The sequence below is a fragment of the Osmia lignaria genome, chromosome 6, assembly GCF_051020975.1.
Source record: "Osmia lignaria lignaria isolate PbOS001 chromosome 6, iyOsmLign1, whole genome shotgun sequence".
Classification (NCBI taxonomy): domain Eukaryota; kingdom Metazoa; phylum Arthropoda; class Insecta; order Hymenoptera; family Megachilidae; genus Osmia; species Osmia lignaria.
The window spans coordinates 5,880,251-7,001,430 of NC_135037.1; the positions used below are offsets into that span (position 1 = coordinate 5,880,251).

At 37.3% G+C, this 1,121,180-nt stretch overlaps 34 protein-coding genes, 5 long non-coding RNA genes and 11 other non-coding genes across 97 annotated transcripts; 24 read left to right on the forward strand and 26 right to left on the reverse strand.

Annotated features, from left to right (window-relative positions):
• Nucleotides 1–26,805: 26,805 nt before the first annotated feature.
• timeout (circadian regulator timeout) lies at nt 26,806–167,491 on the forward strand. Of its 2 annotated transcripts, none has more exons than XM_034318701.2 (28): nt 26,806–26,943; nt 27,125–27,292; nt 27,371–27,524; nt 27,595–27,775; nt 27,859–27,990; nt 28,061–28,156; nt 28,241–28,404; nt 30,401–30,518; nt 31,331–31,593; nt 32,719–32,851; nt 32,931–33,085; nt 34,013–34,155; nt 34,236–34,386; nt 34,666–34,746; nt 41,314–41,411; nt 157,245–157,319; nt 157,395–157,476; nt 157,540–157,738; nt 158,149–158,386; nt 158,678–158,775; nt 162,331–162,430; nt 162,918–163,052; nt 165,217–165,423; nt 165,960–166,244; nt 166,482–166,589; nt 166,655–166,807; nt 166,961–167,074; nt 167,162–167,491. In XM_034318701.2, the coding sequence occupies exons 2-28, from the start codon at nt 27,199–27,201 to the stop codon at nt 167,380–167,382; spliced, it is 3,978 nt and encodes a 1,325-aa protein (XP_034174592.2). In that variant the 5' UTR covers nt 26,806–26,943; nt 27,125–27,198; the 3' UTR covers nt 167,383–167,491. The 2 variants fall into 2 exon arrangements, with proteins under 2 accessions (XP_034174592.2, XP_034174593.2); XM_034318702.2 differs by having other exon boundaries at nt 166,970–167,074.
• Nucleotides 66,434–71,892, reverse strand: LOC117601654 (uncharacterized). Its single transcript, XM_034318703.2, has one exon. The coding sequence runs from the start codon at nt 71,456–71,458 to the stop codon at nt 68,714–68,716; it is 2,745 nt and encodes a 914-aa protein (XP_034174594.2). The 5' UTR covers nt 71,459–71,892; the 3' UTR covers nt 66,434–68,713.
• Nucleotides 167,492–174,767: 7,276 nt separating the features above from the next.
• On the reverse strand, nt 174,768–189,950 carry LOC143305366 (uncharacterized). Its single transcript, XM_076688597.1, has 17 exons — nt 189,746–189,950; nt 189,111–189,352; nt 188,885–188,968; nt 188,681–188,806; nt 188,470–188,610; nt 187,920–188,043; nt 185,704–185,896; nt 185,369–185,612; nt 185,131–185,289; nt 184,727–185,053; nt 184,273–184,660; nt 183,916–184,141; nt 183,565–183,811; nt 183,270–183,495; nt 182,509–182,848; nt 181,907–182,008; nt 174,768–181,833 (listed from the first exon to the last, which is right to left on the reverse strand). The coding sequence occupies exons 1-17, from the start codon at nt 189,948–189,950 to the stop codon at nt 175,137–175,139; spliced, it is 10,071 nt and encodes a 3,356-aa protein (XP_076544712.1). The 3' UTR covers nt 174,768–175,136.
• A 5,599-nt stretch (nt 189,951–195,549) lies between these two features.
• On the reverse strand, nt 195,550–213,661 carry LOC117601652 (cadherin-88C). Of its 3 annotated transcripts, XM_034318695.2 has the most exons (26): nt 213,327–213,661; nt 212,540–212,693; nt 206,006–206,312; nt 204,926–205,077; nt 203,775–204,155; nt 203,491–203,620; nt 202,923–203,290; nt 202,661–202,799; nt 202,115–202,370; nt 201,682–201,956; nt 201,271–201,596; nt 200,893–201,204; nt 200,399–200,672; nt 199,994–200,294; nt 199,710–199,905; nt 199,488–199,645; nt 199,027–199,208; nt 198,723–198,946; nt 198,454–198,642; nt 198,064–198,357; nt 197,718–197,957; nt 197,438–197,623; nt 197,219–197,355; nt 196,678–197,069; nt 196,107–196,371; nt 195,550–196,021 (listed from the first exon to the last, which is right to left on the reverse strand). In XM_034318695.2, exons 3-26 carry the CDS (start codon nt 206,205–206,207, stop codon nt 195,907–195,909), a joined length of 5,694 nt encoding a protein of 1,897 aa, XP_034174586.2. In that variant the 5' UTR covers nt 206,208–206,312; nt 212,540–212,693; nt 213,327–213,661; the 3' UTR covers nt 195,550–195,906. The 3 variants fall into 3 exon arrangements, with proteins under 3 accessions (XP_034174586.2, XP_034174589.2, XP_034174590.2); XM_034318698.2 differs by lacking the exon at nt 212,540–212,693; XM_034318699.2 differs by lacking the exons at nt 212,540–212,693; nt 213,327–213,661 and adding an exon at nt 206,463–206,534.
• Nucleotides 213,662–220,322: 6,661 nt separating this feature from the next.
• On the forward strand, nt 220,323–401,256 carry LOC117601655 (EGFR adapter protein). 10 transcript variants are annotated; one of them, XM_034318704.2, is made up of 11 exons: nt 220,323–221,368; nt 222,009–222,811; nt 239,523–239,603; nt 328,477–328,546; nt 356,271–356,417; nt 394,581–394,727; nt 395,813–396,001; nt 396,756–397,195; nt 397,293–397,511; nt 397,719–397,890; nt 399,091–401,256. In XM_034318704.2, exons 2-11 carry the CDS (start codon nt 222,750–222,752, stop codon nt 399,298–399,300), a joined length of 1,737 nt encoding a protein of 578 aa, XP_034174595.1. In that variant the 5' UTR covers nt 220,323–221,368; nt 222,009–222,749; the 3' UTR covers nt 399,301–401,256. The 10 variants fall into 10 exon arrangements, with proteins under 10 accessions (XP_034174595.1, XP_034174598.1, XP_034174599.1 ...); XM_034318707.2 differs by having other exon boundaries at nt 222,471–222,811; XM_034318710.2 differs by lacking the exons at nt 220,323–221,368; nt 222,009–222,811 and adding exons at nt 228,771–229,806; nt 232,035–232,938 and having other exon boundaries at nt 328,472–328,546.
• Nucleotides 401,257–401,382: 126 nt separating this feature from the next.
• LOC117601656 (DDB1- and CUL4-associated factor 13) lies at nt 401,383–403,487 on the reverse strand. The gene is made up of 7 exons (XM_034318716.2): nt 403,224–403,487; nt 402,722–403,119; nt 402,475–402,643; nt 402,255–402,402; nt 401,881–402,181; nt 401,642–401,805; nt 401,383–401,558 (listed from the first exon to the last, which is right to left on the reverse strand). Exons 1-7 carry the CDS (start codon nt 403,291–403,293, stop codon nt 401,471–401,473), a joined length of 1,338 nt encoding a protein of 445 aa, XP_034174607.1. The 5' UTR covers nt 403,294–403,487; the 3' UTR covers nt 401,383–401,470.
• A 1,998-nt stretch (nt 403,488–405,485) lies between these two features.
• Nucleotides 405,486–409,159, forward strand: Cdc5 (cell division cycle protein 21). Of its 2 annotated transcripts, XM_034318124.2 has the most exons (10): nt 405,486–405,697; nt 405,771–406,036; nt 406,108–406,238; nt 406,306–406,808; nt 406,883–407,057; nt 407,133–407,567; nt 407,645–407,763; nt 407,844–408,008; nt 408,077–408,358; nt 408,663–409,159. In XM_034318124.2, exons 1-10 carry the CDS (start codon nt 405,653–405,655, stop codon nt 408,882–408,884), a joined length of 2,343 nt encoding a protein of 780 aa, XP_034174015.1. In that variant the 5' UTR covers nt 405,486–405,652; the 3' UTR covers nt 408,885–409,159. The 2 variants fall into 2 exon arrangements, with proteins under 2 accessions (XP_034174015.1, XP_076544754.1); XM_076688639.1 differs by lacking the exons at nt 405,486–405,697; nt 405,771–406,036 and having other exon boundaries at nt 406,296–406,808.
• Nucleotides 409,160–409,307: 148 nt separating this feature from the next.
• LOC117601279 (DNA-dependent protein kinase catalytic subunit) lies at nt 409,308–423,820 on the reverse strand. 4 transcript variants are annotated; one of them, XM_034317864.2, is made up of 14 exons: nt 423,079–423,390; nt 422,658–422,742; nt 422,412–422,588; nt 422,135–422,316; nt 421,881–422,043; nt 421,697–421,815; nt 421,242–421,634; nt 420,991–421,172; nt 420,676–420,929; nt 413,826–420,592; nt 410,746–413,064; nt 409,984–410,680; nt 409,702–409,907; nt 409,308–409,643 (listed from the first exon to the last, which is right to left on the reverse strand). In XM_034317864.2, the coding sequence occupies exons 3-14, from the start codon at nt 422,536–422,538 to the stop codon at nt 409,566–409,568; spliced, it is 11,487 nt and encodes a 3,828-aa protein (XP_034173755.2). In that variant the 5' UTR covers nt 422,539–422,588; nt 422,658–422,742; nt 423,079–423,390; the 3' UTR covers nt 409,308–409,565. The 4 variants fall into 4 exon arrangements, with proteins under 4 accessions (XP_034173755.2, XP_034173760.2, XP_034173759.2 ...); XM_034317869.2 differs by lacking the exons at nt 422,658–422,742; nt 423,079–423,390 and adding an exon at nt 423,500–423,820; XM_034317868.2 differs by lacking the exons at nt 422,658–422,742; nt 423,079–423,390 and adding an exon at nt 423,444–423,820.
• Nucleotides 423,821–424,095: 275 nt separating this feature from the next.
• Nucleotides 424,096–426,734, forward strand: LOC117601280 (phosphoserine aminotransferase). The gene is made up of 8 exons (XM_034317871.2): nt 424,096–424,538; nt 424,804–424,934; nt 425,270–425,382; nt 425,511–425,672; nt 425,752–425,846; nt 425,924–426,093; nt 426,233–426,493; nt 426,599–426,734. The coding sequence occupies exons 1-8, from the start codon at nt 424,479–424,481 to the stop codon at nt 426,708–426,710; spliced, it is 1,104 nt and encodes a 367-aa protein (XP_034173762.1). The 5' UTR covers nt 424,096–424,478; the 3' UTR covers nt 426,711–426,734.
• Nucleotides 426,735–426,971: 237 nt separating this feature from the next.
• Mesh1 (Metazoan SpoT homolog-1) lies at nt 426,972–429,041 on the reverse strand. Of its 3 annotated transcripts, none has more exons than XM_034317873.2 (4): nt 428,113–429,041; nt 427,628–427,843; nt 427,188–427,519; nt 426,972–427,106 (listed from the first exon to the last, which is right to left on the reverse strand). In XM_034317873.2, the coding sequence occupies exons 2-4, from the start codon at nt 427,824–427,826 to the stop codon at nt 426,972–426,974; spliced, it is 666 nt and encodes a 221-aa protein (XP_034173764.2). In that variant the 5' UTR covers nt 427,827–427,843; nt 428,113–429,041. The 3 variants fall into 3 exon arrangements, with proteins under 3 accessions (XP_034173764.2, XP_034173763.2, XP_076544757.1); XM_034317872.2 differs by having other exon boundaries at nt 427,628–427,840; nt 428,113–429,040; XM_076688642.1 differs by lacking the exon at nt 428,113–429,041 and having other exon boundaries at nt 427,628–427,868.
• Nucleotides 429,042–436,325: 7,284 nt separating this feature from the next.
• On the forward strand, nt 436,326–439,440 carry LOC117601271 (zinc finger protein 830). The gene is made up of 6 exons (XM_034317840.2): nt 436,326–436,516; nt 436,668–436,967; nt 437,035–437,219; nt 437,393–437,879; nt 437,954–438,123; nt 438,197–439,440. The coding sequence occupies exons 3-6, from the start codon at nt 437,116–437,118 to the stop codon at nt 438,336–438,338; spliced, it is 903 nt and encodes a 300-aa protein (XP_034173731.1). The 5' UTR covers nt 436,326–436,516; nt 436,668–436,967; nt 437,035–437,115; the 3' UTR covers nt 438,339–439,440.
• Nucleotides 439,441–440,608: 1,168 nt separating this feature from the next.
• Nucleotides 440,609–469,566, reverse strand: jus (EB domain-containing julius seizure protein). 4 transcript variants are annotated; one of them, XR_004580631.2, is made up of 7 exons: nt 467,427–469,549; nt 450,476–450,628; nt 448,382–448,522; nt 447,820–447,934; nt 446,946–447,133; nt 445,108–445,237; nt 443,362–443,497 (listed from the first exon to the last, which is right to left on the reverse strand). XR_004580631.2 is itself a non-coding variant. In XM_034317837.2 (6 exons), the coding sequence occupies exons 1-6, from the start codon at nt 467,605–467,607 to the stop codon at nt 443,340–443,342; spliced, it is 975 nt and encodes a 324-aa protein (XP_034173728.1). In that variant the 5' UTR covers nt 467,608–469,566; the 3' UTR covers nt 440,609–443,339. The 4 variants fall into 4 exon arrangements, 3 of the variants coding, with proteins under 3 accessions (XP_034173728.1, XP_034173730.1, XP_034173729.1); XM_034317837.2 differs by lacking the exon at nt 445,108–445,237 and having other exon boundaries at nt 440,609–443,497; nt 446,907–447,133; nt 467,427–469,566; XM_034317839.2 differs by lacking the exon at nt 445,108–445,237 and having other exon boundaries at nt 440,609–443,497; nt 446,914–447,133; nt 467,427–469,562.
• A 2,214-nt stretch (nt 469,567–471,780) lies between these two features.
• On the reverse strand, nt 471,781–479,184 carry LOC117601273 (ferric-chelate reductase 1). The gene is made up of 7 exons (XM_076688563.1): nt 478,882–479,184; nt 478,731–478,803; nt 477,754–477,949; nt 477,394–477,672; nt 476,898–477,141; nt 473,473–473,680; nt 471,781–472,006 (listed from the first exon to the last, which is right to left on the reverse strand). The coding sequence occupies exons 5-7, from the start codon at nt 477,115–477,117 to the stop codon at nt 471,943–471,945; spliced, it is 492 nt and encodes a 163-aa protein (XP_076544678.1). The 5' UTR covers nt 477,118–477,141; nt 477,394–477,672; nt 477,754–477,949; nt 478,731–478,803; nt 478,882–479,184; the 3' UTR covers nt 471,781–471,942.
• Nucleotides 479,185–479,603: 419 nt separating this feature from the next.
• On the reverse strand, nt 479,604–484,693 carry vtd (RAD21 cohesin complex component verthandi). Of its 3 annotated transcripts, XM_034317830.2 has the most exons (14): nt 484,256–484,585; nt 483,963–484,130; nt 483,600–483,829; nt 483,341–483,524; nt 483,115–483,274; nt 482,848–483,040; nt 482,554–482,777; nt 482,249–482,469; nt 481,997–482,176; nt 481,548–481,916; nt 481,334–481,468; nt 481,099–481,251; nt 480,885–481,019; nt 479,604–480,812 (listed from the first exon to the last, which is right to left on the reverse strand). In XM_034317830.2, the coding sequence occupies exons 2-13, from the start codon at nt 484,104–484,106 to the stop codon at nt 480,894–480,896; spliced, it is 2,319 nt and encodes a 772-aa protein (XP_034173721.2). In that variant the 5' UTR covers nt 484,107–484,130; nt 484,256–484,585; the 3' UTR covers nt 479,604–480,812; nt 480,885–480,893. The 3 variants fall into 3 exon arrangements, with proteins under 3 accessions (XP_034173721.2, XP_034173720.2, XP_034173719.2); XM_034317829.2 differs by lacking the exon at nt 484,256–484,585 and adding an exon at nt 484,592–484,693 and having other exon boundaries at nt 479,604–481,019; XM_034317828.2 differs by having other exon boundaries at nt 479,604–481,019.
• Nucleotides 484,694–484,895: 202 nt separating this feature from the next.
• On the forward strand, nt 484,896–486,536 carry LOC117601272 (NADH dehydrogenase [ubiquinone] 1 alpha subcomplex assembly factor 4). Of its 5 annotated transcripts, none has more exons than XM_034317846.2 (5): nt 484,896–485,019; nt 485,645–485,800; nt 485,915–486,006; nt 486,078–486,288; nt 486,363–486,536. In XM_034317846.2, exons 2-5 carry the CDS (start codon nt 485,656–485,658, stop codon nt 486,449–486,451), a joined length of 537 nt encoding a protein of 178 aa, XP_034173737.1. In that variant the 5' UTR covers nt 484,896–485,019; nt 485,645–485,655; the 3' UTR covers nt 486,452–486,536. The 5 variants fall into 5 exon arrangements, with proteins under 5 accessions (XP_034173737.1, XP_034173736.1, XP_034173734.1 ...); XM_034317845.2 differs by having other exon boundaries at nt 484,959–485,106; XM_034317843.2 differs by lacking the exon at nt 484,896–485,019 and adding an exon at nt 485,033–485,559.
• Nucleotides 486,537–486,657: 121 nt separating this feature from the next.
• On the reverse strand, nt 486,658–517,922 carry LOC117601396 (xaa-Pro aminopeptidase ApepP). 7 transcript variants are annotated; one of them, XM_034318082.2, is made up of 14 exons: nt 517,075–517,922; nt 492,484–492,707; nt 492,283–492,324; nt 491,842–492,021; nt 490,772–490,889; nt 490,154–490,532; nt 489,487–489,607; nt 488,176–488,539; nt 487,883–488,116; nt 487,528–487,694; nt 487,364–487,456; nt 487,049–487,280; nt 486,960–486,979; nt 486,659–486,830 (listed from the first exon to the last, which is right to left on the reverse strand). In XM_034318082.2, the coding sequence occupies exons 1-13, from the start codon at nt 517,118–517,120 to the stop codon at nt 486,966–486,968; spliced, it is 2,214 nt and encodes a 737-aa protein (XP_034173973.2). In that variant the 5' UTR covers nt 517,121–517,922; the 3' UTR covers nt 486,659–486,830; nt 486,960–486,965. The 7 variants fall into 7 exon arrangements, with proteins under 7 accessions (XP_034173970.2, XP_034173968.2, XP_034173973.2 ...); XM_034318079.2 differs by having other exon boundaries at nt 486,658–487,280; nt 517,075–517,396; nt 517,498–517,922; XM_034318077.2 differs by having other exon boundaries at nt 486,658–487,280; nt 517,075–517,419; nt 517,498–517,922.
• On the reverse strand, nt 491,117–491,330 carry LOC117601790 (small nucleolar RNA U3). The gene has a single exon (XR_004580802.1). It is a non-coding gene; the product is annotated as a small nucleolar RNA U3 (small nucleolar RNA).
• TRNAA-AGC (transfer RNA alanine (anticodon AGC)) lies at nt 492,926–492,998 on the reverse strand. Its single transcript has one exon. It is a non-coding gene; the product is annotated as a tRNA-Ala (tRNA).
• LOC117601397 (esterase FE4) lies at nt 494,594–497,295 on the forward strand. The gene is made up of 9 exons (XM_034318083.2): nt 494,594–494,810; nt 494,896–495,184; nt 495,280–495,465; nt 495,538–495,737; nt 495,808–495,979; nt 496,061–496,227; nt 496,284–496,428; nt 496,506–496,638; nt 496,704–497,295. Exons 1-9 carry the CDS (start codon nt 494,619–494,621, stop codon nt 496,864–496,866), a joined length of 1,647 nt encoding a protein of 548 aa, XP_034173974.2. The 5' UTR covers nt 494,594–494,618; the 3' UTR covers nt 496,867–497,295.
• TRNAA-AGC (transfer RNA alanine (anticodon AGC)) lies at nt 508,577–508,649 on the reverse strand. The gene has a single exon. It is a non-coding gene; the product is annotated as a tRNA-Ala (tRNA).
• Nucleotides 517,923–524,680: 6,758 nt separating the features above from the next.
• Nucleotides 524,681–525,971, reverse strand: LOC143305398 (uncharacterized). Its single transcript, XR_013062298.1, has 3 exons — nt 525,458–525,971; nt 525,196–525,263; nt 524,681–525,020 (listed from the first exon to the last, which is right to left on the reverse strand). It is a non-coding gene; the product is annotated as an uncharacterized LOC143305398 (long non-coding RNA).
• Nucleotides 525,972–530,309: 4,338 nt separating this feature from the next.
• alpha-Man-Ia (alpha-Mannosidase class I a) lies at nt 530,310–881,255 on the reverse strand. Of its 3 annotated transcripts, none has more exons than XM_034318324.2 (10): nt 629,464–630,486; nt 587,303–587,469; nt 586,288–586,711; nt 575,329–575,544; nt 543,453–543,632; nt 541,648–541,861; nt 538,076–538,300; nt 537,656–537,861; nt 536,905–537,099; nt 530,310–534,982 (listed from the first exon to the last, which is right to left on the reverse strand). In XM_034318324.2, exons 3-10 carry the CDS (start codon nt 586,639–586,641, stop codon nt 534,860–534,862), a joined length of 1,713 nt encoding a protein of 570 aa, XP_034174215.1. In that variant the 5' UTR covers nt 586,642–586,711; nt 587,303–587,469; nt 629,464–630,486; the 3' UTR covers nt 530,310–534,859. The 3 variants fall into 3 exon arrangements, with proteins under 3 accessions (XP_034174215.1, XP_034174214.1, XP_034174213.1); XM_034318323.2 differs by having other exon boundaries at nt 586,288–586,727; XM_034318322.2 differs by lacking the exons at nt 586,288–586,711; nt 587,303–587,469; nt 629,464–630,486 and adding exons at nt 875,403–875,627; nt 880,765–881,255.
• LOC117601507 (uncharacterized) lies at nt 558,840–564,291 on the reverse strand. Its single transcript, XM_034318325.2, has 9 exons — nt 563,827–564,291; nt 563,358–563,477; nt 563,168–563,288; nt 562,850–563,090; nt 562,487–562,600; nt 562,328–562,418; nt 562,074–562,219; nt 561,684–561,816; nt 558,840–561,604 (listed from the first exon to the last, which is right to left on the reverse strand). Exons 1-9 carry the CDS (start codon nt 563,974–563,976, stop codon nt 561,551–561,553), a joined length of 1,170 nt encoding a protein of 389 aa, XP_034174216.2. The 5' UTR covers nt 563,977–564,291; the 3' UTR covers nt 558,840–561,550.
• On the forward strand, nt 564,808–580,342 carry LOC117601508 (uncharacterized). Of its 7 annotated transcripts, none has more exons than XR_004580729.2 (4): nt 564,808–564,938; nt 565,492–565,833; nt 566,091–566,303; nt 580,213–580,342. It is a non-coding gene; the product is annotated as an uncharacterized LOC117601508 (long non-coding RNA). The 7 variants fall into 7 exon arrangements; XR_013062258.1 differs by lacking the exon at nt 580,213–580,342 and adding an exon at nt 574,256–574,598; XR_004580730.2 differs by lacking the exon at nt 580,213–580,342 and adding an exon at nt 567,900–568,652.
• TRNAE-UUC (transfer RNA glutamic acid (anticodon UUC)) lies at nt 743,345–743,416 on the forward strand. The gene has a single exon. It is a non-coding gene; the product is annotated as a tRNA-Glu (tRNA).
• TRNAI-AAU (transfer RNA isoleucine (anticodon AAU)) lies at nt 744,017–744,090 on the reverse strand. Its single transcript has one exon. It is a non-coding gene; the product is annotated as a tRNA-Ile (tRNA).
• On the forward strand, nt 751,212–751,283 carry TRNAD-GUC (transfer RNA aspartic acid (anticodon GUC)). The gene has a single exon. It is a non-coding gene; the product is annotated as a tRNA-Asp (tRNA).
• TRNAR-ACG (transfer RNA arginine (anticodon ACG)) lies at nt 761,630–761,702 on the forward strand. The gene has a single exon. It is a non-coding gene; the product is annotated as a tRNA-Arg (tRNA).
• TRNAI-AAU (transfer RNA isoleucine (anticodon AAU)) lies at nt 762,115–762,188 on the reverse strand. Its single transcript has one exon. It is a non-coding gene; the product is annotated as a tRNA-Ile (tRNA).
• TRNAS-AGA (transfer RNA serine (anticodon AGA)) lies at nt 780,631–780,712 on the forward strand. Its single transcript has one exon. It is a non-coding gene; the product is annotated as a tRNA-Ser (tRNA).
• On the reverse strand, nt 781,312–781,525 carry LOC117601789 (small nucleolar RNA U3). The gene has a single exon (XR_004580801.2). It is a non-coding gene; the product is annotated as a small nucleolar RNA U3 (small nucleolar RNA).
• TRNAG-GCC (transfer RNA glycine (anticodon GCC)) lies at nt 839,082–839,152 on the forward strand. Its single transcript has one exon. It is a non-coding gene; the product is annotated as a tRNA-Gly (tRNA).
• LOC117601509 (uncharacterized) lies at nt 861,216–861,900 on the forward strand. The gene is made up of 3 exons (XR_004580731.2): nt 861,216–861,419; nt 861,528–861,597; nt 861,722–861,900. It is a non-coding gene; the product is annotated as an uncharacterized LOC117601509 (long non-coding RNA).
• Nucleotides 881,256–883,061: 1,806 nt separating the features above from the next.
• LOC117601769 (uncharacterized) lies at nt 883,062–885,793 on the reverse strand. The gene is made up of 3 exons (XM_034318956.2): nt 885,658–885,793; nt 884,030–885,585; nt 883,062–883,496 (listed from the first exon to the last, which is right to left on the reverse strand). The coding sequence occupies exons 2-3, from the start codon at nt 885,457–885,459 to the stop codon at nt 883,319–883,321; spliced, it is 1,608 nt and encodes a 535-aa protein (XP_034174847.2). The 5' UTR covers nt 885,460–885,585; nt 885,658–885,793; the 3' UTR covers nt 883,062–883,318.
• On the forward strand, nt 883,841–891,021 carry LOC117601771 (uncharacterized). The gene is made up of 6 exons (XR_004580797.2): nt 883,841–883,947; nt 885,681–885,916; nt 885,987–886,087; nt 888,207–888,375; nt 888,524–889,008; nt 889,164–891,021. It is a non-coding gene; the product is annotated as an uncharacterized LOC117601771 (long non-coding RNA).
• viaf (viral IAP-associated factor) lies at nt 886,256–887,816 on the reverse strand. Its single transcript, XM_034318958.2, has 5 exons — nt 887,620–887,816; nt 887,262–887,397; nt 886,957–887,185; nt 886,662–886,870; nt 886,256–886,577 (listed from the first exon to the last, which is right to left on the reverse strand). The coding sequence occupies exons 1-5, from the start codon at nt 887,620–887,622 to the stop codon at nt 886,441–886,443; spliced, it is 714 nt and encodes a 237-aa protein (XP_034174849.1). The 5' UTR covers nt 887,623–887,816; the 3' UTR covers nt 886,256–886,440.
• LOC117601767 (uncharacterized) lies at nt 889,618–904,718 on the reverse strand. Its single transcript, XM_034318954.2, has 7 exons — nt 903,906–904,718; nt 899,621–899,958; nt 894,885–894,985; nt 894,635–894,783; nt 893,585–894,509; nt 892,131–892,646; nt 889,618–891,485 (listed from the first exon to the last, which is right to left on the reverse strand). Exons 2-7 carry the CDS (start codon nt 899,703–899,705, stop codon nt 891,033–891,035), a joined length of 2,229 nt encoding a protein of 742 aa, XP_034174845.2. The 5' UTR covers nt 899,706–899,958; nt 903,906–904,718; the 3' UTR covers nt 889,618–891,032.
• A 10,263-nt stretch (nt 904,719–914,981) lies between these two features.
• Nucleotides 914,982–917,491, forward strand: LOC117601768 (E3 SUMO-protein ligase ZBED1-like). Its single transcript, XM_034318955.2, has one exon. The coding sequence runs from the start codon at nt 915,568–915,570 to the stop codon at nt 917,350–917,352; it is 1,785 nt and encodes a 594-aa protein (XP_034174846.1). The 5' UTR covers nt 914,982–915,567; the 3' UTR covers nt 917,353–917,491.
• Nucleotides 917,492–917,535: 44 nt separating this feature from the next.
• Nucleotides 917,536–925,335, forward strand: EMC1 (ER membrane protein complex subunit 1). Of its 3 annotated transcripts, none has more exons than XM_034318952.2 (16): nt 917,536–917,672; nt 918,526–918,778; nt 918,915–919,030; nt 919,331–919,514; nt 920,337–920,492; nt 920,580–920,916; nt 920,994–921,297; nt 921,607–921,627; nt 922,155–922,327; nt 922,411–922,572; nt 922,641–922,925; nt 923,000–923,195; nt 923,274–923,471; nt 923,552–923,677; nt 923,753–923,980; nt 924,093–925,335. In XM_034318952.2, the coding sequence occupies exons 2-16, from the start codon at nt 918,636–918,638 to the stop codon at nt 924,251–924,253; spliced, it is 2,790 nt and encodes a 929-aa protein (XP_034174843.1). In that variant the 5' UTR covers nt 917,536–917,672; nt 918,526–918,635; the 3' UTR covers nt 924,254–925,335. The 3 variants fall into 3 exon arrangements, with proteins under 3 accessions (XP_034174843.1, XP_034174841.1, XP_034174844.1); XM_034318950.2 differs by lacking the exon at nt 917,536–917,672 and adding an exon at nt 918,285–918,416; XM_034318953.2 differs by lacking the exons at nt 917,536–917,672; nt 921,607–921,627 and adding an exon at nt 918,287–918,416.
• Tti1 (Telo2 interacting protein 1) lies at nt 925,270–930,096 on the reverse strand. 3 transcript variants are annotated; one of them, XR_004580796.2, is made up of 13 exons: nt 929,791–930,094; nt 929,579–929,715; nt 929,320–929,497; nt 929,081–929,258; nt 928,688–929,016; nt 928,407–928,618; nt 927,906–928,304; nt 927,592–927,831; nt 926,984–927,523; nt 926,630–926,927; nt 926,363–926,565; nt 926,132–926,266; nt 925,270–926,049 (listed from the first exon to the last, which is right to left on the reverse strand). XR_004580796.2 is itself a non-coding variant. In XM_076688535.1 (13 exons), the coding sequence occupies exons 1-13, from the start codon at nt 929,982–929,984 to the stop codon at nt 925,963–925,965; spliced, it is 3,018 nt and encodes a 1,005-aa protein (XP_076544650.1). In that variant the 5' UTR covers nt 929,985–930,096; the 3' UTR covers nt 925,270–925,962. The 3 variants fall into 3 exon arrangements, 2 of the variants coding, with proteins under 2 accessions (XP_076544650.1, XP_034174840.2); XM_076688535.1 differs by having other exon boundaries at nt 926,337–926,565; nt 926,630–926,789; nt 929,791–930,096; XM_034318949.2 differs by having other exon boundaries at nt 926,337–926,565.
• A 407-nt stretch (nt 930,097–930,503) lies between these two features.
• Nucleotides 930,504–934,668, forward strand: LOC117601382 (Vacuolar protein sorting 35). 2 transcript variants are annotated; one of them, XM_034318058.2, is made up of 12 exons: nt 930,504–930,742; nt 931,162–931,381; nt 931,468–931,591; nt 931,672–931,867; nt 931,930–932,124; nt 932,197–932,280; nt 932,359–932,595; nt 932,803–932,951; nt 933,013–933,499; nt 933,580–933,999; nt 934,069–934,212; nt 934,282–934,668. In XM_034318058.2, the coding sequence occupies exons 1-12, from the start codon at nt 930,740–930,742 to the stop codon at nt 934,459–934,461; spliced, it is 2,439 nt and encodes an 812-aa protein (XP_034173949.1). In that variant the 5' UTR covers nt 930,504–930,739; the 3' UTR covers nt 934,462–934,668. The 2 variants fall into 2 exon arrangements, with proteins under 2 accessions (XP_034173949.1, XP_034173950.1); XM_034318059.2 differs by having other exon boundaries at nt 931,183–931,381.
• Nucleotides 934,669–942,948: 8,280 nt separating this feature from the next.
• LOC117601447 (glutamate receptor ionotropic, kainate 2) lies at nt 942,949–1,040,350 on the reverse strand. The gene is made up of 19 exons (XM_034318168.2): nt 1,039,535–1,040,350; nt 1,034,247–1,034,527; nt 983,486–983,647; nt 977,813–978,064; nt 975,042–975,217; nt 972,215–972,268; nt 969,855–970,031; nt 968,241–968,393; nt 962,664–962,867; nt 961,803–962,006; nt 959,771–959,875; nt 959,135–959,392; nt 953,121–953,318; nt 951,804–952,029; nt 951,048–951,212; nt 948,279–948,379; nt 946,531–946,738; nt 943,200–943,512; nt 942,949–943,072 (listed from the first exon to the last, which is right to left on the reverse strand). The coding sequence occupies exons 2-19, from the start codon at nt 1,034,317–1,034,319 to the stop codon at nt 943,066–943,068; spliced, it is 3,036 nt and encodes a 1,011-aa protein (XP_034174059.1). The 5' UTR covers nt 1,034,320–1,034,527; nt 1,039,535–1,040,350; the 3' UTR covers nt 942,949–943,065.
• A 36,434-nt stretch (nt 1,040,351–1,076,784) lies between these two features.
• Nucleotides 1,076,785–1,083,855, forward strand: apd-3l (apidermin 3 like). Of its 2 annotated transcripts, XM_076688643.1 has the most exons (8): nt 1,076,785–1,076,905; nt 1,078,683–1,079,031; nt 1,079,112–1,079,468; nt 1,079,543–1,079,686; nt 1,082,204–1,082,360; nt 1,082,441–1,082,539; nt 1,082,622–1,082,738; nt 1,082,814–1,083,855. In XM_076688643.1, exons 1-6 carry the CDS (start codon nt 1,076,894–1,076,896, stop codon nt 1,082,445–1,082,447), a joined length of 1,026 nt encoding a protein of 341 aa, XP_076544758.1. In that variant the 5' UTR covers nt 1,076,785–1,076,893; the 3' UTR covers nt 1,082,448–1,082,539; nt 1,082,622–1,082,738; nt 1,082,814–1,083,855. The 2 variants fall into 2 exon arrangements, with proteins under 2 accessions (XP_076544758.1, XP_034173904.1); XM_034318013.2 differs by lacking the exons at nt 1,082,204–1,082,360; nt 1,082,441–1,082,539; nt 1,082,622–1,082,738; nt 1,082,814–1,083,855 and having other exon boundaries at nt 1,079,543–1,081,086.
• A 3,962-nt stretch (nt 1,083,856–1,087,817) lies between these two features.
• LOC117601448 (uncharacterized) lies at nt 1,087,818–1,089,182 on the forward strand. The gene is made up of 3 exons (XM_034318172.2): nt 1,087,818–1,087,841; nt 1,088,162–1,088,498; nt 1,088,623–1,089,182. Exons 1-3 carry the CDS (start codon nt 1,087,830–1,087,832, stop codon nt 1,088,946–1,088,948), a joined length of 675 nt encoding a protein of 224 aa, XP_034174063.2. The 5' UTR covers nt 1,087,818–1,087,829; the 3' UTR covers nt 1,088,949–1,089,182.
• Nucleotides 1,089,183–1,095,019: 5,837 nt separating this feature from the next.
• On the forward strand, nt 1,095,020–1,095,948 carry LOC117601449 (uncharacterized). Its single transcript, XM_034318173.2, has 2 exons — nt 1,095,020–1,095,337; nt 1,095,610–1,095,948. Exons 1-2 carry the CDS (start codon nt 1,095,028–1,095,030, stop codon nt 1,095,753–1,095,755), a joined length of 456 nt encoding a protein of 151 aa, XP_034174064.1. The 5' UTR covers nt 1,095,020–1,095,027; the 3' UTR covers nt 1,095,756–1,095,948.
• Nucleotides 1,095,949–1,097,898: 1,950 nt separating this feature from the next.
• Nucleotides 1,097,899–1,098,688, forward strand: Apd-3 (apidermin 3). Its single transcript, XM_034318214.2, has 3 exons — nt 1,097,899–1,097,954; nt 1,098,033–1,098,294; nt 1,098,361–1,098,688. The coding sequence occupies exons 1-3, from the start codon at nt 1,097,943–1,097,945 to the stop codon at nt 1,098,528–1,098,530; spliced, it is 444 nt and encodes a 147-aa protein (XP_034174105.1). The 5' UTR covers nt 1,097,899–1,097,942; the 3' UTR covers nt 1,098,531–1,098,688.
• A 4,200-nt stretch (nt 1,098,689–1,102,888) lies between these two features.
• On the forward strand, nt 1,102,889–1,104,350 carry Apd-1 (apidermin 1). The gene is made up of 3 exons (XM_034318216.2): nt 1,102,889–1,102,926; nt 1,103,329–1,103,569; nt 1,103,730–1,104,350. Exons 1-3 carry the CDS (start codon nt 1,102,915–1,102,917, stop codon nt 1,103,798–1,103,800), a joined length of 324 nt encoding a protein of 107 aa, XP_034174107.1. The 5' UTR covers nt 1,102,889–1,102,914; the 3' UTR covers nt 1,103,801–1,104,350.
• A 1,575-nt stretch (nt 1,104,351–1,105,925) lies between these two features.
• Nucleotides 1,105,926–1,107,161, reverse strand: Apd-2 (apidermin 2). Its single transcript, XM_034318158.2, has 3 exons — nt 1,107,063–1,107,161; nt 1,106,514–1,106,679; nt 1,105,926–1,106,223 (listed from the first exon to the last, which is right to left on the reverse strand). Exons 1-3 carry the CDS (start codon nt 1,107,072–1,107,074, stop codon nt 1,106,168–1,106,170), a joined length of 234 nt encoding a protein of 77 aa, XP_034174049.1. The 5' UTR covers nt 1,107,075–1,107,161; the 3' UTR covers nt 1,105,926–1,106,167.
• A 970-nt stretch (nt 1,107,162–1,108,131) lies between these two features.
• On the forward strand, nt 1,108,132–1,111,640 carry LOC117601437 (uncharacterized). Its single transcript, XM_034318157.2, has 4 exons — nt 1,108,132–1,108,306; nt 1,110,183–1,110,471; nt 1,110,744–1,111,232; nt 1,111,369–1,111,640. Exons 1-4 carry the CDS (start codon nt 1,108,259–1,108,261, stop codon nt 1,111,638–1,111,640), a joined length of 1,098 nt encoding a protein of 365 aa, XP_034174048.2. The 5' UTR covers nt 1,108,132–1,108,258.
• A 1,231-nt stretch (nt 1,111,641–1,112,871) lies between these two features.
• Nucleotides 1,112,872–1,114,104, reverse strand: LOC143305380 (uncharacterized). Its single transcript, XR_013062264.1, has 3 exons — nt 1,113,740–1,114,104; nt 1,113,087–1,113,198; nt 1,112,872–1,113,009 (listed from the first exon to the last, which is right to left on the reverse strand). It is a non-coding gene; the product is annotated as an uncharacterized LOC143305380 (long non-coding RNA).
• Nucleotides 1,114,105–1,121,180: the final 7,076 nt, after the last annotated feature.

Here is a 1,121,180-nt window from a genome sequence, read left to right on the forward strand (position 1 = left end):
AAACAACCCCGTATCGTTTCAGTCCATTTGTTTTACACAATAGGGGCTGGAGAAAGCATAAAATATGCGACTCACCGATCGTTGACTTGCACTACTGCAGTTGCATCTTGAAGATTGCATCAAGACAGTTCACTACTCCCTTTTACATCACCTTTCCACTGAAAATCAAAAAGACATAATTCAAATGACACCACTTCTTGTTTATCATAACAAAGTCAACATAATTATATGAGACACTTAGAATACGTTCATGCAAAATTATGTGTGAAATACACTGATATAAGAAAATTATAATCATATTAGCAAATACAGTGAGTGTAAAAAGTGTATGTTCTTAGATAAAAAGTCGCGATTTTTGGAAATTTTAATTACTTGTAACTTCTAAGTGCATTAACATCCGATCTTGATGAAATTTTCAGCATACACATAACTTATTTGAATCTACAAAAGACATATTTTCAATTTTCATTATAGGCTAACATAAAAGGGTTAAAAAATTACCCTTCACGATTTCAACAAATTGTAATTTTTTAAAACGGCAAAAGCACATATCTTAGTAAATTAATTTGTATATTCTCAAAAAACCTCAAGTCATTTAGTCCAACATTAAATGAGTTATTCTGTTTTAAACGGTGTCTAAACATCTTTTACACTCACTGTACGTACATAACTGTCTCATAAAGTCTCATAAAATATTTTCGTACACATGCAAAACACTTATGAGAAACCACACCATAAAAACATTAACACACCCTCGTATATATATATGTAATAATACACCGACACCTCGGTAACACACAACCACATAAGACAAGAAACGAGTTATTAACTTGTACCGTTATGCGATTAGCAAGTTGATGCCAACTCCGAGGCGGCTGTTACGAGACTGATTAATTTCAACCGACTGAAGTTCAAGTGGTGTTATAATAACAAGAGCAGTTCAGTTGCCTATTATTGACATCTCCCGGCAACTGTTTACATACGGATCAAAAGTTTTTCTATCAAAGTTTCGGAAACCAGCTCGCATAATTAAATATCTCTGGCGTTAGCAGACGTTGAATGTTACGGTCTGGGATATCGTCGGTGGGTTAAATAATTTAGTCGTTTGTCTAGTGAATCTCTTTATTCTCGATACTGTCTCGAGGAAGGTTCAAGCACGAATGAATGTATCGTCGCGCTTCGACACGGCTGCCGCCGCTCGCTATTAATCCGAATGTTTGGGCTAAGGGATTATCCCTGCTTCAAGTACAATGCCAACTCTGCCGGTTTCGCCGGTAGCTTAGCGGCTCCGGAAAGATTTCTCTTTCCGTATACGCATTAACCTTTATGAACTCAGGAGCCTGCTCCTGGCGAGGTCGGAAACGGCCTCAGGTCGACACCTGTGTCAACCCTAGGGGACTTAACGGCCACAGAAAACTCTAGGGTTTTCCGCGGACGCTGGGCTACACCGTTGAAAGTTGGCACGCTTCTCTGTCTTTTATCGGTTCATCCCATAAATGATCAAACACTCGTGTTTCCAGCCGTCCTCGAATCATACTCATAATCATTTACATTTTTTTCTACATTTAATTTCACAAAGGTAAAGCAAACAAAGTTAAATCTACGATGGAAAAATGGCACACCATCGTAAATTTCACATTTCATGATTTACAACACCACCCTATATTAAGTTGTACAAATCAAGCAGATTAAACTTTTATTACAATTAAATTCAATGAAATACCAAGTTGTGCAAACCAAACAAAATATCATTTTCCAAACAAAATTTAACAAATTAAATTGCGTTCACGCGTTACATTGAAGTTCGATGAATCACGTTCGTTTGATCGTAAATATTCACCGATGCGTTATCTGCATCTCCCGTTCATTCGCAAACAATTTCACCGACAGCTCCCGACTGAAGTAAAGGTTAATCCCGTCCTTTGACCCTTATCGGCCAAGACCGTTGCTGTTTGTCATTCGTTCAATTTTAGTCCGATAACATCGTGCTTGCAGATCCATTAGGCACCACGTCAAACATCCTTGATTCTACCATTTGATAAGGCGTATTGCGTGCACCTATCTCTCCGTAATGTCAAACCATCATCAGTGAATCATTTTATTCGCTTCTTCCTCCTGAGACTGGTGGTTCGTTAAAACTTATCATAAATTGGTCGCGTCCTTGATAATGAACATTTTGATGAATATGGAAACCGGAGCTTAGCGTTCAAGGCGACTGATAAATATTCAATGGCAGGGTACATTATCATTCAAAAGTCCTAGGATACTTATGATCTTTAACAAAAATCACAGACACTTTTTTAATGACAAGAATTACAAATTTGTCGGCGAATATAGAGGCAAAATCCAGTTATAAAAATGTCTCATTCAGAATTGATCAAATTTGGTAAATTTCGAGTATAAATAAAAGTGAACTAATTGTTCCTGAAATTTTTATGCTCGTTATTTGAAGGAACATTTCACTGATTAATTTTGTATTGTTTTATTCGTGAATTCAATTGTTAAAGTGCATTCACTATTTCATACCTGATTGGATTCGATGGTGAGCGAGTACACAAAAATAAAGCATTCGATAGCCATAAACTTGAAAATATTTTATAATCCCCAGAGTGTCAACAGGGAGCAAGAAATGTAGCGATAAATTTTCATCGGTAAACACCTTGAGATATCGAGGTGCTTTTCGAACGACAGTTTATTGCAATACTAGAAATTTACAGTTCTCTATATCTCTTAAAGTATTCGAAGAGGGAAATGGCTGCGAATATGGCCGTTTACACGTGTAAAAGACACGTACGGAATGGGCTCCGGCGGCGCAGATTTCTGGAAATAGACGGTAACATTAACGCTGATTCACCGCTTTCATAGGCCTAGACATTTTATCTTTTATGGTATATGTATAGAGATATTGCCAAGGCATTGTTCCCAGCCAGGCTGTTCAACGCGTGTGCCAACAGAGCCCCTCATTGTCTCCGGCCAAAAGTTTAATTCCCAACTACCTCTGCCATCCATTCCATTCTTCCGACCTACCAGAATGCCGATAGGACAATGAACCAAGATGACTTGTTAGCAGTGAGGTTTCGTTACCACAGAAATCCTCGATGATGCTGCCTAGTTTTTATTACAACCCCTCAAACCAGGGGCTTTCTGTCACTCGAATCTTAAGAAGCAGTCTTTTCTGTTGAAGGAGATTGTACTTTTTAATGAATGCCATTTCTTCAGACATTGAGAGCATTTTAAAAAGGATGTCTTCAATTTTTAGTTTTAATTAAATAACTGAACATGTTTCCCTGTCTGTTTTATACAATCCATGCATGTTTATGTGGTCGTGATTTCACAGATATTAATAATTCAGACAGGTAATAATTAATATAATAGAAAGGATAGCAGATAAGCCATGGTATTGTTCATAATTGAAATTCATGATATTATTCAAGAACACGGGCAGAAGTTATTTATAGGGAAACTGGTTGTTAGTTAATTGCATAAGTATGTATGGAATCTATACCTAATAAATATCAAAGCAAAGACCATTCAAATCAATAATTTTCTGCCATATTTTTGGTGATCCTTTGATCCAGAATTCGGACAGTTTTGAATCAAGAATTAAACTTAAAATTAATGCAATGTTTCATGAACTTGATGTATATCGAATTTATTAACTTCCTTAAAACTTAACTTAATAAAACGTTAGTTTCAAAAATTCTATGATTAGAAAATACATAGTAAAATAACAATTTCCTTCCATTTGAAATAATTTCCAAGAGAAAAATGAGTTCTATGTAGAATTTTGCTTACAGGTGACGACATTTTTCAATATCGGAGCGACCGAGTGTTCTATTATTTCACGCATGACGTAAACAGAAAATAACACTTTCCGAATATCAGGCAAATAAATTCGCAGCAGTCGACTGCGAATCTATTGCATTTCCCGCATCGATAGTGCGCAGAGATGCAAGCGGAATGAATAATTTTATGTCGCGAGTGCATAAAACGTTAGCTCATGGGCCGCAATTAATTGCAAGCCCCCTCGCGCAACATGGTGGAATCGGTCGAAAAATGTAGCGGTCGCTGGGAGCCCGGTACCATGCCATTACGTTCAATTGAATTTAATTATATATAAAATACTCCGCGTGATACGTTACGCTCAGCCAGACGTAGCATGAAAATATATTTTCCTAACTGCATTAAATTGGCAATTTCGGCAGCGACCAAAAACCACGCTGGAGATTCGCGTCGAATCGATTGCGCTATGTTCCGTACATCGCGGCCGAATACTGGATCGTTGCCCGCGCGTCGACCATTTTATAGGCAAATCTACGTTTTCTCTCGACCTAGCCAAAAACTTCCTTTAGTTCGATCCCTTTATTTTCAAATGTATACGACGGGATGTCTAACCGACCCAGGAAATCTTACATTTTTTACGCGCGCTTCCTGTTCTTTCATAGCAACCCTTGAAACGTAGCATAAATTTTGCTTTACTTTTCCTGTTTGAACCTTTCGTGTTGTATCTAACGAAATTGATATTCTTATGAATTTTTTCATTTTCTTTTTTTAAAATTGTTGTTTCAACGAAACGATGATATAACACGTATTACGTGCATTGTCATCGGGCGTTATACTTTTGGAGGAATGTGCCTGTTGGACAAAATCCCGGTGCTGAGAACACAGTAAGGAACGCACGCACGTGTTTCCCTTTTATCGGATGCACACGTGCGGAGAAAAGTCGAGGTAAGGGGCAATGTGCATAAGTATCTCCGGCTTTTCCATGTGAATACGGTGAATGACCGTTAGAAGGGAAGGCAATATCGAAGTTAGCTGACGTGGCGGTCGAAAAGGCTCGCCTCCGCTTTCTGCAGCCACGTCCGGTTCACCCCTTTCACGTGGCTAGATCTATCGTTCTATTCTTCCGGCTTGTTAATGTTCAATATCGCCGATATTCGCTGTCCTTTTAAGAACGTATGCAAGTATGCAGGATAGCAATCTGAAGAATTTTGTCCATCGACGTTGGGCAACCGTTGTTCTTTGACTCATCAATTGTTCAAAGACTCGGTTATTTGACAAATATAATTTATCTGCTATCCCCACTGATATTTTGCAGTCGTTCAAAGTTATGTGTCCAATTCTATTTAACAATAAGTTTAAAATTCTGTTGTGTTAAAAATTTTAATCCTTAAGTAATGATGCGCTCCTTTCCTTGTAAAACAGATTTAATATTTAAACAATATAATATTTTTCACGGTAGACGGCAGGAGAAATTCTTGTTGGCTGACTCATAACGTGACGCCTGCACTAAAAGGTGTTGTATTTTTCATGCGAAAAATACTGGGACATTATTTTTTTTTTCCTAAAAATATCTCACGTAAATAAGGGCGCGAAAAATATATGCGGAAGTACGGTACAATATTGGTCAAAAGTTTCTTGCGTTTAAATAAAATGAATCAGGATATTACATTTTTATACAGACAACAGCTACTTGTTAACATTATAATTTGATTGTGAGAAATTAAACGTTTACATCCTTTCAAATCTAAAAAATAGTTTCAACAAATTTGGACAAAATTTATCTAGGAAGAACTTGAAGAAGTTGTCTTGTTATCAAACTTCTGTCTACCACCTGAAACAAGGCAAACATCGTAGATGTGCAGCGGAAAAAGATGTTAAGGACACTGTGAAAAATAAGACGTGATGTACTTACATCGGTGATTTTAAGTTACTTAAAACAATTTATGAACAACTTTCAAATAATTAAAAAAAATTAACTTTTGTGGAAACGTACAATGCTCAATAATGTAAAATCAATGAAGCCACCATCAACCAATAAAATATTGATATTAAGTTTTTGTATTTGCCAAATAATTTTTGTATCTAACACGTACTATGTTGTTAAGTTAATTATGGTTTCAAAGTTTATAGTAGAATGTATTGATTTGAACAAGTACTTCAGACGAAGAAGACATTAACCGAAGTTGGCACGAAAAAGGCTAGACAGGAATTTCTCGATAGTTGCCGGGCACGAATCCAGTTTCTACCCTAAAAGGGTTCGTGTCTAATATATTCACCCTTGTTTTTCATATGTTTATCGAATGTTCTTTTGGAAAGGAATATTCGAATCTATAGAAGAAGATACCCAGCACCATATATTTTATAACAGATCGGACATCTATTACATCTAAATAATATTACCGTTATTAATCATGTTTCTGTAATTTATTCCATCATCTCGCCCTATTATTTCACGAATTGCTTTATTTTAATTAAACCCGGTTTAATTTGATTTCATAACAGTACAATCGACGTTCCGTCGACTCTTTAGTACACGTGCGCTTCCGGCAAACGACACATATGTGCGCTTTTCCTTGCTATGCAGTTAGGTGTCGCGGAAATACAATCTGCAAACGTTAACAACATTTTGTTAATATTCATCGATAAACCATGCACAGTTAATCACGCGAAGTAGAACAGTCAACAATCTCATGTATAAAGATGAAATTATTTTTATCCCTTCCTCGCGATTCCAATTTCACTTCCCAAGAGGATTGTACCATTGAAAAGTTCAGCAGTTGTTAGTAATCACTAGTATATTATACCCGTCGCATTTTCATGGATCAATAAAAAGCTCGCTAAGAAAGATGTTATTTCCGTTGTTTCTTACGACAACAATATCGAACATCCGATACTTCGATTCGATGTCCGATACCATAGCTAAATAAACTGCATTGGCTCACAGCTTCGATATTACTTTCGGTGAACTTCCGTCATTAATTCGGTCAGCTTTAAAAGAAACCTTGAAAGCAATATCTGTCTTAAAACGAACCCCCTGAGCCTTCCAATAGATCTCTGTAAACTGTTCCATCCAACTAGAAAGTGCTCTCAATTCTACTTCGAATCTAAGAATCGTAGGTACTTTTTACACGCACTCACATATATATATACGTATATGTTGAAAAGTACAATGTAGCTCAGAATTCTTTTTAATATAAAATAAAATTAACCCTTTGCACTTTGATGGAGAGCGAGACTCACCATGCTATATCTATATATTTTTCCTTCATGGGAAAAAAGCTTGAGGAGTGCAAAAGATTAAAACTAAAAGGTAAAAGAATTTTAAAATTTTATCCAATAGTTACTTGAGAAAAAAATTTTAGTTTATAAAGTATTTGCTCCTGAACTACATTTTGTACGGAATTGCTTATGGTGCCGAAAAAGCAGCCAGCCAGGCATTTCGAAGTTATTTTCATTCTACCATGTAACAACGTTTCAAAACTGATACGTCGATATACGGTCGAGGAAAAATGCTGCCGTATTGCTTTTTTCCATTCACGCTTAAACTTTTCTCTACCCTCGCATAACCCTTCCCTACCTTTTATGCCAAGATCCACAAAGTTTGATACTCCGTCGGGATATATATCGTAGCTGGATTATAGAACGTGTTACATGTATGAGATATTATGGTTGTATTACTTTTGCCAGGAAAATGGGAAACGGTGATAAAGTGCACACTTACGTGTGATTCGGATCGGATACATAGTTCAATATTACGAAGGTTTTTCGGTTTCTGAAACAGGTGATTTACACGCTGACGCGGAGATTGGTTGTTCATAATTTTAACGTTACAACCCCTGTGCGTGCAATTTCACATGTTAGCACATTGAACACCGAATGATTTTCTAAAATTTAATATGGGTTTCTGAAACTGCGAAATTTGTATGTTCAAGAAGGCAGATTTACGTCCTTGGTAAATCTACCGAGAATTTAGTGGGTCCTTATTTTACAAGTGATGGTAATAATACGGGTCATCACGATTTTCAGCCGCATACAAGAGTGATGGATGTGCAAACTTTCCTGAGGTACGTGTTGAAATGTTCGGAACAATTCAAAACATTTACCGGTTATTTTCATTAGAGTGGAAACTTATCGAACTAACTTCACATGGTACGTTCATTAGCTGTATTTTCTGAAATTCAAACAATTCATAAATTCCATTGTAATCCATTGTTTTAAGTAATGGTCTTATTTTATATTCTGAACAATAATGAAAAGGTTGTATAATTCCATCGAATTTTAATATTTTCTAAAAGTATACAAATTAATAATATATAACTAATTAAAAAATTTGAGCTATCAAATTGTGATTTTTTATTAAAATATGTCGCAACGAAAAAGTTAAATTTTCGTTTGATTTGATCATACCATTTTGTAATAATTTTATCTAATTTATATATCTTATAATTAATCACATGATATGCAACAGTCTAATATCATATGAATAAATTGGTTTAAAAATTCTTAGCTACCACGACGATGTAATTCCCACGCATTTCATTAAAATTTATAGCCTTTAAATTTAAATGTCTGTAAGTTTCGTTGTTTCAACCAACGTTGTACCAGCGAATACACGTATCTTCTACTAAACTGCTTCATCGTAAACAAGCATGAACATATCTCTCGGGCATAGTTTTCTCACTCGATTTACTTTTCACCATCATCACCATCTTTTGCCGCTTAAGTGTTTCTCAATGTTCTACCGTAGCGTGATATCCACTATCACGATTTGAAATGCAGTAAATTTTTCATTTGATATCGTTTGATGTTACCTTCCCTTTTGATCGTTATCGTTCGTCCAAGTTTTTCTACTTCGCCGCATTTACCGATGAAAGGTCGCCTTTATGTTCGTTCATGCATATGGCAAATATTTTACGAGACTCTTCTCAAAGCTTTCCATCGCGAAAAAAAATAATTTCTTTGAAAAAAAGAGATTATTTCAGATGGAAGCGATAATTTTATCTTAATCGGACAAAACATTTCATTTAAAATGATGAAAAATACCTAATAAATAAATAATTTAAGATTGCAAATAAATAAGAAATTGATAATTTGTTGACAATTATTATAGAGGAAAAAATATGTAACTGATTATTAAGGTAGCTATATTAAATTTCGCACCTACTTTCAATTTAACCTCTACAAAAGAGCAAACGTTAAATATACATTCACGTTTAGCGTTAATTTTTATAAAAAGCAAAGGAAGTTGCACTTTTACCTGTATCCGACGGCTAATTACTTCTTGGCTACTTAGGAAATTTTTCGAAAGGAAAGGGCGGCTTCCTTTGTTCTTACGCATTTCAGGTAAAAATTTGCTGCGAAAGATAAAAAGGAGAGGAAAACTTTTAATCCTCGAGAATGCATACAACAGAGAGATTTAACAAACAGTTTCCGTTTCTGTGAAAGCGCGTTTTATTTGAGTGAGAAGTCGTAGGAACGTCGTAAAGAGGATAAAAGTAGACCTACGAAGAAGGTCTGTCTTATGTAAGCGCAGCCAGCAAGTCTGCTCAGTAATTATTTAAAGATGCTTTAAGATTTACCGTGTACTTTGCGTTTAAATTCATTTCTAAAACCTTTATTGCGATGCTTAGGGACTTTTGAATTTGAAACAATCTAAAAGTACATAATAAGAAGCAACCTTTGATAATTATCTTGCTCTTTGATGCAAAATTACGAATAATGATAGAAATTGATGTCGGTGAAAAGTGTAGAAAAATATTTAGTCTTAGTTAAAGCTAAGAAAATTTAAGGAATTTCAAATAGTTATTTTCACTCGTTTTACTTCGTTCAACCCGGAAGAATTTCCCGTTTAATATTTAGGGAATTTAATTAGTTACATTTTTAATGCAAATAGTAATTCTGTATATTACTCACTGTAATCCAATAACAAGCTTCGCGAAACGCAAAGAGGGTAATAATTCCCTTATATAAATCTTAATTTTTTCTATTTTTACAATTATAATTTTTAATATTTCCTGAATATACATATATGAAATTTTATTCAATTTTGGTACAGATGACAGAAAATTCTGCGTGAATAACGTTTTAAAGGCAACAGGGAATTAACGAAAGCCAAAATAATTATTCCCACACGTTCTCTTCCCTCCCTAATGTACTATCAAAACGCGAAAGGATTCGATTAAACGCGGTAGCCCTCGGAATTCAATGCAATTCACCGATTGCCACGTTAACGGTGTTGCAACGTCAGCTAAAGGGTAAGGGTGGTCGAGGTCAATCGTGTTTTCTGCTGGGAAATGGAATTTTCACTACAGCAGGCCGTGAGTTTTACAGTTTCACGGGACATAAACGAGAAAAGTCGATACGATGCTGAGAGTTGACAGTTGCGGGGAAACGACCGGGATATATTAATTGCCAGTGACGTTAAAGGAGCGAATACACGGGAACGTAAGACCGGTATAAAAAGTTTCGAAATGAAGAAGGGGCTGCGATTTAGGGGAAGAAGAGGACAGTTAAAGGGTCGGCGAGACAACTAAAACCCCTTTCTATAAAATTAATCGCTCTGCGTCGCTCTATGATGAAATCACTGCTATTAAAAACAGAAAAACTAAGTAATTTTATCGTCATTTGAGGATTGCGTGTAATATTCTTTGTACTTTGTGGAAAAGAAACAAACTTAATTTAATTTTTTATTGCATTCAGTAGGTTCTAAAAATAAAAAATAAAAAAAATTGCATTAGATAAAATGCACAATTTTATAGTTAATATAGATTCTCTATTTATCAATAAACGTTAGTTATTTCTTTCAAAGTGCATCTCAGACGTCCAGACTAATTACATTAAAGAAAGTGATACTCGGTGGAAAGTGAAGGTGAAAGTATCTTTAGCTTTAAATTAACATCGGATACCTTTAGGATGCAATTAGTAAGATTCATAAAGTGTCAAAGCATTCCAAGTTTTCTCGCTACGCTATCTCTAAATGATACTGAAAATTGAAGTGGCAGTTGCGATCTTGTTGTCGTAAAAGCTATGAAGGTAGAAGTGGAAAAGAGCTTTGCAAAGCTGACTGCTATTGGACTCGCTAACTTTTACGATCGGTTCAGAACATTGGACATCGCGACTTTTATCGGTTTCAACTTTCAAACGAACATGATTATCGTCGCCGTACCAGTTGACTTAGAAAGAGCCCGGTTTAATCGAATTTCTTTCAAACATTCAGAAAATCAAAGACATTCGTGTTTATTAAACACGAGTACCTAGCTGTCGTAATTCTTGCTTAATTTGTTTTTATAAATTCATATAAAATATTTTTTCATTTTACTCCAATCTTTACATCATAACATTATACCATTAAAGTTAATTAGAAATGCGAATGACATTTTTAATTAAAACACCAAGTTTTATACAGTTAACCGTGTACAAAGGAAACATTACGTTTTATGCGAAGGAAATCCTCAACGGCTACGTTGAAACATAAACGTTCACTAAACTACGTGAAACAGTAAAGAGAATTCGCTACCGCGAACGATCGTTTGAAAATATCCATTTACACAGACATAACAACGTTTGCCCTTTGTTCGAGCACGTTAGCGAGGAGCGATAAACGAAAACCAATACATATGTGCAATATTTTTCTTTTCCTTCTTGAATCCCAAAATATCACTTTGCGAAGACATAATAGACGGTAACCCTTGAAATAAATACGAGAAGAATCGTGAAATCGTTAATGGTTATAGAAATAAATATTTTATCAATTTCAATTACAAAAGAAGAATAGTATCGAAGCAGTTAAAATTTCTATTTGAAAATATAAATTTTTCGAGGAGACGATAAAAATTGAGAAAAAGACAAGCGCATAAAATGATGCACGCGCGAGAGTTGAAAATACGAGGAAGAAACGAAATGGAAAAGATGTAAGAAGCGAAGACGAAGTAGCTTTGTACGGAGCAATGGGAACGCTTCACGGAGGGTGAAAATTTTTCGTCGCTGGGATTATTATGTGGGCTCCTTTCAAGAGGGTCGGCAGCTAGTCAAGCGTTCGCCAAGACGCAAGATTTATTCCTACAAAATACTACGGGAACGGCCGTGAATATCGTTTCCGTAGAACGTGCTGCTTTTAATTAAATTGCATATCCGTACAGGCGCGAAACGAATAAATTCTCTGGGGCTGACGTGTGACTTGTTAACACCGACGATTGTACTCGGACCCCTGACGTCTTGTTTGCCGGCGGCAATTCGTGCGTAATGTCAGCATCGAGACAAGGCACGAAGAACGAGAAGAAAAGGGGACGGAAACCGTGAGAGATTTCTTAGATGAGGGCCGCTCGAGGAAACACGAACTACAATGAAGCCTCAGTTAAGTCGTTTAATGAATTTTTAATTGGCCATCGCTTAACGACTGATAAAGAAATACGAATCGTCTACGGAATGTGGTAATTCAAAAGGCAGCTTCCAGACTGATTGTTTATGAATTTTACATTGCACTCTCGCAAAAATCATTTGTTAGTATACACATTAATCTTCATGGGCTTATTACCATTTCTTTTTAATTACACCCTTGAATTTATGAAAACATATCCATCTAACAAATTAATCCTTTCAGTTTCTAAAAAAGTCTCAAATCATTTGATTCAATTTGATAAAAATTATTTTGATTTAAAAGGTAGCCGAATACTTTTGAGAACCACTGTACATTTGTGCATGTACACACATACATGACCACGTCTAATGTTCGTGGTTTGTTGCCACTAGCACGTATGTGTCTCCAGGTCTCATACTCTCGATCATATCTCATCCGTGTAACTGCTGCGCCAGGCATCTGCCTACTAATTAACAGCCGTTATTAGCCGAGCTGGTCAATTATACCTGAATTATTCTGTCGTTGATGCAGCATCGATGACGGCCGTCGATCGCTCGTGGGATTCGCGCAGTCTGATAAATCGTTGCGATCCGATGTTTGCTAAAACGACTCGCTTGATCTACCTTCGGTGCACGGGGGATACCTGGGTTACATTCACGATTTTAGGACGAGGGTAACGCTAATGCGGAATCTGGAGACAGGATAATGGCTGTAGTGGTTAATAACAGCCTGCGGACTGTTCGGTACACAGGAGAAGAGCAAGGGGTTGAATAAGGGATTCAGGGTTTCGCTTATTCCGTTTGAGGAATTATTCAGGGATGCCGTTTACACGTATCGACATATTATGTCAATAATTGGAGAGGAAAAATATTCATTCTTTTATCTCAACTGATTTACTAGGAACGATATGTGTATCAACCTGACATAACATAAAATTGAAGTTTATAAATATAATTTTACTAGCTAGCTGCTGTCAGGTACATAAAGGAATTTAAAAATGCAAGAGTTGAAGATTCTATAAAATATGAGGTCGTCAAAGTATTAATATAAAACAGCTATTGAACTTGAAATTAATATGCTGCAGGTGTTACATTTTCAGTATTTCAGAATCTACCATTTAATATGCAGTAACCTAATATTTAGTAGCGATAAAAATTAATTTCTTTTGCAAAAAAGCAAAAGAGAATGTGTGATAATTAATTCATAATTCTTGTTAATTACTTATTTCTCAGTTTTGTTAATTATCAAATACGATAGGGGCTTCGTGTTAAATAATTCAGATTAGAGCTCTGGCAACTAAATTGATGTTTAAAAATGCAAAATGTATTCATAATTCTTGTGAAATTATCATGCTACGCTCATCACCGTCGAAATTGGGTACCTCGGAAAATGACTATTAACCTTAATTTAATATTTTACCGAAAAAACCGTGTACATATAAAGCACACGCGTATCCATCACGTAAAAGGTTTTAAAGTAATTTATCGGTCGTATAATAAAAATTCACTGAAAGATTTTAATTTTCAAATATTGTACAAAATATTCGAAATAATATTTATGAAAATATTTATTTTCCTTCTTTCATGAAATTAATATTTTTCATTCAATTCAAACATAGAAAGTTTAGCATAATTTGAAACAGAAGGTTAAACCTAATGCTGTTGTTTAACCCTAGTCATCGTGAAACAAATTTCATTTACTTTATTTCAAAAACTTCAGCTTGCCCAAAGGGATGAAAGTTGCGTTGTTAGGGGTGTGCTAATTTTGCAGTTTGGTAAACCGATAGTTACGCGAATAACACGCCTTGAGTAATACGATCCATCATTGCCTACCACCTAAAGGATTATTACTCTGATCAATCGGTTGATCAGGAAAAGAAATGGACTTTTCTTGAAGAGGGTTGCTAGAACGTGACAGATACGTTCCTGACAGGCTGTGATTAAAGATCGTCTAGGCTGGTAAGCTGGCCGAAGAGTAACGATGACATCTATTTTGAGGCTACCCCTCTACTCTAATGTCCCCTGTCGGATGTCTGTCCCAGACTCCCTTCGCTGATGTCTTCCGATCGCGATAACTATTCCTACAGGAAGCATCAGCTACGCATGTATTCCCAATTTACGGGTAAATCAGAGCGTTACATCTAATGTCAGCACAGTCGAATATTCTCAAGTTACAAACAGCATCTCGAAGACGTGCACGGATTAATTAATTACGTTAGCAAGGATTAGCAATCATGTGCAACGTGTCTCTGCTTGAATCCTATTAATGATAATTGCAATATTCAACAAATTGTACATTGCTTTTATGTTCTGCAATATTCTGGTTTTGCTGTGCAAATGATTAAAATAATAATTTTTTAATTCTGTACTTGCAATTAAGATATTTTACGTACATTTCATATATACTTTGAATATTCTTGTATGAACTTTTACAATCTACTAATTACATTTAGATAAACTATTTCAATTATGAGAATAAACCGATTTGCCTGAACAGAAACGATAGGTTGATAAAGATATCTCTGGTCAAACATGATTAAAGGTCACTCTGAACGAGCGAATAGAGAGAGAGTAAAAAGATACCTATCTCGAGATAGAATTCCCTTTCCAAAGTATCTTTTCCTCTCAAGTATCTCTGACCTTTCGAGATCGGATCTTAATCTAGTCCACGTATACACTATTAACGACATAATACTACTTTGCACAGACGAAGATGAGGGTGAAAGTACCGAGGACATTTTATCCTCGAGTTTCTTAAGAACTTTATTTCACAGAACAGGATAGTATCTTCCTTTGATCATCTTCAACAAAATGTTCTGATAAGTTATTTCATGGAAACGGCTTACAAACAGTATGTAGTGTTCACAAAAAAATTAACAATTTAATACTTTTTATTATAAAATTAATTATTATTAAAACTAACAATCATATTATTTTGATTCTAAATCACTTTTAATATCAATATTATGGAAATTAAGATTTTGAGAATTTCTGCTTTCTCTATATGTATCGCTATTTTCCCTAGGGAATCCTGATTTGATCATGGAGCTGTTACATCCTCATAGGAAAATTCTGAAGATTCTTATACTGATCTATATTCTGTTAAAATGTATCAACGTAAATATGTGAAATTTAATAATAAGAGAATTTTTAAAACCCTTTGACGGTTCATTGTCATTCGTTGATTTGTAATATGCATTCAAAGATCGTGACTAATGCAATTCCCTCTAGATTCTCATGTTGACATATGCTTTCTGTTTGCGTGCCTCTGTTATGTATTATTGCTCTGTATCTCATTATTTCGGTTTCCACCCCTTTCGTGTACCTACATTTGCACATATGTAGGCTTCTTGAAATGTCTAAACCTTAACAGCAGGTGAACACATATGCGTTTGTACCATTGTAGGTAATTAATTATTGTACTTTCATAATTCATGACGTTACAGTTATAAAATTTGTTATTAGATGTTTAATTATGAAATAAATGCATGTAAAATGTAATATTTTGACTGTTTGCTTGATAATAGATTCGGAAATTAAATTTTTTGTTTTATATGAAAGGATTTTCGAATATATTTTTATTCGAATAAAAGATTATTCAAGAGTATCTTCATTGGAAATTTGTATTGGAAGATTATTCAAATAATTCTCAACTCTGATTCTAAGTGCATACATTTTGATTCAAGCAATAAGCTATATTATTTCGAAGGAAACTGAGGTAAGCCAATGTAATTCGTGGTTCCTTATTTATGGATATATCATATATGTAATATGAACACTAGATACCTATGAAAGAGGGTGAATAGAAGAGAAGGAAGGCGAGAAATTGTAGCTACGGGAGTCTAGCGGCTAGACTCTAGCCGGAACCTAATGCCATAACCCTAACTATCGTAACCATTTGCAGCTGCCAGATAGACTTGCACACGCCATCGCGTCATTGCATTCTTAATTTAAACATCTTTGATCGAAAAATGATAAATAACAGTAACATTTACAATTATTGTGATTCATATTAAACACAATTAAAAAATGGCCAAAACATAAAAATCTTTAAATACAAATTAAATATACCTATAATTTACTAGTGATGATATAATGATATCAATAATAAACAAGTTTCTTATTTAAACACTTAAAAAGTAGCACTGTGCAGTTAATATTATTTGCCACGTTGCTCGATACTTTTAGTACGAACAAATATAAAAGGTAAAATCTGTTCAAAAATGGTATTTAATGACAAGAGGTTGTATCCGTGATTCAAATTATAATAAAACGCAAGGCTGGCCGCAGCTGCAGTGAAAATCTCTGAAATTCTGCCAAAACACATTTCCTTTCACAGAGCTCGTGAAACACGGATGTGGCGCGGAGGAGTGGGAAGATTGCCTGCCTAACTGGCATGAAGTCCCACGGGATTCCCCGAATTCGTTCAAAGCTTTCCACGTTACGTTTATCACTAATGTCAATAGACACGTTGCAGAATACCAGACCCACCAGTCTGTGGATATTGATTCTTTCAGCCCTGCACGTGTGTAGGTACCTACTGATGCGTGCTACACGCGGTCCTTTTATAAATTATATATACACTTCCGGTCAAAGGCATGAGTCAGTCTATCAATAATCATATAAACTCAAACTCTTCAAATATCTCATGAAAAATGTCTGGAAACAATTTAATTTTTCTTATAGGTATTTCAATAAATTTATTTAGTATCTTAAAATATGTAATTAATGTGACCAGTCGTTAATTAGGAAGGAATACTTTCGTAACCGATTGATATGTAAATTTATTCTCGCGAGTTAATTTGTGAAAACATTTTCATCGATCACACGTGCCAAAATTCAATCGCCATAGTGATCACTGTTTGACGTAACGACTGGTTATTACAATGGCACATATTGGGGCAACTGGTAGCTTTTAATTCAATGTTCATAGTTACCTCGTGGACAAGTGTCATCCACGTGGAATTACGGAAGCAGATTTACTATCATTGAATCATTCGATCCACGTCAATCGTACATTGAATTAGTGCCCATCAGTCGCATACATTTAACGCGCATACCTGTTAATAGCCGAGCAATCTCTTACTACGTGTACGGAATGACAAGTATGTCATGTCAACACGTGTCGTGCTACAATTTCACGCGTCTTGCCATTGTTCAACCATCCTGCTGTTCTATCTGTAACAATTATGAAAATCGAACCTAACGATGCACATGAATCTTCCGCTGATAACATTCGACGAATGATGCATTCTGATATCAATCATTATTACCGATCGATGAATTAAATAAACATTAATACACGAAATTTGATTTTCTCCACGTGTATTGGCACAAAATATTCAGGGCATATCTCGCGTTTCTCCTTGAACGAATTTGCAACCACTGTCAACCATAACGATCATTCATTCTTTACGGAAGCAGTTGGTAGGAGCAAATGAAGCGTGAAACATCTTCCTTCTCGAAGGGTATCTACAGCGAGCGGTACCTTCGAAAACGAGGAAAACGTAGCTGAGGTACGAGCTATGAAATATTTCGAGCAGCAACGATTAATCGTGACTATAGATCGTTCGGGCAGAAGTAACAGTCTTAAACCCGTGAAATAATTTATAACACGTACTCGACCCCCAATAATTTATCGCACACAACGGCGAAGCAAATATCTCGTCGTTGCAAATTTACATCACACAGCCTTTTTCATTAATCCGATGAATTATAATTTCGCGGTTATAATTTATATTTTATACTTCGTAACAATAGCTGTTCGTGTTACGTACTCTTAGAATAATATTTCAAAGCAGATCATTCTGAATTTGCGATTGATTTACGATGACGTTATCGAGAAATTCGAAATTTCAAAGAAAATCTCTCTTTCAAATAATAAATAAATTTTTCCAATTTCAAACAATATAGTTACAAACGTAACAATCCAAGATAAAATTTACAACCGGTTCTCTTATTTCTGCAACAAAACTGTGCTGCATCCAGCCATAAATTGAAGTTTATTACAGCCAGTTTCCAATTTCAAAAAAGTGCAAAAATCGGTCACGAAACTGTTAAGTATAGTACACATGCCGGATAAAATTCCCAAGTTGCTCTCCTCGTCGAAAACGTAGTCCAAAGTGGAAAAAAAAGTTTCATTCCCCAACTTTGACTTACTTTCTCACGAGGTACCACCATTCTCTCGTTTATACCAGAAATATCCTGCCTCTAAAATTCAAACATATTGATAGAACTTGTGAAAAAGTTGGTATACATTCCAGCCAGGTTTTTCTTTTCATCTCGTACAGTAGATATGAAAGCCGATCGCTCCCCTTTATTCAAAAACAAAGAGGCCATCGATTGTCTCGAAAGACGAGCTTCGAAGGTTAGGGTTACACCAGGGGGGGTAGGGATGATCGCCAATAACCCGTGGGTTCAAAATCCCCCAGAGACACTGTCGCACATTTTTACCCTGTTCCTACGAAATGAAATCGCCCGGGTTTTGTCACTGCGTGGGGCTCGCGATTTGTTGGCAAATTCCACGAAGGAAATTGACGATACCGATGTTCCCATGCGAGGAACGTCGCGTGGAATAATAAAAAAGGGAACGGTAGGGCAAAGCTGCTTGCATGTATAGACAGAAATAATACGGGAATTTACATGCGGATGCGTCTTTCGCAAAAAGACGAGGGCTTTGTCCCGTTTTGGCCGTCGCAACGTAGGGAAACAGCCCCCGGCAATTGCATCTGCCTGTAAACGAGTTGTTAACGGGTGTTTTTTATTATTTGCCAACGACCTAACGTCCACCAATAAAAACTGTCCTTTATGACAACAGTTGCGTAACTCTAACAGCAGGATAAACTTGATTTTCAGCTGCATCAAACTTCCAGCGAGAGGAAAATTTTAATGGAAATTTGTTCATTGTCTGACGAGGTTGTTATATTATATTGGAAGGAAAAAGTGCAATTATTTACATAATAAGTAATTATCGTGTCAGTTAAAAGTGTGTTTAAAGCCAGGCTCGTTTGTGATGTGTCTGACTACACACTAGTGAAGAATAAAATTCAACCAACGCAATGAATTTTCTAGAAAATTATTATTTTCAAATAATATTTCGAAAATAATATTTATAAAAAAATTATATAAATATTATAAATGAAACTACGGATATTAAAAGAACCGTATTCAATTAAATCAGTTAACACTAATTAATATTTTCTCAACGAATTTCATTTAACGAGTACTCAAAATAGAATTCGCGTCTAAAGAGCTGGTTAATTAATAATGTTTTCTCGGTTATTTGATTTAACGAGTTGCTCGCGCCGCTATTGAATTTCTGTTACGCGCTGTCATTCGCCGTACAAGTATCTTTAATTTCAGATTGCACCATCTGCGGCCATGCTCGTCGTAGTTAGAAACTATCTAACCATTCCATGGTCGATCGCATTTGTGTTCTGTCATTCGCTCACAACTGGACACTCACCGGCTTCAACCCCATTGTATTACAGTTTCGCCACGTCAGGTTCAGCACCTACCATTATTGTAATACGTGCCATCGTCTCTGTAGTCCGCCTTCATTACGAATATTAGACATCGATCTGCTACCGCGAAGTAGCCAACTTTCCTAGTTCAACAGAAACCATCGCCACCATAGTTTACGAAACAATCGGATGCTACTAAAATCGACTTCGTTCGAGGAACGTGTAATTTTCAGATAATTTCTTCCATGAAAGTTCTTTTTTATGGTACCATGTTTCTCTGGTACGTCTCCTTAATACAAATTATTATAATTTTTCTCACGCAATGAATCGAAGCAGAACCATATGACGACGTGAATTTCGCTATCACTGTACCACAATACCAAGGTAAATCGTAACCCTCTCACATATTCAAGTTTAACAAGCTATGATGGTGAATTATCGTCTCTGTAGAACTGGAGCGTAAGCTTATAGTCGAGAACAGTATATTTCTGAGCATTACACCCACTGGGGTAGCAACTTCAAAGAAGCGTATTTTATAATCGAGTCACCGTACCGTGTAAGTGTGACGCTTCATTTGGCAGGATTGTAAAAAGTATTCTTATGTTCAGCTACTCTGAACGTGGTAATTCCTTTATGATGATCTTCAATGTTGGTCAATAATGTTTACTCGAAAAATTTGTTTTAATACAAATTTTAATAAAATTTTTCCGACCCAGCCTGATATTTTCCGATTCGGCCTGATTTTTTTCGACCCGGCTCGATTTTTCTCGATTCAGCCCGATTTTTCCGACCCAGCCTGGTATTATCAGATTCGGCCTGATTTTTTTCGACCCAATTCTTTTTATTTCGATCTGGCTCGATTTTTCTCGATTCGGTCCGATTTTTCCGATTCAACCTGATTCGTTTCGATCCGAAGCTCAGAGGCTTAACATACTACCCGTCTGCCCGTACATTCCTAGCGGCCACTTGACAATCAGATTACTATGTGTGCAGAAGCAGGTGGCGAACACGGCAAATACTAACCAACAGAACTCCACAAATAGCATGTACCTACATTAAGTAGATGTTGGCGAATGTAATGTTCTGTTGGATGGCATACTCGCATGTAAACAACGGAAAGGAGGAGACCTTATTACGAAATATCTTGGATCCACATCTCCTTTGCGGTGCATTAAAACCGCATCAACGTTATTATTCTCCGAGCCGCATTTGTATCGATCCTGTCAATATCGAGCAAGCTGTTTCCAGCTACCTTCTCTTTTTCAGAGGGAAGTGCAATAAAGCGACTTGCAAAGAAACCAGCTTTCACATATATGGAGGTAGAAGGACGATATCTCTGCTCACAGATTTACTGCTTAACGAAATCATTGCTCTCACTCGGTGTAAGTCCATTTCCCGTTGGACTGGATCAAAGGACTCTTAATACAATTATACGGGGACCTGAACAAAGTCCTGATGTTTACTTTGTAATGTACGTTACTCGATTCACGACGATTTAACCGAAGATGAAGTTTCGCGAAACGAAATAGCGAAACGAAAGTAGTTACCGAAGGATTCAAGATACAATTTATGGCAAATGATTCCTTTTTCCCTTTAACCCTGTGATGATGGAATTTAATTATAATTTTAAATTCGTGTTTATTCTCAAATGAAGCCCTGTCTTTTTAATGAATTAACATTCATCTTGATATATTTTTCTATAATACAATTATTTATTTATTTATATGTTCACATATTATTTTTATTAGTATCACTTGGAGAGCCAGTTTCATAAATATACAGATACTCGCAGTTAAAGTGTTAAACACATATATGTATAACTTTTACACAATTTCAGAGTGAACAACGCGAAATGTTGTTCCCCGACGATTGAAAACAAGTGTATACACGAGATTGTAGTATTGAGTATTCTCTTATTTTTTTTTTGGACAAACGGATTTTTACCACACATGCCATCTACAGGAGGTACAACCGCTGCACTCTCAACAACGTGTTGTTCCGAATAGAAGGTTACACGCAGTAGTTGCGTGATTTTTTCACCAGGGTAAAAATCCGCATGTTTGAAAAGGGGCCTAAATTCTGCCTCCCAGCAGGAATCCACCATACACGTTCAAGAGAACAACAAACCCATTTCCGACATACAGGTCACGTTTTCTGTCGGTTTCCAAGTAAAATTGTTTTTTCAGCCTTGAACGTGACGTATACACGATGTTTTATTGCGTTTCACAGACAATTTTACGCTATCATTTATTAATAACCACGTGGAAAATGTATAAATTCGTAGCGAATTAATCCTTTTGCTACGTGGACGATGCAAAGTAAATATGCGAGGGAAATTTTTGTGAAATAATTATCCATACTAAAACATTTATCATAGCGAATAAAATTTTAGGAAGAATTTTTATTTGCCAGATTTTTAACTGATCGTCGAGGTAAAAATCAAGAGATTCAATCTCAGATTAATATTTTCGTACCCTCTTCTCTTTGAATACAAACATGAACGAACAAGGGTTGCAAGATACAGGAGGGTGAATATTTGCTGACAAAAGCAGCGTCAATGACAGATAGCTGGAAACATTAACGAGTGACTTATCTCCTGCCACGAAAGAGGGTACTGCAGCACAACAGTGAATCCACAAAGCTATCGCGAATATTTTTCTAGTTCATAACACTTTTGACCTCCCAAGGGAAACTGGTGGACGCAGGGAAAAGTATTATACAACCTTCTATGATATTTACCACGACGTAATTAATCTAGACATTAATAAATTAGGAAGTCTTTCCAGGGAAGTCTCGACTGAATGTACTCGAAAAGTTTCAAGATTCAGCCATCAATGCTACGACTGATGAAATTTGAATACAGGTTTAATGTCGAAACTGCTAAGAGGGTTATTCGCGAGGTTGTGAACTATTGAAAATCAGTCACCTCATTCAGCACTGCTGGCACACGCTGACGAAGCTTGGGGCAATTTATTACACGTATATCCAACATTCGGATATTATACCACGTATTAATACATCCAGGTCTTTTGAAAAGTTACGAAGCACACGTATCATCGAAACGACGAATTTGTATGAATTTCCGTACGAACAAATCTTTAATTTAATATTCTTCTTAAAGCACTGTTTCAGAAAATTGCACGTTTAATAAAACGTTTAATAGCAACAGCTGAAACCGTTTATCAAGAAACAATCAATTTCTCGTCGGTAATGCTCTAAAGCCGATTTCACAGAATGATATCCCCTTAATTGATAGTCTCATTAGTAATTGAAAACGTTGATTGAGAATCCTTTCGGTACGGTGGCGGTGCGTTATTGATTAACGTACAAGTGATAAAATAAAGCTTGACGAAAACTTTTGGTACATGTACCGATACTATTTTTTCTAAAGGAGAATATACATTGAAAAGTTAATGCAAAAACTTTCAGCAAGTGTTCGAACTGAGCAATCTTGCTGTGGCGTTGAGAACTTGTTCCCTGAAACTAATCGCAACTTCCTTTCCTTAGGAATTGCTCTCTCCTTTGAAACTATACCCTAAATTTTCTATCAAACTTTCATGATTCTATGATTTACGAACTTAATAAGCACTTGCAATATCAGATAATTAATTAGATAAATAAAATTGGGTATTAGGGCATTTTTCTAACTCAAAGGTGAAAGGTTTCTTCTTAAAGAAAAAATTTATGTTCTAAAAAAAGAAAAGAAAAGAATACAGTTCCATTGAAGCATTGAAATGCAAATGCACTGATTTTTTCAATGGAGTCATGTATTTTTCTCCTATAGCTTGGTTTTTCAAAACAGTTTGCATAAAAATGCTCAGAAAACACGTATAGAAATTAAAGAAAATTTTGGAAACACTTTTTTTTTAATAAAAATAGAAAGAAATATTGATTGGTTAACTAATACTGAAAATGATCGAGTTGGTCTTGTTAAGCGGACCGCTGGGTGCTTTAATTACTAAACTGGATTAGTAGCAAAGATTCCATAGCTTTGTGGTAGAAAATTATGACCCGATTTTCTGAAGTTGAGCGTATATTAAAAGCCATTTTGGGTCTAACGAGTTTCTCGTAACGAACATTCAAATACCTTTGCTCTCTAAAATCACTTATAGTTCATAGCGCTGAACAGAATCGCTTTATTTCAACTTGACTGCCGTTTCCAACTCACTCGTCCGCCAGACAGTTATGTTTACGCGCGACGAAACTTACGAAACTTAAGTAAATTAACTAGCTAACGAGTAGATTACCTACACGACATTTAACTGTCAACTTCGCCGAGCAGTCAGACTCATACTTTTCCAGGGCGAACTGCAAGGTAACCTGTGAAACATCTCTTCGCTTCGAATATAGAATTGTATTTATTATCTAGGTTTAACGAAATAAGCTCAGACGAAGCATGATTGCCGACGAACGAGTTGGAATAGAGAGAATTAGAATAATTTGTTTCGAGTTGAAGAACTTGCAGCTTTATTTACATGATTTCGAACTTTTAATCAGAGCTTGTAAAATAATTACAATGTGGTTACATAAAATGTATTATGTACATGATGTTGAAAAGAAATTAGATATGTAGACATTAAAATAATTTCAAGGGTCAAAACACCTTGTTAAGAATATAATAAGTTTTTTCATAGGATGAAACTGTACTAGATATGTAAAAAAAAGATATTCATTCGAAATTATATAATTTTTGATATCTCATATTGCGATAGCAAAGAATTTAAGAAAGAAGGCCTTAAAAGTGTCTCTCGAATCCCTAAGGTGACAAAAGTGGGACGACATCAGTGAGAGATTAATAAATAATTCAGGCAATTAAAACAGGGTGACACCCAGCCAACAGTATTTACTGCAGATTTTAAATGAAATAATGGATAATGGAATTAATTTACTTATAAATTCATTACCACAACTGTAGATACGTTTGATATGTATTAATCTATTTCGAATACATATTTCATTAATCCAATTGTTCATTGTCACCAAATGAAATTTCTATAAATAATGTATTGCGCCATATACATATATGTTTCTTTAATTCTTCGGTGCAATGCGTGCAGTTGAAGCTTGGGAAACAGGTTTCAAATATTTAATTAATTGAACTGCAAATATAAATGATGTCTGTGTGCTCTTCACTTTGATCTCTGAAGAATCATTTTCCATTAATAATGTATTATAATTTGATAGCATACGAGTGTCAAAAAATAACATTTATGGAATATCAATTTGAAGTATAAAGTTTGACAACAATGGATACATAAATATTTCATCAATACCCTGAGTACAAAATGTCTAATGTCTAAAATAACAATTTTCTAATAAAGTAGCTTGGCTCTTCACTATAGGCACACTACTGTAAAAGCGTGAACATAAAGCCAGAGAGATTGACAGCATTATATTCGAAAAAACTGTTCGCCCATTGTACACAACACGCGGGAACAGTACAAAGGATGAAGACAAAAGGGCAATGTAATAAAATGAACAGACAAATGTCGATAGGAAGAGCAAGTAAATGGCCGATAACCTATTGACCTAGATAAAACCGATGATATTGATTAACCACAGCATGTTTGTCCCACAGCGGTTAAACATGGGTCCCTTTTGCCTGCTATTCTCTGTTCTAACGGTTGGCACCTGTTTCGCCCTTTCACCCTACCGGTCTAATATGTACTCAGTCTATCTTCCTTTCGCATGCGACTTTATTCAATCCTCTCGTATTGGTTTATTCCTTGGTGTATCCTCGTTGCGAAGTCTTCGAACGTCCTTCCTGTACTCTTGTCCTCTCTTTTTTTTCCCGTATACTATACGGCGTATAGCCTCGCAACGAAATTGGATTTATGGCTTTATTTTCCTCCATCGTGGACAATATCTACTGCAGATTGCTCGCCGTAGAACGCGATTCTCGGCATTATAGTGAAATAATGGAGCCCTTGTGTCCCTTTCACGTCGCCCTTGCGGAGGAAAAGAAAAGGCCACGAAGCGGATACTGACCAAAAGCTTTGATACGGTTCGAAGTTGGTAAAATATATTTTCCAGAAGGTCCACGGGACCTGGATTCTGCCGGTATACCATTTTCGTCGTTCGTTTTGCGAAAGTGGCAAGAAATTTTCGCTTTCAAGGCGAGGTTGGAAAAAGATTTCAAGTGTCTCTGATGTTTGCAAGTTCAAAGCGGGTTCACTTGAAAGTAATTAATTAAATACTTTGCCGAGAGAACAGCTCGGTATTAAAAGCGCTACTTCGGAACGAAATTGCGAAAAAAAAGTGCGAGGTTTGCAAAGATGAAAGTATGATGAAACCATCCCTTAAATTCTGCTTGTTATTTCAAAGGGAGGAAAAATATTTCCGGCAGTAAGCAAATTCTATTTTTTTTTTAGCGGATTCAAGGTCAGGCAAACGTGAAACGAAAAATATTGATATGCTACCATTTTAGCTTTTTTGTGGCTCGCGAATTTATTTGACTTTAATTACTTTCTACCAGAACTTTATCGAACCAAGCACAACCTTTTTGGTCATTTTACAGCTACCACTAGCTATAATTCAGTTTTGTATATTAAACGCTTTTTGATGTAGCTTTGTTACTTTTATGAAATAATTCAATATTAGGTCAAATTCAATATTATTCATTTAACCGATCGATTGAACGTTTATATCGACTTTTTGAGAAAACTGAAATTGAATTATTCCTATTTTACGATGTTTTGACCATGTTTCCCTTTGGTTTACTTCCGGTTATCATATACCTATGTATTATTAACTTTGCACTTACCTTAACGGCTTAACCTTTTGAAGTCATGATGAAAAATTCTGCAGTGGTGATCTGTTTAAACAATTGGAAAATTAATTGAAATACTATTATGGAAAGCTTTATGTAACCAAATTTTATTCCATACCTTCGATTTGCCTTCTCATGAAAAATCAACACTTTCACTGTTATATTAAATATTCCACGACAATATACACTACGTATACTAGTTTAAAAAGAAACTCAACAAATAAATCACATTTTGGAAAGATTGTTTAGGATCAGAAGCTTTAAATAACTTTAATTTAACATGAAAGTTACACACACGCGTCTGATCCCGAGATAAAGAATTATGTTAGTAATGGCGGTTCGATAATCGCATTCGAAGTTACATATTAATCGATTTATAATTCGATAGGCATTGTAGATTGCTTGCCCTCTGGCGGCAAATTTCATAAAAGCGCGCAAACATTTTCCCGCGCTTTGGTCATTACTTGTTGCATTTAACATTTAGTGCGTACTGTGTTTGCTATAAGTGTTGTGCATTTTTAGTGACAGTATGAAGAAATTAGTACCTTTTTAGTTCAGATATCTGCTGTAAATGTAAGTAACAATTTTTATAAAATTCTTTTATTAGTACTGGAATATCTAACCTCAAGCAGTCAGCATGCCAGTAGGTTTATAAGTGTCAAGATGACATTTTACAATATTCTATTGAAGTAACTGTAATGTTGTACAGAAGTAATAAAATTATTATTTCTGTAAGATGTGTTGTTAATTACAGGTATTCCAAAGAATTCTAAATATCATTACATAGAAATTCTGAGTTGAATAGCTTATATTGCAAAGAGAATCAAAATGTCAGATTATCTTTCTACTGAACTTGCAGCAACATGTGCTGCACTTGGTTATTATGATGGGACTAAATATCATTTAGATAAACACTGTTTAGGTAGGATTCTATATTGATTGTAGATTAAAAAGTCTATTATGTATTTATATATCACACGTGATTAAAATTTCTTCATAGATGTTATAAAGGATCTTATTAAATATCTAAGAAGGGATAATGAAAATCATGTTGTACGCCAGTTTCTTGGGCAAACAAAATTACTTCAAACTGATCTTATAAAAATTTTTGTCGGTCATTCTGATAAGTTAGAACTTTGGGACGTATTATTAAGGCAAGTTACAAATGATATAAAATATACTTCATTGCTGGGTTCTTTCAATAACAGTTCATTGTACAATTAGGTTGATTATCAATTTAACAAGTCCAGTCTTCTTAGTTTTTAATGAACAAATACCTACCGATAAGATACAATATGCTACCTATCAAAAACTTGTTGCACATACACAAGATTACAAAGTGGCATTAACAGATGATCGTATATGGACAGCATTAAGTAATCGTTTAAGTGAAATTCTTAAAATAGTAAGTTTTCAAATGTCATTGGTATATATCATGGTAGTATCTAAGCATTGAATCATATGTAATTGCTCATTTTGTCTCTTCAGGATAGTATGGAAAGGGGGGAAGAGAAAGAAATGATTATTGAAAGAATTCTTGTTTTTATCAGAAATGTATTGCAAATTCCTCCAGATGAAAATGAAAAACGTGTTGATAATGATGTTACAGTTCATGATGAGGTATGATATCGGGTATTATTTTTAGTTGTTGATAAATCCTAGTTATTCCTTTATATAATGTGTTTAATAGGTTTTATTTGCACTACATGCATCTGGAGTTGTTGATTTGTTATTGTTTATCGCTAGTAATAGAGACGAACAACAATATCATTTGCAAGTATTAGAGGTACGTGAAAAGTAACAATATGTTTGTAATAATATCCTTGGATAACGTTGTTTCAAACATATTATTCAATAACTGTCTTGTTAGATTGTATCGCTAATGTTACGCGATCAAAATGCGAGTCAGTTAGCAAAGTCCGGGTTGCAACGTAGTACAACTGAAAAAGAAAGAGATGAGGCAGTACTTTTAGCTGCTCGACTGAAAGAAAAACAAGAGAAAATGGAAAAGGTCAGAAAATATGCAAGTTCCAGGTAAGTTTAATTCTCTTCCATTTGCATTTCTTTATACGTGCACAAGTATATTTTTTCGACTAAATGGACTGAGATAATATTCTGTATTTAAAATATTTCATTGAAATAAATCATATAACTGGTTAGAAGATTTTTAACTATGTTTTTTGATAGCTAATAATGGAATATACATATTTGCTTCGGTGTGATCGATAAATAAAATAAATCTCTACAGTTTTAATAACTTAATTTCTCATCGATTTTCGGAATATGAAATTCACGAGTTCTGGAAATGAATTATTTAAACGTTAAATTAATTTCATTTCTTTCGTTTGTTTTTCATATCTGCACAGATATTTTCATTTCGATTTGGTAAATGTTAAATTAGCGAATATACTCTTAGCTGGTTTATCTTCACTTTCAAAAGTATTATTTGCAATCCATTTTTATTATAGTTGCCAAGAATTATTATAGATAGAGATTGGTGTAATACTTTCATTTAATATTTTTAGAATACATTAGGTTTCTCTAGAGAAAATAGCGTTAAAGGGGAAGGAGTAATTTTGATGATATTAATAATAAAAGAAATTTAGAGACAAAAATAAGATAACTTTTAATTATTAAATATTATATAATTTAATATATAATTGAAAAGTACGAATATCAAAGTGAATATTATTTGATGATGGGGGGACCACAGCCTGTATATCTCGGGCTTCTCCCCTTTGTCATTCTCTCCCGGTCGCCTGTGGGAAGGGTGAGAGCTTACAGGAAGGGAGGAACTCGGAACATCGCTCTTTTCCCGGGGGAATCCTACTATGCTCGGTACTGTACACTCAACACGTAGATACATGATTTTTACATGTTACACATCAGACTAGCACACAACGGGTAGCAAGTAATTTTCGGTTGTACGCATGATGAAATTTAAATACGAATATGACTGCTACGGTATAAACAAGATATTTCACTAGTGAGAGTTTTATTGTTTTACCGAGGAAAGTATAATATATTAAAATGATGGCGGTGGTTAGATACACAATGAATATGACCCAGTTTTTCCGGAAAGCCTATGCATCAGCCGACTAAAAGCTTTTATCCACTTGTTGAAAAGTACGCATGTTTTATTCTTGTATCGTGCATTATTCGTATCTTTGTACTACGTGTCGCCATTTCCTGTAGAAAGCTTTTTGCACCTCGAAAAGAATCAAAGGTAGTAAAGAGATCGACCTTTTTCTCTCACCCTACGAATTGGTCGATGAAGAACACAATCGAAAACGACAAATGACGCAATCCAGAAAGGGGTTTTAGGTCTGAGGTTTTAGAGATGATATCATAAAATTTGTAATAAAATCATAAGATTCATTTTTTTTTATGCTGGGGAGCTTAAATTGAAATTTTTCCTCCACGATTTTTCAAGCTTCAAATCTTCCAATGATTTACTTTCATTTCCATGCGAAGCTTTCATAGTTTTTTAAAATATCTGTTTACTCGAATAAAATTTTTATAACTGTTTTCTGCTTTTGGTTAAAGAATAAGTAAATTTTTAAAATATTCATATTTCAAAGCGTATTTTTTCCCGAAATGTATTGAATAATTACTGAAATGAATTTCTGAAGAATAAAGAAGTCTAATGTGTAAAAATGATATTATTTCGGTACTTGGTGGTTAATGGGTTGAGAATAATACGCGCATGATGTTGGAGATAGATTTTTGCGAAGAAAATGTGCCTTCATCGTTTAGCAAAACTATCTGCCGATGACAGGTTCCTTCTATTCCATTGATTGAATTTTCAGAAGTCACGGATGGAATTGAATTCGAATGATCAGTTCTTTTCCAATTGCGAGCGAATACATTCTTTACGCATATCAATTCACGCGTTCGTCTTTTCTTATCGTCATTATTTTCAAATTTCATTCCAGAATTAAAAATTCATATTCCGAAATTCGTATCTTTTATAAAGAGCTGTAGACATTTGATTAACTTATCACTTTCTATCATTTAATAATATCTTTAGACATTCGCATTTTGGCGGCACTTACGTCGTCGAGAATATGAAAGCAATCGGGGACAATCAGCTGTTATGTCACAAACCTTACCAGAAAATCGAGGCATTAAATTTTAGCAAAGACAAGGTAATTACTTTTAAGTATATTATTAATGAAAACAAAAAATGAGCAGTTATACCGTAATTTCAAGTCGTTTGCTTGTTTTGTGTAAAACGGCGGAATGAAACATCAGGTCGGAAAACGGTCTGTTCAATTAATCTTTGGCTTCTTGCGGTGCTTCCCGTTAATGAGTAAGTGGGAAAGAGGCTGGCTGGATTTGAATGAAAATACGACTGTTAATTAGGGCTATCCTCGCGTAATTAGAACTGGCTCCTTGCTTAATGGCGCTGAAGCACTTAAAACTAGGTCACCGCTCTTTTCGCGGACATTCTCCTCTTTTTCTTCCGTCTCTTATGTCCTATCCAGCAACAAGCAGACCTTTCCCCTTTTATACCGTTATTACCCTTTTCTTCGCGTAACATCCGTATCCGAGAAGAGACAAACTTTTTCCCAGTTTAGTTCTTTGTAGTTTCTTTCATTACGGACTTTCATAAATCTACCGGGCCACGTGACTGTCCGCTATCCGAATTGAAGTGATCACTGATTCTCCTCGTCTCTTTTATGGAATTCTACCCATTTTGTCCTGTTGATCCTTCCGTTTCCTGTTTCTATCATTTTTATGAACCTCCACATAAAACAGAGAAACCATTATGAAGAGAGAATCAGTTTTCAGGCAGAATTATAGTATCTTATGTTTTACAATGTTTGGTATGATAAGGTCTGAAAATGTTATCAGTTTTATTATACCAAACTTTTATAACTACTATTTCTTTTTTAATGGAAATTGAGAGCATAAGAAGCTAATTTTCTTGTAACAATACTATTTGGTTGTAACATAGAATAAAGTGTCAAAACCAAAAAACAAAAGGCCTATGAAAGACCCGAGAAGTGAACGTACGTCCACGTTGAGCGTGAGGCTGTTTTTGAAAGAATTCTCTGTAGAATTCCTGAACGCTGCTTATAATCCTGTAATGAAATACGCAAGATCCTGTATCGTCGGCGCGAATCATCCTGAACCGAGTGAAACGGCTTGTTATCTTTGGGCCATGCGTTTCTTCATGGAGTTCAATCGGAATTATAAGTTCGAAGTAAAATATGTGAGGTGAGTCATTGAAAATAGTATTCATTTCTTTTAGGCTTCTTTTATAAAGAGCATTTCCTAGATATTTTTAGTCTGCGTTAGAAGCGTTCTGCTTTAAGCAGCGTATATTGTCGTGGTTTCAATTTTCATTCCAAGTACTGTCCAATAAACGTTTATTGCTTGAAAATAGCTTGCTATTCGGAGCACGTTAGAACATCGAAATTTGTGATCATTTTATTAGAAGTTTATTATGGGAGAAGTAGAAACACGAGCAAGCTTTATAGTAGCTCGTATGCGTCTCGTCAATTTATATTATCGTTTTAAAGTTTTAGGATATTTATTAAATTTCGCATAAACCTGTTCGAAATATCGTTGGATATGTTTCATTAGGCTTGGGTCACGATTGACCCAGCTCTGCCGTTCGGAAGTTAATATTTTTAACCCGTTAGAGACGGAGCATTTTTAAGCTTCCACAGAGTATTATAAATAATAATCCCATCCTTCAAAGCAAATATGATAAATCTTTACTTATAGCTGTGCTTTGTATCAAAAATATAACACAATATGTATGGAATTATAAATTACTATGACATTTATGTTTGGATACACATATGCGTCGATCCTCCGCAAAGGATTAATACGAAGTGATTAGTCAAGCAGTTAGAAAATCGAATTTCTAATCGCTTACTAGGTCAAAATGATAAAGGAATTTTCGATTTGTTTTGTCACCAAGAATTTTTGTACCTACCCATTTTCTCGACAATTTAGTACTGCCATTTGCGAAAATTCAATTTCCAGTCGCTTATATCTCATGATGATAAAGGAATTTTCGACTTATTCTGCGATTGAGAATCTGCAGTTTTCCAGTTATACAATCTTTCCTTTGGAACACTCTGTACATAAAGGAACAGTATGAGGTATAATGCTTCGTACTCTTCCGCCATATACTTTATCGCAGAACAAATAGAAAATTCCTGTATCATTTTCAGAGATAGGCGAGTGGAAATTGGATTCTCGCAAATGCACAATACTAAACTGAATGGTTTATTTCATGGATTATTTTGCGTTAAAAGTATTCTGCGCGAGAGTTTGTAGTAATTTTTGGATAGAATTGAAGATATCTCACGATCAATTATTTCTCGACAGCGAAACAATATCCACGGAAACATTTTATTTAGTACAAAAACAGATGGATCAGTACTACGAGATGATGACTGTTGATAAAAAGAAAATCCCAGTTTGGTCTCGTAGATTACACGTAGCATTAAAAGCGTATCAGGTGAGAAATTGATCACCGATGTTCGAATTTATTTCTTCGATGAAAGGAAATAAGTTTTTCCTTTCATTTATTATCGTAGGAACTTTTGCACACCTTGATGGCGATGGATCAGAGCAAGGACCGAGGTGTTCGAGAATCCAGCAAAGTTATCAAAAGTAACGTGTTTTATGTCCAGGAGTATCGAGAAACTGTTCTTTCACAGCTACTTTGCTTCGACGAAGTTAAAATGTCACGGTTTGTATGAAAGCATGAATTTTAACCCTTCGTGGGTAAGCTGGGTCGTTTATGTCCGAAGCGAATTCCAACTTTTTCAAACTCCTTTTCCAATATTTAGTTTTCCCAATTAATTCTTTAAACATATGACTCCAGGAACGATTGCATATTAAAGTAAAGCTTTCAATAAATATTTGAGAATTTTTGCAAACTTTTTGAAAGCCAAGAACAGTATAAAAATTAGTCATGGGTATAAACGAGCCAGGTTGCTAAAGAAAGTTGCAAAAAATTAATTTTTCCATGTGTTAAATCTATGAAACATCAAGATAAAAAATAAAAATTTTTATTTCCCTCCTTCAGTTAATATGCTTAATGTTCTGTTTGGCATTTCGAAGCAGCTGTTTATCGGGTGAATAGAAATGGGAAATAAGAATCAGTTCGGTATAAGTTCTATTATAAGATTCGCTTTCAAATCAATCGGCTCGAACAACGAGGGAGCTACTCTTGTTCCTACTTCTTTGCTTCTTTTCGACTGTTTCTCTCCCCATTGCATTCACCCGTTACCCTTGCTTGTTCCTTCCCTCTTCTTTCGCGTTTCCTACTGAAATAAACAACTTTTATCGACCTTCCGGCCAGTGAAATGGGAAAAGGCGATGGCTGTTCAACTTTCCGCAAGTTTGACGGGTTTTCCGAGGATTTCCACTGTGAAAATCTAAGGGTAGAGTAGCGCATCGCGATATCGTCGCTTCTTTGACATTTTTCTGACGGTGACGAAAACAAAACTCGACGGACGTACTATAACTTCATCTTGAACGTTATCGCTTTCGTAACAAGTAGTACAGTGGTACTCTATTTTCATAGATTTTAGAATTTTTTTAAATATACCTTTATACGAATCATAATCCTGAATTAAATTCTCTGCCCTGAAAGGACGTCTTGTTTTTCTAGACAATATTTGATCGATCTGATAACGACAGCGCATATTTTCTTAAAAATGTTGGGACATTATTGTGGAAAGAGCAGTCGTAGTGTAGTAGTCCAAAAAGTGAAGCATAAACGACACAAGAGTGGAAATAAGAAAAATCAGAAAAGTAAGAACCAGTTTAACTTTGTTGACCGAACAATGTTGACCGAAAGGACGAATGGTCTTTCTAATTGTAAATATGTATAGAAACGGTGCAGAGAGAACAAGCTCCGCCTCAATGTTTAGAAGAACGTTGGGACGATATCAGTCCTCAGTTGTCTGTTGTCATGCGAGAAGGAACGATACCCGAAGTCATTCCGTTTGATGCGACTTTGGATACGCCTATAGAAGATCAAAAGTACGTTTTCATTCCATTCGCTAAATTTTAACAATATTAACACATTGTTGATCGGCAATTTTACACAGAAACTATTTCATGTCACCGGCTATTATTTTATGCCCTGGGTTTCATAAATTGAAATAGAATAGGAATTAACTCGTGATCGGTCAACAACGTTTGGACATGAAAATACGAGCTAACTCGTGACCGGTCAACAATGCGTTAATATCTGAATAAAACTTTGAAATATAATGAGATCTTATTACACTTTTTCGTGTGATGGTTTATTGTTTACAGAGTTGATGCTATGAAGAAAATTCAGAAACTGCTACGATCGAAATCTTTGGAACAAGCTGTTGGTCTCCTTCGTGCAGCAAGGTAAGAACACTATTTATATACAAAAACAATAATGCTGGTTTTTCTTTTCGAAATATTTGATAAACGTATTTGAATGTTTTATTTAAAAAGTGATTTTACTGGGGTGACAGGTATGTTTAATTAAATAAACTGCGGAATTAGTAATTGACAGTTGTGATAGAGTCTGTTATAATTAACTATTTTTCATGATAGAATAATATTTTTCCTCCCAAAATTGAATTTCACGAAGTAGGTCGTTCAAGCTCTGAAAATCGTTAAATGGTGAATTAAACGTCCATCAAATATTTTTCAGTTAAATATCCTTAAATAAATGTTTCATTAGTTCATTTATAGTATAACGTGTTCATGAATGCACAATTAAAATTTCATCTGTACTGCAATGATGTCTTTTAATATTTAGTTTCACTCAGAATATAATTATCCTTTAATATTGAAGTGACATGTTTCACTTATAATAATGTTTGCTTATGTTTTTATTTTTGAAAATATATTAGGTATAAATATATGAATATATTCAAAAATTTATATTAATAAATTGTGATAAAATTTTCAGCACATAGTTTAAGCAGATAAATTACATATCAATACGATTCGTGCATTTGTTATTGTTTGTATTAATATTTATTGATAATTAATAGAATATGGCATATCAGTCTGAAACATTTACAAAATATAATAACAAAGTAGTAATTAATTGAGTAGATTTTGCAAAGTATGATAAATACCTAAATGTAAAATGTTGATGGAAGTTTAAAACGCGTTTAGTCTAATTATAACTCATTATTCATGTGTATCCAATGTGAATAAAAGGTGCATTGTTTCACACCGGTTAACGGATATGAATGATGCTTAAGGATAAAAGTGCCATTTAGACGGAGATATGAATACGACCCTTGAAGCTGAAAATAGTACTCAACTTGATGACAGGACATGCGAGAAAGAATACCTTCGCATTTGATTCACAACTCTCTAAACGTTTACTCGTTGATTCATGTGTTGTAAAACACTACCAAGAATTTCATAGTATATACTCGTTTTTATTTGAAAAAATATTACATTTTTGGGAATTTGTTTTTCATCCTAATATTTTATAATATTTTATAATATATTTTATAATATTTATTTTCAAACGTTATACTTCCTCGTTTAAATTTGATTCATCTATCAAATCAATTTATACGCTGAATAAACGTATCACAATCAGAGCATCAGGTTCCATCTTCGATAAAATATTGATGGTGGTTTTACGGGTCGAAAGAGTTGAATGCTTAAAAACGAAAGTGCTCGTTAGCGATGGACGGTTCATTCAGTTGAATTGTTTGTACCAAATTATGTAGGAAGGTCTGTTTTGTGTAAACCTTCGACATTTTTCAACGTTCGTTTTGTTTGAAGCACCGAGCCAATTAATTGGCCAAGTGTTTGCGCACCCACCGACGTTTACATTACATTAAATCCAGAAAAGGATGGCTCGTTATTCTAATACGTTCCTCTATGTTGGTTCATCCGAATGAGTCCTAACCGACGCAAAACGTTGTTCCTTTGAAGTGTTCTGCCTCTAAATATACCCATGAGTCTTGTCCCTCCGTCAAGTTGTTTCTCCATTCCACCCCATCGATCCTTTTGGCTGGTAGCCTTAATCGTCGCTTCGATGCTTTCGCAGGGGGTAGTCTACTGGAGAGATGAACTCATTGATACGAAAACGAGTTACTTATATTCCCTTTACTTTAAAGGAGTTTCATTTTTGCGATAATGAATCAGAAACGATATCACTCCTTTGTTAAATAACTCCTACTTAAATAACATAAAATTATCGCTTGAGTATTAAATTCAATCCGACTACTCAATTCTAACTTAATTCCACTGAACAAAATTCTCGAGTTAAATAAGTTCTATTGCTAGGGTAAAAACGTTCCGTCATAGCTACCTCTTGTCGCGAAGCGAAATGGTTATAGCCCTTCCTGCAAATTTTTCTTTAGGTAGTATCATCATCACAGTACCTTTGCGGGTTACTTTAGGAGATTGTCCGTAATATTACGTCGTCCATTTTATGGGGTAAGCTTTGCCATGGTCGGTTCACAATGGAAGCTTTTGGTACATGCCGACCTTGTGCATACAACAGGATAAAAGAAAGTAGCAGACTGTTGACTGTGGGACGTATATAGGCTCAGGCTCAGGGTAGACGATATTAATAACACATTTATGGTAATCCGGCTGTATTACGGTAAACAATATAATGCCATGAACTTCGTTTACTTGTACGCACGTATAATATACTGTTAGTACTTGCGGTACGGTGACAGAAGCTTTCAGTGAGTCAGCAAATACTCCTATCGTTTGGATACCGAATCCAAACCCTCTAATTTTACACCGTCTGCATCGGTGCCATCGGCAAAGTGTGCTCGCTGGGCTGCCTTTGGCGCAGGCTTGGGTAACTCAAAGTCGCAGGATAATTAAGGAGAAGAAGAGCAGCTCAACCCCTTTTTTGTGTTAAACGAAGGAATATAGTGAATGACCATCGAAGTCTTGTTTGCCTTCGAAAAGTTGTAATTTTCTCGGGGTTTAAAGAACAGATTTTACCCCTTTAATTAAAAGTAAATGAAAATTGCTGATCGAAACGAAATTTACCGCTAGATTAATTATTTCGAGATTTACTTGATCCTGAAGTTAAATTGAAGTTATAAATTTTGAACGGGTTTAAGGGGCGTTAAATAAGTGTCAGTAATAAAATATTCAGTGCTGCTTTCTTTTACAAAAATAAAAACAATCGACGCTGAGTGGATAGCTGTTTTAAATTGGAAATTGATTAGAATTGGAAGAAGCGGATAATTCGCGTTTAATAAATTACCGAGGTTCGATTTTCGTTCAAAAGATAAACGAAATCGTTGGGTGTCTTTCGAGTGTCAAGGGCGAAAATCGACGCGTCGAAATTATTCGTTCCGTGTCTGGCAAAGGAGCTAGTTCGAGCGACGGGATTGGAGGGTTGGTTGAGGCGCGTCTGAGAGATTCCATTGTCGCGAGACTTCAAATCGGGGGATAATGGGGATTGTATGGTACTGGATTTCTATTCAGACAGCCACCAGCAGCGGCCCGGACGAGCCACTTCTTCTGCCCTGGGGACAGCACGTATCCAACCCCTTACGCTTCAGTCCCTTCTTCTGCATCTCCACCCTACCGCCACCCGCTTATTGGATTCTACCTCCAACTCAGGGATTTTGTACTTTCGAAAGTAGCTACACTTTTCTAACCTGCAACCTGACTTGCCTCGTGTACGAATTAGGTGTCTGTCTTTCCTGAATTTCTATAAATAATATTTTTAATACTGTATAAAATTCTTTTGAAATTTTCTAGGAATCACTTGAAAACAAAATAATTTATTAGAACGTTCTGTTGTTTCGTGACCAACCCCTGTTAGCAAACATTTCAATATAGCAAAAAGCAATTGCCAAATGAATACAGAATTTTTTGAATTAAATAAGCGTGATACATGGTTTTACTCTGGTGTATGTTTTGCGCAGGTTTCCCTACGATTTAGGTTGCTCCCTTTTATAGTGGCTATGTATCATATGAGACATGTTTGTGCATGTGGTTATCTGAATTGAATTATGAATTGCGTTAAGGAATTTATTACGGCGGATTTGTTTTAGAGTTATTTGTAGATAGAATTTTATTTTTTTAATATTTGATAAATAAGTAGTAATTCCATTTGTTAACAAAGGCGTTTAATGAGACACTTTAAATAAATAGAGAGTATAGAGTCCTAAAATCGTCTTCGTTGTCCAATCACGTCTCGTCGTACGCCTCTAGCGTACTCTTTGAAGCTCTACACCTTTCGGAATATTTCTACGTGCAGCAGTTTTTTAATGAAAATTCAAGGCAGGCGAAGACTTCCTGAAAAGCCAGCCACCATCTAGCACCGGGTTAGGAATCTTCCACCATTAACTACGCCCTTTTTCATGAGTGCACCACCAAGGTGAAGGCGTGATTTTACCTTTGTCCTCTGGTCACGTACACCGACTCTCTCCTTTTCCTTGATGCTTTTGGATTCTCACAGGGAATAGAACTTTTGCGAAACGGCCCGCTTCTTCCTGCCTCTTATGAAATTGCAAAAGGTTTTCCGGAGGACAGCGTTCCTACAAAGCAATCAATGTTTCCTTTATTCTACCCACCGAATGCTGTGTACTATGAACTTGCATTTTAATACGCTTCTTGTCATTTTAAACACTCCTTGTATTTAAATTGTAAAAATAAGTTACTCAAGAAATGGAAATTGCATTTTACTTTGAATATCCAAAATTTGTGAAAAATGGCGTGAATTTATGAGACAACGTAATGAAGTTGTTAATTGGTCGCAATTAAAAATATTTGCATAATTATTTTCATCCTCTTCAGAAATTAGAATTCACCTCGTAGTAGAGCATCGATCAAAAAGTGTTCTCTCGAAGACAAGCGTCGAAAACAAATTCGATGAAATTTAAGTGGATCGTGTAGCAGCTGTGCCCTCCTCTCCGAGAATCTTTCTTCTTACACGACTTTCCGTCTATTCCTTTCGCTTGAGGATGACCTCACCACCTTCCACCTGCAGACATTTTAGACCACGATCACTTTGTAAAGATGATCTATGTATTAGCTACCGCAGAATGTTCCTTCAGTTTTATTTTTTATACACCATCTCTCTTTTCATAAATAATTACCGTCGCATTCGATAACCCTTTACCCGAGGTAAAAGGAGCTTGCGAATTTTAATTTCAGAAAAATCCGTATCTGCGGAGTTTCGTATAACCATCTTGAAAATTTTATCTGTCAAATAATTTTTCAAAGACGAAAATAAATGATAATCGGATGGAAATAAGTCGGGCGAACGTAAGGGATGAATTTGAAATTTTTTCATTCAAGTTTCGTGTGGTTCTTTTTGCATAGTTATGATTTAGCAATCCCAGTGGTTTTGATCAAAGTTTTGCGTTTTCTTTCGTGTTGCGTTGAATATTGATTTGGTATTCAAATGAATTTAGCAATGCAGAACGAATAACTCTTTCTCTTGTCCATTAGTGTCTTTGAAAGAGTTGAATGTTAAGCATTGAGAGTTATAAGAATCGAGTAGATTTTGTGAATAGAACAAAGACGAACTTGCTCAGTTTTGAACAGCACGCGAGACAAGTCAAACTACCCTTCCTTATTATCTCAGCGAGTCTCAACAATGTTACGAAAACACCTGTATATTAAAGTGGTGGTGCTAGAAAAACTGAAGGTACTTTCTGGGACACCTAATGTATGTTGGTGACGACGATGGTCGAAGGTGGATGAAAGAATGGAGAGTTAGGGTGCGGATACTTGATGCCAGCAACCGGATGTTGGTGTAGATCGCGATGAAACTCTTATGCTCAAGGGAGTCTTCTACGAGACCCATTGAGATTGCCACTCGGACCTCTCCCCTGTCTCTCCTCTAACCCTTTTGTTGCTCTTCGTCGTCTGGCCTTATGTATCTTGGTTACATACGCTACTCAAGATAATGAAACACGTCATTAAGGGTGTCGCTTTGTTTAATCACTCTAATCTCGTTCTACATGTGCTCCATTTTTTCGAGTAAGTTTATACAAGACTTCCGGGAAGCATGTCAGCAGAATTTCGCGTCTGATGCATCTTTTCTACTTTATTATAACGAGTTCTGCAACTATTCGTACACGCTCGATTAATGACCGGACATAAGTGACACTAGGTGCAAAAGATTTTCGTATGAAATTGTTCGCAATTTATCATGTTTACAGCGGTGGAATTATTTCTGTATCACGTGTACAACTTGTCTTCACATTAAATTCGTCATAAAATACACAGTTATCTGGGTTACTCTCCTTAATCAGTACCTTCTTGCAACTCAAACCACTCGACCTCATCTTTACCTCATTTTGCACGATACATACACGAATATATTCAAAAAAGTACAGACGTTGATAGTATTTTTTACTCCTTTTTACTCTTCAGTCATTCTCTCATAATGGAAACGTGCTGTTCATACATATGTATATTTCCATAATTAGTATACTAACTCACTTATTCCTGAATCATAATCTTACGTTTATTTTAGATCTCCATTAGAAATGAATAAATATTTGGTGAAAAGATTTCTTAATTTAACAGCAAGTACCAGTTAAAAAAAATGTTGCATATGCTATTTAAAGTTGATCAAATATTTGTTTGAAGATGTTTGAATGAAGTGTGGATCTACATACAGCTAAAATAGTTAAACGTTTATGTACATAAACTCGCCAGTATTCGTTTTAGTTCGCTAGTGTTTATTTTAGAAACGCGCGATTTCCATTTTACATGGAAAACAGAAAAGAGGAGTATTTCTTTAATTGTTTTTGAACAAATTTTTGAAAACAGTTTTTGTACAGTATCGAGCACAATAGATTTTCCTAGGGAAAATGGCCTTACAGGGAAAGCAGAAATTGTAAAAATCTTAATTTTCACGATATTAGTATCCAGAGTGATTTAGAAAAATTTTAAAAATAAGAAATACTTTCATTATTTGTAAAGAAAAGCGTCGACTTAATTTATAAAATCATTTTCCAGAGAAGTTTGGACGGAAAACGACTGCTTTGGAAAAGCTGATATTACACCGGAGGAGGAATTCTTAGCGCTACGGGACATCTTCGTTGCAGACCTGGGCGGTAAGTACCATCTTATAATTAATGTTGCGGTGTGAAGTGAACATTTTAATTTGATTTCTTAATCAAATATTAAGACGTTTGTACCGTGAACACGCTATATTACTCGGTCGCTGGAAAATTTCTGTTGTTTACTGCGTTACCTACGAATACCTTTATTTTATTCAATGAAATATCACAGACAATAGCAAACTTCAGGAAGATTCGCTGACACTTAATTATATTTACATATATGAGAGATTAATTCTACTTCGAGTTTGAAGCAGTTTCTAGTACATCGTATTACATAAATTACTGACGTATTAGACTACACAGCTTCATTTATGTTTAATCGATTATTCAAAAGGAAACTTAATCCTTGGTTAATACCGTGCCGCCCGGATGATCGCTTAAATTAAATTCTGGAAAATATCGCGCTAACAAGATTCCAGGAAGGTAGACGACATATATTTGCAATCTCCTGTAGGCAGCTTCAGATAAAGTTAAAACTTTGCACTTTCAAAGCATTGACCCTTAGTTTCCTTTTCCCGCGCCAGGCCTCCGATGGGGATTGCCTATATAACTTGAATTTATCCAGAAAATTATATTCTCTGTACACACAGCCCCGTGAGAATCTCACCGATGCTACTTTCAGCGGCACGTGATTATAAAGTGGAAGAAAGTCCCTTATTACATTGGAGGCTGAAAAGTAATAAGCCGTTCAGTTTAATTCGCGACAAAAATTCGTGACTAACCACCGAATATATTGGATTAAAAGTCTAATTCCCTTTTGCCACCGTTCGTGAAATTTTCCACCGAATAAAATCTCGTTTATTTTTTTTTATTTTTTTTTTTTAATTCTTTTTTCTTTCTCTCTGTCGCGGTTGGATCGTGTTGTTATCGTCATAGGAAACGTCGAATCGAGGCATCGTTTTATCGTAGTTGCAAATTTTTTCATGCGTTCTGCGTGTACGCTTTTTTACCAGCGACGCGTTGCTTTGCAATGAATAGATGCACGAGATTAACGGACACGTTTCAAATACAAAAATTTCCAACGATATAGGGTACATACACGACCGTTCATTCATTTAAGCCGAGCGTTTGAAATTTCAGCGTAATCGCCGCATGCCGACGATAAAAGCTCTTCCACGCTTTCCGGATTCGAATACTAATTTTCTAACTTTTGTTTTTCCATTTTCTTTTTTCATTTTTTTCTTACCCTTTTGCTTGAAATTTTAAGGACAAATTAACGCGTTCCCAGATACGCTCGCTAAAGAGATATTAATAGGGTAAAAACTTATAAACATGTATTTTCACTCGAGAGGGAGACTCCTGCGGGAGCGGTTTGTAATAACTGGCACGTACATCACGACACGAATTTAATTAAACACACCCTCGGTATTCATTTCGTGTTTCTAATTTATGTATGAGTAAATGCAATGTACAGTGGCCGAGATTTCGTGACGTTTCCCCTTCCTGAATATATTTATTTATCTATGTTTATTAACGCCGAAACAATGAGCGTGGGTGTTCTGAACGTTTCAATAATTTTAGAGCTTTTCGTGTTAGACGCTTCATGTTTTAGTAATTGTTTGCAATTTTGTTGGGTTATATTTTAATTTTTATCGAGCCTTCATTATTATTTTTACAATGTTTCGTTCCTCCCATTATCCACAATTTCAAGAGTTTCGCTTCGACGATAAATCATTTTTTGATGATTCAATCTACTTTTTAACTTGAATATTGTTAACTAACAAGCGAGGTTCATTATATTAAACGCTTGCCTATTTTTGGGCTACGAGTACATCGTTTACCGTTTCCTGAAATTGATTGACGTTAATTGTACGACCTATTGACTATGCTCCATACATCGCACGTCAAATGTTTTTCATATGAACGTGACGCGTGAATACACGTGGACTAAATGGAAATTTGATATTATGGAATTATATGGATTGTTATAGATTCGTGAAAAGATTATTATATAAAAAAGAGCATACTTTCATTTACATGAAGTATTAATAAATACAACGGCTTTCAGTTTCTCTCTGCATCTGATAACATTCTGACGCATTAATTACAGTATCTTTTGAAATATCTATTCGGTTTTAATTAAGTTTACCGAACTGAACATGCGACAGTTGGCATCATTAATATTTAAACCGACGTTTCATTTGGGTAAAATATTAATACAAAAATCGTTTGATACAATTATTTAAATAACGAAATTTTTAATGGTTCTGTGAAGCGTTGGGCTGAAAGGATTAAAGACACCGAACAATTAGTTCCTTATTAAGAATGTCAAAACATTCCATATATTTCATAGTATCGAAGTTATTGTTTCCTTATTATCTAAACGCATATATCAAAGGAGCTCGGTGTTTCTGACGCTTTGGAGATAAAAAGCAGAAAAATGGATCAAGTGTGCGGAACAGGAAGAGAAATAGCAACAGGATACGTTTAAGCTGGAACCGTATATTTGAGTCGTAAAGTGGTGCTCCACGGGTTCAACAGACTGAAACGAAATCAGCTGAATTCGCCTGATTCGATCTCTGTTTTTTTTCCCTCCTTGCGCTTTATGCACAACGCCACTTGTATTTTGCAACTTGGCTGCATTTCGATGCATCTGCATCTGTTGTGCATAATATTGTGTCTGGTACCAGTTGATAAAACGTGCCGCAAAAATCGCGAACTGTTTCACGAGGTACATTCGCTCCTTTTTTGTTTGCCGCGGAGATAAATGTTTCGCTTGCGTTGAGAAAAATTTGTTGTCAGGTAAATCTGGATTTCGCCAGTATAACTACAACCAGTTTACAGCCATTTCACTTGTGATTTCAAAACGTACGCTTGGTTCGTTGTTCATCCGCGAATAGCTGGGTCAGTCATGATATAAATTTTTATATTTTAACAAAATAGTGCAAAATATCTTACTTAAATCGAAAAATAATTAATTTCCAAAGCATCGAAATTGAAATTTATGAAATATAAAACGATGTTATAATTTGTTCAAAAATTTAATTTAGAAATTCATTTAGAAGGATCGTTTAACAGGCGAGAGTAGACTCCTTCTCGGATCCGTTTATAAATAATTGGTGATCGATAGCGTTAGGTGTTTTCGAACTGCTCGAAAGCAATTTTATTTATACATGTCCTCGTGCAACTGTAGCGAAACTCGGTTATCCGTACGGAGTGCAGTATACGTTTCATCGACTGCTACTTTTCGCGTGAAGTATGGCGGTACAAAAGAGGAAGATGCGCCGCCGTTCTGCAGTGCAATTTTTCTCTCACCCCTCTATGATTCTAACTTGTTCGGCTGAATACTTGATGCATGTATCAGACTAGAGAACCTATCACTTCTCTGCCACTGGCTGGAAGGTTTGATGAATGAACACCGAATTGAAAGTCTCGTTCACTGTCTTCCAATAAAGTAACAACGAATTTGTATCGAGCTACGATAGAAACGATTTCTACCGTATGTCTGTCGTTCTTATTCATCCTGCCTTCGTTCTTACAAGGTGTTACGGTCCATAACTTGCTGTCTCCCGCCAAGATATCTCCTCATCTTTTTGTACTCGTTCTATAATACGAGCTGCTGGAGTAAACTCGTGTAGTGTTTTACTGTTTCGCTCGAGAGTTCTCTTAAAAATGCAAACATCACGTTTTTGCAACGGGTCTGTACTGACTTTTAATATTTTTATTATTTATAGGGAAGTTGCGTAGTGTGGGAGCGTAGATATCTTAAAACAAGTCAAGTCATATTTTTATTTTTCTTCAAATTATTTCATAAGTTCATTTTCAAAATTTTAATTATTTGTTTTAATATTTGACGAGAATAGGAATTCTGTTTTATTCTTCTATATAGGAATTCTGAGTGTTAGATTTATAATAGTATCGAACAGTTCAAGCTGTTAATCATTTATCATAATCATTGTCTGAATCAAATATTATTTCCTTTATTGGCTAGTTGTTCAGTTATCGTTTAATTAATAATTAACATTACGATTAACTCCTGGTCGTAGTTCCAATTTGCATTCATATTTCATTGATAATAAAACAGGAACGTAATACAGTATGCTGAATATTTAGCTGGGTAGTTTATTCAACCTAATAGAGAGATAAAAATTGAAATAACGAAATGCAAATTCAATTTCTATTTAGGAATTATGTAAATTTTCATGTCAAAAGTGTACCATCCAAAAAAATAGCATAAAATTTAGAGAATGAACTTCTATTATCGTCGGATCGTTAAAATTCACTGGAAACGTAAAATTTCCGAGGTTCGTTAAATATGGAAAATGCTCTGGGATTTTTGAACTGCACTGTACTCGGCAAACACCCATGCCCAATTGGCAAGAATCCAATATTCAATTTTCTTCATTCATAGTTTATAAACACCTGACAAAAACATTATTTACAGATCGAGTGAGAAATATCTAGTAATTCGTCATGTAATTGTTCACGCCGTTTTTTACGTCACAGTGTTATTTATATTATTCTTCGCTCTGATTTATTCATCATCCGATTATTTATGACACCGACTCGGTGCCGTTAATTTAATTTGTTTTTCACCTTGAACGTGACTATCGACGAACTGTCATTTTCAATAAAATATGAGCTATCATCCACATCCGTTGCAGCTTGTTTGTCGATGAACATGAACGAAAAATGAAAATCAATATGTTGTATCAGCTCGCTTCATTTTTTTCTTCCAAATTAATTCCGGGTGAAATTATAATGAACTTTTTAAAAATTCATTCTTTCGAGCACTAATTTATTCCAGGTGTTAAGCTATGATACATTCGAAAATGTCTGTAATACCATTATTCTCTGGTCGCAATTACAACGTGTTACATCGCTCAGTGAACCAAAATGGAACCGACTGCTAGTCGGTTCGAGGCGTTTAAATCGAAGACGGAAATTTACATCCCTGCTCGGTCGAGCGATCACTACCGCGTATCTGTGTCTCTGAATCACCTTGACGATGTTTCTACACACTAGCCAACGATCCGTATACCAATTTACATTCCGTTGCCTTCGGTCAAATTGCGATTTGCTGTTATTTCATAGGATTTTCCGACAAATCGATTCGAAATCTCCTATTGATCCGTTACAAATTCCCGTTTAACCCTCATGAAAATAGACTTACGTACATATTTTACTTTTCCTTTAATTATAAATTTTAAATTACAGTGGTACCTCGGTATACGTCTGCTTTGAGATACGTCCTGTTTGGAGGTGACAAATTTTGCTCGGTATACGATATAAATTTTTTGTGCGAATTTTGCGTCATTTTTAAATAATTATCTCAGAGGAGAAATTAATGTATAATATCAATAAAAGTTTTTTTTTACATGAGAACGGATTAATAATTTTCACATTATTTTTTATGGGAAAGGTTGGTTTGTTATACGTCCTATTCGGTATAAGTCTGAACATCAGGAACGGATTAAGGTCGTATACCGAGGTACCACTGTTTTTCATTTGTTCATTTGAATGTTCGATTTCTAAAGGATCATACCGTATAGCAGATTTAAAGAGGAATGAAAATGCGTACGAATGACCCTTAGATTATTAACGGATTGCGATTGCTTCTATTCCATGAACGGCATACTGCTTCCGAGTAAATGGTAGTTGAGTTTTTTCTCCGATAATCCATACGTACCCTGTTCTGGGAAGAATAAGACACCGAGAGAATTCTTTGAATTCCCATCAATCGTCGTTCAAGTGTTAACAAGGCAATCGCGATGCTCGCGTTTTCTTAGCCAATTCCTCTCGCATGAACGGTACAACAACTCCTTCTAGGATGATCTATGACCATTAACTCGCTGGAAAACCGCTCCCCTTATTCCCTGTCGTTCGCTTTTCTTTTCTTCTCTTCTTTTTCCACCGATGTTCCCCTCAAGTTTTTACACTTCATGTAGATTCCTCCTTCAGCTTACACGCGTAGAAAGTCGCAGTATTTGCTTTAAAGTGGCGACGATTTATCTCGCTTCCCCTTTCTTGCGCTCTCGTTTTAAGCTCGTTCGGGCCAAATCGGCCACTTAGAAAACGAGCGACAAAGGGTAGAGGAACATTGAACGCTTCGGTGGGCGCACTCGTTGCTTTCTGAACCTGTTATAAGCTATACAAATGGTATGCAACCGGGGTATATCGAGAGTGCTTCACCCCCTAGGTAAATTGCAATGCGACTTCCCTCCCCTCCCCTCTCCTCCCCGTCACTTCGCCATCCTCCCACTTGGTTAATGAAGTTATGATTGAAGGTTAAATTCCATGAAATTGGCTCGGTTAATGGCTACGCGTCCTCCCATGAATGCAAATCAATGTTAAAAATTCGGCTGTATCACCGTGAAAGGTTCACACCGAAAATTACGATCCTTCTTTTTTCTTTTTTTTTTTCATGCACCTTTGGGAATACTTGCTGCAATTAACTCGGGCAAATTTTGAATTATACTTCACTAAAGAGTTTCGTAGTAATTAACGACATCCGGTGATTTAAAGGTATATTAACGTTTGCCGAGGAAATTGGTATATTGATTCGGCTCGATTGAAACAAAAGGCTTCGATATGAAAATGATTCTATTTCTGTACTCTATTGTAGTTACTAATGAAAAATCAATTTTGAACAAGTCGATGGAATACCGAAGCCAAAATTGATATTACTTGAATATTTTTCATTTATTCTTGCAAAGAAAAAAGCGAGAGGTATCTTTAATCTAAAATATAAAATAGATTGAAATATCTGTATCGAATTTTAAGTTAATTAAGTAAGTTCTATTTTTCTTTTTATATTGAGCACACTCGATGACCTAGTTAAACCGAGAGCCTGGGAAATTTGATGTTCAATTTTTAATTGGATATTTCTCGAGAATTAATGGGAGAATCATATTCTGTTCGGGTTAGGTGTATGATCTCTAATTATCCTGCTGCAACAGTATAATTACATCTTTTACAGACACCCTGTATGTCATTTACTTTTTTCCGTCCTATTTGCATGAAAATATGATGCGTATTTTTGTGCACTTTTGCTTGCATTATGAAGGTAAAAATGGACGGACTTGCATTTCCATGAATGGAATACATATGTGTGGGCGAACGATATTGTTGCAACAGAATTATTCTGCCGGTGTAATTTTAACATAACGCGTGGAATTTGTATTAAAACGTTAGTTAGTAAAACGTTAAGAAATACCCGAGAGCGATGGAAAACCCAGTTGAATTCGCGCCGGGATTAAAGCGCGTTTCACGAGCGCGATGCAATTGCACAATCGGGGTTGCTAGGTTCTAGGGAAAAGAGGTGAGAAAAGAGGAGGCTCGAGATGTTCCGTGTAAATAACGGAAATCTTGCCAGGGACCAAGGTCAAGTGCTTTCTATAGTACTTCAACCCACGCTGTTTCTGTTTCCGCTACCGTTTTACACCTTCAGTCGGGGCCAAGAATGGAAACGTGGGCGCTTGTCGTTTGCCCGGCGGCTGCGCTCCCGCTAAAATAATAATGCATTTGCAAGTTGCGTAGAAATTGAATAACAGTCGTGCTTGAATAATACAGATATGTAAATGGAGGTTAGCCGGGAGTGGGTAGAAGCTGGTAGAAACGCAGACGGGATCATTTATATTGTATTCGAGTCATCGTCTTCGTCCTATCTCCGCCGACAGTGTTTCCGAATCTACTTGCACGTCTCTCCCTTTATTGTTGCACTCTGTCATTTTCAACCCTTCCGTCTGTTTATTCCTTTCGATTCTCCTTTTATTAACACGCCTTTGTTTTAAGTTCGCTTGTTTTTAAATTGCAATTCTGTGTTCCTGAGAATTTTATTATTTACCATTGTTCCTTCAATTTTGTTTCTCTGTATTTCAAATGGCATTATAATTATCATGTCGCTAATAGAGTTAAATTTGTAAAATATTGATTTTTTCGAAATTAAATGAATTAAAATAGATACATGGTGGGAAATATATTACAGATTCTTAATTAGTTTAAGAAATCTTGAAAAAGGAAGTTGAAATTTGGGGTTCTTTCCTACGAATATAAAAAAGGGATGATGTATTTTAAAGGGTTGATATCATTTAACGAAGTTCGAATAGAAATTATCGTATTGTCGATAGAAGTGAAATTCGAGTGCCGTTGGTGGCCGAGAATATTTCGGTATAGGTGCTCCCTTGGCGCGAGCATCAGTTCTTTCGCTATGTTCTCGGAACGGAGGCAATCTTCTTGGTATTTCGATCAGCCCTTTCCTCTCGTTCGCCAACTCTGCATGAAACTTTCGATGGAAAATTGAATTCGAGTCGATGCTGCGCCGAATCGAATGCGCCTTCGGTTATTTATTTCGTAGCGAACGTACGTGCGGATGAAGGGATGCTAGGATTGAAAGCGTTAGGGGAGAGGATTTCATTCCACCGGAGTCGATGACTCAATAACCAATTACTGTTTTTTACGACTCTAAGAAGGTGGCGTTTTATCGGAGCCTCCTGGATGCGTTGCCTATATTTATGCAAATTGCTAGCCAGCTTTCTAGAAGGCGGTGAACTGTAAAATACGGCTGGGAATTCGGTTACATCTTCTCGTTACGCCCTCTCTTGCCGCTTTACTCTCTGCGCCTTCCCATTCAGATTCCTCTTTGATTCGCTGATATATTTGCCGCGTCGAACGCGAACATTTTTTTTCGATTTTCCTTCAATAGAATGAAATTTGAAAGGAAATTGGAAAACTTGAAACATTAAGTGCGATAGAAATGTCAGTGAAAAGTTATAGCCACTTGTATTAATTTCCCTTCCCAACCATGTACTTATTTTTCCTCTTTTTTTAAATTGCAAATTCTTAAAAATAAATATTCGGTATAAAGGAGGAGAAACCGTGTAGAGTGCACCCGTATAACTTACAGAAGGAACAAGGCACGTTGTTTAAATCAGCACTGCCATCAGCATAGTACCGGGTGAAAGGAAGTCCAAGTGACAAGCACGCCTTAATGACTTCTCGACGACACAATTAAGTTCTCACGAAACGACGTGAGATAAATTTAAACGCGTAACCGCGGAGCTGTGGTAAGGCTACGTGGAATAGTACCGGAAACCGAGAACTGGAAGAAGTTCCCTTGATACGAGAATGAAATAGCTCTTCGCTATTCTCTCTTTTTTTTTTATCGCGATCCACTGTCTCGTAATAAAAGCAAAGGGTAAGGGTAGATAGGCGGGCAGGGTGAATGCCGTCGAGGTATATAGTCAGCGTCCTCGATGATCTACATTGAAACGAAATTACGTTGCAGAAAGATAATGCATGCCTCTCGAGCACGGAGGGCCACTAACGCCACTTTCAAAAGACATTTGCCCAGATAATGGCATCCCTGGAGAATATCATTCAAGGCGACAAACCTGTTTTTTATTGCCCCTTCTATCAACCTAGTTATTCCTTACGGTTTCACCAAAAACCTACTTGGAAAAGTAGAACAATCTTAACTCTGATTTCAGAATTAATTTCATTTATTGCATTGGAATGAATTTTATTTTAAACTGTATGTAAATTACTGTTTGATTGGAAATTAAAATTCACGTGTACATTTCAAGATTATTGCGTGTCACTATTGTGTGTATGTCACTTTTGGTAATTGCAAAATTATAAGGTACATTGATTTTAATTAATTAATGAGCAATCAACATAAAATCTATGGAATTCAGTTCTCTTTGAAGGTTCATATTTTCTGATTGTAATTTATTAAATTAATATTGCACTGTTCTTTAAACTGTTGTAGAATGTTTTAATTAAAATTTGTAATACATATGCAGAACATCTGGCATTAGTGAAACTTTTATACCAAATGAATATTTTTCTATAACCTTTTTACATAAAAAATAATAGAATACATATTTTATTATTTCATAAGAACGCTTTTAAGAAAACGATACAAAGATACGAATATTCCAAATTCTCTGTATGTTTATAAGTAGTAATATCCTGAAAGTTAAAAGTTACATGGAACAACGAAATGCGTTGGTCGGTGAAAGAATATCAATATCGAAGTACTTGTCAGAGGAAAGAAAAGTACGTTTGTAGAAAGTTTCGTCACAGGAAATGTGGCCAATAAATCTTTCCCAAAGAGAACGCTTTCCTTACAGAAGCATCATAAAGCAATAAAGGAGTTTGATGGAGGAAAAGTGGACGTTGTTCGAGTCGCGTGCAATAAGTCAGTTGTATTAGAAACACGATTTCACGATTCGACGGGCAAAAGTAAACGTTAGAACGTTATTTTAACAAGCTAAGAGGCGACGTCAAAATTCACGTTGGAGAGGAAAGAAAATTCAAAAGGATGATCCTTGGAACCGTCGCGCGAAAGATTACGTCTTCGAGAAGGAAAAGTGGATATCCGTTCGCTGACAGATCGTTATTGATTTCCTGTCGATTCGGAATCATCGGTTACAGAAGTAACCAACGACTCCGTGGACTTTCATTCTGCGGTATCGACAGCGGACTTATTCGCCATAACTATTACCTTTGCCGATGGTATTTTCTGCTTCCCGTTATGCTTTGAATTTCCAACTGAAAATTTATGCTTCGCGTTACAAGCCGGTTCAAGACGTCCAGCGATAACGGGCCAGGCAATTTCTCTGCAGAACTTCTTACGGCATCGAACGCATTTAATCAAAGCGATAAAAATATCGCCGGGACAAATGAAATGTGGGAAGGGAAAAGAAAGCGAAAGCCTATCAGGGATTTCTTACTTTATGGATCAGGTCGCGTCCTTTGAGAAAATTTATTCGAGCCAGTAAAACCAACCCCCCTTCGACCCCCTTTTACTAAGCCACAGTGATGGCAAGTATCCAAGATCGGAAAGTCGTTACTCGGCCCATAAATTAACATCAGTGGTCACTTATATGCATCGGATAATATTCTCTTAAAAATCGAGTTTTATAACAAATATTGGTTACCTTAAATAGTATAAAAAAATATTTCACGACAGGATCAATATTTTCTTAACAATTTATAGAACGATGGTACAGAATGTATGAATTTAATGAACTTTTATCGAGGGTAATTTAATAATCGTTTTAATTACAACTACTTATAGTTAAACTTATCTCGTTAATCGTTTGATTTGTTTCACGTTTGGTTTATGAACTTCTTAACGTTTCAACTCGAGAAAATTTTATGAGATCTCGTATAAAATTCATATTAACAGCGCTATGTGTTACCAGATTTGGTGGCATTAAACGTGCGCCCGAGCCTCATGGAATCTCAGTTTACGCTCACGAATTTGTTCCGGTTTTTACAAGAATATGAAACGGCAAATATTTAACTATAAACACGGCTCGCGTATAAACATTTCCGTGTTATTGCATCGCGTTTGCTGATTGTTACTTTCGCGCCGTTTGTCCAGACAACAGCATCAGCGTAAAGAATACAAAGGGACAAGTCTGTCGTATCCGGAGAAAATTGCATATCGTGATCGCTGATTGTGTTTCTCGCTCGTCGCTGTTCACGCTGTAACTGTATGTAAATTGAAAGAAAAAGAGGAGATTTTTAGCGGGGATAAAAACGGAGAATGTTACTGTAATTTTTACCGTGGAAGCGGGAGGAATTGACGGCGGACTGTTGAGATTGAACGAACGACTTAGGGAGGTCTGTTAGGAGTCAAGAATGGGGGCCAAAGGGAGAGGAAGATGAAGGGAAGAAAAAGGAACTCGTTTCAGCTAGATTTGGTTAGATAATCCCTCCTTGTTGGTCGGGGATTCGGCGACGACGAAGAATTGTCGAGAATAATAATTTCGGTCTTGTAACCGGGCTTTCGATAAATCCGCCCAATCTCGCATCCGGCAGGGGAAATAATCGAATTTTTAGCTAAAATGGTGACTCGACGTTGATTGTATTTGAATAATTTTACTTTAAGCCATCTGACGTTTTTCCTTCCATCTTATTAAATCTATGAACGATGGCGGTGATTTGTTACAGACATGATTTGATGACATAAAAGTACTTCGGTGTAACATGTATAAAGTATCAAATTGAAGATTAAGCTTTCAGGAAAATGGTTATACGGTAGATTTTCTATATTTCTGAATCCGCGCTTTGATATGCAGCGATTTAATATAGGATTATCTAAATGGAACGTCACATTTTCAAATTTCAATTTTCAAAAACACCCTATTTGAAATTTTTCATGCTTCTTTATTTTAACATAAAATATTCTTCGTAATATTAATTATGGGAGGCAATTTTTGTGGTTTAATTGAAAAATTCCATGAACGCTTAGGGGCTTTCATCTGTTTATATCCTCATTCAAGAATGGAAACAAATTCGTTACTATACTATACTTGATATTTATTCTTATTACAATCTTAGGATATTTTATTTTTCTTAATAATACCGGCAAACTTTTGCAACATTGTTTTACAACACGATAGCCGTACGAAATTGAATTTTCATCCCCCGCTTTCACGTATCCCCGGTAATTGCTGTACGCTTTACCTAAATCCAGGTAGATCCGGCTCTTGCGAACGTTAAGACGCTCACGCTATACGTGTACACACGCGGTGTAATGAATTTGCGTCATGAAATACCCCCGCCACTCCCCCCTTTTGATTACATTTGCCGGTGCTGCCTATATAATCTTACAATCTTCACCTGTCGCCTGGCGGAGTTCCGGTATCGCTTCAGCCAATTATCTATGTTACCTTTGATGTCATCCACCTTCCATAGGTGTTTACTGTAAACAACACGTGCCTCTTTGACAAAGGATCTTTCAACAAATAGAGGAAGACCGTACGGTGCCCCTGTATCCATCGTATCCTTGTCGTTTTCTTCGGTGGCTCGAGAATCATAGGGAAAGTCCTCGACAAAGAGTCGCTTTCAAATTGAAATTTTCTCTATTCAGAGAAATCAGCAAACGTTTTCAATTAAACCCAGGTAATACCCGTTTTGAAGCGTTAGCATTGAAGGATGGATTAATGAAAATGAATGTCCACGAAGCAACCTGGGAAACTTGCTGCTTTATGGGGCTCGTTGTTTGTTTAGTAAAAACGTTCATCCATGCTTTTCCAAGGAAAATTTTAAGAAGGAGTAGATACTATTTATTTGGCTTTTCTGTTTTTTATTCCATTTACGTCAAATGAATTTAGAAACTGTTAGGCAAATTTATGGAACCCCTTTTAATGACATAATCCTTCGATCGATTTAATGCCTTATACTCTGCTATGAAAGAGAAATAAAAGGGAGGAAAAAAGCTAAAGACGGGGACGAAGTCCTGTAAAATTGTTGCAAGGGTTTACTTTAATCTGATCCATGGTTCTGGGAATCGTAAAGACCGTTCGCCACGAAGATAGCTTAAAACATGAACGTGAGAGAGTTACGAAGTCTCTGATCAGCCTCTGTGGCTTTCTGTTAGCACCCCTAGCAGAAAGTTCTTTCTGACGAGATTCCATTTTACTTATTTCGCAGTTTCTCTGAACGTTTCTTGTTCTTTGTCGATCACGATTTAGTATATCGTAAAATAATAACTATTCTCTTGTTAGTAAGTTGAAATTTAAACTGATTTTTATTTCTCTGCCTTGTAAAGTCTGCATTCATGGTGCATTTAAAAGTAACCGGCTCGAGTGGCGTTCCGTACGACGAACTACGGGGAGTTAAACAGCTATAACCGAGCACAGAGATGATAATAACACTCGGACCGTGGCGAAACGGTTGCAAAATAAAATGGAAATAAAATTTCGCGAATTACGTCGGCGGAGACTCATCCTCTCGTGGTAGAAAAGTGGTCTAAAGACGCATACCTCGCTACGTCTCGTAAATTTAATTGACGTCTTCGTTCTCCGTTCTTCTCGCCGTTCCCACGCTTCCTGTTGCACGTTGGATTATTAATAAATCTCTCGCGCTATTTAAACTGAAGTCTGACAAATAAAAAGCGGTGAATAAGAGTGATGGGCGATAATGACGATGATGCACGGATTTCTAACAAGAATAAATAGCCATTGAATAAAATAGAAGGGGATGAAAATTAATCAAAATGATTTTCCTGTAGTCTGAAGAAGGGTTGGATAAAATTTATAGAAAAGATATTTTAAATAGAAAATAAAATAATTAATTTCTGTTATTTCAAATATCTGTCAAAGTATTAGAAAAAATAAAAATTCAAAATTAAGCATTCGGTTTTCTCATACTTGATACATTAATTTGAAATAAATTCTGATTGTTAGAAAATTAAATTGGAGTTTGCAAAATGAATGAATCGCAAGGGGTTAATTCACATTTGCGTGGTACATTATTCTCTCCTCAGGTCAGATTTCGAGTAGAACTAATTGTATATGAGCCGGTGAAATTGAAACGGTCTAAAGACTTCCCTGAGCGACAATGCCGCGGTTAATTAGTCGTCAAATATTAATATCCGGTTAATCACTTAGTCCCGGTTGACAAAGACCGACCGATTCGGTTGGCAGTTAACTTTCGTCTGATTCTCAGACACTTTCACTCTCCCTTGGTCCCTGGCGTAAAGTGGGTAGCAAACAAGGGTCGAAACTCTTTGCCTGGAGTAATAAGCTGCATTAATATTTGCACGCTTCTTAAACAATAAGTTCGTTGATATATCAAAGGGTCTGTTCGGGGTCTCTTGTTGCTCATTGTTTCGCATGATTATTCAAATCCCCGGCGACTGCCATTCGACGAATATACGATCGAGAAAATAGTGCTTCTTTTATTCTGTTAATTTTCCTCCTTGAACGTACCCACTGTTCCCTCTGATTTATAACGTCGTCTCGTAGCTTTACGCGACGATTCAAATTCAATTCTAAGGGTTCAGTGTCAAACGTAGAAAAACGAGTTTCAATGAATTTATGATATGAAATAATGCTGTTGAAAGTTTCAATAGACTCATTTAGTTAACGTGTATGTGAATTGTCAAATAATTTAATTGGAAAAGTGTACATACCTTTTTTTTAAAATCATACTTTTTAGTGATATTGTAATTTTAATTAATTTTGATTATCCAGACGTATTAAGTTCATACCTTCACGAGATTTAAAATTGTAATAAGATTTAATTAATTTTTAAAACCTCTTATTAGAGGTATTACATATGAATATACATTGCAATCTTTTTGCAAATGATATTAGTTAAGAAAAAACAAATAATAAGGGAAACAAAACTAAATGAAGCAATTTAAATGTTAGTTCTCGGTTACTAGCGTTCAAGGAAAATTTTAATTAACAGAATTCCGTTTCATCAACTTTATTTCTGGCGTGGTTCTTATACATTTTTCCACGGGCGTAATTTGCATGATCTCTTCCCATTTTACCGGCTGAATAAATGAGAGATTTCCCTAAATGCAAATCCAAGTTCGGTATGCGGTTACGGCTACAATAAAAGTCGTTCAAGTAATCTCGGACACTTATGTTGGAAAAGTGGTTTCGGCTCGTGGAAAAAGTCATTTCGTGGCCGTGCGACGTTATAGCAATAATTGAAACTCCATCGTTCTTAATCGTCTGCCAGTTACATAAAAATCCGGAATCAAGTGGGCTTTCCGGAAATCCTTGCACGCAAATTACCGCTCGTTTCCATTCAGTTTGCATCTTTCAAATTATCATTTTAACGTGCCGAAGAATTCCTTCGATGTTCTTCAATGGCGATTACGTTCTACTGCATGAATATGCGCGATATCATTTGTAGGGAAAGCTTTTTAAGTATACAATTTACGAGTGTCTCTTTATTAGGAGTTTCACAAGTATTCGTGTTCCTTCAGTTCTAATTGAACGTACATGATATTTTTTTCTATAATCAGCGAACAGCGATTCAAAGTTAATGAAATCAGATAAGAATTTGAAAAGAATTATTATTATATCAATAATATAAAGTTAAATTTGAAAAATATTAATTTGAAATCACACAAAAACTTCTTAGCCTGTGAACATCCTTTGATTTCAATTTAATTCTTTATTTCTTCTTCCTCATCTTTTCTCGACGGGAGATTTAACGTGAATTGAAAATGAACCCAACTAGTTAATGGATGTTAATTGCGCAAAAAGATATCTTTGAGATTCAAAGCTATTACACGAAGAAGCATTCTTTTATTATTTCTCAGAGGAGATGTTCGTTATCCCAATCTCGTCCGTCCTATGCACAATTGTAAGAATGCATTTGCTGTTTCTTTAAATGCACTCTTTTGTCTATTGTTTTACATAAATTTCTCCTGAGACTTCTTCGTTTAATTATATACTACTCTTCTTAAATATGTGCTTCCGGAGCCAGGTACAGTATCGAGCACAGCAGTCTTCCCTTGGGAAAATGGCGATATTGGAGAAGCAGAAATTCTCAAAACTTTGATGATATTAATAATAAAACAGGTTTAGGAGAAGAAATAAGATAATTTTTAATCATTATATTTCATAAAATGTAGTATATTATTAAGAAATATGAATTTTAACATAAATATAAATTCAAACTCTCTCGCGTAAACGTTTACACGCAAGTGGTGGGGAGGCACAGATCTCTATGGGACCCTCTCCCATATATCGTCATTTTTCACGGGACCGCTCTTGGAAAGGGATGGGACCCCAGGGAAGAAGCCTATGGCAAGGGCCAGAGAACTCCTGGCAGGGCACGTAAAGGGCTAGGAAGTGGGGGGTCCTTGGGGAAGCTTCCTATGATCAGTACTGTAGGTACATATTTCCAGAGGAAGTAAAATATTTCTTTCATTAATAAGTGTCATGTCATTTCTTTTCTTAAATTTTTCCAACTTTTCTTTTCATATGGTTATTGTTTTCTTATATCAAACAAATAATTTTTATGCCTTTTTATCAATATTACAAGTTTGCTTGTTTCATTCACCGTGGATGTTAGTTACGAAAAATTCTATGAACTCAACACGTATGTCGGGTGTGCATCGTTTCTTTTTAAAAGTCATAACCGATGCACAGGTGATATTCACAGTTTCGCGATTCGTCCGGCCACAATCTTTATTTGCGTTTCAGGGTAGCAGTTCGATATTAAAAGAGATCGATTCGTCCGGTTTTATCATTTGATGTATCGTACGTCAGGCCGTAAATATTCCTGGAGATTTCGACCTCGGACTTTCGTAATCCTGAAATATACGAGGAAATAAATCGATTGGCCGCGCGTATTTTCGGTGGTTTTCTGCGATTTAACAGGTGCCAAGAATTATGGTTTTTGCAGGAAAAGAATATCAGAATTGAATGCCGGAAATCGAAAAGGTATCTAATCGTCGTTTAAAGCTTGAATAAATAAAATTCTATTCTAGAGGTAACAATTATTCTATAGATTATCGTATCTATTTTAATTCTTTCGATGTGAAAGAAAATCGTTGGAGATAATAAATTTGTATCAGTGATACGTATTTTATTATAAATATATAATATTTCTGATAAATTAGTTAGAAATCTGAAAATTGACGGTCCATTCTCTACCGATTAACGTGAAATAGCTGACTGTCGATTACATTAACCAACGACCAGTTCAATGTTTCGAAACTCGCCATTTGATACACAACAACCTAATCATTTGTCGACAACAAACGCTTTCGATATAGTATTTTGCCAAATCGGGCGAAGTGTAAACGCTTTCTGACATTTGGCCAAACAAATGTAAAGTGCGCGTGACAGTAAATCTGTGGTCAGCTGAATCACCGTTGTAAGCGTGGCGGTTTCCGTTTGAATCGCTGCTATGCGCAGAATTGTGGAAATGCTTGCTAACTTGTGTCGCATGTCGCTTTTTATGTCGCTTTGACAATATTAACGCATTTATGAGACGATTGAACAATTTCCCCTGCAATTTTACACGCTTCTGACAATTCTTTTAAATAAAATCCTAAATATTTTAGTTTTCATTATTGCGAATGTTAACTAACGTTAATCTATCGATTGGTTATTGACGTTCAATTTCTCTTGCGTTCTTCAGAACGATTTACAACTTTCTCTTTTATTTTCATCTCTCATTAAACGTAAATACGCGGATTAAACGAGCGAAGCAGACATTCATCGAACATTCACGAACAGCAGGAAATGTCCCTTTTTTAAACATCGATTCGACTATCGCGAAATTATTCGGAAGCTCATATTCGATTCAATTTCCCAGGCATTGGTTAATACGAGTTGGTGTTCCTCCTTTAATCCGGGATCGATCTTCGAAGTTTCACGAGTTAAGAGAGTAAAAGCCGTGCACGAGCATGTCGCCGAACGATTTTACGAAGCCATCGATTTCAATTATTAACCGTGGTCAGATAGTCCCGACAATTTCACGCGAATACAAACGACTTCGCTTTTACCCCGCTCTCAATAATTTCGACCGTTAATTTGTCGAAGTCTGCCCGTGGGTGAAAAATATAGCCGCGTAAATAATGAAGTCAATTAGCGGGACTAATTATTTTTCGAAGGTTGCCGCTTCGGGACGTCAATCATTCGTGAAGAGGGGTCGCGGCACGTCGAGCGTCGTTGTTGCTCGACAGCAGATTTTCACTGTTCCATATTCACGAAGAAAGAATTTACATTTACCCGTCAGTCGAACGTGTTACACGCGATTTCGCTTTGACTAGCGAACATCGATAACCGTTCGGTAAAAATTCGTATACTCAATCAGCGAAACGTGCAAATAACGCGATCAAGACGCAGCGAGTTTCATGGAAAGAAAGGGGAGGACGTACGTTCGGTCGTTATGAAACGGCGGAGGATTATTGTTTCGAAGGGTTCAACGTAAGGGTGACAATTTTTATCGGGGATCTGTCAGAAAATTATCGCACAGGGTATGTTCCCTTCACTTGTATATTTGATATACAATAAATTGCTGGGAAAAAAATTACCTTTTTTGTAGGCTGTCTGTTATTAACGATGATGGTCATTAGTCTATTAAAAAAGAAATATTTATTTCGTATAAGTCATTGATATGTTAGGTTGATGCTAAAATAATAATTAAAGTAATAATTTGTATCTATTGCTTTTAAAGCAGTATTTTTTTTCTTGCACTTTGGTAAATAAAGCATTTGCAGTATGGTTGACAGGAACGACGGCTATTCGCTGTAAATTTTTCAGAAGAAATAGTCAGACTATAAAAAGTTTTATGCTCATGGAACTGGTAAAGCGAGTAAAGTTTCGGCGTTTCGCGTTACGAATTTCTTACTCCAGTAGCGACGGAATCCGTACTTTGGTTCTTTTTCTTTTTCATACTTTATTGCGAAGACACGTACCTATGAGTTTTCTGAACAATGTACTCGCAAAAGTACCTTTGTATGGGATCCGCCATACCTATTGCTAAGATTTTCTTACGATCCACTTCCCAGGAATTCTCTATTGACTACATTTATCAGACGACGGTGCTATTATCATTTGTCACAATGTTGCTACGTGAACAACCATCGATTTCAATAAAAATGTTGACATACTAATATTTTTATATTAACACAGTATCCACCGGCCATAAATAAAATAGATACACATTACTATTTTATAATTAACAATAATTCAAGATTAAAATGTGTAACTTGATTGAAGTATGTCTAACTTCAATTATTTCAACTGAGTTATATGTGAATTTATAATAATCAAAGGATTATTAATTGGTTTTTCTCCAACAACCGATACTGTGAAAAAGCCTTTTAATAGGTTTGCGATAGATAAAGTGTAAAATATAAGATACAAAACCAATTTTAATAATTCTAATTTAGGTTCTCAAAGAATGTTGTTCTTATAAATAGATTCTATTTTGCTATACAATGGTGTTAGACTTTCTATATTTCAAAGTCATTGATTTAGTATAAAAGAACCTAATAAGTGTGAAGTAAAATGTGACATAAACTCTTCAGAATTTTATGATTAAAGGATATGTCGCTTGTTTTACTGTCACGTTTAGCGGCTCAGAAATATGAGGATTATAACTTTCAGTCGTTGTTGCACGTTTCAGCGATCTTTTATTTTACCCGGAGTCGTGCACATAGGTTTAATGAACATTTAATTGCAACGACACTTTGTTCCCCTCTTTTCCTCTGACAAGCTCGCAGTCCGTCGGCTCGCGTGCTTCTATTATTCTTTTTTCTTTGTTACACTGTTAATTCCTGAAATCTGCTCCAATTTAACCAAGTAATTATTTAACACAGTGTATTTATGAAATTACTTCTTATCGTATGTAACGCATGTACCTTACGCGTTAATTACAACGGGGGGCTTTAATTAAATATAACCGAGTAATTACGAAATAAAATTAAGTATTATCATTTATAGACTAGATGAAGAATTATAATATAAAATTATATATTTTAAAGCTGTGTGTAAAATTTTAAAGAAATGGAAGGGTATGTTTGAAATAGTTCTGGAAGACGATGAACGTTTAATGCAGAAGCTGTGTTCTCAGTGAAGGCGAATCTATTTTTAATTAAAACTGACGTTTTTGTTTTAATTTCTTGAGCGCGATGCACATCAGGTGAACTTAAGTAGGAAAGACAGCTGGTAGCGTTTAAACGAAGGAACGGTGAAAAACGAGGAAAGATTAAAATCTCAGAAATTATTTTTAAAATCACATATTCACTTTTAATTAATTAGCTATTCAAGGAAACTGATCAATCTTTATTTCAATAGTTCTGTATCAAACAAAACACTTTAAACACTATGGCAAAGTAGTTCAAATATTACAAAACATGGTTTGTAGACTTTAATTTAGCGATTTAATTGAAAGAAACGTAATGAAGATTCCTCGTCCAGTCGATGTTCAATAAATCAGTTCCTAACGATATATCTAAGATTGAAACTCCGTAAATCGCCAGGAAATGGCTCGATAACTTCGAGTGTCAGATTTTCCGATTCTAAGTTTAATCGGAACTAAGTCACTCAGATTTTTCACACGTCGAATCGTATTTCGCTGGAAGGTGAAATAAAAAGACTGATGAGTTTCCAAAGCCGTTTCGATAGCTACCACTGATTGTAACACCCGAGATATTAGAGAATCTTTTCGTTTCTTCTAAAAAATTCTTCTGTTCATTTATTCCTCGTACAAAACCTGTAAAATAAACTTCAATTGACGGTACCTAATTTTAATTGTTATCGATCTGTTCGTTACCGATTTCTTTCCTGTGCAGCGCGTAACTGACAAATCAGATAGCCGCGTTCTCGCAGTCGGGACGGGGATTAATTGAGGTATCGTGGATAATTAGTTTAGGTCGAGTTTCGTATTTAACTTCGTTGATATAGGAAACGTTTGACTCGCCAACGAGGAAATAGTTAGCTCATTAAAGAAGAGAGAGGGAGAGAGAAAGAGAGTGATGCGGGGGTGGAAAGAGAGAACGAAGGTGGGAGTGAGATTGAAGCGTGCCGTTTAGTTCATTATACAGTTTCAACGAAATTTCACGGTTAAAAGAGTGCGTTTAATCTTTCAACGTATATTTCAAACTCGTTACTGCCTACCAAAGAAAATGTACCGTGGTTGTCGACAAGTTCGTGAAAATCCGACTTTCGTAGCGTAATAATTATTTTTTGCAATAATTATTTCATTCGTTTCTCTTTCTGTTCATTTTATTTGAATTTATCAAATTTATGAGCAAATCGGATTTCATAAAATAAACCGATGCAAAGCAGATGGAATGTTCGTAATAATGGTTATAATACTAATAATAACAACGATAAGGTTAGTGTCGACGATGGTAGTAACAATGAGTAATAACAGTAACGTTTCGAACGGAGGGTAAATTGAACGTAAGCACCTATAGTGCTTGTTATCGAGTTACGGATTTATGCGTTCACAGTTATTTGCTAAAACAACGAGCCTTACTCCGAGGGGCGGAATTATTAGAACGGGGAAAGGAGCAATTGCTCGCGGAAGGGACGGCTTGTGAATGCGAGATAAATTTTAAACTTTTCATTCTGTTTTTTATCGATGAAGTTAATATTACGAAATATCACCGTCGTCGGGGGGGTAAATCGGAATCGAAGGCGAACCGAACGATGGGGTAGGGATAACGAACTTCTGCAAGATGTTACTGAATTTGCTGGTTCCGTAGCCTGGGGTGAGCGGAGAGCCGCTATACGGTGATTAAATTTCCTAGTTGCACTGCTGCGAAGGGTTATTTCGTAGGAAATTTAAACAAGGGCTTAAGGAACGGTTTCCCATTCGTTCCCTCTCGCTCTCTATTTCTCTTTCTCCTCCGTTCCTTATCCCTCATCCCCCGGTAGATCGCTGGATTCTGCGCCGCCTGCTTTTCCGGCCCTCCTAAATATCGTTTTTCCCTGTTGCGGTCTCGTTACCATGTTCCAGGAAATTCAGCCCCGGGCTACAAGACCGGGAAACGCTCGCCGCGAATTATTCATGTAGTAACATTTACGTTGCTTCAAAGTCTCGTGATTTTATAGCCGAGACTTAGCTCACCCTCCCGCATCGTTCCTCCTTTAATGTTCGCCAGTGACGTTATCTGATTCTTCGGCTAGGGTAAGAATGTTTTCTGTTTATCGCTTTTGTAGGCGGGACCCGCGAACAACCCGATTAACATTGGTTTGCGGGCACCGGGGAAACTTCTCAGGCAACGGGATGAAATTACTGTGATTAAGACAAGGAAAATTAAACTTTTCCGAGCGCCCACCATCACGCAGACCCATCCGCCCCTCTAATTTCTTGCAAATCGAAATTTATGGAGCTGAAGCTAGCGGAGGAATGCGTCGGGACGGTGAATTGAAAGCGTCCGGCATTCTTTCGCGTACCATTTTCACGCTTCTTTTCTTCTCGCGAAAGATTATTAACAGCAAACAAGAGAAACGACGCGATAACGTGTCTCTGTTAAGTGTAGTCGCGTAATTTCTCGGGAACGCGAAATATAGCTTTAATTATTCTTGTCGCTGTAATAGTTCTTAGTAAATAGTCTAAAGTAGCTTATTTTTCATCGATTCCTGGTTTTTTGAAATAACAAGAAAGAAACTTCGCAAGAACAGCATTCGTGCCATAAATGGGATGATTTTCTTATTTCTCCTGCGACATCTTTAACCCTTTCCACTCGTATGTCGCCATATAGTCGCCATCCTACATTTTATTATTATACATGTATTTTTCTAATTTTTTCTACTAAATCGGCAAGTTAAATTGTAATATGTTCCTATAAAAATGTTTTCATTTTAATCGAATATAAAAAAAATTTCAAGTAGCCTTCTCAAATATAAATACAAGTGCAAAGGGTTAAGAGTCAGTCGTTGATTGGCACAGATAACTTCGCGAACTTCGACGACTTCCTCGGTCGCTTCTGGAAGCTGAAGACCTACCTGGTCGTTGATCATCTATGATCGAAGTTCTGTCTTCTTCAGTCTGTTTGAACCACTCAAAACACGTACTATAACTTGGTGCTTCTGGAAAGAATATTTTCAAAAGTTGAAGCACTTCTGATGTGGTCTATCCAAGTTTGAAACTGGATTTCATACAGACGCTCTACTGTTCGATCAGTTTCTTTCTATGAGACCCAAGAATAGGGAAAATTGAATTGTAACCTTTGCTATCAATCTTGAAATAGATGACACTTTGATAGGAACATAGTGATAGTTGATTCGTACATGATAGCTGTCCGTACCACGTACCTTGTACAAAAACAGGAAAAACTAAACAAAATTCCTGTGTTAATTATACGTAATTAACTGTATGGTAATATAATTTATAAAATGAATGCCTTTCGTGAGTTGCTTAAATTCAGCAACATGAATTGTTGTGCAAAGGATTAAATACATCCATGGGAATGAACAAATAATGTTAATTCAATGTGAAAATCGTATATCAAATCAATTTTAATAAAGATATTAAAAGGTGTGAAAATTGGTGATCAATTCAGTAATACATACATTGCATGCTAATGAACATTTTAGTAATGCATCGACTACGAATATTTGTGAATTAAAATTTGATTTATACGCTGCAGCTGTGTAGATTTGTTATTCGCTAATGAGAGCAGGATTTATTGTTACCAGGTCACAGAAACATTTCCATTTAACAAATAATCTGTATACTGGAATTATATAGATGTTAATGATGAAGAATGGTAGAAAATAGCCCATTTAGCCCATTTTTGGGCTTAATAAAACAGGAAATTTATTTTGCATTCCAGAAAATTTAATATTTATAATTTTTTCCCAAAAATGCAGTTACATTCAATAGTTACGTTCTTAAAAAAAGAAATTAAATAAAGAATTGCATTTTTCCAAATTTATGTCTTGTATACAAAAATCTGATTGGTTTGCTAGTGTATACATAAAAAAATGTTAAATAAATAAAAAGATAAAAATCAAATGCAAAGAAATAGATGTACTAGAACGTTGTTAGCTACGGTGGGAGTGACATGTCACCGAAATGAAATATCAACATTTTATTTGAAATTTACGAATCTCACAGCTTGCATTCGAGAACGTTGAAAAGAAATAAAACAACGCGGATGCACAGCCGGATACAGGAAATCTGTTTGCTCAATAAATGACTGAAAGCGTGAAATCCTCGTATCTGGAATCGAAGCGGATAGCGCCTTATCTCGAAAGGCTCAGGTTTTCTCGACAGCTGTCGATCTTTTTTTCCGGCAGTCCTGATTCCTCTTCCTTCCCTGTCGACTTATCTGATCTCCCTTTTCGTTAACACGTTCACTGCCACCCGGAAAATGGACATTTCTTGTAAGACATATCAAACTATCAATAAAAAATAACACTATTGAAATTAAATTATTAGGAATTTTTAATTTCAATTACACGATTTGCTTTTCAATTACCCTCTTTTAATTATTCGAGTGCATTTAATTTGCAGTACCGATCATCGGTGACCCCCACGGTGTCGATTGTTTTTTTAGCAGTGGAATTAATTTCGATGGGTTTAAATTTTCTGTTTATTTGTTGTCAATATACATATTTATCGAAACAGAGTTGAATTATAAATGTGTATTTATTGTTACATGTTTTGCATAAAAGATTTATGATAAAATGAAGAGTAATATGCATGATCAGTTGTTAGGACTTTTCATCTGAAATAACTATTTTAAAAGTTATTTAATGAAAATATTTTTATGAATTTTTAAAAATGTGAAGTAGTTTTTGAGAATGTTAATTTGTTTTAGATGAAAGTTTTTGTCAGGAGAAAAAATGTATTATTTTACTATTGTATATAAATTTATATTCAAATAATGTTTCACAACAAATAAACAGTAAAATTATTAAAATAAACATACATGATTGAATACAACAATTCTTCATGGTATCAAATGTACTGATAAGCCTTGATAGCAATGACAAAGCATGCAATTAATTTTGTGTACGAAATAAACCGTAAACATTAATTACGGTGTATATACCACGGTATAATGGTATATTGCGAATTAAAGATTTTCGATCGTGTCAGGCATCGTAGAAAAATTTCTGACATCAGCGTAATCAAACGAAGCATAAATTCGGCGAATAATGAACCAAGATAACTTACCCGTACTCGATGTATCCGTATTATTTTCCAGAAAAATTATCATTTCCAAATATGACGCTTATCACTTTTTATGTCTCTAATTATTTTTAATTAGTACAAGTTTCTATTTAATTCCAATACAAATGTTTTCTGAATATAAAAAAGGAATGAATTACAGGTACAAAGATCGATCAAACATTTGCTAAAATATTAGGTGTACAAATTAATTCAGTACATTTAGTATCACGTTTTCTTAATTATTATTTTAAATTTAAATATTTTCCCGTGCTTCTTTGTATTTGAAAAGTGGAGCGAAAATATAATTGAATTTACCATGATTCTTCAAAAATAAATCTCTAAATCAAAAAAAGAAAAAGCACATAATTAATTTGTACACCTAATAAAAAAAAATCATGAGCGATCGAAGAAATAATCCAAGAAATTGCATCTTTGTACATCGGTTTATTATCATAGCGGTACTTTGACACTGGTTATTTTAAGAAAGATAATGTCTAGCCTCTTCGTTATTTCTTATCTGTTTTCTTTCACTCTTATCCTCAATTTTTCTTTTTTTTTTTATCTGTTTGTTAAGGAGCCTGGCAACTAGCCAAGCCGCCAGAATTAAGTTCGGAAGCTACGTTTCTGTACACTCGGTGTAGCCGCTATTGAGAGCGGTTTCCACCTCGCGATCGTTTCTCTCTCATACGCTCTCTCGCGCTTCTATATCCTCGCATACACGTACACACACACACACACATACCCATACACTCTCTCATTCTAACTTCTGGTACGTTTCTAATACTTTCTTCACACTCTGATTCGCTTATACCTTCGTGCATTCGCGCTTTCTTCTCTCACTCGATCTCAGCAACGCTCGATAAAAGTTCTTCCGGCCAGCAATCGCTCTCGCTTCCCGTCTTGCACTGTCATTCAAACGTACGATTCGCCGCCACGAATTTCGTGCCAAACACGTCCCCTCTGTTCCTCCGGTTTCTTCCATTTTCCGACCAGTCCTACTCCACGCCGCCCTTTCTCACCGTATGCATTTTCGTCGTACCTCGAGCCGCGCTTCCTGTCCAGCCACCGGAAGCGTCCTTGAACATACGACGAAAAAGTAGCCCAGTCCAGAAACGCGGCACGTTTACAATTATTATTGTCACTGTGTGCTATTTAACGTTCCGATCGCCTGAGATCAAATGCAGTCGCCAGAGACTGCCGATTTAATTATTGCCACCTGTACGCTTTACGTCTCTCCTCTCTTTCGAATATGTCTCGGATAAACGATCCTCGATTAATTAGTTCCCTCGATGAAACACACTTATTTTTTTTTTCTTCTTCTTCTTTACCATCCAACCAAGTTTTAGACGTGGTTAAAGTTTATCGCTCAGTCGAGATTTTCACAAGGAAAGACCAGACACTCCATGGGATTTCACCCAACACCTTGCTTCGCTCAAGTTTCTCGCGTGTCCGGTATTTCCCGACGGACAAAGTCGAGTCTGATGGTTATGCGGGAAACTACTTCAGCTTCTCCGTTCGGGGTTTGTACATTTTTTCTCAAGTTTGCCCGCGTTCGCCCCGGACAAATTCGTACAGCACCGTTGACGAACCTCACAGATAAGTCTGCAAAGGGACGTACCTTGGCGTTTTCACGCGACGAATAACTTTGGCGATTATTTTGATTCGTTGACCGTGAAATGATATCCCGGTACGTATCGCGAAGCTTACAAGAACGATACGCGGTTAAACTCGAAACACGACGATTCGATCGTTACCGCGATCGCTTTCGGGATGCAGCCTCTAGGATGCTACTTTGGCGTCTCCCTGAAGTATACGTCCGTTAGTCGCGGGCTGAACAGTCGTTGAGATAATACTGACAAAATTTCGGCACGTTTCCCGTGATCCTCCGCGTCGAACCGCTTATCTCTCTCGAACAATCGAGCGTATTCAGGCTGTGGTCACCAAAGTTCGGCGGTCGGAGTGAGCGTGTGCACTTCAATGTTCTCGTGACGATGATACTTATCCCTCCGGCGTACCGTGGCTCGTCGGGACAGCACTACAGTGAGGGCGGCCGCGGCACCGAATGCGGCGCCCACAAGCACCAACATCCCTGGATGAGCACCGGCGGATAAAGCCTCGGAGACTCGGGCGTCCGAATCGGTCGCGCGACTATTCAATTCCTCCGCTATCGTGTTCGAATCTCCAGCATTCCCTGATACCAACTTCTCCTCTTTTATCAGATCGTTCAGTCTGTTCGAGTATCTCTCGGTCGTCTTTTTCTCTTCCCTTCCCTCCCGCAGCGACGCGTGTTTCGACAGCTTCTTCATAGAAGCAATCTTACTCGTCGAAACAACGAGTTTGTTCCGTCTCTTCCCGTTCTCCGCGCGTTCAACATCCTCCACGCGATTATCAAAAGTTCGCGAATCCGAATCGTTCTTCGCCGTTAGGTTTTTCATCGAATGTTTAGTCTTCGTTGAAGCATCGTCGAGCGTCGTCGCTTTATTGCTGAAATTTCGTGCTTTCGGTTCCTCTGTCGCGGTTGTGAAGTTCCTGAACGAGGTTGGCGCCTCGTAGAGTCGAGTACCATCGTCGAGCAACGTGGAGATAGTTCTCTCTCTGATATTCAACGGATTGCCGGTGACATTACGGGAACTATCGATTTCACGGGCCGGGCCTGTAGACGCGGATTGCTTCGAAACGTTCGTGCTAATAGATTCATTAACGGTTCTGTCAGTTGCGTTCGATGCATTGATATCGGTGACGTTGGAAGACACGTTTGCTGTAATGGAATCGGATGAACGTTCCGTCGAAAATAGGGCAGACGGTGTTACCGAAACGGAAGATATCGGGGTTGGCAACGTTGTTGGAAGGGGACTCGGTGGTGACGGTAATTCCCGTAGAAACAAGCCTGACAGTTCCTGCGGACTAGCGCACTCGCCCGGTTCCGTGTCTTTATTCAGTCCCGAGTACTGTCGTAACCACTCGCCGAGCCAGTATAGATCCTCGCTGCAGTCCCACTCGTTTCCGCTCAGATCCAGGGTACGTAATTGTGGAAGCATGTAAGACAGATCGAATCTCAGACCGGTCAGGTTAGTCTTGGACAAGTTCAGTTCGATCAAGCTTTTGCAGGCGGACAGCGCGGCGTCGTCCGCTAAAAGCTGTCTGGCCAACACAGGACTTCTCGATACGTCCAGGTATACCAGCCTTTCCGGTGTAGGTACCGGAAACGCCATGTCGCTTTGTTCCTCTTGCTTTCGCTGAAGCGAGCTTAATCCCGACATACGAAGCTTGGCCAGGTTACTTGGTCCACTTAGAGTATTAGCTGGTAACGTTTTAATAGGATTATCGGACAGATCAAGCTGTTGGAGAACTGGTAATTGACCAAGAGCTCCTTCCTCGATTTCGGTGATATCGTTATCGTTTAACGTCAAGCATTTCAGATTGTACAGTCCTTGCAGATCGTCGATCTTCAACGATCTTATCGCGTTTCGATGGAGTTTCAAATTCGTTAGACTGTTCGGTAGACTGCCGGGTACCTTGATCAGAGCGTTACCAGAGATGTCCAATTCCTCGAGGACTTCTAAACGTCCAAGCGCGTCGTCCTCGATATCGATCAGTCGATTCTCCGAGATGTCCAACGTACGTAACAGAGGATAGCTGTCCAGGTCGCCACCGCGAATAGTGGTTAACTTATTCCCGGCAAGTCGAAGCGTTCGCACGGATCTCGTTAACGCGGCTGGCACTCTGGCCAAACCAGTGCGCGACGCGTCCACAGTTTCCAAACGTCTGCCGGTACCCAACAGCAACGAGACGTCTCTTTCTTTGAGAGGATTCTCCGACAGTTTTAGCACCGATAATCCCGGTAGCGGTTGCAAAGTTCCCGAAGCAGCTCGCGCTAAACCGTTCCTAGAAACGTCAAGCTCCCTCAATCTGTCCAGGCTCTCGAACCAGCTGGCACCGAGAACTTGCAGTTGATTTCCACTCAGGTCCAACTTTTGCAACGAACAGAGCGGCGTCAACGCGCTGTCCGGCAGATCGGCCAACCGGTTGTCCGCCAGATCGAGAAACTCCAACCGATCCAAACCGCGAAACGCGTGCTCGTGCACAACCGTGATCGCGTTTCTACGTAAACTCAATTTCACCAATCCCGCAAGCGTCCTAAAAGCCCCGGCACTCAGCTCTGTCAGCGAGTTGTCGGACAGGTCGAACCGCGTCAGCTCGCTGGTATTCGTCGTCCGACCCGGGATCGCGTCGTTCAGTCGCGCCAGATTGTTGCATGACAGATTCAGTGCTGTTAAACGTTCGAAGCCGTGCCACGACGCGTTCAAGGATACTAGGGAACAGTTCGTCACCGACAACTGATCGAGATAGGGTAGGATGCTGATCGTGTTAGTTTCCGAACCGTTGTTCAACGTATCGTTCACATCGAACTCGTTCAACGTACCGATCACCTCGAAATCGTTCAGCGAGTCGGTCACTTCCAGTTCGTCGAACAAACCGATCACTTCGTACTCGTCCGCTCCGTCCACCGACAGGCTCTTCGTCGTAACCGGTAATTCCGCTAATCCGGGCGCACGTCCGCGGCACTTCACGTGTAGAAAAGCTGGCAGGTCCGGTTGCACGGCACTACGGTGACACACGCACAAATCCGGGCACGCGGAACCGCTCGCCATCAAGGCGAGCAGTATCAACGGAAGCCACATCGCTTCCACCGGCTAACGGAGTATTTCACATCTCGATCGTTGATACCGGTTGATCTCGTTCAGTTACCGGGTCCGGCTAACGGTCAAACGGTACTAGCGAGAGGCGAAAAAGCGTAATCACGTCCGGATAGATCATCGACGAGATATTCGACGCGCGACACGTTCTGGGATCGAGGGTGATAGATGCCGCCAAAACTTACGCGTATATACGAATGCCAGAGCGCGCGGCTCGACTATCAGCCGCGTTAGACGTGATGTCCATACGAAGGACTGACAAACACTGCGGCGCCCGACTCCTAGCTGCACCCGCCTCTCTCCTCTTTCTCCTCAGCCCCTGTCGACTCCTCTTACTCTCGCTTCAGCCCCCAAAGCCGGCCGTGTGCCGCCACCTACAACCCTCCACCCTTCTCCCATAGCTTCCTCTCTCTTACTCTCTCTCTTCGTCGTTACCACCGTCCCTTTCACCCTTCCGCCCACCATTCCTATGCACGGCTCGTAGATGTGTACCTCCACCATTGCCGGTCGCCGTCGCTTTTACTCTCGAACTCGATAAGGGGCGCGAGCGCGCTTGCGTCCTCTGATAGCGTACTGACGCGTACAGCCGGTATCCTGCCATTTCACCAACTACCACCGTTCACCGCTACCTGACTGCCTGTTTGCCTCGCTGACTGGGGCTGTCTCTCACGACTTTCTTAAACTTGATCCCCCCGCGTGCTGCCTTCCCCGAGGTGCGAACCAACTATTCGCGGCCTTCCCGGCATCCGTTCCTCTCGCAAACGAAAAGCTTCTTCCAACTCGGGTCCCGCGTATATTTCCCCGTCCGCTGGTGTATTCCCTTTGCGGGATCGTCCAGGCGAACCGCGGCCGATACGAAATAACGAGCGGAATTATCGTCGCACTTGTCGCTTGGCTGTACGCTCCTCGAACAGCCAGGTGGCAAATCGAAGACGAGTTTCGCGCGATACGTTTGACCGACAAATCATGCGGGAATTATCGTTCTTTCGATGGAAGAGGAGAAAAGTATCGCGATGGTTTAGCCGGAAGTAACGAGCGCCCGGTGTATCGTTGATTCTGGTAAAAAGTTTGTTAGCGAGTTTCGCGAATTCGCCGCCATTGGCTTTCTTAAATTCGATTTGCGTGCTGGGATTACCGAGCAGCCGAGGTGCAATTCTCACGAAATAAGGCGAGAGGTCAGCTACTTTCTCGGCACGCACACCTCCTATCTCGTTAAGGCATTCTACTCCATACAATTGTTTTATGGCTACCTGCTACGCATCGAAAGAGATATTTTATCCTTGATTTTTATCGCATTTCTCTAATTACAAATAAAATGTACGATTTAGTGTTTATTTAGGAGTTTATTATTGTGTTTTATTTGAATTCATTTATCTTGATTTAAATTGTAAGCTTCTGCTCGAAGAATGAGCAGTATAATTAATTTGACTTTGGGCAAGTAGACGTATTCAGTGAGAATTCTATGTCGTTTGCGTAGTCAACATTCAAACTATTTAAGCCTTCCTCGTACGCCTAAGATGCCATTGTTTTGGGTTATGCTTGTATAATCCTACTTGGAAGCGAATAATTGAATAGAGTCCTCGGAACGAAAGGACAAGGAGATTTACCGCTAACTGATTTCACATTTCCTACTGTCTATATATGCGATCATCTTCATTACTCTATGGTACCTTCTTATTATCGAGTTTGATTAATAACAGGATCTCTGTGCATTTTAATATTCAAATATTATAAGAATCTTTTATTATTTGGTACATTTTATTCAAAGCGGTGTACTGGGAATTTTTAATTCTTTCTTACACTTAATTTAACCATGATTGTATTATTTTGAAGTTTAGTTCTAACTTTCGTGTAGAACCTGTTATTTAATTATTTAATTACTCAAGCACAGAAATTAATTTTCGAATACTTTCAACATAAGTTAGAAAGTGGGTATGTAGTTAGTTGCAATTTAAATTGAAAATTCACCTGTGATTATCCGAACATGGAATTAGGAAGCTTGAGCAAAATTTGCTACAAAACAAATTTCCAGTGGATGTAATCGTATTATTATACATTCGTTCTATTAATTTTAATTACACATTTTAGCAATGCTAAAATTAGGTGGCTTTTAAGCTTTATTGTCTAAATGTTTGATAAATTGTACACTGCTATTTTGAATTGAACTCGTCGTTAAATAACATGAATAACATAAATCAAAATATAGCTACAAAATTATAATTTATTTTATATTAAATTCGACGCGACCGTAGCTACAGTGAATAATGGCAGAAAAATATCCAGCTTCGAATCGACAGATTTACGGAAGTTATGCTACCCTAATGCCGAAGCGTGGAGTTTTTCTGATTAATGGTAAACGGTTGAAATAGTCCGTAACAAGGTTTCTAATAGGTCTGTTCTATATACTGGCGGACGTGTATTTTGTACATACGGATTATACGTGTGTCCGTCTATATCCCATACATGGTTGTAACACGTTGGCAAGCAGAATTTCGACTGCCATAAATTAGTTTCTCCGCGTCTCTAATCTCCTGGGAATTACTACACTACTTGCCGGACTTGCAGGACGATCGAACGTGATCTTGGAACAGCTCCAATACTCTCGATACTTCTGTTCAAACGATCGTTGATGAAGTTAACGTCGCTCGCGGTTAAATACTCGAGCCAGCAGTCTTAAAGAGTGGATTTCCTTCGGCTAAGGTTTCGTTAGCCGCCACTCTCGACGATGACTTCAACCTAGACATTGAAACGTTTTCGAGTTGAAACAGTTGGTGCATTTCGATTATGCGAAAGAGCCATAAATAAAACGCTGATTTAAGGTAACCGCGAGATTTGGTTACGTTCGTCGACTTATTGCTTCGAAACTTTTAGCCAGTTTCGGAACGAGACCTTCCGCTTCCATCTATGTTCAATCTCCGATGGTATATCTTCGAACATCCGCGATTAATCTTTATTTATCGAACCGCCTGTTCGATCAATTTTCCGAGTTTCTCACTAGTGAGTAATATGTTCCTGGAACGTTTAGGAACTTAAATTTACGATTTCTGTTGTTTTAGTACCATTTCAGTAACATCATTCCGTCAGAGAGCCCGTTTCTGATCAGTTAACAGCAACTTCTATGCTTTTGGTTTTTTTAATGTGCAAATGGAAAAATTCTTTATGTTTAAAAATTCACAAAAAATATTAGAAGAATTAAAAAATCTATCAGCCATAAATGGCTACCTTATAGTTAACAATAACTAAAGATTAAAAGATGTAATCTTTGTTTTCAATTTCTTCTTAATTGAAGTACTTTTAACTTTCTTTATTTCAACTGAGTTATATGTGAATTTTTAATAATCAAACAATTATTAATTAGTTTTTCTTCAACAGTCAATACTATCAAAAAGCCTATTAAATTTTTAATATAATACCTACGTAAGTACAAACGTACGTATATTGTACTCCATTATAGGCATACTATTAATAAATACGACATCGACAAATGGCGAACAAATGAGATTTTTGTTCATAAATAAACATTCATTTCTGAGCGTATTATAAGCTGAATGGCATTTAATGCTGAAATGAGGTACAGATTTCCCAAGTGCAGAATTATTGTATGTGTACAAAATGAGAACAACAGTGTTCCTCTATATTTCCTTTTTTTAAATTTTATTTTATAATACAAATTTATTACAAACATTCCTTGAAATAAGAAAGTTAATTAATAATAAAGCTTCAGGTTAAGATTGATAGCCAATCTTTGTTACTCTGTCATAGTGGAATAACTGAATCGAGGTTCGTTCAAGTGTTATCATCTGTTCGAAACAAACGATTCAGTCTCTTCAGACGAACTCAAACGTCGAGTTCAAACATATTGGTCCACTGAAGTGCTCTGTAAATTGACCCGAAAATCAAAACGTCACTTCCGAGTCAGCAGTTGCGAGCGATGATTTAATCGCTCGAAATGGTCGTACACTGGCATTTTTCATGCGAAATTTTTGCAATAATTTGAAACTCTTAATCATTTGACACGTTCGAAAACAATTAAAATAGATATTAAAATTTCTGAAATTTTCTTTAGCTTCACTATGATTCAGAAATTGATTCATGAGTTTTTTCGTAGTTCAAATAATGAGGATCTTAATTTTATAGTTTTCTTTATTCGCGTTTACCAAGCTGCAGATTTTTATGCATTACAAGTACATCAGAACATGCAAAAAATATGCAAATCATATGATATACATAAGAAAACGAAATAAATTACTCAGAACGTGTAAAATATGCAAAATATGTAAATTAAGATAATCTACTATACATTATATCGCATAGAGAGAGAAAATATTTTATAAAAGCATATATTTGCATAAACATCCTCGATTCGTTTCTTTCATTCCATTCAGTCGGTAATTTATAAACTGTAAACATTTGCACGCTGAAGATAAGAGTTTATAAAAGGAGCTTAATGTTAGGGCAGTAAGACGTTCAACCGTTTAATATTCTCAAGTACATATCCTTAAAAAAGCGCGACGTATATCTCCATAAACGACAGAAATTAATAATAATTTATGCAGCGCACGATGTTTGCTCTTCGCCGACCACACTGCCAATTATCCATGGCTAATCAAACAGGAAATCAACAGCATCGCTCCCAAAGCTCATTCAAACGACAAGTCATCACGCTTCGAATCTCAGGTCGGGACAACTCTGCGCGCAGCAGGGTCGCCGGTGGTATATAAAATTAACAATTTCGTCCCAACGAACTCGGGAGTTTCGCGGTTCCGTTGTACCCTACACAGAGAGAGAGAGGAAAGGAATTAGGAAAACCGTTGAGGGAACGGGTTAGTTGGAGTTCCCGGGGCGACGAGGCAGCAGGAAAATGAACGGAGGGAAAGAGAGAAAAGGAGAAACGGATTTCGAGAATGCCGCTTGATAAGGGAAATCTTTCGAGCCTGCGGTACCGACCGACGTGTAATTTCGCCGAAATAGAGGACGGGAATCCTGGCGGGCACTGGCCGTGCCGGTTACAAAGTTACTTTTACGATAGCGCGGACCGAATGTAAATGGAAACGGCGTCGGAAAGACTAAGGGAGAAAACCGGCACGCTGGTAAGAGTGAGAGAGAGTGATCGGTATCGGGAAAAGGGCAAAACGAGAGAAAGAGTGAATGGAAAACGTGGCTGGAGGAGGGAAAGCGTGAAACAGGAACGAGAAGAATGGTGATAGGTAGAGGTAGACGGCGGCTGGGAAGGAAAAGGGGTAGAAGTAAAGGGGATGAGACTGTCGGAGTTTGTAATTGCAGCGGCTTTAACGCGCTGCTGATGGCCGATGGCACCCGGGACTGGGGTAATGGTCTGCACCAAATGTCTCTTCTTGCTGGAGAGCAGAGAGACGCCAGAGAAAGCTGAACACAGACGAGGAAAACTATATCCGAGAAGACATCGTCGCAAGTGAGGCACGTGGATTCGTTGTCTTTCCTTCTTACCACCGTACCGGCTGCTCTCCAATCGTTCCTTTCCTCACTGCCACAGTTGTTGGCATCGACCGATATATTTCTTTACCCCCCTCTGCCTCTACCCTGTCTCTGATCAAGGTACAGCTCGATGCACGTGCAACGATGCTTCTAGTCGGGTAAATATTTAAATGGGGACATGGCTTTTCGTGAGATCCCTTGGTAACGTTTCGAACCGCCTCGAATTTCAAACAATTTCAAGACGGTTTTACGGGGAAAAAAATGTTTGACTAATCGGATTGCTGGGTTTGGATTTGAATCTTCAGCTTCTCGATTGATTACTTTGCCCAGTAATACGTTGGTTACTATAGTGAATTTGACATAATTGATAAAAAAAAGCTTTGAAATTATTCATTAGCTTATTATAATTTAAAGTAGGCAAATAATTAATAATTAAAATTTAGTAACTTCAATAAAATCTAATAAGTATCAGTTTCTGTGAAGAACCTTTCAGTGTCAGTCTGTGTTTTTTTAACAAACTCTTCAAGTTTTTGCTGACATAACAGAACGGGAATTCAACACAAACGTAACGCCAAGCACTAGGGCAATCCTACTTCGGAAAACTGTCGGAAGAAAAATATTCGGCCGATCGGATTGCTGACCGGGATTCAAACCTGGATCTTCCGTTTGCCAGAAGACTTGTCTGACCATTAAGCTATCGAGGTCGCTGGCGAATATTTTCTCTCCAAGAGTCAAATGGCTATTTACTATTTCAAATGCAATCAGTATATTCAGTCTAGATCTGTTTTTAAATAATTTAAAATTTGAAGTATGTACTTCTAAATTATAGCAAAAAGTGTCCATTAAAAATAATAATTTGTGAAACATTTTACACAGTACTCTCGTTTGAACATTTTTTAAACAGAATTATAATTGAATTTATTTCACGGTTTTTTTAGAATATCGAGCAAAGTAGACTTTCTACTCGTCTGTGAAATATTTTTATTTTTAAACAAGTGGATTTTACACATTATTTTTATATTTCTGAGTACACCATTTCAGACCACCCACTCATTAAAATTCTGTCTCGCGTACTATTAAGTGATACTTTAACGAAAGTTTCAGTCATTGAATGTAGCATGAGATACTTAGAGAGCAAATATTTAAACGATGCGACACTCTCTGTCGAATAGAAAATGCACTCTGGCGAACTGTAGTATATTTATGTACAAGTAGTCAACGTAAAAGTAGCTTATTGCTGTTTTTCACAGCCACTTAATCCACCATTAATTCCTCCAACCATTTCTGTTGCCTCGTCTCTTACCAGATAAATATTTTAGGCTCCACGATTTCACCCTTCACATTCATAAGCCGTGAATAATATTATTTAAATTGTTTTCGTAAAAAATGTTTTTTCGATTACTTGAATAATATTTTATTTTCTTTATGGAACGTCGTACTAGCGACTCGATGGTTCGATATTTCATCGATAGTTCTGGAAACGTATCGAAGCATCGATTTCGTTTATTTCTCGCAGACATGGGAGAGCCTAGCCAAGAAGCATTCCAGATCGTCTAATTAAATATTGAATTGGCAATTTCGTTCGAAGGTTCTTTAATATACGTCGATGGTGCCTTTAAGAGTCTTCCTTAATATTCACGCGACCCGGTAAAGTAAGACTTCTTACGTGGAAAGTAGGACGTGCTAAGGGAGTGAGATGCGCAGTACAATTTTTTAAAATTCGTGTCAAGTACTATCGCGGCAGGAGTGCACCAGAGCAAGACGCGATCCTGAACGATAATGTTCTAGCACCGAAAGTCCGAAGATTTACATTGTAAGTCGAGAGGAACAAGAAATACGTATCGCCTTACGTTGCACTTGGAAGTTTTATCGTCGATATCGCACACCCCTGAGGTTTCTATCCTGAATTTTCCCGATATCTTTTTGTTTTAATGTTATTCACAATATAATCATCTTGTTGAGACAAGATACGAATTTACATAATTCGATACTCGATGGATTGGAAAATAAATTTTATTTTGTAAATTTTATTTCTTATTTACATATTTTCACATATATGTAGATTACTGGAGTATTTTTTCTGTAAGTAATAAATATTCTTGTTGCTTTTATATTAAGAAAATTTGATGCATTCTACTTGTATTTTGCTGATCTTAAGTGATGATGAGATCAAAGACGGTGATTTGCAAAACAATCGAGGTCCGATCAGCATCAATATAATACGTGACGAAGTGATTTATGGAGTCTCGATAGACATAGCATGCAAACGCTTCTAAGTACTCGTGTCAGAGAAATGTATAAAATAAATGAAGATAATGAACAAAGCATTGTTGCTTTATCATCGCGTAATCGTAATTAAATAAGTAGGGTGACGTATACAGTTATTAATCCCTTTTCCTAAAAATGTAGAAAATATAATATAACACGTTTCTTACATAATAAACTATAATTCTATTTGAAACCTACATTTAAATTTTGGAACAAAAGAGTTTCATATATTGGTAGAATAATTTTTAACAGGACAGTGTAAAATTTAGAAAATGAAAATAATGTAAAGTATAGAATTGAATTAGAATTGTGGTTTTTTCCATAGTCCCCCATTTTGACGCTCTCTCCATGGTCCGCCGTCCGAGGGTTAAGAAACAAATATTATATTTCTCACATTTTTGGGAAAAAGGCCAATCATTGTATAAGAGGAAAACAGAGAAACTAAACTCTTTTTTATTACACATAGATCAATTTTTCAGTTAATCAAATTTGTTCGTAATACGAATTAAACCTAATAAATGAAATTCTCCTTAAATAGTCTTCGGAATGATTATAGATTACGAATTAGGAAAACGTCGAACTTTATCAAACAAAGGAACATATAACTCGTGAATTTGGAAAGTTATAGAGCGTAAATTATCGACTGTACGTGTTCAGGTGATCGAAAGTTTTGTTGCCAAGGGTAAGATTAATCGTGGTCCATTGTGAACCGTATGTACGTAAGATAAGAAAAAGAAGCTGAGAGACTCGAATACAAATACACTACCGCTCAAAAGTGTAATACATAATATGATACATAGTATAATAACCTCCGGTGATTTGCACAATTCAAACTGTCTAGTAACGTTTGAATTTTCTATGTTTTACTCGGGCATCTTATATTGAAGAATCTCAAGCGTTTCCTGGTTCAATATTACGAAGCGTGACAGAGTTCTGACGAATCTAGGTCATAGCTGCACAGAGATATGGCACTTTCCTTCATATTTTAAACTTCAGATTGTTGACTGCTTCCTCTAAGAACCTTCCAGCAAAGTTACAAAGCAAAATTTCCTTTTTGCTTTCCATCAGAAATTCATCTCTTTATTCGTCTGTTGGGTCAACATCATGAAATTGAAATTGTACAGTATATTAAACAAACAAAAACAAAAGATGCACAGATTTTAGAAATTAGTTGCTTCAATCCTTTATAATTGAAATTTCTTATATTCTACAAAAAGCTGATAATATTTCTTCCAAAAAATCACGCTCGTTTATTTCATTAATTATGATGGTATGAATACTTCTGCAACTCGCTATACGTTTTACTACCCTTTTTAAGGAGGTTGTTCGACTTCGTTCAATTCGAACAAAGTCGAACCTCTAATGTAAGTACATTCTCCGGAAAGGTAGGCTTCAGCTATAATGATCCACGAATTGAATGTTCAAAGGATTCCGGATAAGTTGTACCGCGGTGATTGCGAGCCAACTCACTAGGCGAATTCAAAAGCCCCTATGGATCCATAGTTCGAGCAAATACCACATCCGAGGACGAACGTGATATTTCAACTCGGGTTATGTACATTTCATTTGGAAAGTAACGTTATACAAGGTGTGACGAGAAGATATTTTTTTAGAATAAAAAACTGAAGTCAGTAATTTTATAGGCAGAAAATTTATTTTCTTATTCTTAATCTTCTTTTTCTTTTTCTGATTGTAAATATTTCAATATTATTCAAACTCCAAGTATTTCATTTCCTTATGGTGTATCACGGGATTAGTCGAACGGCTCTTAAATCAGCAGTTAATTACAGTGTTGCAATTTCTAATGAATATAGTATAGCGACACTTCGACTACACCCAGGGGGTTCACTTTTACGAGCAAAAGGGCGGAAGAGAGGAGGGAATGTCTCGCAGGTGATTCGGAACAGCGAGAATGAAGACAGGTACAAATGTTGCGAGAAATGAGTAAGGGGGTACGAGGTACCTAGGGGGTCATTTGATATCTCTAGATAGAATGGGAGCGTTGAAATGGTGCTGAAATAAAAATAGGAAGTAGAAAGTAACGAAGGGCGCAAAGGGTGTGCATCACGAGTTGTCGCCTCCTACTTTAGATTATCAGACGTAAAATTATTACATTTACATTTACATTATGTAAATTTCGTTCCACTTTGTGGTATTAAGTGTATAACAAAGTTTTAGTATTTTCTTTCAGTTTTCTAGTATAATTATCTTAAAGTTAACACTTAACTCGTCGACTTTTTAATTTGCAGCAGAACCTAACCCGTCGGCACTAATTTGCGAAATTTAAGAATATGTGTCCTGAAGGAAAAACCAGCCTAACTTATTTTTATGCATTATTTGTAGGTAAAAATTTTTAATCGTTTATAGCTTCGAACCGGACTGTATATCATATTACAGATTGCAAAAATGCAATACCTGCGGATTAAGTGTTAAATTTTTAATTATTATACTAATTCATAGGATCGGTCAAATGGTAATCAATATGTAATTTATTAATCAGTTAAAAAATGAAATATTTGCATCGAAAGAAGCATTTTTCGAATTCGTATAGATGATCAATCTAAAATATTCGCGATTTCACTTATACGATACATTACAGAATGTAAATACGATATTTCGGAGAGGAATGCCTCGATTCGCCCTTTTTCTCCGCTCGCTTCGCGATTTTCCTCCTTTCCGGGTTTGCGCGGATACTGTGGCTTCCGGTATTTTGCAGTTTTGCATCTTGACGCAAGCGGCGTAGGAATCTACAGAATTGAGAGCACTGCGAGTAGGGTGAATCGTGCTATTGAATGTGGTTATGCGGCTCGTATCGAATTCCCTAGGCTCGGCATTATTTTCTCGTGCTAGCAGCATGCATATTCCCAAGCGGACGGATATTTTTGTATGTTTATGAAATAGAAAACCGTAAACGAGCGGGATACTTACATATTGGAATCTACCTCCATTTCCGTTCCAAATACGTCACGAATCTATTCTCTTGTTGGAACGAAACACCCATTCGGTATCGACGACAGTATTTCTTATCCTTTTAACAATGAAAGATTGCCTGTAAAATTTCATGAAAATCAAAGACAAGAAATGATACAGCGATTCTCATCAATATTCAAACACTTTATCGAGTTATTGAAAAATTGCAAAGTAAATTTAAAAAAATATTATGTAATTTAACTTCCAAATTGCTGATATATTTCACAATTAACGTCCCTACATTTCCACAAAATGGATTACAATTTCAAAAACATTCAACAACCAAAATTTCTCTCATTCCTACTTTTATTTTTCACTAAACCCTTTGAAACGAATTCAAAAGTTTCATCAGAATTTCTATTTGATACACAAAACTCGGACAGTTACATACACGTGTATTCACAGGTACACGCGTTGTATCCGACAATTGCTTTTGTTTTTTAGCATACAACACACCGGTCGCGTTGTCATTCGTATTTTTTTTATCGCAATACAGCCAGAAGGGCTGGGTTCGTTGACGTTTTTCAGCCGCTTCGTATCGTGTCTGATCCTCGGGGTCGAACGGCGTAAAATTTCATCCTGCCAGCATTAGGTTCAATCTTCCGCTGGCTTGACGGTGCCTTCAGCTCTCCTGGTAGGTATACACCGTTCGTTCCGTAATACCTAAGGACGAACGTTCGTTTGGAGAGTAACCGGAGATAGGTGTTGTTTCTTCGTTGCCTCTTCGTTCACGATTTCCTGATTTTAGCGGTAGATTGGTCGAGAGCCATTTCGCGGTCGTTGGGTGCTTGATGGATCTTTCGGGACGCGTTCCCGGTGATTCCGGTGTGTACGTCACACTCGCTCCCGTCGCTTCCACTCACTTTCTCGATTACGTTCGTCGCGATAGAACAACACCAAGCACCATTGTAATTCTTGCCCGTTGTTTTCCAGCGAAAGAGTCGAGAGTTATCGCGCCGCTGCGAAACTTTTATGCACCATAAAGCTTTCGTTCTTCGTGCATCCTAAACGACCGCGGCATTAGCCACCTCTACGGCGAACGTTAACCCGTTCTTTTAGCTTTAACCCTTTAGCGCTGAAAGGTGTGCAGAGGTACAGGATGTTTCATAATACAGTAAGAGTTGAATAAGTTTCCGGTAACTATCCTCCTTGAACAACTACGAAGCTGGACGAGTGAATAGTGTAACTTGATTTAAAGTGGAATATTAATGAAACAATACTAATGCAACAACAAAATTTGATTTTTTTTTCAATGAAATTCTTACCAATGTAATTGTGAGATTCTTCTGATTAAAACAAGACCAAACACGATGTAATTTGAAGCATATTTATTTATTATCCTAAAAAGGGAGAAAACTTCACATCACATTTAGGTATTAAATAGGTGAAAGATAATCACTTGTGAAATAAGCAAATATGCTTCAAATTATATCGGGTTTGATCTTATTTTAATCAGAAAAATTTCACAATTACACTCGTAAAAGTTTCATTTAGCAAAAATAAAAAATTATGTTGAATTACTATTGTCTCACTAATATGGTTTTTCTGTTCCTTTGATTCTCAGACCTCTTTCTCTTTTGCTCTGTTCTTTTTAAGTTTCTAAGAACCGAAAAGACACATCCGCTTCATAACTGCTCGATTTAAGTCCAGGTTTTCGAATAGTTACCCACTTTTACTTTTTTAATGAGTGGACTCTCGTTATATCGCCACACGAGGGATCTAACCTTCACGTGTATTTTCAAATATACTAGTGTCGCCCTTTCATTACTGTTGCTTATAAAGATGATGCATTTCTCTCTCCTCCCTTAATAATCAGAGCTTGGAAAGTTGAAGAACTTTCAGCTTCTAGAACGCCGTCAGTGGCAATATAACGAGAGACTGGAAACGCTTGCTACTAATAGCAGTATTGGAGATAGCAGTACCGTCGCGGACATTAGTTACGAAAGCACAGGAAGTCGTGGGAGTTACAAGAGTTCCTCCTCCGTCTAGCTGTCTATTTTTATTGGCAAGTAAGATATTCAAAAGGTCAGCAGTCGTGCGTGGATGAAGTACACTCGCGATGGCATTCAGCCAATATAAACGAGCTCGTGGAATATCGAGGGGTGACTGGTTGAAAAAGAAGGGGGGGATCGAATGAAAAAAGCCAGGACGACAGGAAAGAATACTCGTTTTCTACGAACGCGGCGACGAGAAAAGACTGTGGCAAGGGGTGCCTCCTTTCCGTCCGGAGTCTTCGTTCATGAGGAAAAGCTCCGGGTGTTTCGTTTATTTTACAAAAGCAAAGGAGTTTCAAAAACTTTCCGCGTTTCTTTTTTGCTTTTCTCCTATGTTGTTTCGCCGCTTCGAGCGAAGTCCGTTCAACAAAAGAACACATTTCAAGTAGTCTACGAATACTTCAGAAATGTTCTATCTATTTGTAACTATAGACTTCAAAGTTGAAAATAATACTACCGTTTCATAAAGTAGCGTGTTGTTGCTCTAAACGATGTTTCCTTTGAAAAACATTGAGGAATCTATCACCCTCTAAGAAATTCATTTGAAATTAATTACGGCATCTAACAAAGATCCATCACCGTGTCCTTTGAACGCTCTCTGCTCCTTAACGAGCCATTTTCAAGCATAGGTTACAGTGAGATTTTTCATTTACTCCTCTCCATTAATACACCGTACAAATTTCGTGTCAACCTTTATAGACACCCTTTATAAGTTACAGGGTTGTATAGTGGAAAGGGTGAGAATGGAAGCTATGAATTTCAAACAGGAACTTGATATGTTATCTTGAACTTATACAGAAGGTTACTAAGGTCTTTTTGAATATTTTACAATAAACAGTGTTGTAGGTTAACAACTCTTTAGAAAAAGAAAGTACCAAAAGTCATCTCTCTGTCGCGAATACAAGAAATTTTCAGTTGAATGGCTGGCAATTTCGTTGAAACGAATACTTCGAAAGGCACGTTCCTTTCATTGCCGGCTATTCGACGGAAATTCATCGGAATCGTTTCAGTAGATCACGGAAGTACGCTACGAGCTTATCGTCTGTCACCGATTAATCATTCCTGTTTCCACGCAAGTAGACATTTTTTATCTTTGACGTTTCCGAATCTACCCCTAACCGCGTGCCTCGCTTTCTTTATTGTACCCTCAACCCTGATTCATCCCTTTTTTTTTCATCGAGCCCCTCTTCGGCATATTTTGTTCTTTTTTTTTATGGACGAATTTCAACCAAGCGGCAATGGTATCGATAAATTAAAATGACTGGCAACGTATTGGTTAAATTCAACCGCACAGAAAGAGGGCTACAATGTAAGCATTAATGTTTACCGAGACTTCAATCTGGTCTCGTATACATTGATAAATGTTTTGTGGGAGAGAAATCGATACCCGACGGCATATACGAGTTTGTTTTTTTCACTGTATTTATTTGAAGTGTGCTTGTAAATTAAAGTAAAAGCTGTCCATTAAAAATAATAATTTGTGAAACGTTTTACAAAATACTCTCCTATTACAGAGTACTCTCGTTTGAATATTTTTTTCAACGGAATTATAATTGAATTTATTTCACAGCTTCTGTATAGTCCCTCAGGAAAATTGCGTTATAGGAGAAGCAACAATTTTTCAAATTTTAATTTTAAAGGTATTGATGTTAATAATTTTCAATTATTACATTTCATTAAATTCGGTTTATTATTAAGAAATACGAATGATAGCTTAAATATCAATTCAAATTCCCCCGCGTAAATGTTTATACGCAAGTGGTGGGGAGCCATCGGACTTTCTCCCGTACCTCGTTAGTCTCCTCGGGACCGCCTAAGGAGAAAGGTGGGAGTCCGGAGAAGGGGAAACATATGATGAGGCCCAGAATATGTACCCGAAATCCGGAATCTTGGGGAACCCTAGGGGTGAACTAGGAAATCCAGGTAAGTCTGCGACGGTGTATGGGGAGGGGGCATTACCACCTTTCCTGGGGAAGTGTACTATGCTCGATACTCTACGTATTTTTTTTTTGCATAAAGTTTACTTCCTTATCAATTTTCTCTATAATTCTTTGATGAATCATTTCGATTACATATATTCTTAGAGCTGTTACAAGTTCTAAATAATTGAATAATTCACGGACGTGATACGTTACATCGAAAATGTATTATATGTAATTTGCTAGTTCCCCAGCGGTGGTCACCTAAACCGCATTATCTATTGAATAAAATAACTAGTATGTTAATATTAAAATTCGTAAATAATTGAGTAGCAACGTCATTCACTTACAATTCATTGTGATATTTCCGTATAACGGAACATTATTTCCCTCGATATTTCACTATCATAGAATTCATTATAAATATTTATATTTTCATTATAACGATTTACAAATTAAAATGAAACATTTCGATTTGATTTACTGTTGACAGGATTAATCTTTTCTATAAGTAATTACATCAGCTTTTAATAATATTTTGACCGAAAAAATTTGATCTACCATTGATGCATGTTTTCAATTTTTCGAATGAGTTTTTTCGTACAACCGTTGTTGTGTATCTTCTCGGATTAAATTGTACGAATTTGAATAAACGAAAAAAAAAAGGTCAATAATCTTGATTGTTTTGCTGAAAATAAATTGAAAGCTACGCCGTGCGCGTATTTTTTCACAGAGGTGAAAAATGGAGAGCGTAGTTGAACTCGAAAAATAGAAATTAACCCTCCAAACAACCCATTGGAGCCAGATCTATCATAACCCAGACCTATGAAACATTTACAACGATGTTTTAGCTGAATTTTATGAAACGAACACTCGTAGTAAGTTCATAAATCCCTTTCCTATCCTTTTCGGTCAACTTTATCCCATCAAGTGTCACCGTGCTTGATTTCGTTTCGACAAATCGAAACGCTGAACACAAACGCCGAGCTAGACAGAAATTACAACATAAACGGAGCGTTTGGCGAAGTGCAAACATTTATTGGTTAAACCACACGCACGTTCGGTGTACTTTAACGAAGCGTTATCTGCGGTCGTATGGAAACTTGTTGACAATCAACCGTAGGGCATACTGAATAACACCATGCCATTGTTTGAAACGCAGCTTGGAAGTAAATGTCACGTGCGTTCTCGTTATGGTGTAATTGAATGGGGGATAGTAACAATCTTGGTGTTTTGTATCCGTTCGTTTCAGAAGGCAGGATAAACAAGATTACCACTGCATACAGTTGTTTCGTTCTTCCTTTCATTAGTGCTTCTCTTTTTAGTATCTGGTTGAACTATTTTAGCAGTTTATACGTAAAATTATTTAATTTAATATATTCATAGAAATAAAATAATTTTGGTCCTTAATTTTTATTTATATTAACCCTCGGACGGCGGACCATGGAGAGAGCGCCAATTCGAAATATCTTCATTTTTTTCCAAACTTTACATTATTCTTCCAGTGTATGAAATTCTTTCATTTCAAAATGATTCATTTAATTTTAGATTGGTATTAATTGACCCAGGCTCCGCTGTTCGATGGTTAATTCATTTTCTAAAATAGATATCTTTTGTTTCGAATTGTTACGACAGAATTTCTATTGCACGTTTGCTATTTGAAAATGCGAACCATCTTTGTCTGACAAGTATAGTCGCTGGTAGTATCCGGTGGTCGTTTGGCGGCGGATAACTATGGTCACCCTTAGTAGCAAAAGGGTTAAGCAGCACGCAACGATACCATCAGCTGCAGAATCAGGGTCGGATTGCCGGAGGCACAGGGAAACACGTGAAATTATAACATAAACGTTACGTTTGGCCGCGTTCGCTGGTCAAATCACAGATTACGCCGAATGCATTGCGAGGAAGCGCTATCGGCGGCTTGCCGGAAATGCAGGAACAGTGAACTCCGCTCACGTCCGGAATGCTGTAACCAGGCGTCGTAACACCCGGTTCACTCGTAATTGTAATCCTAGCCTTGCTGACTGCGTCGCGAGCATTGTTCACCTTTCGAACAACCAGCAATCCGAGGCATGTTGAATTCGGACAAACCTTGTTCCCGCTGCATGCTCAAATTATGCAGAATACACACTCGCTGAAATTTTACACTGTCTCTAACAATGAGCATCGCTCAACTAATATTCTCTCATTTTAATTAAGTTTTTGTAGAATAACAAATTATTTGTGCATGCACAAATTATGCAGAATTCACACTTGCTGAAATTTTACACTGTCTCTATTATTTTTCTATTATTATTATTATTATTTTCTAATACAGTAGAATTACTCGTAGTTAATGAATTAAATTAGTGAAAAATAAATTTGAATTATTAAAAATTTCGTCCGAATCTCTATAATGCAGTCATAGAATATTGGTGAACAAATATTAAATTTGTCGAACATCAAGCACATGATATTAATACGAAAACAACTATAGAACGGAAAAGTTGGTTGCTTTGGTTATGGTTTTATTATGCATACTTTCCTGCACACCGGAGTATGAAGTTCTGACAACCATTAATTTCCACGTACTCAGTTTTACCCCTTCCTGTCAGTTTTGAGCCATCGTCGGCGATATATTACCTTTTTTCCCTGACCAACACGTTCTCGTCTGTTGCATGTTTCTGTTTTTTTCCTTCTATACCTCTGGTAATTAATTGATACTGATATTTCGTCTATCAACTCACTTTGCTATTCATTTATATCTGGTTTTTAATTAAAAGTTTCTGTTCACCGGACAGAAATGGCAGGAGAATTTTTGGTAACAGAAAACTTGTGCGTTAATTGTATTTCGTACTGTCTCGCAATTAATGAGCAATTCCTCTAATGATTTACGTCCTTCATTTGAAATTTCTTTACTTAAAATAATGGATAATATGGAATGTTGAAATATCGTTGAAATAAGATAAGATTTTTAGAAATAGTGAAAATATCTACTTGATTAATTGATAAATAGTATTGTATTTCAATTCTTGCTTCACCCTTCTTCGTCACGACATTTTAACCTTCCAATAATTGAATAATTTGTACTGTATTAATTTACACTTCAGATTTCTCTGTCGGAACGTTTCAGTTTAACCTAATTTAATGCTTTCTGCCGGGGGCGCACTCAAAGTTCTATCCTTAGTCGCAGGTTGTCGGTCTTCCAACAATTCTGACGTTACTCCGACTAATTTGATGAATTAATGAATCCTCGAGCAAGAAGTACTTCCGGGAACACGTAATAAATCAAATCAAATGTAATAACTATAATTTCTTTTTTAATGGAGAAACGTGTCAGAAAGATAAGAAATAGATCAGTAGGAACGTTCCCTATAGATTTCATTTCAATATTATAGATTTGATTTTCATTATAATATAATAATATAAAAGAATAATGAATTAATTCATTTAATATCACGTGGGTGGTTTCTTTACAACAAAGTATAATAAGAACGTCTGATACATTGATAAGAACGTGATATTGGAATAAATATTCATTTTGCTCTCCTTCGAGATTTCTTTCACCTTTTCCCTTTTCCCTCTTCCTTTAAAATTCCTTTAATACGAGAACAAGAAGGATATTTATTCTCCTATCGAGCTCTTAGGAAGCAGAGGGATATTCCTAAGAAAATTTATTGAAAATGGAATGTCTTTATTATTCCAAAAATGCGTCGCGCAATCTTATTTTATTTTTATATATTAAAAATACTTATGAATATGATTATAATACGATTTCTCGAATATTTTACGAAATGGCATATTTAACGCCGTCGTCTTGTCTTCGAAGCTTTGTTAGTGCATAGCGCTAATGCACTAAAACTATAATTAGTTATAGCATTATCACTCGAGAATAATAACAATTTCATACGGTTAGATAGTTAGACAATTTACACAGATAGAAGCTCGTTTATTACCAACGTGGCCGCCAACCTAGTTTCCACTGCGTTCAGTAAATATATTCAAAGTTAGTCGATCAACATACGTATCCGGTAAGTGAGGTATTGGAAGTTGTAGCTCTTAATGGAATTGGATTGACTTGTCAATCAGAGAAATGCGGGTAAGACAAAAACACCGATATGCTTGACGTTTATGAGCTTAGCTCTCACTAAATGGATCCAAGGGAAAGTTTCATTTAATCACCGATTGTTCACCTTCAAAATTAAATAATTGAATTATTCGATTGAAGTACACATGATTTAACTTTGATATAGCTTTAATTCTATAAAACAATAAGAAGATAGCATATTTAATAAACTTTTGATTTCTAATTAATTTTAGCGTGTAATGCGAAGTACTATAATAGGATCGTGTTGATTAACAAGTTGAATAATTAGAGCTCATAACAAATAACTATTTTCACTGCGGTAATTAACGTGTTAAAAATATTTTATCTTTGTATACAACTTTTACGTAGATTTTTTGTAATACTGTTGTTATTTCGTGTACTTTTAAATTTCCATTTGAACGTTATTTCCGCGGGACTCCGAGGAGGGTGTTAATTTTTATTCGTTTGGTACACCGAGCACATATCGCGGATTCGGATATACGTACCGGATAATTTCAAAGACGTCACGGTTGCTTTCTAGAACGGGAAGCTTCTTTGAGAAAGCCATAAAATACACGAACACCAGGGATCAAACGAAAATTCCTGCTTAGCGCAATCGTCCTTATGTAAATCCTGGGGAGCTTACACGTGAAGTTGAATGTAAGCTCGAATCAGCGATGTATTAGTAAAATAATTTATCCCCACGATTGTTACAATCTATTTCATAAAAATGTACCTCCGACACACTAGCATCTTATTTTATCAGATAATCCAAAGCTGAGAAAAAATGATCAAAAATGTGTTTTATATATAAAATAAGCTTTTTATATCACAAATTTATTTATTTATTTATATAGAAAATTATTCCGGAGTAATAGATGATTTTAATGTATCATTATAGGGTTTACATTCAGGGTCCTTTTTTTTGTAAATAAAGTTGTCAAGTCGGCAGTGATTAGAAAATTCAATTAGAAATGATGGCTTTTCATTTGGGGTCTAGTTAAACGAGTAATCGCCGACGAAATGGTCTAAACGAGTGGTTCGGTACTTAACACAGTGGTATACATAAATAACGGATCCGTCCAAGCGCGTAACTTTGCTCGGCGACTTGGCTGCGGTTGTCTTCGGGACGCGTGCAAAGTTGAAATTAATTCATTTTGCGCCCTAGTTGCGCGCCATCGTACACGAATAACGGCACTCATTTGCGGCTCGTCATCCATATTCATTCCCTTCCGCTATCGTCGCTCGCCACGGTACATCCTTGCCTCGACCATATTGCCCCACTTAAAGTGTTCTCGTGTAGCTACCGAACTTCTCATATACGGTCTGTGATTGTTCGATAAAACTGCTTCACCAAATATTTGAACAATTTGACATTATAGATCCTCTGGCGGCGGGAAAATAAATTTTACATCGTGTATATGTTACCGGCAATGTATAGAATGCCTAGGCAATATCGATCCAAGTCCTGATATAAACAATATTAATTTCCCTCTAAATTAAAATTTTTAATTGAAGATATTTTAGAATAATTAATCCTTACAATGCACGGGAAAAGTTTATATAATATTAAAATAATTCAGATATTTCATACTTTGCCCTAAAAATGCAAGACCATGTAGTTCGTAAACAAGTTATAGACTTATTTGTATGAAGGAAATATTTTTCCGCTTCTAGGTTTTATTAAAATTTATTTATTTGATTTTATGATAGAGTGAAGAATCCGCAAAAACTTTCGTTATTTTTGTCTACCGCTTGAAATGCAACAACCTAATAAATTCAGACTACCGCGCTCGTATATCTCCTTAAAAGCGATAAATCTAATTGGATAACAATAGATCGTATTTACATTTCTATCCCCTTTATCGTAGCAGCGTGTTTTTTGCAGGGAACATTGACTTCTACAGGGACTGTTAAACCTTAATGTCCGCTGTAGGGAACACCCCCTTTTGTTTTTGCTTCTATCGAGTTTCCATTTCCACGGAAAGGATTGCTTCTTAGCCTTCTTTGTAAAATTTAATTTATACCCCTCAGGGAGGCCCCGCAACGATCTACGACCGTTTCAAGAGGCAGACCCCCCTACAATCGCAAATTCAATTCCTTTTTCTTCAGACGGACTTAATGGATCGTACTCTTATGTAATATTCCGGCTATCGTTTTTATCGTTTGCTTCCAATAACACTGAGAATTATTAACCGACGACGCGATGCACACAAGTGGAATTTTTAGCCAATAACGAGGAATGTACAGACGGCGTTACAATAATTCTTTCTATCTGTGTTCAGACCGTCGTATTTATGATTTATCATACTACTTTCTTACTAAAGACATCGTGAGCTCTATACTGTGTCGATACCGTGTAAATAAAATTATCATATTATGCATAATAATAATCAGTTGCTTCTTTTTCTGTTTCAGGTAAGTGATCAAAAGAAGCAATTATTCTTTCCTCTTATCTATGTGAGTACCAATTAACAACATTTTAAATCAATTTAACATTTGATTAAAATAAGTACACTCGGGATCAAATTAGGTTTCCTAGGGGAAAATAATTTAGGTGATGTTCTGGGCTCCTGCCCTTCACCATAGGTGGCCCAGGGAAGAATGACAGTGTAGGGGTGGGGATCCCATATTTGAATTACCCAATATTTTATAATATTTAATAATTAAAAAATATTTTACTTTCTATTCCAAATTATTTATAATATTAATATCATAAAAATTAAGATTTTTAGCAATTCTGCTTTCGCTGTATTGCCATTTTCCTTAATGAATCCTGATTTAATTGAGAGTGTACAAAAACTCTGGGACAGCGATGATTAAAATTTAATTTTTCAAATGCATGCAAGTCCTTCGCTCAAAAATCTGAATACCTAATTTTAGTTGATGGAGCTTGGTACATGTTTCATAGGCTTAGCATCACAAGTGACCCAGATTCTAACGCTCAACACTTAACTACTTACTTGTTAGTTACCATGAGTCTTCGAATGACGTTCTACTAATTAGGCTCGTTTTTACTATGAAATCTGTGACTAAAGTACGATGTCTATTTAGACGTCATTTTAATGTTGATCGGTATGGTCAGGTTTCGTCTCGAAATACGATGCCAGCGTAGGTGAGTAAATTCGAGTAAACAGGTAGTGTGTTAGACGTGAAACATGGAGCGTTACGAACTGGGCGCATCCTTGACATCCTACAGAGAATTAGAGAGGCTTTTGAACGCAGTCCCAAAGATACATAGACTCAAATAGGAACCGTCTCACACGTGTAATTTTCAAGAAATAGATTTGTTAGTATTTGCTCCTAAATTAACAGCCATGCCATTTCTATTAAAAAAAATATTCCAGGAGCTCTGTTTCTTATTTTCAAAATTGTTAACTACATTATGTTTAACTTTATCAAAATTTTCTGAAGATTTGTAGGAAATTAAATGTTGGTGTGGTAGATAACTGTTAGTAAACGTGGCTAAAAATTTTCATATTGGATAAACAACACTCGCTAAACGTAGAATCTTATCCGTTATACGCTTTTTATTCCATCAAGGTTTCTCCAAGCTTTCAATAGCAATATCGATCGTAAAAAGTGTTCCGTCTCCGTGTGAAATGACGCGTGAAACTGGCAGAAAATCATTCTCGTCGAAGATTATAGGACGCTTCGCGACAACAGCCGTTTCATAAGAACCGACACCAGTGATCCGCGGAATAAGGATAGAGTAGCAAGACACCTGGAGGCATTATACCGTGTGCATTCATATCGCTTCAATTGGATGCACTTGGTATACGGTGGCTATGCACAATGAAGGGGTCTTGTCGGCGCTTGCAACGTGATCGCGGAGGCGGTTCATTAAACGCTTTATTGTTCGCGGGGATGTTCAGAAAAAGAAGGGATTGATAGGTACATTGTGTAGATTGACTTCAGGGTTTAACTTACGTGAGCGGAAAATCAGGAAAGCAATGTGATATAATGATTCAATTTTTTCTAATAATTTTTTATTCAATTGCTCACCGCATATTATGTTGTTATTATACATAAACATAATTCTAAAATAGCAGAAAATATAATACAATGCGTTTTTTACATAATAAACTATAATTTTATTCGGAACAAAAAGTGTTCGAGCTACGAAAAATAATTATATTTTATTATTTAACTCTTGAACAGCAGTGTCTGTTAAATGTATCGTTTTTAAACAAGAAGTATTGGAAGAATCATTTTTAAAGATACTCTGTTTTAAAGATGGTCCGTCATCTAAGGATTAAAAAACGTATTATATTACAATTCTTACTTTTTTAGAAAGAGAGTCATTTTATTTTGTAAATAATTCGGTCTTGATATTTTTTATTAAAATAATGTTATTTTGTTAGATATATTATATTGTAAAAGTAAATATTTAACGCGTTAAGCTCATCGGGGTGAGAGAATTAGGAAATACTTGAAATTGATTTGAATGGAGTTCCAACTTTTCTTTCTTGACTGAGAACGTTTATCGGTACTCCGGTTGGTGGAAAGTTTCGAGACAATGAGGCCGGTGAAAATCGCTCGAATAATTCAGGCCGCATCGGTAATTCGCTGGCGTCGAAATATTCCGCTCATCCTCTAGCAAACGTGGTGGATCGGGTTGAAATTGCGGAAGGCTTGTATCTCGAACTATTCGCAAACGATAATAACAATTTCGGACCATCATATAGCCGAACAGTTTACGCTGGTACTGGGCTCTTGCATTATGCACTCAATCAGCAACCCAGTTTCTGCTGCTTCCGGTAAATATATCAAGGGTAACTCGATCAGCGTACATATACATTTGCTGATCTACTGAAAATTTTGATCGTAATGGAAGTGGCTACGTGTGGATTACTTAAGTAAATAGAAGACGATGTGGAAGGCGATGATGATACGTAACGAAAACCAAAATTAAAGTTTTTCATTATTATCGCCACTAATCGTTAAAATAGCATCACAAATAAAAATTACACCTTTCCAATTATAATATCATATCATACATGACACATAAATGAGATAACATAATACTGAAAATTTAAAATATCGTGTAAAAATAAAAGCAATGTTATCAAACCTTGCCATTCATTTCTGTTTAACAGAACGCTGAAATTCCATAGCATATCATTTTATATAACATTTATGACAGAATGCAAGAGTTAAATTTCACATCTGTGAAACACGATGCGAAGTTGATAAATTGATACGAATGCGATATTGAATGGATCCGTCCAGTATCGAAATGGATTTGAAAAAAGAAAGAAGCGAAATAAAAATAGGAAAGAGGAACAAGTAAAGACGATCTACGGGATGAATGCCAGAGTAATTTCGGCGTGAGTTCATTAAAGGCCTCACGGTTCATCATAGAGATAATAAAAAAAAAAAAAGAAAAAAGAGAGGGAAGAAAGGGAGTCTGCGTGGACGCAGGGACAAAAACGCGGTTGTATTGGAGGTATGGGTGGTTGGTAAAGCGATGGGTGCAGCCGATAGTCAGGGATTGGAGTTCCGTCGCCCCGAGGTCGAAAGAGGGAAGAGAAACGAATCGGTGGGTATTGCCGATATCGGGCGTGGCGCACGCATTGTCTGGCTGCTGCTGGCTGCGAGCTCATCCTATTACGCATCTGATGTCAGGACAAAGGCCCTAACTGGAAAGCGGAAACTGCATACACGCCGAGAACCAGCCATCTCCATTTTCTGTTTGGCCAGATGGCATTCCACTGAACACTACGACGCTCGCTGGATTATGAAAATATTGCTGGAATATCAGCGGAGGGTGGCTCGCGTTTAATCTCTAACGTTTGCTGCGGGTTATTTCGATAACATCGGCTATGATAATACGACACGAAAAAATACCAACCCTCTCGATACTGCATTTGTTGTTATACATTTAGGAATTCAATGCTGATGAACATATACAAGGTCTTTACATTTTTTTTTTTTTTTTTTTTTTTAATGAGCTGCAATTTATCAAGTGCAATATTATTAGCAATAATTATGACAAAACTAACAGTTAGCAATATTACATTATAATGATAACATTGTTCGTTTCATTGATAAATTTCAATAGATTGGATATTTTGTTGTGTTCAAAATTACCTCTGAGTACAGGTTTCAACTTACATTTTTCACGGGAAATGTTGTACTTAATACAATTTAAGTTTAACAATGTAACATTACATACATTTGTTACATCTCCTCTGTGTGGTAGTATTTTTATTATTTTAAGGAATAAGAGTTTCCGGTCCTTTTTTTCTTTTATTAACCCCCTCGAAAATTTTTCATTCTAATTACAAAGTAACATTACACCATTACGAAGTAACATTTTTCCGAACCCTTCGAATACCGGCTTCATTACTTTCGCGTCAGTCCTAGCTGACACTAGAATTGTTTCGAGGCAAGAAGCCATGGAAAAGTGGAGGTTCACCCCCTTGGCATACCAGCCCGATGAAATTACGTTTCTCTGGCGTACAGATGTAAGCCACGTACGAGCCTGACGAATTTCGATCTTTCATTCCGGAGACATCCGCTCGAGTCGCTCGCAGTTTGCGCAGCGAAGTCGTTGAAAGAATGCGGAAGAAGCAAACAGACTCGCCGGACGAATTCTTCGAAGACCGCAGACAGGTCATGCGTCGGTTTTCGACCGTGTTCGTTTCGCGGTCTGTCGCATCGATCGACTCGATCTGTATGCGAAAACTGACCCTACCGTGTTACAATTAAATCCGGTTGACAAATGGTCGATGTTCCACGTTTCAGTAAGCGCACTTCCGGTGTATCGCGTTACTGATTTGCGGTCCGCTTTAATTAACGGGCCAGGAATTTCATTATGGCGAACTCTTACTGGCAGAAATCGCGCGTCTGCGGTTGCGGCTAAATAGGACACGCTTTCCTTCAACCGGATCTGTTCTTTCTCCTGTCACGCGGTTATGGTGTCAATGCGGTTTCACAACCACGAATTAACTTTTCTCGTGAAATATACGATATTCGGTTATTTTAACGTCGTTTCTTTAAAAGTCTTTATTTCCTTGCGCTATGCTCCCTTATAGATACTAACGATAAGAATCCGTCCGGAAGGTCGGCGACGCAAGGTATTTTGATCCTGTTTCCTCTTTTTCGACTGGAACTTAGATTTCTAGCCTTCAGTATCATTGGATTAATCAAATTTGAACTTAGAAACTTATTCCTCGGTCTTCAGAGTCTTCTTGCCACCATACTCTATAGTTACCAAGAATTCGGCCGGAAGGTCGGCGACGCACGGTACTTTGGTCTTATTTTCTCTGTCTTGAGTGGAATTTCGATTTTTATTTTTCCTTTCAGTTTTTATGCCTTTGATGAAATACTTAAAAGAGGAAGTTTCTTCCATGATGGGAACATTAGAAATTTTCTCCGAGTTTATTACGAAAACATTTTGACAAAAATGTCTTCAGTGAAGTTCGTTATCTTTTAGCATATTTCAAACGATCCATTTGTGAATTTTTCTTAGAACAATGCTACTGAGAAAGCATTAACGATAAAGTTCATTTTATCCACTAACTATGATTATATCGTTCTGCCATTTCAATAGAATCTAAAATAAGGCAGCCGAATGATACATGAATTCGCTGTTTAATTCAAAATACGAGGTTCGTTTTTGCTACCTCGCAAACGTGAAATTCAGCACTCTGTGTCCGTATGCAGGAATTATGAAACGCGCTCTTTCCAAAAGGAAAAGTTGCGTGACATCAAAGGAAAGAGTGGGTCGCGTTTTCTGTCAAATAAAATTTAAAAAAAAGGAGAAAAGAGAATCATTTTTCCAATGTTGCCATCGAGTACCTTTTCAGATGATGTAAAGAAAAACATTGAAACGAACGCTTCGAAAGGATAGTAATCGTCGTTGATATTTTATTCCGTTCGCAGCTCGAGTCACTGAAAAAAGTATTTCGCTAGTGAATTTTTTATTTCTTCCCGACGGCCACCCCTTTGAACTATCACGGCAGCGGAAAGACCGCGCCGCTTTTTGTCGACATAGTAGATTTCCATGTAACGCGCCTTCCGGTATCCTTTCCTGCCTTCTTTTTCCCTTCCGCCCCCATAGCCTCATCTCCGACGTTGCTCGGCACAATGAATCCGGGGCTGTAGCTGGAGCTTAACTTAAAAGGTCCACCGTATCCGAAACGAGCCCATTCGCGCAGGTGTATCCACTTAGTCTGGCGAAAAGGAGATCAGGAGCTTAACAGCTACCTCGAGGTTTTCTCCGCCAGTTTATCCCTCACTTTCGCCTCTATGTGCGTCAGTATGGATTGCTTGATTCCGCCTGGGTTCGTGGCCTTCCATCGAATCCCAACGCATAGGTCCTCTTGTGTACCTTCTGTGGGATTTATTTACTCTGCAGGAGACACTGATCATTTTGCATATTTAATTTTGATCATAATAATAGCTATACCGAATAATTTTTTATAGGGAGCAGAAAGTAGGGTAAAATGGGTGATATTTTATTTGTATTCTTCAAGGTATCAATAATAATTAATATTCTATAAATACTTCTCTACCTCTACCACATGGAACGAAAAATGAAAAAATTGCTAAAACAGCGTTAGGTTATTTTCCATTTCGCTTTACATTGTTCGAAAGTAAAGAAGTGTCCGAGTGCTTATAAGCGATAGTACAGGTATTTCAGGAACCTTTTGTTCACCGAGATTTTCTCATATGCACAGCTTTTGGTACGCTGTATTGCTTATCCGTGGTTTTCTATGAATGCATTTCTGTTTGCTTGGCAGAGCTCATAACGCCCGCGCTTATACCCTCGCGTGGTGCTCCTTTTATCCGTGAACGAACGCGTTCATCTCTCTGTGTATTTATCTGTGGCTGCTGCATCGCTAACTTTCATATTCACGTGTTTGTGTGCACACTGAGTCACTTTAAATTGGATCCTTAAACGGCAGTCGCTTCTTCGTCCGACGAAGAAACGTTCTCCGGGAAACACGTATTACATGTTCGAAGGAATGTAAACGGTTATCGTTTTTGCTCGAGTTGGACGTTTGTCGAGGTAACATGAAAGGATGTCGAAAAGTAGACGTGACATAGACAGGGAGATGCAATAACTTTGTCTCAAAATTGAATAAATTAGATTTCTCTTTTGTGCGATAACTACTTTTTTCATATTCTTTTTCAATTTTCTATTTATTTTCCAAATACTTCTATTGGATCCCACCATAATATCTACATGACAAATTGACCACCATTTACTGCTTCAAATTATTTATAAGCGGACATCAATTGTGCGTGGTATGATGGATCACGTGCCTGAAAGTAGTTATGGAGAATTGGATTATACGTTATCGCGAGGAGAAAGTTAAGGCAATATATTGTGGAAAACAAAAAAAAATAAGAAAACACCTGAAATGGTACAAAATATTCATGTACGTAATAAGTCCCTGGAGTGGAATTATGACAAATTACTTCATACTTCCTATTCGTCCTCTTTAATGAATTATAGCAGTTATACACGAACTTTATTATACCGGGTATCTAGAGGAAAATTGCAAAATGTATTACCTCGAAAATTTGTATCTATCCCGTTTTTCAGCGGCGTTATACGTTTCTGTTAACAGCTTATTTGGTGCTTTCAGCCGGCAGTTTATTTTTATTGAAACAGTTGCCGTAAAAAGCGTGAAATGGAACAGACGTCTCCGGTTCTAATTCACGGTGGCTCATCCCGTATACACCGGCATTAGCCTGCCGGTGTTTCCTGTATGCGCATTTCCCATGTATCGCTGTTTGCATTCGCCTGTGTCGGTGCCAGTTTATCCGACCAGTCCGACGGTTGTGTACGAACAGGGCGCCATTATTTGTACGTCTGAATCCCTCTAGAAACACCTCTACCTTCACCTTCGATAACACTATTTCGCCCTCTCAGAAGTCTCTTTCTCCCCGAGGAGAACGGTGTCCCGTGTAAAATCTAATTCTAACCGAACCTCCTGCCTCTCGTCCGCTTGCACGCTTGTCCCTCGACCCTTCTTAAGAGAAACTTTTTAAGTGAAAGCCTCGTGCTCTTTTCTTGCAGTACGGGATGCTCCTCTCAGGTGCAACGAAAGGTGCATTCTTCTTTCAGCAACGGTATTTGTTAGGAATTTTGAAGGATTACAGAAACATTCTCCGGTATTCTTGCATCGTGCCAACTCTTCTCGAACTTATCTTGCTAATTTTCACGGGAACTCGAGTGAATCGACGATTCCACTTTCGTTCGTTATTAGAGAAATAATTTAAAGGGTTATTATTGTAGGAATCGTGCTGAATCCTTTGCGAGAAGAACAAGCGAGGATGTTTTTCGTTATTTTAAAAAAATACGTCGCGAAGACGAAAGCGAGCGTTTGCATTAATAAATTAAATTAATTATTATTGACACTGCTTAATTATTCTTTATCACTTCAGCTCGTCAGTTGTTATCATTAAATCCAATGATTCCAAGCTCACACGAAGGTATCGTGCAAAGACATTTTTGAGATTTTAATATGCAGTAAGATCAGCAGAAAAGAACTGTTCATTTCAACGTCTGGTGCACGCTTTAATAGGAACAGTGAGGCATGGAAAATGCAAAAAGCTTCTTCCCGTTGCAATTTCTTCGCAAACGTCTTTCACGCGGTCTTTCCCGGCATTGCGAGACGTCAGAAACGTAGCCCGGTTGCAACTTCGCCTACACAAGTGTAGAGCGCGGCATAAATCTTACGATGAGAAATAATTTAAGGTAGCCTGCAGCGATATCATCTGATACAGCAGCGTAATGCTTGGTGCCTCATACATTCCTGACGTTTATACGTCTCGCAAATAAAAAGGGAAAATATTATTCAGCCTCTGGTAACAGACACGCTACCCGCCAGCAAACGCATTACCTTTGCAGCTTTACGACTTGCCTGAAAAGTGTCCCGTAACTGTCCCATAAAAGTTACGGGAAGCGGTTGTCATACACCGTGAAATTGGTGGAGCCTCAGAAAGGTTGTTACCGTATCGGTGTCGCGATAGAAGGTACGGGCAATTTGTCGCGAATCCAGCGATCAATTTGCGAGTGCAATGGACGGTAACAAAAAAATTCAGCCGCCTTCGAAAACGATCCAGGTGACGCGTGTACCCTTTGCGCCCATCGAATAATTCCTATCTATATTCAACTTTTGTTGCCGGTTCAATTTTCTTCGATTCACCCTCGATGAATGTTCTACCGTCTATGGAAGTTCTTATCAGTCCCCTAGTTTTCGGATTATTATATTATTTCATAGGAAAATCCGGATTCGATTATTATCCCTCGGTAATAATTTATTGGTAACTGTTGGTACGTGCAATTGTACAAATTAAACAGAGATTAATGAGGGACATAATTGGGACGAGAGATTGTTTATTCAATACATAACAGTATTGTTGGTTATTGAGTTTGATGCTGATGTGTGGATTATGTGTTAGTGGTGGAGCAATTAACTTGCCGTCGAGTTAATGGCTCATAATGAATATATTCCCGAATTTTTTTTTAAAAGATCACTTGAGTATAGATTCCTTTTTTTTTACTGAGACATCTCTCAAAAATCTGTTGTAAATATAAAATATTGATTTACTATATTGATACTATAAACGGTAAACGTCAATTAATGTAAGAAAAAAAAAATGTTCGTAGCAGGAAAAAATGGTATACGTCAAACCCCAGGACATAAGGGTGATAACACGGTGTCACAAATAATGATAAACGTGTCGAGATGTTCGATAACATCGCCCTTAGGGCGTCGCCCGTGGACGAGCTGCCATGTTTATTTTCTTAGGGAAAAACCTGTGGTAAAATAAACCCCTCTTATGGTTCCCCAAACGTACGCATTGCGTAGAGTGCGGTTATTCTTGTGCAAACATCTAAAGCAGAGCACTTGGAAAACAAATTCTAAACTAACTATAAAATTATACAGCGTACAAGTCTCTAATACAGAACCTTGGAAAGCAACTATAACGAATGAACCTTAAGACCTAAGGTTGTTAGGACGTTTTATCGCTGCCGTGGTAGCTGTTGATAATCCTGAAGCGGTCGTGTGATGCGGCTGTTATTCAATTCCCTATTTCGATCTTTTACGATACGAGGTGTGTCCATTCGCGAAGCTGGTCGTTTCGCGGTCAAATGGACACCATCAAAGTACGCAGTGTATTACGCGGTTGGTGGAAGCAGCTTCGCAGGTTAGAATTTATGAACGTACGTGTGCCAGAAGGATTACAGGAACGTACTTACTGTAAGACTGCCATCTTGCAGCCGGCGTTGCGTCGGAAACTTTGAAATTTATGAGGAAAACATGTCCCCCGCGATAAAGTACGCAAACTCATAAACGAAAGATAACTCGAGGATAGTGCGTAGGCTAACTGCAACAGGGGGGGTTAGGAAGAACGTTGAAAGGGAATTTCAAGCCGCGTTGTCGCTGTGAAACTCCATAGACGCGTTTCACTGTATGAACACCATTATTATGGGGATCAAGGGTTCACCTGGGTATTGAAATGCCGCTCCGGTAACAATGGACGATCTACGATCCAACCGTCGAGAGATCCATCGCCCTTTACCTTCTCTTACGGTCCTCTCTTTCTCTTGCTGCCTTTTATTCCCAACGAGGAAAACTTTTCCTATCTATGACCGTTCCCCGACGTCTCCTTTTCGAAAGCAGCTCGCCTGTTAAGAAGTGGCCGATCTTCCGAGCATCCTCCTTGAATTCGATGAATTTTATACCTACATCCCGGTCGAGGCCTTTTCTCTTCACGGTTTAAACTCGATCTCCTATCTGCTTGAACTTATCCTCCAGGAAGTTCGTTTGCATACTAACTGGACTCGCTATAATCGATGAGCTGAATCGTACTCCGATAGAATTATTAATTGCTAATTATCGTCTTCCCTGTTGTTGGCTTTTTATTTAATTAGTGACTCGAAGTTTTTTCCTACAATACCAGACGTCTCGTTTCCAGGTGACTTTATTTAGCTTTAAATCGGCTGAAGTGGCCGTTCGAGATGTAATAAAAAGGAATCGTAAAATATTTCTTATATCATTTTCTTTGTTTTGGGAAAATTATGAGAGAGTATGTGTAACTTGATTACTTTCGTGTTAGTTGTAATTAGATAAACTGGTTCTGTTTGAAGATATAGTGTTCGATACCGCGATCGATAACTTGCTCCGGTAAGTTCATTCGGATTGTTTGACTTGCTTCTTCATTTACTGTTAATCGGTAATTAAGCTTTGGTTGGTGAATAAATAAGGGTTGATTCGACGTAACTTGTGTTGTTGGTCAATTAAAAATTAATGGCTTAGCTAGTTTAATTAATTTAAATATTTAAATTAGAATACCTTAGAAACTTTTTATAAATCTGAAAGTAACTTTCCGATACGGAAATACTTGGTCGTGTATATAAAAGCTTCGTGTTTTTTGTTCAGTTTAATCTCGTTTTATTAACGCGTTTCTTACACTGACATTTCTCTTCATTCCGATCTGTTTACCTTTATCTTCTGGCCCATCGTTTGGCTGACCAAAAACTTCCTTAACTACTGTACAGACAATGAACCAGCCTAAATAAAGCTCGCCTCGGCGTAACCATTACTCACAATTAGGTCCAGCTTTTCAATTAAGACTTAAACCAGACCTTGGCTTTAACTCATAAATATGTATAAACTAAAGCGAGGTTTTTATTTCAGACCCTGCCGGATAGCAGTACGAAACTTAATTACAAAACCCAGTCTAAATAAGAAATGTTAGATTACTCACATAAAGTTATTAATTTATACTTCTCTCGATAATCTATATCAGATTGTATAATCTTGTATCTGAACCATAGGGTCAGCTGAAAGACTTTGGCACCTTATTGGTACCTTAAATTAAAATTCTATTTTGAAATGTTTAAAATTTCATTAGATGATATTTTTGATTTCAACAAATCGTGTCACAATGTTTCATCTTTCCCAACAAAATAATGAAAATTTGTGGGATGTAATTAACAAATGAATTATAAGAAGTTCGAAGTACGAAGGCAATCAAATTGATAAACCCAACAATCATGTTAATTAAACGTTTGCTGTTAATGGATGTAGTATGTTCTCGTATTCCTATTTCGTGTGATGGAATTTCAGTACCATTGAGCACTTTCGTCCTAAATCGAATAGATTGAAGTGCAATTTCGTTAATTGTGTTACGATAAATTTGTTGCGTTATTGAAGTTACGTAGTCATAAACTCCGTTTTACCAGCCATTAGAAACGTTTCATACAGTTGGCCAAGGAATTAATTATTTCGCCACTTGACCCATTAATACTCCATCCGACTGAACCTTCGTTTATAATTAATTGAATATTCGAAGGACGCCAGGTGTTAAATTCTATGTAAGTCTTGTACCAAATGTTTCAAGTATAAATAGAGAGAGGGTAAGTGCATTCTCCTGCAGTATGATGAAATATAAATAGATTAGAAAATAGGTGAGGCACGTTCGTTATATTTGAAATGGAATGAAGTTGAATTTGAACTAGGTAAAGGAATGAAAATGGACTGGGTTAATTTTTAATTTGACAAAGGAAAATTGATTTTAATTCAAGATTTAGTACGTACGTAAGTTATTTCCAGCTTCAATTTTACCGGATAATTAATCTACATCATTAACAGAGTGTAACTTCCAGAACATAATGTTTTAATTATATTAATCTACGAGGCAAATGAAGGTGAAACGCGATAATTAAAGCGTCGGCTGTTTCTGACCAGTTTTGGATATCAGAGAAAACAACGTATCGTAGAAAGGCTTCTACGAGTTTGCAGCTCAGAATTTCATTAGGAAACCTTCGTTGTTCGAGCTGGGAAAGGGTACTTGGTTCACCCTAGCGACGGAGAATCCCTTTGCAAAGCATCGTACATCGAGAATTCTCGGCTATCGATACTCGTAAACAGGGCGCAAGACGTAGTTTCGTCTGTAAACTTGCCTCGTCGACGCGGTGTAGCTCGATTCCCGGAGATAGTTTGTGTTCCAACGTCTACCGTTCGTGCTTCTGGCAGGTTTAGATACGATCTTCAAACATGCCATATTGTCGTCTTCGATAAAACCTCGATTGCAGCTGATGAAATCGATATCAAGCGTATGCTTGTCTGTCCTCTACATCCTGACCTATTACTGACACTCCGTATCGTATCTGCTAATGAAATTCATTCATCGTTTGTTATACAGTATTTAATTATTAAGAAATCATTCATATAATATAAATTTATAAATAGTCTGACAAAAATTCTAATTTAAATAAACTCCAACAAAATAGGTATATAACGTTATGAACGTATTTTAATAATTAATACATTAAATATCATAGGGGTTACTGGTGAGTGACACATGCCTGAATAATTAAAAGAAAACAATAGAAAAACATTATTTTAAATAATATTGCTATTGTACAAATAATGTAAAATAGCAAATAGAAAGCTTGAAATTTGAAATTTGAAAATTAATTATTCCTATTCTTAATAATTAGAACTTTAATACGTGTTAATGTATATTTTAGGGATTTTATTCTGTAATGAAGTGTAGTTTTGTGTATAAATTAAGGGAAATCTATGCTTGGTAGAATATTCGTCCCTTTTCATACATTACATCTGAACTCATTGTCCCCACAATAACAAAACAGAATTCAGCCTGGCCGATAAGAAACATTCTTATCTGGAGTAGCTGGTGCTATTTTCCTCGAAGAAGTTACAGCTTTCCGCTGGTCCTATGAGAGGATATAAATCTTCAACAATGCGGTACGCCAGCAATGACGACCCTGGCTATTCTCTTCCGACAGACAATCGTAATGCATGCGGTGTCAGCGCTTAAGGTTATCGATCTGGAAGGAAATAACATCGGACCCTATCAAACTTGCTTTTTCTTTATTTCTTTGCTCTCTACTTTTTATCACCTTACATATGGTCTAATGGTTTCCGGGTTGATTACCTTCAGATAATAGTGGATGTGTTATTTTCTTTCTAGCTTATTATTTCCATAGTGTTATTTTCTTTGTAACTTACTATTTCCATGGTAGATAAAATTTTACACCAAAAGTCTTCATTTTGGGACCTTCATTGACGAAGTACTTTTACTCTTTTTAGTAATCACTATAAATCCGTAAAGTCTGAGATCTTCGTTGTACAGTACCGAGCAAAGTAAGACTTCATTAGGGAAATGGTAATATAGCAGAAATAGAAATTTTCAAAATTCTAATTTTGATGATATTAATATTAAAAGTGATTTAGAAACAAAATAACATCATAAATATTATGTTATTTAGTGTGAAAGTAAGACCTATATATATTGGGCCTCCTTTCTTCCATCGTTATTCTTCTTGTGACCGCCTAAGGGGAGAGATGGGAGTCCGAGGAAGGGATGGGGCCTGTGGTGAAGGCCCGGAACCCATAGAAGCCTGCAATGGGGGAAGGAAATCTCCATTTTCCTTAGGGAAGACTACCATGCTCGATACTGTACAATTTGTGTATTTCTTTCTACTTCGCTGATACATCCTTGTTATTTATGTCGAAAACAAATTGAATTATAACTCTTCGTCGATATCTCAGCATTGCTTCCATCAAGTTTTCAATCGTAACATGTCAGAAGCAAAAAGAATAGGTGTCGTTGGTTGACTACTAAGCACAATCTCATAAATCACGACTCAGAAATCCTTTTTTCTGTTCACCTGGGACTTACCCTTATCAGAAGATGGAAATACACGTCGTAACTTAAACAATTAACGCGTCCGTGAACGTTAAGGCTGGATAAGTTTTCGATTGGCCCGGTCTCCGTGTAGGTACCAGAACGATACCGGTGTCCTAAGCTCTGTTGATTTATGAACGGTTTAGTGACCCGGTGATTCTAACGTATTCAAACGATTAAACAATTCATTTCGGTCGATGAAACCGAACGAGCGAGGACTAAGAACGGAGTTCTCGATTCGAACGGACGTCGGGATCGTTGACAGAATAGTGAGACAGGTGTAAAAGCAGAAGGAATGATTAATCGCAGATTAAATTCGAAGGCGCGAAGGACGATTGATTTCAGGTTTTTTGTTACGCTAGTTTTACGAAATATGTTGGGAGCAATTTAAGTCTCATAAATCGAATATTGGAAAACGATTAAAATTTGCCTCGTCGGAATTGAATAGTTCGATTGATGGCAAAATTGAAACATGGGAACGATAGAAGTTTTTGTACCTTTTGATGGTTAACATTTTTTTTCATAGTTCAATTTTGATTTTATTTTTTTATTGCAAAATTTAACCAATTACCAAAATATCAATATAAGTAATTTCTTGAAACACTGTCAAATAAATCCTTTTGAACATATATAGGTATATATGTCTAAAATGCATCATTTCGTATTCTGAACTATCAACCTTATTATCCGCCCTATTTAAATAACGCTCGTAAATAGGCTCTGAGCTTGATCTCCACTTTCCATCAAAATTTTATGAGCAACACCCTGCTCGTATATCACTCAACGAAGCGATCATGTCGTAAATCCGTCGACTTTAGAAAATCATTTCTTCCATACACGAACTGTGTCATTCTACCTAATTCACCGTACACCGATCAAAACTTTCGACTGTCGATCCCTTCGCTCAATCAATCGCTATGAAATCCGTTGCCCATTTCAATAACGTTTCCCCGTCGCATATATCGCGACACCGTGGGTTGCGCAAACTCCTAAAGCCCGATTAACCCCTACCTGATCCTTCCCCGGTTGTTCTTCAGACAGACGATTTCCTTCGCGAGAGGCACAATTGTTTTCCTCGATTTTTCCTGGGATTTCTTTCCTGCTTGTTTCTTTCAGTCGCAATTTCGTCGAGGCTCGAAAGGTTTCGGTTCAAGTTAGAAGATTTAGCTTCGTAGATCGATGCCGACCGATACGGCGCCCGCATCGCCATTAATTTTTTCCTTCTCGATCGTTTCGATGCCTTCTTTCTTTATCTTCACCCCTTGCTCATCGACTTCTTATTTATCGTTGAAATGGCTCTATGTGTTCTTCTGAGGTTGAAATGATAGATAGTTGATACAGAGGTGTGCGGATACATGAAATTTCGGGTCGATAATTTTTTCCGGGGTCCTTCCCGACCCGGCCCGATCCAAAGCTTGAGTACTCGAATTTTCACCCCTAGTGGATATTAATACGCTTCGATCTAAGAATCTATAAAGAAAATTTCTACCATGTAATTTAAAATTCTAATCTGGAAGATATTAACACGTTGAATACCGGCACCGCAAATTACACATGGCTGAATAATCAAAAGAAAACTTGAAATTTGGAAATTAACTATTTTCTATTTTTAATAATTAGAGCTTCAATACGTCCTCCAACAAATACCCATTTTCTCTTGGCAATCAACGTGTTAATATTACAAATACTATAAAAAGAAGGAATATAACAAATATTTACGTAAAATTGAAAATAATAATAAACCAGAATAAATAAAATCAGGTTCATTTATAATGATTAGAAATAGGAAGATCAACAACAAGGGAAAAGAAATCGATCGTCCTGTTCTCGCGATCAGGAAGTAGGTATAACGCGAAGCGGATAATCATTAACATAGCCTTTTCATTCGGAAGCTTTCGGTGCTGGAAACGCCCGGGACACGCGAACGAAGATAAATTACTTTCTGACTCTTGAAGCTGCCTATAAGGCGATATCCTCCTAATCTTGAAAAACACTTAAAGCCCGGGAAAACGGATTATTCAAATTCTGCCGATGCTTCAGCTCGAACACGCTGGATGGCAAACTCATTTGAGAAGCGTTGCCGGAGCGGCGGAAAAGAAACGAAATCGCCGGATAACGAAAAGCGAGTTTCAATGGGGGATGAGACGAATGAAATCAGAGGTCCAACGGCTTGATACGCGCGAGATTTGATCGAGAAATATCCAGACTCTGCAATATTTAGTGAATAGAGATAGAAAATAGTGAGGTGATACGATTTTGTTGTGCGGTTGAACAAACCGGTATCTCGTTGATCAAAAATATATATAAGTGATTTTCGTTCTTGAATATTCAAAGGGTGATTTTCATGATTAATACCGCTTTTCATTTTGGGTATAACATTTTGCAGTTTCGTTCTCCGACTTCGAATTATTTGAAAAAGGTACAGTTCCATTCTGGGATGATGAAATACGGGTGACTAAATGCGGGGATAGCTCGGTGTCCATTATAACGTCCGGCGACGGTTGTTGGTTACGGCAATTTCGCACGCACGCCCGAAATTGATGCGCTTTGAATCTTTGCAGGCTGTAAAACACGGCCAGAAAGAACTGTTAATTATCAGCCGTTTCCCTTTCCCGGCTGAATTACATCTCGTCTCCGATGCTCGCCACTCTGCGGCACGGATTTATGAAACAGAAAAATCATTTCCACCCTTTGTTTGCTTTTCGAGTGAATTGCAATTCGGTGGAAAATTTTTGGAGCTCTGGATCCTTTATTTTAATTAAAATGTAAGATAATTAACAATATCTACCCCTGTTATTACTTTTGAATTTGACTTTAAGGTAATAAAATCTCGAAAATTATTGGAAAAAGAAATATTGTGAATTTGAAAAGATGAATGACTGGTCGCAAAATGGCTCACGTATGACATATTGAAAGGAAGAAAAGAAGCATCGTAGACAGAAATAAAAAGACGGCGGATACTCGTTACGTCGGATCGAGGGAAAATTAATTTACCAGCAGAATGACGAATTTGGCCGCTGTCGTAAGCGGGCCGTGCATCGCATTATTAACCTGACGATTTTCAACGCAGCCTGTAAGGGTCATTTGTCATGGCAAGTAATTATTTATGAAACGTGGTAGCGGGTAAACGTAATCACGCGTGTGATGTTCCTCATGCAAAGATGTTAAGTAAAACCGAAAGGAACATACGGATCTCTTTTCATATTTATCATCAATGACGTAAAAGCTTTAACTTTCATACTGCAATGAGTGTCGCATTAACAGTCGATATTGTTAAATCTCATTTTTAAATTTTAATTGGCAGTCTATTGTTATGATTTTTTACAAAAGAGAGCTACAATTTATTTTGCAATTTGATATAGTGACAAATTATTTCATTCGAAAGTTAACCGATTGTTAAGAAAAACGTCAAAAATGAAATTGAATTTAACTTTCCAAAGGAGAAAACATTGAAAAGTCAAATAAATTCATTAATCAATTAATCAATTTTTCCATTGAATATTAAATGCATACTTCTTTTTCCTGCAAATATTAAACATTATAACTTCCCGAATAAACGTATCAGTTAAAAGAAGACAAATATAAGGATATAATTTAAATAACAAAATTCAATAAATTCAACGGGGTTGAATACCGCGATGAGAATAAAAAATATCAGAGCAGTCCGGTAGGAAAAAAAATTCTGTCCCCAGCGCTACAAGGGCAAAACGCGTACACGCATGTACACTGTCCATATATCGTCGTCCACCCCCGCTTGTATGAGTCTATTTAAATCTACAGGGGCATTTGGGACGGAAGGGTAACCGGTCTAATTGAATTAGCTCCGTCTAGCCAACGGGAGAGCACGTTTAACCCGTCTTTCAGAAAATTTCAAATACCCCCAGCATTTCGCTGACTGCCTTTCCCTAGACTTCCCGTCGACCAAGACGGTTTCACGGCATCCGGCTATATTTTCTTTCTATTCGCCGCGAAGAAATCGTAGGAGGCACGAGGGTTAGCGGTATCACGATGGATTTGCATTTGAAAGCGTCTCCACCCTAGCCGGGGTCGGCGGCGAACGGCAGGGATGAAAGAACAGCAAAGGTTCGCGAGAGCAATCCTTACTATTTATCCGTCGTAAATACCTGGTTACGAAGGGTTTGTCGGCAGTTTCATATTGATTCGAGTCCTCGACGAACCGGCCCTTTCGCGAGACTCTTTTCTTTTCTTCAGTTACACAGAGAGAGAAGGGAATCGCGTTCATGGAACGTCGATTTCGACGATTTTTAGAGGACACGTGAACGCAGAACTTTTAGATTTATAGCTCGATTTACGGGCTGGTCTCGAGTCTTCATTGCTTCGGGGAAAGTTTGGCCCTCGCAATGTCGTTTCATTCCTCTCTTACCTTCTCCATCTATTCCTCTTCCTCTTACCTTTTCTTCCTACGGTTCCTATTCTTCCGCCCATCCTCGCGGCTGCCGAATTTCCTTATTTCATGGAGCTAGATACTGGAACAGCTCGGATAGTTGCTTGATTTCACGAGTAAGATCTTCGTACGGGTTTTTTTCCTCATGGTACTTCATTCGTTTCGGTTACGTGTGGAGTAATGGAAAAGTTAGATATCGCTCCGAGAAGGATTCTAGTCGAAAAATTGATTACAAGTTTAATGGCGATATGACTGTCGCAATTCTTGCATTAAAGGTGATTCATTGCTGATATTTAATTGCTTTATTCTACACTTTTTCGTATCAATATTCAAATTAATAATTTTTTACAAAATATTTTAGATAATTTATGTATCAACATCGATACTTTTTATTTGATAAGAATCAAAGCATCGTCGTTAAAATAAAAGATTTTAGTATATTTCTGTCCTAATGCGAAATGCAACACCGTGAAATTACTTTCGAATCGGTGAATGGTCAAACCAAAACGAGAAAATTCAACGAGCTTCGGTTTCATTGAACGCCACATTTATGTACGAAATGCTCATCTAAATTTTGAAGTTCATGGAATGGTTATAGATAATAAACTTATGGTTAATAATCAATTGTTATAGAGTAAAAAAAGAACGAATTTCTTAGAGTACTTATGACATAAAATGTCAGTAATATTTACAGTTGATTATTAAAAATAGTTCTTTCTGCGTCGCAATTAATCTTCAAAGAAACTTTTCCTCTAATCTAAATTTAATGCGAAGAAAAAACTTGTTCCGTTATATCGATCTGTTGTTTAAACAAGTATTGCTTCATCACCCTGTTTTCCTTCCACCACTTTGCACCCAACGTCCAACTTTTTACCGAAGAATACCGGATACCTTCTTGACATTCGCCCACTCATTCTTCCGACAATCGATCAAACGTCCTTTTTATCAAATTGAATGATCTTGTTCAGCGTAAAGACTTTATCTCATTTACCGATAACTTTCTAACTGGTTGACAACAAGAGAAGATGTTCAAATAAATTCGTGAAATCGTCGTAGAATTCCGGAAGTAATATCATTCGAACGATTAAGTGGATCATCTTGGAAAATATAGTGTTTTCATCGTTGATGTCGTTTTTCGTCATCGTCTCTGCCAGCTATTTTCGCGACTTTTCGCGAATAAACACGGCCATTGCACGAGACAATCTTGGTCGACTACGATCGTACCGCGATTTTATCTTGTTCCCGAGCTCTTCCGGTTTCGTAACTGGCTAATAACGGCGGAGAAATGTCGAAATAAATTCCTGAAATGGCCTCCGCTTTCGACGATCATTACTCGTTTCTATAAACGCACTTGCTGGCTAGAGTAAAACTGCCATTGGCAGTTGACAAAGTAGGCTTCCCTTGGGAAAATGACGGTATAGAAGAAATACTAATTTTCAAAATCTTAATTTACGATATTAATATTAATAATGATTTAGAAAAGAAAATAATACAATTTTTAGTTGCTAATTTTCATCAAAATTCAGTGTATAATACTTATTTTCTTCTTTTTTGACATAAATACTTTTAGGATAATTTCACTTGTTTATGAAATTCTCTATGCATACAGTATCTATGTTCGACCTTAGATTATCAGAAAAATTAAGAAGTGTACTATTTAATATGCAAAATTCTAATAATTTCCTTACTAAATAAATATTAATAGAATCAAGTAAGGCACACTTATAGTATCATAAATCTTTCATTAATATTTTCAAATTGTATACGTGATTTTTCACCTGTAAAAAAATGTAATTCATTTAGAGTATAACAGGGTGTGCTGCAACAGTTTCGTGAGTATTTATAGGGTCTCGTAAAGACGCACTAAGACTGTTATGTTTGTATTCGGAAGAGAGACAAATGTCCGTCACATATCAAGGGGGTTAACTCCCTGAGCCGAGGGGATGTACAGATTACGTTTTGTGGATCGATAGACGTGGAACGCAAGCGGTACGATTATCACCCCTACGTTAATTCTGAGAGCACGTTTCACCGTTACGTATCCATAAACTACCTGCTTCGATAATGATTCCGGTCGTTTCTTTTCTATTTTTCTTTTATTTTAAATAATTTCTCTACCTTATCTCGAAGGAAATACCTTTATCCTTGTTATTCTCTTTATTACATCGATATTAGATGTTTGCAAATTTATTCTGCGCGATATTGAAATTTATTAATACAGCAGCATTGTTATTCGTATATTAGAAAAATAATATCCAAAAGAATAATTGAGAATTTGTAAAATGAAAATAATTGATTTTAATATTCTAAAAGCATTGAAAAATATTCACATACATTTATATTGAAACTAATAGAAACAAGAAATAATTCTGTTAAAGAAAATCCTTTAAGTAAAATACTCTTCTAACTGGCATTCGTTTAACCGGTTCAGTGATTTCTGATTGATCGTATTTGCAGCTTCTTTTCTGCTTTCCGTTTCTGTAGAAACTTCTTTGTTCTTATAATTAAAACGTCATTGCATCCACTTATCCCGTCGAACGATTCTGATAAATGTTTTTGTTTCCTCGGCAGCGTATCTCTTATAGAGAAACGTGACACAGTCATTTTATCCTTCCTCTTCCTTGTCGAACTTCCGCTTTCATCCTGACGCATCTTCCGTCTTCACAGATGAAGGGAGATCTAATAACGTTAGCGAACTCGTTTTCCTTCTCGGATGCCTGTAATCTCATTTTATCGAGCCAAGAATGTAGATTGCTTAAATGTGTATCTACAGTCGTAATGTATGTACGCTAGTGTATAGGGTGTTCCAGAATTGTAATTTTTTATTGTCTTTGCAGTACAGTAGACTCTTGATAACTTTCTATTAATTGGAGGAACATTAGTCTCTATACTCTATATGTACTTTAATTAATACTAATTACCTTCTCCTAGTACACGATTTTTTAATTATTATGGAAATATTCTGTAATCCTTACAGTCACCTCTTGTTGTCTGATGAGAGCATTTGTTAAGTTTTCTTTCTCAGAAATTTTCACCCTTACAGCCCCGACTGCGGAAAGTTAACGAGAGTGTACCCTAAGTGGAGCATGCTTTGAATGTCACCTATTCCTGAAACACCTTGTACAGACGTATTTGTAAGCAGCTTGCGGTAAATCGTTTCGTCTGTTTACGTTTCCCGAAGACAACGGACGCGTTGGTTTCTCACGAGACATGTCACGACGTCAGATGTTCTACGATTTCTCATTAAATCAACTATTGCATTTCTCAGCCTCGAACTTCTTCCCACAAATATCCCTTCGCCACTTTTCAACCGTTCCATTCGAATCGTTCTTATTATTCCAAGAATAATTGTCTTCGTATGCTAAATTTTCTTATTCTCTTTCAACGCTCGTCGCTCGTTTGTTAATTATAAATGGTCAACTTTGAATTTCTACCAAAAATGTAATAATAAGAATTCAAAAGCAATCTGGAAATATAAATTCCTAAAAAGAACGTTCTTTATATACCCTTGCTGGGCTTAATTAGTCTTCGTTGATACCTTGAACTTTGCAGCTTCAATCACTAAACTTTCTTTAATTACTCGCAGTTTTCCAAAAATTATACACAGACATTTTTCCTGAGGAGAAACTTCCTTCTCTACACGTTTAACTTCTCCTTCATCTAATTTAAACCGTGCAGTAATTTTATCTTTTTTTTTTTTCAAGTTGCCCTCGATCCCTTAGAGGGTGAGAGATTCGATCGACCAACGAAAGGCGACACCCATTCACCCCGTTTTATAGAAAAACTATGCTTGAACCTAAAAGCACCCTGTACGCTGTGCACCTATAAAGGGCCCAAGTGCCCTGACGTTCTTCCAACGGTACAATTTCGTTCTCAATAGTCGTTGAAATTTCGAATACTTAACACGTGTTTCGAGTTCCGGATCCGACATTCTATCAGCGGCTGCATGTTAAAATTCTTCGTCCAGGTCGGCGCATGCATGCATGCATGCACCTGCTATTTCGCGTTAATGGCCGGCACCGTTGGTATCGCGGCATTACGTCGCTCCGCTTCCTCCATTCCCGGCATCCTGAATGCAAGATGGTCAAAGGGCCTGAATATATACGTGTTCGAAGGTGGCACGTTACTTGCGCCCCGATGAAATCCGTCCATCCCTGTGAACAATGAAAACCATAGATTCAATACCGAAATGAAGAGGTGAATGTCTCGTCAGCCCCTTAACGCTAAGCTGTTGCCGTCTCGACGCTTTCGCGACTCTTTGGTAAACAGTGCCGCTTTAAACTTCCGCTTCGGTTTCCTTCCGCGAACTTTAGAAGGGCGTTTAAAATTCCACCCCCTTGACGATAGATTTTAGACGAAATTTCTTGCACCTCGAGCACACTCGCCGGAGATTTTTTTTTAATGGTGTCATTTTTCTTCCAGACAGTAAACATTTTAATGATTCCTACTTTCTAGTAATAATATGTATTTGTTAATTTGCATTGCATATTGTTTTATAGAATTTTGAGGATGAATATATTAAAATAATTTCTAAATAATCCATTCACCGCGAAAGCTTCTAATTACTCAAAAGTACCGTGAAATTTAATCACTCTCCCATTTCCATTTTCCATTTTTCGAACGGATGATACCTAATACACTCGTTTCTCGATTTACACGGGATATTCGTTCTGTATGAGCGTTTTTTTACGCGGTTCGAAATCGAATGGATAGAGCCTGGCAGTGCGACAAATAAAATACGTAAGCGAAAAACTCGTGTATGTTATAAAAATATTTATTTCACGCGTTTCCACAAAAAGCACCACGAACATATCTAAAGTTCATAAAAACTAATTTAAATGTTATTTGTTGCCACTCTCAGTGTTATATCCTGGAGCAATTTATTCTGTTTCATTCAAATTGTTTGATTTCAGCGAATTTTTTGATTATTATGCTTCAGTTTTATTATTAGTATATTCTTTTCGATATTCAAATTTTTTAATGTGTACCTACGTCACGTGTACGTTTAAATCATTGTTCCGCCTTTCCTTCGATCCTTCGTTGCGTAATTTTCGTGTCAAACGTCGTTTAAACGGCCGCTTTGCGCGTGCTACGTATCCACCCTTCAACAAAGGGTTACAAGCAAAGAAAAGGCATGTACGCAACAGGCAAACAAAGAAATAACCGTGCACGTATGTTCGTCAAACGCGTCAACGTTCTCCTTTACCGTATTCTTCAACTTGGCAAGCATCTGTCTTTCATGTCGCCAATACCCTCGCCAGTTTAAACTTCAAATTGATGTCGGAAAAATATCGGTCGTTCAATGGAAAGTCGGCTAGCGATAAAATGCCCTCCCGGAAGGATCGTATAACTGCATACTATTTCTTCGCGCGCTCGCTTCGCTTCGTTTTCAAAAGAAGGACCAAACTCTTGTGTTGCGGTGTACGATCTGAAAATAAGGCCGACCTTTTCCTACGACTTTCGTTGTTCCCTGGGGAGAACACCTTCCATATAGCTACTTGTCTTTTGTATTTTTGCCCTGGCTCCGTATTTTTCTTTGCAAGATTCTTTCTGAGATCGCTTTTGAATATCGCACCGATAACTTGCCGTTTTCTTGCGAATTTTTTTTTCTCTATTGAAACACTCGAACTTGAATGTGAATACATTTGATCAAGGACGTTGTAAAAAACTGTTCTATTCAGGAATTGATATCGTGAGCCACGAAGTTGGTATGATTTTCTTGAAAGCAGGTAAATTCTAGTTTATCACTTGAAAAATTTAAGGAATATTTTGGATATTCTTTATCAATGAAATTCATTGATAATTATATTAATTATATCGCTTTCTCTGCTCAGCTTTGACCGAAATTGAATTGAATTGAAAATTCGATGGGGAGAAATAGAACGTTTTTTATCAGTTATTCCAGTTTTGATTCAATTTACATACTTTTGTTTGAAATAAAAAAAAAAACAGATCATTTATTATAAAATGAATTCCCAAAACGAATACCTACTTTAATTGCATTTGGTGATCTAATTCCATAACAAAGTATATGCTTGTTCAACTCTTAGATTTAAAAAAATTAGATAATAAAGTGTCACATCTGTATTTTTTTCCAACTTCCATTTTGTTCTTACAATAGAGATCTACATTTTGGACGTTCTTTATCAATGAAATTCATATTAGCACTTCGATCTGATTAAAATCTTTCTTTTACGAGCGCGTATAATATTGAATTTCTGAGTAAATGTACACGAAAAATAGATACGTCGCGTCGGTGTGTATTCGTGTGTTTACGATCGTCTTTATTGCTCTTCTTCTGGGCGTTCCTTATCCGCGTATGAAGAGTAAAAAGGGGTTGATATATGTTGCGGGAGTTAAACTGGTAGCAGAACTCCCAAACTGCGGTCCCCCATTCCCGGAACTTTCTTAGGAAAGTACAGGGTTTTCGAAGTATGCCCAAGTTCGGGCCGGCAGTAGAAGTCAAGTAGCTTTATGGAAAATAATTCGAGCTGCTCACGTGAATTACGACAACTTTTGCGACCTCTCAATGACACTATTATAGCCCGTTTCTGAAGGAAAATGGAATAGACTTGGCTTTTAAATGATATAAATTAAACGATACGGCAAGATTTATACGAAAATGTATTAATATTAAATGTATCAATGAATCTGATTCAGCATTTATTACTTTGTCGGTGCATTTTAGTTGGATTTGTTGAAATTATTTATTTCTCCATGTGTCGGTGTTTCATTTGATAATTTATCGGTTTCATCAAAACTCACGTTTTATGTCTCGTAAACACTTGAAATTTTATTGCCTCTTTAATTTTTCTTGTTAGGAAATCAATTGGTGTTTTACGATCACCGTGCGCAGAATAAAATTTGTAGTTTTATTGGTACACCGTTTATTGTATCGTATTAACATTTTGCATTGCTAGTATGTCTTCTAAATGAAAATAACGTATAATATTCTGATTGAAATGTAAGACATATAGAAATCTAGCGTTGAAGTTAAAAGTAAATTTTAGAGAATTTTTAAAAAATTCGTGCATAGTAGCTCGATGTTAACGGGTACCCATACTTCCTCCTACCTTTGTAGTGTTATATATTATTCATATTGTTGTTATTTGACATTATCGTTACGACCATTTAAACTAGCAGCATAACAGCTCGGTTTCTTATTTTGTCATCCTTTCTTGGAATCACAAAATCTTTTGCCCGTTACTATAAGATTACATGGAAATGCGCTGGCAATTTTCCAGCATGAAAATGGTTACGCTGTATACCACAAACCTTCCCAAGAATTTGACATCAGCAGCACCGTTTGAGAATGTAATACGATTTCGTACCGAAACACACAGTTTATTTTACTAAAAGTCTTTTTTTAAATCAGATTTGCTTAGAGTCCTAATACAATCTTATTTTTGGAATTTGAAATGAATTAACTCATGTATTTACTATAATATTTTATTTACGATAAGAAATTTTTTATTACAAAAACTTCCATTGAATGCTTTCTCTTTTGATGTATAAAGGTTTTGCGTTGAATGACTATAGCCGTCCATAGTGATTGTTTTATGGAGAGTGACTATAGTCGCCCATTGTAGTGAAAGGGTTCAAAGGGTTGAATGATGTTGTAATTTCATAGCGTTGTAATGAAAATTTCCTAAATACTATCGGCGTTTGTTAACCTAAATACACGAGCTGCTGTGCTTTAGGACAATGCACACATCAAACGTTACAGGAGAATATAGAAGGATATGAGAAAATTCAGTATCTGTAGTTCAAATAAGAGGCGGAGAAGTGTAAAAGAGCAAACGTCAGTAGTATTGGATTGCCTACAGTTAGACTTATATTGCAGCCAATGCCAAAGGTGCCAAATCTTCTTAGAAATTTATTTTCAGCATGAATTATTGATATTAATCAACAATTTAATACTACAAGTAGGTGGTTCAATGCGAATTTATTCACAAACTGAAAACGAGATAAAAAAATAATTAACACTCTGCCACATATTTTAAAAGACGTCAGCGTTTAAAGGTCCAGTCCAATGCTCCATCCTCAAAGGGTTAAAGTTGTTTTCGAAAATAAAATGTATAGAATTATTATCAATAGGAGCTACTTTCCACGTATAATGAAAAGAGTAAGCAAGTACCAAGCTGATGATCTTTTTAATACACACAGAACATAGTAATACAGCGAGTCCATTAAACCGGAAATTCGCGAATGGTGAAGCAACTTTTTCACCTATTCCCTTTCACAGAGATAAACTTGTCCTTTTTGCAATTCCACGTACAATGGGCGCCCGGGTCGTAGGTTAGTGCATCAAGAGAGAAGCGGAAGGTATCCAGCAGTCGATATGAAACCGAAGAGGCCGGTGCAGCTTTTCAATGCGGAAATACCGAGAATACCGTGCATTCCATCCGTATACCCAGGAGGGTAACCGGATCCTCGGTTAGCTTCTTCCGCCGGTGATTCTTCGATGCTGAAGGAGAGCATGGTGCTGGAAGGTCGGACGACCAACCCCTTCGTAGCGGTCCTCTCGACCGACCGATTATATTCCACGGCAGCGATAAAGCGATTAGGATGCTCGGTTGTACGCGGCAGCTTAAGGAGAGAAATGAGGACGCCATCCAGTAGCTTACTATAAGATTGCCCTGTCGACGATGAAAGAGAGGGAATGCATAGAGTATAGAGGCTCTCCTTATAATACGCGAAATGCCTTTAAATACGGTATGCCGACTCATCGATTATTCCAGATATGCCGCTAATACGCATTCTATTCGTGCCTCGACGCACGCTTTCGGTTTTATGATCACCCTGTTACGTTTACGCCCGCCAACTTTACTTTCCACGATTAATATCGCTGCGCGGGGGATAATGATGATAGGATATGGCAGCTGATGATTCTATGCACTTTGAGCGCACCTCCGTTGCTGAAACGGCTCTTCGTCTACTGTTTCTAATCTCTATGCAAGGTATAGTTATTTGGAACGTCTTCACTGAAGCCTTTGAGGCCTGTGTGATGGGATTTTAATTATAATTGAAGTTGATTACTTGAATTTAAAAAACATTTTCCATCAGCTAGTTGATTTATATGTAGTATATGAAAAGCTGGCATTGTATAGAATACCTAAGCAATTATTTTAGAATTATTTTAATATAAACTTTTCCTAGGCATTATATAGAATGACGAATGCTATTTAGACAAATTATTAAAAGAGGTACAATGAAAAAAAAAGAAATTCAAAATAAATTATAAGACTTTCTTATCGAGGGAAACAATAGAAAATAAAATATGAACCTATTTGTTGCAACAAGGAAGGAAAGAATTTTAATTAGAATTGCATTTAATTGTCTTTCTCACAAAAAAGTAAAACTTGAAAAGAGAGTCATGAAAAGGATTTCATTAAAAATACGTAAATGAAAAAAGAAAATATCAGGTGACATTGGAAACTTCATTAACGGGAATATTTCATACTTTGCCGCTTTATCTTTTGGCATGGCATTGAATGCCTAGGAAGTGTGTGAAATATTAATCGTTTCATACTTTGCCCAAAAATGCCAGACATTTTATACAATGCCAGCTTTTCATAAATTGTCGACAATATAGACTAAAAGGAAATGTTGTATATATCCACTTCATAGAGAATGTTAGAGGGGTAGAAGATAGAATTATTACAGTCATATGAAAGGAAATCGAACGAGAGATTAGAGAGGTAGGTTGCGAAGTAGCGTTGATAATAAAAGAAAAAAGCAAAAGGAGAAAAGGAAATTAGGGTAGTAAAGCCGAGATTTCATGAAGAACCAGCTTAATTCGGGATGGATCCCTTTTCCTTCATCTTTGTCCCCTTCTTTCTAAGTTCTGCACGCTTGGATATCCTCTTCATTTCTATCGCATTTCCGGCAGGCTTTGTAAAACGACGAAAACAGCACCGACCGATGGAACCGAAAAATTATAATAAAAACGATTTCACCGGTGTTCCATTCGACCAGTTGGAAATCAATTTCTTTTACGAGTATAATTGCTGAAAGGAAAGAAAGGAATGCTGCTCAACTTTGTCACAATTTCCATCGGAATTGAAAATTCGAAGGGAAGAAATTCTTCATCGATTATTGCAATAAATATTGATACGCGAATAAAATATAATCTAAATCGAAAATTCTACTTTGATTCAATTCACTCGAAACAAATAACCAGAGTATTAATTGTAAAATTTGCTTCAAAAATGAATTTCCAAAACTGAAATATTTCAACTGCATTTTGTAGTCTAATTGCATAACAAGGTGAATGGTCGTTGAACTCTTGGATTTAAGAAAATTAGATAATAAAGTGTTACGACTTTTTTTTCCAAGTTCCATTTTATTCTTGGGGGTGTAAAATAAAAGCTGTTTCTCTCTTAGGATTCCAATATGGACGTAACAGTCGGAGCTAATGCAAAGAGACGCGAAACTCGGTCGTACCTTTCATTTTGCATTCTATTTTTACAGAACTTCATCTTACTGTGTAATAAACACGATCCCGCTACTTCCCCAGTATCGCGTACATCTTCCCTGTTGAAAAATAAAAGTATAATCAGAACCCTTTTACGCGGCTGACCTTTTCTAAAAATGAAGCCCTTAATCAGTCTCGCAAAGAGCGTCGGATAACCCCCGAGCAAGGGGCGTCTCAAATAATTGGAGAGTGAAATTACGAAGGGCAGTTGCATGGGAACGTGAGCTGATAACAAAGTTTATTGAGATTTTATCCTCTCGAAAAGAGTGTTATCAAAATCCGTATACAGTTACGTTACACAATTCTTCTGCATTTAATTCCTCGATAAAGATGTTTTCGAATCAAAATGCTTTTTGGAAGAGCAAACAACCCTTTGACGATCTAATAAAATTCGTGAGAATACCTTTGTCTGAATTGAAAATAAATATTATTGCAAACATTTCCTCATCTATGCACAAAAAGCATTTGAATAGGAGTATCAGGGTGTCGTTTGAATATAAACAGAAATTCATATAACGAGCAATACAATTAAGCTGAACTCCTTTCATTTTAGTGAAAAAAGGAAAAATAAGAGAAGAATAGAAACTTGTGTTTAATTATTTCCATCCTCAAAGCATTTCTCAAACGTTAACATTTTGATGGTTCACTCTGTGTATAAACAGTCTTACCGTATCCCAAAGTTGCTCGCGATCGCAGAAGCTTTCTATTAATTAACAGCACTGGCAAGCTGATAACCATCCTCGCGAATCCTTTCAGTGGCCTCCCTTCATTAATATTTCTCGCGCTTCGCTTCTTACAGAGACCGGCATGGTAGAGGCAACCCTCTCTGTCCCTCTCTTTCGTCGCTCGTATCCTTTTCACCAGCCTCTCGCTTTATCACGGCGGTCTATCGAATTTCTGCGATATTGCTTTTCATTAAACTCCGTTCAGACGCACGCACCAGTAATTACGACAACTTTTCGCTTCGGCTATAACCGATCACGCCCTCATTAAAAGCTCATTACCACGATCGAATGCGTTAACTATTTCGAACGTTCAGTAACGATAAAGGAATGTTCAGCCGGCACTTTTCGATCTATCCCCCCCCCGCCTTTATTAAAGCTCGATCACCGAACGCTGTCCAATTCCTGGATAGGAGAATTCTCAAAATTCCCCAGGACTTTCCGTGTTATCGTTGGTTGGGTCGGTCGAGCACCGAGCACGTTTGAGGTTTCTCGTTTTGGTACAGAAACCCTTCTCGACTTTCTCTCTTTTCATCCCCCTAGCTGGCCCCCCGATGTTTCTCTTTCTATTACGCCAGGCAAGAATTTCATCTTCAGGACCGATCGAATTTGTCAGGCAATCGCTCCCGGGACCGTGGCAAGTTTAGTTTAGTTTGCCGTAGGTATTCGCAGCATTTACCAGCGCAATGTTATTTGTAATTCTCTTTCGAACACGCTTTTCTTAACTTCCAACTTCCATGGCGTTCGACAAACTTTGCTATTTCGCCGTTTCGAAATTCGATGCAATTTAGACGGTGGAAATAAATTTTATTTATTTACATTTGCCACAAAATGTTTATTTTGATGCTAGATGCATTCGAAGAAAGTTGAAATAATTTTAAGAGTTTGCAAAAATTTTATATCTATGATTTATTTTATTTATTTATTTAACACACGAAGTTGTATCAAAAGAAAATATCGTTCCTTGAATACGTAATGCATGCAATAAGATACGGTATTCTATTTAAGCATTCGAAGGAACTTGTTACTCAGCTTGATAAATATTGAATTGTCCGACGGGAAATGCACAATTGAATTGGTATTGAATGTATTAAACAGTTCCGTCGAACGCATTAGCAGATGCAAATTCATAGGTCCGCCTTTAGGGACGCTTTTCGTAAGCTGCTGGTCAGAAGGTTTAGCGTGAGGGTTGTGTCAGCTGTGTCGTGAAATATTCAGAGGCGCAGTGCCGGAAATTCGAAGCCGAACGACATCGAGCGAGACAAGAACAGTCGCGCGGCCATTCGATCTCGCCCCGATGTAGCCTCTGTATCCCAATTATTTATTTATGTCACGATCGTAGAAACACGGCCAACCTTCTGCAGCGTAAACAACGAGAGGAGCACGGGAAAATGGCGGAGAAGAAAGTAGACGAAATGAATAGAGAATGAGGGAAGGGACTAGTGTACCAGTCGGAGGAGGAGACAAACAAATGCAACCAGCGAGATAGGATCTCTCTTATTTCACCCGATTCTGTCAAACTTGTTATTAATTATTAACAAGTTATACGCTGATGTGGAACAGGGAAGGATAATACTTGTTAGGTGCAGAGGAAGGATGAAACAGAATTTTGAAAAATACTAGGAATGTGCGGATAGCCAAAATCTCGGGGCAAAATAGGGTTGGAATTTCGTTTGGGTTCAGACGAGAAAATTTGTCCTAAATATTAACTCGAGACCCAAATTCGACTCAAGGCAGGAAACTTAATTTTCTTTGATTATACGATAACATATGAAAGCACTTTTGCACTTAAAAATTTAATATAGTATTATTAATAAAATTTATTAATATTAGCCGAGGCACGAAATTCAATTTACTCAACTAAAAAATGATGTCCCAAATGCAACGTCTCGAATTGGGTTTTGAGTTCCAAGGCGAATTCGGCCCTAATTGATCAAGTTTTCGGGGTCCTGCCCAACCCCATAAAAAATACATATCGACTAAAATTTCAAAAACTTTTTGCTTTCGATTATTCTTAAAAGCTTGGAATATAAAAATAAAAAAGTTGATATTTCAAATACACTGAACGCTCGTTAGATAAGTAATTGAAAGGGCAACGAGTCATTAAACGTGTTTCGCACATATTCATTGTGCAATCGTTGCTACTGCATTTTTGTTGCACATTCGATCTTCCGGTTGATCCCTGGACAGGGAGGCTCGTTACAAATCGTCATTGCACCATCAGGATCTGGTATATATACACGTAGCAGAGGTTTTGGAACTAGTCGTGAGTAACTGAAGCATGGGATAGGATGGGGTGGAATGGGCCATCGTGGTTTGTGGAATAAATGACCCGGTTTGTCAGTCCTCGTGGTGCTCGCAGTATTCGGCTCAATAGAGCATTTAAATGAATTAGAGCAACGTAATATCGGCTTTCTACGCGGCCCGGATTGTTTAGTTAGCCACCCGGTATATTTGATCTCTTTCAATTCATTGTTGCACTCATCGCATTTCTTATTTTTCACTGTTCCACTTTTGCCGAATTATTGGATTCTGATTGCGCTCTTGTTACGCATCCTCGATTTTCATGAAATCAATTTCCTGCCCTTTCATTTCGTCTTCTATTTCGTCTCGATCCTCTCTGAATTTTCCTCCTTGCAAAACCAATTTACGTGTCTATCCGACGAAAAATTATAACTCGTTTCGTCGTAAATATTACTTGCACTGGAATGCAGAAATTCTGAAATCGTCGATTCTGCGTTATTCGGATTAATTTATTTTTCTTCGTAAAATGAAATGAAAATTTCATGAATTATTTATGCGACACAATATAAGTTCTTTCTTTTAAATTATTTTAAATGAACTGAAGAATAAAATAATCAGTTTTGCATTGTATCTCTCCCTCAGTGAAAGAGTTAATATATTTTAATATCGTAAAGCGTCTTTGTCCATGGCACCTGTATTATTTCCAACAACATTTATCACCTAAATAATGCATTGTATGGCTGACGATTAGTTAACCGAAGACAATGTATCGGCAGTTTTCTTCATCGGAGAAAATTTTTCATTGTGCTCACGAAAAAGAACCCTTCTCTCGTTAGTGTGCCTATTCCTGCGTATGGAAGAAAAGTGTTTGTTCCTTCGTTGTCCATATATAAAACGCGCATCAGGCCAGCGGAGAGGCAGTAAAGCCGAGTCAGCAAAGGCCATTGTTAGGGGGAAAGGGCTAACATGATTTATCGTGCGTGGATGTTTTGCAAAAAGTTTTTCACTGATCACCCTCGAAGATTTTATAGAACACGAAAAAGTAGGAAGAAAAAAGGTATCGACAGGCAGGGAAGAAAGTTTGACTATGTCGTTCAGCATCCTGTTCCGATCCTGAAACTGAATTACGAGGTCGGTGAATTTGACTACTTTTAATGCAATTTGAAGTGTCGCGAAGCTTCTTGTTTGCCTCTCCCTTCGAAATGAACGAAAATGGAGCTGGCGTGATAACCAAGTTACATAATAAGGCATTATGTTTCAAAATTATTATGCAAAGTTCATAATATTGAGAAGGAATCGATTAATCGATGAATAATACATTTTACGCTTTTCCTTTTCACGAAATACATAAATAATTGAAATATTGCAATTTCTCAGAATATTTCTTTGATCTTATAATGGATGCAAAGTATCCTCTTCGTTTGCTAGAACGAAGGTTAATCACTGATGATTCCTCGAAAATTCATCCCGTTCCAAGTGAAACAACAACACGGGGTACCGCAACAGCATCAAATATTATTACCCTTAGACATCACGCTCCAAGTGCTCGAATACTAGCGGCTTCGCATAAACAAGAAAGTTTCCTCCCTAACGGGCGAAATCAAACATCGTAGTTTCAGTTGTGCACCCTTCAACCGCGTCAGCAGGATGCGTTTTACGGAGTGGCGATTCCGAAATCAAGTTACAAAATAGAATTACCAGGGGTCCTAGTGGCCGTGTCAAAAAGCAGTTTAAAGACATTGAATACTGATGAAGCTGACTTTCCTTCGTGTACGTAGCTGTGTCGTAACAGCAGGGTTGGTTGAAACGAAAGAAAAGGATAGAGGAGACTAGATTGACCCCTCGACAATCATACCATCATAGAGACATTGATGTCCTGCATACTGAACACCGACCACGCGTCACTTGGTGCATATTAATCGCCTGGTACATGTTACCTTGCAAACGCGCTGAAAGCGTGCCAAATTCTAGTGTCGCTTGTGTACGGTCATTTTTTACTTTATTCTTCGGCTATTTCAAACGTTCATTCCAAAAATGTCGACCGATTTCGATTTACCTTCACTCATTTAATCGATGAACTCATTAACCCTTTCGCTGCTACGCGAATTTTTGAACTTGCACCAGTAGGCCACAATACAAATTTCGTATTAAAAATTTTATAATGGCAAAGAACTGCGAAATATATTAAACCGGAAACCACCATGGCCCAAATAAAAAGACAAGCGCCGGTCCCATGGGACCACCGTGGCAGCGAAAGGGTTAAGGAAGGAGATCGTTGATGAAATTACTTGTTTAGTTATTTGTGCCATGGTACACGATAACAATTTCAATTTTTAGGATTGATAAATGTTTATGTTCCTTGTAAAATTGACACTTTTTAAACATCATTTCGCGAAACAGTATTTGCAGAAATCAAAACAGGCCGTGCGTGACATCAGTCACTCGTAAATGGAGTGGATAAATTTTATCAATGTTTCATGAATGCTAAATTGAAAAGCAACATGTCCGTCGCCGGTGCAGATATTTTAAACGTTGCAATTTTAAAATGTACGGTGTCGTTTTTGTGTTTTATATGAATAACCGAACGGTATTCGTCGCGATCAGTTGAATACGGTGTTGTTGTCAATAAAAATGAATGCCCCTTTCCATAAAACACATGGTGATGCACTGTCATTTGAATGTATTGTCTTGATATTTCATTGATCAATAGTATTAATTTTAATAAACAAGTTACTTTAGACCTATAGCTCGGATAAATATGGGTGAAACACCCTTGTATTGTAATTTATTAGTTATCAATTTTGTGACTCACTGGAATAATTTTTTTTAAAACGCCATATGTTTTCATTTAGTTTCGTCGATGATACGTTTATCCTCTTATTAACTTCGTACAGTATAACACACGTAATGAAATAACGACGGAAATTTGTAATCACTGATTAGCTGGATACATCGAGCGGTCGATGTTCAGTGTAATATTACACATGTGTTATCGCTCCATCGACCACGTTAATTTCACCTATAATTTTGCGTAATCGAGCTGGAAATCCTGCATAGATACGGCAGGCTATCTTGGAATACGTACCATCGATAAATTGGATAATACATAGAGGAGTTTAGCTTGAAATTCTTAGAATAGATATTTGATGATATTCAAAAAGGATCCTGCTTAATACTGCATTAATTAATTGACAATATTTATTAAAGAATATATCTTCGTAGCTAGTCACGTATCATTTCTCCATTGTTCGCAAAATAGAAGCTGTCGGCGAAAAAATTGATTACTCGAAGCAGATAGAAGATCGATCGGTACATAGTTGTGTAATCCGATTCGGCGGAATCAAAAAATCGGTCCGTGACATAGTTACGCTTCTCTTCGGTGCAAATCGTCTCTTTTTCCCTCCTTGTGGGTGTAACAAAAAATGATATAGCAGGATGATAAAATGAGAAAAGGAACAATACTTAATTTTATGCTATCATTATGCTCTATTAATAGTTTTAATTTTTGTTGTCAATATTGTTTATAATTTAGAAATAAAATTTGTGTGTTGTTGAGCACGTTTGAATAATAAGGGAATTATTATACTAATAATTCATTAAGTGTCAATCAGACCCGCATTCCTGTCATTAGCAGTCGAATTATCCATGCATAGTAGATGTACCCTGGCTGCCATTAAGGTAACTATGGGTTTCCATTATAGTGGTACCATTCTGTTCAGCGTTGGTGAACCAAAGGGTCGCATTTTATTTATCAAATAATTGACAAAGTTTGACCGAGCTGCAACGCAAAATGTATAAAAAAAGAATTAAGTCGCGCACACGGTTTACCGTGCCGCGATTACAAAATGTCGAAACAGCTGGCGCAAAATGGCGTTGCGACGCATAAGGGGATGGAACGCGTGCACGACAGGAACGAACAGCTTCGAATTACCACGCATGGGATCGCTTCGAAATAAAATCCACCCAACTGTCGGCTTAACTTTATTGGAAGATATGTCCACGTGGCGCGATTGGTCGGATTATTTTGAAATTCGACGAATTGAAAAACGCACTATCGATAGAGAAATTACACGACCGATTCGCGTGTTCGATTTCTCGTCCCTAATGTTCATCATTAGTTTTCCTTTCGCAATTATTTAACCGGACTATCGACAGTTTCCCGAGGATTTACGTTTGTTGTTTGAAAATAGAAATAAAACGCTGTCGCGGTGCTTTTCACGCAAATCCTCGCGAATTCAATGCCGAATTATTCGGTAATTTGCACTGAAATTTGACAAATATGCAATTGGAGATAGTATCTTCTTTTTTTTATATTTATCTAAATTATGTAAATTGCGTTAAGTGGTCGCTTAACAATAATTTATTTATTATTCCTAGTAATAGCAATTTGGTTGAGGTATTTTTTTTTATACATTGCATGCTTCAGAAAATATGACGAAAAATGCTGTTCGCCAGGAGGATTTGTATGCGAAAATGTCACGTTGAGATCAACAAGTCGCGAGCTGGAAATCACTGCATCAAATATTCAAAATGATGCCAGCCAGCTTGGAAATGTTTCAACTATGATTGTGCTTTATATTTATGCAAGGAAAATATTATGAATTATGTTTAAAATATTTGAATATTTTTCTTCCAATTTTCATGAAACGTCACATTTTTATCAATTTACAGTTTCCCTATGGTCTATAAAAGTAATGTCATTTTACTTCAAGTTGCTAGTGAATTTGCACTTACAACGGTACCAAAAAGATAGTTGAACAAAACGTTTTTGGTCAGATAATTGTGCAGCAGCGTAAAACCGCATTTCCACTCGTGGAACAACGACGCAAAGTTGACGGTGCTCGGGCAAATTTTCGAATTAAGGAATATTTGCACTTGCAAGATTCGGCCTTCGAGCAACGACTATTTAACAGGAATCGCGATGAAACTGCGGGAGGAAGCATTTCTGAAAGCGTGGAGGACAGACTGTTGAAGTTTGCAGCAAACAGTCGGTAACCGCAATTTCTATTACGTCAAAAGGTTCTGTCTAGCGCATTAACAAGGCCCAAAGTGAAGAGGAATGTTAACTACCGTGTAATTGCGCGCGGACATAATCAAGCGACGAGCGCTAAACGAACAGTGAAAGCGGAGTAACAACCGTTTCATTTCAATGTTTTTCTCTTTTTTTGTGGCTTTTCACCGGTTAAAGGAGACGACTAAAATCGTGCAGGAATGAATGTGAGAGGAATTTACTTGCAGTTCGGAACTATAAAAAGTGTTACTGCTTTTTCACTTAAACTTAAATAACGATATAATTTAAATAAAACAGTAGAAGAATGCTATTTTGAATAGCATTATTAATAAAAAAAATAATATTTATCTCAAATTATCTTGTTTTATATTTTGAAAAAAAAAATGGTAGATTTGTTAATTGTAATGATGGTTAAATGTTAATATTTATAACTTCCACGATAAAAAAACCTCGCCTTCTGAAACTTTCTTAATAAACTGTTTGAACTTCTAGTTGTTACACCGGGAAAGTAAGGAAACCAACTTCCGTTTACGACGGAATATAGCGAATAAACTTCAAAAGATAAGGAGTGCACAACTTTTGATTGTTTTGTACTAAAAAAATTCTTATCCTCAGCGGCGTAAACAAATTTGTGTAAGCGTGTTCTTCTGAAATTTTATTTATCATAATCATAAAAGAATTTCGCGGTTAGACTGGTCATTTCTGAAAAGTATTAGCCAGGATAGTCTAATCAAGCCCGTGGGAACAAATCGAGGAAGCACACTCCGTCCATACAGATTGTACAAACGACGAAATTTGTTTAAGCAAACATGCACTTTGCGCGAGTCAAGCTCTATCAGTCAACCTCCAAGACAACTTCTAGTTTAGTCAAACCAAATTGTACCAATCCCTAGCTACACGAGTTATCTTTCGTATGAGTTACGTATATTCGCAGCTGAGCCGTTCCATACTGAATCCTCTGAAGCCATTTGCCAGAGTCCTCAATTTTCTCACATAATCACAAACTTTGATGATAATTTGAACAAATTAAGTTTAAAAAATGTACATATTCTGCTCATATGAATTTTACAATAATTATAAAAAATTAGGTGACAATTTCTAGTCCTATTGGTAATAACTCACAATTAGTATTTGTTGAAATTTCAAGCTCAAATTGAAAAGAAGAAATATTTTTGAAATTTTAACCCCTTGCCTACTCACTGCTATAAAATTGAAATATTATGCATGTATTGTATTTATGGATTCCCGGTTACGCGAATTCTAATTGAAATTATACTTCAAATTCAATTGTAATACAGATACGGTTCAGTTTTATCAAATAATGGACGTATTTGTCTAAATACGGCAAGGGGTAACAATTATAATAATATACAGAGCACCCTTTACACAAATACATTACAGAACGTAAAGGTTGAAATTGAAATACGTAATCAAACTGCTGGTTATTTCTGTAGGATCAGGTTATATAATTGACAGAGGAACAAGGAAATCAGGTTTTCCCAACGTGCAACCAACTCGATCCAACGAAGTTTGATCCTTCCGTGCTTCGACTAGTTCCACCCGTTAATTACAAGTTTTACATTTGAATTTAACGGGTATCCCTTTGCTCTTTCAAGCGTCAGCTATGATTGCCCTTTCAAGTACAACCAAACACTGCTGTTGGTAACATGATGTATAGGTACTAATTACTTCGGGATCCAGTCGAAAATGAAGGTAAAAACGATAATCACAGATAGGATAGAACAGTGTGTATTAACTTTCCTTGGTTCTTCTACGTTTCGGCTTATTCGGTAGTTTCTTGAACTAGTATGAGAGTCACGATCTTCCTTTCTGATGATTTTAAGCTTCTTGGACTTATTTCGAAGCCAAAGAAGATTGTGGTTTAATTGTACCTTTACTGTTCTTACTTTTAAGGTATCTTCACGGGCTCACGAAAATGTCGGAGATCCTTTCGGTGGAGCCGCCTTTTTATTGCTGCAAAGATTTTAAATTATTCTCTCTTACGTGTAGCAAATACTGATAAGTGGCAACGTAAACTCGAAAATGATCAATTGAACAAATTCCCTGTTATGGAGAAAAATCCATCAGCGGAAAATTCACGGTTACACCGAGGCGGCTGTGATAGTACGGTATAGTTATCGTGCAACGTAATTTATGGTGCTATTATACGAAAACGGATCGGTTCGCTGATATCCTCGCAACGTTATCATCGTAAAGTAGCAATAAAAATTTATTGACACGCCCTTCCGAAGATTGCTAACGGGGCTGATGCAAAATAGCAACTTCAAATCCAACGTTATTCGCTATCATTCTGCAAAATGATTCTTCCAGTTTTTAGTCAATTTTATTCATTCTCTATACATCCTTATGCAAGTTACATAGGTATACGAAAAATTTTGAAATATCTCAAACTACTAAATTTCAGTAATCAATTGTGACTAGCTTCAGCTTCTTTATTTTAAATTACTGTTCTTTATTGATTTATTAATTTATTTTATCTGCTTTAGTGTTGTTGCGAAAAATTTGTAAGGAACTTATTACTCGATCTAATATTTCTGTCTATACTTTGTCCAACTTTGTTTTGTTGAGAAATCATCGTCATTTGTACACGTTAAAGAATTTCATCTTTGAAATATATATTATAAGAATTTCTTGAGAAAGTTGTTTCGGTTCAGTGATAAACAGACGATACGGTACGAAAGTTTAAACGCACCACGTTTCACCGTAATATTTCTCAGTGATCACTTCTTCATTTTTTATGGACTTCCCTGCCATAAAGGTCCACCCTACACTCGTCTGAAATATTTCTCTTATTTGTATTGCGAGAGCAAAGTATTTTATGGGTATAATGTTAAAGTACAACAGTTGTATACAGAAGTAAGCGATACACTTGTTCTTTCATTTTCTGTTTCCAAGCTGGAGGATTTCAGTTCCATTCTTGATTAAACTTCAATTACCAGTCATTTATCTTAATTTAATATTAGCCACTTTTGAAACAGTTCTATAAATAATGTTCAGAATTGTATCAAACCAACAGTAAATATTATTTCTAGATCTATTTGAAAGTATTTAGTACACGTACCCTTTGACGAACGGTATTTTGATCCCAAACTTTGTTTTTCCATTTTCCACTGCAAATTGTTCGACGGTTTAGAGGTTGCCCCCCAAAAAAGCAGAGAAAAAAATAGAAAATTCAATAGTGTTTTGTCAATACAAACGCAGGCTGCGTCGAAAGGTAAAATGTTGTAAAAAGTAACTATATCTCCGAAGCCTATTATCGATGGTGGAATATCGATAGTTCGTTACGGTTGCCTGACATGTCGGTTGTTGCGGTTCCTCGCCGATCAATCGTGACAATTAACAGCGATTCGTTCGAATCAGAGCCGGTGGAGGTGAAATTCAAACTGACACAGCTGGAATCATGGTCCGTTGGACTTTCGCCGGACTTAACGTTTCATTAGCCATACCCAATGTTCGACACTCGAAAGCTCCAATAATTAAATGCACATATCCCTAAACATCGTCCGTGTAACGATCATTTCCGTGCTGAAGCAAACAATTCACCCATACGTTTGTCGCGAATAGCATTCTAATTAATATCCTTCTTTCGAATTCGGGCTGCGACTTTGAAAAAGAGTTTAAAGAAATTCAATTGAAAATTATTTTTCCAAATCACGCGAATTTGCCGAATTATTGAATAATTTTGTAATTCAAGTGATTGTAAAAGTAAATAGAAAACGTTAAGAAAGAAGCGTGGATCTGAATCGTAGATCCAACGGAGAAAAAGTTGAGGCGAGGCGTAAAGGAAAGATTTAGCGGTACATACTCTTTTCATGATACATATCTGTCGCTGAATTCATTGGGAATTTGTCCAGGTGCACGCTTTGATCCGCACTTTTTTCCTTCCCTTTAAAACCTCACCGAATGTTGAAAGTTTCCATCGTAAAGATCGTATGAAAGCAATTTCTGTTTAACACTTTACCAGGTTAACGAGCCTTTAAACATAGCCAATGAAAGTTTTTTTACGCTCTTCCTTACATTTTGTACCTTCCTTTTGATTTACGCCCTTATTGGCATTAAAAATTAGTCTCATTAAAAATAAGTCTTCGTAGTCCATGTTTAAAAATTTATTTCTAATTTTATAATGGAAGATATCTATTAGAAGGTATCTATTATTATATAAAACACGTAGGAGTTTGAAAGTAAAGATTTGTGGAAAGGTTTTCGAAACGAATGTAAACGTCGAAGATTCGCTTTTGTCAGTCTTAGAGGTAGCCGACACCTGAATCCATGATTCGTAACCTTTTATCCAACTTCCAGTTTCAAACGTCTTGCTGATCTATGATAGTGGTCTAAGTAGTCTTATCCATCAGCCATTTACCGACAGGGTAAACCTAGCTTGACTCCAGCTCAGGACGATGGAATCGCTGTTATTTGTTCTCGCCGTGCGATTCGATGTGGGTCATTCGCATCCTAAATCCTATTACCAATGACTTTCCGATTGCCACTGGTCTTAGAAAAATTTCAGACCACTTAAATTTAAAAGAAATTCTATCCTTGATGATTTTTCCATTAATAGCCTTGGTAGAGAAACTTTTATTTCGTATATCCTTGAACGTTATTCGTGTGAAATGATAATGTTTAATTATTCAATATGCATCGTAAAGCAGACTATTAAATTTCAGTGTAATTTCAAATTGAACATCGTTTGATTATGTCAGATAGCATCGTTTGTGTTTACTTGATTATTTACAACATTCCCAGTGATATTTCATTAAAACGATGCTCGTGCTACTCCTGCGATCGCCTATTCATTCATATATCGATGATTCGATGAAGCCATTCTATAATCCGACATTATATAACCGGTAGCCGCATATCGAATCCCGCCAGCAGAAAATCCCGCCAGGTAATATCAAGTTAACTTTTAAATTACGCTTTTTGGATTTTATCACGGAATTTGGGATTACATTCTCCGGTTCCCTCAGGTACTGCTCTCCATATTAGATATTGCATTGGTAAATTCGACGAATATTAAATTATTCCTATAAAATTTTTCAAGATAGTCGATTCTATTTTCGCAATTTAGCATCGTCTGAAAATTATTTGAAATTCAAAGTGATAAACAATTTTCAGACTCGATATTAACATTATAACTCGCAAGCATTCTGCTAGACACGATTAGACAGATCTCGACCATAGTATGCATATTTGCTAGCAATAAAGCTGTCAGCTTGTGTTCACCTGATGCATTCATCTCCTCTGACCCCAACTTATCGATGAATTCACCAGGCGTTGATATCGTACTCACCTATTAACTCACTCGAGCAATCGACAAATTGTCATTCGATCATCGCTGAATCTAGTAAATCACTTTCGCGATTAATTAACGAACGCCCCGTTGCGGAGAGAGTCGGTCTTCAAAACGAGATTTCCTTTTCTAGCCTTCAATTCACGTAAACCTCTTTACCCGTCAATTGAACAGATGACATCATTGCATTTATTACATGAACCACATGGGATTTGTGAACGACTGTTCGATCGACGAAGCGATTTAACTTTATAGGAACTCATTACACCTATCGCTCCTAAGGGAGCTGCTGATGTAATAAGTAGAAAGTATTAAACTGTAATACAAACTTATTCAAGCACTGTTCCATTACACTTGAAAATTGTATTTTCTGATCATTATCCAATTTCGCGATCTTTCATAGCTTTTTCAAGTAATATTATTTCAATAATATCTTGATATTAGATATTAAGAATTTATCTCTTTTTTAAAATTATTTTTCTGTTTATAAATTGATGACAAAAATGATGAGTGAAGTTAAGTTACAATGACTTATTGTCAGAGTGTTAAAAAACTGATTTTTAACAAAATTTTGCAAGAATCGGAAGCAGCAGCGAAGATGAGATAAAAGATGAGTGGTTTCTCCCGGAAGCAGGTTTCAAAGGGAAATGAAAGCGATCCGAGAGTGGTGCGAGCAAATCTTGGCGGAAAAATCGGCAGACGCGTTTCTTTCCGATCTACGCCGCCCGCGACACCGGCCGAGCCATCTTATCGCATTTCACGGGGGAACGAAGTACGAACTACCATTTCACTTTTCTGTTTCCCTTCCACTTTCGGCTGCCTCCATAAAGGATCCAGTTACCGCGAGGAAACGATTTCATTTTTCCTGCCGGATCAGTTCCAATCGCGTGTCCTTTTAGCAGCCAGTCCGACTCGATTAAACGTACTCTCTTACATTAATACATAGTCTCTTCCCTTTTCAAAGCAACTCTGTTAAATTTCGTAAATTGGACAACTAGCGGTTCGCATGTGAACTTACAGGAACTCTCTGAAAACGAGATACAGTTCCGACTGACTATCGAATTGTTATGTGAATTTCTGCTGAATTAATTAGGTATGCTCCACATTTTACATCTAGTTTGTTATTCAAAGTTTAATGTACCACGCGAGATACAAGGCAACTGGGAAATGCAACTATTTGTGGTTCAGAAATTCAATTTTTCCTTTGGGATTTTTATGATTTATTGTATTTTATTATCTAAATTTTGGGAGGCTGAGTTGATGTTTGTTGCAATTTAAAAGAGTTGTTAATGATGGCTTAAAAGATGGGATAGTAGCCCCCACGCAAGGGTGATCTACCCTCTTCCCCGGCTTCTCTGGATTTCCGGGTTTCTGACCTCCTTTGTAATCTTCCTCGGGTCCCCGGAAATCTTCCAGGGTTTCGATGTTCCGGAGTTTCTGATCCTCCCCGTAGGCTTCCCTTCCTCCGAGCACCCATCTCTTATGAACTCCTACCACTGGCGTATTTAAATTGATATTTATGTTATTATTCATATTTCTTAATCCAAAATTATACCATTCTATTTTTAAATCACTTTTCAATTTAGTATTCAAATGAATAAATTTTTAAAAACATTCTTTTTCAGAGTATAATAAATTTTGAAGGATATTCATAACGTGTTGAATGAAGACAAAGTAAAAGTGCAGTACAAATCGCCTTAATGTACCCGAAAATCCCAATCTGTCTCCGTCAGATTTTTTTCTTAATACCTTCGAAAGAAAGGATTTATTTTGTGAAACTTGTAACACGCTTAGGATGTCCACTACAGAGGTAATTAACTCTCCAATTTAAGCGCTCGTGATTTATATTAGCCCATCTTATCTGCCTAGTATGCATTTCCCTTCAAGTAAATTACGAGTACGCCGTAATGGATATTTCAATGAAAAACGCCATTAACATCATTATATATAAAAGTTAACATTATCTTTTGCCATATTTGTATATCCCTTTTGAATACAATTCACATGGAAATTAATTACAAATTAAGTTCCTAATTTAATTAGTTCTTCGTTTCCTTCAATTGTGTGCATCATTGTTCGCTATAGTTACATTGTAACTCAACTAGTGCCCGTAAAGTTTATTCATGTGGCAAGTGGCACATGTTTTGGTCCAGCACATATCTCTGCTGGCTTAGCGAACACGCTTAGGCCAAATTCAGCTCGTATGTTCCGCCCACTTGAAAGCCTACTCTACTAATTAACAGTTGGAAACTGCGGATAATCAGCTAATCTGGATGCGTATCTTCTGCAGTAACATTCATGAACAAAGGTCTGTGAAATTATCTTTGACATTTGCATGGATGCCCCATAGAATTTGGCAAATTTCAATGATTGGAAATTCTATAGTAGATGAAAATTCTTCTGAATTCTTCTGAAAAATTTTAGATGACGATACATATTTCATCTTTGAACAATGTAAAAATTAACTAAAGTACTTCGATTTTAACAAACCTTTTTATTTATTAAAAATTGTAGTTGAAAATTCTTCTAAGAATTCTTTTGAAAAATTCTAAATGAAGATACACGATTCATCTTTGAATAATTTTAACCAACTCTTTTATACGATTTATCCAACGATCCAGAGCAGAAGGTAAAAAAGAAAAATTCGTTTAACCAATCTAGATCCTCCGTTCGATGAAAATGATTTCATTTAAAGCTGTCGCAGGAACAATTTCCCGAAAGCGTACGCTATATTTCCCACGAGCTGAGAGTAGGATAGAATAGAGGAATAATCATGCCGAAGCTGAGCGTATTTGCTAGGAGAGGAAAAACGGTTATTCAGCCATGTTCTTTTCGCGATTGCATCGGGACGCGTTCGCAGGAGTTGGCGAAGGAAGTTCGAATAAACAGCCATAAATCACGTAGAACCGGTAAATAGGAACATTCGGGCGGAATTCCCGGCAAAAATGGTGGCATTTCGACGGAGAGTATGAAAGTGGAAAGGGCCAGGAGTGGTTTGGTGGGAAAAATTCCGCTAGTGATTCGCGATATTCCGTGGCATCGAGCTCGGTGAAACGTATTCTGAAAACGATGGAGGGCATTAGCGAATGGAAAGTGCTGAGAATTTTTGGTTTCAACGCCGGATCTGGGTCAAACGTATAAAAAGATAGTAAGCTGACACAATTCTCTGTTCTGAAAGAGAACGGTAGAATTGTCAGTGGAATATTCGTAATTTAAATCGAGCGACTCCATGAAACTGGGTCGAAGATAAAAAAAACACTTGGACAAAAGGGAGAGCCCGGGTTGGGTACCTGTTGAAAAGAAACTTATATCTGCATTGATGTGCAAAAATAATTCCACTGAAGATTTAAGTGAATTTTCATTCGTGTATGAATGCTTGTAACTGTGAAATGTATTAAAACTAAGTTTCATGGTTACCTGGCAGAATTTAGAAAGCTTTGCTCAGACAATTTTCAACGGGAATTTAGTTGTTAGCAAATAAATAAATTATTATGTGCTTTCCTACAACAGATAGATTATAATAATGCAGTTTATAAACTTCATGAAATGTCATAAATTATTACACAATATCAAAAGTTTAATTTATTCTTTCAGTTGACCATTGATACTTTGTATAATACATGTGTTAAATCTGTTTAAACCGTAAAATGATATTATATTTCATTTAATTTAAATCCATCGGGGTTTGCACTTGGAATGCAAAGATTTAAATATTACATGAATTGAAATTCATGACAAATCAGAAGCAAAAGTCGAATGGAATTCAATGACCGTTGCCGAAAATGTCGGTTATATTAAGCGTCCATTTCTGTTTGCAACTTTTCGCTCTCATAATCGATCAGTAATTTCACCTTTCGAGCACTTCTAACAATCCCGCTTGATTGATGGCCGACGAATCAAAGCTTTGGTCTGTAATGAAATCCACCGTCGAATTTCGAAGCTAAAATAATAACATTCAAACACCGGTATGTACAAATATTTTAAACAAAATTTCTTTCAACATCACTGACGTCGAAAATGCTAAACTCCATAGCGAACATATTTTTCAAACCTGAAGTAGAATATTTCAACTACATCCAGAAAAGTAACTAATGAATTCGTTTGGAAAGGCTCAAATGATTAAACCCGTTAAAGCCAGCTCTCAGCATGAATTCAAAATTCGCGTTGGAAATGTTCAACGAGTGTGGAGGATATCGAGGAATCTTTTATTAACGCGGTTACGGATTAGCGAGAAACGAGGGAAAGGATAATAAGCAGGAAAGACGGGCCAGCGGAGTGTCGGCGGTTGCATTGTTAGTTAAGCCAGGAGATAGGCATGATTTAGAACTCGGACGTAGGACGGTTTTCGAGAGAAAGGAGGAACCGTTGGCTCTGTGTTGCAGAAACGAGTAAATGCGCGTACCCGCCAGGAACAATGCTGAGTGCTATGTATATCTACGAACAGACGACCAGCCGACTGTTCGGGCCAACCAACGATATCCAAAGCTGCCAGCCGGCAATGGCAATGGGCCATGGGGATAGCTCGTAATTACCGGCTGGTCCTCAAGTGGCAACGACGCCGGTCAATTTCACCCCTCTTCTGTTCCCTCTCTGGAACCGCGACACTACAGGGACCCCTTTTACGCTCGGTATGCCGTAGCAGGATTTGCTTCCGATCATACCTACCACCCAGGATACGCCGTAATTTAATAGTCGCCCATTGATTAATCGATGAAGTGTCAAATAGTTTCTATCAGTTTCTGATCAAAATAAGAACTGGGATTTTTGAGATTCGGTCATATGGAAAGCTCGCGCCACTTTCTCGATTTTATATAAAATGGGATTTTTTTAAATTTTCGTTTTTGTTTTTGTATTTCAAAAATAAGTACTGTCATCTGATCATAAGAAATGTAGCGGGATGATACAAGATAAAAGAGGGTGCTTTGCACACATCGACTGACCCCCTTTTTCACACGAGCCTAATTAGTGGGGCGTGATCAATGAGACTGCGTTATTCTTATGGGCCTTCTTGTCAGCGGAAGACGGTACCTGAAGAATAAATACCCTTCACGTCTGGTAAATTGAAACTTGGGACGGCACAGGGGCAAGGGGATTATTTAATTTTAGCCGAGCCTAATTAGTAGATGTAACCAGTTCAGCTAATAATACAATATAGTAGTCGAAACTATGTGAGAGTTGAGGTGGGCCAAGACCAAATAGTACCATTTTATGGTACCTATACTATCTTAGTTTAGCTTCTATAAAAATGAATACTTGGAAATTAATAATAAAATTTTATGTCGGCACATAATCTACTCTTCGTAGTTGAATACACAATATAAATAAAAGTCATCTTGACTTAACTTTGTGAAATATTATGCATTCGTTATTGAGCAAAATATTTCAATATTTGAGCAAAACTTGAAACCTTTGTTATTCAGTAAACAAATTAGCATAACGTTTACGTGTACGTAATAGCTGGAACATATGTAAGCACGTCTATGAATAATTAGTTTCACACAGTACCGACATATGTTTCTGAATACACGGTCTGTTGTGCAGAAACAAATTGGGTAGAACTTACAATTAGTTATTTAATTACAGTAATCATGGGATCGAATTAAAGGTGACGTTAGTACCTGGAAATGTAAAATGTAATACATTTTACGCGAATGTACTTTGTTGCGTACTAACAATGCGATACGAAAACGCGAATAAATTTTGGGGCAAAGGAAATTAAACAAATGTACCAACCAGAAGGTAACAGTGCATAGAGATTGTAAAGGATTAAAGAACGTACTGTTAGAATTTATAGCGTACTATATTTTTTGAAAGGATTAGATTCTGCGAGAAACTGATTTATATATTTAACCGATGTGTGTAAAATACAACCCCTTTATTTCAAACGATGTGTCACAGTAATGAATTTGTGATATTAACATTGTTATCTTAAATAGTATAATATTTGATAAAACGTAAATTGATAATTCGATAGGTTTATTAAAATATGGTATAAGAAAATTAATGATGAAACAGCACTGATGAAACAAATTTTTAAGATTAAGCAAAAGAAGCTATGAAACTGCCAACATCCGCTATCATTAATAATATTTAAGTAGAACAAGTTGCAGTGCTTCTCCAAGAATGCAAGCTTTATTTTCAACGAATTTCTACCAAACTCACTGACGTTTTAAAGTTCTTTTACTCATGGTTTTAATCTTGTGCTCACTTGTACCTTTCTTTTATTTTTACTTGCCTTTCTTCTCAAGAATTCTTTCCTGCCCCTCCTACCCCTTCTTTCTTTCATTTCGTGCTGTTAGACAATCGTTCTCTCGATTTTCATGCGATATCTGATATACCATGTGCTTTGTTTCTATAATAACCATTCTAAAATACATTTTTAAATCAATGGTTGCAAAATTCATTTCTTTATTCTTTTTTAAAAATTCTCCATTTGCTATCTTCTTGATGTTGTTCCATTCAATTCAAAAAAGAGAAAACTGAAGAAATTATTTTTTCCTAATTATTGTATCTATTGCAGTTGTGTGTCTGACTATGCGTAGTCGGTTTCACTGTGGCATTCGAATGTCTAATTTCTTTCTAATATCTCCAATAAAAATAAAAATGATTGGAAAAATTTACGTATCGGAGGAAGAAAAATCCTAATACTTCATTTCCAAGACGGGAATACGAAAATCTGCCTCTCGATATATGTTCCCATATCTGTCGTTGATATCGTTAGCCGACGGTCCTTTTGAATATTTTAACCCGAAGTACGTCTAGCCTGACATGAAACGTATTTACGGATTACTACATCTGTTTCTCGTAAAAATTCCTGTCGTGAATCAAGATGGACGCCTTCTACGTGCGACATATATAACACCGTCAGGATTTGCGAAGGATTACCAGCGACACCGTAAGTCCTATTCTCTATGGTGTCCGATCGATCGAACCAACAATAGAGGAGCCTGGTTGCTTTCTTCGCTTCAAAGAACGGGACTAGGTGTTCAAAGTTCAAGGACGTGCCCGCTTAGTCTCTTAAATCTTGATTGATGATCGACTCTTTAACGTGCCCCTATCTTCGCACGTGTGTGTTAAACTCTACAACCTGAAAGAACAGAGTAATGTCGTCTTATCGCCTTAAACGGCTGAACGTCTGTCTCACTTTTTCTTACAAATTGATGTGACCGCAACATCTACTACCATTATATCGAATCGAATCTGTTCCTACGGCTAATCGTATGAAAAATGTTTCAATTTCAAGTGGAGTTAAGGACATATAGGAAAGAGATTCTTTTACAAGTTGCAGCGGTAAGCAGGGCTTGTCGAATCGATCGCTTGGTCGGTTAAAAATTTATTGGTAAAAGGTCCTTTAAAAGCTATAGTGTTATTAAATGTATAGGAGGTGGTTTAAATAAATTGTACACATTGTGGTGAATATGTACTATAGGTATACACTTTATTCTAACAATAAGACGTCTGAATTCAAACTGCTCTTTTCGAGCGCGCCGAAGCGTAGAAAGCCTGGGAGCTGTAGAAATACTAGAAACTTTTTAGGGTAAATGATCATGTAGAGGTGGGCCGAATCGGACTTTCGTCCTGCATTTGCCCTGCATTCGTCCTACATTCGTCCTGTGACCCTGCGAGGATCTGGACTATCTCTAAGATCCCAAAGAGGCTAACTGAAGAGTCGTAAATTAACAGTTTACAAGTGAAATAAGATATTTTTGTTCTTATTAAAAATTGCATTTTTTTACATCTATAAAAATATTTTATAATCATTTTTTTAATATCATAAAAACGGAGGTTTTGAAAATTCCTGCTTCCCCTACATCGTCATTTTCCTTAGGGAAGTCTGATTTGATCGCGAGTGTACCAACCGCTCTTTATCATTCGTCACTCGTCTCCTGTGTACGTTAGTTGTCCCTAACTTTTGAGTCGGAGACGCTGGCAATGGCCACAATAGAGTACTTTTCGTTTTTCTCCAAGGCGGTCTCGCGATAAATAGCTGTTGGCAAACGTTTCGAGGAGTAGAAGGGAAAAACGGCCACTGAGATGGAAGGCGACAGAGAGGAAAGAGAGTAGCAGGAATTTTATATACCAAACTTGGAAGTTCCTTCTATCGTGTCCCTTTACGTTGTCCCTTTTTCGTCGATCTTACCTCTTATGTTTTTATCTATCCTCCTGATATTTTCCTGTGAAGAAAATGGAAAAGAACACTACGTGTATGATGGAAAAAAAGAAAGAAAAAGTGTCTGATCAATTACAAGCAAATATTTGTTACTTACATGATATTGAAAAATTAATTATAATTCTATATATAATGTAAAATTGTACGTTTTCATGGTTAATTCTCGTTCACAACCCTTCACATTCTCCCCAATTTTTTGCTGTTCAATAACCATGATATTCACTGAATGCATTCGATGCACTCGATACACTCTGGAAATAGAGCTTTCGAGTATACAGGATGTCAAGAAGTAGGTTCCAGATGAAAGAAGGCTCCTGGTACTTGGTGGATGAAATAAAAAACGACGCTTGCCAAACTTTTGCCTCTTTATTAGACCGTTTGGAATCGACCCGCAGTTCATTTCGCACGATAATGGGGACATTTTATGTCACTAAAGCGATATTATCGGAGCAGCCTCGTTCCCTGTTCTTTGGAAGTGCTCCAAAAGCAGCCGGAATGAGTGTTGCCCAACGAAAATTACCTTTGCAACGTGAAATATCCTTGCGGAAAAATAATCGGGCCTCGTTTCTTTCAATTTTTGCATAAACAATTGATACTAGCGTAATTTCCACAGCTTTAATTCTCTTTAATATCCAAACGTAGGCGATGAAATTTTTATTGGCACATCTTTGACAAAAATGCGATTAGTATTTTTGTCGAAAATTTTTTATTACTTCATTGAATGCAATCATGAAAATATCTGTGTACGGGAATATTTATGAAACGTCAAAGAATTTCTTTTTTTATAACATTTTAAAATTATCATTAATTCCTTCTGCTAGGATTTTTTCGATCGTCACGTTAGTCAAAGGTATTAATTGCTCGAATTTCAAAATAAATGAAGAAAATTGATGTATTATGCATACATAGCATTCAGCGATCCTTGACTGGGAAAATTATAATTAGAATTTAACTCCTTGATCCTTGACTGGGAAAATTATAATTAGAATTTAACTCAAAGTTGAATCACACTAAAAATACCAGCCAAAGGCACATTTGAACCGTAAATTGCATTACGAGTGTGACTCGAATAGAAATATGCTGTGGTCGATAATTTCAGCGATATCGTTAATTTGAAAGTTTGCAATTATTTGATGTAATAAATGGAAATAGATGTAAGAATAACGAAACTGAAACGATGTACTTAACACGAAATAGTTAAGAAAAGATATATGTTTAACATGAATCTGTTCCTCCTCGAGCGCAACACGTAAAGAAGTTTGCAAGTTAACGGTGTTTTAACGCACCTGTTACCGAGGAAAGTCCAATTACACGATTCCAACTGTACGCAGTATCGCGGACTAGCGCGAAAACCCCTCGTAAATCTTCGGCTAATGGAGAAAAATGATGGGAACGCGGAAAGTTAATCTGCGGCGGTGGTGGTGGCCGGTAGCTGGTCGTTAGTATCGCAACAAACACGCGGGAAAGTCGTAAAGAGGCTCCCAGGAAATAGGTATCACGAAGGACAAACGCGGTCATTATCCTACCGTGATGAAAAAGCAGGCAAAGGGTTCTTTCCTAACCCTTCCTGTAACTTAATTTTCCACCCGATTTTCCGTAAATACACAGGGGAGCTATGAGTCTCGCAAAGTGCGCCCGAGCCGAAGCGAATGATAGCCGATGATCGCATTAGGTAGTTACGAAAAGAGATTTAAACGCTCTAACGATCAAACTTGTGAAAACTATCAGTTTACGATTTCCAGAATAACAATTGAAATTTTGATTCTAGTAAAATTCACGAATTTTCTGTAGTTTTATTAAACTGGTCATTTTTCATTTGAAATTGAAAAAACAGGAGGGGACAACATAAAAGGGGATCTTAAATTTATTTGGTCATTTTTCACATACTTTTAGACCTTTTTGCTTTCCTCGAATATTTCCGTAATAGGTGAAAACCATCGTGAAGATTATAGAAGGTATCAAACTCGGCCACGCCACTTTCTGACACGTAAAACGACGTTTTAATTTCAGATAAAAGTGAAACTCGACGGGACGATAAAATATAAGGCATCGTTTGTAGAAGATAATTGAAACGCCATCTTACCTAAAGTTAATTACTTCTGAAAATTATAAAATGAAAATTATAGAAATGAATTGAACACCTTCGAAAATTAACTCTTCTTTTCCAGAATAGTTAATAAAAATTTGTACTGATACAAATGTATAAATTAAATATTTGAAATAAATTTCTAATTAATATTTCGATGAAAGTTGTTCGATAATAATGTTTCTGAAGTTTCCACAGAATTGGAACGAGTTGTTACTATCACGGTGCATTTAATTAATTAAACAGCCCACTGCTAACGCGCATCGAACTAACACTAAAAACTTCAAGAGATTAAAACTCTCAATTTAATTGATTCATTAATGCTTACGATAAATTAATCATCGTAAATTTTTGTGGATTTAATTGATTGTTCAAATTAGTAATCAGACCCTAATTATGGATATTAATTGTTAACTGCTGTTTTGTAATAGGTACTTTGATATTATTAAATCATGTCCGAGCAATAATTTAGTGTATCGGTTTTCATTTAATTATTAATTGTAATTAGTAATCAAATATTTTAACTGCAGTCGTTAATCATTAATTGCATTAAACGTTGCCCACATTCGGTTACATTAAACTAATGAATTTAGAAACATTCAGCGAAATTCGCTACATCGATCGCCGCTATCAGTGTCGCGTATCATCAACCGTCCAACTCTGTGGTTTTACCGCTCGTCATATCAATTATCTTTATTTAATAATTACAAATAATCGTGTTCAGTTTATAACGCGTTTCATTCTATTAATACTACTATTTGCAAGACAACTATGTACTGTATTATAGACATGTCCATTGTGGCAAATTGAAGTAAAATAGAACGAAGAGATGAAATAATTCCTGTAAATATCCTTTAATTATAATGGGTTATTGTAGGAAATATAGAAAATGATATTGACTTTAATAACGAAATATAAACGAGCATGTTTGTTTAAGCCAAGAGAGATTTTCTGTTGAATAAATTTTACCGAAGATAATTGCAATGTATATTTAAACTAAATAAAGGAAGAGAAAAAATATAAAAATAATAAAGCCTAATGAGGAGCATAATTTTGCTCGAAATGTTGCAAAAATAATATAACATTCTTTTTGCTATTTAAATCAAAATCAAGACTATTCAGAGGAAGTTAGTAAATAAGATAATAGTCTTCGAATTTATAAAAAAATTTTCCACCTCGGTAATAAGAAATACTGGGTTAATTGAAGTAGCTCATTCCACTCACCATTAAGTGTCCCTATAGAACATGACCAGCACTAATGATAGCAACCCATCCACATATACGTTCTAAAGCTGCTGGGATGGTGTACATGGAGTTTACGAGCGGTCAGTCTGGTGGAAGGTAGCCAGACGGATCAATATCACATTACTATAAATAATTAATAGGCAGATCTGTTTCTGTGCGTACTGCGTGCTTCCTAATTATTCCAATTTTCTTCGTTGTTTGTATATCGATGCAATTAAAATAATCTGCAATCTGTTTAAAATACAAAGTGATTATAAAGCTTTAATCAATTTTAATGAGAATGCAATTATAATTTTCTTTTTGTTGCCAGAATTTGAAATTCTGACCCTAGAACGGAGTATAGTCATAGTTAGGTTCAGAAAATTATATTTTTTATTTTTAACATTGAAGATTATTTGAAAATAGCAATGTAATTAACATTTGCAATAAATAAATAGTACGAAGGACTTTGAAATGATAACTTGTGGAATCTCTGATCAAGGCGTATTAGATTCCATACAATACTACCAATAATACCTTCCGGATGCGCACGATAATTACTGTGTTAGACACCAACAACCACAAACTATGTGGCAATAACGTCGAATCGATCGCTTGGTGTGATATTCGTAGCTGTTAAGAAGGACCTTTCGCCTAAAATCTTAGAAATATCTTAGAAATAGGTATTGTGTTACTTACAAATTGATTTTCTAAATTTTGTTTCTTACAGCAATTTAAGTTTTTTACTCTAACGATAAGTGCTGGTATAATTTACCAGAATATGAGCAATCTTAAAATTGATGATTTTGTAAGAAATATTCATAAGTTAATAAAAGTTTTCCCATTTGAATCCGTTTGGGACTCGAACCATGAATCCATAATCTATTCAGCTTTAAAGTGTTTGAATCCATTGCTTTCATTCTACAGTTTTAATTAATTCGAAGTTCGTTAATTATTATTCATCACCACAAAATATTTGATTAAACAAATTCTTCTTCCTCTGTATTTTAAAAATAACTAACAATATTTTTCTAGTACGAGTAGCTTTTAACATACCATAAAAAAAAATATATTTTGGAAACAGTTTTCATCCCCTATTTTTATTGCCACAGCGAACGAAAAGCCTGTTTTTAGGCTCCATCGAGGTTGCTTATTTTTCGTACAAAAACACTTTAACACGCACAGGGAAGTTCTAACTTGAAAATATGAAAAGTTGTGCAAAAAGCTATCGGTCCTTTTAAAGATAAAAAACGATTTCATTTTGAAAGGAACGATGCTGCACCAACAATGCCAGTACGTATTACAGAAGTTGCTGTTGCCCGGGATAAATGACTGGTTTCGAAATAGAAATTGTATCTCCATGTATGACGGAGCACCATGTCATAAGGGCAAAAGCGTCACCAAGTTTTTGACTGATCAGCATGTACGAACCTTGCCCTGAACCCCATTGAAAACTTATGGACTGTACTGAAGGAAGGATCAAACTACGCGTGATAACCGTAAAACGAGAACTGATAAAACACTTCTTAAAAATTCCATATAAAATAATCCAATACCATCACCGATAATCGAGATATCATTCGGTATGTAAAAAATGAAAATTTTTAAAATTTATCAATTTTCCTTTTCTTTACCCATAATTATCTTCGTATTCTCCATCTAAAATAAAACCTTTCGCTCAGTTTTACTGGACCATTGTATCCCTAAAGCCAATGAAACAAGGAAACACATAAAAAGCGAACAACTTGTAATTAGTCGTATATGTAGGAAAAATCGAGGGACAGCATTTGCCGGCAAACGAGGCGAAATAACGAAAAGGGACACGTCGATATACACAAGGGACACGTAGCCCGGAACCATGTTTCCGATCTCGTTGGCCATTCCTCTGGACTAGGAATTGCTTGGAGTACGTCGTCACGCATCCGGGACTGCGGCCACCAAGCGTTGGGGAGTTGGGCTGACAATAAAACTGCACCTAAACAACGGGGGCAGAGAGACGAGAGAATGCTGCTGATAGAGGGACGAAGAGAAAAGTACTATGCCGGTCAGACCAGGTCAAAGGCTACATCGTTACCAGGAAAGGTTGGGTCAGGTGGTTGTAGGCGGAGGTAGTAATAGTTGTCGTTAGAACCGGGACACTCTTTGGGAACATCCTTGGTCATGATAACTGTATAGTAACGATTGTCCCGGGCGTACTATCGCGATAGGTCTCTGTGACGATAATAACTACGATCACAGGTGTTTTTGATAATAATATGAACCGTATCCGCGCTAGGATCGTAGCAATAGCGATAAGATTAAATCGTGATGGCATCGATGGTCGAGTTAAACCGGTGATTCCGCTTGTAACGTCACCGATGTTCCCCTTTCGACCACTTCCGGCTGGCTAATACGATTACCGCTAACAATAACTGCCACGATAGTTTGATAATGATGTCGTTAGGAGAAACGCAAGCTGTAGCGGTAACGTTTGCGGCGTTAGTCTTATTGCCGGCCCCGATAGCGGTATCCTGGTACAACGTTCGGGTAATCCTGGACCGTACCCGGTGCTGGCGAGTTGCGAAACCGAGACCGTCACTGGATGTACCGCATCTGGTGTTGGTGAAAAGGGAACGGGCGAGGATTTTACCGTGAAACGTGACCGAGTTGTCAACTAGCTCGGAGAAAGGGGGGACCGGTTTCGAGCGATCTGGTTTGAATAAGTAGTTACCGGCCTAATAGTAGTGCCGGACCGTGACGGCCGTTGAATACAGAATTTTCTGGTTGCCACGGAACCAGCAGATTGGCCAGAAGCAGGGAGAGCAGACCCTGCGGGAGAACGAACGGTAAGCATCTCGAGTTGGATTCGTGGCGTCGCACGACCATAAACACCTCAGATCCTTTGCCCTCTTTTCTCCTTTATCTCGTATGCAGCCGCAGGATATAAAACGTTTTCATCCCCTGACCGGTCGTCGCACTCTCAAACTGCCAACCTATTTTGTTACAGGTTCTTGCGGCTTTGCTGGATATACAGGGTGTCTCTGTTCACCCATTCGCTTCTGACTGTTAATTAAGAGTACAAATTAATTCTGTGCCTTTTTCTTTTTTTTGATTGAAGGTATATTTTTAAAAAGCCACAGCAGCTTCAATTATTGAAATTAGTTTTATTTTTATTATATTCTTGTGCCATGTTTCAAATACACAAAAACGTGGAAAAATATTTAAATTTAAAATATTATAGTAATTATGGAAGCGAGATACTAATGGCACCGAATTAATTTGCACATTTAATATTCGCCAAATCGATTAACTCCACAAAACAAAATAAAAAATGAAATAATTTATAAAATATAAATATTTAAGCATCGATCAAGTGCTTTGGCACTAAAATTTTTAAAAATTCAAGTCAAATTAATTACTTTGAGCTATGAATTTTTATAAGTTTTCATCATCCATATCATTAGGAATTCTTTCACTTAACGGGACAAATTAGAGCGTTACTAATCTTTTCCCTCCGTCTAATCGATTTCTTCAATCGTCAAATTAAAGGTCCTCCCGACACAATTTTCAGGACCGATGATGTAACAGTTCCGAACGGTGATTTTATTCGTTCAACTTATCCAGCTTCCTGATTCGATAACAAAAGCCATGGTGGAAAACGTGACTTGCGTGTAACCAGTATCGGAACGGTTATCCTTCGTAAAAACCGTCGACCGATCCGCACGTGAAAATCGCATAGTCTGCACTTTAGACGCCGAAAACGACGGCCAGCGAATAATCGATTCGGCTCGGCATTAACCAACAATGGGTTTCATTGAAAACTCGATAATGACGACTTCTTCTGCTCTGGTGATCAGGCAGCTACCAAAGGGGAGGTTTAAGAAGGCGCTGGATAAGATCAGCCAGACTTTAATCCGGTTCCAACAGCTTGCTGAAGATCGCATGAGGATGAAAGCGACTCGCCGGACTTTTTTGATTGGAAAAACGTTAATAAGATCGCCTCCCGGTGAAAACGGACTAATTTGAAAGGAAAATTCATTGCCTTTTTAGGTGTTAAGAACATTTCGAAATTTACGGTGTTAATTAAAAAGGACAAAGAAAGAACGATGGAAAGCTGATTAAGTAACAGCGGTAAAGTGTTACTATAATATTATCGATTAAAGAAGCTAATTATTTTTATTCAGCGATGAACTGGAAGAAATGGTACGACTTGTTTCTTGTTCTGTTATAAGAAATCATGGTTCGCTTTTTATACAGACACGCCCTTGGATGATATACCATAGAACTGCAGCTTCTTCGTCGTCGAGAAAGTTTCTTTTCTCGTTATACGTAGAAAGTTCCAACAAACGGTAGAATATAATTCTGGCGGAATAATAAAATCTCGAGATTGTTATTCAGTAGGTCGACTATAAAAGTTACCTCTATAACCTGTTTAGCTGTCAGATTGCCAGTCGTATCAAATTGCAAGCTCGAGCGCTACTTACAGGACTTAGTATTTACTGCTTTTAAATTCTGAACTTCGCTACGGCGGTTAAACCTGCCATACTTCGCCAACTTTGCCATTCAATTTCCAGCTTTCCTACCATTTTCTATTTTCTTTCGATGAAATCCTTTGGAAAGAAACCTTCGCGACAACATCCATATTTCACAGCAGTACGATATTATAAATGAAAATGATCGGTAACTTGTTATCGGTAAATACAACTTAATTGGCTACAGAGCTCGCGAAACAATTAGGAGTCGATCAATCACCGGTAGTGGAAAGTTAGGTAAATAGGGTAGGTAGGTCAAACCTACCTACCGGTTATTATTGTTTTTCTGTAATAATAGCCACGATATGCGATCAATTCGGCTCGTCCCCACGAAAGTTCGTGTTTAATTATAGACCCTGCTAATTAATGGTTGTTTGAACGTGTTTGAAGAAATGACAGTGAACGAAGATAGATGTTGGCTTTGTGATTTTATCTTTTTATAGAAAGCAGTGGTAAATATCTAATCATTTTATAGTAATAATATCATTTAATTCATTGCTTCGGACGGCGGACTATGGAGAGAGACCCAGTTTTAATTTAATTTTGTATTTCATATTATTCTTCAAATATATGAAATTCTTTTATTTAAAAATGATACGTTTAACTTTAGATTAATATTTTTATATATTTTTTGTAAGTTTGAGTAAGTTGACCCAGACTCCGCTGTTGGAGGGTTAAAAAGTCACTTCGGTGAGTTCATTGAAAGCTCGGTGTGAAAGAGTGGCCTAAGTTTCTGCGCACACAGGCGAGGCGTGTAAATAGGAGATTGTATAAATAGCACACGTTAAAACGTCCCTTTAGGCTCGTAGAGCGGAGAATTTTTTCATGAAAAAAGAAAAAAGAAAAAAAAATGCTCAGCTTCCCATGTACATTCAAAGGCCGACGGACGGTGAACATCAAAGCTTTTTTCTAACTTTAACCCTCGCGTGATGATACGCGGACAAAGAGCAACCGGGAAAGCTGATTCTAAAGAGCCCTTTAAGAATGTCTCGCGGAAGAAGTAGAGAAACGTCGTCTTGCTCGTCGCTTTGTGGCGAGTATCAAATTGCAAGGGAGCGAAGCCTCTTTTCTTCCTACCACGACACCGGAAGCTTCCCCTTTCGAGGACCCTCTGTACGTTAATTACGTTAATAAGCTGGTTAACTGTAGCCACCCCGAAACCGCGTTACCGTTATAATAATGAGGATGAGTTCTCTTCAACGAAGGACGGAAATGTGTTTTAGAGTACCTCCAAAAGAAACGACTGTATCGGGTAGAAAATTGCTTCTTGCATTACACTAAGTTACCTAAACAACAAAATTTTGTTTATGAATAGAAATTTTCATCATTTTTTCAGAAAAATATTTCCTCGAAAAGAAACGACTGTATGAGGTAGAAAATAATTTCTAATTTTGCAATAAGCTCTCTAAGCGACAAAATTTTTTTTATAATAAGAAATTTCATAATTTTTTCACAGAAATATTTCATCGAATTTGCGTTATAGTTTAAATGGTTATCGATAATTTGAAATTAGTTGCCAGCTGCATATAGTGTTATTTATAAATTATAGTATCGTTAAGTGATCTACTTCGTTTTCAGCATTACAATTGCAAACTAAATCATTCGTAACACAGTTATCGTCCTTTCACCATTTTCCCTTTCCGCTTTTAGATGCCACTTATTTCCGCGCCTCGGCTCTATCTCGGTAAAGCGGCTAACCGATAGCGCGCAAATTATTTCGGAGATTGCCTTTTTTAAATGCAATACATGGTGTGAATAAAAAAGAGAAGCAATTCGATAGCTGTGTCCATGGACGACGGTTATTATCTTCTCACAAATTACAGCAGGGCTCTGCGCCAGAGTTTTCGTCCCGGCAACGATAAACCGAGTTACACCTCGTCCCTTCGTCCTTACCCACTCCAGGCTCTGTTTCTCCCTTGCCTATTTCATCCGCAACCACCCTCACTCCTCCCCCGCCCCTTATTTTCAAGCATGAAACTTCTGATAGGCCCTGCTCGAACCTATTTACCTAGCCACTGTGTGTACGTTAGGCAACACTTATTACAGGCGAGTAACGCAATCGCATAATGCCACCCTCGTGTTCGCACCCACGATAACGCCTAATTTAATGTTTCGGGGATCAAGATCGTGAGTGTAACGAGAGATCGGTATCAAGTACGAACAGACTCGGCGAGAATGTTAATTATAATTCGTTGATAGAAGATACTGTTTTCACAGAAACTGTCTACTGTTTCACTTTGGGGAAGGATTTATATCTGAAGATATGTTGTTTGGCTTGAAATAACCGAAAAACCTGACAGTTGGATGAGAAATCGTTGATAACGTTGGAAAGAAATACTGCATATTAACTTTTACCACTCGACGTGTTTCGTGATCAATAACGATTTTGTTGTACATAAATTGTTATCGTGATTAAATACGAAATATTTATAATGATTTTTTCATCAATGTTTAATAAGTATTACGTGCTTATGTTCAATTAAAAGGTGATTATAGCCTTTAGAAACAAACAGATAGCAGAAAGTAATAGGGAATTGCGGTGGGTAATAAAGAGTGATATACTACAGATAGAAGCTCGAATGAAATGTAATGAGCATGCATAAAATTCATGATTGCAGGCTATAAACCGCATGGTGCAATTGCCTTGAATCTACATTTACCAGCAACATTTCTGACTTGAAATGCAAATTATTTTGAAGGAATTACCTACCAGTCCAGAGGGAGAAATAATATCTCACATATAGTCTCGTATTCAGTGAAGAGATTCCTTATCTGTTAATAACATATTCTTTACGACATGTGGAATATAGTATATTGAATTTTGCACAGGAATTTAACACACATTGTTGTTGGGCATTATTCCAATAAAATTTTATTGAAACAGACTTCGAATAAAATAAAGTTGTTCAAAAATTGCCAATAATTTTTTAATATCTTAAATATATTAAACTGTTATTACAGTATGAGATTTATACACCATTTCGGTGACTGACACTACAAATTTAATATCAAAAATAAAATTTAATATTAAAAGTGATTTACAATAGAAACAAAGTAGTGTAATCTTTAATTATTAGGTATCATAAAATTTAGTATAGAATAATAACACAATTGTCGATTACAATTCTCCCGCGTAAACGTTTATACGCAAGTAGTGGGGAGTCACAGACCTATGAGGCCCCGCCCCTACTTTGTCAGTGGCCTCGGGACCGCGTTCGGGTGAAGTCGGGAGAACTCGTAGAAGCCTACGAGTGGGGGTATTGCCATTCTCTTGGGAAAGACTACCATGCCCGATACTGTACTATGCACAGACACGTTCATTATCACTGCAATAGCTAACGTGTTAATAATTCTTATCACGCTACTGTCCCTACGAAACACGATAAAATCTAATTAAACAAAACTTGCTAGGAGCGCGTAAATCAATCAAGCGTCGTCATGGACGTGATAGAAGCGACACTCTCATCGCTTGTAAATCGCCTTTGTATAGTTCAGACACCTGTATGCGTACACACCTGTGCACACGCAGCTGCACCATTATATGTCACCATTGAATCGTAGGGCCGATCGATAAGCCTGTAACAAGACATAACCGGAGTTATCAGGAGACTTTGGTCATGCACCGTTAGTAATCGTTGACGCCAGAGTACCTACACACACACTAATGTACGTAAGTGGTTAATCTATCAGATGAACCAGACTTTACTAACGAAGTGCTCTTACATTTTAGTACCATGTTCCATTTTCCATGAAGATAGATAAGTATGCAGAATCTCGATAGTGTTTTCGAATTTCGCACCCATAGGAAATTCATAAACTGAGCAAAGAGAAAATTAGATAGCATTCAAGTCATATTTTTAACCCTTTATAATTTATAATTCTGTACATATTATGTTATATTCTTGATACAAAACAGCTATAAGTGTAGGCAATAATGATTTATAATATGTACTTTGAAGGATAGAATTGTTATCTTTTTAATTAATCATACTCTGTGCAAGTTTAACAATGCTCCCTCCTCAAAGGGTTAAAGATTAATTTATTCCAGATAAGAATCTAAATCAATGATTTGTTCTATAGAAGGCTAAAATTGCAACCCTGCAGGTTGCAAGAACGTAATATTAAAAACTTGAATATATAAATAAGAAAAATTTAATTTAGAGGATAGTTTTTAATATTTAGGCGGATCATACGTAAGTAGCTGAAGGAATAAACAAGTATAAGTAGTGTGCATCATTATCTATCTTATATATGCATTGTTGCTAATATCTCAAAGAGCTTTGATGGGACATTGTCGGACGTGTTCAGTTTCGAAACTCTTGTATAGATATGCAATTCCTAGATGGAGTACGAGACCCTAACAATTCTCGTGTCTATGAATTATATTATAACTCCTCTGCACCTAACAAGATTGTATTCCAAGATTATATCAGTTAGTTATACCTTAACGGAATTCAAGATGAAGGGTTTGACATTTATAGATCTTAATTGCCGAGTAGAAAATGTGTACGTATGTATTTTTAAAATGAACTTCCTTCCTCCAAAATTTTCGTCAAATGAATAATGCAAGGATTTATTGAAGTTAAATCTATCTTTGCATAAATCTATCTTTACTACTCAAAAATAGTGCAGAGCTAATTGTAGAATTTGCTGCTAACGAATGATTAATGAGAGGAATTATTTCTTATTCTATAAATTATTATACGTTCTCAATTAACCCGTAAATTGTTAATTGATTTTTGTCCTAGTAGACTGAACACGTTCTATTTATTTCGACCACGAAGAAATCTTTGAAGTTTAGATGAAAACGTCGCGATTTCCTTAGAAGGCTTTATTTTATCTGGAGCCAGCGCAGCGAGTTCAGAATACCATGGAAAGGAACAATTAAAACTTTCGGTTGAAATAGCATCGTCGTCGACATCAGTCAAGCAAACCGGATTCTTCGGACAGCTGGCAAAGTTTTCTTTGGTCGGAGCAACACGGAACACTTGAAACGAAACTTTGCACGATAATTTTGAATACTTCGTCCTGCAACTGTTTTAGAACGATTCATTTTAACGTGTTTCTGTGTTGAGCGACGTCTAAAGTTCCTGCATTATTAGGCATGATATTATGTTTAGAAAAATTTATTCAAAGTACGAATCACGATTATAGAAATAGCGTCACGTAACACTATAAAAAGAAAATAGAAGAATATGATAAATTAAAGACAAATTGAAATTTCGTTCACGATTCGAAGCTCGAACCAGTCCATTGGCAGGTTCAAGCGAAATACAGCTTCGAGGAAACGAAGAAAGAGGATACGCCGGCGAAGCCTTAGAAAATTTACCGCGTAACGAGGCTTTGTGCCGATCCAATCGTTGCTTTCACCCGGTGCAATTTTTCACCGGCCACTGGCCCCGTCAGACTCGTCGAAAATGTAATCGTCTTTCCACGGCTGCTTAATTCGTTGGTCGGGGTTCGGCTGCTGCAATGCAGAGAAATAGGAAAAAATCCCGGGCTAACCCGAAACCTGTGAAATCGGACCGATCGGATTCCACGTTCCCGCTCCGCGTGTATACATGCGGATTCCAGTGGCCGTTTCGCGGACCGAACAATCGCCATTTCCGGAATTCCGCATGACCTCCGTAAATTAATCCAACCGCGACCATTTTTTTTTCCTCCCACGATCCGCTTTTTATTTTTTTCATCGATGGATTTTAACAAACCATCCCGTGATCTCCGCTTTCGCGGTCTAAATCCCCCACCTACGATTTGTCCGAGTTCGATCATGACCAAAAACGACTGTCGACATTCGTTGAGTCTTCTCTGGTGCGATTCAATGGAGTAGTTGAATTCGGAAATTGTTATACGTCGTTTACGTGATTTTTGAAGTAAACGCTGTAAAGAGCGATGTACAGTTTCGGGCATAGTAGGTTTCTCCAGAAACAATGGCGATGCCCCTTCCCTCAGCATTTGGGGCTGAAAACCTCCTCCATAAGCTTCCTCGAGTTTGGGGGTTCGTGGGTTTTCCACCCTCGCCGTAAGCTTCCCCTTACAGAGACCCTCACCTCCCCCTTTAGCTATTCCTAAGGAGGAGATATAGGGGAGGAGACCCCAAATCCTCCCCACATAGAAAATTTGAATTGATATTTATATTATTATTCATGTTTCTGAATTTTATATCAAATTGTATGAAATGTAAAAATTAGAAATTATATTATTTGTTTTTTAAATCACTTTTAATGTTAATATCTCGTTCTGTTCTCACTAGTGGAAGATGATCCTGTTACACAAAACGAGACGAATCAGCAGGAAAATATCGAGAATCTTCTTAATAACGTGTCAGGTAATGTATAACAAATGTTGTTTTTTTTTACGAAATTCTGTAAGTTACATAGGATAAAATATATTGTTTCAAAAGAGGAAGAAGACGAGGAGGAAGAATCCCAACCAGATTCTGTAGCTGTGGAAACTAATTTCAATTTTCCTGAATTCGTTCAGAGGTAAATTACGAAGGCAATTGTTTAATACTAAATAAATGTTCCTAATATGAAATTTTGTTTAAGATTCGCCAATGTGAAAATTGTTAAAGCTATGTTGGTTCTGCTGCAACAATTTGATAAAAACACGGACGACGTAAACCATTATGTCAATAAAATGCTTCATCGAATTGCTTGGGATTGTAAAATGCCAGGAATGATGTTTCAGGCATCTATGTTCCGCGTTTTTCAAAGAATTCTTGAATCGAAACATCCAGGTCACAAGGTAATTTAAAAACAAACAAAAATGAAGAAATTAAATGGTATTTGTATGCAGAAATAATCTTAATTACGTCGTACCTGAAAGAGTTAATTTCATCAGAAAATAAATGAGATTTCTGCAAAGCTCGTTATTTAAATTCAAGAGATTAATTTCATAATTAAAGCCACGAAACCGTATAATTTTTACATTGTATTTTTAATTTTATCATACCTTGAAACGAATGAACGAGACTGTTGCATGTTAAATGATCAGTTTAAAATTTAAATAAAATATAATGACAATTTTAAAAACAACATTCTGTGGATTCTGGTTTCTCTCAGCTCGACAAATTATCTCGTCGAATTTGCATCCATGCGTTCTATTTAATGGGGTACTTGTCTGCTATGATAAAAACCGACAGACCCTCTTTGCAGGAACTTCAAAAGTTCGCTGTCTTCATAATCCGACGTTTTATCGAAGTCGCCCAGAAGAACCAGAAAGCGTACATGGAGCTGCTCTTTTGGAAGACCACTCGTGACGCGGCTGAAGTCATCGATGGTTATAACGCAGAAACGGATAACAAGAAAGTTCCGCAGCGCTCCTGGACCGAGGCCCAAGAGGACGAGTTACGCACGCTCTTTATGGAACATCAGACTAACAACTATCCTCAGGGTACGTTGCTCTGATTTTCCCTAAATTCTATGGCTTACTACATTTTCCTCCCTTTTCAATTATTTTTAACCCTTTCGTCCTGGCTATCTCTACTGGGAAATAAACTTCATTAAATTCCATATAGTTTTGCTAAGAAACAATTTCACAAATTACAAAATCTCTTTTTTTTGCTGTAAATTTCTAATTTCTAGAATTAATAAATTCTTCAATTAATTACATATAAATATATATAGATGTTTGAAGGAATTACCTGTGTTGTTTTATTTAACAAGAAATATTTTATTTGTTTAGATGTCATTGATTGGATATTAGAACATATCAATCAAGAACGAACACGCCGTGGTATTATAAAGAAGCTGAAAGAACTGTGCTTGATTGTCAATTCTAAGGTAAGTACTAACTATAACAATTTTTCATTTTAAATCTATTTTTATCAACGTTATGAGATGTTAAATTTTAAAACGTAGTACTTCTATCACCCTTTCTTCTATAACACACGTGAGCGTCAATTTTTTATATGAATGAAATTGAAGAGGGATCGGGAGTTGCAGAGTCAGCGAAAATAGTCGATTACGAAAAAAATATAGTGGCTATATTTCGCAAAGATTATTTTCTCCGTGATTTATCGGTTCTACGAGACCAATATCCGCTAAACCCACGTATCTTTACAGTTCGTTTAAAGGAAGACGTACATATATCTATCTCAAAACTTCATACTGAAGTTAATAAATGTTTTCCTGGTATTAGGAACCTTGATATGACGAATTAAATTCTATATAAAAGGAAATCAATCTTTTTTTGTTAATTATTGTTAATCATCAATTGTTCGTTAAATTTCTTCTACTGTACATCATCTTTCAACAATTCGTCTTTGGTCTGTTCTCATCAACGAAACCCTGACAATGTCAATGATTTACGAGGAACTTGAGGAAACGAGGGGTGGTCTCAGCCTCGAAAATAAGTTTCTGGACTGGCGTCGTTGACGGGGTAAACACATATGCAAAAAATAGAGCCAGAGAATTGCTGTAGGAACTGTAAATTCTCGGGAGACAATTTCAGCGAGAAGCTTTCCTTAGCCCCTTTTCTCTCTCGATCTTCTCGGTTCGAGAAGGAAGTTCCTCTGTTCCTGCGTGGATCACGACTTCCGCTGCGCCAGCAAGAGTTCTTCTCCCTCGGCGACTTCTACGTTCCTGGATGGATGTATCTCGAGATTTTCTCCTGTCAAGTGTTCCTTTCCGGCGCCTTGCCATCCTATGAAAAGCTATCGCTTTGTTTGCGTTTTCCTATCCAAGATTTTCGAGAGGAAGCTAGACACATAAATAGACGATGCTCCCTTAACTTTGAATGAATCCTTCCTCTGCATACATACCTGTCCTGCTACACTCCTACCCTTGCTACTTCAATTTCACTGACTGTTGGAATGATTCCAAGAGTAATTAATGTGTAGATTTATTATTTAAAAAAATTCAAAAACCTAAGTCCAGTTATTAGCAACTGAGAAAAATTATCAGACTAATGATCAATAAATAACAATGCTTATTGTTAGAAAAATTTTAGAAATTGTAATGAGCATCGGATAAAAAATACCACAGAAAAAAATGTGATTTTCATAACTGTTTTATTGTTGAACAGTATCAATGCTTCCAGTATAATACTATTCACAGGTGAAAGAATATTCAGTAACAATGAGCATAGAAAAGATTATTAAAAAGAAGAAAAGAAAAGTGTAGCGGTGAATTAACAGCGAAGTAAAGAATGGCTGAGATTTCAATGTTTCGTTATACCGATACTCGTTTCGTCCTTTTCTCGTGTCCTACTACCTTCTGAATAATCCTTTATGCGACAACTTTTCAGACTAGTTTACAATACGATTTTAAACAAAACCTTTCGGAACAAGTAACTGCCAATTCATGTATTATGGATTTGCATAGCTCGAAAAGCAGAATTTTCCGAGCTCTAAAAAGTGCGAATGTAACAGCGAAACTTTCGAAGAAAATTTGCATGAAAATGTACGGTGAAATGAGATTCCCTATTTGCATGATCGTTAAGTTTACATGTAATGCACTTTTAAACGCGTCGCTTGGTAATCGAACGAAGCATCAATGAAACATTCGAACAAGGTTCGTTTAAAAAGTCTAACATAGAAATAAGAAATATTATTTTTCATTTATTTATGCATTTAATACTTGGTTCGTGATCTAACTGGACTCTTCACGTTACACTGTTTTGTTTACTGGGTGGAAAACCCATCGGACAACATCACGGCAGGACACGTTATACCGATAATCTTAAGACATTACCTGCTTTAAGGCGTCTAGGAGACATGGAAGCACGTGCGCCAAAGAGAAATAGAGGGAAAGTAAGAGAGATAGATGGGCGGAGTTGGGGGAAAAGGCGACGATATATCTGAGTAGCGTTAAAACGGTATTACCCCACTTCAAAATTGACGATTAATCATAGGTGTGCACCCGTTGCTACTGTAGTAAAGGGAGCTGATTGTCCCTTTATCATCGATTCGGACCGAGTCTTGGCTTTCTTGGGATGTTATTGATTTCTTGACTGATTATTGCAATAGAATTCCTGTATAACTATTCCTTGATTATTTAATGAGTGCATAATTCATAAATTTTATAAATATAATGAGTACCATCTTTAAAAAGTATACACCCTGTATTTTTATTATTTTTAATCACTCACCGATTATGGGATAATTTGAATAATTAAAATGTTCATTAATATTCATTCTGCAAAGTTTGTCGAATATTTGTTAAATTTTTTGAAAATTGAATTTTTTATTTAAAATTTGAATTGTAATTTTAGATGGTTACATGTATTAATCTGGTGCTTATGTACAGCTTGTTATAAGTAAATACCATCATTAACAAGAAGGGACTGACTGATATTCTACCCTTAGTAAAAGCTGATTGGATTGCTTGGAGTATTATTGATTTCCTAAGAAATTCCTTCTAGAGAAGTTTCCTCAAAGTTTATCTGACGCCGAATTAATCACTGTAAATGTTGTATTTCAGTTGAAATTCAAAATAAGCAATTTAACATTTCACTTTGGTAAAGTTTAATGATGTTTACCGTTGTAAGTCTATGTAACTTTCAGTAATGATATCCAACTCTAGAAGTATTTTCTCGTGACAAATATTTGGAATGCTGTTCAATAATTTATTAGAATTCTTCTTTTCTCAATTCTTTGTTAACAATACTCTTCTCCAGTTTTCTATTATGGCACTTTAATCCTTCCTATGATTATTTTAATAATGAGCCGTATTATCTACTTTTCTCTTATCACAGAGACTTAGTATAGTTTCTTGGTAAACTAAGCATCGACTTACCGAAATGAGCATTAAGTAGGGGAGTAAAGTAAATGAGAAAGGGACGAAACATTATTGATTCGCCGAGAAAATCCGCGAAAGGGAGCAAGGGCATTTCATTTAAATAATTTCATGCGCGGATACCTTTCGCCCCTGAAAACTGAACGAGGGAAAACTACGCCAAGCTGTTCATTTGCCATTCATTTAATCCGTGAAGTCGCATAACGCTACGCGACGGCCATTTAAGAGAACCAACAAGAACCTCAAGGGTGAAACGTAATCGTTGGAAAACAAGCATCGTACTTTTTCCGTTTACCTTTCTTCGAGGAAACAAGGATTTCAGATCAGGAATTAAGCAGGAGACGTTCTTCAAAAACTCAGTTACCCTGCTATCTTTATGTCTAAACGATAGGAATATATTATGTATATAGGATTTTCTAATTAAACTCACATGATTTTTTAATTTTATTATAAAATTAAATCAAATTTCAGAACTTTCGATGATATATCATGTTAGAAATCCTGAATTGTAGGCGTGAGATTTGGGGTACCAGTATTTGGGTGTGAATGTTTACTTGAGAAAATTTGATAATTTTTAATAATTAAAAATTATTGATCTAGAGCGTTCGAAATGAGATTCTAAAGAAGCTTCCGACAGAATGGTCAAAGGATGAAATTACTCAGCTCACAGAACTTTGGGAACAGCTAAAAGATGATGAAGGTAATATTCAAACAATTTCCATGATTAGGTATCATGTTTAAAAGAAAATTTCCATAATAGAAGCCGCGTGTTTCTTTAGCTTTTTATTTGATTACTTTGAATAAAATTACATTTTGAGTACTTTAGATTTTTATAATTTAAATTTTTAGAAAGAACATATCAAACCAGAATACTTTTTCATGAAATAAAATTTATCTAAATTATGGAAATACCACACTCTGCAACAATACGAACGTCACGAGCGTTTGGTATGATCTAATATTTAAGTTTCATCCTTCTAATTAAAACGTATCGTAGATTCTCAGTTTATTTTATCATTCTACACGTTAGGCTGTTATTAAGAGCAAGCAGAGATTACTTATCGGAAGATTGGATCCAATTTTCCTGATTTAATTTCCTCCCATTCGCTGCGATCCGTATCGAATGAACGTTCCAATTCTGTCAAACGTCGAAATAATGCCGATACGGTTTATGTTGCGAACAACAGATCCCGTGGAGCTGATCTTCAATGGGCTTACAATAAAGCGGCCGAAGCCAAAGATCAAGGAGAAGCTTTTGGAATTAGGATTGGCCACGGATCGCAAGGAGCTGCGCAAGAAACGATCCAGAAAAAGCAACCACGGTGAGTGTTCGCCCTATCTTTCTCTTTTTTTTCTTTTTCATTCTAAGTTCTCATCCTGTGGCCGTCTGCATCGTCCCTTTTTCCAGCCCTTTCTTCGACTTCGAACAGATCTCTGAACCACCCCCAGTTCCGGCCAATCCTACCCCATTCCATTCGCATCTGTCTTTCTTACCATCCTCTGATTCGCCGACTATTCCTATTCGATCAGTCTTCTGCTAACACGATTGCCATCGACTGCATCCAGTGTACTCGTTTTTGGAGGGAGCAAGTGTCGCCTCGCAGGAAAGCGAACGGCCTGAGATAAACAGAGAAAGGGGGGAAAAAATAAAGGCAAGATCAATTTGCACGGAATCTTCTTGTAGGACCCTCTTCCGATTCTTTTATAGGCTCGAGGAGAGAAAAACCTTTCGTCGATGCTATCAGAGAAGGGATGGTATATAGATTTCGTTATCCGCTTCTTGCCCCTTGGAACAGCAAAATTATTGATTCTATTCCATGTAGAGATTTTTAAAAATAATTTTTTTGGAAGTCTTAGATAAATAATTAATTTTATGCATCGTTTTTGTCTAACACATTATCCGAAACGATTAAAAAATTATATGTATTGTATATAGAAAACTCTGTATTTATCAATGGTATCGAAATTTATGAATTTTCGTTTTGCTGATATAATTGATTAAAGAATGGAAAACTGCTATTTTAATTCATGGAATTTTTCCAAACCTCTGTTATTTAATTCAGCTATTGAAATAAATAACAGAAAATTTTTCCGTAGTTTCATTAAGGGAATTTTTCATCAATGAATGAACATGTGTTTAACGAGTTCCACGAGTTATGAATACAAAAAAACACGATCGAAGTAATATTTGAATTTTCCACCTGAGCATTGTGCACGAACGGGAGAGTAGTTCGTGGGTGGATTCGTCGCGGAATACAAATCTTGTTATTTAATATCGAAAAACGGGAAATTCAGTCGTAGCTTTTCCTGCTCCAACTCCAATATAACTCGTTCCCCTGCTTTCCATTACACTGCTAGGAATTTCATATTTATCATTTGTTATTGTTTTTCTCTTTCCGCCCACCTACGCTTATTTGTATTCAATGTGTTGCAATAGATCGCGCGTTGTAGATACACAAGGTTAGGAGATGAAGTATAAAAGCAAAGCTTTGTCTTCGCTTACGTGGCATTGAAATAACGTTTTCTCGCGGATTCCTTGTCGCGAGGACGAATACGATTTCGCGAGATGCTATGCAACGGCGGATCTTAATATTGCATGTGTGCTGATCGAAATATTTTAGAAACGTACGCGAATCGAGGGAATACCATTTCCTATACCGAGGAAGATTCTTTTTCTTCCCTCTGTAAACGTAAAATTGTTTCGCTTATTACCTTACGATTTCCATAGGTATCTACATTTTTATACTGCTCGAGTTCGCTTACTTTTTTGTCCGGTATCTGTTAATATGAAGGTATTAAATTAAAAACCGTCACGCAGTCCTGAACTTCAGTTTTAACTTCCGATGTCCTCATGAATTTATAATACGTTAATCGCTGTTGAAGAGCAGACTCCAAGTTTTTACTACCTTAATTAAAATTTCCGTGTTTCTAAGTGATGAAACAGAGATATTCTATAAAAGAATAATGAACGAACTTTTTATGTAAATTGTAGATAACGATTGTATTATTTTATAAATTAAATATATAAATAAATTTCTTTGTATAGTATCTATTAATGAAATAAGAAAGAAATATTATCACAATAAATTAATTAGAAATATGTAATTTTACAAGGGGAAAAGTATTGATCATAATTACCACTTTTAATTAATACTAGATTGCCAGAGCGAGTCAATTTGACTCATTTACGATTTTATTGCTATATACATTGTATATAGAAAAACTTAAATAACTTTTTTTAATACATATGTTGGTTTTTAATAGTTTTTAATACTAATTCCTTTTCCTCCCACTCCTTAGTTCCAAAAATCCATATCTGCTATACCTATTTTGACAGATCTATTTGTCCGGCAATCTATTATAGTGTTAAATATTTCTATACGTCGAAATGAATACAAGTTTATAGTGCAATTTGCGTGTACATAATATCGAAAAGATGCCCGATCGGGAAACATTTATATATATTTCCTATTACATCGTAAAAAGGTAAATCGTCGTGGGAAACGCAGTCTGTTAGTAATTCTGAAGAGGATGAAAGCAGCGACGAAGAAGCTGGAAAATCCTCGACCCGTAAGAACAAGGCTCCCAATAAACCAACCAGCAAAAAAACAAAGATGGGCAAGAGGAATCAGCCAACTATGGTTTACACGAGTGCACAGTTATCTGGATTGTTGAAGGATGTCATCCAAAAAAGTAAGTAACAATGTCGACCCCTGTGTTATCAGCTTCACGGGATGGTCCCGATGATTTATGGGAATAAAATTCGCGTTAGCGACTGCGAATATTATTCTCTTCTCTATGTACCTTTACGGAGGACAAGTGTCTCTGGAGCGTGAAAAGGAACAAAAGATTGCAGTGATCGCGCGAAGAAAGACGAATGGAAAATGAAATGACTTGTCAAAGAAACTTCTGCGATACAAATGTGACCCGTGTCGAGATGGTACCGGTTTATCCCCTGTGGATTTTTCAAGAGACATCGTTAAAAAACGATTCTGCCACCCTTTTGTGTCGAGTCAACGTATTCGTCACCTATCAGGATACAGTTTCTTTTAAAGAACGGTTTCTAACTTTGAAGCTAGAGTCATGTATTTATTTTTATAATAGGGAAAACTATGATAATTTTGGCACTGCACTAATTGTTGCTACATCAAATTTAAAAAATGTATAATACTTTACGATTAATATGAAAAATTTTATGCAGAGGTATAACGATATCTTTTGATAAGCAGATATGAACGAAGCACTAGAATGGATCAAGGAATCCCTGCAGGATGTCCTAGACGATCGAGACGAGGAAAGCTCCGAAGGTATCCCTTTAGTCCCATTGACAGATTATTCGGCGGCAGCGATGGATTCACCGAGCTTTCAAAAGCTTATTCGAGCCATGGGATTCACACCTCCTGCTGATGAACAGGAATCTTATTGGCGTATACCATCTAATATCCTTAATTCGACGATTCAGAAGCACTGCAACCTTATCGACGCTGCACTCGCAGGGAACTTCGTTGTTGAAGGTAATATAATGCATACAGTGAGTTGCATAAGTATTTGCACCTTCTCAATCAGTAATTTGATGACGATCAAGGGTCAAACATACCCCACTAGATTATTAATGGAACAGTGAGATACTTTTTTAAGAATTCAGGATTTATTGTTATAGAAAAATAATATTAATATTATACATAATTATATATGAAGCAATGTTTAAAACAATTATAAATTGATCTAAAATTTAATACTTTTATAATTAGAACCCAGAGCAGCTTCAACCGCGGGGGAAATTGATAGCGATAGAAATAATGAAAGTGACGATGATGTCGATGTTTTAGAAAATATTAGAAAATATTTCAAATCTACAGGTATGTAATTCTTATTAATTATTTTTTAATTACCAAAATTACTAAGACTTATATGTACATTTTAGCCGAACCAGAACCATCCACTTCTCGCCAGCCTGATTCTGAATCCGATGTAGATTTCGAATCGATTACATCGAAAAGTAAAATTTCTTCAAAATCGACGGAACAGATCAATATTGAAGTTGAAAAACCGGAAACGAGAAGTTCGCAGACTGTTGGTACGCATTTACATTTTAGACTTTCAGTTACGTGCCCTCTATTGATGTAACTGGTTAAACTCTTTGATCACCGAAAATTGATTAACAAATGTTTTTTTTGTTTAATTTTAATTGTAACAATCTGAACGATTGATTTAGTTGACATAAATTCAGAAATTACAGAAAAACCACGTACAGAGGAAAGAAAAGCTGGTGGTCGTGCTAAACTACTTATCGACTCTTCTGATTCTGAACTGGAAAATGAGAGAAATGTCCACGATACTGAAGGTAAGTAAAGAAAAGAATATGTTTAAACAAAGTAAAAATTGTCGGATGTCATTTTAAATGTGTTTATTGAATAAAAACTTGTACCAGATGAGGGAAAGAGAAATCGATCGGATAGTTCGGACAAAGAAAATGAAACGGTAAAGAAACGTCGCTTACTGGATAGCGACGAAGAAACTGAACCATCTGTTCAGGATACTGAACAGAAACGTACCAGAATGATAATTAGCGATGATGAAGAAGAATCCGCTGAAAAACAACCTACTCAACAAAGAACGTCTCGCATGATAATTAGCGACGATGAAGATTAATGGAAGATACAATTTTACTCTTTTAAACACCAGTTTCATTTCTAATTTTTAATATCTATTTTTTAACATTGTTCACTTTCTTTTATATAGCATTTCATATTTTATTTCTTTTCTTTTTAAATAAAGATGATTCAACTGTTTATAACATTTTACTCTTCAAGTAAATAAAAATAGAGTGAAGAGAATTGTTTTAATATTAATGCAACAGGACAATTAAGAACCTTAGGAATTATAATTAATAATTATCTATTGATAAAGTAGAAGGAAATCAACTTATCGACGTTATCGTCGATAAAACAGATTCGATGGACTTGAAGTTCCAGTGTCAGTGACGAGGTATACCACGCTGCATGATCTCCTTCGTCACCCAATATGCCCTTACAGGTAAATAATTGGACGCACCCGGGGTACACTTCAGGGTGCCAAGAAAAACAGTTCCCGAAAGGCGTCCACATTTCGCCAAGTAACTATCAGGCGTACAAGAGGGCGCAAGAGGCGCGAGTCGGACCGTACGACTGAAGCGGTAACCTTCTTTGTTACATGTTAGCCGGTTCCATGGTTGGCCAATGTGGATGACTTTACGTCTTTTGATGGGCAGGTGAGGAGTCTTGGCGAGTGTCAACGATACGTATACGCGTGTATCGAAACATAATCGTGGCCGAAGACCAGTCCTTTGGCTTTTTCCGTGCACCTTCGACGACGGAACCGCGACTACGTCCGTGAAACGATGCGTAGTGTCGCCGCAAGGACTCCGCGAGCCGCGGATTGATCACCAGGCTCCCATATTGTTGCAGGAAGGTGAGTAACTCCGCATATAACTATTATTTTCCCCATTTGAAATAGTGGCGGTAGACGATCAATATTTCAGTATCGTTAATATTATTATACCATATTACAGAATAGACTGATGGATTATTAATATTTAAAATATTTAATGAGATGGTTTATTGAAAATCAAAACGTTATTAGTATTGTTCAAATTTCTCCTAAATGACAACTTGAAATTGGTATAAGTGGGTTGCCAATAAATATTAATACCATTGACAACATTTATTCTGTAGTTTATATTGTTTATTTTAAAATTTTCTATTTTAGTTCTGCTTTACTATAATGAGTCAAAAACCTAAGGTCATTTTACATTTTTTAAATCAAGCCATTTAATTTTTTACATTATATTCTATAGAATGATATTACTATTCAAAATAATATTTTTCTATTATTTTTCTTCTAATTATTCAAATACATAAGTATATCTAATTTGTGGTGTGAGTTTCCTACGGCTCTCGCGACATTCAACATGTAAAAGTCAAACGTAGGTATCGATATTCCGCTAAGGTGGCCACGTGCGTTCTAATCGTCACTTCCAAGTATCAGGCTTTCGTGAAACGTGTGGAGATCGTTTACGTTCGTAGATTGACGTTCCTCGACGAAACACGTGGCTGCAGTAACAGGCTAACAAGACAGTGAGTTAGTAACGCGTAGCCTACTCGTATTTCATGTTCTCCGGATAAAAGCGCGGGCTCCTTATACGGTTGTAGGCGGATGGCATCCTCTTTGCTGCCCCACCGCTGAAGTTGCTGGTAACCTATTGAGCCGCATTTACCGGGTCGATGGTATGCATGAGTCAGATATAAATGGAGACGTAAATTGAATTAAAAACATGAATGAATGATAAAGACAATGAAATCGAATGAGAAAATGATAAATTATAGAAAATTTATTAAAAAAAAAAAAATACTCGTGCAGAGAACATTGATAGTTTACATTTTTTATTCTGATTGAAAGGCAATATGACACAATCGTAACGTGTGGATAATAAATATCATTGTATGTGATATTTGTTGAAAATGTTCGAAAAACAATCACCTTCAAGGTGAAGATTCCCGAATATCTCATATCTTGTAGATACTCGAATCATTTTTATTTACCTGAATATCACACAGGTATTAAATACCCAGGTGTCTCGAATGCATCAAGTACACAAATACACAATTAATAGCCCTGTTACGTATAATTATTGCAATTGCGTAAAATGACGAGCCAGCACTGTTGGTTCGCGTTCTTATGCGCGCCAACTGCGCGAGTCATCTGCGGCCTGTCGTCTTCTTAATAGAATATCATGAATTTGAGAAGGTCTCCGCGTGTTTCAGCCAATGAGATACGTATATTAGGGACGTCAATTATTCTAATTCAATGCGCATGGCTATGGCTATGATTATGTCAGTTCATCTTGATAGACATTGTAATTCAATCGCTTAGGATGCATGGATTAAGGTATTTCAATGTTAACACACTAGTGACTGCGAGCTTCGTGGAATCTTTGCTCTTTGTAATTTCATATTTCAACGTTTCAAAGTTTTAGATACAAGAATGTCGCATTTTCACATCACAAAATTATTGGAGAATTTTATAGGAAATAAATATTTTGTCAATAATACCAATGTATAATTTCAATAGTGTTGGGGGTGTCGTTGCTCTTCTTTTAGACGCGTTTTCAATTCTAACTTTGAAGTACAGTTGAGCCGCTCGTTTACCAAATCGATTAACTCCAAAAAAAAAGGAAATAAAGAAATTGATAAAATACATATAAAAAATTAAGCATTAATTGAGTGCTATGGCACTGAAATATTAACAGATTCAAAAAGTGAAGTTAATCACTTTGGCCTGTGAAGGCTTTGAAATAGAAATTGTGTCTAGTATGCAAGTACATATTTCATAAAGTTTTGATTACTTAAATATCAACACTTGTTAGAGTAGCATTTATGAAAGGTTCCAACCCTTATAAAGGGTTCCAACATTTTCTCCATCAATACTACTTACATCCCTTCTTTTGATTTGTATTTTTCTTCCTAACAATTTGCAATTAATCGGACAAATAGTTTTCTTTTTATAGATTTTTTATAAATAATTAAAATTAGAAATTTATTGAATACATTTTAATTAATTACCGCCTGTCATCAGTTCATTATCGATTCGAGGGGTTAATATGCGCTTATGCGTACCAACGAGTACGAGCATTACGGTGAAGTTACCGAATTTACGTGGAGGTATATCTCGGTAGGACCACGTTTTCGGAGGTATTGAACGTTTCCCTCCTGGTCCCTCCTCCCTGACCCTTCTCCTCCTTCGTCATCATCTCTCCTCACCGTGTGGTCCCGGAGAACTCTACTTTGGTGATGGTACCCTGCCGCTCGTGTTGTCCAGCGCGTTGCCGAAATTTTGAGATGATTGATGGCTATTGATGCCCGAGCCAATCTCGACTGGTGCGCAAGGGGTTGTAGATTTCGCGATGCGAAAACATCTAGGCAACGCGCCCTTCTCGTTGCAAATTATCGATATACATATATATACATACATACACAGGTTAGATATAACGTGGACCAGGGACGCATCTAGACGTACTGGGTGCCATGAGACGTTTCTGTTTCTGGTACCAAACCTTTTCGTTTCTTAAGGTTAGATTCATTGGACAATTTTTATATATTATTTATTGCTTTTCCTTTGTTTTTCTGCTGCTGTTCTGTTTGAGAATAAATTTAAATACCAATTAAATTATAATTTAATTTATATTTTGTTGGTATTCTGTTATTATCAATAAATCTTATCAACCACTTTACGTGAAAATAAATTTATTACATATATGCACTCTAGCACCATACGATAATTTGTTACTAAAGACACAATTTCTTATAAATTAATTTATGAGAATACTTAAAATATTTTTTTCATGACATCGATACTACTTCCTCTTTTTTAGATTTAATTAATATTAATTTGATTTTAAATTAATTTATGAGAATACAACCTTGAATTAGGGTGTTATGGCTTAGATTATTACATTTAACACTGCTACATTTACCATCCCTTGAGGCTTCCCGTAACACGATTTACACCCTGAAATCTCATTTGAAATAGTGTTAGACGTAACTATGCCAGGTGTAATAATAACGTTAAATGTGAGAGAGCTTGAAATTTGAAATTAGAGCTTCAATATACTTACAATAAATATCCATTTTCATTGTAGTAATTAACGCGTTAATGATCCATTTTACGGCGTGTTTTACTAGATATTACTGTTTTTATTGTAGCAATCAACGCGTGAATCTTTGTACTTTTATTCTACTTCGAAAAGTAGAATCATCCAGCCAGTGAATAGCCAAGGGGTTCTTCCTGGCTCGAGAAGGTAAAATTCGATTTCCACGGCGGACCACCGCGCGCAGTGCAACATTTTCATCGAATTGCAATTGGCGAAGGGAAAGGGATAGGGAAAGGGGGTAGTTGCGAGGAGAGGGGTAGGGCCGGCGTCGATGAAAAGGTCAAAGGTTTCAGGTGTATATGTGTTTCGTGTACTGGTGTTACAGGTGCAGCCTCTTCCACAGCTCTGTTCGCCGTTGCATCAGCAACATGTGTATTCTTTATTAACAACAATTAACATTTAGCTATTGTTTAAAAGCTGATACTTTCCGTGGTATTCAATATTTCCGTCGAGCGCGAATCGCGGGGAAATTAGAGAAGGTGCTGGATAACGATTCATGCAAATCCCTAACAGTCGTAGGCCTACGGTGATTGTTTATTGTTACGAAATTTGCAACAACTTGTAAGTTGCAAAATTCTACCCTGTACAGTCTGTTACATGTATATTTTGCTCTTGATATTTTCCACAAGTAAAAGCAGAACAATTTTTATAACATTGTTATAAATGTGTATACATAATTAAATTACTGCATGGAAATATAATTAGAATTATCTGATTCGTTACATATTATAATATGTATTTTGCATAAATAATATTGCAATATTTATAAAATGTAAAATTCACAATAAATTGTTGTTAAGTAATTTATTTATGCATTGAAAAATGCTGTAGTAATAATATCATTTTTTTTATCATTTAATGATTAAAGAATACGTCACAATGAAACATTATCATTTGTGACTGATTAAGTGATAAATTATTTACTTTTTGCAGTTATTTTATTTATGTATAAATGTTTTATATTTCATCGCCTTTGGTACCTAACAAATCGGTAGCATAATTTCATAGAAATCTATTTAATATCTGAAGGAATTAAACTTGTATCGTTTTAATTACTCTCGATTTTATTGCATATCTTTAGTAACAAATTATTGTTATTGGTGCCAGATTACATATATATGATAAATTTATTTTGATGTTTTGATAGTAACAGAATACCAGTAAAATATAAATTAAATTATAATTTAATTGGTATTTAAAATCATTTCTCTTCCTTTTTCTTCTTAATATAATGCTAACAGTTATTATCACAAAATTAGCAGCATCTATAAAATGTAGAATACAACAAATATTCTATGAAGTTTACCAACTGTACCATATAATATCCTACTAAAACTTCTTTCTCTTTCTCTTCACTTTCTTCTACTTCTATTGTTACGTACACCTGCGAGCATTCTAGGATCTCTAGGAAGAAGGGCCATATTGAAAACAGAGGTTCTATTATTCGTTTGATTATTCCCGAATTATTATGCATTATGTTTGAATTACAAATTTAAATATTTAAATAATGCCTAAAAAATTAAATGCAAAAATGAAAATTCTCAACATTCTAATTTTGAAGATATTAATATTAATAGGTTATCAGTGATTGATACCATCAATTACATATATTCAAATAATTAAAAGGAAAAATACTATTAAAAGGAAAATACTATTTTGAATATATTATATTAATTATTAATAATTTAAGGGTTTAAAGTTAGTTACTTAAAATTGACAACACCTGAAAAATTATTCAAAGTGTATATTATAAAGAAAATTAAAAAATTATTTTCATTTTTAGTTAAATTATTGATTGTTCGATAATACTGAGGTCTGTTGTAGCATTTGCTAAAATTATTCTCGTATCGCGTTCTGGTCATCTCCGTTGCGTTTTTCGCGCGTCAACGATTCGAGGTCGACCGACCAACGCGTACTTTCTGTTTTCCCAATCCTAAGATTTACCGGTCTTCGGTTATGTTTGATGCACCATTATGTTCTCGATTACGGTAGGTTAGTTGCATCTGTGACGTCGTGTGTGTCATAGAAGCACGTCATGAAAATTTTTGTTACGTCATCTTGGGCGAGTTCCACATGCTTTGTGTCTACCACGTTTCATCAGGCACACGTCATTTCTGTTCTGTATTATCACAGTCGATCACGTTGATCTTCCTATACATTTTTAAAGCATCTTTCAATAATTTAAAAAGTAATAAATTTAATAATTCTAAATTAAAAATCGATCATGGATGAAATTTCACCCTATGCAAATTTCATTTTATATTATTAAAAACGAAGAAAAACACACAAAAAATAATAATTGTTAATAGTAATTGTTTATTTAGATGTTTATTCAGCTTATCAGTATTGATATTATGTTATTATAAAACTGAAAATTCACATACTTTACATACATGAAATAATTTTGTCTAGGGATGATTAAGGGTTACGACAAAGATGATTGTAATTTTATATTTTATTATGTACATTTTGAAAATATTTGAACATAATTATGAACTGTTTCCAAGGTAGGAAAAAAATTGCACATATTTCATTTTATTGGTATTTGATAACCGTGCTTATCTTTCAATTTTTCGTGTTATGTTAGGTGCAGATAAAACTGCTTGGCAGGAGATAACAGAGCTCGTAAAATCGGAATGAAAGATATTTTTGTAACAGAATAACAGGAACGACAGAAGATCGTTCTGACGTAGCCGATGTGAATATAATTATCACAGTCACGTCGATAGTGAAACGATCTGAAAGTAAATATTTTAACGGCTTCAATAATTAAAATCAATCTAACTTAGAAATTCTTTTATTCAATCATACGAGAACACATTGCTTCAATAATTAAAAAATTTAATAAAACTTGTGAAGCACGTACTGATAAAAAATTAAAAGAACATATAATAAGAAAAGTTGCACAATATGTTTTGATTAATAAATTAATTACTTGGCAATGAAACGATATATGTACTTTTCTGCTGTTGTACAAATTAAGTAATTATAACATTTGATAAGAATTTCAGCAATGTGCAATATTGGGTATGGTAGGTTCCTCAGGGAAGATGGCGATATCCTCCCCCTGCAGACTTTTCCGGATTTCCGGTTTTTCCGAACCTCCCCCTTAGGTTTACTCTAATTCCGGGGTTCCGTATTAATATCGTCAAAATTAGAATTTTGAGAATTTTTCCTAAGGAAACCTACTTTGCTCAGATTTAGGATATTCCCATGACTATGACAAGATTGCTAAAATTAGGTGTGTAAATAAAAAGCATGTTGTTGGGTTTATACATATATATTTACAAGATAATTATAAACATCATAATATTGAGATAACAATCATAATATAAAATTGGTCATCATGTTGACTTTTCCTTTGGACGGAGGCAATTATAAGAAACCTACATTCATTATTATAAATTGTGTAAACAGTATTTGTTCTTACAGAAGAGATTCATTATTCATTTTTTCAACATAAAGAAGAAACTAGTAAAGTTCTTTCAACTTTGTCCCATATATCCATTTTATTTATCATACTACCAAAGTGTAAATTCTATAACGTGACGTCTACGATCTCTTATCCCCATCATTAAGGTATAATTAACCCTGCATTTTGTGCGTAATGTAATTTCTTCCTTTCACGTCCAAGTATAATAATTCAGAAAATTTTAATAAATCATTAATCTCGTTTAGAAATCTGAGTGTGTAATAGTTCGAATATAATTTTATCAATTCAAGACGGAGGAGTGGTACTGTCAGAGCGCAGTTGCGAAGGAGCTGCTTCGCTGTACGCGATGTCGAAAACACTTTTCTTCTCCAAAAGTTGTTGATGTCGTAGCCTGTTACCACCCTGTAACGATATCGCTATTCCAGAATCGAAATCAGCCTCCGTTTGAGAAGGTTCCATCGTCGGTGGAATTTCAAAATGTTGGGGCGATAACTGGGGCGATGGATGAGGAACCGGTGGAGGATGGAGGTAAAAGGGCGGTGGAACTTTTTCGTATTTGTATTCAGAATGCTGCACCAAATGATGTTTGCCACCTTGTGGAGCTGCAGGTGGCGTCGTCGCGAATATCTGAACAGGTGGATCTTCGTTTTTCCCACCTTCGGCTCGCCTTAATTTCCTTCCTTGACGAACAATGGCTTTCAATTGTTCAGACTCAACGTTCACAAGAGGTTTCACTTTTTGCTTCGTCCTCGGAGTTGCATCAGCAACTTTGTGAGTGGAAGTCCTTTTATTATCTTTATCCGATTTTTGATTCTTCATGCTCCTTCTTAACCATCGAGGAAGCTGATCCTCTTCATCAGTCGCTATTAACTCAGCCCTTTTCTTCTCCATTTCTTCGCGGTTCTTCTTGTACCAAGCCATGTATTTAGGCTGCGCTTTGCTCGTGTCTATTTCACCTGTTTTTGGAGGAGTCGAATGTTTCTCACCACCGGCCGATTTCTTCTCCTTTTCTCCCCTCAATCTCAAAGCGTATTGCTTTCTCCGTTGGTCTTCATCCATCTTTCTTGATCTCACCCGAGGGCTCTCTTTCTTCACCGATTGCTTGTCCGGAGGTTTCTTACGAAATTTCGTTGCATCTTGAAAATAAAATGCTTTCTCTTCGGACGATTCCTCCGAAGAACTTTTCTTCTTCCCTCGAAAAGGAGCTTTCTTCCTTTCCGTATCTTTCATTCTTTTATCGTCACTTTTCGTCAGCTCAATTTTCAAATGCTTACGAATTGATGATGTTTCGTGAGATTTTGATTTCGTTTCCTTTGTATGTTTCGAGGTGAACTCCTCGAACGTTGAAATAGATTTTGATTCTGATTGTTTCTTCTTTTGTACATTTTCTTCTTCGACGTTGCTTGCTATTTTTGTATAACCAGAAGCTGTCTCTACTTTCACAGTTGTCCTATTTTCCTCATTCAGTACAGTGGCCTCATCTTTAGACTGTTCTTCACTTTTTTCAAACATTGTAATCTCTTTCGAAACTCCGGTGTCTTCATCTTCCAGCTCCACTATTAACACTTTCTCTTCGTCTTCGATGTCGTGTACTTCAGTTCGAGCGCTTTCTTTCTCGGGGGACTGTCGTGCGCGATGCCGTGGGGTCTGATACGGTCTGGTGGTCAGCGTGGTTTTCCTGGAAATATCACTGGATGAATCACTATCATCCGAATCGTCCATTGTATCTATTATACTCGTAAAAAGTGGTAGGCTTACGTCTGCGTATCGTTCTCCAACAGCCTCATCCTTCAGCTCTCTTCCCACCATCATACTCTCTTTCGAAAGCAACGTTCCCTCCGCATCTTGTTTGCTTTCTTCATCTTGAGAAATCATGGTTATACGCGGCTGCTCTTCCGGAAGTGGCTGAGTTTCGTCTTCATTTGCACTGGAAATTTGTTTCCCAACAGATTGTTGGGAATCTTCTCGCGGTTCAACTTGCTCGCTGACTAATTTCAACTGTTCCTCAGGTTCGACTATTTTTTTCGAATCCGTTAGAATTTCCGAGGCAATGGGATCTAATAGAAACTTTTCTTTTGACGCTTCCTTCGACCCTGGGGAAGAAGTTTCCTGGAAACTTAGCGGTAGCTCGTGCAATTCCTCTTCCTTTTTAGTATTTTCCTCCACTTTGTCATCTACTGTCCCACTTTTTGGAACTATTTCGGATTCCGTGCTTTGAAGTGATTCCTCAGCGACATCCGGTTGATCCATCATTTTTTCCATTTTTATTGGCGACGATAATTTATCATCCAAAGATTCTACAGGTTCTTTATTCTCATTAAGCTTTTTTAATATCGCTGCTTCATCTGCTGATAATTCAACGATTTGTTTGCTATCACTTAATCCCTCTGCTTTGGACTTTTTAATTACGTCAACTGTTAAATCCTCTTTGATAGTATCCTCTGATGTACTCTCTGTTTTATCTTCTGCAGGCATCATTAATTTTCTTTTCATCATTTCTTCCCGTGTTTCTTCGATATTTCTTCTATTTTCTTCTGTGTGCTTGAAAGATTCGCCGTCGAGTTTTGAAAGAGAAGCTTCGGATTTGGAAGTTTCTGCATCGTCTTGATGAGATGCAACTTCCTTAATTTCACTTTCAGTTTCTGTAGGTATTAATTCTCCTTTAGTTGCTAATGTATCAACTAGCGAATGTACACCTTTAAACATCTCTGGAAAAGCACTTTTTTCCTCAGTAGTTTGAACATCTTCTAAAGATACCTCTGCTATTGTTTCCTTTTTCACATCTTGTATAATAGAAACAGGAAGATTGCTTGGAACAGTCTCGTGAAGATTTAGTTCTTCAACAATAGGCGTTTTTGAATCACCATTTGTTTCTTGATCATTGATATTTTCATCTATATTTAATTTATCATATTTTACCTCTGAAAGAACAGCCTTTTCTTCAACCTTTGAATCAAGTTCTTCGATTTTCATGCTTTTTGGAATTTCTAACTCTTCTTTACTGATTTGACTATCATCTATTGTCTTTGTTTCTATAATAACTTCCTTTTGTTCATCATGGTATTTTTCCTTTATTTCATCCACAGGTATAGACAAATCTTTTTCTGTGATTTGATCATCTTTTATTGTATCCTTTCTGGAAGTAATTTCTTCCTGCTGGTCATGATACTTGTCTTTTATTTCATTTTCTTCAGTGATCTGATTATCTTGAATTATATCTTTTGTAATACCTTCTTTTGTTTCCTCAGGATGTTTTCCTTTTTCCTCATCAAAGAAAATACTGTCTGTCTCACTAATTTCCTGATCAGCAGTTTTATCGATTCCTGTGAAAGCTTCCTTTTCATCAGAAGCTGTTTCTTTGTCAAAATAAGTACTATCAATAGTTTTTTCTTCTACAATCTGAAAAGCATTTTCTTTATCTTTTATTTGATGATCTCCCATTTCAGTTTTTGTAACTGTTTCTGGTTCTCTATCGAAAGTTTCTTCTTTCTTTAGAGAACTAACATCTTCTTTGTTAATTAGATCAATTGCTACTTCTGTAGAAACTTTTTGTCCTTCGTCAGAAATTTCGTCCTTATCAGGATAAGTAGTTTCTTGTTCAAGAATTGTATGATCCATTGATTTACTTTTTACTGTATCTTCTTCCCTTTCTTTATCAGTGCTTTTATCTTCAACTGAAGAAAGATCTTCTATAAATACATCACTTTCCTTCTTAATTTCTTCTATTTTTTCTTTATCTAAAAAATCACTCTTTTCACTTTGTTGATCATCAGTTTTGATTGAATCACTAATTTCTTCGTCTTTGAAAGTATCTAAACAAATCTCTTCTTTTCCATCTCCAGTTGATATAATTTTTATTACTTCTTCTTCTTCTTCTGTAATTACAGGTTTTTCATCCATATCTGCATATTCTACGTGTTCTTCTTTTTGTTTATCAGTTTCACATAATTTTTCTTCTTTTTCATATTTTTCTGATTTATCTGATAATTCCTTTTCCATGCTGTATATCTCACTTTTTGGTGATTCAACTATATAGTATTCAATTACTTCCTCAGGTTTTTGTATTAGATCTGCTTTGCTATTACCTTGTATTTCAACATCTTTTTCTTTTTCTTTTACATTAATTTTTTCTTCAATATGTTGTTTGCTTTCTACATCCTTATGAGTGTCATCTAACGAGCTACTCATTTCACTTGGTTTTACAAAAATTTCTTTAATTTTATGCTCGGCATCTAAGTCTCCAATTTCTTTTTCATGATCTTCAAACAGCCTTTCCACTCTCTCTTTCAGATGTTCATGTGCAGCATCCAGTTTCTTAGTTCCTTCATCTTTTTCTGCCTGTACATCTTCAATTTTATCTGTATGCTTTTTAGTATCATCTAATAATTTATATTCTTCTTTACATTTTTCTACTTTATCTTCTACTTCTGCTGTATCCTTGACAGAGTCACTTTTATGTTCTCCTTCATTTTTTTTAAATTTTTCTAATTCTTCTTTTATAGTGTCCTTTGATGAATCTTCTATTATTTTATCTTCATGTTCTTCTTTCACTGTTTTCATTTCTCCTTCGAATGAATCATCTTTTTCACTCGGTTTTGTATCATCTTTAACATCTACTATTTGTCTCTCTGATTCTTTTATTGTTGATTCAATTTGAGATGTTGGATGATCCTCAGGTTGTTCACCTGCTGCAGTATCCTTAATTTCAATTATTTCTTCTTTTTTCATTTGAATACTATCATCAATCACATGATCCTTAATCGATTGCTGCTTATCATCCACAGGAGTTTTATTCATTTCTTCAGTAGACGGTGGTTGTTCACTTTTCTTCAGCTTTTCAACCAAAAGTTCTCCATATCCTAATCCACTTTTTATCAATTGCTTCATTTTATCAACACTGGACTCTTCCTTGCTAGGAATTGTTTCTATTTTCACACTTTTCGCATCTTGTTTAGTTGCCGCCTCAGATTCTTCGACAAAGTCATCGCTGAATCTCTGAACCGCCTTCTTCCCACCCTTTCTCTCATCATCCTTAACCACCCTCCTGTAATCTTTGTCCGACGAAAGGCTACTGCTTTTCTTCTTAAAATCTGAAAAATTAAACGCATCTTTCTTATCCTCGGTACTGGTGCTCGTCCCTTCACTTACATGCCCTTTATGAGATACAACTGACAATTTCGGCGCGCGCGTTAATCTCTTCTCAGCTTTCCGCTCAATCTTCGGAGTTCCTCTCGGAGGACTGTGCTTTCGCTTTCCAGTTTCCTGCTCCGTTTGCTTTTTTGTCTCTCGCCGGTCAATCGCAGGCTGGCGTTTCAATTTCCCATGAATCGGATGTTTCTGTTTCGTTTCCTGGCAAGTTCCGCTTACTCTCTTCGATTTGTCCAGAGCATCATCGTACTCGGAACTTCCGGTGCTCATCACGTGAGTCTGCTGGTACTTGAGCTTCTGTTTCGTCTTCGCTATGGCAGCATCCTTCTTCTGTTTCGCTTTCTGCTCGGTCCTCGATACGCTCGGGCCAGTTTCGATCGTCTGTTTCTGAGAGTTATCAGTTTTCCTCAAACTTTTGTGATCCGGCTCCTTCTTCGAACACGGTTCCAACTTCTCCTGACTCGTGCTGTCGCTCGTGCTTCCCTGCAATCTTTTGTCACCGAGTTTGCTCAGCTTCTTCGTCAACATTGTGAATTCCTTCTCGAGGATCCTGAAGCTCGGCTTGATCATGCTATCAGCTTTCTTCTGTGACTTCGATTTCCCTTCTTTCCGCGGACTCTTATCCTCCGTCCTCTCGCGCTGAATCTTTATCTCCGGCGAGGAAGTGGACTCGGTGATATTCATTTTCTGATCGTCGGTCACATCCTCGCAACTCTTCTCTCGCTTACGAGCCTCCTCAGAAGACTGCGAATCGTCCTTCTTTTCATTTAATATTTTGTAACTAATACTCGTTTGTTCCGTGGATTTTCTATAAGTCTTAGTCGATTCATCCTCCTCCGCTTTGCAAGAGCTGCCATTCCCATCGAGCGAATCGGAAATCTCCCGAAGAACCTCCGGTTCCAAGGAGATCTTCTTACCTTCCTTCACCTCCTTCACCTTTTTCCTCAAAATGCTCAGTCGTTTGTCGAAGCAAGGACTACCTTCTTCTTCGATCGGCGATTTCATCCACAATGTTCGAGATCTTCTCCACTCTCCTTCGCCGTACTTCTTTCTAGACTTCATTTTCTTTCTGTGCCGCGATTCCTCGTCGGATTCGTCGTTGTCGCTTCTGCTTCTCACCTGACGCTCCGTTTGAGTAGCCGCCGTTCTGTCGGTTTGAGTAGCAATTGCTACCTGTCCAGGAAGACTCTGAGTCTCCAGGTAACTCGTCGAATCCACTCCTCCACCTCCTGGTCGTTTATTTTCTCTTTCTAATAACAATCGAGTCAATAAAGCGTTTTGTCTAGCTAATTCCAGATCGTGAAAAGGATACTGACTCTTCGCTTGAGTATCTTTGTCGATAATTGGAGGTCTTTCTGCCATTGGAGCCACAGTTGCATCGGTTCCTTGTCTCTCTTGTTTGATAGCATCTCTGATCTGTGATTCCTTCTCGTAATCACCGTGATCGATGACCAATCTTTGAACGTTTGGTCCTATCTCCTCGACGTGCTGCCTGTGTCCCAGGTCTAACTTGTCCGGTATCAAGATTATCTCTGGTGCTTGTTGCTGGAACATCTCTTTGGATCTCTGATGAGACTCCATGCTACGAGCTGCTTCGATGTCCTGCACCGACAACTCGTGCCTCGATTTTTGATCCTCTATGAACCTTTGCAGGATGATGTCTTTGCCATCCACGATCAAAGTCGTGGAACGATGGTGGTGAGGATGGTGAAGGTGGCTCGACGTGTCTTCCACTTGTCCTCTGGTCACCAGGCGCAGGACTTCGGCGTTTCCCTCGCGATAGAAGTGTTGCTCTCTTACAGACGTTTCTTCGTTCATACTTGGTTCCATGTATCTAGCGTTGGGTACAAACGAAAATCGAGATTTTTTAAAGAAAATTTTAAATAGTAATAGTTATTTGGAAATACTGTTTTAAAGTGACGAGGTGTTCTAAGAGAATTCTAAGGTGACGAACTTCTTTTCCGTTGTGGGTCACACTAGCTACTCTTCTACTTTCACCGATTTTCCCACTACGAAAATTAATTTTCAATAGAGTATAGAATACTGTTCGTATTTGCTAAGTTGAATATGGTTCTAATTGGTCATGCCTACTTTCGGCCGCAGGGTATTATTTTTTCTGAAGCGATCACATTATCTAAATACTAATTAGGCTTGTGTAAAACTAGACAGCCGACCCCCCTTGCTCCTTTGCCGTTTTGAGTCTCAACTTAGCAGACGTGAACGGTACTTAGGTGTACAATATGCTTCTGAGAGGAATCAACAGACTCAGAGAGGAAGAGCCAGCGAGAAAGCAATCTGACGAAGTGATAATCGATGTAGTTGTTCTCTTAACTCGGTACGGATCAAGAAAATAAGGACACGAACCATCAGTTCGTCACCTCTGCTTTAAAATGTATAAATTATAAACCCAGAAAAAATCCCCTTAACTATTGTCATTTTTTCATTTTAATGAATATGGATAGCTATATGAAGAAATATTAATACTGTTGTAAGACGATAGCTTACCTACCTTTGCCTATAAGCATGTCGTTGAACATCCGAACCTCTGTCCATTTCGTGTCGCTGTAAGGAATCCATTTCAACAGCATCATAAGCTCTACCTTTCTGACCATCAATATCTTCCATATATAATCTTTCTTGTTCATCCATTCTGCTTCTCCTTGAATGATCATAAGGAGGATCTTCTGTTAATCTATGAGCTTCGACGTTCATTTGAACGTCATTCGGTTGACGAGATACATAAGCAACATCCCCAGGTAGCGAACAATTCTTTACGTTTCTTTTATTGAACTGCCAGTTTCTTCTTGTGGGATCGGCACTCCATGCTTGTTTTCTTCCATTCCAGGATACTGGAACATTAATATTAGATGCTTGTAAATTTTCCATCTTCTCTTTGAGGGACAATTTTCCTAAGTTCAGGGGGTGCATCATCCCCTTACCATTTTCGTGTCACTTCCTGTTGTACCAACTACAGTTGGAATTCTATCACAGCGCTTTTAGTGGGAGGAATTTAGATTAAAATGCCACCGATCATAAGTCTCGAGGAATGGTACAGGGGTAAGGGGATGCACACATCGACTGACCTCCTAATTTTAAATGAGCCTAATTAGTAGATGTTACCTCTTCGACCAATTATACGTCACGATCGAAAATACCTGTGAGCTGAATTGAGGTGCGACCAATCAGATTGTGTTATTCTCATGGGATTTCTTGTGATCGATGGATGATATTGAATTTGAGGTACCTTCTGCAGTTAAAAACAGTATTTACCTTCTGCAGCTACAGCTGGTTGTCGATGAAGGTGTCTCTTTGGTCTTCCATCAGCTCTCACGACCAACGTTTCCGAAGAATGCACCCTTCTTTTTCTAGGTGCCATATAAAATGGGCACCCAGGATGAATGCAGCAGATAATTAAAATGGCAATGGCCAAAAGCATCAACAAGCCCAGAATAATCAATAGCCAGAGCAGTAACTTATTCTCTGCTTTGTACACGGTCTAAATCAAGCAAACATTTCTTTAATTTCTACAAGAATGTTAAATTAGATGTGAAATATTTTTACGTACCACTTCTTCACTTTGGATACTAGTAATGGTGTTGTTAATTATAGATGTTTGCATGTTGTTGTTATCATTACGTGCTGTTCCATCAACAGGTGGTTTCATATTACTTATGATCATTGTTGTACTCGTTAACGTATCAGTGCCATTAATTATCCCTACGCCATTAGCAGCCAAAGTTTCTCGGATTTTTTCTACGTCTACCAAAGGGGTGCCTGGTTCCGTTTGTTCCACGCGAGCTATAACGATGCTTCTGAAACGTTTACTAAAATTTAACTTTTATCGAATATGTATTGAAATATTAATGAATTTTGATTTTTATTCAGTATGAATATTAAATATTAATGAGTTACTAACTTCTTCCCTCCTCCAGGCAAAGTGTTTGAACTTCCAGTATGATTTTGTTGAATATAAGGCCTAGTTTCTAATACAGTCACTCGGCCACCAGTAATGGCTGCCAAAGTCTCAGCAGTTTTCATTGAATCTGGCCGTTCTCCTGGCACCACGAACATCATTATACGAGCTTCCATGGCGATTCCACTGAGAATTCGAATTTGCGTTACACTTGAAAGATGTGGAACACCTGAAAAGATTATTATTGGTTTTCTATTCAAAATTATACAAATGATTAAGGTGCTTTTATTTAAAGAAAAATTTTTTAATTCACCTCAATCATAAATATTAAAAAGGTATAGACAAAATTTTTTAATTTACCTAAATCATAAGCCCTGGCAGTGAGAGAATACAAAGCGTCTTCAACAGCTCTTCTTCGTCTTTCTTTTATTATTTTCATTATTACACTATTAGTTAGATTCGAATTAGACTTGTTTCCAGTATTCATTAATGATTCATTGTTGTTTACACGAATAGATGCTTCTACTTTATCCTCCTGGATTTTCTCTTCACTTTTAACGAACTCTTTTCCAATCTTTTTCGAAAGCTTTTCTTGAGCACTTTGCTTCTTTCGTCTAATTTTTGTAATTGGCGATCGAAGGATTAATTCACCGCTCGTTTCGTTTAAATAAAATTTATTTTCATAATTTCCATGAACTAATTCGTATCTGACCACGTTGTTTGGTGGCTCGGCGTCAGCATCAATAGCCTGCAAAATAATTGAATAATTCAATAACTTTATTTCTATCTGTGTAAATTTGAAGAATATATATACCTTTATAAAAGCTGGGGACGTGAAATTTGTTAAATCAGAATTCAACATGAATTGATAGATATCATTTTCGAATGTAGGCGCATTGTCATTGACATCCAGTAGATTAATTATTAAAGGAACAGTTCCTCTGTTGCCATTTCCATTCTCATCTCGCGCTTCTACGGATAATACCAGTCTTGGTGCAATTTCACGGTCTAAAGAAGATCCCATGGCTACTGTTATTAATCCTGTATTGGGATCCATGGTGAACGCTTCGCTTCCTTCTCCTTTTATGCTCGTGTATCGAATACTGCCAAAAACACCTGTATCTTTATCAGTAGCGTGTACCTATTAGTAAAAAAAAAATAATAGACTACAATTTTACAGTCTTTTAAATCACAGGTATGAGAAACTTTATCTTTTACTTGAATTACACGTGATCCTGCTGTTACATTTTCAGATAACGTTACTTCGTATGATTGCTCTTCAAATATTGGTGGGTTATCATTAATGTCCCTTAAAAATATGGTAACTGGAACTGACGTTGAGAGATTTGTAGCTGGACCAACTTCTTGAGCTACAATCTGAATTTAAAAATAAATGAAAATTACATTTCTTTACATTTTATGCCAAAAACGATTTTTCTATAAGAATTTTGTTTACCTTGAAAGATAATACTTTATATAATTCATAATCAATCAGTGTGTTATCTCGAACGGTGATAAGAAAATCTGCACTGCGTTCTGCAACTGTTGGAATTATCTCAAAAGTACTGTTATTATTTTCTAATTTCAATGCAAATACTCCTGCTTTTCCAATATCTTCGTCTTTAACTCTAGTCGAATACTGTTCACCAAAATTGATTACCGTTCCTGGCTCTAAATTTTCATTAATCGTTGCTATATAACTATAACGAAGAAATGAAACATTTGATTGATTTATGCCAATTAAGGTGTTAATGAATCAGGTATTGTTTATTTCATGTTTCAGGTACCAACTTATCGCTCTCGAAGTATGGCGGACTGTTGCCTGGCTCTCCAAGAAGAAAACCTACGTCGACGACAGTTGCTTGGGCTGGAGGTTCTTCTCTGCTTCTTCTTATCTCTTCAGCAACCACTGTAAGTACCACTGGTGCTCCAACGTGCGTAATTTGGGTAAGTTCTTCCAAAGGTCTAGCAAGACTGATTTCTCCTGAAATTATAATTGAAGCTTTAATAAGTAAGTTAAATGCCACATGGGAGCTACTAAAAATTTTTTGACAAATCTCTTCTATTATTTTCATAATATTTTGGTATTTTTATTATCCATCATTTTAATTGCCTAATACGTACATTTCTAACAAAATAAGTCAAAGAATTCCTAATAATATGGATGATAATTTGCTATGGAAATTTAAGTATCATCCATATAAGAGTGACATGGTAATCAAAGTGTTAAAGGAGTACTGCATACTTGGACAAATTACCATCTTATCAGTTATTTAAAAAAAATGCCTGCTTAATTTTTAAATCCATGTCGTTTTAATCATACGTTCAAACAAATTGCATTTGAGCTCCCCTACTAGCGAATTACTTTAATTATGAATAAAACATATGGGTCAACGACCTCCCTCACTTATGTACATATGACGTAGAAAGCTGGTATATTCAGTGGTAGAAATTTTCCGTAATACACGACAAACCAGAGCTGAACGAAAGGGATTGCTTTTATTAACATTCATTATAGTATACTTCCTCTATGCTTCATCATCGAATAGCAGTCTATTTTTAACTTTAACTCCTTGAACTTAATTTGTTTTCACTATTTTTACATATCAACTTGTATTAAGTCAAACACGGTAAATTAATTTTTTATACAAAATTAAGTTTTACAACAAAATTTATACTGTTACTTCCAGCATGACATACAAGTTTTGTAACAAATTTGTATCGTCATGTCCAGCATGACATACGAGTTCAAAGGGTTAATTTACCTATTAATTTCTTGTTTAAAAAAACAGCGTTTGCAAAGTGTCACTTTCGTAATACATGAAAATTTAGTGACTGTAATGAACGAATTAAGGATTCCTTCATCGCGTGCTTTTATTATCCTGGCAGACAAAGTTATGGCTGTCCGTTAAAGTTCCCGGGCAATAATACAGCTCGAACTGGACACGTGTATCGCGTTTATTCTTTCTGGACCTGTTCCCTTCCTTTTTACCATTTCTCTATCCCAAGTACCTGTACACGCAGCCATACACGAAGAGGTCGTATGCTTCGTGTCACGAAATGATAAGCATCGCAGCCTGAAAAGCAGAGACTGACCCCTAAGTACGATCGATACCGCGTTGTAGACCGTAAAGACTTTACTCTGACCGCTTCTATCGAGTTCCCTGGCCACTTCCTTGCCTGACTCATTTTCGGTTCCGTGAAAAAATCAGATCACCGACCAACAACTTCAGATAACACGTTCGTGCGAGTTGTAATCAGGCGAAAACAAGCGTGTAAGATTGCCTCGCTTATTCGACGACCCTTCCGTTCCCTTTATTTTTATTTTTTTTTTTTTTTTTTTACAAGGATGTAAAACGCACCTTGGAAAATTTTGGAAAATTTTTAATTCGAAGGAGAGATTTTATTAGTGAAGAGAAAGAAATATTTCTATTTTGAGGTAGTGTTTTATTATTCAAAAGTGTGTTTATTCTCTCTTAGGCGTCTTCCGTACGATTTCGTTCATTTTTCATTACACTGGAATTGCATACGTAATTTCCCTTCTTCTGTTGGCTATAAGTGGAATGTTCCTGGCGATTTAGCGCCGGGAAGGAAGATCGAAGGAGCGATAAATTAATTTGGTGTGTTAGTCATCGATCGAATAATTCTTAAACAATCGGGTCACCCTGTGTCCGAGTATATGTATGTATCTGTGTAGCTGTGAATAATTTGTTCTGTGATAGCAGAGCTATAAAATGCAATTAAAGCAGTCGTAAGTTTCACTGTACGCTAATTTACGTCGACTTCCGTTTGTACACCGAATGGTAGTGTATCAAGATTTCCTTTCATTTATAATTTACAATTTTTATCTATGCCGTTTATTGTTGTTATTTTTTTTATGTAACAAAAATTGTGTGAAGAACAAGTTTAAATTGTTTGTGAAAAGAAGAAAGAAAAATGAGGGAACATTATTTCGATAATTTCAATTTTCCGGTTACTATTTCTAAAATCATGATATATTGTCTTACCACTTGTTTCCGAGATGTTGAAGAACGGGGTAAACGGATTGCTTTCAGACACGAGACCGTACACAATTTCACGGGGAACTCCTTTATCTCCATCTTCTGCATGTACTCGTAGTATTATATCTCCCTGAAATTGAAATACAAATATATTTTTTTTCATAAATCTCTGTATCAATAGCTATTGTTAATCATATGTGACAAATTAGGTGTTCAAACAGATTTGGACATTATTTCAAATAATTTTCTGATACCTGTTTTAGATGAAATAAAAATAATTGTTTCTTCGAATAAAAACCTCGAATGGAATCAAATTATTTAAAAATAATGAATAATTTTTAATTTAAAGTCACTATTATTTAGAATAAGCTTTTATTTCAAATAAAATTTGATTTGTTTTCTCTTATTTTCAAATAACTAATTAAATTTTTAATTATTACTAATTAAAACTATAATAATAAATAAATTATGAAATTAATAATTAACTTTCTATTCAAGATAAAAATGAATTTCTTATTATTTGAAATAATGCCTACATCTGGTGTTAGCAACTTACAGGTTGTACAGAATTATTAATCCTCGTTAAAGGAGGTGCCAGTGTAAAGATCGGAGGAACATCCTGAACATCTTGCACGACCACAACTACGCTTAAACCTGCAATATTTCTAGTATCTTTCCCAGGTTCCGTATATGGATCCTAACGATTAGAATATTTTACTTAGAAATTCCTCGAGTCTTTATGAAATATTGAATTCGATCATTCGTACCGTGGCATACATGGTGAGAGTGTACATTGACTGAGTCTCGAAATCTAGTTCTCCGATTAACGTAATTACTCCACGTGTTTGAGTAGGCGTTTGACGTTGTCTTATTGTAAAAAGTTCTTTCGGTTGCTAAAACCAAATTGTCAGATTGCAATATTTCCGAACTATCGATATTAATTAAAATTTTATCATCAATCAATAACTAACCCAAAGTTCGATGTAAACAGGTTTCCCACTCCATGGATTTGCTCTGACCAGAAGATAATCCAATTCTTTGCCTGGTTTAGTATCCTGTATTCGTAAATACGATCATAATAAATTGAACTTAAAATTTAAATTGCTGTCAAATTCTACAATGACAGGAAGCGATGCGTTAAGGGTGCCGTTGATAGAATAAGGAATTGTGCTTATAATCAAACCGATAAATAGTTACCTCTGGTACCATTATGAGGGAAGGTATGTGCGGGAATATTTTATCACGTGGGGTGGTAGCGTTTGTAACAGAAATAGTAGCCTGCATCGAATTCGAATCACCCTTCGTGTCCCTAACCCTTACTGCAAAGTCGTGGAGGCGTCCAGGAACTAGTCGTTTAGTTAGGATCACATTAGCTTGACACACTTTGTTGTATAACGTGCACGGTAGATTGTCGATCCTTACAACAGGTGTGATTGTAGCTGAACAAACCAAAGTATTGTGTTCCATTTAATATGTAACACTTGTTTGAGTACTTCGTGATATACATATGTACAGTGGCGAGTATGGTAGGCTTCCCTAGGGAAAATGGTGATGCCCCCCTGATAGGGTTTCATGGATTCCTGGATTCCCATTTTCTTTAGGGGAGCCCAATTTGCTTGATACTGTACATATGCCATCACTCAAAAGTCATAGGGCACTCATTGCTTTTAATCGTGTTTTTATTATAAATTGCTTCAACTATTTAGCTTTATATTTATTAAAAATAAATTTATTAATGATCTTAAGGTGTGAAGTTACTTCATATTCAATTATAGAATTGTCTGAACCCGTTGTTAGTATTAGAATTTCTAATTGACGGAACAAACAGTTACCAGTTATTTCGAAGACAAGTGGAAAATCCGCATCTTGATCAGTCGCGCGAAGTCGAAAAATGACTGAATCTACTTCCGCATCCGATGGAATTAGAACTAACCCCATGTCCGTGGATGTATCAAAACGTGGACGAGCACTCTTTGCCCACGCGAAAACGAATCCGAAATAAATCCATATTCTGCACCATTCTCCTGCAAAGGGCATTCTGCAAAGAAAACATAATCCTTTCCAAACAATTTATTTGAAATATTCTAATACAATTTTTTATTGCTTTATTTAAAAAGAATGGTATTGGAATTTGATCATTTTGCTGCGTTGATGAAAAGATCGATATCTCGTTACGCGAATTTTTCTGTTTCTTTTATACATATTTCATAGATAGCCTAGTGAGTTCAAGCTCTCCCAAGTGACTGACAGTCATTCCATTTATCGAATGAGTAATTATTTACGAGGAACTGCTGGTCATTCCTCGATACCGCGTGATAGGGCGCAAACTCCTTCCTTTTACCGACAGCAGTCTTAATTTTCTCGTGATAATCGGGGTAAATAGTTCATTGTAACATACTTGGTTCACATTTAATTAACTCTTAACTGTTTACGAATAATAATTGTATCGGTAGTTATACCAATTGAAACCTCTATTCATCAGTACTTGAAAAATACATAGTTTTATTTTAAAAAATGAAATTAATCTTCAGAGTTATTTAATTCATTTGAAGCACCTTTCAAGGTGGCATAAATTTCGTTTTTTAAAATAGTCCCAGTGAAAATAATAATACTATTGTTATCAGTTTCTGAGTTTCGATAAAATCGTAGATATTGATTTTATGATCAAGAAAGGAGGTCGTGACCATTATTAGGAAATAAAATGTAGTCGACAGTTCAGATTCTTAAAGTCATTGTTCTTTGTAATAATCGTAAACCTAATTAACTTGTTCAGTCATAAGGAAGCTTATAATATAATGAAGATACACTGGAATTTATAAAATCAAAAAGTAATAAGTGTTATTAGGAAAAATGTGTAACTTTTATATTACATTAATGAAACATTAATGACATAGCAGTCCATATGTTAAAATACAAAAGTTGCAACAATAAAATGGGATAAAATTTTTCGATTCATTTGATAAACAATCGTGCAATGTTGAATAAAAATCAGCACGTGTCACTTATCGAACGTCGCTTGTTAGTAAAGCCATTTATAATTGGATAAGGAACATCCTACCCCATAAAATCGATGAGTACGTTCTGTAGAAATTCATGCGTCACCCAGATAGAGTGACATAACAGCCGAAGTGCTAAAGAGCACATATAATATTAAATAAAAATTCAAATTTTTCTTCTTCTTCTTCTACTAAGAAAAAAAGAACTTAAGATTAATTGTTAACCTAATAGCCTTTTCTGATATTCTTTTATTAATCAATAAAAATCACATCAATCCTCTGCTATTCGTGTTTGCTTTATGCCTATTGTTCAAATGTGCTGAAACGATTCAATCTTTAAGCACACCCGCCCTCACGAACTTCCATCGATGTAATTAACACTACGACATGCCTCTGCCACGTGCCAGTGAAATCACGATAGTCTATGTGCCTTTTTCACTATAATTATTCCCATAAACAAGAGTATGCGTAACTTTTATCGTTACCGGTAATCTTCTTCCATTTATATTGCTGGACAAAATTATAGGACAACCTGAGAACTACCCTAAGACTATTGTGTTTAATTATCGTCTTCATAAATTAAACGAAAAGAAAGAATAAGTTTTTAACTTGGACAAGAATAATTCCTGCAAATTGAAAAATATTCGCTGTGATTATTACAGGGTTCAAAGAATGACAATGCTTCGAATATTATTATGAATCATTTAAAACGGATTAAATTTGAATAGCTTCTTATCCGTGCGATTGAGTAATAATAAATATTTCAAATTATTCGTTTCCTGTTGGAATACGTGAATATGGATAGTAGCCTTTGACAGAGGATTGAGCTTGAACTAGACCATTGTGCATAAGAATTTAATGATATTACTGCTGGTCATTGCCCACTACAGATAGATCGATTTGATTTTTCCCCTGTCGTTTGACACGCAGCTAGATATATCATCACATGTTTATAAAAAATCGACATTTCTATATATTTTAGGACAGTAAATTAAAATTTTGAAATTTAAAAATTATTTACCCTTTAATAATTTTCGATTCAATGGGTCTTACAGCAAATTAACCTATTTTCATGCTAGATGATGATTTATGGTTGTGACAAAGGGTGTTCCATTAAGACTTTTTAATATTCCATAGAGATACATCTAGCGTTTGAATATATTGCATACTTCCTCGTTCGATTTTCCATTGGAAATATTTATTATTAATTATATTTATGAAACGGTCAAACACCCTTCGTGTTACGGAATGTGGAACGATCAAATATCTTTGTTAGTGGGAGACGTAATGTCGTGCTGGCATGCCACGCTGGCTTGAAAGCACACAATACGCGTCAACTAAAACACTTTAACCCTTTACATATAATTCATTGCATACATTTATTTTAAAAAATTACACAAAACAAAGGGTGAATTGTAAAAAGGTTAAAATTTTTCCTTGATAAAGTTCAGTAAAATGCCTTTGCTCAATTTTATGTTGATTTTTATCAAAACAAAAGAATGAATGCATGTGCTAGTTTTTTTTATACTTCATTCATTTATTTTTATATTTTATTTTCAATTTAAAAGTAAGTGTCATCGACCGCAGGTTGTTCCAGCGTTAAATTCGCACAACATTGTGCAAACAGTGTTTAATTACTTCAAAATTGATCAATCCAAACTTACCTGATCGCAGAATCATTCAGTATCGCAAAAATATGAAGCAATACATGTTTGCATGAACATCCACCTATATTCATTCAACACTCTTTCAAAAATATTTTTCCCGCGTGAAAATTTATACAGTCGATAACACTTTTCGTGACAACATTTCCTTCTTTCTCGAAGGAAGCTCCTTTTAAAAATGAGGATGCACTTTGCAATTTTTCAATAACAAAAGTCAACAGAACAAAATATTTGCAACATTTAATTGTACATAATTAACCATACAAGAAGACGTCGCACTTTTCATTCAAATAACAGCACTACCGTCGCAATGGAATCTCTGTAATCATTATCCCTTCTTTGTGTTTAATTGATAAATTAACTTTTTTCGATAATTGATTCTACGTCACAGACTTATTTCAACGAAAGGTCTGACTTCGCGTTGAGAGTTAACCGTGGTCGAGGGCCGACATGTTCGAGGGTTGCGGAAGAACATACCACTTCACGTGGTCGCGAACGGCGCGCATGTGAAGGGGTTGTCCCGTTCGACCCACGATGCGAACCCTGTACATTTGTGTCACGTGTACGTCACGTCACACAGACCACCCCCTCTACGAGTTCCTCAAGTACATCCACCTTTTCCTCCCAGATCACTGATTTTCACTGAATGATTTGATTAGACGTTTTCATTGTACTTTAAAGGTGGAATTTCGAGGGTAGTCTTTTTGATCAAAATATCTCCTATAGAATTCTTAACACTTGCTCAATAATTATTTTCTCATTGCTGGAGTTAATAAGAAAATTATTTTAAAATTTTATGTTATTGCCTTGAGGGTTGCATAGTCGATCCCTTTGTAGTTTAATTTGTCGCATTTTGTGGTATTTTTTTTTCATTTCATATGTTCTGTCCTTCCCTATAACGTCTCTCTATTACTTATAGAAAACTGCTAGTAGAGTAGGTTCCAAATAAGTCTGACATCAAAGTCCCTGACTACTGATGCATGTAAACGTGTTTAGAAATTAGAATCTATGCCTTAAACGAAGAAAATATTAAATTCGTGCAAATACTGCAATGTTTGATGTAAAAATTATTCTATAAAAGTAAAATTTTAATTTGACCTAGCATGCACATCGATGCTTAATCCTTAACACATATTCCCATTACCGTCTTATAATTACGCAGCACATTTATATTTCAAGGTTTTTCTAACGGGGTGATTACAAATTACCATAAACATTTCTTTCGCAATGATTTAGCGAAATAGAGGTAGCTTTCACGAAATAACTGTTCAAAGAATCAAAAAAATTAAAGTACTCCAATTACTATCGAATTGAAAAAGCTTATATTTCGTGCCTTAACGCAGAATATAAAGTACGTACAAAGAAATGCCGGTTATCGATGTAATACCAAAAGGCAGTCTAACGTCGATGAGTCAGGACTTGAGAAGTCTGGGGCATTAATAGCAGCCCCTAATAAGAAGGGTTCTTTAACGCGGGGGTCGCGTGATTTGTTTCCTGTACAGAACAAATTTCAACGATAGACATCTTTCGTTCGATTTCTACGTTAATTATCATCTTTATACGAGATAAGATCTGTATAATTAAAAGTGACCGCATAATTATATGGAAACATTCGTCCACGTCTTTGTACACCCTATCAAAATGATTTTCACGAAAATTAAAAATACATAATTATTTGGTGTAATAATTCTCCGCGTTCAGGGTGAATGAATAAAAGGTTGAAGATCGTTATAAGGGTGATTTTAGTGAAAACGCTAGTAGGTTATTCTGCAAGCAGTCTAGGCCAGTGAAGGATCGAAAGGAGTGGCACTAGGGAATGATTCGAACACTGGCCAGTCGCTTATACAGCCAGCAAAGATTAGCATAAGGTTGCACGCGAGGCTGACGTTCATGAATACGATAAGGGAGTAGGTGGCCGTTTCCTCGGCTACCTTACCGCGCAACCTACAAGCGGCTGTGCGTACGACTTTTGACTCGCTCACTTTCCGTCCAATAAAACTTACCTACACCCTCGCCATAACTCTTACTTATAAGTAAGATTCTATAGAAGTCTATAGAATTTCACGTTTGAAGCGTGAACGAAATGAAGTGTGATATAAATACAAGCTATCTCGTAAGCCTTAAAGACCTGTTAAGTTTCTCTTTTTAAATCAAATTGTTAAATCTTATATATATAAAGCGCAAAGACGTCCGTCTGTGTCACTTTTCAACTTGAGAACTACTAGGGATAGAGATGCTAACGAGCTCAGTCTTGCCATATTACAGCAACAAGAAGATTAGCAAGGAGAGGTTAATACAGCCTTTCTCTCAACACTAGATATGACGGCTTCACCACCAAAAGCGGGCCCCTGGCGTCCAGACGCCTTTGCACGCGGCTTAAGTAAAAGCCGGCACAGGGTGCGACCCCCGGTGTCGGCCACATGCTAGGCACCCCAGATGGGTACCAATGTAGTAGGCATGGATGGCTCCGGAGTAATATACATAAGGTCCCAGAGCCATCCTTTAGCGCCATATTCGGTCGCCGTGGGGTTTTAGTCAGTACCACTGATCGGGGTCCCTGACATCCCGGATGCCATAATGTCGATACGCAAAGAGCATCACTGGTGCTTCGGGGTCCCTAACACCCCAAGCCATCAGCCATTTCGCCATCTATATAAAAGCGGCGCAAACTATTCGTTAACTTACCGACTGTCGGAAGTTCAGTCGGTAATTTATTGAGTAGTTTCCGCCGCTTTTGTATAGATGGCGCAGTGGTCGAATTCTCAAAATATAAATTTGTCAAATAATTATTCCAATAATTTTTCGGTCTTGTGCTGATTTTGTCTGACTTGCTGTCAGCAGAAAAAGAAGAAGTTAGGGGTTACATTTAATTCTAAATTTTATGTGTTAAGAAATTTCATATTTATTTACATAACAATTCTATCCAAGAAATAGTACTACACTGAGTAAATATGATATTTGTTAATTGGTGTGCAGAGATCATTCATAAGTTTATTTTTACTTACATTGAACAAACTATAAACTTCAATTTCTATGAAGATAAGAATGTTCAATAATGACATTCGTTTAGATAATTATTTGTGCTTACCTTAAACATGACATATAACGGAAATAAATAAAATAATAGAGAATTTGGTAATATGAAGTACATACTTTCTCGACGTAACATTTAAGATTACTATAAAATAAATATTAAATACAATCTATCCTTTGTACGAAGTGTGACTATTTATGTACACGAATAACTCTAAATTTACACTTCCCTTATGAATCTATAAATATTAATATTAATATTAAATTGTATTTGTTCGAAGTGTTACCGTCGTTGTTCAGTTACAGTTCAGTCGTTTCGATTTTCTTGCCAAGAGGATTGACGATTGTGTTCTGTGTTCTATAAATCGATGAACTTCGATGAAACTCATTTGGAATGTTTGTTATACTTTCCATGCTAAAATGAAAATGTTTTATATGGAAATTTCTATTTCTGTTTCACTATATCACATTTTATTATGAAGTTCTTAAGCACCATTTACCTTGAGATCGAAGTTGTTCTTGGCTCAATATAGTACGGCTTATCTTCGTTTCTTTGGTCTGTGTTAGCTTCGTTCATCATCTCTTCGTTGTTCAGGGCATTTTCATCGAGAGAATCTCTCTCAGATGTATGACTAATGGATTCGTCGCTTTTGAACCACTCGTTTTCGTAAGCGTGCATCCATATGGGATTGGAACCCTCGACGCTATGCTTGTTCGTATTAGGAACACGTCCGGGTCCTCTGATAAATTCTGCATCTGACGTACCTTAATTAAGAAATAATATTTCTTTACAGATCTTTCAATAAAAACCTCGATTAAAACCAAATTATTTGAAAATAATGAATAATTTTCAACTTAAAGACACTTTTATTTGGAATAAAATTTGATTTTTTCTGTTATTTCCAAATAACTAATTGCATTTTTGTTTTAATTATTCGAATAACTTTTTATTCAAGATAAAAATTTATTTTTTATTCTCGAATATCTCCGTCCTAGTCGAAATTTGTGTCAGAAGATTATTTGAAATAATGCCAAACTAATATATATAATATGTATAATTTTGATAATTACCAAACGGTGAAGCATTAGCTGCTTTTAATTGCCTTCGGAATGAAGCCCTTTGCGAGAGGCAAAGGGCTATGCACAAAATTAGCAAAGCTCCTAGAAACAAGGTCAAAGTCAAAAGCCAAAACGTCGTTCCTGCTTGCTCGTACTGAACAATCGGCTGGTACTGTGCTGGTTGCGTGTCGAGAACATTGAATTCTTTGAACAGGCTATCGAGCTTTTCTATATTTCTGTCCACTAATTCTAGTACTTCGGATACTTCGAGGATGGAATTGTCGCGCCGATTTACAAGGTGCATGTACAAGTCCGTTTTCGTTCGATCGACAGAACCATCATGGTTCTCGTGGATTTTATATTCGTCGATATTCACTATAGCTCCAGTCACGTTTCCTAGTGTTCTGAAAATGTATATTTTTGAATATATATTTATAGGTACTTTATTATAATTTAATAAAAATCTAATATTTAATAACTATTTAACAAAATCTTCTATTTACTATAAGAGATTACTGTCTTCTATTCAAAAAAGGTAATTTCTTAAACTTACTGTCTAAATGTTTCTATTCTATTCCGAACTTCCGGTGGATGCTGTCGCAATACAAAACGAACTCTTTGATCTTCTCTTAATAAATAAATAAACACTCTTGCAGTGTCTTGTAAACCATCTGTATCATTAGCTATCACCTATTCAAATGGAAAGTTAATTAAATTAAAAATTCGTGAAAATTGAAAAAGAGACAAAAGTTATAAAATAGATTTGACATACCATAAAGTCGAAATATCCTTTCATCCCTCTTTGAGGATCAAAATTTAAACTAATAACTCCTGTGAGTTCATTAACGAGAAAAGGTTGTAATTCAATGTCATCTAATCCTTCGGTCAAAGTCATATGCATCTTGCCTACTTGGTAATAATTAATTACAGCATTATCACCAGCATCTAAATCAATCGCCTGAAACAATCATATAAATTTCAATTAAATTTCAATTGAATTTTATTAAATGGAATGTTAAGAATTATTATTCACACAGTTAATAATATCCTACCTTGACTTGCATAAATTGGGTGCCAAAATCAGCTTCCGTGGTAACTCCTCCTGTGAAGATTTTACTAACAAACTTTGGTGGATTATCATTGATATCAGTCACGTCGATAATTACTTTTAACGTAGTGTCGTTTGTTTCATCGAAAAAAGTTTCATTTGCCGGAATAGTATTACAATCTTCCGTTGCCTTAATAATTAACAAATGTTGTTCCTGTTGCTCTCTGTCCAAAGTTTTGGAGGCCTAAAATAATTACTTATAAATGTAATTAAGAAAAATTACACAAGGAAAATGAAATGAAAGTGTAACAGAATATCAGAAAATTTTCATAAAGAGTATCAGAACTTACGCTTAATTCGTGTTTAAAGATGTCTAGCGTAAATAGACCGTCCTCGTTTCCGCTGATTATAAAATAACAAACTTGGGTAGGAGGATCGTCGAGTTCATCAACTTCGTCCCTGTCGATAGTTTCGGGAAGTAAAATCTTCTCTGATCCAGGAGGCTGTTCCTCCGTAAAATTAATATTAAAAATGTCTATTAAGAATTGAGGTTCGTAGTCGTTGATATTTCGAACGTAAATAATTAAATCCAGATCCGAACTGAGAGGGGTTGGAGTGCCTAGATCGTATGCTTCCACTCTGATCTGTATAAGTAATAATAATTATTAGTAATAGTAATAAAGTAATAATAATTATTATTACATATTCGGTAATTTTCCTAATGCTTTCAATTAAATTACCTCGTATAATTTTTGAGTTTCTCTATCCAATGGAAGTTTCAGAGAAATAATTCCCGTTTTATCATCGATATGAAAAGTTCTCCAATGACCAGCTAAATCTTGCTTCAGACGATAATGAACGTCACCGTTTGGTCCGGTGTCAGCATCTTCCGCTTCAATTTGGATAATTGCTGTTCCAACTGTTACGTTCTGTCAATTTTTACATTGTATCACGATATGCCACAAATACAAGTTAACAATTTTTGCAATGAAAAATATTATAAATTAACCTCTGGCACGCGGATGGTTGTGTTGTGTTGCGGACTGATGAATACCGGAGGATTATCGTTGTAATCGGTAACACAAATGTTTAACACCGATGTGTCTTTATTAGAAGGACTTCCAAGATCTCGAGCTTCCAAGTACAACGAATAATTGCCAAATTTTCCTCGAAGCGAATGTGCTGCTTTTATATTTGCATTCCAATAGTCTGTTTGCTCTAAGATGAATAAACCTATTCAAGAAAACAAAAAATTTAAATTTATACACATACATAGTGGGCATGAAAATTAATTACATGAAATTTGAACGAACCTAATTCATTTCCAGAGAGAATTCTAATTCTCACACGACCATTGGGGGTGGTTGGATCATCCGCATCCTTTACTTTAATGGCGTAAATTAGGTCCTTGATATCGTGGAACTCTGATATGGTAATGCATGTTGAAGGAATGTCCATTTTTGGTGGATTATCATTAACATCTATTACTGTAACCCTTGAAAAAAATTTTCATTTTTAAATTAATTTTCTTAAATATAGATAGGATTCTTTAGTCTTCCGCGAATCATATGGCGTTAAATTAACCCCAGTCGTTTTAAAATTACTATATTTCAGAAATTGACAGAAATTAATTTTTATTTATTTACATCTTACATTATTAAAATTAAATTAAATTTAATTAAATTAAAATTAATCCCGCATGGTTTAGGAAACGACTTTTATTCACCTGGTTCACGAAAGATTAATTATCAATATTCAAAATAATTTAACTTACTGAATTTGTTTAAAAGCGTTTCTTGATTCACCAGCCGTGTAACCGAACTGATAGTTATCCCAAGCTTCTATGACTAGAACATAGTTTTGTTTAGTCTCCCAATCAATGGAGTCTGCTACGGTTAGAGCACCAGTTTCTGGATGAATGGCAAACGTTCCCTGCATCATCAAATCATTTTTACGCATAAGGTATCAAAGAATGATTAATAATATTCCTGCTCACCTGAGATGACATTCTATCCAATAAATAAGTAATCTTTCCATAGTCTCCGCTATCAGGATCATTAGCCTGAATAGTAGCTACCTCGGTACCAATTTTCGCGTTCTCCATTACCATTAAATTACTGATATCGGTTATAAAATATGGATTATTGTCGTTTTCATCTAATATCTGGACGTACACCTCCGACAGGCTTGATCTAAAAATTATAAACATAATAATATTGTTCTTTATAACATTTATTGTTTTCCAAATATAAAAGTGACCATTTTGACAGGTGATTTTACCTTGGAGGTATTCCTGAATCAGTGGCTCTAACTGTTAGATTAAGCCAGGAATATTGTTCTCTATCGATTTTATTCGCGACGACCATTTCTCCTGTTTCGGAATCAAGGTGCACTAGATCTGCCAATTCTTTTGGACTTTCCAATAAATACGTAATACTACGATTTTTATCAGCATCATCAGCTACAATGTTAACAATGTTGACACCATTTTTACTATTCTCAGTCACTGATCGTCTGTAAAATGGTCTCCGAAATCTTGGATTGTTGTCGTTTTCATCTTCGATTATTATGTTCAATGTAGCTGAAATTATAATCTAAGTGTTATAATTTTTGGCAAATATAAATTTTCAGTTAAAACAAAAAGGCACCGAATCCTCTATTATATTCATTTTAATAAATACCAACCGAATGCGGTTTGTACTTCTTTAATCGCAGCTAAATCTTCAACCACCAAGCCTAGTCTTATCGTCTCCACCCTCTCTCTGTCTATTAGTTTAACTACTCGAAGGAGACCGTCGAGAGCGTTCAATTCTAAAGCGGAAAGGTAATCATATTCTTGAATCTTAATCAAAGTTCCTTCCTCGTTTCTTGCCTCCGATGAATTTGGATCAATGCGATAACGCAGAACCGGTGCTATGTCGGGGTCGTTAGCGACAACGCGGTGCACATAAGCTCCAACCTGATAACAAAGGAAATTAATAAACTATGGTTTAAACTCTCGACGAGTAAAATTACAGAAAGAACACGGCATTATGTAATCTGGAATAAATAACATGGCAATTTATTTCTGTATGAAATACTAAAGCTATGGGGGGTTAAATTTATTCAAGGGATTCCAACCCTATTATAAATAAAAATTAAAAATTAAATAATTCCTACATTCAAATATAAGAAAATACCTGCGTATTTTCCCGGATGGTAACTGTACCAGGATCAATGAAAACCGGTGGTTTATTATTAACATCCACAATGGTAATATTAACAAGAACTTCTGCAGTTCTCTGTATTTCCGTTCCACTGTCAATCGCAAGGACGTTTAAATTATAGCGAATAGTTTTCGGCGATGTGAGATCTGGATCTAAATTCGAGCCAGGTGCGACTCTGATCACACCTGTCTCCGGGCTGATCACGAATTTATCACCTGCACCGCTCTGAATTCGATAGACTATTTTATTATTTGGCGAGGATAAGTCTTTATCCCAAGCTCTAACCTGCGACAAAAATTTCATTTTTTATCTGATACAAAATTTTGTAATACTTTTTTTATTAGGACATACTTGAACTACGCTCGTTCCACCAGGTAAATCTTCAGGAATGCTTCTTTTGTACAAGGTTCTTTCGAATGCGGGTGGGTTATCATTAACATCCTTCAGATAAATAATTAATGGCGCGTCTGAACTCAAGCTTGGCGTACCCATATCCCTAGCTCTCACTGTTAATTTCAATTGACGGACGGATGTTTCTTTGTGCCCTTGACTAATAGGTAGTGCTTCGTAATCTAATGGTGTCATTGGGCTAATTATTCCTCGTTTTGAGTCGATACTAAAATTTCTCGAAAGTTCACCTAATATCAAAGCATACACCACTTCACTGTTCTTGGTACCTGTTAAGAAGATAATTATAATTAATTATCACTAAGCTTGTAAATATGATCATTTAGGAAATAATTGAATAATGAAATTGCAGACCATTTAAATCAATGTCAAACGCTTCGACGATTAATGGTGACTCGAAATGATCCTCGTTTTCCAGCAACACTGCTTCGTATTTCTTTTGTAAAAATATTGGGGCGTTGTCGTTCACGTCGTTTATGTTCACTATTAGTTGAACCGTGTTGCGATTACCTTTGCCAAGATCGTCTCTTGCTTCGACGGTTAAGTAATGTCTGGATACCAACTCTCGATCGAAACTTGGACCAGGTTCTTTAACTGTGATTACACCTGTTACAGGGTCCATTGATAATCTAGAACGTAGCAATTACATAAAATTAGAAATAGAAAATAATTCTTCCTATAACGAGTTTTCCTCTATTCATAATTTTGATAAAGGAGGAGTGAAATATTATTACTGAAATTATTATTATTGTTATATTATGACGTGTTAAATTATTATTTAACTTACGCGTGTGCAATACTGCCCCCAAGATTCGTGTATCTGATTCCACGTGTACCAAGATTACCACTATCTTCATCCAAAGCCTGAACCCATGCTACTGTTGTTCCAACAGCACAATTTTCTGGTATCGATACTTCGTAAATGTTTTCAGTGAACTCTGGATAATTGTCGTTTTGATCCTTTATAAAAACTACCACTGGTACTCTGCTGAGTTTTGGTGCCACTGATACTACCTCTTTTGCAATTAACGTAAAATTCACCTCTGGAAGTATTTACATTTAAATAAATGTAAATTATAGAAGATACCAAAGTTGAACATTATTTCAAATAAATGAAAATATTTAAAAATCGGAAGTTTCTTTGAATGAAAATTTATTTAAAATAAAATTTGATTTTTGAAAATTATTTATTATTTTAATTATTTTAATTATTCGAATAAGTAAATAACTTATTTCTTATTCTTTAATATCTTCGGTTTAGCTAAAATTTTTGTCAGAAAATTATTTCAAATAAGCCTAACTCTGTAAGATATTAAATGATTTATTTGCATACCTGATCTTTCCTCAAAATCAAGTTTGCTAGAATTTTTGACACGTATTAAAAAAGGAGCTTCATTAATCCCCCTCGATGGTGTAACATCAAATATTCCATCGTCGCCTTCAATAAACATTCTAAAAGTACCATTTGTTCCCTGAAATAAAAAAGAACATTTTTTATAAAAATATATTTATCTAAACGTGGAGAACTGCAAGAAAGAGAAACGAGCGAGTTTATCAATGATCCCACGAAGTTGTATAACCTCTGCATTTCTCACCAAGTCATGATCGTAGACTTCCGGTATCGCATCTCCGATGAAATTAACAGGGGTATTGTACGGCGCATTTTCATTGATCTCGGCGCGATATCGCGTGCTTCGAAACTTCGGCGTTTCGTCGTTCACGTCCGTAAGAATAATCGTGACTTCGGTGGAAACCGACGGTGCAGGTACGATTTTCGACACTTCCCTCACTGTAATTTCCAGAATAAAAGTGCCGTCCGCATTTTCCTCCGCCTCTCTATCGAGTTGGGCCGTGGTGAACACCAAACCGGAAGTGGCGTCTATGTCGAACAAATACCTTGGTCCCTGAGTTATACTGTAAGTCACTTTATTGTTTATCCCCTTGTCACCGTCTACAGCACGCACTATAACATATTTCAAATATTTTTAATTATAAAATAACCCTGATCTTTTATTATAAAATAAATTTGAAGACTGATAAAAATTTCAGATCAAATTTAAAAATTATATTGCGATATTTATTTGTAATAAAATTTTTGGATTATCATTTTCTAATATATTTTTCTCTATTTAATGATACTTATACTTTTGTAAGTAGACCAACCTTGAAGAACAGACGTGCCTATCCTAACATTTTCACTGATTCGGGCAACAGGCGTCATGGTAATAAATTCTGGAGGTTGGTCTTCGACATCTTGCACTTTAACGAGGATCGCAGTTGTTCCAGTGTTTACCTGAATTAATGAACAGTCGAGATAAATACAAACATAATAATTTATTGATAGTAACAATGAATTCCTTCAAATATTTTACAGAAATTTGTTAGTCGTAAAGATAATTTCTATGGAACCATCAGGGCTCTATCTTGCACCTCATGTTCGAACCAACCTTTTCATTTATTGCTCGATCAATAGCCAAAATTCTCAGTTGATAGAGATACTTCTTTTCGTAATCTAGACGACCAACTAGACGGACGACACCTTTTCCATTGACAGTGGAGATACTAAACACGTCGTTATCTCCATCGAGTTCTTGCAGGTAATAAACCACTTGTCCGTGCGCTCCTAAGTCCGCATCAGTCGCTTCGACTGTCGTTAAAATGCCCGGTCCTGAATCCTCGCGGACGGTCAAGGAAGTCGGATGCGGTCGAAAAATTGGCACGTTGTCGTTAACATCTTCCACTAACAATAGCAAGCTTTGCGTGATGAAGTTTCCTTCGCCGAGTCTTCCGTCCGTCAGAGTCAGAACCAACGCGTATTCATCCCTTGTCTGAAGAAATATCAGCAATGTAATTTTCAGAAAAATTCTTATTTTTCTAAGTTCTACACTTAGGTCTAGAATCTACAAGAGATATTTTTACTATTTTTGAAAAGTAGCACTACCGGTCTCCTTTCTAAGAACGGTTAGAAAAGATAAGTTACAAGCAGACCACTTTGTTGCTTATAGAACATATAGAACAGCATCATCATCTGCTCTATTATACGGATATCTCAGTTTCTATTACGAAGCATCGAACCAATAATCACGAGACATATCGTGCTGTTTAGTAGGAAATTCGTTCGCACGCAAATTGAAGAGAAACGATGATTATAAAATAGCAAGTTCCACGAAGAGATCCATTTCAGATCACAAATTATTCGTTTCTTTTGCTCGTAGTCGAGTTTCTCTTTAATGCCTTCGATGTTACAATGATCGGATATATTATAAGTGAAAGATATTCAAAAAGTAAAGATCACTCGTGCGAGATGCATTGAGAAACGATCTCTTCTTGCTACCATAATAATATAGAGAAAGACAAACATTTTCTAGGCTATTTTCTATAGCAAAGTGAACAGAGTGTTTAAGGTGTGCTATTTAATATATCAACTGTTCATTTATTTTCAATAATTTTTAATAATAGAAACTTTCTTCTATTTTTCCTTAATTGTTTAAAGGGATTGAAAAATTTCAAAATATTTGGGGCAATTTCGTGCGCTCGGCATCGTGGCCGAGTGGATGGAATCATTGGGACGAAATAGACCGTCCCGAGGACGAATTACCTCTCTGTCCAGCAATTTGTTCAGGTAAATATTGGCCTGGTTCGGACTAAAATTCTCGACCCGAATCACGTCGCTGTCAGGTTGATCTCTAACACCGAACGTCAGGCTGTCACCGTCAGGATCGGCGCCGCGAAGCTTGTAAATTAAACTGCCTGCAACAGAAACCAGTCGACACGAATCGCAACACAATGTACATCGGCGAACAAAGGGGGTAATTAGTTCAAATTTGCAGAAATGATGACTGCACCGTAGACAGTGAGCGCAGATGTGCAGTTACCGAAAGAATATTCGATTCAAAAGAGGGTAATACTATTTTTTATTTTCTACATGACGGATTCTATGCGATGGATAATAGAAAGCGAAACATATTAGTTGTAAATTTAATTAATCATTTAAACATGAGCTTGCTCGTAGTATACTGCAGCAATAATTGAATTGAATGTTAAAAAAGGCAATTAAGATCTATAATCAACAACAGGGTTAATTAAGAGAACAAATAATTAGTATGATACGCGAAGCCATAAAATTCCACGTATATCGTTCTTTCCCATGTGTTATTTATACGTTTGCTTCGAATGGTTTCCAAAAATAACTAACAAGAAATATACAATTATTATTAAAAATTCTTCAATTCACATTTTTTTTTAATTTAATAATTTATTGATTTAATTGTATCATTAAAGTTCCGATGCTGTGATGAAACATAGCAATGCTAACCATTTAAGGACGTTAATGATGATAAAATCAGAGATTTATAGTCTGGATTTTGAAGTCTAGAGTTTGCTGACCGTAAAATACACCTTCTAGTCTTTCAGTCTTTTCAATTATCTCTTAAATTTAATTCTGTCTGTCACTAATTTGACGCGTTACATAATATTAAAGCAATAGGAAGTTTATTAAGACAAAAGAATCTTATCTTAGAAAATAATAATAATGTAATTCTTATGAATGATCTCGTTCCAAATTATTCCACGTTAATTGTTTCTATGCGTTATATGGATTCATATTTTTCAATCACTTATTATACAAATATTTTTAAGTGTGCTCTAAAATAAAAAACAAGGTTCAACGTGTCCTTACCAACTGGTGTATCAGGACCTTCCTTCAATCTAAGAATGATTTCCGTTTGTCCATCGATAAGGAAACGCGGTGGATTGTTCCTGGCATCGCAGTTCGCCAAAAGGCAAGCGAACACAAAAACGAGCCATTCGGGCTTAAATCTTCGCCTCTTGTACGAGCGTAACAGCCACGAAAACGTGGTGATTGGCTTTGTTGAGGTCATCTTACTGGCAAAATTTGCTTAATTGACATGATTACTTTCTTTCGTCGGATCAGCGTATCTATTCTGTAGATAATTGCGATGCTTGCAGCGATAACGTAATGGATCCTTGAACAAAAACAAAGAAAATATTTCTTTAACGTTGCATAATGAAGCAAACATTCTTCTTTTATTGGAAAATTAGGTTTTGAAGGTACAGAATAATGAAATTTCTTCGACCGACCAAAAGAAAAGAGTGTAAAAAGGAACATATTATACTTTTTGCAGGATTTTTTTAATTGCAGCATTTAAATCGATTAACACGGTTCACAACGCGCCACTTTCGAGCTCTTGTCACTTTCACGCTCATATAACTCGTCAACATGTGATTTTACTCGCTGAGACCGTGTTCGAGGAATTGAAACGAGTTCCCGTCGTGTGTCTTCTACTTAATTAGTCCGACTGTGCAACGTTTGAGACAAGTCCTCTCTGAGAACGCTATAATTGTCCGTGCGGAGAAAACGAGCCGGGAGAAGATGAAGAATCGAGGTAAAGCGTATTTGTACATCCTGCTAAAAAGGTAACTCGGCCAGAAGGAAAGCGCGAGTAAACCGATTACGAAAAGAAAAAGGTTATAGATTTTCTCGTCGTAAAAGAGCTGATTTCTCCGCTGCGGTGAAAATTCGTCCATGAATCAGTACGATTTTCTCGAGTTTGCTCAGGGAAACGTGGAGGCGTTTTAATCATCGTTGTTGATATAGAATTTCTCTTCTATTCGCAGATCGTGGTTTTGATTTGAAATTAAAATAAGAAAATTCGTATTTCAATCGGGTATTTCTAATGTTATTATTTGAAAATATAAAAAATATCCATTCATTTGAAATAATAATTCAATGTTCAAAAAGTGTATCGGTAATATACTGGTATTATTCAATGCAATAAATATATAATATATAAAACATTTTGTATAATGATAATTCATTAAGGATAAAGTGATAACAATAATAATTCCGTTATTAACTCGCTTCGTTTACTTTCGCAATGCTTTATTTATGAATCATTTGCTTAAGCACATTATAGTGTAATTAAAACGTTCTACCTTGCGTAAAGTTTATACTATTACAATGATATAATACAGTTATGTTAATAATTTCACTTAACACTCGCGTAACCATTGATGTGTCTTTTTAGATACACTGTTCAGTTTTATTTCATTCGTTTTTTAAACGAATTTTCTGCAGTTGTACCTAATTGTTCAATGTCAAGATTGTCAAGTGTCGGGAGTGACCAGAAGGACAATTAAATTAAAGTGAAAGCTGGCCGGAAGTCACCGTTCGTTTCCCACGATGTCGATGTTATACCACATAACCGTAATAGCGAGGTGAAAAACAAAATCAATTTCCAAGAAGATACTTTAAAATATAGATCACACGCCTTATTTTTCTTTTTTCAAATCTCAATCTCTGTTACGGATGATCTGTTCTATTCTCTTTTCAATCGTTTGAATTTATTTGAAGTTTCATTTGATCTCAATTTCTAAATATTAAAAAAAAAGATCAGCAGAATTTTTCTTCTTTTCTTGTTTCTTTCTTTAGTTTTCGTTTCGACATCTCTTATACGCAATAGTTATTTCGCAACGAAACAAATTATTTATTTAAGACGACTTCCTGAACCTATCCATTGTAGACGCTTCCTTGGTACACATAAATATTGTACAAATTGTTTTGATAAATCACAGTTGTACCGTTTTTACAACTTCCTTTAAGATTTATCGGCTAATTGTAAGATTAATAAATGTCACGGTTGAAAAAATTTTGATTGAAACTGATAACTAACTAACTGACATGAGTAGACGAGGAGTTCAATTAATGAAATCTTCTGTTACGATAAATGAAAGGAAATACGCATTACTTGCGCTTCAAGAAAGGGATTTTGAAATAAATGAATAGTAAGAAAATAATAAGCAATGCTATGCTATCATGTTTTGTGTATAACTTAATAAAAGTGCTCCTACCCTTTTGAGAAGTTGGGTGATGCTTAACACTAGAACTACCAAAAGGGTCAAAATGACTTATTTCAAGTTTCTCATTTTAAATTATAAAATTTATTGAAACATACGTTGATTTTTGTTCAGATAAAGAATTACTGTACATGCTAGTTTATGTTTCATTCTATATTTAATTATTTTTTAAATTAATTTTATTTTACATTAAACTCTGGTAGTTCTAGTGTTAAGACCAAGAAACATTCCTACATTCATCAATTTTTCAGTAACATAAAATATTTTTGAAAGGTGAATAATTTTTTATTTCTCAGAAATACCCCCTTCAGGGAACTAATGGCGAGAAATTATCGAGCGATTACTATACTTTGAAGAAGATGATTTCAGTTTTTAAAAAATGCAACAGAGGAAAATGTCTGATTACTTTTGGATCAGACTAGGTACGAATCCCAAGGGAAGTTTATCCCTGAACAATAAACGCGGATCGATATCAATCGGAAAGATCGAGTACAATGGGAGATTGAATAGAAACAAAAGGTGTTCGACGGTTGTTGAACCAAGCAGACTTCATTAAAGCTTCGTTCACTGGTTTCTACACGGTGGTTATTCGTTCGCTTTTGGTAGACAAGAGCATCCGGCCGTGGTCAGTGGTCTGCAAGGCCGATGCCCGGAAACCAGATAGTTAAGCGAGATTACGAAACATCATTAATTCAGTCTCGAAGAGCATCTAGATTACGGAAGAAGTCGTGACCGAGATGACCAAGTGTTTTTTCAAATTACAGTTTGTAACTCGACCACTTTTTCTTGCTAACATCGCGTGATAATTATTAATACATCAAAGGGAGCGTAGAAGTTGTGATAATACTACCCCTTTGATTAACCCCTTTGCAATAGCTCATAACCAAGATATCTAATTAAGTTTAAACCTTACACTTTTCTTCATCTGAATTATGATTTATTTTTGACGTACAAAATTGGTGTTTTTATAATTGTGTATAATTTAGATATTTGCAATAATTAATCGTGGAAAAGTCGTTGTGTATATTCATTTTTACTTTTTATGGTACTAGAAGCAAATGACTGGATTCTGTGCCAAGGTTACTTTATTTATCATCCAAGATAGCAAAGAATTATTACTTGATAGGACACACGACAAAGCGCTTTCGAACGATGCAACAAACGATTAAGGTAATTGCAGGTTTGAATGCACGTGCGAAGGTGTTTCACCCGGATGGTTCGACACTTCAGGAACACTCGGGAATATATGCCGTGTAGTGTTCCTCTTGCTAACAGAGTGTGTCGGCCACGCTCTTGACTTTTAAAGCTGCTAAATAATAGGAGACCATGTTGAAGGTTCCTTGTTTTTCGAAGGACCCAAAGAATATCGTAAAAATTGAAATTACAATAAATCGACTACAGTTCAAAACCCTAAGAGTATAAATTTAATGGTAGTAATAATGAAACTAAATCAATCCAAAAATAGAATTTAAATTCAAAACCTTCAACATTGTTAGAAACTTAATTACTGTGCTTGCAATTAAGGAAAGCAATTAACGTCTATTAAAAGACAATAATTACATTTAAGAAAATGAAGAAACGAGCAATGTTTCCATTTGAATTTCCAGACAAACATTGCTCGTAATTAATGGTACACCATGTTGTTAACCCGCGAGGCAAGGACATCCTTTGTCTGTTTCACTTGGTGAGAGAACAGAGGAAGTTTTTATGCATGGTGGTCCGTCGAAAATAGACAGTAAGGTCGTGTTTCAAATGGGGGATACTTGGAGGTGCGTGACGTCATTTCCTACACCTGCCATGCATGCTTCCGAATGATAACACCGCACGGGGTACACCCCATGCAACCGTCTGTTACCCAGCCCACCCCATACACAATGTAGTTGCGTGACGGTGTTCCTCGCATCGTCGATACCTGCGCGATCGTTCCCCAATGAAATGCACATACACCGATGCTAAATTGCTACTTACGATGGTAATTGTTTCAACTCGTCCCGGGAAACAGAAATTTTCATTTTTGATCACGGTTTACAGTTAGGAAAACCTTTACCATCGTGCTTTCAATGCACTATGATTTCAACTTGCTTCTTAGTTATGATAGGTACATAAAATTAAACATTAATTTATATTTACTTCCATAAAAATAAGAGTGTTCCATAGGGTGCTTATTTAATGAAAAGAATATTTTTATTTTGTCATGAGGCGCGTTCAATATAATATCTTAACCCTTTCGGTCACGAATTATTTTTTCTTGAAAATAATTGAGGCTTTGCTAAGCAGTTCTTTGAATTAAATTATGATTTTTCAGTCGTATAAAATATCAAATAGAATAGAAAAATATCTATGGTTGTAATCATATGAGGAAAACGTTTACAAATGGTAAAATTTACCTACTAAATGGTAGATATACCTACCATTTATGTAGTATGTCATATACGGACAGCATCAGCGAAAGGGTTAATGTATTCGTATGGAATACTTATGTAAGCTGTCAAAAACATTTGTATATGTGTATATGTATCTTTATTATGGAAGGTATCCATTACATTATCTCGGTTACATCTATAGTATTACATTTTCTAAAGGGACAGGTTATCGACTAAAAAGACTACTTATGCAAATAGTTTGCAAAACGACTAGTATACACTGAGAAATTGAAACTCACGTTCGATTCTAAATGCCGATGGCAATTTACAAGAAATGTATGTAGAAAACAACTTCTACTGAATCGTTGCCTTCCCTGTTCCTTACACCTTACATAGTTACACTGCTCGAAGGAAAAACTTGAAAACATTTGTGTTATCCAAGTAATAGGAAACACTTGGACAAATTACTCGCCATTTGACGCAGTTTGAAACATTTTCAAATGTTCACGAGCTTAAAATGCTAACATTCTGTTGAACAACCTTGCAGTTTTTAAAGTATTTAAATTGTCTTCGCGAAGAAAATTACGTTGCTTCGTGTATTCAATGATATAAATCAATATTTATGAAAGGTCTTTTACAATAATTTCCTTCTTTCTTTTCATAAACTACTCTTACTATCTACATTCGTAACTAAATTATTTAAATAATTCTTGTGTGCCTTTAGAAATAGCGGAAACAAATCTTTTTGAATGCAAAATAAGTTTCTATAAACTCACTATTAATGTGATGTTTAGTGTATTCATAAAAGCTAACTGTATAAGCTACATTGTACAAAAGTACTCTTATGGAACATAATTACTAACGCTTGCATACCACTTTGTTATCTTATTTTTATTTCAATTGCACTATAGTGGATTCTCTGTTAGCCCTCGGACGACGGACCATGGAGAGAGCCACAATTTTAAATTCCAAATTGTTTCTTTAAAAATTATTCTTGCCATATATGAAAATCCTTCGTATAAAAATAACACATTTAATTTTGGGTCATGATTGGTTAATTAATCCTGGCAATAATAGAACCTCCGATCATTAGCCTATCTTAGACAAAAATCCTAGTTATATTATTGCTTCTGTGCCATTTAGTTCATACTACACTTTGCATTATAACAATAAGATCATTATCAAAGAAAAAGTACATAAAAATTTTAATGCATTCCGTGAGAACGAAGTGCAGGTATGAAGGAAGCACTTTGCAAACATAATTACAAGACATCTAGATAATTTTCTGTTATAAATGAAGAAGAGAAATGAAGTTTCGCAATATCATTGTGCTATGTGGCACAGGCGAAAAGTGATTACTGTGCCATCCTTTCGTTGTATTCACAGATTGCATCACGATTATTAGTCGTTAATTGTTAATGGTGGTATCATGAAAAAATTGAGGACACTGGTAATCACGTTCGATTTCTACAGCATCGGTATGACGATTTAATGTTGTACTCCATGCTTCTTTCACGTTCACATTTTGCAATATTCAAACATTTAAAAAAGTACAAAAATCCTTTTGTTTTTTTTTTTTTATTTAGGATAGAAATTTGCTATGCCATTTTAAAGTTACAGGGTTGCATGGAGGGTTAAATCAATCAAATGCTGTAATTAACTTTTTATAATTTTACTGTAGAATAGAAAATCGTCTTTTGAAAATATCCAAATCACAACTTCAATCTCATATTAAACTTCGAAGGGTAATTTAAAGCGTCGAGTTTTAATTGCTCATCAGAAAACTTATGAAATTCTGCACTTATATAATTCGTCGAATCGTTGCTCACGATAGGCACGTTACCTATCGCTGTCACGATTTCAAACTACTGTCAAACTTTCCAATAATCACGAACTACACTTCGGCAAATTTCTACGATATCAATAAAATAATACATATAAAAGTTTCAGAGATTTGAACAAATAATACTCACGGTTCCCATAGAATTCTGTACGATGCAATACTTCATCATATTCTTCTACAATTTTCATGTATTTTTACAAACATTATTTTTTCTAATCGTTGCACTCTCTGATGTCTTATTTGAACCAATTCTTTTGTTACAAAACCACGTCTCAGAAATCACTCTGTAATAAATTGTTCTTTCTAAACTTTCACTAGCAATACGTCACTTTATTTAAAGCACACAAGTTATTTCACTTTCGTAACTGTTTAAGAAACAATCTTAAATGAAGTTAGATGGTTTTTGTAATACGTTTTGTTAAGGACGAGAAAGATTTTATTTCTAATGATTCGTTTTAAGGGTACGTGTGATGTGTCGGTGTGGTGATAAAACGTGGAGCAGGGTGTTCACCTGGACAGGTGAGCTCGCGGCGGTATACTGAACGTTCGCCTATGGCGATAAGCTCGGTTTACCTATGCCAGTACATCACCCTCCTACCTTAGGCGTCAGAAATTGAAGAGCTCGAACAAATGGAAACGCTTCTACAAATATACCCATTAAATAAACAATTTTATTTGAAATTTTCTCTTCTTCACACCGTTTAGAAATTAATAATTATTTATAATTAGACCCATTCTTTATTACTTTTTAACATTTGTAAAATTAACAAGCATAATCAAAATTATTATTGGGCCACTTGTTACAGATACATTTTTTCTAATTTTTCTTTCAATTTCTTAAACACTTAAATCATTTTAATAGTTATAGCTTCGATAAAAATATTGAAAATTATCAGTGAACCACTGGTTGAAGATACCTTTAATTCAAAGATCGAAGGTATGCTCGTTTATCGATCGGCGATCGTGAGATTTATCGAGTGATCGAGTCGGTCACCTGTTCGGACGGGCTCACGACAACGAACTGAAGGCAGAAGTAAGAAAGGCGTGGGGAGATCGGTGGCCGGTGTTCGTTCTGCGGTGTGAGCACTGACCGTACACAGAATACCACAAAACGTACGGTTGTTCGAAGTTAAATTCAGCCCATCGTGTTCTCCGAGCCGTGCACCGACGGATTTCCCCTCTTTCCATCCTTTGGTCACCTGTGCCTGGACACTCGTCCAGGGGATTATACTTGTGGGAAAGGTGGGGAACAGAAATTCGTGATACCCGCGCGAAATCGATCATGTTCTTCGATCGTAAAAGTAGGCTGAACGAAAATGATATCACGGTTTCGAGAGAAATGAAGGCCAGTTGAGACACGAATCGTGAACGAAACGATTGAATCGTTCTGTGCAAGATATACTTGGGAAATATTAAAATAAAATATGTTTCTTACGAAATAAAAAGTTATTGCAAAATATTCAATTCCTAGATCAATGAATTTGAAAATGGTCTTAATGGATAAAAATAAGTACAGCTAACTGAGAATTATGGAAATTGGTTAATTGTAAAGTAAAATGTATTTAAAAGTATTACCTTGTAAAAGTAGAGTTTCTATTTTCTTCTTGAAAATATTCATTGACCTTGTTTCGGTCTGGGATAGCATCGGCGGGTTAAATAATTTAGTCATTTGTTTAGTGAATCTCTTTATTCTCGATACTGTCTCGAGGAAGACTCAAGCACGAATGAATGTATCATCGTGCTTTGACACGGCTGCCGCCGCTCGTTATTAATCCGAACATTTGAGCTAAGGGATTATCCCTGCATCAAGTACAATGCCAATTCTGCCGGTTTCACCGGTAGCCTAGCGGCCCCGGAAAGATTTCTCTTTCCGTGCACGCATTGACCTTCATGAACTCAGGATCCTGCTCCTGGCGAGGTCGGAAACGGCCTCAGGTCGACATCTGCGTCAACCCTAGCACGCGGGGACTTAATGGCCACAGAAAACTCTAGGGTTTTCCGCGGACGCTGGGCTACACCGTTGAAAGTTGGCACGCTTCTCTGTCTTTTATCGGTTCATCCCATAAATGATCAAACACTCGTGTCTTCAGCCGTCCTCGAATCATACTCATAATCATTTATATTTTTTTCTACATTTAATTTCACAAAGGTAAAGCAAGCGAAGTTTAATCTACGATGGAAAAATGGCACACCATCGTAAATTCCACGTTCCATGACTTACAACATCACCCTACACTAAATTGTATAAATCAAGCAAAATAAACTTTTATTACAATTAAATTCAACAAAACACACCAAGTTGTACAAATCAAATAGAATATCTTTTTCCAAACAAAATTCAATAAATTAAATTGCGTTCACGCGTTACAGACATACATATTTTAGGTAGAATGATAATAAGCTTTCACTTTTGTATAGGAATTGTATGAGATTTATTGCATTTTCTGTTTCGTTTAGCTTACAATTTTTACAATTAGATTTTTCTATCTGATAGGAGGATAAGTTATAAGTTGTAATTTATAGACTTCTATTGCACTATTTTATGTGTGTTAAAGTAAGCTGAAAATATGACAATTCTTATTCTTTTACATTTCTTCATTTTAAAGAAATGCGCGCTTTTAAGACCATACCAGTGGTGTTATCTGACGCAGAATGGCGAAACTAACTGAACAGGGAATTACTCTTTGCCATCGACCGTTTTGTGTCGTGCAGTTTCTTAAATCACCGTCCTAAATCGTAGAGTGCGCAACAAAACAATGACTAAAATAAGATTTAAAGTTACGTCGGTATTTCAGAACATATACCTCGTCAGTAGATATATAAATCAAAGTTTTGAGAATTTTTGCTTCCCCTATAACTTTATTTCGCCCCAAAGAAGCCTACTTTACTCGATTCTGTACCACATTTTCAGTCTATTAAATTACTTCACAATAACATGATATGCTCTTTTCCTATTGTTCAAATTAAATAAGTAAAACATTTTGTTAAAAAATATACACTGGTTATAAAAATTTCTTGATTACCCTTTAATCAAAGCGTGGAAGAGGAGCTTTTCAACCTCGCGAAGTCCAGTATAATAAAAGAGAAACACAAAAATAAGAGAGGTTGATTATGATTGCTATTTTAATTACTTGTTAATGGGATTAACATGATCGGAATTAATGATTACACGATGTACGTTTAAGATAAGGAAAAGATTTTATTTAAAGCAGACAGGTCTTTCTTCCCGTAGAACTTGTTTTCTACTCAGACATTACGTGATGTTACTGTAAGTGCTTCTTTACTCGAAAAGTACGTGCATACGTATTCAAAGAGGACTGACCTTTCGTACCCCTTCATGTATCTGAAGATGAAGTAACTGTACGTGATTTTTATTTGTAACATGTTCACAATGAATCTCCTGTACCTATTATTCTTGAATGTCCCATGTACTTACTTACACGTAACTGTCTAAAAGACGGAATTTTTCTTCGTAAGCACTACGTTTCACGTAGCTCGGTTCTTTATTTTTTTCTTAAATATGAAACAGAAAACTGTAAATAGCTCCTCATTTCAGAAATATAGTTTATAGAATATTACAAAATCAATTTCTCAAATAAAAAATAATATTATCACAATAGGTGAAGTTGATCGATAATTGCATGATAATTGCATGAATGTCTACAGTCTATTATAGTAATAAGCTTAAAAGTGTAGTTACAGCTGATCGTTTACAAAACGAGTAATTAGGTCTTCGTCAGGACTAACTGTGACGTTGATATTGAATAACAGTATTACATCAGTTGACTCAGTCCGAGTGTCATGTTGTTCAATATATCATTTGAGTCTGATGAAGCTGGCTGCAATATTGGCAAAACGCCAACAAATATCGTTGCGCGTGCTTGTCCTCGGAAAGCTCGGATTAAGTGACAGCAACAGCTACGAAAAATTTGTCCCTTAATACGTAAATGTACGATCTCAAATCAAAGTTATATTCGTCTAATATAAAGAACTTTTCTAATCTTCAAAGTTGAATAAAACAAAACTTTCGAAGAAAAGAAATTTCATTTTACATTTCGATCTTGCTTTTGCACGATATATCATCCCTTATCGTTTACATCGCGATTTTCAATACACTTCGTGGATGTAATTCGTATAAGTATCTTTTATAGAGGGTTTAAGAACTGTAAGCATGTTTTCATGGAAATCTAAGTACTGAAACGATGCTTCGTATGATAATTTTACGATGATGAAGTTTTTCTTTCAGTCACTCGTAAAACGCAGTCGTGCAATGATGTATTTCTTTGAGTGACTCGCGGAAATTGGACAACTCTCATTGGACGTCGAGTCATTAAATACCAATGACATATTTATTCATTTCGAATAGCAATCGTACATGTACCCGTGTCAGGGATCCTCCTTTCTATTATCCGATTTTTTGTGATAATCCAGCGACAACGACGTGATCCTGGCAATCATGAAATCCAACTCGTAGACCTTGGTAACTCTTATATGGAATGCCAAGCAGAAGAAAGTATCTGAGAAATTCAGTGATATTCATCTAGAGAAGAAACTCGTTCCCGTGGGCGGAATATGAATGAGATGTCAAGAATGACCTAAAGAAAAAGATCTTTAAAGTCTTTCTTTACCCCCGTCTAGGATTTCATTGAAACGGAATTGAATGAATTCAATGCCCACGCTGTTTCTCCAAATGTTCCATTACGCAACTTATATACACGAATTATACGCATCTACATGAATTATGAAAGTGTTACCCTTTTTATTCCCTATCTGCCTGTCAATAATGTCAATCAGATCAGAATTTCCAATGAATTAGATACGATGCTGGGTAAAATATTATAGCATTTCTGTGACATAGTGGTGAAGAATAAAAGAAAAAAGTATGTTAAATCCACTAAAACAAATAATGATGAATTCATATTAATATGGGGTGCGAATCGGTCCTCTTCAAAGCGCACAGATTCTGATGAACCATTTTGTATACCTGAACATAATTAGTGCCATTTCGGATGTACTTGCAGTATACTTAGATCTCCTCCTTCATTACGATCCTTTGATGTCACAGTCTCATTTCATCTCGAATACCAATTAGCCGTACCTACAGTGGCTTCAAGCATAATTCCTTCCTGATATTCCCTATTTATCCAGTTTCCTGAGCTTTTGTGGCCGCCGTGCAGTGAAAAAAAAGAAAAAAAAAAAATGAAAGATGAGCGTTACCAAAAAGAGCTCCGTTGGTACACCAGAAGGAGTAGCAGGTCGAATGAAAAAAACCACGCTGGACATCCTTTCTTCCAATGCATAAGCGTGCCTTCGTACAGGTATTAACCTCCCTCTCTTTTCCCTCAGCCTCTTTGTCCAACGCGTGTATGCTCTGGCTATAGTCATCGGATTCTCTTTTAGGGACCGTGCTAAGACTGCCAGATTAAAGTATATAACCGGTTCGCAGCTGCAGCCAGACTGGAGACTGGGCATCGGCCGGCAACCAACAACCACACACCATGGCACATCTCCAGGCATACACTATGGCGCCAGGGGCGGACTCACCTCGCTAGCTGCACATCGAACGTGTGCATTTCGAAAGTTTAATCCCATCAACCTTACCGATCGATCGATTCGATCTTGCGGTGTATGTGCGATCAGTCGCGATAAAATGCGGTTCAGGATAGAATCAAGTCCAACCTGTGCTTACAAATATAAGTCACTTCACAGTTCAATAATTGTAATTAACTTGGAAGTTGAAACAATGTATGTGCAACAAAATTTCTATTGGTTGTGGAAAGAACAGGTTCAGAAAGGTGAAAGTTCACAAAGATATTGGTACCTTCTTAATTAATGATTTGTAATTCTGATACCAGCTGCATAAGGTGTTGGAGATGTAACCTTCCCTTAATTAAAAGGAAGTAAATTTCATTTAGAAAAGGAAGAAATGTTCTGGATTAATCTTCTGGTAGATTTTTCTTGAGTTTCTCTTGCACCTAAAGGAAATAGTGGGAGGCTCCACCCCTTCCTTAATCAAGAGAAGCTTATTTTGCACCCCAATGTACAAAGAGGAATATAACTACATACACACCACGATAAAAAATATTTTAACAAATACTACAGTAATTTATTTAATGAATACAATATCACTTATACCAAATATTATAAAAATTATTTTATGATCAATATAAAAATTAAAATTTTGATTGAATAGCATCAGTTGAAATAAAGCAGTGAAGCAAATAACAAATGAAATATAAAATTTTATTAAGTTGCACTCAAGGAAGAGACTTGGAGAAGAAATGAAAAGGAAGCACCATATTCAAAACGGTAGCTAATTAGTCTTCTCTTTCGGCCAAATGTTAACTGATCGACTGCCTGCGGCCACCAAAGGGTACTAGAATCGTAACGAAAGTGAAGAGTAAAAAAAGAAATGAATGAAGGAATAAGAGAATCGTCGAAGGACTTCCGAAGAGAGGTCGCCAGCCGAACTTTACGAACGAGCTCGTTGCAAAGCTGGTCGCGATAAACGTGTACAACGTTGTAAGCGATGAAGGACACGAGAATGCACGGTGGTTATCGTCGACACATTAGCATGCTCGCTTACGGAGATAATCGTGCGTGCTGCTTCTCGGCTCGTTATGTTTAATGGTCGACGTGGACAGAACGAGCTTGACCCATGATGATGGAATGAAAAGCAAAGCCCGATGAAACGTTGTATCGACATGTGAGAACCGATCGAATTATCGTTCCTTTTTTCTTGTACTATAATCGTTGAATGTTGCAAAGATCTTTGGTGACCAGCATCATAATTTCAGTACAGGTAATTGAATAAATGAAAGAGGGGAAAAAATGAAAGAAAGTTCTAAGTGACATTAACGTCGTATTATTTATGCACGATACCAAAGATTATCTTGTAATTTAACATATCGAACTCGGTGGGGTCTTTGATGACCGATATTATGATTTTAATAATTGAATATCTGAAAGAAAATTCTGAGTGACGTTAATCCTTGGGAAGCGAATCCTTTAAATTATGGTCATTTCAATCCATAATTGAAGCATCATTATATGTAGTATAATTTGAGGAACTAAGATAGCCATCCTTCAGTAATTTTCAGAAACACTACTATAAGGAACTTATTATTTAAAACTTATTATTTTTTATTAGTATCAGTACAAAGTTAAAGAACTAAAGATAATTGATAATTGATAAATTTTCCACTGCATATTCAATTTTCCTTCATCTTCATTATTTTCTTTTCAAACAAAACTTGCTAGACTCGCGATACGTGATCATTCATTTAGTTAGCAGATTCATTTTTATAACTTCATAACATACAGCACCCTGAAAGAAATATGAAGCGAGAAAATATTCAAAGTATGTATGTTTGAAACGAAATGGTATCTGTGGACAGCTGAAGGAAAGTAGGGTGATTCAGATAAAATCGCAGTCTTCACCAAGTTTACTGAAAATGACAACAGCTGTATTTCCATTCTCGAAACTGTCTTCTTCTAAATTATTCCTGAATTTTCGTTTGCAAAATTCAATTTGTTTGTGAAGCACAGAACAGAGCAGACATTAATGAATCTGAGTGATATTAGACTAAGTTTGCAATAAATTTAATAAATGAAGATGTTGTTAGGACAGGTTTTAATAAAGGATTAAATTTATTTCAAACTTATCCTTCGTCACTTGAATTCATCCTAATATCACTTGAAAAATAGGACATGTTTGTCTACAATTGAAGAATCTTTTATTTCTCAGAGAATGAATGGCACAAAATCATCGTGTTGCTTTAATTTCTATGAAGCTTCAACCTGAATTATATTAAATTTCTCGTCGAACAGAGTATTATATATTTTTGTTCCCTGAATAAAACAATCTATTGCGATTTCTAGTATTCAGGAAGCCCTCGATCCGAGCATGAGGCGAGGCACAAACGAAAGGAACTACGTTAAGGTATCGAGCAGCCGTGTGAGAGAGTAGTTGAAAGAGGTGAGGAGGTAGTGTCGCCCAGGTGCCCGACCGGCCTTTGCCGAACTCACCTCCACCTCCTCTCCTCGTCCATTCTCTCTGCAGGACACACTCCTCCGGCTGTTTCTTGTTCACTAGCTTCGTTCGTTGGCTCAGTCCTCGCGAGCCTCTTCCTAACCTCTCGACGGCTCCTCGTCCTTTCCTCTTATCCGTACCATTGGCCATTAGCGATTGCCGTCCACCGTATCATCAGGCCCCGCAGTAATGGGACCTCTTACGCTCCTCCGGGCCCAGTCGTTCGTCGCGCGTCCTCCGTGCCTTCCCCGCGTTCAACTCCTACCTCCGTGGGCCACCTTCTTCGCTCCTTTTCGCTCGTTCGCCACGTGATTTAGCGGGTTACGTCTAACCGTTCTCGACCTTCCGTCTGTCGGATCTACGTTCTTGATAACCTGGACACCACCGAGAGAGAGAGTTCACCGATCCGACCAGTCCGTTCGGCTCGTGCCTGTTCGGTAGCCAACCAACGTTCAGCCGAACTTCCAACGGATTCATTGCGTCCGATCTTGTGGCGCAAGTTTTTCTTACCTGACGGTTTGTTAGTGACTCGACAATGCTCCGTGAGTGATCCGCTAGCGAGCTGCGAGCTTCTTACGTAGCAGTTGGTGTCGGCTTGATGGAGACTGTCATTCGAACGAGTTTCTTCTCACCCTAGTGTATACCGATTTTGTCCCTCGCTAATCGTCACACCGCTATCTAGATCGTGTAATACATTTTCATCCGTCTCCTCCGAAGTGTTTCAATTTTAATTGATAACCGAACGAACGAAATACACAGGTTTCATGTGCATAAATGGTGTATTCTGAAGTGTTTCAATTTGTGTTGATAAGTGAATTAACCGAACCACCCGTGAACGTGTTATTAAAAAAAGGAAATTTGACGTGTTAGCCTTGCGTGTTTCTTAGTCAATCAATCACGCGTCACTTTATTCATATTAGCACGAAAGTATGTTGAACTTTAATTTGCATAAGTAATGGAAGCACGTTGGAATATCTTTTATCCTATACTGTTAACGTACGATAGTTTTCAACAATTTCTTTGACGTTTGCTAATTGATCGATGAGTGTATTTTTGGGGATGGAAAATTCAACTAGCATCGATCAAACGGTATCAGAAGTACTGTTAATGAAAATTTCTGAAATTATGCCGTTCGTTAAATGCATCGATCTTTTGATGCGGCAGAAATCCGATAATTAGAAATTAACGTCATCTTCTGGTTGATGCACGCCTGTTCGTACAGGTGACATTCCATTTGCACGTGTACCGATGATTTAACGACGGTTGACCTAGAAATGTGATAGCCCTGGACGACTGAACGTAATGATGAACACTCGACCTTGAGAATTTAACAGTTTCACCTCTTCGAAAGTGTTGTCTTCATATCTCGTTTCACTTCAAGGTGTAATTTCTAGAAATTTCAATATATTCCCAAAAAATGTCGTTCAGTGGTATTTTATATTTAAATATGAAATAGTTATTTAAACTGAAACTTTCAGAAAATTAGACGAGTTAAAATTAATGTTCATATTTTTTTATTTCGAATAATATTTTATTCAAGGCTGATATTTTCTTGTTACTATTTCAGTTATGGAAACGAAACTAGTTTAAGCTGCTAGATACAGTGGGATGGAAGTAAACAATTCTTTTCTTCTATACACCTCGGCATACCTAATGCTGTTGTCGAAACGGATTTGTGATGGTGTACTTAACCTCAGTCAGTGTGTTGTATACTGCCGCGGAGTAAAGACGTATCGCGTGCCACTCGTTATATTTACATTCCATTTCTTAACAAGTCAAATTACCCGCAGAATTATTAATTATCGATTATAGTCATAGTAACAGTAATTAAGAACCAATAGTTCTTCTTAATTTAACATCATTTGTTATTAATTTTGAAATAATAATAAACAGTGTAGTAACATGAATATTACAGGTTATGTCCTATAACAATTTGTCGTGACAGTCATTTTTACGGAAAATTAATATTGATAAAGCGTGATTGATTGATAAATTACTTTTAATAATATCAGTTTCGCGTATTTATTAGAAATTGTGGTAATTTTGAGTGCTTTCGTACGTTTCGTTTAAACCTAATATCGGTGGGGCGAATGAAGCGTCTGTTAAAAGTATCCTGCACAAAAAGGATATTCAGTGAAACAGTGCGGGTAATTTAAAATATTGTTAGAAATAGTGTTAAAAGCTAAAAGTTCGATGAAGTGATATAATGACGTGCTACGTGTAAGGAAAAAGCCGTCGAGCGTGCATTCTCTTTGCGATTAACGTGGCCAACGTTTTTGTGAAACATACCGGAAACAGTGACGACCAGATGGGAAGTGATGTCTACCTATTATGGCAGAACCGTTCTCGAAGAGATTCGTCACAGCTGAGGTAAGATTGCTTTAAGTTAATTGCATGCTTTTCTTTTACAATTCGATCTCAATCACACTTTGATTGTTCTTCAGCTATTATATGGTCTGTCTTAAAAGTAACGAGATTGACTTGTTTTTAAATAAGCGTCCGCCATCTTGTTTCCAATTTATGTCGAAACATGTATGTTGACCATTCAACGTTTTAGCCCTTGATGAATAATTTTAAATTAACCAATGATTGGTATGCAAAATTTAAATTACGCGATAAATATTTAAATCAACTATGATGTTTCTGGATTTTTACTTAATATTAACTCTCGAACGGCGGGCCATGGGGAGAGCCCCAATTTTAATTCAATTTTTTATTTCAAGTTATTTTCATTTTCTAAATTTTATACTGTTCTTTTGAAAATAATAAATTTAATTTTAGATTGATATCCTTCTATACGTTTTGTAAGTTTGGCTCCTTTGTTCGAGGGTTAAAAAACTAATCGTTATATCCTCCTATTAGTAATAATGGCGGTTCTGCTTAAAACGATTTAGGATGTATTAAAATTCAATACCAATCTAACGTCGCCGATGAACGTTTTAATGTTAATAGCGTCGGGCAGCAATTTTTGCTCGTCATTCATAATTGAAAGGAATCGGTTCGGCTTCCCTGGTCGGCTATACTGGTTAGGAAATATCACGAATCTGGCATTGACGTATACGAAGCTTTTAGTTGCTTACGGTTGTACGTTCGAGGCCTTTTAAGTGCCGGTCCCACCGAGTATGTAATTTTCATGTACGATTCCCTTCCTCCACCTTCTGCCTCCGTCCTTTCTTCTTCTTCCAAATGGTCCGAGCGAAACGATCGAATATATGCACACGCGAGCGCATGCTTGCGCATTTACGCTTAAGTTCACACATTTATACGTGAACCATGTGTGAGTACAGCCCCGCAAATTCAATGGGTCGGTACAGTAAGGGTATTTGTTTCAGATCCTTTACGTTTTCCGCTGTTCGGTAACGAAAAGGGAATAAATTTCGGGATTTACGTAATTGCTAAGTTTGCTGCTTCCTACTTCATCGTCTTCTTTTTAACTCTTTGCCCCTCTTTCTTTTCAAATTTACCTGGTCAAATTGCCTACAATTTGAAAGGAGTTGCCGAGGTAGGGGGAGAAGGGAATATTTTGATCCAAGGAATTTTTCTCTGGCATGGGTTTATATATTTAGCCTCTGTATGTTAAAGATATTGGTATCATTTCGGCAGAGAGAGACACAAGCAAAATATTGTGCTATCACTATTGTAAAGAAACTCGAAAATTTTCTGATCCGATTAGACATAGATAAAAATAAACAAATACTTTCAAATAAATTTATTTTCATTCAATATAATTATCTGAATATGTAATTAATTAATTAATAATTAGTCCTCCAATGATTGGAATAATAATAATAATAACAACAATAATTAAATGCAAAATACTATCAAGAAGGCATTCGTCACCGATGTCCTAGAATATATTGTTTTTTGTCCCACTTTGCCGAAATAATACCAAGATATCAGTTTCTAAATAATCATTCATTTGTGTAATAAATTACTCCATGCAACTATTATATATTCACTGTATTTCTTGAAAATATTAATCTGCTACATTTCATCTTGATTTCTATGTTACTCAACATTTCTTTATTTCGCGTTTTACTCATTAGCGTAATGTGCCTTGCTTTCGGTATTTCGCGAAAAGGAAGTGAAGAAGGAGATACGTATATTTAATTGCTTCTTGCATGCAACGCATTTGCATGCAAGCTGTAGTTATATTTCAGTAGTCTCATCGATGGTAAAAGCGATTTGAATTAACCGCTACGTGCAACCGGTAGTTGCGACCCTTTTTATTAACATCCGATTTCCGGTATACTTTCAGCGCATCAATTTATAATTGATTAATTATCAATCGTGAATAATGACAATACATATAATAAGCATTAGACAATTGAAATGAAAAATTATCATAGCATTTGAAATATTAAAATCTACAAACATTTGGAGTAATGTTTAGAAGCATAAATTAGTGTAAAAACGTGCTCAATATTTTTTCAATTTTTCAAGCAGCGTGAAATACTTTGGAGGGTGCATAAAAACGAACGAATAGGTTGTTACAGGGTATATCTTTCCTTGCGTACATTTTTACCGAAATTATTTTCATCGTTATTTTACTTTCGCCCCGATAATTTATTTGTCAAGTTTAATTAATGCGCCGTCCATAAATTTTCCTTGTAATTGCACGAATGCAAATCCGCGTTCACCGGCGCGGCGGTACGGTCGGTCACGAATTCACGCGAAAATTTTTACAAAATCAGGCATATTTCATTGGATCGGTGTGCGTGTGTGGCTGCACGCACCGGTGACCAGCCGATTCAGTCTTTTTTCGGGACATAAAAATTCTTACCGCCGCAACTTCTTTGCCTTGGTTCTCGACTTTAAGGAACGCGTAAACGGTAAATCTTGTTGCATCGCCGCAGCGGGGAATGTAATTGATTTCACCGTACGCAAGTATACTAAATGAGAATAGATGTTCGACGATGCACGTTACAACTATCGCGCGATTTGATCTTTCGAAAGTTTCAAGGGAACTCCATCTATTCTTCTGGTTTTTCATTTTCCTTTCGCCGCGATGCTTCCCCACGGAACGATTTGACCTAGCTGCATAAATTTCTATCCTGTTACGTCTTCCTTACGTGCATCTAACAATAAGAGAACTTTTAACAATGGAAATTTCAGCAATTGTAATTATCAATTAATTATGAAATTATAATTAGCGATGTCGATTTGTAATTAGTGGATAATAATAATATACAGAAAGCTTAAATTTTTTTATAATTTCATCTCTTCGGATTTAAAAGAAAAGTCAATTTTTTCAATGTTATAGTTTTCAACATCATTTATCTTCCTTCTTCTTATACCCAACAGGGGATGTTAGATATGAAAAATCTAGAAAAGCGAAGCTATGTTGAACAGTTTTATTGCTTCTTTGGCTGTGGCTACCTCTTTGATATTCGTATCATATATCAAGACTTTTCATATCATGCATCTTGGATGATGTATAAGCAAATAGAATGTTATATCATCATTTTTATCTTCAACCTTCTTCGAACTCAGAGCATAAAGGAACCTATGATTCTATAAGAAAGAAGAGTTGGTTTTTAGTAACATAATCTAGAAAAATTTTATCATCGTTTGAACCATTGTTGCGTATATATCTCATTCAGAGGTATTCTCTATTATTCCAACAATTCGGGACATGCGGAAAGCACATTGTCCTCGTATACAATGTCCAAGTAATTTAACACTCCTCGATGAGCATCATTCTGAATAAAGGCTGATATCGAACCATTCAACTATTTCAGTTACGCAAATGTTCCTCTTTTTCCATGTTATTCTCTTCTATTGTTTAGCAGGAGGCAATATATGCTTTTCATTTTATCTCATTCTGCTTCGAATAGTATATTGGAATTGAAACGTTGCTATATATGTTCATACACAAAACAATTTTTGTTGAGCAAATAGCTCTCTATGTGCAAGGTAGAATGTCATTGGAATTTTATTTTTTATGTGGATTGTTATTTTTATTAGAGACGTGCGGATATTCGAAAATTCGAGCCTTAGGTCGGATGGAGTCGGGTCGGGTGAAAATCGTGTTGAGTCGGATAGGACCCCAAAAGTTCGTCTATTACATTTTATTCGGGTACCCGTAATTTCAGAACCCGAATTTGACTTGGAACTCGAACTTGCTTCGGGACCCGAATTCGACTCGAAACTCGAAACTCAATTCGGAAGCCGCCACAACACTTAGGGGATGATTTTTTAGACCCACCTCAAATTTTTTAATTTGAAAGTGCTCTCACATGCTATCGTCGATAATTAGATATAATTGAGTTTCGGATTTCAAGTTAATAGTCTTCTCCCAAAATTGCGAGTTATGTGTTAGACAAACTTTCCAGTCCCTGCCCGAATTTTTATAAATTTCAAATTCAGAAAAAAGTTATTTGTACCCTCTTTTTTTATTATTATAAATATGTAGTCAGTGTATTACTGAAACTTTAATGAAAACATTCCCGTGTGTCTTTGCGTTGAAAATAAAAGAATAATTTTCGCAAGACGGGCAAGTGCAATTAAGATTCTGAAAATGAAGATTACCCGATTTATGATGTCACGGATGAAATATTACCATTTCTTTTTACTTACTCATTGTTACACTTTGTTGGCGTGTAGTTAATACAGGTACATCCATCTTACCGCACTTTGCGGTTTCTTATACTGTTTCTTATGACTTATGCGCGCACACATTAGAGATCGATCAAGTTTCTGTGTACCGGGTGGCGTAAAAATCATCTGTTAACACGTTTTACTAACCATTCTGCTAACCATCTTTCCTTTAAACTGGAAATTAATTTGTAAAATATAAACTTTGAGTTCTCTATTTTATCTAATTTGAAGCAGTTTTAGTATTATCATTTCCTGGTTTTACTATTTGTAGCTGCAGTTTCGTTTCAAGGAATAATTTCAGAAGCAATATATTCTCTTTTAAAACCGGAAATAATTTGATATCATGATTACTTTTTAACGCAGAAATTATTTCCTATGAAGAATCTTGTAGATTAGATTCATTATCGATAAGCAAAGTATTATCTTTATTCCATAATGCTTCACCGTTGCGATTATATCCATTTGTGAAGATTGCAGTTAAATACGTTTTCTTCCTTCACTTATACATTGATTGTGAGTATTGACTATGAAATAATTCAGTATTATTTTCAAATAATTTTGAGTGATTTACTTTGAATAATTTACAAATATTAAAATTATTAAATGAATTCAAATGAAATAAATATAAAGTTCCATGTATGGTAGTGCTCATAAAGTAGAAAATAAAACTTTATTGTTTATTATTATATGCTCTGCTAGAAAAAATGATATTTTATCATGAAAGATAAGCAAGGTATTTTATCAAAAATTATATGATAGGTGTTTGACGAGCTAGAAGAAGGCGATGGTATTCATTTTATATAAGAAAAATGTTAAGAAATTGTAGTTGAGCTTAGAATTTATGATCTATTTCACTATTTTATTAATGCTATATTATTACTGATTCCGTAGCAGCAGCTATTTCCTAGAAAATTATAGTCGAGTGTAATTGAAGAGGATACGCTTCTCACTTAAAAATGAGATATTTCTCGAGGCTTTTCTTATTGATGAAAGATCTCTTCTTATATATATATAATACATAAACGATGTTTTTAATATACAACACGGTTCTTATAAAAATTGACAAATATTAACACAAGTAACTAATTTTAAATTTACCTTTTACTAAATAATCTTCAGCATCATTAAACCGACATTAATCCCACCAACTCGAAGATTTTCGTTATACGACCTACACTACGTTTAATTTAATTAAACCAATTTGAAGATTTTCGGTATTGAATATAGCCCTTTAATTTCTCTTTAATTTAATCGCTTCATTAAAATTCCCATCCTGCGAGCGTATCGACCAAGCCGAAGGATAAAAGTAGCCATCGAATCGCGATCAAAGCCGGTGGATGTCTTCGATTCGAAAAATCGAGCAAATGAAAGAAAAAAAAGGAAAGAAGAAACGGACCGAGGGAAACCAGATCCATCGGTCCCCATTCAGAAAGTTTCCTATTCCAATGCTATTGGAGGCCGGTGACGAAGCGTCCTCTGGGGTAGGAGTAAAAGGGCCCAAGCGTTCAGGAAAATAGGATGATTGAAGCGGTGGTGGGAGTGCACGGGAGCTCCGGACAGGGACGACCTTGCTGGTTATGCGTGTGTGCAGAATGTGTGTCCCAACACACACGAAGAGAATCTCGAGGCAGCGAGATGTGGGCCCGTCGACTGTCCCCATAGTACTCCGCAGAGGCGGCCCTGCGCAAGAGCACACCATCGGCCAGACTTGCCCGCCAGTGTCTTATTACCCACGTTGCGGCACTTACTGCACGCGTGCACTATCAAACGCGTGCGATGCAGACGCACCGCTGACTCGTGGTGCACATTTTTTCCGCGATGCACGCGCCGAGTTTCGCGATGGGTGAACGGTCGAAGGACGTCCATCGGCCAAAGTGGATCCAGACCACCTTCTCCGCTGGCAAGGCAATCTCTTCGCTTCGATGACGATCGACGATGATGTTCGAACGTTTACCATGAAACCGACGGTCCGATGCGTCGTTCGTACCGTAAGCATATTTGTCAGACATCGAAGGATATGGATGAATTATTGTCAGATATCCGTGTCAGAGGGAACAGTGAACGATTCCTTAGTCGAGTGTTAAACAAATACACACAGTCATGGATTTATTAAAAGAGTACGCCTGATGAAAGGGATCGTTATGCAAATTGTATTGCAACAACGACCTATGCGTATCGGGATTTCTAGAGAAGGCGATTAACTGACGTTCGTGCACGCTTAATGAAAGGCTTCGATGATCTTGATTAATGGTGCTGTGAATTAAGTGTGTGGAACTTGATCGACGAGGCATTCCTTTATTCGTTTAACCGATGAAATGTATTATTATGTACCGCGCGTTGTGCAGTTGACATTTGGGACTGTTTTGCCGGACCCAACGGCACGCTCACGGGGTTTCTTGATAAGCGGATAATTAAAGCTTGTTGATTGACGGTTAATGAAGTAATTACTTGAGACAAAAGCGGTGCTGTAATTTTTCTGGAAAAAAGAGTTCAAGAAGAATGTAAAGAATACTGATACGTGAAGAAATTGAAGGATTGTTTAGTATTTTTTAATTTGAAAAATATTTTTGCATTGCAATTATTATACTAAATTACAGAATTAAATTATTGACCTCCAAGATTATAAATTATTTTAAAAATAAGATTTCAAACGATATAAAAGTTATATGGATATAACATTAAGTGAGTGATAGAAGTGAATAGTAAATGTGACAAATAACTGAAACCCAGACATAATGCACTGAATGAAATTACACATCTCAAAGGTAGCTAAACACGTTCACTAAGATCTCTCTACAGACAAGCTTCTGAAATGTCACGTTACATGCATCGTAATTTCCTAGGAAAATGTTTACTCGATGGGATGCATATACATTATTGACATATGACTCACATTTATCCTAATGTTCATGCTTCTATATATTCAAAAGCGATTCAGCTGCTAATAAGCTGTACAATAATACTAAAACGTTTCAGAGTCAATATAATGATGATTTATTAACATGTACCATCATATATTCAAATGATATAGCTGTCATTAATAACTAATGAATAGTAGGAAACAAGTAAAAAATATTAAGTTTCAGGAATATCTAATTATACAAGCTTAAATAAAAGTTATTAATTTCTTCAACTTGATGCGCAACATCCCTAATCATTAAAACATACTATTGGAATTAATTAATGATACAGCTGCTTGAAAGTTAATTTTATCAACCGCGATCGTTTTAACCTTTATTAATTAATATATGTCTCCTCGAAGACAAGGTAATATCGGACGATTGAAAACTCGTTGGGGAACTCCTTGAGTAAGGTAACGATAATTAATGATATATCGTGAAAGAAATTTCGATGGCCGTTACATTGAATCACATCTAATTTCGGGTGAAATAATTGAAATTGCATCACCGTGAGAAATTTCAACTAAATACTATTGTACGGCTGTTATTAATACTACGCGAGGATTGTGTTCAAATTGAACGATGCAGGTAATTAAAGCGCATGCCGTAATCCAATGAAACGCGTACAGCGCACATATATAATTAGATAAATGATAATTAATTAAACCGGGTCCAAGTGTTCGTGATTAAACGAGTGTCGATTAATTAAAACGGACCTCGTGAATATTTGCGTGCCAAAGATTTACCTTTCGCATTAAAAATCATCGCTCATCCGGTCACGGATTATTCTCGTATAAACCGGCGATCACGTGCGATAATAACCGATGCTCTGTTCATAATCGTTTTATTCATCAATGATTTTAATTAAGTATCAATTATAAGGTACCACGGGAAAAGGAAGTTGTTTCAAATATCTGTATCTTTTTTTATGTACTATGTATATAAGTGCAAACACTTCATTCATTTACTGCCGCTATGAAAATGAACATTTTAAAACCCTAATTATTTATAATAAGGATAGTTAAATTTCTAATTTCAAGCTATCAATTTGCTATTTTACATTATTATTATAATTAGAGCTTCGAGGTGCTTTACTATTAATGTTAATGTATAACCCTGGAATGGCGGACCATGGAGAGAACCCCAAGTTTAATTTAATTTTGTATTTGGGTCTCGGTTAACCCAGACTCCTCTGTTTAAGGATTAATAACTGATGTTATTATTTTACGAAAGAGCCATAATAAAGAAGAAAATTTTATAACTTCTTCGTTTTTATGCTTTCTTCTTATTTCTTTAAATTTTGCTCTACCGACGATCGAAAATTAAGTGTCGCGACCATATCAATGCATCCGTGAATCCCTTATTGCACAATGCATCGGGGCCAGCTTAAATGCTGTTCACGTTTTACACAACGTTCCGGCCATCCTGCGTCGAGATTCTTCGTCACGACTCCCAGGACGGGCAACACGAAAATGTCAACGGTTGCAACGTGACCGAGTTCGGTAAACACGACGAAATACGGCCGGTAGGCCACGTTCCGGGGATGCAATTTCACCTGTGATAACGTAACGAACGCACCGATGTAAAGCCGTGATCCGAAGGAAACGTTCGCGCCTTTTGCTCCGTTACAACACCTACCTCGAATAATCTGGATCGTGTCGGTTCACTTTCAGACGTGATTCATTTACCGCTTCAACGCCGACACCGGTGTCCTTCAACCCTTTTTCTTTCTCACAAAAACCAACACTGAAGAAAATTATAATAACGCATTTCTTCATTTGAAAAAATATCATTTCCTTTAGAATTATATTATTTTATTTCATATTCAATTTTGAACTCTTAAGGCAATAGAAATTCATTTTCTACTAATTATTAATCAATTATTAATTCTAAAGTACTTAGTTATAATTGCAGCAAACTCTTCGTTACATGATTTTTTTTAAAATTTTGACAGGAAATACAGCTTTAAGGAATAAAATATTTTTCTGGTTTAGAAATTTATTTAAAGAAGAAATAACCATGTATGGTAATTAATTAATTAAAGGCAGGTCAGGATTTTGATATATAAAATATCGGGAACGGGTTTGTTGCAGTTGCTTCGGCAAGAAAGCTACTTGGCTGTACGTTCAAGTCCACTTGCAAAACGCTTCAACGCGTTCCTCGAAACTAGTTTTCGTGGTCAGCAGGATTAATGAGACGAAAGTGATCGCGTAGGTCGGCTCGCGCGGTTGAGCTGGCGTTGAACAGAGCACTTTGGGTACGCGTTTAGACGAAAGTGACAGTGATTAGTGATCACGTTGCATACCTTCGCCGATCCCTCGGAAATGGGACTCTTATTATTTCGTAAAATTGTACGAAATCGTTGTGCAAAAGTGACCGGTGAAAGTGACCCGTCTCGCGCTGGCTCCGGCGATCTACGGTTCGTTGATTTTATCGCAACGCCACGGGAAAGGAGAAACAACATCTGTCTCCAAGTAAATTGCTCTTCGTTAAATCAATCGGTGCCTTTCTAATCCTATTTTTTTTTTTCTACGATATCCTGTGCTGATTAGTGCGAAGTTACAACCAAACACGGCTTAAGGTACGCGTTTACGTTGGATATTTATTAGCCGAGTTAATGAGAATTTACCTTTTGCAAATTACGTAAACCTCTCGACTATCTACGATGGTGAATCGATGAAAAAGTTCTGTGATATTGAAAATGTTTCGATGTGATAAATAATTTAATTATTTTACCCGATTTCATCGGTGAAGTGTTAACGGTGGTTCGCAACGATGAAACACAGGAAACGGGATGATTGCTATCGTTCGTTGTATTCTCAACAGAGGATCGATCGCTGGCGAACAAGACGGCGAACAATTAGTGAAATATGCAATTAAGAGAACAAATACGAGGGAATAATTAAAATAACCACGGGTGGAAAGGAAGAGGCAGTGGCCGGGGACATAATCATCAAAATGCCAGAGGCCGTTCTGAAAATATTCAACGGTGTACAGGTACGTTCTCACGCGTTTCTGTTTGCTAAAAAAGAAATTATGTTTCTTCGGATTTTGGCAAACAGAAAATAAGGAAATTAATTTTATCAGAATTAACGTTAATTAATTTGAATGAAAAATTGATTTTACATTTTTGTCATTTACCTGATAAACTGTGTAACGAAAAAGGGAGATCGGGGAATTTGTATGAATTATTGGGTAAATATGTAGGGTGCTGTTAAGGGAGCATTAAACGACGAGTATAAATTGTAGTCGAAATTGAGGTCTCTTGATTTATGGCTATCGAATGTTAGGTCCCCTTATGGTTTCTCAAACTCTACTCCTGAATCAAATGATTTACGAATTTTTATCAGATTTTAGTATTTGTATTTATGATATTTTTAAATAAATTGTCTTTGAAAAAAATCAATTTTATAATTTGCAATAATAAAACAAAATTCTTTTGTAATTTAGACAATACCTTCGTAAATTTACATTAAATTTGTCATAGTTGTTCAATGTCATTAAACACAAAAAAATGCATACCATATGAACAATTGGATTAATAGAAGTGTGGCTTGACATAATGAAATATAATAATGCCGTATGCCCTAAGAAAAGCAGGGAGCATGCATATTTTATAAGGTGCGACATATATCATGAAAGTGTCATAACTCATATATCGCTCTCTATATCTCATACACAATCGCTCACGAATATCTTCGTACACTTTATAATACACTTTTCGTACATGTTTCGTATAATAAACACATTTATTCATCGATGACATATAATATGCAGTGGCTCATTTGCAATCTCAAAAACTTTGTATAATATTTATTGTTTAGTAGCAGGTTGCAATTTTTAGTTGAAATTTTATGAACCGAAAGTTGCTATTAAATGCTATTTAGCGATTCTAGTTTATCTAGTAAGTAAGTAGTTTATAAATTTTTAATGGATAACAAATTTTAAAGCATGGAAAGGGTTATGCATAGTAATATTATTTTTAGTGGACAACCCCATATTTTGCATAATCTCAATTTGTTCTCAGTTGAGTACACTCGCGATCAAATCAGGCTTCCCCTGATGTTATGGGTTCTCACCCTTCCCCATAGGCGTTCCCGTGGAAAATGACAACGTAGCGATGGATCGTTTTCCACTCCTCGCGTATAAACGTTTACGCGAGAAAATTTGAATTAATATTTTTTTATTGTTCACATTTCTCAGTTATATATTAAATTTTATAATACTTAATAATTAAAAATTAAATTTTGTTTTTCTAAATTACTTTTAATAATAATATTGTCAAAATTAGAATTTTTAGAATTCTGCTTCCTCTGTATCGCCATTTTCCCAGTGAATGTCTGATTTGATCGCGAATGTACAATAGGAATTCCAAATATATTACACTGTCAGGAGAATTCTCACGTGCAACTGTTTTCTAATGAGCAGTCTTGCATACAATTCCGATAATTGAGAAGTCGTTAATCTTCACTAACAATTCCATTTCTATTCATTACATCGTATATGGGAATCTCTTTAGCTTCCGTATTTATTATAAATGGTCTTTAAACAATCATGTACCAACCCTTCTAATACCATTTGCTAATTTAAAAATGAATATTCCTTTCCTCTGAGAATACCACACCAGAGGAAAGTAATATCACATTGATTACCATATGCTTCGTGTCCTGTTTACTACCATCTTTTATTATCTTTAATAAAACACGCGGTGAAATTACACTGTGACAAATTATTTAATGAAATGGGACAGTCACGCGAGAACTGTCAACTATTACAGGGTCTTACGATAGGAATTCACCTACTTCCGACACGAATTGTGCGAGAGGAAATATTAAACAAGCAATTCAAATTAACCCTTTCACTAAAATAGCTTCTACTAAAAACTGTATTCATATATAATTCAATATTAGAATACAAATTAAATAATGTTCTTCCCAAAATTTTATTTACCTACAATGTAAAATCTTTTAGAATGGGTATGTTTGTTTCTAATTATCAGATTAAAATTTCCATTCTATATTTAAAGTAATAAAATCTTGTTAGTTTTAGATTTACATTATTCCCGTTTCAAATTACCCCGTAAAATTGCATGCATGCATGCACCTCTATTCAAATGTCGAAATTGCTTATTAAACGTGTTGACACGTGATGCTGCTCTGTTGCTGTTCTTCTTTATGTTACTCTGTTGCTACGGGTTCTTTTCAAGTCATAAATTCTTGTCGGTTGTGTTACGGAAGAGAATGGAGGGGAAAAAAGGGGAAGAAAAGAATGCATTCGTTCTGGGTCCTACCGATGGACTTATTAGTAAGCCTTCCTAACAAACCTCTGCCTTGGGCTACGTTTTTATGTGATATTAAAGTCATGGCTTCTGCTGTCACGACACTGTTATCTTTTACATTTGATGCTCTGCAAACAAGAAAATGTAATTTAAACAAGAGTTTTTATTATAAATTAAGGATGTGAATAATTTTTTATTTAGCTGCAAATTTGCAAATATATACAGCGAGAGAAATTCTTATGCATAATTTATTAATTCGATAATAACTATGCGGAATAATTCTCACAATGCTAATGGTGCAGTTCCAAGATAAGATCGCTCAGAACCGATGTAGCAGATAAGAAACCTGGCATTTATCAGCCTGTAGCCTCATTACGTCACAAAGCGGTGTGGTTGATGTTTGCCATACCTGTAAAAGAAATTAAATTTGAATTTCGTGATCAAACTGACGGCTCAATTGATCCGTTTTACGTCTTGTAACGCGTTTCATAGGAACACGCTCGATCTATCATACGAACGGAAATTCGCTGTAACTGGAAAAAGTTAGCTGCAGTTTTAGCAAACACTGACGCTGTTGATGGAAAACTATGCGATAATAACAGTGATAAATCGGCCTTGTTACACGTATCTATAATTGCCCCGGTTATTACAGGATTTACGGGAATTAGTTGCCTTATTTACGAGAGCTATTTTTCACTAACTTCCATAGCAACACTTCGAAATCGTCCATTTATTTTACGCAATAATCTAAAGAATTTAGTATAATTAATTTGTTATAATTTAATAAATAACGATGGTTTTCAAAATATAGACATTTTAACATAATTGATGAGCACTTTTGGCATAAAAAATATTATTTGCTGCAAACATCATTATTTCGAAATTTTATGTTAATTTCAATTAAATTTCCTTGATTGAAAGTTTAATATTATTCACAGTACTCGTGTCCATAAATCTCTGAACGGGAAAAACTCATTATAAAATGCATCCAGTGGCGGATCAATAATCTTCCAATATGTATTTAGAACGAAATTATTGAAAAATATCAAACGTATCAAAGATTCGCATCGAGGAAGCACATGTAATTTGTATTTCAATCATGATTTCCATGTCTGAAAATCTTTTCTCCGACCGGTATTTCGATTCAAATACTCATGCCACAAAATAATCCCCGCTTTAATCCCTCCGGATGATTCTCATTATTGTTTCATCGAACTTCTCTTCGGAAGGATCTCCTCTCGGAATCACAGGGATTTTCCAGAAATATTATACCTCTCTCCACATGACGGAAACGACCTATGAAAATTCCCTCCAATATCGGAAATTTCAGACACAAATAATAATAACAAAAATAATACCTGTTTTTCCTATAAATATACCTGCTGAAATGTACTGAAATATATTTAAATATATCTTTTACAGCTTCAGTTAGGTAACGTCTATTTTCTACTTCGCTGCATTTAAAGTAAATATTATATTTTAGAAATATGAATCAATATATCACCCAATAAACTTTAAAGAAAATACAATATATCAATAATTTTAAAACGAAGATAATTATGCAGATGGCTCTAATAATTTTGTCACGCCCTGTATGTTGCCGACTAAATGATTAATATGGGCACTGTTCATAATGCTTGGCTATTATACGGTATTATAAATAATGACCAACCAAATTGCTTCAATCATTATTCACAATGGTCGAGTATCATAACGAGTAACTTATTACATAGTCACTTTGTCCATAATATGCATATAATAGTTCTAAATGTTGATTATAAAAAATTTTACTATTTGCCATAATTTTAGTATTCTGTAAATCATTTCAATTGAAAATTTTATAGGAAACATTTGAAAAATATTTCACGAAGACCCTATCGTCCTAGAATGTCGAAGTACGGTAATCTACTTCTTCTTTGTAAGGATAATGAAATAGTAGTAAAACAATATATATGTAGTTTATGATCATTTAAGAATCATAAGGAAGTAGTAGAAGTTAAGTAATTCTCGAGATTTATGCAATTAAACCCACAAACTCTCCTTTTGTATATTAGTGTTGCTGTAGATGATCATATGTCAGACTCTTAATTGCATTAACTTCATTATTTATTGTATCTCCGGAATTCACCCTCATAGTTTCTTCTATTTATTGTCGTTATAAGGACCGCTATTTTTATCGGCCATATAACCATCCCACGATGTGTTTAACCAGAGAAGAGGGACGTCCTTTCGGAGGACACTAATTTCGCCTGTTGAACCTCTTATTGAACGTGGAAAAATATTCGATATCATTTGGTGAAAGATATTTCGGAGGATATCGAAATTAAAATGGTGTAATGAATTGTCAGTGAATTTTTGGTTTATTCTAAATTACATTTTATCCTTTTGCTTTTTTAATCTTCGCCTTTATTTCCATTTCTCGTGTTATTAGCATATTTATTGTTACAAAAATGAGGAAAAAAATGTTGCAAATTTCATATTCAGAAGTAAACTGTAGATGTTTATGCAAATATATGCTCTTCTAAAATATTTCCTTTCTTAAGGTGATTTAAAGTTTCATTATAATTTACATATTTTACACATCTTGAATAATTTATTTTGTTTTTTTCTATACACACCTTGGACAATTTACATATTTTTTGCACACTCTGGTATGCAATAAAAGCAATAAATATGCACAGTTTGAATATCAATTATTTTATCAGCTAATTCATTAGACATTGCAAATATATAATAATTTTAATTTGAACAAGAAGGAACTATTTACTGTACACAACAGAAAAGTGTTTGTTTACGATTTAAATAGAAGGTATCAATTGTTTTCTTAAAGAAAGCAATCATCTTGGTCAAGAAAAGAAAAAACGACATCCCCAACTTTGCTTGCAAGGACACGGATGATCGCAGGCGAAATCGACGATGGGAAGTAAATGGTAGATTTACGAAGGGAGATCGGTTCACTGATGCGAAAAAAGGAAATTAAATTTTTGTTATAGGTTGGACAGTGGTTCCTTTTTATTGTCCTTCACCCCGTAAGCTTGTCGTTTTATAGTTTTCGCTTTGATGGTAGGATACCTCTTCCATTGTTGTCTCTTCTTTGTAGTATCTTTTATTGACATATAAATATAATAATTAATTCTTTACTACCTCGCAACCGTATATTACCATTGCTCGCTGAATAATATTCTCGGATTAATTTAATATTAAATAAAATTCAAATATTCCGTTTTCATAATATTTTTACCATTAATTTTAGTCTTCTTCAGGTTTCTCTTTATTATTTCATTTGACCCAATTATCAAAATCCCCCTGTGTAACCTTTCAAAGAAGTCGTAATTATAGAATTGTAGAGATAATTAACCAAACAATATACTGCTAGTGAAAATTGTTGTTTTAAACTGAAATTATTTCTGCCTTGTTAACTGCGTTACCTATTTCCGTTTACACTGAAACTACTTTGCACTACTACTACTACATGATCGAAACACACCGGTTCTGGAAACTCGGTAATTAGATCATCTTAGAGAGTCAACTATTTTACTGCAACATTGTAGTTTCCAGCGAATTTGCGACTCGGCAACGAACAATTGACCGACGTGTATCGCCGTGGAGAAACTGGTCCAACAATTCGGACACCCATTGACTACCTTCTATCCAGAAAATCGAGTGCCGTATAATTTTGTAACCCGCCTTGGCCCTCGAGCCTCGGTGTTACGCTAGTTCCACGCTGCATCTCCCATTCTACTTTTCCACGAAGTGCAATTGCTCGAAACTATGCAACGGTGTAGAGCTGATAATTGAACTTCACTCGGGTTGCGATAATTTCATGTAGAATTCTGACTTAAGTTTCGCCTGTATTACGAAGTAAATAGCTTTACCTTGCGAACCAAATACATTGTTAGTTAATTAATTAATTTGAACACTTTAGTCCCACAGTGCAAATGAACACGTGCGTAGAAACACATTAAAGCTCTCATCGCTAAGAATAGAAAGAGCTATTTTCAAATTTAATTTCTAAATTTTCTACTAAATACTCTATTATATCATATAATAGAACAAAATGTTATTACTCTTCATTATAATAATAGAGTATTATTTAATCGTATATAATCATATTGCTTCATGCTTAACATAAACTATTCAATTATAATATTTAATGAATAGGATAGAACAAAGGAATCGATAATTAGGTGCAAAATTAATACGATGCACTTTTATGCACTTGCATAATTATCAATGATAATAATTCCATAATTCAACCTAATGTATATAAATATTTTCAAAATCAATATTATTTGTGTTACAGTACATGGGTTCGTTTCCTGTGGCAATTCCCGACATTGCCAGTCGAGCTGAGTACGTACGCTCCCAGTTGGAGACCCTCAGAGTGAGTACTCTTTCAGACAAATCATTTTGCCTTAAAAACGATGATTTAAAAAAAAAAGCGTAAACAAAACCTATTTTCTACATAGAATTTATTTCTTTCACGGCGATGATAGAAAATACAGTACTGGACACTGTAGGCTTCTCTAAAGAAATTAGTAACGTAGGAAAATCGTATTAATTCTATTCTACTGAAATACACTACCGTCAAAAAGTTTGGAAACAAACAGATTTAAATAAATAATTCAATTGTATTGCATAACATAAAATATATACTTTACCTATATAGTAATAGAAGAGAACAGTATTAGAATTAAGCAAAAGAATACAATGTAGAATCACTTATCCCAACTTTTTAATTATTTTTTAAAACGATTCAAATGTTTCCAAACTTCTTGGCGGTAGTTTATACGTATTTATCGGGGTATTCAAAGGGTTTTAGAACGTTTCTTCGGCTAATTAGCCCGAACTTATAAGGTTCGTAATCGCTTTGCAAGGGAATCAAACAGCAGATTTGCTGTTCGAAATGAACTTGGTTCGGTGGGGTTTATTATTGTAAACTGCGTTATTACTGTAAACCTAGTAACGACTAGAAAGCCTGAAGGGATCAGCAGAATTTCGGTCGAGAGTTTCATCAGAGTTGAATATTTGTCTGCGAGGAAGAGCAACTCGTGCCAGAGTTGTCGGGTCCTGATCTTTTGCGCGCGTGTGTACGCATGTGTCTGCGAGGCGTGTTCGTGCCGGTGAAACGGGAATTATGAACCTGAATTTTATGAAGGCATTAAAGAATATCTCGTAGCACTTTTCGTCGTGGTGGTATTCCATTAGACCCTGATGGACAGATTTCCATGAATACACACCGCGGTTGCTTCCCGTGTTACCGGCCCTCCCACCTACCCTTTCTCTCTCTCTCTCTTTCCTTTTCATCCGAAAGGAAAGCTCAAGATATCAGCAACGTCCGTATAAGCTTTCCGATGCAACCTATTCAAACGTTGTTTCACGAGACATTTCTATGTGTTACATAGAACGTGTCAGGACAGGAAATGCAACAGCGAACAGAAGATAGTTTCTTGTGTACAGATGAATCGAAAACGTAGAATAACATTGTTCTCGTCCGAAGCTTTGTTTTCCGGCGGACTGAATTTCAAACTTGTTTGAAATAGAGCTGTTAGGAAAATTTGAATATTCGGTGTATTTGAATATCAATAGAATTTGGATCCGAGCTTTGAATATTCAAAACGTTTGAAAATATTTGAATTTGTTTAAAATCTAATTTCTCGCAGCAAAATGTTTGCAGATAAAAATCACAGTAACAGTGGTATTATTATTATACAAAATCTTTCGAATTTAATTTCCAAGAAACGTGGCCGTTAATCTTGAAACGTCTTCTCAAATTATTTCCATTAGATAAATTCTGGTATACTTGAAATCCAATACCTGGTCCCTGTCAAATAAAATCTAAAATTTCGCCCAGGAATTTAGCAAGTGGATTTTTATACTCGTAAAAATAGAATTTGCAATAAAATCGAAAGGAATTGTAATTTTGTTATGGGTTCAATTTGTTCAGTTTGTTTTCTGCTCGAAATCCCTTTGAAACAAAGAAAATGGGTGCGATGTTTAATAGAGTGTCTTAAAGGAATTTACATAACTCTTTAATACGGTGAGAGTTCATTTTATTTGCTAAATTGTCGTCTATTGTAGCTTTTCACGTGAGATGGCCAAGGGAGGATCGTTTGCGGGGAGATGAGGAATATATTTGCCTTGCATATCCGATAATGAAAATTATTCGTTGTTACTTCGTATTTTGTAGCTTTCAAGATTTCGCTTCATGAAAATTAACGTAATATGCTGTAAATGTACAGTATCGAGCATAGTAAATCTACCATTTCCAAAGAAAAAAGGCTTTCTCCGAGAACTTCTCCTATAACGCCATTTTTTCTAGGGAAACCTACTCTTTGCTTGATATTATACATCACCGGCCAAAAAAGGTACCCTCACTGCCTTTATATTTTACATTTAATTTTTATGAATTTTCATTAAATGAAAGCTTAGTTAAGAGCAGCGTGTACTTTTTATTAGTCAGCATATTTGTTTTAAAAAAGGATCATGCACGTCCAGTTATTAATTAAAATGTTATGAATACTTATGCTATTTGCTCTATGTATGTATATCTATCTCATCATCCTTTTGCGTTCATATCTTATACGTGGAAGCTAAATGAAGCGAAAATTACGCTTGACCGGATATCAGCGAAGCGGTGCTCCTTCCTATATGTATTCTATTTTCATATATCCGATGTAAATGCTGTTGATGAGTAAACAGAAGTAAGATATACAAGAAAAAGAGGATAAAAATGAAACTTGTGTGATTGATATTTTTTCATTTTATAAGAAGTAGTATCTTGAAAAATAAACAGAATAAAGCGAACTTAATTTGAATAGCAATTTCATTTTCTTAAGAAAAATAGTTGTCATTTTAAAAAATGGGAATTTAGGAAAATCGGATTCATAGCGAAAATAGTATCATAATTAGTTATAATCTCAATATCACAATCATTTATTATTTTCTGAAAATAGAAATATTTGAAAATCTTTAAATGCTTGTATACAAACAGAAAATTGTCCCCTTGTTTTTCACACTGGAATCCAATATCTTGATTTTCTTCGTTCGTTCCTTGAGTTTAATGGAGCGGAAATATGCGGTACTTGCGGTTCTAGGTGGTTTTAAAGCGCAAGGTAAAAGCAAATGGTGTAAAAATCAGACTGATAAAAGGGACAGGGAAATTTCTTGTTTATTTCACCAGCACAATGTTGCTTGAATACTCGAATAAAAGCCAGAAAGAATCGAAAAGTCTTGAGAGAGTTAGTATAACTTTAAAAGTACTTAATTATAGGTGTTTTATATTTATAACTTTTAAGCATTAACGTACGTAATGTATAGTATCTTGAATCACGGTTAATTGAAAAAATCGATCTGTAAAAGGTTGGTCAGAAAACAAGCATTAGGTTGTTAAACGCGGCAGGTTCGCAACTGGTGTCAACCGAGCGTTAATATTTCTTCCTCAGTTTACAGGACAATACGATGTGCAAATAAGGAACGAGGGGGAGCAAAAGAACAGGAAAGAACAAGGAAAGCTTAAAAAGACGAGTGCAAACCAGACTGTCGGCCAGTTTGCGTTTACTACAATATTATATATACCCTTGCTTTCATCGTGGAGAGAAACGCAAAATGAAGTAGATACCAACCATTTCCTTCTGACTTTTCATTTTGCAAATTTCAATTTCCTTCGAAGATAGTGAAAAATGTAGTTAACTCTTTCTGTATACGCAGAATTCCTTTCACTAAATTGTACACGTTCATTTCGCGCGTAAAATTGGACTGGAAGATAAATAAGTAAATTCATTGTAAACATTCCGTTTAAATTCCTTTCTGTTCAGATGGCTAGAAGTTTATTTGAACAAAATTAAATTTTATTAAAATAACAGTGTCTGCAAAAATACTGCATTTTATGAGAGAGGGTTTTAAATTATATAATTGTGAAGAAATTTTATTATATAATAGAAAGGAATTGTTGAATATAAAATTGCACTCCTTTTTTTATAAAGCACGAAATTCAATGATTGGTAATAATTTTTAATATTTAACTGAAAAAGAATATGAAAAATTAAATTATTCACATGCTACTCTGTGACAAAATACAGTAGACTCTCGTTATATTGCCGTGGACGGCAATATATAGGAGGGGAAAATGTATCAAGCTTCCAACCTCTCATTCGAAAGGGGACATGGTAATATAACGAAAGCCTACTGCACAAAATAATTTTCTTTCAAAAATTTACTTAAAGAAAGTTATTTGTCAATAACTCTGCATAGTCAATTTAATACTTATTTCCACCACAACCGCACCGAGTTAAATATGTTTCGAGTACATTTTCAAGTATGTACTACGTCGTATTAAAATTCCAAGCCAAAGTGGGCAAACTAGTTAATATTTCTTAATATGTTGGTAGTTAGCATTCAGAGATGTAACAACTTTCGAGTTTCGTTAACGAATCATATTTCTTTCGAGTACACTTCTTTTCAGTTTATCGCAGTATATGCAACGAAAGACGCAGATTCGTATCCCCCGCTTTTTAAAGAGGACGGCTCTTTAAGTTCCCTTTGAGCCTCGAGAACAGTTTGAACTTGTAAAAGCTGATTTTCGTCAATATTAATAACTCCGGTGGTTCACCGAAAATTTCTTTGACGGAGAACACATAAATTCGTGGTAGAAGGTAATACGTGGAAGACGTCGAGCTTCTCGTTAAATTTTCGGCCTCTGCCATAGAACCACCTAGTCAGTTTGATGACATGTTCAAACAGAGACATTTTTAATAAAGTTCTCAGACTACTCAGTAAAACTGCTATGCAAAGTTCTTTACACTTTTTACGAGTTGTAATACAAATGTAACAAAGTTAACTCATTTAAAAAATAAAAATGAAGGATCTAAAATTAAATTTAAATTGTCACTATATCAGTGATTCAGTATCCAAGTGCAAAATAATTATTTAAATCAAACAAGCATCATATTTATAATTTATTGTCTTTATATTAATATAAATGATTTAAATATATATATAAATAAAGATTAATTCTTCTTTAAAATTTAATAAATTATTATTCATTTAATAATATATGGTTATTTAAATCATTTATATTTACACAAATTAACATACATGAAACAAGTTCATCAGGTTCTCTTTATCTCCAAGCGGATCATTGAACAATTCCACTTACTGCTTGACAATTGTCGATTCCTTACTAGCAGAACACCATTATATTCATCGTGGTAAAGAAGACGTGCAATGGCGAGTCTTGGACAAGGTCAGCGGGTTTTAATGCAAATAAAAAGAGTAATTGACGAAGGTTCTACAGGAAGGTGTACAATCCTGTGTACACTAAATTATCTGTGGCTAACTCCATGGCCGAGTTTGAAATTAATGAAACGCGTTAAAAAACCCAGTTGCACAGTGCCTTTTTAAAATTCCGATCACAGCCGGATCAGAACTTATGCGACTTTTTATTTAATATAACCAAATTGCATTTGTGCAGTATGTTGCGAACGGGTTAGCCCAATGAAAAGTTTTACTCGAGCATGCAGCTGAACCGTATTGATTTAGTTAATCTTTTGGTTGTGCGTGTTCAAAATTCAGGGAGCAGTCTGAGAGATTAGTATACCGGGAAAAATTTTGAAAAATGAATTTTTATAAAAATGGAAGGGAAAGTTTATGAAACATGGCTGAGTCTAAAATTTTCTACATGTTCTAAATTTTTGTATCTGCAAAAAAATCTGTAGTTGAAGTATCTTTTTATCTTGAACAGTTTCTGAGATCGCCTGAGGGTTTTCAATTTTCAGAGGGTGATTTCATCCCTTAATAACTTGAATCTCTACCTATAAAAAAATACAAGTCTCTTATTTTTGACTTTTTTTTACAAGCCTGTAAAGTTTTAACGAAATCAGGATAGGTCGGTTGCATCAAGTTTTCTATTTAAAAAAATATGTATTTTGGAGTTGAATTTTGTTTTTTAAAAAAGTAATATCAAAGGCGACTGAGAATTTGAACGTTTTAGTGTTAGATAGAAAAATCTAGTCGTAAAATGAAATTTAATACAGTATTTTAGAAATGAAATGAAATCTAAATGGAAGGCATACCAAGGAGTTGGTACAAAACATTCAAAGAAGAATGAAATTCGATGAAGGAAATGGACAGATTGCAAAGAGAGCAATCGTCCAGTGACAAACCGGAAAGGATTGAACTTCAATTAAACTGGAACAGATCCTCTCAAACTTTAATTGAAGCTTCAATTTAGTATCAGATCCGAACGGAGGAATGTTCAAATTTAATTTTAATTTCCTCTTAAGTACATAACAGAATAATACGTAGCCACTTTAATAATAATTTTTAAATTAATATTGAATTTACCCCGTTATCCTGGTTATGATTTTGAATTTAGTAGATTCGTTTAAAAAGGAATTCTCTTAAATACCAAAGCATTGTATTTAAGGGATAGCAACTAATGTTGGTTCGATTTGGAAAACAATGTCGATTATATTCACCACGTTACGTACAGTATTTCTCCTCTATCATTCCCTCCTTTTTATCCGGTACTCTCGCTGATATTCTCTAATTTTTTTCTCTGTCTTCGTAATATTTCGATTGTGTCCTTTGTCCCTTTTGTTCGGGCGAACATGCAGGGGTGGGTTAGTGTTTTGCAGAAGATAATAAAGCGTATTCTGCCCCTTTCCCATTCTCTGGTTTCCTGTCTGTTTCCTGCGAAAACGATACGCGGTTCCTGCCATAAAAATCTTTCGTTGTAAAGCAACGCAAAAACGTACGCGTCATTTCTGAGTGCACTCTAATTATTCACGCACGACGAATCATATCCGGTGAAATAAAAGGATGTTGAACGTTTCGGTGTACCTCGAACGAAAAGATTTTTCGATATCCACCCACGCGTCTGTAATTTCTATTTGCCGCAGAAGTACCGTTTAAACTGTTATCTTTAATTGCAGAATATTTTAATTGATATAAGGAGCAAAAAATCATCTCGACGAGTATATTTTATTAGCAGCTCGCTTGATATCCTATGAATTGTTTTATAAAAGTACATAAAATTATGCTTTCATAATTAATACAGTAAGCTCTCGTTATATTGCCGCGGTGGGCGCTGTAGGAGAGGAAAGCTTGTCAAGCTTTCAAGCTCTTATTCGAAGGAGGATAGGAAAGAGAAAAATGAATAATTTTCGTAGATTACGATGGTGGAAGGGTGACACAAGTATTCTTGAAAATAACGAGAGACTACTGTATTAGCTTACATTTGAGAATAAAATTAACAAATGCAATTTTCTCAATTTAATGCAGTAAGTTTGAATTTTAATTAATCTTTTTATCCTCGACTGTTGAAATATAAAATCGTATTTCGTAATTGCCTTTGTGCTATGGATGAGTTATCCAACGAAAGAGTATTATTATTCGTAAAATAAATTTATTTACGGGTCCTGCTGGTAAATGAAGGATTAAAACTTTAATTAAAAACGTTCGCAACAGATGCAAACAAATTTTGATTCAATTATCAATATTCCATTAACGGTAAACCGTTCTGGAAAATTGTTGTTGAATTTTGTATTTGTTCAAATGGATATTGTTTAATGAAGAAATAAAAATTCCCGAGATACGTAAAAACATTATTTCTCAAAGTGTTTTATAATTTTGTACAGCAGGGTAAATATGTTCGAATCTAGTTTTATCCCGCAGTATGATGGATATATCGCGCGACACATGGGGGTAGTTTTTGATCAAAACTGTGGTATTTTATCAGCAGGAATTTAGAGCCAATAAAACGGACAAGGGACAATTGACGTTCGATTATTTGATCGTTTCCATATCGTCAGTCCCGATCCATCTTTCTCTGGTTACCTGCTCTTTAATCTGGCCGTTTGGTTTCTCCCTCCTTTTTATCGTTCTCGTATTTCTCGGAAGTGATCGAACCGGCAGAATTGGTATCCGATTCGAATAAACGAAACTCGATTATTATCGGCCGGCTTCCGCGGATCAATATTTGCACGGACGAAATAAAATTGTGTTTGCTAAATTTCAAATGATGCCTGAACGATATAAAAACTCTCGCGAACCGAGAAGCAGCAGGGGGGCGAGAACCGGCCGACCTAAAACACGAAGACCACCGTTGGAATCGTTGCGATATTTACCAAATTCGCGAGATTGCAGATATTTGTTTACCCTGCTCGTTGTTACTCTCTTTTTGTCTGGATCGTCCGGCGATGATATTAATAAAGCAATGTACCAGCCGTTTAATATCCTCCTCTCTCGTGTAATATCCCGATTATTGTCGTTTAACCCTTTCGCGACCAATGGGACTCCATCACGGATACATAATATTTCGTATTTTCTACTCTTAATCATCGACTAAAACTTTTGATAAAAATATAGGAAGTAAAACTAATGAGCACCTATTATTTCCACTTTGATTTCATCAAATATTTCAAATAGTTTTCGAGAAAAAAAAATAATAAAGATAAGGGTTGTTACTCCCATATCTTTTTAACGGAGGTAGGGGCCTGAAATTGCTCACAGTTGTTTTTTAGGCAAACAGCATGATGTATTATAAATATAAATTTAAATTGTTGTTAAGTTTTATATTTAGATTTGCATTTATTTACTAGAATTTCATTTCGATGGAATATTTTTAATATTTCACCGAATCTGATATATTACTTCAAACGTTTCCGCGTTATTGACCAGCAATGAAATGAAAATCGTTTTCAATATTTCGTTCGCTTTATCATCAATTACACGATATAATGGCCGTAAACTCGGAATCAGTGCCAAATGAGAATTTCGACCGAAAATACGCAAGGGTTTAATTCGTATCTATATCGGTGAATTCGAATTGAATAGAGAACATTTAGAGCTGGTATAGAACAGAGAAAAAAATGACTGGCTAAATTAACGGGAATTCATTTGTCGAGGTGAGAACGATCCTACGAACAATTTCATCGGTCCCTTTAACCCGGACAAATTTCGAGTGCCGCGGGTAGACTGTCAAAGCCACCTGCTGTAATTGCCAATTACAGTGGTCGCTTTCACCAAGTGTCAAACGATGCTCTGAAATTTTTCCCAAAGTATGCAGTTACTGCGCATTCTGTGGATCTACGATCTACCGAGTTTGCAATTCATTAATGAACGATGTATTATATCAATTTAATTATGGATTATTAAATACGTAGGATTTTAATATATTAGTGTATTTTATGGTATTTTTATTTTTTTTAGTAGAACAGTCGTGATCAAATCAGGCTTCCTTAGGAAAAATATTAATACTAAAAGTAATTTAAAAGAATAATAATATAATTGCTAATTAATATAATGAAAGTTAGTACGATTTTAATTCAAATTTTCCCGCGTAAACGTTTATACGCAAGTGGTGGGGGGCCACAGGACCTCCTCTCCTGCAGTGTCATTTCCCTCCGGAACGCCTAAGGGTAAGGTCAGGAGTTCGGGGAAGGGTGGCTTAAGGCAGGGACCAGCAACCCCCGAACCCTAAAACCCGGAAACTCTGACGTCACCATTTTCGCTGAGGAAGCCTGATTTGATCGCGAGTGTACCTGCTACTATTAACAATAAGTAAAGGTGAAGGGTTTATTAATAAAAGGATTCATTGAATTTATCTATATGAAAACTTGATGAATATCTTTATTATGGATGTTACCTCGATATCGAATTGCCTAGATAATTCGGACATCTCATTGAAAGCGAATTTCTTACGAGAACGAAGAATTAATTGAACGTAGTCGCGTTGTATAGGGTAAAATTGGCTCCGTGAAGAATCTGATCTGGTTCTTGGTATTCAAAATCGAATCAATGGTCCAGTAGTATGGCGGAATGCAATTCGATCGAAAGAAAAATCCAATAAACACATTCCACGGTGGCACGGTATATTAGCATAAAACGACTTTCTTCTTTTCTGCCTTCCGTTCGTCGCTGAGAATACGAATATTCCTGTTCGGTCGGATCAGCAAAGAAATTTATTCAAGCTCCTATGTCCTTTGACATCGAAATGTATTTACAGTATTGAAAACGAAGAATGAAATTTTTTATACGATACTATAATATATTTGCATGTCAATTTACATCAATTCACCATTTCTACTCAATTAAGATTGTATCGCCAAATTATAGTTTGTATACTTCCCAGTGGAATCTAATAACGTAGAAATTCATTTAAAAGGCTTCCCAAAAATGTCTGTCCAATCGATATGTATTTCGTAATTAAAATTTCAGGTTTTAGAAATTTTTGCTTCTTTTCAATATTTGCTCGAACGATTCCTGTGGAATGTGGAAATCATTTATTATAAAATCGAACAAAAATTTCTGCCTGTTGATTTTGAAATAAAATATTACCTAACATAATACAACAAAACAAATTAGAAATTTCACCAAAATACCTTGTAACACTATTCATGCAGAAGGATGCAGATTTTTGCATACCCCAATTCGAGGAAACTGAATTATTGGAATAATAATTCAGTCTGTTTCTTTTTTTTTTTTTTTTCACAGAACATTTTGATATGTTTGTCGATGTCGAATGATGCGTTACCATAAATTATAAATATCCTTGTACGTAATACACGAAGCATTACATTAAATTCGAAAGCCATCAGGCGTCCCCGCTTCGTAAACGCCGTTCGCATGCAGGCTAATCACCAGAGTGGCAAGTCGACGTGCATCTCTGATGAGATTCTCCTCTTTGGATCAGGACGAAGGACAATCTGTCGCGTAGGAAACTTCCGGGGGAGGCTTATAACTCCTTTGTGCAAGACGTGCTGCAATTACACGCAATTGCTGGAGCTGTCATTTTCCAGTTCCCTCTCCCCCGTAGCCCTTCTCGTTCGTCTATCCCCAGCTATCGCGTTCCTCTTCGTTCCCTGGCCTCTCTGTTTCCCTGTACTCTCCTCGGAAGAAGGATCCTTTGTAAGCGTTTTTATTGCCGTGAATCCACGTATCCTTTCCTCTCCGCGTCCTTTATACCACTTTTCCTCGGTGTCGAATTCATCCGGGTTTTCTCATCTCCGTTGTCCCGTCTTCGACATCTTTACGCCGGGGGAAAGAACCGTTCCCTCTGGATCAAAAGTTAAATTCTCCTCCTACCTACCCGGTCGCTGAATACGATCCTTTTAATGGCATTACGCGTTTACAGCGCAGTAAGCTCTTTACTGCGCTGCTCTCCGACCAACGTAGACGAGATTTCATGTAACACGCTCGATTTATGACTTCCTGAACTCGTACGGGATCTTCTGGCAAGACAACTTCCTGATCGTCTGCTCGCTGAATTAGCGATGTCGAAGTTCATCTTTTTTCATTGCCGCGAAAATACCAGACACGGTGTCTTACACCAGTGATAGGTTATTTAACGACGTACCAGTGCTGGCTTTGAAAAGTTTCTCATTGGAAAGTTCTGTAGTTGGAAATTCATTTTATTTGACGCTCTGATGCGTCGTATTCTTTTCACAGAGTGATAAAACACGATGCACCGAGCTCGAATAATTGTAGTCGACTACACACGATCAGGGCCGGCCCTGGGCCTAGGGGGACTAGGCTACCGCCTAGGGCTCCCATAAGACGATTTTGTGTCTCAGAATGCAAGAAGAGTAATGTTTACTTGAATATTAATCGATGTTTTAATGTTAATTTTATAAATTTTATTTGAGGTACTTTCAGGCCTCGGACCCCCGAAATTTCAGGACCGGCCCTGTACACGATTTTCGATTTTTTGGCAAATACTTTTGTAAGATTCCGTGAATCATGATTTAGGACTTAAAACAATGGCAGATACACTGTCCAAAATCATATAAAAATATTTGCCAAAAAATCGAAAGTCATATCTTATTCGCCCACCAATCGAACAGAATTCATTCACAATCGTTTAATTTCCATAACTTCCTACTCCACTATACATAGGATTTTCAAACTTTGATTAGCTTCAAGTCCTTCTTTTCCATCAGTTTGCCTTCCTCTTTTTCCACCATCGGTATTCGATATAAAGGAAACATTAGAACGCAGAGAACGGAATTCTACTCTGTTCGGCGACGTTCCGTTGGAAACAGTGAAAATAAAAATCGACCGACCGTTTGACCAGCTCACGAACGGATTCGAATTTCCATTGTTCGTGGAAACCATTGAGGAATCGTGGAAAGTCGGTGGAATCGGGTCCGCACCAGTGGAAATGCCGGTGCAGTTTCGTAGTCGGGCTTCCCAGTGGCAGACAGTCATCGTGTTCGTCATCCTCGGCATGGTAGTCGTTGTCGTTGACGTGGTAGACTGTGACCGGCGATATAGGTCAAGCATACCTCGTACCAAGCTGGCTGTTCTCATTAAACACCTCCGGGCCGGCGTTCAATGGTCGCGGAGAGATTGCCATCTTTCGCACACCCACTGTTAAGTCTGCTCCTTCTCTTCTCTTCCAATTTTCTCTCCCTCCAAAGGTCCTCCATGAACCTTCTCTACCAGTCTTCCAGTATCTTCATTACTCTGCCTACGTAGTTCCACGCTGTGTTCATGGGCTTACTACGTGTGTTTCGACGCCACTCGAGCCGCTTCCACATTACCAGTCTCCGCCGTCTCCGTTTTTGCCTATGCACCATTGTTCACGTTGCTTCTCGTGCCTGTTCCAGTAGCTTTTTTTTCGGCGCTTCTCGGTGCATTCACCCTTCATACATCGTTTCTTCAAGATGTTGGAAATTTAGGTAATCTTGGAAGCGATGTTTTGGAAGCGAAATTGTTTGTCCTCTTTCAGTTGGTTAAGATGATATAGAGGTAATTAGATATTTAATTAATTATATTTTATACAGTTTCTGAACTGCGATAAGGCTTTTAATTGGAGCTGTGGTTAGACACTAATTCATTCCAATTTATTTAATAAGATTTTTAATTAACCGAGATAATTAAGTATAAGTAGAATATTTATATATTTGACCTGAATATTCAGATACATAATTGCTTACAATATGATGAAGGTTATAGGTGTGCATTCTATGTGCATCAGAATTTATCGTTGACACTAAATGAACGTTTCGTTACCAGTAGTTTTAGATTATTGTGCATTCGTATCATCCATTTCAATGTTCAGAGTTGGTTTATTTGGTGGCCGTGTGGTAGCAGTTGGTTTATCAGTGACGATGGTTATGTGGCTATTTGGAAGTTCAATATTTAGATATATGTACTGTAACGTCACCATTTAGTCGACCAGTCATTAAACACAAATTATTTAATTTCCTCGCTTGTAATTATAAAGCATTCTAGAATTTTAAAAATATTCTCTCCAAGTCAAGTAATTTCCTTTTGCAGTGTTAATATAATTTTTTTACTTATACAAATTTGCCATTTTATATAAGGTTCTTGCAAAATGATGACCTTTTAAAACATTCAAATTCATTTTCTTCAAAATGATGATTTTTTAATTAAGGTATGTCGTTGTTGCAGTAAACCTGGGACATACTCTGTTCTTTAGTAAGGTTCTTCATGAATTTGTTCACGCAGGCAGGAAATCTCGTAGAGTTTTGTCGTGTTCGGTGCGTTTCTGTACGCACGGCGGGGCGTCCGCTTGTGTTTCCTCGCCGCTTTAGGGGTATCCGCGTGCATCGACACATATTCAACCGATCTCCCACATTTCGAAGGAGCCGCTCGTGTACGTACACGCGTGCACACAACGCCGACGAACGCAGAGTCGCATCTATGCGATCTCCGAGCACGGTTTAAGACGGCAGTCTGCCGGTGCCCTGGCATTCCCGCGGGTCGTTGAACTTCTTGATCATGCTGGAAAGCCTGTGTGCGAATATCTCCTCCCTTCCGTCTTCCTTTCTTGAACGAACACGTCCCAGTTGTGTGCATCTGTACGCAACCAGACCGTAAGAAGATCGAAAATGCGCGTCGAGGGACCGGCTTGTCGATGTTCCACATGCAGATGTCGATGTTGTAGTATTTAGTTCATCACCAGGATGTATACCATATTCGAAAAAGAGGAAAAAATATGAATTATCTTGAAAATCACACATAGGTAACCTCTTACTCACCTAAATTATCCTAAGGAAAGGGTTCGTCTAATTCACCCGGTTAGAAAGAATTAAAAATTTTTAAAATTACAAGGTAGATGTATTGAAAATTACAAAGTTGAGTTTAATGAGGCAAGTAAAAGCAAAAGATTGCGAAAAGATAAATTTTATTAAAATTCATGAAATTAACAAATATAGAATAATACCATAGCTAATGGCCAAGTTGTCGATGAGACATTAAATAACAGAAAAAGAAGAAGAAGACGATGGGTTCACCATGAAGGATGCTGGAAGATTTCCGCTTGTACGACACCTTATGACCGTTCCATGACCGTGGTTGATTTAAGAAGCTACTCATTCCGATAACCACCGGGTTACTTTCCGTTCGCTGCGATCGTACCAAGTGGTACTTTGATAACGAGCACGATTAACCGATCGCTTAGACCGGCAATTAACGTTCAAACCGAACCGATCGTTGATTCGGACGATTAAACCGACTGGACCTACCGAGTCGATCGGTTCAACTGCTTTTAGGCGATTCCTGTTTCTTATAATGGCCACGCAATGAAATTCCTCAGACACTATCATTGGCGTAATTAAACATAGGGTACGTGAAATTATGAATAAAATTCAACTAGACTATGTAACTTGATAGTTTGAATAAACCTAAGGGACGTAGACCACCCTGGGCAGTAATCCTAGTTACGCCAATGGATATCTACTGTTAACATGTGTTCGGGTATAGTCTGGTATCGTTTATTGTATCTCCGATCGTGAAAGCAGATATTTCATTGTTTTACGCGACCATTCCTTGTAACGTTAGTATCAGAAGTTTATGAACCGTATCAGTAAGTGTCGCACACGCGTTATGGCGGTATGTGAGGACAAATTCTGTTATGAACGCCAGGTTCATAATTCTGGATAAATGGGTGCGGGGATAATTGCTGATCATTGTAGTTGCAAAGATCTTTCCTAGATATATTCGTAGCTTATTGTGTGACGCTTGAATTTCCATAGAGATCCATCAACCATTTTAATAGAACCCTTTGAATTACCTAATTAACAATATCGTAATTAGGGAAAGTTAAAGTTACTATTTTCAAATTTATTAGATGCACAAATTAATGCAGGGATCGTAACATCATTATTTTAAATTTGAATATTTTTAATTATTATTTTTCAATTGCTATTGATGGATTAATTAATTATCCGTGCTCGTCCAGTTTTTCATGAAATCACATTGCTCTCCTTATAATGACGAACAAGTTTTTCCCTGCATGCACTTCCAAATACATTTCCTTGGATGTTTGAGTGTAAATCAATGGGGTGATTGTGACCCACAGAGGGGTGAGAGCCCGATTGTCGTTTTTTTGTTCCGACCCGATGAAAACGTTTAGAATGACTGTCTCTGGATGCTTGCTGACTTCACCGTTGAGATCTCGAGCGTGTAACGATCCCTGTAATGATCGGTGCAGTTGATGATGCATTTAGTTCCCGGAAATCAATCTGGGTTCATGCAACATCGAAGCTCGATCTTTTGTCTATGTATAGTACACTCGGGATCAAATCAGATTTCCCAAGGAAAGACAGCGATATAGGAGAAACAGGAATTCTCAAAATTTTAATTTTGTGATATTAATATTAAACGTAATGTAGAATTTAACTAATGAGATTTTTAGTTATTTAATATTAGAAAATTTAGTATATTACTGAGAAATAGGAATAACAAAGTTAATATTGATTCAAATTTTCCCGCATAAACATTTATACGCAAGTGGTGAGGGGCTAAAGTCCTACATATATGGACCCCTCTTCGTTGCATTGTCAGTTTCCTTGGAGATGCCTCCGGGAAAGGACGGGTGCTCGGGGGAGGAAAAGCCTGATCTTCTTTTATACAAATTTTAAAAGAGCAACTAATTGCTATAAACAGAAAATAACATATTTTTCTGATAAATCCCAAAACGTATAGTTCTATTTCCTTAAATACATTTCTATGAAAATTGCATTAGCGAATAACAATTTTTTCGATTTGTCGAACGAAAAATTGCAGCTTTTCGCGGTTTCAACGCGAGGAGAAGTTATTCGAGCGATCACTGTAACTCCTTTCTAAGAAAATTCCAAACGGAATTGAAGCCTTCTGAAACATATTCCTGGTGTCAGTGGAATATGGCGACGATCGAACGGCAATACCAAACGGCTTATCTACTGCTCCTTTTTATTACCCTCTCGGGTTCGCTTTCCACGGGGAGGAAGCAACCTGGCAATTGAGTTTTCACGAATATCTACTTCCGTTACTTTTTTTCCTCGCAAAGCTGCTGTTATTTCGCCATCGCGACAGCTTGCGAGACGTAAAATCTCCTGTCGAGTTTCTTAATCCGGATTAACATGAAAAGCGGCTGACGGTATCAAACGTTTTTACACGAGACGAGGCTTCAGTTATGTATTTCGTGTTGACGTCGACGAGGATGAGCTTGGCTCGACGTCATCTTTTGCTCAGTCGCGCGGAATCACGTGTATCTCGACGAATACCTATCCCCCGAATTTTTGCTTCTTCACAGACATTGTGTCCTTCCTGCTGCGAAACTTAATAATCTTTTTTGCCGGCTAGATACTTCTTGCTCGTCTGGAATCCCTGTTTTGTGAGAAAAACGATTCGAAAAAAGAATTTTGTCAATATAGACATGTTATATGAGAATTGCTTTTCACACATTATTTTTGTGTAATATTTTAATTAATTTTTGTTTCTGTAACCATGTACTCGCGTTAAAAATTTGATGACACTGAAAGGGTTAATATTGCATTCAAATGTGAGAGGAAATAAATACATCAAATTTCAATAAATCCTTTTTGTAAAATTGGTAGTCCATCGATATTTATTCATTTATTTTGATATATTTCTTTATTATCCGTGCATCTTGCTATGTAATAATTTTAACGCTTTTAAAGAAACAGTATTTTTCAATATTTAGTATCTTTTCTTTTTTTCAATTTATATGTCGTATTGATATGCAAATTTGCATCTCTCGGTACACTGTACATATTTACGGATCATAAAATAATTTCCTTTCTTCAAGTTTAAACTACTTAAATTTGTAGATCTGTCGTATGAATGAAGTACAAACGGAAAATGTTGATTAATCAAAGTACCCTTGATATTTTTTATTCGCTGAGAATAACCTGCCGATAAAGAGTGACTACTGTAGAGGAGAAAATAAGAAGACTAAGAAAAAAGTAGGAGCTGACGCGAATGAAACGTACAGGAGCGTATATTAACGAGATGAGGAAGTGGATTACGGTAGTTAGGAAAAACGACGAAAATTTGTCGGTGAGCTGGAGATGCAAAGTAAAACGAAATCGATGGGACGAATCCAAGAAATAAGATGGTTTTAAAGCTACTCAGCTTATATTCACAAATCTTTACAAAAGTGAAGAACACGAACGATTACTTGTACTTTATAAATAAATTATTGTACTTCTTGTTTTTTCGGAACAATTTCTTATCGAATCTCAAATATAGGGTAATGTATACAATAATTGACTCTTTTCCTAAAAAAGTAATAAGTATAATATAATGTGTTTCATAACTCTTAGAGGGCAGACTATGAAGAAAGCCGTAATTTTATTTTCTAAATTTTAATTCTAATTATATCCAAGCAATCATGATTTGCATGATAAAAAGACCGTCTACAAATCCAACATCCTTATACCAGCTTTCCACTGGATTACTAAACAAATCCAAAAACAAAGCTTAATGTGAAATCACGTAGGATGTGTAGATCGTAAAACGTTAATATCCCCACCGTGCCAGTTAAACCACCGAATAAAACGCGTTAAGAGGAATTACGATCGACGTGTACATCAACGACCCCTGTGAAAGTGAAACAAAGAGGTCGTCGAAAGAAAGTGAAAGGAGCGAGTAAGAAACGCTGACCTCTCGGTTCGGACCCGTTCTCAGGTTCTGTCTTTATTAGCCATGATAAAGAATAGCAGCGCGATATTGATTCTCGTCACTGGAATTCATATATTCTCGTGGAACCCCTCCATATTAGAGTCCTAAATTCTCGAGAGGATACTCTGCTTCCGAGGTTTCTGTACCGGAGCATATTATGCCGGACTCTTGGAAACTCTTTAATTAGTGGAAGAGGATAAAAGAGGAGAAAGGAAAGAGAGAATGAGCCGGTGAGGAGGGAGAGCACTCGAAAATACAAGTTTGACCATGAAAATTTGAATTATCACATTGTTGCATATGCAATGTCATTCTTCTGAGATTTTAGATACTTTCTAATGACTTAATAATTAATCGTTATTAGATCATATTAAAGTAGAAGCAGTAATTGTCAATAATATCCATAGTTAATTATTTAAAAATGATTTTTTTTTGAAACTGTGAACAATTGCATAATTAAAATAATATCTATAAAAATATTTTAAAAAAGATATATTATTTTATCAAATATACGCGTACAAATTTTGATTAGAGGAGTTTTGGAAAACAAGTTAACAGGTATTCAGCTGGAAATTGTTCAAGAGTGTTTCAAAAGCTTTGTAACTATGCCATTAACTTGGTCGCTTGTTATTTCGTTGAAAATCACTCGAAGCAAATCCATTTTGAAACGTTTTGTAATTATTGTTACCATTATGACCACCCCTTCGCCAGAATTTATATGGAGGCAGTAAATTTTCCTGAAATTGCTCTAAACTTTCAATGCTAATTTTATTCCGCTACAAATATCTGTGCCAGTGTATATTCTATGTACACGAATACATCCACACGAATACTTGAAAATAGTTTCCAATGGTTATTCATATAATGCATGTACAGTATCGAGCATAGTAGGCCTCTCCAGAAAAAACATACTGATATCCCTGGCTCCTTTCTCTCCATCAGAATTTATTTCTAAATTATTTTTAATATCAATATCCTGAAAATTAAGATTTTGATAATTCCTTGGCAAGAAGCGCGGTGAACATTTCTGTTTTTAGAGATGTTGAAGGTTTCAGGTGGTCGCATTGGAGCTCGTTGGTTCAACCTGTTCATTGCGAGCAAGCTCGAGCACCACCGGATATTTACAGTCTGCAGTCTACTCACTGTTCCTACTTTAATATCCTGTCATTGCCTCCGACAAACGCGAAAGAAGGAACAGGAGATGAGCGGAGGATAGGGAAATAGGTGGGAAGGGAAGAAGGGAGATGATTTAGATAGCTTGAAACGCTCGATCACAGATTTCCCTGAAACAGTATGTTTGATTCCAAACGATTTACACCTATCTTACAATTTTTTCAAGCTATCAAGATTTTGATAAACTTTTGATTCATATCTGCTGATTTATTTCAATGTTTCATTTCTTTAATGAGATCGGTGTACTTGAACATGAAACATGTTGTGACCTGCTACTGTTACTTTTTACTCGAATAACTGATTGTCTGACTAACAGGTATTTTAACGATCGATAACATACCTAATGTATTTTTGTGTAATTATCCTTAACTGTAGTCGACAATTGAAAGAATGTTTGATATCCTTTCTGATATCATAAACGTGTACGTCATTTTGTAATTTTTATTTCTTTTATCTCGTTATTGTTCTTTAGAATCGTTCTTATTCTTTAGAATGCTTTCGAATTTCTAGCTCAGTTGCACAATTTGAGATTATTAGTACTTGAACAATTTTAAACCATGCAAAATTATATTTTGTCAAAATTATTTAATTTTGTTAATATTAATAGCAAAAAGTTTGTTTTTTACCCAGTAAATATTTTGAAAATAATGAGTAAAATTATTCAAAATTAAAATAACTTCCTACCGAAACTTTCAACCCCTTTAGCGCGGCATTCGACACATTAATGTACGAAAGTAGCGAAAAGTCATTTACCAAAGTGTCCTCTGCGAAATAGCAATGCAAAATCCAGCCAGAAAATAAATGCAGAAGATTTCGTTTCTCGTTCGCAAATCGCTGGACGCAATTCGCGATACGGTCCCTGGAAAGGGGAAGAAAAGAAGGAAGGGTATGGGAGTGGACATAACAGAGAGTGATGAATACGCATGCATAAGTAGGTACATAACGCGCGCATGCGAAGATGCAGAAGCGTGCAGACGAAACTAGTTTCATGTGTAGAGATACGAGAAGAGGCATCGGATCCTAGAGGAAAGTCGAAGGTCTTCCTCGCAGAATAGAGATCGGGACGCGATGTCTGTGTCTACCGTCTCCTTTCTCTTCGTGCTTTCTCTCGTTCTCCTTTTCCACCGCTGGACACGAGCCCATCCTTTGAAAGTATCTCCAAGTATCTCGAATATTACGGTGAAACCCAGTTGCCTTTCCAGTAGCTCTTCCCTTCGCCCGCTGTTCTCCTTTCCTCGGGGATTCTTATTTCTCTCGTGGGGTGGACAGTGGACCAAACAAGAAGTTGGACGTAATATTATTCAGAATAGTTTCGTTGATATTGCGAGATATCTGTTTTGACGGAGTTTCGTTAAAAATGATTAGACGATAAGCATTCCGATGGCTGCGCGAAACGTTATTGATAGATCGGCCGTGGAAACGGTTTCGATAGCCGATATTTGAAAATTATTCGTGATAGCAAATTTTTGTCCCATCGATTGCTATTATACGAGCATTTTGCCATGCAGATTTATTCGTTACGACATTTTGGAGTAATTTATGAGCCACTTTAGACGAGAAAGCTTACATTGTACAGGACAGGACAGGATTCAGATTTTCGGGAGCCCTGGGTCTATCGAATTTTCGAGGACTCTCTGGGTTGATAAAAAATTAAAATTTATTGTAAATAAAATTAGAAAAGGAAAAGGGTAATAGTAAAAAAAATTGCATTCAATATTTTTTGGCATAGTATAACGGAGCCCCCTTAGTCCTCTCTTTAATTCTCTCTTTAACGTTAATAAAACGTTAATAAGGCACATAGAGCTGAATAAATTTTTAATTAAAATTAGAAATAGATATTTGAAACAATATTTTGCTCCTCTGTTTCTGATATTGTTATTTGGAAATATAAAAAAATATTGATTTATTTAAATTTAAAAGTTGTGCAACCGACGTGCGACATGAGAACCTACGTTTGCTAACATGAATATACAAAGAGAAAAAGGGTGTGAGTGTTTAAATAATAAATTGTCCAGGCAAAGATACTTTGGAATAATGTAAATTCCTTTCCAGAATCACACGGTACACAATCGCATGTCTTTTTCTTCTTGATGACTGAATAGCACAGCTCGTTAGAGTTGTAGTGGCATTGCGTAACTCTGTATATTTGGAACCAGCAAATATTCGCTTTAACATAATCATAGAGAACGTTTTCGTTCCATCTAGGATTGAACGCATCCGTGTTTGTCAGACACCTACAATCATTTTTTTTTTAAAGTTTACGTAACTCGTTTTGCGAGAAATTATTTTCCATACTAAGATATTTGTAAAAAGAATTAAAATATTTAATGGATAGATAAAAATGCACAGTTTGAAACAATTGAACATTCTAAAAATGGACCCCTTTAAATTTTAATATGGGGGTAATTGCTCTTACAATTTTACAAATTCCAATATTAAAAAGTCCATCTTTTTCGTGTATTATTTGTTACTTTTTATTTCTCGAATCTATGCCTCGGATTTATCTTGAAGTATCTCGATACTTATCGTGAAGTATCCTGAAGTTTTGTGACTTGAAGGTACTTCAAGGATTCCTGAAAAACTGCGATGCGTCTTCAGCTGAGAAATACAGGCATACAGTTCCCTTTCATTTTTCGAGTTAATGTGAATTATAAATTCGTGTGTCTCGTCGTGGGTGGCTGTGGTAAACGCAAACGAAGTACGAGCGTTCCTTGCATTTTTATTCAAACGTTGCTCAAGGCCAACTTGTATTTTTCCCAGTCGGAGAGAACGATTTCATCGAGGCAAAAGAAGGAAAAAAAAGAGAAAAACGCCAAGAGACAAGAAGAAAAATAAAGGAAAATTAAATTTTGTTTCCATACTTGTTTCCTCTTAATCGATGCAGATTATTCGATAAAAATGCGTTTATGAGTTTCGTCGGGCATTCAGTTTCTATTTCGTCCGAGCTTTGTATCATTTACCAATGCAGAAACGCTGAGAACACGTTTAAAATAATGTTGATACGTAGCCCGAGAGTCTCCATTAAAATGAGGGAAACGTAGCCAGGCCGTTATTACGCCAGGATATTATATCAGATTTTTAATTTCTTCAATTTATCACCGACGAGAAACTTTATTATAATTACCTCAAATTATTCTCACGACTGCCTTCGGCTTTCGCAATATTATTTTTGTTTTCATCTTTATCCTTATGCTTTAAGGATACTTTCATGGACATCTCCATATAATTGATTTTAAGAAAAGGTAATAATGAAAACTTTAAGAGGCTGGACAAACATCTTTATTATTTAAAAAAATACATTTTTTAACACTGCAGAACTTCGAAAATGAAAATAATATAACATTTGGAAAATTAAAATTGAGACTCTCTCCATGGTCCGCCGTCGAAGGGTTGAAGTTTCAATGGCGGAATACGATGGATCGGGCGGGACTAGAAAGTATAAAATTTGATTCCGAGGAAGTAATTTAGCAATTTCATCGAAGGAGAGGCAAACAATCGGAGTATTCTCGTCGAAGGAAATAATGGAAGGCCAAATACCGGGCTCTTATCGTGGTAGAAAAAGCGAAGCAACGGTGAACTCTCGGCAATGTCTACGGCGCAACAGAGGGAGACGAAGGAAGGTACAAGAAGGAAGGGGTATTTACACATGAATACAGGCTGAGCTTATCACTACGTGAATGGAGCAATGGGGATATATTGGTTCGACAAAGAATCGATGAAGGAACGGCGCGGTATTGAACTTTTACGCTCAGGGACGAGGACGAGAAACGAAACGTCTGCTTGCTCGCGATATTAGAATCCTGGCATATTTTTTCAGGCCTCTTATAACATGCTACTTTATGGTGCAGCGTCGCTAACAAATTATTCCCTGGTAATAAAATCGCTGGAGAAGCGTCGCATGAAATTTTTCCCCGGCCTAAGTTATTTTTGAAGAGAACTCGTTCCATCCGCCCTTCTTAAATCTACCTCCGCGGAGGGATCAATTTTTTCGGTTATCATATGCATAGAAGTCAGGAAATATTAAATAAAAATAAGATCCAATATCTTCTATAAATCTGTTAGTTTTTAAAATAAATAATATAAATCATCTGTTCTTCCAGCAAATTTTTCCAAATTGCTGATAATATGATATTTTTATACAAAATTTATGATTTAAAAACAAATATGGAACAAAACGTGACATAAAAGTTTGAAATACAATGCTCTCATTTTCCTCCAATTTTTGTGACATTCGCTAGCGACGCAGTGCATAAAACAAAACGAATTTCAAACACTGTTTGTTTGATGGAGTTCGTTAAAACTTTGATTCTCTGTCGCAAAATTACGTTTCCGTCTGTTTGCCGCGAGCGTCGTTCAAACAATCGTAAACCAAGGTGTACGGCGAGGAATTGCGTAAATAAAGAATCGTTCCCTGGATGGGGGTCCACGTAATCTGGGCTGACCTGTAGACCAATGGCTGGGCACACAGTGCTTACGGAACGACGAGCGCTCATTGACCGTCCGGAAAGACGTTCGGAAGAGGCTGACCGACTCTATTGTTTGAAAAACTTTTATACCTATTGTGTGCTTACACACTTCTGGCCGAAGGAATTATTTCGTATTCTTCCCCCTTTTGAAAGACACTCGATCCTCGATACCCGTCTCCTTTATCTGTCGCGACAACCCCCCTGAAAAGTAGTTTCGTCAGGGTGTCTTATGAAAAAGAGAGTATTCTATTCAAACTTTCATATTTGCTACTGCATACTATGAGACCTTTGTTCCGTTATTATCGTTCACTGACTTTACAACATATCATCATTATTTGTAAAGGGCTGTTATTATGGCCCCCTTCGTGATATTATTATAGACAATATTATTATTTTACCTACATTTTAAGCACAAATTTCAAGAAATTTAATTTATGAATCAGATTTAACACATTGTGGTGGAACGTTCTAAAACTCTAACTATTAAGAAATAATTAATTTTCAAATTAAAAATTTCAAGCTTTCTATTTCCTATTTTACATTATTTGTACAATAGCAATATTATTTAAAATAATGTTTTATATGTTATAAAACGAGGAGGGGGTGGAGCATGTATGCTATTATATACTACAGAAGGTTAATAATTTCTGTATCTCCATATTTAAGTGGTTCTCATAAGAGTATAGCAAGCACAGTAGCTGTGTGTCACCTTGTTATCATTCGCTTCCGAAGGATGTTAAGAGTAGATAATACGTCGCACTCCAGAGACTCGAGTACACTACACGACATAGCTATTTCGTCGCTTCTAATGTTGCTTTTATCGTAACTATAAATCAAAATGCTCAGCAAAAAGCCGAATTGCTTCGCTACCTAGTGACGGCAACTAAATGAGTACAAATGGTGGTGACCTGAAGAGAAACAGCCTCTGCGGTGAAACTTATTATGTATTGTTACGTTGCGTTCGAAATTTCCACGCTAATATTTATTTTTGATAAAAAAACCACAGGAATATTAAAATATTAAAATAAATCTTTAATAATGTATACAATTACCAAATATTAGGTATTCAAAATTAATTGGTAGGATATTAATGAGCAGCTTTCCCTAAGAAAAGTGGCGATTCGAGGTTAATTACTAATGAAACTATTAATTAACGGTTTCACCGAATCGTCTCGAAGAATGCGGGGGAATTTTTATCAATCGTATCAATTAACCTCGCGTGCGCATTAAATGTATTTCCCGATGGACTGTAATGCGTTTGGTGGCGTTTAAGATGAAATTTATCGCCACGAAGACTGCTTCTTCTTCCTCTCAAGTTTTCCCCCATGGAATCGTGGCCGACTCCTTTCTGAAATTTACACGAACGCTCGTCAGCAGTGTACACCCTGGTATTTTTATTAGTATTTACGAAGCTGCGGAAGGTACACGACACGATGCACCACGTAAAAGTTAAAACGATTGCACCGTGTTTGGCGAGCGTTCAGCAGCCTTCAAACCTTCCATCAACTGTGTACTGGATACGTTACTTCGGCATTAAAATTTCCTATACCTGCCATTCGTCAGTGATATTAATTTACGTGAAAGCAAGTACGGTAATTCGTATGTACACTCGTGATCAAATGAGGCTTCGATAGGGAAAACGGTGATATAGAAACAGAACTTCTAAAAATCCCAATTTGGCGATATTTGTCAAAAGTGATTTAGAAATAAAATTAATTTTAAAAGAGCTGACATAAATTAATTTAATTAATCAGTATTAGAACAAGAATCCTCGTATATCTCAACGATGGTTATATGTTAATGCTTTGAACATGAGTAACATAGTAGTTTGTAGAGTAAATTCAGAAATATTTCATACAATGCAGGAAGAACTGCAATGATGAATTCAGTGTTAAACATAATGGGAAAAGTTTGTACGAAACATTCGTCTACTCTGACCCTGTTTCAAAGCTATGCCATTGTTTTCTTGTTATCAAATGCTTACTTGTTCCGACAGAAAACTGGGAATAGAAACTTTTTACGGGCACTGCTTTTATCAAGGGAATGAAATTATGGAAATATTCATAGAAACTCCCCGTTAATAATAAATACTTTTCAAACATTTCAAAATGGAATTATATCAGTTTTGATTAACATGGCAATTCTGTATTATACATCCCAAAAAATTGAGCCACGAAAAGTTTGATCGAAATGTATGAAAACAGCAACAACATCCATGCGTCAAAGTTGTTCGGTCAAGCGAGAACGAGATCTATTACGAATCCATTCTTCCCTGTGTGCTTTGAGAATGCCTCGACGTGATTCAAGGAGGACGAAGTGGTTAGTTGCATCGAAGGGCGTACTTCGCACCCTTGCCGCAATGAAAGGGGACGAATGATGGACGCGCAGGGTGGCAAGGTTGGAGCCGCTTCGACAGCGGACCGCTGCCAGGAAAACGGTTTCGGCGGGGAGACAAACGAGGAGGGATCGAAGGAGAGAAACCGGAAGTCGGGACCACCCGTCACGGCTTTTCTTTACGACGAACGATGGGGGGTTGTATGCATGGAAATCGAGAAGGTGGACGAAATCGTGCGGCAACAGTGCCAACATCCTCGTTTTACATTTCACGAAGAGCTTGTAATTCTTATGGTATACATATTTTTTCCCAACACTTTTTTTACTGCCGAATGGTTACACGGAATTGGCCACTGATCAAAGACTACGACCGTACGATTTATTCTTTACTTGAAATGAATAGAAGCTAAAGAAAATATGCATTCGACGAAATCTCTGCATTTCTCGCATTCTTTTGTGAAATATTAGATGACGTTCAGCGATCACCTGACTGGAATCCGTGCTGTCGGTCGTTGAGATTTTCGGGATGCGTGCCAAGTGTTCGCTTTGTTTCGAAAGCTCTGAAAGTAGGAGTTAAAAGGAATCAAAGGGTGGTCGAAAGGGAAGAAGGAGGAGAATGAAAGGGTACGTCGATGCTATTCGTACCTTTCTTTGTTTCCGTAGTTAAAAGCTATTACATCGCGATCGAATGCACTTAAAGCGTCAGTCTCTAGTATTTTCTGTTCTGCTCGGGCTCTATCCTCATTTTTACGGCTGCTATTTACAATCCAATAATAGATACATTGACTGTGATCATTTTTGTACATCAAAAAATGAGAACGTTACAAAAACTTGTGTTAGAAAAAATTTTACTTAACACTAAAACTACCAAAGCGGTCAAAATAACAGGTTTTAAGTTTCTTATTTTAAATTATAAAATTTATGTTCACTTTTATTGAGATAAAGAATTATTGTACATGCTGGTTCAGGTTTCATTATTTATCTAATTATTTTTCTATTTTATTTTCAATTTAAAATTCAGTGTACATGGTAGTAGTGTTAAATATAATTTGTTTAAAATTTGCTTTTAGCAAATGCAGACTAAGTCCGATTCCGATACGTTAATACTAATCTACACCCATTGCAAGTTGCTTCATGAAACCTAGGAGTCGATTCGTGTATGACAACGTGTTTCAACATGTGTAAGCTGCTTAATGTGTAAGCTCTTACGATGTACTAACGTGTATAGCATGTCGATTGAACGTAGAAATGACGTACCTATGTAACGCGTCGATTAATTGTACCATTTTGAAAAATCTCGATCTTTCCTTTCCACGATGACGAAAGTTGCTAAACGTTCGGTGAAAGAACGGAGTAAATCGAAAGGAAAAGAGGAGAAGGGGAAACGGTTGAAAAGAAGGGTCTCGAAGGAAAGGGTGAACGGACGCGAAAAAGGAGGAAAAGATAGGTCATAGACTTTGGTACTTTTTGCTTTTTTCCCCGTGGTTAAAAGGTACTATATCGCGGTCGAAAACGCCCACCTAAAGCACTTGCTAAGAGCCTTTCCTAACCCATTGCAGTACACGCTGCTAGAATGGTATGTTGCACCCTAGACAGGTTTAAAAGGTTTAAAGTGTAACTGCTCGATTCATGCGTCACGTTCAACAACGATATCAATAGGTACACTTCTATTGTTTTTACAATCAAACAAGTACGTACGTTCAGTACCTGTTTTAGAAAGTATGCGATATCACCTTTCGTTCAGCCTCACCACTAATTGATCTTTTTGGTCGATAACATTTCATGTTATTTTTAAAAGATAATTATCTTTAAATTCATGGTAATTGGGTAGATAATTTAAATTTGATTTATAATTTTTCTTTTTAAATAATTGCCTTTAGATGCAAGGTAATCAAGTAGATAATTTGAATTTAATTTATAATTTTTCTAATTTAAAATGGGTAGCATTGGTAATAATAGAACACTTTATTTTCTTAAGGAACCATCATAATGGTCCTCTTAACATTTAATTAATATCACATCGTTTCTTACAAATATTATAGATTACAATTATAAGAAAAGAGAAAATATTTTCTTAAATTAAAATAAATTTTCATAGTATCCATAGTAACATAATGATTTCTATCAGTTTTACACGCGATTTGGCGCGCAAGCGATCGTGCAATTTTTCCATTTTCTCGTTGTCCAACAAACGATTCGAACAAAATCCTATTCTTCCATAGTTCTCCCTCTTATCTGACTTCTACAGTGTTCACAAAGTGCAGTTATCGTGACTCGAATTGCGAAGCGATTTCACTCGAGCCGGTCGATCTGATATTCACCAAGTTCTCGAACAAATAGGGGAGCCGACTAACTGCGCCATTGGCAGCAGTCAAGTTTGTCCATTCGAATTTCGTCGACAACGGTCAATGATGCAGTGATCCTGTCCTCGTAAAATCGTCGATCCGTGATACAAACAAGCGAAGACGAACAACATTTCCGTAGAACTAATTTCCGTGAGAGAATCAGGGGGGAAAACATCGATCGCAGGAGATCTGAAATTTATAGAAATATTCTTATTATTGATCGCAGTTATTGCAATAAATATTCTTTCGTATCTTAGCAATTATAAAGAATTAAATATTGGATCTTGTACTTTTTCAAAAATATTGGTTTTTATCGTAACAGCATTTAAAGTCATAATCAATTCTAAAAAGGATTATAATTCATGATTCTTTCCACTTCTTTCTTCCATCGAATATTTTATTTTATGTACAATATTTCGCGACATCGCATTTAACTTTTACTATCAGTGACTCAACTTGTAATAAAACCAGTGATCCATAAGACTCCTGGGGAAAGCATAATATGTATTATACTCAGTCATTCGAGCGATACCGTAGATCATCCCTTAACGATACATGACATTTTAACACCATAAAATGTATAGGATATAAAAAATTTCAAAATGGCATTTACAAATGAATTTAACTTCCTTTGATAAAAAATAAGTTCTTGAGAACGATTTGAAAAATACCAAATTTTGTAATTTGAAGTACGTTCTCTTAAAAATTTGTACAAAATTATGCAAAAGTTTTTATCGATTTTTAGGAATTTTTTTATCGATCTATAATGTGATAATTTGAGCCAGAGTTATTACCTCCACTTTTTGAATTTTTTAAAATTTTAGCGTCAAAGCATTTGATTGATACTCGACTCTTTATATTTTATCAATTTTATTGCTTTCTGTTTTGTAGACTCAATCGATTTGCCAAATGGGCGACTCATTTAATTTTCTTCAATCGAATCGTGAATAACGTGCAATTTATTAAATCGTTCTCTTGAATTGGTCATATCTAAGGGAGATAAGAGAATTCAGTGGTCAATATCAATGGTGACTTCATCGGAGCCCTCGTAAAATTCCAAACTATCGGTCTACGATCGATTTCAGGAGCTCGTTTCTGTAGGTAAAAGAGGGGAAAACTGGTCTTTAATCTCTGTCTTGATGCATCACAACGATCTTTATAGAGTAATTTTTCCCGTCGTCCATTTCTTTTGCCAGTAGTTTTGGATAGTCCACTTCGAAGCAAATGTTAACAGCCACAGACATACTAAAGGTGCAAAATTTTGAAATTATTCCTATATTATTTTTTCTTCAAAATTGTTTATCATCACAATATGAAACGTTGACAAACCATGTGGAATAACTTTGGTACAATAATTTTTCGTGAAATTTATTTAAATTTGATTGAATTATAATTTATAACTTTGCTCTTCATTGCGTAATAATATTTTATGGTGCGATACGAACGGTTGCGCATTGATAATTGAAACGATAAAGTTCCATTAATATGTGAAAGCAATTAATATTCGTATCTGGTGTTCTGAATGCGCATTCATTTGTAAATCATGTTATTATAACAGAAATATCACTGATGTTTCACGTTGCAGAAAAATGATTGATGTAGCGTGAACGATAGATTTCTTTTAACTTTCGCCGTAATATATTCGCACTGATCCATATTTATGATTATTCACGGCACTTTGAATGCTGACAAGCCCATGACTAAAGCGTTACACGTATTTATAACACCCCAAGATAGAAATCGTCGTTGGATGAAATTGCGAAATGTTCCGTAAAAGAAGCTACATTGGCCGAGTGAATCTTTCGTGAAGATACATCGATCATTCGTAAATACCACCTCTTTCATCGAGCATTTCAATATTAGCACGAACCGACTATTTAAAGAAATTTAATTCAATTAAACTGTTTATGGACTGATTAATTATAGTAACAATAATTAATCAAAATTAATTTTCAATTTTCCTTTAATTTTCTTCTAATTTTCTTTTATCCTCATTTAACCTTTGGACGATGGATCGATGAAACTTTGATTAAAATTAAATTTTATTAATATTAGGACAAATATTAATATTAAATCTGGCTTAGGAAAAAGATAATATAATTCTTAATTATTAAATATTACAAAATGTAGAATGTAACTGAAAAATACGATTTTAATTATAATTTTCTCGCGTATAATTTATATGAAAATAGTAAGGGAACCACAGACCTATATATAGAGGGGTCCCTTTCGCTACATTGTCATTTTCCCCGGGGAAGGCTTCGGGAAAGGATAGAAATCTAGGGCGTCACCGTTTTCCACGAGGAAGTTTGATTTGATCGCGAATGTACATCTCGGTATTTTACTTTTCACAAATGGCAAGTGTATTTAACGGTACGTAAGTCAGCTGTAACCCAGATTCATTCGGAGAAGTTACATTTACAAACGAATAAAATAAATCGACGTGGATTTAAAGTCGATTTTGCTGGCTCGTTTACCACTCAGCTGTTGCGAGGCTGTACGGTGTACAATCTCGAGAAAGAAGATAGATAAGGAAGAGAAAAAGGAGGCGAAGATTTTTGAAAAGAAACGAAGCAATAGTTATTCTATGAAAAATCGAAGGAAGAGGAAACGGGTCACGTTTCGCAATGAGAGAGGCTTTCTTTCTTCCGGTTTGCACTGGATGCTGAAGCTGCGCGTTTTAACGAGCACAGAAATGTTCCACTTTTCCTCTTCCCCTCCCTGCTTATGGTCTCGCTTCTTCCCTCCTTCTTTGTTTCTCCGTTTCGCTCGTTTCCGTTTCTTCCATCGATTTGCGAAATTCCCCGGAATATTACACCGGGGATTCGTTTTCCGAGTTTTTCTTCTCCCTAAAGAGAGGTTCTTTTCATTTCTATCGTCCTTTCCTTACAATCCCTTGTTCACCTTCATTTACCTGCCTCTACCGTAAATCCTTCAATTGCCCGGCTGATTAATCGATTGTGAACATACTAATGAATTCAAATTCCGTTGAACGATTTTAAAGAAGAAAATCGGATGAAACGAGCCTTCTTTTCTTAATATGATTTCGGCAATTTGCAAATGTTCCCTTTTCAATATTCTCTCGTTATATAAACTTCTTCATTTCTTATTTGTATCAATTTCATCGAGATTCAAGAGATACAAAGCATCTCTTATCAAACAATTTCCAAGAAAATCATTCATAAATTTATTTATCATTTTAATATTCTCTTAGTGGTTTTACTTACCCCTTAATCAAAAATTATAGATTGCTATAAGTTGTTTCAAAGATATAAATTTACTATTTCTACCATAAAATATGCTCAGTGTTGAAATGTAAATTAAGCAATAAAATAAACGACTTGATTATAGTGGTCGTTGAACAACATTTGCAAACTGTCGCAAGTAATAAGCAAAAGTGCTTTACTTTTTCTCCGCATCATTTCATTCAGATCGTAGATTTAAATTTCTACTTTAAAATGCTAATATACGTTTTAAAGTAGACGACTGTCGTAAATAAACAGGATAATGTTTGCTCTTTTTTATTAACCGGTGGTATAAATTTAACGTCGCCGTATTTGTACTTCCTATTTACGTAATGGAAATGCATTTCTCAATTAATTGATCGCTTTGAAATATTATGTGCCTGTCTGACTGAATTCAATACACCTACAGGCACTATTATATCATACTTCAATAATTGCTAAAGCAGAGGACTAGCTCTAGATGAAGGAGGGCATGCTTCTTCAGCTACTAAATCATGCAAATACTAATGACGGCACGAACGAGGCGTCAGATAATTGAAATGTAAACACTCAACTTGCTTTCGAAGAGAAATTTAATGGGCTCATGAAGAGTCACGTTTCAACCATCGCTTTTTGAATATGACTAAATTGTAGAATTTGCTGACTACGAGTGCTAATAAATTATAGAATATTAGCTGTACCTAGCTAGATATTTTTATTAAGAAATTATTTGAAGTATGCAAATTTTCAGAATTAATGGAAAAATAATTTTATTCCATATTTTTTTGATTTAAAAGAAATTACCCTTTTCTGAATGGATACCTTCAATATGGTAGTCTCTGTACATGTATAATACTATTTACATTATTTATGCATATTTGCACATTTATTAAAAGTGCACTAAAATGGAAAAAAATTTCTATTAAACATTAATAACATTTTGTCACCGTTGCATGTAATTTAGCTGCTGCTTAAATAAGTGGATGCATATTCATTGTGACAAACATTAAAATTTGAAATATACGTACCCGTATAACATTTAATATTTATAAGTTAGTTAAGTTAAACGAATGCAGATGTTTTGCATTTCAGTGGTTTAATTTAAAAAATAAATGAAATGGAAGATACAAAAGTAACGAATGCATGGGAAGAGAGCAATACGGAGGGTGGAAAAGTACATATTGCTGTTGGTTCGCAGTAGAACAAGTAAACGATGTGAACCGACTTCGCAGCGCAGGTGTTAAAAATATTACTTTGCCACAATTGCGTGTATCTAACCACAAATCAAGGTGTCAGATTCTCGTTACTTTTGACTAGCGATAATACAATAACCATGAGCTAATTTCACCCGGCACCTTCGCGACGACCATTAGCAAATGAGCTTTTTCTTTTCTCCTTTCATTTTTCCTTCGTATGTTCTTTTCTTCTTCAAAATAAATGCAAGAGATGATTTATGAAGCAAACGGAGAAATACGAAAAAGAAAGAGAGGAGATAAAGTGCGTTTAAAACACGGGCGTTAAGTATAAAAGCCGGGGAAAAAGAAAGGCTTTAATCGTCCTACAACTCGTCGTTTAAATATAACTCCCCGGAATTAGGTTTTTGCAAAATTTTTAATGCTTGGCAACGGGACAAGATAAGCAAGATATTTTATGCAAAAGAAGAAGTAGAGTAGAAGCTAGAAATATTTACAGTAATACCCCGCTAGTAGACGCAGGATCATTCCCATTATTTTTTGGAATTATTTCGAACGGGGGAGTTTTTATTTTTTACACTTCACTGACGACGAATCATAGAACAATCAAATATCAACGTTATTTCTATATCACTTTAATTTATTATTTCTTATTTTCGTAGAACTCCTACCTCCCCCGTTAGTAGACGCGATTTCATCCCAAACCTATTATAGGGGTATTACTGTATTTTAAATTAGCTAATTATTTAAATATTAATTCTGCCATTAGGGGTTGTTTTTCATGCAAAAATGTAGACCATAACTGAACCCATTATAGAGGGTGTCTCTGAAGTAGTGGATTTGAAATCCATTCATATTTTTGAGATAATAGATTGCCAAAAAATTAAAAAAAATATTTCATTTTTTTGAAAATTTCATATTAAAGAACCCCCTTAAGATCTTATTCATAAAGGTTCGAATATAGTTTCAAAGAGAAATCTTGAAGGCAGTGTACGTGCTTCTCAGTAAGTTAGAATAACAGCATCGGCTATTCTGAAGACCGATTCACTGCAATTACCCCGACAAAGGTGTGCATCCGCATGAATGGATGGTCTAGTCTTCGGTCCTAGCCTCGGTAGAAGAAACAAGTTAAGGCGGAGGCGCGGAATGTGGCAGTATTTTAGGGTCCTCCACGGGAAGCTGCTAATTACCAAGGCTTGTTTGAGTCGTTACACCGGGACTATCGGTCCGCTTCTTTCACGAACTGGCTTCCCATCTCTTCGACTATCCGCGCCCTTTTGCAACGGCTGACTCAGCCTCTGCATTCAGAACAGCCACGCGAAACGAGAAAGACCTCGTTTCTGTCTCAAGCGTGTTAATTAGACGCGCCTTTGTTTCCTCGGAAGGAACCCGAACGAGGCAAATATGAACGGTGAAGCGACCCTCGAAATTTCCTCTCCCGGTTGACATCGCGACCGCCGTTATACGAAATTATTTATGCTACGGGATTGTGCGTAGCTTTCATAAGGGTAACGAGACAGCGGTACCTTCAACTCGATTGTACAGCACGTCATTTGATGTCGATGAGAATCATAGGAAAAGGGGGAAAAGGGATCATAGTTCATTTTAAATCGAATTTCAGGTTTTATCGAGGAATTAATCGATTTATATTAAAATCCATTTGTGCATTCAGGTTTATCTATTCTTAACACATTGAAAGCTGCGGAGTCACTGGTGACCGGCATCGCAAATTACAGGTGCTCGAATAATTTAAAAAAAAATAATAGAGAAATATTATTTTGAATAGTATTGCTATTATATTATCACTTTATCTACCAGAAGCCTATTATTTACATTTTAATTACAATTAATAACCTTTTAATTATTACAAATTCCCATATAACTCAATTGAAAGTTAGTTAATGAAAGTTAGATGTACTTCAATTAAGAGGAAATTGAAGCAAAAGGTTACATCTTTTAATCTTTATTGATTGTTAATTATAAAGTGGTAGTCGGTATTTATTTTATTTATGGCAGGTGGATAATGTGTTAATGATGTAAGGTAGCAATTTGAAACTGAACTATTTCTATCCCTAATAATCAAAGCTTCGATACATCTCATAACAAATGTCCATTTTCATTCTGACAATCAACGTGTTAAGCTAGACATTGTTATGGAGTAAGCGCTATTTTTATCAGACTGTACATTTCGAAACCTGCCATTCAGTATGCAACAACCTGATATAAATGAAGATAAAGTTCCACGGTAACGAGTGAAACTACATTAACGTACCCACCGCAAAGCTCGAAGAGGAAGAATGGAAACGTGAAATGTTACTATCTCTGAGGGGATACTAATTTAAAAGTTGGTGATTTTTTTAACATTGCATCGGTGCATTCGCTCACAATTATTACTTTTATGAAAAGAATATTGTCATGAATCATTTTTAAAGTTAAATGAAGGTTTTCAAGTACAGTGGACTCTTGATAACTTTTCATACCCGGGGCTGTAGGAGAAGAGATTTCTAGGAAACGAGAACTTAACGAATGCCATTAGCAGATGTCTAGTGAAACAGCTTAGGGGCAAAAGATGAAGGCAAACATAACTTGATATTTCCAAAACAATTGGAATAGTATTAATGAAATTACGTGTGGAGGGCAATAGATCTCTGTGAAAAGTTATCAAGAATAATTGTATTCTATAATTTAACTTTCTTTCAAAATATCAATCATAAAAATAATCCCCCTTTGCAAACTACAAAATTAAATTAAAATTGATAAAAAGTAGATTTTTCAAAACCACCCTTAAAATAACTTAAATGAAAATAGAATTTATTAAAACTAATATTTTTATATCAACTACGAGAAATGTAAAGGGGAAGAAAAAATACTTTCACACGGTGCGCAAGAAAATGGTGAACGTTCACCGAAATGCCTTAGCTGACAGTGACACACAGTTGCCGTTCTAATTAATCGAATTACATCGAGACAACGCACAGAGCGTAATTAGAATTTTATTATCAGGATCATCGAGGCACATAAATCACGAGCGTTTCGTGATCGATGTTTCAAGAGGCCACCGTCGAATGTCGAAGTTGCGTAATTTGCGGCTAACGAAACACCAAAGCGTTAGAAACAGGCTCGCTTCGAAACGGAGATTAATTTCCTGATTAAACCAACCGACTCCGTTCTGACGTCGTTCCTTCACTGTTTCCCTTTTCTCGATCGTTATCGAGCTTGATCGCAAGCTGAAAATTCCTGCGAGTACACGAAACAGGAATAATGATAACAAATAACTTAATTAGCAGTACAGTGATAAACTCGGCACTTGCTCAATTTTTAGTAAAACATACGAATATATTGACCCACGAATATCGGATCGCTGAGGTAGCAATAATTCTAAATTTATGGTTAAAAAAAATATTTAAAACACTACGATATGTATATCATACAGTATAAATATCGAAGATAAATAATACACGCACGAACGATTCTTTTTAACCTGATTTATAGTTATACATATTTACATCCGAATAAATCTTTACAACTTTTTTCAATGCTCGATATTTCGCTCGGGGACTGTCACAATTTCGTACCTTTGACTAAATTATTGGAGCCAGTTCTGTCATACTGACAGTATGTGCTGAAGTAAATCATAAAATTCTTTGAAAAAAATTCTGTTACCTTTATAAGAAAAATACAGAATTATTGCATTTTAGTAAAAGCTCCAAATATCGCTGTAAAATTTTTTATATCGCTGAAAAATACTCGGTATTACTGACAATGTACACTATAAAGGTGTATTCTTCATCCCCCAATTGTCATGGGCAACGGTACCATGGATAGAACGGGTCCGGAGAAAATGGAACCGGTCTAGAAAGGAGCATCAACCGATAACGATTGCATTCCATAACCGATTATCGGCCAGCGAAGCCGCGATATGCTGCTAATTACGTGTTTAACAAGAAAAAAGGGAAAAAGAGTGGAAGTTCGAATCCATTGGGGCTCGGCGAGTGCGCATGATCGCAGCCCCCTCCCATCGGTTTCCTGCGTTCGTGTTACGTTCGTGTTACGCTCGTCTACTCTCGGTCACGTGATTGTGTGAGTTTCACGGGGTGGTTGGAGCCCACGTGGAGCAACACGATACTGTCAGTCGCGTTCGGCGAGTCATTCGCGTATCACGGTTCGTAATTGGGGTGCGTTCCTATCCGGACCATCGAACTCTCTTTTTTTCCGCGAGTTTCTAGTGCATACTGACCGGGTTTATGCGTGCTGCAATTGTGACACGGAGTGCTACTTTGGAGTAATTGTAAACGAGGTAAGATTCATTTGATAGAAATTTTTCTTATGAATACTGAACGTGTCTATTTGGTGATAACGACGTATTTCGAGTGGAATTGATGGTGCACAGTAGCCTTTGATTATGTAGATTATTTTATAGCCTTTTATTAGGGATTTTAATCTGTACTGGTAATTCGAAGTATTTTGTTATTTCTTTTTGTAAATAAATTTTTAGAAAAAATAGGGTAATAAGAATTATTTTATATTTCGAACTGTAGATAACAAGTGAAGGTGATATTAATTATTAGACTAATTGTTAGGAATCTGATATAATAAAAATTAGGTGTACTTATACAGTCATAAAGATCTTATTTTTTTATTTTGTTAATTGTTTTAAAAATTATAAATATAATGTAAATGGCTAATTTACTGAAATCACGTCAAAATCGAGTTTGTGTTTCTATTTTCTGTTATTCAATTTCGGATCATTAGTACTAATACATATATTCTGAGATTTCTTTTTTATATTTACTCAGAATTTTCTCTTTAATTATAAAAATGCAACGACAGAATTCGAACGACTTTGTTTAATTTGAAACGTTTAAGAAGCAGTTAGTAGCAATTTTAGAGATAAGACGAACTTTAACCATTATGTGTTTACATTTTCATTATCTGTCGTGTCGGAAATTGAATTTATTCATACTTTTCCGACAAGTATGCATCTGTGCAATGTGGTTGGACGAACTTTTAGTCAACTTCGCGTAGACAAAAGTTGTAACGAAGTTTATGGGAAAACAGGTTGTCTTAGATTGGCGATTAACACTTATGCTGAAATTTAAAAGGATTACTATATCCAAGGCACTCGAAAGGATTTTTAAAACAATTTAGGGAAAGATTTATATTGTCAGGTCATGTTTGTTGTACAGGTATATGCAGCTGAGATTGTTTCTTTATAGTGAACATTTACAGTAGTAACTGATATATAATATAATTAGGAAAATTAAGATTAAGCTTAGCACGATTCTACAAATATGTAGTTAAATGAGTAATTGGTATATACACTTGCGATCAAATTAGACTTTCCTAGAGAAAATGGTGATATAAGGTAGCAGGAATTCTCAAAATCTTAATTTTAACGATATTAATATTAGAAGTCATTCACAGTAGTGGAAATATGAAATATTTAGCTTGAAGACAGTGTAAACATTATTGGATTCCAAAGAGATTACTGAATGTAAACATGCGACTAGGACGTAAGAAAGAATTTTGCGCCGTGGAAGGCAGAGTGTATTTCAAACATGGAATTAAATGAAGTTCTAGTCGCATGTTTACATTCAGTAATCTCCTTGGTTTGAAATAGTGTTTAGATACTGTGTCTTAATCACAGTACTTAAATTCACTACTATTAATCGAGTAGTATGTTAGTAAAAATATCATGTAATATGTGTTTGAAATTCGTCTCGATGTCCTCTGCAATATGGTAAAAAGAAATATGTTTCCACTTTTCCTTGGAATCCTGATTTGATCGCAACTGTACACCTTTATACAGGTGTATTATGGCACATGATGTGCGTGATAACAAATTCTATTACTCAACACACTGAATACTCTAGCGATGACGGACATTCATCTGGTATGGCATATTTCAATTAGAATTATTAAGGGTATGGCGTTTAATTTTTCAAGTTAATTATTCGTCGTAATACTGCCGGTTATTAAGTAAAGTACTAATGAAAAATATTAGGGTGTTTTGGAAGAATTTAAATTAGATTCACGTCGCTGGTCATTAATAATTACCAGAGCAATCAACCAGTTAATTAACAATCGTAAAAATTCGGAAATTTTATTGCATGCTTTCATAAATTGCTATTTACATTTTTATGCGAGGCTTGTGACAACAAATTTTCTTACTTAACTCGTTGAAGACGCCTACTTAACTTCTAAATTTAATTATTGGAACCACTACTTTGCATTATTAATATAGGGCCCTGTCTGAACTTTATTACTAATTAAATTAAATTTATGATATCGGTTACTGGTCATCGCCAAAGTAATCACCGTGTTAATTAATAATCGTGAAAATTAGAAGACATCTTCTAGATATTTCATATAATTAACGTCCTTCTTAATTATGTTTTCATTTTACAAAATTCTATCCCGAATTTTGTGAAATACTAATGAAGTGAAATGTAAAAATCGAATTTGACATCAAAGTAATAATTTTATCCTCGTCAAATACAAATTTTTTCTATGAAGTGATGTACAGATTGCAATTTGCGTAGCGCGCATGCAGAAGTTTTAATTAAAAAAGACGAGATAAATAAAAATAGATGATACTTGGTTGCGCGTGACGGAGGAGAACGAAGCCAATCAATCGACATCGATCAACAAAGTTTTGAAAAAACTCGAACGGGATGTAAAAAGTGTTTCACACTCGACGAACATTTACGCGGTCCATAAATTACCGACTTGTCTACTTGAAACACCAGTTCTTTCTCCTTCAATTTCTCGATCGTATTAATGAGAGGCTCCCTGGACGAGAATTAATTAGTTTGAATATCCCGATTAAAAAATAAAAGTGTCGAACAGGGTTCGAGATAGGGGATGGTCGATCGTTTGCTCGTTCGTTTAACCGCAACGATGTTATCTGTCCTTCGCAAACCGATGACGACGAGTCTCGTAAAAATGCATCGGCCTAGGTAAACGACGAATCGCAACTAATCATTTCGCGATGAAAAAAAGGCTCTCGCATCAATGCGACCCACGTAAATGGGCGGCGTGAGAGGCCTAATAAAAATTCATTACTTTCGCCGGACGACCAGCCGGAATGGACGATTCATTCCGCGGTAAAAAGCATTCGCGTACTCGTATTTTGTAAATAACCACGGTAATACCGCGTATGGTAAAAATTCATTGCTTTTAGTAAATTGGGTGTCGGGATCAAACGAGCACCGATCACTGTGTGCGAAGCCAATTGATACGAATACCAGCCCCCGCGTGGCCATTGATGCGCGCACCGTTCCACGTTAATTTCAAACGGTAAGATAATTGTCGGTGCGATTATTAACCCTTTTGTTACTACGGTCGACTATATTCGTTCGCCGTGAATCGGTCACTTTGTCCCCGCCCTGATTATATTCGTCGGATTCAAAGTGTTTATGATTTTCAAATGGCGGGTATGGGGTGACAATTTTTGTATAGTAATTAAAATGAAAAGTGTCTCTTTACCAGAACCGAATAATGGTTTTTGAGACCCGAGGCTATGAAACCCTATGTCCACTTAATTAATAAACGTGTTTTAAAAATTGAAATTTATTCTAAATGGAAGTAAATAATATTTAATCGCAAAGAAAAAGGGGAACGGTAAAAAAGGATTTCATTTAGTAATTTTTGACCTGAGGGTGCAGCACCCTTTAGACCTCCCTTTAATCCAACATTGTTCGTTGCAAATAAAATTATTTTATTTACCTTAGGATATTAAGATTTTTAAATAATTTAACATAAAACGAATTTATTTGAACAGCGTTAAAATTACAGAAGTGATTTATACCAATTACTTTCATTATAATTTTCAATAATTCATTTGTGATATAAAAAGAAAATTTTAGAGCAATACATAGATACTTTTATGAAGGTATCAGAAATGAAGTATGATGTATTCAAGCTTTTAAAACAGTATAGTGTGAACTTCCTTTAAATCCTTTAAACGATGGATTTGCAAATCTCTATGTAAGCCGATTGCTGTTAATCTGTAAATGGATGTATATCGAAACGGCATATCGAATTGAGCAAGTTAAATGTACTAGTATCGAACGATACCGAAAGGACCGCTAAAATTTCGTATGAAAGAATCAATGAAAGCGGTGTTATAAATATTTGTAAAAGTGGTATATCAATTTCTGTATTTTAGTAGTAAATTACCATATGTACACATATGGAAGATATAAGAAAGTTTGAATTAAAAATTTGTAACCGAGTTTCAGTCAAAGCATTGTTTATTTGTATTTCCGATAGATGAAATTTCTTCTGATAGATTTTTCCAAGTCACGCGTTTCATATCCGTTCAAGCATGGTAATATTAAAACCTGCCAGATACATAAATTCGATCGAGCATAAAAATTGTGTCAAAAGGATCCTTTGAAATCTGATGCAGCCAGGAGACGTTAATATTCACGTGATCGATTATCAATTTCCCCGAAGATGATACGGTAGAAAAGAATATCGCATCCTCGGTTTCTCTCGATTTCCTTGCAAAACCATATTCCCGTTTGCCAGAAATTTCACGTCAATTATGCCGGTTTCAAGTTTCACTTACAGGCCAGTTCTCAAAGAAAGTTTTCGTTCGCGCAGAAACTTTCGGTCGGTGGCTCGTCATAAATTCTCGTTTTCAGCTCGCGACTGCCTCGTTAATTCGGAAATCTGGGTCTATCATTAGCATATATTTCTATGTACCTCGGGCAGTTTCCAAAGGCGCTAACTGAATTTCAAAAACAGGGTTACGCAGTTAGTGTCTTAATTGAGATTCTCAATTAAGACTTCCGGAGAAGGGACAAATTACATCGCTACTTGTTGAGTTTGTTAATCGTATTGCTAAATTCGTTTTAGAGGTTTATGCAAATTCTTTAAAGAAAGACAATGAAAATATTCTACTTCGATGGAATCTAACGGCAATCTTATCGTTAGAAACATAAAATAATCAGAACAAGAAATTTAGTTCACAATCCGCTGTTTTAACCCTTTCGCTACACCGGACTTGCTCGCGAATGCACTGTCCCGGTACGGAGCATCCTAACGCAGATGCACTTAAAAAATAAAAATAACAAAATAATTATCTCTTAATATAAAATAAAATAAAAATTAAATACAAGAAATCGACAATTATAGAAATAACAATGCAATAACATTCTGCTCTACCAAAGTTAAAAATGAATGCGAAATTCACTGTCTAGTGGAACAGTTGACTAAAGTCATCGTCAGTGCACAGCGAGCGTCAGACATTGGGTGACTAAAATCACCGTTAGTAGCGAAAGGGTTTAATTAGCAGGGGTGTGCAGGTACCTGACCCTCAGATCAAGTAGGGCGGGACCCTGATAGTTAATCAAGTACATTTTATTCGGGTACCCGTAATTTCAGGATCTAGATTCGACTCGAGACTCAAAATTCAATTCGAGAGCTAAAATTGCACTCACTTACCTGAAATTTTTTAGTTTGATAGCGTTTTCATATGTTAACGCGTATAATTTGTTGTAACTGTGTTTCGCATGTTAAGTCAAGTTCAAGTCTCCAAATTCCACCCCAACCCGAAAAAATTCACGACCCGAATTCGACTCGAAGTTTCGAGTACCCGTGCACGCTTACAAATTCGTTAAATTACAGAAACAGTTTCCAACACAACATTCCACATTCGCTTAATCTTTAAAGTGCGACACTGCTAAAAATAACTCGCCGAGTTTGTTTGGCATCCAAATTCGTCGGATTTCCCTCCCACTGTTCCAGCGGTCAAAGTGTCAAAAGCACCGTTTAAAACGTACGAAAACCGTTCCAGACGTATTCGTGAAAATCGTGCCATTAGGTTTCCACGTTTCACCCTCAGGCTATCGTTTTCCAATCGATTCCTTCGGCGACCTCGATCTACCGATCGTTACGAATTTACGTGACGGAAATATCGTTTGATATTACGCGGCGATCTCGTAAAACCTCCATATACGAGTCGATGAAAAAGTCGCATTATTTTTTCCACGGTAGACGAAATCGATCCGACGACGATATTCTTTTCAGTAAAACTCGCGCGTTTTCATAGAGATCGGAAACGCCACTCAAGGATCGTGAGCCGTAATTAGTGTACTTTTTTCCTGGCAACGTCATTCTTGACGCACCGTCTCTGCAGTCAGTTTGAACGGTGAAAGAGCGATTGATACGAAAAACCGTTCGATTTTCCTGAAATTCAAAGCTTCCTCTCTCGGACGACCGTGAAAGTTACGGGATATTTTTTTTTTTTTTTCATTTTATTTTTCCGTCGATCTTTGATGCCCGTACGGTCGAGCCATCGTTGTAACGCGAATTATTTACCGAACCACTTCTGTGAATAAGTGCTTTTCGATGCTCTTTCCATCCCATTGCGAGCACAATTTATGGATTAAAAGCTAACATTGCGGGAATTAAGCAGCGTCGAGATATTTCGAACCCAGGCCACTTTTACTTCCTACCCGTTCTCCACGGCGAATGCAATCGAGTCGAGTGCTTCCGATTGTTTAAAACTTAATGTGTTAGAAATAAAGCGAGTAATTTATTGGAAACCTTCCGATTCGATTGTTCGCGCACTGTCAATGAAATACTCCGTTACACACAGGTGTGACAAGTAAATAAACGTTTATTTACACGTGTTCTTTCATTTTTTCTTTTATTGCTATGTTTCTAAATTCTTCGATCCGTTTTTGTCACGCGTACGCATCACAGTGACCTAGCTTTTGAAATTGCGACAACAGCCGATTTTTCCGCTCGTTCGATCAAGCCGGCGATATTTCTTTGTGACAAAAACTTTTCACGATTTATCCGTACGATCAACAAGGAGACAGCTTCGAAAGCTACAGTTTTCGCGATTGCAAATCGTATGAAAAGCTATAGTGATCGGTATGACAAGACGGATCATCGGAGAAAATAACATTATCATAGGTCATGGATGCTCGGCGAGTATAAAACCGGGAAAAAATCTCATTCCGTGATTGTAGAGCGCGGCAAGATGAATGGCCGCAATGAAATGGGTTCAGGATTCGTCAGATAATAAAGCACGATTGTTCCGGGATGGTCGTCGACTTAATTGATCGATCACCCGAAAGGAAATCGCCCTTCCACGGCTCGGCTCGTGGCTCTGAATAATTTAACGAAAACCTTCGGTGGTCTCTGAATTTTCCTAAAGGGAGGAGCCAGGCCGTCCAGGAATGTGATTCCGTCGGCAGGACCTTCGAAGGAGATTGGACGAGCACGGTGCATAGCGCAAATTGATGTCCTGACAGGGTTCCGCCGGCTCTTGCATATTCGGCAAAATTGACGGAGCTATTAAGTACGATTAAAACCACCGGCGTTAATTGTGATTTTTCTCTTTTCCAAGAATTTCATTAATAACGATGAATTTTCCTCGTTAACTTCCTCGTTAATTCGTTTCTTCGAATTCAATTTTCCTTCGACAGTGATTTATCACAGTGATCGTGAAATCACGACCGTGATCGTGATTCTTTTTTTATTTTGAGTAATTGCTAACTGTGATCGTAATTCTTGATTTTGATTAAATTCAATGTAGTTTACATAAAAATAGCTGCGTATAATATATTTTGTAACATGGTGCCACGTGTGCCCCCCCCCATTACAATCGCCAAGCTCTCCCACTTCTCTCTCCCACGCACCCGTCCCCGCAATCCACTTTTTCCCTCATCCTGTTCCCCCTTTTTCCCACCCGCCCGTACCGGGTCGGTGGAGGCGACGGAGAGCCACCCGCAACATTGCCACCCTACGAAAGCACCTCGAGGCCGACAACAGCCGCACTGCCCTCCCCAAGAAGAGGGCAACGATGGACCGATGAACGTCCAGCCAGCCCAGCCCAAACAACGGCCCAAAAGAGGATCCCTGGAGCCACCTGTCGTCGAGCCCGAGGACCGCCAGCCCACAGCCACCACCACCGAGCCTCCGCTAGTCCCACCGATCCCGGTTACCGGCCCATCGATCATAAATCCACCATAGACCCCTAAATAGGGCGTGTCGAGAGTATTGAGATTTACAGAGCGAGATTTTGTAAAGCGATATTTGTTCCTTTCGAGTTTGTAAAAGCGATTGCGAAGTGTGCGTGTACAAGACTGCAGTCCGGTAAGTCCTCCCGATTATTAATTATGAGTTCCGAGTCCGGTAACGGCTACCTTCGCCTTCCGCATCCGGTATTCCGCGTTTCGCGATACTACAAGGCCCTTTTCCTTCCCTTACAGATTTCCCCTCTCTTTCCCCGCTAATGCGTAACGTAAAAGAACTTTCCCGTGAACCCTTCCAACCCTGAGATCTCCCTGCCCTAAACGATCCTCCTCGCGTACTCCCCCGCGTAGTCTGTGTGATGGCCGACAGTGGACGAGCCGCGAAACCAATCCCATGTTTAGTCCCCGATTTTTCCTCTGTTTCCTTCGATTTCGATCGCCACAGTAAGTGGCTGGCGCCCAATGGTAAAGATTTTGTATAATGCAATATAGAGTGCATCCACGCGAATCACTGTGATCAATTACTGTGATTGTAAATGGATCATCTATAAAAAATTTTTATACTAAAGATTAGGACTGTTAAATATTTAGGACCAACGTAACGTTTGGTAAAATTTCTATCAAGTTTGCTAGATTTCTATAGAACAGACGTTTTTACGGAAAATCATCCGAAAGTAGGTGCAGTTTGGCCCGTGTTTTCGGAATTCACGCAATATTTTGCTCGTTTTTCGTGCACCGGCTCTTTGTGCAGCTACCGAGCTTTCCATTCGAGCGGGTTACACTGATTGGTTTCGTAACCATCGGCCTGTGAAACAAATAGATTGCTAGAAGAACTAAAAAAAGAAGAGGGAGTATGCAAGGTCGCTTTTTCAAAAGGGTAAACGGCAAGACACAGAAATACTACTCTAGCTGATCTTTTATGAGAAAATCGTACTTAGAAATGAGGAATAACAAATTTCTTATTTTAAATTACAAAAATTAGTAATCTCTTTTTACAGCAATTAGCTCTGTATAAAAACGTTCAATAACTTTGAATTGATTCATTTTGATTACATGATAGTTTATTTTTCATTTTTGTTCAGAATACAAGAAAAAAGGAATGATATTAAAAAACAATTTTTCGATCAAATTTCTATTGAACATATTTTCATTTTTATAAAATCAGTTTTATTAAACATCGAAATTGATGAATAAATAAAAGAATGAAACTGGATGTTTGAAAAATTGTCGAAGCGAATTTTAATATTGAAACGTTACGAGGTATGAAAAACAAAAAGAGTTACAGGACGCACAAAAACGATACGGAAAATCAACATTTACGAAATATTGCTGCGAGGTAGTGCACTGTGTATGTATATGTTTCTGCTTAGTCTACTGTTAAAAATACGAGCTTGCGATCAATATGCAAATAAGATAACGAAAAAAAAAAGATGTAGACGAAGTTGATATTTTCTGTTCTGGAAACAGTCCGTTTAAACATAATAACGTAAAAATATTCCCTCACTTACGATAAATAAATACATAAAAATCAATAACGCATGGGCGAATGGGATAATAAATAATATAAATGTGACAGAAATATTTGTATAAGATTGTGAATTTATCAACGTATAAAATAATCCATTCATCATTAATTAATTAATTACCATACTTCACCGGCAGAGTATACAATTATTATTATTTCAGCATTTAACATTTAAATTATTATCCCAGTCATCGCAGAAATTGAATATAATTCAATAAAATTAAAACAAATTAAAGAAAATCCTAAAGAACATTAATATTATATTAATTTCGCAAGATACCAAGTAAGAAGTTTACATCTGAAAATAAATTAATCATCATCTAAATAATTACAATTAGCCATTTTCAACTGTAGCAATTATGTTAATAATGACAAAAATTTTCCATTCTATAAGATTCATTTCTTTGTTTATTTTCTGCTGAAGATACTTCCGATAGATTAATCCAATTTACCAAAGATGTAATCCAATTATGATAGGAATAACAAATTGCCGGACACATGTGAACCCCAAATCACAGATATCCGAGGTTCGTGTCAGATCGGAAAAGGGAGAGATAGAGTCAGATCCCTAAAGTACCATCCCGCATGCAACTGATACGATATCCAAGACTCGAATTGAAGGAGATCGATGAAAGCCGAGAGACATTCGACGTTATAGTCGGTGGAATCGATACAGAGTGTTGAATGGCACAGTAGAAATAGCAATATCTAGTCAGACGCGCGATGAAACGAATCGTAGATATTAAAAATTAATTTTTTACCGCAATACTTCAACTATCCACTTACAATTGTCGACATTGCACACAGTGGTACATTTTTAACGGAAGAGTCAACGTGTCACCGACATTTCCAGCTTCGTTCAGGAGGGTTGATATTCGGGGGAGGGAAAAAAGAAAAAATGGCGTGGATAATTCGTGACAAGTTACACAGGACGTTTCGCATGATCTGGCGAGCCGAAACTGTCGGAACGGAAGAGAACGAACAAGAGAAGGAAAGTATACAAAACGATGGCTGTTTATCGAAACGTCATGTGCAGGCAGCCTATCAAAAGCAGAATCGTTCTCGGGGATCTCCTCGTTCTCTCATTTCCACACACGCTTCATTTCCCGTACACTGTGCACACTAGGGACGTTTGTTTATGGTTAATGCCGGAACCTGACACAGCTCCGTCTACTTCCTTTTATCAGCTTCGTCTCCACCGGATCCTCCTATGACAGTTGAGTTTCCAGTGTCGCGTACAAAGCTGCACGATTCTGTAATCTCTGATAGTGTATCCTGGTCCAATGGATCAGAGGAAAGGACGCAGTCTCGTTTATACGCCGGTGTAGATAACGAAATATACCTGGGCGAGTTATCTTGAACGAAGTAAGGTTGGATGTTTCGGCACGTACAACTCCTTGAATGATTATTAATTATCTGAGATTCGTAATTAAAGATACGGTTGATTTAATATTCTAAGTTGAGGGTGAAATAATCATGCACGAGGAAAAATAGGAAAGTGATAGATAGAAGGTTTCAATTAAAAATTATGAGGATAGAATTGTTTTTTATACGACGAATCAGTTTTTTATCAAAGCATTGTATTGCAGCGTATATGCAGTATTTATCGAATCCATAGAATCGTTATTGCGCCGCTGCAACGCGAACGCATCTCGCTCCCCTTTGACCATTATATTGTCCAACAAGTTAATTGTCATGCCAGTTCAAATATTCATCATGAACTGGTTAACGCGTCGCTTCTCCATCGACTGAATTTCACCCCAAACATTTTCCAATTTCCCGAAACAGTTCGCCGAGTTTTTCGTGTCGACACGGAAATACGTTTCGAATTTTTCACTGAGAAACAATTGCCAGACTGAATATTTGTTGCTTGTTTACATGTTTGATATAAAGCTGGTGCATTGGCGATCAAATCAGGCTTTCATGGGAAAAATAGTGGTAGCCGGGTTTTCGCCCTCTCCCAGGGGCATCCCCGAGGAAAATGACAATACAAAGAGAGCTTCATATGTAGTATTCTGGCACGAAGATTGAATTGATATTTATTTATTATTCATAATTCTAAGTTTCTCATTTAAAAATTTTAAATCACATTATTTGTTTCTAAATCACTTTCAATAGGATTATTAAATTTTCCTGCTTTCTTTGTATCACTATCTTCCCTAGGGAAGTCTGATTTGATTGCAAGTGTACATTTTAATATAGCAATCTCTCTTTTTATTTGAAAATGAAAAACAATAATCTGAAGTGGTAAAATATAAAATAATAATAAAGAAAAGTATCTTAAAATTCATAAAAATTTTTACAAGGCTCTAATATAATTTTGTAATAAATAGGACACCTGCTTTTAATTATAATAATTCTATCGCATTTGAATATCTTCGCAATCGAAAATTTCCTTGTTTAGCTTAATTAGTATAGCGACACATAATGAAATTGACAGTGGGCCTGGTTTCCTTGTGTAATGACTACCTGGTTCATCTTCCTGATCCCGTACACGTAGTTGATCCCTATTCATCCTGTTTGTATAGCAACTCAGCATTGTCGCTATCAAAAGCCATTGTATGTCTCTCTGTCTGTCTCTCCGTCTCTCTCCCTCGATCTGAGGGTATTAGCATAAGGTGCCTAGGTAGCTGCTATCGAGCAAATCGAGCGATTCTGATTCTCTCGTGGGATGCAGCTGCAACAACCCAGATCTAGTTGCTCCTTCGAACGATTACGCAAATCTCCGGCAACCCGTGACTTAATGAATCAATGGTAAACCGCAATTCGCATACTGATTGGCTGTTAAACTGCCATAAAGTGGACGCATTAATCGTGAGCATGTTCCAGTAAGGGAGTAAATCAAATACCGACTAAACCTGCTACGCCTGAGCTCTCCGAGGAATTATGTTGTGCAGAAGGTGCTCGTTTCTCTTGTAATTATTTCACGATCAAAGGATAATCGTTTTTATCTTTCTGAAATTTGAAATATTACATTGGTAATAATTTGAAATTAAAATATAGTCGAGGCTTGAATGCATCGCTTTTTGCAATGCATAGAGTCAAATTCATGACGAAATTATTTTAGGATATTTCAAGAGTTTCAGTTCACGTGATCTTTATCTCATACTTCAGACTTCATCTCATTAGCAATTTCATACTTCCGACGAGTTGTGTACGGAAGTGGAAAAACATGGGAAACTTCGCTTAGAAGTCTAACTTCGTAAAACTGTTGCTACTTCATTCGACCGCAGAGTATGTATCTCGTTTCCGGCTCTCAGTCTCGACAGGGACGGGAAAGGTTGCTATAGATATACGAAATTCTATCAGCGAAATGAAATTAAGGTTAGCAAGTTAGCGAGAGGGTCTTTCCATCCGCAAATGTAATATTTATCCTGAATTATTCTGATGACCAATGAAGATCTCCCGGGGTTATCTAAATCCGCTTCCATTTCCAAACTTCTTTGACCAGTTTTCTCCCATTTATATGAATTTAACGTTTGAAATTATAAATTCAAAAATTAACATTTTTTTTATTCGTATTAATTGTTTGGTAACAATCTTGAAATTCTGAACGAATTCTGTTCATCTTGAATTTAATCAGAATTTCATTAAAACTTCAGATCCAAGCCTGTCATTGTGCCGTATCACGTTAACGTTCTTTCTTTTTCGAACATTTGTTCGAATAGTCTCAGTGGGTCTTCAGAGACTTGGTGACAAAAACGATTTCTTGTAACTCGAAGGATACGGTCCTACGTCGAAGACAATCGAGGGTAGGCAATCTAATCTAGCTGTAGGCTACGGATGAAGGTACCCTAACCTCCATTTTCTATTCGGATCGATCACTCACTCGATCATCCCTTCCCGTTTTATCATCTAGAATCCTTGATGGCGTTTCACCTTCGTTCACATTGACCGACGTGTATCCGGGTCCAAGTCCACCCACCCTTCCATTGTTCAACGACATAACCCTAGAAAGAAGGTTCATTCTTGATTAACACCCCCAGTTACCTTTCTTTTTTTATGCTTTCGAATAAAAGGATACCACCTAGCAATATTCGTACGGTCGTGAAAGAAAATGCTTACAGATTTTTGGATACCTATAAAATGGATGGAAGATCACTTATGAATAGGATTTTTATTAAAATTCGTTAAACATTTCAAAATTATTTAATTTAATATATTATTGGCTATCTCACTCTGTGTATTAATTTTTAAAGTTTAATTATCTTTCATCTTCTTTTATTTCTTTTTAACTTTTTTATAAGGCTACTGGAAATGAGAAAAGCCACGTTTTACGTGAAATTTTTTATGGGAAAGGTTCTTACTCCGTGGTGTTCCTTAATTTTCCTAGAAGCCATTCCAAATCCTAACAGGAGAATCTCACCTCAAAATAAGAGAATGAGCTGCAGCGAACGTAACACCACAATTTATTTGAGAGGTTCGAACCACTGACCCAAAAACGTCAGCTCGTAAGTGCTCCGGCAACAGATGCGAGGCGATCAATTCCAGTAGCACAGATTTCTCGTTACTTTTTTCGACCTAAATTCCCTAAGACCTAACTCGCCTGAAAATGCCTGCGAAACCCATTTTCACCCCAATCTCTTCAATTGTTTCGACACCGTAGCAAAGGCCATTGCTGTGGCTCTTCACCTACTTCTTTAGCGTAAGAAACAGGTGGGATAACCGGGCATAATGGGACGTTCAATTTAACAATTTGCCATAAACAGAAAAATTGAACAGATATTGAACGAATTATTAAGAAAGGAAAAATGATTGATTATTAAATTATTTCAAGCAAAGTTGGGCATTATTTCAAATGATCTTCTGATACATATTTTCAATAAATGAAACTATTTTAAAATCAGGAACAATTGTTTCTTTGAATGAAAATTTATTTATAAATCTTTTGATAAAAATCTCGAATAAAACTAATTGAATAATTTTCAGTTCAAATAAATTAATTAAAGTAAATAATTTATTCCCTATTTTTCAACATCTTTAATTTAGCCAAAATTTCTATTAGAAGATTATTTCAAATAATGCTCAACTCTGATTTCAAGTAAAAAGGTAATTAAAATGAAATGGACGTATAATTCTGTGAGGCACTGATGAGATCATCTTCTGAATTAAGACTTTTGGTTGATTGTACGAGCAAACAAGTTAGTGGTTGAACTTCATATATCTTCGATAATCCGCCGGATGTTCCCGATTTAGTCGTCACGAGTGCTCCCATGGGCCACTCCGTTCCACTTATCCTCCAGAGTCTTCTCTAATAGCGTGAGACCACCATCTGATTCATCCCTCATTACTCTTACGATCCGATATTGACGAATAGACATCGCAATGTGAAACGTTGGCGAACATTAAAGAGGCAGAAGTAAATTTTCAATGCCATTGTACAATATCGAGCAAAGTAGGCTTCTCAAGACAAAATGGAAATAGAGAAAAATCAAGAATTTTCAAAATTTTAATTTTGACGCTATCATAATATTAGTTCACTTTATCGCTCCATAAACTAAACTTTATTTCAATATTAGCTTTTGAACTACGTTACCAACTTCCATGCATTCAAACAACCCTATATTAGCTTTGAATTCAAAGTTATTCTTCTCAAGAACTTTGTGAATTTTCCAAAGATCTCTGTCAAAAATATGAACTACATCCCTTTAAAATCTCAGTTCATTGTCACTACTTTTTTTCCCACCATTCCCGCTCTCAGATATCGAGTGTTTCACAATCGTCGAGAGAAACCGCCGAAGGGGTGCGCTTCATAAATCAAATTTCTGACGCGAAATTCCAGCTGGAAAAAGGGCGTCGAATTTCTGGGATTTGTACATCACCACAAAATGACAAATAATGTGTGTCCTGTGATTCTTCTGTCCTCGAAAATAGAAGGGCTTTCCTTCAGGAAGAAAAATGGATCTACACGTAGGTGGTAGGTTTATATTGCCAAATTACAAACTGGTTAATTTAACCAAGTAATTAAATTCATTAAATTCATTAAAAATTGTCAATAAAAAATAAACATTATTTAGTGACCAGTTTCTTTCAGTAAAAAAAGTTGGAACAATTGTTTCATGTATATTTTATTTCCAATTTTTTTAAATAAAAACATGTGGTTTTATTAATTCCTATAGCGTTGTAACGTTCAATAACAGGGGCTGTCAGAGTTGAACGAAAATTGTATTTCTTTTAAAGAAAATTGTAGTTTCAGATATTCACGGTAGTTTTGTACCAGTTTCAAAGAGCTCGATGAAAAGGGGGTTGATAAACATTGCTCCAAATAGGGTGCAATTCGCGAATAAAAACGCGTCGACTATCAAGCGTAAACTCGGACAAAAGAATCCGTTCGAAAAGGCGTACACCGTTCGTGTTGACCGACACGCCAAACATACGTACGTTGAATCGAAGTAGCGGTTTTTTGGCGCGGTTCGCCCACACCCCTGTCCCCTTGGATCCCCGTCAGAGGGATGAATTTTTGTCGCAAAAGCTTCGAAGGGGGTTTGCCCACGTGAAAAAGCTCGGTTGACGTGGATCGCCTACGGGTCTGCCATACTGGACCGCAATGTTTTCCTCCAATTTCATCCAAACAAACAGTCCGTTATAAAATTGCCGTCGCTGTTCTCTCGTCAATTTCTAATAAAGGCCATTGTGTAACGAGAAATGAAAATACAGTCCTGTTCGAGGAGTAGGTTCACGAGCTAACGGAAGGAAATATTGCCGCGAAATGTCACGAGACCATTACTAATTTTCCTTTCATTTCGCTGCAATTCACATCTGTCTGTGATATTCGCCTCTCTGTTCTGCTTCGGTAATTCGAAAGATTGTTTTGTACTCGTTAATCCTTTGACGCATATAAATTTTTCTTAAACACATTCACTAGTTTTTTACTAAATTGATACGTGCATACTGTTACACGTGTCGTGCATTCTTCATTCATAATGCTCATCGCGATCCTTATCCTAAAGTGAGCTCAAGATTAAATTTTCAAGGGCGTCCCATTCTGCCAAACCATCTCCACTCGGGTGCCACTTCATTTTTCCTTTTCATTTCTCTTTCACTTTCGATGGGCAAAGCGCATTACCTGCCCGGTTCCTTAATTGACTATAAACGTTTAGTTTCGTTCCCCAGAAATGTCCCCGAAGAGAACTGAATGTATCTTCCTCGGTAATCGTTGACCAAGGAAAAAGAAAAGGGGAAAGAGTTGGAAAATCCTCTCTTGATCTCGCTTTTCTTTGGTACGATCCTTTTTCTATTCGCTAACTTTCTTCTATTCTCTTTTTTCTTTTTCTCTATTTCAAGTTTTTCCTCGTCCCTTTTCTTCTCTTCACATTCTCAACTCTCACCCCATTTTCACTTTCCGTTTCTCATAATGCTCGGAGAAATCCTCACCCGGTGCCAACGAGTGGCTGTTTGCAGGGTCAGCTTATTTCTTCAACTTCGTATTATGAATATTCCCGGCTTTCCTCTTCGTCTTTCTTCGTTCTCCGTTCGCTTCTTTCATCCCTTGGCACGCTCGTCATCGTCGTCTCTCCTTTCGACCGGTCTTCCTTGGTTATTCTCGATGGCGGCGCGGTTTAAAGCATATTAGACCTGCTCTCGACTCAGGTCCATTGCAAATGGGGAGGCCTTGCTGCACCCCTTTCTGGATAGAGCACTGGCCAACCCTTGAAAAACCCCTCGGACTTTCGGCTCGGCCAAATATCCGAGCACTCGAGTCATCGTCTGGAACAATCACCGAATACCGCCTTTAAACGCTGAAAGTAACACGGGTTGACGTTAATGGATTGCTTTCATGAACTTTGATATTGTTATATCGAACTTTGTTACCGGTCTTTCTTCATCGACTTCGTGATTCGCTTTCTGTAATGCTGTTACACGTTGCTTTCGTGTATAATTGATCGAAGAAAGTAGCAAGCAGTGAAGGGAATTAGAGAAAAAAATAGAACTTTGGAGCTGTAATTCCTAATCAAATTATGATGGTTTGATTTTTCAATTGAAACATTAAATTTGATATTTTATCAAATACTATGTTATTAACCCTTGAAAATGAAAATAATGTGAAATACAAAATTGAATTAACACTGAAACTATTAAACCCCTCAAAATGAGGAATCTTTGATTTTTTCATTTTAAATTACAAAAATTATTAAGGTGATTTTGTTGGAATAAAAAATAATTTTATATTCTTTTATATCTTTTATTTATTTATTTTCAATGTTTAAGTAAATGCCCATCGAAGGCCAGTAGTTCTAGTATCACAATTGTGGCTCTCTCCATGGTCTGCCATCCAAGGGTTAATTACATAATATGCTTTTACTTAAAATTTTTTTTTCCAATTATTTGTTTTTGAATTTTGAGATACATAAAAGTATTGAAATTATTTTATTTTATTTTATAAATAAAAATCAGTGATAGTGATCAATACAAAAATATTGATTAATTTCAACGAAATTATTTTCATTCCTTTTACAACATCGATCAATAATTTGCATGAAATCGACATTTCATTTCGCGCAGCAAACAAGAAGAGTTGAAATGTTAATTCCTTGCTCGGTGTTCTCCCCCACATTAAAAACAGTGGAAACTCTCGACGTTGGGTAGATGGGGGATATCAATCGTTCCTCCCCTTAACAAACTCGCTATTCAAGTGTCATAAGTTCTTGAACGTTAAAATAGCACCACGATCTATCCAATCGGTCGCAAGAAACTCGAACGAATAATTCCTGACCAGCACAATGTACCCGTGCCGCGTTCCTAGTCACGTCGTTAGGTATTTGTACGTTATTACCGCCGCACAAAGAGAGTGCTTTCGAGGCGAGAACGCGTTTCCAGACGAACGCGATCTTTGCTGGTTCAATTAAAAAAAAATTCATATGAGGACTATGCCAGCCTCGATTCTTTGCATGGGAAATAATGAAGTACCTAGGAGGGGTTGCACGATTATTCTTTACAACATTACCGTGCTGCTGCGTTTCATGTTGTTAGATTGAACGAAGGCTTGCCTTTTGTTTCGTGAAAGAATCAAAATCGTCGGAAAATTATTGTTCGTTCGATGAAGGCCATATAGAGGAATTCAGATAATGCGTGCTTTAATTAACGCAGCTCGTTTTAGCGGCGTGCATATACGATGTTTAGCTAATTGGACGAAATAAAAGATAAAGGGGAAGCTATGATGTAAAGCTATGATCATTGGATATTTATATTTAAAATAGATGCATAATTGGAAATATTGAGGCAAAATTGAGTAGGCAGATTTCTATTAAAGATGAAAAAATTGTAATTGAATATTTTTTGCTAATTAATTTCTTACATTCTTCCTGTTATAATCAAGATTTTGATATTCGTTAAAGTATAGTATATTTTACAAAATTTGTTTCAATCTTAACATCATAGGAAGAAAAATACGTTTTCCAAAATTAACACAAATTACTAAATTTAAACGAATGATAAATATAATCTTGAATTCTCTTCTTGGACTGGCTGACGTGGAGGAAATACAATATTGCAGAATTTAATGAATTAAAAGAAAATTTGAATTATTATAATATATGTATGGAGAATTTTGCTCATCTTCGCGGAGCCGATTAGGAACGTTCCAGAGTGGTCAGCATTATCAGACCACACAAATGATGTTTCGGGTTTACATTCGGCGATACTTAAAAGTAAAGACGATACGTGATTTTGAACCGTGAGACCACGCTGATTTCAAGGAAGGAATTTGTTACATTAACAATCGGAATTATGTCTGCAAAAGATAGACTATCTTGAAATATCAAAGATCGTTTCTGCGTTCAATCAGGGGGGTCCAGAATGCATAAGCATATCGAAACACATCCGGTGGATGTAAAAAAAAACAAAAGAAAAATTCGTCAAAAATTACTGTTCGGAATGTAACATCGTAAAGGATCCAATAGCAAATGTATCGCATCGAATCAAAGCATCTCCTAGTGATCGATTATTTCGAGTACACGATTGATCTCAATAAGAAAACAATGTAGCTGGATGCATGGCGAAGAAAGTTTGGTAGGATTCCAAAGTGATCGTAGGAGACGTTATAGACGAAGAACTCCTTTATGGAGTGGATGAACCGTTTCTTTGACGGATCATCCAGCTCCAGTCAGTCGGCGACGTAATCTGTCTGGGCCTTGAGGCGTGGGCGTCGCTGCTCTCATTCTGTTTCTGGAAAACAACGTGACTTCTCGGAGAATCTACGTTTTCGTAACTGCAGGCCATTTCGATCGTCACTATTTGCAGTTACGAGAAGAAAGAGAAAGGTTTCCTTTGCTACTTCCCTCGAAAGATTTGATTGCTGACGATCGGTCAAGTGTCATCCAAGGAAGACGGTCGTTTTCACGTTCCTTTGCTTTCGAACGTCCTAATTAACTAAAAGCGGGGCAAATTTATCTTCTCCGAATAAAAAGGATTATTTTGGGAGAAAGCGAAAGGATCGTACCAAGACATGAATATTCTAACGATAATTTATTTACATAATAGAAATATTTAAGGACATTGGTGCTGATTTGATAAGAAATTTATAAGACTTCTTACATTATATTCAGATAACTGCAAAGTTTATATTAACCCTTTCATTACTATGGACGACTATAAAAAGGAAGTGGTAAAATGGCCACAAGATACTGCAGGCAGAGCATTTACATTTCAAAACAGGAAGGATGCAATGAAAATTTTCATATGAAAAATAGAAAGAAAAATACCTGCACTAAAATACTCTCCATTGCAAATAAAATTTTCAGAAGAAAATTACTTTATTTAAATTTGGACCTGGCAGCTGAACAACGTTAAATAATAACACCTCAAATGCTTTTCATTGCAAATACAATTTTTAGAAAACAGAAATTACTTTATTTATAATTACACGTGGCAGCCGAGCAACGTTAAATAATTCTGCTAATAAATACTGTATAAAGCAGTAAAACGATCCTTCTTCTCGAAAACATGAAAAAACAGTAGATACAGAAGATTGCTGATCATTTTCACCTTCGTTTGGTCGTCGCAGAGAGAGAGACCGTTCCCTTTATCTGGTTCTACTGCAATTTCAATTGCACGAACAATGAACATTTCGTTTAAACGTTCTCTTTGTTTCGTTTCGCATTTAACGAACAGAGACTGGGTAGCTTTACTTTTTATCTGGAACGAAGGCAAATCTTAATCGTAGTAAAAATTACACCGTCGAAGCGATAACAATCGATCGAGTTTTGCTGTCACTGAAGAAGAATGATGGTTCCAACGAACGGAAGCTCTTCATCGGATAACAGTGCGGAGCAATTGACATAATGAATGCAATTTTATTTGAAGCACCATGAACGGGAGCTCGAAGTGAGTTGTTACCAGTCGCGAATGACTAACGGCTTCGTGGCATGGAACGGCATTGGCAACAAGAGGAAGAGGAAGAGTAACAGAGAGGGTTACGAGAGAGTAGCAGAGTAGTCGGTGGTGGAGGATCCATAGGATAAAGTCAAAGGAGGACGAAGGACGATTGCCATTCGTATTATCGGCCTGTCGATGTTATTATTTACGACGTCGTTAAGTTTCGCGAAAATATTCTCATCGTGCGCGCATTAATCTAACCCTCGACGTTCATCTTTATCCCCGCGGATACCGAAGCTCCGCTCATAAATATGGATTAACGAAAATTGTGTTTCTAAGGCTCTGACACCGTTGCCTTGATTATCGATTTCACTGAAGTGAAATCAACCAACAAGCAACAGACGAATTTATTTCAATACACGGAAGCATGATTCTTTCATTTCGCTTCGATTATTGGCTCCAATTCGGTCATCATGAAAGTGACGCAAAGTCGTAACAGAAATTAAGAGCAATTAAAAGGCAATAGAAGTTTATAAGCAATCAATTGATCATTCTATTTTAAGTACTCTTCAATTTCTCAGAATAACTCGTCTATTTTTCGAAGACAGAATAAAATTGATCAGACCAATCTTAACTTCAACCGCTATACCGTGAAAAAGGAGAAAAATATCTATAAAAATGAAATTGCCTTTCGATGCTAAAGATTCTTCTTGCGAACGAGCCCTTATTATCGCTTGTATTGGAAATCAAACAAGCCGATACTACGAAAATCACTCTTGCAATATTTCCATGCGCTACTTCGGTACCAACGGAATCCCTTTTTCCCGGGAAACGAAGGACCAAAATTCGTCCTCGAGTCTGTACTTAATTGCGCAGTCCGGTCGCATGCACCACGGGAAAGAGGAACGGTAGTTTGGCAAAAGGAGATGCGCGAGCTACGATGGGAAGGGCGGTAAGAGAAAAGAGGAAAACAAGAAAACGTCAAGAGAGGGTGAATCGGTTGAGCGCGCCGTCGGGCACATTATTAAAGGAATCCGTCTGTCTGAGTATTTCCACGACACAATTAAGAGCCTACTGTCCGGTGACCGTGAGCTGTCCGTCCTCTTCGTTTCCTCGCGTTATTTTCTTTTTTTTTCTTTATTTCTGCCCGCCTACGAGCCACCCTTGTTCGACTGCCGCCTGGAGCCGAGCGTCCAGGATACCCGGCTGCATTCTCATCCCGTGCCGCCATCTTCGATCCCCTGTAACGTGGCCCGACGGCAGCCGGTGCAATCTACCCGTTAGGACCCAATACCCTCTCACCATCCCCCATTGGCAACCCCTCCGCGCGAGGATATGGTGTCCGACGGGCTTTCTTTGCAGCTACTTCCATCAGTTCGAGTTGCGAACCGGTAGTCGGGGGGCAACTGTCTCTGCCTTTATAATGCATCCGGACTTTCTCTTACTCCTCGGATCCTTACTTTATCCCTTTCTTCTTTCTCCTTTGTTTCGAGCTGTCTCCTCGGAACTGGCTAGTAAAGTTTTCGCCTGGACCGTAGTTTAGAGTTGAACAACTCTTTCAGCTGGAAATACCGGGTTCAAAAAATATTATTACCGTTTGCACAGCGATCGTGGTTACCTTTGTTGGGCAATGGGGGTTGGAACGGTAATTGGTTCTGAGATCCTGGTTGTTATGGCATCTGTTCTCGTTTTAGATGCATTGGGATATATGCATTTTGGGGCGATTCATTTTATACCCACGGTACAGAGTTAATATGGTGAGTTGAATAAAATAAAACAAGTGTGGAATTATGTAAAACTTTTATTTCTTTTAAAAATAATTCAAAATTATGTAAAGCTATCATTATTTTTAAAAATAATACAAAATTACATAAAGCTATCATTACTTTTGAAAGTAATGCAAAATTATATACCTATAGCTATTATTACTTTTAAAATAGACTGGGGTCTAATTTAATCTGAATTGATCAGATAACTGTGCATTTCTATAAGGAAACCTGTCGCTCTATTCTTTATATCTTCTGTCACATTTTTCAGTTTTCTTTTTTTCTGTCTCATCCTCTCTGTTTACCACGATTTCATTCTCAGCCTTTTCGTCCCTGTCATCTTCGTTATCTCTTTCACCTTTCTATGGCATTCGATCGATGACCTTAACAGAAGAAGAGAGTTAGACCGGACAATCACGTTGAAATGTCTTTGTCCGAGGCAGCGGTTCGTCTGCAAATACCCTGTCTTTCTTAACGGTCATTCAACGAAGTACGTCATTGTCACGCGACCACACTGTTTAAGGACCCTCGAGTAGCAACCAGGAAAAAGCGAAGAAGAAGGACCCCTGTTCGTTTGTCCACTTGTTTGGTAATTATCATGGGGGCCAGGAACACTGCTCCCTGAATCTAAAGACACTTGTTCTTCAAGTATTATACAAGGATTCGAAGAATAAAACATTGTAAATGTTTTGATAATATATTTTTATCCTTTTGTAATGCTTTTGTTTGAAATATTCCTTTGTGAAAATGCTCATTGTTTTTGAACTATAATCGTGTAATTTATCATTTCTTCCTTCTGTATTGGTTGGTAAATTTCTGAAAAGGAAAAACCAATAATTCTGTCGCATAATTTCATAAAAAAATATCCTAAAGTGACAGGAATAATAACGTATAATCTTTCGATCTCTTCGTGCCACGTTCTTCAACCCCAATTTCATAAATTGCCAGTTTCTCTTTTCAATTAGAACGCATGTGCATGCGTTCGGAAATTCGAACACCAGTTGGCGAACGAGAAGCTAGCTGCTCGCGAGTTCCTTGATTGTATTACACCGAGTTTATAGTGTTTGCTCACGCAAGCCACTAACTGATGAAGCTATACAAACCGGTCTTGTTTCCTAAATACCGATCGTTTCGACGAGCAACTGATAAACACTGGACGGTCAGAAGTTAAAGAGCACCCCTCCCAATAAAACTAAAGTATAATTCACGTTTAATAGACTAACTGATAAAGTATATTAATGCTAATATGTTAGAGTAGTAGAAGACTGGTTGTGGAGTTACTTTAGGGAGATACTATCTTAGGTTAACTTTAGTACACTATCAACCACTTGTTCAATCTTTTATATGGTTATAATAAACAGATTTTATATTCTATACTATTTATTCTTTCAATGCAAACTGGGTTTAAAATTAGTCATTGATAGAATAGTGTAAGATAGCATCAGTAGTCCCATCATTTATTTTGTTATAGTGTTTCATAGAATTATAGATCTATCCAAAATTTTTTCATTAAAAAAAATTAATTTTCAATGGTAACCCACAGATGAACTACTGGAGTTGATATACTCATAACAGTGGCGAATTAAGGGGAGATCAAAGAGGGGCTGCAGCTCCGGGTCCATTGTTCAGGAGACTCCTTTATAAGTCAAAAAAATAAAAAAATATTGCATGCAATCCGTTTCTGTTATTTAATTTTGTTTAGTATGAATTTTAATTTTTGAACAGAATTTATCAACTAAAGGACTCCTAAAAGGTTTGATAGTCTCGGGCCCCACTTTTTAGAGAGCCCTAATTTTCATTTACTCTATTAAACAATATTGATTGCAATTTTATTTTTATAGATTAAATGTTATTTAATTTTCTTTAGTATAAATTTTCATTTTCGAGCAAAGTTTATCAACCAAGGAGGCCCTAGAAGGTCTGATAGTCCCTGGTCCCAGAAATCTAAATTCGTTCCTGAGTACACTCTACCGATGTAAACTAAGCTTAAGGCTCGAATCTCATGAAGCGGAAACACGAAACAGTATAGCTTTCAACGTTTTGTCGTTTCACGAAGCGTTACCGCAACCTGAGAGATTCACTGCCACAGATAGGTCCGCTAAGGGCACGGAATGTAAATGAGCAATTAGAAGTGGTCGGGAACGTAATTCACCATTGCGCTGATAAAGTTCCGTTCTGTTCTTTTTTCATTCCGCTCGATCCTGCTTTTTAATAGATCGCTCGCTGTAATTTCGCGCCGTCTTATTTGTCTCCGTTTCTCTGTCTGCGCGCAACGGCGTGCGATGCTTTTCCTCTTTTCTTCTCGATCCTCAAGTCTGGTGTCTGCTTATCCCGAAAGCAATCGAATTACGCGCGACGTAAGGACGTTATTCAATTACCGGCGGACCTGGCCGGAGGTGGAAAGTAATTTGCAGGCCCGATTCGATTACCGTTATCGCGAGTTGCTATCGGCACGACCGTTGCGTACTAATTACTTTCCAACGACAACGAGGACAACGATGCCACGTCGACGACTCTTTCACACCTCTGCGCCCGTCTCGCGGGTAAGTTATTAACTTAACAAAGAATTTTACGGTTCGCCTGTATCAGTCACCTGCATTGTACCTCTCCAATTTCATTAAAAAAAAAATAAATTGGAACCCGGAAATTCAAAAAATTATGAAACTTTATGAATATGTAGGGAATGGCTTACTAATTAAAATGTAATTTTCCTTTCCTTGGTCTGAAAATAGATAGCAAACAGAAATTGCTATTTAATTAGAAAGACACCCTCTACATATTTACAAAGTTTCATAATTTTTTGAATTTCCAAGTTTGAGATCATTCCTTGTTAGAAGTTTACCATTTTAGGAATAGATATATCTTTAATTTTAGAAGCCAACGAACAGAATTTAGAGAATCCAATACAGAAATCAAATCCACATTAAGCTATAAAAAGACTCACGACTGATAAATCTGTTTTTGTCAAAAAGATCAAATATGTAATAATAGCTTCTATGAATTCGTTTTACCATAAACTTAAATTAGCACCAGATGAAATAAGATATCTTTTCGAGTACGATTTTAGCACTTCCCTGTGTCTATTAAAAAGTACGATCAATGAACAGCGAGGTTAATATTCTAAAAGGGACTGTTCCGTCGAAGCGTATTATTAGCTAAGCTTGCTGCCTGATCGCGAGAGTCGTGAAAGAACACCGTGCTAATGGATGCAAATATTTGGATACGTCTTTGAGGCGAAAGTAGCGAGGCTGTGTCTGTGAAATAGATGTGAGTCGACATAAGCGTTCGATAACTTTTGAAAAATTTCTGTCGAGGGTGCAAAAGATCCTACAGCTTTAAACATGGTTAAAATTCAAATCTAAAAATAGGGGCAGTAAATTGGTTTGCAATTTTTATTTCTAAAGTAGAAAAGAAAAAAAATAATCAACAATGAAATAATTATTTGGCAACTGATTTTAATTAAGGCATCTTAAATTTTTTAATTTGATAACTAATTAGGAAAAACAAAATCAGCATACGAAATTGATAAATATTAGTCTACACGATTTAACCACCCTCTTTTCGTATGCAGAAGTTATTATTTTGATACGTTCAACGTGCAATACTATAGAGAATGTATCCCATAAATCCAATGAGTAAAAATCTCCTCTGTAATCGAGTGTTCCCAAGCAGATGCAAACACAATCGTTTAGTTATTCGATTATACGCTCCCTTGCTTCATCCCCTTCGTCCGCCTGTTCTCCAGCTCTATGCTAATCTCTCAGGAAGCTGAAGAGCCGAACGAAGACAGAGGGAGGGGATTGTGTCTGGACATCAAGGGCATCGGCGAATCCTTCTAGCTTTCATTATTATTATTGCTATGTTGACGGGCAAGGTACAATATTACCATCTCCATCGTCGTCTTCGACATTGTTTTCTTCTCCGCCCTCCTCTTCCTACAACTCTTCCTTGCCTTCGTGTCGATGTTAGCTACCCATCTACATCCTATCCGTCCTCGGTTTTGGTTTTGTTTAGCTATTCTTTGTCCCGGCACTTTGATGTTCCGATTGTTACTCTACAACTTATTCGGAGGAGTGCTTGTATCGTGGTTTCCTTTTAATTATCCCTCGAATATTTCAGAGAAATACACAGTGTACATTTTTTATTCCAATATTACTACAAGTATTTTTTTTTTCAATTCATGATATTTTTTCGAAACATTAATTTTAGGGTGGGTGACCTTCTTACCATTCTAAAGTGCTGTAATTTCCAAATTCCAAAATTTTAAGATTTTGAAATTCTTAAATTCCCAAATTCCCAAGTTCTAAGATTTTAAGGTTCCAAAATTTCCAAATTCTAAGATTTTAAGTTTCCAAAATTCCCAAATTTCCAACTTCAAAAATTCTAAGATTTTAAGGTTCTAAAATTTTTAAATTCTAAGATTCTAAGGTTTCAACATTCTAAAATTCTAGGATTTTGGGGTTTTAAAATTCTCAAATTCCAAATTTCAAAGATTCTAAGATTCTACTCTTGCACCATCTTGTATTAATATTATTGGAGCATACATGTGGTTAGTTATAGGAGGATTGCATTCGAAATAAGAATTCAACTTTGCTGGATATGCATATATGCACGTACGATAGATCTGGTCTTCGTGAGAGTCGTAAAACCCGGAACGTTGCCGTATCAGAATTCCCGCGGCAAACCTCATGTTTCTCAAGAGGCTTGTTATATTTTGAAAAATATTTGAATCTTGCCTTCTACGTCATATCTGTCAAGTTGTCACACATGGAGATATGCATCGAAATAAATTTAAAAATTGAACCAACAGTGGCTTCCTTTATACGCGAAACCTCGAATCTCATTTATAACTGAGAAATCAATTTATATAATCTTTAATATTATTTTCCCTTTTTTTAATTAAAAAAAGAAATCAGTGTGTTTTTGAAGGTACCATCTTTGCTAAAGAGAAACCCACATTGCAATGTATAGCCCTAAGTTTTGAAATTTTCAGATTATTTAAAAATTACTCATTTTTGACTTGCACTGTTCTTCAACTCGCTAATTCAATTTGTAAATGCCAGTGTCCAAATACAATAGAGAAAGGTCTCCGCTTACTGTAGTAATTTCATACACATCAGTCATGTTAGTTGTACGTCAAGAACAAAGACATTCATTATAAAATCATTAATATCTGACAGCTTCAGCATCATCGTTTATTACTATCACACTCCAAGACAAATATTAACGTTACTTGTATTCAAATAGCTCCAATAGCTACAAGTCATTTTAAAAATTAGTTTTGGAAATTATTTAGAGAAGCTTGAATCGTTATTCCACAAAATTAACGTGATTCATTATCAGTGGCAGGGAATTTAAAATAAAACCGCAGCTTCGTTTGCTAATTACCTTAATGACTTTTGAAGCATCAAATAATCCGATGAAATGATAACCTCCTTGGAAACGGGGAGAAAATGAAAGAAGACCTTCGAAAGAAGACCTTCGTGTTGGTAATCTGTTCATTAAAGTGTAATCGGCGATCTTAATTGTAGTGAGTAAAAAGATAAAGAATCGTATCTCTTGCCTGTCATTTTAATAACTCATTATATTAATGACGAGTGGGATACGATATCTGAAAAAATAAAAAGATGTTTCAAAACAACAGTACCTATAGTATAACACTATAGTATAAATAGGATTTAATTTTTAACCAAGTATATTTTTTAAAAAGTTCGGAATGTATCGTGTGATCAGAAATATAAATAAAGCATGTATTCCTTAATTAATCGCACCTAATTTAATTAACTCATAGAAAATGTTGAAAAAGTGAACGAAACTAAAGAATTAGAAGACTGCTCATTCTAAAAGAGAAATTTCCTTATGGAGACATTATCCGCATATAGTAGAGGCTGAAAACAGAAATTGTGCCTTAAAGGATACTGTGCTCTAGCACCATCGGCTCTCATAAAGAAATCGTTCCCTCGAGGAGACAGTGCTCTGCATAAACCAGAAACATCCTGACTACCATGTACTCTCTCGGCATTTTGTAAGCTGCGTTCCCGTTAACCCAACTTCCTAAAAGTCTGTACCATGACCAAGGGAACTTCAACGTTTAAACACCCACGCCAGAGTAGAACGAATGTAGCGCACGCGGGACTTCTTCAAGTACACGCGCCACCCGAAGTACTACTTCCTGTGAACTCGTTCACACGTTGCGACTAACAGTATAATACATGTAATGCAACACAAGGGAAGCGGAAATAATAAAGTACCGAAAGAAATGAAAATATAAAACGTATCCACTGCAGTAAACAGTTGCATTTTTAGTTTCCAGTTGCGTGAAAAAAGTACGTACCTCTTCATGTTTAAAAATGTGTCGTTAAAATGAAAAATATTTTTCGTCCCAACGTTTAAAAAAATCTTTGACCTAAATATTCTAAATTAAATATAAAAACAGGTAGAATAACATGAGTTTAAAATAAGAAATATAAAACGCACGTTTTATAAAGAATATTACTGTAAAAGCATCGAATGGTAGAATGAAGGAAATATAATTAGTTTGAAGCAATAAATTATAAATTTGAATAACAGAAAGAGAAAATCAGCAACAAAAGAAGAGGGAATGTATGAGGGAAAGAGAGAGAACAAAACGGGATAGAGGGAAAGCAGAGTGGCTTCATAATAACATGACGGTAATTGGACGAGAGAGACCCACATCCTAATTAGCCGGGATGCCTGACATTAAGAGTACACTGTTATTATCAATTAACCGCACCGATTGATACACATGATCAGGATGGACCGGACGTATGCACGACCCGCTTTTTATAACCACGAGAAACGCCACGATCCGGTATACCATCAGCATGTGGTTATTTCATCGCCATCTTCATCAGTGCGTAATCACTATTTGATATATCATTATTTTCTATCGCTAACATCAATTATCACTTTTTACTTGTAAATGGTAAAATTAACGTTCTATAATAAAAGAAAAAGAAATGAAAGTAAATATATTCGCGATCAAATCGGGCTTTCTTGGGAAAAATGGCGATACCTCCCTCCTCCCCTCGTGGGTTTCCAGGGGTTCCCGGGTTCACAGCCCTCTTCGAAGGCTTTCCAGGGTTCCTGACTCTTCCCGTAGGTTTTCTCTTTCCCGAGTTCCCGATTCCCCCCGTAGATATCCCCTTCTCCGCGTCCCCGACTTTCCCCATACATATCCCTTTCCCTGAGTTCCCGCCCCACCCCGTAGATGGCCTCTGGGAGAATAATTGTGTAGGGAAAATGGTCCCATATATACACGTTTACACGACAAAATTTGAATTGATATTTCATACTAAACTTTATAATATTTAATAATTGCAAATCATATCATTTTGTACCCAAATCACTTTGAATATTAATATAATCAAAATTAAGATTTTGAGAATCCCTGTCTCCCCCTATATCGCCACTTTCCCTAGCTAAGTCTGATCTGATCGAGAGTGTACATTCAGATTCAAGAACGTAACTGTGGAAGATTACGTGTCTCTATAAAAGATTCTAAAAGATGGAAAGAATAGAATGTAGAAAAAAGGGGTAAATGTACGAGTATAGTTTCACGATAGACATACGCGTATAAAGGAGGCTAGTTTTCCGTTAACAAACGCAAATCCGACTGCCATTGATAGCGGAAATAGGGGGTTCATAGGGTACGGCCATTAAATAGGATCAAGCCGTTGGATCGTTTCGAAAGAATTGGGAATGGATACTCGAACTGCGTTCCAAAGCCAATGCAATCGCTTCTCTTTCTTTGTACCTTTTCCCTCTATTTTGTCTCTATTGACGAGATATCGACTTTAAACAATGTAATTTCATGTAAATGGCTAGGCTGGAAGTTTCTGATGATTTCATTGACCGCATTTCTATTACCCTTTCGTCGAATTTTATGCTTACCGCATGGTAATCAGGACAATTTATTCACGGATGGAATTTAAAGGGGAAAGTTTAAGCTTCTCGGTTGGGAATAAAATTTGAATGTTCAATTTACGTATGGTAACCGTAATACTAGTATTTTCGATGCAATAAAAATAATGATGATCAATACTGGTAGTCTCCACCGTATCTTCTTTAAAAATCAATAAAAGCAATTGAAGGTGTAAAAGTACTCGTATGGATATTGTACAGGATGTTTAAAAGAAACAAAAATTTTGGAAAAAATTGATGGGAGATATAAAAATTTCACTTTCAGTTTATTCATAAAGTAAAAATAGCTTACTGTATCCAGGGAGGGTATGATATGAAAAGGAAATTCCGCACAGGGACGAGGAAAGTTTCGTGTTTTAAGCGACCCGTGTAATTTGCTTTCATCGGCCACGATGCATCCCTAAGAGGCGCAGAACTATCTGGAAAACATCTGATCTGGTAATGTTTCCCCTTTTTCCGGCTTATCCATCCGGAATTAGATTACTTCCGATAGCCACAGAAGGATGAACTGTCGTACCACCTTGATCGATCCCGGACGGAAATCAGATTACGAATGATTCTGAACGATTCAATGTCCATGAAAATGTTAGGGTTCACATTTTTCGTTCTTTCAGACTCGAATTGCTCTTTACTTCCTCTGCTTATATAATAATATCTTTAAGAAAAATTCCAAACCATGTTAATATATCAACCTTGAAATATTTGAAATTTTAGAAGATTCAAGGGTAGTTTTACCTTGTAATTTTCCTCGATTACATTTTTATTTTAAGACACTTGAAAAATATCATTCTTTTTTAAATTTTGCACGAACAAAAAAATAAGTGACATTATGAAGAATGTTAGAAAGCTTACGATCGTGTCGTTCGGTTGAAAGGGTATGTAATTACACGTTTTACGAGGGTAACGTAATCACGATTATTCCTTGCTTCTTTTATTAGTCGGCAAAGCGGTCGGCAAAATTAATATCGCGGCTTCGCTTGACCGCAAATCGCTACGTACGTGACGCACAAAATAGAAGAGGCAATTAAATCCGGACCCTGCAAATGTTTGAGGGGAAGGGAAAGAGGTGTTGTCCAGATAACCAGCGGTCCTGCAATCCACGCCCGCATGTTACAGGGCTCAGTATTTACGGGAGTGAAATAGATAACCTTCGTGAACCTTCATGGGCTCGTACAAAATTAGTTCCCCCCGTCCCTCCATCGATCGGCCATTAAACCGAAGAAATACGTTTGTGTGCAGGTGACATACGTTACGACCATTTTTTCGAAACAATGCTGGTACAAAATATTTCCACAAAGGTTGCTATTAAAACAACGAAATTATAAATATAAACAAGCATTTTAAATGTGTACATCTTGACAGAGATAAATGGTACTTAACCCTTTTTTAATTTTGATCCTCATTTTCATTACATGCCATATAACATATGTGAAAGTGATATTAAATTTAAAACTGAATATATACAAAAAAATGAGGTCATATAAAGTTAGAAAAATAAAAATTGAAAGTACGTGATTAAATTACACAAGGTTATTAATATGGATAGGTACATTTGCGATCAAAGTAGACTTTCCTGAGGAAAATGGTAACGCCCAGGGTCCTCACCCTTCCCCATAGACCCTCCAATACTTACGCACGGACGTTTACACGGGAAATTTTGAATCACATGTAACATTTATTTTGTTATTCTTACTTTTCGCTTACAAACTAAACTTTGTAATATATAATAATTAAAATTTATTTTATTTTTTTTTTAAAGTACTTTTAATATTAACCATTTTCCTTAGGAGAACCTGATTTAATCACGAATTGCTAATCAGCTTATAATTCATCGCTTTCATAACGGTGCGATGAAATTTTCAAAAAACACGCCGTTATGGAAACAATTTTTTCGGCTGAATAAAAGTACCGACAAAGTGGTGCAGTCGAAGGTGAGGGTAATGACTAGCCTGCAGGAGGTTTATTTCGCTTAATAGGGAGAAATCGTGGAGGGGGTGAAAGTCAGAGTTCCTTCCGGACGTCTCGGGACTCGTAGAAGAAGGTGAAAGCAACGAAGGCTGCGAAATTCAGCGACGTGTACTTTGCACGCTATTAGCGAGTAAATACTCACGAGAGGTTGAAAACGTGGCGCAGTTGCTTCCGAGAAAGCTTCTGAAAGTCCTCTGAAAGCACATAAGAGAGCTTCGAGAAGCGTAGTTAAAGTACGAACGTCACTACAGAAATCGCTTCGAAACACGTGTGCCGTATATTCGGCTAGCCTTTCATTCGCTGTTACCTTTTTTCCGCTTTGCCTTTGCACGAAAATTTTCAAAGCTTTTTCACGCGCCCGTGTATTCCAGCGTCCCGGTTTAACTGTCACACCGCTAACGAAGAATTTTATTTCATGACATTAAGTACAATTACTACTTCGCTCCATTTTATACGTTTAGAAACTGTTCCACTGCTTTGAATCAGTGATACATTTTTCTATTCGAAGCCTTTGAAAATTAGTTACACGATTGCTGAAACCAGAAAACTGAAGTCTGCAGCACACTTTTGAAACACTTTTTCCTGTAACCGCGTTCCACTTCCAACTTTTCTATTTTCAATTCAATTTTTCGATAAAAGCCAAAATTCTTCGTCACAAATTATCAGAAAATTCTTGTTTAATTATTAGTTCTCTTTTTTTTTTTATTTAAGCTTACCTAAACCTCTGCGTGAAGTTTATACTGCTGTACATAGATTACTTAATTACTAAACGGATTTTGATTAACATTTCTTAAATAGCTAATTTTACATTAATTTAGAACTATAGAATACTTAATTAAATTTTAAGCCCGCGTTTTGAGAAATGTCGCATATATACATTAGAGCTTTAATATCAAGAGTAGCGAGTAATAAATAATGTATAAATTACTATTTTTTTATATAATTTTATAAGCTTTTGATGTCCAATGGTTTGGATTCATTTCGGCAGTAATTTTGATTCATTTAACTTGTTACTTTACAATAAGAATAAACTCGTGCGATTAATGACAATAGCACTAGTCGTAAGTCATTCATACAGACACTCGAAAGGTACAAAGGATTTCAAACACAGTTTTCCCCATAGAAAAGTCAAGAAAAATTCATACAAAAAAATCCTCCCCTTTGCGTTTGGCGAACGTTCGAAAAGGCAAGAGGTTTTAAACGGTAGAGACGCCGGGGGAAAAAATGTAGAGGGAGGTAATTCGGTATAAATGGCGATACGGTGGGGTTGTAATAACACATTATTCTAATACGTTCCAAAACAGCCGAGTCGAAAGGGCGGGCTATCAAAGATACTCGACGAAGAAAAGCGCACAACGTGTCCGTTGTTTGTCGAAACAAGAGGAGCGTGACGTAGTAAAATCGCGTACAAGTTACGACGATAATTAGGCGGAAGGTAACAAAGAGGGGAACTTGTCGGAGCGAGATCAGAAGGGGCGGAGGAAGCCTGGGAGAATACCGAAATGGCGTGTACTTTACTCGGGAAAGCTTCTGAAAGGTGGCTGAAAATCTAGAAGGCTCCCACGAGAAGACCGGGGCTAAGAACACTATTGTGCAAGTCGCTCGTCGACATGTGTGCTCGCGCCTTTAAGTAGTCTGAGTCAACCTCACCCCTTTCTCCGGCGTTTCTTAACAAAATTCTTTTTTTCCGCCCCGTGGTTCGTTCGGTGAAGAATTTCTGGTAGACTCTCGAGGAGCACCGGCCCCGCGGAAAGTTGCCTCGTTAAACCACCCCGAACTTTTTTAAGACCACCCATCTAAGCTGAATTTTTGGTGAAACAGTTTGGACACGGAAACAGTAAGCTTGTGATGGAAAGAAAAATTTTATTGATTTTATATGAATTTTACGATTATTTTTGTTTTATGATAAATCAGCGAATTTGGGGATGATGGTGATCTATTTAACTAATAAATTTTCCCTTTGTATCATATAATTTTCAAAGAAATAATTTTGTATTTCTCCAATATATTGGAAAATAAGGGGTTGTCCAGAGTTAACGCGAGCACCCTGTACGTACAGAAGGGTAGATTTCAATGGCAACAGGGCGTAACGTGAAACGACAATTGAAAAATATTTATCGCTCGGTGAATCCCCTAAACGTTCATCGAATCGAAGTGGGTGGCACACCTGAAATCGGAGCAGTTTTTGGAAGTTTAATCATTTTCAGTGGGAAAGAAAGGGTTTCGGGCTGACGAATTTATTGACGTAACAGGATAGGGGTTGGCAGAGAATATTCGACAGGTCAGCGCGGTTCGGTGAATTCTTCATCAAACCCCAAACAACTCGCGATGCTGCTTCGTCCGAACCGATGAATAAATTTCGCGTGCGAATGGCTCAAACATGTTCGGTGACGTAGAAACGGTTGCGTTTGGGAGTCGACTGGTATCTGTCGACGAGAGCGCCGCATGGAAAAGGGCCGGCGATGGTTACCACGCCTCTTCCGCGTATTCGCAACCACGTCTGGTGGTTTCCTTAAACAAACCGAAAGTGTGCTGGATGCTCTTTGTGCGAACTACGCTCCTGCCCGGCTCTTGTCTCGTTCGAAATGCTAATTACCACGATCACAGCATCTAACACGCTTTTATGCTAATACCTGTGCTAATTGAATTCGATATTAAACATTCCGCTTTTTTCCCGTATGAATTGATGTTGCAAATTCGTATTTTTAAGATGAATTTATTAATTTCTAGATGGCGGACCATGGAGAGAGACACAATTTTAATTTACGTAATTTTCTATTTCGTATTTTCATTTTCTCTGCCTTAAAAAATTATTCTTTCAATATATGAAACCCTTTCGTTTAAAAATTATAAATATCTTTTTGTATATTTTGTAAATTTGGGTCACGATTCACCCTGGGTCCGCTGGTTCAAGGATTAACACCAAATATTTTATATTTTATTTTACAACTGTAAAAAACGAAATCTGATAAATAAGCGTTAAAAAATTATTACAATTCTTGTTTATCTTGAATAAATTATACGATTGGCACGGTATTGAGCTTGGCGGTGCTGAAATAATACGACAAGCTCGGAATACGAGATCTCAGGAAAGCGACAAGTTTTAATTTGTCGTAGACGCGTCTGTTTGTTCACAGGTGTCTTAAGTAACGAAAGTACCAAGTTGTAACTTATTTCCCTTCTGAGCACTTCACGAACTTTCCTCTGGTCGTCTCCGATACGAAAGTTCCTTGCTGGACGCTTAAGTCGCGGTATCTTTTAATAATTCGTCGGCATTCATTTTTAATTGATTTCCTTGGTCTTCGCGAGTTACCCTTATCAGTCTTCCTCTTACCGAATCACCAAGAACTTTCTTACCTTCCATCTCGAAAATTATTACGAAGATTCTCTATCGACTTTTGTAATTGCTGATTAAAAAAAGACGTCCTTTTGTCATTTTTATTCAGTTTAATATATAAAGAATAAAGAATTAGGTATTTGTCTGAAGGTGGAAATAAATTTTATTATAAATTTCGAAGCCAAATGGAAAAATATAAAATTTAATTTAAAAAAAGATAACAATGGCAAGTATTGCATAACACGAATAACCATTTAATGACTTGATAGGTGAAACTTTTCTGTTCCACCAATTTCTCTCCCCGTTGGTAGGTACATGGCATGAATAAATAAATCCACATAGCAGCTTTCAATCTTTTCTACGCACATGACAGATCGTTCCACTCCAATTACGCTCGTTTAAAACGATCGGTAGCTCTGCATTATAAGAGTGCTTGGTTGACAACCGACAAATCGTCTGAAAATAAAAAGAATCATTCTTTACTTCCATGGGAGCGACCATTGGAACACGGTAAAATTCGTCAAGAATGGTAACGCATACCAGCGATTTACAGCAAATTTAATTAAAGAAATTACTCCTTTTATTCTGGAAACTAATTACAATCTTTTTATGAACGTGTTGCTGATGGAAGATTAAAATACTTTAAACGTACTCGTTCAGAATAGACTTGCCTATTAACACGGTGATGAGGGTCAACGACGACCAACACTCTGAATTTATTCATTCAACTAATTAAATAATTAACAGTACCTAAAATATTCAAAAATTATAAACAAGTTCACAAAAACAAATTTCACATGCAAATAATTTTTGCAACATTCGACCAAATGTGTTTTATTATTGCAAAACAACGTACAATTATATTGCAAATGGAACTATTACACAATTGATGGCAATCTTATTACTGCCTATTAAAAATATTCGAAGAAACTGCGGTGCATTCAGAAAATCGATGACCATTCGCTAGAGCTTAAAGCTGCAGGTGTATACAGGGACAATCATACGTACACACGTTACCGTCAACAAAGCGGATTAGGGTGAGAAAACGTGGTCGAGTTGGTAAAAAGGATCCCGATGCTTCTGGAGGAGATTCAGTTGGTACGAGGTTGAGGTTGAATAAAAGGAAGGAAATGGAAAGGACAAGGAAGGGACGGTGGACATCGTCCACTTACTCAAATCAATGCATACGTTACCAGGAGGTAACTCGCTCTCGATTGTGGATTCAATTTCAGAGCCGTCCGGCCAGTTAGCCCACCCTCTTGCACTCGAAGATTGCGAGGTTACGGGTCGCTGAATATGAAATATGCTTCGCTGATTGTCCATGGATGATATTCTACCTCTTCCTTGCCGTTCTGCAGAATGGATTCAAGAAATGGCACCTCGTTTTGACAGTATATACGTTAAATTATTATGAGAAAAAAAGAATTAGCTTTTGTTAATTCTTGTTTGCTGGCCGATACGGCCGATTTTTCACTCGTACCAAAAGTTGCATTGTACAGTACCGAGCATGGTGGGTTTTCACAGGGAAGATGGCGATGACTCGGGTTCATCCCCATTACATGGACTTTCTCACTTTCTCGGTTCTACGCGAATGCTTCCCTGGGTTCCTAGCTTTTCTCTCAGGCTTCTGCGGGTTCCTAGCTATTCCCGCAGACTTTCTCGGGTTCCCAGCTTTCCCCATAAGCTTTCCAGGATTCTGATTTCCCCTCGAATTCTTCCTCTTCTCCGGGTTCCTAGCTCTCCCCCATAGGCTTCCTCTTTCCCGGGGTTTCACCCCTCCCCATAGGTGGCCCCATATATGTAAGCCCCCACCACTTGCGTATAAACGTTTACACGGAAGAATTTGAATTTATATTTATATTATTATTCATAGTTGATTCTTAAATTTCATCACAAAAACTACGTGTCAGACTTCAAGTTAGCACTTATGGATTTTTAGGTCAATTTTGAATAATTTACCAATTTCTACTGTCAAATTTCATTTATTTTATTCCTTTCATAATTTTCCAAAGAAACTTTAACTGCTGATGTGAACGGAAACCGCAGTCATATTTTCTCTACGCCTGTAGTATCAACAATTTCCAAAAGGCTTCAGCTGCATGCATGCATGCGTCCCAACGTGGAACACCATTTGCTCAGGCTCGTTCTGTAAATTTACCTCCGGTTTTCTCATTCTCGTTCTCCATCGTTCGCTTTTACGATCAGCTAAGCTCGGATAAAGGAAGCCGATGTTTCCGATGATGAATATAACGCGGCTTCTAAAATAGTCTAATAATATTGCGCGAATTTCGAGATAATAGAAATGAATTTCGATTCACATACTATTACAGATATTATTCACATTATTATTTGCAATTAATTATTTCACTTAGAAATCTTAAAATTACAATTGACTAATTCTTCTATAACAATCAACGTGTTAACAGCAATTAATAAAGTCTGAATATATTACTATGGAAACGAAGTTTAATTGCACGCCATAAGAAAGTCTGAAATACAATCGATGTACTTAGTTCGAACGGTATCGATGAAAGAAAGAAGCTGCAGGCCGGAAGAGTAGGACTTTCATATCGGCTTAATATACTTCCGAAAGAAACTTTAATATCCCTTTCGTGAGCTTCTCCCTTATAAATCTCCCAAGCCGTCTCAATATTCAGGGTGCCGATATTAACAATTCCACGTGCGTGATTTACCGTCTCTCGACTTCGATGATAATGAATTCGCCTCCCCCCCCTCCGTTCCTTCCGCCCGCCACCATTCTATCGGCCGTTTTGCCCGGGCCTGTTCCACCCTTCGACCTATTCCTTGCTGCGCAGACTTGTTACTGCTTAATTAATCGCAATAATTAAAAGGAAGGTGCGGGTAACAGGCCAAGGCAGGATGGTGCAGTCAGCTTCAGGCGTGCTCCACGTTTGAATATGCAAAATCTCACTTACGGCGAGAGGCTATGCTGACAAGAATGGCCGGGGTCGTGGGGGGTGGATGGAAAACGCGAGCGGAGGTGTGACGGGAAGGAATATAATAGAGCCTGAAGATAAGTTGAAAAGGGGTAGGAAAATCGATGGTATTGAAAGCGTGTTGACGTCGAGGATGAACACGTGCGATCTTCGACTAAAGATGTAAAGTTTTGTGCCGGCATAATTGACAGTTCAATGAGAAATATTGAAAGCTGTGAATGACTTGTAGATATAGAATGCAACTGTGAGAAATATATTTGAATACCGTGTCTGGGATTGTTAAAACGTTGAGTGGTATAAGAGTCAAAGGTGATTGACTCCATAAATTTAATACGATTCAATAACTAAAAGAAATTAAATTTTTGGCACTGAAGATCAGAAATTAAATCGTAGCTCGAAATAAAAGAGGTAGAGACGAATTTTTGATATCTATAGAGAAGTATGGTAGGAGAAAAACACTGAAGAAAAAATTTTCTAAGTCCAAATTCTACCTATTTAATGGTATTGAAGGGTAAAAATCTAAGTTCGAAAAATCTAAGTGTTAGGAAAACTCTGAAGACCCAATTCTATTAATTTAATGGTACTAAAAGCGAAAAATATTAAAGAATATTTTAAGTACCATTAATATTATATTATTAAAATAAATTGCTATAATGTACAAACTTAATTGAAACTAGTTTTAATTTTAATGTTCTGTTGCAAAATATTTATCGTTTCTGTGTCGGTTAGAAATAGATGAAATTCGAGCCAAAATTGCATCCATTTCGCTTGCGTTTCATCTTTTCTTGCTGAGATTATCAGTAACGAGAGAAGCATGTCTGGAAGACACGAAACGATTACGATTCTCCGGTCGTTACGTTCGAATGTCAGATGTTCCACGATGATGACGAAGAGCAGATAAAGGAAAGGGAAAAAATTTGCGTAGTGAATGCTACATCTGTATTCTGTCAATGGGGGATCGAAATGGGAAAGGAAGTAAGAAACTCGTTAAAGAAGATTTATACCTTTTTAAACATTTTCACAGTATTGAGTTATTGGCAGTTAACGTGAAAATCGATTAAACTGTTTAAATTACATCCCAATCGAATAAAATTTAATCTGTTAATCTACCTTCTTTATTTTACAAAAATTCAATTTCTAATCGTATTTTCATACAATAGCATCGCTCGTTGCTTCTTCAATATTGTTTTTCTTTAACATAAAGCTTCGCATGAAAAGATTTTATTGTGCATTTTTCACTTATTTCTATTCAAAGAATCACCTCATTTCGATTTAAAAACTGGTGCAAACCGCAGTCCTTTTTTATTGATAAAAATAATGAGCTTTTTAATGAACTTGTTTTTAAATGAATTAAAAAGAACCACCTTTCTGTGACTATATTGAATTTACTTTTTCAATGTATATGTACGAATGTACGTTTACGTATTAATATTTCTTTTAGAGTTGTATACCTTCTTTATTTGAACTGGTATAAGGGGAACAAGTGCTACATACATATACGAAATCTTTCATATTTCATGTTACTGCAAAATTCTGTTATAAAAGGGTCGTCTTTATTAAATCATTCAACTGATCTCTCCGTAACATCATTTAGAAAGGAATTGCCTACGTATGGAATCAAATTATGTTCCTGATTTTATTTCTCTGTCGACAAATTTTTTGAATCTATTAAAAATTCTTACAATAATGTACAATCAATAGCGTCGACAAAAATAATTAACGTGCACCAAAAATAACGGAACAGGAATACAGTAAACGTGTAAAACGTTCCTCTTGAGACCGTCAAACAAAACATTGAAGAGAACAATAAAACGTCACGATTGTTTTATGCGCACGTGTACGTATAAAACAGAGGAGCAAAGATCCTTAATGCAAAGATTTTCTCAAGACGTTGGAAGGCATAATTTAATGTACTCCGAGTGGCTTAAAGGAGGCGAGAGTCCTTCTTCGTCGAGGGACGACAATAATTAGGGAACCTCCTTATAATAAGAACGCTTTATAATAAGGGAAAGCATCCTCTCCAACTTTCTGTACGTCTTTCTCCGGCGTGTTTTAGAGCCATTTCCTGCACACAATCTTACGACAGATTTCAGAGAATCGCGAACACCGCCTCGGCCCGCTCGTTCGTTAATGATTTCCACAAATTGTTATAGACCGAGCTGAATTACATTTCGCAACAACACAGCACGGGCCATGGATCTTTCCATTATCTCAACCGAGGGATTCTTTCTTAACTCCCCTAATTGGTCGTTAATTCTCGTTCGCCTTTGTATACGCCGGATGTTGCTGCAACCGATGGAAGGAGAGCTGTTTGCTTAATGCATTTATAACGTATCCAACGTTACCGTCTTCCTCGTATGATGCTTGTGAATGAACAATCGTTGGCCCGAGGAGAGGGAAGAATTTTTCAAGGGACACTTTCGAACAGGCCGAGAGTTCTTTAAGGGCATTCGCCTCGGTTTTGCGGAACGTTTTGCATCGTTCTAATAAAATCCTCGACCAAAGTTTCGCGACTTCATTGTCTTGAAGAACTCTTAACCGTTCGAGGAGGCTCGGATTTTACAGACCCGGAAATGCCATCCAGATAATTGTCCCAGCGTCTTTTAGGCGGAGCAACCAACAGTAAAATAAGAAGCATAGAAGTTGTACGTTGAATAAACTCCGCGATCGTTCATGCTGGATATAAATTTGAATGGGACACCTTTAGCCCAGTACAGGTTCCAAGCTTCTCGCGATATTATCTATTGTGTTTAATTAATTCGTGTTGCATCAACCGTGAATTATTATTAGCAACACATATATTTTGAGAATATTCCAGTAGAAAGATAATTAATAAATTCATATTAATTTTGGAGCTTTAATTATTAAGGATAGGAATAATTAATTTTCAAATTTTAGATTTCAAGCTCTTTATTTGCTATTTCACATTATTTGCACAATAGCTATTTAAAATAATATTTTCCATTGTTTTCTTTTAATTATTCAGGCATTTATAATTTGCGGTGTCGATCACCGTTGACCCCCATGGCATTCAAAGTGTTAACAATTTTATTTCTGCACTTTATAGAATCTTCATATAAACACGAAAATTTTATATCAGAGGATTGGTCTTGGATCGATATTTCATCAGTAATCCATTGTATTGTTTCCATGCTAATCCATTGAACATAGAATCCTCAGGTCCTTTCATTCGACCAGCCATATAGGTGAACTCTCTGATTTATAACATGAAATTTTCACTGCTCCACGATGCTTCCCCGTGCCCGAGGGTTTTGTCGCTTGAAACATATCAGCACGTTATTAAATTCTTGCCTAATACGCTGGAATAATGACGTCACGGTAGCCGGTAACTATCGAAAATGTTAGAAGGGTGCTTCCTGTCTGCCAACTCTGACCATCAGGGGAAAATTTACGCGCGATCGAACGTGTCACTCGTTAGATGTTCCCAACGAACCGAGAATATCGTTCAAAATTGCAATTTTCAAAAATTTCAACGCACAGGGGAGAATCGCCCTGGGATTCTCTTCGACCCTTTGTTATTATTAAAAATATTATTCTTCTGTTGATGTTTCATAAATTTTTGCTTGATAGGTATTTTATAAATCAGCGTATTCTACGCTTAATGTACTATACCGTTTGTTAATACACGGTTCAGTGGTGTTTCAAATTAGATTTACACATTTAGATTGGTCCGACACAAACCGCTATTCGTACCACTGGCGGTGACACCGCAAATGCATCGCTTTAAATTGGATCTTCCATGTGGATTCGTAGGTAGTAGTCGACATTTGAAAGTACGTTTAATGCCCCGTAGGTAGTGGCGGGATTCTGGCACGTGTAAAACCAGCCTTGAACCACAATCGCATGATGCCGCAAGCAATGGACTGGTTATTGACCTATTTTAAAGCACAATAAGTGTATTGGACCCGAGCCAGTAGTACGAGCAGAAAACTGATGCGACTAAATGATTATGTCGTTAAGGAGAGATTCTATCAAGGTACTAAAATTGAACCTGTTGAAGCTTTCTAGGAAAATATGGAATAAAAAGAATTAATATTTCATATTCCTTAGATTTTAACTATGAAACTAACGAGATTGTAACAAAGACTCGTCAGATTTTCATCTTCTTCTTTTTCTGTTTCGACATCGATCTTTCAGGATTTGCCTTTTTTATATTAAAAAGTTACATTGAAAACAAGGGGGAGGAAGTAACCGGTAGCATTCGATGAACAAGATTGAATTTCGTTAATGGATCACGCAAAAGTTGCTAAAGGCGTGAGTCACTGTGGGCGTAACATAAATGGTTCTGCTGTCAGCAGGGACTCCAATACAAATATCCGGAAGTTAATAGCAAAAGCGGTTCCGTCACTACTCGTACCCTATCTATCCTACCTGTCACCGCGTTAAACATTTAATACATTTAAAGGTTCGATTTAGGTCTTTAGCAAGATAATTCGTTTAATTTTTTTGTCTGCTTTTGTTAATTGAACACGTGTTCGATGCATCACGCGATAATCTCGTTCAGTTGCTTCCAAGAATGTTTAGTCACGTAAGGGTTAGTGGAATACTTAATCAATCATAAATGAGTAGTAGGTAGATTTTTTAAAAATAAAAATTAATTAAAAATTATCCAGGTCTTTCTTTTTCCATCGAATCATTTTATTTTTTAATTTTATAATTAAATTATACATTCATTTGTTTTTGTAAGTTATTAATATACACGTCTGGTTATTTGAAGTAACCATGAACCAGTAATATTTTTAACAAAGATGTAAGAAATACGGGATGATAAGCGTGATGCATGGTGAAAGTTCACGGTTCGGGTGCAGTTCTAATGGTAGATGGAATGAAAAACTTTACAATTCACGGTCAGATGGTACAGTCTGTAAAGTAAGCGGTTCCGAGCAAATAATATTCCCGTCTGGCAGCCGGCATTATCCAAATACGTGCTGAAAGTGAAAAGTGAGAGCGAATCGTCGGCTCACGAGCAGGCTAGAAACCCTCCGGAGCCTGTCGACGCATCAATCAGCTGATGACTGCTCCGTTACGCCCTATTACGCCGATAAATAGCCTCCGTGGTTCAGCCAAAGTGCCACTCGCTCGTTTCGATCGTGTTGAACGAACGTTATGATCGATTTCTACGTAAACCGCGTACTTACTTTCTATTCTTTGTTGCATCTCGGTGCAACCGTGAAAAATCTTTAGCGGAATTCTCGTTATATTGAAGATGACATTTGTTCTATTTGGTGTGATGTCAGATTAATTATTTTAATTTTTAAATTAGGATTCGCTAGGAAAAATGGCGATGTAGGAAAAGTAGGAATTCTCAAAATCTTAATTTTAAAGATATTAATATTATAAGTGATTTAGAAGCAAAATAATATGATTTTTAATTATTAAATATTATAAAATTTACTACGTACCTAATTGAAAAGTAGAAGTAACAGAGTAAATACTAATTCAAATTTTTCCGCGTAAGTGGTGGGGGCACCATAGGCCTACATCTACGAGGCCCCATTCGCTACATCGTCACTTTCCCCGGGGATGCCTATGGGGAAGGACGGGAACCGGTGGCATCTCCATTTTCTGTGGGGTGTTTGATTTAACTACCCTTGTGATAACTTCGAATTTTAAAAAGGTAATAGCCTTATTATTTTAAGAATAATCGATAACGCAAATGAGACATACTCTAATAATAGAAAAATATTATTTTGAATAAATTTAATATTATATTATGTTCCTCAAAATTCCAATCGTTATTCAAACTTCATATTTCTTTTTTCATAGATCAATCATACTTTTCTATTTGATACAAGTATTACACTATTTTTTTACGATTCTTCAAAATTAAAAAAAAAGGAAAATGATAAATAAACATAATGAAATAGTTAATGAATACTAATAACATGGGATACCAAATAGAAAATTTCAAACTTAAACATTTCTATTTATTGAGCCTTGTAACAAATCCAATGTATTTTGACTGGGGCAATCAACACGTTAAAATGTTAGAAAAAAAAATGGATTGATGTCCCTTACAAATTCTTTCCATTCACGTGGAAAATGTTGCGACATGTCCTTCGATCTTTCGCCTGGTCAGAGGAGAATGGTAGGAAGAAGAATTCATGGTTGAGAGATACAGTTGAAATCGCGAAAAAGGGCGTAGCATTGAACGTAAAATTTTCAAAGCTTACCTATCATCCGCATGGTCGTCGATGCAGAAATCCATCTCCATTAGAGGTCGTTGGCTTATTCCCATGGTAACCTTCCCTCGCTAGCCTAGTTGTAAGTCTATTTCCCCTTAAAATCTGTCCGACGCGTAAACACGTGTAAGTGGTCGGGCACACGTACGTGTATACGTACATACTCCGTTCCTGGCCTTGTAACGTTTAATACTTGCGGCCACGCAGCCGTGCAATATCGGATATGTCCATTAATCGGCTCTGGAACCTCTGGTTGCGCCGAAACTTTCGAAAAGCTGACTCTATCGGTGTTGGTATACTTTATGCGTGTACAAAACGGGCACGGTTTGCATGTTCGTTCCGTCAGGTGGATTTTCAGAGAAAACAGTCCTATCCAATTATGTAGAAATTGTAATTAGCGGTGAAATTAATTCGGTTATCATTTGAAGAATTTTAAATTTTAAATATCTACTGGGATTAGATAAAAGAATGGAAACAATTGTTACTTCTGGACTAATTAAATACTGATATAAATTATTAATCAAGAAAATGCATTTTTGTTGAGACAAAAAGTGCATTTTTTATTTTTCTCAAATATTTCACTAATTATTATTTTTTTCAAAATTATACCCATTCTTTTATTTAGAATGCTCTGAAGAATTTATCTACTTGAAAAAATTAAAGAACTTCATTAAAATAAATAATGTAGTTATTAAAAACACAGGTCGTTGGATTTACAAAAAATATATCTGTGGTTTTGCAAATGTAATACATTCATCTTTTTCCTTTAACATTTCTGTCTAATTCCATAGAGAAAAGAGACTTTTGAAATCATATTCATTAATAGAAGATATAACTTACCTCGTTGAAATAATTATCTTAAGTCTAGAGGCAATCTTGTCGGCGAAGTTTCATATCGTTCTATTAATATTTCGTCGAAGACTTTGATAAAAAAACTCAATGTTGTGCTTTTCAATAAAAAACGTAGCCCCCGAGGTTTCATTAACTTTTAATAACTTTTTGTGTACTACCTACTAATGAATCACAAATGGCGTCGACGTCTCGACTGCTTGGAGGAAGGAGTAAAAAGCCTCCAAGGAGAATATTGCGTTAGGTTGGGGACGAGATACTTTCCCAGTTAAATTTTCTTTTCTCTGTTAAATTACGTGAATATGAAATAATTGTCTAAATACGTACAAAATAACGATTTTATTAACGTTGATTTATATTCCATTGGAAACCAACAGTTAACTGGATTTGTTAATTTTGTTAAGCATATTTAGAACTGCAAATTTAATAAACATTTCCCTTTATGACATTACAAGCAGTAAGTTGATTATGAGAACGAAATGTTGCAGCAGTTTTTGATATCGCGCATGTAGCATAATTAAATCCTCAAAATTATAATGAAGAGAAATTCTTTTCCCACTATCGCGTATCAAAGTCGTAATATTTCCCCGTGTTTCCCAATTAGAATCAGTAGCCCGCGTTTTTTCACTGTCTCGGACAAGATAACAAGCGAAAGAGTAACAATCAAGCAGTCGCGGCTGGTATTAAAATTATTTCTTCGTTGCCCCGACTCGTCTCCTTCGTTCCTCAAAATAATTATTCGCGAGTGCACGATAATTGATTTCATTTGAAAGCTCGCGCAATCAAAGCACAACGTCGACGATGTACATATATGCAGTGCGTACGAGTGTCCGTACGAAGTCCGGCATTCGTGCATCTCGAAACGAAATTAAATTCCGCTGTACCGTTGTCACTTGTTGTCTATTTCCACGGTGAAGCTGGCTAACTGAAATTCGATGCAGCACAGCCGGAGAATAACATCGCGACTCGGGTAGAAAATTATTTTTTCGTAGGAAACGTTTCCCTTACCTTCTTCTTCCGTCCTCTTTCTATTATTTTCTCTCTCTCTCTTTTCGTGTCTCTGGAGAAATCACCATACTGTTGCGAGAAACAGTTTTACGACAACAATGAAACATAGAGAAACAGGCTTCGTAAGTTGCTTAATAACTTGTCCAATTTGATGGAAGGAAATAAAAAATTTGAAGCAAATATGGCAAAAGATTGTTCGTTTATTCGAATTGGAAATTGCAATTTGTGAAGGAAATCTATGTGGAGGGATCCAGGATATAGTAGACTCTAGATAACTGTCCGTATTCGGGGCTGTTGTAAAGGAAATCAAGGAAACGAACACTTAACGAATGCCACCTCCAGATGATTAAGGAAACAACTCAGAGATAGACAAAAGTTAGCAGGTAGAGGCAAGAGATAAAGACTAGCATAACAAAATTATTTCCAAATTAATTGAATGCTAAAAAAATTAACGTAAATAATATTAACGGAAGTTCGAGGGCAGAAAGTTAACGAGAGGAAAGTTATCAAAAGTCTACTCTACCGTGAAATAATAAAAAATCGTGCAATATCAACATGAAAATAAACGCGTAGTTTTCATACGTATTTGATACTCAAACATTCAGAGGAAGAGGAGGAGATAGAAAAACGGAGATGGTCGAAATCGAAGTACACGAGGAGTAGAATCGGTTTAATTTCCGTCCAATGCTTCCGATATCTGGCCAGTTCTGTCAGACGTCAGTACATTTCATAATAGTGGATTAAAACCAGTCCCCGACAGACCTACGGAGAGCTTTTCGTCATTCGTTCTCTCTGTTACAACGTTTTGCTTTTATTTCGAGCCGGATGCACCACTGCAGTTCTGTTGCATTTTTTCGAGATGTTTTTTTCTTCTTTACGCTTGTTCAGCCTGTTCGTGTACAATTTAATGCCCGACCAGGCGCACTGCGTTTAAATAATTCCACCTTTTTTTTTTTCAATTCGCTCAAAATTGCTTCTTTATAAATTGTTAACTAACTCTAACCATTTTGATTTCACAGAGATTTTTGTACAATGAAACATTGAATTAATTATTAATTTCGAATCATATCAAAAGCAAATATTTATTAAATTAATTCAGCAAAAAATCTGAACTTTCATTAATATTTTTACAAAATTAAATTTAAAAAAACATAATGTGATAAAAAATAACAGGGAAGTATGTTTCTCGTTTAATGTAAGAAATCATGCAGTGATGAAAGATTTCTAAAGAAAAGAAACGTGTTTCAATATGTCACGTGGATGCAGTGAAGCTTCCTACGACGGATTTATACGTTGTATAATATATCAGCAAGATCCGGAGACACTTGTATGCGTGGTGCGTTTAATATGCAGCCGGAATATAATCAACGAGGAGGAACGAAGTAGTATAAAAGTGAACGCAGACATTTTAAGAAAGAGAATCGGTGCAAGTTCTATTCACGTAATAAGACGAAAGTCGTTGGGTTTCACGGTGCATTCTCTGTTATCGTTGCACGATAAAACGTTTATACACCTTCCGAAGTGGAAGAACGACCAATCTCGTACGGAGAATCTCTTTTCACCTACGATAAATTCATTCGGAGATAAATAAAATGGTTTCTCGTACCATTTCCGGGTTATAGTTATTTCGAATCAAGTTCAATTGTTTAAATGATGTATTTACACCGACATTTATAATAACTATGACGATCAGATATGAAATTTACAAATTATAACTAAATAAATTTTGACTTTATTAAATTTCTGTTGAAGCAGAACAACTTCTTGAGAAGGTGTTTGATATTTTCAAATATTTTGCATAAATCGTGTATGTAAATTAACTTATCTGGTTCCATAAAATTGAATGTCACTAATTGTGAGAAATGGTGCTGGATAATTATATGAATTAATGAAGTAATACGTATTCGGGGTATTAAGAAATGAACGAATGACAGAAATTACTAACAGATTAAAGCTGAACCAATTAAATAGCTTGTTCATCAGGAATATAGGAGAAAAAAGTCGCGTCGAGTCGTAAAGCTGCTGATAATCGTTGCTCATGCGGCTCGCTCTCTGAAACCTGTTAATGGTTCTAAAAAAGGGAAAGACACGACGTGAGTAAAAGAAGCACGAGAGTTCAAATCAGTACTCTCGTTCTCATCAGGCATATTCACCCTTCGTTTTTCATGCTCGGAGGCCTCGAGTGCTCTCCTTACTCCAGTCTCGCGATCACCAAGGGATGATACTTGATATGCACCCCCATACGATACGCGGACCGCATTCGTAGAAACGATTTCCCGGCTGATAAATTCGTAAATTCCTGAGCACTGGTTGCGGCAAGACAAGATACGCGGGGAAACCCTCCGCTGTTTCATCCCTTACGTCCATTGATACTTTGAGTCATGTCGTGAGTCACTGATAATCACGCTCGTCATAACCATTTCCTTTATTACCCGTGACAGATTCGATGGGCGACATTATACGAAGGATGGATAGGCTTTGTTCTATAGTTAAGATACCGGTGTTATATGTCATACCAAGAGGATTTATTATGAAAGTAATTAGACTGCTTGCTTTATAATTCAAATTGTTAGTCATAAAAGAAAGCAGATGAGCTATTGTGATGAGTGCCTTGTAAAAAAGGCCATTATATTTCTCTCTTTTTTTATAATATTTAGTTTTTTGAACAATTCAAATATATTTTGAATTATCATAATTTTTTGTAGCAAATAAAATCATACATTTTTTAATGCATTTGTACTTTTGACATGAGACAATAATCTTCTGGTATATATTTTCAATAAATGAAAATAATTTAAAATCAGAAACAATTGTTTCTTTGAATGAAAATTTATTTATTTATAGATTTATTTATAGTTCAATAAATATCTTGAATAAAACAAGAAAGCAAATAATTTTCAGGCATTTTTATTTCAAATAGAATTTAATTTTTCTTGTTATGATTCAATTTTTAATTATCCGAATGAGGTTTTATTCGAGATCAAAATTTATTCAAGTAAATAATTTATTTCTTATTTTTCAATATCTTCGGTTTAACCAAAGTTTCCGTCAGAAGATTATTTCAAATAATGCCTAACTCTGACACGAAATTATGCCACTCTCGAAGCTATTTAACTTTTGTTTGAAAAATTTATTAGTGTCTCTAATAGTTTTAAAGCTATTCGTCTCCGTGCTGTTCAGATAACATACTTTGAATACCGAAGGTTCTATCGGCATTAACTAAAGAATTTGAAGATTCATCGAATACTTATTGCCATTTAACCGTTTCTAATCTATCAAGCTAATTTCTGCGCCTATTACAGAGGTCTGAACTTTGCTGCAAAATGAGAAGCACCGAGCCTGCAGACGACAAACCAATTAATTTCCAATTCCGTCTCGTTCAAGAGGCTAGCGCAGATCCGCTTCCGTATCTCCCAATCCGAACACGTGCAATCATCTCCTTTATAAATGATTCTGAAAGTTAGAAAACTGACAAGATTTCAAAACCAAAAATAAGATAAATAAGTAATAGCGAACCTAAAATTGGATCTGGTATTCTACTATTTAATCACCAGTTTGTTCGTCGTCGCGATTTAAAAGACCAGCAAACATCTAGTAAAGGGGAGAACATTGGCGTGAGATAAATCGAGTGAGTGTCAATTTATGCAGAGGTGGGTGAGCAATGACAAATGGGAGGGATATTTCCAAGGAAAGAAGGGAAGAAACGACAAGTACAGAAATACAGAAAAAAAAGGGAAAAAAACGGAGGGTAACCGTGTTGCACACGGTGGGTTGTTGGCACAACAGGAAGACACAGGGAGATTGAAACAGGAAGAAAACGTTAGGTGATCACGCCAAGAGCCCATTCAGGGTTGTACCCGATGCGCTTAATGGTTGTACACACCGAATAGGAGTTATCCCGCGCTTTTTACCCTTTCTTCCAGCCACCCCTCTATCCATCCTTCTCCGTTTCCTGCTCTCGCATCTTTATCCTTTTGATTTGTCTCCCACGCTGCTTGTCTCAACTATCGTCCCTTTTCGTCTATCGTTCCGTGTCTCACTTCGCCTTACCAAATCTCCTAGCTTCGTTTCCCTCTTTCGTTACCTCCATCTCCCATTTTCTCTGTAATTCATTCTCCTCTCTCTTCTTCTCCTCTCTGTCTTTCACTCTCACCGTCTCTCCACATCTGCCTCGGTCCGTGTCCTGTCGGCGCGACTCACTCAGCAACTTTTTAATCACCCCCGTCGAACAAAGGTGGCCGAACCAACGGGTGTCCTGGAATAAATGTCGCGGGGCTTCTTCGTTCACTTTGTCCCCTATATCGGGGTGTTTCCATCGGAAGCGCGCTTTAATATGCCTTGTTCTGCGCGGTCATTCGTCAGCGTGCGAGGGAAACGGGAGCGAAATACTGGGTCAGTATTACGTTGGTGTTATAATCGTTGGAGCGAGGAAGATTTATTTTTAGATGAGCTAGAATCTAGCTAGATCCTCCAGTTTTACTAGAAACGTCAAGTATCTTATCGTACGTTTCGTTTTTGGTTGTATTACATGTTGCGTTTGGACTGAGATTTATTTTTATTAACCCTCGAATGGCGGACCGTGGAGAGAGCCTCAATTTCAATTTAATTTCTTATTTCAAATATTTCAAATTGCTCCTTTAAAAATTATTTGGCTTCGTTGATCAAGGGTTAATATAAAATTTTATTTGTGTTTCTAATTAAAACTTTTTTTTTAAATCTAATCATTAAAATCACAAATGAACTGGATGAGTATTAAAAAATGATATGGATGAATGAATAGTGTGTATATATACTGCAAAACGTTAATTTTGAAATTGAAAAGTATTAAGTAAGATCACGCATACGAACCCCTATCATCAAGAAATGAAAGATTTTTTTAATCCGTCAAAACGCTGATCTTTCCTCGTTCATTTCGTAGCAGCGTGTAACGCGATGACAGCAGAAAGGAAATGAAGAAAAGACTTCGCGGATCACCCCGTAGAAAAAAGAGAACACTGGCGTCCTTTATCGAAAACCACCCCTTGCTTTACTGTAATTATACCGGCAATTCCCTTTCCTACTCGAGCTACGTCTATCAATCTCAGTGGGTTTTTAAGACAATGAGCTGTGTCTCCGACGAGAAATAGAGAACACTCTTTTCGTTGCCAGTACCATTTTCAATCGCGCCGCTCGCTTTGCCAACTTTCTAATTTCAAAATTAGCGGAAACTTCAGGGTTTCAGAATACCCTTTGAATTCGAATAAACTAAACGAACTGCTGCTCTTATCGCGAGTAGACTCTCCTTAATTAACTCCTCGTTGCATGATATTCCTTTTGATTATGAAAAGAAATATAATTTCTCAGTAATTTATTTAAAGAAAAATTGTATAATATTGAAAATTTTCAACATAATAAAATGCTACGAAAACCTATGGAAACAAAATGAAGTTAATTACATGAGATGATACATAGAATCAATAAACGTAATGAATGTATTTAACAAGTGCACTGTTCAGCATTAATAATGAATTAATTTCTAACCACAATATGCAATAATGATCCTTGATATCAATGCACGAACAAGAGAAAATTATTTTTCAAAATGTTTTTGTCATTTAGAAATAAACTGAACAAATTGATTCGACATCTAAATTTATACTAAACAAGTTTTATAGTAAATAAGTGATTAAAAATTCAGAATTCTTCAGTTGCTATATGAAAACATCTGTTTCTTTTCAGTACAGTGATCGGTCTACGCCCGTTCTCCTGATAGTGTCGCTCGCGGGTATCAAAGTATGCAGCCCAGATGGAAAAGTGAGTATAATCGATGCATGTAGACACAGTTTCGCTCGTAAGAAAAAAGAGAAATGAAAAAAGAATGCGGTAAGCAAGAAAAAAAAACGGGAAAAAAAAATAGAGAAGAGGCAGAAGCTTTTGCGTTTGCGTGTCGAAGGAAAAAGAAAAAATTAACATTGTCTGCCTTTTTTCGTGTGTCCCCAAAGTGCGACCCACAAAGAAACTCGGCCAACGTGCCCTGAAAATGATGCTCACTGATGATGGTACACCTACATCCGCACCGTATGTACATTGACTCGAGTGACGCTTTTTTTTACGATAGCTTTTAGTTCGCAGACTATTTCGGTACGAATCCTTTGTGCCTCTGACTTCTTTCGCGATGAGGATGTCGCGCGTTACACGTATTAAAAGCCAAGTCTTTTATCAGATGAAGTTCATCAAATTACTCTCACGGAAGCGAGACCAAACAATTTCTTGCGTCAAATCTTATCCGAAAACGCTGTTCTAAAAGCTTTCAGTCATTACAGAAATGCTCCACTTGAAACAATTTCTACAATTCAAGTCATCGTACTAAATAAAAAATTTTTTATAAATTTCATTGAAATAATGCCACTGGAAAGTTAAGATACAAAGAAATGAAACATAAGAAAATTCTGAAATAATTATAAATTTCTCTTTCGCTCAACAAGGGTGCAATAATCCTTTTTGATACCAAAAATGAACACTGATGCGACATCAATGATAAATTTCGTTCAAAGTTTGCAATTAACTACGGTTACACAAATCGATCCATTAGAAAAGCTTTATTATTAAATATGTGTATGTACAGTATCGAGCAAAGTAAGCTTCCCTTGGGAAAATGATGTTAGAGAGAAAGTAGGAATTTTCAGAATCTTAATTTTGACGATATTAATATTAAAAGTGATTTAGAAACAGAATAATATAATTTGCAATTATTAAATTTCATTAAGAAATATGAAAAATAACATAAATATCAACTCGAATTCTCCCGCGTAAACGTTTATACGCTAGTGGTGGGGGAACCTATATATACGGGGCCTCCTCTCCTACATCATCAGTCTCGTCGCGAGCGCCTAAGGGGAAAGATGGGAGCCGAGTGAAGGGGTGGTCCACGGGAAGGGCCCCGAATGCCGGGCACCCAAGAAAGTCTTCGGGGGAGGTCGAGAACCCGGAAATTCGGGGAAACCTATGGCGGAGTGCTCAGGTCATCGCCATTTTCCCTAGGGAAGCCCACCATGCCCATTACTGTACATCGACAAGGTATTGTTTTATGGTCAAACGCTCGACAGATACTCGTACTTAATTTAATCTAATTAATGAAACAAATGAAATTAAATTGTCTATATCGTACAAAGGTAGTATAATCAAATGTCTTTTTTTGAAATATAGCTACTGTCTCTGTTGTTCAAAATTAATTTAGATTTTCGATCAAAATACCGAATTGCAATTATGGTTCTATAGAATTTTATAAAATTAAAAATTTGTAAAAATTTATATATTAAAAGATTTTCTGAACAAAAGTAGCAGTAGAATGAGGATGTTCGTAATGGAATGTCGTTCACAGTTAATTAATCAATTTTCAAAAAACCGCTTCATCAAAAAGCAATTATCGATAGCGAATGTAGGAAAGGATGAAAAAATAAATTGCTCGGCCTTATGGCTTCTCTCGTAGAGAATTTTGACGGAACCTACGGGAATTCGTTTTCACGAATTCGACCGGTTGAAATGTTCGGCAATTAATTAGTCCATCCCCACTAGAGCTTTTCATACATTGGACGATAACATGAACGTTATATTTTGACGATATTGGCATCCAGACAGTTTAATTTCATTTACCAGGGTATCTTGTTCAAATACGAAACGTAGACACGGATATACGTTAAATAAACATAACATAAATATCCTTATTTATTATTCGAAGTGATTTCGAATTGAAATATGTTTATTTATATTTCTCACTGCGCAATTTATTATATGTTTATCCGATATCATGGATTTATGAATGCATCATAACTCAAATCATTCCACGTACCCGTACGTGAAATTAAATAGAGCGAGAGGTGATAATTTAAACAGTGATTTTTATGAGCTAAATTTCCAAAAAATGCACAGATTTAATTAGATAATTAAACCGTTTAAATTTTGCAATAAACTTGTGAATCTAGTTATTTAAAAAATTCAAAAAATTAAATTAAAATCGTAGCTCTCTTCCTGGTCCGCTGTCTGATGGTTAAAGGAAGTTGTCACTTATTTTAAGTACTTTTTCGGGTCAAGAATGATCAATCTCACGTACATTTAAACAACATTTTCGATTCTGTTGTTCCACGAATGAAAACAACGAGCGAAACGGTTCCCCTAGATTCCCTAGGGGTTGCAGTGATACCGTGATTGACACTGCGAATGAATCTACCAGGCGGAGACTAATGTGGCTTAGCTCTTTTCTATATCGCTGTCATTCTGATTGATAATCCTTGTTTGTCTCTCAGCCGTCTGCCATCGTTTTATGTTTCTGCTTTTTCTCGTCCCCAAACTTCTGATTTTCCGAGGCCGCCCTATTTTCAGCCATCCGGGATGTCGTGGCACGCGAAACTTTTAAGAAGTCTTTTCGTGTCGAACGTCGAAGAAAAAATTTCTTGAAAAAAGTAGGGTAGACATGTCCGGAAACCTTATTTTGATAGTTTCAAAGTAACAAAAGGGAATACAAATTTCATCCCTGATAAAATTTTTCAAAGCAAATTTTCCTCTCCTTAATAAACTCTAATTGATGTTTCGTGTTTCATTATTTTCGAATCATTTTTTATTATTCACAATCACACTTCAGATAAGAAAGTAAATATTTTTCGACATTCGCCAACCATTCTGACATAGAGCGTTCAAGAAACGAGAAAGTTTCTTTCCTGTCGCATTTTCCCATTCAGGTGACATTCCATCATCGACTGATTCAATTTCCTTCAATACACGTGACGATAACTTTTCTAATATAAGTGAATGAGAGTTTCGTTTTTCGAAGGAAAGCACCGTACCTTCTGTCACTCTGTGCCACCTGTTACGCAACTTACGTGACATGAAACCCAGCAGGAGGTCGTGCGTGTCATTCTCATAAAAGATCTTCCGAATCCTAGCTAGGCTTTCGTTTCACCCTCTCGATTGCTTTTCCTGGTTAATCGACTCTTTGATTCACTACATTTCCGTTAACTTGATGTTTGATGGTTATCAATTGAAACTTTTGCAATTATATCTTTTTCATCAAGAAAGATTAAAATCTCATTAAATGAATATGTACAGTCACAGTCAAATCAGGGTTCTTGGGAAAAATAGTGACGACTCGGGGTCCCACCCTTTCCCTTGGGCTTCTCCAGAAAAAATGACAATGGAACAAAATTTGAATTGATATTTACTTTATTATTCGTACTTTTCAATTATGTACTAAATTTTATAATATATAATAATTAAAAATTGTGTAATTTTTTTTTCTAAATCACTTGGATTAATATCAACAAAATTAAGATTTGAAAATTTCTACTTCTCCTGCAATGCCATTTTCTCGAAGAAAGCCTACTGTACTCGATGCTGTACATAAATTATCATACTTGATATTAATATTATTTTTTTCTAAATTGCTTTTGATATTAAAAGCTGATTCAATCACGAGTGTACAGTTAATTACACAATCACAGAATTACATAAATATACTTACCATTCTAATTGAACACTTACCATTGATCTTCAGAATAAATTATCATAATATATTTATTTATATTGAAAATGTAATAGGATACCATTAGTGTATGCACGACGGGCCATGTTAAGTTTCTTCAAGATTTACCTTTTTCTTTTTCTGTGAACTATAGTCTTTCCCTCGTAGGATATAAGCTCTGAAACGTTACGTGCTATGAAGAAGTTGGTTCGTTTGTAGTCGCAAAAGGGAAGTCCGGATTTCCCTCGGAAGCTTTCCTCTCCCGGGACCAAAGAAAGTTCCAAGGACAACGTGGCCGTTCAGGGACGTATCAAGGCTGGTAGAGACGGAACATGAAATCTCTCGTTCCACCTTTTGCGCGAGCAGCCGCCTCGTAATAGTCGTAAGTTTTGAGCAATGTACGCTACTCATCTCCATTCACCAGCTCGGTTACCAACCTTTCCGCCTACGTTTCCGCTCGGCGACGAAAAGAATCCCCTGTAATTCATCTCCCGTTTGAATCTAAAACTTTTTAAAAGATACCCCGAGAAGATTGCTGAAGACTTGAGCAGCGAGAATTGGCGATACAGACATTAAAAAATGTTATCACAAGAAATGAAAATCTAATATTTCTTTTAGATTATCGTATGTTTGTAATTCATTTAAATATTTTTAGAAATATTTATGTACCTTTTTTCCGCTTGATCTACTATTATTTATTTAATAGTATTCATTTTTGAAATACGTCTGCGATATGTATATGTACAGTTATCATTGCATAATTGTTAGGTATATCCATAAACGCGGAAAGTTTTGAGAAGAATGTTCCTCGCCTGGAGGTAAAGTTGTATTCTTGAGCAATCAGCAGAGGGAAGCCCTTCTGAATGCCCCTGTTTGCATGTAAAACTTTTTAAAAGATTGTCTGTAAACAGTCTGCATTTCATACTCTCCCGAGAAAAGAAGACAGAGGACCAAGACGTCTGCCAAGGGATGCTTCCTTTGATCCTCTATTTGTTCCGTCGAAAGTTGCGGAAGTCTGATCCTCGTCAAAATATTATAGATAAATTTAGCGCCGACGCTTGATTATCTAATTAACGAATATTTGCATTAACCCGAATTTTCAAATTCATTTCTTGACTTAATACGTTATTTCAAATAAATTTAGCTAGTTCCATTTTGAGTGATATCACCATTACGTATGCCATGACCTAAAAATTTGCAAAAAATATAATTTTCAAGTAATACCTCGTTGGCCGTTTCATTATTCCAAAAGTTCGAAGTTTCAAAAAACCGTAGAAGGTTCCTTAAATGAGAATTTAAAAAAAAGTTAACAAAAGTGAACGGACTTCGGCTTGTCGAGTAGTTTCAAGAACATTTCTTTAATATTCTGAAGAGAAAAAATTTCTAAGTCAAATTTATGCGAGTGAATGTGTTCGATGAAAACTTCGACGATAGTGGTCACCTTTTATTAATGAAGCCACCCTTACATTGTCAAAAGTTTTATATCAGAGTTTAAAATGTAGAGTTATTCAAAAAGAGTTCTTTTATTATTAAATAAAATTCCAATTCCATATCATATAAATAATAATGCAACAGTAGAAATTACTTCATGGCAAAGATGCTTTTGTTTGAATTTTTCTTGTGTAAGCCTTACTATGCTCTTCTTCTTCTTTGTCTTCTTCCTCCCCTGCTCTTATTTAACGTCAACGACTAAAGGCTATTTATGAGAAACGCTGTTACAGCGAAACAATTATTTCAATTGTTCTTGTACAAGCTGCTTTAGTTAAGCTTGTTGCGTTTATCATTCATTGTACTTTATTAAAAACGTATTATGAATTTCATGTATAAGAAAAAGAAATAATTGAAGAATTCATTATAAGTATAGGTGTTGGCAATGATCTCCCTTGTACAGTCATAATTTTAATAACAGCTACCATTTTTATAAACTTAAATTTCAATTTAGAATATTTTAATTTCATGAAATTGATCATTTAATCCAAAACAATTAAATATTTGGTAAGAGCAACGGTATAAGAAAAGAGAAATAGCAGATTGTTGGTAATATGGCTTTGGTGTCGTTTTACTCTTGAATAATGTAATATTTGTTTCCCTCAAGTGCAGTGTTGTCACGCAAGCGAGTTTCATAATACAAACATTTTCTCTGCAAATGGGGAATACTCTGTTTGCACAGGTTCGTAGTACTTTGATACTAGTACTTGAAACCTAATACTCATCCCATCATAAACACCTCACCTTCGTTTTGAACTGACACTAATTATATTTCTATTGTATTAGAAATATAAAAAAGCGTTTCGATCTTTCTTACAAATTATTTCTCAAAATTCGCATATTGATTTGAATAAGTGTCATGTAATCTAAAAGATTAATTAAAATTTGATATTTTTTGTTATTAATCTCCCTTAGGGTTTTAATTAATTTCCAGCACGTCTGGGTGAAACACTGTAAAGTTACGAAGCTTCATCTCGTTTAAGCCAAAGCAAACTATTTTACGTAGAACGTCAAGCAACAAAGTTTACTCTTTGACGCGTTTCCTTTAGGCGAATTCCAACAGCATAAACTTACTAAATGTATTTTGATAATAAATTCTTAAATATGTAGAGATGTAGTATTTATTGAAAATATCTGTTTCAATTACAATCATTTAAACACAAAATTGTTTATTATGTTGGATGGCGAATAGATCAAGTACAAACGAAGTTATTAAAATTTATATTTGGTTATTTATTTAAACTTTTGACTGGAAAGGTAACTCACCAAACGAAAGAGTTTCATAATACAATATTGAAAGAATAATTTTAAAAGGAACAGTGTATTTAAAAAATGAAAGTAATTTGGAATATAAAATTAAATTAAAATTGTGGCTCTCTCCATGGTCCGCCACTCGAGGGTTGACTCGACATTTCCAGCCAAAAGATTAAATGGCCGTTGAACATTGCGGTAAGGGAGGATTTGGAAAATGTTATCAGTCGTCTATCAAGCGAGTATAAGCTCGAGGATCAGGGGAGAACTCGTAGTCAGTGTTGTTAGATCGTAACGAGAAGAGTTTGGCTGGTAATAGCGCGAGGAGCGCAACTCGTCTCCTTCATCAAGCGACAACGGACGAGGCTTTACTCTACCTGCACTCCCACGTGTTTCGTAATTATTTCACGTGGTCCCTGCAGCAGCTTCAATTAATTGCGAGCCGAAACGAAAGGAACGTAGGGCACGGTGCTTTAATAATGCGACATTCTCACTCTCCTTTTCCTCTTCCTAGCCATTTGCCTTCCCTACCGTTACCATTGCTCTTCTCCTCCCGTTCGTGTACGTATTTCTCTGACGGACATCACAGACGAACTTTCGAGTACCACGTCACAGGGACAAATGGAGTTAACGACCGCTAAAAAATATGAGACGCGAAACGAGCGACGAACATTTTTTTCTGTAACGAGACAACGAACTGCTTTTAGACGAAACCTCTGCTTGTCCATTCATGATCAATTGCGGTTTTAGTATTATGACCGGGGTACGAGGCAGCCATTTTGGTACTCTGTACTATGCATAGAAAAGACAACCTTAGATTTGCTAGATTTATTAAGATTCATAAATTCGAATTATTAAAATTCAAAAAGATTGAAATACGTGCTCTATTTGCAAATTTATTGACACAAAAGAATCATTTGCAATCAGGATTAGAAATTAAACGTTAGCAGGCCCAGATAATTAACTCCACTTTTTGGATTTATTAAAATTTTAGTGCCATTGATGCCAAACACTTAACACTTTGAGCGCAACGTCACCCATGGGTGACGCTTGAATTTCAATAGGAACCTATCACTCATATTATTAGGAATTCTTTGATTTACTTAATTGTAAATACTTGTATTAGATACCTACTTGAAATTGCGGATAAAAATATAATGAAATATTTTAAAGATAATATACATAAGATTTGTGAAAACAAAATGGCAGTCAAAGTGTTAATTGATGCTTAACTTTTTATATTTTATCAATTTCTTCACTTTTCTTTGGAGTTAATCAATTTGGCAAATGAACGGTTCGAATGAAAAGTTAAATTAAATAACACAATCCAAGTGAATAAAAAAATGAGAAACTGTATAAATAGAAATACAAATTTTATTTCTTATGCAGAATCTGGACGGGTTTAATGTGTCCGACATGCGAGCTGGAATTAACAATGCTTACCAGCTGTCGACACTCCCGCCGCTCATCATGCGATATCAAGCGAGCTTACGCGATTAACCTATTCAAAGTGCAGAAGGCCGGTTTCTGGTTGCAATTATCCACGTCTATGCATTTAGCTTTCTGAAACTGCTGAAATTCGCATCCGGTAAAAAACAAGTTCGCTCGACGATATTAAATTTTCGTAGAACTTTGTTACGTTTGTCGCAGTCGCCTGTCTGCTTGGAAATGTCTCGACCATCAGGAACACACGTTTCGCGAAAATTCATTGCGGGTCACTTGAGTCGTTGAACGCATTCGCGAGATTCTTATAACGAAACAGGGTAAAATCATCGATTTTTATGAATTTTTGTGAATTTATAGTCATCTATAAGATCAATGCATTTTATTGAAATTAAAATGAAAAATAAGCAAATAGCTCGATGCAACTTTTTGTATTTTCTACAAATACTACAATTTTCAAAAAACATTAATTTCTAATTAATAGTAGTAAATTCACCGATTTCAATGAATTTTTGTGAATTTATAGAATAATACATTTTTAAAAAATTAATATTCAGAATGAAAAATGACTCGATGAGATTTTTTTCTATTTTCTACAAATATTACTGTTTTTAGAAATCATTAAAATTAATTAATAATAATGAATAGGTGTTACTGTTCAGCAGTCCATTATTACACTTTGCAGAAAATATTCAAATTATTTTTATAAACAAGCAAAAGTAAAAATAAAAATAAAAGAAGTAGATAAGGTTTCGCCAAACCATCTGATATATACTATAGGAGTATTTCAAATGTATAAAATTGTAGCTAGAAGCTTAGGAAGATCCAAGGATCAGCTCGATACATTAGCAATTTGGCGAGAGGACACGTCGCGACACTGGCCAGCAATATCTTAATCGCGGATCGCAGTGTCCTTTTTCGGGACTTTAGACACCATAAAACAGGGTGATGTAGTATCAGAGACACCACTGACAAAGATACGGCACCCAGGGGTCTGGAGAAGCTATAAGTGAGTGTTCAGCCGCAGGCACTCTCCGATTTTCTACGCTATCCTTTTCCACCTTCGCCTCGCAATTTCTATCTACCCGCCACTTTCCTTCTTCAACCCCTTTGCTTTCCTTCTCGTGAAACTTTTCGACCCTTAACTCGTCTTCGAAGGAGCTGGAAACCGATAGGGATCTTCGGACCATAACCCGCTCACTTTCCTAGTTATCCCTCGCGAATACCGGCAGGAAAATCCTACCTGACATAGAGCACACTTTTCTGTCCTATCTAAGAGGCCTGTCTCAGCCTTTTTATCGCCGGTTATTCTCTCTTCTGAGCTGTACCCACGGTTTCACCGCAATCGAAGTTATTGTCATATTATTGATTGGTCAATATTGGACCTCTAGGGTCACGAAATTGCGATTGTATAAAATTAAAAGCCACTCTTGAAACTGGAATATTCAAATATTAATTCAAATATTTATTTACACTGTTGCAAGTATTTAAGAAGTTCTTAAAATTTCCAACCCCTAAATGACAAACCACTTTCGACACATTATTTCACAATTTATAATTCCATAACATTAAAATGAAAATTTATTAGACATTAAAAATTTATAATACATGCTTTGAAGGATGGAATTATTACCTCTTTTGCTGTAAATTAATAATACTACGAGCAAGCTTAAGAATGCTCCACCTCAAAGGGTTAATTGAAAATTTATTTTTTGGGAACATCTCAAATTTATTAACAGGACAAAAAAGGAAAATATTCAAATTTAAAATATTAGGTAGGGAAATATTTAACGTGTATACGTTCGGTCTAATGTTCTAATGTTAGATGACATCCATCCACTGAGTAAATATCATACGTCAGGGAAAAGAGGAAAGAATTTGTTGGTCCGAATGTGGCAAGAGCCACAAGCATTAGGGATTGAAGTAGACACGACTGGAGTGTACATTAAGGGGTGATCGAGAAAGAAACGAGCTAGAAGGGGTTGGTACGAGGAGGTGAAAGGCGTATATGTTTCAAGAGAAGGGTTTGCTGTTAAAGGTACAGGTAGACGTTAACACATAGATGCCGCGTGCCTGTAGTCTGTTCGTTTGGAAACGCAAGAACTTCTTAGAAGAGTGGCTGTCAAAAGGGTTGAACGAGTAAAGGATTAAAGGAACACGGTGAAATAGAATGCGAGAGAAACGGATGCCGTGAGAATAGAGAGAAAGAAAAAGTCCCAAGGGTTGGAAACTAAGATGAAATCACAGTGGTGCAGCGAGAAGCCAAATTTTCCGCGTTCTTGAACCTCGAGTTCGATAATTCTTACGACACTTTGTGCGATTTCCACTCTCTTAAGCCGATCTTAAAGCCCTGTTCGGTGAAGCTACCCCTTTTGATGTCGACGATAGCGATTAAACGCTGCTTTCACTTTGCGAATTCTTTCGTTTTCTATCCGAGAATCACCTCAAATCAATTTTGAAATTGTATTAATATGTTACCTGCCCTGTCGATGATAGGAGTAAGTAGATAGAGGCCGGGATGGGCCTGCCCTTCTCCTTCCAAATGTGGTCTGACCTACTCGCAATTTTAAGATTCTAAGATTCTACGATTATAAGACTCTAAGGTTCTAAAATTCTAAGATTCTAAGATTTTTAAATTCTAAAATTCTAAAATTCTAAAATTCTAAAATTCTAAAATTCTAAAATTCTAAAATTCTAAAATTCTAAAATTCTAAAATTCTAAAATTCTAAAATTCTAAAATTCTAAAATTCTAAAATTCTAAAATTGTAATATTTCAAAATTATACAGATGGTAATACTAATATTCTAATATCCTTAGATTCTAACGTTCCCCAGAAGAAGGTACTAATTACGCCAATGCTGTCAATCATTAGTGACCAATACGTCGCGACGTCCCAAATCTATTGTAATCGAATAATTAACCCTCCATTGCACTATGCAGCTAATTTACTACATAATTTTACCAATAACATTTGATCAAATTCTTAGTCGTTATACAAGCACTAAGCCCCATATTTAGTCTAAGTAATTCCACTCGAGTAATGAAGCAGAACATAAGGAAACTAACTTTTCCACGAGTTATCTCTATAATTCTCAAAATTTTAATTAGAAGAGAAGATCATAATCCTTGCCGCATCTTTGTCTCCAATATTTTCAAGTTAGTTCGACACGCATCACTCCCACTCGTACATCTTTCCCCCTGAAAGTTACCCTCGTCGTTCTCTCGGTCTTCCGTTTACGAACTCTAGAGAACGCATCGATCCGCCGAATTAGTGTTTTATTTCGAGGGCTTCTCCTAAGCTCTCGCTTTAATTTTCTACCTGAAAAAATCCTTACTTTCACGGACCCTCGCGATCTCTTCTTGATGCGAGCACCGCCGACGGAATAACTCGGTTGAACGATTTTTTTACGCTAGACAAAATGCGAACCTTCATTATAATGAACTTAATATTCATGCCGGCACTAATTTCATCGTTTTCCTTTTACTTTACGGCGAAACGCTATTACTACATCTGATTGAATATGCAGAACGTTAAACTAATTATAACGACGCGGTTAATTGTATGAAATAATGTTACTGATTTACTTTATTTATACGTACACAGTGTGTCTTAATACGTCTTTTTAAAAAAATTCAGTGTTTGTAACTCTAAGTTTCGATTTCAGAGAATATAAATTAACGAGACATTTCGCTTCATAAATCCGGCACAAATTACTTTAATTGATAATAGAAACGTAAACAAGCGGTAATGAATAATAACACAGGAGTTTGACGTAGAAACGCGAGGATATAAATACAATTGGACGTAAAACGTAGCCGAAAGTATCCTATATTACTCTCTGTGCAGCGAAACCATCGTCGATTGATAGTAATTACCATAGATTATTGTGACCGTGATTTATACAGAAAGCTGAAATTACCCTTCAATTACAATTTGCATCGTATGCAATTTCAAACGGCGTTGATTAATGACACGACGGATGGGTATGCAGCCATCGATGACGATAACGATGAACACGAGCGCGGATAACTGTTGCTCAAAAACCATGAATTTCCATGAATTGACTCTAGTTTCCTATAATTGATATTGAAGAACCGTTTTCGTGGAAAAGGAAAAAATCGTATAAGAAATTAATGAAAATTTATTCAAAAAATTAATTATTAATTCCTTTCATTCGATACTTCTCAGGAATAATAAAACTTTGAAAATAACAATCAAAGTTTTGTTTCCCAAAATTTGCAAATTTATTTAAACAAAATGCAAATAATTGCATTTGAATTGTTCATCTTTAATAAAATTCCAGATATTTTATTTAACTCGTGAACGTTGATGCTAGCTATTAATAACAGTTATGAAATTATAACGCGGTATTATTTAACGGCTTGAAATGTTTAATCTTTCACCGCGTGCAGCATCTGCTTGAATGCTTTAACAAAGCCCTATCGGAGCTGGCCGAAGAGTTTCCCTCCCGGAGAAATAATCGTCGTCCTTAATATAACCGGCTGAAATATACGGGGGAAAGTTTGCTGAGCATTACCGAGTGAACGTGCTCGCGTAAGATGATTAAAGCAAATGGAAACTTGTTGCAGTAGGTCTTCGTGCTAAAGTTCGTGCCACCAGTTACACTCGAGTTAATCATGCGAGGCTAGCACGGTTCGACGAACAGGAACAACATCCGAGCTTTTACACCGAACTGTGTTCAATCGCGGATCAATTATACTCTTCTTGTAATTCGATGATCAAATGTAACAAAGGTTAGCTAACTTCTCGGTACGATGCTTCATCAGACTTCAAAAAGTAGTTTCGGTTTGTTGAAGTTGAAACGAAGCAATTTACAATTACATAGATTGAGATTGTTCCCTATTGGAAATATTCTAATTAAGTCATACCGTCATGCTGCGCTAATTGCTAGGGGTGTGCGGGTATCCGAAAATTCGGGTCAGGAGAGGATTGGGAATTTTTATGGGGTTGAGACGGTGCCCCTTATTTCGGGACTCGGATTCGCTTTGAGACCCGAACTCGATTCAAAACTCGAATCTCAATTACATATATGAAAACGCTTTCAAACTTAAAAATTTAAGGTAAATTTGAAAAATCGTTTCTCGAATGCAATGTCGAGTACCGAATTTAGGATCCCAAGGCGAGTTTGAGTTCGAGTTCCGAGTTGATATTTTGGTGCCGAAATTACGGGTACCCGAACAAAATGTGCTCGTCCGACACGACCCTCTTCGACCCGACCCGAGGCTCGGGTACAGAAACAGAATAAAAGAGGATATATAAAATACACAGATTACGGAATATAAAAATTGAAAAGAGGCTATAAACATTTGCATACGTGTGACGTCGGTTTAAAGCGACATGTCTCATCAGGGTTCTGGTTTGTTTGGCTTGCAATATATCATGTTACTCCGAGAGGCTGTCCCATCGGTGCAGTATATCCTATGAGGGAAACGAAAATTACCGGCTGTTAGTGCTCTTCAATCTCATTCTGTCATCAACCCTACTCCCTCGGCCCTACATTCAATTATCAGATATCTTGTTCAAGCTTTTACATTGAAGAAAGAAAGTGAGGAGATTTGAATCGGTGAGAGTATTTCCATCGTTATTATACCTATCTTATTTGCATATACAAAATGATTAATTAAGTCTACGAAATATATAAATTTTTCTCAAATATTGAATGTAACTATTATATTTTGAATTTAACGCTAGATTGCCGGACAAATAGATCCGTCAAAATAGGTATAGAACATATGGATTTTTGGAACTAAGGAGTGGGAGAGGAAGGAATTAGTATTTGTATACATTTCATAATTCTATTAAAAACCAACATATGTTTTAAAGAAAATTATTTAAGTTTTTCTATATATATATAGCAATAAAATCGTAAATGAGTCAAAATCTAGCGTTAAACGTGTATCGTGTAGTCGAATTAATTTTATACAAGCTGGTTGGATCGTGGATCTCACCAAGTCCACTTGAATGAAATTGAACTGACTGTGGTTGAGCTCCGGTTAGGAAATGCTGTTCGGAGATTGAACGGTGAACTTGTTGACTTGAATCTTAGTATGCAACTAGCGAGTCTTTGCAAAGTGCTTTGCAAGTGCCATGAACTTTCAAAGTAATTTGGAAATGGACCTGTTGTCATTCGAAGACACACAGATTTGTTAATTTACACATTCACTTTTGCATTAATTAAGAAATGGAACATAAAAGTTGCTATAAAATGAATCTAAAATCAGATTCTTAAGAAAAATATGAATATCAGTGAAAATAATAGAAAAATGAGAAAAATATTCGATGGGTATTGAAATAAAAATACTTTTGTCACCTCTGTTGTTCGGAACATTGTATGTATAATGTACCGTTCAGCTAACAAGGAATAAGATAAAGGGAATGTTTTACAGAGTAAACCGTGAAGAATCAGAAACATCGGGGCAAAGGGATAAAGCAGTAACAATCGTAACAAGCGACCAGATTTCTACATAGACACCGGTATGAACGTCCTCTTTATAACCGTCAAACATTTTAAGGCAAATAAAGTTACAAAGGGAAATGGAATGGGGGATCAAACGAGCGTCCTTACAGAAGGAACGAGAATTTTTCTGGTGATAACACTTAGCCAGAGATTCCTTGTGTTAAAGGACTCGAGTTAGCTAAACGATATTTGCAATGATAAAAAGTACACGTAATACCCTGAGAAAAAGATTAATTCAAAGATATACAGTGTCTCCACTTATAATAATGAAAAGTTCTTCTATATCAAGTATATTTAAGTATGTAACCAGATTTAAAAGATGAAAACAAATTTTGTAAATTTTTATATCATAATAGAAATGATAAATTTATCTTCAGAATAGTCAAAACGTCTATGTCTAAATATTAATACGAGTTACTGTACGTACAGACAATCGCTCCGCTGTATAATCAGAACAACTGATGTGGCAGACGTGTAACATAGAAATGACGAAGGGTGTTAGGCGCGTTGTGAAAATTAATGGAGCGGACGAGGAACATTGTGCAACCCTAAATAGATGGGTGTTACTTGCCAGAACCCATTGAGTATCGGTTCTGAACACTGGATAACTTCCAAACCGATGTGCGTGGGATTAAACGTTGACGAAAGTGAAATTTTAATTATGTACCTGCAACGAAAATTTGAAACGAGGTAATAGTAGAGAAAACTGTGAAATGTAAATAGTGAACTAGTCAAAAACATTTGAATAGAAAATTGTCAACGCGTTGTCAAATAATAGATTACATCCACTGCATTGTTTCTCTTCTGGTTCTGACACTCTGTTATTACACTCCCTTCGAGGTTCTACCCCTACGATGTCTCCCTAATCTTCTATTTCCCTGCTGTTTATTTAAGGGATATGTGAAAAACATATGTACTAGTTTTGACAAATTTGTTATTTTACAATACTTTTAAATCATCAAATTGTTTCAGACTTTCAATTTTAATTATTTAATTAGACAGTGATATCAGGACTATCAATAGAACCTTTTTCTTCTTCTTTCTCAATTTTCGTTGGAATTTTCGTAATTACATATAAGATAGAGTATATCTTCCTAATTAATAGTGTATAATTTTTATTCTCTTCCTAAATTATAATAATTTCAATAGATGTGTGAAATTGTGAATCATAAGTAGTATTTAGTATTAACATACTGATTACAATGAAGCAGAGAAATTAGTTTAATTTATCAATGAAAAAAATGAAAAAAGATTTTGAATAGTATTAAAATTATAAGAATATGATATATTAATTTAAAGCATTATATTAGGAAAACAGTTCTTAATATTCAATTTTAATTATTTCATTAAAACTTTGGTTAATTCAACAAAATCAGCCAATGTCACAAAGTAAATGGAAATTGTTTAATAGAAATAAATGTAATCCATTGATAGTCTTTTCCGAGATCAAACAAACAAAGCCCCAGTACGAAAGCTGCATTATGTTCGTCTAGTGTACTGTCATACTCAAAGACTCGACAACCCTCTTAAAATTGCAAGCTCAGTTCTTCAGCGATCGAATCCCAGATATTCGATACAAGAACTCGAAGGGCATTTCCACGGTGGAAAGCTGATGGTTGAAGATCCTCTTGGTGATTCTTTGAGCACGCACGTTTACATCAAAAGCCCATCCAACAACGTCGGCATTAACGTTCATAATAGAAGCCATTGGATCTTTGCTTTCCGTCCCTTTTATTTTTCGTTTCCAAGGGCAACACATTCAGAAAGTAGCAAGAAAAGATATCGATACGTAAACACGCGACCTAAAATAAAACCGAACGTGCTGGCATTTGAGACAGCGATATCAGCACTGACAACAGAACCTTTTTCCTTTTCTTTCTCGATTTTCGTTGGGATAATTCTGGTAATTGCATATAAAACAGGGTATAATTTACCAATTTCACTGTATAAATTTTATTTCTCTTTATAAATTATAATAATTGCAATAGATATATGAAATTGTGAATCATAAGTAGTAATTAGTATTAACACCTTGATTACAATAGAGCAGAGAATTTAATTTAATTTATCAATGAAAAAATGAAAAAAGATTTTGAATAATATTAAATTTTATACGAATATGATATATTAATTTGAAGCATTATATTAGGAAAGCAGTTCTTAATATTCTTTTACTAATCCATATCACCGCCGTCGCACTAAGCATTGATATTTCTACTGCGGCAGTGAAAATGGACGTACGCGGTAAGGCACGTCACGTATACTCGCTAAGCAGGAGTTCTCAAAATCTTAATTTTGACAATATTAATATTAGAAGTAATTTAGAAAAGAAATAATATAATTTTTAATCATGAAAAATTATAAAATTAAGTATTGAATGAAGAAATATCAATTTTTAATTTTCCCGCGTAAATATTTATACACAAGTGGTGGGAGGTCACAGACCTATATATATGGGGTCCTCTCCTTTACATTGTCATTCTTCCCCGGACCTCCGAGGGGGAAGGACAGAAGTCCGGGACATCGCAATTTTTTCTAGGGAAGTCTAATTTAATCTCGAATGTACGTAATATGAAAACAATAATTAAGGGTACTAGAAAATTATTATATTTATTTCACATAAGCGTCGGTGGAACCCGATTAATCACTATTTATTAGAATTGCTATGGTATTTAAATTTTATTTAACTATGAAAAATCTCCACCTAATAACTTGAAAATAAAGAACATCTATAATCGATAAACTCAGTGGCCTTGACTGTGTTTCCTTTCCGTGCCTTTGGGCCGGTGGAATACGTAACCGCAATTCCCTGCGGATGATGGTAAAAGAGGAGGACAAATGTCAAGCAGCAGAACGGCAGAAAAAAGTCTTAGTCCAGATCGAGTGAGATTATACCACCCGATGGGGCTGGAGAACAGAGCGATAATCCCGAGACAAGGACGCGTCAGACTGAATGGAAAACAGAGGAGGCTGGCGATAGGGTAGATAGAGTATCAATGAAGCACACGTGAATGCACGCACACGAGGAAAGGAAAGAGGCTGGTAGAGCCGTGCAAACAGACGAGACGACGAAAAAAGGGCGCCAACCTTTGAAAACGGCAACGGAATAAGGGATGCCTGGGTCCCGAGCAGACCTTCCCAGCCGCGATCACCGAGGGCGATGTTTACCCTCCACCTGCGGATTTACTCTTGCATACACGGAACAGCACTCCGGGGTAAAACGCATCTCTCGAGCATCCAGCAACGTCGAACAGTGTCCATTCGTGGATTCTATGCCAGCTACCGCGCCGACGATACTCCATTATTTTAGCATCATTAAAAGGCCTTTACCCTTTTTTGTAGGTCGAAAAAGGTTCTCTATGGACCCTTTTCTTTCCTTCGCTCAAAGCGACTTCATGCAATTTTGAAATAGGCCACCGCGATACCCGAATGGCTGAGTGGTCGCCGGTGAGAAAATTCATTTCTCCATGGGGTAATTTTATTTTATTATCATGCGCCATGAAAGAATGTCCTCGTGAACTTGATCATTCAATGATCTTTACAATTAATTGAGAATCGTTCGAATAGAAATAATTTCTTTCAAATTTCTTCAAATATATCGAGACTGAAAACGTATTGACGTTTCCGATACACCGTAAAGAAGAGCACGAATGCCGTGCAATAACGAAAAACAGACGGCTATATAACCTTTGTGCCTGTACCTCACTCGCGATCGTAGAATATATTTACCCTCCACCTGCAGATTTACTCGTGCATACACGAAACAGCACTCACGCTGAAAACGCATATCTCTTCTGCATCCTGTTCCCGCCCTTGTTGTCCTCAACTACTGTCCATCTACTCTGTCTGTATGGTATTTGTCAAATGATCAACAGACAGGTAAATGTACATTTCATACAGCAACGTGCGCTATGCGTTAGAATTTACATCACTCCTAAAACAATTATTCTTATAAATCTTCCTAATAAACAAAAATAATAGCTTGGATAGATATTACTGTTTTAAAAAATTATTTTCAAAATATTATTGCTTTAAAGAAAGTATCAATATGTTTCCAATGTACTAAAATATATTTTACCAATAAACTATACAAATTTTAATAAAAAATTGCACTCGACGTACCCCATAGATTTAACAACGAAAACTTGAACTTTAAATTGCTCGTGAATCTTCTTCCGGTTATCCACCGTGAAAAAGTAAAGTCATGAAACATTGGATTACCCTTGAAAACAAGGCTGCCAGGCTCGCGCGGTCGCTCAGGTTTTGTTGCTTCCGAAATGTGAAAAGATCAAGCGGTACGCTGCACACGAGTTGCACCCCTTGAAAGGGATCCATGGTACCCAAAGGCACTCGGGCTTTGGAAGAATGATCACGGTGTAAACACCGTCGGTATTCAGCGACAATAAATAATTTCACGCGCCACGCCGTTCTTTTCTACGCCAGATATTATCTCTGTCACACGGACTAGAGGGAAATTAGCTCTCGCTGCTACAGCAGTGCATATTCAAAATCCTACGACAAAGGGAGAAAAATGTTGGGGAAAAAGAAAGGATTTTTTGTTGACATATTCTTTTTTTATCCACTTATTCTCCAATTCAGTCGCTGCAACGTTAAATTAAATTTCGACTGTGAATTTATTTGGAAGCAAATATCAGGAAATAAAATGGTAGAATTTATATTTATTTATTTTATTAAATGACACTCGAAACGCACCAATATCTGCGAATAGTTTTCGATTCGCTCGAAAAAGTAAAACTCTGGGTGAAAATTTAATTACACCACACGATATAGCTATACCTTTTCTATGAAAAATATCGGAGAGAACTGTTGCTCCAAATTGAATATAAAGAAAAAAAAATGTTCTTTTGATGGAGGCAATAGTAGTGTGGGAAACCGTCAATGCATCTGGAAAATGGTGAAAAAAATATTCAATAATTCAGAAAATAAAAGTAGCACTTGTTTATAGGTGGCAGGATATTGATGAAAGTTTAATAGAAAGGAATATTTTTTAATTAATAAAAAATAAAAAGAAATAGCAACTGTGAGTTTCTAAAAAGTTTTAATAAAATGAGAACTCTGATGTAAGCAGTGATTTTAACGCAAATTTCATCCTCGTCTACGACTGTTTATCTTGCTATCTTACACTCGATGAGATCCAGGATAACGTACAAACATGCTGTAATGCGACACAGGTGTTCGTAAGAAAAGGGTGTTTATGGTTGTATACACGCAGAGCCACCCTTCTCTGCGATATACCCCTGCAGCAGAACCGTTCTTCTTGAGTCAGGAACAACGTCGTTAAAATTTGCAACCAGTCTTGTTAGCTAAAGATTTTGTCAGCTGAATTTTCATGCTTCTCGTTTACAATGTCCTTTTCATAATTTATTGATAAACGTATGTTTGATGATCCTCGATTTCGGTACTTCCTGTTTCTCTTCATCTCGTCCTGATCGTAGTTTATGTCAAATTGGGCTTCGCATCGAGACAATGCATTTTCCAAATACTCCGAGCGTGTTCGTTGAAGCCCGACTTCACGCTTCAGAAAGCATCGGTAAACTTTCCCAGTTCGACGAACGAAACCTGTCAAATAGCGGGTAAACCCTGTGGAAAATTATGCACGCTTCAGTTTTAAGAAGAATATTCAAACACAGGGTTTCAATATTACATCCTATCGTTTGAAAATTAATATTTTTACAAATGTATAGAGAAGAGCAAAACTTTTTTCTAAACTAGTTTCTAGGCATTAATCAAATACTATAGCGACCAATTGTTGAGCGAAAATATAACAATAAAAATGAACTACCTGTCTAATCCCTGTGGCTCGGGGATCAGAATACGGCCATGGTAACCCCTGCCTGTCGTAAGAGCGACTAAAAGGGGGGACGTAATGTAAGGGGGTATAACTGATGTAAAAGGAGTATGTCACGTGATGTGTGGGTGTAAAAGTACTGTCGGGGCACCAAAAGAAGGCCCAGCTCCCTCAAGCTAAGAAGTCACTATGGCAAGAAGAATCGTGCGTTCGCACCGCCTAATTCTTTTCTAAAAATACGACAAAATGAGACACAGTGATATTCGATATCCATATCTTATCTTATTGCATTTAGTTTCGTTCGCGTATTTCTTCAAGCAGCGGACCCATTAGAAAAGCCCCCCCCTTGCCTCTGTGACTTTTTAGCTCGATAAAGCTCAGTCTTCTTTTGGTGCGCGGACAGTAGCAGAGAGTAAGAAACGGAGTTAAAAGTAAGCGAATGAAATGACTGTAGAGTCGAGAAGTAGAGAAATTTCTTGAAAAAAGGCAAACACCCGCGGGAAACCCTTAATAAACGAATAAACTACCTGTCTTGAGCGACAATAGGGAAATGGTAACGATCTCCGGATGCAGTTAAGAAGATGCCAAAAGCTTGGAAACGGTTTTCTTGAGAGGGTCGTTTATCGCACGCCAGGAACGATTGGTATCGCGCGTAAGTAGTTGCCACAGCATAGTTGGTCCTTTTCCCAACTACCGGACACCGTTAAGAACCCTCATGCTCGCTTAAGGACTAACAGCTTGTTGGAAGTTTACACGAGCTCGTAACTATGCGTAGTGTTAAGGAAATTCTAAACGAAGTGGCACGTACGACTGCTTTCGAAATTGTTTGACAGGATAGTTACAGCACTATTTTTGAAGAGGAACTTTTAATAGAAGTTTATCAATACCTTTATAAATTTATGCTTTAGGTATTTTGAGAATTAACATATTTAGCACTGCAAAAAATTGAAGATTTTGTTGAAAAATTAGATCACAGAAAATTGAAATTATGTAATTAATTATCTATTTTTAATAATTCTCTGAATGATCGAAAATGGTGCTAGAAATATAAACATCAAATGTCTCTGAATAGAACTGCTCCGCATATGAACCGACCTTTAGTCAATTACAGGTCAGCAATCAATTAATTACATTCAGATCAGATAGCGACACTGCAGTCAGGAAATTACATCGGTTAATTAGATTCATTAATCAGTCAATTAATTACATTTTCCACCGTTCAATTACATTGCACAAACACTCCCTTTCTGATCAGGTCGACAAAAGATTAGGTATTGTCCTACAATATTGATGCTGTTCCAAACTGTTTTAATCGCCTTCTCTAATTCAATAGTTGTAAACTGTCCTCGTTCTCTATAAACATCACGGACTAGGATGCCCCACAAGTTTTCGATAGGATTTAAGTCCAGAGGGACTACTGGCCAGTGAAGTATAATAACTTGTGTATATACTCTCGGTTTGATCTATGTACAACATAGAGCACAATAGGCTTCCTTAGGAAAAATAACGATATTGGAGAGAAAAGGAATTCTCATAAGCTTAATTTTATCGGTAATAATATTAAAAATGACGTAGAAAATAAATAGGCTAATTTTTAATTATTAAGTATTGTAAAATTTAGTATACAACTGAAAAGTAGGAATAACAGAGGGAATATTAATTCAAATTTTCCTGCGTAAACGTTTGTACGCAAGTGGTGGGGATCACAGACCTATATAGGGGGGTCTTCCCTACATTATCATTTTCTTCTTATCTAGGAATCTTCAAATCCGGGAAGCCTTGGAGAGGGGGTAACTACATTTTCCCTAGGGAAGCCTATCATGCTCGGTACTGTACTACTGTGTAATACCTACTAGTGTATAATCATGTTGAAAAATAAGATTAGCAGCTTGGAAGCCGTGCAGATGGGGATTTAAATGACAATAACCTAGACGTTTTGTTTACAGCATTACAATAAAACAATACAAATATCAATATACAATTAGATGTATTTTCACGATATAATATGTTATTTAATCTTGTTATAATTAATTTCAGAATGCAAATCGCATGTTTCATGCAAGAGGTACAAACAATAGTATCAAGCCTCTAATCGGTATTAGGTCCGTGATAATAATCGTAACGCGAGCATTAAACCATTCGATTTCACGGCTTAATTAATACGCCGGTCGATTATTGTTGCAGTAATAGTCATTAAAGGTTCGCCATAGTGGCTCAATCGAATTATAACAAATTCATAGATTAATTGGCCCCGTTAAGGCGTGCATATTACGAGTTTCCGCTTCGAAATGGCGCTACATTTGTCATGAATGCTCTGGTATAAACTCGTTACAACCAAATACCGTAGATTCACTCTCTGTAAACTGAATCGTAGATCCTGGCGACATAAATCTACCCTCTTAAACATTTTATAATTTGTCGAAATTCCGACAAAAACTAAAATGTTCCTCAAAATGAATAGATATAATTTTGTCGATAAATAAATTCTTTATACTAATTTCCGTATGTTCCTTTTTCTTCAAGCAACAGTTGATACGAAAAATGTTCTCCGTGTATCTGAATGCTCTTTTGGTGGATACGTACCTTTATATGTAAACGGAAGTACACGCGGGGAAGAGCAGCGCAATGTGCAAGAATGTCAGACGAGTAAGTCGTAGTTGTCGCGATCGGTGCCTGCCTAGGGCTACGTTTATCGATTTTGCTGTAATGGCGGCATACTGCGCACACATTATGCAAATATCGGCATACGTAATAATTCACTGTTTATTGAAACGCGAGCTCGCAACGACAGTTTCCCGATTATGTCGTACCAGAATGCGATACTTACCTGCACTACTTAACGCACCCCGTGTATCGTGGCGTGTTTCTCATAAATTAAATTCACCAATCGCGGAAATTGGATCAATTAACGCAGAAGCTAACTCTCCATGCACTCGCGTAACTTCGAGGCAAAAGATTTTTCTATTACAATTATGATTTATTCATCTTCCGGTTGAAAAATGGTAAAATGTTATTAAAGAAAATTACCTCTAAAATAATGGAAACTTTTGCATACCACGAATATTCAGAATAATAATCACTGTGTTGTTATAATAAATAATAAAATTCTATCTATACGAAAAAGTTTTTAATAATAATAAACTTTGGTCATAACAACGAAAAGTATAGATGATAATTTGAGGCATATTCACAATGGTAAGCTCGATCAAGGAGCACGCAGGACGAAGGATCTTTTTCTTAGAGCTCGTTAGGAAGTTCCAGGACGGAAATGGACCGCGTCGAAGTACTACAGAATTCCAGGGGATCCAGAAATCCCGAAGGAATCCCATTGCTCCCTTTACGCGAGTTTGCTGCATCGACACCTCTTTTAGAAGACGGTAATGGGCAGCCCCCATTTTATTTTTCCTTTCATTCTTGCAAACCCTTTGATAAGATGATATTCTTTACATAAATTTTATACGAAATAACAAAGGTCGTTACATTTTTCAAAGAACTTCAATCTTCCTAGTTCACTGCCTTACGTGATTTTAATACACTTTAAAGTCGCTCGTTACGAATGGCTAAAAACTGCATGGAATAAATTCGAATAAATCTTTTTTTAATAGAAACTAAATGTGACTAGTATCCCTTGGACACAATTATTTCGAAGCAACCATGGTAAATGCATCATCGAACGTTCATTTGAACGTGGACCCCGGTTTGATATTACGTTAGCGGTTAATGAATTTTAATGACGTCCCATCAAAATTCCATGCGCAATGGTGAATGCATGAAGACGATAAGGACGAAGGACGAGGGCTGAAAAACCATATGGTAACAGGCAGTGTCGAGAGATAGGAGAACGAAGGACAACGGTTTACCTAGGTAGAGACGGTACTTCCTGTACAAAGGGAAAATGCTGAGAACAGAGGAAGGAGAAGTTATTGATGGTCTCTGCTCTGTGGCATCGTTTATATCTTCCGCACGTACAGTCACCACTTGAAGTGAATACACAGATCGTGGTTCTCTCGTAAGAGATTCTCAGCAACCAGCTCCATATTTGTTCCTTCGCATCCATCATCTTCCTTCTATTTTCTTTCGTTCTCCATGCGACAATGCGGGGACAAAAATTGCCCACTTGTGGAGGAACGAAGGTCGATTCTTCTTCCGGATTTTCCTCTCCTGTCTCGACCAAAAGTGCTTTAATCGTTCGAAGTAATAAAATTAAATAAACAATCATTTTATTATCAACGGTATTGTACAAAATTTCAACTTCGCGTATCTTCATTTATATTTTTTCACCGAGAAATTCGGTGTTTTGAATGCAGCCAGCGCGAAGTATGAAAAATTCAACGTGGAAAAATATTTTTCAGCTGAAATTTTTTCAACTCTGACAGTCGTCTCTTCAATTATTTTTCTCGGGACCAGAATATGGCCTCGGGATGAGAAAAGGGGGGAAATAGACGGAAAAGAAACCGATGAAAAATCGATGGAAGTGCGAATGTTGGTAGGCCATCGAATAACGCAGCTGCAACGAGTTATTTACAGTGCACTAGCAATAGTGGTGGTTGTACAAATATTTTCGAGGAGTACTCTTCGATATAAAAATATTTTATGTCACCACAGATCCCGCTATGATGCGGATACGCCAGCTTATAAACATTATGCATACTGAAGTGGCCACGTGGATACGTATGCATGTAAGGGTGGCTATATAAAGCATACGTGATCTCACATCTTCCCTGAGCTTCAGGTGAGAATATGTTTCGTCGGCGGTGGTACAATACCGTAATCGTAACTTTCCTTAAAAATAATGCGGTTGAGAGAACATAATTCTTCTATCTTTGCGAAACAGGGTGATTGCAAGAAGAATTTTTATACAAATTTAGGGCAGAGTTTATTAAATGAAACACTTCTTTAGTGCTTTCTTCAAAATAAGTCTATGAATGAACAATTTTTAAGCTATAAATTCAATCTTTATTAATTTCTATGGTGAATCAATCAAAAGAATTCGATCTACTTCCTCAAATTTGACTGACGAAGAAATTCTAAAATGAGGGGTTAGTTTAGGTTCAATGGCTGAACTTTCCGCGGCCTAAATTAGGTTGGGTTAAGTTAGGTTTGCTTTCTCGTCTTCACGGACCAATCAGATTACAGATAGAAGCAATATGGCGTCATACTAACCTGCAAAATATACTAAAAACAGTCGATTTTAAATACGTATAACTTTTAAACTACTGAATTCCTAAAATTAGGAATTATATTTTTGGATTCTGCACATCAGAAACTATTAAATGGTAAATAAAAAGGTCAGTAATTTCATGTCCCCTAAAGTAAAGTTTAACCTGTTAAATAATGAAAAAGATTATCTTTCGATCCGATATTCTTTATCGTTCGAAACCGTTAACGATGTTTTACGATAATAGATTGCGATAAGGACGGTAATTAGGATTGTGAATCGTAGCGAAGTCGAACAATATCTCAAAATCGCTTGAAACTTTGGCAGCAGACTTCACGCAACAGGAGCGACCAACTTTCCGGCGGATTTTTTCGCGAACAGAGCCACGGCTGTGAGCCATTAAAAGTTCTATGTTACTGAACGAATTCGATGAACGAAACTTCATCTCGGAACGGCCGGCTCGAAAGGGGCCGAAGTGGCCAATAACCGCGATTTATTCGTTCCTTTCCGTCGTGACGTGCCGCCGCGTTAATCGAGGCAGCGGTACAACAATGCTTCACCTTCGCCGTTGAATTAATTGCCTAATTATCGAACCGCCTCCGCGAACAAGAAACGCCGAGGCCATCTGTGTTGCGAGGAATCGTGAGAAAATTTTAGTTCGATGGCGATTCAAAGCAAACAAACGGTCGTTCAATATGAATCAAGCAAAAAATATTCGAATAATGGTTAATTACCAAAACAACATTTCTCGTTTGATCGCTTTAAGGGTGAAAATTTAATATTATCGAAAATTCTAAATGACTAAATTTGACAGTCGTATTTAAAATTTTTAAATATTATATTTAGAGTCCATTAATTTAAAAAAGTTGCTATAGTTCCTTTGTATTTTGGTACCATCGGTTCTATTTGTTCAAATCTATTACTATTAATTAGTACGGATTTGCAGCGTTAAAATTAGAAAAATGTAATTCAAGAAATATTTGTCTTTTACGCGTTAAAATTACATTATTATTAAAATCAAATATTTGAAATAAAGGAAGTTGTTCCTAAGAGATAGCGTACTCTGCCGAGGATCATTGGAACTAAGCGATTTAAGGCGCATTTATCTGAACTGCAACGTGTCGGTATCACAGGCAATCATCGCTGTAATTCTATAAAATTTTAACATTTTCTCTCGAATTCTGCTTTTTTAGAAATATTTTTATTAACGTACCAATTTTTGTAGATGATTTTCAATTTATTTCAAAACTTAAACCAATAATCGAACTCATAATCCAATAATTTAATGAATGCAATATTATTATACAAATAACAGGAAAGACACTTTTATATTATTTAAAACTCTGCCAAATATTTTTTATTAGCACTGCAGTTTGATTCTTCATAGTTGAACCTCATCCCACACTCATCACCTCGGATTTACCGAAGATTTATATACTGTCCTTAGTAACGAGCTGCGATATCTCCGACAGATGCATCTAAGTGATATTTATGAGTTATTCGACTTAATAAGGATGCACTTAATAAAGATGCGCTTTAATAAATAACGATTTTAACGATAATTCGCAACTTATCTAACGATCAATTTGATTCGTCCCCGTCGAATAACTTACTAATTTATTTTTCGAATCAAAGGTACGCTTTTTCGTATTACCGGTAGCTGCGACCGCCAGATAAACTCGCGTTTGAGGAACGTCGCGGTACGAGGTGCTTCAAAGGGACGCGAAACTTTTTGAATACACAGGAAAAAGGGTATGGGTATACGATCCTATTGGGGGGAGGAAAGCACACGGTGAAAACTAGTAAGAACGCATAAAATCGTAAAGAGAAATTCAACGAGCTCCGCAATATATAACACAAGATAACGCGCGAGAACGGTGTCGCAAGAGACGTCGCTACTTTATGCTTGAGAAACGTTCCCGGTACCTGCAGACTGAAACGTAACAAGCTGCTTTGATCTTTTGACCTTCCGTGCCTTCGGTGTGCCGTATCATTATTCGGTAGACATTTTTATTTAGTATTCCTGAGGGAAGGAAAACTTGCAATTACCATCCGTTTTGCGAATAGAGAAAGCCAGTACCCGGTAAATTGTTGGATTTACGATGGGTATCTCCAGATGAGATTAGTCGTGTTGAATTACTTCGAACATCGATCAAATACCTGTTTATTTTTTTATACGAACATTGTGACAGGATTCTTTTAACTAACACATTGACGCGTTAATCCTTGAAGAGCGGAGTACCTTTGAAATAAGGAATTAAATTAAAATTGGGACTTTCTCCATGGTCCGCCATCCGAGGGAGTGCCACAGTTAATTTCTTTTAATATTTCTTTACATACATTTTATTTTTATTTTGTCGGCAGTGATACAGTAATAAGTGTTTTTATTTTTCAGTGCGTGCAAATGGCGCACGCGTTGAGGCGCATCTCATACGCAACCTGTGAACCTCAACACGCTCAATTCAGCTTCCTCGCCCGAGAGCCTAGAGCCCACTTCAGCATACAATATTGCCACTCTTTCATCACCGAATCTGCAGAACAGGTCAGTGCATTCTTCTACTTTCTCACCTTCCATATAACAAAGCTCTCAATCGCAATAATGCATCTGTGAACGATTTTTCAATACCATAGAATATTAAATAGGTGAATACACCTGAACCTTCTATAATTCTATAATATTAAAAACAATAGCATTTTAACATGAAATAATCATCGCTGGTCTTGACATGATCTTGGGTACAAAAAATTCAGAAATAATTGAGGGTACACTTATTTCGATCATTCTTGTATACGGGGAAATCATTCGCAGACAAGGTCGGAAAAACACTGTCGTGCAGGGGGTTAAATGGTGCAATTATTTAAACATTACAGACCATCTCGTGCGACAGTTGTCGTGAGAGAGTAAAAAATTCTTTCATATCCGCTTTATGCCTTTGACCGACACAACCTTCCATAACGCGTACCGGATGAGAGAATAAAAAGAGCTAGAAAAAAGCAAGTCATAAGGTGTCCTTGGTGATATTGCAATAGTGTATCGCCATCATCCAGGACAAATTGCACCGGCACACGGAATGTATATGCGCGTGCGGAATATTACTCGCTATTTGAACTCGCTTGGCGAATAAATTGTCCGTGAACGTCGTAATGTTTCAATGTATACTGTAAAATTCAGGAAAATCTGTTTCAAATTAGACACCATCAAAGGTCCGTTTCTGACACCATTTTTCGGTGAAGTTGCTGAAAGAAAAATAAAATTTAATAATATAACAGTAAGTTAAAATAGATAAGCGGTAAATTTTAATGATAATGTCAAGGGTTTCCAAGATTGTCAATAAAAAATGTCATTTTATGAGATGTAGTTGATGTAACAATAAGCTTCATAAATTTATGTACCGTTTTGAAGGGATATGCTGTATTTCTTGCATTACTGCTAACAGCATAGTACATAAATCTTAGGGCGATGCAGGTGGTTATTACATTGGACAGTTTCTAAGATCAACAATAATTATCGTTGCGAGGGGTACGCTTCTCCCAGTCCTAAGAATCGCATATTGTGGGATACCAAAAGCGTTTTACGATATAGATATCCTTTCGAGATAACATTGTACAGTTAGGTGTGCAATCAGTGTTAGGAAACAGCAAAAAGGGGAGATGAATTTCAGAAGTTTATACCTAAAAAAAAAAGAAAAGAAACAGATTCTTTAATTTGCTAAAAATCATTCAAAAATAAATAATTAAGGCACTTATTTCATATGGTGCTTTGAAAAATGCATTTTTATTTATTTTTTGTTATTTTGTTACAATTTGTCATGTCACACTTTCTGCAGAAAAAATGACGATCAAGTACTCAGGTATTTAAGTTCAGATGTATATAACAAATTACAAATAAGAAAAGAGAAAGGAAGAAAGGTCTACCTAGGACTACCCCACAAGAGCAGGACTCCGGTTTAAAACTTTCTGTATTGTCGGATGCCATTAATGTTACCATTCTGAAGTACAAGTACGTGGTAAGTACTCGACACATCGGAGGAACAGCACAAATACGAAGCAACCATCCAGCAACCCCATCCAACAGCGGAGGACGCCACTTCCCCTGGTCGTTGAGCGTGCATAAGCGGCAATTATGCAAAACAAGGGGCTCCCATAAGCGTCGCTACTGTCGATTAAACAGGAGTACCGGTCGGAAATGGTTGCCAGCTAACTGTGATTTCGGTGATCTTCGGATCAATCATTCGAGGGCTTAATCTCGACAGACGCTTTACAATTTTGTCATTTGCATCGCGATAGCATTCATTTTCTTATAAATCTCTTTCTCATACTAGGTGTGATAATTTTAGAAAAAATTTTAGTATAGTTTCCTAGGAGAAATTTAAATAAAAACACCTAATATCCAATGAGAGAAATATTTTCTTAATAAAGAAAACTTTGTATAATGACGAGGAAAAATAAGTATCCGTCAGCGGTGTAAGATATTCTTAATTAGAAAATTAATATCGAAGTGTCGATAATTAATTCTTTCTCAGCTTTATTCGATCCGCGAAGGTATAGGGATTAATATTCCTCTGTGGAAGGTTTTTTCAAGGAGATACGAATGCTCTTTCCCTGAATTTTAATTGGTTAATTAATTAGCAACGGCGAACTGCTTTCCCGTCTGGATAAATAAACGAACTTACTGGGCTTGGAAATTCTGTTAGATTCTTTCGATGAACAAAGAAAAAAGATTCCCGCCGAATGCGTCCAAAGAATGTCAACGGACTGTCGCGAAAGTACATAAAAATATTGTGATCTTTACAAGTTGCAAAAGTAGCAGTTCATCTTGGAGGAGGATGCTCGTTAAAACTTTTCGAAAGTGTAACAAACGGTTCGAGCTAATTAGATGTCTTTGGGTATTTCTCTGCTCGTCAGGGGGTAAGATATTTTCAGCGCGATTCACACGCGTTGGCAATTAGAACGAACAGAGCATAACAAAACCTATCCACTGTGCCATTTCATTGTCTACTGCCTTCTTACAGAACATTCTTCTAATTTCACTTCATTCATGTGCCACGAACAAATTACCTTTCACCGTGTTCTCTCGTGAAAACTTGAAAAGTGAATTGTGCATCAAACACGACTCTTTTTATTTCACCAATTTTTCTGCACGCGTCTTTTTGTGAGAAAAATTAATAATTACATTCTGTTTCATATTTATAACTCATCTACTTACAAAATAATTATGTCAAAATTCAGCGAAGGTACTTTTAGAAATTTAACATTAGAACTACCAAAGAGTCGAAATGACTGGTTTCCAGTTTCTTATTTTAAATTATGATTTTTAATTTTTAATTATAAATTTTATCGAGCTATTTTTGTTAAAATGTATATTGGCTATTTTTCAGCTATATTAAATTGTGTTTCATTCTTTATTTATTTAATTTTCTTCACTATTTTCAACTTAGAAATAAATGTGCATTAAACGTCGGTAGTTCTAGTGTTAAATTAATAAATTTGATTTTCTAAACAAATTGTCCAAAGCTGAATTGAATTTTGTTTAAACTAATCTATAGTTTATATAAATATTTTTTATTTTTTATACGAATTGAATTCTCTATTGAAATTAGGCCCACATATTATGATACCTCCTGTATAATGCTCTTCAACAGGTTATTTCTAGAACAGTTTTAATCTCTATCCACAATGCTTATCTCCTGGATGATGATCTTATATTTCCTTTTGATATTACACCCTTGCACCTAATATCTCAACGCGCAAAATGCTTCAGTCATTATCTGCTATCAGGTCGTCAACCTTCGTTACATCCTCTATTATCTAGTCCAACCTTGATTTCCATCCTAACATCTTCTCTGATATACAGTACATATACTTTGCGTCCATGAAATCCTGATTCTATGATTAAATCGTAAAAACTATAATAGTTTCCTTTTGAAATTCTTAGAAATACAGAATATTTATAAAAGAATAGCACGTAATCTAGGCAAGGCAAGTGGTGCGGTATAATCAGTAGAGCTGAATAATAACTGACAGTGAGAAGAGACGAGGCAAGTCTGTCACGCTATTGATTTCCAAAAATGCGAGCCAACGCAGAAATTGTAAAGGGAAGGCTATATTATAATGAATTGGAGCCGTTAATTGGGCAGTACAGAATCAATGTAGCAGACACAAGTTTCTCAAGCACGCAACGAAAGAAGCAGGAAGAACAAAAGCAAAAGCTGCCAGTCGGAGACCTGTTATACCGTGAGGGATTGGACCGACTGCAATCGTCCGGTCGTTGACACGTCTCTGTAGCTTCTGCAAAAATCTTACCGGTGCTTCAGCTGTTACATCCGAGAAGCTGGGGAACAACTTTATGGAAGTCTTTCCCCCGATGAGCAACGAGAACACGGTCCTCCAACGTGGAGAACAGCTTTCTGGTATCTAAATGGTCCTCCTTCGATACGCTCTTATCAGATTAGCGGGCACCCTATTTCACGGCAGATGACGCTGCCTTGGATAAATTAATCTGATCTCCTAGCGGTAATGATGCAGCAGAAAATCGACATGACACGCTCGACTAATTATCTACACTGTCTTTTTACGTTTTTCGTCGATTTGAAAAATCCTCTTACCAGGATGAATCTTGTTATATGGATTAATTAAGGGGTGCCGATATAATGCAAGTTATTAAACTAGCTAGTTTATAGAACTCGACCAGTTTATATCGTGTCATTCCGTAGGTGATATCATTTTTTATCCACATTACGTTGCACTAGGTGCATCGTGTAAAACAGGATAGTTGATTATTTTCTTTGAAAAATATGAAAAAGTTTCATATGCAATTTAGATGCTTTCAAAGGATAAACAATATGCAAAATACTATGTTTTTGTTTAAAATAAACTAGTCAAACTTGATTCCAAGATAAAGCAACTTTCAAGAATTAAAAATGAGGAATGATTAAATTATATCGTTACTACCGTGAACATTAAGATCAATTATACATACTTGTCTCTTTCACATCAAGCGAAATTCATAATCGCTCGTCATAAAGAATATGACACAAAGTAAAAGTTAAGTGAAGTTTATTAATTGCTTGTTTCAAGCAAAAATAATTATCGACTTTGTGTTAATAACATGAGAAAATGTTTAAATTTAAGCAAAATTTAAGTTTCAAATTGATATTAGATAGGAATTATGTTTGTCATTTGGTTTGATTCTGAACCCTCGAATGGCGGACCATGGAGAGAGCCCCAATTTTAATGCAATCTTGTATTTCATGTTATTTTCATTTTTTAAGTGAAAATTTAGACGTTTTACGATATTGAAGCGTTAAAATAGGGTTGATGTTGAGGAACAGAGAATAGATGGATCTCTGCTATCAAGTTCGATGCCGGAAGTGTATTGAACACCGCCCGAGGACTTTGCATCCAATACGCGTATCCCGAGTATTTTGGGTAATTGAGCGACTAATAGATCGACGAAAGTGCCGGTTCACTAGGGATCTGGTTCGAGGTATTGTACGTGACCGGCCCTTTCTGCTTCTGGCGAACAACTGCCGCAGGTTTCAGCTTGAAACTAGAACTTCTGTTGTCGCTTAAAGCTGATGCCTCGTTTGCCTCATCCTTGACAACTTTAACCACTCTTTCACGCTCGAAAACGTTAGTTAAAATTCCGGTTAAAACGTAAGGCAATATTTCTGGCGAAACGTTTCTTGCGTCTCGTTCGCTTTTCGCAATTTCAGTAGACTGTGCTTCTTAAAATTCCACGTAAGGCGAGTAAATTATTACCTTAAATAGCTCAACGGTCATGGGTAGATCTTAATACGGTAATAACAAGCGATTAATCTCAATTTGAAATTATACGCAAGAAAAAAGTGTTCGAGATATATTACCATAAAATTATCGTGTTTCATGAATGATCCGATTTGAAAATCGACTTTGGTCACGCATAAATACCCCTGTATTCGGCACGCATTTATGTATTCGCCATTATTTGCGAATGAGGAAACAGCAAATCATTACTCCCGGTATCGTTGTTTAATTACAGTTCATCGTTGGTTGATTTTCTGATGTTTCTCCCCCGGTGGAACGAAGCTTCGTATAAACATGTACCACGAACAAAAGGGTCAATTGCGTGATATGTTTGAAATGATCAATGACTGATACAAAATTTTCGCATAATGTATGCCATACCCAGCGGGTAGGAGAAACGTGAAATGAATTATGTATGTTAACTTGAATAATGTAATTTAAATAACCGGGTATCGAAATTACTCGCTACGGGTATTTGTAAATTAATATTAACCCATGATTATTAACACCGGCTGAGTTTATTCTTTATTTTGATCACCCTGGATAGGAAAAAATTTCATATGCTTTTGAAGAACAAGCTCTGTGAATAGCATGCGATTTAACTGTACCGCAAGGATTCATCAGTACAATTAATGACGTTCGATATTGAGATTCCATGGAACCACAGAATCAGCTATGTCCTGGCAACCTCAGGATCGCGTGTCCTCTAATTTCAGTCTACTGGTATTTAGGTATAACAGCAGCAAAGCTTTCAGGTATTACAGATGACATTATACGAATTCAGAAAGCATTCTTCGTTATTACAGTTCATTAATAGACGATAATAACCACATAGTTCAAGTTTTAGAAATGTCTGTGATGTACTCAAGTTTGTTAAATTTTAATAGTTAAACACATACAAAGAGATAGGACAGAGGGAATAAATTTAAATTTAAAAAAAATATATAATTCTTTAATTTTGTCTTATGTTTTCATACAGAATCGTAGTTTCTTCAGTTATATGATACAACCGATAAAGTATACTTGTGATGTTATAGTATTATTTATTTTAGATCAGTCAAAGTCAAGAAGTGACTCGCAAGTACATATGTATATGCTCCCATTGACTTTCCATGTATCAATTATTCAGTTCACTGTTCCCCTGAATAATTCAACGACGTTTTAAAGTTATAAGTTCGGCTTGAACAGCGTTCGTAACCCGTTTACCTTCGCTCGAATACACGTGCGTATGTTCTTTACTCTTTTCCCCTTATAGTAGAAAGAAACTCTTCCTGTTCACCTGCTCGTCCACTTTATTTCTTTTAATAAATACGCCTTGCGCGCCGAGTGTCCGATAATAGAAAACAGGCTGACCGAAAATGTACAAATATTTATTTTGTAAGTTGGTTTAGTAATTTCATAAAATTTTTGGCTGTAAATTAAGGACTGGAGGTTATTGTAGATATGCAATGTTTTTATTCCACCTCAAATTTAGGATTACTATTAGAATTACTATTTGAAATTAGGATTAGGCAAATTATTATTATTTCACTTGCTTTTTTTTCTTTTTTACTGATACAAAATATCCAAAATAGGACCCATTAATTTTTTATTATAAACATTTACCAAGATACTAGTACCCAAATTCTATTATTTTGATTCTACCTCAGATTTAGGTTTATTATTAGAATTACTATTTAGGATTAGAATTACATCAGGTTTAGACAAACTATTATTATTTGATTTGCCCTTTTTTCTTTTTTACTGATACAAAATATCCAAGATGGATCCATTAATTTTTTATTATAAACATTTACCAAGGTACCAATATCCAAATTGTATTATTTTAATTCTATCTCAGGTTTAGGATTACGATTTAGGATTAGAATTACCTCCGGTTTAGGCAAACTATTATTATTTGACTTGCTCTTTTTTATTTTCTACTGATACAAAATATCCAAAATGAACCCATTAATTTTAGATACATAAACATTCACCAAGATACTATTACACAAATTGTATCATTTCAATTTTTAAGAAATAGGTAGAGAACTCCTTCCTCTACATCTCCACTTTCTCTAAGAAAGCCTACGATACTCGAGGCTGTACACTTTATATGTACGTATACGTACACATACACAATCGTTGATGCGCATTCGATCTCGATACGAACGTGCACAGCTTCCGTCTCGTCGATGCTTCGAGGCATGTCCTAAAAGCGTCTTCCTGTTATCTGAAAGATTCTACCGTCTGCCTAAGGCTTCGATGCCCGTTGATAGGAAAAGAGACGAAGACTCCTTTTTCTTGGGGGGAGTTAGTAAGAATGGCAGAAACAACTCGGTTGGACGAAAGCCTCGAGTGTCGTGGGAGGGATAGTAGACTTTGCACTTGGAACTTTACGCTTGGTCTGCGCCAGGCGTTTAGTCAATCCTAATGGCACTCTTCGGATTAAACTTTAAACACCTTCCGGTGAATTAAGGACCCCGTCGTTCGTGAAACTCGCGAGTGGCGAGCGGCAGCCGTGTAAGAGCAGCGACGTTTCTCCTGGGATCCTGGGAAAGGACAAACGTCGGGAACGAATTAATCGGAAGGTCTTAACGTTGGATTCAAGGGCGTCTCGACGCTCGGCACGAGTTCGCCAATTTGCGCGCCCGCTCCAACTCCGGCTTTCCCTGATCCTTGCCAAACGATAACGTTCCGCCGCATAGATTATAACCTGGATACTGTTATTGTTAACGATACCAAGTACCATTTTCGCCTCCATTAGCATGTACATATACCAGCGTTGCCGGTTAATAGGGAATGTTCCGCGAATACGATTGTTCGTGTAATTGGAATGCCGTGCAAGTAGGCTTATAATCGTTATTCGTATCGTAGTGGTTCGAGAAAGAAAGTCAGAGAGGAAGTTAACAATCGAAGACATTTGTTGTGGCATTTGTTTCGTACGAGGTAAAGACTCTTGTGACGTTTCTTGAAATATATATAATTATTATTGTATTGTCCTGATTTCAAATTTCAAAATAATTGGGGATAATGTATACAGCTATTGATCCTTTCCCTAAAAATGTGGAAAATATAATATGATGAGTTTCTTATATAATAAACTATAATTCTAATCGGGACAAAAAGTACTCGGCTTACGAAGGATAATTATATTTTATTATTCTTGGGACAACTTCACCCACGTTTACAAAATATGTAGAATATTAACTTAAAGTTAGTGTATAATTTTTAAGCAAAAGAGTTTCGTGTAGTACAAAATTAAATTATAATTATGGCTCTCTTTATGGTCCGCCATCCGAAAGTTAAGAAACGTACTATGTTATATTTCCTACTTTTTTAGGAAAAAAGTTCTTAAAACTATTTTAACTGCAGTGAATTATTACATATGCTGCAGCTATTTTGAATGTTACATGCAGAAAGCACATTTCAAATGATGAATTTTTTCCATGCACGCACAATTAGCAATATCTTACTTCTCCCGGAAAGCCGCTAACAATAATCGCTTCTGAAAAAAGCATGCAACATGCAAACATTTTTTAATCTACAGTAAATACAGGCCAGTGATTGCATGTGGTCAGGATAGAGTAACGTATTTTATTTTTTGTGATTAAAAATCATTACGATTAAAATCACGGTACACGCCAGCCCCGTTCTTAACATACTCCCCACAGCGTGATTTGCTGGGCTGTTATGAAAAGAAGAATATAACTTCCTGTCAGGGATAACTGTACACCGAGCGAGATACATTATTTTCTTTATTTGGAATAAGGTTGCGACTTTTAAATTCCAGCACTTCATTAAGCGGACCTTTTGTCCAAATGTTGAAGTGAGGTTTGATTTACTTACCTTGAAAAATACCTTGCCGTATTCACTTTGCTGCAGACCGTATATTCTTTTTACTCTTTATTATACTTCCCATTTCTTTAATTATAAATTATAGCATTGGTTTTTGAAATAAAAATTCCATATGTTAAATGAGATGATGATAATTATACTTTGATTTTCATTTAATAAATTACTAGCTGGAAGGATCGTTTCCTCAAATTAGAATTCAATTTTTCCGTGAATTTTGAAACGAATTTCGGCAACCATTTTCAAATTGAATCCAACGTCCGTTGAACACTTAGCCCGTTCATTTGGTCCCTGGCACAATACGTTCTATCCAATCTGAAGACGTTATTCAACCTCCGGATACGACATGAACGATCGGCTCCACGAACTGTCTTCCACGTTTGTTGTTGCTTCTGCAGCAGAGGCTCGGAACGAAAGAGGAAAAAGCGAAACAAGGCCGTAAGTGAAGAGAGACGATGGAAGTAGCGATGAAGAAAGAACGTCGAGATGGAATTCGAGGTATTTTCTTGTCATCCCGAAACGACCATGCGGCCCATTGAACCTTTTATTTACTCGGCAGCCTTCGAGAGAGGAAGTCTCTCGAGCGAGTCGTCAAGTGGACCGTCTTCGGGTACAACTGATCGCTCGGAACCACTCTGACAACTCTTATCGTATGACACATTGACAGCAATGCTCTCGCACAGTATTCCGATCGTTCCAGAATTTCTATTTCGAACATTAACCGAATCTAAACTGGAGACAAGGCTGTCTAATTAACCTTCCGCGACGGATAATAAATTATCACAGCCGTTTATTTTCTACGATTCCATCGGTGAATACGAACGATGTAACGTTGTTTCGGTAGAAAGGTAATTAGAGAGAATTTAGTGGGCACTATTTTAGAAATATGTTAAAAATTCTACTTTATTGGGAAATATTTTGGAACGGTACACTCGCGATCAAATCAGGCTTCCTTGAGAAAAATGGGGAGGTCATAGGGTTTTAACCCTTTTCCCCCTAGATGGCCCGGAGAAGAATAAAAATGTAGAAAAGAGGATCCCATATTTTGCAGTTATATAATAAATTTTATAATACTTAATAATTAAAAATAATATTATTTTGTTCCTGAATTACTTTTAATATAATATTGAAAATTAACATTTATAGAAGTCCTGCTTCCCCTATATCACCATTTTTCCTAGAGAAGCTTGCTCTAAGTTTGCTCTTTATTTGGAAAAATTCGAAATTCTACAAAATTTTGCCATAACTATAAACAATTTCAATAAATAATATCACACTGAAGCCTTAAAAGGAGGAAGAATTATTTTGAACTCTTTTATTATTTAAATTTATTTAAAAATTTCATATTTCTTGGTAACAAAGCCCTGGATTAAAATTCTCTCGCGAGTGCTGTGAATCAGTGTCGCCCTTGCTTTTCTTCCTTTTATTCTCGTGTAAGGACTAAAATAGTTGAGGTTTATTTCTCTCTCAGGCACGGTAGCTAATACGATTTCTCATGCATTCACTGACGACTAACAGTCGTCACGCTGGATTGTTCTCCCATTTTTCAGAGCGAAAAAAGAAATCTTTGACGTGCAAAGCAGCTGGCATAGCAGTCGAACGAAATATTTGTGCCTGTGGCTAGTCGCTATTTTAAAGATTCTCTTCTATATTCACTAAAATAATAAACAAGTATATAATTTATTCTAAAAGTAATAAAACTGTAATAAGTTTTATAGTTCCTTGTTAGAAAGCTTCGACAAGAAAGAACCTTATTAACCCTTTATTAACCCATTTATTTTTTCGTGTCAAAATAAAATGATATAACAAGGAAATATCTTATCTTTATAATTTTGTAACGAAAAATATTTCAAATTTTATTTTAACTATCTCCTTCTCAATGATCCCTGCAATTAACACAAAATATATGTAATTAAATAAGAAAGGATGTCAGAAAGATTGATCTCCGAAGTAAATCGGTAATCGAATAAAAAGTTAATGGTATTCGATCAAAAAAGATGTAATTAACATCCAAATGAATGCATGAAACGCAATTAAATATCCTTGGATGTAATACACGATGAAAGGCATAATTCAGTTGAATTTAATCCTCGAACGAAAGGCTTTAATATGCGTTAACGTTGAGATACGAAGAACGTAACAAATAATTTGCTGAAATTTCTTCTTCTGTCGCAGTGAAACGTAACAGAAGTTTCTTCCGCGTATTAAATGCCTTCCGTGTTCCACGATAGGAGATAGTGCTGCGGTTTTTGTGGTTTTGCTCAATGTCAAAGGTACGCGATGATAACGGTGTAATCTTCTGTAAGCTTTCATACCGGTCGCTTACCAATGACTGCGACATCAAATACCAACGACCTGCACCTGTACAGGCAGTTGCTTTTTATCAGAACTTTTATCCGTCCTGGCGAATCGCGTGCGAAAGTTGAATAAAGAACCACCTGTTTCGTTCCCCTGTTCGTTTCCTATTCGATCCACTTCGCTGTATAATATTAATCGTTGTAAGTGAAACAACATTTCTGATAAATAAATCCGAAAGATAAATCGAGGTCCATTAAGTTTGATATTTAACTTCGTGTTATCCGAATGCAAGAATAGGAAAGGAAATTCGTCACGTTTATTGTCACGCTTGTACACAATACGTATTCATCATTTTTTTATTTCACTATGATAAATTGCATAACGTACGAGGAAATATCAATCAACCGTTATTCAATCGCACGAAACTTTCTCTGTACCTCGTATTTCAGGCGATAGGGTTGAAATGAATTGCAATAACTCCGAGAGAATAAACGGGATTCGTTAGTAAGTGTTATTTCAATAAAATCTACATTTGTGATTTTTTTCAATGTTAATTATTGATTAGTCGTTGAAATATGCAGACACTGATAAAAGTATGAGATATTAATGAAATAATTATGATGCAAGCAAGAATTTTTAAAAGTATACGCAATTCTTTGATATGTAATACACGGTTGTCGAACGTGTTTGGAAATAAGGGAAGGGTATGTTGAAAATCTTCTGTAATCGCGAAGAGAAGAAATGATAAGATAACCCATTGTTTTTGTGCAGCGCGATATCTCGCCAAGAGAACAATCTATTCATTTTAATCAGAACGAAAAATTTCTTGTAACTTTGAACAGGGCTGTCTCTAATAGTGAATAAACTGGTACTTATCCAGGGCCCCGCGTTGAAATACTTTCAAATTATCAAATTTTATAGTGAAACACGAATTCTTTTATACAATGGACTCTCGTTATATTGTTACGAATGGGACTATAATTTTCTAAGTTTCCAAGTTCTCATCTGTAGGGGGAGAAAATCTTCGTAAACTAAATGGTAAAAGAATGGCACTAGTGAAAATCTTGTGATAGTCAAATCACTCATGTGGCAATATAACGAGAGTCTACTATATCTTTATTATTTCCAATAATTTCGACTTTTGTTCTGGGCCTCGCAATCTCTAAGATCAACTCTAACTTTAAATTAATTCAAAGTGAAAAATTATCTTGTATAAATAGGTAGGAATAAATTATAATACAATGCATATATGTATAATTAAAAATATAATTATATTCTTCACTTTTCACTAATGAGATAACATATATACATCAAATTTAAGTTTAAGCATATATTAGAATTTCTAAAAATCAGGGTTTGAAAAAAAAAATAAAGACAGTCTATACTTAGTTCTATATTTTGATACTCTAGCAATGTAAAGACAAATTATCTTTTTACTACAACAATTTCAGATAAAATATACATGCAAAATGACACCACACGTTCTTTGCTATGTACGTGGAGATTGATGAAATAGCTGATCGAATGTCTTAAGAGCGATTTGAAAAAGTGCAGGAAATCGATGGTACAGGTAGTTTCACGGTGGAACGATATCAACCAGCGGGTAAGTACTCGAATAGTAGCCACCGTAGGATCGGAATGAGGTTGACCTTGGCATTCTCGTAGAGATAATAGTGGTACCTAGTTGGTGGCTGCGTACACTCCCCTCGTTTCGATGTCGTACCCTCATTTCGCTTCTTGCTACCTCACCCCGTGGCTACATCAGCGTCTACCGAGAAATGAAACAAATCGAACGGCCACGAGTTCGCCTTGGTTACCTTCTCGTGACGATCATGACGAGTTTTCCCTGCCAGGACTAAGCTGCACGCGATCCAGCCTCTACTCGACACGTTTGTTGAAAGAGACGAGCAGATTTGATCGACGATCGAAACGATTCCCGCGGGTTTCTACGGACGGTCGTTCCGTCACGAGGGAATAATCTGGGAAATGACTAACAGCCAGTTTTCATTTTCTTATTCCGTCTGGAATCTCAGCTTCGCGCCGACAAGCGTCAGGGTGAGATTGAGACGCGATGTCGTTGAACGCGCAACTCTGTACTCCACTGTTGGGTAGCTATAAATTTCATGTACAGTACCGAGCAAAGTAGACGCGCCTAGGGAAAATGGCGCTGCAAAGGAAACAAGAATTCTAGAGATCTTAATTGTGAACATATTAATATAATTTTCAATAATTAATTTTCCCTAATTAGTTACGTTTCTTCAATTTTCTATTATATGAATATTAGACAAGACAAGCAGTGATTATTAATTTTAATAGAATTACGTGGGACACCAATGACCCACGCGGAGTGAATAGAAAGTCAGTTGAATCTGGGACGGCAGTGAACGTGTTAAAAGTGCAGGTTGATAAGGCGTCCCTGATCATTGAGACCGTTAGGAGGAACTGAGTAGAGCGCCGGGACGCGACGGGTTGCAAGAGACAAGTCACGTGGAGGCGTGCGACTATGTAAGGTATGCAGCCCCAGGCCTTTTTGTAGCTTTTTATTACCGTGCTTGGGCCTCTCCTCCGACGGTCGCAACGAAAAAGACGAAAAGACCTACGGTACCCGCGACAAAAAGTAACATCCTCATCCACGTTGCGAATTCGATCTTCGAAACCATAGAAAAGATTTACTGAAATTGCGCGGTGTATTGCTTTATTAACCTCGATCATCTATTGAATCCAAAGAAAATCTCTCTATGCGCAAACTAAGAGAAAAGTTACACAGAAATTTAAATAAGATAAAGGAAGGTCAAATTAATGAACCTACTCTAAAATAATTGCATACTATAAAAGCGCACATAACCATTTGAATATTATCTTTAACTGTATTCGCGATCAGATCAAGGTGCCCTAGGGAAAATGACGATATAGGGGAAGCAGGAATTCAGAATCTTAATTTTAACGATATTAATATTGAAAGTGATTCACAATCAGAAACAAAATAATATCAGTTTCAATTATTAAATATACAATATAGTATATAACTGCAAAGTACGAATATGAAGTATATATTGATTCAAATTTTCCCGCATAAACGTGCGTACGCAAGTGGTGGGGGGCCACAGACCTATATATAGATGGAGCCTCTTTCGCTTATCGTCATTCTCCTTCGCGATGACTACGGGGAAGGACGGAAAGTCAAGACATCACCATTTTTCTGTGGGAATTTGAGTTGATCGCGAATGTACATTGTACAACCATTAATATAATATTCATAGCGCACTGAGCTGAAAATTTAAGATTAGTTCTGTACGAACTTTTTCCTCGCACTCATTCCATGAATTTCAAATCTCTTTGAAAATCACGTGTACTTTCAGTGCATGCTAAATTACTTTTTCCCGATATCTTGAAAATGGTAATAAACTTTTATACCATTCGGCTCTTATCAGTGCGATATTTCTATTCGTTAGGAATCCACACGAGTAGACGGCAGTTTTCGCTTCGCCGTAATAAAATCGTGCAAGGGAACAGGAAATCGTCCACGATTTCTCCGCAGAAACTTCGTTGAATCTTAACTCCTGATCTGCATAAACGATCACACGGAATATTATCTTGAAATCTCTCTCTCTCTTCTTCGTACACCGTAAAGGGCTATTGGATGATTTAGTCGGACGTTACGAGGGCGGCTTAAGATTTCTTGAAATTCACGCCGAGACGGCGACCGAGTGGAATCTCTTGTATATTAAATTATCCAGGTTTGATGATTAACTTAAGATCATTTACGAACCCCTACCTGGATTCCACCTCTACCCTCTCTTATTCGTCTAAGCAGTTTAATCTGGAATTGAAATAATTGATTTTGAGAGTACTTCTCCTCTTAATTCGAATTTCTCTATACACTTTTAGAAAAAGAATACTTTAAATAGGGAAATTTCCTCATAAAAATATTGAATTTCATAAATCAACTATTACGACACTCTTGCTCATTTATTTTATCTGTGAAAAATATTTCTTCGTTCCTGAAACAACGTCCCATAGTTGTTGAAAAGACAGACACGAATAAAAGGTTGTTTCCTTTTAATGGATTTGAATCTTATAAATCTATGACTACACAACATTTTTCGATAACCAAAAAGTATTCTTCAATTTATAGGCTACTTTCTTCATGTAACTTATTTCTCCTGACACCAGCCTATCTTTTTATCTTTGTCAAGGGTCTTCTGAATAATGATGTTATTACGAAGACATCGATAAAAAAGTGTTCAAGCGAAGCTTATCAGTGAATAGTATAATATACAGGGTGTTCCAAAAGTGTTGCGCTCTCCGGAATTAATAATCTTTTGGTGTTCTTCGATTAAAAGAAAATTGCAATTAAGGATTACACCTGTTAATCTTCCGTAACTGTTAAATTATAATATTTCATATCCTAGTAGAACGAATATTTCATTAAAACCGTGTCTCGCATCAACGGTATTCTTAACGCACGTATTCAATTCCTCATAACCGCATTTATAACGTCGATACTAATGATCGAACATGCAGACTCAGCTACTTTATAGCTAGGAAATCTGCCGATCTAACGGTAGTTACGCTTCCCTCGCCGATCGTGACAATTACTTCTGGATCGATCGGAAACGAGGCCAAGTGAACTTTTAACGATGGAAGCACGCATTTAAATCAGGCGAAACGACGTAAGAACGCTCCTTCCTGCATGTACCATGCTCGCAAAAGCAAGAGGGCAGCAAAGGGAAAAATGCGGCCGATCGAGCGGGGCCTTACCCTTATTCGCGAGCCGCGCGACGATCGATCCTCTTCGATGACATCGCTTACATCGTGGCACGAAATGGAAGGCATCAAGAGTAACGTTCCCGGTCCAACACTGGGTTCGCGATCGTGCCGGCAGGAGGTCAAAGAACGCGAATCGCGAACTCATGCGATCGGCGCGTTGCTGGCTCTCTCTCTCTCTGTAGAGAGAGGAGCGTGGTCGCTCTCTCGTTGCTCGAACATCAGACAAGGAGGAAGGAATGAAATGGAAGGAACGAAGAGGAAGGACATAGCTGGTATTCGCCAGCTGCCGTTGAACGTGTTCAATGCCGTAGTCGGAGCAAGAAAGCGGTCGGAGAGAAGAGGTCGGTCGGTCGGTCGCTCCGCTTGGTCTCGCTTTTCTGGTGGGGATAGAGCCGTGTGGGCCGACGGTGCTACTCCTGCTTCGTGTTTCTCTTTCGACTTCAGTCTCTCTCTATACGTACTGGGAGGTATCGGCATTGTTGGCTCGGTTAGCATGCTCTAGGCGGCTTGGCTCGCTCGACAGGAGCACCACCTGGACTGGCCTCTCTGTCAGGTAGGACCGAAACTGAGACGTTCCATAGGGGGAACGAAAATCTACCGACTTCTATCCCTGGCAGACCTTTCGATTGACAGTAGAGAGGAAACACGCGAACTCTCCTGCTCGCCTCCTGGATCGATCTTCAACCGGGTAGATTGAACCAATCCGACGTGACCCATTGGAATCTCTATCGTCTACGTAACAATCGTTCTTCGACTCGGTTCGAGGATCCAAACTGTTCAAGATAAATCGTCCGTCGGTGTCTCAGGAATTTCAGTGAAATCAATGTGTTGTAACGAGTATCTAAAGATTGTAAGACGATCTTAGCAGGGAAATATAACGGCGCTGTATCCGGCAGTGATTGCTCCGCGCAAAGAGAGAAAACGTGTAATGTGCCAGTAGGGAAGGCGAGCCTACGCCGGCTGCAAGTCGAGATCAACGATCCGGAGATAAAGTAAACCGAGAAAACACACTAAATACTTGTGAATATATTATTTCAAAAGGAGATTTATCGTTATCCGTGCCCTGTACGAGATCGGTACCATTCAAAAAGTTGAATCGTAATAATTCCTACGGTCGATGCTGGCTCCGTCAGCCAGCCGTGAAGATAAAACGACACGGAGATCGAAGGAGAAGAAGAGAAAAAGACGGGAACTTAATGCGCTAGTGGTAGATGCAAGCACGGTTGACAGTCGACGAGGACGAAGCGAAAGGCAGCTTCGAACTCGTTAACCGGTTTCCGCGGATCGGCATGCAGAACGACACTCGGTGAAGACTACGTACGCCAACCAAGTGGAGCCGAGGATCTTCCGTGCGTGTCCCACGCGTAAAGCGATCGGACCGGTCTGCTGGATCAGAGACGAATGATCACCTGCCAACGATAATATACCTTACAGCGGTACAAGGTGGTACTGGATAATTCTCGAAACCGACCGTACCTGAAAGCATGGATACTGTAAAACGCTTTTATTGTAACAGTCAGCCGGCCGAACGTTTATAGTTACACCGTCGATCCGTCGAGGACAATTGTAAAAGCAAGGGGAAAGAAACATTTACGGGAGGATGTTAAAATAGAAAAGATCGAGACAACGTTCGTGGACCGAGATTATTATTCTAGCGACTCCGAACGGAACTCCGGATCACCGCGGGGACCATCGAGGCGGGAAGGAAACACGGCTGTCCATCATCGGAACGTGCTTTCCTTGTGCTTCGACGAGGTATTTCGAATCGCGCGTGATTCGAGTTTCTCGAAAAAATTTCACCGGATACAGGGCGAAATAACGGAGTGTTCGAAGGAATGCCAGGGTTGTTCGTGAGGCGCCGATTTAGCCCTCCGCGAAGTGTATCCTCTGAAAAGTGTGTCTGTTCGCTGATAAGTGAATGAACCACACCGGGTGATGTCGAGTGCGTGGTTGCAGAGCCGGTGTGCCGGTACTGTACAAATTAGAAAGTGTGCTAAGTGCCGTGGACAAGTGGATGCCAATTAAATCAACGTCGAGTATTACAGAGAACTTCGATCGAATCCTCGGTTTAATCGATATTCTTCGAAAGTGTTCTGTCATTCACGAAGCATGGAGTATAATCACAATCGGCTATTATTTTTCAGTAAAGATACTCCGCGGTTGGATATAAAAGTTCTTCACGATTTACAGTGGATCGTGTGATACGTCGATACGGAATAATGATCAGTGTATCAGAGATTTATTCGTTTATTAAATAGAACATTGTTGACGAGCAACTGAAAAAATTGCCAAAATTTCTCGAAAGCCACGAACCGTGCGCTTCGAATCGTATTGGAAGACGAAGAGGTGCAACGGTCGCCGTGGCATGAGGAGGTTCACACGCAGGCGCAAAACCCTGGCCGCATTCTCTGCGATTATGGGACGCCTTGGCAAAGGCTCGCAGAGCACGACAAGGCCCATTTTCAGGGTACAGTATCGCAAGCTCGTTGACGAATACTCCCAGCAACAGGATCAGCTGAAGTTTATGCCAGCGTTGCCTGACTACATGTCTTATTGCTGTTGTCGATGCGGGCACACTCAAAAACTCAAAGTAAGTTCACGCTTTGCATTCCTGCTCCGACTCTATCTTACTCTGTTTAATTCCATCGCTTCGTTACAATTTGGATATGCACCATGAGGAAGTGCACCAGATTTGAAATTTTAGCAAAATAGAAGCTGTACGAAAAAAAAGAATTTAACACATTGAATTCCATGTCACCCATATTTGGGGGACACTTGAATTTTCAACGGAAGCCATCATTGTCTATATTATTGAGAATTTTGTTACTTATTTAGTTAGAAATATTTTTATTAGTTATTGGAATTGATGAATAGGGAAAATAAGATTTTTTTAAGATAAAAATATTATCTAATGAAATTTTCAAAAGCGTTTGCTTCGCAGTCAACGCGTTAAAAGATAAAGGAATAGACCAGGTATTCTACTTCCAAGGGGAACTACCCAAGTGTTACACTCACTTATTAATGAAACTTTGCCAGCTTGTAGAGCTCGTCGAGCTGAACACGTCTATACCCCGTTTTGTGGGCAGACGGCTAATTGTTTAAAAGATATTAACAATTAGAGTTAGTTACTCCTTACATTCTGAAGTATGACAAACTCACACATACCATTCGCAATCTAAACCTCCACGGTTGAAATCCTTGGTTCCCAACATTTTTTTTTTTTAATCATAATTTGTCTCTTTTTCAATAACTCTTACATAAAAAAAAAAAAAAAAAAAAAAAAAAAAAAACAGTACCCAGGGGATTTGAACCGGGACCTTTAGATTACCAGTCAGGTGTTTAACCGCGGAGCAGATCTGTCACTTGCAATTTGAAGGTCCTCGGTTCAAATCCGAGGTTCGCAAAAAAATTTTTTTTTTTTATGATAATTTTTATATAATAGTTATTCAAAAAGAGACAAATTATCATTAAAAAAAAAAAAGAAAATGTTGGGAATCAAGGATTTGAACCGTGGATCTCTAGATTGCGAGTTTTATGTATGAGTCTGTCATACTTCTCAATGTAAGTAGTAACTAACTTTAATTGTTAATATCTTTTATACAATTAGTCATCTGCCCACAAAACGGGGTATAGGCGTGTTCAGCTCGACGAGCTCTACAAGCTGGCAAAGTTTCATTAATAAATGAGTGTAACACTTGGGTAGTTACCCTTGTAAAAGTTTTCCAGCTCGAAGATGGTATATTCTTAAAAATTAGATTTAAGGCACCCTTGGGTCTTCGTCACCCTGATCAGTAGCCCAACCTCCCCTCCCCTAAACTTACTTACTGGTACTGATCCTAGGTGATTAATTCTCAAGTTAATCTATCAGTAAATTGGCCTTTCCCACGGTCTAATCATTTGGTATTAAGAAAGGAAACGATTAATTTCTTTCGTTCATTTCTGTCTTGTACCTATTTAAAACAAATGAACTTTGTTAGTAAAATAAAATGAAAGACAGCAGTTGCGTGTCATTCGATCTCATCGGGACATTTGATAGTATCATTTCCAACTATTCTTTGAAACGAAAGGAAAGAGCAAGAGGGACCTGCACGAAAGTCAACTTTCACGCGAGCTAACGATGATTGCGTCATTAAAATGATCCCAAGGTACCGAGGCGTTCGGTTTATCTTTTATCTTCTCCTCTTTTCGGAGCCACGTACATGCTCGTTCGTTTTCTACTAGCCTGCAAATCACCGGGAACATCTTACCGTATTAACCAGTCGCGATTAGGTTGCAGTACCGCAACATGACCCCGAACGAGCTAGTGCATCTGACAGGTAGGAATTCAAGAAAACGGGTCCCCATTGTTTCGTCGGATAAAAAACGAGTTGACTTACGGCTAGTAAAAGTATTATGCCACTTTTGCAACTGCTTTGTACCCGGTAAGGACGTAAACTTTCTGTTTTTACGAACGGAGAACCGAGAAAGGTAAATTGAAATGAATGCAAACAACGCGGGTAATTTTACTCTTGAAAAAATGCTATAGAGAAATAACGTCGACTTGAAATTTTCCAGTACTCCGAAGAAAGTGTTTTCCACCGAAAAGAATTCTATTAAGAATGTCTAACACGTTGAATGCCATGGAGGGTATAATTTCAATGGAAGAAATTAAAGTAATACATAAGAATTTTCACACGTATGAAAGGAACATAACTTTATAGAGTAATAGGAACCTGTCACTTCTCGTTCTATTTCGTAGTTGTATAACCGGATGATGTGTTAAATAGATTAACTATCCCGGTAAGTCTGATACGAACTGGTCAAGCTAAACGTGATTACAGGAAAAGACCATGAGAAAATCTAAAGAGCTATGGTTCGTTTCGAAGACGGACAATCCAAAGGGTCAAGAAAGTCCCATAAAGAAAGCTGGAATTTCAAGATTTCAAGGAAGTCGAACGAATAGACGTCTAAACTAAAGTATAATAGAAATTTGTTAGCAGGAAAAATCTTGACATTCTGAGAAATTACTGCATAGTAGAGATACATTCATGGAGGAGGCATTGAAATCACTCGAAAATCTGACGATGAATCTAATTCAAAGAGTATGATAATTAATGACTAATGATACGTTTGAGAAACTCTTTAAATCAAGATCCCTGGTAAATCTGTCGATCTAGGAAAGTCACCAATCGAGTAGTACATGCAGTAGCCTTTCAAAGGAACTAACCTTAGCGATATTAGTGTCAAGAAGAGACAGGAGAGAGAAAGAGAAAGTGAGAGAGAAAAGAGGAAGAGAGGAGAGGGGATAAGCCGTGGGATCGGACGGGCACATTCCTGAGGTCCGTGCTTATAGCTGCTCGTGGCATCCGATACCTCATGCTCCTTGCCTCTTACTTCTTTACCGACAGAGTGCCTGCATAACGCTGATATTACAGCAATTTTTTCTCCCTCCGTCTAATACCCAACCCCTATGTGAATTACGCGAAAATGAAGAAATTTGATTGAATCGAAGGATCAGGCAAGAATTATGCAAATAGAACAGTTAGAAATCTAGGTGCAAATCTTGAATTAATAGCTGCATAAAATGCATACTAAATTCATTTCCAAGCGTGTATATAAAAATTAAAGAAAAAAAGATAAATAATGTTATTAAAATCCTTATCAGCAGAGTTTTTATGTAAATCATGTTTAATCTTTTTTTAACCCCGCCTTTTGGTGTCGTGTTCAACCCAGACGCATTTATCGCGATGCATTCGCTCTATTTCCTCCCGGTGACACGTTGTGTGCACCGTTCCCACACTACCAACCAGCACAATTTAGATAAACCGCCGTGGTGGAAAGATAAAAAGGTTAGTGGAGAAAATAGAGTACGTTAATTGTCGTCACTTGAACCACGACCTTACCAGAGTCCACTAACAGACGTAACTTCAGAACCTTCCCAAAAGGAAGCATGTAATTTTTCTGTACCATTCTTCATAGAAGGTGTAATTTTAAAATTATGCCAGATGTGCATGTAGGTACTTGTATTATGATAAATTATCGCTGTATGAATCTGTTAACGACGAAGCACAAATATGACCAGGATCATTACCAAGTAATTTCATCCAATTACACAGGGAATTCTTGCGATTCCATCTCACCCCGTGCCTTCGATTACGTAACGATGATCCGATGAAATGTTAGTAGGTCTCTGCGAGTTGGATCGCGGCTTCACCCTGAGATTAAGCGAGAGTGATAGTGTATAGTAAATGAAACATAGGCACACTCTTATTCCCGATCACGTGAGAACGTATAATCGATGCCGCATGTAAAGAACGATCGGTGCCCTCGATATTCTTATTGCTCAATGCCGTCGAGTGGGACGAGCGGGATTGCAGAATATTCTAATAAAACGAGCGAACCTCTAACAGCCTCGACGACGTTCGAACGTTTCGCCCTCGCAAGTTTCGTAATAAATCTCAGCGGAGCTTTCGTCGCGATTGAGTGTCTCTGTTGCTTGTGATTTCTTGCCTTATGTGACCTCGTTTGCCTTTCCACGCTTTGGGAAAAAACTAAGAATTAAATAAAAAATTAATTGGAATTATACGAAGCCAGAAAATATGAATTAATTGTAGGAGAGGGGAGAAAAATCTGTTTCGTCTCGGGATCGTCTGTCAGACACTGCCCTAAACACCTATCATACCGCAATTCGGAACTCCTATATATTCGAACCGCATGCCGGGTGACCACCAGCGAGAACACTGTCGTCTCCCCGCCACCTAACGGTCCCCGGTCCGAACCAAAGGCATCCAGGGGAACGAAATCCTCTCCCCCTTCACTAAACGCCTACATAATAAAGATAGGAAAAGAAATATTGTATGTTGGAGAAAAAAAAAGTATAAAAAATTCTCCACGTTTCCAATAAGAATGTCAAACAGGAGACACTCGATGGCGGATAATAGAAGGGCCCTTAACTTCCTGCGATGCACTTAAGGAAACTACGACATCTTCCGATGTTTCGCCACAAAAGATATTTTGAATGACATCGTCAAGAGTTATTTTCGTGAAGAGAAGGCCTCGTCGAACAACCCCTCGGTTACCTATTGAAACAACCTGGACACCCTCGCCAACTTCGACAATGGCAAACGCGAGATTGATCTCGCCCCGGCGTGTCCGCAGACAAAACCCCCGAAGTCTTTTAACGAGCCCTTACAACGTACACTCGAAATTCGATCGAGTCTCTTCGAATGGTTGCTACGAAGGATCTGAAGGATCCAGGTGGACCACGGGTAATTCGCCACGTGTGTCCCGACAATGGCACTCGGCCTATATACGATACTCGTTTTCGTCCTCTCGACGTGAACCGCAGTCAAAATGTGGAAATTTTGGGTTAAGAAGAGGGATGGGTATATATACCTGTTGGTTGGATAAAGGAAGAGGCAGCGATTGATGAAAAAAATGAAATAGAGGGAGAAAGAGCTTCCAGGTCGCAGACGTTACGGAATTCCTCTCGACATCAATAGAGCATCGTGCACAAAGGGTGGGCCATTATTGTCGGGCCACTTCATAGGAGCCTCCAGGTACTTTATGAACTCTCGAGCCTTGCTAGAGGCATAAGTTACACCTGGTAGCTCCTCAATAACACATTACTTCCCCGGCGAGGAACGTAGTAATGGTTTCGTCGCGGATTCGTCGTACCACTCGAACTCGCCCGTTCATTCTCTCTCATCGTTTTGTTGGAGAACTGAAAGCACCTTTTCGTGGTATTTTTCTCCGTTCAGAAGGTCCTTTCCAGAAACCCATGAGAATGTAATTTGCACTAGGCACGCGGCTGTCCCTGTCAGCGGCGCTTTGGTTGTCCACTTTCTTAGATCTTCTAAGGCTTAGGGCCTGAGCAATCTATCTTTGGTGAAAATAGAGCGATTATATAAGAGGATTCGGTGGATATACATCTGTTTGATTTTGTTCTTTTCAAACTGCAATGAAGTTGTAAGGAAATTGTGTCATGGTAGGCAGAAGTATAAGTAATTTATTTAAAATAATCTTCTTACACAAATTTCGACTAAACCGAAAATATTCAAGAATAAGAAATAAATTATTTGAATAATTAAATATTCTATTAGTTATTTGAAAATAATAGAAAACATCAAATTTTATTTGAATTAAAAGCTATAATCTTTAAATTAAAGATTACTCACTATTTTCAAATAATTTGGTTTTATTTAAAGATCTATAAATAAATTTTCATTCAAAGAAAAGATTATTTCTCATTCTTGAATATTTTCATTTTATTCAAAATATGTATCAAAACTTTTATGATAATACGAAAATTTCTATCATGTTATACAAAACTAGAATATTATGTTTAACATTACCCGACACCCAATCCTATTTCGTATTTTTCTAAACTTTTATGAACGAAGAAACACGAGGCTTATGAGGCGCCTAAAGTTTTCAGAATCCTCGGAATGACAAGGTGATGTCCGAGGCATTTGTCCACTCGGGATTACCACGGTGTGTGAGCTGAATGTTTAAATGCGGCATACACGACCCTTTGTGTGCACATCGCACTAGTACGTTTATCCACTTTACTTCTTTCGAGTGGAGAACACTTTCTGGTATTGTCTTACAGCTTATCCCTCATAGAGGAAGTAATGTCCCTTGTTGATACTCGTACCTCGCAACTCTTCTCCTGCATCGAGCATGCTTATTACACTTTAATGGCTACATATTTTATGAAATCTATGACTTTTGTAATTTTATGCTCATCTTTGTATTTAAAAGAAGAATGAATTTTTATATTTTTCTATACAGAATGTTTCAAAACATTAATCCATGTAAAAAGGATTGAGTTCCATTTTTAAAAAATTAAGGAAAATTTTTCCTTGAGCTAACCTTCACCCTTTACCCTAATTTCTCTTCTCCATAATACCAGTTGCATCTTTTCTATTTGAGGATCACACGTCCTCGAAACGTGTGAGCAATTAATCACTGTACTGTCAATTTACTCGAGTTAACGCTTACACAATCCTATCGTTTTCAGATTTGCACAATGAAACTTACAATCTCACAGTGAATCGTGAAAAATGCATGTTGCAACGAAGACAAGCTGCAGCAAGGTGGCACAAATGAGCCGCAATATTCTTTCTTGACCTTTCAGCAGTTTAGTCGCGCTTCTTTCCTCTCTCCTAAATTTAATACGCTTTGACGATGCAAGTGCGTGTTACCACCGTGTGTACAGCGCACCGTCAAGCTTATCCACTTCCGGTTTTGTCTTGCGATTTCTCGACACTCTAAGTAATAACAATTATTCATACTGACATTTACGGCACGCAAAATTTCTTCCTTTCCTTGAACACCCCTCTACCAACACTCAGATGATTTGCATTTAATGGATGTAAAAGTTTTTTATCACATTTAACCCTTTCGTTATGGTCGCTTCTTCTGATAACTTTTTTAGTTTTTATATTTTCTGCAAAACGTGACACGATTGTGTTGTAAGTTTTGTTTCAGGTTTTCAGTTTCTCCTAGGTTTATTTTTTAACCCTTGAACAGTGGAGTCTGGGTCAATTGAGACCCAAGTTTACAAAATATATTCAGGATATTAATTTAAAAATAAGTATGTAACTTTTAAACGAAAAGGTTTTGTATATTGAAAGAAAAATTGAATTAAAATTGAGGCTCTCTCCATGGTCCGCCGTCCGAGAGTTAACCCTTCCATTACTACGGCTGACTGCAATCTTTCAACGCAAAGCAGTTACGTTTCAAATTGAAAATATATAATAATAGAACAAAAGGTAAATATTGATGTTCCTTGAATGAATGAGATAGTAGTAGAGGATCAGCTTAGTTACGATTTTCTTATCGAGAAATTAATGCAGCTATTAAGTGCCAATAATCCAGCTATCTCCAGTTTGTGTTCGCTATTAATACCCTATCCGGTAATAGCAAACAGCGATAATCTTGAGGGACAAATACCAGCTTCTGTTGATCACCAAGAGAATTACCAGAACGACCTGTGACGGCTGCGTGGATCCTTTTGACAGACAGCCGGTACAACCCTTTTCGTTATCGTTTCTTCGGGAATAATCAGTAGCCAGATATATCCTGAAGAGGTTGGATCAAATGGTCGGCATTTCAATAACCGGTTATCTCGTACATGGTTCTTTAGAAAGCAGACACTTTTTCTTTAGTTAATCCTATATAAAAGTACAAATTTAAAAAAATATCATTTCTGTTCAATTATATCTAAGAAAAAATATCAAACATAATAATTGAAATTAAAAATTTGTACATTTTTTTAAAAATAGGTTGTTAAGAACATCTGTAAAACATCTGATTTTTAGAGATCAAAACTGAAGTGAAAATTGAGAAAAGCCGGAATTTCATGAAATGTTTTCAGTCAGATTTAATTAACCTGCAACACACGAACAGCAAGGGCGGCGGGTAGAGGGGACAAACGAGGGGAGGGGACTTAATTTCGTCAGTTATAAGCGCTAATGAAACTGTAGTTTGTGTTTCGACGTCGACTCATTGTTTCTGAGTTGCCGGTACCGCCTGAGGCCACTAAAAAGAGCCAAGGTAGGCCCATTGTCCTACGAATACGTGCTCAACTGTACCCTTACGTTTTCCGCGTTGCTCGAAAACAATACAATCCTATAAAATCGAGTTAAAAAACCGTGATAAGCGAATAACGTTGACTTCTACCTGTTAAGACGACATTGGTTAATAAAAAGTACAAAGCAGCCAATGCTACCTTTTTTTATTAATTGGATTTACAATTTTTAATTCTTATATTTAAAAATAAGAATTAAAGCTTTCGATGCTTCTATAAAATATTATTGCAAGATGAATGGCTGAAGTTATATAATTTTAAGAAGTTTTGATTATGAAATTCCACTTGAAACAAAAACTTTATGTACCTCCAAATATTTCACTTTGAATATCAACTTTACATAGCTCAAAAACTTTTAATTAGTTTTAAATAGTTTAACAGAATATACTTTTCAGATACTTATAAAATTGAAGTTACGTTCGCATAATATATATTAAAATAATTTTTATGAAACTTCTGATTCAATAATCGTGCACATTCAATGACTCTTTGATAAATTATGCAGACTACAAATGTGTTTGAAATGTTCTATGCTTTATCTTCGAAGGTCTCATAAATTCATTCATAGCTGTGCGATTAAAGTTTCTTTCAGAAACGATTTAACTTTACGAGACCATTATCTGATAACGATTCCTTTATAACTATAGCACTTCAAAACTAGTCTGCTGCGAGTGAGAATTAAAAGCGAGACGTTACTTGTTTCCTTTCATTTCAAGATTATACGAGACATTTTTATAATACTCATAAATATGTAGTTATGTCTTTTTAAAAATAGAAATAGGAAAACTATTTCTGTCATCGAGTAATGTTTCGAGTTGATACGAAAATAATTAACGCAATAATTAATATACTTTAAGAAAAAAGAAAAAATCGAATTTCTAAGTACTTGAATATATTTATAATAAATGAAAGTGCCAATTACTAGATGCGATCATGCGGTCTTGGTACTGAAAGGGTTAAAGTGACTCTACAAATAAAAGTCTAATGGATCTAATGACTTTGCGGACCAAAGTGTACTGTACCATCTCAACCTATCTTCCATTGATGCCTTTCGTTTAACAATTTTCTAACATCCCGAGCAAAGCATGGCGGTGCTCTGTCATGCTAGAACATCAATCTTTGTCTAATAGATAGAGGTATCTCTTCCATTCCACCCGAAACTCTCAACATTTGTGGTTGTATAACAGATTGAAAATAAACAAGGAAATTAAAAGAAAAATCATTTGATTAAATTAAATTCTTAATACGAAGAACATGTAGGTAACTTGTTTATTTAGTTTTCTTGTTCGCTATTCCAGAATTTCAGGGAAAGCAAACAAATGAACATTACAGTTAAACTAAAGCAAATATTTAAGCAGCAACAGTAGCTTCCTCGGTACTATCTGTCTTAACTCTACATCCGCTACGAGCAAACTTATGATCACTAGTTCAAATGTTCCTTGACGAACACGAAAGGATTTCAGGAGTCGATAAATAACCGTAGGCAAACGTTGCTGGTAAAAAACAGAATCTAAACGTCTGATCAAAGAACAGTGACGTCATTAAAGCGTTGGTGTTAACGTGTCAATGTTGAAAGAAAAATTTACAGGTTCAAATTTCATCGAAACTTAAATGTCTGCTACTAGATTTATGAAAAGGGTTGAACTTTACTTTGGGTTGCACAAAATTATTAACTTTTTTTATAATATACATATATTCTAATAGTATTTGACAAATAAAGTGCAAAAATACAAGTATTAACGCTAGAAATTCATTCGTTCAAAAGTTATAAGGATTTATCTAAATGTGCTCTGCATGTGTTAAGTTAGGTTAGTTTATTGGACACCATTTTGGTGCTCGTCTATACGGACCAATCAGATTGTAAATAGAAATCAAAATGGTGATAATCTAACCTCAAAAGTACACTACAAATGCTTTTACGAATGTTTTCTTGTACAAATCTAATCAGATTCTATTGCAAAGAAATAAAAATTTTAACGTAATTATTCGAGTAACGCTTACTTGAATTGAAAATGATAATTTATTGAATTATAATAAATAATTGAATAGCAATTTAATATTCTGCTGATCTAAGCGAGTCTTCTGATCTAATCTCTCTTCTGTCTATAATATCAGTATTATCTCTTAGCCAGCTTCGAAGCGAAACGAACAAGGAAGGGAAAAGAATTCGAAAGAGGCACGTTCCGTGAGTTACTATAGATACACGTTGTCGTGTGTTACGTAAGGATACGCCATCCTGTACATTGAATCTCGATTGAATGCGCCAGCAGTTCGGTCCAGACGGGATTTTCTGAAAAGAATCTGCAATCGAAGGAGACGATATCGTGTATCGGCCGCATTGAATGTTTGGCTTTGCACAAGAATTTATCTAAAATAATCTATCACGATAGCTCTGACCTTTCCACAATGCTTACTAACCGTTTCACATATCAAATTCTTGCCGACTATCGCGTCCCCTTGCGTTAAAAAACAAATTAGAAAAATGAATTGTGATAAAGATAGAAGATCGTCATTTTTTGTCTAATTTAAAAAAGAAAAATTTTATTGAGACATTTAACTGTCTCTTAGTTTAGTGGCAGTAAATTAATGCCATAAATGCTACTTTAGGATACTTTTATGTCATTGAATGATGCAACAACTTAACCCTTGGACGGCGGACCATGGGGAGAGCCCCATTTGAATTTAATTTTATGTTTCATATTATTTTCATTTTCTAAATTTAACACTGTTCCTTTAAAAGTTATTTGACTCCAGATTAATATTCTTGTACATATTTTGTAAGTTTGGGTCTCGATTGACCCAGATTCCGTTGTTCAAGGGTTAAAAAATAAACTTCGACGGAAGTGGAAAATTGTAGCAAAACTTGCAACATAATCGTGCTACGTTTTGCAGAAAATATAAAAAAATAAAAAACCGCGTGGCAAGCTTTCACATCACGGGCTCGTAAATGAAATTGAAGAAAATAAGCCTGACTCCGTCGCGCGGCAAACTCGGTGCAAGCAATTTTCCAAATAGCTTTGCTTCCGGCTGCACGCGAGCTTGGCCAATACATTCGAAAACTTGATCAATCAGAAGCGTGACCGGACTATGCCGGCAAGCAATGCGCAAGTAACATCGTGTAAACCCGTCGGGGTGCATCGAAGGATGATGAAACAGGTGAACCGGTCGGTTTACGAAAAGGCCAGCCAGAGGAAAATCGCTCTGCTGTCTCGAGAGGATTCATCCAATGATTATTCGGAAGATCGAGCTCAAAGCTGCGAGTGGTGTTAATTGCTGATCAAAGAGAACTGCTTCCTATTCACGTTTCTCGGTTGCTCGAACCTCTTTGTCGATATCTTTTGCAGTTTTCCTCGGGATTTATCTTATAACAAAATAGATACTGAAATGATTTTATATCTATAACTTACTTGGATACTTTACAGTTTGAGATTAGAGGGTATAAATCGTGTTTGGTAGAGATTTTGGTCGACAGACCAATTAACACTTTGACCGCCACACTGAAAATGGAGGTGTGTACATTGAAGCTCTAATTATATATTAATCCTTCGTGAAATAATTTTTTAAATTTTGAATAGAAATATTGCTTTAAAATATTTTTTTTTAATCACACTCTTCTGATTTTGGTATGTTTCAATAATTGCATAATTGAAATACTTGCTTCTATAAAATGTTAACCATTTATTTTTATTTTTCTATTCTCTGTGAATAAACTAAACTAGATTCTATTCGTGTGAAACAATATGAAGCTGGATTATCTATTGCCTTTTGTAAATAGAAATTCTCTCGGAGCTATGTAGCATAGTCTCAATTCCCACGCATCACTTCACCGAATCTCATAGTGGCAATAAATAGTGTAGGTCGAGATCAATAACCACTATTCCGCGGAATGGGAACAGTTGCAAACAGTAAATTGGATTAACTAAACTATTCAGTGAGGTGTAACTAAATTAGTTTCAGTATTCGACATTGTATTCCATTATTTACAAGTGCTTAACGATTCAACTTCAACAATACTCGAGTAGCAAATATGTTGAAAAATTTATTATTGAAAGATATTACTTTTTATAATATTTTAAAGCCTGTAAGGCAAGAATTATTTGTAGTCTAAAGGAGATTTAAGTCGAAAGGAAGCGATGGCGCTGGCGAAGAAGACGGTGTTTGCGGCGGTGACGGCAGCAGCAGTAGGGCTGCTGGTGGGACGGGAAATCTAGAGGAATGGGAGATATGACCGTGACCGCGTGGAATGCGTGGAATGTGGCCCATCACGTCGGGGCAAAGCCACAGCAACCTACCATCCTTTCGGTCCACTTCGATCCTCGTTTCCCCATCTTCACGCCCATGATGTCCACCTAAAATTGCGTATCAATTTGCCTCAGTTTCTCCATCATACATACCTTCAGTCGCCAGCTACTTTAAAAAAAATTGAGAAGATTCATTAAATTCGACCGCAAAATTAGTGTATTTCATGTCAAAAAGATTAACAGTTATTTTAGAGAAAAAAAGAAAAAAAAATGACAAAGGGATTCGATAATATATTTTATTGAGTTATAGAATTATAGAAGACATACAGAGAAGACTTCATCACTACCACTCAACTCGAATTTGATTTAATGCCTCTGCTACTAAGAAGCCAGCTGGACTGTAATGGCTTCAAGACGAAACGTAGACTATGATTAGACAGGTGTAATTTTTATGGTAACAGCAGCTGTCATCTCGTGAAACATCTCCGGACAATCGAGTAAATTGCAAAGTTCTTGGATTGCCAGGAAAATCAATCAAGGTATCCTACACCTGTCTTTGGGGGTTGCTTTTGAAAAACGCCCAGGGCAACCGAAAGAATCTTCTGTTGAATACTTTCTCGTAAATTGTATGTTGAAGATTTTAAAGGAGACGTACGAGAAGATTCTGCAACAGACTGCAGATCGTTCATATTCTTCAAATTGCTTTCAACCTTATTTTTAAAAACTATAAATTAGAAACTTAATTTTACACCATTGTTAATAAATAAAACAAAATTTAATTAATCGTACTACACACAAAATCACATTAAATTAATGAATAATAACGAAAGAAGAATATAGATTAATTATAAGCTTAAAAGAATTAAGATCTTACTCGATCAAAAAAAGGTGCTCCTATTATGCCTCATAAATCTAAAGCAACGGATTTTCGAAAGCCCGCATTACTTCCACTAGACTAGGGCCAAGTTACCCTCGGGAAAAAAGGAGAACATAAATGGCCCGCAGATTCACACGATCCGACAAAAAAATTCATCAGTGGCACAGCCAACGTTAGCCAACGATTAGTCAAAGAAACCCGGATCTAAGAACGTTGAAGAGGGTCAGTGCCTGTTCGAAGTCAACGTCCAGAAGAAGAAGAAGAAGAAGAAGACGAAGAGGGAAGAAAATAAAGAACGATGATTTCATCGCGCTTAAATTCGGAGCAAATAGAAGAACAGACCCTTCTTCTATGGGGCGGGAATCTCAGGGCCGTATTTTCGTTTGTCGGCCGGAATAGCCGCTTCTGTACCGCCTACAACGAGGATAAATTTTTCTCGATGACACGACCGTACGACCCGCCATGATGCATCGATCTTTTCCTGTCGAAAGCCTGTTCTTTTTTTTCCCTTTCTTCTCTTCCCAAAGCAATTTCATCGTGGTTGGTTGACCTTTCGAAAACGTTTACTTAGAACCGACTAACTATCGCGAGAGCAGCTAATCGAATCTGAATCAACAGAATAAATTGACCCGAAATTATTCTCCCGACTGTTCACGATATAAAGCACACCCATGACGATTCTCTTCAATAGCTACTCTGGGACAGTACGATAGCACATCTCAAATAATTATTAATTTAAACAGTTTCAACAGCGGCAGGTTTATAATTTTAACCTTGTGACCACAGGTCCTTGAAACAACCCTCGATTTAAATTTAATTTTATACCCTATTTCATTTTCATTTTCATGTTCTAAAATTCCAACTATTTCTTTAAATATTATCTTCTCAGTATATGAAATTTGTCTCCTTTTTAATTTGACAGTTCTTCCATGAATATTGCAAAATATGCAGGTATGCTATTATAAATACGATGTTCAATGTCACATTCGAGAAGTTTTCAATAATTCATTGTTCAAGTTCCGTTGCTTGCGTTTCATTGAAAACATGAATGGAGAGTGACAGTGCATAAATTTACAAATGAGTCTTATTCATTACATCCTCGTATACACTAAACGTAGAATTATGAACAAAAAGAATGAAGTAGTATTAGAGAATTGGCATTTGTATTAAAACTATAGAACCCGGTCCACCATAGAAAGAATCCTAGACACGCCGATGGGCATAGTAGTACGGTGAAATATGCAAATAACTTGGCGTAAAGGCTTTCGAATCGCAGATAAAAATAGCGGGAACTTTCATCGCTTGATACTTCAATTTATCACGCGTTATATCCGGATTCCTCGTGTGGCAAACGGCTGACGTTACGAGGACACATCGTGCATAGGGAACCGGTAGAGCATAGCGTAATGTCTTACGGGGAGAGTTCGTCCCCATGGGAGAACAAGCCGCCGGCATTGTGGTAAAAAAGTTAAAACGTTCCTATCTACACGGTGACAATGTAGTTAACCACTTGTGACGAGAAAAAATCACGATCGGTACGAGAAGCATCTCTTGGATGGAATGGAAAATACACGGGATGTTCTTTACGAGCCACTAGCTTCCCGTGTGGTAATATTTATTTTTACCAGCGGAACGAGCAACCGCGATTAAACTTTCACTGTAACGAGCCTCGTGCCGTTGGATAGTCGCGTGACGAGCCCATTGTGTTTATTCTACGCGTACGTTTCGAAGAATGATGACCGAGATGAATGCGCGAAATTCTTTAGACCTTTTATTCTTTTTTATCGCACGCCGACCTGGCATAAATTCGCAGAAATGCGTTTGACCGCCGAGAATTTCAACGATTAAGGTTATGTTATGAGCGCCATATGCTTTCTAAACGCGCCATTTCGCATAACTTATAAGTTGTACAAATGCAATTTTGCTTTAAGGAACGCATAATTATTAACTCCTTTTTAGATATTTTGATAGTATTTGACGAGTAGAATGCAAAAATACCAGTTTTAAGCTCAGGAATTCATTGGTTCAATAGTTATGCGTATACAAAGATACGTATTTTTCGCGTATTTTACAGGCTACTTTGACGCCATATTGATTTCTATCCGTAATTCGTCCAATCAGCGGAATCGTTGCTTCTGAAGAGATCACGTGGGCTGCAGCCACAGATAAATCAAATAGTACATGTTGGTTTACAATAAAGTTGATTAGAATTTGAATATTTTTTTCTTTTTTTTGAATTAAATAAGTTTGAACACATATAAATAGAGACATTTCATTTCTCCCGCCAAAATAGCCACCCACGTGATCTGTTTAGAAGCACTTTGCTCATTGGACGAATTAAAGATAGAAATCAATCTAACAAATAGAAACGCCAACGTTAGATAATTTCGAAAATGTCATCGTGGAAACATCCGCATCGAAAGCAAACATTAACGCGAGACGTTCGAGTAGAAAACGATTCCATTATATCTCGGAGGTGTATCGCGTATTCTTTCGCATTCTACCTACGCGGTGAATGCGTGCGGTCAACAATGTAACTTACAACACGCGGATTGCTATTTTGAGGTACACACTGAGCAGCGAGGGTTGTGAGCGAGGGTTATGAGATGGCGTGGCCCGACAGCAATTATAGCGCTGCTTGTTTCGTAATTGAAATATCTTGAAGCTGGCACAAGCATTCAGCTCGGCTCTAAGACCGCAAATTATAAAATTATTCGGACGGACGATTCGCAATTGAATTAGACTAACCAGGTCCCGTAGAATAAATCGTAATCGTTTCAAATTTATTGTTCATTCACAAACGATTTATAAGTCATAATCAGAATTTTAGTTCTTATCCTTATGAATTACAAATTATCATACTTTTTAATAAAATAAAATAATTCCTAAAGTTAAAAAATTTTCTCTAACATTAACCGTTGAAACGCGAGCGTTGAAAGGATAGGCAAAAAAAGGGGTGAAGAGGGTGAGCAGGAGAACTGAATGAAAATATCGAGGAAAGAAGAATGTCGGCAAACGTAGGGCTAGATCTTTTTGTCAGATCGTCGGCAATGGTCGAGGTAGGTCGTATATAACGAAACGCTCTTATTCGGACGAGGAGGAATAGCAGGAAGAAGAGGGTGCACTGGGGTGGGATGGCAGAGAAAAGGAGGGATGAGCATAGGAGGGAAATGGCGTATAGCTTCCCGGCAGGCCACAGTGCAAATGCAGGCCTTGAATGTGTAATAAGCACTCAGGTCGCAACCCTTGGCTAGACCAGTGGCTCGTGTCTGCGTTTAGAAAGGTCCTGGCACACATACGCGTCCGCGGTGCGTCACACGCGTGCCACGTGGCTGCGTGTGGGTTTGTTGCAGACCACACGTGAATGCTGACTCCCGTTGTGTGGGTCGTTCAGAATGATACGGCACCGTGGACGCAAGTTTGATTGCGAACGGACGACGACGCCGTTGCCTGCCAGGCCGTGAGGCAAACACGCATCGTCGCAGGCGACCCGGTGGGGTGAAGTCGGCCTGAAAACAGGATGAAATGGCAGGTGGGAGGGTAGAAGGCTATCGCTCTCTTTTCCAAAGCTCATAAAAGCAACGGCAGTGCGTATTAATGCGCGACGTTGACGATGTGCTCTACGAGGGGCACCTAAAAGACGATGCATTGTACGAACAGGAACGAGTGTATACCACCTTTCTACTTTTTACATTCGCCTTACTCGCTTACCGACCACCTATACCAGGAATATACAGGGTGGTTCTGGAATCGTGCCGCAAGCAGATAAAGCTTTATTTCTTTTAAGAAAATAAATTAGAATAGGAGTTTTGTTTCTGGGAAAATAGATTTATGTGGACTAAAATAGACTTAGTGGAATAAGCTTTGCTATTTTATTATGGTCACCCCTAATTTTCACCATTTCCTCTGTTTTAAGTAAATTACTGAGATTATGGCAGATATCATGGTTAAGTTATTTAAAATTTTATTAATAATATGAAATAATTATTATAGAAACTGAAATAAAATCTCGAAGCACCATGTATTGTACAAAATTCAGCCATTCTTGCGTTTCACCAACTTCTTTTCCTTTCTAGTCTTCTCGTCGCCTTCCACCCTCTTTCCTCTTTGGCAAAATCTTTTGTTAGGTTTATCGTTTGTTTGCGAACGAAGATCGGTTTCGAACAAGGGAACAGTTTTAGCGTTATAAGCGCTCTTTTAATATCAGGTAGAATACAGGTTTTCGCTTTGAAGAAATTGCTACGAGGCAATGCTGTATTGTGGAGTAAAATTGCTACCTCGTATCTTCCATAAAATGATATTTTCAAAACAAAAATATTGAAAAAAGGAATCATAAAATTTGTAATTTATTTTATCAAAAAATTAAAGTGGATTCAAAAGACATCTGTGTATACCCCAGTCGTCTAACTAATAAAGAAAAACACTTCCTCCCCCTCCCCCCGATCTCCTAGTAATTTCTAACTAGTTCGCAAGAAACCTCGTTAGCGAATTTATTCGCTATGACTTTATCAAGTTCGAAGGATCTTCCTCCTTTTAGTTTCAGCAAGCCGTGCCACTGCACCGATCTTCTCGACTGTAACGTTAAAAGTATTAGCCACTTTGGCGGAGTAGTAATTATTATGCAAGAACGGTTGATCTCGTAAAATTATGCAAGTTGACAAAAAATCTTTTACCCCATCTGGGGGCAAAGAAATCTTTACTCTATATAAAACGCTATTGACTTTGAAATTTAAACTTGAATATTTAATCGATTCGTAAATTATCAAAAAATTAAAATTTATTTTGATTCTCTGTTTACTACCAACAAATGTAGAGTATATACTTATAAATTATTTATAATTACACGTATAGGTATTAAGATTGCGTACCTGTACGGTATTCGTAATTATTTTCGAAAGCTTCACTTTGAACATTACGAGAGGATTTCAATCATTCGGAGAGCGTCATTTCTCATCCTTTCAGAGTAGTCCTAAAAGGATCAAGTGATAAATGTATCCCATAAATATACGTAACTTAGTGCTGATTTGCAGTTATAGGACTGAGCGAACGTCTTGGTGTTGCATTTCAAATGTTCTTCAAACTTCCTCGCGGTTAAGACAGAGGAACTTTTAATGGTTTCGTTGTAAAACGAAAGGAAATATACAACATATATTAATATTAATTTATAGTTATGCTATGCAAAATTATCGAAACTCTGTAAAAGAGAAAAATTACATTTACTTTACTTTAAAAATGAAACAGGACACCGGTGTACGCAAAGGCTTTTGAAATGATCTGATAACTTCAATCCGATGTTATCATCGACGAAAATCAAATTTCACAGAGGCGTGTATCGGTGATACAAATCCAGCGCAATTTCATTTTAAAATTCATGACAAAGGGTAGATTAAATGGCCATGTGAAACGACTTTGAGCACCGATCACCGATCACCTATAGTCTGTTGTCCAACACCGCGTGACGAAATAAAATTCGCCTCGATGGATGGCGCCGATCGGTGCCCAAAGTGGAGTCATCTAAAATGCAAATATCAAACACGTCGTATTTTGGCCACAAACGCGTCATGTTCCCGTTTTGAATACGGCTAAACAAGTGGCAACCGCAACTAAAATGGAATCGGATGTAATTTTCTCTCCCTTGTTCCTAATTGCTCTCCCTTCCCGTCATTCGTCCTCTTTGTTTCTCTGTTTTCTTAACTCGTCTTGTTGGTTTTTCTCCTTCCCTTCGCTTTTCCTTTGGATCATTCTCTTTCTCTTCTTCTTGCATGTTCTTCATACATGCCGCAGTATCCGTTCGGCACATGTAAAGTTTCTCCGTGTCGTTTATTTTCCGTATCGACCTCGCTTCCGGTACTGTTCTTCTCAACCGTGACGTATGGATTACTCCTCGCGTTCCTTTTATTCTCTTTCTCTGTCGTTTTCTCTTTGCTACACTCTATCGGACGTGAAACAGCATGCTGCTTTCGTGATTGTCATCGGGAATTTTGTTCGAGCTTGACACCATTGGCGTAACTATGATTTTTTGGGGGGTAGACTAGGTTCCTTAGCTTTAGTGACAGTGTCTATTTAAGAATTTTTTAATTTTATAAGTTTAAAATTTTATAAGATTAGAATTTGAGAATTTGAAAATTTTAGAACCCTCGAATCTTAGGATGGTGGGAAGGCCAGTTCACATTTTTGGAGGACTAAGCCCACCCTGGCCTCTGCCTACTTATACCACTGATTCACACCCTTATTGGAGGGTTTTGAACTTCTTGTATAGCTCACATTTTTTTATTGAAAAATAGAGGGTTTGAATATATATTAAATGTTTTATTGTTTATTTTTCAGGCGGAGGAGCTAAACACCATCGTTGGCAATGCTTTTCGTATGGCATACGTGGCGCAACTTCAGCGTCAACCGATTCTTCAAGATGTGATCTCACCTCAATCGTCGCCACCCTACCGCAAGGACAAACAAGAGAATCGATCTTCGTGGGTGCGTATGATTTCCTTAAATCTTTATTTTCTTCTTAATAATACATATATATTTCACACACTGATCTATCTATAAATGTAGTCATTTCTATACAAATGATATGAATAACAAATAAAAATGATTCATTGGAAAGGAATGATTCATTAAAAAGAATGAACAGCTGTTCTCTTTGATTGCTTTTCGTTCCATGGCAATTTTTCACGGTCGAACGTTTCAAATAATTGCCTGTCACCGCATTCTAACGGCACAATTTATCAGAAATAAAATTCTTCCAAGACCACACAAATGAAAACGAAAGAGCTTTAAGAAACACTGCAAGGTAAAAGGTCTTACAAGCTTATTAAATGTTACGTGATCCAAAAGGAATTGTAAAATCGTTCAAGGATATTTAAAACAGACATTTTATAATTTTACATTAATATACATTTAATAATGGAAAATAATATTTTATAATTTTATTAGATATCAAAAATGGTCTTGAAATTTATTAACAGTAGTATATATTTAAAAGAGATGCATATATTTTTTTTTAAATACGCTTGAGCCCGCGAGGAAAAGAAATGATACGTATTTAATACCGTCTCATGGGAGCATCAGTTTCCAGTAGAGGTGTCCCATTTACAGGCCGCGTTAATTATAAATTCGACCCGAGTCTCTCGGCTCCGTGGTGTTTCCAAGTAAACGGTCAGTCCGACGCGGTATGGCCGCTGGTTCTACCTACGCATTCGTCCTGGGAATCGTAAGATCCTATTGATTAACTATTCATTGCTATCCAAGTTTTGTCACCTGCCTTCGAATCTGTTTTCTATACTGTCTCTGGGTTCAAATTGGCAAGTGAACAGCGAAACTGCCTTACAAGGTGTCTGTCATTTCCTATCTGACAAGTGAAACATGCAACAGGCAATTTCGTTTCTTTCTTATTCTAAACAATTCTAAGATAACTTTTAAAACTGACAAAATTAAATTAAACATAGAAACATTTACTTATAAAATAGAACGCTGAATTGAAACACAGTAAGTGGATCAAGATTGAAATTTGAAGATTTCGTTTCGAGCTTAACTAATGATCTTTCTTCTGTCCACAGAACAAATCGTTGGCTGGCGACAGTTCAATTGCCGGCGCGGAAAGCATTTGCAGGAATTCATCTTCGAATTCGTGGTTAAAAAGTCGGACGTCGCCCACGTCCAGAAGTGGAAGCGGCTCGTCTGCGGCGGACATGAACGTGCAGCTCGGCAGTGCCGGCTCGCCCACGCTGCGACTCGCCAGCGTGAAGGTAAGCTCACGCATTCTATTCCCCTATATTTTCGCTGAATGGCTTTTTCATGGGACCATACGGTGTTATTTCACGGCACTGTTCGCTACGCTTTTTCACCTCCGCTTGAATAGAGACGTCATTGAACCGCTTCACTGGGGAAGACCGATGACACGAAAATTCCAAAAACATTTGGAACTTTGAGAAATGTAGCTCAAGCAACGATAAAAATGAAATGAACTGTTCCAGGTGTGAAAACGTTGCCTTATGTGTAACTTTGAATTTAACTTCTTTTTTGGATCTTGTAGAATTTTGTAAATATTCAGAATAATATTTGATTAGGATTTCTAGGGCTTGGAGCCATGAAACCATCGAGGGCCTCCTTGGTTGAGAAACTTGGTTCAAAAATCGAAATTTATTCTAAATAAAATAACATTTAAACATATAGAAAAAAATGTAATTCAATATTTCTTGATATAGTAAATGGAAGGCTTAGAAGGGAGCCCTTGGAAAGTGAGGCCCAGAGCTGTAGCCCCCTTAAACCTCCCCTTAATCTAACTCTACTTATCATTTTTTTTAAGTAGTATTTAATGTTTAATGACCGAAAAATATCCATTAAACTAGAGAATGATAATAAATAACAATAGCCATTACTACTCCTTCTACTCTAATTCAAATTTGCACCCTCTCCTCTACAATATTTTTCTGAAAAAATAATTTTACTCCCCAATAACTGTACATTGAAATAATGAAAAATTTTGTTGCTTGAATCTAGGCACCGACTTCGATCCCCGGTCTACGGCCGACGCACAATTTTACGAACGTGCTCGGTCCAATAACGAACGAGGACGAGCCGAAGAGTATCTCTCAGCAAAGCACGCCAAGCAGCGATGAGAGCAACTCGCCAACGGAACTAAACTCGTATAAGAGACTAACGGACAAGCCGCCTCTGATAAAGCGGCTGGCGATGGGTTTGACAGGTGGACGTGATGTTCTTGGACTGAACGGTGAGGATGACAGCTGCCCCCTCGTCAGTGGTAGCAGCACACCGACGAGCCCATCGAACAGGCCGCATTCTGGGGGCTATATAAACGAGGCGATCATCGACTCGGAGGGTACGAGGTCAGCCTACAATAAGATACCCCCGTCCGAGAGCCTGGATAACACCATCAATGCTTCAATTACCGCGAAAAACTTAAATATTGAAAATAACAGGTAATTATACCTGCGCTGATCGATTAAAAGGTTGGATCACTTTGGCTAGTAAATGAATGTTAATTAATATTATTATAATTGGTCATTGAATTTACAGGATAGGGCATAATTCTCCTAGCTCGGGGACGGAAACAGAATTTAAATCGAAGAGAAGATCTCAGATTAGTACTTCGAGCAGTTCGGTACCAGCTGACGGAAGTACTCACGGATCGACACCAACCCCTCCGCCCCTTCCCGAGAGAACGGATAGCCTAAATAATCGCAGCGAAGAAGCGGAATTGCGCAAAGCTCCCTGGTTTCAAGCTGGAATACCAAGGTACTAATCATCCTTTCCTAAAGTTTTATTCGGCATAACTTTTGCAATAAGATTTTTGTATAACATATTATATAGTTTTGGAAATGAATATCTAACAAAGTTATAATTTCATAATTAATATTTTTGAATATTATAAGTAGGTAGTTGGTCTACATTTTCACGGTGTTATGTAATTAGTTATGTCATTATAGTCTTTTACTGTTCCAGGGAAATAACGTTGGAGGTGTTGAGCCAAGAACCGGAAGGAGCGTTCATGGTGCGGGAGAGTACCAGTAAACCCGGATGTTATGCCCTTTCGCTTCGAGTGCCGCGCGAATTCCAACCAAGCGGAATAGCCCATTATCTTATAATGCGTACGAACAAAGGCTACAAAATTAAGGTAAATCTCGCCTCGAGTCTTCGCGGAGCGATTCTTCTTAATCATCGTCAGTATTTAATCAGAATGATTAACACTTTTGCCGCCACACACGTTTTCAAGCAAGATACCCTTTTCTCTAATACGTTTGACACTAGAACTACCGACGTTCAATTTTTAAGTTGAAAATAATATAGGAAATAAATAGATAAGGGATGAAACATAATTTAATATACACATCTTCTTTATCTCGGCAATAGCCAACATACATGTCAGTAAAAATACCTTAATAAAATTTCTAAATTAAAATAAGAAACTTGAAACCAATCATTTTGACCGGTTTGGTAGTTCTAATGTTAAAACTAAATCTTGCACATGAAATAGCTTGTACGTTGATCGTCAAAGAGTAATATTGTTTGAACCCCAACTATCTATTCTGAAACATCATAATGAGGATACTGTAGAAGGACAAAGCTTCTCTAGTTGCGGATTTCGCCATTTGGGTATGCGTATTTAAATGACCGAACTTGCCTTGTAGGATAAATTAAACGGGTTCGTGGACTTTGATAATCTCCGAAACCAGTATAAATGAGTTTTGTTGGATGTACCGCAGGGAAATCAAAACTCTCCCCCACTCTTTTCGTTTGGAATTGCATTGCCGTAGCAACACGCTACGAAATGCGAATATATACGGCATGTGATAATTTTAACATACATATGAAGTCTAATGTTCAATTGATCAATGGAATGAATTCCTATTTTGTGTCCTTCTATTATGGAGAACGTCGTGCAACCATCGGACGATGCGGCGGACCATGGAGAGAGCCCCAATGTTAATTTAATTTTGCACTTCATATTATTTTCATTTTCTAAATTTTATACTGTTCCTCTAAATGTTATTTTCAAGAGTTAAAAAGTACATTTATATAGGGTAAAGGATCCATATACCGGACATGGTGTTATATCGAATTTTAAATGTAACTATTCCTTAGTCATTTTGATAATGAAAATGGTCGAATATCGATAACTGCAAGAACCAGAATTTCCATACATTTTATTTTAATTCCCTAAATTAGTAATTTCAAATAACATGAAGAGAATACTACATTTAAATCTTTGAAAATTAATATTGTATTCGTTAATAGAGTACTGTTCGGTATCCCGGTCCTTTTTTATAGAATAAAGAAAAAATGAAAATGACAAATGTTTCTTTATTTGTTCCAGGGCTTCACGAAGGAATTCACAACCCTAACCGCTTTAATTACTCACCACTCGGTGATGCCGGAATTACTGCCGTGTCCATTGTCATTAAGTCGATACAATCCTAGCTTTGTGAAAAGCGACTCTAACAAAGACTTCGCAGACATCGATTCGGATCCCGATTACAATACCTTAGCCGACTTCCGTAAAATGATGGCTGACCTGAATGTCTAGAATGAAGTTCGCAATCAAATCGGGGAAAAAAATCGATCAATACATTCACCGATGCTCTTTGAAAACGAGCAACTAAAACAAATTCGTTTCAAGGAACGACGAGTAATTGAAATACGTACTTCGATCGTGCACCAAATCGACGTAAAACGATTTTATAGAGAACCTTCATCACCTTGAATTACCATGACATTTCACGCGAATCGTGCTCGTCGATTAACTAAGGAATTTTCTTTGCTAATTGATACCGAGTGAAAAATGCCGTACGTTCAGGCGGTGATACGTATTCGTAAGTCATTGATAGGTGTAAGGAACATAGCCTAAGTAACTTAATGAATCGCCACTATTAACGGAAACAAGAGCGAATCAAAAAGTCGGAGGACGCGCAGCAGGGAAGCCTATTCCATATTAGTAGATCAATTCACAGAGTTTGCGTTGAACAGCCGGTAACTTAGTACGAATTTAGCTGAATCGAATTGATAATCATTTGCAAACTCTCAATCCGTTGCATCAGATACATCTTAACGCCAGCTCTGTGATCGATACAATTGTTCGCAGGATTTTTCACGAACTATAGTAGCGTTTCGATCGAATGAAAGTTATTACAAGAACGAAATATTATATATTTTTCAACGATATCACAAATGTCTCTTGACTGATTTTCGTTCGGACGTTTGACGTTTTTCATTTAAAGGTCAAAGTTTGCGAACGTTACTTAGAAGTTATGCTGTATCCTCGAAATTAAACCATGAAACATTGCTAGAAAAATTTAGTCTACTAGTTTATAATTTTCAGTAACTTAAATACAATACTTTCCATTGTAATCAATTAATTTCTTGGCGACTTTTTCAAAATTCCACCGTTCTCGATTCACGCCCGCTAAATAGTGCTTTACAAAATTAATGTAAATGTGTTTATATGTATATAAATTATAATTATTGTTATACAATACTACTTATATTTAATTACACGAGATCGACGGCAGCGTTAGGGAGAACTGCAGCCACGAAACTCTAACCGGACACGGAGGCGGAGGTGGATTCCATGGAACTTATTATAATGATAAGACGAAGAAATGTAACCTTGCAGTGGTAATTTAATTACACGACTAAACTAGTCTTGTACAGAGTTTATGTGAGCATAGTAAATATTAAAAAAGAAAAGAAACGAATCGAATAAAAAACTAAAATGTATGATCATGTGTGTGTATTAACAGATGTTGATGAACAAAACCGGAAAAACTTTGTGCGGTTTTTATATACCCAAGAATATAAAAAGTTTAAAAAAATGCTTATTGAACGATATGGCACATTGAATCAGATTTAACGAACGGCATAATACCGTCGATTTATCCTACAAAGCATAGATGAGACAGCTGGTGATCAATAAATAATAAAATAGTAATATTTTAATAAGAAGTTTACCCACGTTCGAATATCTGGTATTAAATTCAACAGACAACACTCTATATCATATTAAGATTTATATATTTAAAAAAAAAAGAATCGGATAAACGTGTTTTGCATTGATTTATTTAAACCGAAATCAACCGGAAGTGTAATATTTACCATGTAAGCTTCAGAAGTGTAGATGAAACGAAGATGCGATAACTTAAATCGCTCATTAACAGGGAATAAGATTTGCTATAATTTCAATAATTTACGAACATTCAATGTACTTCGACATCAGAAACGAGGTACAGGATTAATTTTTATATCATCAAATTGATTGACGTCTGATAAGGTAAATACGCAAAGAAACTAAGTGGAAATTAATAAATCATTGTAAGCTACTCTAAGCGAGACATTAATCACTGCTTGAAATTTGTAACGTTTTACGAATCATTATAGCAATGCGTTGTATAATTTCAATAAAATTATTTATTACAATAAACAGTGAACGAAATAGTGTAATTTAATGTCATACACATTGGCATTTATAAAATATTATCCACCTTTGAAAATGTTATATGACATTAAATCATCATCAATAAATTTAAATAAAATTTTCCCATCTTTGTATGTACACATTTTAAAAACCACCTTTCTCCTCTTTTAAAAATCAATGAAGGTAATTAAGAAAGAAATTATCTCTATGTTCAATATGTCTCAACATTTATTACGTTTTTTTATTCAATTCGTATAAAATTATTATCATAATTAACAACTCCATATTACATATCTTGTCGGAACACATGTTTTTGTCGTTCTGAAACAAAAGGTACTGCTCCAGGTTTGGAATGAGCGCGTCTATTAGCCTCCCTAAAATAAAATAATATACATATAATACAAGATATAATATTATAGGAACTGAAATCACTTTTTCTTTAGACAATTGTACGTACTTCCGTTTACTTTTTTCATGAATAGTATGTAATTCGGCCTTAGCATTATAAATATGTTTTGGAACGTGTCTATGCCGAGCAATTCGTTTTACTTGAGGATGTGCAGCAAACTTAGCTTTCAGAGCTTCATTGTACTGTAAAGCTGCTTTTTCTCTAGGTTTCAGCTAGAATAATATATTTCATTAACGAAAGGACCAGAGAAAATTATTCGTGAGAAGGTAAATTCTAAAATTACATACAGCACCAAGTTTTTCTGAAGCTCTTGCTTTCCAGACGCGAATATTCATTTCATCGCTACCGCTCATGATGTATTTATTATCAAGAGACCATGCAACACATGTTAGTCTTTGCATACGTCTCGTATGATAAACTTCTCGAGAATGACCTTTGTTGGCTTCAAAAATACGAACAGATTTATCATAACTACCGGATACAAATTCTCTACCAGTTGGAGCATAATCCACATCTACTACTGCTTCCACGTGGTCCTTATGGACATTTACTGGTGTCTTCAATTTTCGAATGTCAAAAGTATACAAGCTGAAGAGTAGAAAGTATTAATCAGTAATTCTTAACTACATTCTAAGCAATATAACATTTCTTCAGAACATACTTGTAATCTTCATTAGCACAAGTAAATGTTACTGCTTCCATGGGATTCCAAGACAATTTATTAGACTTTAATCCCATGTATACTTTACGTAGAGGGCCAGTTTCTCTAGCATCATACAAAATTATGCTTCTATCACTTGCACAGGCAGCTGCAAAATATTTGTAGATTTGTAGAATTTCAGTGTATAATAATTTTCATTATTTTATATAATATTTGTTACCAAATAAGTTTGATTGAACAGGATTGTATTTAACATCATATAAACTATCAACTCCCCATTTAAATGTACGGATTGGTTCATTTCTAGTTTCTTCCCATAATTGACATACTTCACCACATGTTGCAAATATAGGTTGTGTACGATGATGAGTAATTCCTGTTATTATAGTCTGTAAAATATTTCTTTATAACATTTAACACAGTATGTACAAAAAATTAGTTTTACTTTTTAATGTTTAAAATCTTACTTTACTGATAATTGTATTTATAGGTTCTTCTTCTTCACCAAATTGTGGCTTTTCTGATTTCCATACTTTAATAGTTTTATCATCAGCAACAGTAATGAACTGTTCGGCATCTACTCCGAATGCAATTCCTCTTACTATACCATCGTGTGCCAAAAAATTACGTACACAATTTTTTTGAGTAAGATTCCATACTCTAACTTCCCCATCGAAAGCTCCACTAATAACTATCGACAATTGTGAAGGATGTTTACACAAGCAAGACACTCCATCTTTATGACCCTCCAAACTTTCAACAAAGGGTTTTGCAAATACTTTTTCCAATTTTACTGCATTCAAGGCTCTAGTATATTCTCTTGCTGCATCAAATGGATGCAATGCAGGATCATAATTTCTAGGTACTGTAGATAATTAACATTATTAATTATTATTAAAATCTATAAAAATGTTTATATAAGGGCTTTAACAATTAGTTTAAAGTTATACATGTTAAAACGAAACTAACGTTTATGAATATCACGCTTTGTTTCTCTTAGGTACTCATCTGGATTTCTTGTCAAAACTTTCACCTTCATTTTCAAAGTATGTATTGAAATTTAAACTACTGTGTACTATGCGCAATAAGGTGATGTAGTATAGCATGCCGTTAATTGATAGCATGCGATAACTGAGGTGGCGCTTAAATCAGTTTCTATTCGGCCTAATTTTTGATGAAACGATGACTGTTTTACCGACGCGGAATTCGAAGTTCGGCCTCCACGCTAGCATCGTCTTATGCCTAATTCACAGAATAAGGTCAGTAGGAATCTGACACTCCCCTAGAGGCCAGCTAGAGGTCTTAATTATTTATTCTAATCGTTCCCAGTTATTTATCATCGTATTTCTCTTTATGGACCAAGGCATCCCTTCGCAATTATTTATTTTTTTCATTCTTTTTATGGAACTCGCGGTGACCCACATCCCGGCTTTCTTTATATTCCTGCATCCTTTACATCTCTACTTTCCTCACATCCTTGCATCCTTTACATCTCTGCATTCCTTACATCCCAACAACCTATAAATCCCTGCATTCTGCACTGCCCTGCATGCATTCCATGCATGCATCCACTCCATGCCTGCATCCACTCCACGCATGCATCCATTCCATGCCTGCATCCACTCCATGCATGCATCCATTCCATGCCTACATCCATTCCATACCTGCATCCATTCCATGCCTGCATCCACTCAATGCCTACATCCCTTACACCTCAGCAATCATAACCTAGCATAAATTTCGAGACCTCTAGCGGCAAAAATGTGAACTAAAATTTCGATGTCGAATCAGCGCCCTCTGGTGGCGAAAAAAGGAACTAAATCTGACCCCATTTCTGGCCCTCTGGCGGCAAAAATGCGAACTAAAATTTCGATGTCGAATCAGCGCCCTCTGGTGCTGAAAAAGGGAACTAAACCTTGCTCTATTTCTGGCCCTCTGGCGACAAAAATGCGAACTAAAATCTCGATGTCGAATCAGCGCCCTCTGGTGGCGAAAAGGGGAACTAAACCTGGCTCTATTTCTGGCCCTCTGGCGACAAAAATGTGAACTAAAATCTCGGTGTCGAATCAGCGCCCTCTGGTGGCGAAAAAAGGCACTAAACCTGGCTCTATTTCTGGCCCTCTGGCGACAAAAATGTGAACTAAAATCTCGATGTCGAATCAGCGCCCTCTGGTGGCGAAAAAAGGAACTAAACCTTGCTCTATTTCTGGCCCTCTGGCGGCAAAAATGCGAACTAAAATCTCGATGTCGAATCAGCGCCCTCTGGTGGCGAAAAAAGGAACTAAATCTTGCTCAATTTCTGGCCCTCTAGCGGCAAAAAAGCGAACTAAAGTTTTCACGTCGAAACAGCGCCCTCTGGCGGTAAAAATGATAACTAAATTTGGTGCGATTTATACTGTCTGGTACAGGAATATAAGGAATGCAAAGCGGTACTGGGAACTGTAGGTGATGTAGGTGATGCAGGAATGTAAAGGATGCGAGGATGTAAGGGATGCATACATATATGGGATGTAGGAGTTTAAGTGACACAAAGATGTAAAGGATGCTGAAATGTAAGTGATAGGGGGATGTAACTGATGCAGCGATGTAAGGGGTGCAGAGATGTAAAGGGAGCAGTGATACAAAGAATTCAGAGATGTAATGGGAGTAGTGATATAAGGAATTCAGAGATGTAAGGGAGTAATTCCCGTGAGGCTCATGAAAAGAATGAAGAAATAAATAACTGCGAAGGAATGTCTTGGTCCATAAAAAGGAATAGGGTGATAAATTGCTGGGACGTGTCGTCCCCGCGTGTCCCATAAAGAGAAATAAAGTAATAAGTAATTGGGAAGCATGGGTCTTAGCCCATAAAGAAGGATAAAATAATAAGTAACTGAAAAAAGTGAAATAAAATCATAAATATTCGAGAACAGAGGGATGTCCAGTCTTTTTGTATCTGCAGTCACTGCATAGGAGGAGAGCGGGTAATCCGGGGAAGCCCACGAGGAGGGATCGCCATTTTCCCTAGGAATGTCTTCTGTGACCTTTTATTGCCGCTGTTTACTATGTATGCGAACGTGGGAACGCATATTTAAGTACACCTGTGTCAGAATTAGCGTTACAATTTCAAGCATACTGTCGATACAAAACGTCTCATTTTTCAACCTGAAAAGTCGAAAAAGTCGACACTGCTGTAAAAAAAATCAAAATTGAGTTTTATAAGTCCTAGCGTTTTACCGCTCTTCAGAAATGATGTCTCTGCTATCGCATCGACCGCTTCAGTTGAGCGTGGTTGAACGCTGAAGTCGCTAAATTGGAAGCACTTTAGGTTACCATTAATTGTCAAATAAATAAAGACAATCAATAGATATTTTACATTTTTTGTTTTTTCTTTGAATGACAATAAAAGATCCATCAAAATGCCACGTATTATGATAAAAGGTGGTGTTTGGAGAAACACCGAGGTAAGATTTAAATCCTAACCTGAAGTGTGTATTTTCCTAGATAAAGCATTTTCTAAATTACATTTTTCTTCAGGATGAAATTTTAAAAGCTGCTGTTATGAAATATGGCAAAAATCAGTGGAGTCGGATAGCATCTCTTTTACACAGAAAATCTGCTAAACAATGTAAGGCACGTTGGTTTGAATGGCTAGATCCAAGCATCAAGAAAACTGAATGGAGCAGAGAAGAAGATGAGAAGCTTCTTCATTTAGCAAAACTAATGCCCACACAGTGGAGAACAATTGCACCAATTATTGGTCGTACAGCTGCACAATGTTTGGAACGTTATGAATATTTACTGTGAGTTGTAAATGATTTAATTGGATTAATGTCTTCACAAGTATGTTATATGTCTTTTATTTTTATATTAGTGATCAGGCTCAGAAGAAGGAAGAAGGAGATGATGCTGCGGATGATCCTCGTAAATTAAAACCAGGAGAAATTGATCCAAACCCAGAAACAAAACCTGCAAGACCTGATCCTAAAGATATGGATGAAGATGGTAAGATTTCTATATTATAATGTATAATTTTATTATATGTAACAACAATAAAATTAGTAATTTCCAGAACTGGAAATGCTGTCCGAGGCACGTGCTAGGCTTGCAAATACACAAGGTAAAAAGGCAAAGCGTAAAGCCAGAGAAAAACAATTGGAGGAAGCTCGCAGACTCGCTGCTCTGCAAAAACGTAGAGAATTAAGAGCTGCTGGTATCACTGTATCACAGAAAAATAAACGAAAACGTGGTGTTAATTATAATTCCGAGATTCCTTTCGAGAAACGACCAGCATCTGGATTTTATGATACATCTAATGAACATGTTGATCCTCTTGCTATTGATTTCTCAAAAATGAGACAGCAACATTTAGATGGTGAATTGAGGCAAGAGAAAGAAGAAATGGAACGTAGAAAAGATAAGCAAAAATTAAAACAACGAAAAGAAAATGATATCCCGATGGGAATGTTAAATAACGAAGAGCCAATAAAGAAAAGAAGTAAACTTGTTTTGCCAGAACCTCAGATATCTGATCAAGAATTACAGCAAGTGGTTAAACTCGGTAGAGCATCAGAGGTATATTGGAACTATTTATTAAAAATTATTTAATGATTGAATAAGTATTTGAACTTTATAATAATTTTCAATAGGTTGCTCGCGAGGTTGCTACCGAGAGCGGTATTACGCTATCAGATAGTTTACTTGCCGATTATTCTCTACCGACAAATGCAGCCGTAACTCCTCGCACCCCGGCTGCTGCAGACCGAATTCTCCAAGAAGCTCAAAACGTTATGGCTCTCATTCATGTTGATACTCCATTGAAAGGTTGACGCGTTGTTGGTATACTTTGGTTTGTTAACAACATACACAAAATATTAATTTTTCTTTACTTTTGTATAGGTGGATTAAATACTCCTTTAAATAATTCTGATTTCACTAGTGTCGTGCCTTCAGCAAACGCAGTGGCAACACCAAATACAATTTTAGCCACGCCATTTCGCTCTCAACGTAGCGACGGAACGCCCGCTAATTCGTTTAACACACCAGTATCCGCACGTACACAAAACGGAGTTTTAGCAACGACACCGGTTCGCGATAAACTTAGCATTAATCCAGACGAAAACGTAGAAGGATCAGAGACTCCGTTAATTCAAAAGCAAGTGAAAGAACAATTACGTGCCGGTTTGAGTTCCCTACCAGCACCGCGTAATGATTATGAAATAGTTGTTCCTGAAGGTGAAACAAAAGATGAAACCACTACTTCACCTACGACGGAAATTGTTGAAGATCAGGCTGATATTGATGCTAGACAGCAGCAAGAATTATTGGAACAAAGTACTTAACACATTTTTATTTATATACAGAATAGCTCATTTTATGTGAATCATTTATAATAAAATTATATTTTACAGAGAAAAAAGAATTAGCTCGTAGGTCACTAGTTATACAACGAGATTTACCACGACCGTTTGATGTAAATATGAATATTTTGAGACCATTTATGGATACTCCGTTAACGGATTTACAAAGAGTATGATCATATAATTGATAAGTATACATATAGTATATATTTATATAACAATACGATTATTAGCAAATATTTTATCGTAGGCGGAAGAGTTAATTAAAAGAGAAATGATCACGATGCTCCAATACGATTCACTGCAAAACCCAGTGCCACAAAGTCGTAAAGGTGCTTCAAGCTCGCTAGCTCATGCACAAGCGTATTTGGAGCAACATCCGTATATTAATTTTGAGGAAGATGAACTTACTGCTGTAAGTTGACCGTATTATACGCAGTGTTTGACGTATATCATTACACTCCATGTTTGTATTTTATTCAGGCTAAGAAGCTGTTGACTGATGAGATGTCGGTGGTAAAAGATGGCATGGCGCATGGAGAATTAAGTTTAGATTCCTATACAACTGTCTGGGAAGAATGCTTATCACAGATATTGTATCTGGAAACACAAAAACGGTATACGCGAGCAACGCTAGCTTCGAAAAAGGATAGAGTAGAAGCGTGTGAAAGAAAATTGGAAGAGAATCGAATGCATATGACCGGCGAAGCTAAACGGGCAGCCAGAATGGAAAAGAAATTAAAAGTTCTTACCGGAGGTTACCAGGTATTTTCGTTTTTAACCCTTTCGCTGCCACGGGAATTTTTGAACTTGCACTAGTGGGCCACAAATTTCATATTAAACATTTTATAATGGCAAAGAACTGCAAAATATATTAAAATAACAGTACAATCTTGCCAATAGCACATTTTTCTTATCGTTAGTGGTGGTCATCGATGACCACCATGATCCAAATGAAAAGACAAGCGCCGGTCCCATGGGACCACCGTGGTAGCGAAAGGGTTAATATACAACATGTGTATTGTTACTTGTGTGGCTAATATTAATATATCTATTTCCTTTATAACAGACTAGGACGCAAGTACTAACAAAACAATTACACGATTTGTGGGAACAAATAGAACAAGCACATTTAGAACTTTCGACGTTCAAGTTTTTGCAAACACAAGAGGAAGCAGCAGTGCCGAGGAGAGTAAACGCGCTTATGGAAGATGTTAATAGACAAACAGAACGAGAACGCGTGTTACAAACACGATATGCACAGTTGCAAGATCAGCTACAACAGTGCTAAATATTGCCAATCTGATTTATTGTAATATATATTTCAAGTATCGTAAACGTTTTGTGAAATACAAGAAGTTACTTTGTATACAGACTTACTAAAAAAAATGCTTCGAGTAAGCAAAGATTCTTGAAGATCTCAATTTTGTATAATAAAATACGATTTATTTCAAATTGACAATTCAGCCATTTTGCAGGCGGTGAATTTCATGTGAATATAATTAACGAAAATTTTAAAACATAAAAATTAGCATAAAAAATAAATAAAGGAATATGAGAAATAAATGAAAAAGTATGGTTGTACGTCTGTGTTATCATTTTCCCATTCAAATGTTGATTATAGTTTAGAGTTTCTATTAATTGAATTCTTGAATGATCAGTTTTTACAGTATTTATTTTTATTACAATAATTTATAAATATTAAAAACTATAATGAATATTAACGTAGTAACAGTAAAAAAGTATTCAATGTATATCTTAAGTATAGATATAAAGTACTACGAATACGGTAATACATCTCACGTTGACCGTAAACTGGGAAGTGAAAATCAGCGAAAATGGACAATTACTATTTCTTGAGCCTTGCGGCTGGTTTTGATTTCCGGCGACAAGTAAAAGAGAAACCGGTGGACAAAGTGAGTAGAACAACATTGGGACAACGTGAAAGGCATTACTGTACATTATAAACATTTTAAAGCCATGGTCTCCATCCCGCAGATGTCCTACCCAAAATATTAAAATCAGTTGCTTGATCTAATAAGCATTCAACCTAGAAAGAAATAATTTTGTTAATAAATCACTATAAGAGTAATGCGTTGTAAAGTTACCTGTTCTTCGGGAGTTAAAAAATTATCCTTCATTTTAGCTCGAGTTCGTTTAATATCGTCATCACCAGTAACTATAGCGCGATATCTATGAATACATGCATCATTATGTTGTTCTTTTAATTGATCTAACGTGATTAAAGATGGCTTAATTCCATTCAATTTCTTTATGACTGCTTCAATTTTTTTCATCGGTACCCATTTGACATCTATAAATTCAATTAAATGAACATAAGTTAAAGCAATAATAATAAACTACCATAATAATGAAAGTTTAAAAATTACCTGCAACATCCTCTTCATTTTCTCTTAACGTTTTATTGATGTGTTCAGTCCAATTTAATGGTTCATGAACGAACACATCCATGCAAGATAATATAGGTCCTTGTTCATTTCTTATTGCACGTAAAGTGTGAATCATTATTGCTCCCAAAAGATCTTTTTTACTGAAAGGTTTCAGTAGACCCAGAATCTGAGGCGTTAAACGGAAAGGCATCAATTCAGGTATTCTTTGATCAACGCCAGCATCAAAAGCCAGCCCAAAATCGATGCCTAAACAACGTCCTGAATCGACATTGATAAGTGTATTTTCTAAATGTCGATCACCGATACCTAAGGTCCAGTGTGCAATACACATAGTAGCATAAGAGGTGATAAAATTCTGACGCATTGTAACAAAACTCTCTACTGTTGGACACAATGCACTGAATGTCCTACGTAAACTGTCCCATTCTGTTTTACCGATAAGTTCATTCATTTTAGTAGTCACTTTTACAGCATTATATTTCATTACTGCCTCCTTGTACCACTCGTGCTGCCTTCCGGAATTTGTAGCACTTCGTATCCATTCTACATACTCTTTAAGTATGAAATTGCATCGACTTGTCTCTTGGCTTGACAATGTAAAGTATATTGATTCATTTAAAGTTCTTGTATTATTTACCCATTGTATAAGACCCACAGTTCTGGACAGTGGAATTACCTAGATTATAAATAATTTATTATTAGGCAGGAAATATAAAAAATAACTAGCTAATTAGCATTTACCTGATAAGTATCAATAGACAATTGCCTTTGTCTACAAGCCGGATCAACGTGTAATATTTTATTCATAGTTGAAAGCAATTGTTGCAATCTTTGATCCTGTCTCAGATCCTCTCCAAATTTCACTAAGAAATAATATTCTTTACCGTCGTTACCTAACATAGTAATTCTAATTGGTTTCCTTAGCGACTGCATCACCTTCACAGAAGGTTCTATTTTCATAATTTTCACATGATTTTGAGGAATGGGTCGCCTGTTACCGGTATACTGTCCAGGTATTTCTATGTTTTTCTCTGAAAAATTATACAACCATGGACTGTAATCGATCAGCTTATATTTATTTTTGCGTCTGTTAAGTGATTCCTTAATCTGTTCAACCATCTGAGCTATTTGTCGTTTAATTTCTTCAGGTTTCTTGCGTTCCAATCCCTTTATCTGATTTTTATATTTGGTAATCTCGTTGAAGATGCTTCCTGGTTTTATACTATCCCTGTTTGCACGCAGATTTGGATATACCTTATTCATAAATATATCTATAGCTGTGGATGTTCCAAGTGGTAAATTCTTAATCAGCTCCGCCAAGTAATATATCAAATACAACTCTGGTTGAACCACATATTGCATTGCCGCTAAGAACCGCTCGATCCATGGTCTGTTATAAAGAATTTGTCTGATCTCGTACGTCCTGGCATCGTTCAAAAGAACCGGATTCGTTTCCATGGTCAAGTGAAACGTATAAATGATAGCATCAGGATAGGTTTCAGCGATTCGTTTGAGAATCGGTATGATCAATGGAGATATAGATGTTCCCAAATGTGAGAACAACTGAGCTTGCCAAGAAAGGAACAACCACGTCTGTACATGCTCGGTGTGTTTCGTGAAAATATCTTTAGTCTCTTGATCTTCAAAGTACTCAGGTTTCAGCAAACAAGGAAAATAGTGTGCTGCTTCACAAGATCCATGTATCATTGCCTTCAATGTACACCTAACAAATTCTCTGATCAATTGAATATCTTTTGAGCCACGTGATAATTTTTCATAACAATATTTTGCGAATGCATAATAACTTTCATCTTTGCTCGATACCTTTATACTGCAACACGTTGCCAAGTTATTAAAACTGTAGCTTTCCAGTGAATCTTTGATTGCAGCTAAGTCACTATTCTCAGCCTTTATATCTTTCAGAACAATTACGTTTGTCGTCAACAATGTTGAAAACGTTTCATCCTCTTCGCTTAATTTCACAAGTTTCGACGCTATATTACTAATTTGTTTTCTAACACCTACATTCACTACGGGGCTAAGATTATCTTTCTGCAGGAGATTATGACAATGCTTCCAGGATGAGGTATAATTTGATAATTTCTTTTCCACGCTCGTTTCAAGTTCTCCCATTAAATATTTCAGCTTTGCACCGGATAATAAAAATTGTTGCAAGCTATCTTCATTTGGTAGTTTGTTTTGCTCTATTTCCTTTAAATATTTCTTTGCTATGTATTTATGTTTCTGATTCAACGATGCCTCGACCATTTTTAATCTCATATTAAAGGTAACCGCTTGCAATTTCTGATTGATTTCATTCTCTTCTTCGTCGCACGTGCTCTGCGTTGAATCTTGTTCCAATTCTTTTAATTTATCATCCAGCACCGAGTTGATAAAGGATGTTCTATAGGACATTAATTTGTCCCATGGAAGTAAAGCATCCTGAGGTGAAGGTACGCTGCTGTTCCAAATCTTTAAAGTAATCTCCATGTCACTTGCATTATCTCTCGTTTTCATCAGCTTTATATATCTATTAACATCATTGACTATTCGCAATGTTTGCAATTTACGAATTCTTAATTGAGTGGAAAGTGGATGAAGCTCGATCCATTCTTCCTTCATCTCGTCCAAAGTGTTCAGTAAAAAGTCATTAGAAACTTCTAATTGTTTGTTCCATAGGAAGAACATTGATAATTCCTCCCCGAAGAATCGCTTGATGTGCTTCATTTTTATCTCATCTTTCAACCAAGTCTCTACTGCCTCTATATCATCCTTAAACTCGTTACTATAACTACCACTTACCAATTTGTGAGCAAATACCTCAAACAACCACGGGAACATCCAATCTTTCCAGGGATCGTCCCAAATATTGTTTATATTTTCATTTAATCTATTTTTTATGTGCTTATCGATTTCGTCCCAAGTACACAAGTTGCTTAAGCATTCAAACAAACATTGGAGACAATGTTCTTTGATCAATTCCGGTTCTACTTCGTACGCTTTTTCGTATGCTACCTTTGCTTTAAGCCAGTTGTTGGATATTTGTGCAAATGAGGCAGTCTGGAATCAAAACAAATAGCTGTTAGTATTAAAGTTACAAGAAGAACTACCCAAGTGTTACACTCACTTATCAATGAAACTTTGCCAGCTTGTAGAGCTCGTCGAGCTGAACACGTCTCTACCCCGTTCTGTGGGCAGGCGGCTAATTGTTTAAAAGTTATTAACAATTACAGTTAGTTACTCTTTACATTCTGAAGTATGACAAACTCACACATACAATTCAAAAAAAAAAAAAAAAAAAAAAAAACAGTACCCAGGGGATTTGAACCGAGGACCTTTAGATTGCGAGTCAGGTGTTTAACCGCGGAGCAGATCTGTCACTTACAATTTGAAGCTCCTCGGTTCAAATCCTTGGTTCACAAAAAAATTTTTTTTTTATGGTAATTTTTATGTAATAGTTATTTAAAAAGAGACAAGTTATCATTAAAAAAAAGAAAAAAATGGTGGGAATTAAGGATTTGTACCGTGGATCTCTAGATTGCGAGTTGTATGTGCGAGTCTGTCATACTTCTCAATGTAAGTAGTAACTAACTTTAATTATTAATATCTTTTAAACAATTAGTCTTCTACCCACAAAACGGGGTATATGCGTGTTCAGCTCGACGAGCTCTACAAACTGGCAAAGTTTCATTAATAAATGAGTGCAAGTCTTGGGTAGTTCCCCTTGTTAAAGAAACAGATTAGTTTGCTATTGGTTTTGATTCTGATATACCATAGGAAACAAAGAGTAAAGGATGAAATACTTGAGAAAATATTCATACCCGTATATCATCGTGTGTAATGTGATTTTGAAAAATGCTGAGGACCACATCAACATTATTCATTGACTGATAAAGGTTCGTTAACTGCAGCCATTCAGATGATGAATCATTTATACCCTCGGTTCGCGGTTTCTTTGTTGGTGGCCCAGACACATCCGTACCATAAATTAAGTATTCCTCTAGAACAAGTGATCCAAGGAAGTTCAAACAGTTGGATCTTGAAGCCTTTGCGATAACTTCCGGCGAGCAATTTACTATACGAGTTTCCAACAGTATTTCCAAAATCGCCCTTGTGGTGGAACTCGCTTGTTCATTCTCAATGATCCCTTTTAAACTGTTCGCAGTTTGCTCCATAAAATCGTTGTGTTTGCTCTCTTTCAATAACGAGCATACGATAGAAACTATTAAATCCTTGCAAATCAATAAGTCTTTCGTTGCTAATTGTTGCAATGGTTCGATCAACGAGGCGTGTGATATTTCAATGTCTGGAAAATCACCGATTCTGTATTTTCGATACAATTTAACGCTGTTTCTTTGTCGAGTTTTTTCCTCTTTTATCATTCGATGCCGATGGATGTTCTTTTGTATTTCCTTTTCACGTGCGGTCGCTGAAACTTCATGCGAGTTAGCTATGAACCGTGGGGAGGTTTTATTGGAAGAAGGTTGAAGCAATGCTGGTACTTTAAATACACCATCATATTCTGGTGGTTGCATGGATTCTCCGTCGATATAAGTCGGTTCAAATTCAAGATCCTGAGTCGCTTGAAGTTGTAGTTGAGTATTAGGATCATAAGTAAATGCACTGCTTATTTGAGTGAACGTCTGATTCATTTGGCTGGTTAATGATGCCGCAAAGAGTGGAGCTTTTGATCCTAAATTTTTAGTTCTCCACGAGAGAGCTATTTTGTAATCTCTGTAACTACAATTGTGTAAAGGTTCAAACAATTTCTCGTTGTAATTACTTGACTTTTTAGGAAGGTCTAAAATCATCAAAAGTATGAATGGAAGAAAATTATTGCTAACAGCAGGTGTGCATTTGGATAGAATTTCAAGTAATCTTTCTTTACAAGTATTTGTTAACTGTGCATCCTGGGTCCAAAAGTCCAGTATCTTGTTTTGTAATGTCTCAGAAGGATCCAAAACACCATTAAGCAATACTTCTGTGCTGAGAAGCATCAGCTTTTTTATATCATCATCGTTAGAAGTGTCTGTAACATATTTTATATAAATCCTTTTAAATATACTGTAAGCTAGTTCTCTGTACTTAGATAATTCATTTTTTGTATATGGTGGTACTAAATTTGCAAATGTTAAAATATTTGATGGTGGAAGAATAGGAGCCAAGGAATCGATGATTTTTAACGCCACCTCCTCACAAAGTAAAACCTTATTCTTCAATATATCAGCGAACTTCATATAATCTAGTTCATTTAACATTTCATTTATGCTAAGACTCGGTATACAGTGTAAAAATATTTCCAGACAATTTGATCTACTCAAAGCATCCACTTTGAATATATTTGAAAAGGCAATTTCAAAATAAATCTTAGCCGCTTTTTGATAATTTTTACACAGTGCAAGAATGCATTTTATTTGTCTGCTTTCAAATTTCGTTTTCATCTCTCTCAATATTCTTCGAATGTTACCGATTATTCTTTCCCTTAATTCATCATTATCTTCTACAAACTCTAAGATCAAACCAAAACATTCACAGGTTTGTAAAATTTTTTCTTCATCAGTTTGCCACTGTTTCAATGTATTCTCCAAAAATTCTATGATGTCATTTCTCTGAATGATGTCTTTCTTCAATTTGCTATCTAAACAAATTAATATCAAATTTACTGCGGATTCAGGTGCAACTTTCATTTTATTCTCTAATTTTTCAGGTACTTTCAGATAATCACTCCATGCTTGAAGTATCCGTTTTATCAACTTCATATTATACTTATAGACACTTTTGGAAACTTCTGTGGTTCTTTTTATTACTACTTTATCAATTATTATTTCCCAGAATTGTTGTACTATAAGTTTACCATTGTGTGCATTAAATTGGTATTCAATCTTATCTCGTGAACAGATAAACTGCCAACTTAGCAACATCTCTACAATGTCAAGAATAATATAGTTTAATCCATTTTTTTTCAAATATATATATACCGTATACATTATTGGCTCCATAAAAAATTTCACATAAGATTTAAACACGTCTTGCATATTGAAGACAATTTTCAACATGAACAACCTAACGTTATTACATTCTGCTGATACCACAGAATTAAGAAAGGCCTTCAGCCACTTTGGCATTGTAACATCAGCCTCATCTGTAGATGGTACAGATATTTTTTCTGATGCTATGTAGTTAAAAACTCCACAGATAGAAGCCATACATTCATGATTATTTAGCTCGTCACTTTCAAAAGTTAAACTCATACTTTCTTCTTCGGTATTGGATACATTACGCAAGGTAGTTTCATTAAAATCATAAGCATTTATATCTTCATTCAAAGTACAAGTAGAAAAATCATTGCAATTAGAAGATGAGTACTGTGAAGACGTTTTTCTATCGTTCGTCTTTTTTCGTATATTAATCAATTTCTTAATATTTTTTGGACGTTCATTAACCATTTGTTTAAATTTATATTGTTTCCAATCCACAATATTTTCCCAAATTAACTGTCCCTTCTTCCTGTTCTCAGCAAAAATACTTAAATATGAATTTTCGTCTTTTTTTAAAGAACATACCATACTTATACAACAGTTATATGCAGAACAATGCAACAATCTTATTATTTCTTTGTGTTCAGGATCAGGTGTCTTTAACGTACGTATATTTAATACATTGCTGTACAAACTTTGTATAAGTTCTTTTCCAGTGGCCACACTATCAATAGCATTTCGAGTAATTATGCTTTCCGTGCTATCTATATCACCTATATTTATTTTTGCAAACATAATTGTAATAAGATTATAACATCCTATTTTTGATACTACAAGCTGCTTTATATCTGAACTATTTCCAATAAAGCTTTGACAAATGATCGTATGTATTTCTTTGATATTTCTTTCAAAAAATTCTCGTGTTTCAGGAATTTTGCAAAACTGAAACGATGGTAAAAGAAACTTATGCAATATATCGAATCTCTCATTTGTAGGTGAATTTTTCAAAAATAATTTGTATGCTGATTCAATAGACTGCATAACATATTCAGTGGTAATTAAGTTAAAATATTTTTCTAGATATTCATTCGTCTTTTCATTACATAAATATTCAGCAATACCAGTTGCGAATAAAATGATAGTCTCATAGACTGTAACTGATTTGGTAACTGGTAACAATGTTAACAATGTTTGGAAATAATTAATTACTTTTGTAGCTTTCATGTTTCTTTGATCAAAGTCACTTGGACTTACATCTGTTCTATAGCTTTTTAAATTACGTAAAATAACAAGTAACTCTGATTTTGCAGTAGATGTCATATCAGTCAGACAAACGAGGAAATTCTGAAGAATTTGAATGTTGTAATCTATGTTAGAACTCTCCATCAACTGACTAAGAATCCACAGATAAAAATCTTTATTCAGAGACAACACTTCTATTGGCTTGAGCATCAAATGCACTGCAATTCCAAAAATGTTTATTAATTTCTGTTTCCTATCTTCAAAATTATTTACAACGTTTTCGAATAATGTGAATTTCTTAATCACACTGTTTACTAATGTTTGCGTACTATCGCGCAATTCCTTTTTATGTTGTCGCACAAACAACAATAATTGCTCCAATATCGTTAAGAAAAGAGATGGATTTCCTTGCAATTGTTCGTTCAACAATTGTACAGTTTGTTCTGGATCTATTAACATGTATCTAAATATTTCGTACTTGAACATTTGTAGGAAGTATATGCCGTATGCAATGTTCTTTGAGTCTTGTAAAACCTCTGTATCATTCTCGATCAATTTGATTATTGTCTTTATCATTGATGGCTTATAATGTACAAACAGAAATTCCATCAGAATCTCTAGATAATCTTTCACCGATGCTTTGATATTTATGCAAACGAGTTTCCTCATCTGTTCTTTTACCAAGATTTTGAAAATTTGTTTAATTCTATCTTCTGGTTGTTGGACATATTCTGTCACATTGTGTAGTTGTCCAAGAAGATTATGACGTTCCAAAAAGATCAAACCTCGGACATATTGTTTAAGAGCAATACCATTTAGGCCAGAAATAATGGTCTCCAAATCTAGGAAATGTTTTAAGTGTTTCTCTGTGTATATTAAAAGCTCACACTTAATTAGATGCCATAATGAATTATCAGTCTTTCGCGTAATCGACTGTAACAAATTTCCCATAACTACGGGAAGCGCTTCGATGATTTCAAAATTCTTTACATTAAATCCCAGAACATATGGGCACATTATGCATTTCGCAATTAATTCATAACAATCTTTGTTGAAAAAGAAATCTGGAATGAAATTTTCATCAAGACTTAATAGAATTTGTAAAAAATCAAATGTGGTTGTTACTGTTTTACATTGCAACGTCTGTAAATTATCAAATTCTTCTGATACCATTATTAAATTAATCTCTTTCTCTTCTATTTTAATTTTATTCATTAGATAAATAAAATTTTTGGCACAATTGAAAATTACCTCTCGTTTCGAATTGGAATTACCAAGTAAATACTCCACATCCAACAGATTGTTTCTCATTAGCCAAATGTTACAATCTAAACTTCTCAAAAGAGGCATTATGTTGCTAGAAGAAAGAATTTCTATCTTCGGTTTCAGATCCTGCAAGATTATAAGATTAAACGCTTCAATTTCGTGTGTGTCTATATAATTATTTATCATTGTTTTGGTTGAATCATAATCAGATACGTATATAGAAAATTTAGTAACTAATTCCATACATTTTGCTCTACAACTTTGGTCCAAGCAACCACATTGAGTAAATAACCAGTTTACTGCATCTGTTAATGTTGCATCTTCAAATTCGTGTGGCTTTTTGCGATGTTTGTATTTATCATTCAGTAAATCGTGTTTTGCTATCAGAACTCTTTCAACGTGATCGAGCGCAGTAATAATTGATATATCATTACAACCATCCAAACTTTTGACAAAGTAATACAATATTTCCAACCAATATTTGGACACAATTTCTTCATCTTCGCGAAGAATGGTATAAAGGTGATTGAACGCTGTTGCAGCTGCTATCCGTTTAAACATAGAAGGATGAAGTGCAAAATTCTTAATTTTATACATGACCTCATCAATGTTTAATAGCGTTCTGTCATCGTCTGACTGTCTCATAGACCATTTGCTAAATTCGGCTAAACATATCCCGGAAAATTCTCTGAGGGAAGAGTTTGATTCGTCACTTAAACCACTGAAAAGTGAGTCAAGAAAGTATATCGTTGCTGGAGATTTGAGCATAAATTTGGAACTCAACCAATGCGTGAGCTGAAGTATTAATGGTTGAAAAATGTTTCTAGCTGTTTCATCAAAATCACAGCCCAAATTAAGTAAAGCTGGATACAATGTTACATATATAGAAACAAATTTATCTGCATTTGTTGTTAAATGTTGCGTCGTTTTGCCAAGAATAAATGATATTATCGAATGAAGTACTTCACAAGCGCTTATTTTTATTCGCCTGTCCCCAGAATTCTGTGCTAATAGCATTAATCTTGGTAAAATTTTATCAAAACAGATATCCACTTGAGTATCCGAGAAAGTCAATGAATACTTAAGTAAATCTTTCTTATCCCAAGTAGCTCCAACATTCATAGATCTTTTGTATATAAAATTTAATATTATATCGGTATCCAGCGAAGCTATAAATAACAAAACTCTCATTTGAAATCTTTCCAAGGTATTTTCATCATCCCTTAATATTATACGTTTAATAACTTTTCGTTCTGTTTTTATAATATCTTGTAGCATTTCCGTAGAACTTTCTCCGCTTTGTAAATATGGTTCTAAGTATGGCACAACTTCTTGCAAAAACTCATGTGTATCTTTGTTGTCCAGTCTATTTGTCCATAGTTCTAATGCACTTAAAGTAGTGCAGGCTAATTCTAAATCACTTAAACCAATAGTACAAGCAATTTTAAATGCTGGAATTGTATTGTTTAATATAAGCTTCACAAAAAGGATTGGCGTATTTAGAATTAAGTTTAAACATGTGGTTAATAATTCATTAGAGAATGTAGATATCAAATGCAATACGTTCATTAAATATTTGTGTAATAATTCTAAGACTTCTGCTTCGATATCGTCTTTGCTAAAGATGCAAACGTGGTTAAAAAGTACACGTACTAATTTATAAAAGCCTGATATCAGAGGATGTTTATACGACATAATAATGATTTTCAATAGAAATTTCTGTAGGGTGTTTGTCAGCAAACAAGGTTCTATATCGTTGATTATGTCGATGTACAAATCCACGATATTAACGAACATTCTGAAATCTGCGTTATTCTCAGCAACTTGCGAGAAGGCAGCATCTGAGAATATAGTATCTTCTTTTGTTTTTGTGTTCAAGTTTAATTTACTGATTAGTACGATACCCACGTTTATCATTGAATTAGCTACTTGCTGCATAAGATTTCTGTGATTTTTGTATCTATTTGGCTTCAGAAGTTCTAACCACAGATGTAAATAATTTTTGTAAGATACTGGACTTTCTTTAAGATCGTCGATTCCTCGTTGTAATTCTGCATCAACTAACAAAGTATGCGAACATGTCCACACTACACCATCATGAACTAGATAAACATATTAAAAAAAGAAATGAAAGACAATTACATTTGATTTATGAATATGTGTAAAAAAAAGAACATATACTTACTTAAATGGTAGAGATATTCGTCTAAAATACTTTTACTAACTGTTCCAATACTAATGATTGTATTGTTCAGTGACAATATTGCAAGATTTTGAAGAAGTAGAGGAATGTCGGGATATCTTTTAACTAAAAGAATACTAAGTTTTGTAATGACATTAATCTGATCATACGATAGGTCATCTATATGTAATATAATTTCAGCAAGAGCCTCTTGATAAGTAGAAATACTTTCCAACTGAATTTGTTCTAAATTATCTCTAGAAAACATTGCATGTTAATAAATATCTATATTCAAGTATTATAAAATATAATTCATACCTGGAACAAAGTGTTAATGCATAATGAGCTATTAATGAAAACATATCTTTCACGGCTTCATTCTCACGATATTTTTTACAAGATGCAGCCATCTGACTAAAACCATACACAATAAAACGTAATATGTTGGAATTTACATGTTGATCATTTTTTAAGCGATCCTCAAAGAAACTTATAAAATACTGAAACATAATACATGTTATAAATAACTTGAAATAACTATTTGATAATAATGAATTAATTATCCTTACCATAAATACTACTTTATCATCATCAGAAGTTTTATAGTTTAACATATGCCCCATTTCTCTGTAAAAGCGTCGTAATCCTGATTGTGCACATCGGCTACATTGTACATTTTTATCTTCTGCAACCTTTAAAAGTAGCTCATTCCAATATTTATAATCATGATAAACAAATTCACGAAAATGATGTATATGAGTTGCCAATAAATCAATTGCTGCCCTCAGTGTAACTTTTTTAAATGAATATTTCTCAGGTTTGCTTAATTCTTTAACCCAATTATATATCTCTTCAGAATATTTTATTATCATTTCATTTGGAAGGCTAATTAATGTATTACGGAGGACTTCTAAATATATTTGAAATGTGTCAATGGAGCGGGCAATAGTTTCTGGATTAAACTGAAATTAAAAACTTTTAAATAAAAACTTATACATAATAAACATACAAGCATGTAATTTACCTGTTTTCTAAAATCATTTCTTAATTGCTGAAAAATTTTCTGAGAACGTTCTTCTGTTTCTAACAGTTCTGGGTTACATTTTATAATTGTACCAAGTGCAGAAAAAATTAAACTTCTTTCTGTAATAAATTAATGCAACTATTTACATAACATTTCACAGATGCTATACACATTTTAATATTACCTTTTAAGTCAAGCAAAGGAAATGAAGATGTAAACTGTTCTACAGTTTCACCCAATTCAAATTCATATTCACTAAATTCTTCTATTAATTTTTTAAAGGTACTACATGCAGCTTTTCGAATAAGTGCTGAACATTGTGTTATAAGTGTCTTTTGACATATATTCTACAACCAAATAAAATTTTTATTAGATTTTTATTAAAATATACATATATTCTTTATTATGTATGAAACCTACAAAGACCATTATGCTTACTTTTGTTTCAATGAGATATGGTACAAATATGTCAGAAAACTGATCTATGATGAATTCAAGAAGACTGAATGCTTCCTTCATTGCTTTATCAAGATGCTTTTTAGTGTTAGCTCTATTAAGTTCATTGTTAAGAAACGACAGTAACCCAGTGTCTTTGTCGAATAATTTAGATAACATCAATTCTAAGCAAAAAATTAATCATTAGATTACAATAAAATGAGGATATTACACTATAACATTATGAAACAGGAAATAATATTAATCTGTTTATATGTACCACTCTCATCTTTTGATACATTTTGAAAATACGTTCTACTGTCTGTCAAAATTTCTGTCAGATTAGTGCTATTGTTTTCTTCTTTAGCACTTTTAAAAATATCCAGAAAGTTTTGAAAAGAATCCATGGTTTGCAGGTTTGATGTTTTTCAAAATTCATTCATCAATTAATCTTGATCTGAAACAAACGATACGTCAATTTATGAATATTTAACATTCAAAACCTAGAAATAGTTACAATATTTACATTCTATACTATTTTTCACGAGAGAATAGTATCATTTTGCGCAGCTCGACTGAGCTCAGAAAGTTCCTCCACCAATAGCGCTACTCTGCCATGATTTACTTCCCATTGCATCCGCCATATACATGGTGGACAAAATACAGGGAGATTCTCTCGGCGCGCAACACAATAGCTGCCCCGCACAATGGAACCCTGCTGTGTTTGCGGGCAAAAAGCCCAGAAGGTCAAGTTGCTGGACCCAAGACACACAGAGCAGTCTTGGGTCTGGCGACTTGACCTCCTGGGCTTTTTGCCCGCAAACACAGCAGGGTTCCATTGTGCGGGGCAGCTATTGTGTTGCGCGCCGAGAGAATCTTCCTGTATATTAATATAGGGAACAAAGGTAGTGAATCATAATTCACAAGCTTATGGTCACCGGATATACCTTCTGCCGTACTGCGCTTGCGTGTTATCTTGGTAGCAGAGCATGGCAGAACCAATCAGAGCCAACATGCGCAAACAAAACCAAAATTCGTTCATCCGATGGTACTACTCTCTCGTCAAAAATACAATACAACTATTATTTGCTATTTCATGTTTTATTTATTGGATTTCTCTAATGTAACACGCCATAGTCGCTTTATCGCGCCTCTAAGAATTTTACTTTACTATATGACAGAATTTAATTATGTTAAAAGTCCTCCAAGATTAACTTCAACTAAAAAAGATACGGTTTTATTATAGTTCCTTATGCAACAATCGTTAATAAATACAATACACGAAATGAAGCATAAAATGTAATCTTGTCACATCTCATATGTTGAAGTATAAGATCATCCCATCTGCTTTTTGCATACTACACTAACATTAAAATAACACCATCTCTGTATAGATAAAAAAAATTTCACGACTGGAGTTAAACAAACACGGAATCTGAATTTAATAAGTGAGTCACGTGCTATCCTTGTAGTACTGTTTTTATAAATAAAAGATAAGGAGTCGTGGTGGCCACTTGTATTTACCAACGAATTAAAGTGTACTCTTATATCAGTTGCTTTGATAAGCCTCTTAATTTTTTCAAGTTTTAAATAAGAATCATATCAGAAACATTGGTGGATCCGGAGAGGAGATTACCTCCCGCAAAGAGTTATGAGAACATCTCATAAGATAATTGTTTTTACTAGTATTCTAATATTATTTAAACTGCTATTGGATAAAAATATTAATAAACCAAATCGTATACAGAAAAATTCAAAAACATGATTCTACATACTTTTCTCCTACTCTCAAGCAAAGTTTCTGGATTTGTCCCTGCATTAGAAGAAATTTTGTTAGATCCTTTTAATAAATCTTTCGATTTTCGCGGTTGAAACAAACTATTGCAAATGTATCTCCCCGTTTCCGGTTCATTAAAACCTGTTCGATAGATCTTCCTGTACACAACACGTGAAACACGGTATCAAATATCGGTGATCGATACTGATCGCGTGACCGATTGATTATTATAATATCTATCTTGGAATTTGTAATCAATCGTTTACGTGAAGTGAACGTAAGCAAAATAAAAGTTGAAAGAGAAAGTGAAGGAAGTGATTGAGCTACAAAGAGAAAAGAAAAAAGGAACCGATATATAATCATTTGCTATGTGCATGTAACGTACATGGATCAGAGTTGCTGACGGGAATATGTGTGAAAGGCGGAATCAAATACAAAGAAGTACACTGTAGATATAATCCCCTGAGCCCTGAGAAGATAACGAGACTCGATAAACGGAGATTCTTCTTTCTGCATCAAGTCTGGTTCAGTGTTTCTGTAATAGCCGTCCAGTAAACAGTAGTATTCGCAATGGGTGAACAAAACAAAGTGATCAATTTTGGAGCGGGACCAGCCAAACTTCCGGAAGAGGTACCACAATGAATTAGTGATTTTTTTTTACTTTCAACATAGCTAACTTACCATAAATACTTTGGAAACAATTTTTTTCATGATCTTTATAAAATGAAAATTTTTAAACTTATGTTTATTATAAAATAAATTCTATAGTATAATTGTCAGACAGAAAGTAAGTTTATCTTATGGTAAATTAGAAGCGGGAGATATCGTTCCAGGTCAGACTCGTTCATTCAACTATCGGTCATGCAATTTAAAAATAAAATAATATAATATTTAGGTGATGAAACACGTGCAAAGCGAATTACTTGCCTTCGGTGATACTCGAGTCAGTATTTTGGAACTGAGTCATCGATCAGCCGAATTCAAAAACGTTATTGAAGATGCCCAAGCAACATTACGAGAGATATTGTAAGTTGATACAAATAAAGGGATTTAATTTTAAATATAAACATAGGAAATTAGAAGGAATTTAAGCAGGGCCGAGCTCTGAAAACGGGCCCCTTCACATATATGACATAAAAAGAGTATCTCAAATAAAATTTATAAAATTAACATTAAAGCTTGTATAACTAATTTAGATTAATATTCAAGTAAACATTACTCTTCTTGCATTCTTAGACGCAAAATCGTTTTATGGGGGTTCTGGACCTTGGGGGGGCCCTAGGCGACCTCCTAGTCTGCCTAGGCCCAGGGCCGGCCCTGCTGTTAAGGAATTATAATAGAAGAGTTCTTAAACTTTACAGACATGTCCCCGACAATTATAAAATTTTATTCATGCAAGGCGGTGGAACGGGACTTTTTGCAGCTGTTCCTTTGAATATGATGAATACTGGTACCGCGGACTATATAGTAACTGGTAAATACAGAATACATTCCATTGATTTGCATGAGAAAGCAGGTTTTCCAAAGATGTTATTAAGATAATATTAAAGATCCAAAAGCAAAAGATCACTCTTCAATTTTAACGAAAATTAAACCTTCGAGGTTCTTGGTCAGCCAAGGCGGCAAAAGAGGCAGCTAAATATGGGAAAGTAAATCTGGTTGTACCAAAAACAACGAAATACACTGACATTCCTGATCCTTCGACCTGGAACTTGGACCCCAACGCATCTTACGTTTATTACTGTGCTAATGAAACGGTTCATGGTAACTAAACAATAATACAACGAAGAAAAAAAATGAATGATTTTGATTTTCGACGGTTATATTTGTTTAATTATTTAAGGAATTGAGTTCAATTACATTCCCGAGACAAATGGAGTACCACTAGTTGCGGACATGTCGTCAAATATAGCCACGAGAACTCTAGACATTTCGAAAGTACGTTATATCAGATCTGATGGCTGTTTAATATGAAAGAAAGACAAGTCAATAACTAGTGATAACGTGTTGTTTAGTTTGCAGTAATCTTCGCTGGTGCTCAAAAAAATATTGGTCCAGCTGGAGTAACGCTAGTAATAGTACGAGACGATGTTCTTGGCCATGCCATGAAAGTCTGTCCCACAGTGCTGGATTTCACTGTTATGGCAGCTGATAACTCCTTGCATAATACACCACCAGTATTTCAGTAAGCAACCCTGATAAAAAACGCGTTATGATAAAACGAATATACACAAAAAGACGAGTCAAAAGTATCCTCGACAATATTACTATAATTGAAGTACAAAGAAGTAGTTGTTTGTTGAAACGTTCATTTTACATTTTAGAATATACACAGTTGGATTAATTTTAAAATGGATCAAAGAACACGACGGTGTTGAAAATATGGAAAAGTTGGCTATCATAAAGAGTCAGAAAATATACGAAGTGATCAACGAGTCGAAAGGTTTTTACTCGTGTCCAGTTCAGCCAAATGTACGGAGTAGGATGAACATTCCATTTAGAATAGGAAACAACGATGAGGAACTTGAGAAAGAATTTCTTTCCGGCGCGTCCGCGCGCGGAATGCTTCAGTTGAAAGGTCACAGGTCAGTGTAACTTGAAAAACGAACAACGATGTTGCAAACTCAAATAGCATCATGAATGGAAAAAGTGTAAGAACTGCGATTGAACGCAAAAATATTTAATTACAGATCTGTAGGTGGAATTCGAGCTACAATGTATAATGCTATTAGTGTAGAGGAGGCGGAGAAGCTAGCAGAATATATGAAGTGGTTCTTTCAAAAACATTATAATAAACAGTAGAAGATTTACAGCGTAATCCGATGCAAATATTATTTTGTTGAAAATAATTTGTATATAAGATATATTAAATATTTTTACAAATTTTTGAACAACTTTTCATACATTTTATACAACTTGCTGAACTTTACTGAAAGCAATATTAATGATAATATTCATTGGTTTTTTTTAAGCATTGTATATTGTCATCTCAGTATCAGTGTTTCAAATATACTTTTATCTTTTTTATGTGGAATCATTAAATTTTAGTTATTGTTTAATAAATCATGATGGTATAACTGATTTTTTACATCCACAGCTTTCCCTATCACGAGCTATTCGATTTGCATATATTTTATCTAGTTCCGTTTCTAGATTAGAATTAGTTTTACGACATCCGTCTATCACAGCTTTGGCCCACTGTAATTAATATTTTTTAATATCATTAATATCAACGTGCAAAAGTTTTATACCAAGATCTTTTCAATTCTCATAAATTACCTTGAAATATTCTTTTATTCTCTCTGGTGACCACCCAACAGGAGGGTTTTTTTCAAGATCTCTTAGATTATACAGTTTATCTGCTAGCTTAACTAATTTAGCTTTGTGACTGTTTTTAGGAGCATTTTCTATTTGCAATCTTTTACGCTCTTGTTTTGGCAAACTTTTATCATCAGTTACTTCTTTAACTACATTACAAACCTCAGTACCAAATTGTGCTTCTATCTCTTCAAATGTGGTATTTGTATCTTCCACTGTATCATGTAACAAGGCTGATAAAATCACAACAGGATCATGAACATTACCCTCTTGGATCAAAATATTTGCAACACCTAGAAAATACTTTCTGTACTTTTGACTCTATTTTCATAGTTTCTTCAATAGCAAAATTTGTAACTTTTTATATTTTTTCTCTCTACCAGTATAACAACATTTCAAACCTATAACGTGGTTTACATATGGTGTTCCTTCTGAATCTTTTCTTCTTTGATCTTTATGTTTTATTGCTGCAAAATTGACACACTGCATTATTAGTGCTAATAATTCTTCAGTATTTAATTTTCTGGAACATGATGGACAAGATCCAAATACCGTAAGGGGATTATTATTGAAAACTGGTACACAGCTATTATTTTCCATGAATGTTCTGCAATCTTCTTGTGTCATATAATTTCAAACAAATAAAATAATTAAAAATAGTGACATTATTAAATTATAATTGTACTATAGATGCTATAAAAAAAAGTAAAATGTCATCTGTAAACTGTAACATGTCAAAAAGTTGAAAACATGAAAATATTAAAAATTATATAAATACATACATTCTGTTTATTTGAATGAGTTTAAATCTATTATATCAGCATAATGATAAATTCTTTTCATTATTAATGTTATATCAATAAAAAAACAGTGAAAATAACTGTACCTGAATTATTTGAAATACGTTTGTATTTTGGTTATATCAGCTTCTCAGTATTTTTTCACTTTACCGTAGTCGATAAGGCAATTGTGCCACTGAGGTATGGTAACAGAAGAACTGGTAAAACAGGCGAGACTATTATACCAACTATGGATATCTAACTTCGGCTGTTCTTCGGAAAACCATTATGCTCTAAGTTAGATCAAATTTTGCAAGTAAGCTCTTTTTTGCGAAAGGAAACATCTATGAGTTTCTATGAAACATCTAATGATTTTTGGCGATTCTGATCTTTATGTTTCACCACGGGGTCTCACCACGAGGAGGTTGCTGCGGTTTGGAGAACCGCCCTACCTCATTCCATCCACCTTCCATTTATGCAAATTTTTACTTTTATTCAATAATGAATTCCTCTCGAAAATTGTTATAAGAAAAATATTTGTTAGTCAACGTAGCGAATTTCTATCAAATGAAAAGCAGAAATGATGTGTTCTGTAGACAAGAGCGAGATCTGGTGTCTGACCAGAGTCATGGATAAAGTCATGGCCTTTCCAATGTACAACGTCTCTGCTTGAAATATCTTCGTCAGGGTTGATTTCTTTCTACTATTGCGTATCAAACAACTTCGTTCTTTCTAAATTCCATGTTTTGTGACTTTCTTTTTATTTTATTTTTAACCGACTTCGAAAAGAAGGAAGTAATTAGTCATTTGTAATTAGTCAAAAATCATACAAGTTCCTTTTTCAGGAACTATAAAATTACTATAGTTATACGTTCTATATGGTAATATTGCAATCCCGAAAATACTTTTCTGAATTTAAACTATTGTTTCCCAATTAAAAAATATATAAATCATTTTATAGTAGCTCTTAGCTTGATATCGCTTTCTAAAAGTTATCTTCAGAAAACGATATCAATTACCAGGTCACACCACGTGGAGGTGGCTACATTGGTGACCCACCCTGAAATTGTAAAATAGTACAAAACAGTCAACATAAAATACCAATTTAAATAACAAAATGTTGAAACAGAAAACATAATTAACATTATAATTTCAGTAACAATTGAGAAAATAATAATAACAATAAAATATATACAATAAAATAATCAACAATAAAATAAAACAATAAAATAATCAACAATATAATACTGTAATAGGAAACATAATTATTAAGATCAAAATTTCAATAAAAATTTCAACAGTAAAATGGTGAAACAGAAAATATAATTAATACCATAATTTCAGCAACAATTGAGAAAATAACAATTAAACAATAAAATGCTGTAATACAAAATATGATTATTAACATCATAATCTCAGTCGAAATTGAAACGGTAGAATGGAGAAACAGAATAAGAAAACCAATAAGAAAAGAACAATTCCCTGAAATAAAATAGTGCTAAAATAAAACCTCTCAAAACTGACAACATAAAATAATAATTTCAACAATAAATCCTGTAATAGAAAACATAATTATTAGGATCAGGATTTAAATAAAAATTTCAATAAAAATTTCAACAGTAAAATGGTGAAACAGAAAATATAATTAATACCATAATTTCAGCAACAATTGAGAAAATAACAATTAAACAATAAAATGCTGCAATACAAAATATGATTATTAACATCATAATCTCAGTCGAAATTGAAACGGTAGAATGGGGAAACAGAATAAGAAAACCTATAAAAAAAGAATAATTTCCTGAAATAAAATAGTGCCAAAATAAAACCCCACAAAACTGACAACATAAAATAATAATTTCAACAATAAATCCTGTAATAGAAAACATAATTATTAGGATCAGGATTTAAATAAAAATTTCAATAAGAAAAGAATAATTTATTGCAATAAAATAATAAACAAAAAAGAAATAGGGGAAATAAAATCGCGAGTTGACCATTCAACGAGCTGGGTATTGAACTCGTAAAATTTCGAGTTCAATATGTTCTCGATGATATGTGCAAAAGGCACATACAAAAAAAAATGAAAAAACAAATTAGCGAGCATAGTGACAGAATGACTGTCCATCCGAAGATGGAAAGCCATTAGTAGTTCCCCTCTTCTGGGCAAATTTTGCCGGGGCTCTTCGGCATGTAGCCTCTTCTTTCTTCGGCAATAGCCTCACAAAAATCACTCGCGAAAATTTTACGTTTACTCAGACATTTGTAAAAACGTAACACGTAAACGAGCAACGATCCCTTGAATCGCTACTCGCATACCTGCACAATTTTTACAAATGTCCAAGCACACAACACTTTTTAATTTCACTTCACTTCACTTCACTGCACTTTCACTTTAATACTTCATTTTTGTAATCGGGTCTAGTACCACGACTACGACTTACAAACTAATAAGGCTTGGCCTTGAAAAAATCAAGAGAGAATGCTAAATTAATTAATTGATAAATTAATTAAATTGCATTTTCATCTTTTCTCTTGATTTTTGGTTTCCCAACCCCAGATACAAGCTTCTCACGTATTAGAGGAGAATACGAAGAGAAACATGAAAGCTTGCTCTGGCCCTGCCTACTTATAAACTAAACTCAATCACACCAGAAGTAAACTACCTGCCTGCCTATCGCTATATTTAAAAAGGGGCAAAAATCATTCTCACAAAAATTCACTCCACGGTTCTCATACAACCACCCGGGTGCAAAAATGCCTACACCTAGGGAGAACGTCCCGGGACGCCTCCGACACCCGAGTTCAATTCAACTTTCACACTCTAATAAAATCATACCTTTTTGCTGAAATCGACTGACAAATAATAGTGAACATTATGCTAAAGTAATACATTTCATTTTCGTATTCTATTGAATTATCTAATGTAAAAATTTTTCAATTTATTCTTGATAAGTATTTTGTAATGTTATAGTAAGTTAAGATTGTTAATAAACGATACAAATCCCACATCCTAACCACACACACACACATGTGGAACTTCTATCGTGGTTCACTACTGGTTCACTACTTTTGTCAGTCGCCAAAATGTACACTTAAAACTAAACCTTGTCCACCGCCCTCCACCCACGCGAGTACATCTAAGTACCCGAATGAGCTTTGGGCATAAAAATGAACAAGGCCAAAGGTATTTTCACCTACCAGTTTTCTTCATGTGTGCTGAAATGCCTAAGCTAAAACGTATCATTAGCAAAAACTAAAGATGATATTCTCACTTTATTAAAAGTAAGAATATCGGCGAAATTTCATGGCTCCGATTTAGTATATGGGCTGGCCCCCACAGAGGGTTTTATTTTTAATAAAAGTGACTCGACTTTGCAAATATAAAACTTGAAGAGCAAATACAGAAAAGCAAAATTGAGCAACTATGACATAAAACATGGTGCACTGCTAATATCAGCTGGCAACGAAGGGTCTCACGCCCCCTAGACTTACGCCAGACGCTACATACCACCCACCCCGCCTGGACGTCGTAACGCCAGGACAGAGTGCACCCCTTCGCTAAGAGCGCTACCCGCCCGTCCAACACGTTGCATCCAACGGTGTCAGATTGACGGACGCCCATAGTATAGACAAAAGGACTGCAGTTTAGAATATGGTAACATATTTTCATATGTTCCATATTCTAAAGCTGCGCCTGCAAAGGCCTAGTAATGCATGGGTTTGTCTCCCATGAGATGGTGTTCACGGTCTTATGCCGCGGAATCCTTGTAACTAATTTGATTAAATAAATAAAATATTGGATTGAGTTTAAAAACCAAAAGGATTCCCACCAAATACTAGTCAGTGCATTGTCATATTTACTCTCGCGTTGGAAATTTTTCGCAACACTAATTAAAATAGAAAATCCTGATCGAAAAACATGACTAGTACATAAACATCTAACGGGCTAATATTTCACTATACTGATGAATGATGAGTGTGAATGATGAGTGTTTAGGGTCGAGAACCGTGAACGTGACAGAATGAATTTGAAGTATGAACAAAAAGCTTTCTACAATGCTTGAAGAGCAAATACTGAAAAGCAAAATAGAGCAACTATGACGCAAAAACGGTGCACTCCTAATATCAGCTGGCAACGGAGGTTTTCGGGCCCCCTGGACTTACGCCCGACGCTACATACCACCCACCCCGCCTAGGAAAGGATGCACCCCTTCGCTAAAAGCGCTACCCGCCCGTCCAACACGTTGCATCCAACGGTGTCAGATTGACGGACGCCCATAGTATAGGCAAAAGGACTGCAGTTTATCAAATGGAACATATGGATGTGCGCCACATTCTAAACTGCGCCTTGAAAGGCCTAGTAATGCATGGTTTTATCTCCCATGAGATGGTGTTCACGGTCTTATGCCGCGGAATCCTTGTAACTAATTTGATTAACTAAATAAAACATTGAGTTTCAAAACCAAAAGGATTCCCACCGAATACTAGTAAGTGCATCGTCATTGTTACTCTCGCGCTGGAAATTTTTCGCAACACTAATTAAAATAGAAAATCCTGATCTAGCAACATGACTAAAGGGGAGCTTTAAATTATGCTTGAAGAGCAAATATTGAAAAGCAAAATTGAGCAAATATGACTCAACATTCGTCCACTGCTAATATCAGCTGGCAACGGAGGTTCTTAGGCCCCCTGGACTTACGCCCGACGCTACATACCACCCACCCCGCCTGTTTAAGGCTCTAGGCCCAGGCAGGGTGCACCCCTTCGCTAAGAGCGCTACCCACCCATCGAACACGTTGCATCCAACGTGTCCGAGTGGTGGACACTAATAGTATAGGCAAAAGGACTTTAAGACAGCTTAGCGTATGGGTTGCAACATACTTAAATGTTCCGTACTCTATGGCTGTGCCTGCAAGGGCCTAGTAATGCATGGTTTTATCTCCCATGAGGTGGTGTTCACGGTCTTATGCCGCGGAATCCATGTAACTAATTTTATCAAATAAAAACCAAAAGGATTCCCACCGAATACTAGTCAGTGTATAGTCATATTTACTGTCGCGCCGGAAATTTTTCGCAACACTACATAAACTTGAAAATTCTAAAGGAGTAATATTTACTCTCGCGTTGAAAATTATTCGCAACACTACTTAAACTTGAAAATTCTAACGGGGTAATATTTACTTTCATCGTTGAAAATTTTTCGCAACACTAAAACTTGAAAATCCGAACGGGGTAATATTTACTCTCGCGTTGAAAATTTTTCGCAACACTAACTTGAAAATCCTAACAGGGTAATATTTCGCTACACAAAGGTATGCGGGTGGATAAATGATTATGTGATAGAGTTCGTGAGGCTGAAGTGCGCATGATGAGTGTTTAGGGTCGAGAACCGTGAACGTGACAGAATGAATTTCAAGTACGAAAGAAGAGCTTTCTACAATGCTTGAAGAGCAAATACTAAAAAGCAAAATAGAGCAACTATGACACAAAAATGGTGCACTTCTAATATCAGCTGGCAACGGAGGTTTTCGGGCCCCCTGGACTTACGCCCGACGCTACATACCACCCACCCCGCCTAGAACAGGGTGCACCCCTTCGCTAAGAGCGCTACCCGCCCGTCCAACACGTTGCATCCAACGTGTCAGATTGACGGACGCCCATAGTATAGACAAAAGGACTGCAGTTTATTAAATGGAACCTATGGATGGGCGCCACATCCTAAACTGCACCTTGAAAGGCCTAGTAATGCATGGGTATATCTCCCAGAGATGGTGTTCACGGTCTTATGCCGCGGAATCCTTGTAACTAATTTAATTAATTAAATAAGACATTGAGCTTAAAAACCAAAAGGATTCCCACCGAATACTAGTAAGTGCATTGTCATAGTTACTCTCGCGCTGGAAATTTTTCGCAACACTAATTAAAATAGAAAATCCTGATCTAGCAACATGACTAAAGGGGAACTTTAAATTATGCTTCAAGAGCAAATACTGAAAACCAAAATTGAGCAAATATGACTCAACATTCGTCCACTGCTAATATCAGCTGGCAACGGAGGTTCTTAGGCCCCCTGGACTTACGCCCGACGCTACATACCACCCACCCCGCCTGTTTAAGGCTCTAGGCCCAGGCAGGGTGCACCCCTTCGCTAAGAGCGCTACCCACCCATCGAACACGTTGCATCCAACGTGTCCGAGTGGTGGACGCTCATAGTATAGGCAAAAGGACTTTAAGACAGCTTAGCGTATGGGATGCAACATACTTAAATGTTCCGTACTCTATGGCTGTGCCTGCAAAGGCCTAGTAATGCATGGTTTTATCTCCCATGAGGTGGTGTTCACGGTCTTATGCCGCGGAATCCTTGTAACTAATTTTATCAAATAAAAACCAAAAGGATTCCCACCGAATACTAGTCAGTGTATAGTCATATTTACTCTCGCGCCGGAAATATTTCGCAACACTACTTGAACTTGAAAATTCTAACGTGGTAATATTTACTCTCGCGTTGAAATTTTTTCGCAACACTACTTAAACTTGAAAATTTTTCGCAACACTACTTTAACTTGAAAATCCTAACGGGGTAATATTTCACTACACAACGGTATGCAGGTGGATAAATGATTATGTGATAGAGTTCGTGAGTATGAAGTGCGAATGATGAGTATTTAGGACCGAGAATCGTAAACGTGACCACCCCCTATGGGGTAGCCAACCCATATACTAAACTTATGCCAATTTAACGAATAAAATCGGAAGAACGTTTCAATTTCAAGAACGATTTCGTTATCAAAGTAAGTAGTTATAATAATAAATAGTATTCATGCTTATTACTTTGATATCGAAATCCGCTCATCGCGAAATAAATTCTTGTACATATAAAAAAGAAAGTGTATTGTGAAGTCGGAGGGTCATCCGACTTCTCTACATTTTTAAACTCGAAATCTACATATGTAAATATGTACAAGAAAACCCTATCCTGAGCTAAGGCATAAAATACACAAAAAAGCAATTTGCACGATTATCATTGTATAAAATGATACAGTGATATTCGTGGGTCACTATGCTCGCTCAAAAAATAAAAATTACAACCAATTCCCGTGTCGCTACGGACCATTCGTCCTACGACATGATGGGAACCGGAGGAACTTTAAAGCATGCGACTCACCGATCGTTGACTTGCACCACTGCAATCGCCACGCATCTTATTGTTAGATTGATCCATAGCTCGCCTGTTGGCTCGTCAAAGAAACGGTATCCCCACTGGCCAAATCACTCATCTGAAAGCATAAAAATTACGATTCTTGAACGATATATGTTTTCTCTCAATTTGTTGTAGTTAATATGCTAATACATAGGATAATTCAAAAATATGCATGCAAAACTATATGGGAATAACTACACCTTAAAACACGGTAAAACACATGCAAATAATACCAAAACACTCGAAGATCAAAACCATAGAACACTATAAAATATTTGCAAAATTATAGTAAAACACATAGGGTACCAATCCATAAAACCTACTAATAAATCCGTATAAATATGTCAAAACACAAAGGGTACTACTCCATAAAACCCACTAATAAATCCGTATAAATATGCCAAAACACATAGGGTACCATTCTATAAAACCCACTAATAAATCCGTAAATATATCCCAAAGCACAAAGAAAACCACACCATAAAACACAATAAAGCACATGCAGGTACATGGGGTACCACACCACACAGCACACTAATGCACTTGTATAAAAATGTCAGAACACATGGGTGACCACACCATAAGTCGCACTAATATATCCGTATAAATATTCCAAAACATGGGAAACACTATACGAAACACAATAGGCACAAACAGTAACACTTGTGGTAATACACTGATAAATCCATGCACGAATATCCATAGTGTCAACCCGTACCGGTATATGTTTGACAGCTCGATCCGTATCCTTCGGCGGTCGCGATAAGACTGACTAAATTTGACCTTTCTCCAGGTCGCGCTTGTACCGGCGCGCGGCGCGCGCAATCAAGCATGACGTTCCGCTTCACCGGTTCCGCAGATTTAACTATTTCTATCTGATATTTGTTAATATTTGTTTAATTATTATTTTATATTTTACAATTGGTTATTAATCAAATTATTGTTATATCTATTTAAATTGTTTATTTCTTTACATTTCCGCGTGGGTATATTGCAAAATTTTGTTTATTCTATTAAAAATTATTTAATTATTATTTTTAATTTTACAATCGTTTATTAATCAAACGAACGAACTGCACCCTACAGAATGAACGAGAAACTAAATTTCTGATCCGTTTTACCTTGTTGACGTCTTTCGCGAGTGAACAATCAACGAAATCGTAGTTTTCAAATTACTTCTACCTGGAGACTTGTACATCATCTCTTGGATGCTCGTTTTATTCTATCCGACCCAAAGAATATCAGTCTGGTCCCTATTTGGACATACGATTCACAGAAATGTTTATATTACGAATAAATCAATGCAGGTGAGTCTGATCCGCCATTTTCTTGACCGTTGACAGACGGCAATTTCAATATTTTATAAGTTTTTGACGATTTGGATAATATAAGGACCAGACAAATATTCTTTAGAACCTTCTGAACACGAACCCTCAGATTTTTTTACATTCTGTTTAGAAATGAGGACGTAATTTGAAAACTCGCGTCTAGGAAGTCTGAGTAGGTGTGGGTGTTATTATACGTTCGGAACAATTCGCCCATTACACTGCGCTGTCTCGACAAGGTAGGGAATGACACCAAAATGGTAAAAAAAGTTTCGAGTCGCCAAACACCATTTTCACAGATATTTCCGTTTGCAAAATGGAGCTTATTTGCATAATTTGGCCTGAATCGGAGCCTGACAGTTTTCCGAAGTTTCTCCTAACTTCATACTGGGGTACCACGTACCCCAAAAATGGCCACCCATCGGCAACATAGGTATGCCCATTTTTGTTGCATCTGTAGCCACTGAGCTGATGAAGTTATTTCAAAAATTTAATAACAGAGGAGCTGGAGTTGCATAAAAAACATAACCTGAAAAACAGAAGTTTTATTTATTACTGAAACGTGAAATATACTTTTCAAAATGTCGCTGAAAAGGAAATTGACACAAGATGATTTGCGTAAAGCTATGAGTGAACATAAAAAGAAGTTAGGAACTGTTAAGAAAGTTGAATCACCATTAGCGAAATATCCTTTTTCATTGCAATTTTATATGTTTTAAGGTTAACTTGTACATCTCTTTTTTGTTTGATATTTGATGTTAGCTTTCTTATTTATTTTTGATAATTATATTTTAACATCGTATATCTGTTACTTGACGAGCTTAATATTTTTAAAAAGTCCTTAACCATGGTAAACACATATACAGATGCAGGACAGCTTATGTGTATTTTATGTAAAACTGCTGTACACAGTGAAGCAGTTTGGTCAGTACATTTAAATTCAAAAACTCACAAGGAAAATATAATATTAGCAAAAAAGACTAAACTAGAAACAGAGTCTCCAACAGCTACAACACGTACATTCAAAAGACCAACATCTCCACAAGAACCAACAACGAATAAAAAAATAAAGAGTATATTAAAAAATGCCACAGTGCAGTCAACACAAGTACCATCAAATTTGCCATCAGATTTCTTTGATAAACCTTCTAAGCAGCCTAATGGTATGGTACTTTCAAATACTTCTGTGATAAAAAAGAGGTCAGAAGATGATAAAGAACATGAGAAAGAATTGAAAAATGTTAAGGCACAAGAGGAAAATGAGAAAGAAATAGAAAGGGATAAAGATGCAAATCAAGCAGTTCTTCCTGAAGGATTTTTTGATGATCCAGTTTTGGATGCCAAAGTAAGAATATTATATGAAAATTGTACATATAATAGGAGGACATATTATTATATGTTTTCTGTGGGGTATTCTAGGTTCGTAATGTCGAATATAAAAATCCCATAGAAGAGGAATGGGAAAAGTTTCAGAAAGAAATAAAAGAAGAAACAGCACAATCTGCACAAATCATTGCAGAGGATCAAGAGGAAGCAACAACAGAAAGACAATTAGATGAAATAGAAGAACAAATAAGACATTGGTCTAGGTAATTAAAGATAAAATTATCTTTATTTTAAGAGTATAATTCATAGTAATTAAATGAAATACTATTTTGATAGAGTAATGGATCTAGTAAAACGCAAAGAGCAAGTACAAGCCACTGATAGAAAGCAAAACAATACTGATGAGGATATCTCTAGTGGAGACGAAGCTGAGTTTGACGAATTTCTCGATTGGAGAGCAAAAAATTCGTACAAATAAGATTAACTTTCATCGTGTACAGTATTCATGTTCTTGTAAATATTTGAAGGTATTATATACTTTCAAAGTACTTTTGAAACTATTTAATAATGATCATTATTATATTAATTGATCTTTCATACAAAATTCTAAGTATAATTTGTACCAAGAAAGAAATGGAAATTTCTCTGCGACCACCCTTTCTTATATCATTTCTTATTTTAATAAAAGGATACGAAGATGACAAACGATGTTTGTACAGTGTATTAAGATTTTATTAAAACGAATTCAAAGAGTCAGAATATAATTAAGTTTCAAATACAATTGTTATAGATCATTAATTTATCCGTTACAAGCTATAATATGAAATGTATAATATAAAGATTACAAGGTAGGCTAAGCCGCTAGTAAAATAGTGTTGGGTAGTATATTGCCAAAAGTTCAACGATATTCACTTTCGTTACATACCGGACATTATAAAATATTGAAAATTGAAAAATGAGAGACTCGCATACATTTTGTCCGCATCCATCCACGCTGTAGCTAAGAAACTTTCTATTCGCTAATTCAAAAGTTTCTCTCGCGAGTTCGTCTAGATCTGTGTTTAAATATCCTCCGATAGAGTACGTCTCTGTTAAATTTCCAATTGTTCACTAGATATCCTGCGTTAGATACTTAGAGTTTTACAACGTAGCATGTAATCGTAGAGAGCTTAATCTTAAACCTTACGCGATCCTTTGAATCGAAGCGAACTACATTTAACGAATACATCATATTTCTGTGTACATGTACATATAGAAATACGAATATCTCGAGACGAGTGTACGATAATCTTTACGGTATATATTTTAATGCTAAATCGAATCACAATGTTTCGCTTGAACCGTCTACAAATCGGTAATCGAACATTCCTAGACGGATCATTGAAATTAAGCACAAAAAATGCGATCAGACGAAACCTCTACGTTTCTCCCTTAACGTTATTAATATCCTACTAGAAAGCTTAATCGTGCTCGATCACGCTATATTATAGTCCCTTAGAAGCAAGCTGTGTCCGTGATTACAATAATAATTCCTTAACAATGTTACGTATCTAGAAGAGACTCGATCCTAAGAATACTAATCGGACGATATTTGTGCTGAATTCGAGGATTACGTAGGCGAAACCATGTTTAGGAAGAAACTTACAAAATCGCGAAACTCGGTATTTAAAAGATCCTTTCTATAAGAATGATGATCCGTACAATTCGATAAAGCACTGATGCGGCGAAGATTGTTCGTCCCACGGAGATCAAAGATCGTTTTATCTTGATCCACCGTTCGGGACTGCATCGACAAAGGTATATTGTCTAATTTTGATTTCGGCATGTTCCATCGTTGTTGGCGAGAGTTATCGGTCTCCGGTTCGTGTTTTGCGTCTTCCGGTTTCGTCGCGACGAACGCGAAAGGAAAAAGCGACATCGTCCGTCAAAAATCCCATTGACGCATTAAAAAATGGTCGCGGTAACCATGTTGGTTACTTTTCCAACATGCCTTTTCACGTTCGGTGTGAGAGAGTTCAGGTAAGTAAATGGAAAATCGAAGCAAACCCCTCGCGAGAACGAAATGTAATCCAAACACTTCCCCATATTTGGATTACCCTGTCGTTCTTCGTTTTAACAAGGTTATACAATGACGATTTTCTTATTACGCGATCACAAGAAACTCGTTACGATTACTTTATGATAGTTCTCGTTTTCTTCGTTCGTGTCTTTGTTTCGAATGTCAAACATTTTCGTGTAAACATGTTCGCTGATGAAACGGAAACATTGTTAAGATGAAAGAAAGTATCGTCTTAATCGATCTTTGTATCAATTATCTACGTTTAGGTGTTTAGAATAGAGGTGTTACAAAAGTGAGCGAGTGTCTTTGAGTGATAAAGACGAGGCACCCTGCTTGTTTCTTTCATTGAAATTACTCTGTTTTGTGCATCGTATCTTTAAGGGTGGAGGGAAACTAACGACTCGATATTAAGCCTCTTAACAATACACGGTTCTACGAATTATTCTAGAAAACCTTAAGCGAACGATTTACTTTCCACAGCTGATATTATAATCGATGAATCGTTTCGATAAACTTCGAAACGCGATATCGAGTCTTACTTTATTTTATCGGGCACGGAGGGAAAGTTCTATCCGGAAACGGAAACCTTCCCCGAATTTCGTTCGCGGATCAGACCGATCCCTCTTCGTCGTCCCTTGAAACTCTTATTGAATAAAAACATTTTCTCGTTCACGCACCTCCCTTCCTCCATTTTCTATTTTTTTTATTATTTTAATATCTCCCTATTTTCAAAGTCACTCGATTTTTTTTCTCACGCTATATCTTGAATGTTTGCGATAATTATTAAAAAGATACTCTTTCTAAGTTATCTGTTACAGCTGAGAGGTTGATATACAAATGGGTCAACAATGGGTGCAAAGAGATATAGAGTACACTAGGTGCGGCACCGATAATAATTAAGCGATTCGCTTAACACGATATTAATATCTATCGATTATCCTCGTTATGTATTAAAGTGTATTAATAATAACAACGACGGTAGCAAGAAGAATCTATTAGCTGTACGTTGCACATAGATCACAGAGTGGATACGGTCGCTAGGCGTTCCAAAAAATTCATCTACAAACAGTGCAAATAGTGCCAAGCCTATTATCATGTATATATATATATTTTTTATTTTCTTCTTGTACTGATATAACGTGTATACGTATCTATATATATATAATTAATTAATCTCATCTCTTTATGTAAACGCTATTTAAACGCGAGAGCGCAGGCACTAAATTGCTGAGATACAATCGTACCGGACTATTTGATGATGATTTAAGAAAAGATGATTTTGATGTGTAGGATAGATACAGGTAAAGTGTGTCCTTATCGACATTAACTTTCGATAAAGAAAAATCTTGTGCGGTTTTAATAAGGTATTTGAGTAGAAACTTGTTCAACGCGTTCACTCTTTTTTATTTATCAATACGATGAAAATACCCCGAGGCGACTGTGTCATTTCGTTTTCTCTCGTTTGTCCATTAGAATTCGATCGATCGAACGAACTTTAAATACCTTGCGAACTGTTCCCTTTGCCTTGGACTCGATTTTCGAAAACGAAAAATCCATTTCGTTGGACAGTGACGTAGCGTCGTCGCGTTCTTCGAGTGACCAGGGTCTTCGACCCTTTTGCTGCGACGTATTTTCTGTGATAATTATTGAAGCCCCGAAGAAAAATTTGTATTCTAATTTTCATGCCTCGAATTATTAACGCGTTAATTGATCAGCGTTGAAAAATAAAATAAAATTATTTTGGAGCTTTGAAACTTTCTATGAGACACTGCAAAATAAGGAAGATATTACACTGATCGAAGTAAGTCAATAATTCATTTCGACGTTAATGTAATGAATTTTCGTAGTTCGCAGCGAAAGGGTTAACGCGCGTTCGAATGAACATTGAAACGATAATCGATGTGAAACGATTCGTCGAGCGTGTAACTATCTCGTTGCCTAAGCCGTCATGCGCGATCGTTAATTGTTAGTCGAGCGTGTTGCTCGTAAAATGGATAAAAGCTACGATGCTGCTTAATTATCGCGCTAAACGTAAATTGATTCGCTACGTGTACAGCGTTACCCTCGGGATGTCCGTTCAAACACTTTCGTCTGGTCCCTTTCGTGTATTTTTTTTTTTTTTTTTTTTAATTATTTTTCTTTTGGCTTCTCGTTAACCAGTTTCCCTGGCAAGAACGATCGGTTCTTTTGTTCGTACGTACTTTAAATCGGGCTCGGTGAGTATCGATTAGCCTGTTAATCGTCTGAACCCCGAAATATTGTGCACACTTATCGAGCAGACCTTTCGTCGTATGGATTTGTATCAGACCAGCTGACCACTTGAAAATATCTATTATTCCCCTAGAACATCGGTGTTCGGTCTTTTAACTCCAACAAACATTGTCGATTCTCCGAAGTCGTCGAATGAAATGATTAAATTGTCGAAATGATATCCAGCGAATTTGTCGATGGAAATTAAATCGTTCGAGATAAAAGACAGAACGCGACGAATGAAAGATTATCTTCGTGGAACATTTGGTTGATTGTTAGCTCGCGATCGATGATAGATCGCCGTTCGTCGAAGCGATCGTATGGACTTTGAATAGTAATTCTTAGTATTGTTATTATAAAATACGTGTTTATCAGTTAGAGTTAGCTCGAAGCAATGAGATATGCGAATACACTATCCTTTGGTCCAGAAAAAACATCGTAAATCAATGCAAAGTTCTCCAAAATTTAATTGGAAAATATATTTCTTCGCATTGTTACTAATGTTTCGCCTCCAGATTTTATTGAAAAAAGAAAAACGAAGAAATTGTGCCTCTATGATAGATGTCTCTTTTTTTTATCGTAGAAAAAGATTATATTCTTCTCTTCTTTTTTTTCTTTTTTCTTATTTTCTTAGATGCTGCAGAGTCTAAAGGATCTACGAGAATTAATTGAAAGAATCTTGTTAAACGATGAGAGTGCTGCTTGATTATTTTTCTTCGATATATTCAGAATATTTCTCTGAAATATGTTTCGTGCTTTCTCTCCTAGCAATTTATCAAAATCACAAGACACATACACGCGTACGATGCTCCATTGAATTGGAATAATAACGTGACTTGGATCACGTCGAACTTGGAACAATGATTATCTTAAGTACGATTCGTGAATACCGTTTATCTTTCATTCTGTCCTCGGACATAGTAGATCGGATGGCTACGATTAATTATAGCGGTACCAGTTAATTAGACCCAGGAAAGTTTGTATCGAAGCACAGGACGTAAAGGTAAAATGATGATCATCGTTGAATCGAAATGAGAGAAAATAAAGGAATAGATCTAGGAATAGAATATTGAGACGTGGTTGAAATCGCTTCGAGGACGATTTATCGCGTTCGTTTTACTCGTCCTCGTGACCGTCGTTGAAGGAAAATCAGGCAATGACGTATCGAATCTACGCCTTCGCCTCGAGAATTTCCACGGTGACGTTCTCCAGTACCGTTTCCGTCATGTTATTCGATTGATTCGGCGGGGATTTGTTCGATTTCACCGAAGCAGCCGATGCGTTTCCACTGCTGCCGCGACTTCCTCGTCGTGATCCTGTTCGTGACCCTGGCGACAGAGATTTTCCTGTTAAAGTATCGTGCGCTTTGCTGCGAGAACAGCACTGTGGCCTGACACGAAAAGCCGGAATAAAAGTTGAAGCACGAAAAGCAACGTCGAACGGAAATGTTTCGTTCGATGATGCATTTTTCGTTTGATCGAAAAGGTCACGATGGCGGTCTTCGATTCGCCAACAAGCTTCTGAAGGAAACCTGTCATCGTTTTGTAGAACAATTTAAAGAGTAAAGAATTTCTGTACCATTTTGGTGAAATTGTATTAGGTTGAAAAGAAATTTTGAGATTGTGGAAATTATTAGATCTTTTATATTTTGAAATTAGCTATTCAATATGCAATGTTTATTTTAATTTTTCTATCAGACCGCCACTGTGAACAAGTGCATGCGTTTGTCTAATTCTAAAAGTGCTCGAAAACTCGAATTTTAAAGATTCATGGAACGTCTTGATCGAATTCACCGACGATGCAGTTCAACCGAACTAGTACAGAAAAAAAATTAAAAATAGATCAAATTCTATTCTAATATCGTGATTAAATAATATTGTTGAAATGAAAATTTAATTTAGGGAAAAATAAAATAATCGAATTTTTTAAAAGTATCGCTGAAGCATTTCCGGTGAAATCGATTGATATAATCTATCTTACCGTGCAACCTAGATGCATTTCTTGAATGCAATCTGGTCTCTCGTAAAACTACTTCAGAACTCCGTGCTACAATGGAAATGCACCCGTATTCTAGCGAATATACGTATATTATCGGTTCTGTCCTTCGTAACTCGCGTATCTAATACTAATCGATTGCACTACGCGGAGGAAATAAAAAACACATCGCGCGAGGCTAACTCGCATCAATTTTCTTTCAGAGGCCACGAGATTGGACATTTTTCAACGAGCGTTTATCACAATTCTTTGAACTTTTTCTTATTCCCTCCCAATTTATTCTATAGTATAATCGAACGTTTTTACATCATTGGTACACTCGTTTGAACGCGATTTCTACAGTACAGGGTGCCCCTTGCAACTGGGTCAAGCTATAACTCTAAAATGATAGAAAAATAGAAAAAATTTCATTAGACAAAATTAATTGGTAGAAAATCACGTTACATGTGTTGATTCTGGAAATTGAGATGTTTTAAAGATTTCAAAATCATTTTATTTAAAACGTCTTCAATTCCAAAGCCAATATATGTAATAGGTACATTTAACACCATTTAATTTTGTCTAATTAAATTTTGTTCTACATTGTATTATTGTAGAGTTATGTGTTGGCTCAATTATTTAGGACACCCTGTAGAATATCATCGTCATAAGCAAGCAATGATCTTTTACTGTAGCAAGCAACTATAATCGTGATCCTCGAGAACGCTAAAACAGAAGAGACTCCAGGTCTATCTGTAATTATTTCATCTATTAGAACTGTTAATATACAAACTTCTAGGGCTCGAAGTTCTGACGTATCCGAAAGAGGGTAAGTACCATAGGGCTTATGTACAGATACACATACAAGGCTACGATACATCGTAATATATAATATATATGTATATATGTATAAAAAGGAGAAAGAATAAAAGATAGCGTAACTCGTGTGTAATACGAAACTTACCCTCTTCGAAGGACGCGTCAATTTGAAAAGTATTTTTTTTTTTACAATAGAGCACCTCCACAGTACATGATAATCAAGAACAACGGTCACAGACGGGATCATTAAACAGACTACTGCTATAGATGGTCGACTGCAAAGAGAGTCAAATCCATTAAAAGTGGAACATGTTTATGGCGATTAAGTGATGCATCGTTCTGGCGACACTTTCAAACGGTGCTTCAAATATCTGGTTGTTATTCTCACGTGACTTTCAATCTCTTTAACCCTTTGACTTTGTACAATTTTTATTCTATCATCCTTTGAATTAGTAATTTCTGTATCAAACACGAATACTAGTATCTCTATTTAATAGCTATGGAGGTCACTGATGATGCTATAAATAATTTTAAAAAAAATTCTAAATAGCTTTAACCCTAGATAGAGGGTGAAACTGATCATTTAAAAAATATTAAAAATTTGTTGTTTCTTTTGTTTAGAAAGTTTCAAAAAATAATGTATTTTCATTTATGTCTTCGAGGGATGTTTCAATATAGCAATTCAAAAAAAAATAAATAGCCAAAGGGTTATTTATAGACATAAAGGACCGATTCATACTTTTATATATTCGTTCTCGTTCACTCTTATCACACTGTGTATTCACTGTGCACTTACGAGTTTTGATGCAATTCACTTAACAATTGTCCCGTGATATTCCTTTCTAAAGCTCTCTATGGTATATAATATTATGTTCTAATTACTGTGGTAAGCCGTGATAATGCGTAATACAACATTTCACGTTAATCATCGTCGACGATAAACGACGTGCTTCATGGAAACGATGCACCCTCGATTATAGAATGTACTCAACAGATATCTACCCTCTTGGCAGGCAATTGTGCATGCGAGAAAAGTCAGAAAGATTCCGAGTTCAGTAGAAAAGGATTCTAGAGTAAAGATAGATAGGCAAGAGTAGGTAGTCACCTACTTTATATACTCGTATCTATATTATACACATATATGGGATGTTCTACGGAAATCGATAATACTGAAAGGTAGCTATTCTCGTTAATGATTAATTAACCCGTGAAATGATTCATTTAAAAACAGGCTGAAATTTTTATAACAAACATTATCCCTTAATTTCAATAAAAAGAAAAAAAAGGAAAATAAAATCTTTGAAGAAAAAATGATTATAGTCTTTACACCCCAAGTGGTCGTTGCATATTTTAAATAGAAACTTGTTCATAAACTAGATCGTCGCTTGATACGTGTTCTACGTGTCTCTGAAATTACCTTGAACACTTCACGATACCTGTATGAAAGTATGAACGTATGTGAATTATAAACCTGAAGGGGTAACCATGTTGGATGGAACTTCTCGGTAATTATAGCGACGAGTAACCTGTAACTCTAACAAAGGAACGTATTTTATTCTTAAACTGGAAAATATAAAATTTCCGTGCTCTTTCCAGCCCATTTACCTTTTATTAAAAATGAAAAATTCTAATCGCCTCTTTGTTTATTCAGAACTTTTCCCTTTGAACGAGGGATGAATGGGATAAAAAGTACACAAAATTTATTTATTTTCCTTTGCGACAGTATAAAACGTTCCTTTGAAAGACTGTAAGAAAGAGAAGTGTATCGAACACGCAGGATAACTTGTCTCTTTGTTATCGTTAGGGGGATGGTGTCCAAGGTGTCTCGATTTCCATCGAACACCCGATATAAAGGCGCGTTAAAAAAGAGTCGCTTGCTTCGTTTCAACGGGACACTGTATAACAAGTTGCTTGCTTAGTAAGTGAATGAATAAAAACCCGTACGGCTCACTCTGTGCTGTGAGTGCTGAGAGTGTTTCGCACCTTGCGAGGCGTTCGGCGAGTGGGCGCGTAAGGAGGCCATCGAGGGTTGCCTCGAAGGTACCCGTACGCTCGCCCTTGAGCCACGTCTCTCCTGAGGATGCAACAGTTTATTTTCCCTTAGCAATGATACGTTCATCAAACGGGCATTCGGGGTATTAAAAATGGTGCGATTTTCGCGCCAACGAGCCCTGGAACAATCAGAGAAAAATACAAAATCATCTTGTGCCTTGAAATAAACAATATAATGTATATGATATGCAGTGGCGGCTCGTAGCTAAAATTAATAAGAGTGCTGCTCCAGAAAATTTTTAGCCTTTGTTTTAAAATACCGGCACTGCGGGAGCGTCAGTGCTCTCTCTACTGCGCAGCTTCGCGCGCAGCTTGCTATGTGCGCATGCGCGACTGTGAAGCGCACAGTTCCTTACAAAGATTTTTGTACCTTTTTCATAAACTGGGGAATGGCAACTGACATTAAGCTTAAGGATTATATATTGTACAAGTATAAAGAAAGAATTAAAGAAAAAAGGACTCGTTATATTAAATGTTATTGATAATATCAAGTGGAAATAGGGGGTGCTGCAGTTCCATAGTGCCTATACGCGAGCCACCACTGATGATATGCGTAACGATAGACAAAAATCTGTCGTTTAATTTTTTTTCAAGATAGAGCTTTGTTAACGAAAAGTAACAAAAAGTTTGAATGTCTATCGTTTAAAAATGTGAGAAGTGGAAAACATTAAATATACATTAAGCAAGCGGTTATCTGCGGTCCATTCTGAGATGCAATTGCAAGGAGAAGTAGGTCATAAAGTTTCTTTATGAGAATTGGTAAAGTCGAGTGTCACCGTGAAAGATATGCAAATAGGTGGCTTACTTGCTGAAAAGCCTAAGGACGACGCAGATGATGATGAACATGAGGGCCATACCAACAAGAACACCGATCATCGTCGGGTCGATGTATTGAAGATTCGGTTCTTCTATCTGCTCGGCTGAAACACCCATTTTAATGAACAACGTCGAACCTGATATCTTCGTTCTAGAGATTCTCTTTTAAATTTATTTCAATCGAAATTTAGATCATTTTTAAAATATCCAGAAATGCAATATTAATGCAATTAATGCAATTGCACATTTTCATCTTCGCCCTTAGCACGCATAATTCACCGAGTAACGTCTTGTTAAGGATCTGAAAGCAACGTCAAAGCGGTGGTGCTTTTAATTTTTACCCTTAAAAAAAGAAAAAAAGAGCTTTTGCTCGCTAGCTGGAAGTTTGTTCGCGCGTTAATTGATCTCGCGAGATAGCTGACGAATTAATGAAGTCCGCGAGATTGTAGGCCGGAATTCCATTAACTTGGAACGCCTGGCAGCAGACGCGGCCTGGAATCTCATTAAAAATTCCACGGAACTTGTTCGGTATTTCGTCTGTTTTCCCTTACCAACGCATACTATCGCACCGTCGGGCTGCGTAACCGGGATCTTCTCGAAGATGCAGATGCAACGGCCGTCCCTGCATTCCGTTTGGCTCACCTTCGCCTCGCATTGAGCGTGAAAGAAACACGACTCGTTTACGTTCGCCGCTGCAACACAGAGAAACCATTAACAACGGCTCGTTCCTCATTCAGAAATATTATTCGAAAGATTTCTTTTTTTTGCTTCCTACATCTCGAGTTTTAGTGTATGTTTAAAACAAAAGTTATTCATATTTATTGTACGAAGAAATGAATAATTTATAAAAGAGGACTGTAGAGGATGATTATTGCACGACTATTGAGATCTATTGTTAAATTTTTTCTGACAAATATTATTTGAAATATTTTTCACCACTCCTCGAGTTTCGAACAAAAGTTATTTGTTCCACTGTTTTTTTATTTTCACTCATTGTATGGACGGCTGAAAGTGGAATGAATAATTGATAAAGAAAAACTGTAGGGTGATTATTGTGCGATTGCTATAGAAGTGTTGTTGAAATTGTTAACATTTTTCTAATGAATATTATTTGAAATATTTTGTATAACATATGTTCGAATAAAAGTTATTCCTTTGATGGAGAGATTATTCATTTTTCTGTGTCTAGATGCTGGAATAAATATTTATTACAATTATTGACCTTTTTAAATCCGATCTGAAAATCATTCGGTATTCAACATTCATACTTCAATCCACTCCTTTCAGTGAAACTTCAAGCAAATGTATTTCATCTCGTTTCTCTCCGACATCTGTACATCGAATCGTATTAAAATGTAAATTAAAAGGAACGACATGAATTTAGTATCCCTTTCCTCCGATCCGATTCTCAGATATTACGCTTTTCAGTGGTAATGCACGTCTCTCTCGAATGTTGTCAATATAGGGAACAAGCAGAAGGCGACCATTGTCTCGAGATATTGTCGATACGTCAATCAATTATCGTGCAATATTCCGACGTCCTATTGTAACTTCAATTGTCCGACACAATCAGACCAAGTTTCACTTCCAGGCTCTATCTTAAATTTGAGTTGTTCAATTTCAATTCTTGATTCCAAGTCCCCTGAGAATTGGGGAAAATTTATGATTTCTGAGAGAAAAGCGAAGGCAAGCTTAAAATAGTATTAGAATTAAATTGATAGCAATCATATCGATGATTGACATTTCGAATTTTATTTAAATTTTAAAGGTATTTTGTATGATTCTGAAGTATTTCTACTTTAATTAGTCTAAGTGTACTTTAATCTCCACAGACTGAATGGAAATTTACATTGAAAATTATCTTGATTCAGATATTGAAAAATTCTCATAGGACAGAGGGTAGTGGTGACAAGCTTGTGGATAACGGAGTATGTTTAGGGGTTGGTGTGGCGAATCTGATCCGCTAGATACTTGCCACACTGCTCTCTATACATCAACCACAGGCTTGCAATTAGGAGAGTAGTTTAACACTGATGCAGCTTTAATCCTTGACCAGAAGCATTCTAATCTTGTCTTCCTTTCCTATCTATCTGATAAATTAATATTTTCATAATAATCAGAGATACAATAAGAAATTGAATTAAATTCCAATTCTGGAGTCTATTAACTAAAGTGTTTCTCAATCTCATCATCATCCCTTCTTTATATTTACATAATTAAAATTTATTCATTATAGAATTCATGAATCGCAAGGGGGTTGTAATTTACTGAATTGTCGCTGAATTCTTTACTACTTCTAATTTCTCATGAATTTTCTAATGTTCTGGGGTCAATAAGAACGCGATGTCTCGTTCGAATTCCACGAGAGAAAAGCCATAAGCAACCACCCCTCGACGTTCATATCATTTCGCTCGTAAAACTCGGTCTTCCCATAGGAGATGTTCCGATCTCCGAACGTGACCCGACTGAAATAACTCGAAGAATGCGAAACGACTTTCGTTCTACTTCTCGGTTTTACCATCACCGTCATTTTTCCTCAATTTAATCCTTTTGTTCATCGCCGTTGCAACGCGTTGTTCGACGAGCATGAAACACTTACGAAACAGTGTCTGGCTGGCGGCGCGCATGAAAATATACTAACTTACGGTGTCCACATTTGTCGATATGATTCGTTGCCTCGAATTCTTCCCTGCACGCGCATTTGCTCTTTTTTGGCTCGCAGTAAGATCCGCCGAAACCGCATTCAAGATCCTCCGTGCAATGGTCGCCAAATTTCTTCGTCCCTCTGCCAGTTAAGTCTGCAACAGATAATAAATAAATGAATTAGTAAAAAATATATCTGACAGAAAAGGAAACAATGAAATATACAATTGTTAGTAAAATTTAACCCTTTGAATTTGAGGGTGTTTTTATTATAAAGATCGATGACTTTTTAAAATTAACTTCCTATTATCGTGAATTTTATTTTCAAGGAGATCGAAAAATAAAATATTAATTCAAATGCTGAATTACAAATGTACAGATTTCATTTGGCAGGAAAATTGAAAAGTCAGCGTTCGTATAAAAATCAGCTCACTTTTATGCTCAGCCTGAATTTTCATTTCAGGAACAGTCAAAGCAAGTCGATGCAATCACGTATTGAATTTTCATTGATAAATTGCTCTCGAGTCCAACGACGGCTACGTATCCCGCAACCGAACCGTAATTCACCCCTACGATCTAAGCAAATATATCATCCGTCGTGCTACCACCCCATCTCACCCTTCGTATGACGAAGCGTTTTACTCTGGTTTTGCGATCGTGTCGCAGCTGCCACGTGAATTAACATTTTATACGCTTTCCATTTGTTAATATTTGCACCATCGCATCGGTTAATTCCATTGAAAGTTCATTCGCAACGATCTATCAATTAAAAATCAACGATTTTGCGATACTTTCAGAAACAATCGAACATAATTGCGATAACTATTTGCATAGCTCGTGAGAACGCTAATAATTAAGGAAAATTAATTAAACTCAACTAACAGAATGAAGTGCGAGCAATTGCGAGATTCAACGAAATACAACCGAGTCAACACGAGAAGTAAGAAACGTCGCAATTGGTTGTACTTTGTGCCGTGTCCATGCAATTAACGCGCTCGCAGAAGTGTACTCTTCGAGGTTCAACAGGGCGTCGAGGCGCCAAAGAATTCGAAAGGGGGTTACACTGGCGGTGCGAAGAAGCCGACGACCGTCGACCGAGGCAAAGGAAGCAATCCTTTTTTGCAAGGCAAAGAGACCGAGCTTGATTACTGCATTGTCGTCGTATAATGGCACTCTGCTCAAGATACGATCGTATTCAACGCCGAAAGACGACCGTTCGTCTTTTTACCCTGAAACACGACTTGGAACGATTTTCGGTCGCTTTGGAATCCTGCTGGACGTCAAAAACGACGAAGGAGTTCGCTAAACGTCAGCAATTAACACATTTTTGTAATTAATTAAATTCTAATTTAAACGATTCTCTTCTCGTTTCCTTTTTCTTCCGTGCAACGTTCGGGATAGTTTCGTCGATTTTTCCGAATCGACTGACAAAATCAGAAATGAGCCAATCGATCAGGAAACATCGACAGCCAACTCGTGCGAGAAGAGTGATAGGAAATGGTGCGCGAACGATGTGAAATAGATGTGTAGACGATGCAGAGAAACGAAAACACGAGAAGGTTGCATACGAAATGAGTCACGACACTATCAATGCACCGTAGATATCTCAAACAAGGAGAAAGGTGCGTGCAAAGTGCTTTCGTGATATCATCGGGACGTCGCGACGGCGCCGGCCTCCATGGTAAACGATAACCCTCGTTTGGGATATCCTGCTAAATACATCACGTAATTAATGCTTATACAACTTAAAATCTGCTGTCATACATGGGAAGGAATCAGGTACATTTATCTAATCAACATTTTGATATTCCTAATGAGTGTAACAGGTACGTAGCTACAGAAAAAGAATTATTTCATAGACGGGGTGAAATGAAATACAAAATTAAAGATATTGAGAAATTTTCAAAAGATTTTAGATTCTTAATAATAATATTACTTATTAATTTTTATTCGATAACGTTATTTTATTCAATCGTTATGTAAGTAGAACTTGTCTTACACCCTTGTCTGATCATACACGTACCTGTTCCACTTGTATCACTTAGAAGCTAGTAAATTTCATAAATTAACATTTCTAATTAGTGAATTTAGATTTAGAAGACTATTTTATAAATAATTTAACAAATTCTTAAATATGATGTTATCAGCAATCTCCTTTTGGATATAAAAAGAGACAGAAAATGATAATAATCATAGACATCATGAAATATTCATCAGAGTATTAATTACAACAGTTAAAATCAGATAACTTTCAATTGAATTGTTCGTAAAACCGGCAGTAATTACTAGAACCACGATTTATGAATTTTTTACTGCCAGGTGACAGAGCTTTTAAACCATTAACAGGAACCCTAATGGTCGCCGTCAGATAATTCGTAGATAGTTAAAACCATTATGTTTCGAAAGAAAAATAATGGGGCAAGTATGCCAGTGAAACTGGCTAGCGATCCGAGAGAAGCTTTACGCCTGTGTGGCCAGTAATTTCCGCTTTGAAACGAATGTATAAAGCGACGACTTGAACCCTCGAACCTGAAAGAAAGTACAGCCTGTTCGCGCATAATTGCGTGGTCAGTTAACGATCTGTCCCCTTTGCTACGACCTGAAAAAAGAACGGAGAAAGAAGGGAAAAAGAGATCGCGTATCACCCGGCCCCCTCAGCGAGAACTGTTCGGTGACTACCAGTAAAAATGGCGACTCTTGGGTCAATCTACGTGTTGAAAGTGGGTCACTTTGCAGTGGCACATTGCCAACACTCTCACGTGCGAGCCGTCCCACGCTTGCTGCAGTCTGAAGCTGGCAACCACCTTTAGACAGGGCCGGCTCAACAGGGTAGCAAGTCAGCTTGCTCTTTGGAATGCACGATCCCCTATTTTCGAAGCTTCGCATTCCTCGTTACCTTCGGACAGGGTTGGTCCAAGAGGATTGAAAATCAGTTACCTGCTTAAAATATGGAATTTTTTAGGTATTTAATGTTCCCTTTTTTCTAAGCTCTACAGATATTATTGTTTCATATTATCTTTAGTCAGGGCTGTTTAATAGGGTAGTAGGTCAGCTTGTTCTTTAGAATGTTCAATCTTCTATTTTCTAAGCTCTACATTCGTTATTCTATTCAGAGTGGGTTGGTCCAAGAGGGTTGCAAATCAGTCACCTGCTTAAATTATGTAATTTTTTAAGCAATTTTTTTCTAAGCTTCACACATATTATTGTTACATATTATCTTTAATTAGGGGTGGTTTAATAGAGTATTTTACACTTGCAAATATATTAAGAATGTATAAAATATAAAATTGTTCTGTATTGTTTAACCCTTCGCTATTTTTCACTGCATTTCGTTTACCATACATGCAAAGATCTATTTTTAGTCAGGGTCAGATTTCTCTTTCTATTTTTAGCCGCTTCGTTAATTATGCGGAAATGCAGATGGTAAGGGTAGAGGTCTAACTAGAAGGTTTAATCGAATTCCAAGAGAAGAATTTAAATTATTACAAATACATTTTAATTAAAAAACAAAGTGCGCACAATTTGAAATGGTAAATTTTAAAAATACACTGATGCACGAATAGCTTGAAAAAAGCTCGTAATGCAATTTCTAAAGATTCACATACGTACATATTGTGTATGAAAAGGGGAGTAATAAAATGTGTATAAGAGATGTATAAAAGGTAGTAAACAGATGGTATACCGTGCAACAAAAAGCATTTGTGAAAAATCCTGCTACGTTTTTCCCCGGTTTTTCAGCTTCCTTTTATGTCCCGTCGTCTCTTTTAAATCAACAATGAAATTCTCGTGAAACGAAGGAGCTCACGCTTCGTATCAACGTTTCACAGCCTTTTCCGCATCTTTCGAATAATTTAAGAGATCAAACGGAAACGGTCACCAGTAAATATTCAACTTTCTCCATTTCCAGAGACATTCTGCTAAAGAAAAACCTATTTTCCTCGAGAAACCGTGCCACGGTTCTTATCAGCTAATTTAAATGAAATTTTCAAATAACTACAGTGATAAAGAAAAACGATCAAAATGAAATTTATTTAAAGAAATAATGATAGAGATATTATTTTTATCACACGAAAATCTGCCACCAGTGAGATGTATATATTTTTCCAATTTTTAATTCAACAAAGTGAACAGATCAAGCGCAACGTTGCTTGTCCTGTGCAGTATAAACTGTACAGATATTTTCAGATCGACCGATAGTGGGTTTCGATACGTATCTGAAGCTCGAATAGAGGACTTTATTGACCACATACACGCAACTACCCTTACCGTTTTAGTTTTTAACCCTTTGTCCTATTTTGACGACGAGTCGAACGTAATCCTCGTACGATTTCTATGTTTTGAGCGACGAGCATTGGTGTAATCGAAATTTTGGAGGTATGATCCTCCCCAAAATTTGAACTTGTTAAATTTTAACTAGACAAAAATTTTAGTTGCATTAATTGTAATAAATTAATGGGTAAAGGTTAAAACTTGAAATTTTCAAATAATGGGTAAATAATTAAAACTTGTTAAATTTTAACTAGAGAAAAATCTTAGTTACCCTAATTGCAATAAATTAACTTCTATTATCTAAAGAGGAACGACCGACCTATAAATTCGCGCAGAGCTTTTCCCTTTGAAATATCCGACAGAGGACGTGTAATTTACGCCTCTTGGGAATGGAAAGATCACTGAGCAGTTACCTTCTGACCATTTGCGCCTATAAAAGTGCGATAAATTTATAACCGGATCGATGAACTAAACGTTTCTCCAAGGAAATGCGAGTATTTTAACGCCATCCTCGTTAATTCCTGTCATCGTTTTTCTAAAAGGATTCTAAGTTATGTAAATTGAAGCTCATGATGAAAATACTGAATATCTTGGATGATGTGAAAGGAGAATCCATTAATCTTGACTCAGATCCTGACTTTTTCATTGCTATTGTTTTATGTCATTAAGAACTGTATTACCCAGTCAAGAGGATGTTAATTTGCATAATAGAGGATACATTTGCATGGCAACGCATTTGTAATGCTCTTAAAAACTCGGGCATGCTGTGCAAATTAGATATTTGATATTCAGAACAGGTATTCTTGAATTAAAGTCAAGATATTTCTTTAATACTCACTATTGCTAATAAATGTCACTCAATTCTTTAAGTTAGTTCATTTTTAGTCAAATGCAAGACAATATTTGCATTATCCTTTTTTCTTTAAAATTTAAAGATTACCTTTAAATCATCAAAATAAATTGTTCTTGAAATATAACTATTATCTTAAAAGACAAAATTCAAAGTTCTGTCATTAACAAATCCTCACTTTAATTACCATTTCACGTATTTAAGAAACGTGTACTCTTTACCGCGCATACAAAGATCTAAGAATCGCAATAAACCCCGGAGAGTAATTAAAGGTTAATTAAGAAACCTCGGATAAAGGTACCTGTTAATCTCGAAGCTCGTTAAGAGGTCAATTGGTACTATTTTTTTTTTTCTTTACTATTACATTGGACATAAGAGTGTCGTGCTCAATAGTTAGAGCTTAGCTTCTGTAAAGATCGATTTATGGACAGTTTAGCCCAGATCAACGCGAAACTAGTGCACACAGCTAGTTGCTGGGGGCGATTGACTTAGCGAGAAGTCGCATAATAACGTTAATAGGAAAAAAGTGCAGCCGCGAGGTTCTCGTAGCGTTGCGTGAGGACGATAACTATCGACGTTGTTGTCACGCCAACCAGGAGCAACCCCTTCGTCGAAGCCTTTCCGCTCTTTCACCTGGAAAATTTTCAACCTTTCCCCCGGTTTTTTCCACGTTTTTTATCCTTGAAAAGAAGAGGAAAGCTTTCCAGTCGTCGTGATTCATAAGTAAAAAATTAAAAAAAAGAAAAGAAAGACAAAATTCAAAAGGGATAAAAATCCCTTTTTCTACGTTTTCTGTGAATACAATGTTACATAAACTTTGCTTTATTTTTAAAATATAAAAGTTTTAATAATTTTCAAAAACAGGGGTTGAAATTTAAAGGTATCAACCCTCTTTGATAAAATGTTAATACGTAGTCGCAGGTCATTGGCTTGGATTAATAATTATTTTTATTTTTCCATGGTATTTCCAAACTGCGATCACGTAAATAAAATCTATATTAAAAGTTTCAAGAAAACTTCGGCGAAAAGGTAAATTGATTACCAATTCATTAATATCGTAGCTCTGAATTCGAAACAATGCGGTGCTTCTATAGACAGCCACGATGGAAAGTCTTCTCGAGGTATCAGGAATTATAAAGCCGATATCGAATTTCAATTTATCCCAGGTTAGGTCAATTCTGCGCAATAAAACCGCGAGTATATACACCTGCTGCACCGCAATAACCACGGCTATCTGTTGCATAAAATTTGTTGCAATTAATGATACCTGTAAGCAGCGAGTAAATTCTGGAAACAGATATCCGCGCGATAAAAGTCATTCATCAAAGTGAGAAAGAATGTCACCACGTTGAGTATAAATATATCTACTGGTGATTAATACTTTGACAATTATCTCTCGCTTGTGATCTTCGGCATGATATTAACAATTAACATGTTTATCCCCAGGGAAGCCATCAACAGTGCAACGAATTTGTAAGCAGAAAAGGTTCTGCTATATGTGGATAGAAAATTGCAATTTTTTTCATTTATTTGCAATATCGATGAATTTGGAAATTGATAAATTTTGAAAAATCTAAAATCAAATCGGGGTTAAACGTGAAATACGAAACTCTGCAAATGTTTGTATTAGACAAGTGTGCGAAGGGATGTTTGCGAAATACTACAGCGACATTCAATTAAACTAATCGGTAAAGGGTGGAACTTCGAATATATCTACGCTAGTCCATTAACAGTATTCGAATACTGTATGCCCTGTAAGATTATCTGCGAACTCGTTAAGGAAAATCTCTAAGCCAACTCCGCAAACTCGTCGCCATTATCTCTCTCACCGTCTCTCGGATGGTACAAGTGAAATTGTTTAGTACGTTTAATCACACTGGAAAACATTGGAAACAAGTTGGAAAAATAATTGTTCAAAATAGATTTTAATTTTCCAATCACTTAAGCAAATTCTCGACACGTCTTAATGCAAACATTCTTAGCGCTAAATCACGAATCCGATTTTTCTTTACCCTCAAGATAGCGTGCTTCCGTTTGGTCGTATCTTGAATATTTTAACCAGCTCGTCGCGCAACATCGACGACGTCATAAATTATGAATACCATTATTTCGGGTAACAGCTTGACATACTGGCGAGAATGTCTTGTGAATAATTCGCGAGAAGCTTGAACTCTTCAGCTCGTTCCAGCGAGATTTTTTTTTTTGCTCTCCCCCTTTTCCTTTTCACAATCACCGCTTCACAGTGAATATTTTCCATGCACATCAGAAAGCAAACACTGCATTCGATGACACTTTGTTTTCTCAACTGATTTCACATTTTATTTTTCATTAAAAAAAGCTCTGAATTTTAATTAAACTTCATTTCGAAACTACTTTGTCATAGAGGTTCAATTTCATCTAATGGTACATAATGGATCTTCATCAAGAGTTAATAACTTTAATGGGTAATTAAATTTGATTCAAAGTTTCTCTTAGAGCAAAGTGTCTCCTTTCAATAGCAATTCTATTCAATTTATTTTTTTTATTTTCAAGAATTAATTTCATTTTTGAACAACTGAAGTAATCAGATCTGTGATATTAAAATTGGTATACGTATGTTTTGAGAAGAGAAGGTAACGTGATGCTTATAAATGAAGAGTAATGAAAAATGAGTTGTTCAAAGGTTCGCATGCCGAATGAAATCGATTGCAAAATCACGCAGGTACCAGTCAGAAAAAGGCGAATGAAGTATTCGAACCACGTTTGTAAGAACTTGTGTTATTTTCGAGCTAGACATGAGAAAGCGTGATGAATTCTGAAGTTCAGAATAATCAGCCCTCCACATGTTTCTTTCATGTACTTCAATTAATCTTTTCACAAAAGCTTTTTATAATTTTTTTATTAGAAAATTAATAAAATCTCTCGTACTAAATAATTTCAATAAAAAAAAAAGAGAAAATGTATATCTTAGTCATGAAACTATTTTCCTAAATATGATTAAAAAATTTAATTTGATTAAGAGTAAATTAATCGAAGGAGTCAATAGAGTTCCTTGACCGTGGTTAACTTTCGTGCTCGTTAATTAACTTGCACTCTTCGGATGACATGTTATATAATATTAAGTAACACACGTTACGTAAGAAGCTACGTTACATTATGTTACGCAATTTCGTCGAGGCACATGCAAAACACTTTAAGGTATAAGAATATTAAAAAGTCAAAGATTGTATATTGTCATTCTCTTAATCGACCGTTTACTTGGTTCTCGTCATTTTTAACTATGAATTTTGCGCAAATTTCGCCGCGACATGCAATTTGCATAGTTTTCAATTGATTTTGCACAAGGTCGATAAGAAACACCTAGAAAATCTGCAATTCGATTTAATGTATTCATGAACGCGTTCAGTCTGACGAAAATGAAAATGGATCGAGTCGGTATAATACAATTAGCAAGAAAATTGGCTACACTCTCGATGGTGTTCTCCAGAAATCTAAAAATACGAGCTTGAAATCTGGAACACCTTTATTTACTTTCATATAGTCTTAAAAATAAAAATGAATAAATTGCTTTCCGTCCCCAACAAATTAATTTTCAAAGAAAAAAAATGAATTAGAATCTTCGTTTCTGACTTTTGTTCCCTAATTTAAGCATGCAAATTTTTTAATGAATTTCAAATACTAGAATAATGTCTCTGCATTTTATAAATGAATTGAAAGAAAAAAGATTCTTTCTTTTAAATGTAAAATACCATTTAACTTTTAATCGATCAAAATTAAATTGTTATTTAAAAACAAAACCAAATTGATGACTATTTGCGCAATAAACAAGACTTCTAATACTATTTACACCAGTTACATGAAAACTCGTGAAAATCAATAGCGCAACTGAAACCACGAACACCCTTGTTCAAACTAAAACATGCAAATATGCATTCAACGACTGAAACCGTGTATTTAGAGGCAACAGTTTTCGCGCAATAATCTTGTTCAGGGCCAACAAAAGGGAATAACTTCGAATTCTATCCTGAACATCCGAAACTTCGTTATCCTTATCGTGAAAACTTGTTATTCTGTAACCAATTGTTTGTTACCACGTGGAATTCGGAACTAGTTCAAGTATAACGGAAGGTGTAGCCGGGTTGTTCACGACTTTGAGACAAAGTTTAGCCAGGTTGCACGTGAGTCCGCAATGCAGACTGCAGTGTTTTTACGTCTCTCGTACGTTCACCTTCTAACGAGTTGCAAACAAAAAACGCCTCTTACCATCCTCGTTGGATTCATGTACGAGGCAATGGGCAAAGATGGAGTAATTATCGTGAAAAGGCAGTCGGAGAAATATTGCAGAGAGAAGAATAAACTTTGTCGGAACGCGTTCGATCGTATCGAAGAAAAAAGAATCAAAGCTTTGCAGTTCAACGTTTGCATTTTGCGGACCAATGCGAAATGGAGCGTGACACGTAAGATCGTTTCTCAAATTCAGACACGCTAGAGAGAAACAAAAGAAAGAACTGCTGTTTCCTCGATAGCTGCATTTCGTTGGATTATTGCCTCGTGATAAATGAAACGATGCGTCGAGATTATTACGGGGTTGTTGGAGAAATATACGAGTCTTTTGCTAGCCAAATCGGTTTCAGATTTAATGGTTCTCCAAACTTTCAAGATTTTGAAGAATTTCTGAAAATTTCTGTACTATTGAATATTGCACCGTTTCAGGAATATGTGTCAAGTTATGATAATTTATATTAACTTATATTAATATAAGTTATATAAAACATAAATTTATATTAATTTATAATAAGAGTAGGTTTGGATGGGTTAATTTGTGGGCCGCCACAGTAGAAATATCCGTATCTAGTCAGACGCACCACAGTGTGCATTATTAACTCGTTAACGCGTATGTAGGGCATCATGATATAATTGTAATTATTATTACTGGAATAATTACTATATTATATACCAAGGAATGTGTGTCATTGCCACAAACTGCTACAATCTGCGTTCTGCATTAAATTCTTCCCCAATGAAAGGGTTATATCTTTCACACCATTCTGCCTATTAAAAATGTTGTTAATTAATTTTTTCTTTTCCTTCTACGAACGAACCCTAATTTTCCAGTCTAAGAATGTACAGAGCACGCCGAACGAAGCACATAGCTCGAAAAATCATAAATTTCAATTGTACGTGAGAACAAATAAACCGTACAACAAGAGACGAGCGAAGTTGCATCGGGTTAAAGTGCTTTTAATTGCTGGCACGGCAGTTAGTAATCGTTTTCCATGCGGTAAGCAGAGGGTATAGTAAGCTGGAGACTCGCAGAAGAAAGTCGAGCGGCTGTATTTTAAAACGAACCCGGCCTCAGGGCGTGTTCTAATTACGCGGGCACCGCTTGATAAAAGAGTGGCTGCTGCAACAACACATGTAATACTTGGAAAGAGGTATACGTCGTAATTAAGTGCCACGACCTGTTTGTCGCAGGTTCCTTACCTCAAAATAAAGTCTCTTGTAATCGAGCAGCAAAGGTGATCCTCGTGTATAGAAAACAAAAGGAGGAGACGGTTAAGAACACCTCCGCGAAGGGCGAAAAAAAAAAAAAAAAGATTACAAGTATCCCGAGGGATCGATAAGTGTACCAGCTGATATGTGTCGCCTCGAGGGAGAGTTGTTTAACCCTCTGTAACCCGATTTTGAGAAAAATAAATAACGTACGATCTTGTGGATACGTATTTGCACGTTTAGTGCTAAACAGATGAAAAATATGGGCTATTTTAAAGGATCGCTTAACTCATTTAGATTTAAGGGTGTTATTTTATTATGCTACCAGCAGTTATTTGGAATTTCATCTATTATACCTAAAGTTAAAATGAGTGATGATAAATAAATTAGGGTAAATATAGTCGCTGTTATGGAGGAATAAGGCTTAACTTCGTTTAGTTTCCTCGTAATCGTAAAATTTTTACAGCGCAAACCATCGTAAAACCGTACGTACACATTTCCGCACCCTACACGCAATTTTATTGATAATCACTTGCGTTCGTTTGAATCAAACGAGCAGATCCTTTTAATCTAAATCACAGATTTTCTGAATTATTTTCAAAGCTCTCGTGAAACTTCAGGAGAATAAAAGTACTCACAAAAAGGTTTAATTAAAATTTTTCACGGCATAACGTTATGAAATTTTTAAAGCATGAAATTGCTTTTTTCAGACAGCTAATAAGAAAAATTGAGAAGAGCGCATATTATTGATTTTTCTTTTCTGCACGGTGCATTGAACAACACAAAGAGACGAAAAGAAAGAAAAAAGAGCTTCATGCTCGTTGATACCAGAAATACGTCTCGCTTATCGATACTGTCGATACAAAAAGAAAGATTAGAGAATCCATGCAAACTGAAGCCTCGTAAATTGGCGCGAATAAAATGTCGTGATAAGAAAGTGTGCGAATGCAGGGCTGAATAAACTTTTGATTAGATCATTTCAGAAAGCAGCTGCATCGAGTTTACTAAGTTTCTTAATGGAGAAACTATGGTAACTTCTAAACGTATTTGAATTTGGCAAGTGTCGTAATTTTCCACGATTGTCCGGCTTCAGAACTTGCGATTGGTATTTTTAAACTTTGGATTAGGTCATCCTTAGTCCTCCCCTACTTGGAATTTTAGTAAGTTCTACAACGATGCCTCGAATTTGATAGTATCTACAGGTTTCCTACCTATTAAGGGTTTTATACGTTTCAGGCAGTTTTGGGGGAACAATTTTGGAGAGTATAAGTTATCTTCTATGAAAATTTATGATATAATAATGATTTATATACCTTTGCTATTTATCAAATTTGTTTCCATTATTCTTCTACTGCTACAGAGGCAGCTTTGAATTTCTTTGAATTCCTTCTCATTTGAATTTTTAACACGATTCGCAAGTATACAGCTTTAAAGGAGGCTTATCAAATTACCTCGAGGCTCGTTGCATCAATTAGCCAGAGCAAGTTAATTAATTCGATTCAATTCCCAGAGCACCGTTTGCTTTTTATCTTTCATCTTTACGGCAAGAGAAACAATACATTAACTTTATTCTAACTTCATAATTTCACTATTAGAAATGAAATTTCCTGGAACAATTTCCAAGCATAATTCTTTTCCTAACAAAATAGAAACTATTGATTTTTTCCTGAAGCCATTATTTTTTTTAAATACCAATTTACTAAATTGCAAAATATAAACTAATTTAATTTACAATATTTAAAATTTAATAAATAAAAATTCAAAGCATGTTTAGTTTAAAACTAAAAACTCTTGATTTCTCCAGGGGCCATTATTTCTTTTTAAGCCCCAGTTTACTAAATTGGAAAATGCCAATTAATTTGAGTTACAATTTCTAAAATTTAATAAAATAAATTCGAAGCATGGTTAATTTAAAACTGCAACCCCTGTAATCTAAAAAGGGATTGAAGCAACACATCGACGAGCTTGGTCAGGGTCAATTTCATGTTTCGTCAGGATCGACAGGGAACATCGAAGGTAACATCCCTCGGTGCAATTAGATCGAACAAAAGCCACGGATGAGTCACTTAATTCGTTAACGTGTCGAATGGATTTGGTGGCCGCGAACATTTCTCTGCAACTGTGTCGCATAAATTCAAGGGTGCCACCGGTGTAATAGCGAACGATATAATATAATTTTCTATCGATTAACCGCAGGGGGGTATCCGAAGCCGACAATTCTTACCAAGGTAATCCTTGCACGCACGAGTGCCACGAAAGTGCTTGTATCAAGGCATGATACCGTGGCTTAGTACGGAACATTTGCCATTGCTTAAATGTCTCGTACGATTATAATCGAAAATGTATTTTAATTGGCTTGCACAACCAGAGATCCTTACAGTTTAAATATGCTCGACGAGCTTTGCGGTAAATGCCTGCACGATTAATTGCCCTCCCTTGGTGCCTCACTGTTTAATTATACAATTACACCGTTGTCAACGTGGAATGGTAAAAAAAAATTAAGTCTCGCGTTGAAACGATCTATTGTTTCCAATTTGCATAGAAAACGTTTGTTTATTTCATTAAAATAGCAAATTACTGAACCGCCTATGGGAAAATTAATCAGATCCTGTTTATTGGTTTTTGGATTGTTCGAAAGAAACGGTAGATGAGGTCATATGGAATATTTATTCACAACCTGATGCTCGAAAGTCGATACCTGGAGGAAGCATCCAATGCGAACTTGTTTAGGGTTTGTTTAGGGTTAACTTGGCATGATGCCATTTTCGAGCTCGTGACAATGTAATACGTGAAAATAAAAGACTTCATTCCATGTACCTTCGCGAAATAATCTCCGCTATAGTCGTATCTTCGCTCATTTTCTATCTTCAGTGGTGATTTCATGGCAATTTTTTATTTAGAAAATTTTCAATCATCAAGGATATTTTTAGACACTAATTACAATTAAAGAATTAATCATTTCACAGAATATATCCTATTAGGTACAAAAATAAATATAAAATTGCAGAAGTCATATTTTAGAAGATAATTCTTATTCCACATCTCCTATTTAATCTCTGAACCCTAAAATTTCATCACTAATTACAATTAAAGAATTAATCATTTAACAGAATATACCCTATTAGGTACAAAAACAACTATAAAATTGCAAATATATTTTAGAAGATAATTCTCATTCCATATATCCTATTTAATCCATGAACCCTAAAATTTGATTCCATATATCTATTCTACTGCACCAGATGCACTTTGCAATTTCAAAAACTGCAATAACACAATAAACCCTACGATGCATACAAATCCATAAATAATTTTATTTCCGTGACAAAATTGGAACGTTTCAGCCTGGGTCCAAACAAATTATCCTAGATTAATGCATTTAATTAAGCGTTTCGTTGGCTGCACTTTGATAATGTGGGACAGCTAGGAATAAAATTGAACGTTTTACTGCAGTGGTGGTTACAACCCTATCCTTGCGCAATTTGCAAATGCACCACAACACAGCTGTGCCGTACAAAACCACGTGCATGTGTAATGGCAGCCAACAATACGGCAGAGCGTATGAAAGTGTATTTTGATTGCTAATGCATTTTGAATAACGCCATCGGAGTTGTTCGAATCACTATATACACGTTAAAAACCATTGGAAAATATTGACCTTTTATAGTAACGGAAAATTCGTATCGCCTCGTTGCGCATTGCAGGATCAAGGCTGTACCTAAATAAAACGCTTCTATTAAAATCAATATCCAGGAACGTCAACGAGCCACCGTTCAATTAGCTTCATTAAATGCTTTCATCGAAAATCGAGTCGACTTTGTTGTTTTTTTTATTTTATTTTATTTTTGTATTTTTTTCAATGAAACACTAGTGGACAAAGATGGATGGTTTTCGAAAGGACTGCTCGATTGACGGAAGTATGCTCTCGACATCTTGATCTTCCTTTGGAGATAGAGTATCGAGATTCGTTCGATAGAAATAGTCTGTCGCGAAAAAAGGAAAAGAAGGATAACAGTTGCAGAGGCGAAGTGTTTCTCGTTCGACGATCGATATAAACTCCTTAGCATTTAGGATTGGTGCAGTAAACAGAGCCATTCGGTGGAACGAGGACCAACATATGGCATTATTTTTTTCTTTAAAAATGTTTTTACAATCTTTCCAGACTATTGTAATCATGCTTTGGGATGTGATAATTAACCACAGCCTAACATTAACACATTGAATGGCACAAGTGAAAATGGACATTTGTTGTGGGACGCATTGAAGCTCTAATTATTAAGAACAAGAATAATTAATTTTCAAATTTCAAGCTTTCTATTTGCTATTTTATATTATTTGCACGATAGCAACATTATTTAAAATAATGATTTTCTATTGTTTTCTTTTAATTATTCAAGCATGAGTAATTTGAGGCGACCCTTATGGCCTTTAATGTGTTAATGAAAAGCTTTAAAGTAACCATAAAACCAATTTCCACAAGAAGCTTATTTTATAGATAATAATTAAAATGACATAAAGGTTTAGTGGGTCAATTTTTCCCTTAAGTACTTGTGAATTATTACAGAGTGTCCTATTCTACGATAGTAGTTTAATAATGGTAATTCATTTGAATTGAGAATCTATCTCCAATTTCATATAACGAAGTATTGAAAAAATTATTATCTTCCTTCAATAAGGATCTATAATTTGATCAGAAGCACAGCTTTGTGAATAACTAAGTAACGCTGAGTGATTCTGTTATCGAAGTAACAAAAGGAAAAAGGATACCAATGAGTCGCGATAGAAACTGCGGACAAAAGGCAAAAGTATACGAGCTGTTTTTCTAAAGGAATCGGCTAGCAGACGGATTATCAATTCAGCGACGACAGAGGCCGGAAATGGTCATAATAAATTTCCGTTCAAAATGTGCCAACCGTATCCGTGGCACGATGGAATTAAGAGATTAACGCGAGATCGTCGAATCCTGAAGGAATTCAGGGAACGCTGAGATATTGCCGGGGCAATTCGCTTGGATTTAACGATTGGAAAGAGGAAACACGAGCTTATTCGCCAGGAAATAAGGACGTAAATGAGAGCACAAAGCGAAGGGGTAGGAAGAGAAATAAACCGAGCCTCGTGGATGAATGATTGAAGTTACAAATCTGAGAAGGCATTAAGCTCCGTTTACAATGTCCCGGAAAGGTCTGGTGGTTGACATTTATCCTTAAAAGAAACCGGGGTAACATTTTGATAGAGAAATAGACACTTCACTTTTATGATCTCAATTAAACACTGATTTTAATCATTTTATTATAAATTGAAAATTCTAAGAGACTTTACAAAGTGAATTTTTATTTTTAGCAAATATTTATAACAATATTTTTCTAACACGTGGTAGCCAAACTATTAAAATTTCAATTTCCATTTTCCAAATTTCAAGAAAATTGGGAATTAAATTTTCATGATTTCGATGAACAAACGGTGCTTGTAAAGAGATATCTATAATATCATTTTGATTGCCAACAGAAGCATCGTTTCAGCCATAATCAATTGGGCTTTAGCAAGGCGCATTAAGGATTATCGGATCAGCGACACCATTTGAAAGCTCGTAAAATGTATATGGGTCGGTTGTAAATAAATAGCCATGTTCGGTCGTGCGAAAAGGGTTTATTGTACGCCCGTCGAGCATACGTGTTCCGCTGCTCCGTGTAAAGGCTTAAAAATGCGGAGTATCTTGACATCGATCGACACGTCGTCTCCCGATTGATAGTGCAATAATATTTGTTCGAGAAATGCAAACCGAAGACGGTCGATACAAACTCTGCTCTATTTAAATGATAAATAGACGTTTTGTTAACTCGAAGATAAAAACGTTCAACGATAAAGTGGAATTGAACTGCTTTTATGAAGACTTTCACCTACTTTTTCTTACGGTTGCTTGCGTCAGTAATAACAATTTAAATATTTGAATAATGAACGAACCATGATATTTCAACGTTGCAATTAATCTTATTAAAAAATAAGAAATTATTACTCTGGTATTAATTTACTTTTAAAATGAAATTATCTTCCACTGTGATAAAATTGTTTCATTATTAATGGACTGCGGAGAAAGATAATATTTGCACGAATATCCTCAATCTAATGATTAAACTTTCAACCTCCATTTCATTCTTAATATTCACAGATTCACTGGATATCTCGATATTCAACGATACTATTAAATTCAACTTATTTTTAGTTTAAAATGATTCCAAAGCTCCTACCGAAACTTCAACAAAGTTCCGTTAAAATTGACTTATCTGATGGTCCGAAAGTTCCATCGAGTTCCGTCACGAAGCTGACCGGAAACACATGGAAAAGAACCGAGCTAGAAGGCTTACCCTCGATCGTGGTGACCTCCGGTGGTTCGGACATCCCGAGGGCCAGCTGATCCTGTACGATCCAACAGGACACGAGGACGGTGCAGACTAGTCTGGCAGCCAAGTTCGATTTCCTGAAGCCGATGGACGACGTGGATGACGGCAAGGACGCCGTCGCGGCGACGGCGTCGGTGGCGTGCATCTTCACGACTGGCCCTGACACGCGGCTCCTCTCGCGCACCCTTCGTTCCTGTCGTTGCTCAGCCCAATATACGCATACGCACCCTTCGAGCACCTGACCTACGCAGGTCAAGCCTGCCGTACCTACTTCCGGTATCACATATCCGCGCGATCAGCCCCCGTGATCGATAGCACGCGCATACTTCCGCACGTTCCTCGTCACCGTTCACGCAGACCAACCGGAGAAATCACGAGCACCCTCGATTTTATCCTCCACCTCTTCTGATCCCCGTGCCTCTTCTGCACCGGTTCGAGATATGCCCTCGAACAAAAAACGAGACAGAGAAAAAGAAGAAGAAGAAGAAGAAAAGGTCCGTATACACGGCGAAACGTTTTACCGCAACCACCACCCCACTCTCTCACCCGTTGAACGACAGGTTCATAGGAAACAGTTCACTGCTACTTCATCGAACTGATCAAATTTTTACTACGCAACAACGATTCACTGGTTCGATCTGACGGCTGAGGGATGTTACTTTCGTTTTATCGCGTGAAATAAAATAGACGAGCGGAAAACGTGGAAGGAAACGTAACCAGCAGCTTCGCGATGCTGTGTGTACGCGGTCGTTCGCGATGTGAAGCCAGCAAACAACGACCGAGTCGGTCGGGGGGTGGCAACGACGCCAGGGCGCCGGCGTCCTGCGCAATGCACGCGAGAACCAGCACGTTTCGCACCCCCTACCGCGTCCACCTTCGCCCTGCGAACGTCGCAGGGGTGCAGAGCCTCTGAGTCATTCCTCGACGAAACAGCCAGCCGTCGATGTTCTACGCCGCAACGTAAATATGCATGATCCCAGGCGAGGAACAGGTCGTCGTCAACCGAGTCGTTCACGGAAGGGGGTCGAGGCGGCGCATACGATACGGAAACGACCGAACCCCCCTGCCCTGCCAACCATCCGACCGCGGTTTCAACGAGACGCGGTCAGACTCGGTCAATCCTTCGCAGACTATGCGGCGGGGATGGAAATTTATTTTTCTTATCTAGAATATTCTCAAAATGTTATAACGATATTACTTAAAAAAAAATATTTCTACGGACAGAGGAAATATTTTAAAAATTTCTAGAATAGGGAGGGGATGTTTTTTTTTTTTTGGACACATTTTTACTGACCTTTCAAATTTTTATCTGCAATACGTTATACTATTCTGATTGCTGTCGATTTTTGGTACGAATCGATTATTATTTGATCCCATCGGAGACACAGCGAAGATAAGTCGATCAAACGTGTCAGTTGAAGTCTGCGATAAAAGATGAGAATCACAGTTTTTATCAACGTTTATAAAAGATAATCTCGTTATTATCCTCGGATATATTTTCTTATCAACTTTTATAGTCAATTTCTATAGCTAATATCTGTGAAAAGCTTAATGAATATTGAATCATAAATTGCGCAGCTGTACAACTTGACGTTAGTAATGGAATAGAAGGGTTTCTATATTAGGTGATACGAGTTCTATCGAAATTTCGAGTCAAACGTCGAAAATAGAATTGCAAAGTATCGACAAGATCGGTTTTAAAGTTATCAAGCCTCCCTTATGAGAACGACCCACTTTTACCGACCAACTGCTCTTGCGTAACATTGTGTCTCTCAATCCTTCTACTCGCGTAAAAGCGTGCTGAGTTCCATTAACGGTGTCCGGTGAAGAAACGGCTAAACCCTCTATGGATACGTGTGGCAACCATCTTTTGTCCGTATCAGCCAACTTGTCTCAGCGGGCACACTTGAAGAGCAAGATGGCTAAAACGGTTTCCATTACAGTAAACGTGTTACACTTACGCAAAAAGTGTTTCTTAAGTTTTTCACAGAGAATGCAATACTTGTTTAGTTAAATAAAAAAAAAAGAGGATATAGTACAATTTTAGTATTATTAACACGTTGATTGCTGTAGTGAAAATGATAAGAATAGGAATAATTAATTTCAAATGTGAGGGTTTCAATTTACTACCTTACGTTATTAATATACTAGCAATATTGTTATAAAATAATATTTTTCTACTGTTTTCTATGTATAATTTGCTGTTAATATTATTAAAATATCAAAACTTAAAAGAATCGACTTAAAAATTAATATCCTTACCATTTAGCACCTAGAGTTTTTAATGATTAATAATTATTTAATTTCTCAAAAGTCACCTGTAATCCCCGTGGCATTCAACGTGTTAAACAGAGGGATTATTATTTACAATATTTTACTATTTACTTTTTTAATATCAAGGAATATTGTCTACTTTCCTATCTCAGTGGCAATCTTGCCAGGTTCCATCCATACTTTGTTCAAAACTTCTCGCGGTGATCCCTCTGGGTAATTTTGAAGAAACTTTTCGAAAAGCGAACACTTTTACCGCCAACTTTTCCACCATTTCTAATGTATCATTCGTAACGCGGATCTTGCTTAAGGAAACGTTGAAACACTTCATTTCCACGAGTCCTTCGGGACTGAGTGTTGTGCAAGTTTCAAGGAGAAGCCTGAAACAGGATAGCATCTGTTGCAAATCATTCTGTCAAAGGTTCAGACTTTTCGCGAGACGAAACTGTTTGGTAAGATAAGGTTGGATCGATTTCCCGACGGTGTAAAGAATTGAAGGACTTTGATTTGATAAATGATGACCATTAAAAGTATGTCTTTTATCAACTTCCATCGTGGTGATCAATCTGTATTAAAATAAAATTCAATTGATTAAAAATCATTATTTCTTCTTAGAAATCAATTTTTCTTATATCTGATAACATATGGAAGTTCATTGAATAGAAATATTGATTTTTATCGGGTTTCATGTTACTTTTAGGTGATTCGATGAAAATCTTTGAAGTATATCTGACAAATCGTTTTTCTGAACATTGAACTTCTAAACACGAACCGATCATTTATTAGAATTGCTTCAGATCAATTTCTTCTCAATATGATAAACTGGAAAATTTGTCGACTTGATAAATAGCCTGTTCAAGGCACAGCTTTCACCTATATCAATACTTTTTTGGTGAATTCTTCTTAATAATAGATTTTGGAGATTTGTTGAATGGAAAGTGATGCTAATGGACATTCAATTGTATTCGCATGATTCAGCATAACAAATTCTGAAATTTTATAAATTTTCATAAATAAGTGTTGGTAAGAATTCTTATTAAGATTATTAATATTTGCAAGATTTTCATTAATATTCGTGCTAATTAATAATTAAAAATTTCCAATTTTGTATCAAAGAAATTGATAGCGATCATAATTAATATTTTCCTTCAATTAATTTTCTTTGCGTTTCTTTCTAAAATATACAAAGTATTAAAACGAAAGTGTTAAATCCCAAACGAGCTATTTCTTTACACTTATCCACTACTTCTCGCGCGATTACACACCTGTAAAGTAGCTTGAGGCAAAGCGGATTATTAAGAGAAACCGAACAGGTCGTCATGTACAATCGATCAATCGGACAGGTTATTGTGTAATTTGAGGCTTGTGGGGTTTCAAACCTGCTTTCCCGTTCCCAAGCTTCTGCTTATACCGGCCGATCTTAAATAAAATAAATAAATCCACTGCCCAGCAGCCATCACCCCCTATGGCGTCGAGCAAGGATAAATTACCTTCTCATGGTTTGCCAATCATTGAATCGGGTACGGAAGACCCGAGGAAAGTCAGGAAAGATTCCGCGCAAAAAGAAAATTGTTTTCGGTACCTGAGCTCGAAAACTTACGATTCCCAGGCTTCGAAAACGTACGCTTTGCAACACGAAAAGTGCAGTTATGCTCCAGGAAAATATTGTTCGTGATTGATCGGAATCGGACCGGGATCGGACCGTGAACGGATTATGCGCGGACCGAGAGCAGATTGTGAACGGACCGTGACCGAACCGATAGCGTAGATCTGACGACTAACTCTTCGTCGGTGTAAAGAGTTTCGATTTTGGGCGAAACAAACTAACCTGAATGGGTTATAAACTACACCCACCAGGCGTTTAACGCCCGACAATCACTCGGACATTACGCAACTGCATCTGACAGGTCAAAGACGTTTGCTTAATGGCATAATTAAGCTGGTTTCCTGACAATGAAAATAGAAAGTTCCTCGCGTTGATCGATAGAAACGTAATTAGTCTTTGATCATTAACATCTCACGGAAGCTTATAATTTGACGTTGCATCGAGAATAAAAATTGTATATTTTCTATATTTATCTTTCTGTATTTCATAGTATAAAAAATAGATAAAATACTTTACATGGAGATACCATAATTTTCTCTTGCCCGCTCGTGAATCACAATATTCGCAGATTGTTGACAATTCGCAACAATTTGGGGAATATCTTCAGTGACCCGTTGTAGCTACCAGGTTGGACCAGAACTCTGCGTACTCCTTCAAAATGGTTCCACTGCAATTAAAAAGATTAACGAATTAGACTATTTTAATGAATAATAATTTTCTGAAAAAGCGGCTTCGTTAATGCAATTCTATTCCTCAGAAAGAATGTTAATTTTCGCAATAGAAGAACGATCTACCAAAAATTTGCGCTATATAATGTAATTTATATTTTAAATAGTAAATACGTACAAATTCACGTGCTCGAAGCAGGCACGACTCACAGTATACCTCGACCGAAGTGTCTGAAGAACTGGAAACAACTGGGCTCCGACCATGCGTCGAGCGCATGAATTTGTAAACATATACTAACAATAAGTAACTCGTCTCATTGGACCGACTATACATGCGAGTTGTTTAAAACAAAAACAGAAACAAAAAAGGACATGACACAGATACGAAACGAGAAAGAAACTTAGACTCTCGTTCGCGGTAACCCTTTCCGCGGTGGTAGAAAAAAAGTTGGTTGGTTCAAAAACGATTCAACGAGGGTGCACCGAGCCCGAGCAATTCATCCGAACCTTTTCAACCTCGTATGTGAACTTTCTGGCATCTAATGTACCCGGGAAATTCGATGGCTTATTAGCAAGCCTGGCGTGTACGGGTTCATTCGCGGGCAATCGACCGGCGGAAATGATTATTTCCACCGGCTAACGATGTACAATTAGTCTTATTGCGTTATCCTCTGTCGAAGTGGGAAATCCTTCGTCCTCGTTGCAACTTGTGTAACGCAATGTTCCCGGGGAAATTAAATACACGCGTGTTTTCTATTCTAAACGACCATGAATCGCATAAAATCGTTTAATCTTCGAGAGACAAAGGATTATTAGTAAAATTAATTAATTTGATAATTTTATGTCGAGGTTTAGGTGTTTTGTAGTTTTTTATTATAGCGAGAAAAGGTTTTTTGTTTTATAAACTTCCCTTGTACGAATAAGATCTGTGTCTCGGACGGCGGACCATGGAGAGAGCCCCAATTTTAATTTAATTTCGTATTTCATATTATTTTAATTTTCTATATTTTCAAGGGTTAAGTAATTAGAAAATATAGTAATATTTACTGACTGTTATGTTTGATTTTAATTGATTAGATAATGGACACTTTTTCCTGTGTAAGTTCAAATATTTACATTTAATTTAAACAAAGGTGGACTTTTCGCCCACAGTATCCACTTTCCCAGTGTGTTATTACCCTGTGGGTGTGGTTAGTAATTACTATTCCAACTCGGGCTTGTCTGTGATTATTCCTTTTACTCTGTAGCTTGGCTGCGAATGTAATAAACGTCTTTGCTATTTCACGAATATTTCTTAATCATAAAGTAAAATAAATAATGTCGTTCGTTCGCTGGCTGATGCAATTTATTCAGCTAATACTAAACCGAATACTTTCATGAAATTCACATTCTCCAAGTTCTTATTGAATTTCAAATAACAAATAGACACCTCTATCTCCTTCCTAAGAAGTAAATCTTTACTCACGTGAAATATACTCGTCCTCGAGAATTCGGCGGTGCATTCCAAATAAGCGTCGCGTGTTGTTTCACCTCGGGATCAGCATGTGTCACTGCACTGCACTCGGGGTGGGTGTTAGTGTTCTCGGTCTGAGCCCAGGAACCGATCCAGCTGTTTGTATCGGGATCGCGTCCCTGAATGAAGAATCCTTTGAACGGTGCGCCACTGATAGTCACTGAAAAACAAAAGGGTTAACTGAAATACGAATCTCCAGCAAAAATTTCATTAATAAACCAAGGTCCCCCTATATCAAAATTCGCTGCATTAAATAAAATTTGTTTAAATCAATAAAATACATTCAAATATGAATTTTTCAAATTTAGATCACGTTTTACATATTTAAGTAAACATAGGATGCTAGAATTCGCGTTATTCATCGTCTTCCTCGTCCTTCTCTATTTCACTCTAATTGTCCTGGCGACGAATGTTCCAAGTGATTGAGGAAGGACAAGTTAGTTGTAGATTAATCACCGTGAAGTACACTCCTGATAAGAGGAACATTCATTGCTTCTCCAGCTACCTGTATTTCCATTCAGATGAGAATCACCCCTTTCGAACGATTTCTCCTACTGATTTCTCCTACTTCTTTTTTCTATAGTAATGCTGAGAAGGCATTCTAAGCGATTCATTATGAATTATTAAGAACGTGAGTAAACGTCGTTTAAACTAAAGTGGTTCACGGTCAGGGTTGTTTTATTGCGTTATGTCACGGTCAATTTCTTTTATTTCTTTAGTGGTGATAAACTTACTAACTCTATAACTTTTTCTTCAAATGTATTAAGCAATGGATAAGGAATTTCTTATCAGATAATTTCAGAAATGAAACGAAATTTATTTCGCAATGGATTTTACCAACATCTGACCGTGTGATCGGAGAATTCGAAGTTACTCGAAAAACTCGTAAACGAAACAGACAGCGGAACAAGTTTTTCAAGTATCTATCGAAATTGCAATCAGGGTTCGTTCACTCGTGCTCCGAACTCTTTGTGCTTTTCCCTTTTCATCGACACAGTAATTCTCTACTCTGACCATACGCCTTTTTTCTTTTCTCTTTTGATCGATACGCGTTATTATATATAAAAGCGACAAAGGAACACAATTAGGGTGGTCAGGTAGCTAAGCGTGCTTCTATGTCTGATGAAAGCATAAAATTTCGAATTTTAATATTCGAGTATCTAAGAGCATAAAATAGAAGGCTATCAAATTATCTTATAAATCATATTTGATTAAATTAAACTAGCAATCAATGTCTTAATCGTGATATCAAATGAAAAACATCAAAGTGCATTCGAAGTGCATAAAATGTGCAAATGCAATATGCATTGTGAGCATGCAATATGTGGGCGAATTACTTGATGTTGGAATGTGTTTAGCAGACATGTTAGGCTGTCGCATATCTGTCTTTTTGAAACGAGTTTCTTAAGTGAATGAAAAACCAGAACGTGGAATTTATTCTGCTACATATTTACACATCGAGCTGATCGATTGTGCAACATCGTCTACACATAGTTTTGTCCTAAATGAGATACGAAAAAGTTGTTTGACCCAAAGGAGCAATTCTTTTTTTCCTGCAGACTTTTTACTTGCTATCATTCGGACAAAAACACTCGCCACAAATTACAATAAAATATCTAAAGAAAATTCCTTGAATCTCATTTATTTAAATTCAACCCCAGACGTCGCGGTATGACTTTCCTCTAAAAAGTCTTTCGATACTTCTGTTCGAATAAGAATCCCACGAGTGGTCTTTCATTGCTTCATCTTGATGGACATTATAGAAAATGCTTGAAAATATGGCACGAGGACCGGTTAGTGAATCACTAAGCTGACATTTTAGTTAGAGCAAACGGTTGATCGGCCGAGTTTACGCAAACACGGGTCTCGCGCGAGCTCAATATAACGCGATAACAAACTTCATGAATAACATGAATTTTGGACACGTAATTTCGTGGAGGCCAGTGTGTCAGGAACGACTTTCTTTTTTTTTTTTTCATCGACAATTTTGACCGGACGCTATTATTCCGATGATTGAACATGCAGGCCGAACCGCGAACCGCAGAATGCACGATTGTTAGGCGTTTTAGACGCGTTTCAAGTTCCTCGCTGATTGGATCGATTGTTCAGCTCCTCTCGCTTCGATCCATTCCTGACTTTATAGTTCTTCGTCTACCTATATCGTTAATTCGCAATAAAATATGTAAGGGGCCGTTCACAGGCCAAAGTAATTAACTTCACTTTTTGAATCAATTTCTTTAAATATGAAATTAGGTATCATTACCCTTGGACGGCGGACCATGGAGAGAGCCTCAATTTTAATTTAATTTCAAATCATTTTCATCTTCTTTATTTTATTTAATCGATTTGCCAAATGAGTGGCTCGAATGTTATTAAACAAGGAATGCTTAATTAAATTAGTACTTAATTAAATTGATCATCGATGACCATCGTGGCAATTAATACGTTAATTAAACTTTTTAGTGCAAACACAAGTTATATATATTTTGCAGAATAGTCTATGCTTTAAAAGTAGAAAAGGATATTTATAAAAGTAGAAAATGAGAGAAGCATATGTATGTAATAAAGGTGACTCTGCCATTACTCTCTTCTCGTAATAGCCTAGATGATTAACGTTATTTCAAATGAGTTATGGGCACAGATTACATTACCACACATTCTTTTCATCGCGAAGAAAAGTTGCAAGATCGGAAAAGTCAACGAGATTTACGATTGTTGATAGCCAGTGTTGCAAGTGAACGTGCTAGGATGCTTTGTGAGAAAAAATTGTGCAATCTGTTCCCTGTAATCAGTTTTCACTTAATGTTTGCTAATGCATTCTATTCGCACGACATTTTCCTTTGTGTTTCCTTCAATTGTTACAATGCAAATGAACCATTAGAAACTGGATTTTCAACGCACATCTATGTTCTCTAAATACTTTTAACTTTTAATCAACTTTAGATCTAACTTTAATTATTATAAATATGGATAATTCATTTTTAAAATTACACTATTTACACAAGGTGTCAAGTAGCACCGGATCAAGAGGGCTATAGCTCCGGGCCCCCTTGCAAGCCTTCCATTTACTATGTCAAAAAATACTGAATTAATTTTTTTACTATTGTCCTTTTTCGTCACAATTATTTAATTCCATTTAAAATAAATTTCAATTTTTGAACCAAGAGGGTCCCCGAAAGTTTCATAATTCTGGGCCCTGGAGCTTGAAAGAAATCTTAATTCGGTTCTGGTATCAAGTCGAAATATTAATTTGAAAAATAAAATGATCGTATACTGAGTAATTATAAGGTGTCTGACTACATATTATCCTGCCTTCTCTACTGTACCACTTAAAGTGTTAAGTATAACACTGTTAAAAAATAATTCAATAAACATACCGGTAATTTGCGAGCCAGGACCATATTGAGATGATGATGCTGTGAAGGAGTAAGGGCTCGTTTCAACGGGACGTGATCTCGCTGTCCCGTGATGGGGTTCGTTGGGTCTTGATGGTTTCACGCAGGTGTCCACGGGTGCACCATCGGGGAGGCCATAAACGAAAAACACTGAGGAAGCCAGGATAATGGCTATCGCCGTGTTCCTCATAGTCAAGCTCATTCTTCCTCCACCTCTTCTTCTTGACTTTCGTCGATTTTAAATTAGAAAAATAATTATGTTACAAAACCATTGAAAAATTTATGTATACATATAGTATTTTAAAAAGAAGTTTTGATAACTAATTATTAAAAATTTTAAATAGAACTAAATGGACCAATTGAAATGTTAAGTTCATCAAACTTAATTAAATTATTAGCATCGTTGATTTTTCACTCAAAATTGATCAAAAGAAAAATTTAAACGTTTGAAAGGATACAGATGAAATGGAACACTTACTATAATGAAACTAATAAGCGCGAAATTGGAAATTATCGTGTTGGAGGTAGGATCGCTCGAAGGAAACTGCACCACCCAACCATGTACGAGTAAGTCAAACGTGGTCAGATCCCACCATGGGAATCATAAAAGGCAGGCACAATTCACTTTTGCTAAGTATCACTTTCACTTCGATCCCTTCGTTGATTTTATAGCCGGCCGCCTGTCTCATTTCAGTAATCACATTTGCTACTTCTTTCAAAGGTTTCCTTTAAAGAAACCCTTGGACAGATTGTACATCTAATCAAGAGCATGTCCTTAGAACATCCTTATTAAACTTCATAACTAAATAGTAATTAAAGACTAAAAAAATAGTCTTACCTAACTCTTACTTTTCATTTCTTCTTAATTATAATTTTAACTTCAAGCATTACTCTTCTTTCCAAAATTAGCATTTGATAATTTATACTTCCTTCAATTGATTTTATCAAAAAATTTTTTAATTAATAATTTGATATTCCTTCTTAACGATATCTTACATATTCTAAAGTAAAATGTTATTCTTCTTCAAAAATTTCTGTAATAAAAAAATGTGGACTATGAGTAATACAATAATAGTATTTCAAAAACAGTTCGTGTATCGTGTCGATTTGTATCGATTAAAAACTCATTGGAAAGCCTGCAGGTATTGCACGTAATTGTAGTACCCTTACTGAATTAGTTCGTGGAAAAACGTATCACGCATTCTACCCTAGTCATTACATGTTCATAGAGAAGTATGGTGTGTTCCCTTGGTCAGCGTGTACTTTTCACAGTGCTATTGATTTTCCACGAGCTTTCACGACGACGCAACATAAAACATAAAAATATTCACAGTCTGTTTCGTTGGAATAAAATTATACTAACATAATTTTCCAATGAGTCATTTATTTATCGATTACAAATTATATACTATCTTATTTATTCGTGATTCATTTATGCGATAAAATAGTATATAATTAGTAAGTTAAATTAAAGAAAAAAATGTATTTCTTTCAAATTGTAGTACTTGTAAGTGCATACCCGTAAAATTCGCGCGAGAGCTCTCGAGAGCATTTCTTAAAATCTTAAGAATTTCAGTTGAGTAATAGTCACTTCTGTTTACACATTTTAAATTCACGACGACTTCAACTACTGAAAAATTTATTTTAAATATTCCTAAATGATGGACACTATTATAATGTGTTTTGATCATTTTTATATAATACTATGCATACTAAATTTTGAAATTAATTATATTCCAAAAGATATGTATAAAAATAGTATAAACAGATTGCTTTGAATCTACAGTTCATTCAGTGAATATAAAAGTACAATACCTGGTATTCTAAAATCATTTTCTTTTAATTTTTAAATTCTGGTTGATTCGTGGATTTCAAACGCTATAACCATCTATGAGTAAACGTGAGAATTAATCCAAGCGCTTTATTTGATTATTACATATCGGTACGAATTCAATTAAAAACTTACGATTAGAATCAGCAGGTTGATGTCAAATGAAAGAATGCTTTTTCTTCAATTTTTTGAAAGCCAGAGAAGTTCAGAAAATAGAGAATTTTGGATGCTGAAAGAAGGAGAGCCTCTGGATGCTTAGGAGAGACCGAAAACTTCTGCTCTTCCTCTGAAACAAACTACCACTTTCTTCCAAAAATAAAATACATTGTAAAATAATTTTAATTTTCAGATATTATATAATCTACGTATTCCTCGACACTTTACCTTGATATATCAATCACTTCTTATCGGGGAATTAGAAAAAGAAGTGATTGTATTATGACATTCATTAGAAATTAAAAAAAAAAAAAGACAGATTTCTTAAAATATATTTAATGTAAAACATTCATTACTTAAAGTGCAATTTTCAAACATTTCAGTACAGCGGTATTAAAACGAACTTGATTGTGGATTTAATAACAAATCTTACATGTATTTAGTACATTGAATAATAATCGTGAAGAAAAATATTTAATACGTAAACATAATTTTAACACGTATATGTTATACATGCCGTAGGTAAAATTAATAAAGGAAACACTTTAATATAAACTTAGTCAATTTTTGTATAATTTTGTAACAGTTTATTAATGGAAAATAATGGATTAATATTTTTAAGTATCATGTGATATGTACTTTAGGGTTTTGAATTTCAAAAAGGAATATTTCAGAAATATTTTTCGTCTTTTTATTTTATAAACAGGATGTATATTGATTAATGAATCATGAGACTATTTACAATCAGGCATTTCAAGTATATATCGCAGCAGTCGACTTCCTTTTTTTTATGACACGTCTTTAGACAGTCATACTTGCACAATGATAGCTCATATTGTTTACTATGCATGTATATTTACAATGTAACATGATTGCTCTTGAAATATTTCTGACAAGTCAATTTGATAAAATATAGTACCTTCTTTTTATTACGATTTAACAGTTGTATCCCATAAAGCAGGTATACATATATAACAATAAATTATTGAACATTTCTCATTGTTGGATTAATTAAATTACTAACCATAACGCTATTTTCCTTAAAATAGCGGTTAGATATGATTAAACAATTTTCACATAATGTAAACCTTTTTCCAAGTTACAATCAAAAAAACTCAATGATAAAAATTGAACCACAAAAGTGCGACTATTAAATCAAAGCTCTTTGGAATGTTGTTAACAACATAGATATAACTTATAGTGGATCATAAACTCCCAGTGATTCATACGGAAAAGTAACTATACAGATTATGATCAGTGTAAAAACAAAAATATATATAGCATTTAAATAACTTAATCTTGCGATTGATCCTAAAGTATGACTGTAATACATAAAAGTATTATCCATAAAATAATTTCATGATTCTTCCATTAATAATTGTTTACATTAGTAGATATAAGTACGCTAAAGAGAAAAAATTATAATACGTTCTTGATTTTGAATAAAGAAAATTTAGCAATACAATATATAGATTTAAATCCCCCATTATTTTTTCGAATATCTCAACAAAATTTATCGTATCAAACTTCATAAATTATTTTGTAAAACTATTACTAATTTTGGACCGTCCTGCAGTAGACTCAAGAAGTTGCTTGTAAATAGTAAGATATAAAATGTCTACTATTCATTAATATATTATATACAAACCCTACCCTGTTCGGATTGATAATAAATGTAATGAAGATGATTTCTTCGAAGTAAAAAATTATACACTTTTTAAATGGTAAATTTCTGTACCTTTCAATGAATTTTTTTTTTATCACAATAAACATGCAGAAGGTCCAAAATAATGTCTTCTGGTTTTATACAAACCAGTGTTCTTACAATTATAATTACTTCCAGTAGCTTTATATATTATTTTACAATTTATCTTTTAAAAAGAAAAGAATTTAGATAAACCGCTTATTTCCTGTAAGATTAAAAATAGTTACAATCTCCCTTCCCAATCATTCATTAACAGTAAATTTAAGGTAAGAAATACCTAATACTTTTACAATGCAGGATTTTCGAATTTTGGTCCTTTGTTGACTACAATTTCAGTATACGGGCGTTCTTGATACAGTTCTAATACTTGGAACTTTTTAAGAACTAATAAGGTATAGAATTTTTGTGCAACCTAAACAAAAACCAGAAAATTTATTACCATTTTAAATTTCTTTAAATATCTTTTATAAATTGTATTTTTAAATACCAACCTGTTTACGATTATTTTTGTATGCCATTTCCGATAGCGTCAACCTATCTTTGGTTTCTAGTTTACTTTTAATAACTTGGTACATGTGTGCTGCTCTTTTGTTAAGAACTCGTTCTTCAAACTGTTCATAAGTTTCATCTATCTGTTGTTCTTCCTGTTAAACGAAAGCCTCAACTTATGAATATATTCTGATAAATATTAAGCTTCAAGCCACATAGCTGGAATCGTATACATACAGGTCCAACAGATGGTGGGAATTCGTAGTCTTCGTGATTCCATGGAGTCGCGGGCCCTCTTTCGGATATAGCAGGCGTGTGGGGTGGTGGAGGATGTTCATCATATCCGGGATAGGTGGGTACTTGAAGTTGAGCCTATTATACATATCACAATTAATAACTAACATTTCACAATAGTACTATCACATATTAAAAAGCCATATGGAAAATTAACCTGATCATAGCCCATATTTTCCATCTGAGGCATTTCAGCTGATGGCGCAGCTGTAACTTCCGGTTCTGTTGGAATGGTTGGAGTTGGTTCTTCAGGTGCGGCAACAGCCTCGGTTGGAGTAATTTCAGGTATTTCTGAGGGAAGCATAGGTGCTTCAGCTGCTGGTGGTGCCATTTCTACTTCTTCTACAGGAGGCACTACGCCACTGATTTCGGCTAACGATGGTTCCGTTGGTAAAGATACTTCCGGAGGTGGTACTGGGGATTCCGGGGGAGGAAGACTTGGTTGGGCAACTATGCTTGGAACTTCTATTGCTTCGGGGGCGGCTTCCACTGGAGGAGGTACTGGCGCAGGAGGTGGTGGCCTTACCTATAATAAACATAGAATAGTTAAATAAAGTAATGAAATTTTATAATTAATATTTATTGGAGTTAAAAAAAGAAATGTACCTCCTCTTCGAATGGTGCTTTTCGTTTACGACCCATGCGTTTACTTATAATAGATTGTTCAAATGATTCTACTTCCACGGGTTCTCTCATTTGTTCCAAGGGCATACCCTCTTCTTCACCTGCTAAACGTCCAAAGTCTTCATGGTCATAGGACTTGCTTGTTAAGTGTCGTTGATAATTCTATTACCAAGATGAAAAAAAGATGAGACTAAGAATGATAAATATTTAAAAATATAAGAACATTGAAATTACCTTAAATAATACACGTGCCGGTATTGGTCTTCCAGGTAAAGCAAACAATTTTTCAACTCCGCCAGTTTCCTTCCAGTGCATCAATCTTTTCGTGGGTGGTGCCAAATCCAAAGTTGTAATAATATCACTCGTGTCTGATAATTGTGCTTTCATTTCTTCACCAGAAATATTTTTTACTTCATCCACGATAAGCTTACGCTTACGTTTAGCTTTTGTGAATCCTATTTAAATTATTAATATTAAAACATTAGGTTGCGGTAGATAATATTATAATTTAAACGAAATAATACTTTAATGTGACAAACCTTTTAGAGCAGATGCATCAACTGGCGCAAGAGCAAAACTTTCTTCTTCATCGTGTAACAATGTAGTTTGGTCCTGTAGCGGTGGAGCTTCTTCGATAGCTTCCATTGGACGCTCTTCGGGAATAGTAGGCGGAGCAGGTGTAAAACGCCGACTTGCAACACTTGATCTTCCTTCTGCTTCTTCTCCGGTCGCGGCTGGGGAAACGGGTCTGGATTCATCAGAACTGCAAAGAAGACGCAGTATGTAATGTATACAGTGGATAACTAATTAATTAACCATAAAAAGTTGAATACCTCATTCCTCCCATTGGAGATGGTGGTCCTCCAAAGCGATCTCCCATTTCTTCTTCAGATTCATCGTGAACAGAGGGTGGAGCACCAGGGACTACACCTGGTTCTTGTGCTTCTGTTACTGCACTAACCTCAGGTACAGGTACTTCACCCATTGGTGCTTCATCGAATAAACCACCCTCAAACAGACCTCCCGCTAAAAGGGAATACAATAATATGCATAAATTTTATTATAAAAATGATTTGGAGTTTCTTCCGCCGATTACTTACATATAATATCTTGTCCAAGATGTCCACCGAAGCCGTCATCTCTAATAGGCATGTCTATATCCATAGCTTGTGCTGTTACTGATGGACCTGGAACTGGTTCTTTTTCTTTTGGTTCTAAAGTTGCTTCGATTCCTGGCCCATCAGTGAATAACATATGAGTCTAAAAAATTAACATAGCATTTATTCTTGATAAATGACATTAAATCATGACAGTACAAAAGCATACTTGATCCAGTGATGGTTCTACAGCACCAGCATGTCTCAGTAATTCTGGTGGTTCCGCATCAAAACTCATATCACCAAATCCTTGATCATGAGAAACTAAAGCCAGGCTACCATAATCTTCTCTCATGGTTATTTCTTCTGCCCGAGATTGGTTTAAACTAAACTGTGCTTCAATATCAACATCCCTGTAATAAAATACTTATATTGAGCAAATAATACTTGCAAACTCAATAATGTCACTATACACTGCTTGCTCTTACTTTAATTCTGGCATTGCTGTATCAAAATCATGAAAAACTTCAGGTAATGTTATAGCTGTTACAGCAGCTTCTCTATGTTCTTCTGGCAGATCGACCATGCCTGGCCTGAAGGCCATTTTTATTTTGACAAATGCTTCATTACAATCAGCCAAAAGGTATTTAGCCTTCCGTGAGTATATCCTTACGACACCCAATAATAAATGGCCTGAGGTTCTTAGAGCCATTTTTACCTAAAAAATTAAATGTCTCTTTAGTAATTAAATAAATAATTTAAAATAGCTTGGATGCAACAGAGGATACAAAATATAAAAATATCATTATTTTACGAGTTTATATGAAAAAAAATGAGTGGTTCATAAATACCTTTGGCTGTAATATACCATCTACAGATTTTTCAATGTTCGTTTCAAATACATGAGCTTTTGTTAATTTCTTGTCCCAATGAGCGGCTAACCAAATACGAGCCAGCGGCCCCTTTTTGGCCAACACAAAATGTGCGTAAAACATCGTGACTTTATATTATATGAATTTCTGTAAAAAAATCAGGTATCATTAGAAAAATCCTTGAAACCATACGCTGTAATGTTTGTAAACACAAAGCTAAACAGAAGAGTTAATTCATTAATGTGATTTCCCGTTAGCAACACAATTATCACCTTGTAATAAAAAAACTTGTTGATGTGTCAATTAGTAGATAAAGTTACATTTTTTAACGTATATAAATACTCAAATCGAGTCACCAGACTCGAATAAACAGCAATCATAAAATCTTTCCCAATTTAGTAAGATGTCAACATTTTTACACAAGATGGCGTTTCTGTCCGTAATTTTGGCGGTTACGCGTAAGCTGTCGGAAGTGTAGTATGTTCTACTTATTTTTCACATAAAAGATATTACAGTACTCTTTTATCATTGAATCTCAAATCACTGCTTTCATATTTTATGAATAAAATTACATTTAATTGTAATATTATTGATTTGTTGACACATACGGTATATTTCTTTCCACCGCGTCTTCGCAAGCATCTGCAACTATTTTCACTGAACGTTCTGAAACTCCCTCCATTAATGGCGGACCACTTGTATTCGTAAACCTACAAAATTGTATTCCTCAACTTTTTGCTCACATCAAATATTTGTCAAATATTCGAAAAGAATAAAACCCGTTTTATAATTTATTTTCCAAGCAATACGTCAGAGGCAACTACAACATTAACATTGCATTTCAAACAGCGGTAAAACTAATAAAGTATAGCTTTTGGCGATAAAGAATTATGGTCCTATTTCAACCAATGATATTCAAATACCGGTATACTTTTTTCAGAAATACCTTTATCTTTGGACATTTATAATTTTATTTTATTACGAGAAAAATGTATTTTGTGTATTAGAAAATAAAGTTAAAAGAAAGAAATTATATGTCAGTAATATAATATTATTATTATATTATTAATAGTATGTATGTAAATACAGCAAGCGTCGAGGCGAAACTCGGAATTTCGCGTCGGTAAATCAGCCCCGTTTCAAAATGTTTAATAATTGTTAAATTTACAAACTGAGTTTTTTATTACAATACCTACGGTGATAGCGAAAAGCAGATTTTAATTATATATATTGGTTGACATTGTACTTTAATTGAACAAAATTCAGTACAGGTTAAGATCATAACCTAACACTTATGTTAAGTGTATGCTTGATGTCACGAGAGTCCATAACTGCGACGCGCAGGTTGGACGATGGTGGGGGAACGCAGCGAGCTCTCCGCCAATCGCTTTCCACTTCGTCCGAGTATCGCCAATCAGAGCGACAATGCGCAGAAAAGAACGAAAACTGGTCCTTTCGCAGTTATAGACTCTCGAGACATTAATATTCTTATAACTACCGTTAAGTCTTACATTTTTATAGATTATATCAAATATATACAAAGTTTTAACTTATTTTATTAAAATTTTGATTTCATGTAATTATGTTATTTTCAAATAAATATAAATAAAATATATTTTAAGTTACGATTTTCAGAATTAAAGATTTGTTATTGGATCTAGATCTCAGAAGAATGGGAAAAGTATATTCCTATTTTTCACGTCCACTTCGTACATTTAACATTGAAAATCGTACGGAGCGGATTCTTGCAAAATCGAAGCCTACTCCTGCACCTCAGTATCCATATGTAAAGAAACAAAAGGAAATAGTAGATAAATGTAAGCTATTTTCAGAGCATTCAGTCCCAGTTCTTAAAACAAAGTTGTTTTGTTTTGTTTTTATATCAGAAATGATAATCACCACAATTTTTCTGAAGTTCATTTTTGTTTCAGTGTATCCAAATTTTATGGAAACCCACTTAAAGAAGGATACACAGTTGGATGACCGATTAAAACAAGTTTTTGTTGAGTCTGATAATCAAAAGGTATGTTTATCTCAAAAAAGTTTCTACTGATATATGATCTATGATTTAGAAAAATATTTTCTTACTATTAGGTTGAAGTATCACCTTCAACTAAATCATTACCACAAGATAGAAGTCAAACTCCTCTGTTTGAATATGGTGTTTATGTATCAGATGTAATTCCTGAGGGTAAATGTTCCTTAAGGCAAGCATTGGATTTTATTTCCAAGCATAATGAAAACCCTACTGAATATTCTGCGAAGCAAATAGCTCAAGAATACAAATTAGATAAACAAGTAGTGGGTGAGTGTATATATATATTTAGACCTATGTTATTATACTGCACAATTATTGATACTATATTGTCTTTTTTTTAGAAAATATTTTAAAACATTTTAAAATCCCTAATGTTAAGCAACTTAAACGGCGGCAAATTGATTGGACTCCAGTTGAAAAGACAGACTAGTATTTGTATCTAAGAAATTAATATAAATGTGTAGATAATATGTAAATAATACTGTATTATTAAATAAATTACTTATTTCAATTCAGTTAATTTTATTTTTAAATATTTATTATTCACTTTATTAAAATCAAATTATAAAGAAAGAATATCGTTTTATTTGGAAATAGTATTTTATAAATTCTTCGTTTATTCTTCGAAGTAGAATTCAATTTTTTATACATACCATAAATTACATTTATTTACAAAATACAATTGTTTATGCATTTACTTAAATTTTCGATACTCATAAGACTTTTCAATTTGTTATTTCTCTTTATATCCTACCTTTTATTAAAATAAACCATGATACTGAAACAAGTATACTAAATTGGCAGTAGCACTAAAAAGAGAAAGGAAATTTCAATATACAATTATTAATTTAGATACAGATGTTTGCTTTCTTCGCAAATAATTTTTTAATTTCGCTATAGTAAGGATTGTTCACTAGATTTTTACAAATCTTCCTTACCTTTAATTAACTCCGTATACCTGGAAGATTGACAATATAACAAAATTCGAAAAGGGTGGTTGAATTATAAATAATATTTGTATACTTACTAAATAACATATGATAAATGAAAACAATAACAACTAATTCATGGAACTGTTTAAAAGTGGAAGATGTTGAGTGAGAATGGCCGAAAAACAGTCCTTCATCGACCGGACTCAACTCTGGAATGGTTGCAGTTTTCGTCAGCATCCAATCGAAGGCATTCATTTTTAATCGCCTTTTTAATTCTGGACCAACTTCCTCTCTAATTCGACGATTATAATTATTTAACCATCGTCTCTGTACACAGATATAAAATAAAGTTATACCTTTCCGTATTTCTCAATTCTCCATCTCATTTTTTTAAATAAAAGAAAACTCACATGAGATGGGTTTAACATACTAATGTCAATTAATTTTGGCTCATATGGAACCAGGGTGATGTCTCTGAATTTTAAAAAAGTTTCAGAGTTTTTCTGTAAAAACACATTTACCATAAGATCAAACTGGAATTTAAAAAATAATTTTGAATAATCTAGCAACGTACTGATTTGCCTGCTTCCACAATTTCGAGGACATTTTCTAAACGCACACCGAAATCTCCTTCTTTGTAGTATCCTGGCTCATTGGACAAGAAGAATCCTGGTTTCAATTCCACTGGTCCACACACTTTATCTGATGATGGAACTTGCATGTAGGACACACCAATGGGTGCTAGAAATTTATAAAATTATAGTTTTATTATTTACAATATAATGATCGGAAAACATTGCTAAATCCTCTGACGATTCATTAAGATCCAAAGTGTTAATTAAAAAATTTCCAAGACTGAAGTGAAAGATTCATACGAACGAGGATATTCATAAAAATATTTTCAATTTTTACTAAATGATGAGACAAACATTCATGGACAGACAGGAAGTGCCCTATCCCATGGCCAGTTCCATGCAGGTAGTCGTATCCAACGTTCCACAATGGTGCTCTTGCAACAATGTCCAATTGATTAGACTTCAAGCTGTTTGGAAAAATCAAAGACGACAATTGTATTGCACCAATTAACACCCTTGTGTATGCCTTCCTCTGTTCCTCCGTTGGTGTACCAAAATGGAGAGTCCTCGTGATATCCGTCGTCCCATCTAGAAAAATGAGATTAAACTAGACCATCAAGTTAAAAATAATTATAAACCCTTATTACCTAGATACTGTCCTCCAGAATCAACCACCAATGTGGACGTTGTTCCAATTTTAATATTAGTGAGATTGTTGGGTTCATAATGAGGGATGGCAGCATGAGGTCCATATCCAGCAATGGTTGGGAAAGATATGCCTTTATTTTTGTCTTGTTCGTAACGAAACTCATTCGCCAGCCTGGCTACCTGCATCTCATCCCAACCATCCGAATTCAATTCGTATTGTTCCTCCATGTAAGCGAGAAAATCGCACATCGCTATTCCATCCCTTAGGTGAGACCTTCTCATCCCTTCAGCTTCGACCTCGTTCTTTTCGGCTCTTAGACTTAATACCGGGGATGGTTTTGGCAATCGTTTTTCCGGTGGGATCTGCAAATTGATAATTCAATATCGTATTACTTCGAATTTAAGCTACACATTTCATTCAAATTTTTAGGACGTAAAATTAGGGTGAGGCTTAAATTCGTAGTGAATATTTTAACATCTTATTTCTACCAATCTTCCACTCCTCAATTTGGAGATTGCAGTCCTGGAAAAATATCCCTGAAGAAATGATTGAAATATTTTTTACTAAATCTTTTCCTATTTTTCAATACCTATTATGAAATCATTTTTTCCAATTTTCTAATTTTAAAATCCTACTGCGGCTTAAATTCAAAATGATTCAATAATTACAACCCAAATGCATTATCATTGGCGATGGATTTAGTGGTGAATTTAATCTTTGTTCCTCCACTTAAATTTATAAACGAACATCTAAAATATCAAATACAATATTTTTATTTCATGCAAACAATTCGAAAGAGGGATTGTGGTGGTAGGGTACGATCGTTGCCGAAGCTGAAGAACTGCTCTCTGACTCCTGATGCCGCGGGCGTTCAGGCGTCCCGAAGCTCCGGCTACCATGCCGAGGAGTAGGTGAATCTATCCACCACCGTGAACATCGTCTAGCATCACGTGTTTCCATAGTACTATATGTTTTTTATAGTAACAATCGCGTTCTCATCGTTTCGATAATGAGAACTTTGTGCGAACGGAAGAGACCTGTCCCTGTTTAGTCTACACGTCTATGAAGGTGTGTCAGCTCGTCACATGGGGATCAAGCTAAGCTCAACAAGCTCTATGGTGACAGGAGAACATGTCGAAGAAGGTGTACATTCGCCTAGGATTATCCGCTCTAACACTTGTACAGTCGAACCCCTATTCCCTATGCGTTTAGGCGGGAAAGAGGAAGCGACTTTGATATTTTTTTTATTTTAAATGATTTATGATATTAGTACGGTATATTAATTATTTGTTACTAATTTTGTACGTACAGAATTAAATATTTCCATGGAAGCACCTGGACTATAGGCACATCGTGTTGGCAGCCATACTATGTTCCAGGCTTGGGACATGGTTCGCAAATCGTACCAAATGGACGTGTAATTATGCCATCTGCAATAGTAATTTTTCTTATACAAATTATAATACTTAATACTTTAATGGCTGCCTCCCTTTTTATATCCGTTATCGACAACGTATGAAAAGCAGGCATTGTATAGAATGCCTGGCGTTTTAGAGCAAAGTATGGAATATCCGAATTATGTATAATAATATCTAGGCATTATATAGAATGGCAATTTAGGCAAAGTATTAAAAGAGAGTCATGAAGAAGCTTTTATTAAAAAACGTATATGAAAAATATAGGACCTTTTTATTGAGAAAAACAAGTGAAAATAAAATATGAACCTACCTGTTGCAACAAGGAAAGAAAGAATTTAATTAAGAATTGTATTTAATTGTTTTTCTCACAAGAAAAGTAAATCTTGGAAAGAGAGTCATGAAAAGGCCTTAATTAAAAATACATAAACAAAAAAGGAAAATACATTACCGATAACATATTTAAGCTGAGTATACAGATAAGGTGATACTTATAGAAATTTTCAGAATTAATTACAAGTGCAATATTATACAATTTATCAGTAATAATTCTTCACTTACTTCACGCAATTCGCGTGGGTGCATACATCCATTTTCAAATGTACATCAACAGACATTGGGATCTTGTGCTTTGGCGCAAACAAATGTATCGATCCCAATGTGATAACCGCATAAGCTCTAAGAACAGGGGTGTTCGGCAAATCGTATCCACGAATATTGAAAAGCCATGCTATCTCGTCGAGAGCGGTAAGGACCAGTGCATCGGCTCCAGAAATTTCCATTTCATCCCGAACTGATTGAATCTTGTCCTGCCAGGCTCTTCCGGAATACTTGTCTTGCAACGGATACGCCGGATGTGTATTGTAATTCGGTCGACCGACCTGCCAGATCAAGTCCACCAGGTTGTTATGGACAGGAACCAATCTCACGGACGAATTTGCTGGATACGAACGCTATTGTTAATTAGGGATACTCTAATAAATCATATGAAATGATTTTTAAACGGTAGCAACTGTGATAAAGTCACGAGATATTACAGTAAATCATACAAAGTGTAACAGGCAGCTTAATTGAAGTGTTTCATTTTTACGAATTGCTGGGTGGAACGCTATGATGATACGTATAAATTTCATGCTCGTTTGAACTGACGGGTTCAATGTTTTTACGGACTTTTATTACCTAATTCATCTTCCCACATTTCCCAGTCGATGGCAGAGACGAGCGTTGGATCAGCGCCAATACGCGCGATCGCTCGACTTTGGAACTGGTGCTTCAACCATTCCGTTATGGAAGGAACCTGCATGATCAATAATAATGTTGAAACATGTTGCAAGATATTGTGTAACTATCCTATGTAGTCATAGTACTTTACATAAGTGTAAACTAATTTTCTATGATGCTACGATAAAATTACAAAATAATAAAAAAAATACCATACATCCCCATATGTTTCTTTTTTCGATTTCTTTTTTTCGTATTTCCCAAAATAAAATATTTTTAATTTTGATATTTTTATATAATGAAACCACTCAGAAAGCCCCATTCCCATCTCCCCCATACTGAGTACAGGAGATGAACGATCATCGATGACTGAGAAACTGAACAAAGTCAGCTTCTCAAGTCTTCCTCACGCTCAAGGAAAGGAGCTGTTCCTCCTCATCGTGGTTGCATCAACTTCTGTTTTGAACCAGAAGGGAGACTAACTTACTACAGAAATGATCCTGTGAAGTATAGTCTTAACTTTCAACTGTCGCTGTGGCTCTTATATAGCGCTTACGGTGAAATATCCGATGCGGGAAAACGTTTGGCTCTGTTAGCCATCTGGTACCAGATAGCGCAACTAAGCGAATCATATATATTGTATATGGCTACGTACAGTACGAGTCATTGGATTTTAATTATCTCCGTTATTAATCAAGATGTGAAAAAAGATTATTTATAAAAATTACATTATATCGAAAGAACTATAATATAGCAATAATAATAATTTTTTTCAAGTGATGAATTTTCAGAGATTTAAAGGTCAATTTCAGTTTTTAGGGCTTTCTTAATAACTGTGTAATTATTAAATTAAATGCATAAAATAATAACTTAAATTAAATTATATCATTTTTTTCATATTTTAATAAATAACTCTTTAATAATTAATCTGATCAACTTAGAATTAATTCTTCTTCTTTTTTGCAACAATTGTCAGCTATTTTTTGTCTATTTTTAAAATTCTGAGAATAGATTCTATCTGCATTTACTTCTCCTCTGCCACGTTTCATCAGTATCCAATTGCAGTCAAGCTGATGGTCTGCCTGAATGTGATACCTCCCATCAGTCCAAAGTACAGCTTTGTCAAAGGTAATAACAGCTTCTCCGGCACTACCGTAGAATCCAGTGATGAATTCTCGCCTCATATCACGGGGATCCAACGAAGCGCTCTGATAATGACAGAGATCACAATTTAATATGCTCGTGACGTTGACAATTTGATTTATTCGAAGTTACGAGGCTTTGATCATTATTTGAATGAATGGATGATAGCAGCACTTGTGATTAGAAAGCTTTTCAGTACTTGGGGAAAATCGAAAGGCACACCTTGGAGAAATTTTATTAAATCATTTTTTTAGTTAAATTAGAAAGTAAAAAAGTCAAGGGAAGCTTGAGAAATCTGCGAACGCGAAATCTCACTCGAATGGTACCTCCACCGGGCCCTCTCGGCCATGATTAACGATGTTCACTGTCTGAAAATTCAAGTACATTCAAGAAAAATATAACTGAAGTAAAGAGACAGTGTTGTAAATTAATTAAAAAAAAGTTAATAATAATATTTGATTTCAGATTATTTTCTAACTTTCTATTTAATTATTTCTAAAGTAGTATGAAACATCTGTGGTAATCACCTGATGTGCATCATCGGAAGTAACGATGTAGCCATCAAGAGGTGGTCCTTGAACGGAAGCTACTCGACTCATTTCCGATCTTAATTGTTTTAACCTTAATGAAGTGTCTTGTCTGTTGGCGGGTTGTTTATGTATCACTGCTGGACAGTGGGATCGTTTTGCTCCATTATAGTTGAGCGGTGGATCCATAATTTCATTTTGAAGATAGTATGCATCTGTCACACCTGTGTAACATTACAAATTATTTTTCATTAGAAATATATGTGTTTTAAAATGCAAAACGTGTCTATTTGTTATATATTATTGTGTTATGTGTGTAATCTTTACACTTAGGAAATAAAATGTGGCTAAAAACTTGATTATAATTATTGGTTTATTATTTTGTTATTATTTGCTATTAAAAAGTAGTTGTATTGAAAATAAAAAATTAATTTCACGATATTGGAGGCGCCGGGCATCGATCCCGGTACCACTCGCATGCTAAGCGAGCGCTCTACCATGTGAGCTACGCCCCCAGTTAAAGAACTCTTGTTTAAATCATTTTATAATCTAAAGTAAGATTACACACTTATTTTACATAAATATTGACCAATATTTGCAATAAATATATCATTACATTAGTAGAAAACCTTACTATTTAAAATAAGTAACCATTCATCAAGAATGTAGGTTTCAATCACATAAAATTTTTTAACATATGTATATATGTATGTATATATAGTACAATTAATAATTATTTTAAACCAAAATTATAGTATAAAAATGTTGATAATATCCATTCATAAGAATCTGACATAGAACATGTATTGCATTGATCTGTATATTTTTTTCTTTAATTTAATACTTTTTATAAATCTGAATCAAGATTGACCCTACCCTGGGTCAAATGTCATGTACATCCTGTGGGAATCCAGAGGGTGTGCTGAGTGGTGCTCAAATAATAGGAAAGCAGATTATTCGAAGAGGTTAAATATTCCCAAATACAAGTTTCGATCGGTTTTCACACGAACTTAGTATATTTTATTTGCTTCTGATTTATCTTCACAATTTTCCAATTGTAATAATAAACAATCCCTCATTATGCATCAATTTAATCATTTTCATGAATGAAACCGTGTTTCATTTTTATTACATATGAAACAGTTACATTTCTTTGTTCAATGTAAAAAAATCAATATAAGACAGGAATTAAGAGATGAAAAAGAATAAACTTTCTATTTGGACTGTACCAGGTTACCGGTGTAACCAGGTCACCAAATTGTTTAATTTAATAATTTAACGTAAATATCAAGTAATATTAAATATGTTACTAGGAAAGTAGAAACGTTGGAGAGGTGAGTTTTACTCCGTTGTAACTTTACAATTTTCACCCTTGCAAGTTTTCCGTGCTGCGCTCCAATAAACGTCACGAGGTTTCGCGCTTCTTTTCTTTTTCTTTGCTCGACCACCAGAACGCCCTTGATTTTGCTTCACTAACAACCTACGAAACGATTGTATACTGGCTTTCTTTATTTCATTTTACTTCATTAAACTGTAATACGAAAATTCCAAAATTGGAATTTTTACAGAAAATTAATGTTTTCAGTAATACTGAATGATCAATTATTTTCTTACAAAAAATATGAATTCAAAGGAATTAAAAAATCGTGTTTCTAAAAATAAACTATAATTTCAAATGTTATAAATATCACTTAAATAATTACATTTGATTCTAGCGTCTCAACACATGGCCATGCATGCGTGTCTAATTACGCATCCGTGTAATGCTTGACAATTTGTTTCGCTTTACGAAAAACAATATTTAGCTAACGTTTCATCTGTTCGTTCGTTTTCCCGGATAATTCCGGAAGTCGGGATGACAATAAAGATGATAACGTCGATCAGAATAAATTCAGGATATCCTATACTTTTAGTCGTTTGACAAAATTATAGTTGTTCGTTATTATGACCGACGAATAGGAAAAAAAGTATCGTCGCAAGGATTATCCATGCTCGTACTATCATGTTTTCCGGCGTACACCGTTTACGTAATGTATTTTTCCACAGCTTGTCATTTCAGATCTCGGACGAGTGATCGCAGGATATTCGCCTCTATAAAAGCAACGGATAGCTATAAGTTCAGTTAGAATCTCGAAATGTGGCTAGCTAACATTTTGCTTTACGGATTTTTATTTGTTTCGGCGAATGCGGAACAGGAAGTGCAATTGGAGATTCCTCAGGGAATACTGAAGGGATTGAAAACCGAGACTATACTGAAAAATAAACATTATTACAGTTTTAAGGGCATCCCTTACGCGAAACCAAATGTGGGCCCTAATAAATTTCAAGTAAGCGAACGATTAGAATTATTCTTTAGCAAATTCATTAAATTTATTATAAATGCTGTGATATTGAGATAATAATAATTTATAGGCACCTGAACCCGCGGATCCTTGGGAAGGGGTGTACGATGCAACCATGCATCGTTTTACGTGCCCCTTTTATTGCATAGTCAAAAAGGGCCTCATCGGCGATGAGGATTGTTTATATTTAAACGTTTACACACCAGTTCTGGATAAAGAAGCTCGCAAAGCTGTGATGGTATGGTTCCACCCTGGTGGATGGAATTCTGGTATGGCTGATGATACATTATTCGGACCGGATTTCTTAATTGAAAACGATGTGGTAGTTGTTACTATCAATTTCAGACTTGGTGCTCTTGGTAAATAATTTAATAAATATAAAACGAACGTCGATTAGTTTTCATTTAGAAAATTTATGGCTAACCATTATCGATTGATTTTCTTTTCGTTTCAGGATTTTTGAACACGGGAGACAAAAGTGCTCCCGGAAACGCTGGAATGAAGGACCAAGTAATGGCACTGAAATGGGTAAAGGATAATATACACTTCTTTGGTGGTTGTCCAAATAGAGTTACCATTTTTGGTCACAGTTCTGGTGGAGCTTCCGTAGAGTATCATATGTTATCCCCTATGTCCGAAGGTGAGGATTATTTTCAGAAATTTTAATAGTATTCTGACTAAACTGAATTCTATTTGTTTTGTTGTATTTCAGGTTTGTTCAGCGCAGTTATTCAGCAAAGTGGAACGATTGTTAATCCATGGGCGATGACGTACAATCCCAGAGAACTCGCTTTTAAGTTAGGAGAGGCTCTTGGAATACAGACTACTGATTCTGAGGAATTGGTTCAAAAATTGACCGAAGTTCACGTGAAAGATATCATTGCTGCATCGAATGAAATAATGAAGAGTGAGGTGAACCATTTGAACAATATTTTCTTAAATCTATTGAAATCTTAGTTTTTCAAATCTTCTGAAATTTTAGAATATTTTGAATGGACATATGTTCGCTTTCGTCCCGTCTGTTGAAGTGGACTTGGGACAGGATTTATTTTTGCCAACTGATCCCTGGACATTATTGAAGACTGGAAGAATTGCGAATGTGCCTTTAATGACTGGAGTTGTCACCGATGAATGTATATTTGATGCCCAACGTTGTATGTAACACCAAGATTATTAATTTCTCACTTGTATACTTTATCGATATTAACATTTTTTCTATTTCATAAATTTTACAGTGTTGATAGACGACATTGAAGTATTGAACAGTGAACCAGAAAGATTTCTGCCAGACGATTTGAACATCACCGATTCAGATTTGAAGAAGAAAACTGGTGAATGTTTAAGAAAATTCTATTTTGGCGATAAACAAGTATCGAAGGACGATTTGAAAGAATACACCACGGTAATTATTATTATTTGCATTTATGTATATTTGAAATTAATGTCTATACGTTGCAGATGTTAAATGATGTTTTCTTCAACGCGGGAGAGCTGTTATCACTCGATATCATAAAAGCTCGAAATTCAGCTGCAATTTATGAGTATCTATTTTCTTATCAAGCTCCATTTGGTCTTATGAAAAATCTATTTGGTATTAGTGATGGTAAGCTGCTGCTTTTCAATCAAAAAGCATTTATAATAGTATTAAAATTTTTATATAAAATATTCCTTTCTTTGTAGGAGTTGCACATGGTGACGAATTGGGTTACCTCTTTTATTCTCGAGGTTTCAAAAATTTACCAGAACCTGGTTCTCCTGCAGAAAGAATGACAAATATTTTAACCAAACTGTGGACGAATTTTGCCAAAGACGGGTTCGTAACTTTTCTTACTAATTACGTGAAATTGCTTCGAAATATCTATTAATAATTATTTTTAGTAACCCAACATCGAAGTTGGACGAGGATATCAATGTGAACTGGGAGCCCCTGGGAGAAGATAATAATTACATGAACATTAATCAAGAATTGAAAATGGAGAAGGATCTATTCCGAGATAAACATGACTACTGGAAGGAGAAGTACAAAAATGTCATGCCATAAACTGTATGACATATTATCCATAGAACTATCTGAATATAACTAGAAACTAGAAAATATCATTATAATCACACTACGTTATAAAAGTGTATATTAATAAATAAACACTTTTACTTCGTTTTAGAATTACGACATCATTTAGAATTCGTATCATTGAACAGCGGAGCCTGGGTCAATCGTGACCCAAACAAGGATATTAATCTAAAGTTAAATGTTGAATATATTGATTTTTCATATATTTATTTTCATATATTAGAAGAATAATTTTTAAAGGAACATTGTAAAATTTAGAAAAATTAAATTAAATTGAAATTAGGGTTCCCTCCATGGTCCGCCGTCTGATGGTTAAAATTAAAGAAAGTAACAAAACATCTCTCAATCAAAATAATAAAAAATAAACATCGAATATTGCTAAATAACAAAAATAAGTTTCATTTACAATTCTATATCCTACAGTAGAGCCACAGTACCACTTTTAACCCACCGAAGGTTGCACGGACGCGTTGAAATGTCTTTGATTACGTTACCAAGGTATTTCCTGCTTTCCATTCACTGAACACCATTTTATGTTCTTCTCGTCTCGCCTCGTTCTTGCCTATTGGTTCACCACTCGCATTCCTGTTCCGCGAGGACCAGGCTCGCATGAACCATTAGAAACATATTCGCCCATTGATTCGTCCAACGGGATGCCTGCAACGCGAATCGTGGAACAGGTGCGGGAACCCCCTCGAAGTTGCGAAAGAAGGGTTAAACGAGTTCGCCATCTTAACGGTTCCGCAAACTGACCAACGTCATTCGCTTTCTTAGTCGTTACCACGTTGCCGTCGTTCGTCTACCATTTGTTCACCACTCACTTTTGTGCTTCGTATTCATTAGGATCGTAGAGGAGCGAGGAGGCTTTCGTTCGGCTCGGCCACGTGCTCGAGTACGCAAGCGTAACCTGGTTCCATTCATGCGTCGCGGATCAATGAAACACGTGGCGCCAGAAGAAACGCTTCGACTCCCGACCCTAATTTTCTCTGTTCCAAATTTTAACCCTTTCATTACCAACAAATTGTATCGCTGTTATGTTATGGCTGAGTGATTAACTGTATTTCTCAATTTATTTAAATGAATATTATCTAAATGAGAGATAAATAATCAATTCTTACACAATGGACCCTAATTTTAATTTTGTATCCCTTTTCATTTGTATTTCCTAAATTTTGGATTATTTTAAATATTTTTTTCTTCCAATGTTTGGGATGTGACATTGAATTGCAGAGACTGTGCGATTGTTCGGTCAGCTGGTTTGATTTTATTGAAAAACAAGGAACAATCGAATGACCCGAAACCTATGAGAACAGATGATCCAGATGCTGCGATAATGGACCGTTTCTCGAGATGATCTTCAACATCTTGCGATCAGGATTTCAGGTAAAGGCAGCTGGTGTTTATTTCATCTTTCTCGAACTCTGGACCAGTTTGATCACCGATGCCCTGCCACTTCCTCTTCGTTCTCTCTCGCCAAGATTTCATCGAGCCTCGTTGATTAATTATGTAATGATTGGATACGAATCGGGTGCAGAGACTTGAATTTTCATTCGTTGGAAATCAATAGGTACTTCAGTTTATAAAATCTTCAGTTATGAATATGTTAAATTTTTTTGCAAAATATATGCAAATACATAAATAAGATAAGTTTGCTTAGAACACTTTAAATACTTAGTTAAGCTAAGTAAATAGTAAAACTTTGGGTATTAATAAATTTAATATCAAAGCTATGCACCGAGATAATATAAATTATCTCACAATTTTTGTTAACCCTTTCAATATTGTAAATTTTTATAAAAGTCCATTTTACTAATATATCATGATTTTAGAATTTTTGATAGGAACTCATTTAATACCTTTCACTGATAACTCTATCTTCTCTAGCAATAAATTTCAGTTCTATCTATTTTCTTAATAAAAAATAATTATTGCTCTGTTTGCAAAAAAAATGTGTGTTATTGCTACTTGCAATTTTGTTGCCTGCAATATGCATTTTGTATTAGAACTTCTCAGAGCAAAAGGGTTAAAGTAAATGTACGATCTACTCTACACATCTGGATCTGACGTTTAGATGATCTTCAGCTTCTTCACACCAGGATTTCATGAACCGTGCTCGATATTCCATCTCTACCGAACGGACCCATCTCTTTTCTATAATTCTCCGCGTGTCTTCATTTCATCGTCCGTTTCTCGTTTCCCCGGGCCAAGCGTGTATCAGGGTTCCCTTTAGGAGATGATTCTTTCCCTTCGTTCCTCGCGAATCGAACAGATTCGCGAGCTCGTCGGTAGACGAAAGAAGGAATGCCGGATCAGCGGTGTATGTGATCGAGAAAGTATGAAGTAATCGAAAAAATGTTTCCCTTAGCTCGATTGGCATGGCCGTATTGTCTTCGCGGGTCAAACGGACTTCGATTTGGGATGGCTCGAGGCTTTTCGCAACAGGAGAGCAGAAATAAATTGGGGTGCGACGAGAGGGTTGTTTTTCACCAATCATATTATCACTCTCTTATATCTTCGACTCTGAAATTATTTTATAAAGCGTAAGATTCGATTGCTTTTGGTTATTCAGTCATAGATAATTACAAAAATATTAAATTTAAAATATAAAAGGAAAAATATATAATTAGAATATTATTTGCAACCTATTGGGCATAAGGTTAGCAATTAATAAACAATCACACTTTATTAAATTCTTTATTCAATTAGGAAGGCAAGTATTCTATTAACGAGAGATGCAGTTGAACTGATTTTGAAAGCCTGAATATTGGGTTACCAGACTCTTTTATCTGGTCCCATAAACAAAGATTGAAATAAGGAACGTGTATCGGATATCGTTTGAAGAAAGAGTATTTGTTTAGACATTCTAATGTCTAATGTGATTGAAATTATAATTAATACCAGAACTATCAGCGTTCAATGTATGTTAGCATCAAATATTTGCGAGAGGTGAAACACGTGTCAGAGTCAATGCATTTAAAAACTTTGACCTATTTCTCAAGGGGTTATCGATACCCGGTGCCATATGTCTCTCATCGATCTTGGCCCCGGCGGTAACCGATCCTTTAGCTAATACATACTTGAGGCGCGACGAAATCGAGAGTCGCGGATGTTTTGCTTACGAATTGGCGATAAAGAGTTCGATAGTCGATCTTCAAAGTACGTGCATGTGGCCGATGACCCAAAATCATGGTGCTACATGGCACGTGTAAAGCGATAAGAGTGTTCCAGGAAGATTTGGCTACAGATTGGAGAAGATCTTGCATCTTTTAGTAAGAGATATCTTATCTAACATTTACATACAGAGCTTTAAATTGAAAATAAAATAAAAAAATAAACAGATAAAAAGTGAAACATAAACTAGTAATTCTTTATCTCAATAAAAGTATATATATGCCAACAAAATCATTTTAATCAATTTTATAATTTAAAATAAGGTACCTGAAACAAGCCATTTTGATCTCTTTGGTAGTTCCCGTTTGCTGATAATCTAGTTTTCTATTCCCTACAATTTCAACACTTCTATGTGTATGATGGTAACGAGCATATTATACATATCGTGACGCTTCAAATGTAAGCACTGTAATTGAATAATGAGAAAAAAGAAAGAAGAAAATTTAAACAGCATTACTATTATAATAATAATGCAATGTAGAAAATTGAGAATTTAAATTTAAAAATTAACCATTCATATCCTTAATTGTAATTAGAGTTCTACCGTGTCTGTCTACCCATGTCCATTCTCCCTGCGACGGTCACCCGTTAATTACCCAATTAACCAACATTTTAAGTCCAGCCACCAGTGACCGTCGCGATAACGAAGCTGTTGAAATGCATTCTGACCGAATCGCAAGCCCCGAATGTCGAACGGAGCGGATGTGCACGCGAAAATATGCGCGCGACGAGGATGGCGGTTGCGCTGGCGCTGTCAGCCATCATCGGTGGAGATCGATAACCCTGAATTGGTGTGCGTGCACACGTTCGCGGTGTCGAAGGGAAGAAGAAGAAAAAAAAGCGATCCAAGGAAAAACGAAGAAGAAGAAGGTTCGACGTAAAAAGACATCATAAATCGTGCGGGGCCGATTCATGATACATAGACCCGGCGAACCCCTTCGTTCGCCATACAATCCTGGCCATAGTGAGATGGCCGGTTGCTTAAGTGGCCAATCGTCGAGATCAAGCCGCCTGTCCTGTCTCCAGGCGTTCCTCCCTCGAAAGTCGATTCGAGAAAAAGATGCTACCGAGGTTTTTATCGGCTCCTTTCGAGGGACGAAGCGTCGCCGTTGCCCGCCACCCTGCCAGGGGAACATCCGTTCGAAGAGGTGGATCCTGCGAAACGTTCCAAGAGGACTGGTCGCTTTGCGTCTCTCCACGGGGGTAAACTACCTTGTGGTTGGAGAGAGGGTGATAACTCGGTCGGCCATTGTGACGGCGTCATGCTTCGGTTACCGTAAACATGGAGGATGGATATTGATTTACGGTTAATTGTCAGCTAAATTAATAAGATGCACAAAGGGGTGCTGATATTTTTTAATGAAAGACTTTGATATATTACAAGTATAATATCTAAGGTAATGTTATAGTTTAAGGTATGAAAGTTACAAATAATAAAGAGTTTAAATTGTTTAAGCTGCTTTTCCAGTAATTTACCCTCTTAGATGCTTTTTTCTCGTGTAATTTTTGTAGAGATTTTTGTTTGAAATATTATGAGAATAGTTGAACAAAATAGAATATTTGATGAGATGGAACAGTTGTAATAGAGAGGAGACTGATTGGAATCTAATGTGACAAGGAGGTTTGTCAATAACGTTACCTCTTGAACAGGGTTACAGAATCATTAATAGGAGTGATAACCCTCATAAAACACTATCTCGTTGTTTAAAACAATCTTACCAGGGAGTAATCGATATTCATTTCATACTTAATTCTCTAATTACATTTTTTCAAAATTATATATCAAACACAAGAACAATATATTACAGAATTGCTCCACCATACGACGTTAAATTTATCAACAAATATAATAGATATAAATTTACAGAATTTCTGCACATCCCATACTGTAACTTCATTACTCGAATAATAATTACCTGAGGAAGTTAGAAGGAACCGAGCTATTCAAGATTATCTTCCATATACCATCCCTTTTTATTATGCAGAAGTTTCTAATAATAAAAAAAAATTGAATCAATCATTTGTTATTATTTCTGTATCTCATGTTTGATCGCTTCAAGGCGTCGGCGTAAGATAAACGACGTCAAGGGAAATCTTGAGAGAACTTGAGGTATCGAGAGTTCATCAACGGCACGGGGTTGCGTATCGAAGTTCGATAGCCAATAAATACAGGGTGCTCGACGATCGGGAATAGGAATTCCCGATTGGTCCACGGAACGGGGTTGTATACACGAACTAGAGGTCGCGTACATCCCAGGCCACCCCGAAAGGGGGAGAATCAATAAATCGAACGGAAACTGTATGCACAGCTCGGTGGAAACTCAACCGGAAATCGAGCAGGCTCGCATCATTCCCAGTTGGTGAAGCGAATATTTCCGATAACGTCTTATCGGTTTCCCATGAGTCTCACCGTTAACCAGTTTCATCCACCCGAGGGTGAGAAAGGAATCTCGTTTTGTTGCTTACCCTGCTACCAGTCGCACACTTTGTATTTATTGGAAAACAAGGGCGGTTCAGTAGCAGGAAAACACGAGGTTGCAGGGGGTAATTTTCAACCCCTGCGAAGGGTGCTGCTCCCGTTATTCGTTAAACCAGTCACGACACGATCATCGACGTGAATCCTGTTTCACTATGGGGATTTCATGCAGCTGCCTTCTGAACTTCTAGGGGAGCTACAAGTGGTCGACTATGTGGTCGTCCAAATGGACGGTGGGTTATTCAAATTACATGTATACAACCAGGGGAAGTGAGGACTTGAGTCATGTATAAAATATGTACACATATATGTCTTATTTATGGTGGTACTATTAGATGTTTAATATTTAACCCTTTGTACACGAATGATGTCTTACAGATGCAAGAGCTGTGTGTCATTGAAATTGGTCGTAGCTTTGGAACATGGTATACTGTATTTGATAATATGTAAAACTTTGTAATGAAAAATTTGACATTTTTTAATAAGTTTATGTGATAAATTAAAAAGTAATGCGTACTTGTTGGGTAAAAGAAATGAAGTATTAAGTACTTTCACAAATTTAAGTAGTTAAATTACATTTCCCTGAATATTTCTACAATTAGTAGTTAATAAAGAAGTATTTTAACAAAATAAAAGTGAAGCATATTTCAATATTTAATTATTAAACCTTATTTTCCCTAATCTACAATATTTCCAAATTCCATTCTCAATTATCTTACAAACTCTGATCCTCCACACCTACCAAAACTATCCAATTCCAAATCCCTCAGTTGAAACACATCAGGAGATCTCCAAGAATCCTAAACTAATTTTTTGAATCAAAATAACATTCGTCTTAAATATCTTCCATCGTTTCTGAAATCAATCCAAGAAAAACATCCATCGTCTCCATAATACAGAATCGAAAATAATCTTCAAACTGTTTTTTTGATCCAAAAGGAAAAAATGAGGGTAAAATAGACTTGCCAAAGAGATTAAACGACAGCAAGGAGGTGGCCTGTGCTGGTTGCCATGATATTAGAGAAGTATCAACATTGCAGGAGTTTATTCTGGTTCGCTTCAATGAATTAATGTTCGATCATGACGTGTTTTGGGAAGAGGGGAGGAAACACCTCCACGTGGCACGAAGGAGGTGACGAGATGAAAGCGGAAACCATTCATGGAAAGAAATGGGTTAGAACAGAAGAGACACGCGGTTATTAGGAACGTAGGAACCATCAGCTACCATTCTGACCATACCTTCCATTGTTAAACGGTTACAAGATCCATTGGAGGTGTTAAACATTCATCCGACGAACGAATTTGCATATCGCAAAGCGATAAGAACATTGAATAAAACATTTTTCATTTATTTATTATTTATCATTTAACATTGATCATTTTTTCCTTTGTACACCTTCCTTGAAGGCTTTATTCAAATATATTTTTGCACTGAGAAATGAAGCTTCTTGCATATTGTTAGTTTAAACAATTTAACATTATACTGTTAGAATGTATGTATTATAATAATAAGGCGTTGGTTACTGTTTTGTAGTGGGAAACGGGTCGATCGTTGCAAAAGTTCACGCGTTTATGATTTTGTACGTTTGCCAATGGGATGCAACAAATCGTTGCAAACAAAGTAAAGTTTGCAATTACACAGGAAAACAGAAGGTACAGCGATGTATTACCGATAAGCTGGCCGCGTTACATTTGTAAAGTTCACCTACTCGCGACGTGTTAACCTGATACGCGATGCGACGTTTTGTATTTAAAAAAAAAAAATGTTGCTTCATCAGTATGCACGACGAGTTTGTTCGTGTGCTCGTTATCGTTCCGCTTGATAATGCGATTTATCGCCGCGCATCTGTAATCGAGGATACTTTTTGTGCCGCGGGCGAAACGAGTTAAAATAGCATTTCAGATCTGAAGAAATTAATCACCGATTAAAAATGAAATTAAAATCTACCATTTTGTTACATTTGTTGTATTCTTTCCACTAAAATTATTTTACTTTATAATTAAATAAAAGTTTGAAAATCAAAGTAACTAAAATATTAATTTTAATTTCAATTAGAAATTTCCTCCACCAATTCTTAATTAAAGTTTAGCAGTTAAGAAATATTAATTTTCTGAATAAAATTATTTATGCTTCCTCATTAATTGCAAGAATAAATTCGAATACAACATCAATCAGCTAGTTTCGATACCATATAATTCATTTATGCAATAAACACAAAGGAACAATCTTTCTCTGATAAAACGATCATTAGTGTTACACGTATTGTTAGTTTGGAACGAATACATAATTAATTATACCTTAAATGCATGCAACAGGCTATCTCAGAGATTGATCACAATATCATGATAATTTCTATTCATTGCCATTCGGGTACAATGAAACGTATACACGCGTGTACTATGAAGGAACCCATTCATCTTACTCCGTACGTGGTCAATGACCATTTTTTGCTCACAGATATTGGATAAGTGACAGCGCGGGTTATCAGGGACCCAGGAGATGCAGGGACGTATCTATCCGATTGCAAGAGGCGTAGACCGTTGTTGCAGACATTAATTAGGGTGGAACAATAGAGAACGAGAATTTTTACCAGGAAAGTATCAAGTGAAAGAGATCGAGGCGTGGGAGTAACACAGCAACCGAGGCGAGTAAAATCGAATAGCAATGATTCGAGCACAATTGATCGTGTGACAATTTTTTTTTAAATTAATCAATGTTCTCTTATAGCAATTCTATTTTTCTCTAGCGGAGACTTCTTGATCCTATATTGTTCATTAATTAATTTGTGTGTTATAAAGAAGTAATAATAAAAAATTATTGCACTTTATTATACACTTTTTAAATAGAACTTTCTTTGATATATAAACAAGTTTCTAATGTTATTCTCTAGGCTAATTATGATTCGTTAGAAAAATTTATACATTATTTCAGATATTTGAGACACTTAAAATTCATGGTTTTACATTTAAAAAATGTAAATTATTACCATACTAATTTTCATAGGATAATCTTTAATTTTTTTTTTAATAAATACGAGGAATATTTTATCTTCATTTAAGATTGTTAAATTCATGAGGACAGTGAATTGGACGTGTAGTAAGAGCACATCAGTGTTGTAAGGACAAAGGGCCTGAGGGGCAATGCGTGGCCTTACCAAGGAATCAGCCCCCATAGGGAGTGTTCAAAGGGCCCGACTACTCGCCATGTGTTCCATATGTACAAATACATGCAACGAGAAGACGCACGTACGCATACTTTATTATGTACAGTGTCAACGAAAACTTTACTATCTTTTAGGCAACTCGATTATTTCAAGCTACTCGTCTCTTTCGACTTCTCCGATCGACTCCAAAATCAAGTCTCATTTGGGTTCGAATTTCGAGTTGCTCCGATACTCAAACTTGCCGATTATTCTTCAAATTGACCAATCTCAAAGTTAATTAGCTTTTAGTCGACACTATACACTCATACGCGGTTTCACCATAACTTAGCAGACTGGTTAGGCTCACGCACTGCTGCACGAACGTGAGCTATCGGGAAAGCATGATCTCTGTGACTTGCTCCTGGGGCTCCTTTCCTCCTTTTTGGTGGCGAGGCCAAAGCCTGACTGCGGTCCAACTGTGCAAGGGACGCATAAACAACGAGTATCCTCGAGGTGTATCAAAACTGATTCTTGGAAATATTTCCTTACCCCAAACTCTTTAATAATTATTCCCACGTTTCTTGGAATTATCTGTTTTTTATATTTCAAGATTGTGAAGTGGATAGTAAATCCTTTGTCACTCGACAGGTATAACCAGAAATATAAAAACATTTTGACTACTATGAGGGTCACTGGTGACCATCTACCATGAATTTAATATAAAATAAAATAATCAAGAGAAAAAAACAATTTTAAATAAAATTTTTGATAGCATTAATATTATAATAGGAATGTAAGATAAGAAAGGATATAACCGCCCTTTCACTGGTACAAAGTGTCTCTTGCATATGAAACATGATAAATAAAAGAAATATTGGAATAAGGCTAATAAATTATTACAGTAACCACTCAATACTTCCCTGCCCCGTACTTAAATAACTAATTGGATAGATCATGAAACTGGATCGTAAATGCACGTCAATAGCATTAGAAACGCGAACACGTAATCTACTTCACAACTAACTCACTTTTTATTCACGACAGGTACACGTGGCACGCACATTACGTCACCTTATCTACACACGCATTATTAGGGTTGCATGATGTGTTCGCTATCGCTTTTGTATCTCCGCACACGTAATTGTACGGTGCTTGGTCCGACGAAGATACGTTCGTCCAAGGAGGCGTACGAGACATGCATACGGATGCTAGTAATAAAGGGTGGTAAATTTTGAAAGGTTGAACAAAGAAAAAACATGCGGAGCAACAGGAGAGCACGAAGCAAAGAGGGTTGTATGATGCGCCTCTATGTAACGGTGTTCCTTTTATTCTGAGCTTAGCCAACCCTAACTGGACCAACGGGGTTGAAAAATCCCCTTGAAAATCAAAATGTGGGTGGATCGATAGAAACAAATGTGAACGTTATCCAATAATATATTGTTTAACTTAAAAATAATTATTGTATTCATTTTGTTCTAAAATTTCTATGTACTTAGATTGATTTTTTATTTATTGCTTACTTGAAATGATTAATTTGAAATACCTATGCAAGTAAAATAATTTTTCATTATAAATAATGTTAATTTCAATGTACAGAGTTTCTTGAAATTAAATAGAATCAGAATAAGAAAGATGGTACGTGTGTTCTTTTTATAAGGTTTCAGATTGTTTCCTTGATACCTGTAATGGTTATAGAGGATGCTTCGGAAAGGACGCTTGACCGCGTCCAAACAATAGCTCTGAGAACGTGGATCAGGGTAAGAACCAGGATCACAGAATTTAGTAAGGGTGTGTCATCCACCACTGGATGAAATTCTTGATTTTACTGAAATTTTATGGAAATTTTAACAATAACTAAGATTTCAAATGTTCAGTTGAATTAATACAAGACTTCTACTAAAAGTGACTAAAAATACAGGAACCGAATTTTTAATTAAATATTTTATTTTAATTATATTATTCTTATAATTTTGTAATAATATAATTTTAAATATAAAATTTCATACAGTATATAACTTATAAAGGTTTATTCAATATTTTCTTCAGCCTTTATAAATAAAATAATTTTATTTGTAAACAAATTTAAAATATCATCGACTGTATTAAATTGCAAAATTAACAATCATAAAATTAGCGTTCATTTCCATGAATCGCGGTACGAATAACGGATATAAGCGCGGCAAAAAGTAACCAAGAGGCGATGAGAGCGTGTGGATTTGGAACGGGATTAGGATAACGTGGACAACGAACTAGCACTAGTTTCTCTGCCAGTTGTTGGTAAATCATGGTTTAGAATCAACCGGGAAACAGATCCGACGAAGAGGTGGTCAGAGGAGCTAAACGAGCTTAGGACAGCGCCATGAAGAACGTCTAAACGCTATACCTGGCTGTGTATTCTACGTGCGTACACACGAGCTACGCTACTTTACTACGAATCACCGTCACGTGACTGGTCACTTCCCCATTCATCAATTCATTCATTCGTAATTTTATATTCGTTAAAATTCCTATAGAAAAATTTGTACAAATTTTTCTTGACCCTCGATCATTTATTTTTATAATATTATAAAACATGATAATATTTTTTAGGTTTAATAAAAATGCAAAGAATTAGAATATTAATGAATTAAATATTGTATACTATATGTTGTACTTTATTATTAATAATTAAGAAAGGAGTACTAAATTTAAGAAATAGTTTGTGGAAATATCATTTAATTAAATAAATAATATAAAATAATTTTACTCTACGATTATTATTGGTTTTCAAAAGGAAGTGTTAATTTACTTTATTGTATTATGTACTTTTTATTTATAATTGAGGTTAAAGATTAAAATATTATTTATTTAAATTAAAATAAAATGTTGGAAATAAAAAAAAATGTAAATTTGGAGGCGCCGGGCATCGATCCCGGTACCTCTCGCATGCTAAGCGAGCGCTCTACCATCTGAGCTACGCCCCCAGATGTTTCAACATTTCCTTTCCGCTTTCACAACGCGGTATATTTATAGTTGTGAAACAATTTTTAAAATTATTAATAATAAACCGACAAATTGTATAATTATCTCATATTCCTTATTCTCTGTAACATTTTTAAGTTAAAATTAACTTTGTTATTGATAGAACAGGATATTTCCTTCGATATTATTCTAACCAAATATAAATTTAGATTAAAATGATTGCACCAATAATATACTAATTTTTTTTTTCATAAAATAAAAGTATAGAAAACAAAATGATGATACCTTAATGTTATAAGTAAGGTGATAATAAAAATTCTCCTTTTTTTGGAATCTTAGGTTTGCAAGTTAGGTAGGTATAAAATTAAATTGCTTGCCCTTCAAGGTGTATTTCATCCCCCACTTGTTTCGTTTGCTTTCTCATTTGACCACATGGCGCCACTCTGGTGCCAGGATCGCAGAAAGGTAAAAGAGGATTACTTCTACGAACACACGTGTACTATACTATTTCCGTTCTCTCTTTATGTAATTCTTATTCTGCATCCATAATGCGCAATGGTATTAACAATTCCCAAGAAATTAATTTGAAAAGTCCAATCATTATTTTAAATTTAAATATTACTAATAATTTTTAATAGTTTATAATTTTTAAATTATAAATTTTCAAAATATTCTTCAATATTTTAACAATTACCACCATTTCCATTTATTTTGACAACGAATCATTATTGAATTATTACCAAAAAATTTGCATCATTGTTATAAATTTTCTCCTTGCAATGCATATGAATTTTCCATCAAATTCTGCTGCAGTGAAAGGGTTAATACCAGACTGCAGCACATCGAGAAGAGTCGATCGATCAGGTGGTAAGGGATGAAGCTGTAAAGAAGGGGTGAATAATCGATCAGGGCCGCACACCCAATATCCAATCACTTGGTACTCGATTTCCATCGAACTACCAGGGAGACTTATCGCTTAAATTGTGCAACGATATCGTTTGACGATAATCGTAAACATAGTCAGTCAGGTTTATCGGATTTCGAGGTGGCGTTAGAGAAAGAGAAAGTCGATAGTTGGTGAAAGTACGACCAAGAGAAAGAGGTCCTGTGAGAACCTCTGTTACTCTATGGCAGCCTGCTACGCCGACAGACCTCTTTTCCGATAATTTGCCTCTCATTAACATAAAAGTAACATCTTCTGTAAGAAGTTTTGGATTTTACAGCTTCGAAGGTTGGTGGTTCGTTTGCTCTGGCTCCTTTCTATAGCTGCGGCCCTGCTCACCATTTGCTCTTGTTTTTCGATACCACCAACCACCGTCTCTTTTTATTCCCCCTTTATTGATCTACTTCTATGTTCGTTGCGCAATTCTTTTTAATTTCGAATTTTCTAATTATTTAACCCTTGAAAAGCGGAGTTTGAATCAATCATGATCCAAATTAATAAAATATATACAAGGATATGTGTAATTTTTAAACGAAAGAGTTTTATATATTGAAAGAATAATTTTCAAAAGAACAACGTAAAATTTTGAAAATGAAAATAATAGGAAATACAAAATTAAATTAGAAGAGGAGCGTTCTCCATGGTCCGTCGCCTGAGGGTTAATTAGCGATAACAATATGAGATGAGTTGATTATATAAAACTAAGGCAAATTAAATTTTATTATGGTTGTTCAAATTATCATACAAGATTTCTTTAATCTGAAAATTGAAATATCTCTCAATCTTGTTATTACAGCTGATGATACTGGTTTTTTCTTATTCTTGTAACTTGATTAGTTGAAAGAATAATGTTATTCAACCATCAAGATTGTTTTTTCTCTCTGAATACACGTTTCCAGATTGTGTATCTTTAATTTGTGGATTATTTATTCAGATTATTACATAGGTATGTATTTTCTGCGAAAGTAAATACAATTTTTCTCTGGATTTATTGACCCAGTTCCAAGGTATTCAAAGTATTTCCACGTTTTTACAGACACTTTAGTCTGGTCTATAAGATTCCTATGTAAAAATAGAGCTCTATTTCTGACGGCTAATTGTTACAAACAGTCTGCTTGGCGTTCTGAATCTCTCTCACTGATTTATGATGTATATTTTGCAATGACACCAACATTTTCCCGAGGTATTAAAAATTGCATATAAAAATTAATTCGTGTGAAGTATTTCTTCGATAGGTTAATGAATCTTACTACTGCTGATAGCGAGTTCGCATTTTCCAGAAGAGCATCATTAATTTTTGAAGCTTTCAATTTCTAATTTATGCCAGATCTGTGTATACACAATCTATGTGTGCCTTGGGGCTTAAGAGATTCACGTTTTCAAAGGAATTTCTGGTATGTTTATTATACATAGTTGGCCCAGCTTCCTAGTAGCTTTGCAGTTGAACTAACACCGTTTTTCCGCCATCAAAGTCTACGTCGTTCAGTGAACTATCTGCACGTAAACAGTTGCTAAACAAACATATCTGTTATCTCGCTGTATCGAGTGAGCGATTCTAAACGAGAAGCAAATTTTCAAAAGAAAAATAATCAATAATTTTAAACTCTACACTAACGAGAAGGTGTCAAAAATTGGATAAAGTTTGAATGAAAATCTTTTCATAAATAATAGTTGAATTCAAAGTTTTTATCTGATCACTTTTAGACTGATCACAAATTGATAAGGTAATCTTGTTACAAAGAACGTTTCGTACTTTTCTTGAGATTCCTTCATAGCTGCCTTGGTCTACCATCGTACAATTATGTTATGTAATAAGGAAGTTAGCACTTCGAATTACTCGTTCAAGCACTTAGCAACAATTACACTCGTTTCAGCGTCCAAGATACTCGAGGAGTAAATGAATGCACTGTGATCGAGCGAGATGCAGTTCCACGATTACCATGCACAGTAATCGCTTTGTGCGAATCATCTCGAGTGTAAAATGCATCCAAGGTTTCTCATAGTCTGACCTTTGTTAGTACGAATGTTTATCGACTATATATCCACCATAAAAGTAGAAATAGGCGAAAAAACGCGCGAATACTACGGAGCTCGTTCGCAACTGTTTCAATTTTAGCACCCTGATGGTTGCCAACGACTATGACACAGCTTTATTGAAGTTTAGATATACAACATTTATAAATTTCTATCTAGATTATATTATTGTAAATTATGGTAATTATGGAATTGATTGATTGTATTTTATTTAATACAAAAGGGTTGAAGATTAAATTTAAATTAACCCACCATTCAATAATTAAAATACTTTCAATTTTTATTGATAAATAAGAAAAAAATAATTTTTTATCTTCTATCAAGTTCAAATCGTTCCAGTTACATTTATTTTAATAGAAACATGCATCACCCTGTTTGTTTCTGTGTTTCAGCAACGTGTGCCAGTATTCTCCGAAATGTGACGATAAAATGTAGAGGAAAACGGTTTCTGATTGATCACCGAACATTCAGAGGTATTCAAAGGTTAAATGTATCGAACACGTGGCAAGAGTTATGTCACGAAAGGTATTGTTGAGTCAAGTGCATGTCTGACCGAAGGCGCCGGAGAAATAACTTTGAAGCGCCAACATGCGCGCAAACTTCCGTTATTTATAGTACAACCTGACCAACTATCTGTTCTTGGGTGCATTCACCGGGCAATCGAACCCAGTTTCTACGTTCAGAATAATGAATATCATCTCTGGTCGTTTGTGAGGTCTACATTATACTTGTTTCTATTGGCAGCTTTATTTTCCATGAATTTCAGTGGACAGTTGTTTCTGAATGAAATTTTAATTGCCATAAATATTCTAGGAATACTTGTTATTCAAAGAAATATTTTCGCAGATCATTCGTTTAATTAGTTGCAATTAAAATTTAATTTAACTAATTTTCTTTAAATTGAAATTATTAGAGATAGTTGATTCTCAAAAAGCTCTAAAAAATAAAATTTAATAGTTCATGTATTACATTGAAATATTTTAATGAATAAACTATCTTCTTTTTTGATACTGCTTACGCAAACATCTCATAACAGACGTCTGCTACGAGGATGAATCTAAGCAAAATTTTTAGCATACCACCGCACCGTCAGAAAGAAGCCAGATATATTTAGAAGATGCTTAGTCATTTAAATACCAAGCTTTGCCGGTTTTATTCACAAGCTTTGCAACAAAGTCGTATAAATTTTGCAGTACGTAAACTTTATAGATCGAATTGCTGACGGGTGAAGAGAAATAACAACGACGTGATGAGTCGGACTGTGAAATGTTTAATCCTCTGTACATTCGTGCAACTTTGAAGCAACGTACTAAATTTCTGTCATATGCATATTCACAATTTTGGATTTATGTGTATTGTAATTTCATGGTATGATTTGTTATGACATTGAAGTAACATGTTACTTGGCTGTAATAAATCCTTCTGTATCAATATTAACATTTCTATAATGTTAAGCTGTGTCAATTTTTAATATATAAAATTTTTTCACGAATTCATAGCTTTGACATTTAAATTTATTATAATATTAATATTTTTATAATGTCAAGCTATGTCATTTTTTAATATATAAAACTGTTGCCATGAATTCATAATTTTGTTATTTAAGAGTAATAATAACAGTGATGTATCAATTTATAATAAATTTTTTTATAAAAGGTGAATTCATTTTATAATATTTTTCCTGTTACCAATATTTCTATAACGTCAATTTTGATCATTTTTTCCAGATACAGTAAATGTAGATTACGCGGTGTGAACAGGTAATGGTGCAGAAATTTTGTCGCTGATATGATGCATCACGTGGTGCATTAGGAGTGTCACATGAATTATTGCATCTCATTTGGTTGGCTTATCTTATGCGACCCCGTAAAGCAGAATAGATGCATTTTCGAGATTTCAATGTCGCACTTCGAATTCATTGGCTCGTATGAAAGACTGAACTTTTTGCTCGAAGAAAGCAGTGCTTTTGTTAATTACAGGTCAGCGGGCTTTCTATCCGCGTTTGCATTTAATATCGCGTGCAATGTTGAATGCAAGTTTGCTTTTTGCGATGAAGTAATCCATTTGAAATTAAAATCTGATTTACACCATTTAGGTGAATTTGTGCCTTTTGAAGTAATTCTAATTAAGTACAACTTTTATTTTTAAAAAGAAAGGTGAGAAGTTGAATGCAACGAGTTTCATTTTACTCTGCATTCATTCCACAAACCTCGATCTCTATTTATTATCTTAAAATTGGAAATATTATTATTAAAGATTTGGGGTAGATTTCCACGGTTCGCGTTTGATAAAAGATCTGCAAGATGCTTTGTGAATTATGAAATGAAGTTAAATATATTTTTCTTTGGAGTTTCTTTCCCGCATCTGCTCGACGATATATTTAAAGAAACAGTTTTTGAATTTTCCCGAGAACACGCATGACGACGCGAGTAAATATAAATCCACGTCTTAATAGCGTCCATGGATTTTTGGAAAATCGACCACTGCGAAATTCTTCTTAACCAGCGATAATCTTAAATTAGAACTGACGTCATGTTCCCTATAACATTGCTGACGAATCTTGCACGACGAATCGATAACCGTTAGAAAAAGATCCTTTTAAGCGCACTTTAATTACATGCGGGAACATTTCACGAAAAGTTACGAAATTACAATGTTTCCGGCGTTAGTGCAATATTTCATTAAAACAAGTAATTATGCATGGAACTTAGCAACAATAAACCAGAATATATTACCTCGGTTAATGTGTGCCATGTGTATCGTGTAGCTAGTTAATTATTAAATAAAGAGTTAATTATATTGAAATAGTCATCTTCAATTCAACGATAATTAGAACACATCACTTAATCCAATATATACAGAATTAGCTTTGTAATTAATGAAATAATTCTCATAAATTTCCTAAGATTGACGATTGAATTTATTACTCGTAAAAATCACAATTTCGTTTTCTGACATTAATTTAAACGATGTGGTTTTTAGAGACTTGAAACACGTAGTCATCTCGAAGACACTTGTCATTCCTGTCAGAAGCGACAGAAACGAATTGCACCGATCGATGATTCGTAAAAATGATAACAGATACCTGTCTTTGACAAGATATATCGGCTGCTCCACATACCCGGAAGTGATAAAACAACAGTATCGACGGAATGAACAAGTGACGTGATCATAACAGATTATCCGAGCAACGTCAAAAGGTAACTGGGGAGTGCTGGAACCTTCTATGACACTCAAACAGGATGTAACATTGAACTTAACTGGCTAATAACCTCCGGTCATATGCAATCTATTGACGAACTTTTGATGTTTCGTTATAAACCGCAATATAAAATGATTGAAAATTATAGATCGAATAATTTTCAATCATCTACTCAATCCTTTGAAAGCTACTCTGAGATCTATAGACTAATAATTCTACTTTTACTACTGCATGATCCAAAAAGGGGTTAAATTGAGGCTTTGCAATCAAACCGTTCAACGACCCTCTGGGTTGCCGAACAGAAGTAAAAATAACAGAAGGAACAAAGGGTGCCGGAAATGTATAAACCAATCACAGGGAGAACAATCCTTCGCGTGAAAATTAGATTTTATAATAGTTTGAATAATTTATCGATTCGAATCTATTGCTATTTTATAGTAATTTTAGTCAGCTTGGAATGAAATATTTGTTTCAGTTTCTTGGTATTATAATTACAAAGATTGCCTTTGGCGCTCTGATTGGATCACGTTTTATTACGAAATTGCATCGTTAGCCTCTTCTGCAAACGTACCGCGCAAATCACTTACGAAACCCCTGGTCATTTATCATACTTAGCGTACCCACACGCACGTCATTTTTTAATAACGAGAAAAATGCGACAAGTGTTTAACTAACGTTAACACGTGAATGAGACATATATAGTCCGAACACTGTGTACGCATGGAGATAAGATTGAAATTAAAATTGACGTTCACGAACAGTAGTTTCATTACCTTGGAATTAGAACCTGTTTAATTAGCAATAGAATTATTTCTGTATATATTTGATATATGAAAATCTTTTCTCTTGATTACTGGTTAGAAATTCTAATATCGTGCCCCTTGATTTTGCTCTTACAACGATCCGATTTAACGTCAATATTTGACAGAGAGAATTACATTTGTCCAATCGACGCTTAGGCCGGGTTTGCTAACGTTTATTATCCACCACGCTATTGTGTGTTAACGTACACGTGTTTCAGCCTCCTCCTAGTTTGCTCTCGCAATTAGCCCGCAAAATTTACTCGAGCCTGTGGCCAGATAGTGCAACAGTTCATTTAGACACGCAAAAGATACGCATACTTTAATATTAGAACAGTTAAATCCGTCAAAACGACGCAGGTATTACAGAAATTATTAAATTTCGCGAAGATAATTTATCATCCACCCCATCGCTTATTTAATTTTTCGAAATAAACAAGAAAAATAAAATTTGTAAACTTCAAATGGGACACGGTTGTTCATTAAACTCGGCCGTGATTAATTTATAGAGTTTATGAAAAGCGTGTAACTTTAATCGCGGAAATTGTAAGTGAAACATTATCCACGTTTATTAAAGCAGTCCCTTAAACGTATAACTAAACGTATAACTAAACGTAAAACGCGTTCCATTAATCTTTTTCAGAGCGCGGAAAAGGCTGGTCAATTGGGGGAAAATGTTTGAAAAGCACGGCTCGTTTCTTAACGGGATTTCACGTATGAATTAAGTGTGTTTAATTAATTACGAAGCTTACAGACACGCTTTGCTAAGCGTGGCTCCTTTTTCATTCAACAAGTTTCTTCAGTTTTTTCATCGGATTTGTTAGCACCCCTTTACAATTTACGTTACATAAACGAATTTACATTTACTTTCACCTCTTTCATGGATTCGGTTCTTTGCAGACTTTTTGCAATTGTTTCTTTCCTCTTTTCAGAAAAGATTCGTTCAAAGTATAGTTACGCTTTGATCATGGAATCTTACTTGGTTTCATAAGATTTCTAAGGAATCTTGGAATTGAAATTCAGTATTTTGCAATCGATACCTTATGCGAGGTATCTAACGTATTTCCGTGGTATCATTAAAGTTGTTATTGAAAACACAATAATACTGCTACAATGTGATGAAGACTGCTTACATAATTTCTAATCATTTGCTGCACTCATTGACAACCGAAGAAATATTACTCTGAAATACCAATTAATGATACCATAAAGATGCTGAAGATATATTAACCAACACTTTTGAAATGATGTCAGTAATTGTCTAAAAAATCTAATCTTCTAATCTAATCCAAGTTTCCATCCTTCTTTTACAAATAATTATGATAATCATTATTCTTAGAATTTATTACTATAATCCACGTGGGTGATTATTTTTCAAAAACCCTCAAATGCATCGGCGAGATAAATTTAATTGTCATTAATTTTCCCGCAAAGATATTCAAACTTACCTAGAGCGTAGATCGAGACCAGCAGCCATTGTATCGATCCCTTCATCGCGTCGATCGTTGAACACTGACAGAAACGAAACCGCTCAAGATCCAGATACGTTGAGAATAAAAATTTCGAACGCACGTTTACAGGTTCTGTTTTCGATTTGCGTCAAGCATACGCTCTCACCTATATTTAGGCAGCACTGCAATAATAGCAGCCGACCACGTTGAGGAAGGGAGCAACTGGAGAACGCGAAAACGCGACGTTCCGGTACCAAGGCTTAACTCACTGACAGCCTATCAATCAAATTCCTTTTCCTCTTCTGGTATTGAATTCCTTCTAATTCAGAAACTTTTGATATCCTTTACTCCAACCATCGTCATAATTATTTTATCAATTCTCACTTCTCTTTAATTAATTATCTTTCCAATAAATATTACCTTCTTCAATTATTATCGGTTCTAGAAATACTTTGAAAAATGTATTCTTTTGCGATGATCCGAAGGTATCCAAATGCTGGAAGATAATGTATTTATCAGTGGCCAACAAATTGTAAATTGCTGCTTGATCACTTGAAATTCAGTAACGTTGAATGAAAACAAAGCACAAGCACTCCACGTGGCGGTCGTCGTCTTATCCGCGCCAGGTGTTATTCCAGAATGACAGAAACAAAACGCGTGTCGCGCAGGGTATCAGGAGGCGACCTTGAGGAGGATGCGCCGGTATCGGAAGGGAAGCCAACACCAGCGACGATCCGTTACCGCGAGGATGGCGTCAACGCGACGCACGGACGGACATATCTGTGGCACGGAGTTTGTCTGAAGCGCTGTTTGAACGACGATGAAACGAAAGGCAGGAGGGCGACTGGTTCACTCTTCAATTCTCTCCCTCTTTCTCTGTCGTCATCCGCCTCCACCTCGCGCTCTCTTCCTCCTCCACCATCGACGATCTCGACGATCTCTTCCCCTTCTATGACACCGACGTTAAGTCTCCGAGTGTCGACGAGGATTCACGGTATTTTTGTACCTTCCTCGTCTTTGCCTCGCGGCACGGAAAAAGCGAGAGGCACTATCAACCCCCTACAAGGGTCGTAGAGATTCAGATTTATATACACTGTGGTGGTCTTCCGATGATTTCTGTATTTTCAGACTTGGTTTCAAAAGAGATCTAGTTTGTCTGAATCGTCTTGGATGATTTGTTTTGGGTTGGAACCAGTTTTGGTATGAATTTGGTCACGTTTTTATTTATGGAAATTAATGAAGAATAAATTGAATTGTTTTTGACGATGGTCCATAAAAATGTTGATGTACCTTGATCTTTATTTGGATAGATCGTTTCCTGGAGCTATTATTTCGTTTAAGGCGATGCAAGCGTCGAGGCCGAACGCCGAATTCCGCATCGGTAAAACAGCCCATGTTTAATCGAAAATTAAGCTGAACAGAAACTGATTCAAGCGCCACCTCAGTTATTGCCAACTAACGGCATGCTATACTACGTCACCTTTCGCATACACCTAAATGACACGTGTATGCTACGATAGTTATATGTATAAGTACATAATTAAACAATACTGACCATGCATTCATTATCATTAATTTTCTTTCTATAAAATTGTATTTGTAATGTGGTACACTTCAGAATCTCAAAGGCATAATTCCTGAAAAAAATATAACACAGATTAAATTTAAAAAAAAGCATAAATTTCGCAGCCAATTCGCTCGTATTATTTGCTGCATAATTAATAAATGTACAATAGAAATAATGATACAGTTATTAATTAGTCATCAAATAATAACGATTGCCCAGGTCTCACCACGGGGAGGTTGCTGCGGGTGGAGACCCGCCCTACCTCGTCCCATCCACCCTCCATTTATGCAAATTTTTACTTTCATTCAATAACATCATCCTCTTGATGCACATTTGCAAAACGTTTCGACTGTTGTGCAAACGAACAACAAAAGGAGCATTAGTTTTATTCACTACCTATCTATCTACTTATCTATACATATATCTACGTATGTTTTTGTTTTTTATTCCTATTGCAACATTTTTTAATTTTGATTTTGATTACAGATCTGTAATTAATAAATATGCAATTGCATATTTGTCCTACATACTTATATTACTAGGAATATCTGCCTATTCCTATAATATAATATAAAAATTCACTTAAATCTAACGCTTCATATTTAAACACTGCAGTGTTTGACGATTATATCTTAATGACCATATACATAAATAAATACAATGAATTTGTTGATTTTGTTGTCCTCACCAGAAAACTTCGTGAAACACACTGAAAAGGGTTAGACATCATTTTTAAAAATAATAAAATTCATATAGCCTTATTAATAACTTTACGACCTGCCTATATAAAAATTTGAATACCTATAATGAATTTGTTGATTTTGTTGTTGTTATCAGAATATTTTCTGAAATAAACTAAAAAGGATTAAACATAATTTAAGAAAATAATGAGGCTCATCTAGCCTTAATCATAAATTTTGCAACCTGCCTGAAACAAACAGAAAAGGATTAAATACAATTTTCGAAAATAGTACGGTTCAAATATTACCATTCATAAAAATAATTTTTCCTTTTCAATCATTTTCACCTTGTTTTACTTCAGTGGATACATTGAATTTCATTTATGGACGCTAGATTTTATATTACATTTCTTCCAGTCTATTATCCGATATTATTAATTCACACTTCCTATGAAGATATTTTTCTGTAACAGAAACTGATTAATTGAATCCAGATAAAGACAAAGAAAAATTAATAGCTGGAAAGAAGATAAATTAGTAACAATCAAATTTTATAAAAGTCAGAGTGGTTGTTAATAATTCAAAATCAATTTGATACGAAATATGAATTTGAAGCAAACTTCAGTACCAAAATAAAGAGAAAAAAATTCAGAAATATATATATTTTTGATTTAAGTGACTTGAGTTAAGAACATTAATTATTTCATTTTATTGTATTTAATATTCGTTCATTTCGCGACAAATAGCACACAATATTTTAATTGAAACAACTGCCTTTTACTACAATATATAGTACGTACAACCACGACTCTACTCGACTTTGTTGCATTATATTATTCAATACACCTTTCATTGCAAATTTATTGTAAATGGAAAAACTGAAAAAAAAAATCACGAGTGGACTTTGCTTTTCAGGAAAAGAATTTGAAAATTTATAAAAGTAATTTAATTAGCTTCTCCGTAAGCTTGAAACAAAACATCGCGATCAAAAATTAAAACTAAACAACTCGAACAACAATTATCCACTACTTTTGTTTAAATAAAGTAGAATTAAAATTTAATAAGCTATCTCGAATGAACAAATATTCCTTGAAATAATTTATCACCAATCATCACAAAATAAAATGAACTTTCATTTTAAATAAAACTTTGAATAAAGTTCTATTTAAAACTTTATCGTATTTAATAATATTCTGAAAACATTAAATTCATATATTATTTAACAGTATTTCCAACAACCGAACGCTCAACATTTTCAAAATTAAAAAAAGGGAAGAAAAAAGAATGGGGGCGGGGCAGTGGGAGGGAGCGTACAGGGGAACCTGAAAAGAAAAGTTTGACTGCCCATAAGAGCAATCCCTAAGCAAACCCTATAAAACAAACCGAAATCAGACGCAACACTAATTTTAAAATTGCAAACATTCTGAACTATGACAAAACATCGGCTGGCAACGAAGGGTCTCACGCCCCCTAGACTTACGCCAGACGCTACATACCACCCACCCCGCCTGGACGTCGTAACGCCAGGACAGAGTGCACCCCTTCGCTAAGAGCGCTACCCGCCCGTCCAACACGTTGCATCCAACGGTGTCAGATTGACGGACGCCCATAGTATAGACAAAAGGACTGCAGTTTAGAATATGGTAACATATTTTCATATGTTCCATATTCTAAAGCTGCGCCTGCAAAGGCCTAGTAATGCATGGGTATATCTCCCAGAGATGGTGTTCACGGTCTTAGGCCGCGGAATCCTTGACTAGCAATGGATTCCCACCGAATGTGAGTCATAGTTACTTCCACTAATTTAATAAATGCAAAAAAGTAAAAAATTTAATAACAATCGCGAATTCATTCGCAACACTAATTTCATTAATTATATAATATGTACAAAAGCGTACGCGTGAAGGCTGCTCCATTATGCGCAACACTAAGCTGAAAAAAAGAAAAAAAGAAAAAACGCGAACTGTAACGCAACACTATTCAAATCTACCGAATTTTGTAAGACGCAACACTAATCTAAAAAAGGGGTACAGCCAATCCAAGGCTGTACCACGGCAGCTGGTCCATAGCTGCCCTATGGACCATGGCAACTCCACTGGATCGTTTTTGGGCATTTCTAATGCAAAACGCGAATATTCATTACCGCAACACTAATTGGCAGGGAACTCTATAAACTAATGCAAAGCAATCGCGTATTTATAAGTCGCAACACTGGGAAACAATCGCGCTAATGTCATTCGCAACGCTATCTTTAACAGACATGCAATTAAAATGCAGAAAAGGGGGATTCTCAAACCGTGAATTTTTTACTCGCAACACTAATTTCATTAATTATATAATATGTACAAAAGCGTACGCGTGAAGGCTGCTCCATTATGCGCAACACTAAGCTGAAAAAAAGAAAAAAAGAGAAAACGCGATCTGTAATAACGCAACACTACTCAAATCAACCGAATTTTGTAAGACGCAACACTAATCTAAAAAAGGGGTACAGCCAATCCAAGGCTGTATCACGGCAGCTGGTTCATAGCTGCCTTATGGACCATGGCAACTCCACTGGATCGTTTTTGGGCATTTCATCATATATCGCAACTCTAATGCAAAACGCGAATATTCATTACCGCAACACTAATTAGCAGGGAACTCTATAAACTAATGCAAAGCAATCGCGTATTTATAAGTCGCAACACTGGGAAACAATCGCGCTAATGTCATTCGCAACGCTATCTTTAAGAGACATGCAATTAAAATGCAAAAAGGGGGCATTCTCAAACCGTGAATTTTTTACTCGCAACACTAAAGCAATTAAAACATTAAAAATCAAAACTCTCAAAAATCTTAAAGCAATCAACATTGAAAAGTTAAATTCTATTTTAAAGCAATACAAGAAAGAAACGCGATAATCATGCATACGCAACACTAAATTGAACCGTGATCGATATTCATTCGGAACACTAAATTGAACCGTGGTCAGTATTCGCAACACTAAATTAAAAACGCGATTTGCCCAAAATCATGGGGGTCACGGGCCCCCTCTTCTCCTGCAATTACAAAACTACAACTACAGGCAAGCACAGTGACAAAGTAGTAACGATAATGATTTTCCATCATTTTTTGCAAAAGGATGCAAAATCATTAGTAGTTCCCCTCTTGAGAGACAGTTTGTCGGGGCGCTTCGGCATATAGCCTCTTCTTTCTTCGGGCGGTCCACCCACCTGAAACTTATATCTAAAGCTCGAGACTTGCAAATTCGCAAAACAAAAAAAAAAACAATTAACAAAAAAGAAAAATCGCGAAACTCTAATTGACACGTGGACGAAAAAGGACTTTATACATATAAGTCGTTGTTCGTGCACACGTGCCGTGCTCGAGCAGAACTTGTGCGTTTCGTGCCATCGCGATCGCGTATGACGACTTATGAAGTCGCCAAAAATTTGAAAAATTGTACAGATAGAATCGAAGGCGAACGGCATACTCCGTTCGTATCGATGGTATCGTCAATTCTTCAAATATATTCCAGGTACAGGTTGGTCACGCGAAATCGCGCCTACCCGACCAAGAGACTGTGACAACCTGCCCCGGCCCTACCTACTTACAATCTATCACACACACCAGAAGGTATACTACCTACCTACCTAACGCTATATTTAAAAAAGGCAAAATCACATTCTCGCAAAAATTCATTCCACGACCCCCATACACTCCACCCGGGCGCAAGAGCCTAAACTAGGGAGAACGTCCCGGGACGCCTCCGTCACCCGAGTTTCATCTCACATCACACTCTACGGTACGTACCATTTTTCACTGAAATCGTCTGGCAAGGCTAGCAATCATTGCGTATAATGATAATTACAAAATTTAATTAACAACTTTGATATAGAATATATTTCATAATAATGGTAATAATCATGGTATTAGTAACGGCAATATAGTAATAGTAATGGTAATAATATTATTTGGTTTGTACGTTCATTGTACATCTTGTTGAATAAAATATTATTTCAAATTAAAAGTAAATGAAAAAAAGTTATTAAACCGACGCAATCCCACAGCCTAAAAACACACACACCATATGTGTAGATTACGTCGTGCACGATATACTAACACAATGCCAGCCGCTTACTAATTATTATTCTTATGAACTAGGTCATCATGCCCATTGCCTCTACCCATCCAAGTAGCACCTGGGCACGTGAATGGGCTTTGGCAATAAACACGGAAGGGATTAAACCTGAAAATCCTGATCTACAAACATGATTAGTACATAAACATCTAACGGGCTAATATTTCATTATTTTAATAAAAGTGACTCGACTTTGTAAATATAAAGCTTTAAGAACAAATACTGAAAAGCAAAATAGAGCAACTATGAGGCAAACATGGTGCACTGCTAATATCAGCTGGCAACGAAGGGTCTCACGCCCCCTAGACTTACGCCAGACGCTACATACCACCCACCCCGCCTGGACGTCGTAACGCCAGGACAGAGTGCACCCCTTCGCTAAGAGCGCTACCCGCCCGTCCAACACGTTGCATCCAACGGTGTCAGATTTGCGGACGCCCATAGTATAGACAAAAGGACTACAGTTTAGAATATGGCAACATATTTTCATATGTTCCGTATTCTAAAGCTGCGCCTGCAAAGGCCTAGTAATGCATGGGTATATCTCCCAGAGATGGTGTTCACGGTCTTATGCCGCGGAATCCTTGTAACTAATTTGATTAATTAAATAATAAAAAGGATTGAGTTTAAAAACCAAAAGGATTCCCACCGAATACTAGTCAGTGCATCGTCATATTTACTCTCGCGCTGGAAATTTTTCGCAACACTAATTTAAGAAATGCAAAATTTTAATAAAAAAGAATTTAATGTCTTTAATTAAGAATTCTTTGCAATGAAACAAGAATTTGTTGTGAAAATTAATAAAACATCCTCGGATGACTCCCTCCTCAGAGTAAATTTTCAAGAATACGCAAAATGTGTTGAAATAGATCACTCTGAGTTGGAAATCTACCCGTCACGAATTGTCTTCTTGCACATAAATTGTTCATTTTTTCATGAACGTGTAAATAAGTTAAACTTCGTTATTGAATGAATGAAATTTTAAAAAATTCTCAAATCATATTTGAATTTATAGTGTACAAAATGTAATTAAATCAATGTAATAGCATCATTAATATGTATATACAGTATACAGATTACATAATACTATCAATATTATATTGCTTTGAACCATCGCAATAATTAAGTCAGATAGTATTTGACTTCTCTATTACAGACAAACTAAATAAAATTGTTTCGGTATTAAAATATTCTAATTCCACAGTTAAGAACATTTAAGAGCATTCATATATTTCATAAATATCTATTGGAATATGTGGAATTGAAATGATATTAAAACGCGGAGTACAAGAAGACCTAGCCTAAACTAAATGAAATGAAACAACAAAAATGTTACTACTCATGGGTATAATCATACCCATGGTCACTATGCTTGCGAACCACGTATACAACTAGTAACCCGTGTCGATTCGGACCATTCGTCCTACGACATGATTGGGCACTAGAGGAACCATAAAACATGCGACTCACCGTTCGCAGATATACTCTTCTTCCGACAGTCAAGTAGGAGGATGGACAACACCAGGTAGGAGGCTGCCTTGTAGGAGAATACTGAAGTCGTGAAGAAATTCATCTGTAACAAAAAAAGAAGAATTATGGTTAATTTTGAAAATTATAAATTTTTATTTTAATCAAATTATATATGAAATTGAATTATATAAAATATTAGCAATTAAAAAGAAATCTCAATTATCAAGTGTTGAAATTGTAAATTATTCTATTTTAATAAAAAGCAATTAGTGACGTACCAAGACGGAAGTCGTGAAGAAAGCCATCATCAGGATATCCAGGAACTCGGCAAAATAAAAAAATTCATCTGTAACCAAAAAAGAAGAATTACGGTTAATTTGGAAAATTATCAATTCTTATTGTAATCAAATTTTATATGAATTTGGATTTTATAAAATATCAATAATAGCAATTAAAAAGAATTCTCAATTATCAAGGGTTGAAATTGTAAATTATTCTATTTGAATTAAAATTAATTAAATAAACTAATAAAATACTTACACTCTTTCCTCATGGAGCAACGCCCAAGACTCCTCTTCAGTGGTGCACTGACTCTAATACCGGATATATCGAGCAATTAAAAATAAAAATAAAGATATGAAATATTAGTAACGCGACCGTGAATAATTTCCGGCGAACAATTGCAGAGACTCTACTTTCACGATGCAAAAAGAAAAATCAGAGCCGCGATGCTCTAGAAAATATTTTATAATACGCAGCAAACACCGACTCTACTTTCGCGTGATTCCTAATTGTACAAACGCAACTCTATTCAGGGCCAGTTCACCCTTGAAAAAATCAAAACATTGGAACTATGTTCGTACAAACACTGACTCTACCGACCGCCTTGCACGCGGCCACAACAATTCCTGGAAGAAAAGATTAGTGTGGAGGTTGGGGATGGCTGGAAATATACAAAACAAACATTCTTCTTCTTGAGAGTTCGTTAAGGAAATACTGTTATTATGTGTAAACGGAAATATTCCTGTTCATGAAATATTCTCAACGAACACGATAGTAATAATGAAATGTTTTAAATACTTGTTGATAATTATTTCAGTGAATATTACAAGAATAGAAAATCATTGTTAAATAAATATAATAGACCATTTTATTACAGTAGAGGATTTTTGTTGTTAAAATTGTAAGCATACTAAAAATTGTTGAAAATTCTATTAAGTCGTGATTTATAAATTGTCTAAATTCTTTTTTATAAACAAAGTCCAATAATTAATTATGCTTAAACAGCATGTGATTTAAAAACGTGATTCTATTTTAATTTAAACTTGTATCGAAAGCTGGATATTATAATATAATTACTACGATTTAACAAAAATAGATTGTTTAAGATAATTATTGCAGAAGAGAAGCAATCATTTGCAGTAAAATACAAATTATTTCAATTTTGTTCTAATTTAAAACAAATGTATTAAAATACTAGACGAAATTATTTAATAAAATGAAAAATGAATTATTCTTTTTCTATGAATTGATTAAAGAAAAAAAATGTCTCTAATCTTTTCTTTCTTGACCTTGGTACTAATTAATTATCAAAAATGCTTACAATTAAAACGATTCAGTGGAAAAGAAAATAATAATAAACGTTAATATTGATTACAATAAATTGAAACAATAAATTCTTACGAAATTCTATTTCAAACCCATATCAGGTGGCGTCCTTTCAATATGCATCAAATATCTGTAATAAAAAAGAAGTACGAATTTATGTAAATAAAATTTAATCAACAATAATAAAGTTATTATTAATAAACGATCGAACTATAATTGATGCAAAATATTTTAATAGATACAATGCGTACCTACTACTTATGCGGAAGGGTGCTCTCAACACGTCTTATCACTTCGACGTTCGCGAGAGAAATGGCGAGACCTTCCTTTCCGCCGAAGACCGGTCGGTACTTCGGCAACGCTCGGTATTGTTCGGTATATTCTGCTATCGGCCGATACCTAACCAAATATACGAACAGGTCTAAACAGAAATAATATTACGATGCTCAAGAAAGAACGTTATTAAATTAAAAACAGCAAATTGTATACAACAGTACTAAAAACATTCAGTAATGTTTAGGAACTTAACGATATAAAAGAGAAAATAATTCAGATTCTGCTGTTCTACTCTTATTGTGTATTCGCGACGAGAGCAAAAATTTTCAACTTGCGTATTTTTGAAGAAAACGCCGAATTAATGTTAAAGATCAAGAATTCAGAGTTCTCTTCGATGTTTCTTTCTGTTTCTTGTACTGTTAACACCCGATCGGCATTTAATTTAATATTTGAAGATAATTTAATCTTACCTGTTGCAGACACGTGCCAAACGGACGAAGCTTTGAAGAGGACTATGCACTCCACCATACTCCGCGCAACGCACCTTTCAACGATGAATCTGATTGGTCTAAATAGGAGGACGCCATAAAGGAACAACCAATCACAGGCATTGGTAGAAACTTCGAATTGCTATGAAACTTTATCATTAAAAGAAAATTATCAACGTCATATTGAAATAAGGTTAAGATTTCGTTTTTCACTTTAAAGCACCGAAATATAATAAAGAAGATAGAAAAATATATAAGATATTAATGGCATTTAATAAATTATCATCAAAAAAGCAGAATAAATGAGAAATATGTTGTTTTAGTTCGTATCTATATCATCAAAATAGGGTATAAATTTTCAGCTTACGCATTTCTGAAAACAGTATGGAAATGATGTCAGGAGTCATGACTCCGGTCTTCTCTTCAACTTTGTCTTCTGTTTCTTGTATTTTTGATATTTAATACACAATTTAATAACATACATGAGCTGCGAATGATTGCACTGTCCAGCATACTAAACGAATGAACTGCGCCCTACAGAAAAAACGAAGAACTAAATTATATGGTCTGTTTTAACCTTTTTGACGTCTTTCACGTATAAAAATCGTAGAAGACAAATTTCTTCTACCTGGAGGGTTATACATCATCTCTTGAGTGTTCGTTTACTCAACATAACTAGTTACGTTCTTAGATGAAAAGTCGCAATTTTCGGAAATTTTAATTACTTGTAACTTCTAAGTGCATTGACCGATCTCGATGAAATTTCCAGCATATTTAAATCTACGAAAGACATATTTTAAATTTCTATTATAGGCTCACATAAAAAAAATGAAAAATTACCCTTCATTATTTTCTTTCACGATTTCAACAAATTGTAATTTTTTAAAACGACAAAAGCTCGTATCTTAGTAAATTAATTTGTATAACTTCTCAAAAAACCTCATGTCATTTGGTCCAATTTTAAATTAGGTATTCTGTTATAAACGATGTCCAAACACTTTTTGTACTCACTGTAATTGTCTTACCTGTAATAAATGAGAAAATTCCAGATTAATAAAAAGAAATTGTAAATTAAACAATTTCTAAATGAAAATAAACGTTAAAATAATATATTAATTTGTAACACTGAATTGAAGCCCAATTTCCATTTTTACAATAATTAATTAGAGATTTTTAAATTCGATAAATTAGCAACACAAAATTTTGCAATTATTTGTGTAAAATGATATTATTCAAATATAATGCAAATTTTACAATGAAACTAATTGGCATTGAAATTTCGGATCGATTAATAATTAACCAAGCAACGTGTTCCGTGTACGGGTCATTTCTGATTGGTTATTAACAGCAGCCACCAGCACGATCATTAAGAGGATTCAATCGCCCATCAAAGGGATTTGTTACTTCGAAGTCAATAGACATTCTCCATTCCCAATAGCGCTAATTAACGTGTGAACCAGCTGCGTCTAATTTGCATTATTGAACGATAACTCTAACGATCGTTGGTGTTACCCAACCACCTACACCAAGATTAATTCTGATTTATTACATGTCCATTGTTAATATTGCTAATTCAAATGTTAAGTAATAATGTTCTTTCAACATTATTTTGAAATTTGAAACACGAAAAAAGGGATATAACACTGATCATCGATCACTCATAAGATAATTAACTGATAATTACAATTGTTCCAAATTATAAAAACGTCACCAAAGGGAAATTGATGGTCCGAAACAGGATACGATAATACATACGACTTCGACCCGATCAAAGTATTATCATCATTTATTTATTTAACTGATCATGACAAAGTAATAATCACATAAAGCTGTTAAAAGTAAAACCCCCGTTATCACTAAATCGTGTACTGTATTTACAATGTATATGTATAATTAATAATTCGCGTTCGTCGATTAACCGAGCGCGATGCATCTCGTTATTTTTATCGTTCTCTTTCATTCATTGACCAACGATAAATATATAATATATATAATTTTCTCATCTTTTCCATTTTTTTCAATTATTATTATTATTATTTATTTATCATTTTACCGGCGTGTCTGTATCGCTCTGCTTACAAAAATTAGGTAAGTAAAGCTAAAAATGTGTTTCTATCTTTCTTTCTATTATTTTTCTTCTCGGTTCTTTGACAAAAGCGCACGTAGAAATTATCCCTCGTTATTTTTCATCATTTTCTCATTCATTCTCTCTTCCACATTCACTCTGTCCCTCTTTTACTCCCCTCCCGACATAAGAAACAATATTATTGGTACCCAAAACCCCGTTTTTAATGAAATCCATCAAATAAAATACACTAGTTAACAATAAATTATTAAATATCTATTCACAAATATATGCATAGGCTAATTATCATCGTTTCTATTCATATTCTCATCACCGTCAATCTATCCTCACTGAATCGTGACCGCCATTGACCATTTCGTTATTATATTTTTCTTTCTTCTTTACACGGAACAACGGCCTCACGGTTTCCCTGTTCTTTCGTCTCGGTCTAAATAAATCACCAGCAAAATAGAATTGTTCGTTCGGTTTGTTCGCGAGAAAAGGGAGAGGAAAACGAAGATTCCGAGTTCGAAGATTTTTCGACAGGCAAGTTTCTCCGATTAACCGAATCTTCGTTTCCGCGATCGTTGATCGCGATTCTTCGACAACCCTGTTACCCTGAAATCGTGCTAATATCCCGAGAAAACGGTACCCAAGTTTCACGTAAACAATGTATTCCTACATTTTCATTCGCGAAGAAAAATATTTCACGATCATTCTCATATCTGGTAACTCGACAAATCCCTTTCGAAGAACAACGCTCTGGTGGAGTTAAGAAATCTTGGAAAAGAAACAAGAAATCGTTCAACGAATCGCTTCAACGGGTAATGATGACAACACCACTTATATTTGTCAATTCTTGGGCTCGATGACCAAAGTTTTAATATAAATAGAATTTTAATCAACTTTTGATCATTAGATTCAAAATTACGCTTCTTTTTTATTTTATCTAAACAAGAATATTTTAAATTATCTAAACAAGAATAGAATGCTGAAATTCAATTGAAATGGAAATAAAATGATTAAAGTCATAAAACTTGAAACGATTTCGATCGGCCAAGAATAGACTAATGTAAACGCTGTTTGAACATTCACGAACGAAGGATAGTTGTGTTTATGTAAAAAAGAGGAACGAATCGCTTGGAAGCATGACGATGAAAAATTTTGATTCGAAAAACAACAATCTTCGCGCGGAGATCTCGGTTCGCGTCATCGTGACGAGGTCTCTCGTCGTGCCAGTCACGTTTCCAAGTGTTTCGTTTTCCAGGAATAAGAAAAAGAAATATTCCCGTGTACACGTGTGGATATATTCTATGGTGTCTCGCTTCCGTTCCGAAGATGAACGCACGAAAGAACGAGCTTCCGGGAGATCATCCGTCATCGAGGAACGAAAGCCAAGAGGCGAAGTATATTTTTACGTATAATATATATTAAGTAACTTTCTGGCCGTCTTAGTCATCGACGAGTGCGATTCTCGCTGATTGTTCGGAAAGCAGACACGGGATTTATTATTTTCTTTTTTTATTTTCGAAAAATTCGTTACTTCTATCACGAAGAACACCATAGTTTCTTCATTTCCCGCGTCTTACGCTGCGTCGAACTGCAAGAAACGATTGTGTTAGTTTGTTTATCGTAATCAATCTTCTTGATGATTTTTTAACTTGAGGTGAGGTTCATAGGATCTATAAGTCTTTTTGTATTTTCAAATAGACTCGACTGATAAATGATCAACTTATTGCTGTAAGATCTTAAGTTTCAAGTATTAATATTGAACTGACAAATTTTATATAATTTTAGGCAGTGATTGGAATTTTCGATTTTCATTACAAATTGAATAAATTTTAAAAGTCTATGGGAAAGTTACAACAATTTACAGAATGTTTTTTAAACCCTGTCAAGTCTAATCCATGTTATGTTATCCACCTTTTTTATTAAGAACCATCGATTTACATCTTCGATGCACAATTATCGTATCAATGGCAGCGATTAAGCTTTCTTTGATTAATAATGAATAGTTAATTGTCATCAAGATACAGATTGATACAACTGGAACACAGGTATGTCGGATGTGATTTAAAATAAAAATCGGAATCGTTCGAACTTCGTGTCTCGTAATTGAAGAAAAATACATTTCTAGAGACGCAGTTTCCACGATTCCATATCGTGCACCATCACGTTTCCAGCAATCGAACGCAGCCTCTCCACGCTAAAACGCATCCATCAAGAATTTACAGTATCACTCATGCACACACTTTAACGCTTGCTTCGTTCGTTGCAAAGCCTATACAATTACACGAGGAATCGCTATATAACTCTTGCTTCTACGCCTGGGTACCTCGTATAGAATATGACTTTCTTATCTTTTTTTTTCTCTCCTTCCTTTTTAAATCTCTTTATATACACGCCAGTTTATCGGCTGCTACGTTCGCTCGCTAACTACGACTCGCTGCTTTTGCTTTCCCCTTCTTGTTAAACGATGCTTCTGTGCTTTAACACAGACACGCTCGTTGTCTCTCGCCATTCTCCTCGATACACAGTGACGGATCCAGAGAGTTCTCCAAGATCCATTCTGTTGGAGAATAAAATTGCCTTTGCTGTATCTTAATTTTATTAGATTTTTCATATTTTGCATATTTGTTTTCCATTGCTTTTTCAATAACTTCTGATTCTGTACACTCGAGTGCAATGCAGCTTTCCTTTGGCTAAGGATAAGGGTAAAGGGAGAAACCTTTCACTAATTGCTTTTGATTTTGGAAAAACTTAATGTAGACCCTCTTATTCTCCTATTTAAAAAATAAGGACCATGGAGAGACCCCCAATTTTCTGAGTTTTACACTGTTCCTTTAAAAGTTATTCTTTCGATACATGAAATTCTTTTAATATCTTTGGAAGTTGGGATCTCGATTGACCCAGACTCCGCTGTTCAAGAATTAACCAATGGAAATCTAAATTACACCAAGAAATTCATATTACTACGGTTCGGTGTGTAATAATACAAAAATCCGTGTACCGAAGACGAAAGGGGCAAAAATTTCTGGATCCGTCTCTGTCAACGCATAAAGAAAGAAATGAACTCATTCGCACCGGAAACTCTTGATCAGAGCTGTTGTTTCACCGTTGTTCCCGCTGGCATCGCGAGAGATGCTCAATGGCTAAAATAATCGCCATCGGCAATGAACACCCGATAGAGAAGAAACCATTGAACGTGAAAATTCGTTAAAATTGAATTTCGAAAAGGGTAACCCTCTTCGCACTTTTTTTTTTTAATCAAGTTGTTTATGAATGTAATTGCTTTATACAGTTGTCGCATAAATATAGTTTACTTTTGTTTAAGTAAAATTCGTTTACTTTTGACTGACCCGATTCTTTTTTTTATTGCCGATAATATATTTTCCAGTTGATTAATTCATCAGTTTTATTGCCAGTCAAACTATCTTTGATATCAAGTTTATTGTCTCATAGAATATAAAATTTTGTGTCCCTCGCGAAACTCTGCCAGTTCATTCTTTTTCAATATCGCGTTCATAAGAATTCAATGGTGGTGACTTTACAGAATAGTATAACAAGCGAAAGAATTCTCACGGAAAGTTTCTTTTTAGGCTAAAACTTTCGCGAAGTTTATCCCACTGGTTATACGGAGGCATACGCGATTCGCTTTAAAATTCAAGAAACAAAGGAACTTTTTAAACTGTAACCCATCCGAGCGACGCGTTTCATTCTTCTGCGAACTTTCTGCTCGTATCTTTAAATTACACTTGGAACTTTGTATCCAATTAGAAGTTTCAAAGGATAAAAAAATGTAAAAATATTATCATTATAATATTAAAACTATTTTTTCTTTTATTTAATGCTGAATAAAATCATTCAGAGAGTCACCCTTTCCATATCGAAGGTACTTTCGAACCTTTTAAACGACGAGTCAATGTTAAAAAAAGACCCCGATTGCATTCCATTCGATCGTTAAAAGAAAAAAGTCGTCGTATCAAACAGGAATCGGATCAAACGAATTTCCATGGACGCTTTTCGTCACCGAGATGATCGATGCACGGTTTATAGTTATTCAAAAGTAGAAAAAGATAGAAAAAGCCGCGAAGAATAGGTTCATCTCAGTGTACAAAATCGATAGTGGGCAGCGATGGTTCAATCGAGGATCATTTGATCGATCGATTCTATAGTGGTCTGCTTTTCAACGTTTCACCTTCCGACACTCTAAATTATTAATAACATGATCAATAATTTGATATTGAGTAATTTATAAGATTAATAAATTTAATAAATTTCAAATCTCATTAATGCACCAAATTATTTCCTATTAAAACACGAATTCCCAAAACCAATTAATTCTACATAATTCATGACCAATGTTCTTAAAATAAAATAAATGTATTTTTTTCTCCATATTTTTTGATACAAAAATTTCTTTACCTTAGAAATCAGCTTGTCAGGTTTCTCGAAAAAAATGAAGTATTCAAACAGAAGAGGGATGGAAGGAAAGAGATACTGGTTAAGCACTGACGAGCTATGTATCGTCGTGATTATCGTTAAATGGTAGTGAAACGTTCGTTGATGATTCTTCTTTGAAAATTGGTTTTCTGCGTGGCAGACGAGAAAAGAAATGGGCGAAGCACTCAGGCAAAACGGTTCAATTTTCGTTCCGTTTCTTCATCTCTCTATCGAAGTCCTCTCTTACATTCGTACTTGTTTACTAGTTCTCTCCATTTCGCTGTTTATTATATAGGTATTCTCACACACTCGCTTCTTCTTTTTGTTTTCCTATTTACAAACGTACTGTATACAGAGGTGTTCATGTTAACTTTACGTCCATTTTTTCAGACATTTACAATAATATTATAATAAAACCAAAAATAATCTGTGTTGAGCGTGTTGATTCAAGTGTAATGGATATTTGGAAAATATACCTAATTGCAGCTACTCAACACTCATCAATTTTCGTTAATTATCTCTCTTATTATTGTATTATTGCAAGTAATTGAAAAACTGTGCGTATTATCAGCACGAACATCCTGTACATTCGTGTCTATGTATGTATGTGTATTTGTTGCTTAAATAACGTTTGTTTAACATTTCCACGCTCCCCGTTTCCCTATTTATTCTCGATTTTACCTAAAATAATTATTTAATTGTTATTTAACCGCGGCGACACGTGGTTTAAAGGCTAGTCTCCACGTCGTCAATTCCGCACTCCTTTTCTTCCCTTAACTATTTCATTGTTCTTTGATCATTTTGTAATTCACGGTTCCATACGATCCTCGTGTACTTAAGTATTCACTATTTTTTTTTTTTTGTCATTTTTATCATTTTTTCATTTTTCTTTTTTCACGTGCACCGTCGAATTAATCAGTTCGTCCTCGATTGTTCTTCTATTCAAGTTACAAAGCGTTCGTTTCAGTCCAGCGGAGGATTATCCGGCGTTCTGTGGTTAGCAAACGATTTCGATGTATCGTCGGTGCTTGCTTTCTTCGAGGTGAGAAGGTTTTTTTTCAATTATAAAGAAGGGGCTGGCCGGTACAGAGGGTTGCCCCTGATAGGAAGCACGTGAGCCTCGGAGTTGAACACCCAGTCGTCTAGATTTATGAGATCGTCGTCGCTGAATAATAGGTAAAGATACTGTAACAGATAAATAAAATGATTTGTAATTTAATTTATAAATTTGTTAAATTTTTATTCATTTCTAGTAGTAGCTTTATTTTTATTAGATTGTTGCATTTTATTAGATTCATGGCATAAAAGTATTTAAAAATAGCACATATGGTACATCAATTTAAAGCTTAAAGTTCGATAAAAATGACTACCCGAAAGCTTCATCAATATTCTTCACACGAATCAATTGGTTGCTCGTTGAAACAATCAATTTACAGTTTAATTTGTTCCATTAGCAAATATCCAGTTCCAAATCGTTCATACTCTAAAATGGTAATGGACTTTTCAATTAATTTTTGGATTATAAACAGACTCTCCATGGTATAATCAATTGGAAAGTTCATTAACATTGTCGGATATAATTGATTAAAGACTGTGTATTCATTAATGAACAACACTAGGCTATTCATTGTTTGTTCTAATAAAGAACCAGTTATTTTTTATTTAATGTCGATAAAACGTTTCTGCAACAATTTTCGTCGATCTTTAAGCTTCAAATTGATATTCTATAAATTGCATTTTGAAATACTTTTATATCATCAAATTATTGTAAATTAATTGTAAATTATCGAATAAACCTACGTCTATTAATTTCTTTATTTTTGGAACGATCTTCGTAAAATAACTAAGCAATTGTTTTATTACCAAAATAGAGCGAATATAGCTCTATCGACATATGTATATTCAAACTGCAGTAGTATAATACCGTATTGGTCAGCCATTGATACTTCCTATTCTCGATTACATAGAGAGCTCATGTAATTCAATAATATCAAACTCTCTGTAACCATACTCTAAATACGACTCAACCATCCCATTTGCAAATGAACAAGTACCATAATAATCTAAGCACCGTTTCAAAATTTGCTAATTTTCTTACCAAAATATTTCATTCGCCTTCAACTACAGAAATATAACGAAAGGGTTAAAAGAAACTTGTTTCGGACACTACGATTCCTGGTCGCGCACAAATCGGCGACGAAGCAATTTGCAGAGGTCTTAGAAGCTTTAAAACATTCTCGTTGCGCCCGGAAAGGCGATGGTTAATGAGATACCTCTAAAATCCCGCGGGATTCGGGCAGCAATCAACCGCGCGTTAATAAGACGATTAACTGCTTAACGCAGCCGCTGTTACGGCCGATAATGGCTGCCTACGTTCTGCTTTATAAGCTTGTTCGCCCGTTTTGCCCGATCGTTTAATCGTCTCTCGTGTTGCAACGTTACAAAAAGCCTCGTGGTTCTTCCTCGCCGGAAGTTAAGGAAGAGGTTACGCGCAAACTTGCAGGATAATGCAGCTTTAAACGTTGTTATATCGACGCTTCGCGAGGGATCGAATGAGAATTTCTGAATGAAAAAGGATGGTTAATGTTTCATCAAATTGCTCGTGAACGCGGTGACAAATAAACTACAGTAGGGATGACAATTTTAGGGGTTGCATAGTGTAGAGTAGACTCCTGATAACTTTCCACCCTTCACACGTATTTTCTAATTTCACACTAATATTAATCATGTTTCATTAGAAGACCGTTTTTTTCACGCTTGTTATTTGTTAGAATATTCAATTATTGGCAAATTGAAATTTCTTCCCTTACAACTCAGAGTGTGGAAAGTCATCGAGAAATTAAAGCCTCGAGTTATCAATTGTTAAAACCTCAATTAAAGTTATCAAGAAATAATTACAGCAAAGTATTATATTAATTAATGGATTATAAAGCTCTCGTATGGTAATCGAGAAAGTTATCTTCTGTATAAATGTTTGTTTAATATGCAACAACCTAATACTGAAAATTATTTAGAAATTAGACTAAGCTACTAAAAATGATACTTTCGATTAGAATTCGAAGAATATTTATAAGAGATTGATCGAATATCGATCGGAAGGTCCATACCTTCAAAGTTTCGGCGAAGAAGTAACTCTGTTGAACATCGTCCTGTGGAGGATCAATCATGTAAACATTGTGAAGTCCAGTGAAGCCTCCAGGAACACGACAGTATTTCTCGAGCGCCTGGACAGCCTCCCAGCCCCACTCACGGTATTTCGGGTCCTTTGTCAACCGCCACATCACGAAGTACGACTCGAAGGTCTGAAAGAAAAATATTTTACCTCGGAATTTGGCTAGTGGCCCGGTGTTTGTTCGGCGAGTAACATCGAAAAGGTCGGATTGAATATTCTAGCTTTCATTACCAGACGAGAAAACAGTCGAAAAAATAAATGCTGAGAAACATTTCCCTGTTTTCCTTGCTCTCGCTTTTTCTACGTTCCACGATTTCCACGACACGTTTCTGACTGGTTGAAAAATTCATGTAGTTTTTATACTTGGATGAAATTCAATTAAACCTTGACGATTAACGACAGCGAAATATTATATTATATTAATTAATGGATTATAAAGCTCTCGTATGATAATAGAGGAATCAGTATCGAATTTTACTCTCGTTAAAGCTAAAAGCTCACTGTAATCAAATGAAATTAATTTCATGGAAATTTAATTGAAATTCATAGTACTTTCGAATGAAAATTTAATTTTTCAAGTTAATCTAGCAGGAGGACACATTTAATTGTGTTTCTTCATTTTGAACGAAATGGAAGAGATTTTGATTAAAGTGTATCTTTCGGTTACGTCTGGTCAACGAACTTACCTCTGGCCGTAGGATATAATATTTCTCGCCATTCTTTAAGCTCTTCGCTTCGTTGCCCTCGATGAAATGGAAAGCTTCAGGGCCGAGCTTTGTGACACTTCGATCATAGGATTCGTGGCACGTATTGGTCAGACCCCCGGCTATCGTCATATATCTATCGGACAATTCATTTTGCAGAGTTTTCGCGCCCAATGCGAACATGCCACCTGCAAATACACCGAACAATTATTAAAGTAACTGTATAAAACAATACGAAAAATAAAATTTGAAACATCTATCATCGATGATCTTCTATTGCAGTGAAATTCTTCCATCGGTGACGTAAAATTTCATTTTAATTAAACGACGAAACGAAATAACCATCGAAGAAATAAAACTTGATAGCTTGATAAAAGGATAAGGATCTTTTCTTTCACTCACCAGCGAAACACGCCAGATGACCCATTTTATGTTCCGGCCTGTCGTATTTCAGATCGGACACATAGAGCAGCTTGCCGGGCGATGTCTTGATCATGTGCTGATCTATCGCGGCGATTGCTTCGTCGTACATTTGTCTCGCTTCGACGTCTTCTTTACCCGATTGAATCCAGGCTTTCAGCAGGTACTCGTAGAAACTGTCCCCGAGACCTCCCAGCGACATGTGATCTGTGCTCGACAAAAGAAAGACCTTTTGTCAAATGATTTGCCATTCGAGGAATCCTTCCCTTACTAAGGTTATTCGTTATATTTAAAAGAAAACTTCAGCCTGGAAACACGAGATTCTTCGTTAAATTGAAAACAAACAGTGAAAGAGTAGGATGAAAGACAAGTTTTCATCACTTTCAAGGATGACAAACGCTCGGCAACAGCTTTTCATCGCGTTCACGGCTCGTTGTCGTCCGTGGAATTCATTCAACGCAACACGCCTGTTGGCAGCTTCGATCCTCGTTCATTAACGCAGCTGGTATTCAGGCTTTTCAAAGCGAATCGCGATTAATAACGTCGCGATGCGCAACGAAGACGAGATGCATCTGTCTCGGCGGAAATTCGCCAGGAAGTAGGCCTCATTGTGGGAACGAACAGTGAAACGGTCGAACACTTGGAGAACCGTACCTGACTCCTCTGGAAGAGTAGACAGTCGTTGGATATCGGCGAGGTTTTTGCACGAAGAAGTGCTGCATATAACGTCGACAATTCGTTCGAGAAAGAGGAACGGATACGGACAAAAGAGAGGAACGGAGATACCGGTCGCAGTTTTACTCTCGCGACTCTTCTTCGTTGCGGCGAGCCTCGAGTACTTTCATTTTCCTCCCTTTTCCTGTAGCCCGGGCTTGAACCAGATACGAAATCCAGCGCGCGGAAAAGAGAGGACCGCGATCGAAACCGGCAGAGGAAATAAATTAGATTCGCCGGAGCGGAACACCGACGACTTTCCACCGGTAAAGTGGATACACCGACCATGGAATTGTTCCGTTCGCTCGAGATTCGGTTAGAATTGTCAAAAATATATCTATGATATCGAATAATATTTTTCGTTTAGTAATTGGCTCATTTCTCCGCCACCGTCTTTTCATAGAAATACAAGAAAATGAACCTCCTTCGGTTGAGATTTGATTAGAATTGATAAAAATATATATTTTAAGAAGGAATAATATTCTTATTCTTAGTTTGGAAATTGAAACATTTCGTTTAAATTATTATAAATATTCACTATTATTATTAGAAATTCTTTGAAATATAATAGATAAGACTGTCTGAATGTCTAATAATATGACTGGTGAATTCTTATAGTAATTTAAAAGAAGTGATCCAATTTCCAAACTAAGAATAAGAATATTATTCCTTCTCAAAATATATATTTTTAGTTCATTCCTTTTAAATTATTACAGGAATTTACCAAACATAGGTGTTATTAGAAATTCTTTGAAAAAATAGATAAGAGTTCATTGATAAATTATTTCAACCCTTTGCCCCACACTCGTGACACAAATTACACTTTAAACGTGTCAAACTTGGCTGGTGCTTTTAGCATGTTAAAATTTTCAATTTAATTCTAATTTTAATTTGCCCAGACAAGAATTGTTGAATGCCATATATGCACGAAATTTCAATGTTATTTATTCATTTTATAAATCAAGCAACGAATAGTTAACTCTGACCGACGTAACTATCGAAAGGGTTAAATCCAAACTTATACATTATTCTCCACTGTTCCTCCAAATTTCTTCCAACAATTCAACTCGGCTCATTAGATCCGAACAGCAGGCAGCTGCTCGCTACGGAGTACGCGAATGACCATGGAGGTAATTAGCTTCTTCGGGGTCGGTGTCCAAGTAGCCCGACGATACTCGAGATTCAATAGAACCATAAATTTAAGACCTCGAGTTTCGAGGAGCAACAAAAGCCGTGGTACGCGAGGAGGACGGACGCTCGGCTCGGGGACGATGATAAATATTCGTCGGGGATCGTCATACGTGCAACGGGAAAATACAGGAGGAGCACGAAGTCGGCGGAACAACAACGATAGAAGAAGAAGAAGAAGACGAAGAAGGGGATTTAGCACCTGAGGGGATGCACAGCATGATAAATGCGATATTCGGGATCGTGGAGAGGAGAGCTCGGGTACGAAGTCTCCTCGGTAGGCGACGGAAGCGTAAAAGGAAAACAGAATGAAAAAAGAAAAAGATGGGAGAAAAATGGAACGGGAGCAACTACGTTCATCCCCGTGTCACGAGGACACTATTCCCTGAGATATAATTGATAGCCGTCAGATTAAAAATCTATTTTGCTCGAAACACATCGAGACCCGTGAAGATTTATTAAATGAAATTACAGTAATAAAGGTTGTGTTTGCATCGATTTGCATTCTTACGTTTCTCTTTTCTTTTTATTTTCATCCACCATCCAAGGTGACGTTTCTCATTTGCAACAACTGTCAGGTAATTTACTCGTCATTCATTTTTTGTTTGATTGCAAAATTTTGTAATTTAAAATAAGAAATCAAAAGTCAATTATGATATTTTTATTAATAGGCAATTCAAATGTTAATGCAATAATTTAATTCACGAATGAATGGTTTTGTTCGAAATGGTACCCACGTATTTATTGTTTTTATTTCATTAGAGATGGGGAATTACATTCGATGGTTTTTCTGAATGACAGTTTTCATTAGGTGGGCATGGAATTTATGAAGGTGTAATACGGCACGAGGGAATAATTAGTTTCATGGTTTTTCACCGGAAGATTGATCGTTGTGTGAGGAATGAACGTGGACAATGATTCAAGCAACACGGGAAGAGGATTACTCGAGAATGCTGCCGCAACATGCTATGCGTTTCAAGATTTATTACCGTCGCTATAATTTATTTACCATTTATGTAAGTAGACGGGGCACAGAAATAGAAAATCTGTAAATTCTATGAAAGAGAAAATGGAACACGACGAAACAAGAAGAACGAGCCAAGTGAAATAATGACGAATTTTAAATTAATCCTAATTCAGAGAATTCACGACACGTACGAGGGTGTATAATCCGGATTCAATAGCGCGTAATTCAGAATTAATTCTAACAAATTTTCTCTCGCATTTTCGAGCATCAGCCATAGAGATCCATTTATCTCTCAAAATTACTTTTAAATATATAATTCATTACTGTTTGAAATTTTTTTTCTTTACCCTTTAAATTTTCATAAATTATATCACTATCTATTGAAAATTAATTAGTCGAATAGTTACATTAATTAACACCTAATGGACGAGCCATATAGAGTTACGTTTTTTATTGTATTGCCCTAAAAAAATCGCAAATGGAGAAAGATAGAGAAAAAACAACCCCTTCATTAAGTGTTAATCATAATTACTGTCTACTTTTATATTCCACAACAAATTTATTCATTTACTATTATTTTGCAAGGGATAAACGTCTATTAATTTATTATTATTATCTTAAAAAAAATTAGTTAGTTACTAACTATTTGAAATGAAGAATAAAGCAAAATGCAGAAGTAACTTACGTTGTCCCCATTTTCCAGTTCTCGGATGAATGTAATTCGGGTAGAGGCCTTTAGGTTTTTCCAGGTTCTTCAACACCTTTCTCACGTTCTCGACCTTGCTCTTGAAAACCGGATTACCGGTGATATCACTGAGGTAGGTGAATTCCAGGTGCATCGTGCCGATTTCAGAAAGGATGCTGCACCCACTGCTCGCCCAACCGTAATTCTTGCTTGCCTGAAAATCATTCGATGAAATATCGTGTTCGATTAGCCGTTGAGAAAATTCAGTCAGAAATAAATTCATGATCGAACGGATTCAATTGAACGAAATAATAAAGAAAGACGGACGATCGTGGCGGTAACAAAGACACAACACCTGCCGCGAAACGAGGCACGCTTCTTCACTCGTCTCTCTTTCTCGCGCCAAAGATAAATATTAACCCCTGTCGCGAAATTATCGGTTACGCTTCAGATAATAATGAAAATGTTCGGTTTTCGCGCGGGACTTAATCGAATTCTCCCCGGCGGGACGAGGGAAATTGAAAGAACGGATCTTTAATTATCCCGCTGGAAGTCGACGGTGAAAGTTGGGGCCGAGTTTCTTTATTTAGATGAATCTATAAGAATTTCGATGGATTTGTAGCGGGGCAAATTAAATGATTTTGTTATGATTTAATGATTCATTTGCATTTCAAATTTTTCGCTGTTATTTGTGCAAACCAAGTAAGCGAAGTAGATTTTCTTGAAAGGTATAATTAAAATTAAATATAACTCTTCGTCCAAGTACTATCTGCAAAAACTGCATCTCCATTCGAAGCAACCAAGTTTTCAAGTTGAATTCAAGGATGTGACATTTTACTATCGTGTTACGGAAAAATGAAGCGGACCATCAAAATGGACATTCACGGTGAGGAAAAATCGAATGAAAGGGAAACTCGGAAGGGGGTGTGCGAGAAAAGAACAACGGAAACGGAATAACGTATACAAGAAGGATATGACGAACAGTTCTTTTCTGAATGAGGGATTTCAAGTATCGTGAATGCGATAAAACTGTAAACGTGAAAGAATGTAACAAAAAATATAAAAGTTTCATAAAACAAGAATAGTAGGAGTTTTCTTTCTAACATTCATAAAAATAATATTAATATTTACACAACAATGTTAAAAATAAGGAGAGAGGAGTAATAAATTGAAGAAGTAAGAAGCGTTTTGACCCAGAAGTACGAAGAGAAATCAATGAAAAAATGGATAAAACAGTGAGACACAAGCTTTCAGCGGTTTATTATCCGTCCAATCAAGAAGTTGCATATTATTCTTCTCAATACATTTTTTTCCATCGTCATGGGCATTATTGTTATAAAGAACGAAAAAGAGAGTGAATTTACTGCGATATAAAAAATACTGTTCTTTATATTTCCCGTTTTGCGAACTGATTTACGAGTTCCGGAATCTCTTCCTATTTTTATTTCGATGATACTCCAAATTTTGTTTCATATTTTTCATTTATTTTATTTACGATTTGTGGAAGAAAAATGTGAAAAAGTGTCGACTCAATTTAGTAGTGAAAACAGTTACAAACATTATATTATTATAGAAAAATTAAAAACTTCTTAAACTGCTTAATTGTGAACTGTTAATTTACCTTTATTTTTGCAATCATAAAAAATTTGAATTGTAAAGGGTTGAAGTGTAAACTTTCTTTGACTCGGAAGTCGTATTTCACCAAGCGAAAATTTCGGTTCGCGGTTGTGTTCGAAATAATTAACATTAAAACAGACTGGTGTCGGTTCGGTGGTTGACGCGAAACCACGGAATCCCAGACTTACCCCGGTATGGAGATTGATGAGGGAATGAGGAATTCCGGTTTCCGTATGGAAAGCGGGCAGCATCCGTTCGCCAAGCTGAGCCGCCTTATCCCGGAACATCACATCCCCGGTGAGAGCGTAACAGGCCAGCAAGCTTCCCATGAAACGAATGTTCGTCTCGAACAGGGATATCTCGGAGTTCTGAAAAAGAGAAGCAGAAAAAAAAGACGCTTTCATTAATGCACGTCCATCTTTGCGGAAGAGCAGAAGGGTCTAATTCGACTGGCCGGGTTCCAGCAATGGAAACGCAACGACCAACCTCTACGAGGCGACTTCAATTTATTTGCCAGAATTACGGTATTATTTTATCATTTGATCATTTTTATAATCTCCAAATCTTGATAAATTAATAATTTGACAATTTTTACTTTTGTCCAACATACATATGGAGTAATACTATTAAACCCTATAAAATGATTGACCGGTTTTGTTCAAAAAGCAAAAAATATAATATAACGTGTTTTTTACATAATAAAATACAACTCTATTTGGAAGAAAAAGTATTCGGGCTACGAAAGATTGTATTTTATTATTTAACACTTGAACAGCGGACTTTGTTCAAATAATTTTGAAAGGGACAATGTAAAATTTAGAAAAATGATAATAATATGAAATATAAAATTAAATTAGAAGTGGAGCTTCTCCATGGTCCGCCGTCCGAGGATTAAGAAACTCATTACATTATATTTCTTATTTTTCAAGGAAAAGGGTCAATCATTGTATAGAGATCAACAACTGTATACGTTATTCTAAATGTTAACAAATCTTAAATAGAAATAAATAAATAAACGTGAACATAAAACATTTTTGTCTGTGTCTTTTTTTATTATAATAATGATTATATTTCCTGGCATTGCACAAACGTATAGAAATATTACTGAAAGTATTAGAAAAGGAAAAAAATATGCAAGTTGCATTGCACACCTGAGTCCAGGTGGTAGAGACCGGTTCCATACGCGATACACCATGGATTTGTGAAGTCAGATTGCTTTTTGTGCTTCGTATATTTTTACACTGTTTGTTGTACTAACTCACGTTGCTTGCATTCGGTTATTCCTTGTGAAACGGATATATACGATGTTGAATACAGTTTTTTTAATATCAACAAAGTGGTATAAATTGTAATTAAATCGTCTAACATTAAAGATGATTAAAAGTAAGTACGTCCGTCCTATTACCTCGTTGTTTAAACAAGGGTAAGTTATCATTTTTAAAGTCATAAATATTTTTCACCAAAATATTTTTTCCTATGAATTTCCATTCAAAATACTACAATGTCACATAAAAAAAAATATTTAAAACCATGAATGATTTCTATGCAGAGTGTGCTTGAATATTTTCATCGTTACCGAAGCTACGAGTATGGGAATGGAGCGTAAAAATTTGTCAAAGCTATTTTTTCCAGATTTTAAACCGAGTTGGATATTTTTACGCGGAACATGCATTCTCTTTTAACCTGGCCATAGGGGATAAATTCAACCGCACCATATATTCCTTGATTCATATTGGAAAAAATATATAAATTAAAGGATTTGGCTATTTTACGCTAGAACGCCCGACAGCTAAAAATTATTCAAACGAATTAAAAAATGTAAACGATAAAGTTACACGTTCGAACGTTTAGTTAGAAGTTAATGAAGTCACGAATAGATTGGATTGCATTCTCTATCTCGATTCGTTCTCACATTATTCGAAGCACGTCTGCAACACATTCTGCAGAAAAATGGAACTCGGCAGATGCATTTCAATTTTAAGTGCAGCAGAGTATTCAGGATAATTTTCAAGACAGATATACACACGTTATATTAAATTTTTTAATTTCTATCAAATGAAAATAAAAAACTAGCAATAATAATATGATTATTCATTTTTCTAATTTATCCAACTTGCTATATAACTTTCTTTGTTTTAATGATAAATAGTGAAATTATTTAAATATCAAAGGGTTAGTATAATTCTGACACGCTCTGTACTGTGGAGTGTCAATGGAAGAACGCAGAATAAAAATCGCGATGAGGTCGAATATACAAAATATAGGGATTAAAAATCACTTTGAAAGCCGATGGACATGAATGATACATAAATCACGAATCGACGATTTTACAACAACCGTTATTCCTATAGTGAAGCTCGATCGAGTTAGACAAGCTTATGGCCGCGTTTGTTTCGTTGCTGTGCATTGCGATGCATCATTTCCCTGGGAAAATGCAGCGTTGCAACGTTCAGAAATGCAATTCCGACGGCTCGTGAATAACGCGGCTTTACTGCGATAAACTCGCGAGATTTAAAGTTGGCCGAAACTTGTATCCGGCTTTGCAGCGGGCGTCTGCGAAGTAGCGGAAATTCGATGATTAAGTTTCCAGCTGGTGTTTAATGAGCTAAGATTATTATTAGTTTAGCCCGAGTTATGAAGTTATTTCTCAACGACAAACTGTCTGCAGCTCGTCTGCTTTGCTTTTCTCTCCCCGTTCGTATTCTCTTTTACATCGAGCTTAATCGTGTTGCTTGCTTTTACTGTTGTTACTTCCATCTGTAGACAGGGTACACGCGTCAACCTGAATGCTCGTTTATCTTTCACTTTGTTTCCTCTTCCGTTTTGATTTTCTTTCATTCATCGTGAACGTTGACCGAATTATTTTCGTTCACAGACTTTGATAACAATATCTGCAAATAGGAATAATTAGATAACAAAATATATTTTAAAATTTCATTCATCCTTGAGATTATTATTATTATTCTTATATATGATTTTTAAAAAATATAAAAACTGGTAAATGGAGTGGCTGCTAACGAGTCAAAGTGCACCTTTAATATATACCTTCATTTTCACCCAGTTAATGCGATAAAAAGCGAAAAGAAAAAGGGTACACATAAATTTTTATTGAACTTATAAATGGCTAAAAATTCACGGACGTTCGTGTGAACGTGCTTTTAAGATTACTGACAGAGGCGGTAATCAGCGCGGCATAGGTATTAATTAGGAGGAACATGAAGATAGCGTTGGGTAACTGGTGAAGGGATATTAACGAATCTCGTTTATAACAGGTATATCGGTATTATCTGATTTAGAAACGAAAGAAACGCCGGTTAATTAACATTTATGTCTTGATACTGTGATAACAGGTGTGTAAACCAGTTATCTAAATAAACGGGATATATTTAGCTCATATTCCATTTATCGACAAATCCAATTATCTGCTTTTTATTCGACACCGTTCTCAAGTTCATGGTCAATTATTCAACTTGTCTTTTTATTAAAAAACTAATGTTTTATTCTTGAAATGTCTAAAATTTAAAACTTATTTAATTTTATTTAGAAGCTTAATACGTTGACTGTTATAAAAATCACCTATGATCTATATCTCGAATATTGTATAATTAGAAATAAAAGGGAGAAAATTTTGCACGATGCCAATCTAAAAATCTGAATTAAAAAACGAACCGATTGAATCCCAATGAGAGCCACTGTATTTCTCCGGGTGCATCGCAGCAAGTTTGAGGTGTCCGATGCGGCGTGATGCAACGAAATGTGCGTATCCCGGTCATAAATAGCACGCTGCAATTTGCCGCATCTCGCTGGGCAGTACAGCCGACAGGAAAATTGCAAAATACGATCGGCTCCACCTGTCGTAATCGCAGCAGTTTATCCTAATACGAGAGATGCTGAAGACAGAGGTGTGGCATCCACGAGAAAGACGTAATCGCTTTCGTAACAGGTACCTGTGATCCCCGTAACAGGAACATTCAATTTAATCATGTAACAACGAATTAATGCAATTGCACCGTTACAAAATATATATACGAAGATATTAACCGAAAGTTAAACGCAGTAATAATTTTTAAAGGAACAGTGTAAAATTTGTAAAGTGAAATTAAAATTGGGATTCTCTCCATGGTCCGCCAATCCAAGAGTTAAATGTCTTACTAAGATCAATTAATTTTTCATTGTAGCATTAATGGGTTAATAACTTTTCTTTTTTAATTGCAAACTGCTGAAAAATCATACGTAACGTTAAGCGTGAAGACCTTAATTATATTAACCGAGCACCGACGGCTGGTTTACGAGGTCGTTAAGTTAAAAGGATTCAACGTTGGCCCTCCATCTATCGAGGATGTCGGCTCGTGTTGCTACGCTTTCCGCTTCGACAGGTGTGTCGGATTAACTCGTTTACTTAGGGCCTAATAGCGAGACCTTCTTATTAAGCCGGTGCTTCGTTAAAAGGAAGCTGCTTCCTCTTGCTTGGTGGCCTTTAACCCGACTTCCGCCCTCCACAACTCGCACCCTCTTTCAATTTCTTCTGACATCAATTCTTCCCCTTCTTTTTTCCTCTTCTTTTCATGATTGCACCAGCTTGAGCATCGACGGGATTTATCCGGAGATTCGATCGTGAGATTTTTGTAAGCATGTCCGTTGCACAATCGAGTCCGTGAAATTTAATTTACAACCCTTTTCAGAACGGTGTTAATGAATCGAAGCGGGAAATGAATTTCTTCGCTGTTCTTTTGTACATTACCTCGAAGTACCTACTGTCTTTTTTTCTGTTCGATGGTTCGAAGAAGGGTCTTCAATGCAACGTTTCCACTAGAAGTTTGTTCGATTACTTGTCGTCTTGTTTGTTTCTTTGTTATTGCTTCACGGAAAATATTTCATCCTATGTCGCCGGCAAGTTCTAATTAAAACGTCAGGTTTTGCGACGATTCGATAATAATTGGAACTTTTTTTCGTTCGTATTTTGTGGAAACAATATCGCAGTGATTTGTCTTGAAAATCGTATACCTTCTACGATTGAAGATCAATTTGTTGGAAGATTAATATTTTTTGAAGAAATATTGCTAGATTTGGTGAACAAAAATTTCTCCAAATTAGTATAATTAATTGTATTTTATTAATTCTTTGAATAAATGTATAAAATGGAAAAGACCATGCAACAAAGAATGAAATACAATTATAAAAGTATAATCTTAAAGCATTTAACCACACAGTATTCGATTAGAAACCTTGTGCTCGTCCACGATATCCCATTTCGCAATTAAAAGGTAATAACACGGGACGGGCGTAAACTTTTCAATTATCTCGATTACCGTTCGTTCGAAACCTTTGACCAACGAGCGGCGTGAATGAAATGAAAAAAAGCAGCTTCCCTCACGAATTCGTGTTGGCCAGCACTTTTGATTCCTTCCATTCTATCCAGTTTCCAATTAATACATTCCAAAGGTACTCGTATACTAATCGAAAAGTTCGCTGTTATTTTACTTTCGCTCGCTTCGTTTTACCATGGAAAGAAGAGTCGACCAGACGATATATTAGAATTAAAACATTTCATGCTTTTTAGTAATAACTCTGAATCAGGGGGCAATACAGGCAATAAAATATAATTTAAAAAATAGAAAAATTTAATTTCATCTTGGTTAATTCTTATTTTATATAAAATATTCGAAATAGAATATTTCGAAAATAATAGAAATGAAAAATAATTTTCTCCAAGATTTCCAATGCTTTTATCGAAACATAGAAAACATTTTCTGAAAGACCATTTCCATACTCAAAATAAGAGACGTGGTTCAATAAAAAAAAAGCAACCGCGTTTCAACAAACAATCCACGTAACGCGTTCACCTAATTCTCAACGAGAGGAAGCCATAAGAATAGTCGGAAAAGATTTCCAACCGTTCTTCCGCTCCGATTTCCGTTTATTCGACGCATTTTTCTCGAATCCAGCGCTGGTCTACTCCGCCGTCTCGGTTCACGGACAGTAAAATGAAATTGTGATGATTATTACCGTGTCGTTGGCGCGCGTACGGAAAACGAGAACGGAGATGTAAAAGAAAGAAAGAAGAGTCGGAAAAGGCAAGAGAGAACCGAGTGAACGCGGAGGACTGCTTAAAGAGAATCACGACGAGAGGGGTGGATCAGGTGGCGAGTCGAGTTGAAATTGGTCCTTGGCCAATATTGCGCGCCCCGACGCCGCCACCAATGCCACCTTAACTATGAGATACGTGACGAGACACCTTAACGATTCATGGACATCTTGGAAGAGAAAATTTTCATGCAGTGTTGCGAAGAATGAAATAGATGAAGAAATTAAGGAAGGTGATGCGCTAGAACGCGTGCTAATTGGAAATGACGTGTTTTTTTATAGATTTAACAATTTTATATCAGATTTCGTTTATGTAGAAATTTTCAATAAATGTTAAGTTTTAAATTGATATACTGTAAGTACAATTTTTTGATACTTTTATGTCATCAATTGTCTGAATTAAAACTGAAATGTTCAGTTTTCTTTAGATAAATAATAAATCGCGTTAAGATGGTTGTAAGTAATTTTTCTGAAATAAAAGTTTAAACAGGGCACGAAATTAAATTTGTATCGCGAAAGTGGTTCAGGGGAAGAGGAGCTATATGAGCAGCTTGATATTGCATCGCGTAGCAATAACGAGCAGGCAATAATAGTGTATTAAAACAAAAAATGAGGCCAAGCATCCTTGGGAGCAGTACTCATAGAGATATATTTAGGTGCAATAACCGAGCATTCGGTCTTTCTCCAAGAATTTCGACCTTCTTAATAAAGTTCTGAGCTGGACCACTCGACACAAAAATCTTTCCTCGGGAATCGATCATCCCCAAGAAACCATTTATGTACCATCTTATTTTCAGTTATTTCTGTCGAATAAAATCGCTCTAATAATGTTTGATATGATCATTGGGTGATTAGGTAAAGGTCAGAGTGGCCCTCAAAAAAGGTGGCTCTTGGCCCTAAAAAAATGTGGGCTGCATCATTATCATTCCAAGATTCTAAGATTCTAGGATTCTAAGATCCTAAGATCCTAAAACCCTAAAATTCTAATATTCTAAAATTCCCAAATCCCAAAATTCCCAAATTCCAAAATTCTGAGATTCTAATATCGCGATATTCTAAGATTCCGTGCACCTCGCCCATTCCCGAAAAAGACCTGCTTAATCAGTTCAAATTCAAAGGTTAACAGACAATGGTCGCGTGTAATGTTTCCGGTGGTATGAAAGCACACCAGGAGATGGATTACGCGAATATGATTACCGGCAAGAGATTGTTCGCAAAACGGCTAGGCGATTCGGCTCGCGAGAAGTACTCGCGTGCTTTTCAGCCACTTGTAAGGGTGTGCAAGTACGAGCCTTCTGTACAGCCTGGAGATAGTCACGGAAGCACTTTCGTGAGTAACAAGTTTCGACGCAGGTTTCGCATGCTCCACTTTTGCTCCCTTCACGATGCCGATGCTTACTCGCCTTTCGGCTCCCGGTGGAAGTGGTTTTCAGGAAAATGAGCTTCGCGTCGTATCTCGACACAGCGGAGCTTTTTACGTCGAAGCCGAGCATCGTGACCGGGAACATAACCGGAGATCTGCACTGCAGGCATTGTTTCTTACCATCCTACGAGATTAGCTCGAATTAATGCGAATAGAGCAATATACCTGGACGATCATTCTTTGAAACGTTAGTGCGGAACCATAGAGGCGTTGAAATTGAATTTTCTTTTCAGTACTGATAAACTATAAACATTTTCTGCAAGTGACGACATCGTGAAGTACAATTAGGTTGTTGTATATTAATCCTTAATCCACGAAATTAGAGAATGAAAATAATATGTAATACATAATTAAATTAAAATTGGGTCTCTCTTCATGGGCTAAATAATAGATTTAGAAACATATTAGTATCGTTTCATGACAGAAAAGTATTACGAAATTGTACTTATGGCATATCAATTTAAAGCTTAAAGCTTTATTAAAATAGCTCCATAAACGATTTATCAATATTTTTAGTATCAAACGAATAATTACTAATTATAGCCAATAATGACTGATTTTGAAATGTATGAACTTTGACAGAATTTCATGACAGAAAAGAATAACAGAATGGCACTTGTGGTACATCAATTTAAAGCTTAAAATTCCACAAAACTAGCTACATGAAAGTTTCAAAGAATACCTGTGATCTTTCGAAAATTCCACGCCCTCACAGAACACCACTTATCAGCATACAATAAAGCATCAAACAAGCAGAGGAAAACACACCACTGTAATTTTCTACGAGTTGGCTACTAACTGACAGTGCCGACCGAGTCTAGAATAATTCTCTTTCACGGATTTCAGCCGGTGATCGTTGTAACTTCGCGCTTCGAGCGATAATGTACCTGTGGATGGCAGATAGAGACATTACGCGTGCACTTTAGATAAGAGAACCATCTCGGTAGCGTTACGAGGGTACATGGACTCTCTATCGAGCATCATTCTCGCCTTTTCGTTTTTCTTTTTTCTATCTTTTTTATTTCACCAGCCTTCCCTCGCACAAATGCAGGCTGCGATCGCAAAGTCGATCTCGGTCGCTAGAGCTTGCTCGCTGATTACCGAGCAGACGCTTCACGCTTCGTTTCCAACGAATGCTTTCCCCATTTTGTCGAAGATCGTTCGAGTTTGACCGAGACGAGACGCTTGTAATTTCACGCCGCTGACTTGGTCTCCTTCTTTCCTCTCCACCCGAGATTCCTATGCGATTTCATTTTTTTCTTCACAACCTTTCCACCTGATGAGAGACTCCGTACAACTCAGATCTCTTATCAGGATCCTGTTCGATAATTTTTAGCTCATTTTTCTTTTTTATTCGTACCTTGATATGGTTTCATACTGTACTACGATTTCCTTCCACGTCTACCTACGCTCCATTTTATGTTCAACCTGTGAAGTGTCAGTTGAAAATTCATTTTAAATTACATATTATAAATATTACATACATAGAGTGTGCGTTTGATTAAATTGCATTACGATTTATTGAAGGTTGAAATATTGCAAAATGGAAATTGTGCTAATTTTTGTTCTTAAAATATCCATCAAGAAATTTTATTAAACTATGCGATATTTACCTGAATAATATAATTTATCGATAGCACTGAAGAATTTCCTTACGAATATCTATCATTTGAATCCTCGATACAATTTCTAAACGAGTTGTTTTAGAGAATTCGAATTCAATTCATGGTATTCATCCCTCTGGATATCCATTATCGATCAAAATCAATAGTCAATTCCACAGAATATTCTCCCTCGAAAGTACACCCTCGTTCCATCGTTTATTCCTACTTTTTACCTTTGAATTATCTGATATTATGTTTATACGAAGGGTGGCTTAAAATGATTGGCAGGAGGTGCAATTTAAACAGCGTTTACTCTACTGTTTACACGAAGAGGGTTGTTTCTAATTCGTGTAACTGCAATTATGTCAGGTACAAAGGGTGCGTGAAGCATAAATTACATTCATTCGACATAATATTCTTTGCATCGCTAGCGGGGTCGGAAGGGTTAATTTAATTTCTGATGCAAATTTTCATTTCTGATCTGTGTCGCGTAAAAATATAAGTGCAGAATACACCACAGAATGAAGATAATTGCGGGCAAGTTGATTACAGTTCGTTGGGTAAGAAACCGGGGGTAGTTTTCTTAATCAGCGTCTATAAACTCGTGAAAGCGGCAGAACGATGAAAGTGTAACGTGCAATGCAAACTTTATTAACTTTGTGTGTTACTAACAGTTGCTTCTAGTTTCCAGCTTATAGTTCCTGCTTTCAATACAATCTTTGGTTAATCAAACATTTTTCTAGTTAGGTATAACCTCATTATATCATTCTTGCAACATTACAGCTCGGTTTGACATCAAAATAAATACAAACTTCACGGATCGATTAGATTTTTACAACCGCTGAATTAATTCAATACTAGTTTCGTTCAGTTTGCGATTAACTTAATATTCCTCAACTACGAAAGCACCACACTGTGAAGTCTCATTCATTTCTGTGCATTCTATGTTAACTATAGGTTAATTACTTAAGTAATTAATTTTCTATTACATGTTTCTGTAATATTACATCAATACTATTTGTGTCGATCTTCTATAGAAGCCATTACCGTGAAATAGGAGATGCATATTTTTAATATCTGAAAAAGTTAATTAAGAAGACGACTTTGTGATAAGGAGAATATTATAAAATCTGTTTAACATAAACGTGGAAATAGTGAAATTAATAATTAAAAAATTTTTCTGAAAATGACAAAGCATACGAAAGTTTCCATCGCTTATATAATATTTTTAATCCAAATATTTTTGCCATTATTCTATGTTAATTTTAAACAAACCTTAATATTAGAAAACAATGTACCTGCATGAAACCTTCAAGGGATGGTTTAAAGACGATGAATAATTGCAAGCGAAAGTCTTCGGATGTTTTCATCATAACGAACAACAAGAATTTTTGCGTAGACAAAGAAGCCTTATACCAATTGGTATTGTATCTGTGACCATCGATCTAATTATTCCAATGCTTATGTGTATAATTATAAGCAATAAAAAGTTTCAAATTACATCTGCAATGTAACGTTGTCAAAAGTACTTAAACATTGTTGCCATATGTGGGTCATGTAAAAAAGATATATCAGTTCGCTAAATGTACATGTCAAACACAACATTGCCTCTCTATTTGCATCTAATTTAAAAATGGTTTGAGCCAGCTGAAAAGAAGCGTTACTTTGAAAATTATCTATGAAGTTTCTACACAACTAAGAGAAAATGAATTACTCACAAAAAATATGTTAATGCTTTGGGTAATGATACTTAATAAAAGAAGTAACATGTACGATACTGACACAATATTTTCAAAAATGTCCAAATACCTTTGTGAACAAACATGATTAACAGAAGTAAAAATGGCGAATCGTTATAGCCATAGTAAAAATAAAATACTAACTTTATTACTCTTCTGTGGATAACTACAGCTGTTATTAAGAGTCTCTTACTGTTACCTAAATGTTTGTTTGAAGTGTGACTGATCTGTTCCATGACACCTTGGTAAACGTAATAGCTGTAAATTAAGATCTTTCTAAATACAAACTCATATATTCTGCGAAAATTCACTTTTTCTTTCTATAATTTAACGTTAATTGGAAATTAAAAGATAGCTATCATGCCTAGTTATTTGAATTGTTCGCCTTTCTTTTGCTATTTTTGACACCTTGCTAATTTTGGACGGTCACAAGTTAATTCCTGTCTGCATTTACGTTAGTTTATACAATTCTTAGGCTGGAGAGCAATTCAAAGTTTTAAAAGATCACTCTAGATTGATTTCGACGCATTACGATTAAATAAAGTATACTGAATTTTATTTAGAAGTTTTCATATCATATTTAAATATGCACGAAAGGGTTTTGGCTCGAATGAGCCGATCAGCAAGGTGTTAATATCACAAATATTTAAAATAGCTGCAAGAAAATAAACTATCCGTGTACAGTGATTCCTCAGATTTACCTGACAAGTTCATATAAAGCAGCGAAATGATGCAACCACAAAAAAATCAATGAATCTGATCCAACAAATGCACATGTATATATCAAGAATGTAAAATACTGATATATTAGGATCAAAAAACGATACTTCCTTTCGTCAATGAAGTATACTGCATCTATAACGTACGGACGAGTATAATTTAACGGCGCGACTGCATCCAAAATAGAATTGCACGTCTCGTATCCCATGACTACGAAGGTTAGTGTAAAACCAATCACTGTAACATTTTTATGATATCGACACGCTAAGTTTCATTGTGATGATTACAATTAACGATTGAAATACATATAGTCAAGAATAATTTCTTACACGCGAAATAGACGGAGTAACGCTTTCCCGAATTGGCGAAGTTTCTTATAATTTCAAGTGGTTCATCATTGTGTGTTCTCCAATCGCATTTCACTTCCTCCATCAGCTGTTTTATCTGACAATTAAACAATTCCTCTTACACTATGTACATTGAAATTGAATGCCATTGAAATCTGTACAACTCACTCGGTCGGCGTGAAAGTAATATGTACCATATCTCACTAGAAAACCCGCAATCGCTGATATGAACAAGATATCCCACAACCAATCATGCAGGGTATGTTCTATGTTCGTAAGAGCGATTATCTAAAAGTAACGATGAATATTTAGTTATTGTATTTAGAAATATTCAATCACATGGTATCGCGTGCTCCACGAACTACGCTTGAATCGTATAGCACGCAGCGAGCCTCTTTGTTTCTCGTGTGCACACTTAATACATCAATTTTACCTGAGCACCCAAGTGGAAAAGATAAATAAAGAAGATGAAGATACTGTAAACGGATCGGATGTATTTATTCTGATATGGCCACAGACCTGCAGCTGATAATAAGAATATAGTCTGTTTATAATAATCTTGTAGTTGATCCATCGTGTGCAACGGTTCGACTGCAACTGATCCCTAGTCACCGATGCACCCTCCCACATCACCTACCCTCTGAATAAATTATGGTCTATTTTTCTTGAAATATCGCGAATAGAACCAAGTTTGCAAAGGAATGAAAACTTCTTTTCAAATGAATGACAGGCCTGATTATTTATGAATATTTGAATAGGGTGGAAGAACTTACCGATCGATTTCTTCTCAACGTGTGACAATGTAAGCGGAGCTATTAAGAAAATTATAGACTATAAGGTATTTTATTTTCTAAAAATTTTTACCTCTCTTTGCTATCTAGGTCTGTGAAAAAAAAATTCTTTACTGTTGGTCAGTCTGTTTTCATCAGCGGAAGGGGAAGCTAACGGAATCAGCTCTGCGACGGCTGAACAAGAGTATGTATTAACTGCAAATCGTTACAATTGTTTAATTTCATTATATATTAACGCACTGAGCAATTGCTATTATCTTACGACTGAACATATTGATGTAGAATTTTCCTTTCTTCGCATATTCGTTCAGTATGTTGAATTCCTCGATCGTTTTTACGATGTCCCCATCGTATTTCACTTTCTCCATAATATTTTTAACCTATACACGCAACAAACTCGAGAATAATCACAGTGAAAGTGGCAAAGTACCTAACACTTTGACGGCTGGTGTGAAAAGCTCATTGGCAATTTACATCTTCCTTTTTGATCATAAATACAACATAGTATATCATAAGAGAAATCATTAGAATAAACATGAACGGAAAACTTCTGAGAAGGAGTATCAAAGAGAAATCTATCGTTATAAGTGGAAATATCTGAGAAACGACACAATTCGAAAGAAAATAATCGTTGTGAAGAAAAAAATGAGGAATCCTCTAATATATAATACCTGGATTAATAAACTGGAAAAAATGACAAACACATACACAAAGTTTTGTATTTTGGTGAATTTCGAAATATTGTAAGGCGACAGACCAAGCACCACGAAGTAACTATTACCAAGCTTGTAATAACTTTTCTAATTTCGTCCATCTCAGTCGACAGTCACAGAGTGTCAGACCAACAATTTTCTATACTACTGATTCTTTCCCCCTCCCTTTTACAGAGAATTTAGCATTGTTCCAGCAAAAGTACGAAACGGGGGATGTTGCGTGATAGAATGATCGACGCAGACTGTAATTTCAGTATGATCGATATAATCTAAGGTCTATTAGACAAATCTACTGGGGGAAAAGTCAAAAGGGTTTTATATTTTGTCTCTCTACACAATTTCTCGAGGCATGAATAAATTATGTTTCAGCATAATTCCACAATTTTCTTCTCTCTGATAGTATTTATTTCTCCTATGTTTCAGTGTTTCCTTTTCTTGGAAAAAGAACGTACGGTTGGATTGTGGAACGGGAGTTCGGTTAGCGAAGAACATTCGAAGGAAGAACATCATTTTCAAGAATGTAACGATCAAACCTTTCACTGTGGAATGGTTCAACGCAAAAACATAGGAAACTGTTCTTTTCTGGTACTGTTACAAGTAAGAACTGTTATTTTTCATATTATGTAGAGATAATAATGTGAGACGGGATTATGATAACTAGATTATTCATATTTATGCAAATTTATGTTTGTATAACATATTTCCTCTTTTCAGGTGAATTAAGATATTATCTTGTCTCGCACATTTTACACAGTTTGCATATTTTGAATAATTTATTTTATTTCTTTATACAAATCAAGAAATTAGTGCACTCTTTATAAAACAACACTTGATTAGTGTTATAAGTGAGAGGAATTAAGATTCTTCTTCAATAATCATTTTAATTTGCGTTACCAAATTTAAAAGATATTCGATTATTCTTCTGCACTGTGTTAATAAGATACTGTTTATCAAGTTTTTTCCAAACCATATAAAATAATCTTTGATGTTCTAATGATGTATTAGATAGAAAACAAGAGAAATGTACATGCATACGATACCTGTAATTAGATTTTCATACTCTTCAATTAGGAATTTATGAAGGTACTTACCTGAAATAAAAAGAAAAGAATCACATATTAATATTATGTACATTAAACATTGCGAAAGTTTATTTTAAGTTGTTCAGTTTATTTTTTAAAATTTTACATATATTTCTTCCATGAAAATCAACTGAATATATAACTTAATTACTATTACTCCGTTTTGCCACGCTTACCTTGTTTTTAGTTTCACGATAACCAGACATAATACCATAAAAATTTAACGATAATACGTACAAAAGGGATTATCGCCGACGTCATCAAAGTATTTTCATTTTAACAGAAATTATAGATGCAACTAAATTCGGTGCGACCTACTGAATCGACCATTCGATTCAAATTTAATGATTCTTGATCGAAGAAGGTTCCTCTATTATGTATAATAAAATCATCTACTTGTTCGCACTACTTGCCACTTGTATCCGTCAATACGATTTCAGGTAATTACGATTGTACGGAACGAATGACCATAAAATAAGAGAAACTCATTTGAATAAGCTGTAAATGGAAGATTGTTAATAATTGGAATGAAAAGGAAAACTTTGTACGACCACTGATATAACTGAAAAAGGTAGATATAATATATTCAACGATCATAAAACCAGCAAACAGGAAATCTATTCTTACATGCAAAACTGTTAGTTAAAAACATTCCAGTTTTCATGCATTTTCCGACTATTTGTTGTTCATCTTTGAATACCTCCATACGCGTCAATTAGTTTCTTGATCTAAAGTCACAAAAAATGTTAAATCGAATCAAGCGATAAAAGTTAAGCTTTCCTAAATTTTTATAAAACTTACACCTTCTTCGTTGAACCAAAAGGTATAGTATTTCACAACTGATATGAAAACAAATAGAATGTAACATGCAGTGTTTATCAAAGCGTCCTTATCGCATTTTAGGAAAAATCCCATGATAGATATTCTTTTCACAGTCTTGACCAATCTATTATTATCGTACGGCCACAGACCGAGGACCAATAATAAAATTTTGCTAACTCCATAATCAGTTTGCCTCGAACGATTCATGTTCCACGAGCGTCAAAACGCATCTGCGAAGTTGGACGATTAAGAAGCTTGCCGCACCCCGCCACGACGCACGATGCATTAGCTCCACTATCATTATCTTACGTGGATCGTTTGAAACATTAATCGGGCTTAATGCAATATGGCGAACGGTAATGCATAGCTTGCACTTAAGATTGCCATTGATCGATACAGAAAGTTACATTGTTTCCCGGTAGGTGACAAAATCGTGGAAATTACACGGTGGAGGAAAACACGCAATCCACCATGTGTGGGTTTCACTTGTAAAAGGGGTGCATTTACGTTCGAGTATCTTAGGCGTAAAACAGATGGTCCTTCCCAGCGTTATGGAAATTTAATGTCGTTCAACTTCCCTTCCGTGACTGCATGTTTTATGCCTCGACTTGTTTCCCCTTCGTTCCTGTATTTTGCTCGCTCATTGTCGTTCCATCCCGCGCAACAAGTTGTACCTTATTCTAGCCAGTCTGCGCGACGAATCCTCCTCGAAACAACGTTCCGCTCGCTACGATACGCTCCGGGGGTACGCGAGATGATTAAGAGTGTTCGCGATCGTCGCGTGAGTTGTGATTTCATTTGTCATTATTTCATTACGGATGACTGAGCAAGTATGCGCGTTTGTGAAACAAATTCTGATTTCTAACGACTGAGAATGCATAGTTGATGAACATTTATTGTCGAGTAAACGTAATATTTAATATTAACACTTTCATTACCGATCACTTCTGTAATTTTAAATTCTTTTTTATATTAATACTATCTAGGAATTAATATTTGGTAGAATAGATAAGAATGTCCGACATTGGTGCATAGATACGTTATGGTACAGAAACTGTTTAAGGATGAAACAAGTTTACCATCTGGTTCAAGCACGTGTTCCTTATTGGTTTTCCGCATAAAGACTAATAACAATTTAGGTAGAGAAATGGCACGGCGCCACGTGTTCGTACAGCCTTATTCTATTAAGTGATATACACAAGCTGGATAGCATAAATTTAACCAGAAATAGCATGCCCAGTCTTGTGTATAATGTCCTAAATAAATGTTTCATGGTATTATTTTAATTCCAAACATATTTTACATCATAACTCGGAACGTTTCATAAATATATAAATATTTTGAATTGTTTTGTAACCAAGATTTATAGCTTTTCTAGACTTTCTCTGATATTGCAATTAATTTCATAGGTTTATAAATGCACTGATACAGTATTAATATCTATTTGGTATCAGTGTCTTATTAGTCACTAAACACTATGTTAATGCGTCTTCAGACCCTTGACGAACCTTGGTAATACGTCCCTTTTGAATACGGTTTACATTCAAAAGCTTCAAACAGTATCAACTGCTTTATAATTACGTAGATACCTTCGCCAAAGTGTCGGCGTTAATTGCAATTATAACATAAAAGGAACGTGTATACCTTAATCTATTCATTATATTAGTTGTTGAAACGTATTAGAGATTTTACTTGAAAAAATTTCATACCAAGAGGAAGACATAAAGTGCAGTTGCATAAGAGTGCATAAAAGCTGCAATTCGACAATGACAGACAATATAGATGTTAGTTAGTTGGGATTTATATGATTCTCCTGTTTTGTTTCTAGAAGAATGTATTATTCATTGTCCACCTTCTGGCTGACATTTATTGCACTAGTGAAATGTTTTTCGAAGAAAACCACAAGGAAAGTGGCTGTGGTATGACGCATTACAGTAAACTCTCGATATATTGCCGTGCGAGTGATTTGATTTTCATATGGATTTTCAAGCATACTAGTGCTGCTTTTCCACTATCATAGTTTATAAAAATGTTATAATCCTATCCCCCCTTCTGCTGGACGGGAGCGTTTAAGCTTAAAAATTCTTCGCTCTTATAACCCTGTCGGTGGCGATATAACGGGAGTCTACTATACTTTTTCTTTACGAATAGCAGAATAATAGAAGGAAAGCCAGTATTTAAAAATAAAAATATTATGTACATATAAATTTGGAAAAACTTATTTTTATCTGATTAAATTATATTTTTCAGAAATTCTTCCAGAATTATCACTACCATGGTCTAATAAATGTATCAAATGAACCCAGAAAAACACCATCACCAATATCACTATAAGACCAATATTTATACGAGTAAGTAAAAATATAATCCAATAAAATTATCTCATACCATTCGTTCCGCTGTTCGATAAAAAGAATTTATATTGTTCAATATCCAGCTATATTAAATAGGAAACATGAAATGGTAGAAAATTTATTTAAAAAACACAACAGTTACGTAAACATTACAACAAACATGCCCTTTATAATTTCCAAATGCAAATCCATTAACAACAATACATGTATTAACAGGACCGGATTAAGGTTTTGGGGGCCTGGGGTTAACAAACCTTCGAGGGCCACTTGGTTAATAAATTTGGTTCAAAAATTGAAATTTTTAAAGATTCAGTTTTGCGACAATAATTGCGTCAAAAATTTGCAAAATTATAGTGGATTCCAAGCATCAGAATTTTTGACATAGTAAATTTTAGAATGGAGCCTCCTAGAAAGCAAAGCCCGAGGCGGTAGCCCTCCTTAGCCCCCCTATCGATTCGGCGCTGTGTATCAAGAACAATATTCATTTATACGGTGCAGGAAAACATCAATGAGATAACAATAACTCGTTAACCATATACATATTTTATGTTTCCGTTTTGTTCATTGTTCACCATACACGTCTCGTATGAAAACATAGGAGATAACGTTATTTTTGCAACGAACATAACATGGTGAAACAGGAGAACGACACTTTTACGATCTGAAAGAGTATTGCATAATTTTTAGGTAAATTTCATAGTAATAATATTTATACGTCGTTACGAAGAAATCATTGTTACCGTGGTTAGAAATTCGTGCGATGATATGAGTACACCAGGTATAATGTACGCGGAACTCTTTATACTTCGTTGTAGAATGAACAAATATAATTTTTGAGTATCGATAGGAATTTCGTACCATCGAGAATTGTATCTAAAATTTATAATAATTCTAAGAATTTAAATTAGTCGTGACAATGGTGGATTTAGGGATAATCCTCGAATGGCGGACCATGGAGAGAGCACCAATTCTAATTTCATTCTCTAAATTCTACACTGCTCTTTTAAAATTATTTTTCCAATATATCAAACCTTTTCGGTTAAAAATTATACATTTAACTTTAACCACGATTGATCCAGGCTCCGCTGTTCAAAAGTTAAATTAATTATTTCTGAATCAAATGCACTTACGCGTCATGAAAAATATCCACACTGTGATTGATCACTCTTTGCCCAAAATAATTCGCGAAAAAGAAATAAACGTATACATATAACATGGACATGACTGATGTCATTACCGGTCTCACACTGTGAGTTTGTCTCACATCTTCCACGAGCTAGATTCAACAATTTTGCAAAATTTCATTATTTATTTATGTTATAAGATATTTAATAAGGTACGGATTATTTTTTAATTATACAAGGAAATTAGGGATATTACTTACGTTTATCATATTTAAGCTTATTGAAGCGGTACCACAAAGATAAATCACTACGTAACTTGTTCCAATCAAGTTCCAGAAAGTGTTCATAAGCCTCAAAAAAGTGAAAAAGAGAAGTTGAATTGTTGAATTGAAAAAGACAAATTATATGGATATACCAACTTTGTTGCTCTCACATGAACACGTATAGCATGTATTATTTTCGAACAAATCTTGTCATTTCTCTCATTAAGCGGAAGCTTTGCATTCACATCACATGCGCGCCGTAAATGATGTCTGTTAAAATTAAATGTTCATCATCAATGTCAATGAAAAATTAACAATGTCAGTGAAACTAACTTTCATCCTGTCGGAATAAAATAATATGGATCGCTCATTTGTCAACTCGACTAACTCCAAAAAACAAACATCAGAGAAATTAATAAAATATAAAAGTCAAGTATCGATCAAATACTTTGGTAGTAAAATTAAAAAAAATTTTTTAAATTGAAGTTTTTCGTTTTGTAATATTGTTATATTCCTTACCCTACGATTCTGAACAGACCACACACGTGTTCCGATATAAACGCATTAGTGGCTTCACTGATTAAAACGAAAATACAATCTATGAATCCGATCATTGACATAAAACCAAGAGAATTATACATATTCCTTTCAAAATGGAGCAAAAGTGACGAAAATTCCGTGCAATCATCGGATATTTCCTTCGGGGACGTTACTATGATAATTAGTACCATAGTACTTGAAAAACTACAACAGAAAAATGCTAAAAACGATGTAATTGAAAATTATAAAAATGTTTGATCAATGATCGAGAAATAATATTATATTTATTTTTTATACCAATCACACATATTATATGCATAGATATGTTTCTTCTATACTCTCGCAGAATTTCAATACTTTCTTCGTCATCCTTCAAAAATTCCCAGTCAATCTCAATTCTCATAAATAATTTTTGCACCTATTAACACGGTGCAACACACTTAATATAGTACATGAGATTCATGTATGCTTTCAATAGAAAACTTACGGTTGTTTTGTAAATATGACTGTACATGAATTTAGTGGCACCTATTATGTTCGGAAGAACAATCGACAATACACGTGTGATGCAGTCAAAATTGCAGTCGGACGAGAAAATATTTGCCAACTAAAAAGAAATGTCAATTTGATGAAATAATTTAAGACTTTAATTAAGGAGGTTCGATAATGCAATAAAAAAGTTAGAGGAACTTGACATTTTTTTAATTTAATAATTTCGATGCAACACATGTTTTTGATAAATTTCAGAAAAATTGACAGTACCGTTTTTGAGAAAAAAAGACCCAATCTTTACTTTTTACCCAAAAGATCCAAAATCACATATAACTTTCGTAAAGTAAGTTACACAAAAATTTGTAATCGGTAAATTAAATATTATAAAATATTAATATTGAAGAAATACATACATTGACTGTAAGAAATGTATCGAATGTCTTTAAAACACTACACTTAATTACCTGCAAAATGATGCTAATAACAAACAGAAGATAGAAGAAAGAAATTTGAATTCTTTGAAGCCACGAATAGGAACTTGGCCAAAAACCAAAAAGTAGAAGCAGTTTCTTGTGAAAAGTATAAGTATAGACAAATCTGTCGATGAACAACATGCTCGCACGAAGTTTCACCAACGAATGCGAGTCAAGAATCGATTCGAAGCTCTACAACCCCTCCATGGTGTTTTCAAGATACAAAACCGAGGGATGGTGGCACCGAAATGATTGACGGGGGGTGCAATTTGCAAGTTCGATGCACGCAACAGTTTTTCGCTACGCGAGGGTGAAAAAAATACATTGATGGCTAAATTACACTTAATATCGTGACAAAGTTTTCTCGAATATTTCCCCTTTTTATTTCAGTTGCCACGCAAGCGCAGAATTTTTCTTACTTCTAAACCCCCGTCATTGTAGTTTCATACGTTGCACGGTATGGATTGTTTTGTCTTTGCTGGGAAATGTGAAAAGCATAGTAGCTTTTGTAAAATTTACATAAAGTGCAGTGTCGTTTCAGTTTAAACAGTGCGCTCGAAATTAAAATAAAAATTTCAATTTTCATTTGTATTGATCATAAATGAAAAGAAAATTATGAACGCGAGGAAATAACTGTCAAAAAGCAATTGATTTCTCATTAAAGGGTGTGAATATAAATTATGGAGTAAAAGTGGTGCTCAACAGAAAAATCGATATTCTCTTGATAGAGTGAATGAATTGAAAATAAGGTTCTTAATTTCTCAAGAAAAAGAAAATGAAGATCACTTTTCTACTTTATTTTTTAATTAAAATGAAGTGTTATACTAAGGACGATAGATGTTTGTTGAAATAATAAGACGCATGAATTGTATTGATAAATGAAGTTTAACTCTTTCAGTGATAAGAATGCACATACGGTGACTCACATTGTGTTTCATTGTGACTCACACGTGTTGCTGCCGATGACATGCATGCATTGTTGAGCTGGGAGCGAAAGATCATTGTATGGGGACAATGAACGATTTCTATTCGTCGAATGGCTTATAAAAAGAATTTTAATAAAGAAATATGTTCTCTGAGAATATTAATAGAATTGAACCAAAGTATGTATTCAATTTAATCAAACTATAATGCTTTAAGAATAATAATATTTTTTATATATTTTATATATAAAAATGCAGATTCTGTATGGTATAACAAATGGAAAAATCCATTGATATAACATTTTTGCATAAAAGCCGCCGGAAATTGAATATTTGCTAATGGACGAAATTAAAGCCGTATATTGGTTAATCCTTTGTTTCAACAAAGAATCAGCCGCTTTATATTAAAAACATTGATGAAACATTTATGCAGTCGTTTTCATAAAATTTTAAGCTTTAAATTGCCATACAACAAGTGTTGTTTTGTAATATTTTTACGTGATGAAATGAAGTCATAAGTACCAATTTCACTCTGATTCATTGTTTGCTTTAATGGACAATCAACAATTTTCTATTGGGCACATTAATGGCGCCTTTATCTTGAAACTTTCAATTTCAAATTGATGTCCCGTAAACGTCATTCTATAACACTTTTATGTCATGAAATAACTTGAGAATATTCACCTTTCGAAATGACAAAAACAAAAATATTCAATTGTTTCTCTCGTTTCAGAATCGACGAGTTAATTCTCATCCAATGAACCTAAACGGAAGTGAATCGGAATCAGGAGCAGCGTCGTAAGAAAGAATCGTAATCGAAAGCTGCAGGTACGATGGACGCGAGTTGTTCGAAGCGGTTGCTTAATAGCGGAGCAGCGTAACGGAGCTGATGTCGGTGATTTATGCGCCGTTTCGAGGTGAGCAATCGCAAAATTGCTAGTCGCAGGGCCCCCGACTGGCATAACTGATTGCTCGAAGCGTTACGGTATCCCTCTGATGTCCTTCCTTCCTTCCTAACAGCCTGCCCTACCTACACTAACCCTCAAAACCATGGGGACCACCTATTGATAATGAGGTAAAGTGAAATTTTTTAAATACCTAACAGTTCAATGCCCTCAAATCAGAATACCATAATCTGCAATAACTATTTATGCGATTGAAGATAACAGAAATGGTCAAACAAAGGATTTTGAATGTTTTCCATATTGAAAAACCATAATCATAATTTTTGGAATTTTGGGATCTCTTAATATACGAATGGCCAAATTAAAAGGATTCATTATTTTAACAGCGAGGTACCATTTTCGGTGAATTTATATTCTGTACTTTTAGCAGGCTGTGTATCCACCTACGTACCAACTGGACAAGTTCTACTCGATGATCGCTTAGACACCGATTCGTGTGGGCATGAGATCGTGAACAGCGATTTGTGGCTTGTTCGATCGACAATGAGCACTGTAACGGCTTCTCGATTCTTCTGTTATGGCAAGAAATTCTCAGAAGAATATCCTTAGGGGTTCCTGACTCACCTCAACGAGAATTAAGGTAAAAAATATTAAGGTATATTGTTTAACTCGTTAATATTCTAACTTGAGTCGCAAATATTTGTTTTCTTTAATAAAAAATAATAGATTTTCGATCTCTGGGAATGAATAGACTAAAGAAGAAGTAAAGAAACAAGAGATATTGAATGATTTATAGTAATGTACAGGATTTGTTACTTTTATTTGTAGTATTGTGGTGGAACTGTCAGGCCTTAGAGTCGAATGAATCGACGAGAGTAGGCGTAGTGATATTGATATTGAATCACGAGGAGGCTACGAGAAGCCTTAGGTAGGATCAATAGAGGCTGATCCTTTGTGTTTACACGGCCAAAGGATGTCGTCTTTCTTCTTAACGATCGGCCGATTGCTGTTTCTACCGTCGACCATGATGCTGTGATATTTCTATTCCATAGTACAGTTAAAGAACTACGAATTTTCTGATTCGAATTACTGATATGCATAAAAGAGTATCCATTAGAAATCTAATTTTTTGAAAAAAGAGGATCAACAATTAATTATATACTAATTAGGAGTGTGCGGATATCCGAAAATTCGGGTATTTGAGCTTCGGGTCGGGTCAGGCGAGACACTGAAAGTTTGTCCAACACAAATTTATTCGGGTACCCGTTTCGGTTCCTGAGTTAATATTCCGTTTCCAAAATCACGGGCACCCGAATAAATTTATATGTCAAACAAATTTTCACAGCTTTACCCAAATTTGAGACAAAATTTTCGATCTGAATATTTAATCTCATGCAGCTCTCTAATACTAATTAAACTCTTAAAAAACTGATATACATAAAATTAAAATCAAAAATTTAAACATTATAACACTCTTCTAACTTTCCCAAGTAAAATTCCACTGAATGCAAAACAAACACGTTACGGGTTGTTAATTATCGTCCATCGTCATCAATGATTTTTCATCAAGCAGCGCGCTCGTTTAGCGGATTATCGTCCGGCTAATTCGAGAACATAAACGAAACCGAGCTGCAATTTCGCGGACCGTTTCGAATCATGTTTGACGAGGTATTTTAAGGATCACCTTGATTAAAAGTACGCGAGGAAGAAGGGATTAGTAGGCAATGAGTCGAAACGATCTCGAAACTGGGATATATAAAAGATACTACTCCTCTAATTACAGTGTGCAGGATAAAGAATATTACGTGGCGATGTTACAAGGTTTCATAACTTGCATGGTTAGAGTACCCGCCCAACCCCGTAACCATGGCCAGTCTGCATTTGACGTGATCCTGATTAACCTTTTCACCGTCTGATAAATACCTTTCCATCGCATGCTGAGCAATCAGAGTTTCGGAACCGATGGGCTTCAGTTTGATGCGCTTCGAACTCATCCTATCCATAGTGAACCGTGAAAATGGCGTGGATAATACATCGACTGATTTGAGATTTTTTAATATTCCATGCATGGGATATTTGCTATTCATTAATTTTCCATTTCTAATTAAATGAAATTACTTCTGGAACCTCGTTTCCATTCTGAAGTCAAAAACAGACGTAAACGAACGAGAAAACGTTTCGAGCTAAAGGCGCGTTTAAAATATAATAATTCATACAAAGGAATGGTTCTATGTAGGAGACAGTAATTTCATATGCGTTTTCGAGAAACGATTCGCATAGTCTGGCTGAAGGCAACAAGGTCGACGTTCAATGGCAGTAGGTGTCCCAGGAGGCCGACAAATAAAGCAAAATGCTACAGCAAAGGCGTGCCTGGACCACGGTTGGTCACAAAGGCACCGAAAACGGAAAGGGGCTTCATTAAAAATGCACCAGCAACGTCGGTGCGAGCACTGTCTCCAGGAACAATGCGTGCACGAAATATGCGTCAAGAGATACGAATTCGCTGGCGTAACCGTTGCTGCGAAAAGTGTTACTGAAAAATACATCGAGTCTGGAAATTTTTGCAGAAGAAACGAAATAGGATTCTTCCAAACCTCTAAACCTATATAATAATGTATCGAGGACAAAAATAACAATTTGACTTTTGACTACGATTACCTATATAACAATTTTTATTTTTATTATCTATTTTAAAATTTGCGATAATGATTACCTACACAAAAATTTAATTTTGATCTTCTTTTAGCGTTGCTAATTATTGTAATTTAATTTCACATACCTATAAACGAACAAAAATAGCACTAAACCCTACAGCAATAAGTAACAATTAGTAGGTACCATATAAGCAAATTTGGGGTGTATCTCCAGCCGTTTCGAGCCACATGGGACCCGGGTAGCTTATAATGGGATGCAAGTTTTTCGTTTTAACCCGCGGGCCAGTTTAGGCCCGTGGAGCTTCCTCTTGGAATTTATCGGCCATCCGAATCGCGGACCAGTCCATATAACCCGTTCACGATCGGTTCCCACCTCGGACGGTGTCCTTCCCTTCCCTCAGCGCCTCCGCGCACTGTTTTCATTCTTTTATAAATCTTGCAGAAGGTAATATATATCGTTGCACCGGTGTATTCACTCGCTGCCGCGTTTTATGCGGCCGTATCCCTCCTTTTTGCATACGCGCCGCATTGAAATTGATTTCAGCCGGGACGGCCGACAGGGTGCGCTTGGACGGCCACCGAAAGATTAATACCCCCAAAGAGTGCCCCTTTCGTTCGTGTTTTTTAATCCGGCTGCTTGTTATTCGTACGCGGGCACAAGAGCGTGGAAAAGTGTCGCGGGACGGTTCGATTCGTGTGCAACGATTGGAATCGTTATTGTCGAACGTGAGCTATTGTGGAGGGTGAGAATTGATTTGGTGAAGCTAGCCATGTGTTCTTTAGAATTTATAGATTGTTGTTAAATATTGAAGGACAATAATAGTAGTTGCAGGAGAAAGATAAGTATTAAGCACCTAGATAAGATCACAAGTGAAAAATTTAATAAAAGAAGAAAAATAGTTGAATTATACTTGTAATTATATTCTGTCATACTATTCATTCGTGGTCTCTTTCATTGTGATTGCGAACGTGTTAAACGATGGAAAACTCGAGGATATTACACGAAGAATGGTAAGAGAATTGTACAGGTGTGAAATAGTAACGGTGAAATTCTGGCAAGAGCAATGGAGCAGTTTCCGCGCACGAGTTTGCAGTGCGGTGAAGTGACTAATACGAGAAGTTATCCGTTTAGGAATCCACGATAAATAGTTGAGGTTGGCAGAGACCAAGGAAATGTTTGATGTCCTATTATCCATGCCAGGAATCGAAATCCACCGGGAATATTCCTTGAAGGAACCAAATATTTGAACGGACTACTCTCTCGAAAGAGACTCGTTGCTGTCGCTGAAATTTCAAGATCGGATAATATTTAACGAACGAATGGGAATCTTCGATGCAGATCAAGTATCTCGAAGGATTTCATACATGTTCTATTGAATGTGTATTAAGTTTGGAAGTTATTAGTGAAATAATAATGATGCTAAAATTGTAAGATTTATTTTCCGTTAGATATGTACGAGTCATTACAGAAAATGTCAGAATATTCGGCAGAAAGATAGTCAATCACTAGAGCTTGAAATCATTAAATTTTTTCTAATTATAACTTTAAAACACGAAATTGCTCTAATGGTATTATTCACTTGTCAATCCTTTATAATTTAGTTTTCCATGGTAGATGTCTTCCACGTCAATTTGAAATCAAATTAGTTAACTTATTTTTGCATCCTTTCTTCAAGTACTAATGGATTATTTTCTATACCTGTCTATTTGTATAAAATGTAAATAGTCTGAGTGTTTCTAATTAACACCTAAACTCTCTAAATGATTTGACTGAATAAAATATACATTACTATTAAATCTCTTCTGCATTCGAATTAACGAAGGCGCCAATTGATTTTAAAATATATTCATTATCTAACACAATTAAATTTTGGTTGATTTCCGCTCTATTTTTTGCCAATTATTTCTTCATTGCAAAATTATTTTATCAACAAAAATAACCATCCAAATTTAACTCTTCCAACTCTCCATCTTCTGAGCTTTAAAAATCTCAATTCCATTAATCACAGAGTTAATTAATCTCCACGAATATTCTCTGGTATCAAAATAATCCTGTGTCTCACCCGACTGTTGGGGTAGCTCGTTTCAAGATAGAAAATAATTATTTTATAATACAATATAAAGACTCGTTTGGCCGTAGATGGTAGGCAAGAATTTTGCTCGACGAGCGTGGTTACCAGTTAATACGCCAAGTTATCCACTTAGGAATACTCTCTAATACCGCGTGGGTGTTGGTGGAATGGGCAACCAGGATAACCGAGAGTTTTCGGGGTGCAGAAGTAACAGGACTGTTACACCAAGTTCGTATAAACCGAGCTAAGTTTGCTGGCTGCTGCTCACGGGGACCATGGTGTCTACCGGCGAAAACACCCGTGCAAAGTTTAGTCCTTGCCTACCATCACCCCCCCTCGAGAAGCGGCTGGCATACTGATTTACATAACGATTAAGTTAATTAACGAGTTCCAACGTTGGATTGTTAATTCCGGACACAGAAAGATGCGTCGCGTTCAACGACTCCCCACAGAACGAGAATTATTAGACACCTTGCGCGGTTTGTTTCATTTCTGATCGAACAAGTTTGATTAAATCAAGATCGATCTTAATCTTTAGAAAAAATCATCGGTCGATTAAATAGTTTAGTCATTTTATTCTTAAAATATAACAGATTACTATTTATTAAAATATACCTAATTAAACCATTGCGGATCTTGGTCTTTGGGAAAATTAAATGAATTTTCTTTTAATGATAATGCATCAGTTGTAATAACTGAATTGTGTGTGAGATCAAACTCAACGTTTGGATTACTATATATTTTAAGAAATTAATGGTTTTTTTTTTGTCATTTTAAACTCGAATTGAAAAAAGAAAGATTTGTCACTTATGAGGGAGTTGGATTCTTTAAGAACATATTAATGGAATAAAGGATTATTTCTCTAAGGATGAAATACGTAAGTTAACATAAGATGAGATTAAAATATAAAAGACAGTACGTTTATTGATATTTACGGAACGTGAGCAGTACATTGTGCTAAGGAATTTTCATTTATCAAACGGGAAAGAACATCGCTGGCGATGGAATGTCGATATTAATATCGCGACGAAGCAAATGGCACGCGGGGACAAAATTGTTCTCACCGCAAAGCACGAACCTACCAGGAATTAATTTCTTCGTAACCGTTGCACGATTTGCCTCAGATTGTGTATTTAATATCCCGTTACATCCAAGATTGTCTTTGCCTTTTATATTATTCCATTTAATACCATATTCCTTCTACCAACAACAGCTGGAAATATTTTCAATCATTTCCATTCAGTTCGTCTGTTTAACGCGACAATCAATTCCAATATACATTTTCCAATATTTATTGCTTTGTACTGCAATAATTAAAGAGACAATTATAGGTTTTTTCCAAATGAAATTAACAGAATGCAGAAATTGTGTATTTAATCGGCTTAAAAGAAATCGAAAAGAGTTGCTCAATTAAAAATAAATTAATCAAAATTCCTACTAAATATTAAAATAATAACATAAATAATATAATAAACAATCTAAGAACAGATCTATCTATTCAAAATAATCCAATTCATAAGTGTACATTACGTTTCTCAGGAATTTCAAAGCAGTTTCTAAAATTATTTGCTTTGTTTAATATTGTTAAATATATTTTAAACAAATACAATTGAAAAAACACTATAATTGTTTCTTTTAGTCTAAATAAGTTTATCTGTTAAAAGATCTAACCAAAAACAATCATCTGACACCTCTCTTTCAATCTCAAAAAGATTACCATTTTTATTAACAATTTTCAACGTGATTAAAAAATCAGAATAAATTATGGTTAGCATCGATAGAAGCGGGAAATCTTCCTCTTTAGAATGCCGTTTAGTACATGTAAATAGGATTTTTACTTTCGGAGATATCGTCGTTGGAAGATGAACGTAATTTTGATGGTTTTACGTTTGTTTCTCACTCGCACAATAGCTCGATCCTTGTCAGTGACTCGCGTGCGCTACTCAATGGCAGCGTCTGACCTGTTTTTTACTACTACTACTACTTCTACTACTACTCGTACGCATTTCCGAGAAAAAATGTAGGTCACGGCGCTTCCGCGTGTCCTTGTCTTTCATTCATCTCCTAGCGCATTTTCAACGCTACCCTTCAAAACGCTATATCTCAGGAACCAATTGAGATATCGGCTTTCAACAAAATGCATTTTAAAGGACATTCTTTGCACTGTCTCCTGAATTTATTTGCATACAAAAATTAATTAATGCTCTTTACATATTTTATGTTTAAAAGTAACATTCTGTGTTTCATTGCTCTTTTTACGGGTATTTTTACACATTATCATCTAAAATGTTACTTTTTTATATTTTCTCATATTTTATATTTAAAATGTTGCATTATCAATTGTGCTGTAATCAATTTCATTTAATTTTTTGTCGTGTTTGGTAATTAAGTTTAATTTTATTGCAGCGAATAAGTATTTCGAACAGATTTCGTTAATTTTGAAAGATTATCAATTTGTAAAAAGGATATAATTCTACATGAATTGCAGCTCTACTGAATGATAAATCGGTTAAACGAACCAAACATTTCCCTCTGAGATCTAAATGGAATTGCAGAATCCTTGTAATCCTGTATTCATTTAATTTTCCTTTCAACAAAATTTACATATAATAACAGTAGCGAAACGAGTCAAATAATAATGTTTGCAATATCGGTTTCCATGTTAATTAAAGTGCTTTCCAAGCTCCTAAAATAAATTTTCAGCATTTTCTATAGAAATTCAGTATTCAGCAATATTAATTTTACCCCGTGCTAATTATTATTATTTAAGATACAAAGTAAAAATTATTCATGCAGACGATGTCTTTTCAATTGTGAAATTTTCATTGAAATACAAGAAATATTAATTTAACAATTATTCAAAATAATATTTAGAAGGTAAAATGAAAGAATCTTCTAGAAAGAATCTTCATTGTCTGTCAAGGTCAGAGAATATTTGTTTGATCCCCATTTCACTATAGTTTCGATTCTCAAAGGATTATCTAAAATCCTCGTGGGAGCTCGACCAATGGTAGAGAATCCCTTGTTTTTGCTGTTTCCTCTCGTTTATCCCCCCTTCACCCTGTCAAAGTAACTCCCTACAGACATATTTAGTCTTTAACCCTTCAAATGTACGATGTTTTTCAAAAACAATTAAACATTCCACGTCAAGAAAGCATAGAAAAATAATGTTTTCTGTATTTTTTCCATTTGAGAAGTTAAGTCTCAGCTCTTTTTAATCTACTTGAACTGCTACAGTTAATTTAATAATTGTATATATTGGATAGCGAATAAAATAAAAAATAATTCGAGATTTTTTAAATTGTCCTCAATTGTATTAATTCGTGGTTCGGAGTGGTTAAAATCCTTTCGAGGGAAATTCAAGTGGAACGACCAGTTTCAACTTTGGAAAGGGGATTACAAAGTTTAAAATATACCGGGTGAAAATTAATCTGCTACTCCCTTTGTCCTTGACATGTTGAGGAAACAAAGGAAGACAAACTGCAAGTACCATAATATCCTTTAATTTTCGCTTCATTTTCGAGGAAGGAAGTTTAACCATTTTTTAACGTTGATCATCGTTTAACTTTAGATTGAATCTCTTTTTCGCTTTTCCTTGTGGTATTATAATTATCGTATAAAACGAAGCGATATAATTTTTAATAAGGAAGTATTTTTTCTGTTAAACGTTTAACTGCATTTATAAAATTTTGCTCATGACTGATGGCAAATATAAAAATGCAATCAATTTTAATTTATAACTTTGTTTTTTAATTGAACGATTGACATTTTTTCCAAAAAATTGCGACCAACTAAAAGACCGAAGTTAACACGAAAGAAACGTAGAAAAAGCATTTCAGCAACAAAATTGAACATTCCATTTTCAGGAGCACGATCAGCTGAGTCTCTCTTAAATTATCTCGCGACAATTTCAAGGGCCATCTAGCTCTTCAGCTTCGAATTCACTCTTGAAGACGGATTCAACCGAGCAAAGATCGCGACGTCTTACCCCCGTCGGGTAAAGTAAACACATTTTCGCGGGCTTTGGCAAGGAAAAACCGTCAACCAGTGGATTTCGACGGGTGTGTGCACACGCGACGCGACGCGACGCGACGGAAGTCCACGTTCCATCGGGATTTCAAGTCGGCCAACGCCAGGGAAGAACCCGATGAAATTGCTTTCGCTGCGTGCGTTGAACACTTTTTCCAATATGTCTGTGTTTATTGAGAGATCAACTGTCTTCAAGAAAGAAGAACCAACGAATTTTATGGAGTTATGGTCACGTTTAAGGCGAGACGTGTTACTCGAAGAACAAAATTTACTACGAACAACCTGGAATATCGACGATTCTGTCTAGACAGTGGCTTTTCAAAATGGTGTGAAGAACGTGGCGATTTGAAAAGTAGCAGTTAATAAATTCGTTCTTTTCTGAAGAGTTTGAAATAAAATTCTTTTTCAGAATATAGCATTTTGTAAAATAGTTGATCGAACATTAAAAATTATAAAATGTATAAAGAACATAATTTAAAATCAATTTATCTTTACCAAATGATGAAAGATTTCATTCTACAATAATAAATTTTAACGAGATGTCTAATTAACGCGTTGATAGCATTGAATAATTAAAAGACTATCTAAATTACACTAATACTGCAATGTACCAAAATTGAATTACCATCTGTGTAATAATTATTAATATGATCTAGCTCAGCGTGTCAGGCAACGTGTTAAAATGTTCACATTACTAAATTATCACCAAGCTAAAACAATTTTCACGAGCTCGATAAAACTCGTCCCGGTTGATAATCAAACCCAAGCACGTTCTCTTAACGTGTCAATATAAAATCCATTTCACAAATCAAAGGTACCCTCTGTTAACAGAGAACCTGTATTGATTCTTGATTTCCATGGAAGAAAGCATCGGTAGAAAACGAGAAACGAAAGAATAATAGGTACTCACGATATCGAAGTCGAGGTTCTCCGCGATCCAATCACGACCCTGCTTGAATTCGTCGTGAAGGCCCATGATGTAGAGGGTGTCGAGACCATCGACGATGGTTGCGCCCATATTCGAAGCACCGAAGATGCTGGCACTGTGACCTCTCTTCGAGATCGGTCTCAACTCGTTCTTTCCCCAGGCGTATCTCACGTAATTGTCCCAGCCATGTTTCATCATCTGTCAACATGAAAAATAAACAGTTAGATCAAATATACATATTTTGAAAATAAACAATTTTATTTTACATTAAACAAAATAAACAGATAATATAAATACAGTGAGTTCTTGTAAAAATTAGAATTTTAATTAAGAATCATTTGACTTCAATGATGCAAAAAACAATTTTACTAAATATTTCTATACTATTATAGCAAATATTTCCCGAATTTACTGAAAGCCAGGCAGAAAATGTCAAACGCACTACTTGGAATCTTTCACGAAAACGAAACAGAAGAAAATCGACCAGGGGTAAACAAGGAGAGAAGAAATTTGCGAAGGCTCGTAATTCCGTCCGAGAGATTCGTCAAACGTGTCATCGTGAACGAAAATAATGGCTCTGTCGTTGGTTGTGGACAGCAACGCGAATCGTAGCGAGAAAAACGAATATATTAGCCTGTCTGGCCGTTCGTTGACCATTATTCCCGTTCTCTTTGATTTTTCGAGCCATTTGCCGGCCTCTGCCAGTCCGTGGCCGCTTCATCACGTTTTTATGGACGTATAATTCAGGGGTAGTATAATATCCCAGGGTCCTGGCCGATGGCACCAACAGAAGCGAGGTCCTTCTCTCTACCTCTCTGTAGTCATCGTGCAGCAGAGGAGGAAAAAAAAAACAATAAATCGCTGGAACGACGAAAGAAAGAGAGACCACTAGGGGGTCGAGGAGGCACAGCATTTTTTTGACACGCTGATATTCATGACGGATGAAAATGGAATGAAATTTAGCGGACACGGTGACAATTTTGACAACGAACCCTGTAAAACTTATCGCTGCTCCAAGAAGGTTATTTACGTTTGGAAAAGCCATTTCGTGTAACTGACAAGGAGTATTGGTTCATTGGAAATCAATAGGATTGAAGGTTTGAAATATTAGGTTGATGTAAAAGGTTCATGTTATATATTTAATTGAAAATTTGGAGCAACGTTCGTCGATCGAATTAGTCATTATTAATTCTACAGTTTGATGATTGGTGCTTCGAAAAATCTATTTTAGACAATTTTGTTATTCAAAATACCCTTTCGTATAGAAAATAATCGAACGAGAGTGCACGTCGTACACGAATTTCTCTAGTGGTGTTGTCGTTCCCTTCGTATCCTTTCCCACCAGGCTAATGGTTTAATCCTAACACGGATGTTAACCAGATTACCAGTCGAGAGCAGCTCCTCCTTGCCGCGATTCCCTGTGGTCGGTGCAGAACAAATTAGTCGCGATTACGTGGATAACGACAAAAAGGGTCGAACGTCGCGATTCCAGCAAACCAGCCACCACGATGGCTGCCTTCTGCAATTTTCTGCTACGTCGCTTCCTTCCACGGTTCCCATCCGACTCGATTCTTCCTCCTTTGCCTTGCATCCTATCTACTTTCCCGCAAGATTATTCTGCTTCGATTTTATGCCGCATCTCGTTGGCAATGTTACGTATTTCGTGATAAATCAAAAATTTAACTATGATTACTTAACATTTCTTCTGCAACATCTGAACCTTCTGCATTCGTACATTTCTTATCCAATCATCTTCATATAATTTTAATATAATTTTATATTATCTCTTTTCAGTCATGAAATTTCTGTTGAAACGTCACGTTACATTATGCAGTTATGAGAAAATTGGAACTAAGAAAAATTGAAAGGTATTTTTTTCAATATTACGCCCCTGGGATTGCAATATCTTCAAATTCTTCGTAAAATATGAAAATATATAGAGTAATGATAATTTGTGAAACAATTATTAACATATTTATTAAATTAGAATAACTAGATTTATGAAGTCTCAATTTATAGTCGAAAGAAATGTAATACGAGAAATCGATTCACGGTTCCAAATAATTAAACTCGCGTTCGTGTTATAACTTGGAAGAATCGAAAGGAAACTGAAACCCAGAAATTGGTTTTAGAAATGCAGAAAGAGAAATTTGATCGGGGAATAAGGTTGGAAAATGAAGTTTCAGAAATGTACGCACACATTGGAATCTAATGAAACCCGTGTACTTTGATCCGTTTCACGCTAAAATATGTATTTTCATCCATTATGCTTATTTTGTTTCTTCGTCATTTGGCATTCAATTCTGAGCAATTAAAAAATGTGTAATTAAAGTAAAATTCTTCTTATGAAAATTAGAAAAAAAATTCCAACAAATTTCTTCGTTCTTCAGCAAGCTTATCCCATCCAATCAATTCATTAATATCCTGAAATTCTTAAAGCCTGAGGGAAAGAAAAGTTGTCTGGCATAGGGAAGTTTCAACCAATTTGTTGGATAAGCTGGCATGGAAGCATCGAGAGGCCACTCGAGGGATGCATCTCGAGGCCTGCGAAAAGGGGAAATTTCTTTTCATCCGAGCCACACGGCGCGTTTCCATTAATAAACAAAAACGCGAACGGCCAACGTGGCTCGCAAAAATATGAAGAGAGAGGAACCCTTGCCAGCCGATTGAGCGTGGACCGGGGGTTGGATAAATAAACCGAGGAAAATTTCACAGAACCACTTGGATCCGCTCGCGAAAAACTTGCATCGCGTGCATACACGCGACGATGCATCGAAAATCAGTCAGCGTGTGATTCGATCTCAACTGGGATTCGATTGATGAAAACTGACTCGTTGGAGAATTGCTTTCCATAAAAAAAAGAGAAAAAAAGAAATAAAAAAATTGGGAACCAACTCTCTTCCTGATATTCTATTCCATGTTCTCGATCAAGTTCAAAAAGTGATGTTTGGATTTATTTCCTATGCAACTATTATGCAGTTGATTCGAAAACAAGAACTGCAAAATGCAATTTAATTAATTAGTATTCATAGGTCAATAGATATCTGATCTAATAATAAAATAATTAAAACTGCTAAAATGACAAATTTCTAATTTCTAATTTCTTATTTTAAATTATAGAAAATAAATTGAAAATATACAATAAAATTCATTTATCTAGTTTTTCAATTTATTTTCAATTTAAAAATAGGTACACACCCAATGCTGCATGTTAGAGAAAATTTGCACTGCGAATATAGAACCTTTTTAATTAAAATATCTGTTTCATTCGAAGCCACCAATTGTTTAGAATTATTAATTTTATAATTTGATAACTGCACTGTATTTTTATTCAAAATATAAAGGGTTATGTTCATAACTCTAATAACGTAGGTGTCTAAACATTTTTGTAACCGACTGTATTTCTTTCTTCATCTTCATTTCTCTCTTTCTCTGCCGTGCACTATTTTCTTCCCTTTATGTATTATTTCTTCGCTACCTTTTTTCTCCTCATTTTTTTCCTCTTTCTACTTCCCTTGCATACACACACCCCTGTCTCCATTTTCCTCTCTCTGTAAACCACTTCTCAAGCCTGTTCCGTGAATTTCATTGGCCACCTCTCTTCATTTTCCTCCTTCATCTCTCTTTTTTCCCCGCCAGAAGGGTATGTTTCCTATCCTCGGAGGATTCAACGAACAAAGGAAAATATCGACGATAGCTTTTGCCGAGTCTCCCGTGTCCCAAGATCGAGATCGCAAAGCCATTTAAAGAACGGCTGTTCCCTCGTAAAAGCCTCAGACGGTTTATGATTCGCTCGACGCTGAGATATTACGATGTTTTGAAGCTCGCTTTCGCCTTGCTTCCATTAAATTTTGTAAAAGAATGCCGGACCCCACAACCTACGGATACCAGCCGGGTTTATTCGTTTCCGATACGGCTTTATGAAAAACTCCGACCCGCATAGCGGTTTCCGGCAATACGAAAACTTTTCACCGAAACGATCGTTCGCATCGAATTTCGTTCATCGATCATTAGATAACGACCGTTTCCCCTCTCGACAAACGTTATCATACACTTGGAGATATTTTATGTACACGATTGTAATTCCATTCGAGGTATATTTGATCCGATCGACTAACCACAATTGTAATTTGAACTTCCAGAAGGAAATGAAACCTTTAAAAAATTCATTTTCCTGGGTATCACGATTTATTATGGAAAGTACTTGCAATTTTAATCAGTTTCTGATTGGAATTATATTTGACAGCGTCAGTAATGTACGCCACTGAATAACTAATTATCAAATTGCAATTAGTATTATTATAGTGAAAAATTAAAATTACAAATACATAATATTAGCCATTAGAGTGTTAAGATGACGGACTATGGAGAGAGCCCCAGTTTTAATTTAATATTGTATTCCATATTACTTTTATTTCCTAAATATTACACTGTTCCTTCAAATATTATTCTTCGAATATATGAAACTCTTTCAAGGGTTTATAAGTAATGGAGAACAAATGATATTATTCCATTTGAGAATTCAAAGTTTAAATTTCAAAGTTTTGATTGCTTAAAACAGTAGAACAAGAATCTTTTCTTTCCAAAGTAAAACTCAATGTTTATAGTAGATTATTGCTATTACAAAAGGTAGAAAGAAATAATAAAGATATTTCTTTTAATAAGAAGAATTCAATTTGCGCATCATATCAGACTACTTTTTAAAACACTAATGCTTTTCTGCTTGCAGGTAAAAGTTTCCCATTTAATTTGACCGGTAAGCAATATCTGTTTTCAAAAAGTTGCATTCGCTTGTACGTACGAAGAAATTATCGTGCGGCAAACTTCTTTAATAAAGGTGTTCCCTGAATTTCATTTCTGTTGCAGGATACAAGCGGAACAGCTTACAATTCTGGTTTCTTTGTATCCGAAGCAATGGAAACGAAACTTGTTTCCTCCCCGATGGAAACTTTTTCATTGCTCTGGAATCGGTGTAAGTGCAACGTTAACGGTGCTCGAGATCTTCGTTAAAAATATCTCTGGAAAGATCCTGACTGAAGTATCGAGAATTGTTCGATAAATATTGCGAAAGATGGACAAATGACGATGCAACTAAAAATAGAAAACATCGACCTGAAATCGAGTCTGAATATTTTCGACATGAAATTCAAGGAAATTCTATCCTCTGCTTTATTTTATCCACTTCAATTTTGTGTTCTTAGTTTTTATTCTAAAAAAGATATTCGAATAACGAGAAATATCTGAAAATTGTTCAACTGTTTAAAAAGAAAAATTGTAATCACTCTAAGTATTGGACGAATTTTGCATAAAAAAAAGAAGCAATTTAACTTTCATCCTAGAATCCGCCAAAAGAGGAACGTTGTTTGCATCTGGTAGAAACTCGATCACCGTTCTAGCTACTGCCAATTTTTCTTACCCGTTCAGCGTAAAATTACGTTCAGGTCGGTGTCCACCCTAGAGAAACACGCGAAATACGCGTGTATGGAGCAGGGTCCTCTCAACGTCCCGAAGGATCGTCGAGAGTGTCGAGGCAGGAACTCATCTTCACGCCAGGACGAGCCCAATTATAACGTCAACTCGTTACCGGATATCATTAAACGTCAAGTAGCTACGAGTGCTCGCCTTTTTCCACGAGAATCTCGCGATTGGTAGCTCGTCGCTGCCATTGTCATGGATACGGTGAAGATGGGTCAGAAATCGAACAAGGATCATCGAAATACTATAGAGCGAAAGCTCAGACAGAAGAAGACTGAGAAAAATAAAAGGAAAAGGAATTATAGCTAATCAAACGAAATTCATGATTGTTTCAGCGATCAAAGTTAATTATTCAATGATGCAGCGCTATATCATAGATAATTCGTGCCTGTAATGAACCTTAATTGCCCAATTACTTTGACTCGATCTTGAGATATTCATATTTTTGAAATAATGATTCTAATTATTCCATGATATCTCGTGAATCAATTGTAAAATACTATCAGTGCTGAAGCGCTGCAGAGGATTTGCTAAAATTCCTACGCTATTCAGGCAACTCAAGAATGCCACTATGCAACGAGGAAACACGTGAAACACGTATGTATTCATCCTGTCCACACGGGACGTGAGAGCGGTAACACCATGGGAACGTGGCACAAGGACGACTCACGAAATTCCACGCGTCTTAGACGCCTAACACTATGTACAGGCGACACCTAAAATGGGTATAGTTAGTGGAAGCGATGTAGTCAGATCGTAAACTAAATAATTAAACATGCACAGATATTTATTAATATACACTGTCGTCCATAAGTCACTGAACACTCTTTAAAACAGAATACTTTTTTCAAAATTAGACCAAATGACTTGAGATTTTTTCAGAAGCTATGAAAAGTATTTGTATACCATTTAAAACAGAATGCCTCGTTTAAAATTGAACCAAATGACTTGAGGTTTCTCGAGAAGCTATACAAATTAATCTACTAAGATATGCGCTGTTGTCGTTTTAAAAAATTACAATTTGTTACAGTCGCGACAAATATATTGAAAGACACTTTTTATAATTCTTAGTTGCATGGTACAGTGATGAACACGATTCAAATAGGAAAAGGGAAGGTCAAGAAAGGAGATTCCATCGTGTAACCTAATCTAGACTCAACCATAACGTGTAATAATTTTTGAAGATTTTTTAGGGAAAAGTGCCAATGACCCTTAATAAAACTCGAGTTCCTCATCTTTCAATTTTACACTTTTTCACACTTGATCAATTTTACGGCTATACTATATTTCTTACAGCAACTATACAAGGGATTGTACGGTGCTTAGGGTACCTGTTTCTTGCCTGAAGATTGACTGCATATGACAGACAAGGGCTGTTTGAGAGAAGGACGGAGGAGGGTAAAAGGCAAAGACAAGGAGACCGGAATTCTACACCGACGATAACGACCCTTCGGAGGTATACTATAATTATGTCTTTGTTTATTGTCATGGGTCGAGCTCGCATTGTGCCGCTTCAGGCTAATAGCGTGAATTATTCTTCGCCTGACGACCGACACCCTCATCCCCTTGCTTTCAGCCATCTTGTTCTCTGATCTGTGAATGAAAGCTGTTCTCGCAATGCTCGCGACGATTTCTATCTTCTGTTCCTTAGCCGTGTTTCGGCCTTTGAGCAGAGATACAGAGAGTGTGTTGGACGGCTGGGAAGTTGAAGGGTTGGTAAAAGAGGAGGAGGAGGACGTGGTCCTTCGGAAGTGAAGCATTTTATCTTGGATGGTCTTAAACGATTATGCCGGTCGAGGACATTTTTTCAAATGGTATTGTTACGTTGGAATATATTTCTGATAATTTTTCCCATTTTTATTTCATTTGATGCAAAATTCTACTAAACATTTTTGGACAATTTTCAAATTAATTTTAATATCCAACAAACTGCATATTTGATTTTTTTACATTCACGTTGTATTAATATAAATGAAATGTAAAATTGAGTAGGCTCATTGAAATTTCAATTCCCATGCATTACATGAAATACTCAGTAGTTTTGTTTTTATACAGCATCAAACACCATTCCCACACACCATCGTCCATCCTTTCTCCATCTAACCTTCCAGCACGCCTCACTGAATTTCTCATTAGCCAGGCAGGGTTCACGATTTACGGAACACCCTATACCCCACCCCCACCCTTTCTTCTGTGTCCGTCCCTTCCGCCGTCTATCGTTTCTCCCTTAACCAACGTCTCATTAAAAGGAACCGCTTCCATTGTGCCAAACCCGTTCATCCAACGGACAATGCGACTTTGTCGGGAGGTGCATTCGTTCGAACGTCATCGTCCAAGGGAGACCGGAAATGGTAATCAGAATCGAAGAAGATCCTTTATTTTTTTTTTCAATGATTTTTCTTCCTTTGAAACCATACACGTATCTCTTTTTCATTTAACCTATCGAGCCGAATGATTTTCAATAAAATCTAGATAAAATTTCCACGATCACTCGGTGACAATTTTAAGCCTTGGCTTTAGATCTCATTACTCTAGTTCATTGGCTGACTAGAGGCTTATGGATTTTCCATGGTGTTGGAGCCGGTATATTCTCAGCCAGCGTGCGATGTTAGTACATATACACGATTCGCGTGCGTGCCGATAATTAGAGGCAACGTTAAAGCGTGATCCCTAATACGACTGGATTAGCGATCGTTTGAGTAACAACTCGCTGCTCGGCCCGTGTAATCAGATCGACGTCGTGCCGAATCGATTCTGACGCCATTCGAGCCCTGTTACACAAGATTTTGGAGTTAGAGAGACGTTTGGCGAGAAATCCACCTCGAAGACTGGTTAACGTTCCTAACGGCAACATGGATGCAACTTTTGCCTCGGATATTACAAGGAAATTGATGGGTTATTAAACCTTACACTTTTAATTAGAGCCCGGGTCAATTAAGACCTGAACTTACAAAATATATACAACGATATTAACCTAAAATTACATTGATAATTTTTAAATGAAAGAGTTTCGTATATTGGAAGAATAATTTTTAGAGGAACGAGGGCTCTCTCCATGGTCCGCTGTCCGAGGGTTAACAAACTAGTAAGACATTTTTAATTAAATGCTCGTATTTCATGGTTGATTAATGCTCTTCCGGATATTAACGGAAGCAAATTTGTTTCTGTTTTATTTCAGAAATGTCACAGAAAAGAAATTTACATAGAACTTTGATTAATTTTGTAACGAAAGAACGAAAGCAAGGAAACGTACGAAGATGTTCAGTTTCTTTTTATACCCGTTTGTCATCAGGTTGAACGGTGAATCGAGATCTATTTCGAACGCGGTTTACCCATTTCGTGAATTACGCGAGTCCACTCGCAAAGCAAATTGCTTCGTTTGGAATGAACGATATGTAGGTACCTTGCTCGGCGAGAGACGTATAAGCCCGCTACATAACTCGGCCTGAACATTTCGAAACCATGAGCGAGTTTAATGCGGTGAATTCGTAGCAACGCGACCGTGCTCCTACAGATCCAATTACTGAACTAATTATATTCAACGATCGTAAAAATGGGATGGTGTTAGATGGGAAACTAGACAGGATTCATCATCGAACCATTGATATTTTAGAAAAGAAACGTAATAACTCGTGATTCTAATCTTTATTTATCTTAAAATAATCCTTATTCTTTCTTCCGTTTTATCGAATACCACTGTCGTTCGTATTGGTACAATTCTTCGGGACTTTCATACTTTTTCTTTCGTTCTGTAGAACAATTCGATAAAAGTACGCGAATTCAATCGAGGAGGAAGCTTTCTTTCTATGCAGTTACCATTTCAGAAGCGTTCCAGAGATACGAGGCACGACTGCATTCGCCAGGGGCAAATAAATCGGTTCGATAAACTGGATAATAGCACGGTTGACCGTTCTTCAATAAAGTCTGGCCCAGCAGGATACAGGGTATCGAGCAGAAGTCGATTAAATTCCAAATCAAGGAAGCTACGCTATATTTGTCTATTCGTCACATATTATATGTCACGTTCGATATTTTCATCATTCGCAATTTTTCTTCCCTTTTCTTCAATTTCTATACAATAGTTTAAGCATCTATTATCTTCTTTGCAAAATTTTATATTTAAATCTTTCACTTTTTGAATCTATCAAAATTTTACTGTCATTTTTAACTTAACTTTTTATATTTTATCAATTTCTTCACTTTTCTTTTCTATTCGTCACAATTAATTCATGAAATGATTCTTTTTTATATCAAACCTTTTGATGGTAAAAAACTATTCAGACCCACGTTCGATTCCATTTGTTAATTTAAACAAATTCTGTCAGCCGAGCCGCAGTCACAGAGAAATTCATCGTTGAAAAGGGATTGATACGAAGGACGATAATCGGTCAGTTGAAATAGATTTACAAGAATAGAGCCATAGGATAAGAGCGCGAGAGAGAGGGAAAGAGTAGGAAAAGCAACTTTCAAAGAGATAATCGTTCCAGCAGTTTCGAAGGGTCTTAATGTGATTGATTCATTATCGCTTGGATCTTGCTACGCGAACAGAATTAACGCGGATATCCAGTTTATTGCTCTTTGATAAATTAATTACGAAGGAATGGTTTCACTTCGACTTTGAACGGATAAAGTTTGACGTTTCGCCATCTCATCGCCGCATAGGAATTCCGGAATTCGCTCAATTTATTTTCCTTTCAAAGGTGAGCGTGTTTATACTTAAGACGAATCTATCCTATCTATTTTAATATTCAACGCGTAAAATTGATAAAATTATTTACTTTTCAAAAAAAAATTTCATCGTTGTCGCGTGCTCATAATTTCATCTAAAATGGCAAAGGTTTTCTGTTTGAACATTGAATTGCTAGTTTTCTGAAAAGGCCAGCAGGATACCGAAGCCCGAGCCACGGAATTAAGTAATCGTTAAATCACTGACAGCATCCAAAATGAACGTTTCCAGGTGCTGCAAGGCTTCAATTACAGCATCACGAAATGACGGATAATTTCAGCTACACTGGGTGGTACGCGTTCAGGGATTACGCCTGTTACGAGCAAAAATCCAGCACCGAGATTACTTACCTTTATCCGATCGTTTGAACAAAAATTCAAGGAAGAAGAAATTTTCTTAAAGACTTACCTCTTCGTATTGACCTTGTTAAAGAAACTAATTGTAGACATTAAATCAAAATGCATACTTACAATAATATTTTATAGTAAACCATTTCAGGAGCAAAACTGAATCGATAAAACCATTTTTATGTAGCTTCAATTTTATATATAATTTTATAATAATTTTCTGGGAAAACAGTATTATCAATTCAGTTTGCTCGTTATATCTGCACGAATCATCGGAGCCAGGTAAATTTGAGCAATTTAGATCAAACGACCCGGTTGTATCAGCTTTAGACGACAACTTCCAAAATGTATTTCAATAATTAGAGAAAATGGGAAGGCGCATCGGGAGCTTACCTCTTTGATCTTCTCGCGACGCTGATTAGTCACGTCGTCCAAAGGTGGATTAGGCGGTTTAATGAGGTAGGGGCCGGGTACGGGAACCGGCGGGGGTCCGACCGCGGATGGTTCAGACTGTCTGTGTTTGAAGTTCACGCGTCGATCCTTATCCTCGGTTTTCGGCTCATCCTGTCCGGGGATCACGTTGTTTTGCATCCAAACGGGATTCAATTGCTCGACGCGCTCCTCGGGCGCTGAACCACGTTCGACGACGTTCGCGAGGTCGCGACGTGTGACGAATGTGCCGGTCAGAAGAACGATCAGTATCACGGACAATAGTCCGCTGATCGCTAACCTCTGCATCAGCCGCATTTCGTCCAGGCACTTGCTGCACTCCCACAAGCCGCCCGGAGTTACGGACGTTGCGCTCGTATTGACGGAGCTGCGTGTATTTTCAACTGTTCGTGATTTTCGAAAGATATTTCTATTAAATTCAATGTAGGATAACGTATACAGTTGTTGACATCTATACATAGATTGATCTTTTTCCTAAAAAAGGAAAAAAATATAATATAATGCATTTTTTAACTCGAGGACCATGGAGAGAGACCCAAGACAGTGAACCCTAGAGAGAGCCACAATTTTAATTTACTTTTGTATCTCATACCTCGAATACTTTTTATTCCGAATTATAGTTTATTATAAAAGAAACGCATTATATTATATTTTCTGCTTTTTTAGAAAAAGCGTCAATTATTATATAGAGGTCAATAAAACTGTATACATTATCCTATAATGGGAATTTTTTATTCAATTTGTAAAAAGATTCTAAATTTATTCTTTACTCATTTATGAAATGTTTTTGAATTAAATAAATAAATTTTGAAATATAACTTGAATTTTGAATCGATAAAAAATAAAGAACGTTACTTTGCGATTCAGAGTAGAAAAGAGAAAAAGCGAAAAAGCTCAAAGGCTACCGTTCGAATGGGGGCGAACGATGTCGATTCGTATCGAGGGTGCCAGTACTTACTTGTGAGCCACCTGTTGTTGGTAATTCGAGCACTGCGACCAGTGCTCAACGGTTGTTTTAAGTAGCCTTCAACGAGAGCCGTCGCGCGTTTTCAGCTCGTATCCCGCTGCTTCGATCTCATCGACGCGAGACCTATTGGCCGGTTACAGCCTCGATATTGCCGACAGCTGCGGAGTAAAACGATTGATTGCGTTCAATGAACAACCATCGTATGGGAAATGTTCTTTTTCTTGAGTTCGACTCGTTTCGATCGCTGTTCCGGAAACGTTCTCGTGACGAATAAAAGATTTCGCGTGAGAAAGACCGATTCGTTCTCAATGCTGCCTTCAGCTTGTATAAATTATAATTTAACGATAACAATAAGTTTTTGGTTGATAACCACACCTCTTTTCTATATATTCAAAAATGAAATTCAAATGAAAATTGTATCGGAGGAGATTAATGATTTCAAAAAGAAGAAAAGGATGATAATATCGAGAGACAATGGTAATTGTAAAACTACACGAGAGTTTAATCGACTATCAATGAAATGCATTTTCGAGCTTTCGAATATGCATTAAATGCACTCCATGTTTTATGCAGTCTGAATAGGTTGGATCCGCGATTGGGTAATCGCGTTTTCAAATTAACAAATCAGGTCGATTATCAACTTAACTTTTAATCGAGAACAATGGTACTCGCGTATTCACTTAACTTCCATTCGTTCCTGTACACAACTCTTCTGTATTATTCGAACGATATTTCGCCATTACAGCGGTGTTTCAGAAGGGAATCGATAAATAAAACGACATTTTTTTCTTCTTTTCACAGCATCAAGAACAATACGAGCTTTTTCGCGACAGGAAACGGAACGTCGTTAAATATTTTTCAACAGTAGTGCCTTTCGATATTATACGACTGTGGCGCTTCGATATTTGAAACGGATAAAACACTGATATCACGTGTTTGCCCTCTCCTTTGTTTTTAAAAACGATTTACACGCAAAGCGACTGAAAATTCGTCGCTCATGAATATTTAAAATAGAACTGTAAACGCATCGGGCGCGAAATTTATGATACTTCATTTCAATATCTAGCAACTCGCAAGACTATAAAACTTTAATCGAACTTCAATTTGCATCTCATAGCCGACCGTCGTTCGCTTCCTGCTTTAAACTAGCCTGGCTCGAAATTTTCCACAAAAATAAATACAGATTCTTGAAAACGGTTCAAACAAAAATTAAAACGCTGCTAAAGGTATTCAGAAAATATTCTTATTATTTTTCAATTAAGTACTCGGGTTATTTAAAGCTTTTGTATAACAGAGAATAAAATGAAAAATTGAAAGCATTTTGCGCTCTTTAGAAATGATATTCTATCACGAATGAAAATTAACAAAATCTCACGCTATTAATCCGCAGTGCTACGTGAAAAGTATCAACTTCCCCCATAACTCAACGTCAACCGACAATTATTCCCATTCCACCTACAACTTGTCTCAATCAAATTATCATAAAGCGACTTGAGAAAGCCGGGATACCGTTAACTATCGCAGTAGGGACAATTTTTCACCGCTACCCTAATTTTCTCTCGACGCGCCAAGGAACATCATCCGTTTTTTTCGTCATTTATATTTCTCGACGTTGCACCGCGATATCCCCTTGATCGAGGGAGGCGAAACACGAGGGTGAGAAGCGTGAATCAAAGAAGGCGAGGGCAGATTGAAGATTCCAAAGTCTCTGCCGAAACGTGATCACTGCATTTTTTATCGAGCCCCAGGCATCGCGAAAGGTTTCTCCGGCCCTCTTCGCATCGAAAGTCCGCGTGCATTTTATCACCTGGTCGCTGCGGGCGTTACACCTGCAGACCGCCGATTTTCTTTCCTTTTTCTCCTTCCTTTTTTTTTCTTATTTTTTCTTATTTTTACAACCGACGATGCGCCTCGCCGCTCTTTCGAATCCTCCGGGAGGTGGCTGCGAGCAATGCTCCGCCTGTAATTCTCTCCGCTCGGAGAATTTTTCGGAATTCGCGTCACTATCGACGCGAGACGAGAAGAGTTCCTTTTCAAATCAACGGGCAACTGAAGTGATTCGAGAAAAGAGCCTAAAAATTCACTGACACAGGTGTTTTAAAGTGAACCTGGGACAGATGATTTAAATTTTAAATACTATTGAAAATTCAAAATAGAAAATTAATAATATTTCGCTTTTTTATTCAGAAAAATAATATATGACTCTGTTAAAAAATTTCTAAACCATTAATCATTGATAATAGTAAACTTTGTGACGTTTAGAAATCCTCAAACATTTCACATAAAATAAGAACACGATTTCCAATTAATTAAAAAAAAAAATATTTAAATCAATAGGAAGTTTCTGAAATAAATTATATTACAGAATCATATTTTTCGTATGGATAATAAATGATGAAAATAGAATTGATGTTGGAAAGATCCGAAACGGTTAGCCGATCCATTAACGAACCAACTTACACCCCCGTAGACTTTTCGAGTTCTTTCACAGCGAGGTAGTTTTATCGAGATCTACAATTAGAAGCCCTTAATCGCGGTGATACCTTAATTAGAGCGGTCGACGGTGCACCTGGGAATCCTTGTTCCTGTCGTTTCCCCAATGGCGGTCGAAACGTCGACCAAACGAGGGCACAGGTAAGAACGGGGCAAACGTAAATTGCATCCAACCTTTGATATTTCATCAGCAAGGCGAGGGGGAGCGAATTGCGAGCGTAATTCACGGTAATTAGCAGTTCCTGTCGGGGTTAGTTGAGCGTTTCGTCGTTTTTAGAGAAAATCCTAAACGATAGTTCAGATTCGATATTCTGCAATAAAAATTGTAGAAATCATTACAAAAATTATTACGATGATTGATCCTTTTCCTTTTACATCAAATGAAAATCTTCTGTATAAAGGAAGAAAAAAGGAAAAGAAAAAGAAACGTAAGATCACAAGCGTGAAAGTATGAAACACGTGTAAATAGGGCTTTCGAATAGCAGCAAAGTAAAACTTTGAGAACAGAAGACAGTCGGAATGAATTGAAAGGAATCGCGAATAAGATGAGAAACAAAAGAAAGGAATGAAGAGGAGGAAGAAACGAAAGCCAGAAACTGGCAAAAAAGTTGGCGAGATAGAAACGACGAAAGACAAAGGGGTTAGGGTGTATTAAGAGCAAAATGAGGACGAGCAGACGGAAGAACGAGCAGGAAGACGCGGAGAAGAAACGAGCAAAAGGTGGCGGTGAAACAAAGAAAGGAAAAAAAAAGGGGATCGTGAGAGAGAACGAGAATGCCGTATGAAGGAAATAAGGAAGAAAGGGAGGAGGGGACGGGGGTAGGGAAGAAGATAAATCGTCGAAGGTACACTCGGTAGCCAATAAATCGCACACCGGGGCCCCGAGGTTACCAAGATTGCTACGTGTCACATTCTTGTGGAAAATTGGACCGGTGGAAGTACTTTAAAGCCACGCAAATTCGCGTCGCGAATGGACATGTACGTGAACATATACGACCACCCACCAATTCCAACAAAATCTCACGGAAAATGGAATTTTTCCTTCGTTATTTCGGTCTCGTTTGAAACAAAATTGTAAAAATTCTTCAATTGCATTCCTGGAAAAGGATGGAAGGATTTTATACGATTAACATCCAAAATTATGTATCACGTACGAAAAGATCTGTATTTATTCAAAACCCATTGAATTCTTCGACGACCGATGCACTTTTGAAGTGCAATTTTTTATTTACTTCTATCTCGAAAATTAGAAACTTAATTTTTTCAAGCGATTAAATCATCTTGATCATCTTCAAAAATTTAAAAATCTTTCTCCAAGTGATACGAACAATTTTTATCAAAAATCTCTGTTATTGTTTCTAGATATCCATCGAACGTTCCCGAAACAATGATTCGTTTCGCGGATCATGGTCCGCAACGAGCTCGATTAAATTCCCAGCGAAGAGGTATAAGATCTCATTAAAATTCCATCGCAGCATCCGTTGCAGTGGCGTTCGAAGGTTCATATAGTCACGTACGTAGGTTGGTACGTTGACGCATGATAATGCGATTTCTCCGGAGGGCAGCGAATGCACACGCGAACCGAGCTTCAGCGGGGACAGTTCCTTCGTTGGAAATATACTTTTAGAGCGGACGAGAAACAGAGACGGAAAGGAAGAGACACCGGATGCACGCGGCCTTATCCGTAATGAAACTGTTGCTCTCACTGGCAGGTAATTACTGTAATCTGGTTCCACGGAATTTTTGCTGAACCCGAACTTGCTTCAATGTAGACGAGCCATTTTTTTTTCCGACTCCAGTTGTACACGCGCTTGTTTAAACTTCTCGCGATTCGCTTCTAGTTCAAATTAAAGTTAATTGGTTTAATTGGTAAAATATTTTTGCGTTACAAAATTCGCTTCTTTGACTTCGTTGACTTTGAATTTGTGAAATTCGTCGGGAATTTTCTCGCTTTTAGAAAAATTGAAAGCTAGTTTTCAAACTAAATTCAAAGCAAACGTTCGGGCTTTTCAGGTGAAAGAAGCGGTCGAAATGACGAGGCAAACCCAAGCAGGATGGGAAGGTCGCAGTATTAGCCATCCTTTGCCGCTTTGTAAGCTCATCGGTACCTGCTTTGATGTTGTCCGATGAGCTTGCAGCTTTTTGCACAAACAGACACGTCAAAGTTGTACCACGGAACAGTCAAACTTTTCAGCAAATTTGCACGAGCTTTAATAATGGCCAGTTTCGAGTTTTATAGCATTAACAGTGATTCGTACGTTTGCTCGTAAACTTTTCGATTTTGATTTTGCGTCTCAACTCCAAATCATGTTACGTTTAATTGAAAAACTGGCAATGAGGAAATTATATAACGCGCGTAGGTCGACGAACGAAGATATTTTTTGATTTAATATGCATCGCAGTCGTGTTCTCGAAAAAATACAAAGTAACACGTTGAACCATGGAAGCACCCTGTACAGAGGAAAGGGGAGGATGTGCCTGGCGGATACCGGGAACTTTCCACCGGTGGATCAGTGACGGCTTTTTGATCTTATTATCCCTGAAGAACGAGCAGGCCGATCTTGCAAAAGGTCGTATCTGCCTGTGCATCGAGCTGGTCGCGGCGCTTGCAGCTTCGCCACGGCGAATTACGAGAGGACGAAAAAGAAGCACCGGGCCGAGCGGGATAAGAATCGAGGAGAAAATAACAAAGAGTTTAAGCAGCCAGCGGTAAAAAAAAATAAAAGGCGGAAGATACAAATTATTTGAGAATTGAAAAATATCTGAGAAACGTATCAAACTCTGATCTACTGTTAAGTATTTAAATTTTCGAAACGACAAATTTTTAATAATATAGACGATAGATTTTTGTTAAAATTCCGGATGTAAGGAGAAAGCTATGAGAAAGGGTTGGTCCCAATGCCGGTGGATACATCGATTTTCGTCTCTCGGGCTTCAAAGGGCGAGGCAGGACTCGTAACGAAGAAAAAGGGGGAGAGCAGAGGAGGGTGAAAGCGGATCAGAAGTTTACGAGAAGACCGAAGCATGAACACGTCAAGGTGAAGCCCCGGGCATCTCGACGGTTATCGTTCTCGGTGAACGTTCCTGTTCGTGTAATAGGTGTACACCGGCACAGAGAGATCGAATGCAACTCGGGACACACCGTGCCTCGATCTAAATACCCGGCATTAAAGGCAACTATAACGCTCTTTGAATCTCGATTATCGACGATTCCACCTTCGAGATATACGAGCCTCGATAGAGATCGCCGTCGAAGCAACTTGCAACCCCTCGATCGCGAATCGATCGAACCGTTACGCATCAGGCGAAACGAGAAATGGTTTCTTTTCTTCCTTTAACGTGAATTACTGCGTGTGGCTAATGGTAATGGCAGAACAGGGTGGGTCTAATGGACGCGTGGGTGTTATGCCAGACACCTGCATGAATGTAAGACAAGTTTAGAGAAATTAGTGGTTCTTATTTATAGGCTGTATCAGAGTTGGGCATTATTTCTAATAATCTTTTGGCATTAATTTCGACTAAAACGAAGATGTTCGAGAATAAGAAATTAATTATTTATTCGAATAAATTTTTGTCTGGAATAACAGTTTATTTGAATAATTAAAATCATAAATCATTAAAAATTTAATTAGTTATTTGATAATAGTAAAAGAAATCACACTTTATTATAAATAAAAATATCTAAATGTCTATAAATAAATTTTCGTTCAAAGAAAAAATTATTTCTGATTTTTTAATATTTTCATTTTATTCAAAATATCTAGGTATCAAAAGTTTATTCTTGAAATAATGCCCAAATCTGAGCTGTAGATTTTAAATTTCTACTACTAATTTCTATTTTTTATTCATTGCTCTTGAGCGAAGACGATTATTTTGATGTAAGTAATAGAATTTCTTCCCTGGTCAGTATAAACTAATCCCTTCTGAGGCGACGAAAAGCAGCCGGAGTTCGACGAAGAAGTTTACGTGGCTGGCCGACGAGCACAACCGGAAACAAACTGGTAGTTTAGCTGTCAAGCGTATTGCGGCTCGTTGTGCCGGTGGTGAAGATACACCAAGTTCTAGCCAAACTTCATGCTTTCTCGGCGTACAGTCGGTTACGAATGAGGCATGCGAAAGCCACGTCCAACTGGTTTAACAAGTCATTACACAATTTGTCGAGGGAAGTTTGGCGTCCGTCGAAATGAAATTTTCAAATCTGTTGAGAGCTTCGTCGTCAGCTTTGTTCCCTTTACAGCATCGTGAATGGGTAACGTTAAAGCGATTACGTTTCATTGAAATATCGAACGATTGATTAAATAACTGATACAGAGAAATATGAAGCTTCTTTTTGTTATATTCTTTAATGATTGAAACTTCGAAATAAACGAATACAATTTATTTTTAATGAAAATACCAGGGTTGTACTGTCCAGATACACTTTTTTCTTTCACACGAAAATTTCTCTCGAATGAAAACCAGGGGACAATACTCGTATCGAACATTCGAATTGCAATATCCGGACAAACAAAGGTATATCGAACTTGCGTACATGATCTATAACTCGTCCATTCGACTTTCAATATTTTCATAACTTCACTGTATTGATAGTGATTCATTTTCAGGTATTCGATGATAAAAATGAAGGCAAATTAAAGTTCGCCAATTGGTACAGACAGGAAGAAATAATAGTCCATAGTATAAAATAAAATTAGCGAAGCTGTTTTATTTCACCCGCAAATTAAACGCTGTTCAATCAAGCGAGAAGCACCTGTTTTTCAATTACAAAGTTTGAACCAATTTAAGAAATGAAACGACCCAATAATCCCAATAATCAGCAGATCCGAGGAGGGTATTAAGCGTCCGCAGGCTTAATCCTTTCGAGCTCATAAAACTTGGAATTTCGACGTCCACCTAATTCGTGTTTCCAGCTAGACGTACACGCGGTTTTCATCACGTATTCCGGCACCACTTTCCCGCTGTCTTCGTCCCAGTTTTACGTGCGGTTTCCGTCGGATGTCACCGCGCACACTCGTCCACCACCGAGGACCGGAGTCCCTCCAAGACAATGCGGGTAACGTGTTAATCCCAGGATACCGCGTGTTTATCATGCTTCTTGGGCCAAGTATCTCGGATGTTGGCCTGGCTCTTTCACACCACCTTCGAAACCTCGACGCCACAAACCAACGACGTCGACGACCAACGTCACCGACACTCAGGACCGCTAACTTACGTCCCACGATTAATCGTAAGTCACGAACTGGCGGAGCGATAGACGCCAGTAGTATAAACCGACGGATTGTCGGACGCAGTGAAACGAATCGATACACAAGCGGTCACGCGGCTGACTAGTGGTATAGGATCGTGTTTGGTCAGCCGGCTTCTCCAGAAACATGCTTTCCCTTGTTTGTATATCAACGGGGTTACTGGGGACCACGAATAATTTGGATAAAATTGAAGAAATGAAGAACTAAAAAATGTATCAACTTGCCCTAGTATTCCCTACAATTTTGTTTCAAATTGAAAATAAATAAAGAATGAAAATTTTCACAAAGTACCTGTATTGAAAATGGATGACTAAATAAATGTTGCTGTTATAATTTATTAGGATGGCTCCGAAATACGAATTTCTAGAAAGGACTGACTTGGAGACCCGAAAAGAAAATTGGGATTCGTTTATTGCACTGCCTTGCAGTGTAGAGTTTTTTGACTTTTGATAAAATTGATTTCTATTCTCTTTGCTTACAGCAAGGTCTCTCAGTACATTTTTGCTTCCACGCGATATACTTTCTTCGTTAACTTTGGTAATAATTCAACAATCTTCATTATTCAATTGCTCTAACTTTGGTATATTTCATTTCATTACATTCTTTCATTTATTGTACCATTTTTGTTCTAAAATAACGAACACGCAATTTGTAAGAGTTTGACTGAAAATAGGAAAGATTGAAATTTGGCACGGATCGTGCTCTAATTTGCCGCGGTTACATGACTCGAGGTGATTGACCAACCTGTTGGCCAGAAACCGCATGTGGCAAAATCCTCGATCAAAGTTGCACCGGAATGTGGAAAACGGTTGCTTTCAATTCCTTCTCGTCCGACGAAATTAATCTGTCACACACGGTGAAAGACAGAAAAGGTCTGTTTCTGACCGGATTCATTATTTCGTTCCTCGTCGATTTATTCGTTCCTGTCAATTTGTTCCGAACGCGATCACATGCCTTTCTCATGCAGACAAATTTTTTTCAAAATAAATAACACATATTTTAAATAATATGGAATTTCTTTTAATAAAAAGAACGATTTTTTTGGTAAAGCCTCCTCGTTAAGGATTCATTAGACAATACCAATTTATCGGTCAATGAACACCTGTTCCCAGGAATCACTAAACAGGGAAACCGAGCCAAAATAGCAGCTGGACGATCGCCAAGCCAGAAGAGCTCGAGTTTTCGGAAAACTCAGGCTCAAGGGAGCCTATTCATAGCCAACTGTGAAAGCAGATACTACGTTTAATTCTATTTAATCGAATCAACAGCTCCCAGACCGATTGTTGTAACCAATTCTCCCTTGGAACTTTGCCTTTCATCGAACCATTCCTGTCAGATTCTTCCGGCTCGATAAATCGACATTTCATCGATGTATCAGTGACAATTGTAGGAATATATTATTTTACACATGGTAGAACATAGTCACGCAAGTGTTTCATTGTTAAAATTTCTATTGAAAATGGATGATATTCTGATTTTAAAAATTCAACGAAATAGTATTTGAATTATGGAAGAAGTTCTACATTTTTATATTTCAATGGAAAGTTTCGTTCCTGAAGAACAAGGAAAATAGCTGAAAAATGTTTCAAATGATAACAGATGACGGTCGATGCATCAATTTATAAAGAAACAAAAATTTCAATTTAAACTTTATACCATCTGAATACATTACAATATACAAAGAGGAAAGAATTTTTCTTTCAAGGGATATAAAACATCATTTACATAATCATATTTTACAAAGAAACCGTGAACTGGAAACAAATATGAAATGTGTAAAAGGGAAAACGACATGGTAATACCTGTCCTCTCGATTCGTTTATTCAAGCAATACCTTCGAAGCAGAAGTTCGATGAAATTTGACTAACAAATTTCCCCTAAAATACTTTCCTCTTTCAGATGCATATTCAAAGCTTATTAAGCGAGACGAACCACTTAAGTTTATCACTTGAGACGTATCGATGCCTGCCACTGTTACTTTACTTATTATAACAATAAAAATCATTATTTTGCAAAATCATAAATTCAAAAATTTTCAAATCCTACATTTCTCAAATATTATACTGATAAGATAAATTGAAAAATTAACTACGCTTTTTATAATAATTCTAAAAATTTCGTTACAATATTTCGTATCTTTTAAACTGAATAATAGTGTACATAAAATCCATAATTCAACTTCAATAAATCGTCCGAAAATTTCTCTTCAGAATAGCCTGACCTGATCCCAATTTATAGTACTTCCACAAAACCCTTATCAGTAACTCCATCATTTATTTACCCCGATGCTATCGATCGTATTCAGGAAATTCCGAATAACATCCTTCCCTCTAGCAGTACCCAAAATATATTCGAAAACGGGAGAAGCGATTTATTGCGATCCCAAGGAGCGCCCTTTCTACCGTGATACAAGCACCACGATCTTTCTTCGGTTAGCACGCGCGTAAACGTGTCTTTTCAAACATGCTCACGCCTACACGCGCAACCACGCACGCACATACTTAATCACGTCAACTCGAATGTTGCGAACGATGCAACTCCATGCAGATAAGAAACGCTCTCACCGGTGTAACTTCTCCGGACGTAGTCAACATGCGTTACATCTCTTCCAATGAACACGGAGATAAAATTAGTGGAATGTTTTGCGCGCGATTGCGAGTTGAGATGCTTTTAATTTACGTTTCTATTAACTATCATTAAAGTAATTAGAATTTGAAATGAAAGGGACTAAGTCTTGTAGATTTATTAAGAATATCAAACGTCCAATGTTAATTAATTCTGTAATAGTTTTATAAAAATATTATTATATATGTAGACTGTTAATTTACGACCTCCAATTACCCTTTTTGGGATCTTAGAGATAGTTCAGACCCTCGCAAAGTTACAGGACGAGAGCTGGCATGTTTGATTCGACCCACCCCCACACGATCACCTACCCTTCGGCGTGCTTGAAAAGAGCAGTTAGAATTCAAGTGTCTTAGATTCTAAGACTTAGAAGATAGTCCTTTAAAATAAAGTGTATATCTATAATACATATTCAATACAACGTGTATAATTTATTTAAACCACCTTCTACATATGTTTATCGAATATTGCAAAAGGTAGAGCGTGTGACAATAACCGGGTTAAAGTTCGTGCACCGTGAGACGTTCGTAAGAATAAATTCCCAGCAACATGTGCCGGTAACTATTTTCGCACGAGATTCTGACATTTCGCGATTCTTCCACGTCCATGAAGGAGCAGCCCTGTTTCACGGATGATATTATTCGACAGCTGCTCGAAAATAACCGATTCGGCTAAGCACACCGACGAACAACTCCTGACATTTTACTCTAATGTCGCTTCGAATCGATTTTCGAAGGCCATTCTCGCGCCTACCGACGGGAAAACAATTACTTTTCATTTCGTTTCAAACTTAATACAAAAAGTAATTGAATTACAAATTTCATCTGATTTCAAATCACGAATTTCAATTTAAATTCTTTACCATTTTAGGAATATTATATTTTATCAAAAATAGAAGGTGTTAAAATGATACGTATTTTTCTCCAATTGATCTTCTCTATTTTTCGTTTTAATGAGATAATACTGTAACTTCAATTGATCGTAACAGTTAAAGTTGCGTGCTATTTTTACTGAGAACGATGGGAAACGATAAATCCGTCGTTCGTAACACGGTTAACTAGTTTGCGCTAGTTTCTGAAATTGAAAACCTTTTAGGCTCCATATGCGGCTCTGAAAAATGTTCAACTTTCAACGCTTTAACCGATGTTTATCAATAACGCATTTCACCGTGTCATACTTTTCAACCAGTACGTTATTACTTCGACGTTCGATTACAATGTAAACTTTTTAAAGATTTCAATTATTTTTTAAATTGTATATTTTTATCGAAAGAATAAATTTATCACTACGTGACGCAATAATAATATGGTATCGTGCAATTAGCGACAAGATTTAATTAAATTAAAGTAACCTTATGAATTATCGTAACAAGAAATCACCATTAAATGTGATTAGATTGATTAAATGATACCCACCATCTAGCTTCAGAATAGCAATATTGTACAATGTATAGCGAATAAGTTAAAGTCCGTGTATCGCGTCCGACCGATACGTTCAGTTAAGCTAATTGCCATCCAAGTAATTTGCCTCTAACACATTTGCGTGTTACAATTAAACGCCTTTGTTTCGTGTACGAGGTAAACCAAAGTAGAAATCAGTCGATTTAAATTGAACAAGAGCTCGATTTTTGAGAAATATTATTTAATTATTTTATTCATTAATTAACCCATTTTAATTCATTTATTAACCCATTCTATTGGTCTGACTATATATTGACCTATTTCACTAGTATGAATAGCACTAGTTTATTTCAAACTTCGCTCTGATTTATTTTTATTATGCAATATTTTTTAATATTCTAGCTTCCCCGGTTTAATAATCTCATTCGCAAGAGGAGCATTATAGTTCCTCGATGATGAAAAATGGCTCGACGATCAAGCCACGAGCTAAACGAGCATTCGTTTTGCATCGATCGTGTTCTATGACCATGTCGACCCCTGTCCGCTCATAATCGCTAATCGAAGTTCTTTATCTCGGCCGGTCGAACAAAAGAAGAATAAAAGCTTGCAGGAAGAAGCGGACGATCGGTCGACGACCCCACCGGAACTGTTCTCGGCTTTTAAATATGTTATTACAGCATTCGCGATTTCGAGCCAGCTGCAACGTCACGGATGAGCGGCGTGCCAATTATATTTGGATCTTTCCGTGGGCCACCGCGTGTCAGGGGTTCTCAACAATTCCTAAAACCCCATTCGCAGGTGTTGACTGAATTATAATCAAAATGATCAAAAATACAATCTTGACTGGTTTTATCTTGTAACTGCTAAAGTACTAATGGTATTTAAAATTCGTTTATTCCTTTGCAATTGAATTTAATTAAATTCGTAACGTCAATTAGTGTCAAGGATGTGCTTTTAAATCCATTAAAAGTTACAAATGGTAATTTTTATTTCCAAACTTTTACGACACCGTATATCAATTACAGACATTGAATTTCATAAGTTTCATCTTTGAAATTCATCTCAGAATGGCTAATCGAATGTTTAATGCCTTTTTATTAGATTCTCCTTCGAATTTCGATATAACTTTCATTTCCGTTATCTTAAAATGCTTCTTCTTATACAATCAAAGTTAATATTTCATTTAGACCTCATATGTCAATCGGGAGGTCTTGGATTCGATCTTTAAAATACATGCTCGAGGCTGTATTTATAAATACCTTTAATACATCGCTTCCTGTTCAAGATCGAAGTTGATTAAAGCCACGAAACCGTGACATATAACGATTTATTGTCGAAAGTAGCATCATTTAAAACGTCTTTCGGGCTTATAAATTTCAAATCTTCACTCGGGTCAAATTAGGAAGAAAAAGTTGATTTATCGAGGACGGATTAATTATCACTGCACACTTTATAAATTTTGTAAACCCTCAATTAATTAAAACACTGACGAGTATAATGAATTGAATGGAATAAAAAATTCATTGATATATTCTCACTTTGTAATCTCCAAACGTGTACGTCAGAAACTCAGAAGAGTAATAAAAATAATACTAAAATAAACAATGTCGATGATGTCAACCACAATAATAATACTACAATAATAGCAGTGGTAATAATAGTATTGGTGAGACGAAGGACATAAATCATTAAAAATAATAAAATCATTGGGCAAACTCCAATCGTCAGAGATTAGAAAATTATTTAAAAATTTTATCAAGCAAGAAAATCAATTGCAAATTATTATAAAATATTCTACTCTCGTGTTAATTAATACGGCCTAACATTTACCATAAGTGACAACATCGATTCACACTGTAATACATAGTAATCGTATTTAACACCAGAAAATTATTCACGAATCAGCTAGCCGAACCATATTAATTGCCATGAAAACCATCGAGTCAAAGGTTTATCGCGTTGATACGGCAGTCGGGTCGAGCCGCGAATTTATCGAAAAAGCCGGTTGCACGCGTCGCATCGTTGTACATTGTGTGGAAATTCCGCAATTCTATTCTACGCTCGATTAAAAGCTAAAAAGGACGAGGTGACAAGTATGCAACGAGAGAGAGAGAGATAATTCGATCATAGCTTCATAATGGAAAGTGGGTCAGAAATGATACGAACAGATTCCGCTTCAGAAACCGACACGCGTGCCCACACGAACCACCTACGTTCCCATGAATCCATCAACTGAATTATTTCACCAGATTTGCTCTTCGAACCGAACAAAAATGGCCTTCTAAACTCATTACGACCATATTACTGTTTCAATCAATTTTTTTCATTTTCTAATGAATTTTTCATTTGTCAGTAGCGCACCATCATAAATATCTCATTTATTTCACGAAGGGAACGTATTAAAATTAATGGGCAGGATCGAATATTTAACGGTGATTCTTTTTACTATTCATCATTAATATTCTACCGACACTGCTTTCTCTTCTATCTGATCGTGAAAAAACATGATTTTATACTAAGAAGAGATTCATAGACTAGTTTTGTGTACGTCTATCATTTTGATATATTTTATCCTCAGGAATCTTTGACATTTGACCGTAGAGCATTCAAATTAGATGAGAGACACCGCGTGTTCCTGGGGTGTTTCGTAAATTGCTCGCATAAATCATTCGGTAAAGTTGAATGTTTTAAAACGCTCTGTCCGGACAGACGGCACAACAGTCGGTTCTATAAAAAGAGCTGATGGAATAGAATGTAGATTGAGAATCAACGGAAACATTCCTCCAGCGTTCCCAAAAAAATTCAAAGGTCGGATAAAAAATTATTCTATAATAATAAAATATTTTTTCGATTTTAATTAAATTCTCTTAATTGCAAATAAATTTCAAATTACAAAGTTCAAATGAAAATCCTAAATAAGTAGATATTTTACAGAACCACAGCTGATATGTTTCTTATGCAATTGTTATTTAATCAATGGAAGATTTTGAATGAAATAATGGGGATGGTACAAGTTCGCGTGACTAATGAATGCCACGTGTATTTACGTGCGTTATGTAAGACTGTCAAGTCGAACGAAGATGAGTCAGCACGGTTGAGCGGATGCTAATTGGCCGATAATAATTGTCTAAAAGAACCGGTTCGGGAATTGACCGGTGTGCACTCGAAAGGGATTAAACGGGAACGGGGTGGGCCAAACTGTTGCACGCGAGAAGGTGTTACCCGAGCTGGAGTGAAATCAATGATAAGACTCGGATTAACAAGTTACGGATGATGTATGGGATACTCTGGATAATTAATTAAATTCAATCATTTCCAAATTAACCCTCTATTTCATTCCGTTGCCAATTGGGAACTTAAATTTCAAATATTTCATAGTAAATTAAATAAACAATACTGAAGACTCTGAGTTGGTTCCAAGTAGGAACATTGCGCAATTTTCTAATAAAATTTTATTATTTATTTCATGATCACCCTCATTTTTAAGTAGACTAACAGCCATATGTATATTTTTTAAATCGATATAAAAATTCATGCAATAGAGGGTTAATATGTATCCACCTAGGTTTTCAAAACTTTGGTATAACGAAATTTTCAACTAGAGCTGACCTATTTCGGATAACTAGAGCTAATTTGGGTCAACGTGTTCCTCCTTGTGCTTATATGTGGCAACACGAATCAGAGTATTATAGAACTTGTCCGATGCTGTAATCTTTTAAAAAACTAAATAATTAAAATTCAACTTCCACACCTGAGTGATTCTGCAATAATCATATCCTCTTCTCTTTTCATGGTCTGACTCATCTTTTCAACGACATCTTTCATAACTCGAGATCGGCGAGGAATAAAAATTCGTTCATTCAATAAAACAGCGTAAACCGTGACACAAACGAGACTCTGTGTCGCAGGGCAAAAGGGTTAATCAGCCCAGCACGCGCAAACGTTCATTAACACGCATGATTCCAGCGAACGACGGACACGTCACGGGTAGCCACGTGAGCCGTGCGTAATAAGTGGCCGGACAAAACGATGCCATTAATCAAGACCCTTCTTCGTGGTGCACGGGAATGCCGGACCATTCTGGTACACCGCCTCGCCAGGCATTTACTAATAAATGTTTCACAGTGACGCGTGTATGTCTCGTCATCGCTGTTGCGATCGGTCTTCTTTGAATTCGATGCACAACAGCGCCGGCTTTCCAGAAATTCATCTATGACTAACAAAATTTTCCTTGGGTCGCCGTTTTTAAACGGCAACGCTTGTTTTCGCATTCGCCTCGTTCAATGGGACTCGTCTCGTCACGCCGTTCGACACGAATCGAACGGGTTTCCTGTAATTACGCGCAACGAGGCGCAATTAGAAATCGCACGAGCGCGATTAAACGAAAACAGCGGTGGCATGTTACGCCGCATCCAGCCATTAGATTCACGGCAAGTAGCGACGCGGTGTCGCTTATCGCGAAATTAATTTAGTTCGCGTGACACAACGCGCGACAGCAGCCGCGTCTCGTTACCGCGTTACGGATCGCAACATTGCGTTCGCCTCGAAATAGCAAGCATGCTCGTTAGCTTGACAGACGTTTCATTGTTTCCCCAGCAACGGCCTGTAAGGGCGGGAGAACGTAAAAATCCGTCCGTCACGCGGACACTTTTATCCTTCGAATAAACTCGAGGCGGACGATGACTTTCCTTTTTCATTTTCACCGTGAAAAATATCCACGGTCACTTTGCATTCCTTTTGGATACCTTCGAGCGAGACGTTCACTCCGAGCCACCCGCAGGTTTGTCGAATCCATGGTGGAACCCTGTTTCGACGCGGCTCCACGAAAGAAAAAACACGCGCGAACCATGGATCCGATTCACGCTAGTTGACCCACACGCGTCCATCGTCTGACCGATCTTAGCCAGCGAGGTTCTGTGTTCGCTAGCAAATTATTGCCGGTCATCGATCATCAAAATTTGACACTTATATACACCGGATCTCCCTAACAGTGCCACGACCCACAAGTCGACGATGATCGATCGTTCCGCGTCTCGATTGATCCACCGGCTACCGCTTCGAATAGCTCCGAAGGTCGAGGGGTCGTGTCCTTAGCTTCAAACTTTCCTCGTTCACGGTCGACCATGACTATGGAGAAATCCCGATAATAGGGCGAGCAAAAGGGCTCTCGTTTGCTTGGATAGCAGGGCGCGCAGGGGATGAAAGTTCGGGAAAATGAGAATGGAGGGAGATTATGGGGCTAACCAAGCGTGGATATCGTGGTCGATGTTACCGGTACGCGGCGAGCATACCGTGAACCGTTTGAATATTGAAATCTAAGTGTTATACGAGGTATTTTATAACTTTGATGGAGTCGTAAGTGGAAAGTTTCGGGGAACTTTAAAAGATAGTGTGTAACTATGTCGTTCTATATTTTTCACCTATACGCTTGTTCGTTTCATTTCATCTTAAAACGACCGAATTTTATTATCAAAGGATTAAGGAGAAAATTATTGCCCTACTTCGTACACTCTGCTGTCCATAATTTATAGGACACCCTCTAAAATGGAATACCTTTTCAAAATTGGATCAGATGAATTTTTTGAGAAGCTATAAAAATTAATTTTGTTGGTTTAAGAAAATTACAATTTGTTGCAATCGCGAAAAAAATACTGAAGGACATTTTTTATAATTGTTTCCTTTGGACCTGTTATGAAAATTTAAAACATATATTTTATCGATATAAGTAAGCTATATTTATTTTATCGAGATCGCATCTAGAAGTTAAAGGCATAGAAATTAGCGAAAATCGCGATTTTTCACGATTTGAGTAGTCACTATTTTCGCTAATTTCATTAATTTTACTAACTTTCGCGAAAATCTCGAATTTCGCTTGACTAGTCACGTTTTTCCCTAATTTTAATTAGTCCAAGTCCGGCGACTTATAGACGGAAGTTTACATCACTAATATGTAAACTCAAATCTTCGTCTCCTGTAATGATGGATCCACGATTACCAGGATTGATGGGTTGACATATAATTGGGGATCGATAAGGAACGATATAATTTCGTTGTACCGATCCAGGGATAAAGACAGTGATAATCCGGCTTTTCGTATGCTGTAATAAGAGCGAGATTTCGGGCCAGGGCCGGATTAAAGCGCCCCGAGGAGCCTGAAGAGATCGGGAAGGAGATACGAAAGGTGAACGACCGGTTGTCTTGGATCTTTGGTATCGCATTATGTTACGGTGTATCACGCGGCTCGTTTCGCTGCTTTCGGGTAATTCTAAATAATTTTATAACAGCTCCCCCCCTCCTTTCTGGCTCGAAAACCGGGGAGGATGCGCTGAAACTCGTTTCGGCTCCGATCCAAAGTTCCAAGACTTTGATCGTGCCACTTTGTTCCCGTTGAAACGGCAAGATTCTTTGACGATGCTGGTACAGGTTTGCTAAAGGAAAAATACGTTAAGCTTGTTACGAAGTTGATGTTTAAAGAAGTATTTAAAGGAACTCTGCTTACGATCTATGAAATCTTCAAACAATATTAATCAAGATAAAGCGCCGATAACAAGGATCAACATCCAAACACTTCCCAAGATGATCCTTCGACTTATATTTGAGCAGCAAATCAAACAGGAACTCGGAAGCCCGCAAATCCTCAAATTTTCAATCTGGGTTAAGCAAAGGTTGGACGTTCAACAACCACAAATTAATTAACACGTTTCGTGGTTAAATGTTGAAATAATAAAACGAATATCGAATTAATTTTATAAATTTCATACGGATCGCAAAATGTGTTTTAAATCAAACCCTTCCGATTTATCGGATCTTTTATAAGACCAGGTGGCAATTTCGCAAGGGTGTACACCCCATCCCTTGCGCCCTGCTGACGGAAACGAGCTACCGAAAAACGAATAAGAATCCTCGCGAGGAAAGCAGCTGGCGTGAATAAAACGAAGCCGGCATTCATCATCGGGCATCGCGAAATGGACGAGGAAAACGGGGGATGTTCGGGAAAGCCTAGGTGTTCGCGCGGGACGAACCTCTTCCGGTGTATTCGTAGCAAAATCGAATATCCTCGGACAAATGAGTATTTATTGGAATATCGGTAGGGTGAATGCGAGCCAACTATCGGCGTCCACAGCTTCGCTCCGTTCCTTTCGTTCTTCCGCGCCTTTCAACCGTCGACCGGAACGCGAGCATCGCCTCCGTTATTTTCATTCGCCTTTCATCCCCCGCAAACAAAGCTGCTATCCCTCTTTCAGCCGTGCCGCGAGGCATTCGGCTCTCGATATTTCGTGGAAATTGTGTAGACATTGGAAATGAATCGAAAGAGCAAATAACGGTGGGGGTGAAGCGAGCGGAACGGGTTCCTAGGGGGAAGCGGAGCTTTGTGCCGCGAACCAGCTCGAGTGCACTTGCACGATCGCGTGGAACACGATTTTACTGTGCTCGTGAGGGATACTCGAGCTACCCCATCCCCGGCTGATCCCAAGAGCACCCTCGATACGGCTGATCTACCCCCCTCCTCTCCACCCCCGTTCGTTGATCGCTCGATTTCTCTGTTCGCTCGCGCCTCTGTCAACGAGCAGCGATCGGTTCGACGCTGATTCGCGAGTGTTAAACGTTACTGATTGAATTTTCAGCGGTGAAAGGGGTTGGTTCCTGCCACGAGAGGGTTCGTTCGAAAGCTAACTTGAAACTTGCGAGATTCCCATAGGATTCCATTGTCCTTCTTCTCGTGAAAGGGTTAACTGGGTGAGAAATTGAGGGAAAAGGAGTTTCACGTTTGCCTGTTTCAACTGACACGTGTCAGACGTGACGCTGAAGAGGATTCTTCCCTTTTGGGGTTACTGTGTGTAAAAACAGGAATAGAATTATTCCGTTTGCTGTTTTTGAAATATTCACAAAATAAGTCTAATTGAATTTTATTTATTTAAGAATACACAACATGAATACTCGGTGAATTTAAGATACAATTTGTTTAAGTAGAATTCTACCCAATTTTGAATACATGACATGAATAATTATTAGGAGGTGTACAAACACGGGACAGCATTTATTTGAGTAGAATAATAATTTTATTCTACCGATGGTAGAATACACAATATGAATAAACATTGAAAAGTAAATTTAATATTTATAATGTAACTTTTAGAGAGAAAAATATTAAAACAAAATGTAGACAAAATTTTCTCTATTTTAAAGAAATCCTTTATAATTCATCTGTGACTAGCATATTTTTTAAGGAATTAAAAAACTTTGTAGGAATGGTGATAAACACGGCTCAACATTATCCAATCTTTGTCTGGCATCGTAGGAAATTAAAAAACCGAGATACTCGACTTGTTCGTGGAAAGAGTCCTCCCCTTGAAGAGGGAAGAGCCGAAGGTAAACAGGGGTGGAATTCATAAAGTGGCTGCGAAGGTTTGTGCCCGCCTAATGCGCAGCCGAGAAACGAAGGTGCCAGGCGCCAGCTCGGCTCGCTGTTAGTCGTCAGCAATTACGTGTTAATGCCTTTGGTTAACGCATTAATTATTTACACAAGACCACGGTGGCCTTAAGGATTCCAAGAGGCCAGGAAACCGTGTTTCACGTAGGTCGATCCCAAGCATTTCCGGAATGGACTCGAAGAAATTCATTTTAACGTAACTCTGTAGCGATTCACGACAAACTTTTCCTTCCATCCGTCTCGAGACTTATTCAATTATTTAATAACTTTATTCGAAGAATTTCAGTGAACGTTTGAAACGGCTATTTGTTCAATTCTGGATAATTTAAAAGCAATTACCTCGTCGTAAACATGGTATTATATAAGTTTGATTCTTGGATTATTAATTATCGCATTGAAAGCGTAGATAATTATCGAAATAATAATTTGATGAATATAAATTGAACATTTTCTGCAACAACGTTTGAAGGTGCAATAATTGCAAGTTGAAGTAAATATTTTTGGGTTCAATTATTTAGCATCTGGTGATTACAATTGATATGAATTATTCATTATATTTTCTAGGTTGTCTTACTATGTATTTACACGGTCTAATACATCTAATGCAGAAGGTATTTCCTACACTTATTCTAAATAATACACATGCGCATTTGCATTAATTTGCATTGCTCAGTAAAGAGGAAAATTGTATATTTACATGAAATTTTAACACAAATAATATTTCATTCATTGAAAATCAAAGTAGTGTACATACACAACACCACAACATCTGTTTTAAATAAAATATTACCTCATTAAAATGCCCGGAATACATTTAATTTTGCTCATTTAATAAATTTTAATTATTCATCAAATGTTAGAATCCAAGCATCGATATTTTAATGTAAACAAATATTTCATCAAATAATATATTCAACTTTCAAATTGATCCATTATACATTCAACTATCTACTTATTTTCTATAAATCAATTCCAAGCAAAGTTTACCGGCAACCTTCGTACGAGAATCCAACAAATCATTATCAAAATCTTCCAAACATCGCGTTGAAATTTCATCGATATTTTCTGGAAAAAAGATACGATCCCCGTCCGCAGTAATGTCAACCGCGAAAAACAAAATATTCCAATGGAAACCGTGTTTGATCGGGATTCGTTTGAAAAACTATCGGGTTCGATAAATCAAGTGAGATCGAATTTACATGTCCATGCTCGACAATTCTGCAACGTTTCAAAACAACATTCATACGATGTTTCTTGCACGACCAGCCAGCGAATATTTGCGATCGGTTGCAGGAAAATTGAATTTTTCCAGGGGCAGTCGCGTAACACGAGTTCGCAGGAATTTCAGCATTTCCTCTCGTGAAACTTTCCACCGAGTTATCGATGATCACTCTATCATCACGAGTGTGTACCCTCATCATTAAGAGGGTACCATCGAGAAACATTTGAAAATTGATAAAATTCAGAAATTTTTTACTTTTCGACTATTCAAGCTATCCATTTAAAAAGAATTCAATTTTTACAAATCGCTAGAACGATACACTTCCTGAAATTAGACATCATTAGGCTGAGTAAGTGCGTGCGTGTTCGAATGATTCATTTGCCACAAGGAGAGTCGAGTATCGGAAAGGGCGGCTTGGTTTCTTCGCGTTTCGTCGCCGTTATCTGGATGTCGTGTTCCTAGTGATTAATGATCGACAGCGAACGAGCGGCGTGCCGCGCGAATTTTAATCGATCCTTGAAGCAACTGGAACACGGTAATGTTGATTCGGTTTTGTTTCGTGTGTCGCGTACGTACGAAGGTAAGCTTCGCTGATGTTGAAATACCAGAGAGTCAAACACCACGTCATGTTACGTTTACTTCCATTGAGTAATGAATAATTCCTCAAACTAATGATTCAAATAAAATACCAGCGAGATTTTATAAAACCTTACCCAGGGCGGAAATAAAACTCCTTGGTCTCTGGGGTCATCAAACCTTAAATTAACTCCTTGGTCAAGAAATTGAAATTTATTCTAAATAAAATTAAATAATATTTAATTGTAAAAAAAAGGGAAACCGTGAAAAAATATTATAAGGGGGCCACTTGAAAAAAACTCTTTGGTCAAAAGATTGAAATTTATTCTAAATAAAATTAAATAATATTTCATTGTAAAAAAAAGGGAAACGGTAAAAAAAATTATAAGGTGGAAAATGGAGCCCAGGGCTGTAACCCTCTTTAGACCTTTTAATCCGGCATTGACTTTATTTAAATATTTCTGAATTACAATGTTATTTCTATTTTTCTATGGAAATATATTTATCCAATTTCTGAATAAAGAAATCTCTTGAAAAATCTCGAGCAACCCTGTCGAACGTTCTAAAAACCTCCCTTAAGCACCCTTTCGACATTCTCGTTTCCGACGATGCCGCGTCAGCTCCGTTCTTCCGCTAAGACACGATCAGAGCATTTTTCGCAAGGCCAAGTGACAAATTGACGTGGCTCGTCGATCCGCTCGAACGACTGCAGCTTCGTGACGAATCCGCACGCGAAACCGCAGCGTCAAAGAGTGGAAAACAAGCATTCCAGACAGTACTCGGAATAGCAATGTCTCACCAGCTCGAGGGGACACGCGCTTCTAGTTCACTTTGCGAAATCCCTGAAAGAGATCCATGGAACGCGAAATACTAATGAGCCTGTCAATTTTGAAGCTACGTTCCTATTCCTTGCTCTTTCTCTTTTTTCCTTAAAAATTCACGTCGAAAGAAAATTAGCGTAATTCTGTTGGATGGATCACTTCCATGAATAATAATTTCCTCGGTAGAATTGATAATGAACGATTCGATGACCTCCCTTCTGATTGGATTTCATTTGCCAATTAACGAAAATTGGATGGAACGAACTTTATTTCCAACTTTTTCGAATCTACTTCGATTTTAGAGACCTATCAATGAAATTTAATTTAATTTAATTTAATTTAATTAATTTGCAATATCTTTTTCAAACCTACTCGCGAATGTTTGTGCAAGAATCACCTGTTAATTCACAAATTTTGCATATTTTGCAACATTCATTTAAACAATTTCCATCATTCGATACGCTATTAAACGAATGGTACGACGAAGCTTAATTATCTTTGCCCTCTGAATTGAAAACGAATAATTAACAAATGGAAATAACTATATTTCATTTCCCCCTCGTGCTCAGATGCTGATTCATCATACGAATAACGTTCCCACCGAATCCTAAATAACGAATGAGCATACAATACGGCTGGTCCATTAATTCATTAGTAACGAGGGGTAATTAGTTTATCAGAGGAGATGAATCTTTTTTTTTTCGGCCGTATAGTAATAAGACAAATGCTGTATTTCGCTGGTTATTAGTAGTGGCAATGCCATTGTCCTTTGAGCAGCCTGAGTAAGCTGACATGCTAATTAATGAAGAAACATGGGACGTAGTGCGCTGAGAAATATGGCTGGAACATCGGTTACCTGGTTCTCTACGTAATTAAACCTGTGTCGGTGTTATTATGCACTACCGGCTGCATCCTACGAATATTATTCACGGCTATGATCACCGAATACCATTAAGATCTCTAAGTCCTATCATGAGCTCCATTGCTCAATTTTATTTCGACTGCAGCAATACGTGTATGTACGTTCTAAGAAAATTATTTAAAAAATAACGAGATTCAATTTATGACGTTTCGAGCCTTTTTTAACCGTTTGAGCGATCCCGCTTCTTTTGTTTTATGTTACAATGTGTTATACAGGGCGGTAACTCTGTCATTTAATTTTACAGTTTTGTTAATTATCCAATTATTTGCATTCCAAAGTCAGCTTGCAAAAATACTGGGGTGCAATCATGTAATACACCTATATCTCGCTATACGGCATATCCCTATAACGACCTTTTTTAATTATGGCACTTTTTCGATTTACAGCCCACTTTTATTTTTATGTAAGCATTTTTATAGGAAATCAAAAGAACAAAATGCTTTATGAACTACAAACTATATTATTTTATAAAAAATTGGAACAGATCCAATTGAATTTGTATGGGCTTGTATCAAAATATGTAATTGATTCGTTATACGGCTTTTCGCTTTATGGACAACTTTTCCGGAACGTATCTAGACCGTAAAGCGAGGTATGGGTGTATTAACAGTGTATTGCCATTAATGTTAAACGTACCGACAGTTCGGTCCATTGAGCTGATTCCGTGGTATTTTTTGACATGGTTAACAAAGGGTTAAAAACCAATTTTCTCATCAATTCGTTCGATTCTTCGTAGCTCGTATAATTAATAATTGAGAAAAATGAAGAAAAATTCAACTTTTCATAGAATTATCATCGAGGAAGTTATAAAGATCCTATTTAGGAAGGCGAACCGTTCACAAGCGCACCTGCGCCGAGATCAGGTTGAACCTCGTTTCAATTACGCTTTCCAACAAACGCATTTCACAAGGTTTCTCATTGAACGCTTCATGGAGATCGAATTTAATTCGAACGCCATTATGCTTTAAGCGTCAATTATATCAGTCATTTTCCGCCTCGAAACGCTTCTACCGAGAAACATCGTCGTTTCGTTTCACTGCGCTCGACGTTCACTTTTATTCGCAATTCTAATGAAACATTATATTAATTGTAAATGTTACAGGAAATCGAGTTTAACCTTCCCACTATTTAAACACTCGATCATTCGGTATAATAAAAATGATGGTCATTTATCAAAATTTCCATATTTTTTTATCGAGTTTACGTTTCTTGAAGAGTATTGGCTAAGGAAATTGTCGCTGATTAATCAGCATAATGGAAAGGGACAAGTTTAAGGGTATTCACGATACGAAGGTGTAGTAGAGGTTGAAGAAGGGAAACGATGGCATTCGAGCAAATACCGAGCATTCCATGGACGCCAGAAACAGGATAGCTGGTTCCCTGCACAAGCAAACATCGTTTCCCTAGGAGCTTCGTTCTATCGTCGTTCCCTCGAACACGTCAATTGCATTCTGATCATGGAATCTTCGAAGCTATCGGACACAGGAAATTTATGGAAGTACCGTATGTAAAACTTGGCATTGATTGGAAACCATCCTGTCCATTGGAATTTAACATTAATAAGTATCGTTTAACTTAAACACAGATAATAATTCAAGCAGATATCAAAATAAAATTCTGATTAAAAGTTTCTCATTCCTTTAACAATTTATTTTAATAAATATAAAAAATAAAATTCCTTTTCCTGTTAAAAAAAATTAAAAGATTTCTTTTTCTCAATTTAAAAGTACAAAAGAAAATTCTAATTGACGTAATAAAAGCACTCTTTACCGAAACTGTGCTTTTGAAAGAACGGGACAACGAGGCTGTACAAAATGGCACTAAGTTCGTTTAAAAACCGTACAAAGTATATTATTCGAAAAATAGAGGGTGAAAAGCGTGAGGTCAAAGTACATTTGAAAGAAGAGAAGGTTAAAGCAGTGAATAAGGGCAGCAATTGAGGGGACAAGGAAACTGTATGAATATACATAAGCCGAAAGGGGTTGCCACCCTGTTTTATGCATCTTTACACGCAGGAAACAAGCTCCGCGAGGTAATTAGCATTTTACCAGCCGGCGTTTCCGAGCTGAGAAGAGCTGAAAGAGCTCGCTGGCCTCGAAGGACGTCTGGTTCGAGGAACGAATTTTTTATCGTTATTCCACACGCGTGACAAGCTTACCCGATCCCTCTTCTACCGATCTTTTCTACCCTCTCGTTCGTGAAATTTCCCCTTCTAAAGCCACCGTCTCCTTTCCTTTTCCTTTCTCTTTTTTTTTTCTTTTTTCTCTAAACTTCGTGCACAAGCTTTTCTTCCGAGGCTGCGTTGACCTACTTTCTAATGAGTGGTCGCTTTTTACCACCGCGAGATTGTTGGAACTTTAAATTGGTTCAACAGTTTATTTTTAAGAAACGTTTGAAAGATATTAAGCAGATACAACAGTTGATTAGGAATTTTATTTAGCTTTTTCCATGGGTGGTTTAGGTATAAATTTGATTTGCAATATGGTAACCAAAGGATTTTATAATAATTTAAACAAGGAAAGAATTTTTAGTGTTACAATATTGACTAATTTTCATATAATATTTTCTTTAATTTTTAACTCCTCCGAGGGAACAATGAAAATGTTAATTTTACAAAGAAACCGCGAGGTGATGAAACGCACGAACAACCGTGCAATTTGTAAGAAGAACATGCTTAACGCTCGATATAGTTGTGAAACGAAACGAACCAACAGCCATACGTTCCTATCCTTAATTACCGCAGCGCCGAGAGATGCACGTATGAATTTTAAACAACACCCAACGCGGCTGAACGGTGCTCTTGAATTATCCGAAGCCGCAAAAAGTCCTCGTAACACTCTAAGCGGAGTCCCGCTTCTAATTAAGCTCCGCGGAAATGTTCCTCAAACGTCGCTCTTAAACGACTGTTTCACCGTTGTCTCTGAACGATTTCGACAACAAAATTTCCTCCTTCAGCGATTTCAGTTGTATTTTTATATAAAAATAAATTTTATAATCTAACGTATCAATTTCCCATTTAGAACTCCAAATTTCCTATCTTCAATTTTTAATTAATCGACTAAATTAAACTTAAACTAATTATACCATTCAATTTATTAAAGACACTGAAAATGAATTTTCTATTTAAAATTACTGATAATAATTTCAAATAATATTCAGAATTATTTTCTAAATTAAATTTTTTAATTAAATCATTAATCAATCTTTAATTCCATCGATTTTACACCTTCAAAGATCTTCTGAAAATAATCTGTATAGCTGCGGAATCTCGATACGTTCCATTTATTCTAGGCCACGTTTCGTTCCCCGATTTCGCCTCTAATAAATTTCCATCTCGTTCGGAGCCGCTACAACTTGCGCCGGAGAGATATTGCATAACGAGAAAAAACAGTCCAGAAAGTAACGGTACGAGAAGCAGCTTCCACGATAAATCGAGCGTTTTCGTTTTATGCGATTTAACGCCCGTTTCTGTTCAGCCCGAACTGATGGCAAGAAATTTCGCAACGATGCTGATACGATGTGTCGAGCGTTTAACTCGGCTGAGAACACGGAAAGAACAAACCGTGCACTTTATTTCGCAGACATCTACGAGATAGCCGCGGTACTTCTTGCGTCATTACACCGACACAGAATTATGGATCGCAATTAAGAAGTAGTATTAACTTGTAAACTTAACCCACGTGTTTTTCCTCGCTTCAACCTTCGTTTGCATTATCTCTTCAAGACTGAAACGCGGATTAAGAAACGTTCAGATCCTACTTTATATCTTTCCATCAAGCTACTGCATTCTTACGCAAGAAATTATCCTACGTTCTTATAAATTTCTTATAAAATAGAAGTGTGTTTCATAGATTTAATTGAAACGCTGCTGCTTGGAATTTTCCTACGCCGAGGGATATAATTACGGATAGTTTACAGTTTCCAAGCGAGAAACTTCGGCATGATAGTTCCAACGTTAGCACAACTGCAAAGCGTAGCTTGCGAGGCCTTGGTTTGGTGAAAAAAGCGAGCGACGGGGACGAGTTCAAAGGGTGGCAGGGTAAAATCAACAGCGTCAAAGAGACTAACGAAACGACCAATCAAGCTGCTGGCGTTCTTATCAAACGCGAAGCACAAATATCCAGGGAAGGTTCGTCTTAATTCGAAGACGGTAAATTCTCGTGTCTCTGATTCGTGACCTATCCAGCCTAAGTAAACGAGGAGACGTCTGGGAATTCGACGAAACCAACATCTAAAATCTAGACGTTTCCCTTTTTCAGACGAAATAATTTCTAACTGTGAAACCTAAGCGAATTTTTGGATAAATTATAGATTGCAAGAATTGCGTAAAATTATTTTATGTGCTAAAATTCCATAAATATCACTGACCTTATCGCTAATCTGGTAAATATTAAATAATTGGTAATGGCTGGTATAATTAGTTTAAGTTTAATTTAGTCGATTAATTAAAAATTAAAGATAAAAAATTTAGAGTTCTAAATGGGATATTGATACGTTAGATTATAAAATAACGCTAATTAAAGCCTATAATTTAGCCTGATTATTCGTCGAAGCGTGAAAAGAGAAATCATCAGGGCTGATAGACGAATACCTGCTGGTGACGTTGTAAAAGGGAATAACGAGGATCACGGGATCGCTGAAGGATTTTATATTGCCTCATAAGAGCATCCTCATCCAGGTAAATCGCGACACGCTCACACGGTTCGCTACTTACAGTTATTAGTTTCAGCCCTTTAAACGACACGTCATCATTTTCAATTTATTTCTTCTGCGTGCGACTCGCTTTGAAACCGGTCTACGTAGACCACTCTAGAAGCATTGATAATGGATCGTTCATCGCCCATTATGTCACTTAAGTTATTCAATGCCGAAATAAAACGGCCACGCCCCGTACCAAGAGATTTGGAAACTCGTTCTTTCATCTTCTAATGAATCGTCATCGTTTCCCCTCGCTCTTAATTCGATTTTAATAAACCAATTAGAGAACAGGAATTTCTTATCAAAAATTTGGTGTAAATAAAATTGCTCGATGTAAGATTTCCATTTATATCAGAAATATACTGCTGAGTACTCTTATATTACTGTTCTTCAGACTAATTATTCGCAAACGAAAAAATTCTCAACTTCAAACAGAACTTTGAACAACACTTTATTTTAACATTTTTCAACCTAGTTATTCGCGGATAGAAAAGCTCCGAATCCTAATTAGAACTTCGAGAAGTTCGAGTGTCCTTCTGTTCTTCAACAGCGATTGTAAACCCTCGACTGAATCGAACAATGAATTGTTAAATTAAGTAGATACGCATTGTTTCTACATTAAAGTTTGAAGAAACGATACAAAATATGTTTGACCATAAAATATTTCACGTAGATAACGTTTAATCGTGGAAAACAGAGATTACAAGTATTAGATTAGATTATCTGTTATTCAAGTGTCAGCTTTATACCAAAACGTGTACAGTGAATGACGTGTGTACATACTCGAAGCTGAACAAATATGAGATTGAATTAAATTTACCTTTCCAAACAATTATTTGAAAATGATAACGAACGATAAATCACACGAAGAGCGAAGAGATTTTTAATTAAATTAATTTTTATAATTTCAAATTCTGTTATCTCACCATGTAAATTAATTCTATTAAATTGGCGGTCGCTAATTCGAAGATTTTCTGTTATATAAATTTCATGGATAAAAACCGATCGATTTCCGCGTTATTTATCGCTGACCTGTGCCAAGATGAATTTTGCAATTTCCCTCCCCGGTTATCGAGTGACAGGGACAGAAGAGTCACGATCGGACACTTTCCTCGATAACAGGGGTGCACGGCCCACTTTGGAAACTTGGCCGCGATGATAGGCCAGACTAGGTCCGCGAAAACAATGGAACACGAAGAGAACTCGTGTTATTTCCATTGACAGTCGGCTTAAATTCCGCGAAGCGAACCGCTGCCCGGAACAACGGAGACTGATAATGTTTCCGACCGATACGGGCCCCACCGACCCCTCGATACTCATCTTCGTTGATACGGAAAAGCTGTAACGATGTTAAGGACAAAGATCGAGTCTATAAAACAGAGGCAAGGTCTCTTCAATCCATAGATAATTTGTGAACTTAAAACTTTTGTAATAATCCAATTGAATTAATATTTCAATGCAGGAAATTAAACTAATTACAGAATTTAATCCGTGGAATTTTTTATACTTCCTATGAAACGAGGTGTTAAAATTCAATTTTTTGAATAAAAAATTAAGAGAAGAGGTATTATTTAATTTCTCTGAAGAAATTTCCAGTTATTGAAATAGAAAGTGTAATCCCGGTCGCAAATACGTTCTGCTCGCAAAGGTGTAAAAGGTCGAACCCTCCGAGGACCCGATGGCCTACTTCTTCAACTTGAAACAACGAAACACTTCACTCCATTTCGATCTATCTGCTTCCCACGCTCTATCGAAATACATTCGAAACGGTTCGATTCCACACAGATATCCAAATGAGTTCGAACGAGGGAAAGTATGAAATGAAAACGGTAAATATTTGTGTAAATTTTTGCTATCAAATATGAAGCACTCGATAAATTTTATAAGTGAGAAAAATGTAGAACCTTTAAAAAAAGGAAAATTTTGAAAGCTTAGAAGAAAAATATCATTTATTATCTTGATTTAAATTCCAGACGAAAATTAACGCGATAAATAATCGCGAATCGAGCTCCTTCTCATATTAAGGAAGAATTTTTTAGAATTACAAGCAATTATCCAAAGATTTACGAGAAACTTATAAATCTGAGGAATTAATAAAAATTTGAAGAATTTCGAAGAAAGTTAAGCACAAAGTTCGCTTCTAAAAGATGTGCGAATCTGATACAAGTTATTAAAATCGTAGTAAATTATTAATAGTGTAGAAACTCTGCTTCTGTTCCCGCATGAAAATAATTTTCAACACTTTTCGGTAGTTTAAATTGCTCGTTAAACAACTGTGTCAAAATTACCCAACTTTTAATCCCTTGGCGCTTCATTAAACAAGCACATTTATATTTTACTGAACAGACAGCTGCTCTGACACTCTCATTTATAATTCAATTAATTTATTCCACCTGCGTGGAAGTTCATACACACAATTAACCGTATGTTGCAAAATATATTCATTATTTTTTTTTTTGTACATATCTTCCTTGTTGATTTATGACTCAATAAACGACATGCTGAATTAACAAGAATATTTCTTTAAACGCGCAGCATTTTTGTGCCAGCGTGCATTCTGCATTTTTATTCAATTTATCTTCTATGCATTTTTCAACCTATTAACCGGGAAAACAGGTTTTTAACATAGGAGTAAAAATAAAATCTGCTATATAAATGTTGCTGTGAATAACTACACTGTTCATGACTTTATATGTAAAATCAATGTTATTCTCAATAAATGTAACATAAATCCTTGAGTGAGATTATTTTTATAATGAAAAAGAAACACTGTAGATATTTCAATTCTTTTTAATTATTCCCTGAATTTTCCTACAAATAAAGTGTGCAAATATGTATTCATTGATTTTAAAATAAAATACATAATAAAATATCCCAAATATTTATTTATAAATATATTATTATGTCATATTTGTATTGTAGTTATTTAATCAGAAGATTTATTCACCGAATCATACAGTACTGTAAATACTTAAATGTCAAATTTGCAATTTGATGGAACAGCAATGTACTTCAATAAAAACAATTGAAACATTTTCAAATATATATTTTCATGAACAATTTACCGACAATTTCCATAAAACTTCAAAGTCAATGATTTACTTTTCAATGCATTTTCAAAAAAAAAAAGAGATTATTTTTCTGAATATAAATGGTCCATCCAACAGATGAATGATTTTCACTTCCACAGAATACTAACATTACCAACGACAATAAATCAGTCTCTATCCTGGCATCGAAGAATTTCCATTTTTTATCGTTATCAAACGAAAGGTACGAAATTGTCGGTACACGAAAAAAGGGTGCCACCTAAACTGCTTTCTCGAGTAAGCTGGAAATGATTCGCGGCTACGAGATCGATGAGGTTCTGCACGTTCTCCTGCCAATACATCGATAAATCATTCTGACGAGTCGAGCGAAAATTTTTTAGCGAACCAACAGCCACGGTGGTCCAAAGGCAACGAAAACGATGGATTTACCGGCCATCTTTTGTTCGACCCTATCCTTGCTGTTTCTCTTTTTCTTTTTTTTCCCCTCTACTCCCTTTCATTTTATACCGTCTCCCTTGAATTTCGTTTAGTTACGAGGCGTGTGGAAAATTAACGGTTGCGTTCAATTCACCGTACACACGCTCTTTTCGTGAAAGATTTATCGCTGATTGTGATGCTAAATCGATACATTTCGAACGAATTTCGAATGAACGAAAAACGAGGGTTAATCGTGAAAATGTTACTTGAAAATATAAAACAGAAAATTTTTCTGTATTCTCATTGCAAATGTGAATTTTGTATATTTTGGAGGATATTTAACACGTTAACTGCTATGGTGAAAATGAGCCGTATTGAAGCTTTAATTATTAAAAATGAAAATACTTAATTTCTAAATTTCAAACGTCAAGCTTTTAATTTGTTATCTTACATTATTAGTATAATAGCAATATTATTAAAAATAATATTTTTCTATGGCTTTCTTTTAATTATTAGATCCCCATGGCAATCAACGTATTAAAAAGATTTTAAATCTCTTCACTTTTAATTAAATTTATTCAATATTTCTATTTGTTTATGAAAGCTAGTCCACCTAAAATTTTCATCAAAACCTGCGCCATTATTCTCTACAGCGGTAAAATATATTCCTATCCAACATTAATCAGGCAGTCGAAATAAATCAAGCTCCTTCAGGTATTGTTCCAAAATCAACGGAACGAGCTGAGAAGACGTGCAGAAACGGACCACGGTTGGATCAACCTGGGCGAAAGTTCCTCGACGGAAGTTCTGCCAGTGAACTTTCATTACAGTGGTCCCCTTCCTTCTTGCATGCCACTAAGTTTGGCCAAGGTATGATTGGAAAAGTTGGAAAGGTAGAACGTTGGTTATTTTCGAATGTCGATATTCGACGATAGGCTAGACACGCGTGTGATTAACCCTTTAACTGTGGGTATGATTTATAAAGCACATGTTAATTTTTGCTAATATCAAATAGCGGCTGTGACTTATATACTACTAAAATAAAAATAAAATAAATACCATAAAAAAATCTTTTAAAATAGAATATCACTTCGGTAATATAATTTAAAATTAGAACGATCGACTGTGCTAAAAGTATCCGCAGTTAAAGGGTTAACCCCCCGCAGCGAGCCCTCCGTTCGCAAATTTTTATTAAAATTAATGCAACTGTAACGACGGTGAAAAGCAACGAATAAAATTGACGATAAATATCATAGAAATGAATGATGCGTTCGTATTCCGATTGTTAATAACTCTGCAAGTTATTACATCATTCAGGTGCATAATGATTTTCCGTTAATTGCATTCCTCGTTTATTTCGCCGCATGGTAACGTTGTTGAGTTCGATTATCGCGAAAATACCAGCCGAGTAATTAATTCGAATATTTTGTTGATAGCGCGTCGTCGTGTTACAACGGAGAAATTACAACACTCTTCTATGGAGTGCGTAAAGCTATTGTCCGAGAGGGTGAATAATAATCTGTTTCCAAATGAAAAGAAAAAGAAAAATGAACGACTCGAGGGTACATAATTTTGAGAATTATTAATGATTCGAGTACAGTATCGTATGGAACTACATATACATTTACGATTGTTTAGATTATAATTATTCCACGGTATGTAAATTTCTGCTTGCACAAGCTATTTTTACGTTCACTTGGCAAGAAACATTAACAGAATCTTAATGAGTATAACTGGAAAGAAGTTTAAGTAGTTTGCAAACAGTGATTAGTGCAAGGCAAACATTATCTACGGATGCAGAAAATGTTTCTCGCAAACTGTAGTTAATACGTAACACAAGGTATTATCAGTGCCTGAAAACGTCTTCCTGTTAAGACCGGATGTAATTCGAGTATTTCGCGTAGCACACACTGTATCTACCCTTCAACCTAGTTTCGTGTTCTTAATACGTTAATCTCTAGCGATGTACATATGTCGCAGTGTCACATATAGAAACTATCAATAATGACATCAATTAGACAAATTTCCACGTGAAACGTTCTAACTGAACCAGTTCAAATTATTTAGGTCGACCAATACGTAATTGATCAAACAATAGTTTTTTAAATTTTGCTTCGACGCTATGGAAAAATAGAAAAATATAATCTAAATAAAAATAAAAATCTACTACCCTCGTATTTCATTTCGATCCTGCCAAAATTTATCGCTGACCCAAAAACAACGCACCCTTCGCGCGAATTTCACACTTCCGCGATTCGAAACGGTCCGATTCGGCTGAAATTTTCGGCAGTCCAAAATCGTATCAACGGGAATCATTTTCCAGGGCTTATCAGATGAGCGATGCCAGGGGAATCATCGATAAGAGCTTATCAGTTACGCAACTCACGGATACGCGACACGAATAGCTCGCGTTTGCACAACACGTTGTATACGCGCAGCAAACCGTCTACGAATGACTGATGCTACCGCGGATCGGTCGTTCAAACAGATTCGTGATCGAGACGAGTTGATTCTCAGTTCAAACAGCTTAAGATAGTATTTAACCCTTTCAGCAATGATATGGAGCAACACCTGTGCCGCAATGTGTCGTTTAATTAAATATTTATCTAAATTCGTGGAAACTAATAATAAATTCACTAAAAGAATTCAATGATTCAAATTTTGTATGACTGAATAATTAACACCAGATTGCCACAGAAAGACTTAAATAATTTTTTTAAAAATATATGTTGGTTTTTAATAGAATTATGAAATGTATACAAATACTAATTCCTTCCCCTCCCCACTCCTTAGTTCCAACAATCCACATGTGCTATACCTATTTTGTGAGTCCGGCAATCTATTGTTAATAAAAGGAAAATGTAAATAAACACTTTGATTCAATAAAATATCCTAATAATAGAATTTCCAAGATACAATCAAATTTATTAACCAACGTGTCCGCGGGTCACCGCGGTACGATCGCATTTTTGCAACAAGTGGTTCCGAAAGAATTCACCCAGCGAAGGGGTTAATATCGGTATCGATAATCTGAATACGATTTACTACCTCGTTCGCGTTCCTTCGTGACATTCCTTGACTTATCAGTGCAAATCGATAGCTGTGAACTTTCTGCCACTGACATTTCATGCTAATTGAGAGGACACGAGCTTCGTAACCAAAAGTGAAAGGTACTTCGATCGCGTTGCAATCGGAAAGGAATGGAATCTGAAACGTCGTCTGAATCTGAAATGAAAATTCGTCTCTGAAAGCCGAAATAACCCGTTCAAATATTCTTCCGCGAACGAAATTATCCCGTTCCAGATTTCGTGCATTCAATTATCAAACGCGAGATCATCTTTGCGTACCGTCTTTACGAATCTCTTTCTGCGATTGCTTCAAAATAATTCGTCATTTAAGCAAAAGCGCGAGGGAAAAGAGGAAAATGCTCGGGGAGAGAGCCAGGACGAAACGTACACGGGGAATAATGAATGAACGAGGGTGAGTCGCGTGAAAGCAAAAAACGTGAGAGCCCGCGGGAGAGTAGCCGTGGGCAAGGGCAAAAAGGAAGACGCGCATAGAGACGGACGGGAAACGACGCGACGGGACAAAGGGAGGGCCGGAAAAGGATGGAAGAAATGGAGAAAATAAAATGGGGAAAAAAGCGTAAAGTTGCGTGAGCGGGGGAGAGACAGAAGAGGGTGCAATTTAAATTTTCGGACTGGCCTCGTCGTGTCTGGAACTTTTTCAATGTATACACTTTTAAAAGGCCCGTTGCATAATGTAAAGCAACCTCGTATCATCCCCCTATTCCAATGTGAATTCATAGAATATACAGGCGGCTAGAGCTTTCCAGGGGGTTGCCATTTAACACGAAGTGTTTGGCTTTTTTTTTTTTTTTTATTATTTTAACTTGCCTACGTACGAGGTCCACTTTAAAGGAAGGTGTTAGAGAATTTACGAGCCACCGATTTCTCTGAGCCGCTTTCCTCTTATTTTCGCTTTTTCCATCTCTGCTTACTTGTTTATTTATTTGCCGGCTCGATTCTATGCCCTAGACAGTTTTCGAGCTTCCCACTTTGACACTTTTGCACGTGGAATAACGACGAGAGTGAAGTTTTATTAAAAGAAATAATAGAAACTAGCAAATATTTTTTTTCAATTACCTTTCAATAGTTTATTATTATTCTATCTTTTTTTTTTAATTTACTTGCATTCTAATGAATTCTTCGAAACTTCTAAATAAAAATCACTGTATTCCCCGAAAATTAATTTGGTTCATTCAATAAACTTCCATTATAACTAACAATTATCATTCCCCCAGCGCGAATTGCAATTAAAACACAGATACGTATAGAATTCATTCATAAATCTGTCCAAATTTAATTTACGAACAAAACAATCGTTTCCGCTGCTATACACGACCCAATTCGCAATTAAAAAAACGAAACGTTAATGCAATTACGGTCCGCGTTACAGACACTCTAACGAACCGACGAAATTACCCCAAAGAAATATATAACATTGCCGTAAAATCGTTCAACTTTCAGGGAAACAGGTTCCTCGTACAATTTTCAAGACGGCAACGAAAATTTACTCCTCTCCGTCGCGCTTCACTTAATTATTTTCGCGTAAAGCGAGCTTGATTCCGCGCGAACCTGGCCGACACCGTCGAGATTCAATGAAAAGCCAGCGTTACACGTTTCACCGTGGAATGCTAAGGGCTTACAGCATCAAGAAATTTCATAAGAACGAACCGGTTTGGTTCTCGAATTACCCAACGCCACGTTCGACGCTCGTTGGAATCCAAAGGTTTGTTCCAAGTGTCAAATATCGGATAGGAAGATGATATTCAGCAAAGACGGAAACCATAGGAGACACCCTGGTATCGTGCATGAACGTTACATCGATGGAATGAAATTTCCGAAGGGGTTATTTCGTTCCAAGATCTCATTTCAAAAACAAAAAAAATTGGTTCCTTACAATTTTTTGATTTACTTTATTTTCATTTTTTTTTTAAATTAGAAGAGCTTAGACGAAATTAATAACAGAGTAATCATGAGAATTAAGCGATGCCACATTTATGAAACTATAAAAAGACAGAAAACGTAGAACATGAGTCTCCAACCAGGGAAACCACTCCCACTTCCGGTTTCGCGTGATACCATTTGTGTCCCCCGGACGAGCAGCAATTGTCTTGTCACACGTGTTGTAAATACAAAACGCAGGAAAACGAAAAGGCGACGCTTGTTTGTGAACGACCTAATTGCACGATTTCGTTGCTTTAAGGGGTTTCTCAAGGGTGCTCAAAGTAGGGTAATCTTTGAGAATTTTTTAAATAAAAACGACGAAACCAACTAATGTAAAACTTTTCGTATATGTTATACATTTAAGGAATATACCAAAATATTTTCAAAACCAGAAATTTGTACAATATAAGTAATAGCATCCCAGCCACCCTGTCGTAGCTTCCCCAAAAAAGTTTGTAGACGCTAATCACAATTGTAATTATTACCTATAGTTATCTACAACAGAAGAACTAATAAGATTCTCAATCTGAACGATTGTAGCTATAGTTCTACCCAGAATTGTGGATTTTTTCCCTAGATTTTTTTACTTCCATTTTTCTGAGTTTCAAACTTTTTGTTTCAAACGCATCAAAAAAATTTTAGAGATGGAGGAATGTATCCCCAAAATTTCAAATGAATCTAGCCATTCATTCTCCAGTTATCTTGATTATAGAAATATTATATTAAATTTAAAATTTAATATAAGAAACTCGAAATAAGTCGCTTATACTGGTTTGGTAATTCTAGTGTTAAGAAGGTGCAATAAAAAATAATTCGATTTCTTTGAATCGACACAATAAGAAAATCCCTTAATTGATAATCGGTAGTGGAATAGTGGAAGACAATGCGTCAAGTTATCAAAGTACGTCATTAATATCATTATCAAACGTTTATTCTTAAAAATCCAGCTCTGATATTCCTACAAAAATGTGCCTGAACTTTGACCAATCTTATCATTCGCAGTACGTCAACACGAATTCCTCGAAATCATTGCGAGAACGTCCGATAAGAAACTATTTATAATAATCTCTCTTGTGGAAACGTTCCGAGGGAGAGAGGTCTCGGTTACGGGGGAGGCGTCGCTAAAATAATTCAGTCTCCCGAGGCGAGGATTCTTTGTGGATCTACGAAAATACGATTCCTCGCAAATGTCTACTTCGTTACCGGCTCGCTATAAATAGGCCGAAACGGCCTTGGTCAACCTTCTTCGAGTTCATCGACTTGGCGAACCGGTACACCCAGTGTCCAGCCGACACCAGACATCCACGAGAAGATTCTGCCTCTCAAGAATTCCAAACTTTTCAGATCACACGAGAATGAACGCTGACCCGTTTAACCCTTTCCTCGCGGACGACGATACAGTCAGAATGTATCTACATGTGTTAGGTTGTTAGAAATGAAACGTTCAATAATTGTAACTTCCTCCGAAATGGCATTCATTAGGCGATTTACGGCTGAATTTTTCAAATTACTGCAATTAGAAGAGATAATGGGTATAATTGGAATATTACAGAGGAACTTTGACGCCTGAGTGATAAGTGTGTGCATGCAGTAATAATTTCATCAATATATTTGATATAAATACTTCTAATCAAGTAAGTGAAAATATTCCTGATAATAGGAATGATAGATTCTTATGGAAATTCAACTTTGACTGCTGAATGATAAGCCTATGCATGCAGCAATAATTTGATAATTTCAAATATTTGATATAAATATTTCCAATTAGATAAGTGAAAATATTTCTAATAATAGAAATGATAGATTTCTATGGAAATCCAATTCAGATATGGCATAAGCGATTGACCCGTTGAATAAAAGAAAAACTGAAACTAACAACTTAAAAATTTCAAAGAAATTGTAAATAATTAATCATGCACAGTTTCCTAATGCCAGGACTTTCTGAGGTAAAAGTGATATCAGAACTAGAATTATCAGTCGAGGAAAAGGAAAGCACTTTCACTTCATTTTTCAAATGAACAAACTATATTCACCTTCTATGATATTTGTAAGTAGTAACTGTAATCGCATCTGGTAGGTTTCTCAATTCATTGTAATTCAACGCGAAGACTTAAGTTTGCATCTAGCTTGCTTGTGGTTTCGTTTGGATCGAAAGCGTTCTGGAGTTAGCGGTAATTCGATTCTTTCTGGGTTATTCAGCGTTGAATAGTAGGTTAAACATAAAGCATACTATTCACGTACCATCGTCGACTGACGCTTCTCGTTACGCATGTAAAACGGATCTTTCGTAAATATCAGTGTATAAAGACATTATCGAACAACCTTCGAAAATAAGAAATAAATTTTAATTTGTGTAATGGAAACAATTGCGTGTTAGAAAACACACGGTACGCATATTTCGAGTGAATAATGGTACTTTAACGTCACCCTAAACGAGGGTCGTTTAGGGTTGATGGTCAGCCACGTGTCTCTATTTTCGTTCTAAATTGATCGTGAAGGGAGCTGATGTGTATTGATGACACCTCGTAGAATTACTGAAAACCCTTCAATTGGAATGTTCTAACATCCCATGACGTCAATCGTATGAATTCCTAACGATGTTTAAAGTTACTAAATAACAAGTTTACATTAACGGTCGATCCTCTTGTTTATTCAAGTCTTCTCTTTAACTTTTGTATGCTATGACCGCAGTATTTTGATTAAGCAGACAAAAATTTAAAAATAAATGATTAAATTCCTGTGTAAGCTATAATTAGCACCGTTTATAAAAGACTGATTAAAATTGTTCAAATTAAATTGTGACATTAACACCAAATCGTTCATTATAGGTTTCGTAAAGATAAGAGTACTCGTCATTTGTCTTTTCTTCGAACGAGAATACTGATAAACGTAAGAAATTCCAAGATGTAGAGATACCAAGGTCTATCTGTTAAAATATTATCATCGCGTCGAGAGCGAACGTGGAGGCGATAAAAGTGATCGCAAAAGGAGTTACAACGAGCGACAGATAACGAGCTAGTGTCTTAGTGAAACGAAGACATTCACGCGGGACCACGATCGTTCGCACTTCCGTCACCGTGAAAGCGTGACAGATTAAAACAACCCACGTTCAGCAATAAAACAGCAGAAACAGCGAAAATCCATTTAACGGAAACTGGCTCCGAGGCCGGAGCACGGGCAACGAGCGCGTTCGTTTAATTCCGAAAAGCATCACGCGTTACAAAGCCAGGCTAACTCCATTGAAAAAAGTCACGAACAAAAGACGAGTTATCCGCGTTATCTTTCCGTCAAGTCTACGATCGATTTCTATAGGAAAAACCGACGGTGAAACGTACACGAATAAAAAAGATAGTTGATCGATTTTCACACTTTAATCAAATGTCGTCGTAGAAATAGTGATAGTTTCGAGAGCGAATTTCTATTTCATTTTATTTTAGATTTACTACCATTTGTATTATTTCTTTAACACTAGAACTACCGACGTTTAATGCACATTAATTTTTCAGTTGAAAATAATGTAGAAAATTAAATAGATACAAATTGGGTCAATAATAAGTAATAAAGATACTATAGATGCTAAAGATAAATGTAATTAAAAATTAAAACATTCAAATATGAGGGACCTCAGTTGCCCCGTTTAGTAATCTAAGGAATAAGGGTAGAAAAGTAGGGTGATAATTTTTATTATAAATCTAAGGATTAATTATCACGTTGACTGCTATAGGGTCCGTATAGACAAAGAATAAGAATTACAGCAAACTTTATTACACAAGGTAGAAAGTGAAAAGCTGATATTGAAAGATTAAACGATTGCCTTCTGAATAATTGACGTACAGTGTCTTACTATACCGCTGATTCTACTGTGGCAATCAACGTGTCCTACTACTTATAGCACGTCTGTTTCTACTGTGCCGGTCGACGTACTAATCGCAACAATCAATCATTTCTGAATAGGAAAGAAACAGATGGTGATTCTTTGTTTATCATTTTCAGTTTAGATGACCTAATATCATTAACCTTTCGCGAATAACCCATAGGTGTTAAATTAACCCTACGGTTTTGAAACTACTGTAATACAAAAACATATTTTTGACAAATTATTAATTCATTATTGTTCATTTTTAAGAGATGAATTTTTATTTACCCTATAAAATCGAAATTTTTTTATAATTTTTTCGACAGTTGTGTCAGTCAAAGCTAACTCTTCATTGCCCAAATTTTAAAATAAATAAAGAAAATTGAAATACCATACATACATGACATTCAAAGATCCTTGATTGGGCAAATTGTAATTAGAATTAAACTCAAAATTTAACCATACTAAAAGTACCACTCAAATTTGACACATTTGAAATGTAAATTGCGTCACGAGTGTAACTCGATATTACATGACAAAGGGTCAAAGCGCATTTTTGTAGAAAATAATATTCAGGGTAAAATTAACTCCGCACGGTACTGAAAATGATTCTCATCCACTTGGTTTGCTAAGCATTAAGTTTAGAGTTTCTAGAATTGTTTTAGGTAAATGTCTACAATTAAGGCTCCAACGAGAAATCAATTGCAAAGAGGTAAATTCTATGTATTTTTGCCCCTCGAATCCAAAACTGTTGATAAAATTTGGGATTCGCTTGTATTTTTTAAGATACATAAGTTAGGTTATAGTCTCCTTAAACAAAGTGTTAAAAGTGGTACATGGCTAGCCAATTCTAATCTTTATATCACGACGATTGCCCATTTTATTGGATATTTGTTCTCCACGCTATGCATTCTATGGACAGGAATTAGAACTGAGCAAGGAGACTATTGTTAACTGGTCAAACCCAACCTATGCAAGTTAGTGATAAGCTTTAAAAGTATTGTCCATCCTACAAAGTCATTAACTTTTGAAAATAATGATTTTATGTCCATATTTACCACAATATCTTAGAAAATACAAGCGACCCCCAAATTTTATCAACAGTTTTAGATTCGAAGGGCAAAAATACATAGAATTTACCTTTTTTCAATTGATATCTCGTTGGGACCGTAATTGTAGACGTTTACCTTGTTTTACTTAATTGAATTTCCCTTATTAACCATATGTAAGATTTTATATTTACATAAACACACGTCGTAAAGGCGTGATGGGTAATTGCGTTTCGACCTTCATAACGAAACGTTGAACGACGAACGCACGAGTCGAACTCATGAACATAGGTACACAAAACATGGAAACGTGACACGCGTGGAATGGCGAACATACCTGAATTATCTATCTCTGGACGGATGAGCGATCGTTGAACTCGCTTCGACGACCGAGCGTGTATCACAGACTCTCCTTGATTCTTCTTCGCTCGTTCTCGCACGGTTCAAAGTCACGATAAACGTTGAACCCGCGCTCGAAAGATCGAGCGTGTATCACAGACTTTCTCCACACTTTTCCTTCCGACACAAAGTTCAAAGTTACCAGAAGAACCGGAGTCGGGGTTCGATGCCGCGCCGATCAAACTTTCAACGTTAATTAACCGGGTCGCCGCCAATTATCATCCTCCTCGCGTTTTCACTTCGCGCGATCGAAACGAACGCTTTATCGAGCATCTACACTTTCCGCACACGCGTGACCGCGCACCGTAACCTCGTTCGAGCTTCTCTCGATTTTTGGCCAATTTCAGCTCTGCCGCGATACAAAGAATGACCCGTTCGTTCCGCAGGATGGTCCCTCGCGCGAACTCCTGTCAGGTCTGACAAAACGGAAGTCTTATCGTCCACCGAACAATCTGACAGTGACGTGTTTCCGCTGCGCGAACACGTGCGTATGGACGGTTCGTAGAAGCCACAAGTAGACGAAGGTTGTACAAACGTTCAGAGATTATCAGACTTCTGATCTGGAGTAGGATCTATCGTGAATCGATCGAGGGATCAGGTTGTCGATCAAGATTCGAAGCCGACGAAAAATGCCAGGTGCAAGGATGAATATTTTTATTTTCGAATGATTCGATGAATTATTTTGCACCAGAAATTGTTTATCGAGTGATGCTCCAAGACAGACACGATTCTTCGGCGTGTCCCTTTGTTCACCGTCGTACTCGATCACCGGACCGGAAACACGCACTTCCTTCTCTCTCGTCCCGATTCGCTCGCACTGAAGTTTTTCCACGGCGAAGAAACCAACAAACAAGACACCGCTATACGACACACTCACGCGCGATCGCGTCCGTCCGAGCACTGACGCGACTCAGGATTCCACGAGTGACTGCGGCCGCACACACGACTCCGAGCCGACTTCGCTGCTCGCCGCCGCGACTCGTCTACCCGAACGGAGCCGAGTCCCTACGAACCGTTTCTTTGCCCTGACGCTGGCCGCGAATCGCGCGCATTGCCGCTCCGACCGCTTAGCGGGATGGAACCTTTTCCAGTCGCTCCTCTATCGTCTTAACCCTTTATCTATTGTAGAAAACACATTTTCAAGCATGCGAGTGAAATACAATTTTGGTGAATGAGAATTGTTTCTTTCTTTGATTCGAAGGGTGGTACAATGAGGTAGAGTGTTACACGTGAAATGCATTTTGAGGGTGCATTGAATGCACCTGTGCTCGAAGCAGTTTTGTCAAAGTGTAAATGCAATCACATGGCAAAATATCGATTGTTCTTATTTCAGTAGTCTATCGTTAGAAAGTTGAAGAAATTGAAAAATGTATTTCTTTCTTTGAAAAGATTCATTTTTCAGTCCACAAAAAATTACAACCCCATTTTTCATCCCAATTCCAAAGGAAGATTTCCTCGTACACGATCCAAAGAATCCCGATGAATGTTAGACATGTTCTTAGAAGGATTCCCTGATAAAAATCAGTCGGTACCTGGCATCCAGGTAAAAAAAAGAGGGAGGGCATTTCTCGGCGATCTCCAGGTGTGCAGGAAATTCGGAGATCGGTCGTTGAACTTCGACACGGTTCGCCAGCTCCGTGTTCAATTTACGTTCGGTCGTGAAAGCAGTCGTCGGTCGAAAGTTTGGATTTACAATCAGGTAAATTGGAGTGTGGTATTCGGTATGGAATGTTCGGAGAGCCTGCTGATAGTGAGACAACATGTTTTCGAAGGTACCCTGGTATCTTTACCGATAAGCTAATCGGTCTGAAATTGCAAAATAATTTCTTTCTTCGTACGTACAAAGAAAAATTGAAAACAAATAACAATTTTAAATGTTAAGATAATAAAGCATAGAAAATCTAAAAATAGGAATTTGAAAAATAGAAATATAGACTGTTCAGAATTCATAATGTTATAAATAATGAAATTTTTTTCAATGTACCTTTGATCACGGAATACGCTATTCAATTTTGCATAAAAAAACTTATCAAACACCCGGCATAAATACAAATCAAAGCACCGGTTCATCGATCCTACTATTTGAATACGATGCCTGATATTCATTGTAACGAGGTATTTGCGAAAGCGAACGACGTCTCGCCTATCGGTAGTGCAAGAAAATTTGTGAATTATATCTGGTTGACAATGGTTTCGAGTTCACGGCGAGTTGAATAGATGGCCGGTCGTCGAATTTCATTCGTATCGCGGCTGCTTTTCACGCGTGTCTCGGCTTTTTGTCGCCGCCTCGGGTTAATCTTGATTCTGCATTAACGCGGGGTGAAGTGGCTCGAAGCACGATACCGACGCGAAACTCGCGATTCACGCGCATTCAAAAGCCCGATGCAGAGCTTGATAAATAAGCCGTTGCATCGGCTTGTCGTTCACCGAGAAGAAAGTGTCATTGGGATCGTGAGAAGAAATAAATGGATATAATGGCTGACATAGCGACTGAAATATGCGAGCTGTTGAAAAAAATTCCTGGTATTTCTTACCTAAGATTTTCTACCTGAAAATAGATAAAGCTAGTAGTATATTATTCCCTGTCGGTTGTATCTTATCTATGCAATTAGTCATCGAAAACTACTGAAAAATCACAATTTCCTTCCAAACAAAAAATTGTTTGGAAATGCATAGTTAATGACTAATGAGTTTCTAATGTTTCTAATCAGGAATGATCCCAAACTTGGAAATTAAAAAAATTATGAAATTTTGTAAATATGTAGGAGGTAAAAATAGCCCTTCAAAATTTTTTCTTTTTATCCGAAACCATTAGAGATATTTGAAAACTTCATCAGGGAAAATTGTTCGTCTTAATGTATAGTATTTTGTGATACTAGAACAGAAAATTATAGACAAAAATATTTGAAAACAATTTCTTGTTTCAACATAAAAAATATACAAAATCCCCATATTCACAAAGTTTCATAATTTTTTGAAGTTCCATGTTCGGGATCATTCCTTTCAAATAGAAATTCTTTGATGTAATATTGCGGGTGTTGAATAGTGCAAAGATCCAAGCTCGAGCATATCGTGCGCCAGAAGCATAAGTTATGAGGTTGTCGCACGAGTTTCACAATAGATTAAGGGTGTAACGTGTGCGTGATGGAAATCGTTTTCACGCCTGGGGTGGATAGTCAAAAGTACGGGAAACTCGGCCACGACGTGTGCGCGTCCAAACTAATACAGAGCTTCATCGGAATCTACTTAGCGAAAGTTCGATCTAATAAGCGGGAACACGCGAACACGTCTAACCGTCCTCGAGATTATATCTTCATCGAGTTCTGACCGAATCCCGAACGAGCCCTGACCCTTCGTACGTGGAATATTTACGAAGAATGGAGAAATCGAAGAGAAATTACCGTCTCCTCCGAAAGAGACATCCGCGCGAATCTAGAAAGAGACTACACGGTCCTGATCTTGATCTATAGCTAAAAAATTCTTCTTCAACAGAGAAGATACTTATAAATAAATTGTTACCAGGACATCAAAGAAAACGGGTATTTGCTATGGGTCAAAGAGAAAGCAACAGCATCATCGCAATATATATTTTTCTTGCGACAAACCGAAACGGAAGCCTCCTGCGGTAGCTCGATAAAAGAGATACGTGCCGTAGCGGGAACCAGATATAAATTCCTGCCGGCAGAGGAAGCGTACAGAGGGAAACAGCATCGAATGATTTCTGTTGCGACGAGTTGCCGATATTGCGTTGCGAAAATGAGGAAGCATTTCAAACGCACTCGACGAGAGAAAGAAAATTGAATATTAAATTTTACACAGAGTTTTCATCTCTGGCTCGGGGAACAAATTAAATCTCGATGCATCGTACGAACTTTTCTACCTCTTTCAAATATTTCCTTCGCGACGACAATGAGAAAGTTAACGATACCGATAATATTTCTGAGGGGTTCGCGCGAGGGAAATCGGTAGAATACGAAATACAATGACAAAGTGGCTTGCCTCCAAAACGTTTCAGAACGGAGTGTCCTTGCAAACCCGAGAATATGCTTTCCTCAAAAAGGGAATTTGACGTGTTCCGCGGAGGGGAAGAGGAACTTCCTGATCCTTCGCAGCGTGGCCGTCGGGCTGGCAAAACGGCACGAATTAATGCTTTATTACCCTTTGACCCGACGGCTCGAACGCCCAAAAGGTCCTCGCGGCCTTCTGCCGTTTCCTCCGCTGGGAACTTCGCTGGTCGCCACATTTCCAAAAAGGGATAAAAAGGAAGATGAAAAATAAATGAGGATTCAGGGGAATACTTTGGAATTGTAATAGGTTGCACAAACTCACCGATGAAAAAGCGTGGACAGACGAACGAAAGCTCCGGCTAAGTAATATATCAGGTCAGTGATTTCGTTGACTTTTCTTGCTTTCGCCTGTTCGTCGCGACCGTGTGCCGTTTTTACACTGCTGCTATTTCGCCTCACTTATCGTAAACAACTGTCGTACCGGGATAATTTTCGCTAACGAAAGGTTGCGCGTTCGGGAGGGCGGGGGCGTTTTGCGCGCGCTGCCGGCCTCGTAGCATGTTTTCCCCGTGAAAAATGCTGCCTCGCTTCGTTGAGTTTGTCTTAAATTTCACGCGCTAATACTGTCCGGGGGTAAAAAGGACGCGGGAGGGATGGGTTCTTTGGATGGGCTACCATGGACGCGTAAATTAGCCTCGTTCTTGTTATTTTCAGAGATAATTGGTGGCCGTGACATGAGAATTTTTTATTTTCATCACTCACAAATATTTATATTAAAATTCTTTTTCTCAATATTGTTCAACAATATTTTAACCTAGTTAATTAAGAAGGCATCTCGCTTCGATCGAATAATAGCTGCCAATTAAAATTTCCCGCAACTTTAATTACAGCTACCATAAAACGAAACAGAGCAAGACGTCAAACGAAGCAAGCAAGAGTAATAAAAAAAAAAAAAACCACGGACAGTCTGGGATAAATAAGAAAGGTACAACGGACGATTGTTCTCGTTTCGTTGAATGCTTAAGTTCTCAAAATCGATCGGATCGATCTTCCATCAATTCATCACCCGGATCTCGATCTCAATCTCGGAGATGCAATGAAGTTAAACGGGCCAGGACGGAGCAAAGAAAACAGGTCTGGAGGACAGAAGGGACAAGAGAAAAAGACGAAAGGGACAACGGAGAGAGTTTGTAATTCATATCAGAGTCCCGAAAGACAAAGCAATCAAGCGATCCGCAGGTTCAACTTCTCCTCGGCTTCCGTGTTAAATTAAACTTACAGATCTTCGCGGCGAAGGGGTGAGAACGCTGGTTCGAATATATATTGTATTTTTTATGAGAGGCGTAGGCAGAGATTGGTCGGAAAAGAGGAATCGTGGTAGAAGGAAAATATCGAGAGCTGCGCAGACAGGATCAAAGTTAAACGAACGCGTTCGAACGGACACAAAGGATTTCCATGGGACTTTATTACACCGAGCCCTGCTGCTTTCACGGGCGTACGAGTACGGCCCTCTCTTTCGAGGTTCGCCTCTTCGTCGTTCGTTTCGCACGGCCAAGAAGGAATCTTAATGGAAATGTAAATTCGCAGCCACGCGCGACGAGAAACTTGGTCGAATCGTTTCGACCTTTTTTCCCTTCTCTCCTCTTTATTTCTGATTGTTTTCTGGACTGGGACGAATTTGGCTGACAATTTTTTTGTTTTAGATAATTATCTCATAAATTTTCTAAATTTGAAGGATTGTGCTGAATCTCTAATTCTATTAGAATTCTAACGCATGATGAATTAGCAGAGAATTTCAGGGTATTGCACTTCGTCAAATTTATCCATTCGGGGCAATCCTATCATCGGCTGGACCATAGTTTCTATGCTTATTGCATTTAATCTGCGGTTCCTTTCCCATGGTGGTTGTACGCTGATTCCGTAAATCAAAGGCTAATCGCATGGTCCACATGCGATACGCCTCTATTCCACAAAGGTAAGCAACCATCGAATATGGGAATAAACAGCCGAATAATACGTTCATTACCTTTTCGAGTATAAGTTTTGCAAGCTGAAATTAAAATTTATTCCTGAGAAGAATCGTGTCCCTTTATAAAAATCAAGTTTAATTAGAAAAATATTAATGATCGAATTAACGCACTTTCTATGATTGAAATTAACGCGTTCAAGTATCAAAATGATTTTGAAAAATGAAAAAGATTTTTCGTAATAAGATAAAGCATTTTCCAGTTCGTTGTTTGCATTGCACGAAAATGAATTCTCAAACGAAAAGCTCCATTAGGAGTTTGGCAAACGAATCCACGGATAACGCTAGGCTTGCATTAAACTTTCATTTTCCACGCGCATCGGGTAACAATGCGAAAGAAAAGAGACCTCTTTCTGAGATACTTCATTCACAAAGGAGCTCCGAAGACACAATGAACCTCGTAGGTACAACATGCGAGGGGGCAGCAAAGTATTTGCTACTCCTCCGAGCAACCTCGTGAATGTTGATAGGATTTTGTCGGGAAGCACGTAGATTTATCTGAGAAAGCTAGCTTCTGCGAGAACATGTAAACGAGAATCCGACATGTTGCTGTAACCTTACGATCCCTTTACAAATGAATGCTGCAACGAAAGAATGCAAAACCATAAATTGAAGCGGAAACGAAAGAAAACCGTGTCCCAGTTTACCATCTAAGAGAACGAAGGAAACGCGAAAAGGTTATATCTTTGTATTCAGACGTTTGCAAGGTAACATTTCAAATTTTCATTCTCCACGATAGCGGTTCGCGTTCGTAATTACAGCTCTCCGTTTCGCGATGGATGGAAAATTGTTGAACATTTATTTGATCAATGGAAGACATTTCGCCGGTCGTGAATTCCATAAAAGCGACGATTACCCGTTTTATCAGACAATGTCACCAGGAATCGTTCGGTGGCTCGTCGTCACGCTACACCGGCTCGTAACACGTAGTTTCCTTTAATCAAAGCTCCGAAAAGGGGCCATCGATTTTTCATATTTCCCGGAGAACACGCGACGGGCGTGTCTGGTCGTCGAAAAACGCCGTCAAATCAAAGCCTCTCCTCTAAATACCGAGGGAAAGGAGAGGAGAAAAAAAAAACTGGCTTAATCACTTGGACGTTTGTCGCCCCTTCGTTTAACCCTCGACAGAGAGGGGTGGGTTTTTTTTTCGACGACGCGTCGAGCAGCAGCTTTTTACAGGGGATGTCACGCGTTTTACCTTGCAACAGCTGTTACGAGCATTCATCATTCCGCTCAATGTCCCTCCGCATTATCCTCCCTCGCTCGTAGGATTATTTGCAAAACAGCCCCTGTCCCTTCGAACTGATTTCACTTCAATAGCTTCGGCTCAAAATGTATCCGTCCATTTACATTTTTTTTTATGGGATACGTTCTTCAATTTTCATGAGAAAGGATATTATTTTAAAATAAATCTGAATTATATTAATTATTTTGTATGTAATTGACAAGGGCTGGTTTGTGATACGACAGGTTTATATTTTTAATTGTTTACCGTAATTAAATATAGGCTATGGTGGTTTGGATGTCGAAGGGTGCGATAACACCCTCCTGTTTTCAAGGGGAAAGCAAGGTTCACGCGAGCCACCCCTTGGAGATATTACAAATTATGGGGCTGTGCTCGGTGATTCGTCACTCGTTCTACACTTGAAGAGCGTTAATGATGAAGGATAATTATGGATTTATTTTTTACTCGGTGGACTTTATTAATGAATCGTCAGACCGTTATTAGGGGAGTTTCTTAACACGTTCGCATATAGCATATTCAAAAATTCAGATATATTTCTGAGTTAATTATTAATATAATAGGGTATCTAATTCTAGTTTTAAATCTTGATCTATCTAAATTTTTCATTCTAAAATTTAATATTTCAATTATAATATTTCACCAACGTAATTTCATTTTAATTAAAACTTATATCTTAATTTACCATTTATATATAAATTCATTTTTAGATCTAGTTTAACCGTTATTGCTGGCTCTAAATTTAAGTCTAATAAAATTATTTATCGCTTAAAACTTCCATTCAAATATCAGTATCTTATATTAAACAATCAAATATATAATTATTAAAACAGTTAATTATCGTTTAATGTAATCAATTGAAAGAATAACTGCGGTCGACTAAATGATCAAAAGAAACTTCTCAGCATCAACCACGAGCCAGTAAGTTTGAATTAGCCCAGATTTGGGGTAGATGCCAGGATAATACAACTTTTGTTGGTAAATGGAAAACCGAGAGAGAAAGAGAGATTGGGAAACAAATCAGTTGAGCCCTGGCAATGGTAAGCCTGCAGAATCTATCTAATTTAGGGTCATATTGGAGGGTTGCGGGAGGAAGATATACCGGTGGCACGTAGGGGAGATTTAGCCCGAGGACGAAACCACTAATCCTTGTGTGGTAATCGACGATTTCCGCCCCTAAATTGTCCTGCCTCCGCGGGGCTGCCAGCACCCCAGACCATTTCGAAGAAAGCGAATTCCGAGCTCCCGCTTTTGTTCCTTGCGACGGTAGCCATGGTGTAATTATTTCGACCACAGAAATCATTTAATTTATAATTAGAATAAAATAAATTAAAACCTTCTATACTTTTATAATTTGTATTACACATTTATTTTAGAAATTTTGTAAAAATATGATTTTGAAAGACATTTTAAACACTAATTAAATTATTGTAAATTATTTTGCTTAGAATAATTAGTTTCAAAATGTCTAATAATTAAACGTAGAATATTATTATTAAATAGATAGCAACATTCTACTGTGGGATAATAATGCGGGGAACATTATCACTATTACGATAATACCAAAAAGTGATCGTGTGTCATCGGAACAGACAGTTTGGTAAATTCATGTGACATCTCGGCTATCTTGAGATATCTAACGCTAATGAAACGCCCCGGGCCAATAGGAAATTGCGCCTCGGTAAACACTAATAAACTTACACACACGCCACATTTACCGACGTATCAAAGTACGTCGGGATATGTACACGGTATCTAGTTCCACTCGGAACTTTGTTCTATCAAGAAAAATTTCAGAAAATCCACGAAGAAACTCTACAAAATATCCCAAACGTTTCTTATTTTTAATTTCGATAACGTATCAATAGTTTAACCAGTAAGCTCCTTACGCGAAGATTACGTTGGGCAAATTGTAGCCGGCGATTTTAAGAAGATTAACGCAACCAAGATGTATACCATTTGTTGAATTCTCCTCTATTTACGCCAGCTGCAATATTCAACAGCGGTCGAATAATTTTCGGTGGGTAAGTTTGGACAAGGATACGTATTTTATTCGATAACTTTGTAACATCCGCGATACAGCGGTCTTCCTCCAGCCGCGTAAATCCAGTGCTTCTGTCCGAACAAATTTAAGGCCTCGACTAATACCGTAATACTTAGCTTACTTTTAAGGAGATTAATGTTTTCGGGTTCTGCTTGCCCTCCTTTTCATCCTCTCTGTTCATCCCTTACAAATACTTCTATCTTCCTCCGTTTATAACTCTTTGATAACATTTAATAAGTTCTGAATTGGAGATAATTTTTTAAAGAATGTTCAACATTCAGAACACTGAATAAGTAATAAGAAAGTTGGAAGAGGGGATCAGAATTAGGAAGTTACCTAGAATCTACCCCTTTCGTTATCGCTCCTAACCTTTGTCCGGTTCCATTATTCCCTTCCTTGCCCTTAAACCCTCGGTTTCTACGTTTCTTCGAACGCGATAAAGGCTCGGGTAATTATACGGCAGCGCGAATCAATCCATTCGAACGTCACAGCAGCACGGTTACGGTATAATAACAGTGCCGGCTGTTGGTTATCGCGCCGCTGCGGCTTTAATGCAACCTGCCATGAGAACGAATCCCATGGTCTGCTGATAAAACCGGGTCGACGTGTTACTTTTAAGCGAACCAACCCATTTATCTATTCACCGTGCCGCATGCCGCCACGGCGACTACTTTATTTTTCGCGATACCCACTGAATCGCGATCACGATCCCTTATCATGATCGTTGTTTCAACGTTGTTTCATTGCAGGAGGAAGAAAAAAAATATATTCAGACAAAGTGGTTCTTGGTGAATCATTTGGTATTCTGAATAGCAGAGAAATCTTTTAAAAAATTATTAGAAAAAAACATCCCTTATTTTGAATTATTTGGCATGTTATATAAAGTTCTGTAAAAACAACCCTTTAGTGTGATGAAGAAAGTAGATGAAAGTGCTCTAACGAAGAACCTTATTCTGATTGTTGTTTCAATGTTATTTAATTGCAAGAGAAAGAAAAAGAAATATTCAGACAAAGTGGTTCTTGGTAAATTGCTTCTTATTCCAAATAGCAGAGAAAATCTTTTTATAAAAATTATTGCAAGAAGAAAATTTTTTGGCATGTTGTATAAAGTTTTGTAAAAGCAACCCTTTCGCGCGATTAAAGAAGCGAATGAAAGTTCGGTATCGAGGAACCATTTGAAAATTATAGCCGATCGGAGAGTCGCGAAATTCACGAAAGCCCATGAAGATCAATCGCGATCAATTTAAACGGGGCTAACTTCGCCTCCGGGAAGAAAAAAGAATCCATAAATCCCCGTAAGAGGTCTCCGTGAACTTTTCCGCTTGAACACACCGTCGACTCGTCGTTAAGCCATCGAAGTTCTCGCCCATGGACACGGGGCCAAGGAGAGGAAGGAAATGGGCTGCTCGAGGAAACGAATTCCGAGGCTGCTCGTCGACGAGGTCAGATTCGTCGGGCTCGTTGCGGACATATAAAGAGTTGATTCTCCGTCGATTCCCGTCAGAGGGAACGTAAATGGGATAGCTACCAGCTATTCGACCAGCTTGCAATCTTCGAATCACGCTCGTTCAGCAGCATACCTCGAATAGATTTTCAGAATTTCTTCATTTACAAGAGTGAATTACCATGAAATACTTTAATCCTTTGTTAATTATATCCAAACATAATTGTCAAAGTAATTTATAATTTATTTTTTTGATCCAAGGCACATAAGTGTGGACAGTAAAGATTTGTAATATTTGCTTTGAAGGATGGAATTATTATTTTTTTTTTAATTAATAATGTTCTCAAAGGATTAAATAGTATTAACATTTACTAAATTATAAAAAAAATGAACGAGCAAAAATAAGCTTTACTATTTGAATTCTTAATTATTTGAATCACTCTGAATTTTTAATCATCCAATGAATTATTTTAATTTTCTCACTGTGCAAGATTAATAATGATTCGTCCTGAAGGGGTTAAATAATACTGACATTTATTAAATTATAAAAACGAATAAATAACAGAAATAAACTTTACTATATGAATTCTTAATTATTTAAATTACTCTGAATGTTTAATCTTCTAATGAATTATTCTAATTTTCTCACTGTATTTTTTTTTCCTTTTTTTGTGACGTCTCGTACAGGTGACAAAATTTGTAATTCACCCTGAACCTGATCAAATCACGCCCTTTCTTTTCCCTCGTGTCAATTTCTTTTTTTCTCCGGCATTAGTTCTTTCCATCGCCCTTCCAGATGTTTGTCCAGTTTCTTTTTGGTCGCCCTTCGATCACTCTTCTCCCTTTGCTTTTTCTGTCCCTCTGTCGCTCGTACGTTTCTTTCTCAGCTTTTTCTGCTCATCCCGGTCTCTTTTGTCTTTACGTTCCCGACCACCACTCGTGGCCTGTTCCTTTTTTTTTCGCTTTTTGCCCATTTTTGTTCGCCTCGTTGTTTGTTTTTCGGTTCGACCGATCTTCCTCAACCATTTCACGTTTCACGATGCCCGCTTGTCCCTTTTCGCTCGCCAAACGTTACTACATTCTGGCTCGATTTGATTCCTTTTTTTTTCCTCTCTTCCCGACCTTTTCGCCGGAGTTCCCGTGATTACAAAGCCACGAGGAACGGTGACGTGAATAGGGACAGACCACATGTTATATCGAGGACCGATGTTTGTCCTGCACGCGTTTACTGTCGCGGTTTTTTCTTTCAAATGCATCTCTACCAACGACAGTGACAAGTTTATATTGTTATTCATTTTTAATTCGTTATTGGTTTTATAGATAAAAATTTTATTAGAATCGCTCTGGAAAATGGGCAGATTTTATTGCAAAGATTAAATATGGAATCATTTTATTTTAGAAAATATTTCCACAGGAATTTCTTGAAAAATTCTCACGTACCACGCTTTTGCGCAAATTCAACGAAACGTACACCCTGCTGCTCCTTTCTTATTTCCCTTCTGGTTACTTTTTCCTATTTTCACCGGAGGCACTGCGAGGTAACGCATTTTTCGTGATGAGAGTGCACTCGTGACAATTCATTCAGACGCAGTTGAGAATTTTCAAAATGAAGGGAGCATAAATTCCTCGCGGAATGTTTCATTCAACAAAATGGTGGTACGTGTTTTTTGGCGATGAAAAATTTGCAACAGGTTGTTCGTGTTTATGAGATTATTACATTTTAAAACTATTTGACAGTGCTTTATAACGAAATAAATTTCGTTGAATCGAAAGGGTCGTTTTGGTGCCGCAGAGGGATAGTAATCGAAACATCGTTGTTCGTCACTTTCTACCCTCTTTCGTTCGGTTCGACCAATCGTGAAGGGATCGTTTGTGATTTTTTTCCTCCTCTTTTCAGTTCATTTCGATCTGCTTTTTTTTCTAGATCGACCGATACGAATTCGTTTTGAAAGGTCCACCGGGTTGCTTTCCATTCGCGCGATGATGTTGACGATGACCCGATGTTTTTAATAGACCTCTGCCAGGCGCACTTGTTTAATCGGCGAGGTTCGAAAAACGCCCTCTTTTACACGCGTGCCCACTCATAAAAGGTTCTGCGCTCAATTTTTTAAAACATCGTCGATGACCGGGCAAAGGAGCGCTTAAATTGCGAAAATATTGGCGAAACGGTTTAAGCACGAGGCTCTTTTGATCGTGGATGGATTCTGAAGTTAAGAGGATTTTTGCTTTAATGTTCGACAGCTGCGATTAAAACTGCGAGTAATTAACTTTGAACCAGTACAGATGCATCAAACGGTTGTATTTATCATATAATTAAATGATAATTTTCACTTTGATTAAAAATTCATTAAAAGACTCCTCATTTTACATCCTGTATGATATATTTTCAATTAATTTATAAAAAATAATATCTATATTATAATTTTGGCATATTTTATTTTTTAATGAAATTCTGTTTATTATAACAGTAAATGATCCAACAACTTCACTTCTCTTCACTTCTCTTCACTCGCAGTGTTTCTCAAAGCACACTCTCGTTAAAAGCAGTTCGAAAACACATCAAAACACTGTCGAGTCCGTCGAAACACAGGCGTATCGAAAGTAGAAGAAAAATAAATACAGAGAGCCAACGACAAATGTTTACAACAGTTTGCCCTTTGGCCCACTGTTTGCTCGGTGTTCGCTGAAACATCTTCAGACGTCGAAAAACAATCTCGACCAATGTTTCGAGAAGGTGAAAAACGACAACCAAGAGAATTCACTCAGCCGAGCTAAAAACGAAAAGAACAAGCCCCGATTTGCCTGTTCGCGGTTCTGTTCCCTGTCTTCGTCCTCTTCTGCTTCGATCTTTTCCCTTCTGGTTGCTTCGACAAACAATGGGGACACGAATGGTAAGCTTAAACAACTTCAGTTCGCTCGTGAACTGTATGCTTTCATTTGTTTTCCTAACTGAGGTCTAGTTATAGGATTTAGAGAGGCTTCATCACTCGCCACAATATTTTAAAATAATGTATGAAAATTTCCAAAACTTTAGATTAACCCTCAGCCGGAATACTGGGTCGCTGTGTTTTATTGCAAAAAAGTTTCAATATTTTATTTAATATTTTATTTCATTTTATTTTTATTTAAATTGTTAGATATTAAATTAAAAGGTTTAATGAATATCTCCGAATTTTTTTAGATTTTCTGAAGCCTAGAATATATAAAATCAGGCCCGAAATGAAAAAGAACATTGCCAACGAAGGGTTAAAAATTACCTTAACTTTTTTTCTTTGGAGAATTTGGAGAATTTTCATTAATTTTTAAAATTGTGACGACTCAAGTCTCATAATTTAAATTTTTCTCAAATCTTGGGTCATTTTCACCCTTCCCTAAGGAAACCCACACGCTTATTATTACAGATAAAATGAAATATGGCCTCTTATAAATAGTACCCGAAATCCCATGACTTTTCTTTTGTGCTTGACTCGGATTTGTGAGTACATATTGAACTTGATCCCATCTTTACCGAGGTCTTGACTCGCCACGTGCCTCGGAACCGGTTCCATTTCTTCGGGACCAGACAGGAGGTCCACTTCGTTGAAAAAATACTTCTACGTATTCTGTTTGCGAACAAACCTCCCTTCGATCGATCTTTCGTCGCTTTCGAACGACCAGAGGGACGAGAAGGGTTGTCGAACACGCCCCGAACGTTCGAACGCGTGCTTTCTGTGGTGTTTCAGGGACTAATAGAGTCTGTAAACGTTCCTCGTGATCGATCTTTCCTCTGTTAACGCTGAAAAGTTTCTTGCTGCATGAGAGGATCAAAGGTGACCCAAAGGATTTTACTGTGTTTGAGGATGAGACACTCTGTGAAGGGTTTAGGTTAATTTAAACACTTGACAAATGGAAGTTGGAATCATTTGCCAACTGAAGACATTTTGTTTTCGTCCAAAGTTTCGTTACTTTTACTATCGATTTACAAGAATTTGCAGAAATTCTTTTTCTTGTGTAAAAAATTCCCGCACTTTTTCTGTATTTTATTTTTTTCCCGCAATTTTCTGTTTTATTAGGTGAAGTATATATATGCATTCGCAAGTCTTTTTCTTGCTCTACAAACCTATCTGCTTCAATTTTTCGAATTAATTAATTTTAATCAATTTTCAGGCTTTTGAAATAGAAGTTCCAGGAGGCAAAAAAATTCATTTTCGACATCTGCTCCTAATACTTTGCAAAGTGATTTGTTGAATTAATATTATTTTTCTTCTTCTATTTTTTTGACGATTTATTAAAATGGTCTTTAAATTTGACCAATCACTTCTTTTATGCATTCCCGATTACCTTAACCGTTTATTTATGCCGTAATTTACGAGGACGGGTGTGTTAAATGCATTCCGGCCTGTATCGCATCCATACGGGGTAATTAACGTAATTAATAGGCGAGTTCGACGAATGCATTGCATAGCGGGTGTATGCAAAAAGCAATTTACCGTGTTGCTGAAAACAAAGCGGCAGCTTATAAATATTTAATTCAAGATGAGGCAACAGAATCGCCGTATCGCATGAAAGCTTTTGTAATAATCGCCGTATAATTCGGCTTAATTTAAATTGAATAAATGCCGAATGTCCTTTAGAGGAAGGGAAAATTTTCATAAGCAAAAAACAATGTATAATATTATCAAAACGAGGACAGCGAATGAAAATCATTGCTACGAGTAGAAATGACAGATAAACAAAACTGTTATTTCAATTTCATCAAATTCATCCGAAATACGAAACGCGTATTTCCTCCCTCCGGCGTTTCATAAAATTATTAATTTAGATCCCATCTTAATTGGTATTCGCCGAAAACAAATTTCTCCTCCGTGTTTCTCGTTTCCACCAAAAATCACGTACGGACACAAATACCGGATGTATCTAGAGGGGAAACAACCCCGAAAGCAGTTTGACCGTCGCGATTTAATCGACGGCGTGGCGGTACAACGGTCATATCCGGTTTCCACGGTACGTAAAAAGATCGACGGATAAGGGAGGCCAATAATAAAATAATGGCAGTCGCACGCGATATCCGGAGTCGCGTGCACGAGTACCGGTCTCGAGGAAATTATTTCTTCGTTTCACGTGCGAACCAGCTTCGTATCGAAGGGGATGATCTACCACGGCCAAGGGAAAATTACTTGGAACAGACTGCGGCTGCTATTCACCTGGATGATAGATTCCTTGGCGAATAAAGAAGTAAAGCTTCCATTTATTGGTCTCCCTTAAAATCGTTGGAACCTGATGACCGGTTGTTTCGTTGCCGTTCTTCCATATTACGATGGATTCCAGTCGATGATACTTGAATTCTAGGAAAACTAGAATTCACCGTTCACTTTCAACCCTCGTGCATCGTTTGGGTTAAATTGACTGGAAATGAATATTAAATTTTAGAATTTTGAAATTTAGATAGCTTCTTAGAACCGTTTTACCAAATTTGTATAAAAATACTAAGAATTTTGCGATGTTTAAAAATGTTCAGGATGGCAACAATCCAGGAAGGGTTAATTTATCCATTAGTGTCAATGAAATTTTTCAATTTTTAGACGATCGCCAACGGGATCGTAAAGTCGGCGTATCGCGGCAAATTACCCACGGCGTTGGTTATTATCCGAAATTGAATATACAAAAGCATCTGGTGCGGTGTGCAACGCCGACAGGAAGTAACAGAGCTACCCCTCGAGCGTACTACGCTCCGCTTCATGCATGATATTGGAATCCCTCCGACGGAACCTCGTTTACCGAGACTCTCATTAAACATTCGCATAAATCTGCTCGTTTCTGCCTTGCTGCAACGTGTTTTCTTTCCACGACATGTCGCCACCCCCTTTTCCTACCCCTTCTTCGCGCGATAAAACTTAGCTTATTGGTACGAGCTACTGCAAAAGAGGAGAATTTTCTAAATAAAAAGAACAGAACACTATTATAATTAAAATTTTTTTTTTTCTAAATCTACGAAACAGCGCGTTCCTTTTGTGTATTATAGAATTCTTGTTGCTTTAGATAAATGTTTGCCTTCCAAACAGAGATTGCATCTTTATGCATGACGGTGCATCGTGCCATTACACGAAGACTGTCACCAAGTTTGATCATGTAATAAACTTATGAACTATAGCAAAAAAAAGGATCAATGCACCATAATCATAAGGCAGAGGCTGATTAAAAGGCTTCTTAAAGTGTGGTATCACGATGAAGAGATAAAAACTATTGTAAAAGATTAATTGACAGTATGCCATACAGGGTATGCACACGAAATATCAATTATAATGTACAATCTTATTTATAAGATTTCTTGTTGGTAAAACATTTCTGAGTATAGTTTTGCCAATAGCATACAGAGTGCTTCAAAATAATATTATCTATCATTATGCAAAAGCTGATTAAAATTTGAGTATCAATTAGGAAGCTCTTCTTGTTAATATCTATTATTTGGAATATTCCAAAATGGCACTTGGTCTAATTAATCTTGCTAATTGTGAGTTTCCTGTGCAATTTTGTAACTGTTATTTGTGATCCATTTAAGAACTAGTTAAAGCCAGGAAGTGATGACCAGGAAGTGATGTCTACCTATTATGGCAGAACCGTTCTCGAAGAGATGCATCATAGCTAAGGTAAGATTGCTTTAAGTTAATTGCATGCTTTTTTTACAATTCGATTTCAATCACACTTTGATTGTTCTTCAACTATTATGTGGTCTGTCTTAAAAGTAATAAGATTGATTTTTTTTTTAAATAAGAGTCTTCCATCTTGTTTCCAATTTATATTGAAACTAGGTATAACCCGCTCTTCCCTCGCATATTTAGAACCCGTATCTGAATAAAGAACAGCGAATGAAAAAGAAAGAGGAGGAAGAAACTTCTTCCTCTTTTTCACTCGCTGTTCTTTTTTATTTCTCTCAGGTTTAGTGTCCATGCGGACACATTACGTATCGTTGAGGGAATGCGCGCGCAGCTAAAACGTGCGACCAATAGACTTTCTGTAGAAAAATTGAAACCTCTATAACTTTTGACGACGACGTATAGAGCGTATCTCTAACCCTAGTAGTCCTCAAGTTGAAAAGTGACACAGACGGATGTCTTTGCGCTTTATATATATAATAATAAAGATGAAAAAGTTAGTATAGATTTAGTCTATAATTTCTTCAGGTGCAATATTTTCATGACAAAAAGATACAAAATTAATTACATCCAGTATAATTTAAAGTATTAACAACGAAGTATACCAACGAAGGTTCTTAATAAGCGAAGAAGATTCTTTTATAGTTCAAGTTTAATACCGTGCCTTTACGGGAGAACAGTTTAATTTATACACCTTTCTGAAAAAGTTTCCGGGTAAATATGAATTTTTCATAAAGAGGATCGGCGGGAAGTTTCATTTCGAAATTGTACCATTAGTGCGCGAATCGGCGTGGTCAATTTATTAGCGCACACATGCACGGTTCGTTTTATTAAAACAAACGGATGCTCGAAGATAATTGAAAATTTTCACCGATCTGTAAATACGTTTATAAAACGTTCCCATAACGAATCTGCAGTATCGATGAAACACAAATTCGGTCGAAGTACAATAATTGAATAGGTGATTAAGAATCTACACTAGTGGAATTAATTCTGGACACTTTTAAATTTTTACTTAAATTTCGCATTTATTCAAATTATTGAATATATAATTATTTATATTTTATATTCTAATCATTGTTTTCTAATTTTACGTCGTCGCTTTATAAAAGAATCAATAGAAGAGGTAGAAAAAAATTAATATTTCGTTGGATATCCTTTCATCCTGTGATTGGCTACTTCACATCAGGCGCAAAAATCATTTACAAACCAAATCATGTGAAAATATTAAGTATAAACATTATAGATTACGATAAAAATATTACGGTATCAATTTAGGGTAGCAGAACATCCATTTTCTGCACAAATATGAAATAAAAAATATTTTTATTCAAAGTGTCTAGAATTAATTCCACCGGTGTAAATGCAACGTACAAAAATAGTCTGTGAAAGCCTCAATTTCTTTGTCAGTTGTGACATTGTATAACGGAGGCAATTTTCAGACCTCTTATCAAGCCTCCCTAGTCCAGGAATCTTTTAATACACCTAAGGGGTATAGTAGAGTCGGGTGTGATTAGCCAACGAAAATTGCGTACCGGCACGCAGGGTAATTAAGTAATTAACGATCTGGCGCAGCAGGTGCCGTCTTTAACCTAGGACCGACTAGTTTTACGCTCGGTAGGCGGCGATTTCAAATGTAAACGAGAGTAACGCTAATTGGAAGCTTCGTAACACGTGGCAAGCTACGTCCACGAGAGTGTCATTACGGAATTGCTGAAGTCGCGAGGTAGCTCCCCTGATATTCCGCCACTTTGAAGTCCCGCAGGACTTCTCGTGCCCGTTACTGCTGTTTGCCTGGTAAAATTAACGGAAACTTATTCTCCTTCTTCCGTGTTCCTTACTTCTGCCTTCATCCTCTCAATTCACCACCCCTTTTCTATTTCCATCCCCCTACGATTCGGTTACGTTCTACCCCATCTTACCCGATCCCCGTGATTTCATCCCCTCCCACCATCCTTCGAACTTTCCTACGCTTTCGTGCCTTCGTTCCCGTTCGCTGAACGAATCCCATCCGCTTCGTTTGTTCAATCGATATAACAAAGTGCCAATTAAGTGGCCGGTCAAACTTTTCGACGATAATGAGGGAGAAAATTAGAGAGGACGGGAAGAGAGAGGCTGTAATAAGCAGTCCAAGGGGATACTTTTTGATGCAATTAGGACCGTGACGGGTTTAACGGGCCACGACTGTTCAACGTTGACCGGAGAGGAGCTACTTCGAAGAATTAATCACGGGAGAAACTCACGGGCCACTGGGAGAAAAACTTTTTAAAGGGTGACGAAAAATCGACGATCATCTCCATTCGAAAAGCACCCTCCTTTTATTATAGAAATATTATTCGAAACAAAATTCGTGAAGGACCTTTGCCTTCGGTGTATATTTGTTTTTTGTAACGAAAGGGTTAAAAACGTGTGGTCGGCCTCGTTCGCAGGTGTCGTTGCATTTTAAAGAGTTTCTTCGGTCGCGCTCGGGATGCCTTCGACAAACGAACGTGGATTTCTTATCCACGCGAACGATCGCGGTCGAATACCGAATGGCGAACAAAGCATTCCGGCTATTCCGTCATTGCTGGCCCGTGAACCCTAATTGTGGTTCCCATGGTACCCGAAAACATACCGCCAAGTCATCGTGAATGAGTTTCGTCCGCCGGAAGGAATCCGATGCGCATGGCTACGCGGAGAACGAACCGAAACGATCGGATCGGATCGGCTCCGGAACGGTAACAGATCGTCGTAAGATTAATCGTTAGCAAACGAGAAACTAGTCCCCTTATCGTGATATTCAAACGATTTTCTCTCCTTATCTCGATTCAAATTAATTTTGCCGTTGGACGATTTTTATGAAGATTTGAAAAAAATAAAGATTAGAGTTAAATGGACGAATAATTCTACTTGATAAAAATAAAAAAAGGTTGTAATTGTTCTTCTTTTAGAGGAACTTCTTAATTAGAATTCTACAGCGTCACATAACTTCATTCAAAAGTGCAGAAGAGAGAGAACGTACCAATAAAAATTCCACTATGTCACTTAACTTCGTCCAAAAAGCAAGGGAATAAAAGAAATTCCCAATCAAAATTTCTCGAAGTCACATAACTTCATTCGGAAAGTACGGAGAGCAAAAAGTGCTTCCAATCGAGATTCTACAAACCCTCATGACTTCAACCAGAAAGCACATAGAATAAAAGAAGCAGCCAATTAAAATTCTACAAGCTCTAAACTTCGTTCAAAGACCAACAAAAATAATTTCAGAGAAAACAAAAAATAGGAACGAAGAGATCATCCATCAATGTATCATTTTTAATTATCCAATTAACGATCTTGAAGTCTACAAGATTCATTAGAGGCATTATTTGTGTACGAAGAAGATCTTCATTGAAAGTCAGGAGAGACGTGGAAAATAAAGCCGGCGCAAAACTCAGGACTTTCGAACACGCTTTTTACCATTCCCGGTGCACCGGTTCCGTCGTCACGAACCGAGCGCGGATCCCGCGATGAATTTTCACTTCCGGCCCGTGGAGGGCGGTTCAAAGGTCCCGGATCTGCTCACCCCCCGTTCACGATTCCGTCGCCCTGTTCTCTGTCGTTGCAGAGAGAAGAGTCGTCGCACGACCACTTGTTGCTATCCTTCGATCCATCCACACGACATCCAACCCTTCTTTCCCTTTCATCCTCCTCGTTTGTCCTCTGGCTATCTCTCTGCCCTTTCTTCCCTCTCTTGCCTCTTTTTCCTTTTCTTTCGGATTAAAGAGTCCGTCTTACTCCGGTTTCTTATCGGATTCTTACACTGAAAACGGTTTTCGACGATTCTTTTTTCTCGATATCCTTATTTGTCGAGTAAGGAAATTAAAGGATTCTTTTTCTTTGGTTTATTTCAGCTGGAAAAATTGCAATATTAAAAAAATTCCAACGTATTAAATAAGTAAGAAAATGTGCCATCAACAGTGAATAAATTGTGTCGCACTGTTTTCAAACATCGGAGAAACCTGTACTTTTACCTGTTGCTGAAGCGAGATTCGTTCGCTCTCTCTGTTTCAACCCTTATTTCCGTGAGAAATCAATAGCAAACATGGAGAATTATCAATGTACGAAGTTCGATCACCAACAACACCGGTCGTTGCTTAATGATGCTCGATGAATGGCATTTCTGCCGCTCATTGAGTGCTCGCGCAGATGTTCCTCGAGAGAATTGGATATTGGAAATCGGCGGAGTAGGTACTTGGTTCCGGCAAATTGAAGACTCGACCGGTGAATAAATACCGGAAATTCGATGAATCATATTCATTCGTCGAACGGGTTCTCTTCTCTTTAAATTAAAAAAAAAATTGCCCCGATCACATTGGATCCATTTTGCAATTAATTTTAATCACCGATCAAGAACAAAATAAATATGTACCTTTTTTTTCAATTGAAATACCAATATTTTAGCACAGTTGAAGAACAATTTTCACAAAATAGAAGGATCTTACGCTTGAAAATTTCCACGAAACAGAAAGTTCAATGATGAAATAGCAGATATTCGAAACGCCCAAAAAATTAAAAAGAAATTTTCCTCATCAACCGTTCGCGCAGCGCAATTACTCGGAAACGAATAAAAGCGTTCAGAAAAATTCTAGAAACACTGGAAACAGATCGTCCCCGTCATTCGAGCGGTGAAAACGTCAAGAGAAAAAGCTTTTATCGACTTTCGAATGGTTCCAGGAAGAAGAGAACGTTAGCGGACGCTCGTAACAGAGAAAACAGCGTGTCGAACGCGTTTACGCGCGCTAGAGGGGAGGAAAAAAGGGCGGTCGCGGCGTTCAAAATCGAAGCGGAACCAGGCACGCGTCGACGAGAGTGTCGGTTCGTGTCTAACGATATTGCTGGCGCACCGAAATCGATGGTAAAGCAATTTGCCGGCGTTTACACGACATATTAATGCAATTTGCATGGGTCCGTGGTTCCGGCGACTGCTTCACACGCCAGCCGATTCAGCCGAATCCGCCTGCTTCTCGCAACCCCCTTTTGTCACTTTTATCGTCTCGTTTCGTGCGAACGAACGTTGTCCTCCGATTGCGATGTCCGAGTCGAATCACGTAGGAAAAGCGTGAAATTTATGGCGTTTGCAAAGCCGCGATTCGTAGCACCTACCACGAGGAACGTGAAAATTATACGCCCTTTGCTACGAGGAAACGATGTCGTTCGTGTAGTTAGCATAAGTCTACTCGAAAAGAACTTCGGGGGTGAATAAATATAGTTTCAGAGATTATAGACTATAGAATGTAGAATAATTAATGCTACGATAGCAATTAAGATAGCAATTTTTTTTTAATGGCACTTTGCTTTATTAATATTTAATAAACCCTTTTCATTGTGATAAATTAATAAAAGAAAATTTTTTAATTCCTCGGTTCAAAGGAACTCATGACACTGATTAATCGAATGGTGATTCGTGAAATATTTTGATTTCATTCCATTGAAAAGAAAAAGTCGAGTGAAACAGAGAAAAGCGAACGAGCTTCTCGTTTCGTTAACCGTTCGAGTGTCATTAGGTCGATGTATGCCGGCCCGTTGAAAATCGTCGAAATTTTAATCGCGAATCGCGCTATTTATTCGGCCTGCTGTTAGTCGCGGGTCGGCATTCAACAAACGCGAAAAACACGCGATCATTAACTCGACCGACCGACGAAAGTGGAAGTTTGCGCGCGTTTAAAACGCGCTTAATGACGCTCCACCTTTTCCGTTCCGTTCGAGTGTGTTTTTTAACGAGAGTTTTCAGCCGCGAAAACGTGTCTTTTAATTTTCACCGGCGAACTTGAGCGCCGTGAAAGCACGCCGGCAATGTTATTATAACCGAGGCTGTTTATAATCACCGGCAAAGAAGGTTTTTCTCGTAGAAAAGTGACGGAAGTGCGAACAGCGCTCTTCATAAACACTTCCTGTATAACATTGATTCAATTAGAACGATCAATGCGCGAATTGGAGTAATACCTAATTAAATTTCAAGTGGATCGATAAAAGTATCCTAGGAATAGGATGCTTCAACTTTTTCATTCGTAAAAGCGAGTGCTAATTAAGTTTATTCATCGTGTATTGTTAAATTTACGACACTGCTTCCTCTCTCAGCTTTAATATTTTAATGTCAACCTCGTATCAAAGACTTTTTTTCTGGCGAGGCATTCTAATAATTTGCGATTCTGCACAGACGCGAATAAAAACAAATAAAAACAGTATGAACATCCATGATGCATATGCCATGAGAGAACGGAGTTAATGTAAATTAGTATCGCACTTTTATGCAAATGCCCTTTCATTTAGAATAAAACATTGCGAGAACATGGAGTGACTATTGAAAAAAAGTCGAAAATACGGGGTTGATGCGTCCGCTCTGATTTAATAGTAAATTGTGTAAATATGGAATCGTATAAATTGTGGAGGAACATCGTAATTGGATCGTTCAAGAAACAGAAACAAAAAGGAGATTCCATAAATTTTTAATTAATTCATATCAAGTTAATAACCCCAAACAAATGGTAGTTTGTAATTAGGGCACCAAGGTTCAACCCTCCATTCAAAAAATTTCTAAAAATGAATTAAAACATACTTTTTAGGATAAGAAAATTTGCATAAATAAAAATTCATGAGTTTCTTAAAAGAAAAAATCCCAAATGAAATATCTGACAAAAGATTTAATACCACCAGGTGTTTCCAAAGCACGCGTTTGTACATTTTCCGGAAATGCTACGGTACCTGACATTTCTCGTCACGTTGGAAAGCAAAGTTGCTTTCGATGGAATTAATTTCCCGCGCATCGGCGGTTACAAGCTTAAAAAAGCGCGGCTTTTCGGTCCGCGCGATCGTCCGCGGCTGACGTGACTTAAATTTACAGCGTACCTTCCCTTTTCGATTTTTTTCTTTTAAATACCTACCCTTTCGAGCCGATATTACGCCGTTCTCGGGGAGATGACGAGAACGGGCCGAAAGCGTTACAGGCGCGCGCGTCCTCCGTTGAAATTAATTGCCCATGAAATGAAACGGCTATTTTTATGGTGGCGAGGATGTCCAATTACGGGGGTGGTCTGGCTGAGCGCCGGCTGCGCCCGATCTACGAGCCAACGCCGCGTTTTTCGCAATTTCCTAGTCAACGCAGCAGGATTGATTGCTCGCGCTAATGGAACGCACGCGCGAACGTTTCCGTATCAATGAAAAATTACGAACGATCGGCCCTGCCTAATCTGTATCCCTCTTTATCACGGATCATTGGAAACCAGCCGGATTACCAGCATTTGTTTTCCAATGCAAACCGTACAAGCGGATTTCGATCGCTCCGTAACTCATATCGCGATGGAAAAAAATCCCATCGAACACGACAGTTTTTTTTGTATTAATGATCTCCTTTTCTTATGTGATACGGACGTTTTTATTCACGAGTCATGGGATACTTTATGGTTTTAGAATAAATCTGGATTAAAAGGCGAACAAAGTGTGCATCGGCTGTCGAATAAAACATGAGATATGACTTTCTGTCAGGAATCTTTTTAACGAATTATTTAATAAGGACAGAGAAGGAGCGGACTTTAAATTGCTTGTTACAATGCTCCACGAGTAATCCGACATAATTTACGCTGTTTTATGGAATGTTTAAAGTAGGAAATATGGTGAGAATACGTGACCCCTAACAAGCAACAGGCGTTGCTAAATGCGGCGATTTATTCGGTGTCTGCGCGAATGCTATGGGGTTTTATCGCGTGATGATAACGTAATTAGTTATCGTGTCCCTTCTGGTTGCTTAAGCAATCGCATTGCAAACGGCGAAATATTTGTATCAAGGAGGGAAGTTGTGGCGCGATGCAAGTTGCAGAAAATAACACTTTGTTTGAAAATTGTAGAAATAAGTCCTCGTAAAAGCATTAAAAATAAAAAGAAATTCACTATTAATCTTCAGCTGAGAATCTAATTAAAAATCTCTGAACCCAAAAATAATATTTCTCTAAAATTTGTGCATAAATTTAATAAACTTAGAATTCCCATAAAATCGTTTGGAATGATTTCTAAATTTTAACAGTGAATCAAATTTCAAAAAGACGAGGTGATCGTGGATCACCTAAAGAAGATGAAAGTTAAAGATTTACTAATAGCCAGATTAGAGACGAAGGCACTGGGTCGCTGGCGGTTACGCGAATGGAAAAGAGAAACAATGTAAACCGTCCAGGCCAACTAAAATCGCCGGGGGGTGTGCACGCGAGAGATTCGAGCCGGATGATTAATCACCGTGTGCACACGGTGGGTAGATACCGCTGCGAAAACATAATTCAGCCAGTAGGAATCTTGTTAAACCCGACGAAATTATGATCCTACGGGCTCATTCGGTATTCAACGGTGTTCGAAGTTTTCGTTTACCGGTCACTTGTAAATCCTTCCGTCGATACGTTCGAAGGAAGACCCTTAAAACAAGAGATTTTTACCTCCAAACGTATGATCTTTCCAATAAATGTAACAGCGTTCGGTTTACAAAGTCACTTTAGGAGAGTTCAGAAATTTCCATGGAAAGCCTTGAAGAATGTTCGGCAAAGCTTCCCGGGTATATAGATAAAAATGGTAACCGAAGTGAATGCCGTGAGCACGTTACATTTTCTCGAGTATCGTCTCAAGATGGGTAGTGTTGGGCGGAGATTTTCATTCGGCTTTCCCGCTGGATCGACAAGACCCAGCTTCAAAGAACTCCCACGGTATTGTCCCGGCACGCCGGAACACTTTTCGCTTTCGTATAGACTTTGCGCTCCTTGGAAGCATACGAAACAATGATGTATCGTTGTTAAAAAATTTTTATATACAGTAGACTCTCGTTATATTGCCGCGAGCTGGGTTGTGGAAATGGAAAATTTATCAGCTTCCAAGTTCTCATTTAAAGGGAAAAGAAAGATTAGAAGTAGATATAGACTATGATGGTCATGGAGTAAAAGGGATAGTAGTAAAAAAAATCAAATCATTCAAGTGGCAATATAACGAGAGTCTACTGTAATTGAGAAAAGCTTAATTCAATGGCCCAATATTCCATTCTAAGAAAAGAAAAAGTAATTCCTCAGAGTAACTTTTGACATAATAAATCCTAGTGCACGTAATTCAAAAAGAATGCGGTGCAATACGAAAAGAAAAATTCTTGATTCACTGCACCAACGTTCCACTTCGCAAGAACAAAAATCTAGCATAATTTCATAGGGCAACTTCTGACACAATAGAAACTATCAAACGTTAAAATTAATCGTGCATGCAACTGAAAAGGAATTTTCTTTTAAAAAGAATAACACTCGATTCAATGCAACAACGTTCTATTTTATGAATAGAAAAATCTAACGATTATTTCCTTCGATCTTTCCTTCACGTGATTCGGCTCAATTACTCACTGCAGGAACACGATCTTACAGTACCGTAATACGAATCCATAATTCATAAATTGCCAGGCATTAACCTGTCTTTTCGGCCGAGACACGCGAAACACGCTTTTACCTCGTTAACACCGGGGGGAACTTTTGACAGTGCGTGAACACGCACGGGGTTCTCGTGTGCATCGATGCGCAACGAGTGCATTCCGTGGCCGGTACGCGACGAGTGCACTCGCGTCGCGACGCTACGCGTCTACCGCTCGTTACGCCCGTACCGTCTGTTGCAGATACGTATTTGCGGTTCCCGGACTTAATTAAAAATCAAAATATGAAAGTCTCCCGCTCGTTCCGTGGACCCTTGATTCTGCGTTTGTTTTTCAAATCGAAAAAATCAAGCCCCGTCCGACGCGGCGCTCGGTTGATTTATTAAATTGCCCACCGTCGAGGTTTCGCCATTTCTGTTTGCCCTTCGTCTAACGGGCTAACTTTTGCAGATTGAAAGGCTCCATTCAATTTATTTTCGGTACTCGATACTTGAGTGCAATTCCTTGAGAAATTGATCGACAGGAAGGACTTCGAACGTGTAACACATCAATTGCTGGATGTGTATTGATGGATTTTCAGAGTTTTATAACAGTTTTTCAACAAAAATATTGTACACGATTCTACCTACAATATTTTAAGAAAGAAACGAAAGTAAATTAACAAACTTTTCATCCCTTTTAAAGAACTTAATCAAAGAAATATCTATTGTCTGCGGGGAATAGCGTGAAAATGGCACGAAACAAAAAAGCTGAAAGATTCACTTGAAACAGTAGAGACACTCGACGCGTCTCTCTATTAAGGGAATTCTTCATTAAAGTCAGCAGAAATCGTGCTGAAACGAGGGGTCGAATAAGGCTTATCTGCGCCCAGTCGGCGCATTGTTCCCCTGGACTCCAGTTATTCGCAATCTGCAGGGGTGCAGGCTTTAGTTTAAACTTCGAAACGGATCTAGCGCCGTCGTGTAATGCTTACTCGGTAATTTTCTGGGCCCCGGCAAATAGTTTATACGCAAAATGGGGCGTCAGTTGAAGGGGGGCGAGAGGGGCTGAAACCGGGCGGATGAGATAGATAACGTTAACCCGTGCCAATTTATTCACCCTATCCCCGTTTCTAGACTAACCAACACGTTCCTATGCTGGAAACGTTTGCCTGATCGAACCACTGCTACCCTTACCATCCTGAATCTTATGGACATGGGGTGTATTTAAGAGTATGTGCCATTCCTTTGATCGTTACCTAAGTTTTAGTGAAATTATTCAAACATTTGCTTTGAAATTATCAGACTTGGTACGCCTCGCGCTTTCTCTCGTAGAATTATTAATACAAATTTTATAAATAATTATTTTTAACACTAGACCTTCCGACGTTTGATGCACCCTTATTTTTAAGTTGAAAATAATGTAGAAAACTCAATAGATAAAGGAAGAAACATAATTCGATATATACATCTATTCTTTTTCTCGACAATAGCTAACATTTATGATTAAAAATAAGAAACTTGAAACCAATCATTTTTATTGGTTCTGGTGTTAATTAAACTGGGAAACCTTCATCTTTTTACAAGCTTTTCCATTTCTTTTTTTTTTTAATTAAATATATTCCAACCAAAATATCTCGATAAAATTTATAATTTAAAATAAGAAATTTGAATCCAATCATTTTGACTGGTTTGGTAGTTCTGGTGTTAATTAATTTCCATGAAATTTCAACAACTCTATAACTAAAAATAATTAAATATTAAATAACACTATTAACGAGAAGTCAGTCAGTTGAGAGATTCAATTGTACACCTTCTTCTGAAATTAACCAGCCAGAAGATTCCCTTAGTTCTCGAGTTACCCTATACTATTATTTGCTCAGATATTCATTTAACTTTACCGTCTTCATCCCTTACTTCCTTCCTCTCATCCACTATCTCATATTCTCGTATGCACCCATCTTTTCTCGCATCTCATCGTTCCTACCCCTTTCTCACGGTGGAGGAAAGGTAGGCATACTAAATATCCAACATGGCAGAGTGTACTTTGGCGTTGCCACGGTTCCTTTCACCCCCCAAAAAGCTCATAATATACGAACACGCTTTCCACCCAGCGATTACTCTATTGCTCCTGTTTCGAGCTCGCGCGTATAAGCTCGTCATTTCGCCGCGAGTTCGTCGGGCTCGCTTGCCACGATGGATCCTCGACAACTTTCGCGAGAACCTGAAACAGTGTACAATCTCGTTGCTTCCTTCTGCTTTTGACTTTACCTGCGAAACGACTCGTTTGTTAACACTCGTTTCGTTGAAAACTCGAAACTTCTTCCATGCACCACTGTAATTAGTCGATTATAAAATAACAGGACAGTGGAATCATTAGGCTCCGATGATTTTCGTGCATTTTGTGTACTTACTTATAATTCTGAGGGCACAGAATACCTTTGCAAATGAAAGGTTTGAATAAATTAAAAAATAGATGTACTTACGGAGAAGTTTCACTGCAACGACTCTTGATGACCATGTATATTCGATATGAATCCTTAATCTGCTTACCTGCAACAAAAATAAAAAAGAAATTATAATCAATAATATTTTATATCTGTAATGCGAAGAGAGAAGTGTGGATGAATCGAGGTAAACGTGTCGGCTACTTGGAAGGCGTTTAGGGCCGATTAATACCAGCTTTAATTCGATCGAGGCGACAAGTATTCGCGACATCCTCGGTAGCCATTATTAATTACTAATTGGCCTTGGAGCAGCGTGCGCCATACGGTTATAAGATACCGGCGATGTCCCTCCGGTTCGTATAATTAGTCGAGGAGGAGCAGCCTGCTCGGCGAGGATCATTAAGGATTTATTTACAGCTGGTACAATGGCCCGCTGATCTTCGTCGCGATACCGGACGACCCTTAGACCTCTCCGCCCCCGATACAACCGTATCCTCGTCGTTAATTCGAAGCAATGCTGATCCAACCACGGCCAGACCATATTTACGGACCTTAATCAACCGTTCTGAGAAACAATGACATACAATGAGGTTCATCGGGGACAAACTTTTATTTCAGAGTATCCTTGATTGAATTTCTCACGGGTCATCTTAATGCCGTTACTATTCCATTAGACATACAGAGGGTGGCCAAATTATTATACTCAAATAATAATTTCATATTAAGCGATGGATAGAATAAATGTCTTTACTGGAATTTTATAATATTATTTTTAATAATTATTTATAATAATAATAAATGTATTTAAAAGTACAAATTAGACATTTTTATATAGATTACAGACTATATTCTAGAGAAAAAATGAAATCATTCAATATTTTGTCATTCTTTTATGATTCCGATTCATGATTATTTCTTTGATTTCTGGAACCTCAATTCCAGCCACTAACAAAGACCCGAAACGTATTTACAATTCTTGACATGCATTAGCACCCACCCACCTTTTTAATAAAAATGGTGTTTTAAAAGTTAAGTTAATTAACCCTTTGACAGCGGTGCACTCTAGCACGGAAGCATCAATATAGAAATGATATTCGCATGTCAGTCGCTGCGACTGGCTGTCACACATCGTTATGCTCATTAACAAAAATGCACGTTTCGTTCTCATATGTGGGCAATATGTTTGTAAAGGAAATATAAACTTAATTAAATATAAAGAAACAATTTCGAAATTGGCAAATGAAGAAGTTAATTACGAAAAATTTAAAGGGCGTCTTTAGAGTAGTTAAAGGGTTAAATCTACGTCTTTCGTACATTTTGAGGACAAATTGTTTGACTATGATAATTTTTCCATCCTCTGCAATGTTCTTACAATTTGTCCATTTAACGAAACTGCTCGAATAGAAGCACGAGAGCATCAGCAGACGAGATTCACGCATTCGAAATTCTTTTCATGTCTCACGGCTCGTGATTTTTACCCGACAAGCAACAGAGTCAATTATTCGAATCTGTATCCGGTTGACGAAGACCAGAGGCTGCCTTTGCATCCATTACAGAAAAGTCGCGTCGGCTCTCATGGTTAGAGACGAGGTTCCAGCGTGCTCGAGGCTGAAGTGCGCGGATACTTTGCAGTCTTTCCGGCTCGTAGTAGTCGTCTGTCGTCTGACTGGCACGAGCAAAAGGTCGGCTTTGGATGATGCTAGAAAAGCAGACAATCAGACATGCTACGAATGCCAGGGAAGCCAAGGAAAGCCTCTGGCTACGAGATCCGGCCTCTATCTTATTTCAACGTCCGCCTCTTCTTTCGCGCTTCTCCATTCCTGTCGGACCCGATATTTGCGTGCCGGCCTCGCCTCGGCCTCGCAAGAAACAGATTACACGGGCTCTGACGGCGGTGAAACGCTGATTTTCATCAGTGTTCGGGACAGCAGGTAAAACGGGCTGAAGGAAGCATGCTTTGAATTAAATTCGTATGGTATTAACCCTTTTCACTCTCTTGTAGTTGACAATCCGTTTCACATTAATTTAGCGATTCCTCGAGGAAAAATTTTCATCTCTTCTTTCATTTAATAGAATAATTAACGGCGGGATGATCGAGGTGAACGAAAGGTGTTAAAGAAAAGTGGCGATGGCAAGCAGGAAGCCCGATCAGGAACGGTGCTTCCTCTTAGCGCGTAGATATGTCTTTAAACCACGAGCTGGCTTAACGAACGACTTGATGAAAGTTTCAGGAGCCCGTGAAATCCTCGGAGAGCGGTGCATCTGAGCCGCCGGGTTTAAGCTTAAACTATAAGGGTTTACGTAATGTGGTTTAATGCGGTATCCTTGTCGTCCACGCCGTAGACACATCCTAGCGAAGTTTCTAGCCTAGTGTTCCGGTCGCTGGAACGAGGCTGGTTTTAGCGGGGATCGATCTCTTCGAGAGGATTATTCCGCTTCGAATCCTCTCGAGCTTCTCTGTTGTTCTTATGGATTTGTCACGAGTTCTTCAAACCCTTAGGTGTTATAAGTTAGTACAATATCTTCAGAATTTTTTACGTTTCTTGATTTTAAATGAAATTGCAATTAACACATTATTCATCGGCCATAAATAAAATAGATATAAATTACCACGTTATAATTAACAACAACTAAAGATTAAAAGGTAACCCTTCTCTTCAATTTTCTCTTAACTGAAATACATCTAATTTTCATTATTTCAACAGAGTTATATGTGAATTTGTAATAATCAAAACGTTATTAATTAGTTTATCAAAAAGCCTATTAATAGGCTTCTGATAAAATTGAGAAAATTTTAAATTTCTTCTTTTATTAAATTTTGAAAAATTACCTTGGAAGGTTGTAAATTTTGATTGTGCTGTCTTGCAATATTTGAAAGTCCCTTCGGTCCCTTTTTTTTTATTTGACAAATTCGAAGCGGATTTGTTCGTGCAATGACATTACCAGATCGACGTCAATAATAAAGATGAACGAGGTGAGAATTTTTTGAAAGGGTTCTAAAATCGAGAAAGAACATTCTTCCCGTTTCTTCCTTATCGATTCTTCATTTTTCACTTTACCTGGATGTCACACGCCAACACGAGATCAAGCTACGAGTGGAAATATGATTCTCGGTGCATGGATTCGTCGGTTCACCGTCTTCGACGCTTACTGACGAGCTTTCAGTCAGCAGACTACTTTCCGAGCGGGTAAAGTTTATGGAAAATCGATCCACGGCAGGGAATTCTAGTTCATAAACCGGAGGATCGTAAAACGGCTTGACAGACTGTGCGGGTAACAGTCGGATGGAGGGAAAAAAAAAGGAACGATCGCGAGATCTCTTTTATTCCTCTCGGATAAAACGTATGAAGTTGAGTGAAATCAAATCAACTATCCCAATTGAAATCGCGCTATCTGTGAAAACGAAACTTCAAATCCTTTGAAATAATATTTCATTCAAACGACAATTGTCAAAATAGTATATGAATCATAAAATGTACAAAAAATACCAAAACACTGTCTTTTTTTTTTATTTAAGTTCACCTAAACCTTTGTAAAATACTATCTTAAAGACATCAAAAATGAAGAAAGAAAAAAAATTCCTAGATTTAACCCTTTGACTGCTATGAGCGCATATATGCGATTTCGCGTATCTTAATTATAATTAAATAAAATTTATCACTGCATGTTACTAATTACACACTATATCTTATTAGATTATAAAACAATGAAAAATAATAAAGGGGAAAAAATGATTCTTATTTCATACATACAAAACATTTAAGCTCAGAGTACTTAGCAGTCAGAGGGTTAAAAAGAGCCACAGATGAAGGTGCGAGTGTTAAAAAGCAACGAAAATAAAATTAATAACCAGAAATGGGATAGTAAAGTTTTCCCTCATAAAAGAGTCTCTCTTGCACTCAGCGGGGATTTTCTTATTAACGCACGTCCAATTTAACGCGTACCGCTACTTCCGTTGTAATTAGAGGAATTTTAATAAGTCGTTCGAATGACACAGACGCAAAAAGCTTGGTCGCAGCAGTAAAATTCAGTGGATATCTAATAACGCTTGAACGCATCCCTCTCGTGAATAATTAACAGGATTTACAATTTCCACGAGGTGCATTTACCTTTCATTGGAAAGCTTTCAGGTAGCAATGGTCGCTTTGCGAAGAGCTTTCCGTCGATTTCCTCCTTCTCGAGTATTTACAATCACGCGATCAAAGGTTAAGATTGAGTTCTTCTTAAGAACCCTCCTTTAATTTGTTAATTCTTGACGTCTGAAATGGGTAAATGAATAAACTTTCGCGCTTCTTTCTACTCTTTTACTTTGATAAGAATTTGAAACTGTAAAAAGCTAAAAATTTATATTTGCAATCACGCGATCAAAGGGTAAGATTGATTCTTCTTAAGAATCCTCCTTTAACCACTTGGAATCCCCGTTAATTTAACCACGTCGATACCCTTTTCGCTGTCCTCTACTCACAATCAGACAACTTTAAGTCCTTCCGAGAAGCGATTCAATGGCGTATCCTTGTCGCCTTCATCACGGATACAAAGTTGGATAGTTCCAGAGCAAGTCGATTCCTAAGAGGGGAAAGTAGATTTACAGGGAATCAAATGGCCGAAGAGGATTGCGGAAACTCTGACAGAATTTGCCAATAGTCAAATCAACCCTTACATTTAATATAGATGAATCTTTCAACTCTAATGTATTCTACCAAAAAACCATCAATATTATCTGTGGTATCGGTAAATTAAGATGAAAAGCATTTATATGCTTTCACTTTTGTTCAAGTAGTACTTTCACTCTGAACTATCGAAATCTTTTGAAGGTAGTTCGGAGACTCGCTGTTCTCTTCATCGCGAACACGTCCCAATGGAAGTTTCGGAATAGTTTCGACGGGGATGAAGTTGCTTCAAGATAGATCGATTAACCGAGAACTTGATTATGGTTTCCGAAGAATAGAGGGATTCGAAGTTGCCATCCGTGTTCCAGCAACCCTGATGATCGATAACGTCCTTCAGTTTATTTTTCATCGTTTCATTCAGAGCTGACGTTCCGCCACTTTCGTCAGATTCGTCAAATATCTTTTCCATAGACTTCGAAGATAATCCATTTGCATTCTTGAAAATTTCAAAATATCGTAAAATTTCAACGATTTCACGATCGTTTCTCTTTACGGTGCTTAATAATGCCAGGGCTGCGTTTAAAGCGACGTTTGCGGACGCTTTTAAATAATTTACTTAATCGAACCGCCGTGGTCGAAAACGCATCAGAGAACGCGCAAATATTGATTTTCAACAAGCACAAAAACGAGGCTGCGGCAGCTCGGTCATTGTTGGAATCGTTTTATCGGCTCGATGGTCCGTCCCATGGTGGACAATCATTACCGCCATTATCGTAACGCCATTCGGCCGGGCTGACGTCATTATCATCGTCGATATTAATAAAGGTAACATTACTGTACAATTACCGACGTTGCCGCGGTAAAATAACATTTGCGGACGATATTGCCGGCGACGGGGTTGATCCCCCCCCGAAACGCGATTGACCGCATGAAGTACGGTAAGAAAAAAGATTATTTAATTACTTTACTTATCGTTAGAAACTGTCCGGAGTATTCGGTAGTAAAAACGTCTCGGTGATAAGCATAATAAGGGAAACCCGTGTAATCTTGCATCACTTTCTTCCTCCAGCTAAAAGATAAGTCTCCGGAGTAGACGATAAGTACGCGAAAGGATCAGCAAAGGAAAGAAAGGGGCTTAACATTCTGTGACGTTAAGAAGCGGCGCAAAAACGTTTCAGGCCACGATACTGATAAAACAGGATCGCTAAGAGTCTGAAAATAAGCGAAGCCAGAAACGGAGAGCAGTGTTTTTCTTCTCCCCCCTGAAGAACACCTCTCGCTAATCGTGAAATACGAAAGCTCTTTTGAATACGTAAAGAGGAATGTTTTGTCGACGGTTCAGCTTCAATTCTAACGGTGCTCAATTAGCAGATTTCTACGTTCGCGTTAAAAATAGCAAGAAAATTTGTTTTCCATATTTGATATTTGGATAAATGAAAGAGGAATGAAAGCAAGGGTTGAAAATATATAAAATAAGGAAGAAACGACGAAATTGAAATAGGATCTAAAAGAGAAACAAAATAGAAAGAAAAATTGCAATACAGGACGGTGAAATGAAAAAAGAAGAAAGTAGGGAAAGAATTGGAGGAATAAATTGTCTTACGTCACAGTCCTTTAACCATCTCATAAACAGACCATAGACAGGTCCGATATGGATGGTGTGGGACACCCTTGCACTTCCTTAACCCTCGAACTTCTCGAACGTCACCCTCCAACTATTTACTTTCATCCAAAATCGATATCGACCGTCCGTACTCTACATCTCTTCCCAAGAAACTTTCTCGTCCTGTTTGCTTTCGTGGTCATGATAGTATTGTTCACGGAAAAGATACTGGAGCACTTCCGCAAATGGCTCGAGGATTCTTTTTTCGGTGAATTCAAAAGAAAGAAAGTTAAATTTTATATTAAAAAAATTTCTTAATTTTCAATTTTAAAAAACGACAAATTAAATTCGCATAACGAATAAAAATAAAAGCTCCTCGATGGTTCGTATTAAAGACTCCAGAAGCCAGGGACCATTTCTTGATCCGTTCACTGGAGACCACCCAGTCGCGACGCGCACACGGTAGAAGTATCCTCGACCACGCGACAAGAAGCAATATCGTCGACTTAGATTTAGGCTCGGTACGATATACAAGTTACGCGTACGCGAAAAACATCGATGCCCCACCGGTGAGGGCAAGACGAGCATTATTCCCTCGTGACTGACTCGCTCTCGCAGAGTGACGTGACGCGGGACCAGAGGTTTTTTGCAAATCGCCGTCCACGTCCATCCACCATATGCTGTCCAGAATTCACGAGCCCAGTTCATAGCTGACCGCGTTTCACGCTGCGTCCGCGATTATCCCATCACGGATCAAAGAATCGACGAGTTTGATCGATCCGAGGAAAGGGATCGTTGGTTAAGTTCTAAATAATCGTTGGAGACATTTTTATGGGGAGGATTTAGGGTGTAGCCGAACGGCTGGTCGATCACGTGTACGGTCGTTACATTTCACGCGAGAAGCTAATGTTAGGGGTGGAATAATAGAGTTATGAATCTTATGCCGGAAAGAGGATACGTTCGTGCGGTAAGTATTCCATGGGAAGAGTCATATTTTTGTTAGCTTGATAGAAATATTTCGGGGAGGAAGATGATGGAAGAATTTCTTGAGAACATTCGTTCTTCGTTAATTTTTCTTTTTGGTTAAATTAATCGTTCACTGTTGAATTTTTTAAAATTTGAACGTCGAAACCTTGTATAATTTATGAAAATTATATTTAGTTACTTTTGCAATTGAATTTTAATTATGTACAGAGATTGTTGCATAAAGAAACACGAAACGATTTGTTGTCGACGTCCTTTGCATTTTAATAAAGCGAAGATGTAAACGTTGTGTGCGGAGACGTTGTAAATAGGTTCGGTAAGAAGGAAAGCGAATTAATTCTTTCTTTCGAAGCTCGAACTCCTGCGAGCAACATGGTTTCTTTCTATTTGTTTTCGACGACGTGGCCGGACCTGTTACGATTGAAAGTATTTTGCCCGGCGGGTTCGATAATCGATCGTAAAAACAGCTGCAGGATCGATCGGGCCATCGCGTGTTAAGAGAAAGTTAACTCGATCAGCCTTTCGGATACTCTGCACGGTTTAAACTGTTGTCTGCCGGATGAATTTAGAAGCGCACTGACGGCTAACTTTCAGACACTTTGTTGTTTGAAATGGACTGAAATGTGTTTCGATCCAAGATACTACTTCGATCTTCTGCTGCAATGTTCAACCCTCGGACGGCGGACCATGGAGAGAGTCCCAACTTGAATTCAATTTTCTATTTCATATTACTTTAATTTTCTAAATTTCACACTGTACCTTTGAAAATTATTCTTCCAGTTATGAAACTGATTCGTTTAAAAATGATATATTCAACTTTAGACCAGTATCCTCGTCTGGATCTCGATTGGCTTAATTAACAGATTTTCTTAAGAACATTCGTTCTTCGTTAATTTTTCCTTTTGTTAATCGTTCACTTTTCAAGTTTCCCAAATTTGAACGCCGAAACATTTTATAATTCTTAAATCAAAAATTAACACAAAGATTAATCAATTTATTGTATAAATTTATTTTGTGCATATTTATTTTATTCAAAAATTCAAGACTGTCCTCAATTAAAATATTCAATTTCCTAATAGCTGATCGATACCCCAATTCCCACCCCTAATCATACACCCATCAATTACCAAATTACCGACTGGAACGAAAGCATTTATATTAATTTCAACCGAACATCTCCCACACGTGACCGCGAGAAAGTAGAGCAGCTGTTCCTCCCTCGAGGCGGATCTCATCCCTTTTGCCACCCTTGCCGAGCGGCGATCTCCATCAGAGACCTCCCGCTACTCGTTGAACACGCTTGGCGGTCGGCGATGGCGTGCGAACCACGCGAAGATGGGATAATTTCCCGCTCGTGCCGCGTCGTCACGCGATCCGCCGGACTCTCCTTCGCTTTCAGAGGCCGCCAAAGACATTTGCATACTGCATACGATGCACCGGTTGCCGCCGCGCCATGCCGTTACCACTATAACGCGCGACACCGTCCCACCGTTCAGTTCACGTGCTGCTCGTGGCCGATCGCGATAGCCGAACCGCTTCTCCGTGTATCCTTGCTCGTTTATCGGCCGGATCTTTTCGTCGGGACACAGAGCTGATAGGCAGCGTTACGTTTTTCTGCCTAAGAACGTTTCACGCCTTTTCTTTCCCCTTAATCATTCCTTTTCCCTAATTTCATGAACTTAGAAATTGTGATTCATTTGATATTTTGTCAATTTTTTTTTTCTTAGTTTTATTTTATCGGTGCTTTAATATAAAACGAACAACCGTTCGTCTATTTCGAATTTTCTAACAATATTTTTTTCACAAGTTAAAAGTAGATATCTATTCAGTTGATAAAGAATCGTTTGTCGCGACTGTTCTTCCGGGTAAGGTCAACGTTCAGTGTTCCTCAGGTTTACTCCTCACTTTCCAACTGAAACGGAATGCTTCTCAGCAAGAAGTTCCAGCCCGACCGGTTTTCCCTGCTGAACCATTCTAACCGCGAACACTTCAGCTTCTACGGCTCGTCATCGCGACGACTTTCGATTCCTCTTTACGGAGAATCGGACAGATACGATCTTTTCCTTGAATCTTTTGTATCAAAGGGCCGACAAATTGAATGGAAGTCGCGGGACAAGGGAGAGAAATTCTACTTTTAATTAGCCGATTAAAAAGGTTTTTCACGTAGATGGTACTATACAACAATTAGATTTGTCTAATGAATAATACTGTTTTTTTCTTGAAGTTTGTAATTAATGTAACAGAAAGCTAAACGAACGTTCATGGCTCGCGTAAAAGAAATAATTTGAAAATTTTTATTCTTAATTCTACCCAAGTGAACTTTATTTCCTTTTTTCAAATAATATTTTCTAGAATCTCATAAAAGTGTAAGATTAAAATTGTCATTTGAGATATTGAACGATTCATTTGATAGCTCGAACGCTGTATCGATCGAAATGAAAGTTGCAATTTGTATAAAAAGAGAAAGACCGGCAGTTGAGGAACTGACGAGGCAATTAAGCTTCTCCGAGAAGCAGAAATTCCGCGCGTACCGAAGAGGCCGAGAGAAAAAGCGTACGCTCGGGGACGCGTAAAATAAATTTTACACGGGCATCCGGCAAACGTTATCGCGTATTTTATTCGAAGCTTTATCGTTCGGCCATCCGTTAACTTTAAAGAGGAGATTGCCCATCAGAACCGAGCGTTTAAGTCTCTCGCGATCCAACGAAATTGCCGCTGCAACGATGCTGCTGAGATTTAGAAAAACTACTTCGAGATGTATTAACTCGGTCTGCAGCCATATTTCTTCCTTCATTTTTTTGTTTAAATATGTTCGTTTACAGTTTGTTACAATTAAGCCTCTTAAAAATGAAATTGATCAGCTGAAGCAAAATTAATGATGTTATAAACGATATCTTTTTATATTTAGCTGAAGATATAAAATATTCTCTGTGCATAAATATTTATTTCTAAGAAAATAGACAGGTCAACCTTCGATTTCCAGGGCGAAACGTTCCGCGAAAGTCGCGCACTTTGACAGGCTCTGTATCGACGATTTTTCTGTCGTCTTGTTCGTTCAGAAGACTGCGATATTCTCGTAGAAATTGCACCGCTTTCCGGGAAAGCACTCTCCTCGCGTGGCCGATGACAGTTGTTTCACGGAAATGCACTCGCACGTTCTAGGCGATACGTGTGAACGGTGTTAAAGCGAGACCGAACCGGGTCGACGCTGAAAATTGCATTCGCGTTTACGCTCGCTGCCATTCCTGCGTCACCTTTGCTTTAAAAATCACTTCGAACAGAACGACGCGACGCCAGGCGTCGTCTGAGTGCTCTTTCCGATAATGCTCGGAAAAATAAATAAATAGAGATTGCATTGAAAGTTTGAGATCATTATAAAATAAAATCTACATATTATTTATGGCTTCAACCATCCCCTTGAGTTTCACCCTCTCACCAAACTTGATATCCAGAACGACGTTTTAAACTGCTTGCATCCGCAACGAAACAATTAAAATAGCTTGGGAATTAATGAAATCAATTCTCGTCGCTGTGATATCATCGAAACACGTAGACGTTGAAACGTTGCGAAGCAATTTTGCACGATTTTCGCGAGTCAATTTCCCAGCTGAATTCTTAATCCGTGAACAGTTTATCCAGAGGATATTCCCGGCGGAACGGACGATTTTTCGCATTCAGATTGCGATACAAAACCGAAGCCCAGCCGAGGAAACGGGCGGATTCGAGTGATGAACGAATTCGTGCTTCGCAGCTGCAGCTGCGGCGGACGTAAGCGTGATTTATCTCGTTTTGCATACCAATTTCGGCTGCCTCCGGTTGCCGGCCGTTGGGACTTCCGGTTTTCGTTGGAATAAATTACTTCTGCGTTTTGAGCGGGCGCGCATCGATTCGAAATCGATTTCGCATCGTCATGCCCGGCTGGAAATCGTGTTTACGTGATTCCTTTTTTTTTTTTTTTTTTTATTTAACTCCCTTGTTGAGATGTGAAAATTCATTTGTAAACTTGTACCATTAGAATCTCGTGGGATTTTCTATTTCACAAACAGCCGGTTGATATTCGATTAATAATTAAAAATATTTTTGAAATCTTATTTTCTAATTTTTTTTAACACTCGAACAAGCCCGAGTAGATGACCAATAAAACCAAGAAACGAGCGAATAAGAAATGGTCTATCTCTTCGAGGCGAGTATCTGTCGGGATTGTCCCATTGTTAGTCGCTCGCCTAGAAACACGAAGAGAGGAAAAAATAAAGAAAAATGAACGATTGTTCCTGGAGACCCGTCGTCGTTACATGGTGCCACGATGACCCCCGTAGTCCGCGCCCGCGGGACAAGTTTCGTTTATGTTCACCCTTACGTTCTCTAATGAGGAAGCTATAATATTACGCGACGTAAGTAATGGACGGTCACGATGAACCCCGTTACGACAACGCTTTGCCCTGCAGTGATGGTGGTTAACGGCTAACGATCCACCTTCCTCTTCCTTACTTTCTATTCCTTCTCAACAGGCTGCTTTTTGTGTACTTGAAAAAGATACAATTTAAGTGTTTTTCTGTATCTTTCTATACTCTTCCTACACTTAAAAATAAATTGCCTCTTAAAATTTTTAACTATGCATCCTTGAATGCATGTTAATATAATTACTTGAAAGTTTTTTTAATTTTCTATTATCTCAATTAAATTTTGAAAAGTAAATTGATTTGCATTTATAAATTTTGTAAAATGATCCAAGCGAACCATTTCTATGAAATGGAAATTTGAAGAAGGGTTGAAATTCAGAAATTGCTCAAAATTATTTTAAAAGCTTGGAAGAATTTTTATAATTTCTGCATTATTTTAAAGAATCATTATCCTAATTGTAATCGATGAGTGATCTTCGTCTTCCATCGACCTTCCTGTTCCATTATCTCAGCAATTTCTGTCAAGGGATTCGCTTCGATTCGTCAGGTTGTATCGACAAGTAAATAGGAGGTGCTGATTACATTGTGGCACGAGATCACGATCGTATATCGGAATGGATCGATCGATACTGGTCGCCGTCTGATCGCTGATCATTTCGGACACTTGACTCGTCCACCAGTTACGACACAGATTAGACGGGATAGCTTGACGCGTGGTCACTCGTTATGGAACGTTTACCTGTTTGTCGAAGATGCCTTCAATCGAGCTGACGAAGGAAACATCTCCATGTGTCAATGTCTACTCAACCGTGCCTCGTTGTCTCTCGATCAGTTTGCGTTTGCAATGGATTTAGTCCTTCGGATGGAATGTGTTTTGATTGCTCTCCGAGTCATTAATTCTAATTACATACGTTTTTATTTAGATCTTGATTTTAATTTTCAATTTATTCGTCTCAAATAACGAAGAATAAAAGGTTCAGGGAGAGAATTAAAAAATATAGTAGATAAATTTCTAATTCAAGTTCTAATTAAATTTCTAATTAAAGTATATTTCCTAATAGACATATGCTGGCTCAGAGTTCAGTATTATTTCAAATTATGTTCTGATACATGTTTTCAATAAATTAAAATTTTAAAAATCAGAAACATTTGTTTCTTTGAATAAAGATTTGAATTAAAAATAGCGAATAATTTTCAATTTAAAGATATTTTTATTTCGAATAAATTTTTATTTTAAATAAAACTTGATTTTTCTTGTTGTTTCCAAGTAAAAAATTCAATTTTTAATTATTCGAGTAAGTTTTTATTTGAGTGCATAATTTATTCCTTGTTCTTTAATATCTCTGATTTCGTCGAAATTTCTGTTAGAAGATTATATCAAATAATACCCATCTTTGTGCTGAATATACCCGCACAAGCATCATAAATATAGAATGAAGTACCTCAGACAATACTACCTCAAAATATCATCTCTAATGAACAGACAATTCTGGCACGCCTCAGACCCACCAAACTAACCAAAACCCATCAAACTTCCTCGTACCACTCGATTAAGTCGCAAACACTACACCCCTCTCTTCGAATCGCGCTTCCACAAACTATGTATATCAGCAGTCAATTCTCTCGCATCACTCTCCTATTTGCACCTACAAGACCATTGTAATTTCGACATAAGTATCCTTCAAGAGTGAAAACAGGAAATTTTCATTCAAATTGAAAATTATTTCATCGAAATGACGTTAAAATAAAAAAGAATCAATGGGAATTAAGAATACTTTTCTTGCACCTGGAAACATCCATTCAACGTCCCCGTTCGAAAGCGTAACATTGGCCGTAACATTTCGAGCCATTTATTAAGCAGTCGGAGGATGGGTGTGTTTGATGGGGCCAGCATCTTCGTACACCTTTGCCTTCGTCCGCAGGTATTCAATTCCCGATTCAAGAACGAAACACAACGTCTGGCACTGTGTTTCTTTCTCTGGTCCGTGTAAACGCGTGTCGCCCATGCTTTATGGCCCGACCGAACGCGTAAACCGGGCCCGTTGACGGTAAAGAAGCCTAACGATATTCCGGGTAATGAATGATACGCGAGATAATGGGCGATGTTATCGAACGTCCGACGAGCCTGTTGACGCCTTGCGGTGAGGAAAAATTACGACAATTAGGAAGAGAAATTAAAGTATAAAATTAAAACACCTTTCCTTATGAAAAAGGACAATAATCATTTATCTAAGCTACCATTAATTTAGAAGGACAAAATTATGATAAATAGGAAATGAAATCAAAATGTAAAATTAAAATACCTTTCCTTTTGAAAAGGAATTAATTTAGAAGAACAAAATTATGATAAATAAGAAAAGAAATGAAAATGTAAAATTAAAATACCTTTGCTTATAAAATAGGGAAATAATTATTTATCTAAGCTACTATTAATTTAGAAGAGCAAAATTACGATAAATAGGAAAAAAATGAAAATGTAGAAATTATAATACCTTTTCTTATAAAATTATTTATCAAAGCCACCATTAATTTGGAAGGGTTAGTAATAATTAATATCTCACCCCAGTTAACTAAAATTCACCCTTCTCAATACAAAAAGCATCAAATTGAATTTTTCCCCCTTTCTTAATATTTTACCCCTGTCTGCGTGACCGATGTCCAGGTCCCATCCCTGTCGGGGGAACACAACCCTCCCACCCTGGTCATCGTAAATCCGTCGGGGAAACAGGAGCTCCCAGGTAACCGTGGACATTGTAATCGTACACCATGGGCGTGAATATAAGCCCGACCAACGCGAACCGCCACGTCATTTTTCGTCGTTCGCCACGAGCTTTTACCCGACGAAGCTTCGGTGATTGATCACCGAGGCTGAGCTCTTAGCGGGTCTGCATTCGCGTGCGCCTGGATTTCCGTTCTGACGACAGTTAGGTGCGAACACCAGGCCTTTAACGGTGCTGGAGAAGTTGGCAGCTTGCTTGCTGGCTGCCTTCTGTCGGAGTTGCTTTTTCGATGGGATTTGCTGGACGGGCTTGTTATTGTTCGACTTACCCGAGACGGCGTTGATGTCGGTGATGCAGCAAGTACCCGGCTGCTTCGGTTTCACCGTACAGCTTGATGGCTACTCTCACGATTCCTGGAGAAGGTATCGCAGTAAAAAGCGACCGGATTGTTGGTACTGCAACTTCGGACTTTCTTGCCATCCTGCTTTTGCAGGACTGACCCCTCGAATGGGCGGTCGACCCGTGTCTCGGTGACAAGCGACATTTTAGATTAACACTTGCAACATGGCATAAAAATTGAAATCGTATTTGCCTGTTTGTTGAATACAGAATTTTATGGTAAAGATGGAAATATTTTCTTTCTGCTTCAGCATATTTTATTCATTAAAATCTTAGTTTTATCTTGATTTTCAAATGCACTCTGACTGCACCGCATGCATATTTATAGAAATTATATCTTCCCTTTCTTTGACTTGCGTTCACCTTTAATCTTTTCTGCTTTTATTCACCGGTGCCTTTTTAATTTATGAGTAACTTGGATGGCTGTTGCAAATTAAAGCTGAAATGTTTCAGTAAAAAATATGTGCCTTATCGTGTATCTTTTAAATGATCATCGTTGAAATAAATTGTGTGCTTTCTACCATTTTGTGACCGTTTATTCCAATGTACTGTGATGAACATTTCATACGCCATTTGATTATGAATAAATAATTTTTCCTCAAGAGTTTGTTAATTAATCTTCAAGTATTTTAAATTATAAAATTCTTAGAAATTTTCTGATTCATAAAAACTCATTTGTCCGAAGGCAAAGAAAAAGCAACTCCCATTTATCTGTAGCAAGGTTTACCTCTTCGCATAAATAAACCGCGTTGCAAAAGGGTTCGTTGTATTTCTTCTTTTTTCTCTCTTTCATTTTTCGCAAGATTCCACCTGGAAAAACAAATTCTTGCGAAATTCACGCTTCCAGTCCGTAACAGAAGTTCGCGACGCGCCGCGCTGATTTATTTTCCGCTCGTAAAAGTGCGAATTCCTCGGCTTCCCTTCGCAGTTAGTAAACGAGTAACTCGCAACGAGTGATAGACGAGTTTATCTTGCGGGTTGCGCCGCTGACATTGGAATATCGCGCATGATCCTGAAACAAGCGATCCCGAAGAGAAATATAGATCCTCCTGCTTCTATTGTCCCTGTAAATTTTTCTCTATGGAAAACAAAACGCGGTATAAATAAAAGGAACGAACGAAGTATCATGTTTTCGCGGCGAACCTTTCATTTTTTATTTAGTATATCAGAATTTTATTTTGATCGAATAAAGAATGAAATATTTTACTTCAACCCTCGTAATACAATCTACAAATCTTAAGAAGGGGGTTCTTTCGTCCCGAAAGAAGGGGGTTGATAGTTTGCGAGAAAATTCTTATCGGTAGCCCGAGGGTGCACCATAAAAACGGCCTCTTATCCTTCGCGTAAACGACTATCTGTATCCATAGAATAAATAGGTTTTTCTCTCCTGAAACTCCCATTAAGAAGGCCAATATTTTCCCGCGCGAGCCTCGCTCGTCGAGTTACCTGAGGGCCATTTTTACCAACGAAATGGTCGTTTTGTACCAACCGAGATTTATCTTAATTTATCGCATAAATTTCACGAACTCTATCATTAATCAGTCCCGAGAAATCTCACTCAGAAACGTTCAAAATCGATCGAGTCCTCCGATCGGCCATCGACGATCACAGAAGACACCCTATTCCCGAACAATCACCCTGATCACCCATTAACGAACCAACACGACAGGGTCACAGTTAACTCGTCCGGGCAGAAACGAGCGTCGAGGAAATGGTGAACAGAGGCGAGTGTACAGGTGCGACTAGAGGGATACTGGTGCTAAAGTCTCGACACCCTATGGCACCCTCGTGTCCAGCACACGTGCGCCGTGGTTAGTTGCGTTCGCACGAACGTGCCGGACGAGAATGTGTGCGACACACACGATCATTCCTGTCTGTCGACGAAGCTGGCAGCCGGCACTTCCCGCGATATATCGGACGATAGGATGGCGAGCCTCTATCTCACCTGAAGGGCTCGGACTCCGCTTCGGCTTCGGCTTCGCCGCGTATCTACATGCGCCGCTTAGCGAGGAGTTACGAGCGGCTACCAGTTTCTAGCATCGTACAGGGAGGCTTGCGTGGAAGTTTATGCGGGATGAGGCGCATTGTTTCAGCCTGACTGTCCGCTTCTGCCTCGAGTCGCGGCAGGCGAGAAAATTAATCGAGCCCGTTCGCTCGACTCGATAACGGTTCGAGAGAGGGAAGGTTTTCGGCCGCGGCTCTGATTCCTGAAATTTACTCGACGCGCGCGGATATCGAACGTCGATCGGATTTTTTTTTCCCTCTGTTTTTGTTGCATCGCTCCGCCTCGCTCCAGTTGGCGCAAAGGAAGCGAACGGGAAGTGCTGACGCAAGGGATCCAACTATGGTTTTGGTTAAATTTGAACTGGGATTCTGAAATATTGTAGTTTTTGTTAAATATTTCATGAAATATTGAACGTCGGTGTAATATCTTTCGGTTCTCGATATACCTGAAAGGTTTCATTGGAATTGATGAGGTGTAACACCGCGCGGAGTCCTTTTTGAAAGAAACGAGAAAATTCTACATTTTAATTTTCGAAATTGCAAAATAATCAATTTTAAGTAACATACAAATTAGTGAACGGTAAATTATTCTAAATTTAATTAATGGAAAATAAGCTGAAATTTATTATCTCCTAGAGTAATTAACGAAGGAAATCCGTTTATTATAGTAATAAATAACATCAAGATTCCCTCAAGATATTTCTGTAATACAAGTTTTCAAAAACAAGTCTCGTCCGGTAATCAGTCTTACGAGGCTCGTTTAACAAGTTTCATAAGCAACGTATACAACTTCCGACAACTTTATACGGGTGTAATTTATACACCCGATAATTCCTTCTATCAGAACAAGAAAAACTATATACTGTTCTGTCTGTCTTGTATCTTGATGCGTTTATACGCAACAGCAGGATTAGAGTTACAGGTAGCTTCTGCTTTCAGTACCTGCAGCCTCGTTAAGATTCATCTAATCTATTCAAGCATTAAATAAAACGCCATACAGGTGGATCGAAAAACTTCTATTTTGAAACATGACATTTTCTAAGCGTTGTTACCTCAAGACATTTCACAGTAATTATGTGAATAAAGAATGTTTGTATATTTATATATATATTTTTTTAATTAAATTCAAATATGAAATGCTGTGATTCTAAAATTGTTCATTTAAAAAATAGTCAGTTTCGTTATCTTCTTGTTTCCTTGTGGTATTTTACAATAATTATGTGGATATATTTATATATATTTTTTTTAATTAAATCCAAATATGGAATTCGGCGATTTTTTAATTTTTCATTTAAAAACTAAGATAATAATAATAATATCTCATTATCTCCTTGTTTCCTCATGATATTTTACAGTAATTATGCAGATAAAGAATTTTTGTATATTCATATTTATATACTATTCTTTTAATTAAATCCAAATATGGAATTCTGCAATTTCAAAATCTTTTACTTTAAAAATAACCAACCTCGTTACCTGATTAATTAAACCAATAATAGTATTCCCTATAATTTACGAGCAACCATGATTTAATATTACAAAACCCTTGTCCGTGAAAGTGTTAAGAAAGCTAAGCTGGTTAAAGAGGAAAAGCTACCGTCAACGCCTCCCTCTCTTCCATGATGAATAGCGAAGTTGGTGCAATCTAAAATCGCGTCGATCATTATCCGCGTACACGCCTCTCGAATTAACTTCGTAAATCAGCTTGAAATACGTTTACTTTTCGCGGCATCGACGAGCATCTCCAACTACCTGGTCGGTTAGTTACGATCCACGTCGTTCTTGGAGTTACTTGAACGTTGTGGCGAAGGTAAAAAGACCGAAGACCGAGTGCACGGTATTTTACGTCAACCAAATCAGCAGGTGTTCGAGAAGCTAATAACGGAAGGAATAACGGAGAATAGATATCCACGTGGTTTCACGCTAACATCTGACTGAATAGAATACAATGCATTCAGAAGAACACCTTTTCTCATCATAAATTAAATTATTTATGAAAATTTACAAAGTTTTAATTTCGATCTTATTAGATTTAAGATTCATAAACTTTCATTCTAGTCATTTAGAAAAAAGAAATTGTTCATTTAAATTCAAGTTTCATCAGAGTCGTTAGAGGTTTCTATATAAAGTATCTAAAGATCGGTTGAAAATTTCTAAAAGACTATGAAGATAGGAGGGAGTTGTTAAATTCACCGAGAAGAAGAATCGCAGTCTTTGGTGGCGCGTAAATAGCAGTTCAGCGACGTTAGGGCGAAAAGAAAGAGAAGATTTCACGGTGTAGCGCAGTCTACTTGAGTAAGTAATGGGCGGAGAGTGGCTCCGTTCGTCTTCTGCAAAGTGGACGCCGGGGGTAAATGCGTTGAACCACCCCGAGGAGTTCGTTTCACATCCACAACTTCAAACATACGTCTGGTGTATTAATACTGTTTCTACAGCATCTGCTCAAGTTTAATTGGATTTCTTCGAAACATATCAAATGACAGGATATTACTTTTAATAATTAATTTGAAGATCTATAATGTATTTTTGTTAAACTATCATAATTTTCTAACTATCTTCGGTTAGAAAAATATATTCAACAAAGCTCTAACTTCATTTTCTGCTACAAGTCTTACAGTCGTTTCGGGCTCTTTCATGGAAGCGTAAACGCGATTCCAGCATGCTCGCGAGACGACAACCTCCCAAAGAAATACGTTTCTTTCCGTAGTCAATGGGGCCACGAAATAAATTCCGTCGAGCGAGTTGCAGGGTATTTTCGTTTGCACAAGGAAACCGCAATAATGCGACGGGGGTGGCGAATAGGGTGGCTTGCCATTGGAAAATACGGGTGCCACGAAGGGTGGTAAGGCTTTTTGTTCGCGCGTTGCGACGGTCCGCGAAGGAGAGGCTGGCGAAGCGGGATATAAACTCGAGGGTGAGAAAGTTGTAAGTAAAGCTGAGGGGTAGTTTCCTCGGTTTAACGGCGCGTTCTGATTTCCATTTCGTTTTTCTGCGCGTTTTGCTGTTATTTCGTAGATAAACCGATCTTGTATCTATAACACTAAACTTCTTCGGCTAAACCGAAGATATTGAAGAATAAGAAATAAATTATTTACTCGAATAAAAACTTATCAGAATAATTAAAATAATAAATAATTAAAAATCGAATTTTATTTGAAATAAAAATGTCTTTAAATGGAAAATTATTCGATATTTTCAAACAATTCAGTTTTACTCAAAATTCTTATCAAGAGATCTGTAAATAATTTTTTATTCAAAGAGACAATCGTTTCTGAATTTTAAATATTTTAATTTATTGAAAATATGTATTAGAAAATTATTTGGAATAATGCCCAATTTTGCACTATAGCAACTCTCTGAATTTAAAATGATAAACGAAAGTTGAATTCATCCTTTGAATGTTACTCTTAATGTTACAAAATAATTTCCGAATGTAGTTACATTTAAATACAATGATTCAAGCAATTCGAAATCATGCCATTCATGAAAGGAGAATAACTCGCGAGGTTTCAATGGAAACCAGTCAAATTTCTCCGGCAACAATGAGCCAACATTCGAAGCCGAAGAACGAGCATCACGGACAAATGAATTTTTCAATGGTCCACGCGTTTTCAATCGGCGAATACGTGCTAAATCATCGAGGGGCTCTCGCGTTTCTTCTTTCCTCGGCATTATCGAAAACGATCGGACGTATTATTGTATCGCGACGTGGTTGTTCGTGACCCAATCGATGGATACGGGAGGGGCAGCCCGATATCCCGTGTTATTAGATCGGACAAAGGAATCCATTGTGAGGGCCAACCCTCTTTTTTCACCTTACGTTGCCTTCGCGATGGATAATGTCCCTCGCGGGGAGGAAAAAGCAAACTTTCAATACACGATAAATCTTCGAAGCAGAAAGCATCAATCTAAGGGTGAGTTGGCGAACCGTGAGATGAAGTACATTTGTATGAAACGAGGTTAATTAACCTCTTGAGTTAGAAATAAAAAAGGCGTTCAACACACATCTTACTTTCGTTGCGTTAGCTTCACTGTAAGTATTAAGAACTCGTCCGGAAGGTCGGCGATGCACGGTACTTATTGTAAAGATTGCTGAGGAGACAATTTATTTTTCAGCCTAAGCTTCTAATCTGCTATATTATATCGTTGATATAATTTTTATTGAAAAGGGAATAAAAATAAGAAAAATTAAAGAAAAATCTAATTGAAATTAAACAAAATATTTTGAAACACAAGGATTTAAAAACAACTTCCTCTATAAAGTTCTTCGTATTGGAGGATATCGTCCATTGAGGGAATTTCAATAAAAAAGTTTTTCGATCAAGAACTTCGAGTAGTTTAATTAGCGTTAATTCATCACGCACTGTCGAAAAAGTAATTATAATCTACAACCACGTTTCGCGTAGTACACAGAATCGAAGTTGTACCCTGAAGTTTCTCAAACGCTCTATAAATTCATCGCTAAGAGGATACAGAAACGATCGAATTAAATTTAATTTTAAACAAATGTTGCCGCACAAGTGCAATCAAAACAATGAGAACTTCAAGGAAATTATACAGCAAAACTGTACACGAATTTCAACGAAGCAAACGCTCGACATTAACAGAAAATTCTGTTTAAAAAGCATTGCGAAGTTAAATTAGCTTTTTGAAGTTGAAAAATTGATCAAAGTTGAAATCTGGATGCGAAATTTGCGATTAAACGAAACGTTCGATGAAATCCAACGAAAGTAATTCAATTTGAAATAACATTTCGTAGCTCCGAAGCTTCCATTTTCTTGATAGAATCAACAATCGAATTAAATCGATGATGAACTGGAAGGCAATTAAAATTGCTCGATTTCAAGCGAATGTAACAAAACCGACTGTAATCACAAGCAGAAATGCCACTCACCGCAGCTACGCCATGTCACTCCGACATTTCGCTTCAAATATTCAATTACATAACTAGCCACCCTTGAAAATTGATTGACGGACAATTACCGGGCAGAATGAATATTGCGATCGCCCAATATCATAATTAAAGCGAACCCCATGATTGGACACGCAAAGATTTCTTAATTATACGTGAATTTTATTATCGCTCATCGATCATTTCTGATAAACCTGACGAAGAGATAAGATCGCAAACGAAACAAAATAATATTAAAAAATGTTTAAAACTGAAAATCGATACCGATTTGAATGATCAATATTTTATAATAATTAGAAAAAGAAAATTTTAAGTTTCGAAGATGGTCTCGCAAAATTCTCGTCGCGAGTGTATCGAACGCGAATCAATGCAAGCATAATCAATCGAAAAGCTCGATACTCGTGCAAAAGAATTAATATTATTGGCAGCTGTAACGATTGCCTGCTGGTAGGACGATTTATCACCGCGCGAACAGCGATACAAAATATATTTTTGCAGAATATACAATGCCTTTATTTCCGCGGATTTTTATTGATCGCCGATAATTTTTCATGTCGGACAGTCGCTCGTTAGTCGAGGCTTAACTGTAGTTGAATTGATACAAATTACAACAGGCCCGAAAACCTGTCCGGCCGTTGACGAACGATCTGCGGAGGTGGAGAACAGTACTCAACATACCTGAAAACATTATGTTAAGCTCTGTTAAAACTCTGCTACATGAAAAACGGTACAAGCTAAATTTCCTTTATGAAAAAAAAGAGAGAGAAATATGATGAACGATGGAAGAAGAGAGAATTTACCTGGAGAGGCAAGGAGTAAAATCAAAACATTAGTTGTTAGGAAAAATAAGGAATCGGAGAAGAGTCATAGAAACCATAAATCCCCATGACGGGGAAATATTGAGAAAAAGTAAGAAGACACAGCGGGAGTCTCGTAGAAACACTGAGTGATACTATTTCTACGTTGCAGTAAACGTGACTTCTGTTTTAAAAATACTTTTGCTGAGTAATGATAATGAAAAGATAAGAATAATATTGTTGTAATAAAAATAGCGCCAAGAATTATTATATAAAATATTTTACAGAGGTGCTGTTTTCTGAATTTTCAAAAAGAAATTATTAAAATAATTTATAGCTTGTAAAATTATAAATTATAGAATAATGAAATTAGAATTTGGTGGTCAATTTGGGAATTTTTAATAATTCATTATCGATAAGCTGATTATCATCAGGCCACGTTTATCGAATTTTTATTGCCTGCTCCAACGATCCAGCAAAGTAGGAATTTCACGAGAGCTTAATTGAAACGCGGTGGCAGCAACCGGTGAAAACATTTTTCCGAATCGAGAACTTCCCCGAAGGATTTCCGACGATTTTCAGCCTCGTTTCCGGCTCGTTACTTTAACCCCATTCAGGGGAACGTTTGGATGTTGATCCGAGGCGTTCGTTATAATGAATTATTACAAAAAAATGTGTTCAAATATTTGAAGTTCATACTTTTAATACGCTAACCGAAAATATTATTTCTTAAATCTTTTTTCAAGGATCTGTAATTTGAAATAGCAAATGATATTCTAGTTTCGACGTTTCATTATTTTCCTTTTATTAAATTATTTCGAATAACTAACGGAATGAATACGTTTCGGAAGTAAGAGATTCGATGAAAATAAAATCACCGATGGTCGCGTTTCACGCGAGAAAATGTCAGGTGGAGGGTAAAAATAGGCCACGTAACATTTCTGTCGCGAAATTGAACGCTGGTGGAGAGAACAAACAGCCGTGGGGAAGAGGTAATTTCCACGTAAGAACGAAACTCAGTTGCATTTACCGAGTATACTTGGAAATAATGAAAATTGCAAAGGGTTTCGTAGTACGGGAATTTCACGCTTACACGCGAACCAACCTGGACTGGCTAGTTCATAGCTGCGATCTACTGGCGCAGATGTATGCGATGGAAAATTACAAATTATCCACCGTTTGAACGCGACCGAGTTTCCTACTTTTTTCCTGACAAAACTACTCGCTTTGACTGAACAGATAAAAGGAGGAAAGAAAATTTTAGCGTCAGAGATTTTAAATTCAATCGATTGCCTGCATTTTCGACAATTTGTGAATGTAAATTTAATGCATTTAGATCATTGAAATAAAAAACATTTTTTAAAATGTCAATTTTATAAGTAGAGTAACGAATACAATTGTTAAATTTTAACTCTCGGACGGCGGACCATGAAGAGAGTCACAATTCTAATGTAATTCTGTACTTCAAATTATTATCATTTTTTAAATTTCACAGTGTCCCGTTAAAAATTATTCTTACGATACATAAAACTCTTTTGTTTAAAGATTATACATTTAATTTTAAGTTAATATCTTTATCTCTATCACGATTGACCCAAGCTCCGGTGTTCAGGGGTTAAATAATAAAATATAATTATCTTTTATAGCCCGAATACTTTTTGTTTCGAATAAAATTATAATTTATTATGTAAGAAATTTATTATATTATATTTTCTACTGTTTTAGGGAAAGGATCAATTATTATATAGGGGTCGATAACTGTACACGTTACCCCGTACATTTTTTAATTTCATTGTTTCTGATTTTATGTGGGAATAGAATGTTAAATCTAGTCATTGTTAAATCTAGCTACTAATTCATTCTCTATTGTCTGTTGCAGATCGTTGATATCAGCTGGAGTCCTGGCAAGGATCAAGGAAGCTGCGAAGCAAGATGAAATAATAGAAATATCTTTCTGTCGACGTAGAGACAATGGCGTCTCCCAGGTAAGTAACATTAAATTTATATTTCAACTCCATTATTAATAATCAAATACTTGAAAAACATTTTTCGTAGCTTTGCTTTTATAAAAATTAATTAATAATAAGTCTACTGTCTTATTATTCTTAATTATTCACTTACCTAAATTAAATTAGAAAATGCAAATTTATATTTTTCCATTAATTTTTTTATCGTTCATACTAATAATTATTCGAAATATTTTTGTTCCCTTTTTCTCTACTATTTCATCGAGTTTGTATTAATGAATGAAATACCACTGTCTACGCCACTGTTTCGGAATGCGCATAGAGACGGCAGTTGGTAAGGATTACCGAGCCGGGTATTTCGCGCGTACACGCGAGCACTGGGTGCCCCGTCGGTTCTCCCAGGAACACGGGATGAGACGTGGGAGTGCCCATTGGCACAAAGTTACGGCTTTCAGTCTCGTCGTTCGTTACCTTTCCCTTCGACCTCGACTAGATCCACCACTATTCTGACATTCGACCTCGGTGCCTGATGGGCACACCTCCTTTTATCTATCGAAAACTATCAGCAGAACCTGGACCACTTTTTAAACTATTCCAAATTAAATTTCTAAAATCTAACATCTAATAAAGTGAACCTTTCACTTTGAATTTTTTCGATAATATTAAACAACGACAGACGATCTACCATTGATTTCATGAAATACGTGCTAACTTTTCTAGATAGAAGCTAAAGAGATTGAAGTTATTAAAATTCGAAAACAAATAATTAGTTGACAATTCTTGTTCGACAACGAGATCACAAGAAACACTTCACAGAGTTTCAGTACGAATCAAACAATTCTGCGTAAAGAAGAGCCATTTTAATTGGACGAAAGTAAACAAAAAGTACCTTTCCACATGATGGATCATTCTACTAATTAAGCGATTACTATGTTTTTAAACGATTCTACAAACGAAGTTAGATTGCTATACCAGCTGTGTCAGCGATATTTGAAATCTTGCTGATTATTTGCTGTTTCAAGTGCTTCGTTATCATCCAAGTGAAAAATATAATTTCCGCGTTCAATGAATGCAACACATCACCTTGTATTTCCTTTATTATTAAACAGAAATATTTTTCATAAAATTACAAATTTCCATAGATATGAAATAATTCCAACTGCTAAGCCAGTTTGTTGAAAACAAGAAAATAAAGAAAGGGTAATTAAAAATACGTCGACGGAAGTCATCGAATCACTTAACTGTAGTCGCATCTCTAAACTGCTGAAACATCCGAGGCCGCCTACTTGCAAAGTCATCGTTAATATTCCGCTCGGAGCACAGTATAATTAGTTGACGAGCGTACAAGATAATTAGCGAAATGATACCGGTTGAAAACGTACTCGTAATTGATCGATATCTCTCGACCGGTGAAAACACAGCTTGTACAAGCAACCGACGACCCCGCAGTCATTAATCTACTTCCGTATCAAGATGACCCGGCAACCAGTGCCGTTTCATCAATTCTAGTTAAATTAACATCTCGGTTACTTTCGCGTGTTTCGTATAGTTTCGTTGATGCGCCACCATAAACGCGTACGAAACTGTGAATCCGGGTCATAGATAACGATTCCGAACTCTGTTACTGTTTGGTCCAGTTGACCGGACAGTTTGAGTCAACCGTTATCAACTCCTATCGCTTATTTTCTCTCAATACTCCTGGCTATTTTCTCTCTAGCCATTTGCAACTGAACAAGGACCATTATTCTCTGGATGTATAACTAGAGTGAACAAAATTAATATTTGAAGGAATAATCATATAGTAGATTATCGTTACATTGCTATGGAAATAGGGGTGGAAAATTCGTCGACTGTAGGAGCTGTAGGGGTGGAAAATTTATCGATTGTAGAGGCTGTAGGAGTGGAAAATTTTTCAAGTCTTTAAATTTTCAGTTCAAGAGAAAAAAGAAGATAAAAATTATCATTGTCCAATTATCACTATTATATTTAGGAGGCAATATAACGAGAGCCTACTGTATTAATAAATGTATTAATAGTTCCTATTTGCAATGCAACCTGCTAACCCTTGAACAGCGGAGCCAGGGTCAATCGTGACCCAAACAAAGATATTAAAATAAGATATTAACCCTTTGACTATTGTTGACGCCTAAAGTCGCTTAGAAAAATTGCTTAGACTAGTTTGAACTCTTATATTGGTTTAATGCAATGAAATGCAGTGTTTTGATTATTTCAATCTTTCTCAAAAATGCACGCCTAACGAAAAATTTCTCGGTGTAGAATGCGACTGAATTCCTATCGTATGGTACGTCTGGTACGTTTCAAAATCCGCGTTAGTCAAAGGGTTAATATAATTATAATAATTTTCAAGATTTCATTGACTATAAAAATGTTAGTTTCAATCTCTGATTATTTTGTTATCAAGAAACAACATTTTCGAGCATTTGATTTCTAAATTCCAGCTCGTGAAACAAACGACACAGCGCTGTTTGAACTTCCATTGTATAAGCTGATTACGGGCGGGGTGGATATCGTTCGTTCCGCGGTCTTTCCTCGGGAAATCGTCTGGGAAAGCAGCGATCCCGTTGCTGGATTTTATGGACGCTCGTCGAAAGCTTCGGGTCTGGTGTGTACTGATTGAAATTCGCGGAAAGTCGAGCGTTTCTCGAACTTCGCTGTCCTCAGCGACGCTGAAATTGTTAGACATTTGTTGCAGCCTGCAATTGCCCCCCTCTTTTGCCGACGTTTTCACGAGCACCGTCCGAGAAACCTCTATTCGTCGGGGCAACGAGGGTTTCTATAGTCCGACGAGAATTGTCGGATTCTTTAGACGGAGGGTGAATTCACGTAGAGGGTGGAACAGTAAATATTGTTGAAGATAATCATTCCATGACAAAAGACTTAGAAACGTCTTTTGTGTTTTCTGTTATTGTACTTGTGGGTTTTGCATTCGTATGATTTATTATATAAATCCAACATGATAAAAAGGTAGAGAATAATTAAGAAATTTTAAAATTTTGAAATTTTAATAATAAGTGTACAGGAATAGACATTTATGACCTGACTCCACGACACTTCTTTTTAATGAAAATAATCTCTACAAAGCATTCTTCGCGTTACTTTCATGTCGGTTCATTTTGTTTTCGTAACAACTTATTAAACACGATTAATTAAACATAGTGGACGGAAGAACGAAAAAATACTCCTTTGTCAAGTATGAAACAATTATGCGATCAAGTTCCGGTAAACGGAAATGCATTATGTTTTGCTTCCTTTATATGCTGGATTTTACGAGGATTCCGTTAATATCGTTGATGAAAGCTGGTATCCTTTTGTCCGCCTTTGGACGAAGCTTTCCAACGCTGTATCTCCCTGTCCTGCTGGTGTACTTACATGAACGAGGAACACATTCTCCGTTCGGATTTACGACGGATAACAAGATCCACACTGGTGAAAAATATTTATAACACACCTTTTATGGACTCTATTTTTTATTTTCTATGGTACATCGACGCCTCTTTCATTTAACGTCGTTTTTATAGGTTTCTTATTGTAACATTTGTAACGTAGGCTTAGACTTAATATTTTTTCATAAATTCAGAATTTCTATTTTTTTATTTTTCACTGATATATCGCCACGATTAAAAGATTTATAAATTTCTTATTCTAACATTTGTAACGTAGGCTTAAACTTGATATTCTTTCATAAATTTATAATTTCTAATTATTTATTTTTTACTAATACATATATCACCACGATTAAAAGTTCTCAGAAAATAGAAAAGGCACTGTTCTAAAAGCAGATTTTCTTGTTAATCGCACGTCATGGGATTTGCCATTGAAAAGCAATGTTGGACAAAGATAATTCCATGTCGGTGAAACTAAATCGAGGGTGCACGAACGACGCCTCGCCTGTACAAAGGGATCAAACGCGATAGTATGAATCATCTACGTTGAAGACTGAAAGTCGCATGAACGTTGCATTGTCATGGAAATTTTCCCGGCTGATTTGATGGGAACGTAAAAAATGAGCACCCTAATCCTCCACTCTCCTGTCTCCTGTCATTTCGAAAAATCTGATAAACTTTACTATGGTTTCTTCTTTTCAAATTCGCTTTTCATTCGCAAATGAACAGTAGATACCCCAAATTGTGATTAAAATATCATTCTGATGTCTTTATTTCTAGAACCTCAAAGAGTTACTGATTGATACTTCAAACATTTATTTAAATTCTAGAAGAAAAAGAAATAGGAATAAAATCTGCACTCGATTTCAAAGTAATTCCCAATAGAAAACTAATCTGTGAACGATCGAAGCTGAACGTTGTTGGTTCAGCTCGATGACTGGCAGATCGCCACGTAAATTCTTCGATCCTCCGTGGCGGCATGTCAAAGGATCATCGGGATAATCCTGTTCCCTAGACGGATCCAGAACTCTGTGACGAAGCCGACAAGTCAAGGATAATTCGGCGTTTCGTCTCTGATTGGCCATTGTGACCTCCGAATCGAATTAACCCTCGCTCCTGTCGCTAAAGGCACCGTGCAAGGACGTTTTCCTTACGAGACTTTCGAACTCGAACGACAAAAAGGATCGCCGTCGCGAAGGATAGAGTCCTCTCTCGAATGCAACTAAATCTTTCAATCATTTTCTTACTTCTTCTCCTGATGATATCAGGAAAGGATCAATATTTCGCTTAATTATTATTATTTTCCAACGATTTTTAAACAAATAATTGAAAAAAATGAACCGAAAATAATTATACGACTTCTCTAGAAAATTTGCTGTTCCACTTAGTTTCTCCGAACGATTCCTGTTCGACGATCCAATCACGTTCGGAACAGGTTGAAAAACAGTCTGTTTGCCGTTCGATTTCCATTAATCCCCGTTGATCATCGAGCCAGATCAATGGTGGTAAGGGAGCAAGTCGGAAGCGACACTCGAGGACGGAAACGGGCGTCCTAAACCAATGCGGGCAGACGGGGCGTACAATGTGTGGCATTGTTGGTCAATGGAGCTAATCTCTCGGATCTGCTGCTCGAAATGGAATACCTCTCCGCGGATGAACGGAGAAACGGGCGTGGAGCGAATGAATCCTGAGGGCGATAGCGGGAGGAGTAAGCGGAAGGCAACACAACGAGGTTGGCCTTTGGCCGATATAATGCCGGCCACCGTAATCCTGTGGCAACGATCGACTGACAGTTCCCTTCTGGCCCCATAAACCCCTCTTTCCAAGGGGCTTCGACGAGGCTTACACTCACGGCATCAGCCATTTACCCGACCCCAGGTTCGATGCTCCTCCGATGCCATGTCCGTTTGTTCAATCCTTGATTCTAGCCCGAGAACCCAGCAGAAGTAGAACGATTGATAGATAAAGGAACCAACAAACAGGTTCAACCTGATTCCAACCATATTGCCCTTCCTACCCACTTGCATACTAATACTTGATACTTTGTTCCTCCACTCTTCGCGGTATTAGCGCCTTGTATTGCAATCATGATGTTTCGAGAGGATGGTAAAAATGAGTCCAACGCATCCGTCGTTAATCCTCGGACGGCGGATCATGGAGAAAGACCCAATTATAATTTAATTTTCTATTTCATATTATTTTCATTTTCCAAATTTTACAATGTTTTTTTTTAAATTCCATATAAGGAACTCTTTTGTTTAAATGTTAGGTGAATATTAAGATTATCTTAAGAATCTTATTTCCTTCAATTGTCAGCATTAAAATTAGAAAGAAACAATGTGTTCTATGCGAACGAAATACCATGGAACACCGTTGAAAAGTAGGTAACCCTGAAGAAGCTCCCTCGACTTCTCTCCACCTACACCATTAACTGAATCCCCATAAAGTGTAGAGGTAAAGGGTGAAGGGTGGTCGAGAAGAGAAGAGGGTGCAGCAGACTGTGCGACGGCCACTCGTGCAACGAGAAGGAGCACTTCTCTGGTTCGTGAGGTCGGCAACTAGAAGTTGCTTTATTTACCAGAGTTTATTTACCAAGTCCTAACGCCAGACCGTGCAAGTTCACCGGGTCGAATATATATTGGACGACCGTTGACTCCCGGTATTCCGGCTGGAACTTCGGTTTACCGAGTTGTCTCCGACGTTTCGTGTTCGTCAAGCGAAATTCTTCACTCGAATCGCGTTCCACCTTTCTGTAGTAATGGGTCTTCTGGTGAAACAGAAAGCGCCCCGTTCAGAGCAGAGGAAATTGAGACCCCAGAGGGCTTCTTCCTGGTGTCGATGCTATTGATTCGTCAATTTCCTTTTTTCCTTTTTTCCTTTTTTATTGGCTTAATGAAAAGGGTTGATGAGGATCGTTTAATTCTTGAACGATGTTCAGTACGTAGTGTTTAAAATTATAATAGTTCTATCTTATTTTGTTAGAAATATATTTTTCCTAAAAAAGTAGAAAGTATAATATAACAACTATTATTTCACTTTGGAATAACGGAGCCTAGGTCAATTGTGATCTAAATAAGAATATTAACCTGAACTTAAATATATAATTTAATAATTTTTAAACAAAAATTTCATATATGGATTAGAAGAATAACTTTTAAAAGGACAAAACATTTAGAAAATGCAATAATGTGAAGTACAGAATTAAATTAGAATCGTGGCTTTCTCCATAGTCCGCCATCCGAAAATTAAGAAACGCATTATATTGTGTTTCTTACTCCTTTACCCTAATTAAATTTTTAAATATTTTAAATCGTAATAATCAAATTTTTGTTCCCTTTCCTTGAAATTGTGAACAGAATTCCAGTAGCTCGTTTCAACGACCGAAAGCTTCGCTAATAACGCTTCCGCGTAATCTGAAGCAAGAACCAGCAACTACAAGGTGCAAAACACTGTTCTAACACAAGAAGTAAAATAATCCCTGAAACATCGTCGAAAGCTCGCCAACTTTAGTCACGAAATGAGAGGTTCAAGTTTCACTAGCTTTTCTTCAATTACGAAAAAATGAAAGGGAACAAAACCAGCGAATAAAATGCAAGTCTATTCGTTATGGTTTCTTATTCTCTCTGGTTGATTATCCCGCGCGATCGACCTTTTTGAAGAACGAACCAGCCATGCCAAAAATGAAAATTCATAAATCGGTCAACAGTCAACTTGTCGGGAAGAAAAGTTCTTCCTGTCATCGTTTTTGTTCCCCGTTGAACCACCATCACCAGTCATGTCCTTCTTCAAATCCTCGTTAAAAAGTTTAAGTGGATTCTCCCGAGGCTTCACGAGTGATCAAATGAAATACCGTGGTTCTCCGGTCGCAAACTGTACGAGCAACAGTGATTCAATATTCTTTTTTTCTAGTCTTCTTAATTTTCTTTTATATATTTTCTGTCTTTTCAAACATCGAATGGTGAACCATGGAAAGGGTGAAAATTTATATTTAATTTCATATTTTATACCAATTTCATTCCCTGATTTTTATATTTCTAATTGACAAATTAGTCTTAATGAATCGTTCTATGGTTGCAATTAAAACGGAGTCACGCCACGTTAGTGCTTTTCCACGTTTTTCACCCAGTTTCAAGAGTTTCTCGTTTTGCAAGGAAAAACGGCGTAGTTGAATCGCGGAACGAAGGAAAATATCGTATTTCGAACAAGGTCGAAGGAATTTTCGGTGACCCGAATTGCCGTGACGCTCGTTACCAGCGAATTAAGGGTAATTTTCGGGGGCTACTTTCGAGGTGCCGCCTATTGGAAAATTGTTCGCACGGAACACCAGTGGAAATGGGGACGAAATTCTTTTTCCATGATATAGCGTTTCATTTCAACCATTCGTTTTCTCAGTTTTCTGAAAAAGATGAAAGGGTAAGGCGAAAGGGTAGGAATAAACAACGCGGTCATTTGTACGAGCAAGGTGGAAATAAAATTACTTCCCTTCGGGGGATAATGTTTCTTCATTAGAATGATAAAAATACTGAAAGCGGCAGCAAGCATGAACCCAGGTTATTTCATCCGGGACGAACAAATTCGATATACTTCGTACACGTGGGGTAACTAACGGATTCCGTTTCGATTGCATGAAATTACCCACATATCACGAGACGCGTGTATATATTCAGAAATAACAGAGTGGTGTGAAATAACATAGCAACGTGTAACAAACGATCCCCGGTCTACGTAGAGCATGCCGATAATTGAATATTGATCGGCATTACTGATGCTATTGCTTCTAAAGATCACGTATCGCATGCAAAATTGATGACATTACATGAACCTTCTTTTATAATTAAAATTATGAAGTAGACTTTGTGTTAACAAAGAAATCATAAAAATCTCAAATACTTTGCGTTTTACTTCAATTTACTTAATCTGAATAACCCTTTAATTTTACACATGTGAAATTTTCAAGCAGAATTTTTGTTTTAAATTTTAAATAGCTTAATTTTATAGAAATGTTAATGTACAAACTCTCGTTAGGTTTTTCTCGTTATGCTTTTATAATAACTCCAAATTGTATACTAAAAACATACATAAATATTTTCATAATCATATTCAAAATAAAAAACAATTATTATTGAGTATAATGAATGAGTACTTACAAAAGCACAAACGTACCAAGCAGGGAACAGGAAATAAACAAAGAGGTATAAAATATGGAACGCTATTCACTCGTTTGTTATTTAATATTCATTTAACAGACATAAACTCGTGGAATAATTTTAAAGCGCAATGAAACATAATTTGAAGTCGTAATGTTCCTGCTGGAAAGAACCTACTAAAACAGAATGATCGTCTATTTCCATGCACTCTATTCTTGATGAAAGTTCATTATCGTGTTTTTGTTTTTTGTTTTTTTTTTTTTCAACATGGAAAACAACATTTTCGGGTAGAAACAGGGCGAGATCGATGAATCGAGGTCGGACAGAAAGCGTGAAAACGAAGATTTACGATTTTATTTTTACACCGAAAAACGAAAGAGGCGGGACAGGAGACTTTGCGAATCGACGGTTCGAGTTTTCAGCTAACTGAACATGAAAGCTCCTTTCCGTATTCTCCGCCCCCGTAAACCCGTTTTCTGGTTTCTTCGCAGGCGTCTTTGCGATTCCGTCAACAAAGTTCAACTTCCAAGAGCTTTCCTTCCTCGCGACCAGAATTTTCACCTCGATCCTCTCCTCGTTCAAGCTTTACTTCCCTTTTCGACGCGATTAAAAACACGCTTTTTCATGGAAAATAAGGAAACTCGTTTACATTAAATAATAATCTTATTAATACAACAAATCTCTTTTAGAATTTAATATATACAATATTGTTCAAAATTTTAGAAGCAGTTTATTATATACTAGGAGTAGTATAGCATACTATGTAAAATTTTGATTATAATAAAAAACCTGTAATTTATTTTTAAAAAGTACTGTTTAAGTGCTTCCAAACTTTTGAACGGTACTGTACATAACATAACAATCATTAAAATTTTATTAATTAACTACAAAGAGACGATAAAACAGCTGATGCATAAAATTTCTACTAATATAACCAAAACGAGCAATAAAATCAAAGAAGCAGTAAAACAGCCCATTAAACCGAACAATTCACGAAATTCTTGCTACCGTTTCCGTTTCCGTCTCGTGTCGTAGGAAATGGCCGCATCTGCGGTCGCCACGCATTCGTGGTAATTAAATATCGGTCTTGATGGCGGTGTCGTCAGTGTGCGTTGCTCGTTACCCGTTACTGTTTGCCGGCAAATCCCGGTTGGCGATGACCTTTTGTTCCATTCGTCCATTGCACAGCGTGCACCGATTTACGTTCGAATCGACGACGATGCTCGATCGACGAACAAGGTTTCCCTCGAGTCGATCCCCGGGGAACAGCATTGTTCTTTCTGCATCCTGGTTAGATTTTCTTCCACGCAATCGCGGATTTCCGGATTACGTCGACATTTTGTTCGAACTCGAGATTGAACGAGGCTGATTCGAATCCTCAGATTTGTTTCGTTCGTTTTATTTTCTCGACAGACCATTGCATCGATGATTTCGTTTCGATGACAATTAATAAAAGATGGTTTTTTTAAACAATTAAAATAATCAACGAGGAATTTTTTAATACGAATTTTCTTCGATCTTCTTCGCTAATTAAATGCCTTTAAAAGGGGAAAAATCGTATGGAATGTCTCTTCTGATTTGCCGTCTTCCGGTCGGACGATTCTTGGATTCACGATCTAGGTAATTACGATCGGAAACGTAGGAACCGCGTAAATTGGCCGGAATCGAATTGGATCCAAAGGAACGTGTAACGTCAACTCCTTTCCGTCGCGTTGCTCTCTTGAGATCGATCGTGTCGAGAAACGGAAGCGAGCTTGTAACCCTGGGGAAGAAGTAGAAGAGGAATCGATCCATGCGTCGACGCTGTTGATTCACGTTTCTACGTTCACGTTTCAGGAATGTGGGCCACGCTTCTCGTTCCCTGTCGATTTGATTGTTCATTCTGCTGGGAATTCCGCGTCCTGCCTTTCGTTCGCGAATCAATTGATTCGTAATTGTTCGACTACGTCTGTTCCGACCACTTTCGCAATTTCCTCGGCCCTTTCTTCGACACCCTTTGATCGCGCTTCCATTCGTGCTAACAGCAAAGAGTATGAAAAAGTTGAAATTCTTTGCGACAGTGATTTTATGTCAGTAGTCGGTCGTATTTTGAAAGGACGTTCTTGTAATTTAAATTTTTAATGAGGAACGTTAAAAACTTTCACCACTTGGCTTTGATTTTAGGAGAACCAAGAAAGAATCTGAGAGGAACCTAACTTCAACACTCCAACATTTCCTCTTAATTAACCCTTGTAATTAAAACATAAATATAATTTTTAAACGAAAGAGTTTCATATATTGGAAGAATAATTTTTAAAAAAGCAATGTAAATTCGTAAAACGAAAATAATATGGGGCTCTCTCCATGGTCCGTCATCCGAGAGTTAAGGAAAGTCCACCTTACACCCACATGTGCATAATAACTCCCCCTAATTTTCAATTATTATTACATTACAAAATAGTAGTGTCTATCCACCCCATTTGCAAGCAATGAACAAGGTGTCACGAAGCACCTACCCGAAATCCCGCCCATAAACAAAAAACACCGGGACCGAGTCCCTTAGCCGGTTAAAAACGACGTCTGGACGGTGAAAGAAGGGAAGTAACTCAGGAAGCAAGACGTTCGAACAAAAAAGCTCGCACGTCTTCCGAGATTCGACTCAATTAAGCAAGCACCCAGGTCGGCTGACAAAGTACGACATCATTGTTCCTTTATGGGCGGCCCTAAATAAGCGCAGTCTGCCAGCATATTGAGCAGTAGAGACGAACGAAAGGATGAAGACAAGCAACGACGGTAAAAACAGGCGAGTCGCGATTTCGTGATTCCAAGGGTCGATGAAAAAGAAGAAAAAAAAAGGGGAACGAACGGAAGGAAGAAACGAGACGTCGTACGATCGACGAGAAACGAGATCGAGCCGAGAAGAGGAGAAACATGTTGTCAGTCACTCAACGGGAGCATCAGACTTTGCTCGACGACGTGGGTACTCGTTGTTTGCAAACTTCCCCTCCGGAGAGATGTCTTTTCTACCCTTTGCCTTTTTCACTTCTTTATCGATTCCGGAAATTCAGTGTCGCGGTAAGCCACGATCCAGGATATCCCGGGCTTTGAGTAACGAGCGTTCGAGGGGTGAGAAAAGTTTGACGGATGCGATCGTCGTGGAATGGTACTTGAGAATGGTACGTGATTAATTGATCGGATTTATTTACAAAAGGGATATAAAAGGTAATATAAAAGCAAAAAAAAATGATTCATTGAAATTCAACAAATAATAATTTTCAAGCATAATAAATATTTAGAAATTTAAAGGGTTCGAATTTTATTTGATATAACTCAGTTTTAATCCTTTTGTTTCTTTCATTCGATGCACGATTTACGAATGTCAGGATTATTCCTTAAATTTGAGTAATTCATATTTATTATAACGTAAAATTTAAAATGCTAAAACATTTTTATTTGAATTCCCTTCTAAAGCTAAAAAACAAGAAATAATAGTAAATAATTTTATCCCTGAAAAATATAACGAATATATAAAACTTACTAAATAATAAGAGAATAATTTAATTATTAATAAATTTAATCATCTCATTAATCTTATTAGAGAATTTTTTATTTTAAATTTATTAATTTTGATATTAAATGAATCAGGATATTTAGAATGAATATTTTTATATTATTTAATTACGAAGGGACGTAAAATCTTTTGAAAGCACGTGTTTTGTAGCATTTCGAATCTTTGACAGTCGATTACTTGCGATAGAAAATCTAACGTAGCCGCGTAAAATTTCAGCGAGCCGATCGATGATCGATAATCTGGCTCATTAATTCTCTTCTTCGGACCGTCGCAAATTCGTTGACACGACTTGATGGAAGAGAAAACGCGTTTCGTTCAATTGCTTGTTGAAAGCGTATCAGCGGAGTTCGTCGGTTCGTCGAAGCGATCAGAAAGAAAAAAGAGAGCGTGAGCTTTGCTAGCCCGGACTTTAGAGACGGGCCACGTTCCAGATTTTTAATTAACAGGAGGATCTTTGTTCGAAAGTCTGTGTACAGACTTTTTCATCGGAACGGAAATAACCGGAACCCGGGAAAAAAAGGCGCGGCTAACGAAAAAAAAATCTCTTTCAAGTACGCCTTTGAGGAAGTATATTTGGTACAATTATAGAGGCAAGGCACGAAACTGGGGGTAATTAAACGATCCACTTTTTAATGATCGCGGAATTGAATAGCTGCTCGGCCATATCTTCTATTTCTGAATACTTTCTACCTTTCACGTGATCGTAGAATTTTTGGTTTCACGATTTCAGCATGTTTTCCCCCAAAAATTGGGAAATTTTAAGGATTTTTGCAACCTTTGATAGTAGAATTTTTATTTCAAAGAAAAACCCTTTGAACGCTTAATATTAGAATTAAATTCGAATATGCCTAATAATAAAATAAAATTGTTAATTAAAGATCTGTGAAGTGCAAATAATTAAAATGGATAATGGATCTAACGCGATCTTCGATTTAACCGAAAGATGATCCAGACTGAAGAATCGCAAGAAGAGATAAGAAAAATGATGAGGGAAGAAAGGAAGCGTCCCTGGTTAAAGTTACCAGTGATACGTTGAAAATATTCCTTCTATATGTTTAACCCCATGACATTTCACCGACGAAATATTGCCGCACTTACCGTAAAAGGGATCAACGCGTATTTCCACGCGAGCCGTTGCTCGGAAAACTGCTGCGCCGGCCATGATTTATGTAAATACCGACACGTTGATATAGGAATATAACGTTGCTGGGTCGACGGTGAAACGAGAACGAATAGATCACCATTATCCGACGACAGAGACCGAGATCTTGAAGCGTGCACCAGCTGAACGCGTCTCACTCTGACCCGGACTCTGAACGAAATAAATATTTGCTCCGACATTACTGGAATGCCTAACTACTAATTCCAGAAGAAGAGATGAATCCTTCAGTTTGTTGCAATTTATTAAAATACTTCTCGTAAGTTGAATGTTTTCCGAACTCTTTAAGCACGAGCTTAACGTAGCAGAATATTTATGAGGAATATTTTGTTTAAAAGATAAAAAGTTGATAAATTATTAGAGAGTTGTAAATCGTCGTAGGAAGCAGTCGTATGAAAATGAGTTCATAAATAATTCCAAGGTGATTAAAATTTGAAATATCATGTGATACAAGCATCTCTATTAACATTCCCTTTAATTAGAAACATTTTAACGCGTTCAAACTCCTGTGCTGTTTCAGTTACATATATAAACTAATAATTGGAACAGAAATTTGCTAAAATACCTGGGAACGTGAAATAAACCTCTATAACAATTATTTCAAGTGACAATTTTTCCTAATAATAACCAAAATATTTCTCTTGTATTTATCTCGTAAATTCTGAATTATTTTTCAAAATAAAATTTAAATCTTTAATCAAATTACTCTTTGAATAAATATATGGAACTCACTGTCTAATGTGCCGCATCGATTTCCATGATCAAAGAAAAAGAACGTCGTTCGGAGCTTTCTTCGAACAGAGAAATTCTGCTAGTCGCGAAAGACAAATGGTTGGAGCGATTCGGGTGACGGTTTGAGTCGGTGAGGAGGAAAAATACGTAGCCATAAATTAACCAGCTCACGTTCTTGATCTTCGTCAGACATTTGTCGCGGGGGTGGGCGTGCGACGAGGCCACTTTCGATTTAGATTCCTCTCGACGATACGTCGCCAGGGTGGAACCACCCCCGTGTACCAAGCTCAACCCCATGAATCGATGCACGAGCGAGATATGATAATCGAATTTCGGCTTGGCCGCTTTGTGACGTTATTACCAATGAGAGATATCAGCCAAGATATCTATGTACCTCTAAAGACCATGAAAAAGGAAATATTTTATAAATCTCTACATTTGTACCATTGATAAATAATAAAATTTGAGCCTCTAAAAATATTAATAAACTGTATAAACCTCATAATAGTAATAAAATAAAAAAATTATCAATATTGATTTTCAAAATTCTGAAGTGGAAATATTAGAAGCAAAAATAAACAGCTAATAATAATAATACTTGAATAGTACTTTGAAAAACGAGAGAAGTCTAGGTAAGGGAGAATGAGAAAATCTTGTGGAAGAATTCGAGTTAGCTGAACAGGAAGTTAGAGGACCGTGCAGATCGGTCACGACAGCAATCAGGTCCAGACTTCCTGCAGCGTCAGAGGCCTCATAACCCTTGGTTCGTTTTGCCTTGATCCGGCTACGATCGAGCAGACTTCGCGAACCCCATGGTAAGATTATCCCACGAGAGATTATCTCGTACGATCGAATCGGGACTCGGTCGTCATTAGCCTTGCATGCTGCACTTTGTTCGGTATGCCCTAACCTCGCCAAGTCTCCTTCCAATCTCGATTTTATGCGTTCGACAGCTATCTCTGACGTTGTGAATCTACTTCTATGGATATGATATTACTTACTAAAATATGTACCGAATGGTGTAAATGAAATTTTCAATAATATATACGGTGATAATATAGGGACTTTTTACGTGTTAACAGTGAAATTTTGTATTATAGTTCCACTTTCATTAACAGAAGATTTATTACTCAATGTGCTGAAGAGCTTGATGAGAAATTTGTTAATTAACCAGGCGAGTGTTAGATTCATTATATCATAGTAGAACGACCTTTAATTTAACATTCAATGAACCTTTTTTTCATCTAATACTTAGCAAATTCAGGATTTTAATCTTCTGTTAAATTGATAAATTAATAAACAAGTTATTAAATTATTTTGAATCTGCATAATTGCTTGACCATCGATAACATATTCAATGAAGAATTTCGTCGATACAGTATATTTGTGTTTAGTAATCATTCAGCTCAAATATTTCGCGATATTTAATAATGAATTAATACGTGCATTTGATTGATTTTGTAACTGATAAATTCAGTAATCTGAACGGAAAAAATAATTACTTTCCATGGAAATAATTTCCATTAAATTGTATAACAAATCCTAGTATTAATGGATTAAAGGTTTCACTGTAGCTGGTTTAATTAAAATTAAATTATCGAAATTAAATCTTTTTATACTTCGACTACATCCTATAATGGATTACCTTTATACCTATATTTTGTATCATTAAATATGTCGTATAATAATAAAGTTGAATAAAGTCTCTTTTTTGCAAATTAGAATACCTACGCGAAACTGGTTTTGGCGAAACTTAATTCTAGTCGTAGTTCAATTATCCTCCAATTAACGAACGCAGAAAGGAAATTGGAATCGATAAAATATACCTGGAAAAGGTCTCTAACTAAAGCTTTAGCTATATGGATGTTTAAAAGATGAAAAAGATAAAGATAATTAATTAAAGTTGATGTTTAATTTTCATCTTGAGAAGGGTCGACTTGAAATAAAAATTTGAACACGCAATTTAATTTTTAACACTTACAGAAAATTTGTAATTAAAGATCAAAGGATGTTGAGTTATAATATCAATTATTGCTTATCCTCTTTCAAATTGTAATTTCAATAAATTCACTTTATCGTCGGAATATCATTGAATCATTGAACAGATCTGATAGCACTAAAAGCAAAGTTTGTACAAAAAACGTAGGTTTCGGTAACCTTTTAGCTTCTAAACTATCTCGTGCGAATACTTGTTTTTCCATTCGCCATTTAACTGCGGTTCGAGTCACGACTCGGCTTTCCTAGCAACAGCCGTCACTAGATCGAACGCAAACTTTTGCTCTCGTAGTTCTTGATCGTAACGCGATTTAAACTATGCTGCCTGTTTAATAGGGTTTAGCCTTTGTGCATGCGATTCGATCTTTCCCGGTTAACAGTAGTCCTAACCGAGTTCAATATTTGTTACAATTGTCTGCTGGAACGCTTTAACGCCTCCAGATTCCAGGCTGGAGATTTCAATGCTAGATTCTGCAGTATATTGATTTGAATATGAATCAACGAAAATTAACTAAAAATTTTATAATTTTATACTTTAAAATAAGATTATGGAACCATAGGTACACTTAAATTATAATTCTTAAAATAGAAATTCAATTATTGCCTTAATGAACGTTAAATACAGTAGACTTTAGTTATACGGTCATGGAGGGAGTTGGAGGAGCAGAAAATTTTTCAAATTTCCAAGTTTTTATTTAAGAAGAGGGGGGATAGGAGTGTATTTTTATAGACTATGATGGTGGAAGAATGGCATTAGTATGCTTGAAAATTCGGATAAAGGTGGCAATATAAGGAGAGTCTATTGTATAGAGAATTTCTAAACTTAAAAATCTTCTTTTCGTGATTGGTATCTTTTAAACCTTTCGATATCCTAGTCAATGTCAGAAACCGATCCCACATCGAGTGGAATGCTTGAAAACCCAAATGAAAGTTAAATCCCTCATCTGGTAATATAACAAAAGTCTACTGTATGGAAAATCCCTAAACATAAAGATCTTATTTTCGTTATTAGTACCCTTTAAACTTGTCCATGTTCTAACCAATGACAGAAACCGATCCCATATCGAACCGGTAACCGTATCTCGACATCGTCAGTCGAAACAGCGAAGCGGAGCCGCGCAAATCCTTCGATATTCCTCGTGTGCACCAGGGACTGACTTGGTGAACACAACACGGAGCTAGATACACCGCAGCGTGAGATTATCTCGCGATCCCGAGTCTCTATTATGATTCAACTGACAAGCCATTTGTAGTCCCTGGGGAGGGGAAGAAGGAACGGCTCCCTCTTCGTCTTCCTCTGGCAGCGAGGGGGCTAAACGTTACAAAGCAACTCGCAAACGGTGCACCCATCTCTTTCCCCCTTTCCCGGCTGTCTCTTCCTGTCAAGAGAAGAAGTCACGGCACGGGACAGCAGAACCGGGCCATTTTTACCGCGGCCACGGGGATCACGAGCACCGTCGTGAACGGGAAGAACAGATGCCGGTCCGATATCCTCTAACCGGGCCCCGGCACGAACCTCGGACGACGCGCGGTGCATTTCTGATTTGCGAGCGACGCTCCGCGCCGTACCACTCGGAACCCCGTTGGTCTGCTCTTTCTTCGGGGAATTTCGGCTCGATGATTATGGATGGACGTTCGATCCGAATATCGCGTGCAAAATATACTTTTATAGGTGCATCAATTGAATTTATAAAATCTTCAATTTAATTAAATTATCCAATTTGTGTTAACCCTTTGATTACGATGGACTTTGAAATGTACCAGCCGTACCATACGATAGGAATTCAGTCGGACCCTACACTGAGAACGGTGAAATTTTTCGTTAGGCGTGCATTTTTGAAAAAGTAAATTGAAATAATCAAAACACTGAATTCTACTACATTAAATCAATATAAGGGTTCAAAGTATAGTGAATGATAAAATTATTAGAGCCACTCGCATAAATTGATGATTTTACATAAATATCATTAATTCTTAAATGAAAACCGAGTTAAACGTAGTTTTTGTTATTGTTTTATGATTTATTGATACTTGTAAAATTATGATACATAGTTGAAAAAGGTAATGTATTTAAATGTATTTATTTATTTCTATAAGTTTTTTTGTATATTAATTATTGATTAAAAGTTACACAATGTAAAACCCTTAAAATTTTAACTCTATTTCTACACAAACACGAAAAACCCATTTTACATACCGTGGCTCTAATAATTTGATCACCCACTGAAGTTTAAGCGCCTATAGACACCTACAATACCATAGGAGCAATTTTTTCAAGCACCTATAGGCGCCAACAATAGTCAAAGGGTTAATTGATTGACTTTAAAATTTACAGGAGTGAAATTTTTCAAAAATTCTATTATAACAGAGAATTTTTCACTTTATCGGGTTATAAACGACCACAGATTCCCTTCAAGTTCCCGTGAAACAAACCAGTGGACACGAGGACCAAATTTGACCAAACCGATCACGAAGAGAGAGAGAGATGGTCGAAAGCTTGTCGCGCAAAAGTGACTCATAAATATCAGTTAGTCCCGCGGTGATGTTTTCACGGTCCTTTTGATACAATGGACCGCGGTCTCGCTGGGTGTTCGAAAACCACCACGAGTAAACCCACTGCGTCATCCCGGCGAGTCCTCTTATCCAAGAGCTTCGGAGCAGCTTGTTGTCCCGCTGCTCAGGCTGGTCTGTTTAGCGGGCCGGATAGGATTTGTGGTCGTCGCGTGATGTATCGTCGGCACTGGTTCGTGCCTCGTTCGGGACGAGACGCCTGCTGGGTCCACGAAAAGGGACCCGGTTTGTCCGAAACACCGATGCACCGAACACGGCTAGAGGGACGACCTCGAAGACGATTTGACCAAGGACGAGGCCGGTTCCCGCGCGCCGGACCTCCCAATCTTACTGTCCACCTTCGAGCCTTATTCGGACACGATCGTATGGGAACACTTCGATGACTTTTGTCAGGAATTTTTAATTTTCAAAGGATTTGGAAATCAAATATTTTGGAGTAGTGTAACGCGATCGCCAGTGAAGGCTTTGATAATTTTTTTTTAAACGTATCCTTCGCTTTTAAGGGATTTTGAAATGAAATATTTTAATTAAAATAAAATTTAATCCTTCGCCGCGATTATGGATAGATTTTTGTTCACCCAATTTGAATACAGATTGAATGTTAATTCTCTCGTTAATTACTTCCGTCCACGCAGTAATTACATTTTAATTTACATAACATCGTTAAAATGGTAATTACGAAATCACCTCGATATCTGATAGAATGTATGAAATTTTCATTATACAATGATTATTGTGCAAATTTCAATCGTTTTAAATCTCCGATTGCAGTGTCTCTTGTAAAATGTATAATCAAGGAGATTCTATAAATAACAAAAATGTAAAAATCATCCAGTGGAGAGAATTTATGAGTTTGCGTATCAAAGGATCTCGAAAATTCTTCTCAATTCAGTTAGAGCCGCAATCACGTCGTATTATCATGTTGAATGCTAATTAATTGTCAGTGCTCTTATGCGGCTATCTCAAAGGGATGCCGGCACTGCGAATGAAAATAAAGAACGGTAGAAAATACATTGAGAAAAGAATGGAAATGAGGAAATTCATTGACATGGGCTTGTTAAGTGATCGCACAAACAGTTGATCCCTTAGACCTACATCATTTTAGAATTTACATAAGGTACACTGATCATTCAGTTCAAATATTCTACGATTGCTTTTCGTGGAAGAAATTACGAAAGAAGCAGTGAGATATTTTAACGTGTCTGATGTGAAACGTGCTCTTTCACTTACCATACTATAATTTCTGTTAACATGTGAGGAGGACGACGTGGATGTGATCAAATTTCTTACCTGTAACAAACAAGAATGCTTGTTAAACACATGGCAAGAAATAAATATAAAAATCATATGACAAAATATTAAATACTAAAAATTTATGTTATCCATTTTTCATTAAATTCTTAACGCTAAATTTACGGGACCAGTAAATTTGAGAGGTCATAGGTTTCTTATTCTATGTTACAAGAATTGCTAACGCATTTTTATCAAAATGTATCTTGATTTTTGGCAAGATTTTTTGGCAAGATAAAGAATAATATGTTGCATCCATTATTTAATTATTTGCCAACTTTTGGCAAGATAAAGAATAATATGTTGCATCCATTATTTAATTATTTTTCTATTTTTATCAAGATAAAGGATATTATGTAGCATCCATTATTTAATTATTTTTCCATCTTTTGCCGAGATAAAGAATAATATGTAGCATCCATTATTTAATTATTTTTTCACCTCACTTTCAGTTTATAAATAAGTGCACATCGAATCACCATAGATCTACTTTTAAATAATAAAAGGAAACAATGTACCAATTAAATTGATCCAAAAATAAAAAGAATCAAATCCTCCGGTAAAGAAAGGACGATGTTCGACAAAACGAGCTGATCGATTACCCCGTATCTCCTGCATAATTTCTCTCCAAAGATCGTCGAACGGTAGGATCTACGGAAGATAGCTTCCGGCTTTGACTTTCATGGATCTCGATACACGGGCAAAGAGGAATCAGGATAGGGTCTCGAGACCGATTCCGTTCTTATTTCCTTTTTACCTCTCCTTTTATCGGATGGGAACGAGGAGCGCTCATTTCTATGTACCAGGAGCAGGGTTGCCCTTTATGTGCAGTCTCTGGGACCAACCTCTGCCACGGTGTCCTTCGCGTAACGGCTTCATTATGCGACATCTGCGATCTTTCCGGGCTCACGACCCGGATACGTAGTCGACCAACCAGCCGAGGAGGCGAGCTTTTTCTTAATTTCGACCCCCCTGATGGAAGAACTCCGACTCGATATGACCAAGACGAGAAAAGACGAGATCCCAGTAGACGGTCGACCGCGTCCTGGTCTTTATAATGATTTCCCTTTTTGCTTCTCTAACTTTCTGAACCTTTGTCCGGACTGAGATCCTACGTCATCGCGATCGAACCACCCTTCGAACACCGTCTCCCGGAGTATTTTCAGAAGAAACACCTTTCGGTGATGGGGAGAGTGTTTATAGAGGAGAGGGATCAATTAGGACACTGCTTCTTGATTAGCGATGTTTTGTTAAGGGGAATGGAATTTTTATTTTTTTATTTGATGATAGATAATATTTGAAGTCAGTGTCTATTTCGCATTTTAGAAAACTGCTTCCCCTGTAAAAACACGTTTTTCGGTAATCATGTTCCTTTTTCTCGGTAACCATTTCACCGATCGAGTTGAAATTTTGTGTGCTTTTACTACTAAGAGTGACACGTATTTTAGTTTGAAGACTTTTTTGAAATTCGACGTACAGTCAAATTGACAACATTCTATAAGTTGAAAGTAAGAGTACGAAAAGGTCTACGCATTGATAGATTTTTCTATTCAGTATTTCAGCATTCTCTTTGAACCTAATACACATCTAATATGATATCAAATGCTCTAAAAATTTTAAGTTGATAGCTGCAGTAGAGTCTAAAGAAAAGAATTCCATGTACCGCAGAAAATGCCTATTTCCTTTAAATTCGTAGAAAGATTCTATTGATTTTTCTTCTTTTTTGATAAAAATTTGGAAATTGAATGTGGAATAATCCTTGTTATTTCCTAACATCTCCTTGCGAAACTCGTCAGTCGAGTTAGAACCGGAAAAACGATTTCTCACTGTCCTCGAGTCGGAATGCTTCGAAAGAGGAAAACACCATGGCCGATCGGAACTAATTATGAGAAGCTGCAGCGGTACTTTTTGCGTTCTTTTAGCCAGTCGAAGTACGCTCGAGTATCCGTGGCTGGAAATTAGTCGACTAAGGGAAAAAAGACAAGCAATTTCTTCGGTGGGTGCCCACGAAGGGGTCGAGTGCGCTTCTTCTTATTTTCCTTCCCCTTCTCCTTCCTCTTTTCTTTTTCTCCTCCTTTTCGAAAGGGGTCTGCCGCGGTTGCCCCTGGAAAATAAACTGGCCACTTTTATCGATCGACGTCCCGGCGTCGTTTCGTGCCCGCTATTAAACGCCCCGTCTGCGTTTCGCCCTCCCATCCCGCACCGGTCCACCCCCTTCGCTCCATTAAGCTCGAATAATCAGCCCTCTCTTTGCTGGCGAGCTCATCACGACGAGTGGAGGCACGTCCTCTCCTCGGCCTCATATCCGTGGAACAGGATTTCGAGAGCTCATTAACCGTGATTCAACAGCCACGCGCGTATCCTCGCGATCCGAGCTTTGCGGGATCGTGAATTTTCCCAACCTCCATGTTCAGTGTCAAACTCGAAGGATTGTCCTGATCCTGATTATTCCTCTTTCACCGAACCCCAGCTTTGAATGATTATGATAATCGAGGCATGGATGACTGATTGATCATTTTAACCCTTTGCCGTTGTTGCGCGCGCGTTTCCGATGCAACGAGGGAAACTGTTCCGTTCGCCACGTTTCCACGATATTGATTAATTTTCATAATTAATCGATAATATTTCCACCGAACACCGTTGCACTAATCAAATATAATTATATATATTGTAGAAATAAATTTTATCATAGTTTCGCTTGAATAAACGCGTCACTCAGTGTATCCGCAACTTCCTGTACGCCCTACATCAACCCTTTCGCCGATATGTTTCTATTCCCAGAACACGACACGACCAGCGGCAACGACAACAATAACAACAACGTCGACGACGCATTCATTTTAGTCATCGATGAAGCATTGCAACGACGAATGCAACGGTGCAGCGAGCGAACGCAGTTGTACACCGGGATGACGCAGTGATACAGATAGCCGCCGGATGCGGCGGAAACTAAACGCTGGCGCACAGGAAATGATGCCGGCCACCTCCGTGCACTTCCCCTTTACAGCCGTGGACGGGGGGAAATTTGATCGGGTCCATGGTTACATACCGATCCCAGCCACGGGTATTCGTCTGGCGATTTCGTCCTCGCTGCAGGATCATTCGCCCGACGGATGAATACATAGCTCACGATCGATCACGTTCTTCGTCGCAGTTTGTATTTTCATTTCCACCTATCAATTTATTATTTATTGCCCTTTAAATTTCCTCCGCTTTCGCGGAAGATGTTGGTTAAACTTCCGCGATTTTATTTGAAATATTTGCTAGATGGATTTGATCTGGAATAGAATTGGATAATTAATTTTTTTTCAGCATTTTTGAAGTATTCTAGGAAAAGGAGAATCTTATATTTTTTTTCAAGGGGTGATTTTACCCCCTTTTTTAATTTTATATTATATCAAAATTTAATTCCTAATTATAAGGTGGCAAATTGAATTTTGTTTTCAAAGTGTGATTTTACCCTTTTTTTAATTTTACATTATATCAAAATTTAATTGCCAGTTATAAGAAGGCAAATTGAATGAAATCAAACATCGTAGGTTACGGTAGAATGTTCTCAGAACTGGCTACCGAAACGGGGATGTTTATCAGGAAAATAAACGATCGCAGTTCTCCCTGCAGTTTCATTGAATAAGGGCGCGAAATAAGATTTACCGTGCCAGAAGGTATTCTTTATGGACCCTTCGATCAGTCGTAAATGTTCGGCCTCGCCCACCAGGATATCCCATGGAATATTCCCGGGAAAAGCACGGATTCCCGCGCCTCCTAAACGCCTTCTCTATCGGGCTATTCATAGCGTCGAAACTCGGTCTGTATAAATCCGCGAAGGGTGAAAATAAAATTCGATCGTGTGGAAACAGGTGATGCTGGAACTGCGCCAGAAAAAAAGAAAATATTTGTACGCCGGTGTTATAAATTTTTCCTGCTTCTAAACAAAAATCGACCAGTTCCACGTAAACGTGGTGGAACGTTTTGCTGACACCCAGTTTATAACTTGATATCTTAATTTTTATCACCGATATCGATTGATGCGGCAGGAAAATGAAGACTCTAGAGTCCCTTGAATGGTTTGACACAAAAATTACACGAATCTATGGCTCTGTGTCTCTACTATGTCAACTTTATCGAACGTTAACTGGACGTTTATCGAGGGGCATCGCTCGTCATCGCTCATCGTGAAATCCCTCCGGAGACACGCGTGGCATTCACGACAGCACGTACGATCATTTTTCAGCATCGTTATCGATAGATCTTCTCGAGTCGCGTTTGGAAAGGACGTCTCCGTGGGAGGCATCGACCACGAAAATACATGATTTTTAATCGAGCTAAGCGAACCAAAACCTGTTACGTTTACGACGATTACAGTTAATCATTTCCGTGTCAGTTGCTTTCTACCGAAACAACGAGGAAGTTGAGGGAAACCAGTGACTATAGATAGTAGAAGACTGGACATGCCTTTGTTCTCAAAGGGTCGTGAATTTGGGCCTTGAGAACGAACGCCATTTGCTTTATCCTAGTATAAAAATCAGAATTGTCAACGGCCTTAGCCACTTAGGCCATACAAGTACTCATAAGATCACCGAAGTCAAGCTAAGTGGGCACGGTTTTCGCCAATGATGGGTTTACCGTGTGCTGTTGGCAACGAACTGCGGAAAAAGTGAATGGAGAATAATGAATAAAATGAATACGAGGCAGTATATGATGTAAAAGTAAATGCAAAAATGATTGACAAAAAGTTCGTCGGGCAAAAGAGGGGCTAAAAAGCCCCTACAAAGCGTCATTCTGGGGAGGGGAATTGACCAGAAAGGGTTGATCTCGTTCCTACCCCGGATAAACTGTATTAAGTTAAGTTAAGTATAAAAATCAGAAATACTTCGTACTGCAACAGTCTAACGCACTTTGATGGTAATAATAGATTGCTTTGATATCAAAAATTATACCCCATTACTCATTGTCAGTCAGTGCCTCGAGCTCAGCCTTGCCATATTACAGCAACAAGGGGAGCAGCAAGGAGAGGTTGATACAGCCCTTCTCTCAAATATAACGGCTTCACCACCAAAAGCGGGCTCCTGTCATCGGGTGTGGGACTCAAGGAAAATGAAAATTGGGTCTTTTCAGATGTCAGTTTGAGGTGCAGTAAAAGAGAGACTGGTAAAACAGGCACGATTATCCTCATCTGGGGGTGTCTGAGACCCCCTAAATCATGACCCCTCGAAAACAAAGGCATGTCCAGTCTTCTTGTCATTAATTTAAGTTACTCAAATAATTAATATTCCGAGTAGAAAGAAATATTAGATTAGAAAAGTAGTGCCTTCTTTTCCTTTTTTATTTCTTCTTCTTCTCTTCAAGACGTCGAACATATTTTTTCGTTTGAAATCTTCCCAGCCACAAAACTGTTCCGTAGCGAAGTTCTCAAGCCTCGTGACGTTTCGTGATACACGCGTAGACGGAGGGAGGTGAGGGCCGCCTAAACTTACCTCATGGAACGACACTTTTCTCAAAGTTTCGGTATAAACTCCGCTTTCGGCCAGTCGCCGTGGTAATCCGCGAAATATTTCTCGCCGGAGACTGCGATTCCTTGTCAAAGTTATTTGTTGCCCTCTGTGGACCCACATTTACTCGTCTTCTTTCCTTCTCTTGTCTCTCTGCTACGAACAAAAAGGCTTCGCCGTATCTACTCCTCCCTTATGACATATTTTTTAATCTGCAATTAGTAAATTCTCTAACGATGATAAAATATAATTTTTAAGAAAATTCGATTATTTCTCAAGTGTCGATGATTGATTTTCGATTATTCCACGATAGACGCCATAGCGGAAGAGTTAAAGCGCTGGTTAAACAGGATCATAGGATGGAGGGGTACTCGAGAATGTTTTCGAGTCATTCGTTATCATTATCGGTGGGTTCGCTAATTGATTTATTCGATTGAATGGGGATAGAGAGCGGCCGCGGGATTCACAGTCGACCGAGCTTATCGTTTATTTATCGCGGCGTATCCGAGCAGACCGGAAATATCCATCGATATTGGAATCGAAAACGGTACGGTGGCAAGCTTGGTATTCATTATACCGGGGGAAACCGAGGCGGGTGCCGATTAAGTTCGCGGCTGATAATTGCCGATTGGATTTCGCCTGGATGGCATCGATCAACTGGCGTATTTCGGCTCGGCACTGCTTCCGCCAGAAACCTCTGGTTCCCCTGTTTCCTGTTATACGATCGTGTACCAATAAACAAACCACTTTTCGAAATACCTTCTTAATTTCCTCCCCTTTGAATCGTTACCCTTCGCTTTTAAGAGAAACCTGTTCGAAACACAGAAATTTTTTAATTACTTTTCTGATTCTCGTTCTTATATTCGCATAATTTTGTCATTTTATGTGGACGAAAGTGCAGCCAGAGGAGGGTGAAAATAGGGGGTGGCTCGAGGAGAAAGGAAAGTGGCGCGTAAAATGTTCCGGGATATAAAACTCTTTCGGTGCTGGAAGTTATATCCATTAAAGATTAATAAACCATCAAGGTGGAAAAGAGCCAAGATGGTGGATGTCTCTGATGGGTGGGCGAACGAGAGAGGGCGAGAATTGAGGAAGAATTTTCACCCCTCTTCGTAACTTTTCTCAGGTTGCACTTTTTCAAATTCCTATTATAATATATTTCAAATTTGTCAGAGGGGATATTACAAATTCTATGGTAATAATTGGAAAACAGTGTAATTTGGAAACGATGAATTTCCACGACACGCCAAATGGAAATAATGAATTGTTAGATTATTTGTTTACGGGTTACGGGTAGCTGGAAATTAATTTTCCAGGAAAATTAAACATTACAATAATTCATCGGGACGTATTGAAATTATACTTCGTTCATTACCGGGAAATTTTCTGTTATTAATTCGAGAGAATTAATCGCGGGTACAGCTTGTAACTCATGCTGTAAAAGTGTCTCCTATTAAAGGAGAGGAAATATTAATTATCGAAATTATGGATAATAATTCACGATACATTAACGATATCGTATTTACATAAAATACGATTCCAACTTATTTTCACAAATTAAGCTATACACCGTAGACGAGATTCGCCGGGTAATGGACATTAATATATCAATTTATATCCTGAAAGCGGCGCAGACTGAATTATGGGGAAGTAAAGGAGAATATATGCGTCCAGGAAAAGCAACAGACAAAGGAAGTAAAACGTACTAGTAAGTTGGCTCGTAGCCAGATATCCTTAAGGTACTTACTTTCTCTCCCTTTTATTCCTTTTAAGTCTACGTGTCGATGATCTTGATTAAAAATCCGCAGAAAGCTTAATTATTAATTAATCGACGATTGTTAGCAAGTTTTTACGATGAAACGTTGGGATAATTGTACGTGGAATTTTAAATAATTTGTACTTTTTTAAAATACTATACGCGGAAGAAAGTTTTGTAGTCTCGCTTAGAAGTGGAACCTCAGTTTATTATCAGACACGATGATAACTTCTGAGAGTAGGTGACAAAGTACAAGTTTATTTTCCTGTTGCGTCTTGAAGGCAACATAAATTTCAGGCTCTTAGTTTGTAAGTTTTATGTAGTGCGTGTTGGGGCATCGTAAAGTACACTTAGCAACACGTCTTCTGTCTTTGAAGAATATAACACTGCACGGTTTTACACTTTTACTTGGTGTCCTTTCTAATTCCTTTTAAAATCTTGGTAATTTTACGGGTTACAGAGCCCCTGAGTGCATTCCTCTCTTCCTCTGATAATAATTCTCGACAATTCATACTTTTAATGAGTGGTGGAAAAATTATTATTAAAAAATCAAGTGATTATATCATGTTGTATTAGGAAATTTTATGATATTCAGAAAACCATCAGGCGACACACGAATTCCCGCATCATAATAAAGTGCTGCATATTAATGAACCCACCGAATTATTGATCAAACTGTGGAGGGTAAATCATTAATTACGAAAGTGGTCATCGATGAAAATTATGTATGTAATGTAATTTACGAGGATAATAAAACAAGGTTTAATGAAATTTGAGAAATTAAATATTCTCGTGCAAGGAAATGAGAAATAATGGAACGTAATTAATAAAATAATTAATATAAACTTGATTGGATACGTTTCTTTTTATTATTCACAAAACAACTACTACTGAAATTAAATTCATAATGTCTTTTATCAACACTTATTACAGCTGACGGGATGTCCAACAAGTTGAAGACGTTTGAAATATATAATTTCAATAAATAAAAAGCGAAGAAGGAACATCGTCGGAAGGGGTAAGGTTGTCGAACCCCCAGGGTGGTCATAGAGAAAATATTCAAGGGAAAACGTAGTCGTTCATAGTCTATGATTCTTTTAATAGCTGCTTTACGACGTCGAGGGATGGGACAAGTAGGCTGTAACTGTTCAACGCTTTTACGTGCCATAAAATATTCGCATGATTTCCCGCCTGGCATTCTGTCTTGCTCGCAATGCGTCTGCGGGGAACAATTTTCCAGGAAAATACAGTAAACATCCCTTGAATTACCAGATATGTACACCGTTTGTTAGGTACTTCCTTGACAATTATGCTGCAATTTTCCGTGTCTATAAATATAACCATTCGTTTATGGAATTTTTATACCGCATCTTAAATTTAAATTTGCATCAAATATAACAGCAATCCAATTTTTCAAAATTCTACAAAAATAAATCATAATTTTGTACAAAAAATTTTCTTCCAATCACTGCAACTGAAAATACAAGTATAAAAATTTGAGAATCAAAAGATCTTCTTCAAAATCAATTGCAAATAAATTGTTACAAGCCGATCCCATACAAGAAGCGATCAAAAGCAACATCCGAGCCCTATCGCCTAAGTGTTCTCCGTATTATGCGCCCAAGAGTCTCGTAGCTATATCCGGAGCCTCTTTCCTTAACCCAGTCGCTCCTCTATCTCGTGGAAGAATGAATGGGCCAAAGGGAGATGGATAAAGGAAGGAAGGAAGAAAAGAGTTGTGAAAGAATGAAGAAGGAAGAAAGAAATGTGTAGAGAGGCTCGAGGTACGAGCCGGAGGGGTGGATAGAGGGTTGTTCGTGTGAAAAGGCAGCTAACAAAGGTGGGTGGGACAGCCAGATATATAGGAATTCCGGGACTATTTATAGTTAGGTAAGTTATTAGCAGACGCGTGAATCCTTCAACCTAGACACCCCCTTCGATCGTTTCTAACTGCTGAAAATCACCCCTTAATTACAGCGCCCCTCTTGATCCAACGAATCCGGGAAACGAGAGGCTCTTCGGATAGAAGTGACTTTTAAAGAAGAGCTTTCAGATTGTCTCTTCGCTTTCTTTTTAATTTCAACAATCCTGCTAATGGAAGTAATTTTATTCGAAATGGAAAAAATGGCTCTTTTGTTGCCGAGAGAATTTTCGTATTGTATTACACATTTTTCAGCCGAATTTGCAGAGGAATATTTTTGCATAAAAAAATTGTGAATTGGTGGTCTAAATTGCAACGATAATTGCTAACCTTCAACGATGGTGGTCGAGTCCTTTAAATTCTTTCCTTTCGAAAATTCCAAATTGAATTATTCAAAATTGATTTCACGGTCGATAACGAAGCTGTACTCTTATTACCGAAGAAATCCCGTCCTGATCCTGCGTGTACATAAAAATCCTCCAACTTAATTTCGCACGTACACAGTCCGAATCGGTTAATCCCATGGCACAGCACCCGTGGGAAATTAAAGTGGATGATTGATACAGATAAAAAGAGGAATTAAGACGTAGCCGAGCGAAGCTTTACGTCAGTAACCGTGAAATCTCGAGGATCTTTACCTCTTTCTTTCTCCTCCGTTTCCCCCCCTGAACGATCCTTATCCTTCTCATCGCTAAAATCGAACTGGGAGCATTCTCTCGCGTTTATTGAACAAAGCTTCTTTAACGTAACAAAGGGTGATCCTCGAACAAAGGGCGCTGAATCGAGATAGAAAAACGCAATTTAAAAAAGTTTGAAATTAACGAAGTTTGTTTATCACGCTTGCGGATCGTTGCATTATATTTTGCGTAAAGGAAATGAATGCAAAGTGGAAGGAGAAGGAGGAAGGTAATTTCGAACGATATATAATTTATCGATGATAAATTTCTACGGTCTCCATAATCGCTTGTACAGATCTGTTTCTTTATTTTATCAAGGAAGTATTTCATTGGCGAAATTCTTTGGTTCGCGAGGGAAGAAGAGGGTGTGACCGTTGTTCTCGATTATGAAACGCCTTCGTGTTTGCAACGCTGACGTAAACAAATTAGCGGCCGCGCTCGTTTTCGCTCTCGTTCAAGCGAATATAAAGGAAATTACGCCGGCGGTGGTTAAATGGAAGAGGTTGTTGCGTTCTTTTGTGCGTCGCTTAGCGGTTCGTTCCAGCGGGAATGCAAAATCATCAACACTCGAACGTCCCCCTCGTAGATCACTTATGTTTTACTCGACCGCGAGAGATTAAATTTCTTTCGCTGCCGGGTAAGCAGCCCTTTCCGTTTCTTAATGAACCATCATCGTTTCACCAACACCCATGAAATTTTCTTTTCATCGTTGCAAACGTACGCTCGTTAGGTCGGGTAAACGGTGTGCACCGAACGTTTCTCTTTCCTTTCGAATGACTGATGATTATGATCGTTAACGTGCTTGATTCTATCTTCAAGAATTAATATTATTATTATAATGAACGGTATAAATTTAAAATGATTCAATAAGGGTGGGAAATTAAAGAAAATTCCAAGTGGCATTCATATTTTTCATATGAATTTTGTAAGGTACCAAAGGGAATATTTTTGATTCGATTTAAATAATTATGCGAAATAAAGGAAATAAAGTATGCGAAGAGAAATCGAAAAGCGATAGGAAAGCACTAAGGACTACTTGCTGTGTACTCAGCCAGCCGATTAGGGGTTAAATTATGACGTGTTTCGGCACCACCTGTACGCCACGGATAATGGATACTGATGGCACGTGACCTGTCACCATGCTAATTTATGCGAATCTCCATGTGCACCTTATCCCTTGCACCCCGATGAAATTACGTTCAGCCCAATGTGAACGACCCCATTTTCAATTGGCTGAATTCCCTTAAGCGATCAATTCCACGCATCAAATTCTGACTTATTCATTAAACAAAACCAGTATTTATTTATTAACCCTTTGAGGACGAAGCATTCTTATGCTTGCACAGAATATTATTAATAATGATCCCATCCTTCAAAGCAAATATTATAAATCTTTACTAACTACATTTATAGCTGTGTTTTGTATTGAGAATACAATGCAATATACAGAATTATAAATTATTATGACAATTACGTTTGGACACGCAAAGGGTTAAATAAAATCATCATAATTATATTACTGCATGTATCAAAGAAAAATGTTAAAGTTCATTTCTTTTTATTAGAATCTGAAGTTTCCCTTTCCAAATTACATACCGAACTGGGAATCAAATATTCTTAAATCAACCCAAGTCTACCTTGAAACGATAGATACTAGAATGGCAAGGAGAAAGCACTCGATATCCGAATCGATTTCATCTGAACATCCAACGAACCGGCGCGCCACGGCGTTTACAGCATCCGCGTCGTTTTCCAAGCCAAATCGAACAGAGAGGAAGCTTGAATCCGCCTTGAAGTAAGCAACGAAACATCGAACCATAAATATCGGATATCGAGTACCTTTGAACCGGAAACGCCATTTGATGGGAATCGTTCAAATAAACCGCATCCACCTATCTCTACCTTCTATTCTAACAACGGATACCTCGCGTGCCTTCGAATTCGACGTTCTACGTTGCTGTTTCACGAAGAAAGGACCAGATATTGTCTCTAGGAGAGCTACGGTATTGCTTTCTTAAATGACAAGATTTCTAAGTGGCTAGATGTAGTATCTATCACAGTTAGACGTTATTTCAAATAATCTTCTGATACATATTTGCAATAAATGAAAATATTTAAAAATAAGAAATAATTGTTTCTTTGAATAAAAGTTTATTTATAGATCTTTCAATAAGAATCTTGAATAAAATCAAATTCTTTAAAAAATAGTAGATAATTTTCAATTTAAAGACATTTTTATTGTAGAATAAAATTTGATTTTTGTTTGTTATTTTCAATTTTCAATTATTCAAATAAATAATTTATTTCCTATTCTTCAATATCTTCGGTTTAGCCAAAATTTCTGCCAGAAGATTATTTTAAATGATGTCCAACTAATTGTAAGCAACAAATCATCATCTGCATTACATTCACGTTTCCATCGTGGGCGACTTTTTATCGAGAGCACCAGACGTATTAACGTCTGGTAGTTGAATTATGCGATTGATTTTATTTCGCGGTATCGATTTTAAAAGAGAGCTTTAGCATAGAAAAGAAATTTTCGAAAGTCCCATTTTTGCTAAGCTTTCTACAGATATTACTATTCTATAGGAAATCCTTTTGTAACATTTCATAGAAAATACAAGTCTTTGTTAAATTTAAACAAGAGAAGTGGGAAAAGAAACCCAGGAATAAGTGACAGCGGGCGTCGAATTAAAAGGATAATTGCTTTGTTATGGAAATTCTTCATCTTGCATCTGTCAGATAGATTCAGAACGGCGAGAAAAGTTCTGGGAAGATTTCTTTATCGCAATTAAAACTCACAAAAGAAAGCTTTCGCTCCTTTAATATTCCTCAAGCACAATACTTCGTGGTTGTCAGTTACTTGAAGTTCTTCATCGCGCTTCAATTGGACGAAATTTTCAACTTCAAAATTAAAAGATTGCAAAATTCCCTTTTTTAATGAATCTGCTTTAAATCTCTCTTATAATGAAATCAAATACAATTTCTTCGAAATATATTACATTTTATAATAAATCTACCAATTAATTTTAATTTATAAGTATCTAAGGAAAATTTCAAGTATCTCATCAAAAATTTAAGTAGGCACTGTTTTAAAATATATGGAAGAAAAATGAAAGATGAAACAGAAAACGTTCTCTTTGAATATGTGCAAGCTCAACGAAATACATGGAGCAAGAAGAAGGGTGGCAGTGAATCGGTGTCCAGAGGCAGAGATACCCATACATATGGTCTGGACAACCGACACAGGAGCCAATCTATAGCTGACGGCGATAAATCAAGATTTATGATAACAGAAGTTCCATTGAAATGAAATAGAGGCGCAGTTTCACCGTTTGCTAGAAGATGCCGGCCCGCAACACTGCCGGAGGTGGCCCCAGGTTCACCGAGCAAACTAGTTTATGTGCCTCCATCCTCTCTCTGCCATTAGGCGGTTTCCAAGTAGCTCGTGGTAGAGTTCAAAGTGTAATTTAACTGCTGATTGAATACATCGTTCGCGAATAAATGTCTCTTTAACCGGATCGATGACGATGAATCTTCTGTTCCGTTACAGAAACCCTTTCTCTATGGTTATCAAATTTGTATACCACCCTTGAGGAGGTTAAAATTGTCGTGTTCCAACATGAAAACGAGCCTTTGTCGGTGGATTTACGAACAGTTCCACCGTGTCGATTACAAAACGCTGTCCCGGGTACTTTTTTTTTTTCTCTCCCCTTTTTTCTTCACCGCCCTCCCATCCTGAGAAGTTCCGGCTGCCCGGTAAATCCTGAGATCCTATTATCCGTGTCTCATCCATAGTGATGCAGATTACAATAACAAATAGGCGGTAGGGTCGTAGCCCGGACGATATCGCGGGAAAAGAATCTCGGGACTCTCTTTTGCCGTACTTGAGCCCGAATCTACCTGGCAGTGTAGCCTCGAGGACGTTCTCCATCGAGGAAGCGAGAAAAAGGTGCCGTTCCTGGCAGCCTCGAGTACAGCATCGTCCAACCGAGGTAACACCTTTCGTCTCGAAACGATCAAAATATTGATAACAAATAATCTTACTCTTCTATTATTCATTATCCAATATATTATTTCAATTTGTGACGATTTAAATGAATTTTGATATCTTCTGTTTCGATTCAAATTTTTAATTATTTCTCCAATTATAATATATTTAATTACAACTATATAAATATAGTATATATTTCTCCGGTTATATAATTATTATTTAATTATATCTTCAATTTTTAATTATTGATGATTAATTTGATTTTAATTTGGTATAGAAATATTTGATGGTTTTAAAAGGGAAACGATTCAGTTTAATTTTACTTTTGGATTCGGGATTCCATGTTCCATGGACGTGCCTGTAGAATCGAAATCGTGACTCAGGAGACACGAGTCGATTCCCGAGGCCGATGTAAATGCTCCCGCAGGACAATGGGTAGCGACCGATGTCGTCCTTTATGGCGAACGCTGACCTCCGCGCTGGACAAAAACAGAGCGAGCGGAATCAAACCTGGAAGAGAAGCGTGCCAATGCGATCGGCTTAATCGATTCTCGCTGAACAAAAGCGGCATCTCGATGTCTCAATCATCCTCTCGATATAACCATTCCTCTATTTAAAAATCGATCAAAACTCGGGTTTAAATGTGTCCATTTCGAATTGACAATTTCAAAATATTTTATCTTTAGAAATAAATAACGTTTGCAGAATCCATAAATCAGATTGAAAATTTTAACAAAAGAAATCTCAAAATTTTCGTATGTTTAAAAATAAAAATTGCCCAACAGTTTACTTAGGTAAATTTCCTTTGGAATATGCATGGAGAGTGGACAATGCGAAAGCAATCGCGAATTCTATGAATAATAATGTTCCCGTTTGTTTAGCAACGAATGAAACAGGTCTCCGTTTTTTTTTTCTTATTCGAGGACGATTAAAAGCAATGAGAAATTAAAAAGGAAAATAAAGCCGTTTCGCTCTTGTCTCGGGCATGGACATCGTTTGAAAACAGACTTCCAATTAAGTTTCTCGTGTTTCCTTCCCACCGACGGCATAATTGTTTCTGGTGTTTGAGAATAATGAACAGTTACCGATTCTTGCTCTCGCGATAATAATGATCATACTTTAACGAGTCGCGTGAGATAGTACCACCATTGACCCGTGGCGTTTATCACGAACGGAGACTTTAATTAATTGAGAAACCGTGCTCTTCGGTTTAACTTGAGATGAAAGTTAAATGAAAACATGATAAAGATATAACCGTAGCTTTCTATTTTTACTCCATGTCATTTTTTCGAAGATTATATGTAGCAAAGTTTAAATTTCGAATTCATATGTCTTGTGATACTTTTGTTATCAAGTCTTATCAGACTTTCAATATACGCTATCGTCTACGACCTTATTTTTACTGACCACGTCTACTGGCTCATTTAAATCTATGCCTAATTTTTTTACTGATTTAGACTTTGAAAAATTTGCAAAAATTCTGGAATACTTACTGATGTCTGTATTTTAAAATATAATCCTTGGTCGAGGCAAATTTTTCAAGGATTAATTGGGAGAAATAAATATTTAGAAGGCAGTTCGAAAAAGGTTAGAATTCTCAGTATTACCTTACTACTTTTGTTATTTCAATTGACGAAAGATTATTAATTGGAGTTTCATCAACAATCGATGGCTTTCATTGGATGAAGTGTTAAAAACCTTGCTCTATTGTTTCTGAAGAGCGGATAAATAGTGTTCGGGATCATTGAGAATTCGACGAGAGCGGAGAATCTAGCAACGTCAGTCGATTTACGTGGCTCTCGTTCAGACATTCCTCGTCGCGGCGGGCTTGAAAAAGAGATTCCAATATCTGTCGTTTCGTCGTGGAATCGGAGGAGGAATAAGAAAGGAGCAAGTCGTCGGGACGCACGAGCGAGCTTTCGTTTCAACGTGAAAAAAAGTCGCTTCGAATAGACGCGGAGGAATCCTGGCAGGGTGGAACGCAACTTCGCCGGATGTAAATCTCGCGGAACAACGCGGCTCTTTATCCCGATCGGGAGTATCGTCGGTGGATATCCGGTTTTCGCGGGACGCACGACGCTACGGAACGACGTAATAAAGTTTGATCGTTGTCTCGCTGCTTTATTGGAATCCGTTTCTTCGGCTGGAATGGCCTGTGACGGCCGCGTGACCCGACCACGATGCTCCGGGAATTTTTTAATTTCGCAGCCAACCGGAATTCGTCGGGCGAACACCCTTCGGGAAGGAACCTTGGACAATTGATTACGTGTCGTGGAAACTTGAGAAAATTTCGCGATAAGATACTGAGAAATTTAGAACCTATCTTAATTAGGCATTATTTCAACTAATCTTCCGATACATATTTTAAATAAATTAAAAATATTTAAAAATCACAAATCATTTTTTCTTCAAACGAATATATATTTACAGATGATAATTTGAATATAGTGAATAATTTTCAATTTAAAGGTACATTCATTTCAAATAAAATTGGATTTTTCTGTCATTTTTAAATAACTAATTGAATTTTTAATTATTCGAATAAATTTTTATCTTGAATAAATAATTCATTTCTTATTTTTGAATGTCATTATTTTATTTGAAATTCGTGTCAGAAGATTATTTTAAAAAATGCCCAACTCTGATTGAAGAAATGGAAAAGTTTCTATCCTTTTCAAAATATTTCATGATCATCTATTAAATGAATTACAAAGACACCAAACTAACAAATTAAAACATCCAAAAAATAATTTCTTTCAACAATTCCGCTTAAGACACACCTGCCAAGAAACAACTGATTTTCATATATTCTTTGATTCTTCTTGCTTCATCCTCGAGTGATTTGAATAGCACAATCAGTGAGATCTGTCCTACTAAATCGTACGTTTGAATTAGCTGTCCACGTATCACGATCCCTCGACGTGGTTTGCGTTGTCGCCCTAATTCACAAACAGACTGTTGTTCGCGCTGAACGTCGAGCCACGGGGTAAACAGGGTGTTGCCTTCCCTATCCACAAATATTTACCCCGGTTATATCCGCCTCGCGCGGTTCCCCGGAAGTTGTCTCTTGCCAAAGGATTCTTCGTCCGTCTTCGAAACAAAGAATCTCAAAAATAATAGATTGCTTGTTTCAATGGTGGCCGAATAATTTTCAAAAGCGAATAAAAACGTTTATCCACAATTTATCTTCTCAGAAAATTCCTTTTTCGACGATTTATCACTCGCGTCAAATATTCGTAATAACTTAGGAATGGAAATCTTACGTTACGAACGTTTCACCGTCGTAGAAACCGATGAATGTTACATTTGCAGGGATGCGTCCCGATGCATCGCCGACGCCACCGTGAATGCAGCAGCTTCTTTGTACGTTCGGCCCATTGTCGACTTTTCATCTCCATACGATTTATTCGAAAAGATGCACAGGGTAGAAGCCCGAGGTAGGGAAAGAACCGAGTGTACGTGTTTCTTGAGTGGAAACCCTGCTCCCGTAGAAATAACAGGGCGCGAAATGCGAATGAATATTGATCGATTTCGCAGCAGGATGCAATTCTCCTGGATGCCTTTCGCATCATTTGTCGTCCCTTTTCTCTACCCCCCCCGTCGCAAAATCATCCTGCACGCCTCGATTCATATTTTATACCGTAATCTACATTCCTTGTAAAACCGTGTGAAAACTCGACGAGATGTAGCTTGGAATTTTCTCCGAATAGTGCTTCTTCGAGCATCGTTCGTTTCTTCCGATTAATTATTCAAAATCAAAAATTCGAGAGAATTCTTAAAATTATTTGGCGTTATATATAAGTAAATTTTGTATAAATTTATTAGCAACCAGTTTAATTTTATTAGAAGCGAACAAATTCCGTTCCAGTCAGTCCATCAAACAAAATGATAAGTAGAAATGCGGCATGACAAGTGGAAACACAGTATAACAAGAAGAAAAGCATCGCAGAAGGAAGGAAAATTTTGCTGATCTCGTGAGATGACGTTTTCCCGATAACAACGACACTCGCGTCTCACGGTTTAACCTACTTGTTTTATTAATCCGCGTTTCCTTACACCTCGAGCCGAGCCGAAATTGCATTGTTCTAGATTTCTGGGTCAGCGGGAAGTAAGCTTCCAAGCACAAAGCAGCTAATCCTTGGCGTTAAACCCGAGTTTCGGACCGTCTTTCGCATCCATGCAACTCTTGGCAACCTGCTAATTCCAGTTCACCCGTAACTTTCTACGAAAGATCGTTACAAGAAAGTTTTGTACCAAAAATTTCTAATACATTTGGTCACTTATGTTTATCCATGCATCAAATAATGAATTTTGAAAAAATATTAAGACTTGTAGAAATACTAAATTCACAGATTAATACAAATATATAAATTTTTATAAACACATAAATTCTTTGTATTTTGATATATTTATAGCGAATTTATAATTTATCATTTAATAATATTTTGCATATGTTATTATCACTAAACGTGTTAACATTATTTATTATTCTATTAAAAGAAAGAGTAACTGAAATGGAATAAACGAACAACCGAATGGTATAAACATATTTTAACGGATTATCTTGCAATTTATATCTGTGTACGTTTGTATGCATTTTCCAAGTCAAATCTTAATAAATATTGACTTGGAATGATTATCGTAATAGTGTTTAAAGTCTTTCTAAAGTACTATAGCAAACAGATACACGGTTCGAGAGGATAAAATAATTTTTACGATCAAACGGATTAATTATACAATTTACGAGTGATAATTAGTATCTATTTACGTTTGGATATTGAATGAAATTTACTTGATAATTAACCATCTGATGCACTATTTTAAAGCAACGAAAAGGGAAGAATCTTTGAACTAAAGTAAACAAACTACAGTCGTAAGGGTGTCTACCCTTGGACGCACCCTGTGTTTGTTTATGATTCATAATGGGACACCAGTGATATCGGTCGCAGGGGTGCAACCATGACAACTGTATCCTGGTCTCGTTTTCTGCACCGCTTCGAGAACAATGAGCTGGGAAAAGAGTAATGAAACACCCTCGTCGCAGTAGTCCACCCCTTCCGGGGTTAAAGCAGCATTATCTTTTTCGTGAAAGTGCAGGAAGCAGTCTTCGCTTCGCGGTTGGCTATTCTTTCCGGTGATGACCCAGCATTTCTCCATTTCTTTTTTCTTTCCGTATTATCGTTCTTTTTCGTATTCTCTCTTGAGAATTATGACGGAAATAGTTGTTCAAGAATCATGAAATCTTCGACGAATTTATTTCTGCATTAATATTTCATTAGCATACAAAATAATTAACCCTTGAACGGTGCAGTCTGAGTCATCGAAACCCGAACTTATAAAATATATTCAAGGATATTAAATTAAAATTGAAAGTACAATTTGTTAATAAAAAAGCTTAATATATTGGAAGAATAAATTTGAAGGGAACAGTGTAAAATTTAGACAATGATAATAATATGAAATGCAGAATTGAATTAGAATTAGACGTCTCTCCATGGTCCGCCGTTCAAGGACTAAAAACATGAATTTTAAATAAAAGTAGTCTACTTGATTTCGCGAAAATTGCAACAAACGTTTGTGCTCTTTGTAAAAAAATTACCTGGCGCACGAGAGCAAAGGACCAACAGCCATTGTTTTTTATTTTCACGGTGGCTGTGCGTGAAAATTGTTACGAAAGCAGAATGTTCCATGAAAATTCTGTCGCACTCGAGCGGTAATCGTAAAGCGTTTAGGGAGAAGGCCGTTTTGAACAGCAGAAACACGTTTCAATTCCGCGGAAGCACGAAAACTGTCCGAAAAAAATGGGGAACCGCGACAATTTGGCGATATTAAAATGCTATCAACGAGAAATATAGAAATGGATTCATTTCAAAACGACCTCCCGACGAATTCCATACGACACTGGATCTCTGCTAATTAATTTTCACCTAATTAAATGTACACGCGGGACAATATCGCGGATCTCGCGGCAGCCATCTCAGGAATGTTTAATAACCAAGAATGGAACCAAACGGAGGTGCACGCACGATGAATGCATTTTCGTGAATAACTGAGTCATGCCGAATTCAATAAGGCGAACGAGAGGCGAAAGGCGGGATAGAGCAGCTTTCAAACGAATTTCGTATGAACAATAAATAAAGGAACGCCTGGAAGGCTGGGTATATAACTGAAAAGGAGAAAGTAAAGAATCGTAAAGGAAGAAGCGGAGAACTGACAGAGAAAATAAAGATTTTGGTTGGTTCGTTTTCCTCTGTTTCAATAGAAGGATCTTTTGGAATTGTTCTTATGTTATTTTTGAGAAATGAAATACTTATTGTTCATTAAAAACTCTGGGTACTAAATGATAAAAAGATTAATTTTTAAATTAATTCTTTTGAATAATGAAATTTTAATAATATTAACAGGGGGGTTGCAAATTACACATACTTGAATAATTAAAAGAAACTAATAGAAAAATATTATTTTCAATAGTATTGCTATTATATTAATAATGTTAGATAGTAAATTGAAAGCTTGAAGAATTAAGAATTCCAATTCTTAATAATTAGAGCTTCAATACGTTTCACCACAAATGTCCATTTCCACTGCGGCAATCAACGTGTTAAAGCAGAAACGTGTTAAATTTCAAAATAATATTTTAGTAATTGTCTTTGACAATATCGGAACTATCGATATTATTATTCGAAACGTGACACGCAAAGTCGGAATCCATTAGTAATACGAATCAAGTGAACACCGTACGTGGTTCACTTCACTTCGCAACCACTCGTGTCTGACTATTCGTGCTTTAAACGCATTACATTAATTAAATGAAATTTCAATTTCGTAGTTCGCATGGCACGAATAACCCGACATTTCTACACTGTTTTGCAACTATTGAGGCATTTCAGATCCTCAGACAATGGATAAACAGTCTTCTGAAAAACCAGACGATGCATAATTTTCAGAAAATTAAGATAGGTTCAATGCATTAATCAAAAATTAATTTTAAAACCAAAATTCTGATTTCCATGAATAGAAACGAATAATGAAGATTGACAAGTAAAACAATCATTTTAATATAAAACGCAGATCAATTCACAAGGCAAATACAACAAAGTAGGATCCTGAAAATATCCCGCTAATGACTGACATTAGGGTAACGCTCGTTTTCATGCGGCAACAACGCAGAGGGATGGCTTTCGTCGAACACCGTCCGATTATGACTCTACTCCATCGCGATCACTATAATTACACGACATCGGGGTGGCTATTAATCGCTATCTCATTGCAACATCTAATTGCACCTGCTGACCGCTTCGGGCACGGTTCCTGTTCAGGGAAACGAAGGTACAGCGAGTCTTCGGTTTCGCAGGTGAAACAACCCCATACTCTAACCACCATACCCCATCGTCTTATCTGTTGGTAGTCGACCAAGGTGCCTGTTTCCTACGAATTCGTTACAGTCTCTGTTCACGTAATCCTAACTCATGCTACGACAACCCTTGATTTTCTATCCATCCTTAAATCAATTGTCCCAACTAGCATTTTCAAACATCCTAGATAAATAATGAAATCATCGAGAAATCACGTTGGACATTTTAATTTTCATTCAATTCAAATACTTGATAAGTACCCAAAATGTTTTTGAAAAAAGCCAAAAATATAATGTCTCTTATGAAACACAGTTAAACGTATCAGAACGCGTTTCGTTAATAAAGAAACAGAGGACAGAAAATAGTTTCGGTGGACGAAATTTTCCCGATTTCCTCGGCCAACAAAATCACCGAATTCCTGCGAGAAATTATTGTGAAAGTGGACTTCTCTTTGAACGCTCGCGCGGATAGGACACAGCAGCACCCACGCCACTTTAACGGAACAGGAATTTCAATCTACCGTAAAGTTTCTGGACTAGCCAGGATTTTCACTGCGTCAAAGGACACATCGTGTACTTTCTCTGGACCGGCGATAGCCTTTCAAGCAGATTTTCCTTCTCGTGTACTGCTGTTCGTTGCACACGTTTTCGGGAAAATGGGGCTGCAGATTTATTCGGGACCGACTGAAACGAGATACTCTTGGCGAAATTGAGACACCTCTTTTAATCCATTGCGATTTGGATCACGAGATTCAATTGAATTCTAGCAATTTTATAATAGAACCATAAATTTCCACTTTCATTTGGAAGAAAATTCAGATAGAAACTTTTTGTATTTTTGTAAAAATAAATAAAAAATTTCGACAGAAACACAGCAACAAAATATTTTGTTCTAACAATGGTTTAAGATAAAATGTTCGATTCGGAGGTTCAACAATCCCAGGCGACATTTCTTCAGATAAATCCACAATTTACGATATCAAATTTTTTTTTCGAAGGGATCAATGCTTTGCAGCATCCGAAATCTTACCAGCTATCTGAAGGAACTGTCGAAATAGAAATATTCGATCTCGAGGGAGCGAGCAATTTCAGAAATTGCTCACGTGTTCCCCTTCTTTTCTTATACTCGGTTATTTTCCTCTTCGTATTTATTCGCATCCTATCATTTTTCGAAAGGATTTTCGAGGCACAGTCTACCGGATGATGCAACGAGGATATTCGATCCTCGTTGACATAATAATATCCGTAATAATGTCTGTGCTTTATTTTAAAGTAGGTACACAAATCGACGAGCAAAGATCGTTCTACATTTCTATTTTTAATGATATCTTCTTGTCTTAAATTTCAAAATTTCGAACGGTCTAATCATAACTGACCCCGTTTTCGCAACATTGAATCCCGAGGAAAATTAAAATTTAATGCCTGTTTCCCGTACAAGCCGACCCTTTCGAACAAATTCCGGAAACACGGTCCAACCGGTCCAATTTCCGTCGGCGGTCACCTAGCTAACCGCGTTACCGAACTTTCGAATTCGCATGAAACACTCTTGCTAGCTGAGAGAACCCTTTGTACCTGAAACTTTTCCCCGAATAACTAGCACTCCCGCCGCAAACACACTGTAACCACGCGAAGATGCATGCATTCACTGGTGAAATTTATTTTGCGAATTCCCCATTGTGCTGCAAGGAATTCGAATCGCGATACTGTGAGAAGAAAACACTAATGACTGTACTAGATTAAAGCACTCAAATCTGCAAAAAGAAACTTTAAAAAATTAAAATAAAATTGCAAAAATTATCAATTTAATCAAACGTGCAGTCATTAAAATAACAGTTAAGTTATCCTTTATTTGTTTGCAAAATTTTATAAATTTTTATTTTTTATATATGGAAAAAATTAATAAAAGAAGCCCTAGAATTGGTAACAAGATCGAAGTTAATATATTAGGATACATCTGTTGTATCATCCCCCTGGTATCAAGGGTAGGATGGTTGAAGACAAGGAAGACACTAAAGTACTTTCGTACAGCAACCCTGTCTGCGCACGAATTTACCGTCAGAAGGATTTCAACCCTTGCAGAGCATATCCCGAGTCTCTATATCGCTGCGTATCGAAATTTTTCCGCGTAATCGGATTAACCGGCCACGAAAAGGGCGGGATATACACCCCATTTCGCTTTACCCGGCCCTGAACGAGATCCCATTCAATCCCCCGTGGAATTCAAGCCCCGTGCAATCTGAAATGCGATCGAACGTCGGAAGCTTAATATCTGGAACCACCCCCTTGACTCGTTTTACCTTGCCACGTGTGGCCAAAAGAGCATTCCTTGCGAAAAATAGATACAATACGATACGATGAAAGATGCATCGTTGGAAGAGAGAATAAAATTCGTACATACGTTCAACGATGGTTACAGAATCTTTTTATTTCAAATCTTCAAATAATTAATGAGGAAATTTATTTCAGATGAGATTTGAAATTAAATGGATTTCAAGTAAGTATTTATGCGAATATATTAAATTGATAAGTGGATATTTTAAAGAGAATTAAATTTCATTCAAATGAATATTTTAATCAGATATCTCTAATTGTATAAAAAATTCAATTTAATTCTTTTTGAAACAATTATCGCGAATAAATAATCTCACAAATCCCTCAATTCTTTAAATGCAACCCCTACAGATTTGTTACTCTATTCTAAAGGTAATTCCACCTGTTCGTTTTACAGATTCAGCACTCTTTTGGAGAATTAATTTTAATAATTAAATCCTCTCCAATGAGATGCAATTAAATATTTTTCCCTTCAACATTTCATTTTTCCGTTCTCGTATTAGCATGGAGTTATGGAGGATTTGAGGAAATATTAAATCGGTTTAAAGAAAATCCTGTATAAATTTCATTTGTTAAATATCGTTAAGTATCAGTAACGCGAAATTACCTCGTCCTGGAAATTTATACCGCTCATAAATACGATAATAACACAGACGTTCGTTGCAGAAAGGTTATACATCACTAGGCGCCGTTAATACATTTACATTAACCGGCGAAATGGCGGAACACTTATCGGGGAAAAGGCACTAATGGAAAATTAACGATCTGGACTGCGTCCAAATACACGAAGGAATAAGCGACTGTCTTCATAAATTCACGGCGGAATCAATATGTTGGTTAAATATCGTGATCGACGTTTCATATATTGTCGAGAAGCAATTAGTATTCTATTATTTTTGTAACTTTTAAACAATTTATCATTATTGTATATAATTGCTTGACATATTCATATGCTCGGTAGAAAATTTGTCTAATTTTTTTCAAAATAAAATAATATAACTACGAACCATGAACGTCGTTTGTATAATACATTATTTTTGAAATTATGCAACAGAGTTTGATAAATTGAAGATCCGATTAGATGTTGCAATAGAATGAAACAGCGTGGGAGTAAAATTATAAATAACTGCTTCTTCCAATGGCTGGTACGAGCATGATCGAAGCAATGCCATAAACAACAAGGTGATTTCAATGCCAGCACAAGCGACCCCCATAACGACGTGTCGCGGATTACTGACATTTGTAGATCGTCAATCAATTTGATTAACTATTCGCACGTGTTCCGGCCGAGTGTTATCGATCGATTGCCATTTACTGATATCTGCAATGATTCGAATACCAAAACGGCTTTTATTATAAAATCGATCATTTAGAAAATTTAAATTCCATCGCTATCCTTAAAATTTATTTCGTCTTACATCTCGTTTAATATATGAACGAACTGCTACACGATCGTAGACACGGTTCAAGAGGAACGTTACATCACAAGTCAATTGCTAGTACAGCATGCAGGAAATTACTTTTAGAAACTTCATTTACAAGTTTTCATGTCAGATTAAGCAGATGGTCGAAAGTTTCCCATGTGGTATCGAGCAAACGACAACCTTTACAACATGGTTAGTGATAACTTAAACCTAACGTGTATTTAAGAGCAAGTGGAGGAGGAGGAGCTACCATTTGCCTTTAATCTTCAGGAAAGACAGGAAGAGTCTAAAGAAAATTTACGTTTTCTTCAATTTAAAATTCTGAACATTTATCCTCTATTTAATCAGGAAAATTTGTTGAATCATCGAGCAATAAAAATGGCATTTTATAATAAAATAAAGATACCAGTGCTTAAACCATCTTTCTGGCGATTCTCTCGCCAACTTTCGAGAATTTCTAATAACGAGTATTTAAGAGTAAATGGAAGAGGAGGAGCTACCATGTGCCTTTAATCTTCAGAGAAGACAAGAAAAGTCTAAAAGAAACTTACGTTTTCCTCAATTTAAAATTCTCAAAATTTAATCCTGTATTTAATCAGGAAATTTTGTTGAATCATCAAGCAATAAAAATAGCATTTTATAATAAAATGAAGAAATATTACAATTTATTGATATCAGTCCTTAAACCATCTTTCTGACGATTCTTTCGCCAACGCAACTTTCGAGAATTTCTAAACGAAAAATCAGAATGCATTTTGGAATGTTTGTTTTCCCATAGAAATCATCGAAGGATGTCAATAAAAGCAAGGAAACGGTGGACGTTCGAAGACCGCGTTTACGAAAGATATCAACGTGACGGGCACGCGTCCTTGGCGTCGTGACGCCGCAGCGTCTTCCTTGCTCGTTTGTATGCAAAATCGAGTTTACGGGATGGCTTTGTCGTGCAGAAGATAATCCCAGCCATTGTCGACCGGCTGATGTCCGGTATTCGGCCAGTCGGTCGGACCGACGTCATTGTCGTTCCACCCTTTTGTAGTCGCCGGATGATTTTAAGCCGGTTATAACGCCGCTGTCCCGGTGACGCGCGTACAGAATACAGAGGATCCGCAAAAGGACGCCTCGCGGAGGATTCTCGATGCCCTGGAATCGTGCATTCGATTCGATTCGGAGAATCAATCGACCGTACTCGATGCACCTACATCGCTCGTTGCTTTTCACGATCGTAAGTCACCGAATTCATGACGAAAATCGCGAATTGTCGACGGAATCGAGGGTTAAATTGGTCAAAATAACTATTTTCAAACGAATCACGTTTCCTGCACCGTCGAGTCCCAAAATATCTCGATTCGATGCTTGTAATTCGCGCCAGTTTATTTTTGTCCGACGAAAGAACATTCGAAAGGATCGAAGAAATCCTATTCGTTTCAGTCGGACACGTTTCTCGTGCGAACAGAAAATTCTTTCCACGATTCCAGCGTACCTTTCAGCCCGAATCTGAATGCAAAAGGGAGGAAGAGGACTTTTTTTTCACCCCCCCCCCCCCCCCCCCCCCCTCTTCTTTTCTTTCAACAATCTTTGAAGAATCGAAACCGACGTCCACAGCTGGCTATGACGCGCTGATTGGTTCGCGTTCCTTGTACAAGGCCTGCTGCGTTGAAACGAGACTCGCCGGAAATGGATTGTCGGGTTCACGTGCCGCATCCTTTATCAGTAGGCTGGCTTCATTGAAAATGGAAGCGAGACCAGTTCTACGGGGATGGATTTTTTGCGATCCCGCATTGTACCCACGCTCGATACAAGCAACCGATCGGTTTACAGGAATCGTTAATTACACGATGGAACGTGTCCCTTTCCCGTTTCCAATGTCCTACCCATTGCAATTCCTCATTTTATCCTTCCATTGATTCCTGCTTTCTAGAGATTACCTGATTCGTTATAGACTCGTGAAACGAAGAATTATAATCCTTTCTGTCTTTCATTCATTTTTGTCGCGAACTATTAGGTTGACGCTGAAGTTGGATGAAATTTCATGACATAAAAGTTCTTCAAAATATCACTTGTCGTATATCAATTTAAAGCTTGAAGTCTGAGGAAAATGACCATATAAATCTTTCATAAATATTTAGAATATAAAATTGTTGGTCGTTAAATAATCATTGTATACAGTACATAATTGATAAGACGTCCTTTTGACAATCAATTAGTTCATAGAATTTAAAACCTTTATGAAAACTTTATATAATCATTTTCTACATATTTTAAGTTACTAATTGATATACCGTAAGTGCCATTTAGAGATACTTTTATGTCATGAAATTCTTCTTAGATTTTTGTTGTTAGGAAATTGGTCTTTTAATATGTAACAGTCTAACACCGCCTCGGTTTAACACGTAAAAGGTTATCGTTACGCCTCGAGTCGTTACTAATTCCCAAGGAAAGTTCATCAAGACAACAGAATAGCGGAAGACCACGGTGGGAATTAACCCAGAAGACTTGTAGCTCGAACTCACGTAACATTGCACAAGCTCTTTGTACGCCTTCGGTCGGCACGTTTCACGACTAACAATGAGGATCGGCCACGATTCCTCGTACGAATGCGTCCCGTGTAAGTGCAAGTTTCCATGTACACGGAAAGGTCGGCTCCTTGTAACGCGCCACATGTTTCCGCGAACCGAACCGATTTACCAAGAGGAATTATCCAGACGATCCACGATTCGAATCGGATGCTTGCTTTAATTCGACCGTTGACTTTGATTCAACGATCCATCGGATGCTTGCGTTGAATTTCGGATTAACGAGTGCCGAATGCTTGGAAACAGTTTCCCTGTGGATTTTCGCTTTACTTTTCTCCGAGTGTTACTTTTTATTCCGTGAAGGACATAGAAATTGTAAAATTTTAATAAAACTCTGAATAGGATCTTTTAGAAAATTCAGAGTTCATAAATTTGGATAATATTTCAACACTTTCACACAAAGAAATAATACCTTCTTCAAGTACTGAAGTATGATACAGATATAAAATTCAATATTTATTTTTAAACAAATTCTGAATAAGATCCTTTTAAGAAATAGGAAATCCATTTTAAATAATGTTTCAACACCTTCATATGAAGACAATATCTTGTTCAGATATCTATTAAACCCTAAATAGGCATTGTTTATTTAATTTTGATTGAGAAAAAAATGTTAAATAGATGGAAAAAAACCGGATGAATGTTTTTGAAGGAAAAACAGCTTCCACCTTCTTTTCTTCGTTCGGTAACTGCAACTTTCGTACGCATTCTTCAAGTGATGGCCATTTATTCGCAAGAAGCCGGAGGAATCGGTCGGCAAGCCGTTGCTTCCAAGTAATCGACTGCTGAATCGTAAGTTTGGCTGAACGGACCTACGTTGAAGAAGGGCTGGAGGGGATGATGCTCAGACCACGGGAAATTACCGTGGCGTGCTCCTAGTTGAATATCAATGCCCCCGGAAGTATAGGAGAGCGGTTGCCTGGCAATTGCAGTAATCCCTGGGTAATCGACCTTCCAACTGCACCTGAAGATATCTTCGTGCAATAGTCGAATAGCATTCGAAACTTTGAATTTTCTTTCTCCCTTGACAACGAACATCCCTCTCTTCAATTTCCAAATTTCAAAAGTTGAATACACTCGGTCAAAGGAAATAAAAATATCTTCTGATGATTTCATATTGAATCATCATATTTGGAGATATTACACAGAATTATAAATTTGTTTCATCAAATTCAATTTAATAAAGTCCATATTTGTATACAAATATTTTTCGCCAAACACAGAATCACTGATCATAAAACTTCCAAATAATTTTAAAAATCACCAACATTCGAAACGGTGCTGAAAATATTTGCATCCGGAAACACGAAGAGCCTGTTTTCGAATCAATCAACCCATCAGCATATCTTTGGAAGTACTAACTTCGCTTGGCCTCCCATTTCACGAAAACGGGCAATTTCGAACTTCGCCACGTCAATTTACAATTTCGCGTGCTTGGAAGTGAACTTCGCGTGAAGTTCGATCGCGGGTCTGGTTAAATTTACATTTCTTCCCTGACCCGTCGGTCAGCTGCCTTCCGAGGTTTCGAAGAATCAACAATCGGGGCCGAAATCTGTCTCGGCTGAAGAGAAGGCTGAATTATCGGGATCGCTTTTGTACGAAGCAAGAGGTTCCCGAAAGGCGGTGAAAGAAATGGAAGGGAAGAAACAAGAGGAGACGGGAGGGTACATAGGAGGGCTGTTATTCTTCTGGGCATGCAGATCAGGCACGTAGCGCGAGGCATCGTGCGCGGCTTTATCTTTCTCGTCGAGAGTCTGGCCCTGAATATAAGATTCTGTAATACATTTTTATCGCTGATAAAACCGCGTCTTTACACGTAGCGCGGGTATCTGCGAGCACCATGCCGCCAGCTTTTAAGAAGTACGTCAACAACGTTTCCGCGAGCTAACGCGATTTTTCTTTGCCCTCGTTAACAACAAGGCCTGATCCGGCATTAATTTTCACGAGTTATTATTCCGAGAGAGTGATCGTGTTAAACAAATATTTTTTTCCTACAGAAGATGTATCTTTTTATATTTACGCGTCGAATGCCGCTGTGAAAATGGACATTTGTTGTGACACGTGTTGAAGGTTTAATTAATTAATGATCGTCAGCTATTTAAAAAGCAAAGATAAATTGGTGAAAATGGCAAAAATTGGGAAAAATAAATATATGAGAAACACTGCGTGGTACAGAGTTATATTATTAGACCAGATGTCATCAGACCCATAGGCCTGTGACTGTTTATACTTGAGGGCCTGGGTAATAGACTAATTTTATAAGTGGGCAACAGACTTTCTGTTTTGTCCTTCGCTTCGAGTCAGAATTTCAAAGCGTTAAGACGTCCTTCCAAGTCAAAAAATAAAGTGGAGTGAGAAAGAAATTCACTGTATATTAAAATTTATTTATCCCATTTCCAATAATAAATAAAATTGAAATATCTTGAATAGATGGCATTCAATGATCCTTAATTGGATTGAAATTAGAATCAATCATACTAAAAGTACCAGCCAAAACACATTTGAAGTGTAATTTGCGTCACGAATGTGACTCGATATTATAGGAATAGGAATAATTAATTTCCAAATTTAAAATTTCAAGCCTTCTATCTGCTATTTTACACTATTTATGCAGTAGCATTTAAAATAATGCTTTTCCATCGTTTTCTTTTAATTATTCAGGCGTATGTAATTCGTGGTCCTGGTCATAGATGACCCCCTCGGCATTCAACGTTTTAATAGATTTTTTCAGAAGCACGACGTCGAAGGTAATTGTACTTCCAGTAAGAAAAGGTTAATTGTGTAACACCCTTTTTTTGACAATGAAAGTTCGTTCTTCCGATCGAAGGGGAACATTAACGCGATAAAATACTCTCTGGAAGCTGCGTTTCTCTATCGCAAAGTTCCTGTCGCTCTTCCGTTTCGTTGAATTAAAAATGCCCAGCCGGTAATCAATTTTCCATTAAAAGATTCACGCAACGAGCCATCGACGTTACGCCGAGCGGAAAGTTTCTCCTTCGAACGGGAACCTCTTAAAAACTTCCATCGTTGCTATCGATAAGGTTCCTTGATTCAGCGAGAACCTCGAACGAAGTCGACGTTTATTCTCGTCGAACTAATTTCGTTTCGTTAACTGTTTCTCTTAAACGTATTTCTACTTCGAAAGGTTTCTCTTGCCATCAAATAATTAGAAAAAAAAAGAAAGGGGAAGTTTCATAAATTTGCATCAATGCGACATAAAAGGTTACAAATAAAATGAAATAATATTTTTGAAACGTAGACGATGAAATGAAGGTCCTTGGTTACTTTTTGAAGAGCTCAAAGGGAATTCTTTTTCCCTCCGGTTGCTTTTTTTCCAATTAGAGCAAATAAAAGTGGCGGATACTGAAAGCGTTCTCCTGTCACGTGTACTCGACTGCAAGATTCGCGAAGTGAGCGAAGTCTCGGTGTTCCCTCGTGTTTGTTTATTTTTCATCTTGACGGCACTGATTGCAAAGAAACTACGACAAATTCGAAGTACCTTCTTCCCTTAGGACATCTTACCGCAAGATAACTTGAACTTGCTGTTCAAGCAACTGAAATTTTTATTACTATATATTTTAAATATCATATTTGTAGATATTTATAAAAAAATATATTTAAATTGACACGAAGGATGAATTTTTGTTTTCTAATTGGTGTAAGGAACTTCTTGTACAGAAAGTATTTTCCATTCTCTCCATTTTTGCTGTAACAGTACACTTTGTTCAACATTCGCGACGATGTTTCTGTAAAAAAGTTTTCATCATAAATTCTACGTAAAGCTCCGGATTAAAGCGATCGATATCAGCGTCGACCACGTAGGTATTCCAAGCTGATCCATAACCCTTTCGAATAAGCCGAGGGACCTTAGAAGACACGATCGCAAAGCCTGGACGACACAGTGTGTACCTTGTACGCGTGAGATCGTGGATGGTAAAAGGCCTTGGCAGACAGTAGCAATGACACACGACCGCTCATAAAACACCGCGAGAAAATGTCTTAAGGTAGGTACACGTAGCTGGTTTATACTTTGGGATCCGGAGCTGAACGTCTTAGCCAGCTCGCGATCCGCTTGCGAAAAGCCTCGCCGATCAACCGGTTTACGCGGAACACATCGTTGATAAATTCGCGTCCGCGATGTCTTTGATTTATTTTTCAAATTGATTACTTTCTTGTCTAGTGAAATGCAATAAAAAATTCTTCTTCAACTTGTAACTTCCTCTATTCCATGCAATAATTCATAATTTTGGTATAGACGATTTGATTTATTTAAAAATTATTTTTAATAAATGTCAAATCTTCTGATCTTCGGATAATAAAATCAGAGATGCGAAAAATGAAAATGATTTTGAATTCATCTGAAATCGGGTGTAAAGTGAAGTCAATTTAAAAATTTCACGGATCACAGATTGCGTCAATTATACAGAAGATTGGGGAATGAAATTAAGGAGCGTTCCTCTACTCGAAGGAGAAGATTTAATTCAATTTCAACGGAGAAAGAGGTCTTATCTCGATGCAGGATAACGCTCCCCGTGTTTCGAAAGTAAGCCGTCCTCGGCTTTATCCTCCTTCGGGTGTGAACTGTTACCATTCTATTACATTTTTTCCCATCGTCCAGGCGCTGCGAGTCGAGATAAAGTTCCCTCTTTCCTTCTCGATTTCCTCGCGATCGCCCGCAACCACGGTGGATCGTTTTCTTCAATTTCGTCAGAGACTTTGAACTCTAGACCGTGAGGGGTCGAGATTTAATCAACCTTCCCACCCTCCCGCTTGTATAAATCTTCTAATGGACACCGGCTCCGAGAACATTTCACCTTTCAATGTAGACCTAGGATAAAATCAACTATTCTCGATCCATTAACCACGAAATTGTTTGCTATTTTTGAAATATTGCAAAATTTTCCAAAATAACCATACAATTGTTATTCATTATTTCCGAGTAATATTATTTTGTTAAATGGCATGATTGGAAGGTCAAAAATAATTTATCTAATAATAATAATAATTTAATCTAATAATAATTTATCTCATCAGCCATTCTTGATAACATAATCTAAAATCTCTTAAATGAAATTCTTTCATTCATCAACTTCGTTCCTAATCCCCAAGAATTCACGTTAAAGAGGCTAATCGTGTATCTGATTAGAGGTCCGCAACCTAATTTACAAGCGTCATTATCACGAGTCAAATTAATGAACGTCCACCGGCCTGTTATTAAAGATACGAATACGAGTGTTGCGTGGTTGAAACGCATCGAGCAAAATGTCACCCTCTGTTTCCAAGCAAAGGGGATGATGACGTCGACTGACGACGAGGAAATCCGGAGGAATGTTTATGAAGTGTATAATAAAACTGAATGTAGCCTGGCTACGTACATCGTAATGCGCAAGAGGCAAAGTTATGGGGTTACATTTTCATTTCGTGGACAAATTTGCTCTTAAATCGGCCCTGTCAGCTTCCCGTAGAGATGAATCCTTCAACGAACTCCTAAATCCCTGTTCATTATCGCGACGAGGAACGGAAATAAAACGTGTGAAAAGTTATTTCCCATCGAAACTATTGAGGGTTGTTTTTTGACAATGTATTATAACTCTTTCTCCAAAGCGATTCTTCTCAAAAAATAATTCAAATCAAGTTTTTAAAAGAAACAATAAATACATTTTTGAATGGGAGCATTGATTGTCTCGGTTCAATTGGACCACTCGTATGGCAAATGTAGAATAATATGTTGTTCCAGTAAATTGAATAAACAGAGGAGGCAACCACCGAACTCGGTGCCAAAAATATCGTATTAAAATTCATCGATCGAGCGAACAAATTGCTCTAATTAATTATTAACCAGCTTCGAAATTCGATAAGGGTTCCTGTTCCCTGTCGAATTTCAAGTAAATTTCCATCCCCCTCGCTAATGTTAATTGGGCACTAATTACCTGGATAATTGGTATTGAAAATCGAAGCTATATCTTGGAGAGGAGAAGCGATAACACCGCGCGTCAATTTGTTAGATCTTGCAACCAAAGAAGGTGTTAGTAGATTATATTTTGTGAAAGATAATTCGGAGCGATCTAAAGCGAACGGTAAATTTAAGTAATATTGAATTTTTTCCGGAAACTATGGATATACGATCATCATGAATTATCCGCGTTTGGGGATGGTAAGATTTGTGACATTTAAAGAAAGGTATAGAACGACGTGTCAGCATCGAACAGATAGGACTAGTTCTTATCCCCCTCCATTAAGGGAGAGCTTCCCGAACGGGCCATCGAAGGGGTGGCGCATGCCAAGACATTATGCATTCATGAAGGTTACGCGCATTTCGGGCACGTCCCGCGTGGGAAATTGGTCCGAGATTGTCCTTATCGTCATAAATCACGCGTCGAATTTTCCGCCACCAAAATTTTCAGTTAAAAAAATCCTGATCCTCGGAACAAACTAAGCCAACGACTCGAGCCACCCCTTCGTCGGAGATTGAAAGCAGATGGTAGCAAACATTTTAAAATTAAATTAGAATTCAGTAAAAATCTTCTCTATTCAACAGCCTCTTATTTCTAATTACTTAAACTTGGTAATTGAATTCTCTGACAGATTTCAAAGAAGAACAAAATGATAAAGTTAATCGCGTAGATGATCACGATATATCCAATTTAACGAGAAGAAATTTTTAATTAAAATAACTCGCAACGAACGTGAAGCGTCAGCATGAAACTCAATATTTTTCCCCGTGGAAAAAACTTGGTTCGATGGTGTCGAATCACGACAAACAACAACGGTCGGCTCGTTAAAAGAGAAGAAAACGGAGATTCGGTGAGAATACTTTGAGAAAAGGAGTTACAGTTTCGGTAATGACCATCTCGCGTGCTTTTGATAATGCACATACTTGGAACTCCTCGCTGAAAAGCAAGGAAAACAGAGGGAAACTTGGTGCAACGCATTATAACAAAACCAAAAGAAACCAAGAGGAAAAAAGAATAAGGAAAGTTTTGATCTACACTGAATTTCCTGTGGATCTCCTTGATACTTTAAAATTAAAATGAAATCTGTTGGAAAATTATGAAAATTACAGCTTCATGGAAGAAAGTTAAATATCCGAAACAAGTTTCTGGTAAAGAGAATATTAATTTAATGAGTTTAATACCGTTATCCGAGTAACTTAACTTCTGAAGATTTAACAAATGATTTAGAGTTCTTTAATTTTTAATTCATAACTTTCTATATTTTATACCTGTTTCTTGAAACTTCTGTATCGTTTCTTTGTACGAGATAATTCCATTGAAAAATACCAACAGTTATCATGAGACTTTGGAACAGTTTCAAGATGAAAGACGGTTCAAGAAAAGGAAACAAAGGCAAACATTTCGATGAATTTGATGGAAAGACTTGGGCGTCGTTTGCGAGGCTCAGAAGCCGCTTAAAATTCCCTGGCCCGCAATCGAGGAGCCAATAAAAATCAAGAAATCAGCTCGGTAAACAGGAAGCCCCGTCGGATTCCTCTCAATTCCATTACGGGTCTTCCAGGTCTTTGATGCACGGCAAATATGCCGTTGCCACTGGCTCCTTCTTTTCTCTTTCACGAGTCAGCTTCTCCATCTCCTCTTTGCCCGTCTTGCTCTCGCGCACAGACGCGTCTTTTAATACAGGAAGACCTCTCGAAAGTCTCGTTACCATGTGAGGCTCTCCTCAACCGAGCGACAAAGAGGTCTTTTTAACAGTGTGTGCCTTTATGAGAGCTTACGAGAAGAGCTGCCTCTCATGGGTGTGTTTCGACCTGCTTGAAAAGAGCAGGTCGGATAAAGTGCACCCAGGAAACTAGTTTCTTTCTCTTGTTTCCAGCTTCGTCGGGTCGGTCAGAGAGGACGCGTTTGACCGATGAGAAATAACACGTTCGATGGTGATGTAGTGATGTTGAGTATTGGGGCCTTCTATTAGTTGGCTTTACATTACTAGAGTTCTTCACTGATATATAATGGTAGAGCCACTGGTAGAGCCATCGACTGATAAAGCCTTGTACTAATAAGGCCTTATACTGGTAGAACCTTTCATTGATAAGGCCTTCCACTGGTAAAGCTTTCCACTGGTAGAGCTGTCCACTGATAGAGCCTTCCACTGGTAGAGCCGTCCACTGATAGAGCCTTCCACTGGTAGAGCTGTCCATTGATAGAGCCTTTCATTGATAAGGTCTTCCACTAATAGAGCCTTCCACTGGTAAAGCGTTTCACTGGTAAAGCTTTCCACTGATAGAGCCTTCCACTGGTAAAGCCGTCCACTGATAGAACCTTCCACTGGTAGAGTTATCCATTGATAGAGCCGTCCACTGACAGAACCTTTCATTAATAAGGTCTTCTATTAATAGAGCCTTCCACCTAGTAGAGCCTTCCACTGATAGAATCTTCCACTGATAGAGCCTTCCACTGATGAGATCTTCCACTGATAGAGACTTCCATTGGGACAGCCTTATACTGGAACAGCTTTCTACTGATAACACCTTCAATTGGAAAAGCCTTCCTCTGGTAGAGCCTTCCACTAATAGGGTCTCCTCTATTAACACTCTATTAACCCCTTACGCCCCTACCAAAATAAATCCCAAAATTATGTTCGCACATAATATTTAATTACAACATACAATATTTCAAGCACAACTGCCAGATTAAAATCTTTCGCAATTCACCCTACCCTCCCAGGGTTAAACAGTTTCACGAAAACACGCTATTAACCCCAACCTTTATATAATTTAATCAACTGCTTCTCGTGTTCTCCAGGAAACCGTCGATACGCTTGAAATCTCGTTAGACCGCTAATAACAATATCGCGTAACTCGCGCGTTATCCCAAACTCGCGCCACTTTATTAGCTCTCCCCCGGGAAAGGGGTACGACACGAACTCACCTCGCTTCTCTCCCCGCGACCCTCTAAAAACTCCGCATGGAAGCGTCTGCGAGAGATACTTAAGCTCGGAAAGTAGGTGAAATCTTGCGAACCAAGAAGAAGATTGATGCGGTTAGAACGAAGGAAAAACAACCCGCGTGGGATGCGTTTGTTCCCGCTTCCATGGCGGAAAATAAAGGATACGACCTGGAGCAGAGAAGATTTCGCGGAAAATGGTGGATCGCGTAAAAGAGGACGTGTATTGTACAGGGTGTTGAGAAAATAATGTTCCTGGCTTGCAAAAATAATTTTTTATATCATATCGAGAGCAGCAAAATTTACTAATTTGCAAACGATGATAAAATAAAAGTTTTCAACTGATCCATGTTATTTTGGAAATGTACCACTCTTTTATAGTAAACCCTGCAAGTTTGCTAGAATTTCGAACGTTTCAGTTACGAACGTTAAGTGGCCTTATTTCAAACCTGTACTGCCGTAGAAGCAAAAGGGCCAGGCAATAAAAGAACAGGAAACACTACAGCCATTGACCCAGAAAACAGGGTACGAAGGTAAAATTGTACTTCAACTTCCAGCATTTAAAGGATATCGCTACAGCACTTCGTATCGATACTTCTCTTGAACCATTTAAAACTTTCAATTTTATATTTTTAATTAACTTCGCAAATACCACTGATGAGCATTACTTTTTAAACATCCTGTAGACGAGTGATTCAGGAGGGAAAAAGTAATCTGCTTGGCTGGCAGTGGATAGTGGAACGCTTATATACACTAAAATTTTCGTCTTGGAATTGCTGTAGAGTAGGGGTAGCTTGAGTTATTTTGTGAGGGTGGAATATAGGTAACAATAGCTGAGGGTGAGGGGGAGTTTGAAGTTCCAGAGCGAAGTTGAAGCTGTGGTGATTTACTCGCGCTGGATTCCAACCCCTTATTGCTGGGAAAGAAATATGAATACACGAATGGATAATAATTTGAAGAGGAATTAACTGTTTACAGTACATTTACCAGCGACTCGTTTTACAAAATGAAATGGAATATGAAATAAGAAACCTAACTTTTAATTTCAAGAATTTGGATCTATATTGAACTACTGCTGAATGGAAAAGCTTTTCACTCACGACTCCGTGCTATTTGACGATCGAACGCGATGCTTTTCGTCGTAGTAAGGTTATATCTCTTTCGAAATATAGAAAAGTACCATGGGAAAGCATGGGTGGAAGACAGGAACGTGCAAAATTGACATATGGGATACGATGATCGATAGAGGTCTTTGGAATAAACTGAACGAAGCTTTTCATGTAAAAAAGGAATCGAGCAATGTGTACGTTTTGAGATTGAAAATAAAAAATATCCTCAAACCAACGTAGTGGTATGAAAAAGCGTTCAAATATTTTTAGAATGGTCAAATAATAAAAATAAAAAGCAGGCATTAGAATCATCCCAATGAGTGCTATTCTATGAAGAAAGCCACACAAACAGCAATCAATACCTTGCAATTAAGGCCAGTGGCCGTGATGAGGTGGATAGAAAATCGCTCACCATAATTGATCGATTGTACAATCAACAGCTTATCAGAGGACCAATAGGAAAAATCCATATAAACTACATATCCCTCGAAAGAGTCTGAATTCATCTGATTGCGAGTCGAGGGCTAAAACGCACCCTCGCGAACGCGTTCCTGAATTTTCAAGATGAAAAATCAGAAACGATTGGGAATAGGGATCGATCTGTCCCTTTTCCCGCGAATTCATAACGCGCGTCCCCTTTGGTGGTAATATTACAAAGGCTATTGCGAACACGCGGCCTGCTTCAGTCGATGGGAAAATGATTGTTTTACGAGGGGTCGCGCACCGACGGTTACCATAAAATCGGGGCCCAGGCTATGAGAAAAATATTTTCTCGTGATGCTTCGCTTCGCCGAGGCAAAACGACGCCTACACGCGCTTACGATCGGCCGCGAGAAAACGAATATGCGTCTTTAATGACGCAATACCGAATGATATATCGGGCACGCGATAAATCTGCGGGAAAATAGTTCTCTTCCGTCGGTGGATAGCATTTTGGAATGATGTATGCGGAAAACGAGACAGAGATTTAAGGAAAGGAACGCGTACAACTTTGACGGAATAATGTTATTAAATTTTGTCGAATGATTTTTAAAATGTTTCAAAAATATTGAGAATGTTTGCGATTAAATTTGGACGTTCAAAATTTTTAATGAAATACAGATAGGGTAACTTATACAGTTAAATGATTGGACCCTTTTCCTAAAAAAGTAGAAAATATAATGTAATGCGTTTCTTGCATTATAATTAACTATAATTATATTTTATTATTTAACCCTTGAATTTACAAAATATTTGCAAGAAATATAGAAAGACATTAATCTAAAGTTGAATATATAATTATTAAGCAAGAAGAAATAATATGAAATAAAAAATTAAATTGCAATTGTGGCTCTCTCCATGGTCCGCCATCCGAAAGTTAAGAATCGCATTATATTATATTTCTTATCTTTTTTTAAAAAAAGCATCAAACATTGTATATAAGTCAACATCTGTGTACGTAATGCTATTTCTGCTTTTCTGAAGTCTAAAGAGTAAGAAAGTGCAAAGGTTTAGAGGGTCTGGAAATCGTCACTTGTCATCGCCTTTGAGAGTGCCATTCGAAGGACCCTTTTCCGATGCGCCACTAACCAACCATGATTTTTAGACAGCGACGTAGCATTCGCGTATCGAACGTCGTGCGAGACGCATCAATTTGTAAAGTCCTTTACATTCTATTCTGTGTGTGTATCATTGTTATTATGAATTGAAAGTGAAATTGTGCAGTATATTTCTTTTACACATTCCTGAATGCGTATATTTATTTTTGTGAAAAGACAAAAAAATGTGTATAATTTGATGAAGTGATAGTGTACTGACTTCTAAACTACAGGTAAGAGATCTATAAATCGAATTTAATTCAATATCGTTCCTATCGATTAGAATATCTGTGTACGTTGTAAAAATTTGAAGCCTAACGCGGATTTCTTTTTGCCCGGAACCTTTCCGTTTTCCCCAGTCGACAGGCGAGCAAGCTGTTCAATAAAGCTTCATTAAAACGTAGTCGGTTGACCGTGCAATTTGTCAACCGTGGATATCCGATAATTGTTCCGCTGCGTATCGCTCGATACGAAGAGTACGTCCGGCGTCCTTTCCGCTCGAACGACAAGCCTTTTCCCGCGACGTTGATACGCCGGCCCATCGACATTTTCAAAAAAAAAAAAAAAAGGAAATATTGGAAAGAGTAAATAAATCAATTATACGTTGCCAAAAACAATCGGCTTGCTCTGTTGATTGACGATCAGAGAATATACCTACATAACTGTTTTAAATCCGACGACGTTTAAATCGCTATTCCAGATTTATGGTCAGCAAAACTGTACAGTGGTATAAAAACAGGGAATGGACAAATATTACACCACACCTTTTTTTTCTATTTTACTAAGCGAATCGTTATTTTTTCTTTATTTATTCACTCGATGTTGTATCAATCTTTTAGCTGGGTTATTAATAATTAACATTGATAGTACAATTTTATATCTTAATAACTTATAGTCGATTTACGTCGCATTTTACGTTTTGAAATATTCCAGAAACCGGAACAAAAGAAGATCGGCGGATTGACTGTTTGACGTTGCGTGAAAAGCAGTCAGTGAGTCGCAAGCGATCGGTGTGTTGTTGGGACATGTTCTTATACATATGTAATATCCCTTAGCGGAACCTATTACAAATTAAACAGTTCAGATGAGTAAAATGGTTGCTACATATAAGGTTTTCTTTAATAAATAGCTCTGTTTGAAAAAGTAATATTTTATTGTATGCCTTATCTAAAAATTTAATTAAAAAATAAACATTAATTGAACCCTAATACCGCTTGAATGATGTACCTAAAAAATTATACTTCAATAGTCCGGTATGGTCTAGTGGCTAGGATACCTGGCTTTCACCCAGGAGGCTCGGGTTCGATTCCCGGTACCGGAAATTTTTTTTCATTTCTTTTTCTTACAATTTTACGTCATATAAACAAATAACATACATTACGTAATATTTTTTTTATTTATTTCTTGATGAACAAACATTTTTAATTAAGAAAAATGCGAGCAAACTTCACAAACTAAATTGCAAATGAAATAATATTATGTAGATTGCAAGAAAAGAACGATGTAACACTTATAAGTTACTAAACAAATTGTGTTTCATGACCAATGAAAAAAAGAAAGTTTTTCCTATTACGAAAGCGATGTCTCCTTTGTTTCGCGGACCACCCGAAAATACCTCTATTAAAGTTCTTTCCAAACAAGCCGCGTCGAATGAGAAAAAGTTACTCAATTAGATCCAGGAACGTCATTGAGGAACTTTCTTTGTACTTCACCGAAACTCAAATTCTTCTTACCGTCGCACCTTTCCGCGAAGGAGCACGTATTCACCGCCAACTTTTCGTACAACGTTACTATGCTGCGGAGCGAACTTTTTACCTGTAGTCAGTGCACGTAACGGTTGAAAAATGAAAAGAAAATATATATCGATGTTCTCGAATAGTATTGGAGCTTATATATTTAAAAATATATCGAAAAAAAATTCTGGCCCATGGGGGGATCGAACCCGCGACCTTCGCGTTATTAGCACGACGCTCTAACCAACTGAGCTAATGGGCCAACCTGGCTGTTGTTTATTTAAAATTGTTTATTAAAGAGTATACAAGTACAATTTTACCACGAAATGAGCAACACGCTCGGGTCTGGCCAGTTGCCTATTACGGATCAGGTATGCTATTCGGCTCAACTTTGTTCTCGAAGCGGGGCGATAGAGAAACACGAGAAACGAGTGAGAGATCCAAGCTAGCGGCAAATCATAAAGTGATAGGCTGAGCATCGGCTTCTCGCTTTCACGGACCTCTCACCTTGCGGGCAACATAAAACGAAAAGGTGGGGGGATAGAGATTTGCTTGTTGCTTATTACGGATCAATACTGTATTAATATATTTATAATTAATCTAAAATTAAAATGGTTAAATATAACTTTATTAAAATACAAAATTTAATATTTTGTATAATGGTACAAATTTTTAGAATTGCCACTTAAAAAATTATTTGACTTCATATATTAATAATTGATATACCTATTCAAAGATTTAGATACAAATTTCTCAAGTATACAAATAACACCGTGAGACTACAAGAAGACATTTCAAATGACTCTATAAAATCTGACAAAATACTTCATGGTGGCAGAGGTGAGAGAACAACGAATCGTCGAAGTCCAGGAAGTCTTGGCACCAAACTCTAGCGAAAAGTGCTTCGAGCGTGACGTTATACATCGCTAGCCGACCGATAAGAAACTTTAATAAAAATGTCCCCTCAAATAATTGCCCTGTTTCCTTCCTATCGCACTCTGTACTACTTTTATTTCTACCTTCTAACGAACTTGGACGCGGCCCCTTCGAGAAACTCCCCTTTGTCGCAACTCACCCTCCTAACTCGTGGAAAATACCGTCGACGAGTAAGTCTACGGGACGCCATAAACTATTAAGCTGTTGCAGGTGTCTCGTACGACCTTACACGACTCTAGCAAACTTTTCTTTCTACCCTGGCTACACCAGCAATCTGCTACCGGATCCTGGTGACTCTTAACGGGACCTCCGGAGCAATATGTATAGGGCTTAAAGCTTGCTGCTTCGCCAAGGAAACGGAAGATAAAAGGGTTATTTCATCTATTACCAACACCATTTCATAGGATTATGAAAGATCTCCTAACACTATTATTAACAGTTCTGATCAAATTAAAATCAGCTCTAAAAATACAAAACTTCCACAGATCAGTATTTTTATAATTTTCCCAAGAATCAAAGCTCTTAAGTAGGAAATCATTTATCAGATTATCTACATAAAGGTCAAACGAATCCAGCACTCTCGATAAAAAGGGTTATTTCACGTATTACCAATACCGTTTTATAGGATTATGAAACATCTCTTAACACTAACAATTCTAATCAAATTAAAATTAATTCCAAAAATACAAAATTTCCACAGATCAATATTTTTACAATTTTCTCAAGAATCAAAGTACTTTCACTTTCAAATAGCAAACCATTTTCCAGACTACCTACACAAGGGTCAAACGCAGCCAGTACCCTCGACCTCCTCATCCCTAATTGTAACTCCCCTTTCAAGGTCCGTCCTGGCCACTGTCACAGGCCACATGGAACGAGCAACGGACAACCAGGAATGGGATAATTAACGAGCCTTCTCTCTTTCTTCCTCTGTCGTTACGATTCGCATATGGCATGACCGATCGAGAGGAGGACAAGGAGTATCGTGCAGCCGAAGAGAGTTACCTTCGACAATCAACCATGGAAGGATCTACTTGGGTGGCAAGTCTTCACCTTTTCCTTTGCCCGCCACTTAGGTCGATGCGTGCAGCCGAGAATTAGCACCGAGACCGTGAGACAAATTTTTGCATCGCGACCATCTTTCGCCAATGGCACAGCTCGCTTTTTACCGTTAACCGAGAAGCGCACTTCAAGAAATAATTAAAGTATCGCGTTTCGGATGGAATAAAATCTTTCGGGCGCAGATAATATCGCAACTTTGATACGGTGGAATTTTTATGAAATTCTTCATTAACGTTGAGACGCTTATTAACTTGTTCTTAGATACCCGGCAATAAGGAACTTACTCATTGTCAGTTATTTCGAATTTCAAGTTTAAAATAATTAAGATCTTTGTGAAATTTTAGATGTCCATAAAAATTCCTCCAATTTAATTAGAGGCTATATAACTGATTGTACAATTGTGAAAAAGTCTTTTACAATTAATCCCCTACAATTAATTTCTTCAACAATCAAAACTTCAACAATTAACATTACCTCAATTATTTTTCCCCCAATATCTTCTTAATAAACCGTCATATTAGACGGTAATCATCGGCGGTGCCCGTAAAAAACGCCGTATCCAACGCGTGCAACGTACGCGTCAGCCTCGGTACCAAATATCGTTAACTACCAATTATGAAAAACATGATTCGAAGAGCGTCCCCTCTATCCGAGCGTTCAGAAGAAAGTTAAACAGTATTTTACCAGCGATTTCGTGCTCGATTCACGCGACGATCATCGGTGGCTCGTTAACAACTGCCGTCGTTCGATCGTTTTGCTCGATTTCTTTGGATAATTGATCGGCAAACGCGATCGTAAAAGATCGCAATTATTCCCTTAATAAGGAGGCAATAACACTGGTTGGTTGGCCGTAATAGGAGAGGGAACGGGTTGCGATAAGAGACGAGAGAAAGGAAGGCCGCAAGAAATAATTGCGCGGAGGTCTTGCGAGCAGGACGGATTCCTCGCGAACTGTCATTAAAACCGAACGCGTCACTCGGTTCGATCTTCATTCAAGCATCTCGCTAATAATCGTATAAGATGCGTAGCTACTTTTTTTTTCATCGTTAAATTGAACACGGAATACGTATTCACCCGGAAATTACATTGTTCTTGCAAATACTAGCTCAGAGAAACTTCGATTAAACGCGCCGGAAATTATTTACACGTCGTGTACCATGTTTATTTCCCATTCTGCAGGGCAGTTTTTACCAGCCGAGTTAATTACTTGCCTCGGATCATCTCGATGCATCGGGACGCGTTGATGCGAGAATATCATGAAAGGAAACGACGAATTAATACGTCGCTTCGTTATATGCTTAACGTGTCTAAACGCAACGAGTTAATTTGTACGATAGATCGATCCGTGTTAAAATATTTATTACTGGTTTAAGAGACTGTTGTATCGTAGTTTAGGACTTAGAGTAGTTTATACAGGCAGGAAGAGGGCCATAAAGGAGAAAGTGACGAAAACCAGAGCCACAGGGTCGGCGAGGGTTTGTCGGAATCCGGTCCTAGTTTTAAACTCTGGTGTGGAGTGCATATGGCGTGGGAAATAGCATAAATAAGGGTGCCTTTTCAGAGTGACTGACTTTTGGAGGGTGAAGAACTTCGATTTTGCGAGCTACTTTGGTGTAAATTCCGTACTTTTGTATATATCCTATTCATTAACCTTTTTATTATACATTCTAATAAACTATATTCGTTTATGGTACCACAAGAGTCATGTTCGAAATCGCTACGCGTCTATTAAGAAGAATAGGCGTTTTGAAAATTACAAAACAGCTCCTAAATCGATTTCCATGAAAATTCTTTGGAACGAAGAGTATCGATTCTCCGGATGCAATAGCTGTAATATTGATCGCACTCGTTCACCGTAACGTTCCATGGAAATAAAACGATGGAAAGCACTTGGCCCGGTGGAAAGGCCATGTGCACGATCAACACCTCGTTCCGTGTACAGGCCGACAAGCCAATTTCCCCGGCCAGTTAACCGACAATACCGCAAATTGCGATCACGTTGTTCGTTCCTGACCGAAGACCCTCTCACGGCAGAGTCTCGGGATTTATTGGTCGAAATGATCGCCGGAGGCAGCCGAAATTAAGGCGGATTCACGAGGTGTCCCTCGTCGCGGCTCTCGAAAAGGGGGCGTATACAGCGCGGTAGATCGTTGCGTGCAACGAGGGTGTAATTCAGAAAACAAAAATTCAAGCCTGATACCAGTAAAACTACCCCCGATTAAGTCTTATTACACGTAAACACGATCGAGATTCGCAGCCGCTGCGAGAGGATGGCTCGAAACGATGTCTCTCGTCGCGTCTCGAAAACTCCTTCGGTTCTCGTTTCTCCGTCAACGATTCTTATGGGTGCAATTACACTGGCTAATTGCCTTCTTCCTCTCTCTCCTTGTCTCGTTCCGGCTGATACGAGACTTCGTTGAACCACGCATCGAGCGGAACCTAACGCTCGTTATTATCTACGAGGCCTGCAAGGATCCCTTCTACCTTGTAAGCTGATACATCCGTGATTTGTAATAAGAGCTAGAGTAATTACTGTAATTTACCGGTACACGTGGACACGCGGAACATCGGTTAACGAACGTTCCGTGAGGACTTGTCGTTCGATGCGAAAAAAGGACGAGGTGAAAAAAGAAAACAGAGGACAAGGGTTGAGTCTTTATTTTCGATAGAAATAGAAATATTTCAATCTTTCTGAAAATTATTAAATTTATAAAAATTCATCTTTATTTTGCTTTGACACGCAATTGTAAAATGTTTCCTCGATCGAGGTCGATAAGAATCGCATCGCCGTTCATTTAACATTCGCGATACGTAACCGTTCCATAGACGTCGTACGCGGTTTAGTTAATTGCGCGGGAATTTATCACGAGGAGGGGACGAATCAGAGAATGGAAGGGGGACAGCTGGCGGGGGATTACTACACGTACGATTACGCCTGTTTGATATGCCGCGACACTCAAAACTCGTACATCACACTTAATCGCTGAATATGGAACAGTCAGCCCCGACAGCCGCATCCAGCATGCATATTTAGACTGCAATTATGGCCCTTACCTATTGTCGGCACGCACGCCTCTATTCCCTATTGAACCGTGCCCTTCCCCCTTTTTTTTAACATTAGCGATGGCCTACCGATCATTTTGAATTACCCTGTTCACAGATTTATCATTTTCTCAGCATCAACATCTGCTTCGGCGATTTATAATTTTGCAACGCAGACGATAAAAGCTCTCAAATATAATTCTATAAAAAGAAATTCGCGGCTACCAAAGTACTAAAATTCAATTAGATTCGTTATAAGTTGACACGGAAAATTGTGCCGGCTCGTTAAGTCTTTCAATTTTTAATCGTTCTAGCCTCGTTCCTCGAGGACTTTATGCTTCTTAACGCGATTTAAGATCTCGCGAGAATAACGAGAGCACCGGGGAAAGAAGACGTTGAACGTGGTTAAAAGGGTAACCCGGGCGAGTTTATGAAAAAGATAAGCTGCAGATCGAACGTGTGTGTGTGCAGTGGAAAACTGGGTTAGGAAAGATATAATAAAATAAAACGATAAAAGTGTGTCGGAGAGGTGAATGGAAAGCACTGTTACACGAGTGCAACGCTGAAGAAAGAAACGAAAGGCATTTAGGTCGTGATTAATTGATAACGTTGTTAATGAGCTTTCAAAGTTCGCACTGGGTTAGATTAGTTAATGTATGATCAGTGGCTGGGAGCAAACAGTAATCAATTCTATGATCTTCAAGACTTTTCACGTTATCTTTTATCAAACGTGTGCTTGTAATTAAAAGTTTGTTTCTGAATTTTTAAAAGTTTAACAGTTTCAGTTTCAAGAATTTCATTCAAAGATTATAATTAATGAATAATGTTTTTTTTTTTAAATCAATTGAAGAGGGAAATGTTTTTGGGGACAATGCATATATTATTATACAATGTGTGTTTGATGAAAGAACGACAATTGTGAACGTTGAGCATCATATGCTATTGAATTATTTTTAACCACCACAAAACGATGCATCGCGTGTTACACCGCATTCAAATTCCGACGAGATCGAAATTGCTGCAATATTCAAGCGGTAATTACCGTTGCCATTGCAATTCGGTTGTACAAATCGATGCAATTCGCGGGTTACAAACTATACAATTTCAATGATAACCGGTTTGACATTGTATTCTGCAAATCGTTTGCTTCAATCAAAAAGTTACACTTGTATTGTAATGCGATTTGTTATTCCATTGAAATTATCGGAATTGGACTTTGTATGGGGAAACCGGTGAAATACACCAGTATTCCCTAATCTAAATCGAAGATAAATCCGTACAAATCTATCGCAACAAATCCCAAGCGAACATAAAAGCAGAAATCCGTACTAAAACTTTCTCCGTTTCGATTAAACGATGTTATCGCTTCGAGATCAAACGTTCGCCCCTAACTTTGAATCGTTTCTTTCCAGCTGATCTTCGCGAATTCGTCATCTGGACGCAACGAACGAAAAGAAACAAAGTCTTAGGACGCAGGTTGGGTTCTCAGAGCGATTGAAAAAAAAAAGCACCACCCATGTAACTGGATCGAACGCGGAGAGGTTGATGTAGCAGGGAAGGGTAGTAAGGAAAGAATGTCTGGGTTCTCGTGTCACCGCATCCAATAACACGCGGGTAATCACGATTTAATGGCTCAATAACGTCTGCCACAGCGCCCTGCCACGGAGACCCGAAACAATTTATCGGCCCCGCCAGTCAATAAATTCAGCTTTTGAGTTGTATACGGGCCTGCGCGAAGCCGCGAGCGGACCGCGCGCGGCATGCTTAAATCTCCGATGCGGACGCATCGAATTCGGAACAGGACGAATCCAAAAATGACGGATATAAATTACTCGAAAGATAAATATCCGTTTGGACACGCGTATCGACGATGGAGCAGCACGCGGAGCAGCATCCTTCTGCGGTTTCCTCCCCGAGAATTTAATGCGTTCAACGAGCTATCGCTTCGTTTCAAGTGCCATTGCGAAGTTGAATTAACCTTACGCGACGAATGCAGCCTCGTTTCGACTTAGTATGTATACTGCTGTTTGTGTGTTTTATATTTAAAGAAATGTTTCTTGAGTTGCGTTGAGAATCTCTGAGCTAACGTTCTGATGAACGAACCCATTAGCGTAGTAGTGTAGTAACCGCTTCGATGAATGGCCAGTGACTATCATCATCATAACTTCGAGGTACGATGTTTATGGCATTATACTGAGCCACAACTTTTAGACACACTATTATATGTTATCTTGTGTGTTCTTAATGCAGAAGATTAAATAATATCATTGAAATATTAATAACAATTCATTATTAAAATACGTGTATTTGAAAACTGGTTCTTAAGAAAAGAGTTTTCACAAATCCTCGATAGTATAGCGGTTAGTATCCCCGCCTGTCACGCGGGAGACCGGGGTTCGACTCCCCGTCGGGGAGGATTAATTTTTTTTTCTATAAAATTAAGATTGCTATAACGTTTCATCTAACGATAAGATTACCTGCTAATTCCTATAGTTTTCCTATGCCGACAAATGGCAGGTGTTGCTTTGGACGAGTTATGAGAAAATCATAAAAAAGAAGAAATTGTCAATTTCTGTTAGTATTAATAAAATTAAACTGGTCGACGCTATTTCACTGAAATCGCGTTTAAAAAACGTAATACACGATATACTATCACGAGTTGCGTTTCATATCCTGCATTATTTTACGGCGGTAATACTCCAGTAAGCGAACACCGCGGTAGTTCGTTAAACCAGCGAATATAAACCTACGTTATAATAGCAGTAGTTTCTCGAACGCGAAAGACGAAGCACACGGTCCATTGGTGGAGGAGTCATTAACAGCTGTCGCCAGATTCGATATCGTCGACGGGGAAAAAGCAATTCCACGCTTCTATTCTTCATTAGGTTCGGCTCGACTTAATACCGGGACCGTTAAAAATTGCCAACGACATGTTTATTGACCCGTTAACGCAACTAAACGCCAATACACGGGACAATGGCATCGTTATCAAGTTATATTTCTGCCTTAACAATCGAATATTCGCTATTGAATTCCTTCATAAGGAAAATGACAGAGAAACAATAGTAAAAGTGACAGGGACAAATAGTAAAAGGTTTTTGAAAGACCTAATCGAATTATATACCTCGATAATTTGGGGATAAGTGCCGATTGGTTCAAAACAGCCCTCTTACCAGAAGGCACAGGTTCAGATTCTTCAGGAAAAGCTTTCCTATTCTTTTAAACAATGCAACGTCGGGTTGCTTGCCCTCTCTAAAAATTCTCAGGTCTACTTCCAAACAATCAATTTTATCGACCTAATCGAATTGTATACCTCGATAATTCGGGGGTAAGTGCTGAGAGGTTCAAAACAGTCCTTTTACCAGAAGGCATCCTCGCTTTCCCCACTCCATAATCAGATTTTTCGGGAAAAGCTTTCCTATTCTTTTAAACAATGCAACGTCGAGTTGCTTGCCCTCTCTAAAAATTCTCAGGTCTATTTCCAAACAATCCCATGACACTCGATGGCTATGTGACTCCGAGTAACTAGCCACCGTACAACATCTGGGAGCCTGGCCTGTTGATTTTTACAACCACTTTCCCGGACCACCCGCAGGACGAGTGGTACCATAATCCCTACCATAAATCGCACGAAGGCAAAACAGCATCGGACTAATTGCCTTCAATACTCTTTAAAAATAAACCGTCGCTAACATACTCTATAAAGAAATAGTCATACCGTAATATTTTATAAAAAATTATTCAATATGGAACGTTCGTAACTGTAACGATTCCTCCGTCTATGTACGATCGAATTATCATTTCCAACGTATCACGATCGACCAGCACTAAAAGCACACGACACGCGCAATCTATCTGAACATGTTACAAAATTAGCTCTGTTGACAGCTGATAAGTTGGCCAGACTGAAATTATTAGCAAGCGATAACGCGTGGACATTATGGGTATCTCAGATTCAACAGTGTAATTCCGAGGATTGAAATACAAGGGACATATGTATGGGATTTCATGTGGATTTAATACTATTGATTTTCAATTATTAAACTCATGAAATTCTCAATTCCATATCTGAAGAATGTGATATGATTTTATCTATCGATAACATTTGAAGTATCTAATTAAACTGATAATTGAATAGTTTTAATATAAAGATGACGTTATCTTTTTAGATACGAAAAGGTAATTTTGTAGATTTCTTCAGAATATACTTCAGCGATGCGATAAATCATTCATTTCACGGACAATTTCTTAATATTATACGGGTTAAGCGAGTGTACATGCATCTTCAAGAGCGGAGAGCTCGTTTCGCTTCAGATCGCGTTCTGCTAGCTCGAATGGGAAATTAACTCGGATTGCTTCGCGGCTACGGTGCACAGTGCAATTCGTTCGGTGCAATTTATGGGCTGACAGTACCATAGGGCGACTTGTTCGGCTGACTGTCGCATGATTCTTCGATGGTAATTGCTTGACAGAGGCGTAAATTTTGACGAGATTTAAACTGACTTCGACTTCCTTGATTCTTCATTTTCATTGGAATAATTGCAACTATGAAGAGCTTTTAACATCAGCATTGATTTGTTAATTGAATTCAACCCTTTACAAGAAAGAAATTCCAAATATTTCTCTTGCCATATTATAATTTGAAAATAAATCAAATTATGCAAAATAATAAATTCTGAATTCTCAGCAAGAATTATCCCAAAATTCTTTTTATCAAAATGTATATTTCTTGTAAACTGGATAAATGGAAAAAAGAAGGAGATATCGGAGCTAGCTAAAGGATCCTTGGTCTCAGCATAAAATACCGTCTCAGCATAAAATACCGTCTCAGCAATAACATGGTAGCGCTTTAGCGATGGGTAATGGTGAGTTACGGGTCGTTTATGTCCCGTAAAGCTTCGTAGAACCGAGGCCGGGCATTTGTCGCGTTGCCACGCCGCGCCGGCATGTGGCTGGCCGTTTCATTTGCCGCCAATAAAACTGCCCTTAGGCTAACTAAGCGTTATCGTGATCACAGTTTTCAGTAATTTACTGCGGTTTTACTCCGCGTCTAGGCTCCGGGCAAAAAACCTAGCCCCGTGTTACGTTCCTTCCCTTGGAACGTTGAATTAATTTATAAGCTCCAGGAATCACGGTTACATTGTCTTCGAGAGTGTATAATTTCTCGCGAAGTCGATGGAATTTTCATGGCGATGCTCGCGTGGGACAGATAGATTACAGCGTGATAAACGACGATTCATAAATTATCAAATTTAATCCGCGTATCGAAGACAAATCTGGTTTCGTCAACGAGTTGGCAACGAGACAGCCTGTCGTACCGCGGCGAATTTTATGCGGACATAAACGACCGGCCACATTGGCGTGGGTGTGTCCATGAAAAAGGCAACATCACGGATACGCTGGTCGACGACACTGTTCGCGAACGAATCGAGCAACGATGATTTACGACACGCGTGAATTTCGTCCAGCATGCCATCACGTACGCGAGCTTGCATCTTAAATCGTCGGCCATTTCGGTTGCATACCAACCTCGAGATATGTAGATTTATTTGTGCATCGATGATGTTACATTATGAAACAGGTCCGAAAGGATGCGGCGGTCGTACCGTCTGCTTCGTGATTTAATTAAGATTTTATAAAAGATGGTTTACATTCATTTATTTCTAGAGATTTTAACACTGGAACTACCGAAGGGGTTAAACTGAGTTATTTCAGGTTTCTTATTTTAAATTGTAAAATTTATTTAAATACTTTTGATGACATATACGTTGAATTTTGTTGAGATAAAAAATTATTGTACATGCTGGTTTATGTTTCACACTTTATATATTTTTTTATTTTATTTTCAATTTAAAAATAAATCTGCATTGAATATCGGTTCTCATATTAAGAAGATCTAGGAGAATTTTTGTATTAAACGAGGTTTAATTTTTAATTTAAAAAAATTGTTTATAAATGAAAATCAAGCGTATAATCACAATTCGTGTTTGAATTTATTCTTTTGAATTTCATTCGGACAATTAACAAGGTTTAAAAATTTATATTGAATTTAGAAAGGTCTTGAATTATTATCATGCTCGTAATATGTACACATGGAATAATGTTGTACTTTATGCATGGAAAAATTGGAGAATTAACGACGCGATATATAATTATTCAAATAATCTGGAAATCGTACGAATAATTATGGAAACAATAACTGTGGACGAGACTGTACGGCTGTGAAATTCAAATGGAATCAATAGAGCAAATTTAATTCGTGGATTCTCGAGTAATTAAATGGTTGACAAACGCCAGTCGCGATTCAATTCAGTAGAAATTTAAATTTCGCTCGTCGCGTCGTACGCTTTATGAATCGTTAAATACCCCGAACCGTGTTTTATTTTCAACGTTACGTAATTATTGTTTGTTTTTATGATTTCATTCATTCCCCTATTTCCTATAAGTATATTTCAATTAAATTTGATTAAAATTCTAATTTATTCATGTTTTATTCAGAAATTTCTCACGTTAATTGACGTAAAAATCATTTATTAAAATCTGCAGTAACGTTAGAGTTAACATTTTACTGCGAATGTGTTTCAGGCAGATACAGGAATTTTCAGAACACTTTTTCTTTTAAATATAACGTTAACTTTGAAATTTAATTTCCTCTTTTATCATTCTGATTACTTATCAGCAGATTTCATATTTTTATATGAAAGAATAATTATATCAGTATCTGTTTTTCAACAAGTTAACTGTCACAATACGATTAGATAATTTCATCTTCAACGATTTTATATCAGTACGTCTGTTATCTCAATATGTTATTTTTCCTTTTTTTCTCCAATCCAGAAAATGAAATAAAATTATTCCAACTCTTTCTATTTACAAAATACAGTATTTAGTTCTTCCATCGTCGCGTTTGGAAATGTACAGTTCGCCAATTTCATGATAAATCCACTTTCCATAGCAACAATCCGATTTTACTTTCTCTCGTGACACCGGCACCGATAAATCAGGTAATTTGACAAAAGCCATGGTCGCTGCTGGCACTAATGACCGATCGTTGGCGTATCGCAATTTCAAAATCCCAATTCGGTCAGGTTTACCTTTGATTATCGCGTACGATCTGACGGCCGACACCGCGTACACCATGAATCGTGTTCAACGTCAAAATTTCGATTCGCTACGCTAACAAGAACGTGTACATTTTATTTCAATCGTTGGAAAACTGTTCTCGACTGGTGAGCTTTTGGATCTTTCAGTCGACGACACGCGACCGAAGTTTACATTGGCCAGGAACGAGCGTGTGTTACACGTATCCACTAGCCGGTCTATGCTTGTAATTGAGTTGTAAATTTGTTATCCACCTCGAAGCGTTTGAATCCTTTATGAACGTTGTTCGTACCGTAAGCTGGTGGTTCGTGTGTTTCTCAGAAACAGCTAGACACACGAAGTAGTTGCATTGATTTAATTACCCGGGGGATTAAAGTCGGCGATGTTTCTTGTGTGTCGGATTAAATTATTTGTTGCAAATTATCTGTAGCCTGCATAATAATTGACACTTTTCCCAAATAATTAATGCGTTTCTTACATAATAAATTAAAATCCTTATTCGGGACGCTAAAAATAATTGTATTTTATTAGTTATCCATTGAATAGCCTAACCTGGGTCAATCGTGACCCACATTTACAAAACATGATCCAAGAACATTAACCTACAGTTAAATATATAATTTGTAAATAAGAGAAGGTAATGTGAAATACGAAATTTAATTAAAATTGGTGCTCTCTCCATGGTCCGTCATCCAAAGGTTAAGAAACGCATTATATTATATTTGATACTTTTTTAGGAAAAGAGTCAATTATTGTATATGGTTCAACAACTATATATGTCACCTTACATAGAATATTTGTAACCTTTAAAAATTATTTAAAATTTTAATTTGATATCAATTTGTCCCTCGGACACCTTGTTCTTGTTGGCCCATGAATTTATTATTTAACCAATCCCTTCCTGAAATCCAGTTGGGAAACAAGGTCCTTCGATAGTCTCTAATGACCGATTCGTGTTCTGGCACCACCGTGGGCTATCATAAGTGAAATATTGTCGCCAATAAAGGCCACGGTTGTTATTTATGGCGATGGGACGAATTCGCGGGACACAAGCTGCGCGACACCACGGCTAATGTCGTTCCCTGTATTGCACGACTGAATTAAAATGGTCATGCACCGCGTGCATAATCGTTTTTTCACGAGCAGGTGATTCTCCACGGTCACCGACTCCAGTTTGCATTTTCAAGCCGGTGTATACCGAAATCTGAGACTGAACACTGTCCGGTACATTTTGCTTTTAATCGTTTGAATAAACACGAGAGCTTTGTCAAAGTTATTTTTAATCCTTGCGCGGGTAATCGGGTACCCAATGAAGTTGTAATATTTCAATTTAATAATCAGAAGTGTAGGAATAATGGGAAGGATTAATTATAATTTTGTAAATGTAGAATAGATGACTTTGTAAATAAATTATTTTTCTAATCGATTACTAAAATTATCAAACAGAAATTTATGGCAGAGAAATGTGTCAAATAAACCCGGTGAAAATATAAAGATTCGTGGTTCTGTTTGAAAAGCTTCACAAAATCACGATTAACGAGTGGAGTTTTTATCAATTCAAAACGAGTTCAATTGGCAGAAAATCGTTCTGTTTTATCTTGATTATCATGAAAAACGAGCATCCGCCGAGCGATAGTTAACGGGACGCAGCGTCGAAACGACTTGTCGAACATTTCGCTGAAATTCACCGTGCGAATTAATTCGTCCTCGTTTACACGCTATTTCGGCGCGGAGATGGCACGCCGCGCGGAACATTCGTTCGCGACCGCTTCATTTTCTCTGCTTTTGAAATAACGCGATTTATCGCCACACACTGCGGTCCTTTCGATATTTATTGGTCCCGTGTACCCGTTATTATTGCCGCACTGTATATACGTAAAACAAATTTGTTTAACTCCAGGGACGAGTGTTAGCTTTTTCATTCGCATTTTCACTCGTCGACGATCGTTGTAGATTTACAACTTCCATTCGATGATTTATAAACCGAACCTGTATAATACGTACACGAAAAAAGAAAAACGAAATGTATATTTAAGTATCACAAAAATTCACTGTTAGAAATCTTTTTCTGATATTCAAAATTCGCCTGTTTTCAACTCTCGGAGGGCGGACCATGGAGAGAGTCCCAATTTCAATTTAATTCAGTATTTCATATTATTTTCATTTTCTAAATTTGATACCGTTTGTCTGAAAATTATTAAAATTATATAGTATTTAACTTTACGTTAATATCCATATATGTGTTTCGTAAGTTTGAATCTCAATTGGTCCTTGACTCTACTGTTCGAGGGTTAACAGTGAGCTTTTCTAGAAATTCTAAGGATCAAAAATATACCAAAAATCGAAGAGAATATTCATGGTTTGAAATAACTGACGTCATCGTCACATTTCGGTCGCTAATTTCCGTCACGGAATTCGTTCTCGTCATTTCGCATGGCGCACGACACCGAACGCGTGCATCCACGGGCCGGGAAACAAGGTTCTCGGTGTCGTGGGATCGTTTGAAAGGTCAACCGGTCGGTTCCATCGCATCGGTGCCATCGGCTTTGACTGGAAGCCAACCGGTCGCAAATTGCACCTCGAAAATCTACGATCCTGGCCGGTGCGTATACACTCGGCCGACAGCCGAAGCGACGCTCGCGACAACAAATAAGGAATGAAAAATACAGCCCTTGGCGCCCGTACAATGCTGATATTTATAAATGCACTCTGAATCCTTCCATCCTCGATAACCTATCCTCCTTTCCTTCCACGATCGTCTCTTCGCCTTCTTCTATTTTTTCATCCTTTTCGTTCCACTCTTTACAGCTCCTTTTCTCCCCCTTTTTTTCTTTTTTTATTTCTCGTTGCTCCCGCAGCTTCGATCGTCTCTGACAAATTCCCAGACGGAAGGCACACGCCTAAAGGACCGACTTCATAAATTCTCGGTGGTGGTAAACCACCGAACGGACCTCCTTCGTGGATTTATTCGAACCTCTCTGCGGGACCTTCGAGGACGGAGGTCGCAGGAATCCTTCGAACCTCGACGCTGCGTTTTCAAACGTCTCTCACAGACGGGCACACGCCTTTTTACGAGCTGTAAAACCCAACGGTTCCAGCAAACAGGATGCAATTGTTCGAATGCATTCTTCTCTGGGAATGGTTGACGAAAATTAATTGTTCGTAGAGGAAAGAAATTCTCAGTCAGATTCATATAGAATTGTCTTAAAATTACAATCGATCCCCAAACGTGATTTTGTTAATAATTATTTCTTCGTGTTTCAATACACGTTCCAAATGGAAAAGAGACTCTATTTAATTCGTCCTCGTTAGTCCAATTAAGGGCTGTAAAAAGACGAATTTACTGATGGCAGAAATCAAGGCGAGTCTATGGGCAGAGTATCGATTTCGATGCACGCGCACCTCCACCTCGTAATCCCATTAAACTTTTACGATTTAAGTTTTCGCGAATGTTGGAACGGGCCGGGAAAGCTCTCCCGGAACATCCCGATACGTCGATGCCGAGTTGAATAAAAAGGAGCCGTGTCCGGCGTAGTTGGACATCGGTGAACGATGGAGGCTACGGTGGTTCAACGTTCTGAATTTTAACCCTTCCGACAGTTTGTTGATGCAATATATGATTTAGAGTTTGAATTAAAATAAGGGTGTCTAATTTTAGTTAATGGATACAGTTGGCTTAAAAAAAAGAAACTTTCCTTCATCATTCTTATTCTCTCAAAAAGAAGAAGCAGAAGAAGGTTCCACTCGGCAAACGGGCACGCGATTTTTTCCCCGAAGTTCGACTTTAATTTCAGCCCGAAAGACTTTGGGTAGAAAGTTTCGAGTAGGGGAAAAACTAGCGGAAAAGTACGAGACGAGGAGGCCGGAAGGAAAAGGGAGCCGAGAAAGGAGGGGACGAAGTTTCGTTTGAACGTTTCTCAGTCGAGCCAGGACGGAAGTTATTTGAGAACTGGCCGAGACTTCTTCATTATTGCGCTTTTAATGAACCTTAAAATATTCCGAGCCGTTCGATCGCGACGTCCATGCTAGCTGCGTGTTGAGAAAAGCTAAAGAAAAAGGGGTTGGAAAAGGGAAAGCGCGGCTCGTTTCGACGACAACTTTTAAGCGTAATATTCTCACCGGGAGGTCTTGGGAATTCTAAGGCCCGTAAATACCCAATTACTCGTTTCGCTGTTCGAGAGGTTCTAGTTAATTGAGTAACTTGTAAAGAGGGAGGCAGGAAGGGAGGAGGGTGTTAACGCTGGGTAACTTTTCCTGCGATATTTATTATCGATAATTTCTCGAGTTTTAATAATTTTCACACTGATTCTATTTTCTACAGATATTTTCCCAAAGATTACGCATAATAATAATAATGTTTGATTTGTAAATTAAGAATTAAGTGTTAATTATTATTGTTAATAAGAGAGGTATTTACAAATTAGATGTACAGTGGCACGTAAAAGAAAATTCAAATTTAAATTTTCTAATATTTAATCAAGAAAATTACTTTGTAAGAAATATTGATCTTCTCGTCAAAAACTTGAGTGAGAATAATTGAAGAATAATTGAATCCATATTCTATTCATTCATTCAAACAAAGGGATTAAAATATCTTCCCTAACAAAAAAAGGAAAAACCTTATACAATTTCACTGAATATTCCTCAGGTCAATGTCGATCAATCGTCTCTATTTCTCCATTATTCGCAACTGGCAATGAAAGCAACTAGACGAGTGAAGAAATTAAACGCAAACATAGAATGAAGTTTCGAAATTGGTACCCTGCTATTCGTTCCAGATTGTTTCGAATTTTTCATCGTGCAACAGAGCAACGAACAGTGATAAATGAATGAAACAATGATAGTCTTATGAAACGTCCTACATAAAAGAAGTATACATTTGGTATCATAAAAGTTTACGGTGCCTCGTTAAATTTTCCTTATAACGAAAAAGCATTTGCTTTATTACGTTTATCCTACGTTTTATCCGTTCGTATCTACACATCTGGCTGGTTTAATATTTCAGCAAATATTTATATTAACACGTTGACCGTCATCGAGAATTAAATATAATTGAATCGCAATTACAAATTAAACTATCACGTTTAACCTGTTAGAAAAATATTTTAAAATTCAACTAATTCAGCCAAGGTTCTGGGATAAGTTCCATGCCGACCCTCATGGTCCTTTTACCAAAAAAAAACACCCTGATCGCCTTGCACGCGCCGCGTAGCACCATGACACTTCGGGGTCATCGGCAATCGGACTTGTTGGAAAAGTCAAAGTTTACGGTAGATGTAACGGCTGAAGTGGGCCATGTGCATTTTGTCAAGGCGCTATCCCTTTCACAGGGGAAACTCTGCAAGGTCAAGGTGCCATAAAACGGTCGCTAAGGGCCATGGTGATGTTGGCGTGCAAGCACGCCATAGAATAAACGGCTAATATTGAGAAAACCGTAGTACAAAGGCTTTTGTAATAATCTAATTTCCACGGACCTTATAGACTCTTGATTATCGATCAGTACCTAATCATAACATTTAGATCTCACCGATGCTAATTGCATCAGCGGCATCGGCCATCCTCTCTGATTGTAGTGCAATTGTAATTCTTTGTCTTTGCATCTTCTTCTTGCATTATTTTCCAAATTATCAAATTCTAAAGTAGAAAATGGGAAATCGTGAGGTCCTGTGGCGCAACGGATAACGCGTCTGACTACGGATCAGAAGATTCCAGGTTCGAATCCTGGCAGGATCGGATATATTTTTTTTCCACTTTTCAATGATTTTCCATTAAAAACAACCAATTATTTTATTGCTACTTTTGTTCTTTCTTTGAAAAACAATATACAAGTTCGAATTGATATATAATTGATTGATACAATGATTTAAATAATTAAAATAAATATTTTGTTGTATATTTCATAAGCTTTTTATTTTGTTAAAGGTTGTTCCGTGTTGAAAATGACTGAATATTTTTTCAAACGAAATATAAACTGTGTTACAACCATTTATACGTATATTTCACGCATATTTGAGTTCGTTCTTATACAATTTATTTTCTAGTTTTATTTAATAAAATAATAAAAGAGAGGGTCTGTATATAGAAAAATAGGTTACAGCGTATTTTCAGAATGCATGGTAAAAATATTTGAGGGGAAAAAAAATATTGGCCCATGGGGGGATCGAACCCACGACCTTCGCGTTATTAGCACGACGCTCTAACCAACTGAGCTAATGGGCCGCTGGCTACAGAGGCCATTTTGTCAGTAAAAACCGGAAATACATCTGTATAATATAAAAGTATAATATAAAAACGAGCAATTTATAATTCATATGTAAGACTAAGAAAGCGTGTTAGAAAAACTTTAGGATCTTGTCATTTTGACGGTTCTGGGAATAAGTGCCGTGTGGTTCATCACAGTCCTCTTACCAAAAGGGAATGCCTTCCCCATTACGTGGCCGGATCCCTCAGGAACAAGGTCCTCATTCTTTTGCAATACAGCGTCAGGCCGCTTGCCTTTTCTAAACATTCTCCATTCATATAAACAGCCGTTCGATACCTGATAGCTGAGGGACCCCACGTGGTCATCAGTCGTCTTCGGTTACCAGGACTGTTTAGTCTCACTCATCCTCTTTCAAGACCTCATGCAGTTCAAGTCCCTATCATAAACCGTACAACTGCGGGCGTATTCCAAAATAAGATATACTCTTCATTTATAGGCAATCGTACACGACGACAACCAGAATAAGAATACTCTGCTGTCCGAAAAGTATGCCCTTTTGTTTTCGACACCCCCAAGTTAGACACAATTAAACGTTGCAGGTGGACGATTTTCACTGTGAGAATCACATGATTCTATTTGCAATGCTATATCTCGATTATTATTCAATAGAATCTTTTGCTTTTGGATTATATTATGTAGTTATTTATGTAGAATAATTTAATATGCGCAATCATTGTATTTTATTTGTATTTATTGTTTTATTTAGACTAATATATCCACCAAATCAGAGTGGCCGAATTCATCAGGCCGTTATCTCTGTATCGTGACCAGGTCTAATAAAGCATCTCCCGAGTCCCGAGAGAATAAACAAAGCGTCAATCGTCTACAATAATATACAGGTGTCCAAATATGAAGATAAATAACGCGAATCTACAAAGCATGGCGACTGAATCCGTAATTTTCTGAGTTACCTTACGCGCGTGAAACTTGTCTGCTGGAAGAAACGACAGGTAAGCGAAAAGCTCGGTTAGGTGCAAGCCGTAGATCAGAATTTTATGGCCGATCTCTGACTCGGTGGCTCGCGAGGCCCCGAAGGCGGTCTTGGCCACGTCGAAAAACATACATTCGGCCAGAACGGGTCGCATCGCCGTTATAAATCCTTGGCTTTATGTTACGATCATGAAAATACGCTGCGAGATGCCTGGCGACACGCCAGACGATGGACCGAGCTGGCCACGTTTTCGTCTTACGATCGACTTATTAATCTCTGGGTATCTTTGACAGACTAGCATTAACCCTATTTCCTTATCCTGGGACGTTTAATACCGCAGTTTGTATAGAAAAATAGAAACCTTCTATAAAGGTTATGGAAGCAAATAAATATAGTAGACTCGTTATATTGTCTAGATGGGACTGCAGGAATGGAATTTGAATACCTCAGCATGGATAGAAAAATAGAAACCTTTTATAAAGAGTAGGTAAGGAAATGAATACGGTAGACTTTCGTTATATTGCCGCAGATGGGACTCTAGAAGTAGAATTTTTGTCAATCTTTTAAGCTTCATTGACAATTCCCTCATTTGGAGGGAAAAAGAGATAGAAGTGTATCATCTTCTTAGATTATAATCGCAGGTTAACACTTTGACTGCCACCCACACATGGGTGACGCTTGAATTTCAATAGGAATCCAACGTTCATATTATTAGGAATTCTTTGACTTACCTAATTGAAAATACTTGTATTAGATAGTTGAAAGTATGGGAAAAAATATAATGAAATATTTTAAAGATAATATGAATAAGATTTGAAAGGACAAAAGTAATACTTAATGAAATTTTCAACGGCTCTAACGTGGCAGTCAAGGTGTTAAATCACTCGAGTATTAATATAATAAGAATCTATTATAGTATGCTTTCTTACTGAAAATTGTAAGAGAAGAAAAAAATTCAATTTATGACAAAGTAAGTTAAATAAGCTTCATTTATCAAATGTATAATTGCATTTCTTTAGTGAGAAAAATTTAATGCATTTCTAAATTGCAAAGCAAGACTCGATGAAAATATTGAAATAAGTAAATTTAAATACTGCCACCCTGTCCATTTGCAAATTTCTGTTTCCCTTCACAGAATCGTATCCTACTTCGAAACACTCCCGAGTATTCCATAATTGGCCGCGCGACAAATTAAACAAATTAATTCAATTTCAGCCGGGGAAAGTTCAATTTCCCAATACCCTTCGGCGAAATTTCATTTCGCGTAATTCAATTGCACCGAAAGAGATTAGCTTTCTTTCGCGTTACCAAGTCACCGAACTTCCTTTTTTCCATTTGTTATTTCGAACAAAGAGCGCGCGCGCGCGAGAGAGAGAGGGTTCAAGGCAGATACAAATCTTCAATTATCACGAATGACGATACGCGGATTAAACGTCCCTCGGGCAACGGATACGCGAAATAATTCCCTCTGGAGCAGCTTAAAGTTTATTCACGTAGCCGTGACACGAGCACGCTGGCGTACGAACAGTGTACACTGAAATAAGAGACTCCCACTTAAGCGACAGATTTATGCGAACAGATATATACGCGTTTCTCACAAAAGAACCAGTTCCTTTTTTTTTGCGATGCTCTTTTGCACGATGCGCCCGCTGCTTCGTGAATTATGATTCTGCCTCCCTGGTTTTAGTTTATAATTTCACACCGACTACGAAATAAAACACAATTCTGCTTGAACGATAAAAAAATTGGGAAATTGAAGAGTCAAAATCAAGACCTTTGATTTTAAAATATTCACCCTTTGATCGATCATATTTCCGCTTCGATTTCCAACACCGATCGCCGCAAAAAAGGACTCAACCAATCTCAAAGGATACAAAAGAAAAAAAATCCAATTACATCACCGTATCGTTTTCAATCTTCATCGAACCCGAACGACGGGTTGGTCGATCGCAGGATATACATGGAGAGGAACATTCCCAACCGATGGGAATAAAAAAATCACCGATCGATCCCTCGTCTGGTATTCTCTTCCCAGAAGCTCGAAGCGTAATTACGATCGTTCGGATCCACGTTTCACTTATCAACTCGATTCGTTTTGTCAACCGAAGACCGCGCTACGTGCTTCGATTCTAGGTAACGAATGTCTCCTCGAGGTTGATCATCGAAAAAGGAAGGAAAATATTGAAACGCGCTAGTCGCTATCGCGGCGAACGAGTGCCCATTTGTTCTCGAACCACCCTAATGATCGTTAAGAGCCAATAAATATTTCGCAACGTGCCGAAATATCGCGTCGACCTGGAGAGGCTGTCACAGAGGCGCGATAAAACATTTTCTAGTTTATATGTTAATATCAGGCTACAACCTCTAAAGCAGGCATGGGCGGTTAATAGTAGATGAAGCCGGAGCGCTCCGGAGCTTGCCTGTGAGCTCAAAACGGAGTGCAAACTCCTTATATCCCCGCATCCTTTACGTTTCTGTATCCCTTACATCCCGACAACCCTTATATCTCTGCATCCCTTACATCCCGGCATTCCTTAGAACCTTACAACCCTTATATTCCTGCACCCTTTACGTCCCTGCATTCCTTACATCCCTTATATGACTGCATCACTTACATCCATTACACCTCTAGGGATGATAAAGGATGCAGGAATGTAAGGGATGTACCTTTACTCGAGTCAGTGACTGTACATTTTTTTTTTAATATAGGGAAATCTTGCACAAGACCCCCCACCGTCCCCCGGGGAAGGTCTAAAGTGCCTTCTCACGAGTTCTTTCCTCTTCCAACGCCACGAGATCGGCACTCTTCTCTTTTCAACGCTCAATTTTTGTTTTCTCCTTTCTTCTTTCACCAAGAAAGATTTTTCGAGTCTCGAAAGAAGAAGAGAGAGACTCAACCTCGTTAGAGAGCCAACGGACGAATAATGGCGAGGTGGATACCTGTTCTTCCAGATAAACGTCCGGTCGCTGATAAAAATGCGAAAGGTCGTCGATAAATGTTTCTAATTTAAAGTATAAATCGTGGTGGATGATTTCTTCTTTTTTGGAAACTGATGGGTTAAATGATTTTGTGATTGAGAGCAAGTAGTATTAACATTATATTTGAGATCCCAAATGGAAAATTGGAATTTGAAAATATGTATCATCAAATTGAATAGAATTTTCTTGTAGCAGCATATTTGAAAGAATTACAGCTCAATGATATTGAAACAAAGAGCATTAAAACGTCAATTTTCGTAGCGACAATTTTCAGTGAAAATGCTTCGAACGGTATCAAGCTTACTGCCATTCGTATTCAGCTGCAAACGGCAAGTTTGTAAATTTCCAAGGAAACGACAGCTGCTTAAGCCAGGACCCTTGGTCGTTGCGTAAACGGCTGACGGTAAACACTGAATTCGCCAAGTCTAGCAGCCGGTATTCCATAAAATTATTATAACGAAGGGGTTCACGAGGTGCGAGCGTGCCTTCAGGATCGTTTAGAAACTACTTCGTTTTCATGGGCTGATAGCGAGTACGGAATCTGAAGTTACCTCCCCCCCGTTGCGTCGACATCGTTCCGCGGGGTAAAATGGGTTAGTCTTTACAGGATTACGTGTTCGTGATAATGGAACGGCTAAAACTACTCCGCCACTTTGGTACAATATCAAAACATGCGTACAATAACCGGCTACGGTATCCTTTCCACTCGACCAGATTCGTTACGATCTTCCAACGATCCGACAGATCCTATTAACGATTTCTTTATTACGATCTCATTAACACCTATCATTACAACAATGTTCAATTTAAAAGAGTTTATATAAACGTGTGAAATATCAGAGTAAGAGTAGATGGTTTTCCGTTTTCTCATTGAATTTGCGAGCAAATTATGCCGTGATACAGTTGGAAAACACGGAATAACGCTAATTAAATTGGTAACTGAGGAGTTCTAATTAACAGAAATTAAAAAGAAACAATGGTAGATAACGAAAACAACGGGGTAAAGGAGATTCCGCTCGCTCATTGTTGGCGAGATAAGAAAATTATTATATACGGTGGATTAACCCCTGAACACCGGAATCTGGGTCAATCGAGACCCAAATTTACAAAACGTATACAAGGATATTAATCTGTAAATGAAAGAATTTCATATATTGGAAGAATAATTTTTAAAAGAATAATGTGAAATCTAGAAAATGAGAACAATATGAAATACGAATTCACATTATAATTGGGGCTCTCTTCATGGTCCGCCGTCCGAGGGCTAACAGGATTCGTAATAATGAAATTTGCAAAAAATGTAAATGGTTTGAAATCGCGTTAATGAATAGATGGTGGTAATTTTCAACGTACATCCCAAGTGATTGTTCTCTGATTATTATCATATTATAATATCGGTTCAAAAGTATTTTAATTAATCCTGTCGAAATTTTAATTTAAACTCGTTAATTTTCGTTTCAGTTTTTAATTATGAAATTCTTGATGAGAAGCTTTTTTTCCTAACTTGCACGTATGAAATTCAAATTCGCGGTACGAGATGCAGGATGCAACAACTTTCTAGACGTTTTCTCGGCACGCGGCTAACAAAGTTGGGCTCGGTGGCTGGTCGAAGTTCGATTAAATCGGGAATCGAGTCGAAATCGAGGCGAGACGGATCGAGAGAGGAGCGTAATTGGCCCTCCTCGCTCCCTTGTGCCGTCGATCCTTGCCCTGGCTACCACGGCCCTTCACGTGGCCCGGCCAGTCGTTAATCTTTCCCCAGATATACTTGATCATTGCACGCCTCACTACGTCTTCGTTTACGTCGAAAGGGATCGAGTGCCGACAATTTCCCGTTTCCACTCTGCCATTTCTGCGTTCCGCGCCCCCTTAACGGGCTAAAGAATGCTCGACACGGATCGGAGAACTGTGAAACGGACGAGATAGAAAGAAGATGGTCACACAGACTTCTTCTTCTACCGTGAAACTTCTCTTTTAACCATCCACGAGGGAAAGAGAAAAAGGATACAGCCAAACTGCAGAGATGAATTTAGTGATCTATATATTGGAATTTAGGATTAATAATTAATAAATAAATTTTTATTATTGGAGATTATGGGATATTTTAAATAAAAAATTCCAGCTTTAGTAGTTTAGTTATTTTCTCTTTCAAAACATTCTTCCAAAATATCTCTTAGAACAAAGGCACGTCTTGCTTTAACGAGAGATGCAGCTGAACTGATTTTGGAAGACTAAATATTGGGTTGCTAAGCGTTCGAAGCAAGACTATTTGTATAGAAATTCTAAGAAAAATTAAGAGATTATTTTTGTTTATACACTCTTTGGTAAATCCAACACTTTATAAAGAAACTTACTCGTGGATTTCAAGCGACTTATTTGTGGTTTTTCAACCATTTTCCAGACTTTTTACCACAAGTATTTTGCAGAGAATTTATTTCAAAAAATTGTAATATTTTAAAGCGATCCAAAAGGTATAACCATCAAACTAAGCTTGTTGCATTTCCGCCCTTGCATCGCTCAGTTTTCATGCAATTTGCATAATGCATGTCTTTAATGCGAGTGATCTGGCGTTTCCGCAGTAAATGGAGCCAGATACTTAAATTTCCTCTCTGATACGTTTCAACTTTGATAAAACGCTTCCTCCTCGATGTATTTGATTGATTTTCCAGTTCTGAACTTCGAATCGAATAAACGAAGTACATTACAAAATGCGGACCTAATTTTGTCCTCTCAATCAGTTTGTTATAAACTGAGATATTTACAGTTTATGGTATACTTCCATTTAGCTTTCGTATGAAATACAGTTTCAAAGGATTTCAAAGTTCTATTTGGAGCAACCTCGGTATTATATTCGAACGATAAAATTATGAAAGCCAGCCGCGTATGATATCGATTGTGTTGCTTTCACAGAGAGGTAAAGGCAAATAATTGCCGGTCATAAAGTGATTTAACTTACCATGAAATTTTATTACCCTTTCTCCCCGCCATCAGAATTAACGATAATACCCGTACGACCAGTAAAACATCCGCGTTACCGCGTTCAAATTAAACCGACCAAACGGATCCTCAGTTCGTTTAATACAATATTATAAAAGCACACGATACAGAAGGAAATTATCCTACTCCATAAATCTACGCGAAATAATAGGATCCCGTTCTCTCGCAGCAAACCTGACACTGTATCAACAAATTCTACCGTTTCACACGATATACCGGGCGCACGAAATGCTGATCTCTTTGGACTTTATAATGCGCGCTCCTCTATCCCTTTGTTTTACTTCCTTATTTTGCATGCACGAGCAAAGATTCGGAGCAGTGTAGCAGCGGAAATTATTCAGTTCGACTATGTATGGAAATTGCCGTTGGCCAAGAACATCCGTGTACGCAAAACATGCGCCCAGGCTTCTTCCTTTCATGAATTGTATCGCTTTGAATAAGCAATCACGATCAAATGAAACGTTACATTAATGCGGGACGTAATCAAGGATCCATCGCGATAAATGTTTCCTCTCGAAATTTATTTCAATTTCTATTGTAGAGGGTGGTTTACATAAATTGTATACGTTTTATTTTGAAGGACTTGATTTTAACTACTCTTTTCGAGCTGTCACAGACACCGAAACTGCGAATTCCACAGAAACGCAGAAATCAATTTATAGCAATTAATAGAGTATAAGTATTGTAAAAGGGTGCGAGTGATGTATTGTAACGTCGGGTCAATTGCCAATAGGGACATCGACATTGACCAGAGTCCCCTTGGGTGCCGTCATAAAACATCTGGGACCCTTATGACGGCGAGGATTCGCAAGGACCTGATTGTCCTCACCCACTCGATAGGGCGATTACGACCACGCCTCGGAAAGCCGAACACCAGGGTTCTTTTCCGAAATGAATGGAACGCGAGCCTCCCTTTTACAGGACGGGAAAGTGCGCCAGAGGCAGTTAAGAACAGACACCAATAGAATTGACCGCGAGTAGAAAGTTTAAGAAGCGAAGATCCCAACGTTGACCATTGGAAGGTTTCCTCAGTGGCAACTCTGTGTTTTTAAAAAAGATGTTTAATTCCCGTGCCGAAGGATAGAAAGTCTGGGTCCACTTCAGGGTGCGTATAAGGGTAGGCCGAATCGTACATACCCGCATTTGTCCTGTGACCCTGTGAGGGTCTGGATTATCTCTAAGAATCCAAAGAGGCTAATTAAGGGGTCATAAATTAACAGTCTGTATAAGAAGCATAGTTTATTGATGGTCAAAACTCGTTTATTCAATTTCTTGATGATGGTAATTAATAATTTTAAACGAACAATAGGACACACCCTACTTGTATAGATTCAGGATTTTACCTGGGTTCGTACTTGTAGCGACTTCGCGCTTCCTCTTCCTCCTTCCATGCGACTCACTTCCACTTTCAATTTCCTTTTCCAGGATGCCTTCGACCCTCCATCCTTAGCATAGGATATAAAATTCCAACTTTGTAATGTCAGAAAATATTATCAATTATAATTCGATTAATTGCATTTCTGAGATACTGTCACAATGAAGATGTTATATCGCATGGAGGAGAAATTTGTTCGGTAATTGTCATCGTCGCGTGGCCTTTTCACCGTGGAACAGAATGCCAACGTTGTTCACGGATTATACAAGGCGTAATTAACTTCGTTTAATGACCTCGAGTGCGCGACGCGGATTCGAGTTGCACAAAGCGACTTGACGTCGTTCGCAATCCAACCACAATGACCCTCGTCCTTCTAACTTGGAGATTAAAGCGGCCTTCAAACTCAACCCGATAATACTATAGAAAGCGTGCCCATCGGTTTAATGAGAAACTTCGCCGACCAGTGAAATTCATGAAGATTCTATCTCTATCCGTCGACACTTATCTCGTCGAGAAGAGAAGAATCCAACGGGTCTTTGTATTTCGTTATCTTTCAGAGGTTTCGCGTCTTAGAATTTCAAATGGCGAGTTACCGTATCCTCTTTGTCGCGGACGGTTTTGAATACCTATTATTTTCCGCCTACGTCCTGGAATTTTAAATACCGCTAATCGTGACCTGTTTTCCCGTCTTTAACGAGTTCGACCCCTCTATTCTACCCTTTTGAAGCTCGAGCGGTTTTAGCCGTGCCCGGGTACACAGCCTCTTGTTCGTTATTAAATAGCCTGCCATCATACTTTTCTAAATTGCTTCGTTAAAAATACGTGTTACCGCTTGTTTGCTGTTAGGTGATTTACCGGAAATAATGCTACTCGAATATTTTCACTCGTGAGACTGTATTTGGAACATTTTTGTCATAATAATTGTCCAATTTATTTATTTGAAATTGATCAATAATTTTATGAATTTTATATTGACCATTTATGGTGCTAGTAATGATTAACATTCTTTGCGTTTAAAAATAAAAATAACCGCATTCTTTTTATTAAATAAAAAACTACATGGCATTTAAAAAATTTCTGTCATGATAATTGTCCAATTTATCTATTTAATATTTATAAATAATTTTATGATTTTTATATGGGCTATTTATCGTACTAGTAACGATTAATATTCCCTGTGTTTAAAAATAAAATAACCGCATTCTTTTCATTAAATAAAAAGCCACGTTGCATATTTGACAATCTTTAATCCGAGAGAGCTATCACAGAAACTTCATTCGACTTCCAATTATCGAATTATTATCTCCGAACACGATGTAGAATCATCCGAACTGTTTCTCGGTATTAAATCAAGCTTCATGCAAAAATATACGAAATCGTGGTTCGTCAACCTCCATTATTCTGAGAATCGATAAAGATAAAATTTTGATTGAACGTGACAAGCCGGACATACAATGTTGCTGCAGCCGTGAGTCGCGGAGCAGTTTGCAAATGAGCTCGATTTAAATTCGTTCGGTCTCGTTTTAGCGATGGCATTTAACAGGTAATAATCAACAAAAGTCGCGTTTCAAGCTGCAACGATCGAATCTGAACGTGACAGCCGGCGAGGTGGAGAGCAAACGAAAGAAGGCAGCAGTTTGAAAAAGTCGAGCGGAACGAGAAGCAGAGCAGAGAAGCCGGAGAGCCGTCAGATAAGCTAACAAATGTCCCCAATGAATAATAATAAGTAGCCCGGTCCAATTTGTATTGCATTTACATCCAGCGACGTCCTGGACGTAATTTATATGGCTACCTCCAACCACCATCGCTCCTACCATCGTTCGCCTTCTTTCGTTTCTTCGTTTCCTCACCGACTAGATAAGATCAAATTAACCCTGTCCTATAAGCGAGCAGATATTTCTGCACGCGAATCTTTATTCCACTTTCAATTGCACGGACAAAGGATCACTCCGAAAAGGAGGTCGATGGTGTTAAGGCAATTTGCGATAGGTCTATCAAATGAAACAATCAGAATTTTTACTCGGAACGTTAACCCTTCGTAAACTTTCACTTATAAAATTATTTCTGAACTTGTTATTTGAAATTTAAGTAACTGAGATATAATTAATTACTATTACTATTACTAATTACTATTTTAGAGAGAACCCATTGGCTGCGTGGAGCGTAAAATCCATTGTTCTCCAGAAATTGCGAAATTTGCATATTTCAACCGTACAAATCTCTATGCAATTTGTAATCAATTTATCACCTAAAGACTTAATTACCGTTTCCTAATTTCAAAATTGACTTCTCCCCAAATAACATCGACACGATACCCGTTTCACACTTTTCAAGTTTACAGTGTCAGCACAATTCTGTCCTGTTGAAATCGAGTTACTCGCTCGCGGATTACCAGCAGGGAAACGTAACATCGTGTACATGTTATCGCGAATAATACCAACCCGTTTGTCATCGGGAAAATCAATCTTCGTTAATTAATCGCCGACAGTTCGGACGGTGAATGATTACAAAACGCTGGCAAACTAGCGATGGGACAGCGTACAGGTGACAGGACAAAGACGAGAATTCCCTCGAAAATGTTGATTTCGTTTCCGAGAATGAACGTGTAATTATTTAATGGGAACGACTGGCTTGCTAACTGGAAAGCATTAACACGTTCCCACGGTAAATAATCGTCAAAACGATATTTGAATACCAGCAAACGTTTCCTGGTTATAACATTTAGTTTGCACAGTCGACAATTTGTTTTCCAGTTTGAAACGCCCCTGCTGAAGCAATTCTATACCGTTTTCCTAAATAGTTAATAATTGCAATTTGGAAATAAATAACGTTATAACGTGCATTAATGAAAAATCCTTTCAAATGGAGAAAAATTACCTCCGTTTCACCAATTAAGAAAAATCAACACGTGAAAGGACAACTTCGTTCCGGTGGAAACAAATTTAAACGTGGTGTAAAGCGTTTCCAGGGAAAATTGTTCGTGAAGAACGTTTGCAAAAGAATGAGTATCACCGAGGTAAAGTTTCTTTCGCTCGAACGAACGTTTGAGTGGAAAAGCAGCGCGGAAAGAGAGACCGGCGTTTGGGAATGGGAAATACGCGGAAGAAGTCGATGTTTTGATTACGGTGACAATTTCACGGCGGCATAAAAGTTTCAATGTTTAGCCAGGCTCCGTTGGCTTAATTTTAATAAAAGCGAACGAGCGTAACTGGAAGTTCCACCCTTATGCCGGAGCCAACCTTTCGCGGTCGGGGAAAAACGAGCACGATTTCCTGGGAACTTTTCGCTACGGGACCTTTTCCTGGTTGGATATTTATTCGAAGTTCGAGCAGAGGATGCAACCAGGCTGCTTGCACAGGTAACCTCAAGGAATCGAGAAATTGGCAAAGCTTTGAAGTCAAGTGGGAACCTGCATCTCGAAGACTTTATTTGCTGGCGTCAACAGGTCGATTTTCTTTCGAGTACGATACAATTTTGTTTATAAATTTATGGCTGTGTAACAGTTTTCTTTAAAAATTTTTACTTTGATTTCGTGTTATACTTTGACCCTTTTACATTGACACAGTAACTGATTCTTTTCTTAAAAAAGTAAGAAATATGGATGGCGGACCATGGAGAAAGTTCAAAGCTACAATTCTAATTTAACTCTGTACTTTATATTATTTTCATTTTCTAAATTTAACACTATTCCTTTAAAAATTATTCTTCTGGAAGATGAAACTCTCGTGTTTAAAAATAATACATTTAAATGTGGATCACGATTGACCCAGATTCCACTGTTAAATAATAAAATATAATTATCTTTCGTAGTCAGAATACTTTTCGTTCCAAACAGAATTGTTTATTATGAAATGCATTATATTTTTATTAGAAAAAGAGTCAATTAATAATTGTATACGTCACTCTGAGGGTACTTGAAAAGTTACTGAATACTGGAGATCCTTTCCCCTTCTTTATAATTGGAAATGATTACTTACACTCTGATGGCTCGAGGAATGAAGTTTATAACTTCCTGTTAACCAATAAAGAAGTCCTTACGATAGAATTGAAGTTCGATAATGTTTTATCGCTCACCTGTAACAGAAAGAAATAAAAATAAATATCTTCAAAGAAACTGCAAATCAAAGCATCGCGTTAAAAAGTTAATCCTCCGTTTTTACCGTACCAGGTAATTCCACGAATAAAGAAGGAAACATAGAATGAAATTCGTATAATGAATAAAGCATCACATTTAGCAAGAAATTCCATTAAACATAATTCAATTTAATCCGTATCTCCGCAAAGTTACAGGAGAAAGACAAATGTAATTAAAGCAATTTCCCCTCGGCGCTTCCCGACGCATCCTGATATATTTTCCTCGACAATGAGGTTTCTCGTTCCGCCACTGTCTCGAAACGACTAATTAAAAGGTAGCAGGATACCGTATGTAACGGATCCCGAAAGAGGTAGCTGGTATTCTTTCGTCTCGTTGGTGGTCGAAAAGGACATACGCTCGTTTCGTTGCCTGGCCACCGGGATCACGAGATGCCATTGGCTCGTCGAGACGCCCGTTAAAAGATACGCTCGTATCCTTCTACGGCTGAGGATGTACACGCCGGCAGGACGATTTACGAGCAATAAAGTAGCAATAACGATGGCTACATTGGTGTCGCGAGAGGGTATGCTTGCTGCATTGTTCGGCCGCGACATCGAAACGGGATCCTCTGCATGCCGTCAGCGTTGCGCAGCTTCTTCCCCTTCGGGGACAATGCGCTTTATACAGCGACGGATGGCCAAAGCTTTTCCGTACAGGTGTTTACGCTCGAGTTTACGAGCAACCGGCACGCCAGGATCAGACGAGTTACGCGTTTGCTGGAATAATTTTTATCGCGTCCAGCTGCCCCCGGGGTTCTGTTTCCAAAGACGACCGACCGTTTGAATTTTGTCGCAAAGAAAATTATTACATTCGCCCCATGCGTCTTATTCAATCGATTAAGAATTCACGCTTAATCATTTTTAATCAATAATTTTGTAAGGACAAGAATCGTGGAGATTGGAGTATTTTGTATTAATCTCGTGAAGCTCATTTGTCAATTTATGCTGTGTGGTTTTTCGAAGACACTAGGTTAAGAAATTTCACGACATCCTGTCTGTCCTCCCCAGGGATCGAAAGAGCAACATGTTTCATGACCACAAGCACTGTCCCTTTATGATGCTGTGTCATAAAACAAGTCGCCAGACAACGACTCCTTTCGTGTGTTCAATAAACGAGGATGAGTCTGATACAAATCGTTCGGTTGGGAACCTTGTACGAAACTCGTATCTTTGGATTTTTACAACGATCATACTGGACCCCGCAAAAATTTTGTTGAAGAAATTTTTGAATAAGCCGCCCATTCATCAAGAAATTGATAAAATATAAAAAGTTTATCTATGGGATTAAAATTTTAACAGATTCGAAAAGCTCACTTTGGCCGGTGAACGGCTCATATATTGAAAAAATAATAATTCAAAATTTATAAAACGAAGTGGAAAAGAGTCTGTTATTCAATTTAAATTGTCTCTATTCAGTTAAATATTAAACATTCAAAAAACTTTCAACACCATTAAATGGGGCTTTTGAAAAATGGAACAAAACCAATTAATACCGTGAAACGTTTTAAGTTTCTCAAAATGTTTTTAATATATAAAAATTTGCAATCGTTTATACGAATTTGTGATATCCTTTGATCTCTTCGAGTAGCAAAAACCATTCTCATATTCGCGTTTGACATTTTCACGTTCGTGCTTTTATTTCATACAGCCGCGGTGCGGTCATATTCAATTATCAAAAATAATTTTCAGGCATATACAATTCCCTCGGCAAATATTAAACCAGGTGACTGGAAAGAGAGGCAGAAAAAAAAGAGAGATTTCCTGCGGTTCAGGGATTAACTGGTCTTGCATTTGGGGAAAAACCGTGGTCTCTCGTTCAACTACAACGATCCTTTTCACTTTGATAGAATATTCAAATGCGGTGGAAAGGTTTTTTACTTGCCTCCAAGAATATCGTTCTTACGAATTCCAGTTAATTCTTCCTGTCGACGTTACTTCTACTTGATCGCGTTATATCGCTTGATTAAAATTACCATACCTAATTCGATACGGGGCTACGTAACACGGTTACAATGTAAGGCAATTACTTTTTGCTAACAATAAGATATTCATTTGCTAACTTACTATTGTATTCTGTCTAAAGAAAAAAATACGAAATTAAATATCACAGGTGACTGAAATTATTCAGACATTTTTCACAGTTTATTGCAATTATCGTGAATTTGAAATGGAAAGAGAATGACAGTAGTTGAAATATTTTAAACATTTCTGAAGTTCTGTTGCAATTATTGTAAATTTGAAATATCAAAAGAAATGCAATTTTAACAGCTGTAGGTTGAAATATTCTACGTATTCTTGGAATTTGATTGTAGTTATTATAAATTGAAAATAACAAGAGAAATACCGAAAGAAATAAGAGAGGATACATTTAGTAAAAAAATTCGCAATCAGGAATCACGCACAACGATAATTACGCGAAGAAACTTTTTGCTAATGGCCTTTCGTAAACACTAATCTGCTCAAAAAGCCGAGTTTCGACCGTCCAACATTTCACGGAGAATGGTAGGAGGGAACAAACGAGGCAAGTATTCAAGGGAACGGGTTAACTAGCGCGTATTTAAGAGCGCAGAGAGGTTTCCCGTGGGACAGAAGTTGCATCGTATCGCAATGACGATAGCCGAAACACGCTCGAACAGTTTCTCCTTGTCCCGCGATGGTAATGGCCCCGGTCGGAATAGTTTCAGAAAAATGGCCCCGACTACTGAACTTAAATAAACCCTGGCACATGCTGCGTCGCGGATAAAACGATTTATTGGCGGCCCGCGACCGGATAACGTTATCCATTTGTTCGTAATTCTAGCGAGGCAGCCGTTTATTCGCCCTTTCTCAAATCGTTCAATGAAACGAGCTTACCCCCTATGTCCTGAAAACGTTGATCATCCGTGAGGAAAGGGCTAATTTACGAACGAATTTCAATTTTACGATTTTTAAAAAGAGGACAGTTGATTTAAAGAGAACTGGATTTAATTGGGGACAACGCTTTCTGAGAACGAAAAGGGTGCATTGTTTTTGTAACATACTTTTGCTTATTTCTGGAGTGGAAAGAAAGGGTTGAACAAGTGGTGAAATTAGTCATTGAAATTGTTCAATGAATAGTATAAGAAACTTTCATACTGAGGTTAATAATATGGATTAAAATGAACAATTTTTTAAATCATCATAATGAACAATTCTATGAACTTTTCAATAGCAATTTTTATATCAATAGAAGCTGTGATTCTTCTACTTTAAAACAGTTTTTGTTTCATCCCGATACGACTTCCCGTTCTTGAGATATTATCGTTTGAAGCAAGGTACAATTTCCGACCGCTACACTTGGACGTCTGTTGAATGGTCACGTGTATGCTGGTCATTGACAAACCCCTGAGTCAGCGTTTTTTTACTATTACTACTAGCGACGTACGCATTTCCGGGAAAAAATGTAGGTCACGCCAATTCCTGGAATCTCGACCGTCATTCATAATCGCTGCATTTTAAATGGCACCCTTCGGAGCACCATATCTCGGCAACCAATTGATCGATCGATTTGCAACAAAATGCATTTTAAAGGGCACATTCTCTACTATCTTTTCGATTCATTTGTTGTTAAAATTTCTCATCATTATTAATAATATTTTGGGTTGTAAATTGATAATAGACTAGAGCTGTTTAAACAAAATTCAATTGATTTTTGATGATCATAATTATTACTGTATTATAATTTTAATTAATTTTCTTAATTTTAATTATACATAGTATGATTTTTGAATAATAAATTAATTAATTTTTTAATAGAAATTCTATTTGAAAATTTAATTGTTTAGCAAAATGATCAAAAAATTTAAATAGTAATTGATTAAAAGTACATTAAGAATATTCTTTATTTTTTTTTTTTTTTTTTTTTTCACCTAAATCCTCAGTATTTTGTAAATCAATTCCAAGGAAGCTCTTTTCTGCACCAGTTTCACAAACGATTCTCAAGATCTCCCTTCTCAATCACCGCGAAACAAATTCCAAGATCCTTTGATACCACAATTTCTAAAGTTACCAACGAATTTGTAGCACCGTGGTGGCGATCGAAGAAACGTTTAGCTTCGCGATTATTTTAACCACGGCGGGCCACGTTTTAAAGCCACGCGTTACGTCTTAATTACGTCCGTGTCGTCGGCTGCGAATCCTGGAATTCGAAGTCTGTAGCTCGAGGAACCCGGTGAAAAGAATGTGCGCGGATTAAGCGGGGTGAACGTGACTTAAATCCATTGTAACCCCTCGGAACGGCGGTATCGTTTGTAACAGTCGCCGTTGCAGTTATACGAGGGAAGGAACGGCACGAAATAGAGACAACGGGAGCATAGGTGAGAAACAGGGTAACAAGAGCGAGAAAGAGATAGAAGGTGGAACGGGTTGGAAGACGAAATAGAGAAGCGGAACAGAGCTTTGGTACGATAAAGGACGAAGTCTGCTAAGGATGAAAGAGAGACGGTGAAACCGTTTCGGGAAATAAAAGGGACAAGATGTAACGGGAAGAGGAGTGAATGAGGTGAAAAGAAATAAAAAGATAAAGGGAGTCGTGAACTAAGGAGCGAATCATGTGCTGAAATTCATTCTTATCTAATTTTAGAGAAATTGTTTTTGAAAAGATTAATTCGTGGATTATTGTATTAAAGTAGGTAAAAGCCAAGATAGACCACATTTTCCAAATCTCCAAATTCTCAAATTTTCAATTTTACAAATTTCCAAATTCCCAATTTTTTAAATTTCAAAATTCTCAAATTCTCAAATTTATAAATTCCCAAATTCCAAAACGCCAAAACTCCCAAAATTCTTGTATTTCCAAATACCAAAACTAAAATTTCTAAGAGACCTCACTCACTCTAGAAAAATTCCTAATTCCGCCAATTCTAAAACGTGTTAATCTCTACTCCCATAAAATATTAAAAAAACAAAACGCGTGAGAAAAACATAGCCATTGTGATATATTATCGTGGAAATCGTCTATTTTATCTGGCAAACGTCTTTAGCCGCGCCTCATTTGCGTGTTGCCACGATCAAGGTATCAGCTTAACACCCCGATGCGTCTGAATTGCTCGATGAGAATGCTTGGGCCATCCTCGAGATGCTAATCCACCGGTACTGTGTTTTAAAATGAAACGAGAATTCGTCGCCGGCAATCGAAACGCGAGAAAAGAGCTGCATAGAAGAGATCCCGTGAATATTTAATACGCGATACTGGTCCTACTTTTCGGTATGAGAAAAAGGAGATAAAGGTGAATGTAACGGGCTATGAAGAATGATAAGATATCTTTTATAAGGTGAGAATATTTCTTGCTTTTTGGAATGGGTCATTCGTGCGAGCAGGTGTAATCGTGAAATGGAAATATTCCTTGGAAAGTCTACTATGCAATTTCTTCGTTAAATTCAAAATTATTAAATTCTGCTAAATAATAGAATATCAAACTAAAGTATTAAATAAATAATAAACCTTAATTTACCAAGTCTCATTATTTATATTTGGTCTAGACTGTTTGAATTCGATTGATCGTGCAACATCGTTGTTGCATTCACAATTTAACGATTCGCTTCGATAAAACATCCCTTTTGTCTCGCATTTCGAGTGTGTTAATTACCTGCTTTTAGTTGTCTGTTTGGTGTATACAGAATGATTTTGTTTCCACGGAAATTGATTGTCATTGGGCGACTTTGTAATGCGCGATACGTTAATCGTGTCAACCTGATTTTCACTGAGCAATTCTTTGACGCTCGGTACTAATTAATGCTGATTATGATGGGTCCAAAATATTAAATTAATAAATGCGATCCGGTAGAGTTTACCATATTTACAATTATCAAATTTAAGCTTTTAGTTTGGTAAGTAATGTTGAAGTATTCATTTATGAATATTTATACGGGAAAGTTCTAGTGAAATAATGCAGAATATCTAGTAATATTATAGTTTAGTTACGTTGTTTAAAACATTTGTGTAGGTAAAGAAACCTTTCAACAAGCAGTCGTGGCCGAGTGGTTAAGGCGTCTGACTAGAAATCAGATTCCCTCTGGGAGCGTAGGTTCGAGTCCTACCGACTGCGAAAAAATGGTGGTTTCTTTTTTTATTTAATTTTCAACATCAAATGAATTAATATTAATACCATTCATGGTTATTAAATTTCTTTCATTTGAATAATGCTTACAATAATTTAATTACAATTTATTTATTGGATACCTATACACGGTTTCAAACGAAATTCTAAAAACTCTATTAAATTATTCACAACATTTTTAGGAAGTTACACGAGCAAACGAATATTAATTATATTTCACATGTAATATCTCTATAATAAGCATTTTTTTTCTCAGCTGTTTGCATTTTTGTGCGAAAATTTTGCACAGCTGCGTTTGCTAACAGGCAGAAATGGAAATTTGAATTTTTTATTCAAAATAGGCACACAAGCTGACCTGTCAGATAGAATGAACAAGAGAGCCAGATTTTTGCAGAAATTTAAAAAAAGAAAAGCTGCGAACTGGAGCAAAATTTAAAAAACGAAGCTCAAATCAAAACATAATGAACAGAACTAAATTCAAAATGAAGCTAATTCTTTAAAATTTTCTAATAAAGATATTCTCAATTGGAAATTGAATTCTTCTATCAACTATAAATTTTGTTTTTTTTTTTTATAAATTTTGAACAACCACTCAGAAAGCCCCATTCCCATCTCCCCCATACTGAGTACAGGAGATAAACGATCATCGATGACTGAGAAACTGAACAAAGTCAGCTTCTCGAGTCTTCCTCACGCTCAAGGAAAGGAGCTATTTCTCCTCATCGTGGTTGCATCAACTTCTGTTTTGAACCAGAAGGGAGACTAACATACTACAGAAATGATCCTGTGAAGTATAGTCTTAAATTTTCAAGCACCATGGTGCAGTATATAAGCCTGTACTGCACCATTGCTTCTGCGAGAACACGTTTAACTCTGTAGCCATCTATGAGAAGGAACCTAAATCATATTTTTAGAGTCTAGAGATAACAATGCGTCACGTGTTAAGTATTTAAAGAATTGATCGATAGGTTTAAAATACTCTAAACTGGAACTTGGCCAATTTTATACAAGATGCTGTTTGATGCAACAAGAAGATGTTGTAAATAAATACACTTACATGGAACATTGATAAAATACTTAAGTTTGAAATATGAGTTGCAAACAATAAAAAAATAAAATAATGAATATTTCTGTTTATCATTAAAAAGTGCTCCAATTCAATAAGTATGTGAAATTATAGATTTTTTTAGGTATGCATTAATTAATATTCATTTCTATTCAAAATTGATTTATACGTCTAATCAAAAACATTAATTTGCAGTCTTTTATGTTTAAATGTTTGATGTGAAATAAATCGAGTTGCAATAAATTACTTGAATTAAACTTGACTAAATTTCGGCAATGAATTTTCTTCAGAAGAAATATTGATGTTTAAATGGGAAAAAGATGTGAAGCGAAACGAAACACGTTTGAAAAGTATTGCAGAGAAAAATCCGTATTGGTTTTTAATTAATCGAACGAATCTTTACACTCGCAGTTTAACAATTAATTAACAGTTTCTCCCTTCTATTACTGGCAGCTGCCTTCGCGGAAAAATTTATACGCAAACTTTCAGCTTTCATTATCCACGTAACCAGTATCTGGAGCAACGAAAGTTCAACGATCACGCGGTTAATTTCGTTGCATCCCGCGCGTGCAACAAAATTGGAGTAAACAATTCATCAGAGACCCCGACATGATGGAATTTATTAAAGCATTGTAGTAACGGAATACATGGAAAACGAATGAAGAATTGAATTGGAATTTTTTACGATTCCTCGAATTGAAAACAAATATTAGTATGTAATGGAGAAATTTTATCTATTTCTAAATTTTGTGATATTTAATAATAACCGAAGAGGGTAAAGAATTGAAGAATTCTTTTTTTTTTTTTTTTCAAATATTAAACTATATACATTTATAAAATATTTATAAGATAAAACTCGTCGACACGATTTTAACGATGTCACACCGAGTCGCTATGATTTCTTTTCTTTCGTCAGCGTCATTTGCACGACAGAACAGGAAATTAGCCAAGGGACGGTGGATTTGTTGGCGCGTTTTAGTCGTCGAAACGCGGATGAACACGTGGGTGTCCACGAACGACCCACACGATGGGTGGACACGTGTGCCGGACGCGTTGTTTGCTGTGCGCAATAGCCCACAGTATCAGGACAAGGTGGTAGTAAACAATGTGAGCATATATTACATACGAGCACCTACATTCGCCCATTGTATCGCACCCTTGTTTCCCTTTTCTCCATCGTCCACGAATCCTCCTTTTTTCCACTCCTTTTCTACCTTATTCTTCCTTTACTGCACCATGATTCTGATTGCTTTGTCAGGAAAATTGTTATTATAAAAGGTTCCAAGCAAAGCGAGCATAATGTATGAAGAAATTAAAACGTACAAATGTAATATTTGATATTAATCGTGGTATTTAATCTCTGGATCCCCAGAGATTAATTTAGAGCCCTAATTTAATTATCATTTTTTCATTCCCATTTCATTTATTAAATATTGCTGTTAAATGAGCAATTGTTAAACGCTATCCTTGAGAGCAGTCAATTGAAATACTAACAAAAGTTTCATAAAACGATTGTTAAACGATTATGTGATTTTAATATATGCAAATGTAATGTCTAGTATTTTAACCGGCTTATTAGAATTCATGTCAGTAAGAAGCAGAATGCAATAGAAATTCATTATTCATTGTACAATTCATCGTTCGATTATTACGATCGCGTTACAATCAAATTCAATAGCTTGTAGGTGCATAGTGTTACATCAATAGACGTGTCATTGATAAATTGGTGATCACACCAATTATATTCGACCAACGTAATACGTCGTTTGTTACAGACCAATTAGATCGATCTAATTTGCGACACGATATAATAATTAGTCAACGTTTCGGATGCGTGAGATCAATCTGACCATAATTTGAAAATTCAAATTGATGAATCTACTTGATTAATCAAAAATTATCATGGAAGAAAAACAAGATGGTATTATGAAGATAATTAAACAAAAAGTCAAAAGAATTAGATTGAAGTATAATTGTTGGAAGAAAATGTGGAATTTCGCAATTATTAACTCAATGAAAATTATTTGATTTCACCACTTTTAAAACCAAATGAAAAGCTTTAATTTTACAAATTACGCGTTCTTCGTTTTTTTCTTTTTCACCTTACGTCTAAAATAATCATTTCCATCCGCATTTCTGCTACTTTTTAATTAATCCAGGACTTCCTTTTGTTCAAACACAATTAAACTTCAACAAAGAATCTCCCATTTTCCGCTTATTTATTTTACATCAGCCTTACTTGTTTGTTTTCAGGCGCTGTTTGAGCAAGCGTTGTTAACAGCAACGTTTGTCGAACCTTTCCTCGCGTTTGCTTATCCAACCTCGCCTCGATTCCTGATTTTTGTACTGCTTTCTGATTCCTATTTCCATCCAATTCTGTCTGTTTCTTTTTCATGCTTTTAAATCACTATCGATAATGTTTTACAAATGATTTCTTTAATTTAACAAAATTGAAAATAACGGAGAGATTCTACAACCCCATATTGGATACCCTAATATATATATTTTCTATTTTTGTTTAATTACTGATTTATTAATATCCTTTATCCACACCGTGTATTGAATGCTTAATTCCCAATGCGCTCAAACCGTATCTATAAATTTCCCTAATTGTGATACAAATTCAAGATAATTTCTACAGCGGAAAGTTACGAAACTGCATGAAAAACATTTCTACAGAAAGAAGAATCCCAAGAACATCTACAATCTTCACAGTTTAACGAAGTCTAGTTCTTCATTTCGCTGTTTTCTCTAATTCGAGGCTCCAGCATGGAAAGACGGTGTAGCGAAGTTTGAACGGCAGAAGTTTGTCGTTTCAACGGCAAGAAAATTGTCTTGGCATTAATTACGCTGCTGCTTGTCGAACTATCTTCTATCCCAAATGAATTGGCTGTTAGAAAATACAATCTCTATTTCGAAACACGTTGCAACCCCTTTTTCTCCGAGTTCGCAATATGCTACGATCGTTTTCAGACTTTTAAGCAATATTTTTCCGCCTTTCAACAGTCCTCAAAGGATACAATAAAGACGAAAAAATGGAACGAAAGGAAGCAACAAACCGTTTAATAAAATTTATTTTCCAAGTGAAGAAATCTTTGATTTGCTCTAAAAAGAAAAAATACAAAATTGATGAAAACAAGTGAAGTTAATTAGAAATTCACGTACAAGAGCGTTATCCTGCTGACGTTGTTTCGTTACCTAAACCCAGTGAACCGCTTCGGGTGTAGATTCTATCGCGAATGATTTACTAACATTTTGAGCAAAGATAATGAGGCTGGGACGAAGGAATACGCCGATAGCCAATTTCTTGGATACCCGATACGACGACGTACACGCACCTTACCAAGCAACCGTGCACCCTGAGTAATCTCGTTTTTATCGGCTCTCGCAAAATCCTCCAATTAGCGCGCATAACATTACCGTAATTACAGTACCTAACCGCGGCATCATCGATAGGGGTTAATATGCCCCTCGATGTTTCGACGGGTCCTCGTCCTCTCTTGTTCGATCAAATTACATCCCGCGTGCCGTAACGTAACGTGAACGCGCAATTAAAAAATAGGGAACCGGGGAGGGAATATTTTCGCGAAATTGCAAAGTTAAGCACTTTATCACCTGTAATGGTCAGGTGGTCGACCCACGGTGATTGATCCTACCAAATTCAGAGATACGGTTAACTCTTGACGGTTAATGGAGTATTTGAACAATTTTTTTTTATATATTTTAATGCCTTTTAAATGGAAACTGTGCGTTTGGGTTCTTGGATACCTTTAGTAATCAACCCTCGAACGACGGACCATGGAGAGAGCCCCAATTTTGATTTAATTTCGTATTTCGTATTGCTTTCATTTTCTCAATTTTACACTTTTCTTTTACAATTATTTTTTTACTCTTTGAAAGAATCCTTTAGGCTAACTTTAGATTAATATCCTTGATCTAATATCACGATTCACCCAGGCTCCGCTGTTCAAGGGATGACGAGAAAGAATTCGAATTCAAATTAGGATTGAAATTTAGAGTATTTGATAAATTCCATCAGAAATTTCACTCAAATTTTCGTGATACACTTGTGAAACACTGCTTGAGAACAGAAATTTGTCCTTGTTAATAAAACAAATGAAACGTGCATTATGCCCGAGACAATTGCAGGATTTACATATCCCGAGAGCGATAAATCTAAACTGCATTAGCAAACTTGGTAAGAATACATGTTTCACGTAACAAGCGGTACTGAAACACCATTGGGAAAGTGGAAGCTTGCACCCGTATCATTCTGGAGTGACAAGCAGCTTAAGGTGTAATAAGACTACGATAACAAGGCGTCGCCTTGGTGAATAGAAGGATCGTACTTGACAACACGGTTTTACAGTTATTCTCGTACGGATACAGGGTGCAGGATCTGAATTAATCCTTTGCTTCTCGCGATACGCACGCAGCGCGTGCAAAAGCTTCGAAACAATAGCAGACGCGTCGTCGCACTTAATTGAAACGCCTTTGGTAAAGGTTTAAGTTAAATTTTACTTTCACCCCTAGCCCTTTGAGTTTATTTTACGTATCTTCGAAAAACAGACCGATTCGTGAATGAATTTACAGAATTAATTGAATTTCGTACGGGATTTACGAGAAGACTGTGGAAAGAATGAACACTTCATAACGAAGTTCAAATTATTATAACGAATTTAATGAATATTCTAGCTACGTTTCGTATTAATATTCTCGGTTTACATCTCTTCTGTTTTTCGTAATTCTATGGAAATATAATTAGTGAACATTTCAGACTGAAGTACTTTGCATATGTATGCATATGTGAAATAAAGGATTTGGTTTCATTGCTTTTATTCGTCGTATAATAAATAATAATTTTGTTGAAACATTATGGAATTAAATTCGTTTCATTGCTATAAATATATATAAAGAAAAATCAACAATTTTATTAAAAAAAAAAAGAAATGTTCACAATAAATTCCACTCTTCTCTTATTGTTACATTTTATTATTTCCTGGAAATCATTTTTTTGAGAAGACGAAGTAGCTGCTTCAGGTAAAAAAAATTAAGAAATAATAAATAGTGGATCGTCAATTAAACCTCATTTTTATTTCTGAAGTTTCGGTTCTGAATTAAAGTCCTTATGTAAAAAGCTTTTATTTATTCGCGTTCCTTGCCCGAAGCAGTCACTTTGTCTTTATTTGTGTAATTATTCAGTCGAGCAAAGTTAAGAGCTGAGAAGAGTTTGTAATTAAAAGAGAAACAACGAAAAGAAATGAAAATTGTCGCATCAGCAAAACGTAAAATTCCACGCGTTGTAATTAATTCGACAAAGTTGCTTAACGGGGGGTAAGTTCGTAAGAAAGGTGGTTTACAACCGCTGTTGTCCACGTGCTTTGCCCTACCGTGTCAGAGGGTGGAAGCAACTCGGACATAAATTTCAACGGGTCAGAGGCGCAGATGCAAGTCATCGTCGTGGTGGCTTGGCCCGGGACCAAAGCTGATCGCATTACAAAGTGGCCTGGTTAGAGTTAGAAGACCACCTTCTCGAGGGTTTCATTATTTTTGAGAAGATGCCGTCGTCGGACGACGACGTCGAGCACGGAATCTTGAAAGTTTTATCGACAAAATCCCAAGATTCTCCCAGTATTTTCTTTAATCCTTTATTTGGTATCTTGAAACTATTTTGTTTATTAAAATTGTATCCCAGTTTAAGAAAGAAATAATGCGGCAAGAGATTGTTAATAACTTTCATGAAAATTTGTAATGGAATTTAACGATAACGTTAAGGTAAATTTTTTTTGCAATTAAATATAATGTTATGCAAAGAGAATTTGAAAAATATTGATAATTTATCTTACAATTCCCATACAAATTATTATAGATTTTATTTCGATTTTTATAACAACGTTCGTTATCCAACGTTCTGATCACAATTTACAAAATCGAGAAATCATGAAGCAAAAAAAAAAGGAAATAGGATAGAAAATGGAAAAAAATAGCACCTTTCCAGATGGTTCCTGTCGATTTTCGTGAAAACAGCGACGCGTTATTTATTATCGAGGAGGCTGGCTAAAATATGATGCCGTTCCTCTATCTGCCCTGCCTTCTGCCCACTTTTCTACGCTCCTTTTCACTTAGCAAAACGCGCCCTATCGACATGAATAATCACGAGAGCATAAGTATTCTCGAAAGTTCAATTTCCTGTCAGGCCGGATCGGTGATTTATCGCTTGACGCCTGTACACGCGTCGATATTATTTACCGCCCTCTCGATACCGCGGCGCCATCACCCTTTCCCTCAGCGATCCCGATCCGCTGGAAATTCGCGTTCGTGGAAACGCTCGACGCCCTGAGAAATAACCACCGAACGCATTTGTTATTCATGAGACCCCATTGGAGAACGGATCTTCCCTTCGCTTCTCGGTCCGAACCACTTGCCGCGAGTTCTCGGCTTCGTCGATTTGTAAATCGACCGAGGATCGTTTCGTCATCCGATGATCTTTAGTCTCGACGCGTTACACCGATTTGTCAGCTGATCCTGAGAATTTCAACGAATTTCAAATTCCTGTAGCCACGAGTGCTGCCTTGATAAATTCTTATCAATTAATAGATCGCTACCATCGGTCTGATCGGTAATTACCGGAAGTACACTTAGAAAAGAAGCAAGGGATGAAAAAAAAACACGATCGGAACAAGTGGCCAATCGCCGGTAAGAAATTCAGATCAATCACCGGTCCGGGTAGGAAGAAGAGAGAAACGAAGCAAAAAAAAAAGAAAAGGGAGCAGGACGATCCTCAGGGGCGTAGCAATAAATATCCCTGGATCAGAGGGAGCAGCGATCCTTTCGGTGTAGGGCTCGTCGAAAAGGCAATCTTGCTCGTTCGAACAGCTGATGGCATCTTGCTCGCGTACAGAGTCGCGGTTACGCGCGTCCAACAACAAAGAAACGAAGAAGAAGGTGAAGAGAGAGGAGATTGGTGGTGGTAACAGGGGCCGAAAGCGTACGACCGGTCGTACCGTCGGTTTTATCTAGTATCAAGAAGCGCCATCGACCGCCGCCAGCCAACCCGTACGCGATTCCATCGCGGGCCGACGCGACGCGACGTTGCATTAAAAGCAAAAATAAAATTATTGGAAACCGGCGGAATTCGGCGTCGACCGGCTGCTGACCGTTCGTTCCACTGCTCCCACAGCCGGTAGATATAAACGGCCACGTTCATCAACAACAGCCAACAGCCTTCTCGCTTGTCTTCTTAACCGTGGATGGCCACCTTCTGATAGCATTATGTGAAACCCTTTCTCTCCACTTCGTGTCCTCCTAACATTTGCGGCAGATTCAAGCGACCAACCACCATCGTCCACAGCTTCAACGTGTTCGATGCTGAAGGGTTCGATGGGTATTACGAGTACACCGAGGATGGGAAATTATGGTATCCTGGACTAAGTTCCTTTTAACCCTTTCTGTACAGTGCTTCCATTGAAAGATGTTAGATTTAATAATAGTTTAATTTTAAAAGAGGAAAGACCCGAAAGGCGTAGGTGTATAAATTAATTCTGTGCCTTTTGAAGATTCATTTTTGGAAAGTCATGGGAACTCCAATTATTGATCGAGCTTTTATGGTTTTTATATCCCTGTGTCACTTTTCAAAGACACAGAAGCGTGGAAAAAGAACCAAACGAATACATCGGTTTTATCAATGAATTCCTGTCTCCAGAAGCAAAACTGTCTTTTCCCAAGGAAACATCGATGCAGCGACTCGTTAGGTTGCAGTCATATATCGGGATCCCGGTTCGATCGACGGAATTCCGCGCGTGCCCGAAAGATTTCGAGGAAGCGTCGAGCGCGAGCAGTCGATTAGCTCGGCAGCCTTTCAGCAATGCGGTTTTATCTGTGTAATGATATCTCCGGGACAGGTGGAGAGAGGGAAGGGGTATCTCGTTGCTCGTTGAATTGCAACCAAGGTAGGTAGGTGAGACCCCGGGCTGTTCTTACAACGGCGCTCTCCGCATTCCCGGTCTGAGTAAATAATTCCCAGCGCCACGGAGAAAACGTGGCTCCATTATGGTAAACCAATGCTAAGAGGGCATGCACATTTCTCCGCGGGATGTCTCCTTCCGCGTAACTTTCCGCGAATTTGATGATCAATTCTGGAGAATGAAACGCGTTGCATTCGTTTGCAATGTATTTTTATTGCATTCGTTGCAATGCATTTTTGGTGCATTTGCTTGAATTTTCTTCGTTAATTACCGTCTGTATTACACTTCCTACTTTACAAAATTGATATATCAATGCTAACAATGAAAATATTTCAAGTGGTGCAACAAGAGGTGCCTTTCTCTTTTGATCAATTTTGTACGGAACTTTTTAAGTACTGAATAATTTAAGACGGAATAAAAACAGTCATGCTACCTCTGAAAAACAGTACAATTTAAAAACTGTAATTTAGATTTAGAAGCAGATAGAAAAGCGACTAAAAAATGAATATATTTGAAAGAAATAGAAAATTAAAATTGCAAATGGTATTTGAAATATTATGAAAAATTTAACTGGTATTTCTGCTTTCAAACATCAAAGTTTCATTTAATTTTCCAATGAACCAAGAAAATTCTATACGTCTGATCACTTGCTAGGTGCAAAGTATGTAGAGATTCTGTTCATTCTCCTCGGCTGCGTCTGAGAGGGACGAATAAAGAGAGACCCTTCTTTCTCAAAGAATCAAAAGTAGGTGCTACAGAGAGGCCAAGGCGCTTGCTTTACAAAACATCCAAAGTGCTATGGAAGCACAAAGCCAATCCCTTTCACGTTATAAAACCAGCTGCTCAAAGGGCTAATTGAAGTTGAACTTGAACGGATTGAAGTGGACGAAACGTAAAAGGTATCGCAAGGAACCTGTGAAACTACGATCCGATCTGCTGACACTCCGCTGTATTAAAACCGAAACTCCTTCCGCCGATTAATTGAAAAAGGAAAATGTAATTCGAGAGGTTCTTCCAATGGGCGACGAAAGAATTCTATTTACCCGACATTATAAAATTTCAACTGCATCTAAAAATATAGCTATCACCGTCCAGATTGGAGTACTTTAAAACTCCATTAAAAATATGTTAAATTCCTAATAAAACAGCAAGGAAGAAGGATACACTTTCAACTGAGAACGGCTAAGAAACACGACGATAACGTAGTTTCAACACGATGTTCGTCTACGTCTATTTTCATTCCCCGGTACGACGATAATCCAGCAACTTTTTTCCAGGAACACTTTTAAGGTGTGCACAACCCCTTAAGGCATCCACGTTCAACGGTTATCTTTCGCGGTTGTATAGGATAGCGCGTGTTGCCGCGGGGAAAAGGGGGCTCGACGAGTCCTTTTAAGAAGGATCTTAACTCTGGCGAACTGAAAGGGTCATCGTCAGATAGTGCTGGTTGCTCTTTGTCACCTGAAGGCTTCGTGATCACCGTGGAATAGCCGGAGAGGAACGATAATATTATTTCGTAGCGGGATTCATCGTTGTCAACAAAGTGGAATCTCTGGTCGGTTCGCAATGCTCCTCCTCTTATCTCCTCGACGCCGTGTAACGCGTCGGACTCGCATAATTAGTCCTGTAATCGGCGTATTCCTTCAACGTCGCTGATAACTTTCAACAGCGATTACGAGCCTTTTAATACTCTCGTATTTCCCTCCACTTTATTTCGTTTTTTTTTTTCATTCATTGCAAGCGAAATAGCATTACGGTTCCAATGTGCAATCTTAATTATTGTGTTTTAAATTGAAATTTGAAAAGGAAACAATCAAACAAATTTATCGACAATTTATTTAGAAAATACGAAAATTATAGGGCTGGTTATTATTATGGAAAGAGGATCTTTAATGAAATTTCAGTAGAAACAGATCGACGCATTCGTCCGTCTGTTAAGTTCAATACCGTTTCCCTGCCGGCTACAATTCAATTTATCATCTCACAAACAGAAGCGGAAGGAATTAGAGAAACAGATACTATACCCGCTTTCTCATCTCACGACTCTCGCAGAGTCTTCGGCTTCTTGTTCCTTTTATCCTTCCGCGAACAGATTAATATTTTAGCCGGTTGAGTATCAGCCACAGCAACGAGTTAAGTCTCGTTTCCAATAAATCGAGCCGGTTATATGGAACGGCCGACGGCGATGCCGGCGGATCCTCGAGAAAATATACCGTGGAAAATACGATCGGGCAAGTTCAAGTTGAAAAACTCGAGACCACGTCGAGGAAGTTCTTGAACAGAAATTTCAACGTTATGTACGAACTTCAAAGGGGCTCTTGTTCGCCTTATCCCTTCTCGTTCTACTTCCTTCCACCTTCTTAGCCGATTCAGTAGACTTTGTTGATCGAGAAAAGTTTACGTATTATTTATCCAGCGTCGTTCAATTTAGAAATACAAATTTACAGAGACTGCGCCGTCCTGATTGGCCTCGGCTAAACGCCACTGCCGCGCAAGGTTTATTTGAGAATTTTTCTACAATTTCTTCAATTCCGAGCGAAGGGAATTGACAATGCAATTTTTAGAAAATAATTTATAGGTTTTATTTATAGGTATACCGCATTGCTTCAAGAAATATCATACCGCGAAATAATTATTTCAATTTGTTTAATTAATTCTTTGTACATTAGGAATATTTCATTTACACATTCTAAATATGTCATAAAATATTTTGTCAAAATAAATAATTAATAAGTGAGAAACGATTTTCTGTTACTACTTTAGGCGTGATAATATAACTTCTCAAGTTTTGTGCAACGAATTGAACAAAAATTAATTCCTCGATTAACGAGTTAAGGAACAAGGAACCGAGATTAGAATGTTTGATTGAAAATGAATCTATAGTGTTTGTTGCATTACCACTAGTCGTGTTGATCATTTAACAAATTCTCCGTTTTATAGGAAAAAAAAACAGTTACGAGTTTATTGTTGCGATAAAATCAAGGTAATATGATTTATTAACAATATTAAGAAAGAATGAGCAGCAAACCGTTCAGAGTGAAAGAAGATCAAAAGGTTCTTTAGCAAAATACCGTACAATGATTTCTATAGGCTGTTGAAGCACCAGGTACGCGATCATTAATTTACGAATCCAGCTTAAAGCCGAGGGAAACGTTATCTCGTTAACAAGCGAATAATGTGCCGGTATAACGTATGAGGATACACGCGTCCGTGGTGCGAGGTGCGCTCCTTGAAATATGAATCGGTAATGCACCTGATGAATGAAAAAAATCCTGGCGAATGGTCGTATGAACGGTGAAATATGTATATATATCAGCATTGTGCGGTCGCGTACGAATACGTAGCACGAAGAAGATTAATTCCTTCCGGTGTACGTGCAGATTGATTTCTCGAGGAAAGGCACTGTTCATCATCGCGCCTGCACATCGACTGCTATTTAACCAAAATGATAAACGATGTAATTAATGCTGACAGTCGATGAGTTATACGCGGTGCGGTAATATCCCGGCAAAGTGAAAAAAAAGAAAAAAGAAAAGAAAAGAAGTGAATTGTTTCGTCGGTATTTTAACGAGTATTTTATGTTACCGCGAGTATCTGTCTTAATATTTTATCGCGTTGTTCTTTGAAGGCTGTTGAATCGCTTTATCGTTATTATAATTCGTGATTTTCGAATTCTAATCAGCACGCGATAAAATCTATACAATGGGGCCGCTTTTACGACTTGCTATTCAAACCGTGACGTATTTATTGAAACTCGGAAAATTTGTAAACGTTATATCTTGGAAACTAATTACAATCGGGTGTAATTAAAGCTTAATAAATTCGTCTTGAAAAGCACTATCACATAATCTGAAAAAAATACATAATTCCATTTAAAAAACGAAACTTGATCATCATATCTTTTGTTCGTATCCAAATTAATTAATTAATAATTAGTCGTTCAATGATTGAAATAATAATAATAACAGCAATAATTCAATGCAAAATATTATCAAAAAGGCACTAATTGTCTTTGTTTTCGATGTCTTCTTACAATATATTGTTTGTGTCCCACTCTGCCGAAATAATACCCTCGGTAGCCCTAAACATGACTATCGTTCGTAAATCATGGTATAAACGATTGGTCATATAACACGAATCTGAGGAAATAAACACCCTGACAGAAAGAATGCGAAAAAATATTTATTGCCAATCGAGTTTCTCGTCCCTTAAAAAATCCACGTATCAGCCGTCAAATTGATTAATAATTAAAATTTCAATAAGTCCTACTTGCCTATGGAAGCACGAATGATAAACCACAGCCATCTAAATTATTACAAACAGCTCAGATCAGCTTTACAATCAGCAATATACACGTATCCACTATTCAATCCATTCAATTACGTTCAATAAACTACGTGCTGAAAAGTGTAACACCTAAGAAACGTGACTGCAGCACAAGAGGTTAATCCATTCAACGAGCCATAAGAAATGGTGAAACAGAAAGCAGAATTATGGCGTGACAAGCGAGGCACGTTTCTCGGAAAATCGGTTCGTTTGAAATGCAAAAAAAAAAAAATTCGCGAGACCTGCAATAGTCGAAGAAACATTTGTGGCTAGGTGCGGTTACGGTAGCAGGGCTCTGATTTCCTTTGGCTAATGACGTGACGCGTGACCGGCTCATGGTGGTTGTTGCAAATAACATGGAAACACCTTCTACTGGTACTCGTATGAATAAATATATCGGTAGCCGAGTGACTTGAACAGTCTAAACATCGGGGGAAAACAGCAGCGAAGATCGCAAATCCAGGATCTAGCTTTGCTACGTCGACTCGCGTTTGCTTTAACGCGACGATCCTGCGCCCGGGGGATCTTAAAGTTTGAAAAGGAACGGGCGGATTTCCGAGGTAATCACGGTGCATCGAGAAGGAGTTTCTTTCGCTCGGAGGAAATCAGAGATAAACTGTTAGAGACGAGCGGATTAAACGTTCAGGATGCTGATATACGGCGCGATTAACTTCCTTTACTGTCTCGCAGGCTGAGAGAAATATGGGACAATACGTTTCGTTAAATGAATTCTACTTTGCCTTATGTAAGAGAGAAATGATTAAAATAACCATCTTATCCAAGATGCAACATCTTCAGGATAAGCTTCGATAAATTCTCGATTACTTGAACTTTCTCTTCGACTCGCCTTCGTAATCGCGTTAAGTCAATCGATGACCAGCGAGCTTAATCTCCATCGAAACGATCGCCACTTAGCCAAATCCCTCGAAAGTTCGTGCAACGATGACCCAGATTATGCAACGTTAAGTCCCTGCTAATAATCTGACCCCGGCAGAGAAGCTGCCCTAGCCAGCGTCACTCGATAAACTAATGAAACAGCGAGCTGCATCGTCCTCCTTCTCCGCCCACACTTCACCGATCAAACAGCAATTAGCGGTTCGCTAAGCGGTCGCTATTTCATTTGACGCACCACAGGTTCTAACAACTTTCCGGATATTTCATCTTAATCGTTGTTCATCAGCCACCGCGGATGACACAGGGGAGGAGTCATTAACACCCGGCGTGCTTTACGAGTTAATTACTTGGGGACTCCGACTATTACTTCTGCTACTTGTTGTTCATATTGAATTTGTATTTTTAGATTGAAAGATAATAAAATTTCATGTTATTTTTAGAATCTTAAAATGGAGAATAGGACAGGTTCATTTCGGACCCTACCTATAATAATTGCATCAATTTGTATTTTTAGATTGAAACAATAAAATTTTATGTTACTTTTAGAATCTTAGAATGGAGAGGAGGATAGGTTCATTCTGCGCCTTACCTACAATAGTTGCATCAATGACTTTATTGCACTTTTCCATGCAAAAACATAAAAATATTTGGTCCAAGCGATAATTGGATTGACTGAGATGTGAATAAAGAATGTTTTAGCCGTACGGCAATCGGATCGAGTGAGGTGCTAGAAAAGAGTGTTTGAACCGATAGACAGTTTTTCTGAATGAAAATGCATGCGCGATAATACACGTCGGCACGAGTAAATGAATATGAAACATAAGAGCGAATCTCGAAAACGAAAGGCGATCACAAATAAAACCATACTACCACTACTATCAAAAATAAAGACTAATTAAATAATATTCCTTGTAGTATCATTTTAATTAAGTCTGAATGAAAACTTTTTCTTCTATCATGAATTTTAACGATCCTCTGGCAACTAGTTTCTTGTAGACATTTATACCGTTACCACCACGGAATGAACTCATTCGATCGATTGCATACAGAGTCCAGGTATCCCGATGAGATTTACAATCGATACGGTAAACAGGTAAGCTGTTATAATGTATGCCAGGAACCGGTTCCCCTCGTGTTACGTTCGGTACAGGCAGAACTTGGTGCAACGGGTGATAATGCTGGGTATAAACGTACCCCTAATAGCATTCAATTACCTGTAAACCGTCCACTTTTCCTATGACTTACGGCCTCGTTTCTTTATCGTTAATGCGGATTAAGGACTCCGTGCGCCCAGGAGGTAGCGTACGACTTGTTTATACCGTTGTTACCGATTCGATCGGTGGGCTGCTAGATTTCTTATGACGATCGAGCTTCGTGAGATAAGTACGCTCGAATATAAAAGATTTCTTGTTTTTTGTCAAGCATGAACCATGATGCAATTATAGTAATGTACACTCAGACAGGTTTCAAACATACGAGATCTGGGTAGTTGAATGTCTGTGGTTAGGTATGATAGATAATTCTTCATGCATTGTTTAACACGTTGATTACTTTGGGGATCAGTGATATTATTAGTACCCAAAATTTAATATACGTGAATAATTAAAAGAAATTTTGCAGGATTATATTAATTATTCAAGCTTAAATTGAAAACTGAAACACTCATATTTTTAATAATTGCAATTGGCTTTTAAATATACACATACTATAAGAAAGATTAACAACTGTATTCCCTATGATGCTAGGAAAATTAGTATAATTTGCGGTCAAGCGGGGAAAGAGATATGCAATACACTTTTGTGGTAAGAGGTGAGATTATTGCGACTTGTGGTCACAGAAATTTTCTTCGTTCCTTGGTCACTAACTTATTTCTGGCACACTAAACGACTGTTATGACTTTATGATTCTTCATCAAGATTTTACTTTTCTTTTGCAAACAAATTTCATGATTCATTACACATGTTCAAAATTACCTGTTCTATGTTTTATTACCGTACATAAAAATCTTATAGTAGATGTAATGCATTGCTTTTGGGTTCAGAATTTAATAGCCTGTTTATATTACAAAATTTATGGGTTCTGAATATTTGAAGTCTCTTCCTGTTCAATTCTTCTCAAGTGGGTCGTCAAAATGAGAACACTTTTCCTGCAAATTTTAGAACACTTTTTACAGGATATCAAATTTAACTCAATTAATTACTGAAACACTTAAAACCCCAAAAAATATTTAGTTTGGTAATTACAAAAATGACTCGATATTGACAAGAATAAAAATTCTTATTCAGAGAGAAAGTTCTGATTGCAACAGAAACTGGAGCAATATCGAGTCGCTTGTAAGACCTTCAGGAAAAACATTCGAAGAGAGATGGAAGAATGATTGAGTAGCGTGGAATAATGAATAAAACGGGCGAATTACGCGTGGTAACAGGATTTCAGAAAGTGAATCGTCAAGGTATCCGGGCTGACTCGAAGACAGGTGGTCGTATTTTCTAAAGGAGTATCGGGCTTAGCACGGATAAACGGATTTCCTGCGTCAACGAGTTGTGATCAAGCTAACTCGTCGCTATTCGCAACCGTTCGACGAGCCTAAACCGGTTAAGTGAAACCAGGGGATAAAGTAACGTCATTGAGAGCAGTATCCTGGGACAGGACACGGTTATCGACCAATTATCACTGTTTCAGACTTCCTTCGAACGTTCAGACCAGTCTTCTATACGTTACGCACCATTCAGAAAGTTATGAAACAACTGTCTGTTGAATATAAATGAATGAATATAAATTAGATAATAAATAAAGTTAATAATTCAAGTTCTTTCTTCGATTCTTTTATTCCACGGCTTGTCATTAATTTCCCGGATAGTCATTATCGCAATCGTTTTCCATGCCTCTGCATCGTTACACTTTCCTAAATTCGCTCTGTGATCTTCGTTTTCAGCAGACGAAACCGTCGCTGTAATTTTGCAAGAGAAATCGTCGGCACTCTAATTTCACTCGTTCGGTTATTTCATTTATCTTGGAATTGCTGCACGGAGTTCCGTGAAATCAGCACGGAAACCCTTAAACGTTTACCGAACCGTTCTAGCACCTACGTCTCCAGCACTGACAGCTATTAATTTTCAGACAAGCTGTTAATTTTCAACATCCACGCTTGTGTTATTTCAAAGTCTCGCGATTTCATTTGAAGCTTCACGCCCACCTTTCGATACCTGGATACTCGTTCGGTTAAACGAAAAGCTTATTGAAAGCGTATTTCTATTTCCAAATATCAATTCGGGTAACAAGGTCTTTAAATGACCCAGTATCCATTTTCTGAGGGTTGAAAATCCTTTGTTTTCAAAATGAAAGATCGTGTGAAATCGAATCATCAATTGCTAAATTTAGTTTCAAGCATTGTAAAGGTCCTGCTCTTAAGCCGAGGGTCAACGGTTTATAAATATTGTAAAATAATTTAGCCGCAGCTCCTAACAAATCCGACATAATTTCACTGCCGATGGTCAAGTTTTACCCCATCATACCCATCATCATAAAATCCCACAGTATCATAGTGACCGAATCTAGAAGAGAACTCTATAGGGTAGAACAGGTTGGAATGTTTAATGCTGTGCAGAGGTACATCAAATTTTATGTTCGCTAATAAAGCAGGACTTAATATTGAATTGAGACATGATAGCACTATAGTCATGATAAGTCGGTCTGCCTGCCTATATTATTCATCCAATTCCACAAATCCCAGATTTTCACAAAATTTCACAAAATCCTACACTATAACGAAACTATAAAGTGTAATTTCTAGTTGTCGAGAATTAATTCCCCAACACCATACGTTAAATGAAACATAAAGAAATAAGAGATTGAATATTTGAAAGAATAAAATTCACCTGTATCACCCATCATTGTCATTCAAAGTCGATATATAAGGAGTGTAAGATCGAGGTATCGAGCACCGGGGAAAGACACATCGATAACGAAAGTTCAGTGTCGAAAGCTACAGTCATTTCCCTAGGTTAGGCGCATCGAACGTGGAGCAACACTTGGCAGCTCGTCGTGGAGAGTGCACTCGAGGCTCGCCTCGACGAAATCATTTCACTCAGTCACCGAGGTGCGGAGCCAATGCAAACAGCTCTTCGGTACCACGAGGAAGACAAACAGAGCCAGCCTCTGAGAGCCTCGACGAACTTGCCAACTCACTTGCTTGCTTATACGCGAATAAACTACCTCTTCTTCCCTCGTCCTTTTCCAACTCCGCCTGGGTGCCTGGATCTCTCGCGTTACTCTTCCTGCTAGCCTGCCAATCCTCCCTTGATCCGCGCGACTCCACAGTCACCGACCGCCTCTCCTGATCGATGTTTATCCATCGAAACCAACCGGTAGGAAGGCTGTTTTCACACGCGTAACACCGTCACACTGTACCATCTTGTCATTCGTTTGCCCATCTCTACGCAGGAGATTGGATACCCCTCTTTTTCGAAGACACCCTCCAGTCATCGTCTGTTTTTCTCCCGGGTTTTTTCAAGCCTCGAGAAACATTCGGGACGAGGGTATGCTGGTTTTCAAAACTCGCCTATCTTGACTTTATTCTGAAGGATTATTACTGCTGTGAATTCAAAGCTGCTGGATCTTCTAAGGATGTTTCTTAGGTTGATTGTTATATTGGCTTTTGTGATTTTAATACTTTATCTACCGGGAGTATATTAATAGGCTTTTTGACAGTATCGGTTGTTGAAAAAAAACTAATTAATAATCTTCTGATTATTACAAATTCACATATAACTTGGTTGAAATAATGAAAGTTAGATGTATTCAAATTAACCCTTTCATCTATGATTTTTTCAGAGCTAACTATTTATTGCTTCAATTTTAAAACAAATTGAGAAAAATGAAATATCATGCATACATAGCATTCAACGATCCTTGATTGAAGAAATTATAATTAGAACTGAACTCAAAATTTAACCATACTAACAATAAAAGTATCGATCAAATTTAACACATTGGAACTGTAACAAAATAGGTTACACCGTTTAATCTTCAGTTATTGTTAATTATAAGATGGTAGTGCGTATATATTTTATTTATAGCCGGTGGATAATGTATTGTTTCTCTTCCCTATTTAAAATTAATTTAAATTCAAATGATTTCTTATGATCTGTCAGAGAAATATTACATCTTCCTTGATATAAACAGAGAAGTTTACTGATCAATCATATCCAGACGTTTTTCTATCAATGCAAATGTGTTTCCTCACTTTTGTGTGCTTATTCACCACGTAGAAGATTGAATATTGTTTTGTCGGTTGCCGCTACCACGGCATGATGGATCGTCCAATAGCAATTCAGTCTGCATTCAACCTTTTTTTTCTTTTTTTCTTTATTTGTAAGTTTTAAATAACGTTCATCGTAAGAAATATTACATGGAACGATCGGAAAGCTTCTGAATACTTTAAACATACCCTTTCGCGTGTTTTAAAGCCGGGTTCAGATGAGATTCGGATTGTGTAGCATCTGAAATGTCTGTTTGCTGTACGTTTGCTTATCGATAAACGGATGATTGGAATTTTTTTGTCGATATCGTGCTGTCAGATCGTTCAGCTGTGGTCCGCTCGATTCTTGTTTTTATAGGACACGAAGAATATTCCAATTGGAAGCTGAAAAGTTTCATTTGCTTCCATTGAACCGGCGTTCTTTCATGCATCGTGATTCAGGCAAAAATTTTCTCTATAACCAATTAATTTTTTTCACTTTGCAGACTATTTAAAGAATTACGGAAATATGTTCTCTCCGACAAAAGATTTTATTCATCTCAATTTGCTTCTTTTTTTTTCAATTTCTTTTCTCAATTTCCACTTTCATCTTCGACTAATTACAATAAAATAAAATAATATACGAAATCGAGTCTGAATTCAACCACAAAATCATCTGACAAAAATCTGAACGATGTTCAAATTGAAATCGTTCTTTCTCAGAATGAATTGTCTTAACATTTTCGACGAGAGGGTAGCAGCAGCCTGCCTACGCTCGCTATTATTTCAAGCGTCTTCAAGCCTCGAAAGCACATCCGCGAGAGCTGATGCACACGCAACAATAGCGACGAGTTCTCTCGAAACAGTTCTCTTCAGCTCGCACAGGTAGAAACGCTTCAGCATTAAGTCTTCTTCTCTCTTTCTCCCATGAAGAAAGAGCGACGCGTTTGCAGGAGAAAAGAAGGAGCTGGTATTTAGAGAGGCGAATGGAAGGTCGGGTCACGACGAGTACGAGGATTAAGCAAACAACAGAGTATCTCGAGTTCGAAGACGGCTTCACTCATCATCATTAACACCGCATAATACGTTCGCGAAACAACCGCGTCTCTTTCTTTTTTCTCCTCTTCTTCTCTCGGTTCACTTGCGTGCCGTTGTTTCTTTTCGTTTTTCCTCCGCTTCTTCTTCTTCTTCGGGGCCCCTTTCGCAAGGGAACTCGCGTCCGGCCGCAGAAACAATGTGTACCTTCGCTCTTGACACGATTCTGAACGAGAAGAATCCACATTGCGGATCGCTTTTTGAACGATCTTTTTGTTTCCTGCTACTCGCGTTGTTTCTTTTGAGTATATTAAATTGTAATTGAATAGAGAATATTGAAAGGGGTTGTCCCCTTGACTGGTCATATTGTACTATAGTTTACCATAATAGGCGCTGATTTTGTTTATTTTAATTTTTGAACAACGAAGCCTGGGTCAATCATGCCTCATACTTACAAAAAGGATATTAACATACAGTGAAATGTATAACTTTTAAACGAAAGAAAAAATGAAATAATTAGAAAATGAAAATAATACGAAATATGGAATTGAATTAAAATTGGGTTTCTCTCCATGGTCCGTCGTCAAAAATTTTAATAAATAGCCTTAACATTTTGTTTATTTTCGACCTAACTTTCTCAATCGTTAAATTTTTGCTGAAATATTTTCTAATACAGTTCCCAGCACATTCCTATTCATTGATAAGCTAATATTATGTTTGCCGAGGAAAGAAGATACGTGTCTATTCTGCAATGGCAATATCGAATCAGTTTTCATAGAGTTTCGCAATAAATCGAGACAGCAGTAGTAAAAGAACGTTGCAAAAAGATTTTTCTTATCCATCACCCATTTCTCTCTCTTTCCATCCCTGTTTTTCCTTCTTATTGCTCGAGACTGCAGTGTTCGCACACTTCAACTCGGCAAATAGAAATCAGACGCGAAAGGGCGTGCACAAACGCATCTTGATGAGAGATTTTATTATTTTTCCTTTCCTTTTTTTTTGCTGACACATCGCGAAGGTTTCGAACGAGACTTCATATCTGATCTTTCAATTCAGTTTTAAAGTGCAGAAATAAAAGATAAAGGTAAATACTGATGAATGTAAATTGGAATTACAATTTCATCGTTGATCAATTTAATTTGTAATTTAATTCTTTAAATACGTGTATATTATTTTATTCAGAAATTGAATGTTCAAATAGAACAGCTTCAAAATAGATAGCTGAAGAATATTAAGAAAAAAAGAGAATACAAAAGAGATAACTCACTTTTCCGTTTTCATCGACATAACGAGGCCTCATCAAGCTTCCGTTTCCGATTGAACAGATCGTTCATCCATTCGTCATAGCAATTTTTAATTGATTCGAAATCCAATAATCGTCGTCAGCGGACAGCTTTGAGCATCGCTCACAAAGCGGCCTTCTTGCGAAAGAATAAAAACGTCCAAGTTAGTTTGATTAATGAATCTTGCAGAGTCTGGCTCTGTTCAATTGCTAAAAAATAAATGTGAAATTATTTTCAATTGTCGTAAAAATGATACTAAGGTTTCTATTAATTATCTTCCACTTTTATCAAGCTGCTTGTTAAAAATCTCACCGAATATATTCTTTGTGAAATTAATTTTTTCTATCAATTTAAATATACGTTTATGTGTTGTTGAAATAAATTTCATTTAAAGTTACAGGTACTTAAAAGTAAATAAATAAGTAAAAAGAAATTGAAAATTATTTCGTCTGAAGGTTCGTGGTCGTCGACAGTTCAATCACACGACTTCAGAGGATGATCCAGAGATGCGGTTTCTGCGGAAATAATCGTTTGACGTTCTGCTCGAATACCGCCGTTAATTTCGACCGGTTACCACGAAGCTAACATTTCGGCTGCGTTTTTTCGAGGCCGGTTTACGACCGCATCGACATAATTTTCATGCGGTTTCGTGTTAACCTTCGTGGTAGGTCCTTTTCCGGTGCACTTTCAAACAGCAGATTCAATTTTACAGCTCCGTGACTGTCGAAAACGATTGCAGTCCCCTTCCAAACTTCAGAAATCACCGCTATTACGTTTCAAGGAATTGAAATGAAAATAATTAATGAAATTTCATTTTTACATCGAACAAAACCATATTTTAGATTCATTTTCTGTTACATAAAATCACCCCTTTACAATTGTATCATTATATTCCATATTTCATTTCGAATTCTATTTAACAATTATTTCTTATAAGAACCCTTGTTTTCTATCATCCCCCTATACCGATGATACCAGATTTCCGAGATGGCAAAACCTACCCAGGGGGTCGTGCAGTTAATATCTCAGAACAGCTCGTAAAAAACCTACCCTGTAAGTAATTACGAGTCCAACCCTTCGTAGCTCATCCCTCGGCAAAAATTACCCGCAAAGCCACCCTCCTCTTCAACAAACCAGCTCGTTTCCTTCAACGTTTTCACCGCCATGGAACGCATTCTATCTCAACTCCAGGGCAACACGTTTCTTGACAGAAAGTTAATAAAGTTTTCCAACACGCATAAATCAACGACCTTCTTTAACCTCTCGCGGCCCAACACCCCCATATACGTAGACGCCGGACCATAAAAGCAACAAACTTTAATGCGTTTCAATAAATTCCACGCTACCGCTCGTTCTATGCTCCCGCGGCCCCTTCTTTTTCGTGTCTTTCCTTCGATTTCACACGAGGATACTTTTCCAACGCTTTTCCCCGCCTTGCCGGCACGCTTTTTCCAACCGTACCGAAACTTTCAGCCACTTCTCGCCGCTACGAAAAAGTTCGCCTGTAACCACGGGGATGGAATATAAATGGAACTATGGGGTGGGATTTCAACGAGGGGGTTAACGTTTTCAAGGAAATTTAGTTCACGTTTTCTAACTTGATTTTTATTTCTTCTTTTTTCATTCGGTCACCTGGAAAGTTGAGGGTGATCAGGCTTTCAGGACAACGAGCTGGTGGTTTGATTAGTTAATGAGGTTGAAGGGTGAGTGTTTGTGTCATGATTTTTTTTGAACAAAATAATATTTTTCAAGAGTGATTAATTTTTCTTTATGGTAATTGAGTGATGGTTTAATTAATTTATTAATGGAGAGAGATTGAAGAGGTCAATGGATTGATTAATGTTTCTATAATAATTAAATGATGGTTTAATCGGTCTGTCGAATTAAAGAAGGAATAATTTTGGAAGAAATTTATGTAGTATTGATTTTTGATAAAATTGCATGAAATTGAATTTAATACAATTTATCGAAGACCTTTAGATGTCTTTCGCGGGAAATTCGACTTTTCGAAGAAATTCCGCACCCAAATTCTATCATCAAATTTTGGATCCTGAAAGCTTTCCATTTATATTGGAACGCCACATCTGTGAAAGGCAGTTCCTTTCAATCCCTGAAATTGCTGCTGCTCTGCACATTTTTTAAAATCAAAATTCCCTACGTTACACAAGCTTAGAACCGTAATATTTCACATATCTACGTGAAATTTTAATTAAAACGAAACGTATGAAAATTCATGGATAGATATTTTTCTGTTTCGCGTTAAATATAAAAGGATAGTTTTGTACTATTCCTTAAATCTTTCCGAATCTTTCTCGAGTATTTCTCGTTCAGCACGAGCTTGAACAAAATGAAACCCACACACGGCGAGACTCGTTATCCTCCATCGTCTTTTATTCGGACAGGACACTCTTAGGAAGGTTATCTTTCTTCGGTAACACCGACAATGATAAAAGAGATCCCACGTTGGCCCCTGTTGATCCTAATTTTTGTATTACCCTCCCACGGGAGCTGACACTAAAAGACACTCGTATTTGCGGTTTGTCTAGTGAAAAAATGTTGGACTGTAACTCGCAAAACCCGGTTTTTTAATATATTTCCATCAAAATAATAAATGGTTTTTTTTTAACCAAAAAAAAATCCTGAAGCTCCTCCTCTATTATAAATTGAAACACATGTATGAAAAAATGATGCCTGAAATAATCATTTTCACTTTTCAGTTTAATTGATAAAAAGAGAAAAAAGGAGAAAAAAATTAAATCAAGCTGAAAACCAATCGCTATATCGACACCAATTTTATCTAGAAAATTGATCGCAGGATCAATCACGCATCCGATAGATTAAAAAAGATCCTCGATAGGTATAAAAAAAAAGAGGATGATTAATAAAGGGAGGGAGAGAAGTATCGAATGAAAATGCATCAATCGGTGAAGGGGCTCGATCTTCGTCGAGACAAACGACTTTATAGCAGCGAAGGGGGTAGTTACCACCCCTCTTTCACTCGGCTTGGTTAATACCGAGAACTATTACCAGCGATTAAGCTATCGATTATGCGCCGGAGAAAAGCGTTTTCCGAGGAGAAAAAGGATAGCCGGGAAATTAATTATGCTCCGAATGAAATTAGACGGGATAACAATTTATCGGGGAAATCGAGTTTCCGTATTATCGCGGCGAAGAAAAGCCCGAACGTGGAGATTGTTCGCGGGAAAGCTTTTGTAATCAAGTTACCAGCCTTTCTTATACCACTTCCGGCTTGTACGAACGTTTAGTGCTTTTAGAGTGTCCACTGTTGTTCGTTGAATTTTCGATTTGTCTGAGAAATTCGAAAATGAATTCATGAATTACTTTGCAAATATGAAACTAAAAATAGTGAATTATATTTTTAATGAAAGAGTTTCATATATTGAAAGAATAATAATTTAGAAAATGAAAATAATATGAAATGTGAAATTAAATTAAAATTGGGGCTCTCTCCATGGTCCGTCGTTCGATTTTTTTTGCCCCTTCACATGTATGCACGTGAAATGCAAACTCTTTTAGCGAACCTGATTCTGATTTGACGAAAGATTAAATTGTCCATCTATAGCAGTTATCTTTTTTCTCGCTCTAGAACGAAACGCTGCAGGTTCGATTCGAAGGAATTGAAAAACTGATCGGAAACTCGTTAATTGTGCACCGTTTCAGAAGAGAATTATTTCGCACTCGTGCGCCGCTTCTATTAACTGGGAATCGGGTCACTGAAAACTGGGTTAGAAGTACTATTTCGCGAGAATAGAGGAGAAACGTTTTTGAACAATGGGACGAGGAAGTTTCGAAATCGATAATTGGCTCATGGTAAACGGTGTAACGATATTGCCGTTGAATTTCTTCTTTCTTTACCTCCATTCATCCCCTTCCTGTCGGTCTTTTTCAACTCCGGAGAATTTTCACGAATCGATTACAGATGCAAACCAGAGGGAATAACAACGAAGGTGTTTTGCATTTGAGGTCGTGTTGACGTTTGAAAAAATTGATTTACGTCTCCTCGTGGTTCTACTATTTCTTCGTTCGTCAAATTGCAGTGTTTGATTTAAAAAAGGGAAGTACAATAGTCGTGACATTTTTTGAAAATTGAAAACGTGGATTTTTCACGTAATAAATCTACAGATTTTTGTGCGATGATTTTCCAAGTGCTCGAACTCGCTTTTAATAAAAAACGAAGAGAAAATTCGAAGAGAAAACGAGCGAACGAAGTTAAAGAGCGTAATTAGCGTCGGTAAAATTCAATCTACCACGATTGCAGGTCGATTCTAATCTGTTGGACAGCAGACAAAATGGCTCGTGTATCTTGAAAATTAAGTGTCGAATCGAGCGTCAAATAAGTCTGACGTTAATTAAAAGCGTCCCGGAAGGAAGATCTCGTCGAAGAAATTCAAGAACGAATCACCATCCGATAATGAATCGAACGTTTTCCCATGGGAATAATCTCTAACGAGTCTTTTTGCTCGTTAAAACTATCTCTTCTTTTTTTAAACTTTCACGACTCCTTCGTTCAGATAAGGAAAAGTGGCTTTCCATTTGAGTGCTCGTAACTTTCGTCTATCCGCTCGTTCGAAGGATTCTGTCGATGCTTTCGAAGTACTTCAATCAATTTAAAGAAAGAAAATTGTCTAACAATCACTTAGAATTTTTGTAAAAATCCTGTTACAAATTTCGTTTCGTAATTTTGAATGTAACTGTGTAATAATTAATACAAAGTTAAAGTTCCAAAAGAGAAAAAGTAATTTTTATTATAAAAGTTAAATTCCTTTGTCTTTTTCTTTTTCTTTTTTTCAAACAATTTCTATTTCTTTTCAGTTGAATGACGGGTTATTTTCCGAAACTTTTCAGACACATCCCTCCTCAGTTTCAGCAGCAACCTCTCCCCCTTGCGAAAACAATAATGATGAAAAATATTCGTCTGGACGAAGATCGTTAAAAGCTCCCTGAACTAATTTCGCCTGCTCGAATGGAGTCGCAGGACTAATAGGAGCGAGGAATCGTCGAAGGTGCGAGCTTACAACGAACCGTAAGACTTTACGGAGCGTGAACAAGTACGGAGAAACGTGGCAATTGTTCCCATAAATACCCCGTTAAACGGGGCGCCATTGGTTGTTACGAGTTCCGTGCTGGTGCGCCAAAGATTTCGCGTTTGGACACTCGAACCTGCAACCGGAAGTTCCGAAATTTGCGTTCGCCTAGCAGTTCCACGTGGCTGGGTTCGCTCGAAAAACAATAGAAATTATTTCAATGGTTCCTCTGGATCGAATTTACTCGCAACAAAAAGAAATATTTACAAATATTCCGTTTGTAATAGCTTGATAAAATGATAATTTTTAATGATTAACAAATTGAAAATGTTATCATCAATGCACACATTTTGTAGAATTATTTTCATACGAAAATTACTGTGCATCAAACAGAAACAAACTAATGACCATCGTTAATTTTGTCTCTAAAGGCACGGGAACACACGCCGGCATTCCCATGAGAATCACATATAAAATATATTGCAGTGCAGTGTTACACACGAAAATTATAATTAACACCGTTGTTCCACGGTGTAGCGTAAAGCAGTATTTGGTAATTTAGTATTTTCTCTAGTCATATTTCGTGCTAATTCACTTGTTAAAGTTGTACGTGTCATGCGCGATGTAGCGAAATAGAGGTAAGTAGTATAACTCAACCATATGTCAGACGTCGTTATATTTGCCTCGTACTATTATCACTTTTCCAATGATAACACAAATTTGTATAAAATATTTAGCAATAAAATTACGAAATATATTTTATTATCACAAAGAAAATAAGAAAACTGAACAATCATTTTCACCCGTTTACTGTTCATCTTTCACTGTTAAATATTTTCCAACGCGAAATTCTGTATTTTTTACGAAGTTCGGAACACTCGAAAGAGGGATTCCCATCGGCCTCGTTTCACGGGTACAATATCGTCCGCTTGTTAATGACAGTATATTCGTTATTCATCGAAAGTATCAGCGGATACCTGTTAACGAGCGTGCTAATAATGTTTCCAAACTACCTTTCAGGGAACGACTAACAAATCCTCTATAGCGTATCTTCCCAGAAAATACATCTTGAATGCTATTTACTATAAAAAAAAATGTATAGAAATCACATTGCAAATAGCTTTGAATAAATGATTCTCCAAATTAGAAAAAATTGAATAAAAATTATTTTGACTGCTACGAATCACCAATAACCTTTGAATAGCGGAGCCTGGGTCAATCGAGACCCACACTTACAAAACATATTATATGCAAAGATATTAAAATAAAATCAAATGTATAATTTTTAAATAAAATAGTTTCATGTATTGAAAGAGTAATTTGTAAAGCGACAGTGATTTAGAAAATGAAAAGGAAATACAAAATTGAATTGAAATTGTGGCTCTCTCCATGGTCCGCCCGTCCGAAGGTGAAATAATGAAACAAATCGAAAGAAAACAAATATGGAGGATATTTTCCTTAGCTAAGATACGATATAAACTGTTTGCCACTTTGTTATCGTATGCTTATTTGATTCCCTGCAAACGTTCCGTTTTGCATAAACGCGGCGGCTTAAAGTGCATCCAGACGCCGCGAATTCGCCGTCGGAGAAGATCGAAATCGCGATGCTGCACGTTCATCACGATGCATTACACGCATATAATGTTATAACTCAAATATCTCGAGTGTAACTCCAACGCGATGCAAATTAGCACTGGCTGCGGTGTTCAAGCATCATGTAACAACGTACGGAGGATTATATAGGATGTAACGCGATGCGATTAATGAACATATTTCACCTTGGGATAATCCAACACTAATAAAATATAAATCATGGCTGATTTGATAAGTGGCTCGTTGCATCCACTGTAAAATTGGTGGATGATTTTTATCGAATAAATAATTTATGTGAAAATCCCCCAAAAATTACCGCAATTCTTAATTTTGTAACAGTTTCTTTTTTAATTATTATTTACTCTTATTAATAAATCAAAGTTCACATGGAACCTTCTAAAAATAATACTTTAACCCTTGAAAGGCGAAGCCTGGGTCAATCGTGACCCAAATTTAAATGTACAACTTTTAAACAAAGGAGTTTCATAAATTGCAAAAATCATTTTAAAAGAAAAGTGTAAAATTTAGAAAATGAAAATAATATGAAATACAAAATTGAATTATAATTGGGGCTCTCACCATGGTTCGCCGTCCGAGGATTAAACATCAAATACTAAATTTTAAAAAATGAAGATCCATAGTTTAGTGATGTTAAGTGATACAACCGAGTGAAAAGTCGGAGATCGACTAACGAATTCCTGATTAATCGAGCATCCATGATAGAAATCCGACGCCAAAATTTGCTCTTTCCTTCAACTAAAACAAATGTTTCGATCGTGAAATCCCCGAGCGCTCGTCGTGCATGAATAGAGACGAATTGAGCCTAATGGGATCTTTGAGGAGGCAGCCCGAGCATTTAATTAAAATCCTCTCGAAGCAAGAGCACTCGCAATCGAGTGACGAGTGGCTTTCGAGGAGTTCGCCGATGTAGAATCAAAATAGCTTGAAGAACGAATGGAGACGAATGGTGCTTCTTGAAATGGCGTTAGGGAAACTAATTTAGAGTATTTAAAAAGACAGCATTCAAATAATTCGCTTTTACCCTTTATTCTCCATAAGTTGTAAATTAAAATATAATTCAGAGGATTTAATGAATAATTTGAAGAACTGGGTTAGGTCAAATTTTTAAACTGGATATTTTAAATTTAAGAAACTGCGAGGAGAATGAAAGGAATGAAAGGTCTTAATTTTTTAACCATGTTTGGTAATGTCTCGTGCAGCAGATTCAACACGAAAATGGAACTCAAATAATTTTTTATTCCATTTCAAAGTACACATTTAACTGTGCTTAATGACACACTGGAATAAGAATTATTAACATATTCCATTGCACGTGAATTTTCAAGTTTATAGCAAACATTCCTCCTCTTTTTACAATTGTTCGAATAAATAAGATTCTCCTCTGACAACAATTATTTAGAATCCTACTTAGCAAGGAGAAACAGAATTTCATATCTCTCAGAAAACACCCCGAGTATTTTTTAAATCGGATGAAAGATCACCCGTCTCTCGTAAATCCCGGAAATCAGACAATCTGTCATCGCGGAACAACTTTCCTTCCCTGGAACGGGAAATTAATTAGCAAATGGACGACGGAGGAGAAACCGAATTCAACGGAGATCCGACAAGTCTAGTCAAGATCAAGTTTCATTAATTCAAAGAAAGCGCAAAGTCAAAGATCTCTGACTTCCCTATAGTTGCATCAAGATAATTCGCTATGCAAATATCAGCTGTTTAATTACTCGCCACCGTGATCTGTAATTAAACGTAACGCGATCCGCGGATTCGTTGGACCAGAAACGCGGCGATGATGCCTCTATTGATTAGATCATTAACGTGGTGCACATCTGTGATTTGGAAAATCGATGGGATATCAAACCTGGCGCGCTCGAAATCACGATAAACCCATCGACGGTTACCTTGTGAAGTAAAACGAAGCCACCTTTGAATATGGACCTCGGGGTAATTAGGAAATTACGCTCTTTCGGATGATTTTAGAGGTTGGAATCTGTGAATAGAAATGGAAGAAGCACGCGTGTCCGATGAACCTTTGATTTTTGTGAGATGCTTATTAACCCCGTTATCGGGTCACGTATTGATCACAAAAAATCATTCCTTCGATACGTGTAATAATGTAATAATAGTTATCGAAAAAATGGAGGAAGTTCATTAACCAGAACAACAAATAGTATATTAATGAAATGTAATTTTTAGAAAATAAAATTTCTCCAATTTTGTTGAAAAAGCAAAATTTTGCATCAATTCAATAGTATCATAAAACTCCATAAAAATATTTAATCATCCAAGAGAAATGTTAAAAAATAAAATGAAAAATCGTTAAATGTAATGTAAGATTTAAAGGGTTAAAAATCCTTCAGGAACATCCTTAGGTCAATTTTTCACTGGAAACATCCTATGAGTTTCCACTCGGCGGTGATCGCTCATCCTCTTCTCTTCAGATGCATTTAAGTGTACACGCAAACGCACGTGCGTTAAGCCTGCGCAAGGGTTAACTCGTGGATGCATTGTCTTACCTTTGCTGACCCTCGCGGGGTCATAGATCACGAGCTTCCTGGAGTAGTCCGCGATATAAATCATCGGCCGCCGTTCTGCCTTAGCGAATTTATCGTCCGCGTCCGAGGCACTTAATTTATCAACGGACGACCGTACGCAGAACTTGCCCCAAAGGAATACCTTCGGTTTCGTTTCTGTCTTCTGAAAGCGAATGCTCGCGATCTGTTACACGCTACGTGCAATGTCTTCGACGAGCCACCCTTGAGGAGAAAGCTTACGAATCATGCTTCCGATTTTTCCTATATCCATGGGTGATTCAGTCTGATGTATGGTGACGTTTCTTTTAGAAAATTCTTTGATTAATGGCTGCGTAGGCTTCAACAGATGGTCTGTTCTTGGTGGAATTGTTGTGGATATGTATAGTCATTGATGAGGATCTTGATGTACTTCTTGGTTCAATTTTAAATATTTAACCCCCGAACAGCGGACCTCGATTATGGCTCAAACTTACAAAATATAAATGTGTAAGAATATTAACCTCAAATTATATATATAATTTTTAAATAAAAAGGTTTCATTTATTGGAAGTAATATTAAACACAAAAGTTGAATTAAAATTGGAGCTCTCTCCATGGTCCGCCATCCAATCTTTGATTTTTGTTTTATTTACACATTTAGAAGCTTGAATGAAAACTGATAATTTTGCAAATTCTTCCACTGTGCAGTATATTAGATGGATGAGAAAGATTCATGAAATCCTTCTGATAGATATTTTACGACTCGAGATTGATGGTTAGCCGCGTTTTCGGCTAATGCCATCTTTCTTCAACTGACCCAGCCGAAGATAGGGCAGCTGGTTCTTCGAAACGTCCGGAAGAAGATGGATATTCGTAATTTCCTTAGCTACAGAGAGCCAGGCCATTGCAGAACCGTAGCTTCTTTCCTATTCTTCTTCGCTCAATTTTCATTCGACATACGTTGCTCAAGTGCGATCAACAAAAACGAGAGAAACGGTAGATTGATTCGCTGCTTGACAGGTGATTAGAGATGAAATTGTCAGTTGTAAATGTTTCAAAAACACTCCTTTGCACACTTTGAAAATTTGGGGATAATATCCCATTTCTGTACGCAGTAGAATGGTCAGGCTGTTGTCTATTGTTATAGCGGACCGTGTTTTATCGTGCACGATTCAATTGAACAACTCGCCAGTAGAAAGTAGCAGCTCGGAACGAGCTGCTATGAATATGGCGTGATAAGCCATGGACGGGACCCTAGTTGATTTATCATGGATCCGGTGCTTATGGATCGCATGGTCATCCTTCGCCATACCAAAGGAATTCTATGATATTTCATTTTCTATAATAAATTTTACAGTATTTCTTTCAGTATTATTTTTCCTTTTTTTTTTTAAATTAATAAGGTACTATTGAAAATTTTTCCTAACTTTAACGATAAGTCAAGATTGACTCAGGTCCTCTATTCAAAAATTAATACCCTCCACTTTTCACCACTCACATTAAAAGATAAATAAATAAATAATAGTAGGTCTAAAGTTAAGATAATCGACAGATAAGCCTTAAGAGCAACCACTTTCATTCCCCTAATCCTCGCATCAATTTTCCAACAATCTCGAGCTACAATTCCTCTCGAATCGAGATTAAAACAGAATCCAGGGTTAAATCAGCCCCCGAGACGAGGGTCCAGACTCGGTTGGGCCAGCAAGCGAAGCGAAGCGAACGACAAACTGTTGCCCGGTTCGAAATCATGTTTCGCGTACGGGCAACCTTCCTGGCGATTCTACTCTGAACGAAATCGTTTGTTCGATTATTCCGGCTGGATACGCGACCAATACGTGTGCTGGATTTCTACGAGAACGAACGGAGAAACGTGAAATTGCTGGATCGCTCGAGTTCGACTGTCGACCGTTTCATCGGGACTATTGTGCGAGAAGCAATTGGAAGAGAAATGGCAATAAAAAAAAGAAGGAAGAGAAAAAAAAATTGAGCATGGTGCGGCAATTAAGAGGATCATAGGGTGGTAGCTGCGATTGATTTTCAGGAAATAATGACCCTCCTGGAAATTAATATACCTTCGACGGTGAGAAACGACTGGGTTTCTTCTTTTTATTTTGTCTTTCAGAAAGTGCCATAATTGTGCTTCGTACACGTTCGAACGTGTCACGTATGAAATAGGGAAATTTATTGGGAGATTTATCAGGGTGTCCATTATCAGAATAATTTCGAACGGAATTCTTGAAAACTTAATTAGCTGTACTTTGAAATGAGTCAAAATTTATTACTTTTAAAATCTTAAAGTATATGTGTAATTACAATTTTTTTTTTAAAGGTAAGGTTTTGCAAAATTTCATCAAGCGAATGTAACATAAAAAACATGGCAAACGAGAAAAGAAAACTGTTGCAAGAAATTTTTTAATTGGTTTTCATACTTTGATGTCTACCAAGTTAATATCAAAGGTAGATTTCTTGTTTAGGGTACAAAGAGCTCAGTCTTAAAAAGAATACTTTGACTTTATTAAAACTTCTATCTTGCTTCTTTTTCATTCATAACTTGATAAACTTGTTAAATTTGTTAGTATATGCTATGAAAAGAATAAATAAATGTAAATATATAAGCCTTCAATTTTTACTTCAGCTTTCCATTGAATACATTTTCCAAATATTTACGATTATTCAGGTATATCAATATCCAGGAACTCATTGTCAGTATTTCCAACCCCTGTGTCCGTTTCCAATTTTTATACAAAGTAGATTTTTTCCCCGGAAGCACAAGTTTCTCATAGAAAATAAATCGAAGTAGTTTTCTGAATCGTTTAATTGGACAAAAGGACACGGTATCGCGTTTAAGTAGTAAACGGAGCTGGTTCTTAAAGTAAACTGGCAACTTTAAGGGTTAGTTGCGGGGGAAAGGAAATTGTTTGATCCCTCACGGTCGATTTCCACTTTCCTGCGGGCTTCCGCCGATGGTTCGCCAGCCTCGAGAGGACAAGAGCGCTTAAAAATCCTTCTTCTCCCGTTCGCGAGGCTGAAAACTAAATCTTCAACGCCCGTTTCCGGCTTCGAAGTGTCTGAAGGGGTGAAACGTCTACGCACCCTCCACCGTTAACTTTCGTCAAAGTTTTAAACGCTTCTAGTCTTTAACGAAACGTCCAGTACTTTCCAATTTCTCTCTTTAATTGGAATCAATCATTCTTTTAATTGGAATCGATCGAAATTTTTTTCTTAAGAATAATTGATACCTACTCGTTTGTTTGAAATTAAAAAAGAATTATTTCAACGATTGCAATGTTAATTGCAGTATCAATTTGGTTTAAATGCATCGAGAGACACGCATAGGGAAAGATATACGAAAACGTAATGAGGAACAGAATGAACGGTTTTAACGAACGTGAAATTAAAGCGAACCAACGTGCAATTCCAATCACCACGTCATTATTTTTGCGCGATGCCCGTTACCTATACGTACAATTTACAAGCTAACGAGAACGGCACCGGGCGATTGATTTATCGACGAGGAAATTAATATCCTTCAGACGGGGAACCGGTTTTCACCTGGGCGTCGCTTTGTTGACTCGGACCGCGCCCTAGAATCGTTGGGTTACGGGTAAAACAACCTTACCGGGAACACCCTCTTTTCAATCACCCTTGACTCACGCTGAAAACATTAACCAATTTTCGTCCGGCTGACCGTGAGCTTTTATACTAATTAATCGTGTCAACCACTCGTTTGCTTTTCATTAGCAATCGAGCATCCTTCAAGATTAAATCGTTTGACTTTAATTTTTTACGCTGACAAAGATTGAATCTGAATTTTTTAGAAGATGATGCAAATATTGAAATATTTCAAGATTAAGCAATCTAGAGAAAAAATGTAGAGTCGGTGTAAAAGATAAATGAAAAGTATTTGAAAGACGATTTTTGAAGATTCACAGGAATATAATGGAATGGAAATGCGGTATTTTGACCTACTGATCTGTTCTAAAACGGATGCATTCGGATCTGCGCAGAACTCATCGATTCGTTGCAAAGATGAAATCGGAAAAGTCGAGAATCTCGCGAATACTTCACCACGTCGATCGATATGCATGCAAATGTTTCAATCCAGACTGACAGAGGGAACAATTCGTCAAAATTTTTATCAATTTCTGTCAGAGAAATCTAAATATTTCTAATCCAAATCCTTCTATCTAATTTTCATTGATTCATTAATCATAATAACTGAAGTGCCCAAGACAGGATTCCAATCAACTATACTAAAAACCATGTCGCCGTCTCTTCTAACGAGTTAATCAAGTATCGAAGCCCCAAAAAACAAGAACGAATTAATTTCTCAGAGTCGCATAAAGTCGCCATCGATCCAGTTGAATCCAACGAAAGGGGTCCCCGGCTCCCATCGCGGCACATCCATCTCCATAAATACTGTCCAAGTACTCCCGAAGACACACGGCGAATATACGCAAGAGAATTCCATGCTAGCAGTCACGTGATGCGTCATTCCCCTGTAATGGTTTAAAAGCTCTCGATGGTGCGGGTCGAGGGTGTGCGAAGGGGGTATCCCGTCGTTGAAGGGGGTTGGCCCTAGGTTCAAGGATAAGTGCCGTATTGGCATTTGACTGCCGGCTAGGGGCACGTCTGGGAAATGTACAGCATGGTTCCCGAGGAATGGGAAATGGCTTGGCTGGGATGCTGATGGTATGAGATGCCTTCGAACGGATGGTTGTCTGAGCCCATCCGCGCCAACCGAACAGCAGACCTTCGTGTGTCTCGATCGGAAAGGGCCCAGACGTTCGATTCGATCCAACTGAATTCCTTTCCCTCGAATTCCGGTCTCGCGACGTGTCTCGCACATGGCTAACCATCTGATACCTCTTTACTAACTTTTTAGGGAGACTTTATACACTTCGATGAGGAGTTATTTTTCATTTTTATGTTTATCATCAGGAATGAGATGTTTAACTAAGTTTTCAAGAATTTTCGAAATTTCTGCACTGGACTGTACAATTGTGTATAGCAACTGCAAAAATATAGTGTATATTACACTTATAGATAATATTCTATATTCTTTTCTTAATTATTTCAATATATTCAATTAGCTATTCTGTCCACTGGGCTAATTTCAATAAAGTCTCTACTAGATTTTCTGTTCATTAATCATTTAAATCGCTGGAAATCATTTAGATAATATCAAATTACTTTCTATTCTTGGCTATAAATCAATCTAATTCCCTTCGTTTCTCTAGAAGCTCTTCAAACGTTCTATAAGTCTCATCGACACCTCCGATTTCTCTAAGAGGAAAATCCGATTCTTCCTGGCAACTTCTTAATCAACCGCCATAGCCAGTCGACGATATTGTGATAGCCGTTAAATCGATTATCTCCTCGTGGAGGAGTGTTCTTCTAGCTCACCTTCACGTCACTCCGTCGTGACGTTAATGACGTTAAAACGGATCCTCTGATCGATGGATCGGATCGTTAAGCCTTCGATTCGGCGGCATGTTGGCCAGCCTAATTAAAGAATAACGACGCTGGTAGCCGGGACCCAGGCCTGGATCGTTCTTCAAATACAACCAACTCGAAATGATGCATCAGCGGTTCTTTTCTTTTTATTTTTTTTTTTCCTTTTCTTCTTATTTCGCTCCGCGGGTGCGCATTCCATCCGCTCGTTAGTTCCGGCTAATTTGAATCGAGTCGCTTCTCATCGTCGCATTTATTCGTCCACGAATCTGTCCCATTGCTCCGTTACTTTCGATCGATCCACCTTTCTTCTTCCCTTTTGTACAGCGTACTCTGACGATCGCTGATTTACGCCGGTCTTACAACGAGGAAAGTCTTCGAGTCGTTGAAATATTCATGATTATTCTTTCTTATGGCTCGCGAGGGATGCTGCATTCTGATGGAACAGATTCGTTCATGGGAAATCGAACGATGGTTTAAAAGGACATTATCGCTGATGATGGTTTATCATGGGTTGGAGCACGTTTATGATTTTAAAAAAGAAGTTTCGGGATACGAAAAATAATTATATTTTATTATTTAATCCTTTAACAGCGAAGCCTGGCTGAATTGTGATCCAAAGAAGAACATGTATCATTTTTTACCGAAAGAGTTTCATATATTGGAAAAGTGTAAAATTTAGAAAATAAAATTAGGGCTCTCTCCATGGTCCGCTGTCCGTAAATCATTGTATAGGGATCAAAAACTGTATACATTGCTCTATAAAAAAATGATATTCAACTATTCCTTCTCACAGAACAAAGCTTTTCCTTTTCGATTGATCAAAGAAAGTCCAATGTGATCGAAGTTTAATCGCAAGATTTAAATTGACCGATTCGCGATCACAATGGAGACGAAACGCGAGGCGCTAAGAAAAGGGTAAACCGGACTGGTGGTCAAGGTTCCGGGTGCAACTTGTATCAGTCGGTTGCCGATGCTTTTATCTGATCGCCTCGGACCTGATAACGCGATAACAAGTGTGCGTAGCATGTTAATCTCGCGGCTGAATGGACGATGCAACCGAATACAAATGTTATCCGTGCGTACACGGTTTAGAGATTAGAGAATGATGATCAAACCAATCAAGAGAATCCTGTACTTTGTTCGCCGCAATTGTACCGGCCTACTATACGATCGAATTGATCGGACGTAATTGGGTGATTGATTGATGAGAATATTATTTACCCTTGATAGAATATGCGGGGTATCCTGCGGGTTAGAGGTATACAATATTTCCATCATTCACATACAGATAATATCAGCTATTTTACTTTGATTTTATAGAAAATATTCAAAATAGAATACAATTTGTAAATTAAAAAAGACTAAAATCAAGTAAGCTAAAAACGAAAAATAAAAAATAATAAAAAATAAATTATTGCGATCCAAAGTGGTTCTAAATAAAACAAAACTTTCAATTGTTATTTTCACCTGATTAATTCCTACCGATTTCGTATCTTTCGCTCGTAAACCATTATCAAACTATTTTCGTTCCGCTACACACGCGATTTTTTAAATCCCTTTCGCGTCCTGTCCGAAATAAAAGCCGATCAGAATTCATGACCACGCAACTGTTTTAGCCTCCCCCGGATATTTTGCATTTATATCAGGCGCAATCGATAAACCGACGATCTTTTCAAAATTTCTATACAACCAATTTGCGTATGTATATTGTTCAGGTAAAAACAGATGACACGTGCGACACAATTATAACTGATATTTCTCTGCAAATTATTTTTCAGGTAATAACAATTTTTATGTTACATCAAGGGAAATATTATTTTTGTTGATAACAAAATCTGTATTCTATTCGTTTATGAAAGAATTATCAAGCATATAAATTCAAATTTTTATTCACTATCGTAATTCGTCGGAAAATTTATTTATCAAAAATTAAAATATTTTCTTATCACTTAAATACCTAATTCACGAGCATCTCGGTGAGCTGCCAAAACAACCCGTATACATAGCATCAAAAGCGAAAATCGCTCTTCGTTTGGCGAACACAATACAACCGGTCGTAATGTCCGAGCCGTGATTCGTCAACATCCCGTCGCTCCTCGAGACCGGCGGAAACTAATTGGCCCATTTTTCTCGTCAACGTCTCGCTGAGGGATTCGAGGGATCCGTGGATGCTGTAGGCGCGTCGGACAACAGCCATTTAGCAATTGGCTCGACGGGGCCACTCGATCGTTCGTACGACCCCGGATCGTTGTTTAAACATCTCATAGTACCGGCGACGTAAGAGCGGACGCATTGTCTGTCTTGCAGTCGAAGCTGGCTCGCGTCCAGCTTCCAGCTCGCGCGACCTATCGGACCGGAAATGCCTGCTGGAAATCCTTGCTAGCGGACTGGATGGATATTAAACGGACGCTGGAAAGTCTAATACGAAATGAGAGCCGAGGCGAACCAGACGGATAGGAAAATCATGTAAAAACGAAAGAAAATTGAAACGACGATTGTTTAGAATCTTTCGAGTTTCGATACATTCATTGCGCGAAGATTTATGAAAAATTTCAGGGAATTAACTCCTTCTTCTATGATTTTTTCGATAGTTACGTTAGGCAAAGTTGAATTCATTGTTTGAATTTAAAAATAAATAAAGAAAATTGAAATATCATACATAGGTGGTATTTAACGATTCTTGATTAGATAAATTATAATTAGAATTAAACTCAAAATTTGATACATTTGAATTTTAAATTGCGTCACGAGTGCGAAGCGATATTATATGGCAAAGGGTTAAATAAGCGTGGGAAACGAAACGGGTGAGATTGAAGAAAGTGAAGAAAGTCGGTATCAGCAATAGGAAATTAGGAAAAAGTAACTCGCGGGAGAAATATAAGCGAAAGTGGAGAGGTAAAGGAGGAAGAAGAAAAACGAGGAGCCGTGTCACGAGGGAGGACCGAAGGGAAATAAAGCGGATAAACATTAACGAAGATAAATGAAGAGGAGGAAAAATAGAACGGAAGATGGTGAGACAGAGTTGAAACTAGAGAAACGTAGTGCGAAAAGGAGAATTAGTGGTATAATAATGAGAAAGGAACACGAGTAACGACAGATTGAGAGAAAAGATTACAAAAGGTTGAAGGATTTGAAACATAAAATCAATTTTAATATGAAATAAAAATGATTACGCGATCAAATCTTTCGTTAGCCATTTTTGAAATCTACCTAACAACACGGATTCGGATGGAAACAGTTTCGAAGAAAGGAAACTAAGGAAGGATGAATGCAACGAGCACACAAGAAGAGGAATCGAGACGGAAGAGGAAGAAGAGTCTCCTCTTTGTTCGGCGAGCTGCAGTTTCATTTCGTTCGCGATGTTACCCCCTTATCGTGTGTTTATCTTACCGGTGCATTGTTATTTCGTCTCTACTCGGGCTACGAAAGAAAGGAACGAGGATAATTGAACCGTATCCTATCACGGATTCCCGTTATTCCTTCGCCGCCGTCGACTTCCTTTTCAGATCTCGCCAGGAAGCATTACTGCTCTGACCGTATAGAATCAACCCTTTCCACTGATACGTCTCGTTCAACCCCCTTTTCGTTCGTTTCTGCATACTGATTCGGTGGCATTGTTCGGTTAAAAAGTGAATTAAGGGATATGGTTTTCTTGAAATTGCGTAGAGATAATAAATTGATTTCTGAGAGGTTGGAAGGGTATCTTTGGCCCACACAGGGTAGGGTGTCACCCCGATTTTTTTTTGGCATGGGTGGCACGACTCCCACACTGCCCGGGTACCTTCCTAACTGATTAGCCGAGGGTGTACGTAAGAGTATTTCCCCTGCGGCTAATGTAAAAAAAAAGAAGGCAATAAAATGACCCATATTAAGGTTTAATGAATATCGTATTCAAAATATTTTTTCTAATTTTTGCCAATTTCTTGGCTCATAATTTCTTAACTCCCCTTCGAATTTGATCGTCATTTCTGCAAACACTTTAACGTGAACACAACGTCTCCTTTTACAAACGTAACCTATTTAACCCTTTATCGATCCAGTCGATAACAGCACCTGTCGTCATCTTGATATTTCCGTGTACCCACTGTGGTGACAGTCATGGAAGACAAATGAGATAATAGCGACAATGATGCTTGATATTATTAATTTTAATCTTCAGCTGGTGTTAAGCAAACGTTCTTTCTATTCTATTAAACTGTAATCTCGTTTCTGATATTTTTAGCAGAGCTAAGGTGTTACCGAATAACGTTGATTAGTAATTCAATTTATTTTCAATTATAAAATCCTCCTGTGACATGATACCTAACTACGTTTTGCTTGTAATATCAATAATTAATAAGCATCTCGAGTCGTTCGAACGGTGCATAAGTTTGCATAATGGCATCGTAGATATCGTTGTAATAGCCTGGTTACTGAGAAGATGGATAGTGAATGGCAGTCGCGGTTCAAAGTGACATCTCGTTTAGGACGATTCCGGACTCGGGTCACGCACCTGCCTCGTTGCTTTGTACCAGCAATATCGTACGTCTCGGCAACTGGTCAGCAAGACTGACATTAATGTCCAGCTGCTCGTGGTAAATACGAAAAGGATGAAACGAGGTGGATTGGATTTACAGCTGGCACATGGCTCGGAAGTCTTACGTCGACTTCTATTTTATACTTCTATTTTTCTATTGAGTTAGATAATTTAATAGGTACGGTGATAAGCGAATCAAGTGTCCGATAAAGAGCTCATGACCAAAGGTGTAAGCAGATGATATGTGCAGTATTGAAATATGGGAAATTTCAAATTTTCAAAATTACAGTTTTACAAATTTTCGAAATGTCAAATTTCGGTAATTTGGAAATTTGGAAATTTCTGATAATTTAGAAATTTGGAACTTTGGGAATTTGGAAATTTAGAAACTTGGTAATTTGATAATTTGGAAATTTGGAAATTTGGAAATTAAGAAAATTTCAAATTTTCATTATTGATCTAATACACAAACGAAGGAACCTCGCAACCATCCGCGCATCCAAATGGTATTAATGAATCGCGACCATTTCCTACGTCGCAAGTAACACGACAAATCCATAATTTATTACTAACGCGTACGAAGAACCGAAAAGGATGTTTGATTAATATTCGGATTAATTCCTACCGCCTAATCCGGCCCGGGTGATTAATAATGCGTCCTGCAAACCGGCTTCGCCTCGAGACATGGAAAAGCGAGACAAAAGCAAGAAAGAATTCCGTCAAGGATCGCAGCGAATTAATTGCCCTTCAAGGCATCGAAATTATTCGTAACGTTCGGTTGATTAAACGAGCCGTTGTTTTGCGCGACGTTTCATGGTCATTTTCACCCAGCACCGCGCTAATTAACTCGACTCGATTATCAACACATCCAGCACAGACACTTTGCTCGCAAATAATAGAGAAACTATACGATCAAGCGTTCGAACATTGTTGCTGGTATAACGAAAGTTTAATGACGTCGGTTCGACATTGTTCCGTTCTGCTAAGTGTTGAAAATTACCTTCGGTATTCGTGCAGTTCTCTACTGAATAATTAATGCCTCAACACAGTGTGCTTCGAATATTAATATTCTGCGAAAAGTTAAGGCCAGATTATAACTATTTTGCAGTAAAGTTGTAATCAGAGGAAATTGTTTTAAACTTTGCTGAATAAAATTCTAATTGCTGGTAGATTCTGTATGTAGAATTTTCAAATTATTGCCAAATATTAAAAAACTTTTCAAAGAAACAAAAAGTTGATAATTAGAATTTCATTGCTATTTGTGGCGATCTACGTGTAAAAAATTTGTCTGGCTTTTTTAAATCTCAACCACTAAAGTTCGAATGAACGAACCATTCGTAATAGCTTTCAGACAGTCACGCAAAGTATGTCTGACTGCAAAAGTGTTCTACCGAAGCAGAGTGTGCTTAAATGACGGCTTCATTAAGCAGCAGTTCATCACAGTTGCGCGTACAGTGACATCATCATCGCGAACATCAAAGTGTTTGCACGCTTCAAACGTGCTTCTAAAGAATCATTCAGTCTACGAAACCCGTCGACAGCAATCGAATATCCGTTTGCAAACGCGAGAGAGACGGTCTCTCGCGTTTTTAATTACCGTAATTAATCGACTAAATTTTCAACCCTTTTGCTTTAGGAAACATATATATACATATATATATTCTGAAACAAATTTCGTTAGAGCGAAAAAGTTAATTAAGCCATCGAGGCCCGGTTAAAACGGCAGCATCAATCGAACACGCTGAAAAGAACCAGCTTCCGGGCGGACAAAAAGTGACGGCATTTAATTAATTAAGACAACGGAATTGATTCTGTTTAATCGACTATTAGATCGAAAGGTATTTTTGCTTCACGCGGGGCATTTTAAGTAGATTTTTATTGTATAGGAAGAGGACGATGGTTTTTGTACTCGTTCTCTAAAATATTTCTATTTTATAATAGTAACTGATTAATATTTATCTATCCTCGATGGATACACTAAAATTAAAGTTTTTTTTTTTTAACACTTACTTTTATACCCTTAGCTTCCAGATATCATTTAGGTCAAAATGGAGTTCTGGCCATTTGCATATTCCAAGATTAAAACTTCTTTCATGAATTTCTTTGATACTTACCTAAAACAGATAAGAATGATGGATATTAATTAAAATTTTATTATATAATTAAATAAAAATATATTTGAAGAAATCATATTTTTCAAACCTTTCACATCTACAGTTCGATCCTCAAGATCTCAGCGAAAGGAAATGGTCCGAGAAGAATAGAAGTGTCATACGACAGATACTACATGCCAATCCAAGGAAAAGACTCCTCTTTCCGAAAAAAAAAGAAAGGTGAACCTCGCCACGGTATGCAACGGGTCGAACAAACATGAGCGAATTTCCGGATGGGAAACGTTGGGAAAAGAGAAGGATCGAATCGCGCAATTTAAGCGTGCTGCTGGCCGATTGCTGGTTGCGGTTGAAAGAAAAAAAAGAGCGCAAAGGAACAGGGATGGAACCGAAGAATTAGGGGCGAGAAACAGGAATAAAAGGGAAACGGAATAAATATAGCTGGAAAATAAAAATGTGGCCGAGTGGAGAGGGTAAGGGAAAAAGAAACGGCAGCGAAGTGCAATTTACGAGAGGCAAAAGAGAAAAACGATATTTCCTGCGTTCGGGAAATGTTACTTTAAGAGTGAGCTGCGAATAAGTAGTATGAATCAACGAACGGTCAGACGTATGCACGAAATTAGGGGGAGAAATATTAAATACGATGAAGGAAATGTTTTCAAATGAAAAATACATTTTGCGTGAATTTTCGTAGGAATTTTCATTCACTAATTACTCGAAACTATTTAATGGAAATATTATCGGAATAATAATATTACATGCATCAAAAATAAAATTAAAGTGTTAACCCTTTTGTCGCATTTTAGATTCAATTTTCAAAATATTAAAATATTGGGAAATGGTATTTTCCATTTTGAATTAACAAAATTTCAATATAATGACTAATTTTGATTTAATGTTAATTAAAAAAAAAAAGATTCATTTGGAATAGCTAAAGTAACAAATTGAAATTAATTTAAATCTTGACTTTATGCGTAAAATGAACTGATTGTGAAAATAAGCAGGAAAAGTGGGAGAAAGGAATAAAATAGAGATCCTCGAAGGGAAACTGCTACGACAGTGTGCTTGTCGCGGTTGCTACAAACGAGATAAACTTTCCCGATTTTTCCTCTCTTTGCGGCTGCCACGACCGTGAATATAAACAGGTTTTCCCGAACGAATTTTCCCGCTGGTCCACACAGCGCCCATAGAAAATCTACGACAATTCAGACGTGCCTGTACGTAGAGGGGAGAAGCGAGCAACGAGCGTACAGGGACAACGGCTGACGAGAGGCAGCCGGAAAAATGGAGGAAAGAGGAGAGTCTGTTCGGCCGACAGAAAAGGAGGAAAGCATTCGAGCGAAGCCGCGCGCTCGTTGCTGTTCAATTCCGCGTGAAAACGCTTTCGGGACTGATACACGCGACCACTCTATCGAGGAAAGGTGGATGCATGCATTATTTGAAGAAGAATAGAATGCTTCTCGGTTAAATTAATGGTGAAAGAAATGGAAAAGGAAAATGCTGGAAAAATGGTAACGAGTTGAATTTTGCAATTCAAATAACCATGTTTCCAATTTTCACCTCAAAGAAAATTATACTATTAAAAGAATATACAATTTGTCTTAGAAAATTATTAAATTGATTACATTTTTGTTTTGTTACATCCTAAAGAAGGATGATCAGAAAAAATTTAATTTAATTTATTTTAAACATAGCAAAGCTAAATAAAGCTTCACAAAGGATCATCAAAATAATTTCACCTTTACATTTAATTATTCATTTCTAATAAGGAATGTTAAGTATTTCTGATTTCAACAGGAAGTACACGAGTATTCACGGGTATGATTTCTCCGCCGTCAAAAGTCTTGCCACGCAATAATTTCGTTTCAAGACTAATCTGGGCCAAGTTTTCCCGCAACTTCCGACTCGTTCGCGAAGATAACGCTCAACTTTCCCGAATTATTTATTCTGCAAGAGTTGCGTGCTGCGAGCATCGCGCGGGAAACATTTTGTGTTGCCCTGTGCTTCCATGCCTCGCCAGCCACGAGGGGAATTGCCATAACTGCGAGCCGACAGCCAAACTTTTCGACTTATCAAACGGACGAAAAACGAGATTAAGCAAATTCCTATTACCCTGCTAGGGAAAACATGACGACAAGCTGAGCGCGAAAAATTCTATCTAGAAAACTGTTGACCCTCGAACAGTGAAGCCTGGGTCCATCGTGACGCAGACTTACAAAACATACTCAAACGTATTAATCTAAAATTATATTTAGAATTTTTAAATAAAAGAGTTTCATATGTTAGAAGAATAATTTTCAAAGGTACAGTGTAAAATTTAGAAAATGAAAATGATATGAAATACAAAAGTGAATTATAATTGGGGCTCTCTCCATGGTCCGCCCTTCGAGGGTTAACCATTCACAGTTAAAAGATCAGCTATTTTGTAATCTTCTTCAGTTATGAAATATCAAATCTTTTGGAAGATATTTTACAAATGCGTATCACGTTTCTATAGATAAAAAATTCATTAGCTTCTGAGCCAATTTATACCTTAGGAGAAACAATGAAAATAGAAAAGTATTCGATACAATTATGTCTCAACAAAGAAAGCAAAAGATACAGATTCAATTTCGGGCAAACTTTTGACATCAGAAGTTGGAGAAGAAAAATCTCTGCCCAACATCGAGCAAGTAACCGACAAGTATCTCAAGAGTTACCAGTATAAACCAATATGTAGCAAACATCGTTAAACTTTATCGCTGGCAAACAACAAGTTTCATTTACCCCGCACGTAATCGAAGCTTACAGTTTGATAGCTGACTCCGGTACATCCAGGCATTTTACGCGTAACGATCGAGAATCGGAGAAATCGAAATCGCGAAGTTAAGTGCAAACGAGCCGGCTTTCGAATCGAGGGCCAACAGAAATAACGGTGGAAACTTCATCGTTTGCGGATAAGTTTCGCAAGGGTAACGGGCAACTAACGGCGTTAATGATCCGCCCATGCAATTACCCGTAATTGAAGCGAATTCATTAAACCGTGGCTATTAAACGAACCCATGAAGCATGGAGATAAACGAGCAGATAGATAAATATTAAGTGACAACGTGATTCACGATAGCAGCTCCTCAAGAACTCGTTTCAAGTCGAACGAACGATGATTATCGGTTCTTGTAATCGGTAAATTAGACACGACGTTTCCGGGATATTTATTACTGTTGCAAATATCAATTAGTTTGTTTCTCCAATTTGAAGCACTTAAATGGAAATTTCTTGATTAATAAAAATCTAACATTTGGGTTCAATGATGGCTGTGGATTATTTTTCAGAATTTTTAGGAAATCAAATTCAATCAATTTCTCCAATTTGGAGCACCTGAATAAGAATTCTGACATTTATTAATTAATATAATAGAAATTTGAGATTTGGGTTCAAAAATTGCTATGGATTATTTTCAGAATTTTCAGCAAACCAAATTCAATCAATGGGTTTTTTGTGACAGTTGACAGTTTGTAAAAAAAAGTGTTCGCAACCGAACACGATCGTCGACGATACCGTGTAGCCACGACGAAAAGAAATGGAAAACCGTCAGGTAGGGAAACGTTTCGTCTAACGAGACATCGTACAGGAAACCGGGTCAAAGAGGGAACGGAAGCGTTTTTACGAGTGCAATAAATCGGACCTCGATACAAGGTATACAGGTAGGTAAATTCGATTTATGGCCGGCGATAAATAATACCGGGGAGACACGTTTCAATTATCCCGAACGATCCGCGGTCCCAGGAGGGTAACCGAGTATTTTCGATGCCCATCACCATCCTAGGACCTGGCTATTCGTTCTCGCTTACACTACTTTTAACGATGCTGTGATTCGTCGCATTAGATTAGTAAAATTTTGATAAGAAAAGAAAATTGAAAAATAGAGAGCTTCGTTTTTTAGAAAATTGAATTTGAAAATTCAAGTATTCTATTATAAATTAGTGTTTCGACAGTGTCATATCAATATACTAATCAGTAATTAATAATTTATTATGCCTTCTCGTAATTAATTAATTAATTATCATTGCACTGAGAAATGATATCGATTACTGAAATCAATATTCATTTTATCAGCTAGAAATCAGAATCTATATTGAGAAACTATTATTAAGTTCGATAATCCAGGAAGGATGTTTTGACGCGCTAATTACGCGAACGATCGGTAAAATGCTATCGAAAGCGGTAGCTTTAATACGATAACCCAAGGATTTGCACTCGTCTCCATCACGCGCAAGTTTTAATTATATGAAAACAGTATGGACCGCTTAGCCGTAATCAACGCGAAGCTTTCTAAAATCCGGCTCCGGCTGGATTAATTCATAATGGTACGTCACCGCGACACCGGGGTTAAATTTAACTCGGAATAAATTCATGAACCCGATATAGTTGTCGGTTAGTCACCGATAATCCGCTCGGGCGAGGATTATCGACGATTTACCTATTCACGCTTTTCGCCCAGGAATTTCCACGAGGTAGGTGTAATAATAAATTTTCCTCGCTAGAACACGCGTTTCGATTTCATGCTTCCTAAAGGAGATCGTGCGAAAGATTTTCCTTGAAAGAGCTCCTCTAATTTCCTGCTTGAAAGGACTCTTTCAGAAAAGAAAAAAAGATGCAGCTATACTCGAGTATTTCGCTGCTTTAGCTTTTAATGCTCTAACATTTTGAATGCCATGTAAATTCAGTAATTTTCATTAACACGTTATCACGTGAAACATCGTTTACTGGAATACTAATGGCACGAAGTGGTAGATTAAACGTTAACCCTTGAACAGCGCAGTATGGGTCAATCGAGACCCAAATTTACAAAACACGTAGAAGGACATTAACCTAAAGCTAAATGTATTATTTAACGTATTATTTAATAATTTATAAGCATAAGAAAATATGAGAAAAATATGAAATATGCCTCTTAGGGCTTTCTCCCCGGTCCGCCGTCCGAGGGTTAAATAAACGAGTTAAATACTTTCGAATAACAATTTTTCTTCAACTGTACCTTGCTACACGCATCCATTTCAACCGTGGCAGTAACCGACACGAATAAATCAAAAACTCCGCTTTCCATCACCAAGAGTTCACCCCAAATTCCCATTGTTATTCCTCGATAAATTAAACCATCCATCAGCGGGAAGCGCAGCTCGAAAGAGGAAAGAAAAACAAAGGGGTCGTAATGCATTATAAATCAATCGTATAGGAGTGTGTAAGCGAGGAATCGAGCGACGATAGCGAGCGGATCTCTGGGGGAAACTTATATGCATACGTTACTGACAGTCGCAGGGTCAACGAGGGGCCACCGATAATGACGGGTGCTCGTTCATGACAGCGGCTATTTTCGCGTTTCATGATCGATGTATCGTTCAAGTCGAACGTGACCGACGCGGCGCGCCGCGGCGTGGCTTGCCTTAACGAATGGCGTTCCGTGACGGGATGACGGCTCGTGACGAGCGACACGAAAATCACCTAGCGTGACTTCGGCCATCGGCTATCGCCTTGTTATAACGCGACGTTATGCTAATTAATTAGCCAACAACAGGGGCCATTACTGAAACGCCCGACTTCCGCCTTCCCTCGTGAGAGAATTCGCTACAAACCCGACGGGAATTAGAAAGTTAACTGTGTCGATGATGGTCGACCTCTTGACATTTCCACTGACAGTGGTGAATTATGGGCGAGCAAGTGTTTTAGCCTAGTGAGTCGATGAACGGAATTATTTAGAATAATAGAAGTTCGTACATATTAATGTTACTTAGAATTTAATTTAAATCTTTGCCCTGTATAATTTTTAAATAAAAGAAAATAATATGAAATACAAAATTAAATTAATGTTGTGGCTCTCTCCATGATCCGCCGCACCGTGGCAATAATACCGTAATCGGTAATATAGCAAGAGTTTACTATTACCTACACGGACAAGCTATTCACTATCATTAAAATGATTCAATCTCTTCACCTAACTATTCTTATCATCTGGCATCAATGTAACACGTCTACTCTTATCTCGATTAACATGGCAAGCCACGATGCACGTTTATTGGCATCCATGCTTTGCATATCAAAGCAACATCGCTTCTGGTTGCATTCGTTCAGTAATAAACCGTATGTAGAATTTTCGAGGTATATAAAGCAGAATCTTTGCTTACGTAGTTTTCCCATCCCCGTCAACCCCTTGTGTAAGACCCGTCGTAAACATTAATTTCCACGAGGAGAATATGTTACGGTATCACGTATCAAATTTTCCACAGGTGGTTAGTGCAGAAATTACGGCGCATCTCGTTAACACCGAAGCGACGAAAATTGGCTAACTTCTGGGGATGTTGGACATAGACATATGACTTAGACATAGACATAGACTTTGTCTGTCCAGTATTATTTTATACTACTTAAGATAATTAGATACTCTCTACTTGATCACTTCTCTTTTAAATGTTAAAATTTTCAACGTCTTCCCATAGAGTTCGCATAATTTACCATTTTAACAACTTTAAAATTCTCCAACGACCGACAGTGGAATCTGTTACACATTCAATTCCCAAAAGTTCAACACAGTTTCCATTACTTCTTTAGCACCCATTTTCTCCGCAGTTCCAGCATTTCTGCATCTTTTAACGCCCGCAGATGGACAGAGACAAATACCTCTCGGTTTCTCAGCGAGGAAATATCGCACCTATTAACAGCTGCTGCCATTAAGATCCGCTGATCGAAGGCGTTTAAATCTTCCGTCAAGGATCGTATCCCATTAACGAGTCGGCGTTACTACCGTCCAGCGTTTAAATTAAAAGCTCAAAGGAGCGCGAAGCAAGGCCTTCAGGTTGGACGGCCAATCACAATAAACATGTCCGCGTTTCGCGAGACGATAATAAATACAACAACGGTGTGCAAGTGCAAACGACGTAACGCCTTAAATCAGCGAAACGATGCATCATGTCGTCTCTGCGTTAGCCAGCTTTCCCAGAGATTCCGCAATTTCACCGGCAAATGGAGCGTCGTGACGCGCGTCGCCGTCGAATTTCGGCTGCCTCTACGCGCCCGTCTACTCCGTGATTTATCTCGACGATTTTATTCTTCGTTCTTCACTTTTCCTTCCGGCTTCTGTAACGTTCACGTTCCAACCTTCCGTTTCTCGGAGACTTTTGTTCCCCGAAATTGTCTGAACGTGTCGTAATTCGGGTTTGGTGAAAACCTCAACAACATTGCAGTTTTGTAATTCAATTTCCACTTCGACAAATTGAAACAGCAATAAGACCCGGTTTTTACTTACAAAGGCAGTGAATCAATTGTTCGAGATACAGCTTAGCGTTTCTGTAGATATTATGGATTCGTCCGGAAGGTCGGCGACGCACGGTATTTGGACTCTATTTTCTCCATCTCGAGTGGGACTTACAATTTTTGGTCTTCAACACGAAAACCTCGCACCTATTTTTGTTTTCCATTTCAAATGATGAAGATAACGTTGTAAAATGTGTATTTAACGGAAAGAAGCATAGAACTCTATATAAAAATGATGCTAATGTAAATCGTAGGGGAAAAAGGAAACAGAAATGAGATATATTGTAACGAAAGAAGAGACCGCATTGTTCCCTCCGAAAAGGTAAAATTATTTAATTTTGTCACCATCTCTCGGACAGGAATATATTAAACTCATTAAAAAGTTTCAAATTACCGTGAAACGAGGATAGTAATTCTGTCTGGATGAATTTCAAAAACGCATTTAATGCACACGTGAAAATCCGTTCCACGATGCAACTTGTCTACGCGATTTTTTCTTTCCTTTAATATTCATTCGTGGAACTAGTTCACCGATATAATGAAATATTCCTGTCGCTTCGTTTGTCTCCTGTCTGTCCAGTTTTTCGACACTTTTTAGGCCGGTATCTCTCAAGGGAAATCAATATCCTACAATTTCGCATACCTCGAGACTTTTCGGATTTCTCACGGGGCCGATCTCTTTAGCGTTGAAAGGAAACGTTACTTCGCATTTCTGCGGCCATTTTAAAGAATACGCTGTCGAACGAACACGTAATACTTGTTCGCGAAAAAGAAAACTTCTCTTCGCGCTCCAGACCCCTCGCGAATTCGACGTGCAATAATTTCGCCATCGAACCTAACCGTCCTGAAAAGGAAACCGGCCAATCCGGGAATCTTACAGGTTTCATGGGAATTTTTGAACCACTTCCAAAGAAAACTGGTAACAACTATAAACTTCATCCTGTTAATTCTGATATGCTGCTCGAAGCAAGATTTATGTCGTATAATTATCATAGTAACCATGTGCAAACTGTTTATTTCAATTCAACGATTATTTAGTAACAATTGAACATTGTAATGGTCTCTGATTAATTGATTTTTTGACATGAAACCTTATAATTATACCCTTCTCTGTTTTATTCAGAAATCTGTTAAACAGCTCTACGGATTCATTCATTAATCACTGTAATTAATTAATTTGAACAACAGTATCCACTAGCTGACATATGATGCCTATTATTGCAAACAAATATTAATTGCGATATTGATGTACGTTATCAGCCTTCAAATTCGATAATTTCTCATCAACAGAGGTTTCTATTCAACTCATCGAAAATTAGGAAATTAATAAAATTATGAAAGTTTGGGTAACACGAATTGTTAATATTTCTAAATTTCATCATAATGATGTATTTAATTAAAGATTCTACGGGACACATTTGTTCCATATCGCTAAATAGAAAAGTCCTCGGAAAAAGCTGCCCTACTGAACGCGTCAACAACCCTTTTCCGGAAGTTGATCATCCATTATTCATGAACGTCCATGCGGGAGGAATCATCTAACCAGTTGGACCCATCCTAATTCATCAACGTTCAAACTTATCATATTAACAACTTTTTTTTCCCCGGAACTTCTTTTTTCCTTCCACTTCGTTTACGAGGATAGCGCGGCAGGTAACGAGAAAAAGTCCTTAACCGCGTTACGGTCCTCCAGTTTCACGACAAATCGCCGCAGACGTTCCCGTGGGAGCCAGCACGAAGGATTGCTCGATTCAAAGAGATTAATCCCAACGCGAATACAGACACAGAGATCACGAAGATGCGACATTTTCACTTTGATTCCACCGACTTGGACGATTTCTTTCATTGTAGAGAACCCCTTTCGGCCTAACGAGGCTACATTAAACTTGCAACCTCTCTGCTTCCTTCATTCTTCCAACTTTTCTCGATCTGACGTTTTCTCCTCACAGTTGACTTTTCGTAATTAGTATTACACGTTATGAAAGTTTAATATGTTTGCTAGAGACTAAGGGTTGGGGATATTCATCAAAGGAATTAAATATACTAGTAATAGCAAAGTAGTGGTTGTATAACATTTTTAAATAAAGGAGGTAATTTTCCAATATAAAAATGGATACCCAAGCATCCAAGTAGCCCATCCCTAGGTTAAACTCGTTTAATATGTTTTTAATATGTTTGCTAGAGGCTAAGGGTTGGGTATATTCATCAAAGGAATTAAATACAGCAGTAATAAAAAAAAGTAATGGTTGCATAACATTTCTAAAAAAAAGAAAGAGAGCTAGTTTTTTATATAGAAATAGGTACTTAAGCACCCAAGTAGCCCACCTCTGGGTTAAATTTGTTTAATACGTTTTTAATATGTTTCCTACAAACCGAGGGTTGTGGACATTCATCAAAGGAATTAAATATAGTAATAATAACTATAATATTTAAAAAAAAAAAGAAAGAAGGTAACTTCGCAATATATAAATGGGTACCCAAGCATCCAAGTAGCCCAGTCATAGGTTTAACTCGTTTACCCCATTCAAATCCACCAAAAGCCAGGAATGATAGCAACTTCCAAGTTGGCATGCACCCTTCCACACAGTCAAAATTAATTTCATACCCCAAACACTTTCCTTTGAAGGCAACCTCGAATCGCGAACGTCAGAAAGCACCCCAAAGACATCTACCAACTCCACCAACAAATTACCTAACGACATATCTTCTTCGAGGTAGAACTTCTCGGTGCACGAGTAATAACGAAAAACTAGTTCCTCGCGGCGTTCACATGGAGAAAGAGAGCGTTTCTCCTTGCAAAAACGTAAGAGGCCATTGACGGGAGGACGTCGATAAGTCGACGGTACTCTCTGGATGGATTTCCGGTGCAGCCATCCTGGAAAGGAGAGGCGCATGACCGCCGGATCATCCCCGAAGAGACAGTCCCGCTCGTAATTCGGCAAAACCTCGAGGATAATCCGGTATACGGCAGGAAAGCGTCTAGCGGAGAGCTGATCGAACCCTTTTATCCGTTTCACCAGCACCGCCGCCATTTATGTGCCCGCCCGTTCCGCCTTATCTCGCAAACGCCTCGTCCTCGTGACCTCTCGCTTAAACGTCGATCCAGCGTCGTGTTATCGGCCAGCCCGAGGGGCTTTGGGAACCGGCTTTATCGACTGCGACAGGGATCGCTCGCGGAAATCCACGATATGTCTGGCTGGAAATCGATTATCCCTCGCTGCTCGCGATACGGCCCACAGAGGGCCGAGAAGTTAATAAAAATTTATAGCCCCTGTCGGATCGCTTAGCGCGTTCCTTTCGCGGGGCTGAGCCCGCCGCTCGGACCGGGAGGGTGAGATTTATTAACCCTGTCGCGTGTTTCGATTCACCAAGGAATACTAGGTTCGTTTAAATATTTCAAACGAAAGCTTACAAATTATTTCTACCTGCCCGATTTAAAGTGCCATTGATGCACTTTGGTTGCATTGATATTTTTAATTTTTTAATTTTCAGAATTTTCCTTCCCTAAACGCTATAAAATTGCGATTTTTGAAAATTAGAAACTTAAATTTTTTAATGAGTATCTAAAGTGGGACCCTTGCAATCTTTGCAAGCTTATCATTGGCGAAAGGGTTAAATTGTTTAAAGGTGTAACTATCATTAACAATGGAATTTTAATTTTTCTTAATTTGACGAATATAGCCCAAGAAGATAAATAAAATAAAGAGACAAATTTTAATCTGTGTGCCGTGCAATTAGAGGGTCGAAACAAGTAATCCAGAAAATCAAGACGAGACAAAGTTAATCCGGTTCGAGTACGATCCAAGGCAGAAGAAATCCCATCGAAGGGTCAGAAAGGGTAGGTCTAGCTGCGTAAAATAAGAAAGCCTTTAACCGAAAAGGACAATTAGGAGGTTCCCGTAATCAGTTCGGTCGGGCTGGCTCGTTAACGTCGAAGCAATTTCGACGAGGCAATATCGATCCTTCCCGAAGACGGTTACACTTCAGGATCATCTGGTTGCGAATCAACGACAGACGAGAATAATAACAGTTCAGATCGAAGATCACCGCTAATTGCAAGGAAAACGCCAGCTGACGGAGTTTACGTTTCATCCATCAGTCGAAAATGTTTGTCTTTCACGGTGAAACATCTTTGCGAACAAGAAAACGAGCCAACTTTCGGTACGATCGTCGGGCACAACTTTCACGGAAAGTTGGTAATTAGAGAAAATGATTTTCCACCGTTTCGCGGAGAGAAACGAAGGAAAGTTGGATCCGTGAATTTGAATAGGGAAAAAGGAAGCAGATGCTCGCACGTCACGCTGAAAGCATTAATTTTGAAGATGACAAAACGGGGGTATAATTTTCAAACTTGACAAATTATGGAATATTTATTCCTAAATGTAATACGTGACAATTTAAATGTAACTCTAGACTTTTTTATTTTAATTTTCTAAAAAAATTTCCTAAAAAAAGTAAAAAATATAGTATAATGCATTTTTTACAAAATTAACTATATTTCTATTTGGAACGAAGAGTATTCGAAACACGGAAGATCTCGAAGAGACAGTGTAAAATTTAAAAAATGAAAATAATATGAAGTACAGAATTAAATTACAATTGTGGCTGGGGCTCTCTCCATGGTCCGCCATCCGGAAGTTAAAAAACGCATATATTATATTTCTTAATTCTTTACGAAAAGAGTCAATCATTGCACGGGGGTCAACAGCTGCACACATTACTTTAATATTATTCCCAACCCTTCGACCCATTTGTAATTACACTTTCATACGATTTTCTCGTTACAAAGTCCCGGGTACAAAGCACGGTACAGTTACATGAAAAACGCGAAGGTTGAAATTACTTTCCCAGCCATGGTCTGACAAACGGATTGCATTACGTGCTAATTGGAATTCAACAAGAAAAGCCACTCAACCGGTACCGTTCCAAAAACCATGGACAGAAATAAGCACAGGTATAAAGACCGTTGAACGCGTCGTCCCAGCCGTGATCCGGCTAAATAAAGTGGAAGGATTTAATTACAGAGGGCCGAGATTACGGATGCTGAAGCTTAGCCGGGCAAGGGTAAGAGGGATCATCATCGTCGCTAAAAACCGAAATGAAATTTCAAGGGGAACGGTGAACAGTTGCTCCCTTTAGCTCGCATTTATCTCTCGAGAAAGGGAATGAGGGGGGGAAAACGGGAAAAGCCGGGGAGGACAAAACGAAGAGAGAAGCCACCGGCTGGAACGGATCTCGATGTAAGACTCAGATTTCCCGGAGACTAAGGGGTGTCGGGACGAACCACCTGCGACAAATTATAGCGAGGAAGGAAAGTCCCCATCGACGAAGACGACCATATTGCACGAGGAGGATTGTCGCCTTCCTCGTGAAAATCTATCGGGATTATTCGCCACGTTGAAACCGTCTGCTAGAGACACTTCGCGGTGTGTAATATAATATCATTGGAATTTATTAAAAGATTCTTCAAAAGGGTGAAGAGGTGTCGATCGGTTTCTTTCATCGACTTGTCATCCTTGGGATAAAAGTTAATTAGATCTAAAGAAATTTGTGAATTTGTCAAATTTAAGCTGTTAAGAGGAGAATATTCTATGAGAATAGAAAATGAAATTTTTTTATAGATACGTGCTTTTTTGATTAATCTCATTAATTAGTCAAGAGACAGTGTAGATGATCGAGAAAATGGAGGATGTCTTCTTGTCACGTCTTTTTATAAAAGAATCAATGCTGGCTTTTTTGGGACGTTTGATGAGATTTCTTCGTGACTGGACGCTGATTGCTGAGTTTCTTGCGCAGATGGTTTTTAGGGATTGAAGTGTGGTATAAGAATTGAATTCGGTTCTTAGTCATTGTTTTATATCTGATAATTCGAAGAATTCAAGAAACGATGAAATTATGGAATTTTTAACTAACGATATATTAATTTGAATCTTGAAGGATGAATTAAAGTTTATACTGAATTTTTTACTAAAACTTGTTATCAAATAAGTGATATAAGTATAACGCTATTGCTGAACCTTATCATTAATGGTAGCCAAGAAATGCGGCTTTTAAAAATGGACCACCCTGAACTACTAACAGGTTCAAGCAGAGGCGTTCCCGATGCTCAAACTATCTTCAAAACATTTACGGGTTCGAGTGTTCCTTTTCTGTCGTGAATCCACGGTCATCTTAAGCCTCTGAAAGAAGCTTACACAGATTGACGTGGAAGTTAGCAGAAGTGCCGGATTGACGGTTTACACGGCCGTTCTCGCGTATTAGGGCCCCTCAACTTTTCCTTTTGTCCGGCCTCTTGTCTGCCATCAGTCGTCCAGTTGGACCTGAGTTCAGAATCACGTCGACGACTTCGTGTACCCAAGATGTTCCACGGCGAGGCGAACGACTATTGGAGATTTAGAAAACGATCTCTCCACCTGCCTCCCTCGTCACGGCCATTGACATTCCAGAATCGAAAACAGTAAATCCGATCGATCGTGATTTCGTAAGACGGCCCGTGGAATTAAAGATTATTCGGTAGAGTCGTCGGAATTATGCGAAGTGAGAAAAAAGGATTATAAAAGTGAACGAGTTTGACGTAATCTGGAACCGTTTTGATGGCTTGTGTACACCTTTTTCACTTTGAAATTATTTCATTTTTTAATTTCTTAGAATTTTCTCAGTAATTCTTTTTAAAAATTATAAGTTTTAAGATACCTAACAAGAAGTTCATAAAACAACTAAATTCCTTTCGCTCTAATAACCAAAAATTCTCGACCGAAACATTAATAGGCATTAGAAAACTTTATCCACGCATACGGTCCTCGTAGCTTTATTTTTCAATTATTCTTTTTCAAAATTTTAAAGCGTTGAAATACCTAACAAGAAGTTTATAAAACGACTAAATTCCTTTCGCTCTAATAACCAAGAATTCTCGAGTAAACATTAATAGGCATTAGAAAAGTTTGTCAACGCATACGACTCTCGTAGCCGCAGTTTCAATCGTTAGAGAGAGTTCCGTGCAGTCGCGGAGACTTATAATAATTGCATAACACGCCGTGAAAGTTTTGCGGCTACGAAGGAGAGAGGCTGTAGCATTGTTGCTCTAATTACAAGCCTCAAGTTAGCATTAGAGCGAGTCTCGGTAAGAGTAGGAGAGAAGGGTGGTTTCACCCCACTGTCAGACAATAGCGGTGAAACGAGAGCCACTCGCTTTGCGAGTCGAAGTTCAAATCCTCTCCGAAGTAAACGCTCGTTATCTCTGATCTCGTATCAACCACGTAGACGAGATTCGTGCGATATGACCCTCGCGAGCAACGAAACTTATCACCGAGCTGTGCGATGAAACGCTTATACTTTACAAGATAACCAACCGCGGCAGATTTCCCGGATTCTCCGCGGGAAATCTGCTCGCACCAAATAGGTATCGTTAATTAAAACGTTCATTTGCGAGGATACCGTGTTCTTCCAGGAGAACTCGTTTTTGATGACTGGAGGATTCTTATTTCCTGCTTCTTCTCTACCTGGTTCGTTCGCATTGTTTCTATTGTTGGCTATTGTGCAAGGAAATTAAAGGGATCGTGGTTAAAGAATAGAGTAATTTTCTTGGATTGCGGTTTTATCACCGGCATTCGAGAATGTGACTGGTCTTGAAAGGAAAATCAATGAAAGCTGATTGAAACGTTGAAAATTGGAACTCTGTACATTTTTGGGAATTTTGCTAATCAATTTGTGTTAATTGAGAAATGAAAACTGAAGATGAGTGATCAAAGGATATAATTAGAAGGGGATTATGCAATTTCTAGTTGATTGAAATACATAGCATCGGTTTGTAATCAGCTAAAATTGCTCAGCTCTTCTGTCCCTTAAGAAGAGGAAACGCGCTGACAAAATACACATAGCCTGCCTCGATCTTTTGCCTACTTCGATTTTTCTAACAATTGTTTTATAATTTCTTTAAATTAAGTATTAATTTATAGTAAATAAATTATTTTGACTTCCCCGTGAAGCTGGAACTAGAGACGTACATTCGAAGCATCGGTGGTTCAGTGGTAGAATGCTCGCCTGCCACGCGGGCGGCCCGGGTTCGATTCCCGGCCGATGCAAAATTTTTCATTTTTGCATATTTTAACAACATTCATACATAACTTAATTGAATTCCTTTTGAACTTATAGAAAAAATGAACTACTTCCAATAATTTAAAATCAATTAAAGTGTCGTTATCTTATAGTTTCCTAATTTGTTAATGAATGAACTACAGGAAAGTTGGAGATTTAGACAAGTAACTTGGAACAATGAACTATTATTCTTACAACAGAATTGAGATCCATAATGAACAAATTAGCAAAAGAATGAGGAATTTATGAATGAAATAGTAAGGTGGCCACATCTGGCGAAAAGCAGGAGAAAATCGTACGTGCCTTGGAGATGCTCTTATGATAAACACGCGAAACAAAGAAATTTCACACGCGAATTTTCATAAATTCATTACTGATATTTGTACAGTTTCGATTTACTATTTTATCACAATCTTTCATTGTATAATAATTAAATAAAATTAGTATATTTTTAAGCTCAAATAGCTAAATATGTCCAAGTGCATCTAAGTACAAAATTAAATCTCCTCCTATATTTTCATTAATCATTTCAAATTATAGTTTCAGAATAAACTGACTTGTACTACTTTCATCTGTATAAACAACAAAACTATTAATTGACGTAGAGAGGTTAATCCACGGATGGGATTCAGATGAAGCCTTCCAGATTTCTAGGTCATCTCTGCTTGCCAGATGTTAACCATAAGTTATCAAACTACTTTCACATCATCTCCATCATCGCATACATATAACTCTGCTCCATGAATACATGTCTAAATTTAACAATTTAATTCTGGTATACTATTCAGTCACTGCTCCAAATAGAAGGCCCAAGAATAGAAGTTATACATAATTCTATAGATAAAATAAACATCATGAACTTTTGAGACGACCTACTATAAATCTTCATTTTGATCTTAATACCATGGCAGTCAAATATGCTTGAAATATAATTTAATCAAATAATTAATGGAAGAAAAGAAAAGATAAATTTTGAATAATATTACTATTGTATTAATAATATGAGATACTAATTTGGAAGTTGAAATTTGAAAATTAACAATTCGTAGCCTTAATAAGTAGAATTTCAGTATGTCTGACCATACGTGTCCATTTACACTGTGACACTCAGCGTGTTTCACGCCTCAAATGAACCACTAATGAACCACTACAAAATCGAATTACTTTAGGAATAGTAAATTATTTACATGATATAGCAGGAAAATTGAAATACACATCTGTTAACATTTCCGCAAATTCTCATTATTTACTCTCATTTCGCAAGGTTCACGAGGCCCCGATTGCAAATAACTATTCGTAACCAACAATCTCGCGCAACAAAACGTCCGAACGGTTCGCGGGAACCAGCTTGCTACCAAAGGGGAATTTCAATTCTGCCCGACAATCGCGGGCTATACAACGGCGCTAAGTACGTTAAACCCATTTGTTCGAGCAACCAAAACACGAAGCACTTTCTAGCTTCGCTATTTACACGAACGATCGTAACGGAAATGCAATTCCACGGACAAGACCCCCGCAAATATTTGCGCATTTGCGCGGACCGGAGATTAGCGTGGCTCGCGCTTTGCTACGGGAGAGAGCGTTGGGTTCGCCAAGAGGCAAAGGGGACGACAATTGCATTGTCGCCAGGTAGAAGGCGGCATTTTAGCGTGACACAATTTGTCACGCTGTAATCGACCGTAGAACCGGCTTGGACGCACGCGATGCTTATACTGCGCCCAGGAACGCGACCTCCTTCTTCCTTGCCATTATTTTTTCGCGCCTCCACCCTTTTGCGTGCCTTTTCATCTCGCAACGCGTGTCACTCTCCATCTCGACGTTTCATCGGCTCTCGAGATCGATCAAACGATAATTAATAATAAAATAGATTTAATGAAGTTAAGATTAAAACCAACAAACAAAATTGGATTTTCTTTCTCAACTGCATTTAACAAGTGCAACGATGCACCAGAAAAGTGCAATTGCACTTTTTCTCTTGATAACAAAATCGCTTTTTAAATTTCTCAATACATTCTTTCCACCCCATCAAAATTAAATTTTATTTTTCTATTGCATTTGACAAGTGCAACGGTGCATCAGGAAAATGCAATTGCACTTTTTCTCTTAATAATAAGAGCGCTTCATGAATTTCTCAATTCATCTTCCATCTCATCGATAAATCAAAATTAAATTTTATTTTTCAACTACATTTAACAAGTGCAATTGCACTTTTCCTTTGAATAACAAAAGCGCTTCCTGAATTTCCGAATACATCCTTTCCATCCCACCGATAAATCAATATTTAATCCTTAACAAAATCAGCCGAAATTGTCTGCGCAGTCCGAAAATCTTTCAGCGTTGTCTCTCACGAAACGCATTAAAAAAGAGGAAAAAAGCAATCGCTGAAAATCGGCTCACCAAAGTGTATCAGGGCCATGGAACCAGTACCAGTTCGCGTTTCACGGTCGAAATCGGGAATGAACATTCGAGAGGAAGGCTCGATCGGGTTTTCGATGGCGGACGGGCGCAAAATAAATCACTGACCGCGTAAACTCGTGGACAGAACGGTGGCTTGGCCGTTCGATTAATCGACGACGAAAGGGGAACGGAAAGCGGTGAGCCATGGAAAATCGTTGCGTAAGTTCCGAGCGTTTAACAAGATTCTGCGGTCGCCGGTAAACGAGTGGGCAGCTTTGCGATACGTTAACGCACACGGTACACCGTGAATTCTTGATCACCAGTTGCTGAAAAGAAAAATTCCCTGAAAATTCATCGAGCTTCTTCCGGTAAATTACGAAGCCAAGGCGAAACACTCGAATCGACGATCGAGCGATAAAGAGAACGCGAACGAACCGAAGTATCGATAAGATTAATTCACTGTTTGGCAAGAATAGCCTTTCGAGATTAAATCGATCTCGTTACTGGCCCTGAGAGATAGTCGATGACCTACATTCCATAATTCCCTTTAAACGGACACTTTAGATACTTGCTTCCGCTTATCGGAGTATAATAAATAGCCGAGCGTGCAACAAATATGCATGCGCCCACCTCCGAGGAGGTATTTCTCTTGGACGAAACTAGTTTTCAATCGGATCAATTAATTGGATCACGGCTGAATCAATAATTTCACGATACTCCGAGGAGAAACATACAAATTATATGTCTGGCCTTGTTTTTAATCGTTCAGAAGGATTATACAGACAAACTTATAATAGTTGTCTGAAAATTTATTTTCTTTCTTAAAATAATTAAATCTTATGAACGGACGAACAGGAACGTATGTTAAATACTAGTTCTCTTTAATTATTGGATAAGATTTTATATTTCTGTAATCTTAAAATTCCAGACGAGCCATTCGACAATTAAGAATGATCAGAACGAAGAAATTTGAAAACGCTTGTTTCCCAGCGTGGAAAACGTTGTCCTTTTGTTATCAGTAAAGAAAGCTCGAGGTAAGCCAATTTGTAGCGAAACTCGGTGAAAAAGTTTCCTCCGGCTGGGAATCTTCGAGAACAATGGTTCCAATGTCCCGAGGGCATGTCTAACTTACGAACGATAACAATGCAACGCGGGGGATGTGCGCGAATCGCAATGTCCTCTTGGACCGACCACTCGCGGAGCCTGTAACTCAGTAATCCAGTTCGCGAGTTGTGACTCTTCAGGGTGGATATCGTCGGCCCACTTTCTGTCCCAGCAGCCGTATAAAACGTTCCTGTATTTCGCTCGAAAAAGGGGCTCCTTCAGACAGACACGTGTTTCGGACACTGCAATTTACTTTCGTAAGCACCATTTCTTTTCAAGCTTCAGAGCACAATGATGTTTGATAAATTGACTGCGATTAATTAAACTCGAAAAGAAGAACGAAGATAAAAACTGTATAATTAAAAAATTTTTTGATTATAATTGCGATGGAAGAATAAAAGATCCAAGTGACCAAGTAGGTAATTAATTTGAACGGTAATGAAATTTTCAGGTAATTACAAAATCCAATTACCCCCTCGGCGATTCTATCCAGGTATCGACGTTTACAAAAGACGGGAAACAACGAGTGAGCCGCGTGCACATCAAAGGAAAGCGAAATGTTGTTAGTTTACGAGCCGGCCACGGGATGCACCCGCAAGAGATGTAACAGAGAGCTTCGGTCGCTTTGCATACGGGCTGCACCGGTATGCATTTGCATCTTTATCATTGTATCATTTGCAAACACCGGCTGCGTGTCTCGCTCATGTCGATGTTTCATGACTTGCTGACAAAGAGACACAACGTGTCACGGTTACTTCGACGAATAACGATACCAATTTTCCTCTTTCCCCTTATTTTTATTATAATTTTTATGCCAAATGTCGCGACGCTTGGAATATTTTACCGTTTCCGTCCGTTTGTTCGGAAGCATTTTAATATACAATTGATGTTAATTATTCTTATTATTGCGTCAATGGAATTAATTAAATGGTAATTTAGTCGAAAATGTTATGAATAACACATATTATGAAATGTTTCATGTCTTTTTCGATTAGACAATTCTAAAGAGAAACAAGCAACGATACTTAGCCCGGTATTTTCATGCACCAGGAACGTACTTTACGTTGTAACAAGCACCTCTCGAGACAACCCATGACCTAAGTGCCAGCCCTTTGCGTTATACAGTCACTTTTAAAGTCCGTGAAAACCGTCAGTCACGGTAGAAATGTCAGAAGAAAGGCCACGAATGCTGCGTCGCGAGAAAGAGCTCGATGGAAACGACAGATGAGAAACGCAGACGGTAATGCTGAGAAAAATTTCACTTTTTGCTATTTTACCATGAATAAGATAAATATCATAATGAATTTATAAACAAATTATAAATAGAAAAATATTACTATTACAAATAAAAATTAACAAATAATAAACAAAGTTTTACTTCTTAGCCTTCTTAACCCTTGAACGGCGGACCATGAAGAGAGCCCCAATTTTTATTTAATTTTGTATTTCATATTATTCTCATTTTCTAGATGTACATATATCTATTAATAAAAATATACAATGTTTCATATATTAAAAGAATAATTTGTAAAAGAACAATGTAAAATTTAAAAAATGAAAATATTCAGTTTAAATTCTGACTCTCTCTATGGTTCGTTGTCATTATTACTGAAAAAACATTAATAAATAATAAACAAAATTTTATTTCTTAGCCTCCTTAATAAATCAACCTGTTCCATCTAGCAAAAAGTACCATTTTCCAAGCAGCTGTACATTGACCAAATAAAGAGCTCTAAAAACACTTTAACTCGAGTCTAATTGGCCCTAAGTTACAGACGAAGCAATAAATCGAGTGAAGAGAATACCGTATGGCGTGTGTCGTTCAACAACCTCGAGTCTACCATCATTTTGCAATAACGAATTCCCGGTAACGTGGTGTCGTTAATTGCAATCACCAGGAAAACGTCGCGAATCCATTGAAATTCGAAGAAACAGGATGATTGCGGTAGCACTGTAATTTCCCAGGAACGAAGGGAAAAAGAGAAGAGACGGTCAAAGGGAAGATAATCGAAGGACGCGAAGGGAAAGAAAGGAACGGAGGAAAAAATCGTAAGAAGAGGACGGTCCATCTTACGCTTTTTCGTCTCGGTCGATCAGTTTTATGAAGCTCGTTCACATTGCGACGATTGAGACTTTTCCCTTATTTGTTTTCATCCAATAAGCGAGTGGCTTCCTCTCCTCTGTCGTTTAAACCAAACAGATCCTCGGGGAGATGTCCTGTGCGAAAACATTTGGACGAATTTGTTTTTACGAGCATCCGGAAATTCGATCGAGACTATACAAGAAAATTCGCCCTTTTGTGAAAATTTTTAGGAAACGCGTTGAAAAGTGGATAATGAAAGCAAATACTAGAAAAAGTATACACATTTTACTTTGTAATATTTTTCGATAAATTAACGTTGAAAGTTTCTTTAAAAAATTGAAATTGCTGTATGAAGCAGGAAATTATATTTTTAATCAAGATTAACTTAAATGGACAAGTGTAATTGGTTCGAGGGAAGTTCGCGTGAAAGTGGAAACTATTTTGATCAGTTTATTCGAGAAACTCGTTCACCTTGTTTATACGAGAATCAGCCGATCGGTATTCGACGAACATGGCAACGAGAAAACTGCGGATGTTCGTGACTAAATATAAAATACAGGAACGCGGTGGTTGTTGCACGAATCACGGTCGGCGGGTTCGAATATGTGACAAGAATAATATGAAACACGTACAAATATGCGTACAAAATCCTGAAGGTTCGATCTACCAATCAAAGTAACTTTCTATCTAAATAAACAAATTAAAATTTTATCATTTTAATTAAAAGTGTCTTAAATTTCATTCTAAATTTTTATTAATACCTCTAAAGAAAATTTTTATTATAATATTGAAATTTATAGAAAAAGGAACACTGCAATTTAAAATTATTGTAGAATCATCTTTCCACCGTTGCAGAAACGAAACACCACCATTAATGTTAAGTTTCTGTTCCCCTATGAATGCAAATTATGCATGATGCTACAGCAAGCATAATTATTCGTCAACTCATCCCACGAGTTGCAAACTTTGAACTTTACATCCGGGCTCGTAACAATGTTATGCGAGAGACAAACTGTTGCAATTTTCGAGTAATCTGGTTATCTGAAAATGATGATTTCTGAATCATCTTACACTCGAGTATAATAAATTCGAAATCCTTTGAACACTCAAATTTTTCGTTCAAATACGTCACCTTTGATTATATTCATAAGTAAATATTTTTTTAGTTGCAACAAGAATCTTTCAACCATTTATCAAGGACCAAAGGTAAATTCGTGAAATGTCCATTGACAAGATGTCAAGACTTCCTTCATCCCTTTTCGAAGGTAGATTGCACGCGTGTGCGCCCATCTGTCCCTATGCAAATACAGAGGGAATCATCGAAGCGTGAACAGGAAAAAAAAAGGATTCAGACTGTCCGTGACATTGCAACGAAACCATCAAACACGGGATAACAATCTCGTGTGCATCGTGGTAATCCGTTTTGCCCTTTCCACCGCAGTCGAGACGATCAGCGATGCATAAAATTAGACTGCGTTCGTTGCGAACCCTCCTCTAAGATCCTAAGATTTCCCACCTGACATTGCAGATATAGCTTGATCCCTGCACGTTCAACCATTTTTATTCCTCGCACGATCGTCAAATCGCTAGTTTTCCTGGCCACATGTGCGGCTGAAACTTTTGAAACAAATAGTTGTAACTTCCGGTGAAAACGCGTTTGAAATTCCAAACGTCTTTCTAAACTAACTTCTTGCCCGCGAACGTGTTTGTTAGCTCTGATTAACCCCTTTACACCTGAAGTCCCATGACAATAATGTGAAGGTGAATTTCTATAGGTATCAATTATCGATATTATTAAAAATTCGTTCATTTATCTAATTAGAAATATTTTTTGAATAATGAAAGAATTGGTACATTGAAATTATCTTCTTTGTATGAAGATTCTATAATGGCCATTGAACATGGAAATGGTACTCAAAACAGATCCACAACAGATAATTGAAACGATTCATCGTGATCTTGATCTAATTAATTTTTTGCCCCTATTATTCCTGACAGTGGAACAAGAACATCTCTGCAGGTGCAAGAGTCTCGTAGCTCATCGTCGCGAATTTACGTTTCGAATTAGTGTTTCCTATTTCGCGAAATGAACGTGGCCAACTCGAGCCAGGGTGTGTGTATCGCTTTAATTAAGGCTGCCGTATCAGCCCGTCCATTTGCGTGCAATTTTCTTCGAGATAAGATAAGCGAATGAATTTCGGTGGCTCGAAGAACTTTCACGGTTCCTGTCGTTCCTTCTAGCAATTACAAATGTAGACACTTTTTAGATCGAATCTTGACTTACGTTGAAGAGAGATGAATTACGATCTCGCTACTGTCGTCAAACGGAACGAAAATTTCATGAAATTCGATCCGGTAATTGAATTCGTTTTTCCTTGAAAAATATTACACCAAATCTGAAAATGATTTTTACGAATCAAGCTGTTCGTGAATTTCAAAGAAATGAACTTTTTTCCTGAGAATTTCTTTCTACAATTTAATACCGATGATTATTTCTGAGGCACTTAAATCGGAACCACTCGTCGATTAGTATATCCCGACGATTTCTGCACGCATCAGACATAAGCGTCCCTAATCGGTAAACGCAAGTCAGGATTTTCTTGCGACACCGATGCTGAAGGGGAACGATCTTCTGTTTCTTTGTGCATTTCCAACCACTGATTACTCGACGACTCAGCATCGTTCGCACAATTATTTCAGTCTGCTTTTATTTTACATCGTGAGTGGATAATTCTATAAGACCTCACTAATTTCCTTTCATTTTTCTTGCTCTTCCATTATCAAAGAATACTTTAGAGATAATTTAGAAACGATTTTCAAGGAATCCCCTTTTATCCAATTTTTTGAATTATTCTTATCCAAAAAATGTTTAAATTTTACCCAATGATGAATGAAATAAAAACTCTCATCTTCCTAGGAACCTCGAATAGTTCTTTCTCATGGGAACCTATGCTTTTTCCTGAGATCGCCGTACGTCATCGACCGAAGCAACAGAGTCGAGGGACCCGGGGTAGCCGATCCCAACGGCACATTATAAAAGTTCGCGACATTCCCGAAACATTCCCGTGACGAGGGAGCATGGATTCGGCCCTCGAGTGGTCGGTATCCGACAAATGTAACGCCCGGCTAAAAACGTAGTTTAGCGTTTCTTATTCATCCTCTGTCCCTTTTCACTGCCATTCCCTCGTCGTGAACGTGCGTGTACAGCTGTGACGGGATTCCATCGGAGCCTCGTTCGAGGACCATCTGCGAAACGCGTCCGAGTACAACGTGTTACATAAAAGCCTGCACGAGAAACATTTTCGCGAAATTCCTGAACACAGAGACACTTCGTACAGTTAGATACCCTGTGGTTAACGAGCTCGTCTAAACGAACTGCGGCAATTCTTGCAACTGGACTACGTGTTCCTTTCAATTCTCTTAATTAAACGGTGGCGGATATTTTAATTTGTCAAAAGACTGGGGTAACCGAATGGAACGTAAAGCTTTGCGATTACAGCTGCCTCATTGATCAAACACCTACTTAGCTGGAGTAAACGATGAATTATTGATTGGACACATTCGATCGAGCCGAATAATGTTACTTCGATAATTAAGAATCTTCTAATAATAAAGTATTTTTGAAAAGAATGAAAATTTTAACGAGAGTTACTTCAATGTTAAATAATCGTGCGTCAGATATCCTTTTAGTAAAGTCAGAGAATAATTTAGTAAAGTCTCCATTAGCTAATGAGTTTCAATATTTAACAGAAGTTGTATTTCTACAAAGAGAAATTTACAGTGCGAAATTCCTTGACACACTTGAGCAATGTTTGCTGTTCATAATTTTATTACAAGAACTACAATTTATCTTAATTTTCAATTCCATGCTCATGGTAGACACGATGATATTATCGTATCACAGAGACACTCGCTGTACCGATACTCCAAATCATTACGTACTTCTCGCTAACTCTAGAGGTAGTACAAGAAACTACTTGAGAAAGAAGAGAGAACAAGGATCCGGACACGAAACGAAGAAGAATGGAAAAGTAAGCGAGAGGACACGGTGGACAGGAGGAAGATCTGAAAGTATCCCCGAAGAAGAGGCAAGAAGCGCAACAATGCAGGCGAAGGGGGAGGGGGACAGGCACAGTACAGGTAATTATCTTAGTTCCAGGTTTAATAGACGCCCGGTATTTCGGATTGGCCCTAATGACGGCGTTTACTGAATTTATATCGTCGTGCCGCCGCCGAGCCCTCAAATTGTCCTCGCTGAATTATCCGTCTTTCTCTGTCCCTGCTCTCCCCTCGACCCCTCTGCATTTTAGCCCACGAAAACTGGCTATCCTTCTTGCGAGTGTCGTTCGCGGCATCAGCGGACCTCTTTTCGCCTTGATGTATGTTCCCTCATCTGTCCACGTGGTCGGTGGACGAGTGGCTGAGAAGGTAGACGGACAACGAAGCGGACGGGAAGAGAAAGACATTTGTTATCCTGGCTCCGCGAGACGGTCTGTCTCCGCTCGAGGAATCTGAAAAAGGATTAATCCCGAGGACCGATGATATGCGTCGGGAGCTGCGTCGCCGTATGGCATACGAGAATGGAAAAACGCGCGACGCGAACAAAGAGTAGCACAGCATCGCGTGCATATAAGAAGATATTCCAGCACGTTCGAGACTAGATGGAGACCAGATCGAAGAAGCAACGAGACGTTTGTTATTGGAATTTTAACAGCATCGAACTACGGTGAATCTGACCGGAGATGATGGGTTCTTGTTTAAGGATCAGCTGGCGCGTTCCTGGTCTCGCGGACGGTGAGAGGGATGGTATCAGACAGGAGGTTGAAGAATGTTTCGTGTCTCGTAATCATTGATGATCATTTTATTTTATGTCGTGGATTTTAGTAGGAATTTTAGAAATGTTGTATGATGAACTTGAGGTAAGAGGTTTCTGCTGAGAGGTTCTGATAGAAATTTCAAATAAACCGTAGATGTTGAAGAGTAAGAAATAAATTGATGCCGTTCCTGAATGAATTTCAATCTCGAATAAAAATTTATTCGCATAATTAAAATAATGAATAATTAAAAATTGAATTAGTTATTTGAAAATAAGGAGAAAAATCAAATTTTACTTGGATTAAAATTTATTTGAAATAAAAATATCTTTAAATTGAAAATTATTCGCAAATAATTTGTTTTATTCGAAACATATTGAAAGATCAATAAATACATTTTCGTTCAAAGAAACAATTGCTTCATTTATTGGAAATATAAATCAGAAGATTGCTTGAAATAATATCCAACTCTGCTTGTAGCACGGTTGGTGAAAATTTTTTATTAAATACAAACAAATTTTGTTCAAAAAAGTCCAGAAACTACTGAGTGCCATACGTATCCATATTTTACAAATTCCTTTAATGGATGTCCATTAATATCCAATCCGTCATCTCCCTGCATTACGAATAACATTCCTACCCTACCATCCACCCTCCATCAGTCCATCAATGAACACCGATCCGTTCCCAGTAATTACAACGAAATTAACGTCGCACCAGGCAGCGTTTTATACTAAACAGCGTCTGGCGAGCTGCACTCACCAAAAATCAGCCTTGCGGAAATCCAAGGAGCATCCCTTTCAGGAGCAATTTTCTTCCCCCTGTCGACGCATTAAACCCTCCTATAGAATCGAATCCAGCGAAGCTTCTTGCCGGACCGATAAACAGAAATATCCCAGGAAACTCGAGAAATCCGTTTTCCTCGTAGAATTGCAAAAATCCCGAGAATACCTAGAGAAGCAGCATCGAAAGACGATAAAGAACAATGCTCTCCTAACGCGCGCACAATAAAACACGCGGGGCTGGGGCAATCTTGCGGCGAGGAAAGAAAAGCAAGAGCGATAGCCCATTCGAGAGACGATATTGCCGTCACCGTGAACCCGAATGGATACGCATAAATTTCTCAGTCAACGATACAATCAGACGAATTGCTATAGAGCAACCAGCACTCCCACTGCATTCGACGGTTCGTCGTAAAATGCAGCTGGTTATAGCAGCGAGAGAACGAAATTATAAAACGATAGGGAGTTTCCACGACAAGGGGTATCAAATCTTTCGATTTAAGGGTCGTTTGCGCTGAACCGAAATATCTATGGAACCGGACGCGCCATCAACCGCACGATCGGTAGCATTAGAAATGGTCGAGGATCAGATAAATCAGAGCGGTACTCGCGAGTAGCCGGCTCGAATGATCGGTAATCCAGCCGCGGCATCGGAATGTTAATACACCCTCTCTGTGAAAGACATTACCCCGAGCTGGTAGAAAAACTGGCTAAGCACGAGTGCTCTCGTATCCGAGCGGGTGATCGCGGGACAAAGGCAAAGACCGAAGGAGAAGGATCTGCCTCGAGCGAGGCTGGAATCCTGTGAATGGGAGGCACCGTGTCAAGGGTGAGAGAACCAGTGGACCACGACACCGTGGACCATGGTCAGGAAGTTGGCAACGATCGTCACGAATGGTCCCAAGGGGAGCGGAACCCTTCTTCTGCGAATCCTGCTCGCGGCCCAATGGCGGACGGACGTTCCTCAGAGCCGCAGGAAGCAGGATCTAGTAATTAACGAAGCTGTTGCGATCGCAATCTGGCGCACGAGCCGCCTCGGGCGGAAGCCGCGGAGAACGAGCGAAAAAGAGAAAGAGAACGCCTGGCGCCGCATGCCACGAATATTAATGTGCCGTCCCCTCATTGTCTCCGACTTCTCTCTCCGCTCTCGCTGCCCCATATCCTTTTCTACGATCATCCTGCCGACACCGACATCTTCGCCACACTTTCCCTCTGCACAATAACCCATCTCTCTCGTGTGTTTCAATCCCTGCTCAGCGCCGCTTATTAACGGCGCTACGATTCTTTCTCGCCCGAAAGTAGCATCGGAATTCGCAAAGCCGGGAAATTCACCGCGACGCATTGTACTTGCGATCGAGAGGAAGATTCATTCAGGACCACTGACCTATTTCTCTATGCTGTATCGAATTGGACACCTTTCTGCAGCGATAAAGACCGAATGCTCTATTTTGATTCATGGAATCCAAAGTAGGTAAAGAGATACGTAAATGTTAGAAAGCTGGCGATGAGATTCGAGCTTTCAACTAACAATAAGTTGATTTAGAAAATTAATTAGTTTACTAATTAAACTACTACTCCTACATAGTCAATTTTTTTAGGAAAAGCTATCACACTCCCTATTGTAAATGCACAATTGTGGCGACCAGCGAAGTTCCTACCAGAGGAAAAGGCAGAAGGCCGTGAGGACTTTTTGGGCGTTCGAGTCGTCGGGTCAAGGTGTAATAAAGCAATAATTCGTACCGTTTTGCCAACCCGACTGTCACGCTACGAAGGGTGAAGAAGTCCCTCTCCCCGCCGCTCGGAACACGTCAAATTCCCTTTTTGAGGAAAGCATATTCTCGGGCTTGCAAGGACACTCCGGTCCGAACCGTCTTGGAGGCAAGCCACGCGCTAAATAAAAACTTTGTCATTGCACCTAGTAACAGTTATTTCGTATCCTACCGATTTCCCTTGTACGATCCCCTCACAATCATTCAGGTTGAAAATTTCTCCATTATATGGGACCATTGTGTTACCTACCGCATCGTCTGCAGATGGCGGACGAAGCGATCGAACAGGTGTCGTTTCGACGGGGGGAAAAAAGTCGCGAACGATGGTAGACGGTAGGAAGAACTTGAATGGACAGAGGAGAGGGCTCCGTCGCGTCCTTTCGAGAGAAAAAGAAACGGACGAAGCTGTCTGAAGCGTAGTTGGAAAAGGGACACGTATGTCGTTAGTCGCTAATGGACGGCCCTTTTAGAATCATCACGATCCTTGGGAGAATGCGTCGAGACACGCTTGGCACATTCGGCGCGCATACTCCACTTCTGACCCGGGCCACTCGTCGGATTAACGAGTTCCACGGATTATTCCGACCTCTTGAACCCTTCTTCGTTTACCGGCTACGCAAACGTAACGACGTGCCGGGCTTTGACTGCTGATTTCACGCGACGCCCGTGAAACATATCTTTCATACCCTCTGATAAAAGTACCGACACGATACGCTGGACCAGATTCTCGACGAGCTTCTTCGAACAGAGCCTTTTCAAAATTTTCGCGTTTCGCGATTCTATGGACTTTCAAAGGCATCGTTACGTCTGTGTACTTGAGTATACAAGGTGGGCGGAAAATTGTGATACCAGCGAAAAGGAGAAGGTGATTGCGAGTGAAAAGTGCAGAGACGAAAAGTTGGTCAACAAAAGGGAAGAAGAGGTAATAAGGTCGAATTTTTCAAATTCTTTTACGAGTTTTTGAAAAAGCACTTCAGTTGTAATTGGAAGGTGATTCGAAGAGGTGAAAGGACGTAGTTTGGCCAATATTCGGGGTAGACAGAGCGAGGAATGCAAAAGACTAGCGTGTCGAGCGCAGACCGTCAGGCTCAGGGAACTAGGTGAGAGGACTTCTGGGATTAAGCCATTTTTCCGGTACGTGACTCCGTGGCCGGATCGGGGAAAGAAGTTTCGAGGAGAGTAGTTTCCGCGGGATGTTCAACGTATTTCCCCGACGATGTCCTCGCCTCCTTACACGATTACAATAAATTTCACGTCGACGTTATTTCCGCCTTAATAACACCGGCTCCCTCCGACGCTGTGTTCTACAGAAATTTTAACGAGAATCCGCCGACGTTACACGTCGAAGTGGCTTAAGAAAAATCTGTCGTTAAATTTTTTATTATAAAGAACCACTTGGAAAATTTGCAACTTCCAATCGAAGAAAATGTACAACAAACGGTAACAATAGCAGCCTGAATTTCTCGTTAGATTTTAAAAATAATATAGATAGGTATTTGAAAGATTGTAGGTGTGAATGAAAAATATTTTGATGAGAAACGAAAGAATTAATTACGAAGACTGTCGGAATACAATTATAGACTGAAATTAGTAAGATGTTAAATTTAACGCGAGATGTACAGAATGAAAAATATTTTGATGAGAGATGAAAGAATTAATTACGAAGACTGTCGGAATACAATTACAGACTGAAATTAGTAAGATGTTAAATTTAACGCGAGAAGTATATTTTCTGTTGACACAGTTTCCGCGGTAGCCTTATGAATATTAATAAGCAAGGAGTAAATCATCTTTTACGATGTTTTACAGGAAACTCTCCAAGATTCTCGTGCTCGATTGTTCTTTCCTCAAGAAGCACTCGAATCTGCCTTGTTTTTCATTCGATTCCTGTCACGTTTTCCCTTAGCACCCAATAAAAGGTATTCTCCCAAGTGTCCATAACCGGTACTTCGGATGATCATAATCCACCGACGGATTAACTATACGAGGCTTCCGTACGTGTTTATGGGTTATATTCCTCAACAAAGCGACAGGAATCGCTTTCTTATACACCAATCCTTTCTATTTCGTTTACTGTTCATGGGGTAATAAAAATGATAAACTAACGGGAAATCATGGTGTATTTCCTTCTCACGTACACCATAGGGTAACGTATACGGTTATCGAGCCCTATATAATGATTGATCCTTCTTATATAATATATTGTGTATCTTACGTAATAAACTATGGCTCTATCCGGAACATAAAGCATTAGAGCTATGAGAGATAATTATATTTTATTATTTTCGCCGTCTTGGGAGTCTCTCCATGGTCCGCCGTTCAAGAGTTAAAAAACGGATTAATTAAAAAACTGTTTTTTACGTAATTTCTCCAAGTAAATTTTTCACAATAATAATATTTCCCTCGTTTATATAAAAATCCAAGAAATAGTATTCCAACGTTCGCACACCGTGTCTCAGAGGATCGATATAAAAAATGTTAAGTAAACGATTAAAAGAGTTAATTAAAATTCTTCAATCTTAAAAATCACGTTCTCGAGAAACAGGATAAGTAGATATAATATTCGTCGCGTATTTAAGCGGAAAAAGTCGTAAATCAAAGGAAAAAACTCGTTCATTTTCCAGCTTGTACGTACAAGAAGAAGAAGAATCCTGAACGCTGCGTTCGCGTTTCTTTCCCGAGGAGAAAAGGAGACAAGTAACTGGTAATAACACCGAGATAGTATAATAATTCTTGTAGTAGTCAACGACAGTAGCGAGCGAAAAAGAATCTCGGACAGACGAAGCTGACACAGAGGAACAGGGAAGAGGTTTAATCCGCAAGAAAAAGAAGAAACGTTGAGGACTGCAATGCAAACAATGCCTCTTCTGGTTTTTCCTCTCCACTTTACGTCGTCAAGCCAATACAACGCTTCTTCATCTTTAAAAAAATTTTTTTTTTTTGTTTTTTCATAAAACGTGAAGTTTCGTGATGTCGAAATATATTTTCAAACGACATTCGATGGACCACTTCTCTTCAAACTGAAGCTTTTAAGCTGATCAAACTGAACGGATTGATTGACTTTTATACAGTTTATTTATGCAAAGTTTGTCTTTGAACTGAACCTTTTAAAGTAATTAAAAGAGGGAAGAGGATTGAGTGGCTTTATGCGGAATTAATTTCGATAAAATTTAACTGCGCTTTTTGGGTCGATTAAAAAAAATAATATCGATTCTCGTGTTTCATGTAAATATGAAAATTCATTGATGTGCAAAATATTAATAATATTTTTTACAGTATATTAAATTTTTTATTTAATCGAACAACGAACTGGACATTTACAGTAAAGCAAAAATAGAAAAGTGAAAATATGTGTATTGTGACAACTACAGCAATAATTGCGAAACAATTTAACTTTTTATCTAAAGCTATGGGATAATTTATTTTAGTTTCGTGACCAGTACTATCTTTATACGTTTTGAACACGTTTGACTCGTAAAATTCGACTGATAAATACAAACAAATAGAACGTTCACGTATTTCCATCTCATCGTTAAATCCTTCCTTTTATGCACTGGCTGAAAACGTAACTGAAGAGATTGAAATGGCATTTCAAGAGATTGAAATGGCATTTTTTTTTTTTCAATTACGAACACGAATTGATCTGTTCGCAAACGATTTCACTGTCTAGTTTAATTAAACCTCGAGCAGAATTACACGCGATAATACAGAAGCTCGAAACGATATTTACCTTTGAGACCGCCTCAGGTAAAGCTGGTTCTCGTATTTCGCCGATATGATATTCCGCTGGTTGATGGATTCAAATTTAGTCTAAGCAAACATAACAGAAATCAAACTGCCACTAAACTAAGGCAACTATCACGCGATACTTGACCCACGATTCGCCATTAAAGGATTTTCCTAACCGTAAGTGCAAAATGGGTTTAAGCAACAAAAATGGAAAAACGCTTTCCTATGAAATTTTGTTATCAGCCTAAATTTAGAAATATTTAAACAATTTAAACTTGGTAACCGTTCCCTACAATTTTTACCAAATGACTGATATTTAAGTAGCAATTTTTAATTTTTAATATGAAGGAAAATTTAAATAATCCAAACTTAGTAACCTTTCCCTATAATTTTTACCAAATTACTGATATTTAAAGAGCAATTTTAAATTTTAAATATGAAAATAAATCCAGGAACAGTCCACCTCTGTATTACATTGTTATCATAATTAGAAAAAGTAGAAAAAAAATGTAGGACGGTATTTTTTAGCATGCCGCTTCTGTTATCGAAAGCACGGTGCATCGTAAACGAGGAAAACAGAGACTTCATGGAAAATTCGTGTCTGAATATAACGCGATAGGCGAGGGTCGGTCGAATAAAACTGGTACGAGTTGCGGAAACGGACGGATGCTGGTCTGTGCCTGAAAGCCGCAGAGCCCGGCCAAAAATGTTCTCTTACTTATATCGTGGCAATCCAACGGAGCGGAGTAATTTCTACTCGCGTCTCGAGAGAGATTTTCCCGCGTCGAATTTCTTTCGACGGAGACGAGTTTCAAGCGAGCCTCGTAATTGCATTTCCACGGAATCACCGGCACACCGTGGGACTCGAGTTATTATCGCCGGGAGGAATTTCGACGGCGACGTGGCCAGTAATCGGCGCGAGGAAAATGCTCGATTCAGCCTTCGAGTTTGCCGAAATTAAGCCAATTGTCGAACACGATTTCTCCGTGGATCTCCCTTGCTTTTTCCCATATAGTGTCGCAGCAAGGACGAAACGCTCACGATAATTCTCTTTCCGTCTGAGTATCACCGTGAATGGCGGGAATAATTAGGAATGATGAAGTGAAAATCATCTAGGATGAAATGTTTTTTGGATCCTTTTCTTTGGTATTAGGGTATTTGAGAGAAGAATTCTTGTAAATGATAGGATTCTTTCAGAGATGATTATTTTTTGTAATTTGTTCATAATCAAAAAGGAACAAAACAAACTCAGCAACAATCAAAGACTCTATCTTAATTTTTATATTGGTGTACACTCGCGATTAAATTAAACTTCCGCAGGAAAAATGGCTACATCCCAATGCAATTAAAAAAAAATAATAATATAAAAATTAGCAAAAATTGTATAATCTTTTATCCTTGCCCCAAACTTATGCAAACACCATACTAAATTAACTACATGAAACTCGTCTCAAGGGAACATAAAATCGCAATCATCAAACTTACCTAACCACAGTCCAGATGTATACACCTGGCCATCTACCCGAAGGTCGAAACACCTCACGAATTACCGCACACGAAACAGGGACAAAGTTCACGCGACCGAAAACTCAACTATTCACCCTGTCGTCTGGTTCTCAAGTTTCGAGCCTGATGCACGATATATTTCCCAGACATTCCGATTTTCCTCGGCAAGGAAATTATTTTTAACGAGGGAAAAGAGCGTCAACGACGCGAGATGAAACGTCACGACGACGTTGCACGAGGAATCCTTTGAATGTTTTCTGGCGAGGTTACCAAGGATCACGTCGTCTTGTTCGTCCGCTTTCGGTCGCTATTTGTCACGCTGACGTTTGCAAGCGCGCCGTGATCACGCAACGTGCCAGGTAATCGCACGAGAAGATGTAAAACGCATTCGTCAAGCTCCACGGACTTCCGTGTGAAATCCTTCGATAGATACTGCGACTGCTATCGACGCGGCTCGACGATAAAAATGACCAGCAACCTAACTGATAAATAGTAGACGTGGATCGTCCCACCCTCGACCAGGAAACATCATGAACCATGAAACTTTGCGATGAGAATTGGAAAAGGAACTTGTGTTATGATGATCAGATATTAGGATAAGAAGGTTCAAAGTCTAATCTTGATTTGTTGGAGAAAAATTATGAAGACGGATTAACATGCTGATTCCAGAAAATTATCGATGAATATTATTATCAATTTTGAAGGAAAGCGAAGATAATAAATAGGACATAATCGTAAGAGTCATAAAATATATAAAAAAACCATAAGAAAAACCTTAATCCATAAACCCCTGTATTTCTAATTAGCTCTATAAAAGAGTTAAACTCTGTTTTAACTAGGTTTTCATTTAAGAATTAATCATTTTTATGTAAAATCGTCAATTTATGCGAGTGACTCTAATAACTTGATCACTCACTGTAGCTCCATGGTAATAACAATTAATACCCAAAAATAACAATTAACAAGAAAATTTTTGCTCACAGCGATGAAACAGAATTGGAGATTGAGCAATCAAGAAAAATACAGAACCAGAGCAGATGTCCTGAAGATTCCCAGACCGAAGATCAGGTCCGGAGGACATTTATTCGAGGAGGGATTCGATCGGGAGGACCGGTGATTTCGGTGAAAGAGACAAGCAAAGTACGTGCAGGAATGTCCCGGTTACCTTGTCACAGGCACCGACTGTGTCTGTACCTCGGTCGTTGATTCAAGTCCAGCACTTAGCCCACTCTTATTGCCCTTTCAGTCGCTACCATTAGCCTTATACCATCGGATAGGCATCTTGTAATTTCTTGTATTCCCAAACAGCCGATCGCATCCCCGCCGCCACCCCATGCGACGTACCAATCGGACATTGAAGAACGACACCGACAAGCTTTACGATGTTCTTCTGCCTTACTCGAGACACGACATTTCGTGCTGCTTCTAATGTACGAACACGATCCACCGTGATGGTGGAAAAAGCGTCGCTCGAATGGCTTCTCTTGGCTGACAGGATAGATAGACATCTGTTTCTAACACTGAATCACTTTGCTACGTTGTATTCCAGGTTCTTATTCAATTACTTTATTTCAAGATCTTCATAGATATTTTCTACGTGATTTGCAAATTGAAAATATATAATTAAGGATAGGAAATCTTTTCATTGTAATCTGATTTAACCCTTTTAAAATGGGTTCTTTGAATGATAACTTCTATCAATTTTCTGACAAATTTATTTTTTCAATAAAAAACGTTTGAAACTTTGATTACCCTCTTTCCTGTTACGACTAAAAACTTGCTCCACCTTCTACCAATTACCTGATTAATTAATCCCCTTTCGATTAACTGGAATCCTCGTGGGTATTAACCACCGTCAGCTTCCAAACACTAATTACCCCCTCGTATCAAGCAATATCTCATTAGTAACGTTTATTCCTAATTATTTCGACGGGAACGGGAAGCCTCCATTAACTCGATTTTACAAACACAACCGAGACCATTTGCCAACAGATCAGGGGATTACGTGTGTCTCTAAATATGCTCCATGAATAGGGTTCAAAGGGAGACGCGGATGATATTCCGGCGGAAGGAAAAGCTAGGTGAAATTCGTAAACGTGTACCGAGCTGCAAATGGGCCGGTAGGCAGGGGTTGAAAACGGCAAACCTCCGTAGCGATGTACCTCGAGGGTGAATGAAAGGGTAAAGGGCGGTCAGCACGCCCTTGTAATGCGGTAACCCTTACGGTTGCTGCAGGATTACGTGGTGAAATGTTCCAGAGCCACCGTAATCCAATAATAGTCATCCCCTTCTCTCCCTTATGGGGTATACAGGCAAACCTTTGCTGATTCGAGTACTCCAGCGTCCAGTTTACTTTACTTCCGTCTCTTGACTACTATTCGCTCAAATGCTTTCATTTTTCTTTCCTTATCCCTTTCCTATCATCGTCAAACACGCTTTTCACCCATTACTATTTGCTTCGATCGTGATCGTGGTTTCCCGAGATATTTTCTTCCCTCGAACCCTTTCCTCTTGTCGGATTTTTACAAGTGCCATTGTTTCTCGAATTTCTGACCCTTCTAACGTTAGTGGTGGAATTTGAACATTTTTGAAGGTAGAAATTTTGTGAATTTCGCGGAGATAAATCTTTAGTAAGGTGAAAATTTCGTAGAAATAGAGGACGTATCGAGTTTCGCGTGTTGGAGATGAAATTGGTTGGATCGGCGGTGTTCGTTAACTCGCGTGTAAAATGGAATCGGTCCGAGGCGATAGCTCATAAAGTATGATTACGAATAGCCACTTAATCACGGGTTATCGAGCTCCGAAGTACTGGAGCAAATCCGCCACTTGGTCTGGACCAGTTGCCCTGCTTCTGTGTCGGCCATTAGATTTGTCCGTTGCAGTTCCAAACCTGATAGCCCATGATTAGCTTCTCTTAATAGCGTCTCTCTTTCTATAATTTACAACGTGTCCCGTGCAAGACGAGAGCAATTTTCACCAGAAACATTCAATTTTTCATCTCATTAACTCATTATCGTAAAATATCAATTCAAATTCTTGTAGCATTCATTGCTATTTAATTATGAATCACGAATCACAATGAAACTTTTAATATTTAATTTGGAAAGTTTTCATCACGTTAACCCATTGTCTTATAATATCAATTCAGATTCTCGTGGCATTCATTGTTATTTAATTATGAACCACGAATCACAATGAAACTTTTAATATTTAATTTAGAAACTGATAATTAATTAGCTTAATTATGAGAGCCATTGATTCCATAAAATATGTGAACGTTAAAGCATTAACATTATTATACTCTAAATATCGGTTCTCTATTGAAGGAGATTGAAAGCACGTTACGATGGAAAAGGTACCATAGGAGAGAAATGATTAATACAATATTTAATCCGTAATATCCACGGTGGATGAGAACCCTCTGCCACCGGTGATCAGATTGCAATCCCGGATTAAATTTATCCGCTTACGTAATTAACACCTATTTCGAGTGATTTAGGTACACACACAAGCCGATATCGCGAGCACCGGGTTTACTTTTAATGTAAACGCGACAGATCAATTGCCTACCGTAACGAGCTATCGTAATACATCCCGTTTTAAGCAATTAATTAAAATCACGTCACCTCATTGATCCTTCTAGCCTCTAACAGCGGGGCATAGATCAAACGTGACCTAGACAATAGCATTTCTATCAAAGTTAGCTCTATAAATATTTAAACGAGAATTAAATTTCTGTCCCTTTGCGTACCTAATTTTATTTCGAATTCTACAAAGGGATTGAATAATTATCATAAATACAGCGCGAAGGATAAAGGAGAATGTTAATTTCGCGAATTAATCGCGGGACAAGGTATAATCGCAGGAAGTCGTTTCCCGAGGTTCTTAACTCAGCTTCGACAACGAAATGAAATGCAAATTTAAACACGTTCCCGCGCGATTCTATCGACCCCGAGTCGACGGAAAGCCGGAGTAACAGAGACCTCGAAACACCTCGATCGAGAAAACTTTCACGACCACCGTGGAAATCGTTTGGAACGGTAATCCGGACAATCTACATTTATCAATCGGTGAGAAATCAAACTAGATTCGACAAAGTAACGCATTATACAATCACGAATGGATATTTTTATCCCGCATCAATTATTGATTTTGTGTGTTGTTGTTCATAAAAATAGCAGCTTGTTTTTAACACCTTTGCGAGAGGAAGGGCTGACCTGTTTATGCGAGCTTCTTTTAAAATTCAAGGTAATTAAGCTTTGATATTCAATTAAAATTTTAATAAATCCAAATTAATTTTTCTCTACCATTCCAAAGATCCATATTATTTAAAATTTTATCAACAACTGGGAAAATTTGTGTCAAATTTCAGAGTTCCTTTCACCTTCTAATCCGAAACTAATTGTCGTTCAATTACAAGTTAGCTGATAAAAGGTTGAAGCGAATTTCAAACGAGCCGCAACAACATGTGTGGGTTAGTTTTCCCGAGTTGTCCCTCTGCTCTCGTTTTATGTATCCCCTTAGACCGCTTGCAGCCGGAGGATATTAATATTCCAGTCAAAGAGGGAAGCTCGCGTGCCATGGGGTCACTATGGACTTCCACAGTCACGGTGGCCGATTGCCATCCTTGGAATATCCTGTGTGTCCCGGTGGAACGAAGCATCGTCGAATAACCGATGCAAACACACACAAATCCTCCTCTGCTGTCCAAAGATCGAAATTCTCGCAAGATTCAAAGTATCGTAAGCATAAATCCTAAGTCGAATCTGTTTTTCGATCTGCTTAGGCTTCTTGCAAAGGAAATGGGAATGGGGAATTTCCTATGAACGTGTTGTGCAACATTTAAGACCTATGGGAACCAACGAGTTCGGAACAGACATTTTCCATTCACTTTTTCTATCTTTAGTCTCATACAATCATTTTTTAGCAAGGAAACTATATCATCAACTGTAAACTCTATAAACTTTCAATCAAAATATTTTTTTAAATTCCAATTATAATTTCAGACCTACTTAAATATATTAGATATGCAAATTAATTTGGTACTTTTCCTTTTCTTTAAATTGAAGATTTATTTCTTAATAGTCATAGTAACTTTAATTATTGGAATAATCGTTATCGTGTTTGAATTCTCGTGCCACTTTTCAATTCCACAGCAACGCGGGAAAGTATTCAAATTTAAATTAGCGATTAAGAAGACGTAATACTAAAGACACTGAATTAATTTGCACACCTAATAAATACAAAACACTATGTATATTAAGTTTATACTTTTCGTTTAAAATAAATAGCAAAAATTTAATTGGAAATAAATGTTCAAATAGAGATACTCTTTGAAGGCTTAGATAACATTTACACATTTTATTCAATGATTTATTTGGAACATTGGAATTTACAGTGAGGATGTGCCATCTCTGAAAGATTCCAGGTCACAGTGAAAGAACCTGTTTCCAACGAACGGAGATACGAGTTTTGCGAGGACTCTCGCGGAAAAGCTGATCACCACCGACAGTCGGTAAGATCTCCGCGAGGAAGCACGCGTCCTGGAAGCTCCTGCGATACGAATTCCACGGACAGGATCGGAAAGCGAAAGTTGAAACGAACGATACGTGATGTATATCGACAACGAGCGCCACCTTCGAGGATCGATCTTTCGACAAAGACCTAACGTGGAGTTTGTCTCCATCAGTGAAAGTGTTTCAGAAACTTCCGGTCGCTGATAAGGAAAATTCTTTCCCCAATTTTCTTTTTTAATTTTGTATTATTTTTAATTTTATCTAATCCGCATTATCTTCATTTTAAAAGAATTTCGAGCCAAAAATATGCAGAATTGCAAATGTCACGAATGTTCCGAATTGCTAATTAAAAAAATAATCATGCTTGAAAATATCGCATCGGCACGAACGCGTTTTAGTGGACGGCGGTCGATGCACTAACCGAGGGAAATAAATGAATGACATCGGCATAATTGTGCGGTCGAGATTTCGGTTTCCAACATATTCATAGCTGACAGCAACATAATAATCCAGGGCTGAATGGACTCTGCGGATTCGGGCAGTTATTTTCGCGGTAACCGCTCGGCATGGATTCAGATCGCGTTGCGGTTCACTCTAATTATCCCTCGTAATATGATTTAACGACAGTTAATCTGTGTATAATTCCCGCGGTACCGGTGATCACTGTAAAGTGACTGGAATGTGGTAAAATTAAGCAAACGATAAGGGACTTGAGTGGGCGGTCCAACGATACTTTCTTTAACCCTTATTTGTCTAAAATAAGAAAAAATTAAAAAACTTAAAATGTTGTGTACTTTTAATGATATTAACACTATATTTACCAGAGAGGTCCAAATTAACGACAGGTTTCTGTAACTTTTTCTTAACTTTTCTTAATTTTTGTGGGGATAAAGAATTATTGTACATACTGGTTTAAGTTTCAGTCTTTTCTATTTTATTTTCAGTTACAAATTTAGTGCTTATTGAACACCGGTAGTTTTAGTGTTAAAGCGAGTTGAAGAGTTTTCCATTTCAAATTTGTTGGATTTATCGGAGTATAGAGGGAAAAATAATCTATTATTATTCTTAGAATGCCTAACCAATACTCTTCTCAGTAATCCTACCCTCAGTTTTAAATTTTGTTTATGGGATTCATCCAAAGAGTTAGTCAAGTTGCATCTTTAGCATGTGAAAGACGTGCCTTCCCTATGTTAAAAAGTATCAAATAAAACTTTATTATATACATATTATAAACCCATATCCAATAAAATTAATTTTCCAAAATCATATTGAAAGAGCATGGATTATAATATATTAAGTTTCATAATAGGTATATAAATAATATCTTTTTCCCAGAAATATCTATAACAAGTTACAATTTAACAAGGAGTCATGTTTCATTCGAAATCGATCCATTTCACCTGTAACTTCCAGCTGAACATGATCATGAGCTCACGATAAACCACAAACTTTGTCACCGCAGAGCAAGAGACCGGCTACACTTCTACATTGATAAACTAGACCCGGGAGAGAAATGGCGACAAATTAGAAAATTAATCGCTACACTCGATCAATGTGCTCGGACTCGAAGTTCAATAAAATCGTATCATGTACCCTATTAACCTCTCACGATCCATCCATTATGCACCATGCTCGCGTAACGAATACTTCATTTGTTTACTTTGATTACCAAACCGAGGCTATTGTTACTCTTATTCTATAAAAATATTCTATAAAAACTAAAATTTCATTTACACGCTAGCAGGGGTGAATTAAAATTTTTAGGGCTCAGGGCTATCAACCCTTAGAAAGCCCTCCATGGGAAAATTGAAATTTATTCTAAATAAAATTAAATAGCATTTAATCGTAGTAGTAACAAAAGATTTCATTCAATGTTTTTTTAGTAAATGGGAGGGTTACAATGGGACCCGGGGCTACAGACTCCCTTAAACCTTCCCCCCATAATCCGACGCTGCAGACGATAATGCATCACTTTTCCCACGTAAAAGACTATCAAAACTTATTTCGTACTCGAAAAGTCCATAGCTCCACGGTTCGAAATAAAAAGAAGATTTCTAATTTCAGAACAAACAATTTCTGATCCCGGTTCGTTCGCTTTCGCCACGATTCCACTTACTCCACGATCTCCGCACGAAGGTAATCTTCGAGCGTAATGTTCTTAACCACAAATCTGCTAGAGATAAATATTATCCTCGAGAGTCGGGGCTTCCGTGAAAAATGAGGGCTTTCTCTACATAACAATATCCCAGCCGCGGAATACCAGACGCGTTAAAGAAGATTCTCCGCTAACCGGCCTCTCGGCGAGAAACCAGAAAAATGCGAAATTCCTCGGCCAGACATCGGCCAAGAAAGTATACAAGAACGAGGACCAGCCTATTAGGTGGTCACGGGATATCGAAAAGGTTTATTTGCATGATTTAAAACTACGAATATTGCGAATAACGAACGACGATACGGAGTTCGCTTTTACGTTTGCTATTTTTGATTCGAAACACAGCTATAAATGTAGACAGTATCCAAACATTATCCCCCATTTGACATCAAAAGCTTACTCACTATTCTTGATATTAAAGCTCTATTCACAATGCAACAGCCTTGTTCTCTGTCGAGATACCTAAATTTTATTTGAAATACTTGGAAACAAAAATAGATCTAACGAATGAAATTTCACGAAGTCTGTTCGCTAACGATCGCCTGTTCATCGAAGCTACAATTTCCAACAAGAATCGGCAAGCAATCACCATCGGACATCGAATATCCTAAAATAAAGAGAATAAAGCGATCGACATCAGTTATTCCTGGCAGTGAAAGCTGCAAAAATCGTCATAGCTTATCCTCTTTGCTTGTTCCCATTGTCGGAGATCGTCGTCCTCCTATAACGCGCAGGAGGACCGATAAATCCGCAAACAAAAGTGGATTATGACTGTTTCGCACGGGCACACACACCTTTCATACCGTGCACCGAGTGCCGATTGCTCGCGCATTCGAAGCGTATCGAACAAATTTGAATATCGAGCGTTTCGTCGCACGAGTTATTACGTTCACCCTCTACCCCGTTCGTTTCTTTTCAACCCCGCCACCGTCATCACCGATGCAAGCTCTGTGTAAGCGTCTACCCCTCGCTTCTTTATTTTTCCCTTTTTAATATCCCCGCTTTCGATCGTTGCCGTTTTGCCGGCCTGACGGCGACGGACAAACAATCGGCGCGAAGTAAATAGCTGACTGGGAAACATTTCGCCGGATTTCGTATTAACGAGCCGCGTTTTAATCACTTTGCCCGCGATTATTTCCATCCACGATTTCAACGGGAGCGACCAAATTTTACCATGCGATTAATTAGTCTGACACCTTAATTAGCGATCAATAACGACCTGTAGTCTCATCGACACCTTCGTCGTCGATATAGGAATTTTTGGTCGCTCCGGAGTTAAACAAAAATTAATTTTTAAACGCGCCAATAAGTCAAGAATCAATAGAGCGAGCATTTTTTAATTACAAATTAAGCAACTGAAGTTAATGATCCATAATTGGAAAACAAACTGAACGGGTTAAACAATGCATCGAGTTACGAACAGTTTTTTTTTCGCGTCGCTTTCGTTAACGAGTGCATAATTATTGTTTCGACAAACGTTTACGAATAGAGCCGACCAATTCACTTCTCGCGCCCTTATGCAAAAAAGTTCATTAGCAGCGGCGGAATAATTGGGTAACGAAGGGTTACAGGTTTTTCTGCTGGGAACAAATATCGTTAACCGTAATTCTCCCATCGAATTCTCATGAATATCGCGTTTGCGTGAAATGTCAGTGAAAGAAACAAAAGAAGGGTAGGGCAAGGAAGAAACGCTTAATTAAATGCAAATATTCTACAAGCATATTGTTTCATCAATTTGATGCTTTATGTGTTCTACATTTTTGAATATATTTATTCGATGATTCTGGGGTGTTTTTGAACTCGAACATATTTTTCAAAGATAACAAAAATCATAAAATACAAAGAAAAAGAAACGTCCAACTCCAAGATGCATTTCATCCAAGTTAGAACCGCTTGTTTGCGAACATTCGCGTTTCAACACGAAGAAAGAAAGAACTTTGAAACGGTATAGAAACAAAGAATACGCAAAGAAAATATCTCCACGATTCGTTCCGACCGCGAAAATTTGAATAGAGTGCACCGGGTTGATCCTGCATATATGCACTCGATTCCCGAGTTCCTTTCTCCCGAATCCCGCGCATGGCGTTCCATCTCTCAAGTCCACACGGCGCCACGCTCGATCCCACGAAATGATTACAAACGACCGAGGATAACGTCCAATAAAACGTCTACATCTCGTGTTCCGTACACGTAGAAACGATACACTGGCGAAAAGGGAGCCGATATCGGTTGATACGCGAATATTTACGTGTCTTTTATCACAGTGTTGGTCGTTCGACAGCTTCAACAGATAGGAAAGTATCGTAGAAAGTATTAAAATCGCAGTGATATCGTCGACGATCAATTTTGATAGACACGTGCGACACACGAGATTCGTCTATGCTTCAATTTATTTCACATAAACGATACAGAAGTGGATTTTACTTTGCATGGAGATTTGACGAATATTTATTTACAAGATCGCGTTGTACGATAATTTTTCTCGTATAACGCGAATATGTAATGTGAAGTAACACGTTTGGAATGATTATTGTCATGGCAACTTTTATTTTCTACGTTTTATCAAATTGGAAATTTCCTATTTCCTAAATTCCTTTATCAAATGTAAGAAATAAGCATTGTCTTAGGGTTTTATTGAAATGAAATAGTATTAAACACTCTGTTAGTAACTCGATATTGACGTTCGCAATACAACTCGCAATCATGACCTCTCAAACTCTCGGCTTGCCAGACTCTGGACCCCTAGGCCGAAAAACCTTCCCTCTAGGTCTCTAGGGCCACCCTCGCTCACACACACACCGCACCTCACTTGGCCCCTCTCGACACCGTCTATCGATTCTTCGGCGCCGTCATTTAAACTTTAGCCTAAATAAGCCCTAAACAGTCTCACTCGCATTCACTCAGCTCTAAACACTCGTCATTCGCACCATGCACTCATCCTACCTGCGCGACCACCCAGTTCACGCACCTACGCTACAATAATTTTTTTAGAAAATAAGTGAAATATGTACGCGTTGTACGAGGAATATTTTCAAAGTTTCTGCCATTTCGTGATCGAAGGCAGGAAGGAGTCGCGTGCCAGGACGGGGCACCATCGAATCGAGGCCGAATAATTGGAAAGGCAAGGCGAGAGAGGATACTCAGGATGCGTGGCACGCAAACTCGATTCGACATCGACGAGAGCATGTGCCACGTATGCCTGACCTAGCCGGCAGCACGACGGCGGCACCGTTAACCGCACGGTGCCGTGAACTTTTGCCGCGAGTAACGTGAGTGCAATCTAATTTCGAGCGAGGAACCGAGCAGCCGTTCACCGACTGCACGCTTGCATGCGCTAAAAGCACCACGTTACAACAGCCAACCTATTTCGACACAAGTACCCACACCTTTCGCTCTGGCTATCATTCGTTTGTCTTGAATAATTGGACGGAATAATTAATTCCTCTACACCTTGACACGTACCATTTTATTCTCGTAACGCGTTGAATAGCACAATGGAAACAACTGCATCTAGTGAGACAAAGTATTTTATTATATATATATTTTATTTTTAAATGTAGATAAAATGTACAGAGCTCGTTCAAGATAAAAAGTCACTGCGTGACGAAATACGCGAACGAAACTGAATGCGACAAAGACATGGATATCGAATATCGTTGTGTCTCATTCTGTCGTGTTTACGGGGTTGAATTGAATTGAATGGAATGAAATGGAATGATGTTTCCCCTAAGAAAGATTGGAATGGCATATCCCAGTTTTCCATAATTGGGGTGATGCTTCTAGGGACTTCTTCAATCCCCCGTTGCCCCTTTACTGCCCAACGAATGCTACTGTCAGATAAGGGTTGAATTGATTGTGGCCGAACTCCTTCCCATTAGTGACTTTACATGGTATCCGATTTTTTTGGCAAATATTTCTACAAGATTTCGTAAACTATAGATTTGGGCAGTGTGTTTGCCATTGCTTTTATTCCTAAACCATGGTTCACAAAATAGTAGAAATATTCGCCAAAAAATTTGGAAACTGTGTGAAATCGGCCACAATCATTTAAGCCCAGTGTAATTAATATAATATTAACACTGGTTGAAATTTTCATTAATTTATTTTCTCTCCAAGTTCAAGCTATGTATAATATTCTGTTCCAAATATGCATTTCTCGCGAGCGCAAGTATACACCAGTTACCTACTAATTTTCTTATGGTTTGAAAGAAATGAAGGGTTTCTAATGCGTGGAAGCATTACAAAGAATAAGAAAGGTTATCCGACAGAAAAATTTCTCCAATATTTGTCACTTAATTATTTCTACGAATTTTAGAAAGATTATACAATCGTTCTTACAAGTATAAACGATAGTAACCACTGAAAACATCAAGCAATGGAAATTTGAATACCAGAACCTACTAAATAGGTATAGAAAAAAAAGGAGTATATAAATACATCGGAAAAATACGTAAACCAATTTAAAAATATCAAAGACCAAACGATTCAGTCACGCTTTTTACGGTTTCGTTTTCCACTGAAAATAAACACTCCATGAGCAAGGTGAAAAGGCAAATTGATTCGTGCGATCGAACGCTGGAATATGCATTTACGCTACGGTGTATGCACTACCGATACTATTTGATAGCAATAAAAACACTAACACGAGTGAACGATTCAACTGGGAGAAATACGTATAAATTGAACAATTCTTCCCAATTTTAGTATTAAATACAAATCTAGTTTAACGCAGAGACTAAGACATTTCTCTAAGACAGTTTAACACTCATAGATTGCCGTAGTTCCTGGAATAAACAACTTGTTCATCCTTATGTTCATTAGAATACCGAGTCTATCCAGATGGTTGAAAAGGATCGAACGTAACTCGATTAAGCCACCTGAATTTCTATTCTATTGTTTCGCAAAATATGTTGAATATTCAAGGAAGTAAACCGAATGTAAATACAATTGAATTGGCCGAATATTGGGGCTGTAATTTTGTAGCACACCGTCGCGATTGAAAACGTGTTGCCAATTAAATGGAAGTTGAATCAATTGCGCCGGTGACCGAACGAAATGGGAATAATTTGAACGAAATATAATTCTTGATGGTCGTTGCTATTCTTTTCGAATCGACCTTCTGCGTCATTATTTTTCAGACATCCCATTGATCGCCCATTTTCAATTACTCTCCCTAGTAATTCACCCCATCGACGCGTGAAACGCAACGGAACGCGCCGTTTCGATCGGCGATTAGAATGCGTGCATGATTAGCGTCATAAAGTTTTCACGGGGCCAGTTTAATTCCAACGAGCGGAAACGGGGAATCGAAATCGATGCACACCGGGATGGATTCGATCCCGCAGTTTACATGTAACCGATTAAACTGTACCGAGTGCGGGGCTCAGCCGGCCTGAAAACCGGATATACATTTCTACGGAGAATTCCGCTGCTGTTTCAGCGCCACGTCGAATCGCTAACCAACACGATTTTGCAGTTGCAATTGCAGTCGCACCCTTCCCCGATGTTCGTCAAACGAACCGACTGTTACAATTCTGTAAATTTTCAATCATTCCTAACAATTTCTATTTCGTTCTCCTGCCAAATAGTGCAAGGTTGCACTGGAAAAATTAATTTTTGGTATTATTTCGGCAGAGTGGGACACAAACAATATATTGTAGGGCATCGGAGACGACGAAGTATTTTGACAGTATTTTTCATTTAATTATTGTTATTATTATTACTCCAATCATTGAACGACTAATTATTAATTAATTAATTAAATACTGAGATAATTAAATTTATTTGAAAGTATTTGTTTATTTTTAATTATTCCTAATCGGATTAGAGAATTTTCGAGTTTCTTTAATCCGTAGATAATGACAGCACAAACTATAGCACATACCACTACAATATTTTGCTTCTGTCCCACTCTGCCGAAATAATACGAAATATTCAATTAAAATTAAAAAATGCATCGAATTAATTAAGGTACCTAATATTAAGTAGACGTTTTGCTTCGATTCATCGTGTAGATTATAGTTGCCTAAAGCGAACCATCTTTCTTACAGAGGTTACAATGCATTACTACAATAGTTTCTGATATCACGAACTGCAGCAGAGTTCGAACGTTTAATCAAACCGACGAATTAATAAACTTGGCGCGAAGTAACTGCTACTGACGCCAGCCAAGTACCAACTCCATAGGTTTTATACGTGTATAATATAGCGTTTAATAGAGAGAGATTGACCTCAGGCCCTCGATTACTATACGACCGAATCAAATGCAGTAAGAGATTAAACACCGAAGCAGAAAGTTTCTTGGCAAACAGAATATTGGGAAATAAAGATGTAACATATTCCAATTTTCCCTACAAGGGCCTTTTCGATATTTATGTTTCCAGCATCAGGCCCTCATTAAGAAAATCCTCACACATCGTCCCATTTCCTTTTTCCTCACAGCTGGACCACCCCATGTCCTAAAAACCTCTCTCTCTATCCTTTTATCCAGGAAACTCGCCCTATAAAAAGGGAACTCGAAGGAGACACGATCAGTTCTCCTCGTAACGTCAGACTTACTCGTACAGTGAGAGGAACTAGTCACGTTCTTAGATGAAAAGTCGCGATTTTCGGAAATTTTAATTACTTATAACTTTTAAATGCGTTGATCGATCTCGATGAAATTTTGAGCATACACATAACTTATCTAAATCTACGAAAGATATATTTTAAATTTTCATTATAGACTCACATAGAAAAGTTGAAAAATTACTAATCACTATTTTTTTCACGATTTCAACAAATTGTAATTTTTTAAAACGATGAAAGTACATATTTTAATGAATTAATTTTTATAGCTTCTCAAAAAACCTCAAGTCTACTCACTTTTGCCTCTCACTGTACGTATTTTCTAAGTTTGTATAGATTGTCATAAGAATAAACTGATTTAAAAAAGGAACTAAATTCGTTTCGAGTGATTCCGACGACAGTACGAATCGGTGATCGTATGTGACCAGGTGTGAATAAATATAAGAAAACAAGAGCATCGTGAGGGGGAAAAGAAAAAAGTCGGCAGTTGTGCGAGAGTATCGAGAGAGTAGAGTTGTTAGTAAAGAATTGTGCGAGAGAACCGTGAGCGAAGAGTTGTATTCTGTTTCTTTTCCATATTAAATATTCTTGTTAAAATAACTAAAAATAAATCCCTGTTCACTAAAAATCCCTACAATATACTTCGATTTTGTTTGCAGATGTAAGATCCCAATTGTCATTAGCGAAGCATCAAAGGTTTCGTCAACAATTACATTAGATGCCTCGGGAATTTCTGGCCGATTACGAACGCGCTCGCACGTACAGACGTTCGCGTATTACCGCGGATAGAACAATTCCGACAAGTGATGAACAAACGGCCGCAATCAGAGATAGAAGGAACAAAGCTAAACGCGGACGTGGTTTCGCATTAGCGAGCACAGAGCCGATTAAATTTGATTGCCGACGAAAAAACTTTCAGATTGAAATCACGCGAATCTGCCCGCGGCTGATTAACCGGCGGAAAATATTATTCACGCGACCGAACGGATTCACCTGAAACGCTATTGTTTGAAAAAACAAACAATATTTTCCATGCGTTCACTCGGAATTGCTTTAAACGTGCAAATTCAGAGTTCACCTGAGTTAGCTATTGTTCCAGGAAAGATAGGAGTAATTAAATTGTGACTTAAAATATCTGACCTAATATCTGAGGAATTCTATAACGCTTCAAAATTATTAAGTTTTATAGAAAAAAGTCCATTTGTTAATTTTCCAAAAATTGAATCCTATAGAATATAATGGTCTAACAATGCAATTGGGAATTTCTACAAATCTTTTTTAAAAATCTGAAAATTTTAATATCCCAACGTTTGTCTCTGTCCAAAAAAAAGGCAAATATTTTCGTTTTCATCGTATACAAAAATCAACTCCCCGTGACACGCAGAATCGTATAATAGTTTTAAAACGTAGAAAAAAAAACACCTTTCCTGTTCCCATTACCGACACACCGATTGAATTGGACGAATTGGAAACGCGCCATCAATTTCGTCGAGCGAATACAAACGTTCACTGTGCACAGCCGGGGAAAAAGGAGAAAAAAAAAAGACAAATTCTGCGAGTGACCGACCGCGATGCACATTCCATGCATCAATGATCAACGGCATTTCGTGATACGGGAATATTAAAAAATGACGGAAAAGCCGGGGACCTCTTTCATCCGCGCACGGTTTGAAACATTTAATAAACCGATAAATAGATAATGACACGGCGAACCGTTCACGAGCCTTCGAAAATGAGCACACGCTTGGAAATTCGATGAATATGCTGATCGATGAACGGCAATATCGCGATTGAAAATCGTCCACGAAAATTTGCTCGTTAACCACTTCGGCCAGATGCTTCTCACGGTCCAACGAGAAATTTCATTCCGCATAAAACTGTCCTACCGTTCGAAGTATGTACATAAATGTTTATATCTTAATTCTTTCAAACGCCTAGAGTTAAAAATTGCAATAAATAGTAAATTTAGAAATTTAGTACAAATTTTCATTCAAAAAATTGCATATGTTTAAAAAATTGCAAACTCACAATAGTCGTTTAACACTAGAATAGGAAATTAAATAATAACCGTAACCGCACCTTTGACCCTTCTTACATCAATAAAAATACCTCGATAAAATTTATAATTTAAAATAAGAAACTTGAAACCATTAGTTCTGACTGGTTTGATAGTTCCAGTGGTAAATTTGTATTGAAAAGATTACAGAATGTTTAATTTACTAGCTGATATCGCGTGTTTCAAGTTGAAAAAATGGCTATCAATGACAAAGTCACGATAGTGGTAAAAATTTTTATTTATAAGATATCGCGTCGAAAAGATTACGCGTGTTTCAAATTGAAAAAATTGCTATCAATGGCAAATAGTTCGTCTCACTATAATAATAAAAATTTTTATTTATAAGATTACAGAATACTCTATTACCCAGTAGGAGTTAATACAGTTTTCAAAACATAAAATATAATAAGTAATAAATTTATGAACCATAATCATCTAAATTTCAATTGTATAGGAGTTTACTGAATATCCCACTAGTATTATTCCTCCTAACTGAATATCGCATAAAGTATCATGAAAATAATTTGTAATCTCCGCTCCATTAAACAGCGACATCAATAATACGAAATGCAATCAACGAAATTTTCAGCAAAGACCTAGCCTCCTGCGGAAATTTTCCGTTTCACAGAGATTTCAAAAATCGTGTTCAAAGCTTTCCCGTTAACTAGAAATCGAGGATAACACGGGGTCGGCTATGTTTTCCATTTTCCAACGAAATTTCAACAGTTTCCGATTCCAGATCGACTCTGTCCTATCCCCCTCCTGTTGCTACGGTTACATTTGCGTATAAATGAGAATACAGTATGCACATTCATAGATATTCCGATTAATAGCGTTCTCTGTGGCACGTGCGAGTAAATCAGTGCCGAACGAACACCCGGTTCCGACGTAATTTCGATTTTCACCCAATAAAAATGAAATTGTTGGAAAATCGAGAGATACAATTAACCGGACCGGGTGAATTAAACACTAAACGAAAACCGTTGCTGCAGTTGAAACGGTCTGTGATCAACTTTTCGTCGTAAAATACAGACGAAACAAATTATACTGCTGTTCGTATATAATTGTTGTTCATTTTCAAACAACCTTTTTAAACGCGAAAATACGAATATTAAAATATTACGATTCTTGGTTTTTTCATTGGTTTGCTTCTGTTATTTTATAGAAGGTGTACGATAAATTCGAATTCGCGATATTTCGTTTGAATGTTTATATTAATAACAACTTATCTAATGATATTTACATACACTTAATTAACATACACGCTACTACTTTGCACGCAAGATAAAAATAAACAGAATTACACGTTATATAATTTGTGCATATACACTTCCATCCATAAGAATCCGGATACTCTCTAAAACAAAATACTAGAACGTGACTAGTTTCGTTCTTATTGCTAGATGAAAAGTCGTGATTTTCGGAAATTTTAATTACTTGAAACTTCTAAGTGCATTTTCAACATACACATAACACACTTCAATTTACAAATGTCATATTTTAAATTTTCATTACAGGCTCACACAAAAAAGTTGAAAAATTCCCATTCACTATTCTTTCTCACGATTTCAACAGATTGTAATGTTTTAAAACGACAAAAGCACATATCCTAGTAAATTAATTCATATAGCTTCTTGAAAAACCTCAAGTCATTTGCTCCAATTTAAAAAAAAGTATTCTGTTTTAGAGAGTGTCCGGATACTTATGGACGAAAGTGTGTATCGCTATAAAATTTTCAATAAAATGGATAGGAAAAACTTACCTCTTTCACCTTGTCCCTCCGTTCCCTGGCGATGGGGTCCTTGTCCTCTCCGCCCACCGTCAAAGGAAGCCTATCCGCTGGTGCGGGTGGCACCGTCTCCAAAACTTCATCCTTCCCGTGAAGGACCAACGAGGACGCACTACTAACACGCACACGCGTTTCACCACCGTTCACTTCCGGCTTTTCCAGAGTTTTTTGTTGCTGGTATTCTTCGTCGATTTTCGCCTGAAATCCGGTCAAATAGAATCGCGGTTCGAAATTATTATCAGACAACGGTGAGTCGAATAACTTTCTCGCGAACTCAAATTACTCGTCAATTCGGTCTCTCGAGGAACCATCGAATCATCGTATAAATAACAAATCATCGTTAGTAATTACAAATAAAACAAAGGATTAGATTCGTTTAAAATTCGTCTGAAACGAACCGACTACTTCGGGCACACGCACACGACTGAAAGGCAATGTTATGAACGACCTGTCCTGTGCGCGTTTAGAATCGTCCTGCTCGGCTCGACATTCGCAAATTTGTTTTGAAACGAAGAGCCATGGCGTTCCTGTTTTCAAAACACCGGCTGCCGTACACGCGAAGCAGAGCGAGAAACAGAATGATGAAACGGTGTTTACTTTTATAATTGTGGAATTTAACTGGTATACAGAGTTGAATGGGATACTCAATTTGAATGGAAATGAAAAATTTAAACACCTCAGAATAATATGGAATTTTACACGTTTCTATGAAATGATATTAGACTATGGGCGTTTATGCAAATGCATATTTTTATAATAAATATATCAAGAATTGGAACCTAGAGATATATGAAAATATATTTTTCATTTCAAATAGATCAAACAGTACACAATTTATAATTGTATAAATAAAATAATGTACTGTACAGGGCTGGATAAATTATTACTAGAGAAACAATACAGGAACAAGGGGAAACTTCACATGTTTCGCCCTGTCCCTACATTTTGATCCTCAAATAGATTGATCCTAGTCAACACCATTCGATCTAGTTGACACGCAATTAGATATGTCAATAATATGCGACGATCGAGAATGCGTGTACATACATACATAGAGATACGACTAATCCGTTTCAACTGTGACCAATTGTAACCGCATTCTTTTCCTTCATCATTATCTAATTGTCAGCTCTGCACAGTACACATAACGTTATTCTAAAGAAAAGAAACATGGGTATTCGATTAATGATGCAAGATTCCAGAGAAAAGAAACTTTCATTGTTAGAAAACAAAATTATCTCGTTGAGAATCCATTCTCAGCAATTATGAAATTGAATAACCAGTTAATTATTCAAGGTTCTGAATGCTCGAGGCTGGAAAGGTCAGTAACACGGTCTCGAAAACATTCTCATTTACTCGACAAATGGTTCCATTCAATTCGAAACATTTCCACGCTTGCAGTACGATTTTTCAACGATACAACCGATCCCGTCAGATATCCATTTTCCACTCTACTTCCGTTCGACCTCCGTTACACGCGGTTTTATACAAAATCCACGTAGGGTTCAACGAGATCTCGACTAGTCCCGACTTCTTTAGGGAAATCAAATTTTCCTCCGGTCCACTCGAGAGACCCGAGTGCAACGTATTTATCCGAACACCGCCATCTGAATGCAATCTCGACTCGACAAAAATGCGCTTCTTTCGCTTCGTTCCCCCGAACAAGCGACACTCTCGACCACCCATAGCCACTGCTATTGTGAAACGGGAAATAACATTTCATTTTTCGGGAATAACGATTAAACCCCTTTGGTGAAAGTATATTGCACGAAAATTGCATTTTGGCGAATAATTTGAATTTAAATTTTAGCTCATATCACGAGAATTGCAGTTCGTAGAATAATTGAAATTTTACCTATAACCTTAATTTTAATTGCAATTTTCAATTATTATAACCTTAATTTTAATTGCAATTTTCAATTATTTTAGGTTGAATAATATAGAAATTCGATAAATTGTAACGAAACTTGTGAAATTTTTATGCTACAATTATCTTTAATTACTTGTACCCAGTTCTTTTTATCATTAATTTCGAAATCGTTATCGTTAATACACAATGACTCTACTAATTGTAATTACACATTTTTATTTGTAAATTATATGTGATAACCTAACCGCACCTAATTGCTCCAATTGGTAATTAATAACACAGCCATTAAGTAACCCATACTTAATACTTTAATTACCAATTAGTGTTCTTAACCAGATCAATTAACACATCTGTTCCGAGTTTATGATCGCTATAAAAATGTTCATTTAAAAACCTTCGACTTTCTAACGTCTAACTTTCTATTTCAAATAATGATTGATAATGCAATACTCGAAATCATTTTTCTATTTCTCGCTTCTGGTTTAATTAAATTTTATCTTAATGCTGTGACTAATCAGAATGGATTGTACACTGACTACGGTATCACGACACTGCAATAATAAAATTTAAATTCGATATCTTGTTTGATAACAACTGCACGACAGAGGCAGTGGATTGTATCGAGTTCGAATAAAACTATTTCGCAGCTCGTTTTATCTCATCAACTTATGTTATGTTCAGCAGAACGGAAACACAATATGTACTATGATAATATTCGTGTAATTAATTATTCAATATCTACTTCTTACTTTGCTTATCAAATTTGCGCAACTCCGATAAGTTTGAAAGCAGAAAATACAAATTCTTCTGTCAGAAAATAAAAACGTATGAAAATGTTGAGCAAAAGTTTGCTATATAAGATAAATCATGCAAAGTGTAAAATAAAAATCTTAAGAATCGAATGAATTAATTTAAATAATTAGCGATTGTTGAAGTTTCAAACAATTCAAGATAACAGAATGAATTGCAAAAATAGATTAACGTAAAAAAATATCTCATTCGCGTACTCGTTTCATTGATACAATTATTTCCGATTAAATGACCCGTACGAAAACATCTTGCGTCTCGTTACAACTCTTTCAATCGCAGGCCAGCTGGCCCCACATTTGATTCGATTAATCCAGTTCGCTAAATCGTGATTGATTATTGCACACAGGGCCAGATTATGCAAACTATGTTCAACAATTGACGTGTATTAATCGTAACATGTGGATCGCGGATCAATCGACATTTTGTACCTTCGACACTTTCAGCGAACGATTTGATTAAACTATACACCTCGATAAGTTTATTTTGGCAAGTGTTCTCGTTAAAATTTCATTCCCTCAGCGACAGGGCGTTAATCTTATCGATTGTTTTGCTGAAAAATCGAAGATAAAAGGAGCTGTGATTTGTTGCAGTTATTTAGCAGTGACGTTACACGTACGTCATTCAAGGTGATAAAATTGTGAATCAAGGAATTTTCAAGCTAAAATTATTGAAATAATCATTTCAACGTTAGCGATAACTTGTTAGCGAAAATAATGGAAATTAAGTGTAGCGTTAAACATTCGCGAGTGTGAGTTTGCGAGGCAATTGAATGTGAATTGTCGATAAATTGTATTATTTCACGGGTATCAAGGGGCGTTGACGTCGAATAAACGCGAAAACGATTTGATTCACGAGCGTTCCCTATCGGTTCATAAATCGAACTGCAATCTCAGGCTCGTCATCGTTAATTAGAGAGTCGCCACTGCAACGATGTACCTTGCGTACTTCGTCCATTCATCATCTTTAGAAAATCGCTTTCGTCATGATTTCGATCGTGTACTTTTGTAATTCAAAAGGAAAACAAAGCACTTATTGTATCCTTTATTCCGCCAGTGCATTTGATGAAATTACTCGGCAGAAAATTAATCTCTTATATAAAATAATTCTCAAAGGAAAATACTATTCAACGTTCGACGAGTTGAAATGATATTTAAATGAGGTTAAATATTAGGTGTACAAATCAATTCGGTGCCTTCAGCACTACGCTTTCTTTGTATTTGATGTATTTGAAAAATGGCATGAGGATTCAAAAATGATAATGATTATTTCGATAATTAGAGTCACTATGACTGTTTAAAAATAAATCTGCGATTAAAAAAAGGATAAGGCATAGAATTAATGTGTAATCTACTTTTTCAATGAAAAGTTCAAGGTTACCTAGAAAACTAGCTTCATATAAAACTTATCTAAAGATAAACTTATATTACTATCCCGGTTTATATACGATAATATCGATGACTCCACCGTTCATTATAAAACAAATACATGATCTCATTCAAAAGCAGAGTTGATTCTAATATTTCCTAAGCTGCTGTGATCAATTCGGTACCGAAATCATTTGCAATTACTAATTTGGTAAAATGATACTTGAAAAAACGAATGATCCTAAGAAGGCATCTACTCGAAGAAGGATTGAGAAAGTAGAACGTGCCAATACTTTTCCTGATCTACTATACACTTTCACGCCACCCCGTACATTAGTCGGTCGAAGCGAAGTGTCTCAACGAGGGTCGTGTCGATGCGTCGGAAATTGTGCTGTGAAATTTTAGGCCGAGAGTCTATTAGCGCTGATAAAACTCGTTCTCGTGAGCGGGACACCGGCTGCAGTGTCAACGAAAAATTAGATAATTCGATCCCGTTCAACGAAGTTCACACAGTTACGTTTCACAACGAGCTGGTAATTCGCTCGCTATTTCATCCGGGACTGGTAACGACAACTCTACTCCGCTTTCACGTATCGTGCGCCGGTGTATGTAACTGGATCGAACCTCGCAATTTGAAGTTTTGGTTACGTATATGTATACCTCTATAAATATTCCGTACACGCAAAACGTACCGGTGTGTTTCGCGTGTCTCGCGCAATTTATGACGCAAACGAACGACAAAAAGGAAGTCTATAGAAGAAACAACGAACCGATGAGACAAGGATCGAGTTCCATTGAAAACGACTGAAAGTAACAAACGGAGCACGACGAGACACGTCCGTGAATGTAGTATGCGTGTCTCTGTCACGGTGAAAACGCGATGACAGTTACCGTTAACGGGAAGACTGAACTAAATAAACAGTGAGGAAAGTCTGGCAAATCGAAAGGACGCCGAATCGCAAACCGTGTGAACTTTCCATGGACAGGGTCGTACACATGGAAACTCACGTGTGCCCACGATACGTCATGATGGCCGCGTGTAAACAAACAGGTCACACGAATAGCGTGTAACAGCTGAAAGAACGGGCTCACGACAAGTACACGTTGCTCGTAAGGTACGCGTCGAATCAATGTCAAAGCCAGTGTAAGTTAACATACCGTTTGAAAGGCGAGGAAAAAACCGGGGACAGGTTTGAAGCGCGTTTTCGAACGACTAGAGAAATCGAGAGTCGAGGTATCGAGAGTCGAAAGAAGTGCATCGTCGAGTGAACGTAACAACACTCGCGCGAACCTGTAATTTTTGCTTGTCCTCGATCAGATGAACATCCTGATGATCGATGCCCTCGTGTCCAGGTGGCACAGCATTCGGATGACCCATGGACCCCTTCGGACCCCCTTGCAAACGAGGTGGCGCCGGTATAAGCAATTCCGGTCCCGCTTTCTGCATGTGCTGGTAAACACGATACACACTGTTCACTGCTACGCCGCCGGTGCCAGCACGGAAATCCGGCAAAAAGAAGAACGTACCGAAACACACGACACCGAACGTCAAAAACACCAGTAGAATCAGATACTTTTCACGCGGACGGAACGACCGTCTCGAGAACAAGGGCACCGGCACACCGTTCACGAACCGCTGATACGACGGCAGGATACTCGACGTAGCTGTCATTTTAACGATACTGTCACGACACGCACTCACTAACGCACTTTTTCGTTTTTACAACAGACGAAAAGCCGAGCACTCGTGCGCGTTGTTGCCCTTTACCTAGCCGTCGCACGCCATTACAAATGCGGTGAGACGCGAGCACCACCTGCTCGCCGAGATTGACACTTGGTCGCGGTTGGGGCGCCAATCAGCTGGCACGACACATGCGCCAGCTACTTGCACACCTCGCGTAATCTATCACGAGATTGGTCGGTACGATACCACTTGCTTATACACAGTTGGTAAATCGTCCAGTAGTGAACACGGCGCGACAGGAATCATTCGTAAAACACGTTTTTTATCGCACAATTTAGGAAACTGCAGTCGTCTTTACCACTTTCGAATCAAATTTTACTATATCGGTTGGTATTTCATTAAAACCAAATTTCCGCTAGGAATTTCGAGCTCTTTCAACACCGTTAGAAGTACCACGTAACATAAACTGCGGTACGCTTCCTGATAAGAAGTGTTTTTATTTCAAAAAGAATAATTTTTGTTGTTTATATCATTATGTTGATTTTCATTGTTTATGTCTTTTATATTATTTACTTTGAACAAAGGTATTAATTGAAATGATTTCAAATATTCGTATATTCCACTTGCTCAGTAGATGACGATTGAATTTCAAATTTGAAAATTGAAACAAAGATAATCTCATTGGCAACTTATAGACCCAAAGCTATCTGCTTATGTCACTTTTCTAAGTATTTTAACGCAAAATAAGTAATTTTTCAAATTTATCTTAGCATTCGCCAGGTGGCGTCGCTATTCAGTTTCGAAGCGTCACTCGCCCGTTTCACTCGATCTCTCGCTCGTCCGCTCTCCTTATCCTTATATGTATTTTAATTCAAACCCTTAATTCTATCCACGGTCTATAACAATAACAGTTTCTCTATTTCTCTTCCCTACCGTGCTTTTTCCTCCCTTGGCTTCCGATTCCTCTCTCTCACACCTCTCCTTCATTCATTCATTCATTCAAAAAACATAATATATAAATAAAAAAATGTCGTTGTTACATTAGTGTTGTTTCACGAATATGTAGGCATTTAATTTTTAACTCTTATGTCAACCCAAATCCATCTTTTTCTTTTATCTACTGTTTCTTTCTACATTGATGGCAGCAAAATAGACACAGTTGGAGAATTGAATCTTCTGTCCGCTAAATGTTTTCGTCGCCGCTCCCAAATTCTGAACACTTATCAAGTCTTTACTGTACATGTCATCGGTTCCTGGACACTCAACGATACAACTAGGACTCCTAAATGTGAAGGAGGTTGTATTAGTAACGTCTACACATACAAACAGCATTCAATGGGTTAGTTACGTCTGTACTGAATTGTACCGAAAGTTATTATCATCTCGAAAACTAATAAATACCTGTAGCTAAAATTTTAAACTTAGGTTTCTAAGTTTCTAACTAAGAAAAAGAATTGAATAAATAATAACACCTTTTAACGCCTATTAGGAAAGAATATACAATACATTTCAATTTATTAAGAAATAACTTTATTATGAAAAGTCAGTTCATTACAAATCACAAGCGGTTACTTATTTCTCTATCACAGTAGTTTGCAATAATTACTTTGGTAGTATGATTACTTGGTATGATTGGTACAGAGTGTTTGTAACAACAAAATTATTATATCAGTTGCCGAATCAAGTAACACTATATGGTATCACTTTCGTACAAAGTTCATATAAAAACAAAAATAATGTTTAAAATAATTTCCATCTGTCAAAGTGATTAAAAAATATATAATAACGTAACATAATTTACTCACAGAACGAAATAGAACGAAAAAAAAAAATAAAATATATAAAAAACCAATACAAAAACAATCCTTTAACTCATAGAGTTTTCCAAACGCATAAATAATCTCTATTAAATCTTATAAACTTATAGTAATACTATTAATAGTTCTTACTAATACTATTAGAATGTTATATAAAAATTAGTATTAGCATAAAAAAACGAGGAACTTTGGTACCAGAACTTAATTGCATTCAATTGCAGTTAAAAAAACAGAAATGAAAAAACGATAATAAACTAGTTGTAGAATGGTAATAATATTGCATATTCGCTATCATCGATCTAAAAATGATAGCAGCACCAAACTACTCTCAATCTGTTTTCTCTTCAATCTTCGCAATAAGTTAATAATTTACCGGGTGCATGGTGGTGCTTTCTGAGATGATTCTCAAAAGCCCCGAATCTCCTATAGTCTTTATTACACACGCCACAAGTGAATTTTGGCGAACGATCATAAGGAATGTGATGTCTTTCTTTTAAATGATGAGACAAAGATGACTTGTGCCTGAAAAGAAACCTCTATCAATGCAGTGACTAGAGTACGATCTTAAAAAGTCTTAAGAGGTTTGAAAATAAAGGATGGCTGCCTAATTCTTTACCTATACGCTTTCATGCACATGTCGCAACTGAACGATTTTTTCAAACGATTGCAATGAACTAAATGCCTATTGAAATGGTATTTTCGATTGAAAAACGTGCCGCAGCTTTCGCAAAGTATTACATACATACCTAAAAAGCAAATTTAGTAAAAAGAAAAAAACACCGCGAATAAGCTTAGATTTTTTTCATTTTTCTTTTACATTTACCTCCATGCGCGCCCGCTTGATGCATCGCAAACGTACGGGCTTTCGAGAATGTTAATGAACATACTGAACACTCAAATCTACAAATGCATTTCGTGCTTTTAGTAAAATAGAAGGAAAATGATGTTGTGTTTTAATTAAACATAACGCAAAGTTAGTAAATATTTTATTGTTAATAATGCTATAAATATTTATAAAAATATTCGTACGGCATAGATGTATCTGATTCACTTACTTTTTATTATTTGAGCAATTATATTCGTAATCTTTCTCAGATTGCGATATATTTATCGGATATTCGTTTATTTCTTTTCCGGATGCAGGTGTAGGTATATCAAAATCGGTTTCCAACAAAACATCATCAAAGTCATTAAGAGTATTAAATTTTTTGGTTTCATCCGAATTTATAGCTTTTTTTGATATTTCCTCTACGATGTTATATTCGTCGCAATAACTTGCTAATTCTGGTAATGACAGATCAATATTATCAATAGAATTTTCTGATGATAATGTTCTTGTACTATCTGCTTTTGATGAAGTATCAGTTGCTAAATATATATCATATATGTCTGTAGAATCTAAGTCAATTTCATTATCCGTATGGATTGCTTTTGGATTAATTATTCCTGCTAACATCTTATCTTTTTGAAATGCGTTATTTATTGTTTCATTAGCTGTTATCCAACTGGAGACACAGTTTTCCAAACAATGATCACAATGAGAATCACATGTCCAATCTAATTTATTATTGTTTAGAAGTAGTATATCTTTCTCCAGATGTTGTGAAAATGCTAATGATTCATTTGTTAAGGATCTATATCCTTCATTAGATGTATCAACTTTATTGCTATTTAAATCATATTCTTTTTCAAAGGTATCACTATCATTAGTTGTACTCAAAGAATTATAAGTTTCATTAGAATTCAGCATATACATGTTAGAGCCAGTTAAATTATTATCACTGTATAATTCATAATTAAATTTACTGAATATCTCATTGCCTGAAAAGTCAATTGAATCTTGAAAATCTGTACATTCAAATTCTTGCAAGCAAATATATTCAGAACTATAGTTTGTTGGTATATTGCAAGAATTCTCATTTTGTTTAGTTTTAAGGAGAGACATTTCGTGTTTTATATCCTGCTGTTTAGTGTGACATGTTAATTTTCTCTGTTTTGTAGGAGCCTTTAATTTTAATGATGTATGAAAGCTTTTGTTTGATATTTTCTTCTTGTCATCAACAGAAGAATCTATATTCCAACTAGGGTATTCGTTCCATACATCAGTAAAACCAAGTCCTTGTTTTCTTTTGCGAGATAAATATTTACATTTGGTTTCTTTCTTAAAACATTTATTTTCTTGAAAGGGATTCTTGTATATGAATGGAATCTGTACATTGTTTTGATTTTCATCTGTTTCATTCAGCTGAGAAAAGATTTTCTTGTTCAGTTTTGAATTGTTTTTTAATATGTTGGGAATTGTTCTAACAGTTTCAAAATTGTGCAGAGCTGTATCATCATCTACATTATAAGTTTCAAAGTTATCTTTTTCTTTGTTAATCATATCATTTATTTCAAAGTAACATTGTTCTTTATATTCTTTTGTATTCAATGAAAGACTTTTAGAATTCTTATATGTCAAATGCCAAGGATTTTGATAATACATGGTAAATATTTTCTTCAATGTTTGTAAATGTATACCTTATGCATTCCACTATTTTTTTTATTAATTGCGTTTTAATTTGTGTTGTTTACTATAAATTCATTAATTGATGACAATAAGATATATTATCTGTCAATAAACGAATAATTTTTATATTCATAGTTACAAATTAAATAAGTTATTTATACTGTGTGGACTTACCTAGCTTTATTGACGACGTTTAGTTGCCGCCTAAAATGTTTGCAAACACGCAAACCATGCGGGTCAGTGTGAATTTTAAAATTTTGCCTGACCACATGTGATCACTACCACTGCATAATCCGAACTGAGAAACGGCAAGAAGGGACAAAGTATAGTTTATGATACTTCAGTTAGAACAGACTGAAACCTGAGAAGTCCTTGAGAAACACAAACGTAAACAGTTCGAAGAAACATCACACCGAGATCAGAGATGTATAATGTATATATTTATTTTGCCGGCATTAAATATGTTACTAAAAAACTAATATAATTGCTTTTGTCTTTTTAAGGGATCACCTTTTGTGCTATTTACGATTTACATATATTTTTCACGTTTGCCGAAGAAGTCGAAATAAGATGGAGGATACAAAATGCAGATGAAACTTCAAACGTAAGTTACATTGTATTTGTTTTCTCTGTAGATTTTTCATAACTATAATTGAATCACGATTTGAACCGAACCTAATATTTTTCGTACGTATATATTACGATTACAAAAAATTATTTTTCGAAACATAATGAAAGCATGAAAATGTGTGAAAATCAATTTCGAAATCAGTAATGTCATAATAAAATACTTTATTGTGGTAATGAAATCATTATAATAATAAAATTTGAGAAATAACAAAAAATCATTTGGGTGGGTGGGTGAGTGTGACAATAATGATTAAATAAATAAAATATTCTGTGCATTATAGTGATTGAATATTGATTTGGCTTTTTCAAATGCCTACCATAAATAAATTACCAATCATCACTTTCAGCCAAGTCATCATTTTCAGGTCTTAATGTAGAAAATAATACATCTCTGACTTTTGGCCTTGGGTCCTCAGTAATTTTTGTGGGTACGGCTTCTGCTTGACCCAACATCCATTCTAGTTCTATAACAAAATAACAATCAATATTAATTTTAATATACACATAAAAAGTTTGTCTAAGATAAAATGTCTTTTATGGATATGAACCTGCTTCTGTCAGTTTCATTCCTCTTAATTCTATTGGTCCAATAAGTTGTTTTACCATGTTTCCATTATGGTAAATAAAAATTGTAGGAAGATTACTATCTGGCCAGTTAGGAATACAAGTAGTAGAAATACTTTTCAGAAACTTTGTTGTAGGAAATTTTCTAGCTAAATTGCTTAAATATTGATTTATTAATGTGCAAAGTGGGATGCTAAAACAGAAGTTATATGATTAATTCTTCAATGTATTTCAATGTATTTCTTTTCAAGTTCATTGAACAATAAGTGAAAATCATACCCAGGTCTATACAAGTGAAGTACAACCCAAACATCATCTCCAGCATTATTCACTTCCTGAACATAATCTTCACCTGAAATTTCTTTCACTTCTCCATATTTAGATTTGCTGGCCAGTTCCTTTAATTCTGCTATTCTTTTATTCCTATATTCCAATAAAATCTTCTCATCTTCTTCATCCTCTAATTCATCTAATTCATCCAGTGTCTTAGATTCCAAATCATTAGCAGCTATGTATACAAATAATTACATTTATTAAAGTTCTATTTTTAGTTATAATATTGGTATGAAATGAATAAAAAGTACCACGTCCAGTCTTCTCATTTATAGTATTTTCTACTATATCCACTATTTGTTCCTCTGTAACTTCTTTTTCTTTCTCAGGTATAATTCCTTTTCTCCTGAGAATATCATTCCATTCTGTGTCCTCATTTGGATCTTGCTATAACAAACAAATATAGGTTATATAAATCTGTTTAGCAAAATTTGCATTCAGATTTTGTTCTAATGTTGTTTTCTTTATTTTTCAGAAACACTTAAATAGCTACATATATATCAACGTTTGTTTAACATTTTGATCTTTATATTATTTAGCATTCCTTATTTGGAGTCTCAAACGTTGCCTCGAACATAACCTCAATGAACTAAAGTCTTCTTTACTCACCATAGTGTCAAAATATGCTTAATACCTCGGTTTAGATACAAAAAAATTGGCTTATATTAATTAGATCTGACTAACCGATGTACCGAATGCTTTTAAGTGACAATAATCATGTATAATTCAGTAGTCGTGGTCGACAGCTGATCACGTTTCACTACAACGAAATGCTACACAGCTGCACTTCGACACACGTGCATTTATAGTATGTATCATCAATGACGCATTCATCCTTACATTCCATTCTATTTTAGGTGATGCAAGCGTTGAAAACTTTACCGACAGTCCTTAGAAAAATCCCCAGAAACGATTTCTCACCTTTTTAAAAACAATACAAAGTTAAAGAGAAGACCGGAGTCATGATTTCTGATATCATTTCCATCATTGCCAATATAGATGCGAATTAAAATAACATATTTCTCATCTATTCTGCTTTTATGACGATAATTTATTAAATACCATTAATATTTTATGTTTTTTTGTATCTTCTTTCTTATATTTCTGTGCTTTAAAGTGAAAAAAGTAATCTTGATCTTATTTCAATGTGGTGTTGATAATTTTCAACGAATCATTCCGATCTTTTAATGTTAAAGTTTCAAAGCAATTCGAAGTTTCTATCAGTGCCTGTGATTGGTCATTCCATTATGGCGTCCTCTTATTTAGACCAATCAGATTCATCGTTGAAAGATGCGTTGCGCGGAGTGTGGTGGAGTGCAACATTCCTCTTCGAAGCTTCGTCCGTTTGGCACGTGTCTGCAACAGGTAAGATTAAATTATCTTCAAATATTAAATTAAATTGCCGATCGGGTGTTAACAGTACAAAAAACAAAAAACATAGGCAGGTCGTAAAGTTATTAATAAGGCTATATGAATTTTATTATTTTTAAAAATGATGTCTAACCCTTTTCAGTTTGTTTCACGAAGTTTTCTGGTGAGGACAACAAAATCAACAAATTCATTGTATTTATTTATGTATATGGTCATTAAGATATAATCGTCAAACACTGCAGTGTTTAATTATGAAGCGTTAGATTTAAGTGAATTTTTATATTATACGAGTATTATAGGAATAGGCAGATATTCCTAGTAATATAAGTATGTAGGACAAATATGCAATTGCATATTTATTAATTACAGATCTGTAATCAAAATCAAAATTAAAAAATGTTGCAATAGGAATAAAAAACAAAAACATACGTAGATATATGTATAGATAAGTAGATAGATAGGTAGTAAAACTAATGCTCCTTTTGTTGTTCGTTTGCAGAACAGTCGAAATGTTTTGCAAATGTGCATCAAGAGGATGATGTTATTGAATGAAAGTAAAAATTTGCATAAATGGAGGGTGGATGGGACGAGGTAGGGCGGGTCTCCGCCCACAGCAACCTCCCCGTGGTAAGACCTGGGCAATCGTTATTTGATGACTAATTAATAACTGTATCATTATTTCTATTGTACATTTATTAATTATGCAGCAAATAATACGAGCGAATTGGCTGCGAAATTTATGCTTTTTTTTTTTAATTTAATCTGTGTTATATTTTTTTCAGGAATTATGCCTTTGAGATTCTGAAGTGTACCACATTACAAATACAATTTTACGGAAAAAAAATTAATAATAATGAATGCATGGTCGGTATTGTTTAATTATGTACTTATACATATAGCTATCGTAGCATACACGTGTCATTTAGGTGTATGCGAAAGGTGACGTAGTATAGCATACCGTTGATAGCATGCGATTACTGAGGTGGCGCTTAAATCTGTTTCTGTTCGGCCTAATTTTCGATGAAACGTTAATTGTTTTACCGACGCGGAATTCAAAGTTCAGCCTCCACGCTTTTGAAAGTGATTTTTCATAGAAAAAAAATAACATAATTTTGAATTATTAAATATTATAAAATTTCTGCATATAAGTGCGGAGTCCTATCTGAGAGTCAAATTTTACTCATACAATCAATTCTAAAGAATTATTCATTTAGTTTTGCAACATTTAGACTGATATGATTATCTTCTTCAGATTTTATTATATGTACAAAGACTTTGATTACATACTGTAGGAAAATATTCGTATCAATAGCTTAGAACATCAATCATGATACTTAGCGAAAAAATAAATTAAAATTTATTTTATATACAGTGTTTCACCACATGTGTTACAAGCCCGTATCTAAACATCTATTAATTCTATCGAGATCATTTTTTTCTGCAAGCTTCATCGTAAATAAAAGAAAAGACCGATTCCACCTAAAATGTGGGAAATGAAGGGCAGCTGCAAATTTTTAAATAAAATGTGAATCGTGATGATAAAACGATACCATTTTCTTATTATTTAACTAGATATGTTAACGATGATGTGTATTTACATGTTCGCAAAACTCGATGAATTTCACATTTAATCGATTCGGCCTATCTATTAACCACAATTGTTATAAATTACTTTCTTCGTTGTTCGCTCGATTACAACGCAGCATACAAAATGTATAATTTTCTATTTACAAACGCAGACTGCTGTATCTAGCATCCAAAAATGTTTGAGCTCTCGTATTCTGAATATCGGTGAGACGTGTATAATTTTTGTAATATTTTTGAGCTTGATTTCGAAAATATAAACAATTCAAAATTATCTGCGTGACTTTCGAGTCGCTCTATCCTAAACCTGAGGCAATTGAACGAATAATTGATCTCGTGGTCACAGGCTTGTATGTACCTTTGCAAACACCGCACCGTCGAAGCAAGCACCATTAACAGTAAGTTCACTTTCAGATAGGGGCTCTAACCGCTTCGTAACTCGGTTAAAAGCCCAATTAACCCTGGTTACGATACAGAAACCTGTACTAACCCGTAATATGCTCTCGATGGACTACAAAGAACAGATTATATAAGTTGATCAAATAATTTCTAGTTTTGCGAGAAATAATTTATATAATTGAATTAATACTTTTTGAATTGATCAAAGAATAAAGCATTTCAATTTATTTTCATTCTTAATTAACACTGGAACTACCAAAGGGGTCAAAATGACTGGTTTCCAGTTTCTTATTTTAAATTATAAATTTTATCGAGGTATTTTTGGTTAGATGTATGTTGACTGTTTTTATCTATTTAGTAATCTACATCATTTTCAACTTAAAAATAAGTGTGCTTCACACGTCGGTAGTTTTAGTGTTAAAGAATAAACTCATTTCAACTTTCGTTTTCGTACGAATTAACAATGTCTTACGCAAATTGACTGACATTAACAATAAAATGAAACAAGCTATAAATTTTACTAAAGTATTTCATATCTATTTACACATGGGCAGTGAAATCTGCATACTCCTAATACTTTGGCATCGACCTAACACATTACTTCACATACAATTTTATTTTTTATCGTAGCGTGAACAGTTAGAAAGCAGTAGAAAATTTGATTAGATTCACAGTTTTGGAGTTTGCAATAGCCTCTTCTCCATCGTTCTCATTTTGATACACTTGACAAGGAGGGTGATTATCGTGAAAATAGCCCCGAAGAAGGAAATTATTCCCAGCACAACGAGAACCATAAACCAATTTTTGAAAGTGCCTATTCTATCGTCGAAATCGCAATTACAGTTTTCGCTGTCGTTTAAATTTAACGCTGAAAAGTTGACCGGTCTAAGAGAGATCAGCTTCAGATCATCCTGTAGTTGACGTCTGTTTGTGGAATTCTTCGATTTCTTTAGAAACCTGTACGATATCGTGTACGTGAATTCTTGGCCGTCGTAAGAACCCTTGGCACTGTAATATTGTATTAACAGTTCATTCCCACTGGAGGTGAGAGGGACTTGTATGTTATTGATATCCTGATGAGACACATCGCAGTAGGACCATATTAGAACGCTGTTGTTTGCCTGTAAAATTAATATTTATATTCGTGAGAGCAGTGTAATGTTGCCCTAATCTCTATCAAGCATTAACTCAGGTTCAGTTAGTACCGTGCCATTTTAGATTCTTGCATTGGCTACTTTCATTTTCGAAACTCAGGACAATATGGAATATTGTAAAATTTTTCTTCGTCGTGTTCAATCACGAAATAATACCCGGTGACATGTGATACTTTCTGCGTAAAATTGCCACTCAACAATGTGTTAAGTAGCAAAAGGTAAAATGGCAAAAATCAATTATAACTATTATTTTGTGATACAAATGCTGAGAATTAACTCTTTGCGGTCGAATGTCGCCATACAAGTGGCATCACGTTTCTATTCACTAGGTCGAATGTTGCCGCAAAGACGGCAAAAAACAATTTTATTATCTATACCGTCATTGAGTATATTTTCCTATTTGGCAATATTAACCCTTTGAGTATATTTAACGCTTCAGTATATGATATTGCTTTATGCAAAAAAATATATTCGACCTAGTGAGAAGTACACTTGAAAAAGTCCTCGACTGTAAAGGGTTAAATTAAATAGACATAGTGTTAAATTAGAAAAAAATAAAATATAGGTGAAAATTTTGACAGGCATTGAATATTAAGTTATCTTCAGACTTACTTCTATTCCATTATAAACTGCAATCTCATTTCCGGAACAGTAACCCAGGCTTAGATTTCGTTTCTGTGATGAATATTCCTGGTTCAATTCGTTTCTGATTATCTTCATGTAAACGGAAATCTTCTCCGAAGACCTTCCTATGAATTTATAGCTACATAGAGTATCCGGAGGATACCAGCTCGGCAACGATTTAATGCTTTCCCTGGTACGTTCGGAACTTTTGTAAACGAACTCACAATTTCGACCGTGTTTCGCACCGGATGCCTGCTCCGTTTCCTGTACGGACAATTGGAAGCCGTCGTGCATTATCGTGCCGTCTTGTTGCGCGAAGAACTCGACGATGATGTTCTTTCCTCGCGTTACTATTCGCGGCACTCGACCCTCGCCGCAAAATTTCGAAATTTCGAACATCTTCCCGTCCACGTTCTCCAAAAGAACGAGGTAATCGCCAACGCAACTGCTGCTTCCTAGTCTCTCCTGTATTTGATTCCTCCTCTTGTACGGATATTCGGAAGCCTTATCAAAATGAAAAATAATTCTATTCAAAAACAATGCTAAATTTATCACTCCTGCATTTGTCTCTTTCTTCGTTAGAAGTTGAAATTCGAAACAGAGTGTAGAATTAGGAAAAAGATAAAATTTAGGTGGAAACTATGACAGCGATTGAATATTAAGTTAACTCGTTAAGTTAAGTTAACTAAAACTAACTCACTCTGTATGTGGTAGAGGAAGTTTGCGACAACTGTTTAGAGTTTACTATGTAATTGCTCTAATATCCTTTACCGAGAAGTTAAAGTGCGGTAATATTTGCTAAGTAATTTCGGTAATTAGAGTACTTTACCGCTCCATTATGGACGATTAAATGCAGAAAATATAATTTCTCTTCAAGATGAAATTTCTTAAAAACCGAGGCTGTTGGGTAGTGAGATAAGTTTTGTGGCGGCGACGACAGGTATATAATTGTAGATACGAGCCCTTGGGGCTCGGCCTTTATCTTTCGGGGCTATGTCGTGCAAGATGCTTAAAATAATGTCTCCACTAACCCAAAGGAATAAATGTGAAATGAGTTGAATGGCGAGAACGTTGGAAGGGAAAGGAAGGAAATACAAGTGGGTAGGATACGCGGCTTCATCCACTTATGTTACAGTTTCTGTGATCGTCTAACTCTGAGATAAAGTTGGGGATGGGTATGGTGCCGCAAGGCTTCGGGGTACGGTTTGGCCGTTTCTCGAATAGAAGCCGCTTTTCTGGCTATCGGTGGATCAAATTCATAGACCACGTTGGTTTCAACAATTTCAACACTTCTGAGACTTCGAAACTCTTCAAACTTTCGAGACTTTCAAGATTTTTGGGTTCGAATGCACTCGGTTGCATATCTGTTACCTCTGACTCGAATTTTAGTGATAAAATTTATTATTTCATATTTATGACAAAACATTTTCCAGTGAACTTACCTGTACCGTGTTTATCCTTTCTTGGATCGATCCCTTTCTTGAAATTTCGCGTGCTCCATCGGGAAAAATATTTTCCTTCGATATATCTTCCAGATCGTGATCAGAATTCTTCCACGAACCGATCGAATCCATAGACTTTTTGCGAAGATGCTGCGGGCGATGAAGTCTCCTTTGACTAAATTCGGGCGACGTTCCTTCGTCGTGATAACCGACGAACAGCCTGGAGTCGCTTCTGATACCGAGAAAGGTAACTGCGGATGACTGTTCGGTTATCTCTTTCGTACGGTGGCTATTTCTTCGGCTATCCTCGGTTACGTCTTTTCTACGAGAACTGTGAAGTCCTTTCGATCCAACAACTTTCTTCTTATCTTTCTTAAGTTTTCTTCGATCATTTCTGTTCCTCTTAAACTTGTGCGACGTTTGACCAATGATAAATTCTAGCTCCTCCTCGTGATCGGGACTTCTTGGTCTCCTCTTAGATATATATCCCGGTACGTACCGTCTGACCGATTTAGCGACCCTCGTCCTCGATGCTTCCGGAACGATTTCAATGTGCCGCTCGCAGTTCTCTGTCTGACAGCTGTCCTGAGACGTATGGTTCATCAGATCGAAGACATCGTTCGGTTGACCTCCGATCTTGAAACGACCCGTGTTCGATTCCAGGGCGATTCTGCACCTGATGCCCCGGGGATAAACGCCGGGGTAACCGGGGGACATCAGTTTGCAGAATCGTTGCTCGTTCCTCATGGCGCACTCCATCGGACACTCGAACGAAAAGGAAGGAGAGAAACCGCGATATCGTTCGGCAGCCAGCTGCGTTGGTAGAATTGAAAATTGGGCGGAGAAGATCACCGGGTTTTCGGTAGCAAATTTCACGTCCGAGTCCATTATGATTGTCAAATTTGGTCCTTTCCTCAGGAACAATCTGCAGGGTAATAAAAAAAGAACACTGCATTTAAAGAGCATACGGTGCTCAAACAAAGTTGGCGCGAAAAGTATTCGTACCGAAGTTATTTGCAAGAAATATTAGTGAATTAGAATTTGTTTTACCTGGTCGTATTGCTATTCACGTGGCCGCAATAACGTCCCGTTTCATTTTGAACATCCTCGCTGCTCTCGAAAAACTGAATGTAAGCACCTTTACATTTGGTTTCTTTCAGAAAACCAACTTGCAGTCTTCTAATTTTTAATTCGATCACCTATATCCAATTAAATTATTTTAATAGAGCTTAGAACCCAGAAAATGAATATTTATGAAAGAATAATAACAATGCTTGGAAGAAAAAGAATTTTTATTAACCTGAGTGTCTCTGGAAGGTGCTCTAATGTGAACCATACATCGTCCCATTCGTCCTGTCCATCGTATCCATCCAACGGAATTTCTGACGGTACGATTGCATCCTAAAATAATTAAAAGCAATAATAATCTTAGGAAAACTTTCTACTCGGAAAAAATACGTTTTACGAGCTTCCAAGTAATATATTATTTTCAACTACTTCTGGCTCGAGATCTTTTGTCGTTAATCCGAGACAATCAGCACTAATCCGATTACGTTTCATACGATGAAAAGTCAAAGACGCAAATCGTTGGAGTGCGAAAAGCCACTGTATCGGCTCTCGGCAGCAGTCGACGAGCGTAATTCTCGCTTACAGTCGAGGGTAAAATTAATTGGACACGTTGTGGAAATGTTTATTATTCAAATTTAATGAGGAAACTCTTATTATTATAAACGCAATTCGAAATATTATATGTTTTCATAATATTCAGAATATTGTACGAATATGAATAAATGACGTGTAATCCACATTGCAATCAATTTGACGGAAACAAAATCAAATGGACAGTCGGACAACAAGGTACATATTTGGAAACAAACAATATAGAGAATCGCTAAATGTTGATTGTTCCTATGAACAGAGGTATCTCATAGAGTCATCAGTTTACATTATACCGTCGTAGTGTTAGGATCATTTATAAAATAACGTCCAAATGCCTGTAATTAAAGAAATTTTATATTGTGAAAAATTATAACAAGTAGAAATATAATTACTCCGATAGTATTTTTTATTTATTTTAAATAATATCAATCTTCACCACTCGTCCACGTAATTTTGTCCCCGACTGTATATCGTTATTCGCGCATCGCTTCCATTGTATCGTGCAAATAATACTGGCCGTATCACATCTGCACCATGGATGTTATTAGGACAATTGCACAAATAGAGACTTAACAATTTGCTCATCCCTGATACGTTATATTAAATTCCATGCAAACTAGGACGATAAATCGAAGTGATGCATATTGCGTTGCTGTATGACAAAAGTAGAAGAAGCAAGTTTTCTCTTGATATTAATGGATCTTGATAATATGTTCAGAGATAGTTATTAAAATTGTAAGAAGTGTTAAAAATATTATATTGTCAGTACTGCTAATATTTATTGATAAATTGTTTTGCAACGTACATTAAATATTTATTGATATCAGATTTAGTTTTGAGCGTAGATGTATATAAACGGACCATAAATTTGCAATAAGAGGGTGAGTAGTGGTAAATCAAGTAGCTCCATAAGGATTTTCAGTCGACACGATCCGAATGGACTCGAAACCTAATCGATTTACAACTACTGAATTTTTGCCATTTTCTTTTCAATTTTAAGGGTTTCTTGACCTGAAGGGGCAGCTTATGTTCCGTCTATACAGTTTTGTAATTTTGAGTCGACGTTAAACGACGAATTGACAGGAATGGCGGCCCGAGTCCGAGCTGATCTTGAGGGCCTCCTACACTTTGAAGATAGTTACAGATCGCAAAGGGTTAAATATCTTGCTCCTGCCTCAATATCCATTCCTAGAGTAATAGAATTGCCCGGAAACCGACGATTAACAGAAGTTGGTAGCAGGTAATTAACTGGCATTGATGCAGCCAATTCTATAGAAATAATAAAGAGCCGCTCATTAATACTATTTCTTCTTTGCGACTTTTGTATTTTCATCAATACCTGTACTCTATTTCTCTTTTACTTATCTCGGCTTCTTGTTTACTCGCTCTTTCTATTTTTATTTACGATTTCTTTCGCTCTCAATTAGTCTTTTTCATGTTCTGCAGTTTGCGAACTTCGTCTCATCATCAGAAATCTATGATACCATCGAGGTTCGTCTGGGTCTTTTCAACCGCATTCGTCGCTTTCTTCTTTTTCGTCCTTTCCTTCGTTCCCGTTTCTTTTCCAACGTTATACCCTCTTTTACAGCGAAATTTTTTTCTTTTTCTTTCGCTTTTTTTTCGGTTCACGTTTCTTCTCCGTTCTTCCTTTTTATCCTGTTTTGTTTCCACCCTGTTTCATCCCTCTTTATTTTCTTCCTTTCAGCTTTATCTATCAGTGTTCCAATTGAATTTATACGAATAAAATGCGGTAATACTAATTTAATGAGACATTCAATCTATGATTTAATTTTCATCACCAGATAATTATAAAATTATTATATTCAATTTTTATGTCTCTGATGTATGAAGATTGTAAAAACATTCGAAGCATAAGAATAAGTTGCATCATTAACATCTTATGAATATATTTTCAATGCATCTACATATTTGGTTCTTTATATCCTCGGGGAAATAAAGCACAGCAACGTTGTTCACATTGCTGAAACTTTTGCCTGCAAAACAGCCGTAACTGTGAAAGAAATAGAGCGAGATCAAATTCATACGAAAACAGAATCTGAATATGTTTATACACGTCTGATAAATATTTTATCATTTCAGGATAAGCTGGCCTCGGATGCTGCCCCGATATTGAATTGATCCCCATTTTGCATTAAGCTGCAGAGGGAGTATTTATATCTTCATCAGTCTCGCTTTCCTCGATTGACGAATTTGCAGGTAATGCAACTGCATCGTTTCCACAATCCAATTCGCGTGTCAACAGTTTTTCACTGATATTTATTCCATCGTGACCACTTTTTTCTCGCATTGCAATAATTTTATGTCATCAGATGTGATCATCGATATGTAGAGGTAGCCATTACCAAATAAGAGTGATTTAACAGAAGATGCAATAATAACGACGTCGAAAAATGACCAAAACAGGTAAAAAGGCAAAAATTAAATGTAACTTCATTCCTAATATAATATGTCCGTAAGTGAAGCTCCTTGCGTCTCGCAGGGCAGAGGATACCTTTGTCCCTTGTCCCTTGGCTTAATCTCTTTTATAACAATATCCCCGTAGATTGAAGAACAACTTAATTAGCCGAGATCGTTAGAATTTCCGCGCTGGATTGCAACGAGTCGTTAACCGGACTGAAATTTAGCAATTATGCAGGAAATAACATGAACTTGCTATTATACACTCATTTCCCTCGTAAATGATCAGTTCACGAAGGCTTATATTGCGAACATGTATTGTCACGGAGCGTACTTAATTTTCTGAAATCGACAACAGGGATGAACAAACAACTTTTGATTATTAGAACTGCTTATACTCGTCGAATAGATGATCTTAAATGTTTTTTTTTTTAAACAAAATCGTTGGAAATATTTTCCTGCTGGACACGGCTCATATCCGCAAGCCTGACATAGTATCAGCTGCAATTACCGGTGGATCCGTACGCGAGTCAATTGCAAATTAGTCGGCGGCTGCGTATAATTGCCGAGTTTTTAGCCGGTCGAATCGTTAGGTTCTCCTGGTCTGCCTTGTATGTTAAACAGTCATTACGCCATTCAAATAACGTCGCGATGCACGAATTGTTCGAATATTTGGTTCTGCAATTATTGATTTTGTATATGATACAAATATTTTTAATACACCCATACCTCGCTTTACGGCCTAGATACGTTCCGGAAAGATTGGCCGTAAAGCGAAAAGCCGTACAACGAATCAATTATTTTGATACAAACCCATACAAATTCAATTGGATCTGTTCCAATTTTGTATAAAATAATATAATTTTTAGTTCATAAAGCATTTTATTCTTTTTATTTCCTATAAATAAAAATAAAAGTACAGCATTTTTTTGGACCATATAACGAACATTGAAAATATTTGTATCAAGACTATTTGAAATTCTTAAAATTTCATATTTGTTGTCCTGAAGTGATTTTAAAAACAGTTATGAAAAATCTGTAAATTCAAGTGCTCCGTCGACACTATTGAAAACCAAACTTCAAAGCGACAGAGGCAGCGTGAAAAATATGCAAAGTGAAAGATGAGAGAACCGTCTCAATTTATGCAACACAGAAGTGGTCGAAAAAAATTCAGCGACGATAACGTCGGCCTCGAAGACAAACCATTCTAAAGCTCTCCATGAAACGGTCAAAGCGAACCCATCAACCGATACCCGCGGGTTATTTGTTACACTTAAGGCTTCGTAATCGTCGGTTGTTTGGCGTCTTCAACTTCATCAGTTCGCTGGGATCAGGAAAAGTTGTCGCGAAGTTAAAGCTCGGTGCATGTCTGCACCTGCCGTCAGTCGCTTCGAAATCCCCATAACGAACCACTTCTCAACTACACGAATTGAGACGGTTCTCTCGTTCTCCACTTTGCATATTTTTCGCGCTGTCTCAGTCGCTTTGAAGTTCTGCTTCCAATAGTGACGCAAAAGTACTTGCATTTACAGATTCCCGATAAATTCTAAATATATTTTGTTACGACGAGAAATAGGTGGTGGGTTTAAACAAAAAATGGTATCAAGAAAAATAATTCCAATGAATTCGAGTATTCGGGTATTCAATTGAAATACCGATGACCATGAAGTGACTTAAATTAGAAGAAAATCAGACATGATTGTCACGTTGTTGGAACATGTTCGACTCGGAGTAGGCTCTATGAATATTCAAAGCTTTCAACCCCTTGCGAAAAATTCCTAAGCAACGATGGGGTGGCTCGCGAATGTGCAATACTCCACCATGTAATTAATCATATGCATCAGCACGATCCTTATAATCGTATAATTCTTCACATTGGAAGATATGTCGAAAGTTTCGCGGAAATTTGTTGGCCAAAAGTTTGCAAACTCTTTGTTAGTGAAAAACAATTTTACGTACCTCGAGTTTCGACAAGAGCCCCGGAAAAACTGGCCAACGAGAAAAGTAGCAGCGATAGCAGGTAGAGCGTACCATCCTGCCTCATTTTCGTTGCTCCAGATAATTTTCTCAATTCCTGCTTTCACTCTATCTTCGATCCTTCTTCACCGGTCGCGTTCATCTTCCACACCCCCTGTTCCCTGCGGGTAGCAGCTTCCGTCCCAGTTCAAACGACGTACCTACCAACTACCCTCTTCCGACTGGAGTACAAGGGAAAGCGGGAAAAGTGCGAGAAAAATGTCGTGTCAGAGTGCTGGTTTCACGGCCGAGGAGGGTTTTTATCACCTGGCTGATAACACCTGCAAAACAAATACCGGCCGTGATAAACAAAAGCAGTATTCCCTCATCTACTGAACCGATTCATTAATCCGTGTCTTTTTTTGTAATTTATTAACACAATTTCGTTTTCACAGAAAAGAATTGTTACGTAACATGTATAAACATGTTATCGGCAATATATGAAAAGCTGGTATTGTATAGAATGCCTAAGTAATGTCGACCTAAATCCTAATACAAAAGATATTAATTTTCCCCAAAATTAAAATTTTAAGATTTTTTCTTATTCTACTAATTTTTAGAATAATTATTTTCCAAAATTCTTATAATGTCTAGGAAAAGTTTATGTAATATTAAAATAATTCGGATATTTTATACTTTTCCCAAAAACGCCAGGCATTCTATACATTGTCGCTAACATATATATAATAATCTTGAAGATACTATTTTTTAACTAAAGCGGGCGCGATACATTGAGGCGATCGCAAAAAGTTCAAAACGACACCAGAATATTTTCTTTGTTCACGATCTTAGTTGTTGGCGAGTTAATCCGCGATTCTCGCGCCACGATCCACGGGATTTACGGTTCGTTATGTGTATACCCCGCTGTTTACTTAACTCGAAGGGTGACGCGCTGAGGATTTCGATCACGAGCAGCTGTTGATCCAACGCAAGAGTTCGCAGAGGGAAAAAGAAGGAGAAAGGACAATAGTAGCTCGAGTTTTGGGTAAGAGTTGGAACAAAATTCCGGAAATTTCTCCTCAGGGAAACAGGTCACGGATCCCTTGCGGGGGAATGGTGGCGGTCTTTAAAAAGTTTTTCCTATCTTCGCTAGGGTGGATCGTGCGGTGGGATACCGCTCGGATCCTCTAGGATAAAACAAAGGATAATTAGGTCCCTTTTTTTATTCCCAAGGAGGGTTGCGCTGATACTCGAGAAGAAGCTTGGAATTACCAGTTTCCTTCCGTCCCTTAGTTTCTTGTCTCCCTACTCCTAAGCTGTTCGAATTAGGTCGCATTAATCCTTCAATGTCTTCGGGTTAAGAAACCGAAGGATCGTTTTGTGGTGAAGTGTCTTCGTTTTACAGAGTGATTTACACAATTGTCAATAGTTATTCTCTCAGCGTAATAACAAAAAATGTTAATGAAAAATACAGACCGATTCTTTGAAATATTCTACGTGAAAAAGTGTTAGGGTATAATGTTAGATAAATGAAGAGTTAGGAAAAAAAAGGAACGGAGAAAAGCGATTTCCCATCGTACGATCCACGCAGTTCTGGTTATTTTAAGCAATTGTTAAGTGGCATCCCAGCTACTTCGAAGACACATTTACACGGCCACGTCTCAACACTCATGATTCAGAGGCGATTTATACGACTACCATCCGACTTGCTTACCTTTCTCGCTCGTGCTCATTCGATTTACCTATTACGCATCTCTGTATCGTTTATCGTACTTTTTGCTAGCCTTCCTCCTTGCCCATTCGAAACCATTTTGTCGTCGATAAATTCCACCGACGATAAATAATCTCTATTACAGCAACGAACTCGTAATATCGTTAATAAAAATGTAATTTTCTCTTCTATTTGGCCCTCAATCAAATTACTGTAAAAAAATTTCTGAGGATTTCAATGCAAAAGCAATACGCAGTATTAATGCTTTTCGAGTGATTTAATTTACATACTCTTATGGGGATACCTTTATAAAGCGGAGTAACTTTTAATTACACCCTGAAAGCGTATTGACTGAGCGAAACCAGCTTCCATCAAATTCCGTTAAAATACGTCCGACAGTCGACGAATCGAGGCACAGGACCGACCGAATGCAATGCAATTCTACAGGGTGTGCAATTTTAATCCATCTGTGTACTCATTTTTTTAACCCTTTTACAATCGGAACACCTTTTCATCGAATTTTTCGTTTATCCACCGATCGTATCTATAATCAAGAGTAATTTTTATTTTCTCTGGAACTCCTGATATTTTTCTAACATTTCGGTCCAGGTGCAATGGACTTTAGAGGAAAAAAATGATTTATATTTTATATCAGTGAGCAATAGATAATTGCGCGAATAGATTAAAATTGAATTCCTTGTACATTTTATGTTACGTCGAGCTTGTACAAAGTGCAAAGAACGAACAATAGTTTCATCATCTGGTACTGAATCAAAGGGTATGTCAGTTGCTGATAACGGTCGCGTCATTTGTTTAACTGCAATACGTCGTTTTCGATAAAGTAAAAGAATAAAATGACTCGATGCCACACTGGGGGGAGGCTCGATTCTGTTGAATCCGTGATACAAGTTCGTAATAAATTAGTTTGTCCAAGGTGTGCGGCGACTAATTTGTAACGCACAGATTTACAGAGTTCAAGGTGTAAGCAGCGACGTGAAAGGATGTATTTTTGTCGTGATGAGTAGTCGCGGAGCAGGGTCAGGAACAATTTTCCCTTGGGTAACCACGTATATCGTGCGGTACTTAAACTCTCCAGTCTCACGAGTCGTCTCAGGGGGCTATTTACAATTTCATCGCACAATGTGTTAGCCGGTAGTATTATGAGTTTCCTGGCTGCCATCTAAACCTGCCGATGAGACCGTCTGAATCGTTAATCCTGCTTAACCGCTTAAACCCACGCTCGACCAACGTCGGCTCACTTTTGACCCGCGGTTTGTATTTTGCCAGTAGTATCGGTAACAACGTTCTCCGTTGCGATACGTTCCGTAAAAGGTATTCGATGCATTCAGCAAAAGTATGGCAAAAAATCATTTAAAAATGATTTTTATAATAATTTAATCGAGGACTATTATCAACGAAAAACAAGTATTTCGACATTGTAAAAACGAAAATTTAATATAAGTCCTGTTCAAATAGGAATTCATGCAACATTGAAATTTTATCAGGGCTGTTATTTAAAATACCGAGCTGGTATTGTACAGGAATTTCCGCTCTCCAATTGTCGAAAAACACCCTCCACCCCTTTCCCCGAATTTGAATCCTATAGAAAAGTGGAATGAATTGTATCATAGAATTCGAATTACGCCCGTGTGCAATAAAAGAAATATTAAAAAAGAGACTACAGGAAAAACGACCATGTCGATGACCAGAATGCTCGAAAAAAGAAAATAATTTCAAATTTTTTTACAAACAACATTTGTAGAAAATGTCTCAGCGGAAAATTTAATCGAACATATCTTACATTAGTGTCTGAATATTTTCGTTGCTCACTGTACTTGCATACGCGATTATGCGAATATTTAGCTTCGAATCGGGGTCATAATCATGACTCGCGCGTTTCGCCCCATTCATCGAATGTTGCAAATACGTTAGTCAAGTTTAATTGCCTTAGAAAGCCGTTTAATGAGACACAATCGGGTACGCAGGATATTGGAATTCAATTCGCTCCTTTATATACGGACGTTGTAATCTGTAAATTTATTGCTGAATCGAATTAATTATTCCTCGCCTTAACATAAAGCGGGCGCGATAATGCGTCTATCAATGAGGCTTGCTAAATATAAAACGCGTTCAATGTGAAATACCCGCTGCGTTATAAATTCACGTCATGTGATCGATAAATCGGGGATAATGCAAGGCACTCCGAATCTTTTCTACATATTTATCCCAAATTTACATTTCAACGTTATTTTACGTATCGACCATGTAGCCATTTATTTCATTGTTGTATTTCAAGATGTATACGATTTTTGTTATTTTAATCAAGAAGAATTTTTAATTAACTTTCAATTAACCATAGTTTTTTTTCTAATTGCAGGTGTATGTCGACCTTGAAGGATTAAGTGCATCAATGGTTCAGTCTCTTTAGCATTCAGATTGCATTGACATCAGCTACCGCGTGGAAATTCAAAGATCCGACAACTCAATTTGAATAAATTTCCCGGCCCGCTATCGCACAGGCGATAAAACTTTCTCGAGCATAAAATTAGCAACTATATCCGATATTTTACGACTTACCTTTTCTGATAATGCATTCCAAAATCTTCGTTTCTCCCTTTCGAGGCTCCTTAACGAGATTTTCATCCGCTGCTCGTCGAAGGCTGTTTGCGTCAGCGAGCTGTACGCGCACAATTCTTTTCCCTTAACGACGTCTGTCTGGCTCTTTCCTTTTATACGATTACACATTCAATTCGAACGTAAATCTTCGGTTCACTTAAGCTCCCCCATCGATTACCACTACCGATTCCCGTTTCTTCGAGTTCCGAGAAGGTAAAAAGGCGTCTAACTTAACGCACCCCATGCGACCGTCCAACAATGTCACCTTTTCAATCGTGTCCGGCTGCTAACTTCTCGGATTCGACCACGGCATTGTATCGAGCATCACGGTGTAAACTTTTCCCACGAAGTTGGAAGGCAGTCTCGTCGAAGAAAGAAAACGTTGCGTTATTCCACCGCGACGAGGTATCGCATCTTTCACCCTCTTTGATCCCTCTGCTAACTCCTCTCGGAAGATTAGTTTTCGCCGAACGATTGAATCGCAGGAGAAAAAAATAGCGCCGCGGAGAAGTTCGAGGATCCGTTCTTCGATCAGAACTCGAACGATATTGTCGGCTCGCTTCGAGGGAAAAAGTTGTTCCGTCAAATTTCCGGACGGCGAACTGGTCGGGGATGGGGTCAGCCTGATACCCCTGGCGGAGGGGTGGTGCCGGCAGCACGTGGCAGTTTTTATCAGGGGATCACACGTGTCATGCGAGACGATTATTGGCCTTTGTAAGCACTTTGACAAATGACCCACCGCATATGGCGCGTCGCGCACGACTGAGACCAGATTTCGCCTCCGCTATCCTCTCCCTCTGATCTACCCCCACTATACAGATTCCATCCTCTTCTTCTTCGACCCCCGAGTTACGCGGTTGCAGCACGCAGACTCCGTTACCACGATACTTTTCTCCCTGTCAGACGCCACTTTAGATAGCTTGCCGCTTTTCTTTTTACGTTTCCCGATCAGAGCCACGCGGAAAATCATCCGTAGCCAGCTTTCTTATCGTCATCCAATTACGATTGCTCACCGTGAAAATCGTACTTGTTATTTTGTGGAATTTTTTAGCAGTCTTCGTCGTATTCGATTCATATTGTATTTCGTATTCGTTCTAATACATCACGATAGTCCAAGTTCTTATATTAAGTCCGATGGAATCTAATTGGTTTTCAATTGGCTTCAAGTCCGACCTTCGTCAATGAACATGCGAGGACCCCTATTTAACGATGAGTTAGCCAATTCTATTCAAAGGAGACCGAAACAGCTCGTTCGGATTCATTTGTCCAATTTTGAGTACGAGGTTTAATTTCCATCATGTTTTAATTTGGGTTCAGTTTTTATAATATAAATGAAGAGTTATATTATCTTTTTGATTGATTCTTGACCTACTGAAAAATTAAGTAACGCAGTCCTATCGTATATATGGTGTTCCAATTTATCTTATTCTTTTTGCAAACAATCATGTAATAGATACTTTTTTAGATAAGCACCATCTTACGTAGTGTTGTTCCCAAAGTGCTGGACTTTGTACTCCGATCAACCATTATGGTGCATCAAATCCAATTTCCTCGTAAAGGATCCTGGCTGTATCATTTCCTCGAGTGCCCTGTTCTCTCCTTGATCTACGCGTTTGTGTATTGTCGTAAAGGGAAAGGCAGAATCTCTGAGTACAGTACTGATAGCGTTATTTCGGCAAAGCATTAGTCGCAATTCGCAAGTGAGAGATTGTTCTTCGTTTTCTCGTTATTAAAATATTTACCATTTTAATTAAAACTGCACAGACGTATTTTACTTTTTTCGGTAAATATCCGTAATATCAGGAATCTGATTTTTCTCAGTTGTTCAGTATTTGAAAAAACCCTGGTTATGCTCGTTGGATTCTAATTATCATCCACTTGAAAATATTAAAACCACAAAATTTCAAGCGGACGTGTAATATTTTGGAGCACTGTATCACCGGTAATACTGATTCTGAGTCCACTTTCGTCCTTTACTCTCCGACTTCTATTCTCTTTTCATTCGCTCGAATCTCCACGAGAAATATTTAATTTCAAAAACATTCCATTTTAATTATAGCTCCCATTTTCACTGGTACAATTTTTGTAGGTACAAGTATTAGCGACCTTTTAATCTTTCGCTCAGTTCGATACAAGGATCGGTTTAGGAAGGACAGTACCTCCTGATTTTCCATTTTTCTAATCAAGTTACTTTTTTCACTAAAGATTATCTTAGCAACCTGCTTCTCGCATATCCTCAACAATTTCCATTTCTTATATACATGAAATAATTTTCATTCAGTAAGCTTTTTGGACGTTACACCATTACCTCCCCAAAAAAGAATGAAAATTGTGGATGATGCAGCTGTTGCAACCTGTTTTGCTATCTCTGAATCGGGCGACTGAAACAACAAACCATATAACGCGTTGTAAGGGAGAGGGATTAAGAATTCTAAAAACAGGTTGGTATCCGATTCGAAAACATCCTGGTTTTAGCACAGATTTGATACGCTGGTAAGCAAGAAAACGCAGCTGTCTCTTATTCTCTTGTTAACAACGCGAGCTCGCCGAGTTCGAATAGTCCGTGGAAACGATCTTTCTCGACAACTTATAGATCGTATCTTCGATGGTATACGTGGCAGCATCTACGTGAACACTTACACTGCTAATTATACGAGCGGGCCAGAGAATCTGGGCTTAAAAGCTTTATATATAGAATCGCTTGATATATCGCGGGAACGTTTACTAGCAACTGCGTTTACAAACACTAGTCGAAACGATACCAAAGATAATCATTCTGTGTTCAGGTTACACGTCAATTACGATAATTGTTGATGCAATTACTCGTAGGAGGAGTTTCCCTAATACCGGACGGCACCTAGTATCGGACATTAGCTATATCTAAAAGAACTGAAATGTGACAAAATTGTTTCAACCATCAAACGTTTGTTTTATCCTCTCCTTTATTTGGACGGTTGAAACAATTTTATCACATTTCAGTTCTTTTAGATATAGCTAATGTCTGATACTAGGTGCCGTCCGGTAATAGGGGAACTCCCCCTATAGACATTTGGACGAAAGTGATTGCAAAGAAATATGCAAGAAAATTGATTTCAAGCAGATTCGTTTACAATCGATTTTATAGATCGATAGGACGAAGCAAGGAAACGGAAGAAAATTGCCAAGCGTGTTCTCTAAACCGGTTAATTGCGAAGTCGTTGAAATTGGTAGAACGCGTTAACTTCTCGCGCAGAAGGATAATCGCAAGGGGATAGGATATCGCGAGGTTTGTTGGTCGTTCGGAGCCGCGCCAGTGCCAACACTCGTGTCGGACAGACAAGAGAAAGGGGTATAACAGGATCCAAACTTGGATGAAACTTCCAGGAATACTGCTCCCGCGGGACGCATGAGTCGAGCTAATACAGTCTAAAGATATCGCGAACAAAATTCGTGACAGGAGCAATCTAGGAAGGCGACATTGTACTCGTTAATTCCGGCTAAACAAGCACGGTAAATTTCAAAAAGAATATATCTCTCCATGCGACAAACTATATACTCTTCCAACGTTGCAGTTGTATCAAATTTGTAGATTTTATCTCGTCGTACGCTATTCGTTCTAGCTGCGGGATGCTTTTCATTTCAGCTGATAGAGCAGCCAACTATGCATGTTTGTTCGCAATTTTTGTTCCGCCATCGGGACCCCCGGTAGTGAAACTCTTTGTCGAGCAGTTTTATATCTGATGATTCTCTCGTCATAGCTTCATTCATGAAATGAAACGGCGAGAAATTGAAGCGAAAGAAAGAGAAATTTCAGCCTTTTATTCGACGAAGAACGAGTACACCCGCTACAGTGTACTTAATATTTTTATAAATTATACAAATTTTCACAGTACGATCGTATAAGTAAATGAGAGAAAAACAAGGCTTTACGAATGCAGATTTTCACGGCGCGAAAGGCAAACGATATTTGTGAATGAGATTCGGAGATGATTTCAATGAGCGGCAACGGTAGCCCTAATCAAGAGCATTGTCCTGGGTGAACGACAATAGGAACGCGATAAAATACGAACCATTAGGGGCTTGTACAACGTTCGCACAAACGGCGTGCAACCAGAACAGAGGATAAAAGTTACACTGCTCGTAGCGACCGGCTGAGCTTTAAGGGTTATCACTACACACCGTTTCAACCAGAGGGTCCACGGAACCCCACAAAATTCTAGTAGTAATAAATTATATTCGAGGCACGCACCATTCGCGAGGGTGAGTACCGCGTCTGCTACAGCAAATGGTACTTTCATTGTACTTGCCTCACGGCTTTTGCATTCTGCCAAGTAGGGATGGGATCAAGTTCAACGCGTATGTATACGAAGACTTTTCAAAAATACTTGGAGTATAACGGCATCCCTCCCTGTTCGGCGGGAAATTTATAAAACTCCCCTCAAGACACCCTATGTTATTCTTACGGACTTGAACTTTCGGAACGATCCAATACAACGCGCGTCTTTTACTGTTCCTTTCACCCTGAAGCTACATAGTTAATCCTCTTTGGTAGCTCGTGTCGATGGCACGCGTTACGATTTATTCCGGATTAAATATTGACTTTTAATACCGCTCATCGTTTTCCCTGCCTTCCCTTATTGCACACCAATCCTGATCGATCAGTTTTCAACTCTCGACGTAGTTGAATTTTATTTCAAAAGCGAACCGGCCAATCGAGAATATTTTATCGAGTCTGTTTGCACGAGAAACACCCTGGCACTGGTTGATTTGCAAAACTCGATTGATTGAAAGCTGCTGCATCGTTAAAATATTTACTCGGTTACTACGTCTCCACATTTAAAACACCGCTTTGATGTTATTAATACAAACGAACGTTCGTCTCCTTCTCTTAATTAAAGTAATACGGCTGAACTGTTCGAGGCTATAAATGATTCCAATTTTATTGATCACTACTTCTTATTTGTTAAGTTGCTTTGTATTAACCTTCGGATGGCGGGCCACGGAGAGAGCCTATTTTAAGATGGAGGGCTCTAGAAATATTCAATGGTTATGTAATTATCTTTTCGTTGTCCAAACCTTCAATTTAATCGTTATATAAAAATTTATAATAATATATAATAAATGACAAAATTTAAATTTGCAAACTTTTTTAATGAAAATTATTCAAAAAAAAAAGAAACAGCACTAAAGGTAATATACATAATAATTTAAAAATCAGAAGAAAATAATATAAGAAAAGCATCACTGCATTTAATCAAGTGTCGTGGACCGTATACGTTATCGTTGCACTGCGAAATGATGCATGGTTGTTGGGACCATTTTTCCCACGCATCCGGTGCGCGTACTTTTCACGGACGAACCGTCGGCTCGTTTTGCCCGATAATTGAGTTACGCGCGGAAAACATTATCCCCTCAATCAAGAAAAGCAATCTTTCTACGGTGATGATACATCATGCTCGGTAAATGGATGATCCACGAAACTTTTCTACCATTACCGCATACATTGTGGGAAACAAACAGACGGTTGAAAAATGATGCTGTCCTAGAAACTTTAACTCTCCCCTTTGTTATAGATATTTTCGTCCGCTAAATATGAATCTAAAAGTCTAATAATGATTTATATTATATTCCGGTGTAAAGTGGGATTTTCAAGGAACGCGAATTTCTTCTTTCACGTTACAGATCTTTCGGTCCCCTTGTAGAATCTTAAATCTTTTCGCGGAGACAGTGCTTTCGCCTCCTGCATTTTCTCCAACCCTCGATCTTTCAACGAATTCGTTCGCCTCGATTTCCTTACCGGGTAGCAGGTGCGTTCCGCTTGGCATTCGTCATTTCGCGAGTCGCTGTGTTCCGAAGTGGAATGTCGAGGTGTCGGTTTCCACCCTCGGAAAGCCCGAAGATTACATCCTCGACGTGCATTTCCTCCTGGTAGGGTCGTCGCCGCCTCTCGACCAGTTCTTTCGCCAGGCGAGGGGTCGACCAGGGCACCCGTAACAACCGAACATCCCTAAAGCGGGAGAAGAAAGAAAGATATAATACAATTTTTATATACGCAGCATCGTTTCTAAAGGGATATATCAAAAATCGAGAGAGATTTACTTTTGCAGCAGAGTGTACGTGCTTGGAATATCGCGTTGTGTACTTTGAATCAGTTCTATAATTTGAATCTTACAATTTGCCATTTCCCTGAAAATGTTCCAGCTGCGTTTCTTCGTCTCTTTATAGCCCTGTCTCTGTCCTTGGTTAAATTCTACGACCACCCACGCAACCTGCCGAGTTTCCCCAAAACAACTGGCTTCACGTACGTGACCAGGCTGAGTAAACGCGGTCTCGCGTGAGGGCTCGAGGAAAGCAGCAGCTCGCACGACGGACTTTTGAAACCGCACCAAGTTCGCACTCGAAACTCAACAAATACGCGCCTGTATTTCCGCCTATTGCAACAACCATCCAGGCTTCTTCTATTCTACGAACTTTCCACGGAGAATCTTATTGTTGGCGCGAGGAGAGATACCACAAACGATCCTGGTAAAGTAGAAGTCGTTAAAAGTGATACTTCTATTCTACTTTCATTCTATTGTGCTTATTCGAAGTATTTTCGTGACTCGAGTACGCTCGAAACGACAGACCAACCGCGACAGGCCTTTCGCATTTGTCTTCATTTCTTGAAATGATGGTACGGGGTTGATTTCCTCGAATTAAGGGTCCGATGAGTTAGCTCTCGGAGATTACACTCGCTAGTTAGAAGAATCTTCTTAGCACCAGCCGAGTCAGGCATAACGATGGCTCGCCTTTTAAGGGGTGTCACGATTCTCGACCCTCAAGACGTCCTATCGAAATACTTCGCCACGAGAATTAATGATTGTTTTGGATTAGTTTGGTAATCGCATCGTGAGCCTTCAAAAGTAACGCCACCATTAGACGAGGTCTTATTTAAAAGACCGTCCATTTATTTCTGGTACATCCTGGGACAAAATGTGTGAAATAAATATTTCTTTAAGCAATTGTAAGAAAGTAGAATTGAAAAATGATACAATATCTTTGTTATCTACATTATACTAATTCTACGTATCTACATTGTATACTAATTTCATTAGTAAAAGTAATTTAATTGTATGCACATAGGGTTGGTTGAAAATTCCGTAACCAAATTACCGCCCCACTCGGAACGAAATTAATATCGTATAATGGCCGGCTTCGTTACTTAATCACTTTGTTGAATTACAGCTTTTATGCTGACCATAATTCAATCAATTGTTGCATTAAATACAGAAACATTATTTTGGGTAAAATAAAATATCCTCTTTATCATATTCTTTTACAAGCAACTACCGCCTTATGTTTTCGTCGCTGTGTTTCAAGGGATACTACACGGCAACGTGCGAAAATGTCTGGTAATATGCGTCCAAAATTGCGGAATCTATGTCTCAAATTTATTGCATGCTTCTACGTTAGAATACGGAGGATTTATTTGCTTCTCGTCTTACGTTAAACATAAATTTCTAGTGAACCTAGAATTTAGATTATGCACATTCTCCAAGCACTCCAACTTACCCCTTTTTCCCCTCGATATATATCTAACAGTTAAGACAAAATCCAGACGTACGATTTCTCTTCTTTGAAAACCCTTTCGAGCTGGTATCGACTGCTCGGTATTTCCCGAACGACTTTCATTCACAACGTAACTCCACGCCGCCCAATTCATTACCGCCTCACCTTTCACGTCATTTCTCGTCGTTCCGCTGTACAGAGCGAATTTGGTGTTCCAGTCTCTCGGGACCAATACCGGACACTAAAATACTGTTAGACCTCCACCCCCCGATCTACACGAATCCCTCTCCGTGTTGTATATAGGCCCGAACACGCCGGGGACCGCGAAAACCCACCCTCTGTGATCAGGAGTAATCGAGGGTATTATATGACCCCGCGATGATGACCAAAGCTATTCTGCACTCGGCTCAGCTCTGGACTAACAGGTCCAGCGCCTGCTGTGTGAGGTTCGAGTTGCTTTGCAGAACAGGGGCTGCGAGAGTCATTATAAAGCCATTTCCATGATCTCCTCCCGGTCTTTGCTTCCATTTTAAGCAGGTGTCTTTGCTAGCCAAGCACCGGAAGTTTCTCGGTTTCCCCGCATACGCAAGGCTCTCAAGATCGATTCAAACTTGAACCGTCACTCCTCTGTTGACCCTTAAGCCTTTTTCCATTCTTCAAAACACCATTAAAACTTAGTTTCCGAAATGGCTGTTACGCCGTTCGATAAATTTCGTTCTATCGACTGAAAATGGCGTCCCCGCGAAGGATGTTTCAATAGGGAATAGAAGGAAAAGACGTGGGAAATCGTGGAAAGTACAAGGGAGGTTTTTATATCGCGGCTGTTCGTTTTGTGTCGCGCAATCTTCTATAAGGACATCACTCTGCTAGGGTTTTATAACGTTAAGTATTCCACGTATAACATCCTGCACGTGTGTCAGCCGCTCGAACACGGAGGGGTAAAAAGTTACGCCACGGGATTACGTCGGAAGGACTCTAGGGTGCGATGCTATCAGGAGCAGATAAACATATATTATTTAGCTCGTGAAACCTTCAGCACGAACAACACGTGCGAAATTCCAATCTCGATTGACACGGAAACAAGTTTTATAAGAACGATTTGGGAGAAAAGAACAAATATTTGAACTGATTTATTTTTAACCATAAAAAAAGATTTAAATATAAAAATAAGAGATCTATAACTAACTTTCTTAGTTTTTTTTTTTTTTTAAGTAAATGAAGATTATTTCTTAGATCATATTACACTGTGTCAAGGGATGATTGTTGCCCGTTTATGAAGAAAAATAATGAAAAATAAATGTGCATTCTTCGCAAAAGAAGGGACGGAAACTTTTGCATAGACCTAATAGCTTTGAATTATATTTGATGAAAGAATGCGTACAGTTGCGAGGGGAAATAAAGCAATAAAGGAAAATAATATCCGAGACAGTAGTTCTCTGCTGATGGGAGTCGAATACAAAGATAGCAGCAGAACGGAAACTATTCTGCTCTTTTCCTATTCGATATAGCCGCCAGTCATACGTAACTACCGCACGATAATAGCGTACAAAAATTCATTTCAAAAACAATACGATGGTATTTCACGATTGATAAAAATCTGGAATGTAACATCAAATATCTAGAGAGGAAAATTTGGATTTCTTGCATTCTGGTTCGAGTCGTAACATAAATAATATCCGAACGTCGTAATTACACTTTAATTTCTACGCAAATACCAGCGCTGAAATTTCACATCTGGCTCCTAACACTTAATCTACAATTGTTGGTTCCGAATTAGAATTTAAATTTCACCTCAGGTACTCTCGATTACGTTGATTCGAATCAAGGAGAATCATACAATCCGTCGCATTGTCGAAAATTCCTCGAGCAATCAGAGCGCGAAGAAGAGAAGAGAATTCGTTAGGGGAGAGTCGCAACATCGTTGGACCATCGCCCGAGCAAAAATTCACGTTTCAGTCGGCTGAATCTGCGGAGACAAAACCACTCACGTCCACCGTCCGACGCCAAGACAGGGTCGATAATTTCCGAATAAAAAGGTAGCTGCTCTGCACACTCTGTAGCTTTCCCGTTTCTCGCTTTTCCACGAGACCGTTTTACAAATTCACCGCGGTGCATCGCATTTTTCAGGCGAGTTTTCACGCTCGAACGCGCTTCAAGTCCACCGCATGGAACCATCCCCTGGGTTAAGCTGCGTCGGCCAAATATATCGAGGGTGGTAGAGGGATAGAAGAGGGAAACCGGTCGGTCGGTCCGGTCGGTCGGTCGGTTGATGGGTATGGGAGCCTGTTAGCTTGTAACTGGTCTATTACTGGCTTTATTGAGATTGGGAATCAGCAGCCAGATGGAATCGGTATCGGACGAAAACACACCAGCTATTGGTCGCCACGATTTCCATGCCCGTTAAAACGGCCTCAAACGAATCGTTATTATTCTGTCACGACGGCAATGTATACCTATTAAGCTGGCTCCAAACTAGAAAAAAATTACACATACTGACGTTCTACGTAGAATCCGATGCAAAGGATTTCTTCGCAGATTCACCCGTTTTCCTATACTGTTGGACGAAACTACAAAACACCTTGTAAATTATCTTTAATTACCTCATTAAATGACCTTTTTTTGAATAGTTTTTTGTTATATGTATGGATATAAAAAAACTACTCTCAAAATTTCAAATAGATCCCCTGTACTGTTTTCGTAAAAGCCCGATCATTCATATGAATTAGCGCTCATCGATTAGGGTTCTCCCCTTAACACGCTGACCGTCGCGGTAGAAATAGCCGTATCCAGTACGGCACACTACATGGATCATTAAACATTGAAAATTAATTTTTCGATACAATGCTTCAATTTATTAATATAATCTCAGTATTATTCGGAATAGAATAAATAGGATAGTCGAAAATGATTTTTTTTTTCTTAAGGTATCATTGAATTTTATCAACCCATTTATTTCTTCCAGATCATTTCTGTCGGAATTTATGTTAGTTGATAACACGTCGCCGTTATGGTTTCGCGAAAATTTGTTTGAAGAAATTCGAAGGGTTTTTCTTGTAATCAAGAATGCGGTTAATAAAGGAAATTGATGATTTACGGGGCAAAGGAAAAAATAATAAGAATAAGTGTCGACGGGGGTACAACGAAATTAAGTCTCAGGAAACGAGTCTTAACCCTCCACGGTTGAATGGTCGAAGGTGCAAAGTCTTGAAGGGCGACCCTTTTTTTATTGCCACACTTCCAGTCGACTGGCTTTCATCGGTTCCCGTGTAGACAAAATGAAAAATGGCTTCTTATCGGTGGTGGGACCGCGTGCAACTTTTCTCCGGCGTGGTAATATAAATTACGGGCATCCAATAGAAACTCAAGTAACGACACGAGGGTCGCAGAATCCGATATCTTCAAACAACTCGAAGAAAAATAGTATGTCGTAGGGTACTCGAACATATCAAGAGCTTTCTACAACTTATTAAAATCTTTTATTTATTGTAATTTAATGGTCAAATACATGGGTTGCAAACACAGAAAGGAATAAATAAAATTGTGGTTTTTGTAAAAATTTTTAAAATAATGATGATCCGACTGTATCAGTGTCTAAGTGAATAATATTTGAACAAATATTATGAAAGCAAATCTGACAAAAAACCAACTACCGAGCTGTTGTGCAACTCTTGAATACCCGAGGTCTTTGGAGTTATATAATCGAAGTTGCGCGCCATCCGACATGAACATTTGTACGAATGTTCGAACGGGTATCCGCCCGAGCCAGGCCGACTTTTGCCGACTCGACCCGAACTCGTAATCCCGGGTACCCGCACACCGTTACTCATTATGTATCGGGTATAGTAAGAAGCTAGTAACCGCGTTATAACTCCCATTGTAACAACCGATAAGTCTTGTAGAATCTGAGGAAGAATCAATTCCAAATCAATTATTCTACGAAACTTTAATTCCTTATCTTCTCTTATTTCTATTTTGACGTTTAGAACACGCATATTTTGATGTTTGCTCAATTTTACAAGTTCATTATATCATTTTCATTGACTATACAATATTATTCTTTATTATTTGTTACGAACTTATATAGTTCGTATTAACAATGGCCTTACGTAGGAGTTTAGTGTGGATGTATAGTATTCCATCAGAAGATGGAAAATTTGTTAAGTGCACTATATGTGACCGTACGTTATCTTATAATGGATCAACGTCAGCTATAATGAAGCATTTACGGGGCAAGCACCGTGAAACATTTTTTACTTCGCCTACCGAAGGTTTTGATATGGATAGTAAGGATTCGTCGGCATTAGAACTGTTGCCTAAAAATGAAGAAGGCTGTTCTCGTCCGTTGCTACAGAAAATGGATTTGTCGTATAGCTCGGATCGACAAGAGCAAATATCAGAAGCACTTGCTCACATGATTTTCTTAAATATGATGCCTATTTCTTTTTGCAGTAGCGAAGGATTTAAACAATTTATGACTATATTAGAACCTGGATACCACTGTCCTTCTCCTGAAAGTATTATGCATCGATTGCAACTTTTATACAATGAGAAACGTATGAAAATAGAAGAAGAGCTTTCTATGGCATCTGATATAGCTATTACCAGTGATGGATGGTCCTCAAAATCACAAGATTCATATATTTCCATGGCTGCACAATTTATAGATGATAAGTGGATTATTAAAAATTATACGCTTTGTACACAGCCAATGGAAGATCATTATACAGACGAAAATTTAACCAGTATGTTTAATATAATTAAAGAAGAATGGCATTTAAGTGGTAAAGTAAATAGTTTAGTCCACGATAATGCATATAATGTAAGTAAGGCTACAAATTCATTAATTGGTGTGAGATACAACATTTCATGCGCTGCACACACATTGCAATTGTGCGTGGAAGATGCTTTGAATTCAGTTGATAACTACAAAGAAGTAATACAAAAAGGCAGCAAAATTGTACAATATTTTCGTCACTCCAATGTAGCTACTTCTTCTTTAACTGAAAAACAAAAACACTTAAACTTAGGTGAACAAGAATTAATACAAACTTGTCCTATGAGGTGGAGCTCTAGTTACTATATGTGCGAACAACTTGTATGCAAGAAAAATGCAATTGTTTCTGTTTTAGCAGACAGAAATATTACCAAATTAAATATTGCATTAAAACTAGAAATGTCTGAACAGCAGTGGTCAACTATGAGTGATATTATTGTGGCTCTCAAACCTTTACAAGTAGCAATTACTGCATTATGCTTTGAAAGAAGTGTAACTATTTCTTTAGTATGTCCTGTTATTCATGGGCTTATTAATAACCACCTGGAAAGTAATGACTTTGAAACAGCTGAAACCAAACACTTCAAAAATATTTTGAAAACCTCTCTTATTAATAGATTTAATTTAAATTCACATTTTGAAACGGTTCATCGTATTGCTTCTTTTCTTGATCCAAGGAGCAAAGAGTTGTCATTTGAGAGCAATGAGGTAAAGAATATAATTAAAACCTCCATTCGTGACATGATGGAAAACATTTCAATTCCAGACATTAAAAATTTTCAAAATGTTGATCCTTTTTCAAGTGCATTGGATTTCATATTTCAAGCTGTAAATCCTAGTAGTGGAAGTAATTCAGAGTTTCAAACATATTTGTTAGAAACTCAAATAAATCATAATTTATGTCCTTTAGTGTGGTGGAAAATGCATGAAAACAAATATCCCAGATTAGCAAAACTTGCTAAAATGTATTTAAGTATTCCTGCTACATCTATCAGTTCTGAACACGCAATTTCAACAGCTGGAAATATTGTTAGTTCTAACTGTAGCTACTTGTTACCAGAAAATATTGATTTAATGGTATTTTTACATAGAAATAAAGATGTTTGAATAAATATAATTAATCGTTTTGTAAACAGTTAATCAAACGTTTAAACAGAAATTCTCCTCAAACTTATAAATACTTGGATAACAACACAGTAACCTAAATACCCGGTTTGGATGAACATATCTATACCGCAGTTCACCAGAGTCCATAACTGCGACGCGCAGGTTGGAAGATGGTGGGGGAACGCAACGAGCTCTCTGCTAATCGCTTTCCACTTCGTTTGGGAGTATCGCCAATCAGGGCGAAGATGCGCACTGGAGAAGCGCAAAGAACGGAAACTGGTCTTTTCGCAGTTATGGACTCTGGTGAACTGCGGTATAAAGTACGTATTCAGTTTTTTAATACCGTATAAATTAGTTTTGATCTTTCATCGCAGACTGGACTTCAAAGTTCAAAGCAATCAATTGTAGAGACTCATAGTGTACAAATATTAGTTATATGTACAGTAATTCTACAGGGAGATTTTCTCGGCGCGCAACGCAATAGCCGCCCCGCACAATGGAACCCTGCTGTGTTTGCGGGCAAAAAGCCCAGGAGGTCAAATCGCCAGACCCAAGACACACAGAGCAGTCTTGGGTCCGGCGACTTGACCTCCTGAGCTTTTTGCCCGCAAACACAGCAGGGTTCCATTATGCGGGGCGGCTATTGTGTTGCGCACCGAGAGAATCTCCCTGTATATAGTATGAATGCGTTTCATAATTTTAGTTCTAGAATTCGATAACAGGTTACGTCTTTCGTTTATTGCTTTTTCCAGCTTTCTCGCAAGTTATGCTCAAATGGTCATTTTGTATATAAGTACAATTGAAGACAAAGTAGGAAATGGGAAATGAAGAAAAATATGAACAGATTTTAATGATTGAGATTTTCTTTCAGGAGACGTAATTCTGATCCTGTTTTTGTTTTTTTCGATTTGTTTGCATTTACTTTTTACTATTTATTTCAATTTTCCAATTAATATGTGTTCATATGGTTGTTTAGATCTTATTAAAATCGTATATTGTTTTACAAAAATTATGATGTTGTAGTATGTATATAAGTACACAGCATAGTTTTTAGAGTTTAATAGGTAAAGAGATAGTCCAAGATATTCTATACCTTTACAAAAAGCTTTATAGTTAATCATTGTTACTAAAATGTTATAAATATTAAAATATCCATGCATTTATTCATTTTAGTGAATTCTACGCGAAGTGACCATCACTAAGTTACATTACCAATGGTTATACGTCAGGTGCGAAGACAATTTGTGTAAGCGGATGGATTGATACGTTTTCAAGTTATCGTCATGGCTCTATTCGTATGGAGTTTTAGAGGGAATATCAACCGGTTTTTAACTGATGTTCAAATATTACAATACCTTATCGTACTATTCGGGCTGTTTAATTTATCTCTATGTCTCTACGAAGATCAAGTTGGAAAATTTGACTGGTAAATTACTTCTAATCCTTCAACCAATGTTGATTGTGATGCTGAATTTCTTAAATAATGCAACGTGTTTTCATCGTCTAACAGTGTATTAATTATTAAACCATTTGAAATGAATGATTCATTGTTATGCTTACAGGAAACAGAATTACGTTGGTAAAATTAAATTCGCCAGTTTTGACACTGTCTCGGCCGCAAAAAAGATTATTGTTGCTACTGAAGAAAACGTTATTGCTGCGCTAAATCTTAAATCAGGTGGGCTGTACACTTTAACATATAAAAATAATTATATATGATAGCAACTTGTAATCCCTTACTTTCTCAACATTGTGAAGGAAAATGTACAATTCTAGATTGAACTTTGAAGAATTGACAAGAAAATTAAGAGTCATGCAGTGTTTATCCTATCATCTCATTAATTAGAAATAATCACATTTTAATTATTCATTGAATGCAATCATAATGATGTAGCATAATCATCTGTGTTATAAATATGTAATGAAAATTTAAAAGCTACACACCATCGATATACAAGATGTTTGTTGATTTATTTAGGACAAATATTATGGAGACGTGTATTAGAGAAAGGATGTGCAGGCCACATTCGTGCATTAGGTGGAGTCACAGATGGAGATCTTGTTTCTGTAAGTGGAGGAGTACCAGCTCTTGTACGTGCATGGGATTTAGCTACCGGGCATATACTTCATGAATGGCCAATAGCCGAACAAAATCCTGATAGGTCAGTATCATCACTTTTTAAAACTGTTTACAAGTAGTCTTTGTATTTTATACTATTATTATGATGTATTATTTTAACCAATACTTTTAACATTATAAGATAATGTTTTAATATATATTTATCTGTATGAATGATATTTGTGGTGACAGAGATTGAGCTTTCATAAAACAGTATAATAAAATATAATTGATGTTATTGGTTTTCAGACGTTTCTCTCCATTTATATCATTTTCTACACTGGGATTGTACAGTGCTAACAGGTTTCTTTATATTATTTAATGCACAATCAACAGTGTCACATAATGTCACCTAAAAAATTATTACACTTGGTGTCATTTTTATATTATGTTGTCTTTAAAACTTAATTCCAGTGTAAAACAAGCATACAAAATATTTTTTAATGCAAAATATAATTTAAGAAATGAACATTTTTTGCCAAAGATGTAACAAACTAAATTTATTTATATTTCAATCTAGTTCTTGAATGTTGATCGTTCTTCGCATGTTCCCATACCGATGATTTTTCCGCATTTGGTATTTAGTTCAATAAATCCCTTTAAAAATAATAGATAAAAATTTCACTGTACATGAGATATTTTTTACGAAATTTTGTGTACAGTGAATGACACAATATAAAATATTGAAAGAAACATTGTTTCATACGAAAAAATGTTTTATTTCTTGATTATATTATTTTATAAAATATTTTGTACATAAAGGTATACACAATAAATTTTAATAAAATGCCTTATAAATGTAATATTTTAATAAAAATAGTGTTAATAAAAAATACTAATACAATTTCTTTTTTTTTTTGCATAGAATCAAAGATGTAAAATGGCACATAAAAGATGGCACATTACATCATATTTTACCAATTTATAATAGTGGTGTTGAAGTGACATCTTATGACAGTAAAACAGGAGACAAATTGAAAACCAGACGAGTTTCTGCACCATTTATAACTCAAGAAACAGAGTATGTAATCTATTGTATTAACTTTTAACATAAATATTTGATAAATGATATTTCATTTTTTTTTTTTTTTTTATAACTTCTTGTTAGGTGTGTGTTAGCTGCTCCATATTTAGTGTGCTTAAAAGGAGATAGTTCGTTGGCTGTACCGTTTCTAGTACATTTATTTGATACAAACTCTCAACCTCAATCGGTTACAATAAATACAATATTTGGTGCTGGTGCACAAGGACCATACCATTTGGAATCAGTACTTGGTGAAGAATCTGTTGTTTCAATTAGCGCAGATGATAATCAGAGGAAACGAATTCTTCTGGTTGGAGAAGTACCTGTTCCCGTTCAAAGAGATATACCTGGAGATGCTAAGCTTTATATCGTTTCAGTCGATAATGAAAAGGTGCTATTGGAAACGACATATAAAAATGGAGTAAGTGTTTTGCTTTGACTGAACTATAAAAATGTATTTAATATCAGTTTTAATAACTTTTAATGATCTGTTTACAGGTAACAGAAATTAGTGCCACAGAACTATTAACATCAAAACCTTTGCCAAATTTATCTGTTAGTCTAGCACATAATTCTTTATTATCGCCAACTATTATGGCTTCAGTTTGTCCGCGACAAGCAAAAGGCGTAACCTGTCGTCATTTGTTAGCTTCAGAAGATCATAGTGTTTCGCTGTTACAACATAATAAATTAGTATGGTCTAGAGAAGAAGCTCTTGCTAGTATCGTAGCTGTGGAAATAATAGAATTACCTATGTCAGATAGGGATCAAGAAATTGAAACAGAATTTGATCAAAAAGAGAGTAAGTATATATACGTACATATATTTTTATTCTGCTTAATAAAGTATAGCAGAAACTCGTACTTATTGGAATTCATTTTAATGTAAAACAGTATTTGATGCAAATTAAAAAAAAATATATTTGCATTGAAATAATATAAAAATCAAAATACTATTACATATTTCGTTCTATATACTATTACCAAAGGTGCTTATTATTATGATTTAATTATAACAGTGATAATTAAATCATATTTTGCGTAATTTATTTGTAAATAAAACAAATGATAGTTATATTAATTATATGTCTTTTGTGAATGGCTGCTGGCAGGTATTGATGTAGACAGTTCATGTAAGTAGTGGAGCAGCAAGGGCTGGTTTGAAAATTACTTTATCTTCCTGCTGTTTATTAGTCTTATGCGCACGTTAATTTTCTTTAGAGGCACAAGAAAATATAAACGAATTAAATATAAACTAGTAAATATTTTTATCCTTGCTATTTAAGAAAATTGCTGTAATATATATTATGTGCATGATGGTATTGAAAAGTTTTGTAAGTTGAAATAGATTTATCTGATATAAATTGCAAAGGATATATTTAAATTTAACTTATGAATATAATGATTATTTTAGCATCATGCATGAATAGTTGAAAATAATATAACACAGCTGTTGTATGTGTTATCTGATCAAGTCTAATTAATTTTATGATATTTAATTAACATGTTTTAATTGTTTGTTATTTGTTACTATTCCAGTTTTACAATTGAGTACATACTTTTTTGTTTTTGTTCGTTTTTTATAAGTGTAGTGTACAAAACCCATTTTGTAGATATAATGTTATACAAGTAACATATTTTATATTTTTGTTATAACCAGGGGATGTGTTGAGTATGATATTTAGGAGAGTCAGTTCTCAATTTAAACAAGCAAAGGCATTTTTCCAATTGATATTAAACTTCACACCACAACAATCCAATCAACGTACTGATTTAGTACGAGATAAATTTGGATTACATAAAATGATTGTTGTTGTTACATCACCAGGAAAAGTATGAAACCCAGTAATAATGATATTTATTAATTAGTTAATGTTACAGATATATTAATTGTTGTTATTTCATTTTATCCATAGTTATATGGTATTGAAACTAGGAAAGGTGAAATTATTTGGAATCTTAGGGTACCAAATATTCAAGGCTTTGCTAAAAGATCTAATGCAATGACTTTGTATGTGCAACGCGGTAGTAGGCACTTCCCACACCCACCACAATGTGCACTACTAGCAGAAGACAAAGTATGTAATAATATTATTTATACGTTAAATTAAATTTTAACTTCGATGTTGTTCTTTAAATACTTCAGAAAACATCAGAAGGGGTTGTATATGTATTCAATCCAATTACTGGCCAATCTTTGGATGGTTTGATAAAATTAGGATACAGAATAAAGCAATCCATGTTACTTCACGCGACAACGGATGATTTCTTGCGAAGTATATTGATTTTTGATACGCGGCATAAGGTTCACGTATATCCTGAAAGTGCAACCCCAATTGCTGCGTCAGTTGGTAAAAATACGTATATATTTACCACTGATCCAACAACCGGGGTATTATCTGGGTTTTCACTTTCGTATAGCACGTCTCAGGTAGAATTTTTAATACGTTCTTTGTTTAAGTTGAATATTTTATATATGTGACTGATTATAATTTCATTTTATAGGAACTTATTGTCCATAAAGTGTGGGAATTGTTGCTTTCACCGAAAAACCAAAGAATAACACACGTTGTATCAAAAGATCCAATAGAACGTGTTCATTCCCAGGGTAGAGTTCTAAGTGATAGATCAGTTTTGTATAAGTACATTAATCCTAACTTAGTTGCCATAGTAACAGAGGGTGTAGGATACACTCATAAAAGTAAGTAAATGACATAACGCTCAAATTTAAATTTCAGCGAACATGATAATGAATTTTTCGATTATTTCTGATTTATAGATACGCTTAATCTCTATTTACTGGATGTAGTATCTGGAGCAATGATATTTTCAATTATGCATAAAAGAGTTCGCGGTCCAGTCCATGTTGTGCATTCAGAAAACTGGATAGTGTATAGTTACTTTAACGAGAAAAGTCGTAGGACAGAAGTTGCTAGTTTAGAACTTTATGAAGGAAAAATACAAAGTAATACCACAGGTATTACATTTGTTCTTCATTGATATCTTATTTATATTTATATTAACCATTATTGATTTAATGTTCTTGAATTATTGCAGTGTTTTCATCTTTGGCCACAACTAAATTGCCGATCGTAGAAAGGCAAGCTTTTATTTTCCCCGCCGCGGTAGAATCAATGCGAGAAACGATTACCGAAAAGGGTATTACAAGCAAACATATTATAGGTCCGTAAATTAGATATTGTATAGTCATTACGATTCTATTGATTATAATTACTACTTGATCCCAACATTTAATAGTGGCCCTAGCCAATGGTGGAATATTGGAGTTACCATGGATGATGGTTGATCCACGGAGGCCTATTAATCCAGAAGTACGCGAGGAAGGTGTTATACCATACATGCCTGAAATACCTATTCATATGGACACAATAATCAATTATAATCAAAGCGTGTTTAGGGTATCAGGTATTCATACTAGTCCTAGTGGCCTGGAAAGTACTTGCTTAGTTTTTGTACACGGTCTCGGTAAGTATCTGAAAATAATTAGATATTTATAATTCGTTGTGAAAATTAATAACATACAAATAGCGTATACACGTTTATGTAAATAATGGGATATTTATTACGATGTTTACAGACTTGTTCTACACACGTGTGGCACCGTCTAAAACATTCGATGTTTTGAAAGAAGATTTTGATTATTATCTTATTGTTATAGTGTTGGTAGCGCTTGTAATTTCTTCATATGTCACAAAAAAACTAGCATCCCAGAAAGCGCAAAAGCAAGCATGGAAATGATGTTTCGTTTCTTTAGAGAATGAATGCGTATAATTCTTAAGTGTCTGTTCACTAAAAGCAAAACCATTTTGCTAATAACTTGTAAAAAAGATACTGTTTTATAAAAAGCCAATGTTACTGCAAAGTAAATGTTAACAATTTATTATCTCACCTAAAGTATCTTGAAATATATTACATATTTGTTCTTTTGTTAGTACAGAACGCACACGATAGGGGTAGATTATTTCTAAATGTTTCAAAGTGTGCTAATCATATGACAAAAGTGGACCATGATCGCTAATTATTAGATTATTAAAATAACTGAAAACATGCTCAAAATATAATTATTCTTCATTAAAAATACATAACTATAAATTGGTTTTGCGCAGGGTGTTCCGCAGTATGTAGCACATATGAGAAGGTGTTGATTCTGCACGAGAAAATATATTTAAAATATAAACTAAAATACTTTTTATATGAGGCTTTGTTTTTGAGAAAATTAATGCTCTACATCTGTATTTCAATAATTTTACGAAAAATACTAATTTCTTCTTCAAAATGTGCCTCATAGAACAAATTTTTATTACATATTTGCAACTTATTTTCTCATGTAATGTCACTAGCTTCTCGCATGTACTATATGCTGGAACATTCCGCCTATTTTGAATGAAATTAAAATGCCTGACAAATTTTAGCAATTTATTTATAAAGTTCTATTCCTTGTTACTAATTATTTAAATGTTACAGTGATTTGACATCGTAAAACAATTGTGCTCTATTAAGAAAACTTTAAATGTTTAAGAAATATTTACATTTGATGGTTCCTTGTTGCAAGAATGAACAGCTGAAATATCATATAAGTATGTAATAAAAAAGTATACATATGTATAGGTATCTTGGAAAGCAGAAAATGTACATAACCATTGTACAAATGTTATTTTACTTTAAATAAGTAAATTAATTTATTACAATTTACAATACTAAAATTCGAATTATTGTACTAGCCAAATATGATACAAAAAAAAAACTTCAAAGTATTCGCTAGTAATCCCATTATATTTTGCAAGGTTACCATTTACAATTATATTTATTAACAAGCTAATTAAAAAAAATTACAGAGATTATATAAGTGTTCCTTAACACTCAAATTTACAACACTATTATTTAATTTATTATTATCAAACCATTATATTCTACATTCTTAATTAAAAATTAGAAAATTTAGAAAATGCATACTACAAACAATCAAACTTATTCTAAAAAGATAATTTTATTTATTTATGTTTATAATTAAATAAAAATTAAATAAATTATATTGTCTGTGAATAGAATATATAAAAACATCTGTGTACCTACAAGACAATTATTTGCTTTGTAGATAAATGTAAAGTTTTAAATAGATATAAATTGTACAAATAAAACTTGTAAACAATAAGATGTGAAATATCATCACGGAATAAAAATTGTATACAAATAACATTTAAAAAATTACTAATTTTATTAATTTTAAATTTCAGATGGTATACTTATAAACAAAATAGAATGAATACTTAAACATCTAGTCATGTACATACAGCACCGAGCATGATAGGTTTTGAGAATTCTTTCTTTCCCCGTTATATTGTCATTTTCCCTTTGCAAACCTACTTTGCTCGGTACGGTACTATATATTACAATACAAATTTACATATATGTACATACAAGTATATTCAAATATTCATTATTTCCTTTTAGAGATCAGAAGTTTGATCTTGAATATACGTTAAAATATTTCGTACATCTTTATAATACTCATTTGTTGAAAACTTCTCAATGTTCTGAAAATGAAAAAAATGGTGTTTAAAGAAAATCAATATTTTATCGTTTAAGTACAATTATAAATTTTATGTTGAAAATTACCATTAAATCTTTTATATCAAATGTTGCATCAGGTATAATTTTCGATATTTTGGAATGAAAAATGCTAAGACATTTCATCAAAGTAATATCTGCATTATGATCAGCAATTTCCTTATATAATTGCAGGCAACATGACTGTAAAAAAAGCAATTTAAATACACATGAAAGTATTATATGTAAAAGTATTTTTCGTAATAAAATTTACTTGTAGCGTAGGATGTTGATGCTCACTAAGGTATGGTTCTGTGATGCTCAATACATTCCACGTTTCCTGTTCACGAAGTCTTAAGTCTTTTGTGACTTTACCTAATGTAGAAAGCAATTCCTTTTGTAACTTGTAAGTTTGAGTAAATTTATAAATATCTTCTGAACTTTTATTATAACTCTGTTTGGCAGAATCGTACAAAAATTTTGAAAGCGCAGGTAATATTTGTCTAAAAATTGAAACATTCATTAATAGATTAAAATGTAAATTATAATTCGTATATAAAAACTTACTTTAGTGTTCTAGTTCGAATGAAATCTTTGGAAACGTGTCCAAGAACATTTAATAATTGCCATGCCCGATTGATTATTAATACATTTTCATCACGAAATCTATCTACTAACGGATGCCAAAGCAAATGTACCATAGGCAATAGTTGATTCTCCCATCTTGCTAAAATTTGAAGGCCCTCTTGTAATGTTAACATTGCAATTAATGATTTTTGTACTTCTTTAGATGGTAAAAAATGTAAACAGTGCTTCATTATATCTTCAATCATTTTTATATAAAAGGGTATCTCTTCCTTTTCTTCTGCAATTCATATTTTAATTGGTATGATTTTTATGTTAATTATATTATATATTTACCTTCTTTCTCTGCAAAGTCTTCTTGATATCCTTTTTCTGGTTCTTCCACTGTTTCTTCTTCTAATTTACTTTCACTTGGCAGTTCTTCTATCTCATTATCCACTTTTTTTGCTTCATGATATTCTAACAAAGACTGAATAATTTTTGAAGCTTTATTTTCGACATTCAAATTTTGTTCTTGCGTTTCCGGTATAGGCTTAGAATTTATTAGATTTCGTATACATATTACAAATGTATAAAAAACTTTCAAGAAAGCATAAGCATTCTTTTGTTGAAAACTGCTACTTAATTGGACTAGCACATCTTCTACGATCTCTTTTAAACAAGGTAACACGTCCATTGTGCTATATTTTATAACGATATTAACAACATCGAGTACACCAGGATTACGTTCTACTCTCCGTAGCTTTACGGTAACGTGGTACGAAAAGTAATCAACATTTGCACGTAAAAGATCTCCCACTATATTATATCCCTGAGATTCTGCAATCTGTTCAAGTGTTTTAGTTCCAACAAAATTGATTAAACTATGTCCACTACCTAAAAGTACATATGAATATTTCCACACATATGATTCCATATTGTAATTGGTTGTATATAAGAATTACCTGCTTTTTCTATAACCAAATATAAGGTTTTCAGAAGAAACCTGTCATAATCACGTTTCATATTCAAAGCTATTAATCCTAGGCCTTCTAATAGTAAGCAACTTTGTATTACATTGGTCTGAGCAACTTGTAGAGGAATATCCTCAGAACTTTCAATTGCTGGATACCAAAGTTCTGAATTTATATAAAATTCCACAATTTCTTTGTAAATCGACAAAAATGACGAGTCTTTAAGTGGAACTAGAATGTTAAATTTGCAATTAACAATAAACACCTAAATACGTTATTCTAATTATAGATATAATTTGGTATACCATTTATTATCCAGTTTAGTAATAAGATTAATTCATTTCTATGTCGTGGAACATTCATGATAAGATCAAAAATAGTATCTACTAAAATTCGAAGATCTCCGAATTTTCCGAGATATTTACATATTGCTATAAGTTTCTCCTCGCATGCGTTATTTTCAATAAATTTAAATCGTCTCCACAAATGTGATCCATATAAATATGCTGGATCTTCAAGATCCTTAACATTTACATCTTGCAAAAGAGAAATGCTACTGCAATCAATTTCAGACACATAGACCAGAGCTAATAATAGTCTTCGAATATGTGGCGTGGACATCATAATCCGGGGTAATCTTTGTTCTCCAAGAAGTTTCAAATAACCAGCTAGTTGATTCAAACAGGATAACTGATCATTATCATCTACAAAATAAAAACGTATTTTGCTTTAAACATAATTATAATAATTTTACTAAATTATAGAGTGTAAATTTATATTATGAATTAAAAGTACAAAAATCTTACCAAACCTCCTGATAATCCTCGGCAATTTTGTAAGTACATTATAGAAGTTTTCCTCCAGCAATTCCACCAATGGTCTCATACTCTTATTTTGCGTAAAATTTATATTAATTGTTTTGAGTGCTTTTTCAGCTTCTTCGCGAACTTCTGCAAATTCGTCTTCAGATAGAGATATTAAATATTCTAGTAATAACATAACGTTTGGTTGCATATTCCTATTCCAAAAATTTGAACGATCCCATATTAAAAATTGTTTATAGAATGACATAAAAATAAAATATTACCTAGAGCATGTTGTAAGTAGTAAATGAATAATTTCTACTAATTCCTTTCTAACTTTATGATGAGAATGTCTTTTCAATACATCTAACTGTTGCACAAGTACATTAAGCTTAGTTGCAGTAGCATCAAACCATTCTTTATTTCTTGTCGCGTTTTTAAGATGTTTTTCTAGTTCACTACGATTTTTTATATGTGACGAATTTTCTATTGAAATTATGTGTTTCTCATTATTTACTTCAATTAAAGTTCCTAATGATGGGATATCTTCCTCTTCCTCCAATTTATCTTTCATTACCAAAGATATCACTCTACCCCAAGCTTTTAGTGCCAACTATAAATTTGAGTAGAATTAGATAATATTTCAAATTATAATTTTAATGTATCTTTAATACTACCATTGTGAGTTTATGCCCTTGTATTTCACTTTCTGTAGCTATCTCCTGTAAACCACTAACAATACCTGGCAAAAATAACATAATAACATCAGCTACTTGTTCTTGCAATATAATATCAGATTTATCTATTTCATCATTTACTCTGCATAATGTCATTACTGTTTCTACAGCTCTTAATCTGAAAATTATAAAAGTTCAATTACAGATACACGAATATATTATGGATACTTTATGTTTACCTAAGGGAACGTGATTTTTCAGTCCTTCCTATTGTCACAGATAACAATATTCCTTGCCCTATCTTTGAGGCATTCTCTCTAACATACAATGACTCTATAACTTCTGTGAAGCAAGAATGCATTAAGGTCTTGATGCATGAGAGTACTATTTCCTTAAGTTCTTCATGACCAACAATTACTATAAAAATCATACATGTGACATTATATTGTATTCTTACAAAATTGTTTTTAATTTAAATTCATTTAAATTTGTGATTACCCATGTTTTGTTGTGTTGGATCATAAATTTGTATTAAAAGACATGAATACAATTTATTGAAATATTCCAATTTAGATATTTTTGTCCTTGAGAGTATTGCCTGCATCGTTCTCACAACTTCTTCTTTCACATCTTTGCTGTAAAATTAGAAACATATTTATATTCATACTTATACGTTTTGATATTTATACCATAAAGTAAGATAGCTTCACCTCAATGTTTTATTTTGTAAATGAAGAATTATAGGAAACAAAATATATTCCAATAGATCTTGCAGAACTTTATCCGAAACTCTTGTCAAACTATTAGCAACGTCTTGCGCAGTATTTACGTTTGGATTTTTCATTAAATTATCACAAAGCGGTTTTAATACAGTAAATGCTTCTTGTATTTGAAAACGTTCCATTTTTGTTTAAGATAAATTGTCTAAAACAAACGTAAAATATTAATTGACTTTGTTGATACAGTCCATATTCGAATATTGAATCATGTAATAAATCTTCATATGAATAGCATTGTATAGAGCATAGGGTATCTAAGAAGTATGATTGGTATTGAGATTTAAAAGTATATGTATGTATGTACATATACCGTAGTTCATCAGAGTCCATAACTGCGAAAAGACCAGTTTTCGTTCTTTGCGCTTCTCTAGTACGCATCTTCGCCCTGATTGGCGATACCCCAAACGAAGTGGAAAGCGATTAGCAGAGAGCTCGCTGCGTTCCCCCACCATCTTCCAACCTGCGCGTCGCAGTTATGGACTCTGGTGAACTGCGGTATATGTATTATTAACTTTTGATTATTATCTTTTCAAGAATAACATAATAAAACCAATGCCAACATTAAAAATTGACTTTAGGGAAAATGGTGCTGTAGGGGAAGGAAACCCCCACTACTTATTATAATATTTGAAAAACAGAATATAACAAACGAATTTTAATGTATTTTAGGTATGAAGCAGGAGATTCTAGGTTGGGCTTTCCTTAGATTCTCCCTTGGCTAAGCCGTTCTAATATACCCTTTAGTACTATCACAGTATATACTCTTCTAACTGACTGGTGCTTTGACTATTGTATAAGTCGAAGGATTGATGTCACTAAAAGTTGGTGTGGTGTTTCAAGTGCTGGAAGCAAGTTTTTATTAGTTTTTAAAAGAAAGAAAATGGTAAGTATACGTCTAATTTCGAAAAGCATGTTATACCTTTGCTTAGGGAAGCAGTTGATTATATGCTAATTAAATTTAAACAAAAACATAGGTGACTATCATCGATTGAGTTATCTGAATGTAATAGCAGGTTAAGTGTCTCTCAAATTCTGATGTTTATGTTCAACATTTCAGGGAATAATGAAGTTTAAATGATACTTTTTTAAAAATCTTTATCGAAATATAATGAGAAAAGAATGTAACATTAATAAACGACTTGCCTTTTGCATACTTTATGCACTTTTCCCTTTGAATAATGAATACTGTTAGTTACAGGATAACGTAGTTTTCTTATGCTTTTATCATCATTGAAGCTTAATATAGTGCATGCTTGCATTGAATGGCTTACCTAGCATGGTACTACCTGGTATTCCTGGTAGGTATCTTTGTTTTTATCGCAGCCAATGACACCTGTCATAACGGGGGTAGAAGAGCAGGAAAAATTACTTGAAGATGCGATCGGCGTGGTCAAAGTACAAGCCTTCCAAATGAAACACTGTTTGGACAAATCTAAATTGATGGATGCATTGAAACATGCTTCTACAATGTTGGGAGAACTTAGAACATCACTTTTGAGTCCGAAGAGTTATTATGAATTATGTATCCTTCTCAACTTCAAATAAATTAGCTTTTATAGTAAAATATATATGTAGTAATTTTATAATCTTCCTTATACATAATCATAGATATGTCTATTACCGATGAACTGAGACATTTAGAGCTTTATTTGTTAGATGAATTTCAGAAAGGAAGAAAAGTTACAGATTTATATGAATTAGTGCAATATGTTGGCAATATTGTGCCTAGACTGTAAGCCTGATTTAAAATCATGGTATTCATGTAATGTGTTATTTATGATGAATCATTGATTAAATTATTCAACATTGTAGATATCTGCTTATCACAGTTGGACTGGTATATATCAAAACAACTCCTGGTTTGAAAAGAGATCTATTAAGAGATTTAGTAGAGATGTGCAGAGGTGTTCAGCATCCCTTGAGAGGTCTATTTTTAAGGAATTACTTATTACAGTGTACACGTAATATTTTACCAGATGTTGCTGAAGGAGACGACGAAGATGGAAGTGTACGTATGAAGATAATCATATTTTCAAACATACAAATTTATATTTTGGATTTCTTCTTTAGGTTCGGGATAGTATAGACTTTGTCTTGATGAATTTCGCGGAAATGAATAAACTTTGGGTACGCATGCAACATCAGGGTCATAGTAGGGATCGAGAAAGAAGAGAGAGAGAAAGGGAAGAACTTAGAATCCTAGTAGGCACTAATCTAGTACGACTTAGTCAATTGGAATCAGTTACTTTAGATAAGTACAAAAAGGTGGATTTTACATACATTCTATTTTTTAAGATTCAAAAAAACTGATATGGTTAATAAGAAGATGATTTTTAGCTTGTTTTACCAGGAATTTTAGAACAAGTGGTTAGCTGTAGAGATGCAATTGCTCAAGAATATCTCATGGAATGCATAATTCAAGTAAATAACAACTGTAAAAATACTTAAAATTGTATTATAACAACATTATCAGAAATAATTTACTTATATTTCATTTAGGTTTTTCCTGATGAGTTTCATCTTCAAACATTAAACCCGTTTCTGAAGTCTTGTGCGGAACTTCAAAACGGTGTAAACGTAAAAAATATAATTATTTCATTGATAGATCGTCTTGCAGCATTTAGTCAAAGATCAGATGGTGTAGGAGGACCTGGGAGTCCAAATCAAGTACCAGGAATTCCTCAGGATGTAAAACTTTTTGATGTTTTTAGTGATCAAATTGCAACTATTATTCAGGTTGGTATAATTGTCTAAAAATTGAGCTGTAAATTAATTAATGTATATCGTCTATGATGTTCAGATGCTGCACAAATTTGATAGTAATATGATTACAGTTATCATTACCCTTACTTATCTAGTTTAAGTCTGAGAACGATCTAATACATCCACAATCAATATTTTTATTATTAATTTTTCATTAAAAAAAGTAACTGTTGTTTACAGACTAGGCAAGATATGCCTCCAGAAGATATAGTTTCTCTCCAAGTAGCTCTTATTAATTTAGCGCACAAGTGTTATCCTGACAGAGTAGATTATGTGGATAAAGTCTTATTAACAACTGTTCAAATATTCCAGAAACAGAATGTGGATAAGTATGTACTATATTTAAACTAATATATGGGCAAGTGTATAATAAATTAAATTAATTTTCAGACTCGAATATAACAGTGCAGTATCAAGGGAATTAGTAAGACTGATGAAAATTCCAATAGATAATTACAAGAACATATTGACTGTTTTGAAACTTGAACATTTTGCTCCACTGTTAGATTACTTTGATTTTGAGGGCAGAAAGTTGTTAGCAATTTATATAATAACAAATATTTTAGAAAATGAAACTTTAATACCGACTCAAGAACAAGTAGATGCAGTTCTCTCTATGGTGGCTCCTTTAGTGCAAGATCAACCTGATCAACCCAATATAGAAGAAGATCCAGAAGACTTTGCAGAAGAACAAGGACTTCTTGGTAGACTGATACATCATTTTAAGTCTGAAACAGCCGATCAACAATACATGATATTGAGTGCTGCCAGGAAACACTTCAGTGCAGGTGGAAATAAGAGAATAAAGTACACTTTACCACCAATTGTGTTTCAGGCTTATCAGCTAGCTTTTATATATAAGGGTCTGAAGGATCAAGTTAGTAAATTATTGATACATATATCTATTATTAATACTGATACAAATATTTCAAAATTTGAATTAACTATTTTTTTTAGGATGACATGTGGCAGAAAAAATGTCAAAAGATCTTTCAGTTTTGTCATGCGACTATCACAGCCTTAATGAAGGCTGAATTGGCCGAGTTGCCATTAAGGCTATTTCTTCAAGGTGCAATAGCAATAGGAGAAATTCGTTTTGATAATTTTGAAATGGTAGCTTACGAATTTATGAGTCAAGCGTTTTCAATCTATGAAGACGAAATAAGTGATTCGAAGGCTCAGTTAGCAGCTATTACATTAATTATCGCTACGTTCGAGCAAATGAGTTGCTTTAGTGAAGAAAATGCAGAACCAGTTCGCAATCAATGTGCTTTGTATGCCAGTAAGTTATTAAGAAAACCAGATCAATGCAGAGGCGTTGCTACTTGCTCTCATATATTTTGGTCAGGAAAATCATTGGCAACAGGAGGAAAAGAAGTGAGTAGTGATACTTCCTATATGTTACGCAATTAGTATTCAAAATTAATGAAATATAAATTATTTCAGATGCAAGACGGGAATAAAGTGTTAGATTGTTTGAAAAAGGGTATTAGAATAGCAAGTCAGTGTATGGATACTTCAGTTCAAGTACAACTTTATGTTGAATTATTAAATCACTACATTTATTTCTATGAAAAAGGAAATACAGCGGTAAGAATTATTTACATCTTCAGTCGTCTCGTTAATCTATATTATTTATTTAAAAACAATTGTTCTTAGGTAACCGTTCAAATTTTGAATCAAGTAATTGCAAAAATTAGAGAAGAACTCCCCAATTTAGAAGTTAGCGAAGAAACGGAACAAATACAGAAACATTTAGCGAATACGCTAGAACATTTGAGAAATAGAATGGAGTCTCCAGAAGCTGATGGTCTTTCGTACCAAGGACTCGTTCTATAATAAATCAATACACTTGGCAATTTTGTACATAAAGAAAACCACTGATTATTTTACAAAGTGTTTACAAGTTCTAAAATCAAAAAAGGCTTACTAAGTACAGATCACTATTATTCAAATCGCATCAATTTTCCTACAAGAAGTAAGTTGTTAATGATTTAAGCCATAAAATATAATCCGTATATTTGTTTTAATAAAATTTAATACATAGATGATGATGTCTTTATTGTTAATTTCGTTTGTATAGAGTATAAGATAAATGAATTATCTTTGCCTACATAAAAAAAGGTATTTTCTGTTACTTTAATTTAATATCATTCACCACCAGATGGTGCTAGCGGTATGTTTTAAAGAGCGCAGTGATAAAGTTAAAAATCATAAAAATATGTCTTATGCAATTCTTTCAGTTTGTTAATTGTTAAATTGATAGTCCCTTATTTTTGTACATTAAGCATTTGTACAAAGAGTAATCTTTGTATTGTTGGATTAATTCCTAAAGTACTAGATTGTAGGATCTGCTCTCCAACATTTATTTTACCATAATTGGATAAAACGTTTCGGGTTGGTACACACAATTCCCTCTCATATTTATTTCATAAATATAACAACTGCGAGCGCCGCCGTAAATATATGGCTGTAAACACGGTACAATGTAGCAGTCTTGTAATTAACCCCAGGACAGCAGCTATTCTGTAGCTTAGAGGAACATTGATTTATGTTGTGCTTGTTAGTTGTGCACCTGACTGTAGATATACTCTCCCAAGACACTCAGTAAATTTCATTACAATAATGAAACCAACAACTATTTAACAAATGCATAAGTTTTCCTGCAATCCCAACTCGAAGGAAAGCATCGGAAACGCGATTTCAGTAACAAAAGAGGACGATCAATCATTTCGAAGGGACATTAAAATCGAATAAAAGACTGATGGTCGGTGTCCATTATCCTGGCATGGTGTGGCCACATCTGGCCATTTAATTACATTTAATTAAAATTTAAATACGAGTACCCAGTCGTATATCTGAAGATTTTACGAGGATGATATAAAAGAAGCGTGCTACCTGCTACAGAAACTTTTCACCGAGTGCCGAGTGTTCGTGACGTTGATGTCTCGTTACCGACTTCCGGTGGAGAATTCCGAGCCCTACGAAATGTCGATGGTTCTGTGACTGGAACTTCGCACAGACATTTCGAATGCTGCGAGTCCAGTAATGGAATATTCTCCAGTCACTTTAGAAACTTTTTCTACTTACACGTTTAACATTAGAAAGATTTTCGACGAGTCAGAAATTCTGAGGAAATTGTCACACAGGAAATGGCAGAAAATTTTCTATCAATCTATAACAGAATTTCTGAAGTTTCAACGTTCAAGGAAGTGGAAAATCAACGTCTTTGAAATTAGAAAAATCACTGACCAATAGTGTCATCGTTTCTCCTCTGGTATCACTTCATAAAGCAACGCCTCAGTCGTTTGGAAAGTCACGATTACAGAGAAATTCATTGGTTAGAATTGTAGCACTCTCGAGTCTCGAAAGATTAAATCTGTGAAAGAGCCTCCGACTTTCGAGTTTCTCTAGTATGTAACAGAGATATGGAACGAGCTACCCTAAACGACCCGTTCATTTTGTACGATTGGGGGGATTCTTTACGGGTTCGTTCCTTCCTGGCATCTCGAAAAAGAAGGAAAAAAAAAAGAATGGGAAGATAGCCTCGGTGGTAAATGCCAGCCAGATAACGGGCGACGTAAAAAGCCCTGGCGATACGTTACGCTCGATTTACTTGACCTACGGTAGGCGCGGTCCGAAAGAAACATGGATGTTTTTTACATTTCGCTTGGGGAGGTAGAGATAAGCTCGGGTTAAGTAGAACCTATCCGTTGGTCGGGAGTGGAACGACGATCAAGGTGAAACATAACTTCGAATTGGAAACGATTGCTCGAGTTTCATTATCACTTCGACCCGTTTGCCAATCGAATCGAGTACTTCCCTTTACGCTTTGAAACGCTTCCCTGTGGTGTGATAATAAATAAATTTAAACGCATAAATATTTAAAAATAGACGAACTAATTTCAATTCAAATTCTAAATTATAGGAAATTGGAATTTTTATTATCTATCGATTAGACTTTTTTAGCTTATTTTAATGGCGAAGGGCAAGGGTAACATTTGTTCTATTCTCTGTCACTTTTATCAATAATTCCATCAGTCAACCGTCTGGTCTCGGATATATTTCGCGTTCCAGCAGAACGAACTTGCGCTTGCCAATCAACGTGAAATTACAAAATTTAAAATAAATTTTCTACCAGACACGAATCAATTTCGATTCAACGATCGAACAGGTGTCAGTCATCGAAAACTGTATACAAACTGGTGTTAGATAAAATTCAGAAATATCTAAAATCTATGAAATTTTTCAACAATTCAAAGTTTAGCTGTACTAGGAAATATGTAGACAATAATTCAGAGTGTATGACTTCCACTTTGATTGAGCGTCGAGGAGAAAAGTTTTTCAGGAGCTTCCTCAAGGAGGATCATGAAGGTCTTTCTTGCGTCTGGCAAACGAGAAAATAGAAGTCTGGCCGTCTTTCCTTTGCAACGCGACGTCCTCCTGACTTATCCTGCGAAAAATGAACGGGAATCAAGGATATCTCCAGTTGAATCCCGACACGTTTGTGTCGTGAATCCGGACACGTTTACGAGCAAACCCGTGGTTGGACGATAAATCACGGTGCTTTTGGTCTAATTGTAAGAAATGACTAACAGTAAAGTTTGAGAAGCGTGGAAGGTGTAAAACCGACGTCCAAGATCGTTCGATTCTCATGATTTCCTCGTTTATTCTTGTTATTTCCTTTTTTTAACCGTTTAGAAAGAAAACGGAACATCATTAAAGCAAAGCTGCGTCTCCATTCATCATAGAACGATTCATCAACGTTACAATCTTAATGGATTAAAGAAGGAAACAATTTTGTTTCAATTGTTTAAGAATTTAAGAAACAAGTTGATTATTTCTGAAGATCATTCGGTTGCCTTTTTAAAAGGATTTGATAATTTCCCTTTGAGCCGTTTCGCTCGTATTCGCAACAGCAAATTGAAAGCTTCGTTAATGCCTTGATACTTCAAAGCACGCGTTTCGATCCTCCTGTCGTTTACTCTGTTACATCCCTCGTACCACTTTAGTTTCAACATTTAGGTGGTTCGTTAGTAAATTACAAGGCGAAACGAGCGATTTAGCAGTATGACTTGATCCTCTTCGGCTCGTCAGAGAGGATACGGTTTGAAGCTAATTTAAGGATACCAGGGACAAAAAAGAATTTATAGAAACTCGTTAATATTATTTGACTACTTCTCGAGAAATATCCACCTTAAGAAAATTCAGTTCAGTTTGGTAAAATTAAAAATGAAAATTTTTAAAATGAAGAGAGCTTGAAATTAAGTTGAAATCGTTGCCATCCCAGTGGTAATTATATTTTTATATTAATAACAGTAAAACATCCGTGCGATGGAAGATCAATTCGTCGACCTCTTCTTTGTCCCTGTTTCTCGCCCGAGGAAATAATTTCAACGCTTCGCTCGTATTTCCACGAATGCGACTTTTCTGAACAATAAAACAAGAAAAGCAAAAGGAAAAGCTATTCCATCGCGGGTAGGAATATCGTGAGAATTAACGAGTACTCGCTGATTGAAAGCCGGTTGAGTTTCGATATCCAAAGGCCATTCTTATTCTCTGTTTTCCATTTCTTCTTTTTTTTCTCTTTCTTTTCATCTGTTCGCGACGAACGGCCCAGATTTTAACGGGCTGCCTTTGATGCGACGCGACGCGGTTAAATGAATGCAATTTTCGATATGGAACGATGGAAGCTAGCCACTTTGCTGACAATTTACTGGCAGTAGCCAAAGTAAAGGTACGTCGTAAATAGAAGCGTAGGAACGCTTCGCTCAAGCTTCTGGTTTCCGGCCAATTCCACGCTCGCATTATTCAGCAAAAATTATTCCCCCTTTACTGCGATCGTCGCCACTTTGTCGGCCTAATGTACGACCGGAAGCTGGCCATTCAAACCCGACGCGTTCCTTTATGGTAATTGTTCAAGTATGCACTATCGAAAACGTGGTTTTAGTAAGAGTTACTTTTTTATCTGTTAAATTTCATCGATCGATCGATCGATCGCTACTTTAACTACTTGATGACTCGTTCGTTCGAAAAGCGAAGAAACATGGAAAAGCTTTCGAGCCGAATAAATTCGTCGACTTCACTGACGAAATATTATTTTCGTGTAATGAAAATTGAAATTGATTTTGAAAAAATGCCACTGGCTCGAAAGTATAATAATTAAATGGCATATCGTTTGAAAGTTGAAACTTTTTACAATTTTTGAAAATCTTCATTTTTCATATTCTGAGTACAAGAGCTCCGAATTTGGATCACTGAAACAAAATTGACAAATTCAAACCTTTGATAAATTATACTCCCTTCGAATTTCTACCCTAGATTCTTTGAAAATTTGCCAACTAATGTGAACCTAATATCCAGCGTTAATCGGGTCGATCCGCTTGGCGAATCAAGATAGGAAATGACTAGGGCATAAATGATGCAACGTTAATGGTAAACGAAATTATGGTTGACACAAGCGAAGTCATTGTTGTCAGTCTGAATATGTATCAAGGAATCAACGTGATTGATGAAGCGTCGTGTCCGCTTGTCATTCTGTCCACGATGGTATCGTTGTCTCTGAAACAGTTCACTTTGATCTGGATGTAACTTTGCAAACGAGGATGGATTCCTTGGCAGAGTAACAATGTTTCTGCGAATCATTGAATGTTCTTCGAGTAATTCGATGACATTCGTTAACGTGGGTTTTGGGACTATTATGGGATCGTTTTGATCTGGTTCGTCTCACGGATGTAGAAAATAAAAGCATTAACAATGATATTCAGTAAAACATGTATATAACAACATTTAATTGTCTGTTAGTTCGGAGAGATATGTTTATGTTGACGATTCGCTGCGTATCACATTCACTCGATCGGACAACTGAGAATCCAAAGGAAATTGCAATTTTTTTTTTAAATAAATCAATTAATCGATATATTTTGGGTTAAGTAGGCAATTAGTGGGTTATTATATATTTTGGGAGTAATAGAAAAGATATTCATTGAAATACAAAATTTTGAATTTGGATCTTCTATTATTTAGACTGTTAGCAACAATAAATTATGATAAATTATGAAAATGATGATCGGTTCCTTTCGAATTCTCAGACGTTCAATCGCGAAAAAGGAAGTCAATGTGTTGTTCCAACTGCTACGCCAAGTGTAGAAATGTCTAGGTCGATTAAGTAAATAAAATTTATTTATTGAATAGTGGCACACCAGTGATGACTAGTCCATGAACTCTTCTTTTCTTTTTCTATCGCACACACACACACACACACACACATACGAATTCATCGCATCCCGATAACTTGTCTATCTAATGTTGTATTTGTCGTAATTTTTCCTTATCACGTTGAATGGCTTCCTGTCTGTCGAACGATATTTCCTTGATCTATGCAATCGCAGTGATTTCGGTCCATTTGTCGAAACGAATCGTACCATCGTTGTTACGATTTATATATGTGCTTTCGATGCATCTGAATTGGAATTTGTTATCACGGATGCAAGAAAAATGGAGCCGGAAATATTGGAGAAAAATGAATGGTGATTCGATAAAAGTAAATAGACGTCTATTCGAATTCGATCGGATTTACGATCTTAATTAATTGACGTTGATTAAGGATTTACAGTACCTTTTTTCAGAATTGTATAAGTTATCGATAGCTCTTCTTGATCAAACTTTTATACCTAATTCAATATTTAACGCGTTGACTGACACAGTGAAAATGGAATATTGAAATTCTGATTATTAAAGATAAAAATTAATTAAAAATTATATATTTTCCAATATTTCACTTGTTTCTCAGTTCAAAGGATTCGGAATCGAAAAATACGTCCACAATATGGCCGTTCAAACAAAATTTCACAATCTATTTTTCCAACGTAATCGAAGCTTTTGTCGTTTTCGTCCTTTGTAACAGTTTTCATCGACGTTGTATTTCATGTTCCATTTTTTTCATCTTGACTACTCGTCCAGATTGCTCTCTATTTTTGGTACGATTTGTTCTTTTCAATTTACATATTCCATATACACATTCGACGCTCTTGTTCCATCTTTTTTTCTAATAATGATCTTAACCCTTTCGCTAGATTAATTAATGGTACAAATGCGTAGTCGTTTGGGTTGAAAAAATGACAGAAATTTTCCTTCAAAAAATTGTTAATCAATTGTTCACTGGAGACAAGTAGCGAAAGGGTGAACACGTTCATTGTCAATTGACTGTACAATTAGAATAATTACTTGAGATTTTATGAAATAAAGTGATTATATAGATTTAATTACATCTACTATGTAACTTCCATAGTTGTCAACAAATTCAATTTTTTTTAATAAATAAAAGTGAACGATGATTATAATTTTCTGCTCGACAATGAACGTGTTAATTAAATCGAAATTATTTCTCTTCTCACCTCCTTCATCGGTGTGTATGTGTGTGTAGTGTGTGTGTTGTATCTGTGTTGTATGTATACGCGGTACAACGCGACGCTAAAAACACGCTCTGCAACGCGTCGCCTCTTCGAACTTCGTGAAAAAACAGTCGCTGTATATACAACGTTTATATCGTTTTTTTTTTTTTTTTTAATTTCTTTTTAATTCGATAATAAACCGTCGATCGTGTCAAAATATGACTAGGTCTCTTACGCGGCTACGCACTTGCTTACGACAAAATTACGTTATTGTAAACTATACGATATACGCACGAACACGTGATCCTTTATTCAATCGTCCGATGAAGCGTGTTTTGCGTGTAAATCATCGTCGTGTGCAACCGTGTCTATGATACAGAATTCGAACAAACTGTTCGTTGAATCCGTCGCAGGATAAGTGCGTTTCCACTTGAAACATTCCACTTCCGATGTTTCGAGGCTTCGATTTTGCTGCGTCCTTTTAAACCTGTATAAAACTCATGGTCCTTCACCGTGATCCTTCGCAAGGAAACAAATGGCAGTCCTTGGATGACGATTTCGAAACTTTGTACTTCATCCTGAGCGAACTTGAATTCCTTTCACTGCGTTTGCTTTTTTAAATAAACCGTGACGCTGTTGATAAGCAGCTTTGGGTTTCTTTCGTTGTGCATACGTTCGCGATTGAAATTGAATTTTTAATTCGAAAATTCGTTGGTCCATTCGAATCCCAGAAGCTGATCAGCTCATCCTCTTTAGGCCGTGAACATCGGTGAATCTATCCACTCGTCCGATTCAAAGCTCTTCGACTATGTTAGGCTAGCTGTTGGCAGTGAACACTAGGAGTTTGGTCCGAGTCTAATCATACATTATTCACTCTTGAAATTTGATTTTCTTCGGTCTATCGATGATGATCTCGTAGCTATGGCCAGGGTAGCAAGAGTTGATATTTAATAATTTACCAAAAGAAAACTAATTGTAGCTTTATGTTAATTTATCAAAATGAAAGGCTAATCCGGAATTTTTTAATCAATGTATCTTCAACAGACGACCAGCTGCATACCTACCATTTCCATATTAACTCCAACCACCCTGACTATATCCTAACTGGAACTCGAATCGTCGAGTCTATTTTACATGTCCATTTCGATATGTTTAGCTTGTAAATCGGATAACCAATATAATAGCTGTCGAACGACGTACAGTTTCATTGCATCAGCGGTGGGAGAGGGGGTGAGGGGGCAGTGGGTGCAATTCAATTGGCCGTTTAGCTTCGATTCGTTCCCGTCAGCCTCGAAAGTCCTCGTGCTGGGAAACACGGGATCGTTTCCCAGTTGATTGGCGTTGCACACGGTGTTTCATTTGCCATTCAGCTCCGTCTGGCCGTTTACACGGCGACACCTTTCCAAAGCCGTACGTTCGATCCCGTTTTATCACTGCGTCCACCATTTATCGTGGATCGTCGAGCCGGGATCATTAGTAACAGATGGCTCTCGTTCGATTTTCATCTTCGTTGAAATTAGCGTCTTTTTAAGAACATTCTACTACTTGCAACGTATTCGTGGTCTGGCAAGACCTCGTACTCTTCATCGAACGTTATCGTTTCGATACATGGTCCTCGGATACGATTTCCCGATCGAATTTCTTGGGATCAAGTTTTGGCACACAGAACGTCCACGGGTCTTCGTTTGAACAAAGAAAATTTGTTAGTTTTTTTTTTTTGTATCGTCACGTGGACAGCTGGTCGATCGATGATCGAAGGTCGCCGATGGGGCAGGACAGGCCGCGTGGCGGCCGACTCAGCCACCCCGGCGACTACATATGCTATAAGCAAGTCTCCTTTTGATCGACCGCGTTCACGACCACCGATGCCTGGGTGGGCAGCTCCTTCTGGACGGGCACACCTGTCGGCACCTCTTCGAGTATTGGTCAAAGGGTCGTGGTCCTCGAGACGACCGCGGAGGGTGGCGGCGGTGGTGGTGGCGGCGATATCACCACGTCTGGCTCACCAGCCAGGTCGCAGTCGAATCTCCAGAGAATACTCTCAGGGTGGTCACCTCCTGAACATCGAACAAAATCAATAACAATATTTTTCATTGTCTACCAGTTTTGAAAAGAAAGCTGAAACAGACGACGAAAATTAGCCCCCTTAATAATTTTGTTCATTTTTCGAAGGTTCACTTTTACCTTGACCCAAGGCGATGCTTGAAGAACCCCGTCTCTGCCTCGGTGGGGGTGGTTGGTGCTTGTGCGTATGACTGTGACTGTGACTGTGTAAATGTGAGTGGCAGTGTGTGTGACGTGTGTGCGTGGGCGTGGCTTTGCACGGTGGCGGTTGCTGTTGTTGCTGTTGCTGTTGCTGTTGCTGCTGCTGCTGCTGCTGCTGAGGATGAAGACGAGGATGAGGCCTGTGCTAGGTGTTCCCGCCACGGCCCGCTCCCACTTGATCGAAGCTCAATGATTTCTTCATCTCCGTCATCGACAACGCACCACCCTCCTGCTGATAGAATGAAGCGCAGGTGTTAGCTATATCGGGGCAGTTATCGGTGAATAAACCTTCGGCTAGTATCTGATGTGGCTGCGAGCGGAGTTATTAAAAAGTTGTCCAAAAGGAGGGAGGAAGCCGGTGAATGCGATGGGGGAGGAGGATTCGTTAAAAGTTGTCGAAACTTTTTAAAAGCTCGTAAAGGAGTTATCGTCCGCTCGCGTGGCTCAACCTATCGAATTCGCGTCTACTTTATTACCCTTATGTCCGATACTTGCCTCACTGGGAAAAATCTTGAAAAGTCATTCGTATTTGAAGAATTTTGTAAATCTACCCCCTTCGAGTCATTCTTGTATTCAACAATTTTATATTGACTCCGGGGTACACCGATTCATATTTTCCATCGAATACCAGGAATTCGTTTCCGTGGGAGGAGATCGATGTATGGGACGAAAAGGAGGAGCATTATCGGCGTGCTACCGAGAAATTTGAAATGCTGCAATAAATATTCCGCGTCGATTGTATGACGTCGGCAAGCAGCATACCGAAGCACTGATTAAAGTATCGAAAGAGGAAGCGAGCAGAATTCGAGACGAGCACGAATATCCCTCCCTCTCGTTTCACCCCCTTTTTGTTCCCAACAAAGTAAGTAGACGCGAACACCAGAAATCCAATTCAAACGTAGTTATGGGGGATGAACTCGTCGATGAAACTCGATTGTGTCGCTATCTTAACTGAGTTCGAGTTGTAATTAAACTCGGACGAATAGATCAGCGAAAAGGGATAAATTGGGAAGCTGGTGTAACTCTAGAAATTCAATTCGAGGTTGCTTCACATATTTTTACAAATTAATACTATTAATACGACATTTTAATCAAAAATTAATATATTAATTTCGTGGTGTAACAGATGGAAAGTTTTAATTGGAAAATGAAAGCGAATTATAAACGAATCGTACCACATTTCGTCCGCGTTTCATTGCAACGTTTAATTCGATTAACGTAGCCGAAAATTTTCGTTTATTTTTCAATTATTTCGATTATATGAAATTTCTGCAGCCTTTGAAGATATTAATTAACTCCAATCTCGATGACGTACGGTAAATATTTTTTTTTCTCCCCCACGAAATATGTGGCGTGAAGTCGATCGACCAAGCGATCGATAACGGCAATTAATAGAAGCGAAATCGAGGGAACGTTGGCTAACGAGCCTCGAAATTCCATTTTAATCTGTTTCCCTTTTACAAGGGGTGATATCGCGAGGCGAGAGGAATATTGATGAGATTTAAACTGGCGGAAGTATCGGGGCGAACTGAAAACTGCTTCTTCCGCAGTCCTGGCCGTGGCTGCCGAAGAACCGATAGTTGGATAGACGGAAACGGGCATCGAAAATGTGTGACGTAGCCTGGAAAAATCACTTCCGCCCACGATCCGGAGCACCACTCACGCGAGTGTTCGAGGACGATGAAACGTTTCCAATCTTGTTTAACGAACACTCTATTCTCTCGCATATCGGACTGATATTTGCTGAACTGTAACCATTCAATAGACATAGAATGAAATTTTACGAGCTACTTAATGCCACGATATCGTAACGCGATATCCAAATAGGACCGAATATATTTCCGTACTCTATCGTATGGAATAGAGTGAACTGCTTTGAAATTGCGACGAGAATAAGAAAATGGGGTTGAAAATTAGGGGTGTGCGGGTAGCCGGGGCCGGATCGGATGGAACGGCGAAATTCAATTTTGGTCCCGAATTTTTGGATAGCAGCACACCGTTACTGAAAATTCACTAAACAGAGGTTGACAATTACTTATTCCCTCGGTAAATTGTTAATTATCAAGGAGAAATACTTGATTTTGTTCAATCTCAAGGGAAATATTTGATATTTTATTTCTGAAATTTCAAACCCTCCGAGTGCTTACTACACAGTAAAGCAATTTTCGTAAAACAGTTCGTTCTAATGCGAAGATAGATTCCAGCGTGGCAAGTAACGAACCTAACCCAAGGCACGTGTGATCATTACTGTAATCGTTCAACAGCAATTCCAGGCATGCAATCAAGTATATACGCACACGGACATACACAAGTACTTATACGATACTTCATACAAATTATAGTGTATTTCACGTTTGCGATCGTTTCGCTAGAAGCAAGATAAATGGACCGTGCCAAAATGCATAACACACAATACAGATCAGATATCTTTGTACGAATAAAATAATGTTGATTAACGTTAAACCGTACGGTATCACGATATACAACAGAGAGACATGTAAAAACGAGACACAAAGAGTACGAAAAGACAATCAAGGGACAATTTTTTCGCAAGCACTCCTATTTTGCAATACTCCCTTTCAGCCATGGTTCTCGTCTCGTTGATGAAAGAATATATGTACATATATACTGGGGCTCCATGGAGACTGTGCATCGATCACGTTAATCGAATCCTCGAAAATTATTCCCGATCATCACGGATCGTTCGTGAATAGCCTGGCACGGCAGATGTGTTGATCGAGTACTGTTCGAATATCATTCACGTCGAGGATCGAATCGGCCGTGAAAACAGACACAGCTCCGCGATCGATCGATGGCTTCTCTTTTCAGCACTTCGCGTGTCATTCGTTTCGTAACTTTCGATCCTTTTCGATCGACGTACACCTGACAGTTGATATAACGATAAATCAACAAACTCGGCGTGCAAACACGTCGAATTGTTTGTATTCCGACGCGATTGGATGAAACGTGAAATTGGATTGCAGACGTTTCGCTGCCTGTTGCACAGTTTTTTCCGATCGCATCTTCGGGCGTTTCGCTATGAAACGTTGGAAAAATATTTATTTCCAAGGGTTTATAAATCGATCTGAATCGAAATTTTGATATTTGACTCCTTTTGGTGAAAAATTAGGAAACCTAATTGAATTGAAATTCGATGAACGCGAACTGAAAATTGATTTGATGGAGGGAGGGTGTAAAGAGAGGCCATCGAAGGTGATCGCGAGCCCGTCGTGAGGGACAAGACTTACACCATTTAACCGTGGTATCTCGATGCTTGGTATGTAGGTGGTCTCTTCGTGGCCGGTCGAACAATATCGCGTCCTTCTTCTGCTGGCACGTGGACTGCAACGACCGCAGGGAACCGCGGCATCGGAATTGCGCGTTTTCGCGGCTGGTCTCTGCCTGGAGCCGCAGCGCACGGCAAACCGCAATTCCGAGGCCATCTCGGCGCATAGCGACTGCAAAGTCGACCGGAAGACGACGTCGTTCACGTGGACAGGGACCGTCAGAGCAGGCACAACAATACCAACAAATGATACAGAAGACGATCGCACCACCAGCTCGATAGTCATGCAATTTCTCTCGCGAGCAAGGCCGTGCAATTGTTTGATGAATTTTCTACTGAATAAGGAAACGCGTTATGATAATGAAAACCAGTTTTAAACTAATTATTACTTTGACTGTCACGTCACCCATGAATTTCTATAAAAATTCATTATACATATTATTAGGAATTTTTGGACTTAATTTAATTAAATAAATTAATTAAAATTTCACAAATTAAAATAATATAGATAAGATTTGTGAAAAAAAAGTAATATTTCATGGAATTTTCAACGGCCTCAGCGTGACAATCAAAGTGTTAAAAGAGGATGAATGATGAGGAATGAAAAAGGGGGAAGAAAATGGGATGTGTTAGATATTGTTGATGAAGATTTTGTAGCTGTATATTACTTTTTTAAAAGTTTCCTATAAGCCATGTTTTATGAAAGCTGTTAGATTTATGAGCACACTTGAAGAGTTATCGATAACATGTCATTAGAATTTTACGATTTGCTACTCAAATCGAGACGTATCTACTGAAAATTGGGAAATTTGTAAACGTTATATCTTGAAAACTAATTAAAATCGAGTGTATACATTAAAGCTTAATGAATTCGTCTTGAGAAGCACTATCGCATGATCTGAAAAAAAATATATGGTTCCATTTAAAAAACAAAACTTGACCACCATATCTCCTAAACTAATAATGCAAAATATTTTTCACTTCGATTAAAACATAGTTCCCATTTTACCGTGAAATTTCCATATCATCAATTTTTTGTATCATTAATAGTTACGGAATAACGGCTCTGTCACACTTGGGCTGGGACACCCTGTATACTATGTAAAAGTGTTATGATAATTGAGAAAGTATGATAAAATTAAAAAAAAAATATTAGCTTCTAATTATCATGGAAGAGAAGGAGAGTACTGTCTGATCAGTAGAACAGGTCTACGCATAGTCAGACGCACCATAATATATTGACTATCGTTGCACTGACTATTTTCTCAACTGTGTTATAATTTAATAAATAATAAAAGAAGAAGAACAAAGCGTAATAATGAGTAAATTCGAGCCAGGATGAAATAAAAATCGTTTGCCAACAAATTACTTTTACCTTCAAGGTTTTTAAACTCTTATTTCACGATACTTGAACAAATCTCGCAACAAATCTAGCTACTAGGGAAACATTTTCCCGTTCGTGTAGCTACAAAATAAAAGGGAGGAACATCCTTTAAGAGTGCTCGACACGGCATGCAGCTGACACCTCGAGCAGACCAAGAATCTCCCGTATCGTTTGGAAGTGTCAAGGAGAAATAGGAAGGAAAATAGGAAAGAATGAAGGTGCACGGCCTTGCACGCCATAAGAGAGAAAGTACACTCATGCAGCACGTACACGCGAAGCACGAAATCGTAGGAAATTATCTAGAACGGCGGCGGTTCTGTTCACTTACCCGATCCGATTGGGTGTTCCTCTTCGAGTTCCAGCAGAACTCGAGGATCGCAACGAGGATCGCTAACGCCAGGCCGCATAGAAGCACGACAAAGACACCACCTGGAACGAGAAAACCGGAAGCTCATTATTTTACCGCCTCCGGCTGTCTCTGCTTCTTTTCTGATGTCAAGCTCTATCCCGCTTCACGGTTAATGTAACTGCCACCAAGGACCTGAATCTGTCTCACTATCTATCACCCTCTGACCCCTCTCCTCCTTTTTTTTCCCCTCCTATACCCACCCCACCTTTCTATTTATCTATTTATCTATCCACCTGTCTACCTTCCCCTTCGTCCATGCAAACCTGTCGTTATTCACACTTGCGTCTTCTCGCGCCCGTCAGTCTTTGTCGCTCCATTTCTCGATCCCCTCGTTTCCTTTTCACCTTGCGCCACCTTTTTTTCCTTTCAGTTGAAAGTTCGCCAGAAGAAAGGGTCGAGGAGAGAAATTTGTATAATGTAGCCTCGAAGATCGCGAGTATTTTATTATCGATGATAAATTTTTTTATTAAAATTAACGACGATTCTCGTGATTTATGAACGAACGTGCAACGCTTCGTTATTCCATCTGGCGTTCCGTAAAGTTGCTTGTTGGAAAAATGAGCATAGTAGCGAAAGGAGTTTCGTTGAAGTTACGGGGGTATTTATTTTCCAGGACGATCATTTCGTTCGGTTTGCTCGCCTACCGTCTACCACGCGTCGTCTCGATACCCCGGATCTGGCAAAGTTTCATCGTGAAACTTTCGTCTCTAAGCAAATTATGAAGTCAGCCTGTGTCAAGCCATCCGTTCAATGTTATTTTGCAAGTTTTTCTTCATATCGGCAAGTTTTGTATTATTTTTAACACGTAGGTACTTCAATGGAGGGTTCTTTTATTTTAATGTTCCATTGAAATTTTCTATAAAATTAATGATACTCGAGCTTCATACTAGATTTTCAGGATTCATACGAGCCGGAAGGGAATTCTCATTTTCTGGATGAAATAAGATCCACGAAGTTTCACTTGAATGCTCGCAAACATCAACTTTTCGAATCGTTATATGCCCGAGCTCTCATTGCCGTCTGCTTACTCTTCAGTCATCCAACTTCTGGTTTAATTGTAACTGGGGGTATCAGCGTTTTCGTCGAGTAACGTTGTTAATTCTGGACCGACAATTACAAACTTTACGAACCATTTTTAATATTCGATTCTGAAAACTTTCTACGCGAAACGCGTTTTAATTTTATTCTTCGTGTTTGTCAGGAGCGAAAGGAAGATGGAAGCGATTTGCATAACTGCACCAACGTTGTGATTTAAACGACGTTTTCACCGGAAGCAGCAAAGTTTCTCGCATGGGCGCCAGTTCCATTTCCTTCTCTCTTTCCCCGTTGTCTCGGTTAATTTCGCGACGATGCGAGAAAGTGCAGCCCATTTCGCGTTTCACAAGCGAGAACTTTGCAATTTCTCACCTACAAAGTCCAGAATGCCATCGAGCCTCGACCTAGAAGTCGATTTTTCCTGACCCTTGACACAGAATATCTCATTTTTTCGTGAAACGAAAAATGGATTTTACAAATTGTACAACGTAGCTTTTCACGAAATGTTAGATTAATCCTTGAAAAACTTTACTCACTTTGACCCATAATTAGAACATCATATGTTTCATTATTAAATTCTTTCTACCGAGCATAATTTATTTTCTTAATTGGATCAGTAATATTAATTTCTTATTAATATTATTCTGATTATGAAACTTCTGTGACATGTGAAATGAAATCGTGATATTTGAATTTAGTATGTGATTATTCGTGACATGAGCTTCTGTCATTCGAATTGTCTTATCTCTCGGGATGTTCAGAATTATAATGGAATTATATTGGATTGGACTTCTAGTTTGGTTGACATGGCATTTCGTATATTAAAGGCTTGTGGAGGTTTAATATAATATAACATTTTCAAATACTTTTAATAAAATTGAGGAAAATATTACGTAGAAAGCTCTAAAATATTTTGAGGCAATGAAAATGTTTCCCAGTACCGTTTAAACATATTAGCCTTCTATGTATGGTTTGTTACGCAATTCTACAGCCAATTGAAATCCATCCACAGTTCATTATGTAACCCAACATGCTACTCGGAAGCCGATAAATTAAGTTAGTTACACAGTGGGCGAGGTACAGCTACACTCGAACGTACTTAATGACTTCGTTGTCTTTGTTTCATGACTGTTCTGTTGATTAAACTGATTGTTCCTCTTGATTACTTGATGTGCATTAATTATGGCAACTGATACTCGTATTAACATAGTTCGATTATTTCGACGGACTTTTTCCAAATTTTTTGTACACCCCAATTCATTTCCTCATTAACCATTGACTAATTAACTAAATTACTTTAAAGTAGGAATCCTTATTATGCACTTAATTGCAAGCTAATTAATTAAACTGAAAAATTTTTGTTTCTCACTGCACCTGTTATTCTAACTAATTTCCACCCCTTACACAAAGCACCTCCCCATAATTTATTTTTTTCTCTGCTTTTGTAAAGAATTTCAAGCAAAAGAAGCCACGAAAGTGCTAATACTTTCCAATAAAAATTTCAACCCTTCTTGGGCAACATCAGATAAAGTTCCGTCGGTTTTCAGCCCCGGCGATAAATTATAGCCCAGTTTCTCAGGACCACTGCCTTCTCTTTTTCAGCCAACCCTTGCTGGGGGAGAAAAAAAAAAGTTTCAATTCTCGCTAGCTCACCGATATTTTCGACGCCCAACGCGTTAGCTTTACTCTCCTTGCTCTTCTCGTCCCGGTTGCACACGTCCCCGGTGTTCTTCCACCACTTATCGTACAGGATCTGTATCACCCCCTTCTCTTGTAGCTCCAGAATCGCCAGAGATATTTTATCCCTCCAGGGTGAACCTGCATATAAAACGGCTTCGTTAAGTCGGTCAACGATCCGGCGATTTTCCTTTGAACGAAGCCGAGATTGCTCTTTCTTTCTTTACCGAGAAAAAAGAAAGGCGGCCACCAAATAAATTTTTCACTCTTTCAAACTTTTCTTACAGACGCACCAGTTTGTAAATTGTAATCCAGGTATTTCGACGAAAGTTTCGAATCTTTCAAGGGTTAATTACGATACGGCGCGCGAAGTAATGAATTAAGAAAACGCGGATAATTTGGAGAAATTGAAAAATTTCGAGGTAAGCTTTCAAGGGTAACCAGCCTGGCAATCACTTGGATGAACTTCCGCCACGTTTTCGACGAAACCGAGCGAGTGGCTTAACCGATTTTCAAGCGTAGACTGTTTGCAGTTGCTAATTAACACTTTATGTAAGGGTTGCGGAAAGAGCTGGGGAGAAAGTGAAGGTAGAAGGAAAGAGCGTTTGCGTCTAGGCTCTGTTAATGAATTCGTCAGAGTTACCTGATAAGATTAAATCTTAAAAAATTTTCCGAATTTCATCAATGCCGTTAAATTCTTATTATAATTTATCAAAATTTCGACCTTTTTACCTTTTGGCGTAGCGATCCCGTATCCTTTGCTATCCAACAGACCACCGATTTGCGTGAGATTGCAGTCTCGTTGCACCGCATAATCGAGCATGGTAGACTCCATCAGAAATGCGTAGTCACCCTCTAATACTCTTTTCACCCCGTCCTCGTAGCTCTTCACGAACACCGAGGGTGATTTCGACTCCATGAACCTCCACATCTTCTGGTATATACCGATCTTCGAATCCTGCTCGTTAAACGAAATATTTGTTGAATGAAAATTGAACGAAATTAAAATTAGAATAAGGTACGGTATAATTGAATTTATAGACGCGTCGACCAACGTGTTCATAAAGTATTAATTCCCCTGCCATTGATTTCCTTCATTCCGCGATACGTTTTGAATTTATCCAGGAAATAATCAGTAATTCATTGAATATATTGCAAAAGAATATTTTTGTTGAGGAAAAAAATTCTTTCTGTCTGGGAAAAGGATTTCCTGTGATAACGCATGATACGTTCATTGTGAAATACTATTCCAATAACGCGATATTAATACCAATGTAACAGTAATACACTGCTGAAACGAACATTGAAATTTAATAACGATAAGAGTTTGCCTACAGAGGACTGTCGGAAATTGAACAAGGGGGTTTTCACGTTTTCTATGTATGAACGTTATGAAAATCGGCTTGCACGTTTCACCGGCATAATTAGTCAAATTTGTTGCAGGACCGATTGCAACCGGTAGTTTATGGTTTTAATATTCCGGATGAGCCGCGGATACATAGTCGCATGGCGCTCGTTGAAATATTCGAAAGGCGTGCAGGGAATATTCAGTAAAATTTCACCCTCTGCTTTGGCGAAATATAAAACGTCAACGAGGTTGAAACATTAACCGTATTAAACAAATTCTTCCCTCTTTATATTTACATATTATCGTGAAAATTTTCTTTAGCTTTACTTCGTAATTATTCGTGAAATTTGCATGTGCCAACAGGAGGAGTCACCTTTGAATTATCTAAATCTTCAGGGAAACTTCTTCAACCATCTGTTTTAAGAAAGCAGAGAGTTTCTAACTTCTTATTCCACGTAACTCCGCTTATATTTCGACCATTTCTTGAAACCAACTTCCCACGAGTAGAAGACTCTCGTCCTATACCCGACAACTCTCGTTATTTACCAACTTTGTTTCAACAGAATGTAACCAGTTCTGGTTGACTCTTGTAATTCATCTTCTAAGAATGGCCTCTCAAAATTACATTCGATCGGTATTTGCCAAAAGTATAATATAATACTGTTTCAACGTAAATGAATAAACTGTTGAAAATTACTCACTCTGAAAAAGGTCATCGTACTGCCACCCTCCAAAGTGCCGTAAGCGATTTCGGTTTGCTCAGCAAGATCGGCCGCGTTTTCGATCGGCGTTATCATCCTCTCCACTGTTAAGAAAGCCGCTAAATTCGCCGTGTAAGAGGAGATGATGATCAGGGTGAAGAACCACCAGATTCCGCCCACGATTCTCGTGCTAGTTGCCTGATAACGATCAATACTCTCTTCAATTAACTAGAACCGATATATATATATATATATATTTCGCAAGCAATTCCTTTCTGTGACATCGTTAACTCGAGTGATAATTCGAATAATTTTGAAATACAGCGGGGAATCACGGATCAAGAGGTAACGAAAGGAGCATAGAAGGTACACACTCATTCGAGCAGAGGATGTTTGCTGGGCAATCAGCTTTCTCATAAATGTTGCTTCGATTCCGCATCTTCCGTGCCGGAAGCCCATAAAGAGCTTCGACGATCAATTGAAACCACGTCGGTGAAGCATCGAGGCCGAGAGACGATTTAAGACCCCCCGGGGGCTCCGTGTCTCGGCTACATTCCACTAGACGGATCGAAGAATGCAATATGCGGTCTCGTTGATGCGACTTCAGCCCGCTAATGGCATATTTCGATCCATTAACGGGTCGGTGAGAGCCGATCGTCGAACCGATTACCGACTGACGACTATATTTCTGAATAATTTCTTCGAATCTCTGTCATGTTCAGCAAAGGGACTGGTCGTTTAAGGAAAAGGATCATTAATTACAAGAATTCGTATAAAGGATGTTCTATGAGAAAAATTTTAAGGATTTCTGATTGATTCGACAGTCTTTGACATTCTTTGACTTGAACGTTCAATAACACTTATCACTTCTCTTTTTATTGAATTTCATTCTTTAATTTATTTTTTCATTTATTTTCGTTCATTTTCAGTCTTTTATCACATTATTATATTGTGATAAAATATGGCGTGTAATTAGTAATATGCGTTGATAATTTTTATTTGATTATAATTAAGATGTACATGTTCACCTGACGCATATGTGCATCCATAGTAGTCAAAGGGTTAAAATACTTAAAATTCAATTGAAAACTTCAGAAATTAAATTCGATCATCTAAAATGAAAGTTACGTATTTTCTCCCAAATTTCAAACGAAATCTTTTCATCATTTCTAGTCAAATATTCTTTATCAAATAAGAGCATTTTGCAATTGTAGATAAGACGCACGTGTGGATGAACTGTTGGAAAAATAGTGTCAACCGTGTCAGAAAAGGAATTGCTTCGCGAACACTTTTCCACTCCAGCTGTTATTTATTCATATCGCGGTAAATGGTTCCTTCGCGAGGAAATCACTTGCCGCGTGTTCCATCGGGATCTGAGGTGGAGGTATAATGAGGTTCGAGGAGCATTTTCGCGAAATTCGTACACTCTCGTACACTCCTTTGTGCTGGAAAGATCGCAAGTCCGCTCGTCCAAGCTTTCACAAGTGATACGCCGAAGATCCTCGTGAGATTCACTGAGAATCTTCGGATTTGGTGTGAAAGTAGGTATAGTATTGAGTAGAATTGGCTTCCTTAGGGAAAATGGGGAAAATAGACCAATAATTATTTTTTTTAAAAATCCTAATTTTGGAGATACTAATATTAAGATTTAATTTTAATTTAATGTTGTATCAAAGATACAGGATCTCCTTCTTTTAAAGTGGCATTTTCCCTAGTGAAGGCTAGGTACCCGTAAAGTTCGCAACGACAACCCCGCATGTACATATACATGCCACCAGAGCCGGCTAGCACCATATGCTGTACAGGTGTTAACTTTGTACCGTTAGAAAGAGCTTTCTCACCTTCGGCAAAATATTATCGCAGCTGGCAGCGCGTGAAATTCTAAACTTTAGAGGAGAAGGATTAAATAAATTGCGATGGTATTTAATTAAGGAACGTTTCTAATTGATACATTCTGAAGCGATGGATTAGGTTCGGTGTAAGCTACGCGATGAACAAACTGCGAATTAGTATAGAAAATTGATAGGCGTAAACATTCGTAGTTTAATAACAAAAGTGCTAATTTTCTATAGAAGATGAATTTATTGATCTATAGCAGCTTTTCGACACAGTTCATTTCCTGTAAGTTACTGAGGGGTCGTAAACTGCACATTTGAATGATCGAAGTAATTACCACACGGGAAGTTGAAACATTGATTGGCACAATAGAAATAGCCGTGTATAGAATGATACACATAATTATACGGATTATTAACGCGTTGATTGCGTTTAAAAACATAGATAGTTGATTTTCAAATTTCAGCTTTAATACTAGTAATATTATATTTTTCTTTTCTTTATTTTGTATTATCAAAGCCTTTCAGCGTTATTATTCTCGTCTCTCAAAGGAAGCACTGATGTGTAAAATCAGTGTAATTAATCTAATCATCTACTAAGGGAAGATCTTACACAAAGTACACGATAGTATATTTATCACTTCCTATACATTATACCTCATCGTCACGTGTGAAATTCTCTAAACTTTAAAACTAACTATTATCCATGCATGAAATCGATCTATGAAAGAATTTACTATCCACCCTCCTGTCGTTGTCACGAAAATGGCACGTCAGAATTCAAGTCAAGTTAGCGAAATCTGTTTCAAGCAGGCGTTTGATCGATGACCTTCTTTTTTTTCTATCAAAGTGAAAATGCAAAACGGAAAAGGGGGTTAACGAAATAGAAGAAGGTGCTTGGCTGTTATGTGCATGCAGGGGTGACATGCGATCTATGGAAATGCATCGATCGTTTTTAGGTCCCTAAAACCGGAGGATTTCGACGGTATTTCAATATCTACTGCTACAAGTATTCCTCTTTTCTTTGGAAACACGCTGAAATATATATTCTTGTTACAAAACTTGTCGAAACAACCCTTGACGCATCTTCATCTTTTTTTTTTATTCGCTAGTGGTATTCAATTGTATGGATTGAGTTGCACGATGTACTCATATGGTGCTTGAAAAATATAGTGTTACCTAGGTTTACACGTCGTTTCTCGAAACGGAAACGTGTTACCTCGTTGGATTTCGTTTCCTTCGCATTTTTTATGGTTCGCGTTCGATGGATTTCGTTCCTTTTGAAAAGTCCTCAATAACGAAACATCGTATCCTTGCGATCCAAGGGGAAATAACCGAGAAAATAAGGCATAAAGTGGAGGAAGGCTTTCTTTGCTTCGAGATCTCTTAAGAGCCTTCTAAAAGCACTATTATGGTGAATTCAACTTGATATTGCAGTCTGAATAATGATTGGCGTTTGAATGCTTTTATATTACGAATGTTCTCTAAGAAATTTTTATTGAAAATATCGCAAGAGTCGGACAGAAATATAAACGAGAATTTTCATTAAATAATAGAAGTATGGTCAAAAGAACATTGTTTAATAATAAACAGTAGATCTACGCGTCACGGCATTATTACTTTTCGAGTACCCCAATAAAATCTATAATTTCAATTATGACTAAGTGAGTACATTAGGTTTTCCCAGGGAAAGTGGTGATATAATTATTTCCACTCAAGTGATGGGTCTGCTTTTTCTATTTTCCCCGAAGAAACTCGATACAGTTTTAAAGGATGTTACAAGTACGCGGCAAGGATCAATGATGAAAAACCGACTCCATAAAATGCACAGGACCGGCGAGGAAATTGCTCACAATATGTCGCCTCTTCCATTCCTCATTTCCCGCGAGATATCGCGGCTGACAAAGTTTCATCGACTGTTCACTCTGTCCGGCGACGGATATCCCGTTTTACACGGCCGAAGGAAAACCGACAGATTTGCGAACGTGTAGTTACGCGGTGATTAAATGTGAGAAAAACCCGTTTCTGCTGGAAAACGTGGAATGAAACGAAAAAGTCTATAAAGAAAAGGAGTGGGCGGTAAAAAAGACGAAAAAGAAAAAGGGGAAAGAAAGAGGTGCGTTGTTTCTGTGATTGTTTGGCGAATAAAACGAACCGTGGCTGCTCTGTGGATGCAGTTAAGCGAATACGGGGACGGGTTCGCACGTACGGACCTTTATGACAACACCGAAATTTCACGAGCTCGTTTTAAACGGCCTCCTTTACGGCGAATAATATCGTTACGAGGTACAAGTCGCTTTATGGTCCAGCGATATCGTTACTGACCCGATTGTTACACTTTTGCCCGTCCTTCCATTGATACGCCGCTTTTATTCACAGTAAGTGTATCATTTAATAGGAAAATCATAGAATTGATTTATAGAGTAACGTATACACTTGTTAGACTCTATACAATGATTGGTACTTTTCCTAAAAAAGTAAAAAATATAATATAAAGCGTTTCTTAACACTTGGACGGTGCGCGGACCACGGAGAGAGCCACAGTTTTAATTTAATTTTCTATTTCATCCTATTTTCTTTTGTTTAAACGGTTAATTCCGAATAGAATTACAGTTTATTATATTAAAAAAACGCAGTGCTTTATATTTTCTATTATTCTAGGAAAAGGGTAAATAACTGTATACGGTACCCTATTATTCAAATAATAACGAACGAAATCCAACGAGTTGTTTTTCAGATAATTATTTCAAAGTTGTACTATTGTTTTGTTTAAATGCCGACTCTGTGGTGACACGTTTTACCTTGGGGTTGAGGTCGCTGCCCTGTTGCATAAGCGTGCCGACCGTAAACCAGAAGCTGTTGGCCAGGGTGAACTCGTTGACGGTTCTTGGCAGAGGAATGTCGTCGCTGTCAGGGTCCAAGGCGCTCACGTGACCACCCTGATGACAATCACGACCCCCGCCAAGTGGTGCGAAAATTCAAGGTTTACTAGTTTCACAACAATTATTTGTTACTATGATAGATTTCCACCACTCGACGAGAGCCTACCTGGAGAGCACACTTGCAGCTGGGGCAAGGCAACGGTTCGATCCATTCGTAAGGAGAGAACCTTGCCACTATCCAAATGGTCAGTGACACCATCACGTAAGCGCCCAGCATGGACAACCAGATCTCCACGGCAAGAGGGTTCATGAACGAGAACAATCTCGATGGCATTCGACCGGATACCTGAAGCAATTATACGTATTTTCATATCATCAACACCATCACTCTTCAAAATTTTTGTTTTTTGCACACCTGTTGAACCATCGTTACCGCTTAGTTGTTAAAGAATTCATTAAAATTTCACGGTGATATCTAGAGCGGTCTCCTTGATGATTCTTCGAGCCGAGTTCTCGTTTCTCGTATCATTTATTCGCGCGTAAGAATTTACAGAAGAACAGTTTGGGATACAGTTGAAAAAGACGGTTCTTTATCCCGCTGGAATCATGATTCCTCGCTATTCTTTGGCCCGTCAGGAACGGAAACACAATAGCTATGAACGCATGACGAGTTCAACCGCTAGACGGCTTCCTTTATTCTTTCCTTCTTTTTTTCTTCTTCTTCCGGACGAGGTAACGTCGAAACTAGAGCACGATTTAGGTTATAAATCTAGAGGGATCCGGACAACGTGATGCCATCTCGAGCGGACGGTTTCGAATTGTCTGTTCTCAACAGCAACGAAGACGACGACCACCAGCGTGACAGCTTCTGATTTGCTTTAGCTGCTTGCTTGCTTTACTGTCCGTCGAACTGTTCTCGGAAGAACGGACACCAATTCTAGGAACGGGATTATTAGAGATGGATCGTGAAACTGACCTTTGTGCAAATTCAGAGAACCGTGAAAGGTTTAGGGAGATCAGGGTATTTGTAGATTCCATTGTGTCGAGTTTACTCTTGGAATTACGGTCTTCGTAATGCAATGGCATTATTATTATAATTTAAATATGAATATTTGTAAATATTACAATTGCTAATTTAATGATCAGAATCCTATCGATAGGTTCTGTGATACTATAAAAATGAATCTAGAAATTTAAATAAAAAGTATGAGGGAAATGAAGTAAGTGAAATGGATACGAAGGAAAAGGAATCGAACGAAAGAAATAGTCCAGTGGCGGAGCACCTCGTTGAGTGTACCTTGGGGTTGAGCCCACTGCCCTGTCTGAGGAACGTGCCAGTGATAAACCAAAAGCTGTTGCTGACGTTGAACTGGTTCTCGACCACGTCGCTTTCCGCGAGGCATGGGTGCGGATTGTTCCACTCGTACGGGCTGAATCGTGCCATGACGAACAGGGTGAAGCTTACCAGCATATACGCGGCCAGCACGTATAACCAGATCTCGACGGCCAACGGGTTCATGAAGGAGAACAAACGCGTTGGTTGGCTGGAGGGCACCTAAATTACGTTACGCTACGATTTTAATTAAAACGGATCCCGTGACGCTTGCCCGTCGAACGACGGTACTTTTGCGAGAACATTTTTCTACACTCTCTACCTGTGTTTCATTTCATCGAGAATTTCCTTTTTATTTTTTTCCACAGCTCGTTGTTTCTCAAGCAATTGCGGAATTGAAATATTAACTTTTAATTTCATCTTCTACAAATTTTCAACCATTGAAATTAAGGAATTTTCTTCGAATTTAGCAAATTTGTATGTTATCTTTGTAACTGCATCATTTTAATTTAAAAATTTTCGTGAATTCTGAATTAGAAGCGTACGAACGTCAAATTTTTATAAATATCGATGAAACAGCGAACGATAACAGCGACTCACCTTAAACAGAATCCCGATACCGAGATTCATAAACGGTTTGGTGAAATCAATCACGCTTTCTCGTGCATAGTTTATCGTCATGGATGCGACAGCCAGGTCCGCTCTCTGTGAAGCAAAGAATAGAAGATTTCAGTTTAGAGAACTTTTTGCACGATCATGTGGGAATTTAGAGTGAAAAAGCTTTGAATTCGTTAAGCGGCTAGCTTTGTCCACTCTATTCAGGATGAAACAATGGATAGAGTGTTTCATAAAATTTAGAAGAGCTGCGGTTTTTCAAAAATGCAATTGCATTTGACAAACCAGATAGAATTTATTGAAACTTACAAACGTAAAGTAACAGTATTACCATCGCTTCTTTCTCATTTCTAAAAATGTGAGAAATTTTTAAGTATCGCGTCAAGCTTGGCGAATGTTTGCTTTGCAAAATAACGGGTGCATGTTTTATAAGGGGTCGTATTGGGGATACACGCTAGGTCACCGTCGGTGACGTCTTTCCTTCGGGACGATCCGCTTACGGTTCCACCAGTTTCTGGGTTAAGTCGGGCGCACCCTTTCACAAGGGACAGATTGCTTTGCATCTTTTATAAATCGCTGATCTTCGGAATTCACCGGTTACCCGTGTCGGAGTTGCGGGTTTAGTTGCGCGGAACACGAATCCGCCGACAGCGATCCGCAACCTCTGCGTCTCCAAGGATCTCGACTCATCAGTTTTCTGCTGAAAATTTAGCTTCCTCATTTCTTTCTTGCTGCAGATTTTTCCCACTTGTATATTTAACCACCGTCCAGCTGATACCGGCTCACATTTGTCCAAGTCAATATTTCAATGCATTTCACGAAGGACCGTATCATCTTTGTTTTTTCATTTCTTTATGGAAATAATTTTACTATATTATTAGATTATTTCTATAGCCACTTGAATTGAAAACAATGTAACAATGAATTAAAACTTGGTGAGAACATGATAAAAATCAACGAAACTCGAGTTAACGAAGGTGTTTCAAATTATATAAGGAAACTAACAATCAGTTTAGTCGTTAATTTTCTTTTTTTTCCATTCATTATTTAATTCCTACCTGGTACATTCAATTCTTCTATGCTTTTCCACATTGAATGAGCGAACGGTACCATTTCCATCAATGTTTTTATTCTTACCTTTTTCCTCGTTTCACCTTCGCCAGCTGGTTTAATACATCAAACGTAATGTTCTCCGGGGTTCAACGCTGTTTTAATTACTTTTCCTCTGACAGGTTTCACGTATTTATTTACTCCTTTACTTTCAGAGCTCATTGGAACGCTTTCCATCGAACGATTATTTTTCATATTACCGTGCATGTTGAAAAGTTCACGTTTATATTCGAAATTGCAGTGAAAAATTCATTTTCTTTCAATTTATTGAGAATTGAATAATATCTTCTTGATCGAACCCGATGGTGGCACAGGATGCTTCATCAATTATCCAATATCGTCCGAGCAGTCTCCAACATCAGATTTCGATTTAATAACCGCATTTTTTTACAATTCAGATGTTACCTGGTAACACCTGCACGTCCTCTATGAATCGGAATATCCGGTGTACGTTAACGTCCGTTAGGAAACGCTAAATTAGGTGCTCGTCGTTGGCTCGAGGTATGCATAATGAAATTCTAGTCGTGATGGATTTACTGCAACAGCATCGGTTCGCTGCTTTGCATATAAAATTGTCCTCGGCCTCCTCCCCTGTCACCGCTTCTCCTTCCTGTTTGTTATCCTTTTTCTCCCATTAAAATATGCAATTTCTTTGAAACGGACATCCATTTCTCATTGTGAGTTCTATTTGAATTTTCAGCGAATATAGAAAAATACCGTCATTCAATTTTATTACCAACAATTTAAATTTCATTTTAGATTTTGATATTAGTTTTTCAAAGTGTCATTTCATTTTAATTGAACCACGATTGACCTCAGCTTACATCGTTTAAGGGTTGAAATCGATGGGACCGGAGGTGTTGAAAGAAGGTTCCACAAGAATATCCCATAAGACGCAATCTCTTACCTTCTCCATCAGTTCCCGGACGATTCCATTCCATTCTTTGGTTTCCGGGTCGTAAACGCCATACATGTGATCGGGTACCACTCTTATGGCGTATTGGAACCCGACTTGACCAGCGATCCACTTGAGCAAATCGATGCAAAACCCTTCGAATCTCGCGTTTCCGGTCAGATTCTTGTCCTCCTTCACCATCACGTAAGGTTTCTCCTGCGAACAAGGATCAAAGGTACCTTTGATGGATTACTGCTAAAAATCAGACGGATAGAAGGAGAGCTGCTCGAACAGACGGCGGGTATTTCACTCTTTTTATCTGAAAGGAACGAAAAAGAGAAAGAAAAAAGATTTCTTATTCCGTGATAAGAAGGAACGATATGAAACACGATGGAGAGCAATGCGCAATCATCGAACGCCTTAACGCGAGAGCTCGAGCTAGAAGCTTCCAAGTTGGATGCCTCCTCTCTCTTTCCACCGACGTCGGAGCCTTTCATCTTGGAAAATGGAGATGACGGGAACTGCCTCGTATCTCGGTTGACGTTCACCAACCTTTGACGTGGAATCGAGTGAAATTAGTTTCTTTCGGATGATTTGAGAGGGAACACGTAATCGGATGTTAAATGGAAGCCTCCTGTGATTGATGACGAGAAGAAATGGAGCATTTTTCGGCAACAAAGTTACAAAGACGAATTGCTGATATTACCAAGGGTCTGATCCACAAAAATACCTAAATATATGTTTTCCAGAAGAAAATTGTTGAAGTGTACTTTCATAGAAGGTCACACATTTCGATGAATAAAAAATATGTTATTTTCAATTCGAAGAAACACTGCGTGTTTTATGAGAAAGGTGATAAGAGGCGTTAATTACCTCTCTCGTCATAACGACCAGGGTGATATTAGTGGCGGTTGTCTCATAAAAAGCCCCAACGTCGGTAACGTTCACTCCGGAACCAGGCTTCCATTCTCCCACCTTCACCAGCTCTTCTTTTTTCAATTTCAGCAAGTCCAGCTTAAAATTGTTCCGCTTTCCTTCGTTGAACTCGATATGTCCGGTTAGCCCGTGTAAGCCTGCCTGCGAACAGAAATGTTCGTAAACCTAAATTCCAGCTCGATCTGATCCACGAATAATATTATTTTTCATTGTACAATTATCAGATACGGAAATAGATCCCGTTGAAATTATTCGAAATTTTTCCTTCCATTAGAAAACCTTCGAACGTAAAAGGTATATCGCTAGTTTAATACGCTTCATTTGGCGTCGTTTCAATTAAAATCCTACTAATACTATGTACAAATGAACTTGTTGTTCCGGAAAGAAAGTTTAGATTGCAAGCAGAGTTGTCTGCCAAGATATAAATTCAACTGAGTAGGAAATTCCTGTAGCAAAACTTAAGCAATTACCTGAAGAGAAAAAAAGGAATAGTTCAAACTAATTTGAAAGATCGTATTTCACTCTCGGATACTCGCGATGTCATTTTGATAATAGAAATCATCCGATAGCAGTGTTCTTTGGAATATTAATCAACTCTTGTGGATAAAAATTTACGTTTTCATTGAAAATAAATAAATTAGAAGATTCTTTATTTTCAAAAAATAGAACATGAAATTCTTCTTTTATAGTTTTCAATTTGAAACAATTGGTTTATCTAATGTACAATGTCCTGTTTCACAAAAGACATCGTCAGAGTTCTCCAGATTGTGACCGATTATATCCTCCGGTTGCTGTTTTCATGAAGTGGACAGCGCGAGTTTCCTGGCCGTCAGTGTGTAACCCAAATCCCTTGTTTTCCAAAATTTCTACTGACCAGCCCAATGGACAACAATTTCGATACTTCTGCGGTTTTGTTTCCTATTGTCTCTTGTATTGTCTTTTCTGTATCGCGAATTGTAGACACCCACGCAACAATTAAAAACAGACAACATAGTCGAGCAGCAGATTTTTCGTGAATTTTCATTGCCTGTGCGCACCGGGAAATTGTCCGTGCAAATAAAATATCAAATATTATGTTGAGTAAATTACAGAGAAAAAAGAAAGAGTAATTTAATCACTAACAAAAGTGGGTGGTTAAATTTCACGGGAAGAAATTATTGGCGCGTAATTGTTATCGAATGATTGAATATTATCGATTTTATTTGTTTTGAAAATCTCTATGGAAACAATGGTTTCAATTTATTCGATATTTCGGAAATGTTTGTACTGCTCCGCACGATGTAGCAGTTATTCCTGGCCATCCGGTCGCTAAATTTTCGGTTCATTTGTCAAGGAAAGCGTTTAATTTATGCAAAATATGTGTACTGTAGTTCATTAATCGATGAACATAGCTCGAAACTGAACGACGCACTGATTTTGTCGATGAATTATGCGCAACGTGTGCTGCATTGCTTTTTGACCCGTGCCTCTATTACACTTTAATGTATTATTCGCACGTACATACATATTTTGAAACATTCCTTTTCCATTATAAAATAATACAAAAACTGGTACATTTTAAAAGTTGTTAAGCTTATGGTTCGATTTAATTTCACGTGTTAGCAGAAGATGCCATTTCCTTATCAAAGGCGATTCTCAGTCACGAACTCTGTAACTCGAGGTTGCATCGTGAATTTCAACCACTTGACCGGAAGTTAGCGAGTCCCTTGTCTTTGGAACAAGGTGGAAGCGTCGAACTCGGCGGAAAGTTGGAGCAATATTCGCTTAATAAACCCAGCTGCCAGTCTTGTCCACGAATGGAACGTGAGCCGAGATCCTTATGAGCTTTAGCACGTGTTATTAGCGTCTAGCTAGAGAAGAACAGCGTGGAATTTAAGCAACTAACGACCAAGATGATTTGAGTTAGGAACAAGGCAGCTCGGACGTCTGAAAATGAAACGAAGTAAGAAAAATAAAAGTACGGGGAAAGGAAGATGAAAAAGGAGGACAATCGGAAAAGCGTCCAGTTTTGGTCAAAAATATAGTCGCGTAGAGTGGTTTGGGGCGGGAAAGTTGGCTCGCAGAGGAATGAAAGAAACGAGACAAAGGAAATCACGAAAGGACTTGGAATAGTTCGTAAAAGTTTTCGAGACGTACATGGAAAATAAATTTGAAATTACGGAATGAAGTTGTTCAACGAAACGTGGTTTATGATTTTCCGAACATTGAGCAGAATTCAGTCGATTAATTAGAAAAGGAAGAAGAAGAAGGATTCTAAATTTTATCGACATTCCGTAATAACTGGAATCATTTTCATTAGCCTTAATAGTTTTTCTTCCTTTATATTCAATACTAAGATTCTCACTCTATAAAGCTAGCAGAAAATATGAAAGGACTTGCTATACAAGTTCAGATAAGAAATTCAAGAAAAAATATATGTATAGGATGTAGCGCGAATAGAACGAGGGTAAAGATGCGAACTGAAGAAAGATAGTCCCGGGGACATGGAGGACAGAAGCGATCCATTCTCTGCAGCTATTTGCTAAATACGCTGTTCAATTATTCATGTGTCAACGTTGCTTTGCTTCTCCGTCTCTCCGCGCACGTTTGCGGCTTATCGTTGGACGCCTACCAATCTGGATGCTCCCACTTCGAGGAAGACCCTAGCTATTCGGTGGAATATCCATGATTTCCTTCTCTTTCACCCTCCAGCTTCTATGTTACCTTTTTTCTTTCCCAGTTCCTTTAGGCGTGAAAAGCACCGTTGCATTAGGTATAACATGACATTTGCATTAGTGCATCCTGCGGTGCACTTCCATGCATCTAAACCTGTACATCTGCTGCATATTATTAGCTAGATATCGCGTAGCTTTTTAATTACAACGAAATTTAACATTTATTAAATGGAGATAGGAGGTAAATATGGTGGATGCTACATTTCTATACTAATTTTCTATATTCTTATATTAGACACTACTCTACCGAGACAGAGGCTTAGAAATTTTTCTCTCTGTCTCGATTCGTTTCTAATCTACTTCGTTAATTATAATCTGAAAATTATTTAATTCTTATCAGAAGGAAGCGATAAAGAACAGCTGATTAAATATGATTAGAATCGAAAATCCAACGGCGAATTTCTGTATGCATGTCTTTCTTTATCTACATTAATTATTTTATCACTTCAGTTCGTCGTTAATACTACTAGCAGTGCTCCCAGATATTTCATCGCGTTTATTCGACAAACGTTCCGGTATCACGTATCGCGCGTGATTTAATCGAAACGATCGGCGTTTTATTTACAAAATTTCGAGGATCTCTCTTGTTCTTTTTATTGCCGAGCGTAGCGTGTTACTGGGCCGACGATATAGATGTTGGCAAACAAGCCGAAACCGTATTTCCATCGAGTGATTTTCTTCGTCCGCGTAACCGTTCGGTGTTTGCTAGCCAGAGATAGATCGTCACGTTGTTCGAAAGAACGTTTCATCGAGTTTATCGAGTGTCGATACACAACAGACGCGGACAGCTAGTCTTTTCCCGTGAAATAGTGTGAAACGAATAACCTGCTCGTAATCTGAAGCGGATACGAACTCCGCGCGTTCGTCCGACAGAATAGTTTTTCTGGCATCGCAAAATTTCCTTTCGTTTACCGTGTTTATGTTATACTTTTTTCAGGGAAAAAAGGTAAACGTAGCATCCACTTGCGAAGCGGTGGAAACAGACTTAAAAAGAGAGCAGACAAGAACAGCGGAGAATTATAGTTTTACTTGAAGCATGTTTTTTAAACTTTGAAATCTCTTTTCTTCTCCGGAAATGGGAAACACGATACATCATAAATTCGTTTCTTACTCGCGGAATAGAATGCAATTAAACGGAGTGAAATTGTTAAGGGATCAACGTCTGCAACGAGTCTCCGTTTCTTACTTATACCGGACGCAAAAAGATCGTAAATCATTGTTGTGCTTGCAAGCTGTGCGTTTTGAACGATATCCTGCTTAAATACCGTCGTTTAAAGTAAGAAACTTCCTTGCTTCTTGATTACTTTCTCACGGTGTTGCTAGTACCTTCAATAAGAGTTACGTTTCTATCAGCAAAAGCGAAGTATTGAAGAAGTACTTAAGGAAAATTGGAAAGCGCCACGCTGGATTGCGACAGTGTTTTCCGTTTAATTATTATACATCTTAAATTGTTTCAAAAGTTCTCCGTCCGATTGCCTGAATAAGCTATATTTATACATATAGAAATTATTTCAGAAGATATCAGTGGATGGGAAACGGTTAGGTTCTGAATATTGAGCCACGAAATGAATCTCCTATCTGATAAATTTAACACTAATTAACCCCAATTTCTGAACTCAAGCCTCGGTGACAGTTAAATTTTCAATGCGCGCAATCAGCCCGAAATAACTTCTCTATTTTTGCGCTCGTAAACTTCAAAGTAACATCGAACGATCGAAACGACGTTTACGAGGGCGTGGAAGTAAAAAACCAGGACAATTTAACGGCTTCGGAAAAATTGCTTCGTAAATTACCGAGGAGGGTGGCAGAAACTGGAGGTATCGTTATGTAACATGTTTTGTTGTCCGAATCGATTGCTCGTTAAAGAAGCTTCACTCGTAAAGCACCTGGCAATGTATTGTTGTAATCTATTGGTGAAATATACGACACCTATGCGACAATACACTGTTTTTCTCTATAGATAGCAAAGAATTGTCCGGAGAGTCGGCGACGCATGGTATTTAGGCTTCGAACTTTGGGAACTATGACTATTAATCTTGATTTCTCCAAATTTGCGAAATGAGAATCTAGAAATTTTTCTTATATGATTTTCAATATATACCAAGAGTCCTCGCACCATGCTTCCTTAAAGATACCAAGGATCCGTCCGGAAAGTCGGCGACGCACGGTACCAAAAAGCATGAAGTTGAGTTTAATTAATAAAACGTCAAACGTGTTTAATCTCGAACGATGAAATTGATAAATACACTAAAACTATCCTTTTATATTATATAATATTCTTATTTCGTAAAAGACTGATGGAAAGGGAAAATCAGGAGATGCTTTATCGTTGAATTGCACGAAAAGTGTTTCTCAGTTCGTTAATTGAATTTGTTAATTGAAACGATCGTGTATTCCGCGAAAGGCAAATAGTAGAGGAAAGCAGATATTGAAAGAGTGATGATATTTTCTTTTAATTACTCGCTAAAACGTTCGAAAGTTTTCTTCGGTTTTTTTTTTCTCTTTTTAATGATGCGCTTTTTTCCACACGATAACTCGCCACTTCTCGCATATCAGTCTTCATAAGTTTATCCGAATAAACTTATTCCCGAGGAAACTGTTTCGATAAAATTGAAATTCTTCTCCGACGCTTCTAACACTCTCTTTTTTAACTTTCCTTTTTCTACTTTTATTCGCGGTTTGTATCGGGGTAATAAAGTTTCTAGCTCGATTTCTTCGTCGAATTGCTTTCGCCTCGACTATCGAGACTTTCCTTACAAGCGGGATGTCTCGGTAATGAAAAATTATAGAACGTACGTACGGCGTTAATGTAGTTGTAGAGAGAAAGACCGTCGTCCCAGGGTTTCTCTTTCTCGCACGATAAATTAGCGAGCCTCAGCTCATGGCTGCGGTCCAATGCCGCCAAACCGTGCGCGAAAACCTGCACGCTGTCGTACACCAAAGCTGGTTCTGCCTGAAACATACGTTTCCCCTTGGGTGAGAAAGCGTTTGACCTCCTGTCGATCAAGCACGGTTAGCGACAATGTCGATACACGTAATTAATCTAGCTACCTGTGATTAATTTGTGTGTACATGTGCATGTCCGTGTTGTGTAATCAGATTTTGATCTAAAGCTTTTGCTTCACGACGAGATTTTCCATCGTTCGTATACCACGTCGGATACCAGTGACCGACGCCATAAATTCAGGAATAATCGAATAATTCAGGGAAAACTAAAGGAACTCGTCGATAAATTATTAATATTATTGGAAAGCTTAAATTCTTGTTAGAGAGATACGGTTAATGAATTTTGAAAATGATAAAAAGTGTTAATAAAACAATTTGAAAACAATAAACTGAACAATGTATGCATCGAAAAAAATAATCATCGTTCATTGATGAAGGAATCAAGCGTTCATGGTTGTCAGGGGCCCTTGAAAAGAAATTGGGCCGTGCTTCGAGTGCGCTCGATCAAGCTGTCTTAATTGCTCTGCAGCTTCCGTCGCATCTAAAACTGGCTTAATTACTGAAATGCTGACAAAGCACTGACTAGACGTAGGATGGTGACAATGTTTTCTCTCGTTCATATTATTTTCACGCTATGCTTCGTTTTAGGCCTTATAATATCATACTCTTTATTAAAAAGTAATATATTCACAATTGCATATCAATTAAATATAAATAAATTGAACATAAAAAATAAAAAAATAACATAGAATCGACACCTCGGCTGGATATATGCAATGTTTAGCTTTTTCTCTGAGGTACGATTCTTTGAAACCTAATATTTTAGAAATGATTTGTGTTATTTTTTGAGTTCCTTTATTTTATAAATTTTCTGATAATTTTAACTGTAATTTACAAAGAAAATAATTTTTTTCTGGTTTATAAATGATACTCCTGAGTTCTGATTTTATTATTATAAAAAGACTATTTGAAAATTTAATGGCTTGATTCTATAGCAAACTGCGATTCATTAAATCGCTTATAAATTACAGTTTTGTTAATTACCAATGTTATAATAAATGCGATTATTTCTCGCATTAAACGGATTAATGCAGCTGTCTGGAATATAAATGGAGAAGAATGTACATATTTAACGAGAGGATTTAATTTCATACTCATTATAAAATAAATAAACAAATTCCTCTCAACGATCCTCGTACTCTAGTTCTGGCTGAATTTTTTGTATCCTGTTTTGTAAGGACGTCACGTGTAACGTTTAAAATTCGCGAAAAGATTTCACTTAGAAACGATAAGAAAGAATGTCGAGTATAGGGTTCTTCTCGAGGAAAGTTCGCTCGATCGTTGATGGAAACAGAGAAAATCGTTTTCCGTTGCAACAAGCAACGACCAACGAGTTTCAGGGGGATCCGCGATAACAGCGACTTCCGTAACCGGGCATACCCCACAGTTACATGAACTTTCCACCAACCTGGATAACTCCGGTTTTGTTGAGGATCGCGTGGCCAATCGGCTGGAAGCCGACCTGGAAGCGTTCCATCTGTCGGAGAACTTCCGCCACCTTTGGTTCCTCGAGGTCCACCAGACGAAACGCAGTCATGTTCACGCTGTTATACTTGAAATCCTCCAAATCGAACGTTTCGATGTCCTGCCAACACATTTTCAACCCTTTAAAATATCAAAAGACGAAACTCAACACGAGAAAGTTTGATTTTTCCATTTGATACGTGATCCATGTATTAAATCTTAATTTCACCGCTGTCGAAATTTGAAAATACGCGAGCACCAGAAGGGTCGACGACCCTTTTCGCGCGTGAAGTCGAGAGATAAAGCTAGTTTCCGGTCAGAAAGAACTTCCGTGTCCTCGAAACCAACCCCATCCGTCTTGACGCGATTTTCAGGTCCCCTTTTCCGCTCTAGACCGCGTTTCAGTGATTTATTCCGGGACTCACGGTTATGTTTATGTAACGGGGGTGGAGATCGACCAATGGAGTTTCAACGAACATCTACACTAGGTATATTTACGATGTAAACATCGCGTGGTCCCGTTTTTCGAGAGACGTGAAAGTAACTTTGATGGTAAAATAAAATTTGTAATTCGTAATAATAATCCTATTATTGAGAAAGAAAGAAAATTGGATTTTCATCCGCTGACATTGAAACAAAGGAAAAACTTCTGACTCGACGTAGCGAGGCTAGTTTCTCATAAAAATACCATCTTGACCACCGTAAATTGAAACGTACATTGAAACGGAGGATTGAGAGCAGAGTAAATTTAACTGAGCACACTATACTGCATAAACGAACAACTTTACTCTCGAATAACGATTCAACTCGCTTCAAAATTTCATTTCAAATATATTACTCCAGCGTGGAGAATCTACGACCGTTTCCATTCAGTAAGCCCTGTGTTATACCATAAAATCGGGTAAACGAATCTGGATGCGCAACGGTAATTGAGTTTAAATGTTTTTTCCTAAAACAGAAACTCCCTCGTTTCAATCAATGCCGAAGGGTACGACGATCCGCAATTCGGAACCAGCCGCGGTATTAATCGGTGATCGAGCAGATCGAGACGAGAAATCAATTGATCACCCATTTGTTCAGTTCTCGATTTTTCTCGATATTTACTCGCTAATAAACGTCAGGACCGTTCGTCGTTCTCATTGTTACGAGCGCGTTAATTCGAAATTATATACCGACCGTTGATTTTCACGGCTTCGAAAGCACTACGGGGCAAAGAGCCACTGTCTTTGTCGGCTATTAATTAACTGATCACTAATTGTTTCGCGTCGAAAGCAAAGTACGATACGTTGTTCTGAATGGTTGTTAATTAATATTACACGTTAAATCATCGCCTTGATCCACTGTCAACCGGCAACTATCGACGGGGGATTATCCGAGAACATCCCGAGTTTCACGGTGAAATTCACTGGAGGCGGTCGTTGATAGACAAATGCCATCCGGTTAATTCGCGTCAATTCGTGAACGATGCGTTCAAATCAGGGAACACGATCGCACAATTTACTGGGCTATCGTGTGTCGCGAATTTCCGATCATCTGTCTGAATAAACGTTGCGGTCCGGCGTAACAACACCGTCGATGTTTGTTTTAATTCCAGACTATATAGTTTTCGTTGGCATCTTTTATAAAATTATTGCTCGTATAATTGTATTACATGAATTAATATAGAATTATTAATTAAGGCTTTGCATTTACAAGTGAATAAATAAAATTAAGGTATTAGGAAAATTTTCTTTTACAACATAAATCATTTTTCTAACACGTACAATATTTCGATAAATATTCAGGGCTTTGATATTTCGAACATTTCTGTAAATCGTGTTTCAGAACCAGATGCATCGAGTCACCTGCAGCGACCATACGATTCAAATTCAAATAATAGAGTGCTCGTTGAAAATCGAAAACCTAATGGATTTGCTACGATTTCGAGCGTCAAATGCGAAATAAATAAATTTTTATTTCGTTCAGCTGATTCGACAGCTGCAAATTAAATCCCCAATAACAGATTGATGTTCCCAGATCTCTTACAAAAAGATATACATAAAATTCGTTCACAAATTATAATTCATACCTCAAATCTAGCTGAACAAACGAAATGAAAAAAATTCGACACGACGAAAGATTTTGATATATTAAAAAGAAAAAGAAACAACAATTTAAACAATAAAATTAAAACTATAAATGATACACAGGATTAGCAGAGCTTCTGCTTCAGGAACGAGTTCAAACGAGTCTCATCAAAAAAATTGCAAAGAGGAGTTGTAATTTTCAGGAAAACAGGACACCAGACTCTGAATAAATACTTACGAACGTGGTGAACATGTAGTGATATCTGTAATCGTTCATCTGCAGCTGTAGTATCTGCAATAGATAAAGAAAGAACAAATTAGTCGTATATACTGGCACCTTTTTAATTTACTATTTTGCTCTTTTACGTTCGACGATGGAGATCACAGAGATGGAGTAGAAATTCGGTGCACAAAGAGGAATTTTGGCAGAGAGAATTCTATTGATGTTAACACTTCGCTGCGTGAAATGTGAATTAAAGGCAGAGAAAATGGAAACTGGCTTGAATTTCAATTATACGTATTTCAAGTTAAGCAGCGCCTAATAAACCTTATTCATCTTTTTCTCCTTGAAACGAGGAATATTTATTAAATTATATATGCGTCCATAAATTTGAATCATCCGTTTGTTTATTGTTTCAGTGTCTTATCTCCGATTCGTCTAGAATAGCGCGGATAAAACTGTGTTTGTACAACAGCCATTTTAGGTATTGCGTTTAGGGAAGGATCTTTCGAACGATCGACGGTCTCAATCGGTTAAAGTGGTTCTCCAAAAGATTTTCTCCTGTAATACCTTATCCTCTCCAGTACTAGAATCCACTATTCGTATATTGAAACGTGTGTTCCGGTACCATAACGCTCCGCGATAAAAACATGTATTAATAAATTAAAACTAGGATCTATGCAAATATTGTAATATATCGAAAAAGGATAATACATTTTATCTTCTTGTACCTTCCACACGTGTTCGTCCTTCGGGTCATAATTTACAATCAGAAGGAAGCCGGATAAAGGAAGGAGCGCAGAGATTTTCCTTAAGAAGAGGGCAGAAAATTACTTGCCAAGAAGGAAGACGAGACGATAAGCGAAACGCACAAAGAGGGAGAGAATTGCAAGAAAGCCAGGACGTTTTTTGATTACTCAAGCAACAAGGAATATCTGCAAGAATTCCCAATGGACCGGGCATGCAAATAACGGGTTTCCTTCGACCACGTCTCAACCAAGATTGCTTCTCGACGGATCCAACGAGGAACCCGGATGGAATTTGAACCATGGAACCATCACGTCCCCGTATCCATCGGCTTTCCCTAATAAAGACGGTGCAATTAAAATTGAACAAATTTCATCGGGCTCCCTTCGAAATGAATCGACAGTGACCCGTGAAACCGGATATGAAGTTATTCTTAGTTTTTTTTCTCGCATAAGAGATTCATACCGAAGAGGTCCTTTTTCTATACATCACACGAGAATCTCGTTTTAAATGAATAATCCTGTGGATTTAATATCCTGCCGATAGGAAAATGAATTTCCACGTTGAAAAATGAATTAATTTCAGGAAAAATTACGATATTCAAGGGTTGATTTAATCCTCACTTGTACTCGACTTTGATAATTTTTTATATCAATTAATATTGAATATAAATGACGAAGGAAAATGATTTGGATTGGCAAGAAGCTTTTTCTCATAATTCCTATTTATTTCCAGAAATATCTTTTTGTTTTTCATGGTTGGCTGTCCGCGTCGAATTGCACGCTATAATCCTTTTATACGCGCGTTTCGTCGTAAAAGGCAATTGCAGTGTGCGCCGATTTCCCCGGAATAAACGGCGGCGAGCATTTTTGTCCTGTGTGTCGACGAAACTCCAAAAACGTGGAATCGACGATCGTTCTCGACGGGAAACGGTTCACGGTACCGTGCAATTTCCGGTACGCCGGTTCCCTCGGATTATGCATATTTTTCTAACGGATAAAAGGGCCGATAATTGTGGAAAACACCGGCTTCTCTGCGTCGAACGCGACGACCGATTGAACCTTTTGCGATGACTTTCGATGATCGATTGATTTCGAAACAACAGCCTTTTTTTAAAATTTTATAAAAATATTCAGGAATGATTTTAGTTTAAAAAGTAAAAGTACTGTGACTATCATTGAAATGGTTCATTTTGAGACATTGAAATTCTGACAAAATTTCATGACATAAAATTATTACAAAATAATATTTGTGATCTATCAATTTAAAGCTTAAAGAATACTGAAAATAATTGTATAAAAGTTTCATTGATATTCTTAATATAAGATGGTTGATTGTGAATTGCAACGTACAGTATTGATCACGAAATCGAATAAAACAATTAAATGACCATACGTATCTTTAAAAACTTTTATTGAACAACGTCATACCACGTATAGCAGTTTTCACTGTGGCAATTAAAGTGTCAACAGCATTCTATCGTTGACTGCCATCGCGTCGTCGTTTTGGTTAACAAATTTTTATTGCAAATCGATAAAAAAAGAGCTGAGAAGCATGCGTTGCAACATTCGAAAACTGCATCAGCTTTTTTCCTCGTTATTTTAAACAATTTTTATTTTTCAATTGATTACATGGTTTGTAACAACTATGAACAAATAACATTTCTGATCTACTCCCGAGAGAATTATTCAATAAAACTGCGGGTGATCAGCTTAGGAAAATCCAAGTGAAAAAGGCAAACAGTGGAAAGCGAGCAAGAATTCGAGGCTATCGAAAAATTTAATTGCAACAACACTCCGAGCAAATTGCCTTTCTCTTCATGCTCGAAATCCTTCCCAGTCTCTGTTATCTTATTATTTCCCGTGAAAATTACGGCCAAGGAATGAATAACACCAAAAGGAGAGCCCAGAACACTTGAATAACAGTACAAGTAACAAGATGAATTTATTCGACAGGGTGTTGCTTACTTATGACTTGATTTGTGATTTCAGTTTTTAGGTGCAACCGTGTCGAAGTACTTCAATTATTTCGTGTGCTACCTGATTACTCTCAGTTCTGGTAATTTATTATAAAATTTCTTTAATTGATTCTGACTCACCGCTCGAAAAAATTGCTGCATGTGCGCGGGATCCGTGTCGACGATCAGTTTGTAAATCTCCTTGTGTCTGACTTCCCGAAGGACTTGCCTGTAGGATCCAGGTCCTGCCTGACGTATGTACATCTCTGTCCTCGTGGAAGGTGGCGATTTAACGAGATCCTGCAGCTTAAATAATCCTGCGAACAAGAAAATTGAATTTTTTTTATAAATTGTAACAAGTTTCACTATTTGTTCTTGTCACGACGTCTCAAAACAGGAAGAAAAGAGGAAATTTTTCAATACTGAAAATAATTCTCATTTTCTCGCTAGGCAACGTCGATCGACGACAACCTCTGTGACGCTTTTCATTTTCAATCGCGCGATCACGGACGTTCGTCGAAAATTTTCGACAGGTTCACGTCACCCATTCGAATTCACGAATCCACTGACCTGTTCGTAAAGCGCTTTGGGAAATGGTCACCGACCTTTCTGTCGCATAAAATCACGACGCAACGAACTCTGAAGACCGGCATCGAATTTATGGCAGGAATAGTGAAAAGAATCGTGGAAAATTTGAATTTTTCTCCTTTCCAACGGCGTACCTTGGAGAGATCGTATTTTACATGATTTCGTATCTTCCAAGATAATTCTAAGGAGTATTAACATTATATTAATTTTTCAAGATACCAAATTCGCAAAATTTTCAAGAATATCAAGCTGAAAAATTTCCATAAGAACAGTTTAATTTCTATGCAAGATAGAACAATTTTACCACCTTCATTTCCTTTTTCTTAATTACACGATTATATTAAATTCGCTATTCGGTTCGCTGATAACCCCTGCCATGGTGGCAATCAACGCTTTAAATAATGAATCAGCCGGTGGAATAATTTCAAGGAGCAGCTTTTCCCATTGAAAATGCGAAATTGAAAGATAACAAGCCGCTTCTTAGACGCGGTTTCCAATTATCGCGCGCTGCTTTGCGCTGAACGCACTCGCCCATCGATTTCCTCTTTGTGCTCGTGAATACGTCTGAGGCAACAACGGGCTGGATAAAAAGGAGAGGGACGTAACAAGGGTTAACGTATGGGGTTAAAGTCTCCTTTAAACGTACAACTGTGCGTGGAGCCAGGGGTTGGACGATTCTTCTGGCAGGATATTTATGATAGTTTTCCACAATACAGAAATTGCACGCGGTGCAACAAGAATCGAAATAGAATACCCCATCTCCTTTATCTTCCTTGGAGATTTTTTGCTACGAGCTCCTTCAACCTTTTAACAAAATTAATTTTTCAAAACGATTTTCTATTCCTCGAGTAGATGTAGAATTATGCAATTGTATTAAGTGAAATTTTGAAAGAAACTTTGCAAAATTATTTCAGATCCAATTTGTAGTTGATGCAATTTTAATTAGATCGATTCATATTTGGACGACCTAACGTGTGCAGAATAAATTTCTCCCAAACTACGATACCGTTGTTCTGTTGCAAGAAGATACTGTAAGCTGCTAAAGGAATTTATAGCCGTCGTAGCCTTGAAGGTGACGTAAAAAGCAGCAGTCTTCCTGGGGTCTCTTCTTCGTTTATAGAGAAAATGATTACGCCGTCCAATCAAGAAAGGTCGTTTCAGATAATGATCATACCTTACCCCGGCAGTCGAGTAATTCCTAAAAACCCATGTTGTTTTTCATAGGAAAAAAATGAAAGGGCTTAATACTTTTCCATTTTCCAATTCGGTATCACTGGATTAAACGTGTTAGATAGATATTTCAAATCCTCTGTTCGATTTGCCAAGAGCGTGTTCGATCGAATCGAACGTACAATACCCTTTTGTGCTGACTGGTTTTGCAAAAATTTTTCCTTCAAATTTCCTCCGCTTCTTGCTTAACTAAGCCCAGGGAACTCTAATGGAATTGCAAGCTTGCGACACGGTTCGACTACAGAATTTCAATTAGTGGTTGGCTGCAATGTGACAGACGAATTACGTACGTATATCGCTTGCTTCGGTACACTTAAAGTGAGAAAAGCACGTCAAACGCGAGGAGCGAGAGAGTTTAAACCCCAGGAGATAAACATTAAGACTTCATGCCAGTGGAAATTAATTATCGTCGTGGAAGATTGATGATCGCAAACTTCCTAGGAGCTTTGTAAGATTTAACGTTAATTTTGGAGGTTTTGCAATTATAACAACTTGTCGATACTCTGAGTAATAAATTAACGGAAAGGGTTGAAATATCAAAGGTATCGTTCGCTAAAATCTTCGAGGTAGAAAAAAATCACTGGCCCATGGTGACAAATCTTGTACGATTTTACGCGACAGAGTTCCGTTACGTGCGGGTGCGAATGACAAGCGGACATTTCAGCGTCGCGCAGACATCAACTTCCGCCGGCTGAATCCGACGTCCTATTTGCATAGGGGTGCATCACCGTGGTTGACAAAAAAAAAAAAAAAAAAAAAGAGAGAGGCAGCGTAATGACTAGCCTGTATGACACGGCATGCCATCAGCGAGCAATGTTGTTCCCGTGATTCCTTGGAGAGCCCTACTCGTACGTTTGAAAATCTAGTTGCGCCTCCGATGTTTGCTTCGTTGTTTCGACACCGACACCGTTCTTTCTGTCATTCGCTATTTTTTATTTTATACGACCGCCCAGTCGAGCAGTATAAATTGCACAGCGTACAAAAATTATAAATTTTATTTGATTATATGCATAGTAGAGAGGATGGTTAGGTAAATTCTCTAAGGAAAACGGTCCTCGCATATTCCTGTTCTTCGGTAGATTTATGATACTCACCGTAATCCTCCTCGTAGATAATTGCCACTCTGGTCCAGTTTAAAAAGGACATCAGATCCTTGAAAGCCTTGTTCAAGTGGTCCTGCGAGGGATAGAGGTTTATACTGAACTCCTTGAACGTCGGCTCGAAGTCGACCCTGGCTTCCAAGTGTGGCACGTCCAGAGCTTCGCATATACTTTGTATGTGAGCGCCCAGAAGAGGATCAGACGGGCCGAAGATCCCTTGGACCGATCTGGACAGCTGCTTGCAAGCTGCAACAGGAAAGATCGTTTTAGAATCTATATCTGTCAAATGGATATCTATGATGAAAGGAAATTTTCAAGAATTTTCAAATATTCTTAATAATTTCCAATTTGGTAAACAAAGTGATAAGAATTTTTTAATTTAATCCTTTGGCTTAGTGTTACAAATAGTATTACAGAAATTGATTTTACAATTATTTTATTAGAAATTTTGATTGGAATCAAGGTGTTATGATCTAACGTTTGTAAATTGCATAGAACATCAATGACAGTATATGATTTACGAGATGGTGGTTGTCTATGAACGAATATCGTTGAAAATAGACAGAAAATTGATACGTTGATGGCTTCCTGATCCATTATCCTTTCAGTCACGGTATACTAGGAATAGAGGTTTTTCTTTAGAAAATGATTCTTGGCACGCGTGTAAAGGGTAGCTCAGCGAGGAGAATGGATGCGTTCGATTTCTAGCCTGGGATTTCGTCGTGTCTAAGTATTCTGCTTTGTCCGTGCCCGTTGAATTATTCACGAGACATTTCTTTGCTCCCTGATTTGACCCGTTCGAGTACTATGTCGATCGTCTGACTCATCGTTTCTCCGTTTACGTTGCAGCTTTCACTTAACCCCAGATTGATCGCTTCGAACCCCTCACCGTTTCACGTAAAATTCAATTAAAAATGAATCTCTTTAAACGTTAATTAAAAAAAGAAAAACAATCTTTATTTTTCTTCTCACGGAATAAATATGTGATTTTGGATAATTAATGTTCATTAAATTTTTTCTATCTACTCGAGAATAAAAATGGCCATTCTATGAAATCCTCCTTGGTTTCTGAACAAGATATAAAAAAGTCGATCGCAAGAAAAGTCTTCCAGCTCTGAATTCTATCGGCTCCATCGAAGGATCGTAATTTTATTTAGTGTCGTTCTTCTCTTCGTCGCCGAAGGCGGAAGAAAAATTTCGTTTCGTTTCATGAAAACGAACCCCGTCGAACGAACCTTCTGGCAGTTCCATCGCAGCGACGACGCAGAGACGTTTCGTCGGTGTCTTTTTGATTAAGTCGAACGTTTTCCTCCTCTTGGATAAATAAGCCTGTTGGTTCGTTAAGAATACAGCTGTTTTCGTTAACGAACCGACGGTATCTCATGAACATCCTCTGACGTTTTCAGTGTTCCCAGACGACACTGACGCTTTTCAAGCTGTCTCCAGAGGATACCGAAGACGTTGAAGTGACTCGAGATTTATACCGAGAAGCTTAACTAGTTTCTGATTAATTTTACCTAGCTAACTTAATCTTTTCCATTACAGCGATCCTGGTAAGATAGCCAAGAGAAGTTTGCCGAATTAATTACTTTTTATTTATCTCTTAAAGACTTTGGGTTTAACCCTTGCAATATCATAAGCTAAAATAAGCTTTATTTTCGAGTAATATGTACTTAAGCATGATAAATGAATATTATATGCAAATTTTTTATTTCACAGCTTGTTGCTTTTACGAACATGATTTCTCCGTTATTATTTTTAAAAAGTCCTCCTCCACTTTCATTTCGCGTTTACATTAAAACTACTTTTAATCCTGAAACTAATTTAACTCGTGATCGCGTTCGCTTATTTTGCTACGCTCCTCTGCCTTTGCCCGTATACATTTGTGGAATGTATTAATATAAAGCCAAAGTAACAACAATAACAATTGTAATAACAGCGGTAATAACAATATTTGGTATAATTTTAGCGGTATTATTCAAGTACCGATGATACAAACATCAGGCATTAATGAATGAAGTGCATAACCATATTATTTGCTTTGATAAGAGAGCTTCCAGGAAAATTATTCCCAATTGTTCGTTAGAAACAATTGTGACGCAAATTATTTATCATCATTCATCGATGCAACGTTTGTTAATAATTATTGATATAATTTCTATCAAACTATTGATATAAATTTTCATTTAATGATTTAACATTCGTATCACAGTTTACCCAGGACCTTTATTCAGAGGCTACACGTCACTTGAAATACCCATCAACCCTTGAATAATACTAAAATATTAATCTAAAGTTACATGTATCGTTTAATAATTTCAGTGTCAAATTTAAAAAATGAAAATAATGTGAAATGCTAAATTGAATTAAAAGTGAGTTAAAGTATTGTTCTCTTTGTATTTTTGATATTACAGTACTTTATGAATTCTTGTATAAAGGGTTGACATTCACAAGAGAGTAAACGAGAAATTAACACAATTTATGTTTGAATAATTTTGTAGCGAATAAAGGAGCACCGTAAACGAGTAACGTGCAGGAAAAACACGAACGACGAACGCTGGTTTAATGACGACCCGTTGGAACTTTGTCCAGCTCATTCGCGGGAAGGAAAACGCTGGCAATCTTACAGTTCCGGTTGACCTGAATTTTCTCTGAAACTCACGTTACGTTTACCGTTCTATGGAAACAGAAACAAAGATATCGAGGTTTTGTTCGAGTTTCGCGGGCCAGGTTGAAAAAGAAACGTGTCCGACGAGAAGGAGTAAATTAAAAACACAACTGGTACTCGTCGGTTCGCTCGACAGTCGGATATCTCTCTACTTTTTCATTTTCGTTGTGATATAAGAAAAAATTTCCTATTACTGCTTCGACACCAGTTTCATTTACCTCGTGTTATGTCATCTATGGTTGCTTTTCTTTTCTCGTTAAATTCGTCAGAAATTTTTCACAACTGAAGATTCGAATTTATTACACTTTTATTCTAAATATTGCTAGGTGTTATTCTGAAAACACACTCCGAAAAACATGATTGACATTATTTTATCGATTTTAAAAAAAGGATTGCAAGATCTTCGACAGAACCAGAGGGTACAATGGCCGTCCAGCTGACAAAGAAGCAGTTACAGTGTCGAAAGGGAGAAAAGTTTGCCGGTAATAAAGGAAAGCTTCCATTAAAATGTTCCGCCTGGGGGGATCAAAGGGACTTCTGAAAGTTATTCAATGAATTTTGAGGATTCGTTTCTCTTTCTCGGTTTAGTGTGTCTTACGCTTCCCTGAACGACAGCCCGGCCGTAAGACGTTCTCTTCAAACGTAATCGTTGGAATTCTATCGACATTAACAAAAGCATCAAAGAAATGTTTCATTATGAACCTATTACTGTAAAGTCTACAAGTAAAACAAATTTCCTTCTTAATGATGATATTATATAACCATTATGACATTTCTCATTTACGATATTAAAACTACAGAAACAGTATTTACTTTATCTTTCTTGCCAATTATTTAGGATGCACTATTACTTTGGGAATTTCAAACCAAGTTTTAAGATAATCTAGTGTAGTTAAATTCGATTTTAATTATAATTCTCGACCGGTCCGGCAGAGGAGCAACAAATATTCTTGTTCGAAACTTCCTCAACACGGGGGAGATTATTCTTCCCGAATCTACGACGGAACATTAGCTTTCGCGAGCGGGGTGAGTCCGACCTGTACGCGACATTAAGCTCGCGTTGCGCTACAGAAAGAAAGAAAGAAAGAAGGAAAGAAAGAGGAGGAAAAAAAGGGCCGACGGTCCCTTCGCGTCGAAGATTTATCACGAGAGAAGAGTCGCGAAAGTAAGGATAGAGTGGAGAAAAGAGAAGGAAGGTAAAAACGGAAAGGAGGAAGCCCGAGGCTGAGATTCTTACCGAGAGAAAAAGACAGATAGACGGGGAACGCTTTGGAAATGGAAAATCTTTTCAGACGAGCCTGGAATATCTTTAAACGCGGAAGCTGACGCGGATGCGGCTTGTCGGCTACGAAACCTCGTCCCGAGCGTATTTACTACGCGAAGAGGATCGTCGATGTACAATGAAGTTCGTGAAGGTTGTTAAAGAGTAACTACGGGTCTATGAACTCGCTCGATCGAGCACATCTTCAAATATATTTTCACGAATTTTATAGTTACTTGTTTGTAAATTTTATTTACAGTGGGTGTTCAAATTATTAGAGCCACGATATGAATAGTAGGCTTTTCGTGTTTATGTAGAAATAGAGCCACAATTTTAAGGCTTTTACATTGAATAATATAGAAAAAAATACTTATAAAAATAAACAAATACATTTAAAAGATTATATTTATACATGTATGTTACTTTCGATGTATTTTAAGCAATTCATTTTGATTGCTTTATTTCTGGCCCATACATTTGTCAAACGTTCAATCAATTGACATTTATTAATAATAATAAACGTTCCCATCAATTTTCGATGGGGTTGAGGTCCGGAGAACTTTCACTATTTTTAACTGTGTATCATAATTTTACAAGCATCAATATATCATAAGAAAATAATAAAATTTAATTTAAGAATTAATCATTTTTATATAAAATCGTCAATTCATGCGAGTGAAACCTTCTCTTTTCTCCACTATATCCTTACTTTCGCGACTCTACTCTAATAATTTGATCACCCACTGTAAATATTGCAATTTACGATGAATTTTCAATTTTCAAAAGGTATTTCCCTTTACCAACATCACTGTATCCGAGCATATGCAACAATGGTGTACGTTAAATGAACACCGTGAAAAGTACTCGACACAGGAAATGAAGTGCCTTTGAGTTCCAATAATCCAGTCAGCATCCACGACGGAATAGAACTTTGTTACGAATTTATCAACGCCCCGTCGGATTTACGGCTCGCAATTTACGTTCGCCAGGCTACGTACGATCGACTAGCAAGAAACATTGTTATGGTTTCACGGCGACTCGATACACCCGTGGAATTAGTTTGCATATATTTCTCCTTATGACTAGTCGTTTCTTGTTCACCTCGCCAATATGTGCGATCTCCCGTATATCGCACTTTTTGCGAGGATATCGAAGTGGCTATCGTATGATAAAGAAAAAAAGTAGAAACCTATAAAATATTTTGCCTATTACTCTGAGTGAAAAATATAATCATACGAAAAAGAGACGATAGCAGATGATTGTTGTCGAAGGAAGCAAAGCTACTATTATTTTCTCGGCACGAGTAAAAAAGTTACGAGCCACTCTGGTAGGCGGTCATGAAACGTTCGAGGAACGTAACTTTTATCATTTCACCGTATCGAAGATGAAAATCAGACTCGCGTCGCGAACAGAAATCGACGAAACTCTTTCGAAAGCATCTCGGTCCCCGAGCTTCTGGCGTTTATTAAGCTTCGAAATAGAAAGAGTTCGGGACTCGAGTAACGCCTCGTTTTTATCAGATACAAAATTCGTGCCTTATCGACGCGACGTCGTAACGTTTCCGTGTCGAGATGTTTTCACTCGAGATGTTTCGAGGCGTTAAATACGTTTCGTAGCGCGAGGGACGAAGGTCGAGAATCTAAGAAAACTGGCACAATACGAGCGAGTGTTCACCATAAAGACTGATATTAGATGTTTCATCTTTTTTTATTGTTCGATAAGAATTTTGGTGACTCACCTTTCTTAGAGGTCCTGAAAGAATCGTCCTTAGGCACGTATTGTATATCGTAGACCAAGGTCGTGTTCGCCAGCAGGGTTTTGTCCTTGTTGATTTTATAGATGGCGTATTTGAACGCCAACTCCGACGGACTGTCCTTTTGATCCTCCGTGAAAATCGCACCTGGAAAATCAACAAAACCCTTAATCAAACCTACGGGGATGAGAAGCTTAGCTAACGCGTGACTGACACAACCGGTGACTAGCACCATGAATTTCAATTTCCGGCAAAGGCGACAGTAGCTAAATTAAATAATTGGTATTAATATTATAATAGTGTCCCTTATGCAGTGTGAATGCTTTAATAATTCCTAAATAATCGTATTAGATACTTCTACTGTGCCGGTCAGCGCGTTAATTAATGAAATTTTCATCAGCATCAACGTTGCATTCTCTTCAATTACATTAAACCCTGAGCAATGATCGTTGGTTTTCCAGCGGTGTGCGCGCAATGGTTGTATCATAAAATTTCATCGTTGCACGGTCTATCTGAAATTAATGAGCTCTTCACGACGTAGTCGGAGAGAATGCGTTTTAATTAAATCCGTACGAATGCAGGAATCTTTGCGTAAGAAATGATCGATATCTGTAAAACGATCCGACACAGTTCGGTCGGTTTAATTTGAAACGTTGATATTCCTTTGGCTCGACGTCAATCGAGGCAAACTTTGAATACTTGCCCCCGACTGCCTTTTAATTACTCACCATCAATTAGGCAAGTTACGTCGATGTAATTACAGGCAGCCGATGCCTGCTTCGCGACACTGAAACGCTTATAATTCGCCTTGTGAAGCCGACTGAATTCCGAAAGCCACCGAAACCCTAAACTTTGACATTTACGGTTCAACAACCCCGTCAACTCGAATGATCCTTCAAACTTGAAAAATGAATAATTGCCTCGTTTAATCGAGATATACAGGTCGATTGCTAATTTTATTAATGGTAATTAACCGATGGAAGCGAATTAGTCGCGACTCGGACCTATGAAACGTATCCAAATTAGAAATAATAATTTTGAAACGCAAGGATTGGCTTTTTAAAATAATTTAAAAAATTTCTGAAATTCGTAGCTAAGATTATTCTTAATTTCTAATAATCCCAATTAAGCTTCAAAGTTACCCTACGTTATTTAATTTCTAATTTCCAAGTTTACATTTTTCCTTACCTCTACGTAACCTAAATTTCTAAATCATCTAAGGTCACAGTTTACGAACCACCCTCTGTTACCTAATTTCTGCTAATCCTATTTTCACAGTGAGCGTTAAAAATTACTCTCGGCCCGGGGTTGATGTCACCGGCGGGAGTAGCAACGACAGAATCCCATCGGATAAGTTTGTCCAAGTTTGTCCTGTGAGACCGTGTGTTTTGATAGTACAGCTAACTGTTATTAACGATCGCAACAGCCATCGGGGGGTACCTTTTGTCTCCCGTTCAACCGGGGACTACGCTCGATTTCCGTGTGGTTGTCGTTCAAAGTCGCATTACCGAGCTGGGACAGCGAATAATCGGAGACACGGAGGATCCTTGCACCAGGGTATATTGAGATTCCGACGACTCGATAAAGAACCTGGGGATAGAAAGCCGTGTGCTTTCCTCGCTGCACGTGGCTCGGCAAGCTGTGCATTTTGTGAACGTGGTAATCCCTGTTACCGTGTTCGTATCTTGCTTCGCGAAGCTGAGCTAATTTTTGATTACACCACTGTACGCTGTATTCCTATATGTAAATTTTAAAATATAGACAAATTTAGTAAGTTACGAAAAGAGATGAACAAGCGACGTCGTTCCACTTGCGCGATGCGATTCGTATTCGAGATCGTCCCTCGGGGGATGCATCGAAGAATTTGAACATTCTTCAAAATGCACCCAAATGCGTGATTTCCAACTCGTTTCGAAGATACGCAACCAACCACTTCCTTAGGGAATTTTCAAGAACGAAGGAAAAATCAATTTTACAAACTTTCAATTCTATTGGATTGAAAATATTTCTTTGGTATATCATGTAGGCGTTTAGTGATGAAGGGGAGAGGGTTTCGTCTCCAGTTCGAATATATACAGGGTGATTCTCTCGCTAGTTTACTCAAAGGAAATGCCGCCACACAGGCGTAAAGCACAAAGTGGAACTGGTATTTTGCTAATTTCACCGAAAAAACAAGTTGTCACTCTGGATTATAAAGCAAAGTGTTATAAAAGGTCCGGCTTTCCTGTAGTCTTCAACTACTTTTAGTAGATGCTTTTTGAAGTACTATGCGACGATGTAGAGTCATCCAGGACGAGTTTAACCGACAAAATTGCTCTTTCAGCTGATTGCGAGAAACGGAACGCTTAAGAGGAGTCATTTCTATTTGGTGGAATCTGCTGGAACAGACAGGTCGTCGGGGTTTCGCTAACTTCTCGAGGCAGTAGTTTTTAATTAATCGCAAGCGAGACGTCGTGTGTATTTTTTTTTCTCTCTCTCCTTTTGCTCTGTTTCGGATACGAAACGAATGCGAATAATTAATGGAGTTTTTGCCTGGAGGATGCGTCTTCACTGGACGCGAATATAAATTACCTTCCGGCTAATATCGCGAAATTTCATTCGAGCACCTTCAAAGTGCCATAATGGATGATACGGGGCGAAAAATATTTAGAAAGAGCGAATTGAAAAAAGAAAAATCTACGAAACACCGACACCTGGATTAACACGATGGCAAATGGTGTTTACTCGCGAGTAAAGTCACTCAGGAACAGAAACCAGAAGGCTTTCAACGGAGTACACGTTTCAGTGCAATTTAACGCGTCTCTGAACCGATGTTATCTCGAGATAACACGCGTTAACACCAGGTAATCTAAATCGGTGTAAATGAACCGACACAACGGTGTTACGCTGTCTGAAGCTTCATGATGTTAGATGTATCCTTCCGAGAGATTACCCAAACTGATACCCTTAACAAGAATTTAACACACGTGAAATTCAATGAATATTTAAAATTTTTACTTTAGATGTATCTAAAAAATAAAGTCGTGTAAAAATGGCATACAGGAGACAACGAAACAATTGGAAGCAGAGTATAATTCATTTGCCGCCTACGGAAGCGTGTCAAGGATCGTATTTCCTCTCTTTCTCTCTCGGTTAGGAACGCTCGAAAATGGTGGTAGAAATTGTCCAATGGAATGGAAATTCTCGTTCTTTCCTCGTTCTCTCTTCCAGAAGAAACTTTTACCAGCCTATCCAACGAGCGTGTACCGTTTTTAACGGGATTAAGAAGTTCGTTCCGTAATTATCCGACAAGTCTTCGCTGGCTGACGTTTTAAACGGTTGCTGCCTTGTTCTATCTGAATCTAGGTTAAAAAGCTCGAAGGCTGAAACAATCGTTTACGGGTATGTTTCGAAACGCCGAGATGAAAAAAGAAGGGAGCAACCGACCGCTACCTCCATTGTGTTCGTTGTAAGAAGAATCTCGTTTCAGAAGAAATTCGATGGAAAGAATATCATCGAACTTCCTTCTTTCATGATAAAATGTACAACTATTTCTTAGATGCTTCATTGAACTTTCCCATCGAACGTGCCCGCAGAATATCCAACGATTCAATGCGCTCTATGAAGAGAAAAAGGAAAACAAAGACGAAAGAAATCCTGGCGATAATGAAGCCCCTTATTCTGCGTATTATTCAAATTTCTCAACCAGCCGATTGTAAACTGTGATTCCTCGATGCTATCGTACCTTTCAGACAACCGACTCCTCGAACCAAAAGATTCTCGATAAAAGAAGAAGAAATAGAGGAAGAAAAAAAAAAGAAATCGAGGATCCTTTTATCTCGAGAGAAGAATAAGAGCGCGCCGCGCCGCTGCAACGCGTGCGATTTATAAATGCCGCGCGACGTTCCATTGAATTTGAATTAAATCCGCTCGAGCTAGAGCTCGTGGAAGCTTCGGTGGAGAAAAATATCGTCTCGACGAGAGGAAGAAGTCGGCCTTAATCGCTGACTGTCAGTTTTCGCGCGAACCTGACCCTCGTTATTAGCGCGCTTCCAAAGATCGGTTCTTTAGCTCGTCTTCGAACGGAGAAGTTAGAAAAAGAGAATTACAGGGGACGAACGAGCTTTCCAGAGACGTGTCTTGGAAAAATTTGATAGAATCTAACGTGACATCATTTCAGATCGTCTAATCTAAGCGTTCCGAATCGTTTGAAGATTGTATCGCGATAAAAGGGTTTCATCCACTCAAGGTATCGAATCGATCGACACCGCAGCTTCTCGACCGAGTTTTCGGCAAGGACCACTCATCCCTGTCCTCCGCAGCTTGTAATCCCCACAGGAACGAGCGATTAAGCGGTGAAAATCGAGTTGGACGCGTCGATGGAAGGTACGCGGGCTCGTGGCCAGAAGCGAAGTTATCGCGACCCGGAAGCGACACCCCAGGGAAATACGTATCGTCCGACCATGACCGATAATACTGTTCGATCTAAGGATCGATAAATGGTGGTTAGTTTCGTAGATTTATTAATAGCCTTATAAAATTGGAAAATTTATTTGAAAAAAAATAAAAAATTTGTTTGATTTTAATGATACCCTGCAACTAACGCGCGGAACACTCTCGTTGATAAATTGTTCTCATTTGCCAGCAATTAATCCAACAACGTGGAACGTCTTACCCCACATGTAAATTACTCGTTCGTAGCTACCTTGTACGTAATGTACATTACATTTTCGCGTGCCATTTTCTAGAAACATTCGCGAGCAATCGTGCTTCTAACGCCGCGCCGTTATTGAATCTGTAAATTACGGCCGTGAAAGAGCCCGGTAAAAGCGAGCGTTTCGTAACCCTTGAAGCTCAGCTAGGGTGAAAGAGAGGATTCGAAGTCGTATTTACAGGGATGCAACGTGTCTACAGCTATCGAGAATCGGAAGTGTTACTTCTGAAATGCTCGTCGACAGTAATGGTTGGCTCGTAAATTGACGCTCTTCCGTAATTACGTATAATTAACAAAGTAGCCATTACCGGTTTCTGTTTAATTGGATCATCGTCACGGTTGTACGATGACGATCCATCGGCGATGAATAAATTTAATGAAGCATGTTCGGTCTTCGGCAAATAATTTTCTTCGCTTTCATTAATGGCTTTCGTTAATGGAAGGCTATCAAAATACCAATGTGTTTATCGAATCGCCAGCATTATTTGCGTTTTCAGCTAGTCCTGTTTTTATCTCTGATCGAGTGGTTTATTTCTATTTACTTTATCGAACAATAATTGTAATTCAAAAATTAGTTATTTTCCAGCGTTTTGTCAACCTCTGGTCAATTAAACAATTACCAACTTCTTCATCCTTGCCATGTTTTCCTTCTCATCGGGAAGAAACCACAATCTTGGAAACATCTAAGAAAGATTCCGTTCAGGTACATCGATGCTACTTCCACTTTAACGGTTCTTTAGAATAATATTCGTGGAGAATAAAGGAGCCTTTCCACAAGGACTCGTGACGATACGCCTCTTCTGAAGTCTTATTCGCTGGTCGCTTTGTATGTAAGTCGGGCATGGAATAACTGTAAAAACGCTTCCTTTGAGAGTCACGTCGAAAGGCAGGCGTAGAATTCGTAAGACACGAGAAGTTCACGCGAGAAAGTTCCACCCTAAGAGAAGATGAAAGTCGATAGAACTTTGTAAAGTTGTTCGCTACACTCGAGGCTATTGATGAGTGGAATTAAGAAGCTGAAGCCGCGCACCTTAATGAGAAAGATAATTTGCGCTTGTTAAGGTCGCTGTTTTGCAGATAGTACCCTATGTATGTTTGACGAAGCTTTAGAACTCGGAAGCTTAAAGGTTTCAGCTCTGAAGATTTGATTTATCATGTTTTGAACTTTGCAGCTTTGATTTTTCAAGTTTTGAACTTGGCAACTTTTAAAGTTGCGAGGTACGAAATTTGCAATTTTCGATTTTTCATGCTTTAAACCTTACTAGCTTCGAACTTTGAAGCTTTGATTTTTTCAACTTTCGATGCGTTGAACAAGTTTCGAAAGTAGCTTTGAACGTTGGAGCTTTCAGCTTTGCAGCTTTGAATATTAGTGCTTCAAGTACTGGTGCTTTGAGCTTCGAAGCTCTAAACTCAGAACCTCTGCATACAAATTAATCACCAACTGTATGGAAAAGAAAATGGCCGAAACAAAATGATTACAAAGCAGTTTACCCGGATGCTGTAGTTTTCGACCACGCACTTGCCTTACTTCGAACGATGTACTTCAAATCGCGATTTAAGCAGTTTGGCATGTTGCCCGTAAGGAAAAGGATATGTTCTTCGGACGCTTCGTTAGTTCGTGAGCCATAGCCCTGGTCATTTTATTTCCCGTCTCTCTGTCGGACTTTACCGGCCTCTAGGTGTAATTTACCGTGGCGTAAAAAGGTCTTAGCTCGAAGCTACAGCATGATACCGCTGGCAAAGTTGGCGGAATAGCTGATATAACGGCGTTAACCCTGTAAGGAGGACGAGAGACGGGTTAACATAGTGGCTTGATGAATAGAGTGCAGGATAGATCGTTGGAACGTTCAGTTTCAAACTGAACAAGATCATGTTTCGGATTGAACCAAGATCTATTTCATTTAGAACGGAAAGAAAAAACTGAAAAGTCTGACAAGATTTGATGACATAAAATTACCATAAAATGATACTTTACTCGAGACAAGGCTCGTTCGACAACAAACGCCATTTCGGCGATGTAGAAAACGAGTCGTTGGCAAGTGCCACTTGCAGTGCAACAGAATTCTAGTCTGTTCCCCTTTTATGGTTTCCTGTAACGGCCACCGAGTTTTACTTTTGACAGTTTCGAGCTGGGCGGTATTATACCGAGAAAAAGCGGCCGCTATTATTCTTAACACCTTGCGATTCAGCTCGGTGCTCGCTAACTTTTCTTTCCCTTAGGGTATCGACTGTTTGTACTCCTCTCACGAAACTCACCTGCTCGGTACTCCTTGACACGAGCCAAGAGCTTTCCCCTCGAAAGAAGTAAATTGTGACCACGTTCGCCATCAGACGGAAGATCGTCGTCCACCGCTGTCCACAAATCCAGAATGAATAAAAGCATTTCTACCAGCGTGTGCACGAAACGTCGACATTTTTAATTTTACAACTAATCGTAAGTAGAAGGGAAAAATTTCTTTGAATTCGAACTTTAGTTGACAGAGAAAGCAGAAAGAGATCGAGAATGTCGAAGGACATTAGAAATTCAAAAGCGCAGTGTTATCGAGAGGAACGAACGACTAGAGAGTTTTCGTAAGTGTACGTGACCGAAAATTTGGGAAATGTACCTCTAGAAAAATGTCACGTACCGCAGTTATTGCACCTTGCAGCAGACATTTGTTGAAAGCTTAAGGTACAAGTAGAATCTTCTTATAAATCATAATTTGATGTTTAACGGTGCTTTTTGTATCGTCTAAAGAATAGCTTCGTTTGTTATAATTTCAATAAAAGCAACAATGAAAGAATTAAGCGACGCTGAAGCAATAAATCGTCGGCGGATAGTCGCGAGAGGATTGGTTCCCAACGGTGCAAGTGAAAACGGGGAACGAAGGAAGCGGAAATTCGAATTTGGCAGCATCGAGGATGCGGACGGGAACGTAAAAAGCCGCAGGCTAGGTTTGAGGTATGAATTCCAAAGGAGCAAAAGGAACGATGATACCTCTTACGCGCCTTTACGCTCGATTTTTATCTTATTTCCTCGACTGTATCGAGCTATATTCGAGCGTGAACTCGCGCGTTTTCACGTATGCAAGCCTCCCAAGTCTAACTCGTTTCACCGTTGCTGCAGCAGCATCTTTTAAAACGGTTCAAGGCGTATCCCACCAGGGAAATGCCTCTTTGTTCTTCTTCGCCAGCTCGACGAGGGCTTGCTGACGCGCCGATATCGGAAATTGTGAATAAACGATTTTTCTCGCCACTGATTGAGATCGTCTATGTTAAAAAAGACAAGTTTTGTGAGAGAAATACAGGATGCTTCAAAAGAATAAGGAAAGCAGGATACGAGGATTCTTTGGTAGCCATGAAGTGGAATAATTGGAAGTTTAAGTTAGAGAGGAGAAAAAGGAGGCGTTTCGTCTCGGGATCGTCTGTTAGACTCGTTCAATGGGGCTGACAACAGACACTTTTTCTTTTTTTGGTTTATGGAAGAGGAAATACTGTACGCGAAAGTCAAACCTTTCGCACTATTTGGTTAGGGGAGGTGACAACAGACACCTATCATACCGCAATTCGGAACTCCTATTATATTCGAATTGCATGCCGCGCAACCGCCAGCGAGAACGCTGTCATCTCGCCGCCACCTAGCGGTCTCCGGCCCGAACCAAAGGCGTCCGGGGAGACAAAACCCTCTCCCCCCTCCACTAAACGCCTACACTCTGCGGAAAAATCTTGGTATCTATAGAAGAGCATATTAGACAAATCTCTAAGTCCTCATTTCGCTAATTTAACAAAATGCAATTATTTATTTTTTTTTTTTAAATCACCTTGTACAATGAAATAGAAAATTGAAAGGTGTTAAACTGATTTACGAATCGACGAAGCAAACAAAGTTGCGCTTCGAGTTACTTATTGTTCATTAAAGCGAGGTGTCTCCTATTGGTTCCATTAGATCGAGCGACGTGTTCGTTACGGTTTAATTTGACTTTGTAGCCGAGAGAATTAACTTGGATTTCGAATTGTGCTTCAGCCTCGAACTGAGTTTTCCTGATAATCCGTCGAACGAGCACTTTCAGCGAAGCGAAGGTTGAAATTAATTTCTACAGGGAGGATTAACGACGATGAAGCTTCATTTGGATTCGTACGTTAGATCGTACCTGCAGTAGCAATAAAGTGGATATTTCCTGAACAGAAGGTTATTAATTTACAGAGTGAAAAAGGTGATCTGGTTTACTTCATTTACAACACTGAATACACTTTGAAATATTCGATTTACAATTCTCTATCGGGTCTGTCTTTAGACAATTTCTAATACAGATTCTCTCTATGTTCTCTGATCGGCACTGCAAATCCTTCGATGATGCTTCCATCAAGCCGAAAATCAGTAACGTCATAAACGTTTAGAGCGACACTAATAAATGGACATACGGCGGGGAGATAAAACCGAAACGACGAGATAAACAGGAAGTGAAACGGATAAAGGGCAGAGGAAGATCGTAAAGTGGGGGTTCCGGGAACTAGCATTTGCGAAGCGAATAACATCGAACAGAATGGCCTCTATGACAACGTCCGTTTCGTGGCCAAGATATCCGGACTAGCGGGGTATCGTCGGGCATAAACCCACCCACGTAATTGCTTTTCGGTGCACCCACAGGGAAACCGTTAAGGAAGCTCAGTACTCTGTCGATACCATGGAATACGCTCGAATCGACTCGTCATTCTACCGTGACACTTCTTGCGAAATTCGATCCACAGACACCTATTATTACAAATGAAAACAGTTCAAACGAAGTAACGTTAAATATTCTCATTTTCCAGAAAATTCTAATTATATCAGTGGCGATTATGACTTTTTCCTTTTCTATAGAGAAAGAAATTTTTCTAAGTAGCACGAGTGCTCGAAACGATTTCGTGTTTCCGTATGAGAACGCACGATGACGAATGTACACCGGTTAGGCGTACGTATCGGATCGAGGAACAATTTCGCGCGAACGTTCCACTCGAGTCGTTCCAGCTTGTCGGAAAATGCGAACCCCCGCAATATCAGTGCAGCAGTTACACGAAAATCCGGTCAGCGAGATCGAGATTTATTCGCGAAATTGAGAATTTGCTGGAACACCAACCTGGCCATTGCGGCCAGGAATGCATACATCAGCCGTCTTTCTACTTTTTGTTTCCTATTTTTCATTTGCCCCGCATTCCTCGACGAACCTACGACATTGCTTTCGTTTAATTGCTACGAAATATTTGGGATTAAATTAAAATACAAGGAACAAGAAGTGCTGCAAAATTATTTCACTCGTGGAATAACAGATTCCTGATTTAATTTGTGTACTCGTTTAATTCGTTCGTTGACCAGAAGTCGAAATCTTCGTGCGAACAGCAAATCGTGCAATATTAACGAATAACCGGAATCGGTGGCATGCACGGTTTCGCGTTTCCGCAAGGAAGTCGCTGGAACATCGGTGATTTATGCCGTTGAATTATTTCGTCGTACATTAATCCACGAGCATGGGAGTTTCCGACCAATTTCTGGGCATGGACAGGCGATGCATCGACCAACATTTTTCAAAGCACGCATGTTTTCTCGGTTCGATCAGCCGCGCTCGTATTTCACCCCCTGTTCCTTCAAATTTCATCAAATTTGGCCAAATTATTCCAGCGGTTCTGGAAATTAAATACTAACGCGTTGATTTAATACCCTAAAATAAATTTTATTCAATCCTCTAATAAAGCGACAAGAGACCCCTAAATTTTGTCAACGTTTCACAATTACTCCAGTTTATCCTTCAATTTACCCCTCGAACTTTGGTGTACTGATTAATTTTGATAACACCAGAGAGGCGAACGATAATTCCATCTTATCTCGCCTTCAATTCGTGGAATAAATGAACAAGTTTCTGGAGAAACGCTTCCGTTCGCGAACAAAGTGTCCAAGAACTGTGAAACCCGACGGAGAAGTTTCGTCCACGGAATTTTAACCCGAAGAGAAAATCGCGGCGAGGAATAATGGCCTGCGAATTCGTGAACACAACGTCTAGTCGAAATCGTAATTAGCAAAGTTGCTGGTGTTTCAAGGGAATTGTGTCTGCTTCTCTTTCAAACTTCCCTGCTTTTCTTCAAATTGACGGTCGACGGACGACTGAATAGGAGAAGGTACGTTAATTCGTGGAAAACGAGACAGCCAGCTAAATCGGCTTGGAAATATTTTAATTTCAATTAATACTTTGCCAAGGAAACACGCCGTGTTTTCACGAGAAACAATTAAAGTTGTGTTCGTTTCGAGTCAAAGTTAAAGTAAGGAGAGTTTCTCTTAACACTTTGACTGGTACCTCGAAACTGTTGCAAATTTCATTAAATAGAATTCTTATTTCGCTGAGGCTTACCTCTGATATTTTCTTACTTTTATTACAGAAAATTTCGAAGCTGTAATACAAATTTTGCTGATCTGAATTTCCATAGATATGGTATAACTGTCAGTTACATTAAAAGTTCTATTATACAAATTTCAAGAGTGTAATAATACGAATTTTAATGACCTGAATATCCATAGATGTGATCTGACTGTCAGCTAAAATTGAAAGTTTTCCTTACCAGTTTTCCTTGGCTGAAAATTTCAGCTTAATTGGACGAACTATGATAGGAGAGATGCAGTGCCCAAACTTCACCAAAGAGGTTCAAGTTAGGAAAGCTTTCAACAACGCGTGACAGGAAATCAGACCTGTAATTTGTCTTTTGAGAAGTCTGTTTCAGACAGGTGTAATTTACTGTCGGTTCACGACAGCTACAAATTTAACCCTTTTGTTGCTCTCCAAGCTAAGTGACACGAACAGGATGTGTATCCCTTAATATATTTCAAATTCAATAACACGATGTCACAGATATTGTTATAAAAGAAATTCAGTGATGCTATATAATTTTTCTGCAAATTATTATGCAAGAATAATTTAACATCATACAATAAGTATTCAGAATTGAAAGAATCTTTTGAAAACTACATTTTGTGACTACATTTCTCCTTTGTTAAATAGATATAAAAGTATTTCTTTTTATCATCGAGTCTGTGTTTTCCTTTTGAAAATTTTAATGAACACGACAAGAGGATTAGAAAAGAAGAATATTTTCGTGTTTATAATTTACAATTCATTCTATTGCATAACTATCGGATGGGTGTAAAATTTCCATTGATCCTGAAACGAACGTTTATTGGGTCTCATCGATGTCGGGTATGGCAAAGGGTTTAGGTCAGTGAAATTTGGCAACATTGATATTGATAAGTTTGCGAGTACCCCGTTCATCTATGTACAGCGGTCAAGTTTGTCGAAGGTGTATCCAGTTCAATTTGTCAAAGGTAAAGTTCGTCGACGCTGAAACGCGATAAACTGTTCGGTGTGTCAGCTTGTCCGATGTAATTCACCCTTATGGGGGTTCGGTTCGTTTAACTGGACAAATTGGAAAACACTGACCCCGGGAATCGTAACTGTTTCCTATAAAATATTGATTGGGATTGTTGCCGTAAAAGCTTATCGCTGTTTCGATCAATTTCATCGATCTGAAAGTCAACATTTTTACTGGGTCAGAAGAGTTCGAAGAAGACAACGCGAAACACAGTTTGCATGACGAAACTTTGCAGATCCGAAGAACTAACGAACACGATTTCCACGCGATAATACGAACGACACTTTTGAAGGAAGAAAAAGTTTTCTGATTCGTGTTACGGACATCATCAGCAACTTTCTCAACGTGTACCAGCGGCTAAGAGATGGAGAAGAAGAGGTCGGATTACGAACAATGATAAGTCGAACTTGTAATTAGCAGAGTTGAGAAAGTTTTGTAGCACTCCGAAGGAAACGAGCTGCAGTGGCTTTCTTTTTCTTTTCCTTCTTCTTTTCTTTTTCTTCTTGAAGAATGAACACGACTGCTTCTCGAGTAGATGAGATTTAGCGATGATCAACAGGGTGTTACTGTACAAAATTCCGATTTTGACGAATTATCGATGAACCACTGAAAGCAACGAACCGTGCAATGAATTTATCGAAGCGAAGTTTAAGAGCAAAGTAATACCCGATGAAATTCATGAACGAGCTACGATTAATTGCTTTTCGAAGTAATTATAGAAGCTACCGAGGCTGCGTAATTGTTATACTAATTGAAGAGGCAAAGTAGCAGAATATGACAAAGTTCGATGACAATAGGCGCAAAGTCCTGAATTAAGTTTTTAATTGAAAAAAACAATGTTAATTCTTTCCAGGGAATAAATTTAAATTTTCAAACGGAAAGTAAACACGGAGGAGGATAATTGAGGGTAAGTGTAGGTTATCGAAACAATTCTGATGTGTTGATTTAGGACCTTGAGGAAACTGTTCCACATTCGGTTTAGCTTCAGAGAAATTGAAGAACCTTCTACTGGCAGTTTCGAGAATGTAGAATGTTTTGTTAGAAAGTGTAATCGCAATGATCTTTCGATCTCGCCTTACTAATGAGCTATTAAGCAGTTGTGGCCCGTGTGCCTCGCCCGGAGGACGAGTTAACTCTTCCGGTGCGGAGGAAACGGTGCAGCGATAAGAAGTTCCTTCCTCCGCTGGTTAGAACTTGTTATTATGGTTTCGCGGTGAGCCGTGTAATTACGATTATCACGCTAAAATTTTAGCCAAATTAACTCCACTCGCTATAATTTATTAACTCTGTAAAATGATAACGTTTACCATCCTTAAACCTAGCGAGCTAATTTTCCCCTTTGTTTTGATTGGAAATTCAGTTAAAATATAATTAAAAAATTTTGTCATTGGAAATCGGAAACTTATAATGTAACAGTTAGAAATTTTCTTTTGTCCGTTGGATGATATTGAAATTCTTTCGAGTTGCCATTATTTAAGCGAAAATATCGGGGAATTCGCCTGAAAGCAGATATTCGCGAAAAATCCGATTTTACGTAGGAACTTTGAATACATTCCGCAAGGCAGTCGCTATTTTGTAAATGCCTATTTAAATTTAGTTAACGAAATATCAAGCTTTTATCGAGCTACTTGAAATAAAATCTGGAAACATAAATTTTCTTATTACTATCTTCAAATAAGTGAAATGAATATAATTTTCTTCCATTCAATTTTCAATGCTTCCATGATACTGAGCCGTAGGTAAAATGGATGCAGTTGCCGAGATATTGCAGCAGGAAAATGGAAGAAAACGCGTTGAAACCCGAATGTAAAAAGCAAAGTGCTCCAAAATTAGCAATTTCGAGAGGTGCAATCCACAGAAATAAACATCTGTCTACTCGTAACGCCAATGCAAAACGAACAGGCAAAAGTTGTACAAACTTGTTCCCGAGGTAAAACTGGCACCGATGTAATCTTATTTCCGAAAGCAGCACAAGCAACGCATCGATTTTATCGAGACTTTAACATTCAAATTCCAGTCGTTTCAAACGTGTGCATCAAGCGATGCGGGTATTAAGAGATTCTTTCCGCAGGACCGTTTGCAGAACGTGTTTCATCCCGTAGACTGAGCACGTACTATTTTTTTATTTGTTAGATAGTTAACGAGTTAGCTCATGATATCACGTCCTCGAAAACGAACGTGTTGAAGAAAATTTTTTGTTAATTTAATGAAAATTCTAGTTGGTGATAATAGAAATTAAATTCACATATGGTTCATTATTTAAAAGGATTTTTCTCATTGTTCTCGTTTAATTTAAACCTCTGGGCGAATTGTAACGAAACAGGTCTCGAGGTTACTCTTTAACCTGTTCGTTCACGGAGGTTTTAACCTAAGTAAGTTAGGATGTAGCATTTCGCGAAAGTCGTGAAAGCAAGATAGTCGACGAAAGGGTGAATGCTCTCCCAGTTTCGTGTGTAACATCGAGCCGTCCCGGTCTTCCTGGTGGCTTTATAACTCGAGAAATACGAGCCACGAGGATTCGAGGCTTTGGATAATCGTAGAGACGTTCTCTCGCCTTCGCCCGGTAGCATCCTTTTTTTTTCTTCTCTCCTCATACACATTTTCGTCTGGATCCTGCGTGTCTTCTTTCGTGAAATTACGTTTCCAGCTAAGAAGTCACTCGAGAGAAGAAGTTTCCGGTTAGAGAACTGTCTTAATGCTCTGGCTAACGTTCGCTACGTGACTGACATTCCTGGCCGGAAGTCGACGGTCCTCCGGGAGCACTTTTCGACCTTCGTGACTTTTCAGGTGAAATTTGTGAAATCATCTTCTAAAAGACGCTGCGTCTCTGTCGAGTCGCGACGATGTTCTTTCTCGAAAATTCGTTACTAATTAATTTTTCAGATAACGTATATCGTAGTAGAATTTTACGTTTTCCAATTTTCCTGCTCAATTTATGAATTTTCGAGTGTTCGTGAAAAATTAATTTTATCGAAACATTTCGAACAGAAGAATGGAAGGAGGCGAAGAGCGCAGAGGAATAATGCAGTTAAATGGTTGAACAGGCTACGAGAGAATTTTGAAGGCACGAACGCGTGCCGATCTGTCATTTGATTATGCCGGTAATTCGGCTTGTCGGTCCGCACGGTTGTTGCCATTGTGCAATCTCGTTCGGCGGCCATATAACCGCAAAAATATTGTTCGCGCAATGAAATTATGAAGCTCGCCTTGCCGCGTTTTCACGCTCATCCACCCTTGAATACCGGTCCAGTCATTTATAGAATCATTTCTATAAAATTTTATAAATTTATTTCAAATTTAATCGCTTATTGTATAAATTATCGGTCTATAAATTCGATATATTTTTAACAAGAATTTCAATAACTGAATTCCAAAAGTCATTTGAAAGAGAACAGTTTCAGGGAACGCGAGGAAATTCTATGAGAAAGATAGCTGCAGTAATCCCCAGCAGGAAATTACAATTTCGTCTGTTCGTAGCCATGAAGAACCCTACAGGGCAGTGTTTCCTGGCCGGAGCGGCGAGATATAAGTCCGTCGGCGAGTGCTAATAAATACGTCGTGGTCACATGGAATGGCGTGCACCATGCAGCGTGCGAGCCGTGTGGGGTCAGACTCGAACGAAGCCGGAGAAGCCCCGCGTTGGCACGATTAGTTAAGTCCACGTCCACCTACATAAAGCGTTATACCGGGTGTTTCGTTTCAAACAACGGATTAAAGTGACTGTCAAAAGCATACGTTGCTTTTGACAGCCAAAAGCAACTGAAATTCTCTGGTAAACAAAGATACTTAACGTCTGCGAACAGAATCAATCTTCGTTGTGTAACACTCGAGTCTATTTGGAGCTGCGTGCAGAGGATTAATTGAAAATGATGATAAATAAGAATTATGAACAATTTTAATTATTTAGTTTTTGAAAACGATATTAGGTGTAGGAAGAATGGAACGCTAGGAATTCGCAGTATAAAGAAGTCGAAGTTATGGGTCACCCTCGAACCTGCTGAAGACGCAAGCACCCTCTCGAAACGATTTTCTCGGGTGACACTCGTGGCAGTAAATTCTTAAGACTCTTTATAAGCAGTTCGTCAACCGGTACAATAACAATAATAATCGCTACTGCAAGGATTGACAAGCGACAGTTCCATTCTAGAAGCTCGTTGAATCGCAACGTTGCGATTACTCGGTCGTTCGACCCTTTGCGGCTGCCAATCGAAGCCCTCCAAATCAACGATTCCACGTACAAAGTATTGGATTCTAACTTAACTGACCAGCAAAAATGGCGGTCGGCTACTTTCGCGAAGGCCACTCGACGTTTCTCGATTTAAGGCTCGCGATCCTGTTGACGGGAAAACGTCTGAAAACTTTTTCGAGTGGCCGTCGTGGGTCGTTACGAAGCCGTCGGACGATTTATTCGGACGTCGATTGAAAGCGGAGGATCTCAGAACGGGAGTTTACGGAATATCGAAAGAGAGTACCGAGAAATTTACGATTTTCACCAGACTCAACGACGTTTTCACCACGTACAACTGCCGCGGTTCTTCAGGACGACTCGAAGCCGATTGAAAAAAGTACCATTGCGAGGCCAATAACTCGCAAAGGGTGCTGCACTTTATTGCCGTTTTATTCGTACCGTTATTTCGTCTCGTTATTTCTCTCGTCTCTATTAGCTTATTCTCGAGAAGGATCTTATTTCTATGCCGCGAAAAGTAAAATTCTGTTTGTGTACTAAGCAAGACCATTTTCAAAATCTTCTATAGATTCAAAGGACAGTGATGTTGATATAAAAAATGTCTGCTTTCAGAGAAACTTTTCCTGTCGAGCAGAAAGAAGATGGAACGCGAATGAATTTCGTGGACGGAATAGAAGGAAGGTTTTTTCATGAAATCTGACGATCACGAGGAATCAAATGCATCGTGCTGGATCGAGATAGCCGCTCGAGACGTCGGCCGACAGTTTATGGAGCAAACGCCACGTATGCGTGGAATAATTCATGAGGTGGAAACCGCTGGTTGACGGTTATCGCCGTCATGAAGCTCCGCAAGGGGTTCTCGCGATGGAAAACGGTACTGGTCTCTCTACTCACTCAGACACGGTTAGACGCGACTGATTCTCGCTTCCGGCGTTACTTACCTCCAGCCACGTGCCAACTCCTCCGACAGATTTGTCCACAGTTTCATCACTCCTTCCCCTTTAAGGTACCCCCTTAATTTCTTTTGCATTGCAAATTTACTCGCTTCTATCTGACGGGAGAAAGTTAGTTCATTTTTATTCGAATATATCAAAATGTTATCTGAAACAGCAATGACTTGGGTAGAATAAGACGCGAGCAAGGGGAATATTACTATGGGATGTCACTATCATGTTAATTTTCAATTAATCATAGATATAAGCGTAAAATTCAGAAAATGAAATCGCAGCTCTCTTCATGGTCCGTCATCCGAATATTAAGAGATCCTAGATAAAACGACGCTGTTAGATTGTTAATTATTGCTATATCAGCAGCCTTCATTTCTTGACCGTTTACAAACGATTAGAAACTGGTCCAACTATTCCAATCCTCTCCACCCTCTACACTGTATCAATTTCTACAGGTCGGTGCTGCGGTTCAAAGAGAACATACACGATCAGAGGCGTTTCCCGATCGAATGGAATCTACGTTCGACGGGCACTCGAGTTGCTCGAGATCTCGTGGCTCGGAAGGAGATCGAGAAGAAGTGCACGTCCGGCAAAGTTCGGTCGAATGGAAATGCAGAGGGTAATCGTAATCCAGGTAGCTGTCGGTAGTGGTTCGTGAGGTATTCAGTGCCGATGCAAACAGAGGGACTGGCTGCTACACTGTTTCACATCAGGTCCTTGTAAATTTGTGGCTTCACGAGTATCGGAAGCTTTGCTGGTAAATCGAAATAGCAGAGAGATACAATTGCGGATGCATTCGAAACGGGACATGTTCAACCGGGTCACGTACCGGGAATTCTTCGATTATGTTTAAACGATACTATAGGGAATACTGTCATTTATCTTCGTACTCCATTTGTATCATTTTATTTCAGCTTCTTCATAATCATGTTCCATTGTTTTAATGTACCACATTTCTCACTGTTTTGCAGCAATAATAGCGCGGTAATGATTGCACACGACGATTCATATAGCAAGTTTCGTTAATTAACACTTCACTGGGGAAGCAGTGATTCAAACCACTTACACGTTCTATTGTCAATCGAGTACGCTGTACTTCAGCAGGTAATTGGGGTAATCGTTTGCGGGAAACCTAACATCGATCCACGTATTTTTGCCTTTCTATCAAGTTCGGGTGAAGGTTTGAGAAATAAGAAATGTGATGTCGATCACGATTGACCTGTGTCAACTTCTTAACAATACTTCATGACCGTTTCGGGGAAAGTTAGAACGTTTCGTTAGAAACTTGTTGGGTAATTTGAAAGGGGAAAAAGAGGCAGGTTCTCGATGGATCCAAGGGGAATGAGAGAAAAGCCATTTAACGGAGTTTCGTGGCGGAACAGGCGCGATGCGAATAAATAGTAGTTAAATCACTTAGTGGTTCGCGTGCTGGTCTCGAAGTTGCCGCGTTAGCTGAACGCAATTTCGTTCGTTCCTCAGAATCGATAAGCCAACTCGACTTCGTGAAACCGAACGCTGCTTAAACTCGATCCGACCATCGACGCTATTTTCCACCGACGGACTTTCAGTTCTGTGCCTGCCGCAAATAAATTTCAATAAACAGTCCGTGAAACAACGAATTTCTTCGAATCGAATACCATTGGATTATCAAGGCTAAGCTTGTAATTGCTACAAATTTTTACAATATTGCCGAAGAAAATATTTAATTATTCAAATTATCTTGATTTTTGCAGCTCAGCAATGGAAAAAAAAGCAACCTGGGATTGAAAATTTATTTCGATTAAACGAGCTTTCAGGATGCAATCTTATTTGCATAAAACAATCTGTAACTAGAAGCTTGTTTGATCGCGCGACTTCCGGCTCTACTTCCTTCAACTTCCTCCGACCTTACTCCGGATGTTCGCATCTGGCTGCGATCACCTGTAAATATTTGTCGATACTGAATTTAAACCGGGACCGATTTAACTTCGACGGTAGCAGCTAAGGTGCACCAAACTACGGTAAATATTGCATTTCAATCGGGGGAAAATCGACCTCTGACGGTACTTGGTTGAAGATGCCCAATAATGTGTATTAGTAAATGCCAAATCTCAAAACAGACGAATAGTGATTTATAAATTTGAAATTATCCAGTAGAATGTTTTTCAAATTGTTTTAATGGTTATTCAAATTTGCTGAAACTTTTTCTATTTTTAATACTACAATCTCTTAAGTGGTTCAAGATTTTCTTAATAGGACGACAAGAATTTACATGAAATTTCGTGACTACGAACTCGTTCCAGTGTTAATACTCCATAAAAGCTTCAGAGCTAGCTGCTTGTTTCGATGGAAGTACCAAGAGGATCCCTGCTTTCAAACCGGAAGAACCTTCCGGTTTGTCAAGAAGCTTGTAGTAAACGATTGTGGCGAGGATCCAAGAACGAGACAAGGTCCGGTGATAGTTAAGAAAGTATTCTCGTCGAAACAAGCGAAAAGTTCGTTTCGGTACGACCTGACAGTTTGTTGGACTTCTAACAACCCATCTGTTCCTTCGATATCTGGGCATCATTAAGTCTATGATAGACAAAATTATAATAGACTTTCCTCATTGTTTAGTCTGAAATTGGGACCTCTAGATCCCATGAAAGAACAACTACACTTATTGCTAGAGAAAGCAATGTTGTAGCTCTTCAAGGTTCAATGATAGCTATTCTAAGAATTTACCTCTAGCAATATCAACCCTACACGTTAAAAATTCCATATCGAACAGCTACACTAGCCCGAAGGCTTAATTACTGGAGTTACACTATATGCGTATGTGGAAGTATGCTTTCGGGAAGTTAGCTAATTCCTGGGGAAAGTTTAACCCTACAGGTGGTCAGAAGAGAGTGTCTCTTTCTCTTTAGGAACATTGCTTTCGATATTTCGCACGCTCGACCGATCGTGCAATTTAATTAACGGAACGATGCAATTTCGGCGAAGGACAAATTCGGCCAGAGCCCCAAGTGGAGCAAACCAACCTCGTGTCACCGATGCGATGGTTCGCCACTTCGACCGTTCAACCAATTAGCTACGTGATCTGCATTCGCTTCTCGACGCTCGCAGACGCTCGCCAGCTCCTCCTGGACATCCTGTACCCTTGTCCCCAGAGCGCAATAATGAACTAACTACGGTCACTAAACAACAAGCTAATACACAACAAGGACACGCTTCCCTGCCGTTTCTACTCCCTCCTCGAACCTCTCCAATCCTTCGCGTATAATTACATAGTTAGTGTGTGGTTCATTGGTGACGCTGATTAATGTAGTCACACGTTCGCTGACAATCGTAATCACACGATTTACTAGCGACGAATAATTTGTTGTTGTCAACCTCTACCAGGTTGGTTGGCTCCCCTTTGCTGTGTCAGCTGATTTGCAATTATCGATGGCTTGATTATTGATCCCGATACAAAGGATCAATTAGGCCCAAAGGTGTGATGTATCCAATTATAATACCATTGTAAGTGGTTCGATTCTTTTTTTTGATGTTTCAGTCAGACGAGTTTATGAAGAGATTATTTTCTTCTTCAATGTGTTTCTTAACTTTCATCATTTCAACCTTTTTAGCGAGTTACCGAAACAGAAGTGATTCTGTATCCTCTCTCTCTCTCAGTATTAACAGTATTAAACAAGTTTATGATCAAAGGAGTGGTAGGAGAACAATATTTGTTATTGAAGATAAGGGGATGTTAGAATTTTTTATGAATATTCTAGGAAGGAGTTAAAATGTATCTATAATGCCTTGCCAAGGGAAATAAAAAGTAAAGTATCATTAGTGTCATTCCAACGTAGATTGAAAGAATATGTAATAGAGTCATGTGTCGAATATTAGGTACGGCTCGTTTGTATAAACCTTTTTATACAACTGTGTAATCGATGTGTAAAAAATAGCCGAGAAAGCTAATAAACATTCATTCTCTCTCTCCCTCCCTTCTCTCTCAATGTTGTTCCGAAGCAAGTGTCTTTGGAAGTAAGACAAATACCTCGAACGTCTTCGACTACATCCGTGTACGTGTTAACTGGATCTCTCACGATGCCCCCCGGTGTTGTCGTCGCCCGTTACCTCGCAACTTTTCCCTCAACTTCGTCAATTTCACCACCGCGGAGCTTCCTCTCCTCCTAATCTTCTGGCAATATCTTTTTGTCGCTCCTTTTGTCTCCAACTACCTTTTCCTTCCAGTTATCTTATTTTTCCCGTCCATTGTCTTCGACGAGTTTGCTCCCTCGTATCAATTAATTACTTCCACTTGTTCCAGTGAAACAATTTTTCGCCTTCTTTTTTCTTTCTCTTTTCTTTTTTTTTTTAATTTCTTGAAATTCGTTCGACAAATAGCTTCCAGAATGACGAGAATGAAGTTGCTCTTGAAATAGCGATATTGTCGCACGTTTTGACATTGAAATCTTGGAATGTTTTGAATATCTCCGAACTTCCCTACGACAGATTTCCCAACGGTTGGTTCGGGAACTCGTGCCCGGAATAAATTCCGTTCCAACGTGTAATCCCATCTGTGTGCGTATTTGTTACTTCGTGCATACTCATCGTAGCTCATTTTACATTCCCAAAGCCATATTTACTTGCCAGCTAGGGATACATACAGCCGCAATGGAAAGCAGTTTCACCGTTTTCCTGTTATTTTGTCTAAAAGTAACATTCTACCGTGTCTTTGAACGGATACACGTAACATTTCTGCTCGAAAAGTGCACTTGTAGCTGCAGGAACGCTTCAACAATTTTAATTACCGTAGAAACTATGGCAAAGCTAGATGGTAAGCAACTAATTAATATTAATTAGGATGTAGTTAAAAGTATTTCAGATGTGCAATGAACATTTCATCATTTTCTCGGAATAGAATCAGTGCTAACTGAATAGAAATTTCTCTTAGTAATTATTCGTTTGAAAGAGGAACTTTTTCCCCGTGTGGTCAGAACAAATTTTCCTATATCCTTCCGTACAATTCATCAGTGTCTCTTTCTGTTCTTTATTTCTGCATGCTGCGCGAACCTGGCTCGCCACCAACTGCTACCGCACACTGTGTGCAACCGCTCTCCACAGAACACGCCGGGTTATCGCTTCGAAATGACATACGATCCTTGTTCCTCGCTGGTTACGATACCGTTCGTGGCTCCAGACAGGATCGAACGATCATCGAACAGCGATAGTAGGCGCCAGTTCGAAGTACAACCCGATTCATCGCTAGTTTCCCCTCGCCTTTCGATCGAAAATCGTACCAAGATTTCTTCACTTGCTGACATTACGCTCGAAGATAGGGAAACGACTTCTCTTCTGCAAGAGAATTATCTATCATCCAGTGAATTTTTAGCATACTCTTCACCGTTTTATTTCGTTCGTAATAAAATTTGAAATTTACTTCGACGGAATGCGACTTTTATTCATCATTTCAGAACGCGAAAGGCTGTTCAAGAATCTTCGTATAATTTAATATACCAGCCGAGACACGTTGCCTTATAACTTCCTCCGACTGATGTAAACATACTCGAGGCAACTTTCGAGTAGACCGAGTAACAAGAAACAACAAACTTCAACGAGAAACGTAGACAAAGCGTACAACTGTATGCAGTCGACAAAGTAAGAGACCCTTAAAAATTTCAAACCATCTTCAATTTCCAACGCGACAAAGCAGAAAACTCACATTGCATAATTCAGTTTCCTTAACTTTGCCGAGGAAAGAGCGAAGAAACTCTTGGAAAATTGACGGGTGTACATAGATAATTCGCGGATGATCGATCGGGAAAAGTTTCGTTCAATTCATTCGACTCCTTGTGATTCGCGATTCAGTCTCCGCGATGGATATGCGAGAGGAGCCGTGATAAAAGCCACTTGTCGAACGAGCTCCATAAACTGAAATTGTCAAGCGGAAAGGCGACACGATCGTTGCCAGCGTGTTCGTGAAAAAAGAGAGGAAAAAGCGCTCCATTACCCAATCGACAACGTGCTTCTCGATCTTTCACGGTCTAGAAACTATCCTTCGGATTTCCGGTCCCATCGGCGTGAATTATTGCACCGATCGTAGACAAGTTTCACCATAAAAATGTGTTTCAATTTTTCCTTATTTTCAATACTGTAGTCTCTAATTATAATTACTCAAATTAAGATCGTTTTGCCAATTTAACGCTAAAACAACCGACGTTCGATGCAAAAATAATGCATAATTTAATATATACATCCATTCTTTATCTCGACAATAGCCAACATACATTTGAACAAAAATATCTCGATAAAATTTATAATTTAAAATAAGAAACTTAAAACCAGTCATTTTAACTTGTTTGGTAGTTCTATTGTTAAGTATTCCATTTGATACCTCGTGAAATTAATATATCAATTCTACTTGGAATTTTTTAGAAATTTTTTTAATTGCTGGATTATATAATATTAAATTAAAAACTGATCTACGAGTCGTCTTATGTAGACATCTTTCGCAAGGAAAGGAGTAAAGTCTCGGACAAAGATGTCGTGACGAAAGAACAACCCGCAACTTGGTAAACCGTAACAAATGAATTTCTGCCAGTGACATTGATCAATGCTTTCTCAGCCATCCGCCGGTATTCCACAGGCAGTAGATCGTGAACGTGGCTGGCAAGACATTGAGCAGGCGTTCCAGCTGACACGAACTGCTTTACACTGTTACGCTAACGATCTAATCTTTGTCAAGAATCACGTTCATCAAGTTGCACAGTTGAATTCATCGTGTTTACAAGTTCCATTCAAACATCTCCTGATTACGGAGCATAGAAAAGATGTGCTAAATGAATCAAACTACTTAGACTGCAATAATTATAGCGCGGGAAGTTTGCTAAACTGACGTTGCAGATTCTACTCGAGTAGTAGACGAAGGATGTAGATGTAAGAGACTAAGTGAACGTAGATGTGCTACAGCAATATCAGCTTAGTCACGTGACTAATTTCCAGATATTTCAAGGAACATGTTTATAGTAGATTATGCTGATTAAACGTTTACTATGAACCTGTTTACACGTTCTGACGATATAAATTGAATTGTCGAATTCGCGTGTGTTGCATAGCAAACTCCTTTTGTATGCACTTGCAATTACATTTTTTTACAAGTAAAAATTGAATTGAAAAATTTCTACCAAACTAGATTATACGACTCGTCACCCTACCTGTAATCTTTTCTTTTACGTCACCTGCTTTAGTGAAATTCATTTATGTACACTAATGGGATTTGTCCCATCTATTAAAATAAAATATTAAAATATTATGTTTGTGATAATTAAATTATTTCATATGGAAAATCAAAAATCATTTCTAAAATTCTACCTTCTTCTGGCGGGTACGATTCGCGAAGGGATTTAATCAGAAAGAAGGACATCCCTCGCGACAAAGCGCAGACGGGACGTGCAAGAAGGGGGTGGCTGCATCGCGGAAGATGCATTCGGGCGAGAATGTGTCCGCGCTATCTCTTTAAGATAGAATTTTCATAATTTCATCCGACTCGCACATTTGCGTGTGTCCTATGCAAGACGAAGGAGATTCGTGGTTCTCGGCTTCGCACAGTTCGCATTGTATCCGACGCGTTTGCCGACGTGTCGCGCACAAAGGGACGTGCGAAACGAGAGAATAGAGCAAAGGAAAAAAGAAGAAAAAAGGCAGAAAGGAAAGCTGCGCATTACGATGATGAAAGGGATCCACGGGACCTCGAAACGACTCCTTTTCACGCGCCTTCATCGGAAATGGAGTCAAGAGACGGCTTTGATTGAACTTACTTTCGACCTCGTGCTCGCGCTATCCAGCCCTGCTCTCTTCTCATTCTATTTTCAAGTCGTTGTCGAGACTGACACTGTGACCCCCGTCGAGCAGCGAGGAACAAATGAAAATTTTTTGGAATACACTTAATTATCAGGGGTGTGGATCGTTGTAAGAGGGTAAAAGCATCGAACAGAGGGAAAATAAAGGTGGACGGAGATACTGGGGCGAGAAACTCAAACGACCTAATTTGTCGAGAAAATTAAATGGAAAAGAATGAACCGAGGGCGTATCGAAAGTTACTTAACCCTTTGCTTTATAATGCTCGATGGTGTCATGGTTAAGCTGATCGATTTCACAGAAGGAGTTCATTTCGAGATGTCTTACTGTAAACGTTTAATTTCATCCTAACAATCACCACATTGGTTGATATTGTTGCATTCCACACCAGTTCCATTTCTATCGTTTCAATTACGCGTTAAACTGATTCGATGAGCAATGTTTACGAACTTCATCTATTCCGCTAATGAAGCACGTTACAGGGAATTTCCAACCCGTAATCTCCAGCAATCCGTTCTGAACTACGCGAGAAGCTTCCTTTGTGACTGGTCGAATCGATAAATCGATTCATCGCGTTTGGTCAGTCCTGCGTGGCTTGTTTATCAAGGAGCATACAAGGTGTTGTTCATCGATCCATCGAATGCATCGAGCTGATGATATATGCTGAGCTGAACTAATTGTAGAATCGAACTGTGCCCGATTCGATTGTTCCTAATTACCATCATGGTGTTCGCGTATTGATAGAAAAATTCTTTTTGTTCGAAACGATCTTCCAAGGACCGAATAGATTCGCTTCGAGGGAGCTAGTTTTGTCGTTTGCCAACGGCACCTGGCGAAGTTTCGAGACTTCACGAATCGCGTTTGCTTTGCAAGTAACTTTTGAAGCTGAACCCATTTGCACAGGCACGAGAAACCATGGTGGGAAAAAGTTGTTCCTTTGAATTGCACCGAGTTTTTACCGTAGAAATGTGTTTATTTATTTGTCCTGCTGGCCCGCCCCGAAGTAGCTACACTTGAGTAGGAAAATACGTTGGAAAAACTTTCTGCTGCCTGCTTATTAAATAAATGTCTACTTTAAAAATTGTCTGTTTATTGCTCTTCGGCGGGCACTGTGTATTTAAGGGAGAAAACAAACGTACGGTGTTCCATGTTCTGATAGTCCTGCGGAATTTAGCGTATTTTTTTAAGATACTGTATTATGTACGTAGAAATAGATTTCTTCAGTACTCTCCAGCTACTTTAACTTTCTACATTTTAAACAAGATGACGTCTTCCTTTGAACCTTCAAGGTAAAGCAATGCCGAGATCCTGAAGGGGGTTGTAAATTAAAGGGTTACGTCTAGTTGGGATCGGGAAAATTAGGTAATTTTCAAGATTTTTTTTTCCCGTCCTAATAAATATTTACTATGAAGTGAAATATACCATCGAAAAATACTTGTTTTAAAGTAATTTTTTGTAATTGTGGAAGATGATCCTTCGATAATTGCTATGATACTAACGTAAGAATTAAGTGGAGTAACTCGTTAAGATCTAGTACATTTTGTAACCAATTATCTTATTATCTCTAATTATCTTTTTCTTCATTATACTCTAAATCGACCCTAAATTACCCTCAACAAAGACTTTACACTTTTAATGATTTTTCAGAGGATTTCTATGAATTTCTGTTTCCATCAATTCATGCAGTTCAATAATACGTGGACCGTTTCCAATCAACAGTACTAAAGAGCGATTCAAACACAAGCGAATTGCTGTTAATCTAAAAGGCTGCTTCAAGTTTAACAGGCACGGAATAATTACACGCGTCGCGACGCTGAATCGCGGTGTTTAATTCATTGATCCTGGCACGAGTCCCGTTGAATCACTCGGTCGATGCTCGATTTGGACGTCGCGTCGTCGGTAATCGACCGACGCATTCTATCATTATTTATGAAAATAATATCCGGGATAATGGTGGAAATGTCCGCTTATCGCGACTCTCCTATGTTTCACGGTTAATGCGACCGATTGCGGACGAAGGTTAATGGAATCGATTACAGGATATCGGCCAATTGATGAGTTATTGCTTTTCATGGTCGATTACTTCATCTTTTTTTTTACAATTAGCAAATAAAGAAAGTTCGAGGGAAATGTTTTTAAAAATAAAAATGATTGCGGTACATTTGAGATATTAAAATAAAAGATATTGCATAATATACTACAAATAGTTTTTATTAAGGCGGTTATGGTCTCAGAATATAGTTCCACAAGCTGCTGTCCTAAATTTGTCGTTAAGCGTCAGGGAAAAGAATCCGAACACCTCTTAACGAGAAACGAAGCCGTGTTTCGCGCCGAAAAACGGAACAACGCGAATGCGAGCGCATAGGCGGACACGCGAGTGATTTTTCCGGCTTAACCAGGGAACACGAGAAAAACTAGGCCAACCAGGAAAATGTACGCTCGCGAAAGCGGCAAGAAATATCGAGACAGTGGCAGAAAACATGTGGCCGCCGGCTACTGCAATATATCACTGTCTTGGACAACAATAATTACACGCTGGTAAGAAACAGTTTCAACGTTCGACTATTTGTTAATTTTAACTTCAACGTTGATGCACAAATATCAAGAGTCAAAGTATGTAATAAAATAAATGAAAGAAGAATTTTTCAAGTTAACGCTGAATTTTTGAAAATTTTTAAGCTCCCCTGATTGTCGTTTCAAGATAACTATGTAAATCTCGATAAAACAAAGACAAGTTGTTTCTTTTTAAAAAAGCGTCTAGAAACGTAATTACCTGACCGAGAGAGCAGCCCCGAAGCTGTCTCTTTGCGTATTTCAACCGGTCCTCAGGAAGATACGTGTTTCATACCGGTAGCCTCGCAATTCCTCTCGTACTGTGACATCCGGTCCGTGTAATTCAACTGAAACCCCGGCTAACATCGTCCAGAGGAACGAATGGAAAGTGTTGCACTAGCAAGAAGCAACAACGCTCGAACCCCGACTAATCGATTATGTTTTCTTCTCTTTTATTATATACTTTCACCGGTTGGATAAGCGGCCACGAAATAATCAACATAGAATCGAGAAGAAAGCGTGGGATCCGGTATTAATACGTAATACGGGCACTATTACGTGGACAAGTTATTTGCGCGAAACTATAGACATGCTTGGAAAATCATTGTCCTTATAAATGAATGCGTTGCTCAATATCATTCTTGAACGCGCCATTCCGGCGTTCAAGTACCTGGAAACGCGAAAAAAAATATACACTTATTTAGAAAATTTATTAGAATTTTCAGGTTTTGCATATTTTTATCCTTCTCTTCTTACAGTGCCGTGTTTATTAGAGAAGACTCCTTTCTCGACACTGTACTATGCAGAGATCGTAAGTTGCCGAGCACCAGAAACTAATCAGTACAGGGCCACTGGCTTCACCTAAATGACCTAATCCCTTCCAGGACCCTTATCTCGAGGTGTCAAGACGAACTGCATAGACGTACAATTTCCATACTCGTGGTGGATATATTTAACTATATGAACATGCTATTTGTTCTGGGCGTTAATGGAATTTTTATAACACTTGTGCTTGACCACAATTGTTATTATGCAAAATTTATGGAAATTACATAATGGAGAGTGTAAAAACTCTTAATAATGTAAATCCCGAATCTACGTGTACGTCAATGCGTTCTCTATCGCTTCATCTCATTCTGTTTCAATGTTCGTCTTTGGCGACGCTCGTTACGCGATAGATTTGCGGATGCGAGGATTTCGGCCAATAAAAATAATACCTGTGATTGGAGGCAGGAGGAAATTTACGATCTTTGCATCATACACCTCGAGTCAAGGTACAACTGTGCCCAGAGAATTAGTTTCGCTGGCTAATCGCGTGGCAGAGACAGGTATCTGAGTGTCGAAGACAAAGTGGTACACCGTGTACGTCTTAATCTGGCGCGGATTATAGCCCCGTGGCCGTTAAATCTCTTTGGTGAACGGTAATCGGCTCAAATCGTGCTAACGAGGACGGTGATTTACGCGCGTAGGAGCTTAGTTGTAGTTTTCGTCTCTGGTAGCCGACCATTCGCGTTCATCTCGTATTATCGTCTCGTATTATCTGCGCGACTCGCCGGAGCACGACTCGCCATGGACGATAATTGCATTTGTCAAGCGACCGTGCCGGAGGTTGAAGCGTTTCACTAAATTAATAAGTAATTTGCGAGAGGAGTCGACGACTCTGCTGTCGGCATTAACGAAATTGTCCGTCTCCAAGGAACCTTTCGCGATATTCATGGAGCAGCGGGAAGTATTTTGAAAATTTTCACCGGTAATAATCAAAAGGACGGAACCGGTATGTCTCGCTGCACCTTTCTAATAATCCCTTTAGACGTTTCACCGACGAAATTGGACGAATTCGTATGCGATTCGCATTCGCGTCCTCCTAGTCAACCGTATGTTCAGCAAACATTCTCTGACGTTTAATTAACTTTCCAAAACAAAAGCCGCAACACGGTGAAGTTAAGATGAGAAACGAACCGTTGACCCTATGCTAATTTTATTAACTTTTGTGTGATGTTAGATTTTTAACAGAATTTAAAAAAGGAATTAATGTTTTGTATTTTTTTTTTTTTACATGAAATCGTGAATTTCTCACGATTACAATACAGTTACGATAAATGTTTATAAAAGACACATGTAGCCGTGTTTCCACCATGTGCGAGCTAATTTTCGTACCACCAGGAGTTCTCGTAATTCCGAGTCGGCCATGCCGCGTTACATGCAATTACATAAGGTTATTCGTTTTAATTACGAAGTGAGACACAACGGTGAAGTGGATTCCTCGTTTGCCGCGACGTCCAACCCTGTTCTCACTTATGCATTATTTGCATAATGCGGCCGGGAAAAAAGCTCCCTCGTACAAAGCTACTACAGCCTTATTTTTAATGCAACAAAGTGCCTTTGCGTTATTCCACGGCTTGTGATTCTTGTTCGTGTAACTGAAATACGGCACTCTTGGTACAGAAATAGGCGTAAAGTAGCGAGGATTAATGAGGTTGAAGCAGATTTACTTTTTAAAAAGACTAGAAAGCTTTTCTACCTATCTTAATTATTATTGCAACTGTACATTTCTGATGCTACGTAAAAGGTATCGTAAAAAATGGCGAGGAAGAAAGGCGAAGTGTGCGTGAAATAGTAAAAACGTTTCAGTGGAAAAAGCACCGGGCGGTCGGCGTCTGACCAATGCCATTCGCTACTACTTGAAACTCTGAACGCCTCAACTCGACGACGATGAGCGATGAACCTGATCCCTTAACGAACTAATAAGATCCTTCATTATATGCAAATGAATTACCTCGGCACATTCGTCTACGGTGCCATTAATGTATGCCAGAAATGGCTAGCAACGACCGAAAATCCTTTTAACGAGCAATCATTGAACATCGTTCTCGCCTTTCAGACCGCCTCAACGACCCGACGGAATAGCCGAGAGGATTAATCAAGATTGATTTAGGCGAACGGCCAGACAACGGTGTAGATTTATGCCCGCTGAGGATCACAGGAATATTCCCAAAGACATGGAACATCACTTCCGGAAATGGTGCTACTAGACTCTTCTTCTTTATGATTGACTTTCGACCGAAATTTGTTGGATCAACGATATACATATGTATATTGTTCATTTTCCAAGCTTTTCTTATGACCTTAAAATTTTGATAAGACAAAGATGATATAAAATAATTTTCTTGTTGAAATTTACAAAAATCGAAGGCCTCATCGATCGTTCAATCGTTTCAGGATAGATATGGTTTGAATTATAAGACTGGCAATAATTTCTCACGGGATAGGGGCGTTAAATTGAAACCGTCGTTCGTAAGGCAAGGATTCCCGTGATCCGATTTGCTTTATCTATTCTTGAAGACATCCTCGGAATATCGGTCTGCGCTCGACCATTGATCGTCCTCGATTCTCTAAAATTGTCGGTCTTAGTTAACTCGACGTTTACCAGAAACAATGGCAATCGTTCTATGTATAGAATATTACTAAAATAAAACGTTTATCAATTATCGCTCTTTATCAAAGGTAGACGAAGAATTTTCAACAAAACCGATTAGAGAAGAAGAACAATTAAGCAACATCTGTTTCGTCGTTCGAAGCTCGTTTACCATCCTCCCTGTACCGGCTTTGCCGGTAAACAACGTTACGATCGATCTTCATTGCGCGGCGGATAATTTCATTCGAGCGATTTGCGGTGATCCAAGGACGGTGCTTGTGGTAAGATCAGATCGAAAGCTGGAGGATATCCCGTTGGCAAATAATTCCTTTCGCGAGTCGGCCAACCCTAGCTGAGAGGATTAGCGGGTAGTTTAATCAAACCGATTATAAATCCTTGGCACGGCATGAACCCCGACAGCTGAATCGGCTCTATGAAAATTCATTTAGGGCGAATGCCGTGTGCTCTCGTTCGTCCGGCAAGAGAATAGCCCTGGCTGCTTGTGTTACCTACGCCTGCTAAATTGTTAATTAAATTGTGCAAGCCGAGTTTTATCACGGCGTCGTTGAGTACGCGTCCCGAATTACTTTCGCCGCCTCTGGCGTACGGCGATTTGCATTTCATTTCTTGTCGGTCGTGAAAATTTACAAGCTACCGCAGCCCACGCCTTTCTTATTGCCATTTTGATCGGCCGTTGCTCGAGGAATCAGGCCAATCCCACGCTAATCACGTATATAAATTACCACGATCGCTATACAATTACAAATATAAAGTAAAATATTGTAATCAGAAATCCAGCCGTCCACGGTCGAACGATCGAATCGGTATCGAGGAAACGAACCGAATAATCACCGATTCATTCTCTCACAGGGGGATTAAAAACGATTAAGCGTTCGTTGATAATTAATTGCAAGTGAATTCGTTGGAAATTCCTTCCGGTTGAATTTCAGTCGAGCTTGACAGGTTGAAAGAGCGCGGAGGATCTTTCTGTTTCAAAAGGACAGCGCCAGACGGGGCCACTTTTTTGTCCTTTCTCTAGCGCAAACCCTTTCGCGGCTCTTTCATCTAGCCGACGCTTGGAAATGGAACGTTGCCAAATGTAAGAATCCCGGTTTTCTTTGAAAATACTCTTTGTAACGTCACTGGGATATTCGGTTCTATCTATCTCTCATTAAATTTCCCTCCTTTCCCACCGTTTCCGCAACGCGTAACTCGACCATTGAAACAGGAAATTTCAACGAACGGCTGAAAAACCGGTATCCATTATGCGTTCGAACTGTTATTGCCAATTTTCGATAATTACCTGCTTGGTAATAACATTGTTGGTTGATTGTTTAAACGATCGTTTTTATGTAGTTGTAATTCACCGTTGCAAAAATCAATTACTATTTATTTACACGGATATTTACCGCTTAATCGAATGGAAAACGTGTGTAATTCCCAACGTGTGCTCGATTTAATTTTCATACGCGTTTAACAATTGTTGGAGAAAAATGTCGACGAGCGCGATGCCTGTGAAGGAAATTATTTCATGTTTGACAAATCCAATCCCGTTACGCGATGAAAAGGTTGAATGAATAATTACTTGTAATTTCACGGTACCCTGGCGCTTTCGTCGCGAACAAAACGCGTTAATAATATGCAAGATGAGGGTACATTCTCTTCCGTTGCTTTTTATCATCGATAAAAATCGATGACCAGCCCGCACCTTCGTCACTGTCAATAAACCGCTGTACGTTATCCTGTACAAAACGTGTCAGGAATTTTACGAAAAATCTGACGTGAAATATTGGGGTAAACATCGACAGTGAGGCGTCTCTTTTAAATGTTGTTTTTAAACTAAATAACGACGTTGAAAAATAAAATTCAACTGTGATTGAAGCGACGAAGTATGTCGACGATTCTCATCGCGTTAAGATTCCAGACGGTTTTCTCGAAAGAAAAAGAGGAAAACAAACGAAGTTTACGCGTTTGAGGCGAACGAATAAAGGTTCGTCAAAGTTATAAGAAGAAACTAGATTCGGAGTAGCATTGACCAAGGAAGTCCATTAGTTAGACGATCGTCTCGATGGAATAAAATCGTCTGAAAAGGCAGGCATAAGTTTCTACCTCGGAGGTTCTTTTTTTCCATTTTTGGTCGACCAACTGATGGAGCTGCCTAGCCAGCGCGAAAAGACGAGGCGAAACTTATGCAAATTCACAATTTCATTTGTACGTAATGTTTTCGTCAGCCTTCCAGCTTGGATTAGTCGGTTCCCTTTCATCCAGTTCTCGTCTTCTTTTTCGAATGCAAATCAGTCCCTGGAGATAATTCACAAATTTTATTCGCCGCGATTCAGCTACGCGTATCCCCCTCTGTGTCTTTTATTCTTGTCCCCTGCCAGACGTCGTTTATTGTTGACCTGTACTACTTGCACCGTCTTTGCATACAGAATATTTTATTTCCTTCGGGTCTGTTTTATTTTGCCAACGATAAATCAGATAATTCATAAACGATTCTATTTTGAATTATACATATCTTTTTTTATGTAATAGTTTATATAATAGTTCATCAAGTTTTTGAATGTTTGCTTTTTCTCCGACGATAAGTAGTAATTACGGAGAACAAGTGAAAAATAGACGAATAGCTTTTCAATGGTGGCAAACAAAAAGCAGACGAGCAAGTTTCGAACTGTCGAACGAACGAGGATTATGGCGGTAAGACGGAAATAGGGCTCTACCTTGGTTTCTCTCCCTTTTAATCGGATCGACGCAAGAAGCTCATTAATCTCCCTCGCCTTTCAAACGCTCCTTTTTTCTTTCACTGCCGATGTGCGTGGTTTTCCCACGATTTTTCGACTTTCTTACTTCTCTCCTTCGCTGCTAATTAATTCATCGTCCTTTCCATGTAATTGCGTGTCTTGTTTCACCTATCTTTCAATCCTCGAAAAGCGAACGTAGAGTCAATAATAGATTGTAAAATCTGGAGAATCTTTTAGTTTGTTAGTAGAATCTTGAATCAACGAAACGGTCAATAGGAATTTGGTAGGTACACGAAGTGGTTCTTGTTGCATCTTTAACAGTCGAATGTTCAATTCGCAAGAGCACCCTCTCGTTTGCCCGAGAAATTACTTCAACCTGTTTCCAGACCATTCCGCGAACCTTCAAGCTCTCTTGTGCCACCATTGGTGACCTCTTAAACACGAAACTGAATTCTCCCAGCGTTCTACCTTCCCACGAAATGAACTTCACTACATTCTTTTTAACAAAGTGGCCCGCGAGTCTGAGTTAAAGCTACACCGACCACTCGCGACTTTAAGTGGCAGTCAAAGTACACTACTCAATTTATTTCTCGTTCGCTGCTGCTGCACTTTTTAACCTGTCTACAAATTCAGACCTTTAATTAGGAAATTAAACGCTTACTCTGCTGTTGTAACATCAAAAGCATTTTCGTTTAGAATAATTTAGCATCGGTTAATATTTTCAATTATCCTTTGAAGGTCAGAAATATTTGCATAGGTGACCGCTGTTTAACTCTTCATTTTTTTTCACACAAGTTTATTACACGTTTCTTGAAGTTAGTTACTTATTGCCACCGCGAGATTCTTGAGCTTGAATCTACGAGCTCTGTAACGGTGACGAGTTGCCATGCGAAGGGAAGCACTTACTTTAAGTGTCCGCTTAGAAGATAAACGGCTGACTAATTAGAAGGCACTTCGTCGTACACGTCTCTAGGAACAAGTGTATTCAACACACATTTGCCATCTTCGTTGGCTTCGTTAACGTCTCGAGTTTATTTTGGAGCATCGGCAACCGACGTTTGCATGCCCGACGGGAATTCTTGAAAAGCGGCTTGTTACTCGCAATGTAAATCTTCTTGTATTCTCCTTTCAAACATATCGTTTTCGTTTAAACTTCCACGATTTTATCAATTTTTCCTTATTTTTTTTTTATCCAATTCCTTTTCTATAGAATTCATTATGTACAGCATTCGATCAGGGGAGAAAACAATCAGAAAGAGAATAGAAGAAATATTGTAATCACAGTTTGAACAGTTAGTCTCTATAAATTCCGACGGGAATCGAAGCTCGTAACGGATGGTAAGAACCTTCGAAGTTCGTTCGATAATTTCACCTAATCCGTTCGCGTTTCCGTCCCCCTTCGTCTCCTCGATCTTCACCCCGGCTGACCGGTGTAAATTTAATAAAGCTTCTCCTTTATCTAAACGGTCGTGCGATTCGCGCGATACCCACTGGTAAATAGGACGTCTACGTTTAAGGGCTTAGCCGAGAGCTGGTGGAGTTCGTTCGACGCTATCTCTATCGGTGATTTCGAGGCCGAAACGAGGATTCCTTCGAGCGTAATCCATTCCAAGAAGAATGCACCTTCTTCGCAACCCTCAAAAGATCGACCCTACTAAATTCACTTTCAAATCTCTCCTCTCCGCTCGAATTCTATCTCTCCATTTGCTTTGCGAATCTCGTCAAACGAGATATCCATTTGGATTTCTCAACGTTGAATAAATTTTACATTCGAATTCTTGACAAATTTCAAATCAGCCTCGGATTTGAATCATCCTAGATACGTATTACTTCCGTGAAATTACACCTTCCAACGTGTTCAACGGGAAGCACGGCAAAATACAGGCGCGGCGGATAAAAAAGGGGAATCATCGCGGATGGGGGTGTAAATTTGCCGAAGAGCCGATAATGAACGAGCGTTAATGACGCCTTTATCTCACAACGGCGTCGAGTGAGCGCCATGTACAGGTGGCTTCATAATTCAACCCTTATCTCTGCGATTCGATGCACGCCCTTTTCACTCAGATCATTCCCCGGCGAACCCTCGTAAAATTGTTTTACCGTTCCCGGTCTACTGGTTGAGCCTCGCTGACGATACCCCTGGAAAAATTCCCCAGACAGAAAAGGCAAAGGCTTTTCCTCCAATCAACGTATCGACGAGAACACCGACGAGATGTAAACAAAAATTTCGATGGGTTTCCTGATCTGTATGCTTCGCCTCGACGTTTCTTCGAAATGGAAACCTCGGTAATCCCTTGTGTTCCGAACGGATCGAATCCAGGTTTAACTTGGATAAATTTAACACCAGGAGGATCGTCTTAGGAGACGATTTTAATGGTTAAAAGGCATCCTACTGATGTTTGTGCTGAATTTGTCCATGGTAAGCTTTCTTCAAACGAAAGGATTTTTTCAAAGAAATAGAAAATGTGAATCGAGGATGACATCTTTATCATTTTTATCGGATACTCATCGTTGTAACATTAATTACCTCATTGTGACGAACATTCGTGGGATTCTTATAATATTTTACAGTTCGTTACAAGTATTTACAACTCATCGAATATAAAATATCTTAAATTTCTTCGTTGGCTCGATTTTTATACAGGAATTTTATTATCCACGAATTCTTCGCTATGTCTCTTACTTCCACAATTATCTTGAAAAATCCTAGTATCATGTTAAAAGGCAAACTTCCTTGATTTAAAGTAATTTTTAGAATAATTATCAGAAGTTCTAAGAAATTTTGCAATAGAGTCTGTAAGAAATGGGTCGTTTCATTGCAAAGAAGAGAAGAGGTATAAAAGCTGCTGCTTTGAATTATCTGTATAAAAGCTACACTTTGATAATGGGAACGTTCCAACCATTAACAGTGAAGAATACCTATTTCTTTCAAGAAATATGCTCCATCTTCTTGAAGATAAAATTTTCTTGAAATTATTATTCAATGTAATTTCAGGTGAACGTGTACATGCCACAAATTGTGCTTCTCAAAACGAGATTAAATAGGTAAATTTATGTACCTTTAATTACCAGTGTAAACACATTGCCTTTATTCTAATCAGTTTAACTATGAATAATAATCATACAATTATATGTAAATAAATGATTCTTATTTGGAAATTATTCGCATCGCGAGCTCTATACGTTCCACGAAATTTATTCAAACACGTTAATCGATACGTTTTCATAGAAATATTAGTTTCCACGCTGGAGATAGCGATAATTTGAAACATTTCGCGAGTTAACCGGCTATTTAAACTGCGAATTATTCAAAGGTTGGACAACGATTTATGGTCGTCCTATCGATGGAAGCTTAAAATTTGACGTCATTGTGATAACACATAATAACTGACACGGTCAGATGGAATGGAAATTCGATTACCATCTCACGAACGTATTATCATTCCTAAAATATTTACGCTATCGTTAACTGACTGTTACAGCTGAAAATGTATAATGCACACTTTGGCGTCCAGTGCGAAACGGATATATTGCATGATGAATATTATAGTCTCTGAAAATATTTTATGCAAGGAAGCGTTCTGTTCATTTAATTCGTTATTACTTTTCTCCACTGGAAGCTGGTTCTTTTCTTTTTTTCATTTCGGTTACAAAACTTTATTGTTCATAGTTTAAATCATGATGAAACTTCTAATTAAAAAGTATTGGATGCTAGTTCGACGAGGTATCGATTACGGTACCCAGGTTGGTTGTAATTGAAGAACAGAGAAAATTCAACGAGAGAAAGGGAATAATTAGAAATTGTCAAAATAGCGACTTGGAAGTTGAAAACTCGACTTTCATCAAATGAAAGTATACACCTGGTCAGTCTATTCTATTAAGTCATCAAAAAAATTGTGACATCTAAGGAACGTAAAATGAAACAACGTAAGGTCTTATTCCACTCTGCAAGATAAGGTAGCGTTACTTGAAAATAAACGCGAGGGAAAATGAAAAAGCAAGTCTCTGGAGGCCATCATGTGTGAATGGAAAAATAAAGAGAATTGTCCGTGTCGTCGAAGTAGCAGGTCTGTTCTTCTAGAAACGCAGAATCAATGTTGTTTTTAGAATAGAGGAACAACGTCGGTTCAGCGTGGTAGATTTCCAGTAAAAAGTCATCAAAGTTCTCTTCTTTTCTATACATTTTAAACATACATTTACATATATATCTGAATATTAAATAAAATTATTCTGTTCCTCTGGTATTCTTCTTTCGAACATTTTCATATCCATTCTACTGTAGGAACAATCTATGCTATTGTTATTTGAAAATTTTCAAGCATTAATTGTTTGTCAAATATTTAAAACGCCCGGATTGTAATATAATTGAAATTTGATAACTCGTCGAACAACGTCGATGCCGATCGGAACGATTAAACTTTCATCGAAACAACGTGGCGAGGGTTCACGAGAGACCACAACCGCACGCATGAATTAATGGTTTGTTAACGAAGTTCCTTTTGCCGCGACGTTGATCACGGTAATTCGGTACAACGATAACGAGCAGGAACGTTTAATGCCTCGCGACTGCATCGCGATAACGCGTTCCCTCCATTGTTGCCCGTTGTTTCGTATCGCCGGGGGTTATGCTCGCGAAACGCGACTGTCTTCGCGACATGATGTTATTAAATGGATTTCCCTCCTCTCCGCGAGGGAAACCGAACTTTTAGCTTCTAATTGAGGAAACTATTAAGCGGCACAAAGGAGGGAATGCCGAAGATTAAGCTTCGAGAAATTGAAGATGATCACTAATGTCGGGGTACTTTCCGCATCATTAAAGAGACACTTAATAAATTTTCCAATCAACGCGGGATTTCGATGAAAATCATTAGGGTGCAAAATGAAAATTTCGAAATATTAACAGAATGTTTTTGAACGCTTGTCGAAAGCCACGTTGAGCATGGAAAATGAAATTGAACGTTTAGAATAGAAGCGATTTGAAATGCAAATCGTGCGAATTTCTAGTGAAGGGTGTGTGCTCTGCAAGATGCTCTGGAGTCTGAATAACACAGTCAAAGGGTGAAGTTTACAAGCGGCAATGCCGTTTCCGAAACATAGAGAGACGAGCTTATCGTGGCAAGCATTTGCAGTGGTTCTTGCCGGTCGAACGAACAGTCGCGAACTTCGCAATTGACTGCTAATCTCGTGTAATGATGACAGTGTACGGGCCAGTGAAGGGGGTGGACGAGTTCCAGACAACATAACTTCTCAACAACAACAACTAGAATAATACCGAAGGTCCTTGAAACGGAGAGATAACACCAAATTTAGAGCTGTATCTACATTGTCTCGTCGGTTTTGCCATTTTCGAACGAAAGTCGATAGGAATGGGTCTTTAGAATTTGTTTAGGATTTTTTAAAAATTTGTTAAATGTAAAATTTCTCTAAAGAAGCTTCTCTAAGGAAAATTTCCCAATTTTCTTTTCTTCTTTACCACAAATGAATAGAAAATGAAAAAGTGTCCTGGACGAATAGGATTTCGCATGGTTGGAAGACGGAAAAAGGATTCCCTCGCAGGACACTCAACCAATCGAGAACAAATAAAACACGGCGCAGGGTTCGACAGGCTGATTTCATCGCCGAAATGACTACCTGTTCCACATCCCGCCCGACAATATCAGCCTGCTAACCCTGCCCCTGCGATGAAATCCCGAGCTCCGTTCTTTTCAGCAATTCGTATTGTAGATACTACTCGAACCAAGGATGAAACGCGAAATTCCCTCCTCGAGATCTTGTCGTTCACGATTTCAGAAATAGGGAATGTTTGCACACGGGACTGGATATCGATAACTTGATCGTGCTTTTTTTTCCAGGCAAAGGGTAGTTGAAGATTTCACGAGCTAACATTTTATCTTGATATCAAGAATCCGACGAATTTATCCGTAAAAATTCTTAAACGCTGTATTATAATATATATTTTTATCTATTTAATTATTTAATTACTGGCAATTTTCTGATAAAGTCAAATTTAGCAAATACAAATTTTCAACCCTCCTTTAATAATTGGAATCCCTCGATCGAACTTCGATACTCTGACTCTATTTTAACGAAATTAACTTAATCCACTGGATTCAAAGGAGAAGTTATCTCTTTTGCAAATTCCGTTGAGTAAGTACAGTAATGTGACTATCAAAGTTATTCGCGTCTAGAAAGGGAGTGTAACTTGGTCATTACCAGGGGTTTGACCTTCGATCGAGCAGCTTGGGAATTTAAAGGCAAACTATATTGAGCCCTTAATTGCCTTGAAAGACACGTCAATTTCAGGAAGAACAGATAAATCGAGCTTACAGAGTCGACTCTCCAACGAGGGGATGATAATAACTCAGCCAAGTTGGTGGTTAATTCGGAAAAATAACCCAATTAAACAATTCAGAACGCCCGTTGGTATTTCCCGCTTTAAAGGAGCATTCTCCTCTTGTGGAAATTTATTTACCCTGATTTAGCTCGCTCCGCGGAGTTCCAACCTGACCCCTCTATCTCTGCTACAAATCAACAGGCAGAGAATCTGTTTAGGGAATTGCTACGACTTTGAAAATTTGCATTTTCCTCTACAAACAAGCAGGAACGTTTAGACAATCCCGTGGATGCTATTATAATTGTGCGGATAATTAACTGTTTATCCAAGTCAAGGAAAGTTTCTTGTACAAACACTGTTCCGAAAAGAATTGCGAATTTTTCTAACAAAAATGTAATTTCGCAGGGAAAACAATAATTATTGCTTGCATACCCGTCTATATTTACCTCGGGGCTAAAATGGCTACCACCCTTCGCCCAAACAACATCCCATTTATAATTCAACTCTGTACATCACTAAACATATAGAATCCTTATGCAAGCTTGAGTGGAACAGGACATGGAAGAATTACAAAGCTAGCCCTCTCCAAAATACGATCTCAAAACTAATACAGAATTTAATAGGAGAAAACAAGTGGCAATAACACGGATCAGATCTGGGCGCACCCGATTAACACATACGTACATTTTGAATAATGGACCGCCTATGATATGCGAATTATGCGACCTGCCGCTTTCAATCGATCACATTATCACTAAATGTGATAAATATAACTTAGAAAAGCTGAAACTTAACATTAAGGACGGACCCGAGGGAAACACTTGTCTCAGTTAAGTACCAGGACACAATAATTACATTCTGCAATAACATTGTAAGCCTGTCGGACTAAGTCGCTAATGACTCTCGCTATCGATGTGACTTTAAATTAAAATAAATAAATAAATAAAAATGTAATTTCCTCTAATTATCCAAGAAATTAAACGCTTCGTCTTATAACAAACAGTTAAATGATTCAGATGAATTGTATGATATTTATTCGCATAATTGATTTTCGAGCAAATCACCTGAATAAATCCCAAACTTCTCAGTCAGCCATAATACTCATCCCAGTAACCGGATAAAAACCTTGCCTAGATCTTAACAATATGATACTTGAGGAACATTAACGCGAACGTTTGCTGCGATTGTAAGAATCTTCCCCTTGGATCTCATCGGTCTCGAAGAAGGATTATGTTCACCCGCATCTGGATAAGCACGTTAACTGAGATTCCCGTCAGTCTGCCGCGTTCTCCCGCTGATATTTTATCTTCAAGAGTCTTTTCTGCCGTTTCTCAGCGTTTAATGGACTTCTTCATTCGATCAACTCCCGAATAGACACGGGAAATGTGGCTCTAAAAGAACCCCTGTACGATAGACGATCAATCAATCGACGATCTTAGCTGTTAGGGTATCACTTTCACAGAGAAAAAAACATATTACCGGTCTCAGCAAATACAATTTGCTAACTCGTCGAAATTCTTTTTTTCCTCTGGAACGATATTCTGTTATTTTCTCTTTTTGGAAACGAAATTTTCCATTAAAATTTCGCTTCCGTTTCGTGTAAAACGATGGATAGTAGAGAGAAATTTTTTTATTCGAATCTCGCACGGACAGGGAACAGTAAGCTTAAATGTGAATTTTTCATTCGAAGGAATGGAAAAATGTTGCCTGGAAAAATATGCAATTGTAATTGTTCGGAGGTTAAACGTTTGAATGGTGGGCGTGATAGAAGACTTCTGAGGTATATGCTATTTTATATGCTTAACGAGCATGTAAATTCACTTTGGTACGCGTGCAGCTTGCAAGCATGTATAATGTTACCTTCATGAGTGTCTGTGGGATTGTAGTATCGTATCGCACTGTAGTGTCATGCGTTACACTGCTGAATATCCATGAGTAATCGTCCCTATTAATACAAGATAGCATGTTTGTGAAGATAAGTTGGATGCCAATTTCAACCCTTCGCGTCCCCTACTTCATTTTTCATTTTTCCACTAATAAATTTTGTGTGTTTTGGTATTTCTTATCATTTTCGTGAATATTGATGTCATTTTGTTTGACAAGTAATGAAAAAAGTTGAAATAAGATTAGTCAGATAAAACTTGGCGCTTCTCAATTCCTAGTGAATAGACCGAGATTTCAAAGTGGTCCAGCCCCAGTTGCGAACAATTTCCCGGCCCCTTCAATGCATAAAAGTTCCAGTTATTGAATTTCTCGCGAAATAAAAGTCTCTGAAATTTCGGGGCTACGCGACCGGAATAAACAGCTTCTGTTTACCAAGGGGTAGCTATATGAAAACAATCCTGAGGTATTCGAGCCACCATAGAAACTCGAATCCTTAACATTTCAACAAAGTATTAAGTCTCTCTATTTCTAATAAAAAATTATTCGACAAATTAAATAAAGTAAAATTTTAACTTCAATTAGAAAAGCCGATTAATCCCTTCTGTAAGATTTCAATCAATTTTATAGAGCATCGTTTTGTAAAATTATTGCTAATAAAATCTAAACAATGTATTTTCATCTTGCAGCCAATTTTCCTTCGTTTTGTGCAAAATTATAGCTTCAACGTTCGGGGAGAGTTCTGTTCGAACGATTTGATATGAAGGGAAGATGGTTGAACAAGGAGGAGCAGCTGATTCCGTACGGTTACAGGGAAGGTTCACAAGGGAATCCAGGGTAGGAACACACAGTCTGATAATCCCTATCCTTATTATCTCGTCTAACGAACCGAGGTAGCAAGGAACGCGAGCTTGTCTGAATTCCTCGCGCGAAAGCGCTCCTACCGACGAGCGATCAATTCGAAAAATTCCTCGACGTTCCGCCGTTCTATACGCCGATATGAGAATTCTTCGTCGAGTTCTGAGCACCGTTTGTGCCGACGACTTCATACGAGTAATCTCTCGACTTCTTAGAAAACTCGATCGTGCTGTGGAACAACGCAAAGATGTCGTACTTTTATGTTAAAGAAACGATCGCTATCTTTGAGGCGCGTTTAGAGTGGTTCGATGTTTCTGAGATAAAAGAAAGTCATTTCTGTCTAGACTCTAGGTTCTAGAGTAAAGCTTTAGGAGAACGAAGCAAAAAGAATCTAAAAATCTAGGTGCTTTCTAATTTCTTTTCTTTTTTTCTAGGTTTAGTTCCATATCTCAAAATTAAAATGAATCCGTTTGATCAACAATTGTAGATCATCCGAATCGAAGATTGTCAATTTCGTTCCACTTAGCAACATTTTGTTGCTCAACTGGTTATCTAACTCTCGCATGCCTCGGCAAATAAATTTGTATGCAAATACCACTGGCGACCCGATAAATCGTTATATTGTCTATACGTTACACGATATACCTAACACGCATTATTTGGGCAAGCAAACACAAGCAGCAAACGTGTACGAATATTTTTCAAGCAAATAAATCGTTGCACCGCGCCGGCTTGTACACGCTGGTTATACGGAATCCTGTTTGTTGATAAACGAACCCAGCGTTGAAAGCTCCGGTGCCTTTTTTTTTTCTTTCCCTCTCGAATATCCCAACTGAATTTACGGTGCTAACGTTTTGACGATTCCACTAAGGGTCCCTTTGCTCGTACGACACTGTACACCCATTGTTAGCCAGCTTTTGTTTCTAGAAAGAATCCCTTTTCACGTTGCACCGAGAGCGGAGATTGTAAAAGAACTTTGGCAAGGGAAAGTTTCCCAACGAATCGATTAAACGTGTTCGCGGCAAAACTTGACTCTCCTCTTGCTTGCCATTCGGTTCACGGAATATTATTTTTTACACTACCGGAGATTAAGTTGCTATTCACTTAGAAGTTTTCAACGAGCTTCTGATTACCTAGGAAAATGCTTCTCCGACAGAGATTGCTTTTCAGAGTTCGCTGGATTCTTTTCATATTCGATTAACACCTTTAAGTATTATAGAAACCATTTACGAATTTAATACAAGGAAATAAGAAGGAAAAAATTTAAAATAAGAAATAGTACGATGGTTTTCTCAAGGTTTTAGAAAATGCGAAAGGGGTTGAAATCGCGACAACTTCCAGCCAGGTGTGAGAAGTTTCAGAAAGCTCTCGAAAAATACAGGACGGTCGGTTTGAAAGCTGCCTCGACACCATCTCGCTCACTCTTTTTACCTGCCTCACCTATGCGATCGCGGCTGTGTGTACAATCTGGATCAAGGCCCGTGTCGATACTTACCTACTAGGAATTCCGATATTGCAATTCAGCGTTTCGCGCGCTCACCCTGTTCACCCGCTCCCTTCCCCACGGGTGTTGTTGTGTGCGGTTGGGCGCGGACATACGTACTTACGTGTGCGTTTATCCGCGTGTAACTGCATGACGGGTGCATGTGTCCCCGATGCGTGTAAACCGCGGGCGAACGCGAACTAAAGCGAAGTTTGACAGACGATCGGTTGTTAAGAGATCGAACAGAAACGGTGCGGCGCGGCGAAGGGAAGCCAGGGTATTTAACATGAAAAGTATCGTGTTCGATTAACGATTCTGGGTTGAACATTGAATTATTCATAAGCGTTCGGTAGCTATCGGGAATCGGTCGACAGGCGTGATCAGTCAGGTCTAAAGATTCTACTATGTACTTTTAATTTCGAATTTTCTATAATAGTAATGAAATATTTTTGTAATTCTTTTTCAATTTCGCAAGTTGAAATTCTCTTTCAATAAAGTTTCAGGGGAAAATAAAAGAAATTGCATCGATTGTTCAGGAGAAAGAAACTATAGAGTAGCGCAAGAAACAGCCTCATCGAGTCGCTATTTTTCCGGCAAATAAAGCCCGTTCCTTTTCGTAATTTGTCTTCAAGGACGGAAAACAGGGCGTTCGAACGGTTTAAACGACCTTTGAGAGCGTCCTCGAAACAACGGGGGCGTAACTTCGACGCCAACCTTCTCAATATGTGTCGCGATTTCTAGATACGAAAAGGAGAGAAAAATTTCACGAAGACGCTAGTGAGTTCATTTTATACTGGAACTAAATGTGGACTTATACCTCGTCATGTTATATGATAAACACAGAGGAAATATAACGCGCACGCATAAATTTGATCGAATAACGACAATAAAGTCCAAAAGATTGCTATGGAAGTTGCGATTGCAGACACTTCTGGAACGGAGGTTCGTTCGAACGTGAACTGCAATCCGACTAGATGAATTATCTCGTTGGCTACGAAGCTGACAGCCAATGTTCTTTGGAGCCGTGAATGCCATGCAAGTGACGTCGCATTGTCTCGAGCACTCCTGAAGAGTGGTGTGCTTTCATGGAGCTGAAAGTGGCTCTTTATTGCCCCTGTTTCTTCTCCTCTTGTCACAGAAGTAACAAGAATTTTTTGATGCAAAGAATAATGTACCTCATATAAACTTTGTCCAATGGTATCTTAACATTTTCTATTGCACTTTGCGTGTACGGAATATAGCAGAAAGAAAATATTTTTCTAACAAAAATAAAATAGTTTTTTCAAATTATTTTATATGGAGCAACTTAATTGATCCCTGTATAATTCATCTTTTTCCTAAACAAGAAATATAATATAATAAGTGTTTTTTAATTTTTGGACGGCGCGGCGATCCATGGAGAGCGCCCTAAAACAACGGACCATGGAGAAAGCCACAATTCTAATTCAATTCTGTACCTCATATTAGCTTCATTTTCTAAATTTTACACCGTCCCTTTAAAAATGACTCTATTTCTAAATTTCTGTAACAAAATCTTAGTAATGTTGCATATACTTCGGTTCGATTTATTCCTTCATATAACAGTTAAAACATCTAAAGCAGGTATCTTAATTATATACAGACCGCGGTGTTCGAGGATTTACAAGCACTTTAAGAAGCAAGATCTCGCAATAGCAGATATTTTCAGTTCCACATATTCGACGTGTTGCAGAACTTAATCTGGTTGCTAGTTACTTATTGAGTTATAAGTTACAGACTGGGTAACGCAACGAAAACGAATGATTCGTGTAGCCGATCGCGATAAATATCTCGAGAAACGAATAATCGAGAATCGTTCTCTAACCATGAGACTTTTCCCGTGACATTTATTATTATTTCCTTCGTGCCAGATCGGTCGCTGGTATTCAAAGACTGTCAAGAAAATAAGATATCGTTAAGGCGCACCGGTAACGTTCGAACCGTTGCGTTGCGTTGGCTGGAAGTGCCAGTGAAAGGTGTTATTACGAATAATTTCCTTCGCTTGGAAAGAACACGCAACGCGTTTCGCAGTGCAACAAATTGATTTTATCTGTATCTAGAACGCAGTTCGTGTACCTACCGTTTATTATTAATTTTCCAAACAAATACTATTTAACCCTTAAGAAGGCAAATCATCGAAACAGAGATAATATAAATTTTAGTTTATTTTCGGTTAATTTTTATTTTATTTTCCGGTTAAATGTATAAACAAGAAGATATCACCAATTTCAAATTAGTTTGTTTCATCGATAAATTGCAATATTTGCTTAAGCGTAACGTAACATTACACCTACATTGTACAAATATTATATTATCCCTGTTAAAGGTATCCAATCTGTTCGCACCATAAACAGTTTCAACTCACCCTGATCCCTGGGTAGCTAGAACGGCTAAATTGCAGCCGGTAAGCGTCTCCTCGGGAAACATAAAGTCCAGCTTCGGTGAAATCGTCGCGAAACCGGCTTCCTGCCCGCCGCTGGACGACCACACCTTCGTAGAGCTTCTAAGTATATTATAATTCCTCGTGGCCAATGGTCGAGTTATAAATCTTTAATACCGTTAACACAGCCGAGGTTCACTTCCGTTTATGAATTTCATCAAGACGTACTTTATTCTATTATAGATAAAATGAAATCTTTCGCTCGATGCATCGATCCGATGCTTCAACAAAATTACCACTCTGTTCTGTATAAATTATCATAATTTTTCAAAATGTTTACAATCGTGGTTCTCGTCTGATTGGCACGGTTTGCCGATGATTAAAAGCCACAAAAATCAGTCCGAAAATTCGCCAACTTTATATTTGCGGAACGTGTCTCGTGGATCTTGGGGTGAAAAGAGCTCATTGCCTCGCTACGTGACACAAAATTCCCCGTCGATATGACGAGACGACGCGACGCGACGCGACGCTTTTACGTGGCGCCACAACGTAAGGTACGACTCGTCCTGACGAAGTACCAAGCAATACTGAAAGCTGACAGTTTCGAAACTGGATTCGAGGACCTCTCGGGATATATTCGACGAGTCGAACTCGGTGTTGTTATTATGGAAAACGGCTGAACGAGGGTAATAAATTCGAGCTGCTACTGGCATAGAAATAAAACCATTAAATTTTACTGAATTTATTTCTCTTATAATAACATTTAATTGGTGATCCTCGAATTTCATAATTTTATTTTTCAGTATCTCCTGAATAAATATCAATTCTTAACAAGTTTATTATGTAACGATAAAACCAGTGAAATGTTGTAATTAAAAACATGAAAATTAATTAATATTGCAAATATTATGGAATCTGAATATTCAATTCTTAAATAAAATATTTTCGTCATAAAGTTGGTTTCCATTTAATTTTCGATTCGTGATTAAAAAAGATAGAAAATAACGAGAGAAGATGTTTTGAAAGTACTGTTCGCAATGCAGTTTATTGAGAAATGCATTAGTTTCCCTTAAAAAGCTGACTGGGGGTAATTAAAGTTGCTAACAAAACGGCTAATTAAAATTTCCATTACTCCCAATGAATCCACCTTGATTACATCTCACTAGAGGTGAACCTTAATAGATTGGTCGATTCAAATTCCTCGCTTTTAGTGAGGCAAAGTCCCTACTATTCTATTACTATACTATAATAACTGCTAGTTTACTGTACACATTTAATTAAAGTATAACTATTGAAATTTTCTTAATGAAATATACGAAATTGATAGTGTTAGACGCGATAATCCCTTCTCCTTTCGTCAAGCTGATATTCTCAAAGACGAAGAGAATAAGAATTCCTTGGCGTTGCTGTGTAAACTTATTTTGTGCTTAGAAAATCCTTTCGTACACAGCGTCAAATAATGAAACGTCGCGTTGATTCAGCCTTTTCGTGTCGAAGAACCGAACGACTGGATATCGCAAAAATCAAGCCAGCCTTGGTTGCTTTTCGCGTGCTGAATCACGATGAGCTTTCCACGTGGATCCAACAAGGGAACGAGCTTTTCCGAGCATCGATAGGACAGCGTGGCGCTGTTATTCCTCCTGATCCTGAATACGATCCGCTCCCTTTTACCAAGAAAGAAGGGGAATAGAATTTCTGTGGCCAGACTATGGGGTGACAATGCGACGAAAGATTGATGTTGCTTCCACTGAAAGAACCTGTCTCCGAACGGTTGTATGTCAGAGCTACGGTAATTGCGTTTGTTACTTAATTAAGTCTGACAGGTAATATAATATTATTTTACAAAGACACTTTTCTGAAAAATGTCGTTCATTATTTGCAATGTTAAGCGGGTAATTATGTAAAGTAAAATCTATTTGACATATTTAAATGATTCTAAGAAGCAATTAATTTTCTAAGAAACAATTAATTATTTTATTCAATACTTTCCAAAAATAAGAAGCATATAAAATTTTCACCATCTCGTTAGTTCGAATAGTCGATATCGATTACTAGATATAATCGTTTAATCGAGAACTCGCAACGTCTCCATGTACGTTGTTATCGGTGTTCAATTCCTCGATGGTCACTCGCCTCTAAACACTGTTCGTGTCCAGTAGCTTATGTCCGATGATCAGACGAGTAGCGATCCTTTGAACGTGTTACAGCTACGGATCCCATTGCAATTACACAAAAGCGAGGATCTACTCAATTCCTCGATCACGTGAGAACGGTGTAATTGGAGTATCAATTATTCTTCAAGTTAACCCTCTTCCATTGTCTCATTTTATATCTCTGAGATAGTAAAGAGAGCGAACTATGATTTTCTATGATTAGTACTTAAAACTCTTTCAATTTTCCAACTATCCCTAATCTCCTTCATAATTGAAAACGATTAAATTCTGAAAAAATCAAATACAGGTATAATTTTCCTTGCAATAATTGAAACGACTATTAGAAAAATCCTTTATCACGTTCGATCGATAGATTTACAATTACCGCATAAGAAAATTAACGAAAGGATTAATCGTTTCCTCGTCTAAAACAAGATCGAAAGTTCCAAGTTTCCCCAACGTCGGTTGACCGCGTTGAAATTCCAGCAATTACGTCGACTGAAAGTTTCGACCACCGTGGTTGTAAGGGTGGCCACAAGCGATCCTCCCCGTTCCTACTTCGTACGCGCGCGGCTGTGTCTGTGTAAGAATACGATGAACGAGACGGGTCTTTTCAGTCGCATCGTTGAAAATGCCAGTGGAATAGCAAAGTGCCGTAAGTCTGATGAAGTTGTTCGGTAACAGGTGAAGATTCGATCCTATATAACCACTTTGAGGAAATTTTAGGAGGTTTCGCGCGCCCTCCAAGACCTCGTACAACCTCTTTCGAGTACGGTCACGTACCGAGGTCGCTTGGTAGCTCGATTTTTCAGTGTCCTGTTCTCCTGAGAAATTACATTCTCCATTATGGAAACATTGACCGTACCGGGGAGTCTTGTTAGGAGATTACGAAAGCGTCTTTACTCGGTAAAAGGCAGTTTCGTTCGAACGAGGAATCGAGGAGAGGGTGAATCGTTTGCTATTCACTCTCCTCCCGTCGTGTTTATGCTCGATCTCTCTACTTCAGATGCTACCCGTTTTCAACCTGCACCGTAGAAACTTCCTCGCTTGTTTTGAAAGCTACGCCAAAACTACAGGGATAGAATTCAAACACCGCGCCCTGTAAACCGTACCTTTCGCTTGAATAATTTTCAAAATAATTATGGTTCTAATAGTTACCGGTCTATCATCCATATCAGATATTATTTCTCGGCAATGTTAGACTAACGAAAGGTTAGTTTTTGTTGTTGGTAAAACGTATTCGTTAGTTGGTACATAACTTTCAACCTATAACTTCGTACGATCGATGAATTCTAGATTGAAGATTAATTTGTCGATTAAACAACCGGCAGACCAACGAACCAACATGCGGTTCCACGCGAAACGATGTGTGCAAAGTTAACGAAAGGTGATGAGAAAGTCAAGATTAACCCATATGTCGGTTAATTAGTTGAATTCCGTTTATCAACGCGCGTGCCGAGCTTCGAACCGTTTCTCTTCATTCTTCCTCCGGAGAAGTCTTACACATTGAGCGGAAACGGGGGTAAAAGAATTTTACGGGCGTTAATTAGTCGTAGAAGTAATTAAAAACTCGGTTACTTCCAAGCCGTCTGTCAAAGATTAACTTTGGCTCATTCAATAAATGTCCTCTGGTGAAACTTTCTCTTCTTCTTCCTCGTTTCTCTCTTTTTCCTCTACTTTTTTTTACCTACTTGTTCGCCCTAACGAGAGAAGCCAGAGTGAAAAGAGCCTCGTAGCTGCCACGAGATAAATTTAATTACTCATTCGAACATCTTTATTAGCGTAATTTTATGGAATGCCCGGGTAATCGTATCGAATTCGTTCCAATTTCGCAATTTATCGATTAATATTTTCAACAGTTTTGAAATATCCAGTTCGGTGAGATAATATTAATTAACGAAATATACGAAGGATTGATTCTACTCACCGATTCTGATGACCGGCGGCAGCGACATGGCAGTGGTGACCAAGATGACAATGATGGCGAACAACAGTGCCATTGTGTCGGTCGTGACCTCAACTCGCACCTGACTATGACATCGTTCTTGCGTACTTCTGTCACGGGACAGAATGCTATACAAGGCGAGAAGGGATACGTAAATACACGAAACTCGAACGTTCACAGACACTTTGCCACGGTGTTACACATTTTCAGGTCCTCGTCGTGCGGGTCGATGAAAATCTTCAAGAAATCGTCATTGTCCGCGCCTGAAAACATACAAATCAACCTGAAAATATTACAAATTTTTCATAAATATTAAAATATTTCCAAACTCTATGTTACCGCGTTACAAAAGAGCCGAAAATAATTAAACATCGCGTGTCCATTTGTGTCGCAAATCATCAAATTAAGGGTCGCAAAGAAATTGTCATTTAGGCATAATCACTTCCAGTTAATTGTAACTAGGGTAATATAATTTATTAGTCGAACGTGTTCTCGGTCGAAGTTAGTCGATTAGTACAGCTAAAAAATAATAAAGACCGCTAGTCGACAATGCCAGAACTCAGGCAAAACGAACTCGTTGTAAAAAAATATTCTGTCGCGATTGTTAGAACGCACACACGTTTATTATTCGGAAACGACTTAGGATACTGATCATCGGGCAGTGAATTTGGGAAAGTCCAAATTAGTTTATTACTGGCAGCGTCAGCTATCTGCGTTTACCAAAATTCTAACGCTACTCCACGCCGAGTATTTTCCTTGTCCTCCAATTTCCTTAAGAGCCGGCACTAAAACGCGCGTGAAAACTGACCACTCACAAATTCTTGCGACCAATCAGAAGTCAGTGAAAATCACCCCCAGTTTCCAAAAACATCCAATCAGTATCACTGTTAGAAAACCTCACCATCAAAAAAAGTTTACCTTATTAAGAAACATATTCAAACACTACACATTACATTTAACTACTTGTCCGAACAAATATCTTAAATTGCCAAAATTAGCTTAGTAAGCCCTGTAATTATTCAAATATATTAAAATCGTGTTATACAATTTAGTCTGACCCTTTTTACTCTCGCATCAACACTCTAATTATAATATCAAACAAGTACAATCTTCTAATTACATCGTAATTCACCGAAGCTTTTCCCATGGATCCGATATAAAATCCCAACAAACTTTATCGCGCTATCGTGTTTTCCCAGTCGATGCCGCTTTGCGATATTAAAACCATCAAAAGCAAGCGTGGAAATTTGGTGAAACGTGAAAGCACGTCCGACATTCTCATTAAAACATCAATCGTTGAAAACTGTCGGCCATGTTTCAATACCCGCTACGTACACAGTTTCCATCATTATCCGAAGATAGGAGGAAGGTAGTCAGATCGAATGCACATCATCACCTATCCGCTATAATTTCGCGGACATCGCGAATGGACTTTACGTCCATCTTCTGCGTGTGTACAAGTTGTCGGTGAGAGCTAATGGACGCCATCAGTTTAATGGAAACCCTTCGACCGTGCATGGTCTTGCACATAAATCACTTGGGGTGGAATTCTCACCGCGAAAAACGAGGCGACCATCGGAAACGATGTAAGATAGTGTTCGCGTACGGACGCGAAACGATCCGGACGTGGTATTGCTTCGGAGAATTATTTGATTCTGTACAGGGAAAGATTGCTATTTCGTTCGTGAAACAGTTAGCAACGAAAAAGAATTCCGCGCCAACAATTTCACCTTTTTAACCGCGTAACGAATGGAAACGAGGTGGTTTTTCACGAGGTTCAAATTTAGAGTAATTATATGAGATTTGAAGGGTAAAAATTATGTAAAATGTAGGGTACACTCAATTTTACATTTAACATAATTCAAATGGTTAAATAAAGATTAATGAACTTTAGATTTCTACTTTAATTCTGAACGACGCTCGATGGGATTTCGTGGAATTATTTATTTTAGGGATGCCGCTATGTAATTACGTAAATTTCGGCCGAATCTAGGTTGTCAGCAAAAATCTTGCTGGCTACGATCAAAGTTGATCGATAGAAAGGTAGAAGGTATAAAAGGGGCTCTCAAGCGACGTACGAGTTCGGTGTCGATGCCACATGCAGCTCACGCTTCCGCTATTAGAGTTAACGTAAACGGATTTAAGCTAACCCAATTTACCAAGGGGTAACTTTACCCCTAGCTCGTGTTTGTTCGTCGTTTCTCCTCGGCCTGCCTTAAGCGCGCTGCTTGATTACGTAGTCGTGTCCCTGTTAGACGATTCTTTTTCTCCTTTATTTTTCGTCGGTTACCATGTCGCGGATACCCACTTCCTCTCCTCTTTATTCGAACTCCACCCCACGATCTTTGCCGGGCATCGCGAAACGTTCATCAGTTTTACGATCCACCCTGATCCATCGATGCTATTTCCTTCCAGGAAACTGTCTTTCAGGATGAGACTCTGGAAATGGTATTCTACTGGACCTGGATTACGATCCATGATACTCGTAAGTGCTGGAATTGATTATTTATAGAAGTTTTATATTTCTATCCGTTCCATTTCGCTTCTCTGTACAATAGTTAAATTGATTCGAGTATGAAACTTTGGAGAGCAAGTACAACCATTATCGTATTATTATTTTCATTTTTGGAAATGTATATTCTACTAACGAAATTTTTGATGTTATAGATAATTACTAGGGTATTATATTTAGTGAATTTGGTTAATGATGGTTAAGGCTTTTGTATAATTAAATCAAGTATTAATTATCAATATCACTGCATCTTTGGATCGCTAATGAAGCTAACAATGATAGTGATTTCTACTTCGACACAGCTTAAGTTCAAAAGCTTCAAATATTTTCTTTCTTTTTAAATTGTTATTCGAGTTATTTATTCAATGATTTAATTTATTTTCGTTGTTTCTCATTGAAAATTCTGGGTGAAATAATAATCGATACTAACGACTGGAGTTGCAGCCACGAAATATGATTGTAACTCATGCGATCGTGCACGTTACCTGGTTACCGCTAATGAATTAATGACGAAGAGGGTGTTAGATTCAATGGGGAAACGGAACTATTGAATGGAACCCCTTGTTTTCGCTCCACGGCCGTATTTATGAGCCTTGAATAGAACCGAGTGTCGTGAACATTATTTACCTCCATTTCTTGCTGAAAAGTTTGAACAGCTTGCAATCTCAATTGAAATAGTGGAAATATCGAAGCTTAAACAATTTTGAAACTTTGGAAATCTGTATCGCAGTGCGTGCGATGATACAACTGAATCGAATTACATAACTTCTTTCGAACGTTTCTTCCATTTCACGAAGATTGCATACTTCGAACATAAAAAGGTGAAATAGACCGAACGGAAAGAAATCTTCATGAATTTGAAAAAAAGAAAACATTCCATCTTCGTCCATGTTTGACCTACGTAATCCATTTTATAACAAGCTCTAAAATACGAAACATTTTTCAAAATTACGTTAAAGTGAAAGGACAAAATTGAACGGAATCGTAGTCGCAAGAAACAACCAATTTCCTTGTTTACGTCAGTCAACGGAGGATATTTTTCTCCCTCGACGAATTCCAATCCTCGTTTCTTACAACCTTGCAAGTATTACGAGACAGAATACATCGTGATAGTACGTCCATTTGGAAAGAATGAGTTCTATAGATGAGTTCTATAGATGATTTCATTTATAATTATCCTCCACTCAAGTAACTAGAAATTTTTTCAATATCCATTAATGAAAAGAAATTTTTAGCAAAATTTCATCAAAATCAGAAGCAGACCGTGTAACAAACTTTTCCGGCGAAACTTTGAAGAATATTTTCTTACAGGACCCAGCTTTACACCCGAAACTCTTAAACGGTATTAACCGTTCCTCTGCAAAGTTCGCGAAGAAAAAGTGTACGTCCCTATGATAGATCGCGATAAAAAAAAAAAAAGAAAAAAAATTTAAACGGGGAATAGAGGACAGCATTGTTAAAAACGTAGTTACAGTAGCACTGTAATCGTTATTCTTCGGGGTGTCTCGTCCCCAGCGAAACCCACTTTGCTTGCGTGGAAGCCTGAGAAATCGGCTTGTTCGCCGACAGAGAAAGAGAGACAGTGGGATAGAGATAAAGTTGGTCAGGTTAAAAAGTCGACGTTCCATCGCGTGGCTCTCTTGATACAAATCGAACGGACATGGAATTGCGATCACCAAATGTCCTGTACTCTTTGTAGTCTCCACTATTCGTGGACGAAAAACGAACGACGGTCTGGTTTAATTAAATCGATCGGCACTCGTCGCCAACTTGCGAACATAGTAGCGGGTGAATCGTGCAATAGAACCACGCTTGTATCACCAGGTATTCGAACAAAACGAATCGGAACACCGATCTCGGGTAATTTGAAAACTAATTTCTTGCGGTTAGAATTCGCGTAATTCACTGTGGAATGGAACTGATCGATGCATGTGGAGAAATATTTTGTAGAAAACCAGTTGGTAAGGAAAGAAAATGATTTTCCAGGTTTATAAAGAGTACAATAACGTAGTCAATGGATATTCGATAATATTCTGTAGCAATTATTTGTAATAAAGTTAATCCTTATACGTAATACGGTTCGATGAGCGTTCAGTTGATAGCTGATTGGAAACGAATCGGTATTCCACTCGTATCTCTGTAAACCGTACTCGAACCGTGAACACCGCTAATTCCGGCAATCGTTCGCTTGAAAACTCGCTAATCACCGTCTGTCAGGTGTAACTCACCGTTCGACACTCGGATTAGTCATTGAACGGTTGGAAAATATTGCTGGAACACTGTGGAACCGTCTTTGGATGCGTGCCAGACAGACCATCGTTCTTCCCTTGTTCATAAATTACCGCGAAAAACTTCCTTCCCCGGTCACTGTATCTCTTAAGCTGCGTACACATCGAGCGAATGAGCAGAACACATAGGATACTGTACACAAAAGCATCTGATGATGATTGAAACACAACACGTGTGTATCCTGTCGGCAATTTGATGGAGATGATCAATGACAATTAAACCTTCCAAAGAAATTCATCACAGATTTATTATTAGAACCATCGTGTTGGTCGCCATATTTCTTTTTTATTTTAATTTTTTTAAACTTGTGCTTGTTGACCGAGCCTGGACAAAGCTGAACGAATAAAGAAATGCTAACTTGATTAAATAATTCCTGAGGATATGAACGCACAGCAAACGTCAGCTCGAACAGAATGGAACTTTTGTTCTCGCTTGCTCGTTTATTGTATACCCTGCTTTATATACTCACCACGTTTCCTTTTTATCCGACGAATATCTGGGAACATTCACGGACCGGGAAAAAGGAAAACGAGTTCCTTAGATACGCGTCACTCCGTCTCTTTCACTGGAACCACCCCGTCGTCATTTGGAACACCAGAACACTATAGTTCACCGCACGATGCTTGTCCTCCGTAGCATGCTTTCCACACCCAACATCCACTCGAATCTTCACAGTGGAACGTATCACTTTTTTAAAATGATAGGCTACGTTCGATAATTATTCCCATCGAATAAGTTAATTACACCGCTCGTTACGGTGCCCACTATTCATCGACAATGTTCAACCTTACATAACCATTACGCGACATTATCTCGTCCGAGCTCTCATTAACCCGTGACCCGTCATCATACTACGACACCGGAAACTCGCGTTCGATCGTCGACCTCTTCGCGTTCGAAACGAATCGAAGGAAACACACGTGGAAAATTTTCTTTGGATAAAGATTAGCTGTTCCTTTTAGAAAGAAATTTTATCATGTCCTCATAATCAACCCTTTCAATTCTTTATACACTATAAAAACGTCTGAACAATCCGTACTTCCAGTTTCGTTAATTATAAATACTGGTTATAACATCCCGACAGTAGTGTGACCCGGTTAATTAAAGAGGGTTGGTAAAATTTTTCACTAGGTCGATCCCGTCTATGGACACTGTCAGATCACTGTTCGATTATTTGGAAGAAAGGATAGGGATCCGCGAAGAGGACGTCCGGTTTCTCTTGAAACGAGCACGCGATCGAGAACACCTTCCCGTTATTCGTACGCGCGGTCCGACAATCGCGAAAGACGCGCGGCCACTGGCTGCGCCAGGACGATCTACCACCCCCGGACACGAGTGCGCGGAACGCGGCACCAGAGGGTGGTGGATGGCTTTCGAGGGTTGCTCGTGCGATAGAGAGAGAATACGTGTTAGAGAATAGGAAGGAGAAAGGGGAAAAGGTAGGGGATGAAGTCGCGCACGCAACGGGCGGAATCTTTGGCTCGTATCCTTCTCTATTTTGGGGGCCGAAAACAGGCTGATAGGGAACCGGCAAAGTCAAGCCCGTTATCTGGGTTACTGGACCCTCCTGGCGCCGACCATGACCAGGATAATGTTTTATGTGAACTGGTACCGTGTGTTTCGAGGCGAGACTGAAACGAGTTTTTGGGGGGTGCCATTGAGAAGAGGGTTAATAACGATCGTACATACGATTGAAAATATTATAGAGAAAATACGTAGCCGTTATATCGATGATATCGAATATCTGAGGGAAACTTGTTACCTATACGACGTTGAGGAAAAAAGGCATGCCACGTGCAAGGCAACAGGGGTTGGTATCAGAGCAACAAAAAGAACTTCTAACGTTCTTGGCTGTCCAGAATTTCAAAGGTAAAACGTACACCATAAAACGAGGACAAGAACAGGCGAACGTGGGTCGTACAGGTATAACCTTCTCCTCGGGGAATTTTAAAAAGTTATTCACTCGTACTGTGCAGAGATGGAAAGAATAATAGCGAAAGGAATGCGGGTACGATTGGTTGTAGTCGGTAAGTACACGCATCACGCGCATGCGTTCTAGATCATTTTTTTTTTTAATATCTCCAATTGTAAGTTTAATTTTGTATTCAAGACTATATAGTTTCTTAGTTTCCTTATTATTTTGTGTTCGAATTTCAGAATGAAACTTTAAATATAAGATATTTTTATAACGTATATGATAACATTAATAATAAAATTGATCTATATGTGTGACAACTACCCCAAGCTCGAGGTACATTGTCACAAAATAATTACTACGGATAATGTGAATTAATTCACAATCTTATTGATAATATTCATAAAACTAATTTCTTTTATAAACTTAGCCGTACCTAGTTTATATTAAACTAGTAAAAAATAAAAATAAAAAAATGTGACAACCATACCCGGTCTCCCCTAATCTTAACGATAAATAAAAAATCCATGCTTGCAATTTATGCAGATTCTCATCCCTTCGCTTTCGTCTATGACTTTAATCTGTTATTCTAATTTTAATGACACTCCTCAACAATGACATCGAATAGAAGGTGGGTGGATGTTCGATCGAAGCCGAACCATGAAGCCAGGCAAAAGAGAGGAGTAGGGCGTCCAGTCAGCCGTTACAAGAAAACAAGACAGGCTGAGAGATAGGTGGCGCGCGAATCGTCGCCTTATTCCCGGCACAACCCCCCTGGAGAACCGAAGATACCATACAGAGAAGCAAAGTCGCTTTATCTGGGTTAGTGGACGTCGACCCTGACCACTTCCTACGCAAAGAGGATTGAAATAAACTCGCATTTATCAAGCGTTTCGCCGTTACGTAACGCAACGTAACTCGGTGCTCATCGGTCATCACGGGATCCTGGCAAAGATTTCATTTCTAATACGTCAGCTCACGGACTCGGCTTCTCTTCTGTATCTCTCCGCGGCTATAGCCAGCTCAATTTCACGACTAACTTCCTGGAAGAGGATGATAAAGTTTCGCTTCCGACACCAGACGAAAACCGACCCGCTTCGGTCCATCCGTGAGGGTTCCAAAGTTTTCACTGGGGTGCTACGAGTTAGTAAGAATATGTCGACGATTTTCGGGATTCATTTAACCCTCGGCTCATAAAATTTCATTTTACATTCTGTATTAAGGATTCTCGGAAATCGTTCACCGAATAGGAGATTGATTCGGTCCCATTAATGAATTAAAAGAAAATTCTCTTTCATAACTCTTTGGTTCTTTTTCTTCTGCATCGGAATCAGCGACGCGGAACGTGGATTTCTCGATACATTTATCACTGTTGCAATTTGATCTTCAAGAAAACATTCGGATCTGATGGACATTAAAAGAGTTTCTGATTCAAGCGAAAGTTGATTCGTTAATCAATATTCCTTGAAACGTCTACGGGGTTAGATTTTGTCCAATCGTCACGAATCTACTTCTTCCTTCTGCGGGAAGACAAAACACTTTGGCCAGGGCCCAAGAAAACCGCTGACACATTTCCACGGATAATGTAACTTTATTTTGCATGGGAATTCGCGTGCCAGTCTCGACAGCGTGTAAACGAGGCACCATCTCTGGCTGCATATAGAATCATCGATTTCATATAAATTCTTTCCTTACATCGAGTACATTTTATTGCCTCTTAAAAATTTCATTCTGGCTAACAAATTAAATCGTAGATTTATTTAAAATTCATTTTTCCCGTGTATTCATTCGCGGAAGAACGAAAAGAGTAAATCAAATTTATTAAAAAGACCTCTTGCTTTTGTTTTTTCTACACTGTGGCGTTCTCGTAGCCGATACAGAAAACCAAACTCGAGGGTTGTTTGTTGAACATGCAGTCCCTTGTCCAGCAAGAGCACAAGACAAAGCGGATATAATCCCGTACGACCTCTAATATCATTTTGCCGCGAAGGAACTAGCGAATAACAAGCGAGTAATTCCATTACGTCGTATTTACTGTACGTGAGGGAGGCTCGTTTTTATTATTTACCATTCTGCTTTTGCGATGTTGTTCGTCCGCTTGTGCAAGCAAATGAATAATCGAAGAGAAAAAGGGTAGCGACACTGCAAAACGCGTTGTTTGGTCGTTCATATTTACACCGTCGTGGAATTCGTGGCAAAAACGATCTAGTTTTTTCATCCTATCAATTCCATCCAAACAAAATAAAATGTACATGCTATTGGAAAATAAAAAAAGGTTCACAGTTATTTCACAGCACGCTCGATTCCATTTTTTTTCTCGTCTTGCACTACTATCGGGAGTTGTGTTGAATTAATCACTGTTTTATTTTTAAATTCATCAACTATGGAAAATTCGCGAGCTGTGTATGTTTTTGAATATAAACTTTGCTAGGAAATTATTAGGAAATGAAGAGTGATCAATTTTAACCCATTATAACTTATCCGGCCAAAAATTAAAAAAAAAAATTTGGCAATTAATGGGTTAATGAAAAATCTGTGAACTCTTCCTTAGAGTTAAATAGATTCCACATAAACCTACAAAGGATACGTTAAAGAAAAATCTATCTCCGTGAAATGAAATTTTAGGCAAGAATGACGCGTCACTTCCATTCGTCTGTCATTTCGAATACAAGACCGCTCTGAATCGTCGAGTGTACACCGGTGGTGCGAAGCGATAGAAGCTGCTTTCAACGATGAAACAAAACCGTGCCAAAACGTATCCATCGTTGGCTGAAATATTTCGTCTCTCCGCAGAGATTGTTCCTTCCTTGGAGGAACAAGCGTCGCATAAATCACGAATCGAAGAGGAGACACTCGGTACGCGACGCTTTTTCCAGCGATCGCTCGCAAAAGAGGATATCATCGACGAGCCGCTGGCGAAAAAAAAAAATAAAAAAGGAAGGAGAAAAAAACAGCGAGGAAAACACGTATCGCAGCGAATCGATTTCTTTCTTCGTTTTTTCCACGCAATCAAGCCGCTCCAGTTTTGACGACACAGCCTACGCTTTTCTTTATCCTCTGAAGGTTTCCCGGTTATTTTTTCTTTTTTCTCTCTTTACGAATACACGCTGTCTATCATGTTTGCTATTACTCTTTCGTCACTGTTTTTTCCACTCCTCTTCTTTTTTTTCTGTCGATTTTTGAAAGCGTTAATATCGGTGGCGAGGTTGATTCCTGACGGTGATTTCGTAGGGATTGACAGTGTCGAAGCGACAGGAAGTCGATCGTTCTGTAATATCAGGCAGAAACCATTGGGGAAATATCGATTCTCTTGGAATATTTGTTCGACGATATCACGCAGAAGGTTTCATATTAATAAACGAGCTTTTTTTCCTCGTAAAAAGGTGTCACAAGCGTAATTCACTGATCCCTGCGTATCGCTGGCCCGATAAAAGAACGAAACAGTTAGGAGTGAAAATATTTCGGCACGAGTATCGTGATTTCATAAATACCAGCATTATCTCCGGGCACGAATCCGCCATTATTTGTCACGCTCGATGTCGAATCAGTTGAAATTGTTCGTTTCGTAAAATCGTTTTTGTGTATCGGATAAAAGTGCCGCGTACCATTGAAACAAAGACGTAATTTTAAACGTTAATGTTTCATTAGCAATAATATTTCGCTTCCTCTCTGAATTCACGTAAATGAACCCCCCCTTAGGTTCTGTGTACCGAAATTGAGGCCTCGGTTATTCGCGTCTATATTCAAACCCATTGTTCAGAAAAGCTCGTGCGATTATATTGATTGCCGATGTTTTGGAACCATGCCAAAACCTTTGATATTCTCACCAAGTGTACGGACGACTATCATCCCCTTTTGTTTCGCACGGATCTTACTATAATATTGTTATTTATAGAAGTTCAGGTAGCACATTTTCAAAAGGTCTTTAAGGAAGATTTTCTTCGTTAGATTTCGTTGCACCTGGTTCGATGCGGTTTCGCCTGGTGAATTTATGTGCGAAGAGGTCAGAGGCTTCTTCTCATTCTGTCATTAGCAGCGTCATTAATTAAGTTGGCAAAAACGAGGTACACTAACGGCTGGGTAGTCTAAAGGAACGGATATTAGGGTTGTAGGTCAGTTGGAAGAATTACAGCATAACGACTTTCGTTTTTTCATCATCTACTGCTAATTATCACCCTTACCTTTTTAAATTCTCGTAATTACACTGTCTCAGATCATGAACAATATTATGGTTATTGAATAAATGGTTTTCATAGTCATTTCGTACAAATGACACAAGAAATTTTTATTAACGTAATTAAAGTTTCTCTTGAATGCATCCGATACACTTGAAGAATGCATTCAGTGACTAAAGATGGAACGTCTTTCTTTGCAGAATTCATTGCGAAGAGCCGAGATTAATTAAGCCCAGCTTATGTCCTACGGTTCATTCTTCTTCGAAAGCTTCCGAGCATCGAGTCTCATCGAGAAATTCTCTTTGAAATTGTCTTAGTTGAGAAGACGATCGATCGTCTGAAAGTGAAAGAACGATGACTCGTTTCTCACGACACTTCTCACCGTCTTTCGTGGCTTCGACTGATCGAAAGTGAAACAAATGGAAGTTTCAGTTCTACCCTCTGTATAGAGAAGTTCTTACAGTCGACTACCGGAGGAAAGTTTTCTCGTCAAAGATCCCTTGGTAAGATTTCGAAGAAAAGTGTGCCGGCGCGAAAGGAATAAACTGTTTCACGGTTATTGATACAGATCATTCTTATCAGAGGCAATAATAAAAATAAAAATATCAACTTGAAACACGAGATTTCTTCAACTTACCCTTATCTTATCATTTTTTCATAATAGTTGCAGAAGAAGCTCTAAGAATTCTAGGATCTTAGAATCTTAAAATTTAAAAATTTCAGAATTTTACGATTTTAGAATTTTAGAATTTTAGAATTTTAGTTTTAGATTTTTTAAATTTTGGAACTTCAGAATCTTAAAATTTTGAAATTTTAGAATTTTAGAACCTTACATTTCTAAAATGCTGAACAGGCCAATCCACTTTTTTTTTTTAAAAGGGGTAGGCCACCTCTTACGCCAACCTACTTTTACATTTCCCCATTGAACTGAATGATTTCATAATTGCAACGAACGCTCTAATTATAACTGTTAGCACAGGATTTCACGGTTGAACGAAACCGTAGCGTAGTCTTCCGCGAAACTTGATCTTGGACTCGTGCTGGCAACTTATCATTGGTCGCATCGATTTCCATCGGGTCTGCAATACATCATACAAATTACTTCTAATTGGTTTCCATCGTGCGACGAGCATAAGCACTTTCACTTTCTTCCTGGTCGAGTGAAATCAAGCGAACGTTTTATAATATGTACAACCCTCGTAGCTCATCAGCGATCATCTATTAAATATCGCTTCAACGATCATTCAAAAAACGATCCATCTTTTTCTCAATCATCTCTGTTACTCTATCAAAATATTGAACTAAATTTTAAATTTAATTCTGAAAGAAGTCATTGATTATAGAAGTCACTGAAATTTTTTAAATTGTCTAAAGGTTCCGGACGATTGAAAGGATTTTACGGTCCGTCGAAATTTACCTTAACCCCATGGAACTCAAAACCGATCACGAAATATCGATTTTCATCCACGGTGCAGTTTTCTAGTTGGCTTCTGCTTTTCTACGCTGCACGTAACCTTGCAACAAAGGCGTAGTCGGCACACCCGAACGATTCCCATTGACGTTATGGTTCGCCATTATGGTTCTCACCGCAACCGTGTACCAGCCGTGGGTGTATTTAAACGCGGTAAGGTTGTATATTTGCGTAATCGACTGCGACCGAGGGTGTTCGGGTTTTACCAAACGTTTCAGCGTAATCGATCGGTCGTGGTCACGGCGTTCCCTCGATTCTACACCTCGATTGGGAAACGATGGATAAAGAGCTCCTGTTTTATCTCCTCGAAATTGATTTCATTCAACCGACCTGGTCGACAGACAAATTTATTATGAATAAACTTGAGCAACTATGCCTACTTGGAATATTTCAACCGAACAAAAGTACAAATCTCATGGATGATGGGAACATCAGAGTGTTAAAAAAAAAACGAAGTTCCGAAAGGGTACCGTAACGAACCAGGCGAAATGAAGTGAAAGAATATTTCTTGATGCAGGAAAAACTGCCACGCTATTTGTACCGTGACGAGCCATTGTCTCGAGGCTCGACGAAACGAGAATTTTGCGGAGGAGCTTGTTGAAAGCGAACAGAGTTCCGACGATTCAGCGAAAACGTCTCGAGCAACGTCCCTGTTCTGGACTTCCGCTAATTTTCAACCGCTAATATCGCCTCCGGAAGTCGAGGAACCGACTTGTCGATCAAGGATCATCATTGCCCTGCAATATTCAATTTTCATTCAAATAAAACTCCTTTGCAAGAAATCAGATATGATTATTAAATTCTTTAATATCAACCGCGAAGGTTTCTACAAAACAAAATGAAAAGAAAAAGAAGACAAACTGAACGGAGCAAGAGATGAGAATGAAATTCAGCGTTACAAGCACCAGCGATTTCTCCCACGTTCGTACGAACAAATCAAAAGAGTAAAATTGTGTTAAAGAATAACAATCAATCTGTTTCAAAGAGAAGCATGATGAATTGCAGCTTCACGCACAATGTAAACCCTATAGAACCATCTTCCAATCTAATATCCGAGTACAATGTACACCGTGGCCATTGTAGATATTGCGTTGAACGGGAATTGTTTGTTCGCTTTCAATCGTCTAGCGATTCGACGATTTCCACGTTCTATGTTCAAATATAAGCTAGACAGAGTTTCTCTAAAATCTTTCAATCTTAGTGGCTGCTACGCGTGCGGTCCATCGATCGAGTTAATTAAACGTACGTGAGTAGATCTATGATGATGTGTTACGAGATCGTTCATTAAATATCCTCGTACTTCCTGTATCTCTTTATGTTATTCTAATACTTCTATATTTTCATTGAAACAGCAATTTCCTCCCGAGTTCTTTGATGTTTCATACGTTACTAGAGAGTTGCTCGAACGAGAAATATTTAACGACTCCTTTTTTATTAACCACTTAACGTCCAGGTACGTAATATTACGTTGACATGCTTTTAAATAAGGATGTTAAGTGGTTAAGAGGTTTATCGAATTTATGGACCGTAATGTCAAAGGAATTGCACTGCATTTGAAATGCAGAAATGTTATAGAATTAGTTTCGATGGAATAGGAATTAGAAATAACCGAATTTTCCTCCGAATTTTTCTCATTCGCAACTCCAGTTCGCGAAGATAAGGAAAATGATCTCGGTGACAAAATGATTTTCCAGGTCACCGATTTTTCATCGTCGCCGTTAACGATTCGTTAGATTGGAAGAGTACATAGAGAAATACTCTGATGTACGTTTGTCTGGCTGGTAGTGTGCGAGTGTCATTACTCCCGTGTTGCAACCACAGGAACACTTTCACTACCTTTTAGTTTGAAGTCTCTGTAACACCGACGAAATTCTGCTCTCGCGACACGTACAGATTGCTACGAACATGTTTCAAAGATTTTTAATTAAAATTTCCGGAGAATAATTTTTACCACAGACGATTCTTGGTACCTATAGAAAAATATAATACAAAGTTCTCTTTTATAAATAAATATGGAAAATGTGGATAACGAGAAGGTTCAGTTGTGTTAGGAGAATTCTGTCCGAAACGTGTGCTTGCGAGGGGATTTCAACATTGTGGCTCGCACACGTGCGCGTTTACATGATTGCGACCGCATGCACGGACCACGTGATTATCATTCGATACAGAAATTCTCGGGGCTCGATTATTCCGTAAATTGCTCCATTTCCCGCTACGGAACTCGCCGATGGCTGTTGTCGCGCAAGTAAACGGTACGCGACAATAATTAATCGTTCGACCGAGGAAAATTTTAACGTTATCAAGCGTGAACGCGAATTGGTAAAAACGATAAATGTTGAAAGTTTCAATATTCCTCGAGTCGAGGGATTTACGAAGGGGATGAAAGAATCGTTCTTTCACCTTCAACTCTCACGAATCAGCAATTTTTTCCTTGCTCGTTGTTGCAGATTATTTAACGGCAGAAGTGGTGCTCGAGGAGGCTGAAAACCGCGAAGGAAGCGAACGGGCCTTGGAATTATAACAGTGCGAATTATTCGGATGGCAGATACGGCATGGAACAGCTGTACCTTATTGCTGGGACTCGCGCACATGGCGCATCTCGTTACGACTCCCTTGTGCAGCTTCACCTGGAAGCACGCGCCAAGCTACGGGAACAAGTGTGGGCTAACGAGGGACAGGGATGGCCGAGGAAAAGAAAGAGCAAGTAGCGAAACGTTCCTGGAAAACTTGCATTTCATCCCGTGAATTTTCACGGAATTATCGTTCGAGGCGGTGAACATTAAAATGACGTCGATTCAGCGACGAAAAATTCTGAATAAAAATTTCGCCTCGCGTCGCGTCGAATATAACCGAGTGCAATATTCTTCTCGAAGATTGCAAATGTCAATTTGAGAACGTTGTTTGCTTCGGATCGGTTTTGCAGATAAATGTGACACAGGTACTTGACGCGATCGTGATAACAATGTGGTTCCTGATTTCCGTGACCATCCACTAGCTTGTTTCCCCTTATCTTAATTGCATCGCGAACGAGTTGGTAATATCGTCTGTGCACGCTTCCAAGTTTTATCCTGTAAGCAGAGGATCGAGTCTTGTTCTGTTTCGACGGATAGATACATGAAAGTGTTCTTTGGAATCGGGGTTAACATGTTGATTGTCAATCACTGTGATAACGATAATTTAAATTGAATTTTTTCTACGATTTTCTAAAATTTTTCCTCTTCTCTAGAAATTGTCAATAGAAAATTTACAGTTTTCTCACAGGCACCACCTTTTCAGGACGTTCTACGTCTATTTCCGGTGTGGCAATCAACGTGTTACCTAACATCAAGCCAAACTTTCCGTTCACGAGCTTCGAAAGCAGCATCAAAGTTATCGAAAGACGAGTGGAACCACGAACTTGTAGTGAAAACTTTTCGAAAGCACCTTCCCCGAGTATATGTATACCAGCACAGGGTCTCGTCGAAACCTTTCGAGGAAAGAGAAGCAGAAAGACGACACGTTGACACGTCTTTTCTCCCGAGGGACGCTGAACGGACTACCGTTTGTTCGAGACGAAGCGAAAGCCGTTTAAGTGGGGCACGATAAGTAATTGCTTCGAGGCAGAAGAAGGAAATTCAGCGAGCCAACGTAACGGATTAACTTGCTAGATTGCCTACCGGATTTAAACAATTTAAGCGGTTCCTTTGTGAACGTCTTGTCTCTTCTACAACCGACTTCCTCTTTTGTTCGCCATCTTTCTTACGATTTTCCACCGGTGTACTACAGCTCGTCGAGGATCCTCTGTTCGCCCTTTTCTCGTATCACGAAATCATCTTTTCAGCCAGCTCAGGCCGACTTATCCTTCGGACAAGCTTTCTCGAATCGTAACTTTCATACTCGTTTCTCTGTACGCTATTTTCCACGCTTCCTCCACATTGGCGTAACTAAAATTTTTATCCAGATTAAATTAGCCACCTCTAGTTTTACCAAAACTCTGAGATATCGTCTAATTATAACGCTTCGTTTGAAACCCTTCTACGTTGAAATTTAAAAATATCAAATATTGAAAATAAAATGTAAAATCGTATTATTGTTGATAATATTTATTAATATTAATTAATATAGAAATGTTACTTTTCACTTGTTTCGATAGTTTCTATCAGAGGGGAGAAACAGTTTGCGTTTGAGGATGAGGCAAGTTCATCCTGGCCTCTACCTAGTTACGCCAATGTACGTCGACCTGGTTGACCCAAGAGTGTTCGAAAAGCGGATCTCGAAGCTGGCAGCTTTCGATTCGAGGATCGGGTCGGGTCGAGGGTATCGATGGTCGCGAAACACTCTGGGGACACGAAGATCGTTTTGGAATTTGCGGAACGTTCGATGGAAATTGTTTACTCGCTTTGGTTGCGAAGTTGAGAGCGTAGTCTTGCGAGTTCGAAGGTGTCGTGGTTTGGGATTTGTGAGAAATTTTCAAAAAGAGGAGGGTGAGGATTTACCAAGATTCGCAACTCGACTAGAAATAGCTGGTTAATAACGACCATAGATATCGACGAAGTGAAGTGATTTAACTTGAAGCATTTAATTAAATAATGGTAAATTAAATTAATTATCGAAGCTTCCAATTAGTAATTCCAATCAATGATTATAATATGCGCTTCCGGGAATATTGATTAACTAACATTATTAATAGCCGATGTATTTGATTATTTATTCAAATGATAGATTGCAGATTTTTAATTTACAAAAATCGAAAATTTTGTTGGATACAAAATATAATGTTATTGTTGAAGGTTGCTGATATCAAGATGGCTCATCTCTATAGAATATCTCGGACTTTGATGAATTGGATTCTCCTGATCTGCAGCGAAGATTGCAAAGAGGAAAACTGGGGATTAACCCTCATCTATTCGAAATCGATACGTCACAGTATCGACGAAAGGGAAGCAATATCCTAGGGAGCCAATTGAATTACATGACTGCCCTCGTCGCGTCTGACCGATGATAAAATGATATGAGCGGCAAACTTGTACCTTTTTTATTTAAAAGTTATTCGAAGAATATCTAACTCTCCTCTCTACATTTTTTTGCTAACAGCATAATGGAAACTTTCGCGGAATTTATCCATGGAATAATTGTTCCAATTCGAATAATGGCTGGTTGCAAAATTCGCACACGTCGTGGTACACGAGACAAAATAATAAACGGGTATTATCTTTTGGGGAGAAAAAAGTATGAGAGTGGTTTTATGCAAGAGTGACGCGGAAATCAATTTGGATCGGTGATAATTGGATTATGAACGGAATTTTTGCAACACTCCCCCGTTAATCGACCTTAGAACCTGCTTTCCCCGTCACCGTTACGCTGGAATTGGTCCATTTCGTCGCAGCCGCGACTCAAGGGGACTCGTTCTTGTTCGAATAATGGCAAAACACCTGTGGTCACGCGAGACGAACGCAAGGACGCGATGTTTTTCAGGCCGACCAAGTTCAAAACGGGCGATTGTCTCCTCGGTGAACCGCAATAAGAAGTTTTCTTTTATTTAACGGCACTTGTTTCACACTTGTCGCAATCGAATTAATGAACCACGTCTCGCGTGGAATTGGAACGTGATTACATTTTAACAACTTTGAAGTAACTTTGTAATGCGTCGTAATACCGTGGAAATGAAAATTAATCTTTTCTTTTTTACAATCGATGAATTTGGTAAATGAGTATCTTTTGTTCTCTATTAATTAAAATAGAAAGAAGTTCCTTTAAAAAACGAAGAACCATAATTTCTCTGTTCTCGTTTTGTCACAGTCCGTGACTAAACTGAATTTCCTACGAATTTGTTTTCTAGTTGGCCAACGATTCCAGGAGAGTTTGCCGGAGAAGCGAAGACAATCGTCGTAACTGTTAACAATGCGTAAACTTGTTAGTGCTCCGAGAGAAACGGAGCGAGCAAAACTTCGGGTAATTAAACATTCCATTAATTGTAAGCAAGAGGAGAACTTGGAAGGTTGGCATTCGAGAAAACAAGTCGATATCCACGCGTCGATACGCACCATTCTCCAGGCTTTATCACTGAATTCTCGTTGGATGCACTTTGCGATGCACCTTCCTATCTGTTGTCTCGTTAATTAACATTACCCTACGAATCTGATCCAAGAAATTGCATAAACATTCGCGATAAGGAGAAACAAGAGTATTCTAGAAGATGCAAGTCACGGATGAAAGATAGCATTGAGATTTCAATCTTTTAGCTATTTCAACAATTTCGAGAACTTCAAATCTATTTATCAAATTGAATGCATCCGAGTGCAATGGAGAGGTGCATACTTATATGTATGCGAGCGATTTTGATTGCTTCAATTTAAACGGAACCATTCCTGGCACTCTTTCAGTTCAAAAGGACTGAAAATTCAATTGAAACAATTTTCAGGGAAATATTCTCTCAAGCAAAATATAATTCCGATGAATTAAAAGCGTTTTTCCTCTTCTCACTTTATTTGAAAAGTAGTTCCATAAATTATTTCATCGTCTAATTGTTTTTTTTATTATTAATTAGTTGATTGAATTTATATTCAACAAAATATTTATGAAACTTGTTATTTTTAATCCATGACAAAGATGTGAATTTATAAAACAAATATAACTAATCAGAAATTCAAGTAATTGAATTTTTTTCCTTAACCGAGCGGAGCACGGAAAATCGAAGTTGGGTAACGTGGACGCTTGCTCGAATTTGTAATTATATTCCGCGTGTGCTTATCGACCTTTCAAATCGATGTTGCTCTCCCGTATGCACACTGCACATACACACACGCACACATCTTCAATCGGTGCTCGATAATTGCAAAACGCAATGGTTCCCGTGCACGCGGCTAACATTTGCAAAATTGATCGCGAAACTGTGGCAATCGTTGCATCGTAGGTGGTTTCCCTTTTCCGACTAATTTTCACAATCATCTCTACCCTATTCCTTCCGCTTTCAATTATTCGCTTTGGAGCGGTCGATTTTCAAGTGCAGCTACGATTTTGCAACAATGTGAAGAAAAACAAATGGAATTTTTCTAATCATTATGCAACGTCAGGCTTCGATTCGTTATTAGTCGTCCCGAAGGTGTAATTTGCGAGCGTTAGATGCGCTTTCTAAAAAGAACTTACAAAATGGCATAATCAAATGCGCGATCGTTGGAATAATCACGATTTGAATGCAATAACCGGAGGAATTTTATTTGCAAATTGAAATAGTTAGGATCGCGATGCCGATAGAGATTCAAACGCGATCCCCGCTTAAGATCGCCATTGAAATTTTCCAAATATTCAAAGTAATAATCTAGTCATTCAGAAATTACATTGTTTTTAAATAAACATTACACGATGTTGAATCACGAATACGTAGCTCGAATCGCTTCCTTGGTCGGGTTTCGAAAAGTTACGCAACTAGATGTGCTCGTTCCTCGATTTACTTGCCGATTACGAGAGGGCAACCGTGAAATTAATTCTGCTTCGATAATTCGTAATCGCTTTTCCCCGGGGTTGTCGTACGCTCGTAAGTTTGACTTTAATGTCGTTGTCATAAGCGTCGTAACAGAAGCTGGATAACGTTATGGCTCTCTTCCTTGTTTCTCTACTTATTGTTTCTTGTATTTGACAGTAGCGTGGAAGAATTACGATGAAAGTGTGATCTAACCAATGGCCGCAATTTGATGACCGAGGGTAAACGATTGTCTTCTCCAATTAACGTTCGTTCGTTATTTAAACCCCTGGAAAATGGAAGACCAAAATTTTTGCTGTGGATATTTTTGATTTTCTTGTATCTGTGAAAATTGGGAAATTTAAATATGAAGGTGATTCGAGGTTTAATGAAAATTACTAAAATTCGAATGGAACACAATGGAAAGGAAATAAAGTTTTAGATGGACAAAGGAGACTCGTGAAAGGTGTACTCTTGCGCAAATTCAACTACAGAAGAACCAAGTATCGTTACTTTTTCGTGGAATTACGCATAATGACGAACGTAAACGACGATTTCGTTCCACTTGGAACGAAATGTCGGGCAAGAACCGACTGAACGGTTAATTATCGATTAAAGGAACGAACGAAACTCTGCGGTTTATGATATCGCTACCAATCTATTTGCTTACGAAAAAAAAGGCATCGTCGTCCAAATTTTATATCTCCTCGAGTGATTGCGTAATCGAACGATTTTGCCTCGCGTCGCCTTTCACCGATTCGACAAAAACTTCAATTACCAAGCGTAGGACTTTTTCCAATTTTTCTCTTGTTGCTCGATTTTTAAACAATATTGTCGAATAGAAATTCAACAGTTATTTAGGTTTCTTAAAAAGAAGAAATAAACGCGGAAGAATCAGTGATAGGTTGGTTAATTCGGTTCGAAATATTCCAGGAATTGTCTCGATGAATTCTTTCTGGGGAAACTTAATCACGAACCTCTGTATCTTTGTTAATTACCGAGATCGGACTTGATAATTAAAGGAGAGTGAAAGGGGATGAAAGAAAATTCGAAGCTCCTTAGGATCATCTCTTTCATTTCTCGTTTCAAGGATAAATACAACTTTATTCCAGCAGAAAACCACTGATACGATCATTAACAAAATCTCAAAGGTAACGAAGGTTCATTTTCGACTAGTTAGTAGCTTTTCCTCGTAATAGTCGGCCTCATTAGGGCGATCAATCGCCAATTAATTCGATCATTCTTCGAACGCGTTTCCTTCGATCGACGAAACCGTGTTCCCGGAATTCCGTGAATTCTTATCTGCTTCATTACTATTCCACGACCGCGACCGTCTCGAAATGCAAGAACGTAGCCCGCGACACGTGGAAGCAATCCACGTTGTCCGTGGCTGCGAGCAGGCTGAACGCGTTGCGTTTCCTCAACTTGTCCGATTCATTTGCCTCGCGTCCGCTTTCCTTCGATTCCAACTCGCTCTTTTCATATCTCCCTCTTTGTCTCGCACGCATGCGTTCGCGATTCGAACTGTTCGGTTCGAAAGAGAAATTGCCTGGCTCGTGTTCCGGCGAAACCGCGAAAAGAAACGACTCGAACGCGGACGACCGGAATACTCGCGGCTGTTCGACGAGAAACGGAGCAGCGACGATTTTGATCGAGCATCGCGACAACGTTCGCACTAATCCATTATGTAAAGCTGCATTTCGTTTTGGAACGATAGCGGACGAGGATAACGCAGGAATTGAGGAAAAGAAATCGACCCACGCGCGTCGACAGGACGAGTGGGTTGATATCCTATGCAAATGCGATGTACAAATTTTCCGATCGCTAGATAAACGAATTCTTCGTAAGAAAGTTCACTCGCAATTAATTTGCCAATTTAGTGCGCGACCGTAGACAGGTCAGAAAATCATATACTCGATTCACGTTCGTATCTCGTAAGTATAGGATAGCTAACGAATCGGTAGCAAATCCCGAAAACAAACTTACCGATAATTCACGCAATCGTGTGCCGAGCAACAAGGAACTCGATAGGAACAACATAGGTATACTTACAAACCGCATAATTATAGCCGATTGCGTAATCGCTGTTTCTTAATTGCAACCTTTCACGGATCGGAGATCTTTCCAGGCCGCGTCGAGAGCATAGCCGGGTTGAAATTAAACCGCGTTGTTTAGCACCGTCAAGCATATGTTAATTAATCGCGACCGACCCGCAAGGCGTCGCCGTGCCTTCCCCGTAATCGCGATAATCATTGCCGCGTCCCTGGTCACGCAACGCTCTTAGAAATCTAATGCTCCAACACTTTATTTCCCTTTATTATAGCACCACTTGCACAAAGCCAACACAATGTTACGCAACCGATTTCTCGCTGCATTATCCTGCTACCGTGTCGGGCATCTCTGTCGACTTTTCTTTTGAAACTTCGGCACGATCAGCGATCGAATCGAATTGAATTATCGGGTTGACGAGTTTCGGGTGATTAACCCCTCCGCTGTGCGGTGATAAATCTTTGTTCGTCCAATCTATGATTCACTGTTTCAATCTCATTCAAGTTTGACAAATTTTTGTCTTTTCATTTCAAATAAAATTGAAATAATAAAATAATTATTTTAATAGTGAAATTTAAATAAGGTATCTGACGATTATTTTATTTACGGTTAATACATTAAATTGCATGTTTAATATAGAAGCACATGAAAACATATCGCAAATAGACACACGGCCGTATTGAAAGAGTTAATTAATTACTGCGTAGCGATTAACGATGAGAATCGAGCAACGATATATATTCGTATCGCGATGGAAAAGAATTACAATAATAATTAATGACAGACCCGAGAAAAGTGGGAATCGAAAAGGGGTAATAAATATATTAAAACGATCGTGTATGATTGCCCCGTTATGAAAAACGTTCGCGATTTACTGTATGCTCTGAATAATTCGTTGAATCGAGCCCGGCCGACGCGTTTCTCCGCTTTTCACTCGTGAAAATATATAACCGTGACTTTACACAACTTCTAGTTGAACTTACGTCATGTTGCTTCGCCTTGCCTCGCATAACGCATACCAGCCGGTGATCGCGTTGGTCTAATTAAAATCGAAAAACAGCCGAAACCTGGACGAACCCAAACGATTACGATTCGTACAACGGCATTCGCGTTCCCTTCATTTTCCGGATTCCTTTCTTTGTTCGATCGACCTCGCGAGTTTAATCGACCGCGGAAAGCCAGCGGGACTTTTCTTTTCCCTTTTCGCGTTCACGTTTCTCGTTGGCTGGCAAGTTCCACGGGTAGAGGTACACCGATTTACCTGAGTCTGGCTGGACACGCCATGGTAAAGTGTGTCACAAGCCTCCTTTTATAGTTAAATGAAGTGTGACATTTTGAAACGATTACTTAAATGGCACGCCATCCGATCGAGGCTGAAACCGACTGATCGAGCGTGTCTATCGAGAGTCAGTATGTCGATCGACGAAAATCAAATGAAGATTAAATGGAATTTTATTAGCGTAGGATTAGAATTATCGATGCGCGAAAGAAATTAATTTTATTAATAATCGATCGTTAGAGCTTGAATACTGAATGTTGGATCTATGAAATTAAATTCAATTCAAATTCTTGCTATCTCAGCACCCTTCCCTAGGGTTAATGACTAATGACCGACTAATGATTAATCTGAAACAACTAATCACTAATTACTAACGGCTATTGGAAATTAATTAGTAAGAGTTTCATTTTGTGAAATGATTTCCTTCCTTTTGAAAGGAAATTGCTCAATATCCTGGCTTACAATTAGCTAATATATTGTACATTTTATTCTAATCGCACAATATCAGTTGGTAAAGACCTTGTTCATGTTACTAATTAGTGTACATTGTAGAGTATGTTTGATTTGCTGTTACCTAATTGCCTCTGCTCGGAACACTTCAATTACATATAAATGTACCGTTGGTTTAAAGAACGATAGTTATCGTCTGATTCTTATCTTAATTATCCAGAGCAAAAGTGAAATTTAATATTGCATCAATTTTTCTTTTGTTATTTCTGTTGTTATAATCGTTGATCAAATTGACGATGAAGAATAAACCGAAGAAGAAAATTTGTCAAAAATTTTCTGAAAATCAACCAACCAGACTTTTGCTTTCATGCAGAGAATATTTTTTTTCTTTTCTTTTTCCATAAAGAAGAAAACTCGCGAGGTTCAAGCGTCCAGGAAGCGGTGAGTTTGGAAGAAAGCCGCAACTTCACCGGCAGCCTTGCCATTGAATTAGAATTTCCAAATCGTTAATTTCAACTGGCTCCTTCGAGGAGAGAATCGGTGAGCAAGAAAAGGACAAAGAAAGCGAGCCAAAGTGGGAGAAGGTCTTGGGATCCGCGAATCAGCCGGACTTTTTCATCGTCTCATCGTCGCCCAACGATGCTTTGGTTAATTTCTTCTTCGGCTAGTTTCATCCACGCTCGATTAACTTCCTCTTCGCTCGAGCCCAATCGGGACCTTGCCTATTCAACGGTGCATGCAATTACAGAAAAAAAAAAAAAAATAAAAACATCAACCCGACTGTTTCGTTCATCTAAAAATAAAAAAGAAAGAGGCGCTTTGAAATCGGCTCAAAAGATTCCACGACCAACAGCAAGATTGGTTGCAGAAAATCTAAATAGGGTTTCCTCATTTTTCAAGATCGTGTTTTTCTTGGAAATTAAAAATCATCCTCGAATTACAGTTTCCCACCCTTATTTCTTCGTCAACGAGGAACAACGAGGAACAAATTGATATAAATCTAATAAACAATACGGATAGAAGGAAAATTCTGAACACTTTAGATATTACACTGGATGAAAAATGAATTGCAAATGAAAAATTGTAAACACGCCACCTCTTCGAATTATCAACAGATCATTAACGTTTATAACGCGCCCGATTAAGCTTCCCATACAACGAAAGTGCAGACAAAATCAATGATGGATCTATAACGTGATTAACTTTTCTACTCTACGCACAGATTCAATAAAATAGAGTTTCGACGATATTCTGCGTTTGACATGCTGCTGGTGGCAGTAAATTTCACCCGTGTAATCGTTTACGATGAGTTTTGGAGATAATCTGGTTGGTACCCCGTGAATTTGAAATTTCGAAATTATATTTGCCACATCGATCGTAATATTTTCGGTGAATTTTAGGGGAAATGTGAAAAAGATCGGAAAAAGCGAAATTTCATTTTGGTTCGTTACTCCGTTCACTCCTTGCTAATGCATTCTACCCCTTTAACGCACTTCTCAACCGTCTGTCTCGTACCTTTCAGCTTTTTATGCTGTTCACCCTTTATCTCCAACTCTTTAATTTAGCAACTCTGCAACTTTTTACACCGGCTGTTTCATTTCCGCCTCTGATTAACCCTTTTGAAACCTTCGCACCGCTTCTCGTTACCATACACTTGTACATAAGTGATGGTACAGAAGCTTGATCTACTCGAGGAACGGTGCGTCGCCGACCTTCCGGACGGATTCTTGGTATCTATAGAAGAGCATGGTAAGTTTTTAAATTCAAATTTTTTCTACCTAATGGTACCTACTGAAGGTGAAAAATTCAAGTCCCTCTCGGGACGTAGAGAACAGAGTTTAAGTACCATGTGTCGCCAACCTTCCGGTAACTTCAGGGAAACGAAGCACTCGAAATGGTCATAACAGAATTTCCAGTAAACAAGTATTTCGTTGAATCGTTGCGGGGTGCGGCATTAGCAGTGCGAATAACGGAGTTATTGAACCTTGATTTCCACTTTAGCATTTAGTTCGATTTCACTTGTGATCGCCACGCGGCCAGCGCGTTTTACGTAACGCTTCGCGTGTACATGGAAACGAGTGCGATTTTATTTCACGCAAAGGTCGTGTTTATCGCTCGCAAAATGATCCAGCAAATCAATTGTCTCCTGTAATCCCAATGTTCGATCTCAATAATTCAAAAAATCAATCGCTCACTTGATCTTCTTTTTGCAGCTAATAGAGATTTCTTATAGATTTTTGTACACAATTTTTCTAATTCTAAAAGAAAGAATTTTTTTTCTATTTTACGTGTCATCTATAAACTGTGATAATTAATAACGGCACAATGCTTGCTACACGCTCGACAGAAGCTCTTGGTCTCGCGAGAGCGTGTAAACATTTCGCGGGGAAAGCTAGGAAGTAGCCGCGGCCGAGAGTGAAATCTGGCGTCTTTTATTTTCGTATACACATCTAGCGACCCCGATCGCGTTTCAACCGCGTGAATTCCGTACGTGTCACTTCCGCTCCGACAAATGCCACGCTGTTGTCGTGCTTCGAAACAGCGATTCCAAGTTTCGAGCTACCGACCCTCTGAGAGAACTTCCTTCCGGTCGTCAGGAAAACATCCAAGGATTCACGGAAACGAGATACGCATACGCAAAACGCCACGAACGTTTCAGGTCATAGTGAATAATAACAGGATCATGAAATTGTGTTTACCAGTTTACCTTATCTTCTCCGAAATTTTCTACTAATTTTCTAGTAATTGTAATTAATGAAACATAACGAGTAATAGATGATAATTATTCAAACGCAATCGATCAGCGAGTAAAGTCAACTGAACGGATCGACCGATTTGCATTGATGGGATGCGATTGTCAGTTTGCTGTAATAACGCTTAATTTTCTGAGCTTCTGACTTAATTAGCCCCCTTGGGAACAGCGGCCAGGTCCTCGAAATTATCCCCGAAATCGGCTTAGTTTTAGCATCAATTCTAGAAGACTATCGAGGATCTGTTCATCATTACGGATCTACGATAAAAGAATTTATGGTTCTTAAATATCGATGAAATTCTTATCGGAAGAACTCGGAGCATCTTTTACGCTGTTTATATTAAATTCCATCACTTTGTCTCAGATTACATAGGGGGAAACAATAATATTTTGATAACATCTTTATCATGAATGGAAATATAATTCTATCGTGAAAATCATTGAATTCCCAAAAATATAATTTTAAAACACGCAGTTTGCATACGAGATATGAATGGTACGCGTATAAGCAATTAAATCTGATACGTTTTAATTTCTATGTTGCAACGAAACGTTATGGTTAAATCTCGGATACAATTGTTTATTATAATTGATACGAATTAACAGGTTTAAAACATAGGTTACCGGTGGAAAGTTCGGAAACGGTTTTACCTCATAAACGACCCCATCGTTCACGTGGCTAAATTAATGGCCGTTTAACCGCGCAACTTGTTCAGAGAGCTGGCATAATTTCGTAATCGAGATCCTGTAATAAACTACGGAACACGGTTCCGAATTGCCGTTCGTGGCGAATTTCAACGAGATCGAGCGCGTGTAATTCGCTCGGGTATGCATTTTTCCTCCTTTTTTTTTCCTCTCTCTCTCCTGGGATGTCGGCTCGAGAAATCGAGAATAATTCGATTTAACACACTGCTGGAATAGCGACGTGGTCAAGGTGAACGTTTAGCACAACCTCGACGATGCTCGAACTATCGTTGTCGACTACTTGATTAGAAATTATACTCTTCAGATCCATGGCTTCGCTGCTATTCGAAAATTTCAAATAATCATCTCGTTACCGTGCATTCATTATAAGCGGTGATACAGAAATTTTACCTATTCAAGTACCGTGCGTTGCCGACTTCTTTGTATATTCTTTGTATCTACAGGGGAACATGGTGCATGGATGACTCTGAAGATGGGGAAAAGAATTTCTAACCAAATTCATCTGTCTACTGGTACTAAAGAATCTGATTCTGCGAAACAGAGGGACCACAGTCCAAATACCGTGCGTCACCGACCTTCCGGACAGATTTTTGCTATCTGTCATGATGCCGGTATTGCATAATGCCAGTAAGACTCCAAAAAAATTTCTAAGTCCAAATTCTATTCATTTAATGCTACTGGAGGACCAGGAATTTAACCCTTTCGCTAGCACAAAATTCATCCCTTGCTATAGCACACTTACCCCACCCTAAAATAACCGAGGACATTTTTCATGAAACAATCCAGTAATTTTAAATAAACGATAGTTTGAACTTCCATCGATAATAGTGCTGCTATTTAATCTGCAACAAGATTGCCGCGTCGCGTCGTGAAGAAAAATCATTGTGCCGCAAGATTAATCGTTGGGAGAATTTTCAAAGGGAAAGATCGCGAGGGCAGCGTTTCTGTATCGTAATGGAACGGCGATCGTTCGGTCGATCGGTCGGTGCACCGACCAGCACCGACTTAGGCGTGGTTCTTGCGTAATGCGCAAGCGAACGAGTTGCTGGTTCGTTTAATACACGTATGCATTCGTCTTGTATGCCGCGACCTATGCGCTGTCCCGGTCCCGGGTACTCTCGTAACGCCGCGATAAGAGCAGAAATTCATATTCGCACGCGAGATCGCGGATCCTGAGAGCGTGCGGATTGTTACCGGCTGCTAGATAGAAAGTAGAAAGCACCTACGCGTTGGAAAATTAAGGATATCGCTGGGCGTTTAGCCGTTTCGATTCCTTGCATGCCGATCAATCGTCCAACACGTTTCTCCTTCTACTCAGGCGTAAATTGAAGTTTGAAAAATTGATGATGGATCGCACCGTTTACGCTCTGTTTGTATTTTGTACCACCGGTTAAAATTACGAATCTTCCTTTTCTTCGACGTGAAAATTTCATTTTCAAACCATAGGAAGTCGCATTCAACGAAGTGTGAATTTTCCATTTCGCCACCCTTTCGACGTCGTTTTACTTTATTTTAATTCATCGCTCCAGCAATATTTCACGACCGAGAGGCCCCTTTGACCCCGGTTATTACGTCAGTTTGACAGATGCGCTGCAACGGATGATACGAGCCGTGCTTAAGCACGTTTCACACGCTCGCGTAAAACTGTCAACTCCCTTCGCGTAAATTCCTCGCGAAACGACGCATCGTTGATCCGCCCCGAAACTTTGCAACATTTCTCCATCCGTTCGTGAATGAAAATCTAGATGAATGAAGAAACTTCACTGATTGCAGAGAGAATCATATTATCGAGGTGTGCGTTTCAAGGCACATTCTTAACAGGTGGTTGGTGGTTCCGACTGAGATAGAGAAGGTGAAAGTTTCGAAATAGCGAAATAAATTGGAAGATTTCTTTGCTAGTTTCGTGCTTCCAGTCATTATGGCCCGAGTAATAATTGCTATCCACCGATTTAATCATTATCTATTACATATCCTATTATAATAATTACTTATTAACCCATTGCTCGGTATCGTGGCTAATACATTCTCTAAAAATGTAATCAAAGAAAAAGATGTCTAAAATTTTTACAAAAATTACAAAGTAAATTATGCACAATGCAAAACATTAGCCCTGCGAATTTCAATTTCAATAGTCAACACGAAGCATAACACCATCACGGGTTTACATTTTCCCCTGATTATCCTATAGCGCCGCTAATTAATCGTTAATAGCATAATAAGCGCGCAACGTTACACCCAATTGGAGCAGTATAAAACAAACGCGTAATGTTATACAATGCGCATAACAGTCTTATTGTTAGCTACCAATGCGTACGTGCATGTATTTATAAAGAGATCGAAAGGAAGATAGGACAACGACGCGCGGCATAATGTGCAGAATCTACTTCGAGGGAAACACGGCCAACTAACGTGTTCGTAATGAGGTTTTACATAATCGCGGTAACGTTCGGATGGAATCGATTCGTTCTATCGAACATTATTACATTATTATTATGCGAATATGCGTTTGCGGTTGGATGTGAAATCCACAGGTCAGAAAAAGTAGGTGGAACCGCGATATAACATAGTGTGAACCGAGGGTCCAGTATATATCACACTGACTAAATAATATTTTTTATTTTTCACAAACAAGAAAGATAATCTTATAATATGGCTGTTGAATTTTCATAAAAATTCAAACATTTACCTATGCTATACTAATTAATAATTAACCGAGAATAATACGTGTTCGGACGAAAGGTAGAAATGATGCGCTTAATTATCATGAACAAGGTAACAGAATGGAAGGAGAATATGGAAGTGGTCGCGGGAGACCAACACGGACAGGGGAGACAGACAGATCCACGGTACGTCGCGACGTCTCGGTGCAATCCCGTAGAAAGCCAGCGACGTTAATTTCCAGGATCGTACGAGATATACGTTGCACCTTGCACGCAGCCACTCCACTCGTAATTCACTGATTCCGCAGGATTTACGGCTGCAATTCTCCGAGTCCCCTGGCTGCGCCATGGGATGCCCGCTACGCGTTCCAACGAAATTGACACGAATCTGCATAAAACCGTGAGCATTAACGAATTGCCGCCGCTGCAAGATGAAATATTCTCGTGTTATCGAAAACCCGCCCCCGATCGGCATTGCTTAATTACTAAAAGGCTATTGTACGATCATTCGGTGAATATACATTCAAAATTGTATTTTATTTGAAATTTCGTTTCATTGAATTTCACCAATGTCCTATAGAATTCTATTGAGCTTTTATCGTATCACTGAATACCCTTCTGCTTTGTTGCAGAAGTTGTATAATGTAATTGTAAAAGTTTTATTATTTTGAAAATTTCGTACATAATAATGAACAGGCAATTGTGTAAAATTTGAATTGTATTCTGAATAACGTCTCCAAATTGACGTCAAAATAAGTGCATCGCGATGAACGTGTGGCGATCGACGCAATCGAAGACCCAAACGGTATTAGCCGATCTTTACCGGTTGCGGTTTCGAATACGGCGCGGCGCTGCGCATGGTTACATAAACGAGCCGGTAAACCGCGAGCGTAGAATTTGAGAAGAAGGAAACGCTGTTTAAGCCTCGATCGCTCCGGTTTCTGACCAAAACCTCGCGAGGTATTAGAGTCCAATCAAACGGTGAATCGCGGCTGGACAACCGGTCTCTTGATCCAGAGACAGCCTCGTCTCGTTAGAAAACGAGACCTCGACGCGTGTAACGAGCTCCCTTTTGCTCGCTTGCGTCTAAATTGCGCAATCCGCGCCGCAGCCAACTAACATCGCGCCGTGTTGTTTCCACTGTTCGGGACAAGAAGGAAAAATGTCCTGAACGGTCTAATTACGAGCTGCCTTAAGAAAAACTTTTTAATGTACTAATTTTCATTCCGATCACAATTAACGAAATCCAGGATATTTCAAAATAAGATCACGTTACCTTGGACAATACCAGAAACTGCTTACGAAAGATCGTAAATGTACAAGGATGATCCTCCTGTCCAAATGAGCAGAATTGATGCGTCAAAGGAACAATTACACGCGTTCCAGCTTCGGGCATGGATTAACACAAGCGGTTTGCCTTTGAGGGGGAGGATTTTACGTGTGGAAAACCGAGAATGATCCTTAATTAACGCAACTCGATCGACGATTGAGCGGTGTCAAAGTTGGCGGATCCTTTGAGAAGCGCACCGAGACGTGGCCCATCATCGACCTGGTAGAAATCGAACGCATAGTTTTCGTAAAACTTCGTCCACCAGCATGGAACTTCGTTAACGTTCCCTTTTCGTCGGTGACGTTAATTACCAGCTTGGTACGCTGCGCCGCGTTAACGATTACTTACATCGTGACAAGCGTGACCCACTGGCTTTATTCAAATTGTGAATCATCGTTGGTTAATTCCTGGCTCGAAAGGATCTTTCCTGGAGCAATAACGTTGAACAGCATTAGCGGTTCAGCCTGTTAATTACCCGTAACTGTGTTCTATGGAAATGAAATTGAAAAAGGTTGACGGGTTAAAAGTTTCATATGAAAGTCTATTTCTATTTACTGTTCCGAATTGTATGTTCACGGGATAGATTTATTAATCAATTATTGTGTTCGGTTGAAATCAGATTATCGGTGCGAATGTTCACGATCGAAACTTCCGGACGGTGGAACACGAACGGAGCTGGCCGACTGCTGGAGACACAGCAGCTAGTTATAAGCGCGGTAACGCCTTCGGCCTGGATTCTAGAGCATGAACTTATCGGGAGCGAGCCGGCTAGCTCTATCATTGCGCAAACCACGACTCACAATGCCTTCGGTCCGAGCAAAAAGTGCCCGGCTAGCAAGCTCGACCGATCGAACTATCGAGGGGATTGGTCGATCGGACCGGCTGCTACGTGCACTGCAACTACTCCGCTGCAACTGCATCAAAGGAAAGGGAAATCGGTTTCTTCGCTCGACGAAAATTCTACCTGAAGTCACATTTCTTTTTTCATTTACAATGAAATTTTTACATTAATTTGTTCGATCCTATAAAAATTAAACATTTAGAAATTTTTGTTATTTTATTAAGAATCTTCTTGAAATTATAACTTTTCAATGATATCGATAGAAGAGTAATGTTTCATGTTGAAATCGAAGTAAACATCTGCAATATAATGTTGTAAATACGGTACCGTGACGTAACGTTTAATTTGAAACGTAATTACAAGCTGATCGTTGGAAACATTTTTCATCTTTGAACTTCCGATACATCGCAAATATATTTTATCCCGCATCATGTTCGGTATTTCACGCGCAAAAAAATATCCGTAGCTTGATCATAGGTAGAATTAGATTGATGTACCAGGGACGACGGTAACCGTCAGATCGTAAATATCGTTTACAACGAACGTCGAGCTGGAGGAAAACCTGATTCCTAAATATTCTCGCAGTTACTGTCAATATTGTCGCAACAGCTTTGCGACAATACATCGCTTAAATTTTCCGTGAATTTTTCCAGCAAACAACGGTGTCAACTTGAATCGTGAAGATACAAATCAAATTTTCAGCTTCATTTTTGTTAATACTGGGAATTGAAACTTTTTGTCGAGAAAGTCCGTGACGGATCGAAAAAGTCTGTCATCAAAACGAACGATCACAAAATATAGCAGAAGTTTAGTTGGTTGCTTTGCAGGGAATTTTATAGCTGCTAATCTTAGGAACATTAAGATTCTAATTAGAATGTCCGCTATGAAGAATTCAGATTTAAAATATTTTTACTATGACGGTCAAATATTTAAAACATATTTAAATTTTCAATTACCAATGACCCTCATTGTCAACAGAGCGTATTTTTCCACTGTTTTTTTCGTCAACAAAAAATGTCATCAATCTGCCGTTTAACATACCAGCATCCCCGTTGGTATAAATTTTATCGTGAATTTTCAACGTCAAATAATTACGCAAACGCGATAAAAAGAGACGAGCATGAATCAGTGAAATTGTCAGGCAAAATAGCGGGAGGGAAAAATGTAATCGCGAGAATCGTTAAAGATGATAATTAACGAGAGCGTTGGTTCCGTTTGGTTTCCAGAGGCGGAGACAGGACGAAACAACCCGATGAAATCTTCCTGGAGGAAGGAGCATTGTCACGACGATTAACGAGCACACGCGTGTTGCTCGACGCACAAATCTTCTCGGTTCCGTCACCGGTCTGTCGTTTAAAGAACTTTGTTCCATTACGCGGGTAAAATGTTACGTAAACCGGCAAAAGCCGGCCTGTTCGGTTGCACAGCCGGCAAAAGTCTCCTTTGACAATTTAATTGGCTACGTGGTTCGCCGGGTAATATATACCTGCGTGAACGACACCGTGCGACAGCACGCGAATTCTGTTAACAACTCGTTCTATTGTGCGTTCAGGTAATTCGAATGGGGATCGTAAAATTGTTCGAGTGCCAAAGGAAATTTGGTTAATTATTACGACATTTGAAATTTCCATACGGTATCTCGCTGTATTTCAGCTTTCACATAAGTTTCCAGTTAACTATCTACCCGAACGACTTTCAAGCTGACTTCGATTATCCCTACGTTGTCCAAGTCAACGGTTTGATATGTAAGCTAATTGATCCCCAAACTTCGTGATGGTTCATAGTCATTATCAGATACCTGATATCGGGTAGCAGAGATTCAGACCCTTAGTCTCCGAGGCCCTCGAAGGGCTAATGAGGATAATAATAATAATAGGAGATCCAGGATCTCAGGACGTCACTTTCCCGACTGGGAGGACAATTTAGATGAACCAATATACAAAGGAAAGAAAATTCCTCCATTATTTTGGTTATGCTGAAAATTTGGAGAAATTAAAAATATAATTACAAAAAGATAAAAACCAACCCTTTCCTATTCACACCTGTACCTATCAAGGCGAATCGATACAAGAACTAAGATTTTCAAACGTCTTATCTAAAAATTCTCAAAATTTTTAGCGTGTCTTCGATCCTTTCACCTATCCATATCAAAACAACCAAGTTTCGACCTAAGAAACCTGCGAATCACCTATGGATCTGTAACCTGTCACCTGAATCAACCTAACAAAGTTGAAGAAATGTGATTGCAAAAAGTGTTTGGTGGCAGAGAGAAGTTTGCGTCGCGTCGCAGAGGAAGGCGAACCGATCCATCACTGGTGCGATTCCGTCGGCTAATAGACACCACGGTTTCCCGGCCACTTAATATATCCAGCGGTGTATCGTTGCTGGAAGGCAAGCGTGCAAAACGACGGTTGCTCTAGCTCGAGCGGAATGCAGTTATTATTCAACGTTGGCGCGGCGAGTCGCGGCGCAGTCGTTAATATGCGGTTAGGTATGCGAAAGAATTGTAGCGTATCCGACCGTTCGAATCGGTTTGCCGTCGGTGAACCGGAAAAAAATACCGATATGGTGAACGGGAGCGATTACCGTGGGTCCCGTGTGTCACACTTTTCCGCCTTATTCTACGTCCTTGCGTTCGAAACCGACCAGAATTTTCCAGACCCCTTTGCTCCGAGCACGTATTATAATATTCGATTTTTGATTTTTTAATTCGTTCGACGGTAAATTGGCTGGAAGATTGAGAAATTTACGGATGTTGCATAAATATTAAACTTTCTATCGTGATCGACCAGGTGACGGGAATTTAATTAATTTCGGGCTTTCATTTCGAAAATACATTTACATTAGCGAAATTTTTACCAACCTCTTTGGCAAAGTTGTAATCTCATTTCAATAGCGAAACAATCTGTGATCATTTTTCTTCAATTTGCATAAAAATGATTGAAAAATTGAAAATAGATTACGATCAACCTTGAGGCTAACATGTTCCGTTTGATAAATGACTTAAACAGGTTACCGATCACCTCATTATTTATCTATCTGCCTTGCGATCCTGCATTCTTGGAGACGTGCTTCGCGAATAGGATATTAATTATGTATTTGGGTATTGGAAGATGGATAAAGAATCTACGGACTGATTAAAACAGTAATCCAGTTAACTGTTTAGTAGTAATATAATATAGGAAAATCAAACTAACATCGAAAAATTTATACAATCATATAATATACAGCATATATCAAATTAGAATCCAGTTTCATTTCGCTGCATATTATTGAAAAAATAAATAAATAAAATATTGCTGAGTATTCAATGGCTATCGAATATCTTGTTAGCAGAAAAATAAGAAATCGTTAACGATCGCGGATAACCGACGATTTTCGTTTCCATTGTTAACGAGCGTGCCAAAAAGTGGGAGAAGAGAAAAAAGGCAAAACAACGAACAAAGAATAGCGTCGATTTCGTCGGGATGGAAGTGTGGAAGTGGAACGGTGTGCGGGTTACAATGAAATTTCATTAAAGGGAGCTTTTACACGGTAGCCAGGTTCGCGTTAACAAGAACGAGCGGTTATCCGGTTAGAGGTAGATTCGAACCGGAAGAGGTGGACGCGAACAGGCGACACAAAGAGTCGTGTTTAAATTTCACCGACTACCGGAAACGCGAGATCGTCGCGTGCAAAGTTTTAATATCGTTCGTTACGTCGTCGACGGTAGGGATCGATTTCTAAAGATGTTCGAATCAAATCGAATCGATATTTTTTTACTCTTCCGCTTCGAATCGCAAAGCGCCAGCCTGGTAACCGGCAAATTGACGTCCATCGAATTACGTCCGGCTTCCGGTTTATGCGTTAGCGCAGAAAATGCAGTCGTACGATCGGCTAACTATCAGAAACATTTAATTTTACCGTTAAATATAGAAATTATAGAATCATTTAAATGATGTTTATTAGGTTCTCAAAATTATTGATATCGAAGGTGTTAATATTAAGAATAATTATCTGTTAACACGTGCCGTTTTGTAGAAGTCAGCCGAAAGCGAATTGTACAGTGATGGGAATGGATGATTGTATTTCATCATACTGATCACTGGGATGATTGGAATTTCAGATGGCCCGTCCAAGATATTCAAGCGACGACTGTAAAATTCATCGAGCAACTGTGTAATGACAGTTGCTTGACACTGATGCAACCATTGGGTATCAGCGGAGCTTCGAAAGCGATCATTGGAAGTCGTAATTTGCATCTCGCCCTGATGACGATGATGACCTGTCTCATCAAGCGATAGAGGTAAATTTGACTGAATAGGAGAATCGAGTTTACCTACTGTGTACCAGCTCTTCAATATGAGAACGTTTCCTCGGTCAATGATTAACACTCCAATGATTGCAATTGATAATTGCTATTATAGATACAAAGTATTCAAGTGAATTGTGAACTTTCAAATATGTAAATTAATTTGAATGCAACCTTTCGATTTGTTCGCTAACGTTATCAGTGTAATATTGCTACTTTAATTATTCGGTTTATACTATATTCGTGGCGACAATCACCGGTGACCCCCCACGGTATCAGGTTTATTATCAGATTTATTATTCCACCTACAAGACAGCCTACGAATGTATCGATACGTTCTAGATTTTCTCGCGACAATGGCACCGACTGGTACGAGCATCGAGCAATTTTCCTAACTTTTATAAGTGTAGTTATTAATAGCCTATTTGTAAGTGTGATATATTTAAATTCCAATACTATTTTAACCCTTTACAATACCCATGCGTCTGAAAATAATTTATAAATATCGTCAATTAGTAGTGGTTTTTCATTTTAAAGCATTGATTGATCAATCGTAAAACCGGATAATTGGGTCACCCATCCCAAAAGATCGTTGCTTTATTAGGTTGATGGTAATTGGGCTAATCAGTGGTCAGATGCCTTCGGAAAATAATGTTTAACGAGCTCGCGTGGAAACTCGTTAACTTTTGTACACGGTTTGGACCGGATTAAAGCGGTCGAAAGGTATTTCCAAATCGCGAACCGGAGCATTTTCTACGCTCTCGGACATGCGGTCCATTACCGATCGCCACATATAAAGCATGTGCTAGGTGTGTCTTGCTCCTCGCGAAGAAACGACAGACATACGGAGAAAGGAGGAAAGATAAGGGGAACTAAGATGGAAAGAAACTCTTGTTCTCTTATAAGCGTAGAGAGGTGGTGTGTGTACGTGTGAGATACGGCCGGTCAGTCGTTACCTACCCTTCAGTGCGGTGCTTGGAGACCGGAAGGGTGTTGCGCAATTAATTAGCATACGCATACCACGTTGACTGGTCGCAACCCTAACTGCAATTTCAATCCGAGGGAAATCGATGCCGACAGTCGCCATTCTATCCTTCGAAATTTAATGCTTTTAGTATCGAGTTGATTTTTCTTGCTTCTCCGCCCTTCGTATTCACCCTTATTCCAGTAATGTAACTTTAACACAACTTATCTTTTTCGCTTTATACCATGGTGCTCACTGAATCTCACTCCAGAGACCTTTTAAATATTGTAAACGTAAATTAGCATAAGAGAGTAATACAGAATTAGCATAAGAAAGTAATTATTACATAAAGTGGCATTAAGCGACTGTGGAAATGAGCTCCAACGGAGGCAGAGAACATATTTCATTCTAAAATGAACTACGCTTCCGAGTTCTTCTTTTTTTTTTTTAACAATTATACCCGAAACGAAATGAATTGCGTCGATGGAACGGGAAAAGCCACTCAACATCGAAGTTCGAGTGCCGACGATGAGGAACGTCTGAACCTGAAATTATGTTTGCTCTTGTTGCTGCGATAAACAAAACGTGCATACTCGTGAAACTCGAAGAACAAACGTTGCCAACCCGTCTGCAGTGAAGGTAGTTCGTTCAGGAAATATTGTTCGCTTTTTTTTTTGTAACGAGTATTAGGAAAAAAGTAATTGCGATTGGTAAAAAATTTTCATTTGCACCTTAACAGAAATTTTGAATAACGAATTCTCTGACGTGGATAATATTGTCCAAGTTTCATTATCTAATAAAATATTTAAAAAAAGAAGTAGAAATAAAGATGGTAAGGATGCAAATCGTCCCAGAGAAATCAGGGAACTCGGACAATGAAGTCGATGGTGGTTGAATGAAGACAGAAAGGCGAGTATGAGCTCGCGGCCGAGCAACCAGCAGAACACGGAAATGATGGGCAGCTTCGAGTTGGACGGTGGTAGCCCACACTATCTCGCTTCGCTTATTGCGTAAGATACTTTCGAGTCTAGTTGCCGAAGCGAGCTACGCCGTACGTCGCGAGCGGAGGCAAGCGTTTATTCGTCCTTTGTGCTCGATTTTCCTTCCTTCCTTCCTTCCTTCCTTCCTTCCTTCCTTCCTTCCTTCCTTCCTTCCATTCCAATTAACTCTGATTACCCTTTCGCATGAATACATTAGCGAAACTTGATCGCGAGATCCTCTATCGCATATTAAATTTCTTTTTCTACATTTGTAAGTTTCATTCATTCGTTTCATAAAAATTTCGGAAGTTTAAGATTATTGCAGGTATGGAAATGCACGTGTCGTTGTGAATATTTGATTGTTCTTTTTTAGAACGGCGAAAGTGTACCGGTTACAGGCAAGAATGTATACGATTTTCAATGATAAAACGATAGAAAGCGAGCTGACGCTTGCGTAACGACAATTATGCACTTTTGGCGATTCTTGTTGCGGCTTGTCAATGCGACTCTGGTTACCTTGCGATAGTTTATCTGCCCTCGAGTAACTAACTTTTATGAATTACCGTAACTGATATATCCAATATGTAACTACACACTAGATATTAATCTCGTTTTATAAATGGAAAATTATAAATGTATATATCTAGTTTCAGTAGGTGAGAAAAATGTTGATCACAAACAAAGTAGATATTAGATAACACAAAGTTGAACAAGTTTTTACATTGAGAAACTTGGTAGACTTTACGTGGCGCGGTGCTAATTTGCGGATAACCAAAGTTGTGGAACAACCCAATTTCGTGCTTCCGGTGCAATCTTGGATCGATCAAAGGCCGATCAGCTTGGAATCCCGGTTAACCGTTCCAATCTATCGCAACCGTGCACGAATTACATAAAAGGGTGAAACTTGTTGCTAATAAATTTTCTATCGGAATCGGCATTTGCATTAACATAGAACCATCATTATGTTATTCATACGTATGGAGAAAAATAATGGCAGCTGATTAATTCGAGCCGTTCGTTACAGGCTTTCGTTTCGATCTGGTTTCAATGGAAACGTCTTGGACAGCTGATTCGAAAGCATTTCACGGTGGTTTCGAATTTACTTGCTGAATTCCCTTCAAAATCCCACGAGTTGCGGCTCGTAATGGGACGTCATCGAGCGGTAAAGGTATATCAACGTTTCTCTGTTAAAGCGTCGCTGCGTTCACGGATATGGACAGGGCAATCTCCTCGAACACGATAGGGATCACGTGCTGTAACGTGCAATTTGCACGAGGTATCCATCGGCTCGGTTCAACCGGATAACTCGAACATCAAGAAGCGAAGCGCCAGCACGTGGGTCCGGCTGGGCAATCTGCTTGTATCAACGACAACTCCTTTGTCGTTCGTTGTCGTCGCGGAACGAACACACTATTCCCACGGATACCCTCGGTTCGCCACGAAAATTTCTCCGGTTTCACATCCTAGTGTTACATAAAAATCCGCCGAGACAGCGCATCTCGGTTGACGAGCCACCGTTACTGTCATCGTCCCCGTATTTTTAGCGAAGTTTCTCTTCGCGACCGCCTAACTCTTTCGCGCGGACAAGAAATTGACGATTCGATCGAGGAACACGATCTCAAGATCTAATGATATTTTGATAGAATTTCCGGATAAGCTGCCTATTGAAGGTCTGATGTTGCTTCTCCTTCCATTCGATTTCTGACTTTAAAAGAAGGAGTGGAGCTACCCTGTTATAATAAGAGAAAGGGTTAAATTCAATTATAATTCGTTGGATTTAACGCAGAATGAAAGCGAAAATACGATAGCGAGGTCAGAAGCAACGTAGCTAATAAAGTATGTACAATTAATAGATCTGGAAATTATTACTCAACCGTGACACTGTGAACGAAAGAAAGGATCGATTGCACGATACAAGTTAAATAATCGCTTAATTTCCCGTCTTCCTTTCTCCCCTTATCTTTCCACCGAGCTTTTTCACGATCGATTGCTCAATACCGAACGCTCAGTTTGATTCTATCCGATTTTCTGTGTCGTTCCGAGGAAACGACAGGAGCTGGATATTAATCGATGAAATAATAATAAAGGAGAACAAAGAAATTGGTCGGACGACGAAGTCGGTTTGAAATACGGGTGGACCGTATGGAGGGTGGACGAGAAGGAAAATAGCCGGCATCAGGCTGGCTCGTATCGCTTTATATATTCGAAACCGGTCAGGGCTGGTGAGAAAAGATACGCGCGGGCGACTTTCGCGATAGACCGGCATTTTTCGCGGACGCCAAATAATATAATGGCTTTCACTTCGCGCGAGCCGGAAAACTAGCCGGCCGTGATACGGGGCTAGGAATCGCATCGCAAAGCAAGTCGGCTTAATTAGCTTTGTGATTTAATTAGCTGCGTGTTACTCCCCGCTAACGTTACGGATTAAGTCATCCTCGACGATTTTTCCCAGGGTCGTCTTTCATTTTTCCATCTTCTTCTATTACCCTCTGTCCTACACCGTTCTATTCTCCTTCTATTCGTTTCGTGTTTAGCATTGAATCGATGACGAAACCTATCGAGCTTTATACGCCGCTCATCGTCGCGTTTATCCAAGCGCTCTAAACAAATAATTCATCTTCTCGGCTACCGTTTCCATTGCACAATTATGTAGATCGTGAACGCAGACCCGGACAATGTTATCTCTGTAAACATATCAACGCGAATTTCTTTTCAGCGAACGATAGACAAAGAAGTAGGAAAAGAAAAATAGAAAATACTTGGCTGAAGATCTTACGGGCGAGTGTTACGTTTTAGAATCGGATGAGGAACGCGTACCGCCTGATAAGGAGCCGCTTTTACTAATGGAATTTCAACTTGTAATTAATCGAACGTCTATGCTTCTGGTTTCGAAAAACCAGTCAGCGTTTCACCGTTGCGTGAAATTTGCGGTTCGATTTGTTCCTTGCGCTACGATGAATTATGGAGATTGAGTTCGATCTCGTATGGGATAGGAGGAAAAATCAAGTTAGAACTGTAGTCGAGTACCTGTCGAAACGTCTGGGTTAATTGTAGGTTAGTTGGATTAAATTTCCAATCATCTAATATTAAGAGACAATAGTGTAACAATCGCATAATGCAGCGTTGCGAGTAGAATTAGTAAGTTGAGGTAATAAGTAAGCGACTGGCAATCTATTTAGAAGAGAATTCAGGTTTCTTAAGGCCATTGAAAGAGCCGTAATTCCAAGTCTTTAGAGCGTTACACGTTTGCCCGCTAACGCGAAACTCCTTTTCGATGCGGGCTCCCTCCGTTTCCACGTAACGAGCGGGCCATAATCTGGATCGCGAGTGTCACCATTCTTGGATCTACGACTTTTCCTCTCTTCTTTCTTTCTTTCCACTCTCCACAGTTCGAATACCACTTTTTAACGACCGCTCGCTTAACCAGAAGAGGAAATCATCGTTGGCTGATCGCGATGACTTTTTCGTACAGCTAACGCCGAGATGCTTTTACCGAGCAACCGAGAGATCGTGAGAAATTGCACGCGTTTCAGGGCTAAATCCGTGCCGACTTTTGCAATCGAAACTTCCTGCCAGCTATGCTAGCCAAGGCATATGCCATGCCGTGTTTCAGAACGCGTTGCTGGCGTAAGTTGCGGATGTTAGGATGAAAAAAGAAATGCAACGATCTTCTGGAACTTCTATGCAACCGTTTCGAAACTCCTGTCAATTTCAGTTACTCTGAACTAAATCTCCGAATATCTCGGCACGTCAAAATCAACATCGCCAATAGATTCGAACTCAACATTGAAAGACATTTTCTTCTGCCAGCGATCGATGAGACACGCGTAACATTAGAATAAAGTTACATCATTGTCCGGCGAGAGGCAAGCAACGTGCTCCTCTATTATCCTGTTCCTTTGCACCTGTACCTGGTAATTTGTTATTCAAAGAATAGAAATTGTGAGACGCGATATCTGCAGAAGTTGATGCCAAGAAGAGAGCATCGATTAGTTCTTCAGACAAAACTAATGATAAAATAATTAGTCCAAGCTGGTGTTGTAGGCAAGATTGTAAGATTTCTGCAGGAATTGCGTTCTCTCGTTTGCTAGGTTTTAGCACGGTTACACGAGAGAGCTGTTGTATATCGTAGGTGACCAGGTAACCCGGGTGGTGCCTGGTTGCACTTGGTGTGGCCTGCCGTGTGGATGCCGAGCGTGTAGGCCAAGATGGTGGGGCGGGTGGAGTAGGAGGCTGTTCTGATGTGGTATACCCGTGAACAGAACCTACAACGGCAACCTCTATATCGTCTGTGTAAAGTCCCCTCTTCGTCCCCTAATGCAGCTGGTGGGACTAGCTAGGACTGTGCACTCCGCTGCTACGACGTGGATTATAGTTTTTCTGGAGGGAGGGTGGTGGAGCGCCTTGCTTTCGAAAGGATGGTGATTGTGGAGCGTAGCCAGAGTAGAGTTAGGCGTATATAAGGCCCCTCGGCCCGGCCCAAGTCAGTCATTCACCGGACTACCAGCCCACCATACACACACCAAACATGAAGGCCTTTGTGAGTATGCCACCACGGGGTTGCCGATATTTCCTGGGGTGTTTCGTCCAATCGTTCTTGATTACCAATTTTCATCTAACGTACACGCCATCTCAGCGGTTTCACTTTTCCATTGAAACGTTTTAACTTTCATCAACTTTGCTCTCGACTCACGAGCCATCAGCTCTTTACTCGAGATATCTCCTTCGAACGATTTACAATTATTTTCATCAAATCTCTTTTTAGTTAAAACTCCTTGGTAACTTGTAAAGCTCTCTTGAAACGTTACAATGTTTTACCCGATTTCGCTACGTTCGCCGCAGACAAGTAGACGCCGAACTCGGTAATTCAATGTCACGGCTCTCGGCTCGGTCTCGTCCTGTTTGCTCCGCGATACCAACCAAACGCTCCCGACTTTGTCCTTCTTACGCGTTCCATTCATGCGGCAAGAAATCTCCGGTTGCACGGTACACTGACCGTCTCGCAAAACCGGTTGCAGTAGTATCATCGTCATTGAGTAACAAACCGAACCCCGTGACCGGTTCTATCAACCGGTGCATCTTCATTCAAGAACACCGCATTCGGATCGTTTCATCTCCGTTTCATCTCTGTCCGCCTCGCATCTGTCATCTGAAAATAGTACACGTTATGTCAATTCGAATAGATTGTCTTATTTACCTAAGAGCAGTGATTTCGAAAGCCGTTCGACGTCGCATTCGGTCGTTTTCCGATCGTTGGGTCGCGAGAACGCGCGGTCGACCACGTCACACGGGTTCACTACTCGGCTTCCAAGTAAACGGGATGTGAAAGTTTCGCGATAGTCGTTAGATGTATATGCATAACAGCTAGACAACGAGGTTCAAGAATTCAGATTCATAATATTTCGGGATTTTATCAATTCATCTTTTATCGAAGCAAACGTTTTCCTCTTTTATAGCAACATCGTTACGGAATCGAATGTTCTTCCGTTCGTTTCACTGATTTTCTCTCGCTTCGGTTGTGTTACGTGGTAGTGTTCCGATCGATTCCCGGTACAACGGCTCGTAACCGGTCGTTTCCAGTAATAGGAAGAAAAATCACCGGTGGAAATGTCGTGATCGATTCGCGTTAACTCGAAATTGTTCTCTCCGATTTCTAGAACGAACGAGAAACACGGATTTTTATCCGTTCCTTGATTGAACGATATCGCTGTTCTATTAATTACAAATCTACTTAACGGTAAATTCGTGCGGGAATATTGCGAAAGACTCGAAAGTATTTCATCCCCTAATATGGTGGTTAGACGTGGTAAACGGGTCGATTGATCGCGAGTTCGGGAGGTGAAGAGGTGGATAGTCGTAATCGGCTGGGTATCGCTTTGCTTGCGAAACGTTCACGGCGTTTCGAGCCGCAGTTTTCCCGGACTGGGAATCGTTACGCCGCGCCACGGCACACGTTACGAAATTCCACGCTCGACTTGCATCCGGCCTAGCGTGGACTTTGATATTAAACGAAACCGTCGTGGCTCGAAGCCGATCGGAACGACGATTTCCCAGCGACCGTTTCCCGATTCTATACGCTCGCTCGCGCGCTCGCGCCCGTCGAGCAAGTATCGAAAGTGAAAGCCAGCGCAGTTATGTTAGAGTCGGTTGGTAATCGGTGCCAAGCCAATGGGAGTCTGAATTCGCGGCGATAGTCGGGATCCTCGGTTGCTTCCGTGAACCGAGTTTAGTCTTCTATCTATGATTTCACCGTTCGATTGATTATCGGGCGCGTTTGAAAAAGAAAATATTTAATTAGAACTGACCCGGTTTCGCAGATTGTGTTCGCCTGTCTGGCAGTGGCGACGGCCCGCGCCGGAATCGCTCACGGAGGTGGCTACGCTCTGGGTGGTGGACATGGTGGGATCGGTCTCGGAGGCGTTGGTCTCGGAGGCGTTGGTCTCGGAGGCGTTGGTCTCGGAGGCGTCGGTCTCGGAGGTGGAGGTGTTGGCCTGGCCGTCGGAGGAGGTGCTAGTCTCACCGGTGGACTCGCGGCAGGTGCTGGTGCCGCCAGATCTCTGCAAGATGGAGCGTCCAGCTTGGCTTCCCCAGCCCTTGGTGCCAGCTACGCTGCTGGATCCGCGGCGGCGGCTGGTGCTGCTGGTGTACAACAAATCGTCTCTGGTGGTGCGTAATCTTCCGAACGAAATGGATTACGAGTACCGGGGATCTCGGTGGGATTCACGCTTCTTCTGTCCAATATGCAGGAGTGATCGGAGGCAGGGCTGACATTGGACCCGCTGAAGGACCCAAGGCTAACGTTGGACCCCAAACCGGCCCCTCTGACATCGTTGGACCCCAAGAAGGTGCCAAGAACGTTGGTGGACCTCGTACCGGGCCAGCTGGTCTCGTTGGACCCGCCACTGGTCCATTCACCGCTGTCGGTGCCTCTGCTGGTACCTCCACCCTTGTGGGAGGATCTCAGGGTCGCGCTAACTTGGTTGGACCATCCTACGGTGGTGTTGCCTTCTACGCTGGAAGCGGTAACATCAACGGTGACGACGGAAGCTCTGGCTCTGCTGCTGCTGCTGCGCCATCTGGCCTTGCCGGTCTTAGCGGTGCTGGTCTGTATTCCGTTCACAAAAATCATATATCATAATTACATAAGATAGTTAAAAATAATGATTACGTCAATCAGGTGCCATCGCTGTTGTCGGAGGTGGTGGTGGAATCGCTGGCGGAATCGGCGGACACGACGGTGGTGTTGCTGTGATCAACGGCCCATCTGGCGCCATCCACGCCGGACTCGGCTCCCACGGAGCTATCATCCCCGGGGGACTCGGCAAGTACTAGACGTTCTAAAGCCCCAGCGATCTCGGCTCGGCGACGGCGGCAAACCCACCACAGTCACATACCGGTCTCGAACGATCCTCAAACGCGCTCAACGGTCTTCTTCCCAAAGCTTCGTCCAATCTGGGAACATGGTGAATAACGCCGGCGTTAGTGGTGTAGTCGGTATATAGTCGGAATATTAATCACAAGTCCAGTCGGTATATATCGAGACACGATACGAAGCGCGAGACGGAAGCCCGGCATTGTTGGGCCGTGCTATCACTTCCACGATCACGGGCTTAGATCTCCCCGGGAAGTGTAGAACCGTGGAACCGGCCATTCGTGATCCGCGGTTTCGTCTCGTTCTATCCCTCCGTCGACGAAACCACTCGTCCCCATCTCGTAAGACGAGGCACGGGTCAAATTTAGTCAATTTCCATTCATCAATTGTACGCGACAGAGGTAGCCGAACGGAGCCGCGATTGCCAGCCACGGCTAACAGTTCCGTGACGACGATTTACATCTACGTCGCGATCTATCACGTCGACAAAGCCCGATCGACGAAACGATCGGCAATTGGTTCAGCGGTCGATGCTTTCGTCCTACGAACGATCCTGAGTCAGTCGCGCCAACACACAGAACGAACAAGTAAAACGAACAACGGAAACACGTTCGACCCGGCCGCCTCCGCCATGGATCCAAAGTGGACAAGCTTTGGCGCTTCGTCGTTGGACCAACTGGGTCTGTTCTGTTTTCTGAACACCCACCGTTGCTCCGGCAGCACTCTTATATTTTTTTTTTTATTTTCACTTACGTCTTCCACCAATCGTAAGGCCGCCGCTCTTCACACACACATATATTTACTATTCTCTCTCTTTTTTTTCTTTTCTCTCTTCCGATGAGACCGAACGCTACCGATCCTGATAGGTTCGTTAGAAATAGGTCTCACAAGTTGTTATACTCACTGCCGCACTCTCAAGCATACATATTATTATTTACATTACTCGTCCATGCGCATATATATGTTCTCTCTTTATATATATATATACATGTATACATACTATTACTATTACTTCCTTCGCGTATATATATATACATGAACGCATTGCCACACGCGCGCACACACACACACTATTGCTATATGTGTACTCGTATATATACACACATTACACATATATTATATAATCGTGTTATATGTTAGCGAAAGAGAGAGACCGGTAGATTATGGTAGGTCAGCCCTTCCCGTGAGTGAATGAATGTAAATAGATGGCGCGCCGCTGCCGGCCCCCGACCCCGCCCGCCCTCGTCATACCCTTTCTTTGCGATCACGACTAGCACCCCACCACCACCATAGATAGATACCACATATTTATAGCGTTTATACATTTATACAATACTTTATATAAAATAAAGCATCAGTATTTAAAACTCATCTCTGATTATTTCATTATCTCCACCCATATTTAACCCTTACCTAATCAATTTCTGTTTTTCCTTTGTACAATTGTCTAATGCTCTTCAGAAATTATTGCGAAATCTCTTCGAATATTCAGTACTTGAATACTTTTTAAAAAATAAAAATTGTAAATATTATATTCGGCTGCTTATACAAGCGTTAATTAAAGTGTTCAATTAATCTATTATTAAGTGTATTAACAATTTGATGGTTAGTGGCTATAAGTGGTAATCAAAATATCAAGCATTAGTTTGCTAATCAAATTACTAATAGTAATCAGTTTATTACTTAGAATTTTTTAATTATTTAAATAAATTAAGTAAACAGTGATGATCAGAAATGATTACCATGACAGTGAACGTGTTAAATGACCCTTGTAAAATTACTGAAATTTCGAAAAACTTGTAATGTTCTTTCGAAACGAAACCAATCGTCGAGTGAGCTAATAAATACTCAACGATGTGGAAATGTGAATTAAGTGGAAAGATTTTCTCACTGTTCAAGTCGTTCCGTACGATTCCCGGGGAGGGGATAACTTTATCGAAGGGTACTGGAAGAAGATAGAAAGCTAAAATAACTTGGAAAAGTTCGTTCTTCTGTGATATCGGATATAAAAGTCGTCGAGGCGAATGTTTGACAGTCTCACGAGACGATGAAGAAAATCGACACGGGTCAACAGAGATATCAGAAAAGATGGAATAAAGATAACGAGGAAACGGAGTCTGGTGCAGACGAAAGTTACATTAATCGGTGTCGAGAAACTGCCACGAAATAAGGCTGGATTATTAATAATTCATGGAAGATAATTTGGTTGAGACGAAGTGGCTAGACCGTTTCATCCTGTCCTACCTTTCACTTATGAAATATGTATTTTGATTAAAAACTTCGAATTATAAAAGACACTATTCTTTTCAATTCAAGCCTGCCGAATACATAATCATGAATTCGTTTATCGCCTTTCATTAGCATGTCTTCGACAATTTGGATAAAACATTGGTACAAGTTCAATCAATTAGAATATTGTATATCTCGTTTTAATTTTATAATTAACAAATTTTCCTAATATTTCAGCTAATCATTTTTCAACACCGAACTACATCCTGGACCTCAGATTCTTTAAAAGACACTTGGACAAATTTTCACCAAGATGGTCGTCGATGACATCTCGATATTCAAAATTTATTCTGACGAAGATAGCACAGTGTTACGTTACAGAACGCTCACAAAGGTAACTTTGTAAGCCACAACGTTCCTCTTTCTAACGTCACGACACTTCGAAAACGGTAATTGGTTCCTCGATGATTACAGAGGGTGATAGGTCGGCTACGAATCGTTAAGGGACAAAAGGACACAGACGTGCTTTGTGAAACAATATCCAGACCACTGAAACGATACAACAACATCATGGTAAAATCCTTTCAATTATTCTAAACGTCAACTTTCCTCATTATTTATTTCATAATAACAATATCGTTGCTTTATTAAACAGATTTGAAAAAAGACCACGGGCTAAGCAGTATTCATGGGAAAATTGAAACCGAGGATTCTAATCAAATGGAAAACTGATCGTCCATTGCTGACCCATCCTATTCGACGCGGAAAAGAGGTTCGAACTTCCCAATCCGACTCGGCCACAAATACGGCTTTAACCGTCGCTAAAAGGGCTTTAAATCTCTTCCAGGTTCACGAGTACCAGCGGACTAGGTGGTCCAGGATTTTCCTGCTCTGCAACTGACCGCGAATAAAATAAAAAGCATCGAGTGCGTGCTAACCCGCACAACTCGACTAAATCTACTAGCGGATGGTAAAGCGGATCGTCCGAGACGAGGCGAAGAAGCGTTTTTTATCATTCTTCGAAAGCGTCTGTTTGTCAAAATCTCCGTAACTGTCCGACGCAAGAACGGAAGCACTTCAACAAAGGAAAGGCTGAGATTTTATTTTAAAACGAGAAAACATTTCAACCCTCGATGGAGACACGATGCTTGTCAAATTGAATAACTCTTCATTTTATTTTCCAAGAAGAAATGAAAACTATTGGACGAATTCTAGATAAAATCGTCCTAAGAATGAAGGCAGTCCTAAAACATTCTCACGCGATTAAAAGATGCAATCTGGTTGAGCTAATTCCTCGGTACAGATTAAAGGAAAACGATGAGGAGCAAGGCTTTTAACTCGTTTCACGCGAGCAGAAAAGCGGCTCTTTGTCGTCGTGTTCCCTCTAAGCACATAGCGAGATCAACAACTGAATCCTCGAGCTGGATCATCTCTTAAAGCAGTCATTTAAGTACGTGCTGTAAACAACCCCCCAACTTGCACGCTCCTCTTACGAGCCATTTCCAGCGATTCACCACTGCACTGCTTCTGCGACCGAATTTTCTCTCAGAGATAGCTGTACACTTTCACCGTGATGCGTCTTCGTTTGTAGTTTGCTCGTTCGTTTCGAGTCTTGTTTTTGAAGTTATACACAGCTTTCAACACGTTCCGAGTGTACTTGTAATATGTTTTGATGAGCCCAGAGGGGATTTGTAATAAATGATATCACATTTTGCTGTAATGTCTTACAAGGAAACATATCGAAGTGAAAATAAGAGACATGTACTTTTTTTATAACTGCCCAGTCGCAACTTTAGGGGATGAAATCACTCCTTAAAGTTTCAGTAAAAAAATGGAATCTCGGAAATTATCGCAGATATAAGAAAATATCTTAGGGAAAAGTTTCATGGTTTCTTGTGGCAACACAAAAACTGGTCACAGATTTTGTAAGAAGTAATTTGTTTACAACAAAGAATGTATTGTTACATTATTTTAAGAGATACCAAAATTTACATAATGACAAAAAAGAACCGACATTTTTTTCCGAATCATAGATTTGTCTCCTACAATTTCGTAAATTTTCATAAAATTCATCAAATTTTTATATTTATGTAAATTTTTGTATCTTTTAAAATAATGTAACAATAAATTTTGTGTTACAAACAAATTACTTTTTACAAAATCTGTGACCACTTTTTGTTTTACCTCAAGAAACCACGAAATCTTTCCCTAAGAGATTTTCTTATATCTGTGATAGTTTTCGAGGTACCATTCTTTTGCTCAAACTTTAAGGGGTGATTTCATCCCCTAAACTTGCAACTGGGCAGCTATAAAAAAATACGTGTCCCTTATTTTTCGATATGTTTCCTTGTTAGATGCAAAGGTAGACGAAATGGGAATGGATGCTAATTTAATTGGTCGTAAATCATAGAAAAGTTTCGCAATTGACGCGGACTGAAAGCGGATGAAGAAGGTTGGCGTGGCGCATCGTCGTACCGGTGCAGGCGTGGTCCTTTCACCGTTCGGGGGTGTGCGATCGGTTCCCAGAAGAATCTGCTTACCAGGCGTGCTGTGCCAGCTCTTTGCTACCAAGGTCATTTCGTCACTGATGAGACCGATTCCCTTCTCACGTGCGCACCTCGAGTGTTCGCCTCTCGATTGCACTCCAGATAGAACTGGAAAGGCCGCTTCCTCTGTCTTCACGGATTAACGCTTCGAGACAACTGCAGATTTTACATCGATTTTCTTTTGGGAACCACTTCAAGGGCTAAACTCGGTGCCCTTCGTTGCATAAATGAAAATTTTCTAAAAAGGAAATTGGAATCTCTTGAATTCTTTAGCTACGCTTCGCGTCAAATTAAAATTCCTTAGTTTCTTTATATTCAGACTGGTGAAAGTACTTCGAAATTTCAACACGGCAATCATCGAACCAGGCTATAAATTAATATTCAATTAGCGACATGCAAAGAAGGCGATCCGAACCATCTGCATCGGGAATTGCCGTGATGGAATCGGACGATTAATAGTCAGTTTACCGATCTGTCTTCGATGAGATGAAACGTGACGATAAAATTAGGAATTTATGCAGTCTTCGTGAAGTGGACGAAAGGTTTCGATGGGACACAGTAGCTCGTCCATCTGCGTGTCGAAGCTGTATCATTCTGGCCGAAGGAGATACGAGTGTTCATACATAATTTAGCGTTTCGCTCGACTACCGATTACGTTTCTCCTTTATGGTCAAACAAGTCGTCCGTGTAACGGTGATTTATGGACGGAAACGCTACTGTCTCTACGTTTCGATGAAAATTAGCAAACCACAAAAGTATTTTTTAAATCCATCAATTGTATAATAAAATTCTTCAAATAAATTTCTAAGTTGCTAATATAAATTCGAACAACTTTTCCAAGAGGCCATTCAATTTATTCCTTCTTCCTCTTCGATTATATTACAGAGCACTCGAGCCAAAGAAATTCGAAATTGGGAAACGAATTGATTCAGTAGGCTAGTCTGCTCCCATAAGAATCACCGATGCAGCGCAGACAATGACTGCAAATGTCAGTCTCACCATTAGCATTGATCACGTTCAATCTCCAGGACGGCCGTTCCCCTTCTCCAGTGTTATCGTTTACGAACTTCAAAACCAGATTGTCCCCTCCTTATATAGACCGTCGATGTAAACTGTCCTGTAAATAATATCTCGTTGGAAGTCGAGCAAAGGTCCCGCTACTCGTTACACTTTGTCGCGGTGTTCACTGGCATTCTCACATTAATCCAACTGGATCTTACAATGGCAATAAATTCGAAGATCGGTAGATCGGTTCTCATAAAGAAACGTGGACGCAATGGAACAGTAATTGACTGTATCGATAGAGCTGAATGTTTGATGATCGTGCGCAAAGGTCATTATAGATTTGCGTTTGACCGCGATCGATACTCACAGAGCAGAATATTTGGTTTGTTATATTTCAGACGGTCAAATATTTGCAAAAATGGTGGTCAATAGTTGATATTCTAATAAAAGAGATTTTGAAATTTAAAGATCTCCATTTTAAAGATCACCAATGTTTTTTGAAGAAAACGTTTGTTATATTTCAGACGTTCAAATATTTGCAAAAATAGTGGTCAATAGCTGATATTCTAATAAAAGAGATTTTGAAATTTAAGGATCTCCATTTTAAAGATCACCAATGTTTTCTGAAGAAAATCGAAATTTTTCATTCGGTAGTTAATTATGAAATTAGGAGATTTTTAATTGAACAGGACAGAGGAGCATCGATCGTCGCAGGATAATTGGAGCAATCTTTCCTGGCGGCTACCAGGAATAAAGGTCACGTTCGGCACGCTCACGCTCGCAGCTTCGTCTGCAGCCGGTACATAGCAAAGATAACCGTATTAATCCCTGAGAACGTGACTCTTTCCCAGCGGTAATGTTAACTGTAGACTCGGTGCAACTAAGCGATCGGTTGCTTCACTTCACGAGGATGACGCGGTTCGCCGCCCACGATTTTTCGATGCCTTCGACGAACGTCGATGAAACGAGAACAATACGTGTTAACTAACCCACTTCGAATGTAACAAACATTGAATCTTATCAAGAATCTGAATAAGATACAAAGCAAAGGTCTCCTTGTAATTTCTCCTATGTTTTCTGTACATCCTAAATATTTGTTGCATCAACATCCATTAACACTCCCCTTACAAGAGACACATAGTTATCGATCCTAAACGGGTCGAAGAATTGAGTAAATTTTAAATATCACGTTTTTCAATCCTTAATTATCCACAAGACAATAAGTCAAAGAAAAAAAGTTGTAGAAAAAACGAGAGGTCAGAGAACCACGCAAGACACTTGACGCAATAAGAGGATAATAACGAGGAATAATGTTAGTGCGTTGAAAACATGCAGGCCAATTATACCGTAGGTAGAAGATCACGCCTGCGATCGGTAACTCGTTATTCCTCCCCTTTATCGTCAGTGAAATCGCAAATTACGCTAATTACACCGCTTTTGCGTTCGCGTAATCGATTCCTTTGTTCCGTACCAAGCGACCACCATTCATCTTCCATCCTGTGACATACCCTTCTATATCCCTATCCCGGTCTCTCTTCTTCAAAAGAATTTCATTCTTACCGCGTTCTTTAACGAACCGACTGTTTCATCGGCTCCAGCAAGTTGTGCAGAAGTTACGAATCGCCTAAAGGGATTGTAACACCCTGTCGAGCTTGAAGGGAACGTTACGACGACGAGGAGAAACTCGTTGCCCAATTCGATGTGCAACGAAACGATCGAAACTCGGTCCGCGAACAAAAGGTACTCGACATCCTTTTGCGACTTGAAAAAGTTCCACCAGCCGAAAGATGCTCTCTCGTTACCGAACTTCCTTCGGATAAATCGAGCTCGTGACGGGAATACGATTTTATCGACCAGACAAGCTGAAAGACCCTCCGAACATTTCCCGTCCATCGATCGAACCAATTTACAAATCGTTATTCGCTCATCCCGCGTCATTTGTCTACCGTGGAAAACGTTCTTCCTGTATTCTTAGAGAATTACGAAAATTCCTTGGCTCCGGACGAACATTTTTCCTTGTTGAAATTTCTTACTATTCAAGATTCAAGTGATGGGACAATGAGAGAAGAAAAAATTCATAGGATTCCTCGAGGAGCGAAAATCACTGTTTCCCAAGACGAAGGTCGGCCAAGGGAGGCAGTGTCTCGAGGGTGGGTGTGCCGGATGGTGACCTTCTTGCACAATGGCTGAGGCTACACCATCAACGGATATGATTTGAAGGGATCACCGGGGGCGCGGTCGTGTTCTTAGAGAAGTATATAAAGTCCGAGAGAGTCGTCCGTGGGCACATTCAGCAATCGGCGGTCGGCAGGATGAAGGTCTTCGTAAGTACTCGATCCCACGGTCCGGGATCCGCTGGATTTTTCTACGCGTCGCGGCTCTTTCAGTGACCGATAATATTCGAACATTTTTCTAGCTTTCCAAGTGACTTGGGAATTGCTCGAAAAAATTTGGTGAACCTATTATATCTATCAGTTGTGATTTCAAAAACTGTGATATTTCGAGTTTGAAAAATATCCCTCGATATTTTAATATTTCCTTAAAGTGTGTCGATTGCCTTGGAATGAAATAATTGAAAAACAGTAATGGAAGTTTCTATTTTTCAAAAACTGAACACTTACCATGATCCTATTACGATTTTCAGCTGATAATAGCAGCTGCGTGCGCGTTTGTCGGAGCAGCCCCTCGCCAGCGCCGTGAAGCTATATGGGGTGGTCATTTGGGACACTATGGGGGTCATCTGGGATACTCTCACGGTGTAGCATTAGCTGGTCCAGCTTTGGGTCCTACCAGTGTCGCTGGTCCTCACTTGGGAGCCACTGTTGTAGCTGCTCCATCGATTGGTCCAGCTAGGCTTTCTGGATCGATGTCTGGTCCTGTCCACGTTTCCGGTGCAGTTGCTGGTCCTGCTGTGGTAACAGCTTCCGTTGCTGGCCCTGCTCATGTCGAAGGTTATGGTGGACCCTATGGGGGAGCAGTTGGTAAGTCACTCAAATTTCATAGATATCATCAATATTCAATCTTTTTTAAATATGCTTAAAAATACAATAACATTATATTTTCTATCTACAATTTATTTTAATAAAATTACCTTTGCATTCGCAGGATACGTTGCACCAGCGTACGGTTACGCAGGATACGGAGGATACGGAGGATACGCAGGCTACGCAGGACCCGGCGGACACGGTGGACATGGATCAGTGATAGCAGGACCAGCGTCCCATGGTGCGGTGCTAGCAGGACCAGCATCCTATGGAGCAGTGCTCACAGGTCCAGCGTCCCACGGTGCGGTCCTCGCTGGTCCCCATTCGGGAAGCGCTGCGGTTTCCGGTCCAAATGCTGGTTCAGTAGTGATTGCTGGTCCCTCTGGGAAGATCACTGCCCACGGTACTGGCTACGGTGGCATTCACACTGGTCACGGTCACTGGTAACGACCAGAGCTGCTGAAAGAAAGAAGATATCCATGGAAATCTCTCGATAACATCCACGACGGATAATTAGGCTGATTTTGTACACACTCGTGCTAAGTATCAGTGAAAGTAACATTGTACAACAGATGAATCTTAAAATCAATTCACGACGATCCCCGTTTTGATAAAATAACATTAAATATTGTTTTTCTCTTTTAAATACCTTTTTGCAGATAGTTTGTGACGTAGATATTAGATGGCTCTCTATTTATAGTGTAACAATAATTATGATCTCTTACGATAATTACACGTACATGATTTAATTACAGACCATTACGTCGATAACTTTCGATATACCATGTGCGTTTATCGAATTACATTTCGCATTCTACGGGAAAGCATCGAACGCTGCTTCACCTTTATTGGTTTGCTTTAACGTCATTAAAGGTTCCATTTTCACCGAGCTACAAAGTGATTGGAGAATCATTATACAGTAATTATGTATAATGCAGTTTTTCACGAAAATATCTTTCAAACAAACTGCGTGTCTGTCGGAGGAGATTAAAAAGAAATGTCTAATTTGGAAAATTAACCCACGTTACGACTGTTTTAACGCTTCGCGTCTCGCACGATCGATTCGAGACCCTAATCGATGACTTTTCGTTTCTGAAATACCTTGGTAGATCGTAGTAACGTTTGGCCCTGATTACGCGAGGTGACAATTAAACGAACAAGCAACTAGAGTCGCTTTTGAACGGGGAACACGAATGCAGGCACTTCTGGAACGATTTATAGGCAGCTGGAGAAAAGGGTAAGGTCGTTAGAAGCGTGAACTACGATACGGTTCGTCAATCTTGAATAAACGCGACAATCGGCAGGATCAGATCGATATCTGATTGATCACGAGCTCTGGTATTGCTGATTAGGCGATTTTAAACGTTAAATTGGCGAAGACTTGACAATTTTTAATCAGTGTTCATTGGAACAAAATTATTGCCCAGAACTTTTACAAAATTTAAAATAAAAAATTTTTAAAAATTATAAGAATGTCGCATTCCATAGTTGACTTTAGATCGGAATCAAATGAAAGGAGTAAAAATGAATTTTTACTTTGGCCATCAAGCACAGGTGTTCTAATCATGCCTATTTGAATAATGGCGAGGTAGCCAACGTGGGGGACGTAATTTACAGAAGGTCACAGCTGAGATCACGAGATTGTCAACGTTATCTTTCGGTGTTCACGAGCGCAGAGTTTATCAGGGAATCTGTAACACGACAATTACCGCTTAGTTCTTTAAGGTCACCGTGATCCCCGCCAGAGATTTCACCCACCGAGATCATTTTTGTCTCCGCGCCGTTTCTAAAATATAATCTATGAACGATTTATCACAAAATTCCCGAGACTGTGAGAATTATAAGGAACTAGCTGTTTGTCTATAAGATCTATTGCCAGAATCGCTGAGAATTTCGTGATAATAGGATCAACGAAGGGACCAAAGAATAAGATATCATCTTGGTGGGAAAATCGTGGCTCTTCGTTTACCTTACGTCATCGATTACAACAGTGCATCAAAAGTTCACGAATTCTAAAAGGTTACTAGACCGTCCCCCAGATAAAAGGGAAATATATAAATTTGGATCACAGCGATATTTGAAAGATTTATTTTTTCAAAATACAAGTACAAGAAATAGATTTTAACCCTTCTTCGGATTTCCAAATTTAATTTCATGGATCATCTCTTAATCCGAGAAAAGATTATCATTGCAAATATTTAAAAAATAATAACTTCAAAATTACGGAAAAAGAAATCGAACGCGAATTTTTATTTCTTTCAATCCTCTGCGATAATGAAGAAAACTGATCATTTTCCAGCAAGAAGATTTAATATGTTCTCCACAAATTAGTGCTCTTCAGAATTAATAATGTTTCTTGTTTATCGTTGAATTGCCTTTGATACTAATTATTCAGAATGCATACGCATTGTTTATAGAAATTAATGACTATCATTGGTTATTCAACAGGGTGTTTAACAATGCTCGGCTGGAATTGAAAGAAACAACCGACGCGTTCTAATTTAGGAGCGAACCAGGCAAATTTCGTTATGAACGATTCGTTATTCGTTCCTTGTGCGTTAGTTTACTTGTTTGCGTACCGTGAAATTAAAAACGAGAGAACAAATTTGATTTCAAGTATATTGTTTCAGCTGACCATTGTTATATATTTATTTAATATCATTTTGTATTTTGCAATTCAGTCAATTTTAATAAGTCATTATTACAATTTCAAATTTTAATTAAACAGCCAAAATTATTCCCGTCAAATTGATTAACCCATGGTTTGACTAACAATAGTGATCGATTGATCGCGATAAATCAATTACGATCCGAGTTACGAGCGGACAGATAGTTCGCTACCGTTGGCATTCTACGGGATCTATCTCTGCCGGATATAAAGCAAGAAGGTTGTCCGACTGTTTTCGCGTTGCTCGCGGACCGCAGGCAAGAATGACGAGAGGTGTGGTCGATAACGAGGTAGATATCGGTTCTGGTTGGATCGTTAACGTCTGACGAGTTGCCGGGTATCAAGGAAGCTCGATCGATGGATCCTTCGACGGTCTTCTGGTACGTCGATGACCCGTGAATCGCCTGAGAAATACAAAAATCAACAGTCCAGTTAAGAATACTCGAGGATGGTACTCCTTGATAAGTATATACGAATCGAACGTGGATAATTAAACATTGACAGGATCCTGTACGATCTGTGGAAAAGAGGAAAAATAAGTGGCGATTTTTCAAAAGGAACCAGAGGATATTTATATTGTAGGTAAGGGCGGGTTCTCGGGTCAGAGAATCGGTCGAGAAACGAGGGGATAAATCTCGCCCGTGCTCTCGTACACGGCTCGATCGTTATTCACATCGCGATCTGGCCCTCCACGCTTCATACTTCAGCGTTCTCTGTACCCGTAGCACCGCAGGAACTGAGAAACGCGGGACGCTTTGTACACGTCCTAGTCTAATTCCTCGATTGTCGGGAAGTTTGAAAACGTGGCCGATTTTCGATCGTCTCCGGCAACTCGTTTCGACCACAGCAACCATTGTACTCGCGTAACCAGGCAACCGGCTAGTGGCGTTGGAAATTTATAATAGAGATAAATTTGATTTCGAATTCGAAATAATAAACCTAGCTATCCTAGCCATCCCAGATAGAAATCCTGGTTATGCCAATATCTTCAAACGAACGTAAACTTTAATTTCTGCTTACCTAGAGCAACGTCGTATTCGGTTGGCCATCGTCTGCATTCGTCTTCCATCCATGACGAAAAGATTCCCGGTTTGAAAAACGTGACTACGATTCAAGAATGACTCGAGGACGATTCTGTTTCTTTCCTTCGATCGACAGCCATGATACGTTCGAGATCAGAAGACAGTGGCTACCGAGATTCCGAGCAACGACTTTCCATCAGGCATCACGGGGGAACATTGCCGTACAAGCTGATGCTAAGTGAGCTTTTATAGGTACCATACGCGAACACGTGGGTCGGTGAACTTATCGGGGGTAAGGGCGGGGCTGATTCAATGATCTGCTCGACCGTGACGGGGTGGAAAAGCTCGATCATTCGTTGTAAAAAGGTGTCAACCGCATGACGCAATGTCGGATCGAATCGGACACACCGATACCACACCCAATGGGAAAATAAAAATGGTATCTGCCTTCTGGAACAATGTGCCTGTAAAATAGATTGAATTTTTTTAAATTTTATACCCTTTCACACGAAATATTCTAAATTTGCTACTCTTTGAAATACCCATATTTTCCTTCAACCCTTGTATAGAGTTAACCCATTATTATTTCATAACGGAGGGAGCCTCAAGAGATTTTCAGATATTCCAATAGGAACATAATAAATAATCGAACATCAACGTGGACTGACCACGTTGGGGCTAACCAGATATCCGATTATTAACGCAAGGGTTAATTGTAACTTGTAATAATCGCATATACCATTCATTTACAGTTTCGCTGTAAAACAATTTGGTTATTGACTGGAAATTAATTTTACTTGGGCTGGAAATAGGGGATCGAATTTCCGCAACGTTTTCAACAGTTGTCTGTTGGAACAAATTACCATGGTCAACGATAAACGTTATACGACCGATGGATAACCAGTCCACGCAATTCACGTTTTTTAAACGGCTTTAATAATCCTATTCTACCCCGTTTCTGACTTTGTAACGTTAAGCGGTTAAGCGACAGAACGATGAGCGTTATATCAACGACGAAAATGAACACCATCGATTCAAATCTATCTACATACCCGTGACACGTCTGTCAACGTTTCAGTACATTTTTTCACTTTTATCTACGAACACTTCGATTGACGTTTGTAGAACTTTATAACAATCGGCCCTCGTTGTGATTCAAATATCTGTCACATACTCCGATAATAAATTATTTCATTGATTCGATCTTCGATTGTTAGCTACTCCTATTTTAAATTAAAAGGTACAATGAAATACATTACCATTGATTTCATTTTATATTTCACGTATTTGTTTTTTGCTTTTTTGTATAAAGCGAGTATTTTAAATTATAATAAAAATATGAATGCATCACGTTCGAATGGGAAAATTCAGTCGATTCAATCTTACTTTCCATTTATTCATATTTTAAATTATAATTAAAACACATTGCATTGAAACAGGAAAATTCAATCAAAACTACCTTAAATGTTAAATATCCATTGTTCGTTTTTAAAATTCAAACACTTCCACGAATTAGAAAAATTCCTGAAGGCAGAGATAAATATTCTATAATAATTGCGTTTTTTTCTAGATAACATGATTCTCGGATCTTCCGTGGTTTTGTAAACGAGTCGTGTCATTAAGAATCGGCCCTCGGTAGGTATTCACGGAACGGAGGGAGAATTATTCAAAGAATCGTGTCTCCGGTCACCTTTGCACCTTCGAAAGTGCACGCAACGCCCAACAATGATATTCCAAACGATCCGTGGCATGGTCGATAATCCATTACTAGGCTGCTGCCACTGTAACACACTCGTCTATGACAATGAGATCGTCATTCCAGGCGACAATTGCGACCCATGGACGACGCGTGGGCTACGCAACCCGTGCCTCGCCTAAACGGATGTACAATGCAAATGTGTCACAAATATACTGTCAACGCGTTCACCTAATTTCCATACCTCTTCGTCTGATGAACGAAAAAGACAGTGAACAGACGATTCTGGTCTTCTTCTGTGAAGGTCGCGATGACATAGGTATCTTCGAGCTGATGTTGATAACTTTATTATCTCTGAATTGAGGATCGCTATTTGCATTGATGCTGCAATTCATAGGCTGCATATTTTTTTTTATAGTTTCATAAGAACATTTTATAAGGAAAGTTTGAAAAAATACAAATATTTATTATTAGGGATGCTTAGATTATAAAACCCTAAAAAGTTTATTTCTGAACTTAATTACCAATCAAATATTTAAAAGAATCGAGATCATTTTTTTTTTTAGACTTTTTTCTTATAGCTTCATAAGAGTATCAGATAAGCAAAGTTTTGAAAACTGCAAATATTTATTGTTAGAGTTTACTTGAATTATATAAATGTATAAGAGTGTAATATTACCAAGCTAACACCCTAAAGAGTCTATTTCTAAATTTGATTACTAATTAGATACTTAGAAACAGATTGTCCAGTACGATCGAAAGAATGGTATGCGCGACACAAGGTTGAAGGTAAGGCGTAAAAAAACATCGGTGAAACGGATGCAACGCGGATCTGAATTGGAACAGGCGACCTGCTAGGCACGGGCGGGCTGCGAGGCGTTAAGCGTCGCTCGTGTGTCGCCGACTGTGTTAATGCTGATAAGCGGAGATACAGCCACGCGCCTAGGCCGCAGAGAATGTTTGGCGTGTCCTGTGCCCCGCCCTTGGGGTTGGCGGGAGCAATAGACCCGACGCCGTAGACAATGCCCCTATAAAAGCACCATCGAGCCAGCTCGATGTCAGCACATCCACTTCAGCCATCGAAGCAACGCTTCCAGCAGTTCGCCAACACTCGAAACCCTTCAGCAATCAATCTGTACCATGTGCACCCTCGTAGCGGTCCTCCTCGCGGCAGTTATCTCAGCGGTAGCAGCAGCACCATCCGGTCTTTTGGCCCCGGGTGCTGCACTGGCTGGACCTATCTTGGGCCCTGCTGCTCTTAGCGGACCGATTCTTGGACCCTCAGCCCTTGCCGGACCGGTGGTCGGACCTGCTCGCCTCTCCGGAGCGGTCGATGGTGGCGCTGTGGTGACTGGAGCCGTGGCTGGTCCATCGGTCGTTTCCGGTAGCGTCTCTGGACATGGTGGCTGGCCCGGCCTCGCTGCACCCGGATGGGGTCACGCAGGATGGGGTAAGCGATCGTATAAATTCGTAGGCTTCTGAATAGCTTGTTATCTTTGATTGGACTTTGTTACATCGTGTCGACGTTTTATTTATTCCTAGACAGAAATGACCGTGTCTAATTCAGGAACATATCGCAATGATTTTCACAATGGTCGATAAATTGAACCATGCGTGGTTTAATTTTTATTCTAGCGACGGTTGTCGGTTGTCCGTACTGTGTTGCATTTGCGGCAGATGTAAATTGTGAAATTATAACACATCGATGCGGTTTGTTTTTAGGAGCAGTATTGTCCGGTCCAGTGTCACCTGCTGCAGCTTTAGCTGGTCCCATCACCGCCCCAGCGCTTATTGCCGGACCATCCGGCAGTATAGCGGCTGGAGCAGCTGGAGTCGGTGGAATTGTCCGTGCGCACGGACACTGGTAATTCACCCTACGCTGGACCTCCATCACCAACGACATTTTCGACTGATCTCCGATGCCTGCCATTTTTGAAACCGACCGCGCCACGATCTCCCTCATTTACCGCTAGTACCTCCATCATTATATCTCTTATATGTATTCTGTGTACATAACAATGTTTCATATATGATATTATGTTATAATAAACGCATGCCACTTTGGAGAGGAATTGAATAATTTTGTTCATAGAAATTATGCGATCAACCCCTTCAACCCTTACGCATTATTTCGAATAATAGTTAAATAATATTTCACAGAATTATTTTTAAATTTCAAACATTTTCAATATTAACGTTTTTAGGAAATGGATGGTTGCAAATTTAATCGTAAGCTTCAACGTCCCTTCTATAAAATGCAGTTGAACAATTATTTAAATCGTATACAAAGCTTAATTATTATTACCAAGTGCATAATGCAGCAATTATGGGCGGATGTTGCACTGTAAATTTCAATTACTGGTAAACAAGTTAGCTTAATGCGGCCGCAAAGTTGTCGAGAGTAGAAGATTAAATACCGTGGCCGGTAGAATAGTGTTTCACAAAGTTTCGAACATGGAAATGTCCAAACGGTGTTATTGCGATTGTTGAGCACACCAACCACTCGAATTTCAGAATTATCTTTGTTTGCTCGGTAATGAACAGGTTCGATGGACAAACCCTATTTGTCTAAGCGACAAATGACCCAAGAGTAATAAAAATAGATCTTTGAAAAGTATTAAACTGGGTAGGAAAAAGGATTAAAGTTACACCCTCGGTGTTACAGCAATTTCCCAACGAACAAGTCAGAGAGTAGACACGTAACCCGTTGGCGGGACCGTGTCAACGTTGGTTCCCGATTAAAGTGGCATAGATCGGAGGGCTATTGTTCTAGTCGGGATATTATCGTCCGCAAGGCCGTCGGGCACTGTGACGTCGACCGTTCCCCATTTCACGAGCCATTGTATTATCGTCGTTGTACGCGGTGGGACGATACCTGTCCACCTTCGCCGGTAATTGTAGGAAATTGCTTCAACACCGCTCCAATCAGCCGGGTATTCTCTCTGTCTGTCAGAGGGTCGACTAAACAGAGCCAACTGTGATATCCGAGCATTTCCATCGCAGCTTTGTTCACCGCTTTCTCGAGCACCACTTCGCATAGTTCGCGTACACCCCCTTTAATCTCCGTTTTCAATCGTGTTCGCCCCGGTGGGAAATGCACCGGCAAAGATGCACCACGGAACCCTTTTCGTAGCCGCGAGTTCCGTTCGGATCCCGAAGGACTCCCGTAGGAAATTATTAGCGCCATGCTAGCTTGCATTACCATTTCAAAGGGACACTCGGTTCGTCCCGGTGGTTCGTGGTTCCTAGACGTACAGCAACAAGTACGACCAGTCGTTAAATCGGACGCTTTCCAACCGTGCAACTGCTGAAGTGACCACCATTAAACGGAAACGCGAAGCACTGGTTGCGTGCCGAATATGAAATTCAAGTAGATGAATAACACAGCACGCTTCGATGCCTTTTATCCCTGTTACTATTACAGCAAATATTTGCACGTATCTCTTGGACGCTTAATTAACGTCTTAGATGGAATTAAAATTGTTCGAGTTTTCGAAACTGTTCATAGCTTTTGTAATTCTAACGATTGTGACAGGGTATCTTCAAAGGGTAGCTTCACTTAAGGCTATTCTTCACTTAACGATTTAGAAATTTTCAAAGCAATTCATTAAATTATTTTGGAACTTACGTGTAGCGAGGCGAATGAAATTTCTAGCTGTTCTTCAATAATCACATAGAGATACTCGCAATTCGTGAACTACACTTATCAGTAATGTACATTTAGAACTACTAAGAATTTTGAAATATATTATCATTTGAAATGAATTAAATCAAGACAAGGAACGCAACGAATCCTTAAACCGCGTGCCGACACCGCACATCCGCGATACTACGTCGCGTCTTTTCGTCCTGGCGTTTAATACCTCACGCATACATGTACAGAAGAAATTCTTCCATATGGAAATAGATGGTGTGACATTTCCTCGTGCAAAAAACGACAAGAAACCGGGATATTCAGGGTCAGAACGGTGTATAAAAGCAGATATCACGGGGTTAATTGGCAGTCTCGCAATTAGTCTGATAAAAGGTAATAGCCGAGGAACAAAGCAGCAATCATGAAATTCTTGGTAAGCTTTTCAATTTGATTTTTATTTTATTCTTGTAATATAAAAGAAGATTTGAAATTTTCCAATATTTCCATGTAGGTTGTCCTCCTAGCGATCGCTTCGGTCTGCGCAGCAGCTCCCAGCGCAATTTTGAGCCCGCTGCTGGGTGGAGTGGGTGTTGTTGGGCCTCATGTTGGATCAACTGTGGTCGCTGGTCCTGCAACTGGAGCCGTCAAGGTAGCTGGACCAGTGGCTGGTCCAGCAGTGGTCACTGGAGCGGTAGCTGGTCCATCAGCTGTCGTTGGATCGGTTGCTGGACCCACTCTCGTCTCTGAACCCGGTCTTGGCAGCGTCGTCGTTGGTACGTCTTCAATTACCCCTTTACCTTAAGACTCCGAAACAATATATAAATAAATAAATTGTACAGGTAACGCCCTGGTTTCCCCAGCACTAGCTGCACCCGCAGTATTAGCCGGCGCAGCAGGCACAGTCGTCGCTGGGCCAGCAACTTCAGCGGTCGTCGCAGGTCCTGTTACCAAAACAGCGGTGATCGGTGCCTCTTCTTCTGCAGTCGTCACTGGAGGCGGTCACTGGTAGTAACGTATGAAAACGAGCCTTGAAATCAACCATGTACCTCGTGGCTAATCGAACACTATTATAATAAGGGCGACTTTATACATTTATTCTAGTTGTATTCTATTACTGTCTATGCATACCGGAACTATGTAAGCTCATATAAACGAATAAAGGGAATTGTACTGAGAAGATAATTTTCACAGCATATCTTCAAAAATTTCTAAATCTTTGCAACCGCAAGTTCCACCAAAAGCGTACGCTTCATTCATCAGGAATCAGCGTCGAAACAGCGTCGAAACAGCGTCGGTGGGTTAAGGATATACCCACACGAAAAGGCACGTACGAACAATTTTGCAATTGTAGAACGCGCTTAGACAACTCCTCGTCCTTATCTGGCATCCTCTTCATGAATATTTCAATGCACACCTCCGTCGGGGAACAAGTGCAAGAGGAAATGAAACGCACCTGTGGTGCATCGGGTTTCGACGATGCCTACGCGAAAAATCGACGAGATGACGAAACCGGTGGAACAATGCATACCGCGCGAGTTCCATTCGATTATGCAGTCACGATCGGTTCACTGTCAAGTACGGCGTTTGACAAGTAGTCGATCAACTACCCAGATCGTCAGTTCCTTTCTCGTTTTCCTTTTCCTTTTTATTTCGTCGACTGGAACTGCTACCGTGCTCATGGTTACGAGAGTGGAACGGATTTTCTCTTCAAGGATCTGTAACGGTCCTTCGCGAGCACGCGACCGATTTATGGGACTTCGAGATGTCAAGCACGATAATCAGTATCAGCAACGAGCCGTATCAGCCGCGTGACATTGTTACCCTGATAAAATCGTGAAAATATTTCAGGCTATCGTTGGAGCGAGAGCTTTGAAAAAATAATGCTTTCAGAATATAATGCGTGAAGAGTGCATAGGGAAAAATGTAGCAAGGAATGCATAGTTTAAATACAAAGGACGAAAGAATGGAATCACGAGCGTAATAGACATTCAATTGAATTTTTAATTCTATTGTGTATTCCTGTTTAATACATCGAAATTTGTATTTCAAACAATCGTGACACGCATGTCTGAGCTTGAATACACGATTCAATAATGAAGATTCCAATAAATATTGATAGAATTTATATACACATGATCCATTGATCGAGAGTATCGAATATTGTGAAAATATGTGAGTTTGCATATGAATAAAAGAATAACTGTTTAGTGTTTAGAATTTAGAATTCGTTCTAAATTCTCTATAACAAGTATTATTGACGTTGTGACAAAAATATCATAGTTCAATAAAATATGATTTATTAGCGTTAGAATAGCTTTTCCATCTAACACGATTTCATCGATTCTAAATTCTCCGTTCGAGGCTAAAGGTGGGCTCGATAATCAGGCCACAGGCCACAGGCCACGCAACAATTTCGATGATCGGCGATTTTCCATTTTCCGTCGTTCTCGCGACCCTTCGCTAACCTGCCGGGTCATTTTATTATTCCATTACCTCGCCATTTCCGTGTCGAAGCGGAAGTAAAATTCGGCCAGTAGCAGGCCGAATTCGCAACCGGCCGCGGACGGTTTACGTGATCCTTGTTGGAATTCACGTCCAGGGACCACTGGATCATCGGAGTTCCCGAGGGTTTTCCTAGGGAAAACGCCATCGAGAGTCGATGCCGAGCGAGAGATATTGAAAAGTTCGCTTCTTTGTGACGAGCTCGAGGCTGGGCTCCCCTTTTCAAGAATACACGTTCGATTCGCGCCCACTCTTTTCAATGCACCTACTGCTCTTTGTATCAAAGACTATCGATTATCGAGAACTTTCTATCGCCATCTCGTTTCCGTTTCATCGATTCCACCGGGCTTCTGTTTCTCGAACCGATCGCATCCGCTCGTTGTTCGATTCTTCTGGAGGGAAACGCGGGATAACGGATAGATTATTAGACGCGAATCACGGATTAATATTTCCACGAACGGGGGACTAGGTCGAGTGAAAATTATTCAGGAATCTTGGCTCGAATTGAAATATTTCGATCTTTTGTATCTACTTGGAACGTTCCACCGAGACGATTGGGAAAAGGTGCACGGACGCGGAACATACATATGTATATGCCAGCCATCTTTAAACTTACACTTTTACGATCGATGACGTCGGGTGGAAAAATATTTTCTGCTTTTCACGATGTAACGCTGCATCCGAGTAATTCGATGCGAATGAATTTTTCAGCAAAGGGGACGGTAAGTTTGTTTGCTTCAAATATTTCAGCCGTTTTTACAGAGTATGAAAGAATAATATTTACTGGAGTCATATGCTAGCAATTTATTCTTTAAGGCTACACTATATATGTCAAAGATATATATTTCATACACCTTTTAATCAATTCTCTAACATAGTCAAGAATTAGAGGTAATTTTTCTTGTTCAACACGGGTATGATAGGTAACAACGGTTACAGCAGCAACCGTAATTAGGCGGTCGAAACAATTAACGCGTTAGCGTTGGCAGTGGCCGAACGGATCACATTAACAGACGGATCTTGGTAAACGTGCATGCGAGTGGAGAATTAAATGCAAATAGTTGAGCATGCAGTGTTCGAAACGAGGTCCATGTTCGTACACATCATAGTCGATATTGCGTGTAACCACGAAATGTTTTTCATTTTTCATTTTCCATCTGCATCCACCGTTCAAAGGGCTAAATAATGTTTAATTAACACGTTCGATTTACGTTTGAGTTTCCAATTAAGCAACGAACGGTAATTGCGTTTAAAGGAACGTTCGTGTTTTGCAATCCAGTTAGGTGTGTTATTTCTTAAAGTATCAAGGATGAATTATTTTGACAAATTCATATTTTTTTAAAGAAACTCTGCGTACCTTATCATCAAGTGTTTTCACGTTGAATGATCCAACTTTCCAGCAAAGAAGAGGAGAATTCAGACCGAGACATTCGAGTCTCGAGTTTCTCCGATTATTCTGTCGACGGGGAAGCTCTACCTACTAAGTTTCGGGGAGAGTATAGCGTTTCGTGACAGTTTGGACCGAGACTTGGCTGTAAATTCGAGCAGCCGACGCGAAGCTCGCCGTTTCCAACTTGACAAATCCGCCGCGCGCAATTACGTTGTTCCAGGCGGGCGGATTCAAAGGACGAATTACAGCGGGGGTCATCGTGGAAATCAGTGGGACAGGGGTGAAAAAAATGCTTGGTTAGACGAGCGGGCGAATAAAAGGCTGACACGAATGCGACAGTCCTCGCCTGTTTTATTTCGCTTTGCATCCGTTGAACGATCGACGCTCGTTTGTACTTTTACGCTGCTGATCCTTTTGGGAAAACCGACGTTATTGGGAACCCTTTTTTGACACTCTTCCGCCATCGAAAATCCTTCCCTTTCCATTTTTAACACTTTTTTCAAATGTTATTACAGGAATAAAATTGATTTTATTTTCAAGCTACAATGTATATCGGTTCATTGTTAGATGTTTAACTGCGCTGGTTGTTTGAAATTTCAATTCTTCGCACGTAACGTAACGAAGGATGCATTTCGCGAACGATATTTAATCAAATAATTTTACGTCTAGGCTTGATGAGAAATTTAAAGTTTCCAATAGAAACTCGTGTTGAAGTTGCAAAGTCATAAATCAAAAACTTCGTTTCGCTCCATAGTTTCGCTTCCTTCTTGCCTGTTACTCGAATATTAAACCAAAGATGATGCTTGCTCGGTGAACCGAACTTTTCGCTCTAACAAATCAATGTTTCCACTCTTCCAGTCGTTAGTCGTCTCCATCTCTACAAAGACCCACGTTTTCCTGAATTTTTTTCACCCTAAAATAAATTAGAAATTCAAATTAATTTTCCAAACTTTCCATGTTTCTTAATTGCTCCAAATAATAAATAACAATATTCTCAGATAATTTCTGATCGAGTTCCATTCAAATGAACAGAGAAACAACGGGATAGCCAAAATGTTAATAACTGACTGTTTCGGCAGTTAACAATTGTTTCTAAGCAAATTACCCCGTTACGTTGTTAGCGTTTATCGAATAGGGAATACAGGAAGTTTTGTGCTGAGAATAAGCGCGGAACGAGATCATGAGCAAACCTACGGTCGGTTTGCGTTGCTTACTATCGGGGAAAATTCAGTTCCCTCGGAACAGAACCGTTATTACAACAAGTTGTATATAGTTCGAGGTTGATAACAGTTCTCGTCTATGACGTTGGACCCGGAACTCGCCTACTCTGATCCCGTCCATCGTTGACCGCACCCTAACTCGTTTCTTATTCCTACTTTCATACAGGGTTGAAGGTTGCATCGTCGAGCTCTTCGATGTTCTCCATCGAGTATATAAGTCAGTGTGTCAGGAGGGTTGAGCATCAGTCACCAGTCAGTTGAAGACTAAAGCAACAAACAACATGAAGTGCTTGGTAAGAATCAGTAAAATCGATAATTTAACCCTTTAGCCAAGTAGTAATCTCGCAATTACAGGGAAAGAGTTAAAGAAACAGACAATTAATCATCAAACTTAAGCCCTAAATTTTCTACTTTATATTCCCATTACCGTAGCGTTAATATTTCCTGTACTATTTCCTAGAATTGTACACTTGCCAAGAGTTTCCATCACTATCTCATCTAAGAAATCACATTTCATGGCCTATACGTATCGTTCATACTTCGTATATCAGTGTTGCGCCGACAGAATATTCTGGCAAGCTCAATTATTTGGCAGTGATCCAACAGAACGGTTCCATAAGATTCCTATCTAAGAACAGAATCAATAGCGTTCAATTTACCTAACAAACTAAATTCTACCAACGGGATGTCCGCAGGTTGTCCTCATCGCCGCTCTGGCCATCGTTTCCGCCGCCCCTGAGCGCGAACGCCGTTCCCTCGGCTGGGGACACAATGGAGCCGTAGTTCTAGGTGGTTTGGTACCTGGACCAGTGGCTCCTTCAGCTGCAGTCATCGGGCCCGTCGCTGGATCTGCAGCCGTTGTTGGGCCCTCTGGGGGCTCCGCTGCCGTGGTTGGACCAGCTGCTGCTTCTGCTGCCGTCGTGGGACCGGCTGCTGGTAACTTGTTCATCCTATCTGCTCGTGTTCTCACTTCTATTAAAATTAAAAATTATTGGACAAGAATAAAATATACAGTCGAAAAGAGATGGAAGATTTCAAAGAAATTATTATCTTTCACAATGATAAATGGTAAATAACTAACCGTTTGATTTTTCAGGATCCACCGTGGTGTCAGGTCCCTCGGGAGCAATCGTTGTGCCTGGCCACAATGTCCTAGGACACTGGTAGATCGCAACCACCCCGGATTCGACCCCATAGCTCAAGGCAACTCGAACCAACTCCCTCGTCAATCTACTTCGAGTGGCTTCTCGTCGACTCCCATTTTCGAGGCTTCGATCAAAGCTGACCGTTGTTTGGAACGAAAGACCCTATAGATTCAACAATGAAATAGTTCGACCCTTTTTTCTATTATATACCGTAGACTCTTTGAGCGAACAATGTGTTCGAACTTCGAAGAGGTTCTTTCATGAGTTTCTTCCTTTTGTAATTAGCTGTACCATTGTTACTCTTGTATCGTAATAAATGAATCTCCATCTTGTACTCCATTATGTCTGCTTTACTTTCGGATTGATCGTCTTAATCTTAATAGTCAAGCTTGCTGATTGGCTTGGTTAATTCAAGTTTACAGTGAGTGATCAAATTATTAGAGCCATGGTATGAAAAATGGGCTTTTCGTGTTTATGTAGAAATAGAGCCACTTTTTAAGGTTTTTATATTGTGTAACTTTTAATTAATAATTCTTCACTGTTAATATACAAAAAAATACTTATAAAAATAAACGAATACATTTAAAAGATTATATTTACACATGTATGTTAGTATTTCGTGACGCCGCCTTTTGTTGTAATTACTGCCTCAAATCTTTTCATTTTAAGCAATTCATTTTTAATTGCTTTATTTCTGGCCCATACTTTTATTAGATGTTCAATCAATTGACATTCCCACAAACTTTCGATGGGGTTCAGGTCCAATGAATTTTCAGGCTAATCAAAAACTTTCACTTTTTTCAACTGTGTATCACAACTTTACAAGCATCAATACATCATAAAAAAGTAATTAAAACTCCGTTTAATTCGGTTTTCATTTAAGAATTGATCATTTTTATATAAAATCATCAATTTATGCGAGTAGCTCTAATAATTTGATCACCCACTGTAGAATCATGTGGTCATAAAGGATATCGAGTTCTGCGAGGACCAGTTGTTCCAGTTTTTAACTACTTTTAGATTGTTAAACGCATTGCTGCTGTTCCCTCGCCCATAGCCGTGGCGATGAAAGGATACATATAATAATGACTTTGCCGCCGTTCCAGTGTTTTACCGGATCTCGGTTTGAGAGACTAGAAAATCTGACGTATGACATGTTTGAGAATAAAATTATTTATTTTGAAGAAGAGGACATATTGTGAGAGGATCCCACGGTACCCGACTACATACATTTGTTTATTTTTATAAGTATTTTTTTGTAGATATATTAATAGTGGAGAATGATTGATTAAAAGTTATACCAGGTAAAAATCTTAAGATTGTGGCTCTATTTCTTACCATGGCTCTAATAATTTGATCACCCACTGTAGAATAATTACTTCGGTACAACGTTCAAACGATAAATATAGCAGACAACCACGTATAATCACTGTATTAATAAATGACAGGTTTTGAATACAATTAAATGTTTGAAGTAAAAGTAATTATTGGACACGGTGAGTTTATATAGTTAATTAACATTTCAACAGGTATCACTTTAAGAAATTGATGTTGAAAGAAAATTTGAATTTAATTTCAAAAGATTCTTTATCATCGAAAATGCAACGAAATTTGTAATTACAAAATGCTAATTAAATTCCGTGTAGAGTGTGTCAAATCAATTGATTTCCGAATAAGCATCATCAATATGACGTATCAGAAAGTATAATCTGTCACGTTGACATGTTTGTAATTAGCTCATTAACGATAAAATTGATACGTGTACGCATTGAATATATTAATCATACCTAAACGTTAATAAATGAACAGGGAAGATAGAATAATACATGTAAGTTGATCCTTTAACTAACGTTAACGTGTTTGAAATTGTAATTATAATTGCAATTCTGAAATAACTTATTTTCACGTCTCGTTTATAAATTGGCAATGTTAATTGAAAATTTAATTAGCAAATACAATAATATAATTCCAGATTATGTACGCTGTTTGTATATTATATTATTTTTGAAATTATATAACGAAATTTAATCTTTATTTGTTTCAGAGCGTACGAAATATAAAAGAGAATATCATGGTTTCATATAGGAAATCGAAGGTATGAAGCAAATATAAGGTTGGTAATGGTGGATATCGAGTGAGACACAATATTTTTTCTAGGTTTTTAAAATAAGTTTATTATCTGATAAAAATTTAAATTACACAAGGGGTGAGGGAAAGAGTAGAATTTTCCATCGTGCCAATTACAAGGTATCCATCGTAATTGCGACCGAAAACAAAAAGGGAGTGCGACCAATTGTCGAATTGTAATTTTGCGCAATGAGATAAACTCCCATCGTCGATATTCATTGTAATACTTCAGGTCCAGTTATGCCGGGATTTAAATGGTTATTTACCATCCTTTCAGTCCCCACGCGGGAGCAAGGGCAGGTGCGGCTACAACGGCAGCTGTATTATAAACATTAAATTTATATTAAACCGTGAGTATCGATCTCGATCGTACGATTACACACTCGATAGATATTCGGAAGCAATGTATAAAATTTATATTAAACCATGAATATCGCGATCGTACAATTACATTTTAATGAAGGTTCAGATTAATATGTAATAAAACTTGTTTAAAAAGAATATCTTTGAGGTGGAATTAAATTGATTACTTGTAAACATCTGTTTCGAGTAATGAGAGAAAATTTTCAAGTTGAACGTGATAATTTATATAATGTGAAGATACTTACGCGCCGCGAGGAGTTTAGGACCAGCGGCGATGGCAACTGGAGCCGCAGCGATTTTGGGACCGATCCATCCCGACGATAGAACTGGACCCCCAAGGATTCCACGGCGTTCTCGGACCTCTTGTTCGGGGTAGGCCGCGACGATGGCGACGATGGCGAAAAGGATGAACTGAAATTACAAATAGATCCATTGTTATCGTCGAATGTCAGATAATTGATAGAACCTTACTCTGTCGCATTGCTTGACATTTCAATTATCCTCTCAACTGAATTAATCAATTAATCATTTGCGGTCGTATTTATCAAAGGATGGGAAATAAAAAGAATTATCTATTTTCCTAATAGCTACTAAGAATTATATATAGACACAGTAATTGAGAGTAAATATACAACAGTAAAGGGTTAAGAAATTAACAAGTAGAATAATAGTAAATTATAATAATCTTAAGATACGATTAGTTGAAAATAGAGGCAATTAGATGTGGATTCGAAGGAATCCAATCTTGTCTGCACAATTACGGAGTAGATGCTGAGATCTCGGTATAGTCTTACCAGGAATTTCATTTTGTCGGTTGTGGTGGATTACTTGAGCTTCTTCGAACTCGAAAGTGCAAGCGACTGATGAAAATCTTAGCTTCGACTTTGTCTTTTATACTCTTATTTTCCTACCTATATACAGTAGAACAGCGTGTACGTCATCCACCCCGTAAGGACGCGTGTTTGTCCGGGCCGCATGGCGGCTGCTCGCCCTGCCAGGCTATCCTCTCGCTCGTACCTTGTCGTTCCAGCGGGCGTGGCCGGGACTTGAAATCCGTAAATCAAGACAAGCGATCTAAAACGATGAACTCGCACAGAGGCAATGTTGCATCAGAAACCTCGATTGAGCGCTCCGCGGCTGGTGGTACGTACCGTTGCACACGCAACGTGGTGCGAATGTTGCAGAAGTTAAAACTGGGCCATCGGCCGCATATTAGCATATTTTACGGGCGGAAAAATATTTCCACCGATCGTTACGCGTCGACGCTACGAGCTAACACAACGGGGAGAGAAAAAAATACGAATCGTACCGGGCAGACCCTATTGGGTTAGGATTTAGGGTACGGGCTATAAGATGCAATCCACGGCCAGTATTGCGAAAGATACTTTCGATTGCTGCATTAGACGGCCTTGAATTGATTTAAACTAAAAATATGTTTGATCGCGATACAGGAAGGTAGGAAATTCTGCTTTGAAAGTCCAGTTTGAAATGTTACAACATAGAAAAGCAATTACCCGTGTCCGTGCGCCTCCAATGTACGATTTTTTTCGTTTGCTTATTTTTTTTATTCCATACGGTTCAACGTTATTTATTCCCCCGGCCGGTTTAATTGTTCGCACGCGTGAACGCGATTGCGCCATCGTTCCTTTCAATAATTGCTTTTCGATGTTTAGAATTTTTTAAAGAAACTTCCCTTATTTAGTTCTTATTTTTAGGTCCGCTAAGATGCCTTCCTTTTCCATAAATTAATAATAGAAACCGATTGGCATCTACGGAATTAATTCACAGTGATCAACAGATATCAGACGCTATACCGTTCTGTCTCACGTTTACTTCAGTCTTTGTTCTGGCGTCCATATGGAATTCCTAGGATAGTTCGCGAAGAAAACAGGGTGCGGTGAGCTTTTTTCTTAACTCATCATCGTAATAGAGTATATAACCGTTCAGGTCGATTCGCGATGAAACAGTTAGCGATTCGAACTGGTCAGCGATGAATTTTACGGTAATGGAGAAAAGAAAAGAAGCCATGAGGTTGCTGGTAAGTGTACGAAACTTTATTGTAGCTGATCGAGCGATTCGATCGAAGATGCGATCGCTCAGTTAAGAAACGGCCGCCGCGGCCGGTTTCTGATGAGAAAACTTTAATACGTTAGTTTTTAATGCGCTTCCGCGTAGTCCGTGAAATATGAACGATCCTCTATCTGTGACCAATCCTCGTCTGATATATAGAATAGCCTGGTATTCACTGGTAGCCGGATAATTGAAACGTATGGCCGCGTTCTGTAACTTTGATTAAGACGGGTAATCCGTAGATTCCATTTAAATACGGTGCTCCACGGTAGAATTCCGCGGATGATCTGTTCATAACGTACTGACGTTTGGTTACATTGATATTCCAGCTGCTTCTAAATGACAAATTTACAATTACCGAGGATTAAAACGGGATCGATTCGAGTTTGAACTTCGCCCCGGTGGAATTGCGAGCTCGTAAACCACAACGCGGATTACCTCATTCGTCTACTAATTTATTAACGCATTGCCGACAAACAACTTTCTCGTGGACAATGTTCAACATTTTCCTTCTATAATTCTGCAAATATATTCAAACGATAGATGTAATCGTGTCGAACGAGCGCACTTTTTCTGCAAACTTTATTAAGATATTATAGCAAAAACGAGGAATAGGAATGAAGCTGTTCTAGTAATTAGCATGTTAATCGATGTAAACAACGATATTTATTCGATAGGTGAAATAGAAATAGTAATAAGAATGAGAGCAAGATTTGTCAAGATAATTTTCCAATTCTTGGCCGACACTTTGATGCAAAGTTCTCGAAGGAAGTGGATCTCGGAAGATTCGACCGAATGCTGGCCACGTAGAGAAGCACGTAACCGCGGTGGCGATGACGTGTTCATGCGCGGCACGTTTACCGGAAACCGAGTTATGCAAATTCACGATGCGTGCGACTCTATCTGTTGACCAGCGCAGCGCTCCGTTCGGATACGTGACAGATATTGTTTTCGAATCACCTGAAGCGTTGACGCGACTCGCGACGATGGGCACCCGTGGTTAAATTATGATCAACCTGGTTTACTCCAATTACATGGTTCATACTCTGTTATCCATTACAACACACCACTGATAACAGATATCGGTCTTTATTTACTATTTACTAGGGTGCCATAGTATAACTGAGGATAATTTGCAATTTTTTTTAAGTAAAACTAAAAAGGATTTACATTTTATATAATTAAAGGGTAGAATATAAAAGTAGGTAATAAATCAAAGTGCTGCAGAGTGAGAATTCAAAGCACAAAGGGTTAAAATTGAAAGAATGAAATGCTGAAGAATGAAAAAAGAGATCAGAATAATTTTCAATCTCTTCAAGTAAAATAAAAAAAATAAAAATCGGTGACAAATGAAAGTGCTGCAAAGCAAGAACTCAAAGCACACAGAGTTAAAATTAAAATCTCGATTTATTAGACCAGAAGATTTATTCTTTCTGAAGAATGAAAAAAGAGATCCAGAATGATTTTCAATTTTTTCAAGTAAAAGGAAAAAAGATTTATATATTACATCGTTAAAGGGTTGAATATAAAAATAGGAAATAAATCAAAGTGCCGAAGGGGAGAATACAAAATACAAAATGTTAAAGTTCGAATCTTGATTCATTAGACCAGAAGATTTATTCCACCCTGAAGAATGAAGAAAGAGATCAGATATGTTCTATTAGCGTAATATTTGCGAGCTTAACGGTGTCCCTGTATGTAGATCGGCTTAATAAACAATATTTACGAGCGAGATTACGTAGAAAAGCATTCCAACTATTGTGTCGGCGGCCCACGCGTACCGTGGATAACGCGTCGAAACTTTTGACACTCGTCTCAATAAATCACGCTTTATCCGTTTTCAGTTACGGTTAGCAACATCGATTCTCCTAACGTCGGTTCACGCCGACGTTTCTCCTTATCATGAAATAGTGGGCGTCGGACAATCTGCGCCACCGTTTTTCGTTGCTCCACTTTATGGAGTTGCACCTGCGGTGACCTTGTTGGCCCCGGAGCCCATAAAAGAGACTGAAACGATTGTCGCCGGTCCCGTGACCACCACTACAGTCGAGGGATCCTCTTCCGGACCTGTGACTATCCTATCGCCTGGTAGTTCCAGTAAAATTCTACAAAACACAGCTCCATCGATCGAAGGTAATTCTTTTACTCTATTTAAAAACATTTCGAATACAATTCAAATTTTTACGAGTCCGTACTCGATGTCGAGATGGATGTACGAATTATATAACCAAACCAAGAGTACTGAGATCCTATTACTCGGCGCAGCTTTTATGCGATGCATAAAACGAAAAATTTATTGGAATCACGTATCCTTCGCAGAGTGCGCGAATTTAACGGGTCCATAAATTCGAGCTTGTTCGGAGGAACACGCGTCTGTTGTGACATAAACAGGAATTTTATTTCAGAAACGACGAATATATCGAGTGTACCAGCGGATGATTCGGTGCTCGTTAGAGGAGCGTCGTCTGGTCCGGTAATACTGATAGCCCCTTCCGATAATTCCGTCGCTATCGGCGTCGCTGATAACGCAGCGTCAGCCAAAACGGAAACAAAGAAAGGCGTCGTTGCTACGTCAGCGAAGGCGTCTGTCGCAATCGAAAACGCAGAAGAATCGTCGCCGACCGCGGATGCATCAGCGAACACGACGGCAATTAAAGAAACAATAGGAATAGCGTCAGCGAACGCTGTAATAGGTCCCTCCACAGGTCCCATAGTTATTACTGGTCCAACAGCACCGCCGTTGCCTATTGCTCTCGCTACTTCAACATCTTCATCAGCGACTGTTTCTGCTTCCACGACTGTTATTTCTATCAATGCGACTACCACCGCGGCTGCAAATGTTTCTAGTATCTTAACTGATGATGGAGGAAACGATGAAGCACCTTCTCTCACAGGTGAGGATATTTTTGAAAGAGGATTAACTTTTTTTTTTCATTTTCTAAATTAAAACCGAATGTCGACTTTAAGAGATCCAATTTGTAAATTACGATTAGATATGTATTCCAGCATCAGGATACTTACTATTTACAGAGACGACAAAGTCAGGGAGGATCGAGGGTGTAGCGTCTAGCAGGAGTTCTCTGACGACCGGTTCCGGTAACACGGTAGCATCATCGACGGCGAGAGTTAATTTAATTCCACCTGGAGCCACGATCGTAGTCGGCGAGACGCCTTTAAGTAACGTTGTCGTATCAGCGCCAACAACCCCGTCCGTGCTCGTTTCCGGTCCCAAGGGAAGAGTTTCCGGCGTCGGTGCTTCCTCGCTGCTGTTCAAAGCGCCCCTGTATCCATTGCAGCGTTAACTGCTTGTCCCATTCGTTGTTCCTCCGGGGTGAAGATATAAAAGAAAAAAAAAAAAAAAAAAAGGAGAGAGAATCGTTTCTGACGCTTGAATTACGCGACGTTTATTCGCAGATGCTCGACGTATCCTTTCTAAAGACAGTTTCGCTCTGTTAACGGCGAGACAAGCCGTGCATTCGTTGACATTGCGTTGGCGACACGACACAAGGAAGGGAACATGTTGTGCAAGGACAACCGGAGACCAACCAGAAGCGAGGAACTGGCATTGATGGCAGCAAGTTGTTTGCTTGAAAACCACTGTTGCATACAATGGCTGCAATATTTTTCCCACCTCTTCGTATCGTTGCGTGTAGCAAGGTGCAACAGTTTCAGGGCCTCGGGCTGATTATAATAACGGTATTGCTTTTTATCATATTTATTCGCAGTTCGATGTATTTCTGTAGTCGTGATTTATTGACACCTTGAACGGCACAATGGAAATAGATGCACGCAGCGAAACAGAATGCATAACAATTATTGAGGATATAATTTCTTTATTTTCAATGTTATACATTATATTATTAGTAAGATTTTAGATTAATTCCTATTAACTTTTACTTTTTATATTCCATATTACCACGATATTAATTAACATTTCTCATTGAGAGGAAATAGTTGTTACGTTACGAGATCTATGAATGCTAATCAATTTCATCATTGTAAACAAAGTAAGCGATCTAATGAAATCATATTCATCCACTTGATCCAGTTATCTAGTATGTGATCGAAGCGGCTGGCGCAACCTTTGCTTTGGGTTAAATCATAGCAAACAAGCCGAACCTAAACCGTACGATTAAGCTTGAAACTCAATTATTACAGAATCGCTTTCACTAGGCAAATCGACTGTGTCGAGTTGGCTCACTATGGACTTTTGACGTATACACGCGTTTGTTCGCATTTGAACCTTTTCCAGCTTATACATTTTGTAAGAGTGATCCAATCACACGATGAATTTATTTGATTAGCTATCTCTAAAAAAAGAGCAATCTCTTTGAAGTATTATGGTTTCAATGTCACTGAAATGGCACACGGTGCTCGACAATTCTAACAGTGACAATTTAAATTTCATTATTTCTATAATTTAAAAAGATTTTTTATTTTGAAATTACATTGTGTGCATTGAAAATATCTTAAATCTATCTCATATCTAATCGTAGCTTATAATACGACATTACTGGGTCGCTATATATAACTAAGCATTTTAATTTGAATATTTTTTGCTCGTGCTTCAAGGCGTAAAGAGCTTGATCAAGGAAGCCGTTCCTACGCTATCTTGCTTCTCACTTCCTGTGAGACTCATGGATTGAGCCAAGCTCGTTATATCGGTCAATCCTAGAAATAGACACGATATAATTAATTCAATTTTCTAATAAACACTTCACATAAAATGACAAGAAGTTTATTATTACCAGACACTGGAAGTAGGTTCCTAAACTGGGCGTTCGCTGAGTCAATTCCTGGTAAATTGAAAGGTTTTAGAATATCGAAATTAATAATTGGCTGAGAATGAACTCGGTTCATCTGGAAAAGAAAAAAAATAGAATCGTCAAAAGGAGAAACGATACGTTAATGTCTCCATTTGCACGTCCGGTAAAAACGAATGGAGACGAACAGCCGCGTTTATTATTACAACGAGAAAAATGTATTCTGCATAGCGGAGAAACGTAAATTAAAAATGAGCCGATTCGTTTAAATTTTAAACATCCTCCCCGCGCGGGAAATTTTAAATAGCTCTCATCTAACGCAGACAAATGTGTCTTTCCAGTTGAATGTACAAACGTCACGGCTCGTTCGTTTCAATCTAATGCATTAATGCTTCGTTCTCCTTCGTCAAAGTTACACTTATCCGTCTTGTTTCGTTAAATACCCTATGCTGTACTTGGCGATCACGCCTTGGAAACTTAAGGCTTTTGAAAATTTGAAATATGAATTCTTAAGACGAATAATTTTGAATTCGAATTCTTCACTTTGACATGTTTTTTAATTCTTTATTTTACATTTTCATATTTCGAAGTCAACAACCGAATAATTTTAAGAAATCGAGGATAGAATTGTTTCGTACCTGCAGACAAACGAAAAGCAGCAATCCGAGTAAGGTGAATTTCCTTGCAACCATTATTCCCGTTACAATGTCCTTTGAACTGGTAAATCTAAGTATGTATCTGCTACTGAACGGATCACTGTACAATGACTAAATACTTTCCCGACTACTTTATATACCTGTCCAAAATCATTATTCTTACGTTCATCTTTAAGGAAAAGATAAAGCTGTCCGTGCCAAATCGAAATGTACGTCAACAAATTCTTTCATCGACGTTCGTGTGTAACAGACGGGACAGCGGATGATTAAAACGAGAATCTCGTAAAAGCACGACAAGGTTCGTGTGAAATAAAAGGAGATACGGTAGAGCCGCGAGCGTACACAGTCACGTGTTGAAAGCAATGTTTTGTAATAACGCGTGCGACAACGTGATGAAAAAATATGCGTGTCCGCGATTTCGGACAATAAGCAAGTTTCGTGTTTTAATCGAACGGGAGTGGCGGTGTCGAGGGGCGAAGGGAAACGCGGTCGAATTCACTCGTCGAACATTTTTAATCGACGCGTCGCGTCGGGGTGAAACATTGATTTCGCGGGATCGAACGAGCCGTAAACAATGCTTAACAAGCGCATCGATTCGTTTTTCTTTTTGTTCCATTTTTTTTTTTTTTTTTTTTGCGTGGAAGAATCGAGGCGTGCTGTTTGACGCGGTTACAATCATTAACAGCAATTCGTTCAGTTTTATTGTTTCGATCCCGCGAACGATAGTCGGTAGTGATGGGATCAAGCATTTCGTAAGTAAATTCAAATACTCTGTAAGTATTGAAATACTATAAGTTTATAAGAGTTGTGCTAAAAATTCCATCCTCATGATGTAAACTTTTCATTGATACGATTCGATCTAATCTCTTTTTATTTCCGTGTTTTCCTTTCGTTTACTAAACTTGAAACCCGATGATTCGAGCGAGTATTTGGCAGAGGATCGAGTTGAATCGGTCGGTTGCGTGCCATTAAACGTACTTCGCCCGGCTGATCCACTTTTCGCCATCGAGAAATATAAATGGCCCTTTAATGAATCGTGTGAAAGCATTGCCTGACGCGAATCCGATTACCCCTGCCTCGAGCGAAATTTTATGGAGCTCGACGAGATCGTGATTCCCTGCAATTTCTACCCTGAGCCCGCGCACCTCTGCCCTTGCCGCTCGCTAAATGAATGCCGCACCTAGGAACACGCAGTCTAAGTGAACAATACCTGATTCAACGAACGGCGTAAACATCCCTTAGAGAGCTGGATCGTTTAATGGAACGAACGTTGAAAATGCAACCGGGATCCTCTTCGAAACAACGATGCTGCCTGTTACCACTTTCCCATACACTTTACAACTGGCGAGCTTTTTGTCGTAATTGTGCGGAAAAGAAAATGGTGAAATAAATATTGGCCACAGAAAATAGGAACGTTCCAAACGATTCGATAGATTCGAAGGCTCGAAGAATAAAGCAACAGCATGGTGAAAATTAATTCGACACCGCCAATTCACACACGTTTCATCCCGTTCTTCGACCAACTCCGCGTATCCTGCAGCTTGTGCAAATGCGGCAGTGCGGAGGGTAACAATGAATTCCAATAAACGGGACAATTTTACGGTAACGCGGAGAAAAACAGGGATGACGATGGCATCGGTGATTCTCGTAATGGCGTTACGCGTTTCTGGGGGCTGGATGCACTTTCCTGTAATGCACCCGATCCGTGAGTGCAAGCTGTACAACGCATGCATCCCTCCCCCCTCTCGAAAATAATACGAGCCTGTTGGTAATTTTATTCTACGCTCTGCTGCCGACTGCGGACGCAATTAATACGCCTCTTCATATTTTCACGACCATCGGGGGTGAAACGATGCCCGATATTCAGCCACATTGTTCCGCCGACAAGCGATTGAAATTCGATGCTCGAATTTACTCATTTAATTATTTGGAGGCTGGTTATTATCTGTTACTATATTATACTATTAATATTTTAAGCAAAATTGAAATTTGAAAATCTATGATGTAGTCGATTTCTTAATTAGTCGTGCACTCACTAATAGGACAAGGCGTTTGGATTTGTCCAAATGAAAAATAACAGGTTGAGAGAAGCCTTTCATTTTACAATCGGAAAAGGGAGACGTTGATAGATGCGCGAATTTGATGGAAAGAGGTTTCACCGGAGAGTTTGAAAGGGGAACGTGATTTCGAGCTGACAAGGTGCACGCGATGAATGTGCTGCGAATTTGTGAGTCCCTTCTTTCGAGTGGTGATAAATCGCTGTCGAATCGAATAGATGCAACTCCGGGAAGCGCCTTTAAATATCATTCTTCTTCTCCAAAAGAGACGGGAGAGTATTTTTTAAACCGACAGAATCTCCGATTCGTTTCTGACCAGCTACTTATCGATTCTTCGTTGCGCTTTAAAAGAGAATGAAGAATGCCGACGGATTGTTTTTTCTCAAAAGTTATGTTATGAAAATAAAAATTTCTTAGTGCGTTGCCGAATTTTCGGAAGGATTCCAACTAATGTGTCGGGTTCCCGACTAGTAGAATCGGTTCGGAAAACATCGGACGGGCTCGGGCGGGCGTCCGATACATGAGTGGAGTCGGGTAGCCCGACTATTTCGGGTTCGGTCGGGTACAGTCAGACAGACTCGGACAAGCTCCCAAATTATCTTATTCCAAAATTCCATATAAAACAGATTTTGCACATGTTTATTGCAAGTATTAACAAGTACACGAGAGTTGGGTCGCGGGTCGCCCGTACCCGTTCGACCCCGAAATAGTCGGGCTACCCGACTGCACGCATGTATCGGACGCCCGCCCGAGCCCGTAATATCGGGTACCCGCACATCCCTAATAGGAAAGCATACTGCAAAGACGAGTTGACGAAGAGAAAAATTTCCAGGTCCTCGTTTCGCCAACCACGTTGAAACGTTGATCAATTGTCCTTTGATAAGAGAAAGCAGTAAACAAGTTCCAAGCATTGAATCGTAAAAACCTCGGCTGCAATGTGTCGTATACCCGTTAACTTCTTTTCGCTCGTTATCAGTAGATACCATCGACTCGGGTCACGGCCGTGGTACACGAGCATTATCTTCATCGTTTACTGGAGATTCGACATCAAAGGTCGTTACGGTAGATTGCATGGAATGCCGTCGCGTAAAGGATTGCCGTTGCCGACCACGTAGACAAAGAGGAGGAGGCAGAAGGGAAGGAACAAAAGAAGAGAGAAATCAGGTACGTGACGCGTGTTGGAAGGATCGTAAAAGTCGAAGGCTAGAGGAGGAAAATTTCTCGCGGAACGTGTATCGCGAGGAGGAAGTTCACGCGTCTCGATTGGAAAACGGACGCCTCTGACGTGGCGGCGATAGATCACGCGCGCGGTCGCGAAGCAGAAACGGAGATTCACCTGATGTTCGTGACTTCGCGAGCATCGCTGATTGCGTGCATATTTTACGAGTTGAATTTCATAACACCTGGGCTCCGTCAATGGGACATTGCTAACGCGAGGAATTTACTTACATTAAAAATAATAAAATTTGTTACATTTTTATGAAGGGCGCAGGGCTAAGAGTCCAGTGTATATTTATGACACATTTCATCGAGGCTTCATCTCAAATGCTGAAATTCAATCCTCCAGCTAGGTAAGAGAGGAACTTTTTGTCTCATTATTTTATGTAAATAATGATCTTGCTGCTGTTAGCTGTCGTCGAGCTATTGTAGTGATACAAAGAAACCTTAATCTGACGGAAACAAAGTACTAGGCAAAGATAAATGGTTCATGGATATTGGATCTCAAGCAGTTCCTATCTACATCATATAATTTGCAAGGATACTTAATAACGTAAGAAACAGTATAACAGAATTTCATTAACGATTTTCAGCAATTTACTGTCGTTGAAAAATGAAAGGATACGATGGCTGTTAGTAAAATTGTTTTTAAAATCAATTTTCTTTTTTATCCTATAATATCTTGCATTTAACAGACTTTTACCTTAAAATCAACAGGAAGAGGGAACATTTTGATCTCGAAAAAGAATTCAACGCAGAGAGTAAATGGTTTTCCACCAGGGGAAATTCCATTTAACTGCACGAAAACACCCGTAGCAGGCTACAATAGGAAAAAGCTTGCAAAAATTTCGTTCGCCATTTTAAAGAAGATTCTGTTACACGAATGAATGACTTCAGCTGCATTCAGATAAATTCCTTTATTCCGTATATAACGTATAAAAGCATTTTCTTTTCATAGATTCTCACCGGTGTTCCTTGAAATTGCATGCAAACGATGGTTTAAGAGGAACTTTAGATTAATTAGATGTCAGCTGAGTGAAAGGAGATAACATACCTGTCACTTTTTATCGTTTCCAGTCATGTATGATTTTTCACCGTCGTTTCCTTTTTCCTTATCGATTCTCGAAGATGCCAACTATCAATTTCTCATTCGTTCTTCTTACGATCTTTTACTTCCTTCCTTTCAATTGTTTTATATTTTTTAAATGTAATAAATTCGCAAAATTCTGCGGGAAACATTGTTCCGGAAAACTGCCGCTTCTATCGATACAAGCGTGCCGGGCAATTATATTTTTTTGCCAAGGACGAGATGATTACTCAGCTAGTGTGTTTCCATTAGCGATGCTTTTTAATTTACGCGAAAAACACTCTGGGGAAATAACGTGTCGAATTCACGAGAATTCCCGGTGGTAACCGTGCAAACAAGATTGAAACATAGAAGCTGACTATTTCTATGGAATCAAATATTTACGCAGATTTATTCGAAGCTAAACATAAATAGAATTAACAGCAAGAAAATTTCCAGCAAAATTAAAACAGCAAGAATTAACAGCCGAAAGAATACGTGCAAAGTCAATAAGTAATCGAACCGATTGATTGATTCTTTCAATAATATAGATCTTAAACAATGAACTATTTAATATACGAGAAACTAGGTAAAATAAAGCGCGAATTTAATCAAAAGCGGTTGGGAATTTTAAATATTGAGCGAAAGCTGTAATTAAATTGTTTTTTACGATACGGTCAACTTTTCCTTGCCAACTACAATTTTGACAATTTTTCCATCGTACCACTTACAATTTATATTCATTTTATTCTAGTATATTTAAATTTTATGAATATCTGGTTTGCTGAAATATTCCATTTAAATGTAATTTTATATTTGCCCATTTTTATTTATTTATTGTAAATTATTTCAATATACGAGGGTATTTCACAGACAAATTTTAGTGAAAGGGTTTTTTATCACAGATATTAAAATCATATCCCTAGAAATGAAGTTAATTAAAGATTACAATCCAACAATTAGTAATTCCCTTTCAAACGTTCATTATTTTCTGATCACGAACGCTATTGTAATAGTTAATTATGAAAACGATATTTATAATGATCGAATAATTGATATCGAAAAAATGGTTATCAATTATATCGATCGTATTACGTCTGGCCGCAAGAAGCGTTCAGCGCTATGATAATTTATTCTTCATTAATACTATGACCCGAAACGCTTTCTATCGCGCGTGTACTAACGCGAAATCGTATTTCCTGTTTACAATCGGCCACCGTGCAATCCTCTTAACGAGCTCGTTCCACGTAGCACGAAATTTTAATTCGAACAAGACGGAAAACCGGCAACCCGATTAATTAATCGCGTGGCAATCTCTCGAAGCGAAAGCGGACGAATATTGATGTCTCGATAAAAAAAAGAGGCGCGATGAGAAAAAAAGTTCGTTTCGAGTTGACTTTCGCGCGCGCCAACCGGATCCCTTAGACACGAAATTTTACTAACCGTCGAACCGGAAAACGTGGAGCATTTCCTGCGGATATTCCTCGGAATTCAGACAAGGACGGAAGTCAGATACGGAAGTCGTCGCTTTAAACAAACCTGTAGTTTGCTTTCGCCATCCGGCATCGAGTTCAACGTGTCTCGTTCAACGTTCATAAAACGAACTCGTCTTCTTGCGATTGTTTCTCGACTCTTTGATATATATCTTTGTTCGATCTCCATTTGAACGTCAAAACGAATTCAAACTTCCGGATATTATCTGAAAGTTTTTTATACTTGCGAAAGAAATTGTTTTAGTTAAAAATTCCTACAATGTGGCAAAAATCAATTTATGTATACTTAAGTTACATTTCCAAATTTCAGTCCCGTCAAATAAATACATGTTTATTTTTATTTATTTTTATTATATTCCTTCTTTTAGATCCCGAATTTTGATTAAAAAACATGTTTCTATTTTCCAGCTCGTTTTCGTGGAATTTTCACCACCGCGCGTCGTATCAGATAGCAAAGAATAAAAGTTTACTGCACGGCGCGGAATCGCGGAAGCGGAAGCGTGTAAATTTGGAACGTGGGATGCAACGGTGGTGTAAATTGTCGTAAGGAATAGTCGAGACCATTATCTTTTACGATCAGAAATTCAACGGCGCGTTTATACGCGCGTGGAAAAAAAGAAACACAGGAGTAAAAAGAAAATGAATAAATTCTGTGCGTCGACTTTAAAGAATCGGTGAAAGTTGCGGTTCGAAATGTTTCTTGAGTGTCGAGAGTGTCGCCATCCATCGGATATACAGACAACTATCTCGTTCAGTTGGAATTGCGGTGAACCATTTGAAACCATCGATTCCACGCTTTATCAGCGGGTTCGTGTCCCGGCTAAAACCAGGTCCTGATCCACGGAAATACGAATGTCGTACGACCTGTTGCATTCGATGCTCCCAATGTTTGCGCACTGTCGGTGAGACACCCTTCGCCAAACTTAGGAATGCAGTTTCCCGACGGAGAACTTGTCGAAATCCTGAAAATCTCACCCCTAAGGATCACTATCTATCTCTTTCAATATGTTTAACCACCTATGCTTATAATTTTTTTAAGAATTGTGTCTGTCAAATATAATTATTCAAGAAATAAAGAAAGTTAATTTGAACTAGGGGTTGGAAAGGTGTATTCCATTATTTTACTCAAAATTTTGAAATGATTTCTTAGGAATTGCAATTGCAATTTTTGTTAAATATAAAATGTGTTAGATATCGAGATAGATACTCCTTTGATTTCCTTCTGCAAGGTGACAGTTGTTTCAGAATCACGTTTCAATGGAACATAGTTTATCGTCGGTTGAAATTTATCGCATACGATACAGCATACGTTATGAGAAAGTCGTGGCTAAGCCACAGGCAAAGTTGTTGAGAACTCTTTTCAGTTTACGACGCATGGTTCCCCGTTGCTTATTTTTCGCTCAAGAGGATGAATAGTAAAACAAGCAATAAGCAGTAGACTTTTATACGACGTCCTTGCCTCCGGCTACCTTTTCATGTACGAGCATTTTAAAAGCTTCGCATTTCTCAAAGATCTGTTTTTCAATCTCTCGGCTATCGTATAAGAAGAGAGTTCGAATAAAACCGCAGTAAGCGATAACTGAAAAAAT

Bases quoted from the DNA above. Each gene is read 5' to 3' on its own strand.
- timeout (XM_034318701.2), top strand. From the start codon at position 27,199: ATGTCAGATTATCTTTCTACTGAACTTGCAGCAACATGTGCTGCACTT. The intron at 162,431-162,917 runs GTAATATTCAAA...TGCGAACAACAG, and splicing joins ACAGCTAAAAGATGATGAAG to ATCCCGTGGAGCTGATCTTC. The intron at 163,053-165,216 runs GTGAGTGTTCGC...CATCGTAAAAAG, and splicing joins ATCCAGAAAAAGCAACCACG to GTAAATCGTCGTGGGAAACG.
- LOC117601654 (XM_034318703.2), bottom strand. From the start codon at position 71,458: ATGTGGCTTCCGTTGATACTGCTCGCCTTGATGGCGAGCGGTTCCGCG.
- LOC143305366 (XM_076688597.1), bottom strand. From the start codon at position 189,950: ATGCCCTTTGCAGGAGAATGGTGCAGAATATGGATTTATTTCGGATTC. The intron at 184,142-184,272 runs GTAAATTAAAAA...TAATCTTTTCAG, and splicing joins TGCCAGGGCTTATGATTTAG to GTGTTCCACATCTTTCAAGT. The intron at 181,834-181,906 runs GTATTTCCAAAT...ACCCAACGCTAG, and splicing joins CACCTCGTCACTTTAAAACA to ATACATGGAACCAAGTATGA.
- LOC117601652 (XM_034318698.2), bottom strand. From the start codon at position 206,207: ATGACCTCAACAAAGCCAATCACCACGTTTTCGTGGCTGTTACGCTCG. The intron at 200,673-200,892 runs GTATTTTCTTAT...CTTTGTTATCAG, and splicing joins CCATCCGGGAAAATACGCAG to GTTGGAGCTTATGTGCACCG. The intron at 198,643-198,722 runs GTTAATTTATAA...AAAAATTGACAG, and splicing joins CAACCATCCGCGTGCCAGAG to AACGTAACAGTTGGAACAGC.
- LOC117601655 (XM_034318704.2), top strand. From the start codon at position 222,750: ATGGGAAGTGATGTCTACCTATTATGGCAGAACCGTTCTCGAAGAGAT. The intron at 328,547-356,270 runs GTGAGTATAATC...TTTATTTTTCAG, and splicing joins TATGCAGCCCAGATGGAAAA to TGCGTGCAAATGGCGCACGC. The intron at 356,418-394,580 runs GTCAGTGCATTC...TTTATTTTTCAG, and splicing joins TCACCGAATCTGCAGAACAG to GCGGAGGAGCTAAACACCAT.
- LOC117601656 (XM_034318716.2), bottom strand. From the start codon at position 403,293: ATGAAGGTGAAAGTTTTGACAAGAAATCCAGATGAGTACCTAAGAGAA. The intron at 402,644-402,721 runs GTAAGATTTTAA...AATATTTTACAG, and splicing joins TAAATACAATTATCAGTAAA to ACTATAATAACAGGAATTAC. The intron at 401,806-401,880 runs GTATGTAATTTT...ATATTATTCTAG, and splicing joins CTTCAGAAAAACTTGGTGCT to CTGAAACCTAGAGAAAAAGC.
- Cdc5 (XM_034318124.2), top strand. From the start codon at position 405,653: ATGCCACGTATTATGATAAAAGGTGGTGTTTGGAGAAACACCGAG. The intron at 406,037-406,107 runs GTGAGTTGTAAA...TTTTTATATTAG, and splicing joins GAACGTTATGAATATTTACT to TGATCAGGCTCAGAAGAAGG. The intron at 407,058-407,132 runs GTTGACGCGTTG...ACTTTTGTATAG, and splicing joins TGTTGATACTCCATTGAAAG to GTGGATTAAATACTCCTTTA.
- LOC117601279 (XM_034317869.2), bottom strand. From the start codon at position 422,538: ATGGATTCTTTTCAAAACTTTCTGGATATTTTTAAAAGTGCTAAAGAA. The intron at 413,065-413,825 runs GTATGAATATTT...TTTTGATTCCAG, and splicing joins TTACACACGATGATATACGG to ACTGCCTCATTTGCACAAAT. The intron at 409,908-409,983 runs GTAATTTTTAAA...TTGAATTTATAG, and splicing joins AAATGAAGAGGATGTTGCAG to ATGTCAAATGGGTACCGATG.
- LOC117601280 (XM_034317871.2), top strand. From the start codon at position 424,479: ATGGGTGAACAAAACAAAGTGATCAATTTTGGAGCGGGACCAGCCAAA. The intron at 424,539-424,803 runs GTACCACAATGA...TATAATATTTAG, and splicing joins CAGCCAAACTTCCGGAAGAG to GTGATGAAACACGTGCAAAG. The intron at 425,847-425,923 runs GTACGTTATATC...CGTGTTGTTTAG, and splicing joins GAACTCTAGACATTTCGAAA to TTTGCAGTAATCTTCGCTGG.
- Mesh1 (XM_076688642.1), bottom strand. From the start codon at position 427,853: ATGACACAAGAAGATTGCAGAACATTCATGGAAAATAATAGCTGTGTA. The intron at 427,520-427,627 runs GTTTGAAATGTT...AGTATTTTCTAG, and splicing joins ATATGTAAACCACGTTATAG to GTGTTGCAAATATTTTGATC. The intron at 427,107-427,187 runs GTAATTTATGAG...TATTAATTACAG, and splicing joins GAATAAAAGAATATTTCAAG to TGGGCCAAAGCTGTGATAGA.
- LOC117601271 (XM_034317840.2), top strand. From the start codon at position 437,116: ATGTCGCTGAAAAGGAAATTGACACAAGATGATTTGCGTAAAGCTATG. The intron at 437,220-437,392 runs ATATCCTTTTTC...CATGGTAAACAC, and splicing joins GTTGAATCACCATTAGCGAA to ATATACAGATGCAGGACAGC. The intron at 437,880-437,953 runs GTAAGAATATTA...GGGGTATTCTAG, and splicing joins ATCCAGTTTTGGATGCCAAA to GTTCGTAATGTCGAATATAA.
- jus (XM_034317837.2), bottom strand. From the start codon at position 467,607: ATGCACGCCACCGACGCCGTCGCCGCGACGGCGTCCTTGCCGTCATCC. The intron at 447,134-447,819 runs GTAAGCCACCTA...TGATTGTTCCAG, and splicing joins GTCCTTAGGCTTTTCAGCAA to GGCTCGTTGGCGCGAAAATC. The intron at 443,498-446,906 runs GTACGGGTTTTT...CTCTGTCGCCAG, and splicing joins CTCACAGCACAGAGTGAGCC to GGTCACGAACAGGATCACGA.
- LOC117601273 (XM_076688563.1), bottom strand. From the start codon at position 477,117: ATGAGCTTGACTATGAGGAACACGGCGATAGCCATTATCCTGGCTTCC. The intron at 473,681-476,897 runs GTATGTTTATTG...TTTGTTTTTCAG, and splicing joins TCCTGGCTCGCAAATTACCG to TGACTATCAGTGGCGCACCG. The intron at 472,007-473,472 runs GTGAGTAAAGAT...TTTTAATTGCAG, and splicing joins CGAGGACGAGTATATTTCAC to TGGAACCATTTTGAAGGAGT.
- vtd (XM_034317829.2), bottom strand. From the start codon at position 484,106: ATGTTTTACGCACATTTTGTGTTGGCCAAAAAGGGGCCGCTGGCTCGT. The intron at 483,525-483,599 runs GTAAGAGCAAGC...ATTTTATTACAG, and splicing joins ACAGCAATGCCAGAATTAAA to GGATGTTGATATTGAAGCAC. The intron at 481,020-481,098 runs GTTGGTATTTAA...GTTTTTGTTTAG, and splicing joins ACAAAAATAATCGTAAACAG to GTTGCACAAAAATTCTATAC.
- LOC117601272 (XM_034317846.2), top strand. From the start codon at position 485,656: ATGGGAAAAGTATATTCCTATTTTTCACGTCCACTTCGTACATTTAAC. The intron at 485,801-485,914 runs GTAAGCTATTTT...TTTTTGTTTCAG, and splicing joins AAAGGAAATAGTAGATAAAT to TGTATCCAAATTTTATGGAA. The intron at 486,007-486,077 runs GTATGTTTATCT...TCTTACTATTAG, and splicing joins TTGAGTCTGATAATCAAAAG to GTTGAAGTATCACCTTCAAC.
- LOC117601397 (XM_034318083.2), top strand. From the start codon at position 494,619: ATGTGGCTAGCTAACATTTTGCTTTACGGATTTTTATTTGTTTCGGCG. The intron at 494,811-494,895 runs GTAAGCGAACGA...AATAATTTATAG, and splicing joins TGGGCCCTAATAAATTTCAA to GCACCTGAACCCGCGGATCC. The intron at 495,980-496,060 runs GTATGTAACACC...TAAATTTTACAG, and splicing joins TATATTTGATGCCCAACGTT to TGTTGATAGACGACATTGAA.
- LOC117601396 (XM_034318079.2), bottom strand. From the start codon at position 517,120: ATGAAGGGATCGATACAATGGCTGCTGGTCTCGATCTACGCTCTAG. The intron at 489,608-490,153 runs GTAAGTGAAGAA...TTACTATTGCAG, and splicing joins ACCCACGCGAATTGCGTGAA to ATGGCATAATTACACGTCCA. The intron at 487,695-487,882 runs GTTTGTCTCATC...ATAAATTTCTAG, and splicing joins CTTCCTGTCTGTCCATGAAT to CACCCATTGGTGTGTCCTAC.
- LOC117601507 (XM_034318325.2), bottom strand. From the start codon at position 563,976: ATGTTGTTCATCGACAGATTTGTCTATACTTATACTTTTCACAAGAAA. The intron at 562,601-562,849 runs GTAAGGAATATA...TAATTTTAACAG, and splicing joins GGTCTGTTCAGAATCGTAGG to ACATCATTTACGGCGCGCAT. The intron at 561,817-562,073 runs GTAAGTGCATTT...TATAAATTTTAG, and splicing joins GTGGATATTTTTCATGACGC to ATACAATTCTCGATGGTACG.
- alpha-Man-Ia (XM_034318322.2), bottom strand. From the start codon at position 881,145: ATGACAGCTACGTCGAGTATCCTGCCGTCGTATCAGCGGTTCGTGAAC. The intron at 543,633-575,328 runs GTGAGTACCTAT...TCTCTTTTTCAG, and splicing joins AGAACCTCGACTTCGATATC to AACTCCGAGATATCCCTGTT. The intron at 541,862-543,452 runs GTAAGTCTGGGA...AATGATTTTCAG, and splicing joins TCATCAATCTCCATACCGGG to GCAAGCAAGAATTACGGTTG.
- LOC117601769 (XM_034318956.2), bottom strand. From the start codon at position 885,459: ATGTATTATCAAAATCCTTGGCATTTGACATATAAGAATTCTAAAAGT. The intron at 883,497-884,029 runs GTAAGTGAATCA...GTTTCTTTTCAG, and splicing joins AATTGCTCAAATAATAAAAA to GCACAAGTCATCTTTGTCTC.
- viaf (XM_034318958.2), bottom strand. The intron at 887,186-887,261 runs GTACTTTTTATT...TTGTATACATAG, and splicing joins AAATGAGAAGACTGGACGTG to CTGCTAATGATTTGGAATCT. The intron at 886,871-886,956 runs GTATGATTTTCA...CTTCTGTTTTAG, and splicing joins CTTCACTTGTATAGACCTGG to CATCCCACTTTGCACATTAA.
- LOC117601767 (XM_034318954.2), bottom strand. From the start codon at position 899,705: ATGAGGCAGGATGGTACGCTCTACCTGCTATCGCTGCTACTTTTCTCG. The intron at 894,784-894,884 runs GTTAATAAAAAT...AATTGGATATAG, and splicing joins CACCTTCCAGAGACACTCAG to GTGATCGAATTAAAAATTAG. The intron at 892,647-893,584 runs GTAAGTTCACTG...CATTTTGATAAG, and splicing joins AAAGGATAAACACGGTACAG to GCTTCCGAATATCCGTACAA.
- LOC117601768 (XM_034318955.2), top strand. From the start codon at position 915,568: ATGGCCTTACGTAGGAGTTTAGTGTGGATGTATAGTATTCCATCAGAA.
- EMC1 (XM_034318952.2), top strand. From the start codon at position 918,636: ATGGCTCTATTCGTATGGAGTTTTAGAGGGAATATCAACCGGTTTTTA. The intron at 923,196-923,273 runs GTAAGTAAATGA...TCTGATTTATAG, and splicing joins TGTAGGATACACTCATAAAA to ATACGCTTAATCTCTATTTA. The intron at 923,472-923,551 runs GTATTACATTTG...GAATTATTGCAG, and splicing joins AATACAAAGTAATACCACAG to TGTTTTCATCTTTGGCCACA.
- Tti1 (XM_034318949.2), bottom strand. From the start codon at position 929,984: ATGGAACGTTTTCAAATACAAGAAGCATTTACTGTATTAAAACCGCTT. The intron at 929,017-929,080 runs GTAGTATTAAAG...TCAAATTTATAG, and splicing joins AAGGGCATAAACTCACAATG to TTGGCACTAAAAGCTTGGGG. The intron at 927,832-927,905 runs GTATACCAAATT...TTAACATTCTAG, and splicing joins ACTAAACTGGATAATAAATG to TTCCACTTAAAGACTCGTCA.
- LOC117601382 (XM_034318058.2), top strand. The intron at 931,382-931,467 runs GTATCCTTCTCA...ACATAATCATAG, and splicing joins GAAGAGTTATTATGAATTAT to ATATGTCTATTACCGATGAA. The intron at 931,868-931,929 runs GTACGTATGAAG...TTTCTTCTTTAG, and splicing joins GAGACGACGAAGATGGAAGT to GTTCGGGATAGTATAGACTT.
- LOC117601447 (XM_034318168.2), bottom strand. From the start codon at position 1,034,319: ATGGCACTGTTGTTCGCCATCATTGTCATCTTGGTCACCACTGCCATG. The intron at 953,319-959,134 runs GTACACTCAACG...GATCGTTATCAG, and splicing joins GCAGTGGGCTCAACCCCAAG to GCAACTAGCACGAGAATCGT. The intron at 946,739-948,278 runs GTAAGTGAACAG...TCGACTTTGCAG, and splicing joins GGAACACCCAATCGGATCGG to TCGCTATGCGCCGAGATGGC.
- apd-3l (XM_076688643.1), top strand. The intron at 1,079,032-1,079,111 runs GTGCGTAATCTT...TCCAATATGCAG, and splicing joins ACAACAAATCGTCTCTGGTG to GAGTGATCGGAGGCAGGGCT. The intron at 1,079,687-1,082,203 runs GCAAGTACTAGA...CTAATATTTCAG, and splicing joins TATCATCCCCGGGGGACTCG to CTAATCATTTTTCAACACCG.
- LOC117601448 (XM_034318172.2), top strand. The intron at 1,088,499-1,088,622 runs GTAAGTCACTCA...TTGCATTCGCAG, and splicing joins ACCCTATGGGGGAGCAGTTG to GATACGTTGCACCAGCGTAC.
- LOC117601449 (XM_034318173.2), top strand. From the start codon at position 1,095,028: ATGTGCACCCTCGTAGCGGTCCTCCTCGCGGCAGTTATCTCAGCGGTA. The intron at 1,095,338-1,095,609 runs GTAAGCGATCGT...GTTTGTTTTTAG, and splicing joins ATGGGGTCACGCAGGATGGG to GAGCAGTATTGTCCGGTCCA.
- Apd-3 (XM_034318214.2), top strand. The intron at 1,098,295-1,098,360 runs GTACGTCTTCAA...TAAATTGTACAG, and splicing joins TCTTGGCAGCGTCGTCGTTG to GTAACGCCCTGGTTTCCCCA.
- Apd-1 (XM_034318216.2), top strand. The intron at 1,103,570-1,103,729 runs GTAACTTGTTCA...TTGATTTTTCAG, and splicing joins CGTCGTGGGACCGGCTGCTG to GATCCACCGTGGTGTCAGGT.
- Apd-2 (XM_034318158.2), bottom strand. The intron at 1,106,224-1,106,513 runs GTAAGTATCTTC...TTTATAATACAG, and splicing joins TCCTAAACTCCTCGCGGCGC to CTGCCGTTGTAGCCGCACCT.
- LOC117601437 (XM_034318157.2), top strand. From the start codon at position 1,108,259: ATGAATTTTACGGTAATGGAGAAAAGAAAAGAAGCCATGAGGTTGCTG. The intron at 1,108,307-1,110,182 runs GTAAGTGTACGA...ATCCGTTTTCAG, and splicing joins AAGAAGCCATGAGGTTGCTG to TTACGGTTAGCAACATCGAT. The intron at 1,110,472-1,110,743 runs GTAATTCTTTTA...ATTTTATTTCAG, and splicing joins CACAGCTCCATCGATCGAAG to AAACGACGAATATATCGAGT.